At 43.1% G+C, this 1,113,782-nt stretch overlaps 3 protein-coding genes and 1 pseudogene across 5 annotated transcripts; 2 read left to right on the top strand and 2 right to left on the bottom strand.

Moving 5' to 3' along the window:
• Positions 1-24,619: 24,619 nt before the first annotated feature.
• Positions 24,620-641,978, bottom strand: LOC126109897 (hormone receptor 4). Its single transcript, XM_049914995.1, has 20 exons — positions 641,832-641,978; positions 470,653-470,697; positions 322,496-322,530; positions 182,102-182,135; positions 127,098-127,301; positions 120,896-121,095; positions 105,737-106,078; positions 100,579-100,813; positions 97,130-97,375; positions 96,690-96,876; positions 87,064-87,188; positions 83,970-84,110; positions 78,114-78,190; positions 73,118-73,301; positions 71,399-71,642; positions 65,309-65,603; positions 60,747-60,894; positions 44,173-44,238; positions 26,037-26,123; positions 24,620-25,682 (listed from the first exon to the last, which is right to left on the bottom strand). Exons 5-20 carry the CDS (start codon positions 127,275-127,277, stop codon positions 25,521-25,523), a joined length of 2,919 nt encoding a protein of 972 aa, XP_049770952.1. The 5' UTR covers positions 127,278-127,301; positions 182,102-182,135; positions 322,496-322,530; positions 470,653-470,697; positions 641,832-641,978; the 3' UTR covers positions 24,620-25,520.
• On the top strand, positions 382,831-382,948 carry LOC126098553 (5S ribosomal RNA; annotated as a pseudogene).
• A 275,666-nt stretch (positions 641,979-917,644) lies between the features above and the next one.
• LOC126190153 (probable nuclear transport factor 2) lies at positions 917,645-943,702 on the top strand. Of its 3 annotated transcripts, none has more exons than XM_049930999.1 (5): positions 917,645-917,978; positions 923,406-923,534; positions 924,659-924,730; positions 930,555-930,653; positions 942,785-943,702. In XM_049930999.1, the coding sequence occupies exons 2-5, from the start codon at positions 923,514-923,516 to the stop codon at positions 942,896-942,898; spliced, it is 306 nt and encodes a 101-aa protein (XP_049786956.1). In that variant the 5' UTR covers positions 917,645-917,978; positions 923,406-923,513; the 3' UTR covers positions 942,899-943,702. The 3 variants fall into 3 exon arrangements, with proteins under 3 accessions (XP_049786956.1, XP_049786955.1, XP_049786954.1); XM_049930998.1 differs by lacking the exon at positions 923,406-923,534 and adding an exon at positions 931,094-931,241 and having other exon boundaries at positions 942,785-942,920; XM_049930997.1 differs by lacking the exon at positions 923,406-923,534 and having other exon boundaries at positions 917,675-917,978.
• Positions 943,703-994,789: 51,087 nt separating this feature from the next.
• On the bottom strand, positions 994,790-1,072,366 carry LOC126110058 (glutathione S-transferase theta-1-like). Its single transcript, XM_049914996.1, has 5 exons — positions 1,072,222-1,072,366; positions 1,008,835-1,008,922; positions 1,008,598-1,008,748; positions 995,676-995,856; positions 994,790-994,959 (listed from the first exon to the last, which is right to left on the bottom strand). The coding sequence occupies exons 1-5, from the start codon at positions 1,072,364-1,072,366 to the stop codon at positions 994,790-994,792; spliced, it is 735 nt and encodes a 244-aa protein (XP_049770953.1).
• Positions 1,072,367-1,113,782: the final 41,416 nt, after the last annotated feature.

A 1,113,782-nucleotide genomic window follows, 5' to 3' on the forward strand; every position in this document is an offset into this window, starting at 1 on the left:
GATTCGTTGGTTCGCCGCTTTTTTGCTCCCAAGGAGAGACTTTTTGTACAACGTGGTGTTTTGCTGTTACGTTCTGATAATGATCAGTCCAGGGTCGTGGTCCCACGTTCGTTACAGTCCTCTGTCTTACGGCTTCTCCACCAAGGACATTGGGGTATAGTGCGAACGAAACAACTTGCTCATCAGCACTGTACTTGGTTCGGAATCGATGCTGCGATTACGAATATGTGCTCTTCTTGCATGGCGTGTGCCGAACAATCCGCCCCACTGCGGCATTCTTTGCATGGCCGAAAGCCACTTCCCCTTGGCAACGCTTACACATCGATTTTGCTGGTCCATTCTGGAATGCTCGATGGTTGGTTTTGGTAGATTCATTCAGTAATTTTCCTTTTGTTGTCCGGATGTCTTCCACGACGTCATCTGCCACCATCCAAGCGATATCTGCTATCTTTTGCATAGAAGGTCTTCCACAGACTATTGTTTCCGACAATGGCCCACAATTCATGTCTGCAGAATTTCAGTCATTCTGCAAGGCCAATGGTATTCAACATCTGACACCCGCGCCGTTTTCGCCTCAGTCAAACGGTGCCGCTGGACGTTTGGTCAGGACTTTCAAGTCACAGATGTTGAAGTTGACAGAGTCGCATTCTCGGGAGGAAGCGTTATTGCTCTTTTTGTCCTCGTATCGCTCTCAGCTTCGAGATGGTCGCTCACCGGCTGAGTTGCTCCACGGTCGTCCTCATCGAACCTTGATATCTTTGCTGCATCCGCCGCATCAGGTTCCTGTGCAGCGGTAGACGCCTGCTTTTGGCCCAGGCGACGTTGTATACTATCGCAACTATCGAGGTTCACGGCGTTGGCTCGCAGGGCGCATTCTTCGCTGCCTCGACCGCGCGATGTATCTGGTTTTGGGGGCCTCTGGTGAGGTGCGTCGGCATCTCAATCAGCTGCGCCTCTGTCGTCGCACGGGTTCTGCCGCTCCCCGTCTGCTTTCAGCGACGGTGCCGTCCGGTCAGCGCCCTGGGGACCCATCTACTGGCTCGCCTCATCCCCAGGTGTTACCGACGCTGCCTTCCATTTTGCCCCATGGCGACGCGCCGCCGCCGCCGCCGCCGCCGCCTGTTCTCCCGCCGGCGACGCCCGCAGTGGACGCTTCGCTGCAGCCGCGGGGCGCCTCCCTGGGTCACGCGCCGCCGATCGCTTCCCGTGACCAGTTGTCCTCCGCCATGGAACTCTTGCCCGCTCAGGACCACCTGTCGTCTTCGCCCGTCGGGTGCTCCGACTCGATGGAGGTCGACCCTTCGGCCCCTCCTGACTATCTTCGGGCGCATACCCCGCATGTTGGCGTGCACCCTGGACTAGGTTTTCAGGCGTTTCCTAGCTCCCCTCGGACCGAATGGCCGGGTGCGGGTGGCACAGCCTCGCCTGTTGTTAGGCTCCCCACCTCGTCGCATACGTCAACATGGGGTCCTCCCCACGGCGGGCGGAAGCCTTATAACACAACCGTTCGCCGATTTGCGGGGGAGGAATGTGGTGTCACCGCCAGACACCACACTTGCTAGGTGGTAGCCTTTAAATCGGCCGCGGTCCGCTAGTATACGTCGGACCCGCGTGTCGCCACTGTCAGTGATTGCAGACCGAGCGCCGCCACACGGCAGGTCTAGAGAGACTTCCTAGCACTCGCCCCAGTTGTACAGCAGACTTTGCTAGCGATGCTACACTGACAACTACGCTCTCATTTGCCGAGACGATAGTTAGCATAGCCTTCAGCTACGTCATTTGCTACGACCTAGCAAGGCGCCATTACCAGTTAATATTGAGATTGTGAAGCATGTACAGTCAAGAGAGATGTACACCAATTATGGATTAAAGTTAAGTATTCCAGCAGCAACGTACCTTATTGGCTATATTAATTACATTGTCATTTTCCAGACCTCACGCCAGCCTGCGTGAGCTTAAAGGCGTGCATTTCGGCCTCCTCTAGCAACACGGTGTTGGCTCTTCTGCCAACACAAAAAAGACAAATCAAATTTCCTGCAAATACACGCTCTAATGTTCGTGAGCGTAAGTTACCTTTGAGACTGGACGTGGTGAGTTGATGATAGTCAAGAATGCCTTAAAGGCGACAAAAACGCCATTATCAACACCTCACTGAGTTTGAATGAGGTCGTATAATGGGGCTACGAGAAGCTCTCTGAGATACTGGATTGACAGGAATGTAGCCACTGTACATTATTGATGGAAACGGTAGTCATGAGAATATACGTTGTCTGGGCTCCGGACTGTCCCGTGGCACAGCCGACAGGGATGACCATCGCGTTAGGCGTGGGGTTCTGGCGCATCGTACTGCATCCGCAGCAGCAATTTGAGCAGCATTTGGCAACACAGTGACACAACAAACTTACAAATCGGTTACTTCAAGGACAGCTCAGAACCACACAAGGAGCGTGCAGTCCACTGACCCTAACCATCTCCATTTGCGACGTAATTGGTGTCAAGCAAGGTCTCATTCGAGATCAAGGTGGAGGTCTGTTGTGTATTCTGATGGTTCTGCCTCGGTGCCAGTCATGGCCATTTGTTGGTTAGAAGGAGGCCATGTGAGCGCCTGCAACCATGTGCATGCTAGAGACACTGTTCCTACATCTGAAGTTATGGTGTGGAGCAGGTTTCATGTGGCAGCAGGAGCACTCTCTCGTGGTTATCCCACACATCCTGACTGGAAATATGTACGTCAATCTGGTGATTCGACCCACTGTGCTGGAATTCACGAGCTGCATTCCGGGAGGTGTTTTCAAGCAAGATAACGGTCGTCCACATAACGTTGTTGTGACCCAACATGCTCTACGAGGTGTCGACATGTTGCCTTGGCTTGCTCCATCACAAGATCTACACCTACATCCACATCTACATCAACATCTACATCGATACTCCGCAATCCCCCTTACAGCGTATGGTGGAGGGTACCCCATACGACTCCTAGTTATTTCCTTTCCTTTTCCACTCCCAGATAGAACCAAGGAAAACGAAGGTCTTTGTGCCTCCGTATAGACCTAACTTTTCGTATCTCATATTCGTCGTCCTTACGCGTGGGGTATGTAGAAGGCCACAGAATCGTTGTGCAGTCAGCTTCAAATGCCGGTTCTCTAATTTTTTCAACAGTGTTCCTCGAAAAGAATGTCGCTTTCTCTCCAGGAATTCCCGTTTGAGTTCCTGAAGCATCTCTGTAACACTTGTTGTTCGAACCTACCAGTAAAAAATATAGTAGCCTGCCTCTGAATTGCTTCGATGTCTTCCTTTAATCTGACCTAGTATGGATCCCAAACATTCGATCAGTACTCAAGAACAGGTCGCACTAGCGTCCTATGTGTGGTGTCCTTTATAGATAAACCACACTTTCCTAGAATTCTCCCAATCGATCACATATGTGACATCATCAGATGACAACTGCAGCGTCATCCACAAACAGCATCAACCGTCTGTTCTGATCGACCAAGTGCAGCAGGCATAGAACACCATCCTACAAACTGACAACCAGCACCTGTGCAACACAATGTATGCATGTTTGCATGCTTGCATTCAACATTCTGTCAGTTACACAGGTTGTTAATGTACCAGCATTTCACATTTGCAATGGCTTCTCATGCTTGCATTAACCTGTGATGTTGCAATGTTATCTAGACAATGTATTCTCATTACTCTGCATTAATTATTTTTTAGTGTTGCTAGTTTTTCGGCAGCGTATTTCGAACAATCGATATTCCTTGGGACATGTTTAAACAGCCAGAAACGGCGTATGGTCAAAACACTTACATTTTTGTTCTGTGATGTCACGTAGATGCACAAAACACGCTGTTTCCCACGCATGCAAAAAATAACAATGTGTCGATTGGGATGCAGACCATGATGTCAGAAAACGTAAAGATGGACACCACTTTGATGACTCGAGATGTGTGAAAATTGGAGGAACAGTTTTTTCTCGTCTTATGGAAGGAAGGCTGTACGTTACATGAAACGATAAGCGATTGGCTCAGGGATCCTTTACCAGCTTGCAGCTGATGCTTTCGGTTTTTAGCGCGAACTTCACGTGGCGCTTTTGGTGGACTCGTATGTGATGTGGTGCAAGAACCCCCCTTTCTCACTAAACCTCCAGAAATGTCTGAGTTTAGCCGGTGAGTCCCAGATAATGGTACAAGGGGCGTGCAGTATAACTGGCCAGGCTTTCCCACCCGAGTTTTGCGGTAGCTAAGCCAGTCTGTCCTTGAACTGATTTAGTGAGCCGCCGCGTAGAGATTCCTCCTACCTGTTATGTGGAGATGTTTTCGTAGTTTTATGTCTCCTTGCAGAGCCATAGCAGCGCCATCGGATTCTGGAAGAGCAATACTACTGTCTGTAATGAAGCCGGAAGAAGTTTTTGTGCAAGTGATTTTTACACAGGATGCCATTATGGTGCGTTTATTTAATAAACACCGGAAAATGAACTTGTTCACACTGATTATAAGGTAACTATTAAGGTAGGATAGCATGGTCTACCGCATGACTAGAACGAAAGGCATCCTATCGATAACTGCCAACTACGCGCCCAGTCTGTAACTTGAGCGTACAATCGGTATAATTCGTATAAGATCGTACATCTTCAGTCATGCCAAAGTCATTCATTTATTTATCAATATCAACGTTTCTTGTCATTGTAAAATTTCTGAAAATAGTATTTATGACCCATAGACTCCTCCTAACGTTTGAGTAGCAAAAGGCAACTTTTGTTAGCAAATATTTATTAATAACAATTACTTGATTCACGCTAGAATAAATATAATTTCCCTCTGTGTCTCTTTACTGACATCACGAGCGATTTCTGCGTCGGCACCTCACTGGAACCTTACGCTCGCTCCTTACACCGTACGTACAGTAGCGCTGATACATGCACTTCATGCATGTGAAACAGCCAAAACTGGAAAAACGAGGTCTGTTCAAAAAATTCCGGAACTTTGTCCACAAAATTTTTCTACGCTTACGTTGTACTTATTGTTGTTGTACCATACGTTGTATGGTCTCCTTCGAAATACTCTCCTCCACAATTGATACACCGCTCCCAACGCCGTTTGCACTTCCGGAAGCTGACTTGGTACGCTTGTTGCTGGACCGCGTGAAGCGCCGTCTGTGAATTTTCTTTTATCTCGTCTATAGTTGAAACCTTCAGCCTTTCAACGTTGTTTTCAACTCTGGAAATAAAAATTGCGCAAAATTACGAAAGTTCGGGAATTTTTTGAACAGATCTCGTAAATTGTAAAACGTAAATTTTCGCGGCCGGAATTGTCGCAGTTAAGAAAGTATTCCGGGCTATTATACCGTGGCCTAAGGGATTTCACTTCAAAACCCGACGTTTCGTCCCCATCTTCGGAGGACATTTTCAAGGGGGATCGTAACTTCGTTGAACGTCCGATTCACACCCTGGCTCGCTACTGACTACAGCAAAATTCCGCTTCTATCAGCTTCCGCGCAGTGGCGTGAAAATGATAATTAGTTGCATAAGGCACCACCTCTTGTATGAAACGAGGTCTGTTAAGCAGAAGAGACTAAATGCTATAAACAAGCCGTTATACCATTTATATCGACTATTGATCTTAAATTTTGTTGTAGTAGTGTTAATCAGTAAGACTTCATAATAGCAGATTCCAGTAGAAGATGCAATTCTCGTTATTACATACACGCCCAGGTGCGAGTTAACAGGTTTAGAAAAGATTTTGTCTGCTGAGCTGAGCGAGCGGCCGAGTTCAGGCTTACCTTCGTTACGTACGCGCCGCGGCCTGTCTTTCTCGTAGGCCTCGTTTTGAATACGAGAGCGCAACTGGCCGTTATTGACTGCCGTTGTCCTCTGTTCCTATCATCCGATAGTGGAAGACTGGTACACATTTGCTTCAGCACTGGAATCCAAATTTCATTCCCTCCTCCTTCCTATTAAAATTCCTGGGGTGTTTAACAATCTCTGTGGCCTCTCTGTATAGCATTTCGTGGTACCAGTTTGTGGCTGCCAGCACTTGAGTCCGGTCAAAATGAATGTGGTGGTCTCCTGGCTGCAAAGCATGTTCCGCAACAGCTGATCTGTCAGTCTCCCCTCTTCTGCAATTGCCCTTGTGCTCTTCGGGTCGTTTTTTGACTGTTCTTTTTGTAGTAACCACGTACCATCGCGTAAAAATCATAGTGATGCTATGGCGCCGCTGAAATCGAAAGCTTTCCTGCCATTCATTAAGGACGTGACTTTTTAATTTAATCGTATGGCTAGGGTTCCCGTCGGGCAGACCGTTCGCCGGGTGCCGGTCTTTCAATTTGACGCCACTTCGGCGACCTGCAGTCGATGAGGATGATAGGATAGCACAACACACAGTCCCTGGGCGGAGAAAATTCCCCGACCCAGCCGGGAAAAGGACGTGACTGACCGCATAGGAAAAATCTTGAGAAAGTGAAACATCGTGGTAATTTACACACCTACACGGAAGATAAAAGATCTAAAATCGGCCAAGTATGGTCTTCAATCACTGGAAAAACCTGGAATTTATAGGATTCCGTGTAGTTGTGGGGAGGTGTACTTGGGTACTACAAAAAGAACTGTCAAAAAACGACTCGAAGAGGAAAAGGCCAATTGCAGAAAAGGGGAGATTGACAGATAAGCTGTTGCGGAACACGCTTTACAGCCAGGAGACCACTACATTCATTTTGACCGGACTCAAGTACTCGCAGCCACAAACGGATACCACGAAAGGCTATACAGAGAGACCATAGAGATTGTGAAACACTCCAGGAATTTTAAAAGAAAGGAGGAGGGCGTGAAATTGAATGAAATTTGGATTCCGGCGCTGAAGAAGATGTGTACCAGTCTTCCACCATAGGGTGATAGGAACAGCGGCCAGTTGCGTCCACGTATTCAAAACATGTGACATCACGCCACCGCGCGGAAGCGGAATTTTGCTGTAGTCAGTGGCGAGCCAGTGTGTGAATCGGACATTCAATGAAACTAAGACCCCCTTAAAAATGTCCTCCGCAGATGGGAACGAAACGTCGGGTTTTGAAGTGAAATCCCTTAGACCACGGCATAATAGCCCGGAATATTTTATTAATTGAGACGTCGTAAAGCAAAATGCGCTCTTATCTGTAAATAAGGGGTACCTTACAGGGGGGGAAGCTGAGCTACACTCCTGGAAATGGAAAAAAGAACACATTGACACCGGTGTGTCAGACCCACCATACTTGCTCCGGACACTGCGAGAGGGCTGTACAAGCAATGATCACACGCACGGTACAGCGGACACACCAGGAACCGCGGTGTTGGCCGTCGAATGGCGCTAGCTGCGCAGCATTTGTGCACCGCCGCCGTCAGTGTCAGCCAGTTTGCCGTGGCATACGGAACTCCATCGCAGTCTTTAACACTGGTAGCATGCCGCGACAGCGTGGACGTGAACCGTATGTGCAGTTGACGGACATTGAGCGAGGGCGTATAGTGGGCATGCGGGAGGCCGGGTGGACGTACCGCCGAATTGCTCAACACGTGGAGCGTGAGGTCTCCACAGTACATCGATGTTGTCGCCAGTGGTCGGCGGAAGGTGCACGTGCCCGTCGACCTGGGACCGGACCGCAGCGACGCACAGATGCACGCCAAGACCGTAGGATCCTACGCAGTGCCGTAGGGGACCGCACCGCCACTTCCCAGCAAATTAGGGACACTGTTGCTCCTGGGGTATCGGCGAGGACCATTCGCAACCGTCTCCATGAAGCTGGGCTACCGTCCCGCACACCGTTAGGCCGTCTTCCGCTCACGCCCCAACATCGTGCAGCCCGCCTCCAGTGGTGTCGCGACAGGCGTGAATGGAGGGACGAATGGAGACGTGTCGTCTTCAGCGATGAGAGTCGCTTCTGCCTTGGTGCCAATGATGGTCGTATGCGTGTTTGGCGCCGTGCAGGTGAGCGCCACAATCAGGACTGCATACGACCGAGGCACACAGGGCCAACACCCGGCATCATGGTGTGGGGAGCGATCTCCTACACTGGCCGTACACCACTGGTGATCGTCGAGGGGACACTGAATAGTGCACGGTACATCCAAACCGTCATCGAACCCATCATTCTACCATTCCTAGACCGGCAAGGGAACTTGCTGTTCCAACAGGACAATGCACGTCCGCATGTATCCCGTGCCACCCAACGTGCTCTAGAAGGTGTAAGTCAACTATCCTGGCCAGCAAGATCTCCGGATCTGTCCCCCATTGAGCATATTTGGGACTGGATGAAGCGTCGTCTCACGCGGTCTGCACGTCCAGCACGAACGCTGGTCCAACTGAGGCGCCAGGTGGAAATGGCATGGCAAGCCGTTCCACAGGACTACATCCAGCATCTCTACGATCGTCTCCATGGGAGAATAGCAGCCTGCATTGCTGCGTAAGGTGGATATACACTGTACTAGTGCCGACATTGTGCATGCTCTGTTGCCTGTGTCTATGTGCCTGTGGTTCTGTCAGTGTGATCATGTGATGTATCTGACCCCAGGAATGTGTCAATAAAGTTTCCCCTTCCTGGGACAATGAATTCACGGTGTTCTTATTTCAATTTCCAGGAGTGTATTTGAATGAGAACTTTGGAGGAGAATAGTCGACTTGGTCTCGGAGAAGAGATTTGAGGCTGGGCACGAAGGTGGGTGGAGAATGAGAGGAGGAGGCAGAGGTCTGCCATTCGCCCCGACGGCGAGGCACACCGGCCGCTGCATCTCTAGATTACTGAGGCACGTGGTGAGCATTTGGCACCACTGGCACTAGGAACATTCAGAGTGAATTTCTCTTACTTCATCGCATGCTCACAGTAGCAGCAGTCGCTGTCCGATTTAAAGCAGTGTAGTAGTTTATGTGAGGTTACAGTTCACAATCACTGCCATTCGTATTACTTACAGGTAGATAACGTTACCCATTTTTTAAATATCAGAATTAGGGTCAAGTCACCACTCTTTGTTCAAGTTTGTCAATTGTCTATCAGAACTCTTCATTTTGTATACATAAGGAAGAATATAATCCATTTATTATGTTGACCTATTTTCCATTTAATTCATGTTTCGCATAAATAAATCTGACGTGATAATGAATTGTATCTGTTATTCGTGTAGACAAAATCCTTTGATCACCGTTATTAATTTTAGTTATCTATGTGGGAAATAATAGCAGTAGTCTGGGAATAAAAATTCAATGTGTCGTCTTCAGTTTCAGTACACATGCCACAAATCGTGTCATTTGCGTTTAAAATCCGTTGCGTTTAATTTTCACTGTAGTGTCACTGATGGGGTGGTCCTATGACTTAGAGATATTTAGAGGCCGAAGTTCATTAGAGGTATCCACATACCTGCCACAGAGAGACATTTTGTAGTGTCAAAGCCGCGCGGGATTAGCCGAGCGGTCTAGGGCGCTGCAGTCATCGACTGTGCGGCTGGTCCCGGAGGAGGTTCGAGTCCTCCCTCGGGCATGAGTGTGTGTCTTTGTCCTTAGGATAATTTAGGTTAAGTAGTGTGTAAGCTTAGGGACTGATGACCTTAGCAGTTAAGTCCCATAAGATTTCACACACATCTGAACTTTTTTTTTTTTTTTTTTTTTTTTGTCAAGATAATACTGTTAGGCAGAACGCCTTAGTTGTACATGGCTTTTACAGTTTCTCAGACGGTTTTTTAATGTACTTTTCCTTTCGCCAGTTGACATAGGCCTGTTTCTGAGCTTCGATGAAACTGTGCAGAATTTACGGAAAACCGTCGTTCTTCATAACTAAATGTTCAGGAAAAATCAGCCACGCGGGGTAGCCTAGCGATCTAGGGGTCTTGTGACGGTCCGCGCGGCTCCACCAGTCGGAGGTTCGAGTCCTCCCTCGGGCATGGGTATGTGTGTCGTTCTTAGTATAAGTTCGTTTGAGTTGGATTAAGTAGTGTGTAAGCTTAGGGACCGATGACTTCAGCAGTTTGGTCCCGTAAGACCTTTCAACAAATTTCCAAATGAAAAATCATACAAGTATGTACAGCAGTTTGGGATATGTGTAAGAATGCCTCTTCCTCATCGTAATTCACAGACACACCCTCTTTAATCATGTTGCGCTTATCACTGTTGTTTTTATGAAATAACAACCGACTTTGGTCGACCTTCACGAAATTCATCGCCGAGTAAAGCACCGCCACGACCAAATTCTACAAAGCAACTGTAAACAGTCTGACTACAAAGATAAAGTCAGTGCTCCTGTATGTTATTCACTGGCTAAATTAATTTTAACACTTACGTCATCCCCAGTAGCTGGTACCAGTAAAGCCTAATCCTCCATTAGAATCGAATTCCCACGTACAAAACAACTGTTTCATGCTTCACAGTGTTTATGACGTTCTGTCTCCTAAACTGTGTGTCGCAGAATGATATAATTTTGAAGTTCCGTTCACTGGTAAATGTAGATACTGCCTGAGAAATGTATTGCCAGTAACGTTAATATTGAAGAAGTAATAAATTAAAACATCGTACTTGATGCTGAAGATTTAGAGGATGAACAGCGAAAATATAGTAAGAGAGAGACTTTTTTCCTTTCATAATTTTGTAGGAGGTCTCAGCGAAGAATAGCTTCGTAAAGGTTTGAAAATATGTGTAAAGTTTGTTAGAAGTCGCTAGGTGCTCTCATCCTCAAATCTGAAAGAATATAATCCATGCAATGAGTTACGCTGTCTCACGAGATATAACCAGTTTCTAACTGCACTACTTGTCCTGTTACGTTAAATATTTAACATAAGATCATACCTCTTAATAAGTAGATTACAACAGAATTTTAAATTTGTAAATTCAGTCAATAATTGAATTAAATTCTGAAAAACAAATTTTTGTGGCCCCTGGAAGCCATTAGGTAGGCAACCTGAAACTTTGGTGTCTGCCATGAACCGGATTGGTCGTTTAGTAATACAGGTGACTTCTTAGCGATGGCTGCCTCAGCATGTAGGAGGAGCGAGCCTCTCCACAAGCCTACCACTAGAAGACACTAGGCGACGATGAATGACAGCCAGAAGAACGAATCGATTCGAGACACTGAATTAGGCCTTCATGGAAATCGTAAGCAAGCGTCCCACGATTACCTTCACGTGTTATTTTCATTTTCTCACAATACTATTTCTTCAAGCACCCATGTAAACACAGTACTCGGCCAGTTACAGAGCTGCCAGATGCCAAATTTGAAAACGATAGCACCGAGGTAGTGTCACATCCCAATAGCACCTGTGGGGACATCGAGACATTGAGAAAAAGAGGATCGCTGATTAGCGCTGCGGAGAAGGGGAGTGGAGCCTCTGCGCCTTGGACCCCAGTAGACAGTCGTTCGCACCAAGCGATGTTAGATGGTGGACGCCTCCCTGCATTGTCCGGAGTTTGGTTAATGTTTATTTAGACCTATCGGTGTTTGTGTGTTACTTACGTTTCACATACCATCCTATGTACGTACATTACCACACTGGTGACACCGACAACTGTGAAAGCCATATTATTCGTGAAATACTGTCCTGTGCCACGATTTTGTGCGTTAACAATGGACGTGAAGTTTACTCTATTCGCTGTTTGTTGCAGCTCTACAGCTAAAAATTCATCAACACCAACCGCACTGCAGTACGCCCATTCCCTTCATCAACAAACTGTGTAGGATATGGAGTAACGAGTATGCACATCCAGGGGATAGGCAAAATAATGTGAACACCGGTTCTTACTTGGGAATGGTTTATTAATAACGAGTTGGACCCCATTTGCCCGTAATACATCTGCGATTCTTCTTGGAATACTGGCATATAATGACTGTATAGTCTGCAGTTGAATGTTATACCGCTCTCTGATCAGAACCTCTTCTAACTTCTGTAGTGACGAGGGAGGCGGAAATCTCCTCCGGAGTCTGCACTCCAATATCGTCCACAAGGGTTCGGTGATGTTCAAGTCCGGGGACTGTGCTCGTCAGGGAAATGTTGACTAATCGGACCAAATGACGTGTTTCCACTGGTAAGTCGTCCAGGATTTATGCTCCTGACACCATGTTTTACGATTCTTTGCGTTGGTTGTCGTCACTAACGGTTTCGGTACAGCAGCTCGTCTATGAATGTTCGCTTTATGGAGTTCTCGGCGGAGAGTGTCGATAGATAAGGGATCTCGAAGATGGCTACTGAACTCTGCAGTAGCTTTAGCCGCCGTAGTTTTGTGTTGTTTTAACACAATTCGTGTTAGCGTTCGTCGATCTTTGTCATTTAGTTTTCATTTGCGCCCACTATTACGGTTACAAGAAGATGTATTTCCGTGTTTTGTGTACGGTATCATGGCTGTTGAAACAGTTGCTCTTGAAACATTCAATAAGTTGGCTGTCTTGATAACTGATGCTCCGGCTAATCGGGCCCCCATAATCTGCCCTCTTTGGATCTCTGTTAGGTCTTTCGTTGCACGTCGACCCCGGCCTCTGAATGCAAATACAAAGTTTGCACTACTCGTAAACAACCTGCACTGATGCCTGGTCTGTACTGAACACGCACTGTCACGACACGTGCCTTATGTGCGTTGTTGACCGTCAAACACTACCATCCCATTACTACCACTGTTTACATTATTTTTGCCTATTCCCTGTACGTCGCTTCATAAAGTACAGTGACTTGATTCATCTTGCAAGTCTAGTCTACCCCATGCCGACATGCTTCGAGGACATTTCAGGTTCGGTTTTCGCACGATGGAACATAGTGCCAATAATGTGTCCCGCTCTGTCACCCGGAGATCAACGAGCTCGATACAACGGCCTCGTACGCGTAACAATTGTGCAACGTCGACGCCATGTTCTCACCTCCGCCCAGGCCGCAATCAATGGACGCAGCACCGGTCGTGCCTTTCCATTCAGCTCAGGTGCTACAATCGTTACTGTGCTTGACAGAACAGCGTAGAGCTGCACCTCAACTGAAATCCCCACCATTCCACCCGACCAAATGTCACTGTGGTTCACAATCGCTGACTGTGTATTCGCTTCACCAGGCGTTATCAATGGCTATCCAAAATTTGTGATATTAATCTGTCATCTCACAGAACACGCGGATTTAATAAACGGCATTATCCTTTCCCCTCCGCCACTCAGCAAGTACAATGCAGCAAAAATAGTGTTACTACAACATATTGCTCGCACTCTTAAACACAGGTGTGACAAGTCATTCACGACGAGCAGCTCATGAGAGAACCTCTTCACAGTTACGTCGTCGTCTACATTCTCTAGTAGACCCTACAATAATGTCCAACCCAACCCTCTAGACACAATGGACTGTCAAACTCAGATACAGCTTACAGTGACTGTGCATGAGAGGGCACCGCTAGTCAGGAACTGGCCCTAGCGGACAGATTATATTCAGTTGCTCAACACACGCAGAACATTCAATTTGGACGCACCTGTCTCCCCTGCTCGGGTGGCAGGCACGCACCCTGAAAAGATCGCAACGCCGCCTGACCTCACGCGAAGCTGATGTCATGAGCTCCCCTCCAAGCACTGAACCGCCGACTGCACACCACACAATGACTGCCAGAGATGTCGCGTCAGCTGACCAAGGCCTGTCTCGCCTGCAGCATTGCTGGTATCACATTCACTACAGTGCATCTGTCGCAACTGTCATCAGCCCTGCTCACACCCAAACGACAACCGCAGTTCTGTTATACACTGAAGAGCCAAAGAATCTGGTACACCTGCCTAATATCGTATAGGGCCCCCGCGAGCATGCAGAAGTGCCACAACGTGATGTGGCATAGACTCGACTGATGTCTGAAGTAGTGCTGGCACACCATGAATCCTGCAGGGCTGTCCAAATCCGTAAGAGTACGAGGAGGTGGAGATCTCTTGTGAACAGCACGTTGCAAGACATGCCAGATATGATCAATAATGTTCATGTCTGAGGAGCTTGGTGGCCAGCGGAAGTGTGTTGACCAAGTCAATCAGAATGCACAGTGGACATGAATGGATGCAGGTGTCAGACAGGATGCTTACGTACATGTCACCTGTCAGAGCCATATCTAGACGTATCAAGGGTCCCGTATCACTTCAACTGCACGCAACCCTCACCATTGCAGAGCCTCCTCCAGCTTGAACAGTCCTCTGGTGATATGCAGGGTCCATGGATTCATGAGGTTGTCTCCACACCAGTACACGTCCCTCTGCTCGGTACAATTTGAAAAGAAACACGTCTGACCAGGTATCATGTTCCCAGTCATCAACAGTCCCATGTCGGTGTTGACAGTCCCAGGGTAGGTATAAAGCTTTGTGTTACTCAGTCATCAAGGGTACACGAGTGGGCCTCCGGCTCCGAAAGCCCACGCCGATGATGTTTGATTGAATGGTTCACACCCTGACACTTGCTGATGGCCCAGCATTGAAATCTGCAGCAGTTTGTGGAAGGGTTGCACTTCTGTCATGTTGAACAATTCTCTTTTATTTAGTCGTCATTTGTCCCGTTTCTGCAGGATCTTTTTCCGGCTGCACTGATGTCGGAGATTTTATGTTTTACCATATTCCTGATATTCACGATACGCTCATGAAATGGTCGTACGGGAAAATCCCCACTTCATCGCTACCTCGAAGATGCCATGTCCCACCATCCATGCGCTGACTATAACACCACGTTCAAACTCACGTAAATCTTGACAACTTGACATTGTAGCAACAGTAATCGATCAATCAACTGTGCCAGATTGATCAATCAACTGCGCCACACACTTGTTGTCTTATATAGGCGTTGCCGACCGCAGCGCCATGGTCTGCCTATTTACTATTTGTGGCTATAGCAATTTCTTTGGCGCTTCAGTGGATATATGCATTATATGAATGTGTGGATGTGTTCTTTCGGACATGTACGAAAAAACAGAATGACGCATTCATATAACTGTTTCACTTTGATCGACGATGAATTTATCTTCTTCAGTGCGGGTTCTCAGTTACGTCTGACCTGTGGGAAGTAGCGAAGTAGCGAGCATGGAGGACATGTAAAGCGTCTTCGAATAAGTGGCGCTTGGTGGGAGTGTGGATCGGCAGAGATAGTCTGCACAGTTGCGATAAACACCGTGTCCGGATGGCGCAGTGGTTAACACAACTACCAAATGAGCAGAAGATCCCTGGTTCGAATTCCTGTCCAACAAACATTTTCGTTCATCGCCACTGATTCCGGGCAAAGAGCCGATGCAGTTGACATTAGCAGTCCCATTCCATTTCCTTTCCCCCACTCCACTTTCAATCTACACTTAATGTATCACAGCTGCGGATACCATTTGGTGTGTGCTCTTTCGGGCATGTCCGAAAGGACGGACACCAAGCATTCATATAATATTATCAGATTCCCATGCACCCAGAAGATACCCTTAAAGCAGCCACCATCACACCATTCAGGCTATTTGTGTTCTTTGTGATGCCATACGGACTAAAAAATGCAGCACAGACAAGACGTTTCGTGAGTGGGGTATTATTAAAGACCAATTGTTGCTACGCCTGGACGCTGTTCCTATTTTTTCGGTCGACGCCAACAGCCACACATGGCACATCGAACTCGTTCTCACTGCCCTTCAAAATGCATTTGTCAGTTAGCTAGTTAGTTAGTTACGTGTTCAATACGTCATTGGAGAGGAGCGAGTCAATTTACAGGATATTTATACATGATTAGTGTTAACATTAAAGAACACATTATTATTTTTGGACATACTCATGCAACTACTCTTAGCTATTTGTTTTTAAATTTTTTGGTTGGCTGCTAGCTTTTAAGAAGACATTCGTCAATGGAATAGGAGTTGCGCAGCAGAGATATTTTAAATTAGATTTGGAACTTACTTTGCTGCCTGTCAAACATTTTATGTTGTTGGGCAAATGATTAAAATTTTTGTTTCTGCATATTGAACTCTTTTCTGAGTCGCTGACAGCTTTAACAGGGAGTAATACAAGTCATTTTTTCCCTCTAGTGTTGTAGGTATGTATTTCACTGTTTTTCTCAAATTGTGATGTGTCATTTATTTGGAATTTCGCAGTTAAAAAGCCTAGTTCCTTGAAGAGATATCTACATGAATTCCATGGGTGAACAACACATATTTATTACTCGCTTCTGTGTAATAAGTATGTTCTTTCTAAGTCGTGAATCACTCCAGAAAATTATTCCGTGTGGCATTATTAAGTGGAAATATGCAAAATAGGTCAGGAGGTTGATAAATTTGTTTCCAAGATTAGCAGTCGTAGTTAACAGCAAAAGTTGCTAAACTTAATTGTCTGAGAAGCTTTAATATGCACTTCTTCCAGTCCAACTTCACATCAATATGTTCACCTGAAAGTTTGGAACATTCTACCTTATTAACTGACTCCTCAAGTGCTACATCAGTCGTTGGTATGACTCGATTTGTTGTACAGAACTGAATACAGTCTGTTTTTCAAAATTTAGGGAGAGATGATTTTCAGAGAACCACTTAACAATTCTTTGAAAAATACCACTTACCAAATCTTCTGTTCCTTTCTCTTTAATGGGATTTATTATTTATTATAACACTAGTATCATCTGCAAAAAGTACCAATTTTGCTTGTTGAATGTTAAGTGGGAGGTCATTCACACAAACATAAGAAATAGGGGGGACACAAAATTGAACCTGGTGGGACTACATTTGTAATTTTTCTTTTTTCCCCAGTCACTGAAATTTTCTACCTTCCCGACATTATCTGAAATATTCAGCACAACTTTATGCATTCTGTTTGTTACATATGATTCAAACCAGGTGAGTTTTGAGGAATGACATTTTTAATATATTCTCTTGCTACTTCAACTGAACCAATTAATCCTATATTTGCTGCTACATTTATGAGGGTTGTTTTTTTAAGTAAGGGCCGTTTTTATTTTTTAAAAAAGATACAAATACTTTTGTAAAAAAAACTTTTATTTTCTGATTCTACACACTTTTACCTATTTTTCTACATAGTTGCCTTATTTATTTAAGCACTTGTCATACCGTACAACTAAGTTTTTAATTCCCTCTTCAAACAATTCGGCCGCCTACTCTGACAGCCAAGAGTTCACGGCCGCTTTCACTTCGTCGTTGTCATTGAAGCGCTGCCCGCCAAGATGGTGTTTCAGGTACCAGAAAAGGTGAAAGTCGCTAGGAGCAAGGTCGGGGCTGTATGGTGCATGGTCCAAAACTTCCCAGCCAAAAGAATCAATCAAATCCCGAGTCTTTTGAGAGGTGTGAGGCCCAGCATTATCGTGCAGGAGCAAAACTCCTTTTGTCAGCATGCCGCGCCTTTTGTTTTGAATTGCTCTGCGGAGCTTCTTTAGAGTTGCACAGTAGGCATCTGAGTTGATTGTCGTTCCTCGTGGCATAAAGTCCACTAGCAAAACACCGCGCCGGTCCCAGAACACAGTTGCCATAATCTTGTGCTTTGACAGCGTCCGTTTGGCTTTGACCTTGACAGGTGAGGTTGTGTGTCGCCATTCCATCGATTGTCGCTTGCTTTCGGGAGTGATATGGGATACCCATGTTTCATCTCCAGTGACAATTTGACTCAACATGTCATCCCCTTCTTCGTCTAATAAAGTGGCAAATCTCTTCCCTTTGTGGTCCTCTGTGAGGAGTCTAGGTACCCACTGATAACACAGTTTCTTAAAGTTTAGGTTTTCAGACACAATTTTGTACAAAACCGATCTTGAAACTTGTGGAAAATCCAAAGAAAGAGTGGAAATTGTGAATCTTCTGTCCTCACGAATCTTTGTTTCGACTGCAGCCACCAAATCATCAGCGATCACAGAGGGCCGGCCTGAGCGTTCTTCGTCATGGACATTTTGACGGCCATTTTTAAACTCTCTAACCCATTGACGCACTTTACCTTCACTCATTGCATTCAAGCCATAAACTTCTGTTAACTGACAATGAATTTCTGCAGCTGATAGGCTTCTCGCGGCCAAAAAATGTATCACTGACCGTGTCTCACACGCGGCGGGCGATTCAATAATCGTAAACATTATAAAGTAGCACAGCGATGCGTACACATCAGCTACAGAGCTGCAACTTGCATCAGTGTGAACAGGAAGGATGCCAGCAAGTGGTGCGGTGGCTTGTTGCGGTGTCCGCGCGAACTACGGGACTATACGCGTGAACGGCCCTTACTTAAAAAACAACCCTCGTAGAAGATGATTCTTAAAAATTCTGTATTTACAACTTGTGAATTATCAGCTTCATCATTGTCATTTAGTTTAGTTGTTAAGGGATCATCAATGACGATAAATTACAGTTGCAAAAACATGAAATTACTTCCTTGGCCATGCCCTCAATGTAGACAGAATCAAACCAACTCTAGACTGAGCATAATTCAATTGCCTGCTGCCTCCCTCACAAACTGAGTATGATCTTTGCTAGTTTCTTGGTCTGCTCAGCTGTTATCAACACCATTTACCTGATGCAGCAGAAGTGCAGAAACCTCTGACCAATGTCCTGGTGGGCCTCCACACAGGGGGAAAACAAACAATAGTGGGGACCACAGAAATGCAAAAGGTGTTCAACCACTGTTAAGAATCTCTGGCGATGGCAGTGTCCTAGCCCACCCAATACCAGACATTCAGATTGCACTTACAACTGAAGCCAGCCACTCGGCTGTCATCGCCATACTCCAGCAAGAAGACTAAAGTCTGCTGACTGAGGTAGTTACCATACAGGTGGTTACATTGTTGCTAGATTGCCACTCTTTAACATCCTTTTTCTGCCAGATGTACTCAGTGGACGAAATTTTGTGACAGACATTTTTTTATCACCGACATGTGAGGAGTCACACTGCGAAACCCGAGTGCGTGAATTTTGCTTCATCCTGTATAGTGGAACCTTCAGTGGAGTGCTAATTTTGTACCTCAAGTAACTCCTGTTGTCTTAGTATATAAAACTCTTTAATCTGTACAGTTTTCATGCCAAATTCAATTAGCATTGCAATATATTTAACTTCATTTACAGTGGTTTTGCTGAAATGTGGATACACCTTTATAAACTGGTCACATAATCCTGATAGCAATGAATGACATCTTTATTTAGGAAAAGTTGCATTCTATACCACAATACCTATCCAAATAGAACAATTTGTCTTTATTTATTGTAGTACTGTAGATCAAATCCTGCATTAAGAAGTTACAATAAATCTCAAAAAATTATATATTACCACCATCTGTCACTTTTAGTCCTTCTCTGCACTGTGTTGTGGAATAGACAACTTCTATATTAAAGTGACTGAGTGGGCGATACACCTCAGTGAATAAGACATACATTTTCTGAAGGAGCAGTGGGGTTTCAGTTGCCTGAGACTGCATTCGTGTGTGTGAGTTGCATTTGAGAATGTGTGTGTGTTGTGTGTGTGTGGGGGGCGGGGGGGGGGGGGGGTTTAACATGTGTTCATTGTTGACGAAGAGAGTCTTTTTGTTATGTCTATGTGCGAGTGAAAACTAAACTTAAATATTCTAATGGAAAGTTCTGGGAAAATGTAAACATTTTAAGAGTAAAAGCAACAATTCACCAAATAGCAAATGTGACTTCCATCTGTCTGATGGCTCCAAAGATACTTCTATCCATATGAAGCTCGCTAATTATTAACAGTATCTGCATTTTCACAGCTGTCATTCCTTCCAGACCAAAAAATCTCCCTCTATAGTCAGCCAACTGTGACAAGAATTCCCTTGCCTACCACACTGAAGGTCATACTGAGGCCTTCGCAGACACACACTATCCCCCGAACCTAGTCTACAGAAAGATTTCTCACACTGTATCCTCACATATTCCTAACCCTTTAATCACTCACAAGAACCAGGTGCAAAGAAACATCCCCTCATCTCATGCCAAACTGAAACACATCATTAGCCAAAGCTTTGACTGTTTATCATTGTTTTTGGAAATAAGGAAACCCTATTCATGATCCTTCCCATCCCTCCTAAAATGGTTCTGTTTTGGCCAACCAATGTAAGCAGTGACCTGGTTCATGTTTATGGCACATCCATTCCCAAATCCTAACCATACAGGTCACATCCTTGTGGAAGACCCAGGAGCAAGTCCTGTCCAATACACCCTTCTGGTACATTTCAGCACAGAATTCTAAGTAAATATAACCACCAACTATATGTCTACTGAAATGAATGGTCATCACCAAACTGTCTCCACAAACAGAGCTTCTCACCCAGTTTTGTAACACACTGCCAAAAATGTACCAATGGCAACTTCACAATTTGTGCCACCTGGATCCTTCCCCCAACACCAATTTTCCTTAACAATGCTCTTTCAACTCATTCCATGTTTCAAATCTTTATTTGTCAGACATCCACAATTATTATAGGTAATGTTCACGATTAAAATATCTGCTACAGCTGTACTGTTATTTTTTGACTGAAGTTTTTACACTATCAGGTGTCAGGTGTCAGGTCTCACCTCCCATCTTCAGGTGTATGGGGCTACATCCCTGTAAGTCATACAATTGTGGCGTGTGTTTTAATCATGAACATTACATGTTTTGTTCACTTAGTCCACCTGGCCTCAATCTCTGCTAACTCCCTGACCCACACCCACCTCCATCCTGCTCCTGGAGCTTAACTTCACTCTTGCCTGCATCCTCCCCTTGCTCTGTTCCTCACAAGCCACTTCTCCACATCATCCTCAGGTGCTCCACAAACTCATGAGTGCCAGTACTGGTGCCTGAGTTGTTTTCATATAGCGCACTTGCTGGCTCTTCCTACCATATTCCTATACTGTGGATCTGCTACCTCCCTCCCAGCTGTAACAGTTGTCAGTCACCCTTCCCCAATCCAATCTCCTGCTCCCCAACAATTTTCTCTCCAAGTCAAGCTGCAGAACTACAGTCCCAATGCAACATATTCAGCCACACAATATACACTCCTGGAAATGGAAAAAAGAACACATTGACACCGGTGTCTCAGACCCACCATACTTGCTCCGGACACTGCGATAGGGCTGTACAAGCAATGATCACACGCACGGCACAGCGGACACACCAGGAACCGCGGTGTTGGCCGTCGAATGGCGCTAGCTGCGCAGCATTTGTGCACCGCCGCCGTCAGTGTCAGCCAGTTTGCCGTGGCATACGGAGCTCCATCGCAGTCTTTAACACTGGTAGTATGCCGCGACAGCGTGGACGTGAACCGTATGTGCAGTTGACGGACTTTGAGCGAGGGCGTATAGTGGGCATGCGGGAGGCCGGGTGGACCTACCGCCGAATTGCTCAACACGTGGGGCGTGAGGTCTCCACAGTACATCGATGTTGTCGCCTGTGGTCGGCGGAAGGTGCACGTGCCCGTCGACCTGGGACCGGACCGCAGCGACGCACGGATGCACGCCAAGACCGTAGGATCCTACGCAGTGCCGTAGGGGACCGCACCGCCAATTCCCAGCAAATTATGGACACTGTTGCTACTGGGGTATCGGCGAGGACCATTCGCAACCGTCTCCATGAAGCTGGGCTACGGTCCCGCACACCGTTAGGCCATCTTCCGCTCACGCCCCAACATCGTGCAGCCCGCCTCCAGTGGTGTCGCGACAGGCGTGAATGGAGGGACGAATGGAGACGTGTCGTCTTCAGCGATGAGAGTCGCTTCTGCCTTGGTGCCAATGATGGTCGTATGCGTGTTTGGCGCCGTGCAGGTGAGCGCCACAATCAGGACTGCATACGACCGAGGCACACAGGGCCAACACCCGGCATCATGGTGTGGGGAGCGATCTCCTACACTGGCCGTACACCACTGGTGATCGTCGAGGGGACACTGAATAGTGCACGGTACATCCAAACCGTCATCAAACCCATCATTCTACCATTCCTAGACCGGCAAGGGAACTTGCTGTTCCAACAGGACAATGCACGTCCGCATGTATCCCGTGCCACCCAACGTGCTCTAGAAGGTGTAAGTCAACTACCCTGGCCAGCAAGATCTCCGGATCTGTCCCCCATTGAGCATGTTTGGGACTGGATGAAGCGTCGTCTCATGCGGTCTGCACATGCAGCACGAATGCTGGTCCAACTGAGGCGCCAGGTGGAAATGGCATGGCAAGCCGTTCCACAGGACTACATCCAGCATCTCTACGATCGTCTCCATGGGAGAATAGCAGCCTGCATTGCTGCGAAAGGTGGATATACACTGTACTAGTGCCGACATTGTGCATGCTCTGTTGCCTGTGTCTATGTGCCTGTGGTTCTGTCAGTGTGATCATGTGATGTATCTGACCCCAGGAATGTGTCAATAAAGTTTCCCCTTCCTGGGACAATGAATTCACGGTGTTCTTATTTCAATTTCCAGGAGTGTAGCTATACAGTATACAGCAGAGAGAGAGAGAGAGAGAGAGAGAGAGAGAGAGAGAGAGAGAGAGAGAGAGTGTGTGTGTGTGTGTGTGTGTGTGTGCGCGCACTCTAACTCAAAAAAGGATTCATCTTAAAGCTACCAAAGTTTCAAACTAAATCTATCCATTGAAGCTAGTACTCTCTCTCTCTCTCTCTCTCTCTCTCTCTCTCTCTCTCAAGCATGAAGCTCAAACTTCCCTTTCTTATGTACAATGACTCACTCCAGGAAGGACTCTACAAGATGAAAATTATTGGCCTACATGAAACAAAATTGTCATAACTGCTGAACAGTTTGCATTAGGACATTCGAATTGCATGGTTGGCCACAATGCATTATGGGAATTAGTATGCACCGTATGGTTTGGTTTAGCAACAAAGTCCACTTTCATTTGAATGTGTTTATCAATAAGCAAAATTGGTGCATCTGGGGAACTGAGAATTCACATTTCGCAATCGAGAAGTCTTTTCACCCTCAATGGGTGACTGTATGGTGTGCAATGTCCAGTCATGGGATAATTGGTGCAATATGCCTTGATAGCACGGTGAGTACCGAGTGGTACATGTAGGTTTTGGAAGACGATTTCATCCCCATTATCAAAAGTTACCCTGATTTCAGCAAGATGTGGTTCCTGCGAGACGGAGCTCGACCCCATTGAAGCAGGAGAGTGTTTGTCGTCCTGGAAGAACACTTTGGGGTCTGAATTCTGGCTCTAGGGTACCCAGATGCCACTGGCAGGGGCCTCTGTTGGCCGCCATATTCTCTGGATCTGAATATATGTGACTCCTTTCAATGGGGCTATAGTACAGACAAGGTGTACAGCAACATCCCTAAAACCTTTCAGAGCTGACAACAGCCGTTCAAGTCATTGACAGCATCAATGTTCTGACACTTCAATGGATCACACAGGATTTTGCTATTTGCCTGCACCAAATCACCATCAATGATGGCATGCATAGCCAGCTGCTGTGGCCGAGCAGTTCTAGGTGCTTCAGTCTGGAACCGTGGGACCGCTATGGTCACAGGTTCGAATCCTGCCTTAGGCATGGATGTGTGTGATGTCCTTAGGTTAGTTAGATTTTAGTAGTTCTAAGTTCTAGGGGACTGCTGACCTCAGATGTTAAGTCCCATAGTGCTCAGAGCCATTTGAACCATTTGATGGCATGCATACTGAACATGTCATAACCTAAATCCAAGTATCTGTAGTAACATTTACTTTTTGAATAAAGTGTGTGCATGTTGCAGTTTGTAAATAATTAAAATTTTTTTCATATAGTACAATAATTGTCACCCTGTACTTTGAGACGAGGGGAAAGGTAGGGGGTGGGGGAAGTGTCTTTTTCCCATAACATAACTCTTGCCAGTACAAAGCTCCCATTTGATTTGTCAGCAATGTTTACAAATTCTGAAACTTACTTTGCCTCAAAAATTTTCTCTGATTGATTAATTTATGTCTTTATTGGATGTTATCTTTTCCTTTCTCCAATGCTAACAGTTCAAAACCTGAATGCCTACAAAGATATAGTGTAAAATAAAGCATACATGTCAGGCCTTATACCTTGACCAGCATATGTCAGTGACAGTGCCTGATGGACACATGTCAATACTATCTACGCAACAGGTAGTTGAAACACTGTCATGCTAGAAAAATGTAAAAACATTTTCCTTCTTTTAAATTTGCATTGATAATAATAATGTGTTTGAATTTAAGATTTTCTTGTTCACAAATCTTTATGGGAGTGATTTTGTGCTTTGAATAATTTCTTGCTAGAAACAACTGTCTAGCACTGAAGATATGTCTCTTCATACTTTGTATCAACCTTACTATACCTAAAATCTACAAAAGTAGACTAATTGCAACGGCAGGTCAGATGCAGATGACATACTTGTTGGCAGTACAAACCACAAAGTTACCAGAATGATCATTACTGACAAAAACTTCAATGGCTAAAATAACATCAAACACATACAATGCACACACAAATAAAATGGAATTCTTGTACAAGAACATTAACTAAAGGAATTGGTTCTTGTGTCATAACACAGATTGGTGGTTAAAATAGTCTCAATAGTTACAACCATGCTGGTGAACATCGCTGCACTTTTTCTTTTCTTACCTAATTACATGTACCATACAGTAGTTCATCAAGCATATTACACTTGCTGCTATTTATGAAAATCAAAAACAATTTTTTAAATATTATGTAATTCTTATCCATGAACATTTGAAGTGTTGAAAAAGAATCTGAATTTCATCAAACATAGCAAACTGTAGTTTATTAAATAAAATTAGCTCAAATTTATTGTACAAAAATAGGACTGGAAACAGTTTTGTATGTGAAATGACAAGTTCGGCATTAAGTGTGAATGTCATCACAAAGAGATAAGTGTAATAGTATGTATGTTAATGTCAAAAAATAAAACAGTTGGTGCAGTTTACTGTTAGACATAAGGTGGTGGACACCTTACAGGAGCTGCTGTCTTGTGTAGCACACATATACAAGTAAAGACAAATTTTAAGATATATGAAATAAAGTTTATGTAAAAATATAGGTCAAATATATAAAATGTTTCTCATCTTACAATTTACACTGTATTAGTAAATAAATACAGTTGTGAGAGAAACTAGAAAAATTGGGTAAGTAGCTTTAGTGAACAATCTTCCAGGACTGTCTTAGCACCTACAACTCTATTGTACAGAAGCACCAATTGCTCTCATTGTTAACTAGGACTGTACTCTTTGACAGCTGTAGCCTAGACTCCTATGTAAATATTCAACAATGCACAAACAACGCGCAGCTTTCTTCCATGGCACAGTTTTTATATCACTTCACTTTGAACCATTAAACTGTTACAGTATTTGCACTAGTTGTGGCAATCTGCTACATTGTAACTATTTCATTCAAATTAATGAATTTTAATTTTTAAACCAGTCTAAAATCATTAAAACTTACATCTGTATCCCTACATATACTTAAGTATTCTCAATAGGTACTACATAGCCTAAAAATAAGAAATATAAAATATAGCACATTTCTACACGTAGCTTGAAAAACAGTAGAATTCACTTGAAATTATTAAAAAGTACTGAATTTTAAAATTTCTGCTAGTGTAAAAGAAGTAAGGTCATGTTTCCCCAGTCTCTAACTTTTTATGCTATCCTGTTGCTTCCTAAAACAGCTGCATTAGCATTGACATCAGCACCAACTAGTGGTAGAGTAGTGAGACAGTGGAAGTTAGTTTCTTCCAGGTCCTGCTGAAGTTTAGCCAATGATGGACATTGCATCACTACACCTTGGATGCCCTGCAATGTCTGTAAAGAATAATATAAATATAGTACTAGGATATAATCTAAATATATGACACTGGAAAAAGAGAGAAAGAGAAAGAAGAGAGAGAGAGAGAGAGAGAGAGAGAGAGAGAGAGAGAGAGAGAGAGAGAGATAGTTCAATAGACATTTTACAAAGATGATATTATGCCAGAATAAAATGTATCAGTATAGTTGATATTTCTCCAGAAACTGCAACAATACCATTTACTGCCACATTTTCTGAGAGCAATCAAATTCTTCATTTCATCTCAAATACATTATATAGTTCTATGAGTATGTGAGCTGTTGGAGCAACATGTAATCAGTGGCAGCACACAAGAATGTTGACCTGCTTACCTCAAGTGCCCCATCAATAACTTCATACTGTCGACGTACTTCCTGCATAGCTAGACCAGTCAGACTTTCAGGTTTCAAGTCGGGAATCTGTAAAGATAACATTCCATAAATATAGGTTTTCCACAGCTTGTAAGGCAGAAAATGAAATTCTGTTGTCTCAGACTCTCAGTTGTTTTTTAAATTCAGATGAGGATGCATAATATGATTATCATTGCAAGGATAAATTATTCCAAACTGACACTTGAGCGGGTGTGCCTATGTATTAAGTGCACCACAATTAACATTGTCTTGTACATCCAAGTGAGCAGCAGTAATGAAGAAAGTCAGCTATGTGAGAGAAAATGTATGATCCATGTGAGAAAATGACCCAGCATCACAGCTAGCAGCATGGTCCCACAATGAGGCAGTTGTCTATGAGATAATTAGTCATTGAATTAGGATTTGGCTCAGACCGGATGCAATTAAGCTGTTTAATGCTCCAAGGGGCTCATTACTATTGGGTAACACAGTATGTGATATAATGAAAATTTATTTTACTGTTGTTTAGTAAACACTGATTTAGCTCATATAATATAAGTTCATTTTATTGTCATTTAGTTAAACTAACATTAAACTGTGTTGTTGCCCATACATGTTTACCTTGGTAACAAAAGACAATTATTCTTTACATGAGTACAAAGTACACTGCATGTCCATTTGTGTTGAGAAAATAGGTGCACCCGCTTGAGGGTTAATGGTTTGTGTGTGCAAGTGTGTGTGTGTGTGTGTGTGTGTGTGTGTGTGTGTGTGTGTGTGTAGGATCTGTATGTCAATGATGAGACAATTTTCACACTATGCACCACAGAAATAACTTTTTAGTTGTTTTCCAGTCACCCTGAACTCATAATATTTTAAGAGGTTTAACATGCTGTAACAGAATTGAGTAATCCCAGATAGATGAAAAAGAAGTTTTGGTCATGATCATGAGAAAAAGAATGAGCCCAACTCTAACATAAAGGTGTCATCTGTAATTTTAATACTGGTTCCATAATGAATTTACTCAAATGGAAAAACTTGCTGTATTGTGAGTCTTTTAACTATGTGTACACAGAGAGATTGTGTACGAGGGCCATTCAATAAGTAATGAAACACATTTTTTTTCTTAGCCAATTTTGGTTGGAAAAATGTAGAATTTGTTGTGGGACAGTGTGGAATATTCCTGCTTCAGCCCATAAGACCTTCATAGAGTTCCAGTTATGACAGCACTATAAATAGCCTTCAAAATTATGTCTGCAACTGAGATGTGTTCCAAACAGAGAACTGTCATTGAGATTCTTTTGATGGAAAACAAGAGCATCACAGATATTCATAGGTGCTACCAAAAAGACTACACAGATCTGACAGTGAACAAAAGCATGGTGAGTCATTGGGCAAGGTGTCTGTCGTCTTTGCAACAAGGTCTCACAAACCTGTTCGATCTCCTACGTGCCAGTCAACTGCACATATCTGTGAATCCTGCAATGTTGGAATTTGCAGGAAGTCTCATTTTAGGTAACTGACAGAGACACAACAGTTCACCAGGTGTGTGGCACAAGGTTCCTTGCTGCCTACCAGAAAACCATAAAGAGCACTGAAGGACCATCTGTGGAGAACTGCCTATGCATTTTGAGGTTGATTGTGAGAATTTTTTGTCAAATATCATCACAGGCAATGAAACATGGGTTCATCACTTTGAACCGGAAACACAGCAGGAATCCATGGAGTGGTGCCACACCACCTTTTCTCCAAAGAAAAAGGTCAAAGCTGCAACCTAAACGGGTCAAGTCATAGTGCCAGTCTTCTGGGACTCTGAAGGGGTTATTCTGTTTGATACCTTCACTCTTGGTGCAACAACCAACCATGAAGTGTATTGTGCTACCCCCTAGGAAACTGAAGAAATGAGTTCCATACATCACCATGAAATTGCAAATGAACTTCTTCTTCTCCACAACAACGCAAGGCCTCACACAAGTCTGCACAACCCAGAGCAGCTCACAAAACTTCATTGGACTGTTCTTCCTCATTCATCCTACATCTCAGATCTCACATCTTCTGACTTCCACCTGTTTGGCCCAGTGAAGGAAGCATTCTGTGGGAAGCAGAATGTGGTTGATGGGGAAGTTATTGATGCTGCAAGATATTTTCTCCATTGTTACCCAGCAGAGTATACCACGAGAGCATACATTCCCTCCCAGTAAGGTGGCATAATTGATCACACTGAACAGAGATTATGTTAAAAAACAGGATCTTATAGCTGAAATAGTGGGAAATAATATAATGTACTGGAATCCTGGATAAAGCCAACCTGCTTTCACAAAAAAAGTGTTGCCCTTGTAATATCTGGCCTCTGCTGTGTCTCCAACACGAGCCACCGTGAGCGCCACCCCCCCCCCCCCCCCCTTCCGACATGCACACTGTTAAACTACGTTGCAAATATCTCCATAGCATCCAAGTTATATTCTATAAACTCAATAAATATCTTAACAAATACATTTAATACTAGCCATCTGTAACCCACTGCCCATTGGAGTCTCCATAAACTGTGGTACACACCTATATTGGTAACCTAGCAGTTAACTGTAACATTCTAGAGCAAAATTTTCTTGGTTTACCTGTTGTGTCAAGTTATAGTGCAGCGATGTACTCTAAGAACCACCTTTATTCAGTCATTGGATGACTGAAGAATGTGCTATCAAGGAACAGCTGTAGTAAATACAACATTAATAGAGCACTCTTTAAAAAATGAAAACATGTAGAGTGTCATATCACATGATATAGCACTCCTTCCTTTCTGCAGAACTACACTGAGTAACATAAACAGGGTTCTGGACAGATAAAACTTATTTACCAACCATGTAAGTCAAAGAGGATATGCTAGGCTCAGTAAGACAATCTTAGTCTCAGAGCTTTGAGATTTATAACATTCTTTGCAAATGTGCTAGCATTCAAATTGGTCCATCAATATGTACAATTTCAGAAATGAATCATGTCATCCACACGAAGGAGCTGTGCTCAGATTTTAGTGAACAAAGAGAGGAGATTGCGAATGGGTGCAGTGGATAGACTGAATGTGTTCAAACATTACTAAGCAACCAGCAATAAATAACAAATTTGATTTACGTATGATGAACTGACTTATCCACAAGAGGAAGAGGGAATAGTTAAGGCTAATAAGAAGATCATTACTGTGCTATATTTTGGAAAAATCTGAGAAATTGGCAAATACATTTAAACCATACAATGTCCAGTTGGAATTCAAAGTGAAAAACTTAGATATAATTTAAGACATAGGGTAGGGAATGGGAAACGTAAACTAGAACAACAAGCAAGAGTATGCAAAATATACTCTCCATAATACAATGTGAGGGACACCACAGCGCAATTTCTTGCATTCTAACATTTCAGAAATGCCTTGAAGAAACTTTCATCCCATACGTATTTTCAGTAGAAAAAAAGATGTCAGTCCACCTATCACAAGAGTGGTGATTCAATACTGTATATCTGCACTGCATAGTTAGTGCACTGGATAGAATTTTGGGTCAGAATACTTTGAGTTCAAGAGTTCAGTTCCGGGTCTAGGTGTAATTTTTATTTTCACATTTTAATATGCTTTAGCATATGCTATTTATTAAATGATACATATTCTATTATTGCAGCTTTTTTTTAACATTGTAGATAACAATTATTGGTAAGATATGTCAAAAATATTCATGAAGAGCAATAATCAATTAAAAATAATTTGTCAAAGGACAGAAATAACTACAAAACTAATCACTATGGTCACATTAATATGCTACTTTTAGCAAGAGCACCTGACTGAAATATTTTGAATAAACTACCAGTGACAGTATGTCTTTCACAAAACAGTCTTCAGTGCAGATGCTTAAAGTCACCTCTCTGGACTTCACAGTTACAAGAACAGCATAGAAGCACAGTAACAGTTCTTCTACATCCATCGGTAAAGTACAATAAACATAACTGAGTATGGTAAATACTTGTGAATGGGTTTGTTAGACATACAGGTGATTTAACACCTTAAACGAATATGATGGACATAAAAAGTGGTAAGCATGGTACCTGGTGCTCATCATTAGCACAATTGCTGGAAGATGTGCTGCAAACTGGGTTTGAAAGTAGTTGACGAAGTCATATTAAAGAATGTGGCTATGTGATTTTCATGGGAAGTACCTAGGATACAGGTATAGATGAAGAAAGAGAATGGTGGAATCCTTTTTTCCTGTTTTTGCTCTGGGGTAAGAAGTTTAACTGACAAATGAAGAATCAACACTGACAATAAGCCAAAAAGCATGGAGGGGCATAGAAGAGAATGGAGTATACATTTCAAGACAAAATATGTCTTTAAAAGGGGCACAATAAGAATGATTGTAATTTCATTTATATGTTAGCATTCAGTAACTGTACATGTTTATACAAGATGTGCTATAATTGCTGTATGACAATTACGTGAGGATGCCACAACACAGCCTAAAAGTAGAAAATGAAAAAATAATGTGAAAAGGATAGACTGCTACCCACTATGTAGAGTAGTTGTTGAGTCACAGACAGACACAACAAAAGGACTGCTCTACATGTGAGCTTCCAGCACAACTCATATAAACATGACCACTGTCTCTGGCAAGAGAGGTCATTGGTCTGGCCTCAGTGGCCAGAGACAGGGGTAGTATGTGTGTGAGTTGTGCTTGTCTGAATGTGTGTGTATTTTCTACTTTAGCATAAGGCCATTTGCCCGAAAGCTCACATGTACAGCAATTTTTTTGTTTTACCTGTTTGTGACTCAACATCTTCTCTATATCGTGAGTAGCAATCTATCCTTTTGATAATACTGTCACTATTCCACCCCAGATTTTCCATTGTTTAAAAGTGAAAAAATTGCACTATAATTGGTACTGAACTCAAGTATTTTCATTTGAAACTCTATCTACTTCATTAACTGTACAGTTCAGGTGTACAGTACTTTAAAACAGTTGTATAGGTGACTGCAGTGTTTACAGACTGCCTTTCTTTGTTGTCCATTTTCTACCAAAAATATGAACCAAACAGAAGTTCGTTACAGGCATTTTTGTACCGCCAGTGTCCAAGGAATCATGCTGTGGCATCTGAATGTACAAATTTTGGATCACCTTGTACAAGACAGGTATAAAGAGCACAAAGACTCTTTCACATTGGGCAATTCTGGAAAATTTGTTGGAGCCAAACACTTAAGGCTTCATGGAAGGTAGTGAAATGAGAGACAGAACAACCAGCTACAGAATATGAACATGACAATTGAACTGAATGGAATGGTTATAAATGATGAGTCACAGGTAGAAAATGTATTTACTAATCATTTCTTAAATATAGTAGAAAGCAAAGACTTCAAGAGAAAAATCAGAGCAATATTTTGCAATCATAACTCTCATGAAATTCAATCACTTGAATATATCACCCACTTCTCCTTTTGAAATTAAGAAAATTATACATTCTCTCAAAAATGAAAGCTCATCTGGTTTTCATGGTGTTTCCAATAAAGTACCAAAAATTTATTCCCACATGATAATCCCAGTCTTTTCTGAAATATGTAATGCTTCACTAACTCAAGGCAGTTTGCCAGAGAGACTGAAATATGCCATTGTTGAAACCCTGTTTAAGAAATATGGTAAGAGAGATGTCAATAACTACTGACCCGTCTCACTGCTGACATCATTTTCCAAAATGTCTGAGAATGTGATGTATTTTAAAATAGTATTTCACCTTAGCAACAATAATATCCTCAGCAAATCCCACAGTTTGGATTGCAGAAGAGTTGCTCTCCTGAGAATGCATTTCCGCAATCCCTCACCAAATTTCACAAGCATTAAATAATGAAATGGACAGATTAGTATTTTCTGTGACCTAACTAAGGCATTTTAAGGGGTGAATCACAGCATTTTCCTAGATAAACCGAAGTTTTACAGGACTGATAGTACAGCCAAACAATGGATAATGTCCTATCTAACCAAAGTAATGCAGAAAGTTGTACTTAGTAATTCAATCAATGTAGTCTGGGGACACTGTTCTGACAGGAGAAATCATGTATGGGGTTCCCCAAGACTCAGTCTTAGGACCACTATTGTTCCTCATATATGTAAACAATCTCCTGTCATATACATTATTAGTTCTTTTTGCAGATGACACTAGTACTGCAATCAATTGAAGTACACATAAAAAACAGAAGAAATGCAAAATAATGTCCTTGAAAATATTAACTGGCTTTTCATGAATGGTATCAATCTCAATTTTAGACACAGCGTATTCAGTTCTGCACATTTGGGGTACTACAACAACAATAAGTGTAACACTTGGTGAGGGGGTAATAAATACAGTTGAAACTTCAAAATTCTTGTGTGTTCATACCGAAGAGAATTTAAACTGGGAAAAGGACATTTCTGAACTCCTAACACAACTTAGTTCAGTCGCATTTGCATTTAGAATCACTGCAAATCTTGGGGAGAGACAAATCAGTAAGTTGACATATTTTGCATATTTTCATTCAGTAATGTCATATGGAATAATATTCTGGGGTAACTCATACATAAGAAAGAAAGTTTTCTGGGTTCAAAAATGTGCTGTAAGAAAATGTGTGGTGGTCATCCGAGATTATCTTGTAGACTGCGTAAAGAGTTGGGCATTCCGCTATTGCTTCATAGTATACGTACTCCCTCATGAAGGTTGTTGTATAAAATCAACTACATTTCAAAAGGAACAACGATGTATATAATTACAATACCAGAAGGAAAAATGACATTCATCACTCCATATTAGGTTGTCTTTAGCATAAAAAGGGGCGCACAATGCTCAAAAACAATTTTTTCACTTACCTAGCGATACGAAATGTGTGACAGATAAATAAAATTTGAAAACAAACTGAAAAAGTTTATTCTTGACAACTCCTATTTTTTACAATAATTTCTATTAATGTTTTAAAAGTCGGTGAGTAGTAATTACTAATTCGTGTCTGTATACACTGATGGAAGAAAATCGCGACACCAACATGGAGTTGTGTGACATAAACAGAAGTTCATAGGTGAGTTTCTACATCTGAATGATGACATTTATTAAAATATCACACCAATATTAAGAAAAGGAAAGTTGCTACTCATCATATAGTGGAGAGGTTGAGTTGCAGATAGACAGAAGAAAATGACTGTTACAATATAATTTCTTTACTTTACATTAATCATTTTTTGGTGTTGTAATTTTTTTCCAACACCGTATTTTTAAAAAATAGAAATGTTAAGCATGTAGCCAGATTTACAAATCAGTTTGTGATATGAACGTGAAATGACTCATTCCACATCATTACGATTTATCTTGCAAAATGATCCATGAAAGAAGAAACCAACTAACTAACAAACTTACACATATGAGAGATATCTCACCTACTAAAAGATTCTGAGGAGGATTTAAAAGTGGCAGAAATGGTGAATAAAGGAAGGAAAGTTAACCTACTTGAAGAACTAGAAATATCAGTTCATGAGGATAGATCTGGTAATGTGCTCAATGCAAAAATTGGAGAATGGTAACAGATTCTTTGACAAGTTCATGGATCTTTTTTGAGGTTTAGAGGTAAAATGATATACATAAGCTGTTTTTACAGATGTCCCCTGTGTCATTTATGGAACAGAGAAAAATGGTTGGTGGCTTAAAGCAGTCAGCGGCACTGTGTGCCTGATGTTTGCAGAACAAGTCTGTGCACTGGAAGGCAACTGGTATGATATTAAGCAGATACAGTCAGGTACTGTTACAGAAAAGGAACACTTTGGCAAAAGGGCAGTAATATGAGGAAGCAAAACAGAGGAACAATGCTGCCAATTTTAAAGTAAAACACGGACTTCAACTCTGATTACTTATGTTTTATTTTACGACCGTTTTTATGCATTTTTAAGCATTTATGTATGAAGAGTTAAACACAGACAGGCAGATGATGGGAGCACGACTCCCAAAACATGTAGCTGTTGATAAAATTCCTTATAGTTGAGTGTTGTTTGCTAAATAACTATAACTATATACCTTTGTTTCTGACATTCCATTTTCCTCATTACGCTAATCTCAAACCATTTGACTACAGATGATGCCACTAGTATAATCTTGTTGGTTCCATGTTCTGTTTCAATTACATTTTCCTTATTGAATCTTGTACATGATTACCAATTTTATTTAACTGCAGCACTTTAAAAAGATTTACTTGGTCTCAAATGCTCAGGTCAGACAATTATATCTTCATTGCCTTTGTAGGCTTACTTCAGGCTCTGCAGTTGGAGAGTATAGCTTTCTATCTAAATTTCCACAATTACTAGCTTTCATTTATTTCTTTTATGTCTATTTTAAGATGCTGTATTGAAAGAAAACCTGCCAATCTTTACCTCATTAGGGAGGCTAGACTACTACTCTCATAAACCAGGATAAATCAGTGGGAATAATGAAGGAGTCAACACCAACATATTTCACACACTGGAAGTACCAGCTTTCTCTATTGATATTGTTACAATGAGAAGTTTCATGGGGAATAAGTCAGCAGTTGAAGGAAATCAGGGAGGAGGTACAGCAACTAACTGCATGCATGGTCAGGATGACTTTAAACAGAGACAGTATTGCAGTATCGAAGGTAATGGAGAAACCACCCCATTGTATTTCCCTGGCACATGCAGCCCTGCGATAGAAGTGTCATGATGTCTTTTTCTCAGTTAAAATATTCCATTAAACCTCCATGTGGTGATTGAGAGGAGAGAGACGGAAATGGAAAGTACACAAGTATTTTAGAAAGCAGTGAGATGCAGTTCCAGGAGACATGCATTTTTGGAACGAGGATGGTAGGATCATTTATACTAGAACAGATAACAGCAGAGCAGGAGTAACAATTGTTAATGAGTGGGGAAACTGGTAACAGAGAAAAAGTTTATCTACAGCAATCAGAAAGAATACTGATTGTGAAATTCAGTGGATATCCAGTAGATACTTACAAAAATTCATATTTAAACCCTAATTATAGATTTAAATCACAGTGAAACTGAATTGTATGATGATAACAAACTCTTAAAATATGTCAAAGAGGATGAGAATTTAATCATAATGGCAGATTAGACTGCAATCATCAGCAAAGGAAGGGAACAGAAAATAACAAGAGCATACAGTCTCAGCAAGTAAGATGAGAGGAGAGTAAAATAAATAGACTTCTTTGCTGGACATGGGTTAACACTTCCAGCGTGGTGCCTGCATGCCACACAGGAGGGCTCACCCTCACATTCCCAATGGCGCCCATATCAAGTATGACTGAGAATCTACCATGTGCCTCAAGGTCATTTAGTGGAGAATGGAAGCTGTTTCAGCACTTTTTGTAGAGGTTATAGGCTCTGTCAACCTAGTGGTGATTGAGAGAAGTACAAGGAGCACTTCAATTGTAGTTCTTTCATGGGTGTTTACAAAGACAGAAATGCCATGAAGGGAGCTAACAAGAAATTAGGATATTTTCGATATTTTATATGGAGTGTCAGGATCAGAAACAGAAGATACTGATAGAGAAGACTCATACTTTCCAGGCGAAAATACACATGATGAATCACTGACACAAAGGTTTCAGTCATCTGTGAAGCAAGTAGCTCATTCTCGTATTTTGTATTGTGAGTAACATACACGTCTATTTCCATTTGTGATTTCTGAATATTGGTCTAAGTACTCTTGCTCTATTCTGGTAATGGCACAGACCATCAGTCATCATCTGTAGTGTCTAGTTGTATGCGTATCTCTAAAGAAAGTGAGCAAGGTTGATTGAAACTGGGTGCTGAGACACAACTGTCTATGTTCCAGGAGAATGTTGGTATAGCCTCTCAGTTTTCAGGTGCGGCTGAGGAGTATGATTATTTTACTCATTTCTTTGATGACTGAATGATTCAGCACATCAAAGGTGAAACAAATTGACATGCTGGTATGTAATAATATTTGAATGACATAAAATATTCTCAGTTACCTATATCTACCTTTTAAAAATTCCTATTTTTGTGACTGCAGAGAGAGACACAACTGTATCACTCTAGGGGGAGAGCATGAAAAAATTTTTCAGGCTTTTCATGTGTTTCTTGCTCTAATTATATTGTCAGTTTGAATTGTACATTCTGAAATATACTAATTTGTCTACTTACTTTTCCATTTTAAATGCTTTAAGAATCATATTCTTATCACACTTTCGTATATTGCAATGATATTTAAGTAAAACCCAAAATTATGCCAATTCACAGCCAAGTGCTGAAGAGGCCAGTATTGAAAGTGTTAATAACTGTGAATACACTTAGTGCTGACATTTGTAGTGGTCATAATATGGTATTAGCAAAATGCCAGTTTAAATTCAAGAACTTATAGGAAAAGCAACCAAAATCTGTAACCTAGGCTGGATGAAGTAACTAAAAGCCTAGAATGTGGCCGAACATGTGATAAAAGTAATAATTGAATTTCCAGGAGAAAATAATGTGAAAAACTAGTAGAACGGTCTTAAGGACACAGGGTACTTTTGAATGATGGAAAAACTGATTTTTTAAATAGCTTCATTAAATTCTATAGCCTTTACTGATTACATTGACATATACATTACTGGGTTTAGGATGCAAAATGACTACTGTCTATTACATTTTAGAGTCCCAGTCATTTATACTGCCATGCAACCATTATTTAAATTGCAGAAAACCATTAGTAATTCACAAAATAACCGCAAAATATTTGCTTGTAGCAATTCTGTTTGTGATACATTGTGTATGTTAGTAACACAGTTGGTTTCCAGTGCCTATAAAGGATCATTTTTGCTCCTGTTTGTTTTTGCTCTGAGGGAATATTTTGTTTACATACTACTGAAAGTTTGTTGCATAATTTGTAGAGGATTTTTTGGGTGAAGATGTTCATTAGTGTGCAATAAATACTAACAATGACAACCATCAGGAAATTTGATAAAAGAAAATTCTAGTCTAACTTGTTTACAAATGAAGCAGTCCATAGTACTGAGAGGAATCCGAGTGTCAGTTCACTGGTTCAGTGATGCTGTTTGTAGTGATTGCCAAACCTTGTTACTACTTTGTTGCTCAGTTAGTTTAAGGTAATCTGCAGCATCACATTGTATTTCACCCCTTCCTGTTTCAAGGATGCTTTGATAATCAACAACTAATCACAAAATTATATCACAGTACCTCCCAGAATTTTACACATAATAGTGAATCAGGTGTAGAAGTGTACTGCTAGGCACATGTAGTTTCTTTCAATCAGTTATATGTCCATTTATGTAAACTTTATTTATCTGCCTAGTAAACTCATGCTAAAAAAAAGGGATTTAATAGTTATTTTTGTTGAAGTCTGTTGATGTAAAAATCATTAATATACATTATCTGAAGTAAGTTATAAATACCAAAAGGAATGCCAAGAGGAAGCTTGGAGACGAAATGCAGCAATATGTAGACTCTGTTTCAATGAAGCTCTTGATTTGCAGTGTTGTCCCCAGAACTGATCTTGGTGTTTTGGTTCTGAGTTGAGTGGAAGGACTGAACCAAAGAGTTTGAAGATTCTGTGACAAGCTAGGCTGTGACTTCCTGGACTTGTGCCATAGGGTTGTGAACTGTAGGGTCTCTCTAAATAGATCAGGTGTGCACTACGCATCAGAGGCTGCTCTCAGGTAACTGACTGTGTGTGAGGTGCACACAATGGTTTTATAGATTAGGTGACACTCTGTCCAATCTAGATAATGATAGCTGTAGGAAACCCAGAAGTGTCAGTGTAATACTGAACGAAATGACTCCTACAGGTGAGAGTATTAAAAGCCTAATGGTAAATTGTTGAAGCATTCACAACAAAGTAACAGAGTTTGAAGCACTCATGAAATGCAGTGAAGCTCATATGATACTAGGTACAGAAAGCTAGTTGAAACCTGTAATTGATAGCAGTGAGATTTTTGGGGAAAATTTAAGTGTATATCAAAAGGATAAGCAAATGGGAAAAATGGAAGTTGTTTATTTGTAACAGTAGACAAGAAGCTCAAATCCAGCAAGACAGAAATTGAAGCTGCATGTGAGACTGTTTGGGCAAGACTCAGTATCAGGGGAGGGCATAAAATGATAATTAGATCCATCTATCATCCACCAGACTCATCTCCTGATGTAACCCATTAATCATCCAACAATTAATTGGGAAAATTACAGTTTTGTTAATGGTGGGCATGATAAGACATCCTGTAAAACACCACTAAATGCCTTCTCTGAAAACTACCTAGAACAGACAGTTAGGAATCCCACTCATGATGGAAATATACACTCCTGGAAATGGAAAAAAGAACACATTGACACCGGTGTGTCAGACCCACCATACTTGCTCCGGACACTGCGAGAGGGCTGTAAAAGCAATGATCACACGCACGGCACAGTGGACACACCAGGAACCGCGGTGTTGGCCGTCGAATGGCGCTAGCTGCGCAGCATTTGTGCACCGCCGCCGTCAGTGTCAGCCAGTTTGCCGTGGCATACGGAGCTCCATCGCAGTCTTTAACACTGGTAGTATGCCGCGACAGCGTGGACGTGAACCGTATGTGCAGTTGACGGACTTTGAGCGAGGGCGTATAGTGGGCATGCGGGAGGCCGGGTGGACCTACCGCCGAATTGCTCAACACGTGGGGCGTGAGGTCTCCACAGTACATCGATGTTGTCGCCTGTGGTCGGCGGAAGGTGCACGTGCCCGTCGACCTGGGACCGGACCGCAGCGACGCACGGATGCACGCCAAGACCGTAGGATCCTACGCAGTGCCGTAGGGGACCGCACCGCCAATTCCCAGCAAATTATGGACACTGTTGCTACTGGGGTATCGGCGAGGACCATTCGCAACCGTCTCCATGAAGCTGGGCTACGGTCCCGCACACCGTTAGGCCATCTTCCGCTCACGCCCCAACATCGTGCAGCCCGCCTCCAGTGGTGTCGCGACAGGCGTGAATGGAGGGACGAATGGAGACGTGTCGTCTTCAGCGATGAGAGTCGCTTCTGCCTTGGTGCCAATGATGGTCGTATGCGTGTTTGGCACCGTGCAGGTGAGCGCCACAATCAGGACTGCATACGACCGAGGCACACAGGGCCAACACCCGGCATCATGGTGTGGGGAGCGATCTCCTACACTGGCCGTACACCACTGGTGATCGTCGAGGGGACACTGAATAGTGCACGGTACATCCAAACCGTCATCGAACCCATCGTTCTACCATTCCTAGACCGGCAAGGGAACTTGCTGTTCCAACAGGACAATGCACGTCCGCATGTATCCCGTGCCACCCAACGTGCTCTAGAAGGTGTAAGTCAACTACCCTGGCCAGCAAGATCTCCGGATCTGTCCCCCATTGAGCATGTTTGGGACTGGATGAAGCGTCGTCTCACGCGGTCTGCACATGCAGCACGAATGCTGGTCCAACTGAGGCGCCAGGTGGAAATGGCATGGCAAGCCGTTCCACAGGACTACATCCAGCATCTCTACGATCGTCTCCATGGGAGAATAGCAGCCTGCATTGCTGCGAAAGGTGGATATACACTGTACTAGTGCCGACATTGTGCATGCTCTGTTGCCTGTGTCTATGTGCCTGTGGTTCTGTCAGTGTGATCATGTGATGTATCTGACCCCAGGAATGTGTCAATAAAGTTTCCCCTTCCTGGGACAATGAATTCACGGTGTTCTTATTTCAATTTCCAGGAGTGTATTAGATCTAATAGCAACAAATAGACCTGACCTCTTTGAGGATGTCCACATCGAAACTGGTATCAGTGACCACGATGCAGTTGTGGCAACAATGATTAACAAAGTACGAAGTTTAACTAAAACAAAGCACTAATATATATATGTTCAGTAAACTAAATAGAAATCATTAGTGTCATATATCAGAGAGGAACTAAAACCTTTCAGCACATGCCCGGAATATGTAGAGGAACTCTGGTTCAAGTTTAAAAGACTAGTTGACCAATCACTGAATAGATATGTGCCCATTAGAACAGTACATAATGAGAGGGAACCTTGAGGGTGTACGGTCACTGTAACAAAATGTCTAAGGAAACAGAATTACTGCATATTAGATGTAAAACAAAGTGTAGGGCTATAGATAGAGAGATACTGAATGAAACATGTTTGGCTGTCATGAAGAGCAATGCATGATGCCTTCAATTGCTATCGTAGCAGAATATTGTCAAATTACATTTTACAAAATCCAAAGAAATGCTATTAGGGGCACCAAAGTCAGTCTCCTCCAGCGAATGAGACAGGAACTGAAATTGTGGGTAGTGAAGCAAAAGCTGAAATGCTTAACTCAATTTTCAAATGTTCCTTTACAAAGGAAAACCCAGGATAACAGCACCAATTTAATCCTCGTACCACTGAAAAGATGAATGAAATAAGGATTAGTGTGAGAAACAGATGTGCTGAGAAACAGTTGAAATTGAACAAAGCTCCATGCCCCAATGAAATCCATGTGAATTTGTGGCTGAGTTAGCCCCTCTTCTAACTACAATCTGTTGTAGATCCCTCGAACAAAAAACTGTGCCCAATTCTTGGAAAAACGTACAGGTTACACCCATCTACAAGAAGGGCAGTAGAAGTTATCCACAAAAGTACCATCCAATACCCTTGACATTGATTTGTTGTAGAATCTTAGAACAAATTCCGAGCTCAAACATAATGAGGTATCTTGAACAGAATGACCTCCTCAATGCCAACCAGCATCAACTTTGAAAACATCGATCATGTGAAGCCCAACTCGCACTTTTCTCATGTGACATACGGAAAGCTTTGGATCGAAGCAACCAGATAGACAAAGTGTTCCTTGATTTCTGAAAAGTATTTGACTCAGTACCACACCTATGCTTATTGTCAAATGTGTGATCATTAAGTGCAATTTTTGACTGGATTGAGTACTTTTTGGTAGGAAGGATGCAGCATGTTATATTGGAGGCAGAGTCATAGTCAGATGTACAAGTAACTTCAGGTGGGCCCCAAGAAAGTGCAATGGGACCCATGCTGTTCATGTTGAATATTAATGACCTTGCTGACAATATTAGTAGTAATATAATGCTCTTTGCAGATGATGCAGTTATCTATAATGAAGTACTATTTGAGAGAAGCTGCATAAATATTAAGTCAGATCTTTATAAGATTTCAACATGGTGCAAAGATTGGCAACTTGCTGAAAATGTTCATATGAAATGGAATGATCACTTAGGTTCAGTAGCGAGTAAGGCAAGTGGTAGACCTTGGTTTATTGGTGGAATATTGGGGAAGTGCAATCAGTCTGCAAAAGATATTGCTTACAAATCACTCATGCATCCCATCCTAGAATATTGCTCAAGTATGTGGGACCCGTACCAGATGGGACTAACAGGGGATACTGAACATATACAGAGAAGGGCATCACAAATAGTCACAGGTTTGTTTAATCCATGGAAGAGAATCATAGAGATACTGAAGAGATACTGGCAAACTCTCGAAAACAGATGTAAACTATCCCAAGAAACTCTATTAATGAGGTTTCAAGAACCAGCTTTAAATGATTACTCTAGGTACGTACTACTAAACCTTATGTGTTGCTCACACAGGGATCATGAGGATGAGATTACAACAATTACTGCAAGCACAGAGGCATTGCAACAATCATTCTTCCCATGCTTCTTACGAGAATGGAATAGGGAGAAACCCTAATAATTGGTACAATGGGATGTACCCTCTGCCCTTCATCGCATGGTGGTTTGCAGAGTATAGAGTATAAGTATAGATGTCGATGTGGATACTTCAGTAATGTTTTGAGGCACAATGTAGTATGACTCAAATCTTAATTCGCTATTTCCCACACGTTGTGCATATTGGAATTTAGGTATACATACCTCCTTAGTTCACAAATCAATGAACTAATTTTTTCTTGGAACTTACAATAGCCTATACCTACCTAGTAAACCTAAACTTATTGTAGGTTCAACTAAATTATAGAGAAATAAAAAATTTTCTAAAAATTAAAATGTAAGACACAATAATTTTTATTCTTATTTATATAGTTAATGGGCAGAATTATTAAATAGATCTAGTATCTCAGCCAACAAATTATACATATTTGGTAAATATTTGGTCTCCTACATGTCTGGATTGTGAGGCTGAATGATACCTAAATTTGAATAAGCATTTTACAAAATTTAGTGCATCACTTTTTAATTATTTTTTTTTATAAACTTCAGTGCAGTCTAAATTGTTCAAAATACATGAAAATTGTTTAGAAAGTGTTCTGTGTTAACTATTATGAACTACAAAATACCTAAATAGTGCATGAAAGAAGTAAATGCTTTTCTTTCATGTAATATCGAACCAAAAAAGTACCCTGTGTTCCTAAAATAAATGTACTTAATGTAGAAGAAAAAGAATTAGGATTGAAAAAGGCAGCCATGGAAAACAGATCAAATTGCAAAATCAATAACAAAATGGCTAAAACATATTCTTGTTATGGTGTTCAGTATGAAGACTGCTTTGATATAGCTCTCCATGGTTATAAGTCTCCTCATTCAGTCGAACCTGTTTGCTATAGTCAAGCCTTGGTCTCCCTCTACAACTTCTACTCCCCCTCCCACTAACCTCCATTACCAACTGACCAGTCCTTGACACCCTAGGAAATGTCATATCAACTGATCCCTTCAGTAGTCAAGTTGTGCCATAAATTTGTTTTCTTCAACTTTGGTTCAGTACCTCTTCTTCAGTTATCCAATTCCCTTCTTCCCTGCACTGTTTATTATCTGTATTCTACTTCCTTACAAGACTACATTCCATGAAAATATCTACCAACACTTTAATTTATATCTGATGTTAAAATACTTCTCTTTTCCAGGAGAGCAAGTCTGCAGTTTATATCCTCTCTACTTCAGCTGTTGTCAGTTACTCTGATCCCAAAAAAGCAAAACTCATCCACTAGGTACTTTTAATGTCTGAATTCCTAATCTCATTGCTCTCCACAGTTTTGGAACAAGAAGATTAGCCTGTTATAAAAGTTAGGAATTATGCGTGTTTTCTACTCATCTGCAAATGCTCGGTTCATTAACTAATTTTATAAAAATACACAAAATGCTGTAGGTCAAACTAAACTTAAGATCCAAAAATTCTTTGGTAGCCACCATTGCACTCAAATATTGTTTAGTTACAAATCATGGAAGCTTTTGTTCCAGTTTTCAGATCGCAGTAGTTGCAAAGCATTTGCAATTGATGTGCATAACCATGGGTTTCCTAGAAACACTGCTGTCATTAGTTGCTCTGCATCTACTAGAATCTGAAGACATCCAATATCTGTATGAAACTAGTTATCAGTATTTAAAAAAGGTATGACTTACATTATAAAAAAAGACATTTCAAACAGAAACTCTTGAAGTTCTCCAGTTTCCTGTGTGCATTGCAACAGAAGCACTGTACTCTCCTTGACATGAGTTTTACTACCTAGTCATGTAAGAATGAAAGTCACAAGGTGACTAATAATGAGTTAACATGTCTTAAGAATTTTTTGGTTGAGAAGGATGTAGTACTAAAAGAAAATAATTACTAGAGCAGTAGATGGACAGTAAATCAGAAGGCAAAACACAAACACAAACACATGCACACACTAGACAAACAGTATATTCCCTAGGTTTACATATTTTGTTAATGCTTTAAAACAGACTAATACAAATATCTATGGTTACACAATATGCAGAGGCTACTGAAAGTAATTTGTAGTGAGCTTAAAGGTCATTTATCAGTTGGTGACAAGAACAGAAACAATGTAGAGGCTCTAGCAAATATACATTTGTAATATGCTGAGTGCTATTTGTTGTTCCTCTAAAGATTGTTTATAACATTATTTGCTATTTTAAATCACAGACATGGGGAGCCCTTGAGAACATGCCAGATGATGAAACTGCCAGACAGTGGCCAGTAAAATCTGATCCACTACAGTTGAGATTTTTACTGTCAAATTCTAACATCTTATCTGGCAAATGCATTTGCCATAATGAATTGAATTTTATCTGCACATGTCAAATCTCTAACAGCAATTTCTTGGTCATGTTTCCTAATCACACTCACCTCCCGGGAAGCTGCACTGGTCAGCCACTGACGGAGCAGCTGCTGTTTCTCCTGCCAACTCTCTTGCTGCATTCACAGACATAAACCCACAATACAACTAATTAATAGCAGGAATGATCAATGCTAATGCAGCATTTCTAATCTGCATGTCTGGCTTTGTCCTCTAGCAAAACTCAGCATAAGATACACATCAAATGAATTATGTTTACCATTACTCAATGACCCTTTAGCATTATTGAAATTTGTGGAAAATCAAATGGGAAAATTCTGCGGAACTTCTGATATTTGTTTCTGGTGCCTTGCATAAATGTGCATGTTATGTTGTCTGCAATGGTCAAAACAATTATATCAGACAAATGATCAAACATTATGGAAATCTAAGGTTTTTATTTCATACTGATATATATACAGTGGATGATTAAACTTAATATACCGTGTTTTATGTTGAAATTCATTGCTGTTAAGTGCTTTGTTAGTGCAGTATAACCATGTAAATACATGATAAGCTAATTAACAGAAATAAAAGAAGATTGTCCTTTGCACCATTAGGGTGCTGAATCCATGGGATTATTGATCACATATATAAGGAATATCAATACGCAACTCTGGACTAGTTCTGAAATGTGTGGACTAGCTGCCTACATTTTTCAGGCAAATCACAGACATGTTCAATAGAACTGAAGTTCAAACAGCATCCTGGCCATGACATTTGTGTTATATCTCAGCTGCTGGTATATCCTCCAAAGTGAGCTCTATGAGAATGAGCATTGTGCATTGTAAAAATGAAATAATCCACAATAGTCTCATCATATGGTAGAACAAAAAGTAAGATCTAATGCTGACACCTTCAAACTGTCAAAAACTCATTGCTGACATGTAGTTCCTCATGCATGACAATGCTTATTTAGACCACCAAAGCCAGTCTACTATCACAATATTGGGATTTTTCATGCAGAAGTGTGCATTTTTTCACATTCGTTGCTCTTCCAGATGTATACAGGTTAGTTTTCAGGCTAAACATTTAAACTAAACTGCAGATAAATATGACCAGAGTGGACAGGAATCTATTACACTCAGTGAGCCTCCATCACTTCATCTCACATCTTCAGGCACTAAGGTGGTGTGTGGCATACCACATTTGTAGACAAATGCATAAAGCTTGGGCTGATATCTGTCTGCATTGCTGTTAGTATTGCTCACTGCAGCTGAGTTCCTTTCTTCCATTTCTTCCAATGGTCTTCGAGAAATATGTAACATTTGTCTCTGGGAGTGGTTGCTTGGGGATGACCTTGTCTTAATTACTTTGACTATTTCTAATTTTTAAGTAATTTCATAGAGTTCTCCAACAGTATTTGCTATGTAATGCCATGACTCAATGGATTCTACTGCGCCAGTGGACTGAAACACCAGCGATCCTGGCAAATTATATTTTTGGACATCACAACACTCTTATTCATATGAAAATTAACATTAATGCAGTATACTGATAACTATTCAAGTGTCTGAAGTGAGTAGAAGAGCCCTTCCCTACTTCCTGTTGTAATAGTGAGTGTACTTTAGACACATATTCTCCCAGTGTGTATCACAATGTACTGACTGATCCTTTAATTGCTCTGAGCAGCAGAGTATCTTTCAACAATGAAGGAAAAGATGGATTGCTGCTTACCTAAAAGAAGACATGCCAAGTTGCAGCAGGCACAATTAAAAGACAGTTACACAAAGCTTTCAGTCACAGTCCTCGTCAGAAAAAGAGTAACAGTGAAACACACACCATTCAAACACACAAGCAAGCATAACTCTCGCACACATGACCACCAACTCTGGTTGCTCAGGCCAGAATGCGACTATCATGTGGATGGCAGCAGTGATCTGGAGGGGGTGGGGAAGGGTAAGGGATAGTAGTATATGGGTGGGGGGACAGAGTGTGCAAGAACTAGAATGCCAACAGGTGCAGCATCAGAAAGTTGTAGGGCAGGGAGATGAGGGGGAAAAGGAGCAAACAGGACAGGAGTTGGGAAAGAAGGGCTGGTGCATTCACAGAGTGCAGCAAACAAAGAGGCTGGGAGACAAGAATGGGGAGGTGATGATAGGACGGAGGTAGAAACGGTTGGGTAGAGGGTGTGGGCATAGCATGTTACCACAGTTTAGGCCAGGATAATTACAGTGACAGAGAATGTGTTGTAAGGATAACTCCTGTTGAGCAGTTCACAAAAGCTGGTGGTGGAGGGGAGGATCCAGATGGCTTGGATAGTGAAGCAGCCACTGAAATCAAGCATTTTATGCACAGCTGTATGTTGTGCCACACAGTGGTCTTCTCTTGGCCATGGTTTGGTGGTGGTCATTCATCCTGGTGGACAGCTGGTTGGTAGTTGTACCAAAATAAAAAGCTGCACAATGATTGCAGCAGAGCTGGTAAATAACATGGCTGCTTTCACAGGTGGCCCGGCCCCTGATGGGGTAGGATAAACCTGTTTCAGGACTGGAATAGGAAGTGCTGGGTGGATGGAGGGCATGTTTTGCACCTGGATCTCCCACTGGGATAGGATCCTCGTGGCAAGGCACTGGGATTGGGAGTGGCATAGTGATGGACTAGGATGTTATAGAGGTTGGGTGGGCAATGAAACAACGCTTTAGGAGGAGTAGGAAGGATCTAGAATGTCCCTCATTTCAGGGCATAATGATAGGTAATCAAAGTCCTGGAGAAGTATGCGGTTCAGTTGTTCCAGTCCAGCATGGTACTGGGTGACAAAGAGGCAATTTTTGGTGGCCAGTTCTTTGAGGTGGTGGGAGGGTTGGGGGTTTGAGAGGAAATGGCATAGGAGATCAGTTTGTGGACTAGGTTTGGGTGATAGTACCTTCCGGTGAAGGCCTTGGTGAGATGATCAGCATACTAAGCAAGACAGTTCTTTTCACTGCATATATGCCACCACCAGGTGGCCAGGCTGTATGGAATGGACTTTTTGGTGTCAAAATGCAGGTACTGTTGGTGGTCGGTGGGTTTAATGTGGGCAGAAGTGAAGATGAAGCCATCAAAGAGAATGAGTTCAATATCCAGGAAGGTGACAGACTGTGTTGAGGAGGACCAGGTGAAGAGTATGAGTATGGGACAGGAGGGCTTGAGGACGTGAAGGAATGAAGATAGGATGTCTTTGCTCTGAATCAAGATCATGAAGGTATCACAATTAACCTGAACCAAACTAAGGGTTTGGAGTTTTGGGGGGGCTAGGAAGGTCTCCTCTAGATGGCCCTTGAACAGGTTTTCACAGGAGGGTGCCATGCAGGTGCCCATGGCTGTGCTGCAGATTTGTCTGTATACCTTTCCTTCAAAGGAGAAGTAGTTGTAGGTTAAGATATGCTGAGAATTATCGCACAGTCAGCTTAATAACTCATGCATCAAAGTTGCTGACAAGGATAATATACAGAATAATGGAAAATAAAATTGAGGGTGTGTTAGATGACGGTTAGTTTGGCTTTAGGGGAGGTAAAGGCACTAGAGGCGCATTTCTGATGTTGTGGTTGATAATGGAAGCAAGGCTAAAGAAAAATCAAGGTACATTCATAGGATTTGTCGACCTGGAAAAAGTGGTCAACAATGTAAAATGGTGCAAGATGTTTGAAATTCTGAGAAAAGTGGGGGGGGGGGGGGGGGGGGGTAAGCTATAGAGAGAGATGGGTAATATACAATATGTACAAGAGTCCAGAGGGACTAGTAAGAGCCGATGACCAAGAACGAAGTGCTCGGATTAAAAAGGATGTAATACAGGGATATAGTCTTTCACCCCTACTGTTCATCACGTACGTCAAGGAAGCAATGATGGAAATTACAGAAAGGTTGTAACGGAACTGAAATGATGGTGGGCTGACAGTAATTTGGAGCCCGCGCGTCTGAAATGGGCGCGCTTGTGTGAGACTGCCAGGGAGTGCACCGTGATGCCATCTATTGGCGAAACTGGGAATTAGCGCTGTCAGACAATGCACTAAGCTCTCAGAGTCAAATGTATTCTTTTTCTTGGTAATTATAAGTTATTACTGTATAATTTAATGTTGTAAAACGCTAGTAGTAAATTATTATGACTGGTATGGACTCCAGGGTAGTACATATAAATATTCTTAAATACTAAATGATTTCGGTAAAAAGGTGGCAGGGGAACGCCCCCACTCTTGGTGATACGAGCGTAGCTAGGGGTAGCTGGAGACACAGGGACTGAACAAGGAAATGGCCTGGGGAGTGTTGACGTGATCGGACGTGCGTAACTGTGCTCACGCAAAAGTGATTGTGCAACAGCGAAGAGGCGAATATCGTCGCCGTTTGTGGAGTAGAACGCGACGAATGGTTGTCGAAGCCGCCTCTATGCCACTGGGGCTCATTGTAAGAGTTCCTGCGCCCAGAATTTATGGCGGACGTGCAGTAGCTTATACGAGTGCTACAGCTCGTAGTTCCAGCCGCCATTAAGGGCATGAGGCGTGAAGAGCTGCGTTAGCCACGTGCATCTCACCACCAGCACCGACACGTCTACCCAAGGCAAGACTGCTTGCAATTGTTAAGTCGAAATTTGTATACATGTAAAAGGAGAATACCAGTTTTCTTTTATGCAAGTGCAGAGGACAAAATATAGTAATGAGTAAAATTACGACGCATGTTGTTCATTGTAAAGTGTAGTAACCTCAAACATAGTATAGTGAAATCAGACTGAGGCCACCATCGCCTCTTTCATTTACAATTCTTTTGGTTGTAGAATACTTTAGCGTATAAGAATGTTGAAAAGAGCAATGGTCACACCAGAATGAGTCGCCTATTTACAGTTACTTAAATTTTTCTGAGCAACCTTTCAAGTAAAGTCACTTAACTAATTCTGTATCAATGGTCCAAAGAGTAATATCCAAAATCATTAAATAAGTTGAAGGATAAAATTTTGTTAACCGAAGTTGCATAACCTGTCTTGGTAGTAATTACCAAGCCAACTCACAGAAATTGAGAGGGTATTTGCTTTGTAGAATCATCTAGAATGATCAGAAATAGTAATATTCAGAATTAAGTTTAAATTCAACTCAAGCCATTTCACTTTGAAACGAGCCCAAAAATTGATTTATTCTTTTGCTCCTTCAGAGCTGGCGACCGTAGTTATAAGTATTTTCAGGAGGATTCGACGGTAAGTCTGCTGCTCTCGTCGTGCTGATAGGATTATCCACTGCTGCTAGCAGTGGTGATTGGATACATAAGCTCACTACCAAGTTAAGTGGGTCAGGTAGGCAGTGTTACCGTGTGAACTGTAGGGCACTGTAGGCCGTGGATCGAACCGGTTCAATCATCACAGCTCTTAGGGAAATAGTCCGGTTAGGAGTGTACTAATCATTAGGTAAATACTGGCGAGTAACGGTCAAAAATGTATACGCAAGTGAATTTAGCAAGGTCCACGTAGCACCTAGTTAATGTGGTGCAATGGCGAGGGTAGGAGTGGAGTAAAAGTGAGATGAGCTTGTGGCAGCTGTGCTGGATTCAAATATTAACTACGTGAATTCACTACTGCCTCTTACCGTTGGGACTGAGCTATTTACAGTTAAAATACGTAGCAGTAAGCGCAAAGGTGTGACAGCTACAAGTCCGTATTGGTTTTATACATACAGAATTGGGAAGTGGGTCATTCCGTCAGTGGAGGGGGTTAAAACAACCGAGTCAGTGGAGAACATACCCCATTTACTGATGGAAAGATTCAGCGGTTCGGTCGCAAGGTTCAGGAGTGGAATAAAAATTCAAGATGAAAGGATGCCAATGATATGATTCACTGAGGACATTGCTATCCTCAGTGAAAGTGAAGAAGAATTACATGTTCTGCTGAATGGAAATTAACAGTCTAAATGAATACAGAATGTGGATTGAGAGTAAATTGAAGAAAGACGAAAATAATGAGAAGTAGAAGAACGAGAACAGTGAGAAACTTAACACCAGCCTTCATGGTCACAAATATATGAAGAGAGCTTCACTGCAAGTTAAACACAGCCAAAACCTCTCAGACAAACAGAAGCTAAACGATGTCAAAGTTAGAGTAAGGAGGGCTATGCGTGAAGTGTTCAGTGAATTCGAAAGTAAAATTCTATGTACCGACTTGACAGAAAATCCTAGGAAGTTATGGTCTTACATTAAATCAGTAAGTGGCTCGAAACAGCATATCCAGACACTCCGGGATGATGATGGCATTGAAACAGAGGATGACACACATAAAGCTGAAATACTAAACACCTTTTTCCAAAGCTGTTTCACAGAGGAAGACCACACTGCAGTTCTTCCTCGCACAAACGAAAAAATGGCTGACATTGAAATAAGTGTCCAAGCAATAGAAAAGCAACTGGAATCACTCAACAGAGGAAAGTCCACTGGACCTGACGGGATACCAATTCGATTCTACACAGAGTATGCGAAAGAACTTGCCCCCCTTCTAACAGCCGTGTACTGCATGTCTCTAGAGGAATGGAAGGTTCCAAATGATTGAGAAAAGAGCACAGGTAGTCCCAGTCATCAAGAAGGGTCGTCGAGCAGATGCGCAAAACTATAGACCTGTATCTCTGTTGTAGAATTTTAGAACATGTTTTTTGCTCGAGTATCATGTTGTTTCTGGAAACCCAGAATCTACTCTGTAGGAATCAACATGGATTCCGGAAACAGCGATCGTGTGAGACCCAACTCGCTTTATTTGTTCATGAGACCCAGAAAATATTAGATACAGGCTCCCAGGTAGATGCTATTTTCCTTGACTTCCGGAAGGCGTTCGATACAGTTCCGCACTGTCGCCTGATAAACAAAGTAAGAGCCTACGGAATATTAGACCAGCTGTGTGGCTGGATTGAATGAGTTTTTGGCAAACAGAACACAGCATGTTGTTCTCAATGGAGAGACGTCTACAGACATTAAAGTAACCTCTGGTGTGCCACAGGGAGTGTTATGGGACCATTGCTTTTCGCAATATATATAAATGACCTGGTAGATAGTGTCGGAAGTTCCATGCGCTTTTCGCGGATGATGTTGTAGTATACAGAGAAGTTGCTGCATTAGAACAATTGTAGCGAAATGCAGGAAGATCTGCAGCAGATAGGCACTTGGTGCAGGGAGTGGCAACTGACCATTAACATAGACAAATGTAATGTATTGCTAATACATAGAAAGAAGGATCCTTTATTGTATGATTATATGACAGCGGAACAAACACTGGTAGCAGTTACTCCGTAAAATGTCTGGGAGTATGCGTGCGGAACGATTTGAAGTGGAATGATCATATAAAATTAATTGTTGGTAAGGCGGGTACCAGGTTGAGATTCATTGGGAGAGTCCTTAGAAAATGTAGTCCATCAACAAAGGAGGTGGCTTACAAAACACTTGTTCGACCTATACTTGAGTATTGCTCATCAGTGTGGGATCCACACCAGATCGGCCTTGACAGAGGAGATAGAGAAGATCCAAAGAAGAATGGCGCGTCTTGTCACAACAGGGTTATTTGGTAACTGTGATAGCGTTATAGAGATGTTTAGCAAATTCAAGTGGAAGACTCTGCAAGAGAGGCGCTCTGCATCGCAGTGTAGCTTGCTGTCCAGGTTTTGAGAGGGTGTGTTTCTGGAAGAGGTATCGAATATATTGCTTCCCCTACTTATACCTCCCGAGGTGATCACAAATGTAAAATTAGAGAGATTGGAGCACGCCGGAGGCTTTCCAACAGTCGTTCTTCCGCGAACCATACGCGACTGGAACAGAAAAGGGAGGTAATGACAGTGGCACGTAAAGTGCCCTCCGCCACACACTATTGGGTGGCTTACGGAGTGTAAACATAGATGTAGATGTAGAAGATAAGGAATTCTGCTACCTAGGCAGCAAAATAACCAATGACGTACAGAGCAAGGAAGACATTAAAAGCAGACTAGTACTGGCAAAAAGGGCAGTCCTGGCCAAGAGAAGCCTACTAGTATCAAACATAGGCCTTAATTTGAGGAAGAAATTTCTGGGAATGTACATTTGGACCACAGCATGTAAGGTAGTGAAAAATGGAACTGTGGGAAAACTGGAACAGAAGAGAATTGAAGCATTTGAGCTGAGGTGCTATAGACAAATGTTGAAAATTAAGTGGACTGATAAGGTTAGAAATGAATATGTTCTACACAGAATCAGAGAGGAAAGCAACATGTGCAAAACACTGACAGGAACAGGATGATAGGATATCTGTTAAGACATGAGAGGTTGGCACAGGAGGGGAATTATTGGTGGCGGGCTGCAGCAAACCAGTTAGAAGACTGGTGACTAAAAGTGTACATATATATATTCTTTCTTGTGTGTAAAGATTGGTATCCTGAGGGGAGGGACCTGAGGAACAATGGTGAAGCTAAGCTGGAGGTAAGGAATTCCTGGAAGGTGACCAGTGGCTGGTTAGATTGGGGGGGGGGGGGGGGGGGGGGGGGATGGAAGATCATGGTTGGATTGTGGTATGAACTGGGAGACCCAGGGTTCAATGTCTGAATTAGGTTGGTTGTGACTGGAAGGATTGGCGGCATATAAGTACTTCCATTGCACAGACCTGGGAGGAGGAGAAAGGATCTCCGACAAGTCCAGCATGGTTAAATTCGGTGTAGGGCTAACGTTTATTCTATGCCATCAGGGGACAGGCCACCTGTGAAAGCAGCCTTGTCATTTATCACCTCTGCTGCAACCTCTGCACAGCTTTTTATATTGGTATGACTACCGACTGGCTGTCTACCAGGATGAATGGCCACCACCAAGCTATGGCTGAGAGAAAAGTAGGCCATCATGTGGCATAACATGCAGCTACATAAATATCCTTGATTTCACAACCCAAGCCATCTGGTCCCTGCCTTCCATCACCAGCTTTTCAGAACTGCCTATATGAGAGTTATTTTTCAACACATTCTCTGTTCCTGAAATCATTCTGGCCTCAACCTACAGTAACCTACTGTTCCCACATGTCTGTGCCTGTAGGCATTCTAGTCTCTGCACACACTGCCAGACAGTGTTCCTCTGTACCACCCCCCCCCTCTCCCGCACCTATACACTACTATCCCTTCCCCTTCCCCGCCCCTCCAGGTTGCTGCCGCCATCTCATGTGATAGTTGCATTCTGGCTTGAGTTGCTGTATATGGCAGTTGTGCGTTTGCTTCATTGCTGATATTGCTGCATAGAATACTTTCAGATTGTACTGACAGACATTATTCTCTCTTTTCTGCTAGCTTCAGCATCATGATGCAAATATTTTTGTATTTTCTTATCCAACCTCCCCCCCCCCCCCCCCCCCCCAATAATACAACAACAAATAAATTTCAAACTTAAAATTTAAAAAAATGACGCTATGAGTGCCACGATAAGGAATTCTGAAGTTTTGTGTAATATGAGATCTACATGCCAAACCCAACAACACATAAAAGGCTCTAACTGCCACAAATAAAAAAAAATAGCACCAAATGCAATCAACAGATGGTACGCAGTTTTAACAGTTATTGCAGCAACATGTAGAAGGTACTGGGTTCCATATGCTTATTCCTCAGGGTTAGATAAAATGGCAGAGGTAGCAAATGTTTATAACCGTCTGACTGGAAAGAAATGACGATTTTAAAAAAAGAAGATGTTGTGGCTGCAATCAGGAAAAGCTGAAAAATGGAGGGAATGAATACATAGATTCAAGTAATAAACATATTCCTGAAAAAGCTCATCCAGCACAGGATGTAAGTCCTATTATTGATTGCTAACCTACACCATACCTTGACAGAATGTTTCTTTTTGTTCTCTTTGCATGAAAGCAACAATGAGGTCTAAATAAATCATGCTTATTTTGATGAAAAGAGAGAGAGAGAGAGAGAGAGAGAGAGAGAGAGAGTGTATCATAAGGTATAGTGCACAGAGTTTTCCTTGCTTTCAGAGTCAGTGTGCATGCAAGTATAAATGCAAGAACCTCAGCTATGAACACATTCAATCTTTTTGAAGACGTTTATGCCCTGTAAGATATTTAAAGGTAAGAGAGTTACTTGATGGTGTTGATGCAAATATTTCATGTTAAAAAAAGACCTCATTGTATCTCTAATGATCCATCACAGAGCAGGAGACAATCACCTGTTCATTACAAATTCAGTGTCAAAACAGAAAATCAAGTAATACAGCATATACAGTCTTTTCAATGAGAGTGAATCACTATAGCAGGCACACTTCCAAAGTATAGTGGCTACAGGTGGACAGACAGAAGTCTTGTGCGCTTAAACCAGCTAAGCTTAATGGAAATTGATGCCTGGGAAGTTACTGCTATTTTGAGAAAATGTATGCAACTGCAGGACATCAAGAAAATGTATCTCCCTGCCCTGGATGTTACATGCCACATCTCTGAAGAAAAGAAGAAAGATCTCACAGAAATAATGCAGTACCTCACAAATAATGACAACATATAGTTTTATAAAAGTACTACAGAATGAACTTGTGGAGTATGAACAAAAAAACATATTTGTTTCATTCATTTGTCCTCTTTACTATCTTTTTGGTGGGTACTGAACTATGGCATTTAGATGTCTTCATTGCATTTCCACTTTCAGGAAGCTTTCCTTGAATTCATGTTTTGATGCTTAGAGCCTTTTTCTATTTCAAGTCTTCAGTTAACAGCCGTGGACTAGACAGCATCTCTTGTCAGTTACTGCAGAGGACTCCCACTGCAGCTCAGGTGCAGACGTCAGTAACAAGACAAACCGTCACAATATCACAGGATTCAATGTTCAACTGCCAATAACTGGCAGCGCACAGAAGTGAATACATGTTATTGCCTAGAATGGTGCAGGAAATGCTGTTTTTGTTCTGTTTAGCAGTGGAAGAATGTTTACAGACTGAGAGTCACAGTACATGGTGGGTCACTTGGATGTTTGTGGTTCTGGTAAATTCCTGGTGAATAGTATTGTAGTAATTAAGTAGTGATGGTTTGATCACAGTATGATAATACTCCTGTCTACAAATCAAGCACTAGTATGGCATAAGAATGGATATATAAAGTATTTTCTGGAATGGTTTGTCCAAAACCTCAAACAGACCTTGATGCACTACAGCTTTGATTGTGTGTGAAATCAATTTTTCACCATCCATCTGGAAGAATGGTAGTAAATTATTTATGTGCATCACAGCATTGCAGAAAGCTTATTCTGTAAATAAAAACTAACAGTAGCAATATGAGGTCTTTTAGGCTATTTGTTACATGATTGATATTTATTGGAATGGGCACCAGTGGCTGTACAGAGTCTTGTGGGCACACAGTGGGGCTTACCAGAATCTTGTGACATTCATCCTGATATGAGTGTCAGATAATTCACCTGTATTCAGGTTCAGATTAGGTGAAGTAATGAATAATTTCAAAGAAGAGGTGTGCAATTTGCAACACTCATTTTGCTGGAATGAATGGAATGCATAAGTACTTACTAAATTCTAATTAGATTTTCTGCAACAAGAGCATTAATAGAAATTTTAAGAACATGTAATTACATGGAAGTAAAGATGACAGACATAGAACTGTAAGAACATGGTTTAATTTCCAGTTTTAGATAACTTTCAAAAATCTGTCACTAGGAGAAACGTAAACATCTGAAACAAGAAAAAGGAAACTAAGTGTTTGAGCATCGTAAGGAATAAAAAGTTGTTCGATGACCTGGAGCAACACAAGATATACGAAATATTTGAAAGTGACAAGTTCTGCACCATATAAAGCAACAGTCATGGAGTTCAACTGCATCCATTATGGATAAAATACATTCAAATTCAATTCTTTTAAATGTTTCAGAGCGAGTCATCTTCCACCTGCAAATCGCGTCTGTTATTTCTCCTGTTACCAATTTTATCTGTTCTCCTGATTTGGGAATTTTTGTAAATTCTGAAATCCTGAGATTCTACTGTATGTTTAAATTTGACTACCAGTCCCTGTCCAATTTACTTACGTTTCAGTAAATGGTTAAGAGCATGTTCCTCCTTTGCCACAAATATTTTAATTTATATTTCTAACTTCCTTCTGACTGAAACAATATTATGAAAAGGAACATGGGTACTCATCATATAGTGGAAATGCTGAGTTGCAGATGGGCACAACAAAAAGATAGCATCTCTGCTATATGGTGAATAGCAACTTCCCTTTTATAATATTGTTACATTCCATCCTGGATTTTCCACTGTTTGATCTTTGTCCTTCTGAATGATTCACATATGCCTACAGTACATGGTAAAGTTCTGCCCTACATGGGAAAATCAGGTCCAATCATTTTCCATGTCATTCTCTCTCTATGACATCATTACATGGGTATACACAATTTCATAACTGATAAATTATTCACCTTACAGTACATGTTTTTAGACTCCCTCTTTTTGTGCCTTGTTGAAGCAACATCTTCACTCATGGTCTTGAACATTTTATCAATATGTTTCTGTTTCTATTACTCACATTACTGGGGAACCTAATAAACAAGAGCAGGCTGTTTTTGTAACTGGATTATAAACTCTAAATACAGGAAAACAAAATAAAGGAAATTTACCTACACAGTATTGTTAACTGTAAGAAGTTTCTACATCTAGGTACACAAATGAGTGAAGGAAAATGGGAAACGTACACAAATGAGTGAAGGAAAACAGGGGGAATGAAGTACTAGGTACAAAAATTGGTGTATTACCAACATATACAGACAAAAAACTATATTTTGTATTAAAAATTTATGAATCTCATACAAACATACATCATTTATAGAAGGTGTTGCTAAGAGTAATAAAAATAAGTCCACTGCAAAAATACAGGGTATTTAAAATTAAATACAAAGTTGTTTATATAAATCTCAGTAAGGAGAAAGAAATACAATTACTGATTTTTTTACTCAGTATTCACTATTCCTGCAGTCTACATACATGGAGTTTGCACATGTACTTCATATACCTCACACAGCCAGAAGCATGTATTGTGTGCAAAGGGCAGTCTTAACTAGCACCTTTAACGATGGTACAGGCTCAGAGTGTACAGAAAAGCACCCATGTAACTAATCACAAACCTTATGAATAAAACTTCTGTTTGACAGTATAAAACAAATCATACATTCTATGAATGCAAAAGCAGTGAGTATATTCATATGCAAAAGCTTTTAACTCTGATTCTAGCTTGGAAAATGTCTTTTTACAATTACATGTAAGACCGTTTACTCCAGGTGTATAGGGGAAGGTTATTCCTGTCCCTGTCTCGATTTCAACTTTAACAGTGCTGTATTATACACTTATCTAAAATATGGCAACTAAAATATGATTGAAAATTTACTAGTCACTAAACAAAGTGATTGCAATGGAGCATAATCATAAACAAATAGAAACAAAGTGCTTAATCAAAAACAAATCTATGAAACATGCAGCATCAAAACAATGGCAGTAAGTCTTTGACCAGTCTGCTTTTTGCACTATAGGGTAATGTAAACAGAGTTTGACAAGCCACTCCCCATCATTGAACAATTGTGGTTTTTTAAAATGTTAAACAACATTCAAGACCTGGAGGTAGAGTTTGAGATGCAAGTTCTCCAATTTTCCTTTACAGGTGAAACATGATGATAAACTGAAATATGAAGGTACAGTTTCTTAATACCTGTGTTACAATTTCATATGAAACAAGTATGATGAATACAAATCCGTGTAGTGGAGGATGCCAAAACAATGTAAAAAGAGTGTAATTATGAGCTATTAAAACTGAAAACCAAAATCCAACAAATATAAAGCTACTGGGACATGTTATTAACGAGTGTGACACTGGAAAACCAGGGCTTAATGTTTGTATTTCTTTCATTAAGAAAGAAGAACTGTTACTGCACCTTAATGGAAAAACAAATCATCTGGATGTAAATTAGATTTAGAATGAGTTAGGGATAGATGATCACTGTTGCACATGAACAGCTGATTTCCAAGATCAACAGTGGGATATCATTAAAGGCATTGGACAATCAAATGTTGCAAGGTAGAACAGAGATACAGAAAATTCCAAGATAGTTGTACATCAGTGCTAAGGTCCTTAAAGGAAAAATGACTATCAAGACCTATTAAAGCCAATGGTGATACTGAGGGGGTCAAGAACAAATTAAGAAGAGTAACATGACTATTCAGTGCCAAAATTGGGAGAGCTAGCATAAATATGAAGTGATCTATTACCTAAGGCCAGAATTTCATACAAGTAGCAACAAAGGAATGCAAGGAATAGACTAGCATAGACAAAGCAAATTTTCTAGAATTAATTTAGTTAAACTGTGGAATAATTTTTCAAATGTGTGTATGGAACATAGAACTGCTTGAAAGTGAAAAGCGAATTGAGTAAACTAGGGACATTTGAAACATAGTGAATATTGGAAATTAAGTGGAGAGATGAATTAAGAAGTTTTAGACACATTTGGTAAAGCAAAAAATATTTAAAAAGACCCACACCAATAAGTGAAAAGGTTTGTGAAACATATGCTTATAGTCCAGGCTTGACAATTAAACAAAAGAGGGACCAAAATAGGCCTATAGGAGATGCCACAGAATGGTATTCATTCGACAAATTACAAAGTGTATAAATTACTTCCTGATGAAAATGTGGCACAAAATGGAAGGAAACTAATGCACAACTTTGAAATTCTAACACTTTATATCAGAGATATTGAACCAACTATCATTTACTGTTCTTTTTTCCTTTTTTAAATCACAGCTACAGGTATTTTTTCATTAGCAGGTGACACCTATAAAACAAAGATGAGTCCAATTACATAATGCTTACTAACATTTCAAATGAAACTTCTAGAAATAACGCCGGGCAAATTTGTCACGTTTGAGGATGAAGGCTGCTGCTAGTGGGCATCATTACCTATGCTGTTGTGTGAATATTGTGTAACAGCACCCCGGCCAGTTTTGAAATCTGCACAAACCAGTTAATGTCTATCATTCATTAACTTCATCCTTCCAAGTGATACATTTCCTATCTATTCATTGCAAGTACTATTGTACTTTACATTACCCATCTTTTAAAGACCCTTTAAATGCCTTCTGGGTCCACTTGTTTGAATTTGAGATATTTGATTCATTATATCTGTATGTGAGAGAATTTTTTATAACAATTACACATGAAGATACTCACAAAAAGTGCTACCGATAAAGTATTCACAAGGAATCCACAAAAGTCATGCAATTAAGGGTTTTATGAAAGTTTATGTAAGTGAAAACCATACTGATGTAAGTAAACAACGTGACAAGCATCAAGAAGGTTGCAATGTCACTGTAAACATCCTAAATTTTTCTTGAATCACATGGTGGATGACAGAAATTACTGAACAATATTCTGTGGTCTGCAACAGAAACGAATTTTACACATTATAAAGTTAATAAATATAAATCTATGGTTCAGGAGAAATGAAAAACCTGCATATCTGTGCTGGAACAATAGAGAAAAGTGAACATTAAAGGCACAATGAGCTATCCATTGGTGGTCCTTTCTTTTCCACTAAATAATGACTGCTATAAGGTGGCAAGGAATACTAAAAGATTTGTGTGAATTGTACTTCCTGTGTACACTAACACAGTGTGGCCACAGCCTAAGTAAGGATTTTACAGAGTCTTATGATGCAAATGACTTCCTGCAGAGTATTTTTGAGTTCACACAGGGTATCTGCATGAATTATATAGACAGCTATGTCATGGAAAATTGAACTCTTCAATCAACTGGTGAGATCAATTCTAACTTTAATCAGCAATGTACTGAAATGGTAAATACATCAGAAGTCATGATAGTACAACTTTATTTAAGGTGTCAGAAACACCTAGAACCCTAAATTCCATAAAATCACTTCAAAATTAAAAACCACATTAATTCTGAAATAGGGAGAAACTTATCAAATCAGCATAGAAATATTTATGTTATTTGTATGTTGTGCTATGATAAATTACATCTGTAAGATGGGCAAATATTTTAAACAATTACCCTCTTTTAGTAAATAAAACTTCCACAACCAAATTATGAACAAAACCCTTGCATACATTCAACCACAATCTCAGTAACTGTTTGTTGATACCAGCAGCTGTATAATACAATTTAAAAAATAAGTTTGTAGTCAACAGTGCATTACTGTGCTCTTTAAAATATTGTACAAATTTTTAATGTTGGCATGTTCCAGTCACAATATTTGTCCTATGTATTTGTAACTCCTTTTCATTATTAGTGCTACATGTGGAACATGCAGTACCTTTCTGTTTGACACTTTCTGTCATTTTGTTTGTATTTATAGCATCTCTATTGAAATCTTTTATGCTGTTACACACACCACAGTGCAGGAAGCAAAGGGAACACAGCAGAAATGTATTATCAAAAGTGCATAATTAGACTTCATGATGTATAAATTAGGATTTCATCAAGCAACAGCAAGGGTTAAACAGCAGAGCACTTCATTCCAAAATTTACCCAAAACCAAAACACTTAATGAAACCTCAGGCCAAACTGTGTTATATGAGTGCAGGGAACAGACCACCAAATGAAGTGAGTGACCTAGTGCAAGTGTTCAGGAGTATGGTTGTTGTAGCAGACCTGGAGTTGCTGTGCCTTCTCCAGCTGCCTTGTGCAAACTGCAAGATCCTCGTGGGCACGTTGCAGTTCCACACGCAGCTGTTCACTTGTTGTTTCCCAGTTGCGAGTAAGCTCCTCTTGATGTCTCAGTCTCTCTAGAAGTGCAGACCTGTAAATCAGAGCAAAACCACTAGTACAAAAATAAGAAAGTTATATTAACAAAATATATAATACACACAATGGAAGCATGCAGTGTGTCACAAGACACTATCTCAAAGAGGAGTAGAACACACTTCAAATATTAAGGCAGTCAGAAAAAGATGAATGTGTGTAATGAGAGGGAAGGTTCAAACTTATGGACAGAAGGGCAAAAATCAAGAAAAATATGTACAGGGAGTTACAATAGTGGAAATATGGAGCTAGACAATAGATTATAAAAGATTATAACAGGATAATATATGACCAGAGTATTGAAGGAAATTTGTGATGAAAATTGAGCCTTCTAATGCAGTGTCTGGAATTATCAGTTTTGTGGAATGTATTTACAAAACACAATGCAACGCACCCAGACAGCTGAGCACATTAATACACCACTTCCGATATTTGGAGAGGCGAACCTGTCCTGGGTCAAATAGTGGATTAATGACATGGGCTGGTGGGCCAGCCAGCTTGGAAGAGGTTTTTGGTCCACTTCCCACATCCATCTACATAATTACCACACTGGTACCCATGCCATCCCTCAAATACACACTGCACAAACATTTCAAAGAATATTCTCACACTTGAGCATGTTATTTATTCTAGACACAGACTGATGGGTTATACAAATTCTGTTCTATCTGTGTTGTGGTGTCACGAAGGCCATCAGGCCACCAACTGTCACTAACACAGCCAAAAGCCATTCATATAACAATGTTGATCCTGTAAAGAAATGGGAAAAGGGGGGAAAAAAAGGAAAAATAACAAGAACAAGAAGGAAAAGAAGACTATACAAGACTCAGTGCAGATCTCTGCTATTGTGTTCCAGAGAAACAGGGCACATTGTGCTACCAGTAGAAATAGTCAATCAATGTATTTCACTCTTATTGTGTGTACAATGTGAGTTTATGTAAATTTCCCTAGTCTCTCAAGTGGGTTATTGCTTGATAAAATAAATGTTATGAACAGTAGGGTCAGAATAGGGGTAGCAACAGAAGTGTTGGCTGGGCAATTTTGGAGCCTAGGGTTGGTATAAAAGAAACATTATGTTCAAGTACTTAAAAGTTGTCATGCATCAAATAACAAAAGATTGTGTAAATAAGGTGGACAATAAAAAGCTACAACAGGTTAGAGGGAGAGAGAGAGAGATAGAGAGAGAGAGAGAGAGAGAGAGAGAGAGAGAGAGAGAGAGAGAAGTAGAAGGAGGACATTAGGTTTTAATGTCCCATCAACATAAGTGTCATTAGAGACAGAACACACACTTTGAATGTTTCAAGAATGGGTTCCTTTCAAAGGAACCATCCTGGCACTTGCATAGAGTGATTTAGGGAAATCACAGAAAACCTAAGTCTGGATAGATAAATGGGAATTTCAACTATCTTCCTCCCAAGTGTGAGTCCAGTGCACTAATCACTGTACCACATTGCTTGGAACACATTGTTTCATGTCCATTGCTGCTAGTGCTCATAGTTTAAATACATGTACCTGTAATTTGTCTTTATTATTGTACTTCTCTTGAAGGAATGTAATCTGTGTTTTTTTTTTCTTCTCACTGTAATGATTACTCTACCTCAGAAGTGTAATCTCCAGGAACAATGTGATCAGACAGGAGATTACGAACAGGGTGCAAAAGAGTTCTGAATTCTACCAGCAAATGAGAACCCTCTGGTGGACAACATGACTCCATAAAAAACAAAATCACTGATGTTCAGCAGATACTTTGATACCTATGGTACCAAAGCACACACCCTAACAAGGACAGAGTCATTGAGACTCCAGGCATCAGAAATGATATTTATTAGATCCACTACCAGAAGACCAAGAATGATAACGAATGAGGAGGTGAGGAAGAAAGCTGGAAACAAGACATTCCTTTTAAACTCAATCAGCACATCATGATGAACATCATTAAGGATGACCATGATGACAGAGAAAGGACAATGGACAATGTTCTCCATGGCAGGTTACACATGGATGGAAGTAAGTGGAAGAGGCTTCTTAACAGTACTATAGGAACTGGAACTGTAAAATAATGATGATGATGACGGTAATTTATAACTGTTGGATTCTATATCAGCTGTAACTTATAATATGTTTATCGCAGTGCATGTAATAATATGTGGAAGGCCTGGATTTTAGCAAGGGCTCCTACAATCATGTATGCTGTAGCCATGACCTCTAGGATTGTATATGCTAGGGCCAGGCTCCCTGACTAATCACCAGTCAGTTGTGTTGGCCACCCTGTCCATCTGTGCCCCTAGGAGCCCACTGTATGACTGAGTTTCCCACTCTACTTGTTATACACCAGCATAGCTAAGTAAGGTATGTCATTACTGATATCCCTTGAAAAAACAATATGCCAAAAACTAATTCTTTGCACATATCTTTGAATAAATACTCAGATAAGAGTTAAGGCTCATATCACTGTCAACAGCCAATACAATCATTGCAAAACTTTATAACAGTAAAAGTTTACTTTTTAAACACAAATTACTAATAGGGTACTGGTCTGCAGTTCATGTATTTCACTTACTCTGTTTATGTGTCAATGTGGCATATCACCTACACAGGTAACGTTTGTTGTAAAAGCAGAAATACATGTTGAAAGGTGAAGTCACCGGAGAACTGGTATCATCAATTAATTAATTAATAAGCACATTATGTACTTTATAACCAATGAGAAACAGAATTTTTGTCTCCTTTCTTTTATTGTATATCTTTTTTATCATGTTTTTACTGGGTGAGAATATAGCTGACGTCAACAACAAGAAAAGAAGAACCTGCTACTAAAAAAATAATATTGGCTGGTTACCATATAGATGATCAGATGGAAAGTAGTGTACATGACCTCATTTACACACAAATACAATATATTTGAATGATATAGAAAAAAAACATAATGTAAAATTAGATCATTATTGTTTATAGCTGTAAATTACGGCATTTCTCAACAAAAAACTGAAGTGATTACAGTAATTTTCATTCACTGATATTTGAATAAGAACACTAAAAATTTCAAATGGGAGAAAGGTCCAAAATACATTGTTATCTTGCATGCTGTAAGTAACCCAATAACAAGAACATTATCATTTAACTGCAGTAACTCATTCCACATGTTAAAGTAACAAAGAATTCTGGTTGAAAATACTAATTAAGCACATGAAGCTGTTTTGGAAAGAAATGAAAAAACAAGTTTTAACAATCGTGTCTACATTTCTACTATTGAAGGCATCACAAATAGTGTAGTGGTGGATGCCTTATTTCAGTTCAACTTCATCATCCTATCATTTCTGAAAGCTGGATAATCTGAATGCACATCCTATGACTTGAATCTGTTTAATATCAGTGGTAACAAGAGAGCCAGCCAGTGTTCTGTGAGCTGTTTCAAGAATATGCAGCACATCACAATGACTTCACAAAATATTGATATTGTGGAACAAATGTTAGGCAGGGATATAATTTTTTCTGGGTTACTTGTGTAGTAAGCATGTGTGTATGATTCAAATTCTTGTATTTTGTGTACTTCAATTTAGTTTTGCAGATGCACTGTAATAAGAAAATATTTATATGTGTTAGAGACAGTGGTAATATTATTTCTTGATGGAAAGGAAAGAGACGTGCTTCATTTTTTTTAATGTAATGTGGAAAATATACTATATTTACTCAGTTGTCAAGTAAAATTTATAAACAATGGATCCTTTATGTTGTTTATCATACTAATAAAACTGCCCACACCATAGTTTGATCACAGAGATTTTAGATCATACTTATCTCAAAAGTTGCAGATAAAAACAGCTGAACATTCATTTTCATTAAAAAAATACATTCAGGAAAAAAGAACTGAGTAATCTAAGATAATTGATCAGACCAGTCAATTGCAATGAAAACAGTAATGATGAAAATAAATAAGACAACTTTAAAGCTGTAAGACTTATTCAAATATTAATTACTTTTTGAACAATTGTGGTAAAGTCACAGAAAATCCAGCCTTATGTAAACTACTTGTTGGTGAAATATGCAATATGCAGGTTGTACGGTTGTGGTTCACGAAACCTTATTGTTCCTCACAGATCATTCAGAACTACACTGTACAACTTCAGACATGCTCTTGGTTCCACAGGGTCTTGCAGATTTGGTAAGACTTGGCTGAACCTGGAGCACCTCTGAAGATTTCGAATGCAGCTCTAGATAACCTGTCAGCAGCAGTAAGATTTCATGGAGCATGACTATACAATTTGCATGTTTCACCAGCAAGTAAGATAGCTGGTTGAGAAATCCTTTATTGTATTTACATAAATTATTTGAAAATTAGTAACCATACAACATCTATCTGATAATACATAAAAACCTTGCTCTAGCATGCACCCACTCAATACTGAACATACCTGTCACTGGTATCCGTATAACCAGAATCTTTGTCCAGCTGCACAATACGTAACACCTTGAGCAAGCGTGTCAGTAAGTTGTCAGCTTCTACAATCTGATCAACAAGAGCCAAAGCTGGTGCAGAGGGGAGACGATTGTTAGGTCCAGAGCTGTCACCCTCAGATTGCTGTCGTTCCAGAATGGCCTGGGAAAGGTCCTGTAGAGATGGGCTGTTGACTAAGCGACCATTAGCTTCTGAGCTGTGTTGATTGTGTATCTGGACGGAATTCTGTACTGTATTCTCCGTATCAGTGTCTGTAAAATAGATGTACAATGCAGTCATGTAAAAATGACACATAATTCAGTATAGTATCACAAGCAAGGGACTTCTGAGCCTCACCAATATGTTTTGGAGAATGGTAGGTCTCACACACAGAGGATATTTTTTGCTAAAGAAACATATTCTATCATAACCTGTTGTTTACAAGCTGTATGTATGAAATGTTCATTGAGGCTGTGAGTAAGAATTACAGCTCTACATAAACTACATTTGATTAAATGCATATCTGCATGAATTTACAACAGATGTTCCTAGCAGTCTGCCCTGAGCCACATGAAAAGTCTGATACCTTGACAATAATGAGCATTGAATTCTGTCAAGCATGGCATGTTTCTGTTTCAATCTTAAATACACCACTGCATCAACTATTCTCTGGCACAATTAGACTAATGAAAAATATACTCGTGACATTCTTCAATAGAAAAGAAAACCAAGTGAATACACTGATCATGAAACTGTACTGTGTTCAGCAGGGCATACATAGTTTTACAAGGTTATCATCAACAATTCCATCTCAGATGAGTTGGTTGAGAGACAAGGGGCTAAGAGGAGGGGTGGGGAGAGAAGAGGAGGAGGAGGAGGAGGAGGAGGAGGAGGAGGAGGAGGAAATGGGGAGTGGAATGTCAAATGAAAGAGTAACTCAAACAGTTTTATAAAGAACCTTATAAATGTTCAATGTGAGCACCATTTGTCACACGGCACACATCAAGACTATAGCCAAGTTCTTCCCAAATGTTGATGAAGCCCCAAAGGAAAAAATCTCATGGCATTAGGTCGGGTGACTATGGAGGCCTTTCAAGGCAAGCCCTGTCATTGGGCCCGTTGCGGCCCATCCAGCACTTGGGTACAGTGAAGTTCAACCAATCGCATCAACCAACAATACACGCTGCACATTTGCACTGGTGCCAAACACAACTGTTTGAGTTGCTCTTTCATTTGACATATCTTTTATAACTGTATATTTAATGTAATAAATATTATAAAGTATTAAAACCTCAATATTCATTTATAAACACCCTGTATTTTGGTGACCAACTGAGCTGTCTTCTTGCGGATTTGGCTGGAGTTCAGCCAGAAAGTACACACAATAGCAAAATTCATAGCACCCAAAGAAGACAGCAGGGTAGTTCATCAAAATATTGTGCATAAACCGGATACAACACGGCATAACACTCAACTGCAAACCATTAATCATGCCTACAAAAACATGGCAGATCTTTTTTCACCCACTTGACTGGTTTCATGCAGCCCACTATGAGTTTTTCCCCTGTACTAACCTCTTCATCTCAGAGGAGCATTTAAACCTTTTGTTGACTGCATTCCAATCGCTGTCCTCCCCTAAAGCTTCTATCCTCTAGAACTCCCTCTAGTACCATAGAGGTTTTTCACTGATGTCTTAACACACACATCCTATCACTCTGGTCATTCTTCTTGTCAATGTTATGGATGTTCCTTCCTTCACAGATTCTGTGGAGAACCTCTGCATTCCTTATCTTATCGGTCCACCTAATTTTCAACATTCTTTTGCAGTTCACACACTTCACACACTTTGAAGCCTATGTTCGATACCTGTAGAATTCTCTTGGCCAGTAATGCCCTCTTTCCCTGTGCTGGTCTGCTTTTTATGTCCTCCTTGCTTCATCTGTCATGAGTTATTTTGCTTCCAAGGTAAGAGAATTCCTTTACTTCATCTACTTAATGATCACCTATTTTGATGTTAAGTTCACAGCTTTCTTTATTTTTTCTGCTACTTCTCATTACTTTTGTCTCTTTCCTGTTTGCTCTCAATCCATATTCTCCACTCATGAGACTTCATTCCAGTCAACAGCTCCTGTAATTCTTCTTCAACGTCGACAGCAAATCTTATGACTGATATACTTTTCCCCCAGAATTTTAATCCCATTCTTGAACTTATCTTTTATTTCCACCATTGCTTCTTTGAAGTATAGATTCAACATTACTTGCTAAAGACTGCACCCCTGTCTTTAATCTGAGCACTTCATTCTTGGTCTTCCAGTCTTATTGCTCCCTCTTGGTTCTTGTACAGTGTGACATGAATGAGTGGATATGACTGGAATGAATGTATGCATATAACCACACCCCCTGATACACACACCACTTTTATGCCTGCCACGTGATCCACATTGGTTCAGAGCATAATGCGGGGTATGTCAGTATGAGTGGAACAGTGCAAAGTGGACGATGGTACTCACAGTGTAGCAGCAAATGTTCATTGTGGAAAGTTATGTAACAAAGCAGTGGAAATGGTGTGGTCAGTTCTTTGCTGAGAAGTTTAATGGTGTCAAAGCGGCAGCAAAGTGTGCCACACAACACTTAGTCAGAAAACGGTGTCAGATAGGATCTGTTTTTAACACAATTCATTGTGGAAAGTTATGTAACAAAGCAGTGGAAATGATGTGGTCAGTTCTTTGCTGAGAAGTTTAATGGTGTCAAAGCAGCAGCAAAGTGTGCCATACAACACTTAGTCAGAAAACAGTGTCAGATAAGATCTGTTTAAAAAAAAAAAAAAAAAAAAAAAGTGTGCCTGCACACCGGAAAATGTGTCTGCAGTTCATCAGAAAATGCTTCAAATCGATCTGATGCCTGTTGCAAGAGACTAGCATATCATATCAATCATGTGGGTGAATACTCCACCTAGACCTGTTCTCCAGGCCACTTTTATTTGTCCACCCTGTTCACATTGTATATTGCCTTCCTTTCCCCACAACTTACTTCTATTTTTCTCATAATTTCGAACATTTTGCGCCACTTTACATTGCTGGACACTTTTTCTGGGTTGACAAATCCTATGAAAGTGTTTTGATTTTTCTTCCTTCTTGCTTCCACTACCAAGCACAAAATCAGAACTGCTTCTTTAGTGCCTTTAACTTTCCTAAAGCTAAACTGATTGTCATCTAACAGGTCCTCAACTTTCTTTTTCATTCTTGCCAGCTGCTTAGATGCATGAACTGTTATGCTGATTGTGCAATAGTTCTCCCACTTATCTGCCCATGCTATTTCTGAAATTGTGTGGATATTTTTCCAAAAGTCAGATGTTACATCACTCGTCTCATAGATTCTGCACATCAACCTTAATAATTGTTTGGTTAAGACTTCCCCCAATGAATTCAGAAATTCCAGTTGGAATTTTATCTATTCCTTCTGCCTTATTTGATTTCAGGTCTTCCAGAGATCTTTCAAATTCTGACTCTAGTGCTGGATCCCCTATGCCTTCCATATTGACATCAATTTCTTCTTCTATCACATCATTAGACATATCCTCCCCCTCATAAAGGTCTTAAATGTACTCTTCCACCTATCTGTTCTCTCTTTTTCATTTAACAATGGAATCCCCAGTGCACTGTTAATGTCACTACCCTTTATTTTCATTTAATTGGAGGTTGTTTTGACTTATCTATATGCCGAGTCAGTCGTCCTGACTATGATTTCTTTTTTTATTTTTTTTCTCCACATCTTTCCTGCAGCCATTTCACCTTTGCTGCACTACACTTACTGTTTACTTCATTTCTAAGTGATTTATGTTGCTATATACCTGTCTTTTCCTGAACATTTCTGTACTTCCTTCTTTCATCAATCAGTTGAGATATTTCTTCTGTTACCTAAGGTTTCATCGCAGTCACGTTCCTTGTACCTATTTCTATCTGTCTAATATTTGTAACTGACCTTTTTAGAGATGTTTATGCCTCTTAAACTGTACTGCGTACTTTAGTATTCCTTATCACAGCATCAACATTATAATGAATGTGTATTAACAGTAGTTTATGCTACCTATTCTGATTGACACAACTTGCGATCAGACTCATTTTTCAATTTTGTTTTATCCTAACTTGCAAATTTTATTTTTAGAGAGGGAGTCTATGGGATTGATGTATTGAATGGCAACATTCATTTAAATTTCTCTCTTTACAATGTTTTCTGTAACAGTTTGAAAACCCATGACTACCTTTGATTTTAAAAAAGTAAATTATCCTCTAAATTCCATTTTTCTGTGTGGCCATAATTAGCATATATTTTGCATTATGTAAGTTTTGCTTATAAAAGTTTCTAATAACATTTTATTTTTCATAAAATTAAGAACTGTTATAATTTTTCACAAAACCCTTCACAGGGAAAAAAGTACAAGATATTTCTTATTTTAGGAATGTGACATACTTTGTGAATTCAGTGAACACTGTGCATTATTTTTATTCAGATGTGTGACTTTTAACTGAAAACATATCTGAAACGTAATAAAATTTTGTCAGTTTGCGGACAGTGTTTATTAAAAAAAACTTTTAACTGGACTTGTGAAATCCCAGTGTTAGAAAATCCTTAGCAAACTTCAAACATGTCTCATCATTCCTCAGTGCTTCAATATTCCACTTCCTTCCAAACTAGTTCATGCAGGCAACTTGCTTTAACTTCAATCTACTCTTCATCACTACTAAATTGTGATCTGAGTCTATATTTGCATCTGGCTATAACTTACAATCCAGTATCTGATTTCAAAATCTCTGACCATGATGTAATCTGGCTGGAATCTTCTAGCATCTCCAGGCCTTTTCCAAGTATACCACCTCTTGTGATTCTTGAACAGGGGATTTGCTATTACTAGCTAGCATTTATTGTAGAACTCTATTACCCTACATTCTTTTGACCAGAAATCCTTATGTTCTTTCAATTTCGTTTCATTGACTCCGCACTGTATCTAGATTGAGCCTTTGCAGTTCCCTTTTCAGATTTTCTAGCTTTCCTGCTACATTCAGACTTCTGACTTTCCATGCACTGACTCATAAAATGTTAGCCCATCATTGGTTATTCTGGTTATTCCACCTTTTTCTCATGGTTACCTCCCCCTTATCAGTTCCTTCTCAGTAGCCTGAATGGGGGATTGATCCAGAATATTTTGCCAATAGAGACTGTGATGACAGATTTTCGATTACAGACCACATGTCCTGTGGATACCCATTGTGTGTCTTTAATGTGTTGGTTTCCATTGTCTTCTGCATCCCCATGCTTTTGACAATTACTCATTCTTCTAACTTTTAGGGGCAGTTTCCCATCACAAGGACAAGAGAGTGCCCTGTCCACCCCTCTGCCCTCTTTAACAAGGTTGTTGGCAGAATGAGAGTGGCTTCTGACATCAGAGGTGTTTGGCCACTATTGCTGATTTTTATTCAAAACTTAAGCTGTGCCTGGTTCTTAACCCCAGACATACAACATTTTGATATTTGGTCAAAGACTTTATCCCTAGACCACAGGTTCTGTCCTGGAGAATCATATGTTACTTTTCATTTTCACTCTGTAGCTGTTATTATACAGATTATTAACTCTAGAAAATTTATAACAAAAGAAATTATTACAAAATGTAGAAAATAGAGCAAACTTGACAAAAAACTTTGTGTGTCTACTGGTTTTGTTACTTTGTCTCATGAAACAAATAGTGAAGAGGCTAGAGAAAAAATCTTCCTTGTAATGTTTATGTTCTTTCCTGCCTCAGATGGGTTCTCTTGCTCTTGACTGAATACCTGTACATCTCACCTCCATATACTACTTCTCTATTTGTTTTTAAGTATCGAGAAATACAAGTTCCATACACTTGAGATTATGCAGCTTACTCCTTTTTTGTGTTTCTGTCAAGTGTGCCATATTTTCATCGTTTTGGAATGATTAATCATACTCTATAATATACTGTTGATTTTGTCCTCTTAAGTTAACATTGTTTAATATTTTCTTGCTTTCATTAATTTATTTTGAAATTGATTCTTACCGGTACCAGGCTCAGAACAGACTGATAATCTCTTAGCAATTCCACCACCTGTGGCACTCTTTATAGCCCCAATGACAGCTGCCACAAATGATGATTGTGGCTGAATGGACGGCAGCTCCCCATTTGTAGCTTGTGGTGCATTTGAAGTTGGAGGCTGTGGTGGAGTTTTGCCACGACTGTGTTCAGGGCTTGCCTCTACACTGCTTTCACTTTTGCTGTAAGCCTCATTATGAAATATTACATCCTGTAAAATAGAATTATCATTATATGTTGGCGCAATATCAATCACAATTTTAAAAGAATCTCTCTTTGCATTTCCATCCATGACATAAAGAAAATGTTATTCAGGTGAAGATAAGAATGCTGATAACCTTGCCACTGTGACCACCAAAATTCACAAACAACAAAAATCAATGCAGGCAGCTTCGCATAAGTAGACAGTGTGCAGTAAAGAGCATGTCAGCTTATAATGCTACCTTGTGTAAGCAAAACTAGTCTGTTTCATTCATTCTTCAACTATGTAGATATCACTGTGTATGTCATGCAAAAAATAGCCATCAAGCAACTTTCTTCATGAAATGTCCCTGTATAAAATACTTCTCTCCCATTGCCTTAATTCGAGGGGATAAAATTCTTCAAAATAAGTGTATAACTTGAATAGAGCTGAATAGTGCTGCTTTTGACTGGCTTATAATTTTCAAGGCATTATGAGCAACATAGTAACAAATGTCATACTAAACTATGCATTAATGACACTTTAAAAGTAATGAAAGACACTGGAAACAAAATCATGGCTCTACTAACAAAATTTTTAAAATATTCCTTGGTAGAAAAAAAAGGTGAGAAGCAGACATGGATAACTTGTAAATGTAATCCATTAATTTAGTTGATTTTTTTAGAAATATTTGTAAAATAACCATATGACACATCTAAAATATTAATTTTGCTTTACAAAAATGAAAACAACTTGCATAGAACACAAAACTAACTATACTGTGGAAGCTATAATGTGGCAGTCGACTGCAATTGTAAACAGACGAGAACTGAGACCACCCAATGGGAAGGGAGACTGGGTGGTTGGTAATTTGCACGTTCTGTGGATCATAATTGCAACATCTCATTATGTTATGGAATGTGTCAGTTATTCAATTACAGTATGGTAATATAAGGTTCTGGTGGAATGTAAATAATTTAGGAATCAACTCATCAAATAATAGAGACCTGGAGTAGTTGACAAGGTCTGGCATAGGAGGATGCCAAGTGGGTGCCTATGGCTCTGCTGCAGATTTGTTTGTGTACCTTACGAGCTGTCTAGAGCAAACATCCTAGTCACCCAAACCCAGTGACTGGTTCAGTTTCATTGGTGATATCTACTCAACCCAATGTGCCACCTTCCTGAACAGTATCTCCACCTCTCTGATGGCTCCATCCATATTTCTGTCCTCCTTATCAAGTCAACTAACAAGCAACAGCAGCTGCATTTTGGTAGCCATCATTCTTCCCATACAAAAAAAATCACTCCCACATAGTCTGGCCACCCATGGACTCCATCTGCAATGATGAGAATTTCCATGCCCAATATGCTGAAAGTCTCATTAACGCCTTTAAGGACAGGCAATATCTCCAAATCAAGTCTATAGACAGATTTCCTACTCCACATCCTCATATGCCCCTAATCCTGCTGAAGAGAAAGAATTTCAATGCAATTTTGGAGCTTACCTCCAGATCCTTCTCAGAAATGTTGTACGTTGCAACAAGTTGGTCAATGAGAGCTTCCAGACGTGAGCCCAGGCCTAGGAGCTGCACCGCTGCACCCGACACAGCAGCACCCTGCTGCACCAGCAGCTCCTCACTTCGAGCCCCCAGGCCTCCCAGCCTTGCCTGCAGTGCCATGTTCTCCTGCCTGATATAAAACTTCATTTTATTAAGATTTTTTATTAGTTACAGTATTAACTGCTATAATCTAAATCTGAAACTAGCATTCCATTTTTTTTGTTACACTTTCACACACATAAATGTATAGTCTGAGAGGTAGTCCTGAGCCTGCATAATACCGCAAAGCATGTATCTGTAATGTAATGTACACAATGGAGGCTGGAAAATAACATGGGTTTTCATGAAAGCAGTGGTACTACACTAAAAATGTGCTTAAAATGTGGACACTTTTCACCATTTGGAATGACTATTTGATTGACTGTCATGGAGAAATGAAAGTAATTTTATTGTTGACTTCACTTCTATTTTGATACAAAGCATTGAAGTCATAAACAAGTGTGAAAGGCTCAGGTTGACAAGAGATCCCATGAATTAAGGCGATGAAAATCCAACAGGTATTATTATGTGAGTAGTTTGCAGTACAGTGCACAAATGCACAACTCATATGATATTTGAAAAAAGTGATCCTTATGTACACTAACTGAATCTGTAACAAAATCAAAGATTGATTGTCTTACACATTACTGTTTAGAATGGCTATTATAATCTTTTTAGAGTTGAAACAGAACAGTATTGCTTACAGTAATTTCTGTAACAGTCTAAAGCTGCAATGACTTCTATCTTAAGTGTAATAATGCCATGTCTCTCAAGGCCACAAAGTGTAAATCTATCCAAGTATTATTTAACTGGATAAGTGCTGCCAATCAATCTACATTTGAGTCTGCTTTTATTTATTTATTAATCCAAGGATCATTTCACAATGATATAGGATTTGTAACTGTAATGCAATGAAAATAAATAGTTCATAATATACATACACATGGAATACTGGTATAAAAATACATTTTTTATGAAGATAGGACAAGTGGTAGGCCATTTCCTTGCTGAGGGAACCTTACTGCCAATTGCCTGAAATGATTTAGGGGAACTGCAGAAACATAAATAAAGATAGACAGACACAGAAAACTCTATCCTCTTCAATACAAAATCAATGTCTTAACAACTGTGCTGCCTCATTTTGTTGGTCCCTAACTGTATCATGTTCTTTGATTTACACACAATTTGACATGTTATACATGAACAGACTTAAGTTGCTCACTTATGTTCCAAAAAGGAAAAAAAAAGAAAAGATGGCATCCATTTAAATTTATATGGGAAAGAAATAATGACAAAAGATGCATACAAAAAATAAAACAGATTGATAAGGTGCTGAAACTTGAGTAAAAAATCTGTGGGGTAAAACACAGCACTCTGAAATGGGCTCTGTATGCAATGTCACTGAACCAAAATTTCATTTTTAAATTGTTAACATGGAAAATATGAGGAATGGTGGAGATCAAAAAAACAAATTGCGTAGAATAAAAAGGTAGATTGCTAGTTATCATACAAAGGACACACTGAATCACAGGCAGCGACAACCAAAAGAATGCTATATGCTAAGCTTTTGGCCAAAAGGCATTCTTCTGAAGTATAAAACATATTCACACAAGCACAACTCACACACACACATAACCACCATCTTTGGATGCTGAGGCTAGACTGTGTACTGCACCTGTGTGTGATGGGAGAAGCAATCTGTGGGTGGTGGGAGTAAGGAGTAGACTGGGGTGGGGAGGGGCAGGGATAGCAGGATAAGGGTGGGGTAAGATGTAGTGCTGCTTGTGAAAGCATGCAGGGATGTTCTGGGAGCAGGGTTGGAATGATAAATACAGTTGGGAGATTTGGGAGGGTAGGGGGTGGCAAGTGGAATAGGAGTCTTGTAGAGAGGGCAAGAAAAAGAATAGTGTGTGCACTGGTTGAACAGAGTATTGCATAGATTGGGAATGGGAGCAGGCAGGGGATAGATAGGTGAGGGACAGAGACTAGTGAAGGTTGGAGCCAAGGTGTTACGGGAACACAGAATATACTGCAGGGAGAATTCCCACCCATGATATTCTGAAAAGTTAGTGTTGGTAGGAAGGTAGGGAGGATCCAGAGGTGCAGGCTGTGAGTCAGTCATTGAAGTAGCACATGGTGTTGGGCAGCATCTTCAGCAACTGGGTGGGCCAATTTGTCATGGCCACATAAGACACAGCACAATGGTTGCAGCTTAGTTTGTAAATCACTTGACTGCTTCCATAGGTAGCTCTGCTTTCTGTGGGATAGTAGATGCCTGTGGCTGGACTGGAGTAGGTGGTGGTGGGGGATGTATGGTGAAAGTCTTGCATCTAGGTCTATTGCAGGAATATGAGCCATAGGGTAAGGGGTTGGTAGCAGAGATGGAGTAGTGATGGGCAAGGATGTTGTGTAGGTTCAGTGGGCAGTGGAATATTGTTGTGGGTGGGATGGGAAGGATAGCAAGTAGCATATTCTTCATTTCAGGGCACAACACAAGGTAGTTGAAACCCTGGCAGAGAATGTGATTTGGTTGTTTCAGTCCTGGTTGGTACTGAATCACATGAGGAATGCTCCTTTGTGGCCAGACAGTGGGTATGTGGGACGTGGTATGTGACTGGAGAGACAATACACTGGAGACCTGTTTCTGTACAAGGTTGGGAGGGTAATACTGGTCTGTGAAGGCCTCAGTGAGATTCTTGGTATATTTGGAGAGGGACTGCTCATCTCTATGAATACTACAACCATGAGTGGCTAGGCTATATGGAAGGGACTTCTTTGAATATGGTTGATCATGGTGACCTCTCGCCTGATTCAGATTCACTGATGATATTTTCGTGATCTGAACCAAGGGTGAGGAGACCCTATCCAAATTCCCCCAGGACCTCATTCACTTCACCTGATCCTGGTGGTTGTAGGGTAGGAGTCATTCAGGTATTGGGAAATGTAGTGTTCAATAGCAGCAAGTCCACTGGCATAGGGATGTTAGTGCAGAGGTACATGGCATCAATATTGATGAGCAGGGCACCATTCGGTAAAGGAACAAGAACTGTGGAGGGTCAGTGGAGGAAATGGTTGGTATCATATATATAGGAGGGTTGATTATATATAACAGGCTGATGGTGTTGCTCGATGAGAGTAGAGATTCTCTCAGTGGGGCATAGTAACTGGTCACAATGGGGCATCATGAACAACTATATTGTCACAAAGAATTACTTCTCTTTTAAAGGAATTATCTACAAACAAAAGCATGATACAGTGATGGGCACCCATAATGCACCATCCTGTACCAAACTAATCATGGACCATGTAGAGGAATCCTTTCTAACCACACAGAATCTCAAACGTCTCACCTGATTAGATTCAGATTTAATTATTTCCCATAGTTATTGTGATACTTCAAAATTAAGTAAACAACTGCACTTATCTTGATAAGTTTAGAGTAAAAAATGTAGTCACAGTTTACATTAGGTACATTTCAGGTCATACATTTCTGCATATGAAACATTACTAATATGTCAAAATTATTTTTAATGCTGGAAAGAGAGACACGTTTCCTTCCAGTGTTGTGTAAATAAGTGATATGTATTTGAGAATATCGATGATGAAGTTGGCAGTGACATGCCACACATGAGACTATTGTTGCCTGCTATGCAGAGCTCCCTTATCTTTCTATTTTTCAGATGAAGCTCATACAAACAGAAGATGGAAATGGAAAGACACTGGATGTCATCAGCTTATGATGCTGACTGGACTTTTTTCTCTGTTCATGCTCCTTCATTTCTGGAAACTTTGAAACAGGCATAAGATAAATCTGAAAGTTAAATTCTTGCTATTTCTGAATGAGCAGCTGGATGAAGCCAGAAGGGCATGTCAGGATTTTCCTTATCATCATAGGCTACTTTTATTTCTTCAAATGCATCGCCTACACCTTGCAGAGTTCACCATCCAATGCTACACCATTGAAGGTGACTCATCTCACTTCAAATCTACCAATGTTTCTTCTGAAGACACCTCAAGCTGAATCATATACTACCTTGTGAAACTGAACAGTTGTGGAAATACTATCTTAGCTTTATTAACTGAAAACCATTATTTATACAGATACCACATTGAATAAAGTACCATACTAGGTGTCTTACTAAAAGTAAACTTTTCATAGTTGCATTTTTAATGTCACTCAATCACTTGCACCAACTTATCTTATTGTAATAAATAGCTTCCCAGATTGAGAAGTAGCAAGTACAGAATTTATGTGTTGTTTTGTCAGAGTAACTGATATTAATTTCTCCAAAATCTGGAAAATGTCTGGAATCATTTGGCAGAACTCATGGAAATTGTGTTCATGTTCAGAAGTTGAGAGGGCTCATGAGACATTACAGTTGAACTACGTTTGAAATCTATAGCAAGGTATGGGTGTATCCAGTATTTCTTTCCTTTTTCAGTTCTCTCTGTGCTTTAAAAGCTGATAAGCTGCAACAATGTCCTCTTCAGAAGAGCTCATGATTGCACCTTTGGCAGAAATGTGATTTGTGCTGCCCTGTTTTTTTGTCATGCTGGTCTAGTAGGAACATGAGTGTCACAAATAAGAGAGACATAAGTAAAAGCCTTGTATTGCATGACCTTTATTGCAGTGTGTTTTCTTGCATATCATATCACTTCAGTGGAAACCACACCTAACAGTTTTCTGACCTGAATTTCCTATTTGATAACAAAAAATAAATAAATAAAATAAAATATGTGCGGGCATACTAAAGGGACGATGCAAATAAAATTATCATAGAATTTATAGAATATGAAGTTGACAGTGAATCACCACAGTGACAGTGATGATGATAAAAAAGACCAAAAGAGTTAAGACTCTTGATGGACTATTATGATCTTGCGATCTTTTTGAGGAACATACCTGCGCTGCTCACTGATTCTTACTAGGTGCTTGCACTCTTCCTGTGACTGTTGCAAGCCTGCACTCAGTCTGCTAATCTGAAACATGTAAATGAAGTTTTATCACTACTACTGCCGTGAAGACAAATTCAATTATAGGAACTTGTCTTACAATATCTTCAGTCATGTACAGTGTATTTTGTGTAATAGTCCAATGATTAGAAATGTGCTTTAGCACAACTTGAGCACCTACATTTCCTTCAAATTATTTTGACCAATCAGCACACTGTTAAATTATTCATCAGCTGGTCCCATGACACTTGCAAAGAAGTACACTAAGATCTTTCACAAGGATCATGGGTATTTATCAGTAAGAAAGAAAGTAAATGTCCACATCTTCAATACATACAAAAAGTATATTCTTATACAGATGCAGTACATCTGAATGTGCATGAACAGCAATAGTCAAACAGAACAACTCTGATACAGAATTGATGACACGTTACTGACAGAATAATCTGTAGTTTGTAAGGTATGTTGCTGAACATCGTTATTAGCAATGGCCCAGAAATCTTAGAGATCATGTGATGGGTATTTCGGCAATAATTATATACACAGTTCTCTCATCACCATCAATAATGTCTGTTTTACATTGACATTTACAAGAAAACTAGTGATAATTTACATTATTTGTGTAACTTAGAATTATCTCTCAGTACTGTATGAAGAAAGAATAACATACATAAATAACTGCTGGGGTAAGCAGCTGAGGTAATATAATTCTAAGATTGTTCCTATGGCAAAAATGTCTCAATATATCGTTTTCTTGAAACATTTCAGCTATGTGGAATTAATAGAAACACGATGCAGCATGTAAAATAATGTTTATCTAAAAACAAAGATTCTGTAACTTATCAAACGCGCGCGCACACACACACACACACACACACACACACACACACACACACACACACACACACACACACACACACACATCCATCTTCATATATACAGACACAAGCAGACATAGTTTATGCTTAAATGGAGTGCAAATTACCCAGACTAAACTCATCCAGTCTTTAGTAATGAGAGCATTTAGCAACTAACAACAACTTTAAAAATAATTTCCAATGTTTTCTAAGCATTTTCCCACATACATGCTTATGGGAGCTCGTATATTATGTATTAGCCTTATAAAATAACAGCCCAGTTATTAAAGGGGTAACATTTTATTTGTACTCACATATGACAAAACAGAAATAAGAGTAAATAACGTAACCATGCTGACCATTGCAGAGTTAAATTTATGGGTTCACCACTCATTGTGACAAAGTGGATTAGTGATGTCGCCACATCAGTCTCCATTTTCTTGAAAGGAGGTGCTCCTGGTATATGGGGGAACTTGCACTTGGTTTGTGTCTCTGTTCCCATGAGAACTACTGGTGCAGGCAAGGGGTGCTCCAGTTCTACTGTTGTCACATTGGCATCCTCTTCCGGTACTGGAAGTGCAGTGAAATGGTTTGCCTAAACATTAGCCTCCATGTCAGATTGTGATGATGTAGGCTGACTAAGAAGTGTACCCTATTGGTTAATGCCAGTTTTGAGCTGCTCAGCTGAGACTCTCTCTTGTTTGCTGTCCTTTTCAACTCTGAAATTGTGATGTCATCTAGCATGTCTCTGTATGGTCCTGAGTATAGTGAAATAAGCAGTGGGTGCATTATATCATGCCTAAGCCACACGTGGGACTTCCTCCCCCCCCCCCCCCCCTTTCTTTCAGGTCTTTGTGCATGAACACCCTCTAATCTCAACATCTGACAGGGTTGGTAGGCTTAAGGTTCCTCATTCTGGTGCCAAGTTTGTGAACTGTGTACATAGCTCAGCATCATTCAGCTGTGCAGATAATGACATGTTTAATTGAGGTCTGTTCTGACAAAACTCAACAACAATAAAATCTGCAAAAATGAGTTACATATATGTTTGTGTACTTCTAAATGAGACAGATCCTTTGTAGTTTGCAAAATGTGAGCATCTACCACTTGCAGTAGATATTTATTGTTAGTTTTCAATAAAGTAGACCACTACTTCCCAATAAGGGATGCCTCCTGACAGGGTACTTGGTACCACTGAAAAGAAATTGAGAAAACTTGAAACCCAACATTAACATCATATTATTATGAGGTTCTGAGCCACAATGGTACCTGTATGGATAAATAGTTTGATGGACATTGATTGATCAGTTGTAATAAAACCAAGAACCCATTGTGTGAAAAAAGTTTGTAAAAAATCTAAAGAGATTTTTTGATACTTTCATCAGAAGCCCAAGAGTTCAACAGGTGATGAATATGACAATGGGAATAATGAAGTACAGTACCTTAATGAACAAATTTCTTAAATTAATATTTGTTCAGTATGTTAAAATAAACTACAAAATTACTGCTATATAATAAATAACCTACAGACATCCAGCTTTGTAAAAAAATTCACAATCTTCACATATTTTTAATATACGGCTGGAAGCTAATAGAGACATTTTCCACCACTGCATTATGTGTCTAGTGTTTATTTAGGCAATGTAATTTTGTAAGACATCAGCAATTTATATTGTTCAAACAAGTCAGTAAAATGTGTTTTCTGAAAGTTTTATTTTTTGTAGCTGAAGAGGTTTGTGAAAATGATCCTCAGTTCTCCTGAAACCCTCAGCTGCTTGCCATATGCCAATTATGGAGGAGAGCATTGAATGTCCCCATTCACTGCGATCATTAATCCCTGTAGAACTAGAGGGCTTCAGACCACAAGATGGGCTACACATTAGGGCAATTTCAAGTGTGCAGTGAAACCATTCTACCATGGTATGTAGGGTTATTTCTCCCCTTTCACTTCTTCGCACCAAATTCCATCAGGAACATTTGGGGCTGGTACACATTTGAGCTGCAATGCTGTTTGCTGCTCCTACATAAGATGGCACAAGTTAGGATCTTCTTGTTGCTTTGATGCCAACTCTGAGCAGTGAACTTTTGTACTGGGGTTTTGAGATAGCCTAGGCAATCTGCAACCAGGCTGTCTTTTCATTCTATGTGATGCACATCAGTTTTGAACTGTGCAATATACTCAACCTGCCTGCACTAATGTGGCAAACTGAAGAGGTCTGTGTCCCACTGAATGATGACCACTAGCAGTTTGTGATCCATAAAAATTACAAAAGGTATCTCTTCAACATATGGGTAGAAATGTTTGATAGTGAAGTAAACAGCACATAACTCGCAGTCAACAGTACTTAGTTTTTGTTGCTGTTGAGTCTAGTTCTTAGAGAAAAATGCAAATAGCTCCCACTTGCCAACACCATTTTTTGCAGTGCTGCTCCCACTGCTATCTGGCTTGCATCTACCATAAGTGCCATAGGGGACTCCATCTTGGGTGTCCCAGCAGTATTGCATGCAATGGATGTTTCTTTAGGTCTTGAAAAGCTGTTTCCACATCTGGAGTTAATGGTATTTTATGATTTCCTATAATAGTTTTGGTGGTGAATAATGATGTAAGTGACTCTTGTATGGCATCTATTTTAGGCAAGTGACATTGGTAAAAGTTCAACATGCCTAGAACTCTGTGAAGCTCATTGTAAGTTGTGGCGTTGTATTGCTTAAACTCACTTGGGCAAAGGTGACAGGCCTGCAGTGGAGACCTAGTATCCCAGGAATTTAACCTCATGTTTTCCCAATGTACACTTTGTTTTGTTAATAATTGTGCCCTATTCTCTCAAAAAAGCTGCCACAGGTGTTCAATATGCTGTTCTACTGATGTAGCAAATACTAGAAAGTCCTCTTATAGCAAAATGCAATCAGCAATTCTCAAAGCATCACAAGCAGGAACCACTGCCAAATTAGGGTGGCATTTCTGAGGCCATCTATCCATGAGCATCCCCACTCTAAACCCATTTTACTCATCCAATTTTCCTATTTGTGCTTCTATTTCATGTGATCAGTCTACAAAGAAAATTGCACACAATACACTTGTGGGACCTGTATTGAACATATATACAGAAGAGCACAAATCATCACAGGTCTTGAAACATGCCACAAATTTCCTGTAATGAGAAGTTGGCTGTATGTGCTGTGCCAGAGTCCTGCTGAAAGGTCACAAAAGCACATTCTCTCAAAGTAAATTGGCCAAAGAAAGACTGAAAAATATTTTCCACGTATGTACCTCACTATTCATTGTTCCTGAAAAAATAGGGCATATTATTCTCCCACCACTAATAGCACACCCACTCCTATTTTATCATGCAGGGATTCCTCATGTATTACATTAGGCTTAACAGCCTCGTGTATTACATTAGGCTTAACAGAGCTCCAGTAATAGTTATTTTGTGAATTAACATATCCACTAAGAGGGAACTGTGGAGATCTAAAAAGAAAGTTAGATGAGGATCAATTTCTCTGTCACACACCCTATTCAGAATCCATTCACCAAACTGTATTCTTTTTGCAGAGTCAACTGGTTTAGGTTCTTGCACTGCAATTATTTTATAAGGCTTTAACTTTAGTAACATTGTAGCCATCTGAACAGAGCCACAGGAGATTCCCATTTGCTGGGAAATATGCTGATCTGATTTTCTAGGAGACCTTCTGAGAACATGCTCAATGTTATCTAGAGTTTCTTCTGTGAGTACTGGATGTGGTTGTCTATGGTTCCTGTCAAGAACACTTCCCATTTCAGGAAATTCATTTATCTGTCAATGACTCATACTCCGATTAGTGACTTGAAGAATTTCCTCTTAAAATGATCTCCTTATGGCACATGCTGGTTCCATACACATGTAGGAATCATTCATGCACTCTTTGGCGACTAGAATACTTCTATTTCACCATTTCAATTGAAACACTTTCACCCAATACACTGTATTCTGTCACCTAAAAGACAAATGCTACATGTACAATGATTCTACACAAACAAAGGCCTTACAGCAGAGGTGAAATATACTCCCTGCTGGCACTAAAATGCCCGCCAGGTAGTTGCATTAAGGCTTGATCACCCTGTACTACCAGTCCAATGCATATTTCCCATAGAGGTCACAAAGACATGGCCTGACTAATTACAGCATGCACAGAGGCATTTAAATAATCATTCTTTCCACTATCCATGTATTAATGGAGCAGGAAAAAGTCCTATTTACTAGTACAATGGGAAGTAACATCTGCCATGTGCTTCACAGTGGTTTGCCTAGCATAGACGTACAATATAGTCACTGATGAGAACTTTAAATGAAAATTCCAATGATTGATCTACTGAAAATATTAACGGTTCATGCAGCATGTATAATTTAGCATAATGTGTACCACATACTGTTTCAACAACACTGCACAGCTCATTGTTACAAGTTTTGCAGCCATAATATTGTACTTCAATTTCTACCATAACACTTCCAGTTCAATTCAACAGACAGTAAGAGTAATTTTTGGTGTTCATGGATAGAATATCTACAGAGGTCACTTTAAATGGTTGACAATACATGAGACATCAATCTGCCCTACTCGTTCTCTTGTGAGTTCAAGTATTTTAACAGATTTTACTTTAAAGAAACAGCACACTTCTTTAAATCATGTAAAGGGAAAAGATGATGTGAAATCATTCAAATACGAATGCAGAACACTGCTATGAACTTTTCATTTGTCATGCAGTGATGTCAGACTACTCCAACATATGAAAAATACTTCAAAAATATTAAAAGTGTTTGGCTCTAAAAACCGTTAACAATTTTTTTTTAAAATTTAGCCCACTTTGTTTATATTTCAGTTGATTTTGAAAACTGGCATACAAACACAGTATGTATATATGTATGTATCTGCACACTTTATATCTGTGTTACTTAAGAATCACACACCTCATTTTCTGCTTCACGGAGGGCTTCAGCAAGCGTTGATTTTTCAGCCTGAAGGAATTCTTGAAGCTCCATAGATTCAGCCTCCTGATCTTGTTGTTGTTGCAATAACATCTTTTGTGCTGCCAGGCTCTTGTCCAGATCCTGAAGAAATGGAATGCAGTCAATATTGCTCTTCTTTATTCTAGTCTTACCACAAATTACAATAAGCATGAAATGTCTTGAGTCCCCTCATTCCTACCAATCACCAATTTCTACTAATTAATAATATGTTGACGTCATTTCATAATAAACTGATGATAAAGGATGAATTAATTTTCCAGGTTCCAAACTCAAACTTTCATATTTAGCTACCTGCATCCAGGAAACAAAGACACGTCGACTAACAGCCAAAGACAAACAAGGTACAATTATTGTATTGCTCATGAGAGAATTTAATTTCTCGACAAACACATGAATGTACCTCAAAGTCACAAAAGCTCATTTAGAAGAAACATGCCTCCATCATTTTTATGGCCTTCATTTATTTGTTCACATTTTTCTATTAGCCAAACTAACGACATTTACATCCCTCATCAGATAATGGGATTAACACTGTAGCAAAATATAAGTGGGGTGAGATCCAGTAGTTAATAGTCTTCCCAACTTGTATACCATGATGCTCTCCTATTGTGCATTCTCCTGCATATGAATACTTTAAAAAACCAGCATCAACGTGTTTTCTCCAGACAACCATTTACAAAAATTAATAGGCACCTTAAAATTATTGTAGAAGAGACTAAATAATTCTGGATCTAAACTCTGTTAATTAATTACTTGTTCCATTCATCACATTCAAAATTAAGGTTATGTTATGGAATGTGGCAACAGAATATGTGTGTGTGTGTGTGTGTGTGTGTGTGTCTCAAACAAACAGTTTCATAGCTGCATATTTCATCTCATTCTGTGCCATAGATAGATTCTTTAAAGGGTAACACAGATCACTTTTCCTTCTGCTGTTGTGTTTGTAAATATCTCTGTCAATTTGAAACTCAGATGGATTACTGACAACAAATTTCATGCATGAATTAATGTACTGTGGGGCTGTGGTTAATATTCCCAGCACTTACAGAGATGCTTGAGTGAACCCCAAGTATAATTCTAATTACTTTCTTGCAATGAATACCTTTTGTGTAAGTATCACCCCATAACACATCAGTGAATAAAAATGTGCAACATATGCTAACTTCCTGACGTCCATGTCCCCAAAGAGGGCAGTTATATTTATGGTAAAAGCAAACAAATTCATACTATTAGCAGGTCTGATATATGGTTTTTTCACTTTACATTTTCAGCAATATGCACACCAAAGAACTTAGAAGTTCCTACACTGTTTATTATTTTTGTTGGTATACTAGGCTAACTGGAGATTGGATATTTTTTACTATACAAAACTGGATAATTTTTTAAGCTAGCCCACAGGTGCAAACAGGGCTAATTCTGCCTCTTGGGGCAAATAAAATGTAGGTCATTAAGACAGAAAGAACAGTAGTGGGCCAGTGACCAAACCTTGTGGGATTTCCATTGTAATTTCTACCAATGCAGATAATTTTATTCCCTTTTTGTTTTACTCAAACAGCCTAGGGAAACTTACTGCATTCTGTTTCTTAAATGAGATATAAACAAAGTATGTGCTGAACTATGTATTCCATAAAAACTTAAATTCATTAATACAATATTATGATTGACACAATAAAATGTCTTTGGTGAGTCACAGAAGACCCAAATGGTGATATTTTATCATTTAAATATTTTATTACGTACTCAGTAAATGTATAAATAGCTGAGTCAGTAGAGTGGCCCTTTTGAAATCCAAACTGTGAGTGGGTAAGTTCCCCATTACTACACTGGTGGGTGGCAACACTGGAACACATTCCCTTCTCAAAAAAAAAAAAAAAAAAAAAAAGGATGTAAGGAGTGATACTGGACAATAGTTACTGGCATATATGGAGTCACCCTTCTTATAGAGTGGCCTAACAATGGCATATTTCAATCTGTCCAGCAAAATGGACCTTACATACGGGACAAAACCGTAATGTACTATAAGGTGACAATTTTTAGTGCCTTGTTGGAGATATCATCCATCCTATGTGAAAACTGGAATGTGATGAAGTGATTATAACACATTATTTAAATTTAGCTAATGTATGACCTGCAGTGATACAAGATGAAGTTAACGTAGGAAGGAATAAAGCAAAAGATAATAAATCAATGTAATGTGTATATAAATAGTGTTTGATGAAGATGCTACTTTCTGTGATACTAAATTGTGCCACTGAATCTAAGATTTGACATACACAACAAGATTCCACATAGTTTTCCTCCAATGGAAAATCTTAATCTGTGATGCCTTGGACACTAGCATGCCAAAAAGGAACATTATAGTGACAGGAATTAAAAGCTTTAAAGTTTCCAGCCAGGTGGCAGTTTTAATACACTATAACTTCTGGCAAAGATGATGAGAATGTAGCAACTCAGGTATGGACGGGAGGGGATATAACACGGATCCATACATTAGACTTCACTATTTTGTTTACACTATGTATGCACAATGTCATGTACCAAACATCCTAACATAACACTGGTCTAGTCCACAGTAAACTGGCAGAGAGTATCATAGGGTATGAGACATCAGTTTGAGAATTCATAACTATGACAGAGGCAGCAGATCGCAATAAGGGCTACTTGAAAGCAGCAAATTGTATGCCATGACTTGGTCATGCAGCTGTTGCAGTCATTCTGGAGGAAACAGATGTTGTGAAGATGGCTTCTGGTGTGTAACAAGTTGCCCACTAGATGTTGGAGAAACTGTGCTACTGCTGGAACATCTTGTTCAGTGCAATAACATTTTTCTCCAGCAGTGCAAATGGTCAAATACAACAGTGCAACCAGCAGGCTTGTCTAAGCCCTTATTATCAGTTATTAATAATCATGTGTCATTTTATACTGTAAGTACCACTTCCCTGTTAAAATTACTGCAATGTTTCTCAATCTCTAAAGTCACTGATGACCCCTGCCTATCACTTTCTGCTAATTTATGACTCCATGTAAAGCTTACCCTCTGCAAGGTTGTGCATAGTGCTTGAAGCTCTGATATCTCTCGCTGCTGCCTTAGGACTATATGATCAGATGTTTGCACTCTCATTTCAAGCTCTTGTAAGCTATCACTTCCTTCGTCCACATCTGTAAAATAGATTAGAATACACTTACTTACAAAACAACAAGCATTGTCTATGAAAGATAAATTACATTCCTGAATAATAACTTTCAAAAACAAGGCACTGAGTCACTGATGTGGTCTTTTAAATCATCATGCAACAAAAAGCAGCACGTGTCAATAATACAAATGTTTTTCAGAGTTCTCAAAAGAACTGAGTTCACTATCTTTTTCTTCTTTCTTTTCTCAACAAAGATGCATGATAGCATAATCATTAGTGCATACTAACTCCTACACAGTACTCAGTGGTTTTAATTAAGATAATAAATATATATTTGTTAAGAATGAAAGAAGTTATGCAGATGTGTAAAGTTTTACCCTGAACTTAATTTCCCAAGCGAACAAATTATTGTTATCTAAATTACTTTCTGTAATGTTTCTTCTCTAGCTGCCCTCAGTGCACTTGGATTTTCTTAAAATAAATCTATCCTCTTTTCTGTATGACTAGATTACACTGATCCTAAATGCTAAATCATTGAATATAAATTATTGTTCTATAAAATACAGCCTTCCAGGAGAAACCATTTCTTTTAAATACTTTCATATACGTGACACCAGACACTTAGTTCTACATTTGTCACTAACAGCAGCACACTTTAAAGTAGATATTGTAGCGAATTTTTGAGAGTAGCATCAAATTAATTTATGTACCTGATATTCGATTCCGAACTTCACATACCATACATATAAATGGCATTATGAGACTGAACATACAGTTATGTTTGATACGTACAAGGCACAATTTCAACAAGACTAGGTAAACGACTTAAAAAGGGAACTTTTGGCTCAACAGCAGACATTTACAAGGGCAAATTCAGAGTCAACATGCTATGTGAAAGCAAGTGGACTTTTCAAAAATAAGCCTGCCTCGTCAAACCATTACTCGATGTGTGGTGAAATTAGAAGACAAATTGCAGATAATTTTTTAAAAAATTGCATCTGAGTTTATATTTTATTTTCTGGCTTTGGATGAATGTGCAGATAAGTTGAATACCACCCAAGTAGAAATTTATGGAAACATTGTCTGCTTTTTTTTTTTGTATTTGCTATGCCATTCTCCGTAGACGTAAGTTCACTGCTGGAACATTTGGAAATGGAATGCTGTGAATGCAGTGTCATGCACATTTAAAAGAGAAATTTAATCAGGCTGGTTTGGAAGAGCTCTATAAAATATATCTGGACAAGAAGTAGTATCCAGAAATTTACAAACATACTTTAAAAATTATTTTATCATCTGGAAACACTTGGATGTGTGAACAGCTTTTCAGTCAGATGAATTAAATCAAATCACAAATGAGAACATAAATAACTGATGTTCATCTGGAAAACTCTTTGCATGTAGCAACAACTTCAGTTGACATCAACACTGACTTACTCAGTTCAGTCAAACAAAGCCAGACATCCCACTAACATAGTGTTTCATTAAATTGTATAATAAATTTTCTTTTCTCAGATTTGTTTTATTTTATTTAAAAAATAAATACTTCTTGCTTGTTTTGATTCACAAAACAAAAATTGGTGATGCAACCCACGGGGGAAGTCCCCTTTCAAAAATTTGGCCTACCTGCCGAAAAGGTTCGCCAACTACGTGATAGTGCTTCACTTAAAGAGCCGCATTTCATATCCTCACTGCTGCTAAAGTATTATTTTAGGCTTGATGAAGGAAACAGAGATGTGAAAAAATGAATTTACTTCTCCAAATGACATTACAAGCTTTTTAGAAGTGGCTCAGTGAATTTCTGTATAATGTCTAAAATGTAAATTTGAAAGAAAACTCAGGTGCTACAGTTTTTTTTTTCATGCCTTCTATCCCTGCCACCAATCTTTATGATCTACAGTATGTGGTGTGTGTGTGTGTGTGTGTGTGTGTGTGTGTGTGTGTGTGTGTGGTGTGCAAAGTATACACGTGAGTAGTGTATGTAGTTGTTGCAATTGTATCAGGTCAGATTTGAACACAAAACTCTTTGAAATGTGCTATCAAAAAACCCTTGTTCTATTTCCGTGTGACATCTCTGTCACAGTACATCATCTGCATGAAAGGTATATTTTCAGCACTTCACAAAATGTTTTCACCCCTACCTGGACTCTGGTCATTGAAGGGCCGCCCCTCCAGTAGATGAGCTCATCTTATGTGTGTTAGTATGGTGTGGTGGCTGCACTGGCTATTCAGTGACTTAACAAGTCACCAGCTGATAAGAGTTCACTATCTGGTAATGGGTGACATTTCATCAATTATGACCGAGCATATTCTTTGAGACTCAGTGTCTGAATTTAAAAGATTTACGATTGATATTGTTGCTGAACACAGTACATCATAAATACATGGAAAAGGATGAGACTAAGTTGTAAGTGGCACAAGAAATGGTGGTGGCTGGGCACCTTGGCCTCTGTCCAGAACACTTCACATTGACTGTCTTGTTTTTCCATTACTGTTGAAACCTAGCAGTAATTGTGTCATAATAGCATGGTGAAGCAAAATGTTGCAAGTTGTGTTGGCAACACAGATCATGATTAAGTTAGCATAGCAGTTCCTCTCTCACATCTCCCCTCTCCACTATGACCTAAAATACCCTCTACATCTGCTACCGCCCATGTTGTGAACCATTTGTCTTTTGTGCTATTTATGACTCATCCAGTTACATCAAATATCAATAGGAAGAAAATGGAACAAAGTCAAGCGAGATGTTGAGTAAGAACTTATAATTGAGGTAAACCTTATAGGAAGATATGTAAAATTGGGAAATTTTTAGCTCTGATCTTATGGGTTTTTCACAGGGACTATGAATTTATGGTGTAGAATCATGAAAAATATAAAATTGGAGAACGTAAAGTCAAAGTTCCACTGTAGTATTAAAGGTGATCTGGAGGAATTTGGTGCAGCAGTAGCACACACTCATGTAGGGTTTGTGAACATTTTCCAGTGCCTCCACCAATACTTCGCTTCCCTTACTAACATAGGTACCAACACAACAAAAATAAAATTTTATCAACACCTATCTCTGAGCCATGGACATTTCATCTCACCCTTGTATTAGCGGTGAGGTTGTTTGGGGGAGGAGACCAGACAGCGAGGTCATCGGTCCCATCAGATTAGGGAAAGAAGTCGGCTGTGCCCTTTCAAAGGAACCATCCTGGCATTTGCCAGGAGCAATTTAGGGAAATCACAGAAAACCTAAATCAGGATGGCCAGACACAGGATTGAACCGACATCCTCTCGAATGCAAGTCCAGTGTGCTAACCACTGCGCCACCTCGCTCGGTGTCCTTATATTAGCATATACTGCTTTGTCTATGTGCAGCAGGACCAATTCCGTGGAACAGGTGAAATCGAGAAAAATGTTTCCTCAAAGCATAATTTTGGCAATGTTTCTGTTCTGGCATAACCACAAGTGCCAGAATGAAGACGAAAAATCAAAGACAAGAGAAGGCGATCAGCCAGTGGTGCACTGATTAGGACTGTGCCACACCAGGAGCGACCTCTGCAAGAAGTGAATATAAGCACCCCTCCTGCCAGCCTATGCCGCTCATATTGGCACAGTTTACAGACATTAGTGGACAGTATAGGCACAGTTGTAGACTGGCACTCTCAGATCATTTATCAGTGATGTGTGTCAACTTGCAGGAACATTGTGTATAGGAAGAACTCGGACTTACATTGTATGTAGCCCATCATTTGTGACACCTTTGTAAATACAAGTTAAGTATTGTCAATTTGATTTATAGAAATAAAACTACTAATGTTATTTGCCTGAATTGTTATATGGCATTCCGAGAATACAGCATCCCTTAGGCACCCTATACGAGACAAGTGGGCAAGACCCAACAACTGGTGACGAGTATCCACCAACATCCGTGCCTTCTTGACAGCCACAAAATTTTGTGTATTTTGTGCAGCTGCCTTAATTCTTTCTTGTCTTTACTTTGCAGGGGCACTTACTGCTTTAACAGTTCTTTGTTATATATGCTGATTCGAGTTTTCAGATGGGTGTTGGAGAAAATGTCTTTGATTTTGTCATTATTTAGATTGCTTGCCTTATCTATTTGTTACATTTGTGTCTCCCAACACGACCATCCCCCCTCTGTCCCACCCTCAGCTCAGGAGCCACCGCCGCAAGCATTAGATGCCACACAGCTAATGCAGATGTTTCAGTTTTAGACGCAGCAAATATCAGCACTACTCAACATGGTGCCGCAGCTACTCACCAATGCTACACGCCCAAAGGAACAAACACTGCCTACTACAGCTGCTATACCACCTTTTCAACAGTTTAGAGAACAAGATGAGGAATGACCAGAGTGGTTGTCTCAGTTTTGACACCCGTGTCATTGCCCACAACATCGCAGGTACTGTGAAACTTCCATATTTATTATCCATGGTAGGAAGCACAGTGTACAGATTAATTCAAAAACTATTTCCTAATGCCACTCCGAGTGAACTGCCATATGGCCAAGTAATACAGTCTCTAACTAACTCTTATGACCAACAAGTGAATGTGGTAGCAGCAAAATATCAATTTGTTAATTGTAAAGAATGATCAGAACAAACTTGTCACAAATGGGTAACAGATTTGCAGGGTATGAAAAGGAAATGCAAATTTAAATGTGTTTGCGGTGCTTGACATTCAGATGTTACGTTAAATGATGTGATTGTGTACAATGTGCCTGATGTCAAAATCAGAGAACAGATTTTGAAACAGTCCAATCCATCATTTCAGCAGGTAGTGCTAATATTAGATCAGTATGATTCCAGTGCCCTGTTGGCTCATACATCTGAGCAACCAGCTATTTTCCGGGTAGAGTCCCTTGTCTGTGAATGTCCCATTCCGCACCAGTGGCATGTGCTAGCCACACCAAGTAAACAACCTTCCATGCTGCGTAAGCAGTTTGCTGAACAGGTGACTACACAGGTGAACAGAATTAAGTCTTGCCCTAAGTGTTATTCACAACACAAATGCCAAGACTGCCCTTCCTGACAAGCTCAGTGTTTCACTTGTGGTAGGAAAGGACATGTACAATCTGTATGTTTGCAACGGAACAAACATAAAAATTTGGCCCACTCACAAAAATCTAATTACAAGGCCCATGTCATTAATAAAGTATATTCCAAGTCTGCAACAGGCATTAGCAAACCTAGCAAGTGTGCAGTTTCTTCAGTGATATGCCAGTCAAACAAACTCTTGTTCATTAACTTATCAGTGGAAACGTGGGAAATTTCGTTTGGACACGGGTGTCTCTGTCACATTGCTCAATCATCACACATATGAACTGTTAGGCTCCCCACACCTATCTCAAACCAGCATGCAACTAACACCTTATAATGGACAAGACATTACCATTCTCGGAAATGTACTTTGCCTGCCATATATTGCTTGCATATGCGGAACAGTGATTTTTACAGTGCTACAATCATATGAGTGTGAGAACATATTTGGTCTTGATTCTTTTGACATGTTTGGCTTTAACACTCGGACAATGTGTTGTCAGTGTCAGTATTCAATGTAAAAGGCAGTGTAGCTAGGTTGCTAAAAGAATTTCCAGAACTCTTTTCTGAAGGTTTAGGCAAAGCTAACAATTTTGTTGCACATATTACTCTGAAAGACAATGCTCAGCCCAAATTTTTCCAGGCCAGAACTGTTCCCATTGCATTACAGGACAAAGTCATGGCTGAACTTAAAGAATTGCAAGATAGCAGAGTTATTGCACCAATGTCAGCCAGTCAGTGGGCAAGTCCACTGGTTTTGCTCCCCAAATCTGTCTCCTTTGTTTGGACAGATGAGTGCCAAGTAGCTTTTCAAAAACTTAAAGATGCATTGCTCAGTGAGCAAGGCTTAGTTCCCTTTGATCCTGAACCAATTGTATTGGAAGTCGACGTTTCCTCTTATGGAATCAGTGCAGTGCTTTCACACAGAATTGGTGATAAAGACAGACCTATTGCTTTTGCATGAGAAGTGTTGTCCAAAGCTCAGTGCAACTACTCACAAATTGAAAAAGAGGCTTTGGCTATTGTGTATGGTGTCATCAAATTCCAGCACTATTTTTATGGCAGAAAATTCAAATTAGTAACGGATCACAAGCGTTTTCACTCCTTGTTTAGTCCAATGAAACCGGTTCCTGTACAAACTGCCCATAAATTGCAAAGATGGGCTTTGTTCTTGTCTCAATATCAGTACGAGATTGTGTATCATCTGACAGCACAACATGGTAATACTGACATGCTTTCACATCTTCCGATTGACCCTGGCACATACTTTGACACCTCTGCTGCATCTTGTTGTCACATTGATGTTCTGCTGAACTGTAGGAAAATTCACAGGCCATGGAAGCTGATCCAGATTTGAACATATTGCTCAACTTCATTTGCACATCTTGGCCTGTAGGGTGCCGATACTTTGCATGTCAGCATAGCCTCGCTGTACAGAAAGATGTGGTTCTTGTCCAGAATAACAGTGCCCTGTCACGGGTGTTGATCCCTAAAACTCTGCAAAAAGAAGTGTTGCAGTTACTTCACCAAGGACACTGGGGGATTATTCATATGAAACAGTTAGTGTGTCGACACTGTACTTGGCAGAGTATGGATGCCCAAGTAGAACAGATGACGTCACAGTGTCACGCATGTGTGAAAAATCAGTCTGATCCACCACAAAAATTCTCTGCTTGGCCTAAGTCACAATCGTCATGGCAATGTCTATACATAGACTTTGCAGAACCTTTTTGGAACACTCTCTGGTTGATTGTTGTTGACTCATATAGCAACTTTCCTTTTGCTGTGCCAATGAACTCGGCAACGTCACGTAGCACAATTCAGGTGTTGTCATAGATTTTTTGCCTAGAAGGCTTACTGGGCAACTAGTGCACCATTCCATCCACAAATGGCAAAGCAGAATGTTTTGTCAGAACATTCCAGCAGCAGATGGCCAAACTTCACTCCACACACACCAGGGATCAATGATTGCAACTGTTTCTCACCTCGTATCATTTGCACCCATGAGAGGGGCCATCGCTGGCGGAATTGCTTCACAGCCACTGCCATCAGACACTGCTCCACCCGCTCCACCCTCCTCAACATCCAGCACTGAAGGAAGGCCGCAAGTATCGCTTCATGCCGCATGATATTGTCTTTTACAGGGCTTTTAGCAGCAGCAGACGGTGGGCAGGAGGTGAAATCATCCGTTGACTTGGCACTTGCCAATATCATCTTTCAGGTCCAAATGGCTCCAGCACCGCCATCAAAATCAATTTCACCTGTGTCATGTACACAATGGTCTTTCAGTCTTTCTTCCCCCAGATTTGCGGGACCAGAGGACAGTGTGGTCACAGCAGCCACCACAGGGTGTCGTCATGACACCGCATGACTACCTCATGCAGACTGAGCCTTCGCTTCCTCCATCTCCTCTCAGCCTACCGATAGAGATGAACCCACCCACACTGCAATTGCTGCCTTCTTCATCTGGTTCATGGCAGCAGGAGGTGGACACACACCCTACTGATTGTTTTCCGGGGTATGTTTCCGCCAGAGCGCAGGTCGGATGGCAGGGTACAGCTGGAAGCTTGACGTCCCCTGCAGCCACAGCTTCCAGCCTGACGTTATACCCACACTTCTGCATCCCCTGCCATGGTCACACTCCATAGATGACGATGGTCTGTTGCTTTGGGGAGGGAGGAATTTTCTGGCATAACCACAAGTACCAGAACAAAGATAAAGAACAGAAGACCAGAGAAGGTGCTGAAACAATGTTAGGCAATGGTGCACTGATTAGGACTGCGCCGCACCATGATCACCTCTGTGAGAAGTGAATATAAGCACCACTCCTGCCAGCCTCGGCTGCTCAGATCAGCTCCGTATATGGACATTAGTGGACAGTATAGGCACAGTTGTAGATTGGCACTTGCAGATCAATTATCAGCGACACGTGCCAACTTTCAGGAACATTGTGTATAGCAAGAAATTGGACTTACGTTGTATGTCACCCATCATTTATGATACCTTTGTAAATACAAGTTAAGTCAAGTATTGTCAATTTGCTTTATAGAAATAAAGCTACAAATTTCATTTGCTTGAATAGTTGTATAGCATTCCGAGAATGCAGCATCCCAGAAGCACTCTATAGGAGATGAGTGGGCAAAACCCAACACTTTCAATGAAGTCCATACTTCTTCCCATAAAGGGGGGTTTCTGATAAGCCAATGTTTATGGTTAGAGCTGTCATATACTAGGACTCAGTCCAACTGTAATTTTTTTATTATTAGTTGATGCTTTGTTCTGACTTACTCATTGTAAACTGATTTCAGCCTGCTAAACAAAACGTACTATTTCCATGAATTATTCCGTACAATAATGCCAAATTAATAACAGCATTTTGAATAGTTTCGTACATGAATAAATTTTCACTCTGCAGCAGAGAGTGCACTTATTCAAAACTTCCTAGTGGATCAAAACTTTCTGTCAGACAACTATTTGGATTTGGAACCTTTCACTTTTGTGGGGAAATGCTCTACCAGCTATGCCATCCAAGCCTCAGTTGATAGATCATTTGTCTGCAAAAGGTAATAGTGCTCAATTTAAGTTCCTGTTCAGCACACAGTTCTAATCTGCCAGAAGTTTTTGTAAATGCTGGCAAACAAAATAAAATAAAATAAGTAAAAACTTGACACATGATAAGGCAGGTTAAACAGTATAAACACATGCTTAAAATTATAAGGAGTTTATTCGCAGCATTCCGGCAAGAAATTGGTAGGAACAGCCAGTTATTGTCTTGTATTCAACAAATGTAGAAACAGCATAGAAGAAAGTGGAAGGCTTTCATGGTCTTAACAGATAAACTGACACTGAAGTATTTGTGACACTCCCATGTTTGGATTAAGTGAGGACTGGCATCCATTTTATTTATTTAATTTCTCTTCTTCCCCAAAGACACAACCTACACATCTCCCCACTTGCTATTGTCTCCCTTTTTTCTCCTTCATTTCATTTCTTTCTATTCATTGTTCTTTATTTGTATTATTCTTACTAAATGGCATTCATCTTGGACCGCTAATCCTAATTCATCTCTACTTCACACCCTATATGTCTCTTCTATAACCTCTCAAATGATGCTAACACTTTGTTTACTTCTGTACTGTCTCTAACATCTTTACCTTCCTTCCTTCTCATGCAAGATGGGTCCCTCTTAGCTGGGGTCTTGAATGACCTACCTTCTTGTCCAAACTCTCCCAGGCCATTCTCTTTCCTCTCTGAAGAAGGAATCTATTGTTCCAAAAGCTATAGAGTTGTGATCTACTTAATGCATTTACAATGAGAATACTGGAAGTTACACAGCCTGAAGATAACAACTTGCTGGCCTTTCTGTCTCTCTGTGATTTCTACAGCCTTGTGGACAAAATTTTTCTTTATACAAAATCATTTATGTAGTATGATATACAAACTAAATCTAAGTAAGTTTTCGTAATTGAAGCAGTAAAGTATCTTACCAATTCTCTCAGTTCCAAGCAAAGCTTGGACTCTATTCAGTGTGCGAGATAGTTCCTCCTCATGAGAAGCCCGCAGAGACTGCTCGTGTTGCAGTAGCTTTGTCAGTCTCTCAGACTCAGCTTGTTGCATTGCTTGTCCCTCTGTCAGCAAGCGTATGTGTGCCTCTAGATGACGAACTTCCTCCGCCTAAAGCGTCATTGTTAGATTCCTTTTATGTTTACACATTTATCACTATATGTAAAAGAATAAACCATGAGACTATAATTCTAATAATAATTTGGAGTGTCCATTATTTAAAAATGAGTGAATTTGTGTAATGTGTAATGAAGCAAGGTAGTTTTGCTTTATGCTTATCTCTCTCTCTCTCTCTCTCTCTCTCTCTCTCTCTCTCCCTCTCTCACTCACACAAAATAGTGTTTATACCATCAGTATGTCTCACATTTGGAAGACTATCAGTCTGAGCAGCAGCATCTACAGTAGTGACACCAGACGGTGCCGAAAAGACACGCCGTGTGACACGTGGCCGAGGATATGGCGGCAGAGAGCGACTGGGAGTGGAGCTGGTGTGCGACTGAGGACGGCGTAACGAGGCAGCTCGCACAAGTGAAGAGCCACCTGCAGATGATTCACGGCTGGCCGACAGGCTTCGTACTAACTGAGCTCGGCCAGATGCTGTTGATGGGATCTGGAGGATGATGAATAAAATTTGCATTTCCATTGTCTACACATTTTTAATTTACATTAGGAAGTGGTCTGAATTTTATAATGAAGTGCCATGATAAAATTATGAAACAATACAGCATGCATTTGCAAAAAGTAGAGATTAGAATCCTTGCAATGCTCAGATGTATTACGCTTCAAAGATCACAAACTCAAAATTACAATTAATCAGCTGGGCATATACAAGTGTTTTAGGAAGCTTATAAGTTTATCTATGCAGAACAAGAGCTCCTGTGAAGCATTTTAGCTCATAAATGTGTGTACAACAACAACTTTAGATGTAGATGGGTAGAATGCAGTGGAAGTAATCCTGAACCAAAAACACATACAAAAACAATTCATAACAGGGCCCACAGGAAGAAGAAGTTAAGAGTTTAGCATCTCACTGAAATTAAGGTGCTCGGACAGAGTGCATCAGTGTAGTCAAGAAGGTTGTAGTATGAATTTGGCTTCAGCTTAGTAACGTAGTCATATTATTATATGTGTAGAAAATCTAAATCAAAGAGGCCAGGTTGAGATCCAAGCCCCACTCCTCACAATAAAAGGCTGGTGTCTTTGACACTACAAAGACTTGCACAGCATAGCATTTAACTAGTTGCTTTGAGTTAATATTACTTGAAAGGTATGTGAATGAATTTATTCTTTGAGAAGCATTCTTTGTGAAGTTTTTAATATGTTGAAATAATGCATATAAAGATACTGAAAACATATGCTGCTTCTGCTGCTGATGCTGATGATGACAATGTCAAAATGCAACTGAAAGTAAACCACACAGAGAAAATGAGTCTTGGTATACATACCAAAGGAACAACCCATCGGTGGGAATCAAAAAGTTTCAAAATGCCATACATGCCAAATAAATTATCAACAATTAGAATTATATTAATACCATCAGCTGCTCATTGGCATTGATATATATCAACGGGGACAGGTGAAAACGTGTGCCCCGACCGGGACTCGAACCCGGGATTTCCTGCTTACATGGCAGATGCTCTATCCATCAAGCCACCGAGGGCACAGCGGATAGTGCGACTGCAGGGACTATCTCATGCATGCCTCCCGTGAGACTCACGTCTGATAGATGGATAGAGCGTCTGCCATGTAAGCAGGGTGCGAGTCCCGGTTGGGGCACACATTTTCACATGTCCCCGTTGATATATATCAATGCCCGTGAGCAGCTGATGGTATTAATATAATTCTAATTTCATTCTAGACGGCTGCAGGTCATCAACGGTGTCTATTCTTTCGGACATGTCCGAAAGAACAGACACCATATCCATATGAAATATATAGTTCTGGCAATACTGGTCATGACTTTCTTCTTCTGTGCGGATGCACACATATTCCCCAAACTCTTACGTGACTTGGAAAGAATGTCTTCTACAAGTAATGAGTGTGTTGGGGTGGGACACTACGGATGTAGTGTGTGGATATACAATGTGAAAAAAATGGTTCAAATGGCTCTGAGCACTGTGGGACTTAACATCTATGGTCATCAGTCCCCTAGAACTTAGAACTACTTAAACCTAACTAACCTAAGGACATCACACAACACCCAGTCATCTCGAGGCAGAGAAAATTCCTGACCCCGCCGGGAATCAAACCTGGAAACCCGGACGCGGCAAGCGAGAACGCTACCGCACAACCACGAGCTGCGGACATACAAGGTGAGAATGTGAGTCTGGCAGGAGGTGTGAGATAGCTCCTGCAGTCACACTATCCTCTGTGCCCTCTGTGGCTCACATGGATAGATCGTCTGCCATGTAAGCAGGAGATCCCGGGTTTGAGTCCCGGTTGGGGCACACATTTTCACCTGCCCCATTGATACATATCAATGCCTGTGAGCAGCTGACGGTATTAATATAACTCTAATTTTATTCTAGATGGCTGCAGGTCATCAATGGTGTCTGTTCTTTAGGACATTTCAATTTTTCTTCACTTAATTCATCAGACTCTGCAGAACATGTTATTAATGGAAATGTTCAGGGACTTAGAATGAACCAATGTGTACGTGAAAAAAGAGAAGTTGTTATAATTAGCTATGTGTAGTATGTCAGAAAAATGCATTGGGGTGGGAAATCTAAAATGTCAACACAGATGTCTTGCAGTGTAGGCTCAGCAAATGTATGCCACTGATTGAGTGATGAATGGACTGCAGAAAGCATTGAAGAGAACATGTCATTTAAGAAATTGATCCACCAGTAATTTCCATCCTCAAATTGATGTGCAGTGGAGGAAAAAAAGGAGACATAAGCAAAGCAGATGCAAGTGAAAGTAAAGAAGTTGCATTGTCTAAAGGATAGGGGGCAGATTATAATATTAAAATGTGACAGTGTAAATGTTTATGAAAGTACCAGTTTTAATTGTGAAACTTATTAGTCACATGTGACATCAGCAGTTTATCAGCACTGCTTTTCACCAACCTGTTTCTAGATGATGATTGGGGATGGAGTGCACTGGATGAACAAATTTGAAGCAATGTTGCTTGGAAGAGACCATTGGACACTCCTGCCAAGAACAATATCTGATTCCAGAGGGCAAAGAAATCCCCACTGAGCACAATGAAGAACTGGAAATGTGTTATTTGTTCATTCCTATTCGTACTTGTATGTGACTAATGTATGCTGGCTTATAGACCTCAAACAGTCTTGTGGCAGCTGTATGTAAGAGATGCTGCAGTCTGCAGAAGGCACTGTGAGTTTTGGTGAATGTTTTCACTATATCGAAATTGGTCATTTCAAAACAACTGTATGAGCAAATTTACTGTTTGTCCATCATGTTAATAAGGGCAAGATAATCAACTGTGTCTTCCAAGATGAAAAATCTCTAGTTATATATGACTGCTTGGCATGAAAAACATTCAGTGTGTATATTTGTTTAGACGGCAGAGAGGTTCTGAATTGAATTGTATTGATAATCTCTGAGCTCACCTAGAAACACATAATGTCAGGGAAACATCCAGACCAATTGGACAACACACACGTGTGGCTTATTTGGGTGTCTCCAGGACTTGCAGTAGCTGTTAAAAGGGCCCTTTGAGGTGTCAGACATTATTGAGAAGGTGACTAGTGTTTAGGTGTTTTATTCCAAATTCTTAGTTAAATTCATTATTACTTAAATCACTCAGAGAAGTTTGAGTCATATTGTGCAAAAAAGGGTGTTGTTGACCTTTGCAGGTGGTGACTGTGTGCGACGGCGAGAGCGCCTGGGCAGGGTGGCATAGGTGGCAAGCACATGACGTGCCTCTGCAGTACACGTAGCAGTAGAGCCCACCAGCGATGGTGGTTGGCCTCGTGGTGATGTAGCAGGTGGTGCACCAGCAGCCTTGGTCGCACCCAGCGATGGCGGGCCAGATCCAGCCGCAGATGTTGGTGTAGGTGCTGGTGTTGGTGTTGCACTTCGTCTGTAAAGTGTATTCTCTCAGAGTACAAGTAACTATACAGTTACAGACAACTGGACAATTTTATACATGTACTGATGAAAACATACCATCTTACCACTGTGTCAAAGTAGAACATGTAACTGCAAGACTGAACGTCATTTGAAATGTGACAGATATCCAGATGATAGTCCCATTCTCATCAAGCCCTTTCTAGCAGATACAGTACGACATACTCCATGATAATATATTCCAGTACACATCATAATCGAGTGTCTTGGATTGCTGCACATCCCATCTGATAGATTGCTGACATACACACAGTATAGGAGCAGTCATATGACACTTCACTGTGGCACTTCTAACAGTACCTTCATCTCTCAGAAACACTTGTCATTATGGAAAGTGTACTGGGTGCATTATTCAAAAAGTATTCAAGCCTGTCACATATCTGAGAACCTATTCCATACACTCAGACATCTGTTACCAATCTACATTGCTGTAGATTATTGGAAATCTAGGAATACAGAACCTGCCTGTCGATCTGGGTCCATGTTTCACATGATTTTGTGTGTGAAAAGGGGAAACTGTACTTCACATAAATGATGCTTTCTAAATCCATGCATAAATTCTAAGAACTGCTATCTCCTACTCCCCTGTACACACCCTTATCAAGCTGCAAAATAGAATGAGTGCAAAACCATGATGCGTGGACTCAATTGGCATTTGTCCTTCCCCCTCTCACCAGCAATACACAAATTTGGCAAATATAATTCAAAATTCAGATGGGCTGCTACATCCCTCCCAGCACTACATATTAACCACAGCCTACACCTTTGCCCACTTGCTGAGACTATAATGAACTTGACATGGCAGAATGATAACAGTATGTCTGATATTTTATGATTTACATATGGCTCCAATCGCATCAGTTGGAATTAGAACAAGTCATTTATTGCACTAGAAGAAAATGAATGAAGTTTTCGTCAACACCAGCCAATATACAGAGAAAGAAGTAAAATATTCTTTGACAAACTGACAGGCCTGTCTAACTGGGAACATGCAACTACAGTGGCTCAAACCTACAGCTACCATTCCATTTTAGTGCATGTTTGGGTGGTTTATTACATACATCTAGGCCACGGTGTAAATGCTTGCTAGTACTGCAAGCAGAAACCCCTCACTGTGACTGTGTAAGGGCCAAATAAATGAATGAACCATTTTATTTAAAAAAATTACAACAATGTATTTTCACAGAAACATTGCTTCCACAATTTGAAACATGACACTCCATTTATATGAAACTGCTTTGCTGTTTGCAAAGGAGCCAGTAAAAGTGGTTCAAGGAAGTGCTCTTACAGCATGACAATGGCAGCCTCATACCATGAGTGGCTGCAAAGTTGACATCACTATGGTTCATTGTTGTGCCATACCCACAATATTCACCTGATCTTGCTCCATCTGACTATGTTTTATTTGATAACATTAAGGTTGTGCTGTGAGGTAAGAGGTTCAGCAAGAATGAATAATTGCACACAGTTGTCCATGAGAGGCTATGTAGTAAACCCACATAGTGGTTCCATGATGCAATAATGAAGTTTCCAGGAAGGTAATAGCAGTGTACTGATGTTGATGGAGGGTTTATTGAGAGATATCTTGTAAACTGACTCATGTTCATTTATAAACAAGGAACAAAGAACTAGTACTGTGAATCATTTGTGATCACCCCTCCTACTTGAGCAACTTCTTTTACTGTTCGGTTGAGAACAATGTCTTTTTTCACTTAACTGAACATTTTCAATGTTTTACAAGTTATCATTGATCTTCCTTGACTATTGCCTTTTATTACACTTATAAACTTATTGCAAAATTGTTGATGAGCTCATTTCAGTGCTCATTTCTCTCTTGTTTGTAAATTGGATGATTCTGCTCCATTGATTGATGGAGATTCATAACATAAGCATCTTGTCTTTTCTTCACAACCTTATATAATTCTGACGTACAACTTTTTAAACTCTTTATAACTTCTTTTTCTATTTTCCTAAGGCTTCTTCAGCTACTTTCTTAACTGCAATTTCTAACATTATTTTGTCAAAAACTGACATTTTGAGCCAGTGGCTGTGTACAGAATATAGGCTGCATCCTACATAGAAGATAACAGCAACCAACCACTTTTTACAATGCTGTTTATTTATTTAAATAGCACCATTACCAGTTTTGAACTGACGCATTCATCTGCAGACGGCTAGTTCACGTTCAACATTAGCTTTCGCCTTTTGTTTTCCCAAATGATGAAATTTCCTTGGGGTGGTACTCTACAACCAAAACATATACATAAAAAAAGTGCATCATACAATTTTCACTTATGCAAGATCACAAGCAGTCTGCACTGGAACACAATGGCATGGATTTGTCATCATAAATAACTGAAACATCTTTCTTTTAATAAATTGTTTACATCACTTAGAATCATTGTGAGGTACAATCACAGCTAAAAAGACATTGTCTCACATCTTGTGTTGATTGTAGGGCACCATCACCCCACGGAAATTTCATCAGTTAAGAAACTAAAGTGTGAAAGCTAATGTAAAATGTGAACTAGTCATCTGAAGATGAACCTGTCAGATAAAAACCAGTAATGGCGCTATTTAAATAAATAAATAGCATTGTAAAAAGTGGCTAGTTGCTTTCATCTTCTATGTAAGAGTCACCCTACATGCAATTTCTATATTTTTCCATTCCTTCTCTATTTCTTCCATTTTATTCATTAAGTGACTTAAGATGCTTTGCTATGGACAGGGTATCTCCTTTCAAGTTATTCATGTTGTCAACTATTTTTACTAAAAGAGTTGTGGAAAACCTTGTTTAATAACTCTGCTTCTGTGGTATGCTTCTCCATAAGCATTTCTATTGTGGAGCGAAGATATTGATTGTGCCCTGCTGTTGCCATATACTATCCACTTGAAAGTATCCATACACCCCAATGTATTGCAGAGTTGACCGTGAGACATCATGAGAGGTCAATCTGCCAGTATAAAAGGGAGATGGCGGTAGTGTGTTGTCAGTAGAGAAACAGTGCCAGGAGAACAGGTCTGTCACGAGTGTTCTGTGACTTCGAATGTGGAGTAGTCGTCGGATGTCACCTGAATAACAAATCCGTCAGGGACATTCGACCCATCTAAAGCTGCCTAACTCCGACACTAGTGATGTGATTGTCAAGTGGAAAGGTGAAAGAACAACCAGAGCAAATTCAAGACCAGGCAGACCTCAAATACTGACAGAAAGAATGCCCTGAATTGTGCAAGGTGGTTGTAAAAAACTACATAAAATAAGAGGAAGGAATTGAATTGTTCAAGAGTTCTGTGCGGCTACGAGCAGTCCAGCTAGTACAATGACTGTGCATAGGGAGTTAAAAAGAATGGCATATAATGGTTGAACAGTTTCTCATAAGCCATACATTTCTGCAGTCAGTGGTAACCGTTGCTCAGTGTGGTGTAAAGAGTGACATCACTGGACAGGATGACTGGAAATGAGTGATTTAGAGTGATGAACCACATTGTGCCTCCTGGCAATCCCACAGAATGGAAATGCATAGAGAATGTTACCTACCATCATTATGCAGTGCAGTAGGGAAATACAGAAGAGTTGTTCGTTACACTATGTCAGTGATTTTCATAGTCAGGGTTTGGTCCCCACATTGTACCTAAGAAAACGCTAAATGCTGAAGGATACAAACACTTTTACAGCATTGTGAACAGTGTACAGAAGAGGAACAGTAAGGAGATAATGATCGATCGTATCTGCGTGACAATCCACCACGGGATAAAGCGGCATATCTGAGGCAGTGGTTTGTGGGCAGTAACATTCTCGACTACCTGCCGGCCGCCCCTGTTGAACAAGGGGAGGGAGGTGGACTAATTTCTTCCTCGCCACTGTGGCAGCACCGTTGTGCTTACGCCAGAGGAACAGAGAGGGGGAAGCAGTCTGGTGTACAGCCGTACAAGCCAGTATTCTTATGAGTGGAGCGCTGCCAGCCATACGCGCCGTGCGTTTACTCACAACTAATTTTGCAGAAGACAAAATTTAGTTTGGAAATTCAAATGCAATATTCGATACTGCGGTTACATGTTAAGCCTGAAGCAATTTTGTTAAGCCCTTCAATAGCAGTTTCAGAGTGTTTTATTCTACCCGCATTAAGGAAAAAAAAATGGTTGAACATTACTAGAGCCAAACATGTCCAACACCTACAATGACTAGAAGTATTCCGAATGGTTAAATACGCTGTGAGTAATTACAAGGGATAAAGACATTGCTAATAATCCTGGTTGGGTTTCGACATATTTTTGAAAATTTTTGCGATCTATTTCAGAGTGATAGTCAGACGGTTTGGTTTTTGAGCCACGAAACACCTGTCTCCGCCTGCATGAGCAACAATTAAACTCTGACCGGCACTTTTGTTTGACAATACTACTCGCACACTAGACGTAAGCACATATTAAAAGCTTTGAGACTGGCCAGTCAGTGGCCGAAACCTAGGTAGATCTGAAAAGTAAAAACAAAAATTGCGATTGACAGCTGATATTTCCTACAGATTTGTTTAAATAAAATTCCACAAACGTTTCATAAAAAGAAAGAAGAAGAAGAAGAAGAAGAAGAAGAAAAGAAAAGAAAAGAAAAGAGGAGGGCGGCAATGTAGCAGCTCGCACGGGGCGGCACTTGGGCTTGCGCCGGCCCTTGAGTTCGGGCACCTCGACGAATGTGCACCCGGTAGAGTTCGAGCCGTCTTAAAAGTGAAGGGTGAACAGACGCCGTATTAAGTCTACTAATAGAAGTCCGGATGCTTTAGATCGGATAGTGTAGTTTACAAACGGCTAGAAGCTCTTTGGATTGGACAGTACACGCGTGAAGCAGCGGACGGCAGTGAGAGGGGGGCAGCTGCGCGCCTACCTGGCGGCGGCGGCGGCGTTGGCCTTGTCCCTGCGGCTGGGCGTGGCGGACGTGCAGCGGCCGAAGGCGGCGACGGGTGTGGTGCGCGCGGAGGCGGAGGCGGCGGCGCCCCCGCGGCGGCCGGAGCCCCTGGCGGCTGCTGCGGCGCCCGACGAGCCGGCGGCAGGGGCGGCGCGCGCGCGGGAGGCAGCCTGGGGGCGCGGCCGCTGGTGGTGGGGCTGCGGGCCGCCGCTGGAGGCGGAGGAGGCGGCCGAAGCGGGGCGCGCCGCGCGGCCGCGGCCTCTGCTGTCACCGCTGCTGCCGCTGCCGCTGGACCCTGCTCCGCCGCCGGGGCTGCCTTTGCTGTAGCACCACGGGACGCTCAGACACCTTCCCTACTAGCTCGAAAAGCGTTTCATCGCAAAGCCGACAGATGACACCAGTGTCGTGTTTCCGTCCTAAAAACAGAGGTATCAACAAACTGCTTGTCTCGCGCTCCACCAATAAACAGCTATTCGCAAAATTTTGTTGGACCATCTCTAGAGTATCATTTCGTGATCTCGCCTGTCGGCACGGCACGCTACCGTCCCTGCTGTGAACGCCGTTATACACGGGAATTCTGTGGTTACGTTACAAACATTCACGTATGATGGAGAAGGTTATATGTATCAATTTGTGGTAAGATATCATGCTCCGGAAACGAACGAGTCGAAAGTTGTTAGTTCATATATCTTATTACTAACAAGGGAACGTCCCCATCGCACCCCCCTCAGATTTAGTTATAAGTTGGCTCGAGAAAACTGGAAGAAGTTGTGTGGAACTATGAAAAAAATAAGCAAAATATACAAACTGAGTAGTCCATGCGCAAGATAGGCAACATCAAGTAGTGTGTGAGCTCAGGAGCGCCGTGGTCCCGTGGTTTGCGTGAGGAGCTGCGGACCGAGAGGTCATTGGTTCAAGTCTTCCCACGAGTGAAAAGTTTAATTTTTTATATAATCAACTTCGCTCTCCAAAATTCTAGGACATCTTCAGATTTGCTTGGACATATGAAGGATTTGACGGTCTACACACGGAAAAAACTGAAAACGTTAAAAACATGACAGAGCACAGGGAAAACTGTGAGACTGTGAAACTGTTGCATTCATTTGTTTCAGTTTATGTGACAAACTCTTATGTTTTCACCACTTTTTTGGGAGTGATTATCACATCCACAAGAAAACCTAAATCGGGCAAGGTAGAAAAATCATTTTATCCATTCGCCAAGTGTACAAGTTAGGAGGGTCGACAACATATTCCTTTCATGTGACGCACATGCCGTCACTAGTGTCGTATAGAATATATTAGACGTGTTTTCCTGTGGAGGATTCGGCTGACTTTACGATGAAATGTTTTCGGATCCCATTGGAGAGGCACGTCCTTTCGTCTACTAATCGCACGGTTTTGAGGTCTGGTCGCAAAACACAGACACTAAACTTATTACAGTGAACAGAGACGTCAATGAACGAACGGACAGATCATAACTTTGCGAAAATAAAGAAAATAAATTTTCACTCGAGGGAAGACTTGAACCAAGGACCTCTCGTTCCGCAGTTGCTCACGGCTAACCAAGGGACCACGGCGCTCCTGCGTTTACACTATCCTTGATGTTGCCTATCTTCCGCATTGACTACTCAGTTTATATATTTTGCTTATTTTTTTCATAGTTCCACATAACTTCCTGTTTTCTCGATTGATCTGTGTTCAGTTTTTCAAGGCCTATCCACTGTGCCAACTTATAACTAAATCTGAGGGGGGTGCGATGGGGAGGTTCCCTTGTAAGTTACGGCAAATGAAACGTTAAAATATTGTTGTATGCTTACAGCCATCAACGTTTTTCTTAGTCATGCTTTAGATATGTAGTTTTTATTTCAAAAATCGTTTATAGTCGCAGTCTCTGTACCGTTGTGGTCCGTTAATACGCAGCGTGAGAATGGTTGATGTTGCTTCCTGCTACGTAGTGAAACACGCGCGTGGAACACCATTACAAAGCGGCGAGAAACAGGTTGTTCTTAACTTTTTTAGAACTTTACGGAAATGATCGTCTTCGAAGTTTTCCGAGGGTCTGCATTTAATACAGATAAGTCATTTTAAAAAACAGGGGGTTGCGTAGCTGAATCGGTTGCTTTGAACAACAGTAATCTAGTACAGTCCACGAATCAGGAGCTCAAATCTGGTTACGGTCTTTTTTCGTTGAACACCTAAATCTTTTAAAAGTAAAATTTGTCAGATTTTTTCATATAACACATATATGATGATAATTTTTTATGAAAGATACAGGGCCTCTTGTTTCTGACGTATTGTACACAAAACACCAGTTTTCAATGCAAATATAGTCCGCCCCCATAGCTAAGTGGTCAGCGTGACGGATTGCCGTCCTACGGTCCCGGGTTCGATTCCCAGCTGGTTCGGGTGATTTTCTCCGCTCAGGGCCTGGATGCTGTATTGTCTTCATCATCATTACATCCCCGTTCGCCCAATATGGCGTCGAATGTAATAAGACTTGCAACCAAGTCGGCCTGACCTGCCTCGTAAGGGGCCTTCCGGCCAATGACGCCCAACGCTCATTTGACTTCCAATGCAAATATAAACTCTTTACTATCGATTTTATATAAAGTATTGTCAATAAAGTTAGTTTAAAGCGGGAAAAAATTTTTACGACAAAAATGAAAAATCGGGTACACTTTATTTGGACTATGTCCATTGTTTTATACCATGACATGGTCCCACACGAGTCAGAGTCATCAGCGTCGTAGAAACAAGGTACACAATAGTTTAATTGGTTGGTTGATTTGGGGGATGAGCCCATACAGCGAGGTCATCGATCCCATCGGGTTAGGGAAGGATGGGGATGGAAGCCGGCAGTGCCCTTTGAAAGGAACCATCTCGGCATTTGCCTGACGTGATTTAGGGAAATCACGAAAAACCTACATCAGGATGACCGGACGCGGGTTTGAACCGTCGTCCTCCTGAATGCGAGTCCAATGTGCTGCGCCACCTCGCTCGGTATAAATAATAATTTTCTGAGCATCGAGCACCTTACACATGCTGCATTTTGCAGCTGCCGCCGTACCATTGCAATATGAACCCATACAACTGATCTGGAGCTAAGTTAAAGGATTTGTCGCGAAAAGTAACACGACATTTTAGGTGCGAGACGTATTGGAACTAATGGACGAAGCTTTCTGTCACAGGTTACTGCCAAACACTGGTGGGATACAGAACGATAGGCTGTGTCAAAAGAAGAGGGGGAAATGTGGCGCTTGGCTTTCTTCGTCGATTCTGTTGTTGATCGACTCATTATCAACGTCGCAGATGACAGTTTCAGAACGGAAATGAATTTCTCAGATATAGAAGGAGTTAAGAAATTACCAGACGAGTGACACTAATACCTTCAGTGACTTCAGTATTTAACGGTAAAATTCCTGCGATACGCTTTTGCGTCACGCATAGCTCGCTCAGAAAAATTGTGCAGTGTTTAAATTAGGAATTTCCATCACCATTCCTTTTTAATAAAATATTATGCTGGCTAAGAACGAGACCGTGTTATGCTTTCCATCTGGTCCCCTAAGAAGCGTACGGTATAGCTGGAATTTTGCTGAATATAATTCCACTCCGTTTAAAAATCATATGACATTCGAAGCTATATTGTTTCTCTGCTCATCTCTTTCTACACCTTAACTGCCGCTGTTTGAATCACTGCAGGTTAGTTGTACTCTCTGCCTGGCCAGTGCTGTCCAAACGATGGTGAAGCTATTGTCCCGTGTTATCGCTCAGACGATGTGCGCGTAACGCACTGCGTAAAACGTATCCTTATTATCGTACTTGACTGTACTCGAGACAACTTGGCTTCCGCTCCACGTGAAACAAAATCCAATAAGATTACAGCAAACGAGGGAGAATTCATGGTGTAATGTTTTCACAGGTTTATTCTCATGATGAACACAGTATAGTAGCCATGACCTCTCAAATGCATACCTTAAGGGGTAGAGTACTTGTTCAGTTGAAGTGAAACATTTTTTCTATCTTTTGCCTGGTATCTGCAAGGTCTAGGGATCGAAATCCGGTAGGACCACGGATTTTTTCTGCCTTTTAATGTAGCATTTATTTCTCAGGGATGTGGAGATTCGCCAGACACGAAACGTCGTTCGGATTCCGCGTTGAACAATTGGCCGCCTTTTTCCGATTGCATAATTGGCTACGGAGACGCAAGTTGCCGAAGTGACGTCCAATTGAAAAACTTGCACCAGGTCATTATTATTACCAGAAGCTGTACTTTAATACAAACTTTCTCCTTTCTGCTGGTTAAGTTTTTCGGGTATACGGTCGTGGTCCACGGAACTCTTCGTCCAGAAATGCGCTGGATATCGTCAGATACGTTCCTCCTCCTTTGGTCTCGCCGACTGATCTGTCAGACGTCTGAGAGCGACATATACAGACAGGGTGGTCCATTAATAGTGACCGGGCCAAATATCTCACGAAATAAACATCAAACATGGCGCTGTTATAGGTCAAACGGATATCAACTGCGTTCTTTTAAAATAGGAACCCCATTTTTATTACATATTCGTGTAGTACGTAAAGAAATATGAATGTTTAGTTGGACCACTTTTTTCGTTTTATGATAAATGGCGCTGTAATAGTCACAAACGTGGTATCATGTACAGAGCTATTACAAATGATTGAAGCGATTTCATAAATTCACTGTAGCTCCATTCATTGACATATGGTCACGACACACTACAGATACGTAGAAAAACTCATAAAGTTTTGTTCGGCTGAAGCCGCACTTGAGGTTTCTGCCGCCAGAGCGCTCGAGAGCGCAGTGAGACAAAATGGCGACAGGAGCCGAGAAAGCGTATGTCGTGCTTGAAATGCACTCACATCAGTCAGTCATAACAGTGCAACGACACTTCAGGACGAAGTTCAACAAAGATCCACCAACTGCTAACTCCATTCGGCGATGGTATGCGCAGTTTAAAGCTTCTGGATGCCTCTGTAAGGGGAAATCAACGGGTCGGCCTGCAGTGAGCGAAGAAACGGTTGAACGCGTGCGAGCAAGTTTCACGCGTAGCCCGCGGAAGTCGACGAATAAAGCAAGCATGGAGCTAAACGTACCACAGCCGACGGTTTGGACAATCTTACGGAAAAGGCTAAAGCAGAAGCCTTACCGTACAAGCCCTGACACCCGATGACAAAGTCAAATGCTTTGAATTTTCGGCGCGGTTGCAACAGCTCATGGAAGAGGATGCGTTCAGTGCGAAACTTGTTTTCAGTGATGAAGCAACATTTTTTCTTAATGGTGAAGTGAACAGACACAATGTGCGATTCTGGGCGGTAGAGAATCCTCACGCATTCGTGCAGCAAATTCGCAATTCACCAAAAGTTAACGTGTTTTGTGCAATCTCACGGTTTAAAGTTTACGGCCCCTTTTTCTTCTGCGAAAAAAACGTTACAGGACACGTGTATCTGGACATGCTGGAAAATTGGCTCATGCCACAACTGGAGACCGACAGCGCCGACTTCATCTTTCAACAGGATGGTGCTCCACCGCTCTTCCATCATGATGTTCGGCATTTCTTAAACAGGAGATTGGAAAACCGATGGATCGGTTGTGGTGGAGATCATGATCAGCAATTCATGTCATGGCCTCCACGCTCTCCCGACTTAACCCCATGCGATTCTTTCTGTGGGATTATGTGAAAGATTCAGTGTTTAAACCTCCTCTACCAAGAAACGTGCCAAAACTGCGAGCTCGCATCAACGATGCCTTCGAACTCATTGATGGGGACATGCTGCGCCGAGTGTGGGAGGAACTTGATTATCGGCTTGATGTCTGCCGAATCACTAAAGGGGCACATATCGAGCATTTGTGAATGCCTAAAAAAAGTTTTGAGTTTTTGTATGTGTGTGCAAAGCATTGTGAAAATATCTCAAATAATAAAGTTATTGTAGAGCTGTGAAATCGCTTCAATCACTTGTAATAACCCTGTAACATTCCGCCAGTGCGGACGGTATTTGCTTCGTGATACATAACCCGTGTTAAAATGGACCGTTTGCCAGTTGCGGAAAAGGTCGATATCGTGTTGATGTATGGCTATTGTGATCAAAATGCCCAACGGGCGTGTGCTATGTATGCTGCTCGGTATCTTGGACGACATCATCCAAGTGTCCGGGCTGTTCGCCGGATAGTTACGTTATTTAAGGATACAAGAAGTGTTCAGCCACATGTGAAACGTCAACCACGACCTGCAACAAATGATGATGCCCAAGTAGGTGTTTTAGCTGCTGTCGCGGCTAATCTGCTCATCAGTAGCAGACAAATTGCGCGAGAATCGGGAATCACAAAAACGTCGGTGTTGAGAATGCTACATCAACATCGATTGCACCCGAACCATACTCCTATGCACCAGGAATTGCATGGCGAAAACTTTAAACGTCATGTACAGTTCTGCCACTGGGCACAAGAGAAATTTCGAGACGACGACAGATTTTTTGCACGCGTTCTATTTAGCGACGAAGCGTTATTCACCAACAGTGGTATCGTAAATCTGCATAATATCCACTATTGGGCAACGGAAAATCCACGATGGCTGTGACAAGTGGAACATCAGCGACCTTGGCGGGTTAATGTGTGATGCGGCATTATGGGAGGAAGGATAACTGGCCCCCATTATATCGATGGCAATCTAAATGGTGCATTGTAGGCCGATTTCCTACGTAATGTTCTACCGATGTTATTACAAGATGTTTCACTGCATGACAGAATGGCGATGTACTTCCAAAATGATGGATGTCCGGAACATAGCTCGCGTGCGGTTGAAGCGGTATTGAATAGCATATTTCGTGACAGGTGGATTGGTCGTCGAAGCACCATACCATGGCCCGCACGTCCACCGGATCTGACGTCCCCGGATTTCTTTCTGTGGGGAAAGTTGAAGGATATTTGCTATCGTGGTCCACCGACAACGCCTGACAACATGCGTCAGCGCATTGTCAGTGCATGTGCGAACATTACGGAAGGCTAACTATTCGCTCTTGAGAGGAATGTCGTTACACGTATTGCCAAATGCACTGAGGTTGACGGACATCATTTTGAGCATTTATTGCATTAATGTGGTATTTACAGGTAATCACGCTGTAACAGCATGCGTTCTCAGAAATGATAACTTCACAAAGGTAAATGTATCACATTGGAACAACCGAAATAAAATGTTCAAACGTACCTACGTTCTGTATTTTAATTTAAAAAACCTACCTATTATCAACTGTTCGTCTAAAATTGTGAGCCATATGTTTGTGACTATTACATCGCCATCTATCACAAAGCGAAAAAAGTGATCCAGCTAAAACATTCATATTTCTTTACGTACTACACGGATATGTAATAAAAAATTGGGGTTCCTATTTACAAAAACGCAGTTGATATCCGTTTGACCTATGGCAGCGCCATCTAACGGGCCAACCATAGCACCATCTGGTTTCCCCCTTCAAGCTAGACAAGTTCGTATGACGCTTATTTCGTGAGATATTTGGCCCGGTTACGATCAATGGACCACCCTGTATACTGTGGAAAAAGAGTTACAGATGATGCGTAGAGATGATCCTTCTCAAACATAAAACTTAACTATCGATTATCATCTTGTCAAAGAAAAAAAACTATTTTACGATTCTGCAGAGCTATTGTCCATACGTCGCTAAGTTTCGAGGCCGGTCTAATGTCACGTTTCTGTAAAATCTCTCCGATCTGATTTGTTACTTTTTTAATAAAAGGGAGAGAAGTTGTACTCTTCCGTCGTTGTTTTTCGTACTTATTCTTCGGCCTCCCGTTACTTGGTCGTAAAATTCTGTTTCCTTCTTTCCCAGAGTAGCCATTTTTCTCGAAAGCCTGCTTTAGATGTCTTAATTCGGCGTCCAGATATTCCAGCGTTCAAATCCTTTTGGCTCTATCGACAAGGCTTTTACCTTTCGAAAACCCTTATGTTCCATACTTACATCGGTCAGTCTCAGAATTAAAACATCCAAGAAAGGGATTTTGTTGTCATTTTCTGCTTCCATGGTGAACTGGGTTTTTGGACTTCTATTACATAGAAAACCAAAGTATTCATCCAAAACTTTTTTGCCATGTGGCCAGACCAAAATGTCATCCACAAACTGATACCAGCGATATGGTTTCTTGTTTGCTTTTTCTAAAGCTGACTATTCGAATTTCTCTACATAGAAATTAGCTATAGTAGGACCTACGCCAGCAAATCGTTCATGAAATTCATCATTCCACTGGGACAGACAAGTAAGGCAATTTATGAAAAGAGCAGACAAATCTCCTGGAAAAATATCCGTTATAAAAATCACAACTTCGTTGACTGGGACCATAGATAAAGACGCTGTGTCGAAACTTACTATGGCATCTGCCGCAGCGAGAGATAGCCCTTCAATTTTCTCTATAAAATGACGGGAGCCTCATATATGAGAGTCAGTTTTCCCAATATACGGCTGTAAATTAGCTGCCTGATATTTCGCTATTTCATACGTGAGAGAATTGATAGGGTAACAATGGGTCTCAGAGGAAGATCAATTTTATGAAAGAAGAGACCATGAAATTTAGCGACATATGGACCGTGCCTCCGCAGAATCGCTAAACAGTTTTTTATCTTTGACAAGTCGGCAATAGATAATTAAGTTTTATCTTTGACAAGGATCGTCTCTGCGTATCACGTGTAACTCCGACCACGCCCCTATTTTGCAGTACGTATGTCGCTTTCGCACGTCTGACCTGTCAATCGGTAAGACCCGACGTTAGGAACAGGATAGTTTTGTGGGCCGTGACCTTATACTCTGAAAGGTTTACCAATAACAATGTCATCCGGTTGTGAAAGCCTTCATTCTGTCATTCTCCTTTCTACCTGTGCATCAATATTAACCTCAGGAACTGCTGTGGGGTCGTGATACCGTTTTAACTAACAGGCAGACTGGTTCACAAAGAAGGTTTGTGTACGTAATTTATAAATTTGGTGCAATTCCTCCGAACTATGATGAATCACAGTCCCCCGCCGTGTTTTTCAGTCTGCGTGTGAAGGCTGCTCACAGGAGCTACTGTAGAAATTCTGATAACTCGCGGCAGACTTGCGAGTAGGCGTGAAGTTGCGGTGCCTTTGATGCAGGGCTCGCATTGTTAGCGGGTTGAGTTAGGCCAGTCTCCCCAAGCCTTTAGGGGCTGCAGCACGACAGCAAGTGGTGTGTGCTGCTTGAATTGTTTAATTTATACGAAAGCGGTAATTTTGATTTACATAACGTTATTATCTGATTTCTAGTCATAACTCTGCGCAGTCGCCTGTAAACAAAATTAAAAAGTTACCTCTACGCCAGACAAGTTGTCCGGTCGTACATACCCTGCAATAGGGTTTTTGTAACTTGTTATGTTTATGCTATGTGGAGTTCAGAACACAAGTACCTATCAGTGAGAGCAGCTTGAAGCGACTCGAAAAAAATTCTCGAGAAAACTGGCTTTGAAGATTTCCGAGGAACTATAATTCAATAAAATTCTGGTCATTTCTTACAACGAGCGTCGGAGAATGGTAACTGTGTTATCAATGGATCGCTGGTTCGAATCTCTCTATAGTCTTTTTTTTTCATTTTATTGTTATCGTTCAATTCGAATACCTAAATCATCCATAAAAATTATAAAGATGGATGAATGTATCTACTCGATGTACCAATGTTCCATGTCTCCTTCTAAACCAAACGACGGATTCAACCAAACTTGGTACACATATCATTTACTATCTGGAAGGAATCACTGTCTGGTATGAATTGCCTTCCTGTCACGGGGCTGGGAGTGAAAAAGCAGTGTAGCCCACGACGCAAGAATACCCATACTTTAGTCATCGAGTACTTGAGAATGAGCGCACTTAGAGACTTGCAACAACTTTACACATAATTTCAAATATTTACGAAACTCTTTGTCGTTGAAGACCCCAACAAAATGGTGAAAGGGAAAAAGTGTGTCGCTTATTAAATTTTCGCTGATCATTCAGTAAAACTGCCACATTAAGTATGACATTTTAATTTATTACTTCTTTACTGTTGACTGTATTCGTGACTTTTGCAGATAGTGTTCACATGCACCACTGAATATACCATACAAATTATGTTATTGTACGACACTTAGTTCGGGAGATACGACTGAATACGTGAAAAATTACATCATACAAGATGTTTAAATTTATTATATCGTTACTACTAACTGAATCTTTTGCAGACAGAATATCATTTTACGACACATAGTTCAAGAGATATGACGATATAAAGGTTAAGCTGCGTGAAATACATTAAATGTGTGTAAAATATACTTGACATGATAATGTACACGTGGAAAGTCACAGATAAAAAGCTCATTCTAAACCCATGGAAGAATCTGAATCAAATCTGGTACACATATTAGTTACTGTAGGGGTTGAACCACCAGCCTCCTTTTAGTGTAAGTGTGGTAACAGAAAGAGAAGGGATGGTATGGAGGTGGCCAGACACCAACAAGGATGGAGGAGACAGATACAGACAAGAGGAAGAGATGGAGAGAGAGATAAGGGAGGGCAGAGTGAGAGAGAGTGGATGGAGAGGAGGAGATGGACAGAGAAAACAAAAAAAGAGGAGGAGATGGACAGAGACAGGGGGAGGAAGAGACAGGTAGACAGATGGGGGACGAGCAGATAAATAGAGAGTTAGGAGGATATGGATAATGTGATGGGAGAGGAGGAGATGGACAGAAAAAGTAAAGGGGAGAAGATGAACAGGGAGAGGGGAAGGAGGAGTGGACAGAGTGGAGAGGAGTAAATTGACAGACAGAGGAGGGAGGAGCAGATGGACAGAGGGGGGAGGAGCAGATGGACAAAGGGGGGAGGGAGGAGAACACTGACAAAGAGGGGGGGAGTGTAGGGCTGGAGTAAGTGGTCAGAGAGAGGGGGGCGGTGGAAGTGAAGGGCAGAGACGGAGGGGAATGGATACGAGAGGAGGGAGGAGAGATGTATGAAGAGAGAGGGTACGGTTAGAGAGAGGGGGGTGGGGGAGGCAAGAGGTGGATACAGAGAAGGGCAAGAGGAGAGGGAGTGAGAGAGAGGGGGAAGGAAGAAACTGACTAACAGATTTGTGGAATAAAGAAATAGCCAGGCAACGCCTGGTTACTCAACTTGGTTACTTATAAAATTCAATAAATGTATGGTAATCAACACATACCAAACCATCTCTTTTACGAAAATTACACATCAAACGCACTACAAATATAAATTCTTAATTATCGATATTTTATAAAAGATCGTTAATAAAGATCGTTTAAATTAAGAAAACATTACAAATTTATTAACATTCATTTGTAAAATATCGATAATTAAGAAATTATATGTGCAACGAAAACTGGAATGTTACCTGCAATATGTAATTACAAACAAGAAGACATACATCTTTCATAAAAAGTGATGATTAGGTATGTGTTAAGTAGCACATATTGATGATTTTGTATATAGATGATGTAAGTATTCAAACGAGATGAAAAAAGAAGAGATTCCAGCCACCGATCTAATGAGTCTCCGACGATATCGAGTCAGCAACACAGACAATTGTGAAAATCGCCTTAAAGTTAGTGAATTAAAGTTACTCGGAAAACTTCAAAGTCGATTTTCTCTCAAGAATGTTTTAGAGCTGCACTGAATGCTTTGGCTAACATATCTGAATTCTGAGCTTCACGTACCATAAATATAAAAGACTACAAAAACCCGATTGCCGGGTGGTCTCCTTGTTAGTGCTACACGTGCGAAGTCGGGGCGGGTCGCTTGATCGTTTATAATATTCCTCGTCTCAAGCAGAAAAAGAAAGGCTACAGAATCATAAGGAATAAAAAAATTGGGGGACAAAATTAAAAAGGAGAATAACAGGAAAGGAAGAAAGAAGGGATGTTTTACGAAGTCGGCGTGCGCACCGCAGATAGCCGCGATCGAGCAACAAGCATTACAATAATAATATTCAATGCCCCTGTTCACCTATTCTCACACGATTTCACAACCGACTGTTTCCGAAGCAGAACCTCACAAGGAGGCCATCAGACCTGTTAATCAAGGATTCTGAAGAGAAATGGCTCTAAGCACTATGGGACTTAACATCTGAGGTCATCAGTCCCCTAGGCTTAGAACTTCTTAAACCTGACTAACCTAAGGACATCACACTTGTCCGTACCCGAGGCAGGATTCGAACCTGCGACAGTAGCACCAGCGCGGTTCCGGACTGACGCGTCTAGAACCACTCGGCCACTTTTGATGAGTCTACAGTGTGTTGGTGGCGGACCTGTCCTGATCATCAGCTGGCGGCTTTTCTTGCGATGGCCCATAGTTTCCCAACAAAATCCATGTTGATTCTTTTATGCTTATGTCCTATACCTGTAACGTTAGTCTTGTTTCGACCAAGCGAGCGTACTGCAGCGGCTAAGGTTAAAGGCTGCTGGCGGTACTGGAGCAAAGCCTGCACTATTTGTCAGTTTCATGGTACCGAATATTATTAAATAGTATATGTCATGCAAAATCATTAAAAATCTGTCATTTTCACGGTAGTAATTTCGTTAATCAATGATTACAGCAAACTTTCTTCATATGTGTATTTCGTATGTGTTTCGAAGAAAAAATTCCAAATACTTGGACTGTTCCAAAGAGTTCGCAACGATGGACGAAGTATTAGCAGCTACGGAAGGATTGCAAATACCGGTGAAAGTACTCATACCTAATTTTGGCCCTAATCATGTTATTAATACCGATCAAACAAGCTGCCAGTACCAACCGACATGCAATAGATCCTTGCGGAAAAAGGAGCGAAGTCGTCCCTGTGCAGAAAAAAAGTTTAGTTATTCCTTCAAAGCAACGCTTACTGCAATTGCTTCAGGAAAGATATGCCCTTACGTTTTCTTACGTATACAGATACCATCTGGAAAAGTTGGTCACATTGTTGAAAAATAATTAACGAGTTGATTTACAATTTTAAAAAATTTGACTGTGACCTTCAGGAAAGTTCACAAAAATAATGTACGATGTGTTTTAAAATCTGATATTCTTCCGTACTTGGGACACGAAAAGTTTCTTTACACTATTAGTTCATGGGAAGCTTGCCAAAGCCAACGACCGGATAAAATTTTCACAAAAAATTAAAAATGCTCCTAACTTGCAAAATAGTAAGAAAGAAGTCGCTTCGAGGGAAGATTCCATAAAAATGCTTACCTTAATTCTGCATGAATTTAGTGCACCTGCTTTCATACGAATGACAAAATACGTGTGGTGCGCATCGATGTTGATAGAAGGCAGAACCATCTTTTTGAATTTAAACTAACTGTGTTTTCCGGTATGGCTTCTGAAAAATCCGTGTGCTTGCAATACAATAACTTTCATTAAGTCTGCGCAGTGTTCTGGGAACTTGTGTTTCGGTTACTTCTGCGACAAATAACATCCGGGATTCTGTTGTAGCACAGCAAACAACGAATGCATAGCGAGGAAGATGTTTCTGTAAACTATTATATGGCAAACTAAACATACATTTCAAGAAGGTTTGCTGTAGTGCTTGATTTATTAATGAATGTTTTGAATAGTTTTTCATGACATGTATTATTTATTAATATTCTGTACGATGAACATGATAAAAAAAAAAAGGATTTGAACTTGTAGCGCCGGCATGGTGCACTTGAACCTTAGCCGCTGCGCTACGCTTGCTTGGGCTATGTCCACTGGATGCGTAATCATGCGACAGACCGTCGCACGTTAACATGTGTACGTTACCGCGCGAGAACACTGTGTCCTTTGCTCACGGTATCGTCTGCCGAAATCAGTGCAGTCGGCCTTTTTGGCTAATGCGGTTGTTATTCCTTTATCCGATTTTTTTTTTTTATGAATATATGGGACACGCCAGGGCTTACTACACAGTGAAACAGAAGACGGAAGCAAAATGAACTACGCATGGAGAATTTGGTCACTTATTTACGGAACTGCAAGAAAATGATAAACACCCTTTTGTCTACTTGAGAATCAGTAAATGTACCTTAGGATACCTTCTGACACGCCTTATGCATTGCTTGAAGAAATATAGCAACTTCAGAGAAACTACTGTACGCGAACACTGTGTCGCACTCTCACTTCCAAGGTAAGTGCTTTATCCATTGCTGTTACATAAATAAAAACCCCCATCAAATGTTTACAAAAGAAGTGGTCAACAAATAATGTAAAACCGAATTCGTAGAAACGATACCTTTAATGAGGATTAAATTCAGTGTACGAGAAATCCGTAATATGGTTGCCGTCTGTAATGATGTATCCAGAACACATGAAACTTTCAGATGACAAACTTGAATATTGTCCAAGCAAGATACGCTGCTCTTGTTTCCTTACGAGAATGTTCATCAGTTCTGCACATACACTCGCCTTCCTATGTGAAGGAACCCCACGCAGAAGTGGCAACAAATCCATCAAACGAGAGCAAAGAAAATGACCTGTCCCATCTAATTCTATAGCTACGTCCTCCCACAACTTGTAAGTAACATTCCTCGTGTGATACTGAGGCGTCTTTTGATCCCACAAGCACCTTCGTGTTTGTACCAGACTGATTAGCTGTCGTTGTCCACGACTGTGTCGCGCCACTGGCACAAAAAATGCAGTCCGATCTGAAGCTTGTGCACGGTCGCGCGACAGTGCACGTCAATAGGCGACCGCGCCGTTTCGCTCGCAGCAGTGGCGCTCCATTGCTCTGCACTCATATCTTTTACACGCGCATTGTTATGCAAAATGATGCGACGGTTTGTCGCACGTTTACGCACCTAGAAGACTTTAAGCCTTCGTCGTAACATGAATAACGTTATAGATATAGCAGTTGAAACTTGAACATCGATTTTCTCGGAAACGGAGCCGTCGCTTGAAAAGCCGCTAGCCAGGTACTGAGACAGGTTCCTGTACATTACAACACACCTAAGACTCATCAAAATCCCCGATTAACAGGTCTAATGATCCCCTCGTCTGTGTGATTTGTAACAAAGTTGCGATATCCCTGCCTTTAGCAGTAATTTAGAATTTTCGTGAGAGCAGTACGTCAGAATTTTCACGAGAAGTAGAGGTTTCCCAGTGTACTGACCCCCGGAAGAGCCTGGCGGGCCTGGTGGCGGTGGAGGAGGTGGCGGAGGCGGCGGGGGAGGCGCGGCGGCCGGGCGAGGGCGGCGCGGGCGGCGGGTCGTCGCTGTCGGAGCAGCAGCTCAGCAGGCTGGAGTCGCACGAGGCGGCGGGGGTGGCGCCGCGCACGCTGCCCGCCTCCACGCCGCTGTCGCTGCCGTCCACCTGCGGCAGGGCGTAGCTCATTACACGTCCAGGACCGGCGGCACGTGTACAGCTGTGACAACTATAAATATGTATTATAAAAAATATATGAATACCACAGACACAACACATTACCACACCTAATACTGGGTAAGAAACCCGCCGATACCCAAAACAGTGTCCAGTCGTCAGGGAATGGATAACTGCGGGTCCTGTATGGTTTTCGAGGAAATCTTATATCAGTCTTCCTGCAAAATAGCGGACCGTTCACGTAGCTATGACGCACTCTTCTCTCTAAGTAGACCACACAGACTCGATGATATTGAGACATGGTGGCTGTGGTGGCCAGGGAAGATTATACAATTCATAGTCGTGTTCACAAAACCATGGCCTGTCGTGTTGAACACGCCATTCCCACTAGCGAACAAATCTTGTTGTTGTTGTTGTAGTCTTCAGTCCTGAGAGTGGTTTGATGCATCTCTCCATGCTACTCTATCCTGTGCAAGTTTCTTCATCTCCCAGTACCTACTGCAACCTACATCCTTCTGAATCTGCTTAGTGTATTCATCTCTTGGTCTCCCTCTATGATTTTTACCCTCGGAACTGCCCTCCAATACTAAATTGGTGATCCCTTGATGCCTCAGAACATGTCCTACCAACTGGTCCCTTCTTCTCGTCAAGTTGTGCCACAGACTCCTCTTCTCCCCAATTCTATTCAATACTTCCTCATTAGTTATGTGATCTACCCATCTAATCTTCAGCATTCTTCTGTAGCGAACAAATATTGTACCATCAAATAGGCCAGATTAGACAGAAGAGTCACAAAATACCTGACAGGAATGCGACCTTGCCGAGTAACCATGGCACCCATGGAATACCACATGACAGCCCAAATGTCCACCAAACCCCTACTACGTATCAGCATTGGAGCGTTAACTCCGTAGTCCAAGTTTAAAGGCTTCAGCACCACGTTTACTTGTTATGGGAATTTGCATCACTGATGTGTGGTTTTGGAGTTGCACCTCGCTCAGCAATTCCCCTCCTATTGTTTTCGTGCACTCATGGGTTCCGAGTGCGACATTCAGTTCTACAGCGACTTTTGAAGCTGTCATCCTCTTATTTTTCGTCACAGTACTCTTTACCGATCGTCTGCCACGATCACTCGACAAACACTTTCGTCCTCGTTGTGAATTAGCTGATGATGTTTTTCCGCTTTCCCTTTATGCCGTATAAATCTTCGCTACGGTGCTTCTTGAAACACCAGACACGTCCGCTACCTTGGCTAGGGGAGCACGCACGCACCATACCAGCGCCAACAATCTGCCCCGTTCTGATCCACTTAGTTCCGACCGAATGTAATCATAACTGTGTTCTGACAACGATATACGAGCACTTGCAACGTGTTGAGCGTATTTCACAGCTGCCATTCGTGGTCAAATACAAGAGCGCAATCTACTGGCGTGGCTAGTAAATGGTTCAAAAGACTCTGAGCACTATGGGACTTAACTTCTGAGGTCATCAGTCCTCTAGAACTTAGAACTACTTAAGCCTAACTAACTTAAGGACATCACACACACCCATGCCCGAGGCAGCATTCGAACCTGCGACCGTAGCACTCGCGCGGTTCCACACTGTAGCGCCTAGAACCGCTCGGCCACCCCGGCCGGCCGTGGCTAGTATCTGCATTTATTTTCAAGTACGCATTTCTCGCCGTTTTGTCCAATCCCTGTTCATAGCGTACCTAATTCCACAACAGCACATTAAAATCTACTCCTTAGCAATTTTCAGTCAACTACCACACTCGTCTGTATTTCCTGGTCCGAATATTAAGACATAATGTCCGATAAAGGCTAAAGCCCTAGGTTCGAGGCTGGTCCGGCGCACAGTTTTAATCTAGCAGCACCGCCATAGTCAGTACCGCCATTAGACTGTTTTTTATTTGCAGTGTTACATTTACAAGATCATTATTTCGGCTTTACAATGCCATTATCAAGTGTTTTAATGTTATAGAGTGCCTAAGATGGCATACTGTCATATTTAAAATACACTATTAGACACATTCTCTAAGGGTCAATATTTCTGGTAAAAGCCTACTGCTTTGTTTTGTCACTGAGTATACCATCTTGACTGATTCAGTCAAGGTGAAAACATGCTTTAGAGAGGTGAAATCGACGATTTACACTTCAACGCCATACAGCAGCACGTGTACGCCTCTCAAATGCACACTACACATCGACAACGACAATAGCGGCATCCGACAGCTCCCACATCCTGTTTGCGCATGCCCGATCTCCTGCGAGGGTCTAGCTTTGTTACCACTACTTTATTTGCATCCGTCATAATGATATACACTATGAAAAAAAGAAAAACACAGAAGAAAACAAGATGCAATACGAGGAAATTACGCAAATTGCTCACTTATTGATGTTTATATAGGTATTGACGGAAAATGCAAAATTGTTAACTGTGGCGGCCGATGGACGAATATGTGACGCTGCAGTGCAATTTCACCGCACAACTGGCTAGGATAGTAAATATGGGAGAAGTTGATACAATGGCATAAATTCTTTACGAATTTCATTCCGTGTACTCAGATGGACAGTAGCTATGCCTCGCTGACAGGCGCGTGAACGATGTACGCAGATGTCAGCATTTGACAGAGCACGTGGAGATCGGTTCGAAGAAGATAGTTGGACGGCGAATAGCTGGAGATTTGAATAGGAGCGATGCCACTATTCGACGACGTCATCAGGAATGGCCAAACAAAGTATCAAGGAGGAAACGGTCGACATCGAGAGACGACAGAATGTGAGGACCGACCAACCGTTAGAGAGAGACGCAGAGCCCAGGATTCATTATTACCATCGATTCGACTTGCAACTGGTGCTTCAGTGATCGCAAGCACCATTAATAGCAGGCAAACAGAAAGGAGGCTGATCTCATGGCACCCCTTGCGCCGACTACCATTGCAGAGGTGTCGGACACTTCGGCCTGGAATGTCAATGACTGGAATAAGAAGTCCCGCTTCGATATGACCCCAATAATCTGCAATGACGTGTCTGGACACGCCCCGTACAGCGCTGAGATGTCAACCTGTCACGCACCATACGGCCAAACAATCAGGAGTGATGTTTTGGGGTGCCATTTGTTTTCACAGCAGGACCCCTTCGGTTGTCATCCGCGACATCTACAGCACAGCGGTACGTCGACGATATCCTACCCCCTATTTTGTTGCCCTTCATGGCAAGCCATCCTGCGTTTACATTTCAGCAAGATAAAAGCCTGCCCGCGCACGTCTCTTCGTGTTTGTCGAACCCTACCTTGGCTAGAAAGGTCTCTCGATCTCTCCTCAACTGAGAACCTGTGTAGCATCGTGAGCAGGGCCCTCCAACCGGCTCAGGATTCTGACGACCTAACGCGCCTATTGGACAGAATTTCACACCATATCCCACAGGACGGCATCCAACTAAACACATCAAAAAAAGTTTTAGTTCACCTCGGTTCCGAGAGTTCGGAAACCTGCACAGAAAATTGGAATAGAGATCAACATATACATTATTTCCGCCCTCTTTATTGCTCATGAAAACCACACATTGCTTGTTGTACCACCATACAGTGAGACATTCAGAGGTGGTGGTCCAGATTGCTGTGTACACTGGTACACCTAATACCCAGTAGCACGTCGTCTTACATTGATGCATGCCTGTATTCGTCATGGCGTACTATCCACAAGTTCATCAGGGCACTGTTGGTCCAGATTGTCTCACTCCTCAACGGTGATTTGGCGTAGATCCCTCAGAGTGGTTGGTGGGTCACGTCGTCCATAAACAGTCCTTTTCAATCTATCCCAGCCATGTTCGATAGGGTTTATGTCTGGAGAACAGGGTGGCCACTCTAATCGAGCGATGTCGTTATCCTGAAGGACGTCATTCACAAGATGTGCACGACTGGGCCGGGAATTATCATCCATGAAGACGAATGCCTCACCAACATGCTGACGATATGGTTGCACTATCGGTCGAAAGATGGTATTCACGCATCGTACAGCCGTTACGGTACCTTCCACGACCACCAACGGCGTACGTCCGCCCCAGATAATGCCAACCCACAACAGCAGGGAACCTGCACCTCGCTGAACAGTGTATCTAAGGCATTCAGCCTGATCGGATTGCCTCCAAACACGTTTCCGACCATTGTCTGGTTGAAGGCATACGCGACACTCATCGGTGAAGAGAACGTGATGCCAATCCTGAGCGGTCCATTCGGCATGTTGTTGGGCCCATCTGTACCGTGCTGCATGGTGTCGTGGTTGCAAAGATGGACCTCGCCATGGACGTCGATAGTAAAGTTGCGCATCGTGCAGCCTGTTGTGTAAGTTCGAATCATAACGCGACGTCCTGTGGCTGCACTAAAAGCATTATTCAAAATGGTGGCCTTGCTGTCAGAGTTCCTCCGAGCCATAATCCGTAGGTAGCGGTCATCCAATGCAGTAGTAGCCCTTGGGTGACCTGAGCGACGTATGTCATCGACAGTTCGTGTCTTTCTGTATCTCCTCCATGTCCGAACAACATCGCTTTGGTTCACTCCGAGACGCCTGGACACGTCCCTTGTTGAGAGCCCTTCCTGGCACAAAGTAACAAAGCGGACACGATCGAATTGCAGTATTGACCGTCTACACATGGTTGAACTACAGACAACAGGAGCTGTGTACCTCCTTCCTGGTGGAATGGGTATCGGACCCCCTCCGTCTAATAGGAGCTGCTCATGCATGGTTGTTTGCATCTTTGAGCGAGTTTAATGTCATCTCTGAACAGTCAAAGGGACTGTGTCTGTGATGCAATATCCACAGGCAACGTCTGTCTTCAGGAGTTCTGGGAACCGGGGTGATGGAAAAGTTTTTTGATGAGTGTACTATTGTCAAGAGTGCCCCAGGGAGTGCGATCGCAGTTGTTCTCTATATACAGAAATTATTTGGCGAACAGAATGGACAGCAGTTTGCGGTTGTTTGCTGATGATGCTGTGTATACAGTGACGAGTCGCAGCTGAGTGATTGGAGGATACAAGATGATTTATACAAAATTTCTAGTTGGTGTGATGAATGGCAGATAATTCTAAACGTGGAAAAATGTAAGTCGGTGCGGTTGAATATGCATGTTCGGATACAGCATTAGTAGTATTCTGCTTTGAACAGTCACGTCTTTAAATACCTGGGCTTAACTTTGCAAAGCAATATGAAATGGAACGAGCAGGTGAGGACTGAGGTTGGGAAGGTGAATGGTTAACTCAGATTTATTGGGAGATTTTTAGGGCAATGAGGTTCATCTGTGAAGGAGACTGCATATAGGACGCTGGTACGACATATTCTTGAGTACTGCTGGAGTGTTTGGGATCTGTACAGGTCGGATGAAGCGAAGACATCGAAGCAATTCAACGGCGGGCTGCAAGATTTGTTACCGCCACACAGCAGCAACACTCCCAAGTGTATGCCTCTCAAATGCACACTACACATCAACAACGACGTTGCGGTAGACTCGAACGACAAGCATGTGTCAAATGGGAATCCCTGGAGGGAAGGCGACGTTCTTTTCGAGGACCACTGTTGAGAAAATCTAGAGAACCGGCATTTGAAGCTACCGCTAACATACACTGAGCATTAGGATCATGAAGAAAAGATAGGAGAGATAAGGATCATATGGAGGCATACAGACAGTCGTTTTTATCTCACATTATTTTCGAGTGGAACAGAAAAGGAAACGACTAGCAGTGGTACAGGGTACCTACACCACGCACTGTACAGTGGTTTGCGAAGTATCTATGTAGATGCGATGGTCATGACGATGATCATGATCGTGGTGGTGGTGGTGGTGGTGGTGGTGGTGGCCATGATGGTAGTGTCCTCGTTTAAGAGACCCATCAGCGTGGTCATTGGTCTCTTCGACAGTAGAATGCTCGCGAAATGTCGAAGAAGTTCAGAAGGAAGGTACACTGTGCGTATACGCGATAAATGGTGTGCGGTGAGGCACCTTGTAGTCAGGATTGGAGAGTGCGGTGAGGTCGAGGCCGGAAGAGTCTGCCAGCAAGAAGATCGAGTCCGGCCCGCTGCCGCCGCCGCCCGCGTCTGCATCCGCGTCCACGGCCACGGCCACGTCCACGTGGCCTCCTGGACCGGCGGCGGGCGCCGGCACCGCGTCGCTCGCCTCCATCGCGGCTGCTCACCTCATCAGCGTCTGGAACACACGTCACACACACATCATCAGCAAAACTCACAAGGCCTATCGCCACTAGAGCTATCTACTCGCTCCTCACCCAACCTATTTCAGGATAATGAAGTTATCTATTCCCAAATAGCGCCAGGCAGTGCGTCTCGCTCCAAAGTAATCGTAATATGTTCATGTACACCGCCTGACACAAAAAAAATTATGAAGCATCTAGAAGACGTGGTCTGAGGTCACTGTCACTTCGTACTCGTACACGCTATTGGCTGGTCTGTAAATGATTAGAGTTGTAGTTCTCTGTGGCAGGTAGTATGTGCACGAGAGTGCATTGGCATTGTTTGCCTCTAGTGTTTTTACCAGCCCGGGATGGGGTACGTAAGAGGGGTGAACAGGGTCAAATGTTGAAGTGACCACCATGAAAGACACGGAGATGAAGCGTACTCGTTTGAGACGACTTCATCGGCACCTGACAGGAGTTTGAAAACTAAGGATCTCCAGTTGGCCGGCTGGTCGAGTCCTGCAGTATCCAGATTTGTGAGGCATTCATATCTGACTCTGAGCCAATGTTGCACAGTATGCCCTCCCGCCGGAGGTTCGAGTCCTCCCTCGGGCATGGGTGTGTGCGTTGTTCTTACCATAAGTTAGATTAAGTAGTGTGTAATACTAGGGACCGATGACCGCAGCAGTTTGGTCCCATAGGAATTCAGACACATTTGAACATTTTGCACAGTATGGGAACGTCGTCAAGGTTCTGGTCGACCACTTATGACCACCACAACGGAGAATGGGCGTACTGTGTACCAGTCACATTGTAACCCGCCCAAATCTGCGCCTACCATCCGCGAACTCCCTGCAACATTCTGTGTCATCCCGCACCGCTGATCCGAGACCAGTAGCAGCCAGAGTGCACGTGGCAGCTTTTGATGTGGTGCCGTTAACGGGAAGCAAGAAATGCTGAGGAATGGCGTCGTACTGTATTCAGCGGTGAATCACGATCCTACTCTGCCGCCAATAATCATCGTCGGCGAGTATGACGGCGACCTCGGGAGAAGTCTCGTTCTCCAATGTTCTGGAGAGGTTCAAAATGGTTCAAATGGCTCTGAGCACTATGCGACTTAACTTCTGAGGTCATCAGTCGCCTAGAACTTAGAACTAATTAAACCTAACTAAGCTAAGGACACCACACACATTCATGCCCGAGGCAGGATTCGAACCTGTGACCGCAGCGGTCGCTCTGCTCCAGAATGTAGCGCCTAGAACCGCACGGCCACTCCGACCTGCTTCTGGAGAGGCACAGCGGTGTCACTCCTGGTGTTATGGTGTGGGGAGCAATCGGGTATGACTTCAGGTCGCGGCTGGTAGTGACTGAGGGAACACTGGCAGCACAAAGGTGCATCACACGCAGCCTGCGTCCTCGGGCGTTACCTCTCATTCGATAGCACAGTGCTATTTTTCGGCAGGACAGTACTCGTCCACACTTGTCTACGGACATTCGCCATACCCCATATCTTTATCAGACTCCATGAAGCTTTGTGTGTTTTATCCCACTTCACAGGTCGCTCTTCCACTGCCCGCCCGCAACACACACCCCTCCACAGCAATCGAAGGCTGTCACATTTCTCGTCGGTTGTGTTCTGCATCGCGCCCGTGCTGAAGGTGTTTGTGCAAATATTCCTTGTGTGTTTTGTTTCTAACAAGCTCGTCATTTTGAAATCACCATAGGCCGTAGGCATAGTATTCTTTCGTGAAGGCTTTTAGTTCACTGACTAAGGTTTTTTTTTTTTTATTAAATACATGGATAGCGCTTGTCTTTCACGGATACATTATTTTTGAAACAGACTCAAAAATTTACGTGAAATCTCATGAATTATATGATCTTAGCAGCAGCAACGGATAAAAAGGTCTTTCTGAACTTTGCGCTTAGCTCTCACCGTAAATACATTCAGCAGGTGTATTTAGTGAAATAACTAATTCTGGACTCTTATGTAGCGTAGCTGCCGTATAAAAATAGAATACTAATCGGTCAGGAATCAGTGGTGAGTAACGACATGGTAGGTATCAGTTAAACCCTTTACCCACTACAGAAGCTCTCAACACAAGCACATGCTTGTGCGTTAGATAGGTAGGTAGTCGGTTCGAAACTGGATGTTGGACAGTATTTTCATCGGCATCATTTCGTTAGCAAGGACAGGAAAGGTGGTGTCACACTGCTTCTGATTGCCAGACTACACGTCAATGTCAGGCGTTGAATTCTTAACTTGTCCGCAATGCGTTATGGAATGACACCTTGTCATACTTTTGATGGGTATACGTCTGTTAGCTGGAGACGAAATCTCAGCGGTACCATGTTATTCTAGTTAAAGCTTCGTAAAAGCTTAATCCAATGGTGCTGGAGACACTGGAGGGTAATTCCATCGTTGTCCTCATATATATATATACTATAAGATCAGAAATGTATGATGAAATAAAAGAAATTATTCAGATAGTGAAGGGAGACGAAAATTTAATAGTCATGGGTGACTGGAATTCGAGTGTAGGAAAAGGGAGAGAAGGAAACGTAGTAGGTGAATATGGATTGGGGCTAAGAAATGAAAGAGGAAGCCGCCTGGTAGAATTTTGCACAGAGCACAACTTAATCATAGCTAACACTTGGTTTAAGAATCATGATAGAAGGTTGTATACATGGAAGAACCCTGGAGATACTAAAAGGTATCAGATAGATTATATAATGGTAAGACAGAGATTTAGGAACCAGGTTTTAAATTGTAAGACATTTCCAGGGGCAGATGTGGACTCTGACCACAATCTATTGGTTATGACCTGTAGATTAAAACTGAAGAAACTGCAAAAAGGTGGGAATTTAAGGAGATGGGACCTGGATAAACTGAAAGAACCAGAGGTTGTACAGAGTTTCAGGGAGAGCATAAGGGAACAATTGACAGGAATGGGGGAAAGAAATACAGTAGAAGAAGAATGGGTAGCTTTGAGGGATGAAGTAGTGACGGCAGCAGAGGATCAAGTAGGTAAAAAGACCAGGGCTATTAGAAATCCTTGGGTAACAGAAGAAATATTGAATTTAATTGATGAAAAGAGAGAATATAAAAATGCAGTAAGTGAAGCAGGCAAAAAGGAATACAAACGTCTCAAAAATGAGATCGACAGGAAATGCAAAATGGCTAAACAGGGATGGCTAGAGGACAAATGTAAGGATGTGGAGGCTTATCTCACTAGGGGTAAGATAGATACTGCTTACAGGAAAATTAAAGAGACCTTTGGAGATAAGAGAACCACTTGTATGAACATCAAGAGCTCAGATGGAAAACCAGTTCTAAGCAAAGAAGGGAAAGCAGAAAGGTGGAAGGAGTATATAGAGGGTCTATACAAGGGCGATGTACTTGAGGACAATATTATGGAAATGGAAGAGGATGTAGATGAAGATGAAATGGGAGATACGATACTGCGTGAAGAGTTTGACAGAGCACTGAAAGACCTGAGTCGAAACAAGGCCCCCGGAGTAGACAACATTCCATTGGAACTACTGACAGCCTTGGGAGAGCCAGTCCTGACAAAACTCTACCATCTGGTGACCAAGATGTATGAAACAGGCGAAATACCCTCAGACTTCAAGAAGAATATAATAATTCCAATCCCAAAGAAAGCAGGTGTGGACAGATGTGAAAATTACCGAACAATCAGTTTAATAAGCCACAGCTGCAAAATACTAACACGAATTCTTTACAGACGAATGGAAAAACTAGTAGAAGCCGACCTCAGGGAAGATCAGTTTGGATTCCGTAGAAATACTGGAACACGTGAGGCAATACTGACCTTACGACTTATCTTAGAAGAAAGATTAAGGAAAGGCAAACCTACGTTTCTAGCATTTGTGGACTTAGAGAAAGCTTTTGACAATGTTGACTGGAATACTCTCTTTCAAATTCTAAAGGTGGCAGGGGTAAAATACAGGGAGCGAAAGGCTATTTACAATTTGTATAGAAACCAGATGGCAGTTATAAGAGTCGAGGGGCATGAAAGAGAAGCAGTGGTTGGGAAGGGAGTAAGACAGGGTTGTAGCCTCTCCCCGATGCTATTCAATCTGTATATTGAGCAAGCAGTAAAGGAAAAAAAAGAAAAATTCGGTGTAGGTATTAAAATCCATGGAGAAGAAATAAAAACGTTGAGGTTCACCGATGACATTGTAATTCTATCAGAGACAGCAAAGGACTTGGAAGAGCAGTTGAAGGGAATGGATAGTGTCTTGAAGGGAGGATATAAGATGAACATCAACAAAAGCAAAACGAGGATAATGGAATGTAGTCGAATTAAGTCGGGTGATGTTGAGGGTATTAGATTAGGAAATGAGACACTTAAAGTAGTAAAGGAGTTTTGCTATTTGGGGAGCAAAATAACTGATGATGGTCGAAGTAGAGAGGATATAAAATGTAGACTGGCAATGGCAAGGAAAGCGTTTCTGAAGAAGAGAAATTTGTTAACATCGAGTATAGATTTAAGTGTCAGGAAGTCATTTCTGAAAGTATTTGTATGGAGTGTAGCCATGTATGGAAGTGAAACATGGACGGTAAATAGTTTGGACAAGAAGAGAATAGAAGCTTTCGAAATGTGGTGCTACAGAAGAATGCTGAAGATTAGATGGGTAGATCACATAACTAATGAGGAAGTATTGAATAGGATTGGGGAGAAGAGAAGTTTGTGGCACAACTTGACCAGAAGAAGGGATCGGTTGGTAGGACATGTTCTGAGGCATCAAGGGATCACCAATTTAGTATTGGAGGGCAGCGTGGAGAGTAAAAATCGTTGGGGGAGACCAAGAGATGAATACATTAAGCAGATTCAGAAAGATGTAGGTTGCAGTAGGTACTGGGAGATGAAGAAGCTTGCACAGGATAGAGTAGCATGGAGAGCTGCATCAAACCAGTCTCAGGACTGAAGACCACAACAACAACAACAAGATCAGCCGGCCTGAGTGACCGAGCGGTTCTAGGCGCTACAGCCTGGAACCACGCGACCGCTACAGTCGCAGGTTCGAATCCTGCCTCGGGCATGGATGTGTGTGATGTCCTTAGGTTAGTTAGGTTTAAGTAGTTCTAAGTTCTAGGGGACTGATGACCACAGCAGTTAAGTCCCATAGTGCTCAGAGCCATTTGAACTATTTTTTGAAGTATGTGATCAAAATTATTCGGGCACCTGGCTGAAAATGACTTTAAAGTTCGCTAAACATCATGCTAAACCCCTGGACCGATTTCAGTCGAATTTGGTATACATATTAGTTACAATCCGGAAAGAAATAACGTGTGGGTTGAACCACCAGCCTCCTATTTAGATAAATGTGATAACGTGGAAAGAGAAGGGAGGACGAGGAGATGGACAGACAGCGAGAGTGAAGGACGGGATAGGCAGAAGCAGGAAGAGGAGGATTAGGGATAGGGGGGGAGGGATGGACCGCGAGAGGGGACAGGTAGGTATGGCAGAGAAAAGAAAGAGAAGCAGATGGACAGAGAGAGCGCAGACAGGCAGATGGACACAGAAAGGGAACGGGAGGACATGCACAGGAAGAGGGTGGAGGAGAAGATGGACAGAGGGAGGAGGAGGAGGAGGAGGAGGAGGAGGAGAAGGAGGAGGAGATGGACAGAGAGAAGGGGAGGAGGGAGTAGACAGAGAGAGGAGGAGGAGGGAGTAAACAGAGAGGGGGGGGCAGTGAAAGTGATGGCCATAGAGAGAGGGAAGAAGAAGATGGACTAATATAAGATTGGAATAAATAAGTAATAAGTACCCAGGCAACGCCGGGTACCTGGCTAGTTTATTTATAAAACAAAACAGATTACACGAATTCTGTGAGGCTACACTTACTGGATCTTAACATTGATACACGCATTGATTTCAATTAGACTTCTGATGTATGTGACCACATAAATGAGTTTGCGTTTATCCATGATAATATGATTATGCTGTCTTTGATGCTAATAAACCCTTGTACGCTGTAAAACATACTTAGTCGTTCGTTTATATCACATTAATTTGCAATTACCTCAGAGTTACGATGGTTGAACTGACTGTTCCAAGGATATTACGAATAACTCATTTCACAGAAAAATATTATTCTTGAAGTAAAACTTGAAGAACAGAGCACAACAAAATATGGAGTTCTCTTTGATCATGTCATGGTTGGTCATTTGATAGTGTATTAATGGATGCATGCTTTAGGATTTAAACGTGTATAGAATTCTTGGTTTTAGTTATTATTGTATTACAAGAGCGTAAATAGATTTTGGTCATAAAAGGGGAGAGGAGCGTAGGACGCAGTCGACTCGGACGAATTCAAGCAGCCCGCTGAAAAAATAGTTTAGAAACGAACGGATTAGAGAGTGCACTGTAATCACATACCCCTTCAGCTCTTCATAAAGCTATCCCCGTGGTTCCGTTTCGGAACCGATTTTCGTAATTAAATACCGCTCGGGTAACCAGACTGGACGATATTTTGCCATTTGGGATACTAATGATAGAATTTTCAGCAAAATTTTTTAAGTAAATGCAAGCACCTTTGTTTTGGCTCTATTTTTGTAGATCAACGCGATGCTTGGGCGACACAGGCAAATCCAAAAGCAGTTTATGCACTATTTTGATACTGTTATATGTAATGATGTTTACCGCTCCGCTGCCATGTGAAATACTGAATTATTGCAGCCCCAGAGCTCTACCAGTCTCCAAATAACGACTCCATTGCAAGCATTAAGCTGCTGCAGACAGGTAATTAGGCTGTAACAGTAGTGCGTGCAAATTTTTGACTTATCATAACGCTAGTGGACGAATCAAAATCGGTTTTCCTCTTCTTTCTTTTACAAACTTATGCATAATTGGGAACTATCACAACAGCACACAGCACGAAAACAATAAACAGCAGCTCTTGCATAACTGCAAGTAACGTAACTGCAAGTGAGCTCAAGTAAAGTCAACAGTGTACGTAGTTGGTCTTGGCAAAAGTAGGGATGGGCGGTATCTGATAGTGCTATCTATGTATCGATAGTTTAAATCTGCCAACGGTCTTGTTCACTGATGACAGTGCGTAACCCTTTTTTTCGGGTGACTGAAAATCAAAATATCTTTCAGTTACACTAAATAGCAACTAGGTCATGTGTAACTATTTATGTAGGTGATAGGGGGCTCTGGACACTCCCTCTCCTTTTTGGCTACGTCCTTGGGACACCGAATCGAATCCCGGTCAGACAGTGAAATTTTTCAGTCTGCCTTTATGCTAGACGTTAGAAGATACGCCAGGAGCGAAACATGGTTCGAATTTCACACTAGACCATACACGAGCTTCCCCTAGTAGGATTAATGGAGTGGGTTAACAGCACTCAGGTCGCCGAAATGGCGTCCAACTGAAACAACTTGAAAACAGACGACTGGACAACCCATTTGAGGGACTCCCACCCACTCATACCATACGAATTTTACTTTACTTTTTATGGGACTCGTGAGTAATTGCTTTGCGCTCGTCTCATTTTCTTAATCACCGTCGTTAACACCGCCTTAATGTCACCTCTCGCAAACTGCGTCATCATGGTTTTACGATGACCGTGCTACAGCTGTGGATGCAGTTACCCTTAATCAAGAAACTATGGCGATGCACCTGGCTTGGAGTAAGGTATGCTACTCATAAAGACGCATAAAGCACCTCTTTGACGGTCTGTAAATCGCACGTGTGCTTCATAATTATTAGAATTACGCTATCTCGGTAGTAAACACTGTAGTCGTTTACCGCCGAGGATATTGTGGATATGCTGCGCCTCCAGCAAACGCACATTGCTCTCCTTCCTTAGAGTTTGCTAACAGTTAAACGGCCCGGGGAAGGTAACATTCAAATGTTTATTACGTAAAAGTTTTAATTCTAATCGTCGTACTTTACTACAAAGTGTCTGTCAGCGTTAAAGAATAAAAATACGTTACTCAGGCAGGTGCAATTCATGTCATTTGACAGATGTTGAAAGGTAATAAGCTTTTGCGTAGCAACTGTCAAGGAAGTTCAATACATCGCTTTAGTTTTTCAGCTGGTAGCAATCGAAACAAAACAGTTTTTGTTTTTGCGAATGTAGCGTTCCAAACGAATTTTTGAGGGAAAACAATTAAGCCGCGCATCATTTATGAGATTTGCCTGTATTACAGTGATTATTTATCATCTACATCCGATAAATATTAACGCTTCCTCAGTAACACTCTTTCATTCCTACAAATTTCGCTCAGTTACTGAAAAAATTAAATAGTTACTTGCAAATTTTTCGTTAGATTTAAATATGATTAATATTTAAATATGTATAATATAATGATTTTGCTCTTGACGAGAGTTCTTGTATCCAGATGAAGTAAACCGATGTAGAATGGTACCACGGGAGTGTCTGAGAAGTGGTTGTAAGCGTGAAAGTACAGTAGAAAGCATTAGTTTGTACGGCGGGGTGTCGTTAAGCAGTAATGCTGGAACCTCTCCGCCGATGATATATAGCCCACGTTCATATACAAAATTCGTTATTGTACGAAGGTATTTACGCGCTGCGTTTAGTCCATACATCTCCCGAAAGATCATGAAGTTTTCATGAGCGAATTGTGTTAACATGAGCGAGATGTCACAAATCAGTCACGATTACTTTCCTCGAATGTAGTACTGTTTTCGATGTGTAAACATGGCGTTGTTGGACGAAGACAAGAGCATTGGTCCAGAATGGAATAAGGCGAGGGGAGGCTTCAGGTCGTCCCTTCGACATTGCGCCACCCGGACAGAAGTGCTCCTCGATCTTCCTGAGTTACTACAGGCACATACCGAGATACGTGATTCAGAAAGGCACTTTCTCATACAACCCGCTCTATCAAGGGAATTGAATAAGTGTATGGTCACCTTGATGTCGACGAGTCCTTGGGCGCATACTACTGGCCATTACAATTGTTTCACAAAGAAGAAAAAAAGATGATAAACGGGTATTCATTGGACAAATATATTATACTAGAACTGACATGTGATTACATTTTCACGCAATATACCCAGAACAACCACCTCTGGCCGTAATAACGGCCTTGATACGCCTTGGAATTGAGTCAAACAGAGTTTGGATGGCGTGTACAGGTACAGCTGCCCATGCAGCTTCAACACGATACCACAGTTCATCAAGAGTAATGACTGGCGTACTGTGACGAGCCAGTTGCTCGGCTACCATTGACCAGACGTTTTCAGTTGGTGAGAGATCTGGAGAATGTGCTGGCCAGGGCAGCAGTCGAACATTTTCTGTATCCAGAAAGGCCCGTACAGGACCTGCAACATGCGGTCGTGCATTATCCTGCTGAAATGTAGGGTTTCGCAGCGATCGAATGAAGGGTAGAGCCACGGGTCATAACACATCTGAAATGTAACGTCCACTGTTCAAAGTGCCGTCAATGCGAACAAGAGGTGACCGAGACGTGTAACCAATGGCACCCCATACCATCACGCCGGGTGATATTCCAGTATGGCGATGACGAATGCACGCTTCCAATGTGCGTTCACCGCGATGTCGCCAAACACGGATGCGACCATCATGGTGCTGTAAATAGAACCTGGATTCATCCGAAAAAATGACGTTTTGCCATTCGTGCACCCAGGTTCGTCGTTGAGTGCACCATCTCAGGCGCTCCTGTCTGTGATGCAGCGTCAAGAGTCACCGCAGCCATGGTCTCCGTGCTGATAGTCCATATTGCTGCGAACGTCGTCGAACTGTTCGTGCAGATGGTTGTTGTCTTCCAAACGTCCCAACTGCTGACTCAGGGATCGAGACGTGGCTGCACGACCCGTTACAGCCATGAAGATAAGATGTCTGTCATCTCGACTGCTAGTGATACGAGGCCGTTGGGATCCAGCACGGCGTTCCGTATTACCCTCCTGAACGCACCGATTCCATATTCTGCTAACAGTCATTGGATCTCGACCAACGCGAGCAGCAATGTCGCAATCGCGATAGGCTACAATCCGACTTTTATCAAAGTCGGAAACGTGATGGTACGCGTTTCTCCTCCTTACACGAGGGACAACAACAACGTTTCACCAGGCAACGCCGGTCAACTGCTGTTTGTGTATGAGAAATCGGTTGGAAACTTTCCTCGTGTCAACACGTTGTAGGTGTCGCCACCGGCGCCAACCTTGTGTGAATGCTCTGAAAAGCTAATCTTTTGCATATCACAGCATCTTCTTCCTGTCGGTTAAATTTCACGTCTGTAGCACGTCATCTTCGTGGTGTAGCAATTTTAATGGCCAGTAATACAGAGAGAGAGAGAGAGAGAGAGAGAGAGAGAGAGAGAGAGAGAGAGAGAGCAACTCCAGGCGTTGTACCATTTATTACACTGTGACATTCGCTTGAACCATCCTTTTTTAGTCAGCTGGAAATCTGTATGTATATCACAATAGCATGGAATATATTCTACTCAACAAGTAAAATTTACGGAGATAAAACAGAATAATAAGACATGACGCATCAAGTTCTATGAGTAAAATGCTGTTGTTGTTTTTGTTGTTGTGAACTTCAGTCCAGAAACTGGTTTGGTGCAGCTCTCTATGCTACTCTATCCTGTGCAAGGCTCATCATCTCCGAGTAACTTACACTTTTCTCCGGTACTAAATTGATTATTGCCGGCCGCGGTGGTCTAGCGGTTCTGGCGCTGCAGTCCGGAACCGCGGGACTGCTACGGTCGCAGGTTCGAATCCTGCCTCGGGCATGGGTGTGTGTGATGTCCTTAGGTTGGTTAGGTTTAAGTAGTTCTAAGTTCTAGGGGACTTATGACCTAAAATGTTGAGTCCCATAGTGCTCAGAGCCATTTTTTTTTTATTATCACTTGATGTCTCAGAATGTTTCCTATCAACCCATCCCTCCTTCTAGTTAGCTTGTGCCACATATTTCTTTCCTCTCCAATTCTGTTCAGTACCACCTCATTAGTTACATGATCTATCCATCTAATCTTCAGCTGTCTTGTGCAGCGTCACATTCGAAAAGCTTCTATTCTCTTCTTGTATAAACTTCCATACGTGGCTACATTCCATACCTGGCTACATTCCATAAAAATACTTGCAGAAAACGCTTCCTAACACTTAAATCTGTATGCGATATTAACAAATATCTTTTCTTCAGAAAAGTTTTTCTTGCCATTGCCAGTTTACTTTTTATATCCTCTCTGCTTCGGCCATCATCAGTTATTTTACTGTTACTCTTCTACTACTTTAAGTGCTTTGTTTCCTAATCTAGTTCCCTCAGCGTCATCGGATTTAATTCGACTACATTCCATTACCTTTGTTTTGCTTTTGTTGTTGCTCATCTTATATCTTCCTTTCAAGACACTGTCCGTTCTGTTCATCTTCTCTCCCTAGTACTTTGCTGTCTCTGACAGAATACTATGTCATCGGCAAACTTCAATGTTTTTATTTCTTCTCCTTGGACTTCAACTCCTTCCACAAATTTTTCTTTGGTTTCCTTTACTGCTTGCTCAATGTACAGATTGAATAACATCGGTGATAGGCTACAACGATGTTTCACCCCCTTCTCAGCCATTTTTTCACTTTCATAATCCCTCTATTCGTAAAACTGCCGTCTGGTTTCTAAACAAAATGTAAGTAGCCTTTCGCTCCCTTTATTTTACCCCTGCAACCTTCAGAATCTCAAAGAGATTATTCCAGTCAACATCGTGAAAAGCTTTATCTAAGTCTACAAATGCTATAAAAATGGGTTTGCTTTCCCTTAATCTATCTTCTGAGAGAAGTTATATTCTCAGAATTGCCTCTGCTGTTCCTACATTTCACCGAAATCCAAAGAAATGTTACCCGAGGTCCGCTTCTACCAATTTTTTCATTCTTCTGTAAAGAATCCTGTTAGTACTTTTTCACTATGACTTATTAAATTGATAGTTCGGTAAAATTCAGATATATATCCACTTGCTTTCTCCACTTTTTGAAGTCTGAGGGTACTTCGCCTGTCTCATATTCTTACACACCAGTTGGAAGAGTTTTATGAAGGGTTGCACTCCCAATGGTATCAGTAGTTGTGCCGGAATTGTTGTCTACTCCACGGACCTCGTTTCGGCTTAGGTCTTTCAGTGCTCTGTCTAATTCTTATCGCTGTTTCACGTCTCCCATGTGCACCTCTGCTTGCTGGTCATCAACCTGCACGTGCACAACATAGACCATTAATATCCTGTATCGTAACTGATGACGAGAACTGGCGCCTTTAAGCCAACACAAGGAAAAGAAAGGAATGGTTGAGCCAAAGAACGCAGCATCTCCCCGTACAAAGACCTGCGCACACCCATAAAAGATGTTATGCATCTGGTGTACTACGAACTGCTTCCCCGAGATGTAACAGTCACCGCTGACATTTACTGTCAACAACAAAGAGGTTTTATTGACGTAGCCCAAGAACAACGATCAGAAAGACTGCGTGAAGTGATGCTGCTGCTTTGCGAGAACGCCGGCCCCGATTCTGGTACACTGACAAAAACTCTAGACGGGAGTTGGGATGGGAAGTCATTCCGCACCCACCTTATTGCCCGGTCTTGCACACTAAGATTTTCACCTTTTCCGCTCTCTACAGAACAAACTTCAAGAGACTTCTTTTCCGGGTGGAAATGTGTTCCACACATGGATCGACGAGTTTTTCAGATCAAAACACGTGATTTCTACAGTCGCGGAATCGGAAAATTACCCCAGCGTTGGAAGACAGTTGTAAAAGGTGAAGGAAAATATACGTATTACTGACGGTAACAATCTCGGTTACGTGTAGCTGTTGTGTTTGTCTAACTTACGGAGAAACGCTACGGACTTACGCACGAACCTAATATTTAGTACCCTTTGGCGGTCAGATCAAACAGCTTCACAAGCAACAGATCTCTTCGCTATGTTTCTGGAAGAATGGAGGAAAATACAGATGTCTGTCATGTCGTAGTCTATGATCTTTTAGGACAGGTGCAGCATGTGATAACTGCAAGTTGCTTTCTTCATACTGACGCCTTAACAGCCGTAATTTCCCATTACTGAGCTGTCATTTATTTCAACGGAGAAAATTTCGCGTGTGTGTTTCATGTGACAGGTTTTGCTCTTTTTTCACTCATCGGCCTCATCGAGGACAGTCCACTCCCCGCCGGCTTCTCGGAGCAGCGGGCACAGCTACAGACGGAGCCCCGGCCGTCGCAGTCTATTTCCACTGCGCTCCACTCGCCACCCAGCGTGCTGGATTGCTTCCGCGTTCCCCACTGCCTGGTCCCGCAGATATGTACGGCTGTCCAACCGCACCCAGGCTGCTCTGTTATTATTAGCCGCCAAACAGACAGGGACAAGATGTTGAAGTCATGAGGACATCGGATTTATGTCTGCCTGACAGAAGTGACATAAGTGATTTTCAGACCGATCCGTCCTCAGTCAGCAGCAATTTTAGGCTCTCGGAAAGAACTATACGCTTCTGCACGCATAACACCAAGAATCCAAACGTGGCAGACTCACATATGCACCATCTGATCAAAAGTCTCTGGACACCCTTATGTAGTTCGGAGCTGACGACTACATGCCACGAAGGATGGACCTGCGAGTATAAACGGAGACAGGGAATACTGTGATGTCAGTAGAGAAGCACTCACAGCAGAATGGATCGTCAGGAGAGCTCGGTGACTTGAACGTTGACTAGTCATTAGATGTCACATGACTAACAAATCCGTTAGGAACATTTCAACCCTTCTAAGGCTGCCAAAGTCGACTGTTAATTATGTGATCCTAAAATGGAAACTCAAACGAACAAGCACAGTTAAACCAAGACCAGCCAGACCTCGTCTACTGACGATCAGGGACAGTCGAGCACTACGGACGGTGGCTGCAAAAAAGCTCATGAAATCAGCGGAAGAAATCATTCGTGAGTTCGAAACTGCCACCAGCAGTCCAGCTGGTACAATGACTGTATTTAGGCAGTTAAAAAGCATGGGGTACAATGGTCGATCAGTTCCTCATAAGCCAAACATTTCTGTAGTCAGTCCTAAGCGATGTTTGAGGTGGTGTAAATACTGTCCCCACTTGAAAGCGTGCGACTGGAAACGAGTGACCTGGAGTCATATATCACGCTGTATCTTGTAGCATTCCGATGTAAGGGTTCCAGATTGGCAAACGCCTCGAGAACGTTGCACGCCATCACGTGTAGTGAGAACAGTGACGTACGAAGGAGTTGTCTTACGGTGTGGTAAGGCGTGCTCCCTTTACTGCACTTGTGAAAACACTAAATGCGAAAGGACATGTGTACTTTATGCAGCAGAGAAACAGTTCACGGACAGTGTTTGTATCCGCATGTCAAAGCACCGTATCAAAAACCAGTGTCTGCGAGACAATGGTGTCTGGACAACATTCTTAAAATGCCTGCCCTGCCCCGAGTCCCGACTTGAACCCAATAGAACACATTTGGCATAATTTAGAACTTCTGTTTCCCTCCTGATTTCAGGGTCTTACATTTTTATGTGTGTTTGGCCCTCGAGGAAGAATGGGCTGCCATTGCTTCATAGACATTTATGAACCTCATTCATAGTGCCCCAATGAAACTGACCACGCCACACCCGATATTAATGTCCTCTAATAGCTGTCTAGGTACTTCTGATCAGATAGTGGACCTTAATTTAGGAGAACAGCGCTTCAAAATCTACGTCTTAATCTGAAACGTATGCAACAAAATATGTATGAGCAGTAAACTGCGGCTTCTTTGGTACCACTGCTTACTTTAAACATAAGATTCCTGTTTCCAAATGAGAACAGAAATATGGCGGCCTTTTTTCTCCGCACACACTCATTCGATTATTTGAGCTCCTGTGCAGCCGCGCCATACAAAAGTTACTAGTGAGCTTCTGTACTGTGAGGCGCATGTGGTGATCACGACTTACCTTGCTTCCGAATGCCTAGACCACCGACACGGCCTGTAGCAAGCAACTCTAATTTCTTTTCCGCTGTAGCCGCTTATCATTTGACAAGAATGTATACTGCAGTGGAAGAAAGCTAAGTGGTGAGCAGTTTTTAGGTAAATTCTTTCACAAAGTAAAAGACTCGACGGAAAGAAACGCAAAGACGCTTTTCTAGGATGAAAGCTCGGGCAAGAATGGAACGACGAATGATCTCAGCATTTAGAAAGTAATTTTAGAAATACTTATATGCACGTCTGAAAGAACAGACACTCTTGGCGATCCACAGCTGTACGAAATACTTCGAAATTTATTCAGTGGCTGTGAGTTTAGAAATAGTTTCGGATGATGGAAAAGATGCATCACGTGTGCGGGTGTGGGTACGTTGGGATGGGGGAATTAGTTTGAAATACTAAAATAAATCAGGCACTATTGAAACACTTTCGTAGTAGTCTATTAGTGCAATTCATGTCAATCGTCTTCTGTTCAATGAATGTGAGAATTCTTTCAATAACATTATTGTAAGCTACTGACAGTCTAACAAGGGGAGGCCGCCAATTGTGAAATTCAGATTCGATTCATACTGCGCATAATAAAAGCTCATGGCCAGAGGTGTCATGTGGCAAAGCACCAAGATGCACTTCTCAGCCGTTGTCGAGAAAATCGACAGTTAAAAGAAACGTTTGCGGTGAAATACTCTCTACGCTTAATGATTTTCTACAGCGTCGTGGCGCAGCGGTAAGCGCTGGAGTTCGTAATCCGAAGGTCGCCGGATCGAATCTCGCGCCATGGAATTTATTTTTATTATTATATATATAAACTATTAATGAATTGCTTATGCATGTTGGTGAAGGCGGATCGCTCTCCAATTGTACCGCCTCCATTTTTCCGTTTGTTTAACAGGGTGTACCAAAGCTCTCCCATCCGCACTGATTTTCGACGATGTTACAAGTTGCGCTAGGGACCGCATCTACCTTCTTTCGAAGTTGGCACGCAACTACGCTGTTATGCGGCGGCTCGTTTTGGCCCATTCAACATCTGTCCTTCAAGTGTAACGAGCGAGTAACGGAGTTTATATTTCATACCTGCCACAGCAAGTTTGTGTTCGTGGGGTCTCTATTGTAATTCGAACGTTTCACTTACGCTATACGTATTCGTTTCGGAATATCGTTTCTACGTCTTCCGTTAACAATACGTGGTTAACATTATGAAGGAAATTAATAACCTTTGTGAAATACAACTTTCTTTGGGGAAAACATAACGATGTTCGTAGTCGCCAGTTTTTCCACGACAAACGACTTTCAACAACTTATTATATACATAATTGTTGCAACTGATGGCCGGGAATTATATATATATATTTGAATTACAAAAAACAAATACTAAAAAAAAATGGTTGAATGGTTCAGGATTCGATCCGGCGACCTTCGGATTACGAACCCCAGCGCTTACCGCTGCACCACGACGCTGCAGAAAACTTTTACTCTTAGAGAGTATTTCACCGAAACGGTTTCTTTTAACTGTCGATTTTCTCGACAACGGCTGAGAAGTGCATCTTGGTGCTTTGCCACATTACACCTCTAGCCATGAGCTTTTATTATGCGCAGTATGAATCGAATCTGAATTTCACAATTGCCGGCCTCCCCTTGTAAGTCAGAAAGACAAAGCTCAGCACAAATCTCTACGATGGAAAACATTATGACTTTATATGGGGTAAACCTACGTAACTCTGTGACATACTTTATTACCTGATAGCAGACACATTCTTTGCCCTACGTAAGGTAGGCCTTCTAAACACAGTACCAATGGTCCTCAACAAATGACAGGAACGTCTTTATACCTCGCTGTTTGGTCCCCTCCCCCAGATCAACCAATGTCTTTATATGGTAAAGACATTCTGGGTGGGAATAAACGCTGTGTTTGAAACAGATAGTTCCTTGTTTGTTGTGTAGAGCGAAATACTTCGTTTCCTGCGCAAATCCTGTATTACATGTTCATTAAGGTAAGTTGTTCAAGTGATCCAGGGGCCTTCCAGACGAGCTTCACATTTCCCCCACCGACACGCCGCACTGTCTGAGCGCGAGGAGGGGGAAAAGGGGGAAGAGGGGAAAACAGGGAACGCGCCGCCTTTAAATGGCAGGACAGGCGTACTGCATACTACTTGGTTTTATATTTCACATGTCTCAACAACAAAGATCACAAACAAAACAAGTTTCTACTATTAATTAGTTGGAAGGTTTTGGAAGAAATGTGGCCTACATACAAAGGTGCTAAACATTCCTCCATTCCATGGAATACTTTAAAAGACTATGTAGACCATGGTGATGGTAAAATGGAAATGAGCGTTTGGCGTCATTGGCCGGGAGGCCCCTTACGGGGCAGGTCCGGCCGCCTTCGTGCAGGTCTTAATACATTCGACGCCACATTGGGCGACACGCGCGCTGGATGGGGATGAAATGATGATGGAGACAACACAACACTCAGTCCCTGAGTGGAGAAAATCGCCGACCCAGCCGGGAATCGAACCCACGCCCCTTAGGACGGCTGTCCGTCACGCTGACTTTTTTTTTTTTACTCATTTTGTTCGGTATTGTTCGTTGCGTTTGGTCTGGGCAGACGTCACAAGACATCCGTTCAAGTTGATCGTTGATTCCTTTACTCAGTTTCTTTATTACAGAGGGCGCGCAGCCCTCTGACCGAACACGCTGAGCTACCGTGCCGGCACCATTCAGCTATCGGGGCGGACATGGTGATGGTGACAAATACAATGTGATAACTGGTAAACTGCGTGTACCATTTGCCCTTACGCGTGAACTGGAAGTTAACTTCATAATCCACGTGCAGGAAATAGGGTTCGACTTGAACGTTAACTGGATAATCCACTAAGTATTGTAGCACAGTGAAATCAATGTCTAAGCGAAAATAAAAGTTAAAGAACAAGGGAAAGGATGACGTCTGCATCATTTGTAAAGAGAGCTACAGCTGTGGTAAGAATAAAAGTGCTTGGATTCAGTGTTGTTTTCGTGTGCGATGGTTCCATGAAAGTTGTCAGTCCACCGACTCGCCTGATGCTGCTTTATTTATGTATACTATTTGCGTAAATGTTGGTGACAATGACGCCGATGCTGAAAATGAATGAAAAGTGCGTTGAGTGAACTTTTACAGTTCAAAAGAAAATAATCACGGAATTAAGCACATTATCACCAAGTATGCTATAACGAAATTAGTTAGCATGTCCACTTTATTGTTCGTGGAAAGAAGGATTGTCGGTATGCCTCTGTGTGGGCTCTAATTTCTCTGATTTTATCCTCATGGTCTCTTCGCGAGATATACGTAGGAGGGAGCAATATACTGCTTGACTCTTCGGTGAAGGTATGTTCTCGAAACTTTAACAAAAGCCCGTACCGAGCTACTGAGCGTCTCTCCTGCAGAGTCTTCCACTGGAGTTTATCTATCATCTCCGTAACGCTTTCGCGATTACTAAATGATCCTGTAACGAAGCGCGCTGCTCTCCGTTGGATCTTCTCTATCTCTTCTATCAACCCTATCTGGTACGGATCCCACACTGCTGAGCAGTATTCAAGCAGTGGGCGAACAAGAGTACTGTAACCCACTTCCTTTGTTTTCGGATTGCTTTTCTTTAGGATTCTTCCAATGAATCTCAGTCTGGCATCTGCTTTACCGACGATCAACTTTATATGATCATTCCATTTTAAATCACTCCTAATGCGTACTCCCAGATAATTTATGGAATTAACTGCTTCCAGTTGCTGACCTGCTATTTTGTAGCTAAATGATAAGGGCTCTATCTTTCTGTGTATTCGCAGCACATTACACTTGTCTACATTGAGATTCAATTGCCATTCCCTGCACCATGCGTCAATTCGCTGCAGATCCTCCTGCATTTCAGTACAATTTTCCATTGTTATAGCCTCTCGATACACCACAGCATCATCCGCAAAAAGCCTCAGTGAACTTCCGATGTCATCCACCAGGTCATTTATGTATATTGTGAAAAGCAACGGTCCTACGACACTCCCCTGCGGCACACCTGAAATCACTCTTACTTCGGAAGACTTCTCTCCATTGAGAATGACAGGCTGCGTTCTGTTATCTAGGAACACTAGGCTGAGCACACGCTGAAAGATGGAAATCGGTCGCGTGCTGTTCAAAGGGACCACCGCCACATTTATAGTAATCGATGGAGGGAAACCACGGAAAACCTGAACGTGGATAGCTATAAGGGGGATAGAACCGCAATGCTTCTGAATGAGTCTAGTGTCTTACCATCTACGTCACCTCGACTGGTTTGTCGTAAGGCCCCTTACTTCAGTTCACGGTCACACGTAAATCTTTGATGCTTGATCTGCCACTAAGACATTCACGCCCTTTAAAAAATTTTATAATGAACGTCAATATCCATAAGCAAACCGAAATAACGAAAAGGTGGAAAACCACTGTAAGTGAGCCGCCAATATGCTCTACGAATAGTATCTGTACTTCAACACATGGCAAGAGAACAGCTGCTTGCTTTAAATACGTAGAGCATGCAAAGATAACGAAGAGCAATGTGATTGGTTCATCGCGTCTCGGCCATCTTAGCACACTTTCTCTGAACAGTTTTCAGGATATTGCCATAGAAACAAAGGAAATGTTAGTCGTAGGCCTATACACTGTCAACTAACTATACGTACTCCACATCATAATCGACAAGTATGGTAGTACAAGGAAAAGAAAGAAGTGGTTGCTCCTAAACAAAGCAGCAACACAAGACTTGCGCTCACCCACTAAAAATATTGTTATGCATCTGGTGAAACAGAGATGGTGTGGTGTACTACGAATTCATTCCCCGAGGTATAATCATCGTTGCTCCTTTTTAATCTCAGCAACTGAGACGTCTTGCAGACGCAGTCCAAGAACAATGACCAGTAAGACAGTGCGAAGTGACGCTACTCCACAATAACGCCTGCCCGCATTCTGCTAAACTGACAAAAAAATACTATACAGGTCGGGCATGGATGTGTGTGATGTCCTTAGGTTAGTTACGTTTAATTAGTTCTAAGTTCTAGGCGACTGATGACCTCAGAAGTTAAGTCCCATAGTGCTCAGAGCCATTTGAACACTATACAGGAGTTTGGTCGGGCAGCCATTCCTTATCCACCTGCTCTTGCGCCCTCAGGTTTTCACCTTTCCCGCTCTCTATCGAACAACCTTTACGGAGTAAAATGCGCTCCGCCGGCCGCTGTGGTCGTGCGGTTTTAGGCGTTTCAATTCGGAACCACGCGGCTGCTACGGTCGCAGGTTCGAATCCTGACTCGGGCATGGATGTGTGTGATGTCCTTAGGTTAGTTAGGTTTTAGTAGTTTTAAGTAATAGGGGACTGATGACCTCAGATGTTAAGTCCCAAAGTGCTCAGAGCCATTTGAACCATTTAAAATGCGCTCCGAACACGGCTCGACAAATTCTTAGACTCAAAACCACCACATTCCTACAGTCGTGGAATCAAAAAGTTACTCCAGTATTGGCAGACTGTTGTAAATATTGAAGGAGAACGTATTATTGATGCTTAAGTCTTTTCACGGCCGTGAGTACTTTCATTTGCAGCAAGAAAATAAATAGGTGTGTCGTACCACGTGGATTTTGTGCATCTCTGCTTGCCCGTCATCAATTGGCTCGTGAAGAACACCGACCATTCCTATCATGTATCGCCACTTGTGATTCGATTTCTTTCTTTCATCTATAGCTGAGTACGCACGGAGAGACTTTACACGACTTTTTGCCATACTGTAAAGGCGGTTCCAATTTTTGAACGCATATCAAATTCCTGCAAAGCATTGGTATAACAGCTTTTCTAATTTTCATCTGGGCACAAATGTAACAGTAAGAAGTTTTCAATGCATACGATGTCATTCAAGTCACACGAACGTGTTCTCTGGGAACGCCGACATGTGCAAATTCCAGTCACCAGCGACGGTATGCCTGCAGAGTATGCACGACGCCGGCCCCCGGGCTGCCGGTCCGTCGGACACTGGCCAGTAGGCAGTGCCTGCTAATGCTGCCGCTGTTTCTGCTATTCCTGCCGCGCTGCTAGGCTGGAGAGAGCGAGCACACGGCGTCGGTATATTTGGAGCGCCGCTGGACCCCTCACTGGAATTCCCGTCTGGACGCTCACCTCGCCAAACCGAGCGACAATAAAAATTTGCAGCCACTCTCCCCCCCCCCCCCTCACTCTCTCTCTCTTCCTTTGGTCTAACCTATGCAAGTGTGTAGTAGCATCACGGGGTAAGCCCCTTGACGACCTGTATGCACGAAGCTGTCTTGGGCACGACGACTTGCTTACCGCAAGCCCATCCCGAAGAGGCTCTTAATCTGCTTCATTCTCTAGATCTTCGGCGGCCAACTTTTTCTTCTATGATTGTTCTTTCCATTGCCTGTTGCCGTCTAGAAGTGTGACCAAAATATTTCAACTGATTTTGTTTGACAATAGTCGACAGTCTTCCACTGATGCCGAGCTGCCTCAGGATCGGATTCATTAGTCCGATGTGCTGTCCATGGTATTCTAAGTAATTTTCCGTAGTACCAAATTTCCAGAGTATCAATCATGCGACGATCCACCACTTTCATCGTCCAAGTTTCTGCAGTACAAGTCATGATGGGAAAGATTATAGTTCTCGTGGCAGGCAGGTCTTGTGATGTCAGGTCTGTTGACATTAAGGCAATCTACGACTTCAGTTTGGTCTTTTGGTTGTTGATTTGCAAACCACATTCTCTGTTTAGTTGGGACAACCTTCGTATGATGGTTTGCAGTTGATGTTCTTTTGCTGCAATTGTCAGAGTGTCATGCACACCGGGGATTTTTAATTTTCCTGCCACCTATAACGATGCCTCATTTATTTGTTTATTGAAATGGACTAGGATTTTTTCTCTCAAATGTGTCCCCTCGAATTTTTCCCCTAGTTTGTTGTTGCACGCAGGACTGACCAAACAAGCGCACTTACTCAGTACTCAAGACTCATAACAATTCACGTGCAGGTTATGAATGTTTGCACCGGCTCGATGGCTTAGAGGCTCAATGCCAAGCCTAAAATGCAAACGTCCGGTGTTAGATCCCCAGTAGGTCCTAGGACTTCTTCAGTAACTTATCGCTTCTTTCACCTCATGCGATGATTTGTTGATGCGAAAAATGCCAAACGACACCATGGTTCGAAGGAAGGAAAGAAGATTAGTATTTAACACTCTGTCGAGGCCAATGTCATTAGAACGGGCAACATGGTCCGGAGTCCACATTTAAAACTATATACCCTCGTATAACTGGCTATCTGAGTCAGTTCTAAGGTCCGAGGAAGGCAAAGTCATACCGTATCCATCAGGACGATGCCTTGCGAAGTACTGCAATATTCCAGCCACTCAATGAGTTGACACTAACAGTATGCGGGGAATGATGGGGCAATAGGGGCCACTTGGGCAATCCGACAAAAAGTTCGAATTGTTAATACTACAACGTTATGTAAATCAGAGGCAAAAACCTTAAGACTGTGAAGGCAGTGGTCAATACATACAAAAAGAAGTGGAAGCTTAGTGTATGAAGGCTGGTGGACATTGCAGTGGTCGTTTGGGTACGTAGAATGAAGGAAATCAGACGAGTACAGGGGTTTTAACTCGCTGGCATCGAGTACGGACCCCATGTCTTTACCACTGACCCACCTCACTTGACAAGGCTGTATGGCAATAAGCCGGCCGGAATGGCCGAGCGGTTCTAGGCACCTCAGTCTGGAACCGCGCGACCGCTACAGTCGCAGGTTCGAATCCTGCCTCGGGCATTGGTGTGTGTGATGTCCTTAGGTTAGTTAGGTTAAAGTAGTTCTAAGTTCTAGGGGACTGATGACCTCAGAAGTTAAGTCCCATAGTGCTAAAAACCATTTGAATCATTTTTTGTATGGCAATAAAATTAAATGAACTTGCGTAGGACAAACATGCTGTAGCTTCGATAACTATCAGTCGCGCAAATTACGAAACTACACTATCAGCCGGAGGTAGAATTCGTCCTTTCGCCAAGTAGCTGGATGGTATATTCGTCAGTGGGTGGGCAGCCAATACTTCGACTCTGCGTATCTAGCAGGCAGTTTACGTACCAGTGATACTACGAATGGAGTCGACTTGATAGTTCATTCACTTGCTTGCTCGTTTCAACAGTCTGCACATGTTAGGATTGAGAGGAATGAAGCAAATTCTTCCCTCTGTCTGTAAGACAAATTAATTTTAGCAGCTGTGCCTGAACGTTGTAAGTAGGGTGATTCCTTCCTGATGAAACTCTTCCGCTGTTCCCCAAAGTCGGTTCGGGAGCATGTCGGGATGGTCCCTTCAGTGAAACCATGGTCGACTGCTTCCCTCGTCCATCTCCTCCACCTGACCGGTCTACAATTATCTTGGCGTGGACGGATCGTGAAACTCTTTTTCTTTCGCTTAAGCTAGACACGGATTGGACACATATATTCATCCTCTGTGCACTATACGCAATTCACACTAGAACAAACGTAGAGCAGAGTTAACAAGATTTATGGTGGTCGTATGTCCCTCCTCTCTACAAATGTAGCCTGTAGTGACATTGTGGCAGAAGGAAGAATATCCGAGCAGAAGGAAGGAAGCCTAGGGTTTAGCGTTCCGTCGAAACTAAAGCTGTTAGAGGCGACGGCCAAAAACCATATACTCGCATTGCGTGATGGGCGGGTTTTCCTCACGGTGCGGATTCGGTGTTTGGTGGTACGCTTAAAAACTAAATATAAAATAGAAAAGAGACGGGAAGTTAGGTGGTCGGAACGACCAACACGAGGCCTGTGTGCGCTCCTCAGCGTACATTTGCGTCCCCTCCCGCGCGCCCGCTCTGCTCCCCAGCCGAGCAGCTCCCATGGCGACGATCAACAGCATTTCCGGCAGGCGGCGTAATAGCGCCAGACGATGACTCAGTTGGCCCCCACTGGTATCGCGGGACATCTGACGCCGGTTCGCAGCAGACACGTCACAGCTGGTCCGGAACTTGCCTGCCGGTCACTAGGCAGCCTGAGGGGAAAGGACCAAACTGCCGATTACAGAAGATGCGTGGCGTAACATTGCTTCTGACTGAAAGACAGCGGTCTCAGATGTACAAACATTGCCCGCATCTCGTTGTCGTGCGGTAGCGTTCTCGCTTCCCACGCCCGGGTTCCCGGGTTCGATTCCCGGCGGGGTCAGGGATTTTCTCTGCCTCGTGATGGCTGGGTGTTGTGTGCTGTCCTTAGGTTAGTTAGGTTTAAGTAGTTCTAAGTTCTAGGGGACTTATGACCACAGTAGTTGAGTCCCATAGTGCTCAGAGCCATTTGAACCATTTGTACAAACATTAATGCTATCTTAAGACATACGTATGGATATTTTTGGAAGTAAATGGCATGTATGTATGTGATAACCACTGTCAGACCAGTCTATCTCACACTTTTTGGAACAGGTTAGTCCTTAAGAAAGGCGACAAAAATGTTGAAACCTGGACAGTAAGCTACGCCGAAAGGAAGGTAGAGACACAGGAGAAACTATTTTGACTTAAAAGGGAACGAAGTGCGACGAGAAACGAGCGTACCTTCACAGAATTTTTGAGAATGAAGTGTTTGTAATTATAAAGGGAATGGAGATTAAGAATTCCGCTACACTAATGCTTTGCAGTGACCACAAATGCAATTGTCAGGAAACAGATCTGGAAGGGAAAATATTGTGTATCAAACTAGTGTTTTTTTTCTCCATGGAGGATTTCGAAAAACGAGCCTCCTTCCGACCATTCGCTTCTTCAGATATACTGACGACAGACTTCTAGTTTTGTCAAATGGAGGTGAGGTGATCCAACAACTTATCGACCGTATAAACAATATATACCCAAAGATCATGTATACAGCGGTGATACACGAAAGGGGAGGGGGGGGGAGGAATGTTGCCTTTCTTAAACGTGCTGGATGAGCAAAAGCACTCTCTGAATTGGAAACAGGCGCACACGGATCTTTATCTCAACTGATTTAGCTTGCATCATTCACCTCAGAAAAGAACTATGCTGAATAGCGTAATTCACAGAGCCGGCGCAAACTTGGACGAGTGCACCTCGGCTCGGAGATTAATAACCCGAAGACAGTGTTCAGGAGACATGTCTGTTCAGTCCGTGACATTAAGTCAGGGCTGTTTGGAAAGCCAACACGCGATCCAGTTCAACCGAGGCAGGATGACCAACACACAGCGCCAATCCCATTCTGCAGTACAAGAACGACTAAGATTTCTATACTCTTAAGATAAAAAAATAAGAAGAAACAAAGCACCACGAAGCAGTTAGCCAAATGGGACAGAAATCGGTAGATGTGATGTACATGTACAGAGTAACAAGTGATCACAGTTTCAGAAAAATTGGATGATTTATTCAAAAGAAATGAAACTTCTTTATTTAAACGAGTGTGTCTGTACTTAAATTGCTGAATGACTGAGACCCACACTATACTAGCGCAACGCAATCTGACTGCTCAAAAAGAGGAAGGATAACCTGACTTCAAATAATTAATTCAAAAGAATGGCCCTGACTAAAAAGAAATCCTAACAATAACCTATACATTTCATTAAGAACTTACCTCACAAAAATCTTCATTACGCGAGCTACTGCAATACAGCGAGCGCCAATACTTTGTTGCAAACCAAATAATGTATTTTTTACCTTAATAATGTGACATCCAGTTCAAAGACGAATATAAATCGTCATTGACATAAAGTATAAAGGTACATAATCTTGAATAATATTCAATCTCCATCTCGAATATGTACAGACCGTTAGCCTACGCTAACACTTCAGACCTCTACCCTCCATCAATGCTAACTTCTCACATCTAACATCCATCACTGCTGGCTGTTCACCTCCAACTGCCCAACAGTACTTCCACCACAGTTGGCGACTAACTTCCAACTGCCAAACACTACTGGCTATTAACTTCCAACAACGAGTCTAACCAGCCACAGAGTCCCTAACAAAGAAAGCGCAGTCAGAGATCCAATGCAAAGCGCTACACAGCGCTGCCAACACAGAAGCAGCCCACTTACAGAAAGAGCTTGACAAACCGAGAGAGTCAATAACACTCTGGTCCACCTCTGGCCCTTACGCAAACGCTTACTCGGCTTCACGTTGATTGACAAAGTTACTGGGTGTCCAACTGAGGGATATCGTGCAAAAGTCCGTTCAATTGGCGCGTTAGATCGTCAAAATCCCGAGCTGGTTGGAAGGCCCTGCCCATAATGCTCTAAATGTTCTCAATTGGGGAGAGATCCGGGGCGATCTTGCTGGCCAAGGTTGGGTTTGACAAACAAGAAGACAAGCAGTAGAAACTGTCGCTGTGTGCAGACGGGCATCTTGCTGAAATGTAAGCTCATGATGCTTACCATGAAGGACAACAAAACCCTGGTGTAGAATATCGTCGACGTACTGTTGTGCAGCAAGGCTTTCATGGATGAAAACTAAAAGGGTCCCTGGCCATCACTCCTGGTCGTCGGACTACAGTCAGGCTGGTATCCCACAGCTGTTGGGACCGTCTCCAGACTAGTCTTCGCCGTGTAACCTCATTACTGGAATAGAACTGTCTTCAGTGGTAAGATCTGCTTCTAACTGAGCCCCGATGACCACCGAAGACGTGTCTTGAGACGCCCAGGACAGCGGTGAGAAGCCATCTTGACGTCGCCCGTCATACGACTCTGCAACCAGGAGTGAAGATCTGGGATGATATTTCATCTCGTAGCATAGCCTTTTGGTTGTCATCCGCGGTACCCTTGCAGCACAGCGGTACGTCTACGATATTCTACTTCCCGTTTTCTTGCCTTTCATGGCAAGCCACCCTGGGCTAACATTTCAGCAAGATAATGCCTGCTTGCAGACGGCGATAATTTCTACTGCTGGTCTTCGTACTTGCCAAACCCTATCTTGGTCACCACGGTCACCGGATCTCTCCACATCTGAACACATGTGGAGCATTATGGGCAGGGCCCTCCAACCATTTCGGGATTTTGACAATCAAACACACCCACTTGGTCAGGATTTGGCGCAATATCCCTTTGGGAAGACGTCCAACAACTCTAGCAGTCAAGTCAATCCGAATAACTGCTTGCAAGGGCCACAGGTGAGCCAACGCGTCATTGAGTCGCTCAGTTTGTCAGGCTCTTTCTTTCAAATAAAACATCGCTTTTCCTGAAATTGTAATCATTTGTTTGGCTGAAGATATACATCGCACCTACCGATTAAACAGGTAAGGAATCAGTCGTCTTCCGGCCACCTACAAAAATTAAACTTTGTGACCTGTGAAAGATAATTTCGGCCTGTAACTCTCTGGGGGATGCGAATGTGTCAGCAATTTCATGGGTCACTCTATAAAAACTACTGCTTCGTGTCGTACCTAACATCAGCGTCACCTCGACTATCTTTAAAAACCAGTGGTGTCCAGTAATAGTCCAATAAACAAACACAAGATTATGTTTGAATAGACGAGGATTCTGACTAACGCTTTGTACTACGCATTGGGACTCTGTGATTAGGAAGGCCGAGTAAATAAGGCTTTTTGACAGCAACTTCAGACACTGGCTCTCAATGGAACCGTGCGCTTGACAAAGACGGATCACAGGGGAAGACTTCACGCAATTTATCGCTCCACGCGAATGGAGGAGCCGCAAGCGACGCTGTACGGCGAGCGAATATGTAATCTCCGACGCAGAGGGTGGCACTCGCTATCTTCGGGAGTTCTTCATAGAGTAATCTAGACAATTTCATGTCATAATCAAGGAAGAAAAGTGTGAACCTTGCCAGGTTCAGGGCAATCTGCTCTAGCCCCTGACGTCTATGATTGCCTCAATAAGCGAAAGGTTGAGATTTTTCTGGAAGGAAGAAAAGTGTGAACCTTGCGAGGTTCAGGGCAATCTGATCTAGCCCCTGACGTCTATGATTGCCTCAATAAGCGAAAGGTTGAGATTTTTCTGGAAGGAAGAAAAGTGTGAACCTTGCGAGGTTCAGGGCAATCTGATCTAGCCCCTGACGTCTATGATTGCCTCAATAAGCGAAAGGTTGAGATTTTTCTGAATTTGACACAAGTAAACAGACAACTTTTTATGCAAAATAGTTTTAAGGCCATTATGTACTTTATCAGCTGATTTGTTTAGCGCGAATGCTGAAGAGGTAATGAAAGAAGAGAAAGAGACGTTCTGAATCACAGTAAAACATTAATCTGTGACAGTTCGCAAATATCGTAGTCCTCCTATTGCCAACTTACAAAGATTTACGACTGCAGAAAGTGCTGGACATACAGCTTGACAAATAATTTTGCTTACAGAGGAACAAAAGAAAGACAATAGTAATGTTAAGTTCCTGGAACGAGGATAAAATAGCTTGCACAAGCAGAATCACTTATGTTTATAGTAAAGCAGATGTGATTTTCGGTATCTAGAATCCAGCAAATGTAATAACACACACGCAGAAGGGAAAAGCTGTTTAACGAACAGAAATATTCCGTAACACAAACAGAAAGATACACAACCGCAATAATTATATCAGAACGAGCCGTAAATATCTGCGTGTATAGCACGTCTACGACGTTAACGTGGAGCCACAGTGTAAAAGTCTGATGTTAGTCAAGACTTGCATTTTTTTTTTCAGTCCCAGTTGATACGCCTAATGTAAATTCTGTGCGGCAACAGCTTTGCGAGGTACATTGTTTCTTTTCATTATTTACATGGACTTCTCGTCGTATTTATTCCTTAAGAGCCAGAGGCATAGACAAGCTGACAAAGAATGAAACACCGAAAGCGATCACTTTATATACATTGAGAAACTATGATAACAGAAGCATCCTGGATGCTTTGTAGTTTGAGGTTTCTGTACTTTTGGGTCACATCCTTGAATATAAATAATAGAATAGTAGTGATTCCCGCAATACTTGTCCTGAGTCATACATTTCGCGATGAAATTTGTATCGCTGTTTACGGCGCTTCTGTACTTGGCTGGAGACGGGCTGTGATCCCTGTCGTTGTCCCGGCGCTGGACCCGTTCCAGGCCGCGTCTCTGGAATTCCGCCGGCTCCTTCCTCCAGACAGATGTTGTCAGCATTTATTTCCCGGCGTGCCCCGCGGCCGTGTCCGGTATAAATAACGCGCGTCGGAACACAGCGCCGTCTAAATTATTCATGGACGCTACGGACTCCTCCGCGGGAGGGAACAGAATGCGAGCAAGTATTTTTTCTCTCGTGAGAGACCAAAAAGGAGAGTCTTCGTCCAGTTATATTTAACTAAAGTATATAATTTGTCACCTGGTATCTGCAAATTGACTCTGCAAGCATCGGTACAACACGAGAAACGTATGGACTTCATCTCTCAACTGGTCCTGGGATTTCTCTTACCTCCAAAATACGAGTCCTGCCTCAGCTTGTGGCAAGACTGTGACGTAAAGTGGTACCGCTATTGGTTATTATACGAGGTGCTCACTCGCGACACTGGCAGCTAGTGCAAACCATTCCTGAACAACCTCGAGCGAACGTAACAAGCGGCAATGTTAGGAATCGCATTCACAGACGTTTTCCCAAAAGGATTTACCATAATACTATTGCTGTTGTTGTGGTCTTCAGGCCGAAGACTGGACTGATGCTCTCCATTCTACTCTACCCTGTGCAAACCTCTTATTCTCTTCTTTTCCGAGGTTCTAGGCGCTTCAGTCCGGAACCGCACTGCTGCTACGGTCGAAGGTTCGACTCCTGCCTCGGGCATGGATGTGATGGATGTGTGTTACGTCCTTAGGTTAGTTAGGTTTAAGAATTTCTAAGTCGAGGGGCCTGATGACCTCAGATTTTATGTCCCATTGTGCTTAGAGCCATTTGAACCATCTTCTTTTCCGAACATCCTTTTGAATCTGGTTACAGTATTCATCTCTTGGTCTCTGTCTACGATTTTTACCTCACTTTTCCCTCCATCAGACTGGTGATGCCTTGTTGTGTGAGAATGTGTGCCATCAACGGCCCCTTCTTCCTGTCACGTTTCTTGTCTCCCAGTTCAATTCAGTACCTCCTCATTACTTATGTGATTTATCCATCGAATCTTCAGCATTCTTCTGTAGCACCACATTTCAAAAGCTTCTGTTCTTTTCTTGTCTAAACTGTTTATGGTCCATGTTTCACTTCCATACAAGGCTACACTGCATACAAATACTTTCAGAAAAGACTTCCTGACGTTTCAATCTATACTCTATGTTAATAAATTTGTCTTCTTCAGAAACGCTTTTCTTGCCATTGCCATTCTACATTTTATATCATCATCTACTTTGACCATCATCAGTTATTTTGCTGCCCAAATATCGAAACTCATGTACTACATTAATTGTCTCGTTTCCTAATCTAATTCCCTCAGCATCGGCTGATTTAGTTCGACAACATTCCATTATCCCCGTTTCGCTTTTGTTGATGTTCATCTTGTATCTTCCTTTTTCATTCCGTTCAGGCGTCTTCCAAGTCATTTGCTGTCTCTGACAGAATTAAAATGTCGTCGGAAAAACCTCAAAATTTTTATGTCCTCTCTCTGGACTTAAATTCCAACTATAAATTTTTCTTTGGTTTCCTTTACTGCTTGCTCAATGTACAGATTGAATAACATCGTTTATAGGCTTTAACCCAGTTTCATTCGCTTTTCAGCCACTGCTTCCCTTTCCTGCCCCTGGTCTCTCGTATGTTCCGCCTGCTTTCTGTATTACCTTACTCAACTACCTAACATCACGGACAGTGGGCGCTCTTGACCGTAATGGATCAGAAGTGGGACAGCTGAGGGTGGGACGTTTCCTCTCGCACGCAGAGCCCCAGGGACGCTGGCCTGCTAACGTCCCTATTTCCTAGATCTTGCTTTTATTATTCACGGTACGAAAGATGTCCACTAAGTTTTTAGCCTTCTCGCTTTTACTGTTGTGAAATTCCCGACTAACCTAACATCGCGCGGAAAATTTTATTCAAGAACCGAATCGCTTAATTCCGCTTTGTGGTCGTACTTGATTTCAAACCAATTTTCAACAGCGCTTACGCTTTTTTTATAAAACTTTTACATGAAAACGTAACGTGATTAAATGATAATTTAACCGATGTTAATTCCAACACTGGTTGAACTTACAATTATTAACCAAAACATTATGATCACTGTCTACCTGGTGGCGTCGCGGCCACGTGACGCTGTAACGAAAGTTTGTAACTGGAGCAGAGTCGAATGGGTAATCTTCATAGTGATGATAAAGGACGCAAATGGAAAACGAATGACGTTTAGGCATTTCCACAAAGACCGAATTGTTATCGTTCGACTCCTGGAAATGAGCACGTAGGAAATGGGAGGAAGATTAGGGTTTAAAGTCCAATCGACATAGAGGTCACTTGAGACTGAGCACAAGCTCTGATTATGTCAAGGATGGAGAAGAAAGTCGACCTGAATCTGGATGGTCGGACACGTCGTCCTGAATGGGAGCCTAGTGTGCTAATCACCGCTCCACCTCGCTCAGTGCGTATCTATCAAACGTCGACGCTGGTCGGCTGCTCACGTCTTTGAGTGTCCTTGGAAAGTGGTTGAGGGACTGTAAAAGCAAGGCTGGTACGGGCAATGTAATGCAATGGGGGTTATTCGCCTGTACTTTCATAGGAGTTGCAGTCATCGTATGTGCAATGACGGCTGTGGACTGCACGAACGGTATTAAGGACCACCTCCGTCCCTTCACGTTTGTCTTCCCCGATGAGGTCTTCTAGCAGAGTAACTGTCCATGGCATAAAGTTATAATGAGGAGCATGATTGTGAACTCGTGTTATTGTCTTGGGCATCAAATTTGCCTCATCTGAATCCGGTGGAACAAATCTAGCGCGTTATCAGAGGACAGCTCCGCGCCCACGAACCCCCGGCCCGCTATCTACGGAAATTGCGCGACGTGTGCGTAGTACACTTAGTGCCACGTACCTCTGGAAACCTACCAAGGACCTTTCATATCCGTGGCGCGCATAATCGCTGCTGTACTGCGTTCCAAAGGTGGAGCAACATGCTGTTAAGCTACTGGTCACAATGTTTTGGCTGTGAGTGTATGTTTCGTCAGACCAGCAGAGCACATTAATGCTGAACTTAGAAGATCTTGTACAAGACTCAGATTTTGTTAAAAGTGCAGCTGCACAAATTACACCTAATGTGGAACTGGGTACTTGGCCGTTTTGCCCAACTAGGCGCTTACAACATTCTGAATATTTCGTGAGTTAAACCGTTATGAGAGTTGTAAAATCTTTCTTTTTCTTATGTTCTCCCCTGTAATCATTTCCATTACACACTTCATATAAATGATTACTCAAGCCGTTCTGATTCTCCGGCTGTGTTCTCTGGTAGTCCGATTAAAATTTGCTGACATTTCACGCACTGAAGTTGATTTCCTCCAATCAGAGCGCCCAACGTCACGCCCGAACCGTTCGCTGTTGCCAAACCGCCACGACAATTGGTCAAGTCCCTTTCAAGGCCTTGTCCTGCATCCTTCTGGAAGTGTTTGGATGCCGAGTCATCGGTCTGGCACTTTTATTTCTTATTTCATCACATATCATAACCAAACGAAAAATAACACCACACATCATGATGCTAATAGAATACACAGATTTCATACACAGCACTAACCAAACACTAGTGTACACTTCTGCGTAAGACAGAATCTAGCGTCGTATATACAGTTATAAACACGGAGATCCGCATGCATTAGATCAGCTTCGCACGACAAAAGCTGAATTTTTGAAGGTTGCAATTCATCGTTGTGAATGGGACACCACAGTTACCGCATAAACCTAACGTGAAGAAGGTCGTGGGTTCTAATCTCATCAAATACAGTGAATTTTTTATTTCTAAATCTAATGAAAGAACATGATTATTATTTTTATTCAATTAATTGATTTAAAAGTAACCGTTTTATTTTTAATTGTTTGACACGTCATTTTCATCGTTGTATTGACTTTTTTATTTGCTCTTTGCCGTTTTTGTAAATCGCGTATAATCGAGCGGTAGCTGGCAGCCGACGTGGCAGCACTGTGGTGGGAAGTGACGGACATCAACTAATCAAGTAATTATAATCTGACTGTAGCTAAATTTATTAAAAACCTTCCATCTAACCAGCAAGCATCCATTCAGACCATCTTCAGTGCGCACTTTTACTTGGATGCCAAGCATTTCATAGTCAGAGCATTTTACGTGATTCTTCGAGGCCATTTCCAAACGAGTGTGGAGCCCTTCAGTCCTAGCCTATGACATATGGAATCAACCTGGGAAACATTGAGCCACAAATCCTGAGCGGCGAGGTCGTTATGCAAATCCTGCCAGGAGCAACCACTACACCTAGCTCCGACAGACCCGCTGAGCACAGCCAAGTACATTAGTCACGCGTGTGTGTGTGTGTGTGTGTGTGTGTGTGTGTGTGTGTGTGTGTACTTCCCTCCGTGCTACTCCATTTCTCACGAAATACACTGCAGCAATGACTTCTGTATATAGCCATTTTTTGCTCGTGGAAACACTTTTCGGCCCGTTCAACATACAAATTGCCAATAAACATCCCAGTCAGCGAATAGTGAAATCTGTTTCCGAGATAGCGTTTTCTACTGGCAACAATTACATTTTATTTGTCTAAGCACAATTTATGGACTGCCACGTCAAGGAATCATAGTTATAGAAGAAAGCTATTTGTTTTCGTTGTCGTCATCTGCGGAACAGTTAGTTATGAATTTAATTAGATTTGTAATATGTTTTTATTTAAGAATGTCTGCTCAACATTTCTGCAACTCTACAGAGGTTCCTGATATTTCCTCGAATGTGAACACCATGTTATCCGCTTAAATACTTTAGTGAGACATCAGTTTTCGAATGCTCTGTGAAGTTGGACATGGAGGCAATGGATTTACTGTTGGAGCCTTGACGAACTAGTCGGGAAAACTTAAGTATCACTAACTTAAAGGAAAAATTCAATTGACTGTGGAACTATTCTTCGTTAATTTTTGAATTTAATACAGTTTGTATTACATTTTCTGAGGAACATAAAAAGCTTGGACACAAATCACTCAAATACCCTTATTATTTAGTTGGTTGGTTGGACGGTTAAAGCGATCAAACTACTAGGTCATCAGTCCATTTGTCCTCGAACAGACAGGTGTATATGACTGTGGATCAGAGAGAGCCTACCGCGCAAAACCCAGGGGAAGAAAACCCAAAGGTCTACCAATGTCAGTAAAGGTGAGGTAAGAGACAGAAGCAAGAACGGGAGACAGGGGGAGAAAGGCAAGCAAGGTGCCCCATCTAGCGAGCAGCCGGAAGCCCCTGACAGTAAAATGCAATGAGGAGACATACTGTATATCACCCACCTCCCGCCTCTTACCATGTACATCTGAGACTGACTTGAAAAGACTAGCAACACGAACAGGGTAACAGAAGCACAGAAGAACAAATGATGAACAAGTCTAACAGACCACATGAGAGGGGAGGAAGGGGGGGGAGGAGGTGGGGAAGTAGAGTAACAGAGCAGATAGGGTGAGGACGGGCTTGACCACCAGCCAGGTCTAGGCAGAGGAGACAACAGTGTGTTCTGCCAACCCCTCAATGGACCGGTAAGGTTACGTGACCCTCCCCTTATTGCTTAGTAATACCCAACAACGCGAGTATCACGGCGAGCTTTAAACAGGTGCAAATTTAAAAAAAAAGAAAATATTTGCACGTTTTGAGTCTTATTACAAGGAACTGCAAGCATTAAAGGAGTTGTGGAGCCTTGGTAAAACGATTCTCTCACAGTTACTATGTGTAATTATTATACAGCTATTTAAGTAGTCATCTGAGCAACATCAATAATTTTGTGACATAATTTTCACTGCTTCAATGACTTTTTACTAGTTTTTTAAGCACGAAGCGTTTGGCAGCATGCTACCATCAACGGGTGCAGTACTTGCTGGATGTGCCAGTGAGGATATGTACCAAACTTTAATCCTGTAACAGAAAACTGCGTTTACTTTAGAGTATACCTACCATGATTTGTGTATTTGAGGCATTTTATAAATGTACTTACCTACAATTTAACTGTAAGTTGACTGGCACTCAGAGTACACTGATATACACATCATCGAGACTGCACATTCACATTCAGATGTTTATATTAAAAAGGCTCTTAATCGCTAAGAAATACTTATTGTAATGTAAACTATTTAATGTGAAGGTGCTGAGCGATGATGATATGTTTTAGCACAGTGCTCTGTGTGTCAGACAAATTCCAGCGAAAAAGGTTAGAAAAACACGAATAAAATTATTGAAACCTACAACTAACGTGAAGTATACACTACAGTAAATGAATCTTACTGTACATGGTTAAATTTCGGTACATACCTCCACTTGTACACTCAGAAAATGATCCTCATCGCACTTCAGGTTAATAACTGTAATGCACCTGATGATGGCAACATGCTGCCGAAACGCATCGTACTAACAAATATTAGCGGTAAAAATTATTTAATTAATTTATAAGACATTATTTATACGCAACCATTTCCATAAAACATAGATAAATTTTGAGTTTAACATTGCATAGTAATAAACGCTTGCCGGCCCCTGTGACCGAGTGGTTCTAGGCGCTTCAGCCTGGAACCGCGCGACAGCTACGGTCGCAGGTTCAAATCCTCCCTCGTGCATGGATGTGCGTGATATCCTTAGGTTAGTTAGGTTTAAGTAGTTCTAAATTCTAGGGGACTGATGACCTCAGCTGTTACGTCCCATTAGTGCTCACAAGGGAACCTCCCCATCGCACCCCCCTCAGATTTAGTTATAACTTGGCACAGTGGATAGGCCTTGAAAAACTGAACACAGATCAATCGAGAAAACAGGAAGAAGTTGTGTGGAACTATGAAAAAAATAAGCAAAATGTAGATATGAGTAGTCCATGCGCATGATATGCAACATCAATGACAACGTGAGCTCAGGAGCGCCGTGGTTCCGTGGTTAACGTGAGGAGCTGCGGAACGAGAGGTCCTTGGTTCAAGTCTTGCCTCGAGTGAAAAATTTACTTTATTTATTTTCGCAAAGTTATGATCTGTCCGTTCGTTTATTGACGTCTCTGTTCACTGTCATAAGTTTAGTGTATGTGCTTTGCGACCGCACCGCAAAACCGTGCGATTGTAGACGAAAGGACGTGCCTCTCCAATGGGAACCGAAAACATTTGATCGCAAGGTAATAGGTCAACCGATTCCTCCACAGGAAAACACGTCTGATATATTCTACACGACACTGGTAACGGCATGTGCGTCACACGGATGTGATAATCACTCCCAAAAAAGTGATGAAAACTTAAGAGTTTGTCACATAAACTGCAACAGTTTCACAGTCGCACAGTTTTCCCTGTGCTCTGTCAAAACATATGTTTTTACCGTTTTCATACAACATCCCCATACCACGGCGCAGTTACCTCGCATCGGACGGACAGATAACAATTGTCTGAAAATAAAAATGAGACTTTTTTTTTTAGACTTGAACCCAGGACTTCTCGCTCCGCAGCTCCTCACGCTAACCAGGGGACCACGACGCTCCTGGTCTTGCATAGTCCTTGATGTTGCCTATCTTGCACATTGACTACTCGGTTTGTATATTTTGCTTATTTTTTTCATAGTTCCACGCAACTTCTTCCTGTTTTCTCGATTGATCTGTGTTCAGTTTTTCAAGGCCTATCCACTGTGCCAACTTATAACTAAATCTGAAGGGGGTGCGATTGGGAGGTTCCCTTGTCAGAACCATTTGAACCAATAAACGCTTGTTAGATTTTTCATCATGGTGTAAGTTTAACATAAAAATGTACTTCCTCCAGAGTTAGGAACACTGCTCAGTTCAAAATGTGATTGCATGTTTAGCTCTACGTATTCCACGCAGAATTGTTACTTCACCATGAGTACAGTGTGACGCAACTTACAGCGGTTTGCGGTGAGATAGTTCCGATACATCGCCTAACTATCCGCGAAACGACAATAAGGAAGGAATGGAGAGAGCGAGAAGCTGTGGACTGGATTTAGGATGGCACGCGCAGGGTCGTCACGTGTGGAGCGTAGACAGAGCGGGCGACAACGGGCTGTTGTCTGGAGAGCGACAGGTGCCGGCGTTCTAAAAGCGGCGACACGTGGAGACGGGCAGGCAGCGGCCGGCCGGCCCCCACGTGCGGCTGGCACGTGCCATTACCGCTGCCCACGTGCTTCTGTTTACTCCCTCTAATGTAAACGTGCCAAAATCAAAGCACACATCACAGCACGACTCATCACCAGGGGCACAAGGATTTTCCTTTCAATGGGGAATAAGCGATCATCAATCTATGATGCCCTGAAAACAATACTCTTGTCGCTCTATTAATTGTTACTAAACTAAGACTCTCTTCCAAATATCTTTCACGCATCACACGCTCGTGATGCAAATTCTAGGAGCGGTTTTTTTCCCGACATGTGAGAATTTCATTCTTCTATTACAGCTACACACTTTTCATCTGTGCCTATCAGCCTTAAATCCTGTCATTACTCCACCGAGTGATCTTGAGCACCAGTTAAAATTCGTTAGAGATGGAGCGAACCGACGCCGTAAATGCTTATATTCGATTACCTTGAGCAAAAGACAGAATAGTTCGTTCGATAATTCCTAGAAAATATTACCTGTAAGCTTTCCGTTCAGATACAAACATTTAAACCCGGCGATACATACGAAGAGACTTCGAAAAATAAGTTATGCATTATTATGGCAGTTCAAGTAACTTTTATTGAATGCTGCACTACACTTCCAAGTGGTACGTAGCAGTACTTATCATCATAGTCACCAAGTATCTATAAAATACGATCCGAACGTCCTAGACGACACAAATCCACTTCTTGGTCACGGGAACATTCGACAACCGTTACGTGAACGTCATCAGCGGAAAATTTGTCAGTCAGTTCTTTGAATGCCTCTTAAGAAAGTAATGAGTAGTTGCCAGAATGAGATTTTCACTTTGCAGCGGAGTGTGCACTTGATACGAAACTTCCTGGCAGATTAAAACTGTGTGCCGGACGGAGTTCGAGTCTCGGTCCGGCACACAGTTTTAATCTGCCAGGAAGTTTAATGAGTAGTTGGTTTATATCAGCACTTATTTTTGATATCAAAGTCTGTCAGTTCTGGTCGTAGACACATTATCATCCACCGAACTTACCACGATCGCTGGGCTCCCTAGTTATGAGTCAGGAGGACTATAAACACTTCAGGCTGCTAGTGTCGTCTGTCTAGCCACTTCCAACTTAACATTTATATAACAACAACGATGTCGTGTGTAGCGTAGTAGCACCCACTCTGTCGTGAACGTCATGTTGTGCCCTGGGTTTGTGCGTTTTGAAATTTGATGAAGCAGTTCCAGGGCCATCGCTAACGCTACGTGAAACTCGGAGCGTTCATCACCTCCGAGTGTTGCTGTTTTCTTCTTAGACGCTCGCAGGGTACGTAGCGCAAAGAGCACGTGTAGCAGCAGTAATCCACATCCGATGTGTACCCTGGTTGCTTCTAACTTAAGATTGCTGTCAGCTTTATTGAAATATTTAATGAAGATGTCTTGTTCTCTTTCTGTCCATTTGAAATCTTTAAAAAGACCTATTTTTCAGTTCAGTTTCGATGTGACGATGTCTTTATGATTGTGAGTCATTCGCCACATTATTTCCGATACTACCTTTTCTTCAGTTCGATATTTCTTTTGTGATGTCAGTACGAGTTCTTTGAGTGAGGTTTTCTGAATATTTATGGTTGAAGTTGCTTACAAATGACGTTGTTCCTAGACATGCTGCGGCGTCTATGCCACATTCTTGCCCACGTTTATTACATTTTAGTTGCTATGTTTTAAATTCACAGCACAGGAAAATCTTGTTACAGGAGGCTAGCGAGACGTAGGATCACAAGGCAACTCGTCGAACCACGTGCCGGATGGTCTCATAGCCTGGGAATTGCCTGGCAAGCAACAGCGGTATCGTACTGGAACAGGGGGGGGGGGGGGGGGGGGGGGAGAGAGAGAGAGAGAGAGAGAGAGAGAGAGAGAGTGTGTGTGTGTGTGTGTGTGTGTGTGTGTGTGTGTGTGTGTGTGTGTGGAGATTCACCTGCAACACTGGGCGCCAAGAAGCTATCATATTTACTGTTTAAATATTAATATACAGCTCTAACCGTGCTGATGATGATACTTGCTCTGAGAACTTGCTAATAATCGTATCAATATCACCCAATTCATCAGGTAATGCTAATTACAAATTTTAGTTACTATCACAGCTTATTGATGGAAAGGATTGGCCAATCACAAGTACAAGCTGAAACGGCGTGTAAGATGGCTCACAGGCAGTCTACGATCGGTTCTCGAGGTGGCAGCACGTGAACTAGTATAGGAAGTGCAACTCCGCGCAAAGACGGAATTCACTGTTAAAGATGTTTCGGATAACGTATTTGGGCGATCTCATGCTGATTTTAAGATAGTGCAAAGTTTTTGTGACTTTTTTCGGTGCTCTGGAAATAATGATTAATGACTGGGAATCTTGTTATGAACATTAACGATAGACTATGTATATAACTCATTTTACTAATTTTGCAACTGGACAAATAAGACAAAACTAATTGGCATCCTAACATTTCATGATTCTCATCATGCTGAGGATTTGGACCTACCTACCCACTTGCCACTTTATTATGTAGTATTTATTGCACAAGCCTTAGAGCTCGCGAACGATCAAGAAGAAACCAATTGGGGTAACGTCTACGAGACGCAAAGCACGGCAGTAGGCTACAACACGAGAAGTAGGGGCGGACGCACTAGACTTTCATCTGTAAATCACACGTAGCATCACTGTGCATCCGCGTGTATATATTGGGGCAGACGATATTTTGAACATTCATTTACCTGTCGCCGTGATAGTGTTACTAGGTCAGTAACGATATAGGCGTAATCCTATGGATCTAGTGTGTATGTTAAACTGTATATTTTGGCACTATAATTGTGTGGTTTACTCTCGGAAAGCTGCTCTAATACTAAAGAGGTTGCCGGCCGCGGTAGCCGAGCGGTTCTAGGCGCTTCAGTCCGGAACCGCGCGACTGCTACGGTCACAGGTTCGAATCCTGCCTCGGGCATCGATGTGTGTGATGTCCTTAGGTTAATTATGTCTAAGTAGTTCTAAGTTGTAGGGGACTGATGACCTCAGATGTTCAGTCCCATAGTGCTCAAAGCCATTTGAACCTTATGAACTAAAGAGATTATTGTTCAGTGGTTCCTTAACGACAGTGTTGCCTCGTACCGCCAACAGGGACTTTCGGATGCGGCGTGGAGTCAGCACATCGCTCGTCCAGCCGTTGTCACCTCTGCGATCTCTGAACAGCTACTGCTCCCTCAAATGGTTCCTCAAATGATCTTACGAGACTGACTGCGTCCTCACTCCCTCGAAGTTAAATTCTTCAGCAGTTTCGGGAGTTGAAGAGGTGTCCTCTATATTGATGATGATGTTTGGTTTGTGGGGCGCTCAACTGCGTGGTTATCAGCGCCCGTACAATTACCCAATCTTTGCTCAGTCCAATTTCGCCACTTTCCTGGATGATGATGAAATGATGAGGACAACACAAACACCCAGTCATCTCGAGGCAGGTGAAAATCCCTGACCCCGCCGGGAATCGAACCCGGGACCCCGTGCTCGGGAAGCGAGAACGCTACCGCGAGACCACGAGCGGCGGACGTGTCCTCTATATGACAGTCAGACACACAGATTGCTCAGTTACAGGGGAGGACATTATTATATGTCAAATGTACATTAATCTGAGCTCTATGTCCGACAGCACAGCTCCCATATTTTAAACACTTCACGTTTTTTGCCGACTTTTACAATTTTTTCGTGTAATTGCACCATAAATACTTTGTTTTCTTGACGCACTGTTATAAATTCTTTCTTTCTTCCTCTCCCTAAAAAAAATGGTTCAAATTGCTCTGAGCACTATGGGACTTAACATCTGTGGTCATCAGTCCTCTAGAACTTAGAACTATTTAAACCTAACTAACCTAAGGACATCACACACATCCATGCCCGAGGCAGGATTCGAACCTACGAACGTAGCAGCGGCGCGGTTCCGGACTGAAGCGCCTAGAACCGCTCGGCCACAGCGGCCGGCCTTTCTTTCTCCTTAAACGCTGCAGTTATTGCTTCGGCCACTATACTATGCGGAACTGCTACAAAACGACGATGTCGATCTTCGTAGAGAACATTGTAGGAGCTCTTTATAGTGAGTCTGGCAGTAACACAGCTGTTTTTGCAGCTTCGCCTTAACTCTGCATACGTCGAGCAGACGACTTAACTGTCGCAGGCGGCAGCTGGCGGGCTTCGTCGTGACATCACAAGTGCAACCCGAGCTGCGTTGCGTGACGTCAGCCAACAGCGCGGCGGGGTCACCGGCCGTGCAGCTCTAAGGGCTGGCCGTCTGCTGTTAACCTACGACACGGGCTCTACAGCATCTATAACCTGCCACGGAGGTGGGCGTGGTCCCCGGGCGGCCCAAGTGCCTGTCCTGATAACGATTAAAACAAAAGCAGTCTGCTGTGTAGTTCGGTTAATGCAAACATCCTTAGGGAACTGGAATTTGGTGAGGAAGATTATATATTTTTCACCTTCATGAATTATGAAAATAATAATGGAGCGAAAATACGGGTCCAGCCACGAATCTGTTTAAGATATGTGAGAATCGCTACAATACTTTAATTCCAGTTCCTTTCCCTACACTCAAAAAAATTTAATATTACGTTGGTTCATAATTTCGTAGCGCTTTTCGTTTTACATGTTGGTATTCTGGGTCGCAGTTGGTTTATTTATTAATTGTCGTTTTTAGTTTATAGTTCACTGTAGCTGTTTGAGTTTACATCTGGTCATTGTGTGATTTGGCGATAGTAAGCGCAGCTGTGGATACCAGAAAATGGAGTGCCAAGTGAAGAAATCGAGATATTTCCTACATATTCTTCTGTTTCAGTTCAATAGAGGCGTGAGATCAGCGGAGGCAGCCAGAAACATTTGCGCCATGTATGGGAATAGAACATTGGAAGAAAATTGTTTTCTCGTTTTACGGAGGAGTGTTATTAGTTATACTGTTACATCTTTTAACAAAGCGTATTTGTTGGAAGATTGTGATATGCCGAAATAGGCCTATTGCTAATGTAAAATGTCTATAAATTAACAATTTAGCAGCATTCTGGTACATTAAAGTCTTTTATTCTGACATTTAAGGCTCTTTACGTTCAGGAAGCCATTCGGCGTTTAATGAACATCGTTTGAAACCGTTAATCCACAACGGTCCATGTCAGTGTAACCCACCAGGTTAGCCGAAGGCGCTAATGCCTGTTTCCTGGACTCTGGTAGGAGTGCCGGCCCCGGATCGAATCCGCCTGGCAGATTAACGATGAGGGCCTGCCAGCCTGGATGTGATTTTTAGGAGGTTTTCCACATCCCACTAGATGAATACTGGGCTGGTCCCCATGTCCAGCTTTAGTGGTGGTGGTGGTAGTTAGACATTTGGAAACGTTCGTTCTATTTCATTGCTTACACTCGACGCAGACAGCTGGGATGCACTAATTCTGTCCTGGGCATCCAAGGACACTAAAACCGCCAAATCCATCGTAACAAGGCCTACTCCGCGTTGAAGTGGGACAATGGCCACAGCAGATGATGATCCATGTCAATGTACTCGAGAACTGGCAAATCATGATTCCACTATTGTGCAATATTTGCATGCAATGGCGAAGGTTCAAAAATCGGGTGTATGGGCACCGCAAGTTTCTAAACCAAAATCACTAAAATATGTGCGTCTCTGCTTTGCTCGTCATCAATTGGCTCGTGAACACGAGCATCATTCCTACCCTGTATCGTTACTGGTGATGAGAAATGACCTGTTTCTGCTAACGTAAGGAAAATTAAGGAATGGGTGAGCCCAGACAAAGCAGCAGCTGCCGGCACAACGACCTGCACGCATCCACAAAAGATAATGTTATGCATCTGGTGGAGCAGCGACGGTGTGGGGTACTACGAATTCCTTGCCCGAGGTGTAGCCGTCACTACAGACATTTATTGTCAACCGAGACGTCTTGTAGACGGAATGCATAAAGAACGACCAGGAAGACTACTCCACGATAACGCCCGCCTGCATTCTGCCGACATAAAAAACAGTATACGGTAGTTGGGCTGGGTAGCCATTCCACATCCAGCTTATTCACCTGATCTTGTGCCCTCAGATTCTCACCTTTGTCGCTCTCTATCAAATAGCCTTCACGGAACTTCCTTTCCGGATGAAAACGCGCTCCGAACATGGCTCGTCGAATTCTTCACCTCAAAACCACGTGATTTTCTACAGTCTCGGAATCGAAAAGTTACCCCAGTGCTGACAGACAGTTGTAAATAGTGAAGGTGAGTATATTTCTGATGAAAAATGTCTTTGTTATGTATATATGTTTTGTTTATTAAACGTATGTGAAAATGCTACGAGTTTATGCACCAACCCAATAATATGTGATGTTTATTCAGCAACCTGCAGGCGTCTTCCGAACATGCAAAATGCCCGTGAAGCAATTATAAAGTCAACGTGAATACGTGGGTGTTTTATTCACTTTGGTTATATGGGATATTACTTGCTATCTTACCGAAAATTGTCACTGCAAAGAAGAAAAAATTACAATTGCCTTCTTACTGATATGAAAACAGCAGTCAGCAACTTTACTGGGTACGGACAAAAATCTGGAACCACCGCGAAAAATACATGCTTGAAAAAATGTAGAGGCTAGCAGACACTGCAGGTTGCACTGTTGTCTTTGACCACGAGCGGCACCTGTGCAGTGTCCTCGATACGTTCAACTGTCAACTGTGCTCAGAACACTGGTCGGTGTAGTTGTGAGTGGGCAAACAGCCGGTGTACTCGTATAGCAGTTCCTTGCGTAACCAAGGTAGCCGGAGCGTTCGGTGTTTGATGAGGCACCGCATCGAAGAATTTTATCGTATACACGGAAAGTCGAAAAACATCATCCCCTAAGTCACAACGCGGACGACAGCGTCCGTTAAGCTATCGTGACAGAGGGTCACTGAAGAGGATCGTGACGAAAACTGAGAGGACGATAACTACAAAAGTCAGCGCAGCGGAACAATGCCGCACCTCAGAAATGTGTCGTCGGTAAAACAACACGAAGCAGGGAATTGCATGGTGAGTTGGAATTCCAAAACTATTTTTCAGCGAAGGAAATGCCCGCAATAGCAAAACGTGGTACCGAAGCGAAAAAACCTGCAATATGGAGCAATGGAAGTAAGCGATTTGATGAGTCCCATTTCACATTTTTTCAGCTTTTCCAACTTGTGTCCGAGTTTACGTCCCAAGAGCGAAGCATGGCAGGGGTTCGGTGAAGATCTTGGGTACCTATCGTGGTATTCCCTAGGCCCCATGGCTACTCTGTACGGTTCCATTACTGCCAACGATTATGTGACAGGTTGTGCTGATCTGGTCCACCCAATGGTACAATGTTTGTTCACCCGTGATGACGTTGTGTTTCGATACGACAAGGCCCTTGTTCACACATCTCGCATCGTCCAGGACTGGTTTTGTGGGCGCATCTGCCCCGGCCCACAGTCACCAGATCTCAATATTACTGACGCTTTGTGGTTTAGAGAAGGGTACTTGATCTCTATCCACCTCCATCAGTGACCAGAACTTGCTACAATTCTGCAGCAAGAATAGTATAAGATTTCCTTGAAAACCTTTCAGGACCTGCATATATCCATTCTGAGACCACTGGAAGCTATTTTGAATCCCAACGGTTACCGTACGCCGTATTAGGCATGGTTATGTCTTGTGTTTTTGGTATTTCCATATTTTTGTCCAATCCCTGTAGGTAGTTCATTAACAATGAATCCTCCTCCCGTAGTGATTCCGAGGATTGACTGCCAACAGGTCTCCACGTCTTTCTAATTTCCTAGTCATTTCTCTTTCATATTTCCGTTTCTGCACCTTAGTCTTGGTCTTCCTCTTTCCATTATCTAACCCCTCTATTACTGTTCTCATGTCTCATTCGATGGCCAGTAAGTTGCACTCTTCTTTTGACAACTGGCACCCACAGGCTTCTCCTTTCACCCATATTTTTAAGGCCCTCCTTGTTTGTAACTATGCCCGTCCACTTTAATTTGAGCATGCATCTATAACGCCACATCTCGTAATAATTTAGTTCTTCTCTTCCCTTCGTCAGTCCCCACACACATGCCACAATTTAACACAGGCTTTAAGAATACTTTTGCTGTTTTTGAGAGTAGTGGTATTTCAAGTCAAGACAATTTTTCCTTGAGCAATCCCACTTCATACTTCTACTTTGTTCCGTCCATCCCTACTGATGTTTCTTCCCAAATAAGTAAATGAGTCAACTGGCTAATGTAGTTCATCACTCATCTAAATTCGGGCAATGGCTCTCTCTTCTTCTCCACGTGCTATCACTTTTGTTTTGGACTTATTTACCTGTCATATTATATTCTTCCCAACATAATCTTACCCGTTTTAATTAACATGGTTGCAAGATTCCAGCTATTACAGATGGGCTATTCGATAAAAATTATCCAGACCCCTATCAGTGCAGATTAATATCAACTGTGTCCACCCTTCGTCTTTATGAAGATTTGAACTCTGCTGTATGCAATTTCAATGAAGCATCTGAATGTCTATGGAGGAATGGAAGCAAATTCTTCTTCAAGAGCCGAACCTGAGAAGATAGTGATGTTGGACGCTAAGGTCAGGTGCGAAGTCGACGTTCTAACTTATCTCAAAGTACGGATTCTGGGCAGGCTAGCATCCATGAAAGCGGGCCGGTCTGTGTAACTTGTGGCAGCAGTGTTTACATGGCGGTATCTCCCACCCTCAACCTCTTGTCCAGTTCACGCAACAGCGAATTCCAGCTGCAATCAAGGCTACTCGTTGCTCTGTCCGCTGTTACAACGACAGTGAGACAATAGACAATATTTATGATCTTATCGTCGGCGTACACATGGTATGCAGAGTAAATTGTTAGACGAAAGTAAATTTAGTTACTATACTGGAATGATATAAAATGCATAAAAAGACGTGCGCTAGATGAATCCTGAAATGACGTGAAGCTTTACTCTAGTCGCCATACAAAATGTTGATGCTACCAGCCAAGCTTGAGATGCATACAAGTTGTCACCTTTTGACACCTTTACAAGCGGCACGCTGTACACAGACGTAGACTGTTGGTAATGAAACTGCCTAATTGTCGGTACACACACATAGTGTGTATTCTATGGTGACATTCAAATATAAGACTGAAATTATTCAACAGTTCTAGAATGTCTGTTCCGGTGTATTTCCAGATACCACGATACCTGGGTTTCCAGAAGAGAACTAGGGTCCGCAAGCCGGATGCCCCTGACATATATGCTGGTCCGCTAAACATTCATACCGGCGGAAACCACTCGATGGTACCGAACATTGCCACTTTGGGAACAGCACGCTTCAGTAATCCACGTGTAAAAACGCGAACACAGTCTTCCTTCCTGGTGAACTCAAAACATTGCGCTAGTTCTGTACCCTGAGTAACGAAGTCACATACGTGTCTAAACCACAGTCAGAAGGGTCGCGGCGCTTTCTAATTAAGCTGTAATTAATGTAATTAGGCCAGCTCGTTCTACTAAGCACTGCTCGCTAATGACTGTAGCACTAAAGATTTCATCTGGCGAGACCGCAGCCTCGTGTTCCCACTGCGAATCCTTTCCAGGTCAGTAGAGAAAATTATTTCTGAGATGCGTACAGGAACATTAGAAGAGCAAACCCAGGCGACAGTAAACGTTCACACGGATATCTTTTTCTTTAAAAAAAAATTTATCCAGATTATTATTCATTCCATCTTAAAGGGAAGATTCACTGAAAGCACATTAACTTGAATGACAATTTCACAAAACAACACGCCACGTTTTGTAAACAAAATAATAACGTTCAGAGTATGAAAGCTACAATAAGAGATGGTGTCCCTAGATTGGTGACCATCTTCATCTCAGTCTCTATTGGAAACTGTAAACAAAATAAGCGTACAGAACGACAGCTACAGCGACACGTTTGTCCTTGCGTACGTTCAAAGGAGGTTGTCTCAAATGGAACCCTACGTGGACAAATGAAATGTGATACTTCGAATTTAAAAAGGTTAAATACCATGCTCTAAATATATAGTTTATGTGATGCTCTAAATTTATCTTTGTCAGCTTACATTTGTGATGATAAACCTGCATACCAGGCAGCTGTAGAGACTCGCATACCTGTTCTGTATGTGACTACTATGAAGATGCAACGTCTAATTCACAACAAACCAGTCAGTGCCCTAAATGGGTTGAAACTTCTGAATAGTACTGTAACAAAAACGAAAATTACAGCTAGCGTGTATGTGGATATAATTACACATCATTTAGTGGGTGCTGACCCTAAAGGGTCAGAGACGAAAGGAATTCGTTTGAGGTTCAAATGGCTCTGAGCACTATGCGACTTAACTTCCGAGGTCATCAGTCACCTAGAACTTAGAACTAATTAAACCTTACTAACCTAAGGACACCACACACATCCATGCCCGAGGCAGGATTCGAACCTGCGACCGTAGCGGTCGTTCGGCTCCAGACTGTAGCGCCTAGAACCGCACGGCCACTCCGGCCGGCTATTCGTTTGAAAATCGTTTATATGTATACACTCGAATTTAGCAGTAAGTCGGTTGAAGTTGAATCTTACGTTAGTGCTGTGCGTGATTTATAAGAAAAAGAGGTTCCGGTACTGTAACTTTCCTGGGGTGTTTTGGAAATTTAGACTTCCTAAAACGTTATTTTAACGCTTTTCTGAGCATTTTAAAAGTGTGAATAAGAGATATTTGTTTTACATCCCTTCAATTGCAGCATAAGTTCTATCGTACCACATCTCAAAATCTCCAGCTCTGATTTTCTTCTCGTCAGAGGTACCGGGACGGCGTAGCGGTACATATCGTCACAAGTCAAGTATTGTGTTACTGCACATCAAAGACCTGGCTCGTACTTCTACAAGTTCCGTTGATGATATAGCTTCTATATTTATTAGTGCTTTTTTTTCGCAAATAAGTTTGTGTCCAGTAGAAAGCTGATTAATGTATGTCCAGTCAGCTTAAAAATCCTGGTCCTGATGAAAAAAATTACAAACAATTGCACTAACTACACCATTTTACCTGTCAGATAAAACATATTTCAGTTTATATCTACAATTTGAACAGAGTTACTGTCTCTTTATGCTCCCGTTGTAGTGTGAAGTTATGTTAGCAACAAGTCAGACATTCCCAGAAACCTGTCTTTGTAAGAGCTGTCTCCTTTCGACCCCTTGGCTGCATTCACTGAAGGCTGTTTTTATACTCAATGTGGTTAGGTGTTTGGTGGGGCAGAGGAAGAAGCTGCTTTTATACCCGAGTTTCAGCCGTATCTCGCTATTGTTCTTTGCACAAAAGTTCTGATTTGCTGGAAGAATACACTTCGGTGGAAGGATAGTGCTCTGGATTACCAATTTCAGTCAATTCTGTGAATTCAGGATATAATTCATGTTGTGGATTACCCATCACAGGTAATTCTGTGAATGAAGTAGGTAATGCATCACGAATAACATTTTATGTATTTTTCTGCAGCAAAAGTCCATTTTTAGTGTTCCATACCTCAATGAGTGGAACAGAAACCCTTATAGGATCACTTTGTTGTCCTTCCGTCCGTCTGTCTTGTCTGTCTGTCCTACCGACTGTTCAAAACCCTTTCTCTCTGGAACGGTTTGAGGTATTAACTTGAAATTTACGTCACATACTAAAGTCTATGGTGCCTTGGCGCTTTAATAAACGTTAGCTTCTAAGTCAATGCAGTCGAAAGGTATGGCCATATATGTTTCATACTTTGATTCTCGCTAACTCACTCATCAAAATCCATAGCGAATTTCCCGTTGGTCGACAATCATGAAATTTGGTAAGAAGCAAGGGTTCACTGCACAAGTAGAGGAAAAAAATCCGAAAATTATGAATTTCATGTTATATCACACGAAAAAAAAATTTTTCCTTTACTACGTAACGGAGTAGCTGTCCCTTTCCTTAGGAGCGATTAGACGTATCAAGTTGAAATTTATGTAACATGGTAAGGTCTACAGTCACTTAGTGGTATAGTATATGTGAGCTTATAAGTCAACGCATCTAAAAGATACGGCCATTTATGTCAGATATTTTGTTAGTAACACACTCACTCATTGAAACCTACATCTAGAGACATGAAATTTGGCAAGGAGAGAGTTTTCACAGCACAAGTCAAGGGAAAAATCTGGAGATGTTAATTTGTAATTATATCACCCCCAAAAAATATTTCTTCTGACATTTGTTATCCGAGTTCAAACTTGAAATTAAAACATTCTCGAAGGTCTTGGCATCACTGGGACCGATATCTTGCCGGTAGCAATGTCGATAACAGGCAAGAAACGTCGAAATCCTCTATTCCCGGAATGGATGAACTTTTTGTATACATAATTAAGTTTGTACGGAACCCTTCGTGCACGTGTGCTACCCGCACCTGTCCAGTATTTTTTACTGCGCCACGACCAGATTCGTCGGGACAATATATCTCCTTGCTATAGGTGAACACCCTGTGCTAAGGAGCAGCTGGCATGATGGAGAGGCAATACAAGCAGAAATTCTTGTACCATTGGGGAAAAAAAACAATTTTCCAGTTTTTAAGAAAACACGGGTACCACTCGCCCTCAAATGGCCCCTTTTCATACCCACGCACATATTAACTTATTTGAGCTTCAGATTAAAGAGCCAAGGTAAAGCGTACCCAACGCTGGAAATAGTGCCTTGTCTAACACGCCCACTTGCAGTGCATCAAGCTGCAACGTGCCCCAGCTCAGACGTTGCAGCTTCGGTGACGGGGCGTCAGCCAGTAAAGTGCAGGGGCGGGGCGGGCCCTGAACCCAGGTGCTGCTGGCCGCGTGCCCGGAGGCGCAGCCATTAGCGATGCTGCGACCGCGCGGCGAACGCGGTGGCCCGTAATCTCGCCGCCTGAAACATTCATCCCCGCACCTGCCGCGGCCTGCCCGCCTGCCCTCGCATACCGCGCACCAGGCTGCGGAGACACTGCGCTCCGACTCGGCGCGTTACAGCTCAGCACACTGCGCTCCTCTTACATCGTTCTGGCTTTTTGACAAACTGTATGGAGAAAAAATATCACGGTCGATGACATATTCGTGAAGTTCATTTTCTTTTTTGTACTTTCAACATTGCAGCCCAGTCAGCAATCGTGATAATCTAATATATAAGAACTATTAGCCTCGATTACGGTAATGAAACCAACCTTTACCTAAGTTTCAGCCCAAATAATTGAGCCTTCTTCAGAAGATATACCTGAATCTATAATTTGTCTAAAAGGGCAGGGTCTAGAAATAATATTCAGACTGTTTTAGTTTTATTTCTAGACCATGCCATTTTACACAAATTATAGATTCACGTATATCTTCTGAAGAAGGCTCAATTATTTGGGCTGAAACTTAGGTAAAGGTTGGTTTCATTACCGCAATAGAGGCTGATAGTTTCTTATACATTTTCTTTTTCCCTTCCTTTGTAAAAATAAGCTGCTTTTTGCAGCGTCGGTCTTCCTTGCTCCCAGCTTAAGACCGGACAGCTAAGAGGAAGTAACCAAAGCGTCGCTACCTACATCTCACTATGGGTCTGATATGATCTTAATATATATTCTTACAAGAAGTACTCATGAAATTTTATGTATCACATCGAAAAAAAAAGTTACGTAGCTAATTTTTTGTTGGTTTGCAGGTAAGTGTCTGCAGCCCTGGTACACACTGAGATCACCGGCCACAGTACCGCAGTGCACCGCTATACATACCAAGAAAGATTAAAATTCCCGTCGACATCGGGGTCATTAGAGAAGAAGCACAAGTTCGGATGATGTTAAGGATGGGGAAGGAAATCGGCCGTGCCTTTTCAAAGGAACCATCCCGACATTTGCCTGGACGCGGGTTTGGACTGTCGTCCTCCAGAATGCGAGTACAGTGTACTAAACACTGCGAAATCTCACTCGGTAGAGGAGCCAAAAATTGAAATGACGTGGCCCACTGATGGAAATGGGGTGTCGTGAGGTAATTCGTTTTCTGCATCTGAGGGTGATTTCTTAGAGATGTACAGCAACATTGCACCATCATATGATACGTTGGTGAGGCGACACATACACATCCAGTGTGGTCAGACAAATGTGACTGATGATGAACGGCCGGCCGCTGTGGCCGAGCGGTTCTAGGCGCTGCAGTCCGGAACCGCGCTGCTGCTACGGTCGCAGGTTCGAATCCTGCCTCGGGCATGAATGTGTGAGATGTCTTTAGGTTATGTACGTTAAGTGGTTCTAAGGCTAGGGGACTGATGACCTCAGATGTTAAGTCCCATTGATCTTACAGCCATTTGTTGATGAACGAAGTTTCAGAACATCTCTCTGTGACACCATGGTGCTCAAATCCAGATGTATCACAATGGAGTCAATAGGAGGAAAGTGAAAAATCAGTCATAGGTCTATTTTCAGCATCTTGCACGACATTTTGAACATGGCAAAGGTCGCCCGCTGCCAGCTACTTGTTGCTCCACAACGCCCAGCCCGTTCTGCACAGGGCACAGTCCTACATTGCTGCTTCACTAGACTACCAAATTTTTCCTCATACCCGCATTCTCCTGACATGGCACCCGTTAACTGCTTGCTTGTGCCTCGAGTAAACAACTATTGCATGGAAGACATTTCCAACATGACGACGAAATGATTTTCGAATGGAACATTTTCCGGTCAGCGAAAATGCTGACTTCTACAATCAAAGCATCCCGCATGTCATCCACCGTGCGCATTGAATGGTGGCCATAGAAAACCACTGCCGCTCACTAAATAAAGGAGAGTCTAAGAACACAGCAACTCTGAATACTACAATTGGGTGGTAAGTACAGAGGTCCTAAGCGAGAGTTAAAAGAAGATCAGAGCTGAAAACTCTTCTCTCAGTTAGGGAAGGATAGGATTGGGCTTGTATGAAGGGCCTGAAATTTGTAATATAAACTGGAACCATTTCTCCCCTAAGTTTTCTCTAACGTTCCTAATATTTGTACTACATTCTGTTTTCTATTCATTCTCAGGTATTGCTTAATTCAATTCCCCCTCTTTCATCTGTCGCTTACGTCGTAATGAATCATTTTTCAGCCTCTAGTGACAAGTGTAATTATCCCATTATGGTTGTAACTGGGACGGTAACTTCACTTTCACTGGATTTTGACCTGACAGACAGCCGGGTCGTCATCCTAATTCGCAGCGACGCAACAGCTGTCGTCTGGCGCTGTTTCAGCGTGACATTTTCAGATCCCAAGGGCTAAGGATGTTAGCTGCCTCCCACAACCCACGCCTTATGGGCAGATTTTCCTAAATTCACATGAAGTGCGATATCCCGGCTATTCACACAGTTTGTTAACATCGTGGTCGTGGCCTGCTAAGCTCCGTGTTAAGACACGGAGATGATGTGTAGGTCGGAGACCCACTGTGAACAGCCAAAAATTTTTCTTCCACTACGGACAGCTTACAAGAATGGCAGAAACGTTGCGACAAACTTCGAGGGGTTGTAGAGGGTCTCTTGGGGAAGTCCAGTGGAACACATCGAGGGTAGGAACCCGTGTCCGGAAACGTCATCCAACGACCCTACAGAGCGCGGAAGTTACAGGCGCCGGCGCCTGCATCTGGCCAATAGGCCACCCCTTCGGCAGCAAACGTGACTTCGTACACTGACGGACAGTAGACGGAAAGTCTCGCGATGTTGTTTGTTATTCAGTGATCGCGACCGATTGCCGCGACCGATTGCCACGACCTCCAGTGGAAAAGATGGAGCTACCTGCTGCGTAGACAGGCCTTGTCTCCTATGAATGAGATGCACTGTTGCCTCGATGGATGACACGAGTTTCCATCTGCAGTTTGTTTGTCTCCTGTATACCGAACACTGGAGATTTCAGAAGGTTCGAGGAGGCAAATAAACTGCGGATGGTAACCCGTGTTGTCCACCGAGACAACAGAGCATCTCATTCATAGGAGACAAGGCCTGTCTACGCAGCAGGTAGCTCCATGTTCTTCACTGGAGGTCGTGGCAATCGGTCGCGATCACTGAATAACAAACAACATTACGAGACCTTCCACATCAGGTCCATCAGCGTAAAAAAGTCACGTTTGCTGCGATGTGCCACAGCGGCAAACACCGGCGTCTATAATCTCGAAGCTCTGTAGCGTTGTTGAATTACGTTTCCGGACAATAGCTCTTGTCCTCGATTTGTTCCTCGAGGCACCTTCTACAATCCTTATAAGTATGCAGTCTGAGTCCACGACAGTCCAAGTACAGAAAACGTGCAACAGATATTATTCTGTCTTTTAATACGTAACAAGAATATATTCCCTATAACTATGAAGGTACAATCCGAAACATAGCAAGAAAAAACTGACAGAAATCCATTTTAGTAAAGAGATTTCGTATTCGACACTTTCCGAGACACCCTGGGTAAGTGCGTTCAGTGCGAGGTAGTACAATCCTGCACTTTTTCCTCAATTTTTTGGACACGAGTGTTGGGCTTTAGGGTGTGAGTAGTCGGCAGCGCTTTTTGTTCGCTCTTGGACTGGTAACCTAGCTGGAGAATGTATTGACGGAAAAGACGGACTTGTTCAGGTACAGTTGAAGAAAGACACTTCATTTGTTTACACGGAAGCTTCAAGAACTTTGAGTTTGGTGAGATTGTTGGCGTTTTTTTGTGAAGATTTCTGCTTTAGTTGCAAGGCACCAATCAAAAGTGATGTGTCGAATCTTTGTAGTGTTTGTTTTTGAATCCTCTGTTCGCCCCTTTGAACTTTTCTGTGTATAATTAGGCAACTGCAGGGCTTGTGTCATTGCTATACGACCAGCAACTACTTTAACCTTGTCTCGTGGTCAAAGAGACCCTTATGAAAACGGTATTACATGCATCTTACTGTGTAGCTCTGAGTGGCGAAAGAATGTGTACAATAGAGAAGATACCTACTGACTATTTATCCTCAGTAATTCTTTTTAGAATTAAAAAGACTGGAGCAATTTTATAAACACAAAAAGCTATATGTTCTCCCTTGTGAAACACATAACGATGTACTTACTGCAAAACATACTGAAAATATCTTCAATCTAGATCCACGGTAGTCCAAATTTTGGAAATTTGTGGTAAGGCCTTATGGGACCAAAACGCTGAGGTCATCTGTCCCTAAGCTTACACACTACTTAATCTAACTTACAGTAAGGGCAACACATACACCCATGCCCGAGGGAGGACTCGGACCTCCGACGGGGGTAGCCGCGCAAACCGTGACAAGGCGCCCTAGACCGCTCGGCTACCAAGCGCGGCCACGGCAGTCCAAGTACAGAAAAAGTGGAACAGTTATTTTCGTATCTTTTGACATGTAACTAGAATATCCGGCCTAGCACTACAAAGGTAAAATGTGAATGATAGCAACAAATAACTGATTTAAAGCCAATTTAGTCCCAAGTATTTCGATTCGATACACTACTTAATAAAGTTGTTCATTCACTATTCTTTGGGCTTGAGGACACTGCCATGTACTAGAAAGAAGATTCTGAGACACTGAATTCTAGCTAAGTACTGTCAGCTGTGTCCATCACATGTAGTTTCGCTTGAATATATCATAATCATACGTGAGATCCTTATCCCACTACTCACCATGTACGAATTGCGAACGCCGTCCCTGCAACACCTGCAAACACAAAGAACGGTGCTATAGTGGCATTCTTAGGGGAAACTCATGTGAGACCAAATTATATCAACTTAAAAAAAATGAAGTGACAAACGAGTGAAATTACATGGCAGCAGTGAAAACTGAAACACCATAAAGAATACAGGAGGGCCAAATGAACTCCATACGACACATGAGAAATATGACAATGCATAAATAACTAGGGCTGCATAACTGTACATCGTTTCTGCGTTTGAAGATTCAGTAAAAATGCTAGGCCCGGCTACGCTCCCGGGATTTTGCTCCATGCGCTTTGCATGCGAGTCCACAATACAATAGTTGCTGATGAAGCGTGGCGAACAAGAGATGTTCGATGGGCGACGCGTGAAATGAATGCGGTGCCGGATCTCTCTGCTCATATTTACTTCAGTACGGAAGAGTCGAGCACCCAAAACATAGCACCGGTCTTTAGTCAGTAATGAGGCGCAGCAATGCAAGCTTGTCAGAGTACAGTCAGTACATTAGGTTTTTCAGGTAAACAGTCAACGCTTGTAACAGTTTGAAGAGGGACTCTTTTGCTATCAGCATATTTTGTCAGCACGCCACCGACATCGTTAACAAATCATTGCAGCCTCAGTTGTTTCTGGGCAATGAAAGTCACCGCAATAGCATGCGTGCAACCAGGCGATCCTATAGCAGAACGGCGTCGGGCCGTCGATCAGACAGTTGCACACGTTTTAATGCAGTCCAGTTTCGATCTAAGATACTGAACGAAACTGTACTGCCCGTTATGCCAATGCGAACGATATGGCAGTCATACTGTGTCATGTCCAAGAAAGATAGCATGCTCCCATATGGTGATTAAGTGAAATGCCGCTAACACGTTTTCATTGATTTTCATTGCAGTGAAATGCTATGAATCGAGGGGACTGAGAAAGAAGGAAGGAAAGAAAGATTATATATATATTGGGGTTGGGAGGCTGTCATTTTAGCTTAATAATAGCGATATTTTCGTAGTTCCTCAAAAAGAAACAATAGTTACACTTGTAAGCAGGCTGTTTATATTTTCTTATTGGCAACGTTACGTAGCGCTCTGTATGAAAATCACTGGCTGTGCTGTGTGCAGCCTGTGGTTAGTTTGCATTGTTGTCTGCCATTGTAGTGTTGGGCAGCGGCAGCTGGATGTGAACAGCGCGTAGCGTTGCGCAGTTGGAGGTGAGCCGCCAGCAGTGGTGGATGTGGAGAGAGAGATGGCGGAGTTTTGAAATTTGTTATACTGGATATTATGAACTGCTATATATATTATGACTATTAAGGTAAATACATTGTTTGTTCTCTATTAAAATCTTTCATTTACTAACTATCCCTATCAGTAGTTAGTGCCTTCCTTAGTTTGAATCTTTTATTTAGCTGGCAGTAGTGGCGCTCGCTGTATTGCAGTAGTTCGAGTAACCAAGATTTTTGTGAGGTAAGTGATTTGTGAAAGGTACAGGTTAATGTTAATCAGGGCCATTCCTTTGTACGGATTTCTGAAAGTCAGATTGCGTAGCGCTAAAAATATTGTGTGTCAGTTTAAGCACAGTCTTGTATAAATTTTTCTAAGGGGACGTTTCACACTACGTGATCAAAAGGATCCGGACACCCCCAAAAACAGACGTTTTTCATTTCAGGTGTATTGTGCTGCCACCTACTGCCAGGTACTCCATATCAGCGACCTCAGTAATCATTAGAAATCGTGAGAGCAGAATTGGGTGCCCTGCGGAACTCACGGACTTCGAACGTGGTCAGGTGATTGGGTGTTACTTGTGTCATACGTCTGTACGCGAGGTTTCCACACTCCTAAATATCACTGGGTCCACTGTTTCGATGTGATAGTGAAGCTCGTGTAAGGAGAGTAAACAATGGACGATTGAAAAGTGTAAAAACGTTGTGTGGAGTGAGGAATCACGGTACACAATGTGGCGATCCAATGGCAGGATGTGGGTATGGCGAATGCCCAGTGAACGTCATCTGCCAACGTGTGTAGTGCCGACAGTAAAATTCGGAGGCGGTAGTTTAATGGCGTGGTCGTGTTTTTCATGGAGGGGGGCATGCACCCCTTGTTGTTCTCCCTGGCACTATCCCAACACAGTCCTACATTGATGTTTATACACCTTCTTGCTTCCCACTGTTGAAGAGCAATTCGGGGATGGCGACTGCATCTTTCAACACGATCGAGCGGCTGTTTATAATGGACGGGGTGTGGCGGAGTTGTTACACGATAATAACATCCCTGTAATGGACTGGCCTGCACAGAGTCCTGACCTGAATCCTACAGAACACCTCTGGGATATTTTGGAACGCTGACTTCGTACCAGGCCTCACCGACCGACATCGATACCTATCTTGAGCGCAGCACTCCGTGTAGAATGGGCTGCCATTCCCCAAGAAACCTTCCAGCACCTGACTTAACGTATGCCTGCGAGATTGGAAGCTGTCATCAAGGCTAAGAGTGGGCCAACACCATTTTGAATTCCAGCATTACCGATGGAGGGCGCCACGAACTTTTAAGTCTTTTCAGCCAGGTGTCCGTATACTTTTGATCACATAGTGTATCTCCCGTAACTACAATTTCTATTTTGTCCATAAAATAAGTTCATTGTGAATGTTTCCTATACGACTTAAAATGAAATACGCGACTAGTCTTTCAGATAAAGTAGTAACAGATAAACTGTTTACTTCAAAATAGAAATCGATTTTTTGCCGATAATGTCAACGATTCTTTAGATTACGAGCTTACATGTTTCTCCGAATAGTCACCCGTAATGGGTGGTAATTCAAGCTGTTGGGAACATTCTTTTGTTACTACTAAACATTTTGAAAAATCAGTTACTTTTTGATCTGACCTAACAGAAGCACAGATGAGTCAGTGCTGTCTGTCGCGTCGATGTCACAGTTTCATGGTCGAGACAGATGGCAGAGGGTGTTACTAAGAGGTGTACAGCTTTTAATAATGCAAGCCGCTGTGTTACAGCCTTAAGGCAAAATGTACGTGAACGTGAGATAATTTAGAAAGCAGCAAACTTACGTGCACCATAATAAAAAGTAGCTAATGAAGAACGCATTACGAAGCGCTTCAACATAACAGTTGCCACAATACAGCCTCGCGGCAAGAAACACGGTGATACATGCAGTATGTAAGTTATCCGCAGTTACCGAGCGAGGTTGGCACAGTGATAACTCTCTAGACTCCCATTCGCGCCCACGGCGTTTAATGACCCGTCGTCGGGTGATCCAGAATCTCATTTCACGTGGTTTCTCTAAAAGCCTAAAAGCTGTTAAGGCAAATATGGGGCTTGTTCCTTTGGAAGTGAACCTATCCCTCCTCATCCTTATAATCTCATCGTCGACGAGAAGATGAGCCTTAATCTTCCTTCCTGCCCTTTTCATTCATTCACGGCACTGAATAGTTAGTGATTTCCTACGTGAACAAATCTGAAACGCCTTTCACACAATGTTATAAGACGAACGAGCATGCCGTGCACTTCAGATACTGCATGCAAAGGAAGCAGGTAGGGCAATGGAGACTCTCTTTCGTAGCTAGTGCAAAGTTCGCTCGTCCAACATGCGTTCCAGAGTGAATATTGTGTGCCAGCTACGAAAGACTTTGTCCCTTGCCCATCGTCATCGGCGGGACGCTATAGCCTAACCTTCCATTTTGTCCATTTCTGAACGACAAATGTCCTTAAATCTAGAAAAAATTAAGCTCTCTGTATAAAAGATACCGCGTAAAGACACAGTGAAGTTATCTGCCGTCTTGTACCTGTGGCTTGAATCAATGAAGATGTATGCCGAAGGATGCGCTGTATTTATAGCACCAAGATCTTAGCGGAGAGTTTTTCCAACGGACTTTCGGGCGTTAATTTATTACTTTTTTCGTAGTTGTTACTAAATTTACTATGATGAAATTCCGGCATAATTTTACGCTTCAGAATAGTGATCCACAGCTGCCAACCATGGGAACAGCATGTCAGTGATGACGTGGCAAATATGGAGGGGGCCGGGGGTGTCCTCCCCTGGAAAATGTAAAAAATTAGAAGCTTGGTTTTGGCCTTGAAACGCTATGTTTCAGACACATCCTGACCCTAAATAAAAATGATTTTCCTACAAGAAAAGCAATTGTAAGTGAAAAAATCCAGTTAAGTGGAAAGGCTGAAAATCAATTTAGTAAAAATAAAGGGTGTTTTAGAAACATTTCTGTACTTTTCAAATATTTCAAAATCGGTACTCACATCTTACACAAGACTAATATAAATAAAAACAAAACATAGAAACAAAAATCACTTACGTTATTAAATGTGTAGGCTTGTCTTCAATGCTTTCTGCAAAAATATTCACAACCCTTCCTCATCCACTGCTTCTTCCTGGTTCTGTCTATACTCGTATAATGGAGAACCGAGATTTCTACTGTTGACTTAGCGTAATTTTCTCTTGAGCGATTAGTAACTGTCACCTAGTTAGAAAAAACAACGACAGCTTACAGAGGAATGTCTTGAATCTTGCGACATCACTTGGTTCGAAAGCAGTTTTATTTCTACCATTTAACGTGAAACGCAACGAACGAAAAATTTTCATCATGCCTCAACATAACCTATCTTACTACATTATGGTGACGAAGTCATTCGCAGACAGGTTTACTACGTACTCAGGAATGAAATCATTACAATCTATAAAACATTTAAGTAGCACAGGAGTAACGAAATGGAAACAGTACCTTCTCCGATTTTTTAAAAACGTTAAATTGTAAAACGCCCATTTTCGAATTTTTTTTTACTTTCCGTCTCCGTAATTAAGGTGATAAACCCGTAGCAATTACGGAAAATCCGTAATAGCTGGCACACATGTACGACATCTTATTCGGTGAGACGATTTACGAACGCGCTGAAGTAGTTTTCCTGGTCTCCGAATGTGCACGAGCCTTTTTATTTGCTGTATCCTGCTCGTTCCTTTCTCGGGGCTAATGGTGCGTTCACGTTTTATTCATAGTCCTATTAGACTTGCATTATCAATCGTTCTGCTTCTCCAGGTATTTCAGAAACGTATCGAATATTCAGCAGATATCGCAGAGCTTCCGCTTTCGGAACAATGTCAGTCCAGCACGTATGAGTACGTACTGATTCGGTAACAGTCACTCATTTACTATGCTTCAGAGTGACGGAGCATTCTGAAACAGTCAGTTGAAACTAAAATCTTTTATGAAAAATTCATCTAATCGGTTGTTTGAATGTGATCTGTAGATAGGCGTACAGAGTGGTAGTTAACATGAAATATACTGTAATTTTAGTTTTTACGGAGATTTCCCTGATATTATTTGTTTGGAGTTTGTCCTTATGCGGAAGTTGATGGTAAATAGTTTAGACAAGATAACAAAAATGTCTGAACTGCGGTGTTTCTGAATAATGTTAAACATTGGACGTGTAGCTCTGATAACTAATGAAAAGTTACTGAATCGAACTGGAAGGGAGGGGAGGGGGGGGGGGAGGAGGGAGCACTGTATGGTACAAAGTTGACGTAAGGAAAGTTGGTTGATAGGCCACGTCCTGAGGCATCACGAAACTGTCAATTTGGTAATGGAAGTAAGCAGGGGGTGGCAACTATAGAGAGAAAACAAGGCTCGAATACAGTAAACAGGTTCAAATGGATGCAGGTTGCAGTAAATGGCTCTGAGCACTATGGGACTTAACATCTATGGTCATCAGTCCCCTAGAACTTAGAACTACTTAAACCTAACTAACCTAAGGACAGCACACAACACCCAGCCATCACGAGGCAGAGAAAATCCCTGACCCCGCCGGGAATCGAACCCGGGAACCCGGGCGTGGGAAGCGAGAACGCTACCGCACGACCACGAGATGCGGGCAGTTGCAGTAAATGACAGAGATGAAGAGGCTTACACAGTATGCAATAGCGCGGAGAACTGCATTACACAATCTTCAGTCCGAAGACCGTAACAACAACAACAGAGGACGCATAAAAGATTCTTAATTGTCACTCCATTACAGGAAGTTAAGATAATTCAAAACATTTTTTGATGCAAGTATTTGGTGATCTGAAAGCACTTCCGACACTTGGGTTCCGGTATTCTCTTTTGCCGATCGCAGATACGTCGTAATAGGGAAGACAGTTGTCGCTGAACAACCGGTTTCGGTTACGACGGTATTTTTTAAGCCCAGTTTGACCTGACTGTTAAAACAGCTAAAAATAACCTGTTTCTGAATTAACAGTTTTTCGGTTTTTTATTGCCATTATTTGTAGCAGTAAATGTAGAAATCGAGCATAGAAGGAGAAATTCTGACTCCTTCATACTTTCGCACTACACGTTTCACGATACGTAGAGCCAAAATATCAAAGGAAACAGGTAAATGAAACAAAACCTCGCCGAGTTACCATTCTCTGCTTTTCTTGGAAAGTAATGAGAGGCTGAATACTAAAAAAAATCATCGCATTCTCTTTTTTGAAAAGTCTGCTCAAAAATCATGTTGTAATCGAAAATACCACGTTTCAGGTATTTGGAATAGTCACTGCTATATGGTGCAAACTGAGGTTGGAGGAATCTATTTTTCGTGTGAGTTGTCCGATTCCAAGGACTACAAACAGATAAAGGAATTTTATGTAGCAAATGATCAGCTACTTTCTCTTTTTATTACGAACTGTTAAAGTTTTTAATTTATTTCTGTTTTCTTAATTTCCTTTCTTTTTTTCATTTCATAGAAATGGCACACAAGTAATAAACTTTTGCGTTAATTTGTAATGCTCTTTTTCTTTAATTATTTTCAATGAAAAACCTGTCTTTTAGGCAATATATATTTATTTACTTTTTAATAGGAATTTGAGTACAACTATATTTTTTTTGACAAAACTAATAATACTCTTTCATTTAATTTAAATGAACGATTTAGATAATACGCAAAGCAGAACATTTGCCAGGAACAATTAGATGACAATAATTAAAATTTCTGTGATAAACTAATCCAACGGCGCCGGCCGTAGTGGCCGAGCGGTTCTAGGCGCTACAGTCTGGACCCGCGCGACCGCTACGGTCGCAGGTTCGAATCCTGCCTCGGGCATGGATGTGTGTGATGTCCTTAGATTAGTTAGGTTTAAGTAGTTCTAAGTTCTAGGGGACTGATGACCACAGCAGTTAAGTTCCATAGTGCTCAGAGCCATTTGAACCGTTTAATCCAACGGCCAATGTTTATTGTCCAGTCTACTCATAAATGTTAGTTATATAAAACGTTCATCTACAAATGGACTCGTTTCATCATCTTTGAGAAGCCACCGGACTTCCCACCAACGGCAAATTTTTTTGGGCTACAAATGACAAGCCTGGGGCACACCTTTTGCTAGACTCCCAAAAGAAAAAGAAAGGAAAGGATCGCAGCTTCTGTGTAGTAACGGAGAACAATCACCATTCCTCGTTTTAAAAAAAAGTTTTATTTAAAAACGAAAAATTTTAGCACTGCTACTAGGACAAATTGCAGTATCTGTTTTTTACCTGGTTTTTAGTAAAAAAAAAAACTTATTGTAACAGGAACCAAACAGATACTGAAAATAGCGCTTATTCAGAATTAAGAAACCGATATCGATTTTAACCGGTCTGTTTTTTCCCATCCCTACGACGCAGTGGCTTGCATCGCCCCCTGCCTGCCGCAGTTCTACTGACTTCCTGACTCGGTGTGAACGGGCAGCGTGCGTGTGGCGGGGGCGGCACGCGAGACGCGGCCACTGTTGACGGATGGGGCTCTCCGAGCTGCGGCGGCACGCCTCAGCCAACTGGGGTGACGCGCACGCCACGGTTTACTCGGCCCAGGACGCAGCAGTCTCAGTAGAAAGTTTCAGCCCCCGTTACAGCCAGTCCGGACTATTTCAAATAACCGAAGTAGCAGAATGATTATGAGGCTTGCGGGTTATTTCGAGAACTGAAGTCAGTGTCTCCGAAAACTGAATGCGTCTTGGGAAATCCTATCACTGTCTTCAGTTACATGAATCATCGTTATACAGCCATACGTCCAAGGGGGAAACATCTGTACTTATTATACACCGCGAGTCTGTTACTACGGCATTCGCAATAACCATAAGCCAACAAACTGCTGTATAGCGTCTCATCTACTCAAGCCTCCCACTTTTCATTGTATACCGTTTCGGGATTCAGCCCCAGTATCTCTACTGCCAGCATATACCATATAGCCAAACATACTACTACGCAAGCCACTGTTCGCAGCACGTAACTACACATTATTATTACCTATTTCCTGTCCTATTACGCTCGAGACTGTCTATACGCCTCCGTAAACAACCTTATCTCACTTGTCCTAATATCATCATTATCATGTGAGATATATATTATCTGATTAAAAGCATCCGGCCATCTATTAGTGGACATTTATTTGAGGTGTATTCACATTTTGATTTTATCACGGCTGGAACTTTTTTTGGTGGGTTGATTTGAGAGGAGGGGTCATCCGTCCCATCGTGTGAGGGAAGGATGGGGAAGGAAGTTAGCAGTGCCCTTTCAAAGGAGCCCTCCCGGCCGCAGGGGATGACAGAGTGGTGCCGCCGCTGCTACTGTGCGCGCTATGCCAGAAATGTGGGAGGCGGGGGCGGGGCGCGCCCGCTAAGCAGCCCCGGGCACAGCTGCCAGCCGCCGGCTTCCCGCCTAAACACGGCACCACTGGAGGGGCGGGATGGCCTGGATTCCAGCTCCAGCCCCCTCCCTCTCCAGTTACACTGCTCTGCTGCGGCGGCGGCGGCGGCTCGTGCTTCCCTCTGTCTGCCCTTAAACCCGATACCAGGTTCGGTACATTGCTAGCGGCCGTTTCAGTGCTTGGAGAGCTGTCTGCCATATACTGTTCTGAACTCCAGTTGCTTGTAAACAACTGCTCGGCGCTACTCCGTCTGCCAAATGCTTCACATTGCCTTTGCTGTTTATTCAAATGTCTCGAGATTTTCAGTTAATTCCCATACTCCCGATGTACAGACGTATGATTAACGTTCTTTCAGGTGTGTTAGCCGTGTTCTTGATTCCAGTTTTATGTACAATATTTCGACGACCGGCCCTCGAGTGTTCTTCAATTACATTAATACGTGTATTCGCTGCCTGGACTCACACCAAGACTGGGAACTTTTATTGTCGTCGCACCGCTATTAGTAGTGGAGTTCGACTCCAGGCCACCGCTGCGCCCTTCGAAGCTCATTTGTTTCTTAGAGCCTTTATTTAGACACAGTGTTACAAAAAGAGGAGTAACACAAACTATAGATAATAGTCTGGAGTCCAGGCAGTCAATACACACAACAGCACAACTCACAACTGAGTTCGTCGTCGGAATATATAAAAATTGAAACAAGTCAGTTCAACATCCGAAACCGTGCTATTAATCAATCACACAGATAAAACCTGAGAGATTACAAACGTATGATATTTTCATATCGTACTATCTAGTGCAGGTTATAATACTACAAGAAAGTGCCTCATAATTATAACTTTATTTATCTTGAAATCTTGATATTACTTTTATGAATGTGAATTTATTACACTAATGTTTGGAAAAAGCGGAACACCAAGTCAGAGAGATGTGATCGCAATGAAATTTATTCCACCGATTAGGGACATGACAGTACATAATTAGCATTACAGACCTATACACGCACGGCGACTATGGAAATCCAGTGCAAAGTAGTGCCACCACGTGGTGCAATCACAGCTGGTACACGCCGTGGCATGGAATCAAAAAGCCCCTGAATATGATACTGGGGAATACTGGTGGAATACTACGTGGTATGTAGGCACGTCCACAAAGCGTCAACTGTGGCTGCAGGAGGACCTGAAAGAACAAGTTGCCAGCCGTCGTTCTTCGAAGAAGGCTTGCACATTCCTCTCCACACGCGGCCGTGCGTTGTCCTACTGAAATATGGCAAGTGGAACGGGCTGTAGGAGGGACAGTTCCTAGGGTTGTAACACCTCCCCGATGTAGCGGTAGCTGTTCAGATTGCCTCAGAATGTAGGAGGCGAAATCTCATGTTATACGCAATGGCGCCCCAAACCATCACACTTGGCGTCTGCCCGCTGTTCGATTGCGTTCACCGCGGCAGCCTCGAACGGGTATGCGGCCATCACTGCAGGACAAGTTGCAGCGGAACGCGACCGAATACACCACATTTTGCCACTCAGCACGCCAGTGTCAGCGTTCACGTGCCCATTGCAATGTGCGGCGGTGGTGGGTTCTGGTCCATGGAAGCTAACGGAATGACACGCGCGTCACCCATGCAGCCCGCAGAAAATGGCGTCGAACCGTCGACGCAGACATGTCCACACCCGTTGCAGCATTCCAACGTCGCGCCAACACTGTGGACGATGCTGTTCTGTTCGTTACGGCCAAGCGGACAAAATGGCGGTAATCTCTCGCTGGCCGCCGCCCTTCTCTTCTCCATTGGTTCCACACACACCTCACTGATGAAGCAGCGTGCCCTGTACGAGCAGTACTGTCACGAAACGTCAGACACACTTCCCGGAGACCAATCATTCTGCCCCGTCCGGACGCACTCACATGCCGACTTCTACCCTGTGATGTTGGCGAGACATAGTTGCACTTGGTCACACGTTTCCACTCCGTATGAGGGCTCTGCACCTACTGAGTGTTGAAAAACACAGACCTATCGGATCAAACGAAGGAGGGCTTTGTTGGGCCTATGTCCATGCTACCTCCCTGCCATTTAAATCACCTGTTATGGTCCCACGTCCTCTTATCATGGCGCGTTGCAGGCCGCTGCGTCTGAGTGTTTCACTTTTTACGAACAGTAGTGTATGTATCTAATTATTTTCTCGGTAATGATCATTAATCGCTGCTATGCATATTTGCGAGAAACTATTCAAAAATAATACTTTCAAATATTGTATTAGAAACGCTGTCAGTCATGGGACTTGTATTGCGCTGAATCCAAAGACATTATTAAGATTATTGCACTAATATCCTTGACGCGCAAGCGCGCAGGGACAGGCAATGTTGCAATCTAACTATAGTGGTTGAGCATGGACGAAAAGTGGCTGTGGAATGCATTGCGCCGTACCATCTGCAACTGACCATAAACTAAGACTGGGCCATTTACTGTGCAGTTTTGTAAAAATCTTGCCACTGTCCTTGTCTCTCGTAAATTCGGCGTTCTTTATAATGATTTATGATGCTTGTAAAATCTTTTTGAGAGAAATTGCTATAAAATCTAGTACGGAATATTAATTAACCGTAGTTGTTGCTTCACAAAATCTAACGACAGACAACATTATTGTGAGTGATGTGGCTCAATCTATATCATTTTAAGTGTTGTTAGTGGCTAACCAGTACTGGTTTCCACTGATTCTGAAGTGTTTTATTACACTAATAATTAACTTCATATTATAGAGCACATAGGAGATTATACGTAGCATTTTCATTTGAGCTTCCTCCTGTACATTTAATGCTGCCGACTAAACACATCTCAGAAATTGTTACATTATTTGTAACCAAACAGAAACAAATTCATAATTTATGCTCAGGCATAAGCTGGCGACTGTAAATCATGTTCATTAGTTAATATTTCAATCAGTCTGGATCATTTAATTATAAATTTAGCTAGCTACAGTGAATTAATTAACTTAAATGGAAAATTGTTTCCGATCGTTGTCGTGCACTGTACGTAATTTAACGTAAATACATAACACTGCAACCTACCCGCCAGGTTAGCCGAGAGCGCTAATGCGCTGCTTCCTAGACTCGGCGGCTTAACGACGGAGGTAGGTGTGCTGGCCAGCCTGTATGTGGTTTTTAGGCGGTTTTCCACATCCCACTAGGTGAATACCGGGCTGGTCCCCACGTCCCTCCTCAGTTACACGACTCGCAGACATCTGAACTCATTTGCACTATTCCATGGATTACACCAGACGCAGACAGTTGGGGTACACTAATTCCATCCTGGGGGGTACAGGGTGGCGGCAGGAAGGACATCCAGGCACCCCTTAAATTCACCTTGCCAAATCCGATTAACTATGCCGACCTTGCGTCACTGTGGGAACAAGGGACAAGCAAAAGAACGAAAGAAAAGAAAGACATAACACTGCAACCAGTCACTTTTTTTGAAATAGTTATTTCTTCGTACCATGAAGCGGTTTTCGAACCTTCTCAGGGTCATCTTGAGAATGTTTCCAGAAGTTAGTTTGCTATTTCAAGAACAATGCTAGATGCTGGTTCTGTGATAAGAAGATGGAACCTGTTTTAATGCATCGCCATGAGTATTGTTTATCTGCCGATTTGGATCCAAAATTTAGTTTTGTACTTACTTTGGATCCAAATCGACAGATAAACAATACTCATGACGATGCATTAAAACAGGTTCCATCTTCTTATCACAGAACCAGCACCCAGCACTGTTCTTGAAATAGCCTTGTAACCTCTGAAAATAAGTCTGAGAGCCCGCATCTCGTGGTCGTGCGGTAGCGTTCTCGCTTCCCACGCCCGGGTTCCCGGGTTCGATTCCCGGCGGGGTCAGGGATTTTCTCTGCCTCGTGATGGCTGGGTGTTGTGTGATGTCCTTAGGTTAGTTAGGTTTAAGTAGTTCTAAGTTCTAGGGGACTGATGACCTAAGATGTTAAGTCCCATAGTGCTCAGAGCCATTTTTTTTTAAGTCTGAGAAGGTTCGAAAACAGGTTCATGGAATGAATATATACTATTTCAAAAAAGTATCCGGTTGCAGTTTTATGTAATCAGAGCCACGAGTGCTGAAACATCCGTGACGGATAAGCTTAATGGGTGCGTAACTGTTTGATGACCATCAGTGTTAAGTCTTGCTTGCATTATTTTGGTCAGAGTTTATTGTTCGGAATCTACATCTTTTACGTGAAGTGCAGAAATGTAGATTACACGGGTCATTGATATACCGAAGAATGCAGGTAGGTTATAAGGAACATGTTAGTAAAATGGAATTTTCAGAGGGATAAAAACAAAAAGGATTCGATTATGGTTCACTTGTAGCTGGATGTGGTTCATTTCCTTGTTTTCTCATGGGATATGTTTCTCTGTGACATTTATTGCACTGAGTTAAGTTAGTTTACTGAAGCAGAGCTGCGAAGGCAGACGATGGTCACAAGGATTGTGCGACAAATTGGTGTTGTTCGGTCACGATAGTGGATGCACGTTCGCTGTTTGGTTAGAGCTGTAAGAGAGGGCAGGCGAAGTGACCTCCGAAGGCCAAGGCGAGGAGAAGCCAGTGGAGCAGTGTGGGGGCCGCGTAGGAAGCGCGCCTCGTTACAACAGCCGCTAACTGCCGCTCAATTACCGCCTCGTCCCCACACGGCGGACCGCAGCGCAGCGCCGTGGTCGGTCTCCCCAACTACACAACATTACATTTCACAGCTCTGAGCTGGAGGACGTTGATACCGTAGCGCTGCACCTACGTTGCTGACAGATGCAGATTGCCTCTTATTTTTCAAGTAATTTTTTTCATAATGAATGAAAAACATCCGAAATAAGTACTGCGATCGCTTCATTAGACTCGCTAAGCAGTTGCTTGCCGCTCCGCCTCGTTTCCTGTTGCCTGTGTGTAAACAGCTGATGAGATCTATACGCTGTCCATCCAACAAATGCCGAGACTGGTTTTATTCTTAGCGTACAAGCTGTGTCAGCGCAGTGACTACGGTGGCAGCTTTGACTATCCCTACGCCGGCCGCGGTGGCCGTGCGGTTCTGGCGCTGCAGTCCGGAACCGCGGGACTGCTACGGTCGCAGATTCGAATCCTGCCTCGGGCATGGGTGTGTGTGATGTCCTTAGGTTAGTTAGGTTTAAGTATTTCTAAGTTCTAGGGGACTTATGACCTAAGATGTTGAGTCCCATAGTGCTCAGAGCCATTTGAACCATTTGACTATCCCTAACATGTGCATTCGACTAGTCAGTTGTGAGCAGGCAGTGTTCCGAAGGGGATGTGCGGCCGTTGTGTATCAGCGTTGTTGTCCCACAAATCGCAATGGAGAGCATCTCCAGAATGTTTTGAAGAAGAGAGAAATCTGTGCAGTTTGTCCCGCACACCTTGACTCCCGGACAAAAACAACGAAGCGTGTCCAGCTGCCCTGACTTTGCAGAAATACAAAACGCGGACAATCTTTTTTTGGAAAAAGTCATTAGAATCTGCCAGAAAACGAGAAAGTGCAGATTGTTTACAAGTGTGCAGCCGTATTATATACGCTCGAGCCGATACTGGTTCGTTTTTGCTTGATATTTTGTCTGGCAATACAAGCTCAGTCACTATGTTACCACAGAGGGCATTATGATGGCATAATGGAATACCGAAACCGGTTTCCTCTGCAATAAATCAGACATAAAAATACAGCTGTTGGTTTATTTACTGCTGTTTACATCCCTCATGGCGGCCACTGTGGCCGAGTGGTTCTAGGTGCTTCAGTCCGGAATCGCGCTGCTGCTGCTGTCGCAGGTTCGAATCCTGCCTCGGGCATGGATGTGTGTGATGTCCTTAGGTTAGTTAGGTTTAATTAGTTCTGAGTTCTAGGGGACTGGTGTCCTCAGATGTTAAGTCCCATAGTGCTGAGAGCCATCAGAACCATTTGAACATCCCTCATAGTGACGATGGATGAAGTGAAGTGAGCGCACAATAGGTCTCTGATGGTTCATCAAGACCGGAGAAGGTGCGAATGTGAAGTGCGAGGTGAAGAACATTCCAAAGAAAGACTTTCCTGGCAGTTTCGTATGGTTTTGTGCGTTGTACTGAAGTGGTGGCAGACCTTGTGAGGCACCAAAAGCACCATGTTATCTCTCCTTTCTCTCGCCGCCAAAATAATAATCTCCGGCCTTAAAAACGACGGTCAACAACTGGGGCCCTCGTTATTGGGTCTACTAACTCTTCGGAACAAGCACAACGAAACTTATAGCTTTTCCCATTCATCATCTGTCTTCTCAGTTTGTCGGAGAAAAGTTAGCCACTTGGCTTGTTAAAGACAACGAAGTTGAGCAGCTGCATAAGACATAGCGCTAAGTGGAGTGGGCCGCCACTAGGGGAGTCTGGTAATCGTGTCGCTTTTCTCGTTTTTCATGTGTGAAGGCGTGGTTAATAGGCGGGCGAATACGCAGTTTTGCGAAATGCAGGACAAGAGAGCAATGAGAGACAATCTGGCAATAGCTACGTATCACGCATACATTGATACCGCAGCAAAGACATGGAAAGATCCACATCCGAGTTGGGTGTTGGCGTGCCTCCGTTCTCCCACACCGCGAGCCGTGCGAAGGCAATCATCACCGGCAGCGCCAGTGCCAGGCGCTAACTCCTCGCCGGTTTGTGCTGCCACTTTGAGCCTCCTAGTTTACCAAAGAACACTAAAAGGTGGCGGCCGTGTGCTCTGGACAGCAAACGTATTGTCCGACCTTGAATGCTTCCCAGGAAACAAAAATGTAAGCAGTATAAATGTGTAGCCGTAGCGCACGATTTCTTCTTTTTTCTGCCCCTTTCGTGTGTTTAGGTTCCACCACCTGTAAAGACAAATTTTAGTTGTTACGCAACGATTTACGGATTTCTTGTTCTTTTTCTTCGTAAAAGTGTTGCTTATTTTTATTTTCTTTATATTAATTCCCCGACAGGTTATATTATTTGTCACAAAAGCACAGATTCCACACAGTTTTATTGTCATCCTATGAGACGAATGGAAGGGTGTAGGAAGGGAATGTGTATTACCGGGGAAAGTTAAAATTTACTCTTATGTTTATGCCGCAGCTTCACATTCAGAAAAAGCTGTTTCCCCATCGCCATCTAATGAGTTCTGTGATACTCTGCTTGTAGCCCTATGTGAGGCTACTTTTCTCTGTCTACCTTTAGTGAGGTTCGACGTCGTCGTCTAGTCGATATCGAGTCTTTGGACTGATCTCTCTGTCCGTGACCTGATACAGCAGTGATACGCCCACGTTAAAACACTGGGAGGGATAACGCTTGGGGGATTAGAAAAGGGAAGTAGAACTGTTTTACAAATGAGTCGTTCATCAGGACGTTATATTTTGTGATGCGGATCGATCATAGCTATAACTACAAGGTGATACTGCAATCTGTTCTGATCCTGACGGATTTTCGCTCACAAATAGACCACGCAAGATTTCATTGTCCTATATTACCAATCGCTTGAGAAAAGAAAGGTTTTAAAGTGGCTCGTTCCAAGTAAATGCTTTAGCACTAAGCTTGCTGAAACTTAATTTGCATTTGCAGCAATCGTATGTCATTATCGTTGCTGAGATTAGTTTGCTACTATTTCAGTGGTACTGACTAATTTTTTATTATTATTTTTTTATTTGTTAGAGCTGCATGGGAGCTTCTCAAAATGTTGACAGATGTTGATCACTCCTTCAGGTACAAACTTAACAATGCAGTGTTCACTTCTACATCTATACTCTGGAAACCACCGTAAGGTGTGTGGCAGAGGGTACTTTGTGGACCACTGCCATTTACCCCTTTTCCTTTTCCAGTCGCGAATAGTTTGCGGGATGAATGACTGCTCGTATGTCTACGTGTGAGCCAGTATCTGTAATTTTACTTTTACCGTCTTTTTGTGAGTCTGGTAGTTGGGAGGAATATATCGGCTGACTTTTCTAGGGACGCACGCTTTCCGAACTTTGAACTCCGTCATGCACGCCTCTCTCGCAGCGTCTGGCAGTTGCATTTCGCTGAGTATCTTCACGTTGCTTCCGCGCTTAACCAACGAGGGGATCACGGCAAGTGCCACAACCCGATTTCCCAGAAACTTTGCTCGGTGGAAGAGGAGTCAAAATAAGCGAACACCTGTCTCGGCTTATCCGTAGATACTCGACCGTTTCAGAGAAAACGACGGTCACATAGATCCCTTTCAGACCACAATGATCCCAGTCGAAGCGGTGGCGCAGGGGCTAGCGTCACGGCATATCAGTTTTGCACCCCGCGTTCGAAACCCAGTTATTGTTCTTTATTTATTTATTTTCTTTTTTCCTTTATCTACCCGTGTCCATGGAATGTATCTACACGAATTTTTCTTATCAAGTTAGGGGATACAAGAGCGTTATATTAACTGTAAAATTTCAACTGTGTTTCACAATGTCATTCAAATAAGTGGGTTTGAAGAAGAGCTCCCCAGTTTTAATGTGTAAGGAGTGACATACACTATTCTAGTTTGTGGTTTTTGATTCATCAACTCTCCAAGTTTGGTTCCCCTGCAGTTGGCAGGCCTGCTTGACCTTGAGGCGGCACTCCTGCTGTTTTTTCCCTCTGTTCAGTCCAGGCGTGCGTGCACTGCAGTGCAGAGTAACTCAGCAACAATGCGTACTCCGCAACAGGAAGCGCAGTGTGTTATTAGGCTTGTGAAAACTGAGGCAGTTACGAGTGCAACGTAATTCTAGACGCCAGTATGGTAGTGAACCACCTACAGCCAAAACTATCCGTCATTGACTAAAGTCTTTCGTGTAAACCGGTAGTGTTTTAAAAGCTAAATCACCAGGTAAACCGAGAACTTCTGAAGATGTTGAACAATCCGTGTTTCGCGTGTTCGGGGCCCGAAGAAGTCTTTGGACAGACGTAGTCTACAATTAGGAGTGCCTAAAGGTACTGTGTATGATGTTGCGCGTAAAAGACTAAAGCTGCGCTTCTACAAATTGCAACTCTAACATGAAATATAACCTGCTGATAAAACCGAAAGGTATGAGTTTACTGTTGACTTTCTACACAGAATTGATGATGGTGTGTACAATGAAAACAACAGAGACATCAATCACTTACGAAAAAGAATTGTCGTGACAGTTGGGACAGTTACACCCGAAATGTTGGTTAATACATGGTGAGAAGTAGAATATCGTCTCGACGTGTACAGGGGAACAAATGGATCCCACGTTGAAGTCTACTAACATTAAACGAAACTTGAAGGAATTCTCTTTCATGATATGTACTCATTGATGTAATTTTTCATTAATTTTCCAATTAAATTTACACTTAAAACTAGGGAGTTCTTTTTCAAACATCGTGTGTGTGTGCGCGCGCGCGCGCGCGCGCGGGGGGTCCTCAGTCTCTGTGTAGCATCCAAATTTTGTTCTCTGTGGGCTCAGGGAATCAACTAAAGTCGCTGTGTCTAATTATAGCATTTACATTATACCACGCGCTTTCATCACATCACTTTTTTTTCATCTCTGCATTTTCTCAGCAGGTAACAGCATCTGTTTAAAAAGCTGTTTATCACAGTGTCAGTATATTTTCGAAAAATACAGTTTCTCTTTCTTCCCAGTAATTTTGGAGTAATGTGTGTTTAGACCATGACATTCAAAAATGGTTCAAATGGCTCTGAGCACTATGGGCCTTAACATCTCAGGTCATCAGTCCCCTAGAACTTAGAAGTACTTAAACCTAACTAACCTAAGGACATCACACACATCCATGCCCGAGGCAGGATTCGAACCTGCGACCGTAGCGGTCGCGCGGTTCCAGACTGAAGCGCCTAGAACCGCTCGGCCACCAGCGGCCGGCTAGACCATGACGTAATACCCTAATATATCCTACACTATCGAATAAGTGATTGTTTATTTCATCACAAAAATATAGCGATATATTGTTTTCGAAATAACAGTGGGACTAATTTGGCAATTACTTACGTTTTCTCATTACAGGGATGTTGTTTTAGTTATTTTTAGGTGTTTAATATTGAGTTTTTCGAGTATTACAGATATTTCAATTATTTTCTAACATTAATGGTATTTACTTCGAACATGTTCTGAAATTTTTCTGAACCACACCAATTTTTTAAATTTAGTATTTCATTTTTATTTTTCCCAAGAACAATGCATTGACCAGCAACAAAGCTATTCCTTCATAACATCTAAGCTAAGAACTGAGGTGGGTATAGTATTTTCAGGTTTAACAAAATTTTAAATTCTCGTATTCTTATATTCCATTCTTATATCACTCATATTATATTCTTATGTTTATTCTTCAGGAGGATGTGGTGCATTCCCTTGACGGATACCGATGGTAGAAACATTCGAAATACAGAAATTGCGAACACGACGAGCAGTACGAGGGCAGCTTTGCCGCAGTGACGTTTCTTCGTATGAATCTCACTCGAGAAAGATACGTCGTTAACATTGCGTTGGCAATCATTTCGTGGCAAAACACGCATAATGGATCTATTCTTCATAAAATTGGCGCTTGCAGTTGATTATGACTCAAGATACATTACAATTATTTCACCTAAAACAATTTCAAATAATTTTCTTATTCATTTCTTCGCCAAACATACGAGGGTTGCCCAGAAAGTAATGCACCGCATTTTCTTTTTCAACAATTCTTTATTGCACATAATGAAATTACACACACTAAAGAATGGTGTTTTATCTACACACCCTATTTTTCCCCGTAATCTCTAATCCGTCCTATGGCTTTCCTCCAGCGCGAAACAAGGGTGTGTTGCCCTGTTGGTACCAATCCTTGTCCTGATGGCGGAGCCATTGCTTCATTGTGTGAATCACCTCCTAATCGTCCTCAAAATGTCTTCCACGAATGGCATCCTTTAATGGCCCAAACAAGTGGAAGTCCGAGGGGTTGCAACAAGTCAGGTGTGACATCCTTGGATTGTCTCCCTGTCCGCTGCAAATCGTGGAGCTCCGCCGAACCGCATCATCCTCCATACCCAGTGACTAACTGTACTTCTGTCGACAGCAGATGCTTCATAGACTTTGCACAGTTTCTTTCTCTGCAGTGAGAAATTCAATGACGGCACGTTGCTTGTGTCGTACATCACCTACAGACGCCATTTTGAAACTGTCCTGCAGCTACGCTATCCCTCGGAAGTGACGAAAACTTGGCGCACTCACTCATGAACCTTCAAATAATACATACGTAACGTTTCGCATTGGTAGCATTGTTTTCGGCTGAGGAAAAAAATGCGGTGCATTACTTTCTGGGCAATCCCTGTACAATTAGTAAACGAACAAGGAAAACGTTATTTCAATATCCATTGGACAATTTTCATCTTCTGCGGATATGGGTCGATAAATGTAAAACAAAATACCAATAATAATTGGGTTTCGAACAAGGGGCGCAAATGGATGAAACCGCAACGTTAGCCACTGTGCCATCGCGTCCGGTGAATTACACTCCTGGAAATTGAAATAAGAACACCGTGAATTCATTGTCCCAGGAAGGGGAAACTTTATTGACACATTCCTGGGGTCAGATACATCACATGATCACACTGACAGAACCACAGGCACATAGACACAGGCAACAGAGCATGCACAATGTCGGCACTAGTACAGTGTATATCCACCTTTCGCAGCAATGCAGGCTGCTATTCTCCCATGGAGACGATCGTAGAGATGCTGAATGTAGTCCTGTGGAACGGCTTGCCATGCCATTTCCACCTGGCGCCTCAGTTGGACCAGCGTTCGTGCTGGACGTGCAGACCGCGTGAGACGACGCTTCATCCAGTCCCAAACATCCTCAATGGGGGACAGATCCGGAGATCTTGCTGGCCAGGGTAGTTGACGTACACCTTCTAGAGCACGTTGGGTGGCACGGGATACATGCGGACGTGCATTGTCCTGTTGGAACAGCAAGTTCCCTTGGCAGTCTAGGAATGGTAGAACGATGGGTTCGATGACGGTTTGGATGTACCGTGCACTATTCAGTGTCCCCTCGACGATCACCATTGGTGTACGGCCAGTGTAGGAGATCGCTCCCCACACCATGATGCCGGGTGTTGGCCCTGTGTGCCTCGGTCGTATGCAGTCCTGATTGTGGTGCTCACCTGCACGGCGCCAAACACGCATACGACCATCATTGGCACCAAGGCAGAAGCGACTCTCATCGCTGAAGACGACACGTCTCCATTCGTCCCTCCATTCACGCCTGTCGCGACACCACTGGAGGCGGGCTGCACGATGTTGGGGCGTGAGCGGAAGACGGCCTAGCGGTGTGCGGGACCGTAGCCCAGCTTCATGGAGACGGTTGCGAATGGTCCTCGCCGATACCCCAGGAGCAACAGTGTCCCTAATTTGCTGGGAAGTGGCGGTGCGGTCCCCTACGGCACTGCGTAGGATCCTACGGTCTTGGCGTGCATCCGTGCGTCGCTACGGTCCGGTCCCAGGTCGACGGGCACGTGCACCTTCCGCCGACCACTGGCGACAACATCGATGTACTGTGGAGACCTCACGCCCCACGTGTTGAGCAATTCGGCGGTACGTCCACCCGGCCTCCCGCATGCCCACTATACGCCCTCGCTCAAAGTCCGTCAACTGCACATACGGTTCACGTCCACGCTGTCGCGGCATGCTACCAATGTTAAAGACTGCGATGGAGCTCCGTATGCCACGGCAAACTGGCTGACACTGACGGCGGCGGTGCACAAATGCTGCGCAGCTAGCGCCATTCGACGGCCAACACCGCGGTTCCTGGTGTGTCCGCTGTGCCGTGCGTGTGATCATTGCTTGTACAGCCCTCTCGCAGTGTCCGGAGCAAGTATGGTGGGTCTGACACACCGGTGTCAATGTGTTCTTTTTTCCATTTCCGGGAGTGTATTTGCTCACATAAGACACATAAAGTACCTTGGAGACTCTGACCGTCGTTTCCTCGGAAACCTTGGGGTATCTACGCATAAGGTGAGACACATGTGCTCTTGTTTTGACCTCTCTTCCACTGGTGAAGTTTCTGGGAAATCGGGTTATGTTACTTGCCATGTTCTCCTCGTGAGTTAACCTGCAATGAAAGTGTGGTGGTAGTTACGGGCTCAGTGCACAGCTTTGTGCGAAGTACACCCTCCAAACAGATCATCATTCATTTGAGACAATTTACCTATCGTTTGGAGAAAAATATCGTTCATATTCAATTCTAGCCCATATTGTCCACTTTGCTTGCCATTCTTCTACCTCCAGCTAGAGTTCGTTCTCGGCGCTGGGCTCCTGCCCGCTGCCTGCTTACTAACACGGAGGTGACACACACCACGAGATGGTTCGTTCCTTTCTTCCCGTCGCCCTTGACCGCGGCAGCAGCAGTCAGCACGATCAGCGGAACAGGCCGACGGAAGCCGGAAGCAGCTGCGGCGCGTCGGTCGCGCGCCGTCACACAGGTGGCTGAACTCCGGAATGCGTGTAACGGGCGGCGACTGTAGAGCCCTTCTGCCCGCTTCCTTTTTACTACTGAGTTCCGCTGGGAACTTAATCTACATCTACGCAGTAATACAGAAAATAAATACTTTATTATAAGCCTTCTAAGTGCCATACAAGGAAACTGACTGGCTGTGTAAGTACAAATAAGAAAGTTTTTACAAGCTGACTCTTACAAAGAAGAAAACAGCCACCAGCCACTGTTAATAATGCTATTTATTTACACAAATTGCGCTGTTATCGGTTTCGAACTGAGAGAGTCATCTTCAGATGACTATTCCCATTTAGATTCGTTGTTGTTTATATTAGTTGCTGGCTGCTTTCTTTTTCCAACAACTGTTTTCTTCTTTGCTAGAATCAACTTGTATTTTAAGCACAGTCACGGTCTCAAGAATATCAGTTTTCGACAAAATACCGGAAGGAAACGTTTCCTTCCTAGCGCCATTAACATTGAGGCTACGTATTATTCGTGATATCAGAAGTGGAAAAACACAGCATTAAATTTGTAACTAAAAGAACTGTTCACTACAAAAACCACTTATCTTTTTTAAATTCTGAAACGCGAGAGAGATGTACAACTTGGCACAAAGACCATGAGCTATCTGCTAAGTCTGACTGAAAGACTTTCTCCTTGATCTGCCACATGAATCAAGTCTAGGGATGTGCAACAGCGTACCACTCTTCATATTATTAATCAGTGGTGCCTTAATTCATTACAGCCTCGGATAACGGCTTCCTTGACTAACGACAAGTGGTTCAAACCACGAGTGTTTTCATTGATTACGTTTCCGGCGTCCTCTTCTCTTCGGCTACTGTGGATGCAAGAGTTGATTTCCCATATTTTGTAGAAGGCGTTTTGTCCAGCCCCAGAGGATGATGAATCGGGCTTTCTGCTGTCATCTTAATTGTGTTTTGGTCGGAGCCTACTGTGCTGGCTTAAGGGAGAGTCATTTATTCCATGGTAGCAGGTGTTTCCCAGTAGTTTGTATAAATAAACTTTGAAGAAACTCTACCAGGAAGCACCCATTTTCTGAAGAATGCTGTGAGTGGGAGCAGAAAATGGCGAATTGAGATGCTTCAGTTTCATTTGCCCGGATCTGGGCAAATGAGACTTCTCTAACAAGAAGATTATATTTTTTATAACAAAATATCGCTATTTTGCTGACAATGTCCGATCCGTTTCTGGTATTTTTATACGTGACTCAACGTCTGCGAGGTGGATCAGTAGGCAGTTTACCATTCATAGGTGTGGCGGTTCGACCAGTTATAGTTTCAAAGAAATTGTGTCTAATTCGATCACTAAATGTTACTGTGTACGCATTTGTTTTATAAAAAATGGATCTGAGCACTATGGGACTTAACTTCTGAGGTCATCAGTCCCCTAGAACTTAGAACTGCTTAAACCTAACTAACCTAAGGACATCACACACATCCATGCCCGAGGCAGGATTCGAACCTGCGACCGTAGCGGTCGCGCGGTTCCAGACTGTAGCGCCTAGAACCGCTCGGCCACCGCGGCCGGGTTTGTTTTATAAATAAACGACTGTGTTCTTTTTTCGTATTAAAGTGTACAGCACTAAATTATGGCATCAACTAAACGTCAACATGTGACGCCATTTTTAGCGGAAAACTGAAAGTGCTTGAAAGAGTAGATAAAAGCAAGTCTCTTCAAAACATTGGAAGTGAGGTTGGGTCTGGTATAACAATTGTTAAAGACTGGAGAAGAAATGGAAAACTCCTGAAAGTTATAGAGTCGCGATTTATGATGAGAAAGGACTGAAAATACGCAAGACTTTATAAAAGCTTTGATGGGTGTGGTTTGAGCAGGAGAGAAGAAATGAAACATCGTCGTCTGGACCAATCATAAAAGAAAATGCACTGATTTTGCATCAGAAATTACATGGAAACAATGAAAATGAAAAAATTACAGTGAGTGACGTCTGTTTACATCGGCGGAGAAAACGATATGGCAATCGAAATGTAATATTTGCGGCGAGAAGCTGTCTGTTGACGAAAAGGCTGCCTATGAATGTTCCGAAATTTCAAAACTTAGTTACAGAGGTTAATCTCTTTCATGATCAAGTGTGTATAACATTGATAAGTCTGACAGTCTACAAAATGCTCCCTATAAGAACTCTTGCTGCACAAAATGAGCCTGCAACAGATACAAAACTTTCCAAAGGCAGAATGACTATTTCTTTCTGTTGTAAACCTAATGGCAGTCACAAAATACTGTACTGTTATGTTACATGCCAATCTTTTTTGTGTTCTGGCTATGTTCCCAATCCCGTAGGCGACGAATTAACAGCAGGGTTTTACTGTAACAGTGAAATGTTTCACTTCTGCTGCTGGGGTTGAGTGGCTAAGACGGATATACGGTAAAACAAATTTCATGTAGCTTCTTGGAGCTGACAAAATCAAAAAATCTCGGGCGATTGGCGTCGCTGATAGGCCAGGCCGCCCTTCTACTTAGGGCAGGGGCAACGCCACCTAGACAAAAGGCCTGAGCGCTCCCTGCGAACAGCATGACGGGTAGCCAGGAGTAGTCATAACAAAAGGAAGCGACAAGTGTCTTATAACGTTGTGCTGAGCAAGGGAGTACGTGAATGCAGCACAACGTAACTGTTTTAGAACGTTTTTAACGTTATTTATGTGATGCACAGTTCGAATTTGTATTAATAACAGACAAAATGCCGTACAGATGTTGTGTGGCCGGGTGTAAAGGCATTTACCCGACGGGACCGAAAGTGCAAGTTTTGTCATTTCCAAAGGATGAAAAATTATTAGAAAAATAATCCCAAGGGAAAATTTAACAATCAGCAAAACAACAAAGGTAAGTAAATTAAGTTCATTTACGATTATACTGTAGTATAAAGCAAACAATATGAGCCATAATCTTAAATTTACGCATCCCCTGGCACTTACGGTGTTAATATTTTGAGAGTATTGTATTATTATTATTATTATTATTATTATTATTATTATTATTATTATTAACCCCACTAGCCGCGCAGGATTAGCCGAGCGGTCTGAGGCGCTGCAGTCATGGACTGTGCGGTTGGTCCCGGCGGAGGTTCGAGTCCTCCCTCGGGCATGGGTGTGTGTGTTTGTCCTTAGGATAATTTAGGTTAAGTAGTGTGTAAGCTTAGGGACTGATGACCTTAGCAGTTAAGTCCCATACTGTTTCACACACTAACCCCACTAATATACCTTAAATTCTGTAAGAGAAAATTAAAGCTAAACACCATTCATAAAGTGTGTCCATTGCAATTTTGATCTATGTTGTCGCTGAATTCACAGAAGTTACAGTACACTAAACGCCAATTTCTGTTGGGTTATGAGCGTATATCTTCTTACTTGTTTTTATTCCCTATTCGATTTTAGTTGTTTGCTCTCCATGAAAGTGAAACCTGATATGGAGCAAGAGCGAATCATTACGTGCTTCGGCGTTTCCACGTAATGTGTTTAAAGAGATTGTTTTGTTATTGATGTAGATAACATCTTTATTAAACCTTAGAAGAAACTGAATAAAGTGGTACAAATTTCAGGTCTGTAAGTCAAGTGGTTTTGGGATTTTGGCCTTTTTAATGTTTCAAAGCAAGACAAAATGGCAGAATTTTGATCATTTTAAAAAATAAGAACTCTAAAATAAAAGCACAAAAAATATTCAATTTTGGATTTTTCTTCATTTTGATAGAATAAAATGAAATATGCAAAATTCCGAATCATCAATGTTAAATTAAATTTTGTATTGATGGATTTCACATGAAAGATCCTGATGTTTTCATTTTTAAAAATGCTAATTTGTGTGCAGTTAAAAACGTATGTATAGGCCTAATGAAGCCATCAATCCCGTTAGAAGTTTTGGATTTGCAGTGTAAAAACAGGTAAGCTTTGATGTATTAGCGTGTGAAATAATTAATAGAAGAGAAATTTTGTTGAAATAGCGATGTACGACACTAGAAATATAATATGCAGCCAGAAAAAAAGCGTTTCTAGAAGAGCTTGCCAGTAGAAGCTGATCTTGGATGGACGGAACTTGTATGACTACTCTTGGCAGGCGAGCCGCTCAGCGCACAGGCCTTCTCTCTAGGTGGCGTTGGCAGGGGTCTCTGCCACGCCTCTTCTACCGGGAGGTCGCCGCCCGCCCGTCTCTGTTTACAATATGTCCCTCCACCTCCTCCCCAGCCGTGCGCGCCATGTTTGTTGGTGTTTCGCTTCCGGCTGGCCAGACGTAAACCGAGCCACAGCACCACCGCCGGCGCTCCGTTCATCTGGACTCAGTCAGTGACAGCTGCACGCAGTTCAGATAAGGCGCAACTCTGAGCTTCCCTTTAATTCACAAGCGCGCGCTGTTTATTTGGCCGGCCAGCTTGTGTGTATACAGTCCATCGCCCGGTGGCGCTCCGCCCGAGTAAGCGAATTTTGCCTCCGGGTGTGTTTGGACTCTGCTATCAGTTGTGTACAGGTCGGCTGGTGTCTCTGAAGCGACGTAAATTACCGCTGGCGGCAACCAGCGCAGCTTCTGTGGCGAGCAGAGACTGCCTTCCCGTTTCCTCGGGAATAAAAATTGATTCGCTCACAGGCTTTGTAAAACTCCTTAGAGTCCTGGTATTCTACCGGCACCCAGTTATTTCCAAGTATATCAGAACGAATGCAGTTGTTTGTAGGGCGGCCTTTGATGATGAGATGATGATGATGTTTGGTTTGTGGGGCGCACAACTGCGTGGTTATCAGCGCCCGTACAATTGCCCAACCTTTGCTCAGTCCAATTTCGCCACTTTCCTGGATGATGATGAAATGATGAGGACAACACAAATACCCAGTCATCTCGAGGCAGGTGAAAATCCCTGACCCCGCCGGGAATCGAACCCGGGACCCCGTGCTCGGGAAGCAAGAACGTTACCGCGAGACCACGAGCGGGCGGCCTTTGTGCGTGACAGCTGTTGCCCGCAGATTTTTGGATGCTCGGGGGCTGGGCAAGTGGTCCGGGCTGCAGAAGAAAGAGCCTTGTTCTGTCTCCAAGTTGCTAAGCAGCCGACCACGAGGCCGCGTCCAGCACAATGCCGGCACTGCTAGTTCTCGTGGCTGCTTTATGCATGTTGTATTTAGTTATTTTTTTGTTTTGTTTTTTGTTTTCGGCAGCAAAGACCATATAACCAACAGTAGTTACAAAATTGCCATATCACCATAAATGCAATTTCTGCGGAATAATAATAAAAAGAGTTAGATTTAGAATCATAAGTTCATAACGTAATTAAAAACAGGAATAGGCGAACACCAGACAGCCAGTAGTAGTTACCACACTGCCAAGTCAACATCTGTGCAATTTTCACAATACGACAACGATAAGATTGTTAAGTACAGAGATAAGTTCGTTACAAAAATTTAAAAACACACACACAAAATTACAACCCAGGATCCGAACTGCACCAGTTCCAGAGGAGAAAAATGTCGATGGTAACTTCATTTCAAAGCTGAACAACGGCGTCGTTTACAAAGATACGTTCTTAGAACAAAGTAAAAACAGAAAGTGATGTCCCAAATTACGAATTGGGATGGTTCCATGGGAGGACAAGATCCACACAACTTATAGGTCAAATGTGGATACCGGCCTTTTTTAAATAGTTCGCAAGCAAATAACACATATATCTGTCGAACCGGTAAAGTAATGCAGTTACACGTCTAGGGAACGGTAGCCACACGCAATCAGATTTTTGTGTGAGACCGCCTGTGCGGCCGAAGTACTCGACACACGCCAATATGACGCGGTTCAGATTCGCCACCGCCGTTGTGTCCTGATCACAGCACCCAGAGCGGTGATTTTCAACTGGTGTAGGTGGGCGGAGCAATACCCGTGTCCTAGCCTTATCCGTACAGACAGGTCACATGGCGCCTGTAAGCTTTGCCGAAGTGAACCGTGGCCGAGTAGAAACGTCCGGTTGTACGGTCACCAAGCGGCCGCTCTTAAAGTGCAAGGATTCACAATTCCAGTCGCGCTAAGCAGCTTTCTTGTCCGTCGAGTTAAAATCTGTATAACAGGTTGGTGCTGGACGGAACTGTCCTGTAATGGTCCTGTTAGTGAGGCGGTCAACAGTTTCACTACTGAAAATGTCTTGTTGCCCTTTTACTCTACGTAAGCGGACGTTAATGCTATGTACGCGCGTCTATTGTAGCCTCCAACACACACCCGTTAGTCTGTTTATCAAACGCTGCATGTTGTACTCTCTGCAATACTCTTTGGGAGTTCGTGAGGATCAATACGAGCCGGGAAGTCTGCGTGCCATAATAAATAGCTGCCCCCCTCCGCCCTCCTGATGGTCAGTAACTCCGCCGTGTAGATAAACTCAGGCGGCAGTGCAAACATTTGGCATGAGCCTCTAGAGACTAGAGGAGCTGAAGAACGCGTATCACACACCTGTCTCAATTTTAGAGCCATCCATTTAGATTCAAGCATATTGTGGTCGACGTCGGATAAGGAAGTGCTCCAGGTCGGCTTTATGCATATCGGCATTACAGGCGAATGTGTCGGCCACGCCGCACGTACCAGTTCTGACTTCCACTCTGAAGAGAAACGTCAGTGGGTTGGTTCAAATGGCTCTGACACTATGGGACTTAAGTTCTTTGGTCATCAGTCCCCTAGTACTTACAACTAGTTAAACCTAACTAACCTAAGGACATCACACACATCCATGCCCGAGGCAGGATTCGAACCTGCGACCGTAGCGGTCTCGCGGTTCCAGACTGCAGCGCCTAGAACCGGAAACGTCAGTGGGAATACCCCGTTAATTCTGTAAATTACGATTATTTTTCGGTGTATGGTATTATGGGTTTACATTCAGGACGCGGACAGTATATTGTATAGTTCCAGGTGTATAGCGCACACATAGATGGAAAATGATTAGAGTTGAACGTTCCAGCAACATGAAAGTGATTGGTAACGTAGAACTAGCTGCCTTGGACAGGGACAAAGAAACAAATCGGCCGTGGGTGGTTTTGGCACGCTGCCCGGTAAAACAAAGTATTCGAATGTCGCACTGGATTAGGGTGTGTGTTATACGGGTGTATAGAGCATGGAATGAAGAATACTGGAAAATGTCATGACTGTATTCAATGATGATTAGATGACAAACACTGATAGGATGGCTGCAAAGAGCCAAAAGACAAATCAGTAAAAATATAAAAAGCGGTGCAATTTCCCAAGGGATGTAGCGAATCTAACATGTTTTTAATAACGCTCCCCCCCCCCCCCCCCTGCCCCCTATAGGGTGGAGAAGGGGGGGGGGAGAGAAAAAGAACCTATTTTGTTTAGTCGATGTATAATACCTAAACACTGCACCCCCTCAAAAGTAGGATCATAGTTTAACTAAGAGCTGTAACTTCGTATAGTGCTAAAACCTGCGCATAATTCTGTACTTCATAAGATCACCTTTTGCGGCAGTATTACGGCTAATATATAGAATCTCACGCACAGCAGAGTATCGTAAATGGCCTGAACTCATCCTTCACGCCGACTGCGCTAATGGATGCAAACGTACACACTTTTCCAGCTTGCTCTGCCACGATCTTTTGTGGCTGTATCATTCTTTTGTCCGTAGCACCGCAATGATGAAAACAACTGCAACAATGTTTGAAACATAAATCTGTATTGTGTTCCGTCACAGTTTCAGTTTTGTTACACTGAAGCGTCGAAGAAATTGGTATGGGCATGCGCATTCAAATACAGAGATATGTAAACAGGATGACTGCGACGCTGCGGTCGGCAACGCCTAAATAAGACAACAAGTGTCTGGCGCACTTGTTAGATCGGCTACCTCTGCTACAATGGCAGTGTATCAAGATTTAAGTGAGTTTGAACGTGATGTTGGCGCACGAGCGAAGGGGCACACAATCTCCGAGGTAGCGATGAAGTGGGGATTTACCCGGACGACCATTCCACGAGTGTACCGTCAATGACAGGAATCTGGTAAAACACCACATCTTCGACATCGCTGCGGTCGGAAAAAGATCCTGCAAGAAAGGGACCAACGACGAATGAAGAGAATTGTTCAACGTGACGAAAGTGTAACACTTTCGGAAATTGCTGCAGATTTTAATGCTGAGCCAGCAACAAGGGTTAGTGTGCAAATCATTCAACGAAACATCATCGATATGGGCCTTCGGAGCCGAAGGCCCTCGCCTGTATCCTTGATGACTGCACGACACAAAGGTTTACATCTCACCTGGTCCCGTCAACGCCGACAGTGGACTGTTGATGACTGGAAACATGTTGCCTGGTCGGACGAGTCTCGTTTCAAATTGTATCGAGCGGATGGACGTGTACGGGTATGGAGAAAACCTCATGATTCCATGGACCCTGCATGTTAGCAGGACACTGTTCAAGCTTGTGGAGGCTCTGTAATGGTGTGGGACGTGTGCAGTTGATGTGATATGGGACCCCTGACACATCTAGATACGACTCTGACAGGTGACACGTACGTAAATATTCTGTCTAGTCACCTGCATCCATTAATGGTTCAAATGGCTCTGAGAACTATGGGACTTAACATCTGTGGTCATCAGCCCCTTAGAACTCAGAACTATTTAAACCTAACTAACCTAAGGACATCACACACATCCATGCCCGAGGCAGGATTCGAACCTGCGACCGTAGCAGTCGCGCGGTTCCGGACTCAGCGCCTAGAACCGCTAGACCACCGCGGCCGGCCCATCCATTAATGTCCACTGTGCATTCCGAAGGACTTGCGTAATTCCAGGAGGACAACGCGACACCCAACACGTCCAAAATTGCTACAGAGCGGCTCCAGGAACACTCTTCTGAGATTAAACAGTTCCGCTGGCCACCAAACTCCTCAGATATGAACATTATTGAGCATATCTGTTATTTCTTTCATCGTGCTCTTCAGAAGAAATCTCCACACCCTCGTACTCTTACGGATTTATGGACAGCCCGGCAGGATTCAAAGTGTCAGTTCCCTCCAGCACGACTTCAGACTTAAGTCGAGTTCATGCCACGCCGCGTTGCGGCACTTCTGCCTGCAAGTGTACCAGTTTCTTTGGCTCTTCATTGAACCATTAATAGTGTTTGGTTTGGCGAAAATCAATACCCACGTAGGTAACAGACACACAATACATAGACACATGGCAAGTCAGACAAATTTCACAATATAGATTCATTGCTGAAGTGCAGCTGAGCTAGTGTCTATTTCAACTGCACTTCATGAATATATCTACATTATGAAATTGAACTGACATTGCATGTGTCTATTTATTATATGTCTATTATCTATGTGTGAATTGGTTGTCGCCAAACCAGTCACTATTAGTGCAGCTTTAATAAGCCTGGCTTGAATATGAACTTGGTGGTTCGAAACTAGTCGCCAGCACTGTAACGAAACACAATAAAGAATTTGTGTTATCCAAGTTGTTGGTCCTGTCCTGACTTCATGTTGGAAATGGGTTCAAATGGCTCTGAGCACTATGGGACTTAACTTCTGAGGTCATCAGTCCCCTAGAACTTAGAACTACTTAAACCTAACTAACCTAAGGACATCACACACATCCATGCCCGAGGCAGGATTCGAACCTGCGACCGTAGTGAGTTGGAAATACGTAGAATGTTTGAAATGTTTTACACCATTACGAAATCACATAGCTAGGAGACCTTTGGAAGAACTATTTAGTTCTGCAAGCTGCAGTTTCTTCATTTACAAGCAGTTACTCTTTATGACGTTGTAACTTTTTTGAGAAGATGGAATAATAAAACGATGTGGCTAGTAGCGCCGAAAAGTGTCCGCAATAGCGGAGACATTTGCAGTACCTCTAGGATAAGCATAACCAGGAGAAGGCGGGTGCAGGTATTACGTTACTGATGATGGCTTGATCCAGAGAGACACCTCCCTGGTAGCGCGTAGTCATCAAATATGGTACCATCTCTATGATTCATGAACGTCACGTCTTGAGGAGAAATCACGTACAGAATACAGACTATAGGTGAAGATCAGCGGAGCGACGCGTAGTGCAGGCGTGCAGTGCTATCGAGAAGTGGCTGCTGCGATACTCCACAGCGCAAGGTTCCCTAGGCTGCCACAGCGGAACGTCTGTTGACTTTTCTCAGAAGACCAGCGCCCTCCGATAATGGACCGGTCACGGCTGGAGTGCCTGCGAAATCTCTGAACGCGGCGTGGGGTCTGCAACAGTCCAGTGCGTACGTCGAGGAGAGGACTGTCCAAGCTCATCCGCCAGCCATTTCTCCTTGTCCCCTTTCCATTTTTTTCCAGTTTTCTTTGAAATTCTACAAGAAACAAGAAACACGAGTTCTCGAATCGGAGCTGTGACGTATTTTCTCATGAATTAGGAAAAAAAAGAAAAGAAAAACAACCTTGATGCTGCCCAAGAACAGAACCCGGAAATCAAACCTACTGATAGCAAAGCAGTGATGGCTGAATCCGATCACAATTTCTTTGCTTATCTAACCAATATTTAATTCCTGGACCCATAAAGTTAGTACAAGCTGATCCTTAATGTCGCATTACCGAATACAGCATCAGTCAAGAGGTTTATCTAGTCTAAATGGTACTTGTAGATTAAAACTGTAGATTAAAACTGAAGAAACTGCAAAAAGGTGGGAATTTAAGGAGATGGGACCTGGATAAACTGAAAGAACCAGAGGTTGTAGAGTGTTTCAGGGAGAGCATAAGGGAACAATTGACAGGAATGGGGGAAAGAAATACAGTAGAAGAAGAATGGGTAGCTTTGAGGGATGAAGTAGTGAAGGCAGCAGAAGATCAAGTAGGTAAAAAGAAGAGGGCTAGTAGAAATCCTTTGGTAACAGAAGAAATATTGAATTTAATTGATGAAAGGAGAAAATATAAAAATGCAGTAAATGAAGCAGGCAAAAAGGAATACAAACGTCTCAAAAATGAGATCGACAGGAAGTGCAAAATGGCTAAGCAGGCATGGCTAGAGGACAAATGTAAGGATGTGGAGGCTTATCTCACTAGGGGTAAGATAGATACTGCCTACAGGAAAATTAGAGAGACCTTTGGAGATAAGAGAACCACTTGTATGAACATCAAGAGCTCAGATGGAAAACCAGTTCTAAGCAAAGAAGGGAAAGCAGAAAGGTGGAAGGAGTATATAGAGGGTCTATACAAGGGCGATGTACTTGAGGACAATATTATGGAAATGGAAGAGGATGTAGATGAAGATGAAATGGGAGATACGATACTGCGTGAAGAGTTTGACAGAGCACTGAAAGACCTGAGTCGAAACAAGGCCCCCGGAGTAGACAACATTCCATTGGAACTACTGACAGCCTTGGGAGAGCCAGTCCTGACAAAACTCTACCATCTGGTGAGCAAGATGTATGAAACAGGCGAAATACCCATAGACTTCAAGAAGAATATAATAATTCCAATCCCAAAGAAAGCAGGTGTGGACAGATGTGAAAATTTCCGAACAATCAGTTTAATAAGCCACAGCTGCAAAATACTAACACGAATTCTTTACAGACGAATGGAAAAACTAGTAGAAGCCAACCTCGGGGAAGATCAGTTTGGATTCCGTAGAAATACTGGAACACGTGAGGCAATACTGACCTTACGACTTATCTTAGAAGAAAGATTAAGGAAAGGTAAACCTACGTTCCTAGCATTTGTAGACTTAGAGAAAGCTTTTGACAATGTTGACTGGAATACTCTCTTTCAAATTCTAAAGGTGGCAGGGGTAAAATACAGGGAGCGAAAGGCTATTTACAATTTGTACAGAAACCAGATGGCAGTTATAAGAGTCGAGGGGCATGAAAGGGAAGCAGCGGTTGGGAAGGGAGTAAGACAGGGTTGTAGCCTCTCCCCGATGTTATTCAATCTGTATATTGAGCAAGCAGTAAAGGAAACAAAAGAAAATTCGGAGTAGGTATTAAAATCCATGGAGAAGAAATAAAAACGTTGAGGTTCGCCGATGACATTGTAATTCTGTCAGAGACAGCAAAGGACTTGGAAGAGCAGTTGAACGGAATGAATAGTGTCTTGAAGGGAGGATATAAGATGAACATCAACAGAAGCAAAACGAGGATAATGGAATGTAGTCGAATTAAGTCGGGTGATGTTGAGGGTATTAGATTAGGAAATGAGACACTTAAAGTAGTAAAGGAGTTTTGCTATTTGGGGAGCAAAATAACTGATGATGGTCGAAGTAGAGAGGATATAAAATGTAGACTGGCAATGGCAAGGAAAGCGTTTCTGAAGAAGAGAAATTTGTTAACATCGAGTATAGATTTAAGTGTCAGGAAGTCGTTTCTGAAAGTATTTGTATGGGGCGTAGCCATGTATGGAAGTGAAACATGGACAATAACTAGTTTGGACAAGAAGAGGATAGAAGCTTTCAAAATGTGGTGCTACAGAAGAAAGCTGAAGGTTAGATGGGTAGATCACATAACTAATGAGGAAGTATTGAATAGGATTGGGGAGAAGGGAAGTTTGTGGCACAACTTGACCAGAAGAAGGGATCGGTTGGTAGGACATGTTTTGAGGCATCAAGGGATCACCAATTTAGTATTGGAGGGCAGCGTGGAGGGTAAAAATCGTAGGGGGAGACCAAGAGATGAATACACTAAGCAGATTCAGAAAGATGTAGGTTGCAGTAGGTACTGGGAGATGAAGAAGCTTGCACAGGATAGAGTAGCATGGAGAGCTGCATCAAACCAGTCTCAGGACTGAAGACCACAACAACAACAACAAATGGTACTTAACGTAAAGTTAGAACTAGTTTACCTAGAAGTAGCTGAACGAGATAAGCCCCCCCCCCCCTCTCTCTGTCTCTGTCTCTCTCTCTCTCTCTCTCTCTCTCTCTCTCTCTCTCAAACACACACACACACACACACACACACACACACACACACACACACACACACACATAGCTTCCAGATTTTTTCTAAGCATTTCATTCAGTTATTCGCATCCATGCTGCTCTGACATGTCTACTGTAATCTGCGTGCCTTAGCGTAGGCCGTAGTCGTTCTCGTCCATCCACCACCATTCCACTGGCTACATAAACCGCCCAAATCAATTTATTTTCCATTACAGCTTCTGCTATTAATTTCCAAAGATGCATCCCCCCCTCGCCTGCTCGCTGAGTAACCGCTAATTTTTGAATGGTTTTCACACTGAAAGTCCAAGTCGTAATGTTGTTAGTCAAAACCAGTAAAACGCAGTAAGTTTTCCTTTTCTGACATCCCGGAAGCGTAGCTTTTATAAACGAATTTAGTTTGCCAGAGGCACTTCCCGTCTTTTTTCTTTCATACTGCATTTTTTGCAGTCCATCTAGTCTATCTCTTTAGCTGCTCTGAATACAAAAAAACTCATGAGTTAGTACTATAATTACATTGTTATTTCGTACTGTCTTTTCACATGTCACAGTCTTATTATAATTCAGTTTCAGTCGTAATTGAAATCTATTCTATAGCTTTCTCTCCTTCCATTTTTGAAGTTGATCTGCAGATACTAAATGTCCCTATCCTAAAAACTGCCTTGACGTTTAAGCTCCAAAGCTAGGGCGTTGTCACGCGAAGTAGTCTGAAGGTAGCCGCCGAAACACAACGCTCTCCGCGGCGATAAAAAAATATCTTTAAAGACCCTATCTTCCACAATAATCAAGTACAAAATCTCAAATCTATGTACGATGCAGACCTGTGTAGTGTCTCTCGCCATTTCAAAAATCTGTTCTAGATTTTAATTAGGGAAAGACTTACATTAATTTCTTTAAAACAGATTAAATATTGCCGTTCGCAAACAGCTTCCTCTTATGACGCATCTAAAAAACTAGTGCTCTCGCGGCAATACTTTTTTTCGCAGCAATACTTTTTTTCGTTGTTGACTAAAATGTCTCACCCGGCAACGAATCTTTTAAAATTTTCGTACTGCATTCCGTTTCCTACGTATACGCTTCTGAAAATGGCATTTTTTATGCAACTGTGTCGCTATTTAACTCGTGAGAAGTACGAGGTTTAAAGTCTCTATCTTCTGCAAAAATATGTAAAACTTCTTAAATTTACGTATAGTATCGCCCTCAGTGATGTGTCTAAACACGTTAAAAATGTTTTCTTAATTTTTATCAGGGCCGGTGTTACACTGGTAATTGAAACAGGTGAAATTTTCGCGTTCGGAAAATTTTCCTTCTTATCGTTGCGTATCTCGAAAATTATTACACGCATGTAATAACATCTTGGTGTCTACATAAAATGAAATATATTTATAATGTCGTCCAACTTACCATAAGAAGATGGCGGAAGATGGCTGAACAGTATTCATTACTTTCATAACAGGAAATCGAAACAGGTCGAAATAGTCGCAAACTCAAGATTTAATGGAAGTAAGACTACCAATTAAAGTACACTATACACAACATACTACTCAAACAATGGGAGGACACCGATTAATTCAGCGTCAGTTGTACTGTCGGTGTCGCTGCTCCTAATGACAGATATTATCAAGTCTTGCTGTAACACACCTTCACTGTTTCATGCTTCCTGTACGACTCCTTTTATGATCCACTACACTTTGCCAGTCTTTTGGTGCTACATTTTCAGTTGCTTCCTTCAAAAGCCGTTTCACTTCGGTCAACGTAATTTTTTTTATTTTCTATAGCAATACGATGTTTAACCTGAGCCCAAATCAGTTCTCTTGCGTTCAAGTGCCAATGGCAGGGAGGCTTATCTGAGCACCGTATGCCCGTATTTTTCTGCTGCTTCATCCACCATGTAAACGGAGTTCTTTTGCTTGTGCTGCGCTAGAAGCCCTAATAATTCTGTCCGCGTGAAGTTGCTGTCAAACCGTATCTTAAGCTTCTCTAGCCACCAAACAATGTCGTTTCCCTTCGTTGCCTTCGTGGGCGCTTTGTCTTGTTTAGCCGAATGATGCGGGACGTTAGACATGACAATTAAAGAGTTTTTCGTTAAGTTTTGAAGCACAGTTCTTCAAACCGTTTCACAAGAGTAATGTAGTTCATCTCTTCGTGGTAATGGCAGATTTTGTTTGAAGTTTATAACACCAGACGATTACAAATGAAACCTTTTGAATTTCCGGCTTGTGCTACAATTACTCTTTTTCCTGTGTCGATCGAAGCTGCCATACTACCGGTGATGCTATCGCCTGTCCAGACTTTGTTTAAACTGTGTCCCGCAGGTCAAATGTTAAAATTTGTCATTACTAATTCCCTAAAAAAGCAGCATCCCATGCTGCAATACGTTGGCGTTCCATTAATAACTTGCGGCCAGAAATGGATTTACAGCGGAATTCTAACTTTTTTACGACGATAAGGAAGATTAACTGCCTTGAAGCAGGTCCGCTACTACAGGGACAGCATGTAGCTTGAGTGTAGGATACTCCTTCCTTGAATAATACGCATATATCTGACTACGACTCGCATCCTCCTGAAAAAAGTCGAAATTTGTGACGCTCTTCTCGGGGTGCCTCTTCTTCCCAGGCGTCTCCAGTTTAGATGACCAGCTTCTTTCACGAATTTCTCTTTGCAGATTCTTATCACTGATCGTTCACTAATTTGTAAAGCAGCTGCAGTACGGTCCACCACTTTATCCAAAGGAAGTAGAGGCGTTCCTGCATTCCCCCTCCCTCCCCCTCCCCCCCTCCCCCCCCCCCACCCCCCCCCTCTCTCTCTCTCTCTCTCTCTCTCTCTCTCTCTCTCTCTCTCTCTCTCTCTCTCTCAAAATACTCCCTCGTGAAACACACGAATTCATGCGACTGTCTTCGTATAATCACGCCATGTCCGACACTTTTTGAATCTCTTCTAGGAGTGTGCAGTCTCGGTCTGCTCCTCTTTAGACTACATTACACATTGCCGCTGAGTACTGTAGAGGCGAGCAAGAGATCGCGTATCTGTTATAAATCACAGTGGTTGAGATATCTCAGATATCACAATAACAACTTTACGAATCTGGCTGCGATTTAAGTCACAACTAGGAGTCGCATTCAACGCCGTGTGCCATCTGTTGGCCGAATTTCGTACTTCTTCCTGTGAACCTCTTGTCCAGCTGCGATTTCAGTAGCAGATAAAAATCGCAGTTATCGTAGGTGCCGGTATGCCGTCATCCGTTGCCCTACGGCCCTACTTCGTTCTAAGAACCTTGTGTCTTACGACATGGATGTATTACATGCTTATGGCCGATGAAATGACCCAAGAAGCTAATTTGCTCTGACAAAAATTTGATACTCGGTTAGAATTGGTGCAGCTGAGGAATGTGAAGGCCGAATAAAGGTTGTGCTAATAGCCAGACCTATAACGTAGCCTGGAATTTTCGAGACATATTTAAACGCACTCTTCATCATAAAAGCTAAAACTGCAGGTTAATTTCAAAAACAGGTAATGTGTAAGGCTCCGACGAGTATTTTGATGCGTATTACACACATATACCGTACATAAACTACTAAAAATGCCATCTAGGTCTGCTATGTAAATTTTACCGAATGTTAAATAAATGTATTCACAAGACTGATATTTTTTCCCACAGTACAATACGCAGTTGTAACAACTGAGGAAGAATCGTTGGAAATATTAATAATACCATTTCAGGTAACTTTTTGTCAGTTGGGTTACTGTAGCGCTACATTAGGCCCTGATAAATAATCGCATATACAGTCAGAACACGTTTCTCAGTTGCATTGGCACAGTTCATTATTTACTTACGACTAATGACAGTGTAACATCTATGTGATAAATCGCAGAAGTCACACAAATCGCGTAAGTCGCAGAAATCACTTCAGTCGCAGAAATCACATAAATCGCAGTAGTAGCCAAAATCGCATAAATAGCGGAGGGGTATAAGTTGTGAATACGTTAACTGCGATTCTTAACTGTAACAAATTGCGGTTAAGAACCTCAGTTACTGAAAAGTAGCTTTCACTGAAATCATTGATACCGGAAAATCGCAGTTCACCCCATCCCTAGAGTACTGGCTGGTACAATGCTTTAGGCCGCGCAGCGCAGCGCAAGTGGCAACGCAGTGGGAGCCGACAGTGGCAGGCTGTCATTGATGTTTTGCTGCCGGGGGTCATGCAACCCGCTACCTGTCAAGCGACAACTAGTTTCAAGTAGACTTACAGTGACGGCAAAACATCTGTTGTAGTTAAGCATAATCACACGTAGATAACAAATTAAAGACACATTGCAGAAAATACAAAGACAAAATGCTAAACGAAACACTTCAAAGTTAATCAATGAATTTCTTCAGATGCTTCGACAACATACTTAAATAAAAATAATAACACACAGAAACAAACACCATTGTAAAATAGATGTAAGTAAATCCATATTGATAAAATTAATATCTTCTGTACAAAAGCATATCTGTGGAGGACTTGTAACATTATGTCTGTCAACTACATCTAAAAACATCTTTGAAACTATTTCTTTATGTAAGTTATTCTCGATGTGTACTGTGCACAGAAAGTTGTGAGTGACGTTAAACATGTGTGGGAGACTGCACAAATGGACCAGAGGAAAACTGGAAGTACAAGTTCTCCCAAATATCACCATTAACTACGTATAAAAACCGATAACTGTCTAAAAATTGCCCTTTTTTATACATTGTTATAAAGACAACAAAACAAAGCAGAACCTCACAAATCCAAAACATTGCGAAAAAATGGCACAACACAAGGAAATACACATTGAAAATGTGAATCATTGAGCGAAACGCGTCGTGTAAAACATAAATAAAAGAAAATCGTGGCTGGCAGCAGAAAGTTATTTATAAACAAACCTACTCATTTATACTTTTGAATGGTACAAAAGGAAGGCTCCTTAGTTTTCAAGATGTGATGAGTTGTTACCAATGAGCGGGAATGTTTCTCAAACTGGCAATACTCGTATTACATCGAACAAGGCTCCTTACAATTCTTATTTACCAGGTAAGTCTATAATGGCAACATAGGACACTTCTATCAATGTCCCTAAATGGTATCACCCTGCTCCTGGAGCACAGGGAGGGTGAGTGGGAGCACAGTGCCTGGAAATGGTGAATAACAAATTGATGTTGGTGAAGGCGACTATCCGGCCATAAAATGGCCCCTTCAGGTAGAAATTAACGAAGCGAAGTGCGCTTTCATCCTTATTAAAAGTACACGTTGCGCTAATAAGTTTTCAGGAAATTATTAATTAACTATAATTTCATTATTTTCCATGAAAGTGATTAAATAATCGGCTGAAAGAGACTGTGGAAACCGATCGATTACAAATTTACTTCGAGAACGCGAAATTCATAACGAAGATCAAAAATGTTCCAAACTCCCCAAGCACAAGATATGGCAGAATTAACAGAATGAGTAAATATAAGTACTTGAGGAAGATAATATAGCCAGACGGTCTAGATAAAGAAACAAACAAGAATAAAGCCCAGCAAATGGAAAAGGCTTCACAACTAACACAGTATATTAACAATAAAAAATCACTGTCAGTAAAAACAAGAGTATAACACTTCCAACACTGTTATAAAACCGGAGAGCATATATGCAGCGGAATGTTAGTCCTCAAAAAGAAGGCAGAAACTGAAGAATGCGAGACAAAGTAAAGGAAGCCACTACAGAAAACACAATCTGTGAAGTACAATCAGACTTCGCTACAAATTCAGTGCTGTAATGCGATCATTGTAAATAAACCATGGTTACAACAGGCAAGGCTTTATCATAGCACCTCAGTCTATTGAAAACTTGCAATTTTTGTTTATTTATTTATTATCAATCAATTGTCATAAATTGTTGTTATTTTTGACTTATTCCACGTCCATGAAGACCAGTTCACTTGGGTTCAGTGGAAGGCACATTAGCAGATTTGTTTTCCTTTGTGAATATTTATTGTTTATTTCGTTTTCCTGACATGTTCTCCACTGTGGATCTACTAGAACGGAAAGTACATTTAATATAATCTAATACTCGGCCCAACAAAAGTTGAGAGTACGTGGATGAGAAGAAGTAATGAAGAACTCTACACCCAAACTAAGAAAGTAGCTCATCCTCTAAGGGACAGGAGAAAGACTAGAGAAAAATATTTGACCATTTCGACGAAAATCTCAAATCAAAGTTACGAAAGCAGAAATGCTAGACAGGCCAACTTTTGGAAAGAAGATAGAATTGGAGGGGTTTTGAGGAAAAGGTTAAGACATCCACTCAGTTTATGGACAGATGAAAGAAGAAAATACCACAGCAAAATAATGAAGAAATACTAACAAGACCGAAAATCAGGAAAGATGACATCACGGGGAAGGCGAGGCATTTGCTCCAAAGAAGGCCGAAATCGAAGAAAGAAGATGAAATAATAGCTACACCAAACTTTCAGCATTGTTATATGCGGCATATCAGTCTGAATTGTCTGTTTCTTCTCTTTCATGTAGTGCAGATGGAAGTTACGTATCTCGCACTGTTTCTGTGTAATCACTATAATTAAATTAGTATAAAATCGACTTACATGTTAATATAGGTCTAGTGATAGACATCAATACACTTAAAAGTCAAGGATTTTCAAGTTAAATCTGTTACATCACTTTCTATTGCATGTTTCCCTGTAATTACACTCTTTTGCACTACAAATATTTAGTTACTTACTTACAGTGTCTTCCGCTCCTAGCGTCTGCCATTACCTACAGCGTGCTGGTGGCAAAGTCGCGTGATTACTCTCCTGATTCGATGCCATATGACGCTCAGTTTGATAAGTTCTTGATTTTATATGGAGGTTATTAATTTTCAAAAAAATCTTAAGAATTATCACTCATTGCGTGCCCTATGGCTTCGGAAATACTTGTCGGAGAATCGTTGTCATTTCATCAATACTTTTGTCGCAAAACTACTTCAAAACGGTGTATCCGTCACTTTGGTGAGGCGTCTGGTTCGCCAGTTCTACGGTCGAATCCGTTCTCGTCTGTCGGCCGCTGCCGCCAGCCGTCTCTGCCTGCCTGGGAGCGCCTTTTGGTCTGGCCACGCGGTCATCTCAGGCCAACACTCACACCACTTAATAGCGCACGTCTGCCGGCCACGCCCTCTTCTCAGCAGCGCCGCATAGCTCGTCATCTTGCAAAGGCATTATCACACCTAATTTTACAGAGGCGTTATTCTTACAGCTGACACACAGATGAATGTCATCAGCACGTACGTGAGAAGTGCGAAAATGTAGTACAAATGTTACACTCTTGACATCTGCTAAGAAACAGAGTCATCATTGGACTGGTATTATCAGAGACAATGATGGACGACACGAAACTCAGTCCTTAAGTAACAGAGGTGGTGTGCTATATTTATAACGAAAAATGGAAAAGATTTCACTACATGGGAAAGCAGGATAGCAGACATAAAAACCTTCACGTTTGACACAGGTCAGACTCCCAACATTAAGGTCAAGTCGGACTCAGTAAGGGATATGCCCTCCTCGAAGAATAGCAAAGTACTGAGGAGTCCCTGAGGGATATTATCCTAGCCCTCTCAAGGTAGCTTTCAGTTCTTGCACGTTTCGGGGAGGGGGAGTTCGTTGAGAAACACTCTGCCAAGAGCATTCCTAGGCATGTCCTTTAGGATTTAGATCCACGAAATACGCAGGCCATTCCGCACTTTCAATATTTTCACTTTCCAGTGTGTCCGACAACCCGGCGGTCCTGTGGGGACGGGCACTGTCATCCACAAACAGAAATACGGACCTATAGCAGCCCTAAACAGAAGTGCGCGATCAGGAATAATCCCTCTGCAATACCGCTGCAACGGTACCTCGTGCAGCGGTGTTCGGCCATTGTGCATAATGCCTCCACACACCTTAACGCCAAGACCACACAGATGACGTCTATTAACTCACTGTGGAGCGTTGTTCCGTAGCAATTGGTAATTGTTCCTTTGCAAGTATCCGCTGTTTCTTAGCTGTTACCAAGCAGTGTATTTCATTCTACAGCAAGAGGGGCAAAGGATCAACGACTTTATCGTAGGACGCTCCTGAGAGACGTTTTTAGATGAATCGTCTCCGATCGACAGACGACTCATTGATACCCGTTTCTCATGCAGCAGTCGAACAGAACAAGCGCACCGAAGGTGCAGCCTCCCTAAAGAAGTCGTACATCATAGGCCCTGAGTGCAATACAGTGTACTTTGTTTCTCTCTCCGGCCTTACCCCGTCTCTTCACAAAGTCAGCATGATAATCGTGATTTGGTAGTATTAGTCGTGGACGGTGACCAGATGATCTTCCTGTTTGTTGCCCCTGCCCCAGGAACGAAATTTATGTAACCCCCTGTCTAGGCCTAGCGTTATTCGATGCAACATTGTGAGAACGTGCTCGAAATGTTTGCGAATCGTGTAATTAAGACAGGACGCGTGTTCCAGCAAAATATTCACGTAGTGGGATGTGGCAAACCACCTGAGAACCACATACAGGCTGGTCGAATACCTGTCCTCATAGTTAATCGATCGGGCCTCCCTGAATCCCGCAAGAGACGTCCTAAGGCGCGCGATTATCCGGGAGAGTCAACACTGTGCACTTTTCTTTCAACAAATGGATACGTGTCATTTTCGTGTCTCAACATCTCACTGTAAATTTCTAAATTGGTTAAATTCTAGTTCATATACAAGCTACTTGAGAAGTGCTCTCGGATAAGAATTTAAGATGACGGAACAGTCAGTCAGGTTGCCTTAAAAATACTATCTGTGAAGATGCTTATATTAAAATCTTTGTGACACTCGAAACGTAAAAAGTGTAGCGTGGTTATTTCAATCAGACTGAACACTACATGTGCCCATCAGAAGTAGTTTACAGTTACGATTTAACTGAATCTGCATTTTTATGGTGTTTTCCGCCATCGCAGCACCTCTGTGAGTAGATCACTGCGCCTACAGAAAGATCACTTCCGCAATTATTACTGCCGAACAATGGAGCGAGGCGAACTTGTTCAAAAATGGTTCAAATGGCTCTGAGCACTATGGGACTTAACATCTGAGGTCATCAGTCCCCTAGAACTTAGAACTACTTAAACCTAACTAACCTAAGGACATCACACACATCCACGCCCGAGGCAGGATTCGAACCTGCGGCCGTAGCGGTCGCGCGGTTCCAGACTGAAGCGCCTAGAACCGCTCGGCCACAACGGCCGGCGCGAACCTGTTCCATCATGTGTTCATGTGTTATTTATAGGCGTTTTCATTCCGTTGCACTATGACGCCACCATTATCATGTGTCTTGGAACATACAAGAATGTATCGTGACATCACGTAAAACGGATAAGGCACGTAGTCATATGTATATTCCTACGGTAATCGAGACGACTGCTGAGCTCCCCCGGATACGCAGGCCGTTGAATCACGGAGACGAGCTATCAACGCGACGTGCCGGTGATTGCCGCGCTCTTACGGCAGGAAGTGCGTATACCGACCTTAGCTCAATGTTCTGCAGTTGCAACCTTCTGTCACACCGCACGAACCCATTCCTTTACCATTTATCTTCAAAGCTTAAATAAAAACACCTTCATGCTTCATTTCAACGAATGCAACAGAAAGCGTCTTTACATACCAGCTATACTCAAACAGTTTCGCTTGTACCGCTTACGGAACGATATAAAAAATAATAACATGACCAAATCAATGAAGAAATTGGTTCAAAAATGGCTCTGAGCACTATGGGACCTAACTGCTACGGTCATCAGTCCCCTAGAACTTAGAACTACTTAAACCTAACTAACCTAAGGACAGCACACAACACCCAGCCATCACGAGGCAGAGAAAATCCCTGACCCTGCCGGGAATCGAACCCGGGAAACCGGGTGTGGGAAGCGAGAACGCTACCGCACGACCACGAGATGCGGGCGAAGAAATTGGAACTGGTGTCTTGTCGAGTTCTTAGTAAAGAAAATTTAACGTTACCTTCCTTGCACCTGTCGATGTTTTAAATGCGTGACTGTACTAGTGTATAAAATATAAATGTGGTGTGACTAGAGCCTACCGTCGGGTAGCCGTTCCCCGGGTGCAAGTCTTTCGATTTGACGCCACTTCGGCGACTTGTGTGTCAAACTAGTTTATTATTGTAATTAATGATGATTTTCTGGTGTGCATGACCACTAAATGGACAGCCAACAACAGTATACACACACACACACACACACACACACACACACACACACACACACACACACACACACACACGACAGCGCATGTGTGCGTTTGGGGGAGGGGGGAGGGGGGAGAGGGGGGAGAGGGAGAGAGAGAGAGAGAGAGAGAGAGAGAGAGAGTTACTTTACATCTACTTCCGTCGATTTTCATCTCCTTTTTAGACTATTCTCCTGAAATGATTAAGGGATCGTGAGGGTAGGAATTAGATGCATTTGCAGGGTATTTCTCATTGTAGTAAATGCAAAAAAGCTAATGTCATTCTCTCGAAAAAAATTTTAAGCAGTACATTATTTGCGAAGCACCATTCAATCACCATCCAACTGCGCAGTATTTCTGATGAGGGAGGTAGCTAGACTGTGGCGCCGTACATACACACCTTTCCCGTGAGGCTTCTAGCAAGAACACGGAGGCACGCTGCAGCGCCGGGAAGGTCAGAAGTAGTGGCCTGTGACACTCACCTGCGAAGACAAAGAGAGAGCAATCAGTACTGTGCTGTTGACACGAAATAATTTTAATAACAAACTATTCGGACAAACATATGTATTTTGGATTACAGTGGAATTCTCTTTTCCGGGGGTTCTATATATGCGAGCAGAGACATCACTTGCACATAGTGGTTAACTGTATGCTGCACAGCTAGAGACAAGATTACAGCAGCTATTTGTGAGCCTTCAGTAATGTCTTAGTACGGCAATGGTTGCTAACTTTCGCTCTCTAGTGAAAGGAAATAAACTAATGCTACTCTCTTGAAATACACGAGCAGGTGAGCACGAGGGTAATTTGCCGGGCTGTGGCGTACGAGAAGTTATCAAAAGTAACAACACATTTGTTTTCTCGGCCAATTTCAGCCGAAAAAATGCGAAACTTGCTGTGGCACATTCGTGGGATATTCCCTCTTCGGGCTCTACAGTTTCATGAAGTTCGGACAGGTGGTGGCGCTATCAGTAGCTTTGAAAACTGCATATGTAACGGACGTGCGTCCCAAGCAGGGAGCTGTCATTGACTTTTTTTTGGCGGAAAGCCAGAGCATCACAGATATTCACAGGCGCTCGCAAAATTTCTACGGAGACGTGGCAGTGAACAAAAACAGCATGGCAAGTCGCTGGGTGAGGCGTCCGTCATCACCGTCCCGCAAACCTGTTCGATCTTCCGCGTGCTGGCCGGCCGCAAACGGCTGTGATTGCTACAATGTTGAAACGTGCGGACACTCTCATTCGTGGTGATCGACGGATCCCAATCATACACCGCGCTGGTCAACTGGACGCCCCCCCCCCCCCCTCCCGGTTTCCTCGCTGCCTTACGCAAAATCATAACGAGCAACGACGGACAATCTGTGCGGAATTGCTTGCGCCTTAGGAGGGCGATCGTAGCAATTTTTTTGTAGAACATCGTCACACATGGGCTCATCACTAACCGGAAGAAAAACGGCAATCCACGCAGTAGCGCCGACACTTAAAATTTATACACATTAAAATTGGGAATATTAATGCAGAAAAAGTGAAGCAAATGTGAGACACCCCGTAAGTGTACATCGTGGTCCGCCGTAACGAAGAGGCAGTGCGCATTTTCATCACTCAGAGCTAGTTGGATATTTTCGCAAATGAAGCCGAATTATCGACATGCAGAGAACGTATGAAGGCACACAGAGTGGAAACAATCGTGTAAAATAAGCTCTAAAGAATCCCTGGCAGTGCCAAGGAATATGAGGAAGAGAATGCGAAGATGTGAGGCCATCTGAAGGATTTTAAGTACAGGTACTGGCTTCGGTTTCAAAATCCGTGATTAACATCAGCGAGCGAAGTGCGATGAGCGAAAGGCGCTGTTCAGAAAATCTTCGGGAAGATCGCTGTGCCACATTGAGTTAGCTGACAAACATGATTTATGTTGCTAGCGCCTGGAATTATTTTAGTTTTATGAATAATGAAACAGTTCAGGGAGGACATGTACGAAAAAGTGGTGATATGGTATAGTCTACAACCATTCAGTTGCAGGTGAACACACATAGGGAAAGGTATAGCTCTTGTCAAACAAAATAAATATTATTGCTTTTATATTCCCCGTTACCGGTGCAACTCTTTGGGAAGGACACGATTTCTGTGGATGTTACTGATAGACGAATATAAGTAAATGGAAAGCGTGAAACAAGGACCCGGTGCCTAGCCTGCTCTGCTAAATGAGCACCGCAGTATCTGAGGTCGCGTTCGCACCTGAGGACAATGATATGTCGAAATATTTCAATTTCAGCTACTAAGTATGAAGAATTTTGAGAGAAGAATCATCAGAAGAATCCTTGGGCGCAATAAGACAGCAGAAGGTCACAGACTGCAGAGTAGACAAGAGATCTAACAGATATCAAACATAGTACGTCACATGAAGTAACGTCGACGAACAGATTAAAAGCGTTAAAAACATAAAATGGATTACAGTCATCCACAAAGCACTCTAGTGGAAAGCGAGTAAAGAAGTCAAGATGTTAAAGGCAGAAATAATTTCGTCGGAAGAAAGGAACAACATATATAGTGAGAAAAAAAGTGTGGTGCTTGAGAAACTCTCACTTCAAATCGACGCTTCGCGTGGGATTTTCTAGCGGTCTGTAGGTGTACAATAATAATAATATTTTAAACTCAGAGTTTATTACACAGAAACTGAATTCGCACCTCTCCTCAGCCGGCCGCTGTGGCCGAGCTGTTCTAGGCACTTCAGTCCGGAGCTGCGCTGCTGCTATGGTCGCAGGTTCGAATCCTGCCTCGGGCATGGATGTGTGTGATGTCGTTGGGTTAAGTTAGGTTTCAGTGGTTCTCAGTCTAGGGGACTGATGACCTCAGCTGTTAATTCCCATAGTGCTCAGAGCCGTCTGAACCATTTGACCATCTTCTCATTCGCACTGGTGGAAGTCAACATGACTCCTTGTCCGAGAATGAGTGCTTAATACCTCGAAATTTTTGTGAACTTTGTTACCAGCGTGTATTATTTGCACATCATTTAATCTTGAGCGGCAGCAGGCTCTCAAGCCCAACGAACTGTTTAACTAAAATTCAAGTAACAGTACCTAGGCATTTCAATCTGCAATGCACAGATTAACGTATTTCCACAAAGTGTTGGTCGGATACGGTGTATAAAAATTCCGTGTTTGGATTCACCTGACGGCAAAAAAAAAATATCGAAAATAATTATTGCACTGTACGATCAATCAGTACTATCTATCCGTATTTAACGCAATTATAAGAAATGTCAGTAGTAGTGGTTATTTCATACATATTCCACAAGAGAAGACATGGAGTAACTGCGAAGCTGCTTCATAATGCTTTAGTAACTACGCATCTATGGATTTATCAACAAAAAATTTATCTTACGTGGACGCGCTCACGTCTTTGTACAGGGACTTGATGCTTTGAGCTCAACTATTACTTCCTTTTCCTTATATTAGCATAAAGACACCATTTCTTGTCCGCGGTGATGATACAGGACAGGAATTGTCAGTGCTGTTCACGAGCTAATTGATGACGAGCAGGCAGAGATGCACATACGGCCTCCCTCTGATTTTTGTGGTTTTGGCTTAGAACATGCGGTAGCCATTCACTCGATATTTGAACCTTTCGCAATGAACGCAAATGCCACACGATGGTGGAACGATCACAGTTCTTAACATTTGCCAGTTCTCGAGTTCAATGACGTGGAAAATAGCGGATTAATGCGTTTAAATGGTCTCCATCAAATACCCCAACGTTTTGCTGAACATGGAGTCGCTAAATAACAAAACGATCCTCCTCAAAAACAAGAAAACTATTTTCTTGCAGTGGTCTGTCCAACGGCATTATCCCCATATACGTCACAAATGTTTCTGGCTGCCTCTGCGCTGTTGTCAGCCATCTACTGAATTCAAACAGAAGATGATGTCGGAAATGTTCTGATTTCTCCACTTGGCACTCCATTTTCTAGCGTCCACAGCTCCAATCACCATCTCCACCACAGCAACCGAAATACCAACATACAAAACAAAAACGTTAGGAACTCATGCAACAGTCTAATACGATCATTATGCCACCCGTTAGGCGCGGATAGAGTGATGGATTAACAACGGCGCGGCTAGAAACGACAGCTGCAGCTGGCAGACATTCGGAGCGTTGGAAGCAGTGGCTGCTGTGCCCTCGGGGCGCAGTCAGGGACTGTCCCTGGCCCTGTACCACTGATTAAGTCCCCTTCACCCCCGCCCCCCACCCACCCACGCCACTGCTGGTGTTGACCTCAACGCTCTTCAGCTGTGCCGAGGAATTGGCTTCCTAGTCACAGTGCGCCGCGCTACAGTAGGTAATTATCGCATCTTCATTCGCTGAAGTAAGCCTCGTACCGTCTAACTACACAACACCTGTCGTCTAACAAGCTTGTATTACAGACGGTTCCATTTAGTTCACGTCTCGCTTATGGCTATCAGGTAGCCCATCCAACGACAAGCTTTAATACTTTACAAAATGCGCAAGACGGTACGAACGATGAACTCAGGGGCTCCTATTCAGCAACATGCACCTATCTATTATCTATTATCTTACTTCTACATCAAATGTAACGGTAACGTCTAAAATTTTATTTCATTAATTTCACAACTGCTTTTCCTTAAGCCAATAATAAGACCCTGCATTATAAAATTGAAACGACACTTTAGTAATGAAACTGACGAAGCTGACCGGGTGTTCGTAATACTGTTTTCACTAAAACGTAGAAGTGCACTAGTAAGTGCTCATTGTCCGATGTTCTTTTCTCTTTCGTATCCCGGTGGAAAGAATTACTAGCCAGTAGAACAGACAGTTGTAAGCATTTCAGGCGTTGATTGATATCACGCCGGTGCATAAGTTCGTAGTGTTTTTGTTTTGCATTTTGGTATTCCGGTTTCTAAGGGTTTATTTAGCGATTATTATTTTTTTGTTTTTAGTTCACTTTTGCTATGTGAGTTTACGTATGGTCATTGTATCATTTCGAGACATTGAGCGCTGTTGTGGACGGCAGAAAATGGAGTGCCAAGAGGAGAAATCCGAACATTTCCGACGTATTCTTCTGTCTGAGTTCAGCGGAGGCAGCCACAAAATTTGCTCTATGCACGACAATAATGCGTTTGTACAGAGCACGGCAAGAAAAATATGTTTCTAGTACTAAGGAGGATTGTTTTGACATTAATGACTCTCCACATTCTGGAAGGCTGGCGCTGAGCACTATGGGACTTAACTTCTGAGGTCATCAGTCCCCTAGAACGTAGAACTACTTAAACCTAACCAACCTAAGGACATCACACACATCCATGCCCGAGGCAGGATTCGAACCTGCGACCGTAGCGATCGAGCGGTTCCAGACTGTAGCGCCTAGAACCGCTCGGCCACCCCGGCCGGCTTCTGGAAGGCCTTTGGGGTTTAATGAACATAGTTAAACTCACTAATCCACAATGATTGTCAATGTACTCGAAAAATGGCAAATGTAATGAACTGCAGTGTCTTCGCGATCGTGCTACGTTCGCATGTAATTGCGCTCTGTGTGTCATACGGTGGCCATCTGTGCATTTCTGCTTGCTCGTCATAAATTGACTAATGGACAACACCAATCGTTCCTATACTGCAACATTACTGGTGACGAGAAATGATGTCCTTATGCTAACAAAAGGAAAAGAAAGGGGTGTTTTAGCCCAAAGAAACCACCAACTCCCCATACAAAGACGTGCGCGCATGCACAAAAGATGTTTGGTATCTGGTGGAACAGCGACGGCGTGGTCCACTAAGAATTGCTTTCCCGAGGCGTAACCACCACTGCTGACATATACTGCCAACAACTGAGACGTCTTGCAAACGCAGTCCAGGAACAACGACCAGGAAGACTGCGTGAAGTGATGCTAATCCACGATAATGCCTACCCGCATTCTGCTGGATTGGCAATAGACACTGTACAGGAACTGGTTTGGAAAGTCATTTGCCACTCACCTTATTCACTTGATCTCGCGCCCTCAAAGTTCCATTTTTTCCGCGCTCTGTCAAACAACCTCCAAGGAACTTCCTTCTGGGTGAAAATGCTCTCCAGACATGGCTCAACGAGTTCTTCACCTCGAAACCAGTAGATTTATACAGTCGTGGAATCCAAAAGTTACCATAGCGTTGTCAGACTGTTGTAAATAGTGAGGAGAATATATTACTGATGACCAAAGTCTCTGTTATGTGTATCTGTTGTGTTTCTTAAACTTTAGGAAAAAAGCTACGAACTTATGAACGATCTTACTACCTCAAAACCGATTACAGCTTACGTCAATCAGTTAAATGAATCGTGTTACCAACTTATAAAGTTTAGATGTCTGGATGGAAAATAATTTTGCCACACAATCCACAGGACAGTGCTACACGGTAAATGTCACCAAGCCCAGTTTGGGAGACTGCATCTGCGTTGTACTTGGTGGCAGTACCTGGAAACCCAACGCTGCGCTATTCGGCGAGTGAAAGTGAACACACTGGCGTGTCTGAATGGATTAAACGAAAAAAGTGTTAATTTTATCGAAATGCGTAGAAACATGGCACAAAAACCTACTGTAAAGGCACACTAACTGCGAATCGTGAAAGCAGAACTACGCGAGTTACATTATGACTGACCAATTCTGATTATTCGTCTATTTTGTTTAGCGGCCCACATAGTTTGATGATACGGAACACAACAAATGTTTTAAAGAGAAGTTTGTTAACAAAAACAAATCGTTTCAACAGAATTGTGGCGCAAGATCGTAATATGTAAATAAAACTATTGTCCAATTTTTAATGCGTAAAAACTGTTTTAAGTGATTTGAATTATGACAAGTGTTTTATGTATACATTCGAAATTCACAGAGTTTTATTTCTCTTATCTGTCAGTTACAGTGCCATACATGTATGTGCACATAGTCGTAAACAGAACTGCTGTTTTTAATTCCAAACTGCTCAAGATGAATTTTTTCCGCAAAAGCGTGTTTGTTGCTGTTAGAAGTAGTTTAATAATGGTTCAAATGGCTCTGAGCACTATGGGACTTAACATCTGAGGTCATCAGTCCACTACAACTTAGAACTACTTAAACCTAACTATCCTAAGAACATCACACACATCCATGCCCGAGGCAGGATTCGAACCTGCGACCGTAGCGGTCGCGCGGTTCCAGACTAAAGCGCCTAGAACCGCTCGGCCACGTCGGCCGGCTAGAAATAGTTTATCTTTTCGCGAAAGTGAAGTAGATAGTTCCTGTGAGTAAGTGTGGGCAGAAGTCATTGTTGGCAACCGGAATAAAACAATAATCGGATACTTTTACCGACCTCTCAATTCAGATGATACAATTGCTAAAAGAGTCAAAGAAAACTTGTATTTCATTTCTACCACGTACCCGACTCATACGGTCACAGTTGGTGGTGACTTTAATTTACCTCGATATGTTGGCGAAAATACATGTTTAATTCCGGAGGTACTCATAAAACATTATCCGAAAGGGTGTTAAACGCATTCTCCGAAAATTATTTCGAGCAGCAGTTAGTTCATGAGCCCACGCGAATAGTAAACTGTTGTGAAAACATGCTTGACCTCTTAGCAACAAATAATCCTGAGTTAATAACTAACATCAAAACGGAAACAGGGAGTAGGGAACACAGGGTTGCCGCAGCGAGATTAAATATTGTAATCCCCATATCCTAGAAAAATAAACGAAAAATATTCCTGTTCAAAAAAGCAGATAAAAATTCACTTGACGCCTTCCTGAGAGACAATCTCCACTCATTCCAAATTAATAATATAAGTGCAGACCAGATGTGGCTTGAATTCAAAGAAATAGTATCAGCAGCAATTGAGAGATTTATACCAAATAAATTAACAAACGGCGGAGCTGACCCTCAATGGTACACAAAACGGGTCAGAACATTGTTGCCGAAACAACGAAACACAAATGCCAAATTTAAACAGACGCAAAATCCCAAACATGGGCGATCTTTTATAGAAGCTCGAAATTTAACGCGGACTTCAATGCGAGATGCTTAAAACAGTTTTCACAACGAAACTTTGTCTCTAAACCTGGCAGAAAATCTAAAGAGATTCTGGGCGTATGTGAAGTATGTTAGCGGCAAGAAACAATCAATGCTTTCCCTGCGCGACAGCAATGGAGAGACTATCGAAGACAGTGCTTATATTGTCTGTACGTTACGCTTGTTACTCTCGGGCTTTAATACTGACCTGCTGAGTCAAACATTTCACCAAGCTCAAACATCAGTCTCTCTTTTACTTCAGTAACTTTGTAAACTGATTTAAACGTCGGTTTACAATCATCAGTGCCACACAAAAGATCGGTAACAGGCTTACAGCTGCACCGAATGTCTGATACGCTTGAAGCATTTAGTGTCGGCGCTACTATAAGGAATTAGGTTTGCTATAAAATAGTTCAAATGGCTCTGAGCACTATGGGACTTAACGTCTATGGTCATCAGTCCCCTAGAACTTAGAACTACTTACACCTAACTAACCTAAGGATATCACACAACACCCAGTCATCACGAGGCAGAGAAAATCCCTGACCCCGCCGAGAACTGAACCCGGGAACCCGGGCTCGGGAAGCGAGAACGCTACCGCGCGACCACGAGGGTTTGCTATAAAACAAGAGGACAACGTGACAGGTCGCATGAACACCCACACAGGTGAGTGCTTGTTCATCCCAACCTCGAAGACTCGTTGGATTTGTTTTAAGAAAGCGGTGGCAGGTGTACTGGGGTGTGGTGAAGTGGGGCGCGGGCTGGAGGATGGACGCTGCCCCGTAACGAACGGCCCCCACTGCCGGGCGCTCACACAAACAACAAACAACTCTCTTATTTTTAGGGTTTGCCTGGGGCCGAGATCCCTTGTAGGGGATGCGCCTTGCCGCTCCCTGCACCCAACCTGTCGTGCCCGGGATGCCACGTTTTTCAATATGGGACTCAGAGGTCCAGACAGTGTGCCCGAATACTGATCGCGCACTTTTACTTGGCCCCTCTGTGATTGGTGAAGTCGGCTGAGTTCGTGCCGCTCCGAAATGTTTATGGACGCTGCCCACATTAGCTCCGTAACAGTATTGTGCATCGTAACATTAAGAAGCCGTAGCGAATATAGTGTTGATCCGTTTGCAGTGTAGAGTGTAATGACTGTAAATATTGTTTAAGAAGAGGAAGAGAGTGACGATGCTGTACCTTCTCCTCGTTGAGGGTCGCCATCAACTAAATCTATTACATGTTCATTCCTTTTATAGGCCATAAGCAGGGCTTGTCACAGCAGCCAATATGCTACAAGCCCATCACAAGCTTCCGCTCCCAGCATCCTCCGCTCGGGGACCAAGTAAAAGTGTGCGGTCAGTACTACATGGGTTCCACCATTCTCGCCAACACATATGGTTCGTTACTATGTAAATGTATTGGAGTCAGCTTTACACTACATTGTAAGAAGGAAAAGATAGTTCCTATATGAAACACAGCAGACAATTTTTCCCCTGAAAACGCCTTGAACACGATGTAAAAAGTTACGGTTGAACGTTTTCATCGACGGACTTTCACAGGACTTTATCTTGTGGATGCTCCTAAATATCTCGGACTTCCAAGGTCTGCATCAACTAAAGGGGTATGAATTACTAATATTTCAATATTTACAGCGAGTCTGCTCTCTGTACTATTACACAGCTGAATGACTTGTTTCTTCTGACATTGTTAAAATCTGAGGACTGGCACCTTGCTCCAAATAACTACATGTACTATCGTGCTACGCCAGATATAAAAGGTTCGTATCCTTTGAACATATGATGAATCACTGACCAAACCAGTCGGTTTTATACGAGTGCGTTACTAAAAACGGACGGGGTTGACAACCGAAATAAAATTCGTGAAGTGAAATGCAGCTTAACATTCTTTTACACGTTTGTAAGTTGTTCAGTGTCAACGAAAGTACTTGATGCAGTTTTTGAACGATGTTACGCTGTACAGAATCTCTGTGAAGCTGAAGGAAAACAGGACTATGAGCTTAAAAAAATTACGCTGTAAGAAATGGATACCTAAAAGTTCAATTATCAAATCAGCTAAATACTTCAAGAAACGTAGAGTGACGTAGAGAAAAGGCTTTTCATGAGGCACACAGGAATATTTGCTTGGTTTCTACTGCCGTTCATGTGCATACTGTGAACAATTAAGCACGGAGGCATAACGACACAGCTTGTGATTTCGTTACAAACAGTGGGAACTAAATGCACTGATAGGACGCACACTTCGCAGTGCACGTCTTAAACATATTACAGTGGGTGGGGACAGACTCGAAAGAACTGATACTCGCAAAATCGAAAGAACTGATACTCGCAAGATTATCTTTGGAGTAAGACCTACATAACGAATTCGCACTCTGGGCCCTCAATTTACGACTATGGGCACGAGAGTAATCATCGTCCCTTGTTATAAGTTGGTGTAAAATGTTACAGTTTTTATCTTGGTGGTTATCAGTCTATCAAGTGCATTGGTGTAAAATGCCTGGGCATTTATAAGCTAGGGCAAACAGCCAGGATAAATGCCTGGCCAAATTTCCCCAAATTCATAAATTCCCGGGCATTTACTTTAAGATGATATTTTGTGTTGGAATAGGTGTTTTGCAACACTGCTTATCTAGTGGTTGGGTAATCAAGTTGAAAAAGCTGCTTGAGAGTTAGGAGAGAGTTATTAGAGGAAATAAATTGGACTGAAAACGTAACTTCTTACATCTTTAATGAGGTCAGTTTTACTTTCACAGCAGTACAATTATATGGAAGTAGATAAAGAAAGGAGCAGAAAAGAAAACTGTAATTTGACTCAAATGTTGGGTCATCTGACAATAAAGCATTTTCTTTTACTGAAAACAGTTTAACATTTAAGAATGCATTTATCGTCAAGAAACATATGCCAGTTGTTTAATACATTCAGTAATGTTACATTACAAAGCGATGACCTTAGGACAATATTGACCACAACTATTCAACGCAGTTTTGTGTGTGTGTGTGTGTGTGTGTGTGTGTGTGTGTGTGTGTGTGTGTGAGAGAGAGAGAGAGAGAGAGAGAGAGAGAGAGAGAGAGAGAGAGACTGTGTGAGTCAGAGGTCAGAGAGTAAGGAGTAGAACTGGTAAAAAAGAAAAAGGACATAAATGATAAGTAGCTGTCAGCAACATGCGCCCTTCCTTGGTACAGAAAGTTGGCCTCTTTCTTCCTTCCTTTCGTTCTTAGTGATAAAGACAATGAATGACATACGTAAGTTTCAGTGTAAGCAATATCAGGAGTATCGTCTCATCCCTTATTTCAACTGGTAAATTATGCAGTCTAGCAGTGAAAGGTTTGAAAAGTACTTTTTTGATAAATGTGCAGATTTTCGGCATTTAAAACTGCTTTGGCAAAATTCCCGGGTGAATTCCCATTTATAAATGTCCTGCCCACTGGGCACTTGCCCGGCACACATCACTATTCACGCATGAATCAGTTAAGCAGTGATATTGCTCAAAAAGCTCCTCCCTTAGCGTCCATGATTTTGGTTGTTCATCGGTTGGCGCTTATAACCTCATCGGCAACTACTTGCGCGAAAGCAATACCTAGTGACCTCCTGCGCCGACGTCAAGATTTTCGTTACAAAGCAGGAGCATCGTATTTGTAGGACGGGGGTGCAGATGGCTGCGGCTGCACTTGGATTGGCCGCAGATTGCCATATCGCGCGCCGCTGAGCGCTGGCTCGTCTGCCTCGGCTTCCCTCCCAGCCGTCACCTCGGCAGCAGGCGTGGGCAGCCTTAACAGGCAATCTCCGCCACCGCTGCTGGCAGCGAGAGCAGCGGCTAGCGAGGCGAGGCGGCGACTGGCTTCTTACAGCAACATCGTCCAACGGCTTACATAAAGCACTTCTCTGGCTCTTATAGCAGTGAGAGTTTAATATTTTGTGTTAATGGTTATGTCAATCGACGCTAAGGAGACCGCTAGTATAGCAGCTTCAGGGATTCGGAAGGAGTTAACAATGATGTGTGCTGACCAGCCTCGATGTTGTTTTTACGCGGTTACCCACATCCGACTAGGTAAATGCTGGGCTGTTGCCCTCGTCCCGGCTCAGTTACACGATTCGAAAACACTTTGAAAACGTTCTCACACTTTCAGATGGAGTAACACTAGAAGCAAATGGGGTTCACAGAGGCGGAGGTGGGGGAGGGGGACGACAGAAAGGAGTCCGGTCACCTTCTACAACTAACACTGTCAAATCCAGATTAATATCCCAGTCATTAAATCGGGACCAGGGGGCTAAGAGAAAGAAGTTCATCGATACTAAAGCTATGGCCACTGAATTGCTCTTCAGCCCTTTTCATTTCTATGATCGTCTCTTACAAGACTTAAATTGCGTTGTCCTGCACGTACATTGAATACATCGCTGTATACGACACACTTACACATAGGACGTTCAAATCGTTCAAATGGCTCTAAGCGCTGTGGGACTTAACATCTGAGGTAATCAGTCCCCTAGACTTAGAACTACTTAAACCTAACTAACCTAAGGACATCACACACATCCACGCCCGAGGCAGGATTAGAACCTGGGAGCGTAGCAGCAGCGCGGTTCCAGACTGAAGCGCCTAGAACCGTTCGGCCAGAGCGGCCGGCACACATAGGACGCCCGAATAAATGAGGAGTTATACAAAAGCTGGTATTAAGCACTCTTTGTGAAATAATTCAGAAGTATTTGTAATCAACTGAACATATTGGATATGAGAAACATGCTCACTTCTTATATATGAAATCTTTGAGTGGGAGAGAGAAAGACAGAGCAAGCGAGGTTGAAGGAGGCCGACAGAGTTTGATAAATGACACCTCAATTGCTAGCTTTTCTGAGACACAAACTGACTTTACTGTTGTAACAAAGATGGTGATTACACGTACTGTAAATCACTATTCCACGCTCTTCCATGAAAAAAATACATGTTTTATTTTAAATTTATGCTTATGCCGTCTCTGTACTACATCGAATAAACGTTCTACATATAACTGCAACTCCCACTTTCTAGCAGCTCCACCACAATGATCGAAATGCGAATCGGACTAGGTATCAACCCTCGTATATGCCATTTACGGGAAAGGTTCTACCAAGAGAGTCATACGTGCAATTCCCTCACCCAATCCACAGATTTAGTTTGTCAGTAGCGACTCAAGCAACGACCAAACGTTTATCTGCGTAAATTTTAGCCATAATGGGTACCTTTTCTTCCTTGGCGTAACTATCCGCACGTGCCTCTTTGTCATTCTGTATATTTAATCTCTTGTAAGAACATAATGTTTACGGAGATTTTGGTGACCGGTTTCAGTGGTGCATGATGGGAATATGGGAAGTAAACTCTGCCCGCAGGCAGACTGTGATGAAGTGTTGGTTGGAGCGGGGAGGAGGGGACGAGCTCCGCCTGCTTCACACAGTACTGGCACTACTCGTGCACTGCGAGTTTCGTACTGAGTGAGCATCGTGATGAAACAATAAATGACAAATGGAAATAAAAAACATTTTAATATACCGTTAAAGTCCCCTACTGACATGGTTATTTTTCATTAAGGACACTTTTTGCTACGAATTCCGTACAATGTTCAAACGGCAGCATTATTCTCACTTTACATTCAAACTAACTCTTCTTGTAAGTCTTAGGTAGCTCCAGCTATGGGTGATAGAAAGAAATACTGCACCTTTGAAGACAAACAAAAAAATAATTGTGAAAAGTGGCAAGATGTTCGATAATGAAGACGAAACTGTAAAAAACATTGAATCTGAAAGCTGTGTCATTAAGCGGATTATTAATGTAAACTGAGATCCAATGGGTCATCATGGTTCAAATGGCTCTGAGCACTATGGGACTTAACATCTATGGTCATCAGTCCCCTAGAACTTAGAACTACTTAAACCTAATTAACCTAAGGACAGCACACAACACCCAGCCATCACGAGGCAGAGAAAATCCCTGACCCCGCCGGGAATCGAACCCGGGCATGGGAAGCGAGAACGCTACCGCACGACCACGAGATGCGGGCCAGGTCATCATGTTGACGACTGTATTACGAAATGGAGCATCCGCTGTTTAGCACATTACTGGTCACCATTAAGGAAGCAGGTAATATCCACCCACGTAATGACATGTTTATTATAATCCTATATATCTGCTTCTCGTGATGAAACTAAATGAACGATCACTTAACTATTGTTGCGCAGGCGCTGCATTATCCGTAACACGGAACTCAAATTCTCTCTGACAGAGACAGATAAAAATTTGATATACTCTGTAAATTCTTGAAATTTCATTTGCATGTGGTCACCTAAACTCAGTAACTAAACACTTCCCCAAATGCCGAAAATTTGGTAAAGTCATGTAGAAATGTATTTTCGTAAACATTCTGTAAATCGTCTTAAAACTTTGTTGTCGTGAGTATGAGTAAAATTAATATATGGTTCAGCTCTTCCAGATCCTCAGTGCTGACAGTTCCATTTTTGTTCACTGAATAATTTGCGAGTTTCAGGGACACTAATGAAATGCAAGATTAAAATCTGCTCCGCGCCTCCACGTATCCCATTGGAAGTGTCAATAGGTACTAAAGTCTAGTTGAACAAAGTATAGGATCCACGAGCTTTTAAGTTAATATTAAGGATATTCAGCTCAGTTGTCAATCGTTTAATTATTGCCACAACATTTTTCAGGAAACATTATCCCATTTTCAAGTGTTAAAAATAAAGAAACCAGATAAAACAATCCTCCTTATAGAGACAGAAAAACAAGAACAGACTTCTTGAGCTATAACGTACCTTAAAATTTTTTATGCCATTGGGACCCCGTCACAACTTAAAAATAAGCCGCACACGTGCATTGTCCACTCAAACCTTAAAATATAAAACATCGCAAGCTGATGCAACCCCTTTCCTGAGGTACCATTGCAGACTGAAAGCTGCTACCATACCTACCAACGATATTACTGTGTGTCATGAAATCTTTAAAACTACATCTCCACTGCAACCTGACCGGAAATAGCATGCGAAAATCCTATATCACTAGGTAAAATATTTTGGTTGCTGCTACTTAAGGAGGATACGGCTAAAATGTGCCAAAAATGCCCTTTAGATACTTTCGTCCTCTTCCAATGCACAAAGAATTTCTGGGACCTCCAAATTTTATAGCAACGACCCTTTTTCTTCAACATGCAACACTCTCATGCTTTCTGTTGTATCTCCCAACGAAACCTGCTCATTCTTGAGATGCTTTGCCGCAGCTGTCGAGCCGTTCCCTCTGTCCCGTCTGCCCCGCATATCTTGCTTCACAATCCCGACATTATACTTCACACACTCCCGACTTCCTCATCCAGGTCTCATCTGTGTCGATCTTATACCTCAGTCTCTGCCCTAATCTGTCGTTCGTCTTAAAAGCTATTCTAACCCCTTTCTTGTTAAATAACCTCGAAAATTTGCGTGAGACGGTCCCCCAATACGGCACGACTCTATATTTGTGGGGATTTTAATCATTTTGCTGATTACCATGCCCAACTGCCACATCCGAGCGAGCTATCAAACCTGCATCACGAACATTTCCTACCGCTAATTGTCTAAGGATTTTCATTTCCTCAGTCTTGCTTTCCGGACTTCGAGGTATACAATTAGCCCTGTGCACCGCAGTTTTGAAAAATGCTAATTGATGATTATGGATTGGCATGAGGAATTATCAACAACCAACCGTCCCTGTGAACGTGGGAAAGACGGAATTTTAAAGTTAGTTTTAAAGAGCATGACAATAGAGACAACGGCTGCTCAGCTGCAGCAAAGCATCTCAAGAATGAGCAGCATTCGTTGGGGGATGTGATGGAAAGTATGAGGGTACTGCACGTTGAAGAAAAAGGGTGGTTGCTATGAAATTTAGAGGAGGTAGAGATTTATTGTATGTTGAAAGAGGAGTGTATCGGTGTTTTAAATGAGGAGACGGAAGTGTCTAAAGGTTATTTCTGCCACATTTTACAATATCCTCCTTAAGAAGCAGCCACCGAACGTATTTACTCAGCGACAAAGGATTTTCACAAGCTATTTCCGTTCAGGTCACAGCGGAGCCCTAGTTTTAGAATGGGCTACGACCAGACAGGAATTTCTCAATGATTTCATGACAGACAGTGGTGCTGTTGGTGTTGAGAATGGGGGTTTAAGAAAATACCAATGTTGGTAGTTGATGGCAGCGGCTTTCAGTTTGCAACGGTACCTCGGGAACGGTGGATGCAGGAACGGTGGATGCACGGGTTTGTGATGCTTTACGGTTTGAATGGACACTGCAGGTGTGCAGTTTGTTTTCAAGTAGTGGCTAGGCCTAATGGCATAAAAAAAAAATTATGGTAGCTTATAACTCTGTTATCCTTATATGTCTGTCGCTATAAGGAAGATTGTTTTTTCTGATTTCCTTGTTTTTAGCACTTGAAAATGGGATAATGTCCCGAAACATGTTGTGGTAATAATCACATGTTTGACAACTGGGCTGCGTAACTTCATTATTACTTGACTAGCACTTGTATGATGGCTTCACGTCAGAGCTGAGAGTTGTTTAAACCGCAGATTGTCCACTAGGGCAGAATTAGTTGAGGTTTGCCTCTGTGTGGGCGCTGAGTGAATGTGACGGCTTATTGGGCTGAGGAAGAGGAGCTGACCTTGCTGCCTGTGAGGCAGGGCGGCAGGGCTAAAGGGCGGCGCCAGACGCGCGGGCACATTTCGCGGCTGACGTTTACGACGGCGGCAGAGGCTCGCGATAAAATGAAGAGCCAGTCTGTCTCGTCGCAGCCATCTGGAAGGCGTTCTCCACTTCCAGCTGCGGTCAAGAGTCAGCAGCCGGGACTGGCTGTCTAGTCTGCTGTCTGCAGCTGGGCTCCACGGGGAACAAACAGCTTTGCTGGCCATCCTTCTCCCGCTTTTCGAAAGCACATTTGGTGATATCTGATAGGTGACTGATATGTCTCGCCACCGGCCCGGTTTCAACCACTCCCGTCATATTCGACAAGAAACCACGACTCTATTGTCTTAAACCTCGCAGTCACAGTGTCAAATCCCCCATAACAACGAGCCGCAACCTTAGTTCATTTTAATCATTTTATTGCAAATCACATTAAATCTGGAAGTCGGTTTTAAAGTCTGAAGAAGTACGGGATACGACCAAGGCAGACGTCAAGAGAGCCGGCCTTTGTGGCCGAGCGGTTCTAGGCGCTTCACTCCGGAACCGCGCTGCTGCTACGGTCGTAGGTTCGAATCCTGCCTCAGGCATGGATGTGGGTAATGTCCTTAGGTTAGTTAGGTTTAAGTAGTTCTAAGTTCTAGGGGACTGATGACCTCAGCAGTTAAGTCCCATAGTGCTCAGAGCCATTTGAACCATTTGTACGTTGAGAGGCAGCAACGTTCGCAGTCAGTAATCCACACGCGTCACCTGTCGCAATAGACGTTACCGGAGCGGAACACAAAGCAATGAGATTCGATAGTCCTCGTGGGATGTTGTGTCGGAGCTACTAAAGAGATAACGGAATACGTTTGCTGTCTGAGCGCCAGAATGGAATACTTTATTAACAAATATTAAATAAAAAGAGCAACAGCCATTTATATAGGCCAAGATATAAATTTCCTGTATTTATTATCCGTAAAATAAAAGTTTTATACGTTGCTGGTGTGTTGTCGGGAAGGAAATAGCCAAAGATAACACACAGGTTGTCAAAAATCTAATACTGAATTTTAGCGGGCTAGGGAGTCAGTCTTACTTGGGTTTGATCTGACACACATTACGTGTCCCTTGAAATGAACATGTGATAACAATCTGACTCTCTGACTCTGAGTGCCGCTAAATTAGTCACTAATTGAGAGAAGGAAAGAAAGAAAGAAAGAGAAAAGAAAGAGAGAGAGAGAGAGAGAGAGAGAGAGAGAGAGAGAGAGAGTGTGTGTGTTAATGAAGTTAATACAGCCTGGAATGATGACACATTACAAGTGATTTTAGTTTAATAAATGTAACTGGAGTAATGACGAGTGTAGGCGAAGTAATAAGAGTCCTGTGCAAGTTTTTCAGTTCTGGAGGACAGTACATTTGGCCTCCTTCAGTAAATAGTTACTGGCATCCATTCGGTACATCACAACCCACGATTCGTATGGTTAACCACATATAAAGAACGTAGCTTTAAGTCAGTAAGTGCTACATCTGCGTGGGGCTAGAAATTAAAAACGTCGTGGTACACATATCGCTGAACCACATCCAACCCCAGCTGAGGGATTAGAACAAATAAGTGGATTACCTAAACAGCAGCTCCAGACCAAGTGCGTCACCTAAACTGCCGGAGAGGTAGATCACGAGTAACAATTAAAGTTTCTCTTCAAACTCATCACTCACATTTGGCGAATAAAGGGTGCCAATGCCTACTAAGTTTGGATTTCCTTCCCAAATACCTTGCCAAATTTGTGCCATGCAGTCTTGGGAGCTAACAGCAGTACACATCTAGAAACTAGGATATTTATGGACACTCTGTCCGCTGTGTAATATGGACGTTGGCTATTTTATTTTCTTTCAAGTTTTATTTCCTGTTGTACTAGCACTGCATAATTTTCACATGAGTTTCCCAAAAATGACAGTTACAGCGCTATATTTCGGAAATAGTGATCTCAAGATAAGCTGCAAACTTCAACCAGTTTGCCACATTAGAGAAAACTATTTGGCTTCCAAATAATGAATTAGACGCTGCTCAGACACTCACTGAAGATACCTTGTGGCTAAGGCGAAATGCACCTGGGTGCATAAGTTGAATTTAAAAAAAAATTATGTGCAACATGCAAAAGGTGTTTACTGAGCGAGGTGGCGCAGTGGACTCGCATTCGGGAGGACGACGGTTCAAACCCGCGTCCGACCATCCTGATTTACGTTTTCCGTGGTTTCCCTAAATCGGTTCAGTGAAACGTCGGGATGGTTCCTTTGAAAGGACATGGCCGACTTCCTTCCTCATCCTTCCCTAGTCCGATGGGCCCGATGACTTCGCTGTTTGGTCCCCTCCCCCAAATCAGCCAACCAACAAAACCGAGATGCCCCAGTGACATTTTTCTTTTTTTTTTTTTTGCCTTTGCAAATTTGTGGTGAGTTCGCCCAAAAAATTTGAGTCTAACGTATCTCAGTTCTTTTTAGGCTGACGTTTGTGGCAGTGTGCTGGTCTGAAAGAGGTTGTTGCAGTAAGTGATAGAGAACTTGATAGAGTAAAGTCATTGGCAATATTTAAAAACCAATACACCCGGTCACGCTACATGCCGAAGACGGGATGTCGACGAGTATAGCTTCAACGTTCATTAGCATATATAGTGTGTGAGTGTAGAGAGGACATCTGAGAACGCGCGTCCGTCTCTTGCTGACATGAACTTCCATCATGCCGAGATGACTTGGTAGACGGTGGTGCCAGTTACCAAGGCCGCGTAAACAAGACGGCCCCGCCGGCAGATCAATACGCAGCCGTGACATTTCACTCACTCACAGGATCAGCTCCTGGCGCATATCATTACCGCATTCACACCGACCCCAGCGTTCGTCAAGTTTAGGCGATTACAAAAATGGTTCAAATGGCTCTGAGCACTATGGGACTCAACTGCTGTGGTCATAAGTCCCCTAGAACTTAGAACTACTTAAACCTAACTAACCTAAGGACAGCACACAACACCCAGCCATCACGAGGCAGAGAAAATCCCTGACCCCGCCGGGAATCGAACCCGGGAACCCGGGCGTGGGAAGCGAGAACGCTACCGCACGACCACGAGATGCGGGCAGGCGATTACACGCACGGAAATTGGTAGCACCCTCATTTCCAAACCTGTATTTCTCTGCAGTGCACCTGCTGCAGACGCAACCACAGCTTTCTATTGCACCACCGTTTATCTCGTTTGAACAACCACTGGTATCGGATCATTTTTAAGTGACGTTAGAAGAAGAAACACGCAATACTTAAGTGATGCCAAATAGAGTTGGATTTTGGGGTGACGACGGAGAAGTTGATCACTAAGTGACTGGATTTATATTTGTTCTGTATCTCACAATCAGCCCTAAATAACAACGCGCAGAACGTCACTATGTCGACGGAGGGAACGTGATATTGTGGGCGGGATAGTAGTGTTTGTATGAGAACGATAAAAGCACTGATGAAACGCAGCGCATTTAGTGCCTCCATTAACTACTCAGATACAGTTAAGTATCTACTAAGTAAATACGTCAGGTACACAAATGGCTCTGAGAACTATGGGACCTAACATCTGAGGTCATCGGTCCCCTAGAACTTAGAACTACGTAAACCTAACTAACCTAAGGACATCACACACGTCCATGCCCGAGGCAGGATTCGAACCTGCGACCGTAGCAGTCGCGCGGTTCCGGACTGAAGCGCCTACAACCGCTCGGCCACAGCGGCCGGCAAAGAAATTATATCTAATATTCATGAAGTTAAGAAAATTGTGTATAGTAATTTTTAGTCAGAAGCCTAGATGTTTGTTTGCCCGCATTGTTAATGTCGATAATCGAGAAGAATGACGTGGTACGATGAGACAACTTTCGAACACAAATTTACGTGTGATTAACAAAATTAAATGGTTCGACAACACTAGCCATAAGTTGAAAATAAAAAGGAACTTTAAAATGTATGTAAGACAGTTAATTGGAAGTTATCACTATATCTAAGCGAATGAAATACGAAAATTATGAGAATTCAGGTCTGCCTACTATGCAAACAACTGTTGTTCATAAATATCCAAACATAAAGAGAACACAGGACCTCAATACAGATTTAAATGACACGGACACCATCGGAATTAGTGGTATTGACCTCCCAACGACGAGTTCTTTTAAGTCCATAGGCTCGGCAATTGCAGCTGCTGCTGGAAATCTCAGCGCATAAGTCTCTAACCGGCTGAGCACCACGTGGCTCAGACATCGTTCTGTGAGGGGTGTACTCTGTGACCGGAAGGTTCCAGACAGGCTCAAGTCCAAAGTATACCGATCTGTAATGCGCATAGTTGCACTTTATGGTCGTGAGTGCTGGTCTTCAAGGTGGGACAATGACTTGCTGTTATTGAAAAAAGATGTTCAGACGGACAATTGGTTTAACACGGCACGATCATGTCACAAATGATGAAGTTCGCAAGTCATGTGGAGTATTACTAACAGTAGATACGGTGGGAGATAGCCGTCTACGGTGGCACGAGCATGTTCTTAGAGAAGCCGCTACAGTGACAAAGACTGGTCTTAGTTTGAGAGTAAACGGTAAACAAGAAACTTCCTGGCAGATTAAAACTGTGTGCCCGACCGAGACTCGAACTCGGGACCTTTACCTTTCGCGGGTAAGCGCTCTACCGACTGAGCTACCCAAGCACGACTCACGCCGCGCCCCCCCCCCCCCCAGCTTTAATTCCGCCAGTACCTCGTCTCCTACCTTCCAAACTTCACAGAAGCTCTCCTGCGAACCTTGCAGAACTAGCACTCCTGGAAGAAAGAATATTCTAGAAACAGTAAACAGTCAGTAGGACGACCCAGACAGCGATAGCTTGACACCCTGCATGAAGACCCATGACCTCAGCCGTGCATACGGTTCAAGGACAAGATCGGATAAAATGGAGATAGGGAGCCAAAACAACGACAGCTTGCGTGACAAAAAAAGCTAAGATGGAAGTAGAAGATGTTTTAACACAAGAAGAGGTTTTAGCAGAAGAAGAAAAAGAAGATGTTTTAGCATTTTTGTGTCATCATTAGTGAGAACTTTAGACAAGTTAGGCGGAGCTAAATTACAATAATTCAGTCTGCAAACACGGCTCCTGGTTGCTGTTGCTAGAACTTCAAAAAATAATGATCAAAATATTTTACAGTTTATTATTTATCAATATAAAGTAAAACTTCTATTAAAATGTATTTGGTACATTTATCAGGTGGAAAGATACTATTAAGTAGTCAACTTTTGTAACTAAAGCATAAAGAATCCTGTTGGAAGAACATTCGCAACTGAGCATTGTAGCACATGTTGAAGATACCGCTTGAGTTGTAAATTACTTTATTTTCACGCGACCGGTTTCGGACTGTTATAAACCCATCCTCAGGTGTAGTAGCTGTGCTGTGGTCCCCAAGTGCCGCGTGTAACAGGCACTGTGTGCTGCACAGTACGACACCTGAGGATGGGCTTATAACAGTCCGAAACCGGTCGCGTGAAAATAAAGTAATTTACAACTCAAGCGGTATTTTCAACCTCTGCTAAAGCATAAAGAATACTAAGAATCACAAACGCGAAGCTATAATAATAAATGAAAATCGATAATGAAGATAGTGTAGAAGATTTCCTAAGGCGGTGTTGTAGTTTTACGGCACCTGACGTTCATCGTCACTTTCTTTTTTTTTATTCGTCAGGCTGTTAACTCTCCTAGCCTCTGTCCTTTTCTGTATTGTGCTAACCGTCTCATCCGCACTTGCCCACTACAGCCAGTACCGTCTATAGACTGGTACTTTCTAGTCTTGTTCTGCCCTCCACTAATTCTCCCCTCTAACCTTCGTGTGCCGTCCACTCCTTGCATCAGGGCTACGCCGCCAGCAGCCTCAGCGCTAGTGTCTGACGCATAAACACCATTATTGCTCTGCCGAAATTTTGTTTCCAATTCCTTCATTACTTCTTCGCCGCCCAAGTTGGACAAGGTTAGTTAGATATCACCTTACATCCTTCTTAACGCGTACTTGTCTTTCTTGATCTGTCAGTTTCACCACCACCACATGAATTTTGTCGATTTTATAAACTGTTCGTCCTGCTTATTCTTAGCGTTAAATGGACTAGACTACGTTGTCCAAAGCTTTGTCTCGATTCACAAGTGCAACGAAGGTATCTTGGTTTTTCTTCAATCTGACTGCTAAACTGATCTTTTTCCAGTGCGTCTTTCATTTTTCTTTCTTTTCTTCTTTATATTACCCTAGTATTCAGTTCAAAACCGTGCCTTGCCAGAATAGTCGTTCGATTATTGACATTTACCTGCTAGTGTGTTCTTTGTTATTGTTATGCGAATGCTTCTCTGAAAATCTGATGGTAAGTCACACTCTTAATAAATTGTAAACACCAACTCAAATAACCTTTCTGGCACATGTACAATAATCTTACGGTCTATCACTGGCTGCAGCTAATTTGCTTGAACTCTGAATGTTTCGGCTTCTGTCAAACTATAACCGTATAACTGGATCAACTTTCTCCAACATCAATATCCTCCTCCACCTCACGTGCTTCACTTCAGAACAGTAGTCTCTACGGTTCAGATATTTGGTGTACTGCTGCCATCAGTTTGCCTTTTCTCTCGAAGTTAATAGGTTCTTCATAGACTGATCTAATACGTTAGTAAGCACCTTCACACACAACTTCTTACATTTTCTCTTCCTATACACCATCGTTCTCACTATCTTTACATCTTTCTCTCATCCATTCTGATTTACCTAGTTTGCACTTGATCGCCTTCCCACCGCATTCTTAACATCTTTACAAGTTCTTATTCAATTTCCCTCGTCATCTATGGCCTCACCAGTGCTTTCACTATACTTAATTACTTCTTTATGTATACCACTCTCATCCTACTGATCTATTATCGACGCATTTACGTATGTCATTGGTCATTGTCTCAGAGAACTTTCACTTCGTTTCATCCTGTCATAAGTTTTCAGTTTCCCATTTCACAGTATTCTCAATTTTTTTCCATCCCTGACGCCCATCGCTTCTACATTATACACACACTTGGATATGCTGATTTATAGATCTTTTTCTAACCAGGATGTCCACCAGCTGGTATTTCCGTGACTACAAGTCTTTACAATTACGCCTTGTTCGCTCGTGATTTCGAAAATAACATCAATAATAAAAAAAGAGAGACTTGGTCGCTTTTGCCACGTAAAGCAGGTAAAATCTGTCATCACAAGAATTCTACATGTCTTTTGTACACCGGCTCAAGTAGATGGTATACGAGATGTTAATGCTCAGGTCAAATAATTTTCGTTGAGTAGGATAAAGGAATTCGTGGGCAATGTGACTGCGATTGACAACATTTGGAATCAGGTCGGTTAACTATCATTCATCAACGACCTCCTTCATATTCTCCTCTAACTTCTCCTACTCCTCCTCTTCCTCAGACTGATTTGGCGCTACGAAGAGGAAACAGTCCTACTGGAAAAATACTATGTCAGCAATGTCACAAATGATGCCCTAACATTTCACAACCCAAGGATGCTCAGATAAATTTTTCGACAGTACATGCCCATCACTTCATATGTTGTCTATTAAGATGGCTTTTTTACGTTTTTAATAGACAACATATGAAGTGATGGGCATGTACTGTCATCAAAAGCGCCTTTGGTGAAATCAAATAACTATCTGCATCAGTTCCTGCAAAGTACCTAAAGTAGTTATCTCGAACACTGAAAGTGTTCTCGAATACATCTTCTAGTGGGGCAAGTCATGCTGAAGGCAAGAGTAGCCACGACCGAAGAAGGTGCCATGTCCGCGTGCCCCATGCCGACAAGCAGGAGCACTTGTTGCGGCAGTGAGTCAACCTGCAAAAACGTCCAGGCCCTCCGTTCCTTTCCTGTGCCGTGCTGTAGCTGTGCGTGGGTCCCACAGTGCGACTAAAAGGGAAAAGCTGACCAGTTCCAGCCGGACCTGTACATGGGCAGGTACAGTCGGAGTAGGTCCACGTTTCTCTAGCAAAAGCCGTCGTTAAAGTCCGGCGCTAGCTGCCAGGCTGGTTCTTTATGGCACTCACCGCCTCTCCTATGTCCAGGCGACTCGACACAACCGAGAAACTGCGAACAGGAAGTCTGAGCGAGCGGCTTGCACGTTTTATTATCTGTCTCGTCAAAATACCTGGACGATGGAGAGTAAGGCTGAACAGCTGCATCACTATACATCACAAGCCATTGTACACTGAGATGCCAAAGTCATGGGGTACCACCTTTTGCCCGGCGTAGTACAGCAGTTCGACGTGGTATGGACTCAATAAGTCGTTAGCAAGTCTGGTGAAGAAATACTGAGCCACGCTACCTCCATAGCCGCCGTTAAAAAGTATCTTTGTAAAACGGAGGCTTATCCTCCGACATTATATGGATTACCAAAGACACATAAACATGATATTCCTTTGAGACCAATAGTCAGCGCAATTGGAGCTCCTACCCAAGAACTAGCCAGACACCTTGCCTCTTTGTTACAACCTTACATAGGCAAAACTGAGAGTCATATTAAAAACTCTCTACACTTTATTAAGAAATTGAGGGACATTACTGTCGGTCCTAATGACATACTTGTCAGTTTTGATATAGTGTCTTTGTTCACGATGGTTCCAGTTGATGAAGCTCTCTCCCATATAGCCGATATGTTCCCTATTGATATAGTAGCCTTGTTCCAACACTGTCTATCTTCAACCTATTTTCAGTACAATGGTGAATTTTATGAACAGATCGATGGGGTAGCCATGGGAAGCCCCCTAAGTCCCGCAATTGCGAATTTATTCATGGAATATTTTGAACATCAAGCACTGCAGTCGGCCAAAAAAAGCCCCTCGAAGTGGTATCGGTATGTGGATGATACCTTTGTAATATGGAATCATGAGGAAGAAGACTTGAATGATTTTCTGGTACACTTAAATAGCATCAACCCAAAGATTACATTTACTATGGAGAAGGAGAAGAATGGACAACTTAACTTCTTGGATGTATCAGTTATCAAACGGGCAGATGGGACCTTAAGCCATAAGGTCTACAGGAAAGGTACACATACTGATCGCTACCTCCATAAGAACTCAAACCACCATCCTAGGCAAAAGAGGGGGTCATAAAAACACTAGTGGATAGGGCCAATAATATTTGTGAACCAGGCTACTTACAAGAAGAACTAAATCATTTACGAATGGCCTTTGCGAAAAATGGTTATACGAAAAACAAGATTAACCGAGCACTTCACCCAAATAGAAAAATGCCTAAAAATAGGAGACAGCAACAACCATCAGCTGGAAAAGTATTTCTTCCGTTCATCCATAATATCACGGGTCGCATTGGAAAAGTACTACCCAAGTTTCAGGTAGAGACCATTTTTAGACCTACTAAGAAAATTAGTGAATGCCTAAGATCAACAAAAGATGCTCGTCACCTCCTAGCCACCCCAGGGGTATATAAAATTCCGTGTAGTTGTGGCAGGGTTTACATAGGAACTACAAAAAGAAGCATCAATACACGGTTGACGGAGTACAAAAGAAACTGTCGCTTGGGACATATCGACAAATCGGCAGTAGCGGAACATGTTTTTAAGGATGGAGATCACGAAATAAAATTTGGTGAAACAAGCGTGCTAGCGAAGACGTCGCACTATTATACACGTATGTATAGAGAGGCAATTGAAATCCACAAACATCAATACAATTTTAATCGTAAAGAAGAAGGATTAAAATTGGATAAGATATGGCGGTCGACGTTGCATCAATCACGTGACAATCGATTGCCTGCAATCGAGAGACTCACCTCGGAAGATGTTCTCCGTAATTGAGAACGAAACGTCAGGGAGAAGAAGTTCTACAGATGGACCACGGCAACTTAGCCCGGAAGAGTTTACTGATAAAGACGCCGGCCGTGAAAGCCTACATGGGATGAACAGCCTACATTATTATGAAGTCACCAGCAGCTTGCACAGTAGCTTGCTGACAACTTGGGTCCCTGGCTTCGTCGGGTCTACGCTACACTCGAACCCTACCATCAGATGTTACCAACTGAAATCGGGAGTCATGCGACCACACCACAGTTTTTCAGTCATCTAAGTCCCTCCGGTAAGGTCACGAGTCTACGAGAGGCGCTGCAGGCGAAGGCCGTCGGCCACTGCGTTGTCTCGAGGTGAGAGGTAATGCCTGAAATTTGGTATTCCTGGATAGTCTTACACTGTGGAACTTGGAATACTGAATTCCCTTAACGAATTCCGAAATGGAATGCCCATGCGCCTAGATCCAAGTATCATTCCGTGTTAAAACTCTGTTAATCCCCGTCGTGCGGCTATAATCACATCGGAAGCGGTTTCACATGGATCACTTGAGTACAAGTGACAGCTCCGCCAATGCACTGGTCTGTTATACCTTGTGTGAGTGATACTACCGCTATCTGTATACATGCATATCGCTATCCCATGACGTTTTATATTTGTAGGAACTAAAGTTCAGAACTCAAATATCATTTTCTTTCCCAAAGCAGGGCAGTACAATTCTCAAATATTCTCGAGAAATTTGGCTTTGAAAGTTTTACAGCTTCCCCCATACCCTAGAGGATTTCGTTTTTTCTTTCCGGACCTTGTGATCCTGTGTTAGAAAGCTCGCCTGCCATGTGGGCGGTTGGGGTCCAGTTCTCATCTGTGCAAAATGCTTAAACAGAGGTGCATGTTGCATCAGCATTTCCATGAAGCGTAAAACACATGAAGATGAAAAAATGCAATATTTGTTTAAAAAATCTGTTGTAAAACATCGGTGATTAAGAAATCATATTTGCAATGAAATCTAGATTTTTGTGTACGACTTGCAATAAGAAGCAAAAAGACGTGAATTTTCCATAAAATGGCAATTAGATGGGTTAATTACAATATATTTGACAAATTTCATATTTTAAATAACGTAAGTATTCGAACTGAATGAAAAAAATGACAAGGCAATGACCGAAACGAGACTCGAACCGGTGATCCAGTGATTACCAGTCTGGAGTGCTACAGATATTTTTTTCCATCTTCATGTATTTCACGGAAACACTCTTACAAGTTTCAACTTTGTTTAAAAAGCTTGCGTCACTATATCACAGAATCACGTTGCCTGTCGAAACACACGCCTTGAATTTTCTCGGGAATTTTAGGGAACTACATGAAGCCGCCTTGGCTAATTGATATTTCAGTTTTAAAAAATTACAAAAATTCAACTGTCATATGGTCTCCTTCTTAGTATTACCCCTAAATGCTCATAAGATGTTCACCACTGATCTTGTAATGACATACTATCCAGTTCTGTCTCTTTGTAATACGCATTATCTTCTATTAAGGCACGGTTCTCACTGAGACGATACGACAAGCCAGAAGACACATTTCAACAAAGATTGTGACACCCCTGTTGCCACAGGAGCGATACGGCAAGCAACAAAATACAGTAGGCGGCAATAGCATCGCGTGTCGCTGCCAGCCTCGTCACGGACAACTACCCAATAAGTAACGTTTTTACTCGAGAATGCAAAGGAGTGTGGCTCTCTTTCCGGCGCTAAAAACAATTTCGGTCTGTTAGCTATGTTTGGTAGTCAACATTTTTTGACCTAAAACGCACCAAATATTAACTGGTCAGCGAGTACATTTTTTACTGCAAATTTTTCCAAATATCTGTTGTGTGCTATGATATCAGACTTTAACATAAATAGAACCTTTTTTTTAACGAAGTTTCCTCAAATTCTAACGAGAAAGACTGCACAGCGAAGAGCAGGTGCGTATCCCAGTGGTTTCTAATTTTTTTTAACGGAAAGTTAAAAGTTTTACTGAGAAACTAACTACAGAGACGGATGTAGCATTACTTCGTCTACACAAAATAATTTCTTTTTGAGGCATGTCAGACGACTTGAAATTTCCCTCCCCGGGTATCGTACGGCACTTTTGGGTGCAGCAACCAGTACTCCATATTGCTCCGAGTGATACGACAGAGAATCATATCCGTGCTGTATCACTGTCGTCCCTGCGTGTACCCGTTAAGTCGCTTCAACTTTGTTTCTGCACGCTCCACCAATGCCGGTTGCTTCTGAGTCGCATAGCGTATCGCATCCTGCATTTCCAACGACTATACCTTCCTGAGGAGAACAGCAACTTAAGTGAACAATGTGCTAGTGCTGTTGAAGTGTCGTGTGGCTAGGGCCTCCCGTCGGGTAGACCAGTCACCTGGTGCAAGTCTTTTGAGTTGGCGCCACTTCGGCGACTTGCGCGTCGTTGGGGATGATATAATGGTGATGAAGACAACACAACACCCACTCCTCAGGAAGGTATAGTCGTTGGAAATGCAGGATGCGATACGCTATGCGACTCAGAAGCAACCGGCATTGGTGGAGCGTGCAGAAACACAACACTCCGACCCAGCCGGGAATCGAACCCGGGCCCCTTTGCATAGAATCGGCCACGCTAACCACTTTTTTTCTGATCTCATTTTGTTCGTAATTGTTCGTTGCATATGTTCGGGGCGGACGTCCCATGACACCCGTTAAAATTGATCGTTGATCCGTTCACTCAGTTTCTTTTATTACAGAGGACAGCTGACCCTCTGACCGAGCACGCTGAGCCACCGCGCCAGTTACCACTCAGTTATCGGGGTGGACGCTAGTGCTGCTGATCCCATGTGACAAGCCGTTACTGTTTACTGAGAACACGGAGATCCTCTACGCCTCCACTGGGCTCTCTCGATGTAACTTTTATTTCTGTAGGGCATTCATCACGTACTGACTTCTGTTAGACAAACAGTCATCGTGCCAATACACATATGAGTAGATACTCCATGTAGTCGTGTCTTGGTACTAGTCAACTACGTGTTATAGGATCGAGCTTCTTCCGGAAATCTAAACACAGGGACTCTGCGTGTGTTACTTGCGTCTACAGTTAGCAAGATGTGTGCATTGGAAGAAGAAGAAGAAGAAGAAGAAACGCTATTTTTCACTCGCTTTGCTCTTCCTGAACCCTTGCTGTTAGTTTGAGGGAAGTTCGTTTTCTCCATAGAGGTTGTAACGTTTGAGCTTAGAAAATGATTTAGGATCCTGCAACAGAACGATCGCTGCGATATTCGACTCTAATTCTGTGCAAACGATCTATCACCCTTCGTGTAAATACGAGTGACTTGCGTCACGATACCACTAAGCCGCAGCTCCATACCCACGATGCGACTACTGCACTTGGAACTACTTTAGCCGTAAGGCAAACATGGCACAGCTTGCGACAGAATGTCAATCCTTAGGGCCCGGGTTCGATTCCGGGCTGGGTCGGAGATTTTCTCCGCTCAGGGACTGGGTCTTGTGTTGTCCTAATCATTGTCATTTCAGCCCCATCGTCGCGCAAGTCGCCGAAGTGGCGTCAAATCGAAAGACTTGAAGCCGGTGAACTTTCTACTCGACGGGAGACCCTAGTCACACGACATTTACATTTATTTACCATGATTTTCACGTATTGAGGGCATCTATAGTCATGAGCTAAACTAAACTGTACGGCGGACGAACAAAAAGAGGTTTCGCTACATAGTAGGTAAAGCTAACAAGTTGACCATCGGTCACATACATCCCCAATTGCAGCCACATTTCGAAGAAAATCTCAAACTACTGTACGTCGAAATTTTAAGAAAAAATTACGTGTCAGTGTATTGCGTACCTGACCTGCAGGTCACAATTCGAATCAGTCGACTCGTACAAACTCATGCTAAGTACCCTCATGCACTTCACAGCTATTTCCAGAGTACGTACGTACGAATGTGTGACTCACTTGCTCTTGTGAAGATTCTGTTTCTGCCACTCACGCACCACTATTGTCCAACTCACTGCCTCAAGTTGCTCTCCACAGGCATCAACAGGGTGACGGCAGTAATTTTCTAACCTCCCTGACCTGGAAAAGGCACAGGAGGTACTGAGCCGGACCCGATGTCCCTGTGTCAGATCCGACTATGCTAAACAAGCGATTGCAGAGGCGGGAAATGACGGACGCAATGTCAGGCCTGACATGCGACTGCAGAGGCGGAAATTACGGACGAACTGTCACGCCCCGAAGGGGCAGACTTCGACTCTGCTTAGAAAATTTTGACATCTATGATGCTGTGAGGAGATGATGAAGAGGAAAAGAAATACACGGAGAGATTGAATCCCCACCAAACGTATCAGTAAATCCTCTTTGCTGTTTAATAATAACGGATACTGAGAGAAAAAGTTAATGCTAAAACACACCGCTTTCTTCTTACTTTAACATATTACTACAGAACGATTAACATACCTGTCTTTCGACATCTCTGTGACCGAATTTCTGTTCTCTCTTTAACGTTCACGCGTGGACGAAAGAAAAAAGTATTTAACGGAACCATAACATGTGTATGTATAATGTAGGGAACAAAATACAACTCTGAATACAATACTGTAAACCAACAATAGAAATCGCTTGACTCGATTGTCTGATACTAATAACATCAATAAGAAAAAGCTTTCCTGCTGTTCTGCAAAATTTTTATTTGACCGGGAAGCGACTTTCGGCTTCTTTCGGGGTCGTCAGGTGGCAACAGTTTGGCCGGTTCGTGACCAATTGAACAATGTTTTGTATAACACTAGCAAAATGTTTCTAGACCGCGGAGTTAGAGGTGCCATATCACGGATTGCGCGGCCTGTTCCAACGGGAGGTTCGAGTCCTCCCTCGGGCATGGATGTGTGTTGTTCTTAGCAAAAGTTAGGTTAAGTTAGTTTAGGTACCGTGTAAGCCTAGGGACCGGAGACCTCAGCAGTTTGGTCCCTTTGGAACTCACACACATTCGAACATTTTAATGGTAATATTGAGGCACAATAGCATCTCAAATGACGTGCAAAGTACATCAGTATTCGATGTGGTCACCTAGATTCCCTAAAACAAATATTCATGCACTCGAAAGATGAACAACTTTATTGGCATTCACTTGCCAACTGGCGCCATTCGATGTGTCTGTCGAATTAATGGGACTATTTTCCTAGGCCCCTGGGTAATAGAGTGTCTTCGTTCACCTGCTATAATTTACGCCTTTCACATGACACACATTTTTTAACGCTTAGTGCAAGAGTATCCATAAATATATGAAACGTTAACGACGTCGATACTATACAAAACACACATCAGTGTAGTGAAGATAAACTCGCTTCGTTAGACGTGTTGAAGTTCAACAAAATAAGACACATCTAAAAGGGATAACCTGCTCCGTTTGCAGATAGCACTTAAGGTGATGTAATTTCCGCAGCTGTTAGTGGGATACTGACCTGATACGTGGTTCATAATACTCTGAACAGCAATCTGCACAAATTATGCCCCTCGAAGCTCCTCTTTCGTTTCAAGAATCATGAAATATTAGCTGAGCCCGTGATTTTGACCTCGGTTTAGAGAAAGCGTTCACTGTTATTTGTTAACACAGGAAAAAAGAAAAAACAAGCCTTTACTCACCGTATGTTAGCTAAAGTCTTCGATGTTGGCGCATCAGCAAAAGGACAAAATAAATCTGAGCACTCTGCAATGTCCAACAGCAAACAGTATGGCACAGTCAACGTTTTGACTAGTACTTATTTCTTAGGTCACTTTCCTATAATTGCAAACTTCAGCGATATTCACAAACAGAACTAATGCACTGAAACGCACGCGCTGAGGGTAAATGTACACCGGTGTTTAAATGCTGAGACGCGGTTGCTCCCACCACAGTTCTTTTCGTCCTTTTTCCCCCTCCAGCACACCCTGGCCATCACTCTCCCCCACCCTGCTCTGCACCGCTCTCTCTCTCTCTCTCTCTCTCTCTCTCTCTCTCTCACACACACACACACACACACACACACACACCTTTCCTCCCAGCGTTTCACAGTCGGCTGTCACTCGTGGCTGAGGTATGACTTGATCAATTTACCGTCCAGTTGTTTATCATCATTTTTTTTCACGGGGGTCTCGGATACCAGAATAAACTGAATTGAATATCAGTAAAGACGCTTAGTTATGGAGGTCCAATGAGTTTTTCTTTAAAATATTTGGTTTTCGGTAGGTTCTCCTAGTTTGTCAGGGCTATCTCGGAACTCTAAATCTCTTCCCAGCTTCTTGATTCGGCTGAAAGGAATCAATAGCAATACAATAACACGTCCTGCGTAGTTGTGTAGGGAATACAAACAGGCATAGATGACGAACTTCATGGCAGATTAAAACTGTGTGCCGGACAGAGACAGGAACTCGGGACCTTCGCCTTTCGCGAGCAAGTGCTTTACCAACTGAACTACACAAACACGATTCACGTTCACAGAAAACACGGTACTGGCAGAAGAAAGGCTGCTTGGACAGGTCGTGAGTCGTGCTTGGTTAGGTCAGTCGGTGGAGCACTTGCAGTCGCATGGCGAAGGCCCCGAGTCCGGGTCTCGGTCTGGCACACAGTTTTAATCTGCCACGAAGTTTCATATCAGCGCAGACTCCGCTGCAGAGTGAAAATTTCATTCTGGAGTCAGAGATAATGATAAAAAATACGAGCCCAGTCGACAAACAGTCCTTTCTCCAATAGATTTCCTTAAAGCGATCGTTTTATTGAATTAAAATGTAGTAAAAACGACGTCGTCGTTGCCCTTTCATTTTCAAACTTTGCTCACGGTAACAATTTGTCCATTTTATTTGGACTGTTGAGCTACGTGGCCGTGGATAATGATATTTCACTGTAAAAATGCAGCAACCAGCCACTTTTTAATGCGTTTTATTTATGCCAATATACATTTCGGGTTTGCACCCATCTTCAGCTGGCATATTAACAACATGGCGGATAACGCAGTGCGCCTGTGTACAATACGTGGCAAAAAGTGTTTATGTTGTTGCAAAAAAGAAGAAAAGCCAAGAAAAAACAAGGCGAGGAGAATGCCTGCTGCAGCAAACAAACTGCTGTCGAAATTGTACTACTGTAGAAACTGAAGATTCATGTAATTTGCCAGCTGAAGATGGGTGCAAACCCGAAATGCATATTGGCATAAATAAAACGCATTAAAAAAAAAGTGGCTGGTTGCTGTATTTTACAGTGAAACATCATTTGCTCACGGTGTTTCTAAAGATTATTCTTTTAAGAAGGCCAATCTGTTAATCGTTATCAAACAACTTGATTGATACAATTTTTACGAAGTGTTAAGAGACCAGTTCGTAGGTAGGGTAGAAGTATAAATGTGACATTCGCGAGATACTAAATTTATAGTAGTGCAGTGCGAAAAAAAGAATTACGCAACATACTAAAAACTGATATTCCTCACAGTAGCTGGAAGCGGAAGGTCCCATCAGTCATTAGATCTGAAGGCTGACGCTGGTGGTGGGGGAGGGGAGGGGAGGGGGGAGGGAGGGGGGGAGGGAGGGAGGGAGGGAGGGAGGGAGGGAGGGAGAGAGAGAGAGAGAGAGAGAGAGAGAGGGAGAGAGTGAGAGAGAGGGGGGAGAGGGAGCAGGAGGGGGGGTGCAGAGAGCTAAACGGACGTGAGTGTTGGACTTGCAGCAGCTTCGAGGTCGCTGTCTCCTAGGTTTGGCCGTCGCCCTCTCCTGTAGGTGAGTCAGTCTCTATGCAAATACCGTATTTACTTGGGGCGCTGTGCCAATTATGCAGCCGCGCAAGACAACGGCAGCCTCTTTGCTTCAAGAGCTCGCTGGAAAGCCAACACTGACGCAGCCTCCACAACGTCCTACGCCTGGTGCGCCAGGGCCCGTCTGTCGAAGACATAACCTTAAATTTTAGCACTACTTGCAGGACACGCTGGTGAAAAGTGAACGTTGCGGCCTTACACACACAAAACATTCTATATCCTCGGACCTGCAATGCTTCCTACTTTATAGCATACTTGCCTAAATTTACTGCAACACTGTGAAAAAACCACTGGGAGAAACTAACAACTGCGCTGTAATCCATATCCGCTAAGGCCCTCCAGGGAAAAAAAATGCGTGTTACGCACGCTCGTGCTGACAAGGGATCAGTCAGCTAATCGGAACGTGTGGGAGGAGACTAATTGGGAGACGCGTCAGGGAGACTTATTGCAAGACGCCCACATGCACCAACGACCATGCAGCGGCTGCCAACCCCACTGTTGGAGGAGTGGAACGCCCCACCACAAGAGGTCTCACCAAATTTGTGGCCAGCGTGGGGGCAGGTTGCAGAGCATGCACTGCCGTCCGTGGTGATCACACACCCTATTAAGAACCGTGTCCCGTCTTTTGCAACGTCCAGGGTCCCATCATAAATCGTGATAACTTCAATGTAATTTTGTAGAAAACTGTCTTTCCTGTTCGTGTCATTACGTATTTCTTTAAATTGCCTTCTGAAGTACTCTGCAGTAGTTCTGGAACAGTTTTCATAAAGCTACGTTACTCGGCCATGACACATCATGCGAAAGCTACCTTCGTGATTAAATTCTGCACACCAGTGTACTTGTGCGTAACGCCCAGCCGACGCATAAGGCACAATCTGCAGTGTGGAAGAACGGCAGTACGAAAGAAGGATACTGTAGTGATCGTATAGCATTAGTGATCTGGAGACCCCGCCTCGGGTAGTTCTGCCTACTGCGTTATTTCGCAGCACTTCGACGACCTGCCTGTCTATGATGATGATAATGAGAGGAAATGATGATTATAACCCCAAAGGCCCAGTCTCCGAGGTGAGAAAATCCTCGACCCAGCCGGGAATCGAACCCCGGACCCCAGGACGTACACGCATAATCACTAACGATTAGATCGCAAACTGGCGACAGGAAAAAAGAGAAGCTCCGTATTTCTAATAAATGTAAAACGATTTCACGATCATCAGACTTTCGTTTTTCTATGCAGTTCGTGGATGTGAGGTTGGAGAGAGAGAATTTTTGTTCGCTACCGTTAGACGACAAGAGCAAACTTGGCAGTCGCCGTGTTTGTGGCAGTACGTGGGCCTCGGCGCAAGGCTACGTTCCGAAAGAGGGCTGAGAGGCGGGCGAGGCAGGGCCGTGGGGCGCGTGGGCGGCGAGTGGGCCCTGCCCCGAACAGCAGACGCCGGCCGCCTGCCTGCCCGCTGACTCACGGGCCCGCAGGCTCCGGCAAGGACGGCGCGGCTCTCGCAAGGCCGTCTGCGCCGCCCTGCTCTGGTCGTTAACCTCGATATGCTGCTCACTTATGGAAACATCTCCTCTGCCTAGCTCAAGATAACGACGTGCCTCCCCCATAAGGCCCGCAACTGCCAACACAAGGTAGAGACATATTCTTCACCGGTTTCCCCTCTACAATTTCACGAGCAGCTGACATCGCACTGGATAAACGTAGAACGTGGGCAACATGACTCAAATTCTGGAACGCACCCTAGAATGTGCGACTTAAATTCCATAACCGAAATGTAGAATTTTGTTTGCTCACACTTAGTTACTTAGGGCAAGATTACAGCCTTCTGACCCATCTTTATATCTAGCTTCGTATGCTTAGAAATTTAACATTAATGTGTAGTACAAGAGTGTTCATAATAACAACAACAATAATAATAATAATAACTGAAAAGATTCCAAAAGAGTGAAAAATAGCATTAATCCACCAGATACGTAAAAAGGGAGACAAGCAAAATGTCAACAATTACAGAGGAGTGTCACTTCTGTCAATGGCACACAAAAAATAATCAAAAATTCTCCTGGGTGGAATGGTAGAAACTTTAGGCATGAGAATATCAGGGTGGTTTTCGAAAGGGAAGCTCCTGCACAGAACAAATTTTTTACTTTAAATAAATAACTCGCCGCAGAATGTTAACCAGAAAACCTATAATAGTATCATTTATTGATTTCAAGAACACATTTGATTCGGTAGCCAGAGAAACGATGGATAAAATCATCAAGGAATTTCCTGTTAAAAGAAAGATTGGCAAACATTATTCATGAAATTCTAACAAACGCGATATCTAAAGTTAAATTTAGGGGTGAAGTATCTCAGCCATTTGAAATAAATACTGGTGTTAGACAAGGGGATGGTTTATTTATCAATTATCAGCTTTACTATTCAACTACGTTAGTAGAAAAAAGAATCAGAAATCTGATGCTAAAAAATCGCCAAATTGAATCAATAATTTTAGGAACGCAAACAAACAAAATAAATGTAAAATGTCAGGCTTTTGTTGACGATTTTGCAATACTTTCAAAAAAATCTAACAGACGCGTTTATTCAAATAAATCTGTTCGACGGAACAGCAGATAGAACTGGTCTCAAAATATGAGACGAAAATAATTCATGACAAATGTAAAAACTGAACCAAAATGCATTGAAATAGTCATACATAAAATAGAGTGAGTATGCAAATTTAAATATTTCGAAGAAACTATACAACAGAATGCACTAGAAAAATTTATAGTAGATGTAAGAGTTAACAAAATAGACAAACCATATGCTTCAACAAAGAAAATGCGTCTCTAGAAAAACAAAACTGAAAGTCTGTGCCACTGTGGTACAACCAGAATGTTTATACGGATTTGAATGCCTAACGATGAACTTTGAGATGGCTAGAATAGGGGTACCTACAGATAGATTATTAGAAAAATAATGGGCGTAATACAAACTAAAGATGGCTGGAAAATAAGAAGTAATGAGCAGATGTACAAAACACAGAAGAAACATCAGAAGTAATGGCTAAAAGAAGATTAATCTTTTTTCGCACACCTCTTCCGAACGAATGAGAGCAGACTAACGAAACAAATATTACTGTTTCCAGAATGAGATTTTCCCTTTGCAGCGGAGTGTGCGCTAATATGAAACTTCCTGGCGGATTAGAACTGTGTGCCCGGACCGAGCCTCAAACTCGGGACCTTTGCCTTTCGCGGGCACGTGCTCTACCATCTGAGCTACCCAAGCACGACTCACGAGTTCATGCGCTTGCTCAAATTCTGTCACCTGTAAATTTTCACTCAAAAAAAGCTGCCACTCAGAAAACTTAAGTCCGTCTCCCGGCCAAACGCTACCCAGACTCCCCACATCCGACTCTTTCCTTTCTCCACCAACTACTGACCACAAGGGGACCCCGAGGCCCACCACGCTAGTTATTTATCATCATTTGGTACACAGTTCTCTTTAAAATTACCTTCAACAATTACACAGATTTCATTACCATACAAAATATAAGAACAAGCATCTCTGATTCGTCTCCAACCTTCCATACCATTCTGACACGAAGATTATAGCAGATATCAGTAAAACATAGCTGTGCCGTCAGGCACTGTTTTAAAATGAATAAAACAATTAAAAAAAACAGGATTCGGAAAAACAATTTGACCAAAAGTGTAGGGCAGAAAAACAGCATCAAATGAAGGAATTTGATTACAGGAACCACGGATCGCAGTTGAATATTTACGACGCTATGTCAGCCTGAAAACGGAGATCAGTTTGAACATTTACTACGACATACTTCCGTTAATTTAGTGGTGGCAAATCTGAGTAAAAGAACATATTCATTTTTCATTTACTTTGACCTTCTTAGGGCATGGATATGGATATGTGATCGCTTTCATTTCTAAAGAAGTGCTGTAAGGTTAAGTCGGCAAAGTACGATACACGTGTATATGGTGCTTTAAGTTGCTATTGTTATCATCGTGACGACTGATTAGTCCAAACATTTCGTTTACCTTTACATTTTCTGTGAATAACAATTGTGAGTAAAGACGTCCATATGTCAGATTTCAATTACATTCCTGTATCCACGTTTGCAACTGCGACCTGTAATTCCTGTACACAAATTTACTTATTTGTGCTGCATTTCTGCACTACACTTTTTGACTACACAATATCAAATGGTTCAAATGGCTCTGAGCACTATGGGACTTAACATCTGAGGTCATCAGTCCCCTAGAACTTAGAACTACTTAAACCTAACTAACCTAAGGACATCACACACATCCATGCCCGAGGCAGGATTCGAACCTGCGACCGTAGCAGTCCCGCGGTTCCGGACTGCAGCGCCTAGAACCGCACGGCCACCGCGGCCGGCTACACAATATCAATAACATACACAAATTTCTACTCTTTCTCGTGATGGACGCAGTTCATAGGTAGCACACACTAGATTTGAAATATGACCGATTTACGCAATGGCGTTACATAATGCCGTGTTTCAATCTACCAACATATATACTAATAATAAAACTGCGAAGTCTGTACATTGAAAAATTTGCCAAAACTGATTATGGGTGATGTAGGGAGTGTCACAGAATACAATAAAACTTGTTTCTTTCAACATTCTAATCTCCAAAACTACTAGACGAATGTTGATGGATTTTTCACTTCAGCGTACCTTGGGGCAACATAGGGGCTTTGTTTCATCAATATCGGATCACGGAAAAAAGATATATCTTAATTTATAGTTTTAGTTGTTTTACCCCAGTGACAAACATTTTCAGAAGTTTACATAGGGACAGAATTAATCTTCTCGATATTATCATTATGAATACAAAGTAACATTGAATTTACTTGACCAAGATATACTGATTTACCACTGAGTATTAAAAACTTAACGAAACTGCTTTGCTTCTTTGCAGAAGCTTCATTTATATTTCGCTCCTTGGCTAAGAAAATCGAATTTACTGAATTTTGTTCGTGATTTGGGTGCCTTCTTATTAGATTTTGGTTTCGTTTCTTTTAATAATAAAAGTGCCTACAAAATAGTCGAGTCTTTCTCAATGCATCAGAACAGCTAAAAGACTGAGGTCTACGTGGTCTCAACCATCCAGTGAAGATCGCGAGGCGAGTTGCAGATCATTCAAGGTTATTTTTACTTGCAGCGATGCTCGCGATCTTAGACATGTCCTGCCCTGTATCCGGAGGGGGCCTCCCCCCCCCCTCTCCCTCTCTCTCTCTCTCTCTCTCTCTCTCTCTCTCTCTCTCTCTCTCTCTCTCTCTCCCCCCCCCCTCCCTAGGCGTGCCTGCAGCAGACGCTGTTCGCCTGTGCACTGGGGTCAGCTGAGCGTAAGATCGAAGGGTATATTCACACACAGTACGAATAAAAAAATAGTAACTCTTATCCATACACTTCATGTAAAGTCGTGTCTTCTCAGAAAACTATGCTGTTTAGAGTTCATACCTTATCTGTGATACTTTCAGAACTATAAAAGTTTACTTAGAAAGCATTATAAATTTTCTTCCAATGCGAAACATAGTTAATGGTTATAATTTACAATATGTGATCAATAGTATCCCGACACACCCCAAAAAAATACGTTTTTCATATTAGGTGCATTGTGCTGACACTTACTGCCAGGTATCCATATCAGCAACCTCAGTAGTCATTAGACATCGTGAGAGAGCAGAATGGGGCGCTCCGCGGAACTCACGGTCTTTGAACGTGGTCAGGTGACTTGGTGTTACTTGTATCACACGTCTGTACGCGAGATTTTCACACTCCTAAACATCCCTTGGTCCACTGTTTCCGATGTGCTAGTGAAGTGGAAACGTGAAGGGATACGTACGGCACAAAAGCGGACAGGCCGACCTCGTCTGTTGACGGATGCAGACCGCCGACAAAGAGGGTCGTAGTGTGAAATAGGCAGACATCTATCCAGATCATCACACAGGAATTCTAAACTGCATCAGGATCTACTGCAAGTACTGTGACAGTTAGGCGGGAGGTGAGAAAACTTGGATTTCATGGTCGAACGGGTGCTCATAAGCCACACATCACGCCGGTAAATGCTAAAAGACGCCTCGCTTGGTGTAGAGAGCGTAAACACTGGACAATTCAACAGTGGAAAAACGTTGTGTGGAGTGACGAATCAGGGTACACAATGTAGCGATACGATGGCAGGGTGTGGGTATGGCGAATGCCCGGTGAATGTCATCTGCCAGCGTGTGTAGTACCAACAGTAAAATTCGGAGGCGGTGGTGTTATGGTGTGGTCGTGTTTTTCATGGAGGGGGCTAGCACCCCTTGTTGTTTTGCGTGGCACTATCAAAGCACAGGCATACATTGATGTTTTAAGCACTTTCTCGCTTCCCACTGTTGAAGAGCAATTCGGGAATAGCGACTGCATCTTTCAACACGATCGGGCACCTGTTCATAATGCACGGTCTTTGGCGGAGTGGTTACGCGACAATAACAACCCTGCAATGGACTGGTCTACACAGATTCCTGACCTGAATCCTATGGAACACCTTTGGGATATTTTGGAACGCCGAGTTCGGCCAGGCCTCACCGACCGACATCGATACTTCTCAGTGGAGCACTCCGTGAAGAATGGGCTGCCATTCCTTCCAGCACCTGACTGAACGTATGCCCGCTAGAGTGGAAGCTATCATCAAGGCTAAGAGTGGGCCAACACCATACTGAATTCCAGCATTACAAATGTAGGGCGCCACGAACTTGTAAGTCATTTTCAGCCACGTGTCCAGATACCTTTGATCACATAGTGTATCTACTTGTAATTTCATCTGAAGCTAGGGTTAAAATCTCAGCTTACAATAATTGCTTATCTAGGATTTCATTTGAGTTTGGGCTACATTAACTTGCTGAGGCAAAAGATATTATTTCAAAATAATTATTTAATTAAGTTTTTTGAAAGAGTGAAGAAAAGTATTGAGGGCATGCGTAAGTTTGGATGTTTAATTTATTGGAAATTATGTCAAAGTAAGCTTGAGAAAATTTCGTGCAATCGTGAGGTATTTGTTACGCGCATATTTCCGGAGCGAACGCTTTTGTATAAAAGCAGCCAGAATAAATTTTAAGAACCAGATGTACTAATATTTTACTTCTGGGGATAATTTTAAATTTGTTGGTTATTTAGATGTAGTGTTATTAATTTAGTTTTTTCCGTCTTTACCTTCTGTAATCCTTTTGGTTGGGTTAGGGATTACCGTTAGTATTTGAGAGCAGGAGTCCTTGGTGACCGTTGATTTCATCAGCCAATTACAATTAAGCATTTCTCGCGCTTAAAGCGTGGCATTGTACTAATAGCTAGCGAGTGGAGGAGTCGCTCGGTAGCCGTCTTACACGCTAGTTCATAAGGAGGCTGCTCTACACAAAATTCGAATAAGTTGTAGAAATTTTATCAGTTCTGTCAGTTATTTTACCGTAAAAGTGAAGCGACGTGAAGTTTGTGATCATTTGTCGAAATTTTGGATTTTTTCGTGTTGAAAGTTATTTGCCTGTGAAATTTCTGGTCCGTTACGAACTACGGGTGGCGTATTACGTACATTCCTTAGCTGAGGGTCAGCGTGGCTTAATGCGACGCGAGAAGCCTGGATTCTATTCCGGGCCGGGTCGGAGATTTTCTCCGCCCGGGAGCTCTTTGTTGTGTTGTTCACTTTATCATTTCAACATCATCGACACGCAAGTCGCCAAGTGGCGTCATATAAAAATACTTGTACCAGTAGTAGCAACTCGCGAATCGCTATGAGTCAATAACTGTTTAGATCGTGGAATATTTTCATCGTGAATGTTGTTGTTTTGCGCGAGTAAAATTGGAGCAAAACAGTATGAAAGTGAGCTTGTATTGATAATAGTTTCCGGTACTACTGGTGGATAGCGATTTATTTTGTCTGAGGGCTAATAAATCAATAGTGACTGAACTTTTTTTATGTAATTAAACAGAGTTCCGAACGCTAGGTTTTTTCTTACGAACTGTCAGACTCTTGTCACCGAGCTGAGCTGTGCAGCCTCTGTTTTGTGGGTATTATTAGGTGTTTCTTCAGCGCTGCTTTTCATCGACTGAATTAGCATTTATTCTCACAGAGTTAAGGGGATGGGCCTCAAGAAGCCTATCGAGGTAGGTGAAGCGAATTTTCTACAGCGAAATTAAAACATAGACCTGTTTAGCCGAACTTTTATCTGAAGTAGTTCTGGAAGAGTAGGAGAAATGAATACGCGCCGCCCCAAGTCGTTTGTACTTACCTTCACTTTGCAGAAAAGCTGTAGTGAAGGCTCTAGGTCCAACGTTGTCGTCTGACAGATGAATTATTATGAAACTGGGAAGGCATGTGGAATTTAAGTCAAGATATTACTGCAAAACATCCTCCCACACTTGGCCAATACTGGCAAGCATTACTGCTCAAAATAACTAAGAAGTGTACCAGAAAATCTGCGAACTTACTCTCAGTGTTGAACAGCCAGAAGCTGTCGCAATCTTTCTGTAATCTCATTGTAAGCTTAATGTAGATACATGCGTGCACTACACATGCAGGGAGAGCGGAAGAAGAGGAAATATTAAACTGCTCATTCGGGCAAAGGGAAATGTAATGTTACTTCTGTTCCGTAAGTACTCATATTATTTTGGCTACAATCCAGCGCGAGAGCAAAAAGAAACTTTTAATTCCGGTATTTACCAAGAAAGCTAGGATTATGTACAGTTGTAGTCAGTAACTCGTACGTGAGATTCCTGTGGTAGCCTACTGGAAGAAGTCGTACAACTCGTAATTCTGATCCACTGTCGGATCAAACTATGCGGTCAGGAGACTTGCAGCTGATTTATGGCAGCGTGAAAACACCCCCCCCCCCCCCCTTTTCGAGGTTCCATCAGTAGTAGCTTCATCAGTGTCACGAATACAGACAGTCCTTCACATGCAGTTCTAACAGTCATCAGTAGTAGCTTCATCAGTGTCACGAATACAGACAGTCCTTCACATGCAGTTCTAACAGTCATCTGATGCTAACAGCTCTTCGTATGAAGTGGCACGGTTTAAAGCAAGCAGTGAGGACGGGAGCTTTCCTTAACCTCTCCTCGCTGCCGAGGCGTTGTCGTCAGGCAGCAGGCTGCACTAACCGGGAACATAAACATTAGGGACACATGTGGTGGCTGGGTCATTGCTCCCACAATTCAAGCACAGCCTCGCAACGCCTATACTACTATTCTCTGGTTTTGAGTGTTTAAATTTCTGTCGTGCGTCTCAGACACAACAGAGAAGCTGCAAAGGAGCTGGATCGTGCGGAAGTCGGCTCTCTGCCAAACAAAGAGCTGTTCGCTCTTTTTTCGCGTCTGTACTCAGGACGAAATGACAAAGCAGCAGCTGTTAAACAGCCGGCTTGAAAGTGGCGGAATACCAAGTAACTGTCACACCAAGTGTTCAGATGGGAACAGAAGGTAACTGCCAAAAAATTGATAGACAGCAAGAACAAGTCAGAAAGAGCTTTGATCACCGCTGTGTTGGTTTCAGGTCGCTCAAAGCGTAACTGCCAACGCTCTTACTGAACGCTTCCCTCGCACACACACAACTCCGAGGAGAGCAGCTCTCTCCATGGCTCAATCGTATATAGCGGCCAAACAGAAGTTGAACTATCCAGCCACGACTCACTACGCACCCTCACAATTTTATTTCCATCAGTACATCCCTTCCAACTTCCAAACTTCACCGCAGCCTATGGGATTATTACCAGAATAACGTTCGGAAGGTAGGGAAGGAGTAGATTACTGGTATAAGTAAAGTGGTGAGACAGGGCCACGATTCGCGCCTGGATAAACATTCGGCAGGAACACTATGTAAGAGGCGATGTCCGGCAAACGGTTTTACTCACGCAGTATTACTTTTAAGTTTTTCCTGCCGCAACGCTATGAGCTGTTAGCTAAAGACCAGACAGCTCAGCAGAGACTGTATTACAGGCTGTAGGCTGCAAATGAACAATGTATCAGCCACAGGAGTTATGGAATCAGGCACAAGCGGTGCATGTACGAAAGCGGCCCGAGCACATGGGTCGACTACCTACGGATGAAATCACTTTTACCAGCAATAATCTGATGTGAAAGTAATAATATAAAGCACAGTCTGTACATATTGTCTACATACAATGTCACATAAATATTCCTGTTAGTTAGGTCTACAATCGTTGGAAATAGGTTGCTTACAATTATGGCAAAAAGCACCTTGATGGAATACAAATATTATTATTTTAGGGGTAACTGTAACAACGCCCCGAACAATTGAGGCGCCGAGTTGCCAATAGGAGCCTAAAAAAGACCGAAACTTCGCTGTCTTTCAGTGGATCCTCCTCCGAAGCTATAGGAGAGAAAAAGAAAAAAAGCACGCGCGCGCGCGCACGCGCACACACACACACACACACACACACACACACACACACACCTCTGCGGTTAAATTATTGTACACCAATGTAGCCGTACAGGCTTGTGTGTGTGTGTGTGTGTGTGTGTGTGTGTGTGTGTGTGTGTGTGTGTGTGTGAGGGATGAGTTTGGGAGGGGGGGGGGGGCAGAATGATACATGATATAAACACGAACAAAAAGGTCGCATGCTGTACTGAACGGCTGAAGCAATAGCCCCTGATTTTCAAATTCTGGCAGTTCACGTTTTTAATCGTCAGCTGCACGGCACAATGTTTAGACTAGCCCACTTTTGCATAGCTTCTCACTTATATATCAGTCTTAGAAAGACGTTTTCTCATTTTATTATGCTGGACGACAATTTATAATTTTAGTCTTACAATCACCTGTATCAGCTGTGACTGACAGTCATCTTAGGATTAGTATTACGAGGCTTGTTACGCTGCAATCTCACGATGGATGTAGAAACTTGTAATAGCGGAAAAATAGAGTGAGTGACTGTAGTCCGTTATAATAAATGGAGAAAAAAAGAATTTCTTTTTCAATCATAACAGTCTCCAAATGAACAATTACGCAATATTCGTGGTAAACAGAAAAAAAAATTGTCGCTGAAGACAGTGTAAATGCGAGGAGAGAATGACGATTCTCGCATCTCACTAGAAAACGGAAGAAGACGGCAACATAAATGTTTCAAGGACATTACTAGCAAACACTAACGCTCGCAACTAACTGTCTGCAAATATGCTGATGCTGTAAACTCCGTGCATTGTTATTCTAGTAAAACATTCATCACTTTCTCAGGCGACGATTAGTGGAGTCTCTCCGAACTTGCCGTTAAAAGTAACACAGGTCGTCCATTAATTACTATGAAGAACAACAATCACCCGGCCGCCGAGGCGCAAAGCGGCGGTACTGAATGCATAGTTGGCAGCACTGCGCACGTCTCCACCGCAACGCAGCGCACAACAGCCCAGCTCACGTGTGGAGCACGTGTGCTGCAGGCACGCCTATCCTCTTCGTGAATGCTTTTGCGGCTGAAAAATGGGCCCGCCGACACTGACACGCTTGCTGTTTACACTGTCTGGGGCTACCAGGATTTGACGAGACCACTTAGCACACTGCGAAAATTTTACCATCCAACTTTAACAGCAAGTGCCTGCAACTTATAATTGTAGTCCGGAATTAAGTTCTGTTGTGTCGCTCGAATTCAGTTTTTTTGAGTGGCTCATGCGATGAAATTATTATTAAGAGCAGCTTCCAGTGCTCATCTCTCAATGGCTCTGAGCACTATGTGACTTATAACGTCTGAGGTCATCAGTCGCCTAGAACTTAGAACTAATTAAACCTAACTAACCTAAGGACATCATACACATCCATGCCCGAGGCAGGAACCGAACCTGTGACCGTAGTGGTCGCTCGGCTCCAGACTGGAGCGCCCAGAACCGCACGGCCACTCCGGCCGGCTCATCTCTCAATGCTAAGCAGGCTATGTGACCGAACACAACTAATAACCGTGACTTCGAAACGGTGTACACTGATGACAAGATCTCATGGCCATAATCTCTATGTTCCTCTGGCTTGGGTGAGGTTTGTCAGATGAATACTTGTATGAAGAAGATGGTCAATAAGTTGGTAATATGTAGTCTTTTGTTTCGTTTCCGTGAATTAGTACAGAAATTAAGGAGGTCACTTAACGCGATTTCGGCACATCGCGTTGCTGCTCTCGAAAAATACCATGAGTGGCCACCAATTTCGCGTCATACGAAAGCATTCTGCACCAACAACAATATTGGACAACAAGGACAATGAAGACGCGTTTTAATTTTGAAACTTGACACCGTAGTACCATGAGGCTATCAAGAACAATATCTTACGCTCTCCATTTTCCATACTTTCTAAAACTCTATTCACAAATGCGTCTTCGACCCCTAGCATTACAGCCAGTTACCTAGAGGCAACTGGACACTACTGGTTTCATGACTTCAGCTACGGTGTATGTGACACGTACGTGCTCGCAACTAATTTAGTGCTTGCGCATACCTAAGCGTCCCACTTCTCAAAAATTACAGCTCGATGTGGCTCGCTGTAAAAATAACAATTTCAAGCCACGGGGAAATTCCCAGATTTATTTGTGAATGCATAGATTTATATGTGAATGCAAAGGGAGGAAATCTTAACACATGGCTCAACGAAGTTATGCGCTGCCACGAAATTGACAGAGATTTGCTGAGAAGTCGTCTAAATGAAGAATACACTTTCCTACGTATAGCGGTTTAACCCCAACTGACGATCAGATTAGTCAAGTGTATTTCTTTGTTTATATCAAACTTCATTTTGTTCCCATATTTATTGGAAGTTGAATAATATCTTTTTCACTCAGATAGCGGAGCAACCTGTCTTACGTCCATCATAGTTCTCAAAAAATCTGATAGAGAGAATCACGATTTTCTCACTCACGTGCAAACGTTTCTCTTGGATTGGATTAGATGAGAATATGAATAATGAGTAATTGAAATGGAAAACACGAGCGAAATAGCTTGGTAGTCTCCATTCCCTCTGCATTTAATGCCGTAGGTATTCTACATAACGTAAACTTAGGGAAGCATACTGGTCCACGAGCGCAACAGCTGCCTACGACTCACGGAGATTGTTCAGAATACCACCAAAGCTGCTCACGCCTCCACTCGATAGCATCCGTCACACACGTTTTCAAAATTATATGAGTAGAGTTCAGTGCCCTCAAATCCGCCAGGAATCACGAAAACAACTGTCTCCATTATGGATCTGTGACAAAGAGGCATGTCTTTGTGAACGTGCCCATGAGCTAACAGCCAGTTCCCAAACAGTTCACTACTGAAGCACGACAGGACGCCTGACTGCGTTCCCATTTCACTAAACTCATTACATTCTGATGCAATGTATCAACGAATACCAAAATGTACCATCGTTCGCTGTCCACATATTTTCCTATGCTATGGGTGTCGAACGCAGCACTGCACCATGGTGATGTATGTGTCGTTCAAAATGGTTCATATGGCTCTAAGCACTATGGGACTTAACATCTGACGTCATCAGTCCCCTACTGCTTAAACCTAACTAACCTAAGGACATCACACACATCCATGCCCGAGGCAGGATTCGAACCTGCGACCGTAGCAGCAGTGCGGTTCCGGAGTGAAGCGCCTAGAGCCGCTCGGTCACAACGGCCGGCTATGTGTCGTGTGGTGCTGTTTTTGGTAATAGTTTCTGCAAACTGCGATGGAAATTAAGTTCTGGAGTGGGTAGCAAGCAATGCACAGCTTGAAACTTCGTGGCAGATTCAAACTGTGTGCCAGACCGAGACTCGAACTCTGGACCTTTGCCTTTCGCAGGCAAGTGCTCTACCAACTGAGCTACCCAAGCACGACTCACGCCCCGTCCTCCTTTCTTGCTGCTGGTAAGCCTCCGTGTGGACTCAAATCTTTCTGATTTTATCTTCATGGCCGTTTCATGATATATACGTAGGAGAAAACAAACTCGTCTTTGTTGACTCTTCTGGGAACATACGCTCTCGGAATTTGAACAACAGACCATACCGTGATGCAGAACGTCCCTATTGCAGAGTCTGCCACTAGAGTTGGATGACCATCTGAATGACGCTTTGGCTCTTACTAAATGAACTTGTAACGAAATGTGCTGCTCTTTGGATTTTGTCTATTTCCTGTATCAATCGTATCAGGTACGCATCCCAGACTGACGAGCAGTGTTCAACTATTGGTCGAACGCCTTTATAACAGCTTGAGTTCTACTCTGGACACTTTCAATGCGGTATGTAAATGTCTATGGGGCAATGGCAGCCATTCTTTCTTAAGAACCGAAACCAGAGATGGTAGTGAAGTTGGATGCTCGGGTCTGACAAAGTCTACGTTCGTCCCAAAGGTGTTCCTTTGGGTTCAGGTTGGAGATATGAGCAGGGTAGTCCATTTCAGGAATGTTATTGTGCACAAACCATTTCCTCTGAGACGCTGCTTTATGACAAGATCCATTGCTATGCTGACACAAATATTCATCATCTCTAAACTGTTCCTCTACCGTGCGTAGATCCCAGTGCTGCAAAATGTGTTCGTATCCTTCCACATTTGCCGTTTTCTTGAGGGCAATTAGGGGATGACGTCGTATCAACGCAAAGCAGCCCCATACCCTAGCACCAACTCCTCCGTACATCTCTGTTGCCACTACACATGATGACAGGTAACGTTCTCGAGGCATTCGCCAAAACCTGATCCATCGGATTGCCATTGTGTATAGCGCGAGTCATCACTTCAAATCTCTCGTTTCCAGTCATCCACTGTCGAGTAGAGTCGCTCTTTACACGACCTCAAGCTTCGCTGAGCACTGACTACAGAAATGTGTGGCTTGTGAGGAAATGCCCGACCACTGTGCCCCATTCTATTTAACTCCCTACCCTAAGTCAATGTGCAAACTGGACTGCTGGTAGCATTTCGGAACGAACGAGTTATACCTTCGGCTGACTTCATATGATTTTTTGCAACAGCCCTCCACAATGATCGACGGCTCCCGTCTGTCGGTACGTCAGGTCTACCTGGTCTTGGTTTACCGGCGGTTGTTTCTTCGCGTTTCTACTTCACAGGCACATCACGAACAGTCGACTAGGGCAGCTTTAGGAAGGCTGAAATGTCCCCGACTGGTTTGTAAGTCAGGTGACATCCAGTGCCTAGTCCATGTTCAGTCCTCGTTCGACGTTACAGAAACTGCCTAACAGGCCCATTCTGCTGTTACTACTTCTACTGACAACACAATACTCACAGTCTCCTTTTGTATCGGGCGGGAGGGGGAGGGGGCGAGGGGGGGAGGAGCGGGAGGCGTCCGCCTCTCGTGACATGTAGCGGTCAATTCCTTACTACATAGGGGTGTCAGGATACTTTTTATCAGATAGTGTACTTTTTCCCTCATTTTCTTTGGTCTGATTAATCTAACCGAAATTACAGTCCCACAACTGCTGCAATACATAAAATTTTTACCACGAGACAGAAAACCAAAATTAAAATCATAAAGTACCCTAACAGTACGGTGTGTGTCTAAAGTACTTACGAAACGAAACAGTTGTTATCCCAGGAGACATCGCGTTAATACCCTGCAACACTGGCTCTGCGCATGATAAAGGACTCAGGTCGGCGACGAAAACAGTAGCCAAGTTTCTCCAGGTTTGGCGTAAACGGATGATGTCACTCATTGATGAGTTGATCCCGCAGAGCTACAAAATTACAGGGCTGTTGATTGCGACGTTTCACCCGGTGTTCCAAATAGTCCCACTTTCTCTGCGATGAAAATCATATGATTTAGCGATGCAGTAGGAGTATGATGGGTGCCTGAATACCTTAATAACGGCCTTGATACGCCTGGCAATGAGTCAAACAGAGCTTGGATGGCGTGTACAGGTACAGCTGCCCATGAAGCTTCAAAACGATACCACACTTCATCAAGAGTAATGACTGGCGTATTGTGACGAGCCAGTTGCGCGGCCACCATTTTCCAGACGTTTTCAGTTGGTGAGAGATCTGAAGAATGTGCTGGCCAGGGCAGCAGTCGAACATTTTCTGTATCCAGATACGCCCGTACAGGACCTGCAACATGCGGTCGTGGATTATCCTGCTGAAATGTAGGGTTTCACAAGGATCGAATGAAGGGTAGAGCCACGGGTCGCAACACGTCTGAAATGTAACGTCCACTGTTCAAAGTGCCGTCAATGCGAACAAGAGGTGACCGAGACGTGTAACCAATGGCACCCCATACCATCACGCCGGGTGATACGCCAGTATAGCGATGACGAACACACGCTTCCAATGTGCGTTCATCGCGATGTCGCCAAACACGGATGCGACCATCATGGTGCCGTAAACAGAACCTGGATTCATCCGAAAAAATGATGTTTTGCCATTCGTGCACCCAGGTTCGTCGTTGAGTACATCATCGCAGGCGCTCCTGTCCGTGATGCAGCGTCCAGGGTAACCGCAGCCATGGTCGCCGACCTGATAGTCCATGCTGCTGCAAACGTCGTTGAACTGTTCGTGCAGATGGTTGTTGTCTTGCAAACGTCCGCATCTGTTGACTCAAGAATCGAGACGTGGCTGCACGATCCGATACAGCCTTGCGGATAAGATGCCTGTCATCTCGACTGCTAGTGATACGAGGCCGTTGGGATCCAGCACGGCGTTCCGTATTACCCTCCTGAACAAACCGATTCCATATTCTGCTAACAGTTATTGGATCTCGACCAACGCGAGCAGCAATGTCGCGATACGATAAACCGCAATCGCGATAGGCTTCAATCCAACCTTTATCAAAGTCGGAAACGTGATAGTATTCATTTCTCCTCCTTACACGAGGCATCACAAAAACGTTTCACGAGGCAACGCCGGTCAACTGCTGTTTGTTTATGAGAAATAGGTTGGAAACTTTCTCACGTCAACACGTTGTAAATGTCACCACCGGCGCCAACCTTGTGTGAATGGTCTGAAAAGCTAATCATTTTCATATTACAGCATCTTTTTCCTGTCAGTTAAATTTCGCGTCTGTAGCACGTCATCTTCGTGGTGTAGCAATTTTAATGGCCAGTAGTGTACATCATGAAGATGTTGAAGATTGGCTAACACGTTGTCCCAGAGAATTGTCGAATAAAGTGAAGAAACTATACTGGTTTGTGTTCAAGTTAATGAGTTGGCTCAAGTTATGGTACGAAAAACACGAGCACTCTAAACTATGTTCTCCGAATTTAAGCGTGTCACTGGCCCTATCGTGCACTCTAGGCCTTCCATCATTTGAAAAGACATTCGCGACTCCTCTGACCACACCACACGACTTTAGTCAATTACTCTCCAGTTTCTGTATTGTTCGGGCCAATGAAGACGTGCAGCCTTATGTGCTGCTATGAGCAATGGCCTTCCGCGAGGTACCTGACTCCAAATGTCCACTGCATGCAGTTCTCTTCGCAATGTTCGCTCTGAAACTAGTTGATATTGGACATGCATTCGCTGACAGCAACAGTTCCTGTTTCACTTCAACTCGATTCACACTGACAAGGAGTGATTTTCCTCTCCTGTCCCCGTTGGTTACGATATTTCCACGTCTATTTTGCACAACGTTGTGTTAAAGGCTGCAATTGCTACACTATTCTTTGTAGATACGTTATGTAGTCGGAACTTCATTCACAGTGTGGCCATCTGCACGTCCAGACAAACTATGTCATTGCGTCATGTCTCCACTTTCACCAGTCTCACTGCGCTGACTCCATACAATCGACTCCAACATACATACCCCTTCATTGTCATAATTTCCGTAACATGGCCGCCTACTGCTAGTTCTAGACCATCTGCGGAGCACTAAAGTTACCATTGTGCTCTTTTAACGGCGGGAGGTCTGGGGGTGGGGGGTGAGGTGATTTTATCTTGAGGCCTTATGTCTACTAGGGAACAAGTATGTTGCGTAAGGTATGACAGGATACAAATGTAATAAGAATACGCCATGACAACCGCCGAAGCTATCATTAATACCAAGTTATCGAATCCCCCATTAACGCTCGAGTCTATAGTCGTAAATGGATTAATTAAATCTTACCATAATACGGCCTGTGCAAAGGTTCAAAAACATTAGTCGTTCAGCAACGTGGCCCCTCTCTTGCAACTCAGGAATGGGCTTCACTCGTGTGGAACGGAACGAGAAATTCCCGTGATGCGGAGACTGTAAATAGCGGGAGCACCGTCCAACCAGGGCCGTTCCCGGTATTGCTATGCGGGGATAGTGAACCGCAGCTCCAGAAATACACGGCATGCATGCCGCAGCACTCTGACTCAGCATTCGTCCAGATCGCACGAATCGTATATTTGAACTGCAGATACACTTTTATTCCGAGGAATTCCCCGTCCCCACCGTTTCCAATGAGTCCCAGAGTATTGAGGAAAATATAACGTCAATGGTGTGAGCGCAGAAATAGAGTCTCAAGCACAATTGAACAATAAATCACTGGAAGACAATCAGAGGGGCAGGTCAGTCTCAGAGCAGTAAAAGTTTGAATAGTTTTCACTATTAGTGCCAGTGAAAAAATTAAACAATATAGAGCACGCCACGGTTGCGTTTCTTCGCTTCAACTTCCAACAACACAAAACCAATCATTGGCGTCCTGGCCACTTTACTGAAGTTATTTACAAAATTGGAAAATATAAAGGATAAATTGCTCATATAGAGAAAAGTGCTAAATGTTTACGACATGACTTCGTTTTTGTCTACAGTGTTTTCGAAAAGCAGCAGCAGCTCGCGAAATTACTACATAGAGCGAATTAAAGACACTTCTAGATAGTGACACTGCAGATTTCTTGCCATCATACTGGTAAAAAATACCAGCTTACTTTCTCTCATACTGTTACATTCCTCTTCATCGTCTCACATGGCCGCTATGAGGTTCCTGTGCTTGTAGAACACGCATTGCAGTGTTTACTGTCGCAATCTTTTTCTACTTTCTGACAATGTGAAATAGACAATTTTTGACACGGTCTCTTTTTATAACTCATTTTCATGTCCACAACAGATTGATTTCAGACAATTGCATTCGTTAATAATGCAGGAACAATAGAATGATTTTCTCATTAGTGGCATTTCAGATGGCATAATGGCACACAGTCTACTACATTGGAAAATCGTTTCAAAACCTTATTCGACAGAACAATAGGATAATGGCTTCGACCACAATTTTACAGAACATTGTGGAGAGGATACCGATGCTCAAACTACATTATCACCACCTCTCACACGCAAATTATGCCAATGAAGAATTCCATCCACTGCTCGGCTTCTAACCAGTTATTGCGGACCCAACGCCACGTCGTTACTAGTATAGGGGTCACTGAAAAGGGAACTGCTATTTAGTGTTAATGGTAAAACCATCATTAACACGAAGATTGATTTGAGGGCATCAGTTTCATATTAAGAGGGCCACACATGGAACTGCAGACTTGACAGCGTGATTGACTGTCAGTACAGTAATTTTGCGAAAGCATTCGGACTGTTCAAGCGGCTACATCGATCTACAATCACGCAAGCTTGTGCAAGCATGTCAAAGCAGTTGTACTTAAACGTACATGCGTACGACAATCTCTGTAGCGGCCTCATTGCAAGCAACATGAAGTAAATTAGCCACAAATGCTGGAAACGTTTATTAAAGTATACGAAAGTTATCCTTGTTTCAACAGCTTAGAATCGAATGCCTGTCAGGGTACGGTAAAGATGGTTGTATGTGTTACACTTCTAACAAGATACAAAGCAGTTGACACTGTCGTAGATAAGTATGTCTTTATTAAAAATATAACTTTTTTGCACCATTAGCCACAGGAGGCGGGATTTTAAAGCGTTTATTACTCCTGGACAGGAAAGATGAGGCATACATGTCAACATTGTCGGATTATAGAAGTAGATTCGTATTAGAAGAAGTCTTCGTAGCCTCTTCAGCGTGCGAGAAATCGCAGTATTGCTGTCAGTCTTTCGTGTGGTGTTACAGCCATTCTCGTGACTGCTCGATAATCGAAGATGGTCGGAGTATTGAGTGTTTCAAATATGGAAACGCACGTCTCGAATTTGCTGTCGGATCACATTAAACGCGACTTGTAGCAGTGAAAACAGCGGTTACTGCGACATGAAATGTCGGACAGTTGTACCGGCGACATGCAGTGGGATTTGCACAATATGATCCGAGGCGTACCCCAGATGGTTATCTGCAACAGATCTGTCAGGAATGCCTGAAAAGTCACATCAGTTTCAAATATGATTCTCTATTTACCTTGATGTAATTGTAAAACTAATGACGTGGATATACCTTGAGCTCACATTTAAGTTAATATGAGAACACATTTGTAGTTTCATTAACCAAACTTTACCTAAAATCAGGTCAACGGTCTTGTCTCTTGAGTAAACCGGTTTCCGTCGTATCACCGAAGTTAAGCGACGCCAGACGTGGCCAGTACTTGGATGGGTAATCGCCCGGATAAGTCAGGCCTTGTCAGAGGAGGGTTGGTGGCATCTAGCTCCTAATCACCAGACATTGCGCCAGCGTCCTGGAATAAAATCTAAATCCTCCGTAACGGCTCATGGAGGAGACGTGACACCGTTGGTGGAGATCCGTGTGTCGCGTCGGACGGGAACGTTAAGCTGCTCGGCGGCCCCCTTGGTGCTATTCGACAGGAGTAGGGGCTATGTGCCGGCAAGGGGTTTCCTCCTCCTCCTCCTCCTCCTCCTCCTCCTCCTCCTCCTCATCATCATCATCATCATCACACAACACAGACATGACACCAAACTTTACACGCGCCCATTGCAGTCATCTACACGTTTCAGATACACGTAACAGCAAAGGAAATGTATCAGTGTGCGCGAAGTATACGAAAAACCTTTCCAATTAGGCGGCTGAACGTGACGCTAGGGTTTCCCAGCCTATCGTGCCATACGGCTTTACCTACTTTACCTGATATCACTTTCCCTCTGTTTCTTTTTCCAAGTCACGAAGACCCAGATGTCCATACCTAGCAAATAGTCATCGCCTGAACTCCACGTTTTCGGAGCACAAACAGATGCTTAGACGAGCACCCTTGGTCTGTGTGGACTTGGAGTGTATTTGCGCAAGCTTGCACTATAACGCTTGATCACGCGTGCTTGTCAAGCTTGCAGCTTTATATATGTGGCCTCCTTCAGAGCACACGCCTGTTGTACGCTCTTGCCTTCCTCCAGCCACCGAATTGACGTATGTAGAATCCGAACAATGGTGCAACTTCGCATTATTCGCATGCATGTCTTTGGCCGAACTGAAAGACGTGATAAATAACAAAAAAATAAATCCTCGAATTGACTAAGGGCTGAAACTCGCGACCATTGCATTTGTAGTTAAGACGTTTACTCAATTTGTACCAACCCACAAGACAACACAAGTACACTGCTCAAAAGAATTAGGGGAACATGACTTTGGTCGTCTACCGTACTCCGTTGAGCAATAATTGAAGACTGGGTATGTTACCAAGTTTTACGTCCATGTTTCACAAATTAACTACACAACATATAATCCTTACACCCTCGATCGTTTACATGCAAAGAACTGTAATTTCCGAGAGGTGTCGACTTTGAGAGTTTCAATAACGTGGATGCCCTACGCGAGCGTTTACAACCGCCGTATAAATCGACGGAGGTCACTCTGTGATATCCGTTCCCATCCTTCAACGAGAGTCCATTGAAGTTCTTGGAGAGCTTGTGGTGGAACAGGACGACCACGAACACATCTGTCAAGCGTGTTCCACAACGGGGTTTAAGTCGGGACTCACCGCCGGCCATTGTTTCAATGACATGAAATGATACTATGGCACTGTTGGCCAGGAGGGCACATTCGGGGGAGTTCGGCCGCCGTATGCAAGTCCTCTTTAGTTGACGCCACGTCGGCAACTTGCGAGTCAAAGCTGATGAAAATGATGATGGACACACAACACCCAGTCCACTGCCGGGAATCGAACCTGGGCCCCCTGCGTGGTAAGCGGTAACGCTACCGCTACGCTACGCTACGAATTCGGACATCGTTTCAATGTTTAGGCTTCGCAAGACACCCCTGCTGACTCCCGCCACTTAGATCCTCGCATTAGGAAGAATCCAGGGCCATCACTGTATGCAGCAGCTGCCACATGGTCAAACAGAATCTGTTCGGTGTACTGCCGGGCGGTATGGCTGTCGACACTGAAGCCTCCTCACAACATCGCAGAACCTCGGAAATCTGTCGATTTCCAGATCACCGCGGCCTATCCACACACGAACACGGTCATCACCTTGCATCAGAGGAAATTTGGACTAGTCTGTGCAAAATACGTTTCGCCAGTGACGAAGTTGCCAGTTGACATTGAAATGCAGAATTGAAGGCCAGCTGCAAGATGACGTGTTAAGCAGGGCACTAGGCTAGGACGCCTGGGTGGTAAAGTTGTTTCTCATAATGTTCATTACACTCTGATGGAACACAGCGGCTCCAGTGGCCCTTCTAGGACAATCTTGCAGTTTCTGACGGAATGTTTACGACGTCGCAACGCAGAGATGGCCAGATATCGGGCTTCACGTGGGGCTGTAGCGCGTCGGCGACCTTTTTAAACTAGCCTTGTGTACTGACCTGTCTCTCCGTAGCGTGTCCACAATCTAAGGATGACACAAACAGAGGCACTGGCACATGCAACAACGCGACCGAAAATCCATCCTCTTTGAATCAGACACACCGCCCTTGCAACTTACACTGTATTAAGATATCGCATGTGCTTGGTCGAACACAGCGTCCACAATTGCCATCTGCGTACCTCACTAGAAAACACTGGGACACCGGTATTCACTTCCTCCTGAGGGATCACATGACAATAAAGCGTAACACAGCCAATAGATGACGAATGATTTTCATTGTTGCCCACACTGAAAACGAAGATCTCAAGCTATGCAATAAAACCACAGGTGCCTCCCTGTATCAAAACAGATCGGATGTAGATACACCTGTTCCTCTATTTCTTTTGAACAGTGCATAAAATGCAAGAAAGACGGTGAGGCTTGTGTCCACCAGCTAATGCGATGAACTGGGATGTTAAATAATGGTTGTTAGGATGGGCAATAACTGAGCGTCGCCGACCCTCAGATGGAAGCAACCCCGGCGTAGACAGGCCCGGGTTCCCCCACTGCAGGCGCCGCGCTGTCGATAACCGCAGCCTCCTCCCCCCAGCCTGCGGCAGTCGCCTCGCAGTGCCGTGATGGCATTCAGGCTATTGCGGCTCCGTGTGACTCACAGCGAGCGGCAGCGGCAAGTGTGACTCCCCTTCACGCCAAATAACACGCCTCTGCCTTGTGGAACATGGCTTGCCACCCACCAGGCTGCCACCCTCAAACAAGCCGGCTTTAATAACCACCGTACCATCTTTCATATCGCTCCCCCCAACACAAACTATTCGTGTCATAAGTCATCAGTGCGAAAGGAAATCTGCTTTCCCTTCCAACTGATGATCAAAAGACGGATACAAAAAATTACCTCCCGAAAGCCATTACTTTGTTTCAGAAGCACGTGTACAGTGTCCAGCAGGGACGTGTTACGTTTTAAAGTCCTCCATAACTCAAGTAGTGTGGGAACTACCGCATGCATAGTGGTTGATATTACATTCGTTATTAGCTGCCACCTCAGTACCCATGGAGCCTTGGTCAACTGAACAAGGCGTCATTGTTTACGACACCTTTACAGCAACCGGTCATTCGGTAGCGCAGACGTAGTGAAGCTTTCCCAGTCAGTTCAATGTTGGACGTAACTGTGTTGTCCCATATCGCCCAGCGATAACAAAGTGGTTTAGCAACTTCAGAACGAGAGGAACGGTGAGACCTGGAACAGTTCGGGGAGGTGTTCGGACAGTTAGACAGCAGAACACATCGAGAAAGCTCGACAAGCGGTGGAGGCCAATCCTCGGCGTTCAGCGGTACGACATCCTCGTCCTTTGCCCCTTTCAGGCAGTACATTTCCCTGCATTTCGCACTTTGGCCTCCACTGTCATCCTCTTAATATCATGCATTTTTTATGTCCATCCTTTAAGCAGGACGTCTCTGGGACGACGGCCGTCTACTATCTTGACAAAAAAATAAAAACACCTACAGCCGTCCTTATGATTTTATTTTATTTTGTCGCTACCAGTTTCGACGCTTCATTGCGTCATTTTCAGGCTGTTTTGATGCGGTACAGGTGGATACGATCCCCATGCGTAACCCATCAGTTGCCAGCCTTACTGGATTCGCAGATAATCTGAAACTCACATGTCAACACTCCAACCATCAACTGTCAACTGCATAAAAATTGAAATTGAGTTGACAGCACTTGCCCGCGAAAGGCAAAGGTTCCGAGTTCGAGTCTCAGTCCGGCACATGCTGCGAACCTTTCAGGAGTGCTAATTCTGCAAGGTTCGCAGGAGAGCTTCTGTAAAGTTTGGAAGGTAGGAGACGAGGTACTGGCAGAAGTAAAGCTGTGAGAACGGGGCGTGAGTCGTGCTTGGATAGCTCAGTTGGTAGAGCACTCGCCCGCGAAAGGCAAAGGTTCAGAGTTCGAGTCTCGGTCCGGCACATAGTTTTAATCTGCCAGGAAGTTCCATATCAGCGCACACTCCGCTGCAGAGTGAAAATCTCATTCTGGATTTTCATACCCCTATCCTTGAAGAGACTATTTGATAAGTAATAACTGTCACTTCGGTCTTCATTACGCAGGCTTCCATTACAGTGCTTACACAAATGTTACTGTTACAGGTTATCTTTATCTGTGAAATTAATGACTTTCATTGCAAAGGGATGACTATTGCTGGGAAATAATCTGATTATAATGACCATTCGGGAATGTCACAACATCTACAGCATTTTGCTAGAGCGCTCCTCAATTCGGAATCCGCAGAGGTCTGTAGAACTTAGCACAGTTGTGTTTTCTGTACCAAGACCGACAGCCTATAAGATCAAACAATACTTACAAAGATTGTGCACATGATTTGTAATAATATTTTTCAAGTCTCCCTATTACATTATAAAACCACTCTTGCTGTCTCACTATACGCAAGATTCTCGCGCTTCAATCAGCAGGCAGGTGCCATCTGTGAGTGGCTTGTACAACTACTTGTATTCATATCGATAAATTGTTACGAGTCTTTCAATTTTCACTAGAGTTTCAGACTGAACAGTCATGTTTTATATCAAAATCTGTCATAACGTGCACGGTAAAATATGGATAAACTGGAAGATAATGTAAAATTTCTGTTAACATCTGCTATGACAGATTTCGCTTAGGACAATTTGGCGTAAACAGCGTCACTCTTGCTACACCCATTATTTATTTAAAGTGATTATTTACGTCTCTCTCTCTCTCTCTCTCTCTCTCTCTCTCTCTCTCACACACACACACACACACACTCATTATAAGTTTCAACAGAAGTGCTTCGCAGCCAAACTTAAAAGTTTCTTCGTGTAATACTCCACATACGGGACTTGTCACTAGCGCATCCATAGAGGTAACAGTCCAGTTCTGTTTTAGTAAAGACATGTCAATAAACAGTATTTCATCACTAAAGCTTAGCAATAAGTAACCATATTTAACAATATTTCTTTGCAAACTGTTACTTTTCTAATTAGAATTCTGCACACTTCTCCTTCTAATTGCGGACATGGGCAGAATCATATCCAAGCACTTTGGGGGTGGTACAAACAGCTGCTACATTCTCATTCCAAAAAATGTGAACATTAACCCAGTATTAAATTTATGTTGGCATTCACGGGTGCTCAATTATAGCCTTGTTGCTCTGTATCCAGTTTTCGTTTGACGCAACACATGTTTTCTCAAGGTGGAGGTGCAACAAACAAGAACACAACTATTTTGTTTACAATGGACTATAGCGTGAAATGTGTTCCAGGACCTCTGCTAATCGAACACATTTGCAATTGTGTACTCTGCGTCAACTAATTTTCGTCTCACACTACCACAATCAACATTCGGAAAGGGTACTACTCCCGACAACTGGTCATTTCGCCTTCTCGGTGCCACTTTACAGCAGCAAGGTTGTGTGCACGTGTTCCGTACCAAAAATAAGTCACGACTAGCCTTAAACTCCTGCCTGCTTCAGTAAAAAGAGAACGAGTCGACGAATATGAAGAGACGGCAGCGCCACAATTCTCAGACTTGTACTCTCGGAACTACAGCGGAAACGAAGGAAATCCGTTAGCACTGATGTAACAGCGGCGCCTTGATTTGCGCAATATGCAACCCGCAACATTGGACTCGCGCTCGCAGCGTTTCCTGATCTCTACTGCCCGGACTCCTCTCTAGAGATGCATGCGGCGAAGTACGCTTAGCGTTGCTTGTTTACAATTGCAAGCTGAAGAAATAAAGTAAACATTATTCCACAGCATCTCTGCAGTATTTCTGCTTCTGCTGCAGAAACACAGCTCTGTACGTTAGTTTCTTTCTCTAGCGTTTCCGACGAGAACATCTGTCAGCCTTCATTTCCCGGATGCCGTTCGCAGCCATACTGGAGTAAAAAAACACCCGTCGCCCGAAAAGCTCGCAGCGACTCCATAACTGTTCCCTAGGCCGCGAAATACGAGCTGCGCGCCGTCCTCCTGCCAGCAAGAGGTATAATGAAGTACATAGTACGTCTGTTGACAGCGCCGGTGCCTCTGTTCACAGCCTCTACACGATCGTACCATCGCGCGCGCGCGCGCGCGCGCACACGCACACACACACACACACACACACACACACACACTCCAAAGATGTAAATCAGTTGTCTGATGCAGGGTTTTCAGATGTCAGGAGTGTAAGCAACTGTGATTGACTGTCACCGCAACTTTGTGGGTATAAACAGCACGCATTATTGTTGCACACACTCTCAAACTCCAAACACATTGACGGTTTTGGAGGATGACAACTGGAAACAGTGTGTTAATGAGAACATTTTTTTCCTCACTGTTGTCTAATGAACGGTAACTCATTGCGTCAGTCCTCCGTTCAAATATTTCCGCTTCTTTGTGCTCCGTCAATAAATATTTCATTAGGTTCCTTTGTCATTTTAGTAAATAGTCTAAGTGGTATTTATTCCCAAAAACGAATTAATGGCACTCATTTGAATTTTTCTAGAGTGTTAGACCCATCAGCGTACATCTAATTTGCTGAAAGTATCCTAATAATTTGCTACATACGACTATTTCTCGAATAGAATGTAGCACTTGCAACAGCACCGTTACCCATTATTGAAAAGCAGTCTTGCGATGATATTGTTACTTAAACTTTCCTGTAATCCAGTGGGAAATTTCAGCGAGTACTCTGTACAAGCAGAAAACAGCAGACTTGCGCTACAGCTCCAAGCACCCTAGCACTGAGTGTACGCCCGACGCCCTCGCCCGAGATGTAATCAGCTTTTAATTGCGTTAACTCCTCGAGCATTACTTCATCAGATGCGCGTGCGTGTCTTGCCAACCCAACAAAACTGGTGAGCTTTCACCAGACGTTTCTGTATGGTATGAATCAGACGGCCAGCCAGCAACAACGCAAATTTTTTATTAACCAAACGGAAGCCATTTATGCTGACGAAGACAGAATTATTACCCTCGTTACTTAGAGTACTGATCTAATCAGCACGTCTGGTAATCTTGGTTGATTTTACGCCAGTGTATATTTGTCTGGCGTCACATACACTGCATTGTAAGTGATACCTGTCAACAAGTAGACGTGGAGCTCTCAATGACGACAAATGACGCAATCGTAAAACTAAAGGCACTCTTATAGTATTGAAAAGCTCTGAATTTAAGACCAACTGCAGAACTAGTGGCCAATTCTATAAAACTCGGTGCCAAAGTGGAAAAAGGAAATTGGACGCATTCCACTCTGCATTCTGAAATACCAAAACTTTGCTCCTTCACAGCCACGTTGAGTAAAACGAAAAATCTTCCTTCTGGAAGTATTTACAGGTGTAGATTCGTATCCCCTCCTTCATAAGCACGATGTATGGTACGTGATGTCCTCAGAAGCTAGAGCTGGAGATCGCATTCTGTTGGTACTTCTTCTGAAGTGCGCAGTTTCTTATAAACTCGTTAAGCAGAAGGCATTTTATTATTCTTTCCTTTCTCAGACGTTATGTCAGGTTAAAAATGGAAAGTGACGCGGACCTTGATCAAACATGACTTCCTTTTAACTGTACGGTATATGTTACATTGCATTTAGGAACCTTCGGGTAATTGAACATGTATCAATAATTACAGATTTCTGTAGTTGTATATATACGTTTGGATGTAGCTGTATTGCGTTGATGTACTGGTGGATATTGTGTGGTACGACTCCTGTAGTTGATAGTATAATTGGTATAATGTCAACTTTATCCTGATGCCACATGTCCTTGACTTCCTCAGCCAGTTGGATGTATTTTACAATTTTTTCTCCTGTTTTCTTCTGGATATTTGTTGTATTGGGTATGGATATTTCGATTACTTGTGTTAATTTCTTCTTTTTATTGGTGAGTATGATGTTAGGTTTGTTATGTGGTGGTGTTTTATCTGTTATAATGGTTCTGTTCAAGTATAATTTGTATTCATCATTCTCCAGTACATTTTGTGGTGCATACTTGTATGTGAGAACGTGTGTTTTATTAGTTTATGTTGTATGGCAAGTTGTTGATGTATTATTTTTGCTACATTGTCATGTCTTCTGGGGTATTCTGTATTTGCTAGTATTGTACATCCGCTTGTGATGTGATCTACTGTTTCTATTTGTTGTTTGCAAAGTCTGCATTTATCTGTTGTGGTACTGGGATCTTTAATAATATGCTTGCTGTAATATCTGGTGTTTATTGTTTGATCCTGTATTGCAATCATGAATCCTTCCTCCTCACTGTATATATTGCCCTTTCTTAGCCATGTGTTGGATGCGTCTTGATCGATGTGTGGCTGTGTTAGATGATATGGGTGCTTGCCATGTAGTGTTTTCTTTTTCCAATTTACTTTCTTCGTATCTGTTGATGTTATGTGATCTAAAGGGTTGTAGAAGTGGTTAAAAATTGCAGTGGTGTAGCCGATGTATTTATATGAGTGATTGCTTTGTGTATTTTGCTAGTTTCTGCTCGTTCTATAAAGAATTTTCTTAAATTGTCCACCTGTCCACAATGTAGGTTTTTTTTGTCGATAAATCCCCTTCCTCCCTCCTTTCTGCTTAATGTGAATCTTTCTGTTGCTGAATGTATGTGATGTATTCTATATTTGTGGCATTGTGATTCCAAGTGTATTGAGTGCTTCTAGGTCTGTGTTACTCCTTTGTCACTACTCCAAATGAGTAGGTCAATATTGGTATAGCATAAGTATTTATAGCTTTTTTCTTGTGTCTTGCTGTCAATTCTGTTTTCGGTATTTTCGTTAGTCTCTGTCTATATTTTTCTTTTAGTTCTTCTTTAATATTTGTATTATCTATTCCTATTTTTTGTCTGTATCCCAGATATTTATAGGCATCTGTTTTTTCCATCGCTTCTATGCAGTCGCTGTGGTTATCCAATATGTAATCTTCTTGTTTAGTGTGTTTTCCCTTGACTATGCTACTTTTCTTACATTTGTCTGTTCCGAAAGCCATATTTATATCATTGCTGAATACTTCTGTTATCTTTAGTAATTGGGTGAATTGTTGATTTGTTGCTGCCAGTAGTTTTAGATCATCCATGTATAGCAAATGTGTGATTTTGTGTTGGTATGTTCCAGTAATATTGTATCCATAATTTGTATTATTTAGGATGTTGGATATTGGGTTCAGAGCAAGGCAGAACCAGAAAGGACTTAATGAGTCTCCTTGGTATATTCCACGCTTAATCTGTATCGGCTGTGTGATATTATTTGAATTTGTTTGGATATTAAGTGTGGTTTTCCAATTTTTCATTACTATGTTTAGGAACTGTATCAATTTAGGATCTACTTTGTATATTTCCAATATTTGTAGTAACCATGAGTGGGGTACACTATCAAAAGCTTTTTGGTAGTCAATGTATGCGTAGTGTAGCGACATTTGATTAGTTTTAGCTTGATATGTCACCTCTGCATCTATTATCAGTTGCTCTTTACATCCTCGTGCTCCTTTGCAACAGCTTTTTTTTTCTTCATTTATAATTTTGTTTTGTGTTATATGTGTCATTAATTTCTGTGTAATGATTGAAGTGAATATTTTGTATATTGTTGGTAGGCATGTTATGGGGCGATATTTAGCTGGGTTTGCTGTGTCTGCTTGATTTTAGGTTTCAGATAAGTTATTCCACGTGTAAGTGTATCAGGGAATATGTATGGCTCTGCAATGTAACTGTTAAATAATTTAGTTAGATGTGAATGTGTTGAGGTAAACTTCTTTAGCCAGAAATTTGCTATTTTATCTTTTCTAGGGGCTTTCCAATTGTGTGCAGAATTAATTGCTCGGGTGACTTCATGTTGCAAGATTATCACTTCAGGCATTTGTGGTATCATCTTGTATGTGTCTGTTTCTGTTTTTATCCACCGTACATGTCTGTTATGTTGTACCGGGTTTGACCATATGTTGCTCCAGAAGTGTTCCATATCTGTTATGTTTGGTGGATTGTCTATTTTAATGTGTGTGTTATCTATTGTCTGGTAAAATTTCTTTTGGTTTGTGTTGAATGTTTGGTTTTGTTTCCTTCTATTTTCACTTTTTTTGTATCTTCTAAGTCGTTTGGCCAATGCTTGTAATTTCTGCTTCTTTTCATCTAATTGCTCTATCGCTTCTTGTTGTGTGATTTTACCTAACCTTTTTCGTCTGATATTTCATTTCTTATAAATTGTGTTAGCTGTCCGATGTCTTTTCTCAGTTTTTCTATTCTGATCTGTAGCCCGTGTTGCCATGCTGGTTTTGTGGGTTTCTTCTGTTTGTTGGTTGGTTCTGATCTCTGCCTAGTGTGTATATTTAGTGTAGTGAGTGCTCCTATATAAACCAGTAGTTGTAACTCTTCCATAGTTGTGTTTTCATTTATTTTGTTGTGTATGACTGTGTTGATAGTTTTTATTGTTGTTTCGACTTGTGGGTTATTTGGTGGTCTATGCAAGAATGGTCTAATGTCTGTATTTGTGTCTTTGTATTCTATATATGTCAGCTGAAATTTTTCTTCTATATCTAACATGTGTGTCACTTCGTGTTCTATTTGTGCTTGTTCTGGTGGCTGTCTTAAGATTTCGTTTTCCTCTGATTGTTTAATTGATGAGTGTTGTTCTTTGTTTGTTTGCTCTGGGATGTTTGAGTCCATTACTGTAATTTCTTATTCTTCTGATTGCACATTGTTTTGTTCCAGTATTTGTTGTACTTGTTGTTTGATGTTTTCTAATTCTGACTGGGGTATCCTGTTATTTTTTATTATTACACGGATCTGATCAGCTAGTCGTTGTTCTGTTAAAAATTTAATTCTGGGTATCTGGTAATAAATGTTGTGTATACTTGTGATCTGTATCCAGTTGTGTTGGTTCCTAAGTTTGTTGCCTGTAATTTCTGCTTCTTTTTATAAGGTTATAACTGCTTCAATGTAATTTTATAGGTTAAAGGCACTAAAGCAAGGGAAGTGATAGGTATAATATGGCGAACTTTGATGAAGCTGCGCTGACACTCTAACTTTTATCAAAGGCCTTTCATGAGAGACATCTATAATTAAAGAACAGTGGCAAAGATTTGATCCAATGTCTTCGGTAAAATATGTTTCACAGTGTTATACGTCCCTCACCATAGTTATTACGGAATTAATTGGAAAATGTTATTTTTCTGGAAGTATAAACTGAAGAAAATTACTGAATAATTCTTACAATTAACAATAAAAAAGGCACATCTGCTGTAGGCTTGGGGTAGCACATATACGTACACCGGCATCAGCAATAAAAAATAAGTAAATACATAAACTAACGCGTCGTGAGGAAACCAGCTTCCGATTACAACTGGTCTGTATATTAAAAAAAAAGTTTAAATGGCTCTAAGCACTATGGGACTTAACATCTGAGGTCATCAGTCCCCTAGACTTAGAACTACTTAAACCTAACGAGATCACACACACCCATGCCCGAGGCAGGATTCGAACGTGCGACCGTAGCAGCGGCGCGGTTCCGGACTGAAGCCTAGAACAGTTCGGCCACAGCAGCCGGCTTGTGTTAAACATTTAAGGCATCTGTTGAGGGCGCGAAAAGGGCACATACAAAAAAGCTCGCGTGAAGCGAAAATGCTGAAAGAATAGGAGCAATTTTTCCTCACACGTACCGCGATTTTTAGCGTCGTACGGTGTTAAAGAACAGGTGGCTCGCCAGAGAAGCAAGGGACTGGCAAACCTTGTGGTCATCTCAGTCGAGATGAAACCTATTAAGTTTTAGCTGCTACAACGTTGTGCAATAAACTGAGTCTCCACAAGGTTCCTGAACTGTGTGGGACCAACACCAAACGGGAGTAACAGGGTATGTTGAACGTTTAGAAAGAATGCAGCACGAATGTGTGTGAGAGGGCGTGTATTCTGTGAGTGCCTCTCCTATGTATCGCTTCCGTAGTGACTGCAAAGATAAAATTAGACTATTTGCAGCGTGCTAAGGCTTCCAAGGAGTCAATATTCCCTCGCCCCAAACACGAATGGAGAGGAAAGAAACCTTAATACTACAGAGTGGAGACACCTCTGTGTGAAGTCAGGTTAGCTGTTTGGAACCTGTGAAGCGTCAACGATGCTAGTAAAACACCATTAGAGTTCAGTCATTTATGCACAATGTTTACGTTCTCGTTCTTTCGCGCCAGCCTCGGCCGTTGCTCAGTCAGCTACGTGCCAGATTCTACCTGACATCCGCAGAGTCAGCTCAGCGTTTGCGCTCCGAGGACTTAGTAGCAAGAAGATGCCCAGCACGAAGTGGCTCTCAGGCTGGCTGTTGGAGTGTACTCTGTCCCAATCAGAATTCTACAATGACTTTTGATGGTCCATCTGCGATGTACCTTGTGTGGATAGTTGTGTGGTCAGTTGATCTCCTCTCTACACCTGGTAGGCGTCAGCTTGCAAAGGCTCCTGAGAGTTGAACAGAAACGTGGACCCAAAGAGGCCCTGGTGATGACTTCCGCATCGATCCAGTACTGGCATCACTCTGCAATGCGGTGCTGTCGAAAGAGTGTCAATTTCCCTATTAGCAGACGGTAGCAGGAAGCAGCATGAAGTTAATCAGGTGAAGGCCATCATCTTGAGTACATCTTCAGCTAGTGCATAGACTGTGCAGCAGCATCTAGGACATGGATTCACTACAGTATCGTAATCATGGAATCGAGTGCTATTACTGTGAGTGCTATCGATCACGTGACAAGAGCTGGAGTATTTGAAGGGAGCTAGCACGAGCTTGCGTGGCTAGGAACTAAACATCTATGGTCCGTAGCACGCTAACACGACAGTACTGGCGAGCCCCTGGAACACAACTACTACTGGTAACCCCAGATGTTCGACCAGCCGAAAAACAGGCAACCGCAGGGAAACCGTACTGTACACAGCACGCAAACCAACCCCCCCCCCCCCCCTTACACTGTCTGTGAGCCGATCCATGATCGATCGCCCACTAATGTACAACGACCTTGAACTGTTGCAAGGACGCAGCAACTGCAGCAAGCCCCGCAACGAGCTCCAGCAACGACAAAGGTAACGATGCACGATACCTCGCACTAACGTAACCACACCCAGCAGGCACTGTCGCAGATAGCAAGCCGCTACTGCCCTTACTACCCGTCCTACTGTCGCAAGAGGTTTTTTTCCCTTGGCGCTTGCCTTGGCACTTTTTTCCCCTCTGCCCTTACAACCGCTACCCTTCGATCGCTTTCGTCCACTTTCTATTTCCTGATGGACCCTGTTAATGAGTAATCTTACCCAGACGCATGGATAACATCACAGCCCGCATCCTGTAACTACTGATTCAAAAACTAACATGTTATACGGAGGTGACAGTAGAACTTTTGGTTTGGTCACGATGTTGGTATGGGCGTGGAGGGGCTCAATCCTTTGTGAAAAAGAGGTCGCGACGCAGTGCTCTGCTCGTAATGACTGCATGTGTTCTCCTCATCCTGCTACATTCACTTGACAGGTTGTGAACTGGTATATCAGTCCCTCGCTGTTTGGTCTTGTGAAAGACAAAGTACCTTGCAATATGTCTTACGAACTAGCGAATGTGCTTGTCTCGCTTCCTCTGGTTTTCCGTCGCAGTTTCCTTTCTGCTGAATGCGTACCCTCACTCGGCAGACAATGTCGACTACCTGATCCCCTTGCGACACAAAGGCTCGCTTCCTCTCCGCCCCTGTCTCTGGCATGACATGAGTTTGTCCGTTTTAATAATTTTTTTCTCGTTTCTTCCCCTTACTATTCTGTGCCGTAACAACACGTGGTACAAAGGGAAGTACCTCGTGCCGTGCATGTCGCTGTGCTGTGCAGAGAGTTGATATCCACGCCAGGTATGCACAGCGCGGAGACGGCGTGGCGGGAGCTGGCTCGGCACGCGACGTCCCCGGCAGCGGTTAATTGGTGTGCAAGCAGCGCGGTGGCAGTCGGCGACAAACAGCGCCGCAGAATTAATGCCTCCCTCACACGAGACGCGGCCGCACGCTGCCACTTTCCACTTCGGAGATTAAAGCCGAGTGCCGGCTGCGGACGCTTTCATGTTTATAAGTCTTCCGCGGTGCAGTAAGCACTCACGTGAAAACCTGCCCGTGCTGACACACTGAGTGGAACGCGATGCTGAGAGTTACGACAGCCTTCCCGCCTAAGCACTTACATTTCAGCCGCTCGAGCCGTTTGCAGGACCGTTTAGAGTTTAGACAAAAGTCAACGAGCAGATGTCTCACTCTGGGATACCTACCCTTCCTTCGCTGTGATTTAACGTTCTGTGTATAAGACTACAGGCCGAGTCGTGACACTGCGCTTCTTCGGCAAACATATCACGTAAATTACTACGTCATAATTGTACAAAATGTTAACTATTTTGATTACACGTTAGATACGAAAATGTTAATAATGTTAATTACATGTTAAATCATAACTAGAAGCGGACACATGCTTTGAGGTGCATGGAACAGGATGAGATAACGAGTCCCAAGGCAACCGAAAGCCGCTTGCTTCTCAGCGGCTGACCAAACGCAAGTGACGTTTATTATTGACGGTTCGGGTCGAGGTCACAGGCCTCAGTGACAACCTTCCGATGCACGTAATAAATAGGGTACTTTTCTAGTGGAAATTGGAATCATAGTCAAACATTATGTCGAGAAATGCTTCCAAAGGAAAGTACCCGACAGATATTGCAGAGGAACATGTGTACCCACAATCAATGTAGAAAGGAATAAAAGCTCAGAGAGGAGCAGGTTAAAAGAGAGCAGAGATTGAGCGAGTAATCCGAGCAGGCGGAGTGCCATGGCGCTCCTCAGCGGCACCTCCTCGAGTAATAGACGCTTGAAATACGAGAAGACGGTCACAGACTGGTGGACGTACGACAATTGCAAGCCAAGTAGCAGTTTTCAGTATTTATTGGAATATCGTTGAACAGAGATGCCGTCTCTGTCTTAGAGAACTAAGAGGAATTTCTGTGAATACTAGGAGCAAGCCACCGACTGTTACTTGTCTCTTGTACTACAGGGCAAGTGGCCCTTGATTGATTGTGAATTATTTAAAAATGCAGATGACTTATAATTTAGACCAAGTGGCCAGTAGTTAGCAGACCGTGTGGCAGTGAATGCAATCGTCTCTCGTACGGGCACTTACTAGTGATTATTCAAAACATCTGACATTCTTTTAATGGGGTTTTAGTCTGTCACCTCAATAAACAAATGGTGCAAATGGCTCCGAGCACTATGGGACTTAACATCTGAGGTCATGAGTCCCCTAGAACTTAGAACTACTTAAACCTACCTAACCTAATGACATCACACACATCCATGCCCGAGGCAGGATTCGAACCTGCGACCGTAGCGGTCACGTGGTTCCACACTGAAGCGCCTAGAACCGCTCGGCCACTCGGGCCGGCACCTCAATAAACAAATGTGCTAATTGAGCCGTGGCGCCACTTTGTTAGTAGACTGTTCTGTCTGGCGCCACTGGCTCAGGTGTAGTATCGACTATCCCTCTTGCGGCCCCATTGCCAGTATCTATGAGGAGTTGGTACCTTTCGGATATGCCCTTAGAAGGCATTTGCTTGCCCATATACATATACGGGGTTCGCTGACCCGAGAGGGAGGCACGAAATTTGGGGTCTGCAGGTAGCGTCGCGACAAGAGGTGTTCACGAGGTCCGAGCGGCCGAAGCCACGGGCTGCGCAAGCAGGGCCTGCGCAGAGCGAAGATACCGGAGCGCTTCACCGGGGTCAGCACCGACTCCGAGGGTGGCGCGGGTGTCGCTGGCGCTTTATGCCGACGACACTGCGCTAGTCGTTCGGAGCATGAACGTTTTCGAAATGCGACGTCGTCTCCAATTAGGGTGCGAAGCATTAGGGACGTGGTCCACGAAATGGCAGCTTAAATTTAATGCTGCCAAGAGCCATGCAGTAATCTTCACGAAAAGACTGCTACCACCAGATTTAGAGGTGGTCACGATCGCGGGAGGCCCCGTCCCGTGGAGTAGAACCGCGAAATTCCTCGGTGTCATCACTCGACCAGAGGCTAACGTGGCGTCCCCACATTCAGGAGGTAGAGGGTAGAGCTGCAGGGCGTCTTCGTGTCCTGTACTCTCTCCTCAACCCGACGTCGACGCTTCCCCCTCGCCATGGCATCACCATGTACCTAGCACTGGTCCGCCCTCTGCTGGAGTATGCTGCCGTGGTGTGGGGGACTGCTGCCGACACACACGTTGCTGAGTTCCAGAGGGTGCAGAACCGAGCACTTCGGCTCGCTCTTCGGCTGCCATGGCGTTACCCGACTGCCCAGTTACACGAACAGACCGGAATCCCTCTTCTCAGGGAAAGTTTTAGTCAATCGGCGCGAAATTTCGATCAAGAGACCGAACGGTCTCAGAATAGGCTCATTCAGGCACTGGGCCATACAATCCACCGCAGGCCAACGACGCGTTGGCCTGACCTGTTGCGAGCCTGAAAACTCTTAACAGTCAATAGATGTATGCATCCGACAGGCCAGTCCAACCAACACCGACTCAAAGGAAGGCCTCGGCGTTTGTTGGTGACGTCACGTCAGCTAGGCACGGCGAACGCCAGGTCTGTTGCAGGCAGAAACGCCTGGGCGTGCTTATCACTATAAATCTCTTATTTTTGGACAAAATGTTTGGCATTGTTTTGGAATCTGCAGTTTTATTTAGATGAAAGATTTTCTTGCTATGGGAAAGCTACAAATGAAGATCATAGTTCTGTATTACTGAATCCTGTTGAAACAAACGTAGATCAACATGAGAAGTTGCTTTGCCCCATTGCAAGCTTCGGAAATTTTACATTCAAGTGACTATATTTACTTGATCCATTTTGTTATCGAAACTTACCCCAACCCCCTTACAATAAACTCGTTTCTTTTATTTATTTATTTATTTTCGTTTGACATCGTCACTCGAAATGTGAACTAATTTATATGTCCAACTGTTGCCAGTCATTAGATTACAGTCGTTTTCAACGAAAGTAATTCTAAACTGGAAACAAAATAGCTTCATACATAGAAAATACTGCTGAGCTTAAACTTTTTTAAACATGTACATTAGAAAAGATAAATATTCCCCTCTTGCAACTGAAAGGAGAAACTTTATAACATGACAAAATTTTATTTGATAAAACAAGTATCTCTCTTTTGCCTCTTCTTCTGTCCCCACCCCCTCCCCCAACGTGTACAATCGCAAGATATTTCATTAACATTCAGTGCTCCTCACCCCATAGTCAACCAAGATACCTAAAGAAGAGCACCAATATGTTCACAGTTTCTTGTAAAAGCAACCCAGTACAAACGTAACTTCCTCAGATTTACAAATAAGGTAAAGAAGCACGAATTCTGTTACTACTGGACCATGAAGTTGTTTTTGTATGTCAATCCTTAAAACAGGTGGAAATTTAAGTTCAGGAGTACACTATTTGTTAGGAAGTGTAATGAATTGCACAATTAATTGGTTGCAGAAATCTCTCAGAACGATGTGTGTTGGTCAACTACCGCCAATAGTTTCACACTTTCCTGTGTCAGAGAGGTAGACACCACCATTATGAGTATGCCTGCAACAGACCCGGCGCTCGCCGTGCCTAGCTGACGTGACGTCACGAACAAGCGCCGAGGCCTTCCTTTGAGTCGGTGTTGGTCCAACTCAGTCAGTTCTCTCTCTCCCCCAAAACTACGATTTGCAGGAACAGCGCTTGCCGCTCACCCTGCCCACTCACGAGCTAAGGATTGCTCGTAAGGAAACGTGTAGTGTAGTGTAGTGTAGTGTAGTGTAGTGTAGTGGGGTCAGCGTGGACTACAAGCAGCAGGCCGACGTCCCGTCTGTTGGTTGGCAACATTCGTGTCGGACGACCGCTCGTGGCCTGGCTGCCCTCTTCTACCTGGCTTTCACCGGCACCACTCAGTTTCCTTAATTCCAGTTCAAAAAAATGGTTCAAATGGCTCTGAGCACTATGGAACTTAACATCTGTGGTCATCAGTCCCCTAGAAATTAGAACTACTTAAACCTAACTAACCTAAGGACACCACACACATCCATGCCCGAGGCAGGATTCGAACCTGCGACCGTAGTAGTCGCGCGGCTCCGGACTGAGCGCCTGAACCGCTAGACCACCGCGGCCGGCCTTAATTCCAGTAAATACCACTATCACTAATTACAATCATAAACGAATTGACTACTTCAGCAGATCATTTCCGCAAACTCCACAAGATCTGCCAACCTGTCGTAACTCAACACTCACCCCAACGAAGAAGAGCTCGTCCCACTCTTTCCACTATAAAGGTTAACAAATAAGCTAAATCGAGATCGCTAACGCATGTCCCCGACTCGGGGGTAAGAAGGTTCGAATCATGGTGGTGGGAAAAATTTTCACTGCCAGCATTTGGCCGGCAAGGGGAGGTGAGGTGGTGACGTAAAATTCCTCATCACAAGACTATGCGACAATGTCCTGGTTTAAACACCAAACCTCTCCGCAACGTCTCATGAAGTGAGGGCATATGACACTGTTGACAGAGGAAACGTCCGTCGCATCGGGACGTCAAACTCGGCGGCCGCTTGTCGCTCCTCGCGACAAGTAGGCTACGTGCCGGCACCGAGTTTCACTCTGTCCCTTCTCTCAACAGCATACAACGCAAATATTACACTCCCCTCCAAACACTGTAATGCAGCACGTTGGAGAGAAACAAAAAGAAGCTACTAAACCCTTATTGTCCTTAACGCCCTCACTGCACCGCGCAGATAAAACCGATGTCAAACGAAAAAACAATTTGGTGTAGGAAAACTGAGCCGGGACGCGACAATTACTACTGCAGTGACCAGCGTCAAGACAGTGGTCTCACATTTCCCAGGAGTCGAGTCTAACTCATCTCCGGTCACTCACGTTTAAGTTTCCAGCAGGTTCCTTATGTGGCTTAAGGCAATACATGAAACAGTTTCTTTGAAAAGAGCTCAGCTTTTTTCCCCTTATTTTTGTTCAATCTCATGTTACGCTCCAGGGCGTTAAATTTCCTTGATTTTTCTTGCTTAGTCCCTGAAAAGAGTGTCTCTAAAAATGGGAAACTTGTTTATATTGCTTATACATTTCAAGTGTTAGGTATTTTTATACTGAAGGTATGTTGCTGTAGCGTACCCTTCTACGGAAGTGAACCGTAGACGATAGGCAGGCCACGCAAGATACTAGAATCTTTTGAAATATAATGTTAGAGCGCAATGACGATGTACAGAACAGAACTGGGAAGAAAATAAATTTATGGTTCAGTGAAGCCAAGAGTTTGAGTGTAAGTGTGTGTGACACACACACACACACACACACACACACACACACACAGCCGGCCGAAGTGGCCGTGCGGTTAAAGGCGCTGCAGTCTGGAACCGCAAGACCGCTACGGTCGCAGATTCGAATCCTGCCTCGGGCATGGGTGTTTGTGATGTCCTTAGGTTAGTTAGGTTTAACTAGTTCTAAGTTCTAGGGGACTAATGACCTCAGAAGTTGAGTCCCATAGTGCTCAGAGCCATTTGAACCATTTTGCACACACACACACACACACACACACACACACACACACACAGAGAGAGAGAGAGAGAGAGAGAGAGAGAGAGAGAGAGAGAGGGGGGGGGGAGAGGGGGGAGGGAGAGGGGGGGAGGGAGAGGGGGGAGTATGTGTGTGTGTGTGTGTGTGTGTGTGTGTGTGTGTGTGTGTGAGTGAAAGGGCGGTGGGGTTTATTTGTTGACGCAAACCAAGACCTTTGACACCAAGCGAGATGAAATGGATATAAGTTGCTGTAGCTTTTCGGAGGTGATGAGATTTGCACAGGACTGAGTAGCTTGAAGAGCTGCACCAAACAAGTTTTCGGACTGAAGACAACAACACCGCTTACTGCAGCTTCCTCATATTCGGTTTATTCTTTAACCGATCATCTCCCATCACGGCAAAAACTCTCCTTCGCTTAAGAAACATCTAATAAATGTAGCTATTTTCTTCTGTGCTATTCCAGTTAAAAATAAACTGAACAAACGTGACCCACTCGGTATTTACCAGACAGAAAAACGACGGTACCTAGAGACAGATCTGTGGTTTTACGAATAAGTTCAGGTGTTGTTAAAGCGAGCTGCGCAGCCCTTAAAACCAGTTTCCTTGAAAATTAGACATGTAGGTACATACGGTGGAATAGCGCTTGCGGAAGAGGCAGTTCTCGCGAGACACATCAGAGACATAATTGTTAAGTGTTCTTTGGGCAGTTCCTCGTGCTGTGACACGACATAACGAGACGCCTGCAGGTAACAGACTTGGGCGAGTAATGCCTACCATCGCGTTGTGTGGTCACGATGAGCCAGACCTTTGACATGCAGTGAATAAACATGGATACATAATCAAAATACGACGGCAGAGATCGCCACAACTGTTACTTCATTCGCACATGAACTTGAACGATGGATGCTCATTTTTTTCGGGAAACATCAGAGGCAAAATGAAGAACAATAAAGTAGCTGTGGTGCGTGGATGATCGGTAGGCCACCATTTGGCGGGGTGACCGTGGGAAATGCGACAGCTAGTTAGTCGAATGACTCAGCCATGGGGAGTGTGCAGTACCAACACCATCCACCTTACCTGCTGCACATCTGTGTATAGTCTGTCACCCCTTCAGCATTTATTTTGGTCTGATTATCAAAATGCAGAGATTAATATTTTCTACTTCAAATCAATGATGTCAGACGACCTACAGTGAGCCGGACCCAATACAATCATCACCCTCTTCGTCTTCAAATGTCTTAGTTTGTACCTGACGTTAATTACATTCCTTAACGAGGCGACACGGGTATTCTACTCCTCTGGAGAAATATGCCTCGTAAGTCTAAAAATTTCGTGCATGGCTGGACCAGCAACCGTAGAATGAAATCATCTTGTAGAAACAGTAAACAGATGCAAATTCCAAGGTTTATTAAAATGCCTTTACCATTGTTTCAACTTTATAACGTGTTCCTCAGAAGCAAATATACACAACTGGATTACATGTTGTGGCAGAGATAGGCTGAAATGTAACTGGTTGGTTGTTTACTATTTCTACAAGAAGATCCTTGAAGTCTCGTAATAATCATTCTAGGTTGTTTAAACTTGTCTCCCTCTCCCACCTCCTCTTGTTTGTTTTTCTTTTCCTGTTTTTTCTCCCTTTAATACAGCAAAAATGCGCGAATCCGAAAAGTCATCACAGAAATACACGGACAAGCTTTCTAATTAGCACGCATGCTGCTTTGTAATAAGCAAGAACGTGGTTGACGGGTTGCTCATTAAAGAAGCGAGGCTTATAGAAGTCTTGAAGGGAAATTCTCAGCAACAATCCAAAACGTTCACAAAGCTGCTTTAAACGTCACTTATGGTGGCAATCGACAGTTCTAAGATTTTTCTGGTACTTAGAAATTATAGCAGATAAAAATATGCAGCAGTAAAGCATCCGGCCATTTAATAGCGGTGTCAAAGTAAGGTTTTTTCTAACAAAACGACTTCCAAAATGAATCTATCTTTACGTAAATTTATTGCATGAAATTCATCCCAGTCAACATCATGAATCAAAGCAAAATAGTCTTGTACGTAGAACACATAGGAAACACAAAATATTTACCCGCCTCCAAATACATATATTCCCATTAAGTAAACTATGAATTAAAATCCTTTCTTCCTTGCACCATCCAACTGGCACACAGTCAACAACAAAAATGAAGTACAAATAAACAAAATTTTCGAGCAAGCGTCTAAGAAGTGCTTTTTCTCAGTTACTGCAACCGACAAGCGACTGCGGTCAGTTTATGACAGTATAGTAACGTTTGTTCCACTGCTATTGAAAACAAACTTCCCGCAGTACATCTTCTTTAACGTGGTGGGCTAATTGAAACCTAATAACTCTCCAAATTAAATTAATTTATGCGTTAGATACAAGAATAATATTCACACAGGAATCTCCTCTAGCCATGGTTGCTGAAGGAAAGAGACTTAAGTATCGATGGTAATAGAAAGTCAAACTCTGGAGCAAACTATAATAATTATCAAATGCAACGAGAGACCATAGCCGTTTCATACTGTACGAAGGTTGTAAAAGACTGTTCACAACGCAAGTTATTGCAAATGTGTCAATATTATGATTGAAATAGACTCTCATTTAGAATCAAAAGTAGGCTCTCGCTCCGTCCCTGGAAATAAAAGAAGATAATGTTCACCTTTCCTGGCGAATCAACTGTCTGTATTGCTCTCGGGTGTCCAGTGGTCTGCAGTCGTTCAAGTAAGACGAGTTTTCGACAGCGGCTGGAGAACAGGCATCAGGGGTTTCAATAATATGTGAACAAACAGAAATGCTAAGACAGACCTCGTCGTTTTGGGACTGTATTCGAAAGGAGGATGTTAAAATACAAGCCGCCGACGGCCTAGTCACCAAGGACAGCAAAGCGGCTTTGTTCTCAGTAAAGCGTGGTACGCAGCGCTCAACCAAATGAAGTCACAAAGTCGACCGCCTGATGGACGCGGCAGAAGCACTGAGCAACCGGACACCGGAGCCCGCGCACAGCATTCGGCGATCGCGTGCCCTCCTCTGCGGCCGGGTAGTGGGGGAAGAGGTGGGGAGCGATAGGACTATAGCGCAGACGCGATGTAGCGGACACTTCGAATCCGACAAACTTCTTCAGATGGTCTCTGCGAGGGTGAGGTTTCTCTACGCATTTTTGAAGCCGGAGACAGTTCCACGTCCATTTGAGGCTGGTTCGACCCACCTTCGAGAATGCGGCAGTTAACAGGGGCAGGGCGGCGAACAAGCACATCGACGGTCTACACTGCCCTCAGAACCGTGCTGTCCGGTCGACCTGCCGCAGCGGTTCCCAAGTAGAGACCCGGTCAGGATCGCTAATGTACCCCACCCACCCTTCGCTAGAGGTACCGCAACACTACACGCCGCTTCTACAGGAAGACAGCGTAGTCAACCACCCCACACATCCGTGAACTTCGCAGGAGTTTGCAAAACACTCTTGTCACGTATACTGCGCGATCGAGCCGCCAGTACGAGAAGAGAACAAAACTCTGCAATCATCACCTAGAACAACCGGCTCGCCAGGACAGCCACACATCGCAGACAGGAGGTACAATACTGCGAGTTTGAACTCCACCGACACTCGGGGTAAGAATAAATCCTGTTATGCAGTGTGACGACGACGACGCTCTTTCTACAGGAATTATCTGAAGATGACGGCAAATTATAGTGACGAAACTTAAACTACTGCATCCGACCGGACGCCCGAGAACAATACAAAGAAAAGGAGTGAAGACACGAGAGGACAAATGCATTTCGTTCAGCAGTAAAGGAGATGACATGAGCAATGACTCGCTGAATTGCAAATTCCATCTTCTGGGACTTGGCACGCAAACTTGAAGGAACAGAGGAATGGCACACAATTCAGCCAGCATATCTTACACAGTCAAAACTAAGAAAATATCCTTGGAATGATACGCCAGCCGGCCGGAGTGGCCGAGCGGTTCTAGGCGCTGCAGTCTGGAACCACGCGACCGCTACGGTCGCAGGTTCGAATCCTACCTCGGGCATGTATGTGTGTGATGTCCTTAGGTTCGTTAGGTTTAACTAGTTCCAGGTGACTGATGACCTCAGAAGTTAAGTCCCATAGTGCTCAGAGTCATTTGAACCATACTTACGCCACCGAATACACTAAGGTGCATCTGTATAGAATACACGGCTGATTGGAGTTTACGTGGAATTTGTCTAAAAGTAGAAAACGTAAAGGCTGTTTTGATTGGAAGGTTGAAATATCCTAGACGTCAACCCCGAGTACTTGAAAGATCTACTGAGAACCAATACGATACGAAAAAAATGAAGCCAAGATGTATACAGCAATTCCCTCCAAAGACAGAATATCGGGTTACTACTCTGGTCTGGAGTACATTTCCAGTTTTCAATGATTGCAGACGTGAAGAATGGGCAAAATGAGAAGAATAAAAAAATTAAGCTTCGTGCGATGAAAGAGTACCGACTCCAAGTATTTTCATAGGTGAGGAACACGGACGGAAGGGCAAGGTGACCGTGGGGTTCGCAACTGACCATGAGATGGAATGGCGGTGAACGTATTCCTGCCACCTCACCTCAAAACATTCCAAACGGTGTAAGTAACATCGTAAGATGAGTAGGCTAGTTGTTCAGGAACTAGCTACAGGGCGCACGGAAGCATGGAAGGGCGGTCTAAAATTAGAACGGTGCTAGCTCCGCCTGCAGCTTCGACGACAGAGGCGCGGCTGCTGGGAACACGAGCCTCGCGCCGGGCGTCAGTAATGGCCCGCTTGTCGGACAGGGGGAGAAGGGCGGGGGGAACCGCAGCTGGCGTGACGTGACGGTGTGTGCAGTGTTTTTGTTTTGCCGGCGCAGCACAACGGCGGCTGTGTGTACATCGGCCAGACAAAGCACCTACTGTTCCCCACAGGCCGCAGTCAGAGGTCGGGGATCCCCCTACGTGGCGGCCTTGCTACTTGCAACTGGCTGTCCTCAAGCGTAGTCAGCCAGTACCATTCCACTTGCATGGACTTCGCAATTTCCTTAAAAATACTGCTGATGGCGGAGGAGTTGTGTGTATTTTACACTACTTGCACTTCCTGCAGTGCTTCTTGTAAGAGGAGGATAGTATGACGTGCTGTCATTACCTCATAAAACAGAGTTGAGGAGCCAAAACACTAGCGGGGAAACCAAACGCCCCATTATACGACCAAGGCAGCGCTGGATGGACGACCTGGCGAAGGACCTAGCAGCCCTGGGAACTGAAGACACCTGGTGGAACCGGCCACAAAACAGGATGGAATGGAGGCAGTTTGTGGAAGCGGCGCGGGGTCTGCAGGGCCTATGATCGCTGAATATCTATCTACGTATCCATCTCTGTTTTATGTCAGTCCCTTAGCTCAATGGTCAGAGTAGAAGATGGTGCCACGCGGACGGCCCAGGTCCGATTGCAGGAACTGCCAAGGATTTTTTCTTGGTGGGAGGACTGGTGCGGTGTGCACTCGGCCTCGTGTTCCCAATGGAAGAGCTCAACGGTCAGGTAACTTACAGTTCACAAGACTTTGTGCAAACGTGGCGTCATTTTGATGTCACACACTGTATCGAAGAAGAAAGCGTTGTCTATCGATTTTCGCGACCATTTTGTTAAATACACGCCAGGCGAACATGAGGTTCAAAACAATAACATTCTTCTCAAGCACATAGAACTGCAAGTTACGCTTTTTCTTTACTGCATGGTAAGTTAACTCCGAAGTTACGTCGGTTATAAATGTGTCAATTTCTGCACTCACACCTGAGAGAGAGAGAAAGAAAGAGAGAGAGAGAGCACTCCTATACGTACACAACATCGAATATTACAGAACATACTTCCAGCTTAATAAAGAAGTCCCACAGCCTTCTAGAAAAGTGAAGGCGAGAGAAATTGAACATGGCACACGCAAACCACCTCGACAGCTACCACATTCTTTATAGCTCTATGCTTATAACCACTACACCTCGAGGAACTAGTGAAATCTCAGTCTCCGTGCTGTAACATAAAAGTAATGAGGACTTTAAAAGCCGTCACCTTATTAAATGACGTTTAATTATAACAAATCGTACCAAGAATCTTCAATGTGTCGTTGCCCTGAAACGGCGTACTTTCATAATACGCAATTTACGATACGAAGTCCTATGTCTGCAAGCACCCCGCATCAGACCCAAACAAGTCGATAGCAATCCTTGAGGTTTTCGATAACTGCGTGTGATGTAAGAATGATGTCATGTTTGCGCAAAGTCTCGTGAACTGTAGGTTACCCTCCACGATCACGAAAGTCTGCAAAACGGCCCGGAGAGAGGCGCACTGACCACATGTCCCTCATACAGCACGTCACGTTTAGTGCTATCAGCTGTCTGCCAGGTTAGCTGCGCAGTACTCCTAACTACGTCAGCGAAGTATAATGATGGGACACAATAAAATTAAGTTCAGATAACACCAGCACAAAAAATTGTTCAACGTGGAAGGGGAATCATCAAAATACACGTACAATGTCACTCATCTCTTAACACGTAATTATTAACAATATGCGACAGCAGAGCCGAAGTGACACAGTGCACTGCTTGTTGGGAAAAATGCACTTGCTACCGGATTAAAATACAGAAATTAATTATTGTAAGATCAGTTTATGTTGCGTTTTCTTCTAGTCAAACACTGGTTTGAGGTAGCTCTCCGTGCTAGTCCAGAGCCACCTCAGCTACTAGTACCTATTGCGCACTACAGCCATTACCTGCTTAATGTACTGGATTTCCTTCTAGCTCTTGTACTTCATATTTCCCTTTCGATTTCTTGATGTATCAGGATGCATCCTATCAACTACATCCCTTCTTTGAGTCAACTTGCGCATAATATATTTTTTCTCCAACGCTATTCAATAGCACCTCATTAGTTACTCCATCTGTCTACCTAATCTTCATCATTCTCCTATGGCATCACAATGCAAAACCTTCTAACTCTCTTCTTGTCTAAACTTTTTAGTGCACAGCTTTCACTTCTGTACAAAATTATATACCTTTACTATCTAACTAGAAGAAGGGATGGGATGACGGGGATGACATGAAATAACTGTCGTGGAACTAGAAGGCTCTGTAGGCCCAGGTCTCCAGGGGAGACAAAGAATGGAATGTTTCCAACAAATAATATGGAGTGCAAACTCTAATCTGAGATAAAGGGGATGGCACAGCAGAGAATGTCGTAATGGATCGCATCAAAAGTGTGAGAAGAATGATAATCAAAAAGAAAGCACTGCATTGTTTGCAATGGCCATGCTATTTGACCCTTTTAACGGCCCTGTACACGTCGGAGCAAGGGAGTGACCCTATTCTTATTTTGTGCGACAGTATTTTCTTCGTTGGAGCCTGTGTTCGACTTAAGGCGCGCACACCCTAGCCCAACGAAGGTAAACGAAAAACAGCCATGGATTTGGCCGAACGTTGGACGCCAAAGCACTGGCGTTCGGCCTGTCATCCTCATCAAACAATGGGGGTTGGGACCAAGGGATTCGGCCATGCTGAATCAAATTTGGCTCTGCTAACTTGTAGATGTTGCTCCGATTTTGTTACTGTTGTAACGTTTTGTTTTTATATCAGTTTCACCGGCCGATATTATGAGGGGAGATGACGATTTAGCAGTCGTAGCATGCGCAGCATATAATTTACTGCAAGAATCTGATCATCGGGAAAAGGAATAGAAGACGACACTGGTAGCCGACCTCTCTTTTAGAACGTAGGGATTAGTGTGAAGGGAAAAAATTAATGAATGTTTGCCCTTAAAGCTGGACTGGAATGTGGGCCATTTCATATTTTTTTGCGAATGAGAGCTACAGATTTCGAATTACTCTTGAATTGCGTAGGCGCTAAAATTTCCAAAGATGACACCTCTTTTAGGAGAGCTGTTACCTGCAGTAAAAAAATATCCATAAAGTTTCCATTTCGTTTCTCACATTATTTTGTAACGGCCTACTTATGTCTCCCAAAGCGCCTAATCTTTTCAATTAGTTTTTCAATCGCAGCTCGCAGTGTCTTATATAAACATTCCCGTTCACGATAAAAGTATCAGCTTTAATGCTGTCTCCATATTCCACTCAACGCTCCAATAGGTTTAGACACAATGAATACATACCTGTTCAACACACACAACAAATCGCTGCTGAACCAACGAACATTTGACTCGGCGTCCACACTAAGAGGTGGATCCCAAGCCCAGCTCAGCGGCAGTGCGTTGATGTTACCGCCGGCAGCCTGAACCTCAGTCAAGGCCGACAGCTTCGTTGGCTCCGATTTGCCGCCCGCACACACAAAGCAAATTTCGGCCAAGGATGCGGTTGGTTGTTGGTCGTTGGCCTTTGTTGGTCTAGTGTGTACCAGCCTTTAGAAAATGGACAGAAGTAGTATGCAATTAGAATGAAGACTTCTTTGAGAAAAGAGCTCAATACATCATTTCCATTGGGTTGATATGATGACCTAGTTGAGTGCTCACTTGTTGGGACGCCACTGTTATGACATTATTGACCTGCGGAGGAGGGATGTGAAGATCAAGGACGCTCACTGCCAAGGCTAGCAACTCACGGTCAACACACCCAGATCTGACATTACTGAAATAAGTCACCTTTTCTGCATAAATCAAGGTCTATGCAGGAAACGCAAGCTACTGAAACGCGTTTATCACGGCTTTGGGCCCAAGTAGGAGTGAAACTCTTCAAATACAACGTGTTGTGCGCAAACGTTCGTTAAGGCCATATATCGTTCAGTAGAACGTACGCGATTAATCACTTCGACCATTCACAGCAGTTATCTACCTTTGGTATCGACTGAGTACAAATTAAGATGGTACGATAAAGTAAAGCTAACTTACTGGGTACGCATACGCAGGACAGATTTAGATACAGCATCCTAAAAATGTATAGTTCGCCACGAAGAATTTTAAGACATCTATTATTCTAATGTTGCTTGTGCATTATCAGTCGGTGTGGGATCGTTACTAGATCGGATCAAGGGAAGAGAATGGCTACCAACAAAGGGCACGAGGCGCAACGTTAACCACGAATTTTTACCTGCTAATCAAGACTCGGACGCCGTCCCCGTAACTGCAACCGCCAGTGTTCTACTCGGGTTCCTTCCAAAATACGTTAAAATTGGAACGATCTCATAAAACCAATGAATTAAGCCGAAGAATAATCGGGAACTGTAGTACACCCAAATCAAGAACTCACAAGTTCTCGTTCGAAGAATAGTTTAATACTGCTCTTCAGAATGGGACCCATACCACACAGGACTCAAGAGGAAATACAGATGATTTAAAGAAGAGCAATGCGTTTGTCGCAGGTTCGTTTAGCAAGCGTGAAAGCGTCACGGAGATTCTCATCCAATCCAGCGTCAGACGTTACCAGAGTGGAGTTGTGCATGGCGGTGCGGTTTACTGTCAAAAAGAAGTGACCGTATTTTCCTAAATGAGTGTACCAATGTATTGTTTCCTCTTTCGTAAGTACTGGCAAGACTACGAAGAAAGAATGAGAGGGATTCGAACTCGCACAGAGGCATACCTACAACCCAACAAGGCGAAAGGAATGCGGGTAAGTTACAGGGGTTCATAACCCTGGGAGTTAATTCCATCCTACAATAAACACCATACCGTTTGAAACTTCCTGGCAGATTAAAACTGTGTGCCGGACTTACTCGAACTCGGGATCTTCAGGAAATGTTAACGGATTCAGTGCTAAAAAATAACTGGCTTATCTGCTCATTTGTGTTTCCTTAGCAGCACAACTGGCAAACTTGAAAACGAAGGGATGCTTCTGCCAAAAACAGTTCAGATGTTCATGACGCAAAAAAGAAAAAAGCTGAAGTCTTAGTGAGTGTACAGAACAAATGTTATAGTAGTGGGTTCCATATTATGTGTCAGATGGCCATCAAGAAGAGGATATCGATGTGAGTTAAATTGGAAATTTGTGGTAATGTCTTATGGGACCAAACTGCCGAGGTCATCGGTCCCTAAGCTTACACACTACTTTTTCCACCTTAAACTAACTTACGCTAAGGACAACACACACACATCCATGCCAGAGGGAGGACTCGAACCTCCGAGGGAGCCACGCGAACCGTGACAAGACGCCCCAGACCACGCGGCGATGTGAGTGAATAGCTTTGTGTATCGTAATTCTTCAGAGATCTGTGAGGCCTAGTATAAACTGCATTTACGAGTAGTGCATATTGTTCATATTCACCTAAATAAATTGGATTAGGTTTCCAATAAATACTGCAACCAGTACTGCAGTGATTTGTGGAAACCTTTATTCGTATCGGTCGCATTGTTACACGTCCATAATGGATGAAAGTTTTAAAATGAATTACGATTAAATATTTCTGATTTTTACCATATATTTCGATTTTTTTTAAAACATAAAAAATAATTTCCTGATTTTCAGCAGCCAAAAACCCGAGACCTACTCTCCGGATAGTGAGGGAGGAACTCTGACGTTTGAAATTCTTCACGCTACCACGGCGGCCAATCAGATCATGAGATTTTGTTTACGTTACCGTAACAGCGCCCCAGCGTCCCCTGCTTTCAGTCAGTGGTGCTGCGTGCTTAGTTCAGGTTTGTGTGTGGAGGCATTCATTCCACTAATTCTGGGAGTTTGTTGCCGTGTGCGTGTGGAAAATGGTTTCCTGTAGAGCAGAGAAGAGAACTTTTGGAATCTGCACACACAAAACACATAATTCCCGTAAATTCCGAGGCGGGGGAGGGGTAGGTGGTGAGCTCTGACCATCACGTTTATTACATCCTAGACGTGTTCCAACGCGTTCAGATTGGCGGGTTGGAGGGCCAGCTCATCAATTGGAACTCGCCACTGTATTCCTCGAACTATGCCATCACACTCCTGGCCTTGTGATATGGCGCATTATCTTGATGAAAAATGCCACTTGTAAGAGGTCCATGATTAAGAAATTTGTTGCTAGCGCACTCGAGGAGATGTAATTTCGATGGACTGCTCATGCGCTGCCTATGATATGTAAGGTATAAGAGAATCTCAGACCAGAGAGCAGTGCTGTCAGCAGTAGGAACTCTGTAGCAGTAGGAGTTTGTAGTAGCTAACAGTCTGGTGTGTCGTGTTGGCTGGGCCGGTCGTGGGAGCGATGGCGGTGCCTGAGCGTTGTAGTATAAGGTAAAAGCAGCATCGCGCATATGTAGTATTGTTATATGAAGTCCCATGTAAATGCTTTTAAAAAATCTCTTAATAATAATCTTTCTTATAAAAATTAAGTTTTGAGAATCATTCATCTCAATTTAAAGAATTTACTAATTTCTCCAATCCATGGTCATCCCGATTATTGTAAAGAAAAATCAGTTGTTTCCTTTTATACGTGACAAATCTATTGGCCAGCATTGCACTGGGCTGTGCCAGAAAAATTTCATATAGGAGCAGATATACTGTATACGCGTTATCCGGCGACGTTATTGAGGTAAGAATTTTCAATTTATTCAGTATGATCTTTCAGGGCCATGATGCAGCATTGCTGACGTCCAAAATATACTAGTTTAAATTCACAATCAATTGTTGAAAGGTTATAAGTGAGCCACAATTTTATTGAGAGGTTAGTCACATTGTATTATTGGTAGGTTACGGAATTCATTTACTGGGAGGTTACGCTGAATGTGAATGATGTAATTATATTTTTTACTGTTGGGAGGTTACACACTGCCCTCGAGAAACATGATCGTCATTAGGGGATGTCTGTGGTCTACAAACAGTGTACGACACTCCTTGGCCCTCATGGTGCCTTGCAGGAGCTTCACTGGACCGACGTGAATGTTCCCCAGAGCAAAGTAAACGCGCCGCCAACATGTCTTCGTCCCGCAGTACAGGTGTCAAGGAACTGTTCCTCTGGAAGACGATTTGCGCCCTACCATCGACATCGTGAAGAAGATATTGTAATTGATCTGACCATGCAGCACTCTGCCGTTGTACCAACGTCCAGTGCCCGTCTCAGTCATAGTTGCCGATGTCATGGTGTTAACAGTGGCACATGCATGGGTCGCCGGTGCACTATGCGCTCAGACACACTTGTACTCTGCCCAATATTGAAGTCTGATGTTAGTTCCGTCACATTCGCCGCCTGTTCTGTTTTACCAGTCTGCCCAGCCTACGACGTCCGACATCTGTGATGAAGGGTGGCGACCCAACACCACACCTTCTGGAAGTGGTTACACTTTGGTCTCGCTATATGTTAAAGACACTGACCACAGCACTCCGCGAACACTCAACAAGTCATGCAGTTTCGGAAATGCTGGTGCCGAGCCTCCGGTCCATCACAATCTGCCCTCCACCATACTCAGATAGATCGCGCACCTTCCCCATTCTACACACGGGCAGCATGCACACGGATACTACATGTACCGTGCGTGCGTCTGACTAGCAGTCATTCCTCGCCAGGTGACGTTGCTATCGCCTGCACGGATTTGTAACGATGGTAGGTCGGCACTGATAATATTCTGGCTGATCAGGTGTATGTACGCGTACTACAGCAGGAAGGAGTAACCGCCACTTTAAATGACAGAGGTCTTAAGAAGAAAGGTACTGATGGAAAGCGGAGACACTGTGACAATGAGATATTTCTTGTGTGAGTTGCTATGAATCCGGAGAATGTAACATGGATTGACGAAACATGTGTCGACGTGCCTCATGCACCATCCGTCGCGTGGACAGAGGGCGAGCGCCATGGAACTGAGTGTTCCAACTGGTATGGGAGGGTGACTAATTACTGTTCACGTTGGCTCTGTGAACAGCTTTGCGTCCAGTGCTATGACGATGTTTCAGCATAAAAAAAAACTATTACCACGAGGAAATGAGACATTTAAAGACTAGTTCGTTACTCGTTCGCTATGAAATATCAGCTCTGGTAGTGTTTTTGTAACTGACAACGAGCCGTACCATTCTGTACAATTACATAAGGCACCTACGGCTGCCTAGGAGAAACGAAATACTGAGCTGGTTGAAAGATGAAGAAACAGGCCGCGGAGAGGTTCATAAATGAAGGTGTTATACGAACAACGCTAGAAAACTGGAAGAAAGTTATGGAACATGTGTGGAAAGAGATTACAAGGTCGAACACACAGTGGCGGAAAACAGTATAAAGGCAGGGTCCCTACGAAAGTAAAATACAAAGTTCTTGCGAGAAAATTATTGTCCATTCTTCTTGAAGCGCTCTTTTCAGTCCACGTAAGGCCTGAAACTGCCTTCCATTGCGATAACTACGCCTTACAAGAACTCCCCGAAACATTCGTTGTCAAGTCACACCTACTACTACCGAGGTAGACTTTATGACGACCGCCATTAGACTTAAATTAACGTTTAGCTGAATAAGTTTATTTATAAAATCTGCTACAGAAAATAATAAAAAATAATAATTTCTTTTATCAGAAGTTTAACATATGAAATGTCGATCTAAATTACAATATTTACAAAAGGTGGGCACGAAGTACCCGCCCTCCCCTCTGCCTTGGTACGGTAAGGGTTAAAGAATGCCTGCAGCGGGCTTGGAACACGCGACCGGCGGCAGCCGCAGGCTGTTGTCAGCGAGCGCATTGGACACCAGGACCAGGCTCAGAGGCAGAAGCCGTTCGGCGCACAATGGGCGCGCAGCTGGCCACCTCCTGGCCCTCCCCAGCAGCCCATTGTGTGGCAGGAGACAAAGCAGCGCACGCCGCTCTCCGCTCTTCCCTCGCCAGCAGCGCGCAGACACATTCGCGACGCCCCGACCTATCCGTTCTGCACTGCTCGTTCCGGACAGCGTGTCGCCCAGGACCAGTAATATCCTCATCAACAGGGACCAACAAGGTGCATCAACAGCAACTACTGGGTCCCAGAATATTTAATCTTCAATGCAACTTCGCATAAATTATACACGTATGGCCAATAAAGTTTCAACGGCAGCAAAGACAACAGTTTGAATGCTGTTTGGAAACTTTATTTAAACATAGAAATCAAGCTCAGCAGCTGCTTGCTTGCTGTTTGCTGTTGTGCTTTCGAGAACTCTGCAACAATCTTGTTGCAGGTAAGTGGAAAATTTGATTAGGGGCCGATAACTGTTTTATTTCAATTGTCCATGTATTATAAAGACAAGTTGTATTCCGACCAGTTACAGTTTAATGAATTCCTAAGGGACCAAACTGCTGAGGTCATCGGTCCCTAGACTTACACACTACTTAAACTAACTTATGCTAAGAACAACCCACACACCCATGCCCGAGGGAGGACCGAACCTCCGGCGGGAGGGACCGTGCAACCCGTACATGGAGCCTCTAACCGCGTGACCACTCCGCGCTGCCATTTTAGTTCAAATTAGGTTCTGTTCAATTAAAGGTTAGCATATGAATTAAAGTTGGGTAACAGTCTGTGGGTACATAATTTTGGTAATACGTAGACTTGTTATAGAATGGGAGGTAAATTTGGTCTACGTTTCATACAGAAACTTAGTGGGGGGATTACAATTTTGCATATACTTTATATTAGGAGCAATACATGACCAAATTTGTAGGTGATTTGGGGATGTACAGGACATGAAATTCGATACACGAAACTGCTCCCTGTGGCAGCAACAGTGGCGCTGACCCGGATGGGTACCGGGTATTACTGAGCTTGAGTACGTAAGAGTACGTCATACCATGCTGCTTTAACCCTACGCCAGCGTTCATCAACCGTAGCGAGTGGCGGTCTGCTAGCCTCTTGGCAACCCATGGCCAGATGTTTCCGCTGGCCAGAGAAACATGGCCAACATGCGCCCTTGTTTTCGACACTGAAAATAACGTCACGTAGACGTCAAAGATAAGCCGCGTACACCGGGCTCAACACGTCACAAATGTAACAGCTGCTGTCCAAATTATAGGGTAGCCGGTACAAACATTCGGAATGCGAAACACTTTTGCACACATGTAAATGTACAGTATACGAAAGGATGTATCATAAATCCATGATAAATATTTCACGTCGTCCCGTTCATTTTTAACCCTGCAGTAGTCGCGTGAATTTTTGTCACCCACTGTTGTTTTCAATCTCTTTAACAACGGGATACACACTTGCATAATGATATTAATTACTCAACTCCACAGTTGAATGCGCTATATTTTTATAATATCCACACATAACACACTGTAATTTAAAGGAAATAAAAGTGAACTTATACTGCAGTAAAAATGAATGATTATGAATAACAAGTGTAGTGTGAAAACCATGCGTTAAATAGCTGTATATGAACCTCTGTAACAGAAGAATTAAACAATATTTCCAAAGTTATTTTCCGACACATGTATTATTTCAGCCTGCTCCGTTCAAACAAGTCGCTAACTTCCTTCAAACGATCAGAGCAGATCCACTTATCGCAAGCCGGCCGAAGTGCCCGCGCGGTTCTGGCGCTGCAGTCTGGAACCGCGAGACCACTACGGTCGCAGGTTCGAATCCTGCCTCGGGCATGGATGTGTGTGATGTCCTTAGGTTAGTTAGGTTTAACTAGTTCTAAGTTCTAGGGGACTAATAACCTCAGCAGTTGAGTCCCATACTGCTCAGAGCCACTTATCGCACATAACGCACCACTTCCTGGTTGATTTGTCCTGCGATCTACCACATGCGTAACATCTTCCTCTCTTTCCCTTTCTTTCCTCTTGTGCCCTATTTACAGTCTCAGTTCGAGCAGTGAAAGTCCACGCCTTCTGATCTTCGTAGAAACCTGTGGTGCTTGACGTCTCTGTTCTACTTGGGGATATGTAAGTTCCCGTGCAACATTGGTTAGGAAATTAGTTCTCTTCAATGATTTGTCTTCATTTTTGCTGAATCAATGACTGAAAAATAGAAGTTTACCAGTCGAAATAGCAACGGAAACTGTAACACTAGTAGTTGCGCGGCTGACAACTGTCAAACAGAGCGCACAATGTCGATGAACTTATTTTAGTACATCCTAGCAATACCCACATTCAAACAGCAATGGTTAAATAATGACCTTTAAAGTGGAACTCCAATGTATACAAATTCACGTCTGTGGGCACCCGTACGAGCGACAACGTAACAAAAAGAAAATTGTTGTGTGACATGTATCAGCTGTGCAAGTACTAAAGGGTTAAAGATGATTTTTCCTTATTCTAACGACTAGGAGAAAATTTAAAAATGCAGCAAATGAAGCAGGCGGAAAGGAATACAAACGTCTCAAAAGTGCGATCGACAGGAAATGCAAAATGGCTAGGCAGAGAAAAATGTAATGATGTAGAGGTATATATCACTAGGAGTAAGATAGATACTGCCTACAGGAAAACTAAAGAGACCTTTGGAGAAAATAAAACCACTTGTGTGAACATCAAGAGCTCAGATGGAAAACCAGTTCTAAGCAAAGAAGGGAAAGCAGAAAGATGGAAGTAGTATATAGAGGGTCTATACAAGGGCATTGTACTTGAGGGAATTATTATGAAAATGGAAGAGGACATAAACGAATATGAAATGGGATATAGGATACTGCGCGAAGAATTTGACAGAGCACTGAAAGACCTACGACGAAACAAGGCCCTGAGAGTAGACAACATTCCATTGGAACTACTGATAACCTTGGGAGAGCCAGCTATGACAAAACTCTACCATCTGGTCAGCAAGATGTATGAGACAGATGAAATACCCTAAGACTTCAAGAAGAATATAATACTTCCAATCCCAAAGAAAGCAGGTATTGACAGTTGTGAAAATTAACGTACTATCAGCTTAATAAGTCACTTACACGAATTCTTTACAGACGAATGGAAAAACTGGTAGAAGTCGACCTTGGGGAACATCAGTTCGGGTTCTGTAGAAATGTTGGAACACTTGAGGCAATACTGACCCTACGACTTATCTTAGAAGAAAGATTAAGGGAAGGTAAACCTACATTTCTAGTATTTTTAGACTTAGAGAAAGCTTTTGACAATGTTGATTGGAATACTCCATTTCAAATTCTGAAAGTGGCAGGGGTAAAATACAGGGAGCGAAAGACTATTTAAAATTTGTACAGAAACTAGATGGCAGTTATAAGCGTCGAGGGGCATGAAAGGGAAGCAGTGGTTGGGAAGGGAGTGAGACAGGGTTGTAGCCTATTCCCGATGTTATTCAATCTGAATACTGAGCAAGCAGTAAAGGAAACAAAAGAAAATTTCGGTGTAGGTATTAAAATCCACGGAGAAGAAATAAAAACTTTGAGGTTCGCCGATGACATTGTAATTCTGTCAGGGACAGCAAAGGACTTGGAAGAGCAGTTGAACACAATGGACAGTGTCTTGAAAGGAGGATATAAGATGAACATAAAAATAAGCAGAACGAAGGTAATGGAATGTAGTCGAATTAAATCAGCGATACTGAGGGAATTTGATTAGGAAATGAGACACTTAAATAGTAGATGAGTTTTCTATTTGAGGAGCAAAATAACTGACGATGGCCGAAGTAGAGAGGATACAAAATGTAGACTGGCAATGGCAAGGAAAGTGTTTCTGAAGACGAGAAATTTATAAACATCGAGTATAGATTTAAGTGTCAGGAAGTCTTTTCTGGAATATTTGTACGGAGTGTACACATGTACGGATGTGAAACATGGACGATAAATAGTTTGGACAAGAAGAGAATAGAAGCTTTCGAAATGTGGTGCTACAGAAGAATGTTGAAGATTAGGTGGGTAGATCACGTAACTAATGAGGAGGTACTGAACAGAATTGAATTTGTGGCACAACTTGGTTAGAATTCGGGATCGGGTGGTAGGACACGTTCTGAGGCATCAAGAGATCACCACTTTAATATTGGATGGAAGCGTGGAGGGTGAAAATCGTAGAGGGAGACCAAGAAATGAATACACTAAGCAGATTTAGAAGGATGTAGGGTGCAGTAGTTACTTGAAGATGAAGAAGCTCGCACAAGATACAGTAGCATGGAGAGCTGCATCAAACCAGTCTCTGTACTGAAGACCACAACAGCAACAAACTTACTCCAAATACCGTACTGTCATTACGTATTTAACAATAAAAATGCGAAAGTTCCGCACTGGTCCCCTGGTCTACCCCGGAACCCCGTACCTGCTGCAGGCTGCCTATCTGACGGCTTTCGGTGGCAACAAAATTTTGATTTTCAGCACTTCGCGTAATTATTGACCGAATTTAAAAATGTAAAGTGCTGTCATTATCGACTCATTAAGAGGCATAATCGTACGCTAATGGTTTAAAAGAATAAGATAAGTATTACAGTTACAAACTGTGCATCTATCTGGAGGCAGCGTAACTGACGGCCAGCAATTAGCCAGGCTTCACTCATTCAGAGAATGAGAACACTTACCGACTTCAAGCAACTTTAAATATAATTTCAAACGCTCACGAAACTTTTTCTCGCTGTCATCCCCCTAAAGAAGATGAAAGAAAAAAGTTTATCGCTTACGACATCATCGCTGTTCACACAGTGGAACTTCAGCATCAGACTTGAACTTTCAATTTATTATTTCCTTTACTGCAAATTCTATTCGCAACACACTTTTCGGACAGTATCCACATATGCCACCAAATGAACCTGCACAATTACGTCATCGTATGAAGTATAGTTCGGGAGTTACGACGTCATAAACTTTAATTTGTGTGGAACACGAGCCTTCGCTTAAAATGGAGCGCAAATTACCAAGAATACTCATTAAGAGTTTCACAATGAGAGCACTTAGCGACTTGGAACAAATTTTAAGCATTATAAAAAATCTTTTTTAAACTACTTCTAGCTTACTTGCTTAACGTCAAATATTTAGCATAGTAACTCATTTGTTAAGTAATCAGACATAGCAAACTGTTGTATATATGGAAGTTCGATTCCTTAAAGAATCAGGGGTTAACTGATATTGTTGATACTATCAAATAACGTGTTACGTAAAATCTGACTTTCATGTACTTTTGTATTTATTAATTGCTACGCAGTCCAGGCGATATTCTCGCTACGCACAGGTTCTAAATGACTGGCATCAATTAATAAGCACTCATTGTAACGTAATTGCCTGGGGCCATGCTCATGACTATCAAATTCACTAGTACAGTGCCTTATACAACAAAATTTTTGATCAGGCACTGTTGCTACACATGTCGGTCTTGTATGGACTGACGAATCTGATTATATACGAAGTTTATTTTTACAATCTCAGTCGCATCCCACATATCTGATGAGTAGTTTTGAAGATACATAATAATCGTTATACATTTTTGAATTTATCCGTCAAACGTTTGTCACACAACTGAGGCTGTCGAAATAAACCCTTCCTAAAGCATACATAGCTGAGGTATCTCTTTGAGCAAAATTCCGTCCATTATCATATTTTACAATAAGTCTTTCAGTTTTTAGGTTGTGCTTTAGTTACATTTTTTATAAATGTCTAGTACGGTTTTTAGCTTTCGTTCTCTAAAACGTTGCTGAAGAATTTACAGCTTATATTAAACAACTTGAGACAAAAAAACCATCGGTTGTTCCATCCGTTAGTGGGAATTTTTATCATCATCGCAATCCAAAAATGTGACATAAATTCAAGGACATCATAGACGAGGAAAAACGTAAATCGTAGTTTAGGACATGCAAAGACCAAGTTCGGCAGCAATGGATTAATATGCAGTTTAGGGTGTTTATTCCTTGTAGAGGGTAACTCTGAAGGAAGGAAGATTAAGTTTTAACATTCCACCAATAGCTAGGTCATTAGAGACGAAAAACCAGCTCGGATTTTGGGAATGAAATTGGGTGAATCCTTTCCAACAGAACTATTCCCCATTCACCTTATGTGGATTAAAGAAACGATGGAAATCCGAAATCTGGTTGGCCACACGGGGATCTGAACCCAAGTCCCCCAAAATGCGTACCCAATCTTACCAATGCGACTCCTCAATCGTTGGTAAATCTAAGAACGGAGAAAAAAAAACCGCCTACGCTATTTATCGAGCATATCTGAAAAACGTCGTGGTGGGATGCTTTCAATGTGAAACTCAAATTCGGCACGGACTATTGAAAATAGAGCTGGGTGTGTACGGCATGAGATAATGAGGGGCCATGGAACGCGGTAACGTGCTTTCCCTCCCTTTACGATGGACGTACTACTACAAACATTGGCCACGTGGCATGCGCCTCTGTCCAAAAGACACCACGAACTGCAGTATGATTTAATCCAGTACGCCAGCGCGAAGTTTAGTCACAAAATCTATGCCACTGCCTCTGCATCTCATTTCAATACAGTTTGGCGATGATAATTTTTTGTACTACGAATACTAGAAGTGGCTACAGCCGGTTCAGGCGACATCACACTGCTGTTCATTACCGACCTCGGTGTATAGTAATAGTAATAATAAAATAATAATAATAATAATAATAATAATAATAACGAGAAAGTTTGTGTTTATACAATGATCGAGAATGGGAAAATGCCACACAAAACGCGCTCAGCTTCTGTGCCCCTCTGTCACCGAACAGGCGCAATGTCTAGTTAGTGCTAGACGGGCAAGTACTCACCAGGAATGGGCGGCGTGATTCCAGCTCACGTCCACCTGGAAACAGAAATTAGAATCAGTAAGCCAAGTAATGAGAAAGAAATAGTTTTCATAACTGTTTAAAAAACTAAATGAAATCACCGAAAATTCATGTTTGTTAGCACAGATCACGAAATTTCGCAGCAGTATTAGTGGTGGTAGCGTATTCGTCAGAAGAAGGTTTTATTAGGTAATTATAAACACTAGCATTACAACAGTCACATAACGCCTTACGTATATTAAGATAAATATATTTAGATTCATAGATGAACGAATTGCGCAACGGTTCTCCATAATGCAAGGCGACGAAAACCTCGGACAGAATCTAAATACTTGTCCCGATAAAAATTACAACGCTACGAACAGAAACCCCGTTCTAATAATTTCGCAAACTAGCCTCCAAACATGTGTAATGAAGTTGGTTTCTCAAACACCATTTTTGGAAAACATGTTGGACACAATGTACTGTCGGATTATTTTCTACAAAGTTAAAATATCTGAACATTCATTGTTATTCTGATGACTTGGTTTAGTTATGTTTGTTTTATGTTTTAAATTATTTTACGTTTTAAATTGTTTTTTTTTTTTTGTTTACCGTTTGATATAAACGTGGTATGTTAACGAAAGTTATAAGTAACGCATACAAAATAATTACAGTTACGACAATCTGTAAGGAAACGGTAAAACATAAATTGTTTTACACCACGCACATAAAATGAATGAAATTTCTTCACAATACACACGACAGACAACACAGTGTAAAACAAAATTCTGCAGGATACTCAAATTGTGGCAGGAGATCCTGTAAAAGCCCAGATTTGTACCAGGCATATTTCAATACACTGGAAATCGTTGTCGAAGAGAACTGATTATGTAGCAGTGACTGCAGCTTTGTTATACTGTTTCTCGAATGGAGATTGACGTCGTAATCATTCAGCAGAACAAGATCTGAAAATCTTCTTACAAAGATTCTGCAAGGTTCGCAGGAGAGCTTCTGTAAAGTTTGGAAGGTAGAAGACGAGGTACTGGAAGAAGTACAGCTGTGAGTACCGGGCGTGAGTCGTGCTTCGGTAGCTCATGCCGGCACGGTACCTCAGCGTGTTCGGTCAGAGGGCTGGTTGGCCTCTGTAATAAAAAACTGAGTGAAAAGATCAACAAACGAACTTAAACGGATGTCATGTGACGTCCGCAACGACCAAACACAACGATCACCAACGGAAAAAAAAATAAAAAATAAAAAAAAAATGGTAGAGCACTTGCCCGCGAAAGGCAAAGGTCCGAGTTCGAGTCTCGGTCGGGCACACAGTTTTAATCTGCCAGGAAGTTTCTTCTTACAAAGTTCTTACAACATCGAAAGCCGTTTACACCCAGTGGCTGAATGTGGCCCGTTTCTTTAGTTCTAAAAACTAAAAAGGCGCATAAGAAGTGGAGAGTTTGGGCCGAGAATTCGATAATCGCTTTCCGAAGCTTCAAATGTTCTGGCGAGCGCACCGAAATATAGTAACTAACGTCTGACCAGGTCAAAAGAGATATGACAGAAGTTTTTTTTCCAAGTGCGGGAGAAAAATCTGTGTTATTGTTAGATTGTTGGGATGCCGAAAGAACTGTTTTGACTGTCGTATGATTATGACGACATCCTCGCATTTTCATTAATAATACTAATTATAATGTGATGACTCGTACAGTCATTGAATGTACGTTTTAAGCATTTCCTTACAGATTATGATTATTGTAATGATTCTGTGTCATGATAATGAGTTACTTATTAGTTTCAATTAACAAAATACACATATGCGAAACGGTAAACCAAAAACAAAATAAAGTGAATTTAAAACGTAAAATAACAACTTAAAACCTAAAACTAACACCAGTAAAACAATTAATTAGAATAATAAATGTTTAGATATTTTAAGCAGGTATGCTGAAAAATGTCGACCGTAGATTGTGTAAAACTTATTTTTCCAAAAATGACTTTCCGAAAGCAGTTCATTACATATTGGTAGATGTGCTGTGAAGACTTCTTTAAGTCATGACAAGTTTTCATTTTTTAAAATTAAATTAATTAATTAAAATTAATTAATGGCGGTGGAGTAGTTTTCAAAATGTCAGATTATTACAAAAGTTGTTAATAGCGTCTCCAAGAAGATTAATTACATTACAATTTTTTTCATGGAACACGTTTCTTTATGGTTCATGGTTTCGAATACATTCCCTCTAAATCCAATATGCTAAATTACATTTAATGGATATTGTATATCTGCACCTGGGAATGTTCCCTTATTAGAATGTTTCACGCGTTTAATGCTTTACTTATGTTAGTTACAAATTACTGTATTCCGTGTATTGTTAACACATGTATTGGAATATAAACACTGCCAGCCGTGTCTGGGCACTGTCTTGCCACTTATTTAATAGGCGCGTTGCGATGAACCGGTACAGTATTGGAAGGCCTTTAGGTGCTACAAAGCTGACTGGACAACTGGAGATTCGCCCGCACGCTCTTCGGTTTATGGCGGGATGACAGTAGTGAATACGTCAACTATGTGTCTTGCGTGAATGCCAGAGTTTGAAGTCAAACGGTGCCCTCAATTCGTGAGTGTAAGCGTATTTGGCAGAGTGCAGTGCGGCGGTCACAATTTACCGCGGGACTCGAAACACGGAGCATGCGGCTACGTGCCGCGCAGCCAAATGGCTCCTGCACGCCCTGTACGTCCGCTGTTGCTGGCTGCTGCTGCTGCCTCCCTGCAACAACATCTCGCGGCCCCATGCCAAGTCTGAGCACGTCTTTCCAATGGTCGATATAACCAGGTCTCTGCGAGCAAAAGTACACTCTGTATGAGATTACCAGCACCGAGAAACGTCCGCATTCGTGCTCCGCAATATTAGTGTTCGCTGCGTGGCTCCTTTACTGTATGTTCCTGACGACAAACGGTATGACAAAATAAAGCAGGCAGGCAGGCATGCAAACAGCCGCGGTCTTCCTACAGGGAATCGCTGGAAATGATTAAGGAAAACCATGAAAATCCACATGTGTATTGTGCGGACGAGTCCAAGGTCGGTTTACCTGAGTCGGAGTGGAGCTGCATGATCGTCATATCAAACGAGCGCACACGTAGACGGGACTGCTTTACTATTCAACATTTTGTAACAAGGTGGGAGCATAACAGGTACTGAAAATAAATGGATCGTGTTTCGGCATTTTGCTAGACACTACATAGTTTTTTGAAAAATCTAGGTCAAAGTTAGTGACGAAAAATCAGATTTTCAGTACTGGAAAATGAAAGATCGTCTAAAATCAAATATTTTTTTACTAATGTAACATGGAATCCAACGTTAATAACGTTCTAGTTGTTAAAGATTTTTTTGTTTTTCATGCTGTGGCTTGGGTACCCATCATTCAGTGTGTATCCCAAAGAAAGCAGGTGCTGACAGATGTGAAAATTACCGAACAATCAGTTTAATAAGTCACGGATGCAAAATACTAACGCGAATTCTTTACAGACGAATGGAAAAACTGGTAGAAGCCGACCTTGGGGAAGATCAGTTTGGATTCCGTAGAAATATTGGAACACGTGAGGCAATACTGACCCTACGACTTATCTTAGAAGCTAGATTAAGGAAAGGCAAATCTACGTTTCTAGCATTTGTAGACTTGGAGAAAGCTTTTGACAATGTTGACTGGAATACTCTCTTTCAATTTCTGAAGGTGGCAGGGGTAAAATACAGGGAGCGAAAGGCTATTTACAATTTGTACAGAAACCAGATGGCAGTTATAAGAGTCGAGGGGTATGAAAGGGAAGCAGTGGTTGGGAAGGGAGTGAGACAGGGTTGTAGCCTCTCCCCGATGTTATTCAATCTGTATATTGAGCAAGCAATAAAGGAAACAAAAGAAAAGTTCGGAGTAGGTATTAAAATCCACGGAAAAGAAGTAAAAACTTTGAGGTTCGCTGATGACATTGTAATTCTGTCAGAGACAGCAAAGGACTTACAAGAGCAGTTGAACACAATGGACAGTGTCTTGAAAGGAGGATATAAGATGAACATCAACAAAAGCAAAACGAGGATAGTGGAATGTAGTCGAATTAAGTCGGGTGATGCTGAGGGAATTAGATTAGGAAATGAGACACTTAAAGTAGTAAAGGAGTTTTGCTATTTAGGGAGCAAAATAACTGATGATGGTCGACGTAGAGAGGATATAAAATGTCGACTGGCAATGGCAAGGAAAGTGTTTCTGAAGACGAGGAGTTTGTAAACATCGAATATAGATTTAAGTGTCAGGAAGTCGTTTCTGAAAGTATTTGTACGGAGTGTAGACATGTACGGATGTGAAATATGGACGATAAATAGTTTGGACAAGAAGAGAATAGAAGCTTTCTAAATGTGGTGCTACAGAAGAATGTTGAAGATTAGATGGGTAGATCACGTAAGGTGATGAGGAGGTACTGAACAGAACTGGCGAGAAGAGGAATTTGTGGCACAACTTGGTTAGAAGAGGGGATCGGGTGGTAGGACACGTTCTGAGGCATCAAGGGATCACCAATTTAGTATTGGAGGGCAGCGTGGAGGGCAAAAATCGTAGAGGGAGACCAAGAGATGATTACACTAAACAGATACAGAAGGATGTAGGATGCAGTAGGTACTTGGAGATGAAGAAGCTTGCACAGGATAGAGTAGCATGGAGAGCTGCATCAAACCAGTCTTAGGACTGAAGACCACAACAACAACAGCATAGTAAGGTCGGCAGACGAGCGATCAGGGCATTAGACAGCCAAACCGCTGTCCGTGTTTTGTTATGCGATATTTTCTTCTGTGTATTCGATAAGATTCTAATAATGGCGATACCTTTCGTTTCTTTTTGTTTTCTACGTAAAACATCGAGATGTGCGATTAATAATCACGTAAGTGGCATAATATATAGACGGTTATTTTCATCGTGACACATGAGATGCTAGACAGAACTTCTGTATATGGTCCGCGTGAAAGTGATACAACAGGAATGGACCTCTCTTTGTCAGCCTTGTGCTACGGTCGCAGGTTCGAATCCTGCCTCAGGCATGGATGTGTGTGATGTCCTTAGGTTAGTTAGGTTTAAGTAGTTTTAAGTTCTAGGGGACTGATTACCTCAGAAGTCAAGTCCCATAGTGCTTAGAGCCATTTGAACCATTTGAAAGATTCGAACACGGACCAGCAGTATAGTAGTTTAATGACTTGACCGCTCGACTGCCGATCTCGCTCTGCTAGACGCATTGAGTGACGGATATCTAAGCTATGGCATCAAAATAAGAAAACGTTAATAACTTGAACATTATTAACTTTGGAACACATAGTATATTAATAAAAACGTTTGTTTTTAGACGATCTTTCGATGGATAGCATTTAAAATACAATTTTCCTTCCAAGTTCGATATCGATTTTTTCGAGAACTTGGGAGCGTCTAGCAAAAAATCGAAAAATGTCTCTCTTGATTTTCAGTACAGAACGTCCTTGCGAAACTTGATCAAAATCGGTGACCCACATTTCGGGCCCTCCCCTCTTAAATCATCCCCCGCGTCCGACGGCAGCACTCATACAGAATTCCACGCCACTCCGCAACTTGATCTGCCTGCAATATGTCGAATAGAAACAACTCGGCACACTCAAGAAAACTGACTTGCCGGACAGACAGGTTGGAGTATTACTGTTAGTTATATTACTGAATAATGATGACGATACAGATGGTAATAATAACAGCAATACAGCTTAACGACTGAAGATTAACATAAACAAGTAATACATGTCAACTGGGGACTACTTGTGAAAATGACCTACAAATTAGTTTTTCGCAGAGCGTTATGGGGCGATGTCTGCGCCAGTTGATGTTACTATCTCATAGTGCCAGAACTCGTAGTGAGAAGCCTTCAGCACAGTAGGTAAAACAAAGACACAGAACGATGCGGCGGTATGTGCCACCGCCTCGTTGATTCCCATGTGATAGGGGCGCTTTTGACCAACTCCAGTGACAGGTGGCTGGCTTTTAAGCTGATGCTGGAGTAGTGCGGCAGCAGAAACGTGGGAAGGCACATTCACAACTCCTGCTACTACAAAGTAGAGGGCTTCCTATACCAGTGCCAAACCTCCAATGTTTGTTAACAGTTATAACCAGAGCTCGCACACAAAAAAGATATTAAAAAAATTAAACATTAACTTTGCCATAGACATAGGCAAATAATATTATTTCACTTTCAACCGAAACAACTTACGAACCTAAACATAGATCATAGATTATAAAATTTTTGGACGTGCAAACGTGTAGGATATGCTACGACTGTCATTGCTCAGACATTGTGTTGTCAATGTAAAGCTCTCCCCGGTAGTCAGGTGTAAGACAACGAACAACACTAAATTAGCGGGATCTGTTAGGGTCGGGACCGGTAAGTGTTGAAAGAGACGGAAGAAAACTGATTTTATGCAGCATCTACATGCCAGTCTATCGTGAGAATCTCTTCATCTGTACTGAAGTATAGCAACATAAATCCACTTTCTTCCTCTACACTTTTTACCTTCCATTACCAAATTAAGTATTCTGTACCCTTAACGTACCTACAAAAAAGGAAGCAGAGTGAACAGGTGCACTGGAGGAAGAACAGTGTAATGAAAAGGCCGCTCCAGCTGCTCTCTAGAATTTTATTTAGTCCACTACCGGCAGGGCCGGCGCAAGCCCAAGTGCCGCCCCGTGCGAGCTGCTAAATTGCCCCCCCCCCCGTTTTTTTTCTACGGAACGTTTGTGTTATTTTATTTAAACAAATCTGTAGGAAATGTCGGCAATCAACGGCAACTTTTGTTTTTACTTTTCAGAGTGGCCAGTCTCAAAGCTTTTAATATGTGCTTAATGTGCTTACCTCTAAACCGACTTGAACGTTTCGTTTTCTGCAAAATTAGTAGTGAGTAAACGCACGGTGCGTAACAGGCTGGCAGTGCTCCACTCATAAGAAATACTGGCGTGTACGCCAGACCGCTTCCCCTCTTTGCTCCTCCGGCGTAAACACGACGGTGCTGCCACAGTGGCGAGGAAGAAATTAGTCCTCCTCCCTCCCCTTGTTCAACAGGGGCGGCCGGCAGGTAGTCGAGGCGCCATGCCGCAGTTCCAGAAGCCGCTTCCTCCGAGGTTTAGTTTCCAGTCCCCTCTTGGGCATGAATGCTGAGTTTGTCATTAAAAAAAAAAAAAGTGGGGGCGGCAGACTTGCCGCCCTTCGGAAAGTGCCGTCCCGTGCGGCCACACTTTTCGCACGTGCCTTGCGCCGGCCCTGACTACCGGTTTCAATGTTAATCCATTTTCAAGTAGATCTGAAACCGCTTTACATATGATGGATGAAGTTCTACAGAGAAAATGCAGCGGCATTTCCATTAAAGAAACAGTTGCGGACCGTATGTAGAAACTAAGTACTGCTGTTGGTTGGGGTCTGCCACTCGCTGGTTTGTCCGGCCTATGGTGTACCGCACAGTGAGTGCAGAAAAAAACTGTTAACCTGAAACCAGCTCTTATTGAGGACGCAAAAAAACTCTGTAGTATTTGTCAGAGACTACGAGTTTGTTGTCGTCGATTCTGGAAAGTAGGCATGGATTGGCCTGAAAATATGGCTCTGCGAGAATCAGAGCACGCTTGGCATGTTCCGAGCGCGAGTCTCACTGCTCGTCTACTGACGTGCTTTCTATTTCTGAGACGATTTCTAGCGCCACAAAGCATTCACGTGGAGGTGCAGGTGTACATTTTGTAACTATATGAAGTGCAGTGTCCACATAGCTTCTCCGCTCCTCCTCCTTTTATAGCTTTTCTCCCGAATGGGCACTTACACAGACTGTAACACTAATTGCTTCCCTTATTCATTTGCAGCGAGCCCACTAATGGCACGATGCGAGGCTCTCCGAAGCACAGTACGAAACTGAGTTGCCTTTATCACCAGGCGCACCATTTTCTCAGTGTGACTCAAAACAAGCCGCCAGAAAAAATTCCATTACAGTTTATTTACGTTCCATGGTTTACTTTCTTAGTGTGCAACGCCTTAATACGGCTAGAATACCACGCGAAAAGTGTGAAATTTATTACTAACACTGAATGAAGCAGTAAGACTACTGTACGCTATAAGGGCAGAGTTGCAAGCATAAAATCCAAACAGTATTCGTTGATGTGGAAACGAAAAGACCGTAGCTTCACAGTTAACTCGATATAGAAATGTTGAAGGCTCCAGCATGACTCAGGCTAAATTATTCCACAATGTTAACGGATAAATAGCCAGCCGCGGTGGCCGACGGTTCTAGGCGCTTCAGTCCGGAACCGCGCGACTGCTACGGTCGCAGGTTCGAATCCTGCCTCGGGCAGGGAATTGCGTGATGTCCTTAGGTTAGTTAGGTTTAGGTAGTTCTATGTTCTAGGGGGCTGATGACCTCAGATGTTAAGTCCATTAGTGCTCAGAGCCATTTGAACGGATAAATTGAACTGTGGGAGATTGTGTGAAACGTGATTACTAAAACATGAAGAATGGTACATGTACTCTATCGAATCAAAAGTATCCAGACAGCTATTAGTGAACATTAATATATTAATATGGAGTATGTCCCCCTTTTGCCTTAAGAAGTTCAGTAGGCGACACTATCAATGCCATGTCTGAATGTCTGTGGAGGAATGGCACACCAATCTTCCTCAAGAGCTAAAACAAGAAAAAATAGCGTTTTATATTGGACACTGGGGTCTGAAGCGAGGTTGACATTTGAACACATTCGAAAAAGATTCCATCGAGTTCAGGTCGGGAGTCCGGGCAGGCCAATTAATTTCAGGAATGTTGTTGTCCATAAGTCATTGTCTCATAGATGCTGCTTTATAACATGATGTTTTGTCATGCTGATATAGTTACCGTCTCTGAACTGTCCCTTCTACTGCACGCAGTACACAAAGCTGTAAAATGTTTTCGTACCTATCCGCATTTAGAGTTTTCTTTAGCGCAATAGTCCGCAACTCGTGGTCTAGCGGTAGCGTTCTCGCTTCTTGCTCACGGGGTCCAGGATTTTCCCTGCCTTGAGATGACTGGGTGTTGTGGTACTGTCTTCATCATCATCATTCATCCCCATTACGGTCGGAGGAAGGCAATGGCAAACCACCTCCGCTACGACCTTGCCTAATCGGCGGTACGAGTCTCCCGCATCGCTCCCTATGCTCCTCGGAGTATGGGACCTCATCGTCATCCCTTAGCGCAATAAGGAGACCACACTTTAACCACTAAAAACACGCAGACACTGTAACACCACATCCTCCGTACTTCGCTGTTGGCACTACACATCATGCCAGGTAACGTTCACCAGACAATTCGCCTAACCCAAAACCTTCCGTCGGGTTTCCAGAGAGATTCCTGATTCTAAATCACTCGTTTCCAGTCACCCCCTGTAAAGTGGTGTCTCTCTTCACAACATTTCAAGCACACCTTAGCTTTCCCTATAGAAATGTGTGGGTTATGGGAAGCTGCTCAAGCGTTTTACCCCATTTTTTTAACATCCTACGCACAGTCACTGTGCTAGCTTGACTGCTGGTAGCACTTTGAAAGTCGCGAGTGAGTCCTTCAACTGATTTCGATTTTTTTTCCAGCTTCGTAGTGATAGGGGGTTCCCGTCCGTCAGTACATGAGATCCGCCCGGTCTTGGTTTATGTGTGGTTGATCCTTCCCGTTTTCACTCTATAGTGACATGAACGGTCGACCTGGACATCTGTACATGGGTTTGAAATGTCGCTGGTGGATGTTTTACACAGCTGGTGGCCGCTAAGTAGGTCACGTTCGAAAATACTGAGCTCCCCTGCACGACCCACTCTGCTGAAACTGCTTCTTTACTGACAACACAAAACAAAACTGCCTCCTTTTTTAATGGCGGTTCCGACACTCATGACAACTGTGCATTACATACGGGTGACCCGATACTTTCAATTATATTACTTACATAGTGCATAGCTTTTTACGCCACACTGGATTCTCAATAGCAGTCACTATGATGGCGTTGTTCGAATTAATCAAAACTTGAAGTACACAGAAATTCATGATAACTCTGTTCTGAAACTACTTGTATGTGCACATGATTAGTTTTATGGAGGCAAGGGCATCGATACTATGTCAGGTGTATTGTCATACAATTCGAAACAGGATACACAAGCTGCGACATAGTCGTGAATACAAACAGTGATCCAGGTACTGTCAAATGTTTTTTATTATAGTCTTTGTTCACAATACAAAGTTCTTCGACGATGACCGGCCGTAATGGCATCGTCAAAACGTATACGGATTTATCACATTAGGGCATGGTGTAGAACAGATCTGAAGATGGTCATTACTGACTGAAACTGGTCATCGTCGACGGACTTTATATTGTGATCAAAGACTGGAATAAAAAACATTTGCGAAACAGCATAGCCACTTGTAACCGATGATGCGGAAAGTTAGTGTATGGAATAGTTCAGAATCAGAACGATTCACACTCAAACACTGGTTCCTGCGACGATCAGAATATTGCAAAGCGGGTGGGGACTTCTCGAAGTTCCTCCTAATCAAAAATGGCTCTGAGCACTATGGGACTTAACATCTATGGTCATCAGTCCCCTAGAACTTAGAACTACTTAAACCTAACTAACCTACGAACAGCACACAACACCCAGTCATCACGAGGCAGAGAAAATCCCTGACCCCGCCGGGAATCGAACCCGGGAACCCTCCTCCTAATCCCCTTATCTCGAAAACATTGACAGTTTTCGCACAGTACACGTCAAGAAATAACTCGCTAGACAAAGTATGGGGACAGTTGTGAACTGAATGAACAGTCAGGGAACAAAATTTTGTGTCGTATAGGTAAAGAAGTTTGTTTCACCTGACCTCAAGTGGCTGCAGAATAGTGGTGACTAAGAAGCAAACGAGGGAGGGGGGGGGGGGCGATAGAGGGAGAGAGAAGGTGAAGCAAGAAGGCAGCCATCCGAAGATCGACAGGCTATGATCAGAGGCGTATGGGATATTAACGATGGAAGCGTAAATTAGGACACCAGTTAGTGAGGCTACAAATTTGGAAAGGTACAAGCAATCGCAACCCAGTTAATAGCAAGGACGGCGTTAAACGCGCGGAAGTAAGACTCAGAACAATAGCATCATAGCCTTCGCTTCAGTGATCTCAGCCGCATATGGTGCGCCAAGGAGACGCACAGCTGCTCACGGTTGTTTACCTAAGCGACTGGCCTACTTCTGGGTGTAGCTGTTCTTAACGTCGTAGGTGCTAAGCATAAGCTCAACCGTTAGCTCCCCAAGATGAACGACTGACAGAGGTTGACGAAACCTACCATCAATTCCTTACATTACGGAGCTTCAATCCGGGGAGTCTAAAGATAGTGCATCATGGAATAATTCTCAAAAAATGGCAGCAGATAAAAAACTATTTGAAGTGTAATGCTAATTATTTGATGAATTACCTTTCTACTGATAACATTTGTGTGCAACTTGCTTGATTCCTACACCTGTTCTGTACCCATGAAACTCACTATTAGAGGTAGTGTAATTTTAATCACTTTTTACAATGTACAGTCTTACTTCCTTTCGTTATTCTAGTATCTAGTCCTCGATGGCTTAGCATATTTTCAAAGATCCCTCTCACTATCGGTACTTCCCATACCCTGCCTTGGATGACACTTAGCGTGAATTCATTTAGTATCTTAAATGTCCATTTCAGTATCCTTCAAAAATACCACACTTATAATTCTTACAGTAATTTTCATTGTAAACGTATAAATTGAACGTAGATTTGATGCTGCGGATCTTCAAAAATTAGGAAAAGAATTGCAATGGCAAAAGAAGGATTCAAGAGGAAACAGAAATTACTTTGTGGGCCACTAAACAAAGATCTGAGGAAAAGACTTACCAAATGATACGTATGGAGTGTTTCACTATATGGTGCGGAGACCTGGACATTGAGGAAGGAAGATGAAAGAAGATTGGATGATGATGAAGATGATGATGTTTCGTTTGTGAGGCGCCCAACTGCGCGGTTATCAGCGCCCGTACAAATGCCCAACCTTTGCTGAGTCCAATCTCGCCACTTTCATGAATGATGATGAAATGATGAGGACAACACAAACACCCAGTCATCTCGAGGCAGATGAAAATTCCTGACCCCGCCGGGAATCGAACCCGGGACCCCGCGCTCAGGAGCCGAGGACGCCACCGCCAGACCACGAGCTGCGTATAAGAAGACTGGAGGCACTAGAGGTGTGGATATGGAGAAGAATGGAAAAAGTGAAATGGGAAGACCGAATAAGGAATGGAGAAGTATTAAGAAGAGTTGGAGAAGAAAGAAAGATGCTGAAAGTTATCAGAAAGAAAAAACGGAACTCGATTGGACATTGTTTGAGGAGGGAATAGAAGGAATGGTGGAGGGAAAAAAGGGGAAGAGGAAAGAGAAGATATCAAATGCTGGACAATATAAAAGGAGACAAATATTCAGAAATGAAAAGAATGGCTATGGACAGAAGAAATTCGAAGAGGCTTAACCCATGATAAGACCTGCCTTAGGGCAGAATACCTTACTACTACTACTACTACTACTACTACTACTACTACTACTACGGCTGAGCAGGAAAGATTAATGGAACTGGACTCAACTGTAGGAGTAGCCCGTGTCAATCCCGAATCATCCATCGTGGTCCAGAATTTCTGACGTTTCCGAAGCTAATTTCATGCCAGGAGGCTTCAGCGACGGCATGCGCTTTTTTTTACCTCCAGAAATGTCGTTATAAAAGAAGGACGGAAAGGAGGAAGGACCAGTCTAGATCTGCACTTTCAGAACTGCCAACGGTGCGTGGAAAACGCTGTACCAGTATCAAATCCTCCCTCCAATCTCCGATGGTTTATGGGAGAAAAGACGGTACCTCACAGTATCACTCCGAATGTCTGCAATTATACCACAGTAGTCATTACGCGAGGTACGTTGGACAAGGCAGTATGTTTACCACTCGTTTTGGAACGACAACTCTCGGCATTCTGTAAGGCTCTGCGCGATGCTCCAAGTCTAACGGCTTCCACTGCATTTCTCTGACACGCTCACGCTGACCAAATAGACACGGGACAAGTCGCGTAGGTATTCGTTGAATCTTACCTTCTCTTCACTTGTACCAATTTTAGGATTCCAGACCGATGAAAAGTACTCAAGAAATGGTCGAACAAGGGTTTTCTCTGCTAACTCTCTCGAGCATGTATTGCACTTACTTTGGTTTCTCTTAATCACTGTGAGTCTGGCGCCTGGCAGCCCCCGGTTAGAATTACGTGTTTATTACACATTACATCACACGGGACAGAAACTCCTAGACTGTAACAGGTTCCAAATCGCAAATGATATCAGCTTCTTCCTATCATTTAAGAGGGGCATTTAATAAATAATGCAACACCTTTTTTCTGAAAGCAGGTCGATTTTATTCAGGATTCCAATGTATCATATTATTCTCTACTATTTTGGCTACAAAACTTTTTTTTTTTCAACATAATCTCCTTTCAATGCGATGGCTTTACGTCACCTTACTGGGAGGGCCTGTATGCCCACACTGTACGACTGTAATGGTCGACTTCGGAGCCAACTCTTGCTGCATTAGTAACCTCCATATCATCGACGCATTTTTTCCTGCAGAAATGGTTCATTGGGCCAAACAGATGGAAGTCGGAAGGTGCGAGATCAGGGTTGTAGGGTGGATGAGGAAGAAAAGTTTAATGAAGTTTTGCGAACTGCTCTCTGTTGCGTAGACTTGTTTGAGGCCTTCGTTATCATGGAGAAGGAGAAGTTCATCGCATTTTGTGGCGACGAATACTCTGTAGTCGTTTCTGCAATATCCTGAAGGTTGCAGAATACACTCCAGAGTTCATCGCTGCACCATGAGGGAGGACATCAAACGAAATAGCCCCTTCAGCGTTCGAGAAGACCGTTGCCATGACTTCACCTACTGAGGGTGCGCCTTTGAAGTTCTATTCGGAGGCGAGGCGGTACGGCGCGGCTCCATGGAGTGCAATTTTGTTTCCGATTCGAAGTGATAAACCGATATTTCATAGCCTGTAACGATGTTCGACAAAAAATCGTCACGCTCAGCCTCGTAACACGCTGTCAATTCCGCGCAGATGCTCCTTCCTTGCTCTTATGCTCTTCTGTTAGGCGGCGAAGAACACACGGGCACACACCTCTGAGTACTCTGTGGAATAATGTGTCAGCACTATCAACAGAAATGTCCAGTTGAACAACGAGGTGTCGGATTCTGATCCGTCGGTCACCTCGTATGGGAGTGTGCGCATGTTCCAACATCGCAGGAGCCACAGCTGTGTACAGTGGGGCAGCACACGGGAGACCGGTCAGGTTCGCCTGACCTCGTTGCGATGGTAACAGACGCCACGCCCAACGAATCACCGTGCTTTCATTCACTGCCAGATCTTCGCAGACATTTTCCAAGCACGCGTGTGTATCTGCGATGCTCTTGTTTTCCGCCAAAAGAAACTCAATTACAACTCTCTGGAACGCACCTCCATTACAGACGCCATTCTGAAGGCTACATACAACGCCACCACTTACCGAACTTCGTGAAATTCTATGGGCTGAAGCGAGAATATTTCACGATGTCCCACAACAAATCCCGTATTTTTTTCAATCGAAATTGGGTGAGATAAAAATGTGTTTCATTACTTACTGAACGCCCCTTCTAACAATACTGCTTTCCTGAACACAACTGCTTCGTCTGTAAACATTCCCTTAGACCTACAGACTTGATCCAAAGTTGAATGGTATCGGTTCTGAGGTTTTCTGAGGTTATTAGTAAAGCATATGGAGCTGGAACTGGACAGAAGTGGTTAAGGAAGCCAACTACGAGTTTGTTTATTGACAAGCCTCGAGTGACTTACGGTAACCACGGAAAATCTAAACGATAGCCAGACAGGACTTTGAATTCCGCCCCACCCGAATGACTCCAGTGACACAATCACTGCATCATCTCACTGTATCCATATGCTGTAGGAACGAGAAACTGTAAAGGAAAATGGATAACTCTGATATCCACATCGAAATTCGTCAAGCAGTGCGATCTGCCGTTGCACAAAATGAAACATGCACTACCGGCGGATTCACCCTCACAGCCGACTGTGAATCCATATCAAATCCTCCGACAGCAGCAGCTGATCCGGCAGGCGAGAGGAGCTCCCCCTCGGGGCGAGGCCAGCCAGGCAGATGATGGCCCTGTTCCTAACTCGGCCCCCTCCCGTGTTTCCGATAGCAGGCGCCTTATCCTCATTGCCAGAGCGGCACTCGCGCCCCTCCGCTAAACGGCCAGCAGTTGGCGAGGGCTGACCCGTCGCACACCCACCCTCAGACAGTTGAGGAACTCACGCTACCTCGCCGGCAAGGTATTGGAAATCCATACGGCGCCAGGCGCCACCCAAAGTCGCCATCTCCCACCACTTGTCTTCCTTCTGGCCCTTCCTTCCCATCAGTAGCTACACACCATTCAACGTAAAGCACGCGGCGTCCACCTTCTCTTGATAGGATATCTTACGAGCCACCACGGCCATTTCTGTGTACGCCCCGCGTAGCTGGGAGACACGCTTTTCACTGGTCAATCGCGCGATTATTCAGGCACTCCCCATCGGGCTCCCTGTTTTCCTTCGTGTCCCTACCGGATATAAGGCGTCTACTGCGTGGTCGTCCATATGTAAAACACACTGTGGCTGCCAACAGAACAAAGATCGTGTCGATATTGTGAACTATTGTCATGCACTTGCTACGCTACTAGTCAGCCAAAGTTGTCCTGTCTATTCGCCCAGCCGGCCGGAGTGGCCGAGCGGTTCTAGGCGCTACAGTCTGGAACCGCGCGACCGCTTCGGTCGCAGGTTCGAATCCTGCCTCGGGCATGGATGTGTGTGATGTCCTTAGGTTAGTTAGGTTTAAGTAGCTCTGAGTTGTAAGAAACTGACGACCTCAGAAGTTAAGTCCCATAGTGCTTGGAGCCATTTGAATTTCTATTCGCCCAAGTGTGTGGCCGGAGCAAGAATGGGTGATCAACGACCCACCACTTCCCACAGAAACGAAAGTACGTCGATAGCGTGCAAAAATCTATATTAAACATAAAACAACAGTTTGTTAATATAGTCTGCATTTGGGAGTTTCTGAGGAAGGGAATACACATCGAAGTTAACTGGTTGGTTGGGGAAGGAGATCAGACAGCGTGGTCATCGGTCTCATCGTATTAGGGAAGGATGGGGAAGGAAGTCGGCCGTGCCCTTTCAGAGGAACCATCCCGGCATTTGCCTGGAGTGATTTAGGGAAATCACGGAAAACCTAAATCAGGATGGCCGGACGCGGGATTGAACCACTGCGCCACCTCGCTCGGTGGTACACATCGAAGTATAAGAAAGGCTTTTCACAAGATATTTGCGCCGTGTAGCTTTATACGCAAATGAAACGTGGACGATAAACAGCCGAGTCAAGAAGAGAAAAAAACCTTTTGAAATGTGGTGCTGCAGAAGAACGCTCAAAATTTGATTGGTAGATAAGATAGTGTTGAGGTACTAAATCGAATTTGGAATAAAAGAAATTTATGGTCCAACTTTACTTTTTTAAAAAAAAGGATCGGTTCAAGGATACATCAATGAATAGTTAATTGCTAATGGAAGGAAGTATTGAGGGCTAAAAACTGGAGAGGGAGACTGAGACTTGACTACAGTAAGCAGGTTGAAATCCATGTAGGCTGTAGCAACTGTGCAGAAATTAAGACGCTAGCGTGGAGATCGGCATCGAAACAGTCTTCGAAAAGAAGACCACAACTGCAACTTAATTTTGTCCAACAACATTCAATATTATCGATTTCTTCCAAAGGAGGAAGTTGTCCTCGGATCTTCGTGACATTCATTTACACGCAACCTTTCTTTTTTACGTTTAGGGAACAGTAAACACCGAAAAGGGCCGAATCTGGGGAGGGAGGCGCGTGAGGAACTCTCTCTAATCGCACCTCGTGAAGGTTAATATCGGTACTGACTGTCCTCGTTGACAATCAGTTTTTTCTTCTTTTTGTGTAAAAATCTTAGACGTGTGTCCGTCAACTCTCTGTGGAAATACAAACTTCGTTAACGTTGAGTAAGACACTCTTTAAGCAATAACATTGGAGGCAACTACCTGCCAGCGTATAGTTTTACTTTCGAGCAGATGAGATCGACCCTACAAGACACAGGAACCATTGGGGAACCATTTTGATCCATGTTCCCTTAAACGTCGCCCACAACTCTGGAAGGTTATTCTTTGCTGGGTCCAAGGCGCCCTCATGCCGTTCGATGGCGCCACAGGCGTGCTAAGTACGATTCGGATTAGCTAGCTTGAAGCAGGGAGGAGGGAGCCACACAACCACCCCTTGACCTTGCGTAGTTCTCAAACCATTGTGACGCAGAAGCGACTGGTGGTTCTTGGTCTCACAGAAGGTACCAGTCAGGTGCCATAGGCAAACACCGACAGTGGGTTCCAGCATCGTTTAGCAGCAAGAAACACAGACAGACTTCCCAGATGCCCTATTTCAATTCGTGCAAACGTCTCCTACAAATTATATTTCCACTGTCCGTCTGAAAGGTGCCCTTTTGGCAATCAGGATGCAGTGGCTCACTGGGCTTCGGCATATTCGTGCTCTGCCATTGCGTACCACGACTCATCAGTGAGACTGACATATTTCCATGCTTCGTGAGCCCAACGGCAGTGTTACTGGGTTCATTCGAACCTGTGGCATACGTCTGCCCGCCGTACATCAAAGGGCAAGTCACAGAGCTTCTGAAATTGTTTCATTCGCAATGGCGATAGGGGGGCAAAATGTATATCTAATTCACTTGCTCACGAGTGCATGAGAAACTCATGATTTTAAGTTTTTTTTCTAGGTAATGGACGATAGCGTCGTTACATTGAGTTAAAGACGAAGTCTTTATTAAGTTCACCGTCAAAACGTTTTTAGCTTTTTTCCGTGCTCTACCTTCTTCCAATGAACCAATGTCAACCATAAGTACACAGTGGTACGCGCGCGCGCGCATGCGCTGTAAGTAGCCGCAGCAGCCGTGTTGCTCGCGCCGGCGCCTAGCCTTGTCCGGGGATCCATCTGACCCGTCTTGCAGCCAGCCGTCCCGTCAGCGCCAGATTTAAACACGGGGCATTATGCAACGCACTGCTGCACTGATAGTAACGCAATAACAAATACTTTACTTCGACAACCTATACTCACTCTTTGCTTGATTCTGAAATTTATCTCGTTGTCTTAAGAACTTCTTTCGCTGTCTCCCATGACATTTTACACTACTGGCCATTAAAATTTCTACACCGCGAAGATGACGCGCTACAGATGCGAAATTTAACCGACAGGAAGAAGATGCTGTGAGATACGCAAATGATTAGCTTTTCAGAGCATTCACACAAGGTTGACGCCGGTGGCGACACCTACAACGTTCTGACATGAGGAAAGTTTACCACCGATTTCTCATACACAAACAGCAGTTGACCGGCGTGCCTGGTGAAACGTTGTTGTGATGCCTCGTGTAAGGTGGAGAAATGCGTACCATCACGTTTCCGACTTTGATGAAGGTCGGATTGTAGCCTATTGCGATTGCGGTTTATCGTATCGCGACATTGCTGCTCGCGTTGGTCGAGATCCAATGCCTGTTAGCAGAATATGGAATCGGTGGGTTCAGGAGGGTAATACGGAACGCCGTGCTGGATGCCAACGGCCTCAAATCACTAGCAGTCGAGATTACAGACATCTTATCCGAATGGCTCTAACGGATCGTGCAGCCACGTCTCGATCCCTGAGTCAACAGGTGGGGACGTTTGCAAGACTACAACCATCTGCACGAACAGTTCGACGACGTTTGCAGTAGCATGGACTATCAGCTCTCGGAGACCATGGCTGCGGTTACCCTTGACGCTGCACCACAGACAGGAGCGCCTGCGATGGTGTACTCAACGACGAACCTGGTTGCACGAATGGCAAAACGTCATTTTTTCGGATGAATCCAAGTTCTGTTTACAGCATCATGATGGTCGCATCCGTGTTTGGCGACATCGCGGTGAACGCACTTTGGAAGCGATTATACGTCATCGCCATACTGGAATATCACCTGGCGTGATTGGATGGGGTGCCATTGGTTACACATCTCGGTCACCTATTGTTCGCACTGATGGCACTTTGAAGAGTGGACGTTACATTTCAGATCTTGCGAAACTCTACATTTCAGCAGGATAATGCACGACCGCGTGTTGCAGGTCCTGAACGGGCCTTTGTGGATACAGAAAATGTTCAACTGCTGCCCTGACGAGCAGATTCTCCAGATCTCTCACCAATTGAAAACGTCTGGTCAATGGTGGCCGAGCAAGTGGCGCGTCATAGTACGCCAGTCACTACTCTTGATGAACTGTGGTATCGTGTTGAAGCTGCATGGTCAGCTGTGCCTCTACACGCCATCCAAGCTCTGTTTGACTCAATGCCCAGGCGTATCAACCCGTTATTACGGGCAGAGGTGGTTGTTCTGGGTACTGAATTCTCAGGATCTATGCACCCAAATTGCGTGAAAATGTAATCACATGTCGGTTCTAGTATAATATATTTGTCCAAAGAATACCCGTTTATCATCTGCATTTCATCTAGGTGTAGCAATTTTAATGGCCAGTAGTGTATTTCTTAACGCGTTGATTCTACCGTAGTTTTCTTTTTCTTTCTGCGTGAGTCGAGTTTCAAATCTCATCTCAACTAGGGCGACAACTGAACACAATTGGCAAGACTCCCACACAGTCCTTTACTGCATTGACTTCCAAAATACTTGAGCAAAGCACTGGAAGGATATTTCCTTCTGTGGGGAAAATGGTGACTAAAATATTGAATCTCCTGGAATTATAGACGTGTTACCACGATAAATATTACGTATCAACGTCTTACTTCGCGATACGTCAAGAGCCACCTATTAAAACGTCTATGAACTTGTAATGAATAAACAATTATCAATTCCTTTTTTGTTACGATTATGTCAACTACCGAGCCTGGTCCTCATCTAATAATTCATTGACAGACGATGTGCTTCGCAGTAATTTTACATCAGCTTTGATTTCAGTTTGACATAAGTTTGGATCCGTGTCGTATTTTGTTACGGGTGATACTGGTATTGTTTTTGCATTTAGTAGCATATTTTTTTTTTATAAATTAGTTGTGACAGTTCTATAATTTAATTTGTCTTCAGTTACCGTGCTACTTATACACACATTGAATGGGTTCGTAAATTTGTTGTGAAATGTTTTAAGACATGTAAGAATGGATAAAACAATTATAAAAGACTTTATCAGGCTTTCTGCTGAAGGAAGCACAATACGAGTTCGCACTTCTGGGTCGCTGCCGCTTTTGTTGTGACGTAAAGCATAACTTCTTGTTGGTGGTTCCTACTGCAGCATTTCCTACGTTTTGTGCTAACTTTTAAAAGGTACGTAATATTTATTTGAATTTCAGACACTCACAGCACATTTTTGAAAAAAAAAATCAAAATCAAGAAACAACAATTTAATAATTTCTATCAACGATGTACATAGAGAGGTCAGAAGATGATAATCATGCCAAATAAAAGAAACTACATACTTTTCATTCTGTAGAAGTCCGATACATTAATATATATATAAAATTACCAAATATGCAGCAACTAGTTGCAAAATCATGTTTTATTTATTCATTTTTGCAAATCAATTTCAACAGATTAACAGCCATCATCGGTGCTTTCAACCAATATGTGCCCTGAGTAGTAATACTGTCTTAAGCAGAGGTCAATCATAAAGTGTTTGACCTCTGCTCTTGTTCCTAACTGCAGTAACTCCGTTTTGTATTGATCAACGTTTAGCCCAACCTTCTGGGCGTAGTTGTCCGGTTTCTGGTACGAGTCTTTCAACTCATGGTTTGGTTTACTTAGCAGTGCCATGTGCAAGACTTGGTTTAATGAATTTCCCGATAAACACTGACCAAATCCATTCCAGATGATTTAGGAGTCACAAAAAGAGAATCGGAAATACGCTATCGTGAAGTTTGTCATAGGCTTCAGTTCCTCTAGTAAACACAAAGCAAACAGGTAGCTAAGCGAGCAGAAGTGACTGATACATCAACGCTAATGACAAATCTGCGTGCACTTGAGAAATAACGGACGCAAGAGAAGAATTTTTAGCAAACAGCTAAAAGCATCTTGACGATTACTAGACTAGGGATGTTTTCAGCCGTCACTGTTTGGTATCTGCATTGTGTTCTATTGGAGACAACAGTATTATCGTATTTTAGGGACTTAATTTTTATTGATTAAAGAAATTCAATAACAGTTTTCTGTATTGTCAGTTTCTTCAATTAACGAAACTCAATTGACATGTAGACTTCAAGCGAGGTTCTCAGATAACTACTATTTTCAGTTCATTAGCGTCATTATCTTCATCCAGACCAATGAAGAACATTCATCATCTTCATTGCTCCCGAAAGTTAAAAACCCTTTACAGAAAGCATCCTGCAGTTTTGTAGTGCTGCAACTTTTCCTCTTGTTCAATTTTGTTTTTTATTTCCCGTGACAATTTGATTTTTTCCGAGTATTTCATGGTCGCGCGTCTTCTAAAATATTTTAGCACCCCTGTTCTTTCTCATAGTCCAGTTATCTGGCTTTCTTCAGCTGAATTCTCACTTGCTTGATATTTTGTCCACTAATTGGGCGCTTGAAGTGCTTTGTTATTCTGCATTGGAGCTCACATTACCCTTATTCCTTTCTATTCATGCGGCACGGCTCGCTACAGAGCGGCTGTGTAGCCAATGGCAACCTGAACTAAAAACTTATTTTTGAAACTAAAAATCGCCCTTATTGACCTCTTTCCCAAAAATCTAGTTTAAAGGCGTGACATCTGACATGCTAAGTTGTACCGTTTTACTTGTACATCGAGGAAACGGTCACTTCCGTTCCACATGGGATGACCAGCTAAACAAAACAATGGCACAATAAGTTGGCAGGCGCTGCATGTTACACAATTCTCATGGTCTGGTAATTAATATTTGTACCCCAAAACTAATTAAACGACGGCCGAACAGGCCATGAAGGCCCAACAGAAGCGACCGGCCGCCGTGTCATCCTCAGCCCATAGGCGTCACTGGATGCGGATATGGAGGGGCATGTGGTCAGCACACGCTTTTCCGGCCGTATGTCAGTTTACGAGACTGGAGCTACTACTTCTCTATCAAATAGTTCCTCAGTTTGCCTCACACGGGCTGAGAGCACCCCTCTTGACAATAGCGCTCGGCAGACCGGGTGGTCACCCATCCAAGTACTAGCCCCACCCGACAGCGCTTAACGTCGGGAATCTGACGGCAACCGGTGTTACCAATGCGGCAATGCCGTTGGCATTTGCGCCTTCGACGGGCCCAAAAATCAAATTAGTTAATACCAAGGGTGACTTGAACTTAAAACTGTTATCTTGTTGGAAGATACGCGTTTGAATTCCTCCGTTTGTAAAGATAAGCCCGATCCCCTGGACGCTTATGACACCAGCTACTTTAAACACCAAAACTAAACCTCCATGCTATTTATCACCTGCAAGCAACAACGATAAAGTATGTCGTAAACTGCCACAAAAAGTTAGAAAGCCGGTGACGGATCGAATCAAGAACCTCTGTAATTAGAGCTCACAACTGCTGAACAGTTAAAATTAAATGTCGTATGGCATTGTTAGCTGCGCAATTCCACGGAGTAGAGGGCATGGAGGGGTCAGCCGTCTATTCCGAATTGATGTTCTTCCTCCGTGAACATTGTGGATACGAGAGCGTTGTGTCGTACGTGTTTTAGTGGAGGATAGGTGAATGTGCTGGATGCTAGTGCAGCTGTATTACATGATAATGATAATAACGAGAGAAGGGAGAGAGTGACCCTGGGGCCAGCATACTGCCAACTTCTCTCGAACAGCACCGAGGCGGCTGCGAAAAAAACGTCCCCATCACACAGACGGATCAGCATCACTGCTTCTTTCTGATGTTCTCATTTCATGAGAGACTGCGGAGAGGTTTGTAATTTACTCCACGACAATGGTACAAGACGGGTGATAAGGAACTCCAGGCCATCCTCTCGTTGCCTGCCAAATAATGATAGGGAAAATTTTATCCATCACCACGATTCGAAACGGGGTCCGTCCGCCTATAGCGCCACAGCACAGGCGTGCGTTAGCGACCTTTGCTGCGGAGGCCAGTACTGGACAATCAGCCCAGTAAACAATATGAGAGATGACGACTACAAGTAAGACGAATCAAAGCTAAGTAGAAACAATAGGTTCTATGCTGACAAAGAACTTGGAGAAGCTAACAGAAAAATATCACATCCAATACGTGAACCAAGACACTGAAAAATAATTTGCACGTGACTATCAAGCGATCTAATATAGTGTAGGTCAACTGCATCGGCTATTTAAGGCTTTTAAAACGGAGTGCAGCACCTGTCTAGTGGTTACGGATGGAAAGTAAACCGATGCAAGTGAATGTAGTGAGGAGTAACAGAAATGACATTATCGATAAACGTAAGATCAGAATTGGGAGCCATAAAGCATACGAGGATAAAAAATTCTGATACCTTGGAAGCAAAGTAACACACGCCGTACGAAGCAAGCATAAAATAAGCAGCACAGTAGTACAGGCAAAGAGAGCGTTCCCGGCTAAAACAAGTCCGCTAGTATCAAACGTCAGCCTTAATTTCAGAAACCCATTTCTGAGAATGCACGTTTGGAGGTACGGAAGTGAGACATGGACCGTGAGAAAACCGAAGAAGGAGATAATTCGAAGCGTTTGAGATGTGATGCTTCAGAAGGACGTTATAAATTAGTTGGATTGACATGATAAGGAATAAGGACGTTCTGCGCAGGCTTGGCGAGGACAGGAACATGTCGAAAACGCTGATAAGAAGCGGCTGGATTATTTGGGTGTTAAGGCATCAAGAAATAATCTCCATGGTACTGTACACGAGCGAGCCAAAGACGATAAAAATTTTCGAGAGAAATAGGAATATATGTAACAAATAACTGAGAACGTCGGATGCGAGAGCTACTCCATGGCGAAGTGGTGGTCACATGATTCTCCCCCTTACCCTCCCTACACACACACACACACACACACACACACAGAGACAAATAGAATATGATGATGATTTAGTTCAACGACGTGATTATCATCGCCCGTACAAATTCCCGATCTTTTCACTGTCCAGTCTCACCAATTCCTGGACGATGACGAAATGTTGAGGACAACACAAACACCCCAGCCACCGGGCGGAGAAAATATCCGACCCGACCGAAAATCGAACGCGGGACCCCGTAATCCAGGAGCAGCAAACGTTTGCAACTAAAGAACGACTGCGGACTTAAATGAAAGACGGTGGGTGGATGTTTTACTACTGTAAAAGGCGCTCGATTATCGAGGACTCGCAAGCAAGGATCTAGAGTTGATTGCCCATAGTTAGTTAGGAGCGGGGATACTGAGTAATGAGAAATGTAAGTAAGTGTGTGTGTGTGTGAGTGTGTGTGTGTGTGTGTCAGACAGAGAGAGAGAGAGAGAGAGAGAGAGGAGACGTATACGCGGGCCCAAGGTCGAGGTCATTACCTCCCCGCTGCGTCCCTCATTGCTCACATAGTGTGTGGTCACAGGCACCTGCGGCCGCCTATTCTTCATGCCATGCTCGGCGCACGTGCCGGCTCTGCCGACCTTGGCACCTGACGTGCCCTTGACCGCCACCTTGACGTCCAGTGCTTCTCCACAAACAGGATTTGCCCGGTCACCAAGAGCTGGCCCTGGCCAAAGCGCACATTCCTGCTTTCTGATGTCAGAATGATCATTACTTGTGACTATAAGGCCTACGGTTGACTCTCTTGCAACGACGTAATGGACCTCACGTGCCTAGATAAACAAAGACGATAAATGCGCACTTCGGAACAAACGAAACAATACGAGCATCATCTTGCGAGCAACATACTTCGGCACTTCTTTTCGTATTCTCGTGACAGCGTTTCACTAACTGGATATCCCACAGGGAGCACCACAAAACTGTATACATATACTAACAGAAAAAAATCACAACACCAAGGAGAATTGTGCGATAGAAACAGAAGATGGTAGGCATGTTTCTACTCGTCCATCTGTCAGGTGATGTCTATTCAGATCTCACGCCACTCGCAAAAGAGTGGAGTCAGTAGCGCCACTATGAGCAAGAAAATCAGGTTTGCTTTAAATATACGCTGTAACAGTCTTTACATTTGAGATTGGACGTGGTGTGTTGCGTTAGTTAAAAATGTCTTTAAGGCCACAAAGACCATTTATCAACACCTCACTGAGTTTACACGAGATTGTGTAACAGGGCTATGAGAAGCTGAATGTACCTTCTGCGATATCGCAGAAAGTCTTGGCAGGATTGTAGTCACTGTACATGATTGCTGACAGCGGTGGTCAATAGAATGTATTGTCGCAAGAAGACCATGCTCCAGACGGGCACGTGGCACTAACGAGATTCAGTTGGTTGGTTGGTTGATTTGGGGTGGAAACCAAACAGCGAGGTCTTCGCTCCCATCGGATTAGGGAAGAATGGGGAAGAAAGTCGGCCGTATCCTTTCAAAGGAACCATTCCGGCATTCGCCTGAAGCAGTTTAAGGAAATCACGGAAAACCTAAATCAGGATGACGGGACGCGGGTTTCAACCGTCGTCATCCCGAATGCGAGTTCAGTGTCACTAACGAGAGGAAAGACCATGGTGTTCAGCGTAAGCTCTGGCGCATCGTATTGCGTTTGCAGTTGGCACCATAGGTTACACAGCGAACCGTTACAAGCAGGTTACTTCAAGGGCAGGTCTGAGCCCGACGCCTTGCAGCTTGCATTCCACTGGTCATTAACCAACACCGTTTGCGACTTCGGTGATGTCAAGCGAGAGCTCATTGGAGGGGGCCTGCAACCAAGCTGTCTCCATGCCAGACACACTGGAGTTACAGACTGTGGTGCGATTTCGTATGACAGCAGAAGCACTCTCATGGTTGGTTATTCCACGTACCCTGACTATAAATTTGTGTATCAGTCTGGTGATTCGACCTGTTGTACTGCCATTCATGCCTTCCAACAGGATAACGCTCGCTCACATACTGCTGTTGTAACCCAACATGTTCTACAGAGAATCGACATGTTGCCATGGCCTACTCGATAACAAGCTGTGTCTCCAGTCAACACATATCGGACATCAGAGGACGAAAACTCCAGAGTCATCCAAAAACAACATTATCCTTTCCTGTACAGACCGACCAAGTGCAACAGCCTCCATCGCACAAACTGGCATCCGCCACCAGAACAACACAATGCATGCACGTTTGCAAGCTAGCATTCAACATTCTGGCGGTTACACTAGTAATTAAAGTACCAACAGTTCACATTTGCAATGGCTTGTCTCGCCCTTACTTTAATCTGTGAACTTGCAATATTTATCACTTCAATATGTTACCTACACGAACGTATTTTCAAAATTTCATTACGCTACACTATTTTTTTTCGTGCTGCAATCTTTGTCCGTCAGTATATTTCCGTTTTTTCTTTCTTTTAATTGCTTTCCGTTATTGTATGGTTTATTTATAATAACATGTAATAAGAAAGTTACGTAAATTGATATTATTTTAAGTTGTAATATCATCCGCAATGGATCTGTGTATTTTATCAATATATTTCCAGAAGCTTCGGTCCAGAGGGAAAAATGGTGTGTGTGTACGTTTTACGAGCGGAAGGGAGACAACTGACGAGCGTATTTTGTTCAAGGAAGGAATTCCGCCTGAGTAAGACCAGAAGTCGCGATTGTGACACAACTTTGAGAAACGTTTGTGAAAAGAAGAGTTGTTTTAGTAATACGGAAATAAGGAACTGTTTGAAGAACACTATTTCATCACGATTTACACCGATCACTCAACCAAGCTAAATCTTGGTGATATGTAAGATGAGCCATAGACTGTAACCTTTGTTGTATTGCGTCACTAAAGATATTCAAAGGAGGACAAGTCGCACTTGTTACAAAAACTGGTGTTTGCGCGTTTCAAGGATGCTTATACAATTTACAGGTTGTGTATGATAGTGATCTACCTCGTTATGCACGTCAAATTGCACTCGACGTACGTTAAAGTGATTTGAAGGGAAGCATTGGGTCGGCCGCGGTGGCCGAGCGGTTCTAGGCGCTTCAGTCTGGAGCCGCGCGACTGCTACGGCCGCAAGTTCGAATCCTGCCTGGGGCATGGATGTGTGTGATGTCCTTAGGTTAATTAGGTTTACGTAGTTCTAAGTTCTAGGGGACTGATGACCTCAGATGTTAAGTCCCATAGTGCTCAGAGCCATTTGAACTATTTGGAAGCAGTGGATGGCTGCATAGCTTCGAACAGAGTGGGAGAACTGGAAGACGTAAATTAACGAAATTTCAAACGAAACGTCAACCTGACGATGCACAGCAAATTGGGTGATCGGCCCGAAAATTTGTAGAGGAGACAAACATACCCCATCACTGAGTAACGGATTTGTTTTCTACTCCGACCGATCGGGATTTGAAGAGGAAACACATATGAAAGGAACCGTGGAAATTGAAGGTACCAAGAGAGTTGTATCAAGATCAATTAAAATCAATGCTTTATCGCATTCGTATACAATGATGCTCACTGCTAATCTGGATGGTAAATTGGCTGAAAAGTTACATATTGTGCTGCGAGAAGTTGGAGGTTTTCTGCCCCCTACGATTCTTTCTCGTGTGCGTGATCTTGCAAGGGCAGTAGGGAATATTTACGCCACAACAAGCAAGAGTGAGAAAATTGGCGAAAGAGAAGTACAACTGTGGTATGAGCACTGCTTTTGGCTAATAGTTGGTCAAAATAACTTGCTTTCGTTTGATTCCAGGTCTGCGTGTACAAATCATATTGCTTTAGAGCAAACTGTCCCTCCTGAAAAGTGTGTGACATTGCAATTCGTAACACCTGGAACCACTGGACAAATTCAACCTCTGGATGTTTGTTTTTTCCGTGCCTATAAAACATATTATCGCACCTTCGCCTTTAAGAACAGCCAGTTTCACATAAGCTCCACGAGAGACTTTTTCGCATTCGGTTGTATGCCACCGCGTTCCATCAGTTCTCATCACTCGGTTGCACCAATATGATTCTACAAATATATGCAGTCTCTAAGAGTGGATACCTAGCTGAACGTTCAGCACAAACTTCCTAGGAGTTCGCTTTCGATCTTGATAATGTGAACCTTTGTCGTCACTGTGGCGCGCGATTTTTCATTCGACATTCACGATACAAGTTAATGGTTTGTTTTGAACATTTCTTGGATGGCCACGATGCCCAAGTTTAAAACATACATTCCGTAGAAGGTTGATCTCTGCAACTCCATGACATTCGTTTTCTGTCGCTCTCCTGATGCACAAGGTGAGTCAAAAATGGTTCAAATGGCGCTGAGCATTATGCGACTTAATTTCTGAGGTCATCAGTCGCCTAGAACCTAGAACTAATTAAACCTAACTAACCCAAGGACATCACACACATCCATGCCCGAGGCAGGATTCGAACCTGCGACCGTAGCGGTCGCTCGGCTCCAGACTATAGCGCCTAGAACCGCACGGCCACTCTGGCCGGCCAAGGTGAGTCACCGGCAGCTTATATTCTTCCTGTCATAATTGTTACCACAGCACTTTCAAATCAGCCTTACTGATGATTGAACTTGCGACCTCGCACTCAATGGGTTCCTTGTCAGTAGAAACGGGACAACTCCGGAAATGCGATTAAATCTCGATCATGCGCGAAGGACACTACTAATTTTCTGCTCATTTGTTATTGTTAGCACCGATGCATTCGATGTAAGAACTGAAGTCAACAACATCTCGTGTTTATTAATGGCCATGTTCACTTGAACTTAGATAGTACTTCGACCAGAAAATAGGTGGCTTAGTGGGCCTATTGCACGTGGGTCGATTACAACATGTTTATGTTGTCCTGTCTGAGGTTTGTATCACCGTCTAAGGTTATACGAGGACTGATGGAACACCTGGCTGTAACTGTCACTGTGGTGCAACGGTTACAAAAAAGTAATGACACCTTTCAGAAACAGAGGAGAGCAAACTTAAAATTTTTCGCGGTGTCCTGGAATTTGGGAGGAACTATTTATGGAAGGCATCGAGGATGTAAATGACAAACAGCCGTAATAGCGTTTTGAATTGGGCCACACGAATACAACTCCAGTCTCATAGCCATTTCACTTTCTTGGTTACTCTGAACGAAAAGCTAATGAGCCGCTGCCGTGAATGCTCTACGTTGTAGAACCACTTCTTTAATATACAGTCTATATCAACGAACTGGCTCATGGCAGTAATTGCAACCTTAGACTCTTGCCAATAATGGACATATAAAAAAAATATTCCTTGATAGGGATAAATGTTCTATTTTTAAGGGAGTCCAGCAGAAACAGGTTATAATTAGCGAAAAACACAAAGCTGTAGAATCCTCTAGACTTCCACCACTTGTTTCAGAATAGATGGGAATTACCCTTCATATTCGTTTCATTAAATTTAAAATCGGAGTAAAATAGGAAGAAACCAAGTAGCGATGTATCAATTGTTTACACTCTGTGCTCTTTTTCGTATCTCTCGGCTCTGATAACATACGAATATTAGGAGATTCAGACAACAGTACATGGACAAGTCAGTAGACAAACCAAGTATGGATAAGCAGACAGACTGTCTCCAAGTACACACGTGTGTTGTTAGGGCTGACAAATTGTACAAATATTCAGTTGCAGAGCGCACGCACATTCACGTTGCCTGGGTCTGTCCGTGAGCAACCCTAGCTTCCCGCAGGCTGACAGACCCGAACAGCGCACGTCCCTGGAGAAATGAGGGGGAGCGCAGTCAACACAGCACGATGGGGCGCTGCTAGCTGGCTGCCCGGCCTCAGCAAACCAGAGTAACGTAGCTGGCAGGCCGAGGGGTCAGGGGCTCGGAAAGTCGCCACCTCCAGAACAAACATCTACTCCTGAGTATTGTCGATACTGCGAGGAAGTTTAAGGCCACATTGCCTAGTCGTACTGTATTTTGCATAAAAGGACTGAAACTCAAATTAATGTTACAATCTTGAGTAGACGTGCGCGTGACTGGGAAACAGTCAGCGTAGTAACGTGAAGTAAAGTTCTCAACAGCGGTAGGTACTGTTGTTCCAGAACTGCTCTTTTTGACATTCGGAATGTATGGTTTCAATAGTGTATGGTCGTGTGAAACTAGGCTGTAAGATTTTGCGAGTGGGGCAGTGAAAATATTAGGTAATTTTGAATTATTGCACTAATATCAATTACAGAATTAGGACTGTCTTATTCCGTGGCACAGTGAAATACCACGGGACGCAATATAATCTCCACCCACGCGAGATATATTTCAGTTACGGTTACAGCGTCCAGTCACAATAATGTGACGACCTGTAAAAACCCTGAATAACCACCTTTTGCAGTGCGGACCGTTGCGAGACGCGTAGGAAAAGAGTGAGTGGGGTTCTGGAAGGTACCGACAGAGATGTGGGGCAATGCTGACTCCAGTACCGTGGCTAGCTGCGGTAGGTTTCTCGTTTGAGGATCCATGGGGCACACAGCTCGACAGGCGTGGTCCTACAGGCTCGCGATTGGATTTAAATCAGGACAGTTTGGTGGCCAGTAAATTCGGCCTGGTACTCTTCGGACCATGCCTGTACACTGCGATCTGTCAGACACGGCGCATTGCCCTACTCGTATATGGGTTCGCGACGAAAATCGAACTGCGTGTAGCATTGGACGGAGTCCCTGGGGATAGATGCATAGTTGTGTTTATCCATTGTGCCTTCCAGAATGACGAGATCACGCAGGAAATTTATCGAAAAACATTCCCCACACCATAAAGCTCCTTACTCCGGCCTGGACCATTACGGCGATTGTCGAAAGGCCAACACGCCAACTGCCACCTGTCTAATGGAGCATAAAACGTGATTCTCCTCAAAAGGCTACCTGTCGCCACTCTTTTGACGTCTCGGTAGTGGCGGCCAAATTTCAACCCTCATCCCGATGAACCAGGCTCAATCTGGGCGTCCTGAGGATAATTTAGGTTAAAGTAGTGCGAAAGCTTAGGGACTGATGACCTTAGCAGTTAAGTCCCATAAGATTTCACACACATTTGAACATTTTTTTCAATCTGGGAAGACAACGTTGGTTGAGGACACACTGCTGGGTAACCCCTTGGCTCACCCAGACGGCCAGTTGCTCTATAGTTGCAAGTACAGGGTTATTACAAATGATTGAAGGGATTTCACAGCTCTACAATAACTTTATTATTTGAGATATTTTCACAATGCTTTGCACACACATACAAAAACTCAAAAAAAAAATTTTTTAGGCATTCACAAATGTTCGATATGTGCCCCTTTAGTGATTCGGCAGACATCAAGCCGATAATCAAGTTCTTCCCACACTCGGCGCAGCATGTCCCCATCAATGAGTTCGAAAGCATCGTTGATGCGAGCTCGCAGTTCTGGCACATTTCTTGGTAGATGAGATTTAAACACTGAATCTTTCACATAACCCCACAGAAAGAAATCGCATGGGGTTAAGTCGGGAGAGCGTGGAGGCCATAACATGAATTGCTGATCATGATCTCCACCACGACCGATCCATCGGTTTTCCAATCTCCTGTTTAAGAAATGCCGAACATCATGATGGAAGTGCGGTGGAGCACCATCCTGTTGAAAGATGAAGTCGGCGCTGTCGGTCTCCAGTTGTGGCATGAACCAATTTTCCAGCATGTTCATATACACGTGTCCTGTAACGTTTTTTTCGCAGAAGAAAAAGGGGCTGTAAACTTTAAACCGTGAGATTGCACAAAACACGTTAACTTTTGGTGAATTGCGAATTCGCTGCACGAATGCGTGAGGATTCTCTACCGCCCAGATTCGCACATTGTGTCTGTTCACTTCACCATTAAGAAAAAATGTTGCTTCATCACTGAAAACAAGTTTCGCACTGAACGCATCCTCTTCCATGAGCTGTTGCAACCGCGCCGAAAATTCAAATATGTCAATGAATGGAGCTACAGTGAATTTATGAAATCGCTTCAATCATTTGTAATAGCCCTGTATATACGCATGTACAGATCTCCGCAGCCATCACTTACCGGTCGGCCGCTGTGGTAGAGCGTTTCTAGGCGCTTAAGACCGAAACCGCGCTGCTGCTACGGTCGCAGTTTCGAATCCTGCCTCGAGCAAGGATGTGTGTTTTGTCCTTAGGTTAGTTAGGTTTAAGTAGTTCTAATTTCTAGGGGACTGATGACCTCAGAAGTTAAGTCCCATAGTACTCAGAGCCATATGAACCATTATTTACGCCTATCATCTGGGGCCCGTGGTGCACGACAGTTGCCTCGGCGCCAGTTTTGGACAGCGCCATTTTGCCACACACGGTACACCTTAATCAGAGCGGCACACGAACTGTTTACTAATTTCGCTGTTTTGTAAATGCTTCCACCCTTGACCCGAAAGACAATGATCACGCCCTTCTGGACGTCAGATAAATGGCATCGTTTCCGCATTGCGACAACGACTGCAGTGCTTTCCATGTCCCCGCGACAAGTTTTCTGTACCCTCCACTGCTAGTGCTGCCACCTGCAGTCTTTGAGCAATTATTGCACGTTGACTTCGAAGACAGCCGTTGGTGACATTAGTGCGAATGGACCGTGTATGTAATACAATTATTCTGAAAGACATGACACTGTGCATGAATAAATTAATTTATTTGCAAAAGATGAAAGGGGCTTAATTTTTGAACATGCCGTGTAAACGTTAAAAATTACTTGCGTACGTCAGGTAATTCGCTACATTCTCCGCTATAACAATGCGATAGCCGCATCCGCATCTACATTCGCGGAAAAAGAATCGCAACACCAAAAATAATTAATGTAGAGTACTGAAATTTCGGAAATACGTTTGACTAGTTAACGTATTTAAGAGATTAACATTACAAGATCACGGGTTAATGAAAGCATTGCAAACATGAAATGGTGGCACGTTAATAACTTGTGTTCCCGCAAGAATGTTGAATGCTAGCTTCCAAATATGCATGCATTGTGGCGTACAGGTGCTGTAGGTCAGTGTGTGGGATTGAGTTCCATGCCTACATGCTTGGTCTGTGAATACAGGGACGGTTAATGCTGTTTGTGGATGACGTTGTAGCTGTCATCCGATGACGTCCCATATGTACTCGATTTGACACAGATCTGGCGATCCAGCAGGTCAAGGCAACATGTCGACGACACACTGTAGAGCACGTTGAGTTACAACAGCGGCATGTGGGCGAGGGATATCCTGTTGGAAGACACCGCCTGGAATGGTGTTCATGGAAGACGACACAACTCTTTAAATCACCAGGTTGATGTACAGTCAGAATGCGTGGGATAAGCAAGGGAGTGCAGTTGCAGTGTGTCTAGCACGCAAAGAGGTTGGTTGCAAGCTGTCAATTGGTCTACTCCTAACAAACGCACGGCCGTCACTGGCACCGAAGCTGAACCAGCTTTCATTAGAAAGCACAAAAGATCTCCACCCTCCCTCTCGCTTTTGCTTGACACCACTGACGTCGCAAGTGGTTTGGATCAGTGTTATGCACGCAACAAGGCGTCTGCCTCGGAGATGTCCAAGACGTAACTGATTTGTAATAGTTCGTTGTGGTTCAAATGGCTCTGAGCACTATGGGACTTAACATCTACGGTCATCAGTCCCCTAGAACTTTGAACTACTTAAACCTAACTAACCTAAGGACATCACACAACACCCAGTCATCACGAGGCAGAGGGAAAATCCCTGATCCCGCCGGGAATCGAACCCGGGAATCCGGGTGTGGGAAGTTCGTTGTGTCACTATGGTACCACCTATTGCTCACATTACTGCTGCAGATGCAGTACGATGCGCCAGAGTCATACGCTGAACGCTATGGTCTTCCCTCTAGGTCAGTGGTTCCCAACAGGTGGTCCGCAGACGCCCAGGGATCCGCGAGCTATGCCAGAGGGGTCCGCAAGATGCTATTACAATAAAAAATATTTCCACAATGAGATTTTCACCCTGCAGCGGAGTGTGCGCTGATATGAAACTTCCTGGCAGATTAAAACTGTGTGCCCGACCGAGACTCGAACTCGGGACCTTTGCCTTTCGCGGGCAAGTGCTCTACCATCTGAGCTACCCAAGCACGACTGACGCCAGGTACTCACAGCTTTACTTCTGCCAGTATCTCGTCTCCCACCTTCCAAACTTCCAACGAAGCTCTCCTGCTTCTGTAAAGTTTGGAAGGTAGGAGACGAGATACTAGCAGAAGTAAAGCTGTGAGTACCGGGCGTGAGTCGTGCTTCGGTAGCTAAGATGGTAGAGCACTTGCCCGCGAAAGGCAAAGGTCCCGAGTTCGAGTCTCGGTCGGGCACACAGTTTTAATCTGCCAGGAAGTTTCAATAAACAATATGTTAAATATATTTCGTACTATAACGGATTTTTAGTTTTGGCCGCTTCCTGCATGAGCAGAGCTTTAGCGAACCCTAACTTGTGCGTGTAGCGCCTTCCTAGAGCCAACTGACACTAGCACATTCTAGCGCAAGACTAGAATTATGGTTCAAATGGCTCTGAGCACTATGAGACTTAATTTCTGAGGTCATCAGTCCCATAGAACTTAGAACTACTTAAACCTAACTAACCTAAGGACATCACACACATCCTGCCCGAGGCAGGATTGGAACCTGCGACCGGAGCGGTCGCGCGGTTCCAGACTGTAGCGCCTAGAACCACTCGTCCACCCCGGCCGGCGACTAGAATTAGATAGATGCAAATAGTTCTGCTGTATGCTGTTAGACTACACGCGCTGCCTCTTTGCAGCTGACAACTGACAGTCACTTTACACAGAAACTCGCATTTCAGACGACAATCGGCCATTGTTAATTTACTTGCAGTGCTTTCACAAACATATTCTGTATTAAAACAGTAGTGTTTGTAAAACGTTGTTTTTTGGGGAAGCTACAGTTCGCGCAGTTAAAAATGGACCGTTGGTTAAAAAGTGGTTCGTTAAAACGAGAAAGGCTTACAGATGAAGAGGGAGATAATGTATTTGTTATACTAAACACCCAGATTTGAAGACAACGATTTTGAGCAATAATCAAAAATTTAACAATAATAATTATGGCTAAATTGGAAAAGTTTTAAGCTCAATATTTTTTCAATAATGAATATTCAGTGTTTTTTCTAAGTACCAAAAATAGAAAACGTATCAAAAGGCTCTTAATCTGCCTTTTTTAGGTACTTGATACTGTGATATGACAAGGTACCAATCATGCTCGATGAAGGGGTCCTCGAGAAAATTTTGTTGGGAACCCCTGCTCTAGGTATTACCACATGGCCGCCCGGAGTGCGGTCTTCTTGCGACCGTACATTCTTGTCACTTCCACTGCCAGCAATCATGTACAGAGGTTACATTCCTGGCAAGTCTGCAATATCGCAGAAGGAACATCCACCTACTCATAGCCCTATTACCTCGTTGAAACTCAGTGAGGTATTGATAATGGCGTATTTTTCGCCTTACAGGGATTCTTGACAAAAATCAGTTCACCAAGTCCAGTCTCTAAGGTAAGTAACGCTTAAGATCGTTACAGCGTGTATTTAAAGCAAATCTGAGTCGCTTCCTCATAGTGGCGCTGGTAGTGCAACTCTTATGCAAACAGGCATGAAACTGAATACACATTATCTTTCATATGTAGAAACACGTCCACCTAGTTACGTTTACGTCATTCAACTCCTTAGTGGTGCAATTTCCGTCGATGTATTTACTCCAACTACATAATTTGCGGTTTCCTGTCTCAGCTGTAAACAGCCCTTCGTTCCTGACAAAGTTTAAGACGTAACTGATCGGCAGCTCTCTCGGTGCCTAACGTTTGACGGCGCTGCTGCAGCTGGTGTCAGCAGGGCAGCCGCTAGCCGTTACGTCAGAGTCCGGCCCGCGCGGCAGCGAGAGCGGAACAGGCCGGGCGCGGTCTACACAGCCGGTGCTCGCCGAGCCGCGCCTGCCGACCTTGACCCGGTTGCGCCGAGTGGCAGCGGGGGAGGCGGGGCCGCCTGCGAGTCGGCGAGTGTACGAGCAGCGGAGGTGCCTGCAGGCAGGACCGGGGCACGCACTCGACAAGCCATTAGTCACCCGAGTGTCGTTTCCTGACAGCTTTCCGCAACACCGCCGTGTAAACGAATGCTGGGTTATTGGCAATCTCCCACGTTTTATGGTAGGGGGAGACAATGTGACTACGCGCAGCCAAGTTATGGGAGTACTTAACCCTTTATTTGACAACATTTCTCTCAAGCAACATCAAAATTGCAAATTGTTTCTGCAACATGTTGCGAGTTTCGTCCTTGGACGGGCAATGGTGCTTGCAAGCAACGTTTAAGCCCTCTTAAAAAACGATATTTTGTTTTCTCTAGTGAGACGTTTCCGAATAGTATGCATTTTAGCAGACACGGGAAAGGTTAAGTGAGCATCAGTTTACCGTTGTAACAGTTTCTCTCGAATTTGTGGCACTGTGTTTTGGTAAGCCATGAAAACTGTTTATACGAGGGGCGTTCAGTAAGTCATGCAACACATTTTTTTTCCGTAGCCAATTCGGTTGAAAAAATGCGGAATTTATTGTGGGCATCGTGAAATACACTTTGTGATCAAAAGTCACCGGACACACCCAAAAACATACGTTTCTCATGTTAGGCGCATTGCGCTGCCACCTACTGCCAGGTACTCCATATCACCGACCTCAGTAGTCATTAGACATCGTGAGAGAGCAGCTCCGCGGAATTCACCGACTTCAAACGTGGTCAGGTGATTGCATGTTACTTGTGTCATACGTCTGTAAGCGAGAATTCCACACTCCTAAACATCCTTAGGTTCACTCTCTCCGATTATTTAGTGAAGTGGAAACGTGAAGGGACACGTAAGGCACAAAAACGTACAGGTCGACGTCGTCTGTTGACGGATACAGACCGCCGACAATTAAAGACGGTCGTAGTGTGTAATAGGCAGACATCTATCCAGATCATCACAGGAATTCCAAACTGCATCAGGATCCACTGCAAGTACTACGACAGTTAGGTGGAAGGTGAGAAAACCTGGATTTCATGGTCGAGCGGCTGATCATAAGCCACACATCACACCGGTAAATGCCAAACGACGCCTCGCTTGGTGTATGGAGTGTAACCATTGCACGACTGAACTGTGGAAAAACGTTATGTGTAGTGACGAATCACGGTACATAACGTGGCCACCCTATGGCAGGGTGTGGGTATGGCGAATGTCCGGTGAATGACATCTGTCAGCGTGTGTAGTACCAACAGTAAAATTCGGATGCAGTGGTGTTATGGTGTGGTCGTGTTTTTCATGGAGGGGGCTTGCACCCCTTGTTGTTTTGCGTGGCACTACCACAGCACATGCCTACATTGATGTTTTAAGCACCTTCTGTTGAAGAGCAATTCGGGAATGGTGATTTCATCTTTCAACACGATCGAACACCTGTTCATAAAGCACGGCCTGTGGCAGAGTGGTTACACGACATTAACATCCCTGTAATGGACTGGTCCTATAGAGCAGGGGTCTCCAAACTTTTTAGTCCGCGGACCACATTGACTCCTCCACGAAGTCATAAGGGCCAAGATCTACCTAGTGGGATTAAAGCACCCTAGCACTCCATGATGTAATGTAAGGCTAAAGGAAAGATGAAATCGCAATAATCTAAGGTTGTGGGAATAGCTAGCACTGAAACGAACTACGATTTTTATTTAATTACATAATTTTGATTGGTGGACGTACCGGACCGAAATTCTGGCGTATTTTATTCTGGCGAATTTCACCGATAAAAAAGTATTTCACTGCACATTCTTCACGAAAGCGTCCTGCAAAGTTAACGAAATCTCAAAGTCATTGTTAGCAACACAATAACTGCAAGACGTAACAGAGGTAGAGTATGTCAACGCATTGTTATTTCAAGCGGCGCAACAATAAGTTTAGTTATGTGATCTTGTAGCAAGTAGCAGAGCCAATGCCGCGGTGTATTGCTCGCGATAGGCCTCGAAACTCAATTGTTCGCAGTATAGGTACCACCTCAAATATTTGGCGGGCCGTATACGGGGGATGTCCGGCCAGCTAACACGGGCCGGTTTCCCGGCCCTCGCTGGCCGCTTTCGGCCCGCGGGCCGTAGTTTGGAGACCCCTGCTATAGAGCATCTTTGGGATGTTTTGGAATGCCGACTTCGTGCCAGGCCTCACCGACCGACATCGATATCTCTCCTTAGAAGAACGACCTGCCATTCCCGAAGATACCTTCCAGCACCTGATTGAACGTATGCCTGCGGGAGTGAAAGCTGTCGTCAAGTCTAAGCGAGGGCCAACACCATACTGAATTCCAGCATTACCGATGGAGGGCGCCACGAACTTGTAAGTCATTTTCAACCAGTTGTCCGGATACTTTTGATCACAGTCTCAAGAAAATCAGATCGATAGGTGGCGGCGCTATACGTAGCCTTCAAAATGGTGTCTGTAACGGAGGTGCGTTCGAAGCAGAGGACTGTCGTTGAGTTGTGGCGACGAACACGCTGAAGTCACCTGCATTCCGGTCGGAACTACAGGTGGAAGCGGTCATATATGCATGTGTTGTCTTTGCGAGTGCTTGTGTGTGTGTGTGTGTGTGTGTGTGTGTGTGTGTGTGTGTGTGTGTGTTTTAAAGAAGGATTTGGTCGAGAACTATTAATGTGTAATACTCTTTTCGTTGTCTCCACCTGCAACTCAATGGTACATCTTTACGGTAGGTAGCAATCCGTCATTGTCCTAGTATTGTTTGTATTCCAACCTGGAGTTTTATTGATTCACATTCATGTTGACTGGCGCTAAACGGCACCTTGTATCACATTACTGAAATTCCATTGTTTTTCAATGGTAAGGCGTTGTTAGGTAATATATGTGTGTATGACTACTGATCACACGCATTCTCTAAAACAAACAGAGTTTCAATATTTTTTGCTACACACAGAACAAAGATCCAGTATACAGCACTATGTCACTTTCATAGTGCTGCTGATCCATGGATCCATGTAGAACTGCCTCCTCTACAGCAATTTTGAGTTCATAACTGTGTGTCGTTAAGGATAACGCATAAAAAGACACTCACACGTTGAAATTGAGGGAACGCACGCGAAGCGTTCCTACTTTGGAAATTATATGTCCTTGAAATGACTCTCCTACAACGATGACTAACGTCTTGGTACTGCCACAGATGTCCTCTTCGTAGTACCGCGATCGATCTTACGACGGCGTGTTTCGGGTGCAGGTACATTGTTAACGTAATGTGGGGCACACAGACGCAACTGTGAACGTCAACATTTATCACCGTCGTCTCCGTGATTTTGAACAAACAGTATGAACCGATGGGAGTCCAAATTATTGGGATTGCTTTTAAAGTGGTCTTCTCCCCGCTCATTCCGAGTAGTATTACTTTTACTTGACATCCAAGGGCGCATTAGAAGAGTCATTTCCAGAGTTCACATGAAACGACCGATTCCTTTTCCAAACAGAACCAACTGCTTCAAAATTACCTACCTACCACATTATCCGGTATACTCAAGTATAAAATTCGATGTGGAAATGGTGACAAAATAACTGCTAGTAACTAAAAGCGTGGTCACTAATAACGAAACGAAACAAGTAATTACCAGGAATGCATAGTTTGCAAAGAGTTCATCTTCAGCGAAGCTAAACTGAAAATATGTTTGACAGCAGGTTCAAATGGCTCTGAGCACTATGGGACTTAACATCTGAGGTCATCAGTCCCCTAGAACAGAAGTAATTAAACGTAACTAACCTAAGGACATCACACGCATCCATGCCTGAGGCAGGATTCGAAACTGCAACGTAGCGGTCGCGCGGTTCCAGACTGAAGCGCCTAGAACCGCTAGGCCACTTGACAGCAGGAAGTAAGTTAAATGCCGCCAAAACGTAAGTATCTTCGCACGAATTCATACTACTCACAATCGCGGGACTCACTACCTCTTCTGAATATGAACTTAAGTGTGTTGAAGATACTTTATTACACTATCCGGTTAAGAGAGAAATAACTTTGAGTCTGTAGAGAAGCTGGGATCACTTTCTATTTCACTCACGGTGTAGACAAGAAACATCCATGAAATACTACCTCACCGGTGAAATTGAAGAGAAGTTTCGCCTAACGCAGGACATTGTTATGTATAAGGCAAGACACTGTTTTATTTACTTTGGGTTTACCCAGATATGTTCCATCAATTATTGTGACATCACCAGATGGGTTTTGTTTATAATTGTGCCTGCCACACTAGTAGCTTTAGAAAAACAAGGTAACGTGGAAATAAGACAACACACTACTTACATCGTGGGTAGCTATATCAACACCTGTACTATTCCATTGTTGAAGAAGGGTGGGGAATGGCAGCTGAGGAAATACGCAGCACAATTCATAAACTTCAAAACTATTGAGCTGCGCTTATCAATCACGAAACATATGAATACTGCCACTTTATATTAGGTACCTATTATCTACAAGACAGTTCACTGACCGACTATCAGAGTATAGTATCTGTTAGAACTGTACTCTTTCCCCCTAGTATATGGTTAAAATTCAGATATATTTTGTTAGTATGAGGTAGTTACTCGTATGACGGACGCTGTGTCTGGGGGCGAAGAGGACGTTCTAACGTCTCCCAAAGGTGTTCAGGTCAGGATTCTAGGCGAGCTAGTCTATTTCACGAATGTTTGTTCACAAAAAATTGCATCGCAGATGCTGCTTCATGACAAGAGTGTCTTCATGCTGATACGAACAGTTCACAATGCTGTAAATTGTCTTCATATCCTTCCGTATCTTGCGTTTTTTTAAGCGCCATAATGGAGCAACATTCTAACCACGAAAACCACACCTGTTACCGTAACGCCATGTCGTCCGTTCTTTACTGTTGGTACTACACACGATGACAGGAAAGTCTTCCATGCATTACCCAAACCCAGATCCTTTCATCGGATAGCTAAAGGGTATAGCGTGAGTGTTCATTCTAAATCACCCGTTTCCAGACACCCACTGTCCAGTGTTGCAGCCCTTTACACCCCCTGCAGCTTCGTTTACCAGTGACTACAAAAATGTGCGGCTTATGAGGGTCTGCTCAACCACTGCACTCCATTCCTTTGAACATCTTTACGCACGGGAATTGTGCCAAGTGGACTGCTGGTAGCAGTTTGGAACTCAAGAGTGGTTTCTTCCGCGGATTCCATGCAATTTTTCTACAACTGCCCTCCACTATGCTCGACGGTTCCCCTCCGTCAGTACATGAGGCGTGCCTCGTCGTGGTTTGGCTTACCCTCATCCTTCGCGTTTCCACTTTGAATCACATCACCAACGGTCGAACTTTTTCTACTAGTCAGTACCCATTACATGTTCTGGCTTACTTGTTTGCTACTGAACTGATGCCTTCGTCTTTTGGAGGGACAGGTTGCAAGTTCAGTTTGATAAGATTTATTTATTTATTTATTTATTCATTAGTAGACAGGCAGATGCTCTCCCATGTCCTTCGCCGGTTATGCCCCTGTAGGCGATTATCGATCGGTAGCAGAGAGCGCTAACGCGCTGATTCCTGGACTCGGGTAGGCGCGCCGGCCCTGGATCGAATCCGCCCAGTGGATTAACGACGAGGGCCGGTGTGCTGGCCAGCCTGGATGTGGTTTTTAGGCGGTTTTCGACAACCCGTTAGGTGGATACTGGGCTGGTCCCCACGTTCCGCCTCAGTTACACAGCTAGGAGACATATGAACACGTTCGCACTATTATTCCATAAATTACACTAGGCGCAGACAGTTGGGGTACACTCATTCCTTCCCTGGGGATACGGGGTAGCAACAGGAAGGGCATCCGGCCACCCCTTAAAATTAACATTCCACCTCCGATTAACCAGCGGACACCGCAGATCGGGATTAATGCTTTTGGAGAGAGAGAGAGAGAGAGAGAGAGAGAGAGAGAGAGAGAGGCGATTATCGATCCCCAATCGCAATCTGTTGTTCTTAGCAGATCACTTAGTACGTAAGTTTGCTTGCGTTAGGATTTGCGATGAGGCACACGACTGTCCTTCAACAGCAAAGCCGAGACGCGTGGGTAGGTCACAAGAGCCCTACTCTCAAGGAACTGGAAGAAGATGCAAAAATATGCGCCGGCCGGCAACAGAAGGCGGTACCCGCCCCGTCCTGGAGGCTGTAACAGCGTAACGTAACGGTCCAGGGCAGGCGCATAATGCACTGTGCCGCATAATGTCGACATCACACCGGCCGCCTTTGTCCCGGCGGAGCTGCTCAACCGCGCCGCTGCTGAAGATCCCGCCCGCTAGCGCCCAGCCATACCGCAAGAAGCGTCCGTCTTTCTTCAGCACTAGTCACATCGCATTTTGTCGTCCGGTCTTGAAATTCTTCCAGAAAATCTCATGACTCGATATCCAGATTACGAAACTTTTTCTATGTACACAAAATAGTTTCTCTCTTTTTCCTTTTCTCACTCTTTCATAACGACTGATCATCCATTCACCATCTCGGAAAAAAGAAGAAGAAATAAAAAAGAAACACTTAATAGCCGGAGCTCGAGTGAGGAAGTACGGTCCATTTTCAGGTCAGATCAACGACATATCGTAAAATACGCAATACTGTGATATAGTGTTTTTGTTACGACGGTTTTATGACTGTATACGATTGCTGATCTATTTTCAGACATCTGACCTACGAGTGCATCAGGACTGTCTTCCATGGGCAGAATGTGTTCTATCAGCACTAAGCAACAGGACTTGTACGGCTTGAAGATTGTTGAAGCTCGCTACTGGCTCAGAACACTCCGGATGTTAGTCAAACTACAAATTTCTGAGTTTATATATATATATATATATATATATATATATATATATATATATATATATATATAAATACTCCTGGAAATGGAAAAAAGAACACATTGACACCGGTGTGTCAGACCCACCATACTTGCTCCGGACACTGCGAGAGGGCTGTACAAGCAATGATCACACGCACGGCACAGCGGACACACCAGGAACCGCGGTGTTGGCCGTCGAATGGCGCTAGCTGCGCAGCATTTGTGCACCGCCGCCGTCAGTGTCAGCCAGTTTGCCGTGGCATACGGAGCTCCATCGCAGTCTTTAACACTGGTAGCATGCCGCGACAGCGTGGACGTGAACCGTATGTGCAGTTGACGGACTTTGAGCGAGGGCGTATAGTGGGCATGCAGGAGGCCGGGTGGACGTACCGCCGAATTGCTCAACACGTGGGGCGTGAGATCTCCACAGTACATCGATGTTGTCGCCAGTGGTCGGCGAAAGGTGCACGTGCCCGTCGACCTGGGACCGGACCGCAGTGACGCACGGATGCACGCCAAGACCGTAGGATCCTACGCAGTGCCGTAGGGGACCGCACCGCCACTTCCCAGCAAATTAGGGACACTGTTGCTCCTGGGGTATCGGCGAGGACCATTCGCAACCGTCTCCATGAAGCTGGGCTACGGTCCCGCACACCGTTAGGCCGTCTTCCGCTCACGCCCCAACATCGTACAGCCCGCCTCCAGTGGTGTCGCGACAGGCGTGAATGGAGGGACGAATGGAACGTGTCGTCTTCAGCGATGAGAGTCGCTTCTGCCTTGGTGCCAATGATGGTCGTATGCGTGTTTGGCGCCGTGCAGGTGAGCGCCACAATCAGGACTGCATACGACCGAGGCACACAGGGCCAACACCCGGCATCATGGTGTGGGGAGCGATCTCCTACACTGGCCGTACACCACTGGTGATCGTCGAGGGGACACTGAATAGTGCACGGTACATCCAAACCGTCATCGAACCCATCGTTCTACCATTCCTAGACCGGCAAGGGAACTTGCTGTTCCAACAGGACAATGCACGTCCGCATGTATCCCGTGCCACCCAACGTGCTCTTGAAGGTGTAAGTCAACTACCCTGGCCAGCAAGATCTCCGGATCTGTCCCCCATTGAGCATGTTTGGGACTGGATGAAGCGTCGTCTCACGCGGTCTGCACGTCCAGCACGAACGCTGGTCCAACTGAGGCGCCAGGTGGAAATGGCATGGCAAGCCGTTCCACAGGACTACATCCAGCATCTCTACGATCGTCTCCATGGGAGCATAGCAGCCTGCATTGCTGCGAAAGGTGGATATACACTGTACTAGTGCCGACATTGTGCATGCTCTGTTGCCTGTGTCTATGTGCCTGTGGTTCTGTCAGTGTGATCATGTGATGTATCTGACCCCAGGAATGTGTCAATAAAGTTTCCCCTTCCTGGGACAATGAATTCACGGTGTTCTTATTTCAATTTCCAGGAGTGTATATATCCCTCCGTGTGCCACAAAGTGTGATCTCAAGATTATATCAAAATCTCTACAGTAGTTCCTCGGACTAGGCTGGACGCAAAAAACAGAATCGAGTTGGAGACTTCAGTTTACAAATGAAGATACAGAAGGTTTAATAAAGTATTTTTTATTTACTTATTAAAACATGACTACAATTTACATTTTATGTTCACATGTATTAATGTTTATCTGTTAGCCTTTTGACGAATAATGAAGGCAATGTTTGTTGTAATCGGCGAAAGATATATTTTGTGTGACATAATTACAGGTTAACAATTTTCAGATTTATTTACGGATGTTTGTGCTATTTTATAGCGGATGCAGTTAAATGGCCTTTAAGATAATAATGGGAACTTTGATAAAAACACAGAAAAATAAAATATCCAACCTATTTAATACGGAACAGGCAGTGCCGGAGTCCGAAACTGGCACTTGTCTTTAAAATGAATTAACTTGGCGTAAATCATATCAAACGGAAAACAGCATAAGACTCGGTCTTCTCGAGGCAAGTGGGTGACGAAAGTTTGTCTTGAAAAAATATTCTCTTCATTAGTGGCAATTATATCTGGTAATTCGTTAGGGGGACCGATGGCCTTTGTAGTCTGGTCCCTTCAACCCTCTACAACCAACCAATTTGTCAGGTTATCACTTGTGAAACGGCAAACTCTCTTGCTCTTGATTTCATTGAGAGTTTGATTTGTAATATCTTATAATATCACACAATTTCAGCAACTGGTTACACTTCTTGTAGAATGAGTGTTTCTTACAGCCTGTAATTCTAATGAGAGAGATCTAGTTGGGAGTGTTCTCTGTGCTGCAGGTGATGGAAGCGTAGTGTGCTGCATTTGCCATTGTGTGAAGCAGTGCTAAAATCAGTACAGCACATAAATGTTTAATCGCACGTCTTGTCCTGTAGTGTCTGGTTATGCAGCACGGAGTCCGCCGAGCAGCAGGGCATCTTAGAAAACAAAAGTGAATTGGAATAGAAAATTTTGAGTGTGATATTTCACCAGACTTACTGGAAGCAGTGCCACTGGAGTCAGCTGCCCGCCATGGACGCTTATGAAATGATCAGAACGGAAGAACTTGTACGGCGGCCGAACGTCCAATGAACGCAGGTTCCTGTCATTAGACATTCCATGTCGCTCTTGGATCGCGGGTAGTCCCCTCCAATCAAAGAATCCTATCATATAAACTGAAGATTAATCCTTATTTTTATAACGTAGATTTCGCATGCTGAAGGGGATAACATCAGAAGTAGCTGACCCCAAAATTCTCACACGGGTAGGCGTGAAATGATTTTGATAGAGTATCTTTTGCGAAAAACTGTTTCTGGACAGTGAGTTCAGACCAATATATTTTACAATGAGGCTCATAAATTAAGCATAATGCCGATAAATGGTGAAACAATGCTCTGTTCGGCGGTTTGCGGGTTAAAATCACCTCGGGGCATGATCATGCGGTGCATTTCACCTGCGGCGCTGGCAGAATTCCTCGTATGCAGAGGTGTGTTGGTGCATGTCAGAGTACGGTGCAGACGTTTTCAGACGTGCTAATAGTGACTGTGTGTTGAAAATGGCTCAAAGAACACATATTGATGACGCTATGGGGGGTAGAATACTAGGGCGACTGGAGGCTGGTCAAACACAGCAGGTCGTAGCACAGACTCTCCGTGTGCCACAAAGTGTGATCTCAAGATTATGGCAAGGATTCCAGCAGACAGGAAACGTGTCCAGGCGCTTCAGTACGGGACGTCCACAGTGTACAACATCACAAGAAGACCGATATCTTACCATCAGTGCTCGCAGATGGCCACAGAGTACTGCAAGTAGCCTTGCTCGGGACCTTACCGCAGCCACTGGAACAGTTGTCTCCAGACACACAGTCTACAGACGAAAGAACAGACATGGTTTATTTGCCCGGAGACCTGCAAGGTGCAATCCACTAACCCCTGCTCACAGGAGAGCCCGTAGAACCTGGCGTCAAGAACACAGTACATGGTCATTGGCACAGTGGTCCCAGGTTCACGGACGAGTCCAGGTAGATTCTGAACACTGATTCTTGTCGGGTTTTCATATGGTGAACCAGGAACCAATACCAACTCCTTACTGTCCTTGAAAGGGACCTGTATGGTCGTGGTTTGATGGTGTGGGGTGGGGATTGGTGCACATAAAACCCCTGCATGTCTTTGACAGAGGAACTGTAACAGGTCAGATATATTGGGATGTCATTTTACACCACTATGTCCATCTTTTCAGGGGTGCAGTGGGTCCCACCTTCCTCCTGATGGATGAAAACGCACAGCCCCAATGAGCTGCCATCGTGGAGGAGTACCCCTGAAATAGAAGATATCATGCGAATGGAGTGGGCTGCCTGTTCTCCAGACCTTAAACCCCATAGAGCACGTCTGGGATGCTCTTGGTCGACGTATCGCTGCATGTCTTCAAACCCCTACGACACTTCAGGAGCTCCGACAGGCACGGGTCCAATAATGGGAGACTGTACCCCAGCAGCTGCTCGACCACCTGATCCAGAGTATGCCAAACCGTTGTGCAAAAGTTTGATGACCTGGCGACAAGCAACCGAATCCTCCACCGGAAAACACGTCTGGTGTGTCATACACGGCATTAATGACAGTACGTGTGTCATTTGATAGGAATCTCTTATCGACGCACCTAATTTGTACACCTGGTCAGTGAGTGAGATACGCCCCCTTGCCTCATTCAGGTGTTCATGTGAATGTGATCACTCCCAAGGAAATGATGGAGGCATAATACGAGGATCGTTTGAAAAGTTCTCGGAATCACCACGAGAGGTGAGCGCTAGCGCAACGAGCTGTTCACGTGATATTCATTGGACTGTTGCCTGTAAACACGTGCCACGTCAGTGCTCTTGGAATACAGCTGTGGAGGTGACGTGGCTCTGCTGTTGTTCCCGCGTAGTGATTTGCAAAGAAGGAAAAAATTCGAGATTCGAGCAGTGATTAAGTACTTCGTAAAGAAAGGTATGAAAGCAGAGGACATCCATGCTGTTTTCTAGAATACACTGGGGGACTCTGCTCCTTCACATTCAACCGTTGCCAAGCGGACAAATGAATTTAAATTTGGTCGGGAGAGCTTAGACGATGATCCGCGCAGTGGTCGGCCAAGATGTGGCACTACTCCAGAAATCATTGCAAAAGTGCACAAAATGGTCACGGAGGATCGCCAATTGAAAGTCCTTGAAATTGCTCACCCTTGCCAGATGTCAACTGAAAAGGTATATCACATTTTAACTGAAGAATTAGAAATGAAAAAATTATCTGCAAGATGGGTGCCGCGACTCTCGACGCTGAATCAAAACCGCCTGAGAATGGACATACCGGAACAATGTTTGGCCCGTTTTAGGAGAAACGAACAAGATTTTTTGCGCCGGTTTGTGACCACAGATGAAACTTGGATACAGTACTATATCCCAGAGACAAAACAACAGTCAAAGCAGTGGAATCATGCTGATTCTCCGCCACCAAACAAAGCAAAGACAATTCCTTCGGAGGGAAAGTTTATGGCATCAGTGTTCTGGGATGCGAAGGAGATTCTGTTTGTAGATTATCTCCCCAATGGGTAAACAATTACTGGAGAATACTATGCTAACTTCCTGGACAAATTACAACAAAAGATACGCGAAGAAAGGCCAGGTTTAGCAAGGAAGAAAGTCATTTTCCATCAAGACAATGCGCGCCCGCACATATGTGCTGTCGCCATGGCAAAATTGGACGAACTAAGGCATGAATTGTTGCCACGTCCGCCTTATTCACCTGATATGGGTCCGTCAGACTTCCATCTCTTCCCTAAACTGAAACTTTTTCTTGGTAGACGAAGGTTCACTTCAAACGAAGAATTGATAGTTGGAGTTGGCATGTATTTTGCAGGCCTGGAGGAAACTCATTTTCGAGATGGGATCAAGGCACTGGAACATCGTTGACCGAGTGCATTAATCTACAAGGAGACTACATTGAAAAATAAAAAAATGCTTCAGTGATATAAGTACTTTTTTTAATTCCGTTCCGAGAAACTTACAAACCACCCTCGTAGTTCGCAACATTTTCACAATCACAATGTTTCTCTGTGCTCGGTCGAACCAGGTTTTTAACATTTTTGAAGTTGCGTTCCGCTTTGGAAGTTTTGACACTTCAGTTCCTTTGTTGTAACGTAGTTCACACCCGTGTATTTGTTGTTTTCATTTCTGTGAGACGTCTACGTGGTATCTCGCCTGCTCTCACTATTCATCACATTTATTTGCGACGGTAACGTATTCTTACCACGTGGCTCATATTCTGTAACCAACGTACAGAATGACAATTGCCAAGACTACAGAAAGAGAACGAGCATTTAAGTGACCAGATGGACACTTCATAATGTTGTGTAAATAAAATAAAAATATATGGCACGAGTGAATTTTAAACATGGCATGTTCGATTTACTGTCCAACACCGCGACCATTTTAACCACGCCGCCGCGGCTTTTCAGCTCTACAGATATTGCACTTATTAAGCTTGGGCCGTTTACTGTTGTTATTTTGCTTATTTTTCACAGGTCAGTACACCTTCTTTCCGTCTTCATGACTGATCTATGTTTAGTTTTTGACGGGCTACCCACTGGGCTATCTCACCACTAAATCTGAGGGGGGGAGGGGGGGGGGGAGATGCGACGGGGAGTTTCCCTCGTGTTTGTTGCATCTCCGATGTTGTTAAGGTAATATGGCTGTGGAACCAGAGTACGAATATACGTTCTCTTCCAACAGACTTAAAGATACACTGTATAGCCCGTGCAAGCGAAGAGGGCATGTTAAGCTTTTGGGGTGAAACATTTGAAGCTGATGGCGCACTCAAAAAAAATGTAAACCAGAACATATTGTTCACCCCCATGCAGAAAGAATACAGGGAAAAAGCAACGAACATTGAGTGGGTACTCTGCTCCGCGACTTCTCCTTTCTCTTTTCCCTAGCGTTTATTCCGTGTAGTATGGGGTTCACTTTTTCAGGATTTTGAAAAATTCATTTTATTAATTAACTTCGAGGCTGGATACTCTTTCTGACGCCACAGTCTTAAAGGTGATACGTGGGTCGTTCAATAAGTAACGCAACATATTTTTTCTCAACCAATTTTGGTTTAAAAGATGCAGAATTTGCTGTGGGACATTCTGGAATATTCCCGTTTCAGCTACTATAGTTTCATGAAGTTCCGATAGGTGGCGGCGCTATACGTAGCCTTTAAAATGGCGTCTGTATCGCAGGTGGGTTCTAAGCAGAGAACTGCCACTGAGTTTCTTTTGGTGGAAAACCGGAGCATCTCAGACATTCACAGGCGATCGCAGAATATCTAAGGAGACCTGGCAGTTGAGCAAAAGCACGGTGAGTAGTTGGGCAAGGCGTCTTCCATCATCGCGCAAATCTGTCCGATCTTCCCCGTGCCGGCCGACCACACACAGCTGTGAAAATGAAGAAACGACTGCAGCGTTTTCATCACCATAAAAATGCAAACGAACTTCTCCTTCTCCACACAATTCTGCGTACCCGAGAGGAGCTCATAAAACTTCAATGGATTGTTCTTCCTCATCCACCCCACAGCCCGGATCTCGCACCTTCCGACTTCCATCCATTTGGCCCCAGTCGACTAGTAGAGTGTTTCCATGCGGCCATACAAGGCCTCGCCGTAATATGGCGCAAGGCCGTCGCATTGAACGGAAATTACGTTGAAAAATAGGGTTTTGTAGCCAAAGGAGTGGGAAATAGTACGGTATATTGGAAGCCTGAATAAAACCAACCTGCTTGTGTGGAAACCGCCTAAAAACCACACTCAGGTTTGACGGTGTGCCTGTCCACGGGCCTCTAACACCACCTCGCGTGGCAAGCTTGCGCCTTGCCCCTTACTGTGTACGAGCGGGTCACACTGCTCACCAGCTACTTCCAAAATGCACTGCAGATCCTTTAAGCATACGCTTTAACTTGATCTGTCTGCAGCGGGGTACAGTGTAACTACAGAGAGACGTTTAAAGGAACGACGAAATACGTAAATTTGTAGTAATTGTTTCTAAGGGCTTGAGGATCATTCGGTTGTAGACAGTGCATTAACCCGATCACAGGAAGTAGCAAAACGGAACTGCTAGTCGTTTCGGTGGTGCGCAACTTTTTCTTCACGTCCACAACATGGAAAAACTGGGAGTTACGAAAAAAAGTCAAGGCAAAATTCATTTTTCATGCAGTTCAAGGGTACATTTCTGCGCGTGTCCCGGCAAGGCAATCCTTCTCAACGAGAAAAACGAAACGGCGTAGTTTGGTCGCCACGTGCGACACATGTGGCACCCACGTCTCGTAAAACAGCGCAGGAGACCACCGATCGGTCGTTACAGTTTGTAAGACTGCAAACGATTATGAAACTCGTGATTCGCGCCAGAATGTAGGCGGGTTACCGCTGCTCGAGTCGTCACCTGGTCAGAAGAAGACCCGGCTGGTGTTTACGTCTGTTACGCGAGGCAGCGGCCGGCGTAACCTCGGCACGGTTTTGAGTCCGCGCCAGCAACTCACGTAAACTGCTCTCAGCAGCGAGTGGCGAACGTGCCTTCTAGATGCCAAGGTAAAGCACCGTAGCCGGCGGCGAAGAAATGCTCGTCAAAAAATTGAAGTGATAAATTATCTCCTGTGACAAACAAGTTTACTCAAATATAGTTACTGCAACGGTCCGTCGCTTCATTAATCTAATGTGCCGCATGCGTCTACACTTGTATATTGTATTTATCTACCGAATCAAATATTCATACAGCCATCATATTTTAGATCCCTGCCGCTGCAAGACCGCTCCACAACACTTGGGATTTTACATTGTCTTCCGTTAGGTAAAATGTAACACTATTGACTCATATTCATATTTGCTAACCCATCCATTACTCAAATCAACTGTCACTGACAGATACAAGAGAAAACAGTTAAACAGTGAACACGAAATAAGGAGGGAGGGGTCGTATATTTACAGATAACTATGGTAACGCATCAAAGTGTATGACATAAACAACAGCCTACGTTGTTAACTATGATGAGAAGTTTCTTCTATGTACCAGCTGCACTTCCTATTTTTTAAGTAAAGCTACCTCACAGCGACGACATTATTCTCCCCATGGCGTGCCCTTTGCGGCGTGTCAAGGTTTGAAACTTCTGTGTGCTGTGCAGGCTGCAAATTAGAAATTCACCTACCTCAGAACAGCGTCTGCTCGATGTCCCTTCACTCGGCAACGTAGATACTTACAACATGATGCAAAAGCAGCGTTGATAAATAACACCATCTAATATCTACAATTACTGAGGCCGCACAACTCTAGTAATAAAATAAAGTTCTGTAGAAAAACTGTCAATAAAAAATTTATCGGGCAGTAATATAATGGATTGGCTTCTGGAAAATAATGTCCGAAATTTCCACACAAAAATGTTTGTTTGTTCTTATAACCAAAGAACGGTACTACTCAGTCCACATTTAAACTATTGGTTATTTTCGTCAAGTTCACAATTCATACACTCATTTCCACGCACTGCAGCCAGAAATCTGTCCAAATCCGACCCGAGTTAAACAACGTTTCCACAGTCATTAATTCCACCTGTAACATGAGTTATTACATTCGGTCCTTCTGGTGGATTTCAGAAAAGAAATTGCTCGTCAAAAATGCTCAGTGGTTGAATACTGAAACATGCCAAGCGGATACTACGAAGGCAAAATTTTCACACGTGAATATCATTCCAACAATACAGTTCTAAAACTTATAACCTTCACAAAACTGTCCGTAATTACATCAGCGTTAGTCACGAGACGTATCAAACGCGAGGAACTCAATATTCCTTCATTTTACAGCTTATTTTGACTCGCACTAGTAACATGACAGTCCGCATTCAAAGCTAGCGCGAGACTCCCTTCTTGTTGTCTCACTCCCATTATAACTATCAGGTAACGAGCGGAAGCGTCTCAATTCTGATTGGCTAACCATACTCGCTGCCAGTCAGAATGCTCGCTCATGATCATAATCGCGCCAAAACTAGCCTGCACCAATCCTTACATACAGACGCATGTACGTCATTCTGATATACAAATATTAAAGTAATGTTTAATAAACGAAAACGAAAAGGCAATAAATCTGGAAATGTCCTTTAGATACAGACAATACTCCAGCTGACTTTCTGGCTTCTCTGTTATAACAACAATCACACCTAGACATAGGCAGAGTGCGTAAATTCCCTATGAACATTTTCCCACGACAGGCTTGCGTAACTCTTGCAGGTTACTTGACGGTATGCAATGCAACATTAAAATTTGACGAATGTCCCACGTACACATACTCATTCAGTCACATATACTCCCATAACAATTTTAGAAACCAATCATAATTTTGTCTGATTTTTATATACGAAAACGAAAAATTCTTAAAATTTTAATATGAAAATCTCAATTATTTAATTCTGCACCCTGCGAGTTGTGTTTATGTTTTTAGATAATACCAAAGAAGAAACTATTATATTTCCTAACTGAATTTAGTTTCCTAAATGTCGGTTTTTGACTTTTTTAGTAATTTTTTTATCTCTGAAACTATGATAGTTATAAAGCTGATATTTTGATACAATCTTCTCCTGAATGTCAAAAGGTAGTGTACCGATTTTGAAAATGATTGAATAATATTTAATATCATTTATTTAGGTTCTTATAGGTGGTGAATATACGCGTTCAGTAAGAGACATTGGTTAGCTTTCCCACGGCAGGTAGTGATAGGTGCGCGTGTGTCTCCCGGTTAGGCCGGCAAAGTCAGCCCCCGAAGTTACATGCAGCTAGCTATCCTAAAACAAACTTACGCTCGGAACAAACTTGCGACGCTACACCTTCTGGACTAGCTTCAGGTACCGCACAATTCAATTCACTTTATTGTCATGAATTTTAGACATGTTTTCTTGAAACTCTAAACAGCTCGCACATATTCAGTTCTCATGCTGACAAACTGTTTTATAACACACTCTAAGATGAGAGAAAAAAAGAACACGCGCCTCGAATGGATTATCCGAATGGGACAGAAATCGATAAATCTAACGTATACGTACAGACAAACAAATGAATACAATTTCTGATAAAACTGAATGATTTATTCAAGAGAAAGATCTTCACAAATCGTGCAAATCAATAACGCACTGGTCCACCTCTGGCCCTTGTGCCAGCAGTTATTCGGCTTGGCACTGATTGTTAGCGTTGTTGGATGTCCTCCTGGGGGATATCCAACGTTGCGCGTTAGATCGTTAAAATCCCGAGCTGCTTGTAGGATCCTGCCCATAACACTCCAAACGTTTTCAACTGGGGACAGATTTGTTCACATTGCTGGGCGAAGTAGTGTTTGGTAAGCACGGAGACAAGCAATAGAAACTCTCGCCGTGTGTGTGTGCAGGCATTATCATACTGAAATTTAAGCCAAGGATGGTTTGCCATGAAGGAAAACGAAACGGGGCGTAGAATATCGTCGCCATACCGCTGTGCTGTGAGGGTGCCACCGATGACAGCCAAAGGGGTCCTGCTATGAAAAGAAATCACTCCTGATTGCTTGTCGGGCCGTATCGCGGGTGACAAGAGGTTGGTATCTCACCACTGTCTGGAGCGTTCCAAGACACGTCTTCAGTGGTCATCGGTGCCTGGAATCTAATTTAGTGGAGTAGAATTGTCTCCAGTGATGAGTCTTGCTTCGAACTGAGCCCCGATGACCAGCGAAGGCATATCTGGAGACGCTCCAGACAGCTTTGAGATACCAACCTGAATGTCACCCGCCACACTGCCCGACGTGTGGGTGTGATGGTCTACGGTGCCATTTCTTTTCATAGCAGGACCCCTTTAGTTGTCGTCTCAGGCAGCCTTACAGTACAGTGGTACATCGACGATATTCTACGCCCGGTTTTCTTGCCCTTGATGACCCTGACCCTGGGCTTACATTTCAGCTAGATAATGTTCTCCCGCACACGCTGGGAGCTTCTACTGTTGTCTTCGTCCTTGTCAAAAACTGTCTCTGCCAGGATGGTCGCCTGATGTCTCCCCCCCCCCCCCCCCCCAGTTGAAAGTTTGGAGTATTATTGTGGCAGGGTCCTGCTACCAGCTCGGGATTCTGCCGATCTAACGCGTGAATTGGACTGAATTTGGCACGGTATCCCTCAGGAGGATGTCAAATGAGTGCCAAACCGAATAAACGCTTGCATTAAGTGGCAGAAATGGATTTAGAGTATATGTGATTCAAGGAATACCAGGATGGGCTCTCAGAAACGATTATCAAAGGGCGTAGTCGGCGTCGGGAGTCGAACTCATAATCAGCTACAAACAGTGCGCGAGACCAATAATAGTTCACAGTCTGTTTCGGGTTCAGGCAACGTACACACATAACAGCGTAAGGCGCAGCACCTGAAGAAGACGACTGGGTCGATCGTCAAAATATTGAACGAAAATCTGCCGCTCATGGTGTGGTGGTTAGTCGTTGCCTATGGATAGCGGGATCCGGGATGGCAAGTCATCAATAGCGTCAAATAGAAATACTTGCACCAGACCATCATTTCAATTATTGTGCGAAAATGGAAATACAAACTTGGCTAAGCATTCGGAAGTACACCATCAATATTTCTTGTTTGTTACGTAATGCTACTTCAGTCGTTGCGGCCAATAATTACATCCGTTGCAAGTAATGCTGTACGTTAACTAAACTAATACTGCATAGACGTAAACTGCGCCCACAGGCCCTGGCGGTCTATCGGTACCGATCGACGCCGTGTCATCCTCCGGGAATGGCATCACTGAATGAGGTATGGAGGGCCGCGGGGTCAGTGCACCGCTCTTGCGTTCGTCGTCAGTTTTCGTGACCTGGACCGCTATTGCTCGGTGAAGCAGCTTCTCAGTCGGCATCAACAGGCTGAGTGCACTCCGTTCCAGTCCTCTCACTGAGAAGAAATCCTTGGCAGTGCCGGGAATCGAACCCAGGTCCCCCGCAACATAGCCGCGTTGACCACTAAGCTACTGAAGTGAACACACCGATATTACATATCAGAATACATTGATCAGATTAGCACTGGAACAAAATAATATCCAACTGGGGAACCAGAGTCGCTCGTAGTAAGCTCTAAAACATACGGTGTAAAACTGCAATAAAAAATTGAGACGTACGAAGCGTAAAAACGAAAACCGCAGCGCAGATTCTATAAGGGCACTACTTCGCGCCTGCTATAAAAGACAGAAGCAATAAAACGGAGCCGTACCTATAGGACAACACAGCACAGTTTTCTGCAGAATGTTCTAGTCACACGATGACAAACAGCGTCGTAAATTGTACCGCTGAAATTGTTTCACCCAGAGATGGTGTCCCGCAAAGGAAAGCAATCTCTAGACAGAAATGCCTGTACGGGAGATGCATCTGGCGATGGTAGGCAACTGAAAATATGCTTTCTCCACGGCGCCATGTCAGCTTAGTCATGTACTTGGAATAGGACTTGCTCATGTATCAAGGAAAAACAACGGAGAAATTTAGTTTTTGCTGCGTTTCGGTGTCATCCGCTCTCTTTGATACTACAGCCAATTGTAAGATTCTACAAAGCTGTTATTGCTCTTACTACAGATTTATCACGTTGTTACAAAAGAGCAGCGTTTAACAGCAATTTGAAACTAACAGAAAGTAAAGCAGAAGGAAGGCTGTACAAAACTAAAACGGAAAAACTTCACCGAGTGAGTGCACCAGAATAAAACACTTCCTCAGACTACTTATATTATTTTTTCTATCAGTTTATGTAAGTTAGCGTAAGAGACAGAGGGAGATCAGCTAATTCTTGAACAACGGGGGAGCAGGCTGGTAATTTGGTAGCGTACTCTACCAACTCTTCTCCCATAGCTGACCGTCATTAGTTTCATTATCACGATTCCAGCAGGTTAATCACTAACTGCTAATGTGTTTGTGGCAACAAAGCTATCGGAAATGGCAATCTGGGTTTACGTAACGTGGTCCGCCTACAGGCTGCAGGGAAGTGAACGGTGTGGCTGCATGTGTTAAACAGGTTCGACAGCCGTTAATTACGCAAACCGCCCAGTCTGTGCCGTTATCTCACGTTGCAGAAACGTGAATAGTCAGGCATGCAGACCGCACACTTTTACTCTCTGCAAGTCATTGCTATACAAGAGCAAAACGAGATATCGTCTTAGGAGACAGCAATCTCTATAGTTACAGCTGGAACTGGAAGGGCTAATCCTGAGTGAGCGATGACCAACAGTTTTACGTCAGAGGAAAGAAACCTGAATTCAGAACAAAAGATTCTCCAACTTTTAACAGCATTCGCTGCTAAAATAACTTACTACTGTAGATTGTATACTGTATACAATTTACAATACAGAGTATGTTTTACGAATACTTCATTTCTATTAACAATAAATAAATGAAAAACAAAACTTGAAACCGCCCGTCGACAAACAGGAGAGGGTTTCATGCTCAATAATTTCTACATGCTAGAAATACACAAGGAACAGTGTTCGCAGCACGTGAATAGCATCACATCTCTACCAAACCTTGTAGTGAATTTGACGTAACCTGTATGTAACACGTCACAGCCGGTTCACTCGCTACTCCCTATGGCGTGGGGTGGGAGAGGGGGGAAGGGAGGGGGAAAGTGGAGGGGAAGGAGGGATAGTATCTCCCATTTTGTATGGACTGTGCACTCATCCGTTTCTTGCCTATTGAGTAATTTATGCGTAATGCTATCTCGGTGTCTGCATTTGTACAGTATATAGCGTCAAAAATTCTTCTGTAATGTATTATTACTACTCTGGCACTCTTAATTTAACACATCTGTACGGCTTCCCTTTTGTAGATACTTCAGGCCTGTCTGTAATAAGGATACGAGAAGCTGGCTGTTCCTTCTGCGATACTGCAGAAAGACTTGGCAGGAATGAAGCGACTGTACATGATTGCTGGCAACGGTGGTCACCAGAACGTACGTGAGAATGTGCGGTCGCAAGAAGATCGGGTCCGGACGGCCACCTGACCCCACCGAGAGAGAGAGGACCTTCGTGTCCGGCGTGTGGCTCTGGCGCATCATACTGCAACTACAACAGCGGTCTGAGCAGCAGATGGCACTATAGTCACACGAGCTGTTACAAGTCAGTTACATCAAGGACAGCTACGAGCCAGACGACCTGTAGCGTGCATTCAACTGACCACAAACCATTGCCATTTGCTACGTCAGTGGTGTCAAACTAGAGTTCATTGGTGACCATAGTGAAGGTCTGTTGTATTTCCTGATCGAAGCTCATTCTGTCGCGGTGCCGATGACGCCCGTGTATTGGTTAGGAGGATGGTAGTCGAGAGCCTGCAACGAACCTGTCTGCGTGCTAGACACACTGGACCTACACCTAGAGTTATGGTCTGGGGAGCTGTTTCCTGTCAGCAGAAGCGCTCTCCTGGTTATCTCACGCACCCTCACCATAAATTTGTTCATCAATCTGGTGATTCGACTTATTGTGTTGCCATTCATGAACAGCATTCCGAAAGGATAACCTTGCCCACATACCACTGTTGTCACCCAACATGCTCTACAGAGTGTCGACATGTTGCCATGACCTCATCACCAGCTCTGTCTCCAGTCAGCAGGTATCGGACATCATCGGACGACAGTTCCAGCGTCATCCAAAAACAGCATTCATCTTTCCCGTATTGACCCACCAAGTGCAACAGGTACGGACTCCATAGCACGAACTGACATCAGGTACCAGTACAACACTATGCATGCACGTTTACACGCTTGCATTCAGTGTTCTGCCGTTTACACCGGTTATTAGTGTACCAACATTTCACATTTGCAATGGCGTATCTCGCGCTTACATTAACCTCTGATCCTGTATTGTTAATCACTTAAATATATTACCTGGACAAATCTATTCCCAAAATTTTATATTTTTTCGGTGTCGCGATTTTTTCTTTCGATAGTGTATATTTTAACCCTTCGGTTTTCGTTGGCTCGTAGTACGTATGTTATTTTGTTAATATGACTTTTTGGCTGTGCCTGAAATCCGTACAATTGTTCTTGTCTCGATTATCACGGGAGAAAAAAAATTGTTTCTTATTTTGTACTAACTGCACACTTTTCCGTTTCTGTCCCTTTTGTAGTCTGCACATAAAGCTATCTTGATTCTGAACTTAGGCTGTATACACCGTCAACAATATGCAAATTCTTTTATAACATTCTATTACTGTTGCATTTCAGTGTATTACACCTGTATGGCTTCTCCTTAGCTGCGACTTTATGTAACAGTTAGTCTACATGTCTCTTTAGTTTTTTCATAGTGGTCATATTCTTTGATATTCAATTTACACTCTGTATCGACTGTTAACCATCTGGCGTCTATAAAGTTTCCTTCATAGGTATGTTACCGATGTATACACAGATTGGCACTTGACTCCGTAGGTATGAGAGTCTTATTCACAGTGACTTGTATGCTCATTTTTGTGAGCTTTGCTTTGTTATGTTATTGTTAAGTATGAGTATAAATTACTGTTTTATCGATAAAATATTTTTCATTAGCATGTGTTATATTGTATTTCTTATTATGATCACAGCTGTGTTCTGATGATTTGTCTGAACAGTAAACGATGAACACAATTTACGACCAAGACATTACCTAAATTATACCCTGGGCCAAATCTAAATGGTCGCCTGTCTCAAACATGGAAGTATTGCTCAGTCAAGTGGTGGACAGCAAATTCGCACCTTTAAAGGACTTTTTGAAACACTGTGAAATCTCCATGACAGAATCCAATACAATGCCCGATAACCTTTCATACAGCTACTAAGTCACAAGGCCACAAACAGCGCGATAAGATCATTGTAGTTGGATGCGATTATATGTAGACTCGAATGTGATATACTAACTAACCTAAGGATATTACACGCATCCATGCCCGAGGCAGGATTCAAACCTGCACCGTAGCAGCTGCGCGGTTCCGGACTGAAGCGCCTAGAACCGCTCGGCCACAACGGCCGGCTTTCTTCACTCCAAATACGCCAAATTACATTATCCAGTGTCTATCGTCTGATTTCCTTTTTCCTAGTTTATCTTACAATAACTTTAAATATCACTAATAAACTGTTATTCATGGTCGAGTAAGTTCAAAATATTTGTGGGCTGTTCATTAATGTTATCTCCTGAACGATAGACAATTTTTACCAGGCTGTCAGTAGAAAACGACAAGCGGTCGATATGAGACTGTCTAATCAGGGGATCGATCTTTTTTCCTGCCAGTTAACGAGGAAATCGTAACGCTTGACGATGACACTTTTCTATACAATAGCTCCAAGGCTTAATTTCTTCCTTACCATCCGTCTACTGAACTGTAAATATCTCTACTACAATGTACTGGTATTTAAAGACGTCGTATATCAGCATATCTGAGACCTCGTCAAAATGCAATGAAAGAACTGTACCTTAGTAACGAACAGTACAGTCTTGCGTTTTCCGTGTAGGGACGCAGCACCACTCACCTGTAAAATAACAAGAAAAAAATTACGATTTACACTACTCGAAAAAATAAACATGAGTGTATAAAATGCAATAAAAGACTGTAAAATATTATCCTAAAGCTCTTTAATAATAGTGTGTGGCAATGGGTAGCATAATAACTACAACAACACAAAATAATAGCCTGATATTAGTACGACGTCAAGTGAAATAAAAACCGTAAATAATTTTTTAAAGGCAACGGCCTTGCCGCAGTGGTAACACCAGTTCCCGTCAGATCACCGAAGTTAGGCGCTGTCGGGCTGGGCTAGCACTTGGATGGGTGACCGTCTGGTCTGCCGAGCGCTGTTGGCAAGCGGAGTGCACTCAGCCCTTGTGGGGCAAACTGAGGAGCTACTTGACTGAGAAGTAGCGGCTCCGGTCTCGTAAACTGACATACGGCCGGGAGAGCGGTGCGCTGATCACATGTCCTCCACATCCGCATCCAGTGCCGCCTGCAGGCTGAGGTGACACGGCGGCCGGTCGGTACCGCTGTCCGGAAGGAGTTTAGTTTAATTTTTAGTTCAAATACTTCCTTAAAACATTAATTAGCGCACACAGGGCTGTACTGCGTTTCGACATAATCTTCTACAAACTCCATACAACAAGTTTTAATACAGTTATTCTTTTCTATTAAGATACTATTGGAGTCGAGTCACCTTAAGGGAATCTGATACCTGGCAGCGCTTTTGACAGCTTTCCACTACGAAGCGCAAACGGCTGCAGCCGAGAACAGTACCATCTACATAGTTAGGAAGAGGCGTTGCCATAGAGATCTTACGAAAATCGCATTGCAGACACGCGAAGTAGCTGCGCCCTGTGTACGGAAACTGTACTTACACATTTGTACATTATGCATTTTCTTTGTACGACTGTTTAATAATTTCAAAGGTGTTTTCACGAATACGTGGAAATAGAATTTTTTCGATATTTCACTACAAACAGTTCATTTTTTGTTTTCGTTTCTAATAGAAAATAGGTAAAACGAATATAGGGCAATACCAGATTTTTAAGCTAATAAGAACATAAATGAAAGATTCTAAGTGAACAAGTCAGCTATACTGCAAGACAGAAATGCAATTGTTTCTGAAATTATTTGCTGTTTAGGAAAAAAATTAAGGGTAAGGTAAACAGGCACTATAAATGCCTTGTAAATGTTCGTAGATATGTAAATGTCGATGTTTTGAAATTGTTCACTTGTCAGCAGTTTACCGTACGAAACTGATCAAGACAGTTCTTTATGGAGTTTTCTTTAGCCATGCGTAAACTATCAACATTGATAATTATTTAATTCTGTTACCACATTCTGACGTTTTTCATGACGGATTGTATCTCTTAACCTCAGTGCCACAGTTCGTTTCTGGATCAAGCATACTGACGCGCTGACGTTCCGTCTAGTGTGAACCATCCACCATTTGATGGTGACGCCACCGTACGTTCCGTTCCGTTCCGTTCCGTTAGCGTCTAATGTGAATCGACCTAAACACGTTTGGATCGTCGTTAGCACATGGAGATCGAGACGTTGACGCCCAAGCCTGCCGCACTTTTTGATGGTGGCGACCCTCTATATCCACATACCTGAGGTCATCCACTGTGTTAGAAGGTTAAAGCAGCGACGCGTTGCAGATTTTAATTGAGTCCACGTATATTCTGTCGGATTCATATCAGCAGATACTGCATCCCGTTCCATTCGGTCCTCCCCTTGCCCCCTAGGCGAACGTGTTTAAAATGTGTGCGCTGTGTGATTCGCGCGGCGAGTTAACAACCGTTCGTCTGATGCGCCGGCCAGTCTGAGTAGTTTTTAGGCAGTTTTTCTCGCTAGTTTATGCAAATGCTGAGTTGGTCCCGAATACCCGCCTCAGAAAGTCCGATATGCAAACAATCATAATACCTACGGCAACAACAAAAAATAAAGTTTGCACGGTTCGCAGTTGTCGCACATGACTTTCCTCCCTGGAGTTAACTGACGACTGTGACAACGAAGAACTTATGACTCAATTGACAGAAATGCACTAATCAACATTATAAAGGAATTCGTACTCGACAATAAAAACGACAGAAACAATTAATGTAATTTTAACAAACACAATATCAAAAGTAAAATTGATGAGGGAACTGTCAAAACCTTTTGAAATAAAATCAGGGGTAAGACAGGGATATGATTTATCACCCCTATTTTCTAACTGCGCATTAGAGAAGTTAGTGAGAGAATGGAGAAAAACCAATAATACTAAGGGTGTTCAACTAGGAAGAAACCCAAACAAAATGTCCATAGACTGTCTAACATTTGCAGATGACATGGGATTGATTATTGACTCACCAGATAGCGCCAAAGAACAGCTGGCGGAGCTACAGAAGCAAACATACAAAAATAGGACTAAAATATCATTTGAAAAAACACACTTCATGACAAGGAGGATTTCCAAGGAATGTACTAGGACCTAGAGCTAATAGTAATGTTGAATGCAAGTTAGGATCAAACAGAGAGCCCTACTTGAAAATGGAAAAGCTAACTAATATAATGAGGAAAAGAAGACTACAGTTTTATGGAGACACATACCAATGAATAATAACTCACTAACCAAGCAGATATTCAACTTACTAAACAGCTACAAATCCAAACTCACATGGTTCGCCGAAATTGAAAAAGATATGAAAAACACAGGGATTAGAATTTACGTAATAAATAACAGAACACTTTTCTGAGAAGTAGTGGAAAGGGCAGAATTTCAGGAAAGATAGTGGTCTGAAAAAGGAATAAAATGGAACCAGGAAGAAAAGGAACGACGCTCTCGAAGGGTGAAGCAAGTCTGATAGCAACGAAAGTTAAGCACAAAGAAGCAATGTAACAGCGGGATAAGCTCAACGGAGGAGAGAGTGCCGGACACGACACGGCATTGGCGAGGCGGTCCAGCCGCGGGCGGTGTTGGCAACCTTGCGCCGTCAATCTGCGGGGGTCAATCAGCGCCCGCCGGCCCCTTCACAACACTCACTCTCTGTCGCAATCCCATTTGCACTCCGCAGGGTTGCCAATTTGCGCTCGTCTCACACCCTCCTGCGATCCAGTTACACCTGACCGATCTAGGGTAGGTAGACCTGCGGTTGCCGTTCGGATCTGTTAACGGCCTTATGTACTTCCGTGTTACGAGACACGTATTGCTCTGCGTCATTCTCTTCTGACTGGAATTTATTCCTACATATCGCGTGCCACACGCTACACGCAGCACGGATGCACCTCTTATCGATCACGAACAACTGTCTAAAAAGAAAGCTTGCGTCGGTCCGTTCATCACCTCAGGAAGTCGACGATAACAGTTGGATACTCGGTATCATCATGTCCAAGAAGACTTTTTTATCGTCAATCGTTTTCTAACAGTATATACAATATCGCTCTACAGGGTTCGGCAACGAAAATTGCTGCTTTTAGTAGCGTACTGTGAATAAAGCGGTCTCATTCGAAGTGGCGGGTCTGCTGTTTTCCACCTGCCTCAGTAGCGACAACACATTGGTCGAAGGTGCAACGTACATTTTTCGTAGAGGCCTATTATTCTTACGGCCGGTCGTTTCTAGTCAGGCAGCGTGCATTTCGTGTGCACTTCAGTATTCCTCCTCGCTAGCCTATTCGTAGCTATCAGTTATTTCGTACGTGGACAGGGCAATTAGAACTAGGCAACGAAGAATGACGCGATTACCACGGCCCGTGAGATTACCGTATAACAATGAAGCAATGAGACAGTCAACATTTCGGCGATCTCCTCGGTGCGGCGCTCGGTACACAAGCTTGCAGCTGCTCTTTGACATTCTTAGCGTTGTGTGAGGCGGCGTCTTCGTGATGACCTCAGTTCCCACCTGTACCAGATGGTGGTGGTGGAAGAACTCAGCGAACGCGATTCTGTTGTTCTGCAAGATGCATGTACACAGTCAATCGTAAAGCTGCCTCACTACGGGCTCAAGTTCTTCAGTGATTTGACTCATTTTTATCTGTTTGTGCGGATGTACAAACAAAACATGCGCTCCTGGAGCGCTAACAATCCTTGAGGCGTTAGTGAGCGGTCCCTTCACTCCGAGCTGTTCGGTGTCTGTTATCGAGAGTACGGATCACTGGCCTTCACCTTCTTCAAAGTGGGTGAAATAGGTGAAAAAAATAGAAAAAGAAGAACACGAGCGTTCAGCAATTACGACTTCTCACCAATTTTTCAATATGATTGAGAACTTTAGTTCACACAGTCTCGAGAACAATGACGTTGAGGATGTGTGCTGCAAGTGGGGCCACAGTACACGCAGCGTCACCTGCTAGTTGTGTTTTGCCCCCAAAGTTTCTCGAGCGCCTGATCTACCTCAGCGGTGATCGCCCGACTTCGGCAAGCTCGCCCGATTTAGCCTCTTGCGACTCTTTTGGTGGGAATACATAAATTTCACTGTTTACACCGATGGTATAAGGAGCCTTACAGAGTTGAAGGAGACTATTCGCCACGCAATATCCCGCATAGCCATCACTATGCCCAGTGGACTGGTAACGTAGAGCGTCATTTCATGGGTACCACTTTTTTTTTTACATAAGTAATTTTAAACTTTCTTTCGCGTAGAAACAGAAGAAATGGAGTTAAAACGATGAATACAATGCTTTGCACTGACCTTTAAAATCATCAAATTATGTTGCTGGGTGACAATTACAAACGCAGAACAAAACACACTGGAAGTATGCACGTAGCATTCCAGGCATCTGCACATAACTTTATAGGCTAACAGTGTCAGCGTTTGTAATATTCCGTATTCTGATACGATAGCTCTCGCCACACCTTTGTCTCAAGAATGTCGTTCATACACCCATTTTAAGAAAGGAAAATTATTTATATATACTGACAGAAAGATGACCAGTTCTGTTCTTTGGCGAGTTAGAGAGAGAGAGAGAGAGAGAGAGAGAGAGAGAGAGAGAGAGAGAGAGAGAGTTCTAACGAAGAGTAGACAGTGGTTTTCACCTGTTCTGATAGATTCAAAGTGTGTGCTGGGCTGGAACTCGAAACGGTGATTTTTCACGCTAAGCTGCTCGGGCATGCCTCACTCTGCCACTGCCCTGTCTCTAATCGCCAAACTGAACTCAGCTCATTCAAGTACTTTCTGGACCTAGCGGCGTATTCCGAAGAGTCTGCATTCTAGTCTCGATCCGACAGTGACACACAACCGTTCAGTGGCTTCCAAGCAGTAAGTTACATACTTTGCTGGAGGCGATGGTTGCCAAGGTCATACATGGAGCCACATCCCGAGTTATATTGCCACAGGAAGAGGTATTTAGGATTCTTTTTTACTTGTGCACTGTTATACGTCCAAGACAATTCCGCGTGTGGTGTCCTTTACATCGGCACAGTTCAGAAAGATACCGCAAATACCGGTTTCTGCCCGAGTTAAAGATTATTGTGTGTAGCATTTACAAGTTAAATGCCAAGAAATGTTCAAAAAGAAAAACATGAAAAAACCTTGAAAAAGAGGTTGAAGAAACAAGGATAACAACACAACGTGACGTGACCATTACTCCTCTTGTGCCGCTCCCCGCCAGCACTCTGTTAAGTGCTTGCGCTGGCCCTTTCACATTGCATGGTCGTAGTGCGTAACACACGCTGAGCACTGGCGGAACTGTCTCTTAATGGGCGATGGTTAAATGCACTCGGCAAAGCAAGCAGAGGAGCATGTCCGCCACCCCTGCCAACCTCCCCTTCCCGACGAAGCGAATGCTCGCCTTGTCGATTGTTTTTGAGGGGGAGGGGAGACCATCCATTACGCCGGGAGCGGGACTGTTCTGCGAAACGACAGCCTCGTAACGCATCCGTGTAGAGCGTGGACATGAGCTTTTGTACGATATTACTCTTCGTGGGACTTCTAACTGCCTGCTCAATTACCACACCCTTGTGTGCTCTTAGCAGCGTGGATGTTTTTGTTGACAAACGACGATCGTGTAAGATCTTTCACGTATAACATTATCGACGAGTAAATCATCGTCATTGTACTGTGCTCGTTTCGAGACCGTCATATCTTCTGTTTTCTCATTTGGCTGATTGAACGTTGCATTCGTAAGAACACTGTAAACCGACACTAGGAACATTACCTAATAAGTTGATGAATAATTGTGTTAAGTCTGGAGGGCTTCGCGGCCGTTGTCACTGAAGTTAAAATCTTCTGGGTTGTTAGGTCGAGTCATATTTCTTCAAACAATCGACGTTCGACTCCTCTGCAGGTATGTTGCGGTGTCTACTGTAGATTGAGTGTTCAAGGTCCTGAAGAAGATCGCTGCAGAAGGCTTTAACCACCGCTTTCTGAAGAAATATGACGCGGCCTAACAACCTAGAAGATTTTAACTTGTTGAATAATGTCTATATTTCGAATGTGGAAGCAGTGCACACAAAATCTTAATTTTCGAGTTGTCGATAGAAACAACAGGAGCAAAGCGTTATCCGTCAATGTTATAGTTATTTTTCTTCATTCTATTTTTTTACGAAATGTCTTTTGGGCGTTGTATTAATATTTTTCCGCATCAATAATTTTAGTCTCACGCTCTCTTCACCTGCATGTATTATACTAATTACCTATGTATTCTCCTCTACTTTACACACATTGTTTGTATTACCAATAAGTTGTTTGCTAGCCAGTGATTATTTGTTACAGCGTAACTAGTTTTTCACCCTTTAAGAAGCCTGGACGAAGCTAGCAGAGTCAAGTGGAGGAACACTATCGAAAAACAGGATTTTAGACGCTTTAGCAGAAAAGCATAGATCCTTCTGAAGAAACTAGGAGCTAATTCACATGTACCACAGCTAAACTAAGAATAACACCAGACCAAATTGCCAACAATATGTTCAAAACGTCTAGAACACCTGTCGAAAAAGAACACTCGCGTTAAATAAAGAAAGAACTAAAAACATTAAATACAAACAGTCGTGAACAACGAGACTTGTCAAAACTGTTGTCACAGAAACGCTGCAGGCCCTACAAAGAATAAGAAACGGCAAGGCCCCTGATCTCGACAACATACACCCAGAATTCCTAACACACTGTAGCTGACGACATTTTACTTCCACATGCTCCAGTCGACAGTTTTGCCATAAGAATTCAAGAGGGCAAAGATCATTGCCATCCTCAAACCAGGAAAGCCAGGCTATAAACCAGAAAGCTATAGACCCATCGTTCTCTTAAATGTAACATATAAACTGCTTGAGCGTCTCCTTTACAACAGATTAAATCCAATCATACTGGAATGACCAAGCTGGCTTCAGACCCAGTCGAGGATCAGGACCTTGCATTAACAACGTTCATTGAGCGGGGCTATGAGCAACGCTTGAAAACTGGTGCTGTTTTCGTCGATTTGACAACAGTATGTGATACTGCCTGGAGAGAGCGTCTAACATGTAAGTTCGTAAAATTTACTAGATGTAAAACGATGACGCCTCTTCCAGAGAACATGGTGCCAAATAGAGTCTTGCAAATCTCAATAATCTCAATGTGTGTGTCTTTCAGCAAATCAAAACTCCTGAGTAATGGTCTCCCCCAAGGATTAGTGCTTGCGCCTCTGCTGTTCAATCTCTATGTAGCCGACCTATCAACTACCGCATCTAGAAAATTTATTTACGCAGATGACATCACTCTTGCATGTCAACATACTAATATGACTGCTCTTGAACAGACTCTCACCCAAGATCAGGAATTGATGGCTGAATACTTCAGGAAATGGCGACTAATCCCGAGCGCACTTAAAACGGAGACCTCATGCTTCCACCTAAATAATAGGCTGGCTGGAACACCTCTACATATACATGTATCCCTGAATGGTACTGCGCTTCCTTAAAACTTTTGAAAAAAAAAAGGATTTTCTGAGAACAACCTCACAAATAAACACAGAATAATTTTTATGAAAGTAAAATCTTACCTAATGCTTCTTACTTCCTCGGGTTCTCTTATTGCAGAGGCAGTAGAAATCAGAAAGAGAGAGAACTATTTTAATCGGGACAGCAACTGTGAACTAGGTGCCCCTCTGCACAATCTTACAGCGCCCATCTAAGAGAACGCGGGAACTGGTGTGTGGTTAGATGCTCCGAAAGCGGACAGCAGCGGACCCTGCTGCACGCGCACGGGGTAGTCATGGCGTCGAGCGCTAAAAGGGAATCTTTGCGGACGCAAAACTGGACGAGCATTCGGAATGACAAGGAGATGAGTGCTTGCCATTTCTTCGAAAATAAGTTCTGTTAGAGGACGAGCACGAGTACACGTTTCGAAATTAACTGAAGGTGAGAAAGCATAATTATGAATTACTACTGGACAATGCGCAACAGAAATTAACATAGCAGGACAACGTGATGAGGAAAAGCTATTACTTTTCGTACTTAATTATCGGCTATTCTTAAGACTCCATGCCACTGCTGAACCGTTCTCTCAAAATACTATACTTCTTATACTTAAGCATCCTGCCAGCACCATCTCTCTTCGAGGTACCAAGGCCATTTTTATTTCCCTTTTCATTTCCACTACCATTGTCTGCGGTCCACTCTCTTTTCTTAAACAGAATGCTTCATTTAATGTTCTTGTTATGAAAGCCTTTACTTCTGATGACACGGCTTCATTTCATCTTGTTCAGTTAAAAAACTCATGTGTAGTTTATACCAAGCTGCCATAATATGTGTTTTTCTGCTCCACATCACTTTGTAATCCCACCGCGGGAGCTGTGAAGCAGCAGATGTCTTTCCCGCTTGAAAGCAGCCCTGCAGTCACTTTGCCTTCTGTCGGCAAGATTCAACAAGCAGAATTGATATTTTTTGCAGACGATACTAATGTCGTAATAAATCCAGTTAGAGAGCAAGCAACAGAAGAGATGGTTAATTATGTTTTTCCAAGAATTATTAATTAAGTATCTGAAAATAGACTCTCCTTAAATTTTGAGAAAACACGCAAATTTCAATTCTGTACAACAAATACAGTCATATTAACAACTGATGTACTCGTATCATATAAACAGGAGTCAGTCAAAAAGGTAGACTGCTCCAAATTTTTGGACGTACGTAGTGAAGAGAACTTGAACTGGAAAAAGCATATTACTGAGCTTCTCAGACAATTCAGTTAAGCCATTTTTGCTCTTCGTATAATTGCTAGTCCTGGAAACAACGAATCACCCTACTGACTTATCTCGCGTATTTCTAATCAATAATGTCTTATGGAATAATATTGCGGTGCAACTCTTCTCTTAGAAAGGAAGTATTGAGTGCACAAAAGCCAGCAGTAAGAATAACATGTGGTGTTCAGACGTAGACGTCCTATGAAAGAGTTAGGCATTTTAACTGCACCATCACAATACACATACTAGCTAGCGAAATTGGTCACAAAACTTCTTCATAAGTTCTGGCTCTGAGCTTGATATGTAGATGGTCAAATGGTTAGCGTTCAAGCGCCGTAATCGCTGGATCGACTACCGTTCAACATTTTTATTGGATACTTTTCTCAACAATAGTCACATTTCATACATATGAGATTTGAAAGAAAATATAACAAAAAAGTGTATTTGCACGAACATTTATTGAATTTACAAAGTTACTTGGCTGTTTAGTAATTGCAATTATTAGAACAAATATTAGAACCATCGAGAAATAAACGACAAAACACCCAACATTTTCCGGATAGTGTATCCCTCTCATGATCCGCGAGTAAGACCAGCTTCTTAAAGAAGACTATTACAGTACACGAACGCATCTTTTAGATGACATATTGCAACCGCATTATGCATTGAATATTCATGACATTCATCATCCGCAATAGTCGAATACCATGAGCCACCTTCATTTTAGCAGTAAAAAAGTAAACTTTGTGATTTTTCAAGAAATTTGCACATATACTATTCGTTCTCGAAAGCACATCCGACGATTATTTGTATATTACCCTTACGTTCTTGCATATTGTAACTCACCGTATTATTGAGCAGCTTTGTTTACATCTTTATTTGTCGATGTTTACTTGAGTTTTCCCAGTCGGCTCCTCCTCCTTGAAATCTGTGCCTGAAGGTCAAAACGTCTAGGTGCAAAGCAGTTCGGGGTATCTTATCCGATTGCAAGTGTAACAGATTCACAAATCACGACAGGCTTTCACTTTCAGGAAAGCTTCATGCGTTTGCACGTTTACTTGTCTATCGATATAAATACAAAATTTGTTGTGACAAAATTAATGAACAGCGAAACGCTACTAGAGAGTTATCTAGCTATTATAGAGCTTGAACGCTAACCACCTGACAGCCGCAATCTCATGGTTAGATTCGCAACGTACTGGTACGTATTCCAAGCGTAAAATTTCTCTGGCATTTTTCTCGAAACTGCCTAAGTAACCGCCTTACTTCTTGCACCTTGTCTTAATTGACTACGAAAAGCATAAAAAGCTTGTAGTAAATGCATGATCCGAACGTCGTGGCCTTCCCTTGTAAGTAACTCACCGAATACGTTTCCACGCACGGATGGAGAGTGTCCTTCGGTTCTCTGCAAAATACACGGTAGGGTGGGGGTAACGAATTTCGGGAGTCCGCGCAACTCTGCGGACTGTTGTGCGCTAAAAGAGATATGTAAACAAGAGAGTTCTAATCCCTGATAAAACTCAGATAAATAAAAAGCTTTACGCTTATGACGACGTGTGTCGAACAATAACAAGCCGAATTTGGACTATGAAAGGCAAGGATAGCAGCATTCACGACCATCACTTGTTTCGGACGAAGACGAAAGACATGGTTCTCGAGAGCTTGATGATTTACCTACATATGACGCGGAAAGAAAAACGAGAATGTTTTATAAATCAGTGTCGTCTCGAGAACCTACATTCTCAAGAACTAGGGCTTCAAAGTCGTAATCATTCAAAGCTTAGTACAAGCATTCCTGCAAAGTGGAATATGCTCCCTGTAGCTTACATTGGAGTGAGGGCTCTTTCCTGTCCCTGACGGGTAACTGGGCTAACCTGAAACCCAAGATTCCCAGTAGTGGCTTCAGAGCCCGTCGCGCTGCCGTCGCCTGTAGCCGCAGTGCAAATAGACTGAAGCTGCAGATTGCACTGCGGTTTGTTGGCGCGCCGCTCATATCGGTGCGAGCTCGTCGGTAAATACGGAGGTGTCTCGCGCCAGGAAGCGGCGTGTCGTACGGCGCAGTACTCGGAGCAAAGTCCGCCACTGTCAGCGCTGTATTTTGTCAAGTTCATCTAGTGCTTTTTTTATTTTCTGTTTTGCTACTTCGGTAATAGTCGTCTATCTACCCACGTTCATAGATATTACCGATTTTATTCACAAACGTAAGTTCGTTTCAAATACTTTTCATTATCCTCGACTCACAATCTTGTTCTTTGGTTTTACTAAATCACGTATTTTTTTACTAGTCGTCCCCAAAACGTGCCAATATAACAGCACCGATTCCTGTTCATTTTGCAAAATTTCACTCTTTCATCTGGTCTCAGTCGAAATCCTATCACCCAATTTGCGTTCCAAAATACGTTTCTGAACAATAAAACTTCTCCGAGTTCATCACCAGTCGCACCTATACATGTGTTCGGTCAAACTTCCTAATAAAGATACCAACGAGTCTCTGTACTGCGCCATACGTCGATTTTTTAAAATCTTTCTGGCTTCTCATGCAATATGTACCGCTTGTGTTCCACCTGGCTTATAAGGAAATCTGCAGCTCAACATTTTCAGTTAATTATTTCAGCTAGCTGGGCTGCTTAGTTGCTTAACTGAAGATGCTAGCAAAAAACACCAGTCATCTGCAAAGGCTAACAAAACGCATTATGTATGGGAGACAGTATGACCTTATCATGAGCACATGTTTAGACTGGAGAAGGATTGAAAAGAAAATCGACCATGATATTCCTGAGGAATTACCCCCGGATTTTCTTTAGTCGTTTTAGTAGAACCACGAGAAACGTAAACATGGATGACCACACGTGTATGTGGTACCACTCGTCTTCGAATGCAAGTTCTTGTTCATGAACACAACGAGTAACTAGATATTTAAAAAAAAAGTTATAAACGGGAGCTGACTTGCGAAGGCATGCTGTCCAATGAGGGTAAGTTCAGGTCGTACTTTAGAAGCTATCACGCCACGTCGCCCACAACTATCGGCAACCCGCACTACAGCCTTGCCACACAGGTGCTCTAAGGCCTGAGGCTGCAAGCAATCCCAACAACAGGCATATCTCGTGGAACTCACTATATTTCCTAACAATCACAGTGCGCGTTCAAAAGACGTGTAACCACACTTATTTTATACCGAGTGACTGACACACGCATACACACATATTATTAGGCTCGTCAACCTATGCCACAGCTGAATTCTGTTAATAGCAATGTCAGCCACTGCCAGTGACATTTCCGACGAGCATACTTGCGCTGTTCTACACTACGCTAACGTACACATTCCTATACGGGACAGTGAATTGCAGTTTAGCACATCACCACATATAAACGAATTCACAGCTAGTATATTAAGGCAATTTCACGACATGCTGGAGATATACAGTCAAAACTACTGCGAGTGTCCTGACTTCATACATAGACGAAGCTGGCGCGCCTGCTATTGTGAACGTCTGTTCGGGAGGATCAGCGGTCAAACTGTTTCCAGCCATCGTCTTTTCGGATCGACGTCGTTCACTAAAGCGCCAGACACCAATCCTAGCACGGTTCCCTTATTTCCTGCAAACTTACTCCAACTCAGCTCTCTGCTTCTAATGACTTCAATGTCGACACGATGTCACATTAACTCTTCTTCCCCTCACGTAGTTTCAGTCAGTCGCTGACTTTGTCTACGTGGCGCCTAATACCAATGATGTACATTTTAGAAGTTCATATTCTCATTATTATTAGCAAACAATTGTAAATTCTGGTACACTACTGTGAAATAAACTATAATTTATTTTCACTGATCGACAATACATTTTAAGGGATTACGTATTCGTGTTTTCCAAGTAGTCAAACGGTTTCTTAAAGTGAAATGTGTTCCATAAATATTCTTTTGTCACACATGCCTGTCTATAATTTTCTTAGCAACTGAATTTTATACCTGTAAGCCGAGCATCCAACTGGCTAAATTAAGACGATCTCGAAGCAGTGTCCCGTAGCTGCTGCTGTCACAACGGCTGCTGCAATCAAGAGGAGCCCAATCCAATCAAGGGCGCAGTATGTGGCTGCTGCTGTTCCGGAGGTCGATCGGGCGCGGTTCGCAGTATCGACCCCCTGCAGGGTGCGCCGTCCATTTCCTCCCCGCCTCCCGATACACTCTTCCACAATCTTGCGACATGGTAGTGGACGCCCCAGCAATCGCCTCAGCTCTCAGCGACCAGAAGTTTGGGAACGAAAGGGGAGGAGGGGGCAAATGAAAGGGGCTGCCGACACAAAGCGCTCACGAAGATCCCCACTGATGCAGCTGTTCCAATACATAGAGCGACTACCGCTGCAGCAGCATCCCTCCTCTGGTCTCCCTCTGACACCAATTAATTGCCCTTGGCGCACTGAGTACTTCGACCTAATGTGCCACACACGACAGACTGAAGTAACAACGAAACACGATCGCAAACTAACGCGACTCAACGATTCCTCTGAAAGAGTAGTCGCGTACGAAATAGAAACTACCAACGAAAAAACACGCGGCACTGCTGTAAAATTCTAAAATTTTCTTATTTTACGAACTGGTTTTCGGCTGTTACGCCGTAATTATGTACAAAGACAAATATATAGTGCGAATCACCTAAAACTTGCAAATATTACGGAAGTGCTGTTGATGAGCGTATTTTACAGAATGATGGTTCAAAAGGCTCTAAGCACTATGGGACTTAACATCTGAGGTCATCAGTCCCCTAGGCTTAGAACTACTTAAACCTGACTAACCTAAAGACATCACACACATCCATGCCGGAGGCAGGATTCGAACCTGCGACCGTGGCAGCATCGCGGTTCCGGACTGAAGCGCCTAGAACCGCTCGGCCACAGCAGCCGGCTTACAGAATGAATTAGTAGCCAGGAACCCGTATTGTTGGACAATAACCAGACTGTAGTAAAACTTGGAAAGTGTATTATTTGTGCAAACACACACTTTTTTACATGGAACAATGCCTATTCACATCAACAAACTAAAAGAGTGGTAAATTAGAATGACGGGGGTCGTAAAGTTCCCAAATCGACACTTGTTTGCGCCATTCGGCCTGCGTAGTTGCTAGGTACGATGTCGTTATGTTTGCTTACTGTGTGCTTGTGAGTTCCTTGAGTGCACTGCGATTTGCTAATCAGTATGTGACAGTCCAAGCAGTAGCTAGGGAGTTGACGGCAGGATTTGCCAATGCAGAAAAAAAGCCGACATGCTCACGATGTATGGAGAGTGTAGGAAGAATGCAGTTTGTTCTTGTACAGTGTATGCAACAAGATATCCCAACACACGTCAACCATCTCGCCAATTATTTATCAATCTTTTCAACGTGATGGTAGTGTAACACCTACACAACATAAGAAAACCAGTGACGGCAAAAGAGGGGGGAAATTAATATTTTTGCTGCCGTTGCAGTTGATCCGCACGTTAGCTCCCGCGCAATCGCACGAGGAAGTGGCATGAGACAGGCAAGTGTCCTGTGCGTTCTCTATCGGCATAGGTTCCGTCATCCATCCTTATCGCATCTTTCTCTACCAAGAGCTGCATGGAAACGATTATGAGAATCGTGTTAACTTCTGTGCATGGGCCTTGAGAAACAATACTCCATATGTATCACGTATCTTCTTTACTGTTCAAGCAATATTTACCAATCATGGCCAGGTAAACAGCTGAAACACGCGCCGTTCTTCTGTTGACAATCGCCGTTGGCTTCGTCAGGTGGAACATCAGCGTCTGTGGACTGTACATGTGTGGTGGGGTAAGTGAACCATCAGCTCATAGACCCGTTTTTCATAGACGAAACACTGAACGCGCACAACTATCGCTGCCTCCCACCAGACCATATGCCACAGAAACTAGAAGAAGTTTCTCTGCAGACTGGGAGGAACCTGTTTAATAAAAGTACTCGAAAAGGAACAAGTCATTTGTGATGGAAACGTTACGTATGTTTTCGATGTACCTCACGCAATATTCACCGATGTCGACACAAAGAGCGGACTCATCATCTGGTTACAGTTAGATGACAGATTGGGTTGTTCCGCGGATCGCGTCGGCTGTACAGCGTGTCGTCAGCACAGTCCGCATCCGTCACACGTAGCCGATCGATGGTTGTCAACGCAGCTTCCGGCTAATCTCGAATAGCACAAAACTGATCTGTCAAGACGCCACAACAGAAACAATTCCTAGTCATATCTTTTTGCACATGTGTGTAGCTTTGGGAAAACAAAAAACGGGCAAATAACAACTTGTTGTTCGCTTCCACACACCACCTAACACACTAAATTAAGAGCAATGTAGAAATTATTACTGCAGCTATTACTGCAACGCAGACACGATATAAATATTTTAGACCTCATGGCTACAGACAATACACGATATCGTGGAGCGCATCAACAAAGAAACTTCTGCTTTTATTCGACCTGTTACATACGACTTGTCTTGTAACTCCATGAATCACTGTTACATACGACTTGTCTTGTAACTCCATGAATCAATCACATATGGAAATAAATTGATAAAGAAAATTCCCTGCTACATACACAGAATCTGGAGGGCTCTTGTAGTATTGTTCAGTAGCATATTTGCTTCAACACACAGGCGGATGCTGGCACATTGGATAGAGAGGAGGAGGTGCGGCAGCGAAAGCTGGCGCTGGCCTGGCTTCCCACGCCTACAGTCGAGAGAACAACGGTGAGAGCGTTCTCGCAGACTTCTGCGAGGAGTGCGATTAGGCGAGCCAGTGGCGGTGCTGAGGTTGTTTTGTTTTGTTTTAGGGCGCAAAGACAACTAGGGTCATACGTGTCCAAGTCAAAACTGTAGAACACGAAGACAAAGAGAGAAGTTAAAAACGACTAAACGTTAATCCCAATCGACGGAAGACAGCTACAAATAGGAACGTGGAGAAATGTCTATAAAATACTCCATAAGAAACAGAGGTCCTGAGCTAAAAATTAAATGTCCTCCGCCATATTACTACAACGGATAAAAAGTAAAACCCGATGGACAGCCCGCGCGTCGTTCGCTAAAACGACCGATAACTCACACGGCAAACACAAACGAGAACTTTAGTGATTAAAAAAAGGGCATTCCGTCACCAAATACCGGACCGTCAACGGTCAAACGGTGAGGGGAGCACCACTTAACAAATGGCGATGGCTAAAAAGACAGTGCCCGACACGCAACCTAGCTAAAATGATCTCCTCGCGGTGAGAAGGACGAGAGGAGGTTGTCCAAGCCGCTGGGAGGGGCTTAATAGCACGGAGCTTGTTCCCATGAAGGGAGGATCAGTGGAGATGCCAAAGTGACACCACCTGCGGTACGGAGCTGCTGTGCGGATGAATGATAGCCCCAGAGAGAGATGATGCAAGGACTGAGACACAGATAATTCCTGGCAAATGCCGATTCATTGCCCGATCCATCACCACATGAGTGACCGCACCATCTAATGACTTTGGCATTGACAGTACAGCTCGTATATTGTATAATTCTTAATATGGATTCTGGATTTCTATTAACAAATTTAAAAAAAATAGCCTGCAAACACCCTAACTACTTCCATTTGTATTGTTTATATCCCATATTTGACATTTTACAACAATTTCACTCATCTGTTTTCATATGTGAGATATAAAATAGGAAGGAAGGAAGATTACGGCTTTAGGTCTCGTCCGTAACGGGCTCATTTGAGATGGAATTGAATCTCGCGACGGACAAAAGGCACAAAAGCAAATCAGCCGTTTCCCTTTCAAAAGAAACCCGGCAGTAGCTTTAAGCTGTTTAAGGAACGTACGGAAATCGAAATAGAGCTGGTCGGATATGCATATCGACGACAACAATGGGATGCTTTTGCTCAAGATGAAAACGTCTGACGGAAGGAAGCAGTAATGGGCCACAACCGGCAGGTTCCGTGGGAAAAAGACATCGTAGCGCTTTCACCAGCAGAACCCGTTAGTGTCACTTATATGCTGGTGTAAATGTGTTTTCTGGTGCGACGCATCACATTTACAACATGATTGAGCGACTGATAGCTACTCATCCTTTTGAACTCGTATCTTCCCTGTTTTTATGTAATTCAAAGCAACATTCTGAATTTTTTGGCACTGGAAAATTGTCCATACAGTCATCATAACGATTACCGCCATTCTGATTAAAAATGACAACAGGTGGAAGAAATAATCGTAAACTCTGTCCTTGTCCTCCCCCCCCCCCTTCTGCATAAAATAACATTCTCAGGAATCGTCTGATTTCACTTTGAAACCAATACAGCTCAAATATATATGCCGAGGGCGAAGTAGTAAGGATAGGCCACTGCCTCAAGCGAGCAGACAATACACGATCCATAGGCCTGCCAGAATTAACGTGTTTGCTTATTTGGTACGGTAGGGGCGACGCTTGCATCAACACGTCTTCTGACGGTGTGGCAGTGAGCTGTGGCATTCCTACGTTGATACGTGTTGAACATATTCCACGCTTCTTATGTCGCTGAAGTCCTCTTCGAAGCCTCTCTACAGAAAAATAAGTTCTTGGTTCTGGCTCAAAAGAAATTTACTGTCTCTACCACACCTAACAGGAAGAGACCTTTTCTTTCTTTTTCCTTATTTATTTTTTATTTACTGGCACTACCAAGAGAGTTTCGTTTCTAACTTCAAATAGATTCTTGAAGCATACGTCACATTACGACGTTTATTAGTAGGGACATAACGCACTAAAATAATGAATCGAAAAGCGAAGAATCACAAACTGGGAAATAATAACTAAATTTTAGAATAGCGCGCTTCAAGGCCCGTGATACATCGATACCAGCACCGTGGAAACTGACGCCGTGGGGCGTGGCACCGATGCATAGCTGTCAACTTAAGTGGTTTCCACCACATCTACTGCGCGCTGCAGTTACGCTGAGGGCTCATATTGAAGACCAGATTTGTGTTTCGATGACCACTCGGAGTCCACATAAAACGGTCTTACAATTTCCCTACGTGAAACACTGTCGAAGTAAATCAGTTGTGTAATGATCAGACGATGTATTTTTTCTGACTGAAGATTCAGAATCTTGATTCCTTAAAAACTTTTATTCTATAGAATATGGTACCAAACGTAAAACAGATGATGATTTGAGGGCATCTACTACAATTGGCACGAATTAAAAACTCAAACAGGACATGTACTTCCATAATTACTCTTCCTGTCTATTGGTTTCTCATTTGGTTGCATTTTTGTCTACTTGTCGGCTCTCCAAATGTTAAAAATGTCATAAACGTTATTAAAAGTCTGATATATTGCCTCGATCTCAATGGACAAAGGCGGAAGCTAGCAAGATCATGTTCGCCCCCGGAATCAAAAGACAATAATAGATGGTAACAATATCAAACACGTTAAATCACACTCGTAAATCTCTTCCTACTCCCTTTCTGATCACCGAATGCAGTTCACACAAACGTGGATATGCTCTACAAGGATTTCACAGTCCTTAAACATGTCCTTTAGAGCGTCAACTGACGTCTTCAGTGGCAATTATAAATTTTTCTGTTGAGACCTAGACTTGGGTATTTTAGTGCTGTGGTAGCAGCTTCTTGTTCCACGACGTCATATTACGGAATTACCACAACACGAATGTTCAATATTTAAGCATGTAGTACCTGGCTGACGATAGATTTTTTGAATCCGAAACCTGTCTCTCAATAAAACATTTAAAACTAACTTGTTACTAAATGAGCCGGCCACTGTATCCGAGCGGTTCTAGGCGCTTCAGTCTGGAACCGTGCGACCGCTACGGTCGCAGGTTCGAATCCTGCCTCGGGCATGGATGTGTGTGATGTCCTTAGGTTAGTTAGGTTTAAGTAGTCTAGGGGACTGATGACCTCAGATGTTAAGTCCCATAGTGATTAGAGCCATCTCAACCATTTGTTACTAAATGTTTATTTAGTTTTTAACCTTTGTGATGCGGCCAAGGAAACACCAGTTTTCGAATAACAACGTCAAAATTCGTATCTGTCTGCTGTTATTCTTATGCTTACAACAACACTTCGCAATATTGACGTCGATCGACGACAGTCTGACAGCATAATAGGTACAAAGAAAGTCAGCTTTACTGCTAATACTGAGATGCCCTCCACCTGAGGCTATATTTGCAACAACAGCCTGGGTGACATTCCCCCTCCTGCGGGTTACTGAGTGACACCTAACAACCGCGAGAGACCAGCAGATCCACACGTGAGGCTGGCGTCACGTGTTGCTCAGGCCGTCACGTGCGGACGACCACAACACACGCGGACAGGGACAGGCGGCAGGGCACGTACGCAGGGACACCCGACCTGCCGTAAGGCGACACCCACACAAGACCTGCACTGCCCTAGAGGAGTCTCTACCTGCTCTGCTTCCTTCCACCATACGAAAGGCAGCGTTCACGACAGACTGCCAGCCCTAGTTCAGAATGGACAAATGTTTGGGGAACGAAATCAGCCGGGAACATGTTGCACGTACTTTCCTCGTAGTTGTTAAAGTGATTTACGAAAACTGAAAATATACGATGACAGGATAAGTCCCATTCATCCCGAATACAAGTCCATTGTTCCCATAGCCACATCTGAATGTTAAATGAATGTCATTGCAGTAATCTGCAAGACCTATCAAATGTTACGTCTGATGCTATGCACAGATTGTGTTGTCTACATTTGACAAATGAGAAAATAAAGACGCACTGGTTCAGTAGATTATACTCGCAATCTGAAGCTTCTTATATACAACGGTGTTCTGTTTCAAAACCTTCAGTTTACTGGATCTCAAATACATGTGCGCCTTTGACAGAAATTTTATCTCGTGTCATATTCGCCACAGAATTTACAGATCTGTATGTACCTGTGGAAGGTAAGAGCTGTCGACATAGTGCTGTTTATATGCTATCTTGTTCCCGTGCCCTAGCGACTAACGAATACAGGGAAGTTTTGTGTTCTTGTAGTTATTATGTTATCCATAACATCATATTTCAGTGTATGTGTGGTGTCACCGCCAGAAACCACACTTGCCTTTAAATCGGCCGCGGTCCGTTGGTATACGTCGGACCCGCGTGTCGCCACTATCAGTGATTGCAGATCGAGCGCCGCCATACGGCAGGTCTAGTCTAGAGAGACTCCCTAGCACTCGCCCCAGTTGGACAGCCGACTTTGCTAGCGATGGTTCACTGTTTACATAAGCTCTCATTTGCCGAGACGACAGTTTAGTATAGCCTTCAGCAACGTCATTTACTACGACCTAGCAAGGCGCCATATTCAGTTACTATTCTGAACAGATAATAGTGTGAATCATGTACCGTCAAGAGCGACGTTCATCATTAATGGATTAAAGTTAAGTATGAAACTAATTACGTCCGCTTTCTGAATTCTAATTCCTTGTCATGTTCCAGACCTCACGTCAGTATAGTCCTTCCCTCCTCACGCCAGCCTGCGTGAGATAAAACGCGTGCATTTCGGCCTCATCTAGAAACACGGTGTTGGCTGAAGAGTACAACAGTATGCTTACACAACAGGTACTACAGACTACGAAACTACCGCCAGCGAATACAGTTCAGTAACGGTACTCTGGGCCTGCTCTGCACTCAAGGTCACAAAGTGAGTGATATGATACATACGTCCCACTCCTGTCCGCCTCGGTAGCTGAGGGATGAGCGCGGCAAATTGCTAATCGAAGGGGCCCGGGTTCGATTTCCGGCCGGGTCAACAGATTTTCTCCGTTCGGGGACTGGGTGTTGTCTCTTCCTTACATTCGTATCGTCGTTATTGAAGCGAAAGTCGTCTCAAACACACTGTCGTATCGTGTTTCCACTACTGAGATGGCTGCGTGGTCGCGAACCGACAGCAAATCAACTGAAAAAAATAAAAAAATAAAAAAATCATTCCAAGTCTTCATTGCTGAAGAAACTTTCGTCACAGGAATTTTACTGGCTACAGGGAATATTGTGAAACCTCGGTGGCTCACAACTTAATTTCTTAGCATCGGACTGAGACTCACCATTACTGTCATCTCAGTTTTAAAGCCTCTCGCATAGTGCTTGATGATGCTCCGTCTCTTGGGTGTTACTATTCGAGAAGTATGGACTAGTGCCTCTACCATCGACGATTTCCATGGCAAAACTTAACAGGTGAGATCTTCTGAGAGCAACGTGAATGATCCTATATTGCCATAACATTCACTCACTGAAAAGACGGATACATGACTGATGGGCATTGCATGCTGCAGGGAAAACTACTTTATAGGTGTCCGTTTCTTCCGCGCGCTGTTCGAGAGTGAAATAATAGAGAATTAGTATGAAGGTGGTTCTGTGAACTGTCTGTCAGGCACTTCCCAAGTGTGATTTGCTGACTAACCATGTATATGCACATTCCTGACATAGTTCAGCGGTGATATATGAGCGCATACAGCGCTGATTACTTCAAGTGACAGCAATTGTACGTTATGCTTCTGAGTGTAGAAGATAACTTTGCTAAATGAGACTTCACGTCCCACGGCACGTCGCGGCTGTGACAACACACCACATCGCAACAGTGGCAAAGGAAGAATTAGAAGCACCTCGCAAAAAGATGAGTTACACTACTGCTAAACATCCCCATGAAAACTTAACAACGCCACCTTAGAGCGATAAACGTGGAGTGTCAAGAACAGTGACAATAGAGCTGCACGCCCTCAGAAAAGTTACGTCTGTAGTTTCGCCTTGCTTTCAGCCTTTTGCAGTACCAGCACGGCAAGGCCATGTTGGCTAATGTTACAAGGCCAGATCAGCCAATCGTCAAGACTGTTCTCCATGTGTAGTAGAAAGGTTGCTGCCCTCTTCAGGAGCAACATGTTTGTCTGGCCTCTCAACAGATACTGGTCTATTTTCCAATATCGTTTCAATAGTCAGATGCTCAACAGTCTAGACAGTTTCACGTTACCACATGTGAGTTCGCAATTATTATTTTAATTCGTCTTTCAATTGGGTTTTCTTATAGCCCCTATTGGATTTTCCTGACCATTACTTTTATACTACTTTTATTTTAGCGACGTTTGGCGCTCTCCAAACGTAAACTGTCAGTGAGAACTGGTTTTATTAAGTCTGACATCCGTTAGTGGCTGTGCCAGAAGTGCTGCTCGTAGCATCATGGAACACGTATTAAGCCAATTAGTTAACATGAGACACTCGATCTTGCAAGTAATTTTGTGATAGCGGCTCATGTCTCTTATTAATTCGCGTGCCACGATTTTCATTTTTAGTATTAAGAATTCTGAACTTAGGAAGTCAGTAGCATGATTCAAATAAAGTTTTGTAAATTTTTTTTTTACGCTGAAATATATCTCAGGACGTACCTACATAGTACGAAACCGGTAGTACCAGTTCTGAACGACTACAATAAAGCAGCTGACACGCAAACTGGACTCTCAGTTTTACCAGCATTTCAACACCTCGGCATATTTTAATTTGTTTGAGTGCTCCTGTCAGTATCTACATGTAAAGGGAATATAAAGTCATTGTTAGACAAGTACTTCAGTCAGTTGCTGAACTAAATGCCCACTACTTTGCGACGTTGTATAAATCAGTTCTCGCTCGATCACAGATGTTAAGCTCCATATGGCCGGTTTCGTTCCTTAATGGATGACTGCCTGGGAACACCGGCTGCCGTTGGTTCAGGGACATACAAGTCATCGATGTAGAATATGAGAGATTTTCACCTGACAGAATATTTAAATATCCCTCTTAATTCAGCAAGGATAATTTAAGGTCCCGCTGACAACGAGGAAAAGAGAAATGGGGCACGAGCTGTAACTGCACGGGACAGGATACAGCTTTTCGAAGGAACCTTCCCAGCATTTGTCTAAACAGATTTAGGAAACCAGAAAGAAAAGATCGAATTTGGGTGGCCGGAAAAGAGTCTGAAAGCAGCATCTGTGCCAATTGCAATCCATTGCATTGACCTTTACGTCTCTCTTGGTTTGACGATGGCAAGAGAAGTAAACGAAAACATTGTGGTGGCAAATTATCATAATATGTTTAAAGGATTTCTAAGAATGTTGGGTAACGCAAGTAGGCGGAGATGAAAAGATTTTCTTAAGAAACAAAGAGGGAATTGCTGCAGCAAACTAGTGGAAATATTTACGACTGTCAAAAATACTTTTCAAAAGAGCAGATGTATATGTTACTATATCTTCAACTAATTGTATACAGCCTGAAAAAGTCGAATATTTTTTTTTTATTTAACTCCAGCCGAAAAGACTGCTTCCCGTTCGTCGGACATGTTTTATGATTTGAAGTAGATCCTCAATATCACGAAACAGATACCTCATTTCTCGCGCAATTTTAGTTTTTCTTGGAAATATGATGAATGGCGAAGTATCCTAAAAGAATCTTAGTGCTGAACTTACTTCTCAACACTATTTATATCAAAAAGAAGAAAGGATTAAAAACAATGGTTTTCGGGAGTTGAAAACCAAGGTTAACGAAACGTAAACGAAAGACAAAAATATCACGTTAGAGATATTTATAATCAATTAACAGTCATAACTTTCTCAAAATAGCGGGAGGAGAAAAATAAGCATTGACTATCAGTTTTAAATCAGCCGCTCAGCAAAATTAGCGTTAAATCCGATCGCCTCAAGGCGAACTCCTGTCACAAACCGACAGATACCAATCGGAAGTTCATCTTTCGCAGTGAATGTAACTGCTTGTCATTTATTGATATTGGTTTGGACTTACCAAACGTTCCATACTTGGTTAATTTTGTCCACATTACGTTGCAGTGTCACTTTCCTGAAGGCAAGGTTACAACTTTTATGTCGCGGTTGCTTTGGCGCGTGCGGCGAGTTCTGTGATTCCAGTGCGATAGCGGAAAAGTTGCCGCAAACCGGCTTATACGGCCTTTGCGTTTTCCTAGGCACGACCGCAAGACGCAGTAAACATCCAAGAAGGTACAATGATAAAGCATCAGGTTCCCTATCGTCGCGGGAGATGAAAAAATTAATTTTTTATTTATCTACTTTTATCTTTTAGCCTGTTATCTAGATACAAGAATAGACAATACGTTGCACATGAATTGGCATGAATATAGATCATAATATTTGAACATAATTTCAAACGCGGCAGGAAGAGGGACAGTTAAAAACGTTACAGAAGGGAAAGGACAAAAGTATTTCCTGCTTTTTTCTCACAGAGGAAACACTGCTTTTGCCGGACGCATAAAAACGGAAGCTAGAATAGCAACAGACACGTTTCGGGAACACGCAGGACTCTGAAAGATCCGAAGTTTTGCACACTTTCTAAATAATGCAGCTGCTTCCGCTGTTGGCTGAAACGCGTCAGTTTCTACCGAGAGACATCCGTCTTAATCTGTCAATCTGACGACCTACATCGATCAGGAGGAAGTTAACTCAGATCCTGGTGGTAGAAGAAAATTATCGCCAGATTTGGCCAACAAGGAGAGGCGCGATGGCACCTGCCTACCCTCCCCCTTCTTCACAAACCTGAGGAACATCATGAGTGATTGAGTGGGTGTCGTTGAACAACTATTTTCCACGTCTCTTTATTAAATTCGCTCGCTCTTTGAAATATTATTAACTCAAACGTAATCGATTTCAGCAAACTTAACTCCCACCTCAAGCACCTTTCATTTATCGCCATAGTGGAATTCGCAAGCACTGTGCCAGATAATATCTCAAACCTGCGTGGATCACAAGATCACGACAACCACCAAACAATAAACCAAACAGCAAGTAGCCTGCTACTAAATCCGTAACAAATTACTTTCCAGGTTTCTGTGCATAATATTCCGACGATGAGAATGGTACACATACAAATATTTTCTGTGTGTCAGAGAAAAAAGTCTTGTATTCAAGCCTAAGGATCCAATCATCACTTCCCCGCAGAACAAATGAAAATTACGGAATATGCAAATTGGTACATCCAATTATGACCTTACGCATCGGATCTTGAAGCTGTCATCACCGTGGAAACCCGTTTGATGTCATCGATGTTATGTGGATATCTGAATATCAGAGGAAATTGTGCTGAGTCTATTTCTGTAACAGAGCTGAGTATTTCCTGCTGGGCACCAGAGCCCCGATAAATACGAAGACTAACATTGCGTCCACCACGCTTTTGTTTTACAATTGATACTTAAGATCTATACTAGCTAGGGTTTCGAGCTTTGCTTAAGAACTGATGCACTACCTGACACCAGGATATACTTCGCTGTTGCTATTACCTTTCGTTTAGAGAGACTGAACAGTTTTACGTCAAACGCTTGAGATAAATCTATTGATACATTCACACGTCGCTGCTAATTATCGTGTATGTAGCTTCGAGGCGTGACACTATGTATGTCACTGCCATTGTAATTGCAACCAATATCTTATTTAGATATTTTCATGACTTAATTACTGTTTATGCCCCGTCAATTAAAAAAATTGTACTGGTGCTTGTGGCACCTTTTTTTACATGTTAATATGGTACGCTCCCCTGTCTAACGTGTAACTGTTAAGTGTATGACGTAAGACGTACTTTGGAACTATATGACGATAGTTGTACCGTCTTTAACAGACACTTCCAGATTTTCCTGCGAACACTTGTGCAACTTACGTCAGCTGTATTTATGTTTAATTTGTGTAAACGTATTCTTAGATATGCCTTTCTGTTGTTTGTGGTGTATGTGGACCTTTTTATTGTCTGTTATATTACTGTTCTCGCACCTGCCACTATTCCAAAGATATTATATTTTTGGTCGTGTACATTGACGACCATGTTATGCATGACCTGAAGATGGGAGGTGATATTTTTTTTAGGAAACGCTACACTAACGCAGTTGAAGAGCCTTTTATATTTTGACACACTCCTAATTCGGGTGTGTTATATTTGTAGATACACTTGACAATGAACAAAGCTCGAACCTGGTGTCCAACAAAGTACCATTTTAAAATAACAGCCTGATGGAAATTACGTTATTCTTCTAACGCATACGTCATAACAAGGATACTGTACAAATGGGAACACAGGCTTCTCAGAACGTTTTTCATCCTACGAGAATAATGCAGCAGTATCGATATGTCTATGATAGTATTGCCACAGGTATTGAAGTACACTCCACATTCGATTCTGTCCGAATGTAGTGGGTGTAATGAAGACAGAAATTCTAAAAATTCGCTAACTGTTTTAAATTATCTGAAGGATTGTCTTTGGATTGTCTTGCAGCAGGATGAACTATGAGGACCGTGCAATGAGTAATGCCACACTTTAAAAAAAAAGCCGTTAATATACATAGACAAACGTCCTTGTTGGTGCTTCACATTTCGACGTTTGTTCTGTGCGCGGTGATGTTTCTAACCGTTCGGACAGATGGCCGAACCGCAGTACCGCGTCAAAATGGCGTCTACATACGACTCACGTTACAAGCAGCGTGCTGTTACTGAATTCTTGTCTACAGAAAAAGAAACCTTGGTGAACATACATAAACGTTTGTGTGCAGTGTATGGCGATGCTGCAGTTGATGGGAATACGGTTGGTCGATGGGTAAAGAAAGTTACACCCTCAGGAAATGCAGAAACAGAGCTCCATGATCAGCCAAGCTTGTGACGTCACGTCACAGTTACTGCTCCAGATATGCTGAATCGTGCGGATGCCATTATTTGTGCTGACCGGCTAATCACAAAAATGGTTCAAATGGCAATAAGCACTATGGGACTTAACATCGGAGGTTATCAGTCCCCTAGACTTGAGCTGCTTAACCCTAACTAACCTAAGGACATCACACACATCCATGCCCGAGGCACGATTCGAACCTGCGACCGTAGCAGCTGCATGGTTCCGGACTGAAGCGCCTAGAACCGCTCGGCCAATGCGGCCGGCGGCGCATCACAACTTGACAATTGGCTCTACAGTTGTCGGCCAGCATTGGTAATGCGTCTGGAGTGATCAAGACTCTCGGATATTCAAAGAGCTGCTCACGATGGGTTCCACGAATACTCACAGCGGAGCTAAAGATTCAAAGAAAGGCCATCATCATCATCATCTTCATCATCATCATTTAAGACTGATTATGCCTTTCAGCGTTCAGTCTGGAGCATAGCCCCCCTTATACAGTTCCTCCATGATCCCCTCCCTATTCAGTGCTAACTTTGGTGCCTCTTTTGATGTTAAACCTATTACTTCAAAATCATTCTTAACCGAATCCAGGTACCTTCTCCTCGGTCTGCCCCGACTCCTCCTACCCTCTGCTGCTGAATCCATGAGTCTCTTGGGTAACCTTGCTTCTCCCATGCGTGTAACGTGACCCCACCATCTAAACCTGTTCGCCCTGACTGCTACATCTATAGAGTTCATTCCCAGTTTTTCTTTGATTTCCTCATTGTGGACACCCTCCTGCCATTGTTCCCATCTACTAGTACCTGCAACCATCCTAGCTACTTTCATATCCGTAACCTCAACCTTGTTGATAAGGTAGCCTGAATCCACCCAGCTTTCGCTCCCATACAACAAAGTTGATCAAAAGATTGAACGGTGCACAGATAACTTCTTGCAGAAGAGAGTAGATCGTAGCTGAGCGCTCACTGCATTAGCTTTGCTACACCTCGCTTCCAGTTCTTTCACTATGTTGCCATCCTGTGAGAATATGCATCCTAAGTACTTGAAACCGTCCACCTGTTCTAACTTTGATTCCTCTTATTGGCACTCAATCCGTTTATATTTCTTTCCCACTGACATTACTTTCGTTTTGGAGATGCTAATCTTCATACCATAGTCCTTACATTTCTGATCTAGCTCTGAAATATTACTTTGCAAACTTTCAATCGAATCTGCCATCACAACTACGTCATCCGCATATGCAACACTGCTTATTTTGTGTTCACATATCTTAATCTCACCCAGCCAGTCTATTGTTTTCAACATATGATCCATAAATAATATGAACAACAGTGGAGACAGGTTGCAGCCTTGTCTTACCCCTGAAACTACTCTGAACCATGAACTCAATTTACCGTCAACTCTAACTGCTGCCTGACTATCCATGTAAAGACCTTTAATTGCTTGAAAATGTTTGCCTCCTACTCCATAATCTTGTAGAACAGACAATAACTTCCTCCTAGGAACCCGGTCATATGCCTTTTCTAGATCTATAAAGCATAGATACAATCCCTGTTCCACTCATAACACTTCTCCATTATTTGCCGTAAGCTAAAGATCTGGTCCTGACAACCTCTAAGAGGCCTAAACCCACACTGATTTTCATCCAATTGGTCCTCAACTAATACTCGCACTTTCCTTTCAACAATACCTGAGAAGATTTTACCCACAACGCTGATTAAAGAGATACCTCTGTAGTTGTTACAATCTTTTCTGTTTCCATGTTTAAAGATTGGTGTGATTACTGCTTTTGTCCAGTCTGATGGAACCTGTCCCGACTCCCAGGCCATTTCAATTATCCTGTGTAGCCATTTAAGACCTGACATTCCACTGTATTTGATGAGTTCCGACTTAATTTCATCCACCCCAGCCGCTTTATTGCACTGCAATCTATTGACCATTTTTTCCACTTCCTCAAATGTGATCCTATTTCCATCATCATTCCTATCCCATTCTACATGGAAATCTGAAACATTACTGATCGCATTTTCACCTACATTGAGCAACTCTTCAAAATATTCCCTCCAACTGCCCAAGGCATCCACAGGATTCACCAGCAGTTTTCCTGACCTGTCCAAAATACTTGTTATTTCCTTCTTACCTCCCTTTCTAAGACTGCTAATTACACTCCAGAATGGTTTTCCAGCAGCTTGACCCGTAGTCTCCAACCTGTTTCCAAAGTCTTGCCACGATTTCTTCTTGGATGCTGCAATTATCTGTTTCCACAACGTTGGCGTGCGACCATAGGAAGTGATGGAGACTACGTGGAATAATAAGATACAAAGAAAACATGTTGATGTATATTGTCACCAAATTCTGTCTCTTAACAATAAATATGTTCTGAGAAAAAAAAGTGGGACATTGCTTATTGAACGACCCTCGTAAGAAGAATGACGTGCGACTTGCTTTGCATCCAAGAATTAACCGATTAGAAGAACACTACTCAAGCTACTCAAGAACGCCATAAAATGATGATGCACCTGAAAGGTCGTTATAGTTCAATTAATTTGTGAAGATTTTATGTACAAAGGTTCCGTGCCGTATGGAATACCATTTCGCGCCTGGAGTACGCTGCTGCTGGCCCTGCCATCTTGGGGCCTGGTAACCTACCTTTATTGTATTGAGATCTTCGCCCTCAACGAGAAATAATGAACAGGAACATTCGGTGTAAGTTATAATCTCAATAATGATACGGAAGGAAAGATACACAAATTTTAAGGAGTATGCAAAAGTACGAACAGAAGAGTTAACAACAAAACCTGTAAAGATACAAAAGTCAAAACGTGTCAAACTGTGACGTTTATACTGTATGGGAGCGCGAACTGGATAAATGAAGCGCTATATGTCAGAAAAAAGTTGCTGCACAGATGAAACGTGAGGTGCGTCTTTCAGACGTCAAATGATTCACTGGAAGAATCCTGATAAATTGTAATTCATTCAAGAGACAGCTCTCTCACATGACCCGCGCCCGATCAATTCCTGTGTACCGTTTTGTCCTTCTTGGAGATTCACCAAAAGACGTTAACGGAAGACACCAAGAGCGTTCTGGGAAGGACTGCGCGAAACGCCTCAGTTTCGTTTATTCTATGAGACAGCCTCAGAGAAAGTCCCAACAAACTGCAGTGGTTGCTGTAAGCAGCCAGAAACATTTCTGAAGATGCTCGTGTCTGAAGAGCGAAAGATGCTACTTGCGGCTACTCCATAAGTTTACAGTCTGAGGCGCTACAGAGAGATGTTTAGCAGTGCCAGAAGAATTACTCCTATATTTTCGTAGCCGAAACCTCAAAGATTATCCGAGAAACATGCTAATTCCTGCGACTATAATCATGCATTACGACCATAACGATAAGAGCGTAATAGTAGAGAAATTCGTGCTTCTGAGGAGGCGAAAGGACAGTAAACGTATGGACTTCCTAAGAGACAGAACTCAACATGTTGTTCGTAATGGAACGAAATCGATATATGGAAAGATAATTTCGGGAGTATCCCAATGGAGTATTAAAAGTCTGTGCCTTTTACAACAGATGTGCATGATCCAGCGGGTAATGTCGAATAAGCTCCGTGAGTCTATCCATTTCTTATGACTGACATTATCGTAACTGCAATGAAAATACTTAAGTCACAAGCGCAGGATGACGACATTTTAAGTGATCCATGAAACTGTTCGCAGAAGATGATGTTATCAATAACAAGACTGCAACGACAGAAGATTTGCTAAATGCAGGAAAGCATTCGAAGAATAGATTGTTTGCGCATTGACAGGCAGTTAACTATGAACATAAATAAATGTAACGTTATGCGCATATATAGATGAAGAAATCCACTACTGTTCGATTAAACTATCGGCGGCGAATCACTGGAAACAGTGAGTACTACTAGATACCTAGGAGTAGTCGTCCGGAATGATGTAAGGTGTAGTAACCATATAAAACAAATAGTTGCGAAAGCAGATGTAACAGTGTGAGTTATTGGAGGAATCATAAGGAAATGTAATTCGTGTAGGAAAGAAGAGGCTTACAAAACATTTTTTCGGCCGATTCTTGAGTTCTGCGCAAGAGTCTGGGAGCCTTACCAGGATGCGTTAATGGGGAAAGAGAAGATCCAACGAAGAGTGAAACGTTTTATCACGGGATCGTTTAGTGTTGCGAGAGAATAACGGAGATGCTCAAGAAACTCCAGTGGCAGACGCTACATGAGAGGAGCTGGTCATCACGGAGAGGATTGCTAGTGAAATTCCGAGAGAGCATGTTTTGGGAGGAGTCGGGAAACGTATTATGTCCCAAATACGTCTCAAGAAATCACCACGACGCCACAGTAAGTGCAGTTATAGCTAATATGGAAGCTCGTCGACAGTCATCCTCCCCCGAACCATTCCCGAGCGCAACAATAGTACAGGTACCACTGGTAAACTCCGCCACATGCCGTAAGGTAGCGCGCTGACTGTGAATGTAGAATCGAATGAAGATGAGAGAAAGCAAGCATAGTATGAATGCGTGTTGAGAAGTATTGCATCAGAATTTTTTACCTTGTTCTCAATATCGGTTGAGTATCAAATGTAACGCATATTACTCGGTCCATTTTCCCGCTTCGCTGACCGAAGTTTCAACCTTCTACCGTAACTATGTCGGTGCGTGAGAAAGAGCGAGCTGTAATCGAATTTCGAATTTGGAGGTTTTGTCTATACATGGTACACCCTCTCCTCGACCATGACTGCAACAATGCGACGCCTTGGCATCACTGTCATCGATCTCCTCCATACATTCCCTATTTGGTCCCATCCGATTTTCACACGTTTTCAAGAAGTAAAGGACGCTTTGGAGGATATAAGATCTTCCACAGGGTGATTATATTGAGAAAGAAATATGTAGACACGAAGAATAGAGATCTAGGATGTTAATGAGTTTGTTTTATTTTAAAAGCTGTAAGAGTTTTCCCATAAGAAATTCGGGAGGCATTACATTTCAGCACGCCCTCCTACGCATTAGTGTGGAGAGGCTATAGAGACGTGGGGCAGCCCGTGAATGAGGTGCGGGCGCAGGCAGTCAGCTGAGCGCTGCTGGTGGCTGGTGGCCAGTGCCCCCGCGTCGGCTGCTCCGGTCTGGTCTGGGCTGCGCTGCGCTGCGCCGCGCCGCGCCGGTGGGCCGGATCAATAGGGCCGGCGCCCTCCAGTCTGCAGCGGGCGCCGCCCCGCCCCTCCTCAGCAGCCACCACCCAACCTGCCCGTCTAAGGAGAGTCGTGCTGCCAGGTTTGACAGCAATCGCAGGAAGTTTGGAAGAGATAAAAAAAATTCTGGAGTTTCTTTCCCGACTTACCTGTATAGTTCAGAGTCTTGTATTACGACATCTTCGGAAGAGTGCTGCGCACACACACACACACACACACACACACACACACTGGCCTTACTCCACAGCTTCGCACGCACATGCTTCTCGACACATCAATTAAACACCTCCTCCACCCGCTCACTCCGTCCACCTCTTCCGCCCTCTGTCTACCTAAACGTTCCCCCTTCTCTCTCTCTCTTTTCTTGCTTCTCATTCTCTCTATCCCTTTATCTCCTCCTCCCCATCTCTTTGTCCACATCCTCCACCCCTCCCTCTGACCATATCTTCCTCCTCTCATCTCTCATCTCCACCTCCCCCTCTTCCTTTTCCACCTGCCCCACACCCCTCTACTCCTTCCACCTGCCTAATGTATCTCGCCCTCTTCCCCTCTCTGTCCATTTCCTCGTCCCTGTCACTCTGTTGACCCCCTCCCTCTATCCATCTGAACCTGTCCCCATCCACACTCATTGACGTGTGTAGCCCCTGCAATACACATGAATCAAGCAAGCCAATACTACTCCCACAACACACCGGTCATGCAAGGCAGACTACACCCCAGGGGCTTGAAAATCATTCATTTGCCGCCGATCGATAAAGCCGGGTGGTACTAGTGAAACACAAAACACCTATCATGCAGGCCAGCATACTGATGGGGCCTGGGAAACCATTTCTTGCCCCTGCTGTGGAAAGCATATTGATTTGGCAGGCCGAAACCGTTCCCACACGACATGATGTCCTGCGGGGCAGCTCATATCTCTGCTCCTGTTGGAACTAGGAGCTTATAAACCCGACAACGCTAATAGACTCGTGACACCTGCTGTTTCACAGCCAAATTTGGTTCGTGTGTGTGTGTGTGTGTGTGTGTGTGTGTGTGTGTGTGTGTGTCTGTTTTCATATTGCTTACATGTTGATTAACAATCGTATTACAGCTTACAGAAGGTCGAAGTTTCAACACCCATTTGGGGTACATCTAACAACACTCGTGAATATATTTTCAGGAGGTGGTGCCCCACAGGTGGTAAGAACTTGAAAAACGTCGTGATTAAACTCCAAGCTGCTGATAACATTCTATATTTGACAACCAGTTTCGGTTGAGGGATAATTACTAAAAGTATTTACAGCATCATATTAAGCGACAATTAAGATCACTGACGTCACATGATAAAACCATGACATTGTCACTATTGTCATATTGTAACATAAACAGTGATCAGCTGTGCGATTGGCTATATGTGGTATGCATCCTTCAATGCGTTAACGCCGACTGCTGATGCAACAGGTAAGTGTGCAGTCCCTAGAACAGTTATACTACATTTACGATGTAATTTATATTATGATGTGACACAAATTCATGGTTTATTATCTGATATCAATGATTTCACACTTATACGATGATTTAAATGCTTTTAAGAACGTAATGATGGTATGTCGACCAAACATAGTTGTCAAACAAAGAATTTTATCAGCAGCTCGAGGAGGTAATTATGACCTTTTTCAATTGTGAATACAGTGACGAAAGACGTCGTCTGGCTCACTTGGTATCTTTTATTTTGATAACTGGTCTCGACCCGTGATACGGGCGATACCCAGAGCGACACATCTTTTAAATATATAAATATAAAAGACAACGGGACTATGGTAGTAAAAAGTTGACTGTAATATGCTATTAAGAAGATAAAAACAGTGATACTATAAAAATAAAACACCAGGAAGTAATTCATACCTAATTGCTCCAATGCGCATGTTGTTAGCATACACTGAGATATGTAGTTAGCCACATGGCAATAGGTGCATAACTCTCCTTATAACTTCATTTGTACAACTTCTGTGGTAATCTGTGAACCTTCACGCTGCTGACAAGCCACGCGTAACAGTAATTGCGTACGGTTTACTTGACATTTCATTTTTATACTATCACTTTTTAATTTCATAGTATGATCAGCTTTGTACTTTGTATCCCTTCCTCTTTTTCTTCTTTATTAGATATATGGATCTTAAACTCTGTATCACAAGTCAAAACTAGTTATCCATAGAAAATATATGGCGAGTTTCTTCACCACAGTTGCAGTGATAACAACTCCGTATGTCTTCAGTTATGAGAATCGTAAATCCACTATGCTTAGACGGGAGAGAGGAGACCCGACCAGATGGCAACGATGTTGCCTAGTTTCAAGGACAAAGCGCAAAAGGCTACCGTCAGTTAAAAAGAATAGTCGTATGGCACGAATGCCAAGGGCCTTGCCTTAGTGATAACACCGGTTCCCGCCAGATCACCGAAGTTAAACACTGTCGGGCTGGGCTAGCACTTGGGTGGGTGATAGTCTGCCGAGCGCTGTACGCAAGCGGGGTGCACTCAGCCCTTGTGAAGCCCACTGAGGAGCTACTTGACACAGAAGCAGCGGCTTCGGTCATGAAAACTGACAACGGCCGGAAATGTTTTGTACTGGCGCCTGTTGGTTGGGGATGGCACGGCGGTCGGTCGGTACTGTTGGGCCTTCCGAGACCTTTTCGGACGGAGTATGGCATGCATGGCTGCGAGCTTCTCATGTGGGATACTAAACTGCCTGGTGCAAATATTTCAACTGGACGTTAGTGCAGCGACTTGCATGCCCATAACCTACCTACACAAGTAATCCTGCCGGGGAAAGAGGATCTACAGTTTAACGTGGTATCCGTCGTTCCGTGCACATCTTCATATCATTCGGACGTGAAGGCCACGGTAAAGGTAGACTGAAAAATTTGAAGGTCTGTGTGGGATATGATGCCGCGATCTTTCTACTTCTAGGCACGTACAGACTATAAAGCTCTACACCGTCAGCAGTGAAAGCTAATCGTAGATGCCTGCCTACAACTGCGGCAACACTGCGGTATTTCTATGGAGGCGTACACAAAATAGCATCAGGTGGCCGGCTCAGGAAGTCTCCTAATGCAACAACGCCAAGCCCACTTTAACTGCCTGAAATCTTCCTTACCTGAACGGACAGTACGGGAGTTGCTATACCTAAATTTATGACCGCAAGCAGAGTTTATGGGAAAATTTCACATGTCAAACACAACACTGGAACGAAGCATAACTTACTGATAAACAGAGGAGAAATTAAGGAGGATTCTTATAAGTACCCCATCACGAAAGAAGCATGTAGTCAGGTTTGTTCAATTGAATGCAAATTGTTACGATGCCTATGAAACGAGTGTACAAAAGCTACGGTTCTTTTGAACGGGATCTGTGTGTACTAGAGATGTAATGACATTCAAAAACTGCAGAGCGCTTATGGGCAAAGCTTACGTCGCATCAACCTCACGTGACTACGGCGGCAACGCATGCTGGCGACAAAAATTCTGTTTTGCGCATCTGAATGCTCACTCCACGCGTTGTCCCAGACACATCTGACGTACCAGTATCTCACTGCCTCATTCTCGGGCTGCTTTACGGCCGCTCATGTTTATGTTGTCTAGACACGCTGCGCAGAGCGGCATAAACTCTCAGCTTTCAGGCTACAGCTATCACCATAGGGGGTGAGTGAAACTATCAGCTCATAAGTGTGAAACATTAACGACAGCCGCGCAGCTGCAGAATTACACCGCTTTTATGACTGCGAGCTAGTACTAACAAGGAAAACGTATCTGGCACGGTGAATAGAAATCACTTAAGTCCATTTCTGTCTCCCTCGTTAAAACTGCCGCCAGCGTAAACACAGTCAGATACGGGGTGTCTTCCTTGGAGATGCTCTGTGAAATGGAGAGTGTTATCAAAAGATTCACTTGCTTCAATAGCGACCGAATAATATGGGAGGCCAGCGCAAGAAGAAATATCTCCACTGAGTTTGGAAGGTAATGTACTAGACTGAAAATACACAGCTTGGTCAAATTAAATCGTCATACCGTCAGTTTTGTGGAAAAGATCGCGGACATTTTGAGCGATCCTGAGCTAACAAATCGTGTCAGTCTTTGATAGTACGGAAGACACAGTTAAAATACAACTGCTGATGTATTATTAATATCTTGAAACAACGTTGCTGGAGATTACTTTCTATACGCTGTCAGATCGTTTCAGAAATAGTGAAGGGGCGCCTTCCTTTAGTGTTTCATGGACTGTATTCATTGATGTTACTTGCACGGTTTACCACAGGGTGACTATTAAGAAAGCTTCAAGCAGTTCGTGCACGTTTAAGTCAAAGGTATGATGTAATGTATGTTGGTCTGTGGACCCTTTGCCGTTTAGGGCCATGTAGTCAGGCTTAAGGCATCATGCGGACTGCGTAATTTATTCACCACTTAGAAGCGGTAATTCAGCACTAACCCACTAGATGCCCATGTCCCCACGGAAGTAAAGCGAACGAATGATCCAAAAAAGGCATTAAAGCATATCAACAAACACCTCAGTTAACAAATTACGTAATCGTTTCTGAAATACATATGTAGTTAACACACGAAGAAAAGAAGGGCACCTCTTTTCACCAAAAACATAGAAAACCAGCACATATCAGTGCTAAGACTGCAGCGATATCACACTATAAAGCTCTGTATACGACGGTGCCATTCCTCAAAGAGAATTGTTCCACTGAATAAGATTTATATGTTGAAAGAAAATTATCACTGAAAAAAATATATTTTAAAATATCTAAATTCAAAGTCTCGCGATCCGCATGAATTCTACGCTTCATCCAAGAAAAACTTACAGCAAGCGCTCCCCATTATGTAAGATATCATTTCATGATATACACAAACTAACCGTCAGTATCGTGGCAACAAGATACTACACCATCCTTTGCGGCTCAAAAGCTAATTTTAACCATGTCTGCCTTTATAACTTCCGTATAACTGTGTATAACGCCTTTATCGAATAAGTTCTTTATCTGTTGAGTGCAGGTATAAATATTTGTAACAGCTTTTAAACATGACGCATGAGCTGTTTATAATCTGTTTAGAACTCTTTGAAATCTTCCACAAGTATTTAATTAAGTTCAGTGACTCGTCTGTACACTCTGTTTTAAAAAGCATGCCACTAAGAAATACAAAATGAAACACTGACCACAATGCCAGCCAGAGAGAACGACATTTGTTGTAATATTACTTAAATTTTCAAGGATTCGTTCACTGCAACACTAGTCAATAATATTTTTGCATCTAGCAGAGAGAATTTCTAGTCACATCTACCAGGAACTACTGATTTTGTTGCACCATCTGAATGACATTGAGAATGTATCACATGACGGGCACCCATTAACTTGTAAACCAGAAGGCGAAGACCGGAGCTACCAGGGACTATGGCAAAAGCAGCAGCAGGTTCGCTGCAGCAGATGTGCGTGCTCGTCTGCGAATAACTGCGTCAGATGGTTGAGCCAGCTGGAGGACTGGCGGAGATGTACAGCAGAAGCGAGCTGAAACGATATGCAGATAAGAAAGTCCAGCCTTCCGGTGTGAGGCGAGTCGACCATCTCTCCCACAAAAGAAATCAATCACTGATGCTTCAGACCACCACAGCTTCCCTCCTCCTTCTTTCCCCCCCCCCCCCCCCCCTTACCGGTCAAAGCTAGAACAACGCGGTATTGAGCTTCTCTTAAATCGGTCATTTGAACAAACACTGTCTGAGAAAAGAGATTACCCTGTTGGAGCTTACCCAACAGCACGCTCTTGATATTATTTGGCATGAGCAAGCATTGTGTAATGTAATCGAATTAAATCAGGATGTACTAACGGAATTAGATCAGGAGATAAGGCGAAAACAAATGGTTCAAATGAGCACTATGGGACTTAACTTCTAAGGTCGTCTGTCCCCTAGAACTACTTAAACCTAACTAACCTAAGGGCATCACACACATCCATGCCCGAGGCAGGATTCGAACCTGCGACTGTAGCGGCCGCGCAGTTCCAGACTGTAGCGCCGAGAACCGCTCTGCCACCCAGGCCGACAAGGCGAAAACACGAGGGCCTTTCGAGAAGTATTCGACGTTATTTTTTATTGTTGAAACCAACAACGGTATCGGGGCGCGCACGTTCTCTATATTTGTAGGCTTACGTAGTGCGCATGCCTGATTTTTTTATTTTATTTTATTTCGCGACAGCAAAAATAACAGCTGGCTGGCTAGCCGATGACAAGCGGACATGTGTGAGTGGAACTCGTCGGATTTTATGCTATGGGTAAAATGACAAAAAAAGAGAAACAACGTCATTGCATCAATTTTTGTTTGAAGCTTGGCGATTCTGCAGTTGAAAGAATCCACAAGATTCTACAAGTGTTTGGGGACGAAACAACGGGAACCACAGAGATGAAGGAGTGGTACAACCGGTTCAAAGATGGCTGCTCGTCACTGAAGAGTGAATCATGTTCAGGTAGGCCCTCAACACCCGCAAATCAGGTTGTTATTGAGAACATAAGCACCCTGGTGATGCAGGACATACGAATAGCGATCAGCAAACTTGCAGACAAGGTTAAAATTAGTATTGGATCCATTCATTCCATTTTAACGCAACATTTGAACTTCAAGAGGATCTCAGTAAAATCTGTGACAAAGTTGCTAACAACTGAGCAGAAGCAACTTCGTTAGGAGTTCGCAGAGGATATACTGGATGTTGTGAACAGTAATCCCAACTCTCTTAACACAGTCACCACTGGTGATGAATTCTGAGTTTATGGGTATGACCAAGAAACAAAGTTCCAATCATCGCAATGGAAGCATCCATGATCCCTAAGACCCAAGAATGCGAGACAGGTCCACAGCAACGTGGAAGTCATGCTGACCATCCTTTCTGACACCAGTGGCGTGGTGCATAAGGAGTACTCCCCAGAAGGTACTAGCGTCAATAATGAGTACTACCAAGAGAATCTGCTGCTGCTTTGTGAAGCAATGAGACGCAATCGGCCGCACTTGGGGACTGCGGGCAGTTGGCACCTTCACCACGATAAGGCATCCGCTCATCGTTTTCGTTTAGTTCAGAGTTATATGGCCAAACATACCACAGCTTTGGTTTGTCAGCCTCTCTACACCCCTGACCTAGCACCGAGTGACTTTTCCCTAAACCGAGAAAGCCTCTGAAAGGGACGAGATTTAAGAACAGGGAAGACATTATACGGAATCGGACGGAGCGGCTGCGCACCACACCAGAAGAGGCCTTCCAGCAATGCTTCGAGCAGTGGCAGTAGCGTTGGAAGAGGTGTGTAGGAGCTGAAGGGGACTACTTTGAAGGTGACTTGTGTCAAACAATTGTAACTGAATAAAGATTGATTTTATAAATAAAAGTAGTATTCTTTTTGAAAAGCCGTCTTTTACCAAATGTTAGGGACCCTTTCGGAAGGTATTTGTCTGGAGTGTAGCCCTGTGCGACAGTAAAATGTGGACGATGATATGCAGTTCAGACAAGAAGAAAACAGAAGTTTTGAAATGTGGTGTTGGTGATTAGATGGACTGATCGCGGAGCCAATGAGGAGCCTCTGAATGGAACTGGAGGAAACCGAAATTTACGGAATGGCTTGACTAAAAGAAGGTATCAATTGGGCAGTATATATTCTGAGGCATGATGGACTTATGTCCTATTGGATGTAGGCTGCAGTAATAGTTCAGAGATGAAGAGGCTTGCACAGAATAGACTAGTGTAGAGACCTACATTAATCCAGTCGATGGACTGAAAACAACAACTACAACAAGAACGAAAAGAAAAAGAGTTCAGTCTTGGAATAGAAGCCGGCCGCGGTGGTCTAGCGGTTCTGGCGCTGCAGTCCGGAACCGCGGGACTGCTACGGTCGCAGGTTCGAATCCTGCCTCGGGCATGGGTGTGTGTGATGTCCTTAGGTTAGTTAGGTTTAAGTAGTTCTAAGTTCTAGGGGACTTATGACCTAAGATGTTGAGTCCCATAGTGCTCAGAGCTATTTGAACCATTTTGGAATAGAAGATTAGAAATGTTTCAAAGTCATAATCGGTGACGATGCCCTGCTTTACAATTGGTAACGCGTTCTTCTGCAAACTATCACCAAGTTTTTCAACCACTTTGTAACAAATCCCATCATTACAATAGGCTAAATGTGGAAGAATTAAATGACCCTCCGGCGTATCGGTTTTTAAATAAGGAGGATGTGCTCGGAGAAGACAAAGCTATATAAACAAAATTTAGAGCGACTCTATCGATTCTTTTAGGAATTTCACGGTAAATGAGGAACACTTAAATTTGGGTTTCAATGCCGATGCAAATGCAAATAACCTTTGTCACAGCATCAGGTCGGATCATGCTTAACTATAATTATTATTATCATTATCATATCGGGGACTGTATAATAAAGATATTTAGAAATACAAATATATACGCAAGACTCTGTAACTGCCAAATTGATTTTGAGGCTCAGAATTCGGCAGTCTTGATTGCTCGAACATTTGCTGAAACTCGTGCAGCGTACAGGCTTCAGGCAACTTCTGGCAGACCATGATATGTTCAACATCTTGCAGTTCTCCACATTCGCAGGCTGCTTCTCCACTAATGTAGTCCCATCGCTTCGTATTTTATTTCCACCGTGTCACTCCAGCTCGCAGTCTGTTCAGTCCTCCACGTCTGACAGGGTACCTGGAAACCGGCAGTGGGCTCTTCCTTGGGGTTTTGGCTATTACTTCTAGTTGCCTTATTTCGCCACAGTTGTGTTCGGCGAACGGAAGGTGATGATGCAATTGCTTCAGTTGTTCGCAAAAAGCTCTTTCTTGACATGCTGCTTCGCTTCCAAACACTGAATGCGTAGAAACATTTTCCTGGTTTTTCTTTTCAACCTCTGCGACTTTTCTTCGTGTGATATCCGTTTGGGGCCATGATACAAGATGGCATATTCAGTCAACTGGAGATGGTCGTAGACAAGCAGTTATAATGCCGCCTGTGTCGTTAACAGCGGTGCCAACGTGTCTTGTGTATGCAGAGTTCTGATAGACTGGTGGTGGATATTCTGCCGTGCAGAAACACAGAGCTAGAGTAAACGTCCGTAGTACTTTTGCATAAGTACTCCATGTGCTGTTAGTGAGCTCTCATACAATATTATTTCAGATGCAGACTTTGAGCTTCATGTTCTCGTGGTGTTTTAGGAGCTTCCATTTCTATGATAGCCATGTGTATAACGTGTTGAGTACACCACCACAGCAACGAGAAAAGTTAATGGTTGTGGATAAAGTAATGCGCTACCACTTTCGGCAGGGACAGGGAGCCCATTTTTTATTGATAGTTAATTTGTAAAATAAACATTATCTACGGGTTACGTTGATCGTGAGCCGATTTCTATCCGCCTACATATAGTATTCTAGAAACTTGCCGTTCCAGTTCAAACTTGCTGCGACATTTACATTCATCCTGCAATGGAAACTGGCGTCGCGGCTTGCCACGTGGCCATATCTTGTAGTGGAAGCTGGCGACACGCCGGAAGCGGCTGCTCCCTGCCGTGTAATTGTGAGAGAGCACTTAGGCACAGCGGAACGCTCGCTGCCGCCCCCACAGCGCAGCAGAACACACACAGTGCTTCGGCATCTGAAGCACGCCATCGGGCAGAATGCAAATGAGCCAGCAACGCACCGCAGGGGGAGGCGTCTCTGGGGGAGCTCCAGCAGAGGACAAGTCCTCAGCTCTCCCGCCCCGTCGCCTTGTCGCTTCCTCCCTTTGCCGACCTCTGCGCATTACAACGTGTCATACAACCGATACGCTAATCTGCTTCGTAAAAAAATCCAGTTCTGTCCCGTCATTCTTTCTTCTTTTGAACTGACCTATCAACATATACCGGGTGATCAAAAAGTCAGTTTAAATTTGAAAACTTAATAAACCACAGAATAATGTAGGTAGAGAGGTAAAAATTGACACACATGCTTGGAATGACATGGAGTATTATTAGAAGGAAAAAAAGTTCACAAAATGTCTGACAGATGGCGCTGGACAGCAAAACTGCTACCGTGACGGGTGAGAGATATGTCGATATCTTACAGAATCGCATCATCCCCAGCCTGGCTGATAAACACCTGCTGGAACGTACGATGTTTATGCAGGATGGCGCTCCACCCCATATTGCTACACGCGTGCGTCGTTTGGTGATGATCGTGTGCTCAGCCGCCACTTTTGTCATGCTTGGCCTCCCAGGTCCCCAGACCTCAGTCCGTGCGATTATTGGCTTTGGAGTTGCCTGAAGTCGCAAGAGTATCGTGATCGGCCGACATTTCTAGGGATGCTGAAAGACAACATCCGACGCCAATGCCTCACCATAACTCCGAACATGCTTCACACTGCTGTTCACAAAATTATTCCTCAACTACAGCTATTGTTGGGGAATGATGGTGGACTTATTGAGCACTTCCTGCTATGTCTTATTTTGTTAGGCTAATTATTGCTATTCTGATCAGATGAAGCGCCATCTGTCGGACATTTTTTGAACTTTTGTAGTTTTTTGGTTCTAATAAAACCGCATATCATTCCAAGCATGTGTGTCAATTTGTACCTCTCTGTCTACATTATTCCGTGATTTATTCAGTTTTCAAATTTATACTGACTTTTTGATCACCCGGTACGTTCAATGAGGTACATTTCGGAAACTATTCGGAATAGGGCATATTTCCACACGAAGGTTTACGCTTCAAATTAGCGTTCCTGTCACAGCCCAGAATTTTGACCACTCCTACACGGAGATGCTGCATATCTTTTGTATGTACTAAAAGCCGGACTTAGGGTACTTTTACTCAATTACATTCAGGATTCTCGACAAAAGTTCAATGTGGCCTCCTGTAGATGCACGACAAACATCTAGATGAAAGTCAAAGTCATACCAAACTTATATGGGCATGTCTGCAGTCACTGCATTCACTGGTGCTACTACACGGTGTCGGAGTTCACGCAAAGTTATGGAAGGGGAGACACACAACCCCCCCCCCCCAAAAAAAAAGAAAGAAACACACACCGTGATCTCACGTGACAATGGAGGTATGTGGTCTAATGTGAGATCCGTATGCTCCTTAGGTCGATCCATCGTCGAAGTAGCTCACTGTTCAGAAATGCTCTTATATGCAGGCCGCCATCCTGCATCACAAGTACGTTTCCAGCGTGTTCTCGGTGATGCGGAAAAAGATAAATCTTCCAGATACGTTGATACGTGATTCCTGTAACCGAGGGAGCTGACTAGCTGTAACAAGGAGCCAACTACCAGCAGGATCGTGCATCAGTAACGTACAACTGACGCCAAGGTAACATTTTAGTTTCGAAGTGTAAATTGAACTTCACCCTACGTTTCTATCTTCATTCATGTACTCGTAGGATAGATGTAGTCTCGTGGAATCCGATGCATATTTTTGAAACACCCTGAGTTTTACCACTGTTTTCAAGAACTTGAGTCAAGGAATGTAAATAAGGGTCGACATCTTTAATTTTTGTACCGAACAATGAAAACCGATTAACGGGTGGACCTACTAGAGTTCTTCAGCGTCGGACTTTGAGCGTTTCTGTTCCACTTGCCACTTCTGCTTCGCTAGGTTTGAGCAACGTAGAGTGACCGTTAAATCATGTGACTTTCCTGGGTGAGCATAGAGGGTTTCTCGGAAATGTGCAATGACTTTGGAATGGTTTCCGTAGCCGCAAATAATGGAGTTTAAGAAGCACCTAGTGAGTGCAGCAGCTCCCCAAATGCGTTTAACCTTCGAAAAGCCGCCAATGGTAAACATTTACAGCCGATACTCCCTGCGCGGAGACCACGGCTGCGGAGTCGGACATTCAGTCAGTACAGCCGCGACGCGAGTGTAAAGTGAGACGGCGCACACGTCGCGGTTGACTTGCCGGCTGTGTTTGTTAATCATTGTGCAAACTTGGGCAGCGTTTACTCGGCGGGGAATGCCAGCGGCGGCAGCACTTTGTTGTTGACACGAGCTACGGCAAGCGGGAAAAAATGGCACGCACGCACGCACGCACGCACGCACGCACACACACACACACACACACACACACACACACACACACTCAATATAAATAAAATGCATTACCGAAAAATTGCACGGACATGGCCGCAACAGAATAGCTGCGGTCAGCGCTCTAAATTCTACACGGTATGAAAGAGATTAGCTTTATTGCATAGCCAGCATTTGCTATTACGTCTGTAATGAACCTAATGGTCATAGTTTCATAATCTGCGGGATGAAAAGTTCTGCGCACAATATTAATGGAAGAGTATTCGCTGTGTATGAATGATTTGTGCACCATTTTAAACATTGCACAGATTTTGGTTCTGTTTCAAAGCGAATTGTGGAAGACTGGAGGAAGTGGATAAAAGATATATTTTACTGCCTGCGACTCCCCCTCACAACGTGATATCGTTCCTTGCGATTTTCATGTCTGAGGTAAACAAAACATATTCTCTCCAAATAGACTGCATACTTTAACATACGAGGCGAACAATGTTATAAATGAAATTCAGTGTCAGTGATCTGTGATGATCGATTAAACAAACATCTCAATGGTGTTGAGTGTTCACTGTCACAAACTTTGTAAAGTTACGACTTTTATGCCGGCCGGAGTGGCCGAGCGGTTCTAGGCGCTACAGTCGGGAACCGCGCGACCGTTACGGTCGCTGGTTGAAATCCTGCCTCGGGCATGGATGTGTGTGATGTCCTTACGTTAGTTAGGTTTAAGTAGTTCTAAGTTCTAGGGGACACAGTGCTCAGAGCCATTTGAACCATTTTACGACTTCTATATCAATTGAAGTACATTTCAAATTAATATTTACATTCGGCTCTATTCTATAGCGAAACCCAAAGAACTGTTGGTGTATGTTTAATTTTCTGTCTATGTCTACATTTATACTCTGAGTATGAAATGCTTAAAAGAAAAAGAGCTTTTTCTATGTAATTTATCTCGTTTATTTCCCCTTCCACTGTCTGACGATGAATTGTAAGAACGGCCGTTATAATATATCTAGGAGTTATGTTATTGGTTTAATTTGGTTTTCATGGTGTCTGCGGGAGCATTGTGTGGAAGAGCGCAGAAATTGCTCTGAAAACTTGTTGTTTGTAACATAAGTAGGTTTATCAGGTTGCGCTCCATGGGGTGGGTGCACGCAACGGCTGTGGTTATATTGGGTTAGATAGAGCAGCAATCAGTCGTAGAATTAAGTTGCTTTAATATGACATTTATAGTCACAACGCAGGTCAGATTTCGACCTGTGTGAGGTCATTATCAATGCAGTGCGGAATTGCAGCAGTTGTTCGTGCTCAAGTGAATGCTTACACAGTTCAACTGTATAAGCATTCACTTGAGCACGAACAACTGCTGCAATTCCGCACTGCACTGATAATGACCTGACACAGGTCGAAATCTGATCGTTTAAAGAGCTGAGCTATCATTTGAATGAAATGACTTGGAGAAACAGCTGGCTGACTAGATGGAGATCTGTGCCAGACTGCTCTCAGATACCAGTCCAGAAAATATTCACACGGTATAGCTTAAGTAGCGCAGAAATCTCATGTGATAATCCCCTCCTGCACATCAAGCCGCAAGAGCACTGAGATATAACGGTTTCCAATGACGTTATGAATGGAATCTCGAAGTGCACGACAACAGGCAGCGAAGCTGCAGGCGACGCTGCAGTCAGTAAAGGCCTGGCCAGACAGAATGCGGCCTGGCCGTCCGGCCTGTGGCCTTGAGCCGCAGCCGGCAGGCCGCACTGTTGTATCGCTCGTTACTGTATGGCGGCGGTCACACAGAGTGCGGCTTTGACGCACCGGCATACGGCCTGCCGCACCGGCCGCCGCCGGGTTGTCACAGATTACAGATTCGCCGCAAGCCGGAGCGGCTGCTTGCCTCTGTTGGCGCACTCAACCGCTCTGCTGGTACACTGGAAGCAGCGGCGTGATGCGGTTTTTGTCTTGCATGCATCATGGACACAGAAAGACTTACAGAGGAGGTGAGGGAATACAACTTCTTGTCTGATACACGCGATTTGGAGGTAGAATACTTTTGCCCTCGATATACTCTTGATAGAAAGCTGAATTCTCAGTAATAGTGTTGTCACTGTGACGTCCATAACTTCCAATATCAATTACTGTAAACTCCGTAGTATGGATCAACGATCGCCAGGAGAACTAGCTAAAAGAACTGTTCGTAACAGAAGAACTGGGATCCACTATCCTTCGGGAATTTTAACCTGATAGGCTTTTTAACCTGATATGCTTCCAAGGCAGTTCGGAAACCCCCAAAGTTCTAGAAATCCTCCTTCAGATTTCTTCCACATCTCTGTTGTAGGAGTATGTAAATACTTGGGCTGTAGAACAGTCCATATTGCCTGGCACACTTATTTTGACAATATCTGAGACTGTTGAACGTCCTAACCGAAAAGAAAAAGCTATGGTCTGCTGACTGTCGCCTGTAGTGAAGTATCTGGAAAAGATTAAAATCTGTTATGCCGATAGAACGAATGGATAAGTAAACGACCAAAGATATGTTTAAATTCAATGACAGTGGTATGAATACAATGAAAGAAAACAATCTATCAAGTAGAAAGTTCTCTCTAGCGGGACATACGGAACTAGATGTTACTATCTTTTGCTGTATTCGTAAACACTGCAAATAAATTTATCACTCCACTCGTAACTACGTTGTGGGATAGCACTTCCTTCCGCCGAACCTTTCATATGATATAGCAAAACTGAAATGGAATAATTTATATGACTTCTGTTTCAAGCACAAAGAGGCCACAAACGGTAAAACTTACCGCAAACAAATGGTTAGCCTGTGCCTTGTATCAATTGGCTTTCTCCAGTTCGTTGTGCACTTCTCGGTGCTACCTTTTTATCAGGCGATGCATTTCCTCGAAACATTCTCGCGACATACGAAAATATTTGAAGAACCTATCTTCGTCAGACTCTTAGATCAGTACACAGACGGTGGTATTCTCCTAAGCTTTCTCTCTTGCTATTAATGTCGTGCACCCAACATCTCCTCTTCGTGGTGCCATTTCGTATCGCTAGTGCGAGCTACTCATTTCTGCAATAAAAAATAATAATAATAATAATAATAAACTCGCACAAAGATAACGGGTCCCGTGTGAGGATTCCAAATCGTCTAACGCCAAGACAATCGCGCTACGCATGCAAGCTGAATAATGGGGTTCGGCCCCTTCCACAGTGTAACAGCTGACGCAGAAAGAGTCGCTGCGGCCGGCCCGCCGGCCGTCGCCTGTGTGGCGTCCCTGGCCGCTGACGGGTCCGGCCCACAGCTGCGCCGTCCGTCGCTGCGGCAGGCCGGATTCTGTCCGGCCAGGCCTTTTGCCGTCCTCACGCGGGACGAGGCAGCTGACGAAGTGGACGCGGACGGGAGATTCGAGCTCACGAGAGACAACAGATGTAGGCCTTACTGAAATGCATTTCCCTCCCTTGTCCATGTACCATTCATGTTGTCCTGTACATAAATAAACCCTTCAATATTCACGAACATATTATAGGACAGAAAGGAAAGTTCCGTCTCTAGTCAGTAAGGACATCGACTTATAAAACTTCACAAAATCTGACAAACTCATTCCTGAGAAACAGCGCACTTATATATACATAATATCGAGTGTTACAGAAATGAATTCCGTTAATTTAATAAGAAAGTCGAACAACCTTTTAGAAAACGGGAACGTAAGAATTTAAAAAAAATAAAATCTTGGTACAGTGGTCGTAAACCCACTACACAACGTTTCCTAACTCAGCGCTTCTATCACCTACGCTACGCCGACGTTCTGCAATGTACGACCTTTCATTTTTACGTTACGAACTTTTTTGATGGATCTTCAGCATGCTGTTGGCTTAAAACGGCGTACTTTCGTAACAAGCCAGTTATAAGACGAAAGTAACTACACTAAATATGGAAATTCTTTAACCAGCAATATCACGCTTCCGTCATTTTAGTAGAACGGTGCGTCTTTAAGTATCCACAGGATTTGAGTTATAACAAAAAGCACAACCAAACACGGGCCTCAACTGGAAACGACAAATACAAAACGGCGTCTCGCAAGTACTGCTTGTGACGCAGAACGTGCTCTTGCTTCTTAGGGTTTCCACTTTACGTGACACGTTGCCGAAATATCGCAGAACTTATTCTGTGTTTCAAGTGACGAAATGACTCCTCAACGTGAAATACCAAGAAGTGACGTAACAAAACTGGTAGTGCTCCACGACAACGTTAACTAATGCCTCAATGGGAGTACAATAGTAAAGTAGTGAAGTCGCTAGCGTTGTCGCACCTGTCTAGGCTACCACCGTAAGAAGTCGGGTAGAACTGCGCAGTTTGACGAGAGCTGCAGTTGTTCCAAGACATACGCTCAACCAGACTAGGACGCCATAACGCGATAACTTCCATACTGATTCTTCGCTTACACTTTTTCGATAGAAAATGGACATGAAAGATAAGGCTGTTTGGCAATAGCATAATCACACGTGCGGGAAGTGTCTTCATCCAATACAGTGCTAGCTGTGCTGGTATGGCAGTCATCAGCTGCATGCAGATACTGGCATTACGACACTGCTGCGCCCCTCTCGGCTGCTGCTGGGCGGCGTGCCGTGTTCATGTTCGGGAGCTGCATAAATATAGTGACAGTAAGAGTAGTCTGTGCAAAAATCTACCACGTATGCGTAGGCGAACGTTAGAAATCACGTAAGAACAAAAAAAGCTGATTAACGGTAGTTACTGCATACTGTTTGCCACAGTAAATTTAAGCAAGAGAACTCTTCATGACTCTAGCAGACAAAACTGCAAGGAAAACCACATCCTTACGGTGACCACTGACGCTTTAAAATAAACCCAAGCGTATTTGGTCTTAATACAACATCTTAAGGTCGAAAAAGACGCTATTAGCCTACATACACTGAAGAGACCAAGAAACTGGTATACACGTCTAATATCGTGTAGGGCCACCGCGAGCACGCAAAAGTACTGCAACACGACGTGGCATGGATTCCACTAATGTCTGAATTTGTGCTGGAGGAACTGACACCATCAATCCTGCAGGGCTGCCCATAAATCCGTAAGAGTACGAGGGGGTGCAGATCTCACATATATATATGCTCAATCATGTTCATATCCGGGAAGTTTGATGGCCAGCAGAGGTGTTTAAGCTGAGAAGAGTGTTCCTGGAGCCAGTATGTAGGAATTGTCCTGCTGGAATTGCCCAAGTCCGTCGCAGTGCACAATGGACGTGAATGGATGAAGGTGATCAGTCAGGATGGTTAAGCACGCGTCACCTTTCGGAGGCGTATCTATACGTATCAGGGGTCCCATATCACTCCAACAGCACACGCCCCAAACCATTACAAAGCCTCTACCATCTTGAACAGTCCCCTGCTGACATGCAGGGTCCATGGATGCATGAGGTTGTCTCCATACCCGTACACGTCCTCCCGCTCGATACAATTTGAAACGAGATTCGTCCGATCAGGCAACATGTTTCCGATCATCAACAGTCCAACGTCAGTGCTGACGGGCCCAGGCGAGGCATAAACCTTTGTGACGTGCAGTCATCAAGGGTGAAAGATGGAGCCTTTGGCTCCGAAAGCCAATATTGATGATGTTTCGTTGAACCGTTCGCATGCTGACACTTGTTGCTGGCCCAGCACTGAAGTCTGCAGAGATTTTCGGAAGGGTTGCACTTCCGTCAAGTTCAACGATTCTCTTGTGTCGTCTTTAGTCCCTTTCTTGCAGGGTCTTTTACCGGCCGCAGCGATGTGGAGATTTTATGTTTTACCAGATTCCTAATATTCACGGTACACTCGTGAAATGGTAGTACGGGAAAATCCCCACTTCATAGCTACCTCGGACATGCTGTGTCCCATCGCCCGTGAGCCGATTATAATGCCACGTTCAAACCCACTTAAATGTTGATAATGTGTCATTGTAGCAGCAATAACCGATCTAACAACTGCACCAGACACTTGTCTTATGTAGGCGTTGCCGACCGCAGCGCCGTAATCTGCCTGTTTATGTATCTCTTTATTTGAACACGCATGCCTATACCGGTTTCTTTGGCGCTTCGGTGTACTTGTATTACTGTCTTCTCCGGGGATGAGTTGCAGTACTATGAGGTGGCAGGACTGTGAGGAGATATGAGGATACGGCGAGGGCAGAGTCCCCGGTGCTGGCGCAGGTACAAGGACTCTGGCTGGGGACCAGCTGGCACCGTAGGCGTGGGAGAACGGGCCGCGCCGTGCCGGCAGGGGCGTAGGACGGCCACGGCCGAACGTGGGCCTGAGATCCCGTACCCCGCGACTTGCCCCAAAAGGCACCAGGCCAGTCTGACTCACCTGGCAACACACGCAACCAATCAGCACCAACTTTCCACTAGTGTGCGTTTCTACACTGGCATTTAATTTCCAGTTGTGCTCCTAGAGTAGTTTACACGCGTCATAATTCATAGCCTTATTTCAGTGCAAGTTGATAAACTTTCGTTTCCTTCTACTGATACAATTTTGAGAAAGGCGACGAATTGTGGGACGGGTAGTGAAAGTTTTAATTATCAGACAGAACTGAACTCCTCGCCCAGGCCCTGATGGCTCAAGAAATGTCCATCAGCTCCCCGTCATCCTCTGTCACGCGGCGTCATACGGGTACTGTCGGGAAGGCCATTTGGTCAGCACGCCGCACTCCCGGCCGTTTTGCCGACTTTGCAGACCTTGGAACCGCTGCTACTGAATCAAGTAACCTCTCAGGAGGCTGAGTACACCCCGTACCAACCCTCCCACCAAGGAACAATCCTGACGGTACTGGGAACTGAATCTTCGTACTCCGACTGGCAGCTAGCCATCTACGCTACGGAGGCGGACTTTTACTTATCACCACGAAAAAATCAAGCTACGACCATGAAGCTTTGTGATGGTTTCTTCCTCCCCCCCCCCCCCACTCCCTCTACACATCACCCTTCACTGCGGCATATTTTTCTGCCAACGGTGGATGGCTTAATACCCTGGAAGCCTGCATTTTGGCTGTCCAGTAAATGTTCCACATTCAAAATTACACAACCGTAGTTCTGGAAATGCCTGCCACGCAATGATTTCTCAATCCAAGGAAAGAGGAGGAATATTTCAATTCGAAACAGTCTTGGTTGCAACTTATTCTTTTCTTAACAACGAGTTACGCCTTCGAGGGGCACCGTCAGATTAACTTGAAATTTTCCTTTTAAAACACAAAACGGCTTTGTGTTAGATTGAAGCATGTGTAACCTGCTGGTCTCTGTTAGTTCATCTGACTCGACGCATGCTTCAGTCTAGCACAGAGCCGTTTTATGGTTTTCAGTATGTTGTAAAACGAAAATGTTAAGATAATCTGAAAATTCTCCAAGAAAGCGAAACGTGTCGTTAGTAAAGGAATAAGTTGCAGCCAAGACTGTTTTTAATTCATATATTCTACATTCTGTTGCTGTATCAAACGGCCTAATGGAGCCAATGATATTTTAGAACAGGAGGAAGTCGCAAGACACTGGCTGCCATGGCCAAATAATATACAGGAAGGCTAGATTACATGTGACAGCCCAAAGCAGCAGCACGTGTGACTGTTCTGCACAGGTTGAGCTGGGGAGTACGAATACGTCCTTGTACTGCTTACAATGAGGCTTCATCTTGACAGCCACCTGAAACCCCGCCAGGAGACTTTGATAATATGCACCTGAGTTTGTTCCCTACGACCATAATCTGTCGGCGCCCCACTTTTTTTTTCTTCGAATCATCACTCTTCTGACTGACTGAAGCGGGCCGCCACGAATTCCTCTCCTGTGCCAATCTTTTCTTCTCAGAGCAGTGCCCACACCACACGTCCTCAAATATTCATTGGATGTATTGCAATCTGTCTTCCCCTACACTTTTTACCCTCTACAGCTCCCTTTACTACCATGGAGGTTATTCCTGATGCCTTAACACATGACCTATCATTCTGTCCCTTGTTATTGATCGAGCGAGATAACACACACTGGACTGGCATTCGGGAGGATGACGGTTCACACCCGCGTCCGGCCATCCTGATTTAGGTTTTCTGTGATTTCCCAAAATCGCTTCAGGCAAATGCTGGGATGGTTCCTTTCACAGCTCACGACTAACCCGTTGGGACCGATGACCTCGCTGTTTGGTTCCTTCTCCCAAATGTTTTCCACATATTCCTTTATTCCCCTATTCTGCGTAAAACCACCTCATTTCTTACCTTACCAGTATAACAGATTTTCAGCAGTCTTCTGTAGCACCACATTTCAAATGCTTCGATTCTCTTCTGTTCTGGTTTTCCCACTGTTCATGATTCATCGCCATACAGTGCTGTATTCCAGACGTACATCCTCAGAAATTTCTTCCTCAAATTAAGGCTTATGTTTGATTCTAGCAAACTTCACTCGACTAGGAATGCCTTTCTTACCAGTGCTTATCTCCTTTTTATGTCCTCTTTGCTCCATCCATAATGGGTTATTCCCTAACTTCGTCTAGTTTGTGACCATCAATCCTGATGTTAAGTTTCTTGCTGTTCTCATTTCTGTTACTTCTGATTAATTTCGCCTTTCTTCTTTTTACTCTCAGTCCACATTCTGTACTCATTAGATTGTTCATTCCATTCAACATATCCTGTAATTCTTGTTCACTTTCACTGTGGAGCAATGTCACCCGCAAATCTTATAATTGATATCCTTTCACACCGAATTCTAATCCCTCTTATGAACCTTTCTTTTATTTCCGTCACTGCTTTTCCAATGTACAGACTGAACAGTAAAGGAGATAGACCAACTTTTTAATTCGAACGCTCTGTTATTCGTCTGCCAGTGTTATTGTCCACTTGTCGCTCTTGAACATATTGTATATTACTATCTTTCCCTATGGATTATTCCTATTTTTATAACAATTTCGTACATTTTGCACCATTTTACACCGACGCTCCAAAGAAACTGGTACAGCCATGCGTATTCAAATAGAGAGGTACGTAAACAGGCAGAATACGGAGCAGCGGTCGGCAGGGCCTGTATAAGACAAGTGTCTGGCGCAGTTGTTAAGTCGGTTACTGCTGCTACAATGGCAGATTATCAAGATTTAAGTGAGTTTGAACGTGGTGTTATAGTCTGCGCACGGACGAGCGATGGGACACAGCATCTCCGAGGTAGCGATGAAGTGGGGATTTTCCGGTACGAAGGTTTCACGAGTGTTCCGTGAATATGAGAAATCCGGTAAAACATCAAATTTCCGACATCGCTGCGACCGAAAAAGATCCTGCAAGAACGGGACCACCGAAGCCTGAAGAGAATCGTTCAACGTGACAGAAGTGCAAACCTTCTGCAAATTGCTGCAGATTTCAATGCTGGGCCGTCAGCAAGTGTCAGCGTGCGAACCATTCAAAGAAACATCATGGATATTGGCTTTCGTAACCGAAGGCCCACTCGTGTACCCTTGATGACTCTTCGACACAAAATTTTACGCCTCGCCTGGGCCCGTCAACACCGACATTGGACTGTGTATGACTGGAAACATGTTGCCTGGTCGGACGAGTCTCGTTTCACATTCTATCGAGCGTATGGACGTGTACGGGTATGGAGACAGCCTCATGAATCCATGGACGCTGCATGTCAGCAAGCGTAGGTGGGTTGGTTGGTTGAATGGAGGGGGGGGGGGGGGGATGGGACCGAACTGCGACGTCATCGGTCCCTTGTTCCCAGTAGAACAATAGAAGGACAGCGAACACTACAATGGACAAAACAAAACAAGAAAACCCCAGAGAGACGCAAGGAACAGGGAGAAGAAATTAAAAACAAGAAATCAGATTACCATGGCTGGCTCACCATGAGATTAAAAAAAGGAGAAGCTAGACACTCAGCAACAGGCAAAGGATATCCGCTAAAACTCAGATCAAATGATAAAACCCACCCTCACGAATAAAACGTAAAACTAAAGCTGCTGTTGAGGCATTGCCGCCCAACACCGAAGGTAGGGTGCTGGGAAAGTCAAAGTCCGCCGCAGAGCGGCTAAAAGTGGGCAGTCCAGCAAGAGGTGGACGACCGTCATTGGTGAGCCACAGCGACACCGAAGTGCGTCCTCGCAAAGGAGGAGGTAACCATTCGTTAGCCACGTATGGCCAATGCGGAACACGCACGGGACAACTGAAGCTGTTTACGAATAACGGAAGCCTGTTTTGTATACGTTTGACGGAGTATTGAAGCTATAATTGATTTTTTAAATCTTACTTGGCTGTTAAGGAAATTGCGTTTTCTAGCGCTATATGATAAATCTGCACTGTTTTCTTATTTTTATTACAACATCCCTGTTTCATAACTATGTAGAACAAAAACGTTTCGTAGGTTTCGAGACTTTCACATATCCTCACTCAGTTTCTAGACTGTTCACCGCTTCCGGTTTTTAGGGGAATCTAGTAAAACACTGATCGCGTACGTAAAGAAAGCGATCGTGGTGAGGTAACACCTGATATATATATATACAACACACTTAACGTCTAGGTATTGCGGGTACGTCCTTAACTGACCGAAGTTACTAGGGAAAGTTTCCTAGTCTACGCTTACGTATCACAGTCTCCGGTAGCCTATGGTAGCTTTACAACCCTAACTGTGAGCGGTCGTGAAACACAGCAGGCGTAGCGCAAGATGTTGAAACTGATCCGTTTATCATGTTCACTTTCTCCTCAATTGTGCAGAGCGGATTTTCGAGAACAGGACCTCCACTTCTCTCGCGATTCCTGCTTCTTCACAGAGCCATGCCTCCTTCAGACTTGTTCGACCACACTGTGTCTGCGCTACGTAACCACCCTATCGTGTGGTGATGGATTGTTGCAGCTTTGTTCCCCTTCAGGTTCACCAGACGAACTACATTTCACTATTTTGTATTGTGTCTCACGGTGCTGTTGCGTGGAATACCAGGACTGCAGAAATATAGGTACAAACAAAAGAAATTAATTACGAAATTTTATTTATTTCGGGTGTATAATTAAAACTTTATGGCTACCCCAAGTATGTTTTGTTTTATCGAAATAATTCATCAGTTCAGCATTATGCTGTTCTTTCCTACAGCAAAGATGCAGGGTGGACGCGAAAAATGCATTGAGTGGACGCCGCATTCGTTCCTTGCTCTCTTCTCAAATGAGCCACAACCACTCTACTAACAGTACACACTGAGCTCGTAGACGGTCCCGAAATGATGCAACAGCTAAACGTCGATGTGATGATGATGATGATAGTTTTTAGGGTGTTCAACATCGAGATCATCAGCTCCCGTACAAGTTACCAATCTTTCCAGTGCCAATCTCGCTACTTCCCGAATGATGATGATGAGGACAATGCAAACACCCAGTCCCCGGGTGGAGAAAGTCGCCGACGCAGCCGGGAATCGAACCCGGGACCCCTTGACCCAGAGGTAGTAACAATAGCTACTAGACCACAAGCTGCGGACTAAACGTCGAATAAAGTAGTCCAAGAAACGCGCAGAAAAAATGCTATTGTATACCCTCCCGTAAGACTGCACATCCACACCAAGCGAGCACAAATATGGCGTTGTATAAGTCAATTTCCAGGATAATTCAGCCTCTTTTTATATCAAATATGGTTCCAAGCCTTATCAGGTGCACTTTTATATTATGTTGAGCAAATACTTCCAATTTAAGGTGATTCTGGGATCATGGAGAAACTTGACATGTTAATACTGTATATTAAAAGTATTTCCAGAGAATTAGCATGGGAAGTACTCAGAAAAATTCTCAAGACTGGTGGTCGATTGCAAACTATTCGAACTCCAGCAAAGGTGGGACCAAATAGCAGCTAAAAATCAAATTTACTTGCTGATTACAATATGATCGGTGCCAACGATAATGCCTATTTGATAGTGAAGGCGCCAACACTAACCAAAATAGAAAGATTAATCACGGGATGAAGTGTGCCGGCGCAAAGCAGTGGCCTGTTGTTACTCCGCCGCCAGAGATAGCTTATCGGCCTTTCAGCGGGGTCACGCGTTCCACAGCTTCTGTCGCTACAACAGTCTGTCGGAATCGCCCTCACAAAGTTAACTGACGTTCACGTGGATCTGCGTGAGTTTTGTGCCGTCATTTCCTGTTGTTTTCACGCCGACAAGACACTGCCATGCGTGAAACACAAAATGAGTTCCGCTATATTTCGAACACGTTAAAGAAATAAAACACAAGGACGGTCCCTACGTCACAAGCAGAAATTGGGAGACGCCATATTGGATTTCGTTGTTTTATTTGAAGCCCATATTGGTGGCTTTTATATTATAATTCACGTCCTGTGAATATAGTCTGTTCCAAAGCACCATTACTTAGGCGTCTCTCGAAAACGCTTCGTTACTGGTAGGACTTGTTCTGATAAAATATTGGTAGTTAATGAATGTTCATTCGTATTTAGTAATTTCCTTAATGTGACGAGTGTGTTACGAAAGAATGCCGTTTTAAGGCAACGGTGCTTTGGAGATTCATCAAAAACTGTGTTAAACTGAAATACGAGTTAATGACGTTTTCAGCGTTCAAAACCTTCAGGAGATTGTGGCATAAAGCACACGATTATATATTACTCAAGTTCAGTGTAGCGTAGTGGCTGAAGTACCTGGTTACTAAGTAATGGGTAACTGTATTTACCTTCGCGTTTTATAACAGGTTGTGGAACTTTCTCGTTAATTTAATAGAAATACTTTTTGTAATATTCAGTGTTTTGTAAATACAAATACCTGTCTCTCAAGAGCAATATTATGTCAACTTTTATAAGCTTATTTCCTTACTGAATGAACAGCTTTCCATTTTGTCTTTTAACACATTCATGCATACTGAATTTTTTATTTATGTATACTATAGACAGAACAACGTAACTAGCGTATGAACAATTGAGGAATTATACGTTATAACAGAGCTGACGTAAGAATTTTACGCGTGTGCACTTGCGTAAACTGTGTCTTTTGCGCGTTAGACAGAGCCAACGGCTGCCGCTGAAGGGCGCTGCAGTCGCAAATCACGTTAGCCAGCACGACTCATACGAGACGGGAGCTGCCTCTCGTGAGATTAGATTTCCCGTCCGCATCCACATCAACGTTCGCTGTCTCTCATGTGTGAGGGCGACTGAAGGATCGGTCACTCCAGAAAGTTCTGCGTGTCAACGGACTTCTCTTACAAGACCTCTGTGCACCGGAAATAATTTCTCCGTCATTCTAGACACAGCAGTATCTTAATTCCTGTCACTGGAAGCACGAAGGAGACACGTTCAAGCAGCGAATTTCAAGCACGTACCGAAGTCTGCTTGTTCGAGGTCTTAACACAGAGAGGCTGACACCTGCGTCCTCCCAAAGCCTAATCCAGCCACAGCATACAGGTTCCACTTCCTTGTCGTAACAGCTACGGCAGAGATTTAGTTTTTTGTTCCCCTTCCGGGCGGCTCCCTTGTAGGATAATACAGTCCCAAATCAACTGTACTCGACGATCGGGCTGCGGGTCAGTGAAACCTTCAGTGCGAGCGTGCCTTACGTCCTTCCGACCACGACAAGATGTGGGACTAGCTCTCACAAGGCTCAAAGTGGGCACATTGCCGCCTAACTCGTGGCTTTCTTGTTACGAAAGGAGGATCCACCAGTGTGCCAAAGATGTGGAACACATTTTAACTGAGCGTGTTTTATATGACGATCTGAGGGCAGCCCTTGGTCTCGCACAGGCCCTATCCTCTATTTTAAATGATAATGAAATCAATGTTATTCGTTTTAAAGTTTCGTGTCTTGCCATGAGTTTCTTCACAAAATACATGTGCGATTTTAGTGCGTTGCCGAATTGGTCGGTCAACCATCATTTCTAAGTCCAGCGACAGTAATCTCGTTCCTCGTAATTGCTTCTATAGTGGTACTTTATAATTTATTTTATCTACAGTTATTCTGCAGTGTTTTGTCTGCATTTTATGAATGGTCTTTTAAGGCTCTCCGAATGTAAAGTTGTCTTTTAAATTCTTGTTTGTTGATAAAGCTTAGTTTTAGATTTTTTTAATTTTTTAATTTTTTTTTTTTTAGATTTAACGACCTTCGTCTCTATTTCATGCAAGTTCGCTCATGACTTCGTCGTTTAGAGCCCTAAATCACTACCTAATCGATTTCATTTGCGTAAATAATGTCATATCGACGTTAAAACGATAATCGTCTGTCAGGAGCCGCTATGGAAATGGGAAAGAATTCAGACAGGTAACACTAGAAATAGTCTGAAAATACGGAACGTCAATACCCATTTAATTTTATTATTAACAACGTTTCTGCACATAATTATAGCTTTCTGAGTCAAGTGCTGGATCGCTTTCAAGTTGAAGTGAACAACTGTTAGCTCTCTAGTTTGCAGGAACAGTTTTGAGCGCGTAAATAAATCCAGGCATGTAATCTTGAATCGCCAAAGACACGCTCCACTTGTCTTTTTTTTTCATCCCCTAGTGGTGAAGAAAACAGTAATCTCACTTCCTTTCAGAATAAGATTTTCGGTTTTTCCAATACCATAATTGCCTCACTATCCGCTTGGACATCGTAATAATGAAGTCAAATTTCTTCTCTCATAGTAACAGTAATCAGGCGGCCAGGTGCACTACTTTCTACAACGCTACGCTCCCTCACTTTCACACGCCCTTGAAAAGATGTGTGAATGCAGGTGTAGACAAGCTCAAGGCTTCCTTTCCCTGGTGTCAGAACTCGAGATGGTCTTCCTGCACTTATTTCATTGCCATCGCAGCAGTCCCTACGGTGACCAAAGAAGAAAACCTGACCTCAGAAACACACTGTATCACTTGAATATAGCAGAATGGAACGGGTAGTCTTATAGTAAAGAATTCCGTCTGGACTCTGGCACGCACTGTCAGCCTTGAGAAGGGTTGTGCCTTCAAATTCCATTCTTTTCCCAGCAACCCTGTTGAAACATTATATCTCATAGCTTAGGCTCCCGGAAACAAAAAAGTTTGGAAAGTGGAGTCATAGTGTACGAGACAAACTTTGCATACATTTTTCTGTTCGTCAAAACACACTCGATTATGTCTCGAACACTTGATTTAGAGATGTTGCTTCATTGCCATTTGTGACACAACGGCCGCACGTGCATTACTTAACATAGACTGTAACAACTAACTCGTCGAATGCAGATCTGTTGCTTGCAGTTGTTGGTTCAAGTCATCACCGTAGTTACTGCACTGACGTCAGGAATAGTATCAGTGTGGCAACTTTTTGAAGGACAGTGTGCATACAGTAAGGAAGGAAGATGCCGCTTTAACGTCCCGTCGACGACATCATTAGAGACGAAGCTCTAGCAGGGATAGAGTAAGGATGGTGAAGTAAATCGGCCATGTGAATTTCAAAGCAGGCATTTCGGCGTCCGCATCAGTCAGTTAACGTATCCGAAAACGAATTCCAACAAACTCGGTTGACAGCTGTTTTCATCTCAAAGTTTGACATTATTTTCAACGATTATCAATAGCTGTTTAAAACTGTGAGTTTGAAGACCTAATTGAGGGAAGGTTTTGTCTAGAGTATGCAGTTTATCGTCAGTGAGCAAAAACACGGCTGAGTTGGGTGACGGGCGCATGCGTATAGAATGGTGACTCCCGAGTGCTCCACAGAAGTGGGTATTCAGTTTTTATAAGAAACTGAAGTTAGGAAACCTCTGCGGAATCCTTCTGATTCAGTTATTTTATGAATGAATTATTTCAATTTAACACTCTATGTTCATTTTGGGTCTTGAAATATATTTTGGTTGCTTCTTTTCAGAGGGATATGCTGGCAAAATACAGCGTATCTGTATTTACGTGTATGCATTTAAAGTGTTGCCGGCAACTTATATGAATTACTTAAAGGTTATAGTACCTGAAACTACTGTGGTAACCTGAGAGTTTACCAATAACTTTCAATTCCTTGCCTTCAAATTGTGGGGTGTTGGGAAGAGGTTGAATGTGTATAATGTGTCCATAAGTGTCTTTAGTAATGTGTTAAGAGTATATAAAAAGTAAAATAACAGTACTTACTTTTACAAAATCCACGAGTACATTCATGATAACCCATCACACACTAGCCATAGTTGTCCTGGCCAGTGATATTCGATGAGAGTACTTTAAGCTTGTATAACTGTCACCTGTTGTCAAAAATGGAATGGTTACAGGAAGTTGTTCCGATGGTGATAGTGCAGCTCTAAAATTCTTTCCGCTGAATATGTGATGCTACTAACCTCGACAGTTCATCGAATTGCGCACATGTGATTCTGACAAAATTCACGAAACATTGCACGTATTTAATATAGAGCTCCTCCAACATAGAATTATGAGCTCCATGGATTTCTCTTTGTAACCAAACCTTTCTGGACACGTGTCTTTTGTGTGTTGATTTTCGTGACAAAAATTACGCCACTAACTACGGCTCAAAGTGCAAATGCATCTTCACAGTCATAATCCATTTTATTTTCTGTAAAAGAGAAAAATATCTTTGAATGTGTGTGTTTACAAGGGTTTGAAACTGTTGTCAACATTTTGTGACAGTTGACAACAGTTGTAAGTTTGTCGAGTTCACAATAGTCGCAGTTTTGCAAAACTAAGAAAAGTTGTGTGTTTATGTTTGCTGAACTGAGATGGCCAGACTTAGATATGAACTCCACTCTTCCTGGATGCGAACACAGTATGGTGACCACTGCGTCACCGCGCTCAGTTGTGTCGACAGGCAAAAACACGCAGAGATCCAGGATCTGTCGCCACTGCATACTAGACTGTTCCGAGTGTGCGACTAATCCAGACCTCCAAAACTGTGAACTTCCTCATGATGCAGTGAAGAAAACTCATTGATGATCATTAAATATGACCACGTACTTTCTTGCATCAAGTGGAGATGCACTTTACAGACTGTTTCGCGCTGGACACTGGTTTGGCAGAAATAAGAAACCTGATCTGGTTTTTCGTGCAAATCGACGAAAAACTGATCGTAAACTTCTCCTAGAAGGAACTCTGCAGGGTTATGTATTATTGCCAACGTCATTCTGCATCTACATCAGTAACCTAGCGCAGTTTTCATATGACACGACGTTATTGACATCCAGCAGAAGCCTTGACAAGACAATAAAACGGCTACAGAACTAAACTGACGTCATACAACCAAAGTAAATGCAGTAAAAGCAGAGGTCATCATATTCACCAGGCGTTGACCTAGCCTGGACACCAGATTAAAATCAGTTAACCAAGAAACTGAAAGAACCCATAATACAAAAATATCATGGAGTGATTTCAAACAAGTGACTGCTGCATGAAGACCACATACCAAACAACGAGACTAAGATTACCCGAAAGTATCTACGAGTACATGCACTACCCACTCCTCAAAAGCAGAGATCTCAACCCTTTGAACGAAGTTTCGATTATGCCAAGCGATCATACAGCATGACTTACTTAACCTTTGTCCCACATGGGGAATTGGCTGTACAACCAACATCAAAATCCGGAAGAGACTTCGCATCAAATGCTTGCAACTGTGCTTAAATGCACCACGTTGGATCAGAACCACAGAACTCCACACGGAAGTCGAACAACAAATACAGGAATGTATCTAAAATCTCTTATATGAAGCAAACGAACAACGACCATGATCCAGCTACCTCGAAAACGTAGGAATAGTCGAACCAGCAGCTTTGCACAAAGTTAGGATACTGCTACCTACCAAACAAAACAATCCAGAAATGATGACCTGAAGGACCGACACCAGCCCTATGATCCTTAACAACTACAACCAATACAAAACAATACATTTCTGCTAGCCCAGCCTACAAAGAAGACAGCACTTTAGCTCTTAAAAAATAAACGTGATCGGCGTAACATCACAGAAAGAAACCAATTTAGTGGTCATGGGATATTGGTGATTGGGAATCTACGACGTTGTCGAAAGCGCGCTACATCGCTGCGCGTTAGGGTAAAGACACCTTATCGCAATTACACGATCGCCCAGCGTGCAGCGATTTACAGCACACACTGTTTCCTTGTCTGCACAGATAATGTCCGCATTTGTTCATTAAAATCTACTTCCTAGACCGTTGGCGATAATTTGTTTTCGTTTGTGTTGGGGATGTGAGTGCGTGGACTACAGTTTGGAACGCCGGTGTGAATAACAACGAGTGCGGCGAACTGGTAATGGCTGGTGTTTAGGCGGAAGGAAGCGGTGCGCGTGAGGCGTGCCGGGGCTGCCCGCCTCTCTCTATGCAGGGCACACGCTCCGGCCTACACGCCGCCCGCGCGCTCGCCGCATCACAATGGCCGGCGTCTGTGGCGGCAATCCAGGTGTCAACCACCTCTCGTATAGATCTGTTTTGCTTTTGCCATCGCTTCCTCTATACTCGTAACAGCCTCCTTGCGCCTGTCTCTGTGTGTGGCATTTACAGACTTTTGCTGGCCGTGCCTGTGCCCTACTGTGATCGCCACTGCCAGTTTCCGCTAGCCGGGGGGAGGGAGTTATTGTCTGGCTTGAAGATTGTGAACTGATCTCTTCAAAAACCTCCTACATTGGCTCTGGAGGAGAGGCTGGCTGGGCGAGTGTTATTTCTTGGATGGCAGATATTCCGAAATACTTGCTGGGAAATAAATGTTTGAAACGCCCAGGGAGCGAGAACTATTTTGCAGTGGAAGGATTAGCGATAGCGGGTAATGCGAATGAAATTGCGTGCGGTTACCAGGACTGTGGCAGTCTGAAAGCTTCAGATCTATTTACAGGGTGTAATTGCAGATATTTGTATTGGTGACTGTCGCAGGACAACATTACATCTTTTATTACGTCATTAGCAGACTAACAATAACATCCATTTCAAGTGGGCTGGTTTTAGGGCGGTTAATAGGTCTATCTCCACGTACTTGTGGCAAGTGCAATTCGCCAATGCTTATTTTCCCTGCGCAGAAGGTCAGGTGTTGGAAAGTGGAGACGTGGACCCAACACGGTTAGTCTGTACTGACAAGCATAGCCCACTTCTTGAAGCAGTAAGACCGTGCAGAAAACATCAGGTTGTAAAGCTTGTGATGTGTTTGTTGTAAGACTGCTCGACGTAGAGAAAAAACAACAAACACATTCATTTGTGGTCATATTAACGTACCACATATAGAAATATCTGCAGTTACAGCTGTTACACCCTGTATAAACTTGTGTTAGTGGATGTAGTTGTATGAATCTACACATACTGTTTAGTATCTGGAAAGAAATACAAAGGGCATAACTACACCTAGGAGGGTGAAAATGGGTTGGTAACCTCTGTCATATAGGCTGCCCTGCAAGACTGTCGTCTTGTGCAGATAGTATGAAGATTCTTTCCAGGGGGTACATGTGCAGACAGGCACGGCTGAGCAGAGATGGACATAGAAGGAGATGTAGAGGAGTAGATTCTCAGAGGGGAGGGGGGGGGGACGAGGAGAAGGTCAGAGCAGCGGAGGAGGGAATGGGCAGAAAGGGGGAGGAGGACACAGAAAGAGATGGAGGGAGGAGGAGATGGACAAAGAGATGTCGCATGAAGGAGACGGAAAGAGAGAGGAAGACAGAGGAATTGTGTGCAATACGTGTGCTGTAGGCATGCGCAGGTAAAGCCGCGGGTAAAATTCTAATGTTTTAAATAATGTCTAGGAGTGGTCAGGAAGCTCGCGAAATCGGCGAGTCGTCTGGCAGCCCTTGAGGTTGGTACAAATCGTGTTACGTCTACGGCAGAAGTAACGTCTTCATAGTGTCGAGAGAAGGTGATCGTTCCTTATCAACCGAGTTATTTCTCGCAGTACCTAACAAGAGAGAATTCTAAAGAGAGTTTCCAGAAGTGGGCGTGCATTTTGAATTAAATCATTCCTGTTTTCAAGGCGGGTATAGTCGTTTAACGAGTGAGCAGACTCTCAACAGACACAAACCTCAAATTCGGTTATGGAGTAGCGTTCTCGCTTCCCGAGCACGGGGTCCCGGGTTCGATTCCCGGCGGGGTCAGGGATTTTCACCTGCCTCGAGATGACTGGGTGTTTGTGTTGTCCTCATCATTTCATCATCATCCAAGAAAGTGGCGAAATTGGACTGAGTAAAGATTGGGTAATTGTACGGGCGCTGATAACCACGCAGTTGAGCGCCCCACAAACCAAAACATCATCATCATCATCATCATCGGTTATGGAGCCAAGTAGCTAGCTGGACAACCGTATTTGGTGAACGAGACTGACTTGTAAAGGTTTAACTGAAGCAAACCAAATGCCATTTGGCGCCTTGGGGAATTGAGTGTATATCTTTGTGTGTCTTTTGACCAACTGTCATTCATCTGTATTGTTCGGTCCAATGACAATGCAGCAATTCTAAGACTACAAAACCCCATACTCCGTTTAAGGCTGTCAAGGGATCTCATTTTGCTATTGAAATTTCGTCATTTACGCCGATATCGTGCACAAATATATAATGCCATGTCATGACAGACACAACAGTAATATGTTGAAGTTATATCTCGCTTTACAAAAATGGAAGCAACAGCTGTGACTACTGACATCTGTAACACCATTACTTCACTCGTCCTATTTCTCATCCAGGATGAATAATTTCTCCTCGCTATGTGCAATCATGTAGAATAACCTCAAGAAGGAAAGAATGTGATATCCAGGGCTAGCAATACACCTAGTTTCTTGGTATTTGAATCAGATGAAGCATCAGGGTCGCGTGGGTTGGGGGCACATGACAAAGTGGAGGTAATTTTCTCCGCCAGTTTCACGTGGCTAGAGTCAACAGTTCACAGCTCCGCTCGCTGGTATCGTGGGTGCGCTTCTCCGCCGAATAAACGCCACCTCGGTTTGCACACTGCTTAAAAAATACAGGTGTCAAAACCAACTTCTTTCTTCTAGTGTCTGTTCCTTTTAGGGATACTGACCTTCCTCCTGTGTGTTAGGTTTTTCTGCACGCTGTGGCGTCTTGGAACTCGGAATTTGCTTGTTTGTCTGCGTCAATGATTTTCATAATACTATTTGTAAAAGGTACTTTCACAAGGTGAAACGTAAAATGCTATAGGAGTCACTAAAGCAAATGACAATTTAGCGATTCAAGAAAAATAATAAAAGGAGGATCTGGATTGTAAGGAATGCGACAGAATCTGCCGATATTAATCGGAACAGGCTGCTTAATGTCCCACACCCTTTTCACTGTTTATATTGACGATATCTTTTGTTAGATGGTTGATTACATTAAACAAACAATACAGTAAGAAGTAATGTACATCCACATGACTACTATGCAATTCACACTTAAGTGACTGGCACAGCATTCATCGAAACGCCTTCAGATCCTTTCTCTACTGTTCCACTAAATTAACTTTCATGAAGTTGCTATTTGCTGATGACAAGCTTATAATAGGAGAGTCTCAAGAAAAAGTTCTTATTGCAGTACATACGTGGAGTCAAACTGCCGCTACAAAAGGAATGAGAAAATCGACAGGTAAAACAAAAATGGCGGTATTTCAAGGATGCGAATTGGTAAGTGCCAAAATTGTTATAAATGGCCAAATAATTGAACAAGCAAGAGTTTAAATATTTAGGACACTATTTTAAATTTTTCAAGTGAGATGATGCAGACTGGCCAGATTGAGACATTTGTATAGAACAACGCAACGTACACTAAAACATAACGTAAGAAAAGAAACACCAGTTAAGATTTACAAAGTAACCTCGCAGCATTGCTGCCGTGCGATGGCGCCATGTTTTACACTAACATAATTATGATCAATTACGACAACTCGAATCATAGGAAAAGAAATTCTTTCGCTTCGTTGCGTGACATTTTTTACTGGAGCAGAGAACAAACACCGATATTATAAAAGAACTAAATGTTATACCGATTACAACTATTATTGAAGAGTACCCTCTGAACTGGAAAGACCATCTTCAACTTGTGCCTAGTAATAGGATAACTAATACTGCAATCCAATACAACCCAACATGAGAAACAAACACTGGATGTCCCTTAAAGAGATGGCGTGAACAATCCTGAGGTGGAACAAGTAGAAGCACTTAACCCTTGCAGACGATGGTAATGAGGATGATGATTTGTAAAACAGTGAGATGCGTTTCGCGAGAGCAATGCTTTTGAAATCCGTATCTGTTTTACGCATGTCAACATATTCCTGCGGAGCTTTCAAGCAATTGTGTTCCTTCTTTGCATAGGGTCCAATTGTTCTTATTACTTACGATGAAAATGTCACGTTACTTCAGTTTTCTCTTGACATTTTGGAGAGATATTCACGTCCTTTGAGCGATTAAGTTTTGACCTTGACCAGCCAGTTTTCACGCAGTTTTATTGTCACGTTACTGACGTAAGCGGAACAGCAGTTAAAAATGTTATGCCGCATACGCTACCTGTGAAAAACGGAGAATGTTTCCTTTCTTGTCCACGTCCAGGTCGTCAGACATTAGAGAGAGCACAAGAAACACGAAGAGGGTGGCGGGAGGGGGGGGGGGAGGGGAGAGAGAAAGGAAGTGGCAGCGGGCTTCTTTTTACGGAAACTTTCGGGTATTAGGTTGCAGTGTTTTGGGGAAAGCACCCAAAACCTCAACCAGAATGGGGACCTGAGCCTCGGACAGAAGTCCAATGCGTTGACCATTAACGCACCTCGCTCCACACTGTCTAGCAGATAATTGTGTAACTTTACTGCAGGCATGTGTATTGCGACAGTTTGCATAGTTCGTATCAGAGGCAGGCATGACAAAACAGCCCATCTTTGTTTTAGAGATGGCAAAAAAGTGCTTGAAAACCACATCATGGATTGCTCATACAACGGACTAAAGCTCGTATTCCGGGACACTAGGCGTGGTACAAATCCCTGCCTCTCATGCAAACGATGCACTGTTCCAGCAACTTTGAGTGCTTAGTTTTGTGATGTTTGGCGCTTTATTTAACTATTGTTAACATATTATAGTACGAACATGAAAACAAAAGCAACTAATTATACCATTTTTTTCTCATTAGTGGCACCGAGGGTGTTTGCCGAACTGGCTGGGAAGGGGGGGGGGGGGACTCTTTGCCGTTTTATTCATCCACGTAGGGCTGAAACAGCAGCATAAACACTCTGCAGTTTCGGATCGTCTTCGAATTTCCCCGAATGATTTTGAACCATCCCCAGTAGTTCGTTCCACCTAGTACAGATGAGGAAAAATTGCGATCGCACTGTACTCCAAATGAGTGCGATCACGTTCATCGTGGTTGCTGGCCCACGATATCCTCAGAGAGGGGTTGAATCGTCCAGAGGGTGTCGGCTGTGTCAAAGACTGTCAAGAACGTCATCCTGGTAGTCACTACGCTTGCAAACTGTCATTTTCGGCAGCGGCTATCTGTCTGAAATGTTTTCCTCGGCCAACCATAAGAAGACCGCATGATTTCAACGTTGGGTGTCACAATTCTGACCTCCTTCGCAGAGACGTCGAACAGTGGGCTGAGATGTAGATAACAGGAAGGTGTGACGACCTTTCCATCGTATGACACGTCCACGGTGACGTTGGACAGAACTATTGTGAAATCTGATGCCAATGTGACACCATTAAACCACCCTCACGTGAACATCTGTTGAACATCGGACCTCTGACTGTTTTCGCTTGTGTCGACACCCTCCTGTGAAATCGCAGGGTGCCACGTTTTTGAAGCCCTGCAAAGGAAGGTTATAGGCACATTCGAGCCAAATTTAAGACTTATACGTCACAATGGGAGACAATTACGACGTTTCGAAAAAGTGATCCTGTAATTGTGTTGCGCAGTGTGGTAACTTTGTTCGTGGTATGCCGTCCGCTTGATTGTGCTACAAGGGATATAACTGTCGAAAACAATTAACCTAAGCGGACGTGACATTCCACTTGGACTGCATTTCAGAATGGGATTCAGGTATACAGTGCAACAACTTTAAATGTTGGTGATGTTAGTGCTGCTAAATCCATTCCATAACGAAGTACGTGTAACTTATGCTTATGTTTCTTACACAGAAATACAACTTATTGATCACATAAAAGATTACACATTATACATTGTTCACTCGGATCTGTGTATTACTCTGGTGGAGCCAAGTTTTACGCTTCTTAACCATCTCTAGCTTAGCCGGCCGGTTGGTCAATCGGTTCTAGGCGCTTCAGTCTGGAAGCGCGCGACCGCTACGGTCGCAGGTTCGAATCCTGCATCGGGCATGGATGTGTGTGATGTCCTTAGGTTGGTTAGGTTTAAGTAGTTCTAAGTTCTAGGGGACTGTTGACCTCAGATGTTAAGTCCCATAGTGCTCAGAGCCATTTGAGCCATCTCTAACTTATGCGCCTCACCACTCGTCTGATAATGTGGTCTGTGATAGCGATTCACCGAATGGACGCAGCGTTTCCATTAACAATTTGTCTTTGTGACATGGATTCATCGAATGTTTCTTAGCATGGATACAGCGTGTCCATTAGCAACTTGTTTCTAATTAGACTGCTTTGATAAAGCAACCATTTGCTGTTTGTTCTGAAACAAGTTTTAAAAAGTTACCTGTGTACTGCAGTGAAAAGAGTAAAAAAATAACGGAAGTAACTGCAAACACGTAAAACAAACGGAGAGTGCAGTCCAATTGAGAATCGTTTAAGACGACATGGAACAGCAGCAATTAGTATCAGATGGCGTTATCGATGAGGGGTGTGATGACATATTGCCTGGGTGTTTCCGCGGCCGTGGCACACAGCTGTTGATTCTCCCGGCAGATAAGGACTGCTGCCAGGCGCTCCCCTCTGCTAAGAGAAATGGACGAGGGAGGGCCGGCCGGCACACGTGCGCTGCACGCCGCTCTGTAGGCGCGACCACTGCCCGCGTGTCGAGCCAGGGCAGCCAACTGCTGAAACGTGTCTGAACCAAGCAAACGTGCACCGCAAGGAGCCGCGGAGAATCTTTCTGAGGAAACGAAACGTCTTGAATCCGCCCACTATTTAAGTATATTTAAATTCCTTTTACTGTGTTTGCAGCACAGACGATTGTATTTACTAGTATTTGCGCTTCAATTACAAGTATTCCGGGTGTCCCATGACGAATGGTCTGTATTCAGGGATATGACGGGAAAGATCATTCGAAGCAACATTGGCTCTAAGATGCGTACCTAAAGAGCTATCAGCCCTTGCTCAGTAGAAGCGATATGTTTCACAATAGCGAAGATGAACAAGTGCTCGCAGCTCTTAAGGTATGCACATTCGAGCGCATTTGTACAAGACTTTTTTGCTTCGAATGATCGTTTCTGTCATATTCCTGAATTTTGACCTGTATTGTATACATCCGAAAACAGGACTCTAATTGGATCGCTAAGTTATGCATACAGAAAAGGAATGTCAAAGATTAACTACCATTTAGAGCGTCAACAGGATATAAACTAACGGACTAGTAAGTACAGGGTGACACAGAAAAACGGGGACATTTCCACAATGCAATAAAACTAGAAGTGATGAAGGAAAGAAATTGCATTCATAGTAAATGAAACCTTACAACTTTACCATTTACGAAACATTGATGGCATTTATCATTTTTTTAAAAAATTATGTCCTTTAGATGGCGTCCTCTTGTATGAATATATTCGTGAAAATCTTATCAGATTCCTCACTGGCCGCTGCAACATCTCAGCTGGGAGACTGTGAATTGCATCCCGAACTCACTCTTTTAACTCATCCAGGGTTCTTGTGTAAACTTTGCTCCTGAGGTAGCCCCACAAGAAAAAAAAAATCACAAACGGATAAATCTGGCGATCTAGGGGCCCAGGGAATGTATCCGCATCATGAGATCACACGGTTGCCCGACAATTCGCGCACATATGCCATTGATTGCCGTGCAGCGTGTGATGTCGCTCCATCCTGTTGAAACCAGGCTTCTTGAACGTTTGGAAAGTTGTTCAATGTAGATGTAACGAAAGTTCGTAACGTCTCCGCATAACGATCGGCATTGACAGTTATTGTGTTGCCCTGTTCATTCGCGAAAAAATACGGTCCGATAATCCCATGTGATGAAACACCACACCATACTGTGACTTTACTAGCATGGAAAGAGCGCTCATGAACGTCATTAGGATTTCTGTTTGCCCAGTAACGGTAGTTCTGTTTATTCAAATAATCTGTGAGATTAAAATGTTCCTCACCTGACATCCACAACTTGTTTAGAAATTCATCGTCATTGTTTACTTTTGTTGTTTGTTGACAGAATCCCAATCGTAACCGGTAATCGTTGTCCTTCAGTTGCTGCACCATATGTAGTTTGTACAGATGAAATTTTAAATCAAGATGAAGAATTCTGCGAACACCCTCCTGGGACATTCCAACCACTGCTGCTTGCTTACGAATTTAACGCCGTAAGACAGACTCGCGTGCAACATCAATGTTCGCTAGAGAACGCACACTTCTTGGTCATCCTGTTGGTTTCTTCTTGAGAGCAGATCCAGTCTCTTCAAAGTTATTAATCCAACATTTTATCGCGTGTTTCGACGGAACGGCTTCATGACGTCCTAAATTATAAAAAAGTCTAATCTCCCTCTGCGCCGCTACCAAACTATCGTTATTTTTATAAAACATTTTTGTGGCTAACTGACCCAGGATCACTGAAATGGCGGACTGTTTACTCGCTAATTGTAACGAACCCGCGGTGCTACCAACTGCCCATGGCTACTCATTTCAAACACTCCCGTTATTCTGTCTCACCCTGTACAATACCATCACAGAAATAAAATAAATCTGTCTCAAGTAGAAAAAAATAATAATTCACGGACCCTACATTGAGGCATAAAAATGCAACAAAGCAATACAGTGCAAAGCTAATTCAGGCAAGTGTCCAGGAATAGGGACTGCATTCGGCGTGCTGCTCGCATACCCAAGCCAAATGTAGAAGGCAAAACTGACTATGACATACACAGTTTGGCTTCAGCTCTTCTTCGAACGAAACAAACATGAAACGCTAACAGCCAAGGCAGACTTAACGGAAAGTAGTTTGTAACTGAAGTGTTCCTCTTTCAACACCATACTTACTACGCTTGATTGGACTGCACATCATCTGTAACGACTAGCGATTCGGAAAAGAAGGGAAAATACAAAAGATCGCAAGACACAGTAGCACCTAAGATCGCCTACATCACATAGTAGAGATACCTGAATCCCTTCATCTAAAGCTGGGGCCGACAGTCGTCCTCTTCATCATCTCCAGGCTCCAGCCCATGGGCAAAGAAAAAGTTATACGTCAAGTTGGTTGCAACAGATTTCAGAGTTTTACGTGTACTACTAGTGAACATTTGTCTATGAAAGAGACGGTGAGTCATTACAGATGAAAATTAATGTAGGTGTAGCGCAATGAGTACACATGAGAAAGGAAGATGACGAAGAATATCTGCTAGTCAGTAACAAAATCATCTGATGGAATATCACGGTTGAGAAAATCATTACACGATACAAAGAAAAATATAAAAAAAAATAAAACAGACTGTGTGGAGGCCGTATACGATAATGCAACGGAGACAAATCATTGTTTGGAGGGAAATCTAGTCGGGTCGCGAGAGGACGCACGCGTCTTTCGCGATCATCGAAATTACGCGCTCACGCAGTCGGCTCCGCGAGCTAACTGCACATGTCGCCCTTTGCATTCAGATCCTGTTTCTTCCACGGTAAACATCCTTCCTCTCCATGATGGTTCCAACGTTTTCCCTATTTAGGACTCCTTACGGGCTGGATTTTTATCTTTGATAATTTTCTCTTGTAAATTATCATTCCCGTGAAGGACTGGAAACAGAACTAACCACCCGCAATTGAGACTGGTGTCCCCTCATACCGTAAAGCGTGCCTTGCTTTCTACTGAGCTTAATGGTTCAAAATTGCCAAAAAGTCAAGTAACATACTGCCTTTCTCTTACGTGTTTTAGGTTGTACCTCCGATGCTGCTGAGGTCAAGGAGACGGGGCGATCTTTAAGCCACATTTTTTTGGAGATAGCGGAAGGAATTGCAGTTAGGGCAGTAGGTCCAATAGTCATCAAAATTAATATTCCACCATTTAATCTGATTATCTTTTAGATATCGTTCTATTTGCCTAACGTCACTTCATTATTCAAATACTGTATTTATATGTAACGAACTGTCAGACAAAGCAGTACAGCTAGAGCTTGACATTCTGTGAAAGGACGTAACCGCCAAGCTTTTAGAGGCCCCAGTCACAAGATGGACCCTGCTGGCGCCGGCCGCCTCCTCGTCCTGTTGACGTGTGACGCTCTACCCGAGCGCAGCCCGCTCCCAGTCAGATGCGTATCACACGCAGCGCGGGAGGCCGCTCTAAATACAGCGACACGTGGACTGAGGAGAGTAAATATACGACCGGTCTTGCGAGACACGTGGCTGTTATTCACCTGTGGCGACAGAAAGCGCCGTCTCTCGGACCATCAAAACCTGTTTCTACTCGCCGCCTTACACACGCTACACACCTACTTACCAACACGTCGGGAATGTACTCCAGTTTTCTCTCACGTCACTTTCTCTGCGCTGTCTCCCCATCTTCTCCAAATGAGATGACACGACTTCCGTCCCCTTTTTTATAGATCTACATCGGTTTATCAGCTTAAAGGAAGTTACAGTCAAAACATTTTCCGTAATTTTGAACTATATTACTTATTTTCTCAGAAATCTTGTAACTGGGTTTTTTAGAAGGAAGGAATGAAAATGGACTTCAGAGAACTTCCGACATCGCATCATTAAAGGAAACTCAAATGGCACCCGAAGCAATATAATATTAAAAAAGAAGGGATTACTAGATATTAGGTTCCAACCTACGTCAACGTCGACGTCATTAGTGATGGGGCAGAAGCGGGTATGGAACGAAGATGAGGAGTGTGTTCGATTTCGTGGAACCATCCCGACATCCGGCTTAATAAGTGGAAGGGAATTACGGAAAACCTAAACCTGGATGCTCAGATGAGTTCGCGTCTTAACCACTTACCAGCCTTACTCGATGAATTTAACGTATTTCCGCTCTTGGCTTAGAATATGAAGTCGGCCTGTTGTAGAATTTTGAAACGTGTGTAATGCTCAAGTATTATGACATTTCTGAAGACCGAAAATCTGCTCTGTACGGAGCAACACGCGTTCCAGAAACAACGATTATGTTAAACCCAGCTCGCTCTGTTACTTCATGGGAGTCACAAAGCAGCACATGCCGCTGCTCAGGTTCACGCCGTGTTCCTTGATTTACGGTAGGCGTTCGATACAATTCCGCACTGCTGCCTAACGAACAAAACACGAACGTGCTGAACATCAGACCAGCTGCGCGACTGGACTGATGAGTTTCTAGCAAACGGAACAGATCATGATGTTCTCAAAGGAGAGAAATCTTCAGACGCAAAAGTAACTTGGAGCGTACCCGAAGTTACTGTTATTGGGCAATACTTTTCTCAATACATGTAAATGAACATGTGTATAACGCCGAAAGTTCCATTGGGCTTCTCGTAGATGCTGCTGCTGTACACAGAGAAGTCGCGACGGCAGAAAACTGTAGCGATATGCAGGAAGACTTGCAGGGGATCGACACATGGCGGAGGTATTGACAGTTGACCCTCAACATAAACAAACTGCTCTAACATATTGCTCTAGATTGCAGAATAATCACTGGGCTCCGTCAGATCTACAAAACATCTAGGAGCATGCGCACGTATTGATTTAAAATATGTCGAGCACATAAAGTGAATCGCAGATAAGGCAATTATCAAACTGAGTTTCATTGCAAATATTCTCAGGAAATGTAGTCCACCAACAAAGGAGGTAACTAGCAAAACCCTCGTTCGACCAATACCTGAATATAGTTCGTCAGTCTGGGGTCCATAACAGATAAGATGGAGAAAATAGTGATGTACCAAATAAGAGCAGCGTGTTTCGTCACAGGCTCATTTAGTAAGCGCGACAACGTCACCGAGATGCTCTGGCAACTCCAGCGGCAGAAGCTGCACGACAGGCGTTCTGCATCACGGTGCGGTCTATTGCTGAATCAGTCAACCAATTATTACTTCTTTCTATGAATATCAAGCGAAAAGACCATGAAGATAAAATTAGAGAGCTTCGAGAAGGCTTACCGGCAATCGTTCATCCCGCTAACCACACTCGAATCGAACAGAAGAAAGGAAAAATTACAGGGGTGAACAAGTACCCTCCGCGACACACTCTAAAGTGGTTTGAGGAGTACAGATGTACACGATATTACAGATTTTTTTCAAGGCTGTATTCACCAGTTTTTAACTTAAAATTTGGATAGTTGATCTATCTGTGAACCCCATTTTAGTTAATACTTTTTACAGAACTACCCACGCATATTTCTGACACACTGTTAGAATAGCTAGGTACAGAGATAAAACAATGTCTAAACCAGATTTTACTCTTCCCTTAAGAGAGTCTGTCTTTCTGGTTCCTGATTTGATACTATGTTGCACGTGGCACGTCACACGTTCATTCTCAACAAAGCAAGACATTTATTACTGTTTGTGAAATTAGTAACGCTGGTGACACCATTGGCCTTTCGTTCCCGAAAGTACTGTTATCAAGCAAATACCGTTTTCTTGGTTGTGATGTTTCTTATTCCGCCATTGAATTGCATTCCGTGTCAACAGTATGAATGCAAAGTGATTTATCTCAGTCAATGAAGCGTTCCTCACCCTTTCCTCTAGTGGCATTTCAGGATATTCATCCTGCAATACGACAACAGTCTTAGTGCTTACTGTTAACAACAGTCTTTGAGTACCATTCAGCCTCTTTTTCTGAAGCCCCATTAGTTTAGCCATAATGAATATAACGTATGATTTACAATAAATAACGGCTTAACGTTCAATAACGGTGATGTTAAATTACACCGTAGCTGTTGACACAAACCCACTATCCACACATATTTAACATTGTTTTTACACCGAGAGAAGTGTTTCAGTGGTTAAAGCAAGGAATTAAGGTACAGGAGTTCTTCTGGAAGTTTCACTTCCTTCAAAAAAAATTTTTTTACTTCAATAAAAATAGGCTGAAACCACACATTAAGCAAGAACAGTGTTACAGCTTAAGGCCAAAACAAAGATTTTCAATGTTAATTCTAAATAGGCTGAAACCCGGCTGACGGCCACTTATCAACCAAACAATTTAACGTCTTAAAGCCTAGGAAGAAGGGCTTTCAATTTAACAGGCTGAGGGCCTTAGATTATAACATTTTGTGCAAACTCGGCTGAAGGCCTCATACTAAAGAATAACAATGTTATGGCTTAAGGCAAGACCAAAATTTTAAATTTTTTGTTTAAGAGAGATTAAAACTCGGCTGAAGGCCACATACTAAAGTATACCAATCTTATGACCTAGGGGAAATACAAAAATTTTGAAATTTTAATTTAAGAGAGATTAAGCCACACACCATGTCAAAACAATTTTATGGCTTAAAACCTAGGAAGAAGAGCTTTCAATCTGTAAAGACTGAGGGCCTTAGCTTAAATCATTTCATGCAAACTTGGCTTAAAGGCCTCCTACCCCCGCCCCCCCCCCCCCCCCCACAAAAAAAAGTTATAACTTAAGGGCAAGGGCAAGAGCAAGATTTTGAATTTTCAGTTTACGAGAGTTTAAAACTTGTCCGAAGGCCACACACCATGGAGAAAACAATTTCACGGCTTAAGGCCTAAAGAGAAAAAAAGCTTACAATTTCAATAATCTAAAACTCGGCTTATAGCCACACAGAGTACTTAAGACTAAAAGGAAATCAATATGTAAAACACAAGGAGCGGCGCTCAGAAGGTTCCAAGGGTTGGCCTGGGAAGTAACACTAACGCACGTTTAGGTGAGACAGGCAGCCAGACCGACAACCTCTTAATCGGAAGGCAACCCAACCGAAGGCCAGCCAACAAACCATCCAACAAACAAAATCAGTTCAGCTCCACCCGATGAGCAAATCGACAAGACGTCAATAGCACAGCGTTCTGGATAAAGGTGCCCAATCCAGCCAAGTCAGAATAAACACCCAAAACTACCGACACACCTCAGCTGCCGAACTACTCGTCGTGCTGGACAGCAACAACACGAGGAAAATACACTGCCAAAAACTACGTCAACGCCCAGGGCAGGTAGCCAGAACGTTAACGGCCACAGGGCAGAAGATACCGCTCGTGCACTTCATTAATGAAGGAGTGAATTAAATTAAGTTAAACCCCATCCGAGAAAACGACTGCAATTCTAGCCGACTTCAATGCACACGCATTGTTGCTCGCGGGAATCTCGTAGAAAGCAACAACCAGGGTCAAACGAAAAAAAGTGATAGCAGTTGAGGCTTGATGGTAGGTTAAGTGAGCACTCAACTTTAAAGAGTCCAAGATCGGTGGGCGACGAACTTCGTGACCCCCGCAAGAAGCGCCTCCCTACTCCAACCGCGCGTGCACGCCGCCAACGGCTCCGGCCCAACTCCGCGCGACGGGGACAACCTCGCTGCTCTGCGCCAACCGACCGACTGCCACCACCCGGAAACGGTCAAAGGATCAAAGAGACGTCGGCTGATGTGACGACCGACAGAACGACCAACCAACAGTCGTTCCCGCTCCAGTCTCCTCCAGTCGGACAGTGCATGTGTGTCGCTAGCGGTCGGCAAGCTATCGGTCGCTCCAGAGAAGTTACGACAGTGCACTTATCGATAAGCGCTGCTGCTGGCACTCACGGGCAAGTAAGGTAGACGTTAGTGACACCAGTAAATGGAATAAGAAAACGAGACGGCAGTACCGTAAAAGAAAATTACAAACAATAAATGGCATGAACACAACCCACGCACGGCTCATAGGTTTTTCCGTGATTGCTCTACACCGCTCCAGAAAAATGTTTGGATGGGCTCTTTGACAGAATACGACCGATCAATCACATCCTTAATTAATACAGGCTTGTATTCCGTCTCTAATGATCTTGTGATTTCACACAAATGTTATTTTTTTTCCTTTCATAGTTTTCACGGAGGTTAATGCGTCTGATGTGGCTAGTAACGGGAGAAGCCGCATCTGTTAACTTTTTGTTTTGAGTCATCAGTCTTCTGACTTGTTTGATGCGGCCCGCCACCAACTTTTCTCCTGCGCAAATCTCTTCATCCGTGAGTAGCCGTTCACTGAGAAGGCTAAATCGCGGCACTGCCGAGTTACTATGCCCCGAAATGGTTCGTTCGACTGTCGTTGACCAAGAATCTGAACTCACACAACCGAATAAAGAAACATTTGTTAAACGCCCCATCAACAGCATCAGAAAAAGGAGAGGGGCAGGAGAAAAGTTATTATGTTCGTGTAAAACCCTAATAAGCAGACAATATTTTAGGTATTGGTTTAAAATATGGAGGTCTGCGGGAAGCTGTGGAATGCCCGTCTGCAGCTGATACCCCTTCGCACATTTCACATGAAGGCCAAAGAACAGCAAAGTACAACACTTTGCTGATTCGAACACTACAGTGGTTCACTGTAGAGATGGGGGATCCTCTCTTGAACTAATTCATAGAGTTCAATCTTTCAAAGGAGTGAACAATCAGTGATTCAGAAAAAAATAACGGTAGCTCCAAACGTTTCCAACGGCAGAGAGAGAGAGAGAGAGAGAGAGAGAGAGAGACGGAGCATATCAGCAGCGCCTCTGCTGGTCACAGCACAGTGCACGCCACACAACACAGCCAGCGCCGGCCTCTGCCCTGCTTTTACCTTGGCTGCCTGCATTGTGCAGTGCCCCATTGGATCTTGTGTTTCACATATGCCGTGCCGTCTCTGTGCGTCGTCTGCCGTGTGCACTGTGCAGTGTCTGGCGCAGCTTAACTTCGCATCGCACTCTGTCGGCGATCGTTTCAGTCACACGTCCTGCCCTCTGGGCAGTTGATGCAAGCAACAGGACAGAGAGCCACCTAGCGGATAACATAGGAACTACTTGCAAAAACCTGCTCGCAAGGGAACGGACGATTTGTCTCGGAGCGGGTGAGTTCACCGCTCCCCCCCACCCTCGGAACTCGCCCGCTCAACGCTCACCCTACCGTCTCGACTCTAGCCAGAGCGTCGAGCAAAGCGACTCATGTGTCACTCTGGTCTCTGTGGTCTCAGCTCACGCAGTAATACAGCTCGCGGCTCGACCTGCTCGACTCAGCGCTTCTGCATCGGAGTTCGTCCCCACTGGATATTGTTCTTCGTAGTAATACCGCTATGTATATTACATTATTATGTTATATATACATCAATTGTTTTTATTTTATTTTTATTTGTTTAAACTGATTAGATTAGGTTCCTGATGACTCCTCTTACTATAGGATTTTTATTATGGACACTCGAATTTACGCTTTAATTACGAGCGAACCGATAAACGTATCGCAAAATGTGATACACCAATATTTTCCTTGTTTTATTCTGCGTAAGGCTATATGCAGCACTTTCGTTTTACAGTCAAATTTATATATTTTTTTCTTATTCTGGTACGGATTTTGCGATTTTAGGCGTCTTCGAAAGGAAACGTTCACTTTAAAAATATATGGCTTGCGATGTATTTGTATGAGGTTAATGAAATTTTAATACATTATAGCCAAATATATTGTTAATGTAAATCTCAAGTTACAACATTTTCCGATCACCCAAAAAACCACGATAGTGCAAAATAAATCAATAATCAAAAACTTTGTCATATCGTGGAAATTTCAATAAACAATACAAAATTCTTACTCATTATCTGTGTTACTTCAAAATAGGATCAAATAAGATCAAAATACAGGTATAGTACTGGAATAAACCAAGTTTAAAGGGCAATGTGCCTTCCATTTATTTTCTATTGTAAATGAGTGGTGAGTCATGAAAAAGAGCTAATTCATTTCAGGGAGTGAACAGTTCTGATCCAATCTCTGAAAAGAACAGTTTTGCCCATCTCTAGTTCACTGAGCACAGTCCTACTGAGTGTTATATGCCTTTACCGTCTTGTGAATAGGAGGGTCTTTTATGGGAGACATACAACTTTAAAGTGGAACTGGAACCATATTTTAGCGCAGCGCGAAGAACAGATTGGTTTGTTATCTGAAATATCGTCGCAAGCGAACAAAGATTCGAAGCATTGAAAGTATGCCACAACAGGATCGAAACAAGTGAAGATGCTGCTGTTAGATGGCATTCCCTTCTGAATTCATGGAAAAGGACTGGAAAAAAAAACGTCAAATTCGAGCGTCATCTGGTTTGCACTGATACACGGATCGACATTCAACCTGAAAGACGTATTCGTTGGCCGGCCGCTGTGGTCGAGCGGTTCTTGGCGCTTCAGTTCGGAACCACGCGGCTACTATGGTTGCAGGTTCGAATCCTGCCTCGGGCATGGATGTGTGTGATGTCCTTAGTTAGGTTTAAGTAATTCGAAGTCTAGGGGACTGATGACCTCAGATTTTAAGTCCCATAGTGCTTAGATCCATTTGAACCATTTTAGACATATTTGTTTTTCCAGCATACTGATACATTCCAAGCCGGGGAACAGTCAAATGAAAGCACGATCCGGCGAACGATGGCGTAATGTTCTTTTTTATGAATATGGGCACTGTATGCGAAATCGTCAGTAGGGTGCTTTTAAGGCATGTCCTCACCAAGCGCTAATTACAGCTGTTTTGATCTCGCGTGTAGAACTTAAAGCTGATATTCGCGTCTCTCGCTGTTCATATGAAATGCTTCCATCACTCCTTAACACAGGCAGGTTTTAAATGCTAGGAGTCGATCCGCGACGCCATTGCGTTTCTTTTACGCTATTAGCAGCTTATCATCGGGCAGTTACAGATTTCATGGAGAGCCATATCCGTTTTTTATAGTTCATAAAAAAATCATCAGGGTGCAGCCGGTCTATTCCTGTATAGCCATTGCCCCCCCCTCCCCCCCCCCTCTCTCTCCCTCTCCCTCCCTCCCTCTCTCTCTCTCTCTCTCTCTCTCTCTCTCTCTCTCTCTTTTCCAGACGGAAGGAGTGCAAGGCTATGCGAGTAGCCCACTGGATTGAATACAATAGCGCCGATTTATCAATCCAAATATCTCCTGTTCGATCCCCTGCCAGTCCTCGGATTTTTTTGTCACTTCTAGTATTTTTCACCGCCGGCACTGTGCTTACGTGAAAAATGTATTGCGCCGTGGTTCAGACTCCACGTTAAACAACCCTTCTTTTAACGGGCAGTGAAGTGGACTCAAAGTTCATAGCAAGACAACGCCACATCACCTCCAAAAACACCATTCCTAGTAAAGCACTGTGGTGTTCAATAGAACCACTGCTTTGATGACAGCTCTTTTTCAAGTAATCTAGCCAGTTTATCTCGTGCACATGTTAACTTTACACAACATCCTTTTACCCGTTCGTCATTCTGTTTGCGTAGCCGAAAAATGCGACGTAATTTTCCGAACGCCTACAGGGAGCATCTGTGTGTTTTCTTCTGTACAGAGCGAGTAACACACAAATTATTACGAACAGCTTGTGTTCTCTGCGATGTTGATTTTACCTTACACTTTATCTGCTAACATGTCTTTATCAGCAACGTATACAGTAGCACGTGACGTGCCAAGATGAATTGGTAGTGATGAAACTTTTCACATTTGCACTCAATATTCCATAGAATAGAATGTATATGCAAGTGAAAAAAACTGAAAGTTGCTAAGCGATGTGTGTTAGTTTCTGATTAATACAGCGTACTTCCGCTATACATATTGAAATTATGCAAGTTATCCAGCTCATCAGTTTCCATCTTAAATTGTAATGCAAAGCAAGGTATTTATTTGCTCCATTTGCTCACACACTGGCGGAACCGCCAAGTGAAGAATTTGGTGGTAACACAGTATCATGAAACACTGCGTGCAGAAGCACGCAAATTAATGTTAGTCGTTCCTCACTGGTAGAGGTATTTTATTCCATACCGCACTTTCCGATTGACATTTCTTTCACAAATTAAATTTTTTCAGTGCAGGAGAAAGTATCAGAATTTAGAGTGTAGAATAATAACCGCTACCAATCACAGTAGGAGATGATTTTATTAAATGCACGCCCGGTTTCGGGCTTGTCCCAGATCGTTTTACATTCTGTTACATATTTTAGTGCTCAGTGTTGGAGATCACTGAGTAAAAAACAAAATATGTGATGGTGACTGAACAGATCCAACTCAAAAATGGATGTTGGTATAGCGTATGTATCGTTGAACAATTCCAGTTGTTCCAGCTCGAAACCGGTCGTGCATTAAACAAAGCCACGTTCTATTCTGACTGGTAGCGGTTATTATTCTACGCCCCATAAACGTTCACGGAATTGACTGCATCCGTTAAGGATAAAATTCACTATCAGAATATTGCCCGAGTAAGATTTAAATACCACGCCGACGAGGTGGTTTCCGGCTAGCTGGCCTCTTACGGCGGCCAATTTGGCGTAATTGAACGCCAGGCGGCGGTTTCCCTCTCGCGAACTCTTCCTCGATTATCCCCGGTAGCTGCCCACTTTCCTCTCATTATTTACAGCCGTGCCGACGTCTCTTCCTGGCTAATTAATTACTCCCTACCGGAGATTTCGCTTCTGCGGAGTCATTTTGTTCATATTCGACCTATTATGCACGATCACGCTAGTGGTGAGTTCGCTAAAAAGATACCATTCCTCTCCAACAAATAAATTAACAAGTATTCTTATTAACGGTATGTGCCATTTCATATGACGACTGTGTCGATTGTTATTCTTAATCCTAAGCTGGTACGATGTCTGCGATACAAACGAACTGGCTGTGGCTGTTTGTGTCGTAGTTAGTTGCGCTAAGCGTTCAGTATATCATAGTCATGCTTCTTGAAGCACTGTAATGTACGTGGTAGAGCAGAGCGTTGACAATGTAAAATAGTGCACTGCGTTCGAAATTCTGAGAAAATTAGGGGTAATCTATTGAGAAACACTAGTAATATACAGCATGTACAAGAAAAACGAACTAGTCTGGAAGACCAATAACGAAGTGCTCGGATTAAAAAGGGTGTAATGCATGGATGCAATTTTTCACCCCTACTGTTCAGTCTATGCTTCGAAGGAGGAATGACAAAAATAAAGAAAAGGTACAAGAGTGGGATTAAAAAAATTGTTCAAATGGCTCTGAGCACTATGGGACTTAACATCTGAGGTTATTAGTCCCCTAGAACTTAGAACTACTTAAACCTATCTAACCTAAGGACATGACACACATCCATGCCCGAGGCAAGATTCGAACCTGCGACCGTAGCAGTCGCGCGGTTCCGGACTGAAGCGCCTAGAACCGCTCGGTCACACCGGCCGGCCGTGGGATTAAAATTCATTGCGAAAGGATATCAGTGACATGATTCGCTGTGCAACTGCTGTTCAAAGGAATGAAAATTTTAATGGAATGAGAGTAAATCGAAGACAAAAGTAATGACAAGTAGCAGAAATGAGAAAGCGATAAACTTAACATCAGGATTGGTGAATACGAAGTACGAGTGGATAAAGTTAAGGAATTCAGTTTCCTAGGCAGCAAAATAACCCATGACGGACGGAGTAAGGAGGACATCATAAGCAGACTAGCGCTGGCAGAAAGGGCATTCCTGGCCTAGAGAAGTTTACTAGTATCAGACATTGGGTTTAATTCGAGGAAGAAATTTCTGAGAATGTATGTCTGGAACACAGCATTGTATGGTAGTGGAACATGGACTGTGTAAAAATCTTAACGGAAAGAAAATCGAAGTTACTACCCCTGTGGGCAATGAACGACCTAATTTGTTGGCTACCTAGTTCTTATCAGTGAGGTCGCTCGTGCTCCATCGCTCTAAAGCCCATACGTCTAACACAGACTTAATTCTCAAACTCTTCATAGTATCATACAAGTTGCCGAATAAAATAAAATTATATGAGATTCGGTAAATTCAGTAAAATTAATGATGCTGACGATACCGTAATGTTATATTTTAAACCAAATAAATGTTTTGTTCACACATGCGTGAATGGCGGCCTAAATAACGGCGAACTCAAATCACAATAAAAACAATTAAGCAGTAATTAAGACATGTACTCCATAACAGAGCATCGAATACAGATAAACACGTGCGACCAAAGATTATTTAACAGCACTGTAATGAATGAAAATCGACAATAAACATACGAAGACGGGAAGCGCTGTTTTCCACTATCAATAACAATGTATATAAAATTCATTATCCTGAATAAGCGCTGCGAAAAACATGCCACAAGTCTATCACACACGAATGAAGTATCAACTACAGTAAACAATTACAGTTCACAGTTGTCTCAAACTACGTAAATAAAATTTGGAGTTCATACAGTCGCACAAAATCAGTCACCAGAAACACAGTCAAGTAGTCTAAGTCCAGCGAAAGGTTAACTTATTTAATTTAAATCGCGCTCATACAGTTATTCCAAAAACAACAAAGGTTGAAGAACTAACTGTGAAGGGGACTGCCCAATTCGATGCGTCGAAATCTGGCCTGAATTTTGTATACCGAAAGAATTCACTGAAAGAAACACAACGTCAAAATTTTCGCTAGTAAGACACACTGCAAGTATTTACTTAAAAAATGTTGAACTTTGCCAAATGCTTACAGTTAACTCAGCAGGCGGCTGGACAGCGCATGCGCAACACGGTGGGTCCATATCTTTGGTTGACGGCACATCGGTGAACAGGTTAACACGGCACAACACGATCGTAACATGTAAAGCGAATTTCAGTTTCCGTTGATAGTTTTTCTGACACAGTTGTTCGCAGTTACTATTAGCTGGAATTTGTAACTCGTTTAATATCCATAACAATTAGCAGTTGCCTTTGCGATATCGGCAAGTGTTAACAGTGAAGATAAAACTCAATTTTCTTTGTAATTTCTTCATATATGCTTGCTATTAGCATCTGCCGTTGTTAAGGATATTCACAGTAATATGGAATCCAATTAATGTTTTCAGTCTTGCAAAGATAAAATATGAAGATCGTGGTATGCACTCGAAATTAGCTATTTCTCATGAAGACCTATGTTTGTGTTATTTATTAGTTAATTTCCTGGACATTCATTCGAATGCTGTCGACAGTTCGTTATAAATTGTGGAAACTTTATAGGAAACAGGAAATAACTCGGATGCTTCCTTGAATTGTGGTTCGAAGATGATGATTGTGCTAATTAATGTCCAGAACAAGAACAGAGTCCCTGACGAGCCCAAAGAAAATTTTTGCAGTAATAGCTTGCGGTAGAAAGTAATGGCTACAATTTTTTTTGTTAAACGAAGGAGGGAGAGCCGGCCGGAGTGGCCGAGCGGTTCTAGGCGCTAGTCTGGAATCGCGCGACCACTACGGTTGCAGGTTCGAATCCTGCCTTGGGCATGGATGTGTGGGATGTCCTTAGGTTAGTTAGGTTTAAGTGGATCTGAGTGGTAGGGGACTGCTGACCTTAGAAGGTAAGTCCCATAGTGCTCAGAGCCATTTGAAGCATTTTGAAGAAGGGAGAAAACGCTTATACGTAAGCAGTCTGCAAAGGTGCTTCGTTTCATAAAACCTGAATATGAATTGTGTAAATGGAAGAAATATTTACATGAAGTACGAAGTATGTCCAAAATGATACTCGCCAAAGTGTGGAAGACCTAACACAAAGTACTCGTGGTAGTCAATGCACCATTACGACAGAGATCTACATGACTGGGTCCTTTGTATTGCAAATGAGGTGAAGATTACTGATTTCCAGGCTTCTTCAACCTGGTTAAAAGGATTCAGGAAATTATGCAGAAAAGGAAATCATAAAATTACCAAGTTTACATCAAGAAAATCCGAAGAGATGTTGTAAATAGGTAATAATGTAGAGAAATTCGTATCTGATTGGAAGGCAATGCTTCTTCCTAACCCCTAAAATACTGCGTATAAAGTCAGTGTCACGTTTCGTGAAATACGCGCTTTATGATTTCGAGCGAAAAAAAAAAGACAAGAGTTGCTTGTATATTTGATGAATGGTATGACACATTCGTACAGAACAACGCCAGTGATAAGTATCGGTGGCTTACTTTTGTCGCAGCTTTGTATCTGTCCTCGGGAAAGTCAAAGCAAATTACAACCAAACATAATAAAAATGGGCTGTTTACTTGCAAAACTCTTGCAATCGACTTACCAAAATCTGACAAAACGAGGGAGAATAATCTTGAACGTTACGTCCGAAACGTCTTATCATTTGCAGAAAGTAATTCATTGATTTTGTTGGATTCCTGGTCTGAACGTAACGACACATCTGTCTTTAGGAGGATGACAAATGAGTTAATATAATTCCGATTCCAGTCGTATCTAATGACGTGATTTATTCTCTATGTATAAAAAATTTTTCAACAGCGTACAGAATTTCAGAGAGAACTGTCGGGCAACGTAATTTTCGTTAGTTCTTTGTTATTTGAAGTTTATCAGCGGAACAGTATTGTTAAACGTCAATCACTTGTGCGTTGTCAGTTGCATCACCACATTTTACTTATTTGATCAAGTATGCCTGGAATGCAGCCTAATACGCAGAACAATGGCCACGATCATTTCTTACTCCATTCTAGTTCTGTCTATATATAACCAATAATTAGTGTCAAGTATCTGAATGCATTAATTTTTCTATTATCAGTTATGCCTGGTGAAAGAAAATATTTATTTGATGAAGTAGTCTGTAACGTAACATCATATAAGGCTTTGATTTTCTTTCCTCCACCAGCCACATAGGCAACAGTTTAGCTGTCGATATGGACTGCAAGTTATTAAAAAATAACGTTTTTAGACGTTTTTGGTATGGTTACATGCTTAAAATTCTCATTTGTGCACTTTGGAATCGCGCTATGTCCTCTTGTCGCGGCTGCGTCTAATATTCGCCGATTCGGCACCAGGTAGGAAGGTCTGTATACCACTGTTATAAGCCGTTCTTCGTGGGGCAAAAATGAGTAACTTTAAGATTAAAAAAAAGTACTTGCAGTGCTCCTTAGTAGCTAAAATTTTGATAGTGCATTTCTTTCGATGCATTATCCCTGTGTGACAAATTTCAGAGTCGCTTTCGACGTGTCGGACTGAACAATTCCCTTGTGAGGTGGCTGCCTGTGCAAACAGGCACTCGACAGCACACTCACCAACGCTGACCAAAGAAGAAAGAACACACGCGCCCTACCCGATCGCCTTTAAATACTTCCTGTGACCTCACACATTAACAAATCCAGGTTAGACAAATAATGACCAACACTGAGATTTAAAGGCATTTGGAAACAGAAAATTTACGATCTACACTCCTGGAAATGGAAAAAAGAACACATTGACACCGGTGTGTCAGACCCACCATACTTGCTCCGGACACTGCGAGAGGGCTGTACAAGCAATGATCACACGCACGGCACAGCGGACACACCAGGAACCGCGGTGTTGGCCGTCGAATGGCGCTAGCTGCGCAGCATTTGTGCACCGCCGCCGTCAGTGTCAGCCAGTTTGCCGTGGCATACGGAGCTCCATCGCAGTCTTTAACACTGGTAGCATGCCGCGACAGCGTGGACGTGAACCGTATGTGCAGTTGACGGACTTTGAGCGAGGGCGTATAGTGGGCATGCGGGAGGCCGGGTGGACGTACCGCCGAATTGCTCAACACGTGGGGCGTGAGGTCTCCATAGTACATCGATGTTGTCGCCAGTGGTCGGCGGAAGGTGCACGTGCCCGTCGACCTGGGACCGGACCGCAGCGACGCACGGATGCACGCCAAGACCGTAGGATCCTACGCAGTGCCGTAGGGGACCGCACCGCCACTTCCCAGCAAATTAGGGACACTGTTGCTCCTGGGGTATCGGCGAGGACCATTCGCAACCGTCTCCATGAAGCTGGGCTACGGTCCCGCACACCGTTAGGCCGTCTTCCGCTCACGTCCCAACATCGTGCAGCCCGCCTCCAGTGGTGTCGCGACAGGCGTGAATGGAGGGACGAATGGAGACGTGTCGTCTTCAGCGATGAGAGTCGCTTCTGCCTTGGTGCCAATGATGGTCGTATGCGTGTTTGGCGCCGTGCAGGTGAGCGCCGCAATCAGGACTGCATACGACCGAGGCACACAGGGCCAACACCCGGCATCATGGTGTGGGGAGCGATCTCCTACACTGGCCGTACACCACTGGTGATCGTCGAGGGGACACTGAATAGTGCACGGTACATCCAAACCGTCATCGAACCCATCGTTCTACCATTCCTAGACCGGCAAGGGAACTTGCTGTTCCAACAGGACAATGCACGTCCTCATGTATCCCGTGCCACCCAACGTGCTCTAGAAGGTGTAAGTCAACTACCCTGGCCAGCAAGATCTCCGGATCTGTCCCCCATTGAGCATGTTTGGGACTGGATGAAGCGTCGTCTCACGCGGTCTGCACGTCCAGCACGAACGCTGGTCCAACTGAGGCGCCAGGTGGAAATGGCATGGCAAGCCGTTCCACAGGACTACATCCAGCATCTCTACGATCGTCTCCATGGGAGAATAGCAGCCTGCATTGCTGCGAAAGGTGGATATACACTGTACTAGTGCCGACATTGTGCATGCTCTGTTGCCTGTGTCTATGTGCCTGTGGTTCTGTCAGTGTGATCATGTGATGTATCTGACCCCAGGAATGTGTCAATAAAGTTTCCCCTTCCTGGGACAATGAATTCACGGTGTTCTTATTTCAATTTCCAGGAGTGTATTACACAAGTTATTAAAAATGTTCACGAGCCAGTCCAACATCTGATTACAAACTTACGTCAAATTACAATAACATACAAAGTTGTCAACTGTGGCTACTCATCCTCTCGCAAAGTTAGGTAACGCTTACTTGCCTTCATACTACGTGTAACTATAATTCTTTATACACATGCATGACTTGAGAAGTAGCTTGTTGTGGCGTATTATTGTTTGCATTACGAGCAACATGTTAAAACAGGATTGATTTACATTTTCATACGATATCGGCTGTGCAGGAGCAGAGGCAGAGAGCACGAGCAGAGTCGATCTAAACTCACCAGGTTCAGGCGTCGGGTGTGGCTATCGTTCAGCTCGTATCACACCTGAAACACAAAAGAAATGTTGTCATCACAACACACACACACACACACACACACACACACACAGAGAGAGAGAGAGAGAGAGAGAGAGAGAGAGAGGGGGGGGGGGGTGGTAAAGCCGAAGACATGATTGGGGGAAACACAGATGATGCGACTGCAACAGGAAGTATCTCGAAACTATTTCTCGGTAGTACTGGAGATAACTGGAAACCAACAAAAAATATGAAAACACAGTGCATTAGAGATAACGTTTACCGGAATAGCCCTCCTGCACTCCGTCTCTAGGTAGATAAGCAACGTATGTAACGTTGAAGTTATCTTCTGAGAATAGGTTAATCACTCTATAAGAAGTGGCATGAAATAAAATTTCTGTTTGATGTCGACCTGACATAGAAGTCACAGCAGCAACATACTGTAAACTTATGCTGCATAATGACATGAAGATCTTGAGGATACAGATCCTGTTGGAAAGATACTATTTTCCGAAACCTGTCGCTTGAGCTGTCGTTTGAGCCCATGCTTCTTCCATCTTACCACTTTCCGTTTTAGTTAATCATCGAAGACCTGCCTTACATATTTGTATCTAGGCCTGCCGCTACTGTTATTTCCTTTCACCTTTCTTTCAGCAATAGTAATCAGTAACCACCAATGATGCAGTAAGCGCAAAACTGTTGAGACTTCATCAAGCGTCAGCCTCATTCATGTACGTCTTACCACAGGTAACTTCATATGGGGTGGGGATTTTTACAAACTGTTGGAAGAGTCGCCATGCGTAGTCCACTTAGTCTTTTGGTGACCAGTTACTTCACAGTGCATTTCGAAAGACAGGCGTTGGGTTCAAAAATGGCTCTGAGCACTATGGGACTTAACTTCTGAGGTCATCAGTCCCCTAGAACTTAGAACTACTTAAACCTAACTAACCTAAGGACATCACACACATCCATGGCCGAAGCAGAATTCGAACCTGCGACCGTAGCGGTCGCGCGGTTCCAGACTGAAGCGCCTAGAACCGCTCGGCCACTCCGGCCGGAACAGGAGTTGGTCTTGATGCGGTACAACTATGTTTGCCGTGGGGGGGAGGGCGGCAGAAAATGATCAGAAGCTGCGTCAAGCGTTCGGGTTTGGGTTTGGCAAATGCTTGGAGAACGTTATCTCCCATCACGTGTGGTACCAACAGTGAAATACGGTGGAAGTGCTGTTACAATATGGGGGTGTTTTTCGTGGTTAGGGTGTGCTCTCCTTAGCGTATTTAAGAAACCGCTAAATGTGGAAGGATATAAACACATTTTGTAACACTGTGTACTGCGTTCAGTTGACGAACAATTCGTAGTCGTTAACTGATTGTGTCAGCATGGAATGGCTCTGAGCACTATGCGACTCAACTGCTGAGGTCATCAGTCGCCTAGAACTTAGAACTAATTAAACCTAACTAACCTAAGGACAGCACACAACACCCAGCCATCACGAGGCAGAGAAAATCCCTGACCCCGCCGGGAATCGAACCCGGGAACCCGGGCGTGGGAAGCGAGAACGCTACCGCACGACCACGAGATGCGGGCTATTTTGTCAGCATGACAATGCACCCTGACGTAAAGCAGCATCTGTGAGTTTGTGGTTTATAGACAATAACATTCCTGAAATGGACTGGCCTGCCCAGAGTCACTACCTGAACACAACGGAACACCTTCAGGATAAATTATAACGTTGACTCTGCTTCAGACCTAGCCGTCCACCTTCACTATTCTCTCTTTTCGGCTCTGGAGAACGTATGGGGCTGTCATTCCTCCACAGGCACCTCATTGCAAGTGTCCGCAGTTGAATTCAAGCAGTCATAAAGGCGACCTGTGGAAATTCCCCATCTGAATGTGTACTGACAAGTATCCCAATGCTTTTGGGTGCCCGGATGGTTTTGACCAGATGGCGTGTACTCCTCGCCTCTCGGTACTGGAGCGTACAGTGACGTGGCGTGACGTCACTCGGCGTCAGCCAGCTGCGAGAGAAGCCCTGCATGTTTGTCGCCGCTGCCTCCCGCTGGGCTGGCCTGGCCTGCATGGCTTCAGTGGCGCTCCAGCCAGGGGTAGGCAGCGCCCTCGTAATCATCACGGACGAGAGCGGCCAGTCGCCGTGAAATTCTAACCGGCGTCCGACGCTGAGTCCAGGGACGACCACTCCAGCACACGTCCAACTTCCAGGTCGCCGCGAGTCTCCCTCCCGCGCGACTGACAGTCATACCCATCCACTAGACGAGGATGCAGCACGATCAAACCATTTTGATCCTGGGAGAACAGCGGTGCCCTTTAGTGTTAACAGAAGCGCAGTAAAAAAGACATCTATGTTTCACTCTATTCTATTCTTTACCTGATTAGAAAAAAAATGTCTGAGATGACACTGGTCCGATTCCGTATTACTCTAGAACACGAATAGCTTCACGTCTTTTCATATGTAGAATAAAACGGTAGAGTGCTGCTCCCATCGCCTGGTCCACACCATCTTTGGTCGGGAAATGCTGCCGCTCTATCAACCGAGAAGGAATCATCCACTAAATGAGGTACCTCCCATAAATCCGAGTTTCGATTTATACAATCTTCTATTTATATGTAAAGAAGAATATACAAAGAGGAGTGTCTGCTTGTTAGTTAGAATTCATGAACATTTACAGTTTTCTTCCGATCTTGATAACATTTTGCACACTTTGTCTTCGAGACAAGAGGGAGATCACTGCCTACATCAGATTTCGTAATCTGAGTTGAAAGATACTCGTATATGTATGTAATATACACTGAAGAGCCAAAGAAGCTAGTAAACCTGTCTAACATCGTGTAGGGCCCTCGCGAGTACGCAGAACAGCCGCAACACAACGTGGCATGGACTCTGAAATACTGCTGGAGGGGACCGACACCACGAATCCTGCAGGGCTGTCCATAAATCCATAAGAGATCTCCTCTGAGCAGCACGTTGCAAGCTATCCCAGATATGCTCAATAATGTTCATGTCTGGGGCATTTGGAGGCCAACGGAAGTGATTAAACTCAGAAAGTGCCACTCTGTAGCAAATGTTCAAATGTGTGTGAAATCTTATGGGACTTAACTGCTAAGGTCATCAGTCCCTATGTCACACACTACTTAACCTAAATTATCCTAAGGACAAACACACACACCCATGCCCGAGGGAGGACTCGAACCTCCGTCGGGATCAACCGCATAGTCCATGACTGCAGCGCCTTAGACCGCTCGGCTAGTTCCGCGCGGCCACTCTGTAGCAATTCTAGACGTGTGGGATGTCGCATTGTTCTACTGGAATTGCCCAAATTACTCAGCATGCACAATGGACATGAATGGATGCAGGTGACCTGACAACATGCTTACGTACGTGTCACCTGTCAAGAGTAGTATCTAGACGTATCAGGGGTCCCATATCACTTCAACTACACACGCTCCAAACCGTTACATAGCCTCCATCAGCTTGATAAGTCCCTTGCTGACATACAGGGCCCATTGATTCATGAGGTTGTCTCCATACACGTACACATCCATCCGCTCAATACAATTTGAAATGAGACACCAGGCAACGCGCATACGGAGCGATTTATCTGACGTCCAAAAGGGCATAATCATTGACTTTAGGGCGAATGATGAAAGCATTTTCGAAATGGTCAAGTCTGTGAATTCTTCTCGTTCCGCCGTGGTTCCCCAGCAGCAGGCGCCGTTTCACGCACCCATGCTGACTGCTGTTCATCGGCGAAAAAGGCTGGAATATGCATGCCAATACCGCAAGTGGAAGTGAACGCCCACTTAGTGGCGACAGGTGGCTTTTTCAGACGATCACGTTTTATGCTGCACGCGCCGCTGCACTCGCCCCGACTGATGTTGGCTGATGCGAAGCAGCTCCATGTAAACAAAGCCTCACTCCGGACGCCTTCAGATTCACTGCAGACGGCGGCTTGCCCTTTCCTCACTCCTTATACAGTCTACCGCCTGCTTAGACACTGGACACGCTCAGTTCTGACGTCAGACATCTTGTTTCCGATTCAGTGCGTTGTCGTACAAAAGCAAAACACTGACAGTTATTAGGAATTAAATTTCCATACACCACGTTCACTGCGGCAGTTACTGCTTGATAAGGGCGGTTAATTTGTAACGCTGAAATAACATTTTCTTCAAATCTGCTACGCTTACGATTACCGCGACATAATCATTTGACACAGGTAGAAGGCGATTGTTTGGATCCTGTAAAGGTGACGGTATCTTCGCGGGATATAATTATAAAATGCGTGCATTAACCACGTTGATGGCGAAATTACAAACATTTGTACACATATGCAGACCATGTACTTACTACGAAACACACACAGTAAAATACGTGCTGCCTTTAACCACAGTGAACCACACCCGCCTCACATTGTAATGCAGTATGATAATATTTAAAAAGCCCTTAAAAATACAATAGATACTGCGTCTAAGATTCTAAAATACAAAACAGTAACTTTAAGGCATTGCGAGGTATAAGTTTTTAAACATGTAATTCGTCGAAATTTGTGAACCAGTGCTAATAATAAAAAAACAATCCAAATTAAATTTGGAATTAATTCTATCAGCGTACAACGAAAACTTTATTAGACTTGGCTCCTTGCTACTGTGTGAGTTGGCACAATAGTAGGGCAATGGACTGGCATTTCTGAAGACGGCAATTCAAGTACAAGTTCCGTTATCCAGGTTAAGGATTTCTGAATGTTCCCTAAACACGTTAACGCGATTTCCAGAATGCGCGGACGATTTCCTTCTCATCCCTCCCTGGTCGGAGTTTGTGGTCTGGCTCTAACGATCTCAGCGACAGCGGGAAGTTAAACCATTCTTCTTTCCGTTCGCTTTTTGCTGACGAAATGCAAAATCGGTTCTTGTACAGTAAGAACAGCCTTAATAACAACATTGCAGAGGCGAAATACCCAGTAACACTGAACATGAACCAGAACGACATGATACATTTTCTCTGGAAACTAGAATTCGTTGTCGGTGATGAAGAAAAGCAGTCTTCCCTTATTCTCGATAAATTTATTTCGGTAATGCACACATGACATTAATACTTTACATCTCTTGGCAACAGCGAATCCATTGGAAAAAATAATCCAGACTTATTTTTCTGGGCACTGATTGCAAGTAGAAGGGATTAGCAAATCCGATTAAGTTACTGCGATGATTATCACAAAAAAATGGCTCTGAGCACTATGCGACTTAACTTCTGAGATCATCAGTCGCCTAGAACTTAGAACTACTTAAACCTAACTAACCTAAGGACATCACACACATCCATGCCCGAGGCAGGAATCGAACCTGCGACCGTAGCGGTCGCTCGGTACCAGACTGTAGCGCCTAGAACCGCACGGTCACTCCGGCCGGCGATTATCACATAATTGTAAATAAACCAAGAGGCGAGGTGCAAAATTTTGTGCTCACTGGAGTAGATGAGAAATTGATAACGCACGACTTGCAAATCTAAGCCAAAACATTCAGCTCGATTCCACAGTCATAGTGGGTTGAAGTTGTTCATCGAGTTTCAGACAAAAGCGTTCCAAACGGGCTGGTAATCGACAGACAAAGAGCAAGTTTCATTCAGTGATAGTATCGAGAAACTACTGTGAAAAGGATTGTTTCAAGTTAAAAAAAAATAACATACGGATATGTCAACATCCTGGCGGATTAAAACTGTGTGCCCGACCGAGACTCGAACTCGGTCGGCACACAGTTTTAATCTGCCAGGAAGTTTCATATCAGCGCACACGCCGCTGCAGAGTGAAAATCTCATTCTGGATATGTGAACAGTTTATGTATCTGTGGGTAGAAGGAGAGATTTAGGGACTTGCCGATGTCAAGATCATCAGACACTGAGCAGAAGCTGGAGTTGGTAAAGACTAGAGAAGGATTTTTATTAAATGTAATAAAATCCAATTTGCTGCTGTACTATAACAGAATTGCACTTGAGGAAACCGAATATTTTACAGATATTATTCCTTCAGGATATCAAGGGTATCAAATAATGCCACCCTGCGAAATCTGAAGACAAAAAGGATGGGCAATCACAATAAAAACAGACAAGTGTGTTCTAGTTTTTAACCTGAAATAGTAACATTCTTAAGCTGTAGCGTATTATTACAGAAATAATATCGAAACGCATAGAAGACGGCGCATATGTGACCTAACATTTACTATGCCTGTCTACAGCTCAAGAGAAGGCAACAGAAGAGAGTAATTCTGCTCTTTTGGCGGTCAAACAAACGTGACGAGTTTTACGTAGACCGAGAGCCTAGTTACCTAGCGTGCAGTAATTCGACTGCAAGCGCCGAGTAGAAAGTAGTGGCGCGGCCTTCCTCCATTCACTGGCGCCAGAGCCAGGGAGGGCCCATTCACTGGCGCCCCGGCGCTCCCCTCCCCCACTTCACTCAAGGGTCCGGCGCCCCTCTCGCCGTGACGGCCTGTCGAAAGCTGCATTCTGTCACGGATGGAGCCGCGCTGCCTCATCCCGACGGAAAGTGTAGTTCGTCTTGTGATGGACTGGAAAACGCCGCGTCACTGGCTAAAAGTTTCTCACGGCTAGAAAACCGGTGCCGAAATAGAACGCACAGAAAAACAATTAAAGTACCCTAGGTAAAAGCAATGCCCATTCAGTCGGTGGCTGGTAATTCAGGTTTCTTTTCTCGTCACGTAGCAAATTCCTGCATTTAGGATCCAAACAATTTTATCCACGTGTTAGTTACTTTACTCAGGTCAGGTGCCTTATCAAGCATATGCCTGCTAAACGTGCCTCTTGCGCTTCTTCCTGTCGAGCGCATTGCTGTTTATACAAACCTCGTAGTTAATTATTTCTTATCCTCCATGCCAAATTAGTTTGACCGATTACTGGTCCAAAAACTTTTCTTAATATTTCTTTCTGTACATTGAAGCTTCACAAATGGTTCAAATGGCTCTGAGCACTATGGGACTTAACATCTGAGGCCATCAGTCCCCTAGAACCTAGAACTACTTAAACCTAACTAACCTAAGGACATCACACACATCCGTGCCACAGGCAGGATTCGAACCTGCGACCGCAGCGATCGCGCGGTTCCAGACTGAAGCGCCTAGAACCTCTCGGCCGTATCGGCCGGCGAAGCTCCACATTTGTATCTACATCTACATCCATACTCCGCAAGCCACCTGACGGTGTGTGGCGGAGCTGATATTTCTGGTGAGATAGTTGACTAACAAAGGCGGTTGAAGTTCGTGGATGTTAAGTAACAATTTTCTTACAATACTGATACCGCTGTCATGTTTCTGTTCACTGATGTTATGACGACATCAATTTTCATATCCATTTCGTTGTCTTTATAGAAAAGACTTACACACTCATAATGATCAAATTAACAAAAATGAAGTACACGGCTGTACATTAATAAGCAAAAAAGTCGTTCTCTCATTCATACCATGAAAGCTTTCATGACTGGGTGTCTGAGCTGCTCGTGAGTCTTCTCGTTTGAGTTATCGTGGTCCATAAAACTTTTCCGTTGCTAATACACTATCCAGTTACATTAATGTGACCACATTTTGCAACGACAAACGCTGCGGAACGTGCAGATACAGTGTAGATGAGTTCTGGAAGGTACCGACAAAGTTGTGAAGCGAAGCCGACTCCAATGCAGTGGACAGCTGCGCTATGTTTCTCGTTTGAGGATCCATGACGCGAATAGTCCAATCGAAGTGGTCCCACAGATTCCCGACTGGATTTAAATCCAGAGGAGTACGGTGAAGTCGTCCCGGTGCTCTTCAAACTACACACGTAGACTGCTAGATGCGAGACTCGTTGCATTGTGCTGCTGACAGATGCAACCGTGCCGACGAAAAACAAACGGCATTAGGGCGTTCACGTGGTCCTCAAGAACAGATGCATACTTGTGCTGATTCATTTTGCCTTCCAGAATGATAAGATCACCCAGGGAATGCCACCGAAACGTTCCCCTGACCATAGCGCTCCCACCTCTGCCCTGGACTCTTCCGACGATTGTTGTGGGGTGTTTGCTTTCAGTCCGATGGAATATAAAACGTGGATCGTCCGAAAAGGCCACCTGTCGCCACTCATCGGAAGTCCAGTTGTGGTACTGGCACGCAACTTGGGGCCTTCGTCACCTGTGAACAACAATCAGCATGGATACATGAACCACGCGCATACTGCAGAGGCGTGTTTGCAGCAACGTTCGGTGAACGGTCGTTGGGCCGCGCGGGGTAGCCACGTGGTCTAGGGGCGTCTTACCACGGTTCGCGAGGCTCCCATTGTCGGAGGTTCGAGTCCTCCAGCGGACATGTGTGTGTGTGTGTGTGTGTGTGTGTGTGTGTGTGTGTGTTGTCTTTAGCGTAAGTTAGTTTAAGATGGATTAAGTAGTGTGTTAGCCTGGAGACCAATTACCTCAGCAGTTTGGTCCCATGGGAACTTATCACAAATTTCCAAATTTTTTCAAAACTATTGTTGAAGAGACACTATTGGTAGCCCCTTGGTTCATCGGGGCGCCCGTACACATCACCACAGCCGTCGCTGACCCCTGTCATCTATGGCTCGTGGTGCACCACAGTTGCCTCGGGGCCGGTTTTGTATAGCGCCATTTTGACCGCGGCGGCACGTGAATAATTTACAGACTTTGCCGTTTCGGAAGTGCCTCCACCCTTAGCTCGAAAGCCAATGATCATGCCCTTTTGGATGTAAGGTAAATCGCTCTCTTTTCCGCATTACAAAGACTGCACTGTTTTCCGCGTCCCCCTTACACGCTCTGTTTATCTTCCACTGCTAGTGCTGCATCTGCCGCTCAAAAAATGGTTCAAATGGCTGTGACCACTATGGGACTTAACATCTGAGTCCCCTAGAACTTCGAACTATTTAAACCTAACTAACCTAAGGACATCACACACATCTATACCCGAGGCAGGATTCGAACCTGCGGCCATAGCGGTCGCGCGGTTCCAGACTCTGGCACCTAGAACCGCTCGGCCACACTGTCCGGCGCACCTGCCGCCTGTGAGAGTTTATTGCATATATGTGACGAACACATTAATGTGACTGGTCCGTGCATTTCGTTGAGAGCTGCGTTGGATATCTTCACAGGTGTGCCTGGTCCCGTTGAGTCCTATCGACTATCGGCCTTGACGGACTTCCTGCCTAGTGTAGAGTTGCTTTGCAACTTTTTAAGGCTTTTTTCCCACTATATGGGCGCTTTTTCCAATCGATATAACCTACGTGCACATTATTGTTAACTTCTAGCATTCTTTGTACTGCCATCCTTAAATATCTAACAGCAACTCCCGTTTCTTTCCCTTTCCTGAAGCTAAACTGGTCCTCCCCCATGTTTTCCCAGGTTTTTCTTTGTCAAGCTTTTGGACAAAATGGCAGACACGGCATTTGAAACGCGGCATATGAAATTAATTGTCCTGTAATTCTCGCACGTTTGGTGTTGTATTTCTTCGGCAAAAGAACGGGAACACTCTTTAACTAAATCTTTAGGCAACATGCTCTTGTCATATATTCTACTTATGTGGTGTTGTAGTCTGGATATTGCTCTATTTCCACATTACCTCCTTTTTTCTGAGATCCTTCATGGCGTTTTCCAGTTCACATTTCAATCGCTTTCGTCGACCATCCATTTCGTTACTTTCCGGTTATAATCTTTCGCAAACATAAAAGATCACATCGTAGGGACAAGAAGACGACCGATCGAATTCTCTCTGACTCTCTGACTCGAATTCTCTCTGACTATTCCGTTACCAGAGAGAGCTGAGCCAGTGACTGGCGCATCAGGCCAAACTGCGCCGGTGGCGGTGTTCAAAATACAGGCGGACCGCCCCCGCGCCGGCAGTGAAAGCACCCGCCGACGCGCCGTGGGCGAACGAACGCCCGTTTCCTGGGCCGGCGCCGCCTTCCGGCCCGCCACGCGATGACTCGGCGCATCCTGTCTGCCGCAGAATGCACCCGCGCCTCGCCGTTTCCACCGTAGCCAATGGGCAGTCGCAGAACGAAGGGACTTTCCTCTCCCGTTTCTACAGTGAGACTTAATGAGTCTACCTATCCCAAACATTAAGGTGAGGTGGCGTCTAATAGAGGCAACTAAACAAGGTATGTAAATAAAGCTTCAGATACGAAGTTTTTATTGCCTTGTGCAGGTATACTGGATTACTAGTTTCGACAGGGGGAAGCTGCCATTTTCAGTTCTGTGAGGTTACCCAATGATGGAAAAAGAGTAAAACATTAAAAAATAGAGCTGCGTCTTCATGGTACCACAGTGTCATACAAGGTGTGGCCTCAGACCAGGCTGCTTAAATAAAATTCCGTAACAGCCATCGCTCTCACAACTGGCATACAGCGATGCTAATCAAGTCCCTCCGTCCCACTGGCCTCAATCAGCTTTCATTAGGCGGGTCCGGAATCGACCTACTATCGAGTTAATGTAGAAGTTCATGCTCATGTTTTTTCCGTCTTAAGCACGTTCCGCTCCTAATGACACAGTACACTCTTTCTTAGTCAGTAAGTAACCGTAACAGGGGCATATTGTGGTTTGCCATGAAAGCTAGTTACGATTGCTAAGGGTATATTCCGATTTAAGAGGAAAATTTGCGAACGATAACTGCAGATACTCTGGTCGCGCGTCGTAGTTTCTGCTTATTTTGCTCACTGTTCGCTATCCTCATAACAGCGAGCCAGTATGATGTTGTCACAGTTCGGGGGAATATTGGGATGTTACTTCTCACGAGGACAGAACTACATACATATATCGCAATTTCACGGTATTTTCAACTATTTTGGTCACTGCGTATCATCCTCAAAATGCAAGTTGACTACGATTATAGCGAAGGATTACGCTACACCGATTTCACAGCTTCAAACAAGATTATCTGGAGAACACAGAGCTGTATGATAACAATACAAAATTCTTGATGCTTCGGGTTGGCACCAATTGCTGTTACAGTTAGCAATCCCACGTGTGTTGTTCTCTGCTAGCACACTACGGCGGATTACACTTCCAGAGCTAATCTCGCGAAAAACTTCAGAGAAAGGAAGTGTGGTTTCGATGTTTACCCTCTGAATATAAAAAATGGTTGAAATGGCTCTGAGCACTATGGGACTTAACTTCTAACATCATCAGTCGCCTAGAACTTAGAACTACCAAAACCTACCTAACCAAAGAACATCACACACATCCATGCCCGAGGCAGGATTCTAACCTGCGACCGTAGCGGTCGCGCAGTTCCAGAATGTAGCGCCTAGAACAGCTCGGCCACGCCGGCCGGCTCTCTGAATATCACTGAAAATCTTAGAAGACAGGTTACTGTTGCCGTGGTCGGCGAACTCATTTATTAGCCAACAGAGCCAAATATGAGCAGTACAACAATTTAAATTACTCTTGATACTCAAATTTTAAAAACTTGAAGAACTACATAGGTAGGATCATTCTTACAGGTATTAACTTAGGTACTCCTCGGCTGGCCTTTGCTGAAGAGATAAGTTCTCTGCGATTGACACCTCCACCTCCCCGTGTATATATCCAAACTGTATCAAAATATTTTTCTCAATACTCGATACAACATCTTCTTTCAATTCACAACACTCCGTAAACTACGATGTCGTACTCAATAACTGTGTTATTTATATAATTAAATTGTAAGGCATCGGTAAAATTAAATAAGTTACACTAACGTGAAGAACGGACTTGTATCTCCTTTGGAAGCTTGCGTAAGTCACGTGTGTATGTCGTTGATTTTTAATTTTAAGCACGATTCCAGCTTCTCATCAATAAGACGATTTCTCAAATTATTTTGGTTAAGGTGGAACTGCCAACCTCAGGAATGCTGATTTTAACTACAGTGCGCGGATACGCGCACGGAAATCATACATTGTAAGCACGACGCAAAGATACTGTATCATCAAAGGCGTTGATATTTTTATCTTTCTAGAAATGTTTTCTCAATAAGTCGCTTCAGAGAACGCATCTAAAGATAAAGACACAAATACCAACCAAGGGTGTAAAAGTAGACATTAAGGAAACCAGTCACATATCAACAAGAATTTTTATTTGTTATTACACAAGCTCATACCTCATTTTCACTATCGTTGTCTCCCGGCCGGTGTGGCCGAGCGGTTCAACGCGCTTCAGTCTGGAAGCGCGCGACCGCTCTGGCCGCAGGTTCGAATCCTGCCTCGGACATGGATGTGTGTGATGTCCTTAGGTTAGTTAGGTTTAGGTAGTTCTAAGTTCTGGGGGACTGATGACCTCAGAAGTTAAGTCCCATAGTGCTCAGAGCCATGTTTGAACTATCGTCGTCTTTTCCACTTATTGCCGGTTCGCTTCCCAAACGACCCTTTGTTAGTTCACTACTAACATGAACTATTCTACTCATCTTCGACCATACTTCATGAGAAAAAGATTCATACTCTTCAACGGAATAGATATTCTTCCATTGGTTCATACTGTATGAAATACAACTTATTTTTCACTATCCTGACTTCGAAGCATTAACATATCCCCCTCTCGCCAACTTTCGAAGCAACAGAGATACAAGTCGCAGCGAGTGCACGTGGTCCGAGAGCAGAGAGAGAGAAAGGAGGTTTAACTTACATTCCCGTCTAACGGCACGTCATTAAAATAGGCTCGCCGGGACCGAAAACCGTCATCTGCACATGGACCACAAAGTTTCAGTCGCACTGTACGTTCATTCTCACACGTTATACTCTCGAAGAGGCATTTTCAAGGCGCCAGAGTCGCTTGTAGTTCGCTAGCCGCTGTTTGTCGACCACTACTCTAGTGAATACCCAGTGGTTCAGAAACAACAAAATAAACTCCGTGTGTCAGTTATGCTACGTAACGAGCGTCATTTTCGACTACATTTTAACGTCAAAATGGTGTTTCTGGAAACCTCAAGGAACATTTGGATACTACATAGTCGTCGTCGAGAAACAGGATTGCACATCTTAGTTATCAGTGCCCCCATCCGGCGAAGTTCCCATGACAGGAGAGCTCTACTTTTATTCATCATGAGTGGTACTAGAGAGCAACATCCTATGACTGACACCGACTTCTATGAAGTCACACTTCATATACTAGAATTACGTTTGTTCTTCAGGTTTGTACACTCCTGGAAATGGAAAAAAGAACACATTGACACCGGTGTGTCAGACCCACCATACTTGCTCCGGACACTGCGAGAGGGCTGTACAAGCAATGATCACACGCACGGCACAGCGGACACACCAGGAACCGCGGTGTTGGCCGTCGAATGGCGCTAGCTGCGCAGCATTTGTGCACCGCCGCCGTCAGTGTCAGCCAGTTTGCCGTGGCATACGGAGCTCCATCGCAGTCTTTAACACTGGTAGCATGCCGCGACAGCGTGGACGTGAACCGTATGTGCAGTTGGCGGACTTTGAGCGAGGGCGTATAGTGGGCATGCGGGAGGCCGGGTGGACGTACCGCCGAATTGCTCAACACGTGGGGCGTGAGGTCTCCACAGTACATCGATGTTGTCGCCAGTGGTCGGCGGAAGGTGCACATGCCCGTCGACCTGGGACCGGACCGCAGCGACGCACGCCAAGACCGTAGGATCCTACGCAGTGCCGTAGGGGACCGCACCGCCACTTCCCAGCAAATTAGGGACACTGTTGCTCCTGGGGTATCGGCGAGGACCATTCGCAACCGTCTCCATGAAGCTGGGCTACGGTCCCGCACACCGTTAGGCCGTCTTCCGCTCACGCCCCAACATCGTGCAGCCCGCCTCCAGTGGTGTCGCGACAGGCGTGAATGGAGGGACGAATGGAGACGTGTCGTCTTCAGCGATGCGAGTCGCTTCTGCCTTGGTGCCAATGATGGTCGTATGCGTGTTTGGCGCCGTGCAGGTGAGCGCCACAATCAGCACTGCATACGACCGAGGCACACAGGGCCAACACCCGGCATCATGGTGTGGGGAGCGATCTCCTACACTGGCCGTACACCACTGGTGATCGTCGAGGGGACACTGAATAGTGCACGGTACATCCAAACCGTCATCGAACCCATCGTTCTACCATTCCTAGACCGGCAAGGGAACTTGCTGTTCCAACAGGACAATGCACGTCCGCATGTATCCCGTGCCACCCAACGTGTTCTAGAAGGTGTAAGTCAACTACCCTGGCCAGCAAGATCTCCGGATCTGTCCCCCATTGAGCATGTTTGGGACTGGATGAAGCGTCGTCTCACGCGGTCTGCACGTCCAGCACGAACGCTGGTCCAACTGAGGCGCCAGGTGGAAATGGCATGGCAAGCCGTTCCACAGGACTACATCCAGCATCTCTACGATCGTCTCCATGGGAGAATAGCAGCCTGCATTGCTGCGAAAGGTGGATATACACTGTACTAGTGCCGACATTGTGCATGCTCTGTTGCCTGTGTCTATGTGCCTGTGGTTCTGTCAGTGTGATCATGTGCTGTATCTGACTCCAGGAATGTGTCAATAAAGTTTCACCTTCCTGGGATAATGAATTCACGGTGTTCTTATTTCAATTTCCAGGAATGTATTTTGTACTTGTGCAGTTCTAAGCGATTGCGGATGTCAACAGATTTATCACAGCATTCCAGTATGTATGGAGATCTCCACAAAGACGCGGATTATACCACAGGTGTAAACTTAATATTTTAGGAAGTTACGGGATATCCTCTCTTCTATTGTGAAGATTCACCGGAAAATGAATTTTGGCCAACGTTACACGAGTTCGAGGGCCTTACGGTGCGCGGAGCGTTTCGCTAATACACTGCTTTGCAAAAGTTGAGCTAAATAAGGTAACATAACGTATGAAAGTGTGGGAGCATGTTGCCAGAGGTCTCCCAGTCGTGTTAAGGAAGTCGGCCGTCACAGCGCGTGAGGTCAGCGTGATTATAGCGCCAAATGGGCTGGTCCTGCAACACGAGACTTTTTTTTTTGTTTGTGGTTTTAGGGCGCAAAACTTCTATGGTCATTAGCGCCCAGCCCGTGACTTAAGACAGTAAAAATCCGAAATTGAAAACCAGCAGCAATGGGAACAAAGTCATAAAATTGGAGAAACTAAAAGTAGAAATAATGCTAAAAAATCCACTACAGAAAGGGGGTGGTTGTCCCCAAAAAAAAAGCTTCAAATGACTGACGTCATTTCACTGTCACTAATAAACTGGAGAACGCGGTCGGCTGAGCGAGTGTCATCTGCTAAAATCGACGATAGATCAGGCGATAGCTGTAGACGGGAGCGTAACGGATTAAAATAGGGGCATTCAATTAAAAGGTGTCTTACCGTCCATAGCTGAGAGAGCAACACGAGACAGTTGAAGCAACGGGGAGAGACAGTGTGCGTAGTGTTCTTCATTACAACGTAGCCAGGAGACAACATTTGGTTAACTTCACACGGGGAAGAATGATCGGGAACCTAAAAGAAAGACGAAGCGTGGAGAGTGTAGCTCAGGAGTTTGGTACTGCTCCTAGACTTGTTTCATGTATCTACACCTACATGGATATTCTGCAAATCACATTTAAGTGCCTGGCAGAGGGTTCGTCGAACCACCTTCACAATTCTCTATTATTCCAATCTCGTATAGCGCGCGGAAAGAACGAACACCTATATCGTTCTGTACGAGCTCTGATTTCCCTTATTTTATCGTGCTGATCGTTTCTCCCTATGTGGGTCGGTGTCAACAAAATATTTTCGCATCGGAGGAGTAAGTTGGTGACTGGAATTTCGTGAGAAGATTCCGTCGCAACGAAATACGCCTTTCTTTTAATGATGTCCAGCCCAAATCCTGTATCATTTCCATGACACACTGTACCATATTTCCCGATAATATAAAACGTGCTCCCCATCTTTGAACTTTTTCGATGTACTCCGCCAGTCCTGTCCGGCAAGGATCCCACACCGCGCAGCATTATTGTAAAAGAGGACGGACAAGCGTAGTGTAGGCAGTCTCCTTACTACATGGGGAGCGTTCCAGTAAATCGTGTTCCCAGACTGCGAGATAACACAACCTGTCATTTGCGTTAACAAAATTAATTTAATTATTTTTTAACAACTATCTCGCTGGAAGTTTCTGCGAGGTCCCACAGAACGTACAGTTATGAGGGACGACTATTTTCATTACACACGCAAAATTATTTCAAACCTCTTGCAGTATTTTACTATTCATTCTGAAAGATCTTTACGTTTCCGCCATAAAGTACACGTTGCATACATCCGCAAAATTTGACGATATTTCACGAATATTTTTCCTTATCACATTTGGTAGTGCTTCTGGCTTTTTGAACGGGCTGAAGGGAGAAAAAGCTTTTCGGCGAATTACTTGTAATACTTGTTTTCATTTTTTCGAAGTTTTTATTAATACTTACCGGAATTGTGATTACCATCTGAAATACATATTTGCAATATTGTAACTGGACCTTGGACCCTAATGTGCCTACCTTCGTGAGGACCAATACTTTAAAAATTAACGTAGTGGTCATAGTCGGTGTTTAGTGACGATGTAATTAATTTCTCTGGTACGGCGTAGGCGTAGTCTGGTGATCTTAGACAATTAGAAGTAAACACGCAACTTGTTTCTGTCAAAGCAGTGACTGTTACACAGAATACTTTTTAAATAATGCTTATCCGTATAGTAAAGCAAGATAACGATCCCACGCAGCATATTTTAGAATTTGTTATCAACATAATGAAAGAATTATTTAGTGGATGTCATAGGTGGCATACACACTGAAGAGCCAAAGAAACTGGTATGCCTGCGTAATATCATGTAGGGTCCCAGCGTGCACGCAGAAGTGCTGCGGCACGACGTGGCATGAACTCGACTAATGTCTGAAGTAGTGCTACAGGGAATTGATACCCGTCCATAAATCCGTAAGAGTACGAATGAACACTTCTGAACAGCACGTTGCAAGGCATTTCAGACATGCTCTGTGATGTCCATGTCTGGGGAGTTTGGTGGCCATTGGAAGTGTTTAAACTGAGAAGAGTGTTCCCGTAGCAATTCTGGACATGTCAGGGTGTCGCGTTGTCCTGCTGAAATTGCCTAACTCCATTGGAATGCAAAATTTACATGAATGGATGCAGGGTGATGATGATGATGATGATGTTTGGTTTGTGGGGCACTCAACTGCGTGGTTATCAGCGCCCGTACAATTACCCAATCTTTGCTCAGTCCAATTTCGCCACTTTCCTGGATGATGATGAAATGATGAGGACAACACAAACACCCAGTCATCTCGAGGCAGGTGAAAATCCCTGACCCCGCCGGGAATCGAACCCGGGACCCCGTGCTCGGGAAGCGAGAACGCTACCGCGAGACCACAAGCGGCGGACAGGGTGCAGGGTATCAGACAGCATGCTTAAGTACTTGTCACATGTCACATTACAACTGCACACGCCCCACACCATTGCAGAGCTTCCACCAGCTTGAACAGTCCCCTGCGGACACGCAGTTTCCATAGATTCATGAGGCTCCGAAAGCCCATACCGATGACGTTTCGTTGAATGCTTCGCACGCCGATGGCCCAGCATTGGAATCTGCAGCAATCTGCGGAAGGGTTGTACTTCTGTCACGTTGAACGACTCTCTTCAGTCGTCGTTGGTATCGCTCTTGCAGGATATTTTCCCGGCCGCAGTGTTGTCGGAGATTTGATGTTTTACCTCATTCCTGATATTCACGGTACACTCGCGAAATGGTCGTACAGGAAAATATTCACTTCACCGCTACCTCGGAGATGCTGTGTCCCATCGCTCCTGCGGCGACTGTAACACCACGTTCAAACTCACTTAAATGTTAATAACCTGCCATTGTAGCAGCAGTAACCTATCTAACAACTGCGCCAGACTCTTCTTGCCTTATATAAGCGTTGCCGACCGCAGCACCGTAATCTGCTGTTCACAAATCTCTGTATTTGAATACGCATTCCCATACCAGTTTATTTGGCGCTTCAGTATATTTGCGAAGCGAATTCGTAAAGTAAGTTACACAGTCGTACCATGCAAAGACTATTGATCAACAAGAGTGCCGCATTGTCAGCAAAGTGTACATATCCCGGTTTTCGGCAGAGACAGCTATGCTGCGATACGAGTAACAGGTGCATCACAGCATAGGAGTGAAATGGCACGCCATGTGGAAACGTACTCCGAAGTTGAAGTACGCTGTACAGTAACTAGTTTTGTTAGTAAAACGTCTAAACTGTACACATATTCACGCTGAATTTCTAGCGATACGGACCAAAGACTATAACGCGTCCAGCTGTAGTGAACTAGTGCCAACAATTTGAGCAAGGCCGCATAGATGTTGGTGATGCTTGATCGGAAAAGGTCATCGAGATCGACCACATGGGACCATCTCCAGGCACTCGAAGAACTGATTCGCAAGAATCGCACATTGACTAGCGCGGAAATTGCTCAGCGGATGCCAGCATAAAGAGACGATGCTTAGTGCATCGCCCGAGATCGTCAACAGTTTCTGAAATGGTGTTCAGGCTGGGTTCCGCGACCGAGGCACCTGCACACAAAGGCGGAAGGTTTATGTCCGTGAGGACCAAGAGGCACGGAAAATTTACTACAGGCATTGTTCTCCTCCACAACAATGCAACACCCCACATGGCGCACACAACAGAAACTTTTCTTGGACGTTAACGATGGGAGGTTTGGAAGTTTCCTCAACACATCCTAGATGTTGCCTCATGAATTTCCATCTTTTCGGCAAGCTTAAAGAACATAGAAGTGGGAAGAGGAAATGTGGGGTGAAAAGATATGAGGTGAAAGAGTACCAACGATGTGAACTTTCACACAGCGGGTCTCGAATGGCAGCAAACCCAAGGAGCGGATTTCTATCTTCGAGGAACTAAACGATGTGTAGAACGTTCCAACCGCTATTAACACGCACTCAGCCTTTATATTGAAAAATAGTGTTATGTATCTATGCCAGTTTTAAGTGCAGTGCAGCATTCAATAAAAGTCATTTGGCCTGCCATTATAATGTGTAACTTTCTGTCTGTAGTCGCCTGGTATTTACCATTTCCTTGGCGATGGCTCGTGTGTGGATACGATGGCTGAGGAACTATTTGATAAAACATAATAAAGCGAAAAAATAAATAAATAGAAAACTATTTCGTAGTAATGGAGTTGCGCTCTATCAAAAATACGGTTCGGTCGTTTTGGTACACAACCCAAATGACGTAGTATATAGTAGGGTTACTGTTGGTATTGTTAGAGTTGGTAGCTACAGAAACATAAATTAATGTGTGAGATAGAAAATGGAGCCGACCACTTCTCTTTCTTCTTTGTTTGTTTTGCACGTAATTAGAAGGGCACTTCATTCAGTGTTAGTTCATTGTGTATTTTATATCCTTACAGAATATAAATTGCGTTTTATAGGTAATAAGAATTAGTTGATCGCGTAACTTCTGCGCTTTTATGTAATCAAAGCAATCACTTTTGATACAGTTACACTTTTACATGTAGAAACCTTAGCTATAAATCATGTTATTTGGTACTCAACGGAACGGTCTTCATGATCAAAAGCAAGAGTTTCCTTTTATTATTATTATTATTAACAAATGCGGAAGTTGTTTATGAATAACAAAATATGTTTTATATACATTCGACCGAACAGCGAAGGTTTGATGTATTTTTGTTTTGTATTTTTTTCATTTTATTTTACTTTTTTGCTGTGGAAATAGCGTTTTGTTGCGCTATATGATAATTCCGTGTTGTTTTCTTTATTTTTACTGCGATATCCCTCCCTTTCACATCACAAGTCAACAAATTTCGAATAAAACCTGAATTAAACATTGACAATCTCAGTTTTGCTACAAATACTGTTTACTTTTAAGTAACGGGTTGGAGGACAACTATGAAGAACGAAAATGTTCCGTAGGTTACTTGGCGCTTTATATCCTCACTCATTTTCCAGACGGGCCGTCGCTTCCGGTTTTTAGTGGAATCTAGGGAGAGACTCATCGCATACGCAAAGAAAGCGATCGTTATGCCGTAACGCCCAACATGTATGCAACACACCAAAACTACAGGTAAGGTGTGTAGTCCTTAACTGACGAAAGCTACTAGGAAAGGTATCTAGCCTACGCTTACTTTAGTTTTAGAAATCCACGTGCAATATTTAAAAAAAAAAGAAAAACTGTACCGAGAAAGGAAGAAAATGTAGTAGAAAGAAATAGGATGATGAAATAATTTTGTTCGAGCAGCCTGAGAGACTCGCCCGCCGCTGGTAGAACGGCGGGTGCAGCCGCGTGACACGCTCCGTGGAGCGCACTCGCGGCGCCAGGCACGCGCCGCTCTCTGTGACGTCACCACGCGTCGCCACCAAACCCTGCAGCATGCCACGGTACGGCTGTAATCCCTGCTGTTGGACACACACGACCGGCCACACGCACGACACGTCTGTAAGTGTTTCTGTAGTCCGTGTTGTTGGCCTAGGGTTAAAACGCGTCGTATGATGTCATTGGTGTTTTAGGGCATTACACGACGAAATAGAGACGAGGGTGACGTAAATCTAAAAATTACAACAAATTTTAAAACAGGACTGTATCGAGAAAGAAGCATTTAAAACAACACTGACATCAGCTTACAGTTACCATACGTCCTCTTTTTCCTGGAAAGTCCTCTTTTGAAGGCAATAAAATGTCATAAAAATCTTCAAAATGTCTTCGTTTTTGGGCTACGAGAAAAAATTTGAGCTTTGAACAAAGGAAATCGGCCATCGCTATAATTAACCCTACATAACTGCAACTATAATACATTTGACAGAGAAATGTATCTTCGATTGGGTAAGTTTATTTTTGTGTCGTAGGCGATATCATTAGGAAATTGTCTATCTTATATCCAACCGGTATTTTCTTCTTGCGAATGATCTTCTTCGATACTGGTTCTGCTTGCCTTGGAGGTTGAGATTAATGTTGTGCTGCTTATTTCAGTTAGTGGTGTGTCTTTTGCACCAAATGAAGTTACGAAATTAAGTACAAAATGTCGAAAAGAAAATCAGTGTTTAATGATGTGCTTTTGGAGAAATACAAATCATTCAGAAGAGAAACTAACACAAGGCAGTATGTTTGATTTGCCCTGTTGGAACTTACATACATACATACATACATACATACATACATTAATCCATGTTCCATACCTCATGAATACGACATTTCGTAGTGATGTGGAACGTGTCACTCTAACATAAGTTTTCTTTACACAAACTAATTGATTAATTATCTTTTTGCAGTTACTACTACATATCTAAGAATTCATCTATTTGAGTAGAAGAAGTTATCATTCAGAAATTCTTTTAATTTGCTTTCCAATGTTGGTTGGCTATCTTGCCAGACTTTTAATGCTATTTATCCCGAGTTCCTTAAATAATTGTCTGCAAGGTGATCTTGAGTGGGCTCCAGGTATTATTCTGATTACACGCTTTTGTGCAATGAATACTTCCTCTCTTAATGACGAACTGCCCCAAAATTTGATGCCATACGAAACAGTGAATGAAAATAGGCATAGTAGGCTAATTTACTGATATGTTTATCACCAAAATTTGCAGTAGCCCTAATAGCATAAGTAGCCGAACCTAACCGTTTCAGCACACCATCGACGTGTTTCTTCCAATTCAATTTCTCATCAGTGCACTTACGTAGAAATTTTGAGTATTCTGCCTTAGCAACAGACTTCCATTCACAGTCTATATTTATCAATGGTGTTATGACGTTTACTGTACAGAATTGTATAAACTGTGCTTTCTCAAAATTTAGTGAGACTCCATTTGCAGCCGGCTGGTGTGCCCGTGCGGTTCTAGGCGCTTCAGTCTGGAACCGCGTGATCGCTACAGTCGCAGGTTCGAATCCTGCCTCGGGCATGTATGTGTGTGATGTCCTTAGGTTAGTTAGGTTTAAGTAGTTCTAAGTTCTAGGCGGCTGATGACCACAGATGTTAAGTTCCATAATGCTCAGAGCCATTTGAACCATTTTTTTAGTCTATTTGCAGAGAACCACTTAATAATTTTCGGAAAGGCAATTTCCTCAGCTGATTCTTGCTTCTTGGGTGTGATCACTATACTTGTATCAGCAGCAAAACGAACTACCTTTGCATCTTCATGAATACAGTCGTGGCAAGTCGTTAGTATATATTAAGAACAATAAGGGACCCAGGACTGAACCCTGTAGGACACCATTCTTGATATCTCCCCCGTTAGAGGACTCTGCTTGTTTTTGCAGACTACCTGCACTGTTAATTTCAACCTTTTGCAGTCTGCCACTTACGTGTGAATGAAACCATTTTTAACATACATATCAGTCGCTGTTAAACGTAAGTCATGTAAGAATCGTAAGCATTAAAATTAGATCGTATTAATCTAAATGGGCACAGTAGACGAAAGGCATGAACAGATTTGAAATAGTAAACATAGAAGGTGTTGTGTGTGTCCAGTACAATTTCAAGTATTTTAACTGCCTGAGCTTCTATGAGTACTTGATAGGAAGAAAAATCTGCTAAAAGATTTTTTTGCAAATTTCTTCATCCTCCAAATATTTATGGTGTAAAAGTGAAAACGACAATAATGTGAAGTGTGGTAATGACGAATAAACTGTCAAGGTACTTCATATGTAATCTTAAAATGACAAACGAAAGTCACTGTTTTCGTTTAGGTCAGTTTTTCATGGTTTATTTTTAAGCTCTAAGTTGCGTGATTTTATCGTTTAAGTATGCCCTCTTTTTTTATATGCGCTATCCTCTTTTTTTCACGATGAACGTTTGGTACCCCTATATGAAGTGATTCGTAGAAGACTGCCCATAAAACTGAGACAGAATAAGGCAGAATAACTAGATAAAATCAAGTATAAAATACTAACACAGACACATTTAAAAATATCTGTCGCTGGGAGACTGTTAGTGACTATTGTGTGACCAAGCCACACTACTCTGTGATACTCAAAATCGCACACCAGATTTTAGAGACGAAGGTCGACATCGCACAAAACTTCATGGTCTGCCCTCAGATCGTCATATGAAACACACTCAATTAAAATTTATTGTGTCGACAGCCTTGTTCCACGTCTGTGACCCTCGTGACATAAGGAAAGTCATGTGTCAGCAATGTCCCACACTTAAGCCTTGTAAGAGCTACTTTCTCAGTTCTTCGTAGTCAGCAGGCAAGCCACGGTCGCACTGAAGGTTTCACGACCTCAGATTATTGCTCTGCACCGCCAGCCACACAGCCTTCCACCAACCTTACGTATGTTGTATGAAACGTCCCCTTAGAACAATTTTTACAAAACTGTGCTTAACCTGACACACAATGTTTTTAGCGCAACGCAATCTGACTTTCAATAATCCCTACAAAACAATGGCCCTGACTAACTTTAACCTATACCTTTCACAAATCACTTACCTCACAAAAATCTTCGTTACTGGAACTACTGCAATACAGCGAGCGCCACTACTGCCAGCTAAATAAAAGATTCAAACTACTGAAGGCACTAACTACTGATAGGGATAGTTAGCAAATGAAAGATATTAATAGAGAACAAACAATGTATTTACCTTAATATTCATAATTGACATCCAGTATTACAAATTATCAAAACTCCGCCATCTCTCTCCCCACATCCACCACTGCTGGCGGCTCACCTTCAACTGCGCAACGCTACGCGCTGTTCACATCCAGCTATAGCAGTTCATGACAACAATGGCAGACAACAATGCAAACTAGCCACAGGCTGCACACAGCACAGCCAGTGATTTTCATACAGAGAGCGCTACGTGGCGGCGGCGTTACCAATATAAGAACCTAAACAGCCTACTTACATAAAGAAAACATAAACAGCCTACTTACAGTTGTAGCAGCCTGTAAGGGAACGTAACAGCGAGCAGGTGGTGAAAGGGAGCAAGCCTCTTTGGCAGAATGCTAAGGTACTCTTTATTTACAGAGAAGAGCGCATTTTATTTTATTTCCAATTCTGCTGCTTCACATAGGTGAAGTGAATGTATGAGCAGTGCTGTGCTTTCGGAGCAAGGAGCGAGCGGTAGGTTCCCACGCTGGCTAGCAAGGCGGTTTGCCATCTGGCGCTTTCAGAGCCAGTGGGATGAGATGCCGATGCAGAAATCGCTCGTGACGTCAGCAAAGAGGTACGTAGGGAAAGTACATTTACTCTGGTGCAAATCAAGTGATTGTTATCAATAAATATCTCCAAACAAAAATTGCCTTTTGCCACTCAGACATTACGAGGGGTCTCCGGGTTTAGATACTATCTTTCAGTAATTTTGTAATGCCAGGAAACGTTGATATTAATAAATAAATGAGTAACTTTCACTTAATCGAAGATGTACAATTGTATACTAACTATACCGATTGTATGCTTAATAATGGCATCCCATGTAAAAATTATTTGCACAAAAAACTTCTTCCCATTTCATTACGTAAAACATAGACGTAGTATTGCGATTTCAGAATCCGGCGGCGCTGCTACGGCTCTGCAAGGGAACAACGAGAACATCTCCACATAGCAGGCAAGAAGAATTCCTACGCGGCGGCTCACTAAGTCAGTTCAAGGTCGGACTGGCTTAACTGTCACAAAACTCTGATGGGAAAGCGTGGCCGGTTATGTTGTATGTCCCTTATACCACCATTTACAGACTCGCCTGCTAAACTAAGAATTTCTAGAGGTTTTGTTTGATGGGAGGTTCTTGCAAGCAGCATCAGATAGGTCATTTCCCCAGATCCCAGTGTGTCCTGGAACCCAGCAGAAAACCATTTTGTTTTTCTACCTTTGCAAGAGAGAGGGCACTGGACATCTTGCACCATCCTATCCGTGCAAGATCCCATCCTATCCCAATTATGGTGATAAATCCTTAAAATCTGCGGACAATCCGTAGCAGATGGGAGCCGTACGTATATGTGGTGAACAGCGACAAGGGCTCTTTGGGAATCAGAGCAGATGAGGAAATTGTTGGCAATAAGCTGTGCTATCTACTCCAGTGCTCTCGGGATACATAAGAGTTCCGCGTAGTAGACTGCAAACTGCTCTGTGAGTCCTATCCTAATGGTAAAGTCGAGGAACATGACGTAGCAGCCGACAAAACTCCAGCGTAGCCCCATGTGTGTAAACACCAATGAAATCGGGGTGGTATTTAAAATCTCTTAAGTCTGAGAAGTGTAATTTGAGTACAATTCATCCAGTAACCATTCAGTTCAAATAGTAACCTGGACCTCTTTGGCAACCACAGGGATCCCTGGCTGTCTAAAGGAGGCAACAGCGGATATTTCATCAGCAAACAAATCGACATTGTTCTGTGTTGCTCAACATGCGATGTGAACTATGCTGATCTGCTTTCGAGGACGGCCGTTGTAATTGTAAAATCTTTTTTACACAGTCTGTGCAAAATGTACCTCTTTGTTAAGGTGCCAAACAAAAACAAATTGAAACGCTCTTGGAGACAAAATTCTTGCGTACACCTTTTACAGCAGAGAACACCATTATTTTGAAATTGTATAGCGCAGATGGTAAGGGCTTTTAATTTACTGGTACCATATAAAAAGGAACCAATCATTTTCCTCAATGCAGTAACAAGTAACTACAGGCGCAACCGCAGATGTGGACTAGCGTGTGGAAAACGAAACAAAGACCGCTTTAGAGTCCCTGCATCGCTTCGTGCCATACCTGGCAGTGGTCGCCACAGGGGAGCTGCGTGTCTCACGCTAACCGCAGCGAGCCACACTACACAAGCCGACCCTCCCACTCGTCCACTGAGGGCCTGTCTGATGCACACTGACGGCGCCGATACCAGAGTTTCACGTGTGGATTAATTAGGCTGCGTTACTTTCATTATTATCAACAGACGGCGACTTATGCACTCATAAACGAAATTCGGAAGTTTTTCAAAAATACTTATGTCTACACATAACTGTTTAATTCAGTTCCCGACTTTGCTTATAGTTGTCCTGGAAAAACAACTACTGAACTAGCGTAGAAGTCATCGTACAATGTAGCGAGTACCAAAAGTTTCATACTATCAATATTATTACTGTTATTACAATTAACTTGGTCTGAGGTTGCTATATACACAATAACAAATATTCACGGGTTGGGGTGCCACCGTAGACTTGGTTATGACTTTTAATTTGTGTTTCTTCCTATAGCCTGTCTTGACTTCCTCACGTCCGGATAGCCGCGCGCGTTAGCATGCCGCTTCCGGGATTCGGGAAGTCGCGCACTGACTCGGAATCGAATCCTTTCCGGTGGATTAAATACGAGGGCCGGTTTACTGGTCACCATGAGTGTGGCTTTTAGGGGACTTCCCAAAAATGGCTCTGAGCACAATGGGACTTAACATCTGAGGTCATCAGTCCCCAAGAATTTAGAACTACTTAAACCTAACTAACCTAAGGACATCACACACATCCATGCCCGAGGCAGGATTAGAACCTGCGACCGTAGCGGGGGATTTCCCAAACGCGACAAGGTGAACAACGGGCTGGTACGTAAGTCCCGCCTCAGTTACACGATTCGCAAAGATTTCGAAATGGGGGAATCACGGGGGACGGAGGGGGGAGGGAATGGCGACAGGAAGAGTATCCGGTCACCCTCTACCACTGATCCTGCCAAATCCGAAACATTAACTCGCCGAGTTCCTGGAGACACGGGAAAAAGGAAAGGAGAAAATAAATAAAGAATATCTGGAATTCGCTGGCGGTTATGCCTGAAGATTTGTCCACACAACCATACCTTTTTACCCCTGCTTCAAAGTCTAGCCTGATTTACTCAAAATGACTTGACTCTGAACGATGTGATGGACGTACCAGAGTGACCACATCACATAAATGTTAGGACATTATCCGTAATGTGACTGATCACGGTAGCAAATTACAATGAGATCCAGACCATTCGCTGCTTACAGGGGTTGATAAATGTTAACGGGGACAGGTGAAAATGTGTGCCCCGACCGGGACTCGGACCCGTGATCTCTTGCTTACATGGCAGACACCATGTCCGATTGAGCCATCCGGAACACGCAGGGTAGTGCGACTGCAGGGACTATCTCTGGCACGCTCCCCGTGTTACCCACATTTCCAACTTATTGTCCTCACACTACATTTTTAGTGCCCCTGTTTACTATACTCATTACTCGCGGCAGTCAATCTATCGATTCCCGTAAGAGTTTGAGCAATGTGAGTGCATCCGCACTGAAGAAGATCATTGGCCGGTAAGCCTTATCTATATGAAGATAGTATCTGTTCTTTCGGACATGTCCGAACAGATACCATCTTCATATATGATCACGGTATGTTTCACAGGAGGTATTCAGAAACGTCTTACTTTCTTCACTAGCTTTACTGCGACATAAGTCAGGAAAGAAGGTAGGAGTATATCGTCATTATCTTCATTAGAGCTCCACTACCGCTGATTATCAATTATGAATGCGGGAATCTAACGTGGCCTTATCAACGAGACCGTCGAGGCAATATTATCAAGCGTATTGGGGAAACCATGGCAGTAAAATAACCAGAAATTTGAAGCCAGATTATTCCGAATACGAGCCCAGTGTCGTAAACGCTGAACCATTTTGCTAGGTTAAAAGGTACACGAGGTGATGGAAAAAAAGCAAGCACCAGCCGTCTCTCAATTTGCTTAGTGTGAGACCGATGCCAGCAGTAAGAACGTCTTGCACTGGCCAAGAAATTACAAAACTTGCTCATGTTTGTGAGGGCATTCAGAAAATACGTAATACGAGCACATACTATTATGACATAGAGGTAACTCGGATTGACGTCTACTTAGATACATTGATCATGGAGACCACAGGAGATACGAGACCTTGTCTGCAACACCAGGAAATCACGATTGTACAACACGTGTAGTGTAAGTTGGACTATTCATGCCTTCAAAACCGACAGCTGCTGAAGAAGACCGTCTGCAGAAATGTATGGCTTGGTCACATTATGACATTCATATGGGTCATCACTAAGTGCAATTCACACTGGTCGTCACGTCACGTCAGAACATTCCACAATGCATTTCAAACGGCGAAATTCACACGGACAATGCCAAAGTTTCCCGGTAAGAAAGTTTCGACGGGCGTTGTTTGCTAACATCCGAAGTTTAACTATTTTCGCTGCGCTCACTGACGTTATAGCAGTGGATTTCGTGCTTTTGTGCCTTCTTAATCATTATTTTCTTATTGTGCTTTGTTTTGGTGACAAATTACAAATTTTTCATGGCGACTTTGATATTTTTTTCCATTGAGTATTCATCCACATCTTGAAATATTGTTTCACTTCTCAGCACTTCACCCCAAAAAACTGATCAAGAGTGTACTTCATAAAGTTTCCTTTGGCCATTAATAAATTTAATAGTCGTTAGTTCCTCAATTCCAGTACTATACTCTGACTTTTTGCGTTACGGATGGTACCTCATAACCTCACACTTACGGTTCGGTACTGACCTAAGCGAATTGACGTGACGGGGGACTGTGTGAGTAACCCTGACGTGATGTGACGACCGTGTAAATGACCTTTAACGCAACTGTAGTTTCTCCATGATTTGTATTATGTTGTTTCCACCTTACCGTTTTTAACGCCCTTCGAAGACCATGCATTTAACACAAAAATCAGTTTTATGGCACTTGGTACATTGTTCACTGTCTTTATGCCCTATTTGTGTACCTCAGCTGGCATATAATACATTTTGTCGCTACTGTTCCAGATTTTCAAGCTGCAGTCATGATCTACAGCACCGGCTGAACAAGTTTAAAGGCCCAAGCGACTCAAGAGATCGCTTGGGCCACCAATCTGAGAGCACAATATCTGTATACAGACAATATCATATTTGACCTTTTTTATTTTGTTTCAGGCAGAGCCTATTTCATTAGAGTCTTTTATTTCACATAATAATCCTCTTACTTCACTATAAAACATAACTGAACGAGATAAGTAGAGAACAAAGTACGTTAGTCTGACTTCACTATTACAATAAAAGCCACTATATTTTAACATATAATCCAATTACATATATACCTAACGACAGATAAGAAAATATCTTCAGATTTTAAAGTTCCCTTTCATAAAGATATGAAATGGCAAATACATCTGGCAACGCACCTATACAAGAAACTAAGAGCTACTCTAAGAGAAAAGCAGTTCTTAATTTTTAAAATACCGTATGTATAGATGATCTTGGATGTTTGTGTTCATCACATTCTAATAATAACTGTACCGTGTGCTCGTCAATGACGCAGGAACCACAGCTTGGAGAGGGGATTTTTGATAATAACAATTTCTCTTTTCCTGAGCCCCGAGTTGAATAACCAAGGGAGGCTGAAATTTGTTGCTTAATCGGCCAATACCATCTGCCTTTGATGCTACAGTCCATAACCACTAACTTTGTCCATTCCTTTTTTGTTTGGCAGTCGATATTGCTGCAGAAATCACTGTATGGTACTGGTATTTCGGTGGGAAATAGATGCTGCACCATTTTAGTCAGTTGGTCTGCACATTCCTAATTAGTAGCAAAAATTGGCCCAGGGGAAATATACGAACATATAAGAAGATTTCAGGAATGCTGCACACGCGTGATGCGGCGCAGACACATTTTGCTGCTGACATAAGACTACGTCCAACGCGCGACAGTGGTCCAAGACGACATCTCACTCTGAAATTACGTAATACGTTCTGTATTACTGTCCCTTTTTTCTGGTGGAAATCGGAAAATTTTGTAAATTATATAATTATAAATACATAAATGTTATATTTTAATTCTTTCCACTCAGTTCAATAGAGCAAACATTTTTATTGAAGGTGGAAGGATATATTAAATCTAGTTCTTCCTGCTTTTACTAAAAGCTTTTTAAGATCTCCGGAATTATCTTAAATGGATGTGAATTGTTTATCCTTGTAATATTTAATTCTGGTATAAGCTCTACAAATTGTAATGTAGATTTATTTTTAAAGTTATTACTCAGAGCCGTATGAACGGCAGTTAATGTCTTCGGGCGGAAGGGGGGGGGGGGAGGAGGTGGAAAGGGGCAAATGATTTGTCGCTTGTGTGGCAAAATGTTCTCGTATTGGTGTCGCACCTTGCTGGTCTTCAGATACAGTAGCCTGCTTACAAGAAGAACAATCAACATTGTCTCCCTCCAAGAGCTTGTGTGGTTGGGCGCAGCACGTACGCCGTAACCTGATTTTGTGTCGCGGCAAAATCTTACTGCTCCTCTAGTGTTCTTGTGATATGGTAATGCAAAGGCAGTGCCGCATCCAAAGCACATTGAAATGCAAGAGCGGTGCCAATTCGTAGCACACTAGTATTGTCCTGTTTCTGTGGCTTGTTTAAGCTCTGTACCTCAACAAGCGCAGAACCCACGTTCCAGTCACTCAGTAAATACCGGGTGCTTCAAAATCAATATCGGGTCTTAAGGCTTTAGTAGCATTTATTACATTCAACTTACAACTATAAATAATACATCAAATGGAAGAGCAACTCTAACAGTTCTGTTTGTATACCTGTGCGCGTGCCCTAAAGCGTACGGACTGCGGTTTACGTGATAACTTTGTAAACGAAATGTTGTTGCATGACGACGAAGATTTCTGGATCTTGCAGGCTTCAGTGATGAATCGACGCCGGCTGCGGTGGTCTAGCGGTTCTGGCGCTCAGTCCGGAACCGCGCGACTGCTACGGTCGCAGGTTCGAATCCTGCCTCGGGCGTGGATGTGTGTGATGTCCACACACCGCGGCCGGCCCTTGACGCCCCAGAACTACGGTTCTTTCTTCAACTGGATGACGCTGAACCACATAACTTTATTTGACAGCAATATGGTACGCTCGCTGTCTCAGTGGCATGCTTCAGTACGCGACTGGTTAAACGACTTTGTACCCGACCTCTGGATTGGCCACAATGGGCCCAAGTTCACCCGCTCGGACGCCATGCGACTTTAACCTTTCGGGATTCGTGAAGGATCACGTGTATGTGTCTCCGCTACCAGCTGATCTATTTAACATAGGAAACAGGATTGTAGCAGTTGTTGCAACAAATACTCCCTAGTTGCTCCTATCGAAGCACAAAAAATGCGTTCTGTCCTACTACTGCTGCCTACTCTCACGGTCACTGTGTCCTCCTTGTTCTCTCTCATTGCTACTATCTCATTTGAACCTGCCCACTGCTGCTGTCTCTTCATCGTTGTCACTGTCATAGACTCTGTCCCTCATTATCAGTGGCTCTCACTTCTCCTTATCCTTATCCGTGTTCCACTGGCAGTGCTTCCTTCACTCTTTTCCTAACACTGTTCTGTCACTGTCAACTATGTTCCACTGCCACTGCGTCCCTCTCTTTCTCTCACACTGCCATTGTCTCGTTCGCTCTTTCTATACCACAACCACTACCAACTATCCACCAGTAATTATTACTTTTCCATCACTTTCCCACTACCACTTTCTTCCTCTCTCTCAGCACAAAAAGCGCGAATAACTTCGCACGAAAAAAATTTTGGGAAAATTTTTAAAGCCGCTGGGGAAAGTAGAATGTGGCAGTTTGTACTCCAGCTTTCAGTCACAGATTTTTAAATAAACAGGAACATATTGGGATTTTTTATTCTCCGATAGGAGCATTTTTCCATTTGTTCCTTCTCTTTCCTGTTGCTGCAGGGCATGTAACTCACATGAAAAGAAATGCACTGGTCCGTAAAATTTAGTTTGCTTATGTAAAACTGAAATAACGCAAGACTCACTTTTTCACTTCAGATCGGATTTAAACCGCAAAAAATTTTGCATGTTTTTCATTGCTACAACATGGGGTTCCCAGATGATAAAGGAGACACTTTACAGCATATTTCTCCGTGCTGTGTCACTTTATAAACTAAGATTTCGCCTCATGTCATAATTTACGTGCAGAATCAGGGTACCGTCGAACCTCTCTATCTTGGAAACGGGTAGACATATGAAGAAAATTGTAAAGGTTTATCAAAATCGGTATCTTAGAATGTGTCGTAAAACTTTCAGCCATTTGCTGTGCACAGCCATCGTGGAATCCACGGCTGGGTTTGGGTCCGCTGGTAACGGCGAAAATTGAGCAAAAAAACCCTTTTTTCGGGGTTTTTCGCTCCATAACTCCCATCAAGCCTACCGTAGAGCACTTGATATGCAAAAAATCCGATTTGCTCCATTTGCCTCAGCAGGAGAAAGTATGTAATATTCACTTTGACTCTGACTACAGATAGTGACACTAAGACGATCGTTTTGTTGGGTATACAAATACTCCGTAGCCCAAGAAGTATTCAAAACGGTTGACCCTACCTTATGACTTCCACAGAGCGCTACATGAACACCGAAAAATTCCGTTTTTATGCACGGCGTTTTGAAAATAATTAGGTATGCATGCTGTCGCATGCGTATCGATTATAAGCTAAGTGTAAGAAATGCTGCAAAAACCTTAAAACCTACATATTCATTTTGAAACATCCGGTACTGTAATGGTCCGAAACATTATGACTAGCTGCTTATTAATATGTTGGGGTCCACCTTTGGCACGCAACACAGCAGCGATGCTAGGTTTACGGAGGTATGTGGCACCAGATGTCTAGGCATAGGTCACGCAATGCTCGTAAATTACAGACCGACAGTTTGCGGAAGCCGAGCGGGCGAGCGCCCCAGATCTGTCCCATCACGTTCAGATCAGACTCATTTAGTGTACGAGAGTCCGCCCCTGGTAGCTGAGTGGTCAGCGAAACGGAATGTGATACCTAACGGGCCGGGTTCGATTTTCTCCGCTCAGGGACTGGGTGCTGTGTTGTCCGTATCATCATCATTCCATCCCCATCGACACGCAAGTGGCCGAAGTGGCGTCATCTCGAAAGAATTGCACCAGGCGAACGGTCTACCCGACGGGAGGCCCTAGCCACACGGCATTTCCATTTCCAGTGTACGAGAAAGTAAGATGAGTTCCCTGTCATGCTCCACAAACCCCTGGACCGCGATTACAAACTTGTGACACGGACATTTATCCTGCCATCGCTGTCTGTGAAAGAAACAAGCTGTCAATGTTCACGCAGTCCAGAGATATCGTGATGCCACCGGTTACTAAACACATGTCCCAAGACCGTGCAGGTAGATGTCGCCGACAGCGCAATACTGCCACTATCGGCAAAGCGTCCGTGGCACGCTGCATATTTTGAGCAGTCCTTTTCGTCGATAATGGCGTATCTGGAAGTGACAATCGATATGGAGCAATAAGACACGTGATTCACCCACTAGTGTAATCTTAGCTTATATACACAATGTAGATGGCGCTACTCCCACGTAATGCGTGCGACTGTTCTGAAATGGTAATCATTTGCGTAATCCCACATGCGAATCTGCCGTTTACTGAAGGTTGCCCTAATGGCGCAACTTCAGCTGACAGCAGAGTTCATGTAAAGCAAAGAAAAATAGCTTCGCAGTTGCAAAATTAAGTGCACAAGAGGCAGCTGGAGCAGTACGGCTGAAGAAGTGGCGAGGCTCAGAAAGCTTCGTACTGGCAGTCCAGACAGCGGGGCGCCTCCCACGCCACTAGCGGGCTGTTTCCTGCCTGGCGGCTGCTCTCATTGGCGCGCCGCGTAGCGCACACTTCTCATCTCACTCGCTCAGCCCAGTGGGAGCGCAGCGTCGTAACCGGAGAGCGATGCGCGCCTGAAGCCCTCTGCCACTTGCGGAGCAGACCACGCGACGAATATCCGTGGGAAAAGAGTCGGCTCTACTGCAGCACCGGTTATGGATGCAATTATCACGTGTAATGTAGCAATAAAATGTTAATTATCAGGGTAAATCTTCGACACTGCCAGCCTCTCCTGTTGAATGAAAGTCAGGAAGAAACCAGAAACAACTGGCTAAAGAGTCTGAGATCACAAGGGATCGTTCACCGAGAAGCAGCCGCGAAAGTATCAATGTTTTCAAAAGCAAATAATTATTTCATTATACATAAGAAAATTGCAACGCATCATACACATAAATTGAGTATCACCCAGATTGCAGAACGCAACAGATACGGCATAGACATCCGTTGACACTTGGTAGAACTGACTGGATAAGTTGTGTAAAGGAAAGTTGGTGCTCACCATATAGCGGAGACGCTGAGTGCAGATTGGCACAACAAAACGACTGTCAAAATGGTTCAAATGGCTCTGAACACTATGGGACTTAACATCTGAGGTCATCATCAGTCCCCTAGAACTTAGAACTACTTAAACCTAACTAACCTAAGGACATCACGCACATCCATGCCCGAGGCAGGATTCGAACCTGCGACCGTAGCAGTCGCGCGGTTCCGGACTGAAGCGCCTAGAACCGCTCGGCCACCACGGCCGGAAAAAGGACTGTCACAAATATAGATTTCGACCAGTAAAGCCTTCGTCAAAATTAGACGACAAACGCACGCATACGCACTCACGCAAACGAAACTCACAAACACATAACTGCAGTTCATCCTGGATTTTCCATTGTTTGACTGAATAAATTGTTCTGAAAGAGATGTAAAGTGAAGAGGTCTTCAGAGTTCTGAACAAAGTACATTCCCATTATACTCCAATGGCACTGCCGCAAGAAACACAGGGAAATTAGAAAAATAATCTTTATTACTACTGCCGTCGACGGGAAGTCGAAGGCACAAATTTACTTTTACATCTATACTCCACAAGCCACCTGACGGTGTGTGGTGGAGGGTTTCCTATACCATTCGCGAATGGTGCGTAGGAAGAATGATTGTCGGTAATACTTTGTATTAACTCGAAGGTCATTGTGCGAGACGTATGTGGGAGGAAAGTTCGGCTCTTCCTGGAAACGTACGATCTTACACTTTTCCGTGACGCATGACGTCTCTCCCGTACCGTCTATCACTTGATTATGTAAACTGAAGGTGCATCGGGACATCACGTGGAACCATCGGCGACGAGTGAAAATGTGTGCTGGACCTGGATTCGAACCCGTGATCTCCTGCTTACTATGTCTCTGCGTAAACCACTCCGCTACCCGGGCACAGTGTCTATCGCAATTGTGCGGTCTATCTCTGCACGCCCCTCGGACGACCCACGTTCCCACGTAGCACCACGCATCCCCAAGCACCGTCCATGTCCTCCATGTTCGCTGCTTTGAGATTCCCACAGTCGCATTTCCTTTCTTTTCTCCCACCTTCACCTTCAATTTACATTCTGTGTGGCGTCTATTCTTTCGGACATGTCCAGAAGAACAGACACCATAGATTCGTATAGTCTGTCACTGGAGTTTGTTGAGCATCGCTGATAACTCTCTCGTGCCGACTAAACGACCCTGTGACGAAACGCACTGTTCTTCGTCGGATCATCTGTGACTCTTCTATCAATCGTACCCAGCATAGGTCGCAGATATATGAATGACACTCAAGATTCAGTCGTAAAAGCGTTTTGTAAGCTACTTCTTAGGTGGATGTTTTCTTTAGGTTCTTCCTACGAATCTGAGTCTAGCGTCCGCTTTTCCTACTATTTGTTTTAAGTGGTCACTCCAATTAAGATCGCTCCGAACATTTACTCCTAGATATTGACACTGTTTCCAGTAATTTGTCGTCAATGGTATAGTTGTACAGCAGTGGATTTTTTTTTCTCCTATGTATGCATTGTATCTTATATTTATTTAGGTCCATACTCAACGGCCAGTCGCTGCAGTATAAAAAAAATTCTCTGCAGATAATTTTGCAAATCGCTACGGTCTTCTGGCGTAGCTACCTACTTACGGGCAACCGCGTCATCTGTGAAAAGCGTTATCGAGCTTCCGGGATTTTCAAGCAGGTGATTTACACGTATTGTAAACAGTAACGGGCGTATCACACTCCTTGCGATACCTCCGAAGTTACCTATACATCTGTCGACTTTGTTCCATTAAGTTCAACATGTTGCGTTCTCTCTTCACCGAAATCTTGAATCCAGTCGCGAATTTTGTCCTATACTCGGTAAGCTCTTTTTTTCCACTAAATGGCGGTACAGGAAGGTGTAAAATGCTTTCCTGAATTCTCACGATGAAAGAGAACTAAGCGAGTTTCGCAAGATATGTGTTTGCGGAATCTACTCGAATGCTGATATTTGTGGAGATTTTCATTGTGCAAAAACGATATAATATGTCAGCAAAAAACATGTTCCATAATTCTACAACAGATGAATGTCAGTGATACAGGCCTATGTTTGTGTGATATGTCTTACGACGCTTCTTCAAAACGGAAATGATCTGCACTTTCTTCCAGTTGCTAGATACTCTTCTTTGCTCCAGCGACCTCCTTTAAATGCTTCTAGAAGACGAGCAAGTTCTCTCGCGTAGCCTCGGTAGAATCTTATAGGTATCTCGTCTGGTCTTGATGTCCTTTCCACTAGTAAGCGATTCTGTATATTTGTGCTTTTACAAAATGATTTGTATGTGATATTCAGTACTTAATTTATAATATCACCTTAAAATGTCTTTCGGAGTCAGAACAAACAAAAATATAGGCGAGAAATGATTTAGTATATGCCAATCAGTGTATTTATAAAATCTTACCCACCTCTCGCTCGGACCTAACTCCGGTAGTAAGTACAGGGTGAGTCGAAAAGGACTTTACATCTTTGGAATAATATATAAATTTATACAGATAATTTACATAAACGGTAAATGTATCATTTTAGAGCCAAGTCTGATTCACGTAGTCCTCAGTACCCCAATCCACCACCAAGAGTGCCAGCACAGCCCAGAGTTAAAATGACCGCTTGCGGATCTTGTTCTCTCTGTGAGTCACTGGTACTGCGTACCTGGATATGCTTGAAAACTTTTTAATTCTGCAGAGGATGACCGAGATGGTATGGTTTACTACCAGCAAGACGAGCCCCACATCATTTCCTCACGGACGTTCGAGGTTTCCTCGATAACCGCTTCTCAGGTCAGTGGACTGGCCATCGCATGGCCATCTCGCACCCCAGACTTGACACAACTGGATTTCTTTCTCTGGGGTTTCATTAAGGACCGTGCGTATTTTCCTCCAAACAAAATAATTTAGCCACTTGAAAAGTCGAATCTATGCTGCCGTTTCACAAGTTAAAAAATGCTTCAAAAGGCTCTAAGCGCTATAGGACTTAACGTCTGTGGTCATCAGTCCCCTATAGCGTAGAACTGCTTAAACCTAACTATCCTAAGGACATCACACACATCCATGCCCGAGGGAGGATTCGAACCTGTGACCGAAGCGGTCGCGCGGTTCCAGACTGAAGTACCTAGAACCGCTCGACCATACTGCCCGGCTTAACAAGTTACTCCAGATTTGCTGCAACGAGTATAGGAAGAAACTGATTACTGGTGTGATGTTTGCTGCGTCACAAATGCTAGTCACATCGAACCAAAATGACACTTTCCTGTGAAACTTGAGGTTGTTTGCTTGCTACAAAGTGACACACCTACCGATTCTGTAAGTTGTCTCAATGAGGTTCTCTATCATCCCAAAAATGTAAAGCATTTTTTGACTCAGCCTGTATTATTCTGCGCCTGGAGTATGAAAGTTCCTTGACAGACCGTTGACGACAAGATTGCTGGGCTGTGCGGAACTAGGTTAGCGGTGTGAGAGCGGTCTGGTCTGCGCTTTTGGGCTGAGCGACCCGCGCAGCACACGGCCTGCTAGGGCCTCGCCCCAGTTATGAGGGGCCGCCGCGCGCCATCGAGACGAGCAGGGAGCAGGCGGCGCCGGCGTGGGAAGCGGCAGTGTCGCGCTGACAGCCAGCCCACCAATTACTGCGCCCCGTCCTCCACGGGCCCCCGCCGTCTTAGCGGCGGCTCTAACCACGCTACCTACGTAGCTGCGGCCGCTCAATTGGTCTGACCTTCTCGTGCACGCCCTGTCTCCACGTCGAGGAGGAACGCCGTGACCTGGCGAAATTGCTGCAGGCAAATGCCGTAATGCGTGAAGTAGTCTAGCGGAGGTCACCATCCGGCAGCAGTGGAAGTCAAATGAGTGTGGGAGTGGTGATGGTGGTGGTGATACATTTATTCTCAAGATTGTATGGGTACATTATACAGGGAGGTCCACTGATCGTGACCGGGCCAAGTATCTCACGAAGTAAGCGTCAAACGAAAAACTACACAGAACGAAACTTGTCTAGCTTGAAGGGAGAAACCAGATGGCCTGCTAGATGGCGCTGCCATAGGTCAAACGGATACCATCTGCGTTTTTTTTTTTTAAATTGGAACCCCCATTTTTATTACATATTCGTGTAGTACGTAAAGAAATATGAATGTTTTAGTTGGACCACTTTTTTCGCTTTGTGATAGTCACAAACATATGGCTCACAATTTTAGACGAACAGTTGGTAACAGGTAGGTTTTTAAATTAAAATACAGAACGTAGGTACGTTTGAACATTTTATTTCGGTTGCTCCAATGTGATATATGTACCTTTGTTGACTTATCATTTCTGAGAACGCATGCTGTTACAGCGTGATTACCTGTAAATACCACATAAATGCTCAAAATGATGTCCGTCAACCTCAATGCATTTGGCAATACGCGTAACGACATTTCTCTAAACAGCGAGTAGTTCGCCTTCCGTAATGTTCGCACACGCATTGACAATGCGCTGACGCATATTGTCAGGCGTTGTCGGTGGATCACGATAGCAAATATCCTTCAACTTTCCCCACAGAAAGAAGTCTGGGGACGTCAGATTCGGTGAACGTGCGGTGCTTCGACGACCAATCCATCTGTCATGAAATATGCTATTCAATACCGCTTCAACCGCACGCGAGCTATGTGCCGGACATCCATCATGTTGGAAGTACATCGCAATTCTGTCATGCAGTGGAACATCTTGTAGTAACGTCGGCATCCATTGCACAATTTAGATTTCCATCGATAAAATGGGGGCCAATCATCCTTCCTCCCATAATGCCGCACCATACATTAACCCGCCAAGGTCGATGATGTTCCACTTGTCGCAGCCATCGTGGATTTTCCGTTGCCCAATATTGCATATTATGCCGGTTTACGTTACCGCTGTTGGTGAATGACGCTTGGTCGCTAAATAGAACGCGTGCAAAAAAATTGTCATCGTCCCGTAATTTCTCTTGTGCCCAGTGGCAGAACTGTACACGACGTTCAAAGTCGTCGCCATGCAATTCCTGGTGCGTAGAAATATGGTATGGGTGCAATCGATGTTGTTGTAGCATTCTCAACACCGACGTTTTTTGAGATTCCCGATTCTCGCGCAATTTGTCTGCTATTGATGTGCGGACTAGCCGCGACAGCAGCTGAAACACCTACTTGGGCATCATCTTTTGTTGCAGGTCGTGGTTGACTTTTCACATGTGGCTGAACACTTCCTGTTTCCTTAAATAACGTAACTATCCGGCGAACGGTCCGGACACTTGGATGACGTCGTCCAGGATACCCAGCAGCATACATAGCACACGCCCGTTGGGCATTTTGATCACAATAGCCATACATCAACACGATATCGACCTTTTCTACAATTGGTATACGGTCCTTTTTAACACGGGTAATGTATCACGAAGCAAATACCGTCCGCACTGGCGGAATGTTACGTAATACCACGTACTTATACGTTTGTGACTATTACAGCGTCATCTATCACATAGCGAAAAAAGTTGTCCAACCAGAACATTCATATTTCTTTACGTACTACACGAATATGTAATAAAACAGGGGGTTCCCTTTTAAAAAACGCAGTTGATATCCGTTTGACCTATGGCAGCGGCATCTTAAAAAAACGCAGTTGATATCCGTTTGACCTATGGCAGCGGCATCTAGCGGGCCAGCCATAGCGCCATCTGGTTTCTCCCTTCAAGCTAGACGAGTTTTCGTTATTTGTAGTTTTTTCATTTGATGCTTATTTCGTGAGATATTTGGCCCGGTCACTATCAATGGACTACCCTGTATATATTAAAAGAATAGCGTAGAAATAATAGCAGGCTGCATCGGATATGAAAAGTACTTTTCTGGGTCAGATGGATTCATTAGGCCAAAATAGGAATTGTTTAAGCTTCTAGTTTCTTTTCTTTTTATCCCCTCTCCCACAGAGTACTCGATACGGCTGGAGATAACCACTTTCATCTCAATAACTTTCCACGTGAGCAAAAAAGTTGCCCCACGTAAGATATTATTCAGTGAATTCACACTTTGCCGTCACATAAAGTGCTCCAAGTGTTGCGTGCCTTGTCTTCAGCAAGACTGCCATCATTTTTCCATGATTATTAAATTCCAATAGCGCACTATTACGACAATCAGACTAAATGGAGGCATGTATTTAGGCGTAACTCGCGTGTGTGTGCTTCAATTCCATTGTGGTTGTACGAAAACGAAACTGCCACTCACGCCACCAGAATTTACTTTCTGGTACCAGTGTCTTCAAATTCTACCGAATATGCTGTGTATCCCCTACAGCCTGCGGTTTCTCATTCGATATAACTGACGTACACTCTTCATCAATGTGTCATACGAATGCTATGCAACCATATAACGGGCATTTTATGGTGTTTGTAGGCATTTTGCGGCAATACGTTTCCAATTTTAAGAGTTCCGTACCTAAATGATGAAAACTGTTTTCTGTCTGTCTGTGTGTCGGTCGGTCCGACTGTAAAAAACCGCTATTTTAAGGAAATGGTATGCGTCGCAAGTTGAAATTTACGCCACATACCAAGTTCGACGGCCCATTAGCCGTGTAAAAGATTGACACTTCCAAGTCAATGTAATCATAAGGTAGACGATTTATGTCACATACTGTGATATTCCCAAACTCACTCATCAAAACCTAAAGCGTACTTCTCGTTAACTGACCAGTATCATTGTCGATATCAGTCAAAAATCGCCGAGATTCTCGATTCCCGGGATGGATGAACTGTCTGTATGGATAATTAAGTATGGACCCTTAGACCGCGATTCCTCCTTGCACCTGACAAATTTTTTAATTAAATTTAAATTGAAGCTGACAATCTTAAAAATAAAATAAATCGCGATGACATTTATAGTTTTCAGCATTTCCAAATATCCGAGTCATTTACGAATTATCTATGACCCACCCGGACAGCCGAGCGTATCAAAGCGCTCGCTTCCGTGACATAGAGAGGCGCACCGGCCCCGGACCGAATCCTCCCGGTGTATTAACGATGAGGGTCAGTGTGTGTTCCTGGGTGTTGTTTTTAGGCCGTTTCCCACATCCCACTATGTGAATACCGGACTGGTGCCCACGTCCCGCGCCGGCCGTAGTTTGGATGAAATCCCGACCTTTCGATGACTACCTCCGTCATCTTCGTCAGGGGTAAAACTGACTGTCGTGGATCGATGAGGCTTCCGCTTTTATAAGCAGTGGACGGCTTCTCACTGGCTGGATGACGTCACGGTAAAAACGGTGCGTACGGAGGTGGCGGCATCTATGTTCATAGATTTCGTTTGCGCGCTTTATCCAGCGTTGGTTGCAGCGCCATCCATCGCAACAGGCGGAAGGTGTGAATAAAGAACGCATATCAGCTAGGCATTGCTTTAGTATTCAGCGAGATACAGAAGCGTTTTTAGAAAGTCGCTCAAATGTTTTAAAGATACCTGTGTTTTTTTTCCTCCTTGAAGTCACGAGAATTTGCTTCATATGTTTTGAACACAAAAAAGTGAATCTCCAAATAACTGTGAAGTGAAGAAATCGAAGCCCAACAACCGAGCTCTACTCAAAAAATGTCGACTTTTGTTATCTTTTTTTATTGGTCAGTTCTAATTCTGCTGTTTAACAGTCTTGTTTCACTATGAAACCAGCAGTACTTAGAGCGTCGAATATGAGCCAAGAAGGGAAAGCAATAAGGTGAACAGTACTAATGGAGAACATGAAACAATTTATTCAGATTTTATAGAGACTCAATGCAGGCACTTTTCGGACGTTAACATCCACAAATGGCTTACTGAGAGTTTACACTCTCTCCCCTTAGCCTTTTCCGGGACTGTTAACTCCTCCTGGAGAGACTCGGAGCTAACTGTCTGCAGCAGAAGCTAAACAGTGCGGTCACTATCCATTGAACCACCTCACTCCCTCCCATCACACGACCATGGAACTTGCACGGCCGGGTGCCTTGCTTGCGTCAACAATATAGATAGATGTAGGTGCAACCAAGCCGGAGGAATATCTGTAAGGAGACGTGAGTAACATATAGTTCCTGAAATGGGGTAGCGAGTTATTCAGTGGCTGCAGCCGCAATAGTCTGCACGATCTGACTGGTCTAGCGTTGTAACATAGTCTGTACCACCTTGCGATGTTGGTACAGTGAAGGGTTGAAAGTAACGGGAAATTACAGCCATTATATTTTCCGAGAGTATGCAGCTCTATTGAATAGTTGGATAAGACACGGTTTGACAACTGCAGCAAACTACACTCCTGGAAATTGAAATAAGAACACCGTGAATTCATTGTCCCAGGAAGGGGAAACTTTATTGACACATTCCTGGGGTCAGATACATCACATGATCACACTGACAGAACCACAGGCACATAGACACAGGCAACAGAGCATGCACAATGTCGGCACTAGTACAGTGTATATCCACCTTTCGCAGCAATGCAGGCTGCTATTCTCCCATGGAGACGATCGTAGAGATGCTGGATGTAGTCCTGTGGAACGGCTTGCCATGCCATTTCCACTTGGCGCCTCAGTTGGACCAGCGTTCGTGCTGGACGTGCAGACCGCGTGAGACGACGCTTCATCCAGTCCCAAACATGCTCAATGGGGGACAGATCCAGAGATCTTGCTGGTCAGGGTAGTTGACTTACACCTTCTAGAGCACGTTGGGTGGCACGGGATACATGCGGACGTGCATTGTCCTGTTGGAACAGCACGTTCCCTTGCCGGTCTAGGAATGGTAGAACGATGGGTTCGATGACGGTTTGGGTGTACCGTGCACTATTCAGTGTCCCCTTGACGATCACCAGTGGTGTACGGCCAGTGTAGGAGATCGCTCCCCACACCATGATGCCGGGTGTTGGCCCTGTGTGCCTCGGTCGTATGCAGTCCTGATTGTGGCGCTCACCTGCACGGCGCCAAACACGCATACGACCATCATTGGCACCAAGGCAGAAGCGACTCTCATCGCTGAAGACGACACGTCTCCATTCGTCCCTCCATTCACGCCTGTCGCGACACCACTGGAGGCGGGCTGCACGATGTTGGGGCGTGAGCGGAAGACGGCCTAACGGTGTGCGGGACCGTAGCCCAGCTTCATGGAGACGGTTGCGAATGGTCCTCGCCGATACCCCAGGAGCAACAGTGTCCCTAATTTGCTGCGAAGTGGCGGTGCGGTCCCCTACGGCACTGCGTAGGATCCTACGGTCTTGGCGTGCATCCGTGCGTCGCTGCGGTCCGGTCCCAGGTCGACGGGCACGTGCACCTTCCGCCGACCACTGGCGACAACATCGATGTACTGTGGAGACCTCACGCCCCACGTGTTGAGCAATTCGGCGGTACGTCCACCCGGCCTCCCGCATGCCCACTATACGCCCTCGCTCAAAGTCCGTCAACTGCACATACGGTTCACGTCCACGCTGTCGCGGCATGCTACCAGTGTTAAAGACTGCGATGGAGCTCCGTATGCCACGGCAAACTGGCTGACACTGACGGCGGCGGTGCACAAATGCTGCGCAGCTAGCGCCATTCGACGGCCAACACCGCGGTTCCTGGTGTGTCCGCTGTGCCGTGCGTGTGATCATTGCTTGTACAGCCCTCTCGCAGTGTCCGGAGCAAGTATGGTGTGTCTGACACACCGGTGTCAATGTGTTCTTTTTTCCATTTCCAGGAGTGTAGTTTTCGGGCTTAAAGAGTGCAAAGCAACATCTACTGAACGAATCTGAAGAAAATTACGGGTTCCCGGGTTCGATTCCCGGCGGGGTCAGGGATTTTCTCTGCCTCGTGATGGCTGGGTGTTGTGTGATGTCCTTAGGTTAGTTCTAAGTTCTAGGGGACTGATGACCATAGATGTTAAGTCCCATAGTGTCAGAGCCATTTGAGCCATAAAAAAAAAATTAAAGAAAATCAAATTAAAGTCCCGTGTACGCGGCTTAAGAAGTCTTTATGCAACCAAATTTCTGACTAAAGAAGAAAGAGGAAGAAAATTAGATGCGACCTTTCTGAAGCAAACCAGTTTGGTGAACGACTGCAGCAACTATGGGAAATGGTGGGCAAAGGAATAAGGATGACAGGACGGCTATTTGAGGTCCGCTCCTTAACCACTGCGCCACTTCGTTCTCGAAAATCGAATCAAAGCGTAAAGAAAACATCAGTATAATTTCGAGAATTATATCTACGATGAGGATGCTTTGTGACCATAAACAGAAAGAAACTCGGCAACAGCTTACAGCACACCCACTAAAATAAACTCACGCATGCCTTTCATTACGTTATTCGGTAAACAACGTTATCGACCAGTACAATGAGAACATTTAAGGCACGACACAGAATTTCGAAATGTATGTATGAAACTACGGAGTGTCTATCAAAGAACGCATGGGCAGAAGAAGTTGAAAGGACGCATCTTAGAATCTACACCCAACGAGCGATCACGTTACAAGTATTCTTATACTATTACCTTAGTTAAAAAGAAAAGTTTATCTGAAAACATTGCTAATGAAGCTTGGCATTGTATTAAAGATTATTTATTTGCATTGTTTGTTAGTTGCTACCTTTACATGTGGCTGGCGCCCTGGAAGTTGCACGAGCCTGCCTTTTAGAATCACCCGTTTTAATGAAAGGGCATCAAGAAATTATTGGACTTAACTATTATGCGCAGAATCCCAAAACCAGATTATTTACTGAACTACTGCAAAGATCGTTTCTTAAAAGAAGATAAACAATGCAGAAAGGAAGAAATACAGCATAAATGAATAAAATAAGAAAACTTGGCAATGGTGGACAATCCACCGTAAAATTCAGAGCAAAGCAGATTCTTTTCACTCGGAGACAGACTCGGAAACCGTAGTCTCCTCCACTCTGGCAAATCTCCATTAGAGTGTTAAGGTCCTCGTTATCTGGCACGTAAGAAGCTACGCACCGTTATGCTTTATATTCAATAGGAAAATATTCGTTATATATTGCCCTAGTCGCAGTTCCGAACTCGCCGGTGGTCATGGATCGAAGGAAGTTGTATTTAGCGATTTCCCCCCTTATTCCCATATTGACTCCTAGACGTGTTTCAGGGTACAGTATTATTACAGCTACTATTACATAGAACTACGCTAGCAGGCTCTGAGAATTGCATAGCTGTCAACTATTACTATTTTTCCGTAATCTGTGAAGGAGTCACGGGAAGTTACTAAAAGATTACGGAAACAGATATTTTACAATCCGATGTGTTTAAAAAAATCGAAAAAGGTATTTGTTACATTTCGCTGTTAATATGCTACTAAAATATTTTGTAGACTGTAATGATTTCCTTTCTGGGTACGCAGTACATCTAGCCACGAATGAATTCATCACAACGGTTTTAGTGAAAGCGCGTTTACACTGAGTTCTAAACACGTTCCGCAACATTCCGCAATATTTTGCCGGTTATTACTGGACTACCGTTGTTCACAACACATTGTCAACATTTTCCCAACACAAAACTATTGCCGGCCGCTGTGACCGCGCGGTTCTAGGCGCTTCAGTCCGGAACCGCGCTGCTGCTACGGTCACAGGTTCGAGTCCTGCCTCGGGCAAGGATGTTTGTGATGTCCTTAGATTAGTTAGATTTAAGTAGTTCTAAGCCTAGAAGATTTATGACCTCAGATGTTAAATCCCATAGTGCTTAGAGCCATTTGAACCATTTTTGAACACAGCTATTATTCCACGGCTGTGTCAGTACAGATCAAAAGGAATTTTGTGTTTTCTATACCTGTAGTGTTGCATGTTTTCTTTACGGTTGTTCGGTTTCAAAATGGAGTGGACAAGATGCAAAGTTTACGAATTTGTCACACTTTATGAGGCAGAGGAATGCCTAAGGAATGTTCGAACTCATAATTATAAAAATATTAAACTGAAGGATGACTGAAAAAAAGGAACACGCTGCGTTGCTTCGTACTAGCAGCAGTGACGTAAATAACAAAATCGGAGCCTCTCATTTCTCAACACCGTAGCAACAGTAACAACAGATTTCATTATCTGCCTTTACAAAAATTGGTTGTCAGCAAGTTACGTGAGCTGCAGCCATACGAAAGAGCCGTGGAAAAGAATGTGCTTTCTATGAGGTAGAAATGAATGGATGTAGGCAGCAGCAATCAGATGTAAACGTGGATGTGGCAGGGGGATCATCAACTGCAGAATCCCCTCTAACATTCATTGGAAGTAGTGTGAGTGACACTGAAGTTGAAGATACTTTCTTTACTCCTTTATTCAGGGTCGGGAAATGTCTGAAATATAGCGTTTGAAGGCCTAAATGAGGCTTCTAGTTTTTAAAATTCTACTACGAAGCGAGGGGGGGGGGGGGGGCTCCTCCATATTCGCCATTTGATTACTTACAACCTCTTCTCAAGGTTGGCAACTATGGGATTGCACTGTGTCCTTCCGATACGATACGAAGGGGCACATGTGGTTGAAGACACAGGTCTCCCGGCCGTTGTCAGTGTTCCGAACCTTGGATCTGCTCCTTTACATTCAAGTATCTCCATAAGACCTGACGAGAATGAGAGCACTCCGTTCCAGTTCTCCCGCCAAGGATTAATCCCTGACATAACCGGAAATACAGGGTGGGGCAAATAAAGGAGGCCCGGCCGAGTGGACTTGAATGTACGCATATAACCACATCCCTTTACGTGCTCACTACGTGTACGCACTCCGCGTGATCCACACCAGTTCACATTTAGACAATCTTCACGCCTGACAGGGTTGTTACCAGAGGTCAGTCTGGTTGCAGCCCTAACTGACCTCCCAGGTCAGTTGATCTATCAGTGTGCTGTTACTTTGTGTGGGCAGCCCTCAGGTATAAAGTGTATCGCAAGAGCTCTCATAGTCTTCATGAACTGCAGCAGACCATTTCCGATGAGACTGCAGCAATTCCAGCTGTCCAGCTTCGATACACCTTCAGTAACTTGCTGATCAGGGCCCAAAACTGCCAAGAAATGAATTGTGATCACTTTCAACTTCTGCTGTGGTTTGTTTAGGACTGTATTTCCGTTCCTCTGCTGTGTTTCTTCTTACTCTAGAAACCTGTTTTCCGAGTCACTTTTATTTGCCCTAACCTGCAGAACCCCGATCCTCCCCATGACTGTCAAACACGCTGCCCTCTCAGCTGCAACGAGCACATTTGGACGTACAGATATTCGATAATAGGATCACGTGACAGTACACTATGCACCCGACATGCAAAGGCTTTTAAAGGTAAAAATTCTGCACGATGTTACGGAAAATAATAAGTAACGTTTAAACAGAGCTAATAAATTGTGAAAACTGTCACATTTCACGCGTCTTTCCTATACTTCCTTTGCTCGGCGATAATTACGTAGCATACCAGCTCCGCGCTTGACAGTGTTTGTCAGAGTTACCACAAAGTACACTGCTGACCATTCAGGTGCTGGTCTTGTACGTAGGTGTCATTACTTGAGGGCTGGCTAACATATGCAGTTTTTTGGAAGTTATAACTCTTGTGTATAAATATGTAATTGGAATTTCACAACATTTTACATTTATTAGACTTTCTATTTTAAATATACATATTTTCGCATTGCTGATATTAAATCTGAATCCACAGACGAAATTTCAATTTAATAGTAATTATCGCAGAAAAATAGAAAAGCAATTTTGGTGTTCAAATACATATCCCGGTAGGTAAAAAATTTCTTTTACAGCCAATACAAATCTGAAGAAACACACAAAAGACAAGAACAAAGCAAAACTTAGCGTTTCTGGTACAGTACAGTGTGATGCAAACTGAAACACGAGGTACATACACCCCCATTGCACTCACTGGAATAACATGCTCGGATTGATTTCCTGATTTATCTGCAGGAAAATACTTCTTAACAACACTATCTGCGAAAATAACACGATAATCGTGTAATCTAAATCGTCATCCAAAATTTCGTTCTCATCATCCGCAGACTTGTCAAGGGCTTTGTAAATCACTTGCTCCAGACGTTTCTCCTCTTCACTTCACATTTTGATCACAAAATCAACACAAAAGCACACAAAATGCACGACACAGAAGAGCCTGAATGTCAGCTAACAACTGCGAAACAAGATCGAAAACTAAGTTTGAAAAACGACTAATTTTCTCAATGACACCGCTGCCACCATCTAGCAAAAACTACGAAGATGTGGACCTGACAGACGTTTGCGGTAGCCGTAAATATGCGTTTGACACCGCGGAAAATCATAATTGGCATGACGTAATATTACGCCTGCCGCACGTTCCCATTTCCCACAAGCGGCGTAGTATTACGTCAAGTAAAGTGTTAAAATTGCTACAGTATGGAAATCGTACGCAAGAAGCATCAAACTGGCATGAAATGTAAAGACATGCTGGAACCCGTAAATGGTTAGCACTTCAGCTGAACCACACACCGTAGGTAGAAATAACCCCAGCCACCGTTTTGCATATACGGAAAGATTGCGCAACGGATCTATCGTTCGGAAATAGTATTTCAGTGTTGTTCTCGAATGTCATGCACATGTGGAATCGACGTGTTCGGGAGGGCCATACTCAATGTCGTACAGCATCTCAATGGCCAGACGCGATTGCCACTAGGACAGATACATTTTTCATTCGGTTGTACGCGTGATAAAGGCACGCTTGCGCACCCTGAGACCGGAAACGGATTTATTTGCAGCAATATCCGCACGGACAGTGCGACGACGTTTGGAGCACCACCGACTATCAGCACGACGATCGACTTCCGTTGACGCGGCAGCAGAGAGAGAGAGAGAGAGAGAGAGAGAGAGAGAGAGAGGGGGGGGGGGGGAGAGAGGGAGGAAGGGTGCACAACGACGACAGCCGACACAGTAATGGCGACACGCCGTCTTTTCACAAGAGTCCCAGTCCTGCGTACACAATCACGATGGACGTATACGTATGTGGCGGCTAAGAGGCGAACCAACGTTCACAGATAGCGTTCGTCATCGTCTTACGGGCTCAGCGCCTGACGTCATGGTATGGGGTGCGTTTGGTATACAACAGCATCACCTCCGGTAGGCGAAGCTTGTAATTTGGTCAGTGAACTTAAAACCTCTGATATATGAAGACCGATGACTATACCAAATTTTCCACTTTCTCGTGACGTTATCTTTCAATAAGTTAACCCGAGACTGCGTGTTGCCTGTGCTCTTCTGTAGTACACAGTATATTCGACTGTTACCACAGTCAGCACGTTCTCCAGGGATTTCACCCACTGTGATCATCTGGCCATAGGTTGCCGAGAAACTGGCACGTCACCACCAGCCGACAACTACGACTGTCGTTCTGTGAAATACAGCTGAAACCTTGAAATGCCGTTGTCGTATTTGTCACCTAAGTTCGGTTCGAGCCGACCTCTAGCCAGGTTAGAGGCGACCTCTAGCCAGGTTAGAGGCGACCTCTAGCCGGGCTAGAGCCCCTGTTTTTGCAAAAGATAGCAGTTCTGTGAACTAAATTTTGCATCCTATCCACTCTTAAACCACCTGCGAATCCTGTATCCTTCCCACTATAATGACAACATACTGCAAGATATGGAGCGAGGAGCAGAAGTTGTCAATCCAAGACACATCGTCGTTCCTCTAAACAAACCAGAATTTTATTTACTCACTCTAGCATTGCACTAATCACCTAATAAGCACCCACAATTGCCGAAAAGTTTACAATACTCGTAATTTAAAAAAAAAAACACATCGTGTCAGAGAGACAGCAAGCGTTACAGCATGATGGATAATCCATACAACCAAGAGCCGGTTACGACTCATTGGATAAGTTCCCGTACTATCTGGCCGTATTGTAACAGTCAAAAAGCAGTTGGTACAGGCGAACATGTTCCTGAACTCTTAAGCCCCAGAACTACCTAAAAATTAACAAAACATCAATGAAACGGCTTTATCCTATTAACCCAAGGGTAACACACAGAAACAGATGAAATTACAATTTTCAGTATTAGAAAAAAAAGATAAAGTAAATACGCTTGTTGAGTTCCAATGCGCCCCCCCCCCCCTTTCCACAACATTAGTAAAACAACAATTTTGAACTTTATAAAATACAGGTTAAAGTTAGCAGTTTGTCAATTTCCAAAAAGCAGAACTGGTTTCAAATAAAATGAATTCACAGGTCTATACCATACCTAGAAGTAAAGAGGGGACCATGCATCTACTAAAGTATCAGAACCAGTCTTTACAGCGACTTATGAAGCTTGACATCCCGAACAAAGTTAACAAGTGCAGTCTACAGAACGTACGAGTGTCGGAACCAAGTGTTCAGAAACGCGCTCACCAATTTTAATAACCCTAAGAATGGCAGGTGACACATGAGATGGAGTCAGCAGCAGCAAATTCCTCACTCTGTTCGCCGGCCGTTGTGTCCGAGCGGTTCTAGGCGCTTCAGTCCGGAACCGCGCTGCTGCTACGGTTGCAGGTTCGAATTCTGCCTCGGGCATTGATGTGTGTGACGTCCTTAGGTTAGTTAGGTTTAAGTAGTTCTAAGTCTAGGGGGACTGATGACCTCAGACGTCAAATCCCGTAGTGCTCAGAGCCATTTGAACCTCACTCTGTTCGGCTTCTGCCTGCTACTAGCCGGTGCTCTCTGACTCCTACATACAGGATGTAACGAGTATAAGTGCAGACGTATGTGGCAATCTGACCAACATGGCATTGCCCAGATATTCACTGTGCCACTTTTCTATTATAAAAGAAAACAAAAATGAACTATATTTGCACTGTAATATCAAAAAAATTTCGTTTCAATGTAGTGAAAACACCTTTGAAATTATGAAAGAGTTTCTGTACGCTAGGCGCATCTTCTTCGCAAGTCTACAACCTGATTCCATAAAGGTCTCTATGGCAACGTCTTATCATTGCTCTACAGACGGCTGTTGGTTTCCGTCTACCCATTTCCACTTCGCAGTTGAAAGCTGTCACAAACGCTCCCAGTTGTCAGAGATTTCCGTAAGTAGGAGTGTCTTAGTAGCAAAGAATAAGTGTATTAAGACCTCACGTATGAGGCGGTAGTTTTTAACGCATTGCCGTGTTTATGACTTCTTATCTTCTGAACTACGTGTGTTCCTGCAATATTTTGTAGGTGCATTTAACAGCATATGTAGATACAGTCTGCGAAGTTTATTGCGAATGGAGTCAGTATCACAGAAGTACGAAATTTAAACGGCGAGAGTGATGCGATAGTTTTCCTCGCATTTCATTGTTTATGACATCATATCTCCTGAACTGTAATAGGTTGTTCTTACCCCCACAGCTATTGTTGCCTGACTCTTAACGGATGTGTGTACCAAATTCGGTTGAAATTTGTAAAGTGCTTTAGGAGGATATGTGGAACATCACACTTACGTACATCCATTGTTATAATATGTATGGGTATCTTAATATGCACATACATCATGTGTTGTACTCTGCTTGTGTCTTTCCCGCAAACACGTCACATAATTTACTACCTGATTGTTTTCTGCACGGTCGTAACTGCACCACTACGGGGAAGACGCCTGCCTATAGACTAAGCGTTTTGCGTCCACGCCTCCACGCGATTTGCTGCCCAGAGAAAAATAGCCATTAATAGCTTGCTCTTACCACATGTTCCTGGAGGAACTAACCAACCTACAAGCACACGACCTGCAAGACTATAATTATTAGTCTGCAAATGACGTAAATACAGATGTGATGTTGTTCAGTACCAGTGATGTTGTTCAGTACCATCCTCCGTCAACAATAGAAATACCTGAACTCATACCCCTCACACACCGTATTTTTGCAGAAGGGAATCCTGCCATCACGTCCGCTTCCTCTTGTGAGTCTGCACAGCCCTGGCGCGCTACTTTCGGCAGACGCTGCCTTGCCTATCCGGTCTCGAAGGCCAAATCTGAATGTATCACAGCCTGCGCGGCTAACCTTGTAAAAGCACCGCAAGCGGACAGGTTGCGTCCGTTCGTGGTATGGGTCCGAACCCGTTGCTGGATAACATCCAGGTAACACTGGATAACCACTGCCGATACGAGCTATCACGGCTCAAACGCTTCAAGTGAAGTCCCGTTGTTTGGTATCCTTTCTTGCGTTGCAGTTTATAGCCAGCAGCGGTGTCGAAGGAGCTGCCACAGTTAGGTGCTGGTGCCGCTGGTGTACCAGCTGATCAGGGGCGTGTCCCGGTGGGCGTCGGCCCGCCAGGCCCCGCTATGCAGTAGACAGGTGGGTGGCGGTTCACCTGCAGGCGGGCAGGGCGTGGCACCTCGCGGCGCACCAAGGCTGCTGCCTGCTAGCAAGCAGCTCCGCTTACGTTTCCGGCCTCACTCAGAATGCCTTGTATTCACAGATTTCATCCAGACAACGGGTGCACAAATATGGGGTGTTCGGAAATTTTCGTTACAAACTTCTAGAACTTGTAAAGGCTTGTGAAACCATAATACACTCCTGGAAATGGAAAAAAGAACACATTGACACCGGTGTGTCAGACCCACCATACTTGCTCCGGACACTACGAGAGGGCTGTACAAGCAATGATCACGCGCACGGCACAGCGGACACACCAGGAACCGCGGTGTTGGCCGTCGAATGGCGCTAGCTGCGCAGCATTTGTGCACCGCCGCCGTCAGTGTCAGCCAGTTTGCCGTGGCATACGGAGCTCCATCGCAGTCTTTAACACTGGTAGCATGCCGCGACAGCGTGGACGTGAACCGTATGTGCAGTTGACGGACTTTGAGCGAGGGCGTATAGTGGGCATGCGGGAGGCCGGGTGGACGTACCGCCGAATTGCTCAACACGTGGGGCGTGAGGTCTCCACAGTACATCGATGTTGTCGCCAGTGGTCGGCGGAAGGTGCACGTGCCCGTCGACCTGGGACCGGACCGCAGCGACGCACGGATGCACGCCAAGACCGTAGGATCCTACGCAGTGCCGTAGGGGACCGCACCGCCACTTCGCAGCAAATTAGGGACACTGTTGCTCCTGGGGTATCGGCGAGGACCATTCGCAACCGTCTCCATGAAGCTGGGCTACGGTCCCGCACACCGTTAGGCCGTCTTTCGCTCACGCCCCAACATCGTGCAGCCCGCCTCCAGTGGTGTCGCGACAGGCGTGAATGGAGGGACGAATGGAGACGTGTCGTCTTCAGCGATGAGAGTCGCTTCTGCCTTGGTGCCAATGATGGTCGTATGCGTGTTTGGCGCCGTGCAGGTGAGCGCCACAATCAGGACTGCATACGACCGAGGCACACAGGGCCAACACCCGGCATCATGGTGTGGGGAGCGGTCTCCTACACTGGCCGTACACCACTGGTGATCGTCGAGGGGACACTGAATAGTGCACGGTACATCCAAACCGTCATCGAACCCATCGTTCTACCATTCCTAGACCGGCAAGGTAACTTGCTGTTCCAACAGGACAATGCACGTCCGCATGTATCCCGTGCCACCCAACGTGCTCTAGAAGGTGTAAGTCAACTACCCTGGCCAGCAAGATCTCCGGATCTGTCCCCCATTGAGCATGTTTGGGACTGGATGAAGCGTCGTCTCACGCGGTCTGCACGTCCAGCACGAACGCTGGTCCATCTGAGGCGCCAGGTGGAAATGGCATGGCAAGCCGTTCCACAGGACTACATCCAGCATCTCTACGATCGTCTCCATGGGAGAATAGCAGCCTGCATTGCTGCGAAAGGTGGATATACACTGTACTAGTGCCGACATTGTGCATGCTCTGTTGCCTGTGTCTATGTGCCTGTGGTTCTGTCAGTGTGATCATGTGATGTATCTGACCCCAGGAATTTGTCAATAAAGTTTCCCCTTCCTGGGACAATGAATTCACGGTGTTCTTATTTCAATTTCCAGGAGTGTATTTTGAATAGGAGCTCATGGCGGGAAACGTGACCCATGTAAATGTATGTATATACAAGGTGATTCGGGAGGGTGATACAACCTTTCTACGATGATGGAGAAGGATAAATATATAAAGAAGGATAAATATATAAATATGAGGTAAGGGCCCCCATACCAGTAACGAAAGAGTCGAAAGTTATAAGCGAAAACCGTTCTGATACCTCCAACAGTGGAATGCATGTACCAGTATTATTGTTGCTAAGAATATAGGATAGGTAACTTTCAGAGGTGATAATATGGACCAAAACAAGAAGAAAAGTCGAATAAACTTGCGCTCTAAAATACATACCTGAGGACCTATGAGCACTTGTTCAGAACAGTTTTCGCTGACAACTCTCGACTCGTTCGTTACTTGTACAAGAGCCGTTACCTTACATTTATCCTAGGAAGTTCGCACATCATCATGGAATCACTCCATATGTACGTACATTTAAAGGCACGGCGTGCATAAGTTTAACGCTCTGCAGTGTCATCTCAGACTGCGACGCCTGTTCGAGTAACGCCAGACACCCGTTCAGCCTGATCAAGAGAACCTCATCTTTCCGAATTGGCTTCATGGTCTTTCTCGCCATTTCTTGTGTAGTCCGGAACGTCTTAGGTAGGTCTCGAAGTATAATGTCTTTGGCATTTAACCGCATTTGGTTTGCGTTTGTCTGGTTTAAACTGAATGTTCTGAGACCTTCTTTGAAATTACGTTCTTCGATCAACGATCATCAGCACAATTCGATGTTCATTCGGAAAATCTTCATAATCTTCTTCACCATCATATTTTGAAAGTCATACCTTTAAATCTTTTCGGAGTATTGTGTTGCATCGCTTTATCCCTTCAGATGTCCGCCCCTGTTAGCTGAGTTGTCAGCGCGACAGAATGTCAATCCTAAGGGCCCGGATTCGATTCCCGGCTGGGTCGGAGATTTTCTCCGCTCAGGGACTGGGTGTTGTGTTGTCCTAATCATCATCATCATTTCATCCCCATCGTCGTACAGGTCGCCGAAGTGGCGTCAAATCGAAAGACTTGCACCCGGCGAACGGTCTACCCGACGGGAGGCCATAGTCACACGACATTTACATTTATCAAAAATGGTTCAAATGGCTCTAAGCACTATGGGACTTAACATCCAAGGTCATCAATCCCCTAGACTTAGAACTACTTAAACCTAACTAACCTAAGGACATCACACACATCCATGCCCGAGGCAGGATTCGAACCTGCGACCGTAGCAGCAGCGCGGTTCCGGACTGAAGTGCCTAGAACCGCTCGGCCACAGCGGCCGGCTTACAACTATCCCGTCAGATCACTTGCTAATGGCTTCCAGGAAGGCATATTTTGCGAGCCCCTTCACGTTCTCAACGTACTCTTCACATGCAAAATGGATATTTGAAGTGACTGAAGTCACAATGCAAAATTTCTCGCGCTTCTAGAAACAAAAGAGAGATCGCACGGACAATTTTATATGCAGGGTATTCGTGGCTGCTGAAGGTCATGACTGAAAACATCACTGGAAGCTAGTAAGTGATCACATTGCACAGAACCTTATCAGAGCTGTTGGGGGAGTAAGTCGATTAGCAGACTTCTTTTCGCAGGCGGTGAGATGGTACATTTTCACGATGGTGCAGTATCCCGTTCAAACAAGTTTTTGATGCATTGGAAGAGATTGTAAGAAAACTGAAGGAAATTACTGTATTTCCTTATGCACGGTATCAAGAAGCGATGTGGCACCATTCTTTTCCTCTCAGCTGGTGCCGTTTGCACTTTGCTGCGCAACTCTCTTTCGGGATATTCAAATACTTTACTGTCGCTTACTTTTATGCCCAAAATCCTACAGCTGTGTTTCATCTGCTGTTAACGATATTAAATACCATTTTTTACTGACAGGAGTCAATGAAACGGAAATTACTTGTTAAAGATGATCTAGATCGAACCGTTTGCTACCTAAATCGCTAAAGCAGATAGTTTTTGTTCCGAACTAAGGCGCTTTTAATTAACCAGTATACGAGCGAGAGATGCTGTGTACAGCGCCCATTGCATTGCTATCCATTGCAGGCATCGATGTGCTGACTGTCCAGACTACATCTACATCTGCATCTACATGGGTACCCTGCAAAGTGCCTGGCATTCATCGAACCACCTTCACAATTCTCTATTATTCCAATCTCGTATAGCGCGCGGAAAGAATGAACACCTATATCTTTCCGTGCGAGCTCTGATTTCCCTTATTTTATCGTGGCGATCGTTCCTCCCTATGTAGGTCGGTGTCAACAAAATATTTTCACATTCGGAGGAGAAAGTTGGTGATTGGAATTTCGTGAGAAGATTCCGTCGCAATGAAGAACGCCTTTCTTTTAATGATTTCCAGCCCAAATCCTGTATCATTTCTGTGATACTCTCTCCCATATTTCGCGATAATACAAAAGTGCTGCCTTTCTTTGAACTTGTTCGATGTACTCCGCCAGTCCTATCTAATAAGAATCCCACCCGCGTAGCAGTATTCTAAAAGAGGACGAACAAGCGTAGTGTAAGCAGTCTCCTTAGTAGGTCTGTTACATTTTCTAAGTGTCCTGCCAATAAAACGCAGCCTTTGGTTAGCCTTCCCCACAACATTTTATATGTGTTCTTTCCAATTTAAGTTGTTAGTAACGTAATACCTAGGTATTTAGTTGCATTTCCGGCTTTTAGATTAGACTGATTTATCGTGTAACCGAAGTTTAACGAGTTCCTTTTAGCACTCATGTGGGTGACCTCACACTTTTCGTTATTTAGGGCCAACTGCCACTTTTCGCACCATTCAGATATTTTTTTCTAAATCGTTTTGCAGTTTGTTTTGATCTTCTGATGACTTTATTAGTCGATAAACGACAACGTCATCTGCAAACAACCGAAGACAGCTGCTCAGATTGTCTCTCAAATCGCTTATAGAGATAAGGAACAGCAAAGGGCCTATAACACTACCTTGGGGAACCCCTGAAATCACTTCTGTTTTGCTCGACTTTCCGTCAATTACTACGAACTGTGACCTCTCTGACAGGAAATCGCAATTCCAGTCACATAACTGAGACGATATTCCATAAGCACGCAATTTCACTATAAGTCGTTTGTGTGGTACAGTGTCAAAAGCCTTCTGAAAATCCAAAAATACGGAATCGAACTGAAATCCCTCGTCGATAGCACTCAACACTTCATGAGAATAAAGAGCTAATTGTGTTTCACAAGGACGATGTTCTCTAAACCAATGTTGACTGTGTGTGTCAATAGACAGTTTCCTTCGAGGTAATTCGTAATGTTCGAACACAATATGTGTTATAAAATCCTGCTGCATATCGACGTTAATGATATGGGCCTGTAATTTAGTGGATTACTCTTACTACCTTTCTTGAATATTGGTGTGACCTGTGCAACTTTCCAGTCTTTGGGTACGGATCTTTCGTCGAGCGAACGGTTGTATATGATTGTGAAGTATGGAGTTAATGAATCAGCATACTCGGAAAGGAACCTAATTGGTATACAGTCTGGACCAGAAGACTTGCTTTTATTAAGTAATTTGAGTTGCGTCACTACTCCGAGGATATTTACTTCTACGTTACTCATGTTGGCAGCTGTTCTCGATTCGAATTCTGGAATATGTACTTCGCTTATTTTGTGAAGGCATTTCGGAATGCTGTGTTTAGTAACTCTGCTTTGGCAGCACTGTCTTCGATACTATCTCCATTGTTATCGCGCAGAGAAGGCATTGATTGTTTCTTGCCGCTAACATACTTCACATATGACCAGAATCTGTTTGGATTTTCTGCCAGGTTTCGAGACAAAATTTCGTTGTGGAAACAGTTATAATCGTCTCGCATTGAACTCCGCGCAAATCATACTGATAGCCAGTTACACTGAATTCAAATTGCTTTCAGCTCGGCACTGCTGTCCATGCGAGATGCGATACCGCTACTTCGAACTTAGCACCGGAGTACAGCTCTGTTCTTCTACTATGTTCTCGAGTTCCTAACGTCAGAATCTGGTTCTCATTTGTCAGTATCGGAAGAAAGTGCAGATCAGGCAGAGGGGCGGGTGTAGAGATACTCTCATTACAATCGCTCAACGCATTGAAGGGATTTCATACTTGGCGAGTTTCGCAGTCAACCTCTGCTCTGTTCTGGTGTTTCTTGAATAGGCTGAGGACATTAGGTTGTTTTACGGCTCTTGGTATGTCAGCAGCCATCCACTCCTGATGGTTATTTACAAGCCCTTCCAAGAGACAGCGTCTGACGGTAGGTCAATAGGGAATGACCGTCACGCCACACCATAGGCTAAGAACGACGGTCCTGCGCTATTCGAGACAAACAGAACATCCATCTGCAAACGAATCGCCTCCACGGCAGCGGGCAGGTGCGCGCCGACAGAGGTGGACTTTTTTCAGACGGCTTCTGCAGAGCGCCAGCGCGGAAAACTAGCGTCTGCGGAAGCTCGACCGTGCAGACAGGAGCAGCCAGACGTGGCGGCAGAGGCGGCGTCCGTCAAGGTCACCGCGCGCTTGCCGGCAGGATCCGCCAACACCGACCGGCCCCGGCTCTGCCCGAGGGCGCAGCTGCTGCTTCCTGCCCTCTATATACTGTCACCAAACAACGCTAAGCATCCAGAATTCATTTATACTCTGCAGCGGAGTGTGCGCTGATTTCAAACTTCTACATCTACATCTATAATCCGCAAGCTACCTCGTGGTGCGTGGCGGTATACCAGCGTCATTTCCTCGTTTTCCTTGAACAGTCGCGGGAAGATCGATTGCTGGAAAACATCCCTGTGGGCTCGAATGTGTCTAATTTTATCTTCGTGGTCTTTTCGCGGGATGTATGTAGCAGGAAGCAACATATTGGTTGACTCTTCTAGGAATATACGCTCGCGGAACTTCCACGGCAGATCATAACATGATGCAGAACGCCTCTCTTGCAGCGTCTGTCACGGGAGTCGATCATTTCTGAGACTCTTTCGCGCTTACTAAATGAACCTGTTACGAAACGTGCTGCTGCTTTTGGAATCCTCTCTATTTCTTCCATTAGTCCTATCTGGTACGGATGCCAGGCAGATGCCATTTTCCTTGACTTCCCGAAGGCGTTCGATACAGTTCCGCACTGTCACCTGATAAACAAAGTAAGAGCCTACGGAACATCAGGCCAGCTGTGTGGCTGGATTGAAGAGTTTTTAGCAAACAGAACACAGCATGTTGTTCTCGAGGGAGAGACGTCTACAGATGTTAAAGTAACCTCTCGCGTGCCGCAGAGGAGTGTTATAGGACCATTGCTTTTCATAATATATATAAATGACCTAGTAGATAGTGTCGGAAGTTCCATGCGGCTTTTCGCGGATGATGCTGTAGTATACAGAGAAGTTGCAGCATTAGAAAATTGCAGCGAAATGCAGGAAGATCTGCAGCGGATAGGCACTTGGTGCAGGGAGTGGCAACTGACGCTTAACATAGACAAATGTAATATATTGCGAATACATAGAAAGAAGGATCCTTTATTGTATGATTATATGATAGCGGAACAAACACTGGTAGCAGTTACTTCTGTAAAATATCTGGGAGTATGCGTGCGGAACGATTTAAAGTGGAATGATCATACAAAATTAATTGTTGGTAAGGCGGGTGCCAGGTTGAGATTCATTGGGAGAGTCCTTAGAAAATGTACTCCACCAACAAAGGAGGTGGCTTACAAAACACTCGTTCGACCCATACTTGAGTATTGCTCATCAGTGTGGGACCCGTACCAGGTCGGGTTGACAGAGAAGATCCAAAGATTAGCGGCGCGTTTCGTCACAGGGTTATTTGGTAAGCGTGATAGCGTTACGGAGATGTTTAGCAAACTCAAGTGGCAGACTCTGCACGAGAGGCGCTCTGCATCGCGGTGTAGCTTGCTGTCCAGGTTTCGAGAGGATGCGTTTCTGGATGAGGTATCGAATATATTGCTTCCCCCTACTTATACCTCCCGAGGAGATCACGAATGTAAAATTAGAGAGATTCGAGCGCGCACGGAGACCTTCCGGCAGTCGTTCTTCCCGAAAACGATACGCGACTGGAACAGGAAAGGGAGGTAATGACAGTGGCACGTAAAGTGCCCTCCGCCACGCACCGTTGGGTGGCTAGCGGGGTATAAATGTAGATGTAGATGATGTACTGACGAGCATTATTCAACTGTTGGTCCATGGAGTGTTTCACAACCTACTTCCCTTGTTGATGAACATTTCCTGAAGACTTCCAAAGAATCTCAGTCTGCCATCTGCCTTACCCTCGATTAAGTTTATGTGGTTGTTCCACTTGATATCGCTCCGCACTAATGCTCCTAGATATTTTATGGAAGTTACCGCTTGCAGTGATTGCGCTGCAGTTTTGTACTTATACAATAAAGGGTGTTTGTGTATGCGCAATACGTTAGTTTATGTTGGAGGTTCAATTGCCACTCCCTGCAGCATATGTCGATCATGTGTAGGTCTTCCTGCATTTCACTGCGATTTTCTAGCGTTAGGACGTCTTTGTATACAACAACATCATCCGCGAAAAGCCTCAAGGAACTTCCAACGTTATCTACTACGCCATTTATATATTTTATTGTGGAAACTAATGGTCCTATAACACTCCCCTGGGGCATGTGCGAAGCTACTCTTGCTTCTGAAGACTTCATCCTGTTCAGAATGTCATACTGTGTTCTCTTTGCCAAGACTTTTCAATCCACTCAGTTGGTCTGATATTCCATACACTTGTATTTTATTCGTTAGGCGGCAATGCGGAACGATATCGAATGCCTTCCGGAAGTCAAGGAGCACTGTAACTAGCTGGGAGGCAAGCAGATTAAAACTGCGTGCCAGTCCGGGACTCGAACCTGGAGCCTTTGTTCAGCGGGCAGCTGCTCTACCGACTGAGCTACCGAAGCAGACTCACAAATCACCTCCCCCCACCCCTATCTTCCAAACTTCACACAAGTCCTCCCACATACCTAGAAGGTCCAGCACTCTTGCAAAACAGGGAGCATTCTACAGCTTGCTTTCTTCCATGGATGCCGGTCCTGCTAGGTATGGGGGAGAGCTTCAATGAAGTTTGTAAGATAGGCGAGGAGGTACTGGCGGAAGTAAAGCTGCGAGGGCGAGTCGTGAGTCGTGATCAGATAGAACAATCGTTCGCGAGAGGCACAAAAGATCTAATCTGCCAGGTAGTTTCAACGTTAACGTAACCAAATAAAATAATGAGAGAGAGTATTTGTCGTCATTAACTACTCTGTATCGGACAGAAGAATTCATTGGAACTAAAGTCTCGGATGAATGGAAACGAAACACCTCACTGACAGCAAAGCCATTGAAGCCATAGCATGCGGGGCGGCTGCGGCCACATTTGTTGTTCTCCTCCGCTTGTCTCGTTACGCAAAGCAGAAAAGTAAAGATACATCTGAAACGTCCCCTTAGAAAAATTGATACAAGACTGAGCTTAAACTAACACACAATATTTTTTAGCTCAACGCAATCTGACTACCAAAAATCCCTACAAAAGAATGGCCCTGACTAACATTAACCTATACCTTTCACAAATCACTTACCTCACAAAAATCTTCATTACTCGAACTACTGCAATACAACGAGCGCCACTACTGCCTGCTAAATAAAAGATTCAAACTACGGAAGGCACTAACTACTGATAGGCATAGTTAGCAAATGAAAGATTTTAATAGAGAACAAACAATGTATTTACCTTAATAGTCATAATATATATAGCAGTTCATGACATCCATTCTGTACTCAAAAATCCGCCATCTCATTTCCCACATCCACCACTGCTGGCGGCTCACCTCCAACTGCCCAACGCTACGCGCTGTTCACATCCAGCTGCCCAACACTTCAATGGCAGACAACAATGCAAACTAGCCACAGACTGCACACAGCACAGCCAGTGATTTTCATACAGAGCGCTACGTAACGTTGCCAATAAGAAAACATAAACAGCCTACTTACACATCGTCATACTGTTCAGAATGCAGGCGACATGCTTCAGCTGTCCGTATTTTTCGTTACTGTGGCTTCTGTAAATGGCTACCGTCCAATGCTACGATGCGGCTCTATGATAATGCAGGGGTCATAGCGTACTATGGAAGTTCGTACTGAATATATGTCAGATCGAGGTTCTTTATGTCTCTATCACAGAGAATATTTTGTTTCGGAATATGTTCTATACGAATCACGTAAAGTTTCAAATCGATTCAGTCTGCTGCTAATGTAGCAGCAAATTAAGTACTGAAGTATTACGTAAGACTGTTGCAAATAACTGGATGTAATTGCTTTGTATAGTATTCCACTAAACGTGGAGGAAACGAGGAGGAGGAGGAGGAGGAGATTGGTGTTTAACGTCCCATCGACAACGAGATCATTAGAGACGGAGCGCAAGCTCGGGTGAGGGGAAGGATGGGGAAGGAAATCGGCCGTGCCCTTTCAAAGGAACCATCCCGGCATTTGCCTGAAGCGATTTAGGGAAATCACGGAAAACCTAAATCACGATGGCCGGAGACGGGATTGAATCGTCGTCCTCCCGAATGCGAGTCCAGTGTGCTAACCACTGCGCCACCTCGCTCGGTGGAGGAAACGAAACGCGACTTTAGGGGACGGTGGTGGTGATAACAACAATAGCTGCAACATTATGTCTGCAGTTAACTGTGACTTTTGGGGACCTTCTTTTATCCGGAATATTTTGAGGCAACATACACTTTTCGAATTTCTGCAACTTCCCCGTATCGCACATTTATTTTAAGTTTCGCAACAAGGAAATTTATTCTTATGAGACACAATATTTCAGTACGCGTTTATTTATACTATGTCAGTAAAGGAAATATTTCTTACGTCTAATTACGAATATAATCTTAACGTTTACGCCTATCGAATTCAGTGTTTTTTCAGATGCCTTTTGCATTCGCCCCCTCACTCCATCAAGGACGATCATTACTATTCCTCCCACCACCCAGATCTTAACAGGATATGGACTACTACCACTGCTTCTACTAGTATCAGCATTAATTTTATTAGTTTACTGTCATTATTACTCACATTATCACAATAGACACACAACACATTTTAATACCGTTTGTCATATTAAAATTGTACTCTTATCTACAAGGTGTGAAACCCTGGTCTGATGAAAGAGAGGGCCTGATGCCCCTAATCAGATCTGGTTAAATGAATAAAAATTTAAAAGTACTAGACCTGTACCGAAGTACTAAAAACACTCAAAAGATAAATTCACGTTAACGTGTAGGAAACTATTGTGTCTGTAGTTATTTACACTTTCTGAGTGCTGCCGTAAACTGATCCCAAAAAGGTCTCAGCTGACGTATATGTCCCCCTATGGTGACTATGAGCCGCATTCAGCTCCCGTTGTAGCAAAGAAACCGTCCACGGATTGCGACAGGTTTTATGTGAGAACTTCAGCTATCTTGTATCAAACAACGTGTAACACAGTCTTTGTTTTCGGCGACTTTATCGTGAACGGACCATCTTTCAACAGCATACAAACCGGCAGTAAAAAACTCCCGCAGTACAAAAGATCAGATGGTTCCGCTTTTCGGTCCTTTCCTTCGGTAGCTGGAGAGAGCAGTACACACCGCCGACTGACGCGAATCGCCGCAACAGAGAAGGTAATGTCAAGGGATTGTGACAGCGACTGTCCGCACCGATATCAAACCGGCTAGGCGTGTCAAGAATTATTGCCAACGTGCGTGACAGACGTCATAGACGCACGGACCTCCTCTTCACAAACCACTAAACCAACCAAAACACTGAACACACTAGAACCCTTTGACGACACCCAGGCGTTCTGCAGCGCTTTCCGTCCGGCTGCATCTCATCTGGCGACGATAAAGAAACCGTATGCTTATACTTTGACGACAGATATCAACATATTTATCATCCGAATTCGAAAATCAATTCCAGTCTAAATTCCGAAATAGGACTACTATCGCCTTAATGTGGAAACGTCTCAGGCATCAGAAGAACAAGACAAGAGGTATTTGCTGCTACGAAAAAGTGAAAATTTAGTTTGCTGAATGCAAGTCATCGCACGCATGACTAATAACGTCCCTTTGTTCCGCAATATGACCAAAAGCTGTTGACCTTTCGCTCTTCTTGCGAGTATGCTAGTTCAGCACGGTGTACAGATGAGCTTTTGTTAAGTTCAGAAAGTAGGAGAATGGTACTGGAGGAAACGCGGTTGCGTGACCCGTGATACGTGCCTGGGTAACTCAGCTGGTATGCACTGCCTGCGGAAGCCAAGGTTTCGGAATCTAGTCCCGATCTGACACACAGTTTTACCTTCCACGAAGTATAATCGCCATTTACCTGTGGGTAGGTGTATAATTATTATGACAGGACATTATAATCGTTTAGGAGACAGTGTGCAAAGAAAACATGTAACACACTAAATGGAATTAACGTCCAGGCAAGTGGCTATGAAACAAAGAATACTTGTTGGTTAAGTTTTTGCAGTGTGAACTCGAGTCTCGGTTCACAGTGCCCACAGTGCAGATCTTATATTTTCATCCATCCGTAAGGAACCTAAACAAATATCCAACTGCTAGTCTACATCCAACGCCAAGTGCTGCATTCCTCTAGTTTCCCCACTGTAGCACAGGGATCAAATGATGAACCACATGCTTAGGAAGTGAAAAGAAACTTATCTGTTGTCTTCTTACATTTGGGACATTATTATTATTATTATTATTATTACTACTGTTATTCCTTAACATCGCGTCTACAAACGTCGAGCAGCGTTCCAATTTAGGCATGAATGAGATTAAGGTACACATAGCACGTCAATTCGTTAAGTCGAATACTAAAATTGTTTCAGTGTTAACCCACATCACTGTGCAATTCCTTCCAGCCATTTTGCCATGTACCATATCGGGTGACCAAAAAGTCAGTATAAATTTGAAAACTGTATAAATCACGGAATAATGTAATAGAGAGGTACAAATTGACACACATGCTTGGAATGACATGGGGTTTTATTAGAACCAAAAAAATACAAAAGTTCATAAAATGTCCGACAGATGGCTCTTCATCTGATCACAATAGCAATAATTAGCATAACAAAGTAAGACAAAGTAAAGGTGATGTTCTTTACAGGAAATGGTCAATATGTCCACCATCATTCCTCAACAACAGCTGTAGTCGAGGAATAATGTTGTGAACAGTACTGTAAAGCATGTCCGGAGTTATGGTGAGGCATTGGCGTCGGATGTTGTCTTTCAGCATCCCTAGAGATGTCGGTCGATCACGATGCACTTGCGACTCCAGGTAACCCCAAAGCCAATAATCGCACGGACTGAGGTCTGGGGACCTGGGAGGCTAAGCATGACGAAAGTGGCGGCTGAGCACACGATCATCACCAAACGACGCGCGCAAGAGATCTTTCACGCGTCTAGCAATTTGGGGTGGAGCGCCATCCTGCATAAACATCGTACGTTCCAGCAGGTGTTTATCAGCCAGGCTGGGGATGATGCGATTCTGTAACATATCGGCGTAACTCTCACCCGTTACGGTAGCAGTTACAAAACCAGAATCACGCATTTCCTCGAAGCAAAAAGGCACGATAACGGTAGATGTGGTAAATACAACACATACCGTGACTTTCTCTTGGTGCAACGGAATTTCCACGACAGTTCTAGGATTTTCGGTAGCCCAAATTCTGCAGTTGTGGGCGTTGACAGACCCTCGGAGCGTGAAATGAGCTTCGTCGGTCCACAACACGTTACTCAACCAATCGTCATCTTCCGCCATCTTTTGAAACGCCCACACTGCAAATGCCATCCTCTTCACTAAATCGCCAGGTAACAGTTCATGATGCTGATGGATTTCGTACGGATAGCATCGGAGGGTACGCTTAAGTGCCAATCAAACAGTAGTGTATGGAATGCCGGCCGACTGCGCGAGCGCTGACTTCACCGTGCATAGACGACCCCGCTACATTCACCATTTCTTCCTGAACTGTCTCAGCAGCATTACGCCTTGTGCTCGGTCGGCCACTACGGGGTCTATCGTCTAAACAACCAGTGGCTTCGAACTTCGAAATCGTTCTCGTCACAGCTGCATTTGTCAACGGACCTTTGCCCGTTCGAATCCCCTTCCTATGGCGATAGGGTCGTAATGCTGAACTAGCATTCTGATAATACAGCTTCACTAAAAGCGCCTTTTCAGGTAACGTCAACATGCTGCTACTGTTGGCGCATCTGATTCTCTCTCTCATGACAGCTCATTTTATACACGATTGTCATGCGCAGTCACTGATGTTTTGCTGTCCAGCGCCATCTGTCGGATATTTTGTGAACTTTTTTTGGTTCTAATAAAATCCCATGTCATTCCAAGCATGTGTGTCAAATTTTACCTCTCTATCTACATTATTTCGTGGTTTATTAAGTTTTCAAATTTATACTGACTCTTTGATCACCCGGTATTTTTGAACTAATAATGGCAGAAATGGAACACTTTATACTTGTTTTTGGAGTATCTAATTCAATTTATCATCCTGTAGACAGACTGGTTTGTAACAGATCAGTCTGATATCTAAGGAAGTGTAGTGTATTGTTACACATCCTCCCGCTCACCAACATCTATTGTTGGTCTGGTCATTCGTTTGGTATTCCGCTGTTTGGCATTCAGCATCACTTCCTCTGACGCAGTTTATGCTTCAAGCGTCCATGGTTGGTCTGATGATTCGTTAGCTATTTCACTGTTTCGTATTCACTATTACATCGCAAGACTTTGTCCTCACAGTCGACACCGTGCTGGTATTTCTCCCAGCCGATACTGGGCACGTTTAGTCACCACCTACTGCTACAGTTTGTTCTGTTCTAACTGGTTCAGGCTACGTTTGAATGATTCTCCGACGAATGTGTGTAAATCTGGTGGTCGGTAGATCGCGATTTCTCTAACAGGTTGTGAGATAAGATGAGAGACGTCTGTCCCACTGCACGGAGTACGTGAGAGATGCCGTGTTTTCGTCAACACTGGCTGTCCTCAAGGTGCCCGTCACAGCCGGCCAGCAGTAGAAGCCTTACGTAAGGGGCGGCAGGAAACGTGACTCGAAGCGACTCTGCGACGTCTTTTCTGAGCGCGGGAATCCCAGCCGTATTCGTACTTACCTCCCGCCCACAAGGACGGCCGGAAAGAGCGCGCATCAAGCTATCAGTGGTCTACAAAACCTCCATCAGGGTCACTTCTCCACGTTGTTCGAGGACACTGTTGCAACTAATCAAAATAGATACTCGTATGTACAAATATAGAAAGTGTGTACTTTTAATTCCCCATTATCATCTTATTCCTTATGGTAAAACAAGATATTCCTTGATGTAGTACATAGTCGTACTTTTCTAATCCTACTTTTTCAAATCATTACTCAGCGTCATATATTCCAGCGACATTAGTTGTTTTCTTCCTCTCTTGTTAACTCATTGATACACTTACTTTCGCCACAAAGTGGGGTCCCATTCGATAACGTGTCTGACACAAAAGTAAAAAAAAGAAAAACTGCTCATGACAGCAGCCCGGTCTGTGGTCGGATATCTTTTTTACTGCCAAATATTCCAGTAAGCAAGGAATGAGTCAAAAGTGTTCCAAGGTTGATCGAAACAATAGCCACTGTTAAATCCCAAGACCATGTACAGGCTGGATGTATGTAATTGAAAGAGTACTCTCCGATCACCAGATTCTATCATCACCACCTCTCCCTTTTCTCCCCTTTGCCCAAATCTCTCTCTCTCTCTCTCTCTCTCTCTCTCTCTTCTCTTCTCTTCTCTTCTCTCTCTCTCTCTCTCTCTGATAAACAAGATCCTCATCCATAATGAAATTTTCACTCTGCTTCGGAGTGTGCGCTGATATGAAACTTCCTGGCAGATTAAAATTGTGTGCCGGACCCAGACTCGACCTTTGGATCTTTGCCTTTCGCAGGCAAGTGCTATACTCACTGAGCTACTCAAGCACGACTCATGAACCGTCCTCACAGCTTAACTGCCATCAGTACCTCAACTTCTACCTTCTGAACTTCACAGAAGCTCTCCTGCGAAATTATGAAGGCGAGAACTTCTGGAAGAAGTCACGGAAGTTTCGTAGGAGAGGTTCTGTGAAATGTGGAAGGTAAGAGATGAGGTATTGCTGGAAGTAAAACTGTGAGGACTGGTCGTGAGTCGTGACTGAGTGGCTCAGTCGGTAGAGCACACGCCCGCAAAAGACTAAAGTCCCGAGTTCGAGTCTCAGTCCGGCACATAGTTTCAATCTGCAAGGAAGTTTCAAAACCCTCACCACTCTGAGAGCATCGTTCCTCGCGCAGCTATGACCGATAAGCGCCACATCTGGGTAACCATCTCTGTGGCGTCTGCGGATCGGCTGCACGGCAGTAGGGGTGTTCGGCCTTCCTTGACATTTGAAGCTGCTGAGCGAAAGCGAGCGGTCGTTCCACATCGTTATGTCCACCCAAGACCTGCAGACTCGGGAAAGCAGGCTGCTACACTACTGAGAGATCACGTGACCGGCATCTGCATCACTGTCGCGAGTGCAGTTTCATTAACGCCTACATTGCTGCACCTGATTCTAACGCTACAAATGTCTTCTCTTTCTCGCGCCTACCTCTCTCCCACTCCTGAGACATAGTGTGTTACTTATTAATATCTGGAGAGAATCGGATATTTTGACAAAATTTCTGATCATCTCAGTGGAAACGATGCCCACGTGTTGCAGACGTCTTCAAACTACGAATAATAGTTTCCACTTCGTGTTTTCTGCTTTCTCTCTGGAGATAACGTTGAATATTCTTGTGTTGATACTAACATTAACTAGTTTCGCACTGACAAATCGAGTTACAAGACGATAGCGTGTACTGTAATGAGTATATGTAATTGTTATTTTTCTGCTATGCTCTGTGATGATATTAAAGTTTTTATAATATACTAGCTGACAAAGACGGCTTTGTCCTGGTATTCACTTGGCTAATTTTCTATTAGAAATGAAAGCAAAAAGCACTTTGTTTGCAGTGAAGTATTGAAACAAATCATTGCCATGTGATAAGACCTTTGACGTTATGACACAGTTGTATAAGAAATCCGTATGATGTACAAATTTATAAGCACAATACTCAAACTAAGAAACACTGTACCGGACAGTTTCCGTACGCTGGGCTCAGCTGCTTTAACTGTATAAGACTCGAGTTTGCGAACGTCTACATGGCAATGCTTCTTCATAACTCTATAGACGGCTATCAGTTTCGCCTACAGCCGTTCGCGCGTCGCAGTCCCAGGTGTCTGTGGATTCCCTAATTCGTCTCGACTGCACAAGTGTCCTAGTAGTAAAGAATAAACCGTTTGAAACTTCATGCATGATTTTACAAGCATTTCAATGTTTATGGAGTCATATTTCTTGAGCTAGGTATGGTACGTTGATATAATTTTCTAGATGCATTTAGCGGCATATGCGGATACACTCTACGAAATTTATTGAGAATGCGGTTAGTAACAAAGAAGTAATAAATTTATTCGTCGAGCAATATCCGGCAGTTTTTCACACATCTCATTGCTTGTGATGTCATATCTTCTTATTTACGTTACCGTTCGTAGGTGGTTTTTACTCCCCAGCAATATTGTTGCGTGACATTAAAAGCTGGCCGGCCGCAGTTGCCGAGCGGTTCTAGGCGCTACAGTCTGGAACCGCGCTACCTCAGAAGTCCGATAGTGCTCAGAGCCATTTGAACCATTAAAAGCTGTGTGTATCAAGTTTGGTTGAAATCGCTCCAGTTCTTCAGTAGGAGATGATGAAAAGACACACACACACACACACACACACACATATATATATATGTATATATATATATATATAAGTATGTATGGACAACTGAGCCGCCCCAGCTTCGCACGGGTTGCACTAAGTATCTATAGCCGTACTCCTAGTTTGTCACGGCAATAGTAAATTGTACAGGTTGTCCCAGGAGCAATCTCAATATTCAAGGATATGACAGGAACGACCATTCGAAACAAAAAAGTCTAGAAAAGATGGGCTCTACAATGCGTACCTTAAAGAGACACTACCACTTGTTTATTTTCGCTACTGTGAAACACATCTCATCTAGTGAAGTGCTCTTAGCTCGTAAGATACGCATTTTACGGTCCATGTTTACTGGACAGTTTTTTGTTGTTTTGGTGCTTACCAACTTTTACCAAAAACATGGAAAGTAAAGGGCTTGCAGTAGAAGAGATTCGTTTTATAGTATCTAAGATGAAGTTCGCACATCTCTTAAGGTATGCGTTTTACAGCCCACATTTACTGCACATTTTTACTTCGAATGATCGCTCCTGCCATTCCCTGAACATTGACGATTCCTCCTAGGACACCCCGTATACACAAACCTCCGTCGTGAATCAGTATCAAAATACCAAAAGTAGTTCCTGGGATTACGTTTCAGATATAGGCAGAAAAACGCGGCGCGTAACTTCACTTTATAATTTGTATAGATGTGTATGGTTAAGACATTTGTGTGTTAAATGCGTTACATAAAATACCTAAGAGAGAAAGACGGTCGGCAGAAGTGTGAGTTCAAATTAATGAGAGCAAATGGGCTAGAAATGCTGAACGAGAGGCCACACAAAGAATAAAAGCAAAGGTTTTAGTAGTAAAAGTACGGAGGCGGAGGAGCGTCCGCAACCACAGAATGTAAAATGACCTGGTTGCCTGAAGTCTAGTAATCGTTTCGTTAATATTGCAAAGAATATAATTGTCGTCGACCGAATAATCTATTTTGAGAATCGATAAAGAGAGGCCGCGTTTTGTCACAGCTATGATGAAGCTCACATTGATGGCAAGGAACCAGGTCTACCGATTTGCTACTAAAGCAGCAAGGTTCCGTAACGGTAGTGTAGTGGAAGTAAAGCAGACGTTTCTTCTCACTTAGGTGCAGAATATTTCCATGAGACTGGGAGTGTTACTTGTTTTTAACTGCTGATAGTCACCTACGCCTGAACCTGGTAAAAAGTATTTGATTAACTTCTCATAGATGATGTTCGCAGTCATGTAATTTTAAAAAATCCATCATATAATTATGCGTCTGTTCTAATATTCTTAATGAGGTATTTTAGCAGACAATGCAATAACAGAAGTCTTTAGAATCTACTTTAGGATCGCTAGATGTTACAGCATCATGTAGTACCATTTATATACCTATTCTGGTAACTGAGAACCAAGAGAATAGCCCCGTCTTCAATATTACGAACAGATCAAATGGTAATAATATTATTCTAAGCGCTGTTTTAAACCGTGCTTTCATTAAATAGCTTCTTCCTGTGGCTAATATTAAAAATGGTTCACATGGCTCTGAGCACTATGGGACTTAACATCTGTGGTCATCAGTCCCCTAGAACTTAGAACCATTTAAACCGAACTAACCTAAGGACATCACAAACATCCATGCCCGAGGGGCTAATATTATCGGATTTCCGATTAGAAGGGTCATGCCCAGTTAGTTTTTACTTGTCACGTTGCACACCCTTTGGTTCTATGGAAATATAACTCGTCCTCTGTTTCAGCGATCAGTGGACTGTTTGGGTTCCTCATTGCTTTCATTCGTTTGGTACTGAGGCCTGTTAAGAGTAGTGACTGGCAGTGGGTAGTGAAACAAGCTACAGTCATGGACTTCTCAGATTAATACCAGGCGAAGGGCAATAGTGAGCCACAATTGAGCATGTTTGGGAAGGGATTTCCAGTTTGGCATTTGCCGCACAACGAAGAGAAACTTCCCAAAAACCTTGGCCAAACAGTTCGATGACACTATGTCTACGATAAAAGGTGATGCTCTTTCTTTTATTTAGCTGTTTTCGTCAAGCGACAGAGAGACAACATGAGCTAGTTACCAGACTCTTACGTAATGCAAAGTACATGCTTTTGGCAGGTTTGTTCGCGACCTAATGCGTTTTGGGTCACCAACATAGAGTTTTACGTCTTGCCTCTCCATAATAGCAGCATAAAGAATCGCAGATAAATTACACATACCTTTATTGCCATACATCATCGTACAATTTACAAGAAAGGAACGAGCGAGTCTACGTTGAGGTTATTAGATACCGTGCACAAGCTCGAAATGGATAATCAGGGGACAGTAAGTGTGCAGTCATTCAGAGTGTTCACGGAAAACTCAAGTCACGATTATAAGGCGGGGCCCTAATCCCCACTACTCACGAAAACAAGTGCGATGCCTAAACGCTATCCACTTTACTCCGTGAAAAATGACAACGTAAGAAATAGAAACAGTTACGTAGTTTCATTCAAAATCGAACTCTGGGGCCTGCATGACAGAAGAAGATAACCGGTTGCCGCTGTCGACAGCTTTGTGCGGCATGAGCTCAGGGATGAGCGAAGTCATGGCTTTCGAGAGGAAAGACCGTTATGGACGATCATTGTAAGCTCGTCTTCGGTTAGCAGAAAATGAGATTACCGTCGCTTTCGCTGGTAGTATCAACTCAACTCTCACCGCATTCCGGTAGGCGGGACCGAGCACCGACGTCCGCCGCTCGTACCGTGACACCAAATGAACCGCCTTGTTGAGAAAGTCGGGCACTCATTGTCTTAGCTTCGGCTCAAAGTAGGAAATTTACTGTGGCACTAATGCCTTTCTCGACTTTGGGCAAAGTCTCTCCTTCAGTAGCCGGACGGGAAATGGCAGCTATTCTTATGGCCTTCTTTTCGTTTATGTATTTTACCTGATTTTTTGAGGGGTTCTTTGAGAAAACAAAGCTGTTTCCACAAACATTTTCTCAGTTCCTTGTATATTTATAACAAAATCCGAGACTAACTCTGCCTTTTTGGTTGCATCGATGTATATCAAATAAGAACCGCATTTCGAAAGTCGCAAGATTAACACAGCAGATAAAAAACGAGAAGGCGTGAATGCACAATCGCACACTGTTGCTACACGTATCCTTTGGAAACAGTGAGACTGTATTCATTCATGAATTTACCGAAAATGATCGTCGCTTTCGGGATATCATGTTCACCACACAAATGTAACGGAACTGCATTGACAGCATTGTTGGCCGCCCCAAGCTGAAGACGTGCTTGATGGTGCTCCACAATTTTCGCATTTTGAATGGGATGAATTAACGCTTTTTCTTTCTAGTGTAGAATGCGTCACAAATTCAGCTACGCAAAAAAATTTCACTTTGCACTTTATTTAAACCCGTAAGCCGATTTCCGGTTTTTTCTATGCGTAAGACCGTATGCGTCAAATACATTACGTTCCAAACACTAGATTCTGTCGCTAATAGGTGCATTTACGAGATAAAAGGTATATTTCTGAAGATTTACAGGCACTTTCGGGTGTTTTGTGTAACATATTTCATAGTAATTGTCAGTTACTATTGTGTATTGTCTAATCTTTGGCAGCAATATCTTTTCAGGAATATTTTCCCGTTATTATAGTGGATGTACTTAACTACATTGCTTTACAGTTGCTAAGGAACAAGTGACACTTGCTAAGGAACAATTGACACTTGCTACGGGACACCCGACCAATGAGAGCAAAAGGAAATTTTGAGGGCAGGACGTGTTAGCTACAGAGAAGCCTGTGCACGAACGCTCTGTATGCATTCGACAGTTCTTGCAGAACGGCGTTTGACGAACGCGGTTGTGGAACCAATTACTGGGACATTCCGTGTGGTACGGCAACATGTTTGCAAGACATCATTTGAGTGCATAAATCGTGGACGAGCAGATGGAAGAATCGAAGCTGGTCAAAGTGTCACTAATGTGGCCACAGTAACGAGTGTGCGATTAAAAAAGGCCGCTGAAGGTGGAAATGCTATGCAAAAGCACGCCGGTTTTCGCAGGCGTACCACCGTACCGCAGGAGGTTCGGTACGTAGCCTTAGTGGCGAAAGGAACAGACATCTCACACCTAGGCACATCGCTGTAGGCCTTGCAACGGCTACCGGTAAACGTGTGTCTGCTAGAAACATTTAACGGTGATTGAAACAGGATGGACTGTATCCTTGGAACGTGTAAAATGCATCTTACTTCAACCTCGCCACCGTCGAGAAAGTGTTCATTGGTGTAGGGAGCATATTGCTTGGAGTCAGTAACAGTGGTCCTGACTGATGTTCTCCGACGAATACCGCTTCACGATGGCAAGTGACTCTGACCACTAGTTAGTGTGGGGAGAGAGGGGAACACGTTACACACCAAAGAATGTTCATGAATGTCATTGGTATGGCGTAGGCTTTATGGTGTGTACAGACACTATGCACAATGGCCGAACACCGCTCCATATCTGCGTGAGGTTCGTTTGCACCACAGTAGTTTGCAGTAAGATTATTCTGGATCATGTCCGTCTGTTTAGAGGTTCAGTAGGTCCCGACTTTCTGTTTATGGACGACAGTGCCCGCCCACACAGAACCGCTGAGGTGTCAGACAAACTAGAAAGTGAAGATACTGAATGTATGGATTAGCCTGCGTAAGCCCCGGACCTTAACCCTACAGATCATGCCAGAGATGCTCTTGGCAGACGTGGTTCTCAACGAACACCCCCTCCCTGAACCGTGCAACCGCCTTGAGAGAGGAATGGAACAATATTTCGTAGGGATCCTCAACCGTTCTGTAGCCAGCATCAATAACAGGTGCAAAATGTGCATTACTGCCCGAGAATAGCTATTCCGTGCTGAGAGTCTGATATCGACCATTATGTTGGGAGTCTGACTGGTGTCAAACATGAACATTATTTACCTCTGTTATACTGCTTTCACATCTGGAGAAATCTGTACCATTTTTCGTTATAAACGTATCACTCCACCTCTGCTACGTATGTACTATGTTTCAATGTGGCCCGTCATTGCCTGTGATTTATTCCTATCCAACAATGTTTCTGTTCCTTAGCGACTGTCAAGCGGTGTGTGCAGGTGCAACTAGGTCACATGAAGTAGATTTCCATCTTCGATTTACAGTTATTGAAAAGAACGACAGCAGTAATTTTTACATGACTGATGTAACTACAGGTCGTGAAGTAAACATACGGCTGGCGCTGGAAGATATTTATTTGCTAAGTCCAAGTAATCACTACAGCCTACGTACAATATGGGAAGCAAGACTGAGATGATGGCAAATAGAAGCTTTAAATCGAATGGTGTGACGTGTTCGGATAGTTAAGTCGGTAAGAACATTACCTGCGAAAGGTAAGGGACTGAGCGAGTGGCTGGCACACAGCTGTAATCTCTCAGTGCGGCGTAAACGAATGGTCTGTCTTGTTTTAGTCAGAATGCCGGTGGCTTCGTACTGGCGGTCGTAACTGGTACGTGAAACCCATCCCATAAGACCACGAAATTTACGTGTTAACATGCTTTCATACAGGTTGGACGTTTTTTCCATGTCACGGATTGAAATTTACTATTTTCTACGAAAATCAGTATTATGTAAGGATACTTCAGCTCAAGGTCGGGCCAAATGGGGAGAAACCGGAGTATATAAATATGCCCTCTCATATAGACACAAATGTTAATTTTTTGTAATATAGAGCGCTCTTCAAAACATGCGTTAGTCACCTATGTTTGTCCAATTATTATACACGAGTCAAATGGATAGGCCGTTTCATACGCAAGATCTGGCAGCTACATAAACACTGCAGTTGAAATGCCATGACTCAGCATTCTATGTAATCAAGAGTATCGGGACACCCCCATGTAATGCGGAATTGACCACTAAGACTTCACGAAAGGCGGGCTAGTCGTTGGATATCATCCGAGTAACAGGTACGTCAGGGGCGTTTCAACCTCCTAAAATTTCCTGTTGGTGATGCCACTGTCAAGTGGAAACGCGTTGGAACAGCCATAGCTAAAGCAGCACCAGGCAGACCGACAGGAGCCGCCGAGCACTGCTGAGAGTTGCATGGACTCATTCGGAGCTACAAAGTGCTATCAGCAGTCTAGCTAGCACAATGACGAGCGTAGGGAGTTAAAAAAGAACGAGTCACGATGTCGCGCAGCCCACCATAACCTACACATTGTGCAGCCACTGCTAATCGACTTGAGGTGGTGTAAGAGCGACGCCACTGGACAATGGACGACTGGAAAAGAGTGATTTGGAATGATGGATCACGCTATAGCTTACAGCACTCTGATGGAACTGTTCACGTTTGGCGAAATCCTCGAGAACTTTAGCTGTTATCATTGTGTAATGCGAACAGTGAAGTGTGTGTGTGTGGGGGGGGGGGGGGGGTGATTTAGCAGTTTGAGTGTGGTCCCCTTATCATGCTGACGAGAGCACTAAATGCGGAAGGGTATGATCACATTTTACAGCCTTGTGTATTGCGTCCAGGAGAGGAACAGATCGGGGACTGTGATTTTATCAGCATGATAATGCACCCTGTCACTAAGCACCATCTGTGACGCTGTGAGTATTTTTGGACAATAACATTCCTGAAATTGGCTGACCTGCCTACAGTTCTTACGTGAGTCCGATGGAACACTTGTGGGATGAGTTAGAGATGGGAAAACTCGTTCATCACTGGTGATGGCTCTTTTTTGAGAACCGTTCATTTTTACTCGTTCACCTCACCGTTCATTTGTGCATGGTATATGGTTCTTATGAAAAACAAAATTAGTAGCATAGGTGACTGGGGGATGGAAGGCGCCAAGAGGGGGCACTTGTCTCCTCCCTGGAGTACAGAGTTTTTATTCATTGCACAATACATACTCACACACCTGTACAAGTAATTTCCCTGATTCTACAGAACCTCTCGTTTAGCCAACTATAGCGTTATGTGGCTGATCGCAGTGAAATAATATAAGGTGGGGCACGAAAATCCGGCCCAGAGTTCAGATTGCTCACCAATTACGCAGGATTTGTTAGCCGCTACGAGCAGAATAGATAGACACGTAATAACTAGACAGTAAAGAAATAACAAATAAGCTAACGCAAACAACTTTCAAACGATAGATGAAGACTGGTGGGCGACAATGAGCAGTCTAGTACTTGGGGCAGATTTTTTCGTGCTCCACCCTGTACCACTGAAATAGTATTGTAGAAGTTATCATATTCTCTTACAAAATGTAACACCAGACACTCGATTATGGAGCGCGGGCTTCATTCGGTTGTAAGTCGGTTTGCCTTCCATAACAATGAACATGCTGTTTTACCTTGGATCAAAAAAAAGACGGAAAATGGCCACTCGTATCTGCCGTGCCAACTTCCTTTGCATGTGGAATAACAAAAAAAAACTTGCCTTTTTAGAAGTATGTCTTCTGCTGTTTATCGAAATAATTAAGTAAGCTGATATGCCCTTTTGTTACCTGAAAATATGTATGTATTACATACAAAGTAATGTTTATGAAATTTACGTAATTATATAATACATTTTAAATGCCGTTCGTGGACGCTGAATAGGATATGGAAAGAACCGAAGTCCAGAGTTCAAGAAAGGTTTGAAACGGATGAACAACGGACGTGCGAAGCGAACGAAACGAACTAACTTGGAGCAGTCGGCAGTGTAACTGCGACGAATGGCCACGCGAAGAAGGACGAGTTCGGCCGAGGGCGATCGAGGTAGAGATGGGAATGTGACCGAGGTGGGAACGAGACCGGCCGGCGTGCCGTCGCTGGAACGAGACCGACTGTATCCCGTTCCGGGAACTATAAATAGAAAGCCGCGACCGAAGTGAATTATGAAAGACCGTTCCTTAGAATTCGCTCATATGGTGAACCGTTCGCGAACGACCCATCTCTAGGATGAGTTACAACGTCCACTTCGTTGCAGACCCTAGCGTCCAACACATTTCTCCGGCTCTTGAGGAAGAATGTGCTGCCTTTCCTCGACAGACATTTAGACACCTCACTGAAGTGGCCCCGACAGAGTTCATGCCGTAATAGAGGCGAAGGGTGGACACACTCCATACTATAGCAGAATAACAGGTGTCCCGACACTTTTGATCAGATAGTACGTATTTGCTGCACTTCGTACAAACTTAAAGTATTTGGTGCGACAAAAGTAACTGTTCAACGCCTAGCGTTGCCAGGTCCAAAAATAGAAAAGCCGGACTCGGCGTTACATTTAGCCGGACAATTTGCCCTAAAAGCGTGACAATCTATTTTAATTCCAAATAGAGTCATATTAATGACGAGTTACAGTCAGTGGTTTGCGAGATCGACTTTAAATGCACTGAAACTAAAAAAATATCAGTAACTGGCCTTATAATTTGGTAGTTATGATAGCTATCATCAAGCGCTCTGACTTTTTCCTAAGATAACAGTACAGACTGCCGCTCACTGATAAAACAAACGCGGTTACGTGCGAAAGCACTCGCGACGGCGCAGCACAGACATATATCCCGTTCGCGCTTGCATGTCTCAACACGGGAAGGAGCGACGCGTCGCCAGTCCGGCTGGCATCGGCTGATCGGCAAATTCTGCTTTGCCTCGCTCGCTCCGTGCGTAGCATGCTTGTGATATTGTGTGTTTCGCTCGTTCGGCCTACGAAGAAACACACAGGACACAGAAGTACGAATTGCGTTGGTTGGTATATCTACATGTCTTTATAGTATCTCAGCTTGTTCCCTCCTCTACTTACTGCTCTCCCTTACACCATTAACTTGCTACCACCGTTTCGTTCTCTACTTCATCAAAAATAGCCCTTCAGGCGCACTTTTATATATTTGGTCTAAGGCGGTAATAAAAAGACGGACACCTGGTAACCGTAGCTGCACCTTGGCTTGCGTGAAGTTGATTCACACTGGGCCAAGATATTTTGGAAATTTCCTAAGACATTTAATAACGTTGCACAAAATGTAGTTCATAGATGCTGCTTGTGTTGGACTGCGGGTACGGTTTGACACCAACAAGGTAAGTACACGTAAAACACCGATGTGGTGTAAGGATGCCTTGCGAGCCAACCGAGTATTAAAAGGATTGCAACACCGCGGGAAACAAAAGTGACACAGTTGGATTTCAACTTGTTGCTGGAAGCTGATGTAGAGTAAGGCAGTGAGACGGTTTTTGGGGCAGGTTGCGGTGTCGCGTACACTCCCGCAAGGTCGCTGAGCGGCAGCTGCGGTGCGCGCTTCCCCGCTTCCCGGCGATAACGGCCGCGACAGCTGCTGCGGAAGTCGCAGCCGAGCTCTGCTCCTTCCAGGGACGTGGAGGGGGGACTGGGTAAGGAGGAAGCCGAGGGTTCCGGCCGAGTGGCAGGCCGAGACCCACTTAACAATTAACTCACAACCAGCTACTGCACCCAATTACTTTAGTACACAGAGACAACAAAAGCAATTGCGTGGCACGCCAGTATCTGGGGAATTGTGTGGAAACTGACCAAAAGTTGCCGTCTTCTGTTGGGCATAAGTATACTTACTAATACGTCACGAAAATCCACATGCCAGTTCGTGTCAAAATTGATGACGGTCAAATTTTGCACTGTATATTTATTGTTTACCTTTTTAAATTAATTACGTATTATCTGTGAATATACACTGAAGCGTCAAAGAAACTGGTGTAGGAATGCGTGTTCAAGTACAAAGATTTGTAAACTGGCAGAATACGGCGCTACGGTCGGCAACGCCTATATAAAACAAGTGCCTGGCGCAGTTGTTATACACTCCTGGAAATTGAAATAAGAACACCGTGAATTCATTGTCCCAGGAAGGGGAAACTTTATTGACACATTCCTGGGGTCAGATACATCACATTATCACACTGACAGAACCACAGGCACATAGACACAGGCAACAGAGCATACACAATGTCGGCACTAGTACAGTGTATATCCACCTTTCGCAGCAATGCAGGCTGCTATTCTCCCATGGAGACGATCGTAGAGATGCTGGATGTAGTCCTGTGGAACGGCTTGCCATGCCATTTCCACCTGGCGCCTCAGTTGGACCAGCGTTCGTGCTGGACGTGCAGACCGCGTGAGACGACGCTTCATCCAGTCCCAAACATGCTCAATGGGGGACAGATCCGGAGATCTTGCTGGCCAGGGTACTTGACTTACACCTTCTAGAGCACGTTGGGTGGCACGGGATACATGCGGACGTGCATTGTCCTGTTGGAACAGCAAGTTCCCTTGCCGGTCTAGGAATGGTAGAACGATGGGTTCGATGACGGTTTGGATGTACCGTGCACTATTCAGTGTCCCCTCGACGATCACCAGTGGTGTACGGCCAGTGTAGGAGATCGCTCCCCACACCATGATGCCGGGTGTTGGCCCTGTGTGCCTCGGTCGTATGCAGTCCTGATTGTGGCGCTCACCTGCACGGCGCCAAACACGCATACGACCATCATTGGCACCAAGGCAGAAGCGACTCTCATCGCTGAAGACGACACGTCTCCATTCGTCCCTCCATACACGCCTGTCGCAACACCACTGGAGGCGGGCTGCACGATGTTGGGGCGTGAGCGGAAGACGGCCTAACGGTGTGCGGGACCGTAGCCCAGCTTCATGGAGACGGTTGCGAATGGTCCTCGCCGATACCCCAGGAGCAACAGTGTCCCTAATTTGCTGGGAAGTGGCGGTGCGGTCCCCTACGGCACTGCGTAGGACCCTACGGTCTTGGCGTGCATCCGTGCGTCGCTGCGGTCCGGTCCCAGGTCGACGGGCACGTGCACCTTCCGCCGACCACTGGCGACAACATCGATGTACTGTGGAGACCTCACGCCCCACGTGTTGAGCAATTCGGCGGTACGTCCACCCGGCCTCCCGCATGCCCACTATACGCCCTCGCTCAAAGTCCGTCAACTGCACATACGGTTCACGTCCACGCTGTCGCGGCATGCTACCAGTGTTAAACACTGCGATGGAGCTCCGTATGCCACGGCAAACTGGCTGACACTGACGGCGGCGGTGCACAAATGCTGCGCAGCTAGCGCCATTCGACGGCCAACACCGCGGTTCCTGGTGTGTCCGCTGTGCCGTGCGTGTGATCATTGCTTGTACAGCCCTCTCGCAGTGTCCGGAGCAAGTATGGTGGGTCTGACACAGCGGTGCCAATGTGTTCTTTTTTCCATTTCCAGGAGTGTATCTGTTACTGCTGCTACAATGGCAAGTTATCAAGATTTAAGTTAGTTTCAACGTGGTGCTATAGTCGGAGCACGACCGATGGGACACAATATCTCCGAGGTAACGATGACGTGGAGATCTTCCCGTACAATCATTTCACGAGTGTATTGTGAATATCAGGAATCCAGTAAAACATCAAATCTCGACATCGCGGCGGTCGGAAAAAGATCCTGCAAGAACTGGACCAAAGACGACTAAACAGAATCGTCCAGCTGACAGAAGCGCAATCCTTTCATAAATTGCTGCAGATCTCAATGCTGGGCCATCAACAGGTGTCAGCATGCGAACCATTCAATGACACACCATCGATATGGGCTTTCGGAGCCGAAGGCCCTCTCGTGTGCCCTTGAGGACTGGCTTTACGCCTCGTCTGGGCCCGTGAACACCGACATTGGACTGCTAATGACTGGAAACAAGTTGCCTGGTCGGACAAGTCTCGTTTCAAATTTTATCGAGCAGATGGACGTGTACGGGTCTCGAGACAATCTCATGCATCCATGGCCCCTGCATGTCAGCAGGGAACTGTTCAAGCTGGTGGAGGCTCTATAACGGTGTGGGGTGTGTGCAGTTGGAGTGATACGAAACCCCTGATACGTCTCGATACGACTCTGACAGATGACACGCACGTAAGAATCCAGTCTGAACACCTGCATCTATTCATGTTCATTGTGAATTCCGACGAACTTGGGTAATTCCATCAAGACAACGCGACACCCTTCACGTGGAATGTGCAGAGAGGAGCCTGCTATCTGTCAGATTACTCATTAGTTAACGGTAGTGTTCTTAGTGGAATAGAGTGGCTCCAAGAACACTCTTCTGAGTTTACACACTTCCGCTGGCCACCAAACTCCCCAGACATGAACATTATACAGCATATCTGTGATGCCTTCCAACGTGCTGTTCAGAAGAGATCTGCGTCCCCTCGTACTCTTACGGATTTATGGACAGCCCTGCAGGATTCTTGGTGTCAATTCTCTACAGAATTACTTCAGACATTAGTCGAGTCCATGCCACATCGTGTTGCAGCACTTCTGTGTGCTATCGGGGGCCCTACACGACATTCGGCAGGTGTACCAGTTTCTTTGGCTCTTCAGTGTACGAAATTACTACTGTACATGGTGCCGAGTATTTTCAATACCTTTTGGAGAACTGGTTAACGCTGGGTTATAACTGCTTGTCAGCTCTATTAGAAACAGCTACATATCTACATCTGTACTGCGCAAGCCACCTTACGGTGCTTGGTAGAAGGTACTTCTGGAACCAATATATTTTCCACCCTTGTGATAATTGGATTGACCCAGAATGCTGCTATTACTGATGTCTTATTGCTGTAGATTATAGAGTAACAATAGGCCTTTTTCAGTTCTGTGGCCATCTTCAGGCTGTCTGTAGGCAAAGACGCTTTCTTCACAATTTCGAAATTATAACTAATAATTTTGTTTGATTGTGTGTGGGTGCTTACATGCATACTCCATCGCGCATTGTCACTATCTTATAAGTTTACTGCTGCCTAAGGAACACAGCCTAATTTTATTAAGCATTTAATTTAATTTTCACTTAGGATTGCTGTTACTGGGAAATGTAAGCTTAGGTCTTTTATCGCTGGTATATATTATTGTAGTTTTGACAGCTACGATTGACAGCCAATCCAGCGATGTTGTATGGTTACAATTTGTTCATATACTTGTCAAGTGCTATAGGGGTTTAAGTAACAACATACAAACGAAACTGTTATTAGTTATAATTTTGCAACAATTAATAAAGCGCATTTGTCTGCAGATAGCCTGACGATGGCCAGATCTGAAACAGGGCTATTATTACTGCATAATCTACGGTAATAAAACAAATCAATCATAGTAGCATTCTAGTTCAATACTACTATCACTATGTCATTACAAGACGTCTAATATGCTGCAGGCCCAAGAGAAAATAAATTTTCCGCCCATTTTTGTTCCATTTGAATGGCGTGCGGGAGGAATAAATGCAGCTAAAACCTCGTATGATATTTAATTTCTCTGCTTCCCTCGTTGCGATATCGAGAAACGTATATGGGAGCAAGTAACCTGTAACCGACTCTCTTTCGAATGTACGCTCTCGGAATTTCAAGGGTTGTCCCCCGCCCTCCCCCCTGTGCCACACAACGGCTCTCATGTAGGGACTGCTACCGGGGTGGGTCGAGCATCTCTGTTCGCTCTCTCGCCGCGTAGACGATCCCGTGCCGAAATGCGCCGCTTCTTCGGATCACCAAGTGAAGTACAGTGGTTTCGTGGACAACGGTGCAATTTTTAAACACCAGTGCGCAGTCTCTCTTTGCTCCTTGATGTTTTAATTATTTTCTCTGGAAAAAAAACATAACGGACTGTACACGGTTACAATCAATCAACGTTCCATTGTAAGTGATTCTTCCATCACTTCTTGGTAGAAGAACAAAATCATAAACAAAAAGCAATATATTGCGTATGTTTTACAAAGTTAAATTATTCAGGTTAACCGCTTTTCGACTTACAACGCCATCATCAAAATGTTCCATTTTTTTAATTTGCTTTAAGTACACGAATAATACCAACAAATACTTTAAAGGACAATATCCTTCCCCGTCAGGTACACACTTCGCTTGTTAACTCCGAAGGATGTTCAAACACGTATCAAGCGACTTTATACTTCCTTCCAGGCAAACTGTGTAAGTTGTTGGATTATATCCAAGACGTGTCTCAAAGGTAAGGGTAGTTCACCTTAAGAAGTGACCGACTGCAGTGATTAGCCTATGTCTGACTCGTCAGATCCTCAGCGCGCGAGTAGCAAAAATTATTTTTCGTATGATGCCGCGTTCTCCCTGTGTGACAAACAGGTTTTTTTTAAAGAGGCATTGAAAATGAGCTACCCTGAAGCAATTGAGCCGTAGCCAATGATTCGGTGTTTCATTGTATTGAGACACAGCACGGCAGGTGAGAAAGCGTTTTTTTCTTAGGTTTATGTCGGGGTACCGACAACAAGCCAGTGGGATGCGAAATATTTCTCTACTATCCTCAAGGAAAATTGAGCACCTGTTGAGTAAATGCTACACGGAGTGCTTGTCCGGAGTTTAGTTTAGGCCATTTGTACTTTGTGTATAGCCACTGTCCCGTTAAATCAAGTTGTTATAAATTCTGATTTCCATTGCTTCTTTGGTGACAGAATTCCAGTAGGTAGAAGCATGGAATAATACTTCCGTTTCATCAAACACAATGTGAAATTTATTCATCGGACTGTGTTCGGCAGCAACAGAAAAATTGTCCAAACCCCAATATTTAATGTTGCGTCAGTGGTTTGTGCAACGTTCTGAAATTGTTCATATTTACTGAAATCATTCATATTGACTGATCGTGTAATTGTTATCACTCTGACAAGGTTCAAATGGCCCTGAGCACTACGGGACCCAACTGCTGTGGTCATCAGTCCCCTAGAACTTAAAACTACTTAAACCTAACTAATCTAAGGACATCACACACACCCATGCCCGAGGCAGGATTCGAACCTGCAACCGTAGCAGCAGCGCGGCTCCGGACTGCAGCGCCTAGAACCGCACGGCCACCGCGGCCAGCTTTGACAAGGTGTTTTATAAATTCCAGGAACACCGTGATCAAACTGCCTTTGACTGCGCTTGACATAAACGGTACCAGCATACTTAAAACAACTAAAACAACTGCTTTGTTTCTTTTTTTTCCATAGCGTATCATGATAAAGTGTCGTTTCTTACGGAATATAGTAAGTACAAAAATTATCACTTAACACAAAATGGGTGAAGCTAGTGAATAATTGTAGCCTACCAGACAATCTGATAAGGAATCTGCGAACGCTGCCAATATTGTATGGTTTCCCTAGAATTCAGAACGACCTGAAACCTATCGTCAAAGCTTTAGATTTCCCAACCTACAGCCTAGCGAAATATCTAACCAATTAATCGAAGGCAATTGTTGGTCGCTGTAAAAATCGTATTAAAAGTTCTCAAATGGTCGCGGAAACCTTTAGTGAAATCACAATCAATCCAAACGAATTTATGCTCAGAGGATGCAGTCTCTTCGTTGACGAAAGTCCCTGCCAAAGTGCATTAAAGTTATTAACTGCTACGGTTGCAGGTTCGAATCCTTGCCTCCCAAGACTATAAAATGTTTCGCCATGGGTTTGCCACTGTCTCCAGCTATGGCTGATTCCTTCAGGGAGAATTTCGAAGAACACACATTAAATTCACTTCCTCTTCCTCCTTTCTGCTTCTTTATGTCGAAGACACCTTTATGACTTGGCCACATGGAACACAAGCTCTTCACTCACTCACTGATCATATGAATACTATGCACCCTAATATCGAGTTCGGCGCTGAGATGGTGAGACAAGGAAAATTACCATTTTTAGATGTTCTACTTGAACGAAAGTTAAATGGACGGCTAGACCACTCTTTACCGTTTGCCAACACATGCTGATAAATATATATATATATATATACCTCAGTGCGCAAAGCTTTCATAATACAGCCCAAAAGAAATCAGTCTTAAACACGCTGATACAAATGGCAGAAACACTTTCTGTCAAGGAACAGATAGCTAAGAAACGTATTCCTTAAGAACGGTTTTAGTCAACGAGAGACTAAGTTAGCTCTCACTAATGAACAAAAACACAGAGATAATCATCGCAAGACGATCAGCTACTAGCGCTCTCCTATTCTTCTGAGCTGCAACAAATGAAATAATCCTGGGCAGGAACAGTATTCAATCCATTTTCCAACTTCCCAAGAAAATTAAAGAGATGCTCCGTGTAGTGAAGGATGGACTTAATCTCTGTGTTCCTGGAGTTTACAGAATTCTTTTTCAGTGTGATAGTAGTTGCATTGGTCAGTCAATACGGACGAATTCAGAGCGCTGACGCCACGTTAAATATGGCGATTTCGACAAATCTTTTGTGGCGAACATAGCCTCATGAACACACATATGATTACGTTTGATTAAACAGATATATTATACAATGTCTCTATCTACGGGGATTCTGTCACCAAAGAAGCCGTTGATTCGGAAAACTAGGACAGCGGAACGTGGAAACGGGCAATAGATGCTGTAAGTTATGACAGAGTCAGCCACCATTTAACGACATTAACGTCGCTAGCAGTGTTCTCCCATCAAGGTTATCAATATTACACTCTAAAACAAAGGAAACGACGCACCACGATATCCGAATGGATCGGAAACTGGTAGATGAGATGTACATGTACAGACAAACAAATGATTACAGATTCAGAAAAATTTGACGATGTATACAAGAGAACGAGCTTTACAAATTGAGCAACTCAATAACGTGCTGGGCCACCTCTGGTCCTTGTACAAGCAGTTATCTGGCTTGGTATTGATTGAGGGAGTTGTTGGTGTCCTCCTGAGGGATAACGTGCCAAATTCTGTGCAACTGGCACGTTAGATCTCAAAATCCCGATGTTTGATGGCGCTACACATATTACTCCAAACGTTCACAATACGGGAGAGATCCGGCAACATTGCTGGCCAAGGTAGAGTTTGGCAAGCACGAAGACAAACGGTAGAAACTCTCGCCGTTTGCAGGTGGGCGCTAACTTGCTAAAATGCAAACCCAGGATAGCTTGCCATGAAGAACAAGAAATCGTGGCGTAGAATATCGTCTGTGCTGTAATATGGTGCCGCGGATGACAATCAAACGGGTCCTGCCATGAAATGAAATGGCAGCCATGATCATAAGTCCTGATTGTCGGGCCGCATGGCGGGCGAAAGTCAGGTTGGCATCTCACCGTTGTCCGATGCGTCTCCAGACATGTCTTCGGCCTGGAATCTCGTTGAGTGGAGTAGAACTGTGTTCGGTGACGAGTCCCATTTCCAACTGAGCCCCGATAACCAGCGAAGATGTTCCTGGAGGCGCCCTGGACAGTGGTGGGATACCAACCTGACTGTCGCTCGCCATATGGGCCAACAGCCATGGCCACTTCACTTCATAGCGGGACCCCTTCGGTTGGCGTCCGCGGCAGCCTTACAAAACAACCGTACGTCGACGATATACTACGCACTGTTTCGTTGCCGTTCATGGTAAACCCTCGTGGGCTTACATTTCAGCAAGATGATGTCCGACCCACACGAGGAGAATTTCTACCGCTTGTCTTCGTGCTTGCCAAACCCTACCTTGGCCAGCATTCGCTGAATGTCTCTCCCGTTCGGAAGGTTTGGAGCATATAAGCAGGACCTTCGAACAAGCTCGGAATTTTGATGCTCCGATGCGCCAATTGGATAGAATTTGTCAATATGCTCAGGACATCTAACAACTCTATCAGTCATTGCCAAGCCGAATAACTACTTTTGTATGGGTCAGAGGTTGACCAAAACGTATTGCTCAATTTGTGAAGTTCTTTCTCTTGAACAAATCATCCGATTTTTTCAGAAATTTTCATCATTTGTTTGTCTGTACATGTACATCACAGCCGGCCGATGTGGCCGAGCGGTTCTAGGCGCTTCAGTCTGGAACCGCGCGACCGCTACGGTCGCAAGTTCGAATCCTGCCTCGGGCATGGATGTGTGTGATGTCCTTAGGTTAGTTAAGTTTAAGTAGTTCTAAGTTCTAGGGGACTGATGACCACAGGAGTTAAGTCCCATAGTGCTCAGGGCCATTTGAACTGATGACCTCAGATGTTAAGTCCCATAGTGCTCACAGCCATTTGAGCCAGTTTGTACCACATCTACCGATTTCCGAGACATATTGATAATTCCTTCGTGATGCGTCGGTTTCTTGTCTTAGAAGTATAATCCTATGGTAGCATATGGACGTTCCATGAGTTCGTGGTGTCTCCATGGCATAATTCGACAAAACAGCTTACAGGTAACTCCTCACGATGACTGCAAGGAAGTCGTCGAAGGCTTAAGACTGAATACAAATCTGATCCAGCAATAACTCAGTAAAGCATTTATTCAATAGCGCTGCAGCGAAAAACTACGTCGTCATCGAATAGTTACGCTTTGGGACCGGTGGATTAATGAATCCTAAAATGTCAACGTATGAGGTGGACTGCAAGCAGTTTCGCAAATGAGATATTAAACTGGAAAACTAGTGAATCTTCTAAATTCTCGGCTATGGACGCTTCCTCTGTCCACACGATTCAAAACTTGAACAACAAAGAACATTAGTGTTTGACGGCCTGCTGAGAAACAGCTGATTAGGAATCAAACTTACTCTCAGACAGAACAAGGTACGTGAAGGAAATCGACCGCCGCCTTCAGTGATACAGGTCCCTAGTCTCGATATCCGGACGGCGATCTGAACAACGCTCCTCCCAGATGCCAGTACCCCAGTCACAGTGGCACCTCGGTCTGTGCGAAACTAGATCTGAGGTTTTCGAGTCCCCTCCTATTCTCCCCTCCCCAACGTTACAGCCCTCATATCGCACCAACTTAATGTCAGCCACAGCTTCCTGCCCATCTCGAAATAGTTCGTTCCCGAAGGTTTGAAGACGGCACAAAGTACAATTTCGTCCGAACTGTCATCCTTGACGGTAACTTTCTAGGTACAAAGGACCGACGAATGGAGCGATGCTGGAGGCTGTTCGTCCCCGTTGCTGCTGTCAAGTGCCAAGCAAATATTAACTCTTGATTGCAGCATCCTGAGCAAAGAGACTTTCTGGTGCCATCAGCGTGATGGCCACGCTTGCTGTACACTGAGTATTGGCACTCGAGGTCTTATCTTATGCCTTTGACTCGAACAGAAGTGCCATTCAGCAGAATGAAATATGTAACGTTGTAATGTGTTACAAAGATTTACCTTTCACTTTTATTTTACTTTCTATTTTCACTTCATTACATTGATAGCAGAACTGAAGTGACAATTTACCTAGCGTATCTGGTTTTACACAATTTTCTACATATATACTGAGGCGACAAATGTCATGGAACAGCGATATGCACATATACAGGTGGCAGAAGTATCGCCTACATAAGGTATAAAAGGGCACTGCGTTGGCGGAACTGTCATTTGTACTCAGGCGATTCACCTGAAAAGATTTCGGACATGATTATGGACGCAAGATGGGAATTAACGAACTTTGAACGCGGAATGGTAGTTGGAGCTGGGACATTCAATTTCGGAAATAGTTAGGGAAATCAGTATTCCGGGATCAATAACGTCAAGAGTGTGTCGAGAATACCAAATTTCAGGCATTACCTCTCACCACGGACAACGCAGTGGCCGACGGCCTTCACTTCACGACCGAGAGTAGCAGCATCTGCGTATAGTTGTGAGTGCTAACAGACAAGCAACACTACGCGAAATAACCGCAGAAGTCAATGTGGTACGTACGACGGCGTATCCAGTAGGACAGTGCGGCGAAATTTGGCGTTAATGGGCTACGGCAGCAGATGACCGGCGCGAGTCCCTTTGCTAATAGCACCCACGAAGCCGTAGCCCCAAGTTGTCAACAAGGCCCTATGCAGGCTGGTTGTGGTTTCATGGTGGTGCCTTCATAGTGGTGCGGTCTACGTTTACATGGAATGGTCTGGGTCCTCTGGTCGAACTGCGAACTGAAGATCGACGGGGAATGATTATGTTTGGCTACTTTGAGACCATCTGTAGCATTTCATGGACTTAATATTTTCAAACACCGATGTCATTCCACCGGGCCACAATCGTTCGCGATTGGTCTGAAGAACATTCTGGACAATTCGAGCGAATGACTTGGCCATCGAGATCTCACCACATGAATCCCATCTAGCATTTATGGGATATAATGGAGAGTTCAGTTCGTGTACAGCATCCTGCACCAGTAACACAATCGCAATTATGGACGGCTATAGAGGCAGCACGCCTCAATATTTCTGCTGGGGACTTGAGGAGTCCATGCTACGTCCAGCTGCTGCACTACGCCGAACAAAAGGCGGTCCGACACGATGCTGGGAGGTATCCCAGGATTTTTATCTCCTTAGTATATGTAGGGTGTCCCTGTAAAACTTTTCGGACGCACGTTCTGTGGTATTTCCGCAGATATTTGCAATTCTGTTTTCGCGTTATGTAGCTGCAGTCATCCAAAACAAAACAGCGCGTCGCGTGTTTCATGCGGCGACCAGTGATAATAGAAAGCGTTTCCCGTTACAAACAAAGTTATTTTTAGTTAGGAATTTCACGTTGAAACGTCCCCTTAGAAAAATTAATGAATTACTGTGCTGATAAACCTCTTACATTATTTGCTTTTCAAACAGCTGAGCAAAACTGAACGTACTCAGACATTACTCTCTTTACTTATTCTGATCAACACTAAACTGACACTCAATATTTTTAGCGCAACGCAATCTTTCAATAATCCCCACAAAAGAATGGCCCTGACTAACAATAACCTATACCTTTCATGAATCACTTAGCTCACAAAAATCTTCGTTACTCAACTACTGCAATACAGCGAGCGCCACTATTGCCAGCTAAATAAAAGATTCAAACTACTGAAGGCACTAACTACTGACAGGCATAGTTAGAAAATGAAAGATTTTGATAGAGAACAAGCAATGTATTTCCGTTAATAGTGTTCAAAAGTCATTATGAATATATATATATTCATTCATTTCATTGTTGCCCTTATGGACAGTGTTTGAACTCGAAAATCACATGATGACACAATTTTCACTTCTTTCCTTTCTTCCTCTTCTCTTCCCAAAATCTCTTCATCCTTTGGCTGTGCTCCTGTTTCCTTTGCTCTGTCCATAATGTTCCTGTCTTCTTTCTCTCCTTTACAATAAATTTTGCACTCCTAACTTTGTTTCTGAAGTATTTCCTGTCTCCTATCATTTGCCTGTTGATCCCTATCTGCCTTAAGTCTTCGTCTATTTCATGATACCAATTTGTTTTCTTGCTTGAGCTGTTTACTACATCAAAAATTTTCTTTGTAAGTCGGTTGTTGTCCATTCTCTGTATGTGCCCATAGAAAGTTAATCTGCGTTTTCTGATCGCGTCTGTTAGTCTGTCAGTGTGCTGGTACAGCTCTTTGGTAGGTCGCTTCATCCATATGCCATCTCTGTGAATTGGTCCAAATATTTTTCGGAGAATTTTGCGTTCTATTTTTTCTGTGTCTATGATGCCTGATGCTCCAATTGTGGTTGTTTCTGACGCGTACAATGCTTCTGGTAATACAACTGTTTTGTAGTGCCTAAGTTTGGCCTGCCTCGATATGCTTTTCTTATTATAATGTGACCATGTGAGTTTGTATGCCTTCTGGAGTTTCTTCGTTCGTTCCATGTTAGCCGCCTTGTTTGATCCTCCCATTTGTATGTACTCCCCTAAATACTTAAATTTTTCGACTCTTTCTACGGATCCATATACAGTATGCATGGTGTGTACATTGTTGGTCTGTCGTTCCATATATTGTGTCTTCTCGTAAGATACCTGCAGACCTGTTTTGGCAGCTATTTCATGCAAGCATTCCAGTGCTTCCTTTGCCTCCTGTGTATTATTGCTGAGTATGGCTATATCATCTGCAAATGCCAGACATTTTATGATTGTTTTGGTTTCACGTGTTCTTCCCAGCTGTATTCCTTTAACTTGTTCCTCCCACTGCTTGATAATTTTGTCTAACACCATGTTGAACAGGATTGGTGAGAGCCCGTCTCCTTGTCGGACACCTGTGTGTATGTGGAAGGGTTCCGAAATTTCTCCCATGAACTTAATCTTGGAGGTAGTGTCTGTAAGCGTCTGTTGTATAAGTGCCCTGGTTTTTCTGTCGATACCATATTCTTCCAGCACGTCAAAGAGTGTCTGTCTATGGAATCATATGCTTTTTTAAAGTCCACAAAGGTAACTACAGTGTTTCTTGCCTGTCTGACTTTCAAAAGTGTTCTCAAGTTCCAGATCTGTTCGATGCATGATCTCCCTTTTCTGAAGCCTGCCTGGTATTCCCCAATTTGCAGATCTGCTTGTGGTTCTAGTCTGTTTAATAGCACCTTAGAGAAAATTTTGTATGTAACTGGTACTAGCGAAATGCCTCTGTAATTGTTTGGATCTGACTTATCACCCTTTTTATGTAATGGATGGATCAATGCACATTTCCATTCCTCTGGCACTTTCTCTGTGATCCAAATTTCAGAGATAATCTTATGGATTTTTTTGGTGATGTTTTCATCTTGGAGTTTCCAGATCTCGGCGATAATACCATCTTCTCCGGCAGCTCTGTTATTTTTCATTTGTTTTATGATTTCCTCTACCTCTTCTATCGTGGGTGGATCAGAATCGGCATTAGGTGTGGTCTTTTGGAATGTTAATTTTCCTGTAGGTTTTTTGCAATTAAGAAGTTTATCAAAGTAATGTTTGAGAATTTTACAGTTTTCTTTTGTGTTTGTTTCCAGGGATCCATCTGTTCTTCGGAAGCAGAGGCTAGGGGGTTGATAGCCCTTAATATTTTGTTTGAAAGTTCTGTAAAAATTTCTTGTGTTATTTCTTTTGAAATCTTCCTCAATTTCTTTTAGTCTGTTATTGTCATATGCTCGTTTTTCCCTTCTGATTTCCTTCGATGCTAGTTTCTGAACTTCGTGAAATTCTTTCCATGTTTCTGAATTTCTGTAGCTACTGAACTTGTCCCATGCTTGCTTTCTTCTCTCAATGGCTTCATCACAATTTGCGTTCCACCACCTATGTTTGCGTTTTCTAGGTGGTTGTCCCCAGCACATAGTCTTCTGAACTGCCTTCGCCAGATCTGTCCATGTGTCTATTGAATGCCTATTAATTTCTTCAACGATTTTATCCCTGTTTATCTTCAAGTATTCCGGATCAGGTTTGACTATTTTGTTTTGCGCTGTCTGTTTCAGTCTTGGGATTGGCCTAATCTTAACTTGTAGCAAATAATGATCAGACTCGAAGACTCCTTTACGTGTTCTGACATTTAGAATTTCCCGCGAATTTTTCTTGGATATGGCCACATGATCAATCTGAAATTCTCCCCACACTGTGTTGGGTGCTTTCCATGTTGTAAGTTTTCGTCTTGGTTTTTGAAATTGTGTTGACATGATTTTGAGGTTAAAGTTTTGACAATATTTTATGAGGTGTTCCCCATTTCTGTTCGTGCGAATATGTGCTGAGTATGGGCCTGTTATTTCTCTGAATTTTCTCTCCTTACCAAGCTGCGCATTGAAATCACCCATTAGAATTTTCACATGTCTTTCTGGTACGTTGTTAGTTACTTCCTCCATGTCTTCCCAGAAGTCTTCAATTTCTTGTGGCTTCTTTCTGTTATGGTCATTTGTAGGTGCATGTGGGTTGATAACTGTGTATGCTTCATTACCTGATTTGAAGGACAGTGTCGAGATACGTTCTGATATTGAATTGAAGTCTATGATGTTATCCATGACTGATTTGTGTACTGCAAAGCCTGTACCAAACAATAATGGTGTTCCTCTTCTGACAGCAGGTTTACCTTTGTAAATCCTGTAATGTTCTGTGTCGAAATGGTTTTCATCTACGAAGCGCGTCTCTTGAATGGCAAGAATTTTGATGTGAAATTTATCTAGCATGTCTGTCAGTTGTTTTAGTTTTCCAAGTTTGAACAGAGTGTTTGCATTGAGAGTGCCAAGGTAGTGCTTGCGAAGAGGTTTTGAGAAGCTCCGACTCTTCTCCTCATGATGTTCCTGGTCCCCCAGAATCCGATGACCAGGAAAGTCCAGTCCGTTGACTGGGGCCTGGGGTAGCGGATTTCTTTCCATTTGTTCCATCATGATTACTTCAAGTTGAAGTTGGTTATAGCAGTTCATGACATCCAGTCTTACAAATTTACTGTCTCTGATGGACACACGTCCGCTCTCAAAACTCTGTCATTTCTCTCCCCACCTCCACCACTGCTGGCGGCTCACCTCCAACTGCGCAACGCTACGCGCTGTTAACAGCCAACTGCCCAACACTACAATAGCAAATTCCAACAATGTAAACCAGCCACAGACTGCACACAGCACAGTCAGCGATTTTCATATAGAGCGCTACGTGGCGTTACCAACATAAAAACCTAAACAGCCTACTTACAACGTGTCCATTCGATAGAGCGCTTCCAAATTAGTCTAGGGCAATAGCCGTTTTATCGAGATGTATTAACAGGGACAGTAAAACATTATGAATAAACAACAATTCAGCAGCGACTCAGTAGCGCTACATCCTTGGCAGTAGTTGTCAGAGCGAGCTGCTGGTGTGTGGTTATTCTTCGCGTTTTACTGTCTCCGTTAACACACGCCGATGAAACTAATACCTCGCTAAACTAATATGGGACCGCTCTATCGAATGGGTACGTAAAATCCTACTTTAAAAATCAGTTTGCTTGTAATGCGGAACACTGAGCGTCGCATGAAAGATTTGACTCCAGCTATACAATGCAAAAATGAAATTACAAATATCTGGCGAAACACCAGAGAAGATGCGGCTGACGAATCTTAGTAGGGACACCCTGTATAGTGGATGTTTGTTTTAACTTGAGACAGCTAATTATTTCGAAAACTACACATCATCCGAAAAAAACCGTTCTAGGTGAAGTGATACTACTAGTAAAGGGGACATCTCTCTGTGCTACAACGGGCCACTTAAACCACCCTTCCGCGTGCGCAAAGTCACCTTCGTATTTTCAAATGAGAAACCCCTTTTTTATTGCTTATTCGGATTCTAAACCAAACATACGTACGGTTCACTCAAACCACACTTTTCCCATTTGTGGCAAATGGTGCTGTAGTAGAAAAATATCAAGTATGCCTGTTTTCACAACCAAGAACCGACGCGTCTGACCCTGTATTTCATTTAAATGTAATTCTTTGTTTTCTGCAAATTTGACTGTGCTGTACTAATATGGTTATCCTTTTAAAAGTCTGGTTAGAAACTACATTTAGCGTGATTCAAGAACACTGATATAGATGTAATAGTCTTCTGTTCCCATCGGGATGCTTGACATTGGCAAGTCCCCTTGCTGCTAACCATTGGCTTGCTTTATTTCGAAGAGTCCCCTTGTCACTAACCAATAGTGCTTCATCTCGGCTTGACGGCAACAGGAAACTATCATAACCAGTAATAAATGAACAAAAAGCTGTATTTTCATCTCTGATTTATTCCAGTGGCAACCGGTTTTGGCATTTCATTATGCCATCATCTGGCTCTCTGTGGTAACATAGTGGCTGAGTTTATACTGCCAGACAAAAATTATGGAAAAGCAAAACAGTATGCACACCAGCGTATGTATTTTCTATACACTCGTAAGCACTCATTGTCTGGCAATATAAGCTTAGCCACTATGTTACCACAGAGAGCCTGATGATGGCACAATGGAATGCCAAAGCTGTTGCCTCAGGAATAAATCAGAGATGAAAATGGCTGTCATCCTATCGTCCCTCCTACCAAGAATGGATTAAGTTAAATTAGAAATATATTACAGCCACGTCGTTCTTTCTGTACCACCATAAACGTAGTTTCTACACAGACACAGGATCGTTACAGGATCATTTAGTAATCGCGAAAGCGTTACGGAGATGACAGATAAACTTCAGTGGAAGACTCTGCAAAGAGAGACGTTCAGTAGGTCGGTACAGGCTTTTATTGAAGTTTCGAGAAGATACCTTCACCGACGAGTCAAGCAGTATATTGCTCCCTCCTACGTGTATCTCGCGAAGAGACCATGAGGATAAAATCAGAGAGATTAGAGCTCACATAGAGGCATACCGACAATCTTTCTTTCCACGAAGAATACGAGACTGAAACAGAAGGGCGAACTGATAGAGGTACTCCAGGTACCCTCTGCCACACACCGTCAGATGGCTTGCGAAGTATGGATGTAGATGTAGATGTCTAACCATATTGTACTATACAATCAAATTTACAACACTGAAGTAAATTTCGACCATTACATATCAACCGTTCGTTATTACTCGATTGTTTACATTTAGGTCGTAAACAAAATTTAGAATCAAATGCGTCGGTTCGTAACTGCAAAAGCAGGCACACTTGATATTTGTCGATTACAGCGCCTTCGACCATGAATGGGAAAGGACGGCTTCAGTAAACGGTCGTATTTTTTGGCGCAGAGTCCGAATATGCAACAAAAATGGGGGAATTCCCATTTGAAAACACAAAATTGACCGTGCCGACGCAGGAAGGGCGTTTGGGAGGTGACCAGTTGTAGGACAGAGGTGCCTCAAGTTGAAACACACAACCTACAATTATTCCTTGGAATATGACTAGATGTCCTGAGACCATTTCTAGAAATGAAATGCGATGTCTAAGTTTAGGCTATGACTCCATCGCTGTCTCCAGATGTAGGCCAAGAAAGAAAGAGCGAGCCGACAGCGTGGTTCTCTATCGACAACGGTTCTGCGGCTGACACGTAAGCGAGCACCGCTCTTACGTGCCGCGGTCTTGTTACGCGAGCCGGCAGCCAGCGAGGGCATCCCGAGTGGACGGAGCGGGTTTCTATGTACGGAAGGCGGCGGCCACAGCCTTGACCCGCTAGCACCGCCAACCTCCCAAGTCCGCGGCATCGCATGTCGCTGTCACGCCGCGGGCGATTGGCCCAGGCGATCCGTTACTTGCCATCTGCTGCAACCCACGGACACTCTGGCGCGGTGTGTGGCCTGGAGCAGGCCCAGGCGGCTTTAGCAGAGCAGGCGCTTCGCTGGTTATATACGATCAAACACTTATCTTTGCATCTCGGTTCCCTGACTCTGAGTAGCGCAAGTGAAAAGCATTACATCGCCGGTCGTTTCGAAACTAACTATAAACCAAATAGTAGCCGTCACTGATTGCTGCGTTTCATTTCGCTGCGCTTTCTTCGTGTTGATTGTGGTGTAATGAATGGTGAAGCAGTTCCTGAAGCAACACGGATGCCATTCCTCGGAACACTGTCAGCAAATATCTCGGTCAAAACGCAAAGCATTTGGACACACAGCCGTTGTATTGCGTGAGGGCGGCGAAATCTGTCCTCGCAACAGTGAGAGAGAGAGAGAGAGAGAGAGAGAGAGAGAGAGAGAGACAGGGGGGGGGAGCTTGCTTAAGACACGAAAGCGTTTGCGCTTATACCTGGTCTTCTATTTCCTGGCCTTTATCCCGTATATACACGGAGACGGCTTGTTACTGCGCATTTGGCAATGTTATTGGTGCAGGGAGCCCGAATGTTTCTCCTGTGGCGTACTGCTTTTGTTTTGCGTTTCGTACTGAACATCTACCGAAGCAGAAGTGCCACACGGATGTAACAGTTACGTAAAAGGCTTCCTTAAATGTAGCTCCAACTATGGAGATGGAACTGATTCCCCAATGATTACGAAAGAATTATACAAAAAACTTGAAAACTCAGCACAACGTTTATGTCATGACTACAACTGAGGCGCTTAGAACCACAAGGGCCTCAAGCCCACCATTGTCGTCCCAATATGGAAGTGAATATCAGAGAAATCGGTGGGATAGCTTTTCATTAATGTTCATGAATGCAATGCAGACCTATAGCACAGAGAAACCTGGCCCACCATAAGATCAGCAGATACCAGGAGCATGCATACAGGCTACAGTCTCAAAATCAACGACGGTATGGCCCGTTTGCTTCTCAGCGCCTCAATTCTTCCACACAGACTTCAGAAAATACACTCCTGGAAATGGAAAAAAGAACACATTGACACCGGTGTGTCAGACCCACCATACTTGCTCCGGACACTGCGAGAGGGCTGTACAAGCAATGATCACACGCACGGCACAGCGGACACACCAGGAACCGCGGTGTTGGCCGTCGAATGGCGCTAGCTGCGCAGCATTTGTGCACCGCCGCCGTCAGTGTCAGCCAGTTTGCCATGGCATACGGAGCTCCATCGCAGTCTTTAACACTGGTAGCATGCCGCGACAGCGTGGACGTGAACCGTATGTGCAGTTGACGGACTTTGAGCGAGGGCGTATAGTGGGCATGCGGGAGGCCGGGTGGACGTACCGCCGAATTGCTCAACACGTGGGGCGTGAGGTCTCCACAGTACATCGATGTTGTCGCCAGTGGTCGGCGGAAGGTGCACGTGCCCGTCGACCTGGGACCGGACCGCAGCGACGCACGGATGCACGCCAAGACCGTAGGATCCTACGCAGTGCCGTAGGGGACCGCACCGCCACTTCCCAGCAAATTAGGGACACTGTTGCTCCTGGGGTATCGGCGAGGACCATTCGCAACCGTCTCCATGAAGCTGGGCTACGGTCCCGCACACCGTTAGGCCGTCTTCCGCTCACGCCCCAACATCGTGCAGCCCGCCTCCAGCGGTGTCGCGACAGGCGTGAATGGAGGGACGAATGGAGACGTGTCGTCTTCAGCGATGAGAGTCGCTTCTGCCTTGGTGCCAATGATGGTCGTATGCGTGTTTGGCGCCGTGCAGGTGAGCGCCACAATCAGGACTGCATACGACCGAGGCACACAGGGCCAACACCCGGCATCATGGTGTGGGGAGCGATCTCCTACACTGGCCGTACACCACTGGTGATCGTCGAGGGGACACTGAATAGTGCACGGTACATCCAAACCGTCATCGAACCCATCGTTCTACCATTCCTAGACCGGCAAGGGAACTTGCTGTTCCAACAGGACAATGCACGTCCGCATGTATCCCGTGCCACCCAACGTGCTCTAGAAGGTGTAAGTCAACTACCCTGGTCAGCAAGATCTCCGGATCTGTCCCCCATTGAGCATGTTTGGGACTGGATGAAGCGTCGTCTCACTCGGTTTGCACGTCCAGCACGAACGCTGGTCCATCTGAGGCGCCAGGTGGAAATGGCATGGCAAGCCGTTCCACAGGACTACATCCGGCATCTCTACGATCGTCTCCATGGGAGAATAGCAGCCTGCATTGCTGCGAAAGGTGGATATACACTGTACTAGTGCCGACATTGTGCATGCTCTGTTGCCTGTGTCTATGTGCCTGTGGTTCTGTCAGTGTGATCATGTGATGTATCTGACCCCAGGAATGTGTCAATAAAGTTTCCCCTTCCTGGGACAATGAATTCACGGTGTTCTTATTTCAATTTCCAGGAGTGTAGTTTACGCGTGTCGTTCCACGCTAAGGCCATTGCGTAACAAATGTGTCGAATTTTCAGAAGCGAGTATGTGTTCCAGGTTTCCAGTAGACACAATTCTGCAGAAATGCCGTGATTGGAAACGTGCTGGAAAATTGAAGTAGGCAGGACAGTACGATTTCTGACGGCTAAACTTCTAGATAGGGTACAGATGCATCGCGAAATTCTGGCGGTATTTGGACCAAATGCAATGCCGGGTCCAATTGTAAGAATTTGTGCTGACAGTTCGACCAAAGCTGTGCAGACGCACGAGATGCACCACGCGATATCCATATTTGCGGCAAGTTCAAAGAGGGGATGAGGACATAAATGGAGCGGCTCTCGAATGTCTCTGTGGCCAAGGAACGGATTTCTGTCGTCGAGGATCTGCACGACAGTAGACAAAGCCAACTGTTTTTTACAGAGACTTCGTGACTGCTGAAATATAGTGTAGTGCAGCGTACACTAACAGTTTCTTCGCCTGCCACAATAGTCTGTAAATTATTTTTTGAAGGTTCTTCGTATTACGTCGCTTCGTTTGGCAGTGGCTAGACATAAAACAGTAGTGGACGATGTCTTCCAATTCCAAAATACATTTACCAAATAGAGGTGTATATTTCTATTGTCTATTGTCAAACCACAATTTATGATAGATGTTTGTATTTTATTAATAGGATTAAGTAGGGATAATTAATATTTGTCATGTTGGTAGCAGGGAATGTCTGCACCAAAGTATTGTTGGCAAGAGAGACCGCAAATTGATATAATTTTAAAAAGGGCGGGAGAGACCGCGTATGGATACATTTTATGAAAAGAGCGGGAAAGACCGCGCATTGATATATTCTGTAATGGTAGCTGGGATTGTCTGCACCAGAAAGCATTGTTGGCAGGAGAGGCCGCACTTTAGCGTTCGTAGGAAGGCAGTAGTAAGCGAGATGTGAAGCGAGTTGGTAGCAGATCTGAAGCGAGAGGTTGAGAGGAGCAGTGTGCCTGCCAGCCACCAGCTACGATTCACAAGAGATTATAAACGTATGTACAGAGACATCAGCTAACTATTATCATAAGAGGAACTAATATTATTGAATTATTTTCTTTGCGAAACTCAAGACTACTGAAGGTATGTTTGCGCAATGCTACTTGTAAGATTATTGTAAAAAGTAAGTCCCATTTGAACGTTTGTAAAATCATTTCATTACCAGCAGTAAATATCTGAAGAAACGTTTTCAGAATATAATCAATTTTTGCCAGCAATGTTGCATTACTGATTATAATCCATCCCATAAACCATCAACGTAAAACTTTGCAAAAATTTTATTGTTGTCAAGAAAAAGTGTAACTATGAATTACGTTAACTTCAGTCAAATTAATTAAAGAATAACGTCAGCTTTGCTATTAAAGAATAACGTCAGCTTTGGTAATAAATACAGCCACTTATTATGACAGCCCACCAGCAGTTAATATAGTAAACCACAGTAAGTATATTCATATCGCAGTTCGATGTAGCAGTCAGATGGCGATCCAGTAACAGTAAAAAAGGTAAGGAACAGTTTTGGGTTATTGCAGATAACGACTGAGGGCCACGACGACGACACATTCTATGTTTCGTCTAAATAATCAGAAATTCACTTTTAATAAGCAGCAATTAAATTTGTATGCGAAGATTGAGAAAGAGAATAAATTTCAAAGGGAAGATTTCATAGGTTATTGCAGAAGGGAACAAAAGATACGTAGAGGAGACGGGTAGGTTTCAACCGATTCAGTGCTACAGAGACGCCAGAGCAGGAAAAGATTTATTACAGGAGGAAGTACACGAATTTTACGAGAGGCGCGAAACATTGCACGAACTGGTTAACGTTGAAATAGACTGTACAAAGGTACACAGGAATCGTATTATCACCGCATGACTGGGCGCACATGACGGGAACAAAAGAAGGGATTGGGGCCATTATATGCATTATGCGGCGAGGACAGACCGTGACGGCACTGGTGATGGCAGCCCCCGAGAGACAAAGGCATTGCGATGGAGAATCGCTCGCTAATCGCTTCTTCGAGATTCATCTCTTTCTGAAGCTCCCGAAAACCGCGAGGCGTGTTACCTGCATACTGCTGCACACGACGACCGTCTAACCGCAGAGCAAGATGTGATACAACAGCTCTATCCTCTTTGATCAGTCTTGGAGAATCCCACCGTAAGCAAAATACGCCTACGCTGTAATGGGTTTTTCAACGTGATTTATTGAAAGCTGTTCTCTGTTCTCCCAATTTTTGTTTCTATTTGTCTGATCTAGAGGATCGTTAGAAGATGGACATTGTTGACGACGCAATACGTTTGGTATTGTCTTGCTCACCGATCGTCAAGTGTTATGCTTTCCAGTGCCACAGAGTAGTGTTCATCTGATATCTCCCCATGAATGTGAATAACCAACACCAGTCAGCAACAATATGGATGGTTTATTTTCAGTCATGTACAATAACTTTCTTCATTGCTGTCTTAGCATGATAAAGCACAACGAACTTTTTCCACCTCTAAGACACTTGAAAACATTGCAGTTCCTGGCCGGACCCGTCCGGCTATCGTTGATCTCTGTTGTGAACGAGAGCGACGATTTTCTGGGCCGATCTTCCTTTAATCCGACTAATGTGTGTGCTTGTCTGATCCGACCTGCTATTTTCAATGGCGAGTGATGCTCAACGTGCTGTCCGTGTTTGCTAATAGACTTAGAAAAATAAGCTTCTGAAAGTGTTAGCAGCACCTTACAGCAAATACTTTGAGAGACATCTTGCTCGGCTTGGAAGCTCCTATTGACATTTTCCCCTGTTTACGATTTAAATTGTTTTTAACTCCGTTTAATGCGAAACACACTTTTTTTTTATTTTCCCTCGTGTGTTTAGACACCTATGCATCATCTTCTCTGGGTAAAATTCATTTCTGTAAAATATAATAATAAGTAGATAGTCATTTATTTATTTTAGGCATAAAACTCCAACATGAGCATTTTGGTTGCTTTGTTTCGATTGCTCATCTGAAAATTATATTTCGAGTGAAATGGATTTTTACTGATCAGCTTCTTCGTGTTCTTTTTTGTCGTTTTGACAGCATGTCATCTGCAAAGTAGTTACGAAAAAATTTGTTTATTTTTTGAGATACTTTTTCGCTAGTAGTACTCATATTTTCCGTCCTATTGCGCATCTCTGGTGAATCTCTCTTTCTATTGCTATGATGTACACCGTTTCCACACCTTTTTTGTACGTATTTCCTCCCCGGATTTTTGTCTTCAGATGAAGGGTTCAGAAAACGAGATCTGAGTAGACACATCTCTACACTCTTTGAGAGGCGCTGTCTCCTCGTCACTGCTCACATGTTCATCGTTATGCTACTGTTCAGTGTGGAGCTCATTTTGAATGTTTCGTGAGGTTTACTGTGGTGTGTGTGTGTGTGTGTGTGTGTGTGTGTGTGTGTGTGTAATTCAATGAGTGGTGTGAACAGTGCTTTTGTTCCACATTGTTCTACTTTCATTCAAGACTTTCTTTCCTTGTACCACTGCTTATTGCATTTGGTACTTGTCTTCTACTCTGAGCTATTGATGTAGACAATTAATGTTTCTGTGAATCTTAAGATTCGTTTCAGTGTTGTTTGGGCGGAGATTTTCTAGTATGAGGTGATTGCGAAAGTGGACTGTGTACTGTCATTCTCCTAGCAGACATACAACAACAATCAGCGCCACACAAAAGCAAAACTATGAACCAGTGAGCAGCGATAATAAGACAGAACCTCTCAATGAGTACTTAGATGTAACTGTCTGCTCAAATTTCGTTTTCTGAGAAATTAGTGTGAAGAACAAAGTGAGAGCGAAACATATATCAAACAAGTGTGAAAACAGTGCACACAGTAACAACACAATGAAATATTCATCGGAGATGCAGAACAGGAGGGAAAATGGAAGTACAGTGACATGCATAGCTAATATCCGCGAGAAAGTATTTTTAAAAAATAAATTTCTGCATTACTACTTTGCCGATGGCATGCTGTCAAAACAATTGAAAAAGAGCACGAAAGAGCCAACCTGTAAACATTCATTATCACTAGCCATGTAATTTTCTGGTGAGCAATCATTAAAAATCAACCAAAACGCACGTGTTGTAGTTTTTATGCCTGAAACAGATAAAAGACCATGAAGTTCGTATTATATTTTACAGAAATAAATTTGACCCGCAGAAGATGACACATGGGTGTAGAAACAAGTTTGGGTTAAAAAAAAAAAAAAAAGTAAATTTTGTTTTGCATAAGACGGAGTTTTACAAAAACCGAAAGTACTATTAGTGTCAGGAGAAAATGGCCAAGTGTAGTGCCTACGTTCTGTTGTGGCAGCCTGAATGTTACAGTACAATGGTGCGCTAAATGTAAGGACGAAAATAACTTTCGCATGATGTGTCACTGCCCAGTAACGTAGATCGGTGAAACTTGGACCACACAAAAAGAACTGCTACAGTACAGTACAGTAGGTAACTTAAAAAACACGCAATGATACGAACAGAAATGACACTTTCAAAGACAATAATAACCCTGAAGTCATCGCGATTTATAATGGCCCTCCAAAACATTACAAAAGCCAGGACAATGTTCTTAATAGGGTGCTTACTGAAAGGGAGTAGTATTTCGACACAGAACTGTAATTTAGAGATTTTAAATACAGTAGATCATCATCAGGAGATGGCTGTTATCAGTCCTCAATCGCTTGCAACGGTGAGGCACCACATACACAATTTTTTAAGTACGTGATACGTCGGCGCTTGCTATCCTCCAAAGAGACGGCACGCCTTCACGATATGGGGAAGCAGCGAGAAATTTCTCCGGACACTCACTAAGTTAGATAATGAATGCATTCTCACTGAATTTTAATACGCGGATAAAAATAACCGGACGAGGAAAGGCAGTTACTGGAAAACTCACTGCGCCAGCCGCGTTGAAGGGCAGCATCAGTACCGCAGACGGCAGCTTCACGCAACTCACCTGCGAAAAGAGAAAGTCGATTCAGTGCGATGCCAGAGGTTACAAATTCTCTACGTAGGCTATATCTGATTTTATACCTATGATACAAAAGTTATTATTTCCTATTAAAATTGTACCTCTCTGTACACGGTACACAGAAGCATTAATTGACAAAACATTCCGAACACCCACAAAATACTGCTGCAAAATGGTTCAAGCGGCTCTAAGCACTATGGGACTTAACATCTGAGGCCATCAGTCCCCTAGACTTAGAATTACTTAAACCTAACTAACCTAGGGACATCACACACATCAATGCCCGAGGCACGATTCGAACCTGCGACCGCAGCAGCAGTGTGGTTCCAGACTGAAGCGCCTAGAACCGCTCGGCCACAGCGGCCGGACAAATCATTTCGTAACGTGGGTCTCTATGCAGTGCTCGTCTGGTAAAGAACTCTAATGAAATTTTCACTCTGCGGAGTGTGCGCTGTTTTGAAACTTCCTAGCAGATTAAAACTGTGTGCCGGACCGAGATTCGAACTCGGGACCTTTGCCTCTCGCGGGCAAATGCTCTACCAAATGAGCTACCCAAGTACGACTCACGACCCGTCCTCACGACTTTAATTCCGCCAGTACCTAGTCTCCTACCTTCCGAACTTCACAGAAGCTCTCGCTGGGTAGCTCAGTTGGTAGAGCACTTGCCCGTGAAAGGCAAAGGTTCCGAGTTCGAGTCTCGGTCTGGCACACAGTTTTAATCTGCCAGGAAGTTTCAAGAACTCTAATGTTTATCCCAGTCCATCCTCGCAAAATTGCTTAGTTGCTATACTAGTTTCGCAGAATATTTTCGTAAGGACTGTAGTAACCATATCTAGAGTGCCTGAAATACACGATGATGATAATGTAGAAACTAGTGTCTCGTTTTAGACACTAAAAGAAAATTCAAAAATCATTTAGTATGTCCTCATGTATCACTCTCCTAAAAAAAGGCATTTGGCAAAATAATATAAATGGATTTAGAATCACTGTTCGCAACTTCTGTCCGTAGTACAGGAAACCTCATTACCAAGTATACTTCAATGCTGTTTAGATCATTAGTTTTTGTCCTAAATCACCCCATCGAAATGAACTTACTCTCAAAGTGCATTGTAAAGTCTTAAGATAGAGGGCCCAGTAGTGTGAGGGGGGTGGTGGTGGTATCTTCCTCTGACTGGATATGCTTATGCCTGGGTGTGAAAGCTACGTCTATCATGGATATAATGAGATACAAAGCAGACCTTTGGTGTGGCGAGAAACAGCCCATTACAGACCGTGAAATACGACGCGGCCGTGACTACCAATGACGGTTGCGCTGCGTGTCAGGAGTCCCACACGGAATGGTGCTTCCGCCGTTACACACATACATGCCGCTCAAAATTCTGACCAGCAAACTAATGCCGTTCTCCGGCGCAGAGAACGTACTTCGGCTCTACATCCTGTCTCACAGTCAATGTTTGGCCAGCTACAACTCTTACAGGACTATGCGAACCACAACCCGATTCTGAAATCTTCATATTCTGATCAGAAACTTATGATCGCTTCTATTTTGCACACCGCTTGCAGTCAGTTCCTTCCGTTTTTTGTCAGCTTATATAGTTCCTGATGACGTTAAGTCGCAGCGCGTACGTAATTACCGTCTCTGTATTTTCATCTTCCATTACTGACTGCGATCAGCTGAGGAGAAAATGATAAGCACATTCTATCGGTGCTGCCAGCACGTTTCACGACCTTCGTCAGATTCGATAAACTTATCTACGACTTGTTTACTAGAAGAATACCCGACGAACGAGATAAAAAATCTCTTTCTTCTCTTCCGACAGCGTTTCTCTTTCTTGCAAGGCAATATTCTGAACTCACGTTCAAGATGAGACATTCTCACACATTAAAACTGTTTGTCATACCTGCTCTCGAACACTTGCCTTTACCTTTCGCAAGCAGTGCTTTTGCATGCTCTACCACATAGACAGTGTCTCAAGATAATTATTCCGTTCGTAGTTTCATAGCGAACGGCTTCGTGTCCCAGTTCATACACAGTTCTTAGCTGCCAAGGATCACGTAATAATATACACTACGCTACAGAGTGAATAACTTACTCTCCTGCCCGCATCTCGTGGTCGTGCGGTAGCGTTCTCGCTTCCCACGCCCGGGTTCCCGGGTTCGATTCCCGGCGGGGTCAGGGATTTTCTCTGCCTCGTGATGGCTGGGTGTTGTGTGATGTCCTTAGGTTAGTTAGGTTTAAGTAGTTCTAAGTTCTAGGGGACTGATGACCATAGATGTTAAGTCCCATAGTGCTCAGAGCCATTTGAACCATTTTGAACTTACTCTCCTAAGACTTGCGTAAAATAGCAGCGAATAGTATGTCGTTCACTGCTGTTTCGTTTGTACTGCTACTGATCGTCTGTTACTGAGCCTTTCTCCTTCTGCATGGCAAAATTCAACCGACGCTTCCGCGGTGTCTCTCTTAATTCGTTACTTCACGAGTAATTCAGCAGCATGGTTATTTATATGACTTACGAGAGAGTGTTGTACCTGGAGGCTGAAACTACAATAAGCAGTTTCCAGCATATTTACTTTTTTGTTGTGAGACGTGCGGTTTGTGCAGAGTTTGCAAATATTTCAAGTTCTACATATTCAAGTGCTGAAATAATAAAACCATTTTGAATATATTGTTAATGCCTCAGTTACAGAATTTTATGGCAAGTATATATAAACTAGCTACATAACGTGCTGACGGTTAAGCGCTACTTCGTCAATCGTCGCCTTGAATCGAAAAATATTTTTACCGTCGAACACGTAATTTTTGCACATGAACTGAGTTTCTCTAACTTTCAACAATGTCCATGTCTCTAAAATAAACATTTGTTTTACTTTCCTATAGCTTCTATTTCAAAATGTTACTAACTTGCAACTGGTTTTTGATGATACTATTTCTTAATTTTATGTCACTGATTATTGGTAAGTAGTGGAATAATAATGTAACACACAGGCTATAAAATAAAGCATTAACAAGATTTTCTCGATTGCAACTTCTAAATCGGAACAGAATATGTGTTCCGAGGTACATGACGCCATGTTGTACCCTGGAACAGTTTTTCACATTTGAAAAAAGCTTACTTTTCCAGAGCACTTTTTATAACGTCAGGAAAAACACTGCAGCACACGTAAAGTGAATAAGAAAATATATTAACCTTCTATTATAGGCTTGGTTAGAGGCGGATTTCTGGTAAGTATCGCAAAGTAGAACTCTCTTGCCTACTTGTAACAAGGGCGACGTCACTATCGTATATTGAATTCAACGTACAAGTTTCGATTCAGATAAATGTTTAGTGTGTGTGTGTGTGTGTGTGTGTGTGTGTGTGTCCTGATCTACATCTATACCCCGCAAGGCACCTTGACGTGTCTGGCGGGAGGTGCCTCTGATACCACTATCGCTCATCCCTCACTATCATGTCTCCCCTGCCCCTGCTCCCCCCCCCCCCCCCCTCTCACCAGTTCGTTGGAAGAACGACTGTCGATAAATCTCCGTGTGAGCTCTGACATTCTCTTTATTTTCTCATCGTGATTATTTCGACAGACGTGTGTGAGCGGACACACACTGTGATTCACAACGCCTCTCGTATCTCATGTAGCGATTGCCACTGCATTTTGTCGAGCATCTGCCTTGACGAAACGTTCCGCTGTTCGACAGCGCTCTCTCTCTCTCTCTCTCTCTCTCTCTCTCTCTGCTACTACTGCTTGGTAAGGGTCCCTGGCTGATGAACAGTACTCAACAGCAGCACAGCAGTACTCCGTCATCAGGCCACAAGTGGCCCATCGGGACCATCCGACCGCCGTGTCATCCTCAGCTGAGGATGCGGATAGGAGGGGCGTGTGGTCAGCACACCGCTCTCCCGGTCGTTATGATGGTTTTCGTTGACCGGAGCCGCTACTATTCGGTCGAGTAGCTACTCAATTGGCATCACGAGGCTGAGTGCACCCCGAAAAATGGCTACAGCACCTGGCTGCCCGGATGGTAGCCCATCCAAGTGCCGGCCAGGCCCGACAACGCCAAACTTCGTTGATCTGACGGGAACCGCTGTATCCACTGCGGCAAGGGCGTTGCCCAACAGTACTCAACAATCAATCGACTGATTTTGTTTTTTAAAGCCACATCTTTCGTTTTTGTCGATGAATGAATTTTCCACCTAAGGCTTCCGACGAATCTCAGCGCGGCATCTGCTCTTCTTGTAATTAACTTCAACTGGTCATTTGACTTCAGGTGCTTGCAGACGGTTACTCCTCGGCACTTCACGTTTGCTGAACACAAATATATTTAATGTGTTGGGCGTAAATATGCAAAAAGTTACATCATTACTGTTCGATTACGCTACTGGTGAAAAACTTTGCAATTTTCAAGCTGCTAGGTTAGTTTCGTTATCGCTGCCGTGGTGTAATCATGCACTGTGTTTTGATATGCTCGTTGACCGATACTACAGAGGCTACACCGTACAGTTCTTAGGTTCTTGTCTTTGTGTACATACTTACGTTAACTATTGCTACGTTTCAGCACATCTCTGTTAGACTTTTGTGGAACATACTGTGTTCTTTTCTTATACCTATTATGACGTTTTAGATTTTCTGACAGTCCCCCGAAAGAAAATGATTTATGTATTGGCCAGAGCTAGATTTTGCCTTGTGATATTCGCGAACGGATTATGCATATGTACCTTTTACGACTATTTTCTATTCTTCTGTGTACATTACCTGTTCCATTTTGTACGTTTGGTAATGTCCTGTGAAGATAGTCCACGACAGAAAATAAAAACAGCTGATGGTTTTCAATTATTTAACGGCTGTTGAATGTCAACTAACCAAATTATTAAACTTATAGAGAGATTTACAGTTTTACGTGGACTCTGAACTATGATGCTACCTGATTATCATCAATGCCAAGGGTGAATGAGACGATCAGTGACCGACGGAGGTTTAACGCCGTATCCTTGGTTTTGCAGTTTGACGCTTTGCCATAAAGCCATCTTTGAATACGTTTGCAGTAGTTACCTCCAAATGTAAATACATTCCACGTTTACGAGTGCCATCTATGTACAAATTTGCATTAAATGTGCAATAACGGAAGAGCTGTTATATCACGAGATATTATGCTAAAAAACTGAACTAAATTTCCTTGTGTACTGTGTTTTCATGGAAATCATTTCCAACAGTTAAGTGGACTGGGGAAAATGTTAAATCAACACTACTTCGAATAGGAAACAGTAAAAAACAAAAAGTTTCCACTCGTATGCGAACTTTCCATTACATGACAACGAAAGGCTATAATGTGCATTTCATACTAGTATTAATGTCCTGTAAATTATTTGTAAATCTTTGACGCCAGTTTTCTTCCAACAACTGGAAAATGGCATACCGTGTCTGAAAATGGCAGATGAGACTAAAAGACAAAAATGAATCCTGTTTATACAAACTAGAATCTGAAAAGTGGGACATTGTGGTTTTATGGTGGAACTACGAGTATATACGATACAGCACACGTAGTGCTCCTCAGGGCCATCGAGACGACTTTTTTTACGAGTTCTGAAGTCACCATAAATTATCTGGCCTGCGACGGTATCCCGTATTTCACTGATATCGTTTAGCATCTTCCGTTGACGTAAGCTTCCACCGACCTCATGCTATCTATCACGTGCAAAACATGACCTGATCTTATCGTCAGCTAAACCTCCGGTGACATAACGACTTGAGATCTGAGCCTGTCACATTATACAAATTATAAATTTTTTTCTATATTCTGTGGGACTGATGACCCTGTAGTTTGCTCCCTTTATATCCCAAACCAAAATCTATATTCTGTGCACAGTGTAACACTTAACGAAGTAATGGAACAATGATGCACATTTTGGGTTGATACCATTATTTTTGCAGTTGTAATAATGCTTGAAAATGATAAACCTTTTTATGGCCCTTCACACATGCATTTAAATTAATTACCTTAACTCGTATTTTGTTAATAATTCAAAAGATTTCAAAATACTACAGTATCATTTTCTCAGAGTATTAAACAAACTTAAGAAAATGCCTCCCCTCACTAAAATATTCATTATTGCCACCTAAAGCTTAAATAAGAACTATGCTCACATCAAGAAATACAGCTTACAGAATCTTAGACTTTTTAAGATGTTGCATTAAGTGCATCTGTCTGAAGGACTGTCAGTCGATAGTTCAGTATGTAGGCTACCTATTACTCAAGCTTTGTTTTGTGGTATCCACTGTGTTACCGGAAGATTATGAAGCTATTTCCGTTCAGAACAAATTAGTGTTTGTGCTATTATTTACCTTCTTCCCTCACTAGTCCGAAATAATTGTGCGTCCCATTTCTTGTCAGTTATTATCACATGTTGTTAGGAACAGACATCAGTTTTTTTGTCCTCTGTATGTGTATACACATATATGCCCAAGAGACTTATTATTTCTGTCGTCTACTTCTGCCATATACCATACAGAACAACCAAAAGAGACAATACCTTTCGATGAAAAACAGTGAAGCTCCCACGCCGGCTAATTACAGTTTTGGTACGACGTGGACCGGCTTATGCCAGTCACCAGACACTGTTCTAAATCGCCAGCTCGCTTCCGTTGGAACACTACACGCATTTCAAAACTACTATGGCGTATCTCCACACAATACGATATGCGAGGCACCGCTTAACATTCGTCAGTGTGTTACGTAACGTATGAGGTATGGCAATAAAATAACGGGACTGATGCTGTCACAGAATAAGTACGTATGCGCCAAAGATCAATGACCAATGGCTGTGAAGCGTGGAGCCTTCTCAGTCGAATGCGGCATCTCTGTTGTCTATAGACAAATCAGTGTGGCCGTGGCCTTCGTTTGTGAAAGGGCTGTTATTTTGTTTTACCGGAAAGAAGGCAAGTGTAATAACACAGTAACTAATTGTCCGTGATATGGAACTTGCAAAAACTGCTACTGAAACCTGTCTTTTACTAAAAGAAGTGTATAGCGAAGAATTCATCACGTACAGGAATTTTTGAGAGTTTTACGCGTTTCCCAGACGGTGGAGAAGATAAAGATGACTCACGTCCTTCAACAGCAAAATACGGATAAAAATACCGAAATCTGATTCGGTCTGGCCGTCGGTTGGGTATAAGAACGATTGTGACAACTTTAGGAATTACAGTCTAACGTTAACAGTCGCAACACGGTCTCGTTTTTGTTACCCACAGCGATTGCAGCGCCCCAAGCGACCAGCAGACGACGCTTCTGAATACGAAATCGGATGGGTGTGAATACTAACGTTTGTATTGATTTATAACATCGTCTTTACAATAACAAGTGTATGTAGTGCCACAAAAATCGATAACAGCTAAGAAATGGCACAACATTTGGCTTCTTTATGTTTCCTAAGCACACTGGCAGGTATTAAAATCCATGGAGAAGAAATAAAAACTTTGAGGTTCGCCGATGACATTGTAATTCTATCAGAGACAGCAAAGGACTTGGAAGAGCAGTTGAACGGAATGGACAGTGTCTTGAAAGGAGGGTATAAGATGAACATTAACAAAAGCAAAACGAGGATAATGAAATGTAGTCGAATTAAATCGGGTGATGCTGAGGGAATTTGATTAGGAAATGAGACACTTAAAGTAGTAAAGGAGTTTTGCTTTTTGGGGAGCAAAATAACTGATGATGGTCGAAGTAGAGAGGATATAAAATGTAGACTGGCAATGCAAGGAAAGCGTTTCTGAAGAAGAAAAATTTGTTAACATCGAGTATAGATTTAAATGTCAGGAAGTCATTTCTGAAAGTATTTGTATGGAGTGTAGCAATGTATGGAAGTGAAACGTGGACGATAAATAGCTTAGACAAGAAGAGAATAGAAGCTTTCGAAATGTGGTGCTACAGAAGAATACTGAAGATTAGATGAGTTGATCACATAACTAATGAGGAGGTATTGAATAGAATTGGGGAGAAGAGGAGCTTGTGGCACAACTTGACTAGAAGAAGGGATCGGTTGGTAGTACATGTCCTGAGGGATCAAGGGATCACCAATTTAGTATTGGAGGGCAGCGTGGAGGGTAAAAATCGTAGAGGGAGACCAAAAGATGAATACACTAAGCAGATTCAGAAGGATGTAGGCTGCAGTAGGTACTGGGAGATGAAGAAGCTTGCACAGGATAGAGTAGCATGGAGAGCTGCATCAAAGTCTCAGGACGGAAGACAACAACAAGTATGAAATGGTACATTACCGGGCAGTTTATTTCAAATTCTCTGGTAATGTACAGATATTTACTGAATAATTTCGTTTTCGTTTAAAGACAAGAAATTGCTAGTTAACTCAAGAAGACCAGGCCTTCTGCATGTATTATAGACGTATATCTACCTGCTCAATAAAGTGGAGTTTTGTTCGCTACACTTTCAGCCAAATCAGAGAATGTGGAACGCAGGAAAGCTATATGGAATGTAATACCTACATTACTTAAAAACTGTTTCCCCAACACAGAAGAAACCAATTCAACACTTAATTCTAAATCAAAGCCACGAAAGGCAAAAACTTCAACACATTCGCTTTTGAAATTAAAGTAATTACACTTACGAAAGTAGTCGTGCGTTAAAGTCGAATGAAGTTTGACAATGGGCGAATCATTATACTCCATGTGTCAAAGGAGATGGCTATAAAAATAATAACAGATATATATCCTCCTCTCGCTGTCAGCGGAATAAGCTGCAAATATACATATTCAAAAGAATTTCTTCATGAGTAAGTTGCAGATTATGTCATTGAAACTATGTGGTTCCGCTATTTCATATGTATTTGATGATGTAATGATTATAAAGAATCCGCCTCGATTGCAAATAAAAACCGGATGTTGACCTAGGTTTCGGCGCGGATAACCACGCCTTCTTCGGAACAAACTAAAACTACAAACTGCCTAAAGAAGCATGGTCCAACATTAATACAGAACGCCCATGCCTCTTTAGGCAAACTAAAACTACGAACTGCCTAAAGAGAGAGGCACGGTCCAACATTAATACAGAACGCACATGCCTCTTTAGGCGGTTTGTAGTTTGTTCCGAAGAATGTCGTGTGACTGGGACCTCCCGTCGGGTAGACCATTCGCCTGGTGCAAGTCTTTCGATTGGACGCCTCTTCGGCGACTTGCGCGTCGATGGGGATGAGATGCTGATGATCAGAACAACAAAAATCTCCGACCCAGCCGGGAATCTAACCCGGCCGATTAGGATTGCCATTCTGTCGCTCTGACTCATCTACGGGGAGCAGACATTAGGAATTGATAAAGAATGAGTACGGAAAATTTTCCATGACAAATTTAACGTGAGAAAAGTATGTGCGAAACTGGTGTCGAAAATTCTCACGACCGAACAATAAGAAGTTCGTGAAAAGGTTTGCACTGACTCTTTGAATATCAATTAAAACGATTCCAATTTCTTGGAAAGAGTGATGACATCTGATGTCGAATTTGCTTTTTCATTTATTATCCAGAAGCTAAGTACCAATCAATGCACTGGAAGGGCCCAATTTCTCCGCGAGCGAAAGAAGTCCAAATGAGCAAATCTAGAGTCAAAGTGGCTATGACCGATGAAACTGTATATCTTCACTGGGTTCCCGAATATCAAACGATTAATCAACATTACTAGCTAGAGGTTCTTGCTCAACTCTATGAGGAAATGAGAAAAACGACCGAAATTGTGGAAGAAGAATTCATAAGTTTTGCATCGAGATAACGCTCCGGCTCTTAACGCACTGTCTGTTAAGAGATTTCTAGTGAAATACAGCACCCCAGTGTTAGACCGATCACCTTGTTAGTCTGACCTCCAACCATGTAACCTCCCTCCCTATTCACCAAGGTCAAATCTGCATCAAATGGAACAAGATTTGAGTTCGTTAAGCCGTGAAAGGAAAAGCGGCACGCTTCATCAAGGAGCTCACAAACGAAGACATCCAGCACAGTTTCCATAAATGAAAAGTTCGCACGGAGGAGTATGTTGAGGGTGACAATAACTAAATACGTAGGTTTTTGAATTAAAATATTTTGCAGAAATAGTCTTTTTTTATTTTATAGCCGTACTTCGTACAGTGTGTAAACGATAACTACCCCATACTGGCCTACAGAGGCCACTTAAGCTACAGTGCATACGCGCCGTCCGAAATTTTTAATGTCCTCTGTCTCCCTCTCGTGCCACCGCCTTTCGTTAAATGTGTTACGACAACTTTTCCTGCGAGGGTAATGAAAGGAAAGGGCTTTTGAACAAGTTATGCAAAAAAACTAATTCCGTTACCATTTAGAACCAAACTTAACCCTTACAAGAACACTTGTTTTGTAGTAAGGACGGCTAAAAACAAAAAATTTAATTGTTAATTTTACGATGTTAAAATACACAAAATTGTGAGAGAAAATTTACATAGATATCAATTTAACAATTTGTAAGTGCACGTAAAGAAGGTGGCGTAAGATGGCAAGAGAATAACAAAAACGGCGTGCTTCGCGTATGCGTTGTAATTTAAATGGTTTTTATAGGACAATTTGAGGCTCTTTCCCCGCTTTACAGACCGCAAGTGTCCTATATCAAACTCTTCGTCTCGACTTCTCCTACACCTCTGTGGAATATTGTAAGCAGCTATCGTTTACACCCTGTGTACGCAGCTTAAAGCTAGGATTAGATTGTTACGGTGTGCCTAATTAGCTTAGCATGACGTGAAGGGAGGAGCTCATAGCTCAGTGTACCATAGGTAGAGTTGGCGCTCAAATTTCTATCGAACAAGGATGGAGCGCAAAGTATCTTTCAGACTTAAAAACTTCCCTTCATGTTTACTCTGGAAGAAACCTAGTAGGCAATTACTACCACAGTGACGAGTTTCTGCTCACTTGAATAGCTTTTTTATCAGTAAGTAGCATACTGCTGACAGTGTCGAGATACTTAATTATAAGGGCCGACCAAAATGATGACGCTGCTGCAGCATATAGGCCAAGTGGCGCTACTCCGATGCGGGTATATAAGCACCGACATGCAAAAGGATCAATGTGGGATTCGTATCTTTCGGACGTGCGACGCCGGCAGCTGTGACCGAGCGGTTCTAGGCGCTTCAGTCTGGAACCACGCGACCGCTACGGTTGCAGGTTCGAATCCAGCCTCGGGTATGGATGTGTGTGATGTCCTTAGGTTGGTTAGTATTAAGTAGTTCTAAGTTCTAGGGGGCTGATGACCTCAGATGTTAAGGCCCATAGTGCTCAGAGCCATTTGAACACAGTGGATAGTGCGACTGCAGGCACTGGTCTCTGGCACGCTCCCCGTGAGACCCACATTCCAAACTGACTGTCCACACAGTACATTTGTAGTGCCCCTGCCGACTGTAATTATTCGTGGCAGTCAATCTACCTTTTCCCGTAAGAGTTGGGGCAATGTGAGTGCATCCGCACTGAAGAAGATCATAGGCCGGTTAGCCCTAAGTTTGCGAAGATTATTTTGGGATGGCTCTCTAGTCAAAATGTTTTCCACTTTGAAGAAATATTACGTCTCTGCCCATCAGACCTTCGACGAAATACGAATTTATCAGCAACTAGCTAGAACATTAGTTTTCAGTTTACTGTGTGGGATGTATAGCCAAAATGGAAACTACTGATATTAATGTCCATAAACATATTACTATAAACTAGCCAGCCCTATTTTATGGAGCTCTTTCGGTGGAGAACACACATGCCGTCAAACAACACACGGGAGCGGCGCCAATTTCCGCCAATTGTGCCCTTCAATAGCACGGGGCAGTAACAAACCGGAAATTGTTCTGTTAGCGCGAAAATGTGCGTGAAACAATATTTTGAACTCCCAGTGCCTAGGAATCCATGCCGTAGTTCTAAACGAGATGTATTTTTTATTTCCAAAGCTCATGAACGAAAAGGAGATATACAAGATAATGGTATTTTTCCACAGTTGTTCTCTGCAATTGTGGATGAGATTTTCTAATCAGCAGCCGTATACGAAAAAATGAGCATTAGCAGCTTTTTCTGAACTCTCTGCCAATCGTGGAAAAAAAACCTTATTTAGTTTCAGTGGACAGATTTCATTAATGTTTGAAAAAACACAATTTAGCGAAAGTGAGAGCAAATCCGGGAATTTACTATGGTATAATAAGACTGGTATATTATCAATGCACCGTAAAGAAGACTACAAAGATTAACAATGACGGTTCTAAAGAACTATGAAAATTAGCGTACTTAGGAGAACAGAAATCTGAGCGGTTTCGCACTATAGTAAAGAAACAAACAAAGGAACGAACGTTGCTTCTATTTCTTTAAAGGAAATTAATGCTTTATTACCAAATTTCTGATGTTGCTGAAACGGCAAGATTTTAATACCTGTCGACAGTAGTTGTCACCGACAGCACGGAGATGTGGATCGTAATACACGAACCGCCAAAATATTTAGCTTTGATCAGCGCAATAAAAATACCGAGAAAGGAATGGAACACAATGAGGTTGATGAACGGTTGCAACCTGGACCTCTGTAGTCTACCTACTGGTATAGCTCTAACGTGCTGCAAGAAGTGGAAGTGATTGCGCCGGTAAAAGAAACAGTCTGAACGGGTTTCTTAAGCGGTTTTACACACTCGGCTAGGGAAATTACGGGTTGGTTCTCTATCTCCCCCTCATGTACGCAGTTAAAACGAGATAAAATGCCAATATAAGCACAATAAAGCTTACACAAGCAGAGGGTATTCCTTCCACAATGGCAACTGACATTTGGATTAAACAGGAAGCGCATCTCGTCTCAGAGTTAAAAATGAAATTAGTTTACCAATCGTGCATAGGCGGTTGCCCATCGTTAATGTACCATGTCCCAGACAGAAACACAGAAGAAAAATACCGCGATAAAGACGTAAAAGAAGTTGTGTAAACGCACTAGGAAACAACGTGTCCGGGTTTGTGGTAGTGTTCCTCAATTCGGAGGAGACTGGTTCGAACTCTGGACCTGGAAGTAATTTTCAGTGAAAGAAATGCAGCCGACAGAGGATGAAGATTTTGTCGTGGGCTTCCTAATAGTTAAAGTCTGCGCCATACGCTTGAGTTCCGAACATCGAAAACGACGGATCTCTAGCTCAGATTGGACAAGGTTGATTGGTTGGCTGGTGGTTTTGTCATCAGTTTCTAGGTCAACAAACGGTTCATCAGGAGTACGTGATCTCCGCCAGAAATCTGATCGAATTACGAATAATCGAGACACTGATAGCAATAATGTGTAATCTTCCAGTAATTTTCGGGTTTGCAGCCGGATCCCATCAACATTCTGCCACGGTATTTCGGCCCAGAGATGTCCAGCCATCCTGAGGTGAGTAGACAAAATACTGAAGAGACCTGATGGAGTCATGGTAGTTATAGCGAATTCCGCGCGTTGCGAATCGTAATGGCGGTTTACGGCGCGTGCGTTAGGTGGTGACATGCGCAAGGCAGCCAAGTTGTGTGTGCTGCCCTCAGTAGTGAAGTAAGAACAAACTAAACGCTAAGAATCGACTCAGCATGTCGATTACGTTGTGACCGCATCATTTTAATAATAGGATTCCAATTTTCATCAAGCTGTAAGCCGTTGTCATGATTCATTAAATTATCAGCAAGACATATTTCCACGGATTCTTTAATTACAGAGTCCCAGAAGCTGGAAACCAGTGCTAAAATTTTGGTGTTGCCAGGGGACAATTCGGGGACGATTGTACAAGCATCTGTGAGGTACAGGTCTGTGAACACTAACACTCCAGAAATGGACTAGCCTGCCCAGAATCCCGACCTGAACGTGATGGTACATCTTAGGGGTGAGTTAGAACGTCGACTTCGCTCCAGATCCTAGCGTCTTTCATTGTTTTCTGTATTTCCGTCTCTTGAAAAAGAATGGTCTGCCATTCCTCCACTGATATTCAGACACCTTTTTTCAAAATATCACCAACATATTTCAAGCAGTAATAACGGTGAAGGGTGGACATGCCTCTTATTAGTCTCCACTGATACACTATGTGACCAGAAGTACACGGACACCCCCAAAAACACGTTTTTCATATTAGGTGCAGTGTGCTGCCAGGTACTCCATATCAGCGACCTCAGTAGTCATTAGACATCGTGAGAGAGAAGAATGGGGCGCTCTGTGGAACTCACGAACTTCCAACGTGGTCAGGTGACTGGGTGTCATTTGTGTCATAAGTCCGTACGCGAGATTTCCGCACTCCTAAACATCCCTAGGTCCACTGTTTCCGATGTGCAAGTGAAGTGGAAACGTAATGAGGCACGTACAGCGCAGAAGTGTACAGGCCGACCTCGTCTGTTGACTAACAGAGACCGGCGACAGTTGAAGAGGGTTGTAATGCGTAATAGGCAGACACACATCCAGACCATCACACAGCAATTCCAAACTGCACCAGAATCCACTGCAAGTACTATAAAGGTTAGGCGGAAGGTGAGAAATCTTTGATTTCATGGTCGACCGGCTGCTAATAGGCTACACATCACACCGGTAAATGCAAAACGACGCCTCGCTTTGTGTAAGGAGCGTAAACATTGGACGATTGAACAGTGGAAAAACGTTGTGTGGAGTGATGAATCACGGTACACAATGTGTGTATCCGATGGTAGAATGTGGGTATGGCGATTGCCCGTTGAACGTCATCTGCCAGCGTGTGTAGCGCCAACAGTAAAATTCGGAGGCGCTGTTGTTATTGCGTGGTCGTGTTTTTCATGGAGAGGGCTCGTACCTCTTGTTGTTTTGCATGGCACTATCACAGCACAGGCCTACATTGATGTTTCAAGGACCTTCTTGCTTTCCACTGTTGAAGAGCAATTCGGGATGGCGATTGCATATTTCAACACAATCTAGCACCTGTTCATAATGCACGGCCTGTGGCGGAGTGGTTACAAGACAATAGCATCCCTGTAATGGACTGGCCTGCACAGAGTCATGACCTAAATCCTGTAAAACACCTTTGGAACGCCGACTTCGTGGCAGGCCTCACCGGCCGACATCGATACCTCTCCTCAGTGCAGCACTCCGTGCAGAACGGGCTGCCAGTCTTCAAGAAACCTTCCAGCACCTGATTGAACATATGCCTGTGAGAGTGGAAGCTGTCATCAAGGCTATGGGTGGGGCAACACCATATTTAATTTCAGCCTTACCGACTGAGGGCGCCACGAACTTGTAAGTCATTTTCAGCCAGGTGTCCGGACACTTTTCATCACATAGTGTACGTGTACAGGTACTATTGACCAGATAGTGTACGCGGAATGCCAGGTTGTTTCAGAATACGAATTAAATGCGCTACCCACTGGAAGACCCTGTGGTGTCGACACAGACGTTGTCAGAGCAGCAACACTATAGCTGTCGTGGAGGGAGTTGGTGGTAGGAGGGCCCCAGGTAGCTTTCATTCCGTAATTTCTGAGAAGCGGTTCAGAGAAACCATGTTGAGCTACAGATGAGATGTCCAGACCAGGATCAAGGGTCAACGTGTGGCACCAATTGATATTTTTAATTAGAAAATACACTCCTGGAAATGGAAAAAAGAACACATTGACACCGGTGTGTCAGACCCACCATACTTGATCCGGACACTGCGAGAGGGCTGTACAAGCAATGATCACACGCACGGCACAGCGGACACACCAGGAACCGCGGTGTTGGCCGTCGAATGGCGCTAGCTGCGCAGCATTTGTGCACCGCCGCCGTCAGTGTCAGACAGTTTGCCGTGGCATACGGAGCTCCATCGCAGTCTTTAACACTGGTAGCATGCCGCGACAGCGTGGACGTGAACCGTATGTGCAGTTGACGGACTTTGAGCGAGGGCGTATAGTGGGCATGCGGGAGGCCGGGTGGACGTACCGCCGAATTGCTCAACACGTGGGGCGTGAGGTCTCCACAGTACATCGATGTTGTCGCCAGTGGTCGGCGGAAGGTGCACGTGCCCGTCGACCTGGGACCGGACCGCAGCGACGCACGGATGCACGCCAAGACCGTAGGATCCTACGCAGTGCCGTAGGGGACCGCACCGCCACTTCCCAGCAAATTAGGGACACTGTTGCTCCTGGGGTATCGGCGAGGACCATTCGCAACCGTCTCCATGAAGCTGGGCTACGGTCCCGCACACCGTTAGGCCGTCTTCCGCTCACGCCCCAACATCGTGCAGCCCGCCTCCAGTGGTGTCGCGACAGGCGTGAATGGAGGGACGAATGGAGACGTGTCGTCTTCAGCGATGAGAGTCGCTTCTGCCTTGGTGCCAATGATGGTCGTACGCGTGTTTGGCGCCGTGCAGGTGAGCGCCACAATCAGGACTGCATACGACCGAGGCACACAGGGCCAACACCCGGCATCATGGTGTGGGGAGCGATCTCCTACACTGGCCGTACACCACTGGTGATCGTCGAGGGGACACTGAATAGTGCACGGTACATCCAAACCGTCATCGAACCCATCGTTCTACCATTCCTAGACCGGCAAGGGAACTTGCTGTTCCAACAGGACAATGCACGTCCGCATGTATCCCGTGCCACCCAACGTGCTCTAGAAGGTGTAAGTCAACTACCCTGGCCAGCAAGATCTCCGGATCTGTCCCCCATTGAGCATGTTTGGGACTGGATGAAGCGTCGTCTCACGCGGTCTGCACGTCCAGCACGAACGCTGGTCCAACTGAGGCGCCAGGTGGAAATGGCATGGCAAGCCGTTCCACAGGACTACATCCAGCATCTCTACGATCGTCTCCATGGGAGAATAGCAGCCTGCATTGCTGCGAAAGGTGGATATACACTGTACTAGTGCCGACATTGTGCATGCTCTGTTGCCTGTGTCTATGTGCCTGTGGTTCTGTCAGTGTGATCATGTGATGTATCTGACCCCAGGAATGTGTCAATAAAGTTTCCCCTTCCTGGAACAATGAATTCACGGTGTTCTTATTTCAATTTCCAGGAGTGTATTTTCCTTATAGTAATTTTTTCTCAACCATCAGGTGAAACTTTGACTGCTACATCAAAAGTCTTTCACTGACACTGAAGCTGCTTTTTATTTTACTCAATGTTATGGAGAGGATAGATTGCTACTCATCATATAGAGGAGATGTTGAGTCGCAGACAGGAAGATTGCTATACATAAGAGCTTTCTGTTAAAATTGTAAAATACACACACATTCACGAAACCACACGTCACACACGAATGACCCTGTCTCTGGCCACTGAGGCCTGGCTGCCTCAGTCGCCAGAGACAGTAGTCATGTGTGTGTGAGTTGTTCATGCGTGAATGTGTATTCTTTTATACGTTAAAAGATGGTGTTTTGGCCGGAATCTCACATATATAGCAATCTTTTTATTGTGCCTGTCTGCGACTCAATATTTCCTCTGAATGGTGAGTAGCAATCTATCCTTTTCATAATACGGTCGTTATTCCATCCTGGATTTTCCATTGTTTAATTATAATTTATATTTGTTGTCATCAAGTTTGCTTTGTTCTTGTTTACTCGTAAGATAAACTATCCTGCCAATAATCCTGTCATTCCACGTAACAATTATTTTCCCATTAATATTCAGTCAGGAGGTCGAAATGACCTTCAGTCCTCAGGCATGACACCTTTCCGTTTGCTGTTCGCTATTCTGAAAGTTTCTTTCACTTTTGTTGTCACCTCGCCGACACCACAATTCAATAGCAGTTGTCAGGCGCCACTCACACGTGCCAAACGTTTTGGAGCGGTACTTGACTCCGCATTTGCCACGCAGTACTTAGGAGAATAAGCACCCAGTTCTGTGGGACGGCCACCAGCCCGCGTGCCGCCTGCGGTCACGTGCGAGCTCCGCTGGAGTGCGATACGCCACCCTACTCCAGCGCGAAACCCGACCCGGGCACGGGTCGCCGCTGTCACTATTCACTGCCAGAACCGGTCGCCTTTCCATACGGCATTGCGGAAGGCCAGAAACCCGAGCGCGGGCATGTGCTGCACTCACAACAACCGGACCCGTTCTGCCGAGGGCCCAGATTTCCATCGGCGCTACGCAGGAGACAACAGGTGCCCAGCGAGTCCTTAAATCACAGCAGGCAACGTCGAGGATAAGGTTAACCTTCACCTCTACACGGCCAAGGAGTCCCAGCTCATATTCGGAGGATCATTCCCGCTCTATTCCTAAAGTTGCGCTACACATTGCTCAAGTTAGTAGGAGACCCTCAGATTTGGACGAGTTCGGCGTAACAGTCGGGAGGGGACTTGAAAACAGGATAATGGTTTCGTAAAAATCTTGGTCAAATATGAAGCGTGATCCGCTTCGGACCAATTTGAATCGTATTGACGCTTAAAAAAGATTGCTTTATTTTACATATCAGAACCTCTAGCTAATAGTTCCGAAAAATAGAACAAATAGCGATTTCAGTCCGTCGCAGATTTATCTGAGGAGTGACAACCATTGCCAACTGGGGTGGTATCCACATTGTTAAAGCCTGCGTTCAGATCACACGTCAACTTCCGTGTTCGAATCACAGTTGTTGCTATATTTATATATCGTCACATTAAATAAAGTACGTCTTATTCAGAACAAAGTGAAAAACGTGTCTACAAACTTTGAGGACATGCGTTTAATGCTCTTTTCAGGCCCGATGTACACCGATACATGAAGCCTGGAAATTGCAAAAATACAATGAAACTAATAACAGGCAGTACAAAATCACTCTTCCCACTCCCCTATGAATATAAATTTTTGTAGAAAGAATTATGAAAAGCGTCCTCCACCACAAAGTTTATATAGACTCTTTACGAAGAGTATGCACGTTAAGGTAACCGAGCAACAGGGATGGCACTTTGGAATGATGATAAATCGGAACAGTATGGTCACACAGGGCTCCGAAATCAGCTCCTCCTGGAGGGGCACATATCGTTGAATAGTATAGGTATGCAGACGCTATTTATTCAGATATAAAGGGCGAACTACAACTCCATCGACAAACATTCGGAGGGTGTTTTGAGATATTTTCAGAATATTTTAGTGCAAGAGATCCGGGGTCTCCGGAGGCTCGTTACAGAGTAATGCATCTACATTTATCTTTTTATTTCTATTGCAATTAAAATATCTGCACAGTAGTGCCGAAGTCGACAACGTGCGACGTGGGTCTTGTTTGCAACAACAAAAAAGTTATTTCATTTCCTTGCGGTGCTTACTGTTGATAAGAGTAAAGTCCCCTTCACTCTTCGCCATAAAGCTTGCGTTCAGTACTGATCGGATGTGTGTCGGATTTGTTTCTTCCGATCGTGTTAGGTGAACGTTAACAGTGACACACGGCACTGCGGGTAGGTACACCGGTAACACTGAACAGTCCTCCGCAATATTGTCAGTAGAGTTCGGGGTAACCCTGTGTAGTATTCGCATGTATATGGATTTAAGAACTCTGTAATCGGTCTATTGCGTGATGCAGAACTTGAAGGGGCAATTTGGGTACCAGACGAACAGCTGACAAACATGCAAGCAATAACAGTTCCCCCGTACGCTGCGCGGCTGCCTTGATAATCCTTTACAAATTTTGTTCACCGAAATGGATAATTTGTTAAGAGATATATGCTGTCGCTGATCTTTCCCGCTCTGGGAAAATTACTGGGAAGCAATGATGAAGTTTACAACGAATAACCTGGTCGGCAGAATTAAAGCGAAAACGCAGGCAGTGACATTAATTAGAGAGGTACCACCCTCTCGCAAATACTCCAACTGAAGGACGAGCAAGTCCTCCGCAGAAGATATAGTCGGATATCCGTGTCAACGGTATCAGTACTACTAAATCGCGATGTCCCTAGTACGTCGCTGGACATAACTTCCAATCCTCCAGATTAAGTTGACTCCTCCGCGGATTTATTAATATTTTCAAAGGATGTCAGTTTCTAATATGTCTCTTTAGGTAATAGCTGAGATAAATGACAAGGATTAGTCACGAAAAGCATCGTGGGCCAATAATATAAAACAAATTCAATCAGAAATACTCGGACATATGAAACACAAATTACTTAGTGATAATTTGTGCAAGGAATAAAATGCACTTATACACTCCTGGAAATGGAAAAAAGAACACATTGACACCGGCGTGTCAGACCCACCATACTTGCTCCGGACACTGCGAGAGGGCTGTACAAGCAATGATCACACGCACGGGACAGCGGACACACCAGGAACCGCGGTGTTGGCCGTCGAATGGCGCTAGCTGCGCAGCATTTGTGCACCGCCGCCGTCAGTGTCAGACAGTTTGCCGTGGCATACGGAGCTCCATCGCAGTCTTTAACACTGGTAGCATGCCGCGACAGCGTGGACGTGAACCGTATGTGCAGTTGACGGACTTTGAGCGAGGGCGTATAGTGGGCATGCGGGAGGCCGGGTGGACGTACCGCCGAATTGCTCAACACGTGGGGCGTGAGGTCTCCACAGTACATCTATGTTGTCGCCAGTGGTCGGCGGAAGGTGCACGTGCCCGTCGACCTGGGACCGGACCGCAGCGACGCACGGATGCACGCCAAGACCGTAGGATCCTACGCAGTGCCGTAGGGGACCGCACCGCCACTTCCCAGCAAATTAGGGACACTGTTGCTCCTGGGGTATCGGCGAGGACCATTCGCAACCGTCTCCATGAAGCTGGGCTACGGTCCCGCACACCGTTAGGCCGTCTTCCGCTCACGCCCCAACATCGTGCAGCCCGCCTCCAGTGGTGTCGCGACAGGCGTGAATGGAGGGACGAATGGAGACGTGTCGTCTTCAGCGATGAGAGTCGCTTCTGCCTTGGTGCTAATGATGGTCGTATGCGTGTTTGGCGCCGTGCAGGTGAGCGCCACAATCAGGACTGCATACGACCGAGGCACACAGGGCCAACACCCGGCATCATGGTGTGGGGAGCGATCTCCTACACTGGCCGTACATCACTGGTGATCGTCGAGGGGACACTGAATAGTGCACGGTACATCCAAACCGTCATCGAACCCATCGTTCTACCATTCCTAGACCGGCAAGGGAACTTGCTGTTCCAACAGGACAATGCACGTCCGCATGTATCCCGTGCCACCCAACGTGCTCTAGAAGGTGTAAGTCAACTACCCTGGCCAGCAAGATCTCCGGATCTGTCCCCCATTGAGCATGTTTGGGACTGGATGAAGCGTCGTCTCACGCGGTCTGCACGTCCAGCACGAACGCTGGTCCAACTGAGGCGCCAGGTGGAAATGGCATGGCAAGCCGTTCCACAGGACTACATCCAGCATCTCTACGATCGTCTCCATGGGAGAATAGCAGCCTGCATTGCTGCGAAAGGTGGATATACACTGTACTAGTGCCGACATTGTGCATGCTCTGTTGCCTGTGTCTATGTGCCTGTGGTTCTGTCAGTGTGATCATGTGATGTATCTGACCCCAGGAATGTGTCAATAAAGTTTCCCCTTCCTGGGACAATGAATTCACGGTGTTCTTATTTCAATTTCCAGGAGTGTACATCATAAAATGATGAAACACCATACAGGTGATGAAGCGACCGAAGAGGAAAACAACGAATGGCTGTATTCGCAAACAAATGGAGTCAGATACAAATAATTATCCAGTCACAGTCTTCATTAACACTTGCACTCTCTACCTTAATCACTCCAGTCGAATGCTGTTATCGTTCATTCAAAAATTCCTCCGTCATCTATTTCGCCGATCGTCACGGGGCTAGTCATTCACCTACATACGAATTAGCAATCGCCGTAGCTTTAAATTGAAGCAAAAAACCTTGAAAAATGTCATATTATCGCCTTGAGCTGCTGGTAAAATACTTTATTTACACTACCTGTTTCAGTCGTCTGATCATCATCGGGTCATAAAAGTATTCACAGTATAGTTAGGCGAAACATAAAATAGTTATCAACAAGCGATAAAATCAAGAATTCTACAGCGTTATCATATCGCAACATAAATTACATCGTCAATCTACTAAAACTATGCTACACAGGGCACTCATTCATGTCAACGTCCGCAAATGACAGCTGCCGTCTCTGTACCTCACTAGAGAACACTGGAACACCAGTATTCACTTTTCTTTGATGGGTCACCCGATACTGTAATGCATAACACAGCCGCTAAATGGTGGATGACTTTAGTTGCTGCATACACTAAAAGCGGAGATCTCAAACTAGGCAGTAAGACCACGGGTACTGCCAACATACTGGACGTTGATAATCATGTTCCCTTAATTCTTTTAAGCAGTTCATATATTTTTATTATGTTTAGGAGACAAAGATAGCTATGTTATTCCTGTTTACTACAAAATGACTAAAATGATCACACATTATCTGTGGCAGGTTGTCTACCTAAAGGCTTCGAGGAGCAACAGAAATTTCAGTATTTCATTTAATTATTGACTGAAGTTAAAAATTTAAGAATCCGTCATAATCTACTTTTTAATGGATATGATCTTACGTTAAACGTTTAACACAATAAGAAAAAAATTAAGTTAGAAACTACATATTTATCTTGAGGCAGCGAACTCACGGACCACAAATTGCGTAGACTGTATTGAACCAGTATTTGAGAATGAGAGTACTTAGCGACTTCCAACTAACTTTCCGCATAATTTAAACCTTTTTGAAACTTTTTTCTCTTTGACAGCCCCTTCCCCCCAAACGCACATACACAAAATAATGAAAGGATAAAGGTCAGAATCGAGGGTAGAGGGATACTAGTATCTTTTTTAATTCACTATTATAAAATAAATACAACATTGTAGGGAAATACTGCGACCCACACTAGAACTCCAGAAGGCGCATTAATGTAAGAACAGCAACAAAAATAACTATGAAAAGTCAGACAAAATGATTTCTTAACATAAATGTACTAATGTCTCTTAAGATATCTGCGATATTGCTTTTAATCATTGCCTACTTTCCTCGTCGCTTGCCGCGCGGGTGTAGCCGCGCGGTTTGAGGCGCCTTGTCACGGTCCGCGCGGCCTTCCCACGTCGGAGGTTCAAGTTCTCCCTCGGGCATGGGTGTGTTTGTGTGTGTCTGGGTTGTCCTTAGCGTAAGTTAGTTTGTTAGATTAAGTAGTTCTTAAGCTTAGGGACCGATGACCTCAGCAGTTTGGTCCCATAAGACCTTACCACAAATTTCCAAATTTCCTTGTCGTTTCTCTTTCGGACAAGTGCATCAAATGTTAGCGAGAAACAGCTGGAGAACGAAACGTTATCTTCCCATGAAACATATTGCTTTATCGCAGCAACAAAATCGTGTGCAAATTAGTACAAAACAAGATGAACAACATGAAATTTTCTTTCGAGACATAAACTGTTAAGCATAATTGTACGAGGGTTGGAACTTTAATAGTTGCAACTATTTATTTAAAGCTCGTAAAAAACAGAGACGTGTTTCAAAGTTTTACTGACCTTCAAAGTAGTCACCAGCATTGTGTATAACCCGTTGCCAGCGAAGCGAAAGTCGTAGGATACTCTTAGCAGTGCCAGTTGTGTTGACAGTTCGACCGGCGCGGTCTATTACCCAAATAATTTGTACCAGTTCTTAAGCGAATGCCGTGAAGTATTTCCTTCAGTTTAGAAATCGAGCTGAACTCACGAGGGCTTAAGTCAGGGGAATGCAGTATGTGGTACAGCATTTAGCAGCCACATCAGTCAAACAAATCAGTAACAACTTGCACTGTACGTTCTTGAGCACTGTCCTACAAAATGATGGTCAAGGTCCTGTAGAAAGTGTGATCACTTCTGTCTTTATGCTGTTCATTTTTGGAACACAACCTACGATCAGCTTAGAGACAGAAGTGATGACACTTTCTGCAGGACCTGACCATCATTTTGCAGGACAATGCCCAAGCACGTACAGTGCAAGCCGTTATTGATTTGTTTGACTGATGGCGCTGCTACGTGCTATACCACTACTGCACTCCCCTGACTTAAGCCCCCGTGAGTTCAACTCGATTTCTAAACTGAAGGAAACACTTCACGGCATTCGCTTCAGAACTGCTACAAATTCGTCGGGCAATAGACCGCGCCGCTCGAACTGTCAACACAACCGGCACTGCTAGGAGTATCCTACGCCTTCCACATCACTGGCAACGGATTTTACACAATGCTGGTGACTACTTTGAAGGTCAGTAAAACTTTGAAACACGTATCAGTTTTGTAAGAGCTGTAAACAAATAGTTGCCGCTATTAAAGTTCCAACCCTCGTAATATCACAACACGATGAATAATCCAACAAAATTTTGGACACATTACGAGTGAAAACTAATGTTAAGGTTGTTTATGTCGAATAAATTATTTGACTGCAAATGTAGCCCATGGCCATGTACGTGGAACGACTGTTTAGCTATAACGAAAATTAAGTGCGACAATTGTTCTAAGACCCTCTCAGTATTCGAGGACTTATTACGTACATCCTACACATCAAAGATCATAATGGTGCTATGATCATATTACTATGCACGAAATTTTTGTTTACTGAACACCGTTAGTTCAATCCAAACATGAAGTCAGATGTCATTTATGAGAGAAAGAAATGACAACGCACACACAACTTCAAATAATAGGCTTCGATTTATTAAAACGACGTAACTTCTAGCTGACTATACTGGTACGTGTTTCGCTTTATTTTTATTACTTGACAGTGCCCACTCAATTCCTAGTCAATCAATATTTTTGGAAAGGTCTATCGGCAACAGCGGAATGTATTAAGTCAGACTCAGTAAATGCCGTGCAACACTGTCTTACGTCACGGCCTCAGACGCAGGGCGATAACGGCGCTTGTTAGCAAGGCTGTGATAGAAGTGAAAGTCACCAGTATGGCCAGAAGGCGAAACCGCAGCTGTCGCTCATCAGCCTGTTGGCCACGCTGTGCTCACGTAATTGCGCCTTCCAGCTATCTTGGTCAGAACGAGATCCTTGCACGCTGGGGATGGCTCTGAGACCAAAAGTATTTCACATAGGCCATTCAGTTGTCTACAAAAGCTTTCTACAACAAATATGATTCCCCCTTTTCCTACGAGTGATAATTAGGGTGAAATATAAGTATAGGGTTCCGCCAATTGCATGATCAGAATATTTACTTAAACATCTCGTAGATAACACGGTCATTACAGACGTAGGTCGGGCTATGTTATGGGGACAAAAACGGGTAACCTAAAGAAACTATCCAATCATTTACTGCTCTAAGAGATTTACTGAAACGACGAAAAACTTGATACACGATGGGAGGAAATCAAAAAGTTACAACTGACCAGCATTAACATTGCACGAAAGAAAATGGCCTTCCAAGTGAATGCATCTGATACGAGGTCAACAATACAACTGGGGACCACGAAGGAATTCTATTACCATGGAGGTAAAGTATGCATGACGGACGAAGCAAACACGCCATAAGAAGCCGACCAGCATAGAGAAGACAAGCATCGATAGAACAAGTCTACTAGTATCGAACAAACGCCTTAACTTGAGGAAGAAATTCCTGCGAATGTGCGTCTGGAATACACCGGTGAATGGAAGTGAATCACGGACTGTGATGAAAGCGGAACAGTGAAGAATTAAAGCGTTTGAGGTATGGTGCTGTAGGACTTTCAGACTTTAATGCAGTGATAAGAAATAGACAGGTTCTCTGCAGAACCGTCGGGCAAAGGAGTATGTGGTAAACACTGACTGGAAGATGGGAGGTTGACAGGACGTTCTGAGAGTGAAGTGTCAAATCGCAGAGAAAATGTCTCAATATTCATTATTATAAGGTGCATGGCCTTTGTGTCACGATTTCAAAGTGCCACGCGTCAAAGTCTTGTTCCGCAAGATTTACACACATCTGAAGCTGTGAACCCACTCCAAATACTTCCAATGCACACGACAGATTTTAAAGAAGCAGCTGAAACAATGTTGTCAATGCAGGCAATGCATTTCCAGATGCAGTACGATCAACGTCTTTCATACATTAATATCAAATATATATTTAAAATTCTTACTCTGAAACAAAAGAATGAAAAAATGTCAACGTATTCAAAAGAGGAAAGCGTATGGCAGATGTCTGCTGTGCCGTACTTCATCTGAAAGACCAAACTTGTTAACAAGTTGCAAAAGAGAAAGACCTGTTGACAATGTTGCAGTTTCTTCCTCAACAGCCCAGGGAGTTTACTGTAGATTTTGCAACATCCGGTACCACGAATGGTGATGTGTAATAAACAAAAGTCTATATTGCGGGATTTTTTTTTTAGGAATTTAAATCTGTTGTCTATTGCAAATAAAAAATGAAAAAGAAATGAAAAATGGATTTGTTGACTACAATTCTACTATTTGCAATATTACTGCTGTGTTTCTGTACTTGTGTTATCAAAAACAGAAGGTTTGCCTCTGTTCCGACACTTCCAACCAGTCAGTTACCTGGTATGGCACTTAGAATTTTCTTAATAAATTATTAATTTTGTAATTTGTCTCATTATTTTTAAGCAGTGGTGGAGCGGGTAGTATCACAATACCTTCTCCATTTTTTCATACAAATATGTTATGTAAAGAAAGAGAGACAATGTTTTCTGATTCTCCTGCCAACTCTGCGATTTGATACTTGGAAATATTTTGACTCCCACTCTTCAAATGCTGAGACATCAGGCAATAATTTCATGGTACTGCAGGGAGCCCTAGACAAGGTTGGAGTCTATCCAGCAAATAATTGAAGATATTGAGTATAAGAAGAGATAAAATAAGCAAAGGGGAGAAAACCTTACGGGAACGCAACAAACCAACTCATAAGCGTAAACCACCTTTTGGAGACGTCTGTTCCGGATTCTTCGGCAGATAGCTGGTTCACTGATAATATTACGTGCCATCGGCAGGAAAGGCTGGCATTCTTCCCCCATTGCTCGTGGAGAACTGAAATTATGACCTAGGCCCTTTCCTTGATCAGTATTGGCGTGACCTCCTATCTGACAACTCACATAATCTCTGCCCGTGAGCTCGATTTCACCACGAGCAATAGAGGATAATTCTTTGAGAAAGCCAGCCAGTCCTGAAGCGAAACGTCTAATAATTATCAGTCAAGTAGCTGTTGACCTAAGAACCCGAGACAGCTGCCTCCTGATATAAGTCAATTAGTGGGCGCGGATGTCTCAATTATTACAAAGGAAACAGAGTAAAGAAAAGGGGGTTAATAAATTTGTGAATATAATTACTATAATATTTTAAAAGAGAATAAACTGAGTATCAGGACTTCAAAATATTAATTACATATACTTACTTGTTCAAGAAATTAATATTACACTTTTCATAAATTAAAACTGAATACCATTTATAAGTATGTGGAGAGGACTACGGTTATAGTGTATTTATCTTTAGTCTTTCCTGTCCATACACTTTTACTGCCTACATGTAGCAGGTGTTCAAATGTAACGAATAGAAAAAAAACAATATTAGGTAAGGTATTACTGATGGCGTGCTCATGTTCTAATACAAATTTGCAGTAAAAACATTTTTTTTTAACAATGAAAGTGTTATTTCAGTAACAGCTACATGTTGAGCCTATCACTGGCTCTTCAGTGGTGACCATGCTTGGTGTAGTACTGTTCAGATCCCCGTTCACATTCAAATTACGTTACTGGTGTCTGTCGGCTGTCCTCAATAACTTAGTTACAATAACAACAGATTGTAGCTCGTTCGTATCAGCATCCACTGTCGGCGGAAAATGTAATTATTCTGGTAATAAATTACTCCACATTGATAGAAAAAGACCGTGAAAACAAGATCGCACTACCTGCATTTCTATTACAGTAGCTGATGTTTCTCTATTAATGTCATCAGACGGTTCGGTTCTACTCCCTGAACATCAGGAACAGTCTACGTCAGTTTCTGTACTCTTATTAACGGCAGTGCGAAGTAGGGGTGGTGGTTATCACTGAAACAACCGGTTTTCGGCTATATTGGTTTCTCACGCTGGTTTAACTTGCCTATTAAATTGCTCAAAATAACCAGATTCTGAAATAACCGAATTTTGGTTTCTTATTCAAGTTGTCACCAATAGCAAACGTAGAAATCTAACAAATATTGGAAAATTTTTCCCTCAGTTTCTAGATGCGTACAACTGAATTGTTCAGATTAAACAGGCAAACAAAAAAAACTGAGTCCGTCTACCGTTCACTATTTTTCTCGAAAAGTGATAAGTGGTTCAATGCTACAAAGAAAAGAAAAATCAACAGCGTTCTATTGATTCTAATTTTTTGAATCTCTGCTGTAAAATCATCCCAGCTATTTCGTAATTTTACTTCATATTCTGAATTAATTCATGTTAAGTTTTTAATTTATTAATGGTTCAAATGGCTCTGAGCACTATGGGACTTAACATCTGGGGTCATCAGTCCCCTAGAACTTAGAACTACGTAAACCTAACTAACGTAAGGACATCACACACATCCATGCCCGAGGCAGGATTTTAACCTGCGACCGTAGCGGTCGCGCGGTTCCGGACTGAAGCACCTAGAACCGCTCGGCCACAGCGGACGGCGTTTTAATTTATTACTATTGCCGTAATTTCCTCCTCCTTTATTATGTCATAGAAATGGCAGACAATTTTTTAATCTTTTAAAGCAAATGAACTATTTTACTTAATTTCTACGTCACTTCATAAAAATATTTCCTCACTATATTTGGTGCCATTCTGCAGTACAACAGACGTCCGGAGATGACAGCAAGAAACTATCATACAGACCATGTGGGGCAAGTGTTGTACACTGCACGTTAAGCTACCACATGCGACAACTAGAACATTATTGTCTCAGCAATGCCGTAACAATTCCTCCGTCATGTGTTTGTTCAAAATTTTGGTTCAAATGGCTCTGAGCACTATGGGACTTGACATCTGTGGTCATCAGTCCCTTAGAAGTTAGAACTACTTAAACCTAACTAACGTAAGGACATCACACACATCCATGCCCGAGGCAGGATTCGAACCTGCGACCGTAGCGGTCACGCGGTTCCAGACTGAAGCGCCTAGAACCGCACGGCCACAATGGCCGGCCATGTGTTTGTTGGCCGTTTCTTTCGGCATTGTTATTACAATAGCACCGATCGCTTTCCCATTTCCTGTAATTACACAATATTTCAAACCAATGTAAATTTTACGAATAATAATTACTCCTTTTCCTAAAAAAAAAGGATTATTTAAAAACTAAACATTTTAATTCTGCTGTTACAGCTAATTGATATTTTTTTTAGTCGGTTACTAGCAAAAAACACCTGCTACTGTTAGAACTGAGATCAAACAAATACCGAAAAATTGCGGTTATTCATAACAAAAATACAGGTATCGGTTTTAAGTGGTCGGTTTTCCCTATTCCTAGTGCGAGGCCTGGGACTTGGGGCGAGTGCAAAGCCGCAGGATCAGCTGGTGTGACGCAAGCGAGCTCCGGATCAATACTCAGGACCACCTGCTGCACACCTGCGCTGCCCGTTACACCGTGTCTCCGGCCTGATGACCGTGCACCGACATCTCCCAGGGCAGCAGCCCCTAAACCAGTGGTTCCCAACCCGGGAGTAACTACTCCCTGCGGGAGAAAATGAAATTTTCTGAAGGGTAAAATCTAGACGATTCGGTTCTGTTTCAGTCACGAAGCTAAATTATTTTCAAAAGATCATTACTATTATTACAATTTTGTAAGATTCTAATGATAATTATTATTTAATTTATCAATAATTACTTTTTTCAGTTAGTAACAATGTGGTGGAGGTTACGGTTTCCTCACATAGTCCACCCACTACACACGCATGTTGCGCTTTGTCGTGTACATCGCTGATGTTAAAAGTGAGACATATACAGAACAAATCCTAAATAGCTAAAAAAAATATCTTCTCGAAGTTGCACATAGTACGTGCAGTAGTCCAGAAATTCGAAACAAATAAATGAATTAATTGACAGCGCGACACAGTAGTAACCACATAAGGGCTACTATACTGCTGTACACATTATTATTATTATTATTAATGCTATTAATGGCTGTGGTCAGACGAAGTATCAACAGCCTGAAGTCTTTCAATTTCTGCCAGATCAAAGTAAGGTGCGCAGCACTCCAGAGATTTATGAACAGTAGACTTGGTCCACACAATTTAACTTCGTTGATTTTAAATGGGTCGAGCAAGTTTCGAGTGGAGAGGGGTAGTGCAGGGGAAGTATGTTTAGTAGCAAGTGTCTATCCTCACTGTGGATAGTTAGCTTTCTTATCTGAAAATCATATCATTTTAAAAAGAAAAGTATTCCAAGAAAATTCTTTCATTCTACGCTTTTCTTGCGTGCTAAAGTTGGTGATAACGTGGCGGAGGGTGAGGGAGGAGGGGGAGGGACTGCGGGATTACTAGCTAATGTCTAATTGCACTCAGGAGTAATGGTCTAAGAAAGGTTGGAAACCACTGCCCTAAACGGTACACAATTGGCAGTCTTTAACTCCTCTTTCGCACCTAGTAAGCAACCAGTCAGTTCGTGGCAAAGGGTTATCATTACAATTAGCTTTCCTTTGATCGTAACGCGAAGGCTCTTGTTGTTTCATGATAATTGAGTAAGTCCGTGTTTTTAAACTGCATGTTAGTTAGCGATTCTAGTCGCAACTATTTCCACGCTGTATGTTTGTAATTTAACTTTCAACACTGACAATACTTCACTGTGTGAAAACGCAAACTTCTGTTGTGACTGAAGATTCAAGTTAAATTGTAGCTCTGCCTGAAATTAAGTATCAATTCGGAAGGATGATACGAAAATATTGCCTCCTCTAATCTGATCAAACTTAGTAAACAACAGAGGCGTCCAAACAAAACTTGAGTGACGTCACTACATGGCAGACAGCAAACATTAGAAAACCGATTCTCTATATTTAACTAGCAGTTATTTTATTTTCCAATGTTTGAAGTATAAGGTCACGGACGTCACCAAACTTTAGGACTGTATCGTTTCTGATGAAATACTCCTCGACAGCCCCAACTTCTTTCGAATTCTGAACACATACACAACACTTTCATGATCTGTTTCGTTTGTCAATTCGTCACAGTTTTACCTATAAAGAGTAGTTCGCTTTCTCGAGAACTGTTTTTGTATTTCCATTACACTTAGTGTGTCCATAGATGTTTAACCACTGTTTTATCCACATAACCTACTTTCCGCATTTGTTTACTAGATGGAGTAGTGAAATAATCATCAGACTTTCGATATTGACTGTGGGCGTTATCTCAGATTTATTGGTATTTAAGCTCACTGCATCACCAGAAGTCTTTTGTGTATCATTCTAACTACACAACGAACTGCAACATCAGCGAACAGTCTAGTAAAGCCTAGAGCTGTTATACGCGACCTAGAATTCGACAGACAATATGATGTTTCACCATCATCAGTGGCTGGCATTCACAGTCCACGATTGATTCATGATAGTGGGAAAAATTTTCATTTCCGATACTGGCAGCAAAACGAAAATATTTGGGGGTGCGTTATTCCTAATCACCAGAATGTATACCAATGTACTTAGTTAAAATCTAAATCTCCCACAGATTTTCATGGAGTAACGCAAATGTCATTTTATGATCACACTGGCGGAAATTTTGACACAGTTGTTCAGTTGGTGGAGATACGTATTTCACACACCATCATCAGATCGCCAGGGTCGTTTCTTCAACAAGTCTTCGCTTATGTGAGGATGAAGGTAAGTGTGGTACGAGGATGACAGACAGATCGGCATTTCCTGCTCAGTTGACTTCATATTTTCTGCGAAATCGACTTCGACCGTAATCACAGAGTTTGTGGTGAGCTGAAATGAGCTATAAGAGCGTGATTTCGAGATTTCGCCGCAGCCCTTTCTCTCGTTTTCACGGCAGCGAAAGGTACGTGGGCGCAACGAAAGCCGCTAACTGCTGGAGAGACGGGCGCCTTCCGCATTTCCCGACTCATCCTCTTAATTCACGCGATCATCGAAACAAACCACCCAGAAACTATGCTGCGATTCTCGCTGTGGGCGACGAACGCTCAAAAAAGGGCAGTGGCGTACGGAATTCTTCGATCGCATAGTAGGGTTACGAAATTACGCGATTCCATGGGCGAATAACGAGTCTAAAACAAGAGAGCCATAGGGTGATAAGCACGCAGCTTAACCCGTTGAAAACATGTTCACAATGGAAAACTTCCTTAAGGGGGGACGTTGATGAAAACCACACACTATTTCAAAAGTGCACCAAATCCACAGTTTTGGAGATATGGCAATGAAATTTCGTACCACGCTTTACATGAACGTAACACATTTACGTATAAAATCCTTTGATTATATATATTCAACTTTTTTTAAATTAAATTTGAAGTTTTATTTTTCAAAAATAATGTATTTTCCCTTTTTCTCAGAAAGTGTTCAAGAGATTTTTACAAAATTTTCTCTGTTTCATCCCTTTATATGTTGTAAGCTTCTCTCATGAAGTTTTTGGAACAGGTCAAATAGGAGAATTTTCATAATTTTTTAATTATAATTCCACAAGTACAATTTTAAATTCATGCAAAATTCCAAGCACTTTACCCCATATCTCAGCTCGCAATCAGAATTTCAAAATTTGCTCTTGAGACAACGTTTATTAGATTTACAGGAACATGCGTACAAAATTTCATAATACTAGCATTCATAGAATCTGAGTAAAAGGTACATAAACTTTAAAAAACAAACCTTTCAGGAAACGCAATTTGAAGTTCAACCTAACTTTTTTCCTTATGTCACTTCTTCAGAAGGCACCACATTTATACTCTGGGTCGTCTTTCCCTTCAAGGCTTCTCTTCTGGTTTCTTACTGTCTTCTTTCTTTTAGCAGTCTTCAACTGACTTTTCAGCTGCAGAGACGCGTTGTAAATCTATTTTTCTCAGGATGTCTTGAGTAAAATTTCCTATCTTGAAGCCCATTCTTTCTAATAGCTTCATCCTCCCGACGTTCCCATAATTAAATACAATAACTGCATCATAAGTTGCAATCCTGACAACTGTAGCAGATGAAAATGTGTTTTTAGGGCATCGATTCCATATGAGTGAATTTAGAGACTCATCTGGATTTTGGGTTTTACCATGAACACACTTCTTGAGAAGTGCAGGATCGGCCAAAGATGATCTATAAAACCAAAGAGAATGTATCACGGCCTTCTAGATGCATCCCGCACATGTTTGGTTGAAAGTAATAAACTGAATCGTTGTTCACTAAGCTCGTATTGAAGTGCTGCTTCAAAACGTGGGCGTGGCAGGGAGGCCGCGTCACACTTATAATTAATTTTCAGGCACTTCGGATGCGATTTCAACATTGAAGCTTTGGGAACTTATTTTCCATGAGTTGTACTAACAAATAAAAAATAAATCGAAAATTGACACTTTTAGTCAATTTCATCAACGTCCTCCCTTAATTATTTAGTGGTTTATATTCACAGCTTTAAGAACTGTGTACAAACGATTTGGAAGAATATTAAATTGATCAAAAGGCAGTCTACAAATTACAACATCTTTGTACTACCAACCAACTGACAAATATATTACCTCTGAAATCTACCACTGAACAGGAATATCTATAGAGTGAACGTAGCGTACAGCACATGTCGCCAACATCAATCCGAAATCGTCACGTGACTAATATACACTGAGGGCAAAAAGAATCGCAACACCAAGGAGGAGCTGTGCGACACAAACTGAAGTTGGTAGGTGGATGTCTACATCTGAAAGATAATGTATATTGGGATTTCACGCCAGTCGCGTAAGAGTGGCACCACTATGAGGATACAGATCAGGTTTGCTTTAAATGCAGACTGTAACGGTCGTGAGCGTTAGTTACCTTCGAGATTGGACGCGGTGAGGTGATGTTAGTCAAGAATGCCTTCAACCTCACTGAGTTTGAACAAGGTAGTGTAATAGATCTACGAGAAGCTGGATATACCTTCTGCGATATTGCAGGAAGATTTGACCCATCGTACTGTATCTGCGGCAGCAATCAGAGCAGCAGTTGGCACCACGGCACAACGAACTGTTACAAATCGTGTACTGTGCAGTCCACGGACCTCAAACCACCGCTGTTTGCGAATTCAGTGGTGTCAAGCGAGAGCTCACTGGACGGCAAGGTGGGGTACCTGTTGTGTTTTCTGATAAAAGCTGGTTCTGGCTCGGTGACAGTGATCTCTGTGAGTTGATTAGGCGGAGGCGAGTTGATGGCCTGTAACCAATCATTCTGTATACTAGACACACTGCACCTACACCTGGACTTGTGGCTTCGAATGCGATTTCATATGACAGCAGGAGCACTCGTGGTAATCCCACGCGCTCTGGATGCGAGTTTGAACTTCAAGGTGGTAATTCGACCTTTTGTGCCGCCATTCATGAAAAACATAACAGGGGGTGTTTTTCAAAAGAATAAGGCTCGCCCACATACCTCCGTTGTAACACAATATACTCTACAGAGTGTCGACATGTTGACTTGACCTACTCGATCACTAGATATGTCTCCATTCAAGCGCATACAGGATATTACTGGACGACAATTGCAGCGTCATCCACAAAAAGCACTAACAGTCCCTGTACTGACCTACCAAACGCAACAGACATGGAACTCCATCCCACAAACTAACATCCGGCACCTGTATAACACAATACACGCACGTTTGCATGCTTGCATTCAACATTCTGGCGTTTACACTGGTTATTAATTTGTCAGCATTTCACATTTCTCTCGCGTACATATACCTGTGGCGCAATGTTACTCACTTAAATATGCTACTTTGACAAAGTATTCTCCAAATTTCATTACTATTTTTTGGTGTTGCGATTCCTTATATTCACTGTATATAACGCAGATCGCGTAAATTTTGAGCTAACACTGGAATTTTGTAATATTACATTGATTTGCCCTGGTCTTATACATTTCTTGCTTAAGACCTGGAATGGTCAATAATGGTTTCTGCTACAGATGCACAACGAAATAGGCTACGTCACTGCGACGTATCACAACAGGTCTAATTCCAGCTACCTTAGTTAAAAGAGCCGCTGTGTGTGCTGAAAATTACGAGGCGCCGTGTAATAAACAGATAATATCGAGGGCTATTATATGTGACTGTGTGACAACGTACACTCCTGGAAATGGAAAAAAGAACACATTGACACCGGTGTGTCAGACCCACCATACTTGCTCCGGACACTGCGAGAGGGCAGTACAAGCAATGATCACACGCACGGCACAGTGGACACACCAGGAACCGCGGTGTTGGCCGTCGAATGGCGCTAGCTGCGCAGCATTTGTGCACCGCCACCGTCAGTGTCAGCCAGTTTGCCGTGGCATACGGAGATCCATCGCAGTCTTCAACATTGGTAGCATGCCGCGACAGCGTGGACGTGAACCGTATATGCAGTTGACGGACTTTGAGCGAGGGCGTATAGTGGGCATGCGGGAGGCCGGGTGGACGTACCGCCGAATTGCTCAACACGTGGGGCGTGAGGTCTCCACAGTACATCGATGTTGTCGCCAGTGGTCGGCGGAAGGTGCACGTGCCCGTCGACCTGGGACCGGACCGCAGCGACGCACGGATGCACGCCAAGACCGTAGGATCCTACGCAGTGCCGTAGGGGACCGCACCGCCACTTCCCAGCAAATTAGGGACACTGTTGCTCCTGGGGTATCGGCGAGGACCATTCGCAACCGTCTCCATGAAGCTGGGCTACGGTCCCGCACACCGTTAGGCCGTCTTCCGCTCACGCCCCAACATCGTGCAGCCCGCCTCCAGTGGTGTCGCGACAGGCGTGAATGGAGGGACGAATGGAGACGTGTCGTCTTCAGCGATGAGAGTCGCTTCTGCCTTGGTGCCAATGATGGTCGTATGCGTGTTTGGCGCCGTGCAGGTGAGCGCCACAATCAGGACTGCATACGACCGAGGCACACAGGGCCAACACACGGCATCATGGTGTGGGGAGCGATCTCCTACACTGGCCGTACACCACTGGTGATCATCGAGGGGACACTGAATAGTGCACAGTACATCCAAACCGTCATCGAACCCATCGTTCTACCATTCCTAGACCGGCAAGGGAACTTGCTGTTCCAACAGGACAATGCACGTCCGCATGTATCCCGTGCCACCCAACGTGCTCTAGAAGGTGTAAGTCAACTACCCTGGCCAGCAAGATCTCCGGATCTGTCCCCCATTGAGCATGTTTGGGACTGGATGAAGCGTCGTCTCACGCGGTCTGCACGTCCAGCACGAACGCTGGTCCAACTGAGGCGCCAGGTGGAAATGGCATGGCAAGCCGTTCCACAGGACTACATCCAGCATCTCTACGATCGTCTCCATGGGAGAATAGCAGCCTGCATTGCTGCGAAAGGTGGATATACACTGTACTAGTGCCGACATTGTGCATGCTCTGTTGCCTGTGTCTATGTGCCTGTGGTTCTGTCAGTGTGATCATGTGATGTATCTGACCCCAGGAATGTGTCAATAAAGTTTCCCCTTCCTGGGACAATGAATTCACGGTGTTCTTATTTCAATTTCCAGGAGTGTATTTATGAGAGGAGTGCTAGATAAATTCGATAGTAGGGGAGTATGCTGCCAGCCAGTCCAATAAATCTGTACGCATTTCGAGCAGTTTTCGCCCTCAGATAAGGTTTCTATATAACAGTCTGAGATATTACCTTCATAGTCTGACGATGATTACGGGTTTAAAGAGGTTAAACATATTTGTCATCAGTCCCTCTTCCATTGGAAATTCGTGTACAGCGATGCGACACGATAAATGGAGAATCGTCAGCTCCAGGGTCTGTGACCTTGTCGCCATCGTAGTCGAAAATTTGCGTGACGGTAGTTTAAGTCAGATGGCTAATAGAGAGATGAAATCCAGATAGCTAAAAAAGCTTTGGCCGGTCACTGTAGGATTCACAAAGGGTCGTCACAGTACGGATTAGAGAGCTACTTATCTTAAACAGTTAGGTAAATAAAATACGTACATGTAAGTTTAAGAATGCACGACAACGCAGAGGCACAAAATAGACAGGCCACTCGGGGCACACGCCGCAGCGAGATGCCCCCCCCCCCCCCCCCCCCGCTCCCCCCCCCCTCCATAACCACCCCTGAAACTGAAGAGTATTAAATTTTGTTGTAAAGTCCGCTCATGGAATGTATGACTTTTTTTAGCTGGTATCCCACAGTCCGCAAGCATCAGGGATAGGGAGGTAGACAGGTCGATGGCTCGTCTCGGATTAGGCAGCAGGGTACACACTGTGAGAACTTGGGCTGTCGTGAGCTGACCACCACAGCTGCATCGGTGGAGACTTCTCTGCGTAAAAGGAGCGTATGGTGTGGCCAATAAATAGACGCCATCTCTCCGACCGCCTGGAAAGGTGCATACCGCGCCTTGGTGGGCCCCTCGATTGCTCTCAGTTAGTTGACGGTCGTGGTAGCCTGCCATTCCACACCCCAGGTTTTAAAAATTTGATACTGCACTTGCAATCGTATGTTTGTGCCCGATATTCCGAGATCAAGTTTGTCTTACGTGGTCACTTCTTTAGCTAATTTGTCAGCGAGTTCATTTCCAATACCCACTTGGCTCGGTGTCAAGATGAATGTTACTGTGGTTCTGGAGCTGTGTAGGTCAACTAATAGGTGTTGAGTGTCAGTGAGCAAAACGTTTTTGGGCTAGCACTGAAATGTGCATTGCAAGCAGCTGATGGGAGCTAAAAACTAGGAAGTCCTTTTCTGGGAGTTCTTCAATGTTTTGCAAAGCACGTTACATGGTGACTAACTCTGTAGTGTGTACACTGCATGCACTCAAATGAGAATACTTCTCGTGTTTCTTTGTGTGTACAAACACGTAACTACCACTGTCGTGGAATTTGTCTCCGTCTGTATAGATGCATGTCGAAGTGGGGTAGTTACCGAAAACGGAACGGAATGGACGACTAAGAATGGTGCAGTTAACATTTTCCTTATGGCCACAGAGGAGGTCCGTCACATTAATAGGATACACACCACGGGGGTACCGTGAGGAAACTGTGTAAACAAACAAGAGGGGACAGTTGGCAGTCCTTACACACACCTTCCAATCGTATCCCCGCTGATACAAGCATTTTTGGGCGCTCCGTAAACTACTGGCTGTGAGAAAGAGCCAAGTAACATGAAGGGGTAGGTATGCGTCACACACTGACTGCTCAGTTCGCTTGGAGTTGGTGGTGTCTCACCCTCACTGGTGGTAAACCAGCTTCTAGCAGGAGGCTGTCTACGCGGCTTGTACGGAAGGCTCCAGTTGCCGTCCGCACACCACTATGACCTATGACACTGTAGTAGCTACTTGTATCAATGTCATAGGGACGTCAGTTAAAGCTTCCGGGCTGACAGCCCGTGGTCGATATGTAAGACTTTCACTTGGCGTTTCTTCTCCGCCTACGGGAGACGTCCTCGGATGCGAAACGGCGAACTGCAATTAGAATTAGAGAGAGCGCTGGATATATAGGTAATATAGAGGGCACGCAGTCCATCACGTGACTGCGGCAACGAGAGACTCACTCTTGTAGTGCCAACATTCTCGACAGAAAATAATGGCACCCACATTTTATCTATTTCAAACCATCTTTTCTATTAAAATTATTATGGTCTTTATAAATCTCAATAGCCCCTCTATATATGCGCGCATGATAATACGATGTTTTTGATATAACACTCGTCTCACTGAATTTTATTTCATGATTACCATCTTGGTACACATGTTCTGCTACGGCCGATATTTCCGGACGGCATTTCCTCGTATGTTCCATTAAACGGGTCGTAACACTACTTTTCGTGGTATCAAAGTATACTAGTCCACAACAAGGAATTTTATGTACACCAGGTGTAGCCTGCGAGGATTTCTTCCTCAGCCGGAGAAGAAACTTCAGGGGAAAGTTTTATACTTCGATAACGGCCTATCAGCCCGGAAGTTTTAAGTGAAGTTAATACTGGCCGAGAAAGTCTGCACTGCATAACTATCATAGGAAATTAGTATGTACGATCAATAATTTAGCTCTAGAAAATATGAACGAAGACTAAAGGTATGACACCTGGAAAGAGAAACGGAAGAACTTCGTCTCTAAAAATATTTCAGTATGTGATAAATCGCTAAGTTGCTGCATGTAATAGCTCAAAATTAGACGTTTTTCCAGGACATTTTCGTTTTGATCTACACAGGATACCATTTCGCAATGCTGCTGCAGCATAAAACAAGAGACTCGACAATAACATTAATTGCAGTACAAAAGCTAAAAAAACAGCTGTGAATATTCCTTCTTTTCCTGTAGCAAAAAGAAGTGACATATGAGCTGTGATACTTGTCGCTAACAACGCCCTTGCATTTCTCTCTTTAAAGCTGTAAATTAATTTCATTCCAAATAACAAAAATGGTTCAAATGACTCTGAGCACTATGGGACTCAACTTCTGAGATCATTAGTCCCCTAGAACTTAGAACTTGTTAAACCTAACTAATCTAAGGACATCACACACATCCATGCCCGAGGCAGGATTCGAACCTGCGACCGTAGCGGCCTCGCGGTTCCAGACTGCGGCGCCTAGAAACGCACGGCCACTTCGGCCGGCTCCAAATGACAAATGCAAATGGAGAAGATACTTACGGAACACTATAAAAAGGCCATGGTACTTTTCAACAACACGTCTGTGTGGCAAAATTTCTGCTCTAGGCATCTGAATGCTCTCTCCACAGGTATTCCTACTCTAAGGACTCGACAGTGACAAAAATTCTTGCGCGCGACTGTGTCGCATATCTTTGACATGCGTTGCGCATGTCAGTCGCGAACTGAAAGTAAGGCATGGGTGTGATTGTATCAGTGTATTGTGGCTGAAGCTACAGGGTTCGAAATTATTTGTGTACTAATTTGTGACTGAAGGTGGCATTATTTAGCACTGAATTTTAGGGATGGTAGTAATCGTTTCCGCCAAGGGTAACATAAAGTACTTGTTCACAGGGAAATTCTAAAAACGCATGTCGTTACGATCAGATAGCATCTGAATTTAGTCTTGCTGTCAAGGCTCTATTGGTGCAATCCAACCACATGCCCCGTTACGTTTTTGATGACACAAATTTCTGTAACATTTCAATACCCAATATTTTTTTCTTTAATATGTCGTTTGGATTTATCTCCTCTTCCAGTCATATAATTTGCGATTTTTTGACTGATTGATGTTTTTAATTAAATATAATACAAAAAAGAAAAGAAATAAAAGCTAAAGAAAGTTGCATGGGATGAGAACTGACAACCTCCGTGTCAAATGCGATTACACGTATACTACATTAAGATCACAAATTACTAGATAACGATCTTAGAAAGGGAACTCAGAATTTTCGTTACTTTCATCTTAAACTCACATACAGAAATAATTTCATTTTTTCTCTTCGAAATATAGGCACCATTTTTATTAAATACGCGGGTTAAAGTATTGAAATATCTGTTAACTAAACATAGACGACTTTGAGAGCAAATGTAAGACAACTGATAAGCGACTCCAGTCTTAGGGTAGGAGTTTCTCCTTCCACACTTCCCTCATATCAACGAAAAACCCGCAATTTCTGCGGTTGCACGCAGCAGCGGAAGCGGTTTCGCGTTGCCTGCTGTATTTCGCAAACACTTGCTTCCGTCGTCTGTATCGTTCATGCGCATTATGTAGTAGAATTCCACACCCATCATTTGGCCGGCAAAGGACTTGGCTGCTGGCACCCAAGTCACTGAATACCATTCCGGCAAACAATGACCAAAGGCTCTGTTGAATTCGTAGCCTGTCCTCAACGTCTTATGAAGTTAGTACATAATAAATTGGTCACATTGGGAAATTTGAACTTCACGTCCATCTTAGTGGTAATCGAGACGAGTAGACAGTGCGCCTCTATGCAGTTTCAGCTTTTCCCTGCTATTCATTTCCATAATACGAACAACAGCGCAACGGACAAGCCCTCTCCGCTATAGAAACACAACTGAAACTTCGTTCATAGGTCGCAAAAGTTAACGAAAACTTGCATAACATGCAGGTTGCAATCGTTCGACAGCACCGTTGTACAATTCGCAGAGTTTCCTCTCTTTTCTGTTCTACACTCGCGTTATTACTTGCCTGTTATCATACTGAAGCCAGTCATGTGAAGGTTCACTGACATCATTCCTCAGGATTAGTAAACAAAACTGAATTCTTTGAGCAACTGACAACGCGGCTTTGAGAGTGGCTTCTGCGAGAAAACGCGTTCATACTCTCTGGAACATCAAGAATACGCCTAACATAATCTTTACTCTGAAAGAAAAATGGAGCATCCAAACAGAAATGTGGGAAGGGACAGAATTTCGGAGGATTGCATGACTTCATGGGAATGGAGATAGTCGAACTGAAACTTTTTTGAGACGAGAAGCCGGCTTGCGTGGCCGAGCGGTTCTAGGCGCTACAGTCTGGAACCGTGCGACCGCTACGGTCGCAGGTTCGAATGCTGCCTCCTGGCGTGGGTGTGTGTGATGTCCTTAGGTCAGTTAGGTTTAAGTAGTTCTAAGTTCTAGGGGACTGGTGTCTTAGAAGTTAAGTCCCATAGTGCTCAGAGCCATTTGAACCATTTGAGACGAGAAAATGTTTCTTATAATGCGGAGTGGTAGTGTCAAATATTTAAGTGAACTGCAAAAATAATCGATTCAGCTCTCATTACGGAATACTGGACGAAACTTCTCGAAGTGAAGTTGAGATGCTTAAAAGAGAAAGCAGTAGAATGAAACTCGATTTCGAATACTGTAAGAAACTAAAAATGAAAGTCCAATATAATACGCAAGGTGCAAAGAATTGCATGTATGGTTGACCACGAAAGCTACATTCTTACAGGCAGATAAAGATCCGAGTACATGGTTACTAAGATGAGTGAAAGAGAAATCAGTTCCTACGGAGTTGACAAGCAGCTTTAATTGTTAAAACTCAGTAAGGCCCAAGGATCCGATAGAGTCATCGTCAAATTCTGTACGGATTTTGCAAGTGAATTTACTTCCGTCTTGGTCATATTTTACTGCAGATACCATGAACAGAAATGTGCGACTAGAAAAGAATATAGGTGACACCACCCATCTATAGAAAAGGAAATAGAACAGATCCATAAAACTACAGTCCTGTATCACATACACTTCTAATAGGGCCCTAGTATATATTCCGAGTTCAAGCTTTATAATCTACCTGAAACAAAATTACCTTCCCTGTGGAAATCAGAAGGATTCCCGAAAATAACAATGCTGTAAAATCCAGTTCGCGCTCTTCACCCATAATATCCTCAGTCTTACGGAAGTGAAACGCACGATGGTTCAGTATTTCTAGTCTCCCGAATATTTTTAATTCTGTGGCACAGCCTATTGATTATCTAAACAAGTTTGCGACTGCATCTAAAATTTCTCCAATAGGGAGGATGCAGCACGTTATTATACATGAGGAGGAATTTATAGATACAGAAGTAAAGTCTGATGTTTTCTGTGTACCTCATGGGAGTGTAATAGGGCCATTGTTGTTCATGACATCGCGAAGGCTTACTTACACAACATCTACCTGGCGTCTTTAGTGCGCCATGTGAATTTGGGGAAAGTTATGTAGAACACACAATGCGCACTGTAGCCGTGCGCTGTACTGAACATAGAAGCCACAACAAGTACAGAAATCTGGGGGAAACACCGATATCGGAACACAGCCTTACGGGTCCGCAGCCCGTGGTCTCGCGGTCGCGTTCTCGCTTCCCGAGCACGGGATCCCGGGTTCGATTCCCGGCGGGGTCAGGGATTTTCACCTGCCTCGAGATGACTGGGTGTTTGTGTTGTCCTCACCATTTCATCATCATTCATGAAAGTGGCGAGACTGGACTGAGCAAAGGTTGGGAATTTGTACGGCGGCTGATAACCGCGCAGTTGAGCGCCCAACAAACAAATCATCATCATAATCAACACAGCCTTACTGAATGGTACAAGATCAATTTGTAGAAAACTAAGGACTTACTGGGAATCTGCAGTACAAGAAGCGGCATAAATTCGCATTAAATGGTTCAAACATCTTAACATCTGAGGTCATCAGTCCCCTAGACTTAGAGTTACTTAAACCTAAAGACATTACACACAGCCATGCTCGAGGCAGGATTCGAACCTGCGACCGTAGCAGCAGTGCGGTTCCGGGCTGAAGCGCCTAGAACCGCTCGGCCACAGCCGCCGGCCATAAATTCGCATATACAGTAACAATTTAACTGAGACCGTGGTTTATAATATATAATCCTAGTGGTGCCTGAAGACGATTTCTTGAGACGGAGCGTCAACAAAAAATCTTACCTCTTAAGGGAAGAGGTGATACTGGAGGTGCTCTCCATTCCTCCTCCGTCTCTGAATCGCGGCCCGTTGGGGGGAGGGGAGTATACTGCATTTGCGCATGTGAATCCTGCCCACCAACAGGAGTAAGAATTCCGAGCGGCGTCACGCGACCAGTGAAAAAATTGAACGCCACTATAAAGGAGCAGACTTAGCTCCTGGTAGGCCATCACCTCCTGACGAAGGAGATAATGATAATCTTTGAAAGCTCGTTCGTCCGTACATGTCGACACCTTGCTGCTTGAAGAGGTTACGAGCCCGAAAGGTGACATCGCGAGGCGCCAGTCTTTGTACCACTATAGATGAAGGCTGTAGGCACCTTTGAGCCGAATTTAAAACTTCTGCGGAATGAAGAATAATTACGGGATTTCGAAAAGGTGACCCATTAATATTGTAACGCAGTGCAGTAATAGTCATTTATAACAAATATTTGGGAGTAGCAATGTATAGGCATATGAAGTGGGGATTCCGGAACGGTTCAGTTGTAGGTAAAACAGATGGGAGGCTAAGATGATTCACAGGTAAGATAATGCGAAGCTGCAGTTACAAAAAAAATATTTTCTTCATTCTTTGTGTAGCATATACGCTAAATCCTTAAAAAAAGCTCAGGGAATAAACTAAACTCGCTGTGTCTGATTGCAGAACACACTCATGGGTGATTTCAGTACATCACTTGCTTTCGTTTCTATAAGCAGCAGCTGTTTAAAAACAGCTCTTTGTCGCAGTGTCAGCATGTCTTCGAAAAATAAAGGTAATTTCTGTTTGTTTTTAGCAATATTGGAGTAGAATGGGTAGAACATGCTGCACTACAGGGTAAGTGACTATTTTATCACGACAATATAGCCGTATATTTTGTCCATCTAATACCGGGACGACATTCTGCAAAGATTTATACTTTCACATTCCACTGACACGATTTTCATAATTTTAGGTGTTTAATATTGAGGCTTGTGAGTACTGCACATATTTATATTATTTTGTAACACAAATAATATTCCATTTGGACATTTTCTACAATTTTGATGAATCACACCAATTTCGAAAATTTAATATTTTAATCTTATTTTGGCTCAGAACAATGTATTGACCAAAAATATAAATCTTCCATTCATAAAATCCAAGCCCAAGACTGAGGAGGTTATACAGTTCATACTTTAATACTGTTCCAAGTGTATGGAACTCCGATCATAGCTGACTAACTTGACGTATCGAGTACTTACAAAGAAGGGTCACAGGTATACTTGACTCGGGAGAGAGTTTAACATTAATAGTGGAAACTTTTAACCGACTGACACTCGAAGGAACACTTTGCACATCTCATGAGAGCCTCAGGAACCGTATTTTGTAATAGAAAATACGAATATAATTTTGCGGCAGTTAATCCTGTGCAAATTATGCAGATGAAATAATCGAATACTACAGTTCCCACGAAGAATTACAGTCACTCACTCTTCCTACGCGCCTATAATGAATTCAAAACATAAACCTTTGTATGTGGTGGGATAAAAATAACCTCTGCAATGCATTTCTCAATCATTAGCAGAGTACACACGTAAATACATAAGCCTTTACGCTTTCGTGTCCGTGGTCACAGGAGGTGAAATATTCTGTAGGATTAGATCACTTCATGTTCCTCTTTCAACTCATCTGTCAACGCGTATGGCTACGACCGCTCTGCTCAGCAAACGGCAGACACACGATGACTCCTGCCGGAGATTGCAGAAGAGGGATCGAAACGTTGGTTGTTGGTGGAGATGTCCGAAGTGGAGCACGAAGCACAGACGTAAATGTAAATGTGGATTCTTTCCAATAGCCTCCAGCCTAATCTAACGAGGAGTCGGCTTTTTGGAGATAAAGTTAGGATCGCAATTGTCGCTAAAGGTTTTAATTGATCGCTATCGACTGTGATAAAGGTGTTAAAAGATCGCTATCTGCAAAATACAGAAATTCCCAAAGCCGGCTGAATTCTTTATCTTTGGTAGATAAGCAAGCCAGACGAAATTACAACTTTGTATTAGTGCTAGGAGTACACTAGATGTCGATATCCATGTCTCTGTCAATCAGTCACCTAATGTAGCCGGTCAACGAATAACAATTGTTTCAGTGTGAAAAGCCGTTTTAATTGATAAGTCAATGAAATGAAACTTTCAATTATTTATCACGAATCTTGAGATGAAGGCACCACAATCTCTTGACTTTGGATGTCTCTTTTAAGGGACAAATTACATGTGTATTCGAACTCAATCTGCGTGAAACTAATATTAATATTAATTTTTTTTCTATCCAATATCAGTGACAGAAATTGTCATATAGCTGTATCACGGTGTCGAGTGACAGCACTTTAAATATCAGTTTACGGTACCTTGTTTCACTTACGACGTACGTCGTGTTTCAAACCGTGCGATCTTTTGTCGCGTTTACAGATCCAGTGAAATATGGTGATATGATCACGAAACACTTCATTGCATCTACTGAATAAATATGCCAGCTCGCTTTCTTCTATAACCTCCACCTTCTCTGTCTTCTTTAGAACTTCATACCATGTCTCTTTCTTATGCTGCTACTTGCATTTCCTAATTATTTTGACTTCTGGTTACGGTCAGATGACACTCATCTTCTCTCTTAATTTTTCTCCCAAGACGTTTAATTTTAAACGTATTTAAGAAAATTTTGTTTTCTTCTTCTGAAATTCCCTAATGTTAAAGAACTACATCAGATACATCCGATATATCAGACCCTGGAGAATTATTTTAGCCGGCCGCTGTGGCCGAGCGGTTCTAGGCGCTTCAGTCCGGAACCGCGCAGCTGTTATGGTCGCAGGTTCGAATCCTGCCTCGGGCATGGACGTGTGTGATGTCCTTAGGTTAGTTAGGTTTAAGTAGTTCTAAGTCTAGGGGTCTGATGACCTCAGTTGTTAAGTCCCATAGTGCTCAGAGCCATTTGAACCATTTGAATTATTTTAAGAAATAAGACGTGTAAACAAATGAGGCAGGTCTGCTATTTTTTGTCTCAAATATTTGTATTATAGAATTTAGGTTTATTGTAAAGTGCTTTTGAAGTAAAAAATGAAAAACAAATTCTTTCTGTACGTTGCTGTTATAACTAAAACTGTAAAAATTACTGCAGACAAGAAATAATGAGCTACTGATTACACCTTAACGTCTTGAAAAATCTTTTCTTCCGGCTAGAAGGGTTCCGTTAATACAGCGTTGTTTTCCTCCAGTGAAATAATCCATTTACTTCACAATCAGCAGTGGAGGAAAGTAAGCAGAACTACTACTTTTTCAGTTACCAGTCCTACGTTCATTTCGATACTGAGCGCAAGCTGAATACATTTGTCTGGCGTCTCGTATTGGCAGACCTGAACGCTGCTGGCAGGGCTGCCGTGGCGTCGTAGTGCTGTAGCGCCCTCTTCAACCAAGCACACAGTGCATCGAGTGTGCTGTGAGGTACATAACACAACACTGCCGTGGGTAGCCAGGGAAGGCAGCTGGCTTGGCCAGACGCAGCAGCTACTGCCGATACGGTGACGCCATCGATTCAAGGGGCCCCATTTGCCATTCGATATGACAGTCTTGTGAGACTTCTCCATCAGCATCTCTTAATGTCTTCCTGTCCGCTCGACATGGATGTATTCCTACGACATGAATTCGCAGTAGCGAATATGAACAACCATCAGTTGTACAATGGAATGGCGACAATGAAAATCTGTGCTGGATCGAGACCGCTGGATGACGGTCGCGTAATCGTAAGGTTATCCGAGGATGCCATCGCCAGACCCAAATTCCCATATTTCGTCAATCATGCGTCTACTTGTACACTCATTATGTATATCCCCGTACAGGGGAGGCAATGTAATTGAAAGTCGCTTCCCCGGTGTAGGCGGATAAATACGATACTGCAGTGCCACTTGCACTCACGTCTCTCTTCTGGATGCTAGGTCACGATGTCTGACACTCGGCAGCCGCAGGTCCGAATCCCGGTGGATGAGAAAGTCGTAGTTGTTAAAATATAAGCAAAAGTTGTGGAAAAACAGATGCGTACAGGCTGACTGTACTCCACTACCCTGAACAGAAAGATTGCCGGGCATTTGCCACACTTGCCGCTTCGCCAGGTACCTTGAGTAGCGATCCCTCAGGTAAGGGATACCCTTCCACGTACTTCCGTCCGCTTTCAAGCGGCCGTCTCCACATCTTACTCGATACAACCAGTACGTAAGGGACCTTCTTCTTCGACATCTTGGCGAAATACAGAACTTCTTTTCCGAAATCTAAATATTTATACCTTTTGGGAAACGAAAGCAATACCGACGATTACGTCAGTATGTAATTAGTTCTGCCAAATATAAATATTGATCCCTCTGTCTGTACGGTAGCTTCCTTTCACGTTACTGATTGCGACAGGAACAGTCCATCGGCATGGGAGCAACAAGAAAGGAACTATGTAAAAAGAATGCGAATGTACGCTAATCATTTCTTTTTGATCACTGCATTTGTGCCTACTTTAATTACTATAACTGCATGCCCAAAAGACAATAAGGAAAGAAGAAAAGGGAATGTGAATGTTTGAAAAGAAGAACGACATACTCCATATTGATTTAATCTCTAAAATCCGATATCCCTTGCGGTGAAACATTAGTTAATAAAGTGTAGCGGGATAATGTTCAAAACATGATAAATAGAGATAAGAACATCTATGATTGACATGTCATCTAAAGTCAACGTACAATTTTAAAATGTTAGAAATAAGGAAATGAAGTAATACAGAATGCTATGCTTGTAACGTACGTTGTTGTTCTACATTGTTTAGCTCTGGTATTTACAGGGTCACAGAGAAAGCATCCTAGATTTTGGAGGGAAAAGCCGTACTTGTAATGATCTGCACTACAACAAAAACAAGAAGTACAACTTAAGGAAAAATAATGTAATGTGTGTTTCAGCTCACAAGCGACATTGAAGCAGATAGTTCCTGCGACTTAGTATGGGCAGGGGTTAATTTCGACAACCGGAATAAATTAATAACTGCAGGAGCACCGAAAAAGGCACGTATAATTTAAACGAACGCCAAATCTCCAAGATTGGCGAAGTTTTACTGAGGCTCGAAATGCGAGATGCATTTAATAGTTTCCACAACGAAAGTCTCTCTAGAAATGTGGCGGAAAATCCAAAGAGATTCTGGTCCTATGTTAAGTAAACCAGCGGAAAGGCTCGGTAAGTACCTCTACTGCGCGACAGCGATGATGAGGAGGAGGGGGAGACAAGGGACCCAACCCTTCGGAGCAGGTAAAATCGTGGCAAAATGTCTGCACACCGAACAGAAATACAGATCCATAATGGTAGGACGACGGAGAGCGGTCATCGCTGACGTGGTTCCGTGCAGACGGAGGGGGTAATCTGTAGCCTGGGCAACACTCTCTGTGCTCTTCCAAAAGGAAAGTCTACGACATCAGGATTTCTCTACATCTCCATAGATACTTAGCAACTGACGTAGGCTATCCTCTACCACTACTAATCATTTCCTTTCCTGTTCCTCTCGCAAACAGAGCGAGGGAACAACGACTGTCTATATGCCTCCATATGAACCCTAATTTCTCATCTTTATCTTCGTGCACCTTAAGCGCATTGTGTGTCGGTGGCAGTAGAATCATTCGGCAGTCAGCTCTCGTTCTCAAAGAGGATGTCCCCTCCAGGGATTCCCATTTCAGTTCCCTAAGCATCTCCGTAACACGTGTTGTACGAACCTACCGGTAAAAAATCTTGCAGCCTGCCTCTGCGTTGATTCGCTGCCTTCCTTCAATCCGACCTGGTACAGATCCCAAACATTCGAGCAGTACTCAAGAATAGGTCGCACCAGAGTCCTGTATGCGGTCTCCTTTACGCGACGCTTCCAGAGACAGCTGTCGCGTTCACATTATACATGCTCGACAAGGGACTGCCATCAGGACACTGCAGAGTCGCTGACCAGGTTACCGACACGAACCACTTTATTGTGCACGCCTGATCGTTGCCCTGTTAGATGTAGATATCTTCCATAACTCCCAGACGCCTGATGTTTGTTTTGCAAGTTTTCTTTTAGTATCTTTTTACACAGGTAACGATCTTATATCTATGAATGCAAAGTAGTACGCCGCACTTGTCTCTACTACCAAATGAAGATTCCTTGATGCCTCAGGCCGTATTATGTCATCCGGTCCCTTGTTTTAGTCACGTTATGCATCACGAAAATTCTTTTCTCGCAAATTCGACAATATCTCCTCATTAGTCATACAACCTACCCATGTAATCTTCAGAATTTTCCTGTATCACTTTATTTCTGAAGCTTCTATTCTCTTCTTGTCTGAACTGCTTATTGTCGACGTTTCACTTCCGTACAAGGCTACACTCCAGACAAAAAATACTTCCAGAAAAGACTTACTAACACTTTAATATATATTCGAACTTAACAAATTTATATTTTGCACAACCTTTTCTTTTCTTTTTTTTCTTTTTTGCCAGTCTGCGTATTATTGCTGTCTACGTCTGCTGGTCAATTAGTTAAACTAATCAACCACTTTTAGTGTTACAGTTCCTAATCCTCGACTCGATTCCACACTACCCTTCCTTTACTTTTATGGATATTAATCTTACAACCTCTTTTCACGACACTACACATTCCGTTCAACTAAACTTTCCCGTATCTTTACAGAATTACAATGTCATCGCCAAATCTCGGAGCCTTCTTATTTTTTACTTCTGAAGGTCAATTACCATTCGAAATTTATCCTTTGTGTCCTTTACTGCTTTCTCAAAGTACGTTGAAGAACAAGAGATATAGAGCCCCCTCCCGTCGCAGTTATTGCGTCCCTTTCATGTTCTCAGATTCTTATAACTGCAGTCCGTGTATGTACAAGTTAAAGATCACTTTCCGCTTCCTATATTTTATTCCTGTTACTCTCAGAATTCCATGCCCATCAACACCGTTAAAAACTACCCATAAATCTCCAAGTACATTAAACGCAGCTTTGCCCTATTTCAGTCTCCCTTCAACGATAAGTCGTGGGGTAAGTATTGCCTCTCTTGTCTCTAGTTGTTATAGTTCTCCGGGAACCAAAGGGGGCCTGCACACGTTGAATATTTATTGACAATACTAATTTGTCAAACCATCAATATATTGAAGCGACCTCACGCTATCAATAACATTGACAACAATTGTCAGTTGACAACGCAATTTTACAAGGTTAAGACGTCGAACAGACAAAAGAAAGCGTGTGTTGCACATATATCAGCTATAGCCTGCAAAGAACAGAAAACAACCAAAAAGAGATTGGTTGAAAATAGGAGCGACTGATTACATGTTAATTTACTGACTGAAACCAGAGTCACGGAACCGAAAGTTTTCATAAATTATTTTTCTATGAGTTCTGCATCGTGCAACAAGTTATTAGTGTTGGTACGAGATAAAATAGAGAAGCAAAATATGTTAATGAGAGAGGCAATCGCATTTGACAAGAGATTAGGCGACCGACAAGTCATTCTAATGCTCGACGTTCAGTTTTGTAATATCAACAAGCACAACTGGTAAAATTCTATGGAAACCTGTGAAACAATTGTACTGCCTGGCACAGACCTGTTCAGGCAATTAACGTCAAACTCTTTTTTTTACGATTTGTAATAATTTGGTGAAACCGACATGCATTTTGCGGATCCCTTACTACTCATTGTAGATATAAGACGTATTTTCGAAATGGGGGCGTTGTCCAAAGCTGCTATGCATCTGCTACGTCAGAACTGCTATGTAACACAACAGTCTACAGTATATTTTCAAATTAATGAGGTAAGCTATGTCATAGAGAATCCTACGTTAACCATACTGAAGTGGCACATATAATGATTATCCTTCTCTTGTGTGAAAAGACTCCTGAGGTATGATACACACAGCGGCGAATTGAAAAAATAAACAGTGGTTCCTGAAGCTGTCGACATCTGAATTTTTGACCTCACACGTCCAGTATGTATTGACAATACAGAGAATATTTTGAGGTCCATCAATACTGCTCATCAATGTTTCTAGTATAGAACAGTAAGTCAATACGCGCCCTCATACACTCAATATATTGACAGTTTGACAATATTATTGCGTGTGTGAGGGCCTCTAAACTGCTACAGCGAGGTCGGCTTCTAGCATCCTTTCATTTCATTCTTTTGTAAATAATCCGTGTCAGTATTGACTGATGGGAGTACCCGGACATCTCCGTCGATACATGTTTTTGCTCTGTGCTTCTTGTATGTTGTGCAGCGTCAGAGTTATCACTCAAGTGGTGCTTGTATTTTCTGACATGAGCAAATACCCCCAGTTTGCTAAGCGATGCGCGCTAGGCAGGAGTTTTCTGATGAGCCCTGAGCTGTGCAGGTAGCACGAGCCTTCCTAACCTGTTGGGCCGCACCTTTGTTCTCAGGTAGAGCGGACCCTACCCCTACACTTGTTCCCTCCTTCCCGGGAACCAGCAAGACCGCTAAGCCGCCAGCAGACACCAGCGCCTCTCATTTACTCAGTTCCAGCACTACCTGACATTTTGACACATTTGTCTGCGGTCAAAGATGATTGACTGTTCATGTCGTCAATAACAGCAACGATTAAATATGGAAAGCGATGTGTTGTTGTGGTCTTCAGTCCAGAGACTGGGTTAATGCAGCTCTCCATGCTACTCTATCCTGTGCAAGCTTCGTCATCTCCCAGTATCTACTGCACCATACATCTTTCTGAATCAGCTTAGTGTATTCATCTCTTGGTCTCTCCCTACGATTTTTACCCTCCAATTCTAAACTGGTGATTCCTTGATTCCTCAGAACATGTCTTACCAACCGATACCCTCATCTAATCAAGTTGAACCACAAATTCCTCTTCTTCCTAATTCTATTCAGTAAAGCGATAAGAAAATACAAATTCCATCAAGTAGCATACGTGCGAAACTCTCTCCTCCTTCCATTTACAGACAGAAAACAAATAAGCCGGAGTCGCTATGCTGCTCGTGTTCGCATGCCACTGTGCAATTACTGAACGTTTATCTTGCTACAAAGCCGTGGCATTGACATGTTTCATCCCTGCTATGACATCGTCAGTGGGTTTTCTTATTATCGAGCCGGCCGCGGTGGTCTAGCGGTTCTGGCGCTGCAGTCCGGAACCGCGGGACTGCTACGGTCGCAGGTTCGAATCCTGCCTCGGGCATGGGTGTGTGTGATGTCCTTAGGTTAGTTAGGTTTAAGTAGTTCTAAGTTCTAGGGGACTTATGACCTAAGATGTTGAGTCCCATAGTGCTCAGAGCCATTTGAACCATTTTTTTCTTATTATCGAACCCCGCCGGTCGGTGTTTGCCCCACTTCTCCCGAATACTGAACGAGCTAGCGCGCGCGCGCACACACACACACACACACACACACACACACACACATAAAGGCGCGCTCGCGGTCATCTGAAAAACCAGATTGTGGATCGTTCTTTATGTTTTATGAACCATCAGATGGCCCGATGCTGCTTTACATTTCTTTCTGTCCTGTAGCACTGTGTAAAACTCTTCATCCCACATTTAGTTTCCGTCCTATTAGGATAATTTGCTTCGTGGTGCGTCACTTTTTTTTCACTCAGCGTGTAATTTCAACATGCGATTTTCGCAATTTTTGTACAATGGATCCCAGGTAGAAAAAGATATTGATTTGTTTTGTTCGTTTGTATTTCAGTTGATCTACACCACTAGTAACGTATTTTGTTTCTTGGATATTAATTTTCTGGCCCTAGATTTTATATTCTGTTGCTGACTGACTACATACGTAACTTGCATCCTCTCTCGTCAGCAAATAGTAAATGAAGTAGATATATAATTTCTACCCTAATTTCCTAGATTTACTACACCTCGTCCTGGACTAGTATCTAAATAATTTTAAATAATGTCGGTGACATGGGACATCTTTGCAACAGGCCCTTGTCATCGACATTTGCCAAATTTAATGCCTTCCAAAGCAGATTTCTTGGAACAACATCACGTACTTTATCTAAAATAATGAAAACTAACATTTTTTTTATTTTTCTCTGTGATATTCCCTTATTTGTCGTAATGTGAAAATGTAGTTTACATATGATCAACCAGTTGTGACACAATATTGTTGTACTTGTGTTCCACGATTAGCTTCCGCTCTGTTTATAACTCTCCCCAAGATTTTCATTAACGCTATTCTAACGTAAATTCCTTGATAATTTGAGCAAATTTTGAGATTTCCTTTTTTTAAATATCCATTAATATAACCTAACTAAATTTTGTTAGCTATTTCATCACCATGTCTTCTTTTGTTGAATAGTCGTGTTGTTAGTTACACAAGTATATCAGCACCATATTTCAGACACACTGTATTGGCACCGCCTACCCCAAGTGATTTCTCATCTTATAATCTTTGCAATACATTACACGTCTAAACTGTATACTATCTTCACTGAAAACACAGAACTGTACATTTCGTCACAGTATACAAGTACTGTGTCCGTAGAGCATCCCCGTACGCGCACACTTTCCCTGTCTTCCACTAATTCACCACTCGCCACTGAATAGTAAAATCATGAATATCTACTCGGTCAGCAATATTGTGCTTTATCCTACTGGCCCAGTGAACTCAAATGCGTTCGGCTATCCCCGACAGTGACACCGTCTGTTAGTACATAGGCACAACAGAAATGAAGTCGCGTCACGGCTTCTCGTTTCACGAGAAAAATACCCGGCCAGATTTTGAAGAAATGGAAGAGTTATGTAACTGTCCAACATTGGTTAAAACTCTACGAAGGAAGCAACGACGTATGTCCTCCGTGTAACTCCGTCACACATACAGCATTCAAGATTCGGTATCAGTACCCCTCTTCTAATAAGAGATATACACAGTCTAAAATATGACAGACATATGACCGTGTTCCACCGACCCAGTAACTGTGTGCGGTTGAAGTTAGGGACTTCGTTTGATCTGAAGAAGCAAGTGGCAACCCTGGCTGCAGGTAAGGAAAGCATCCTTCCCCAGCCCCTCCACCCCTCCCGCCCCACCAACATCACAACACTGACCGGGTGGTCCCAACCCCCCGTCCACAGCCTTTTCACGCATCGAACCACTGAACAGGTGCGAGAATTTTGGCGCGAAGAACAGCTCCACTACTCCAGACACGTGCAGCCAATCAATATCGAACGTCTGCTCACTTACAAATTCAAATTAGTCATAGAGCACTAGCATAGGATCAACACTTCATTCAGTTAATGCGAACGTAGTTACTGCTGCTGTTATTTATTCATGATTTAGGGGTACTTGAACTCCTTACTCGATTATACTTGTATGTACAAATGAAAGACTAACTACATTATTTACTCACAACTCTCATATTTTGCTAATTATATGTGGAAAGTATTATGGTGCTGAAACCAACCTCTCTCCGACTCCCCGCAACTGTTGCACATCCTTTTTTATATCTCGCGTCTCAGATGATCCAGGTGCACTCACAACCAGTAGCACCGTACTGGGCGGGCAAACATTTCTGGCGGGATGTTGTATGTTTATAACTTCCAGCGCACAGCACTCACACCGTTTGAATGAGAATGCTAAGTAGTTTAGAGAACGTCTAGTCGGTCGTTACATACCCACAAATATAAAAGTAAACACACTACTGGAGAGCATTATAACTACCCTAAAAAGTGAAAAATATAGCTGTGATGATATTTGTTGTACTTAATGTGACTGAGTAATTCATCTTTCCAAAATTTATTTCGTGTACCCGACTACGTTGTGAAATCCTCTAATAAAAGCCCAGTTCAATATATACTGTACGTAATGCGTTAAAATGTACAAAATAAATTTCATGATTCTCAGTTGCGAAAACAGCTGCTTCGTCCATCGTTGCCTTCAGCAAGGTTGAACTTACCGCATCTGCGGATACTTTGAATCTGTCATGGCTGCTCCTCCTCAACCATGGCCCGGTTTATAGTGGAAGTACTGCCGCGCGTTGATACTGAATTAAGTGCACCAAATGGCACATTAATACAGTAACATGATGTCAATACGTCCCTTCACTATCTCTTACTGAAGTCCACCTGAGTACTGTGATGTTACTCGACAACACTTGTCATCTAGCAATCTTCGGTTCACAATACATGAACATTTAACGATTATCATGTTGCTGCAAGATCAAACTGAAAATGACCAAAATGTCGTATCACACACAAGATCTGCAGCCACACGTGGAATCTATATAGGTTGCATTGCTGACGTACTGGAATAATCTTCTGAAAGAAGTGAAGTGTTTTCTGAACAGTGGCGAATAATGCTGACATGGATGCTCAGAAATCCGGTCAAACCTTTATCGCCTGGAGAAAAGAACAGATTCTTCAGAACTGTAACTCAATTGTCCCATTACTCTCTGATGCCCTTCGCTTTCATTTTATTTTACCCGTCATCCTGTTTATTACTGCACAACTATTGAATTATCGGTTAAGCGGGTATTTCACTCTTGCCCATAATCCTTGTGAGATTTATTAATTCGACAAATTAAGTAAAAACACGCCACAGTGGTTAACTAAGTGTCTTCCTATTGCAGATGGCAAATATGCTTTTGTATCATTTCGATTCTCGAAGTGACTTTGGCAGTTATAGGGACCATGTGAGACGGCGATTTTCACTTACAAATCAATGAAAGAGACGAAAAAAGCGAGACAGAAGAAATTCTAAGGACGACAGAAAAATGAAGCCCGGACCTTCGGATTTTAGCCACACATTTAATGTGGTATCAACTGAATTATACGCAGTAAATGTATTTATAAATAACGAACTGCATCGCTAACTGAGAGAGCCTAGCGAACTTCCCTTATCTCTAGCCGATTTGGCTGGTACAGCTGTTAAGAAATTGGAAATAAACCAGTAACACCCACGTTTTAAAGAATAGAACTTCCATGTACAAACAGCTACAAACTTCTGGTTACTAATGAACTGAAGTGTTGATTGTAAGATGTTAAGCATGTAATGGAGAAAAATTTAGGGAAGTTTCGAAACTATGTAAAAAGGTTTTTGGAAGATACGATTAATGCATTATAAAACACGGGATGACTACAGTCAGCGCAATTTGCGCTCGATTTTAAGGAAAAGCTGGCTTTTCACGCATCTCAATGCTTATGACGTCATATCCGCTGAATTATGTGCTGTACAAATATATAATTTCGTAGTATGTTCGTTGGTACATGGGGATACTGTTTGAAAAATCGTTTGCGATGTTAGTAGTAAAGAAGGAACAAATTAAAAGACCACGCCTGATAGAGTAGTTCTACTATATAAACAGCGAAAATCTAATTAGTGATAAACTTTTTTTCCCTTTCATCATTTTGTGTGTGTGCGTGTGCGGCATGGGGTGGGCGTGGGGTGTCAGCGAGAGAAAAAGTTTCGTCTAGCTTTAAAATTGTGTGTAACGTTTGTCGCAGGTCACTAAGTGCTCTCAATGTTAACGGATGAATATACTATGGGTAGTTGCGCATGATGAGACACACTGCCTCAAGCTTGTCTTGTGTTAAACCTTTAACGATAACAACGTACTTCTTAATGAGTAAAATTTTAAATCCAGTCGATAGTTGTGCGAAATACTAAACATAAAATTTTTATTGCCCCTGAAAGCCGTTAGTGAAGCATCCTGCAACTGGAACCAACAACCATGAACCGAGATTGCCGTTTATTAATACCCTACTGACCATTAAAATTGTTACACCACGAAGATGACGTGCTACAGACGCGAAATTTAACCGACAGGAAGAAGATGCTGTGATATGCTAATGATTAGCTTTTCAGAGCATTCACACAAGGTTGGCGGCGGTGCTGACATGAGGAAAGTTTCCAGCCGATTTCTCATACACAAACAGCAGTTGACTGGCGTTCCCTAGTGAAACGTCGTTGTGATGCCTCGAGTAACGAGGAGAAATGCGTACCATCACGTTTCTGACTTTTATACAGGTCGGATTGCAGCCTATCGCGATTGCCGTTTATCGCATCGTGACATTGCTGCTCGCGTTGGTCGAGATCCAATGACTGTTAGCAGAATATGGAATTGGTGGGTTCAGGAGGGTAATACGGAACGCCGTGCTAGATGCTAACGGCCTCGTATCACTAGCAGTCGAGATGACAGGCATCTTATCCCCATGGCTGTAACGGATCCTGCAGCCACGTCTCGATCCCAGAGTCAACAGATGGGGACGTTTGCAAGAGAACAACCATCTGCACGAACAGTTCGACGACGTTTGCAGCAGCATGGACTATCTTCTCGGAGACCATGGCTGCGGTTACCCTTGACGCTGCATCACAGACAGGAGCGCCTGCGATGGTGTACTCAACGACGAACCTGGGTGCACGAATGGCAAAACGTCATTTTTTCGGATGAATCCAGGTTCTGTTTACAGCATCATGATGGTCGCATCCGTGTTTGGCGACATCAAGGTGAACGCACATTGGAAGCGTGTATTCGTCAGCGCCATACTGGCGTATCACCCGGCGTGGTGCTATGGGGTGCCTTTGTTTACCCGTTTCGGTCACCTCTTGTTCGCATTGACGGCACTTTGAACAGTGGAAGTTACATTTCAGATGTCTTACGACCCGTGGCTCTATCCTTCATTCGATCCCTGCGAAACCCTACATTTCAGCAGGATAATCCACCACCGCATGTTGCAGGTCCTGTACGGGCCTTCCTGGATACAGAAAATGTTCGACTGCTGCCCTGGTCAGCACATTCTCCAGGTCTCTCACCAATTGAAAACATCTGGTCAATGGTGGCCGAGCAACTTGCTCATCACAATACGGCAGTCACTACTCTTGATGAACTGTGGTATCGTGATGAAGCTGCATGGGCAGCTGTACCTGTACACGTCATCCAAGTTCTGTTTGACTCAATGCCCAGGCGTATCAAGGCCGTTATTACTGCCAGAGGTGGTTTTTCTGGGTACTGATTTCTCAGGATCGATGCACCCAAATTGCGTGAAAATGTAATCACATGTCAGTTCTAGTATAATATATTTGTCCAATGAATACCCGTTTATCATCTGCATTTCTTCGTGGTGTAGCAATTTTAATGGCCAGTAGTGTATATACTGGTGTACAAAATTGAAGCAACAAACGGAAATTTGGCAAGGATGTGTTTATTTTGCCACAAAACAGTATGAACAGCGGTTATTAAAGTAGAAACAGTGCAAAGAACACACAACGGAAACTGCTGCAATATGCATAACGATAGACACAAGTGTTCTTTGTTCCATCTTCACGGATTTGCACACACTTTCCGACAACTGGTTAATGTGCTCAGTGTGACTACCTCTGACAGCAATACAGGCCTGACAACAACGAGCCATGCTGTGCATGATATCATCAATCTAATGTTGAGTTAGTAACGCCCATTCTTCCTGGAGAGCTGCTCGCAAGTCTTAGATAGTGGTTGGTGGATACTGAAGTGATGCAATCCGTCTTCTTAGTCCATCCCAGACAGCTCTATTGACTTCAAATAGCGAGAGCGAGCAAGCCACGCCATGAGTGCAATATCTTCCAAAAAAAACGTCAACCGCTCTTGCTCTATAAGGTCGATCATTATCGTCCATCAATAAGAAATGTGGGCCCGCACCACCTCGCCACAATCGCACATAAGGTCCCAAGACCTAGTCTCGATACCTGACAGCTGATAAACCTTGCCGATTCATGAAGAGATGTTCACATGGTAGACGTAATCCCTGTCCACGACATTAGGATCCTCCTCGATATAGGTGTGTTTCCATAATTTTTGGGTCTCGAAATCGTGTTCCACGTTCCCTCCAGGCGCGAATGCGTAATCACTCTCCATATGAAATGGGGAGTCATCTGTGGAAAGAACATTGGCCCACTGTTCGACCGCCCAAGTGGCATGTCGACGACTCCACTTCAGACTTTCCCTTCTGTGAAGACGCATCACAGGTACACGTACAGCTGGTCTCCAACAATAAAGGCTACTCTGCCGAAGCCTTCTGGACAACGTTTGTTTCGATACAACACGTCCAGTGAATGTTGCGAGGTCAGATGCCAGTTGCCGTGCAGTGCTAAGGCGGTATCATCGTGACCTTACATCCAAGTAACGTTCCTTCTCTTTCTGATATCACACGTGGTCGGGACTGACCTGGTCTTTGTGGTACTGTTTCGGTCCCTATAAATTGTTACCACATCCGAGAAACAGAACTATTCACATTAAGCCATGGGGCTTCATCAGTTTCCGTCTGGTAGACGCCTTCTTTGTGCCATACTGCACCGCCGCTGGCTGTATACACAGCGCTTGTGCATGTGGGACTTCCCAGCAATCACCTCCCGGTTTGGCAGGTGCCCTGACGTCATCGTTGACGTTGTTGTCCGTTGATCGGACTGCCATCAAAAGACGATTGTACGGACATCTGTTTACAGCTTGTATGATGTGAATTAGGAACGGGGAAATAGCGCTTCCTTGCTTTAATTTTGAACGCCAGTGTAGGTATCTGCCTAACGGGCTCCAATACTTGCCTTCTCTCTGTCCTATATATATGACTTTGTTATTCATAGTAGAATGTCAAGAAAATCCTTATTTCCTTCGCACACACGCACTCAAACACAGAGAAAGGCTATGATTATCGCACTTCGACCTGATCTGAAGTGAGTATGAGTTATCCATGACATGGTTCGGAAATTACAATTCCCACACATTAGGATGATACGATTCCGTGAACAGGTACACTTTACCGAGGTTATCGTCATTTCAACTTGTTCAACTTGTATACCAACAGACCTAAGGATTAAGTAGTGTATAAACCAGTGTGAGTACTGTTATCGATCTTACTCTCTTTGCTCCTACCAGGAAACTAATCTTAAAATTCCATCGTGTAACTTCGTACATTTTCAGTGACGTTTTTGCTAGTAGACCTATTCCTTAGCGTGTACACCGGTATGGACTGAGCCAATGAAGCCTCATTCACACTGTTGCTCGATGTCCCCTGTTCACAGTGACGTGCACAAAGCCGGTGTATCACACGACGCACCAACCGACTGGGTAATTCTGCAGCATCTGTCTATCTGTCTTTTAGAGCCTGATTCGGGGTACGCCCTGCGCATGCAGTATTTTGCTGCACGTTAGTGCGGGCATGGCGAGGCTAATTACTCGCGGAAATGTTCATTACGGGTGACACAAAGCCAACTACGTTCACCAGTGACGCCGCCAGTTTTCAGGGTCATGGTCAGCCGCAGAAACATTCCACATTTACATACATACCCCGTAAGCTACGGTATCGTACGTGGTGGAGTGGTAACTTGAAACACAATTTGTTATTTCCTTTCCTGTGCCACTCGCAAACAGAGCGATGGATAAACGACCGTCTATATGCTTCCGTACGTGCCCTAATTATTCTTACCTTCGTGTGTCCTTACGCGAAAAGTGCGTTGGCAAAAATAGAATCATTCTGCAGTCAACTTTAAATGCCGATTCTCTAAGTGTTTCGCGAAAAGAACGTCGTCTTCCCTCCAGGGAAAGTCCTAAATATATGAACATACAACTTAAACAGTTATATTCGAAAGTACTTCTCTGGGGATCAAATTGGAGTTACTTCCGTGGTGTGTGTGTGTGTGTGTGTGTGTGTGTGTGTGTGTGTGTGTGTGTGTGGTAGATATTAGGCGTGTTAAACTCAGTTTAGAGAATAGTGTAGAGAAACTTCCGTGCCGTAGGCAACTGAGCAACGCCAAGTCTGGATACTAAACTATCTAGGCAGCGTCCACCAGTCCTGATAACGCAATGACGCAAGCTCACAAGTATCCATTCCTCTTAGCGGCGGCTACGTACCACTCAGATAACTTTACAATGCATTCTGTGTCTTTATTTGATGATCACGTTTCTCTGTGTTCAACGCTCTTTCTGTGAGGAATTGTGCCGCAACGAAGATACAGTAGCAATACAATTATGTTTCATATTAACAAACACATAAAGTAAGTAAAAACCACTTGAAAATCCTCTGTCCCAATACAGAAATAGGCTTGACCTTTTTCGATAAACAAGCTGCTGTACCTGCTTGATGTACGAGTAATGCTAGCACCCTTCGCCTTGACAATGTAGCTATCCTAGCATTCTGTAAATTTCCTACTGTACTGCCAAGGTGTGAACATTCCAAAGCATCAACTACGGTTTTGTTGGTACATAAAGTCAGTGGCACTGACTGAAGGATAAAAATGGCTTTTTAAAACTTCTCTGAAGCTGCTGAGACTATTTGCAATTTGTATTGCACATGACTCTCGGCAATAATCGATTACGTCTTTCATTCTTTTAATGCTTCGTAGCACACGCTGGAAATCATGACCTTGAACTGTCCACGTCTCATGCTAGGGCAGGTATAATAGTACAAACAGTGGTGTACTTATAGGCAATACGTCGCGTTTTCCAGCCCTTTCCACTTGTTTTTTGTTACTGTGTCGTTCACATAGCCTGATATATACAAGACGTTGTGATCACAGAGGGTTGGCTATACGAGCCAGTATTGAGCTGCGCGATTCCTTGGTAAGATTCAGGCAAAATGAAATAGCCTGCATTACTCCTGTATGCAATACAGTGCAACACTAGCCAGCACTACCTAAGGATAGTATCGGGCTGCACCAACAGAGAACACTAAAGGTATAAAACAAGAGTTAATAAGAATTTATGTTCAGAAAGGACAAAATCCGATCTCTCCCGCATTTGTTCAACGAAAGATTTCATTAGCGACAAATGAAATTTTGCACCAAGACCGAGACTCTTGCTTACTAGGCTGATGCGTTACTCACCTACACTACGTCGGAACACTGGTCAGACGCACTGCACTCACTACACGAGCACGCCTCCCAACTCAATCCAAATTCCCAGGTGGCGCGCACTACCAAAGTAGCGTCCCCTAGATCTTTTTCTCTTTTCGCTCGTCGCATCACGAGAAGTCTTGTACGCCGTCGGGCAAAGGGTGCTCTGTACTGAATGATCACGTTAGTTTTCACGGCGCATATACACTGAAGAGCCAAAGAAACTGGTACACCTGCCCAATATCGTGTAGGACCTTCGCGAGCCGCAACAAGACATGGCATAGACTCGACTGTCTGAAGTAGTGCTGGACATAATTGACACCAAGAATCCTGCAAGGCTGTCTATAAATCCGTAAGAATACGAGGGGGCCGAGATATCTTCTGAACAGAACGTTGCAAGGTATCCCAGGTCTGCTAAATAATGTTTATGTCTGGGGAGTCTGGTGGCCAGCGAAAGTGTTTAAACTCAGAATAGTGTTCCTGGAGCCATTCCGTAGTAATTCTGGACGTGTCAGGTGTCGCATTGTCGTGCTGGAATTGTCCCACGTCCGTCGAAATGCACAATGGACATGAATGGATACAGGTGATAAGACAGGACGCTTACGTACGTGTTACCTGTCAGAATAGTGTCTAGACGTATCAGGAATCCCATATAACTCCAGCTGCACAAGCCTCACACAATTAGAGCCTCCACCAGCTTGAACAGTCCCCTGGTGAAATACATGGTCCATGGATTCATGAGGACCTCTCCATAGCAGACACGCCCATCCGCTCGAAATAATTTGAAACAAGACTCGTTCGACCAGGCATCATGTTTCCAGTCATCAACAGTTCAATCTCGGTGTTGATGGGCCCAGACGAGGCGTAAAGCTTTGTTTCACGCAGTTATCAAGGGTACACGAGTGGGCCTTTGGCTCCGAAAACCCATATCGATGATGTTTTATTGAATGGTTCGCACGCCGACACTTGTTGATGGCCCAGCGTTGAAAACTGCGGTAATCTGCGGAAAGGTTGCACCTCTGTCACGTTGAACGATTCTTTTCAGTCGTCGTTGGTCCCGTTCTTGCAGGATCTTTTTCCGGCCGTATCTATGTCGGAGATTTGATGTTTTACCGGATTCCTGATATTCGCGGAACACTCGTGAGATGATCGTACAGGAAAATCCCTACCTCATCGGTACCTCGGAGGTGCTGTGTCCCATCGCTCGTGCGCCCACTATACCACCATGTTCAAACTCACTTAAAACTTGAATGACCTGCCATTGCAGCAGCAGTAACCGATCTAACAACTGCGCCAGACACTTTATGTCTTTTATAGGAGTTGCCGATAGCAGCGCTTATTCTGCCTGTTTACATATCTCTGTATTTGAATACACATGCCTGTACCAATGTTTTTGGCGCTTCAGTGTATCATATGAGTGACACCTATTCTTTCGGGCATTCAGGGGTACGTTTGAGCAGCAGAACGAGTCTCTCAAATGGTGAAAAATCTGTCGAAATCATAGGTACTTAACGAAAGACTTCTAGTATGTGACAGAATGCTCGACTCTATGTACACTCCCCTCCAAGATCATTTATCTACTAAATGCCCTCTGCAGACCCACACTGATAAATTACAATACTTCTGAAATCCTGGTTCCTCCCAAGGTTCCCGGAGCTTTCCCATGGTTAGGCGATTGGCGTTCCCTCCCAAATATCCCCACCAGGTAGATCATCTTTCCACTCCCAGCCTACTGGGGTATATGCCTGAAAAATTTTGTTCTACAACAACCTGCTCAAGTCTATGTAGATAATGAAATATTAGAGAAAACACCAAGAACAAAACTTCTTATATCGAGCAAGACTTCAGTGTTACTCTGGTGGCTCAGAAATAGATTGACTTGAATCTCACGGTTCCGACGGGGCGGGGGTTTCTCTCGATTCTAAGACTGTAAGTCCTCTCAGAAATGTACCCAACTGGAATCCCTACTGCCCCACTAACAGCGCCGCCAGGTACTTGGCTGGAAAGTCCTAGACTCTACAGTTCATTAGCCCATTCTACCTTCAAGAGAATGAAAATAAAGTCGTAAAATCAAAAGATGGTATGGTACCTCTGGCAGGGAGACTCCACACCGACTGAGGTTGTTCGGCCACCTGCTGCAAGTCTTTCTACTTGACGCCACTTCTCGGACGTGCGCGTCAATGAAGATGAAATGAGATGATGAGGAAAACACAAGAACCCAGTCTCCGAGGGAAGAAAATCCATGACCCTGTCATGACTCGAACCCGAGACTCCGCGATCCAAAGATTGCGACGTTAACCCCTAGACCACACACTAAGGACAAAAAAAGTTGTATGGCTCGAATGCTTGGCTAAGTCTTTCAGCTGGATGCCAGTTCGGCGACTTGTGTGGCCCTGAACCAACGGCAATTGGTTTTCTCTGGCGAACAGCCAGCCCTGAAGTTGCTTACTTTGGTGATCGGACGAGAACCGGTGTATCCAATGCTATGAGTAGAGAGAGACCTCTAATATGCCGCCGTGATTATAAACTGATGTTCATAAAATCGCTATAGATGTATTGACGCGATGCGACTTAGACATCAAATTAATTTCTGTTACTACGAATTTAGAATTTTAAAAACAGCAGTTGCTACGATTGGGAAATTCTAACTGAAGTATGGTAAGATTGTAGCTCATCATGAGTATGGTCCGTCATTTTGGGTCATAATGTAGGCCGCAGTACAGCAACCTTACGTTATTTCCTATCTTGCACATTGGTTGTGTTGGCAGGTAAATATCTGAAGTAGGAGCAGTCGGCAAATGATCTGCAGAAATGTGTGACGCTTGGAACTTCGAAGTAGTGTAGCTGGTAACACCCCGACACATGAAATGCATCTGGTCGAAAACTTGACGAAAAGGAATCCAAATTGTGCCACCATTAGCTTCATTCATTTTCTTTCTCTCCTGCTACTTGGCGCTCTCATGTAGCAGTCTGAACTTTTTAATAGTTGATTTGTGTATTAGTCACCTGTGGAATTATTTTAGTGTAATTCTGCTGGTTGTCTTTTGGGTTTAACACCCTTTGTGTCCAGCAATCTCAATTTCGCATAACATAGCAAACAAAGCAACAACGCGGCTCTTTCTTCTGATCGCGGGAGGAAACGGGAGTGCCTGAACGGTAGTTCAGAGGCATCGCTAATGCTGTATCTCCCGTGAAGCACGAAGGCTGTTTGCGAAAACTAATCAGATTTGCTAAGCCGGCTGCTTCGAGCTACGCCAGATACTGCCCGCATCCTAACTTTACTCGTCTTTACGTGGATGCTGTAGTAGGCAGCACTCTCAGCAACGTAATTATATAAATCCCTCACTAAAACCGCCTTTACTAGTACGAACAAATGTTTGGACCCACTTATTACTGTAATGTGCGACACCTCAGCGTACTAACAGGGTTATCGGCTATTATTGACGGGAAATACTTGGAAGAAATATCGAGACAGTACTGAAAACCTAAAATAAACCTGAAGAGTGCATAACCACGTTGAATTACCGTTTCATGTGTTTTAATCCGCAAATAATTGGCTCAAATCAATTATGAAGTAAATTAAGCCGACGTAAATCACGCAAGGATACAACATTCACTTTAGAAAGTTTATTTCAGAGTACTTAATTTGAGCTCCAGTCCGTTGATAAAAGTTATGCAACAACTCTTAGTCTTTAAACAAATGTGTAATACAATTTACCGAACTTTACAAAGCCCCATCGACACGCCCACGAGAGAACGCTGGATCAATGTTACCTCTCCCATACTATCTCAACCAAATGTATGAAGGACGCAACAGGGACCAAGAAGTCAATGAATTTACATAAATATTTTATGTGGGATGAAATTTACGCTAGTTGTCTGCAAAGGTCAAAACTCAAAGCAACCCCGAGTAATTGGTCATGAAACACAGCCACATCGGCGCTACGTCTACTGCAAGTTTTTGAGAGAATTCCGTAGATAATATTACTACTCCTGATACCCGTTGCACAAAATGGGCTGCCTTACGAATGCTGCGAAATCTTATGTCCTGGCTTGGGTCATTTGTTTATAAATAAACATGCTACAGTATATGAGCTGGTAATCAAAACTCCATCCGAAGCAGAGCAGCTGCATTGGGATTTGAACTTCGCTAATGCTAACATGAGCCCAGCGTCTTAGCCATTGCGCCTGTTTCCTTGGTGAAGAACAGTAATATGACTGAACGTGCATTGAACGCAGACAGTATGGAGCTATGTATGTCAACTTCAGTGGGCAGCGAAAGAGGTAAGAATTGGAGGAGGAAGCAGACGGAAAATCAATCATTATCGTGGAAAAAGTGTCTTGTCACTAATAACTGGACAAAATATGCAATGATATTTGCTATGAAACAAACTCATACACGTAAATGAGGGCTAATGAAAAGGAGATAAACAAAAAACACACAATTAAGACAGAAGTAGTAAAGTATTATTACCCACAAAACAGAGCTGCTTCTAATATGTTGTGAAAAGCAAGAGAATTCGAAGAAATCAATATTCACTGCCTTGAGCACTGAATATCGAATGTGTGAAAACATGACAAAGTCAACGTAGTAATCTAATGGAATCGAAAGCGTTAGGACGGAGCAAAAATTCCAATAGACGCAACACGACAATGCTTCATGTAAGGCAACTGATTTAAAAGAACGCCGACTATATCATAAAAACACACTGGAGTTACTGCCTTTGCAACACAGTGCCGGCTGATGGCCGGCATGGGACTGGACCATGTGACTTCGTTGTTTACCTTTGGATATTACAGCGGCCTCAGGACACACAGCCGCTCGGCGGTCAGAAACGTTAAAGGCGTGCACCGGGCACGCCGCTCCTATCCACTGTGTGCGTCTTGTCTAGACTGCAAACAGCGTGACGCTACTATCACTACCACTCGTACCGGCTGCCAAATTTGAACTGAGCGTCGCAGGGCCTGCTGGAGCTGGAAGCGCCGGCGCGTGCGGGAGGGGGGGACTCGGCGCAGGGTGCGCATGCGCACGCCGCAGTGACATGACGGGAACAGGGCCGCCAACGTGCTGCACGCAGCGGCCGCCGCCGCGATTTCTCACTTTCTCCGTGGCATACCTTGCCCGCGGCAGAACAGTACCGACGTGACGGAAACTGTCAAGGTCGACGTCAAGTGTGGCAGTTTTTCAGCCATAAGCCAGAGGCTACCACTGCAGAATAACGACATCAGATTTTCAATTATTTCTAAAAACATTTATTTAGAGGAGAAAACACGCAAGAAATTCTCATTACAATATCTGCTTATTTGACCTAATAATTCTAACAGAACCAAGTTTTAATGGGTTTCTTTGTAGTTTAATACATTACTGTACGCAGACGTTTTTACTTTTCCGCTATTCATGAGCGAAACAAAAAATCCTGTCACAGCAGTTTTTATCGTTATAAAAGTATTGCTTCGGTGCGTAAGGTCGTAGCGTTTTTTTATACGTTGATAAAAAAAACCGATACACAGAACAGACAATTTAGTCATCAGTAACATATTTTCCTTTACAATTTACAACTGTTCGGAGTAAATTTTCGATTCAGCGACTGTAGAAATCACGTGGATCTGAGCTAAGGGAGGGGGTTGGGTTGTTTGGGGGAAGAGACCAAACAGAGAAGTCATCGGTCTCATTGGATTAGGGAAGGAAGTCTGCCGTGCCCTTTCAAAGGAACCATCCCGGCATTTGCCTGGAGCGATTTAGGGAAGTCACGGAAAACCTAAATCAGGATGGCCGGACGCGGGATTGAACCGTCGTCCTCCCGAATGCGAGTCCAGTGTGCTAACCACTGCGCCACCTCGCTCGGTGGATCTGAGCTAAGGTCCGTCTCTAATGACTTCGATGTCGACGGGACGTAGAACCCAATCTTCCTTCCTTCCTGAGCGAAGAACTCGTCGAGCCATGTTCGGAGCGCATTTTCATCTCGAAAGGAAGTTTCTTGATGGTTGTTCGATAGTGAGCGCAAACGGTTAGAATCTGTGGGCACAGTATCAGGTGACTAAGGTGTTTGCGGAATGATTCTCCAAACCAAATCCTTCCTTCATAGAGTATTTTGTTACTATAGTAGAATGAGAGCGAGCGTTATCATCGAGTAACATCGCTTCACGCAGTCTTCCTGGCCGTTGTTCTTGAACTGCGTCTGCAAGACGTCGCAGTTGTTGATAATAAATGTCAGCAGTGATGGTTACTCCTCGGGGGAGCAATTCGCAGTACCCCACACCGTCGCTGTACCACCAGATGCATAACATTGTCTTTTGTGGATGCGCGGAGGTCTTTCTATGAGAAGTTGCTGCTTTGTTTGGGTTGAACCGTTCCTTTCTTTTCCTTATATTAGCACATATACGCCATTTCTCCTCACCTGGCACGATACGGAATACAAATGGTCTGTGTTGTTCAGGAGCCAATTAATGACGAGCAAGCAGAGATGCACTATGGCCACCCGCTGATTTTTGTGATTTTGGCTTAGAGCATGCGGTACCAATACGCCCTATTTTTGAACCTTCCCCATTGCTTGCAAATGCCGCAAAATGGTGAAATGATTACAGTTCGCCAGCCAATGTGACCGAGTGGTTCTAGGCGCTTCAGTCCGGAACGGCGCTGCTGCTTCGGTCGCAGGTTTGAATAATGCCTCGGGCATGGCTGTGTGTGATGTCCTTAGGTTAGTTAGGTTTAGGTAGTCCTAAGTCTAGGGGACTGATGACCTCAGATGTTAAGTCCCACAGTGCTTAGAGTCACTTTTGATTACAGTTCATCACATTTGCCAGTTCCAAGCACACTGGCGTGAATCACTGTGGGTTAATGCGTTTAACCAATCATTATCAAACGCCGAAGGTCTTCCTGAATATGGACAGTCCCTTAGTTTTACAATATCCACTAATATTAACTCAGTGATGAAGTTTCCTACAAATGTCGTAGTCAGTTTCCTTCCTCGTAATTGACATATCTGAGCTTATGCTGTAGCTACAATGGCCTAGTCATCGACGGGGCATCAAACGATAACTTCCTTCCTACATCCCTATCCGTCCGCCTCTGTAGCCGAGTGATGAGTGCATCTGCTCCTTGAGTACGAGGCCGCAAAAGGCGAATGATGTTTACGGGATTCGACACCCATCATATTGTGTACCATGCAACCACAGTATCTGATCAAATGGCTCTGAGCACTATGGGACTTAACATCTGAGGTCATCAGTCCCCTAGAACTTCGAACTACTTAAACCTAACTAACCTAAGGGCATCACACACACATCGATGCCCGAGGCAGGATTCGAACCTGCGACCGTAGCGGTCACGCGGTTCCAGACTGAAGCGCCTAGAACCACTCGGCCACACCGGCCAGCCAACCACAGTATTGGCTGCTATTGTCAACAGGGGGCTGGACTGGAGGCATTCAACGATGAGTACAGCATGAGGCTACGGAGCGTAATTGTACTGCTTAGTTGACGAATAACTCGCAACAATACTGCAGTACTAGAGGTGTTGATAGAAAGCAGAATAGCGCTAACGATAAACAAACCAAAACAGATGCCGAAGTTAACATGTCGTCAGAAAGGAACCCAAGGAATTTCGCAGAGTGAGGAAGGAATGGCAGACGTAACATCAGCTTTTCTGCAAGATGAGTCAGCGTAATGTGTGGTGTCGTATACGTTCGACTGTGCGGAAATGTACATGAGGAGTGCAATGATGACGATACGTGCTTATTTTTTTTTTTTTGGTCATCAGTCTACTGACTGGTTTGATGCGGCCCGCCACGAATTCCTTTCCTGTGCTAACCTCTTCATCTCAGAGTAGCACTTGCAACCTACGTCCTCAATTATTTGCTTCACGTATTCCAATCTCTGTCTTCCTCTACAGTTTTTGCCCTCTACAGCTCCCTCTAGTACCATGGAAATCATTCCCTCATGTCTTAGCAGATGTCCTATCATCCTGTCCCTTCTCCTTATCAGTGTTTTCCACATATTCCTTTCCTCTCCGATTCTGCGTAGAACCTCCTCATTCCTTACCTTATCAGTCCACCTAATTTTCAACATTCGTCTATAGCACCACATCTCAAATGCTTCGATTCTCTTCTGTTTCGGTTTTCCCACAGTCCATGTTTCACTACCATACAATGCTGTACTCCAGACGTACATCCTCAGAAATTTCTTCCTCAAATTAAGGCCGGTATTTGATATCAGTAGACTTCTCTTGGCCAGAAATGCCTTTTTTGCCATAGCGAGTCTGCTTTTGATGTCCTACTTGCTCCGTCCGTCATTGGTTATTTACTGGCTAGGTAGCAGAATTTCTTAACTTCACTGACTTCGTGACCATCAATCCTGATGTTAAGTTTCTCGCTGTTCTCATTTCTACTACTTTTCATTACCTTCGTCTTTCTCCGATTTACTCTCAAACCATACTGTGTACTCATTAGACTGTTCATTTCGTTCAGCAGATCATTTAATTCTTCTTCACTTTCACTCAGGATAGCAATGTCATCAGCGAATCGTATCATTGATATCCTTTCACCTTGTATTTTAATTCCACTCCTGAACCTTTCTTTTATTTCCATCATTGCTTCCTCGATGTACAGATTGAAGAGTAGGTGCGAAAGGCTACAGCCTTGTCTTACACCCTTCTTAATACGAGCACTTCGTTCTTGATCGTCCACTCTTATTATTCCCTTTTGGTTGTTGTAAATATTGTATATGACCCTTCTCTCCCTATAGCTTACCCCTACTTTTTTCAGAATCTCGAACAGCTTGCACCATTTTATATTGTCGAACGCTTTTCCCAGGTCGACAAATCCTATGAAAGTGTCTTGATTTTTCTTTAGCCTTGCTTCCAGTATTAGCCGTACCGTCAGAATTGCCTCTCTCGTCCCTTTACTTTTCCTAAAGCCAAACTGATCGTCACCTAGCGCAGTCTCAATTTTCTTTTCCATTCTTTTGTATATTATTCTTGTAAGCAGCTTCGATGCATGAGCTGTTAAGCTGATTGTGCGATAATTCTCGCATTTGTCAGCTCTTGCCGTCTTCGGAATTGTGTGGCTGATGCTTTTCCGAAAGTCAGATGGTATATCGCCAGACTCATATATTCTACACACCAACGTGAATAGTCGTTTTGTTGCCACTTCCCCCAATGATTTTAGAAATTCTGATGGAATGTTATCTATCCCTTCTGCCTTATTTGACCGTAAGTCCTCCAAAGCTCTTTTAAATTCCGATTCTAATACTGGATCCCCTATCTCTTCTAAATCGACTTCTGTTTCTTCTTCTATCACATCAGACAAATCTTCACCCTCATAGAGGCTTTCAATGTATTCTTTCCACCTATCTGCTCTCTCCTCTGCATTTAACAGTGGAATTCCCGTTGCAATCTTAATGTTACCACCGTTGCCTTTAATGTCACCAAAGGTTGTTTTGACTTTCCTGTGTGCTGAGTCTGTCCTTCCGACAATCATATCTTTTTCGATGTCTTCGCATTTTTCCTGCAGCCATTTCGCCTTAGCTTCCCTGCACTTCCTATTTATTTCACTCCTCAGCGACTTGTATTTCTGTATTCCTGATTTTCCCGGAACATGTTTGTATTTCCTCCTTTCATCAAGCAACTGAAGTATTTCTTCTGTTACCCATGGTTTCTTCGCAGCTACCTTCTTTGTACCTATGTTTTCCTTCCCAACTTCTGTGATGGCCCTTTTTAGAGATGTCCATTCGTCTTCAACTGTACTGCCTACTGCGCTATTCCTTATTGCTGTATCTATAGCGTTAGAGAACTTCAAACGTATCTCGTCATTCCTTAGTACTTCCGTATCCCACTTCTTTACGTATTGATTCTTCCTGTCTAATGTCTTGAAGTTCAGCCTACTCTTCATCACTACTATATCTGTTCCTGGGTACGCCTTACAATCCAGTATCTGATTTCGGAATCTCTGTCTGACCATGATGTAATCTAATTGAAATCTTCCCGTATCTCCTGGCCTTTTCCAAGTATACCTCCTCCTCTTGTGATTCTTGAACAGGGTATTCGCTATTACTAGCTGAATCTGGTTACAGAACTCAATTAGTCTTTCTCCTCTTTCATTCCTTGTCCCAAGCCCATATTCTCCTGTAACCTTTTCTTCTACTCCTTCCCCTACAACTGCATTCCAGTCGCCCATGACTATTAGATTTTCGTCCCCCTTTACATACTGCATTACCCTTTCAATATCCTCATACACTTTCTCTATCTGTTCATCTTCAGCTTGTGACGTCGGCATGTATACCTGAACTATCGTTGTCGGTGTTGGTCTGCTGTCGATTGTGATTAGAACAACCCGGTCACTGAACTGTTCACAGTAGCACACCCTCTGCCCTACCGTCCTATTCATAACGAATCCTACACCTGTTGTGCCATTTTCTACTGCTGTTGATATTACCCGATACTCATCTGACCAGAAATCCTTGTCTTCCTTCCACTTCACTTCACTGATCCCTACTATATCTAGATTGAGCCTTTGCATTTCCCTTTTCAGATTTTCTAGTTTCCCTACCACGTTCAAGCTTCTGACATTCCACGCCCCGACTCGTAGAACGTGCGTAACAAGTGAAAGTGATATTGGAGCAGGTGTCGAGCCATGTAGCTCATCATCCTCGTCGGACAGGGAATAACAAATCGGGTTTCCAGCGAAACGTGGTAAAGGACAGTCATTGTCGAAGGAGCGCGCGCGAATCACAATTACGTTCGTTTAAGATCTTCCACAGCATAGTAAAGAAACAATTATGAACAGATTTCGAATAAGTCCGCAGCAATATTACCGTGTAGTTCATAAGGGAAACGACGGATATTCAAGGGAGGACAAGACGGACTTGTTACAAAACCTGATGTTTGCGCGTTTTAGGGTGCTCGATGCAATATACAGGATGTGCATGATAGTGACATACTACGTTATGCACATCAAACTCCGTGCGACATACAGTACAATGACTGCAAGGGGAACATACCTTTAAACAGTGCTACAGAACTGGAAGACGTAAGATAACGAAATTTCAAACACAGCAACTTGGTGACGCACAGCAAACGGTGGAATCGGTATGAATATTTGGAGATAAGATAAGGAATTTGTTTTCAACTCCGACCAATCGGGATTTAAAGAGAAAATTCATATGAAATGAACCCTGGGAATTAGACGTACCAAGAGAGTTGTGTCAAGATCAACTAACATTAATGCCTTAATGCCTTCCTGTACAACTATGCCAACTGCTACTCTCGAAGATAAATTGGCGTATTTATTGCGCTTCGAGAAACTGGAGATGCTCTGCCCCTTACCATTCTTTCTCGTGTGCTTGATCTTCCATGGCCAGTAGGGAATATTTACGTCACAACAAGCAAGAGTGGTATAATAGGGGTAAGAGAATTACACCTATGTTATGAGCACTGTTTTTGTCCAATATCTGACCGAAGTAACTTTTTTGCTTGATTCATGGTGTGTGCATAAAAATTTGCTCCCTTAGACTAAATATATTTCCTGAAAAGTTCTTATCACCTGGAACCGCTGGACAAATTCCGCCTCTGGCTAGTTTTTTTTTCCGTGCCTATAAAAATACTAGCACACTATCTGCAATTACGCCTTAAAGGATAGCCAGTTCCACGATAATCTCCATGACATACTGTTTCACGTTTCACGTTCGGTTGCAAGTCATCACATTCCATCAGTTCTCATCACACCTTTACACCTATACCATTCCAAATGCATTCTTTGTGACTGGATACCTAGCTGGACGTCCTGAACGGCCTGTAACTCCGAAGGTTAGTTGGTTGGTTGTTTTGAGGAAGGAGACCAGACAGCGTGGTCATCGGTCTCATCGGATTAGGGAAGGACGGGGAAGGAAGTCGGCCGTGCCCTTTCAGAGGAACCATCCCGGCATTTGCCTGGAGTGATTTAGGGAAATCACGGAAAACTTAAATCAGGATGGCCGGACGCGGGATTGAACCGTCGTCCTCCCGAATGCGAGTCCAGTGTCTAACCACTGCGCCACCTCGCTCGGTAACTCCCAAGGAGTTCGCCTCGGATGTTGATAGTGCGAACCTTTGTGATCACTGTGCCGCGACACTTTTCATTCGGTGTTCATGGTGCAAGTGAATGGTTTTGTTCTGAACATTTCTTGAATTACGGCAATGGCCATTTTGTGAAGTGTAATACAGGATGTTTATAAATGAATATCGGAGTTCTAATGCTTTATAACATTTATTACATTAAACTTACAGTTATAAATGATATCTCAAATGAAAGAGGAACTCAAACAGTTGTGTTTGGCACCAGTGCGCATGCGCAGCTCGCAATGTTTCCGCCGCAGTCCGCTAGATTGGTTGAACTTCACCGTACCCTAGCGCTGGATAGGCCGTCAGGGGCCCAATGACTGAGCTTGCTTTGCGTGGCCTCCACGTTCTCCCGACCTAACGCCGTGCGATTTTTTTGCTTTGGGGCTTCATCAAGGATCGCGTGTAAGTGCCTCCTCTACCAGCAGACCTCCCTGAATTGAGAAACCGGATTGAAGCAGCGGTTGGTACAATCACTGAAGACACACTTATCAACGTTTGGGAAGAATTCGGCTATAGATTTGATGTGTGCCGTGTGACATTGAACATTTATAAGGTTCTTCGTAAAACTGTTTGAGTTGCTCTTTCATTTGACATATCGTTTATAACTGTAAGTTTAACGTAATAAATATTATAAAGCGCTAAAACCCCGATATTCATTTACAAACACCCTGTATAAACATCCCACAGAAGATTGCTCCCTGCACCCCCTAGACACTCATTTTCGCCCTCCTAATGTACATGTTGAGTCATTAGCAGCTAATGTGTATCCTTTCAAATGAGCTTTACTATTGATTGACGTTGCGACCTCGCACTGAAGGGGTTCCTTGATTGTCTGATGTGGAGGGCCCGGGTTTAATTCATGGTACTCCCAGGGATTTTTCCTTGATGGGAAGACTGGAACAGGTGCGCGCAGCTTTTAAATGCCACTTGGGGAGCTGCGTGGATGCGAATTAGCGGCTCCAAGGTCTGGAAATTCAGCAACGGCCGGGAGAGGGAAGTGCTGATCCCACGCTCCTCCAAACAGCGATCAGTATGACGCCTAAAGGGAGAGGACGAAGGCCGGTTTCCACTACAGGCTGCTGCGTTAGCGGCAGCGGCAGCGTTGCCATCGAAACGCCCTCTGTGGCGCCTCGGGGCGAGCTCCTCATCGCGGTTCGTCCATGTCGAACCGCGGCCGTTGGCGCGTGCCGCCCCAGGGGTCCCGGCCGCCAATCGTAGAACGCGTTGAGCATTACGTCAGCTGTGGCCACAGCTGCTACGCGTATTCTCGGCGATGCGCTGTAGCAGACGTGCCGGCCACTATCCTCACCCGATAAAGGACTGTATTTCATTTCGTCGTAGTTGCTGTGCTCCATCGACATTACTACATTCGAGATGGCGCACGACTCTCACTCATGTTTTCGCACAGCCAGTGCCTGACCGAGTCTCGGGCGCCACCTCGAAATGTTTAACATGAAACAACGGATTGATCACAAGAACAGAATCATTTTATCGTTATTATCGAATCTCTTGAAAACACTTACACCTTACCCTTCATTAGGGGTGTAATGTTGTCACTGTCGTTAGAAGCGTCCTCAGAACCATAAAAACGTTCATCTACACAGTCATCCAGATCTTGATTCTCACTTCTAAGAACATCTGAATAATCATCGTCAAAAACCTCTGAAAATATTTCATGTTTGTTCATTTCCTTCCATTTTTCGAATAGGGCTCTTTCTCAGAGCAGGAGGACTTCAAGACGAATATAGTAATTATTCAAATATCAAGTGATAAATAAACAGAAAGTACATGAAAGTAATCAAATTTGCTACTCGTGTAAACACATAAATAGATGAAGTAGTTAAAATATAAACAGCAGGTGGTACCTACAGAGAGCATGTAGCCTGAGGTGTATGCAGGCTGTCCCCTGCAGGCGTGTGTCAGCCACCAGACCAGGTGCTGCCCCTACGTATCCGCGGGGATTGGCAGTAAATAAGAGAGACCAAGTATCCATGGCCAGCAGCTGCCAAATCGCCTGGGGGCGCCAGCTTCTCCGACAGGCAGCGTCCCTGTCGTGGCAGAGACTGCTGTATGCAGGACACTACATCCCTATGCTACATCACATGCCCTCGCAGCGCCACGCATGTATGCTTCTGCAGGAGACTGTTAAGGCCGCCTCTGGACCAGTTATGTCCCAGGGCTTGATGCCTGCTGCCAGAGCAGCTCACCGTGCGGAGACATCACCCTCGTCACGATCACCTGTCGCCGGTGCCTCGCAGGATGCGGCCTGTCCGACACAGGTGCCACACCACTCCACTGGCAGCTATCATCGTTCTAGCCATCGCCTCAGACAACCGCCGACACTTAACGACCCCGAAGTACTGTCGCCTTTCCAGCAGCTATTGTCATCTGAATCATCGTCTCCGACAACTGCCGATACCCGACATCCCAGAAGTTCCGTCGTCTCAAGAACAGACTCAGAGATCCTGGTCGAATGCTCGGCTCCTCCTGCTCCACAACCTAAGGTGACTCGTGGGTTCAACGTGTAGGTCCATCTCGGGCAATATCTACGAGAGACCTTTATGTTTGAGCTTTAGTTGTGTGGACATTCATCCACACACACTGTGTTTGAATTCTGTTTTCTATGTCGATTATACACTACTGGCCATTAAAATTGCTACACCACGAAGATGACGAGCTACAGACGCGAAATTTAACCGACAGGAAGAAGATGCTGTGATATGCAAATGATTAGCTTTTCAGAGCATTCACACAAGGTTGGCGCCGGTGGCGACACCTACAACGTGCTGACGTTAGGAAACTTTCCAACCGATTTCTCATACGCAAACAGCAGTTGACCGGCGTTGCCTGGTAAAACGTTGTTGTGATGCTTCGTGTAAGGAGGAGAAATGCATATCATGACGTTTCCGACTTTGATAAAGGTCGGATTGTAGCCTATCGCGATTGCGGTTTATCGTATCGCGACATTGCTGCTCGCGTTGGTCGAGATCCAATCACTGTAAGCAGAATATGGAATCGGTGGGTTCAGGAGGGTAATACGGAACGCCGTGCTGGATCCCAACGGTCTCGTATCACTAGCACTCGAGATGACATCCCTGAGTCAACAGACAGGGACGTTTGCAAGACAACAACCATCTGCACGAACGGTTCGACGACGTTTGCAGCAGCATGGACTATCAGCTCGGAGACTATGGCTGCGGTTACCCTTGACGCTGCATCGCAGACAGGAGCGCCTGCGATGGTGTACTCAACGACGAACCTCGGTGTACGAATGGCAAAACGTCATTCTGTCTGATGAATCCAGGTTCTGTTTACAGGATCGTGGTGGTCGCATCCGTGTTTGGCGACATCGCGGTGAATGCACATTGGAAGCGTGTATTCGTCATCGCCATACTGGCGTATCACCCGGCGTGATGGTATGGGATGCCATTGGTTACACGTCTCGGTCACCTCTTGTTCGCATTGACGGCACTTTGAACAGTGGACGTTACATTTTAGATGTACACTCCTGGAAATGGAAAAAAGAACACATTGACTACGGTGTGTCAGACCCACCATACTTGCTCCGGACACTGCGAGAGGGCTGTTCAAGCAATGATCACACGCACGGCACAGCGGACACACCAGGAACCGCGGTGTTGGCCGTCGAATGGCGCTAGCTGCGCAGCATTTGTGCACCGCCGCCGTCAGTGTCAGCCAGTTTGCCGTGCCATACGGAGCTCCATCGCAGTCTTTAACACTGGTAGCATGCCGCGACAGCGTGGACGTGAACCGTATGTGCAGATGACGGACTTTGAGCGAGGGCGTATAGTGGGCATGCGGGAGGCCGGGTGGACGTACCGCCGAATTGCTCAACACGTGGTGCGTGAGGTCTCTACAGTACATCGATGTTGTCGCCAGTGGTCGGCGGAAGGTGCACGTGCCCGTCGACCTGGGACCGGACCGCAGCGACGCACGGATGCACGCCAAGACCGTAGGATCCTACGCAGTGCCGTAGGGGACCGCACCGCCACTTCCCAGCAAATTAGGGACACTGTTGCTCCTGGGGTATCGGCGAGGACCATTCGCAACCGTCTCCATGAAGCTGGGCTACGGTCCCGCACACCGTTAGGCCGTCTTCCGCTCACGCCCCAACATCGTGCAGCCCGCCTCCAGTGGTGTCGCGACAGGCGTGAATGGAGGGACGAATGGAGACGTGTCGTCTTCAGCGATGAGAGTCGCTCCTGCCTTGGTGCCAATGATGGTCGTATGCGTGTTTGGCGCCGTGCAGGTGAGCGCCACAATCAGGACTGCATACGACCGAGGCACACAGGGCCAACACCCGGCATCATGGTGTGGGAGCGATCTCCTACACTGGCCGTACACCACTGGTGATCGTCGAGGGGACACTGAATAGTGCACGGTACATCCAAACCGTCATCGAACCCATCGTTCTACCATTCCTAGACCGGCTAGGGAACTTGCTGTTCCAACAGGACAATGCACGTCCGCATGTATCCCGTGCCACCCAACGTGCTCTAGAAGGTGTAAGTCAACTACCCTGGCCAGCAAGATCTCCGGATCTGTCCCCCATTGAGCATGTTTGGGACTGGATGAAGCGTCGTCTCACGCGGTCTGCACGTCCAGCTCGAACGCTGGTCCAACTGAGGCGCCAGGTGGAAATGGCATGGCAAGCCGTTCCACAGGACTACATCCAGCATCTCTACGATCGTCTCCATGGGAGAATAGCAGCCTGCATTGCTGCGAAAGGTGGATATACACTGTACTAGTGCCGACATTGTGCGTGCTCTGTTGCCTGTGTCTATGTGCCTGTGGTTCTGTCAGTGTGATCATGTGATGTATCTGACCCCAGGAATGTGTCAATAAAGTTTCCCCTTCCTGGGACAATGAATTCACGGTGTTCTTATTTCAATTTCCAGGAGTGTATTACGACCCGTGGCTCTACCCTTCATTCGATCCCTGCGGAACCCTACATTTCAGCAGGATAATGCTCGACCGCATGTTGCAGGTCCTGCATGGGCCTTTCTGGATACAGAAAATGTTCGACTGCTGCCCTGGCAAGCACATTCTCCAAATCTCTCACCAATTGAAAACGTCTGGTCAATGGTGGCCGAGCAACTGGCTCGTCACAATACGCCAGTCACTACTCTTGATGAACTGTGGTATCGTGTTGAAGCTGCATGGGCAGCTGTACCTGTACACGCCATCCAAGCTATGTCTGACTTAATGCCCAGGCGTATCAAGGCCGTTATTACGGCCAGAGGTGGTTGTTCTGGCTACTGATTTCGCAGAATCTACGCACCCAAATTGCGTGAAAATGTAATGACACGTCATTTCTAGTATAATATATTTGTCCAATGAATACCGGTTTATCATCTGCAGTTCTTCGTGGTGTAGCAATTTTAATGGCCAGTAGTGTATATAATGTTATTACAAACTGTCTTTCTCCACTCCTCAACACGAGGATACTTCATAGTGAGTAACGGATGGCGCGCAGAACACGAGTAAACTAAAGATCCATCCACAATATGGTAACAGACAGACGAAATTTTAAGACTTTCCGGTAGTAAAAACACATTGCATAGACTTTTTATTTGGTTCACTAAGTATTGCACGTGGCTAACATATCGAAATTGTATTTAAAACTGAGAGAAGAATGATATCCATCTCTGTTCTTGAGATATTGGTTTGTATGCCTCACTAATAGTTCACGTGTGGTGTGCCTCACTCTGTCCATATGCAGCGGGAATCTTATATTTGTAACAGTCATTATATTTCATAAATGGTTCAAGATGCGGAGACTCAAGAATTTGTGCTCTCTACGGTACCAGGAATGCACGAGTGTGGTCCGGTGAAATGCCAGGGGCGTCAGTGATACAGTGTCGGCTGTAAATACATTTATTTTCAGGATTCATGCAATGTAAACACACTATCTAGTGACATTAACGTGACCACCTGTCAATAGCATGAGTAACCACCTTTTGCAGTGCGGTCCGCTGCGAGACGTGCAGGAAGAGAGTCAATGAGGTTCTGGAACCATGACGACTCTAGTGTCGTGACGAGAATTTCTCGTTGGAGGATCAATGGCACAAAGAGTCCGATCGAGGTGGTCGCACAGATTTTGGACTGTATTTAAATCCAGGAGGTTTGGTGGCCATGGGAGTATGGTAAACGTATCCCGGTACTCTTCGAACCACACATATACACTGCGAGCTGCATGACACATTGCAATGTTGTGGTGATAGATGCCAACATGCCGAGGAAAAACATACTCCATGTAAGGGTGGGCCGGGCCCCCAAGGATAGATGCATACTTTTGTTGATCCTCTGTTTCTTCCAGACTGACGAGATCCCCAGGGAATGCCACGATAATATTCAAATGGTTTAAGTGTCTCTAAGCACTATGGGACTTAACATCTGAAGTCATCAGTCCCCTAGACTTAGAACTACTTAGACCTAACGGCATCACACACATCCATGCCCGAGGCAGGATTCGAACCTGCGACCGTAGCAGCATCGCGGTTCCGGACTGAAACGCCTAGAACCGCTCTGCCACAGCGGCCGGCCGATAATATTCCACAGACCATAATTGTTGTACGGTGTTTACTTTCCAATGTTTCACACCATACACGCCAAGAGCCACCTGTCTGATGGAGCATAAAACGTGATTCATCTGAGCAGGTCACCTGTAGCCACTCAGTGCAGGTCGAGCTGCGATGTCGTTGTTCAAATTCCAGCCTTCGTCATCGATGAATAGCAGTCAGTATGAGTGCACGACCTGGGCGCCTGCTCCGGAGGCCCATAAGCAGCAACGTTCACTGAACGGTCGTTGAGAAGACACTGTTGGTAGCCCCTTGCTTCGTCTGTCAGTGCTCAACAGCTGCACGTCTGTTCACATGGACACATCTCCGTAGCCGTCGTTCATCCCTGACATCTATGGCCCGTGGTACACCGCAGTTGCCTCAGCGCCAGTTTTAGATAGCGCCATTTTGTCATGCATGGTGTACTTTAACCACGGTAGCACGCGAACAGTTTACCAACTTAGCCGATTCAGATATTGTTTCACCCTCAGCCCGAAAGCCAAAGGTCATGGCCATTTGGACGGCAGATAATTCGCTCTGCTCCGTAGTTGCAACAAAGTAGGCAGTAGCTGCTCTCTGTCCTGATCGCATGTGATGTACCTTGTCGTAATGGTGTCGTTTATGTTTTCTTCGTTCTTCAATCAGATTTTTAAATAGTACAGTGATTCATACATTACAGTATATTATTGAGCAGTAGCTAATAGACTTACACAATCGTTGAGCACATACATCTCATCATGAGATCATGTTTACCGACGGAAATTGTATTTTTCAACACGGTAATAACAAGGTCAGGAGTGTGACGAATTAGTTCGAGAAACACATTGACGAGTTCCAATTGATGTGCTGACCCCCCGAACTCCCCAGATATGAACCCGATCGAACACAGCTGGGATGTGATTGAACGTGGCGTCAGAGCTCGGCGCCCCCTTGCCGGAATTTACGGAAATTCCGTGACTTGTATGTGCAGATGTGGTGCCAACTCCCTGCAGCGAACTACCAAGTCGTCATTGCTTCCACGTCAAGACGCGTCGCAGCTGTTATCCGTAACAAAGCAGGACATACCGGCTGTTAGGTAGATGATCATAATGTTGTGGCTGATCAATGTATAACACGACGGGCATTCAATAAGTAAAGCAACACTTATTTTTCTCGGCCAATTTGTGTTGAAAAAAATCGAAATTTATTGTGGAACATCGTGGAATATTACCGTTCCAGCCCCTGTAGTTTCATGAAGTTCCGATGGATTGTGACGCTGTATGTAGTCTTCAAAATAGTTCAAATGGCTCTGAGCACTATGGGACTTAACATCTGAGGTCATCAGTCCCCTAGAACTTAGAACTACTCAAACCTAACTAACCTAAGGACGTCACACACATCCATGCCCGAGGCAGGATTCGAACCTGCGACCGTAGCGGTCGCGCGGTTCCAGACTGAAGCGCCTAGAACCGCTCGGCCACACGGGCCGGCCTTATGTAGTCTTCAAAATGGCGTCCGTAACGGAGCAGAGAGCTGTCATTGAGTTTCTTTCGGCGGAAAACCTGAGCATCACAGATATTAATAAACTCTTGCAGAATGTCTGCGGAGACCTGGCAGTGAACAAAAGCACGGCGAGTCGTTGGTTGAGGCTTCTGTCATTATCGCAAAAAGGTCGGGCTAAGCCTGTCCGATCTCACACGTGCCGGCCGGCCGCACACAGCTGTGACTCCAGCAAGAATGGAACATCCGGACACTCTCATTCGAGGTGATCGACGGATCACAATCAAACACCTCGATACGCAACTGCCGTCACACAAGCCTGCGCACCCGAGAGGAACTCACAAAACTTCATTGGAGCGTTATTCCTCCTCCACCCTACAGCCTCAAATCCATCTGCTGGCCCAATTAAGGCTGCACTCGGCGGGAAGCAGTACGTGGATGATGGGAAGATTATTGATGCAGCAGACGTTGGCTCCGACGTCGACCAGTAGAATGGTACCATGAGGGTACACAGGCCCTCCCAATAAGTTGGCGTAAGGACATCGCATTTATTATGTTGAAAAAACGCAGCCAAAAGAGGGGACAATAATATGGTGTATTGGAATCTCAAATCAAACCAAACTGCTTTCAGAAAAAAAAAAGAAAGTGTTGCATTACTTATTGAACGCCCCTCGTAATGTAAAATGTAATAACTTTGAACGTATTTGAGACATTTATTGGTGATTTACTTTTACATACATGGTAACTCAAAACGTTTTCTGTGTTTCCTTACAACAGTTGGTACCAATACGCATGTGTGTAACTGCTTTGTTCACGTAAACACGCGTCAGTAGCCATGTGGACAGCACAGCAGAAGGCGCTCTGTGTACATTCTCTCGCGGAGAAAGCCACAAGTTCCTCGTGATGTGATCTTTCAACAAGATGGCACACTATGCCATTTTGCGAATATTCTGAGGTATTCCTTGGATCATTAGTTCCCAGATCGCTGGATTGGGAGAGGTAGTCAGTCGATTGCATGCCCCTGTAGCAGCCCAGACATTGTGCTACTTGACATTTTTCTGTTGAAGTTCACCAAGAATAAAGTGTACCAGGCACCAGTGTGTCATCTGCCAGATCTGCGCTATCTCGTTCGCCCAGCTATTGCAACTGTTACGCCTGCAGTGCTGCAAAACACTTGAAGAGAAATGGATTGTAGATTAGAGGTCCGTCGCTCCACTAATGGTGCCCGTATTGATGCGTATTAACTCTCCTCTCCATGTGAACGGGTCAGGTAAAGCGGTACCGATTCACCGCTATGTCATCCTCTGCCGGTAGGTGCCACTGGTTGCGAATGTAGAGGGGCATGTGGTCAGCGCGCCGCCGTTGTCAGTTGTCGTGACCAGAGCCGCTACGTCTCAGTCAAGGAGCTTCTCAATTGGCCTCACAAGGGGTCAGTGCGCCCCATCTCCCAATGGCGCTCGGCAGACCCTGACGGTGACCTATCCAAGTGCTAGTAGCCAAGCCCAACAAAATTTAACTTGGGTGATGTGACGAGAAGCAGTGTTATCACTGCGGCAAGGCCGTTGGCGAGGTGTATTAGACGTAAATAACATTTTGAGTTACCATAGTTGCATAGATATAACGTCAATAAACATCTCAATTACTTCTTAAGTTATTACATTTTATAGTATTATATGTTTAACCCAGACATCCTGTATTATGTTGCATGTAAGACTGCCTGGAACGTAGCTCTGTCAGAATCTTGTGTCTCACCAAACCCTTCAGGCGGTATCAGGCAAGTGTACTATGGGTAGGTTTTCAGGAATCCCAACTGCCACTTTAAAGTTCTTAAGCTGCGTTCACAGTGACACTGACTGCAGTCGTCAGACAACGTCGCCAGTGGTCGCCAGACACATCGGCCGACAGCTTAGACGCAGTGCGTCCGATTTCCTTCGTCCGTTTTTGGCGGAATCAAGGACGTTAGGATAAATCCTTCTAGCATGTGAATGAGCCATTTCTGTCTCGAAAAGAACTACCGTATATTATTTCCTCACTTATCGGAATATCTGGCAAGTTTAACGAATATATGAGATGATGAGCGGGATGTTCTGTTACATAGCACAGATCATTCGTGGTAACATTGAAAAGCACGATTACAAAAATTCTGGACTACTTCAAATAAATTCAATAGAACAGAAATATGTCAATTAATCTTCTGTGATTGACCTGCAGCATATCTATGAACACAAACATAAGTTCTATAAAAAGATACTCCGAACGTCTAGAGCAATGAAAAGTGGAAAACATACACAATTATGTAAATATCCTCATGCAATAAAATCAGCATCCTACAGGCACAAAAACACCAGTATGCGGAAATAATAATCGGCAGACTCCAAATGCCCACCGACCACAGGCTAAAAATATCCACTGAAGTGACTTTAAGCTTCAGTATTGACATACGCCACCTTTCTCACTAGAACAAATAAATTTTAGAGATTATAAATTAGGTCTAAAATTTCCAGTACAGATTTTGTGTGTGTTGCAAATGACACGCTGCAACAAATATATACATCCGAAATGACTAGACAGCCACAGAATAAGCATCATGTAATATACGGTAGCATTCAATTAATTACTATTAAATTCTTAAGTTTTTCGGAACATGTGGTCCCCGACAAAGTAGCAATTTCAGACTATATACTGCGAGACGTATTCCCGTTATTGTATTTCTCATTCTCAGAATGTCACAAACTCCTTCTTTCTCACAAGCCATGTCTTGCGTGTGGAAACGCCATCCGATTCGACCGAAAAAAGCAAACTCATTTGAATTCCACCGACCGCCGTTCAAGGTCCGTACGTTCGGGTGCTGAGATCGGTTGCTCCGAGACCGCCCACGTACTGGCAACTGATTTGAAAAGATCGGCCGATGTCGGTTTCGGCGGAATGTCACGTTTTTCGTGCCACTGAGGCGACAGACTTAGAACCTACATGTATAGTACAGAGGGTGACCTAAGGGGAATGGTCAATATTCAGGAAAATGACAGAAACGATCATTGGAAGGAAAAATGTCTAGAAAACATTGCCTCTAAAATTCATACCTTAAGAGTTATGAGCACTTCTTCATCTTCTACGCCGTGAAACAAATCTCTTTTCCTGCAAGGTCTTTGTTTTCCACATTTTGGAAGGAAATAGCGTCGATCAAAATTGTCCAGTAAACATGGGCTCATAACTAAAGAGCCACGAGCCCTTGTTCAGTAGAAGAGATGTGTTCCGCAATAACGAAGAAGAGCAGGTGTTCGTAGCTCCTTAGTTATGCACATTGGAGTCCATGTTTACTGGACTTCTTTTTCTTGTTTTGATCCATACTACCTCAACCCAATATATGGAAAGCAGAGAGCTTTTATTAAAAGAGATTTCTTTCACAGTACAGACGATGAAGAAGTCTAACAGCTCTTAAGGTATGCACTTGAGAGCCCGTGTTTACTACAAATTTTTGCTTCTAGTGATCGGTGCTGTCATATCGCTCAATACAGACCATTAATTCTGGGACACCTAGTATGAGGATGTGGTCCCCCTCTCCTAATGCCCGACTGCGATTACGACAAATGAGTTCGTTGTGCATCTCCAGTACCAAAAATTACCACCATACGTTCTAGAGAAGCATCTGAACGCGCTAATCCGTTAAGTCCGTGTCACACGAAATACAATTTAATGTATGAGGGTTATTCGGAAAGTAAGGAACGATAGGTCGCGAATGGAAACCACAGTGAAAATCCGATGAAGTTTTGCACAGGGGTGTTGGGCAGTTTCTGAGCACACAGGGAGCACATAAAGATACCTACTACAATAGTGTCTCCCGCCAAGTACGAGGGCCTGGTGAGAAATTTCGCCTGAAGCTATGCAGTCAACATTACACAACTGTCGTGCGTTTTCTTCTCCAAGACAGTTCTCTGCCGCATTCAGCAGGGGCAATGAAGATGCTTCTGCATCGTTTTCAATTGGAAATATTTGATTACACACAATACAGCCCGTAATTGTCTCCCTCTGAGTTTCATCTCTGCTCACATGAACCGCTGGCTATAAAGACAACATTTTGGCACAGACAACGAGCTGTAAGGCCAGCGTAGAGAACTGGCGGAAAGCGCTGGCGGCTGCCTTCTATAACGAGGGTATTGGAATGTTGGTACAACGCTACGACAAACGTCCAATTCGGATAGGCGACTATGGAAGTTGTAGCTAACTGTTGCAAATAAAACAATTTTGATTTTCACTGTGGTTTCCATTTTGCGACCTATCGTTCCTTACTTTCCGAATTGCCCTCGTTCATTGCTTTGATGGCTTGTGGGATGGCTCCCAAGCGGGAGCCGTTACCTGCTGGACTGTTTACCAGCATTGAGCTTTGCATGGTTTCAGGTGAGAGCTCCGGTGATGTTATCCTCGTAAAATTTGATAAACCGTAAGTGCGCTCGTTAGTCAGGACTCTAGGTGTCGAACATCGCAGTCAGCATTGGAGGGGGAGAATGTCGACACAAGCGAGGACCGATAGAAGAAAGGCTCTCGATTGGAACTTAACCTCACACTGCCCTTTCATTACCGTAGGTGGCTCTGCAGTCGAGTAAAGAAAGCACCATTGGTTTAAGTTATGCACACGGGAAGAATCTTTCTTATATGTTGAGAAAACACACAATTATTACAACAAACATTTGCACTTGAAACAGACGTTTTGCCACCGCACAACTTTCTGTACACCCCGCACTGTGTGACAGCTTCAGAGAGCGAGCTAGCCGTCGCGTCTGCCTGTTAGTCAACAGTCATGCTCAGCGTCAAGCGAACTTCGTTCGACACGCTTTAGGCCAACTACTGCTGACAGTGTAGACAAAGGAAACATTCAGTCTTGACTGTTTCTTTGACTGTTTTGTTCTCATTTAGTATATTTTGAAAGTAAATACCTGCCTAGTGAGCACCGGGTGTTTCTTGAGCTATATCGACCTTCCGCACTTATTTCTGTATTTTGTCAAGATGTATGTGGCGCTCGTGCTCACTGAGTTGTGTACTAATAGGTGACCCAACTCGTTAGAATTATGTTAATCTGAAACTTCGTGGCAGATTATAACTATGTGCCGGATCGAGACTCGAACTCAGGACCTTTGCCTTTCGCGGGCACGTGCTCTACCAACTGAGCTACCCAAGCACGACTCACAACCCGTCCTCACAGCTTCAATTCCGCCAGTTAATCTGGATTCGCAGCTGACGTCCCAAACTCCAGGTGTGGATAGTATATTTGCAGCATCTTCGTTAAAGCCAAGACGCTTCTGATTTTGTTGTTGTTATGACACACCGGCAAAATGCTCAGTCACTGAAGAAACCACAGCAAGGAACAAGAGTGGCTGGGACGAAAATGTAGGCCCTTCTACCTTTAAAGTAAGCTGGTGAAAATTTCTTTAGTGCTCTTCAGGTTCTCCAGAAGTGTATTCTGCAGAGGAAATGGTCCAGAAGATTCTGTACAGCCACCCATCGGCTGCAACAACAGCAAAGGGAGGATGTACCATTCTGCTCAGTACATCTACATCTACATCCATACTCCGCAAGCCACCTGACGGTGTGTGGCGGAGGATACCTTGAGTACCTCTATCGGTTCTCTCTTCTATTCCAGTCTCGTATTGTTCGTGGAAAGAAGGATTGTCGGAATGCCTCTGTGTGGACTCTAATCTCTCTGATTTTATCCTCATGGTCTCTTCGCGAGATATACATAGGAGGGAGCAATATACTGCTTGACTCTTCGGTGAACGTATGTTCTCGAAACTTTGACAAAAGCCCGTACCGAGCTACTGAGCGTCTCTCCTGCAGAGTCTTCCACTGGAGTTTATCTATCATCTCCGTAACGCTTTCGCGATTACTAAATGATCCTGTAACGAAGCGCGCTGCTCTCCGTTGGATCTACTCTCTGTCTTGTATCAACCCTATCTGGTACGGATCCCACACTGCTGAGCAGTATTCAAGCAGTGGGCGAACAAGCGTACTGTACCCTACTTCCTTTGTTTTCGGATTGCATTTCCTTAGGATTCTTCCAATGAATCTCAGTCTGGCATCTGCTTTACCGACGATCAACATTATATGATCATTCCATTTTAAATCACTCCTAATGCGTACTCCCAGGTAATTTATGGTATTAACTGCTTCCAGTTGCTGACCTGCTATTTTGTAGCTAAATGATAAAGGATCTATCTTTCTGTGTATTCTCAGCACATTACACTTGTCTACATTGAGATTCAATTGCCATTCCCTGCACCATGCGTCAATTCGCTGCAGATCCTCCTGCATTTCAGTACAATTTTCCATTGTTACAACCTCTCGATACACCACAGCATCATCTGCAAAAAGCCTCAGTGAACTTCCGATGTCATCCACCAGGTCATTTATGTATATTGTGAATAGCAACGGTCCTATGACACTCCCCTGCGACACACCTGAAATCATTCTTACTTCGGAAGACTTCTCTCCATTGAGAATGACATGCTGCGTCCTGTTATCTAGGAACTCCTCAATCCAATCACACAATTGGTCTGATAGTCCATATGCTCTTACTTTGTTCATTAAACGACTGTGGGGAACTGTATCGAACGCCTTGCGGAAGTCAAGAAACACGGCATCTGCCTGTGAACCCGTGTCTATGGCCCTCTGAGTCTCGTGGATGAATAGCGCGAGCTGGGTTTCACATGACCGTCTTTTTCGAAACCCATGCCGATTCCTACAGAGTAGAATTCTAGTCTCCAGAAAAGTCATTATACTCGAACACATTACGTGTTCCAAAATTCTACAACTGATCGACGTTAGAGATATAGGTCTATAGTTCTGCACATCTGTTCGACGTCCCTTCTTGAAAACGGGGATGACCTGTGCCCTTTTCCAATCCTTTGGAACGCTACGCTCTTCTACAGACCTACGGTACACCGCTGCAAGAAGGGGGTCAAGTTCCTTCACGTACTCTGTGTAAAATTGAACTGGTATCCTATCAGGTCCAGAGGCCTTTCCTCTTCTGAGCGATTTTAATTGTTTCTCTATCCCTCTGTCGTCTATTTCGATATCTACCACTTTGGCATCTGTGCGACAATCTAGAGAAGGAACTACAGTGCAAGCTTCCTCTGTGAAACAACTTTGGAAAAAGACATTTAGTATTTCGGCCTTTAGTCTGTCATCCTCTGTTTCAGTACCATTTTGGTCACAGAGTGTCTGGACATTTTGTTTTGATCCACCTACCGCTTTGACATAAGACCAAAATTTCTTAGGATTTTCTGCCAAGTCAGTAGATAGAACTTTACTTTCGAATTCATTGAACGCCTCTCGCATAGCCCTCCTGACACTACATTTCGCTTCGCGTAATTTTTGTTTGTCTGCAAGGCTTTGGCTATGTTTATGTTTGCTGTGAAGTTTCCTTTGCTTCCGCAGCAGTTTTCTAACTCGGTTGTTGTACCACGGTGGCTCTTTTCCATCTCTTACGATCTTGCTTGGCACATACTCATCTAACGCATTATGTACGACGGTTTTGAACTTTGTCCACTGATCCTCAACACTATCTGTACTTGAGACAAAACTTTTGTGTAGGCCCCCCTGCGTGGGAGAAATGGAAAATGAGGAAGCTGATTCAGCAGCTAAGAGCCTATAAGGCTGTTGATCAATGTGTTGTTCCCCACTGGCTCTCAAATTCGCTGTTGAGCAAGAAGATTGTGCACCAGTGGGGGCAAGAACGACTGGAAGTGGGAGAAAACAAGCTGTAGACATTGAAGTCAACGATCCGGCTATGGCCACCCTATGGCCCATATAAAGCATTCCACCTTCACGCACGGCTTCTGTCAGGAACATATTTTCCCTACGGTCCCATCTGTGGTTCTTATGATGAATAAATTTCAGCAGTGGAGACAAATTTGAGTTAGGATCTGTGTTCAATTTTGGCTAACGACGTGACGAGTCTGGTAAAACTTTTAAAATTATATGTACATTCTGGATTCAAATCTAAGCTTTTGGTATTTTAATGCGTCATAGAGCGACTGGATCAACCATTTTTTTTCTTTTTCTAAGTGATATGTCACATTTCCAACTTTTCTGTTCAGTTTCCCCTGTGTGATCTTGGTTCTATGTTACAAAATCTTTTTGGAATTAATGTACCACAAGTTTTCCTATTAATGTGTGCGACTACTTAATGCATGACACTCACAACGTATTAATGCATTTAAGCTCACTCGTTAAAAAAAATAATTAGTACGGATGTCATGCAGCATGATGCTAAAGCACCCTAAATCCCATCATCACCATCAGAATAACATTGGTTCTTTTTACGCCATGACATGCTCAACAACGTAAATATTTTATGGAAACTAAGTACGCTTTTAGTTGCAATAATTCCACGTAAATGAGCTGGTAGCGTCGTCAGAGACGTTTAACATATGGTTCACTGTCAATAAAAGTGAAAAAGGTAGGAAATAATCATAGTACCGGAGAAACATTCTTCCTTCAGATCAAAGTGAAAGCACTGACATCGATTACGATATACTTTCTTGCATCAGTGTTATGAAGATGACTACATTCATCGTTAAGTACACACAGTGAATACACATGACAAGAACAAGTGACAGGTGACAACAACTTATAGACCACAGATTTTCATATCCATACCACGCAGTTGTGAATACTATTGTTTCCATATTTTCACCGGCCTACATCCGTATGGGAATGAAAGTGTACCCACTCAGTGGTCGCTATTCGTACGGGGAGATTCTATTTACATGCAGCTAAGCGAATGGGAATGGTTCGGAGATATACAGATTCAGTAAGACCGTTACCACCACAGGCAGTAACAACCACATCCTAAACCTTTTCCAGTCTTTTCTGGCAGCTTTTGTTCCAAGCACCGTTTGATGGAATAAATGGACCCAGAAATTTCCTCTATTGGGTCCAGTTTGCGCAACTGCACTGGAAGAACGAGTTGTACAAGAGGGACAATACAGCAAAAGCTCCGTGGAAGTGTCTAGTCGAAATGCTGTAAGCAAAGGCATTTCTTTGAGGGGTTTTAGAATCCAGGTTTCAAAGAAAACCAACGTCAGGGAGTATATATCATAGACTACGCACACAGAAAATACATTTGTATCTTCGACGGAAGTCTGACAATAACCTTTCCTTCCTTTTTATGTCAAGATGATACTCCCGACGCTTATCCCTGTAGTTTTTTATTTCCCCTGCACAAGTTTTTACAGTACATAGAAGTAAGCCAATATTATTGTGGACAGTAAAAAATGGAAATTTGTGGTAAGTTCTATGGGACCAAAGTGCTGAGGTCTTCGGTCCCTAGGCTTATACACTATTTAATTTAACTTAAACTAACTTACTCTAAGGACAACACACACACCCATGCCCGAACGAGGACTCGAATGTCCGACGGGGGGGGGGGGGGGGGGCGAACCGTGACAAGGCGCCTTAGACCGCACGGCTACCCCGCGCGGACTGTGGACAGTAATATGAACTTATATCACAAAGGGATTACAGGGGCTTGAAATAAGTATTGTGCAACATAGAAAATACACGAAACCTCCTTGCCGATTACTGCTGTGTGCTAGAGCTGGACTTGAAACTGAGACGTTTGCCTTTCCCTGGCAAGTGCTCTGTCGATTGAACTATCCATGTACGACTCACGACCCATCCTTAAGACTTCCGCGAGTACCTTATTTCCTACCTTACAAACTTCACAGAAGAATTTTCACTCCGAAACTGAACGTGCGTCGGTACCCGCAAGTTGTATAACTTTTCTGAGAATTTCTGCGAAGTTTGGAAGTCATGAGAAGAAGTACTGGCGGAAGTAAAGCTACGAGAGCGGGTCGTGACTCGTACTTGGATAGTTTAGTCGGTAGAGCAATCCTGGTTTTAATCTGCTAGGAAGTTTTAAATCAAGTTAGAGTCCCAGCTTTAATCCGCCAGAAAGCTTCAAATCAGCGCGCACTCCTCCGCAGAGTGAAAATTCGTCCTAAAAAGTACATACTTGGAGAAACTTAGAAATCACATCTTGTGCCGTTTACTGACACGAGTTTTACGGCTCGTGTCATTGACGTGCTGACGGCTCTGTGCTTGCCGTGGAACCACAGATGGACCACGTTGGGAAGTCCGTCCGCCAATGCGAGGCGGTGAGAAAAAGTTTCTAAATTACCATACGAAATGCGAAGACGAAACTGAAGCAGTTATCCGAAGCACCTTTCATGCTTGGAGAGGGCCTCACAGAAGTTAGCAGAGATCCCGTGTTTACGAGAAAGAAGAAAGATTGCCCACTGTTCTGCCAGCGCAGCCCGCCGCGAGAAGAATTGCAGGGAGATGGATCACCTCAACTTAGCTCCCGCCAGTGCGCCACCGTAACTTACCGCAAAGTGTCCCTGGCAGTCGTTAGTGGAAACAAATCTGTTTCCCAGCCCAACTCAAAGTCGCATGCCATCTTGGTAATGGCAAAAACTTCAACTCGGGTTGAACGAAAGAGTTAATTAATCTGCAGCTCATTTAACATGTGTCATTATTGTTTTTTAATGATCATTATTTCACAGCTTTATCAACTGCTGTAGTGTCCTATTTAGTATCTTAGTTTTCACGAGGGTGAACCGGATTTTTTTGGTAAGTATATTTAAGCTTCAGAAAAATTCGTACACAAGAACTTATTTTCCTATACAGCTTTCTGAAGGGGAAACACATTTTCCCTGTGGCTACGCAGTTTCTTGATCCCATTTTCCTAAAATTAACGTGGCTGTGACAACACACGAACATTTAGACAACGCCCTCGTCGTCAAATGTGTGACCTCAGTGATCCAAAGAAATGAAAATCGCAGGGCAGTAAGTCTGGACTTCAGGGAGGGTGCTCTAGTGTGGTCCAGAGCAATTCCTGAATTTCTTGCTGATTTCGGGCAGTTGCGTCAGATCGTATATTGTCATGAAACACGATAACGTTCCGGATTGGAAATGCGGGCGTTCTCTGACGATTTGCACGTTTCGTTTGGTTCTAAACTTGGCAATAGTATGCAGCGTATACGGTACGACGTTCGCGGAGAAAATCATGTAATGGTGCACCCGCGTTTCATCGAGGTAACAATCCGGTGCAAAAAATGTTCTTTTTCAGTTTGTTAGTTTGACATTAGCTGTTTGCACACACCAAAACGATGAAATTTGAGCTCTGCGGTGACGAGACAAGGAACCCACCTTGCGGAAGGTTTCCGAGTTTCGAGATTGTAAGTAATGATCGCCAGAGCAGTACCGTAGCTTATGCCAACCTCATAAGCAATTTCAGCAACTGTTATTCGGCGATGATCTTCAATAAGCTGACTAACAATGCAAATATTCTCAGTCACGCTGGTCCTCCGGTGATGCCGGTGAGCTGCACTCTCAATTGTTTTTCGTCTTCGTAAAAACTGTTCGTGCAACGCGTCCACTCGAGTCTTCCGCAGGGTGTTATCCCCGAACTGTGCTGCATGTCTTTTCAACATTTCAGACGGGTTTATGCTCTATGTTCTGAGAAAACCTGACGACGTTACCTCTTACTCCGATATTACGATTCTGACTAAAGAAACGGCACGACAACGTTCTAGCCGTGGAGCATCACTGGAAACGTAAGCGGGAATAAGCAGGAATCGCGCCGCTCTTTGTTTACAAAATGGCGCGTAAAACAAAAATTCCAGTTTATATTTGATTCACCCTTGTATTTTGATTATCCAATCATTTTGTTTCTTGTTGTGGTCTTAAGTCCAGATATTGGTTTGATGCAGCTCTCCACGCTACCCTATCCTGTGCGATCCTCTTCATCTCCGAATAACGACTGCAACCTGCATCCTTCTGAATCTGCTTAGTGTATTCATCACTTGGTCTCCCTCTACGATTTTTACCCTCCACGCTTCCCTCCAGTACTAAGTTGGTGATCCTTGGTCCCTCATAACGTGCCCTACCAACCGATCCCTTCTTCTAGTCAAGTTGTGCCACAAATTCCTCTTCTCCCCAGTTCTATTCAGTACCTCCTCATTAGTTACATATCTATCCATCTAATCTTCAGCATTCTTCTGTAGCACCACATTTCGAAAGCTTCTATTCTCTTCTTATCTAAACTATTTATCGTCCATGTTTCACTTCCATACATGGCTACACTCCACACAAATACTTCCAGAAAAGACTTCCTGACACTCAAATCTATACTCTGTGTTATCAAATTTCTCTTCTTCAGAAACGCTTTCGTTGCCTTAGCCAGTCTACATTTTATATATTCCCTACTTCGACCATCATAATTTATTTTGCTTCCCAAATAGCAAGACGCATCTACTACTTTAAGTGTCTCATTTCCTAGTTTAATTCCCTCAGCATCGCTTCATTTAATTCGACTACATTCCATTATCCTCCTTTTGCTTTTGTTGATGTTCATCTTAAATCCTCCTTTCAAGACACTGTCCATTCCGTTCAGCTGCTCTTCCAGGTCCTTTGCTATCTCGAACAGTATTACAATGTCGTCGGCAAACCTCAAATTTTTTATTTCTTCTCCCTGGATTTTAATTCCTACCTAAAATTTTTCTTTTGTTTTCCTTACTGCTTGCTCAATATACAGATTGAATAACATCGGGAATAGGCTACAACTCTCTCTCTCTCCTTTCTCAGCCACTGATTCCCTTTCGTGCCCATCGACTCTTATTTTTTACCATCTTAATTCTGATAAAAACTTCATTGTTAATTAGAATAATTAAATGAAAACAAACAGTCAACATCCACCTCCAACTCTGGAAATCACTGTGAAGTGCATATAAGAGAGAGCTACACATTTCGTGTTATTAAGGCTTTTTTGGTCCTATTCATGTATGGAGCACGGCAGAAATGGTTTCTTAAACGCCTCTGTGTGGACTTTGTCTAATCTTATCTTCGCGATCGTTGTGTGGGCGATGCGTGTAGTATATTCCTAGATTTCTCACTTAAACCTGTTCTTCAAACTTTGAAAGTAGGATTGTCTGCGTCTATCTTCTGGCGTCTCTCGCGCCTGCTTTTCCAGCATTTTCATGACGCCTTCCCATGTGTCATACAGAACTGTGACCATTGATGGTTATCTTCTTTGTATACGTTCAGTATCTCTTGTTAATAAACTTGAGCAATAACCTTGGATGGGTTGCATGGGTGTTTCCTACAGAATCTCCTTTGTAGAAGTATTAGAGTTTCCTAGTATCCTACCAATGCACCGAAGTCTGTCACCTGCTTTACCGAGTGAGCCCATGTATTTGTTCTACTCCACATCCCTGCAAATTGTTATGCCCACGTATCTGTGCAAGTCGACCGATTACAGTTGTGATTAGTTGGTCCTGTAATGCGCAGTTTTGCGTAATGCGCAGTTTTACATTTCTGAACGTTTAAACCAAGTTGTCAACTTTTCCATCATTTTGAAATCTTCTCAAGAGTTGACTGAATTTTAGTTCAGATTTTTCACACAATACAGGATCCTGCATCGTTTGCAAAAATTAGGAGGTTGCAGTTCATATTGTCTGAAAGGTAATGAACATGCAATATGATCTGCAAGGGTCCGAACGTAATTCCCGGGGGCACACTTTAAGCTACTTCTACAATTGCCGAAGTTTATCCATCCGAGATAATATTCTACGTCCTCCAAACCAAGAAATCTGCAGTCTAATAACGATTTTCGCATAATACTCCATTAATATCGATAATAAATGTTTTTTGGAAGTAACGAAATATTGCATCTATCTGACAGCCTTGAACCATGGATTTCAGGATGTTATGTGAGAAAATTGCGATTTGAGTTTCACATGGTCGATGTTTACGGAATCCATCCTTGTTGGTATGAATGACGCAATTCGGTTCGAGGTGCTCCATTGTGTTTGAACTCAGAATATGTTCTACCATTCTGCAATTGATGGGCGTCAAAGATATTGAACGATAGTTTTATGGATAACTTCTACCACCCTTCTTGTAGAAAGGTGTGTAACCTGTGCTTTCTCCCAACTACTTGGTAGAGATCTTTGTTCTAGTGAGGTTAAAAGAGGGCCTATGTGAGCCGACAAGTTTTATTTAATGTTAGTGGTTTTGGCAGTTACTTGTGAAGAAAGAGTTTTCTGTAAAATAAAAATAAAAGCTTTAGTAAATGTGTGTAATAGGAAAAATAGCGGCTCTGTACAAAACAGCTTCCTTAGGATGTCTAACACAAGGATAAACAAGATGATAACTCCAGAAACGGCGACACAGTAAAAATGCGAAACAAGAAAGTAATTTTTCAATACGGAACGAAAGAAAACTATGAGACTTTCTGTTGTCTGCATGTGAAAAGATGTAAAAATTATGTTTCATCTGACACTATCAGAAGAAAATGATTGGCAGAATTGTGCAAGGTAACTATAAAAGTACAATTATCTTTTTTCCGAAACTGTTTTATAGGTCTAATTTTCGACACCTTGCAACCAGAAATGACGAACTTATGATATTTTATGTAATTCTGTAGAAAATTGAACGTAGTTAAATTTTGCGCTGGGGTACGTATCCGCTGGAGGCCACGGTTTTCGAGTTATTAAGGAAATACGTACAAACGCCGCCATAATAGTCGGCTGTTTCGTTAACATTATTAATTTAAACGTGCTCGTAATGGTAATAAAAAGAAACGACTTTTGTAATCGTTATGTTAAAACTTATTACTTTGACAATTCATCCAAACTTAACCATTACAAGCACAGTACTTTCGTGGTCAGAAGCCCTGACGAAAGACACAATGTAATTGTTTATTTTATGCTACTAAAATTCATAAAACTGTTAGGTAAAATCAGTTACTATTGGTTATCCGTCTTCAGCTTACTGCAGTTTAATTGAAGAGAATTACACCAGACGCGTTTCGCTTTTATTTATGAAGCATCTTCCGTGGTTATTCTGCATACTGGATACATATGTCTGTACATTTTTGGTCGTTTTAGGCTGAAAACATCGTTTTGTTTATAAAGTTGGTGTGCAAGTTACTTAGTGTGTTTCTTTACGTATTCTGCTTCTTCCCTCTATCCTTGCCGCGGTTGACGTCGAAAGACTTCGATTCACATATGTGGTATTTCAGCGCTGTATTATTTACACTTCACTTTTGTGAGTCGAACTGAAGTTATGTGTGTTTCCCACTCTGCACATTAACAGTGTTAACGTCTGTTAGTTTGTTTTCGTTCACTTTATGAGTGTTGCCAACCTATGAAACTACTTTTCGCATGTGTGTGTGTGTGTGTGTGTGTGTGTGTGTGTGTTAGTGTCAATTAGTGAAACTTTCTTGTATGTTGCGTAGAGATGTTTTCTTTCGGTTTTTACTGCAGAATGGCAAAAACTGCCAATGGCACATGCGAATCGAAGTCTTTCGACGTCAGCCTCTGCTAGCGAGGAGGGAAGAAGTAGAATATATAAAGAAACACAATAAGTAACTTGCAAACCAACTTTATAAACAAAACGTTGTTTTTAATCTAAAACAACCAAAGACATGCAAACGTAGGGTATCCAGTTTGCAAAATAAACATGGAATATGGTTTATAAAGAGAAGCTTTGCAGCCGTCATGTTCAGATACAAGAAGCTCTTCTTAGAGTAGTTGAGAAGGCAGAAGTTGCAAGATGAGGTAGTGTGGTGTGAGGTACCGATGACATGTGATTTGTTCGGTACGGGTGTCGTAAGAAAGACCGCCTAAATTGTGGTTCTCCTCTGCGATTGGCTGCTGCGTTCGGAAGTTCCGCGCCAAAACGATATCTTCTGTTATTAATATTACACAAACTAAACAGCGTATTTTATTGCATGTCAACTTAAAGCATCTCTCAATAGCATGCTAATACTCCATTATTTCACAAGTGTTAATAACCAGCAGAATAATAAATAAGTGGTAAACGAAGAGACAGACGAAGCACTTCGATGATCTTCGGATCGCGCCTAACTCGGATGACGGGCGAAGTGGTTCGGCTGTAAGATTATAGCTGGTACGGCAGTGTCAGAGGACAGACAGGTTGTCTGCCGCTGTCGGTGTCAGTTAAGACTTTATTAGTAATCTATGCTTTGTAAATGTGAGAGCTGGTCGGATAGCCACGGAGGACAGACATGTTGTCTGCCGCAGTCGATGTTAAAACTGTTAGCAAACTCTGGTTAGTTCGACCGTTGAGGTAGTTGACAACAATGTGACAGTAATTACGAAAATACGCAATTCATTATTTTGTTGAAGAATGGAAATTATTCGTAAATCTAAAGTGGAATGTATTTGTGCAGTTTCTTTTGTTATGTTAATAGAAAAGCGAGTGGCATGCCGTATAAGCAAACTGATTGCAAATTTAATTATTTCTAAAATAACAGTTCCTCTTTAAGAGTTTCTTACAGCCTCGAGATAATGGATTCACGACCTACTTGCTGTTTTCTGTGCAGCGGACAACAACTATAGAAGACTGGTGAACATTCATTGGAACTTATGCATTCCACTCAGGGCGGTGGAAGCAAACAGGCACATCGCGTGTACTGCAATCTTAGTACAAATGAGATCAGTGACACGTCATCTGTGTGGAGGAGGTATGAACGAGAGAAATATTTTTGAGGGAAGGAGTTTATCGTGAGCACCTATATATCTCCCTCTCTCTCCCGCTGCCTCTCTTTTTTTCAGCTTGCTGTAACATCGCCTGTGAATTGCCTACGGAACCTGCAAAGCTTTTACACTAGACCGTTAATGTAAATTTATAACACTCTCTTGGCGTACTCCCGAATTACCTTTACATTTGTTAATAATGTTCCGTTAAGAACGACATGTCGAGTTCTATTTGCAAGAATATTTTGTATCCTATCTCAAATCTGGTCCAATACTCAGTAAGCTCGTGTTTTGTCGAGATGGTCATTCTTCGGCAAACGAGAAACTGATTGAACCTAGGTGGAGTAACGCTACATTGAGAGCTGCCTTTAGCAAATACGTAACGTGAGCGGTGGGGCTATTTGGAAATCGGTGCGACTAGGCAAGTCCACTGATGCCGCTCAGCGCAGAGATCATGTTGGCCGCCGGTTCCGCCGAAACGGGAAGGCAACCTGCCTCATCGAGTAGTGAGTAAGGTAGCCTGAATCGCAGGCGTTCCCTCTCCGCTGTGAAAGCAGTTCATAAATGTTCTGTAGAAGCAGGGCCATACAAGGCCGTACTGCAGTTGAACATTTGTCACAGTTTGATGCCGGGCATACTGATAAGTTTTCCAAACATATTATTCTATAGATTCTGAATTTATAACGTAAACACCACGAAATAAAAATGTTGTAAAATACAAAGAAAATTCATACACCGACGGAAAAAATTGCAGCACCAAAAACTGATTAATGTTGAGTAATTACATTTCGGAAATGCATTTGTTTACGTAACATATATAAGTGATTAAGGTGATAAGGATCACAAGTTAATGTTTGCGCGAGATAAACTATTGCAAATGTAAAATGCTTGTACATTAATAACCGGTGTAACCGCCAGAATATTGAATACAAGCTTGCAAACGTGCATGCATTGTGTTGTACAGATGCCAGATGTCAGTTAGCAGGATGAGTTCCATTCTATTCAATTTGGTCGGTCAGTATAGAGACGGTTAATTCTGTTAATGGATGACCCTTGAGTTGTGCTCTATTGGAGTAAGATCTGGTTATGCAGCAGACCAAGGCAACATGTAAATACTTTATAGGACCTGTTGGGTTATAACAGCGGTATGTGGATCCTTTTGGAAAACATCAATTGGAATGCTGTTCATGAATGACAGAACAACAGATCGAATCGCCAGATTAACGTACAGATTTGCAGTCACGGCCGGGCTCTGTGTCCGAGCGGTTCTAGGCGCTTCAGTCCGGAACCGCGCTGCTGCTACGGTAGCAGGTTCGAATCCTGCCTCGGGCATGGCTGTGTGTGATGTGCTTAGGCTAGTTACATTTAAGCAGTTCTCAGTCTAGGGGACTGATGACCTCAGATGTTAAGTCCTATAGTGCTTAGAGCCATTTTTTTGCAGTGACGGCGTGGGATAACCACGAGAGTGCTCCTGCTATCATACGAAAGCGTACAGTAGACCATAACTCCGTGTGTGGTTCCAGTATGTCTAGCACGCAGACAGTTTATTTCCAGGCCTTCAACTGGCCTCCTTCAATCCAGCACACGGCCATCATAGACACCGAGCCAGATCCAGCTTTCATAAGGAAAAAACACGACTAAAGTTGCAAATGGCTGTAGTTTGGGGTCGGCTGAATGCACGCTGTAGGGCGTCTTGCCCGGAACTGCCCTTGAAGTAACCGATTTGTAACATTTGGTTGTGGGACTGTGGTGCCAACTGCTGCTCAAACTGCTACTTTGTACACAATGGTGTACGATAGTGTTACGTGTTTGGCCGAAGCCAGGTCCTTTTGTGACTGTTGATTTTCGTGACCACTGTTGCCAGCAATCACGTACTGTGGTTACAATCCTGCCAAGTTGTTCTGCAGTATCGCCGAAGGAACATCCAGCTTTTCGTAGCGCTATTACATGACCTCGTTCAAAAGCAACGGAGTGTTCATAATGGTGTCTTTGTCGTCTTAAAGCCATTCTTGATTAACATGAACTCACCTCTTCCAAAATCAAAGGTAACTACCGCTCACGACCGTTACAGCGCGTATCTAAAGCATACCTGATTTGGATCCTCACAGTGGCGACGCTAGCGCCATTCTAGTGCGACTGGTGCGAAATATGAAAAGACATCATCTTTCAGATGTAAAAACACGCCTAGCGACTCTCGTTTATGTAGCACACCTCCTTCTTGGTGTTACGATTTTTTTCCATCAGTGTAAACTGAAGTACACACGGCATTGCCCGGATATTTATTTTGCCAGTCTTCTATTAGAAACGAGAACAAAAAATTAACTGTGTTTATAGTGAAGTATTGAAATAATATCGTTTGCTTGTATTCGTGAAAACAGCTTTCAAATTATGAAACAGTCTTACAAAGAAATGCCATAATGTGCAAAGGTATAAGTACAGTATCAGACTTAAGAAACATGATCCCGCATATTTTTATCTACATTGGGCGCAGTTGCTTCGCGTGTCTACAACGCGATTGTGTAAACGTCTCTATTGCAACGCCTCTTCACAGCTCTATAGACGGCTGTTGCTTTCGCCTACAGACGTTTGCGCTCCGCAATTGAAAGCTGTCAAAAGCGCTGCCATGTGTCAGGGATTTCCTTAAGTTGACTCAACAGTAGGAGCGTCTGAGTAGTAAAAAATAAATGTGTTAAAATTTTACTCATGATCCTGTATTTCTTCCGCGTATCTCAGCGTTTATGACGACATATACATTGAACAACACATCGTACAATGATATATTTGTATAGGTACTTACAGCGGCATACGTGTATAGTTCAGCAAAATTTGTTGCGAATAGAGTTAGCAGTAATTTTTCCCACATCTAATTGTTTATGACGGAGGAGGAGGAGGAGATTAGTGTTTAACGTCCCGTCGACAACGAGGTCATTAGAGACGGAGCGCAAGCTCGGGTGAGGGAAGGATGGGGAAGGAAATCGGCCGTGCCCTTTCAAAGGAACCATCCCGGCATTTACCTGAAGCGATTTAGGGAAATCACGGAAAACCTAAATCAGGATGGCCGGAGACGGGATTGAACCGTCATCCTCCCGAATGCGAGTCCAAATTGTTTATGACGTCATACCTCCTGATATACAGGGTGCTTCCGTAAGAGCGTGCAAAAATTTAGCGAGACATGGAGAATACAGTATACACCACTGAATAATTTGAGATAAGGAACCTGGAGTTGGAGAAACCAGCTTAAGGAGATAATAGGAATAAAATCACATTGTTGTTGTTGTTGTGGTCTTCAGTCCTGAGACCGGTTTGATGCAGCTCTCCATGCTACTCTATCCTGTGCAAGCTTCTTCATCTCCCAGTACCTACTGCAGCCTACATCCTTCTGAATCTGCTTAGTGTATTCATCTCTTGGTCTCCCTCTACGATTTTTACCCTCCATGCTGCCCTCCAATACAAAATTGGTTAATCCGTCGATGTCTCAGAATATGTCCTGCCAACCGATCCGCTTCTAGTCAAGTTGTGCCACAAGCTCCTCTTCTCCCCAATTCTATTCAATACCTCCTCATTAGTTATGTGATCTACCCATCTAATCTTCAGCATTCTTCTGTAGCACCACATTTCGAAAGCTTCTATTCTCTTCTTGTCTAAACTATTTATCGTCCACTTTCACTTCCATACATGGCTACACTCCATACAAATACTTTCAGAAACGACTTCCTGGCATTTAAATTTATACTCGATGTTAACAAATTTTTCTTCTTCAGAAACGCTTTCCTTGCCATTGCCAGTCTACATTTTATATGCTCTCTACTTCGACCATCGTCAGTTATTTTGCTCCCCAAATAGCAAAACTCCTTTACTACTTTAAGTGTCTCATTTCCTAATCTAATTCCCTCAGCAGCACGCGACTTAATTCGACTACATTCCATTATTCTCGTTTTGCTTTTGTTTATGTTCATCTTATACCCTCCTTTCAAGACACTGTCCATTCCGTTCAACTGCTCTTCCAAATCCTTTGCTGTCTCTGACAGAATTACAATGTCATCGGCGAACCTCAAAGTTTTATTTCTTCTCCATGTATTTTAATACCTACTCCAAACTTTTCTTTTCTTTCCTTTATTGCTTGCTCAATATACAGATGGAATAACATCGGGGATAGGCTACAACCCTGTCTCACTCCCTTCCCAACCACTGCTTCCCTTTCAAACTGCCATCTGCTTTCTGTACAAATTGTAAATAGCCTTTCGCTCCCTGTATTTTACCCCTGCCACCTTCAGAATTTGAAAGAGAGTATTCCAATCAACATTGTCAAAAGCTTTCTCTAAGTCTACAAATGCTAGAAACGTAGGTTTGCCTTTCCTTAATCTTTCTTCTAAGATAAGTCGTAGGGTCAGTATTGCCTCTCGTGTTCCAACATTTCTACGGATTCCAAACTGATCTTCCCCGAGGTCGGCTTCTATCAGTTTTTCCATTCGTCTGTAAAGAATTCGCGTTAGTATTTTGCAGCTGTGACTTATTAAACTGATAGTTCAGTAATTTTCACATCTGTCAACACCTGCTTTTTTAATTCTTCTTGAAGTCTGAGGGTATTTCGCCTGTCTCGTACATTTTGCTCACCAGATGGTAGAGTTTTGTCAGGACTGGCTCTCCCAAGGCTGTCAGTAGTTCTAATGGAATGTTGTCTACTCCGGAGGCCTTGTTTCGACTGGTCCTTTCAGTGTTCTGTCAAACTCTTCACGCAGTATCATATCTCCCATTTCATCTTCATCTACATCCTCTTCCATTTCCATAATATTGTGCTCAAGTACATCGCCCTTGTATAGACCCTCTATATACTCCTTCCACCTTTCTGCTTTCCCTTCTTTGCTCAGAACAGGGTTTCCATCAAAGCTCTTGATATTCATACAAGTGGTTCTCTTTTCTCCAAAGGTCCCTTTAATTTTCCTGTAGGCTGTATCTATCTTACCCCTAATGAGGTATGCTTCAACATCCTTTCATTTGTCCACTAGCCATCCCTGCTTAGCCATTTTGCACTTCCTGTCGATCTCATTTTTGAGACGTTTGTATTCCTTTTTGCCTGCTTCATTTACTGCATTTTTATATTTTCTCCTTTCATCAATTAAATTTAATATTTCTTGTGTTACCCAAGGGTTTCTACTAGCCCTCGTCTTTTTACCTATTTGATCCTCTATCGCCTTCACTATTTCATCCCTCAAAGGTACCCATTAGCCTTCTACTGTATTTCTTTCCCCCATTGCAGTCAATTGTTCCCTTATGCTCTCCCTGAAACTCTGTACAACCTCTGGTTCTTTCAGTTTATTCAGGTCCTATCTCCTTAAATTCCCACCTTTATTACTGTGTACATTTTTATTTACATTAGTTACAGTTAATTGCAAATACCATCACTGACACACTGAATCATTTTTATTATATCTTACAAAATGTGCTGAAACTAACCGTTAACAATCTCAATGCAAGCATGACATCGATGAACAAGATTCTGACGCACCCTGACAAACGTCCCTGGTGTGTTTCGAATCACATCTCAGGCAGTAACAATTCTGGCAATTAATTCCATCTCCGTATCCAATGGTGTCTCATACACAAGTGACTTGAGATATCCCCATAGGAAATTATCAAGCGGATTCAGGTCAGGTGACCTCGCAGGCCATGGAGTAGGACCTCCCCTTCCAATCCAGCGACCAGGAAACACAGCATTGAGATGGTTGCGGACATCCACACTCAAGTGAAGCGGAGTACCGGCATGTTGTATCCACATCCTCTCACCAACAGCCAAGGCTACGTTCTCAAACAACTCAGATAAATATCTATGCACGAACTTCAAGTACAGATGGCCATTGCTGGTCCCGGCGGAGGTTCGAGTCCTCCCTCGGGCATGGGTGTGTGTTTGTCCTTAGGATAATTTAGGTTAAGTAGTGTGTAAGCTTAGGGACTTATGACCTTAGCAGTTAAGTCCCATAAGATTTCACACACATTTGAACAGTGATGGCCATTCAGACGTCCAGGTAGACTTCCTAGCAATCAGGCTCGTCCTCCTTGTTTTCTTGCAGGAAATAAAAAAATGTACATGTACATAAACAGCACAGTACATGTAAACTTGTTCGCATGTTAGTTGCAAGTAAGCTGGAAAACAGTAATGATAGACAAAGTGGTAGACAAGTTTACTTCCATATCTAGTTAAGCATGCTTCTCCGACCCAAGGTTCCCTGCCTCAAATTGTTCAGTGGAGCATTCTCTATGTCCTGCTACATTTTTGCACGCTCTTACGCAAACAACCTGTATGTGCAATACAACATACAATTTTGTAGGTGCATTCAGCGCCATACGTAGACACTCACTGCAAAATACACTCCTGGAAATGGAAAAAAGAACACATTGACACCGGTGTGTCAGACCCACCATACTTGCTCCGGACACTGCGAGAGGGCTGTACAAGCAATGATCACACGCACGGCACAGCGGACACACCAGGAACCGCGGTGTTGGCCGTCGAATGGCGCTAGCTGCGCAGCATTTGTGCACCGCCGCCGTCAGTGTCAGCCAGTTTGCCGTGGCATACGGAGCTCCATCGCAGTCTTTAACACTGGTAGCATGCCGCGACAGCGTGGACGTGAACCGTATGTGCAGTTGACGGACTTTGAGCGAGGGCGTATAGTGGGCATGCGGGAGGCCGGGTGGACGTACCACCGAATTGCTCAACACGTGGGGCGTGAGGTCTCCACAGTACATCGATGTTGTCGCCAGTGGTCGGCGGAAGGTGCACGTGCCCGTCGACCTGGGACCGGACCGCAGCGACGCACGGATGCACGCCAAGACCGTAGGATCCTACGCAGTGCCGTAGGGGACCGCACCGCCACTTCCCAGCAAATTATGGACACTGTTGCTCCTGGGATATCGGCGAGGACCATTCGCAACCGTCTCCATGAAGCTGGGCTACGGTCCCGCACACCGTTAGGCCGTCTTCCGCTCACGCCCCAACATCGTGCAGCCCGCCTCCAGTGGTGTCGCGACAGGCGTGAATGGAGGGACGAATGGAGACGTGTCGTCTTCAGCGATGAGAGTCGCTTCTGCCTTGGTGCCAATGATGGTCGTATGCGTGTTTGGCGCCGTGCAGGTGAGTGCCACAATCAGGACTGCATACGACCGAGGCACACAGGGCCAACACCCGGCATCATGGTGTGGGGAGCGATCTCCTACACTGGCCGTACACCACTGGTGATCGTCGAGGGGACACTGAATAGTGCACGGTACATCCAAACCGTCATCGAACCCATCGTTCTACCATTCCTAGACCGGCAAGGGAACTTGCTGTTCCAACAGGACAATGCACGTCCGCATGTATCCCGTGCCACCCAACGTGCTCTAGAAGGTGTAAGTCAACTACCCTGGCCAGCAAGATCTCCGGATCTGTCCCCCATTGAGCATGTTTGGGACTGGATGAAGCGTCGTCTCACGCGGTCTGCACGTCCAGCACGAACGCTGGTCCAACTGAGGCGCCAGGTGGAAATGGCATGGCAAGCCGTTCCACAGGACTACATCCAGCATCTCTACGATCGTCTCCATGGGAGAATAGCAGCCTGCATTGGTGCGAAAGGTGGATATACACTGTACTAGAGCCGACATTGTGCATGCTCTGTTGCCTGTGTCTATGTGCCTGTGGTTCTGTCAGTGTGATCAGGTGATGTATCTGACCCCAGGAATGTGTCAATAAAGTTTCCCCTTCCTGGGACAATGAATTCACGGTGTTCTTATTTCAATTTCCAGGAGTGTATATTGCAAGTAGAGTTGGCAGAAGAGAAGTAATAAATTTAAATGTCGTGCACAATACTCTGATTTTCCGCGCATCTCATTCTTTATGACGTGAACTTTATGTCATGCCGTGACGTACTTTAGTGGGTGCTTTAGTGGCATATGAGGAGACTGCCTGCGAAATTTGTTGCAAATGCAGTTAGTAGCACAGAACTAATACATTTAAACGTCGTGCATGATGCGGCAGTTTTTCATACATATCATTGTTTATGAGGACATATTTCGTTAACTGTGATAAGTAGGTGTTTTGACCACCACTGCGATAGTTGCCTGACAGTAAGGGATATGTGTACTACGTTTGGATGAAATCGGTGCCTTGGTTTAGGAGGAGATGTGGAACACACACACAGATATGGATGGATGGATTTCAGTAATACTTCCCCGTTCTTCTCTGCGCCGCGATTGTTATAAGTGATTTTATGTTTCTACATGCACATAATAAAGCGTTCTCACATAATTTCACGAAGTTCCTACATGTTTTTACTTTTGGCGGCTAGATCCCAAAGTGATAATTTCAAGTAAAGGGCTTCACAAGGGAACAATCATTAAATTTAATTTAATCTAAAAGAAGATAATTCCTCATTTTACCTGTACTTAAACTTCATATAGAAAGTCGTCCCTAAAGACACTGTGTCTAGAGTTTATCCGTGTACGTAAGTGAGACGTAAACGATAAAGAGTTCAGACAGGAAGAGAACAGAAGCTTTTGAAATATGGTACTACAGAAGAACGCTAAACATTAAGTGGCTAGACAAATTAGGAGGTAGTAAAGGGAACTGAGTAAAAAATAAACTTACGTCACAAGTAGACTAAAAGAAGGGACACATTCTGAGACATTGTGGAATAGTCAGTTTCGTTATGCAGACTTCGATTTGCGGAGGATTGACTAATGTGGAGAGCTGCATCAAATCAGTCGTTGGACTGAAGACCAATGCAGACACACACTAACATAGCTTGAATCAGTGCGTTGTATGTCAGTATCTGTTACCGTAGGTTTTTTTTTCATACTAAGTCAAAAGATTATCTCAAAATTAACTTTCGTACACAGTGGTAGGGGAGATGAGGTGGAATGGACTACTGGGGCTGAACGGGTCGGCCGTCTAATTTCGTCTAGAGGCGCTAGAGTTCGCTCAGACTGACAGGTTTCTAACAAACCGATGTCTGTTATGGTTTAGTATGGTTGAAACTGTTGCCGGACGCGAGCTGCGTAGTCTGCCTGTAAAAGTGAGCAAATTCGCTGTTATATTATAACTTTACAGACCTCTTCCAAGTAAGGTATTTTTTTCTTTGCAGTCAACGTTTAGTCCTCCTAAATCAGCATGTTCTTAGCTATCTTTGTACACAATGCAGTTGGAAAAAAATTGTTTACGGTGCTTACTAAATATTTTCGCAATGGATATGCGTTTGGGTCGCATTGGTCTGCTGCTATAGTCCCTCGCCGGTCGCCTTTTATTCTTCATTTGACGAATTCTACCACATGGTTTGCTATTCTCGTTTGCAGATGGTACGTCATTACGTACGGAGAACGCGAAAACATGGAACAAGCAGCTGAATCGACAATTTACAAAATTATGACCCACGAAAAACTATCGAAACAATAAGTCGTGCCTTTAACCACTTCAAAACAATGCGTAAAAATGAAAAAGGACAATCCCCTTTCAACAAATGACAACAGCTACGGAAAATAGCAGTGTTTTTTCAATAATGAGCAAGAGTTGGAACTCATTAAATCTCTTAAGGAGCTACAAAAGCGACGTTTTGGTACGACTATGACAGAAAGAGCACCCGTGGCTAAGGGCAGTCTGCCTTCAGCAGTGGTGAGGCGCGCATGCCTTTTTTGCGTTTAGCCTGTCTTGCTGCTTGCAAGCGAGGGCGCCTTTGGTTACTTCCACGTAGCGGATCGTCTCAGAGTCCGACTTCATCGACCATCATGGCGTTTTCTTACCGCCAAGCTACAATTATATTAATATCTTATTTGGATCACATTTAAGTGGTGCCGGTGGAGTCTGTCAGCAGGACGGGTTTCGCTAGACATGGCCTGCACCTCAACAGGTATGGGAAGGGGAGGTTGGTAAAGCTTGTAGGTGACAGCATAGGTGGGGGTGGTGGGATCACTCATGGGAAAATTCCGGTAGTAGTGGGTGTTAGAGCTGCACCTTTTTTTAGATTGAAGTCAGCTGATAGGTATTCCTGCTTAAGGGAAGTCTCTCTAACAAAGGAACCACTTTCGACAAAGCTTAGGTATCCGAGTAATGAGGGAATTAATATATTTCATCAACATATACAAGGTATTAGAGATAAAGTTAGTGAACTGCTTATAGATGTTGACTCTGAAATTATTGGTATATCTGAACACTTTTTAAATAAGGAGATAAATCAGAGGCTTCCTTTACCAGGATACAGGTTGGCTGGCAGCTTTTCTAGGAGATCTTTGCGGTGTGGGGGAGGGGGGGGGTAGCCATGTATGTGAAAAACGGCATCCCATTTGAGTCACTTGATGTTTCAAATTACTGCACTGAAAAGGTGTTTGAATGTTGTGCAGGTGTGGTTAAATTTAGTGGAGCTAAACTTCTAACTGTTGTTATTTATAGATCCCCAGACTTCGATTTCACAACATTTTTGCTAAAGCTAGAGGAGGTTCTTGGTTCACTTTATAGGAAATACAAAAAGTTAGTTATATGTGGTGACTTAGATATTAATTGTGTAAGTCATTGTGCAAGGAAAAGGATGCTGGTAGACCTCCTTAATTCATATAATCTTATGCAAACCGTATTCTTTCCAACGAGAGTGCAAGGGAATAGTAGAGCAACAATAGACAACATTTTCGTTCATTCCTCATTACTAGAAGGGCATTCTGTTAGCAAAAAGGTGAATGGCCTTTCAGATCATGGTGCACAAATTTTAACTCTAAAAGATTTTTGTGCTGCAACACATGTTAAATACAGTTATCAACTGTTTAGGAAAGCTGATCCAGTTGCTGTAGAGACCTTTGTAAACCTTATCAAGGAACAAGAGTGGCAAGATATTTATAGTGCTGATACAGTAGACGATAAATATAATGCTTTCCTCAAGACTTTTCTCGTGCTCTTTGAAAGTTGCTTTCCGTTAGAACGTTCAAAACAGGGTACTAGCACATACAGGCAGCCTGGGTGGCTGACTAGAGGGATAAGAATATCTTGTAGAACAAAGTGGCAATTATATCAAAACGTTAGAAACAGTCAAAATCTAAATGCAGCAGCCCATTACAAACAGTATTGTAAGGTGCTTATAAATGTTATTAGGAAGGCAAAAAGTATGTGGTATGCAGATAGAATAGCTAAGTCTCAGGATAAAATTAAAACCATATGGTCAGTCGTAAAGGAAGTGGTTAGTCTGCAGAGACCGGTCGAGGATATAGAATCAGAGTGTAGTGGGAATGTCCGTGTTACTGATAAGTCGCATATATGTACAGTATTTAATAATCACTTTCTGAATATAGCAGGTGAACTAAATACACTCCTGGAAATTGAAATAAGAACACCGTGAATTCATTGTCCCAGGAAGGGGAAACTTTATTGACACATTCCTGGGGTCAGATACATCACCTGATCACACTGACAGAACCACAGGCACATAGACACAGGCAACAGAGCATGCACAATGTCGGCGCTAGTACAGTGTATATCCACCTTTCGCAGCAATGCAGGCTGCTATTCTCCCATGGAGACGATCGTAGAGATGCTGGATGTAGTCCTGTGGAACGGCTTGCCATGCCATTTCCACCTGGCGCCTCAGTTGGACCAGCGTTCGTGCTGGACGTGCAGACCGCGTGAGACGACGCTTCATCCAGTCCCAAACATGCTCAATGGGGGACAGATCCGGAGATCTTGCTGGCCAGGGTAGTTGACTTACACCTTCTAGAGCACGTTAGGTGGCACGGGATACATGCGGACGTGCATTGTCCTGTTGGAACAGCAAGTTCCCTTGCCGGTCTAGGAATGGTAGAACGATGGGTTCGATGACGGTTTGGATGTACCGTGCACTATTCAGTGTCCCCTCGACGATCACCAGTGGTGTACGGCCAGTGTAGGAGATCGCTCCCCACACCATGATGCCGGGTGTTGGCCCTGTGTGCCTCGGTCGTATGCAGTCCTGATTGTGGCGCTCACCTGCACGGCGCCAAACACGCATACGACCATCATTGGCACCAAGGCAGAAGCGACTCTCATCGCTGAAGACGACACGTCTCCATTCGTCCCTCCATTCACGCCTGTCGCGACACCACTGGAGGCGGGCTGCACGATGTTGGGGCGTGAGCGGAAGACGGCCTAACGGTGTGCGGGACCGTAGCCCAGCTTCATGGAGACGGTTGCGAATGGTCCTCGCTGATACCCCAGGAGCAACAGTGTCCCTAACTTGCTGGGAAGTGGCGGTGCGGTCCCCTACGGCACTGCGTAGGATCCTACGGTCTTGGCGTGCATCCGTGCGTCGCTGCGGTCCGGTCCCAGGTCGACGGGCACGTGCACCTTCCGCCGACCACTGGCGACAACATCGATGTACTGTGGAGACCTCACGCCCCACGTGTTGAGCAATTCGGCGGTACGTCCACCCGGCCTCCCGCATGCCCACTATACGCCCTCGCTCAAAGTCCGTCAACTGCACATACGGTTCACGTCCACGCTGTCGCGGCATGCTACCAGTGTTAAAGACTGCGATGGAGCTCCGTATGCCACGGCAAACTGGCTGACACTGACGGCGGCGGTGCACAAATGCTGCGCAGCTAGCGCCATTCGACGGCCAACACCGCGGTTCCTGGTGTGTCCGCTGCGCCGTGCGTGTGATCATTGCTTGTACAGCCCTCTCGCAGTGTCCGGAGCAAGTATGGTGGGTCTGACACACCGGTGTCAATGTGTTCTTTTTTCCATTTCCAGGAGTGTAGAAACCTAGTCCCAACAGGGAATCATATAGCGCTCTTAGAAAAAAGTGTTCCGAGACTGTTACCTGAAATGCTCCTCGATGATACTGACAAGAGGGAGATTGAGTTAATAATTAAATCATTAAAGACCAAGAACTCTCATGGATATGACGGGATATCTAGCAGAATACCGAAGTATTGTTCTATGTATATTAGCCCAGTAATTAGCCATATATGTAACTTTTCCTTTAGGAGTGGTCGGTATCCTGACCGATTGAAGTACTCGGTAGTGAAGCCACTTTATAAAAAGGGAGACAGGGATAATGTTGACAATTTTAGACCTATTTCTATGCCATCGGTGTTTGCTAAAGTTATCGAGAAGGTTGTATATACAAGGTTACTGGAGCATTTAAATTCACATAATTTGCTGTCAAATGTACAGTTTGGTTTTAGAAATGGTTCAACAACTGAAAATGCTATATTCTCTTTTCTCTGTGAAGTTGTGGACGGATTAAATAAAAGGTTGCGAACGCTAGGTGTTTTCTTTGATTTAGCCAAGGCTTTTGAATGTTGACCACAAAATATTACTGCAGAAGTTGGACCATTACGGAGTAAGGGGAGTAGCTTACAATTGGTTCTCCTCTTGCTTTAAGAACAGAAATCAGAAGGTAATTCTCCGCAATATTGAGAGTGGTAGTGACGTTCAGTCCCAATGGGGCACTGTTAAGTGGGGCGTTCCCCAAGGGTCGGTGCTGGGGCCACTGCTGTTTCTTATTTATATAAATGATATGCCTTCTAGTATTACAGGTGATTCAAAAATATTTCTGTTTGCTGATGACACCAGCTTGGTAGTGAAGGATCTTGTGTGTATTATTGAAACAGTATCAAATAATGCAGTTCATGAAATAAGTTCGTGGCTTTTGGAAAATAATTTTATGCTAAATCACAGTAAGACTCAGTTTTTACAGTTTCTAACTCACAATTCAACAAGAACCGATATTTTGATCAGACAGAATGGGCATATTATAAGCGAGACGGAACAGTTCAAGTTCCTAGGCGTTCGGATAGATAGTAACCTGTTGTGGAAAGCCCATGTTCAGGATCTTGTTCAGAAACTAAATGCTGCTTTATTTAGCATTAGAACACTATCTGAAATAAGTGACAGTTCAACACGAAAAGTAGTCTACTTCGCATATTTTCATACGCTTATGTCGTATTGTATTATTTTTTGGGGTAATTCTTTTGATTCAAAAAGGGTATTTTTGGCTCAAAAATGGGCTGTTCGAGCTATATGTGGTATAAGTTCGAGAACCTCTTGTCGACCCCTATTCAATAGTCTAGGAATTCTGAAATTGCCCTCACAGTATATATTTTCTTTAATGTCGTTTGTTGTTAGCGATATTAGCTTATTCCCAAGAGTTAGCAGCTTTCACTCAGTTAATACTAGGCAGAAATCAAATCTGCATGTGGAATGCACTTCCTTGACTCTTGTGCAGAAAGGAGTGCAGTATTCTGCTGCATCCATATTCAATAAGCTGCCACAAGAACTCAAAAATTTTAGCAGAAGCCCAAACACTTTTAAGTCTAAGCTGTTGATTTTCTTTATTTAAATTTATGACTTGTCGCCTGAATATGTTTCTTATATTTCATTTTATCTGTTTCTACTATCGTGTTATAATTTCATGTATTGACTCGTTCCATGACCATGGAGACTTCTCTTCAAATGGTTCCACGGAACAATAAATAAATAAATAAACGACCAAAGGTGTATGAAGTGGAATGTTTACATGGGATGAAATGTGTCTCCCTCCACAAGATGTTCTCGGCATTCATTTTTCGATTCTCAGCACTACTGTGTACATAAAGATGGCGAATGGTGAGCTATGTGCCGACGTTGTACGGCGCCACGTTAACGCTTTCAAGTTCCGATACTCTGACGGACATTTATGGACTGTCATGGTTGATCATGCTGGTCTTGGCCTCCGAACGCTGCGGGTTTTCGAACTCCCATTTGAGGTACCGTCTGACGTTGTGGTGACCGCCTGTAAACATTACGGCAATTTCAGTCACGTTGCTGAAACGTGGAAGATGTTCGAAACATACCGTGTCCTCACTGTTGTCTGCCGGATAAAAACAGAACTACAGAAACATGTACCTACCTCGGTTATTGGTCAGCTGCAGAGCTGTCATCATGTACGATGGACAGCCACGCGTCTGTTGAGGTTGCATCGAGGAAGGCCATGTCTGTTCTGAATGATTCTGACAAATACTGGTTCAGAAACCGATAGTAGTCGGGCAAACTCCGTTTCGAGCCACATTGCGGGTTCCATGCATCAGGGGCAGGTATACATTCAGGGGCATAATATTGTTCTCTTTTGATTGACAGGTCCTCAAGCTGTTATTGTGCTAAGAGGATTATTACCTCCTGGGGATAATCTGTCCTTTTGATTTGACTGACAGATATTAACCTATTGTTCTGCTAAGAGGATTATGACCTCCTGGAGATAAACCATTCTTTTGATTGACAATTCCTTAATCTATTGTTCTCCAACCCATCCCCCTCTTTCTCCTCTTCCCCCTCCTCCGCCTCCATCCTTCAGGGAACTCCCCTCGCCGATACAAGCACACTTTTGATATCAATTTCATTGTGGCCGAGCGGTTCTAGGCGCTACAGTCTGGAACCGCGCGAATGCTACGGTCGCAGGTTCGAATCCTGCCTTGGGCGTGGATGTGTGTGATGTCCTTTGGTTAGTTAGGTTTAAGTAGTTCTAAGTTCTAGGGGACTGATGACCTCAGAAGTTAAGTCCCATAGTGCTCAGAGCCATTTGAAGCCATAAATTTCATTTACTAATTAATTAAATCGATGAATTTATTAACCCATCCCCATCTGGGAAACATCCCCTCCCCTCTGTCTCCCACCTGGAAATTGGTGAGAAAAAGACTCAGCTGGTGTGCCATTTGGTGGAAATCGATTGCAGTGTATGGAATATTGTTTAAACAATTTATACAATGTGTGGGATATTGTTTACTTAAAAAATTAACGGAATACAAGGTGGTGTAAGGAAAATAGTTTATTTAAGAAGTTTTCAGCAAATCGACTGCAGTGTATGGAATATTTAAACAATTGCAGTGCTTTCTTTATTCCCATCAGTCAAGGAATACCAACACGAAGCAGTCATCATATATAATTACACTGTTAAAAATCTTCCAGTCGTGAAGCACACACCGTCTGCTGTCCCCTGTCTGCTGGCACGTACCCAGTGCTGGCTCATGTGCCATCGCACATGCAGGTCACTCAGGGTCCCGCAAAGGGACACATCCACAAGCGACCGAGCCACTCGTCCTTGTCCAGGTGTGTTCACTTGAGCCCCACGACTGACAGACCGGATGTCACGCTAATTCCTGAACAAAAGCGGCAGGTGGCTGCAACCCTTTGATATATGACGTCCGAGAAATCCCTGTCAAAACACAAAACACCTGCTCTATCTCTCTCTCGTCCTGTAGTGTGCCTCTGCTGGACCTCCACACGCCGCCATTCATGATCAGACTGAACTGCAAACAAATCCTTTTGGAATACCGATGCATGCGGGAACTCCTGCCAAGGCAAATGCCTGATTGGGAATCAATTCAGAAATACTGCTGAAGTTAATAAGTAATTAATTCCCGGTCACATGATCATGATGTAGAGGATATAAGGTGGACACAATAGCTATCTCACACACACCAATTGACAATGATAGTTGGAATTTCAAATTTCGATGTGAATTTATACTGTCATGGTTATGAAGATCCCGACCGCTACAGATCTGCTAAGTGTATTTTCTTTTTAAAACGCTATAGAATTCGTAAGTTGACTGGTTCTCTCCGCTACACCAAGATGAAGAAAGAGGGAGGAAAGGGTCTACCACATGAGGGTACAGTAGCAACAACTACAACAGATATCTATGCAAGACAGAGTCCACTGCGATGTATTCAGAAGTACTAAACACAACGTACACTTAAACTGCAATCCAATCTGTAGTAATAAGTTGCCGTGGATAGATGTCAAAGATCGCTATCAGTCGAGAATTTGACGTCACGATCGGGTAATTCCTAAATTGGTTCTCTGCATTACATTCGGAAGGAGGAAGGCGTAGTTTATGATAGGATAGAGCCAACAGCTAATACCACTGAAAGACACAGTCCACTGTTATGTATTGAGAAGCACTAAAGACACACATTTAAACCACGATCCAGTCCATGGCAGTAGTTGCTATGGGTAGATGTCGGAGATCGCCGAAACACTCGCATATCCTGTGCAGTCTTGTCCCAAGGTCCACACGCAGTGCACCAAACCCGTCTTATGCCGCCAGTGCCGACGTTCAGAGTTCGGTGAAAATTACTGCCGCGATCGCAACCACAGTCGCGGATGCGGGTGTATGCCAGAGTGCATCAACCCTGACCATGTTAAGCAGCCGGCCGGGGTGGCCGAGCGGTTCTAGGCGCTACAGTCTGGAACCGCGCGATCCCTGCGGTCGCAGGTTCGAATCCTGCCTCGGGCATGGATGTGTGTGATGCCGTTAGGTCTAAGTGGTTCTAAGTCTAGGGGACTGATGACCTCAGAAGTTAAGTCCCATAGTGCTAGAGCCATTTGAACCATGTTGGGCATCTGGGAATGTTTGGAGTGGTAGGAATTCTTATGTTATCAGTATGTACAGCACAAACATCCATCATTTTGAATCTTCTCTCACACAAAACACGCATGTCCGCTTCCGTCACACTCACCCAGCACACTGGTCACTTCACCAGCACTCGCTGCCGTGCGCAAGATCAGACGGATCGGCGCATTCTTTGTAAGGCTGAGCTAATCCGTTACTTCCAGTTGCCGACTCCTCGTGTTTGCTGCTGCAGCCAGCTGCGGTGATCTGCGAAACAAGCAGCTGGAACTCAGACATACACAGCAGTTCTAAACAATTCCACACTGATATAGACCCACCAGTTTAAAAAATCCACATAACCGAATCCAGGACAGCAATGTTGTTGACCATACACCTCGAATTTCTCACACGAAATGTATATTCCTCCCATTTAAACGAGTTATTTTCGAAGATAGAAGAAATCGGACAATTCACGCCTTTTCATAAGGTATCGGTAACTGATGTGAAAATCCTGTACAAGACTATGGCATAGCCTATACCCCCTCTAGTATCCTTTCATCAGCTAGAAAAATATCTTTTCTTATCTGTCACATCCTGCATCACAGGACTAGAATATTAAACTCACTTTTGGCTCATGGTGGAGCAATAAGATCTGCCACTGTCATAGAACACCTCATCATTTTCGGACTCTCTCTTAAGGTAAGAGCACAGAGAAGTTGTAAACATAAGTTTTATGTTACGTATCATGTTATAAATTCAAGGCATCCTTGTTATAGTCAGTTCACCAGGTCTATGCTCTATATAACCGGCCGCGGTGGTCTAGCGGTTCTAGGCGCTCAGTCCGGAACCGCGCGACTGCTACGGTCGCAGGTTCGAATCCTGTCTCGGGCATGGATGTGTGTGATGTCCTTAGGTTAGTTAGGTTTAAGTAGTTCTAAGTTCTAGGGGACTGATGACCACAGATGTTAAGTCCCATAGTGCTCAGAGCCATTAATGCTCTATACGAGCGCCATTCCACTCTCCAGTCAACACTTTCACAACACCAGGGTAGCCATGATTGGTGGTTCACGGTGTCATTGATAGCCTGGCCAGCGACACGTGACCTTAATCCTGCTGCAAGAAGATGGCTCTCAATGGTCTCTGTTGGCACAACAGGTGCTATATGTGCCGGGGATGATCTTTTGTCAGCCACCGTTGTCCACACAATATGTCGATCTTGAAATACATCTGTTCTAGCGGACGTCCAGAATCTGGTCTACAGGTGTGGAAACGTTTCAAAGACCACTGATTAAAGCAGCGACACACCGCTGTACACTGTTCCAACACGTGTAGCGATCTGTCGATATGTCCAGCCAGCTTCCCACAAGCCTCAGTGCGGCCCTATTCACATGGCTGAACCTGTTCCAAAGGAAAACATCCTCGTTGGTGTTGTCTGAATGTACCCTACCTGTAAACTCATCACAGTTACTGCCTGCAGCGCCAAAATAGAGGGTGCACAGATAGGTTTCCTGTGCGCCATCTGATCACTGATGACTGTAACAAATGAATCACTAGCACTATAACTCACGAGTATGCACATACTATACCCTAATGATACTGAACACAGTCCTTGAGGATGTTGCATTTTTTTCTGTGAGTGTCTTAAAATCATCAAGTTTAGATACTGGGAAATCGTATCCTAGTTTTATGTAAGGTTAAGCCAAAAGGCATTACCATGTGGTTATCCTGGTTCATTATCCAGTTAATACTGTTAATTAATCCTGTTATTAAATAAATTTGTCTTTTTCAAAATGTATTATGATGTGACGTAACAAATTGTAATGTCCTCTGGTGGTCTCCTCCAAACAGATTCAATTTACCAACGAGTGGATGATAAAAGTTGCCTGTTCATTCAGCACCTTTAGTTCTTCCTATTATATTTTGGGAGTATGAATTAAACAACGCCTTCAGTCACAACATTTTTGTGTTTTATTAACTACACGATGCATTTCGGACGCTGTGGGTCCATCGTCAGGTGTAATTTGTCTTAATACATGTTTTATTTTTTCTCTTGAATGAGGTGAAATGCATATTGCTGTCACGAAAAGGTTTAATGTTAGGTTATGAAATTCATCGTGCATCGTGTAGTTAATAAAACACAAAAAAGTTGTGACTGAAGGCGCTGTTTAATTCATACCTCCAATGTTTTGAATACAGTCACGTTTTAAGCTGCAAAATATGGATAAAATTAAAACAAAAAAATTATATTTTGTTTTTAACGTATCAAGACAATTATCTCTGCGTATCCACTATGATCAGTTTCGAAAAATCGATGTAAGCACTCTGAGAAACATCTTTGCATGTTCACTGTAGCAGTGGGAAGCTTTCGTGGGTCTGGCCTTTTTTGAGAGAGCGTTCCCCATTATTTCTGTTCCATGTTTTGTGATGCTCTGTTCCAGATACTAATTCATGGGGCCATGTTTGGAGAGAAGACTGCCTTTTCCTGGTGTCCATACGTGCTGGCGTGGAAATTCTTCAATGAATAAGGAATTGGGTGAGAGTGTTTCAGTAGCTTGCCATAGTGAAGCTTAGTTAAAGTGATTAGGTTACTTTTGCATTGCTTCGTGACAGTTAATCTGTGATTAGGAATGAGTCAGTGTGCGTTGTTCAATATGGTGAACAGGAAACACGATAATCTGAGGGTATTTGTTGTGAGTTTGACTCTTGTACCTGTTGCTTTGAGTGCCCATGTGGGATTGTGGAACTCTTACTTGTGTTCAGTAACAAAATAATGTCTTATCAATGTACTTATTTCGGAATTATCTCGATATATACCCGTTCACATTAATGCATAATATGCATTAATGCCATACTAAGTGAAGCCATCTTGTTGCATATTGTAGATTTGCCTCACGACTCATGAATATTCTGGTGCATCTGAAACTAAACATTGATTTGCAATCAAAATACATTAGTAATACGCAGTTTTTCTTTGTATGCCATCAGGGTTCATGTGCAGTTCAGTGCAACTTTGCCGATTACTATTTGTTAAATATTGTGTGGAGTACTATCACACATTACTATGATGTTACATATAAATGATATTCGGGATTTGTATGTTCATTCAGATGGTTTAATTACTATTTGTATTTGAAATAAAGTGATTACAAAACTTAGGAGAATCCTCAATTGCACAGCTGGAAGCTATAAGACGATGGCTAATATATATTCTATTTGGGATCACTGCCTTTACGAATCAGTATTCACTGTGTGATACTGAAATAATAGCTATGGAAGCCTTATTTGGGTCGGATTGTGAAAGTGCACGTGTGTGTGACTATTTCTATTAAACTTCATCAGTCAAATAGTATTTTCAAATTATTTTCTTGACCATAAGAATTATACTTTTTGCATAGCTTGGAGGAAGCAAACTTCCATCTACAGATGTTTAGTTGCTGTGCAAGGTGGCTGGCTCTATTCTTCGCAACTTTATGCCCACACGACGCTATAATCCACACATAAGACGGTAACACAAAATGAGGTAAACAAGAAACAAGCTTATGTACAATATCAACACTCCCCTTTCAGCATTTTCAGATGCATGGCTCAGTATTCAAAGAACAACACACTAACTATCCTATCTCATTGAATACAACTATATGATCTGAAATGTTTAATAATAATGCTTTATTTGACAGTATTCTGTTTTTCTCTGTGTAATAACTTCACTAGACACTTGGTTTTGAATAGTCCGACGAATACTGGCAAATAGCGGCATGCTACATGGTGCTGAATAAAGATAACATCGGCCGATGTAAACTGGAACTGTAGAACTGTAGGCACTCAGACAAGAATTCTATGTACACTGAGCCGGAAATAAGCTGTCACGTACACTGCAACTGTTCAGGTATAGAGTTTTTTTTTTTTAATTCTTTTTGTATGGCGACATCAGTTGAGGAGACGCAGCACAGTAATGGTCTAACTGAATTGGTGTACAGATGATTTGTAATTGTATTTCTTTATTTACACTTTGAAGGTGCATTATGTGAAACTTTAAGTACCTCGCCATCCTCCGATGATATCAACATGAGACTAGAGAGTGGCCGTGTCGCTGTTTATCATGCTAGTGGCCGTATAGTACTGCATTCGCAAGGAGGAAACTAGTTCCCGATATCAGCGTCCCCTGTGGCAGTACTGGCGGATGAATCTGACACTTTGACATGAGCAACTGAAATGAGGGCACCACAAGCACGCTCGTGTGGCGTTAGTGTTACGTGACGACCCGCGCTCACTGTGCGGTGCGATTTTCGTTATCCTGACCGACGAATTTACGAAAGCGTTGTTAACAATTCGTTTGAAATTAAATATCCGCGACAAGCAAGAATATAAACGTACTTTAGGTTCCTGTGTGACTACACCCTCGGAAATTACGACATATTCTGGAAAAAGGTCAAACCATTTGTGACAAGAAAGCATATAAATGTCATGCATGGTTGATCCACTCGCAGAAATTTCAACTTCCGTTTTTTAATCAGACCGAAGTCACAAAATAGGAAACACACGTTGCTGAGTGCTCTTATATGTAAACAACTTCGAATATTACAGAACATACTTCTCTTACATCAATAAGGAAGTCCCAGAATGTGTGGCAAATGCGAAGCCGGCCGCTGTGGCCGAGCTGTTCTAGGCGCTTCAGCCTGGAACCGCGCTGCTGCTACGGTCGCAGGTTCGAATCCTGCATCGGGCATGGCTGTGTGTAATGTCCTTAGGTTGGTTAGGTTTAAGTAGTTCTCAGTCTAGGGGACTGATGACCTCAGATGTTAAGCCCCATAGTGCTTAGAGCCATTTGAAGCATTTTTGAACAAATGCGAAGACGGAAAAAAAGCATGTACCAGAAAACGAACGTTCTTCCTTCGACTCCAACTGCAAGTCTCTAATTATAAGATGACGGACATCGTATATGCTACTCTGAGCATTATTATTGTTCGTCTTCTGATCTCATAAAGGCTTTTACTGCCAATGTGTTACTGACTGACAATTATAACAAATCGCACCCAGAGTGAAGTGCTTGTGATAATACTTCGGCGCGCCTTTGCTTTGAAACGACATACTGCCATAATTTTCATGTTATAATAATCGAAACAAATAAATATGAGAAACAGTCGAATAAAAACGAGACAGATGCAAAAAAGTAAGTAAACCGCTAATTATTTCAAAAGTAATCACCTTAGCTGTTAATATGTTTATCCCAGTGTGAGGCGAGACAGTTAATGCCTTCATGGAAAAATGTTTGCGGTTGCTTACTGAACCATGATTGAAACGTCGGCGTGCACCTCTTCTTGCGAAGAGGGGTTTCAAAAATATGGTGATCGCTTGGGGAGAGATCGGGACTGTATGGAGGATGTGTAAGGACTTCCCAGTGAAACTTCTACAGCGTAGCCGAAACAACCTTGGCAACGTGCGGCTCTGTCCACATTTTGGCAACGTTGTTTCGACTAGGCTGCAGCGGTTTCGCTCACTCCTCGAATTTTTTCAGTTTGTTTTAAATAAAATGCAAGTCTATCCTATTCCAATCCTATATCGCTGGGGTAATCCTTGACAGTTTAAATTAAGTGACGTGTGTACATACCTGGATTTTCTGCCGTTAGTTAGAAGTCTACTACAATCCAATAGTGTCAAACCCTTATAAGGCAGTGTTATTGTGGCGTCATTGTTTTAACACACTACGATGTCACATAGTAATGCAGGTGCAAGTTCCTCACATACTTTGTACGTAGCAACAGCATAGTTGTGGCAGTGTGCTAATGTTTTAACGTGGGATATTCGCCGGCCGCTGTGGCCGAGCGGTTCTAGGCGCTTCAGCCTGGAACCGCGCTGCTGCTACGGTCGCAGGTTCGAATCCTGCATCGGGCATGGCTGTGTGTGATGTCCTTAGGTTGGTTAAGTTTAAGTAGTTCTCAGTCTAGGGGACTGATGACCTCAGATGTTAAGTCCCATAGTGCTCAGAGCTATTTGAACCAATTGGGATATTCGAGTATTTAGTAAACTATATCACACTGTACTAATTGTTTAACACTGGGATATCAGTGTATTTGATAAAATATCACATTGTGCTAATTGTCATTCATCTAAAGTCTAGTTTTATGCGCATCTTTGGATTAAGATTTTGAAAAGTGGGAGAAAGTCAGTCAAAAAATGCAATAATTTATCCAACATTGTAGGTAGCTATGTGGGGTGGTCGTACATCGGATTGCTCACAGAAAATGCCATGATGTCATTAAATTACAGTAATTTAGCCAATAGGAAGACAATGTGCATCTTCGAACTTCCTGCCGTTTCTCAGTCACACACTGTAATGTCAAAGTGTCTGATGTAATTTTGGATCATAAATTAATATAATATTTACCGCCATTTTTAAGGTGGATGATTCTGCAGCTGATCTTCTGATGATTCTTTCAGTTCAGTGTACAGATCACCAATGACAAGACTCATACAATTCGAATAATAAAAAAAGTGGTATGATTTCCCATCTTTTATAAGTCATACAATTTTCCTAGATCGGGGGAGGGGGGTGGATACTCGATATGGGAGCCAAAACTCTCACAGTCGATGGGTGACTCTGCATGGGGGCTTATCTTGACACGTGATGCAGTTCAGGTTATCTAGCGACCTTGAATGTACCACACACAATTGCCCCCACAGTGCAGATGGTGTGTTACGTAACACTGTGACCTTGAGATAAGATCGTTTTCTTGTCTAGGAACCCCCCTGACTTTCTGTAACTAAAGAATTATTAATATATTCCAAATAGCTTTCATGTATTATATAGCACTTAAATGTGTAGCATTCGTATATTTACAAATGCTGCACAAAACAGAACTTCATATCTATCGACAAGAAAAACTGTAGAAAGCATCGAAAACTACTTATGGTGATCTCTAATGCGCATTCGTTCATGTGATTCTAAAATCAGTCACAAGGCTTAAGTACCCACGAAAAATCTCATGTGCTTCTAGGTCCACTATCCTTTAGATACAACACTCTACTAAACACATCATTTAAATGTATGCCAACGTTTGTTGTGTAGAATACTTAAAAACATGTGATTTAAGTGTGTTCAACATTGTGGCAATGGTAGGACACTTAGTGAAGCAGAAGACACAAGATTGCTGGGACTGAGGACTGAATATCAACCATCGTAAAAGCCATATTTTCGCGACCTCCTTGTAAGGTGTCAGGCAAATCCAACACCTTCCATGAAAACCCTGACATGATAAGCAAATCCAGTAGTATGTCACATAGCTCCGAATAAATCGTGACATTAAATTAACCAAAGTAATACGAGTAACGAGTGAGCAAATGGAATACCACAGACTAACACAAGAATGCCTAAAAATGTCATACCTTCCCACCGTGAGACAGACGCAGTTCCGAGGGGAGAAACGAGAACAGAAGCCGAGAGCAGAACCGTGTTAAGCTAGAAGGCCCTACGATAAGGGACAGACACCCACGTCGCCAGCTAACTGCCAGGACCACCCACCAGCCCATGTTAAAAGCTAGAGCCCTCCAGAAGAACAGTATAGATCTTACGATAACACTAAAAGGGCCAAACCAGCCGCAAGTTTTAGCGTGAGACTTTTTCGCGTCTCTGTTACGTTGCAAACGTTAAAAACATTGCCCCACTACGATAAGTAACTGCCAGGACCACCCCCCAGCTCATGTTAAAAGATAGATCCCTCCAGAAGAACGGTATAGATCTTACGATAACACTAAAAGGGCCACACCAGCTGCAAGTTTTAGCGTGAGACTTTTTCGCGTCTCCGTTACGTTGCAAACGTTAAAAACATTGCCCCACCACGAAAAGTACAACGTTTCTCATTGGACAGACAGAATTTTTGTAGGCGGAGCTTAAGGTTAACATTGAGAACCTGATTGGTCAGATGAAAACACAGCCAGATAGTTTTTTAAACTTCGGTAAATTGTAGTAAGGAGAAGTTAGGACAGAGTTGCTTCCGAGACGGCGAGCTGGATGGAGCTGCGTCACCCGCCGCCGTCTGTCGCTGCATAACCAACGACAAGGTAATGAACGCACGCGATGCCGAATCTTTGAGCGCATAAGGCTTCACTCAGAACTGGAGAAGTCTCATCTGTTACATCCCCTTTTTACGTAATACTAGTGTCGATCGTCAATTGAAGCTCATGGTATTCACATTTGCTACGTAAGTTAAAATCTGAAACGCGATGATTTTTCTGTTATATAATTATTGAGAAGCCACATCAGCCACTGTAATTTACGACAAGTTAGATAAATAATTAAAGATGATTGAGGGTCACTGTAGACCATTTTGATAGTTTTCTCTTTTGTGAAACTTAATTTAAACCTAGATTATAGATGTGATATGGCATAGGTCATCCTTCGATCCATTGTAGAACTTGGAAACCCATTCAGGGAATATTCGTTCACATTTTTGTTGAACGCTGTTGGTTTTTATCATCCTGTATTAAAACATTTCCTTTTATCAATAGTGCTGTTTATAAACAATGTTTTGTGAGTAGAATAAAATTTCCAATTGTAAACTTAACTGCTTTTTCGACGTTATTTTACCAACTAACTAAAAATAGGAAAGCCTTGAACCCCTTCCACTAAATTTAGTTAGTATTAAGATTCTTTTACAGGGAGTGCAGTAGAGCTGACGCTGAAATCATTAAGTATTTGGTTATATCATCGCTAGTCTCACTGAACTCTTTTGAACTCTACATGTCATGTGTGGTCTGGCGTCTCCTTACCAGCAACAGGTCCCAGGTTCAAACTAGTCAATTCCCTAAAAAACACGCTCAGAGCGTCGTTGCGCGAAAGTGGTTGGGAGACACGACTCAGAACAAACAGACACCACGCAGAATGTTAGATCCTGCAGAACATGAATATATCTACCTTAACTACGAGAGGAGTTCAATAAGACGTAATGCAACATTTTTTCCGACAGTTTTGGTTGAAAAAATGCAGAATTGGCTATAGGATTTTTTTGGCGAGAAACCAGAGCGTGGCAAATATTCATATACTCTTACAGAATGTCTACGGAGACCTGGGAGTGAACAAAAGCGCGGCAAGTCGTTGGGTGAGGCTTCAGCAAAGTCGCGCAAACCTGTCCGATCTGCCCCGTGCCGGCTGGTCGCACACGGCTGTCATAGTGTTGGAACAAGCTCACACTCTCATTCGAGGTGATCGACAGATCACAATCAAACACCTCGCTGCGTAACTGAACGTCTCTCATATAGTGCTGACACACTCGTCGACCAGTTGTGTATTCAAAGGTGTGTGGCCTCTAGAGATGGGGGATCCGCTCTTGAACTAATGCATAGAGTTGCATCTTTCAAAGGAGTGAACAATCAGTGATTCAGAGAAAAAGAACGGTAGCTCCAAACGTTTCCCACGGCAGAGAGAGAGAGAGAGACGGAGCATATCAGCAGCGCCTCTGCTGGTCAGAGCACAGTGCACGCCACACAACACAGCCAGCGCCGGCCTCTGCCCTGCTTCTACCTTGGCTGCCTGCATTGTGCAGTGCCCCATTGGAGTTTGTGTTTCACATATGCCGTGCCGTCTCTGTGCGTCGTCTGCCGCCTGCAGTGTCTGGCGCAGCGTAACTTCGCATCACACTTTGTCGGCGATCGTTTCAGTCACACGTCCTGCCCTCTGGGCAGTTGATGCGAGCAACAGGACAGAGAGCCACCTAGCGGATAACATAGGAACTACTTGCAACAACCTGCTCGCAAGGGAACGGACGATTTGTCTCGGAGCGGGTGAGTTCACCGCTCCCCCCCACCCTCGGAACTCGCCAGCTCAACGCTCGCCCCACCGTCTCGACTCTAGCCAGAGCGTTGAGAAAAGCGACTCAGGTGTCACTCTGGTCTCTGCGGTCTCAGCTCACGCAGTAATACAGCTCGCGGCTCGACCTGCTCGACTCAGCGCCTCTGCATCGGAGTTCGTCTCTACTGGATATTGTTCTTCGTAGTAATACCGCTATGTATATTACATTATTATGTTATGTATACGTCAATTTTTTTATTTTATTTTTCTTTGTTTAAACTGATTAGATTACGTTCCTGACGACTCCTCTTACTATAGGATTTTTATTATGGACACTCGAATTTACGCTTTAATTACGAGCGAACCGATAAACGTATCGCAAAATGTGATACACCAATATTTTCCTTGTTTTATTCTGCGTAAGGCTATATGCAGCACTTTCGTTTTACAGTCAAATTTATATTTTTTTTCTTATTCTGGTACGGATTTTGCGATTTTCGGCGTCTTCGGAAGAAAACGTTCACTTTAAAAATATATGGCTTGTGATGTATTTGTATGAGGTTAATGAAATTTTAATACATTATAGCCAAATATATTGTTAATGTAAATCTCAAGTTACAACATTTTCTGATCACCCAAAAAACCACGATAGTGCAAAATAAATCAATAATCCAAAACTTTGTCATATCATGGAAATTTCAATAAACAATACAAAATTCTTACTCATTATCTGTGTTACTTCAAAATAGGATCAAATAAGATCAAAATACAGGTATAGTACTGGAATAAACCAAGTTTAAAGGGCAATGTGCCTTCCATTTATTTTCTATTGTAAATGAGTGGTGAGTCATGAAAAAGAGCTAACTCATTTCAGGGAGTGAACAGTTCTGATCCAATCTCTGAAAAGAACAGTTTTGCCCACCTCTAGTGGCCTCAGGGTTCCTCCCCGCCTAACAGACGACTACAAAGAGAACGAAGGGCCATCTGCGTGGAATTGCTTCCATGTTATGAGGCTGATCGCTATAATTTGCTGTCGAACATCGTCACAAGCGATGAAACATGGGTTCATCACTTCGAACCGGAAACGCGACGGCAGTCCACCTCTCCTCCGAAGAAACAGTTCGAAGCCACACCCTCAGCCGGTGAGGTCACGGCGACTGCCTTTTGGGAATCTGAAGGGGTTATTCTGTTTCGTGTTCTCCCTTATGGTGCAGGATTGTGCTATCCTCGGGAAACTGAAGAAACGACTTCGGCGTCTTCGTCGCCACAAAAATGCAAACAAACTTCTCCATGACAACGCAAGGCCTTACAAAACTTCGTTGAACTGTTCTTCCTCATGCATCCTACAGCCAGGATCTCGCACCTTCCAACTTCCATCTGTTTGGCCCAATGGAAGATGCACTCCACGGGAATCAGTACTTGAATGATGGGGAGGCTACTGATACAGCAAGATGTTGGCTCCAACGTCGAGCACTAGAGTGGTACCACACAGGCCCTCAAGTAAGGTGGCGTAAAGCTGTCGCACTGAAGGAATATTATGTTGAAAAATGGGGTTTTGTAGCCAAAAGAGTGGGCAATAAAACAGTGTATTGGAAAACCAACATACTCTCAGACAAAAATATGTTGCATTTCTTATTCAACGCCCCTGATCCACATGAGCACGAACGATACAGTGAAACTTGCTTACTTCGTATAGTGTCTTTCAAATATTCAAATTTGCGTGAATTCCTAAGGGACCAAACTGTTGAGGTCATCGGTCCCTAGACTACACACTACTTAAACTAACTTACACTAAGAACACCACACACGCACACCCATGTCCGAGGGAGGACTCGAACCTCAGGCGAGAGGGGCCGCGCAATCCGTGACATGGCACTTATAACCGCGCGGCCACTCCGCAGGGTTATAGTATCCTTTCTTGTTGTCCTATGGATAATATTTTTGAGTTACTCATCTGAGACAAAAAGTTCATACATGGACTTAATTTAGCGAACTGTAATTATTTCACTGCGCTTGCTATACATCTACTCACTTGCTATACGTAGTTAACACGGAGTAGTTGTTAAAAAGAGCAGTAGCATCCATTCTATGTACAAAAGACAGAGGAAGAATCCTAATGTTGGAAGCATATCGTCAGGCACTATTCACAGAAGTATGTAGTACTCTGCAACATGCATTTACAACAGGTTTCCACAAGGTATAAAAACGCTAAACGACAAACTTCAGTTTCGTCGACAGTAGTTGAAGGCTTTTCTCCTTAATAACTACTTCGGCTCCCTGTACAGATACACTAATTCCAGTTAATTATCATATAGAGATGTGTATCATTCGAATGAATGGAACAATAGACAAAGATGTTCGCGTACGATGGTGAGTCAGTGAGCAGTCTTTGAACTACAAACTTTTTGGGCTAGGGATCGCTTCTTTCATATCTGTCAACGATTATTTAAAGTGAAAACTGTCGAGCTACACCGTCGTTTCGATTCCATGTTACGTTGTTGCTCCCCCTACAATTGTCTGGGTAAGGCAGCACAGAAAAAGGCAAGACCATACTCGTTCCACAAGAACAAGGCCTAGTAAATCACAGTGGTGTTCGACACAATCTGCGGATTGAGGGCAGCTTTATGTTATGAAAACTGTAGTCTTCCTTGATTGCGTTTTCATAGGTGTCACTGAATATGGAAGTACAAAGGCTGTTCATTTAAAGAGGATCAACATTGTTTAAACGATCAAGCAAACTCGATTTTTCTTTTCCCATTGCTCTATAAAATCATTCTAGACCTATATGGTTTGAAACAGTTGTGTCAAACACACTATTTGTTTTATTATTCAGTTCTAGAATATAAGTTTTGATAAAAATGTCTGGGTCACCAGAAAAAATTTTTCTGCACGAGTGAATCTCGCTACTTGACACTGGCTATTCAATATACACTCCTGGAAATGGAAAAAAGAACACATTGACACCGGTGTGTCAGACCCACCGTACTTGCTCCGGACACTGCGAGAGGGCTGTACAAGCAATGATCACACGCACGGCACAGCGGACACACCAGGAACCGCGGTGTTAGCCGTCGAATGGCGCTAGCTGCGCAGCATTTGTGCACCGCCGCCGTCAGTGTCAGCCAGTTTGCCGTGGCATACGGAGCTCCATCGCAGTCTTTAACACTGGTAGCATGCCGCGACAGCGTGGACGTGAACCGTATGTGCAGTTGACGGACTTTGAGCTAGGGCGTATAGTGGGCATGCGGGAGGCCGGGTGGACGTACCGCCGAATTGCTCAACACGTGGGGCGTGAGGTCTCCACAGTACATCGATGTTGTCGCCAGTGGTCGGCGGAAGGTGCACGTGCCCGTCGACCTGGGAGCGGACCGCAGCGACGCACGGATGCACGCCAAGACCGTAGGATCCTACGCAGTGCCGTAGGGGACCGCACCGCCACTTCCCAGCAAATTAGGGACACTGTTGCTCCTGGGGTATCGGCGAGGACCATTCGCAACCGTCTCCATGAAGCTGGGCTACGGTCCCGCACACCGTTAGGCCGTCTTCCGCTCACGCCCCAACATCGTGCAGCCCGCCTCCAGTGGTGTCGCGACAGGCGTGAATGGAGGGACGAATGGAGACGTGTCGTCTTCAGCGATGAGAGTCGCTTCTGCCTTGGTCCCAATGATGGTCGTATGCGTGTTTGGCGCCGTGCAGGTGAGCGCCACAATCAGGACTGCATACGACCGAGGCACACAGGGCCAACACCCGGCATCATGGTGTGGGGAGCGATCTCCTACACTGGCCGTACACCACTGGTGATCGTCGAGGGGACACTGAATAGTGCACGGTACATCCAAACCGTCATCGAACCCATCGTTCTACCATTCCTAGACCGGCAAGGGAACTTGCTGTTCCAACAGGACAATGCACGTCCGCATGTATCCCGTGCCACCCAACGTGCTCTAGAAGGTGTAAGTCAACTACCCTGGCCAGCAAGATCTCCGGATCTGTCCCCCATTGAGCATGTTTGGGACTGGATGAAGCGTCGTCTCACGCGGTCTGCACGTCCAGCACGAACGCTGGTCCAACTGAGGCGCCAGGTGGAAATGGCATGGCAAGCCGTTCCACAGGACTACATCCAGCATCTCTACGATCGTATCCATGGGAGAATAGCAGCCTGCATTGCTGCGAAAGGTGGATATACACTGTACTAGTGCCGACATTGTGCATGCTCTGTTGCCTGTGTCTATGTGCCTGTGGTTCTGTCAGTGTGATCATGTGATGTATCTGACCCCAGGAATGTGTCAATAAAGTTTCCCCTTCCTGGGACAATGAATTCACGGTGTTCTTATTTCAATTTCCAGGAGTGTACATTTCCATCACAACGATCTCCGAAAAGTATACAGCTTACTCATCAAGGGGCATCAAGGGATCACCAGTTTAGTATTGGAGGACAGCGTGGAGGGTAAAAATCGTAGAGGGAGACCAAGAGATGAATACACTAAACAGATTCAGAAGGATGTAGGTTGCAGTAAGTACTGGGAGATGAAGAACCTTGCACAGGATAGAGTAGCATGGAGAGCTGCATCAAACCAGTCTCTGGACTGAAGACCACAACAACAACAGATTGTTGTGACTCGGCGCCTGGGAAAAAGCAAATGGAGGAAGCTGCTCGGCTGTTCGCTTGCTACTGTCCTGAGCATCTGTGTGATGGGGTGGAAGTATTACCAGACGACAGGATGTTGAACCTCTATGCCTCATTAAAGGACGCGGAGATCGCAGGCTTAGGTGCTGTGTAAAAGCGGGATAAGCGGTGAACTGTGGCAGATTCGAAGACAGAATAAAATGGTGGCCCAGCCGCTAGTGTTTCCGAGCACGCAGTCCAGTTGAACATGCCGGAGCAGACGACACATGTGTGCTTCCATGTTGACATAACGACATCGTCGGTTACGATTCCAGACGGCACAGGGTCATCGTGTTTGGACCTTGGATCAACGTAAACGTGTCACCTGGTCGGACGAATCACATTTCTTGTTAATCAGGCCTGTACACCGTCACCCAGGCGAACGGCTTGTCGAGACGTGCACTGAGCCCTGGACGCAGGCTGGCGGAAGTGGTGTATTGTGCCGTGGGGACAGTCACCTGGATTTTCCTGGGACCTGTGGCAGTAATCAGACACCATGACAGCTGTTGACTACGTGAGCGTTATTGCAGACCACTTATATATCTCGAGTGTTGTGTCTTACTTGTCGGCGATGGCATCTACCAGTAGGATAACTGTCCATGTCACAAGTCCAGAATCGTGTTACAGTGATTTGAGGAGCATAGCAGTTAAGCTGATGTCTTGGCCACAAAATTCGCACGATGGAAAACATATGGGATTTTATCGTGCACCAACTCAGCGTGCAACAACCTCCAGCCCGTAATATAATCGCTAGTCTTGGTAATAAGCAGATCTGCCTTCTAACGTACTTTGCATATTTCCACTCAATAATGTCTTATGGAATAGTTTTCTGGGGTAACTCACCACTTAGACATAAAGTATTGATTGCACAAAAGAGAGCAGTGAGAATAATTAGTGGTGTTCACTCAAGGACGTCAAGTAGGCACCTATTCAAGGAGTTAGCTATTTTAACTGCACCATCATTCATATATTCGCTGATGAAATTCGTTATAAATAATCCATCTCAATTCGCGAAGAACAGTGATGTTCATACATACAACACTAGAGGCAAAAATGACCTTTCCTATCCGTTATTGAAGCTGTAAGTTGCTCAAAAAGGAGTACATTATTCAGCAACAAAAATCTTTGATCATTTGCCCAACAACATAAAATGTCTGACAGGTAGCAGATCAAGTTTTAAATCTAGCTTAAAATCATTTCTTTTGGACAACTCCTCCTATTCCATGGACGAGGTTCTGTTTCAGAACTGGTAATAAATAAATAAATTTGTACCTCTAAATGTAGTTGCATGTGTAGAACTAAAAATTTCAGAAAAATTAATATTAGCACTATTCATATGTGTATATATATGTTGTAATCTGACTTGTTCCACATCATATCGATAAAATAACCATGAAAATGATCTGCGGAACATGACATAACTAAACTAAACTAAACTAAATTATGGGAGTTGCGATATGCGTGTAGACATCTGGGCCTATATACTTCCGAAAAGCTGCCAAGACTTATTGCATCCATGCCGCGCAGAATCGCCGCAGTATTGAGTTCCAAAAGTGGACCAACACGCAGTTAAGCAGACAGTCGTAATGTTTTGACCGATCAGTGAACGTATGTTCTCAATCGTACCCATTCTAAATCCTCAAACTGCACCACGTGTTACCCCTATGCGTCATAGCTCCCGAGGTCGTAACCTCTGATTGCTCGGATTTTAGGTATATACACTGGCAGAAAAAGTCGCAACATCAAAAATAATGAATGTAGAGGAATGAAACTTCGGGAATACATTTATCTAGGTAACATATTAAAGTGCAAGATCACAGGTTAATGTATGCACGAAATAAGCTATTGCAAATGTCAAATGCTGGTATGTTAATAACCGGCGTAACCGCCAGAGTGTTGGATCCAATCATAAAAACACGCCATATCCCATATATTCTCGATTGGAGACCTGGTGATCTAGCAGGCCAAGGCAAGATATCGGCACCCTGTAGAGCATGTTGGGTTACAACAGCGGTATATGGACGAGCGTTATCCTGTTGGAAAAAACCTGGAATGCTGTTCATGAATGTAAGCACAACAAGTCGAATCACCAGTAAGACGTACAAATTTACAGTCAACGTGCGTGGGATAACCACAAGTGTTCCTACTGTCGTACGAAAGCGCACCCCAGACCATAAATCCAGGTGTAGGTCCATTGTGTCTAGCACGCAGATAGTTTGGCTGCAGGCCATCGATTGACCACATAACAGGAACACAGCCATCACTGGCACAGAGCAAGAGCAATCTTTAATCAGAAAACACAACAAATCCCGATCCTGCCCTCCAATTATCTCTCTCTTGACACCACTGAAGTCACAAATGGCGGTGGATTGGGGACAGTGAAAAGCACGCTACAGAGCGTCTGGCTCGGAGCTGCCATTGAATTAAGCGATTTGTAACGGTTCTTTGTGACACTGTGGTGGCAACTGCAGCTCAATTTGCTTCTGCAGATGCAGTACGATGCGCCAGAGCCATACGCTGAACACGATGGCATCCCCTTTCCGTAGTGCCATGTGGCCTTCCGGAGCCCGGTCTTCTTGCGACAGTACATTCTCGTGACCACCGCTGCCAGCAATCATGCACAGTAGCTACATTCCTGCCAAGTCTTTGTACGATATCGCAGAAGAGACATCCAGCTTCTCGTAGCCCTATTACACGACCTCGTTCAAACTCACTGAGGCCTTAAAGGCATTCTATCTAACATTAACTTACAATGTCCAGTCTCAAAGGCAAGTAAAGCTCGCGACCGTTTCAGCATGCAATTAAAGCATCGTTATATGGCGCTACTAGCGCCAGTCTTTCGCAAATTTCAAATAGACAGCATCTTTCAGATGTAGAAAAATGCCTACCAATTTTCGTTTATGCCGCACAACCCTTTCTTGGTGTTGCGGTTTTTTCCCCTTGAGTACATACACTGAAGCGCCAAAGACACTGGTGTAGGCATGCATATTTAAATACGGAGATATGTAAACAGGCAACGCCTATTTAAGACAACAAGTGTCTGGTGCAGTTGTTAGATAGGTTATTGCTGCTACAAAGGCAGGTTATCAAGATTTAAATGAGTCTGAATGTGGTGTTATAGTCGACGCACTAGCATTGGGACAGAGCTTCTCCGAGATCGCGATGATGTGGGGATTTTCCCATACGACCGTTTCACAAGTGTACAGTGAATATCAGGAATCCGGTAAAACATCAAATCTCCGACATCGCTGCGGCCGGAAAAAGATTATGCAAGAACGGGACCAACGACGACTGAAGAGAATCGTGCATGCCTTCCGCAATTTGCTGCAGACTGCAATGCTGGGCCATCAACAAGTGTCAGTGTGTGAAATATTTAAGGAAACATCATCGATATAGGTTTTCAGAGCCGAAGGCAAAGCTTTACGCCGCGCATGGGCTCGACAACATCGACATTACGCTGTTGGTGACTGGAAACATGTTGTCTGGTCGGACGAGTCTCGTTTCAAATTGTATCGAGCAGATGGACGTGTACAGGTACGGAGACAGCCTCATGAACACATGGACCGTGCATGTCAACAGGGGGGCTGTTCAAGCTGGTGAACGCTCTGTAATGGTGTGGGGCATGTGCAGTTGGAGTGATATGGGACCCCTGATAAGTCTAGACGCGATTCTGACAGGAGACACGTACGTATGCATCCTGTCTGATCACCTGCATGCATTCATGTCAATTGTGCATTCCGACGGACTTGGGAAATTCCAGCAGGGCAATGCGACACGCAACACATCCAGAATTGCTATAGGGTGGTTCCAGGAACACTCTTCTGAGTTTAAACACTTCCGCTGGGCACCAAAATTACCAGACATGAACATTATTGAGCATATCTAGGATGTCTTGCAACGTGCTGTGCAGAAGAGATCTCAACCCCCTCGTACACTTACGGATTTATGGACAGTCCTGCAGGATTAATCGTGTCGGTTCCCTGCAGCACTACTTCAGACATTAGTCGAGTCCATGCCACGTCGTGTTGCGGCACTTCTGCGTGGGGGTCCTACACAATGTTAGCCAGGCGTTCTAGTTTCTTTGGCTCTTCAGTGTGTACAGGGTAGTCCATTGATCGTGACCGGGCCAAATATCTCACGAAATAAGCGTCAAACTAAAAAACTACAAAGAACGAAACTTGTCTAACTTGAATGGGGAAACCAGATGGCGCAATGGTTGGCCCAATAGATGGCGCTGCCATAGGTCAAACGGATATCAACTGCGTTTTTGTTTAAATAGGAACCCCCATTTTTTATTACATATTCGTGCAGTACGTAAAGAAATATGAATGTTTTAGTTGGACCACTTTTTTCGCTTTGTGATAGATGGCGCTGTAATAGTCACTAACATATGGCTCACAATTTTAGACGAACAGTTGGTAACAGGTAGGTTTTTTACATTAAAATACAGAACGTAGGTACGTTTGAACATTTTATTTCGGTTGTTCCAATGTGATACACGTATCTTTGTAAACTTAACATTTCTGACAACGCATGCTGTTACAGCGTGATTACCTGTAAATACCACATTAATCCAATAAATGCTCAAAATGATGTCCGTCAACCTCAATACATTTGACAATACGTGTAACGACATTCCTCTCAACAGCGAGTAGTTCGTCTTCCTTAATGTTTGCACATGCATTGACAATGCGCTGACGCATGTTGTCAGAAGTGGTCGGTGGATCACGATGGCAAATATCCTTCAACTTTCCCCACAGAAAGAAATCCGGGGCGTCAGATCCGGTGAACGTGCGGGCCATGGTATGGTGGTTCGACGACCAATCCACCTGTCATGAAATATGCTATTCAATACCGCTTCAACCGCACGCGAGCTATGTGCCGGACATAGTAACATCGGTAGAACATTACGTAGGAAATCAGCATACATTGCACCATTTAGATTTCCATCGATAAAATAGGGGTCAGCTATCCTTCCTCTCATAATGCCGCACTATACTTTAACCCGCCAAGGTCACTGATGTTCCACTTGTCGCAGCCATCTTGGATTTTCCGTTGCCCAATAGTGCATATTATGCCGGTTTACGTTACCGCTGTTGGTGAATGACGCTTCGTCATTAAATAGAACGCGTGCAAAAAATCTTTCATCGTCCCGTAATTTCTCTTGTGCCCAGTGGCAGAACTGTAGACGACGTTCAGAATCGTCTCCATGCAATTCCTGGTGCGTAGAAATATGGTACGGGTGCCATCGATGTTGATGTAGCATTCTCAACACCGACGTTTTTGAGATTCCCGATTCTTGCGCAATTTGTCTGCTACTGATGTGCGGATTAGGCGCCTCAGCAGCTAAATCACCTATTTGGGCATCATCATTTGTTGCAGGTCGTGGTTGACGTTTCACATGTGACTGACCACTCCCTGATTCCTTAAATAACGTAACTATCCGGCGAAAGGCCCGGACACTTAGATGATGTCGTCCACCGAGCAGCATACATAGCACACGCTCGTTGGGCATTTTGATCACAATAGCCATACATCAACACGATGTCGACCTTTTCTGCAATTGGTAAACGGTCCATTTTAACACGGGTAATGTATCACGACGCAAATACCGTCCGCATTGGCGGAATGTTACGTGATACCACGTACTTATACGTTTGTGACTATTACAGCGCCATCCATCACAAACCGAAAAAGTGATCCAATTAAAACATATTCGTATTCCTTTACGTACTACACGAATACGTAATAAAAAATGGGGATTCCTATTTTAAAAGACGCAGTTGATATCCGTTTGACCTATGGCAGCGCCATCTAGCGGGACAACCATAGCACCATCTGGTTTCCCCCTTCAAGCTAGATGAGTTTCGTTCTTTGTAGTTTTTTCGTTTGACTCTTATCTCGTCATTTACTTGGCTCGGTCACGATCAATGGACCACCCTGTACACACTGAAGCGCCAAAGAAACTGGTGTAGGCATGCATATTCAAATACAGAAATATGTAAACGGGCAACGCCTATATGAGACAACAAGAGTCTGGTGCAGTTGTTGGATAGGTTACTGCTGCAACAATGGCAGTTTATCAAGATTTAAGTGAGTTTGAATGTGGTGCTATAGTCAGCACACGAGCGTTGGGACACAGCTTCTTCGAGGTCGCGAGGAAGTGGGGATTTTCCCGTACGACAGTTTCACGAGTGTACCGTGAATACCAGGAATCCGGTAAAACATCAAATCTCCGACATCGCTGCGGCCGGAAAAAGATTATGCAAGAACGGGACCAACGACAACTGAAGAGAATCGCGCGACCCTTCCGCAATTTGCTGCAGATTTCAATGCTGGGCCATCAAAAAGTGTCAGTGTGCGAAATATTCAAGGAAACATCATCGATATAGGTTTTCAGAGCCGAAAGCCCACTGGCGTACCCCTGATGACTGCACGGCACTAAGCTTTATGCCGCGCCTGGGCACGTCAACACCGACATTGGACTGTTGACATGGACGTGTACAGGTACGGAGACAACCTCATGAACCCATGGATCGTGGATGTCAGCAGGTGGAAGCTCTGTAATGGTGTGGGGCATGTGCAGTTGGAATGATTTAGGACCCCTGATAAGTCTAGATACGTCAAAATGGTTCAAATGGCTCTGAGTACTATGGGACTCAACATCTGAGGTCATCAGTCCCCTAGAACTTAGAACTACTTAAACCTAACTAACCTAAGGACATCACACACATCCATGCCCGAAACAGGATTCCAACCTGCGACCGTAGTAGTCACGCGGTTCCGGACTGAAGTGCCTAGAACCGCACGGCCACCGCGGCCGGCTAGATACGTCTCTGACAGGTGACACGTACGTAAGCATTCTGTCTGATCACCTGCATGTATTCACGTCCATTGTGCATTCCGACGGACCTGGGAAATTCCAGCAGGACAATGTGACTCCCCACACGTCCAGAATTCCTGAAGAGTGGCTCTAGGAAGACTCTTCCGAGTTTAAATACTTCCGTTTGGCACCAAACTCACCAGACATGGACATTATTGAGCATATCTAGGATGTCTTGCAACGTGCTGTTCAGAAGAGATCTCCACCCCCTCGTACACCTACTGATTTATGGACAGCCCTGCAGGATTAATGGTGTCAGTTCCCTCCAGCACTACTTCAGACATTAGTCGAGTCCATGCCACGTCGTGTTGCGGCACATTTGCGTGCTCGCGGGGGTCCTACACGATATTAGGCAGGCGTTGTAGTTTCTTTGGCTCTTCAAGGTATATAAGACAGTAGGTATACTAAAATCTCTTAAAGAACCCCGGAATGATATGCCTGCAAAATTTCTCCCGGGTTGACGTTGCTACGTTTCTTCGAAGCGTGTTTGATAACCATTGGGATATCGCTGCGTTTGTTGCTTGAGCACTCACGAAGCAGGCCATCGAATGAAAGTGTTGTGGAATCGGAATTCATAAATCTGCCCCGCCAGACAAAGGCACCAACGAATGTGGCCGCGAAAGAAAATCTGAATCGTTGAGTTGGAGTAGGTGTCATATTCCATATAGTAAATTTTTCAGGAGAAACATAAAACCGTTCTACTTCACAATGGGTCTAAGCATGGTGTCTTGGAGTTGCCATGTAGCAATTGGCCCCAGAGCGGAACAATATAGACCATCACAACATACTCGTAGTTTAGCCATCGACTATGGTCAGTAATCAAGTCGGAATCTGCTGGAGATGACCCCCTTTCGAATCTGATGATTTTGAGGAGGCATCTAGCGCTCTGTTTGCAGTGGAAAAATTGCGTTATGCAAGTTTGCATTATTCATATTTATTGTTGTTGTTGTGGTCTTCAGTCCTGAGGCTGGTTTGATGCAGCTCTCCATGCTACCATACAGTAAAGCTGCATGCCCTCGGGAAAAATTAAGGCTTTAGTTTCCCCTTGCTTTCAGCCGTAAGCAGTACCAGGACAGCAAGCCGTTTTGGTTAGTGTTACAAGGCCAGATCAGTCAATCATCCAGACGGTTGCCCCTGCAACTACTGAAAAGGCTGCTGCCCCTCTTCAGGAACCACACGTTTTTCTGGCCTCTCAACAGATACCCCTCCGTTGTGGTTGCACCTACGGTACGGCTATCTGTATCGCTGAGGCATGCAAGCCTCCCCACCAACGGCAAGGTCCGTGGTTCTTCATTATCACAATAAAAGAGTGTGTTCCGAGCATAATGGTTCATTTATAATGTACCCAGAACACATCCACAAACAGTAAACAGCAAAGCAGACAATGGTGGGCATGCTTCATCTTTATCTTGCCCATCCTTCGCTGGTCACTGGCAGATACTGTTATAAAATGGTTTCTGCTCGTGTGGTATGTATTACGATTTTTTCCATCGTCTAGTTTCTTCTTTTTTATTGAAATAGGTCCACCAAACGCTTGTTTATATGAACATGCCCCTAACTGGGCTCTGAGCACTATGGGACTTAATTTCTGAGGTCATCAGTCCCCTAGAACTTAGAACTACTTAAACCTAACTAACTTAAGGACATCACACACATCCATGCCCGAGGCAGGATTCGAACCTGCGACCGTAGCGGCCACGCGGTTCCAGACTGAAGCGCCTAGAACCGCTCGGCTACACTGGCCGGCATGGCCCTAACTCAGTACTTTTCTAACGAGCACTTCTGTTGATGGGATATGCCGATATGTTGCCTGTTATAACAAAAGACATGTACAAAGACCAGTTATCTCCGGTGAATGTAATTAAAAGAAAAAAAGCGGACACGACTCCTTCTCCAACTCATCGATTCAATTATTCTTCCCTCAGAGTAATTTTCACAGCATCTCGCGTTCAGTTTCAGGATGTGTGGTGGTCGTTCTTGTTGCAGACGACGGACTTTGAGATATTCATCTCTTTACGTACGTGAGGCAGTAGTGAATTTGGCTGGTAGCCTTGCGGTAAAGTAATTTTATTAGATTAGATTAGATTAGATTTACTTTCATTCCAATTGATCCGTAGTGAGGAGGTCCTCCAGGATGTGGAACATGTCAGAAAAACAACAATACATGACAAATATTTACAACTAAAACAAATAAGCTAATGTACCATTCCACAGATCCCAAGTGGAATGATCGTCATATTTTAATGAACACTAAGAGTCATTTTACAAATACTAATGCACTGAATTTAAAATAAAAAAGTTTTTTATTTATTTATAAGGTAATAAACATGTAATACAACTACTGTAATACTTATTTACAATGAACACATTACTGCACTGAAATGGTGCAGAAGTTAGATTATACTTACACACTTACACACACACACACACACACACACACACACACACACGCACACACAAATTTCCAGTGAACACATTACTGCACTGAAATTGTGCAGAAGTTATGTTGTACTTATATACAAATCAGTTGGTTTTACTAAGAAATTCATCAATGGAGTAGAAGGAGTTGGCCACCAATAAATCCTTTAGGCTTCTCTTAAACTGAATTTCATTGGTTGTTAAGCTTTTTATGGCTGCTGGCAAGTTATTGAAAATGTGTGTTCCTGAATAATGCACACCTTTTTGTACAAGACTAAGTGACTTTAAATCCTTGTGAAGATTATTCTTATTTCTAGTATTGAGCTGTTTGTTTGAAAAGTGATATATTTTTAATGACAAATTTCATTAAGGAATAAATATATTGGGAAGCTGTAGTTAGTATCCCTAGTTCCCTAAACAGGCTTCTGCAGGATGTTCTTGAGTTCACACCACATATAATTCTTACTGCACGTTTTTGTGCCCGGAAAACTTTAGCTTGGCTTGATGAATTACCCCAAAAAATAATCCCATATGACATTATGGAATGAAAGTAAGCATAGTATGCCAGCTTTTTCATTTTTATATCCCCTATGTCTGACAAAATTCGCATTGCAAACAGAGATTTGTTAAGACGCGTCAGCAGTTCTGTGGTGTGCTCCTCCCAGTTGAATTTATTATCAAGCTGTAATCCCAAGAATTTAACACTGTCCACTTCTTCTATCTTCTTGTCATCGTATGTTAGACATATACTCTTGGGACATCCCTTACAAGTTCTGAACTGCATGTAGTGTGTTTTTTCAAAGTTTAGTGACAAAGAATTGGCTAGGAACCAGTGATTAATGTCCACAAATATTTTATTGGCTGATCTTTCTAAGACTACACTTGATTTGCTATTTATTGCAATGTTTGTATCATCGGCAAACAAAACAAACTTGGCATCTGGTAATGTTACTGATGAAAGGTCATTGATATACACAAGGAAAAGTAAGGGCCCCAAAATGGAACCTTGTGGGACCCCACATGTAATTAGTTCCCAATTGGATGATGCCTGATAGCTTGATACATGTCTCTTACCTAATAACACCCTTTGTTTCCTGCCAGAGATATAAGATTTGAACCATTTTGCAGCATTTCCTGTTACACTATAATATTCTAGTTTACTTAAAAGGATATTGTGATTTACACAGTCAAATGCCTTTGACAGATCACAAAATATACCAGTTGCCTGCAATTTTTTGTCTAATGAATTAAGCACATTTTCACTGTAAGTGAAGATAGCCTTCTCAATATCAGAACCTTTTAGAAATCCAAACTGTGACTTTGACAGTATGTTATTTGAGATAAGATGGTTATAAAGACAACTGTACATTACTTTTTCGAAAATTTTTGAGAATGCTGGCAACAGTGAAATTGGACGGAAATTTGATGCTATTTCTTTATCTTCCTTCTTAAACAGTGGCTTAACTTCAGCATATTTCAGCCATTCAGGAAATATTCCACTGATAAACGACTGGTTACACAGATAGCTTAATATGTTACTTAGCTCAGAATCACATTCTTTAATTAACTTTGTTGATATTTCATCATACCCACTAGATGTTTTTGATTTTAAAGATTTTATGATGGACATTATTTCTGTTGGGGTAGTGAGGATCAAATTCATATTATGGAAGTTACTTGAAATGTCTGGTCTAAGGTAATCCATAGCAGCATCTACCGAACCTGACAACCCCATCTTTTCAGTAACAGTTATAAAATGTTTGTTAAAAAGTTCAGCAACACTATACACATCTGTCACCAATGTATCATTTACTCTTAATGCTATTTGTTCCTCTTCATGTCTGGTTCTACCGGTCTCCTCCTTCACTATATCCCATATTGTCTTTATTTTGTTATCTGATATGACTATCTTTTCCTTGTAATATATTTGCTTTGACATCCGTATTACAGTCTTTAATATTTTGCAGTATTTCTTATAATGTGCTATAGCATCAACATTGGAAATGTTTCGGATTGACAGATACAGTTTTCTTTTTGTTTCACAAGATACCCCTATTCCTCGAGTAATCCATGGCTTCTTTGTAGACTTTGCTCTAACCTTGGTAAGTTTTGGGGGAAAGCAGTGTTCAAATAAGGTAAGCACTTTATTAGCAAAAATGTTATATTTTTCATTCATGCCATGAGCACTGTAAACATCAGTCCAGTGAATGTCTCTGAGGAGTGTCCTAAAATAATCAATTTTTGGCTTACTGATTACCCTCTTGAGCTCAGATTTAACAGATTTTATATCCTGTTCAGTATTAACATTTAACAGAAGGAACTGCATGTCATGGTCTGAGAGGCCATTGACTATTGGTTTTGTAATATAATTTTGTTCATTGGACTTTTCTATAAAGATATTATCAATGGCTGTTTGTGAGCAAGTGGCTATCCTAGTGGGGAACTTTACTGTGGGAATTAAGTTGAATGATAGTGTTACTAACTCAAATAAGTTCTTATTGGGAGAGTCTTTAAGGAAATCTACATTGAAATCACCAGCAACCACTATTTCTTTGTTTTTGGTTGTTAAATGGGCCAGTACAGCTTCAAGGTGGTTTACAAACAGATTAAAGTTACCTGCAGGTGCTCGATATACACTTAATATTATGAAATATTTTTTGTGAAAATCTAATTCTGTTGCACATGCTTCCATATGCTGTTCTAGGCAAAATTTATGAATGTCTATGTTCTTAAATTTATGACAGTTCCTGATGAATGTGGCAACTCCTCCTCTCTCCATTTCTGATCTACAAAAGTGAGATGCTAACCTAAACCCTGTAACACTTAAAAGTTCTATACCAGTGGTCACATGATGTTCCGAGAGGCAGATTATGTCAGCTGGGTTTGAAGACTCTAATTCATCTATGCAGATAGTTAATTCATTAATTTTATTTCTCAGTCCTCGAATATTTTGATGCAATAAAGATAGCTGACATTTCACATTGACTGAGTTAAAATTGGGTGGAGTTAAAATATCTGCTGACAGTTGAAAATTCTTAACCAATGGCTGTTTATGTTGATGTATTAAGCTGGAATTATGTTTTTTGATTTCTTTCTCAAACTGAAGGTTTGTCTCAGTTCTAACCTCTCTTAAAATTTGCTTTCTTTCTGTCCTCCCTACCCTAAAAAAGGGTCTTTTCTGAATCCTATAACCACTGGTATTTTACCACTCATGACAGTGCCTCCCCCCTTTAACTTTCCTGCTATTTCCCCAGCCAATTTACCCTTCCCTTTCCTGTTGAGGTGAAGGCCATGCCTAGTATAGTTCCACCTACTGATAGAATCAACATGAACCACACCAATGTGTGACCCCGCACCCGAAATGAGCAGCCGTTCCAGCTCCAAAGTAACTCTCTTGACAGAAGAATTCAAATGAGGTCGGTCATGGCGCCCAAGAACAGATACAAACTCAACACTGGTATGCCTCGATGCTGATGCAATCTTCGCCAGGTCACACTCTATACTGTACCCAGGATCTCTGTCAATACTGTTACCTGCCCCACCCACTATAACCACGGTGTCTTCCTTAGTGAAATCTTTGCAAAGTGATCCTAAATCCTCTGTCACCTGCTCCAGACCAGCACTAGGTTTAAAAAAATTGGTGACCTGGTATTCTGATCCTAGTTCATCCTGCAAGAGTTGGCCAACACCTCTTCCATGGGAACTACCTAACAACAACACTTTCTTTCTCTTTACTGATTTCCCTACATTCCTTCTTTTCAATTTGCTGCTGAAAGTTTGTTGTGCCCTGTCTACACCTGTAACTGCTTGAGGCTCACCAGCTTCTAACTGAAGCAACAGGTCAAATCTATTTTCCACATTCACCATAAAGCTGTCAGACAAAGTTCTAGGCCTGTTCCTCCTGTTGCCTGTTGCCACTTCCCACCTCTCTTTACCCTTCTCCCTCCTTAACCTGTCAAGATCTCCCCTGGCCTTGTCTAACTCAGCCTCAAGGGCAGCAATTTTCCCCTCCTGTTCCAGTATCTTCCTATCTCTACTACAAATCCTACAAAACCACTGATGAGTCTCATTTACTTCCCCTATCCCCACGCCACTAAGTCACCCACATGGAAAAAACTACAGCACCCATCACACCAAAGCCCCGACCTAACAATTCTACGGCAAGTCAAGCACTTTTCACTCATGATAAACGTAATAGTTTATTAAGAATAAGTCAGTTAAATTACAGATAAACACGAAAATATGGTTACACAAATTTGGCCTATACGCAACTGTGTGTAAACAAAAACAAAAGTGCAAAGTTTCTGAAACAACAAGTTAAGCTTTACGCTACTTTCCGGAAATACTAGTTAAATAATGAAGAGGTACGCTAAGTTAAATTGCTGGAGAGAGCAAGGAACAACTAAACGAAATTCTATAGATTTGCTGCAGCAGAACGTAAACAGAAAATACGACTGTACGGTATTTTCTCGTTTTCTGCTATATTACGTAAAGAAAAATGAAACCTTTAATGGTACACTTAAACGGCACACTAATACACTTATTTACCACGTAATCAGTACTAATCTATATGTTTTATAATTTAAAATAACTTATCTTTACGAGAACACCAAAACTCGCGCTAGTCGCCTGGCTGCAGGCTGCAGTTATCATGTGAAAATCCTCTCAGATTAACTTTGACGTCCGTAGTACCCTCCATGACTCATGATTTCTACAAAATTTCTTAATTTCACCTCATCTCCGGAAATGTTCTTACAGCTAATGCTTTTTGATACTCAGTGAAGCATATTCTTTCTTTTTTCTCGCAGTTATGAAGATAAATGTCCGAGGAAAATGTACAGGGTCTTTGGGAAAAGAAGACGTTGTCTATGAAAATGGGAGAAGGCGACAGTAAAACAAGCAAGACGCCAAGCAAATCAATGTTTTCTTGAAGACAAGTCTGAGTGTTTCTTCCTATGGCGTTTAATACTGATATCGACGCTATAAATACAACGTAACGAAGTTGCAGTTAAGATGTCCATTAGTTTAAGTTGTCCCTAAGCCCGAGCATGGTGTTTTGGAAGAAGAATCGACGGCTTACACTGTTGATGAAGTATGAAACGGAAACAATACAGCAATATAGGAACGCAAAAATTACAATTTATTTTGCACTATTAAGAGAGTAATCGAATAACTAATCGAGTAACTAATTTTGGAACTCTTAAATATGGATTTAATCAAAATTTTAAACAACTCTGGTATTAAGAAGTGCTATTGGTATAGTTTATTTTGAAAATTGTATTAGCTGAAAATAGGAATTTTTCATTCCAAATATCTTTAGAGTTAACACATACTCCAATGGTAGCCTGCTGCCAAGTTAGTTATACCGACAAATAGTAGTAGGTTCCTTTGGACTAGATATGCGCAAATTTCACTTAATCTGTGCCTTAAAGGTGGAAATCTTCCTCAGTATCTCTTACGGGTCAAAATATGTTACTACATGCGAGATGGAAAAGTGAACGACTTTGTGTGTGATAGTCGATAGTCTCGTATCACGGAAAATGTCGACACATGGTGTGACAGAGTGCGCAGCCGCTACACACAGGCCGCAGCAAGCGTCAACAAGCTCTGCCAGCGCGACCACAGTTCACCAGTTGCCCCCAGTCAGGTTGGTATTCCAGGACCTGCGTTTGTTTTTCGAAAAGCCTAGACCAAAACTTCTGATGAAAGGTTTTCCTTGGTGTCTATGGAGACGAGAAAGACAGTGATCGTTTGAGATGCTGCACTATATCACGTATCCGGTTGCAAACGAAAGTTAATTTCTGCTTGACTGTATTACGGTCCTGGAGGGAGGGGGGAGGGGGGAGGGGAATATAATTATCTCCAATCAAGTACGTGTGGCTCGCAAAATTTGAATTTTTGTGCTAGTTCTTCTTTTGGTAACAATGAGCCATGGTGTGAGTGGAGTAGTGATTATTTATAATCACATAACATATGAGCAAGCATTTCTTTCCTTAGAAAACGTTGGATTTAATCCCCACACAGAGAAAGTTGACTGACTTATGCGTGTACGCATTTGTATTTTGTGAAGACCACTCTGTAACGGTTCAGATTCTTATTTTGCTAACGGGAACGTGACAAATGTAAAATGCTTCTTATAATCGAATATCAAAAGAATCTACAGCGTAATACAGTAAACTAAGTCTTGAATATGTCACAAGCAACAGCGTCAAAACAAACACAGGCCAAAGCGAAGGCGGCAAGCAGTGTTGCGAAGAAATGAATTAGAGTACAAAATGTGGGATCTGCTGTACCTGTTTTATGCAATAACCAGCAGCAAAAGTTTTAGACGAATAGAGTGCAGTATGTATCTTGTCTTAAAATACATAACACATCAACTTGTAGGACTAGTAATTTGCAAATGTTGCAGTAGGACCTTTTACACAGAAAAACGCAGAGAAACTACGGTCGAAGAAATTTCACTGCACTACGCGTTAGGGTTTTTTTTCGTGTTTAGTTTGGTTTTGGAGCACTGTATGAATGGGTACTTTAATGCCTGTGTGCGCATTGTAGTTGTCTACACGGTCCCTACGATGAGCGATGCTAAAGAGACTAATGTATTCCTAGATTGGTCGTGGTTCTTGAAACTTTGTAAGTTGTTTCACGGAATGCTGGCATCTACTTTCAAGCATCTGCCACTTCAGGTTTTCCAGCATTTCCATGGCGCTCTTCCGTGGGTCAAACCCGTCGCCATACGTGATGTCCTCGTTTGTACACTTCACCTCTTGTCTTGTTTGTCCCACACACATGGAAAAGTAATGTAGGGTGGGTAGCAAGAGGAGTTTTTTGTTTTTTTTAGAAATTTCCTCCGCAGGCTTGTTTTTCTTCGTAAATGTTTGTGTATTTTTATTTTCCAGACACGTTGTACACCCTGGAGGATCCTCACTATGGATCTATTGGAAAAAAGTACACCTAATCCAATCTAGTGTAGTATTTTCCCAGTATCCTACTATAGACCTAAGGTCAGTCACCTGCTTCACCTAAGAGGGAGGCTACGTGATCATTCCGTTTCATACCTCTGTAAGTAGTTAACCCAGGTATTTGTCACAGTTCACGGATTTCAATTGAAACTCGTCAATAGCGTAATCATAGGATATTAAGATTTCGTTTTGTGAAGTACACAGATCTACTTCGGTTATCACTTAAAGCAAGTTGCCAACCTTTCATACTGAACTTTATGCAGTCTTTTATATAGTAATTCTTAAAGAAAAGCTCTGTGTTCGTGGTCTTACTGCCTGTGCTAGCCTAAAATACTCGTTGTACAAAAGCCAAGTAAATACAATATCTGCGTGTCGTAATGTCCGTTGCCATCCAGGAGACGTACTCACGTGACTCAGTCCAGAAGGGAAGTACTTTAACTCGATCAACTAAAACCGAATAAATTTTTTTTAAATGTGTGGTTGTCTGTTCCACCATCCATCAAGGGTGATTTATCTGTGAGACTTTCCATCTGTATGCTACCGATGTCTGAAAGCCAATGAATTAAAGCTTCACAAGCGCACATCGTTGACGAGCCAACACTGTTGGAACTAAAATTTGACAAGATCGAAAAGATCATTAACAAGATTTAGTTTTAAACATGGTTGTTGCTCAGCAACCGTATACTAGTTTCAACATGGGATTATACAGTCAACAGGTTGCACATAAGTGGTAGGCACATTGACCTAGGTTTCAACATCTACTAAGGGTGTCTTTATCAGAATGAAATATTGATAAATCGTAAAATTTGATTGTTAGAAAGCAATGTCAGAATTTAGAGCAGCTATGCTCAGGTCAAAAGTGAAATAAAACGTTCTAGCCTTTTCTATGTGTGCCCTGCTGGGAACATCAGACTGTCTAATGTTATCACCAGGTGGGCAGCCTTGACCTTTGCTTTTTATGAAGGTAATCTTACGATTTATCAATTTCATTCTGATGAAGACAACCCTAGGTGTAGAAACAGTAATGTGCAACCTGTTGGCTGTATAATCCTGTGTTGAAAAGTCAGGCACAAGAGTAAAAAATAGCGTACTACTTGATAACAGCTAAGCGTTAACATCTAACATTGTTAAAACATGCAGTATTTAGTCATATTTCCCAAAGCAGAAGTTGTGCTGTACTTGTTTCCTTATGTCATCGAAATGTGGATGTGAAGTTTCAGTGACGTAATTAAAACACATGGGAATGGAGCAGCTCGTGGCAAAGATCAGTACGTGATCACTTTGGCATTATACTGGACTGCTGATAGCGGATTAGGGGAATGAAATAGCAGATGTAGCAGCCAAGGTGCCGTGTCGCGATGTTCAGTTAGGTGTGCCATCCCCCTGCATGCTAAGCCTCTCTGTTGAGATACTCTTGCGTCGGTGGGAGGATGAGTGGCTGGAAGTGACAGACAATAAGGCCCGTCAAGTAAAGTCCACAGCTCGGTTCTGGCGTACCTCCTTCAAGCCAGGTCGACGTGACGAGGTCCTACTTACTCGTAAAGGCCACACCACTGACATGCATGGCTTCTGGCTCCGGCGAGAGGACCGTCCTATGTGTGGTCTTCATTAGATTGTGCTTCATTTTCTGATCAGCGAGCAGCGCAAAATTTGCCGTCAGATCTGCCCTCTATTTTAAGTAACGTTCAAACGAATGTGCTCAGTTTAAAGGTTTTGTGATTTGTTCTTGTTTCCGAAAATTTTACGGCGATTTTTTAACTGTTTGACTGGCTCTCCCATTCTTTCTGTAAGTGGCCAACCAGCCACATTTTCCTGTGCCTTTCCTTTAGCTCTTCTGTTCTAATTCAGTTTTAATCCCGGGTATAGCACCTTTCATCCTTTCTCTTAAGGTGTGAGAGCTAAAATGGTTGCATGGTTGAATGCGAGCGAGGTGGAAGTGAGTACACGAGTGTCGTTTTATAGGATTCCTCCTCACTGTTCGATAACTTTATCCACAGTCATTTCATTTAATATATGTAAGGGCGCTGATAACTTTGCAGTTGAATGCCCGTAACCTTAAAACGCACGCACGCACGCGTGCGCGCGCAAATTTAGCGTGTCCAAATTTTGCACTTGTGCGGCGGGGGTTGCACTTGTACGGTGTGCAGACAGTTTTAATCTCTTCATAGAAGCTACACAGAAACAGTTAGGTGAGTAATAAGGGAACAACACACAAAGCAGCAACTTAACTTAGAAAACCTACCTGCATGTCACCAAATATTCCTTCAAGCAAACGTTTAGCATTTTGTCAAGAACCTCACTTCACTTTTTAGTAAAGCTGCTCGTTGTAACTGTTAATGTATTGTTTCTTCAGTGACTTGTGTTCAAGTACACTTATTAGATTCGTTAACCTTAAAACAAAGATGTGTTAGACATGTTGTCATCTTCCTTCAGTTTTAGCTGTTACAGATGGTGTTATTTCCTTGTAAGCATTTTTACTTGGTGGAAAACAAAGTAATGCTGTAATGTTAGATTTTACCCGAAACATTTTTCGAATACTTAATCACTTATCACCGGGTATATTTAGAATGCACAAGTCAATAATTATTCCGTCAGAGAACAACGGCCGTTATGGCATGAATTTTTACTGTAACAGATAATGGTGCTGTAAATAATTATTTATACAAACGAAACTAAGATCAACTAGAAATAAGTTAAATTACACTGGGGCTCGAACGGTAACAATGTTACGCATGAGATGTTAAAGCATCAAATTGTGAGTGCCTCTGAAATTAGCATTAAATTTCCGTGCACAACGACCTCATCTGTCTTTTTTAGAATTGTTGCAGTAAATGTGAACAAAGATATTTTGATATAGCTTATTTGGATTTCTGTGTAATGTTCCCATTATTGTTCTATGCCTCATATTTTCACAAAAGGTTAAAACCATTTTCTTTCTGTAATAGAATTTTTGGGTGAGCAGCACGAATGAAGTAATCAGTAATACCAGCAGAGCAAAAGAAAGGTGAATATGATCCTGTTTAAAAGACTCTGACTGAAAAGTGGGGTACCAGCTGTCATTTAACCTTCCTCAGCACTTTTAAAAATGTTGACCAAAAATTTTGCCATGTGAACACATACGCATTCCTTTAAACATGCAGCTCACCTCCAACTCCCACACGCTCACATAACTCGTTCACACCCATTAGTCCATCGCTGCAAGTCGCTCACACCCATCCACTCCGTTTCGCCCATCCTCATTCACGGATTCAGTCAAACTCATTATCTCTTTGTATCTGTCACTGTCACCTGAGTCGCCACATACCCCTTCGTTTTGTCATACCACTACAGTCTCCTCCTTCCTCCCTCCTCCTCCTCCCTCCCTCCTCCTCCTCCTCCCTCCTCCCCCCCGAATCTCTTCCTCTCACTGACAATGTCTCACTATCTTCAGTTGAAACTTCCGGGCTGAGAGGCCGTGGTCGATGTATAAAATTTCCACCTGACGTTTCGTCTCCATCTGCGGGAGACATCATCTGAGGTCGGCCGGCTACTGCCACTGAGACTCCAGGTACTCTCGCATTTCGAGATATGAGACTGCCACGAATATGATTCACTAGTGGCTGTAATCATTAAAGGACGTCTCCATAGAATCAAACACAGCTATGTGGCTGAATGGAAAGACTTGATTCCAAATTGCAGATGGCATTTCTATCGGAGAGAATAACGCGATAGATCTGAAAAGCCTGTGTACATTTAAGACCTCAATCAGCATAGCATCTACTGTGAGTGATTGTCAACCATCGCCTGTAAACCAGTGGATATATCACAGAACATCTGACTTGGTGTCGAGACAGAATGCATTACAAATACTGGAGAAATATCTAGTGGCGGCGTGAGAGAGTTGTAAATACTGGCTCCAGACCACGTTCCTTAGCCGAATTACTTTCTAAATCCGGTGATTTTATTACGAGCTTAGACCGTCGGCGACGCGTAACCGCACTGTTGGTCTGATAATACACACTCCGGCGATCACCCTCTAATTCAGTGTCACAGTATTTGTCTGGAAAAAATTCATTTGGAGGTAGTACCATACCTCGATTTATAAGGCTTGTGCAGTTTTAACATGGATATCGTTAGTGATACTTGTGAACACCTGTAGAACAAAGGCCAATTGTGATAGTACCATGGTCGCTGCGATCGTGTTTTTAACATCTGGCGGCTTGTAAGACGATTACGCCTCTTTCCAAGACAGTGGTGCCACTTACACGAAAACATATCCATCCATCGCTGATTTTCGCTCAGTATTGTTTCGTATCGCCAGCAATCAGTTATTGCCGAAGTATTGTACTTAGTGGTTCCTGATGTGCGATAGCTTCACCTTGAGCATCAGGCTTATAAAGTATGTGCATGTGTGTGTTTTCCAATCCATCATCATCACCCAATCGTAAGGGAGGTATGGATTTGACGTGGAATGCTGCAATAACGAAGGGAATGAAAGATATTTTTACTTGGGAAAGCGTGTCAAGTCATAAGAATGATATAGATATTTCTATTTCCAGAGCCACAGCCGTCAGCAGGGATTATTTCCGATTCTTCGCTCGCTGTTGAATGTCGTCCAATTGAAACCGGAATCGTTATATTTAATTGTATATCGATCAAATACACAGGGTGAGTCACCTAACGTTACCGCTGGATATATTTCGTAAACCACGTCAAATACTGACGAATCGATTCCACAGACCGAACGTGAGGAGAGGGGCTAGTGTAATTGTTTAATACAAACCATACAGAAATGCACGGAAGTACGTTTTTTAACACAAACCTAAATTTTTTAAATGGAACCACGTTAGTTTTGTTAGCACATCTGAACATTTAAACAAATACGTAATCAGTGCCGTTTGTTGCATTCTAAAATGTTAATCACATCCGGAGATATTGTAACCTAAAGTTGACGCTTGAAACCTCCGACGTTCAGTTGCGTGTTGTAACAAACACGGGCCACGGTCGGCGAGCACTATCTGCAGGGACATGTTTACGATGACGACCGTGTTTACGAGTGTGGCTGTAGTGCACTGTTGTGGTTTGGTCTAGCTGTCGCAGTGTCAGCATGTAGCGCTTGCTGCTATTGTTATTCTGCATTCGTCTCCGCACGCAGACCAACTGTAGTACACCGTGTTACCAGACGTCTGTGATAGTGTAGTGTTGTAGGAACTGTGACCATGGTGTATTCGAACTCTGAAAAGGCGGAGATGATACCCATCTATGGCGAGTGTCGACGAAATGCAGCTGAAGCATGCAGGGTGTATGCAGAACGGTACCCGGACAGAAAGCATCCAACGTGCCGCACATTGCAAAACATCTACCGCCAACTGTATGCAACAGGTATGGTCGTAGCACGCAAACGGGTCCGTAACAGGCCCGTCACAGGAGAAGCGGGTGCAGTTGGTGTGTTAGCTGCTGTTGCCATGAATCCACACATGAGTACACGGGACATTGCGAGAGCCAGTGGACTGAGTCAAAGTAGTGTCATGCGGATACTGCATCGTCACCGCTTTCAGTCGTTTCATATGTCGCTACATCAGCAATTACATCGTGATGACTTTAATCATCGAGTGCAATTCTGTCAATGGGCATTAACAGAATGCGTTGCAGTTCTACCTGTTTACCGATGAAGCGGGTTTCACAAACCACGGGGCAGTGAATCTACGGAACATGCATTACCGGTCCGTGGACAATCCTCGCTGGCTCACAGGTAGAGCGACCGTGGACTGTAAATGTATAGTGCGGAATCATTGGCGACCACCTCATTGGTCCTCACTTCATTGCAGGGGCCCAAACAGCTGCAACATACATCGCGTTTCTACAGAATGATCTGCCAACGTTGCTCGAAAATGTCCCACTGGAAACGCGTCGACGTATGTGGTATTAGCATGATGGTGCACCTGCACATTCCACAATTAACACTAGGCTGACCCTTGACAGGATGTTCGACGGGCGTTTCATAGGACGTGGAGGAGGCATAAATTGGCCAGCCCGTTCTCCTGATCTTACACCTCTGGACTTCTTTCTGTGGGGTACGTTAAAGGAGAATGTGTACCGTGATGTGCCTACAACCCCATAGGATATGAAACAACGTATTGTGGCAGCCTGCGGCGACATTACTGCGGCGTGTACGACATTCATTACGCCAGAGATTGCAATTGTGTGCAGCAAATGATGGCCACCACATTGAACATCTATTGGCCTGACATGTCGGGACACTCTGTTCCACTGCGTAATTGAAAACGGAAACCGCGTGTGTACGTGTACCTCACCCCTCATGGTAATGTACACGTGCGTCAGTGAAAAAGACCAATAAAAAGGTGTTAACATGTGGACGTAATGTGCTGTTCCAGTCTCTTGTGTACCTACGGTCCATGACCGTTCCCTTTGGATCCCTACGTAATTCGGTGCTCTTTAATACACACGATCGAACAGCGGAGGAGTGGTACTCAAGCGCCCGCATCTCGTGGTCGTGCGGTAGCGTTCTCGCTTCCCACGCCCGGGTTCCCGGGTTCGATTCCCGGCGGGGTCAGGGATTTTCTCTGCCTCGTGATGGCTGCGTGTTGTGTACTGTCCTTAGGTTAGTTAGGTTTAAGTAGTTATAAGTTCTAGGGGACTTATGACCACAGCAGTTGAGTCCCATAGTGCTCAGAGCCATTTGAACCATTTTTGGTACTCAAGCGTCTACTTTAGGTTACAATATCTCCGGATGTAATTAACATTTTACAATGCAACAAACGGCACTGATTACGTATTTGTTGATATGTTCAGACGAGCTAACAAAACTAACGACGTTCCATTTAAAAAAACGTAGGTTTGTGTTCTAAAACATACTTCCGTGCATTTTTTTATGGTCTGTATTAACCAATTACACTAGCCCCTCTCCTCACGTTCGGTCTGTGGAATCGATCCGTCAGTATTTGATGTGGTTTACGAAATACATCCAGCGGTAATGTTAGGTGACTCACCCTGTATATGTAGGCTGTTTATTAGGACGGTTCTATCTGGAGAGCATGGCGAGTGGTGGCAGAGGCCTGTGGCGGGAATGATTTAAGTTTCCGGCTAACAGCAGGAGCTGTCCGAATAGAAAGGCCTGTTAGGGTACAGGAGTGCAGCTGACCTAACTGTCATCCTCTAGGTGGCTGAATAGCGAACTAATACTCAGTATGTGTCGGTCAGCCTTCGTGATCATGTGTGTTCCCTATGGAAATTTGACAAGATTCAATATGGATGTGTGTTTGCTCTGGACGATTATTCCCTCCAAAGTAAATTGTCCAGTTGACTGCTTCTGCACATTTCCCGTCTTTATTTGGTTGAGATAACATCGATTGTGGTTTGTTGTGTGCATCTAACAGGTGAGACAGGTGAGACAGTTGAGACACCTTTGCTGATTCTCTAGACATGAAATACCTTAGTTGACTGTGTAAGTTATAGGGATGATTTGGAATCTGTTATCACCGACATCGATACTCGCAAGTGGAAATACGTTTCCTCTATTTTCGGGTTTTCACGTAAAGATCTTTGCAGACGGGATAAGTTTCTAGTTACTTAGTGATTTACAGCAAGCTGCACCTCGCTAAGGTTTCGGGTTTATAGAGAAATAATTTCCAGTCTATATCTTCAGGATTATACTGTGCAAGCGATCGGATTCTCGAACATATTCTCAGTTCGAATATAATGAATTTCCTTGAGACAGAAGTTGCTGTCCATGCATCGCATCGCTCCAAGGAAACACAACTCGCCCTTTTTTCACATGATATCTTGCGAACCATGGATGAAGGGTATCAGACGGATGCCATATTAGTTGACCTCCGGAAAGCGTTTGACTCGGTGCCCCACTGCAGACTCCTAACTAAGGTAAGAGCATATGGGATTGATTCCCAAGTGTGAGTGGCTCGAAGACTTCTTAAGTAATAGAACCCAGTACGTTGTCCTCGATGGTGAGTGTTCATCGGAGGTGAGGGTATCATCTGGAGTGACCCATGGAAGTGTGGTAGGTCCGCTGTTTTCTATCTACATAAATGATCTTTTGGATAGGGTGGATAGCAATGTGCGGCTGTTTGCTGATGATGCTGTGGTGTACGGGAAGGTGTCGTCGTTGAGTGACTGTAGGAGGATGCAAGATGACTTGGACAGGATATGATTGGTGTAAAGAATGGCAGCTAACTCTAAATATAGATAAATGTAAATTAATGCAGATGAATAGGAAAAAGAATCCCGTAATGTTTGAATACTCCATTAGTAGTGTAGCGCTTGACACAGTCATGTCGATTAAATATTTGGGCGTAACATTGCAGAGCGATATAAAGTGGGACAAGCATGTAATGGCAGTTGTGGGGAAGGCGGATGGTAGTCTTCGGTTCATTGGTAGAATTTTGGGAAGACGTGGTTCATCTGTAAAGGAGACAGCTTATAGAACGCTGGTGTGACCTATTCTTGAGTACTGCTCGAGCATTTTGGATCCCTATCAGGTCGGATTGAGGGAGGACATAGAAGCAATTCAGAGGCGGGCTCCTAGATATGTTACTGGTAGGTTTGATCATAACGCGCGTGTTACGGAAATGCTTCAGGAACTCTGGTGGGAGTCTCTAGGAAAGGAGGCGTTCTTTTCGTGAATCGCTACTTAGGAAATTTAGAGAACCAGCATTTTAGGCTGACTGCAGTACAATTTTACTGCCGCCAACTTACATTTCTCGGAAAGACCACGAAGATAAGAGATTAGGGCTCGTACAGGCATATAGGCAGTCATTTTTCCCCTCGTTCTGTTTGGGAGTGGAACAGTTAGAGATGATGCTAGTTGTGGTTGGAGGTACCCTCCGCTACGCACCGTATGGTGGATTGCGGAGTATGTATGTAGATGTAGAAGTAACAAACTGCTATGTGCTTGATTACGAGAAGTATCGCGTAAATGGTATGACATTCTGGAACACCATGTGAAAGTACATATATTCTTGTAATCAGTCTGCAGATGGTGTGGCAAGCAGGCCGGCACCAGAAACAGTGAAGCCTTTGTGCTGCGGGGAACCGACCCATCCTTTGCACAACAGTTTGGAGAGTGACATCAGTCTTCAGAGGGTGTTCTACTCGCGCATCGGGCCACTGTGTGCGCGGGGGCAGATGTGACTGTCGGCTGCGGTGGATGATCTACAGATCTCGCTGGAAGTATCTCGTGCTGGGAGGACTATATACGATCCATGTGCAAATCCTGTCTTCGCGGTATATTGATGCTTCCGTCGTCAGTGGCAGAGCAGTGTAATTGAGGAAGTGTCTGTCCGTATTTGACGATCTGTAGACGACTTTTGCAGGGTTTAACTATCAGAGCTGTAAGGCGATCTGTACAAAATAGTTTTGACACTGAAAGTCTTGTCTGCAGAAAAAAGGTACACTGCTTCTACGCCGGAAGCATCAGTAATTTGGCAGGTAAATTCAGTAAGAGCCAGTCAGAATGCTTCATTTATTCACAAGACATCCTTTGTGCTGGGACATAGGATCCTATGTCGACTGTTTTTAACAAGATGGGGGCACAGTATGTACAGTGAGATGCTGTCTCTCATCAGCCATTGTGGTATTAGGACATCTCCAGCAACTGTAAGAGACCGAAAATTCCACCCATTTTTCTCTCCTGCAGGACAGTGCTTCGAATTCTGTTTGCATAATTGTTCTGATTTTCCCGCCTGTGCTTACACAGTGCTCTTCCTTAACAGCAAGAATGCTTTTATGATTAACGGTGTTTGTGCAAGTCTTTTAGTGGTGAGACCGTTTACCATTTCTGAGACATATTTTGAAAGCAGGACATCACGATTTTGAGGAAGGGAACACGTGGTCCTCGTTAGGACCATTAGCAAGAATGCATCCGGTGTCATTCTGGACTAGTTTCATAAACAGGTCCTGTTAGGGCAAGAATTTCCACACAGTCGAGACATCACGAAAGCTCCAACAAGAAAAGCGACCATTAACTATTTCTGTGATACTTCAAATTTCTGAGAAGTGACTGATACGTAATAAATGGCTGTCCCATTAGGATCGCTAGGAAGAATGCATCCTGTGTTCTGGAGAGCATTGCAAAAGATTTTTATAGTGTATCCAGAGGGAGATTTGCCTATTATTTGTGTAGACATTTGGCGTCAGTATAACGCTGACATCCTTCTACCTGAACCTGTGAGGTTGCGGCGCTGTGCAAACATCTCATTGAGGGTGAGCCACTATGCAAACATTCCGCAGGGCTGCAGGTATAAAGGCTACGTGTTGTCACACCAGCGACGGTGCCTAGGTAAACATGTGATTCGTCAGGAATTTCTCAGGTGTCAAGTATGAAAGGGATGCCCCACCTCATGTTTGCAGGATCCAAACGGACACCTGGGCGTGGCTTGGCAGCTGACAACCGCATTGTCACTTCGCAGGGGCCGCCAGTGCACCCCAACTCCTAGCATCATGTGTGGTGGCATTCTGTGGGGTCCAGTGGACAAGGGATGTCAGGCAGTGCATGCTTCACTATTGTAATGTTTTTAACTGTGTAATTACGTGTGATGTGTGGTTCATGACGGTGTTCCTTGCACAATCAGAATAAAAGGGCGATCGATTTAATTACTTCTTACAAGACCTGTATCTTTCCAAACAGCAGAGAATGATAAGCAAGAAAAAACCAACCCCCCAGAAACTGAATTTTTTACCAATAACCTTGAAATTCACTTAGAGATCCTTCCTCCCCACCACAGACCTGCCAGTTTGCAGGTAGAGGGGGAGGGTGAGAGGGGAGTGATGAGGCGGATGGGTTGGCAGGTGGAATAGATTTCCTGAAAAATTATTTAAATAAACTATTTCATAAACTGCGTTGAATCCCTTAAATTGTTTAAACAATATTCTGTACACTACAATTGAATTCTTTCGAAATGACCGATCAACGGAGTCTTTCCTGCCAATTGCTGGGAGGGTGTTTACCAGAGGGGGAGGGGTTCATTAATTGATCAATTTAAGTAAGTAGTCATTCGAATTGATAAGAGTGAGAAGGGCTGTTCCAATAACTCAGACCTGAAAATGTACCTGTAGCAGCGAGGGGGAGGGGGTTTGTTAGAGGTTTCCTGAGGGGTGAGGGGGGAGGGGAACAATAGTTAAAGGACCTGTCAATCAAAAGTAAGGATCTTCCTAGCAGAACAATAGGATAAGGACCTGACAATCAAATGACCTGTAAATCAAAGAACAATGGGTTTGCCCCTGAGTGATACTTGGGTCTGATATAGGCAACCCACACTAACAAAACGCCCCAGAATAGTGTCGCTCTACTACTGTGATCCACTGCTCCTGTGTGGGACCCCTAAAATTGTGTAAAACAAAATATGTAATTAAACGCAAATGAATTAAATAATTGCCAGTATCCTAGCAATGTAACTGTTAACTAATCTTATTATGAACTTAAGAATTAACCTGATACAGCAATTTTTATCGCGTTATCACTATTTTTGTTCTAATGAAGCACGAGATGCGAATGGTTAACTCTCGATTGGTTTGGCTGCTCGAGTCTCGACGCCTACTTACCAATGTACAATGTGGATTTCGTAGGCGCCGCTCTGCTGTTGACCATCTGGTTACCTTGTCGACCTTCATTATGAATAACTTCTTGCGGAAGCGCCCGACCGCGGCTGTGTTCTTTGATTTGGAGAAGGCTTACGACACCTGTTGGAGGGCGGGCATTCTCCGCACCATGCATACATGGGGCCTTCGCGGTCGCCTCCCTCTTTTTATTCATTCCTTTTTAGTAAATCGACAGTTCAGGGTACGTGTGGATTCTGTCCTGTCCGACACCTTTCGCCAGGAGAATGGGGTGCCACAGGGCTCAGTTTTGAGCGTCACTCTCTTCGCCATCGCGATCAATCCAATAATGGATTGCCTCCCAGCTGATGTATCAGGCTCCCTTTTCGTGGACGATTTTACCATCTATTGCAGCGCGCAGTGTACACGTGTCCTGGAGCGCTGTCTTCAGCGTTCTCTTGACCGTCTTTACTCCTGGAGTGTCGCCAATGGCTTCCGTTTTTCTGCCGAGAAGACGGTCTGTATTAACTTCTGGCGCTACAAAGAGTTTCTCCCACCGTCCTTACGACTCGGTCCCGTTGCTCTCCCAATCGTGGAGACAACCAAATTTTTAGGCCTTACATTTGACAGGAAACTTAGCTGGTCTCCACATGTAATCTTTGGCCGCCCGTTGTACCCGTTCTTTAAATGTCCTCCGTGTTCTCAGTGGTATGTCGTGGGGAGCGGATCGAACCGCCCTACTTAGTCTATATCGGTCGATCGTCCGCTCCAAGCTGGATTATGGGAGCTTCGTATACTCCTCTGCACGGCCATCTTACGCCGCCTCAACTCCATACAACATCGGGGTTTACGACTTGCGATCGGAGCATTTTATACTAGTCCCGTAGAGAGTCTTCATGCTGACGAATTGCCACTCACCTACCGGCGCGATATACTGCTTTGTCGGTATGCCTGTCGGCTACTGTCAATGCCCGACCATCCGTCTTATCGTTCCTTTTTTGACGACTCTCTTGACCGTCAATACGGGTTGTATGTCTCTGCCCTGCTACCCCCTGGAGTTCGCTTTCGTCGCCTCCTTCAACACCTTAATTTTTCACTCCCTGCAACCTTCCGAGTGGGCGAGAGCCACACGCCCCCTTGGCTCCAGGCTCAGGTCCGCGTTCACCTTGACCTCAGCTCGCTCCCAAAAGAGGTTACCCCCGGTTCGGTCTACCACTCCCGTTTTTTGGAACTTCGTTCGAAGTTCATCAACATGACTTTCATTTATACAGATGGCTCTAAGACCAATGACGGGGTCGGGTGTTCCTTTATTGTCGGGGCACAAAGTTTCAAATACCGGCTCCATGGCCATTGTTCGGTCTTCACAGCTGAGCTCTTTGCCCTCTACCAGGCTGTTCTTTACATCTGCCGCCACCGACATTCTGCTTATGTCATCTGCTCAGATTCCCTGAGCGCCATCCAGAGCCTCAGTGATCCGTACCCGGTTCACCCTTTCGTACACCGGATCCAACGCTTTCTTCAGCAGCTGGTGGACGTCGGTTCTCCGGTTAGCTTTGTGGGTTCCTGGCCATGTCGGTATCTCTGGGAACGAAGCTGCAGATGCCGCGGCCAAGGCTGCGGTCCTCCAGCCTCGGACAGCTTCTTGTTGTGTCCCTTCGTCCGATTTTAGCAGGGTCATTTGTCGGCGCATCTTATCGCTGTGGCATGCCGATTGGGCTGCACTTACCGACAACAAGCTTCGGGCCTTAAAACCTCTTCCCGTGGCTTGGACGTCCTCCTCACGCCCTTTTCGGCGGGAGGAGGTCGTTTTAGCCCGGTTAAGAATTGGACACTGCCGGTTCAGCCATCGCCATCTGCTGACGGCTGCGCCGGCGCCGTTCTGCCCATGTGGGCACTTGCTGACGGTTCGACACATTTTAATGTCCTGTCCAGATTTTAACACACTGCGCCTAGATCTTAACCTGCCAAGTACTTTCGATGCCATTTTAGCGGATGACCCACGAGCAGCTGCTCGTGTTCTTCGTTTTATCAATTTGACAAACCTCTCTAAGGACATTTGATAATGCTGTTTTTTAATCCTATGCCTGTCTGTCTTTTATCGTGTTTTCCCTTTTAGTTGTTGTCAACTTGTGCCTCGCGGTTCATTCTTAGAGTAGTCAGGGCGCTAATGACCATTGAAGTTGTGCGCCCTAAAACCACAGAAAAAAAAGAAAGCACGAGGTCATTTTAAAAATGTTCAACTTCTAATTGTGTGTCATATCTACAACGCGATGCTGAATCTTTACTACAGACAATTTGTATAATCGAATAAAGACGGCGAATGACAGAAACAAGCGCATATGTGACTAAGGGAATGATCATAAAACGGTTGACACACGAAGATAAAGGACAGTCTATTGATTGAGCTATAAAGAGAGTCTAGCGCAAATCATCCTACTGGAAAGTTTGTGCTACAACTGACATCACAATGCAAGCTGTGGGATTCATAACTGCCTAAAATATTAAGTTGAATCTAGCTGTAGAAGACATCCCACTGAACAAGACTGTAATTGTTAAGACACCAGTGTATATCAGTTTTAAATTAGAATAATTCTGAAACATTGTAAAGAAAGGTTATTCCACTGACATACTGAATACGAAACCAAATATATGGACATTTGAAATTGTTAAATACTTTACTCATTCCAGAATGCGTCGCTAGAAACTACGTATGTCATTAGCCATTAGAAAATTTTGTCTACCTATTGCATAAAACAGTTGGAACAAAACACCGAGCTAAAGTTCAGGCCGTATTATCTACTGGAATACGAAAATTTTATAGTTCTCGACTAGTTTTCTTTCAGGTATGTTCTGAAATAATTCAGGTTGTTATGAAACTAATTAAGACACCATCTAAAGACATGATCCCTCGTTAAATAAAAGCATAGACTGAAGAAACCGAATATTGTACGTTACCTGAGCGTTGGAATGATTTAATCTTAACAGGTCAACAGCACTTGTGTAAATGGATCAAACTACTGGCCCAGGATATTCTGTAGAAACAAAATAGCGTCGGCTGTCGCGATGTGACTCGAAGGAAAGCTCAGGACGAACTCATGAGTATTTTAGCTTCAGATAAAAAATTTGACCACTAGCAACTGTGATGCGCTAGTGTGACACAAATATAATTCTTTTCAATTTTTGAAACCTGTTAATTTTGTAAGTTTAAAACTTTCTGTGACAATACCAGCCTCTTCCTTGCTTTAACACACTGAGAAATCTTACTAAATGCCTATAATTTTTATATTAGCACTATTGTCTGAAAATTTCGGGTAGCTGTTCTGATGAAACAGATCCATGCTATTAATGCTTCCTTTATAGTAAGTCTTCCACTTAATCAGGAGGGTAATAGTATTTGTGAAAGATAGCAGTAAAATTTTCCGCTTCATTTTTTGTCCGTTCCGAGCCTCCTCAATTTTATTGCCTATTTAACATTTCTTATCCTTACATTCGGAGTATCTTTCGCAAAATACTGGCGTTGCACTCTGTATGTCAGTAAATGTGCCATGGGTATCTTGATTATGGGAAGGAATTCAAATCACTTTTCCGAAGCGAAACTAATACTCGTCCAGTGTCTCCATAGCGATCCAGTGTTCTTACGTATTACTCCGGTAAACACTCTAGATCATTTAACGGTTCTCATGTTTGTTTTTTAGCATACCATACGTAGTGACCCTCTTCTAAAAAATCAGTGGGGTGAATAGTGTTCGTGAGATTCTTGGATACGGGAATGAATGACCCTTTTATTGATCTGAGCAACTACGAATGTTCCTCATAGACACTTACCTTACATCTCAAGGCTTGTTGCTGCCTAACAGATCGTAGAACTGTATCACGTGTTTAATCTGTGCCTTCTCATTATGATGATCGACAGTTCCTTTCCTAGCAGAAGTTTCCCTTATTTAGTTCCTATATTAAGTCGTCCACTCTTGAAATTTTCAACCTCATTTTTTTTGTAAACGAACTAAATTCTTCCTTCTGCCGTTTCTTTCCTAATTTCATCACTTTTTGGCTGTTGCGCCAAAGCAACCTGTATTATTGGCCGCCTTTCACATTCTGCATTGTCTTGTCTCCCTTTTAATCTCTAGTTGGCCATTGGCTTTTTATCACTGCTTTCTACCTACAGCAGTAATTTCAATCTTCATTGTGACTCAACTGTTCCATTGAAGAACACTTGATGCTTCTACTTAGTCCATTACTTAACATTTGTGTAATGCCTTCCCAGTTTTTTATACTAATAGTTAATGAAGTAAATTAAACGTCTTTTACTAAAATATCAGATATTACCAGTTTCATTGATAACGTACAGTTTTATTAAGCTAAATACCCGAAGAGACACATGTCGTCCGCAGCTCGTGGTCGCGCGGTAGCGTTCTCGCTTCCCGCGCCCGGGTTCCCGGGTTCGATTCCCGGCGGGGTCAGGGATTTTCTCTGCCTCGTGATGAATGGGTGTTGTGTGATGTCCTTAGGTTAGTTAGGTTTAAGTAGTTCTAAGTTCTAGGGGACTGATGACCATAAATGTTAAGTCCCATAGTGCTCAGAGCCATTTGAACCATGTTTTGAAGCTACACATGTCGCGAGCGAGGCTTTGAATTAAAACAAGGTTATTTGGTGAAAGAGTTTCTTGATACGGAGAAGACATGTTTTTTAGGAACACTGAAGTAAGAGATCATTGTTTTATAGGAACCGTTTCTTAATATTTTCAAAGGCAACAAGACGCCTCCCTAGAGGATCTTGTACATATACTGATAAGACTAGATACCTCCATTTGTTGCTTGGTCTTTCCCGAATCTACTTGACTATATAGTCGACAAATGTAGTCAAGCAGAGTACTCCTATAGAATGAAACTACCACGTCGTCGACAGTCCTGAGACTGGTTTGATGCAGCTCTCCATGCTACTCTATCCTGTGCAAGCTTCATCTCCCAGTACCTACTGCAGCCTACATCCTTCTGAATCTGCTTAGTGTATTCATCTCTTGGTCTCCCTCTACGATTTTTACCCTCCACGCTGCCCTCCAATGCTAAATTTGTGATCCCTTGATGCCTCAGACCATGTCCTACCAACCGGTCCCTTCTTCTAGTCAAGTTGTGCCACAAATTTCTCTTCTCCCCAATCCTATTCAATACCTCATTAGTTATGTGATCTACCCATCTAATCTTCAGCGTTCTTCCGTAGCACCACACTTCAAAAGCTTATATTCTCTTGTCCAAACTATTTATCGTCCATGTTTCACTTCCATAAATGGCTACACTCCATACAAATACTTTCAGAAACGACTTCCTGACACTTAAATCTATACTCGATGTTAACAAATTTGTCTTCTTCAGAAACGCTTTCCTTGCCATTGCCAGTCTACATTTTATATCCTCTCTACTTCGACCATCGTCAGTTATTTTGCTCCCCAAATAGCAAAACTCCTTTACTACTTTAAGTGTCTCATTTCCTAATCTAATTCCCTCAGCATCACCCGACTTAATTCAACTACATTCCATTATCCTCGTTTTGCTTTTGTTGTTCGTCTTATATCCTCCTTTCAAGACACTGTCCATTCCGTTCAATTGCTCTTCCAAGTCCTTTGCTGTCTCCACGTACTGCATCGGAATAAGGACGTAAATAAGCATAAAAATATCGTCCTGCACCGGCGCAGTCACAGTACCTCAAAAATATCTGGAACGATGTGCGTGCACCTTAAAATATTTTCTTCCTCAGTCTCTAACACGCAAACGTAATCCGAAGACGCACAACTTTTTTTTTATGTGTAACAAGTTCATTCTCTCCAGATCCAGTGAAATCTGACGCTTTGCAAGCTACACTGAGAAGGAAGATTCTGAAAAAGAAAATAGCCACTGGTACGAAGTCTAGTATAATCTTACTTTCACATCCAGATGTTATTGAAGTAGCTGGGTGCTTCGCGTACTTTGACCTTTATGAAACATTCTGCATACGGTACTCAGATATAGCCTACGCAGGGCTACAATAAAGACAGTTTGTAGCAGTATGGTGTGCAATACTACTTTCGAGCGCATAAAAGAAGATATCATCGGGCCACTTTGCAGCCATCGGCGGTTCGCGCTAGAACCTTGTGGACACGATCAGAAACTGAAAATCCTGCGGACAACAGGAATACTGCCATTTAATCACCTGGAGTTTTCTGTCTGCGAGCTTTCAGTTTGTAAGTGGCTCTCCTTCGTATATCGTCCGCCAAATAACGCAACGAAGACAATCCTCTCTGTTTCTCACCGCCATAGCACTACCTGTGATCTTACTGGCGCCCTTGTTCTGCTATGTATAGAGAATGGAAGCGGATGAGAGCACTATTTACATGTCGAGATTTGTGAAGTACTACTGAATGTCATGCTCTGCTTTAGAATGTCATACATTTGGATATTTTCTAAGTATGATATATTAACACTCATTGGGCATGATCGTGGAAAAATTTCCAACCGCAACGAAGACAAGTTCAGACTGTTACAATGTGCGCAGAGGTATTCATAAAACTACTGACCCGCTCCACGCGCTTCAATGGTTTGGAGAGCATACACGTAAATGTAGGTAAGAGCTTGTTCAAATTGACGTCCAACTTTGTGTGCCGACAAGACACTAGAGTCATCTATGAACAGGAAGGCACACTACATACGTCACTAGATACCACCAACGAATGTTAATGGTATGACCATTGTGACGTAATTGCCAGTGGCACAGGGCCGCATCTGTTTTTCATAGGTATTTTCGGGATGTACCGTGTCACCATGCATATGGCACAGAATTACAGAAGACCAGAGAGATTACTAATTATAAGTACTGAAAAATTAGTAGCACGATGAATAAATGTACCTGAAAATTAGTGTGAACATACTTCTGAGCCGCGCAGGATTAGCCGAGCGGTCTAGGGCGCTGCTGTCATGGATTGTGCGTCTGGTCCCGGCATAGGTTCGAGTCCTCCCTCGTGTGTGTGTGTGTGTGTGTGTGTGTGTGTGTGTGTGTGTGTGTGTGTGTGTGTGTGTGTGTGTGTGTGTGTGTGTGTGTGTGTGTGTGTGTGTCCTTAGGATAATTTAGGTTAGTGTGTAAGCTTAGGGACTGATGACCTTAGCAGTTAAGTCCCATAAGATTTCACACACATTTGAACATTTTCGAACATATTTCGGAAACGTTTCCTTCCTAACAGAAGGTAACTGCACAGGGCAAAAACAAATTTGTTTGGGCCCCGTTCTACAGAGAGCGTTAATTTTGCACTAAAATGAAGGAAAGCAAGCATACGTCCGCACCCCTTTTTTTTCCTTAAAATACAGAACAGGAATAACTGACCAACTTGGCTTTCAACGTAAGGCCATTTCTTATGAATTTATGCTTCCCAGTTTCGTCTGCATTGTTTCCTCTGCACAGCCGATGTGTGATCTCTAGACTGGTGAGACTGAGAGCTTGGTCATCACTGGACAAGAAGTGATATTCTTGAACTGTCAAAGTGAAAAAATTAAATTTTTCGTAAAATGCTATTTTATACCAGAGATATTGATGAATTTATAACTACCAGCCCAAAAATTTAAGATCACGTTATTTTGTTTGCACGCCCATTGGTAGTTGCCATTTTTACCAAACTGCCGGCCGAGGTGGCCAAGCGGTTCTAAGAGCTACAGTCTAGAACCGCGCGACCGATACGGTCGCAGGTTTGAATCCTGCCTCGGTCATTGATGCGTGTGATGTCGTTAGGTTACTTATGTCTACGTAGGTCTGTTTTTAGGGAACTGATGACCTGAAATGTTAAGTCCCATGGTGCTCAGAGCCATTTTTAACAAACTATTCACATTTTAAGATGTAAATCCTTTATTTCAATGGACAACTTTGCATTATCAGCTGCAGCTCGTTTCCAACTGAACAATGTGCTGAGTCATTTTGCTTGCGCGTATCGACGTGCTGAGGTACTGTCGTGAGGGGGATTTCATTGTATAAGCATGACTGCAGCCATGTACCTGTAGACAATTATGTTACCTTGATTTTCGGCTTCATAATGGAAAGATTCACTACCCATTGTACATAAATTTCTAGTTCAATGAAACAAAGTTTTTACGGAATCCTAAAATGTGAATAGATTGATAAAAATAACTATTAATGTATTTTAAGCAGATATGAAGAATGGTTCGAACTATTACATAACAATGTCTTTTGTATATTTGCTCAGTACTCCACTATAAGTGTTAAAAAGCAAGTACACTCTAAGACAGACAGACCACGAAGGAGTTGGACAAATTGGTCCCAAATTGATAATCATACAGATATCGATGGAAAACGCAATATTTTAAACTTTGGCGGCCGATCGATAAATGTAGGATACTGTAGCACAATTTCACCTGACAGATGACAAAAATAGTAAATGGAGGGGGGGGGGACATATCGATGATAAGGCATATTTTCCATTCCGTGTACTCAGTTGGGTAGTAATTAAGTCTCGCAGACAGGCTCGTGAACAGTATACAGAGATCTTAGGATTTGAGAGAGGATGTGTAATTGGGCTCACAGAAGCCAGTTGGAGTAATCGGCGAATCGCTCGACATTTGACTAGGCGCGATGCTACTATTTGAAAACAATGGCAGAAATGGGTGAACCATGGTCGAAAAGAGCGTCAAGAAGGAAGCGGTGGGCCTAGAGATGACAGAACGGACGACTCAGCAATCTTCAGAGGCACTCAGAGCCGTCGGTTAATCATCGATCCAACTTCCCCCCAGGGTGCTTGCCGCTCTTTGGCAGGTTCGTGCTTAGCTCCCACGGGGCCCCAGCTTTTGCAGCATTTTTTCCCTTCTGTGCTGCATGTCTATCCTCTTGCTATTCTTTTTCCTCTCACTTGGGAAGTTGTCGGGGATGTTATTGGGAATGTTCTTCAGTGTCTGTCGCTGACATACGAACAGTCTTGCTTTTATTTTTCGCTACCTTTTCCTTTCTTCGTTTCCCTTCTCTCGTTCCGCCGCTTTGGCGTCTGAGGTACCGCTTTTCTTCTCTCTGTACGCTCCTGAAGGACGGTCCACGCGTCTGACGCATAACAGGTGACTGGGTAACGCGTAATTCCCTGCCCCAGGACGACAGGTAGGGTTCACACGTACCCCCTGGTACAGGCCAGGCCCAGAGAGGGATGATTGCCTGAGCTGAGCTGCAACCTTCCCAAATTGCTAATTGGTCCCTCTGTCAGGTGTTCGCGAGGTGTGACCTGAGGTGTGAACAATCACCTAAGGCGGGTGTGCCCCTTTTGAAAGGGACCCCCAGTCAGAAGCAGCGTGCCATCAGACACTGGCAATCATGAGGATTTCCTCGTGATGAGTGAATCATCTTCACAATAAACTTAAACGTAATAAGGCTTATGATTCACTCTTCCCACTGCACCACAGTTCCTCGTGGTCTCTGTACTGAAGACAGTCCTTCACCATGGTAAATCTGTTTATTATTCAGAAAGGTATTGATGCAATTGCCAGCCCTGTGAATTCCTGCTCTCGTTTACGGAATGGCACTTTGCTTTTGGAGACTACTTCTAATTCTCAGGTACAAAAACTGCTTGGTGCTTCACTTCTCCACAGCTACCCTGTTCGTGCTGAGGCCCGTAGACCTTTTAATTCTTCCCATGGTGTGATTTACACCAGGATGCTCGACGGTCTAACCGAAGCTGAAATCCAATCTTACCTCTCTGATCAAGGTGTCACTGCTGTCCATTGTGTAATGAAAAACGTAGATTCCTGCACTCTTTTTCTCACTTTCGATAGTGATGCTTCCATCCAAGATCAAAGTAGGCTATGAAATTATTGTAGTCTGGCCTGATGCATTGCTACCAGTGTCATCGCTTCAACCACACTAGAAAGTGTTGACACCCAGCCAAATCTCACCTGTGGTAGGGATGCACACAAGGGCGATTGTCCGCCTCCTTTTCCCTGCTGTATCAACTGCAGTGGTGGCCATGCTGCCTCCTCTTGGGACTATCCCATGTATCTTGATGAGCGGGCTGTCCAAGAGATCTGAGTAATGGAAAAAGTGCCTTATCCAGTAGCTTGCAAGTTACTGGCTAGTCTCAAACCATGCATTCTCCCATCTGGCACCTATAGTTCTGTTCATGGTAGCCCTTGCTCCATGAAGGTCATGGCCACACAGATGTGCGACCTCAAATTCAGCTCTAACGTCGTGAAATCACCCAGCATCAAGGTAGAATCGCCATACCCCATCCAGCTGTGCAACAAGCCGTCAAACTCTCACCTCAAGCGGCGAAGCTACCAACTACACAACCGGTAGGCCAGAAAGGACAGTAGTGATAGACCGAGGAAGGCTTCATCCATCCCTCCATCCCTCCAGCCAAACACCAGAGTCTTCCTCTAATCAGAACAGCTCAAAGAAGTCCATCAAAGGGAAACGGTCTTCTCCTTCACCAACTCGAAGATCCTCTTAGACGGTGTCTCCATGTGATACCTTAGACTGGCTAGCCTCCATGTCGCTAGTGTGCACCACCAACAGTTTTTCAGCGTTGGACTCGACAGACAGACTGCACAAGCAAGCCAATGGTACTGTGCCCTGTAGTAGCGACCCTTCACTTTGTCACTCGGCAGCCGCCGAGGTGACGCCCCTACAGCTCATCATGACTCTCCTCCAATGGGACGTTCATGGCCTTCAGTCCGACAAAGAGGATTTACAGCTGCTTTTAGCATGTGTCCCCTTGTACTCTGCCTTCAGGAAACGAAATTACGGCTTTGAGCTTTCACATTTCAATCAATTCGTTTTGACCTTCCCCTGAGATCAGCATTCCATCTCATGGGGGTGTCATGCTGCTCATACGGGATGACATTCATAGTTAACCCATCTCCCTGACTAACCATCTTAAAGCTGTTGCCGTTCGCCTTATCCTTCCCCATCTGATGTTTTACCTCTTCACCAATTTATGTCCCTCCATCATTCGATGTCACAGGGCAGACTTCCTTCATCTTACTGGGCAGCTACTCTGTGACTTTAATGCACAACATCCCCTTTGTGGTTCTCCCAGGACCTGTCACAGAGGTGCCCTTTTGGCTGACCACCACAACCTCTTCTGCCTTAACACTGGAGCACCCACTTTCCTTTCTGACCCCTCCCACACCTATCCCCATTTGGACTTACCCTTCTGCACTGCCCAGCTCGCCCATTGTCTTGATTGGTCCGTCCTCTGACACCTACCTGAGCCACCATTCCGCTTTTGCCATCCGTTTGCTGACTCCTACTCCCATCCGTGTGCACACCCAAATGGCAGCTTTACTCCTCCCTGGCGACCTTCGAAGAAAAAGATTCCCCAGTTGTGATGACCAGGTGGCCTATCTCACAAACGTTATCCTTACTGCTGCAGAATGTTCCATACCTCGCACTTCCTCTTTTCCACATCGAGACCCAGTCCCTTCGTGGACTGAAGCATGCTGCGACGCAATTCGTGAACAGACGTGCTCTCGGCGTTTTTAACTGTCAGCCTACGATGGCGAACTGCATTCATAATAAACAGATGCGTTCAAAGTGTCGTTGCGTTCTTCGGGACAGCAAAAATGCTAGCTGGATTTCATTCACTAGTGCTTTGACAGTTCCACCCCTTCCTCTGTCGTGTGGGCCAACCTCCGACGGCTCTCTGGGACCAATAGCCATTCACCAATTTCCACCCTGACGGTAGCAGACGATGTCTTTGTGGACCTTATGGCTATCTCCCACACCTTGGGCCATCATTTTGCGGAAATTTTGAGCTCATCCTAATATCACCCAGCCTTTCTCCATCGGAAACGAGCGGAGGCGGCTCGGGCGATACCGTTCTCTTCTCAGAATCGTGGGTGCTACAATGCTGCCTTTACTATAAGAGCTGAATCTTGCTCTCCGTTCATCCTGATCCTCCACCCAAGGGCCAGACGCTGTCGATATTTAGATGTTGCAGCACCTTTCTTGTGGGTAAACACTACCTGCTTAACACGTACACAGCATCTGAGTAGAGGACACATTTCCTGCACGCTGGCGTCGAGCCACCGTCATACTCATATCTAAGCCCGGTAAGGACAAAAACCAACCAATCCGGCTACAGCCCCACCTATTACCAGCTGCGTTTGCAAAGTGATGAAGTGTATGATCCACACTCGGCTGGTATGATGGCTCGAGTCTCGCAATTTACGGACGAATGCACAGTGTGGATTTAGAGTGCGGCCTTCTGCAGTTGACCATCTCGTTACTTTGTCCAGCCATGTCACAAACGGTTTTCTGCAGAAATCCCAGACTGGCCGAGTTTTTCGATTTGGAGAAGGCCTATGACACCTGCTGGAGAACTGGTATCCTCTGTACTCTTTACACGTGAGGTTTCCGTGACCCCCTGCCTTGTTTCCTTCGGGCACTTTTAAAAGGTAGTTTTCAATGTGGGTGTGGGTTCTGCCTGGCTGGATACATTTATCCAGGAAAACGGTGTGCTGCAGGGTTCCATCCTGAGCGTCGTCCTCTTTGCTATCGCCATTAACGCTGTCTCCCGGGAATCTCCGGCTTCCTTTTTTTTTGATGATTTTGCCATCTATTGCAGTTCTCCACGGACCTCTCACTGAGCGTCGTCTTCAGCGAAGTCTTGATTGTCTTCAGTGCTGGAACATCGACAATGGCTTTCGCTTTTCCACTGACAAAACCGTCTGTATTAATTTTTGGCGACGGAAGTGGTTTCTCCCACCATCTTAACGTCTTGGTCAGGTTGCCCTTCCATTCGTTAAACTACGAAATTCCTGTGGCTCAAGCTCTATAGGAAACTCTTGGTCCTCCCATGTTCCTTACCAGGCAGCCCACTGTACGTGGTTCATTGTCCTGAATGTCCTCAATGGTACTTCCTGCGGTGCTGATCGAACCACCCTCCTCCGTTTGTACCATCCCTTGTCTGTTCGAAACTCGACTATGGGTGCTTTTTTATGCATCTGCACGTCCATTCCTCTTACGACGTCCCAATACTATCCACCATCGTGGGATCCGTTTGTCCATGGGCGCCTAGTTGAATCTGTATGCTGAGGCTGCTGAACTACCACTGTCCTAATGCCGTGTCTTTCTCCTCGGCAGCTATGCATACGTTTGTCTGCCATGAATGGTCACAAGTCCTATGCCTCCTTCTTTGATTCCTTTGATCATCAGTATGGGGCGCGTATCTCTTCTGTTACCTCCTGGAGTCTACTTCGGGCACTTGCTAAGGCGGCTCAACTTCACACTACCTGCCATATTACTGGCTCCCTCTGCGGGTCCGGGGTAAGAATAGGCCCGAGGTATTCCTGCCTGTCGTAAGAGGCGACTAAAAGGAGTTTCAACCGTTTCGGCCTTCCATGTGATGGTCCCCCTTGGGGTTTGACCCCCATTTTTCAAAATTCTACAGAAGTACGAGCCTTTTGGGGAAGGACGCCTTACATGGTGTACCACTGGTCCTCAGTGCACTAAGACTTTGGCACTCAGCATTGTACTGGCGTTGTAAGCATACCCACTATCCCTCAAATTGGGCCTAAACGCCTGATGGGTTGTACAAGTTACGCCCATAGTGCGTCCCCATCTGCACCTACGATCCTGATGGACTTTCCATGGCACCTGAAATCCAGCACGGTAGCCAGCCCGTTGTGGTGGGGTCGTCATGTACCCTCTAGGTTGTAGCCCCCTGACAACACAGGGATCGTACTGCCGATACCTGAGCTGCACCCTCCCCACGTCGGCCAAGGAGTAGATGCCCGTCTCCTTGGGGCATCAGGACTCCCGGCAATGGTCATCCTGCCAGGTGGCCCTTGATGAGGCTGGGTGGCGCCCGTAGGGAGAGCCCCTGGTCGGAGTGGGTGGTATCGGGGTGGACGTTTCGCAGATGAAACATCAACACGTATCTGGTCGCTCTGCGGCCGCGTCTTTCAAAAGAAAAGGTACTGTCTCTAGTTCTGGTTCTCCTGCCATTTCCTCCTTGGCCACTCCCTGGGAGGAGGGACAGGCCCGCCGACTTGGGGCGACGTACTTTGGTTTGTTCTCGAACCGATGGGGGGACGTTCGCCACCTCCAAGCCCATGTTCTTTGTTCAGCACATCGAGGACATCTTCAGGGAAATCGAGGCTCTCAGTAAGATGCGTTCGGGGTCAGTTCTTATAAAGACCACCTCCTCCACACAGTCGGCGGCGTCCAGGCGTGTGACCGACTAGGGGACATCCCAGTGTCCATTGTCCCGCATCTAGCACTAAATAGGACGCAGGGGGTTATTTTTCATCGGGACCTCCTGCTGCAATCGGATGAGGAGCTCAGGGCCAACCTGGAGCGCCGAGGCGTGCATTTCGTCCGGCGAGTCCAGCGCGACCCCAAAGACCGTCGCATCGACACCGGGGCCTTTATCCTCGCCTTCGAGGGGGACGTTCTCCCGGAGAAGGTAAAGGTGATGTGCTACCGGTGCGACGTGCGACCTTACATCCCGCCTCCTATGCGCTGCTTTCGCTGTTTGCGCTTTGGGCACATGTCGTCACGGTGTGAGGCTGAGCCCCTTTGTGGCGATTGTGGACGTCCTCTTCGTGAGGAACATACATGCACCCCACCACCTCGGTGCGTTAATTGTCCTGGCATCCACTCGCCTAGATCCTCAGACTGCCCCGCATATCAGAAAGAGGAGAAGATACAAGAACTCAAAACTTTGGATCGTCTCTCTTATTCTGAGGCCAGGAAGAAGTATGACCGCCTCCATCCCGTGCCGTTGACCGCTTCGTTTGCCTCAGTTGCGTTCACTCCTTCTGCAGTATCCTCACCCCTATCCTGTCCCCCCTCTGCCTCCTGCCACCATCCAGGGTCTCTGCCTCCGCCTCCCAAATCCCTCCCTTCCAAATCCTCCTCCCCCGTGGCCCCCGCCCCCTCTGCCCCAGGGGCCACCCTTCCTCCCCCTCCTCCTCCCCCCCCCCGCCGCCTGAGAAGCGATCCTCTTCTCATGCGTCCATTGGGGAAACGTTCGCGACCCCAGCTTCCGAGGTCCGGCATTCCAAAACGGACCCCGCGCGTGAAGACCTCCTTCGGGTCCAGCCCACCATCTCTGTGCCTCCTCGGACTTCCAAGAAGGCCTCTCTATCCCTCTCCACCCCGGCGCGTTTCGTCTGACACTCCATCCGTGAGTCGCTGCTCCCGGCCGTCCTCAGTTTCGCCCTCTCATTGCCTTCTTCTCCTTGCCCTCTCATTGCCTTCTTCTGCTTGCCTTCTCTGGTCTCCGCCTCGGCGTTTGAGACAGTCTGTCCTCTTTCTCCCTCTCTCTCTTCTTTTTCCTCTTCTTCCTTCCTCCCTGTGCGTGCCTGAAGGCCGACCCACGCGTTCGCACGCGTAGCCGGTGACGGGGTAACGCGTAAGTCCCCGCCCTGGGTAGACATGTAAGGCATGCGCGTACCCCCTGGTAAAGGCCAGGCCCAGGGAGGGGTGATTGCCTGAGCTGATACCTTCTGACCATGCCGATTGGTCCCTCCGTCTGTTTCTCGGGAGGTGTGACCTGAGGTGTAAACATTCACCTAAGGCGGGAGTGCCCTCTGAGAGGGTCCCCACAAGGAAGGAGCACGCCATCGGAGACGCCTGCCCAAAAACGGAAACGTGACCAGCCACCAGTGACAAAAGTACTAACGCCTGCCCCACAGTTCCTCGTCGTTTCTCGATCTGAGGACGGAAAGGATTTTTCCTCTGTCAACCCTTTCGTTATCCAGAAGGGCGTAGGTGCCATAGGCGGATCTGTCAAATCTTGTACCAGGTTGCGTAACGGTACCTTATTACTAGAAACTGAGAGTGCCTTTCAGGCACAGAAACTGCTTCGGGCCACACTCCTGTACACGTTCCCTGTCTGGGTGGAGGCCCACTGAACTTTGAATTCGTCTCGTGGTGTAGTCTACACTAGCTCCCTCGACGGATTGACTGACGAGGAGATTCAATCTTTCCTCGCTGAGCAGGGCGTGACTGCTGTCCATAGGGTCATGAAAAAGGTCAACAATGACCTTGTACCGACCCGGACACTTTTCTTGACCTTTGATAGTGTTAAGCTGCCATCGCGCATCAAGGCGGGCTACGAGGTTATTTCTGTTCGCCCCTATGTCCCGACACCTACGCGCTGCTACCAGTGTCAGCATTTCAATCACACTCGACAGTCTTGTTCCAATGCGGCTAAATGTGTCACTTGTGGCAGGGATGCCCATGAGGGTGACTGTCCACCTCCGTCTCCTCATTGTGTGAACTGTCAGGGTGACCATGCCGCATCCTCCCGCGACTGTCTATAAGGAAGAACGCTGTATCAAAGAAATTCGGGTCAAAGAGAAAGTGTCCACCTCGGCTGCTCGCAAGCTATTGGCTAGTAGGAAGCCCGCGCTGCTCCCAGCGGGGAAATACAGTACTGTCCTCGCCTCTCCTCGGACTACCAGGGAGGTAGCAACCCAGACATGCGATCTGACCTTCAGCACCACGGTCGTCCGTTCGGCCAGTGCTAAGATCGCGCGGTCGACGTCTCCTTCCTCCCATCACCCCACACACACCAGCCCCTTCATCAGCCTCTGCTAAGACGAAGACCCGAAGTCAGATGCACGGGCCTTCAAGAAGGAACCATCCCGTGCAGACTGCCTACGTATCTCGACCTCCCAGCCTTCGACCGGTACTTCCACCAAACGTCCTTCCAAAAAGGCTCATAGGAAGCACAGTTCTCCTTCTCCGCCACGGCGCATTTCTTCTCCTGCGCCACCCAGCGGTTGCCGCCCCAGGCCGTCATCCGTTTCGCTTGGCCGCACCGCTGGTAGCCGAACATCTGGCCGTTCACCGGCGGAGGAAGCTCCCCCTCCCGGCCATCCTCCCGAGATGGTCGATGAACCTATCGACCCAATGGACGATGACTGTCCGCCTACTGATAGCGGCGGCAGTGCTCGCTCGAAGCCAGGCCCTCAGCGGCCTTCGAGGTGACCCCTTCTTTCATCTTCCTTTTCTTACGATGGCACTTATTCACTGGAATATTCGCAGCATTCGCTCCAACCGAGAGGACTTGAAGTTGCTGCTCCGCTTGCACCATCCGCTCGTCATAGCCCTCCAGGAAACGAAGCTATGCCCATGCGATCAAATTGCCTTGGCACACTACACCTCTGCGTTTTGACCTACCCCCTATGGTAGGTATCCCAGCTCATGGAGGGGTTATGTTGCTGGTCCGGGATGATATTTACTACGATCCCATCACGTTGCACACCGGCCTGCAGGCAGTTGCCATCCGCATTACTCTCCCCACTTTTACGTTTTCCTTTTGTACCGTTTACACTCCATCGTCATCTGCCGTTACCAGGGCAGACATGATGCAACTTATTTCTCAGCTACCTGCACCATTTTTGTTAACTGGAGACTTCAATGCCCACCATCCCCTTTGGGGCTCTCCAGCATCCTGCCCGAGGGGCTCCTTGTTAGCAGACCTTTTCAACCAGCTCAATCTTGTCTGCCTCAATACTGGCGCCCCTACTTTTCTTTCGGACACATCTCACACCTATTCCCATTTAGACCTCTCTATATGTACTCCCCAACTTGCACGCCGGTTTGAGTGGTATGCACTTTCTGATACATATTCGAGCGACCACTTCCCGTGTGTTATCCATCTCCTGCAGCATACCCCCTCTCCGTGCTCCTCTAGTTGGACCATCTCCAAGGCAGACTGGGGGCTCTTCTCTTCCAGGGCGACCTTTCAGGATCAAACCTTCCCATGCTGCGATCGTCAGGTCGCCCACCTCACGGAAGTCATTCTCGCTGCTGCTGAATATTCCATCCCTCACCCTACTTCTTCTCCACGTCGCGTACCGGTCCCCTGGTGGTCCGCAGCATGTAGAGACGCTTTACGTGCTCGTCGACGTGCTTTACGCACCTTTAAACGCCACCCTATAGTGGCGGATTGTATCAATTATAAACGATTACGTGCTCAGTGTCGTCGTATTATTAACGAAAGCAAGAAAGCCAGCTGGGCTGCTTTCACAAGCACCTTCAACAGTTTTACTCCTTCTGTTGTCTGGGGTAGCCTGCGCCGGCTATCTGGCACTAAGGTCCACTCACCAGTTTCTGGCTTGAAGGTTGCGAATGACGTCCTTGTGGCCCCTGAGGCTGTCTCCAATGCCTTCGGCCGCTTTTTCGCAGAGGTTTCGAGCTCCGCTCATTACCACCCTGCCTTCCTCCCCCGCAAACAGGCAGAATTGTGAAAGTTATAATGCCCCATTCACCATGTGGGAACTCGAAAACGCACTTGGCCGATCACGGTCCTCCGCTCCAGGGCCTGATTCTATTCATATTCAGATGCTGAAGAACCTTTCTCCTGCGGGTAAAGGTTTTCTTCTTCGTACATACAATCGCATCTGGATTGAGGGACATGTTCCCGCATGCTGGTGCGAGTCTATTGTTGTCCCGATTCCTAAGCCGGGGAAGGACAAGCACTTGCCTTCCAGTTATCGACCTATCTCGCTTACCAGCTGTGTCTGTAAAGTGATGGAGCGAATGGTTAACTCTCGATTGGTTTGGCTGCTCGAGTCTCGACGCCTACTTACCGATGTACAATGTGGATTTCGTAGGCGCCGCTCTGCTGTTCACCATCTGGTTACCTTGTCGACCTTCATTATGAATAACTTCTTGCGGAAGCGCCCGACCGCGGCTGTGTTCTTTGATTTGGAGAAGGCTTACGACACCTGTTGGAGGGCGGGCATTCTCCGCACCATGCATACATGGGGCCTTCGCGGTCGCCTCCCTCTTTTTATTCGTTCCTTTTTAATGGATCGACAGTTCAGGGTACGTGTGGGTTCTGTCCTGTCCGACACCTTTCGCCAGGAGAATGGGGTGCCACAAGGCTCAGTTTTGAGCGTCGCTCTCTTCGCCATCGCGATCAATCCAATAATGGATTGCCTCCCAGCTGATGTGTCAGGCTCCCTTTTCGTGGACGATTTTACCATCTATTGCAGCGCGCAGTGTACACGTGTCCTGGAGCGCTGTCTTCAGCGTTCTCTTGACCGTCTTTCCTCCTGGAGTGTCGCCAATGGCTTCCGTTTTTCTGCCGAGAAGACGGTCTGTATTAACTTCTGGCGCTACAAAGAGTTTCTCCCACTGTCCTTACGACTCGGTCCCGTTGCTCTCCCAATCGTGGAGACAGCCAAATTTTTAGGCCTTACATTTGACAGGAAACTTAGCTGGTCTCCACATGTCATATTTGGCCGCCCGTTGTACCCGTTCTTTAAATGTCCTCTGTGTTCTCAGTGGTATGTCGTGGGGAGCGGATCGAACCGTCCTACTTCGTCTATATCGGTCGATCGTCCGCTCCAAGCTGGATTATGGGAGCTTCGTATACTCCTCTGCACGGCCATCTATCTTACGACGCCTCAACTCCATACATCCGGGTTTACGACTTGCGATCGGAGCGTTTTATACTAGTCCCGTAGAGAGTCTTCATGCTAACGCTGGCGAATTGCCACTCACCTACCGGCGCGATATACTGCTTTGTCGGTATGCCTGTCGGCTACTGTCAATGCCCGACCATCCGTCTTATCGTTCCTTTTTTGACGACTCTCTCGACCGTCAATACGGGTTGTATGTGTCTGCCCTGCTACCCCCTGGAGTTCGCTTTCGTCGCCTCCTTCAACACCTTAATTTTTCACTCCCTGCAACCTTTCGAGTGGGCGAGAGCCACACGCCCCCTTGGCTCCAGGCTCAGGTCCGCGTTCACCTTGACCTCAGCTCGCTCCCAAAAGAGGTTACCCCCGGTTCGGTCTACCACTCCCATTTTTTGGAACTTCGTTTGAAGTGCATCAACATGACTTTCATTTATACAGATGGCTCTAATACCAATGACGGGGTCGGGTGTTCCTTTATTGTCGGGGCACAAAGTTTCAAATACCGGCTCCATGGCCATTGTTCGGTCTTCACAGCTGAGCTCTTTGCCCTCTAACAGGCTGTTCTTTACATCTGCCGCCACTGACATTCTGCTTATGTCATCTGCTCCGACTCCCTGAGCGCCATCCAGGGCCTCAGTGATCCGTACCCGGTTCACCCTTTTGTACACCGGATCCAACGCTCTCTTCAGCAGCTGGTGGACGTCGGTCCTCCGGTTAGCTTTATGTGGGTTCCTGGCCATGTCGGTATCCCTGGGAACGAAGCTGCAGATGCCGCGGCCAAGGCTGCGGTCCTCCAGCCTCGGACAGCTTCTTGTTGTGTGCCTTTGTCCGATTTTAGCAGGGTCATTTGTCAGCGCATTTTATCGCTGTGGCATGCCGATTGGGCTGCACTTACAGACAACAAGCTTCGGGCCATAAAACCTCTTCCCGTGGCTTGGACGTCCTCCTCACGCCCTTCTCGGCGGGAGGAGGTAGTTTTGGCCCGGTTAAGAATTGGACACTGCCGGTTCAGCCATCGCCATCTGCTGACGGCTGCGCCGGCGCCGTTCTGCCCATGTGGGCACTTGCTGACGGTTCGACACATTTTAATGTCCTGTCCAGATTTTAACACACTGCGTCTAGATCTTAACCTGCCAAGTACTTTCGATGCCATTTTAGCGGATGACCCACGAGCAGTTGCTCGTGTTCTTCGTTTTATCAATTTGACCAACCTCTCTAAGGACATTTGATGATGCTGTTTTTTAATCCTATGCCTGTCAGTCTGTCTTTTATCGTGTTTTCCCTTTTAGTTGTTGTTGTCAACTTGTGCCTCGCGGTGCATTCTTAGAGTAGTCAGGGCGCTAATGACCATTGAAGTTGTGCGCCCTAAAACCACAACAAAAAAAAACTGGAAACTTATAATGCCCCCTTTACTATGCGGGAACTCGAACGTGCGCTTGCACTGTCCCGGCCATCTGCTCCGGGGCCAGATGGCATTCACGTTCAGATGCTGGCACACCTTTCTCCGGCGGGCAAAAGCTTCCTTCTTCGTACCTACAATCGCGTCTGGACCGAAGGTCAGGTCCCCATGCGTTGGCGTGACGCCGTCGTTGTTCCTATACCCAAACCTGGGAAGGATAGACACCTTCCTTCTAGTTACCGCCCCATTTCTCTTACAAGCTGTGTCTGTAAGGTGATGGAGCGCATGGTTAATGCTCGGTTAATCTAGATTCTTGAATCTCGACGGCTACTTACCAATGTCCAATGTGGCTTTCGTCGCCGCCGCTCCGCTGTTGACCACATTGTGACCTTGTCGACATTCATCATGAAAAACTTTTTGCAAAGGCGCCAAACGGTAGCAGTGTTCTTCGATTTGGAGAAGGCTTATGATACCTGTTGGAGAGGAGGTATCCTACGCACTATGCACAGGTGGGGTCTACGTGGTCGCCTGCCCCTTTTTATTGATTCCTTTTTAACGGATCGAAAGTTTAGGGTACGTGTGGGTTCCGTATTGTCCGACGTCTTCCTCCAGGAGAACGGAGTGCCTCAGGACTCCGTCTTGAGCGTAGCCCTTTTTGCCATCGCGATCAATCCAATTATGGATTGCGTTCCACCTAATGTCTAAGGCTCTCTCTTTGTCGGTGACTTCGCGATCTACTGCAGTGCCCAGAGAACATGCCTCCTGGAGCGCTGCCTTCAGCGTTGTATAGACAGCCTATACTCATGGAGCGTGGCAAATGGCTTCCGGTTCTGTGAAGAGAAGACGGTTTGTATCCACTTTTGGCGATATAAAGCGTTCCTTCCGCCATCCTTACATCTCGGTCCCCTTGTTCTCCCATTCGTGGAAACAACTAAGTTTCTAGGGCTCACGTTGGACAGGAAACTGTGTTGGTCTCCGCATGTCTCTTATTTGGCGGCCCGTTGTACACGTTCCCTCAATGTCCTCAGAGTTCTTAGTGGTTCATCTTGGGGAGCGGATCGCACTGTCCTGCTTCGCTTGTATCGGTCCATAGTCCGATCGAAGCTGGATTATGGGAGCTTCGTCTACTCGTCTGCTCGGCCATCCCTCTTAGGCCGTCTCAACTCCATCCACCATCGGGGGTTACGTCTTGCAACCAGAGCCTTCTACACTAGTCCTGTCGCGATTCTTTATGCTGAAGCTGCTGAATTACCATTGACCTAGCGGCGCGACGTACTGCTGTGTCAGTATGCCTGCCGGCTGTTGTCTATGCCCGACCACCCCTCTTACCAGTCCTTCTTCGCCGATTCTCTCGACCGTCAGTACAGGTTGTATGTGTCTGCCCTGCTGCTCCCCGGAGTCCGCTTCCGTCGCCTGCTTCGACAATTGGATTTTGCCCTCCCTACCACCTTCAGAGAGGGTGAGAGCCCGACACCACCTTGGCTCCAGGCTCCGCTTCATATTTATCTCGACCTCAGCTCACTCCCAAAGGAGGGTACTCCGGCTGCAGTGTATTGCTCACGGTTTGTCGAACTTCGTGCTCGACTTGCCGGTCACACCTTTTACACCGATGGCTTCAAAACTGACGATGGTGTCGGCTGTGCCTTTGTCGTCGGGGCCGCCACCTTTAAATATCGGCTCCTCGACCAATGTTCCATCTTTACGGCTGAGCTTTTTGCTCTCTATCAGGCCGTTCAGTATGCTCGCCGCCACCGCCATTCATCGTATGTACTCTGCTCTGACTCAGTGCTCTTCAGAGCCTTGGAGCTCCCTATCCGGTCCATCCCTTGGTTCAATGGATACAGCAGTCCCTCCATTCTTTCGCTGATAATGGTTCTCCTGTCCGCTTTCTGTGGGTTCCCGGACATGTAGGAGTGCCAGGGAATGAGGCTGCGGATGCTGCGGCCAAGGCTGCAGTCCTCCTGCCTCGGCCAGCCTCCCATTGTGTCCCGTCATCTGACATTCGTGGGGACGTTTGTAAGAGGCTTGTGTCGTTGTGGTGGGATGCTTGGTCATCCCTCCAAGGAAACAAGCTCCGGGCAGTAAAACCGCTCCCAACTGCTTGGACAACCTCCTCCCGCACATCTCGGCGAGAGGAGGTCCTTCTGACCAGGTTGCGGATTGGGCATTGCCGGTTTAGCCACCGATACCTGCTATCTGGTGACCCAGCCCCGCAGTGCCCTTGTGGTCAGGCATTAACAGTGCGCCATGTTTTATTGTCGTGTCCCCGCTTTAGTGAATCTCGTGTTGTCCTGTCCCTGCCATCTACTTTACCGGATATTTTCGCTGATGACGCTCGGGCAGCTGCTCGTGTTCTGCGTTTTATAACTTTGACTGGCTTGTCAAGACATCTAACCTTTTTTACTTATTTTATCTGCAATTTTGTCAAGCCTTTCTGGTGTCCCCCCTCCCCTTGAGTTTTACTAGATTCCCTGTGCTCTAATAACTGTGACTGGGCGCTAATGACCTCAGTAGTTGAGCGCCCTTAAACCCCACCAAAAAAAAACCTTTCTGTAGGTGATTTTTAAGCCTTCCTTCTGCTTTTAGTTTCTCCAATTTTATGACTTTCGTTCCCATTGCTGCTGGTTTCCATTTTCGGTTTTTTGCTGTTTCCTAAGTCACGGACCGGGCGCTAATGACCATAGCAGTTTTGCGCCCTAAACCCAAAACAAAAACGGTTGCCACCTGTGCCTTCATCTAGGCCTTGGAGGGTGACGCGTTACCCGATGTTCAAAGTAAAAGTCTATTGCTGTGACATAAAGCCATATATCTCTCTCCCGATATGGTGCTTTAAATGCTGGAAGTTCGGCCATATGCCTTCCCGCTGCACTATCAGCGTCACCTGTCGGGATTGTGGACTTCCTTCACATCCCAATACTCCCTGTGCCCCGCCTCCCTTCTGTGTCTACTGCAGAGAGCACCATTCACCTTGCTCGCCAGACTGCAGGATTGTCACGAAAGAAAAAAAAATTATGGATTAAAAGACTGGACTGACTGACCTACCCTGAGGCTAAGAGAAAATGATAGGCTGCATCCTGTACGTGTCAACCTACGCTGCTGCTACAACTGTTCAACCATCTTCTGTTCTGCATGTACAGTTGGACCTCAGAGCCATCAGACTCCACCTGCCCCCTTGATGGTGGAGGGCACTTCCATCCCTGTTGCTCCTGCACAACCCACTTCAGGAGCAACACCCCCCCCCCCCCAACCATCGGGGGCGTCATTCCCCATTTCTCAGCTGGAAAAGCGTAAGTCTTCAGCTCCTCTTGCCAGGAAGAGATCTCTTGGGTCACTCCCTTCCCAGGTTACTACCAGTCACAAAGCTGAGACCAACCAGTAGTTGAAGCAACCACAGGTAGCTGGTCATAGGGCTTCAGTTCTCCTCAGTCCGTGAGACAATAATGAGGGGTGACTGCCCAACCCCACGACGTCTGGACGTGGCTTCATCTTGGTTTCACCACATTTTGAAGACTCTCACTATAGCACTCCCCGGACACACGACAGTTCGTGAAGTTTCCGAAATGCTCGTGGCGATCCTCTGGGTCGTCACAATCTGCCTTCGGTCAGACTCACGTATATCTCGCACCTGCCCCATCCTGCACACGGACAGCACGCTCTGTGATACATGATCCGTGCGCGTGTCTAATCAGCAGTCATTCCTCGCCAGGTGACGTTGCTATCGACTGGGCGGGTTTACCATATATCGATAGTAGGTAGGCGGTCATAATGTTCTGGTTGAATAGTGTGTAAGTAATAAATTAAACCATATCACAAGCCGGCCGCGGTGGCCGTGCGGTTCTAGGCGCTTCAGTCTGGAAACGCGTGACTGCTACGGTTACAGATTCGAATCCAGCCTCGGGCATGGATGAGTGTTATATCCTTAGGTTAGTTAGGTTTAAGTAGTTCTAGGGGACTGATGACCTCAGATGTTGAGTCCCATAGTGCTCAGAGCCATTTGAACCATAAGTACCTAAGTAGATTATGAAATATAGTATTTGACAGAAAATGTATAACACATTAGAAACGCAATTTCCTTTAGCTAAATATCTTCTCTCCGCAAAAACAATCCTACCATATCCTTCCTGGTGCAGGGGTCCCATGTTCTTGGCCATCTGCAGCAGGTTCATGGTGTAAAATAAGAAAATTTTAATGTTATAATTGTAAAAGCAAATCAGAAACATTGTAGCACAGTTTCCTCCATTTTAAGGAATAAGAAACCAGACTGAAGTGAGAAGAACGGTCTTCAGGAATCGTTATTAGAATTAACAGGACTGCTTTGTGATAGAATGGAAGTCAAAAGCACAAATATAGGTTTTGGACCAAGGATTTTTTCTGCTATTTATTGCTGATTTCCAATTCTGTTTGTAGTAAATACAAAGTTAGTGCTTCAAATTTAACGTTGGATTCCACGAACAAGAGGGATCTGATTGTCACTGCCCTGTGCAGTAGTTGGCGCTCGAGCATTAGGCGGCTGCAGTGGGGCGGAACGAATGACAACCGATGCGCACGAACTTTAAAAGCTCTACGCGGGTTCGGTTGCTGGTGCTGATTTCTTGCACGGCTGCATTTTTCTCCTCAAAATATTACGATGGTCATTTCAAAAGTTCCGCACACTGTAAGACAGAATAGAAAAAAAAATTTTTACAAAATTTACAGGCCTTAAACATTTTGGCATCTTCAATACCCCACATAACCATCACTGTTGAGCTGTCTGATTACTCGGGTCACCTCACTGGAAGCTTTATAAATTATATCAAAACGTTTTCCACAGGTATGTTCCTTCAGTTGAGAAAAAATGAGTGATGGGCTCATATCAAGACTATGGCGAATGGGGAAGTATTTCCCAATCACGTTTATCAAGAGTTTCTCTCACTCCTTCGGCGATAAGCGGTCTTCCATTATTCTAAATGAGGACACCAGCTGCAGGCATGTCAGGCTCTCTTTGACGAATTCTCGGGGGCAAAACGTTTCTGAGAAACAGCTCGTAGTACACGCCTGATAGACGCCGCCCGGTGCGACAGTCAGTTTGTGGCTACGACTCCATTCATGTCATACGGAAAGATCGTCAGTTTCACCTTTGATTGTTGGTAGAGTGGAGAGTCGGAACTTTTCCATTGTGACGATTGACACTTCTACTACGCAGAGGCTCAAAATCTCATCCAGGTTTCATAAAGCTCAACACTCCTTCTCAGAAACTGTTCTTCTGTTCGATAATGCTGAAGCAGTTCTTCCGTGATTCATTTGCGACCTGGTTTCTGTTCTTCTCAGATCGCGCCAGACCCATCTGGAAGTAAGTTTTTCTTCTTATAGTTTATAGTTAAGATTCTGTAAAGTAAAATAATATTCTGTCCGCCGGTCGGGGTGACCGAGCGGTTCTAGGCGCTACAGTCTGGAACCGCGGGACCACTACGGTCGCAGGATCGAATCCTGCCTCGGGCATGGATGTGTGTGATGTCCTTAGTTAGGTTTAAGTAGCTCTACGGGACTGATGACCTCAGAAGTTAAGTCCCATAGTGCTCAGAGCGATTTGATTCGAGTATTCTGTCCTCGTATGCAATTTTCTCTCACGTTTTTCGTCGAACCTCTCTCAAAATGCCATTAACAATAACCTGTGAGGCGTACTGTTGCAGTTGGCCTTCCGCTTCTTGGGTTCTCCTCAGTGCTTACCCGACCTTCACGGAAACGAGCATACCACCTTCATACTGTGGTACGATCCGCTACATATTCCCATATGCCTCTCTCAAAGCCTTGTAAATTTCCTCTGGGCTGTTTCCATTTAAGGATCTGATATTGATGATGGAACAATGGTCAATGCGTGTAATCAGACCTCACTTAGCTTCAGCATCTGCATCTACACTACATCTACATCCATACTCCGCAAGCCACCTGACGGTGTGTGGCGAGGGTACCTTGAGTACCTCTATCGGTTCTCCCTTCTACTCCAGTCTCGTATTGTTGGTGGAAAGAAAGTTTGTCGGTAAACCTCTATGTGGGCTCTAATCTCTCTGATTTTATCCTCATGGTCTCTTCGTGAGATACACATAGGAGGGAACAATATACTGTTTGACTCCTCGGTGAAGGTATGTTCTTGAAACTTCAACAAAGGCCTGTACCGAGCTACTGAGTGTGTCTCTTGCAGAGTCCTCCACTGGAGTGTATCTATCATCTCTGGGCGCAATTACTAAATGATCTTGTAACGAAGCGCGCTGCTCTCCTTTGGATCTCTCTCTCTCTCTCTCTCTCTCTCTCTCTCTCTCTCTCTCTCTCTCTCTCTCTCTCCCCCCCCTCTCCCTCTCCCTCTCCCTCCCTCCCTCCCTATCAACCCTATCTGGTACGGATCCCACACCGGTAAGCAGTGGGCGAACAAGTGTACGGTAACCTACTTCCTTTGTTTTCGGACTGCATTTCCTTAGGATTCTTCCAATGAATCTGTCTGGCATCTGCTTTACCGACGATTAATTTTATATGGTCATTCCATTTTAATCACTCCTAATGTCTACTCCCAGATAATTTATGGAATTAACTGCTTCCAGTTGCTGACTACACTATTGTAGCTAAATGAGAAGGGACCTTTCTTTCTATGTCTTCGCAGCACATTACACTTTGAAACGTCCCCTTTGAAAAATTATACATGACTGTGCTTAAACTGACACACAATATTTTTAGCGCAACGCAATCTGACTTTTAATAATCCCAACAAAACAATGGCCCTGACTAACATTAACCTATACCTTTCACAAATCACTTACCTCACAAAAATCTTCGTTACTCAAGCTACTGCAATACAGCGAGCGCGACTACTGCCAGCTAAATAACAGATTCAAACTACGGAAGGCACTAACTACTAGTAGGCATAGTTAGCAAATGAAAGATTTTAATAGAGAACAAACAATGTATTTACCTTAATATTCATCAAAAGTCATAATATATATAGCAGTTCATGCCATTCAGATTTACAAATCTCAAAACTCCATCTCTCTCCCCACATCCACCACTGCTGGCGGCTCACCTCCAACTGTACCCCCTGCGGGTCTGGGGATTAGAATAGGCCCGAGGTATTCCTGCCTGTCGTAAGAGGCGACTAAAAGGAGTCCATCCCCCTCACGGAGGTAGTTAGCGCCTGCGTCCGGAGACGGACGGTTCCACGACCTCTAATAGTGGCCTTTCTGGTTTTTCACTTCTCGTTTCTTTCTTCCTTTTGTTGGTTCCTTTCTTTGCTCTTCTCCACCTCACTGTCTTCCTTACTCTCTCCCGCCTGCCCCACAGTTCCTCGTCGTTTCTCGATCTGAGGACGGAAAGGATTTTTCCTCTGTCAACCCTTTCGTTATCCAGAAGGGCGTAGATGCCATAGCCGGATCTGTCAAATCTTGTACCAGGTTGCGTAACGGTACCTTATTACTAGAAACTAAGTGCCTTTCAGGCACAAAAACTGCTTCGGGCCACACTCCTGTACACGTTCCCTGTCCGGGTGGAGGCCCACCGAACTTTGAATTCGTCTCGTGGTGTAGTCTATACTAGCTCCCTCGACGGATTGACTGACGAGGAGCTTCAATCTTTCCTCGCTGAGCAGGGCGTGACGGCTGTCCATAGGGTCATGAAAAAGGTCAACAATAACCTTGTACCGACCCGGACACTTTTCTTGACCTTCGATAGTGTTAAGCTGCCATCGCGCGTCAAGGCGGGCTACGAGGTTATTTCTGTTCGCCCCTATGTCCCGACACCTACGCGCTGCTACCAGTGTCAGCGTTTCAATCACACTCGACAGTCTTGCTCCAATGCGGCTAAATGTGTCACTTGTGGCAGGGATGCCCATGAGGGTGACTGTCCACCTCCGTCTCCTCGTTGTGTGAACTGTCAGGGTGACCATGCCGCATCCTCCCGCGACTGTCCTGTCTATAAGGAAGAACGCTGTATCCAAGAAAGTGTCCACCTCGGCTGCTCGCAAGCTATTGGCTAGTAGGAAGCCCACGCTGCTCCCAGCGGGGAAATACAGCACTGTCCTCGCCTCTCCTCGGACTACCCGGGAGGTAGCAACCCAGACATGCGATCTGACCTTCAGCACCACGGTCGTCCGTTCGGCCAGTGCTAAGATCGCGCGGTCGACGTCTCCTCTTCCTCCCATCACCCCACAGACATCAGCCACTTCCTCAGCTTCTGCTAAGTCGAAGACCCCGAAGTCAGATGCACGGGCCTTCAAGAAGGAACCATCCCGTGCAGACTTCCTCCGTCCCTCGACCTCCCAGCCTTCGACCGATACTTCCACCAAACGTCCTTCTAAAAAGGCGCATAGGAAGCACAGTTCTCCTTCTCCGCCACGGCGCCTTTCTTCTCCTGCGCCACCCAGCGGTTGCCGCCCCAGGCTGTCATCCGTTTCGCCTGGCCGCACCGCTGGTAGCCGAACATCTGGCCGTTCACCGGCGGAGGAAGCTCCCCCTCCCGGCCATCCTCCCGAGATGGCCGATGACCCTATAGACCCCATGGACGATGACTGTCCGCCTACTGATAGCGGCGGCAGTGCTCGCTCGAAGCCAGGCCCTAAGCGGCCTTCGAGGTGACCCCTTCTCTCATCTTCCTTTTCTTACGATGGCACTTATTAACTGGAATATTCGCAGCATTCGCTCCAACCGAGAGGACTTGAAGTTGCTGCTCCGCTTGCATCGTCCGCTCGTCGTAGCCCTCCAGGAAACGAAGCTACGCCCATGCGATCAAATTGCCTTGGCACACTACACCTCTGTGCGTTTTGACCTACCCCCTGTGGTAGGTATCCCAGCTCATGGAGGGGTTATGTTGCTGGTCCAGGATGATATTTACTACGATCCCATCACGTTGCACACCGGCCTGCAGGCAGTTGCCATCCGCATTACTCTTCCCACTTTTACATTTTCCATTTGTACCGTTTACACTCCATCGTCATCTGCTGTTACCAGGGCAGACATGATGCAACTTATTGCTCAGCTATCTGCACCATTTTTGTTAACTGGAGACTTCAATGCCCACCATCCCCTTTGGGGCTCTCCAGCATCCTGCCCAAGGGGCTCCTTGTTAGCAGACCTTTTCAACCAGCTCAATCTTGTCTGCCTCAATACTGGCGCCCCTACTTTTCTTTCGGACACATCTCACACCTATTCCCATTTAGACCTCTCTATATGTACTCCCCAACATGCACACCGGTTTGAGTGGTATGCACTTGCTGATACATGTTCGAGCGACCACTTCCCGTGTGTTATCCATCTCCTGCAGCATACTCCCTCTCCGTGCTCCTCTAGTTGGACCATCTCCAAGGCAGACTGGGGGCTCTTCTCTTCCAGGGCGACCTTTCAGGATCAAATCTTGACAAGCTGCGATCGTCAGGTCGCACACCTCACGGAAGTCATTCTCGCTGCTGCTGAATATTCCATCCCTCACCCTACTTCTTCTCCACGTCGCGTACCGGTCCCCTGGTGGACCGCAGCATGTAGAGACGCTTTACGTGCTCGTCGACGTGCTTTACGCACATTTAAACGCCACCCTACAGTGGCGAATTGTATCAATTATAAACGATTACGTGCTCAGTGTCGTCGTATTATCAAAGAAAGCAAGAAAGCCAGCTGGGCTGCTTTCACAAGCACCTTCAACAGTTTTACTCCTTCTGTTGTCTGGGGTAGCCTGCGCCGGCTATCTGGCACTAAGGTCCACTCACCAGTTTCTGGCTTGAAGGTCGCGAATGACGTCCTTGTGGCCCCTGAGGCTGTCTCCAATGCCTTCGGCCGCTTTTTCGCAGAGGTTTCGAGCTCCGCTCATTACCACCCTGCCTTCCTCCCCCGCAAACAGGCAGAGGAGGCTAGGCCACCTAACTTCCGCTCCTCGAATTGTGAAAGTTATAATGCCCCATTCACAATGCGGGAACTCGAAAACGCACTTGGCCGATCACGGTCCTCCGCTCCAGGGCCTGATTCAATTCATATTCAGATGCTGAAGAACCTTTCTCCTGCGGGTAAAGGTTTTCTTCTTCGTACATACAATCGCATCTGGATTGAGGGACATGTTCCCGCATGCTGGCGCGAATCTATTGTTGTCCCGATTCCTAAGCCGGGGAAGGACAAGCACTTGCCTTCCAGTTATCGACCCATCTCGCTTACCAGCTGTGTCTGTAAAGTGATGGAGCGAATGGTTAACTCTCGATTGGTTTGGCTGCTCGAGTCTCGACGCCTACTTACCAATGTACAATGTGGATTTCGTAGGCGCCGCTCTGCTGTTGACCATCTGGTTACCTTGTCGACCTTTATTATGAATAACTTCTTGCGGAAGCGCCCGACCGCGGCTGTGTTCTTTGATTTGGAGAAGGCTTACGACACCTGTTGGAGGGCGGGCATTCTCCGCACCATGTTCATGGGGCCTTCGCGGTCGCCTCCCTCTTTCCATTCGTTCCTTTTTAATGGATCGACAGTTCAGGGTACGTGTGGGTTCTGTCCTGTCCGACACCTTTCGCCAGGAGAATAGGGTGCCACAGGGCTCAGTTTTGAGCGTCGCTCTCTTCGCCATCGCGATCAATCCAATAATGGATTGCCTCCCAGCTGATGTATCAGGCTCCCTTTTCGTGGACGATTTTACCATCTATTGCAGCGCGCAGTGTACACGTGTCCTGGAGCGCTGTCTTCAGCGTTCTCTTGACCGCCCGTTGTACCCGTTCTTTAAATGTCCTCCGTGTTCTCAGTGGTATGGCGTGGGGAGCGGATCGAACCGTCCTACTTCGTCTATATCGGTCGATCGTCCGCTCCAAGCTGGATTATGGGAGCTTCGTATACTCCTCTGCACGGCCATCCATCTTACGCCGCCTCAACTCCATACAACATCGGGGTTTACCTCTTGCGATCGGAGCATTTTATACTAGTCCCGTAGAGAGTCTTCATGCTGACGCTGGCGAATTGCCACTCACCTACCGGCGCGATATACTGCTTTGTCGGTATGCCTGTCGGCTACTGTCAATGCCCGACCATCCGTCTTATCGTTCCTTTTTTGACGACTCTCTCGACCGTCAATACGGGTTGTATGTCTCTGCCCTGCTACCCCCTGGAGTTCGCTTTCGTCGCCTCCTTCAACACCTTAATTTTTCACTCCCTGCAACCTTTCGAGTGGGCGTGAGCAACACGCCACCTTGGCTCCAGGCTCAGGTCCGCGTTCACCTTGACCTCAGCTCGCTCCCAAAAGAGGTTACCCCCGGTTCGGTCTACCACTCCCGTTTTTTGGAACTTCGTTCGAAGTTCATCAACATGACTTTAATTTATACAGATGGCTCTAAGACCAATGACGGGGTCGGGTGTTCCTTTATTGTCGGGGCACAAAGTTTCAAATACCGGCTCCATGGCCATTGTTCGGTCTTCACAGCTGAGCTCTTTGCCCTCTACCAGGCTGTTCTTTACATCTGCCGCCACCGACATTCTGCTTATGTCATCTGCTTCGACTCCCTGAGCGCCATCCAGAGCCTCAGTGATCCGTACCCGGTTCACCCTTTCGTACACCGGATCCAACGCTCTCTTCAGCAGCTGGTGGACGTCGGTTCTCCGGTTAGCTTTATGTGGGTTCCTGGCCATGTCGGTATCCCTGGGAACGAAGCTGCAGATGCCGCGGCCAAGGCTGCGGTCCTCCAGCCTCGGACAGCTTCTTGTTGTGTCCCTTCGTCCGATTTTAGCAGGGTCATTTGTCGGCGCATTGTGTCGTCGTGGCATGCCGATTGGGCTGCACTTACCGACAACAAGCTTCGGGCCTTAAAACCTCTTCCCGTGGCTTGGACGTCCTCCTCACGCCCTTCTCGGCGGGAGGAGGTAGTTTTGGCGCGGTTAAGAATTGGACACTGCCGGTTCAGCCATCGCCATCTGCTGACGGCTGCGCCAGCGCTGTTCTGCCCATGTGGGCACTTGCTGACGGTTCGACACATTTTAATGTCCTGTCCATATTTTAACACACTGCGTCTAGATCTTAACCTGCCAAGTACTTTCGATGCCATTTTAACGGATGACCCACGAGCAGTTGCTCGTGTTCTTCGTTTTATCAATTTGACAAACCTCTCTCAGGACATTTGATGATGCTGTTTTTTAATCCTATGCCTGTCAGTCTGTCTTTTATCGTGTTTTCCCTTTTAGTAGTTGTTGTTGTCAACTTGTGCCTCGCGGTGCATTCTTAGAGTAGTCAAGGCGCTAATGACCATTGAAGTTGTGCGCCCTAAAACCACAAAAAAAAAACTTCCAACTGCGCAACGCTACGCGCTGTTCACATCCAGCTGCCGCTGCCCAACACTACAATGGCAGACAACAATGCAAACTAGCCACAGACTGCACACAGCACAGCCAGTGATTTTCATATAGAGCGCTACGTAACGTTGCCAATAAGAAAATATAAACAGCCTACTTACAACTTGTCTACATTGATATTCAATTGCCATTCCCTGCACCATGCATTAACTCGTTGCAGATCCTCCTGTATTTCAGTACAATTTTCGATTGTTACAGCCTCTCAATATACTACAGCATGATCTGTAAAAAGCCTCAGTGAACGTCCGATGTTATCCACAAGGCCATTTATATATACTGTGAATAGCAACAGTCCTAAGACACTCCCCTGCTGCAAACATGTAATCACTCTTACTTCGGAAGACTTCTCTCCATTGAGAATGACTTGCTGCGTTGTTATCTAGGAACTCTTCAATCCAATCATACAATTGGTCTGATAATCCGTTTGCTCTTACTTTGTTCATTAAACGACTGTGGGGGGAACTGTATCAAACGCCTTACGGAAGTCAAACACGGCATCTAGCTGGGAACCCATGTCTATGGCCCTTTGAGTCTGTGGATGAATAGCGCGATCATCTTTTTCGAAACCCATGCTGATTCCCACAGAGTAGGTTTCTAGTCTCCAGAAAAGTCACTCAAACATAATACGTGTTCCAAAATTCTAAAACTGATCGACGTTAGAGGTGTAGGTCTATAGTTCTGCACATCTGTTCGATGTCCCGTCTTTAAAACGGGGATGACCTGTGCCCTTTTCCAATCCTTTGGAACGCTACGCTCTTCTAGAGACCTACGATACAGCACTGCAAGAAGGGGGGCAAGTTCCTTCGCGTACTCTGTGTAAAATCGAACTGGTATCCCCTCAGGTCCAGCGGCGTTTCCTCTTTTGAGCGAGTATAATTGTTTTTCTATCCCTCTGTCATGTATTTCGATATCTACCATTTTGTCATCTGTGTGACAATCCAGAGAAGGAACTACAAAGCAGTCTTCCTCTGTGAAATTTCCATTTTGAAGCTGTATTACTCAAGATACAGACGAGCGAAGTAGCAAACACATATATGAACCCTGCTCCTAAAGTCTCGCTCGTAACTGATACTACTTTTAACGGTCGCGGATGCGCAGCGTGCACGACTTTTAAAATGATCCTCGTAGGTAAAGTTGGTGGTCTTTCCTGAGACTCAAGCAGCACAGCTATGATCAAAGTACTGATCCCTGTGAGACCCTCTTAGTACGTGTTTCCGCAATGTATCCTCAGATCCACAGAGTTGCTGTCTGACCTGGAACGCAAAAACTGCAAATGCTCATAATAAGCGACGGTTGGCTGCCGGATGTTGACTCGTGAATGTGGCTTGTTGGCAGGCACTAACCCGGGCCATGCCGGAGAGAGCGTACCGCGTGACGTTCTGGAACCCCACGTTCGTGGAGCGCCCCCGCGCCGAGTGGCTGCCGCCGGCCGGCCGGCCGTGGTGGCGGCGGCTGCTCGCCCCCCGCTGCTGCCCGCGGCGCGGGCACCTCCGCTCGGAGCTCGGCGGCTGGCGCCACCTGCTGTGCTGCTGCTGCGGGCCCCGACACTCCGACTCGCTGGAGTCGCTGGTGGACCCGCTCACGAGAGTGCAGGTCGCAGATCCGGCCGACCCCAGCGCCTTCGCCACGAACCCGGCAGGGCTCGATTAGGACCGACACGAACCTAGCACAGTTGTCTCATACAGTGTACAAAATTCTGCATGCGGGTGTAAAGTGATTACGAACAACTTACTGTTCTATGACGCCTCTTTTAAGATCATTGACATGCATGTATAAAAATGGTTTTGTACAGAAAAGTTCAAACTGAAAAATTTTATGACCTGTTAAGAATTTTACACTCGTGACCGCTGTTGATAATAAAGCAAGAATTCAGCTAAATCGTATCTGAAACGTCCTAAACTCGAAATCCCCTTTTTCCTGTTTTGCACGCAAGTCCTTCATCTATATATATGAAGACAGTAACTTGTTCTCGAAAGAACAGTTACTGTGATGACCGTGCAGCTTTTCGCTGGAATAAATAACTGGAAACCTCAGCTGCCGACAGGTGTTGTTGATATTCCTCGATGTGGACAGCTGAAAATGTGTGCCCCGACCTGGACTCGAACCCGGGATCTCCTGCTTACATGGCAGACGCTCTATCCATCTGAGCCAGCGAGGACACAGATGAACAGCGCGACTGCAGGAACTTATCCCTTGCACGAGACTCACATTCCCAACTGTCCATAATTCTACATATGTATTGTACCTTATAGACATTTGCCCATTCACTCATTACTCACGCACGCTTTGACGATTCCCGTAAGAGTTTGGGCAACCTGTGCGCATTCGCACAGACGAAGGTCAATGGCTGGGTAGCCTTTCAGTCAGTCATCATTTATTCCAGGGAAAAGCTGTACGGTCATCAACAGTAACGGTTCTTTCGAGAACAAGTTACTGTCTTTGTGTAATATATATATATATATAGTTAAAGGCTACCCAGCCATTGACCTACGTCTTGGGAATGAGTCTCATGGGACGCGTGCAAGGGATAAGTCCCTGCAGTCGCGCTGTTCATCTGTGTCCTCGGTGGCTCATATGGATAGAGCGTCTGCCATGTAAGCAGATCCCGGGCTCGAGTCCCGGTCGGAGCACACATTTTCAGCTGTCCACATCGAGGTATATCAACACCTGTCGGCAGCTGAGGTTTCCAGTTAATCATTTATTCCTTCATCGATGCTGGGTACAGGCTATCAATGTGTAATACTCACCTGAAATCTTTAATCTTAGTTGATCCATTATGGACGATGGGACGACGGGACGACGGCTGGCATGAACTACTTGATGAAATAATTTACCAACAGCCGTATGTAGAAATTTATTTCATTTTATGAACGTCTATGTGCTACCAGTTTCGGGTTTACATTGATGCTATCTTCAGGCCCCACTCGTCATAGTCGTAAAATCGCTATACACGGAAGGAGCCATGTAACTGCGACACGCCTGGCCACCAAGAGCTGTTGCAGGGCGATTTGATTCACGGATCCAGTTATATGGCTCCCTCCGTGTATAGCGATTTTACGACTGACGAGTGGGGCCTGAAGATGGCATCAATGTAATGCCGAAACTGGTAGCACATTGAAGTTCATAAAATAAATTTCTACAATACATACGGCTGTTGGTAAATTATTGCATCAAGAAAAAATGAAATCTTTAATGTTACCATATTGCAATGTCTGTTATTTTGATTACGTTACAAAGGTCCTTTGGACACGCATGCATGTCCAAAGAAACAGACATTGCGGCGACCACAGCCATTACGAAACACATCAAATGAATTCTCAATTGCGAATGATTACCATCAGCTGTAGAATGGAGTGACAACGAAAATGTATGCCTGACTTGGATTCGAACCCGGATTTTCCGTTTATCGCGAGATCACGAGCGGTCGCCTTACTATTTGTCTATCCGTGCAGGATTCGCGGCAAGACCCAAACTTCCATCGGAACTTTGCATCGTAATCAGAATAAGACACACACTGCAATATTATCGTATTTACCTGCCGATACCGGGCAAGCGAGTTTAAAGTAAAAAATCTGACCGGTGCGGGAATACACAAAATGGATGTAAGAGTGTAGGTCGTAGACGCATGGTCGACATCATACGAAAGTTTGGATCTGGCCATGAGTTGTGCAGGGGTAGCAAAACTGTAAGACGACCGTTCGTGATAAGCGAGAAATCGGGATTAGAGTTATGGTCCGGCCCAAATTTTCGTCATTCCTTTCTACAATTGACTATAGTCGTTATTCACAATTGCGAATTCATTGGGTGTGTTTATTATTGATCTCACATTTCAACTGCCGGAAATACTACAGTATTTTGAGTATCTCCAGCAATGTGTAGAAAATGTTTGCAGCTTGCGTTCTACACTGGCAGGTATCCTTCATTGTGGTGGTAAAGCAGCTTTAACACACACACACACACACACACACACACACACACACACACACACACACACACACACACACACACCTCATTTAAATCTTGTCAAACTGAGGCAAAATGCCTCTATGAATATAAGAATTGTATTTATTCAGTCACACAGCACATAGACATAAAGTAAAAACTGTTACTGCATTACTTTAAAATATTTCTCTAACCACACAGAAATGAACATCAAACAGTGTGATTCAGTATCCCTTCTAAATCGTCGGAAGAGAGAATTTTTCGTATTAGGTGTCACAGCCACAAATGTAATGAAGCAATTCCATTTTCCAGTTTGACTGTGTTACTGTGATTTATTTCGCAAGATAAGATGTTTTAAGCGATGTGCCATTTTAAAGTGCTTACTCACATCCTCATATCTTCTGCATCTACATAGATACTCCGAAAGCCACCGTACGATGCGTGGCGGAGGGTACCCTGTACCACTGCTTGTCATTTGCTTTCCTGTTCCACTCGCGAATAGAGCCAGGGAAAAACGACGGTCTGTATGTCTCCGTATAAGCCTTAATTTGTCGTATCGTATCTTTGTGGCCCATATGCGCAATGTTTGTTGGCGGCAGTAGAATAATTCGGCAGTCAGATTCAGATGCCGGTTCTCTCAATTTTCTCAATGTTTCTCGAAAAGAAAGTTGCCTCCCCTCCAGGGATTCCCATTAGAGTCCTGGGTAGCGCCCATGGGGAGAGCCCCCGTTTGGAGTGGGTGGCACTGTGACAGATGAAGCGACTTACGCTCTCCCACTGGTCGTCATGCGGCCCCAGCTGGCTCTTCGAATGGGAAGGCCTTGTATGATGCAATGAAATACAATCTCAACGCGTTCCCTTCCCAAGCAAAGCCATGGGAGGAATGTAGGACTAGATGCCAATGAGGAAAAATACTCCCCCAATACCAGGTCGGTAGCAGGACCGACGGAGTCCTCTTTCTGGCCACAAAGCCTTTATTTTTTTGTCGAACTCGTTGAAGACAAATGCGGGGATATTGCAGCCATCTCTTAAGATGTAGAGCGGTTCCCATCTGCTTAAAACGTCATCTCCTACCCAGTCTCGTCACGGGGACTGCTCTCTTGTGAAAATTTGGGTGACACTCCCGTGACTGCCACTCACCCCAAGTCTCATTGTGGTCCAGGGCGTCATTTTTCATGGTGATCTTCTTTTGCAATCTGACGATGAGCTACGGATCAGCTTAGAGCGATAGGGTGTGCACTTCATTCGTCGTGTCCATAGGGAGCCCAGGTGATATCTCACTAGGGTTGGGACAATTTCAAGCAAAAACACATGGGAACTGGACCCATATATTTCGTCATTTGTCATTTCGTGGAAAACACTTTACTGCTTAACGATTATTATAATTACAAATTAAAAACCTTGTCAAAAAGGAGTAACAACGCACACAATAATGTAAACAACTTGAACACTATTCATTAATAAAAACCTTAACTGCTTATACCATTAAGAACAGAGCTTAAAACCAAGAATATACATAAGTCCCCAAATACGAGTAAGAGGTCACATCAAGGTGTGACTGTAAGCTGGTTCTAGGCGCTACAGTCTGGAGCCGAGCGACCGCTACGGTCGCAGGTTCGAATCCTGCCTCGCGCATGGATGTGTGTGATGTCCTTAGGTTGGTTAGGTTTAATTAGTTCTAAGTTCTAGGCGACTGATGACCTCAAATGTTAAGTCGCATAGTGCTCAGAGCCATTTGAACCTTTTTTTTTTTTTTTTTTTTTTTTTTTTTTTTTTTTTTTTGTGCAAGCTGGTTTGGCAAACTGAGTTTTACCAGTAAAATAAATTACAAGTGATTGCCACAAAAACTAACAATATCCAAGCATAGATAAAATTTTAAATAGACAACGCCCACCAAAATTACAGAAACGATAACTCACACCACTGACTGTGGCTGTTGGGAAGCTCTTAACAAACTTACAAACCTTAATAAAATCCTGTAAACAAAGAAACACACACATCATCGTCATCATTTAAGACTGATTATGCCTTTCAGCGTTCAGTCTGGAGCATAGCCCCCCTTATACAGTTACTCCATGATCCCCTATTCAGTGCTAACATTGGTGCCTTTTCTGATGTTAAACCTATTACTTCAAAATCATTCTTAACCGAATCCAGATACCTTCTCCTCGGTCTGCCCCGACTCCTCCTACCCTCTACTGCTGAATCCATGAGTCTCTTGGGTAACCTTGCTTCTCCCATGCGTGTAACATGACCCCACCATCTAAGCCTGTTCGCCCTGACTGCTACATTTATAGAGTTCATTCCCAGTTTTTCTTTGATTTCCCCATTGTGGACACCCTCCTGCCATTGTTCCCATCTACTAGTACCTGCAATCATCCTAGCTACTTTCATATCCGTAACCTCAACCTTGTTGATAAGGTAGCCTGAATCCACCCAGCTTTCGCTCCCATACAACAAAGTTGGTCGAAAGATTGAACGGTGCACAGATAACTTAGTCTTGGTACTGACTTCTTTCTTGCAGAAGAGAGTAGATCGTAGCTGAGCGCTCACTGCATTAGCTTTGCTACACCTCGCTTCCAGTTCTTTCACTATATTGCCATCCTGTGAGAATATGCATCCTAAGTACTTGAAACCGTCCACCTGTTCTTTGTTCCTCCTATTTGGCACTCAATCCGTTTATATTTTTTTCCCACTGACATTACTTTCGTTTTGGAGATGCTGATCTTCATACCATAGTCCTTACATTTCTGATCTAGCTCTGAAATATTACTTTGCAAACTTTCAATCGAATCTGCCATCACAACTAAGTCATCCGCATATGCAAGACTGCTTATTTTGTGTTCACATATCTTCATCTCACCCAGCCAGTCTATTGTTTTCAACATATGATCCATAAATAATATGAACAATAGTGGAGACAGGTTGCAGCCTTGTCTTACCCCTGAAACTACTCTGAACCATGAACTCAATTTACCGTCAACTCTAACTGCTGCCTGAGTATCCATGTAAAGACCTTTAATTGCTTGCAAAAGTTTGCCTCCTATTCCATAATCTTGTAGAACAGACAATAACTTCCTTCTAGGAACCCGGTCATATGCCTTTTCTAGATCTATAAAGCATAGATACAATTCCCTGTTCCACTCATAACACTTCTCCATTATTTGCCGTAAGCTAAAGATCTGGTCCTGACAACCTCTAAGAGGCCTAAACCCACACAGATTTTCATCCAATTGGTCCTCAACTAATACTCGCACTTTCCTTTCAACAATACCTGAGAAGATTTTACCCACAACGCTGATTAGATACCTCTGTAGTTGTTACAATCTTTTCTGTTTCCATGTTTAAAGATTGGTGTGATTACTGCTTTTGTCCAGTGTGATGGAACATGTCCCGACTCCCAGGCCATTTCAATTATCCTGTGTAGCCATTTAAGACCTGATATTCCACTGTATTTGATGAGTTCCGACTTAATTTCATCCACCCCAGCCGCTTTATTGCACTGCAATCTATTGACCATTTTTTCCACTTCCTCAAATGTGATCCTATTTCCATCATCATTCCTATCCCATTCTACCTCGAAATCTGAAACATTACTGATCGCATTTTCACCTACATTGAGCAACTCTTAAAAATACTGCCTCCATCTGCCCAAGGCATCCACAGGATTCACCAGCAGTTTTCCTGACCTGTCCAAAATACTTGTCATTTCCTTCTTACCTCCCTTTCGAAGACTGCTAATTACACTCCAGAATGGTTTTCCAGCAGCTTGACCCATAGTCTCCAACCTGTTTCCAAAGTCTTCCCACGATTTCTTCTTGGATGCTGCAATTATCTGTTTAGCTTTGTTTCTTTCTTCAACATAACTTTCTTTGTCTACCTGGGTCCTAGTATGTAGCCATTTTTGATACGCCTATTTCCTTTTACAGGCTGCCTTGACTGTATCATTCCACCAAGCTGTTTGCTTCATCCTACTTTTACACACTACTGTTCCAAGACATTCTTTAGCCACTTCTAGTACTGTGTCCCTGTACCTTGTCCATTCCTTTTCCAATGACTGTAATTGACTGCATTCAACTAACTGGTACCTTTCTGAGATCGCTGTTATGTACTTGTGCCTGATTTCCTTATCCTGAATTATCCTCCTACATATGGACCTGACCTCCTGCACTTTCGGCCTCACAATCCCAATTTCACTGCAGATTAAATAATGATCAGTGTCATCAAAGAATCCCCTGAATACACGTGTGTCCCTCACAGTCTTCCTGAATTCCTGATCTGTTATTATATAGTCAATGACAGATCTGGTTCCCCTGCCTTCCCAAGTATACCGGTGAATGTTCTTATGTTTAAAAAATGAGTTTGTGATTACTAAGCCCATACTGGCACAGAAATCTAAGAGTTGTTTCACGTTCCTGTTGGCCTCCATATCCTCTCAAAATTTACCCATAGCCTTTTCATACCCTTCTGTTCGATTTCCAATCCTGGCGTTAAAATCACCCATGAGCAGAACACTATCCTTGTCCTTTACTCTAACAACTACATCACTGAGTGCCTCATAAAAACTATCCATCTTATCTTGATCTGTCCCTTCACAATGCGAATATACTGACACAATCCTAATTTTCTTGCTAGACACTGTCAAATCTATCCACATCAGTCGTTCGTTTACATCCCTTATTGCAACTACGCTGGGTTCCATTTCTTTCCTGATGTAAAGCCCTACACCCCATTGTGCTATTCCTGCTTTGACTCCTGACAGGTAGACCTTGTATTCTCCCACTTCCTCTTCTTTCTCACCCCTTACCCTAATGTCACTAACAGCTAAAACGTCCAGCCCCATCTTACTTGCAGCCTCTGCCAGCTCTACCTTCTTCCCAGAGTAGCCCCCATTGATATTAATAGCTCCCCATCTCATTACCATTTGTTTGCCAAGTCGTATCTTATGAGTCCCTGGTTTGTCAGTTAAAGGTGGGACTCCGTCACCTCCAAAGGTCCGAGGCATTTTGCTCTGATTGTTGCCAGCATCATATTTAAAGTACCAGGGAAGCAGGTTGCTAGCCTTACTTGCCCAGAGTCCCATTGGGTTTTACCCCTAACGGCTGAGGGACTAACCGGTGGATTTGGTAGTCTTTGCCGTATGAGCACAAAGGTGACCACGACTCAGAATATGTCAGAGATGCTCAGCATTATTCCAAAGTAACTGGTATCCCGACTTTCGGGACCACTTACTTGGCCACTCATACGTTGCCCGTGGTTCACGAACTAGGACATGACTACAGGAACCCACACCATGAACCACAAACCCCCAAAATACAAGAAAATCTGGGAAGGCATAAAATTTAAACGTGACTCCCAGCGGATGCATATACAGCAGAAATAGTCATAATGACCCTTAAATAAATATACAATCCCTCAAAATACAAGAAAGGTGACCAATTACAGCAAACTGGCAGCAACCACACAAGTTTGGAAATGAATGAAGTTAGCTACTGACTGCAGATAAAAAACTTAACAGTTCATACTCATAAATAAAAGCCTTTAAAGTTTAACACGCTCCAGAAGTAGCAAAATAGGGCATGCAAGATTAAAACAAGTTGTTGAAGGGTAAACAGTCACAAAGAACTTTGGACTTGCAGAACACACATTATGGCTTGTGTCCTTGCTCAATTCTCAGTACTTTAATAGATAAGGGTTCCGGAATTACCTGGGCGACATTCCGCTGTGGCATATAGAAAAACGATAAAATTCAGTTGAGCTAATACGAGGCAGCCGATAGAGGCACCTGTCTGCGAGAAAACCTAGACGTCGTGCGACGACGCCAGTCTCGCCGCAGCAGGAGGAAAACACGTCTTTGCTCCGAGCCCAGGAAACTGTCCTGCCAACATGCATCATAAAGGAAACAGTAATCTGCTAAAATAAGGCTACAAACGACGATATCTAAGATGCAGGAAATATTTACTACGGAAGTGGCTACAGATTAGTCACATGCTTGACGCTCCTTAATATTTCATGATGTAAACTACAACCACCCGCAAATCCAAATACCAAGGCACATAATCTTTTTAGCAGTGCATCGCCTTCGACACAGACTATTGCAGTCCAGTTAAATAAACTCAATGTACAGCACATAGTATTGATAACTTGCAATGAATATGATCTGGAACAAACAGATTAAAATGAGTTACATTGATGGCCATTCACATAATCACTCGGAGGCATAATGAAAAGAAGTCTAATTCAACATCAACACAGACGTGAGCTTGAGACAAGTGCAAATAAAAAATCAGTACATAACTCCACTAAGGTGTGAAGGAGCTATGACGCCCAGGATTACATGCAGGGGTGTTGTTGCTTTCAATCCTTGCAGGGGATCTACAGATGGCATAATGTTTAAACCTCCAGAGTTGTCCCAGTGCTTGCTGACCAGGTTGAACATGTCGTCAGCTGCCCTTCCCGCAACTCGCCGCTATCAATACTTAATCCAGCTGGGGAACTTTGGCTGCGACCAACAAATCGTGGCATCACGAACTCCATGCCCGTGTAGCAGGAGTGCCGCAAAAACCAACTCGCCAGCCACGTGGCCTCCCACTAACTACCGGTACCACGGCCCGCCAAACCCAACCACACACTCTTCGACTAAAGACCCTTGCCCTAGCATATGACCAGAATCGATAACGGCTGTACAAGAAGTTAGTGGCTCCAGTGGAGTGGCATGCCCGCAAAAATTAGAGCCGCCACGGCTCACAAGGGATAACAGATTTGCTAGCAGGGGCTTCATTTTGACTTTCGAGAGTGATTCATTGCCTGAGAAGGTCAAGGTGATTGTCTAAAAGTGCAACATGAAACCATCTGTTCCTCCTGTTATGCCATGCTTCAAGTGTATGAAGCATGGACATATGTCTTTAAGCTACAGCTGCATTGTCATGGTTTTCTGTCGACAGTGGCTTCCTTTGTTGCTCATCTTACAGTGGGTCCTCAGAGCCACCTAACGATGCCTGCCTGGGAGCATTGGCTCTGCATCTGCTGTGGACACCAGTCCCCAACCCCAACCAGAGGTGTCTCAGCCTCTTCCAGCTTCTCTAGCTAGGAAGAGGTCCCTCAGGACTCACCCTTCCATGTCTGCTGCTGGCCCAAAGCCACACGCCAGCTGGTGGCTGAAGGAACCACAGGCTGCTGGCTGTTGAACTTCTCGTTCTTCCTCTGCCCCTGGAACCAATTCAGGAAGACTTTCCCAGTTCTCTTCGGAGGAGGAGGAGGAGGAGGAGGAGGAGGAGGAGGACAAAAGGAAGTCCTCGAAGATGAAGGCCACTGTGCTCTGCCTCCACTCTTCTTGTGCGCAAGGGGGAGAGCTCAGTGGACTTTAAGACACCAGATCTCCCCAGGAAATGTCAGTCTGTCAGTGGAACCCCTGACAATTCTACCAGTGGCATCACATAATACTGGGTGATAACCAAACTACTCCCCCCCCCCCCCCCACTCCCCTTGGTTGCTTCATGGCCCTACAGTATTCAAAAGGTCTGATCCTCCGGTGGAAGTGGACCTTTCCACTATCTGGCTGAGTTATGGCAGCTTTTAAGCATTTACCCTGCATTATCCATTCTGTACTGCCATACAGGAAACGTGGTTTCCAGCAACTTTGCAATTGCCCTTTGTGGCTACCGAGATTATTTACAGGTTTAGTTCATACATATATTCTTGATTATAGTTATAGTGACCTTGTGCCTCTTGATACGCGTTTGGAGGCTGTAGCTGTTCGGGTAACGCACATCAGAATTTAACCATATGTATTGTTTCTCTGTCTTGACGTTGTCCAGTCCCAGCATGAACTGTCTGCATTACTTTCTCATCTCCTCCCACCTTTTCTAGTCTTCCGTGACTTAAACGCCCATAACCCTTTGTTGAGTTGAACATTGATCACTAGCTGTGGTAAAGACGTCGAAAATATACTATCCCAGCTCAATCTTTGCCTCTTGAGCTCTTATGCCTCTACACACTGCAGTGTGGCACACTGAGATTATTCGACCATTGATCTCTCCTTTTGCAGCCCTAGTCTTCTACCATGTGTCTACCTGACAATCCATGAAGACCTGTGTGGTAGTGGCCGCTTCTCAAGATTCATGGCCTCCCTCAGCCTTGCTGCCCTGGACGCCCACCCAGATGTGTTCTCTGTAATGCAGAATGGGATGGTTCACCACTGCTGTCGTCCTTAACTCCCAATCGCAAGGCAGTATCGATGTTGCTGTTCAGCATACAATGACAGCAACTTTTTTGGCTGCCAACCAAGCCATCCCCTCTTCCTCAGGATCCCCCCATTGGAAGAATGTACCATGGTAGTCTCCAGAGATCACTGCGGCCATTTGAGATAGTAAGTGGGCTCCCCAACGTCATAAGCGGCACCCTTCGCTGGAGCTCCTCATTGCCTTTAAATGGCTCTGTGCCAGTGTCCGCTACCTCATAAAACGACAAAAGCAAGAATCCTGGGAATGGTATGTTTCCACCATTGGATCATGTACTTCTCCATCGGAGCTATGGGCAAATATCAGACACTTCTACGGCTTCCAGCCCCCCTGTCGGTATACCAAGTTTATGCTAATCCCGTCGCTTAATATTTTGGTGAGCATTATGCTCATGCATTTGCGTCTGAGAACTACCACTCCACCTTTCGACTCATAAAACAGCAGGTCGAGCAAATGCGCCTTTTACTACCTGCCACCTGGAGCCATAGAATGCTCCATTCACTCCTCGCCCTCTTTAATCAGATCTGGAACGAGGGTGAGTTCCCATCTCAGTGGTGAGAAAGCGTGACAGTTCAGGTAATAGAACAGGGTAAGAGCCCGCAAGAGATGGACAGTTATCGCCTAATCAGCGTTGCCGACATTCTTCGTAAGTTGGTCGAATTTATGGTGATCAAGCGGCTGTGTTGCCTCCTAGAGTCTCAGGGCCTTTTGGCTGCATCCTAGGGCGGTTTTCGCGAAGGCCGCTCCACTGCTGATAATTTGGTTCCACCAACCGGAAGGCCTTCGTACACAGTCAGCACCTCATCACTGTTTCGACCTCCAGAAGACATATGACACGACATGGCGTCACCACCCCTTACTACGTTAAATGAGCGGGGTGTCTGGGGTCCATTAGCGATTTTTGTCAAGAACTTCTTGTTGCGCAGTACATTCGGGGTTAAAGTACCCCCATATTCAAGAGAACCGGGTCCTGCAGGACTTTGTATTGAGCACCCCACTCTTTCTGGTGGCCTTCAGTGGTCTAGCGGCAGCTGTGGGGTCTTCGGTATCGTCCTCCTTATATGCTAATGATTTTTTCTTTTATTATTGCTCCTCTAGTAACGATGTTGCTGAGTGTGGCCTACAGGACGCTATACGAAAGGCACAGTCGTGGGCTCTCACCCATGGCCTTCGGTTTTCAGCCGCCAAGACTCGTGTCATGCACTTCTGTCACCTGCCCACACCCAGAGCTTTACCTAGATGATCAGTTACTTCTTGTAATTGAGACACCGCTTTTTTTGGGCTGGCTTCTGATTCTCCACCTCCACCAACTTAAAAGAAAAGTGTTGGCAGCACCTCAATGCACCTTGCTGCCTGAGTAACACTACCTATGGTGCAGATCGCTCTACCGTTTTGCAGCTCTACAAAGCCAAAGCCATGATTCTGTCCCATCTTAACTATGGAAATGTTGCGTATAGTTCAGAAATACCCTCAGCATTGCAGATACTGGGCCCCATTCATCAATGTGGGGTCCGACATGTGACAGGAATCTCCCAAACTAGCCCTGTGAACAGCCTACTAATCGAGGCTGGAGTCCCTCCATTATCTATCAGGCACCGAGGGCAGCTGCTGAATTACGCTATATGCGTTTGTAGCTTCCCTGAACATACAAACTTCTGTGTCCTTTTCCCTGGAAGGGAGGTCCACCTCCCACAACAGCGACCCAGAACTAGGTTTACAATTGCTGCAAGCCTACAGTGTCTTTGTTCGGAACTGCAACTTCCTCCACTGTCGCCTCTGGTCAGGGAGACATCACATCTCCCTCGCGGCTTGCGTCCCAACCTCGTATTTGTCTCGAAGTATCCTTTGGTCTAAAAGGTTCCGCTGATCCTACGAGTTTTCGTCATCTGTTTTCTGCTATTGTTGAGACATATCCGGATTCAGAGATGGTATCCACCGATAGCTCAACATTCGATGGACGAACATGCTTTGAATATACATGTGTGTGGTGCAGTGGACTCCACTCTCTGCTAACAGGCTGCAGTGCCTTCACTGCAGAATTGATGGCCATCAAACTAGCCTTTGGCCATGTTCGTCCTTGCACTGGCAAGAGTATCCTAATCTGCAGTGACTCCCTTAGCAGCGTTCAGGCTATCGACCAGTGCTACTCTTCTCACCCATTAGTTACAGCTATCCAGGATGTTGTCTCTGACCTCCCTCAAGTTAGAAAGCCAGTCGTTTTCGTTTGGATCTCTAGTCATGTTGGGATTTCAGGGAATGAACGAGTTGACCAGTTGGATAAGCTGGCCACCAGGATGCAGATTCTGGAAATAGGGGACCCAGAACCAGACTTTCGGTCGTTTATACTCCATCAATTGCTGGAAGTATGGAACTCAGAATATCTGCCCTGATCTCGCCGAACAAACGACTATTAAGAAGACCATGACAGTGTGGCAGTCTTCCCTGAATAATTCTCCGAGGGAATCCACCGTCCTCTGTCAAACTGGTCACACTCGGCTGAGCCATGGCCACATTCTCCGATGTGAGAATCCCTCTCACTGCCGATGCGGAGTTCGCCTTGGCTTATTTGAGGCCACATCTTAATCTTCATCACACACTACTTCTGGCGCTAGCAGATGACACCAGAACAGCTGACCTGGTGATACGTTTTGCCCTCGAAGATGATTTCTAATCATCCCTGTAAGGTACGGATTTTTGGCCTCAGTTATTGCCTGACGGGTTGGTGGTGCACCCCTCTTTTGCTCCCCCCTCCCCCGGCGTCCCTTGGTGGTCCTTGTTCGGTGTCCCAGCCTGGCCTCTGTGTTATGTCTGTGATGTTTTTTTTCTGGGCTTTTATCTGTGATTTTTTATTGTGTTAGTTTCACTTAGGCTTTCCATGATTTGCCAGTCACCTCATTCCTTTGATGAACACTCCTGATTTGCCACTCAATGGAAGAAGGGACTGATGACCTGCAGTTTAGTCTCTTTCATTCAAAACCAACCAACCAAGCAATCAACCAATCTTGTAGCGAAAAGAAAAAGAAACTCCCAAAGCTATAAGAGAAATATAGGAAAGCAAGTAATTTCATATTATTTTCTATGTTTGTCCCTTACGTGAAATCAGCTTTATTATTGTGTAAATAGAAACGAAATTATTACTAAATTAATGTAGGCAATGATAAACTCCAATGAGACGCAAAAAAGGGTGCACCCAAAATATTGGATACTATAAAAAACTCTTTTAAAACAAAGGGTGAAAAAGATCTTTTTCTCCAGTGGTTAATTGATTGTAGATGACGTACATTAGATACGACTAGGACAGGGTGAAAGAAAACGGAATAGAACTAACACATTTAAGTATCATGTGTTAATGGGTACTGAAAGGAATGAGTATTGTGTAAGTCATTTCTCTCAATATGTCCTGTGATAGCGAAGCGAATTAGACGACAGAGGAATTTAAAGCTGAAAGGACAAAGGACAACTGACAATAGAGGTAAACATGTTTTTTTTCCTTACCTGTAGCTACAAAATTAAAAATACGTGAACATATAAACTCAATCTCATTGAAAGAAACTCACTACACTAAAAAAAAATACATCATTATCTAAGTGCAGATTTAAATCTCATAATTATTTATGACACGTCTGGGCAGAAATATCCTGATACGAATGCCAGCTACAGTGGCTTCTGTAAAATATCTAGGGACAACTTCAGCTATACATTTGGTCATCCACAAGTTTACTGCTGTTGTACTTCAGAGAAATTGAAGCTTAAGATAAAATTTTCCCATATTACTGAAGCTGCTGAAAGTTGAGCTGTGGCAGAACTTGATGTGCATAACAGAAAAATTCGCCGAGTAGGACTCGCACACTGAAGGTTCCGCACAAACTTAATTACGTATATCGGTATGGTTCATCCATCCTGGAAATCGAGAATCTCAACGATTTTTGCCTCTTTTCTATATAGATACTGGCAATTTCAAGACCTACACAAATCTCTACAATAGTTCCCCGAGCTAGCCCGGGAATACAAAAAGAAGCGAGCAAGGGACTTCAGTTTATTTATGTGAATATAGAAGATTTAATAAAATATATTTACTTCCTAAAACATGACTACAACTTACATTTTACGAGTATGTTTGCACACAGAAATGTTCGTCTGTCATGCTTCTGATGGATGAAGAAAACAGTGATGATTAATTGCAAAAAGAAATATTTATGTTCTATAATTACAATTTAACAATTTTCAGATTATTTTACTTTACTTGTACTGTGAAACATTGCTTTTTTCAAATTTCATAAGTCTGCATCAATAGGAAGTACGCTACAGGTTTTGACGAGTGAGTTTGCGAGTATCAAAATATGTGACATAAATGGCCGAATCTTTTGACTGAATTGACCTGGGAACTTAAAAGTTTTTCACCGCTAAGGAACTATAGACCTTAAAACGCGACATCAATTTGAACTTGACATGTCTACCCTTTCCTGAGAAAAAGGGTCTTGACAGTCAGACAAACAACAAAGCGATCCTTTAACGGTTCCGCTTTTAAAGATTGAGACACAGAATCCTAAAAAGAAAAAGTTCTAAATTGCACTAAAAAGTGAATTACTGGATTAACGCAAAGGAATAAATGGTTATGTGCTTTCGTTATCATTTGATTTTATGATAAACGTTTCACTTCTAAAAGTTTCAGTCCAGGAACTCTTTTGAGACAGCTGACAGTTAATTTATTCTGCATACTTATATAAAGAAAAGCAAATTTGTATTCCACTAATATCATGAAGATCAAGCCTCGAAAGGTCCGGATGACGTCTGTTCCTTTTTACTGGAGTATTTACAAAATAATGTGGTTTGCTCATAAATGATGTCTGCTTGTTCAGTGACAATTGTGCTCAGCAAAATAAAAATAATTCCCCATCTTTTGAAGCGGCTCCTAGCATTAAGCGACACAAAAGATTTAAAACATTCAACTCTTTTTCCCCTTTAGGAGCCACAACTTTTTCCCTGCGATCGTGACTTTAGCGTAGTGAAAAGAAGTTTCAGGAAGCTAGATAGAATGTATACTGTGCACCTGTTAACTAAATTAAAAATACAACGTGCCAACACACAAAAGTTCACAGTAAAAGTAGTGGATAGCTCAAAAGAATTTATGCGTATTAAACACGGGTGGTCGAAGTTCTACAACAGGACAGCTGTCTCCCGAGAAACGTCATTCAGAGGAATGAGAGTATTCATTTTGGAATGAGTTCACTACATCACTTCATTTATGGTTCCAACAACTGTGGTTGTATTGTGGGGTTGCCATTGATCAGTGGTCTGCTCAAACATACCTTTCGGCCGTATTGTGTGAGGCGTCTTGTCACGGTCTGCGTGGCTCCCCGCGTCGGAGGTTCGAGTCCTCCCTCGGGCATGGGTGTGTGTGTCGTCCTTAGCAGAAGTTAAAGTTAGATTAAGTAGTGCGTAAGCTTAGGAACCGATGACCTCAGCAGTTTGGTCCCATAAGACCTTACCACAAATTTCCATACCTTTCATGTCGACCTAAGTTAGCATGTTGAACTACCCAGAAATGGCTGCTATTCTTTTGGTAAAGTGCCCATAAACAAGCAAGAGATGAACGGACTTTATAAAATCATTTAGTATATGGAAGATAGCTGCAGTGAATTTTTTCTGGACATTAGGAAGGACACTTTGTTTGAGGAAAACATCGAATTAAAGGGATAATACAAATTGTTACACATGTTTTTCTTTTTAATTTCCTTTCCAAGCATAATAAAAAAGTGAGGACATTTACAAGCACTAAAAGCCAACAAGAAGTTCTTAATACTTTTTTTTCAAAATTTGTTAAAATGGCACCAGTACAGAGATTTTTGAAATGTAACACTATTATCATTCAGATCAATACAAGAGATTAGATATCAACCGTCCTCATTAAGAGTGGTATTACCGTGTTCTGGAATGGATGATTCGGAGAAAACGCACGAAGTATAGTAATAAATAAGTTTTCTTCTTCGTACCTGAGAATGCATTCTAGACATCAGCCCTTTTAACAAATGACTATTCATATGTTGTCTTGATACAAATCGTAATTCAGAATTTTGGTTTTGATCGTTACACAACCGTCATAACATGTATAAAGAATGAAGGAAATTTTTAATCGTAAAATTTTCAGATAAAGAAGAATTGAAAGTAAACGTAGTTAATTTTTATTGGTACGTTCATATTTCTTTAATACGCATTATACCAGTATCTTAAATACAAAAGACAACTACTTTCTACACGTGAAGTTGACTGTGTCATTTGAAACCGGAAATTTCAGTCATAATTTGTGATCAAGAATAACAAAACCGGTCTGTCGAACTTCATAAAGTAAATTTGTTAGTTCGCACTGGAGATAAATATTGGAATTATACTTTCGAGAGAAATGATTCGTCTAATCTGAGAATACATGTAGTAACTACAATGTATAGGTTTACTCTATGGTTTCATAAGACGATTGTGCAGACACAAGAGACACAGAAAAATGACACACATCGGTGACTAGAGTATCTCTGGAAGTTAAGGTTCTTCATACGCGCCGTGGTGTAGCTGCACAGAGCACCACGAAAGCACGGTTTTTCCTAGGAGCAGGAATTTTGCACCGTGTGGACAGGCCATGACGTTGTGCGTTGTCAGGGATGCAAAACTTAAAAATTTAAATATGTTGCTCATTTGTGTTTTCCCAGGAAATGAAATCGTAACTGCATTTACTATTCAGTCCACACCTGCTGCGTTGGAAGACTGTTCAAAGTGCAGTTACTTCAGTCCAAGTGCTAATATACTCTACTCGCACAGGACTGATAGTAATATGGGAGAAAGTTTACCGATTGCTGAAAGTAGCCATTAAACAAAATCTACTATTTGAAGGGTTCCGATGGCTTCTGAGGAGGAAATAACCAGTTTGAAGGTAAAGATCAATAATATGGCTGAGGATGCGGGTGGGAGATATGTCTTGGAGGTAGAGCCGGAAAATATAGTCCATTTACACAAAGAGCACAGCGACCTGCCGCAAAGTCCGGAGCGCCTAGTCCCACGATGTGGTTCCATCACGAAGCTTTTGACAACGCTGCGGAGTGAACAATGTTATATTATTCACTACAGAAACCTCCAGTAGAGTCTCAGGTTGGGGATGGATATTGTTAGTATCACCATGAAATCTCCTTCGACCAGCATCCATGGCTGGAGGAGTACATTTGATTTAAACACCGAACAGAGGGCTCTTGAAAAAAAGTTTTTTTATAAATTAATGAATAACTCAATTTTTGGAAGAAACATGGAGAATGTTAAAAAATATCTTTAAATTCATTTTGTTTATCAGTAGGATGAACATTATGGCGCAAGAGAGTATGTCGTCAGGCTAAATTTCGAACGGGTCACTATTTTCAATAAAGGGCAAGGTTTCGATGCAGTTCACGAAAACTGTCTGTTACTATGTATGTTCTGGACCTCTCCAAACCGCTACCGATTTCACTATGACTTCGCTAAGTCTGATTCCAGGTTACTTTATATGGATACAGACAGTTTCATCAGCTGGGCGAAAGGCTAAAATCCATATAAAGTTATTAGGTACAATCACAAACAATTCGACACTTCTGGATACGCGGCCGATAATTTTTTTTTGGTATAACACCTCACAGTAAAAGGTTATCGGCAAGATGAAAGACGAGGCGAATGGTTAGCAGATTGTGCAGTCTGTGGTGTTCAGATCTAAGATGTACGCATACTGAATACACTATGTGATCAAAAGTATCCGGACACTTGACTGAAAATGACCTACAAGTTCGTGGCTCCTTCTGTCGGTAATGCTGGAATTCACTGTGGTGTTGGCCCACCCTTAGCCTTGATGACAGCTTCCACTCTCGCGGGCATATATTCAGTCAGGTTTTTGAAGTTTCTTCGGGAATGGAAGCCCATTGTCCAAGGAGTGCTACACTGAGGAGAGGTGTCGATGTCGGTCGGTGAGGCCTGCCACGAAGTCGGCATTCCAAAACATCCCAAAGGTGTTCTATAGGATTCAGGTCAGGACTCTGTGCAAGCCAGTTCATTACAGAGATGTTATTGTCGTGTAACCACTCCGCTACAGGCCGTGCATTACGAACAGGTGCTCGATCGCGTTGAAAGAGGCCATCTTCATCCCCGAATTGCTCTTCAACAGTGGGAAGCAAGAAGGTGCTTAAAACATTAATGTAGGCCTGTGATGTGATGGTGTCACGCAAAACGACAAGCGGTGCAAGCCCCCTCCATGAAAAACACAATCACCCCATAACCCCACCGCCTCCGAATTTTACTGTTGGCGCTACACTCTCTGGAAGATGACGTTCGCCGGGAATTCGCCACACCCATACCCTGCCATCGGATCGCCACATTGTTTACCTTGATTCTTCACTCCACACAACGTTTTTCCACTGTACAATCATATGTTTGCCCATACACCAAGCGAGTCGTCGTTTGGAATTTACCGGCGTGATGTGTGGCTTATGAGCAGCAGCTCGACCATGAAATCCAAGTTTTCTCACCTCCCGCCTAATTGTCATAGTACTTGCAGTGGATCCTGATGCAGTTTGGAACTGCTGTGCGATGGTCTGGATAGATGTCTGCCTATTACACATTACAGCCCTCTTAAACTGTCGGCAGTCTCTGTCAGTCAACAGACGAGGTCGGCCTGTACGCTTTTGCGCTGTACGTGTCCCTTCATGTTTCCACTTCACTATCACATCGGAAACAGTGGATCTAGGGATGTTTATGAGTGTGGAAATCTCGCGTACACACGTATGACGCCAGTGACAGCCAATTACCTGACCACGTTCGAAGTCCGTGAGTTCCGTGGAGCGCCCCATTCTGCTCTCTCACGATGTCTATTGAGTACTGAGGTCGCTGATATGGAGCACCTAGCAGGTGGCAGCACAACGCACCTAACTAGAAACGACAGTGAAAATTCGATAAAGCTTTACACAGATGTGTTGGGCAGTGTCTCTAGTACGCCTATCAATCGCGTCACATCGCTCTTTTCGGCTCTGAGCGTACAGTGAGCAAGTAAAGACGCCTAGACCAAAGTGTCTTCCACCATACATGAGGTACCTGCCTTGAGATTCCGTCTGATTTCATGCAGGCCCCGTAAAGTACCTGTCATGCATTTCCTTTTTCGTGACAGTTCTGGGTCGCACCCTGCAGAGGAAATGAGGACGTCCCTGCAGCGTTTTCGATGGGAAGTGTTTGATCACTCACCATACAGCCCATACCTGGCTCCGTTTGAAGTTCATCTCTACTCAAATGTACCGCTGGCTATGAAAACAACATTTTGGCACACACAGCGAACTACAGACTAGCAGAGAGAAGTGGCGGGAAGCATAGCCGGCTGCCGTCTTTGACGGGGGTACAACGCTGCGAAAAATGTCGAAAAGTAACTAGAAGATACAGCAAACTGTTACAAATAAAACGTTTTTGATTTTTATTGTGGTTTCCATTTCGCTACCGATCGGACATTACTTCTTGAATAGCCATGGTATATTATGTATACCAGGTACACTTCCGCAAAGTATGTGTGCATGTAAAATATTGGATATACATGAGTGTGTGTGTGTGTGTGTGTGTGTGTGTGTGTGTGTGTGTGTGTGTGGGTGGGTGGGTGGGTGCGTGCAAGTCAGTGTTTTCCTTCGCCTGCATCTGCTAGTGTGTGTGTGTATATATGTGTCAAAAGATGGCGTGTAAATACAGCAACCAAAAAATGTAAAAATTGGCTATGCAAATTGGTGTGTATAGGAGAAAAATAGCTATGTAAAAATGAAACACTATGAGGTATCTCATCAGAAATAAATAACTGTGTAGATAAAAAAATTGTTAATATACAACAAATAATAGTAAATAATGTACAGTAAAAAAGAAATTGTTCATAATAAATTATTAGTTAATTTGTTATATCATTGTTAGTATTTCCAAAACCTGTCACTATAGAATTTATTGTTAATAATAATGTTTATAGGAAACCTGAGCCTCTCCCCAATGGTGCTCAGACCTCGAAAGAAGAGGCCTACACACAGCTGAGGTTGTTACAAAGTATGATATGCGGATGGAGATGGAAGAGCTCGATTCCTATTGGTCCATTGGATCTCCCGCCATTTAATTGTGCTCTCGTTGGCTGAGAGAGATTTGGAGGGGTTTCCCGGCAATTTTATGTCACATGACAACTGTCGCCCAATTGCCTGAGACTTGGGGGAGGGGAATCCGCTTTGTGACTTTGATCAATTCTACGTCTACATCTACAAACATACTACATACATACTCTGTACTGCGCGTATCGGAGGATATCCTGTACTACTATTAATCATTTCCTTTCCTGTTCCACTCGGAGATACAGGGAGGGAAAAACGACTGTCTATACGCCTCCGTATGAGCCATAATTTCTCGATCTTATCTTCGTGGTCCTTATGCGAAATGTTTGCTGGTGGTGGTAGAATCGTTCTGCTGTCAGCTTCAAATGCCGGTTCTCTAAATTTTTTCTACAGTGTCTCTCGAAAAGAACGTCATCTTCCTTCAGGGATCCCCATTTTAATTCCTGAAGCATCTCCGTTACACTTGCTTGTTCTTCGAAGCTGCCGGTAACAAAGCTAGCAGCCAGCGTGGAACAAATCAGCTTCCTTCTGCGTAAGCCTGTTCTTTTCTTTTCGATAGCTGTGCTGGTTCCAAAACTGGCTGAAAGATGTCAGTTCTGCTAATAGTCTATAGCAATATTGTGGTCGACACACTCTAATTATACTCTTGGTGTCAAGTATTCACTGATATGGCCAGTTTCTGGTCTCACATATAGTTCAAATTAAAGGAAAGCAGGTTGCAGCCTACTACACAAGTTCATAGACTGTTAAATTGTCCTAGTGCAATATTCACACAACACCGTCCAGTGATTCAAACGATTCATATGTGTCAAAAATTTAAGTATCAGTTCATCATAGCGTTGTCCTCATACACATTTAAGGAACTCGAAACCATTAAGGTAGTGCACAAAAATGGTCAGTAAGTCCGTCATCAATGCTCTGCTAACCAGTTGTTGCCCATAGGTGTCAATAATCACTGTGTTCCTCTAGTAAGTTCTCACTCGGAACTAATTAGTAATTACTGGAACAGAAGTCATGAATTAGACCCATGAGTGAAGAATACCTATTGTGTACAATATATGCGAATACTTCAGAATGTTAGATATCGGACCGGCACATTGCTCACGACAAGAGACATAGGCTTTGCTCTCTTTATTCTCAGACGCAAACTGCCTGACCTCAGGGGTGCTAGGCCTATACATAGTTTCGCCTATGAACAACTATCTTAAACAAAATATTTTATGACCCTCGAAATATTAAACTTTCTGATTAAAGATTTAATTAACAAACATTGCACGTCAAATAGAACATAAAAAATATATCAACAAGATTATAATCCCAAAGTTCAGAATCACAGCCAATGGGAGCACAATAAAATGGCGGGGGGACCAGTGGACCAAAAGGAATAGAGCTCTCCCTTCTCCTTCCGCATATCGCCCTTTGTAATAAGCTCAGCTGTGTTCAGGCCTCTTCATTCTAGGTCTGAGCACCATTGGGGAGAGGTTTAGGATTGCTGTAAACTTCATTATTAACAATAAATTCTATAGAGGCATGTTTTGGAAATAATAACAATGTTATATTTAATGTTAATTAATTCGGAAGATTATTAGTTTCAGACAATTTTAGATACATTATGGAAAAGCTGAAGATGTGTGCCTTCAAATGTCAGTGTACTTAATATGTCTAAATACCTTTCCTACTGCTCACTAAATATGTAAGGCCGTACTGTATGAACATTTTCAGTTAACAATATTTCATAATTAACGAAGTTTATGAATTAAGTAATTAGATCACTGCAACTAGCATGTGGTGAGAAATGAAATTCAGTAGGATTAAGCTTATTTCTGAGCCTCATTTTAGTGCGCACTGTACTAGATAAACTATAATACATCTACATCTACATCTACATTTATACTCCGCAAGCCACCCAACAGTGTGTGGCGGAGGGCACCACTTCACGTGCCACTGACATAACCTCCCTTTCCTGTTCCAGTCGCGTATGGTTCGCGGGAAGAACGACTGTCTGAACGCCTCCGTGCGCGCTCGAATCTCTCTAATTTTACATTCGTGATTTCCTCGGGAGGTATAAGTAGGGGGAAGCAATATATTCGATACCTCATCCAGAAACGCACCCTCTCGAAACCTGGACAGCAGGCTACACCGCGATGCAGAGCGCCTCTCCTGCAGAGTCTGCCACTTGAGTTTGCTAAACATCTCCGTAACGCTATCACGGTAACCAAATAACCCTGTGACGAAACGCGCCGCTCTTCTTTGGATCTTCTCTATCTCCTCCGTCAACCCGATCTGGTACGGATCCCACATTGATGAGCAATACTCAAGTATAGGTCGAACGAGTGTTTTGTAAGCCACCTCCTTTGTTGGTGGACTACATTTTCTAAGGACTCTCCCAAGGACCTGGCACCCGCCTTACTAACAATTAATTTTATATGATCATCCCACTTCAAATCGTTCCGTGAGCATACTCCCAGATATTATGCAGAAGTAACTGCTACCAGTGTTTGTTCCGCTTTCATATAATCATACAATAAAGGATCCTTCTTTCTATATATTCGCAATATATTACATTTGTCTATGTTAAGGGTCAGTTGCCACTCCCTGCACCAAGTGCCTATCCTCTGCAGATCTTCCTGCATTTCGCTTCAATTTTCTAATTCTGCAACTTCTCTGTATACTACAGCATCATCCACGAAAAGCCGCATGGAACTTCCGACACTATCAACTAGGTCATTTATATATATTGTGAAAAGCAATGGTCCCATAACACTCCTCTGTGGCACGCCAGAGATTACTTTAACGTCTGTAGACGTCTCTCCATTGGTAACAACATGCTGTGTTCTGTTTGCTAAAAACTCTTCAATCCAGCCACACAGCTGGTCTGATATTCTGTAGGCTCTTAGTTTGTTTATCAGGCGACAGTGCGGAACTGTATCGAACGCCTTCCGGAAGTCAAGGAAAATAGCATCTACCTAGGAGCCTGTATCTAATATTTTCTGAGTCTCATGAACAAATAAAGCGAGTTGGGTCTCACACGATCGCTGTTTCCGAAATCCATGTTGATTCCTACAGAGTAGATTCTGGGTTTCCAAAAACGACATGATACTCGAGCAAAAAACATGTTCTAAAATTCTACAACAGATCGACGTCAGAGATATAGGTCTATAGTTTTGCGCATCTGCTCGACGACCCTTCTTGAAGACTGGGACTACCTGTGCTCTTTTCCAATCATTTGGAACCTTCCGTTCCTCTAGAGACTTGCGGTACACGGCTGTCAGAAGGGGGGCAAGTTCTTTCGCTTACTCTGTGAAGAAACGAATTGGTATCCCGTCAGGTGCAGTGGACTTTCCTCTGTTGAGTGGTTCCAGTTGCTTTTCTATTCCTTGGACACTTATTTCGATGTCAGCCATTTTTTCGTTTGTGCGAGGATTTAGAGAAGGAACTGTAGTGCGGTCTTCCTCTGTGAAACAGCTTTGGAAAAAGGTGTTTAGTATTTCAGCTTTACGCGTGTCATCCTCTGTTTCAATGCCATCGTCGTCCCGGAGTGTCTGGATATGCTGTTTCGAGCCACTTGCTGATTTAACGTAAGACCAGAACTTCCTAGGATTTTCTGTCAAGTCGGTACATAGAATTTTACTTTCAAATTCACTGAACGCTTCACGCTAACTTTGACATCGTTTAGGTTCTGTTTGTCTGAAATGTTTTGGCTGCGTTTAAACTTGGAGTGAAGCTCACTTTGCTTTCGCAGTAGTTTCCTAACTTTGTTGTTGAACCACGGTGGGTTTTCCCGTCCCTCATAGTTTTACTCGGCAAGTACCTGTCTAAAACGCATTTTACGATTGTCTTAAACTTTTTCCATAAACACTCAACATTGTAAGTGTCGGAACAGAAATTTTCGTTTTGATCTGTTAGGTAGTCTGAAATCTGCCTTCTATTACGCTTGCTAAACAGATAAACCTTCCTCCCTTTTTTATATTCCTATTAACTTCCATATTCAGGGATGCTGCAACGGCCTTATGATCACTGATTCCCTGTTCTGCACTTACAGAGTCGAAAAGTTAGGGTCTGTTTGTTATCAGTAGGTCCAAGATGTTATCTCCACGAGTCGGTTCTCTGTTCAATTGCTCGAGGTAATTTTCGGATAGTGCACTCAGTATAATGTCACTCGATGCTCTGTCCCTACCACGCGTCCTAAACATGTGAGTGTCCCAGTCTATATCTGGTAAATTGAAATCTCCACCTAAGACTATAATATGCTGAGAAAATTTATGTGCAATGTATTCCAAATTTTCTCTCAGTTGTTCTGCCACTTATGCTGCTGAGTCGGGAGGTCGGTAAAAGGAGCCAATTATTAACCTAGCTCGGTTGTTGAGTGTAACCTCCACCCATAATAATTCACAGGAACTATCCACTTCTACTACACTACAGGATAAACTACTACTAACAGCGACGAACACGCCACCACCGATTGCATGCAATCTATCCTTTCTAAACACCGTCTGTGCCTTTGTAAAAATTTCGGCTGAATTTGTCTCTGGCTTCAGCCAGCTTCCTGTACCTATAACGATTTCAGCTTCGGTGCTTTCTATCAGCGCTTGAAGTTCCGGTACTTTACCAATGCAGCTTCGACAGTTTACAATTACAATATCGATTGCTGCTTGGTCCCCGCATGTCCTGACTTTGCCCCGCACCCTTTGAGGCTGTTGCCCTTTCTGTACTTGCCCGAGGCCATCTAACCTAAAAAACCGCCCAGTCCACGCCAAACAACCCCTGCTACCCGTGTAGCCGCTTGCTGCGTGTAGTGGACTCCTGACCTATCCAGCGGAACCCGAAACCCCACCACCCTACGGCGCAAGTCGAGGAATCTGCAGCCCACACGGTCGCAGAACCGTCTCAGCCTCTGATTCAGAGATTGTCATTATCAGAGTTTATGAACAAATTTAGAAAATCTTGGGAGGCCGAAAAACATAGCAGATGAGATTGAATACTCAACTTGCTTCGTCTTACACCTCTGAATTGCTTCGATGTCTTCATTTAATCAAAACTGGTGCGGATCCCAAACTCTCGAACAGTACTCAAGAAAAGGTCGCACTAACGTCATATAATCAGTTTCATTTACAGATGAAACACACTTTGCTAAAATTCTCACAATAAATCAAATTCGACCATTCGCCTTCTGTATAACATTCCTCACATGCTGGTTCCATTTCACACTTCCCCGGGAGGAGAGAGTGGGGGTCACCAAGGTAAGTGTGCAACCTGATACGTTATGTGTAACCTGACCCTGGATGTGATAAGATCGTTATCTGCTCTTGAACTCTCCTTGATAACCTGCTGTTACAAAATATGATATTTAACCTATATAACTCGTGTAACTGCGACCGCAGAAAGAAAGCAGAGACCGAAAAATAAAGAAGACAACATGTATTGATAATAATGTGTCAGTTACTTCTACGCTGAATGATGTGATGCAGTGATAAGGCACTGAACTCACATTTAGAGGGACTGGGGGTCAATTCCCCATCCAGCCTAATATATTTAGTTCTTCCGCCGTTTCCCTAAATCACTTAAAGAAACGGAGTAATGGGACCTTTGAAAACGACAAGATCAATGTCCTTTCACGTTTTTTTCGTATTAAGCTCTCTGTTTCTGGCGATTTCGAAGTTCATGTGCCGTTAAATCCTAACCGTTCTTACTTTTTCTCATTTTCCGAATTGTTATTATTTATGAAGGGTACGGACAGACTTTATCTCAGCCGGCTAGAATGGTCCAATGTCTATCGTAAGAGTTCAGCTAATAACGATCGTTATCTAATTTTTAAGCGATCAACGATATTTTCGTACTCACATGGTTCCATACTGCGAATGTACGAATGTATTCATTGGAAGGAGAAAGTTCGATTAGAGCAACGTTCTATTGACGACGAGGTCATTAGAGAAGGGCCACAAGCTCTGACTGAAGAAAATTCTGAAACGTAATGACCCTATCCGTTTCATAGAAGCTATCCCGACATTTGCCGCACGTGATTTAGGATAAACCACGAGAATCCTAAATCTGGATGGCTTCTGTGAGCTCACTGTCTTTCCACTGTGCCAATTTGCTTGGATTTGCTTATTTGAATAAACGGCTGTTACTTTCAAAAATAATAATAATATTTTGGCCCTGTGTAAATAGCCATTTTTTGACTTCGCCAGAAGATGATGAGTATGTCACTCGTCGAAACGTCGCAGTTTGAAGACTCCGCCACCCGGCTGGAAGCCCGAGAACTCTTCGCCAACCATTTTGTTGTTAGCTACTGCTACGGGAAATATACGTTTTTGCCAGATTGCCATCCCATCATCTTCCAGTATCTTTTTTCGCAGAAAAGCAAAATTCTCGTTCGTAAAAATTAATAAACGATCAAGTTGGTTGGCTTTTACATTTAATGCTTACCACAGCTAATGTTAATAAACTCGTCGTGTGTCTTCACACGTCAATTGAAACAGACCGTCATAAGTCCTCCAGTCACCCCGCATTACATAATTTTCGCGTCAGGGACTGATAATATTGTAGGTTAGTCCATTCAATCTACAAACCACCCAACCAACCAATTTTCGCGGCCTCTTACGTGTCATTGGTCATAATTTATGCATTCGAATCTCTAAAGCAGACACTAACGAGTAAGCGCATGCCAGATTTATGATTCCGTGCTTTTTTTAGTTCAAACACTTGAATGAGCGTGACACAACACAATGAACAAGACTCTCTCAGGTCGACCTTTACCTTCCGTATGACGTCGGCAACGATTGACTCGCTGTGGACACGGTGATAAACCAGGCGCACACCATTTATTCCGCACGCAGCTTGGACAGTGCGCTGGGTCGCCGTCTGAAGCACACTCCACAGCCGGGAACGAGGCGGCGGACAGCGCAAATCTAAATACGCGCGTCTACAGGAGGATTCTGTCTGTAAGTGGAACCAAATCTCAGGTCTCTGAACTTGGCGTTTAGCTGACAAAAAGTGGTTTGCTTTCATTAACTATGTAAATTGCTCGGCAGTAAATGATGAAACAACCAAATAACTAAAAAGTACTTCCTAGCGCATTGGAAGGCATGGGTTTAGTTTAACAAGTGTAGAATAGTTACATAGTTCATCAACGGGTGATGCTGTAAGGCTTCCGTAACTATTGCCAGTCTTTATCAGATCTGTTGCCTCGAACAAATTAATTATAGCTTTAAACGGACGTGATACTTCCTGTAGTAAGACCAGGCATATTTTTCACTTCACAGATATGTCAATGCATACAACTGGCAACTGTAAGACACTATAAATTACCGGGGCACCACCTACCGAGGGAAAGAGTGTTACAGTGATACTCCTAATATCGTAATGATTTTCTTTTTTATGTTGCTCTTGAATTACATGGAACATATCCTGCACATTCTGTGAATTAATATCTTTTGGTGCGCTGTAATTCACGTGGACAGATGTACAAATGAACATCACGATCAGAATCGGATAGAAGAGGGGAAGTAGGCTCTATCAATGTCTTGTTAAGTTTATCCGCAATATTTAATTAAACTGCGCACTAATTGCAAATACACACGTGCTATATGAGTTAGTCTACTGTATTTCGAGACAAGAGTTGAATAAGAGATTTTAGGTCTCTTAACGGACGCGCTGTATGTAAGGGATGTTTCGTTTTACCGTATGCATCAGTTGGTTTACTGTATTATTTGATAAGATGTGAGGTCTACCATTAGATAACTTCTCCTATATCGTCATATATTGTGTTCGTGTTGTGGTTTCATTCTTCGTATACATCTTACGGCAAAGAAAGGAGAGGAACTAAGAGTATATTTCAGTAGGCCGTACGAAAACGGTTAAAGGTGGTACATTCTTTCCAGATCGTAAAATAAGAACAATTACCTTTTTATTTTGTGCGTCAAAGCAGACTTATTCATTGCTTGGCGTTAACTGCAATATGTTTCAAAGCTATAAGGCTTGATGGATAGTTGCTGCTGCATGCTCACATGAGGTACTTGTGGATGCATATTTAGATTCCCTCATTATGTGCCCTGAGCTTTTGAAATTAATTTAAGTCAGCGGAAACCAACAAATACGGCTATTTGGATATAAAACTGATGAATCTACATACAAATAATACTCAGTGTTTGGCGGAGTGTGCTTCTGGTACTGGTACCACTAACTGCTGATCTGCCCCCCCCCCCACCCGTTTTTTTTTCTTTCCTGTTCCTCTCGCGAATGGTACGTGGGAAGAATGATTGTTGGTAAGCCCCTGCATGGCTCTAACTCCTCGAATTTTCACGTCGTAGTCATATCCGGGGGTGTATGTAGGGAGGAAATAATGTTACCCGATTCTACCCGGAAAGTGCTCACTTGAAATTTCAGTAGCAAAGATCAGTGATGCACAACGTCTTTCTTTTAGCGGGTGCCACTGGAGATGTTGAGTGTAACCCTCTCGCGCCGATTAAACAATTCAGTCACAAAACGCGCCGCTCTTCGTTGGATCTTTTTCCTCTCGTAGTAAGCACCCGAGATTGATGTACAGTACTGAAGAATTGGTCGAACAAGTGCCTTCTAAGCAACTTCTTTCGTAGACGAGTTACCTTTACTTAACATTCTTCCTACGAACCCCAGCCCCTCATTTGTTTTTCGTGTCATTTGTGTTGTGTGGTCATTCCACTTACGGTCGTTCTGCGTAGTTACTGCTGGATATTTTAATACAGATACTGTGTCCAACTGTCATCAATAGCTTTATTGTACAGTAGCGCATATCTTTTCCTACGTACGCGCTATATGTTCATTTATTTACTTACGGGGTCAACTGCCAGAGCTGTACCATTCATCAATTCCCTGAAGGTCGTTCTGCAAATAGATACTGTTTTTTGGCGTTACTACTTTCTTATAGACAAGCGTATCATATGCGAAGAGTCTTAAGGAGTTACCGATGCTTTCTACTAGATTATTTATATACATTAAAATAGTACCTCGGGGTACTCCGACATTAACTGTCAATTTAGTTCTGTTGAAACCGACATGTTGAGGCCTATCTTCAAGGAAGTCGCAAATCTACTCCAATATTCGACAAGACAGTATTTTTTTCGTTAAGCGGCAGAGCAGGACAGTGTCAAATGACTTCCTGAGGTCAATCCGATTGCCGTCATCTGCAGCGCTGTGGATCTGATGGAGGAACAGAGCGAGCTGAGTTTCACAAGATTTCCTTTCGCGGAATCCATGTTGATTTTTAAGATGATTTTTGGTCTCCAGAAACGTCAATTCTTGAGCACAAAACATGTTCCATAATTGTAAAACAGGCTGACGTTGACTTAGGCCTATAATTACGTGCATCTGTCTTACAGCACTTCTTGAGCTTTTTCCCTGTCGCTAGATACCCTTCGTTGCTCCAGCGATCTACAATAAACTGCTGCTAGAAGGGGAGCACGTTCTTGCGAAAAATCTTTGTAGAACCTTATAGGAATCTCATCTGGTCCTGCTGCCTTTCCAGGCGATTGTGGTTTTCTATTCCGCGATAGGTTAGCGCAAGATCTGCTATTTCGACGTTCATACGATAGGATAAATAGTTTCCATTTTTCTGTAGTGAAAATGTTCAGCTGCTGAAGTTCCCGTCGCTATCAAAGCAACGTGACCAACTTTTTTCTCTGCCAGTTATAAAAAGAAAACTATTTTCCATGGAAAATAATTCCTTCATGCAAGTGAAATCCTGCAGAACGACGGGTGTTCTTTAAGTTTCCAGAAATCTTCTTCAGAAATTTTCCTCACTAGTCGTGATATCATATGGGACTGTTTATATAGTCTGATGGAAGCTAGAGGCTACGTAAATAAATTGAAATAAATTGCATGCTACTAACGAAGTAACTTTTTGAAGTTTCCAGCTCTGAGTAACCTTCTTTTGCACATAACGATGCAACACGGCATAAATTACGTCTCGGTTCAATGTTGCGTAAATAGCCGCTATGTAGCCAAACACCGAGTATTTGTGTACGAACTGAGGCTGGAATCACTTGCTATTAGAGATTAATACGAAACGGGCCTTTTCTTCTCCATCTGAGCGCCAGAAGCAAAAATTGGGCAGCATGGATTGCAACTGCTATCACTTTCAGCATTTGTTAGTGACTCACCGTTTAATGCAGGGTTCAGAGAACCGATTACTGAAAGTTTCTCGTCACCGATCCGTGTATTGCTGTATCGCTATATTTAATCACGGTCTATTACTTTTACAATTGTTTGAATCAAAAGGCTGTTAATTTCTTTAAATTATTACTACTATTCGTTGATTTACATTGCAAATCTCATAATTTGTCACGTGAAATTTACACTAGAGGTCCCGACGTGTCAGCTCACAGACGGAAAGCAAAGACATACCACGTGCCGAGGCAGTAGAATTTCAGGTATGATTAACAACCACCTCGGTTGAGACAAGGGTCTCATCGTTAACAGAACGTGCCAGCAGAGCCTGGACTCTAGACAGCGGGCTGTGGAGATTAAGCAAGGGAAACAAATAAAAGATAAAGACACCGCCAGCCAAAGGCAGAGGCGTCACAGGGCGAGTACGTATATTGTGCGCCAACGTGTGCTATGGTTACCTAAATAACCTTTCATACTGCGCAGCTAACAGAAAGGTGTATGGTGGAGGGTATTCCGCATGCCCCTTTTGGTGTGTGGTGGAGAGAATTTTGTGTACCACTGTCTCCTTCGCCCTTTCCAGTTCCGGTCGCGAATGGTGTGGGCGAAGAAAGATTGTTGGTAAGCCTCCGTCTTAGCTGGAATTTCTTACAATCATTGTGTTTTGCGGGTATACATTGCAGGGAACAACATACATTCTAACTCCCTAGGAATGTATGCACTCTGAGTTTTGACAGGAACCACACAATGATCAAACCTTTCTTGTAGCGTCTGCCACTGTAGTTGTATGAGCATCTCGGTGGCAATTTCGCGTTTGCTGAACGAATCTGACAAAAAGAGCTGCTGCTCTTTAGATCTTGTTTCCTTTATCTCCTTCGAGGTGTAGCCAACACTGCTTGTTGCGTCTGAAGATATATCTCTGATAAGGATCACATTATGTGTTCTTAAAGTAGTAAATGAGTTTTGCTATTTGGGGAGCAAAATAACTCATGATGGTAGAAGTAGAGAAGATATAAAATTTAGACTGGCAATGGCAAAGAAAGCGTTTCTGAAGAAGAGAAATTTGTTAACATCGAGTATAGATTTGTCAGGAAGTCGTTTCTGAAAGTATTTGTATGGAGTGTAGCCATGTATGGAAGTCAAACGTGGACGATAAATAGTTTAGACAAGAAGAGAATAGCTTTCGAAATGTGGTGCTACAGAAGAATGCTGAAGATTAGATGGGTAGATCACCTAACTAATTAGGTATTGAATAGAATTGGGGAGAAGAGAAATTTGTGGCACAACTTGACTAGAAGAAGGGATCGGTTGGTAGGACATGTTCTGAGGCATCAAGGGATCACCAATTTAGTACTGGAGAGCAGCGTGGAGGGTAAAAGTCGTAGAGGGAGACAGAGATGAGTACACTAAGCAGATTCAGAAGGATGTAAGCTGCAGTAGGTACCGGGAGATGAAGCTTGCACAGGATAGAGTAGCATGGAGAGCTGCATCAATCCAGTCTCTGAAGACCACAACAACATGTTCTACGTGCTAGTAATTCTTAAACTGTCACGAAGCTGGTCTGATATTGGGTACGCTGGTACTGTTAGCCTGCAGTGCGGAACCGTACCGAACGTCTTTCAGAAGCCAGGGAACGCATCAATCTAGTAGATTCATTGCTTGGCGTTAACTGCAATATGTTTCAAAGCTATAAGCCAGCCAGCTGCAGACTTTTGTCTCTCTTGGCCAAAATGAGCGATCTGCGCCTCAGATGATCGTTGTTTCGGAATCCATGCCGATTGCCACAGAGGAAGTTTTTGACTGTAGAACGTCATTATACGTTAGCATAAAACGCTGTGAGAAATTGTAAAACAATGTCAGCGGTAGGAGCCTATAGCTCCATGCATTTTTTCAAAGGCCTTTCTTGAAAACTTCAAATACCCGCGTATTATGCAGTCATTTGGAATGCGTCGTTCCTCCAGTGAGCTACGGTAGATTGCTGCTAGAAGAGGAGCAAGTTGTTTACCACACGCTATGTAAAATCGTATAGATATTGATTTCGTTCTAGTTTCGTCTATTGAGCAGTTTAATTCATTTCCTAACATGACTGTCCATTGCTTCTATCGTTCCGTGATGTTATGTACAAATAATTTCGGTGTACCATGACGTCGAGGAAAGTGGCGTAAGATCGGGTGGCTAATACTCAAAGGTCCTTTCGAGCGAAGATATTTAACTTGCAGATTGCCGGACTGAGTAACAATAATCATAGTTTAATTGGGGACAATATATTACTCCTGCAAAACCATAGTTCAGTACTTTTAAATTAAATCTTCTTTTATAGAAAGTCAAATCACCAGGTCTTGCCCACTAATGAGGTAAGAGCGGGTACGCATACTAACTTATTGACATATAGGAGAGAAGATTTTTCAGTGGAAAGGAATAGTAGTAGTAGTAGTAGTAGTAGTAGTAGTAGTAGTAGTAGTAGTAGTAGTATTTATTGAATCAGAATTTAATATTATTCACATGTAAAGTAAGTCCTCATCTGCTCCACTGCTCCATTGCCCCTTCCACGTAATCTTGTCTCCATGACTGTCGACTTGTCTTGGTGTGATAAGTTCTTGGCACATTTGACGCTGCAAAAAGACAAGCGGTTACTGCCGTGCTTGGCCTCTCCCAAAGTATCTGGTCTTGTTCCAAGTGCAGCCGTTATAAAAACAAGAACACACTATTGTCTGTTAGCGTATAAATCCTTACTAATCATCATATTCCTGAATAGATTTCATTAGTGTAATGACAATGAAATAAACTCAGTTTATAAGCAAAGGAACGTTAATCAGTTGATGCCGTAAAACAAACTTATCCTCATAGACACGGTGATCTGAATCAAAATAACACGCCCATATGAACGCTTTCTTTCTCGTTAGTGCAGTGTAATTCTGTATCTCTCCACGAGAGAGCATAAAAAGGTACCTGGTTTCACACCATTACCCAGTCTTACACCACTCGCTCTTTATTCTGTCGTCCATACATTTTACATAGGGCGCCTGGAAAAAAACTATGATGTACGCGCCTAACACTCTCAGTAATGTGAAAGAGTGTCAGTCGTTTGTTGGTTTATCAACTGGTCGCTTAAAGGCCAGAGTTAGCTGCTCCAAATTGCGTAGGTCCTCTGACATGCAGCAATAAATTCGACAAAACGATTCAGAATTTTAATGTGAACGTTTCAAATTCACAGGAAGAATATTTGTGGTATCAGAATTGAAGTGTATAGAGACAGTACAGCAGAACTCGAAGTTGCGTGGTCTTACATTACATGTCTATCACCAGAGTAATTTAGTAACCGCCTCTATACAGCGAACATTAACACACACCACGTCTAAATCTGCAGCCTGCATTCCATCGAACGGTGTGTGGCGGAAGGTGCACATTGTTTAAAAATTTCACCGTTCGTATCTCGTTCCCGGACTGAGTGCGAGAAGAGAAACTGTCGGCACCATTCTCTGCAAACTTTAATTTATACATGGGTTCTGTTCTTTCGGACATGCCCGAAAGAACACACCACGTGCATCATTAAGGTGAGGACGAGCAATTGATCCATTCAGTGGGGATGCACGCCACACACGAAATCTTACAGGAATCTACGAAATGCCGCGAATAATGAGGATAATGAGCAAGAGGCACTACATTAGTCGTTCGTGGATAAGTTGAGAATTTTGTCTGACGGGAGGCGTGCTGGACCGTCCGTGCAGTTGCGATGACCATCGTGTCCGGATAGCGCAGTGGTCAGCGCATCTGCCCAGCAAGCAGAAGACCCAGGTTCGAATCACAGTACGGCAAAAATTTTCAACTCTCCCTATTGATTTAAATCAGTACCCACGGCACCTAATGTCATTAATTCCCTTGTGTCTTGAAACTCGAATTTCTATCTTGTAGCGTCGTGCTAATTACATGAGATGTAAAAGATGATTCTGTGCTATCTACTTTCACGGATGATGGATAAATGTATGAATTCGAGGCAAGAGACACCGGTCTGGAAATAAGAGTAGAAACTTACAGTAGGCAACTTTGAGGTGGTAGTGTGCCTCTAAAATGCATACCTCCGGAGTTATGGGTACCTCATTATAAGAGATGTTTCACAATAGCGAAGATGGAAAAAGTGCTCATAGCTCTTACACTTGCACTTCACCCCCTATCACTGAAAATTTCTCACATAATCACGGAATCATATTGGAGAACATTGTCACCTAAATCGTTTCGTAGAGTGACTCCCAGAATATTGTAATGTTCTCAGGTAAGCACAAGGCGTTTCTTGTAGTGTTTCCCAGCGCCCTTTGTTAAGAATTTGTGACACACTCATCTTTATTCAAAGACCCAGTGACGAAGGGCGCAGGCTGTTTTTCAATCTTCTTTGTCTAAACAGGTTTCGGCTCAGATGAGATTCAGCTTCTGCTGCATCAGGTAGCTCAGTTACAGGGAGAAATATGAAAACTAAGAGAGGAAAGGAAGGAACGGTCACAGCCTAGCGAAAATACCCTTGATAAAAAACCGCTTCATTGGTAACCCCATTTTCCGGTGAATCGGGAGAAGTCTATTTTGGATACGACTACCAGGTTGGGAAACTGAAATACTGAGCAACTGAGTGTACCTAAAGTGATGTTAGCAGGGAATGTTACGTCATATGTAATGTATCGCAAGGAATTAAGGCCTGCACAGTCGTTTGTCCACTTGAAAGACGGGCAAGTAGAAAGATGTAGACGAAAAAATACATAGAGGCACTATCGTGAGCAGCTTAACGGGATATCTTAAACGTGGAGAATTAGTAGAGTTTTGCGGACTGTGTCTGGAAAATTAGCACTAACACAAGACCTGACTAGAGATAATACTAATAATGCTGTATCACAGGAAGCCGAACAGAGGGCACTTGCATATTTTTGCGGCGTTTGCCAACGGAAATGTCAGGAAGTGTACGCCGACGCATGGAATTCGCAAAGATTTCGGATGAAGCTGTAACACTAGCTGAAACTGATGTGATCACAAAGACACGGGAGAAGAAAAAATACAGATGCCAAGTGTTCTAACTGTGCTGGTCCAGCCTAGGTGCCCACTCAAATGGCAGCTTACCAAGGCTGGGCCGGCCGTGGTGGCCGAGCGGTTCTAGGCGCTTCAGTCCGGACCCGCGCTGCTGCTACGGCCGCAGGTTCTAATTCTGCTTCGGGCATGGATGTGTGTGATGTGCTTAGGTTTAAGTAGTTCTAAGTTTAGGGGACTGATTACCTCAGATGTTGAGTCCCATAGTTCTCAGAGCCATTTTTTTTACCAAGGCTGACTGGAGGATTTCTTACAAACGTTATCCCCAGCGCCGCAGAATGTTTCGTTCCCCGCACTTCTTTACCATGTCGTCTCCTGGTCCCTTGGTGGTCCGAGGCGTGCCGCGCCGCCATTCGTGCGCGGAGACGTGCTCTCCGCTTTTTTCACCGTCATGGATCAAATGGCTCTGAGCACTATGGGACATCATCTGTGGTCATCAGTCCCCTAGAACTTAGAACTACTTAAACCTAACTAACCTAAGGACATCACACACATCCATGCCCGAGACAGGATTCGAACCTGCGACCGTAGCGGTCACGCGGTTCCAGACTGAAGCGCCTAGAACCGCACGGCCACACAAGTCGGCCCGTCAGCCTACGAAGGCAAATTGCATTCATTATAAACGGTTGCGTGCACAGTGTCATCGCGTTTTTCGGAATGGCAAAAATGCTAGCTGGATTTCATTTACTAGTTCTTTTAACAGTTCCAGTTCCGCTTCCGTCGTGAGAGTCAACCTGCGACGGCTCTCTGGGACCAAGGTCCATTCCCCAGTTAACGGCCTGACAGCAGCAGACGATGTTATAGTGCACCCTATTGCCATCTCCAACATCTTGGGCCGCCATTTTTTCGGAAATTTCTAGCTCCTCCCACTATCGCCCTGCATTCCTCCATCGGAGACGAGCAGAGAAGGCTCGGGCGATACCCTTCTCTTCTCAGAATAGTGAGTGCTACAATGGCGGCTATTCTATGAGGGAACTAGATCATGCTCTACTTCATCCCGATCCTCCGCCCCAGAGCCACACGATGTTGCAGCACCTTTCTCTTGTGGGCAAGCACTTTCTCCTTCGTATGTACAACTGCATCTGGGCAGAGGGCACGTTTCCCAGATGCTGCCGTGAAACCTCTTTCATACCCGTACCTAAGCCCGGTAAGGACAGACACCTTCCTTCTAGCTACTGCTCTCTTTCTCTCACCAGCTGTATTTGCAATGTGGTGGAAAGTATGATTCATGCATGTCTGTTATGGTAGCTAGAGTCTCAATTTCCTAACCACTGCACAGTGGATTTCGAGCACGCCGTTTTGCAGTTGACCATCTAGTCACTTTGTCATGAAAGGTTTCCTGCGGCAATCCCACACTGGGCGTATTTTTTTTTTCAATTTGGAGCAGGCCTATGACACCTGCTGGACTGGTATCCTCTGTACTCTCTACACGTGGGGCTTCCGTGGGCGCATGTCCCGTTTCCTTCAGGAATGTTTAAATGACAGTTTTCAAGGTACGTGTGGGTTCTGTCTTGTCGGGCACCTATATGCAGGTGTGCCTCAGGGTTCTGTCCTGAGCGTCGTCCTCTTCGCTGTAGCCATTAGCGATATAATAGCCTGTCTCCCGCTGGGTATTCCCGGCTCTTTTCCCTGACGATTTTGTCATCATTGCAGTTCTCCACAGATCCGTCTCATTGAGCGGCGTCCTCAGTGGGGTCTCGATCGCCTTTACTCATGGAGCATCGACAATGGCTTTCATTTTATCACTGACAATCCCGTTTGTATGAATTTCTGGGGGCGCAATTGGTTTCTTCCACCGTCTTTACATCTTGAACCTGTTGCTCTTCAGACCGTTGAAATGCGAAATTCCTGGGGCTCACACTCGATGAACTTTATTGGTCCTTCAACGTGTCTTACCTAGCGGCCTGCTTTGTGCCGTCCCTCAGTGCCCTAAGTGTCCTCAGTGGTACTTCCTGGGGAGCAGACCGAACCACCCTCCTCCGTTTGTACCGGTCCCTTATCCGTTCGAAACTTGGCTATAGGTGTTTAGTTTATGCATCTGCACGTCCGTCTCTCTTACGCCGCCTCAGTAGGACGCCCTGGGTTTAAACAGTTCCTTCTCTTCTATATCTTGTGAACCATCACGTTTACTGCTTATTAAAGCTATCCTAATCGGATGCGAAGAAAATCCATAGCCTTTAAACACAGATTACAGGTATCCTACTCTGTGATCACAAGTATGCGGACACCCTCAAAACATAGGCTTTTCATATTAGGTGCATTTTGCTGCAACCTACTGCCAGGTACTCCATATTAGCGACCTCAGTAGTGATTAGACATCATGAGAGAGCAGAATGGGGCGCTCCGCAGAACTCATGGACTTCGAACGTGGTCAGGTGATTGAGTGTCGCTTGTGTCATACGTTTGTACGCGAGATTTCCATACTCACAAACATCCTAGGCCCACTGTTTCCAATGTGATAGTGAAGTGGAATCGTGAAGGGACACGTACAGCGCAAAAGCGTACAGGCGGACCTCGTCTGTTGACTGAAAGACTGCCGACAGTTGAAGAGGGTCGAAATGAGACAGACATTTATTCAGACGATCACACAGGAATTCGGAAGTGCATCAGGATCCACTGCAAGAACTAAGACAGTTAGGCGGGAGGTGAGAAAACTTGGATTTCCTGGTCGAGCGGCTGCTCATAAGCCACACATTACGGCTTGGTGTAAGGAGCGTAAACATTGCACGATTCAACAGTGGAGAAACGTTGTGTGGAGTGAAGAATCACTGCACACAATATGGCGATCGGATGGCAGGGTGTTGGTGTGGCGAATGCCCGGTGAACGTCATCTGCCAGCGAGTGTAGTGCCAACAGCAAAATTCGGAGGCGGTGGTCTTATGGTGTGGTCGTGTTTTTAATGGAGAGGTCTTGCACCCCTTGACCTTTTTGCGTGGCACTATCACAGCACAGGCCTACAGTGATGTCTTAAACACCTCCTTGCTTCCCACTCTTGGAGAGAATTTCGGGGATGGCGACTGCATCTTTCAACACGATCGAGCACTTGTTCATAATGCACGGCCTGTGGCGGAGTGGTTGCACGATAATATCTGTGTAATGGACTAGCTTGCACAGAGTCCTGACCTGAATCCTATAGAACACCTTTGGGATGTTTTGGAACGCCAACTTCGTGCCAGGCCTCACCGACCGACATGGATACCTCTCCTCAGTGCACCACTCCGTGAAGAATGGGCTGGCATTCCCAAGAAATCTTCCAGCACCTGATTGAACGTATGCCTGCGAGAGTGAAAGCTGTCATGAAGACTAAGGGTGGGTCAACGCTATAGTGAATTCCAGCATTACCGATGACACCACGAACTTGTAAGTCATTTTCAGTCAGGTGTCGAGATACTTTTGATCATAGTGTAACTCGTTAGCAATGCCCTATCGGAATTTTGTGCCTAGTGCACCAGTTTATGGAGGGCGCCCATAGTCTGCGAAGGATGATGACAGCTAGACGCTTGCAAGTATGGATCCGTATGTGTGGGTTTACGACAAACAAAATTCCCTAGTCACCTATTATATTACCGACTAAGATGCTTAGAAACGAAAGACAGTGATCTTTCTCTGCGTCCATTGTAAACAGGATACTCTCGTGGCTAGAATTTACGTGAGGAAAACTTGACAGTTCTTCACAATCGTCTACTTATCGCTGGAGGACCTCTGGTTTAGGTTCCGCATATCTCAGTGCCTTCGCCTCGAGTAGTACGTTGTTGATACACACTTCCATCTCAGCTCCGATTGAGTATTTGATCCCTATCAAATACAGAAAACAAATCACCACTCGATACTTTATCACTAGGCTCCACCATTTTGTTTTGGCTCCTTGAGCAGCGTAGTACGCCACAAACAAAAATGGATTATTCAACTTCTCCCGGTGTAATACATGACGAAACAGTTCCTGGATGAACGATCAGATGCCACTGTTCAACGGGCTCAATATTTCCGCTTGTGATCACGTTGTCATCATAAGGTGCAATGATGGTGGCGACGTGGTCACAAGGCGAAATATTGTTCCCCTTGGACAGTGACATGTGGCTGTTCACCCGTGAACTACTTCGTTAAACAATTATTATGACCTTATTTTGTTGAGTTGATGATTAAAGCTTCGATATCCCTCGCACTTCCACAGGAGTAGATGGACCATTTTGGCTCTAGGAGTCACCTGGACAGATGCCTGGTGTCTGTGAGGGAGAGGCTGTAACTGTCTCCTTTTGTCAGCAGGTGCGGCCTGGGATATGTCACTGTGGAGCTGTCTAAGGAGAGGGGAACCCGCGGAGGAGCCGCCACTGCACGAGCGTACGGCGTCCGCCCTGAAGGAGTACTGGGCGACGCTGCGCGGTGAGGAGGCCTCCCCCTACACGGAGATCGGCTCGCCGGACGGCCGCGGCCGGCTCTCGCAGGCGCTGCGCGGCGCCTTCAGCTGCGTCTGCTGCCGCCGCTCCACGCTCGATGACGTCACGGTGGCGGGCGAGGAGCCGGCCGCCGCAGAGGGCCAGCACGGGGGAGACCCACAGGGATAGAGCCGGCCGGACGCCAGTCTGCTCCGTCCTGTCGGCTTCTGCGTGGCTTTCAAGGCGTCTCCGTCCCCGGTTAATCTCTTGCGTTGGACTCTATACGTTGGAGTGTGTGTTACTTGAATGATGCGACACTTTAAATTATTTCATTAAAGGTGGTTAAACACTCCCATGCTAACGCTGTAATTTCCCAAATTATGAATTTTATCACAATGGAAAAGATTTTCGCGGTATCCTTGTCACGATCGTGGTTTTTACATGAATACTCAAATGTTACTTTCTAGTTTCTCCAGCACCGACACAGTTTCCTGAGAACTCAAATACAGACTGGAGGATTTCGAATCTCGAGATACACGTTTATTTTTACCGTATTGAAATTAATTACTTGCTAAAGCTATTTGTTAAGAGAATGGATAAACATGTTTCTCTTGAGCGTAAAACCGTATTTGCATGCCTGATTCAGTAACGCGAAAATCTGGGCACAAAGTCCATCATAGACAGTGGACGCTATAAAAGAAGTGAAAAAGATTGCAACGAAAACTGTCGGTTGTGTTGAAATGGAAAAACTACTTACCAGACATCGTTTCTAATCTGAAAATCGTGCGAACAAGGAATTCTGATATGAAGAATGAATATTTAGGAAAACCCCAATTCAAGAATGTATGGGTAAGTCTGTAGATGGTCTGTGAGCTGTAAGCTTAAAAAAATGGGAAAAAGGTAAGACGTATATGAAAACAGCAATATTCCAGAACTAGTTAATGGTGACTGGTTGCGGGACGTTTAGCTGTACTGTTGGTGTAATTGGCACTGTAATATCGTTATTATTTATTAATCAGAGTTTATGTAATTACTGGCATTACTATTTTTCTTAACAGTTGTTAACTGTTATTTCCTGTATCATTGAAAATGACATTAATTTTCATTGTATACTTTACATACGTCACACTGTTACTTTCACTAAATTCAGTATGTCTTACCAAATAAACATCAGTAAATGAAACAAGTCACTGTCTCTACCATACAGTAGGATTGCAACTGTTAGTTTTTTAGCAAATTAAGTCCCACCCCACATACCACCATCCAAACTCTCAAACTGTTCTTATTTTGGATTGCAATACTGTCGAATAAGTACAGTAAGGTAGTTATCTTTACTGTATTTACCGAAACTTCTAGCAACATATCAACAGTGTTAGTTAAGACATATCTGAACAGTCGCATAATTGCCTGTGATTTGACATCAAGTAAACGCTTGTGTCAAATTCCAATAGATGTCTGGATTTGGATAACTATACAACTAAAACATGGGGACATCTTGGTGAGAGATTCGTTGCAGAGCGTCACACTGCCAGCAGAAGTGATGTCGAAACATGGGGACTGTAACGTATCATTCTCGGCCCTGTTGTAAGGTCGTCCTCTTAGCTGCTGGCGAGCCGAACTGGCAGCAGGCACCGAGTGGAAAGGTGCTTTGTCAAGTCTCAGGGTGATGGTGTGGTCTTTCCCTAATCCTCCTAAAGCAGCTGATTTGTTGAAAGGCCTGAATGTTGAGTCACTTGCAACTCGCAATATTAAACTGCTGGCAGCCCTCGTGTGTGCAGAAGGCAAGCTATGTGCCTTCTAGGTCAGAGGTGACGTTCTTAAGATTACAGAAATGGGAACAGATGACCATCACTGTATATTCAAAAAGTTATAACGCACTGTACTGAATGTATTAAACTAAAATTTTAATTTATGAAACCGTAGTTGTCCAGTAGTATGGCAATGTGAGAACTACCTGTGATTAATTTCTGCCGCAGAATGACCCTTGACACAGAACCACCCTTAAAAACACTACTGAAATCAGTGTGCAACAGACTATCTGAAAGCTTATTATTAACTGGCCATAGTGGTGAACCCCAAGTTGGCAACTTGTGGTAAAAATACACTCCTGGAAATGGAAAAAAGAACACAGACACCGGTGTGTCAGACCCACCATACTTGCTCCGGACACTGCGAGAGGGCTGTACAAGCAATGATCACACGCACGGCACAGCGGACACACCAGGAACCGCGGTGTTGGCCGTCGAATGGCGCTAGCTGCGCAGCATTTGTGCACCGCCGCCGTCAGTGTCAGCCAGTTTGCCGTGGCATACGGAGCTCCATCGCAGTCTTTAACACTGGTAGCATGCCGCGACAGCGTGGACGTGAACTGTATGTGCAGTTGACGGACTTTGAGCGAGGGCGTATAGTGGGCATGCGGGAGGCCGGGTGGACGTACCGCCGAATTGCTCAACACGTGGGGCGTGAGGTCTCCACAGTACATCGATGTTGTCGCCAGTGGTCGGCGGAAGGTGCACGTGCCCGTCGACCTGGGACCGGACCGCAGCGACGCACGGATGCACGCCAAGACCGTAGGATCCTACGCAGTGCCGTAGGGGACCGCACCGCCACTTCCCAGCAAATTAGGGACACTGTTGCTCCTGGGGTATCGGCGAGGACCATTCGCAACCGTCTCCATGAAGCTGGGCTACGGTCCCGCACACCGTTAGGCCGTCTTCCGCTCACGCCCCAACATCGTGCAGCCCGCCTCCAGTGGTGTCGCGAAAGGCGTGAATGGAGGGACGAATGGAGACGTGTCGTCTTCAGCGATGAGAGTCGCTTCTGCCTTGGTGCCAATGATGGTCGTATGCGTGTTTGGCGCCGTGCAGGTGAGCGCCACAAGCAGGACTGCATACGACCGAGGCACACAGGGCCAACACCCGGCATCATGGTGTGGGGAGCGATCTCCTACACTGGCCGTACACCACTGGTGATCGTCGAGGGGACACTGAATAGTGCACGGTACATCCAAACCGTCATCGAACCCATCGTTCTACCATTCCTAGACCGGCAAGGGAACTTGCTGTTCCAACAGGACAATGCACGTCCGCATGTATCCCGTGCCACCCAACGTGCTCTAGAAGGTGTAAGTCAACTACCCTGGCCAGCAAGATCTCCGGATCTGTCCCCCATTGAGCATGTTTGGGACTGGATGAAGCGTCGTCTCACGCGGTCTGCACGTCCAGCACGAACGCTGGTCCAACTGAGGCGCCAGGTGGAAGTGGCATGGCAAGCCGTTCCACAGGACTACATCCAGCATCTCTACGATCGTCTCCATGGGAGAATAGCAGCCTGCATTGCTGCGAAAGGTGGATATACACTGTACTAGTGCCGACATTGTGCATGCTCTGTTGCCTGTGTCTATGTGCCTGTGGTTCTGTCAGTGTGATCATGTGATGTATCTGACCCCAGGAATGTGTCAATAAAGTTTCCCCTTCCTGGGACAATGAATTCACGGTGTTCTTATTTCAATTTCCAGGAGTGTAGTTAACATGTAATATCCCACAAAAACCAAAATTATTAAATGAACAAGGTATGTTGTCTATTAAATAAGAAAGGCTATTCATTGAAACAGTTGATTCATTGAAATAGAAACATGTATGGAATATGATGTTCAAAGCAAATAATATAGAAAGACATCCAACAAAACGCGTGTAAATAATCATTCTATTGGCAAAGTTGCGTGAAAGGATGGGATTCTCTGAGACACTTCATGGTTATCAACGGCAATACGGATTGACTCTACATTGTGACAGTGACAGTGATAGTGAACTACTAAACGGAAAGGCTATGCAACATGTATTGATTGAACAATGCTGGGTGCTAGTTTGCGACACTATGGGCAGCTTTCTTGTTAATAATCATCTATCAGCTTCCATTTTGATTGACAGTTGGTAACACATCATTTGTATTTCACACGATATGTATATTTCTATCAACCAGCATCTGCTGCACAACTCTTGCTAGTAACAAGACGTACAGGAGGTAATCAAATGAATGATTAGAGATATGTATTGATTATATACGTATAAGGTGAAGCTTGAACAGGATAGAGTAGCATGGAGAGCTGCATCAAACCAGTCTCAGGACTGAAGACCACAACAACAAATGAGTATAAAATTGTAGATGATTGTAACACTCCAAGGGAACTGTATTTTGTGTCATTTTTTCAAACACTTATTCAGCCACCTTGTTTCCCCTCTGGATGTTTTGTTTGGATGACCTTGATTCTATACGTGCAGTGTGCAGTAGCGAAAAGCAGGCAGGCGGCAGGGAGATCGGACAGCATATGGAAGCATTGTCGATATCTAGAGAAGTAAGTTTTTGTGCTTAACTGTGCGTCGAATCACTTCTAAAGTTATGTGGCTATTGCTTAAACATTTATAAGTTATCTCTGAAGTTCATTGGTGGCTGCTGCAAAAAATTTCGGACATATAATGTACCTAAGTTTTTGAGACACTACTACAATTGGAACAATGGCTCTGAAACGGGCTATGGTGGATCACATTAGTTCGTATTCTCAAAGATGACGACTTTATGTGGAATAGTTGGTCCCCATTAACTTCCAAGACTTAACCAAAAGGGCAAGGCTTTTATAACACTATTTCTAATTAGATGTGTAATGGAGTGTGTCATCTTAGTGCAAGTGTTGAACAGGATCTGCTTGTAACATTTGTATTATTGCGACTGTCACTAGCATGAAGCTGCTAGTTACATGTCCATGTATAGGTGCGTACCACTGAAAATTACTATGTGACTGTATAACTGTGATCATATAAGTGTATGCGGGAAGACTAATACAAAATTATCTAAAATAATTTTGTTGTAAGTGGCGTATACCTTTGTACATCCTACCACACCCATACAGTACAGTCGCACAGTCGAAGCCTGCTTGATCTAAATTTAGACTTCTCCACAAAATAAATTCCCAAATGTCATCATCGTTCATTTGCATCAGAAAGCAGTAAAATATAGATCAACCAAGCAAGTATCTTTCAGGAGGTTAATGTAAATTATACACACACTCGCTACGCACCAGTAATTACACATTCACTTCCAGTGTTTGGTCACCAAGAATACATCAATCTGATCGTCGCACCCAAAGCAAACATTTCATTGTAGATCAGTCAGCTTACTTCTCTCTGAAGCTTAGGTGATTCCTGTAATGTTCTATGAGTAGCTACTTACCTGGTCAAACACGGAACCACAGACAAGCATCGAAGAAATCTTGGAAATATTACAGTTTGTCGAAAAAATACAGGTGAATTTATTTGAGGAATTAGAAATATACAGCCACATTCACAATAAAGCTGACTGCATGCTGAATGAGCAACTAGATTTAAAAAACCAAATGTACATGTAAAATTTCATACAATTCTTATAACTGGAAATGATAGGAATAGTTAATTGACAGATATTTGTTCGTTGCCTGTTAATAGCATCTTTCAAACCTAAATTATCACAAAAATTTTTTTATATTTTAGGACACAACATTCGCTGGAAGTCAACGCTACCATCTGACGACGGGCGCAGGCCAGAAACTGGTAATGGTATAATAAAATCATTTCGAAAACTTGTGGCTGGTTGCGGTATTTCCCACCATGTAAACAAAATTGCTTTTGATAACGTGCTCACCCAGTGTGACATCAGTTCCAATACTCGAACGAGAGATGAAATAATTTTCAGTTCAACTTACGACATGCGACATATCTAAGAGTGTGTGATACATACATGCAGCGAAGGTCGCGCGCACGGCTGATAAGCGGCAGTTTTCGAGCATAATAGTTAAAGATACAGAACTGTGCCTCACGCAGATGATTATAAATGATTTGCTTGTACACGGCAATTATGTACGTAATTAATACAAGAGACAGAGTAGACAAGGTCAGCCTCACAGCGCGTCAGTCTTTCAGCAACTGTTGAGTATGAGTGTTACTTAGTGCGAGCATTCATACGCTTGACAACAAGAGGTCTCGTAGGTATGTGGAGGCATAGGCAGTTGCAGGTGATATTCATGAAGAGTAACAGACTTGATCAGATTTAATTGAGACAAAAGATTTAAAATTGTGATATTTGTGACTTTCTAGCTATTGACTTAGTTATCCCATTTAATCGTTATGAAGATTAATAAGCGCACATTTTTCTCCCTACCTCCTTCATTTGGTCGCTAATAACAAGTTAACTTGTTAAAAATGCATAATTCAGCAAGTGTACTGTTTCTAACGACCAAGTAAAATGATGGTGAAAAAAGTGAGTTCATGATTCACTTAATTGTCGCAGGCCTTCTGTCATCCATATTTGAGGAGACTGTGGTCGTACTTTGCTTGGAACCAGCTGGCGTCCTGTATTGACTGTTAGCAATGTACTTTATACATTCCATTCCACCTCGGAATCTTTCTGTATGTGGTTAGATAGCTACGGGACGCTGTTTCTTTAAATATCGACAAGCTTAAATCTGTCTCGTGGGATCAGTGCCTACCCTTCACATGTTCCGTAAGTGTAACAAACTGCTCCGTGACCGCCAATAAATGTTAGTTAACCTAAAAAGTAATGAGTCACATCCATATCACTAAAAGGCTAACCTGAGGTACGGCTTTAGTTGCAGGTTGCCAACCTAATGGCATCGAGGGGTATCAAAATTTTCAGTATTTCATTAACTTATTCACCGAATTTAAAAATTTATAATTCTGTCAATCTAGTCATTAACAAGTATAACTTTATATTCAAGATTTAACACACTAAGATAAGTATTAGTTAGAAATTGTGTACGCGGTTGAGGCAGTGTAAGCTGTGACGTGCAAATTACCCAGACTATACTCACTCAGTATTTGAGAATGACAGCATTTACAGAATTCCAACAAAATTTACACACAACTTCAGACCTTTGTAAAACTTTTCTCTCACTGACATACTCCACAAAATTACGAAAGGAAACATGTTTGTAGCTAAAATTTTCGCTGTTTTTGCACTGAAACTACGTAATCAGTCACTAAGATTTAATTTATTACTTCTTTATTACTAACTCTATTCGCAACACATTTTGATGGTAGTATCCACGTATACCACTGGAAGTTTTTGAAAATTTGCATCATTGTACGACAAAGCTCAGGATACGGTGATTCGTACACGAAAGTTCTATTATTTAAAAACATCGTGTGTTGGCATTTAATGGTAACGGCTAAGAGCGCGTTGATTCCGGTGGTGGCCGGGAGTAACTCTTCGCGACGTCATGGAAACTCCAAGGAGGAGACCAAGGAATCTTTGAAGCATTCACAAAATAATTTCCTCTTTTCTAGCTGTGGTCCAAAGAACCTTTGTCCCAACATTATGTCCGTCAAAATTCTGTAGATATGAGCTTTTGAAGCGACAGCTACCTACCATTCCTCTACTACCAGCAGCACTTGAGACAGCAATATATTACCGTGCTAGGTAAGGACCATAATTCGACCACTCGTTGAAGATGTTACATTCCATCCTGGATAAAATTCATTAGTTGTGAGAAAGTGTGGTGTCCACTCTAGAAGAGGCAACGAACAAACAAAGAATAATTTTATTCATTTTCCACACTGCTGTTAAGTTTAAGGTATACGTGAAACACGACCTCAGCTGTTAAGAAATGATTTATTTTCCACAAATGCAAATAGAAATAAAAATTCTTGAGGTAAGGAGTGAGGTGAGGTGAGGTCCCACTAAGTCTCTCATTTTCCTATAGTCGTAATGTGTCCGCATTTTTGTGGCTTCCTAAAATGTAATGGAAACTCTTCTTATCGGTGCACACACAAAAGTGGTGCTGAGCATTATACACATGCCAAGTTGTTTTCACTACCTAGAGATGTCTTAAAGAAAACGATCCCCATTTCTTGCATTCCCACCATTCAATGAGGAGAAAGAAGACACGTACATGTCTTGACTGAAACACCGCATCAGTTCTCGCGGTACTAGGCATTAACCTACAGACCTTACTGTACGTTTTGGCTACTCCTTTGTATGAGCGTGAGGCTCTTAACAGCTGCAGTACCTCTTTCTTACCTGTGCTGCAATATTACTCTGTCCATACCTTGACGACCTGGATAGTGTGTAGTACGTCGATTGGGGCCACTCCCACTTTTTTCTCCCCATCGCTTTTTACATCAGGGTTTTTTCTATTTCGTACAGAAGCCTGGACTGTGCAGGGAAGGTCGCCCAATACCCAGCATAGTAATGTCCACGTGCAACATAGAGTACACACATAGTGGTACACTCTGACTATGCAAGGAACACACTGTTGATGCCTGAGCTGTTACCTTCTCGCGCACGGTGCCTCCCTTTCTGAGCACCGGGACTTTGAGCAATGACCATCAAGGCAGGTGGCCATCGCTCACACCTGGTGGCGCTCACTGGGAAATCCCTCAGGGGAAGTAAGAGACATCAAGTTTACACATTACAATTTACTAGCCAGTGAATGAGGCTCTGGCAGTCCCTTCAGAAATAGCTGAATGTTTCAGTGCAGATTATTACGACACAACGAAGTTTCCCTGTTTGTACACAGCGTGGGAGGAAAGCAAAATCACGCAAGCTACAGAAATTAGCTACCCTTTGTTCCTGGTTTGCACTCTGACTGATAGGTCATTTCTAACTACTAACCCTGTGCTCTTGATAACTATAGAAAATGTATCTGGAGAAACCTCTTACTTCAGTAAACTAAGAAATGTTTCTGCCTCGAGTTATTCAAGCAGCAAATGTTATCCACTCCCGAATGTTAATGTCTTGCGAGTCATATACTTACCTCATCTAAAGTATCTGGCTACCCCTGTGTAATGCACAAAACTGGATGTCAGAAGTGGACTCATCAATATCAAAGGATGCAGTTACTCTTGTGTGGTCAGTAGATAAGCATAACAGCAAACTGAGTCGATGGACTAGTCTCTGGATGTCACTTGAGGAAAAATCCTTCAGCTACATATAAGTCGTCCTAAAGCTGTCCACATCGAATGCTGATGTGATTGTGACCTGGAAACGTGAAGGAGCAACCACAGCTAACCAGAGACCAAGGAGACATCATTTACTGGTGGACAAGAAATGTACAGTGATGGTGAGGGTGGTTGTTGACAATCGCATAAAATGTGAGAGTTCCGAAGTGCTACCAGCCGAGATGAATCACGCTATACTCCGTTGCAATCCGATGGAAGGGTTTGGACTTGGTGAGTGCTTGGAGAATGTTACCTGGCATCTTTCGTATTGCCAGATCGTGAAGTGTGGAGGAGGTAGTAGTATAGTGTGGGGCTGTTTCTCACGGTCAGGGTGTGTGGTACCCTAATTGTTTTTAACAAAACGCCTAATTCTGAAGGATATGAACATACTTTATGGCAGTGTGTGCTACCCCTACAATAGCGGATATAGCATGAGAATGCTCCCAGTCACAAAGCAGAACTTACGAGACAATGTTTTGTGTACAACAGTTGCTGAAAAAGATTCGCCTGCCCAGAGTCCCGATCTGTACACAGTGAAATATCTTTGGGACGAATCAGAACATAGACTTCGCTCCAGACTCTCAACTATCTCTGGTTTCGGCTCTTGAGGAAGAATGGGCTGCCATTTCTCAACAGATATTGACACTTCATTCAAAGTGTCCTCTGTAGAGTGCAAGCCGTCACGAAGGAGAAGGGCAGAGAGACCCTCGCCACTAACAGGTGTTCACAGATGGTGTAGGCCACTGTAGCACCCTGTAGGAGCCTGAACATGATGCAGGATTTAATTTATCACTGCTCGTTAATATTTCAAATGGATGATGTTTTATACGAAAACTTCGAGAACTATTAGGTCCATTTTGAACGTTGCTTAAGTTGGGGCCTGCCAGAAAACAAGGTTAACACTGAAACACTCCTACTCACTTTTGAGGAGTATTCGCTTTCTTAGAAAGTTAAATTCATTGTTTACCTTAGTGATGTGAAGTCGTGTTTCCATCCCCCGCCCACCCCTGCAGTGATTTAAATGCCAACACTTCAGGCATCTGCCTTCCATTGTATAAACAACCTAATTTGTGGAGACTGGACAGTCACTTCACGAAAACTTACCGTGTGTACAACCACCAATCGTGGAGGCACCTCTTCCAACCCCCCCCCCTCCCATCCCCACTTCATCCCTGAAGTATCCTACTTTAATTGCGGAATGTTAAAACCAGCAACTTAAGGCTACCTATTGCCTCTCACGTTTCGAAACCTATATGCCATCCCCAAGTTATTGAATTTTGCCACAACTGTGTGTAGGTCTTAGATACGACCAGAGTAATTAATCCCTTGACCTCGCTGGCTACCGGAGGCAGGGCTCGGTTTGGGGAACCATCTCCCCAGTCTACAGAGCAGCGGTAGCTGAAGGAGCCACAGACTGTTGGTACTGGGGCTATCCGCTATCCTCACAAGGAATCACGTCTCACAAGAGAGCTCAAACTAAAACGTAGTTACAGACAAACAAGAATCTCAGAATATCAGTAACCCCTGACATGCTGGAACTCCCGACACCTTGGAACTCAGATCTATGTTCCTTAGTGTTTTTCAATCCCACTGGGAACATAGCGATCTTGAGATGTGGTCCTGTCCGCTTGGCCCCCTTCACGTCCAACCAGGATGCCCTTAATATGATAAATCAACGGAACTGCACGTCACCTGCTAGTGATGTCTTGCTCTGTAAGAAACTCTTTTCACTGATAACCGTTCTCCAACCCATCGAGGTTAATGTGCTTTCTGTCGAAACTGTGCTGTCCGCAAGAAAGTACCAGAAGGCGTCAGTACGTTGGTTCAGACGGATGCCTTCAACGAGAGGATTCCCCTCCATTTCACATTGTGAGCTAAAGTAGTGAGTGCGTGAACGTTCCCAGTGATTACGATTTACCTCTGTTTACCCCAAGCAGGGCACGTACGTACCTTGAAATCACCACCAGAGTTAACTCCCCCCCCCCCCTTCCCTTTTCACTGCTTAGGGATTTCAATGCACACTACCTCCCCTCCCCACCCCACTTTTTCCCCATGGGTGGAGAACGTAGTCATCTGTTAGGGGCCTTCTAGTCGACCAACTTCTTTCAATCTTGATACAGGGTGTTTCAAAAATGACCGGTATATTTGAAACGGCAATAAAAACTAAACGAGCAGCGATAGAAATACACCGTTTGTTGCAATATGCTTGGGACAACAGTACATTTTCAGGCAGACAAACTTTCGAAATTACAGTAGTTACAATTTTCAACAACAGATGGCGCTGCAAGTGATGTGAAAGATATAGAAGACAACGCAGTCTGTGGGTGCGCCATTCTGTACGTCGTCTTTCTGCTGTAAGCGTGTGCTGTTCACAATGTGCAAGTGTGCTGTAGACAACATGGTTTATTCCTTAGAACAGAGGATTTTTCTGGTGTTGGAATTCCACCGCCTAGAACACAGTGTTGTTGCAACAAGACGAAGTTTTCAACGGAGGTTTAATGTAACCAAAGGACCGAAAAGCGATACAATAAAGGATCTGTTTGAAAAATTTCAACGGACTGGGATCGTGACGGATGAACGTGCTGGAAAGGTAGGGCGACCGCGTACGGCAACCACAGAGGGCAACGCGCAGCTAGTGCAGCAGGTGATCCAACAGCGGCCTCGGGTTTCCGTTCGCCGTGTTGCAGCTGCGGTCCAAATGACGCTAACGTCCACGTATCGTCTCATGCGCCAGAGTTTACACCTCTATCCATACAAAATTCAAACGCGGCAACCCCTCAGCTCCGCTACCATTGCTGCACGAGAGACATTCGCTAACGATATAGTGCACAGGATTGATGACGGCGATATGCAGGTGGGCAGCATTTGGTTTACTGACGAAGCTTATTTTTACCTGGACGGCTTCGTCAATAAACAGAACTGGCGCATATGGGGAACCGAAAAGCCCCATGTTGCAGTCCCATCGTCCCTGCATCCTCAAAGTACTGGTCTGGGCCGCCATTTCTTCCAAAGGAATCATTGGCCCATTTTTCAGATCCGAAACGATTACTGCATCACGCTATCTGGACATTCTTCGTGAATTTGTGGCGGTACAAACTGCCGTAGACGACACTGCGAACACCTCGTGGTTTATGCAAGATGGTGCCCGGCCACATCGCACGGCCGACGTCTTTAATTTCCTGAATGAATATTTCGATGATCGTGTGATTGCTTTGGGCTATCCGAAACATACAGGAGGCGGCGTGGATTGGCCTCCCTATTCGCCAGACATGAACCCCTGTGACTTCTTTCTGTGGTGACACTTGAAAGACCAGGTGTACCGCCAGAATCCAGAAACAATTGAACAGCTGAAGCAGTACATCTCATCTGCATGTGAAGCCATTCCGCCAGACACGTTGTCAAAGGTTTCGGGTAATTTCATTCAGAGACTACGCCATATTATTGCTACGCATGGTGGATATGAGGAAAATATCGTACTATAGAGTTTCCCAGACCGCAGCGCCATCTGTTGTTGAAAATTGTAACTACTGTAATTTCGAAAGTTTGTCTGCCTGAAAATGTACTGTTGTCCCAAGCATATTGCAACAAACGGTGTATTTCTATCGCTGCTCGTTTAGTTTTTATTGCCGTTTCAAATATACCGGTCATTTTTGAAACACCCTGTACATGCTCTTCTAAATGATGGTACCAGCACATCCTTTAGTGTCACGCATGGTACATTTTCGGGTATCGATCTTATAACATCTTCCCCCAACCCCTCTATAGTGGTCGCTGCAGGACCTCTTGCCAAGCTGGGATCTCCAAAAAGTTAATTTGTACCTATACACTACTGCCCGTCATTTTTGTCCCCTCTCCATAGGAATGTATCGACGAGGTTGCCAGACACCTCTTTGATGGGATCACTGGCGCCTCTGGAATTACTATCCGCCTGTTTACAGGCGTTATCTACCGGTGGCCGGCACTGTTATGGACCAAAGGCGGCCCACCACGAATTCCTCTCCTGTGTCAACCCATCAATTCAGTTTAGCACTTGCACCCTACATGATCAACTGTTTTTTGGATGGATTCCAGTCTCTTCCTCTTAGCTTTTACCATCTACAGCTCCCTCTAGTACCACAGAACTTATTTGCTGACATCTTAACACATGCCCTATTATTCTGTCCCTTCTTATTGTCACTGTTCCCCATATATTCACTTCTTTGCTGATGCTTCACAAAATGTCTTCGCTCATCTTACCAATCCACATAATTTTGAACATCGATGTATAGCATCACATCCGAAATGCTTTGATTCTCTGCTTTTTGGTTTTCACGCAGTCCATTATTCACTACCATAAAAAGTTGCACTTCAAACATACTGCACATTCTCAGAAATTTCTTTCTCAAATTGAGACCTATATTTGATACTAGTAGACTTCTTTTGGCCTCTTAGCCTCTGCTAGTCTACTATTTATATCGTTCTTGTTTGGACTGCCACGAGTTATTTCACTTCCAAGATAGCAGAACTCCACAACTTCGTCACTCCTAATGTTATTAAGTTTCTTGCTACTCTTATTGCTGCTGCTTCTCATTGCCTTGACTTTTTTTCGGGTTACTCTCAACCCGTAGTTTGTACTCACTAGATTTCATTTCAGTCAACAAATCCTGAAATTCTTCTTCACTTTCACTAAGGATAGCAATGTCAACGGCAAAGCTTGCCGTTGACTTACTTTCCCCCAGGATTTTCATCCCACGTTTCAACTTTACTTTTGTTCACGTCATTGCTGCTTCGTTGCAAAGATTGAACAGTAGCCGCGAGATACTGCATCCATGTCTTATACCCTTTTCATCCGAGCACTTCGTGTTTGGTCTTCCATTCTGGTTGTTCTTTCTTGATTCTTGTACATATTATGAGTACCCATCTTTCCCCATAGTTTACTCCTATTTTTCTCAGATTTCGAACATCTTGCACCATTTCACATTGCGAAAGCTATGAACGTGTATTGGGTATTGGTTCCATTAGCAAACTGTAACACGACTGGTTGATGTGCTATATTCAAACGTCTCAACACAGCCATTCCATAAGAACTTCCTAACTAAAGCAATTATGAATTATGTGGCCCACCGTGTAACAGTGGTTGAGCGTCCTACGTACAATATTAAACGATGCTCCTGCCTCTCGCAACTACAAGGAGCTAATGACATATTTCCTTTGCCTGGTTCTTTGGAGTCAGCGGAAAATGAAAGGATCGATTGATAAATTAACGGTAAACAATACACAATGCAATTTTTATCAAGGTGATTACTCTTTCCGAAACCAATTTAACTATACTCATTTTAACAAGATACCACACGCCATAATAAAACGTTAATCCTTTCGCAGTGAAACCTTAAGACAGTCAGAAAGCGGCCTGAAAACATTTTAGCGAGCGCCGCAGCCCGATGTCGATTCAATATCGCAGCTGTCTGCTCACTGCTATGTTGCCACGCCAAGCGCACGCACAAAGCAACAGTCAATAATAGTTCAGTATCACATTGCCAGCGGGCAACGATTTCTCTAAATGCTGGCCATAGATAACACAGCGCTCGCTGCAGTAGTATAATACTTAATCTGCGATGGAGCTAATCTATAAATTTACTACAAATGTCACAAAGAATAACAGATATATCGATGTGGAGGGATATAGAATCTTCACACAGCTTCGCATGAGAACTGCCTCCTGGTCATCATCTGTCGTTGGAGTCACAAACGATGGCAGTTGGCTTTAGGCTCGATCTGTACAGCTACGTCACGCGTTGTGCGACAGCCAAAGGGCGTTCAGTCGTGCTCTGAGCTCTCTGCTGTGAATTTTGTACATAACGCGAGCGTTAAACGTTATTGTAGCGAGTTCGTTAGTGAATTTCTGTTATATTTGTTGCGAGTTGTCATGGGTGACGGTGGCGGTAAGCAACAGATTCTACACAACCAAGTGAGATACATAATTTGCAGAATACACGTTTACACCAAGCGCAAAGCACGTGTATGCGCGTACCGCAACTGCTGCTTGGGACAGGCAACAATTGTAATCCTGTCTGTTTGACCTGTCCGTTCGCCATAGTTCGTGGTTTGGACTGTAACAGATTCTCGGTTTTCTTTTCCAATCTTCAGCGCATTATTCATGTCAGAACGTTGGATGCATGAGTTGTTACGCTGATTGTGCTATAGTTCTCGCGATTAATTGCCCTTACTGTCATCGGTATTGGGTGGATCTCATATTTGGTCAAATATCTGAGCAGAGTGAAAACAAGAGACCCTATAAATTACACGGCAGGTATTTGTCTGAATTTTTATGGTCAAACGAAGAGCGAGAAATGGACAAATGGGTATCAAATTGACCAGCTTGAGATACATATTTATTAAAATATCCAATTGCTTGGAAGTAATCAGAAAAATTAGAAAAAAATTGTGTTGAGGACAAGTTGAAATAAGAGTATTTCACGAACAGCTGTGTCAAAGTTCATCTCTTCAAGGCCTAGCTATTTTGCGCATAAAAAGTGACACTGATGTGAAAATTGTGGAATTATTTCTTTCATGTTGGATAAAAAACATTGTAACATACTGGATGGTGTATAATTAAAGTGCAGCTACTCACAGAACTCCAGTGTGGGCTGCAATTATCGTATGGCAGCGAAACTTGGTAGATAGTTTAATGTGTTAATGCGGACCACTTTACGCTGGAAAAAAAAAAAAAAAAAAAAAAAAAATTGTGCCAGTTTTGACCACCAGGTGCAAGTATGGCGCTGTGAATTCAAGAAAAACATAAAGAAATATTTCCATATGTAATGGGTTAGGAATGGGATGTTGGCAGAAAAGGTCAAACAAGTGAGAAATGCATAATGTTGATATTAGTTTTAACCGCCGCTTTCACAATTTGCTTGATAATGTAGGCACAGCAGATGTCGAAGAGATGCTGTACAGCGCTATATTTGCAGCTGGTGGCCAAAATTGGAACTCTTTTTTTCCTAGCCTAAATCAGATTCACGTCAAAACATTAACATATATACGCAGTTTTGCTGCTATATAATTACAACCCACACTGGACCTCTGTGAGTAGCTGCTCCCTAATTGTAAACCATGCCTCGTTTGCTGTACAAGATGGTTCAAATGGCTCTGAGTACTACGGAACTTAGAACTACTTAAACCTAACTAACCTAAGGACATCACACACATACATGCTCGAGGCAGGATTCGAACCTGCGACCGTAGCGGTCGCGCGGTTCCCGACTGAAGCGCCTAGAACCGATCGGCCACTGCGCACAATATTTTGCTAATTCGTAACGATCTGAGGTACTTTGTCTTACTAAAACAGTTATGTTATCTCAATAAGCTGAAATTCATTTTTATTAGTACGGTTCATAGTAATTAGCGTTTCTTCTTTCATTTATATCTTATATTTACGTGGTGTGTTTAACACACTAATCAGCATTAATATAGTCTTACACATGATTGAAAAAGTTTGACAAAGTTCGGATAGTTTGTCAATTTCACATCTGTGCATAGTATGTTGGTAGCACTTCGTCGCCTTGCCTGTTATGCTGTGTAGCAGACTTTAAAGCTGTGCGGATCAGCATAACGAGAAGGCGAGGGGTCTCGCTCGTTTTGTCCACGACTGTACCTATATTTATCTGTCTAACTTTTGTGGCTGCACTTTTTAGAGATGTCCATTCCTCTTCACCTCAATCTACTGCTATGGCGTTCATTAACGCAGCGTCCACAGGCTTAAGGAGATTCAAACGTATATCACATTACCTCAGTTCTGGTTATGCTTTTTTTTAAAAACCAACATCTCATTGTATTCTGTGACATTATTTGACTCCATCACAGTTTACCTATTCTCTGCAGCTGAGGTTTTCAAGGCTCCCTAACGATATTTATTCGTTAGTTTTTGTCCCTTAGATCGTTTCTAGTTAGAGTTGATATGTCATTCAGCACACCATGGTCCATGAGAACAGCGTCCCTCAGATATTCATGTTAAGCGTTACACCCTCATCGCCGTCAATGTGCCAGGACCTCCGTTGGACTGGGGGTTATCCTTGTGCTGTTTGTCCTCGACTTTTGCTTTTGTTATAGTTCCAAATCTGTATCCTTGGTCTGACGCTATCTCCAAGGAGCCATCTAAAGAACCTCCACTTGGGTCCTTTCAAGGATTCCAGTTTTGTCCTGCGAAAGCGCGAGTATGTTTTTCTGCTGTCGTTCATTCTGGCCCAGAACTCTACCTGGATGTACAGCATTTGGACGTGCAGTTCCTATTTTTGCAGCTCTACTTTGATAAAAAGCAAATATGGCTGCCTCAATTCGCCAATTTAAAACTAGCTGGATTCGAAAGCTTAGTCCTCTCTGCTTCCTCATTCACACTTTTTGGTGTGTAAGTGTTGCTAGTCTACTCCATATTTACCAGGCTCTGGTATCGTCACAGCTGGACTATGTTTTCCAGGTTCACGCTTAGGTAGCGCCTTCGACTTTGAAACTATTGAACCCAGTATATTATCACGGAGTAACAGTGGTCTTTGGTGTCTTCTGGAGTAGGCCTGTAGTCTCTCCTCGCCGAGGTGAGGATGTTAATTATACAGTTACAACAGTACCATCGCTTGTTCAATTAGGCAATTACAGTTTCCCAGTCATCTAATTTACCGAATTTTTTTATTGTGAGGAGTGTTGACTCCCATGTAGCTCGCCATATGGTGTTTCCCAGTTAGAACGTGCCTTGAGCCATCCACCAAGCCTTCGCCTGGTTCCACTTAGCGTTCTCTCAATATATTCCCGTGCACTCGTCCTTGGTCAGTATCTAGACTACGAGTGGGGATAGGTTCATTTCAAGGATATAAAGTTTGAGTGACCATCTGTTCTTCTCAGTGGGGAGGGGGGGAAGGGTATATCATCAATGATGGCTCTAAAGCGGATATGCTTTTACATTACCTGCCAGTCAAGGATAATATTTGTTGCGGATAAAATGGAGTTTCGTTACGTTGAAGCTAATAGCGATTAACAGAGCTCCATGTTTAATAAAACAGATTACTCCTTCCCCCCCCCCCCCCCCCTCCCCTATCCATTTCCGCATTTTACTTTGTAGTGATTCAGTCAGTAGTATTCAAACTATTCCCGATGTTATTCTTGCCACACTGTGATATCTGCTTTTCACAATATTTTCTTTGACCATAGTCATCCTGCCACCTTAATTGTCTTTCCCTGAGTTCCAAGTCATGAGAAATGACCTGGCTGGTGGACTATTGAACCCTCGAATAAATTCCATGCTATCAGAAGACTACGGCTGCATGGTTGCTTCTCTTCCTCTCGAGAGGAATCTGTAGTTTCATGTTGCCTCCGCATCTGTCATTCCAGTGTTATTTCATATAAAGAACAACTTGCATGTTGTGGTTGTTGTGTCTTACAGATACCAGCTCACATCCAAGCGGATTACCTGTTCATACTGGTTCTCCTCACCACGCATGGTCTTCAGTATTTTTTGCGTGTAATTTTGGCACAGGATATACGAATAGTTAACCAGTTCTTCAATTCTTCCGAGAAAGTAGTTTTTATTTACAGACCTAACGTTTTACACTGTTTTCAGGTCTAAGGTGGGATGGTGGGATTGAGGTGTCGCCAGCCATCCTGACCAACCCACTTTTATTTTGTTCTAAATCACTTTTACATGTGGTTAGCCATTTTGTCTGTCCACTATTTTATTTCATTTTTTTTCAAAAATGCGTTTCACACACCAATTTGATGAATAATCTTAAGGATCCCTTACCGTTGACTCTAGCCGATGACAGAAGAACAACTGAACTGGTTTTTATGCTTCCTCAGAGAGAGTATGTTCTATTCCCGTCTTTACCACTACGACTATATCGGAACGGGATGGGACGGTTGTGAGAGGGACGCCTCCCGCCACGTACAGAGAACCGGGGGACTCTCGATTGCGCCCCACCCAACAACCAGCGTGATTATGTTTAAACTTCTGTCATAGTATAATTGTTGGAAATATTGTGGGGATGGATTTTCTTAAGAGTCTGGTTGAGAAAGTAATGTTACTTATCTTTATTAAACATAAAATGATTGGACATCAGTTCAGTATGTGCAATTAGTAGCAAAACGATTTAGTGTGTCAGCTGTGGGAATGTAAATAAAAAAACTTAGCATTTTTGTGAAAATACAACAATTGCAATTTTTAACAAAGCCTAAATTATTTTTTTCCGTTACCAAACGTATTCTGACACAATATACATCTTAGAATTTAAAAAAAAATTTGACTCATTGTGTCAATCATCATCTCAGAGCCGCTTCCTGGGGCTGTCGTTTTCTCTTAGAGACAAACAGAACATTAACATGTGGGATTTTGGAGGAGGGATTTGATATATTTTATTATCGTAAGTTGTGTAAGCTGAGATGGCCATGTTACCATTTAGCAGAACGCCAGCCTCATGGGCGAAAGCAGGTGGTGCTGAAGCAGCCAGGGGTGGGAGTACACCACCTGTGGCTCTTGTAGACTCTCATCTCTTACGCGCAGAAGCTTTCCAAGTACACGGCAGTGTCATGTTGTTTCGAGGATCAACTTTTCGGCAGATGGTGCAAGCGGTCTGCAGCAGTGCGGTGTATTTTCTACTGGGCCGGTGCAGTGTTTAGACATTACATAGTATCATTTCACCCTCATCATAGTTTGTCAGACATTCTCAACTTTATTTTTGGTTCGACGGCTGCAGTGGGAGACGGTATTCGCAACATCAAGCGTAAGGGGCGACAATATTAGGTAGGCTTAGAGATGAACACAGCAGCTAAAGTCACATGTGTTGTCGCGGACGCCACAGAGCACAGCGCGGACAAAATACGCTGAAGAGCTAAAGAAACAAAGAAACTGGTACACCTGTCTAATATCGTGTAAGGCTCCCGTGAGCACGCAGAAGTACGCAACACGACGTGGAATAGACTCAACAAACGTCTGAAGTAGTAGTGAAGGTAGAGAGTACGAGGGGGGTGGAGATCTCTTCTGAAAAGCCCGTCGCAAGGTATCCCAGATATGCTCAATAATGTACATGGCTGGGGAGTTTGGTGACCAGCGGAAGTATTTAAACTCAGAAGAGTGTTCTTGGAGTCACTCTGTAGCAATTCTGGGCGTGTGGGGAGTCGTATTGTCCCGCTGGAATGGCAGAAGTTCGTCGGAATGCACAATGGGCATGAATGGATTCAAGTGATCGGATAGGATGCTTACGTACGTGTTACCTGTCACAGTCGTATCTAGATCGTCCACTCTTACTATTCCCTCTTGGTTGTACATATTGTATATGACCCGTCTCTCCCTATAGCTTACCCCTACTTTTTTCAGAATCTCGAACAGCTTGCACCATTTTATATTGTCGAACGCTTTTTCCAGGTCGACAAATCCTATGAAAGTGTCTTGATTTTTCTTTAGCCTTGCTTCCATTATTAGCTGTAACGTCAGAATTGCCCCTCTCGTCCCTTTACTGTTCCTAAAGCCAAACTGATCGTCACCTAGCGCATTCTCAATTTTCTTTTCCATTCTTTTGTATATTATTCTTGTAAGCAGCTTCGATGCATGAGCTGTTAAGCTGATTGTGCGATAATTCTCGCACTTGTCAGCTCTTGCCGTCTTCGGAATTGTGTGGATGATGCTTTTCCGAAGGTCAGATGGTATGTCGCCAGACTCATATATTCTACACACCAACGTGAATAGTCGTTTTGTTGTCACTTCCCCCAATGATTTTAGAAATTCTGATGGAATGTTATCTATCCCTTCTGCCTTATTTGACCGTAAGTCCTCCAAAGCTCTTTTAAATTCCGATTCTAATACTGGATCCCCTATCTGTTCTAAATCGACTCCTGTTTCTTCTTCTATCACATCAGACAAATCTTCACCCTCATAGAGGCTTTCAATGTATTCTTTCCACCTGTCTGCTCTCTCCTCTGCATTTAACAGTGGAATTCCCGTTGCACTCTTAATGTTACCACCGTTGCTTTTAATGTCACCAAAGGTTGTTTTGACTTTCCTGTATGCTGAGTCTGTCCTTCCGACAATCATATCTTTTTCGATGTCTTCACATTTTTCCTGCGGCCATTTCGTCTTAGCTTCCCTGCACTTCCTATTTATTTCATTCCTCAACTAATTGTATTTCTGTATTCCTGATTTTCCCGGAACATGTTTGTACTTCCTCCTTTCATCAATCAAGTGAAGTATATCTTCTGTTACCCATGGTTTCTTCGCAGCTACTTTCTTTGTACCTATGTTTTCCTTCCCAACTTCTGTGATGGCCATTTTTAGAAATGTCCATTCCTCTTCAACTGTACTGCCTACTGCGCTATTCCTTGTTGCTGTATCTATAGCGTCAGAGAAGTTCAAACATATCTCGTCATTCCTTAGTACTTCCGTATCCCACTTCTTTGCGTATTGATTCTTCCTGACTAATGTCTTGAACTTCAGCCTACTCTTCATCACTACTATATTGTGATCTGAGTCTACATCTGCTCCTGGGTACGCCTTACAGTCCAGTATCTGATTTCGGAATCTGTCTGACCATGATGTAATCTAATTGAAATCTTGCCTTATCTCCCGGCCTTTTCCAAGTATACCTCCTCCTCTTGTGATTCTTGAACAGGGTATTCCCTATTACTAGCTGAAACTTGTTACAGAACTCAATTAGTCTTTCTCCTCTTTCATTCCTTGTCCCAAGCCCATATTCTCCTGTAACCTTTTCTTCTACTCCTTCCCCTACAACTGCATTCCAGTCGTCCATGACTATTAGATTTTCGTCCCCCTTTACATACTGCATTACCCTTTCAATATCCTCATACACTTTCTCTATCTGTTCATCTTCAGCTTGTGACGTCGGCATGTATACCTGAACTATCGTTGTCGGTATTGGTCTGCTGTCGATTCTGATTAGAACAACCCGGTCACTGAACTGTTCACAGTGACACACCCTCTGCCCTACCTTCCTATTCATAATGAATCCTACACCTGTTATACCATTTTCTGCTGCTGTTGATATTACCCGATACTCATCTGACCAGAAATCCTTGTCTTCCATCCACTTCACTTCACTGACCCCTACTATATCTAGATTGAGCCTTTGCATTTCCCTTTTCAGATTTTCTAGTTTCCCTATCACGTTCAAGCTTCTGACATTCCACGCCCCGACTCGTAGAACGTTATCCTTTCGTTGATTATTCAATCTTTTTCTCATGGTAACCTTCCCCTTGGCAGTCCCCTCCCGGAGATCTGAATGGGGGACTATTCTGGAATCTTTTGCCAATGGAGAGATCATCATGACACTTCTTGAATTACAGGCCACATGTCCTGTGGATACACGTTACGTGTCTTTAATGCAGTGGTTTCCATTGCCTTCTGCATCCTCATGTCGTTGATTGCTGATTCTTCCGCCTTTAGGGGCAATTTCCCACCCCTAGGACAAGAGAGTGCCCTGAACCTCTATCCGCTCCTCCGCCCTCTTTGACAAGGCCGTTGGCAGAAGGTGGCTGACTTCTTATGCCGGAAGTCTTCGGCCGCCAATGCTGATTATTTATCAAAATTTAGGCAGTGTCGGGGGTCGAACCCGCGACCGAAGACGTTTTGATTATGAATCAAAGACGCTACCTCTAGACCACGGGTACGTCCATTCACCTATACCAGCCAATAAAAATTTAAAAACTGTCAGTAAAGCATGTCAGTGCGTGCCTGCCCCTTCCCACAATTCAATCAAAAATACCCCTCAGTGTCCTTGAAAAACTTAATCTACATGGAGGATGAAATTACTGTGCGTAAGGCTTAAAGCGGCACTGGACCAGTGGTTCAAATGGCTCTGAGCACTATGGGACTTAATTTCTGAGGTCATCAGTCCCCTAGAACTTAGAAATACTTAAACCTAACTAACCTAAGGACATCACACACATCCATGCTCGAAGCAGGATTCGAACCTGCGACCGTAGCGGTCGCGCGGTTCCAGACTGCAGCGGCCGACACACCAGTTGTATAGTATGCATATCAACCTGAAGACCTCTAGCAACAACGATTAAAATACTGATCTATGTTTTCATGATTGTTGTCACACATTTAGAAATTTTGGATGACGACGACGATGACGATGATAGCTTCACAAGCTTACGTTAGCACGAGCAAAGTACTCCCACAACAAACTGTGAATGCTACCCATGAGGCACAGCAGAAATTGTTCCACACAGGGAGGAACGCTGTATGACTAGGTATGGACACTTGACTGGCTATCTATAATACTTCTTCTCCCTCAGTGAAGTATTTGGTAGCAAGTTCCGCTACTGTTGTGTAACATCTTTTCCCACACTAAAAGACACACACAAAGAGGTGACAAAAGTCGTGGAATGCCTCCTAATGTCGTGTCGGACCTCCTCCTGGCCGCCGTAGTGCAGCGGCTAGACGTGGCATCGACTCAAAAAGTCGTAGGAAGCCTCCTGGAGGAAAACTGAGCCACGCTGTCTATATAGCCGAACACAACTGCGGAAGTGTTGCCAGTGCAGGATTTTGTGCACAAATTGACCTCTCGATTACGACCCATAAATGGTCGACAGAATTCATGTCGGCGATCTAGATGGCCACATCTTTCGCTCAAATTGTTCAGAATGCCCTTCAAACCCATCGCAAACAGTGAAAGGGTCCTGTAGCCACCTTTCATTAGTCCGGTAGCCCAATTTCACAAGTATTTCTCTTTCTTTTCCTTGTTTCTCTTTTCTCTTTACTCTCACAGTGGCGTGATTGAATGAATGTGGTTGTGTGTCACGTTGCTAGACGGTGGCGTAGTCTGCTGCAGAAAGTCTGCGGTAGTCGCACAGATTCAGCAGCACTGGTACAGAATAGCCAACTCTCGTAGTGGTCAAGTAGGCAAAGAGGTTTGCGCTACTTGTGAGAAATCCACCTGCGTTAGGTTGGTGGCGGAAATGGCATCTTTGGGCTTTCCGGTCCACGCGGAGCGTGGAGGAGGCTGGAGAGGAAAAAGGGGGCAGTCTGCCGCCGGTACGGGAAGCGTCCACAGCTGTGCTCCAGTCGAAGAAGGGTGAGTTAGGCTAGGCGCAAATTGAGACGCGTATAGCGCGTGTGGCGCGACGCAGCAGAGCGCGCGTTTTTGTGACATCACAGGTTCAAATGGGACCGCGCAAATTGCGACGCGACGCGACTGGGACGCGACACGCGCCTGCTCCAGGTCGCGCGGCGTTGTGGTTGAGGCACAGTTTCTCGCGCCGCGCGTCGCGCTTGCCTCGCTAGCGCCGTGGGAAATTTGAGGCGGGGAGCGGAAAAGTAGCCCGGCCATATGCTCACATCGGAACGGCGCATATCAGCAGTGGTAGTATTGCCAATACGATAAATTTTGCCTTACTGTGTAGTGAACTTTATTGCCTTTGGGTAGTGTTTCGCTTTTCGCCATTTAAACGCTCCAGCTTTCTTCGTTAGCACGTTATACTTTTCTGTTATTTATATCTGCTTAGTTTTGTTTTGTTTTTCTTCTCTCAAGAAAAATGTATACTTCAGTAACTGATGAGCCATTGGCCGCTGGAATTGCACCATATGCCTCCGTGATGTTTTCAGATCGCAAGAAGGGACAGAGGGTAGTGAATAAAGAAGCAAGGAATATTATAAAATCATGTGATTAAGAATCAAGGCAGGAAAGTAAAGCAAGGTTATATTCTCGCTGCCTAGTAAGCTAGCGTATCTGTACGATCAAAATCAAATGGCTCTGAGCACTATGGGACTTAACATCTGCGGTCATCAGTCCCCTAGAACTTAGAACTACTTAAACCTAACTAACCTAAGGACATCACACACATCCATGCCCGACGCAGGATTCGAACCTGCGACCGCAGCAGTCGCGCGGTTCCGAACTGAGCGCCTAGAACCGCTAGACCACCGCGGCCGGCATCTGTACGATCTGTTACAAAAATTTAGAAAGGGATAATCTCCACAGGTGTGATCCCTTTGTGCTTGTGGTAAAAAGCGTCCAAGATCTGAAGTATAGAAGTTTCACTGTGATTATTCTGATATGGATGTAATAATGTAATACGACACACTGTACTACATGCATGTGAACGGCGCATATCAGCAGTGGTAGTATTGCCAATACGATAAATTTTGCCTTACTGTGTAGTGAACTTTATTGCCTTTGGGTAGTGTTTCGCTTTTCGCCATTTAAACGCTCCAGCTTTCTTCGTTAGCACGTTATACTTTTCTGTTATTTATATCTGCTTAGTTTTGTTTTGTTTTTCTTCTCTCAAGAAAAATGTATACTTCAGTAACTGATGAGCCATTGGCCGCTGGAATTGCACCATATGCCTCCGTGATGTTTTCAGATCGCAAGAAGGGACAGAGGGTAGTGAATAAAGAAGCAAGGAATATTATAAAATCATGTGATTAAGAATCAAGGCAGGAAAGTAAAGCAAGGTTATATTCTCGCTGCCTAGTAAGCTAGCGTATCTGTACGATCAAAATCAAATGGCTCTGAGCACTATGGGACTTAACATCTGCGGTCATCAGTCCCCTAGAACTTAGAACTACTTAAACCTAACTAACCTAAGGACATCACACACATCCATGCCCGACGCAGGATTCGAACCTGCGACCGCAGCAGTCGCGCGGTTCCGAACTGAGCGCCTAGAACCGCTAGACCACCGCGGCCGGCATCTGTACGATCTGTTACAAAAATTTAGAAAGGGATAATCTCCACAGGTGTGATCCCTTTGTGCTTGTGGTAAAAAGCGTCCAAGATCTGAAGTATAGAAGTTTCACTGTGATTACTCTGATATGGATGTAATAATGTAATACGACACACTGTACTACATGCATGTGAACAACGTATTTCCACTGCAAGCTAGAAACAGTCGAAAAGCAGTCTCAAATAACAACGTTTTAATTGGTTCGCCGTAATGAGAAAAAGTATTTCAGTTGTTGCATGGACATTATCAGCATTAATAAACTAATTATACAAGAACAGGCTACACAAATGAAGAAAATGGTCGGTATTATTACGAAAGTAGGAATATCCTAAAAGAGTGTTATGATTAGATACATTTAATTTGTTGAGCTACGGTCGCAGGTTCGAATCCTGCCTCGGGCATGGATGTGTGTGATGTCCTTGGGTTAGTTGGGTTTAAGTAGTTTTAAGTTCTAGGGGACTGATGACCACAGATGTTAAGTCCCATAGAGCTCAGAGCCATTTGAACCATTTAATTTGTTGAAATGTGCTGCTGACAAAGGCAGATCTACTTTCATGACAATGTTTTTCGAACTGCATCTCACAAGGCACACAAGGCTAGCTTGTGCATTCCTGTCGCGCGCATTATCCTTCGCTGCTGACAATACACTGACCATTGTGTTGTGCGACAGATTATTTGTTTATTTTTCTCAATAATAACTCTTTTATTCGCAATCACGCATTGTTAGTTTGGCAAGCCCTAGGTGAGTAAACAGTATCTGGCATGTGCCTATCATTTCGCCTGAAGGAACGTCCGTCATTATTTACTGCTCAGATCAAGAGAAAGAATAAAATCCTTCGGTAAGTTTCCATTCCAGTCGCTCAGTGTTAAAAATACGATGGGTTACGGGGTTTCCACCAAAAGTCCAACAGAATTGCCAATCTGTTTTTGTGTGAGTTGTTAACCTTTTCTCATTCGAAGAAGCATCACTATTTATGAGTAAAGGCCACATTTTTCTTGGTGACTGGTTTAATTGTACTTCCTTTGTCACAATGTAATTTGTCAAACTCATCTCACAGCAGCTATTGAGACAGAATTCCGAACCGGAGGACCTCATTAAACAAGTAATTGGCAATCACAGAGCTCAATAGCTTATGAAAAACCTCATAATATCGGTAGATAAGAAAGTTCCGTGTGTTTAATAATTGGCAAAACACTCTGCTCCTTGTGTGCTATCATTCGCCAAACTTTCGTTTCGATGTCTCAAGCGGTTTAGGAGATACGAGAGATGTTGCGAGTATTTCATTCTCGCGGGCGTGAGATCGGAAGTGAGCGCGCTACATGGGATCCATTTTCTCGAGATCGGAGGCAGATAGAGATCTCCTCCCAAGTCTAAACAAAAATTCAGCATGTTAGCTAAATTTCATACGCAGCAACATATGGTGTAATACGCACCAAACGCAAAATCATAGCGACCCCTAATTTTCGTTGCAAACTTTTTGAGTTTTGCGTAGTGTCTTACTAAAATGTGTACATCGCAATAAGAATCGTCATTAGCGAGGTGATGGGCACTTCGTCACGAAGCTGACATATAACGCTACTAGTAAGGCAAAAATCACATATTTTCAGAGAATAGTTTCTGTAAAATCGTTTGAGAAAGATAAGAGGTTGCGCGCTTCGGTTCAGTCAGCGCAGAGCGTCGCCAGTCGGCGCGTGCGAAGTGTTGTGTACGTATCGCAATATGCGCTGGAGGCGCGCGACCCGTGCGGCACGTGCGTGTCGCGCTGTCGTGTCGTGCCACGTGGCACGTGCTATACGCGTCTCAATTTGCGCCTAGCCTTTTAGACTGACCGCGTGGCGCGTTGTTACTTGGCGAGGGGAGAGCTGTTAGCTTTTGGTCTCGCTTTTCAAATCTGGAAGATTGCTTTGCCTTGTCGCAGCAAGGAATGCTAAACTTGGCAGATTTTTCTTTTAGCAAATTTCTGTAGCAGACTTGGACCCGCCGGAAGGGCGCCACACAAAGGTGTCGATAAGAAGTGAGCACTCGCTTCTGTATGAATGTCTGTTTGCCTTCAGCTGTGCCTGCATAAGCTTTCTCCTTTCTAAATATTTAGAGCTTTGCCTTCTCGTAAATTTTCCTTGCTTTGTGTCTTTCGACCGTGGGGAGCCAACCACGTGGTAGAACATTATAGTTGTTGGGCTACCGGCATCACTAACTGTCCGATCGCATGTTTGTTTTAGATAATGTTAACATGATTGTGTGATGTGATATTGTTGGAATTTGGAACTATACCTAGAAATTGTGTCTCCACAAACCATGTGTTATCAGGAATCGTGTACATGCCTCACATCCTTATCTTAGGAATAAATGATTTTATCTACAATTTTCTGTTGTGTTCCGAGATTACGTTTTTGCACCTAAGCCACTCACCTCGTAGCTTTCCCGTTAGCACATCCAATGCGTTTCCTTATGCACAGGTCCAGTGATTAGTCTCCCCTTGTATTTCATAACAAATTCTTTAGGTTAAGTCTTAATTTCAGGTGTGTTGCTGGGAGCTGATCTTATGCAGTGTTCATGCATTTTCTATTTTATTTTAAATGTTTGATTGTCGTGAACAGTGCACGGGCAATACTATTAATTACATCGTATCCGCTATGAGCGACCTCACAACGTATGCATTTTTGTGAGTTTTTGGTCTGTGATCAAATTTATTTATTTTCCGACTCGACCAAACCTTCGATTAGTTGTATGGTTTGAGTCGGTGGCGACCCCAATCTTCTCAAGTTAACTTCACAAGCAATAAGCATTTACATTCCCAATAATAACGTAATAACCCGTAGTAACCGGTTAGTTACAACAGTTGTGGCCCGGTGACATGGCACACTGTCTTGCATAAAAATTCCTCATTGTCTGGGAACATGACGCTCATGAATGGGTGCAAATGGTGTCCAAGTGGCCGAACATCCAGAGGACCCAGTCCACTCCATGTAAACACATCCCAAACCATTATGGAGCCACCACCAACTTGCACAGTGTCTTGCTGACAACTTGAATGCATGGTTTCGATGGGTCTGCGCCACATTCCAATCCTACCACCAGCTCTTTCCAACTGAAATCGGGACTTATCTCACCAGGCAACAGTTCTCCAGTCATGTTGGGTTCAACCAATATGCTCACGAGCCCTGGAGAGGCCTCAGCAGGCGATGTTGTGCTGTTAGCAAAGGCATTCACGTCGGTCGTATGCTGCCATAGCCCATGAACGCTAAATTTCGCCGTACTGTCCAAACGGATACGCTTGTCGTACGTCCCACATTGATTTCTGCGCTTGTTTCACGTAGTATTGCTTATCTCTTAGTACTGACAACTCGAACAAGGGAAAATCCCTATTGCACCCCCCACAGATGTAGTGGTAAGATGACGCAGTGCATAGCCTGTAAAAAACCGAAAGATAAGCATGGAAACAAGAAGATGCAGTGAACTGTGAAGAAAAGACGCAAACTAGAAACAGTGAACGGTCCAAGTTCAAGATGTGCCGCATCGGGCGAACTTGAAGGGCCACAGCGTCGTAACTATGTGGTAACGGTGTCAAACTGCAAAACGGGAGCTCCGGTTCAAATCTCCCTCCCGCCTCTCTTTTTTTTTCACAATTTTTTGAACTGTCCGTCCAGTCATTGACGTGTCTGTTCTGTTTCTGTAGTGTCATACTAAACATTTGTTATAGAATATGAGTCATGTTGTAAGAACATATTACCGTCGCAAGTGAATGTGATGAATAGTGAGCGCAGGCGGATTGTCGCATAGACACCTCACTGAAATGCAAACAACAAATAAATGGGTGAGAACTATGTCACAGCCAAGGAAATCAAGAGTCGAAACTTCAAAAAACATTAAAACCATGTGTTTTGTCTTTGGGAATGATAACATTCATAGTAACACCTGAATCGGGCAAGTATGCATATCTCACTCACTAACTCACTCACTCACAAGACATATAAGTCAGGTGCGGCGGTAAGATGTGTTTATTGTATGATACATGTACTGTTACGAATGTTGTGTATGATGCACAAGACTTGTTTTCCGGTGGAGGATTCAGCTGACTTGTCGCCATGTCATCAAACTATGCGGTTCCCATTCGAGAACCACTTACTTTCCGTTGCTTGAACAGTAATTGTGTGCTATCAATTTTCATTACATGTCCCTTCCTCACACCTCGCTGTTGCAAACGGACGTTACGCCACTTCACAGACACAAATTTGAATACAGCGAACACAAACGCCAAAACCGGACGGAATGTTCATAATTTTGTGAAAAACGAAGAAGAAGATGTGGTACAAAGGAGATGTAAATACGGATCTCCGGCTTCGGAGTGCAATACCATGACCACGTAATCACAACGCCGTGGCTCTGCTATTTCTTGGTACCTTGAGCTTCACTGTTTCTATTTTTCTTCTTCTTTCACAGTTCAGTACACCTTCTTCCTTTTTTCGTGCTTGAACAGTGTTCAGTTTTTGAAGGGCTATCCAATGGGATATCTCACCACTAAATCTGAGTCGGCCGTTGTGGCTGAGCGGTTCTTGGCGCTTCAGTCTGGAACCGCGCGACCGCTTCGGTCGCAGGTTCGAATCCTGCCTCGGGCATGGATGTGTATGATGTCCTTAGGTTAGTTAGGTTTAAGTAGTTCTAAGTTCTAGGGGACTGATGACCACAGATGTTAAGTCCCATAGTGCTCAGAGCCATTTGAACCATTTTTAAACTAAATCTGAGGGGAGTGCGATGGGGAATTTCCCTTGCAAGCAGACGCCGCTGCTCTCGGTCGTTAAGTGAAGGCCGTCGGCCACTGTGTTGTCCGTGGTGAGAGAGAAATTTCGTGTTCTCGGCACACTCTTGACACTATGGATCTCGGAATATTGATCTCCCTAACGATTTCCGAAATGAAGTGTTCCATGCTTATAGCTCCAGTTACGATTCCTCATTCAAAGTCTGTTAATTGCCGTATTGCGCCCTTAATCACGTCGGAAACCTTTTCACATGAATCACTCGAATAGAAATGACAATCCCCCCCAATGCACTTCCCTTTTACATCTCCTGTTCGTTATACTACTGCCATCTGTATATGTGCATATATCTGCATATGTTTTCAATGTTTTTGAAGTTTCGACTCTTGATTTCCTTGGCTGTAACATAGTTTACACCCATGTATTTGTTGTTTTCATTTCAGTGAGAGGTCTATGCGACAGCTCGCCTGCTCTCACTATTCCGTTCGTTACCTCTGTTATACTCGCCATAAATTTTCCTTTCTGATAGAATTACAGCAAAATTTTGAGTAGTGTTTAGTTCCTCTGATATTTACAAAACTCCTTGGCGATTGCAAGACAGTGCAGGGGACTGTCAATGTACAGAGTAATGAGCCTTGTCAAGCCCCTTGGGCGTGCATCTACATGGCTTCCTAGAAGACACCTCCAGCATCATCATCTAGCCAGGTGTATCTGTTTAGTGCGGTATTGACTGCTGGAAAAACCTATCCTCTCCAAGTGCCTCAGTGTGGCTGGAATCCCCTCCAATATACTGCAATATGCCGTTGCTGATAGTTTATAAATTCATAAATACCAAAAGCAGCCAGTCAGCAATCCCATCGCTTCTGCAGATTCGTATGTCTATAGGCACAATGAAAATTTTTCCAAGCAGGCTCATTAATCAGACGTGACTATTTAGTTAGTTCCCATCGGGATGCATAAAATTACACCTTGAACTGGTAGCTCATATCGATTAGATTTTACAAAACATGTTGGCATTTCACATGGATCAAGCAATCCATCAGAGTATTCACATAAAGCAGCCACCATAAGGTGTCTGAGAATTCTGCAAAGGTTGTTCATGAATAAAGCACAAATTAGTAAAACTGAAGGCGGATAATTCAATAAGAGTGACAAGTTACAGTTAAAGGATTACGGAATAAGATCTTCTATCCCCCCCTGTGAACCATGGACCTTGCCGTTGGTGGGGAGGCTTGTGTACCACAGCGATACAGATAGCCGTACCGTAGGTGCAACCACAACGGAGGGGTATCTGTAGACAGGCGAGACAAACGTGTGGTTCCTGAAGAGGGGCAGCAGCCTTTTCAGTAGTTGCAGGGGCAACAGTCTGCATGATTGACTGATCTGGCCTTGTAACACTACCCAAAACGGCCTTGCTGTGCTGGTACTGCGAACAGCTGAAAGCAAGGGGAAACTACAGCCGTAATTTTTCATGAGGGCATGCAGCTTTACCGTATGGTTAAATGATGATGACGTCCTTTGGGTAAAATATTCCGGAGGTAAAATAGTCCCCCATTCGGATCTCAGGGCGGGGACTACTCAAGAGGACGTCGTTATCAGGAGAAAGAAAACTGGCATTCTACGGATCGGAGCGTGGAATGTCAGATCCCTTAATCGGGCAGGTAGGTTAGAAAATTTAAAAAGGGAAATGGATAGGTTAAAGTTAGATATAGTGGGAATTAGTGAAGGTCGGTGGCAGGAGGAACAAGACTTCTGGTCAGGTGACTACAGGGTTATAAACACAAAATGAAATAGGGGTAATGCAGGAGTAGGTTTAATAATGAATAGGAAAATAGGAATACGGGTAACCTACTACAAACAGCATAGCGAACGCATTATTGTGGCCAAGATAGATACGAAGCCCACGCCTACCACAGTAGTACAAGTTTATATGCCAACTAGCTCTGCAGATGACGAAGAAATTGAAGAAATGTGTGATGAAATAAAAGAAATTATTCAGAGAGTGAAGGGAGGCGAAAAATTTAATAGTCATGGGTGACTGGAATTCGTCAGTAGGAAAAGGGAGAGAAGGAAACGTAGTAGGTGAATATGGATTGGGGGTAAGAAACGAAAGAGGAAGCCACCTGGTAGAATTTTGCACAGAGAACAACTTAATCATACCTAACACTTGGTTCAAGAATCATGAAAGAAGGTTGTATACAGGTCTCTAAAGAAGCCAGGAGATACTGACAGGTTTCAGATATATCACATAATGGTAAGACAGAGATTTAGTAACCAGGTTTTAAATTGTAAGACATTTCCAGGGGCAGATGTGGACTCTGACCACAATCTATTGGTTATGAACTGTAGATTAAAACTGAAGAAACTGCAAAAAGGTGGTAATTTAAGGAGATGGGACCTGGATAAACTGACTAAACCAGAGATTGTACAGAGTTTCAGGGAGAGCATAAGGGAACAATTGACAGGAATGGGGGAAAGAAATACAGTAGAAGAAGAATGGGTATCTTTGAGGGATGAAGTAAAGAAGGCAGCAGAGGACCAAGTAGGTAAAAAGACGAGGGCTAGTAGAAATCCTTGGGTAACAGAAGAAATATTGAATTTAATTGATGAAAGGAGAAAATATAAAACTGCAGTAAATGAAGCAGGCAAAAAGGAATACAAACGTCTAAAAAATGAGATCGACAGGAAGTGCAAAATGGCTAAGCAGGCATGGCTAGAGGACAAATGTAAGGATGTAGAGGGTTATCTCACTAGGGGTAAGATAGATACTGCTTACAGGAAAATTAAAGAGACATTTGGAGAAAAGAGAACCACTTGTATGAATATCAAGAGCTCAGATGGAAACCCAGTTCTAAGCAAAGAAGGGAAAGCAGAAAGGTGGAACGAGTATATAGAGGGTCTATACAAGGGCGATGTACTTGAGGACAATATTATGGAAATGGAAGAGGATGTAGATGAAGATGAAATGGGAGATATGATATTGCGTGAAGAGTTTAACAGAGTACTGAAAGACCTGAGTCGAAACAAAGACCCGGGAGTAGACAACATTCCATTGGAACTACTGGCAGCGTTGGGAGAGCCAGTCCTGGCAAAACTCTACCATCTGGTGAGCAAGATGTATGAAACAGGCGAAATACCCTCAGACTTCAAGAAGAATACAGGGAGCGAAAAGCTATTTACAATTTGTACAGAAAGCAGATGGCAGTTTGAAAGGGAAGCAGTGGTTGGGAAGGGAGTGAGACAGGGTTGTAGCCTATCCCCGATGTTATTCAATCTCTAGATTGAGCAAGCAGTGAAGGAAACAAAAGAAAAATTTGGAGTAGGTATTAAAATCCATGGAGAAGAAATAAAAACTTTGAGGTTCGCCGATGACATTGTAATTCTGTCAGAGACAGTGAAGGACTTGGAAGAGCAGTTGAACGGAATGGATAGTGTCTTGAAAGGAGGATGTAAGATGGACATCAACAAAAGCAAAACGAGGATAATGGAATGCAGTCGAATTAAGTCGGTTGATGCTGAGAGAGTTAGATTAGGAAATGAGACACTTAAAGTAGTAAAGGAGTTTTGCTATTTGTGGAGCAAAGTAACTGATGACGGTTGAAGGAGAGAGGATATAAAATGTAGACTGGCAATGGCAAGGAAAGGATTTCTGAAGAAGAGAAATTTGTTAACATCGAGTATAGACTTAAGTGTCAGGAAGTGGTTTCTGAAAGTATTTGTATGGAGTGTAGCTATGTGTGGAAGTGAAACATGGACGATAAATAGTTTGGACAAGAAGAGAATAGAAGCTTTCGAAATGTGGTGCTACAGAAGAATGCTGAAGCATAGATGGGTAGATCACATAACTAATGAGGAGGTATTGAATAGGATTGGGGAGGAGTTTGTGGCACAACTTGACTAGAATAAGGGATCGGTTGGTAGGACATGTCATGAGGCATCAAGGGATCACCAATTTAGCATTGGAGGGCAGAGTGGAGGGTAAAAATCGTAGAGGGAGACCAAGAGATGAATACACTAAGCAGATTCAGAAGGATGTAGGTTGCAGTAGGTACCGGGAGATGATGAAGCTTGCACAGGATAGAGTAGCATGGAGAGCTGCATCAAACCAGTCTCAGGACTGAAGACCACAACAACAACAACAAATCCAGCAATAGTATACGCTGCGTTTAACAACAACAGGTTGCAATGGAGGCTGTACAGGTATGACGCATCATGAAGTTAAGTTAGAAACTTTACCCAACACAAACCCACAATGGCTTGGGAGAAGTTTGTCGTGTGATAACAGTGAAGTGTAGTACGAATAACTCTTATGAGTCAATGTAGTGGTGTTTGCTCCTTCGTAGTGGAGAAAGCGCTTCTGTTTCTACAGAAAACGGAATAGTGCGATGAGTTGCGTGACAGGAATGTGGTCAGACCTCCTATTAGCCGGCGGTATGACAACCGATCGAACAACGGGAAAAACGCGTAGTATCAGCGCATTTGATCGCGGCCATATCGTGACTGCTCAACACTACGTCTGAGTGCGTGTTAAGACTCTGCCATGAGAACGTAGGCTTAGGGAAAACCTCTGTCAGTGGAGTCAACTATCATGTGCAATAACATGTTGACGGCAGGCGTCACTTTTATCGATATTTATATTTTATTTGCTGCCGTTTCCAAATGACTTGCCACCTCGTTACTAAGATAGGTCATATTTTCAGAAGATGAAATTGAAGTTACACAGAATGTGAAACTTAACTGATACCTCTTATTTTTAACCCTTTGAACGGAACATCGGTCTGAGATACCGCCATAGTTGACATTAACAATGCTAACGGCGCTGCATTGTTCGTGAGGGTGGGGAGAAGCCCAGTAATCTTCAGTCGGGTCCCGAACCGCAGCTGGCCAACAACGTATTGTCGGCGCATGCATTGTTTTCAAGTAAGTAGAATTTTTGTTACGTATTGTCGGTCTGTGAGACCGTGTTCCGAAAAAATGCATTCCCCTCCCGGTCTGACAGACCGGGTGTTCCTAAAAGTGTCAAATTTTTGCCGGTCTCCCAGACCGGTGTTCCTAAAGTATCACGCATTTGTCGGTCTGTATGACCGATGTTCCACTCTTTGAACTCTTCTGTTTTCTGTGTAGCAACATTTCATCTATTTGATTGAAATTTTTGCCACCACACGATGCTTAATACTTTTGTGTTCATAGAAGAACGAGAAAAAAGTGTAACAACTCGTATTTAACGTTTTAATTTTTCCTCTTTCCGTTTTTCACACACATTCTCCAATTTACCGCGCAAACTTATTACAGCGATAGAATTATCCCCATTAAATTTCGTTAAAACTCATTTTTCCCTTTTTCCTTGCAGGTTTACAATGGAAGGTCCGAAATATGTTTCAAATCGGTCGAAAAGAATTGTAGCCCTTGCACGCTCTCAAAATTACCTTGAAGAATCAGACTCGGAAGTGGATTCAGATGAATCATGCATTCCAGATGAGGACCTTACTATCCAAGATCTTCGCAATGAAACAGATAATGACGATGACTCTCCCAATGATGATGATCGCGATGATGAAACTATTCGAGAAATATTTGAAGTCGAAAATACCGCAGTTCGCGAAGAAACTGGAGAGCAACCACAGTCTGACATAACTTCTGGTGGAAGCAGACTAATCACTCCACAGAAGCCTGCTGATGTTGCTAGCTCATCTACGCGTTCTGATGACACTCTAGATGAGAGTCGTCTTCCAGTTTCTTACTACGGAAGAAACAAGTGTTTCACATGGTCATCAACTCCTGTTCGCTCTAAGACGCGAACAGCAGCATCCAATATAATAAAGGTACGGCTATCAAAGATACAAGGGCCTGCTCTTACCGTGGGGAAAAACCCACTCCCAGGTGAAGTGTGGCGCCTTTTGTTTACTGACGACATGATTGAGACGATTGTAAAGCATACTAATGAAAAGTTGGCCAAAATTCGTTCTGTTATTGAACTAAAAGAAAGTGTAGCTTACAGAGACACTACTGTGCAGGAAGTGAACGCTGTGATTGGAGTCACAGTTCTTTGCAGCATATTCAAATCTGCGAGGGAGCCTATGACCTCGCTGTTTTCCACTTCGGTCTTGGGGAGGCCAATTTTTCGATCAATAATAACAGAAAAGCGATTAGGAATATTGCTTAGGGCATTTAGATTCGATGACTCGAGCACGAGGGAACAGAGGGAAAAATATGACCCAGCTGCTGCCATTACAGACATATTTAATAAGTTTATTTGGAACTGCCAACAAATTTATAGCCCTGGAGCGCATTTGACAGTTGATGAAACTTTGGTGCCTTTCAGAGGGAGGGTTAAATTTCGTATATATATGCCGAATAAACCGGCTAAATATGGCATTAAGGTCATGGGTCTGGCAGATGCACACAATGCATATATTTACAATGCCTACATCTACTCCGGCAAAGGCTGTGATGGAGCCACACTTTCTACAGCAGAAAAGAAAAAGAGCATTCCCACGCAGTCTGTAATCCGCCTATCTAAAGGGCTGTATGGCACAAACAGAAATATTAGTTGCGACAATTGGTTTTGTTCTGTGGAACTTGCCCAGGAGCTACTAGCTCACAATTTGACATTAGTTGGGACACTAAAAAGAAACAGACCCCAGATACCAGCAGAATTTCAAGCAAGAAGCGATCGTGAAATTGGGTCCAGCCTTTATGGCTTTACGAAAGAAATGACTCTGCTTTCTTATGTCCCAAAAAGGAATAAGGCAGTCCTACTTCTTTCGTCAATGCATCATTCCAATTACACTGACGTTTCAAATGATAAACCTGAAATCATATCTTTTTATAACGCCACAAAAAGTGGAATAGACACGCTAGATATGAAGTGCAGTGTTTATTCTACTAATCGCAAAACAAGAAGGTGGCCGTTGGCTATTTTTTACCACATGGTGGCCATGGCTGGATCAAACGCAAGTATACTTTATGGACTTTTTGGAGAGAAGAAAACCGTATCACGTTTTGATTTCCTGAAAAGAGTTTCTCTATATTTGGTCTACGATTTCGTAAAATCCCGACTGGCAATCTCCAATCTGCCTCAAGAGCTACAAAGTATTATTTCATCTTTAGAAGAAGAGGCAGCAAAAGAAAAGCAAATCGTTAGCCAACGGAATAAATTTGTTGTTCGAGTTGATGAGTGTCCGACGGACACACTTGGTAAAAGAAAAACCTGTCGATTTTGTCCATATCAAAAAAAGAGGAAAACTGCCTACAAGTGTATTTCTTGCGAAGAACCAACGTGCTTGGAGTGTTCACGAAAAGTGTGCAAGACTTGTGCAATTAAAAATAAAAGTTAAATTTTTTCTTTGCATTACATTTTAGTATTCATTTTCTTTGTGTTGTAACTATAATAATGTAAAAAAAAGTATTTCTAAAGGAGTAATGTGTAAACAACAAAACACTGCAAATTAAAGTTTTTCCTAGTAATAAACTTGAATTTACTGGTATTTTAACAAATATTATGGTTCAAAAACCTATTATTATGTTTAATTACACCTTAAAGAGAGAGAGAAGCAACGTAGAAGTGCGGAAAAGTCATAAAAATAGAGAAAAATACACTTTAAATGTCCTAGCGGTCTAGCAGACCGATGTTCCATCTTACCGCCGAGTAAACGATGTTCCGGTTAGAGGGTTAATAAAGTTTAACAATATTGCAGCTTGAAATACTTGAACAATATAAGGAAATTAAGAAATGGAAAATCTTACGATTTCCGATTTACGTATAGAAGATAGGAAGTTAGGAAGAGAGAAAAGAGGCTATGACGTATTATAACTGTGACATATTACGAATTCAGGAAAATTTTCTAAATTAACAGGATTCTTGCATTTCAGAAGTAAAAATAAGAGATAGTAGGAAAGTACATACATTCGTATGTACATACGTTTTACCACCTAGCTATCTTGGGCATCAGGGCTCGGCAAATCATCGAGCCTGTCACATTAGAGGTAGCGTACAAACTATGCCATCGATATTCATTTGATAGATTCATGTAGATAGACGTGTATTTGTATTACTATTATATTGTATTTGTTACCAATCAATGTACTTTACACTGGGCATATTTGTGTATCTTTGACTTCCTTATTCCTAAGTGTTGTTTACATGGTATTTGTGACATCTGTAACGGAAAACTTCATCTAAGCTTAGTAAATAATTACATGATTTTCATTGCAGATATTACGTTATCTAAGCTTAATAAACAATTACATCATTTAAATTATATATATTACAGAAGACGTTTCTACATATATTGATACATATTGTGACAGTTTGTCCATTTCTGTGTTTCTTCATTTTGTCGTGTCTTACCTCTAGGTCTGTATATTAATCTCACTTCTCTGCTGTCTGTTACAGCATCTGAGTCTGTTTCTCTGTTTTTGTTGCATCTCTCTCCTTTTCATACTAAGTATCCTGATCCCTTGTTTGTCATGTTTGCCCTTATCCATGTATCTGATAGTTTTTGTTTGTGTAATTCGTGTTAAGATGCATGACACATTATCGGTTACTCTTGTCTACAGTTGTTTATAACAACAGATAGACTGGCTACAGTAAATAAACATACTCGCTGATTTAATTATCAACTATCAGTTTAATTGTTCAAATGGCTCTGAGCACTATGGGACTTAACATATGAGGTCATCAGTCCCCTAGATTTAGAACTACTTAAACCTAACTAACCTAAGAACATCACACACATCAATGCCCGAGGCAGGATTCGTACCAGCGACCGTAGCGGTCGCGCGGTTCCAGACTGAAGCGCCTAGAATCGCTCAGCCACACTGGCTGGCTCAATTTAATTAATTTGCATAAATTTTTCATATCAATGTGGTGTTAGCGGTACAATAGCTAAGGGGAGGGTGTGCATGAGTGGGTGACATGGAGCAGAACAGCAGGTTAAGTGCAGAACACTAAGTTAATTTGCATAACTTTTATGTAAAATGCAATACAGTAGTTTAAGGGGGTGGGTGACAAAGAAGAACGCGCCAGAAATGGCGTTCAAGAGCTTGTGAAATTCTAAAAGTGTGTCAGAAAATGGTTGGAGGACATAACTAATTACTTAATTTGGTATCAAAGGCGGTACAATAGTTTAAGGAAATGGGGGTGACATGGAAAACCATTTAACAGAACAATAGGTTAAGTGCCACCAAAGGTCCAATCATTAGGTTAAGACACCCAGATTACAGTGCTGAACATTAGGTAATGCAACATGTTTGCTCCATGTAATTACTTCTTACAAGACCTTAATGTTTCCAAACAGCAGGGAATGATGAGCAAGAGAAATCCAGCCCCCCTCAAACTGATTTTTTTATAAATAAACAATACACCCTTGAATTACCTGTCATGAGACCCTTCCTCTCCACCACAGGAACGCCATCTTGGATTACATCACAGAACGGACGACAGCACCCTCTAGTGGTAGTACTGTGTACTAGGTCTGTTGGACTCTGGACCTCGTGGACGGGATGGTGATACTGCCTCTAATTGTTTAAATAAATAGTGGATGCAAAACAAAGACCTATGTCCAGCACAGGCTGAGTCCTCTTCCCACCATTTCCTAGGAATAGGTGGCAGTCGGACGTCTTAGGTTAGTGGAGGCAGCCCAATTGACCTATCTTCCTGCCAAAATCCGCCATCTTGGGTAACAGTACTTGTGTCATCAGGTGACGTTATGGCCGCCATCTTCGATGATGTCATGCACTTTTGCCAAGTCTATAGGCCGCAATCTTGGATAATGTCATCGCCGCCATCTTGGGTACATCAGGCAACAGTGGAGAGTGGGGTGGTACAAAGGTTGCCCTACTACTGAGATACATCCAGATATTTCTATAAACTGATCGATTCCAGTTGTGACTCATTGATGTTATAGTGATAGGATATTATGTTTCCTTGTTTTGTTAGGCTGAGGGTGGTGATATTCTGATCTGGGGGATAATTACATGGAATAAAGTCTCTAAAGTCTCTCTCTCTCTCTCTCTCTTTCTCTCTCTCTCTCTCTCTCTCTCTCTCTCTCTCTCTCAAGCTTTGACTATAGTGTGTGGACCGAGCGAGGTGGCGCAGTGGTTAAAACACTGGGCTCGCATTCGGGAGGACGACGGTTCAATCCCGTCTCCAGCCATCCTGATTTAGGTTTTCCGTGATTTCCCTAAATCGTTTCAGGCAAATGCCGGGATGGTTCCTTTGAAAGGGCACAGCCGATTTCCTTCTCCATCCTTCCCTAACCCGAGCTTGCGCTCCGTCTCTAATGATCTCGTTGTCGACGGGACGTTAAAAAACACTAACCTAACCTATAGTGTGTGGTATGGGACAATGCGTAAAATCCTATTTGTACGAGCGAATAAAATGTAGCACACATTGACGTGACAAAAGTCGTAGGATACCAAAAAACCGCCGCGGACCTCCTTTTGCCTGACATAGTTCAGCAGCTCAGTGTGGCATGGACTCAACAAGTCGTTGGACATAACCTGCAGAAATATTCAGCCATGTTGCCTCTATGGCCATACACAACAGCAAAACTGTTGCCGGTGCATGATTTTGTGCTCGAATTGACAGCTCGATTATGTGCGTAAATGTTCAATGGAATTCATTTCAGGTGATGTGTGAGCCCAGATTATTCATACGAGTGGTCTTCAGACCAATCTCGTACAACTGTAGCCCGGTGACATGGCACATTGTCATTGGTAAACATGTAGTCCCTGAATGGCTGCAAGTGGTCTCCATGTAGCTGAACATGACCGTTTCCGTTAACGATCGGTTCAGTGTCCGCCCCAAGTAGCTGAGTGGTCAGCGCCACAGAATGTCAATCCTAAGGGCCCAGGTTCGATTCCCGGCTGGGTCGGAGATTTTCTCCGCTCAGGGACGGCCGCTGTGGCCGAGCGGTTCTAGGCGCTACGGTCGCAGGTTCGAATCCTGCCTCGGACATGGATGTGAGTGATGTTCTTAGGTTACTTAGGTTTAAGTAGTTCTAAGTTCTAGGGACTGATGACCTCAGATGTTAAGTCCCATAGTGCTCAGAGCCACTTTTTTAATTAAAACATAATCTAATTACATAGCCAGTGATGCGGTTATTTAATATCCATATCGAGTACTCATTATATTCACGCTAAATAATTTCATTTCTTTCCAGGCATACGGAATCTGTAAGCAAAATATAACTTTGATCATAACAGAACCTCTAAGTATAATATAAACATTGTGCAGAAAAGAAACTGTAAGAAAAAAGATGTTAATCGGCAACATGACGGATACTGGGATGTTTTTTGCAACATAGAAATTAAGAACTGTTTGTGTCACATCCATAAACGCAAAAATCAAAATAACAACAAGCAGAGTAGTAAGTTCACTTAAAGTCATATACATCGTAAATGCACAACCTGCACAGGGCAGCTGCAGCATCCCCTTTGCTGTCGATGTCGTAACTATGTACTGACTCAAGTATGTATTACACTAATTGAAGACTGGTGAAAGCGTGAAACACACATTTGCTTAAATAAAAACTCATAACAAAGTGGTTCGTTGCTGCATTAATTAAAATAAAATTCAGACTATCTGTCCATGCGAAAAAACACAAGTCGAACCTACTGCCTGGTACGCACTGTCCTGCCGGAGCTGCAGTACCGACTAATAACGTTCATGAAAAATTGCAAGTGTCCACAGACGCAAAAAAATCAGCAAGGTCAACGTTGAAATCTCTCGCGAAATAAACCCACGCATGAGGTCTAGTCGGCTAACTCAGCGCCCAGAGTGAGACATATCTTGCCTCTTTGAACACTTTCAGCACGCGACCCCCGGAGACCAATATGCTTCCGTATTTGTAGCTCGCACCTGGGTTTCGATTAACTACACCACGCAACTCGTATTGCTATTCACCGGCCCGAATTAAAACTTATCCTTATGTGTTATCTTGAAACTAACGACATCAAAACACGAGCAATGAAGTGCTGATTAAAGATGTCACAATAAACTTAAGCATAAATATTTTGTCCGGAATCGTAATCAAAATGAAAGCAATTTCCACATGATTAGCACTATATTTAATTGTAGCGAACTGTGCCTTAAACTTTTATTGCACACATGTAAAGCCGACCGAAGTGGCCGTGCGGTTAAAGGCGCTGCAGTCTGGAACCGCAAGACCGCTACGGTCGCAGGTTCGAATCCTGCCTCGGGCATGGATGTTTGTGATGTCCTTAGGTTAGTTAGGTTTAACTAGTTCTACGTTCTAGGGGACTAATGACCTCAGCAGTTGAGTCCCATAGTGCCCAGAGCCACTTGCACACATGTAAGTGGCACGTCAGTCCCGTAGGAAATACGCTGGTCTTCAACTGACGTCCAAATTTATGTAGCTCGCATATAATTTAAATTACGTTCAAACCTATGCGAAAAGACAATCAATTAAGCAAAATGGCAGTTAAACGCTAGAAACTTAAAGTTGTTAACAATGTGTGGTTAAGTTTTCCAACGCTTAATGGAGTGCTCTTTGTGAATTTGTTTTGTTTTACTGTTAACGCTGACTGTAATTAACTACGTACTTCAGAAACTTCTCATTTGGTATTTAAGTGCGCAAATAAATACCTGAGTAGCTCATTTGATTTGCGTCGAAGAGCGTTATCACTTGGTAGGTTGATCTTCTCTGTGGTTTAATTAGTATAAATATCGTTTATTGAAACAAGTCATTGTGGATTCCTTTTTCTCTTATCAACTTATCGGATATTTCTGTTCCACAGTCAATTTACACATCAAAATAATAGGGAAGCTTTTTGACTTGGCGTATTATGCTGTCCCTTTAGTAGTTTGCGCTCAATGTGCGTAAATGTGTAGCACAGTGGCTGCTAATGACATACCTGTGGTCACGTTCGGACGTTGGCCAATCTAACAGAAGACTGCCAGGCCCCAGGCTCCTTTCAAACGTCAGACCGCCCCGCAGGCGAGCGGCCGAGCTCTCAAACCCCAATACAACATCACAGCGCTCGTTTCAGTCTTTCGTATCGCGGGACGTAACGATGCTGCAGGTTATTTTATTAAACATTAGTGGATAAGATACTGAGTGTTGGGACTAGATTTTCAGATTAGTATGTTGGGTCTGAAGGTGTTCCAAAAAGAAGCTGTGGGCAGTGGATGAGTTGATATAGGATCACGTTTGGGAAGATATGTCGATACGGAAAGTGGGCAAGAGCGCACATATTGCTAGGATTTCAAAAGATATGCAGAATTTAGGAGAGGTAGAGATCCAGATACTATTGGCGCAAATTCGGATGAGATAGGTGAGGCATGTAGGTGAAGATAACTGAAGGATATAGACCCCAGGTAACGTTTGTTTTCAGTTGTAATAGATTTTTTTTTATTAGATGGTAAGGTAGTTGCACTGGACTGTACCACTCTGATCTACGTAGGGCGGCATGGCGACACGTGATTATAACCTGTATACTGACAATAGCCCTGCCTTCAACATTAGACTCACCTCGTTCCGGTACTAATATAGATCGTTAAATTTTTAGTCCAAGATGTTTAACTGAGTGAACGTAATAGGAACTGCTCACAAACTACGCCTCCGACTAAACGAGAAGTACACACGTTTCATGCCCTTATTTCATCGTACACGTTCTGACAATATTACACCCGTCAACAGTGTTGCAACGCGTTGAAGTGGTGAAGGGTCAACATCCTTTAATATCGGTACTTGTCGGTATAGTAGTTAGAATTTAATTAAATCTTGCATGCAAAACCTAAATACGCTCGTTCAATGAGCCATAACGTAGGGTGCTATTGATAACAACAGTTCAAAAATTCTCAATAATATTGTGTACATTATAATTCGTAACTTGTGCCGACTATAGCGTTATTATTAATTATTTAAATGATTAAAACCTCTTACTGGCATCAAGCAACTTTATAATATGAAATAACTGTTGCTATCGCTGGTTATTTGCGTTATTCACTCTAACGATCGGTATAGTTTACTATGCGACTACGCGAAGATCTTTCACTCATTACTATAAAACAAAATCACCAAAAACGCGTAATAAATATTTACGGTGATCAACGTTTCAATTACTTACGGTAACTCTCAATTTCGTACACCCATGTTCAGTTAAATTTAATACATCGTTTCTAATTACCATAAGCCACCAAAGTTATAATTTCATTTCCAACGAGCGACATAGCGATAGCTATCTCTGCGATACTCTTAATTCTCTTACGACCTGTAAACGTTATTTCTTGCTGTCTCTTTCCCTCATTTCTTTCTCTTTGATCCTTGAAATAGTCGTTAAGTGAATAAAGAAGTTAACGCCCTTGCCTTTTCTTTAATGAAACGTAATTAACACTTTTTTCTAATTATTGATTTTTTTAAATCGTAATAACATCTCAGTACGACATTGATTCTTTGAGTCTAGTTCTTTGACCCGGAATAACTCATTTATCTCTGCAAGACTGACTTGCAAGTACTTTGCTTCAATGTAGCTCTTTATTATATACGCCACTTTCGTATCTTTCAGTGGGGATTCAATCCTTTCCACTGTAGAATTAGACTCAGAACTCAGAATTCAGTTCAGTTTTCCTTTATTAGAATCAAATTACTATCTCACACACATCTTTCATCGGTACCAGCGACATTAAAAAGAAATCTACATCCCACAGCGTAATTACAGGGTATCTCAAAATAATGTATACATTCTTTGAAACTGAACATCTCTTTAATGAAAGGGGTTAGAAATACAATTTTAGTGGTGTTAGGTGCCTGTTCTTGAGAGTACCTCACAAAAAGAAGTCTAGAAGAGTTAAATATGGAGATCGAGCGGGATACTCCACACTCCCTCTTCGTCCTATCCATCTGGCAGGGAATGTACGATTGAGAAATGCCCTCACGTCCAGGTGAAAGTGAGGTGGCCCCCATCCTGTTGAAAGTAATAATCTTCATTTCCAAACACAACGCTAAGACCAGGAGTTATCATTTCCAACATTTCCAAGTACGAGTCGCCCGTGACGGTGTTGTCAATGAAGTACGGCCCGATTAACCCTCTAGAAGACAGACCACACCAGACTGTTACTCCTGGTAGATTAACATACCTTTGCGCGGTTACGTATGGATTCTCTCTGGCCCAGTACACGCAATTATGGCAGTCGAGTATTCCATCAAGTTTAAACGTCGCTTCATCTGACCAAAGAATTCGATCTTGGAAACGTAGCTCTTCTTCACATCTGTTAACGAACCGCTCACAAAATTCGCTTCGCCGATCAGGATCATCCTCGTTAAGAGCATGGAGAAGTCTTGGAATGTAAGGCTTTAAGTTCGGAGACCGCAAAATTCTATGACTACTGCTTTGCAGATCCAAGTCCCACGAGAGCATTGCCTCACAGATTTCTTCGGGGATCGTGTGTATGCCTGGTTTAATGCATCAACACTCTCATCGTCTGTTGAACTACTCTTTCGTCCTCTATGTCCCTTCTTCATATCGTGTGCACCATTCCTTCGACTTCAAACTTATCTCTGATTCTTGTAATTGTTATTTCAACTCTCCAACGTCGGCCTACCGCACTCACATTCTTTGTTTTCCACTAACCATTAGCACCCATTTCCGTTGTTCAAACAATAACGCCATGTTGGCTGACAATCCTGAAACGAAAGAAAGCATTGTTATGTTTTTCACCGCCTTCTAAATTATTGCCCATAAAAATTGTATTTCTGTCTTCTTTAATTAAAGAAGATGTTCTGTTTCAAGGAGTATAGGCCTATACATTATTTTGGAACACCCTGTACATCCCACACAAATCGCTATAGAAAAGACAAAACAAAAACACAAACAAAAATCCTATGTGCCATACCACTTTCGCACTAACTCTAACACAACAGTCAAGGCTCATCCATTTCAGACTTTGGAAATATCGTTCTCTCTAACAGTCCCTAAATTAAATTTGCCACTCGTCACCCTACCAAACAATGGAATTGAATATCGTCAAATAATATTAACTGGTTCCGCCACTTTACGAAGTCTGTTTTCAGAGATTAATGTCAAAATATGTACGAGGAACGGCCGAGCGGTTCTAGGCACTACAGTCTGGAACCGCGCGACCGCTACGGTCGCAGGTTCGACTCTTGCCTCGGGCATGGGTGTGTGTGATGTCCTTAGGTTAGTTAGGTTTAAGTAGTTCTAAGTCGTGTCGATACTAGTTCATGGCTTTATAAAACATCAATTGACACTTGAACTCAATGGTACACAAAATCACAATTATTACCTCACTAAACCAGTAGTGAGTACTCAATTATATACACCATCATAAACAGCTCAATACTCAACTATCTTAGAGTGGGCGTCCAAATTCACCCAATACCGAAACCGCTCAGTTACTTTAGAGAGTGCTTGAATACAACATCCACCAACCTAAAACACGACGACTTCTAGTCTTGTGTGCACCAGGATTACCACGAATCGCACTCTCAGTGACTGACTAATACCTTCAAAGATCAACTTCTCCAAATATGGACCGCAGTTTCACCGAAACTAGAGCGTAAGCTCTACAACAGCACGCTAACCCTTTTCTTCCTCCGCCATGTGAACACTAATAAACTTCATCCATGATATTGCAGCGTCAATTTACCTATACCTCCACATATGCGATCGTAGCAAAAATGTCTCCAGCCCTCCGACCCGAAATAAACTCAAATCAATAAGTTTAACGTATCATAATTTCTCGCGGGGAACAATATAAATCGAAGCAGATACACTGCTGAAAAAGGTTAACAACTCGATCACACTAAGTTCTGACAGACAACACTAATCTAAATAACTCAATAATTCAGTAAAACGTCTTGACGATATTCTCACACAATTTATTAGTCGCGATCCCACCTAGATCTTTCCCAGTGACTGTTAGACACGATAATTAATAAGAGTCTCCACCTGCCAACTGTAGTGTAGGCTTCCCTAACAATACTCAAACCAGAACTGAACTTCTGAGTCCCAAAAAACCATAGGGAAACCAATTCAGACGATCACTTCACAATTCCATTGCTTTCAACAATTAAATGTAAGTTCTTCGGCGGACTTCGTCTCGTTGAATAGCGGCCAGCTCGATGTGATGATATCTCTGTCTCGAACAGCTGATGTCTGCTGGTGCCGGCGCAACGAGACTCTTTGTCGCAATTTACTCGTTCTGCCAAGCACGGTCGAAAACTCGCTTTTGTTCAACATCTGCACACGTACAGGCTTTAGTTACATAACATACATAAATATATAAACATTCATCACGTGTTTAATACTTGTCAACCGCTAAGTTAATATGTTGAAGCGAATCAGAGTCTGTGACAGCACCTGAAAACTTTTGTCCCGTCACGTGATGTTAATTTTCTGTGAAGGGTTTGCCGTAAATGGTGTTAGTGAGAGGGATAGGTATTTTGTAGATACAGAGTTGGAAATGTGGACGAGAGAAACGCCGAGCAGTGTGGACAGAGATGGTGGTTTGCGTTCTCTGTATACTTACTTGAAATTTGTTGGAGATTTTTAATTTTTGCTAGAGATTCAAGTGATATAAGAGGCAAAAATTTGAGAGTTGGAAAATGTGGTGGGTAGGTAGCTAGGTAGGAGGTATCATCAGCATATTGCAGGAGGTAGGTGGAATGGGGAGGGGGGAGTAGTGGTTTGGGACTGTTTGAGGTGTACAGGATACAAAAGAGAGGAGACAGAACAGAGCCTTGAGGCACACCAGCAGAAAGATGCTGGAGCGGACGTGGTTAACTGTAACACACAATGGACAATGGTGATGTTAAGTGGATGGGCAAATTTCTCTGAAGCATCACTACATCCTTAGACGCAAAAGACGTGGCCACTATTTGTGGCTGCAATGCTTCTTCAGATGGCGTGAGATGATGAGATTAAGTGAAAGTATGTTGGCAATGATTAAATAAGTTGTCAGTTCCCTTTTTCCTCTGATTAAGTGGCGACGTTAAAACTCACTTGCGGTTCAGTTGTTGTCCCGACCAAGGCCAACATCAGGCTCCATTATTCAATTGATAACAAAAAGAGACAACAGACCAAGAAGAAACAAAGAGATCTGGTATACTGTGGCATATATTGTTTCATAAAAAACACATAAACGGTAGGTAGCCTGTTACAAGTGAGTAACAGCTACTGCACACAAATTGAACTGAGAAACTGGCGAGAACTAGTCTTTCTGCAGTTCAAGACACAAGAACAATCAAACAGGAAACAATCGAGGACGTTGTGTTGCATGGCCTAATCCCAGAATTAAGACAGAGTGCTCAGAGAAATACTTGAATGCTAATAGTCATAAGAATTGAGGAGGACAACCAGGGCAGGGGCGATTTAGACTGCTATTTTGGAAACATGATATGATCTTCCTGTTGGGAGCAAGCTACTGTATCGCATGGGAATTATTATCGATTATAGTCCAATTCACGAAGGATGGCGGTTTGCACTTGACATGGACGGGGATTCCACTGTTACTGGTTCCAAACGACAGTTGCGAATTGCCAGTTGACAGTTGCCATCACTGAATAACTCGTTGCAATCAAGTTTAACGCTGTCATTGGCCACTACATTCACAGCAGAGCGCTAGAAGACTACTAAACGCTAATTGGCTGTCGGAGAATTCGTGACGAAGCTGCGCAGAGCAAGTCTAAACTCGACCACCATCGTTCGTGGCTCCAGTTATAGCACGTGGAAAATGATTACTGACCGTACTGTGGCGAGTCGCCCATATGAGTGAGCACTGCCGAAGTGACAATCATTCCCCCCCCCCCCCCCCCTATATACTGACGGCAACCCTCTCACTGACGATGGTCACAAACCAGCTCCAACTAAGTAATGACGTCAACTGGGGCATCGATGGCGTCTCTCGTCACTTTTGTGTACGAAAACCCGACACTGTATGCCTTCATCAGCATGAAGTGGAGCCCCGTGACCAACCTAACAGGTTGTTCTATCCCGTGAAGGCAGTGCCTATGGTTCACTGGTTCAGAGACCTGGAATAATGAGCCTTCTGCAAAAATGGCGAGCGAGGTGTGTCCCTTCGTCGCAGGTGAAGAAGGGATGAAATTCAAACTAAAAGCTACCTTGCCCTTCCAGAAATACACCATATTGTACCAATTCTATATTAGCTAGAACATGTGTCATAAAATTATAATCTCCTTACGAGCAGGGTGTCCTGTGGTCAAGCACGCCTGTAGAGCTTCCAAATTACCAGGGAAATTTCATTTGGTATGATTTACCTGGCATTAAATTAAATCGACTTTTAGCTACTGGGCCAATTAGCCAGTGATCTGTATCAAATCGACTCGTAATTTAAAGACAAATCTTAATTTGTAATCAAAAGTATTAATTAAATTGAGCACTCTCCCTTTGCCATAGGGCTGCTATCGTACTTCCACTTGCCTTGCGGTTAGGTAGCACAATGTATCAGTGCGACAAGCTCTTGTATCTGCAGAGCAAGTTGTTGAGTTCGCACAGGAGGATTACTGAACATCCCTTCGACCTTTCGGGAGGCAAAATTCACTGGATATAGTTTACAGGACACTACGTTGGGCATCTCTGTTGTTGCTCCAACAGTTGTAAGAAATTCTCGACAACGGCCCTTAATTGACCACTAAGTCAGGGGCTGAAACGAATGTGCTAAAATGGTACTGCACTAAAAATGATATGGAAGTTACTGCTACTGAGTACAAAACCACCAGCATTTTTCTGCAGAAGGTGATGATAATGGAGGGCCCTGTTCTTGATGTTACAATACTAAAAATTTTGACCAATATTTACGTACGCTACTGGCCACTGAAACTGCAATGCCAAAAAGGCGGTATGTAACAGAAGTGAAATTAGCATGAAATGCAATGCATACTTAGGTATGCAAACCATTACCATTTCTGCGTTTAAAATTTGTGTCCAATCGAATAGATCCAGAGTAACAATTTTAATATCAATACATTAAGCTGGTGCAAACTTACAGGTGTGACCTATAGCATGGATATGTTGCCACGGGTGACTTTTTTTTTTTCAAAACTCTAATTCTCTTGAATTCGATTTATTACTCAGGTCGTGAATGTGTATTCTATTCGTCAGCCAATCTCAACATAACCGTCCACTCATGGCTTCTCCCAAGTATCCACTCATGTTTTTTAAACATTTACTTTATAACTTAACATTGTTATATGCTGTCTTACATGTAACTTAACTAGTTTAAAATAAATTTAGATTGCTTAACACAAGTTATTTATTTATTTCACACTGAACAGTAGCATAATATTGTATAAAATATCGCTTTTACAGTTGAGGATTTGTCATTCTTACATTTGCTATAATTTCGATTTTACAGTCCTTTATCTCGAGCTGTATTGGTCTTCAGTAATTGCCCAGATGCAGAGAGTGATTTATCACATAACTTTAACCGTAATCAGTTTTTGTTTTTACCAAAAAAACCAAACATTATATACATTTGCTGATTTATATTACATGAACAGTGAAGTATCATGTACAGTCGTGTTCAAAAGTATCCGAACGACCTGAATTGCATTTCGCCTGATTCGAATGCAACCCACATAGCGCAGCTGTCTAGCAGATCCTCTAATCGCCCCTTGGTACAGTCGTTTGACTATTGAAAATGGTTCCAACAAGTCACCACTAAAAAACACTGCTCTGTATCGCAATAACTCAAGATGTAAAGTAATACCAAGGTGCTACAAATATCAGGGAACATCTTATCACAGATAAGACGGTTCTTCAGGCTTGTAAGCTCACATTTATTACAATAAATGACATACATGAAATGTTACCACTCTCATTATTACGTCAGATAGGTAATTCACGTAGTAAGTTCGTCGTATTCGTGATTTCCTCTTCAAAATAACACACCGAACTTATTATTTAACACAAAATGACATTACAAATTTGTTATTCACGAGCAGCTAGTTGAGAATATGTATGAACTTCAAATGACACGACGAACCGTCTCGTTCTGCATATGGATTCAAACCCAGGTCATGCAGACTAAGCAAAGACTTCGTGACTGAGGGAAACTAACAGTCATTCCTGTCTAGGCATACGGAGAGTGATAGACCTCGATTGTAGACAGTATCAGTTAGCAAATATCAACTTTAAATTACATAACGTAAACATTGTTAACGGACGCGAAGTCCTACCCAGCATCTATTGTCCTTGTTAACGAACTACGAGAGATGTTAAATATTGCTTCTTCACAAGTAACCTACTTGAAATGCCGTGAGGTAAAGCTTTGTGTTGGACAGGGATTCGAACCCAGAGCCTAACTGGATTGTCATCGAAGCACAATCAACTGTGGCATATCGGATTTTCTCGCCAGTAGCTAGATGTTTTAACTGAAATGACGAGACGAAACATTAATTTTTTCTTTCCCAGGACTCCAACATGGCACCTATCGCTGTTATATTCTAGAGAAAACGAACGTTAAAAATGGGTTTGTTACACCAGCAGCGACATGTGAGCATGTTTGAACTAGAGATAATATGACGAAGAGTTCAGTGCTGACTGGGAATCGAACCCCACACATATCGTTGTTGACTGCACACAAAGAGACGTCAGCTACCGAATTTTTCTCCACCAGCAGCTCGGAATAACATCCTTGAATTTACAATGATTTCGAAAACAGTTTTGTGTCTCACTGGCACTCAAAAACGTCAGATACCGTTAGTGTTGACAACGAATGAAAATACATTAAAAATCAAAATTATTATCCACCAGCAGATAGGTGTTCTCATGCTAGAGCTTGATAATACATAATGGAAGCTTTAGTGCCGGGCCAGGATTCGAACCCTTTCACGCGCAATATGTGGAGATGTTGAGGAATCTGCAGTTTTGAACAAACAACAAATTGCAGTCGAGCTGTATTGTCACGAAGGGATCAAATTCCGCGTTAAGGGCGGTCTGAGTTGAATTCCCAGATCAGAACCAATTTTATCGACATACAGAAGCTCAAATAAAAGATGGAATAAGTGTCCTGTGACCCTACATAGCTTTTATTTCGTCACTGGAAATAAGTAACTAGTATAAGAAAGGTTACTGTTGATACAGTTTCTACATGTCGCGACTCCTGACTTTATTGTGGTTCAACCTAACGTCTACTTGGTAGAGAAGGAATATCATGTTTAACATGAATGTCAGACCACAATGCCATTATACCTTCTTCACTTGGCGTAGCCAGAAGAGAACAGAATCTATCTCTCCTTACCACAAATCATCAGCAAAATTTGGAATCGAACCCAGACCATAAGTACATGAGCCTAGCATCAATCCAAGAGACCACCAAATTCTCTTCTCTACCACTCATTTTTCTATCATAACGATGTTGCGCCACACTGGATGAGAATTCTGACACACAGACAACCTGTAGTGGTTTGCAGCATGTTCAGTACATTCATTTACTTGGTTGACCGAATCGCCATGAACTAGCTGCCTCGGCTACCCAGTAGATACATTGTAATCACCGGAATAAAATCACGTAACTGACAGATACACAGAACTGCCAACAGTATAGGATGCAGAAATTTAAACAGGAAGTGTTCCTTTCGACTTTAGCTACTCTATTGTGCTATGTGTTTGTTAAAAACGTCGTGCAGTGCAAAAGAAAAGCTGTAACTGTCTGTCTCTCAGAAGTCTAGATCCGGCCATATGCATTATCTCACAGCACTGTGCAATGCGCAAGTCCTAGAGGAATTGTTGTTGAGTTCTGGAGGTGTTGTAGCTATGTGTCAGCTAGTAGCGTCACGGTAAGCGTCGCGAGTTTGGGTACATTTATTGCTACATTTTTTAAAACGCCATACTGCTGTCTGCTGAAGTTATCGATCTAATGGAACTTTGAACATAATTCCCTTCACTTCTCAACCCAAAATAGTCGCATGTGGAAAAAGGGCTAACTTCTGCGACATTTTGTTCTTTTCAGGTTTAATAGGTGGCCAGGCTGCAGATGCATCTCGAAACTTTTGTATTATGTATGGGGAGAGCGCATCGTGCCAAAATACGTCAGAAAAGTATTTTCTACCTTAGCTGTCGTGTGGCAGTGGCACTTTACTCTTCACAAAACCTTGTTTGACAGCTTTAACTCAGAACAAGTTTTCTACATGCATGTAATCAATAAACAGCATGTGCATTGTCAGACTGTTATAGATAACATCAGAGAATTCGCATACATCGTTGACGATTAATTTCTCTCTCATGTTAACTAATGTTTTAACGACACTAAAAGAAACCGTACGAAAATTGTGCACTGTATTATAAGAAATGAAATAAAACTACCCACGATAACCTTATGACGAAAGTCTGTTTCAATAAAACTAAGTATCTGTACACAAGCATGCCTCTATCGGCACGAATTAGTAAAATACTAATCACTTAGATTTCGATTGGGCCTGTGTTTGATTGGTATGCTGTGTCATACTCAAGTGGTGTGCAAAAGTGGCATTCCATAAATAAAGTTACGCATTCCTAGAAACCCAAAATTTGTTTGTCAGCAGCGGAAAGAGGCAGCATTGCAAGTTTTTCACCATTGCACTATGAGCCGAAAGTATTTTCTTGCGATTTCCTTATCGATGTGTGATCTGACTGCTTATAGCTCTTTCACAGAAGGGATAAAAACGTTACAGTCAGCATGACTGGAACCGCAAACAATAACAGACGCTTTCTCTCAGGTTAGCACGTTTCCACAGAGCTAGGGAACAGGCATGCGTCTAGGTCTCCTCTTACGAGACCAGTAGTGGCTAGAACTCGTAAACCGCTATTTAAAGAACGAGATTAGATGCGATTTACACGTGCAACGACTTTCCTGGGCTGAAAACCGTAAATTTACAAACTTTTGTTACAGCTCAAGCGTTAATAATAACTCAGATTATTCAATGGAAATGACAGGAAAAATCAAGTGAACTTTGAGGCTTAATTCCGTGCACACCAGGAAGTAACTCGTCGATCACAGAGTTGCCAAATATACCTTGCCTTGTTGCCCAAATCTCAGTTACATTACCAGCAGGAAGAAGACGAACCGATGTGATCCTACACTGGTCTGAGAAGTGACCATAGTTGACGTCTCAGACGCGGCTGCTACGGCGTGGAATACATAATCCGTCTGAGTCACATTTCTGTAACTGGGTTTAGGGCCTGAAGCGTAGTTAATAATACTCAGAACTGACTGCAAACTAAGCTTCATAAATCATAACTCTCATAGTTGTTTTTATATATCTTTCGTAAGTGTACGACGAACTTACTACGTGAATTACCTATCTGACGTAATAATGAGAGTGGTAACATTTCATGTATGTCATTTATTGTAATAAATGTGAGCTTACAAGCCTGAAGAACCGTCTTATCTGTGACAAGATGTTCCCTGATATTTGTAGTACCTTGGTATTACTTTACATCTTGAGTTATTGCGATACAGAGCAGTATTTTTTAGTGGTGACTTGTTGGAACCATTTTCAATAGTCAAACGACTGTACCAAGGGGCGATTAGAGGATCTGCTAGACAGCTGCGCTGTGTGGGTTGCATTCGAATCAGGCGAAATGCAATTCAGGTCGTTCGGATACTTTTCAGCACAACTGTACCTGCATATTTTTACCTTACATTTTTAATTAGTGCAGTCACGAGAAATAATTTCGAAGTAAAGAGAAAACCTCTTATTACTAGTTCAGCAACACCATCGACGCCACCCATGTACCTTTGTTGAGCACTTTCACTCCTTAGGTAAGGTTTGCCTAGCCTCAGGCGCAAGAGCAGCCTCGAGACTGAATGAGTGTCGACCTTTCTGACACGCATACTTTTAACGTGTTCAACAAAGGTGATTGGGTGGCACCCAGGGTCTTGCTAAACTGGGCGGTCTTTGATGGACATTTTGCAGTTTTATTCACGCACATGTTAATGTTGCACCCTCCCTCCCACTGCTCCCGTGATCACGCCACAACAGGACTAAAAAGTATAAACACCCTTTACTGTTTCGTATCACGTTCAAATTTCGCGGTTCCACCCTATACACCAAAGCAAAAATTGACGTCGCACTACACTACCCACACCCCACGATGCTTTTAGGGTAGACCTGAAACGCCCAAAAGTAGGCAGCAATGTCCAACGTTGTCAAAAAGAGTGTCCTGTTGCTTATCGCATTGCGACCTGTCGTTTTCGACCACAAACTGTGTGGGAATCAAGGGAAGGGGTGGTTTTATTGATGACCTTTTTGGCGCCCTTTGAGGCCCTTTTGTGTCGATTCTGACCGGAGGTGTCTCTGAAATGTGTTCCTCTTCCGCCCATAATGAAACCGCGTGGTATCAACACTGAGTATCGCGATTCTGACCTCTGTCGAAGAGGAGTCAAAAGAAGGGGAGAAATGTGGGTAAGAAGGGGGTGAGACAGTCTTTCAATCGTGTGACACGTCCACGGTGGTGCTGGGGAGAGTTGTGGTGAAATTTGGTGCCAATACGAGATCATTAACCCACAGTACACCTGGACTTCTGTGCTGTGGCCGTTTTTCGCAGGTGTGTCGACATCTCGCTGTTTGAAGCGTCGCCGATCCCAAGGCTGACGTCACAGGACGCCACGCTTCTGCAGCATTACAGAGAAAGGTTGTACGCACCTTCGATTCAAGTTTCTAACTTAAGTGCCGCAATGGGAGACAATTACGGGGTTTCGAAAAATTGATGCTTTAATTGTCTTGCTCAGTGCATCTATTGGAATCTATTATGAAATGCCAACCTTCCGAAAAGACACGCTTTCAAATCAAATGGCTCTAAGCACTATGGGACATAACATCTGACCGCGTCCGGCCGTCCTGATTTAGGTTTTCCGTGATTTCCCTACATCGCTCCAGGCAAATGCCGGGATGGTTCCTTTGAAAGGGCACGGCCGACTTCCTTCCCCATCCTTCCCTAATCCGATGAGAACGATGACCTCGCTGTGTGGTCTCCTTCCCCAAACAACCCAACCCATAGTATCTGAGGTCATCAGTCCCCTAGACTTAGAACTACTTAAACCTAACGGCATCATACACATCCATTCCAGAGGCAGGGTTCGAACCTGCGACCGTAGCAGCAGTTCGGCCAATAAACTATAGTATCACATTCTACATTAAACTCTAGTTGTGACAGTTACATTTCAAGCGCAATGCCGACGAACGCCATCTACGGTCTATAAATACGGGAAGACTACCCAGCGAGTGTCTCACTAAGAAAGTGCAGTTGAATGACGGTTATTGCTGAGAAGATGGCGTTGACACTCGTGTAAGAATTAGAAACGTCTCCCAGCAAGTGTCGCAGTTGGCAGTGGCAGGTCCGAGACACGGCCAATACCAGTTTATCAATGCGAAATTCTGCTGTTCGCATTGGTTGGAATCCCGCGACTGTCATACAAATATCGAAATAGACGACTAACACCTGTGAGGACAGGCACGGCCCGTGCCTGCAGAACAAGTTTCCACACGGACAATGCAGCGATGGTTCAAATGGCTCTGAGCACTATGGGATTTAACTTCTGTGGTCATCAGTCCCCTAGAACTCAGAACTACTTAAACCTAACTAACCTAACGACATCACACACATCCATGCCCGAGGCACGAATCGAGCCTGCGACCGTAGCGGTCGCGCGGTTCCAGACTATAGCGCCTAGAACCGCTCGGCCACCCTGGCCGGCAATGCGGCGATGTTTGGGGTAGCAAGGAGAGTCAGGGAAACAGCTTTCTTTCACCTGGTAGCAAAGACCGTGGGCCGCTCTTCAACAGTGAAAGGTATGTCTATATAATTTTATAGGTAATTTTCTTGTTTTCGGATGTCTTAGGACCCGCATGTATCACTTTTATCGTTTAGTTATGCGCGCGGAACTCCTCAGACTTTGCGCTGCCTAGATACTAATTAGGCCATCTTTGCTCCACGACATTCGTGGGTTTCAAGTGTAGATCGCAAGGAGAGGAGACAGGGAGCTGTATTAGAGGGGCGTCGTTGCAGTGAGCTTGTGCAGGAAGGACGCAGAACATGGTGCTCTTGGGAATTATTTTGTTGATCTGATGCAAGATATTATTATTACATAAGGAATATTATCATTATGCACTGAATGAGATGGGTTTACTAAGATACTTTTCTGAGAAAATTGGGAATGGACATACACTCCTGGAAAGTGAAATAAGAACACCGTGAATTCATTGTCCCAGGAAGGGGAAACTTTATTGACACATTCCTGGGGTCAGATACATCACATGATCACACTGACAGAACCACAGGCACATAGACACAGGCAACAGAGCATGCACAATGTCGGCACTAGTACAGTGTATATCCACCTTTCGCAGCAATGCAGGCTGCTATTCTCCCATGGAGACGATCGTAGAGATGCTGGATGTAGTCCTGTGGAACGGCTTGCCATGCCATTTCCACCTGGCGCCTCAGTTGGACCAGCGTTCGTGCTGGACGTGCAGACCGCGTGAGACGACGCTTCATCCAGTCCCAAACATGCTCAATGGGGGACAGATCCGGAGATCGTGCTGGCCAGGGTAGTTGACTTACACCTTCTAGAGCACGTTGGGTGGCACGGGATACATGCGGACGGGCATTGTCCTGTTGGAACAGCTAGTTCCCTTGCCGGTCTAGGAATGGTAGAACGATGGGTTCGATGACGGTTTGGATGTACCGTGCACTATTCAGTGTCCCCTCGAAGATCACCAGTGGTGTACGGCCAGTGTAGGAGATCGCTCCCCACACCATGATGCCGGGTGTTGGCCCTGTGTGCCTCGGTCGTATGCAGTCCTGATTGTGGCGCTCACCTGCACGGCGCCAAACACGCATACGACCATCATTGGCACCAAGGCAGAAGCGACTCATCGCTGAAGACGACACGTCTCCATTCGTCCCTCCATTCACGCCTGTCGCGACACCACTGGAGGCGGGCTGCACGATGTTGGGGCGTGAGCGGAAGACGGCCTAACGGTGTGCGGGACCGTAGCCCAGCTTCATGGAGACGGTTGCGAATGGTCCTCGCCGATACCCCAGGAGCAACAGTGTCCCTAATTTGCTGGAAAGTGGCGGTGCGGTCCCCTACGGCACTGCGTAGGATCCTACGGTCTTGGCGTGCATCCGTGCGTCGCTGCAGTCCGGTCCCAGGTCGACGGGCACGTGCACCTTCCGCCGACCACTGGCGACAACATCGATGTACTGTGGAGACCTCACGCCCCACGTGTTGAGCAATTCGGCGGTACGTCCACCCGGCCTCCCGCATGCCCACTATACGCCCTCGCTCAAAGTCCGTCAACTGCACATACGGTTCACGTCCACGCTGTCGCGGCATGCTACCAGTGTTAAAGACTGCGATGGAGCTCCGTATGCCACGGCAAACTGTCTGACACTGACGGCGGCGGTGCACAAATGCTGCGCAGCTAGCGCCATTCGACGGCCAACACCGCGGTTCCTGGTGTGTCCACTGTGCCGTGCGTGTGATCATTGCTTGTACAGCCCTCTCGCAGTGTCCGGAGCAAGTATGGTGGGTCTGACACACCGGTGTCAATGTGTTCTATTTTCCATTTCCAGGAGTGTATTTTACTTTATTGAGGCAGCATTTAGTCAGGCATTCTTGGTTCAACACAGACATCAAGATAAGAAATTTCTTACTATTTTTATGAAGGCTGGGGCAACGGCATTGCCACAGTGGATACATCTGTTCCCGTCATATCACCGAAGTTAAGCGCTGTCGGGCGTGGCCGGCACTTGGATGGGTGACCATCCGGGCCGCCTTACGCTGTTGTCATTTTTCGGGGTGCACAAACCTCGTGTTGCCAATTGAGGAGCTACTCGACCGAATAGTAGCGGCTCCGGTCAAAGAAAACCGTCATGACGACCGGGAGAGCAGTGTGCTGACCTCACGCCCCTCCTATCCGCATCCTCAGCCGAAGATGACACGGCGGTCGCATGGTCCCGATGGGCAACTTTTGGCCTGAAGACGGAGTGCTTTTTTATGAAGTTTGGTCACTGTTAGTTTTAATGGATTTGAAAAGACGAAAAGAATTTAATCATTAGTGTGACGACTTTGGTGTTAGAATAAATTTTCATGTTGACCGACGTTTTTGTATTTCTCCAGTGTTGATCCTACATAATAGTAATTTGTAATGAAATACTTTCTTATTACTTCATTAGCCTTCAATGATCATAACTTGTAAATGGAATACTGCCAAAAAAAAGTTTTTGAGATGAATTTTTTCAATACAGTTTTTTTTTCGAAGAATTGTTGGTTAGAGAGTAACTCAGATTATCGGACGTCATTATCCAGCTCCCATTACCTGATGAACATTCTTTTTTATGAGAGATTAATTTTATGAGAGCCAAGTTTGCATTCCATGCATAAGGGGGCAGGACGTCATACGGCCCGACTTGGAGCAGGAAGGGAACCACCGGACATTTTAATATCCACTCTCTATACTTTTACAAATAAATTCATAAAACTTTGTCAGCATGACCAGGAAGGATTCAGGATTCACATCCATAGCAGTGGAAGATCAAAAACATAACAAAATAAATTCTTTTACATTTGAAATTTCATCATTTTTTCACTTACTATTGTTGCTATAGGTACATCTTTCTTCATAAGTAAGAGAGATTCTTCGATGAATTTTGCACAGCATACAAACCATACTTACAGGTGTACGAAACTCTAGAATTTATTTAATTTATGAAAACATGAATGAGCTGCTACACTTTAAACTTAATGTTTAGAAAAACTCGAATGTTATAGTTAATTATCTCAATTTTTGCCACAGTTTTTAATACGTTTGGAAAATTCTAGAGTTTAAGAGATCACACTGCACTAACGCGATTCTCTGTACTCAGTAGCTGCTCAGAAATTGAGACGTGCCTTTCTTCTTTTTCTACGAGAGCAGTTGCACGATTTTTTCCATTGAGACAAAGGTAAGCCAAATACAGGAGACACGACTTTCAGTTTTATTGGGTCACTTAACAGTCATGAGGTTAATTATTCTCACTAAAATTGAGAGTTAAGGTTTTGTGTAACAGACAGTTTTGTTTCAGACAGGGAAAATTTCATTTGCTTCTCATTCTCGAGGCCAAGTTTAGTTGTTAACTGTAAACGTGAGGTAAGCTGATGCACATATTCTTTTTTTGGTATTCAACAGTTTAAATTCATAAAGAGATTTTACATTCAGAATGAAACAATCCAGAATTAAAGCAATCAAGTGCACATTCACATAATCTTCTTTATCTTTTTTATTTATTAAGATAACTTTCAAAAGCACAAGGCGTGGACTTTGTCGTCTTTTCAGACGAATCCTGTACAACAATGGACACATCCATATGTGGATTCTCCGAGGAGAACGAATGTTGCCAGACGGCATTCGTCATCATACGGACTCAGCAGCTATCGTACTTGTATGGGTTGCCAAGGCATTCACAACATTGAGATCTCTGGTTCACATAGCCACTAGTTTGAAAAGAAGGCGTTACATATCTAACGTGTTAAGATCCGTGGTTGTGCCCCATTTTCCAAATCTCCGTGACGTTACCTCTCAAGAAAACTGAATGTTGTCCATGCCGTCCTGACCTACATCGATATAGGGCCTGTTGACCTATGGGCTTGGTCGTTGACAACATCTGGTCGTGGGAAACCGCGAGACTAGGACGCCACCAGTTGCCATCCATAGCAACTGATGAATTCTGGCATAGACTTGGGATAGCATGGAATGATGTACCGGTCTCTGTTACTGAACCTCAATTCGACTTGATACCCAGTTTGGTTGAGCTGTTGATGCTGTCAGAGGTACAGTCACATTAATGTGAGCGCTACCTATGTTCGACGTCAACGTGCAGTAACCATTCAATATGGCAGATGGCAGCACTAGCAGTAGATATTATATAATGCGTGTTAGGGGAGAGACAGAAAACACTGCAATCGTTGTCGTAATGCAGGAACTTAGCAATTTATCAGACGTCCAAAAGGAAATGATCACTGGCTTTCGGGTCAAGGGTGCAAGCATTTCCGGCTAAGTTTGTAAACTGTTCGCTTGTTACCATAAAGGAAATACACAATGCATGACTAAGTGGCAGTATCCAAAATCGGCACTGGGATAACTGTGATGCATCATGGGTCATAGATGACGGGGGTGAACGACAGCTGCGGGGATGTGCACGGGGAATAGCCGTGCAACTGTTGAGCAACGACTGCCCAGAAGAGCCAAGGGTCTACCGACAGTCTCTCTTCAACGACTGATCAGGAGACATTGCTGCGTATGGGCCTCCAAAGCAGGCGCCTGGTACATGCACCCATGCTGGCTGCTGCTCATCGGCAACGAAGGCTGGAATTGGATGACATCACTGCAAATGGACCTCCACTCAGTGGCAACAGGTAATCTCTTCAGATGAATTACATTTTATGCTCCATTGGCTTGAAACGCCTGAGAGCAAACACCCTGCAGCAATCGTTGGATGAGTCCAGGCCAGAAGAAGGAGCGTTACGTTCTCAGGAATGTTTTCGTGGAATTCGCTGGGTGGTCTTGTCGTTCTGGAAGGCACGATGGAACAAATCACTCGAGGGACCCATTCTAGAATATTGCTCAAGTGTAAGGGACCCATACCATAAGCCAAATATGGGATGTCGAACGTATTGTGGGGAGGCCAGCATGAATGGTTACAGGCTTGTTTGACCCAAGGGAGAGTGTTGTAGTGATGCTGAAGAAACGGAACTGGCCGCTCGGTTAGAGGCGCCATGTCACGGATTGCGCGGCCCCTTCCGCCGGAGGATCGAGTCCTCAAAATGGTTCAAATGGTTCTGAGCACTATGGGACTTAACATCTGAGGTCATCAGTCCCTTAGAACGTAGAACTACTCAAACCTAACTAACCTAAAAACATCACACACATCCATGCCCGAAGCAGGATTCGAACCTGCGACTGTAGCGGTCGCGCGGTTCCAGACTGAAGCGCCTAGAACCGCTCGACCACACCGGCCGGCTTCGAGTCCTCCCTCGGGATGGGTGTGTGTTGTTCTTAGCATAAGTTAGTTTAATTTATGTAGTGTGTAAGTCTAGGGACCGATGACCTCAGTAGTTTGGTCCCTTAGGTTTTAATACAAATTTGAACATTTTTGGCAGACTCTTGACGATAGACATAAACTATCCGAGAAAGTCTGTTAGAAAAGTTTCAAGAACCGGCTTTAAATAATGACTAGGATTATACAACCACCTCTCTAAGTATCACTCACTTAGGGATCACGTGGACAAGATAAAAATAATTGCAGCACGCACGGAGGCATTCAAACTATCATTCTTCCCACGCCACATTCGTGAATAGAACAGAAAGAAACCCTAATAACTGATACAATGGGATATTGCCATGCACTTCGCGGTGATTTGCAGAGTATGGATGCAGATGTAGATGTAGAATACAAGTTTGCATCCATCTTTGGGCACCATGTCCACACCTATATGCAGGTTGTTTTTCCTCTGCACGATAGCTTCTACTAGCAGGACAATGTGACGTCTCAAACAGCTCTCGGTGTTCGTGCGTGGTTGCAAGAGCACCTGGATGAGTTAACTGCACTCCCCTGGCCACCAAACTCCCCAGATTTAAACCTAATCGAGAATCTGTGGGACCACACCGATCCGGCTTTTCGCGCCATGGATCCGCAACCGATAAACCTAGGGCAGTTGGCCACGGCATTGGAGTTGACATGACTCAATATTCCTGTTTCAGAACCTCTCTGACTCTAACCCTTCTCGTCTTCCAGTGGTCCGAACTGAAAAATGTGGCTATTCAGACTTTTGACAGCTGGTCACATTAATGTGACTGGACGGTGTATTATTCCTACCATAGCCTCCTGTACACGCACAGTAAGTGAAATTTCGTTATGTGCTATCTTTTCTGTTGCTGCGATTTTAAAGAATATAGCGTACACTCAAATAACGCGTGTTGGACTTCGTATAAAGACATTCTACAAACGTTTTAACGAGTGTTCGTGTATCGCATGACACACACACACTATGGTGTAATAGGATACTGGATGCTGTCACATCGACCTTCTTATCGCGCCGAGCGAATACAGGCGAGAAGCTGAATTAATTACAATTAAGACATGTTAAATCGGCTGGTTTAGGACTTTGTACACTGTTTTTTGTCTTAGTGGAATGATTTATTACATGAAAGTTCGTTTCTTTTGCTCCATGTGGAGGCTAAGAGCGACGCAATACGCCGACGATAGAACCTTCGTTGCGGCGACCAGAGATGCTGCATCTTGCACCCTGCCACATCTGAAACGACGGCAGCGGTACCAAGAAGATTCTAACAGCGACTGTTGCTAACCTCTGCCTTTCGTTGAATACTAATTGATTCATCGTATTTAAATAAAAAATGAAAATTGCGTGTCTCTAATGGAAATGTAATCATGTCATGAGCGACTATCTGCAGACGTCTGCTACTCAATTCGTGCATAATGTCTTATGTACTACAACAGAAATAAAATTGTTCTGAGTTGAAATTTTCACTGTGTATTTACTTACAAAACATAAAAAATATACTTTTACTTTCAAAATAAGATTTAATAACAGTTCATATGCTCTGCATTCCTGTAATTCCAAATAACTAGCAGAAGAGTTTTGCGGTTTGGTTACTTTTTTGGAGCAAGCTAACGCAGTCTGAGAGAAATTAATTTGGTGCGCATTTCAGCGATATAGAGCGCCTCTGACTCATTATCAAAAAAGTTGGCAAATTTCTACAACAACAAGTGAATGCAGTTTTCTCCAATTCAGTCTCCAAGTTTAACTAGGAAATAGTTCAATAATTAACTACATAAAGTTGATTGTGACTAACACGCTGATAACTGGAATCCAAGCAAGGTTGAACTGCGTTATTCAAACGGCAAATTATTCTGAACTCAATCCTTCGGACGAGTAGGGCAAAAAAAGGCCATCGCATTGAGACAATGTTGAAAAATAGGTTTTTGTTGCCAAAAGAGTGGAAAAAATGTGATGTATTGGAATCCTGAATAAAACCAATTTGCTTTCAGAAACAAGATGTTTTACACTTACTTATTGTACGACACACGTAGCTGTCCAGTCGCAACGCTGTAGGGGCATCCTCGATTGCGATAATACCACTTCTTTCCAACCGAGTGGTCGTACCAACATAGTGATTTCGGCCTTGGCGAGGTGCCGTAACAGTCGGTTACTGCAGTCATTGCGGGTACACCAGCTGCAGCATGGGCTTGCCTGCTCCACTGCTTCCCTTTGTTATTCAATTTGTACACTCAGCAAGCAGTAAAGGAAACTAAAACAGAAATTCAGAAAGAGTGTTGAAGTTCAGGGAGAAGAAATAACCTTAACGTTTGCCAGTGACCTACTAATGCCGTCAGAGATGGCAGATAACTTGGAAGTGCAGATGAATGGAGCGGACAGTAGGTAGAAAAGAGGTTATAAGATTAAAAATCAATAAAAATAGAACAAGGGTAATGTAGTGTAGTCGAAATGTCAGGTGATACTGAGGAAAGTAGATTACGAAAAGAGATATTGAAAGTAGTTGACGAATTTTCATATCTCGGGCAAAATAATTCACGATAAAGGAAGTATAGGGAATATAAAATACGGGGTGATTCAAAAAACGTTTACAAACTGACATGGTACGTCGAGCATACAACAAGGATTTGTAATCGCTTAGGAAAGGGGGGGGGGGGGTTGAAAGGCCATATGGGGCTACTAAATGACGTTGCAGTTATTTAGTCACATGCTACAGATGGACGCCCACTAAAGGAGATGCCCTAAGTTTTGTCCAGACGCATCGAGACACGCTTGAAATCAACGCTGCATTGAACGGCGCACCCTCTCAAAGATACCTTGTGTATCTCGAAGACGTTCTGCTGCTGTAACGATCCTGCCCTCTAGGTCCTCCGACGATGTAACAAGTGTTTCATACACAAAGTCCATCAAATATCCCCACAGAAAAAAGCGACCGGGGACAGATGGTGTGACCGTGGTGGCCATGCGATTGGCTCACCGCAACCAATCCAGCGGCCTAGAAAGGTTACCTGCAGATGTGCACTCAATTGTCTGCTGACATGCGCGGCGCCACTGTCATGCTGAAATCGAATGAGGCGACGAATAGGCGTGGGAACATAATTCAGCATGTACGTCAGACTCTCTCGCAGGAATACGAGATACGCGTGAGCATCAAGGAGGTCCAGGAGCATGTACAGCCTAATTAAACAGTCTGGCGATGCCATCCCAAACGTTAAGGGCAAATCTGCTTTGTGAGACATGCATACTTGTGGCATGTGGGTTCACATCCGCCCACCTATGCACGTCGTGAACGTTCATCACACCCTCGAGTGAGAACACAGCCTCATCGATGAAGAGGGCACTCACCGTGAAGTTTCGGTCTGCAGCGGATTCCTGCAGAAGCCATCCCGCAAATCCCGTGCACTTGCTGTAGTCCCCCGATTGTAATGCTCGTACGCATTGGAAATGAAACGGATGCAGTTCTTCGTCGTGTACAATGCGCCAGACAGAGGGTTGGGGGTATCAGTGGCGCGGGATACACCCCGTGTTGTTGCTGATGGCGTACATTGCACTCTTTCGAGAACGCTTTCTTCCGCCCCAACTGTCCGTATTGTTCGTTGGCGACCAGCATCCGGCTTGTGTACATGGAATGAGCTGGTTTCATCCAATCGGCGATGCAGGGTGGCGAATAATATTTGGCTTCTCGTCCATTGCAGTTGGCCACGCCATAAATCAGATGCATCTCAGCCATTTCGTGGTACATGTAGCTAGCCGTGTAGTCCCAAAGCTTCCACGGCATGAATGGAGATGTTCTCTGTGCGCTCCACCCATGTTTGTATAACAACACAATCTCGTGACAAGGGCGCTATCTCGCGGCGTTTGCGACCCCCGGATCCTACGTGACTGCTGTTCCTTGTCCTACGCCTGATGTACCATGTCAGTTTGTATATGTTAATTGTGTTAACACTGTACATAAATTTAAAAGCATTAGGAAGTATTGAAAGTATTGATTTGAGGTGTAATCTTGTATAGAAATGAAATGAACAGTACAGTCAAGAAGAACATATAAACTTCTAAAATGTGGTGCTACATAAGCATGCTGAAAATTTGTAAGGTGGCTCTAATTTCCCACCTTTCAAGCGCTCATCCACATACTTTGCCGTTATCTACAACCACAATTAGCTATCGTTTGGTAGGTTGCACATCGAATATATGAATATTTAAAGGGACTAACATTGTCATGTATGCCTTGTAAATAATTGTTAACGCTTATTACATGAAAGATGACGGATTGTCTTCATTATCAGAACGGCATAATGAATGTTTGCCCGTACTAGAAGAGGCTGGAACGCCAGTGGAGATGAAACGGCATGTAGAACTCAAGCTCTGGTTCAAATGGTTCAAATGGCTCTGAGCACTATGGGACTTAACATCTATGGTCATCAGTCCCCTAGAACTACTTAAACTTAACTATCCTAGGACATCACACAACACCCAGTCATCACGAGGCAGAGAAAATCCCTGACCCCGCCGGGAATCGAACCCGGGAACCCGGGCGCGGGAAGCGAGAACGCTACCGCACCTCCAGCTCTGGGTGGAAGGCCCGCACAGGTGTTGATCCTGCTTGAAAACAGGAAGTAGCTAGACGGACGACGTGGCACCTGAGCTCTGGAAAACAATAGAGTGACGCCCGGCCGCTATTGCAACAGGACCAGAGGGATAACCGGGAACTCTGCAAATCTTGGACGCAGGTGAGAGGAACGAAGAGGCGGCGCCTTGGAAACCACGCAGGCTGGGTTATTTCCAAGGATTTTTTCTCAGAAGCGTACCTTTGTACGAGTATAGGTTCTTCCTCACAAACTTTCCGCGATGGACGACAAAAGACTAAAAATATTGTTGGTCGGTGTTCAGAAGAATCTGCAAAGAGGGAGAATATTCTGTGGTTTCGGGAATATGATTCTTTTTCGGAATTACGAGGGCGGGGAGCCGAGCCTTGCTGGGAAGCCAACGGTGGAGAGACTGAGGTCTTCCATTGTGAGCGCCCGTGTGTGACGGTCGCTCGGTATCAGCTTTGTTGGTACAGACGGACTTGCTGTCTTTGCTCTCAGGAGAGTTTATAGTTAGAACAGTTAGGCACTGTACTGTTGCGAACCTATTCGATTCTGGACTTCACCTCCGGTTTCGAAGTCGTCGTTGAGTAAGCAGCATTCAGTAATTTGAGAGCACTTCTTCTGCCTATATTTACGTTGAGACGTATCTGAACTCCGTCCTTGTGGCTGGGAGTTCGCGTTTCTCGTCTGTAGAACGCAGAGAGGGAAAGACAGTATTAGAGTATATTAGTCAGAGGACCGCCTTGAGTCTTCCTAGTGTTTGAAAGCGCTTATTTGTGGCTGGAGTTCTTCCATCATTGCAGACGAGTACGAGAACCATCACTTCGACGCACCAGACGCAGTACATACGGTGATACTGCAAATTGCTTCGGCTTATTAGGGCTATAACGCTAATCAGCTATGATCACGTTAGTTTATTTCCACTGACGCTTCACACCACTGTAGATAATCTTTGAAAGTAGTGTCTGCTAGTGTTTGGTACGTAGGTGATGTCAGTCATTTCGTGTTAGTGACAGTAGACTGCGCAGTCATAATAAGGGGCAGAGTTGGGCAATTGATTAATAATTTTAGTTAGGAAATATAGACAATTGTACTTAAAGGGTTGATTTTAATCCATAATAAATATAAATTGAACAACAACGTTTATCATTTAGTAGTATTAGTATCGACCGCATATTTCGTTGACCCTAGAACATGTTTTACTTTGTTTTTTGCTCCAAAAGATTGGTTTGATACCAGCTCAGTAGAGAATTTTGCCCTGTTCTGTGACCCCTTGTACATATGGTAATAGGGCTACGTTCTGTGTTTCCTTCTGCTCTTCCCTATTGCCTTCATCCTTTGATGTCATAGTCTTATCTGTCATATTCTTGCTGTAACCATTGGCTCCAAGAATGGATCTGAGGTTCCGTAGTTCCGCCTTCCAGTATTCGTCAGCGCTGAACCTGTGGTGCCTTCTGGTTAACATGTGAAGGGTGGACTTCCTCTCGGTAGGACGATGGTGGGCGGCGGAGTGGAAGTACCTGCTCATGCTGGTGGCTTTTTTTTATACTCTGTAGCCAAGTTCACCATCAGGCTTGCGGTAAACTTCCACGACGACAAATGGTAGCATGCCATTCCTTACAATCTCCATAGTAAATTGTATTTTACTATGCTGTTGATTAAGATGTTTGTGGAACTTCTGTAGTTCTTCCTTTCCATGTGGCCAGATGACGAAGGCGTCATCAACATATCGGAGCCAGCAATTAGGGCGTAATGGTGCCGACTGGTGAGCTGTTTCTTTAAATGCCTCCATGAAGATGTCTGCTGCAATAGGCGAGAGAAGGAAACCCATAGCTACACTGACCGTCTGTTCATAAAATTCCCATTTCCACTCAGAATAAATGGTGCACTAGTTCGCAGATGTCAGGAACCATTAGTACATTTGTGAATAGGGACTAACCATCAGATCCGTAACTAAGACACACTTTTCTTTTAAAAATCTCACAAAATGGATGGAGGCCGTGACATATGAATTTGGGAGGCTCACCAAATGTCGAAGCTTCGGTACCAGTTCTTTGCTAGTTTGTAGGTCGGTGAATTAATACTATCCACTATGAGCTTTAAAGGAAAGCCTTCTTTGTGGACCTTCGATACCCCATATATTCTTGATATTCTTGGTGCCTGTGGAACTTGTGGGATGAGTCTCTTGGCCGAGTCGAAGTTCATTCTAATTTGCTTTAGCAGTGCTTGTGTCGATTTGATTATCTTGCTCGTAAGATCACTCTTAACTTTCCTATAAATCGGTTCTTTAAGAATCTCCTCCATTTGCTTTTTTGTAGCCTCTTGTGTCCAGTACCACAGTGGTATTGCCCTTGTCAACTTGTATAACGAGTAAGTGAGGGTTCTCCTTCATCTCTGCGACATCGTAGGGTTCCTTCCTGTTGATGTTTTGTTTGAGTGGCTTTGCGTGTGTCAGGACTCAAACTGATTCTTGCTGGAGCTTCTCTGCTTCATCTTGTGGTAGATGACATACCGAAGTCTCAACAGATTCTATGATATACTCTTTCGGAACTCGTTGTGGAGCAACTGCCAAGTTCATCCCCTTAGTCAGAATTTCTCTGGCTGCATCGCTTAAGATGAGAGAGATTGACCACTGTCTGTGGCGTCTCCAACATCGGTTCTTCTCCTGTCTATTTTGGCTGCAGTTTGGTGAACTTACTCTTCTGACTGCAGTGATATTGTCGCTCGATCTTGTGGCTTGTTGCAAGATTAACCTGTCAACCTTCTCCCAGTCTTCCATCTCCAGCATTCTTGTCAGGAAGAAGTGCATTTCACACAGTTTCCTCTTGCTATTGTCGAGACTAACACGAATATACCGGATCCTCTCCCTCAGTAAAGCATTACTCGCTTGTAAACAGATATTCTTAGCCTTGTTCGATCTTGTATGGAATATCAGCTGTAAGAATTTGGACACTATATTGGTATCCCTACATCACTTGAAGAAGGTAAGATCATTTTGCAATTTGCCTCTTTTTAGCTGCAGCGATTCAAGCTGCCTGATATTTCTGTGTATTTCCTGCTCATACAGGTTAGTTAAATGTAAACGTAGGCTTCTGCAGCTGTTGTTACTCTCAACAAAATTCCTCTGTGCTGTAAGAATAGACTGATAAATTTTTTTCTGAGACACTAAGGAATGGTTAATTTGCTGATGAAGGGATGAAGTCAGGGTACAGGTTATAGAGGGAGCGCAAAAGTTTGAATACAGCAAGTTGTTTCCAGTGGATGCAGTGGGCAGTGGGTTTGCACATATGAAAAAATTTGCACTAGATAGATAAAAGTGCAGAGCTACAAGAAACCTGTCTTCAGACTGAAGGGAACAGCAATAACACTTCAAAGGATTGCAATTCACATGCTCTTGTGAACGACAGCTTAGCTAAAAAACACAAAATGCAGCTGTAGTATTACACAGCACACTAAACAGTATTATCGATAGACAGCCTCATAGTGCTTTGAGTGTCACCAGATCATTTTTAGTAGTAGGGCAAAGAGAGTTCTGGTACATTTTGTTTGTGCAGGTTGCATACATCAGGGGAAGCATAAATTCAGGGGCAAACTATCCCCCTCCCCTCCCCTTAACCTTTTGTTATGCTCATTGATTTACAATCCCCTGTGGATAATCTGTCCTGGGAAACCCCCCACCCTATCCTCCTCCCAATCCTCCTCCTCCACCCCTCTAGGAAATCCAAAACCTATCCCCCTGTGCTTCACCGATACAACCACACTTTTGATATCAAGTTAATTGTCTAATTAATTAAACCTAGCAATTAATTAACCCCACTCCCACTGGGAAATTCCTGAGCCATCCCCTCCACTTCCCCACTCTTTTGCTCCCCTCCCCATCTCGAAATTGGCGGGAAAGACTCAGTTGGTGCTAGAGTGGAAGAATTTCACAACAGAAAATTGAAGCCAATGTCAGGTGACATAGTAACCCACAGCCTTCCACCTTTCCCATTATTCCAGCTCCCTTGCTGGAGATGTAACACCACTTTTTATTTAAAAAATTGGTTGGAAATAGCTCAATTATGGTACCTCCACTCTTATGATGTCACCTCACATCCTACTGGTGGGTCTGGTGCAGTTAGGTCAAATTCCATACTGCATTGATCCCACAACCCACTGGTTCTCCAGAAATAGTGAGGCACTTTTGACTGACTGCTACAGCTCATTTGCATATTTGGTGGGAAATATCTCATCAAATTGATTAACTGTATGGAATATTGCAATTTGGTCAGAAACAGATCCCTTAAAACTCCCATAAAACACATATCTGCCAAAATAAAACACTTCCGATCATGCTGTCTGGGACATTCCACCCCACTTCATGTGTCAGACCACTTGCAACTCTTTGAGTCCCGAGAATTGGACTGGGAGGCGCCAGTCGCCTGCCATGGAATGCATGATACCAGATGTCAGCTTCATTTGATACTAGTTACCAGACTCACTTCCTGTTTTTTTTTCTGAAACACATGCCTTCTGCACCAGGTCAGTGGAAACAGCTGCTCTACCTGCTCTCCCAGCTATGCAGATACTTACCAAGTCAGTTCCCAACACCACCAGCAAAGGACACTAGGAGAACCAACCTCCTAACATCTCCTCTCTCCAATACCCTCCTCCGCTCCACTTTTACCCCTCCAGTTACTTCCTGATAGACAAACCTTGAAACACATGCTCCATCTCTCTCTCATGTGGCTCCATCGTAACCACTGAGTGTCTGCTGCATACAACCAGAAACCACACTAATCCCTCGCCAGCCACTGTGGCCAAGCGGTTCTAGGCGCTTCTGTCCGAAACTGCGCTGCTGCTATGGTCGCAGGTTCGAATCCTGCCTCGGGCATGGATGTGTGTGATGTCCTTAGGTTGGTTAGGTTTAAGTAGTTCTAAATCTAGGGGACTGATGACCTCATATGTTAAGTCCCATAGTGCTTGGAGCAATTTTTTTAAACTAATCCCTCTTTTCCCCTGAAAAAAGTACAGGATTCCTGGTAAATCCCCAGCTCTCTCCTAAATGCTGGGCTGTGGATGTCTTGGAAATAGCCTATTTGCGCTATTCCTACTCCATAAAATTGACTGACTAATTAATTAAAACTATAGCATCTGTGTGGGATAGTTTTTTTCTTGCATTCTGTTGCTGGTTGATTGGCATATTTGGCAGGAAATTCTGAGACTATCTGCAACTCATTCACACAACCCCCCAGTTTCCAAACCCTACCCATCTCCTTTCCGGATTTTCGTCCTATTGGTAGACACTGGCACAGTTAGGTCACTTGGTGGGAAATCCATTACGTTGGCGGTAGCTGAAAATGGTATTGAGAATTTCAAATTTCGCCTCAGTTACACCATGTACTTAAACAATTTGCAGGAGATGGGGTAGGGATCTGACTGGAATGTGTTCGCAATACCACTATTGGAAACAATAAATTGATCAATCGGGAATTTGAGGTCATGATTAGAAGTGGTGCTGTATAAAATGCCAGTTGTAATTTCAAATTTCAGAGGGACTTTTTGGTGTCATGGCTGTGTACTTCTGTATCACTTACAGGTCTGCTAAGTGTATTTTCTAAAGCACTATAGAGTTCCCAAGTTGGCTCTCTCTGCTACACCAGGAAGAAGGAGGGGAGAAGGACTACTGCATTATAGGATAGTAACAACAATAAAATACCACTCCACCTTTTTGCTGCAAGACACAGTCCACTGAGAATTACTGAAAACCCCACAAGTCCACACACGGCAGCCATCAGCACATGGACAGGGCACTCTGTAAACTTAAACCATCATCCATTGCACAGTAGTGGCCATGATTAGATGTTGGAGATTATCCACACAACACACGCGATCACCAAGGCTGCCAAATACATTCTCAATATCAGTTTGCTACTCATCTGCCCAGAGGGCATCAGGGTTAGGTCAACTGCATCCTTGTACCCCACCTGACTGATTGAGGAGTCTCAGCAGTGGCACACGAATTAAGCCAGAAATATCCATTCATTCCAGCCACATCATTTTCTACGTAGAATCTTTCGTATCTCTTACAGCTAGCAATGCATTGAAATCGCAGTTTTCCCTGTAAAAATCTGATAGTCTAAACTTCCCTTACAACCAGACATAGAACCACCCAAATCATGTTCTTTGCACATATCGGAGCACTGACCACAGTAACACTATATACACATTTCAGACAAGCAGTGTAATTACCGTTTATATATATGTGCAGGATCTGAAAAAACTATGATATGTCCACACTCACACTGGCTATATGTTTCTTTTCTCCTCAGTTCTAGGAAATTATTTGATATTTCCAGTCAATCATATTGGAGAAAAGACTGTTGGTTATTCAGTCAGCTCTTCTGGCAGGCGCCACATCCCACCAAGTCTCTTTCAAACAAGTGATGTAAAGCACAAGCGTCCATCACTATGTTATAATCAACATTGCTCCCTCAGACGAAAAGGTGGAACCCTCCTACTCCTTGCCAGTTTCAAATTAAATCGGAGGCTACATCGCAGGGAGGGTCGGTTAAAGACAGAGGAAGAGTTACGGGATGCATAGAGAGAGATCATATAGAGTTTTGTTCAGGATTCTTACTCGATAGGTTCAACGAATGGGTAGCTCGTTTCTAAATGGAGGACAGGGTACTGGTATGGAAATGATTCGTTTGCTGGGCTGGTATCATCAAAGGTGTTGGCGAGATCTTTCAATCTCCGAATTCATGCTACGAATTCGTGAGTACCTTGTGACTCCCATCCAGAAGGTGCGAAATGGTCAATCGTACTAGAGTATACCTAATTTATGAAGTATTTCCACTACAGGCATGTAGTTTTTGCACCTCCTCTCTGCTGCTGACTATTTCTCTCACTCCGAAACAGTATTTGTCTCATGTGATGTGGGTAGTCTAACAAGGTTCACGATATGCCCACGTGTATATAGCACTCGCAGAGTAATGGAGGTGGTAGTTTAGCGATGATATAGAAATTGAGAATCTTACTGCAGTTTCTTTGGCTGGTAGCATCTACATCTACATCTACATATATACTCCACTAGCCACCAAGTGGTGTGTGGCGGAGGGCACAAATCGCGCCAAATTCATATTCCCCCACCCCACCCCCCTCTTTTCCAGTTTCTTTGGCTGGTAGCATCTACATCTACATCTACATACACTCCTGGAAATGGAAAAAAGAACACATTGACACCGGTGTGTCAGACCCACCATACTTGCTCCGGACACTGCGAGAGGGCTGTACAAGCAATGATCACACGCACGGCACAGCGGACACACCAGGAACCGCGGTGTTGGCCGTCGAATGGCGCTAGCTGCGCAGCATTTGTGCACCGCCGCCGTCAGTGTCAGCCAGTTTGCCGTGGCATACGGAGCTCCATCGCAGTCTTTAACACTGGTAGCATGCCGCGACAGCGTGGACCTGAACCGTATGTGCAGTTGACGGACTTTGAGCGAGGGCGTATAGTGGGCACGCGGGAGGCCGGGTGGACGTACCGCCGAATTGCTCAACACGTGGGACGTGAGGTCTCCACAGTACATCGATGTTGTCGCCAGTGGTCGGCGGAAGGTGCACGTGCCCGTCGACCTGGGACCGGACCGCAGCGACGCACGGATGCACGCCAAGACCGTAGGATCCTACGCAGTGCCGTAGGGGACCGCACCGCCACTTCCCAGCAAATTAGGGACACTGTTGCTCCTGGGGTATCGGCGAGGACCATTCGCAACCGTCTCCATGAAGCTGGGCTACGGTCCCGCATACCGTTAGGCCGTCTTCCGCTCACGCCCCAACATCGTGCAGTCCGCCTCCAGTGGTGTAGCGACAGGTGTGAATGGCGGGACGAATGGAGACGTGTCGTCTTCAGCGATGAGAGTCGCTTCTGCCTTGGTGTCAATGATGGTCGTATGCGTGTTTGGCGCCGTGCAGGTGAGCGCCACAATCAGGACTGCATACGACCGAGGCACACAGGGCCAACACCTGGCATCATGGTGTGGGGAGCGATCTCCTACACGGGCCGTACACCACTGGTGATCTTCGAGGGGACACTGAATAGTGCACGGTACATCCAAACCGTCATCGAACCCATCGTTCTACCATTCCTAGACCGGCAAGGGAACTAGCTGTTCCAACAGGACAATGGACGTCCGCATGTATCCCGTGCCACCCAACGTGCTCTAGAAGGTGTAAGTCAACTACCCTGGCCAGCAAGATCTCCGGATCTGTCCCCCATTGAGCATGTTTGGGACTGGATGAAGCGTCGTCTCACGCGGTCTGCACGTCCAGCACGAACGCTGGTCCAACTGAGGCGCCAGGTGGAAATGGCATGGCAAGCCGTTCCACAGGACTACATCCAGTATCTCTACGATCGTCTCCATGGGAGAATAGCAGCCTGCATTGCTGCGAAAGGTGGATATACACTGTACTAGTGCCGACATTGTGCATGCTCTGTTGCCTGTGTCTATGTGCCTGTGGTTCTGTCAGTGTGATCATGTGATGTATCTGACCCCAGGAATGTGTCAATAAAGTTTCCCCTGCCTGGGACAATGAATTCACGGTGTTCTTATTTCAATTTCCAGGAGTGTATATACTCCACCAGCCACCAAGCGGTGTGTGGCGGAGGGCACAAATCGCGCCAAATTCATATCCCCCCCCCCCCCCCCCTCTGTTCCATTCGCGGATCGCGCGAGGGAAAAACGACTGTCTGAACGCCTCAGTACTAGCTCTTACTTCCCTTATCTTTGAATGATGATCATTACGCGATTTCAAAGTTGGTGGTAATAATATATGCTCTACATCCTCTACATCCATCGACACGGTGAGATCTTTTGTTGACGTGAGAAGTTGTCGAGAGCACTGGTTTTTAATTTGAGGATTTCGGTAAAATACGTTGAAATTACGGAAGAATCTGGTAAAATTGCGAAATCGATGAAAAATGCGTAAAACTGAGGAAAGATACGATAAAAATGCGGATGAAAGAGGGCAGTTACATGTTCGTTTGGGTATATCAAGTCATTCCATTTCATTCCTCTCTCTGTAGTGGTGGCTCTAAAACCGGAAGTGCACCGAAGATTTCAAACAGCACGATGTAGATCAGCATTGTACTCCAACACACTCATCATCCATTGAACTGTGGATCATTCTAGTGATACGGGAAGGACAGAGTGTGGATGGGAATATACCAGTAACCACTATCTGTCACATCAATGCATGATGACGCAATTTTTGGTGAAATCTGGACATTGATCCATTTGTTTACGACATCCAAGAGTAGAATATCTACAGACTGTTCTCGGTTCTGGCTGGCTGAAAGACCTATATGTTCTATATGTTAAATTATTTCGTGGAAGTGGCGAAATCCAGATATATTTTGGGGAGGAGACATCTGGGGGGAGGAGCTGAGGCGCCGTTTTCGTAGAAGTTAGCAATACCATTCTAAGTTACTCTTTCTGCATGAAGTGTGCCAGTCCTTCCTGCTCTGGCATATGCCTACTATGTACATAATATACTATGTGCATAACATAAATAAAAGACGTTAGGGCTTTTTAATTGTAATTATGCACTCTATTCCTCGACAATTACGTGATAACGACGATGTAGCAGGAGGGTTTTGCTATCTGGAAGCTACGGTAGGCTGTGCGAAACGACACACAGATGGTGTGAGTGTGGGCATGCCATAATTTTTTGGACGCTATATACATACAAATGATAATCAAGCTACTTGTCGGAATATTATGCTGTTGGAACGCAAAGTTACTATTGTTAGTGTTTCAACATACCACCAGACATGTGAGGGAAGTGACGAGACTACTATTTCTGTAAAAAATAACGTATGTCTAGCCTTAAGGGGAAGGCAGATTTGACGTATGGTATTGTGAGTTCACCACTTGGACGAGAATATCCACACAGACAGGGCAGGCCATATGGCTGTAACACCATGGATACACAGAACGTTCTCTCCTCGCCTCCATCAACAGATCCTCACATGTTCTTTGTCGCTCTATTGACTGTGCTGTTTATTACCCATATCGGTGATGCCTTTCCAACCCTTTCGTTTGAGGGAGCGCTGTTGATTATCGCATAGTGATGGACGCTTGAGCTTTACGTCACTTGTTTGAGTCTTGGCGGAATGCAGCGCCTTCCGGAAGCACTGATTGGAAATACCTGCAGTCTATTCTCGTATCTGATCTATCTACGTCTACATCTACATCTACATCTACATCTACATCTACATCTACATCTACATGGATACTCTGCAAATCACACTTCAGTGCCTGGCAGAGGTTTCATCGAACCACCGTCACAACATTCTCTATTATTCCACTCTCGAACAGCGCACGGAAGAAACGAACACCTATATCTTTCCGTGTGAGCTCTGATTTTCCGTATTTTGTTGTGATTATCGTTTCTCCCAATGTAGGTCGGCGTTAACAAAATGTTTTCGGAGGAGAAGATTGGCGAAGAAGATTCCGCCGCAACGAAAAACGCCTTTGTTTTAATGGTGTCCATCCCAAATGCTATATCATGTCCGCGACACTCTCTCCTCTGTTTCGCGATAATACAAAACGTGCTGCTCTTCGTTGAATCTTGTCGATGTACTCCGATAATCCTATCCGGTAAGGATCCCAGACCGCACAGCAGTACTCCAAAACAGGACGAACAAGCGTAGTGTAGGTAGTCTCTTAAGTAGATATGTTACATTTTCTAAATGTTCTCCCAATAAAACGCAGTCTTTGGTTTGCCTTCCCCACAACACTTTCTAAGTGTTCTTACCAATTTAAAATATTCGTAATTGTAATTCCAAGATATTTAGTTGAATCTACGGCCTTTAGATTAGAGTGATTTATCGTGAAACCAAAGTTTAACGTATTCCTTTTAGAACTCATGTGAATGACCTCACACTTTTCATTATTTAGGATCAATTGCCAATTTTCGCACCATTCAGATATCTTTTCTAAATCTTTTTGCAATTCGTTTTGATTTTCCAATGAGTTTACTAGGCGATAAACGACAGCATCATCTGCGAACAACCTAAGACGGCTGCTCAGATTGTCTCCTAAATCGTTTATATAGATAAGAGAGAGCAGAAGGCCTATAACATTAACCTCGGCAACGCTAGAAATCACTTCAGTTTTAGTTGTCAGCTACTACAAACTGTGACCTCTCTGACAGGAAATCACGAATCCAGTCACACAACTGAGACAATATCCCACAAGCACTCAATTTCGCTACACAGTATCAAAAGCATTTTGGAAATCTAGAAATACGGAATCAGTCTGAAATCTCTTGTCAACAGCAATCAACACTTCGTATGTGTAAACAGCTAGTTGTGTTTCACAAGAACGATGTTTTCTAAATCCGTGTTGACTGTGTCAATAGACCTTTCTCTTCGAGGTAATTCATAATGGCCGAACACAATATATCTTCCAAAATCCTGCTGCATATCGACGTTAATGATATGGACCTGTAATTTACTCCTACTACCTTTCTTGAATATTGGTGTGACCTGTGCAACTTTCCAGTCTTTGGGTACGGATCTTTCGTCGAGCGAGCAGTTGCATATGATTGTTAAGTATGGAACTATTGCATCAGCATATCTGAAAGGAACTTAGTTAGTATATAGTCTGGACCAGAAGACTTCCTTTTATCAAGTGATTTAAGTTGCTTAACTACTCCGAGGATGTATACTTCTAAGTTACTCATGTTAGCAGTTGTTATTGATTCTGGAATATTTACTTAATCTTTTTCAGTGAAGGAATTTCGAAAGGCTGTGTTTAGTCGATAGTATTTCCATTGATATCGCGCACAGAAGGCATTGGCTGTGTTTTGCCGCCAGCACACTTTAAATACGACCAGAATCTCTTTGGGTTTTCTGCCGGCTTTGGGGATAAAGTTCCGTTGTGGAAACTACTATAAGCAACTCGCATTGATGTCTGCGCTAAATTAAGAGCTTCTGTAAAACATCGCCAATCTTGGAGATTTTGCGTTCGTTTGAATTTGGTACGCTCTTTTCATTGATTCTGCAATAGTGTTCTGACCCGTTTTGTGCACCAAGGGGAATCAGCTCTGTCGTTTGTTCATTTATTTGGTCTAAACTTCCCAAGTACTGTCGATACTATTTCTTTGAATTGAAGCCACATCTGGTCTACACCTACATTGTTAATTTGGAAGGAGTGGAGATTGTCTCTCAGTAAGGACTCAAGTGAATTTCTATCTGCTTTTTTAAATAGGTATATTGTTCGTTTATTTTTGGAGAATCTGGGGGTTACAATATTCAGTTTCGTACGACAACCCTGTGGTCGCTAATCTCTGTATCTGCTTTGATGTTCGTTATTAGATCAGGATTATTCGTTGCTAAGAGGTCAAGTTTGTTTTTATAACCGTTTACTATTCGCGTGGGCTCATGACTTAACTGCCCGAAATAATTTTCCGAGAATGCGTTTAGCACAATTTATGATGTTTTATCCGTACCTTCAGATCTGAACATGTATTTTCGCCAACATATCGAGGGAAAATAAAGTCAACTCCAACTATAATTATATGAGTTGGGAACGGTTTTGAAATTAAACTCAAGTTTTCTTTGAACCTTTCAGCAATTGTATCATCTAAGTTGGGAGGTCTGTAAAAGGATACAATTGTTGTTTTATTCCAGTTACCAAGAATTACGTCTACCCATACTAACTCACAGGAACTACCTGCTTCAATTTCGCTACTTCTAACAGAAACAAACACGCCACCGCCAACTGTGTTTAGCCTATCCTTTCGAAACACCGTTAAGTTCCTCGCAAAAATTTCGGTTGAACTTATCACCGACTTTAGCCAGTATTCAGTGCTTTCTATTAGCGCTTGAAGCTCTGGTACTTTCCTAACACACGTACGAAAATTTACAGCTGTTATACCAATGGTTCCTGTATCTACGTTCTTCCTATGTTCGACCTGCACTCTTTGAGACTAAAGCCCTTTTTTTCCCGAGACCCTGTAACCTAAAAACCGCCCAGTCCACGCCACACTTCCCCTGCTACCCATATAGCCGCCTCCTGGCTGTAGTGGACTCCTGACCTATTCAGCGGAACTCGTAATCGTATGGTGTAAGTCCAGAACCTGCAGCCTACACGGTCGCAGAACCGTCTGAGCCTCCGATTCAGACCCTCCACTCGGCTCTGTACCAGAGGTCCACAATCGGGCCTGTTGACTACGCTGCAAATGGTCAGCTCTGCTTTCATCTCCCGAGCAAGACTGGCTGCTTTACCACCTCTGTTAGCGACTTGAAACCAGAGAGAAGCTCGTGGTCGTGCGGTAGCGTTCTCGCTTCCCACGCCCGGGTTCCCGGGTTCGATTCCCGGCGGGGTCATGGATTTTCTCTGGCTCGTAATGACTGGGTGTTGTGTGATGTCCTTAGGTTAGTTAGGTTTAAGTAGTTCTAAGTTCTAGGGGACTGATGACCATAGATGTTAAGTCCCGTAGTGCTCAGAGCCATCTAAACCATTTGCTCAGAGCCATTTTTGAACCAGAGAGAATCTCTTCTGATCCAAAGTGGCACACATCTCTGGTACCGACGTGAGCCACCACCTGCAGCTGGCTGCACCCTGTGCTCCTCATGGCATCCAGAAGGACCCTTTCCACATCTGGAATGACTCCATCTATTACACACATGGAGTTCACATTGGCTTTCTTCCCCTCCTTGGCAAACATATCCCTAATGAGCTCCATAATGCACCTAACATTGGAGCTCCCAGTTGCCAATAACCCCATATTCTGTGACTGCCCAGATCTTGCAGGCTGAGGGGTACCCTCTGAAACAGGATAGGCGGCTGCATCTGCCTGAGGGACAGTGGCAGCCACAGACAGGACCTAGAACCTGTGTGTCCGACTAACCAGACAGGCCTTACATGCGGCCTCCTGGGAAGTCTTTTTCCGTCTCCCACGTCCCAAGGCGACCTCTCACTCGATCACGGATGAGTGGTCAACGTCAGTGCGAGCAGTAAGTGGACTGGTCACCAGTGCGGGCCGATCGGCGGACTCAGACGGGCTGAACATCTGTTGGATCCGCGCGGCCGGCCCTGAACAGTGATGCCCACCCACTGCAGCTTCATGCTGTGTAACCAAAGTCAACACAGCCTCGAGCTGAGAGCGAAGCGTCACCAACCTGGCTCACATCCGCACACAGCCATTACACGACCTATCCGTACTAAAGACAGTGGGAAACTACACTACATGAACAAAGGGACTATCGACACGTGCTGTGGATCTCTACTGCAAGCGCTGACGAAAACGCAAGAACAGTGTCTAATAAATATGATTAACACACAGAGATTCAAAAACTGAACTACCAAAGCACACATGTGAGACTAAATTATTCGCTCCTGTTTAGGAACTTGTAATATGTCACAAAATCTGTTGACTTTCCGACACGAACGAAAACGAGAGAATTGTGCCTATTAAATACTAAATTAACACGCAGAAACTCGAGAAACTAAACCATCAAAGCACACAGATGAAACTACACACTTCGCTCCTGGTTAGGAACTCTTAAAATGTCACAAAATCGGTTACTTCCCTGTGGCTGCTTGTGTCTAGGCCAGCTGCAGCTGACTGACTGGAAGACCTAGATGTTAAATAATTTCCTAGAACTGAGGAGAATCGAAACACACAACCAGTGTGAGTATGGACATACCATAATTTTTTCGGACTGTGGTTGCACAGCTTGCCTGAAATGTTATGTGTTGGAGAGTAACGTTATTGTGGTCAGTGTTCCGACATGAACAAAGAAAATGATATGTGTGGTACTATGTCCAATCATAAGGGAGGTATAGATTCTCCAATTTTTGCGTGAAAAACTGCGATTTCTATGCATCGATGGAAGTAAGGAGAATGAAAGATTTTACTTGAAAAATTATGTCCAGATTGAAGTGGGAAATTGATACTTCCAGAGCCACAGTTATCATCAGGAGGTGTTTACAATACTTCGCTCATTGTCGAATGCCACCAGACTGGCGGTGCCATCGTAATATTAATTGTAATTTCACTGATAAATATGTGGCTGGGTTCGTAGGACGACTATGCTTCGGATCTGTGCACATGTCGGAGGTATGCACTCAGGGGCAAACCTATTTTTCTCCTTTGATTGACAGGTACTTAACCTATTGCTCTGCTAAAAGAATCCTTTCTTTTGATTGACAGGCACTTAAACTATTGTTACTATTGTTCCCCCCATCCCACCACCGCCAGGAAACCTCTCCCCCCTCGCAGGTACAGGTACACTTTCAGTTCTGAGTTATTGGAGTAGCCCCTCTCACTCTTATCAATTTGACTGCCTACTTAATTAAGTTGATCAATTAACTAACTTCTCACCCACTGGCAAACCCCCTGCCCCTTCCCCTGAAAATGGTGGGAAGTTCAAACCATCAGGACAATGCAACATACCATGCCTACCTACATTAACCTAAGTCATCCAACTGCCACCTGTTCCTAGGAATTGCCTGGGAAAGGAGTCAGCATGTGCTGGATATAATGGATATAAGCCTTTGTTTTCAGTCTTTATTTAAACAATTAGAGGCAGTACTGCCATCAAGTGTGTTCATCCCAAGGTTTGGAATCCAACCAACCTAGTACACAGCTAGCCGGGGTGGCCGAGCGGTTCTAGGCGCTACAGTCTGGAACCCCGCGACCGCTACGGTCGCAGGTTCGAATCCTGCCTCGGGCATGGATGTGTGTGATGTCCTTATGTTAGTTAGGTTTAAGTAGTTCTAAGTTCTAGGGGACTGATGACCTCAGAAGTTGAGTCCCATAGTGCTCAGAGCCATTTGAACCAACCTAGTACACAGTACAGCCATCAGAGGGCATGTCGTCCCTTCTGTGATGTAATCCAAGATGGTGGTCTGGTGGTGGAGAGGAAGGGTCTCATAACAGGAAATTCAAGGGTATATTAGTTATTTATAAAAAGAAATCAGTTTGTGGGTGATTGGATTTCTATTGCTCATCGTTCTCTGCTCTTTGGAAACATGTAGGTATTGTAAGAAGTAACTACATGGAGCAAACATGTTGCATAACCTAATGTTTGGCACTGTACTCTGGGTGTCTTAACCTAATGTCGGCACTTAACCTATTGTTCTGTTAAGTGGTTTTCCATGTCACCCCCATTTTCTTAAGCTATTGTTCCGCCTTTGATACCAAATTAAGTAATTAGTTACGTCCTCCCACAATTTTCTGGTACACTTTTCGAATTTCACATGCTTTTGAACGCCATTGCTGGAGCATTCTTCTTTGACACGTACCCCCTTAAACTATTGTACTGCGTTTAATATAAAATTATGCAAATTAACCTAGTGTTCTGCACTTAACCTGCTGTTCTGCTCCATGTCACCCACTCACGCGCACCCTCCCTTTAACTGTTGTACCGCTGACACCATGTTGATACAAAAAAAATATATATATGCAATTTAATTAAATAGACATTCTTCACATGCATGGGGTACCTATTGGTATGCGAAATCGACGGAATATAGTTTAAACAAAAGATCGCTAGTAAAAAACACATCCCGCCACTCCATGCCCGACACCAACGCTGTTGACTCCGCACATGTCCCCAGGAGTCGGGATGCACCGGCGGTCCCCGCGAAGTGGTGACGCGGCCGTCAGCTGCCAAAGCACACATAGGTGTCAGTTCAGGTCCCTTAAGGATGAGGGGTTGGCATCTCTTTCATGCATGACACCCGAGAAATACCTGTCGAAACACGTGTTCACCTAGGCACCGTTGCTAGCGCGATGACACATAGCTGCGGTGCGGAATCAGCGCCGAGAGAGATGTTGCAATGCTTCCCAGAATCTTCCTAGCTTCTTCCTAGCAATCCTAACGAGACAGCCCATCCGTCACTGAATTCACCTGTCAATCTGCTGCTGCTGCTGCTGCCGATGTGGGAGCGCTGTCCATCATTGTTTTCTGTAGATGAGATTTTCAGCAGCAAAATTATTTTGTACACATCGCTACATTGCACTGATAGTTAAACCCCGCGTAAGTTGTGTACAGATAATCAAGACTCGCAAGAATATTAGGAGCCAGGAACACATTTACCAGTGTAAATATTACGATTGCTGGTGCAGTCTGACACTGATGAATGTACAGGTAATGTCTCCTCCTGACGGCAGTGGTTCTGGAACGAATCTTAGTATCTATAGCGCACATAATTTTCCACATAAAAATCTCTCTCATAACCTCACAGTTATCGATGCACTGAATCTATACGCCCCTCATGATAGTACACACACTCATTTTCTATGGTCATGCCACAACATAAGCCACAGTAACATTACGCTGCAATACATACTCATTTTACAAAAACAGTGAAGTTATCTTTCTTATCTGTACAGCACCCGAAAAAATTATGGTATGCCTACACTCACACCGGCTATATGTCCCGTTCTCTTCAGTCCTAGGAAATTATCTGACAAAGTCTTCGAATCAGCGCTTCTGGAAAGTACTGCCTCCTGCCAAGATTCTCTCAAACAAGTGTTATGAAGGACAGGCGTCCGGAACGGTGTGTGAAGACATCATCGACGCGGGTTGGTGTACTTTAATTAACATCACTATCGATAGAACAGCAAGGAAAATGCAAGGATAAGCTTAGGGGTGCCAATGAGGGGATGTATTGTTACAGCTGTATTGCCCGTCCTGTTTGTACACTATAGCGGGTCCAGTTGAACACTTGAATTGCTATATTGCTGTTTACGAAATGAATCTATCACCACTTACATTCGGATATACTCCTCAGTGCATTGAAATCAGAATTCACTATGTCTAATCTATCCTTCCATTACGACTAGACACAACGTCAGTTTTTTGTTTTTACATGAATAGTAGTTTGATTACTTCCCACAAACGTATGTCGAAACATAAGCCACGGTTCCTTTACGTTCAAGCAGCAGCATAACATTTCTGACTATCAATTATAGGAATATAAAAAAAAAATGATACGTCCACACTTGCACCAGCTGGGAGTCGGTTTCGCACTTCAAAAAACCCTCTCGCCATTACGCATTTGTCGAGGATTAAAGGATGTAATTACAATTTAAAAGTGCCCTAGAGTCTTTTCGGTTTATCGATTTCACCATTTCCACGAAAGCTTTTGATATTTTCGATACTTGAAAACCCAGCCAAGTCGGGGTTTGTGTCAGTGCATTCCATGCATAGCTTCCACCACCTAGATCACACAATTTTCCCCTGACTAAGAAATCATTGTGAGTGCAAAATATACTCGAGTACGTTCATTTGGAGTTAATTTTCACGGGTGGAGCAGGTGGTTGGAGAAACGACAAAACTGTTGTAGTCTAAGCGCATTTTTAAGTTCATGTTCCTAAGCGCTTTGGAGCAGGAGTGGGCTCATCGTGAGACGGATATGTCGTGTCAACTGGAAAAATTGAGTTTGTTACGAAAAAACAAAAGAGGCTGTTAGCGCGTCATACAGAGTTTTTCTTTGCTACATGTGCGAGAAATGGTGACTTAGATCCTATAACGTGTGTGTGTGTGTGTGTGTGTGTTTGTGTGTGTGTGTGTGTGTGTGGGAACTGAATTTTCAAAATGGAATATCATGTTATGTAGAAACCTCCTCTAGGCCTGAATGCAAAGAATGCTTTATTACAACCATGCAATAGACTTTTGTTTGTCCCGTTCAGCACACTAGCTTTATGTAACTGAATAATTACTATGAATCCATCGTCATTCAGTTATTCAACTTCATGTGTGTCCTGGAAGTCTGCGAATAAGGTAATTCCATAGCTCTGAGGATCGGTAGTGAGCGTAGTGTGCAAAGTATGGTCATGCTTTAGTTATCGCTATTAAAGGGGGGATAGTGACTGCGTGATTCTGACTGTTCAACAACAGAGCTGTAGCCGCACGTTAGAAAAAATATTCCATAGCTCTACTTCCTTAATATGTTACGACAATTAACCTTGAGAACTACGGATTCAGAGGAAACGAGAATGTTACTGCTTACAACGTGTTTAGCTGGAAAATAAAGAAATGCGTGGAATGTGCTCTTGGATATTTACATGAAACTGATAGACAGTCGTCGCCAAGTGAACGCTTTAGATTGTTACATGTTCTCTAAACTACTTGTACCACTACTATGATATATATGTTTTATTTGCCACCTGACTTATTTCCAAAGTGAGAGCCATGCTTTAAGCACTATGACTCGAATGCGTGATGCCACACTGATGAGCCGCCAACACCTAAGATGTATTGTACTTGGTGTACAGGTGGAAAGATCAATAATAATAATAATAATAATAATGTCTGTTCTGTAGCCATGTAAGATGATATTATTTTTTTGATGACCTATTTCTTTACTTCATGGTTTCTATGATGATGAGCATAGACATATAATATTTAAAGATGTTACATTTGTAGCGTACACACAAGATGCTACAATAATAGAGACATTCTCAGCAAACATTGCATCACTGAGGTCTTTATAGTATGTGAAGTGTGCTAAGACACGTGAAAGTGCAAAGTGGTTAACACATCTCTACCGTGGAATTCACTGGGATAATCTTGGCATACCTTATAAAGATATGGTGACTGTACTTAAATTATTCGATCACACAGATACCACCATCTACGTAAAGGGGAAGGAGAAGATCTCATGGATGTGTTGAAAATTTAAGTTTGCTGCTATTCAAGACCTGGAACTCTACAGGTGTCCTTCTCTCCATCGACTGTTTATGAAAATGTAAAATTACTTTTAAGTTGGATAAGAAATAAATGAATTTTTACCTCACAACCTTTCTGTTGTTTTTTCTCAACCCTGTTCCCGCCTTGTCAGTGTACAATTTTTTTTAACCACATGTATGTCTGTGATTTTCTTCAAGCACAGGAGATATAATTTTAGAGATGTGTGCTATATATCTTTGGAAGCAGACATTGCCACGTGCCTCCTGCTCCCATAATCCAATTTGTGCTCCATGATAGGCGTAATTCCATGTAACCATTCTATATATTTTGTTATCCTCCATCTTAAATTTCACCTCCTTAATAGCACTCATCTTCATCAAAACTAATGTCACTTGAGACATGCAAAGCCTTTTTACATACATAATGGAATAGGGGATAGGTTTTTTTTTTAAATAACATCAACAAAAAAAAAATGGTGACGATTTTCTTTTCCTTGGTTTATTCAGTTCACACAGATACAATATACACTCCTGGAAATTGAAATAAGAACACCGTGAATTCATTGTCCCAGGAAGGGGAAACTTTATTGACACATTCCTGGGGTCAGATACATCACATGATCACACTGACAGAACCACAGGCACATAGACACAGGCAACAGAGCATGCACAATGTCGGCACTAGTACAGTGTATATCCACCTTTCGCAGCAATGCAGGCTGCTATTCTCCCATGGAGACGATCGTAGAGATGCTGGATGTAGTCCTGTGGAACGGCTTGCCATGCCATTTCCACCTGGCGCCTCAGTTGGACCAGCGTTCGTGCTGGACGTGCAGACCGCGTGAGACGACGCTTCATCCAGTCCCAAACATGCTCAATGGGGGACAGATCCGGAGATCTTGCTGGCCAGGGTAGTTGACTTACACCTTCTAGAGCACGTTGGGTGGCACGGGATACATGCGGACGTGCATTGTCCTGTTGGAACAGCAAGTTCCCTTGCCGGTCTAGGAATGGTAGAACGATGGGTTCGATGACGGTTTGGATGTACCGTGCACTATTCAGTGTCCCCTCGACGATCACCAGTGGTGTACGGCCAGTGTAGGAGATCGCTCCCCACACCATGATGCCGGGTGTTGGCCCTGTGTGCCTCGGTCGTATGCAGTCCTGATTGTGGCGCTCACCTGCACGGCGCCAAACACGCATATGACCATCATTGGCACCAAGGCAGAAGCGACTCTCATCGCTGAAGACGACACGTCTCCATTCGTCCCTCCATTCACGCCTGTCGCGACACCACTGGAGGCGGGCTGCACGATGTTGGGGCGTGAGCGGAAGACGGCCTAACGGTGTGCGGGACCGTAGCCCAGCTTCATGGAGACGGTTGCGAATGGTCCTCGCCGATACCCCAGGAGCAACAGTGTCCCTAATTTGCTGGGAAGTGGCGGTGCGGTCCCCTACGGCACTGCGTAGGATCCTACGGTCTTGGCGTGCATCCGTGCGTCGCTGCGGTCTGGTCCCAGGTCGACGGGCACGTGCACCTTCCGCCGACCACTGGAGACAACATCGATGTACTGTGGAGACCTCACGCCCCACGTGTTGAGCAATTCGGCGGTACGTCCACCCGGCCTCCCGCATGCCCACTATACGCCCTCGCTCAAAGTCCGTCAACTGCACATACGGTTCACGTCCACGCTGTCGCGGCATGCTACCAGTGTTAAAGACTGCGATGGAGCTCCGTATGCCACGGCAAACTGGCTGACGCTGACGGCGGCGGTGCACAAATGCTGCGCAGCTAGCGCCATTCGACGGCCAACACCGCGGTTCCTGGTGTGTCCGCTGTGCCGTGCGTGTGATCATTGCTTGTACAGCCCTCTCGCAGTGTCCGGAGCAAGTATGGTGGGTCTGACACACCGGTGTCAATGTGTTCTTTTTTCCATTTCCAGGAGTGTAGTTCTTGAGGTACAATATAATTCTTGAGGTACAGTATAGTTTCTGAGGTACAAATTGACTCTGCTATTACAATGCAGAAATACTTTTAACTTACAAACTACAACAGTAACACTGGTAGGAATTTTTTTTATATAAATCTACACTAAAAACTAATGCAGAGATACTTTTTCTACAACTACAACTAAATTCCACAGCCCCAGTAGCATAGCATTTACAATAATTCTGATGGACTGCGCATGCTTAGAATCTAATTTCAACTGTCCACAATGTCAAAGGCTTTTACACCAACAATTCTCTATACACTTAAAACTATTCTGACTCGGATGGATATATATATATGAACAAATAAATCAGTATATAAATATTTTTTTCTGTTTATGCTTTTTTAACATTTTTTGTTTTGTTTATGGTTTTTCTTTCTTTCACACACATGGTGTGCATACGTACGTATATACATGTGTACAAAGTACACAAAAATTACTTACACTATGATAAAAGGATCATGTTACTACTCTGCACTCTCTCTCTCTCTCTCTCTCTCTCTCTCTCTCTCACTCACTCACTCAATCTGAGTCCCCCACCCCTTCTCTCATTACAAGTGAGTAGTGTGAGTATGGGAGAGTTTCAATCCCATCATTACAAATGACCCTTTTATCATCATGAGGCGACAGACCGGTTTTAGACTGCAACACAGTGTATAACTCATGTCCTGTTGTTCGAATACTGGTCTGCCATACCATATGTGGTGGTTGTGGGTCAGCACCACGAACACCGCCGGCTGGAGTGGCCAAGCAGTTCTAGGCACTACAGTCTGGAACTGCGAGACTCCTATGGTCATAGGTTCGAATCCTGCCTCGGGCATGGATGTGTGTGATGTCCTTAGGTTAGTTAGGTTTAAGTAGTTCTAAGTTCTAGGGGACTGATGACCTCAGAAGTTGAGTCCCATGGTGCTCAGAGCCATTTTTTGAACCACAAACACCACTGCACAGGCACTGCAAATAGTCGTCCATAGAGAGGGCTCTCGATGCCATATGACGCATAACCTTAGCTCACCTCTGAGTGGCACCTTCCAATGTGCGATATGCATACATTTTTGAGTGTAGACCTACAAACTGCACAATTGGCAATCCATTCACCTTGTCCTTCATAAGACCAATAACCTTCTTGTTCTGTGGAATAATACCATAAGGATAATCGGTCTTGTATGAGTATATGTCGAATTCATTAACATGACACCTAATTAGTTCATAATTATCACAGTTCTTCACCCAATAGATCAAGCTATCTGTATCCATATAAAGTAATTTAGGATCTGCGAAATGAGTTTTCATAAACTCATAATGAAAGCGGTACATACGGAGTTTGGATAGGTCTAGTATGCACATCCCTACATAAATAAGTTTCGTAAGCTCTAGTGCAGTCTTTGCCATCTCCACAGCAACAGAATTCTTATTGAATATGGTGACCCACTTAAAATTTGGTCTGGCAATGCATTTTCTTACACCATAACGCCCATCCCATTCGGTTCTAATCAAAATTTTACGTCGTTCCCTCAAATTGTCCATTATTGTACCGAAAATTGAGTTACTCATTAATTTATAAAAATCTTTCTCAAAGTCGCACATCACGGAAGCTCCCTGTCTCGTATATACTCAATTTACTCCTACAGCTATGGGGGCTGCTTGAAGGAGATAGCCCGGGTGATTCTAACCACCTCCATACCCAAACTGAGACACTGCTGGGGATTACGATAATGAATTATGTATCTCCACTTATCCCCCAGTGTTGTCATCAGTTTTGGCATGGAGCCTCCTTGCGGAACTTGTTGCTCTGGACACAGCAGTAAATCGGCGCGAGCATCATGCAAACTAATAGGGCATGTGAGTTCTGCCTCTACCATGTATGCTACGTCAGAATCAGCTGCCATACCCCCATGATTTTTCCACCTAATCCTTCCATTCGTCTTCGAACACCCACCGAAACACACCAATCGGCAATGCTGCATGGTGTGCCCGTATAAGTTATTTACATCCAGGTACGTAATGTAGCTCGAGTCAAGGAATGCATTGAACCTGTCACCCAGCCACGGGTTATTTGCCTTCGTATGCCTATGGACACATTGGCGAAGTCCCCCACAGATTCCTTGCTCAAATAAAAGAGGTATGTCAGCATCAGTAAATAGTTCAATGATGCACTTCTTTTTCTTGAGCATTGTGTCCCAAGACAACCCAGGTGCCATGTAATAAAAGGTGGGATCCAGAAAATATGTGGTCATGCATAGACTCCGAAATTTCTCTAAAATGTCCACAAGCAAGTGCATGTCTTTGTCCATGTAAAGCCGTACATACTCTCCTAAAGTGCAAATATTGAATTCCTGCCAGACATTCATGGCATGCTCATACTCTACATCCGACTCTGCATCCATTATAGCACCGGCTTGTAAGTTTGCTGGACAACGCAGTTATGTCGGGTAGCCTGGTTTCGTTGAGTTTCTCCATACTATTCACATACTTATGTGGGAAAAACTCCTTCCTAGTAACAATTTGAAAATTTTCCTCTTCAGGAAATGCAGCCCAAGTGATATGCATATCCCCCCAAGGTAGAGTTTCAACGAGTTTCTGTAGTGGCGCCTGCATAAAAGGTAGCATATTAAGGAAGTGGAGCGTAATTCTTGGCGTCATTCATTTGGAGAATGACATGTATTTCTCCAGGCTCTCAAGCAGGACACTGACCTGATCCTTCTACAAACCGAAATCAGCCAAATGTTCAACTAGAAAGTGAGCATAATACCCACTTAAATTGTATAAGAAACCGGGTATGTGTCTTGGTAGCTGGTACTTCAAATTGCACGCATTGTGAGTTGCACCATGGAATTTCCCCATAAGATGACAGTGGACCCTACAAGGAGTTTCCAATTTTCTGTCTAATTGCAGCCCACAAATATGACAATCAGTCACGTTTTTATACAAATCTTCATTCTCCTTCGATCTGGTCATGGGCACGTTGCAGCTATAAAGCTTATCAACCTCCCATGAAAATTTTTCGTGTTCTCGATCCTCGTGTACGAGATTCGCTCCTCAAAAGCGTCTGGAATCACCGAGTACTCTATCTGCAGTATGGTGTCACTGACCTGAAGTCCTTCACTAAAAGGATGGGAGAAGGAACTACCACACGCCATTGGGTCTTCTCTATTACTAATACTACAACTACAACAAGTCGATGGAGTTGGCGAGGTGGACAGGGGTATGTGCTGTGCCTCAAGTAATCGGCGAGGATGTGACGGCGGGGGAGGAGACTCTGTGGAACCGGGCTGCTGTGAGGAGCTTGGTTGCTGCAGCCCTGACCCGCTAGCCTGAGGGAGGGTGGCCCATGGACGCCAGAGCGATGCTGTGGCGACCGCAGCCAGGGCAGAGTCGGGGCTGAGGGTAGAAGCGGCGGTGGTGGCGGCCGCTTCCTGCATGGCGACTAGCGGCGCTCTTGCCGGCGAAGCACGCCTCACAGGACCTCATTTAGATGTTACAGTCTTCGCCACCCCCAGTACCCAAGCCACAGCGTATTGTGACAATTGTTCCCCTGACTCGACCACTGAAGAATAATGAAAAAATATTAAATACAACGTTCTAGACATCGCCAGCTGTCGCTACTGCTGCAAGGGAAGAAAGCATACTGATTATTTGTAAGTATTTGTAAGAGTGAGTATATGTATTACCTGTTTCGCTCTGGCTCCTTGACATCCACCCACTGTGCCATTTCACCTTCACCTGAAATGGGGAGGGCCCATCGATTCATTCCCCCTATGTCACCTGCAACGTAATGATCTAATAATAACACACACAAACTATGGGGAAACTCTCTCTCTCTCTCTCTCTCTCTCTCTCTATATATATATATATATATATATATATATCAGCAAATCATCTACAACAACAAAGAGTATACACTATATTACATACACTCCTGGAAATTGAAATAAGAACACCGTGAATTCATTGTCCCAGGAAGGGGAAACTTTATTGACACATTCCTGGGGTCAGATACATCACATGATCACACTGACAGAACCACAGGCACATAGACACAGGCAACAGAGCATGCACAATGTCGGCACTAGTACAGTGTATATCCACCTTTCGCAGCAATGCAGCAGGCTGCTATTCTCCCATGGAGACGATCGTAGAGATGCTGGATGTAGTCCTGTGGAACGGCTTGCCATGCCATTTCCACCTGGCGCCTCAGTTGGACCAGCGTTCGTGCTGGACGTGCAGACCGCGTGAGACGACGCTTCATCCAGTCCCAAACATGCTCAATGGGGGACAGATCCGGAGATCTTGCTGGCCAGGGTAGTTGACTTACACCTTCTAGAGCACGTTGGGTGGCACGGGATACATGCGGACATGCATTGTCCTGTTGGAACAGCACGTTCCCTTGCCGGTCTAGGAATGGTAGAACGATGGGTTCGATGACGGTTTGGATGTACCGTGCACTATTCAGTGTCCCCTCGACGATCACCAGTGGTGTACGGCCAGTGTAGGAGATCGCTCCCCACACCATGATGCCGGGTGTTGGCCCTGTGTGCCTCGGTCGTATGCAGTCCTGATTGTGGCGCTCACCTACACGGCGCCAAACACGCATACGACCATCATTGGCACCAAGGCAGAAGCGACTCTCATCGCTGAAGACGACACGTCTCCATTCGTCCCTCCATTCACGCCTGTCGCGACACCACTGGAGGCGGGCTGCACGATGTTGGGGCGTGAGCGGAAGACGGCCTAACGGTGTGCGGGACCGTAGCCCAGCTTCATGGAGACGGTTGCGAATGGTCCTCGCCGATACCCCAGGAGCAACAGTGTCCCTAATTTGCTGGGAAGTGGCGGTGCGGTCCCCTACGGCACTGCGTAGGATCCTACGGTCTTGGCGTGCATCCGTGCGTCGCTGCGGTCCGGTCCCAGGTCGACGGGCACGTGCACCTTCCGCCGACCACTGGAGACAACATCGATGTACTGTGGAGACCTCACGCCCCACGTGTTGAGCAATTCGGCGGTACGTCCACCCGGCCTCCCGCATGCCCACTATACGCCCTCGCTCAAAGTCCGTCAACTGCACATACGGTTCACGTCCACGCTGTCGCGGCATGCTACCAGTGTTAAAGACTGCGATGGAGCTCCGTATGCCACGGCAAACTGGCTGACACTGACGGCGGCGGTGCACAAATGCTGCGCAGCTAGCGCCATTCGACGGCCAACACCGCGGTTCCTGGTGTGTCCGCTGTGCCGTGCGTGTGATCATTGCTTGTACAGCCCTCTCGCAGTGTCCGGAGCAAGTATGGTGGGTCTGACACACCGGTGTCAATGTGTTCTTTTTTCCATTTCCAGGAGTGTATATGATGCAGCTTAATTATGTATACACAGTACTATACGAAATTCCTAGTGAAAAGAAGAACGTTTTATGGTTTTTGATCCTCGAAATCATCTACAACACCAGCTACAACATATTATGTAAACGATGAATTTTTTTAGAAATAAACTATAATAGACAACATATACTGCAGGAATAAGAAATTATCGGTGAAACAGTAAGATTTATAGATTTTGGTCCCTCTAAATCATCTACAACAACATCAGTCTCGTTGGTCGCAACACATTACGTATTTGATGAAAGATGTGTGTACTGCTTATGATGATATTGCTGATGCTGCTGCAGTTCATTCCACTGCTGCTGCTGGTGCAGCTGCAGCCACTGCTGTTGTTCCAGTTGCTTCTGGTGGTGCTGTTGCAACCCCTGTTGTTACTGCCACTGCTGCTGCTGTTGCCCCTCAGCTTCATCAATTACCCGCTGGATATATGCTGAAACAATAAGACATGTATTCAATACCAAATTCTCAGTGAAAAAGAAAGTTACCATTGTCGATTTTGATCTCTCTCAAAACCATCTACGGACTCACTGGTCACGCCAGTACTACCAAGATGGTATATATACTTAACAATGCTGCCAATGCTGCTGCTGCTGATTGACCAGCTGGTGCCACTGTGTCTGCTGTTGGACGATAGGATTCATACCATCGACGCTTTGGTGATGGTGGATATGCGCTGAAACAATAACAAGAAGAAATGGATTAAATACTATGAAATTCTTAGGGGAAGAGAAAAGTGACAGTTACCGATTTGAATATATACCTACCAGGTAATTCTCCTCCATGCTCTAACGGTCTCTGCCATTTGCCGACACTGGCACTAGCGACGGTGCTTGATGCCCCTGCTGAATGTTTCAGTTTTATACCTAAACTGGTAACACGCATGCAAGAAAGGAGCAAACTGATGCGCACAAGCAAGAACAAGACGATTGACTTCACTCTACGGTGGTTGAAGAAAGCTTATACCCTCTTCCCCATCAACCCTCTACTTGCCTCAGGGGGCCAATACGAACGCAGCATTCTACCCCACCAGCAGGTAAATGCTTGTCTGAGCGCACTGGACAGGTCGACGCCAGTCTGACCACGCTGGACAAGTCTGTGCCAGTCTGTGAGCACTGCTGGTTGTGTAATTTTCGCTATTCGACAAAACCAAACATAAGATTTCGCGATAAATTTACGTTCAGCATCGTATGTATCTAGAGCTGCCACAATTTCTGGCTGGCAAACCGGAACATGTCTCTCAAATTGAAAATCGGGGGAAAGTGGGCTACTTCTCTTAAGGTTAAATAGATTGGAAGAAAAGCTGCTTTTTGTTTGACACTGTTGGGCGCTAAGAATTATTTCGCAATTGCTGTCGATTTTGTTACATCTAACTTCACTCCTTTTTGCGGCTTCAGAAATATAAAACGGTTTGGAGCTTAGCATGAAAGTATAGTTCTCTGATTGCAAGGACATAATGATGTTTAATGGCATGACAGCACATTGCTAATTTCGCTGCTGCTACTAATTGCCCCTGTTTGAATGAAATTAAAAGAAAGTAACTGTCCAATTCTTTAAGGGCTTTCAGAGTGAATGTTTGATTTGTGCTTTACTTCAGCTAAATGATGCTTAATATCTGCTATTTCCCCATCTGCATTCTGCTTCGTAGTCACGCCTCCCTCGTTTTCTTGGAATGAAAACCACCTTTTACACACTTTGAGTTCACTTGAACCAGCCAAACACGCTATTCACAAATAAACTGCTACACGACACAGAAAACAGAGGATCATGTTACTGTAAAGCTTAAACTAAAGTGAAATAAGGGACGCTGATGGCAACTGATCAGTATGGCATCATGCACTAGAGCCACATTGCTTGAAGTGTGGCTCTAATGTTGGAAATAAGTCAGGTGGCAAATAAAATACATATGAAACTTCCTGGCAGATTAAAACTGTGCGCCCGACCGAGACTCGAACTCGGGACCTTTGCCTTTCGCAGGCAAGTGCTCTACCATCTGAGCTACCGAAGCACGACTCATGCCCGGAACTCACAGCTTTACACTCCGCTTCAGAGTGAAAATCTCATTCTGGAAACATCCCCCAGGCTGTGGCTAAGCCATGTCTCCGCAATATCCTTTCTTCAGGAGTGCTAGTTCTGCAAGGTTTGCAGGAGAGCTTCTGTAAAGTTTGGAAGGTAGGAGACGAGGTACTGGCAGAAGTAAAGCTGTGAGTACCGTGCGTGAGTCGTGCTTCGGTAGCTCAGATGGTAGAGCACTTGCCCACGAAAGGCAAAGGTCCTGAGTTCGAGTCTCAGTCGGGCACACAGTTTTAATCTGTCAGAAAGTTTCATATCAGCGCACACTCCGCTGCAGAGTGAAAATCTCATTCTGGAAACATCCCCCAGGCTGTGGCTAAGCCATGTCTCCGCAATATCCTTTCTTTCAGGAGTGCTAGTTCTCCAAGGTTCGCAGGAGAGCTTCTGTAAAGTTTGGAAGGTAGGAGACAAGGTACTGGCATAAGTATAGCTGTGAGTACCGTGCGTGAGTCGTGCTTCGGTAGCTCAGATGGTAGAGCACTTGCCCGCGAAAGGCAAAGGTCCCGAGTTCGAGTCTCGGTCGGGCACACAGTTTTAATCTGCCAGGAAGTTTCATATCAGTGCACACTCCGCTGCAGAGTGAAAATCTCATTCTGGAAATAAAATACATGTGACATAGTAGTGGTACAAGTTGTGTAGGGAACATGTAGTAATCAAATTAGTTAAGTGCCTGTCAATCAGAAGATAGGATCCTTTTAGCAGAGCAATAGGTTAAGGACCTGTCAATCAAAGGAGAACAATAGGTTTGCCCCTGAGTGCATACCTACCCCTGATGTAGGCAACACACACTATCAAAATGCGCTCATACCCACCTTGTCCCCCTACTGACACCCCCAAAAAAACATACGTTTTTCGCATTAGGTGCATTGTGCTGCCACCTACTGCCAGGTACTCCACACCAGCGACCTCAGGAGTCATTAGACAGTGTGAGAGAGTAGAATGGGGAGCGCCTGGAACTCACTGACTTCAAATGTGGTCAGGTGATTGGGTGTCACTTGTGCCATACGTCTGTGTGTGAGACTTCCACACTCCTAAACATCCCTATGTCCACTGTTTCCGATGTGATAATGAAGTGGGAATGTGAAGGAACACGTACAGCACAAAAGCGTACAGATCGACCTCATCTGTTGACTGCCAGAGACTGCCAACAGTTGAAGAAGGTCTTAATGTGTAATAGCACACATCTACCCAGACCATCAAACAGGAATTCCAAACTGCATCAGGATCCACTGCAAGTACTATGACAGTTAGGATTTCATGATCGATTGGCTGCTCATGAGCCACACACCACGCCGCTAAATGCGAAACAACGCCTCACTTGTTGTAAGGAGCATAAACATTGGACTATTGAACAGTGGAAAAACGTTGTATGGAGTGACGAATGTGGCAATCCGATGGCAGGGTGTGGGTATGGTGAATGCCTGGTGAAGTCGTCTGCCATTGTGTGCCAACACTAAAATTCAGAGGTGGCGTGTTATGGTATGGTCCTGTTTCTCTTGGTAGGGGCTTTCATTCCTTGTTGTTTTGCATGGCACTAGTGTTATGGTATGGTCCTGTTTCTCTTGGAAAGGGCTTTCATTCCTTGTTGTTTTGCATGGCACTATCACAACACAGGCCTACATTGATGTTTTAAGCACCTTCTTGCTCCTCACTATTCAAGAGCAATTTGGGGATGGCAATTGCATGTTTCAACATGACTGAGCACCAGTTCATAAGGCATGGCCTTTGGCAGAGTGGTTACACGACAATAACATCCCTGTAATGGACTGGCCTGCACACAGTCCTGACCTGCATTCTATAGAACACCTCTCTCCAGTGCAGCACTCCGTGAAGAATGAGCTGCCATTTCCCAAGACTCTTTCCAGCACCTGATTGAATGTAAGCCTGCGAGGTTGGAAGCTGCCATCAAGGCTAAGGGTGGGCCAACACCGTATTGAATTCCAGCATTACCGATGGAGGGCGCCACGAACTTGTAAATCGTTTTCAGACAAGTGTCTGGATACTTTTGATCACATAGTGTATCAAAGAGTTGTTGTCACCTGATACTTTGTCTGACAGGAAGTAACTGGAGAGGTGTAGGGTGTTGGGAGGTTGCTTCTTCCAGCATCCTCTGTTGGTGGTATTGTGAGCTAACTCAGTCAGTATCTGCACAGAGTAGCTGCTTCCACTGACCTGGTGCAGAAGGTGTGCTTTTGGGAACGAAACAGGAAGTGAGTCTGGTATCTAAATTCAAAAGAACCCAACAACTGGTATTATGCATTCCATAAGAGGCAACTGGCACCTCCCAGTCCAGTGCTCAAGACGCAAATGATTGCCAGTGGTCCAACACGTGTGGTGCAGTGTGGCACACATGAAGGCACAATGCCTCTGCCAGTGTGGTTCTCAATATGCCTGAAGTCGGCAGATGACATGATCAGAAGATATTTTTCGCCAGATATTTGTTGCAATGAGTGTTTTAAGTGAGCTTTTTCTCATCAGATTGCGATATTACACACAGTTAATCAATTTGATGAGATATTTCCTGGCAAATGTTTAAATGAGGTGTAGTGATCAATCAAAAATGCCTCAAGATATCAGGGAACCCATGGGTTGTGGGATCTATTCAGTATAGATTTTGACCTTACTGCACCAGTATCCGCCAGTAGCATGTGAGGTGATCCCATAAGGTGGAGTTACCACAACTGAACTATTTCCCAGCAATATTTTTATATCAAAAGTGGCACAGGGTATCCAGGAGGAGAGTAGGAGGAGTGTGGAGGAAGGAAGATTGGGTTTTATTATGTGCCATGAAATCCTTCATCTCCACCACAGACTCAGTCTTTTCCCCCAATTTCCAGGTGGGGCAGGAGAGGGGGGCTGGGGAATTTCCCAAAGGGGAGAGGTTAATTAACTGACCAATGTAATTAACAAAACAATTAATTTGATATCAAATTGAATCGGTGACTGGGATGGAAACGTGTTGGGGCTTTCCCAGAGTGGTGGGAGATGAGGAGGGGGAGAGGGATGGGTTGAGGGGTTTCTTAGAAGGATGGATTGTACCCAAGGATTCATGAATCAATTAGCATAGCAATAGGTTAAGGAACAATTTTACTCTGGATGTATGCTTGCCTCTGTATGCAACCTGCATATACAAAATGTACCAGAATCTCTTTGCCTCACTACTAACATTCACGTATATTCTTAAACATAGTTGTTCTACAACACTTTATTGGAATATGCTCAAAATCTATGCTACTAAAACACTATGTTGGAATTAGGAACCCAGTCCAGTTGCAGCTTAGGGCACAAAAATTGTATTTTTAATATTTCATGTAATTATTGACCAAATTTAAAATTTTTAAATTTTGTCATAATAAATTTTGTCATAGTTAACAGGCATAATCTTACATCAAAAGTTTAGAAATCAAGATAAGTGTTACAGTTAGAAACTGTGTGTTTGTCTGTAGACTACATAATTGGTGGTGTGCAAGTACCCTTACTTTATTCATTCATTATTAGGGAATAAGAGCACTTAGTGACTTCCAACAAACCTTAAATTCATACCATTAAGGAACTTCTTCTCACTGACATCTGCCACAATATTATGAGGGAAAAAAAGATTTTCGCTTATTTCATTTTTGCTAATCATGCAGTTGAACTTCAGCATCAGACATGACATTTTAATTTATTACTTCTGTATCACTAACTCTATTCGCCAAAACAGTATCCACATATACCACCAAATGTACCTGCAAAATTATATCGTTCTGTGATTCATAATTCAAGACATATGAAGTTGTAAACATTTACACATGTGAAAAACTAGCTTTTGCTTAAAATGGCATGCACTGCAACTTCAACTTCAGGCTTGATGTTTTAATTTATTTCTTCTTTACTACAAATTCTATTGGTGACAGACTTTGCGTAGAGTATTTATGTATATCACTGAATGTACTTGCAATATTATATCGTTGTAAAAAGCATGGTGCAAGACGTCATGGACATTGAGATACGTAAAAAATAGCTTTTGCTTAAAATGGAGCGCAAAATCCCAGTTTATATTCATCCAGTGTTACATAATGAGATGGCTTAGGGGCTTTCAACAAACTTTACGTCTAATTTAAAAACCTTTCCTAAACTTTTCCTCGCTTACATGCTTAAAGACAAGTATTTAATACATTACATCGTTTGTAAAGTAATAAGACGCTTGAAGCTGTTTTATATATGGGAGTTGGATTCTTTAAAGAATCGAAAGCGTACAGGTACTTTCATCTCTGATGACTTTTCTCACTTAAGTATGTATTGAGTTCTATCGGCTAGGAAATGGTGAATCCAACCACGTCTCATGTTCCATGAACTCTAACATCACTTCCCTGTATGCAGCTGAATCGCTTGTCAACAGCTGCGAAATGCCAACAATCTGGAGTGCATCAAAATATTCGAAGGCTTAGAAGTAAAATTGATGAATCACTTATGTGCATTGATGAATTAGTATCATCAAACCTAGTTGATGTAATCTGCCTCTCTGGACATCATTTGACCACTGGTATAGATATGTTAAACCTTACAGAATTTAAGTTAGCCTCTTACTTCTGTAGACAAAATATGGAGAAATCAGGAGTTGCCACATTTGTTAAGAACAGTTTTAAATTTAAGAATACTGACGTTGATAAATTTTGCTTAGAGCAGCACTTAGAAGCATGTGCAACAGAGACATAATTTCATAATAGGTCCTTTGTAATAGTAGCCATATACAGAGCACCTTCAGGAAATTCCAGCCTGTTTATAAACGGCCTTCAAGATTTATTATCTCATCTAAAATTAAAAGACAAAGAACTAGCGGTTGCTGGTGATTTTAATATAGATGCCATCAAAAACACTGTCAGTCAACAGTTACTGAAATCAGTTACATGTCATTCAATTTAATTTCTACTGTAAATTTCCCAGCTAGGGTATACAAATGTTCTAAGACTGCCATTAATAATATCTTTATAGACAATTCTAGGGAACTAGAAACCAGTAGTAAATGGGCTATCTGACCATGACATGGAACATCTAACATTAAATTTTGAAAATTGTCAGGGTAAAACATCTATCAGAACTGAGTACAGAAGACCAATAAAACAGTCAAAAACTAAGAAATTTAGGAGATTGCTCAAAGAAATTAATTGTATGGATGTTTAAAGCATCCAAGACACAAATGGAAATTACAAAACATTAATTAATAAAGTTAGCACCTTATCTGAAAATTGTTTTCCCCTGAATGTCACTCAAATTAAGCAGAATAAGAAACCATGGATCACACAAGGGATAAAGATATTATGTGAGACAAAAAGGAAACTCTATCTGACATGTAGGGACACCTTTGATACTAGCATTATAGCTCATTACAAAAATTAATGCAAAATATTCAAGGAGGTTATCCAGAAATCTAAACACCTGCATTATGAGGAAAAGATAAATCCATTCAGCAATCAAATAAAAACAATATGAGATATAGTTCAGTAAGAGACAGGCAGGACCAGAAATGAGGAGGAACAAAAAGCTTTAAAAATAAATGAAACCCTCTTAACAAACACATGTTGTGTTGCAAACCATTTAAACAAGTATTTTGTCTCTGTTTCTGATAGGATGGGGTTGTTTGGTTCAGTAAATAATGCTATGGAATATCTGAGAGCAGTGCACACAAGCAATATCAGTAAAATGGAATTTACACTTACTTCACCCAAAGAAATCGAATCCATCATAAATTCCTTGAAATTAAAGCATTCTAGTGGTTATGATAACATATCAACAAAGTTAATAAAAGAGTGTTCATGTGAGCTTAGTCATATCTTAAGTTATTTGTGTAATCAATCACTTACTACAGGAACATTCCTGGACTGGCTTAAATATGCTGAAGTTATACCTCTCCACAAGAAAGTGGACAAAGAAATGCCATCAAATTACTGACCGATCTCACTTTTGCCAGCTATTTAAAAAATCTTTGAAAAGGTAATGTTCAACTGTCTACTTAAGCACCGTAATGAAAATAACACACTGTCAAAGTCACAGTTTGGGATTCTTAAGGGTTCTGATATTGAGAAGGCTATTTACACTTACAGTGAAAATGTCCTTAATTCATTAGCCAACAAATTAGAGGCAACTGGCATATTCTGTGACCTGTCAAAGGCTTTTGACTGTGTGAATCACAGCATTCTTTTCAGTAAATTACAATATTATGGCATCACTGGTCGTGCTGCAAAGTGGTTTCAGTCATATCTCACTAATAGAAAACAAAGGCTGTCATTATGTAACACTTCAGCAGTAGACAATCAGACATCATCTGACTGGGAAGAAATTACATGTGGTGTTCCCCAAGGTTCCATACTAGGTCCACTACTTTTTCTTGTTTATATTAATGATCTGTCATTTGTTACATTACCAGATACCGAGATTGTCTTATTTGCAGATGATAAAAACATTGCAATAAATAGTAAATCAAATATAAATTTAGGAAGGGCAGCTAATCAAATTTTTACTGGCATTAATAAGTGGTTTGTAGACAATTCACTGTAATTAAACTTTGAAAAGACCCACTATACACAGTTCATAACTTCCAACAGATTTCCTTCTAGTGTGTGTATAAAATATGATGACATGGAAATAGGAGAAGTTGAGAGTGTAAAATTCTTGGGATTGCAACTTGATAATAAATTCAACTGGGAGCAACATACTAACGAACTGCTAAAGTGTCTAAACAAGTCTGTGTTTGCAATGTGAATTATGTCAGACATAGAAGATATAAATATAAAAAAACTGGCATATTTTGCTTAATTCCACTCCATTATGTCATATGGTATCATATTTTGGGGTAACTCCACAAACTGAGAAAAAATTTTTAGAGTACAGAAGTGTATAATGAGAGTAATGTGTAGTGTAAATCCAAGAACATCATGTCGAAACCTATTAAAAAAATTAAGCATACTACCCACAGCTTCTCAGAATATTTATTCCTTAATGAAGTTTGTTATAAATAATACATCTCTTTTTCCAACTAACTGCTTAGTACACAATATCAGTACTAGGAATAAGAACAATATACATAAAGATTTAAATTCACTTACTCTTGCCCAGAAAGGAGTCCAGTATTCAGCAGCGCATATTTTCAGTAAGTTACCAGCAACCATTAAGAGTTTAGTTTCAGACAAGGAAGAATTTAAACATAATTTAAAAGAATTTTTGGTGGCCAACTCCTTTTATTCCACCCATGAATTTCTCAACAAGTGCAGTGGACCATTTTAATGAAAATTTATTATACTTTAAATTTTTACAACACTTAGTCGTAACAGCTCAGTAACTACCTACTGTGTGAATGATGGATGTACGGAAAGCAGATGTAAGTCTTAAGTCTGTAAATAGTGGAAGTTTAATTTTAAATCTTGTACATAATTTGACTGTACTTACCTGAGGATCAGTTAATTTACTTTAATTTTTGACAATACTTTAATTTTTGACAATACTTGGTTATAATAGCCAAGTAACTAGCTACTGTGTGAATGATGGATTTAATGAAAGCAGGTGTAAGTATTAAGCCTGTAATTATTGGAAGTTTAATTTTAATTCATGTACATGTTTATTGACTAAGGATCATTAAAATTAATGAAACCCAAGTATTTCTAATAACATTTTTGTAATGTGTTTATCTGACATGTTCCACACCTAGGATGATCCCCTCTTTTGTGGGTCTATGGAATGAATAATTAATCTAATCCAATCTAAGACTCAGAGTGCTATGACATTATGTGCCAGATCATCAGTGTATATTTTGGGCGGAAATGGCTCTATCATAGTGCCATGAGGTGTGGCTGATGCTACAAACATTTCTGAAGATACCTTCTGATAAAGAATAATATGTTGATAACAACTGACAAGTAAGTCGTCACTCCAGTCTCATATTTGATCAGATATACTGTATGCAAGTATCTTGTTCACTAGGGAACAGTGAAGATCTTTTTCATATCCCCATGGTTATTCAACCTCGTGGCATCGTCCATATGGTGCGATATTTCGGAGAACTGTCTTCTGATCTTCTAGCATCCTGGTGAGTGACTTTCTTCCGCTGTGCAGCGTCAGTCTGGTTACACACCTGTTTCAAATGTCTTCCATATGAATTGGAATGCATCATTATCAACCTGGCCACCATTGCCAACTGTCTTATACATCTAGTCAATGAACAGTGCAGCTAAGTTTCATAAGATCGCTGTTTGTGTTTCTTTGGTTACTACAGAAAAGATTTTTGGCCTCCACAGTTCTGTGAGAACGGTGCCCTTTAAGATTCATTTCCGGATGTTTTGATATTCTGTTCTGTCATATAACGCGTGAATTAACATGTAGCCAAAATGTTGCACGTTTTATCACGCCATGATGCTGTCACTACTTGTGGTGTGTGGTTCAATTCCCATTCCTCCAGCTGATTATGGCTAGCTGGAGGTGTTGAGATCTGTTAGTGCTTCCTGTTGCCTTAAAGGGACGGTTCTCACAGACTGTCAATGGAATGGAATGTTAATGTCAAGGTTTCTTGGTAAGAAGATTTGATATTGACGTTGATGGGGGAAATTGTGTCATCATCTGTTAACTCTGGAAGTGAACCTATTTTCGCTGCACTCACTCATATTGTGGAAGTCGATTTCGCGTTTTTACAACTTTTTACCCTTTATTTATTGAAATATATTGTAGTGGCAAAGGCTATTTTTTAATGTCTGAAGTGTCTGAAGCAGCCAGCAACAGCTGTTTGGTCACTAATTCCCTCTTCAGTATAAACTGCAAAGAAATTTTAGCGTCTTCTGGTCGCCATCAGATCTGAGACACTGTCATCGTGAGTCAGTTCATACACTATCTGCTCAAGGCTAATTTTCTACAAAGACATTTAAACACTCTCTCTGAAGTTCTTGTGCAGGCATCTATTTTGATCACGTGCATCTCACAGAGTACAGTTTGCCCTACCGGCCAGTTCACACTGGACATCAACAAAATGGGATGACATCACCATCATATGGTTCATATTAGATAGGACGCTAATATATCAATTTGCTTTACTCAGTACTTAACAATGAAAGTTTGTTATGATAGACGATTCATACAGTGATCTGTATACTATCTGGATATACACTACTGTCTGTGACCATAGCGGTTTTTAGTGCCTCCTTGAGACTGTTTGTCCACATTGTGTGCCATCTTCCAGTCAGTGTGCAGTTTGCAAGTGGGGATGGGGGGATTTCTCCTCCTCTGTACCAATATATCTCATCCTCTGATTTTAAATTACCTATCACAACCAGGGACATTTATTTCCCATTCATTGGAGATGTAGAACCTAACATTTAATTTAAATTTATGGAGCCATACACAGAAAGTATTAATACACTACTATTATTTTAAATTTAATGTGTTTTCTCAATAATTTTGGAAAAAGGATTACATAGTTTAACAATTAGGAACATTTCAGACTGAATAGGAATTCTCATGCAGTCATTGTTGATTTAAGCTAAACTCTGAAATCCATTACCTGCTAGCTTGCGAAGCAAGTAGCATTATTAGTGAGTTAGATGCTTGGAGATTGTAAGAACTATGGAATTTCTGTATGTCTTTCAGACAAAGCAAAATTTCTTCATGACTTCAGCAATTTGCATTACTGAAAACATATGCAAGCATTGACAGTCAGGATACTAAGACTGCTGCTAAAGAAGTCAAAATATATGGTGAAACTAAAAAACAAAACAGTAATGATGACGCTTAGCGCATCTTGACGGACTGAAAACTTAGAGACGATCTAAGGTAGGAATAAGAGTAACTGTAGGCTCGAAATTAAAGTGGGAAATTGTATTGGCTTATCACATTTTCAGAATTGGCAAAAGACTAAACTTTGGACGTCTGTAAAAGAGAAAAATGTGCTAATATGCATAGTGTGTTCAAAAGTTTGTGAACTTCAGTGAAATTCGTGGAATTTGTGCACACCAAAAAACAAAATAATAATATTGATGATCATGCAAAGTGCATAACACATATGAAATCTGTAAAAATTATATGTAGCAAAGAAAAACAAAGTGTAGAAAAATGCATGGATGAAAGTGAAAAGTTGTGGGAAACGCAAAATCGAGCAAAATTAATCACAACATGTGTTCAGACCTACATGTGTTATAGAACAACAGAAATTATTATTCAAATCATATCCCACAGTAATTGAACTACAGAGGTCTAACGATTGTCAGCTGGCAATGTGTGTCATAATAATCAGTAATATCGAAATAACATTATGTTCATAAGAGAAAAAATGAAAAAGAATCTAGCTCACCTCCTTATAGAATCAGATACAAGGTTTAGTATCATAATGGATCAAAGTGCTATGATTTCCAATAAAACCTGTTTAATAATATATGTATGTTTTTCCTTTGAGGAAGTTGCTTGCAGCTATTTTTTCGATATTGTTGAACTACAACATAGGATGGTTGAAGGTATTTTCAGTACATTGCTAGCAGCCCTTGAAAGGTATAACACTGAATATGATCTACCAAAGAAAATCTTCAGGTATTGCAACAGATGGTGCATCAACAATGCTTGCACCTTACAAAGACATAGCTGCTCTTGTGCATAATCATTTACAAAATGACTTAATTGTCATACAGTATATGAATTGCAAATTGTTACTAAGAGTCTATGATGTTAGGAATGATGTGGCAGTTGTGTACCATATGAAGACTTCTTTAGATTCCTTATATTTTGTGTTTTCTCGAAATACCAGAACTTAAAGACTATTACAGAGCGTTTCACAAGAGTTATCCTCTCAACTATTACATTAGGCCTTATTTTTCATGTATGTTGGGTTACTTCTGCATTTAATGCTGTTCACACTTTTCATGAAAGTTACAGTTTCCTTGAACATCTTTTTGAAAACTGAGACACATTGGTTCCTGATCAACTCGTGAGAGATCTAAATTTGAAGGGTTGCTAAAATATCTCATGAAGTGGATGATTTAATGAAACTGGTTGATTTCTGAAATTGCAGAAGTTCTGCAAGTAATAATTCTTTATGAAAAACAGAAATTTTTCAGCCCTTAAAGCAAAACAAGAAACTGACATGGCTGTAAAAACTCTTGATACACTGAAAACAAATGACAACACGAATTAGGTTGATAGTACAAGAATTTGAGGAAAAGTGCACATTCAAAGGAGTTGTAATTAAAGAACCATTTTGTGATGAAGATAACTAATATTGGACAAATATCTTCAGTTTTTGGTAGATGATAAAAAAAAGACTTAGAAGACTTGGATTTCTTTTTGGATGTTGTTATATTAAATTAAGACACATGCCCTTCAGACAAAAATGAATGTGTGTTTTACAGTGACTTGTCAATTCCTCATTTATGTAACAAGGTCAATTTTAAATTATGTAAAAGCATGTGTGCATCACCAGTTAAAGATTTTTGTATGTATGAAAAAATCCTCAACACATTCTCACTTCTGTGAAAGAATTTCTGAAAGCAGTCGAAACTATACCTGTACCTATGGCTGAATGTGAACATGGATTTACTGCAATTAATATAACACTGACTAATCAAAGAATTCATTCCCAAATTGTAACACTTACAAACTTTTTATTACGAGAAATAGATGTTCATTGCATTGCTCTTATGCCAAAAACTTTGCAGCAAAAAAAAAACGGAAAATCCTCGAATCTTCAGGAGCAGTCTCATTCATCTCATCTGTTCAATAAAACTCTGTAAGCTGAAATGACAAATAGATATTGTAGTACGATTTTGTGAATAAGCTTTACCTATAATGTGTTTTTAAGATAAATCAGGAAGGTTATCACAAATTATATGTAGACAACTAATAGCTTTATACACAAGCAAAAGTGTGTAGTGCAGTTGCCACGTTTTGTGTGTGTGTGTGTGTGTGTGTGTGTGTGTGTGTGTGTGTGTGTTCAAGCCGACTAGGAAATCCTTCCTTCCCCCTGCACCTTGTGGTAAAAGCATGTATTGCACCCTGCTTCCAGTTGGTGGGATAGAAAATCTACCTGCTGTTAATGAAGTGTTGTTATGTTGTGAGTGTAAACTGGTATATTTCCTCCTCTACATACAACTGTACGAATCAGTGGAGCAATGAAAGTGATTTAACTTTCCACATTTTCAGTAAGTGGCAAGAATCTCAAAAAAACATATTTTCTTGCAAGTTATAATGTTTGTTATGTTTCAAACAGGTTTCCTCAGCAAACAATATCACTTGTTAAAGCGAAAGATCACTGCACCTAAATGAAAAGGCCATATGCCTATATGGAGCAATTTTTTTGTGTGGACATCTCTTCTTAGAAAGATGCCTGGAACTTCGAGAAGACATCTCATACCAGAAGTAGTACCATTATAGCTTAAGTTTCCAACACATTTAATGCCCAAGAAAAAGCAATCAAGAACACATATCAGAATCACATCTGAACACTATAATGTAGAAACTTATGATTCTATTGAACAGTTAGTCACAGAATTTGAAATTTGTCACGAAAACAAAACAATAAAATAAAGACAAAGAAAAGGCAAATGCTCAAAATCCTCTTCTATAACATATATTGCTATACTATGGGTGAGGGCGGCGATAATAGGTTGGCTTCCGATTTTAGCAAAGGATGACATATTTTCCCGCACCAACGACAAAACTTTTTTCCTCAGAAACGTTGACGTAAATTGCTGTTCCGCGTCGTTGACGGCCTGTGGGAATGTCGCCATTTGAAATGCATTGTCGAAAGTTTGGACGTAACGTTCCGTTCCGTCAAATGTGAATCAGCCCTTACAACTTTCAGTGCAAGTGTTCTATACATGATTTATATATCTGTTCGATTACTAGGTTAGGGAAAAAATGTAAATGACTTATCTATACTCTTATTTCCAACTTCCAATAACTGTACGGCTGAAGAGCAGAGCTGACACTTTACTGCTGTCAGTGCGCTGCGACAGTGAAATTATGTAATAACACAACAAATCTCAGACATACTATCGTATCTTCACAAGCTCTACGACGAGATACGACCTCATAGTATAGTTTTGGGGGGTTTTTGTTATCGAGTGCGCTCTAGTAACGGAAATCTTTGAACTAATATTTTAAAAGAAAATCTTTGAGTTTCACAACTGCTGCTGCCATCTAATGGCACACATGTTTGTGTAGTGTTTGAGAAAGTTAAGGAATAACTAAAAAGCTATCTTCGTGTGGAGACTCTGTGCGTTTACGTTCAGTTTTCTTGATCGTCTTTTTTTGTGTGTGGTTAATTGCTGTGATCAAAATGGCATTAAATCCTGCATACGAAGCGATCGGGAAGGGTTTTGTTGCCCAGTACTATGCTCTTTTCGATGATCCAGCTCAGCGGCCCAATCTGATTAACATGTACAACGTACGTATACAGAAAAAATCCTTGATATGTGTGTAAAGTTGTTTTTAAACATTCGTGTATCGGATCTGTAGTTTGAGAAGGACTTGATGTTTTGTGCAGCACAATTTGAAAACGTTGATTGACGAATACCAGAACTTGTTATTCATAGCAACAAGCCGGTACTTTCTGCATATTTGAGGTCGTACTTATACAAACTTAACTGGAAAACGATGATTCATTTTATCTTAGTGGGCTTAAAGGAACGGATACATTGTTAATAATCATTGTGGCTTTCGTTTACATTGCCGAAGTACTATGTTAGTAAACCCACTATTACAAAAACTGCAATATTTATAAGTTATTGAGCAACAACTGTTCAAATCTTATGATCTCTTTGCTCGTCCAATTAAAAGTATATTTCAAAACGTACAAAGTCGCATGTGATAATATTGATACAGAAGTTGTGAACACTTCTTGCTGTGGTAATGTGAAGATATAAATTAGACCATTTTTGTCGTGTACCAAAGTAAAAATCATTGTGTATTGTGATGTTTACCCGACAGTTCGAAACAAGGTAAATGAGCCGTGATCAGAAGGTCGCTTAAGTCTGGTTTGGAACATTCTGGATTGGATACTCTTTGAAAATACATACTAGTAAAAAAAAAAAAAAAAAAAAAAAAAAGTTGTTTTTTTGTTTGTTTCTGGTGCACTCCTGTCAGCTACGTTTCAGGGTGATTAAATAATTTACCTTTTATTTCATCATGAGGTCAAACTGTTATAGCAAATATGATGACCACCATGCAATAACACCTGGCTGAGTAATTAAGTTGTAACATTTATCCCCTTGTTTATATCTTCAGTGAGTCATCTACAAGGGCTTTCCTAGTGTGATAAGAAAAATAATCTTTTGTGCAGTGTGTCTGCTGATACTTGAATGTTGAAAATGAAGCACAGTAACGTATCTCCAACATTTGACAGTTGAGCAACTACTAGCCCAATCAGGAAAAAAAAAGTAGTTTACTTTAGTCTGTTGTATTTTCATTTTGCCCAAGGAGTACCGCTTTCATACCCAAATACCATCACCTGACCATCCTACGTTTTGTGAAAGATTATAATTGAAATATTGGTCGTGCATTTCACTACATGAATAAGAAATTATTTCACACTCATTAGGCATACTTAAATGCTACAAACCCCTGGCTCCCCTCCCTATAAACGATGGACCTTGCCACTGGTCGGGAGGCTTTCATGTCTGAGCGATACACATAGCCAAACCATAGGTGCAACCACAATGGAGGGGTATCTGTTAAGAGACCAGCCAAACATGTGGTTCCTGAAGAGGGGCAGCAGCCTTTTCAGTAGTTGCCATCTGGCCTTGTAACATTAACCAAAGCGGCATTGCTGTGCTGGTAAATTCGAATGGCTGAAAGCAAGAGGAAACCACAGCCGCAATTTTTCCCGAGGGTATGCAGCTGTATTGTGTGGTTAAATGATGATGGCATTCCCTTGGGTAAACTATTCCGGAGGTAAAATAATCCCCCATTCAGACGTCTGGGTGGGGACTAGTCTGGAGGACATTGTTATCAGGAGAAACAAAACTGGTGTTCTATGGAGTGGGGTGTGGAATGTCAGATCCATTAATCAGGCAGGTAGGTCAGAAAATTTAAAAACTGAAGTGGATAGATTAAAGTGACATATAGTGGGAATTGGTGAAATTCAGTGGCAGGAGAAACAGGACCTCTGGTCAGGTGAATAAAAGACTATAAATACAAAATTGAATAGGGGTAACGCCGGAGTAGGTTTAATAATGAGTAAAAACATAGGAAGATGGATGAGCTACTATGAACAGCATAGTGAATGCATTATTGTAGCCAAGATAGACACAAAGCCCACACCCACCACAATAGTACAAGTTTATATGCCAACTGGCCCCGCAGATGCGGAGGAAATCAATGACGAGAGAAAAGAAATTATTCAATTAGTTAAGGGAGCTGAAAATTTAAGCCATGGAGAACGAATTCGATTGTTGGAAAAGGAAGAGAAGGAATAGTAGTAGGTGAATGTAGATTGGGGGAAAGGAATGAAAGAGTGATTCACCTGGTAGAATTTTGCACAGAGCATAAGTTAATCATAGGTAACACTTGGTTTAAGGATCATGACGGAAAGTTGCATACATGGAAGAGACCCGTAGACACCGGAAGGTTTCAGATTGATTATATAATGGTTAGACAGAGATTTAGGAATGAGATTTTAAATTGTAAGACATTTGCAGTCCAGAGTTATGGACTGCAGATTAAAACTGAAGAAACCACAAAAAGACAGGAATTTAAGGAGGTTGGACATGTATAAACTGAAAGACCCAGAGGTTGTAGAGGATTTTAGAGGGAGCATTAGGGAATGATTGACAAGAACAGGGGAAAGTAATAAAGAAGAAGAATAAGTAGCTTTGAGAGATGAAATAGACTCAGCAAAGGATCAAATGGTAAAAAGACGAGGGCTAGCAGAAATCCGTGGGTAACACAAGAATTTAATCAGTGAAAGGAGAAAATATAAAAATGCAGTAAATGAAGTGGGTGAAAGGGAATACAAAAGAATGAGCTCGGCAGAAAGTGCAGAATGACTAAGCAGGAATGGCGAGATGAGAAATGTAAGAATGGAGAAGCATCACTAGCTGTAAGATAGATACTGTATGAATATCAAGAACTCGGGTGGTAAACAAGTCCTAAGCAAAGGATGGAAAGCAGGAAGGTGGAAGGAGAATATAGAGGGTCTACTTGAGGGCAAAATTATGGAAATGGAAGAGGCGTAGATGAAGATGAGATGGGAGTTGTGATACTGTGTGAAGAATTTGACAGAGCACTGAAGGACCTAAGTAGAAATAAGGCCCCTGCAGTAGGCAACATTGTGTTAAGCTGCTGATAGCCTTGGGAGAGCCAGCCACGACAAAACTCTTCCATTTGGTGCGCCAGGGTATCTGTATTGTCTTCTATGACCCTCAGAATTCAAGAAGAATATAATAGTCACGATTCCAAAGAAAGCAGGTGCTGACAGATGGAAACATTACCGAACTATAAGTTTAATAAGTCATGGCTGCAAAATACTAAGGAACACGCGAGGCCATACTGACGCTTCGACTTCTCATAGAAGATAGAGTAAGGAAATGCAAACCTATGTTTATAGCTTTTATAGACTCAGAGAAAGCTTTTGAGAGTGTCGACTGGAAACTTTTTCAAATTCTGAAAGTGGCAGGGATAAAGTACAGGGAGTGAAAGGCTATATACAATTTGTACACAAATTAGATAGCAGTCATAAGAGTCGTGGGGCACAAAACGGCTGCAGTGGTTGAGAAGGGAGTGAGACAGGGTTGTAGCCAGTTCTCAATGTTATTGTCATTCTATCAGAGACAGCAAAGGAATTGGAAGAACAGTTGAACAGAATAGACAGTGTCCTGAAAGGAAGATAAGTTGTATCTAAATAAAAGCAAAAAGCCGTTACTGGAATGTTGTTAAATTAAATCAGGTGATGCTGAGGAAATTAGATTAGGAAATGAGACACTTAAAGTAGTAAACAAGTTTTGCTGTTTGGGAAGCAAAAGAATGGATGATGGTCGAAGTAGGGAGGATATAAAATGTAGACTGGCTATAGCAAGAAAAGCGCTTAAGAAGAAGAGAAATTTGTTCACGTCGAGTACAGATTTAAATATCGGGAAGTCCTTTCTGAAAGTATTTGTATGGAAGTGAAATGTGGACGATAAACAGTTCAGAGAAGAAGAGAGAAGCAGCTTTCGAACTCTGGTGCTACAGAAGAATTCTGAAGATTAGATGGGTAGATAATGTAGCTAACGAGGAGATACTTCGTAGAATTGGGGAGAAGAGAAATTTGTGGTACAATGTGACTAAAAGGAGGGATTAGTTGATAAGACATGTTGGGTCGACAGAAGCGTCCGATCCCACGCGTCTGCTTTGACCCGTGACGTAATGGTGTTGTGTGTGACGTCATGACGGCGCGGAGTTTGGTTTGAGTGTGGCTGTCTCCATTTCTGTTTTATCTTATTTTATTTACTTTTCTGATCTGTTCGTTCTATCCCGTGATATTTTTTTTTAAAAGACAAAAATCACTAATCAGCTACTGAAGCATCTTTATCTTCTATCGGTTGCAGGGGTTACGACCCCTGGGGAGGTAGGTGGGTATTCATGCATGGCTGTCTTCACTTACACGTTGTAGCTACGCAAGGCGTCTAAATTTGTTTATATTTAGTTTGCCCCCCACCCAAAACACCCCATTTCCCGCGATTGTCCCGTTAGTGTCTTTAGGCCTCTTGTGGAAAGTGCGTGTGTCTGTTTTTGTTTCCGCCATATTTGTGACGTCATGGGTCAAAGCAGACGGGTGGGATCGGACACTTCCTTATTTCCGACATGTTCTGAGGTGTTAAGGGGTCACCAGTTTAGCACTGGAGAGAAACATGGGGGTAAAAATTGTAAAGGGAGACCAAGGGGTGAATATAGTAAGCAGTTTCAGGAGGCGTAGGTAGTTATTCAGAGTTGAAGAAGTTTGCACAGGATAGAGTAGCATGGAGAGCTGAATCCAATCAGTGTTTGGACTGAAGACAGCAACCATATATTCTACAAATAAAGATTGCAAATTATGAAACTTATTTCAGAAACTTCTGCAAGAGGGTGTTCTGTAATTTGTAATGAAAGATTGGTACATATTCCCAGATAAATCAGTTATTAAATTTAAGGAGCATAATTTTTCTATAACTGTAAGTAGTTTAATATTACTGTCATGTCTTGCCAATACCTATGTTGTACACAATAGATGTAGAAGGATGCTTAACAGCTACAGTGGCTAAGAAGCAAAATATGCCTGAATGAAATTATAAATAATGAGAAGTATTGAGGAATACAGAAAAAAAGATTGCCTGTTGTGTAGATTGGCTGAGATGTAAAGATTTTTGGACTTTCATTACATTTAGTTTAACAAGCCACATTTTGGACTTTGGTAGCATAGTATACTGTTGAAGCGGATGGTGCTAAACTGTCAATTTTAAAATATCATTCTAGTAAAGGAATGTGTTTTAGCATTTGAGAAATAGTGGCAAGCAAAGGAAAGTTTCTGTAAAAGAATGTTCTCTTGTCTTTTATTAAAGAGTATCAGAAAACAACTTGTAAAGCAAGGTGACAGAGCTGGAAGGGTGAAACAAGGGCAAAGAGTTAACTGATACCAAAGCTGTATGCAGGTTTTGTAAGCTAGTAATGTCTAGCAAGGTAAAAAGGAGGCTACATTGATAGTGATTACAAACCAGAGAAACATATTGTACAAGTTATATTCTCATTAAAATAACTTTGTGATTGATATTTCAGCTAATTGAATGATTTGGCCCAGCCACCAACCAGTTATAACTTTTTCTTGAGTGACATGTGTTTGCAGTGTTGCCTGTTTTTGTAGATATATGCAGAGCCTTGTCTAATGTGATGGACTGCACACTGGCAATGCTGTCCCCCTGCCACAGCAATCTGTCAGTGACTAAGTTATTTTAATCAGGTTATAACAAAAATGGAGGAACCTAAGCAAGTGGTAAGTTGGAATATCATGTTTGTCAACTGTTAGAGTGAAGAAGATTAAGCTGAGTTGTTATTCACATAGAACAGTTGCTATATTTTGAATCTTTAAATGAGACAATGTGAATAGCTCTCATAAATTGTTTGTAGATGATGCATCTATTAAAGTCATTAGAGGAGCAAAACAAATTGCAGAGGTTTAGACAAGATAACTGCACGGTGTAAAAAAAAAAGCCACAGTTGTCCCTGAACAGATTCTCTGCAAGAGTATTAAAAACAGTGTTAAATTTTGGTTGCACAATAAATCGCACAAATTTATAGGTTGCCGATTCGTGAATAAGAGAAAAATGTGAAGCCTCTTGTGATTGGTTTTTCTAATTTCAGTATGACTCCATCATAGCCAACATTGCTCAATATTTAATGGACTTCTCTTTGTAAATGACTCAAACTCGAAAGTAAATTCTGAAATGTCATATTATGTAATTTACAAATCTAAAATATTGTTACTTATTATTTACACGCACCATTTATCAACACTGAATTAAATGCAAGGGGGAGGCAATATGTAAATCCTGCGTCAAATGTCTATGACAAAATACTGCTACATGTATGAGATGATGGAACAGCTTTCAAGAAATTTGGAGAATTGGTTTGGCAAAGGAGTGAACAAGATGACGATAATATTTATAGAAAGAAAGACTGCAGCAAGTTGTTTTAAATGTCAGCTGTAGTAAATAGCCTATGCTGGTAGAAAAGGAGGGAGCCAGTACGTCAAGGGATAATAATGATATATTTGTGAGCCAAACCAGACACTGCAAGCAGATATTTGGCATTTTATCATAGTAGTAATTTTTTTCTTTCTGCTAACGTATTATGTGCATTTTCATATCTTTAATCCATGGTTTTCTTTTCTTTTGTTTTTGTATTTGTATGCATTTTGTTCATTTGTTTTAACTCTTGTGATTTCATGTTTTAATGTCAGATGTTCAAGGAAGACTGTCAGTTTGTAAATAATTTTCTCGCCTGGTTTGTCACACTGTTATTGCATAGTATTAGTATCATTTGAATTAATAGGAAAGATAAATAATGCAGACATATGCAGTATGTTTAATGTTGATAAATATCTATACTGTTTTACAGACTGAGACATCTTTCATGACTTTCGAAGGGCTGCAAATACAAGGTGCTGTCAAAATAATGGAAAAGCTAACAGTAAGTTCAACTCTTAAAATACTTTGAATATAAATTTAAGTGTTAGGAAGTCTCTTCTGCAGTTATTTGTCAGGAGTGTTGCCCATTATGTTCAGACAGGAAGAGAATAAAAGTTTTGAAACATGGTACTTCTTGAAGACTGGATGGATAGATTGCATATCTAGTACAGAGGTACTGGTTTGAATTGGAGAGAAATTTCCCTAAAAGAAGGGACTGATTGAAAGGGCGTGTCCTGAAGCAGCGAGGTATTGTCATTGTGTGGAGAGAAGGCTGATGGATAAACATAATAGGAGACAAATCTTGACAACAATAAGTGTGTTCAAAGTGATGCAGGTTACAGTAATTATGCAGAGAAAAAAGGCTTGCAGATGACAGTCAAGGGTGGAGAACTGCATGAAAAGTCTTCAGACTGAAGTCCACTATGGCAATATCCAATGATAAGTGTAATCTTTGCTGCTACACGGTTATTAGTTAAGTTGTGTGGGCACACAAGTAAATATATATTTCAGTTATAATTGAGAGTAATATTAGTATATCTGAGATGTTGTATGACAGTAATAGGGTCCAAAATGTCGTTTGTAAAATGCAGTGTTAAAATAAAACAGTGGAAACACCAGGCTGGAATATAAATAACATTAGGAGAAGGATAAATCGGTATTCACCATAAAGATGACCTGTTGAGTTGCGGACAGGCACAACTAAGAGACTATTAAACATTATAGTGTTTGGCCAAAGCCTTCTTCAGCAGAGAAAACACACGCATTCACACACAAGGAAGCACACCTCATGCACACAGGACTGCTACCACAAGTAGCTCTTGCCAGAATGCGACTGTTGTGTGAATAGCAATCTGCAGTGGGTTGGGGAAGAGTGCGGATAACAGGGTACAGGTGACGGGAGAGAAGAGTGCTGTCTGGAAGGATGTGCAAGGACTAGACTGTCAGGTGCAGTGTCAAGAGGAGAGGAGGAGGGAAGGGGAGAGGATAAGCAGGTATATTATCAGAGAGTAGCACATAAAGAGGGCGAGGGAATTTCAAAGGGAGGAGGTAATAGGACGAGGGGGCTGAAACTGTTGGGTGGGAGGGTGTATGGACAGGAGGTTACCATAGGCTGAGGCCAGGATGCTTTTGGGAGTGGACAATGTGATGTAAGTATAATTTCCATCTGTACAGTTCAGAAAAGCTGGTGGTGGAAGGGAGGATCCACATGGCCTGGTTTGTGGAGCAGCCATTGGTGTCAAGCGTATTGTGTTCAGCTGCATTTTGTGCCACAGGGTGATTTACTTTGTTTTGGCCGCAGTTTGGTGGTGGTCATTTGTCTTGGTGGACAGATGGTTGGTAGTTGCATCAATATAAAAAGCTGTGCAGTGGTTGCAGCTGAACTGGTATACAACATGACTGCTTTCACAGGTGGCTAGATCTTTGATGGGGTAAGACATAAGTCTGTGACAGGTCTGGAATGGGAAGTGCTAGGTGGGTGGGTGTCTCGGGCCTTGGTCTTCCACCTGTGAAGGCAGCCATGCTGTGTATATCAGCTGTGCTGCAACCATTGTATAGCTCTTATATTGATGTGACTACCAATCAGATGTCCACCAAGATGAATGGCCACTGTCAAACTGTGACCAAGAGCAAAGTAGACAATGCTGTAGCATAAGGTGCAGCTGAGCACAACACGCTTGATTTCAGTGGCCGCTTCACAACCTGAGTCATGTGGATCGTCCCCTTCACCACCAGCTTTTCCGAACTGCACAGATGGGAGTTAACCTTTCAACAAATTCTCCACTCCTGAAATTGTCCCCAGTCTGGTCCTGCGATAACCTACTGTCCCCACACCATCTGCCCAACAGTTTCTGCCCCCTCATCTTATCACCTCCTTCCTTTTCACATTTACACCCTTTCTGTGTGCTGCCATCTGCCGATGTACTTACCTGTCCTTTCTCCTTCCCTGTTTCTCTCCTTTTCTAGTCCCCATCCCCCCCCCCCCCCTCCATGTCCCCCTCCCAACACTGTGCGTAGCAGTCTCTAGTCCATGCATGCCTCATCAAACAGTAGTCTTCTCACCTGCCTCCCCCCAAATCCACACCATGCTACCCTCCCTCTTCCCTGTCCCACTCCAGATTGCTATTCACATGGTAGTCTCATTATGGTTGAAGTTGCTGGCGATAATGATCATGTGTGCATGAGGTGTGCTTGCTTGTGTGAATGTGTGTGTTTTATTTGCTGAAGAAAGCTTTGATCAAAAGCTATATTGTGTAACAGTCTTTTCTTTGTGCCTGTCGGCAACTCAACAGGACATCTTCACAGTGAGTTGCATTCTGTCCTTTTCCTAATATCGTTGCAGTGTTGAAACGGATTCGCAGTATGCGTAAATTGTTTATAATGTCATGGTTAAAATAATTATTTAGTTCAGAATAATAAAAGATAGTGACTCTTGGAATCCCAGCTAGAGAAGAGATTCTAAGGTTTGATTAAAAAATTAAAAGATAAAAGAAGAATATTACTTGGGAACTGTTAGAAGTAGAACAGTATTTTTGGGTCAAATCTAGTCTGTGGTTTCAAATCTTGGCTTTGAGCCATGATATCATGTGTGACGTCATGAGTTTTAGCTGTGAGCAGCCTGTTATCTGTGATTTTCTTGGTAACTTGTGTAAACTATGCTATTTAATCTGAATTTGTCACAATTTCCGAGGATGTGGTTAGGCAGGAACCTAAGAGCACATTGGAAAATGAGTGAAATGAGCAGCAATCATATTAATATTTGTGGTTGTCACAAATATTTGCCCCCTCCACTCCTCCAGAATGTGATAAGACTTCATTTAATAGTCATCCTTTTGGTATTAATCTGTCTACTTTAGCTGCATAGCTCAATTGAAGTTGTAGATTCTGTGTTTCATTATTTTTTGTAATTATTAACTGTACCTTGTTCCTATCTATTGTATTTCCCTTGTTTTACTGCTAGTGTGAGTCTGAAGGTCTTAAGGTGCATGTTATTTTTTCCCCAAACAGAACTCTACTTTCCTGTATGAGCTATAAAAGAAGTAAGAGTAATAGAAAGGGAAACACAAACCAGCTGTAAGAGGGAAACATGCAGATTCCTTAGTCAATATAATCTATACACACACCACAGTAGATAAGAGAGTTTAAACTTTGGGACATGTTTCACAGCAAATGTCGAGTGATATTAATATGCATGTACACACTTGAGGACCAAATTTTTTTTTTTTTTTTTTTGTAGAAATGAACATATTGTTTGATTTGATAAAGTACAATCCCCATCTGTTTATACTAAATTGTAGACACTCTCAACAGTCTGGCACTTCCGCTAATCCGGTACCCATATGTGCGAGGAATGGCCGGTTTAGCAAGAGTCTAGTGTATTAATGATGGCAATCAGACAATGGTTAGGTAGTAGATGAGAGCTGAGTAATCAAAAGGCATCTGCAGGTACAATGAAGTTGATGCACATTTAGATATAAAATGGAAAGTATAGTAACGAAGTGGAGTAGAAGTAAATGATGGAAAAAGAAAAATTTGTATTTGGAGACTGTGACAGCATAAGTGACATGAGTCGGGTAAAGTTGGTAAGAAGGGAAGGAGAGTAATATGGTGAGATTGGGTTTTTCTAGTTAGTGGATGTAAACTTGGATCAGACTAACAAGATGGCTGAGAGGTAGTTGTGTACTGGACAGCTATGCAACCTGTCACAAATGATCGTGGTCACACTTGTTACTCTGTCGCACATTACTCTACCTCAGGTGCCAGTTACCACACTCAGTTGCAGATGATGCTTGTGGCCGTTATTTTAACATTTGTGATTCACTTTCATTTGCAGTGTTCTTCAGTTCATCTTGTTTATGTCCTTCACTAGTTGTGAAAGTACACAGAAATGTGATGAGTTACCACCCTACCAAGCAAACCCAGTACCGCATGTTTATGAACAGCATGTGAGTACCGTATTTACTCGAATCTAAGCTGCACTCGAATCTAAGCCGCACCTGAAAAATGAGACTCGAAATCAAGGGAAAAAAATTTTCCCGAATCTAAGCCGCACCTGAAATATGAGACTCGAAATTCAAGGGGAGAGTAAAGTTTTAGGCCGCACCTCCAAATCGAAACAAAGTTGGTCCATTGTAATATGAGACACAATTTAGGTCGAATGAATGACGATACAGCTACAGTAGTTTGGTTCGCGTAGTAAGCTAAGCAGTTAGGCTTTACCAGGTAGCCATAGCTATGCGTCAGGCGCTCCGTCCATAATTATACGGGTACCCTTCCTTTTTCATGTGCTTCGTCTGGTTTGGATCGATTGCTTATTTTTCTTTGATCTTATAAGTGCCGTTCTCTTTGTTATAGGTGTTTACGTCACTCTAAGCTGAAAATGCATTACTGTACTGTGTCATGCATTGTTTGTCGCATTCTGATAATCAGTGTTTACGGCCTGTCGCCGCTCGCGGCGTGGCTTGCTTTTGTGCGCACTACCGCCGCTTACAATTAAAAAAAGAAAAAGAGAGAAATCGTCTCATTAGCGAAACAATGGCAAGAGACTGCTATTTGTTGTTACTAACATTGCTGCTTTCTTTGACGATCAACAAGAACCAAATAATAGACTGCGTATGATAGAAGATGTTCTGAATGAGAGTTTAGCGAAAATTTTTCTGTTTGAAAATCTTTGCAGACGTCTCTTTAGTACATAACATTCTGCACAGAAATAAGTCAGCTTAGATTTAAAAATCTAGTCAGTTGACGTGCTTCATTTCTGACTATCACTATTAGGCATAAGAATAATACGAATATAAACATGAAATGATATGTATATTCTTCGGCGTTTGCTGTTGTCTCACTCTAGTTTCGTAGTTTATTAAGCGGACAGGATTTAAATGAGATAGCAGCAAACACGAAAGAATACATGGCAAAATGTTTATATACGTATTATTCTTATGGTGAAGAGAATACTGCATGTGATTCACAATTCATAAAAGTTCCTATTAGTAACCATCTCTTCTCATAGGTAGAAAAAATTCAGAACCTAGAGTTGGCCATATTGACAAACATCCCAAACAGTCTTGCCAGTCGGATTTTCGTAGTACAGTACATTGAAATGTTGCTACATTCGAAGACTAACAATACGGAATTTGTATTTACTTCGTTGGATAATGTATGAAAATGCAGTGGTCGAAACTCGGGGCGGAGAAAAAATTTCGTCTTCCATCGTTTTTTTTATTTATTTACTGACGCAGAGGTTTTGGCGCCAGTATTTATCTTTGTGCCTGAAAAGCATGCATGTCAATCGCTACATATATTCGACGGCAGAAGTTAGTTGTGGCGGCACCTACCAACATTTTTCAGAACTTCCGCTTACTTTGCATTCGATTCTAAGCCGCAGGCGGTTTTTTGGATTACAAAAACCGGAAAAAAAGTGCGGCTTAGATTCGAGTAAATACGATATATCCAGAACAGGAACATACAGCTACTGGTGTCACGGCCATATTGTGTGTTTGTAGACAAACATGAACTGACATTACTGTCCCCTTCCCTAATTTCGTTAATTTGATTGAGGTTCAGTTGGAGTATTATGAAGCTGGACAGTGTACTTTCAGGTCACTAGTAATGAACCTTTGATTGTTTCCAGCTCATTAATGAATCCCTTTACTTGTTTAATTGTGGTGATAATGGTGGTAGCAGCAGCTGCTACTAATATTGGTAATTGTAATGTTAGTGACAGTATATTAGTATTTTTTTTTTTAATAATGTTATATAGTATGAATATATGGCTGGACCTTGTACTGAGAATAAATTTTACATTTTTTATTTTGTATGTGTTTCAGAGTTTGGCATTCCAAAAGATAAACCGAATTATTACAGCTGTTGACTCTCAACCAATGTTTGATGGTGGTGTATTAATAAATGTCTTGGGAAGATTACAGGTAAGATATTCGAAGATTCTGCTCCTCTGTCAAATATTTTTCTGCAACATCTCCAGTTGTATGAAGTTTTCAGAGGATGGGTTACTGGTGTTTCTGTGATAAGACACTGTTTGATGATGGGCAGGCTGATAAAATTTAGAGGTGAATGATTGTTGAACTACAGTTTTTTCATTTTTCTTAACAGCAATAAACTTAAACACACTGTTTTGACAGTAGCATGTGTCTAAAATTCCTGCTGTGAAGACTGAATGTTAGCTTAGCAGTCACTCTTAATGTGTTTTATGTACCCATCTGCTATCAGTACAATATTTGAAGAGTGAGAGATGGTCTGTAATTTCAGCCACTGTTTATATTCATTCAGAATTGTCACTATCATTGGAAATGTATTATTCGTACATTTTTGTTAAATTTAAGATGGAGGAATATTGTATTCTGTGCAGACAGATGAAGATCCGCCACATGCTTATCTCCAGACATTTGTACTGAAGCCTATAGGAACAAGTTTTTTCGTGCAACATGACTTGTTCCGACTTGCTCTGCACGACACTGTGTAGACGTGAATGTGGCAGCACATCCCTCATGTTGCAGGCAAGACATTACTGACATTTAGCTTGGAATCAGTTCTTTAGCTTTTGTTCTGTAATTTCTTCACAACAGTAACATAAGTTTGCTACTGCATTGTGCAATGCCCTGCTTGTAATAAAAGCAGTATGATGAAATAATTCACAAACTATTAACATCCAAGAGCCCTATTTCGTGCACCACTTGTTAATTAATATCCTTTATGTCCAACATGTGCTTTCTAGGTAAAATGTGAATCATGTGGACATTACCTTCAGAATTTGTCCCACATTACTGGCATGCACAGTTTGGTGTTGATTGGAGGTGGGTTTCATAGTCTTGGAAATCAATAAATCCTGATTTAGTTTTTAATGAAAAATATCACATGAATGAAGTCTTAATTTAGCTCTCCAGCGATACTTTGAGGTTCTGAAACGCATATGTACCTAACACCTAATTTTTCATTTGGGTTCAGTACTATTCCTCTGCGAACGTGTTCAGATTTGGTGGGGTACAAATAATTCAAATAGCTGTTAATCTCATATCCTTACACCAGTAGAAGCAAAGAATGTTCAACTCATTGAAAACTTGATTAATTCTCACAGGACAGGAGAATAAAGCAGTGGAACTTTAGATTCCCACCGCCAAATTCATATTCTTGAGGAAAAACCTTTTTTCACAAAGTGCCGAGCATCCAGTGCACGATGGTCTATTGATTATTCTCATGATTTTGAAACGCATCCCTGTTGGTTTTTGAACGCATTCTAAGTTGATTTCTGAATATATCATAAGTTGATATTTGAATGCATGCATACTGTACATGATGTCTCTGCCAGGAGCATCCCCGTCGTATCTAGAAAGAAACTTTCCTGCAAACAAAAGGGGACGGGGCTGTACAAGCTGAGCGGAATAAAGCTGAACGGGTAAATGCCAATCGCAGTTTATTTAAGTGGTTGACTGGGTTTGTGAATGATCAGTGTTGTTAAAATTACTAGCGAAACTGTAGATTCAGACTACCAGAGTGGAAATAAATGACTAACAGGAATAACAGATAAGGAAAATTACTTGTTATCTTCCCTGTGTATCCAAGAAAATGAAATTTTCACAAATATTTGGCCAGATCACTACACTAGTAAGGGCCAGTTGTACAGCCCCTAGCTAACATGCATGTAAGTTTTATTGTGGGAGTAGCACGGAAAACGCGTTGTACGAACACATAATAATGCCTAACTGGTGAATAAACGTAGGATAACTAAACCGGTGATTGTGGCAGAGTTAGTGAAGTTAACTGGAGAATAAGTTTCGACACGAACGAGGAAGGAGAAGAAATGAGGATATCACATAAATTGTGGAAGAATATGACAATTTCAAATTTATACAAAAATTTCGTACCACTGCTTTTCGATCTTGTGCTTGAGAAGCTGCTGCCTATGAATGAAATGTGAAACTATTTCCTAACATAAAGATTTTTGCATGTAGTAGGCCTCGGCATTTGATATTCATACTTCATGAATTATACGACCATTTGTTCCAAAACAGTCTCGTTTATTTGGTGTGTATTACAATTACTGCAATATCAGACCGGCCTATTTCGTTTTATCTAGCAGACAGTGACAAAATACACGTAATAAGCTCATGAAAACATACCAGTCTTGGGTACTATTTGTATTAACAGCTTTTTCAGTATTAGACAATGACATTTTGTGTTTCCATGTAGCAAAACGTTTGATGAACTTTGATGAGGTAACAGATTCTTTCACAGGAAGGGAAGCACTCCTGAAAAGCTGTAGCAAGTTTAGAGAGGAAAAATGCTAGGACTTGAGGTTTGGAGAAATGTGCATTGTCTCGCTTATCTCTTGCCTTTACTGGTTTTATGTATCCTATATTTAATATGTCACACAAAAGAGAAAGTTATTAGCTAATAGGCAATAAATAGTGCTAATTTTCTGAGGATTTCTTGTTCTCTCGGTTACAAATAATTCCATCCAGTAAAAATTGCAAGTTTGTTTTAAGAGGGGCAGGATCTCAAACCGGCCGACTGGGAGCAGGAGAGGCTCCATGGGACATTCTAATGTCCACTGTCCTGAGTGTAGTTTGGTGGCATCCATTACAAAATAAACACATTTGAATTCGACAGAGCGAAATACAGTGACATGCGATAGAACAGTGCTGTGTGAAGAGGCGTGGCACTGCACTTTGGAACACTTAAAGACCAAATAATGTGGCTTACATTTTCCTGGAAGATATATATTTTATGTATGAGACTCTTCAGAAAGATGTGCGCTACAATGATCACTTTTTGAAAAGTCGATTTAATTTTTGGCGTCCTACCTCAAACGCTGGGGGGAGGGGGAGGGGTGTCACTATCTAATATTGCCTTGGTTTCGAAATATCGTAGATCCGGGATTGATACACAGAGCAGTCAGAGTTGTAGTGGGGAGTTGGGTAGTCTCCACATGACCCGTGCTTAAGTTTAGTGATTTTCCTGTTTCCTATTTGTTTATTGCTCTCACGTCAAATTAAAACAAGGCTTTCTGTAGCCGGCAGCTATCAAGTGAATTAAAATAGATTCACATAATTACGGAAGGTTAAAATTGTTATTGGTTTCAGATTTTATTTTATTTCCAGCTTTCTGACAGTCAAGCATTAATCGCCTTGCAGAACAATGAAGTTATTTTTGTCAGTTTGCAAAAGAAATTTGGCTTTTATTAACCTTTTCTGCTGAGGGCTGTCCATTTATTTCAAATGAAGCGTTTAATTCCTCACTACTGGCTAGTTTAAACTGTTCGCTGCATTTAAAGTGCACGTTTTCATCTTTTAGCATGTATGGCATTATGCCATAATAAAGAACCAAACATGAGATAATACAGTATTGGTACTCGGAGAAAATTTACATCTGAATCGTGCATTTTTTTGTATGGTTCATGAAATTGGAGTGTCCTCTGATGTCTTGTTTCTTTTATGACATAATGTAAGATCTTTTAATGTTTTACACATACAAACATACGGGCTTCCTGCATCATCATAACTGCACAGGCACAGTGACACCTGTTAAGTGGCACTCTCTGGCAACTGCTGAAACGAAGCTATTTCTAACAGGTCAAGGGAAAATATTGTGAATGGTGCTTTGAAAAGTGTTGCTTTCAAAGTAAATTTCCTTTTATGCAAGATGAACTATGTGCGAGATTGTATGATGAATTTCTTAAATCACAGAGTGTTTGACTCTCATTTAAAAATCAACTCTTTCAGACGACCTTTAGAAGAATTTCAAGCCAAGATGATCAGACATTTATCTCATCATCAAAAACTTTACTGGCACATTTGTGTGATGTATCTTAAAGTGTAACACGCTTAAAAAAGATCAACATTATGTGTGAAAGCTTTGCTTTTCTTGTAGCAACACTATGTATATTAATTTAAACCATTAACTTTTCCTATTTGCTTGGTCACGCTACTTGACAGTGATGTTGCTATTGGCTGACTACATCACATGTCCTATACTCTGAATATCTGCCGTCATCGGTTGGCTATATCATGTGACATGACCTATGATTGGCTTACAAAAGCGCATCACAATCTCTATTTCAATGCTTCAGAAAGTAACATGCGGTGTTTGGTGGAATTCGAATTTATATACTTATATAATATGCAGCATACATGCTGCTGCACATCATAGATCTTTCCAAAACATGCGGTCCCACCACCCCACCACCACCACCACCACCACCACCACCACCACCACCACCACCTCCTAAGTTTCGTTTTGTAAAGTGCTGGTAAATTCTACGCCAGCATATAAAACCGTAACAATTCAATGCATCGATAAGTTTTACAGTTCCGAGGAAAAGTATACAGTCATTTAGCATGGAAAACGTGTGTTTTCACCCGGAAGAAAGTGTATTTTTAACTTGGAAACCCGGCAAAAATCCGGGAATTTTTTTTCCTTGTCCATGTGTACACCCTGTGCTAACACTACCCAGGTAATTTTAGTGCAGTGTCAAATCACACAGTGTATGCATAGTCGATACACAAACTGGAAACATATGTCTAGGTTTTTGATCTGCTAAGCGTTTCCATTTACAGCAAGAAGAGAGAAAACAAGGGAAACGTGCACCAGATTCTTGAAAATTAGACATCAGGCAAAAGAAAAAATTGAAAATAACTTCATGTCTTGGATATTGTCTCAGTCCAGAGTGCTGAATTTCATACCAATGGTTATATGTATGTTCTGTTATAGATTCTCCCACTCAGAACTTGTGATAGCTGGAGAAATGACCCCCTTTGTTTAATGTTTGTCGGTGCCCCAGTTTTGCACTTCGTTGTTGGTAAGCCTCCCCTTTATCTCATATATGGCCAAGAACTATCCTTGTTGATTGAACCATTCCAGCATTTGTATGAAGTGATTAAGTAAAACCATGTGAAACCTAAATCAGGATAACTGGACAGAACATGAGCTTTCACACACCCAAGTCTGGGGTTCTTGTTTTAACAAATGCACCATTTCAGTCTGTCATATCTAACGTGCAGTTCTCTTAGATTTGTGCATACTCGGAACGAGTTAGTTTAATAACATAAAAAATAATTATGCACTGTTCATTTAGTCAAAACCCCATAAACTTCTGCTTACTTCCTACTAAAGCAACATTTCTGCCCTAAGACTACCGTATTTACTCGAATTTAAGCCGCACTCGAATCTAAGCCGCACCTGGAAAATGAGACTCGAAATTAAGGAAAAAAAATTTCCCGAATCTAAGCCGCACTTTAAATTTGAGACTCGAAATTCAAGGGAAATTCAAGTTTTAGGCCGCACCTCCAAAGCGGAACAAAGTTGGTCCATTGTAATATGAGACACAATTTAGGTCGAATGAATGACGATACAGCTACAGTAGTTTGGTTCGAGCCGTAGGCTTAGCAGTTAAGCTTTACCAGGTAACCATTGCTATGCGTCAGGCGCTCCGTCCGTATTTATACGGGTACCCTTCGTTTTTCACGTGCTTCGTGTGGTTTGAATTGATTGCTTATTTATCTTTGATCTGATAAGTGCTGTTCTCTTTGTTATAGGTGTTTACGTCAATCTGAGCTGAAAATGCATTACTGTACTGTGTCATGCATTGTTTGTCGCATTCTGATAATTAATGTTTACGACCTGTCGCCGCTTGCGGCATGGTTTGCTTTTGTGCGTGCTACCGCCGCTTACAATAAAAAAAAAAAGAGAGGAATTGTCTCAGTAGCGAAATAATGGCAAGAGACTGCTATTTGTTGTTATTTACATTGCTGCTCTCTTTGTTAATGATCAGGAAGAACCAAGTAATAAACTACGTATGATAGAATATTTTCTGAACGAGAGTTTAGCGAAAATTTTTCTCCGTTTGAAAATCTTTGCAGACGCCTCTTTAGTACATTACTTTCTGCACAGAAATTAGTCATCTTAGATTCAAAAATCTAGTCAATTGCCGTGCTTCATTTCTGACTGTATCCCTATTAGGCATAAGAATAATACGAATATAAACATGATATGATATGTGTATACTTCCGCGTTTACTGTTGTCTCACTCTAGTTTCATAGTTTATTAGCCAGACAGGATTTAAATGAGATAGCAGCAAACACGAAAGAATACATGGCAAAATGTTTATATTCGTATTATTCTTATGGTGAAGACAATACTGCATGTGATTCACAAAAGTTCCCATTAGCAACCATCTCTTCTCACAGGTAGGAAAAAATTCAGAACGTAGAATTGGCCATACTGACAAACATCGCAAACAGTGTTGCCAGTCGGACTTTCGTAGTACATTGAAAAGCTGCTACATTCGAAGATGAACAATATGGAATTTGTATTTGAAATTCGGGGAGGAGAAAAAAAGCTCGTCTTCCGCCTTTTTTAAAATTTATTTACTGACGCAGAGGTTTTGGCGAGCGCTACATGTATTCGACGGCAGAAGTTAGTTGTGGCGGCACCTACCAACATATTTCAGAACTTCCGCTTACTTTGCACTCGATTCTAAGCCGCAGGCGGTTTTTTGGATTACAAAAACTGGAAAAAAAGTGCGGCTTAGATTCGAGTAAATACGGTAGTTGTCATTCATTTAAAACTATTGCGAGGGAAAGGTGCTGGTAGTGATATATATCTGATGAGTCATAAATAATGAAAAATATTCAGAAGACCTCATGGAGCCATGTGGTGCAAGAAGTCAAGAGCAGTTGCCACTTCTTGTATTGTGGACTTACTTACCATGTATTTTCTATTGTATATTTTTCACAGGACATACCAAAGTCATCCATCATTGGAAAGAATCTGGAGAAAGCTCAATTGATCATAGAGTATGAGTATAGTCATTTACAGCATTATTAACCATATGCTGCCAACATGAAAGATCAACAGTCTTTGTTTCATGAAGGTTGAGCTGGAAATGGAAAGAGCGACAATTGGCTCAAGAAAGAATTTTGTTTACTATAGCATTGCGCTGTTGGTTTTTTTTATTTTATTTTTTATTTTTTTATTTTTTATTTTCCCTACCATACATGCTCCAACCCAGCAGCTGAAGATGAATCCCTCACAGTGATGCTTTTGTGGCAACTTTCACAAATTTGCAGTACAACAACAAGCACCTGGCCTGTGAGCTTGCATAAGAAAGATCAGGGATTGTAAGACAATTGTACAAGGAAAAAGTTCCCAGGATTTACCTCCAATCAGAGAAGAAAATGTAACTCAGTGAGTGAAAATTGAGGTGTACAGTGCATTTTCGCCATCTCTAGCATTTAGTGACCAGAGCTGACTGACAGTGTATGTTGTGATGACAGAGAATTTGCTACAAACAGTTGTATAGAACCAAAGAATAACCACAAGATCTTGCAGCACTTCCTAGAAATGTCACAAAGCCCCATTGTGTGCAAACTGTACAGTTACTCTTACATTTCTTTTTACTTCTAGAAGGTGCAGGTATTGTTGCTGATAGACAAATTTTCCACTTTGGCAACTTCATAGTAAGTCAGCAAATACAAGATCAACACACACACACACACACACACACACACACACACACACACACACACACACCATCTTTACCATTATCTCATAGAACCACATGTACTACAACCAAGACTGACAGGAGAGCAATGCTTGCATCGCTTGAATGCTTCTTTGTTAGAATTATTGGAAGATATGGCCGGGTCTGTTGCTTGGACCTAAGTCAATATTTATGGTATTCTGAGTACTTGTAGGTCTACTTGTTAATTTAAAATAACTACAGCTAAAATATATATACTGTTGTTCCCCATGTTGCTTCCCCCATACCAACTAACCATGATACGTAGTGCTATCAGAAGAAAATATAGTGGACTCCGACTTTGCTCACATTTAGTTGCTCAGCTGCATGATGCTATACGCTTTTGCCTTATTTACGGCAACATACATAGGTTGTGGAGGCATATTGATCCTTCCTCCTGTCTTCTGCAGGTGCACAGGAACCCTCAAAAGCACCCTTCACATTTCTCAGTTATATGAAAGTTGGTTACTGTGCCATTTATTGACATACTATTATTGTATATCTGTGAAATTTTTTCCACATTTATGATTTACCTTATATTTCTGATCATTTGATCCTTTGGTATTTAATGCTTAGCATTTGGACCAAAAAAGAGTTTGTGCTGTGAAGGTAGCTTGAAAATTTTGAGTGGTATGTGGTCATTCTCGTCATAGAATTATGTGAGCTCTTGGAAAATACACATTTTCTCTGAACTAATAGTGCCCACTGAGAGCATCTAATAATCGTGGTTACTGAATGTGGTATGGTACCTGACACTGCAATACTTCATGGTTACTGGTTAGCTGAGAGACCAGCTAGAGTGTCATGTCTGAAACATATTCAGCTAATGTCTATGTATGACACCAGTGTCCAAGGCAAAGCAGGTAACATTTTGAATTCATTTGGCCACAGCCATCTGAAGTACATACATTTTGTTACTATTACAATGCTACAGCCATTTTCTTTTGTTATACATTGATAAAAGGTGTTTATGCTTACTGCAGATTATGTTGGCTTCATGAAACTTATTTTATGCTGATAGGGGATTTTTGTTAATATTACATTTAAGTACATTATTTCACTGTTGTGAGTATGTGCCATTAATACATTTTTTTATGTTGAGTCCTTCAGTGTTGCAGTTTTCACCATACAAAACTAGTTATTTTAGGAGGGATGTGAGTGATTGTCTCAGTGTAAATATAAAGAAATAAAACTTGCAGGGTTTTAAATTTGACCAACTGCCTGTCTAGGGAAAGTGTTTGAAGTGGAGGGTTTTGTATATGGATACATATTTTGACAAGTTCTGTTGGTACTTCGTGTAAGAGCAACAGCAGCAAATGCTCAGTGTGTTTCTGGCACATGCTTGTTACACTTTTCTGAATGATTTGCCAAAGCATGTAATGTTCACACAGCAGTTGCATGTTATTGTGCAGCATGTAGTTTCAACAACTGGTTGGTATATTATTCCTGTGAAAAGCTTTACATATTTTGTGGTTTTTGGAGTTGCAGTATGCCATATTTGCAGTTAAATTTAAAAAATAATAGTGTTTGACAGTTGCATGGATGCTGTAATTAATGGTATGCCTTTTTCTGTTTGCCCAGCTTTTTATCTACCAATAGTCCAAACATCAGTACTTCTCAGAGTGATAGTATGTTTTGTGTTACTCTAAATTTGAAATAAATACATTCAGGGTAGTGTAATACTTCTTTAATTACTTGGAATTATAATGTTATTAACTATCAACAGTTGTTGTATTTGCTATACCCTTCCTGCTAATCATGACAAAATTATTGATTTTTTGAACTCCCTTAATATAGCTTTCTTTCAGTGAGATAAACTTGAACTTGACATTATAGAAATGAAATGACAGTACATTAATTTTTGCAACTGCATTTTCCTTCTTAATAATGTAAGGATATAAAAGGTGTTTGGAGTTGGGGGAAGTCATAAGATAATATTAAATGGGCAAAAGTGTGAAGCACACAATGACTGCATCTATTACATACTCTGCTGTTATTCCATCAAACATATTATTTGAGTTGCCTCTGCTGAAATGAATAAAATTATTATTTCCACATTTTTCCATGCATAGTGATGTGTATGACAGAGCAATATCCAGCTTTGAATTTCAACAAGCAATTGGATAAAATAAATAATAAAGATAAACAAAAACTGAGAATAAATATATCCAATTTCAAAAATTAATATACTGTTCAATTAGTGTAAAATTGAAGTGAGGTTTTTTTGTATTTCTGATTGTGCACTCAGTGTCATATTTGTCTCAAAAGATTGCCATAGCGGAGACGGTACCTTGAATTGAATTGTGTAGCTGTATGAAAATTGTGCTGTATATTCTGATTTTTTGAAACCCCTACAGCATTTATGGACTACATGTGTGTATTATACTACTCGAATGTCTTCTGACCTTGTACTGACAGTTAGCATGATATTGTAGGACAGGCAGTAATGCCTAAACTGATAACCAGTTGATGTGTTCGTTACAGGAGACACTCATCTCCTAGTCATGCAAGCACTGGGCTTTCCACATGCCACTCCAGCAAGGAACTGCTATGAGCAACTTTATTTGGATGAAATTGCTACCACTATACAACTTTTGTGGCCAACAATATTTTCACGATACTGTTGCCATTAATTAGCATTTATTGTCACAGCATGTAGCCAGGCTTCAGGTGGGGAAGTCATTTTTCAGTTCAGTGCTGGAACCAACTACTAGTGAACAGCCATATCACTGAGCCACCTCCTCAGTACAGGGTAGAGAAGTTACTGTCTCATCTGCGTATTGCTGTTCACTGCATGTCATGGGGTACAGAGACCAGCATGTGTGCAGGAACACCACTATTGGGCACTCTGTGCGTTTGTACTAGTGTGTCATTATATACATTGGTACACACAGTGCGAGACTTCAGAAGCTACATGATAAAATGCAGCCTGGCATGCAAACAGGGCATCTTTCAGGCAAATTATGCTGATGTAAGGTTGTAACTGTGAAAGTGTGCTCATTCCTGCAAATCTCCAGTTGTTGACAGTTGTGCACCCTTGGGTCACCTCACAAACAAACTGCCTCTAAAGTTGTACCATGTAATTGCTCTTATGTGTATGCACACCTACATTTTTTTTTTATTTTTTTTTTTTTATTTTTTTTTTTTTTTTTTTTTTTTTTTTTTTTTTTGGAAGAACAGTAGAAATGTAAGCTACATTTTTCATAGACGTTCATAAAATAACCATTCCTAGGGAAGCTATGCTTTGATTGGCCCAGCAGCAATGTCAAATAGTATTGATCCTTAAATTTCAGAGAGGGAATTTGATCACTTGGGAACCAAGAAAAAAGGCCATAGATTTATCACTGTAGATTCCAGAGATAAGACTGAGGTGTGTGTGAATATAAGTGTATGTTTCAGTTATATATAATATTCGGTAGTGAACTGAAACATATGTGATTAAAATACTTACACCTGAAACATCAACTGGAAAAAAGAAATCATTTAAGTTGCGAAACCATGAGGATCAAACATATGTCAGGATTAAACTGACATTTATATTTCCAGTAACCTCTTGGAATTTTATTTTTGAGGTCTCTCCCTCTCCACACCTGTGGTATTATGTTGCCAGTAGGGATTAACAAGATTTGGTTAAAAGGACTTTCATGTACTGTACATGCCTCTTTAGTCATTTCATTACACATTAAAAAGCACATGAAACTAAACATACAAATCTGCTATTGCATCGGCTTACAGAGAATTGGTAGGTACTATGCTTTGCACAACAAAAGGGCCAACACAGTGGAACCCGACACTGCTAGGCTGTCATTGTTATGTTGGTGGTCCATTCTGCTAGCTGTCAAATACCAGGCTGTAATGATCTCAATTTTCTTGCAGTGTTAAACCCTCTAAACATTTTTTTTTCCTTTCAGCTTGTAGTTCTAGTGTGTGTAAGTGACATGTCATTGGAAGGAGTAAATGGAGAAATGATAGGCAAAGATGTACATACACATTATAGATTCTTGACAGTGTTTTGTACTGTATACACACAGAGCTGAAAAGATAAGCAGAAGGCAGGAGAAGATACAGGAGATTATCAAATTACTAATGATTGACATCTGTAAATAACTTTTGTCTATGTTACACTATCTCAACCTCAGCCGTCAGCCTAAAAATTCAAGAATTCAGAAGTGTTGAGCGATTTTAAGATTATAGTGTTAAATAACACTTAAGCATATGTCTTGGCCAAATAATTAAAACAAAAAATAGGTAGAGCACTTTCAACTTCTACATAAGCATGTTGTTCATAGACAGGCATAGTTGTGTTCTCATTAGCATTTTATTAGTTACTGATTCGTTACAAGAAAGATTTACTTCATTTATAACCAAGTGAAAGAACTAACTTCATTTTTATGTGATACCTCTTTAAGGCCATTGCAGATTCTCACTATATTGTTTAAGCATTTATTTTGATGGAATTTGTATGCAAATAAACAAAGATGTTACACACAACTTTCCTGACTCTTTCTTCCCTTTGTAACCAGTGTGACGAAGACCCGCCTCACGCCTATTCACAAGTGTTTGTGCTGAAGCCAGTGGGAAATTCTTTTTACTGCCAACATGATATATTCCGTCTGAGCATCCATGACAGCGCCTGATGGACACTGCCAAATGTGGGACAGCAACATGCCAAACCTGTGCCGCACTGCCGGTATGGGGTGTGATACAGACATTTGTATCTGGACATTGACCACGTGGTTTCGAATAAGTTACGTGTCACCTGTTACTCGGCCGTTAAAAATTTATGAAAAACATTGTTAAGTTTACTTCAGCGAGTCATGCTTTTGCAGCTTAACTGTGTCCGGAACCACATGGTTATCAGCTTTGTTTTCCTCAGTCTGTTAATTTCATTAACGTTGAAATTTTCTGTGTAACTCATGTTAATTGATAAAGATTGTATGCAACACGTAAGTTTGTAATCCGCAAATTTTAAATATAAATTGTGCTTAATGACACTCTGAAACTTAATTGGACCCAGCCTTTATTTTTCACTTTTTTGTGTTCAGAAATTAAGAGACTGTGTTACTGTATTCAGTCCTCAAATTAAAAAAAAAGAGGAAGTGATTTCTGTTGTGTTTTTATATTGTAATTATCATTCTCAACCATTTTAATATTTTGGGGAAGTTATTTGTTTGTAGCTTCAGATATCTGCTTAGTGATTTTTAATAGTGTATTCACCTTTAGTTTAATCATTCTTCAGTATGTCGTTTAAAATATTTAAAAACAGTGGAGTATCCTTTTGCATAGTGCTTATGCATAACATTGGAAGATTTGTAATTTGTAGAGACGAGATACGCCAGACAGCTCCCATGGCTGTGAAAGTACATTTAGCACTTCATTATATTGAGCTATAGCACTTTGCCTCATTTGGACTGAATAAATACGTACTGTGATACTTGTAACTAATTTTTTATTTCTGTTTAACCACTTTGTTTAAATCTTGAGTGTAGTTTGTGTCAGTTTGTTCCAACCTGAACATTTTTTTGAATTTTTACAATTATATATTCGGAAGATTTGGACCATAAGATCCTCTGTTGCATATAATGAAGAGTGAATTAATAAAACGAAGCAGTACAGAATGACCTATTGCATTTGGTTGTTACACACACACTCTCTCTCTCTCTCTCTCTCTCTCTCTCTCTCTCTCTCTCTCTCTCTCTCTCTCTCTCTCTCTCTCTCGTGCAGTGTGCTAGCTAAATTGGTTAACAGAATGTGTGTGATTATTTGCATTTATTTCATGTTATATGTGGTTTTCTATAACAGCATTTTCATAATCTAATTCTTTCAGTCACTTTTTTACAAATATAGTAGTATTCTGAAGAATTTGTATTGTGATCAGGGCATTTTTTGTTTGTTGGTGTACCTAATTCATCAGGCTTACGCATAAGGATTTTGAGCCGTTTCCAGATCATTTGGATATTTCTGGTAAAAAAAGCCTTGTTACTATAATATGGATTTCAGTTTTTAAAAAATTTATGACTTCCAGTCTGGCTTCGTTGTTAACATTATGTTTAAATTTGTCTTCATACTATGCTCTTTAGGGAAATATCAGGTGCAGCTCATAGTTAAAGGCTCTGTTTAGAAGCTGCCCGAAAATAAATATTAACCCTAAAATAAGGCAGACACGGCATTTTTCACAACACAAATGGGCACACAGTACTTCATACAGGTGTGGAGCTAACTCTGTTATGAAGGTAAATGTGTATGAGCAGAATCCCTGTTTAATCTTGGCTTAATTAAACAACAATACAATAAACTTTCATTATATCACTCTTTCCATATAAAAGTGTCACCCCATACTAATGATTCACGCAAAGCATTAAACAGCACATTCGAATCAGATCCCTATCAACCACTTATTTGATTACTAGTTACCTTGTAGGTAACTGCCTCAGTCTGGGATTGTGCTGCTAGCTCGAAATCTGGATCTTTTTCTTGCTCGCTTCTTAAATTTTTTCCTCACCTAATGGCAACACAACTTATAACTGAGTTAGTAGCTGAAGCAATAGTAAAGAAATAGGTATGGGCTTGCAATTGTACAACAACAGTGGAATGGTACAAGACAATGTTTCTTGTGATCAGCACACTTTATACATAGGCGTGCCTGCTCAATGGTTAAAGTATTTTTTTCAGTAACGCATTGCATAATTTAAATTATCAAACGTCATTGAAGATCAAAAACAGTGCAAGGGCAAGGGTATAAATGCAATTTCAACAGTATGGTGAACAATGTGGTAGAGTGGTTTTGTGTTGTTGTGAAAAGAAAAATGTATTTTCTTATTTCACAATTCTTTTTACAAATTATAGTTATACCACCTGGCAAGGAGAGGTCCACAGGGTGGGACCGACTTTTTGAAACCATCCATATGGTGGTTTGATTAGATATCACACGCTGCAGGCATTTATCAGAGTGGGCCCTTGTTTGCGAGCAAATGAGGAAGAAGAATTTTGCATGTTGCTCTAGAGCCTTCTAATTAATACAGTTATTAAAAGTGATGGTGTAGCATAGTGGTTAAAGTATATAACTGATAAGTGGAAGGTGGTGGAATCTCTCTCTCTCTCTCTCTCTCTTTAAATCATTTGCTGTGTCATTTTAATTATATTAATTTTTTTAATAGCTCTTATTTTTTTCTCTCTAATTCTGTCTTCATTTGGAATCTGTCCATGTGATTTCGTATATTTATCTGTTGTAATATTTAACAGTATAAAAGTAGCAATGAAAGATGAAATAATATACCAGTATTTATAATGGCTGTGCGACAGCCACAAAAGTTTATTTTTCATTGTGAGGTCTATGTTTATTCAGATGGTAATTGTCTTACAAACACTTAGGCATAATTTAATCTCACACCATGGACAAAATATAAATGCCATCTTTCTACATTCACATTGCTTTCTTTTTATCAAATTCAGAGGGAAGCACACTTTTTAACATTAAAAAATATTGTCTTTTCATTTTGTCACTTCGATCCAAATCGGGCACACCATATAGTATTCCTAACAGTGGTGCACACAGAATATAAATAATTGAATGGATTTGTAATGCAGCTTCACATTTAGCAGTTTTGTATTTATTTTTAAGTAATTAATGTGTGCTCTGAAGCTTATCGTATTTTTCACATACATTGAAAATAGGCTATGTCACAGGACTGACATGGATGATAGTGATTGAAATAATGTGGACAAAAATATAAAAATTATAAGGAGGAAGAAATTAAATCAGTTAATGCATAAAATTTATTAAAATCACATGGGCAAAGCACAAGATGTACTTTAACCCATATGCTTCACTACCGCTTCTAATAAATATATTTATTATAAAGCTCTCGAGCAACATTTAAAACTCTTTTATTGATTACTGGCCAAGAGGATCCATTTTGATGAATGGTTGTAGGGTGTGATACAAGGGCCCTAACCTACACCACTGTGCAAATTGATCTCATCCCTGGGATCTCTCCTTGTGCAAATGATATCACAAACGTAAATAATTTTTACATGGAGGTACATTTAAATGGTTCTGTGAAATTTTCAATGCTAGGGAAAGTAGACGTGTCACACAGATAGTGCTTAACACCTTCATGTTTTTTTTTTTTTTTTTTTTTGTCATCAGCCTTCTGACTGGTTTGATGCAGCCCACCACGAATTCGTCTCCTGTGCCAACCTCTTTATCTCAGGGTAGCACTTCCAACATATGTCCTCAATTATTTGCTCGATGTATTCCAATCCCTGTCTTCAACAGTTTTTGCCCTTTACAGCTCCCACTAGTACCATGAAAGTAATTACCTGATGTCTTAACAAATGTCATAACACCCTGTCCCTTCTCTTTGTCAGTGTTTTCCACATAGTCCTTTCCTCTCCGATTCTGCACAGAACCTCCTCATTTCTTACCTTTACAGTCCACCTAATTTTCAACATTCACCTGTAGCACATCATATCAAATGCTTTGATTCTCTTCTGTTCCCGTTTTCCTGCACTCCATGTTTCATACCCATACAGTGCTGTGCTCCAGGTGTATACTCTCAAAAATTTCTTCTGCAAATTAAGGCCTATGTTTGGTACTAGCACACTTCGCTCTGCCTAGGCAGTAAAATTCCTTAACTTCATCTACTTTGTGACTATCAATACTGATGTTAAGTTTCTTGCTGTTCTCATTTCTGCTGCTTCTCATTACATTTTCTTAGATTTACTCTCAGTCCATATTCCGTACTCCATTCCATTCAGCATATCATGTAATCCTCCTTCACTTTCACTCAGGATAGCAATGTCATAAGCGAACCGTTCATTGATTTGCTTTTATATTGAATTTTAATTCCGCTCTTGAACCTTTCTTTTATTTTCATCATTGCTTCTTCAATGTACAGATTGAACAGTAGGGACGAAAAAATACATTCCTGTCTTACACCCTTTCTAATCCGTGCACTCTTTTTATTACCTCTTGGCTTTTGTACATATTGTATGTTACCCATCTCTCACTATAGCTTACCCCCATTTTTTCCAGAATTTCGAACATATTAAAACATTTTACATTGTCGTATGCTTTTTCCGTTTCAACAAAACCTATGAGTGTGTCTTGGTTTTTTCCTTCCATTATCAACTGCAATGTCAGAATTGTCTCTCTGGTGCCTTTGCCTCTTCTAAAGCCAAAATGATAGTCATCTAGTACATCTTCAATTTTCTTTTCCATTCTTCTGTGTATTTTTCTTGTCAGCAACTTGGATGCATGAGCTGGTAAGCTGATTGTGCGATAATTCACGCACTTGTTAGTGTGTGATTATTCTCGCACTTGTCAGTGTGCGATAATTCTTGCACTTGTTAGCTGTTGCAGCCTTCGGAATTGTGTGGATGATATTTTTCTGAAAGTCAGGTGGTACAGGTATTCTACACACCAATGGGTCCAATTGTTTTGTTGCCACTTCCCCCAATAATTTTAGAAATTCTGATGGAATGTTACCTGCCCCTTCTGCCGTATTTGATCTTAAGTCCTCCAAAGCTCTCATAAATTCTGATTCTAATACTGGATCCCCTATCTCTTCTAAATCTACTCCTGCCTCCTCTTCTATCCCATCAGACATATCTTCCCTCTTGTAGAGGCCTTCAGTGTATCTTTTCCATGTATCCACTCTCGCTTATGCATTTAACTGTGGAATTCCTGTTGCGTTCTCAATGTTACCACCCTTGCTGTTAATTTCACTGAAGGTTACTTTGACTTTCCTATATTCTGAGTTAGACTTTCTGAGAATTTCTTTTTCAATTTCTTCACATTTTTCATGGAGCCATTTCGTCTTAGCTTCCCTGCACTCCCTATTTATTTCATTCCTCAGCGACTTGTATTTCTGAATTTCTGTTAACATTTTTGTGCTTCCTTCTTTCATCGATCAACTGAAGTATTTCTTCTGTTACTCATGGTTTCTTTGCAGTTGCCTTCTTTATACCTATGTTTTTCTTTCCAGCTTCTATGATTGCCCTTTTTAGAGGTGTGCATACCTCTTCAAACGTACTGCCTACTGAGCTATTCCTTATTGCTGTATCTATAGCCTTAGAGTACTTAAAGTGTGTCTCGTCATCCCTTAGTACTTCTGTATGACATTTCTGTGTGTATTGATTCTTCTTGACTAGCCTCTTGAACGTTAGCCTACTCATCATCATCATCATCATCATCATTACTACATTGTGATCTGAGTCTATCTCTGCTCCTGGATATGCCTTACAATCCAGTATCTGATTTCAGAATCTCTGTCTGACCATGATATAATCCAACTGAAAGCTTCGCATATCACCTGGTCTTTTCCAAGTATACCACCTCCTCTTGTGATTCTTGAACAGAGTATTCGCTATTACCAGCTGAAATTCATTACAGAACTCTATTATCTTTCTCCTCTCTCATTCCTTGTCCCCCTTCTACTCTTTCCCTTGCAACTGCATTCCAGTTCCCCATGACTGTTAGATTTTCGTCTTTCTTTATGTACTGTATTACCCTTTCAATATCCTCATATACTTAGCCTATCTCTTCATCTTCAGCATGTGGCATTGGCATATACACCTGAACTATCATTCTCGGTATTTGTTTGCTGTTAATTCTTACAAGAGCAACCGGATCACTGAACTGTTCACAGTAACAGACTTTTATTCCCTACCTTCCGATTCATAACAAATCCTACTCCCGTTCTACACATGGCATCTTCCTCCCATGTTGGTACATTTGAGTTTGAGTGTATAGTGCAAGAGGACTCACTGTCCTCCCCTTATTTCCACTCACAATAATTAGATGGAACACAAAATTTAATATAAATGTTTGTTGTAATAACCTTTAAGGCCGGTTCCCACTAGAGCGCGGCGTGCGGTAACGGCAGCGGCAAGCGTTTTCCGCGTTGACGCGGCGGCTCGCGGAATTGGCGTTCCCATCTGGAAGCGGCAGACGTTAGCGGTAGCCAATGACGGACAGCCACTGAGGTACGGGGCAGGACCCACTGAAACGCGCGGTTCGTTTGATTAACTATATCTTACACCTACATGAAGGAAAGACGAAGTTGGGTGAAGACATACCAATTTTTCATTTTCTGTACAATTTACTCTTTCACATATTTCATTATTCATGTTTTCTCATTTCACCATGAACAGATTTCATGACTACCGTTCACGATTGTTCACTATCTCCTAACACATTGAAACAATGTACGACAAAAGAAATTATTCAGATAGTTAAGCGAGACAAAAATTTAAAATGTGATACGGTAGCAGGTACACGAAACAGTAAGAACACAAAGGCTAGGTGGAAGGGATGAAAGTGGAAGCCACCTGATAGAATTTCCCACAGAGCACAATGTAATCATCGCCAGCACCTTGCTTAAGAATCACGAAAGAATAATATATATTTCGAACAGTTTTCAAAACCAGATTTTAAATTGTAAGGCATTTCCTGGTGCAGACGCAAACCTGACTGAAGACTGTCAATAGCAAGAAAAGCGTTCTGAAAAAGAAAATTTGTTCACCCCGAATATAAATTCTAATGGTTGGATACTATTTTACAAAGGTATTTGTGTGGAGTGCAGCCTTGTACGTAAGTGAAACGTGGACGATGAACAGTTCTGTCAAAAGGACAATAGACGCTTTCAAAACGTGGTGATTCATAAGAATGCTGAACATTAGATACGAGGATCGTGTGACTAAAGAAGAGGTACGGAATTAAATAGAGGAGTAACAGGAAATTACGGCACAACTTTGACTACAATAGGGGTTAGTTGACAGGACGTATTATGGGGTGTCAAAGAGTGAGGACAAAGGGGTTGGGTGATACTATTCTGATAATAATCATCTGTTGAAATACTATTCTACTATTTTATCTATTAATGTAAGCAGTGAATTTACTCTTCCATGCACTCCTCCACAAAACATTTAAACCAAAACTGAAATCAGCTGAACACCAAATCTTTCAACCACTGTCTGACAACTACTGGATTCACTTTCAACTTTCTATAACTATCACCGGCTAGCCATACACACACATACAGATATAAGGAGAACGAAAATAAACAAACATTAGTTTTCAGCATATAATTCTGCAGTTTGGCAACATGTACATAAACAAACCAGACTGGAAGGGACATGAGGTGAACACACTGTAGTTACGACGTCAAATTAGAGTTTTCAGTAAAACGTCTACTGCTAGTGACAGAAGAAAAAAGAGCGAACATGAAAATGTGCTTATGTTCCATAATCCAAGTTTTAGTTCAACCTCCAGCACGTGACCAGGTGAGGGGAAACATATATGTCCGCCAAAAACTCGATTCACTGTAAGTAATCAGTCATTCACGTAAAAAAAAGATGTTAACTGTTTTATAATCTGCAAGTATCACATACCAAAACAAAACTGAATCATTCTAGATTCCACCGAAGATGCCTTAAAGTAAAAGGCGAAACGCGTCTTGAATCAGTAAAGTACAATGGATAAAGAAAAAAGAAAGGAAATAATCAATAGCTCTACATATTTAGTAAATTACATCTTATGACATACCAGCAAATTAGTTTCGGTTTAACTTCTCATTCGACATGCTATTAATGCCGTTTAAAAAAAATTCATCTATCCCTTCTGAAAAACTGTAGTTACTTTCATATCTCGGTAGATAAACTGATTTAGGATATTTATCATGCGACGAAATACATGACTTTTCACAAGTTATCGTTTGCAAAAAAACACGTTTCGATTTCTTGAAACGTTTACGAAATTTGCGGTTGATACAACCACATGGTTTACGACGAGCAGGACGAAGTATCGGTCGCGTCGCGAGCGAGCCGCGCGGGATCACGGCACAGCCCGTCCGCCGACATATCACTCAATATCTCGAGAACGGTGATAGCTATCGATCTGCTCTCAGCTTTAAAAACAATTTCGATATGTTGACTAAATTTCATATGCAATAATGTATAACCTAAAATGAACTGCACGCAAAGTCCACGCAATGCGTTTTCACCTCTGCACACTCATTAAAATTTCGTGTAAAGGTTTACGTAAATGCGATACAGCAACTAACTACGACGAATAACGAAAAGAAATTCGGTCCTTTATCGAGAGAAGATATCAGGCTATAACATGCCCAAGAATCAAATTTTTCTACCGAATAGTTTCCTTGGAATCGGATGATATGTTTTTCATAGCTGCCGCCGCGTCCGCGCCAGCGCTTCGGCGGAAGTTCGTGTGGCCCGGGGTGCCGTACCTGACGTCACGCTCAGCGCGTTCTGTGATTGGCGGCGCGCACCTGGAGCACGTCACGCGGCAGCGGAAGCGGTTCGACATGGGCAAACCGCGACGCAGAGCCCGCCGCGCCGTGCCGCTAACGCCGTTTCCATGGCAACCACGCCGCTGACGCGCGGTTTTGACGCGCGGCAGCCCTAGTTGGAACCTGCCTTTACAGTGTGCACAGGGAGCATGCCATCTGCAGCTCCTGGCCTAGCTGTGAGACATACACACCCGTCCGCTACCAGGTCTTGAAGCTACCTGCTCGGCCATTACAATGGTGCTAATTTTACCTGTGCACACATAGGACACAGGAGATCCACTTCTGAATGTAGATTACAAGGTCTCCCGACAGGGAGCAGATGATACTGGACAGTCTACCTACCCAGTTACGAAGCTGCCACTAGATGGCGGTTGGAGTGAGTTGCAGGGGCCAAACATACTCCCAGTTTAAAATGAGTCTTCTAATTTTACAAATAACCATAATTTTAACAAACAACAAATACAAAACAAAGAAAAAAATTAAAATATAACTAGACACAATATCAATGACATAAAACATTAATAAACCAACATCTGGGATGCCCACACCACTGTCACACTGCGTGTGAAACATGATGGATGCTAACATGTAGGACTCAAAACAATAAAGTATTAATATCGTAATGCATAAAGACATGAAAATCAGTACTAACAGCAGTTAGTCCACAAGAAAACATCCACAGTTTCTCAAGCTGATCTTATGAATTGATCGATTATTCCTGTAAATGGCAATTTGGCAGTGGGTATGTACCATTACACAGATTTGAGGAACACTTGAACTGATTCACTGCTTTGGCAGAGGACACAATTTTGCTATAGGCCTCTTAATCTGCCCATTAGCAGTTTTCACCATCACCACACGCACACACTTATCAGGACCAGGAAACAGCTGGTCAGTGACACTCAGCTTCCACACCAGGGGGAGGCAAGTTATCCTTGCATGTCCATTTCCTGCATTGCTGCACATCATGCATGTACTCTGTGGACCACCTCTTCCAAAAGCACTGATGCAAGTGCTGTACAAGTTGCCATCTGTGCAACCTGTTGGTGGGAACCTCAAGGACAGACGGTTCAGGATGAGCACAGAGGGCCTGTCCAATTAGGAAATGACCAGGAGTGAGAGCGGCAGGAGGGCCTTGAATTCAAGCCTGCTTCAGTCTGAAGTTCTTCAAATGTCAGTACCGCATTGCTGATGACGTATTTGGGATGTGAATTCATACATTTTTTCCTGCCTCCCAGAGTCCACTAAAGAGGGGCATGAGGTGGAGTGAACCTCCAACTGATTGCCTCAGAGGTCGAAAAATTCACCACACCTTCACAGTAGCATCATTAGAGAGAAACAACTTTAAGTTCATTGTTTGTACCTGCAAATGTGGTGCCATTGACACTGTACATTTGAGAAAGTTTCCCTCTCCTTGCAATGAATCTCCTGAGGGTGGCCAAAAATGAACTTGTTACCAAGTAACTAATTCTAGTGGATGGCCTTGGTTGCCATGCAAATGAAAAAGGCAATATAAGCCTTGGTGGTAACCTTACTCTGTCTTCCACCATGCTTTACAGCTGCATAGTCTACTCCAGTGTTGGAATCGATGAGACTGGTTTACCCTAGCTGATCCATGAGGTGGACTGCTGTCTTTGACTTAAGCCTAAAACATTTTAAACATTTCCTGATAACTCCTTCGACTTAGTTACGTCCATTGGAGATCCAAAACCTCCTATGCAACATAGCCAACAAGTTGTGACCCAGTGTGCAACAGATTTTCATGTTCATATATTAAGAGAATTTTTGTCAAATGATGCTTAGATGGTACGATAGTAGGATGGTGCTCATCATATGGTACATCAGCATTCATTAATTTCCCTCCCACCCGTAAAATACCTTCGGCGTCAACAAATGGGCGCAAATCCCTTAATTTGCTATTATGCGGAATAGCGGAACTGGCCTTCAACAAAGCGATCTCACTACCATATCCACTGTGTTGAGCTGTGCCTATGGCCCTTTTGATAGCGCTTTTGGCTTTCCTGTAGAGTGAGTGGCCCCGTTATCATGTCTAATGGCTGAAGCCTAGTGTTATTAGCAAACCCCAGTGCATAGGCCAAAACTCTCCAAGTTTTCTTGAATGATGAATATTTACGCAGCAGTTAATCATCAAGTTTAATGACCGACATCAAGGATACTTGTAAACACCTTCTGTTGGGTGCATCTCCTACACTAACTGAAGTACAGGTGTTGCAGTCAAGATCACAAGTGGATAGCCGTGATGGGCCAGACCACCAATGAACAAGTGAACTCAAAGCACCTTTATTAATACCATGTGATAGGTGATCAGCAGTATTATCCTCTGATTTGACATGTCTCCACTTGGCTACTGTACCCAGTTTCTGAATTTCAGAGACTCTGTTAGCAACAAACGTTTTCTAATGACCAGGACTACAGTGCAGCCAACAGAACAATTGTGGATTCCATCCACAAATGATTGTCACCACTACCTGTGATGTCTAAGGCATTGGCCAGTTTGTGAATGAGTTGAGCAAGAAGCAGAGCACCACATAATTCCAGTTGTAGAAGAGACTTGGTTTACAGAGACAACCCGAGATTTGTCTGCAGCCAATGAGACTAACACATTGTTGTTGGGAAGAACACATCTGATGTATACACACGCACCATGTGCCAACTGTGAACCATAACAAAACCATGAATTTCTAATTTAACATACTGTGAGCAAGAAATGATCTTCCTGCTAATCAAAATACCATTTAGGGAAGGCAGTTTCACACAAATGGGATTCCATTTGTCAGTCAGGTTGAATGGAAGAATTTCATCCCAATCAATGCTTAGTTGCCACAAGTGCTGCAAGAACAATTTACATCTTATGACTGCTGGACTTAGAAGCCTCAGTGGGTCATAGATTGATTTGCAGACAGGACATTGCACTTGGTAACTTAAGAGAGCCGATGACTTCAGCTGCACATGGCACTGGAATGTGTCAGAGCCAGGGCGCCATAATATTCCTAACTTTTTTATGGCTTGTTCACCAGAAAGATGACAATGCAAAGGCTATTTTCTGTCCTGCACAGGTATTTTTTCCATGAGCTTGTGACTGTTGGAACACCCTCCACAGAATTCTCTGGAAATTCCTATCATCAGGACGGAGAGATACTTGATGATACATTTTTGCTATGTCAGCTGACAGAGCCACATTAAAGGAGTGACATTTTGTAATAATGAAAATAAATCTGACTGGACCGTGAGACAAAATATCATTGAGAGGTACTCCATTAGAAGTGGCAGCAGAGCCAACAAAAACTACCCTCAACTTAGTGTAGCTGCATTCCTTGAAGACAGGGTGATGTGGAAGGTAATGCCTTGGAGCAACAATACCTTGAGAATTGGAGACCTCCATGTGTCCCAGTTCAACATATTTATGCATGAATGCAGTGTATTCCTTCTTCAGATTCGGTTGCCTTTTGAATTTCCTCCCAAGATGCTCCAGTCGCTGAGAGGCTTGTTGTCATGATTCATCTAAGGATTTAAGAGGCTTGTCATGATTCATCGAAGGATTTAGAGTCAGGTTTTGCAGTCGAACACAGATCTCCCTTCATCTTGTGTTGTGTGGTGCTGATAGTGCTCGAAGCCATTTGAACCATTTTTTTGTGTGGTGCTGAAGGTGAGCCTCACATATTTTATCCTGCTTATTTATTGTTTTCGTAGACAGTTCCTCTACCTCCCAAAGCCTTTGCAGTTTGTCATCTAAATTATCACCTCTAAAAAAAGCACGAGGTCACTGTAAGCAAGACATGTTGCATGCAGCTGAAGGCATCCTACAAGACAAAATCCAGCCAAATTTTGTTTTCATTGTTGAAAGATGAATTGGTTTCACAGCCTTTCCTTGTACAACATCAAAGAAAACCCCAGCACCAAGAATTAAATCTGCTGTGGCAGGCTCGTTGAATTTTGGATCAGCGAGCGGAAGATTAGATGGGACACTCCAGGGCTCGCTGATAGGTTACAGATGACATTGTCTGTGATAGCACACGTAGTTCTAACATGAAAGTTGTTGAGCCTAGATGACAGTTTAACATTACATGTTTAAGACACTGAGGCTGCAAATGTGTTGTTTATGCCCTTCACAGGAAACAAATGTTTATTTAGTTTCAGTTTTCATTTCTCTGCCATGCCCTTATATATAAAGGATAGCTGGCTCGCACTATATTGCAGAACTCTGCAAACCTGCTGTCTACCCGTGCTGTCCTTAATGTTGACAACAGCTGTTGCCAACAAAATCTTACAGCGGATGTTTGCTTTCCCCTTCATAGCTTGATGGGCCAAGGAATGGTCTCTGGATTCACTATTCTGCCTATTCCTTGGATCAGCAGGCTTGAGGAGCAGTATGTTGTGCCTTCACTTACAGGTCTTACAAGGAGAAATCTTTCATTTAGTCAAGAAATGACCAGAGCGGATGAGAAAAAACAAAGCTTATTTTTTGTCACATATGCCCACCCCTCATCAATATTTGGTGATTGAAATCCCTTGCATTTGGTGATAACATGAGGTTCACTACAAAAATTACATGACTCCTCAGTATCAGTATTAGCCGTATGAGCCCTCCTCACGTCTCATTTGATTTGAATTATTGGCATTTTCTTGTAGATCTGTTGAGGTGTTATCCCTAAAAATTATCAATTCAAAGGCCTGACATTTTGTTTCCAAAAAATCTATCAGTTGATTTAATGTAGTGAATGTCAACCCAGACATCTTTACCTCCCATTGATGATGATCCATGGGTCGCATACTAGACAGAACCGCTTCCAAAAGAATAACTTCATGAAGTGGAACATCATGTTTAAGAGCTTCTAAGGCCTTCAAATGGCTACATACGTGACTAATTAGTTGCCTATAATTGCTCGCTGTGCCATGGCCAACCGTAGGTAAGGCCAACAAAGCCTTAGCATGTCTGGCTGCAATTATTTTTGGATTATTATACCTCTGCGTAATAAGGCCCCAGACTATAGATAGGTTTCCTGCTGTGGCAGGTATATGTCTCAATAGGTATTTAGCTTCATGTCATCAATTGAATTATTATTAGTAATGAGACTGAAAAATGCATTCCTGTATGATGACCACTTAAGGTTGTCGCCTTCAAAATTTGGCAAGTTAATAGCAGGTAGTTTCAAAGAACTGACACTAGCTCAAAGGCTGTGAAAGCTGGGTGCACATCTTCATTGAACCCTTGATAGTGGATTCAACAAAGTCCCACAAATCCTTGAATTCTGCCCTGTCCTTACCATGATCTGTTGATTTGTCTTCAGTTTCCAGCCGTGTTTGAGACAACTCAAAATCAGTCTGAATCCAAGTCAGTCGACTTAATTTTGATTCCAGCATTTCGATGCTGGCACTGTCTGCAGACTACACAAAGCTTGCTAAGCACGCAAGAGTGGCTTTTTGCTACACCTCTCTGCTTGACTAATTTCATTTTCTCTGAAGACTCCATTTTAGGGCTGGAAAGATGATAGCAGGAAGCCAACAGCTGCACTTACTAGGCTGCAATGGCAATATGAGGCAGTACGGACTGGAATAGCATTGGCATCATGGGCAATGGCAGCTGGCGTGGCAGGCGTTGCTGTCTCTGATGGCACAAAGTTTTGGCGGGAACAGGAGGTGACATCACAAATGATGCTGGCACTGACACGTTTCTGTGCATCTCGTGTTTGATTTCGAGACACATTAAACTTTCATAAATATATCCCATCACTGTTGTTAAGGCTGTTATTGTCGAAGTCCCGACCAGTCCTTGGGACACTCGATAGCGGTCACCAATGAAACCGATAATGTGCACAGCTCACACGTGGTTTTTTTTAAAGTTCACATAGTCATTGTATGCAACATGGAGGACCAAAAAATGTACACACGGGTTCTTCCTCCCATGGTGGCACATTTCAGTTAGATCATGTAGTGCGAGAGGACTCACTGTCCTCCCCCTATTCCCACTAATAATAATTAGACGGAACACAATATCTAGTATAAATGTTTATAGTAATGGCATTTACAATGTGCAGAGGCAGCACACCATCTGCAGCTCTTGTCTTAGCTGAGAGACATACACGCCCATCCATTACGGGGTCTCAAAGCTACCTGCTTGACTGTTACAATGGCCCCAATGTTACCTGCACCCCCAAAGGACACGGGGGATCCACTTCTGCCACAGGTTACAAGGTCTCCTGACAGGGAGCAGACTATACTGAACAATCTACCTACCCAGTTTGGAAGCTGCTGCTAGATGGCAGTTGGAGTGAGTTGCAGAGCCCAAACACCTGTTATACCCTTTTCTGCCGCTGTTGATAGTACCCTGTACTCATCTGACCAGAAATTCTTATCTTTTCTCCATTTCACTTCACTGATCCCTACTATATGTCGATTGAGCCTTTGCATTTCCATTTTCAGATTTTCTAGCTTCCATACCACACTCATGCTTCTGACATTCCACACCTTGACTCATAGGATGTTATCCTTTTCTTGACTGTTCAGTCTTTTTCTCATGGTCACCTTACCCTTAGCTGCCACTCTGGGAGATCCAAATGAGGGACTACTGCAGAATCTTTTGCCAATGGAGAGATCATCATGACATTTCTTCAATTACAGGCCACGTGTCCTGTAGATACATGTTATGTGTCTTTAATGAAATGGTTTCCATTGCTTTCTGCATCCTCATGCCATTGACCATTGCTGATTCTCCCACCTTTAGGGGCAATTTCCCACCCCAAGGACACAAGAGTGCCCTGAACTCCGGTCCACTCCTCCGCCTCTTTGGCAAGGCTGTTGGCAGAATGAGGGTGACTTCTTATGCCAGAAGTCTTCAGCCACTATGCTGATTTGTTAATCAAAATTCAAGTAATGGCAGGTTTTGAATGCGGAACCTAGGATGCTGCTCCTAGACCACAGATGCAGGCCACCTTCATATAAGAACATGTAGTAAAAATGTGTCAGAGAACGGGTGAAAATTCAAGCTTGCCTTATGGGGCCAGAACAAAACAGAAAATTCCAAGAACCCAGAAATTTTTTGAGGGCTAATTGGTCTGCCCAAAATGATTCAAAATGAACTCCTGGGATGAGTCTTTGCAGTGTGTCTCAACCAGATCAGGAGTGAACTAACAAATTTCCTCACAATTGAAGTTGATGAAACCACTGAATGTGCCACTTTGTCTCAACTGGTCTTAATAATTTCGTATGAGCTATCGTAAAATGGGATTACTTGAAACTGCAGGATAACTTGATGTGATTTTCAACCATTTTATTTTTAATGTTGGCATGATGGTATGGGTGCTATAATAGTCTGCTTGTGTCTGTGTATGTGCGGATGGATATGTGTGTGTGTGCGAGTGTATACCTGTCCTTTTTTCCCCCTAAGGTAAGTCTTTCCGCTCCCGGGATTGGAATGACTCCTTACCCTCTCACTTAAAACCCACATCCTTTCGTCTTTCCCTCTCCTTCCCTCTTTCCTGATGAAGCAACGTTTGTTGCGAAAGCTTGAATTTTGTGTGTATGTTTGTGTTTGTTTGTGTGTCTATCGACCTCCCAGCGCTTTTGTTTGGTAAGTCTCATCATCTTTGTTTTTAGATATATTTTTCCCACGTGGAATGTTTCCCTCTATTATATTCATATGAACAAATAGAAATAATGACTTGCTTTTAAAAAAATTGTTTGCACCACAAAGATGACATAAAATTGCCCGTACAAAATCTAAGACTACTAGCCATATCACAGCTGTTGCCTCTGGTCCTTATAAATGTTTTAACAATCAAATATGAAAGCATCCATTGTTTCAAACAGTAATTTTTAAGTGTACAATTAAAAATTGATTGGTTTTCTGAAACTGTTTACTGAATTTAGATTTATAATTTTTCGTAATCCTCTTAAAATGGATAGCATGCCAAAATAATACAGTTATCATGGCCAAAATACATGAAATATCTTCTTACAGTAATGTTTTATGTAGAATTCTTAATAACGTTTTAAGTACAGGTTTGAATTTGATACTAACATGGATCCTGCACCCTTGCATGTAGCTGAACAATAATTATAACAAGGTTTGTTTGTACAAATTTTGTAAGTACAGGTTTTAACGTTTGTTTACATCTATTGTACTGATTTTTGAGTAGTAGTTCTGTTTTGTCACATTTTCGTTGTATTTTATGATAATTACGTTCCAAGTATTCTAATCACATTAGTATATCGAATTTGTATTGTTTAGTGCATGCACCACTAAGTGTAAACATCGTGGGATAGTATTGGGTACTTAACACAATCAGAATTGCAATTTTCATCAAGGGTCATCCCATCCTGCTACTCTACAAGCATCTGTCCAGCATTTGAGGGCCTCACATGACGTAGTCCACCACTGGGAGCAAGAAGGACAACCTTCATAACAGAGACATTTCACAGAATCAAGAAAGATGTGTGCACGAGATGTCTGTAGCCGCATTGTGACTTTGATCAGTGAGTGATACAGTTTTAATGATCACTTGTCAGATGCACAGCTGTTTTAACTGCCGTTTTTGATACAATTTTTTTCCCCAGAAAAAGAACTGAAAGTAGCTGTTAATTTGTTTCACTTACAGTCTTCAGACTTGCATCCTAAAGATATTAACAGATGAAGGGACTTCATGAAAGCATCAGGGGCTCTGACCTTATTAAACATTTTTTATAGAGGCAACTTGACTAATGGTTCCCTTAAAAGTGTTAAACAAATGCGTATAATTTTGACCTTCCCAGTGATGATTGGAGAAGCAAAACACTGCGTCATTACATTAGACTTGGTGAAAACATTCATACAAAACACCATGAATGAGGACAGACTTTGTGCATTTGTGATGTGTTAACTTCAAAAAGCTCTATTGAACCATCCAAATTTTGGTGAAACGGTCAGATGATTTTGCAGCACAGAAGCGGAAATGAACTGATTTCATCTGTGAAGAAATGAATTAAGGTAAGAAAAACGTGCATTAATAGGTGATAGAAGTAATTTCTTTGTTGTTACTACCTATTTAGCCTACTAAATGAAGTGCATAAAAAGGGTTGTAACAAGTTTATCCACCAATGTTACATTTTCTAACATTTTACCACTGTAAACTGTACAAAAAATTGTGTGTTTTGGAGAAACCATTAATGTGGTGTATCATTGAAACTGCGCATTTCCATAGTACAAAAGCATAAATTTGAAAACAACAAATACTGTATGGTAGTTTCATAGATGCTTAGATCAACATGGCACCTGCTGAGTATGCATTTGTCAGTCATTCGCAGTACAAGATCCATGACACCATGGAAACATCACTGTTTAATCATGCAAACTAAAACTCTGCAGCCTGAACATGCACAAAACATTAAATGTCTAAAGCTTAGACCTAAAGATGCAAACATTGAGCATGCAGTAAAGTTAACATATAATGCATTAAAGATATCTCTAAAACATGACATTTAGTATGATTTGTTGTAATAGTGTGAAGGAACATGATACCCTGAAATCAGTTGTGGTGACACGGATATATAGTGGAATCCAAGGTCCCATTTAGTTCCATTCAATAAATGTCATAGCCTTCCCCAATATAAAAGCCACAAGCTGCGCTTGAGAAAGACTGAATCCCTGACACATGCTAAGGGGATGGGAAAAAAAGGATTAAAAGAATCAAGCAATGGAAAATCCAGGATGGAATAATGACAGTCTTGTGAAAAGTATAGATTGCAACCCACCATACAGTGGAGATTTTGAGTTACAGACAGGCACAACAAAAAAGACTTCAAGGTACCAGACAAACCAATGAACAAAGATATGTTTTGTACAGTGTATTCAGGCTGGTGATGTCACTGGTTTCACAGCTGAAGATTCTATTCTATTGTCTGCTTGAAAAATATGGCAGTATCGGAAAAGGTCATTTTAATGAATAAATACTTGTAAAGAAGAGTAAACCAGAACACTAAGAGCTATCCAGTTTATTAACAAAACTTGAAGGTTTGTCCGAATTAGTTTAGTAGTGTGCGACAGTCACTCCCTCAAAGATTTAGTTTAATTAGCCAATTGTTGTTGTTGTTGTTGTTGTTGTTGTGGTGGTGGTGGTGGTGGTGGTGGTGGTGGTGGTGGTCTTCAGTCCAGAGACTGGTTTGATGCAGCTCTCCATGCTACTCTATCCTGTGCAAGCTTCTTCATCTCCAAATACCTATGCAACCTACATACTTCTGAATCTGCTAAGTGTATTCAGCTCTTGGTCTCCCTCTACAGTTTTTACCCACCACACTACCCTCCAGTACTAAATTGATGATCCATTGATGCCTCAGAACATGTCCTACCAACCGATCCCTTCTTCTAGTCAAGTTGTACCACAAATTCCTCTTCTCCCCAATTTTATTCAGTACCTCCTCATGAGCTACATGATCTACCCCTCTAATCTTCAGCATTCTTCTGTAGCACCACATTTCGAAAGCTTCTATTCTCTTCCTATCTAAACTATTTATCAGCCATGTTTCAGAAAAGACTTTCTGACACTTAAATTTCTACTCAGTGTTAGCAAATTTCTCTTCTTCAGAAACGTTTTCCTTGCCATCGCCAGTCTGCATTTTTTATCCTCCCTACTTTGACCATCATTTGTTATTATGCTTCCCAAATAGCAAAACTCATCTACTACTTTAAGTGTCTCATTTCCTAATCTAATACCCTCAACATCACCCGACTTAATTCGACTACATTCCATTATCCTCGTTTTGCTTTTGTTGATGTTCATCTCATGTCCTCCTTTCAAGATACTGTCCATTCTGTTCAACTGCTCTTCCAGGTCCTTTTCTGTCTCTGACAAAATTGCAATGTCACTGGCAAACCTCAAAGTTTTTATTTCTTCTTCCTGGATTTAATTCCTACTCCAAATTTTCCTTTTGTTTCCTTTGTTGCTTGCTCAATATACAGAATGAATAACATTGGGGATAGGCTACAAGCCTGTCTCACTCCCTTCCCAACCACTACTTCACTTTCATGCTCCTCGGCTCTTATAACTGCCATCTGGTTTCTGTACAAAGTGTAAATAGCCTTTCGCTCCCAGTATTTGACCCCTGCCACCCTCAAAATGTGAAAGAGAGTATTCCGGTCAACATTGTCAAAAGCTTTCTCTAAGTCTACAAATGCTAGAAACACAGTTTTGCCTTTTTTTAATCTTTTTTCTAAGATAAGTCATAGGGCCAGTATTGCCTCATGTGTTCCCGACATTTCTACGGAATCCAAACTGATCTTCACCGAGCTCGGCTTCTGCTGGCTTTTCCATTCATCTGTAAAGAATTCGTGTTAGTATTTTGCAGCCATGGCTTATTAATGCATATGGCTTCATAAATTAATTAATGGGGAAATTTAAAACATAAATCAATGAAAGTGAATATGGAGTAAGGTGATGCCACAAGTTATGCAGCCAAATTTTTAAATTGAGGTCCTTCTTGGTTTCATTGCCACAAACAACTAAAAACTACTGTAGCCAAGCTTTACATTAGATTAGATGGATTATGTGTATCATTTGTTTCATAAACTAATAGTGAGAAACTGTGTGTTGTGACATATGAGAGAAAAACAAAACATAGATTTAGGTGGCAGTGTCAAGATAAAGTGGCTGTATGTCAGTGTGCGTAGTATATGCAGTTTATTAACACAATATAATCTGCATACACCACTTCAAGCATTATATATGATAAGTGAAGTAGCATACAACTATTATATTTCCATTCAACAGTGCTCTTCATATAAAGCTAGCCAGTTGTGCAGATGCTAAAGTCTTTGCATGACAGAAGTTCAGTACAGTTTTGTATGAAACAAAGTAAGCTCACCATACAAAAAATTAAGTCATCCCTAAAGAAATCATTACACCATTAATACCATGTAATTCCACCCATGGACATGATAACTGCCTTGATTAGGATAGGAAGTGTAACATTGTGCAGGTATGCTGTATCCAGGATAAGCCATTCACTGAGAGTTTGATCACACAATTCCACTAAACTGCGGGGGTATTGATGCTGGCACTTTACTCACTGTTCCAACATGTTCGACAGAGTTTCTATGGGGTTCAAGTTAGGTGATTTTATTGGCCAGTCAAGATGTAATAGAGTGGGGAATTATCAGAAAACCAGTCTTTCTTTCTCATCCTGTATGCTAAGTCTCCCATGACTCAGAGGTCTGGGCGATTTTTCCAAATTCTACCCTTCATCCTAAACCTCTCCAGTTCCTTTTCCTTTGCCCCCTCTTCCTTCCCCTTGACCACTTCTGCCAGAAGAGAAGCAGCAACTGGCTCCGAAAACTTGCACAAGTAAAACCTTTTTTATGTGTGTTTTCCTGCCAACATTCAGTGAGTTAGTGTTCTCATCTATCCAATTAGATTATATTGTGAGGAAACCAGTCACATATTCTTCCAGCCCGATGAATTCTGCTGTTATTGTCTTGAAAAACTGGGATATAAATAGTGTAATTGACAAGCAAGTGTGGATTGAAAGGCAACACCTGGTCATTCAGAATGTTTAAATAAATGTGCTGGTTCATGTTACTGGTCATTTCAGTGAGTAGCTCAATTCATAAGAAAAACACCCCCAAAATATCACAGTCCCACCTCTGGCTTGAATCTGACCTTACATTTGGGGCGAAATGTTTCATTTGGCCTTCTGTGCACTCAACGATGCGCATCACTTGAATATAGGCAAAAACTTGATATGTCAGACCACATTACAAGTATGCCAGTCAATTACTGTCCACGTTCCACAGTTTCTAGCTGATTGAGGCTGCACAGCTTTATGTGCCTGTGTGAGCAATGGCCACTTGCGAGGTGGCTGACTCAGATAGATCTTCAGTCACTGCCTGCAGCAATTCCTGTTGAGTTTGGAAGTGATTTTGATTCACAAGCCATGAAATGTGCCTCCGATCCCTCTCGGGATCTTTTTCCGACCACAATTCTGACATGTTCCATGGTCACGTGTTACACCACCGCTTGTGGACATGGTTAACAATCTGGCACAAAAGACCAACTAACCCAGTAACTTCACTTCCTTAAATTTACCCATGTTTATGTACAACATCCTCTTGAAATTTATTTATTTATTCATCCATGGAACAATAAATATTGTATGGATGTCGTCATGTAAATGTCTCACTGATCACTACTAACATGGTGCATGAGACCTAATCACTGTTATAGAGGCCAATGAATGAACAATGGGGTGACTAATTTTTTGTCCAATGAGTTTATGAAGGTATCAGTTTTAAAATTTTACAACATTAATGTGTTTTATATAGCTGAACTGGTTCCCCATTTACATTAAATTTACCGAGTGACATGGCACACTGGTTAACACACTAGATTAATGTTTGGCAGGATGTTGGTTCAAACCCGCATCCAGACAACCAGATGTAGGATTTCTGTGATTTCCCTCAATCGCTCCAGGCAAATGCCAGGATGGTTTCTTTGAAAGTGCACATTCAATTTTATTCCCCATCCTTGACACAATCTGAGCTTGTGCTCCGTCAATAATGATCTCAATGTTGACAGGAAATTAAACCCAATTTTCCTTCCTTCTGGATAAAATACACTATTAGCCATTAAAATTGCTACACCACGAAGATGAAGGGTATAGACGGGAAATTTAACCGACAGGAAGAAGATGCTGTGATATGCAAATGATTAGCTTTTCAGAGCATTCACACAAGGTTGACGCCGGTGGCAACACCTACAATGCGCTGACATGAGGAAAGTTTCCAACCGATTTCTCATACACAAACAGCAATTGACCCGTGTTGCATGGTGAAACATTGTTGTGATGCCTCGTGTAAGGAGGAGAAATGCATACCATCACATTTCCAACTTTGATAAAGGTCAGATTGTAGCCTATCGCAATTGCGGTTCATCGTATCGTGACATTGCTGCTCGCGTTGGTCAAGATCCAATGACTGTTAGCAGAATATGGAATCGGTGGTTTCAGGAGGGTAATACAGAATGCTGTGCTGGATCCCAACGGCCTCGTATCACTAGCAGTCGAGATGACAGGCATCTTATCTGCATGGCTGCAATGAATCGTGCAGCCACGTCTCGATCCCTGAGTCAACAGATGGAGATGTTTGCAAGACAACAACCATCTGCACGAACAGTTCGACGATGTTTGCAGCAGCATGGACTATTAGCTTGGAGACCATGGCTGCAGTTACCCTTGATGCTGCATCACAGACAGGAGCACCTGTGATGGTGTACTCAATGACGAACCTGGATGCACTAATGGCAAAACGTAATTTTTTCAGATGAATCCAGGTTCTGTTTACAGCATCATGATGGTCGCATCCGTGTTTGGCAACATCATGGTGAACGCACATTGGAAGCGTGTATTCGTTGTCGCCATACTGGCGTATAACCCGGCGTTATGGTATGGGGTGCCATTCGTTACACGTCTCGGTCACCTCTTGTTCGCATTGACGACTCTTTGAACAGTGGACTTTACATTTCAGATGTGTTCCGACCCATGGCTCTACCCTTCATTCGATCCCTGTGAATCCCTACATTTCAGCAGGATAATGCACGACCGCATGTTGCAGGTCCTGTGCGGGCCTTTCTGGATACAGAAAATGTTTGAGTGCTGCCCTGGCCAGCACATTCTCCAGATCTCTCACCAATTGAAAACGTCTGATCAATGGTGGCCGAGCAACTGGCTCGTCACAATACGCCAGACACTACTCTTGATGAACTGTGGTATCGTGTTGAAGCTGCATGGGCAGCTGTACCTGTACACGACATCCAAGCTCTATTTGACTCAATGCCCAGATGTATCAAGGCCGTTATTATGGCCAGATGTGGTTGTTCTGGGTACTGATTTCTCAGGATCTGTTGTTGTTGTTGTTGTTGTTGTTGTTGTGGTCTTCAGTCCTGAGACTGGTTTGATGCAGCTCTCCATGCTACTCTATACTGTGCAAGCTTCTTCATCTCCCAGTACCTACTGCAGCCTACATCCTTCTGAACCTGCTTAGTGTACTCATCTCTTGGTCTCTCTCTACGATTTTTACCCTCCACACTGCCCTCCAGTACTAAATTGGTGATCCCTTGATGCCTCAGAACATGTCCTACCAACCATTCCCTTCTTCTAGTAAAGTTTTGCCACAAACTCCTCTTCTCCCCAATTCTATTCAATACCTCCTCATTAGTTATGTGATCTATCCATCTAATCTTCAGCATTCTTCTGTAACACCACATTTTGAAAGCTTCTATTCTCTTCTTGTCTAAACTATTTATCGTCTACGTTTCACTTCCATACATGGCTAGACTCCATACAAATACTTTCAGAAACGACTTCCTAATACTTAAATCAATACTCGATGTCAACAAATTTCTCTTCTTCAGAAACACTTTCCTTGCCATTGCCAGTCTACATTTTATATCCTCTCTATTTTGACCATCATCAGTTATTTTGCTCCCCAAATAGCAAAACTCCTTTACTACTTTAAGTGTCTCATTTCCTAATCTAATACCCTCAACATCACATTCCATTATCCTCGTTTTGCTTTTGTTGATGTTCATCTTATACCCTCCTTTCAAGACACTGTCCATTCCGTTCAACTGCTCTTCCAAGTCCTTTGCTGTTTCTGACAGAATTACAATGTCATCGGTGAACCTCAAAGTTTTTATTTCTTCTCCATGGATTTTAATACCTACTCCAAAATTTTCTTTTGTTTCCTTTGCTGCTGGCTCAATATACAGATTGAATAGTATCAGGGAGAGGCTACAACCCTGTCTCACTCCCTTCCCAACCACTGCTTCCCTTTCATATCCCTTGACTCTTATAACTGCCATCTGGTTTCTGTACAAATTGTAAATAGCCTTTCGCTCCCTGTATTTTACCCCTTCCACCTTCAGAATTAGAAAGAGATTATTCCAGTCAACATTGTCAAAAGCTTTCTCTAAGTCTACAAATGCTAGAAATGTAGGTTTGCCTTTCCTTGACCTTTCTTATACGATAAGTCATAGGACCAGTATTGTGTTATGTGTTCCAACATTTCTACGGAATCCAAACTGATCTTCCCCGAGGTCGGCTTCTACCGGTTTTTTCATTCGTCTGTAAAGAATTCGCATTAGTATTTTGCAGCTGTGACTTATTAAACTGATAGTTTGGTAATTTTCACATCTGTCAACACCTGCTTTCTTTGGAATTGGAATTATTATATTCTTCTTGAAGTCTCAGGGAATTTCACCTGTCTCATACATCTTGCTAACCAGATGGTAGAGTTTTGTCAGGACTGGCTCTCCCAAGGCTGTCAGTAGTTCTAATGGAATGTTGTCTACTCCCGGGGCCTTCTTTCGACTTTGGTCTTTCAGTGCTCTGTCAAACACTTCATGCAGTATCATATCGCCCATTTCATCTTCATCTACATCCTCTTCCATTTCCATGATATTATCCTCAACAACATCTCCCATGTATAGACCCTCTATATACTCCTTCCACCTTTCTTCTTTCACTTCTTTGCTTAGAACTGGGTTTCCATCTGAGCTCTTGTTATTCATGCAAGTGGTTCTCTTTTCTCCAAAGGTCTCTTTAACTTTCCTGTAGGCAGTATCTATCTCTCGTGAGATGAACCTCTACATCCTTACATTTGTCCTCTAGCCATGCCTGCTTAGCCATTTTGCACTTCCTGTCGCTCTCATTTTTGAGACGTTTGTATTCCTTTTTGCCGGCTTCATTTACTGCATTTTTATATTTTCTCCTTTCATCAATTAAATTCAGTATCTCTTCTGTTACCCAAGCATTTTTACTAGCCCTTGTCTTTTTACCTACTTGATCCTCTGCTGCCTTCACTATTTCATTCCTCAAAGTTACCCATTCTTCTTCTACTGTATTTCTTTCCCCCATTCCTGTCAATTGTTCCCTGAAATTCTGTACAACCGCTGGTTCTTTCAGTTTATCCAGGTCGCATCTCCTTAAATTCCCAGCTTTTTGCAGTTTCTTCAGTTTTAATCTACAGTTCATAACCAATAGATTGTGGTCAGAGTCCACATCTGCCCTTGGAAAAGTCTTACAATTTAAACCCTGGTTCCTAAATCTCTGTCTTACCATTATATAATCTATCTGAAACCTTTTAGTATCTCCAGGGTTCTTCCATGTATACAACCTTCTTTCATGATTCTTGAACCAAGTGTTAGCTATGATTAAGTTATGCTCTGTGCAAAATTCTACCAGGCGGCTTCCTCTTTCACTTCTTAGCCCCAATCCATATTCGCCTACTATGTTTCCTTCTCTCCCTTTTCCTACTTTCAAATTCCAGTCACTCATGACTATTAAATTTTCATCTCCCTTCACTCCTGAATAATTTCTTTTATCTCATCATACATTTCATCATTTTCTTCATCATCTGCAGAGCTAGTTGGCATATAAACTCGTACTACTGTAGTAGGCGGGGGCTTCATGTCTATCTTGGCCACAATAATGCGTTCACTGTGCTGTTTGTAGTAGCTTACCTGCACTCCTATTTTTTATTCATTATTAAACCTACTCCTGCATTACCGCTATTTGATTTTGTATTTATAATCATGTATTCACCTGATCAAAAGTCTTGTTCTTCCTGTCACCGAACTTCACTAATTCCCACTATATCTAACTTTAACCTATCCATTTCCCTTTTTAAATTTTCTAACCTACCTGCCCAATTAAGGGATCTGACATTACACGCTCTGACCCGTAGAACGCCAGTTTTCTTTCTCCTGATAACGACGTCCTCCTGAGTAGTCCCTGCCCGGAGATCCGAATGGGGGACTATTTTACTTCCAGAATATTTTACCTAAGAGGACGCCATCATCATTTAATCATACAGTAAAGCTGCATGCCCTCGGGAGAACGCCAGTTTTCTTTCTCCTGATAACGACGTCCTCCTGAGTAGTCCCTGCCCGGAGATCCGAATGGGGGACTATTTTACCTCCAGAATATTTTACCTAAGAGGACCCCATCATCATTTAACCATACAGTAAAGCTGCATGCCCTCGGGAAAAATTACGGCTGTAGTTTCCCTTTGCTTTCAGCCGTTCGCAGTACCAGCACAGCAAGGCTGTTTTGTTTAGTGTTACAAGGCCAGATCAGTCAATCATCCAGACTGTTGCCCCTGCAACTACTGAAAAGGCTGCTGCCCCTCTTCAGGCACCACACGTTTGTCTGGCCTCTCAACAGATACCCCTCTGTTGTGGTTGCACCTACGGTACGGCTATCTGTGTCGTTGAGGCACGCTAGCCTCACCACCAATGGCAAGGTCCATGGTTCTTGGGGGGGGGGGGGGGGGGCTGTCTCAGGATCTATGCACCCAAATTGCGTGAAAATGTTATCACATGTCAGTTCTAGTATAATATATTTGTCTAATAAATACTCATTTATCATCTGCATTTCTTCTTGGTGTAGCAATTTTAATGGCCAGTAGTGTATAAACAATGGCAATAGTAGAACTGGACTGGAAAGTATTAACAGCATTATGTGACACCATAATGTATACAGCAGAGAGATCAATAGCAATGATGACCATTTTTAGCATCTACTGTAATAGGTAGGTCTGTTAAAATAAAGTAACTTATTTCATTTTAAACTTAATAACCATTTGCCAAGTAAGTTTTATTTTGGCCACACTTTAGTGTACTTTTTCTACATTCTTCACTTAATGTTCCAACTGAAGTGTATTAAAGGTTAATGGCTATGTTCTACAAGTCACTATGAATTGAAAACAGGTGGGGTGAATATACACTGCCTGGCAAAACAGTGAAATGCTGGGAAGGAAAGGAGGAAACAAAAAGAAACTTATATAGTTGGGGGGGGGGGGGGGGGGCGAGTATGTGATGTATTTCAGTTACTACAAAATCAAGTTACCTTTATAAAGAACTTGATAGTACAAGCCCACTTACCAGTATAACAAACCCCCTCCCCCTCTCTGGCTTGGATGCATGCACTGTTTTGGTTGGGAAGGATGTCATAAAACCGTTATATTCTCCCCTGAGGCAAGGTGGGCCACAGCTGGTGCAGATGGTCCTTGATATCCCAGATACTGGAATGGAGTTGACATCTGAGATGATCTTGTACTTGTTCTATCAGGGACATATCTGGGGATCTTGCAGGCCACAGGAATACGTGCACATCACACACAGGTGCCATGTGTGGACAAGCATTGTCTTGTTGGAAAAATGGCACCACGATAGTGTCACACAAGAGGCAACTCATGAGGACGCAGGATATCCGTGATGACCACTGTGACATTGGAATTCCCTCAATCACTACCAGTCGTGACCCGGAGTCATACCACATTGATGCCAACATGCTGGTGCCCGGGCTATCACTGCTGGGGCTCTCCAGAACATTGGAAGAATGGAACATCTCACCAGGGCACTGCAGTACTCACTGAAGATATCATCCATGGTAGTGCAGAACTGCAATTCATTGTTGAATGCAATACAACACTTTTCATCAGCAGTCCATGCTTCCCAGTCATAACACCACACCAAACAGCTGTTTTGGGTTGTGGTGTTAGTGGTCGCATAGTCATGGGACAGTAATTCCCTAGTCCAGGTGTTGCTAGTCTCCAGCCAGTGTTGTAGAGTTTCCATTACTTGTTACCAGATGGCAGGTGCAGATACGAAAGGCTTATGATGTACTTGATGAACAGTAAGGCAATCCTCCTTTGTGATGGTTAGATATGGTCAACTGGAACCTTGGTGGCAAGTATGCCTGCCCTCACATTCAAATGCCCACAAATCTAGATCTGGCACAATTTGTCCAGTCAACCAAATGGAGACCCACAATGAGACCCCTTTCAAACTCTGTCAGGTACTGACTACGCTGTCTGATGTGAGTACGTGGCACCTCCTGGTCCTTCACAATCCAACATCTGATGCTGTTCATGCCCCTGATACAGGTTGTAACAAACAGGTATGGCCAAACTTTCAGGAAACATTCCTCACACATACAGGAAGGGAATATTTTATCTGGACATGGGTCCAGAAAAACTTTATTTCCATGTTAGAGCTTGTTTCCTCCTTTTCTTAATAATCACATAATTGTGGAAAACAAACAGGAAAACAATGTAGCCGCGCAGTATGAAGCACTTCCCTAAATGAAATGTTCAAGATGCACCCCGTAAGCAAGGACATATGCATCAGCATATGGTCGCATTGAATTCCTGATGCACTAATGTATCCCTGGAGAACTGCGTATTGTTTCACTGTCTTTCACAATACGGACATGAAGACTCTGTGTATCTTGTACCAGAATTCTGTCCCCAAGAGCTTTCAAATGACCCCACATTTAAAAACCATAAATCTGGTGAGGACTAAACAGTCGATGCTATGTGCTTGATGCTAGTAAAGCAGGCACACAACACATGCAGTGAATTGAGTTACATGTCAACATTACTTTCATTCCATTGGAATATGAAAGACCGGTGGTGATTCTAAGAATTACAACTAACTGTACATTCTACTCAAATGTAACCAAGAGAGTAATTTCATATGAGAAGACATTTCATATAATGACAGTATGTTCTATTTCTTTGTGTTCCCCATGATCAATGTGATTTTGAAAAAAGTGGAAAATGAGCTTTAACATGGAAATAAGGCATTTCCACACCCTTATCCATAACACACTTTATTCCTCTATGTGTAAAGAAACCCTACCAGACTTGGTAACAATACTAAAGCACTCCAATGGCCTTTCTACCAGTCATAGAGAATTGCAACTCTTAACTTTCAGAGACAGCAAAGGACCTAGAAAAGCACTTGAATGGAATGGACAGTGTCTTGAAAGGAGGATATAAGATGAACATCAACAAAAGCAAAACAAGGATAATGGAATGTAGTCTAATTAAATCAGGTGATGCTGAGGGAATAAGATTAGGAAATGAGACACTTAAAGCAGTAGTTGAGTTTTACTATTTAGGGAGCAAAATAACTGATGATGGTCGAAGTAGAGAGGATATAAAATGTAGACTGGCTATGGCAAGAAAACTGTTTCTGAAGTACAGAAATTTGTTAACGCCGAGTATTGATTAAGTATCTTTTCTGAAAAGATTTGTATGGAGTGTAGCCATGTATGAATGTGAAACATGGAAAATAAATAGTTTAGACAAGAGGAGAATAGAAGCTTTCAAAATGTGGTGCTACAGAAGAATGCTGAAGATTAGATGGGTAGATCATGTAACTAATGAGGAGGTACTGAATAGAATTGGGGAGAAGAGGAATTTGTGGCACAACTTGACTAGAAGAAATGATCGGTTGGTAGAACATGTTCTGAGGCATCAAGGGATCACCAAGTTAGTACTGAAGGGTAAAAATCACAGAGGGAGACCAAGAGATGTATACAATAAACAGATCCAGAAGGATGTAGGTTGCAGTAGTTACTCGGAGATTAAGCTTGCACAGTATAGAGTAGCATGGAGAGCAGCATCAAACCAGTCTCTGGACTGAAGACCACAACAACAACAACAACAACAACAATTAATTACATACCTACTGATGGTGCATGTGAACGAAGTCACATTGACATCTGAACATGTCTGACCAGACTAGGGTTTACTAACTCACTCTAATTTTTGTTCTTTTTTTTTCTTCTACGAAATTATAGTGCATTGGCCACGCGGGATTAGGCAAGCGGTCTAAGGCACTGCAGTCATGGACTGTGCGGCTGGTCCCGGCGGAGGTTCGAGTCCTCCCTTGGGCATGGGTATGTGTGTTTGCCCTTAGGATAATTTAGGTTAAGTAGTGTGTAAGCTTAGGGACTGATGATCTTAGCAGTTAAGTCCCATAAGATTTCACACACATATAGTGCATTGGCTTTGTGTGAGGCAACTTCTTCAGGTAGTGTAGACTAGAGGTTGCATAGCAGCAGAACTTACACCGCACCCATCAACTTTTCTGGTTAATGTTATATTACCTGGGCTATAGACAAGTTGGTTAACAATAGACTGGGCTGCGGCTGTTCTGTACTGATGCAGGGGAAACTGGCCACTATCCATAAACTCCTGGAAGCTGTATTGGCCATGCTTTACAGGCTTCAGGCTGCTGCCCTGGGACATGGACAACCTGAGATGAGTGCTTTAATGCCCCTGGAGCCTACAGTACCACCTGCGATTCCTAAAGCTGCTGCATCTTCTGATTTCCACATTCAGTTGACAGTTGCCTGATGGTGGTTGGCAAACAGTGGCGGGGTCACAAAAGTGGGGATTGGCTGCACGGCTGTCCCCCTTACATCTCAAAAACAGGTTTGAGGCACTGACTACTGCTGAAAGTATATCTGAGCAAGCAAGCGATGCCTTACCTGTTGACGATCTTCCTGAGAGGTTCGGACAAGTGCAGATGGTGGGATTGCTTGTCAAGCTCCAATGTTCGGCTGGCAATGGAGCCCCTCAGTAAAATACTGGACAGGTTGAGAAAGAAGGCCAGTGTCCAGTCTCTTTCTTTGCAGGGGGGGGGGGGGGGGGGGGGAGGAGGAGGAGGTCGGAGGTCTGATATCTGATATGTTACATGGAAGCGGACCTGTGGACAGTGGCTGAAAGCACTGAGTGCTTCTGGCTGCAAATTGTGGCTTCTGACAGTACGAATGTTGCCTGGTGCCTGGGTTTATAGGCCATCCTTGATTCCTACAGGCAGCTGGCTGATTCGGTGAAGACAGCTAACCTCACCTGTGTGGTGGAAGCAGAGCTATTCTCTTTGTAGCATTGTTCACAGAACCAATCACAGTCCTCTGATTGAGAGCTGGGTGGAAGACTTAAACCAGAAGATCAAATAATTCTTTGGTGGCCTTGGATGTGGATTTCTCGATCTCCGCTATGGGAGGAGAAATGTAGTACCCTCCCCTTAAGATGCCAGAAGTGCAATGCACACAGGGAGTGACCACCATGGTAACAGAATACATATGTCAAGCACATGTGAAATCTTTTCATAGACCCAAAAAGATGCATTCTGGATAGCATTTGTCATAGCAGATCGAAGAAAGAAAGTGTTAATATGTCATTAGTTAACTGCAGGAGTGTCCATGGAAAGGCCCCAGAACTGTAGTCTGATTAAAATTGCTTGATAGTCAACAGTTCGTTTGTTAGGGGTGTCTTCCTCCAATCAGAGTGCTCAACATCGTGCCCAGATTGTTTGTTAGTGCCAAACGATCGGTCAGTTCACTTCCAATTCCCTGTCTAATTTTTTGTTGTTGTTGTTTTTGGATTCGGATCTTGGCTCTGGCCCTTTCATTTCACATTTCATTGCACATGATAAACATAACAAACAAACACACACACACACACACACACACACACACACACACACAGCAGTGGCAACAAACATCATCATCATCACACATCGCACATCGGTTTACAGTAGGTAAACTTCGTACGTCACATGGTGTGAAACTGAACCTTTTGAAGGCAGCAAATGATTGTTGCACCTGGTTCTATAGATATTTAAATATAGTAACATGGTCTTCTGTAGCACAGTGGTAAAGTTGCAGTGTGATGTTGTGGGTTCAAATCCCATCAGATGAAATTATATTCTTCAATCTTCATCAAAAAGACTCTTATTATTATTTTCAGTTAATTGATTTCAATGTAATTTTTTATTTTTAATCTTTTATCATATCACTTTCATTATCATACTGACTTTCTTTATTTGCTATTATTTTCCTTCCTATTGTCGCAGAAGAAGCTGAGGAGCACTGTGGTGTACTGGTTATAATACTAAACTGTTGCATGGAGGGTCGTGAGTTCTGAACTCACCTGGACTGTACAATTTTAATTTCTGTATTCAGTTCAAGTACATTCTAGAAGTATCCACAAATGTCAAGAATCATTGTAGTGGAATGTTCTGTAGCTGTATATATACTATGTATGTTCTGGCTGGAGGCAGTTCGCTCCACGCTCTTGTATGTGCAAGTGCTGAATAAACCTTCATTAAGTGAAGTTAGTGTTCGTCATTCGTCTAATTACACCTTCTTCTGCATGACAGACATTATTCTGGTGGAGACACTGGATAGGAGCTTGTGATAGCGCACATTATCGATGACACAGGCCACAACAGAGCCGGCATTCATGTGGCGAGAAACCCGAGTTCAAGCCATATTCAACAGATTACAATCTAACCGAGACAGAAGAAGAAGAGAACATTACTATGACAGAAACTGTGTGCCACCACATGAGACATCCTTCTGGGTTCTCTGGTGACAAAGGCCATGATCCAAACAAGTGGCTGAAGGTATATGAACGTATAGCCAAATTTAACAAATGGGATGACACTGAGTGTTTTGGCTAACATATTTTTCTACTTGGAGGGCACTGCCAAGCAAAGGTAAGAGAACAACGAGAAGTTCACAAGCTGGGAAGTATTCCAGGTGGAACTGCGCAAGTATTTTGGCGACACACAACAGAAGTGCAAGGCTGAAGTTAAATTAAAGTGCAGGGCACAGCGTTCAGGAGAAACTACAGCATCCTACATTCAAGACGTCTTGGAGCTGTGTAAAATAGTGGATCCTAGAATGGAGGTGGAAGATAAGGTTTCACATCTCATGAAGGCTGTTGCTGAAGACATGTATCAAGCCCTACTCCTGAAGGTAGTTTCGACAGCAGACGACTTCATAAAATGGTGCCAGTATATCGAGACAATTCATCAAAACAGAATTACACGCAGGAAGTTTGAGCAGCTTCCAAATGTCGTATTGATGTCTGCGATGGAAGAAGGAACTGATTTCACAAGTGTTCTTCATCACATAGTGAGAGAGGAAGTTCAGAAGGCACTTGGATTACACAGTGAGCAGAAAACCGAGATGCTTCAAGAGGCCATAAGGGAGGAAGTGGAACAGACATTGAACCCAATCTCTTGTCCAACATTTCCCTTTAAAACAGTAAAAAGGTTGAGACCCAGGTGGAGTTATGTTCCTACAATGCTGTATGAGGGACCTGTTTGGGCACCAAGGAAAATTGACGTCCGGAGGACCCAGGATAACCAACCAGTACGTTTCCACTGCGGACGACTGGGACATGTGATGCGTTGTTGTTGAGAAAGGTGGTGGATATCTGATGATGCCCGCACCAGAAGACAGCAAACCGATCTTAGCTGACGCCAACTCTGGGATGACGAAGATGAATAAGAAGATGTGGGTGCAGGATGACGTAGGTCACCATCGCCGCAAGCTAGCCACTGGAGAGGATTCTCCCCAATATACCGATCAAGGTCTCCATCACTGTTTAGAAGCTCCAGATGATTACCTAGCCGCTGCAACCTGGAAAATTACAGGGTGCGACCTTCCTTGGAGGTGAGGTTACCAAAGAGAAAAGTCCTCCACTATTGATCACCACAAAAATGATAGGAAACTACATCAATATCCCCAGGGATAGCCGACCAGCCCAAGCTCTTGTGGACTGTGGAGCATCATACTCAGTCATTTCAGAGAAGTATTGTTGCCAGTTGCATAAATATGTAAAACCTACAGGAAGATGTGTCATTCATGTGGGTATAAGTGGCCATACACAGCCCTTAGAATTCATCATCTTACAAGAGTATAGTCATGACATCATTGTTGGATGGGATTTTTTTTGAAAGCTTCTCAGGCAATTATAGATTGTGGTCTTGTGGTCACTCGAAGATTATGCTAGACAAGATGAGATACTGTGGACAGAAAGATGCGCATCAGAGTGTGTGGAGACTGTGTGCTGGGTGAAGTGATCATTCCTGCAGTCAGCACTAGAAAGGTAACTGTCATGTGTCATGCCATGTGTCAACCCATGGATCTTGTCGTGAAATGTAAGAGAAGCATACAACTGAAGAATGACTTGGTCATCCCAGCCTCTGTCATGTCGTTTAAGAACGGACTCAGTGAATTGTGGATAGTTAACTGGCCCCGAGAACCGCAGATCCTTCCAAGACGCATGTGCATAGCAAAAGCTGAGCCATTAATTGCAGAACAGCTGGCCGTCATAAAAACCTCCCATGCCGAGTCTGTGTGTGAAATTAGTGCTACCACTACGAGACAAGATCTTCTAGCTCGACTATCACCAGATCTCACTAACGAACAACAGAAGAAGCTTTTTTTGCCATTCTTCAGGGTTCTCTGAATTCTGAATCCACAGGTGAAGAGCAAATTAGACAAATCGACGGTGAAGCACCTGATTAGCACTGGAGACCATCAACCAATAAGCTAGAAAGCATATCATGTGTCAGCAATGGAACGTCAAATAATTTGTGATTAGGTAGAGAAAATGATGAAGAATGACATCATTCAGCCTTCGCAGGGCCCTTGGTCGTCAGCAGTGGTTCTCATCAGGAAGAAGGATGGCAGTTCGCACTTTTGTGTTGAGTACAGGAAGCTTAATAAGATAACTGAAAAGAACGTTTACCCTGTTCCACGAACTGACGATACACTAGATTGTCTGAAGGGGGCTAAGTTTTTCTCAACCATGGACATGTACTTGGGATACTGGCAAATTGAAGTAGATGTGGCTGATCATGACAAAACTGCATTCATAACCCCTGAGGGCCAATATGAGTTTAAGGTAATGCTGTTTGGTTTGTGTAATGCACCAGCAACTTTTGAACAGATGATGGATAATCTTCTAAGTCACCTGAAGTGGATGATGTGTCTTTGTTATTTAGATGACATTATAGTGTTCTCAGAGACATTTGGTGAACACACAAGAAGAGTGAGGGCGTTCTTAAGTGTCTCCAACAAGGCGGACTGAAACTTATTCCCAGAAAGTGTCCCCTTGGAGCAAAAGAAATCAAAGTACTTGGACACCTTGTGTCAAATGAAGGTGTGTGGCCAGACCGAGAAAAGGTGAGATCTGTAACAGAATTTCCTATACCTAAAAGTATTAGAGATGTGAGAAGCTTCCTCAGATTATGTTCTTATTACCATCATCATATCAAAGCCAGGCCACTCCAAGAGTTGCTAAAAGCTGATGCTAAATTTATCTGGGATGGTGCTCAACAAGATTCTTCCGATGTGCTGCAAAAAGCTCTGACGACTGACCCTGCACTTGGTATGTATGATGAGAGAGCACCTATAGAACTACACACAGATGCCAGTGGGTATGGGATCAGTGCTGGTCTGGTGCAAATTTCGGATGGAAAAGAGAAGGTTATAGCCTATGCTTCTAGTACACTTACAGAAGCCGAGAGAAACTATTCAGCCACAGAAAGAGAATGTCTTGCTGTGATCTGGGCCATGTGCAAATTCTCTATGGAAGGCCATTCACAGTTGTTACAGACCATCATTCACTTTGTTGGTTGACAGGTCTTAAGGATCCAACAGCACGACTCACCAGGTGGGCACTACATCTTCACAAGTATGACGTTACCATAGTCTACAAAAGTGGAAGAAAACACCAAGATGCTGACTGTCTCTCAAGACCCTGTGCAAGACCATTAAGACTTTGATAAATATAGTGTTTGTCTCGCTGCACTCCAGGATTTCTCTGCTGAGCAGAAGAAGGACGTCAAGATATCTCAAATTATGCTTGCCTTAAATTGGTCAGAGAATGTGAAAGGACAATTTAAAGAAGTTAATGGATTACTTTGTAAGAAAATCTTTGATCTGTTTGGAAAGAGATGGTTACCAGTGACTCCTAAACACATGCGCTTAGATGTTCTACAGAAATTCCAAAACACGCCTGAGGCCAGACGTTTAGGATTTATTAAGACATACGATAGGATCTGCAAGAGATTTTTCTGGCCAGGTTTATTTAGGAGTGTCCATCACTATGCGTCACACTGTTGAGAGTGCCAGAGGAGAAAGATAGTTCCTCAGAAACCATCTGGTCGACTCATTCCAATTCCACCAGCCGAAATGCCTTTCCAGCGTGTTGGGATTGAGCTCCTCGGATGATTTCCAATGTCTGCTAGTGGCAATAAATGGATTATTGTTTGCACTGATTATTCGACATGCTATCCCATTATGAAAGCTGTGATAACAACCGAAGCATCCGAGGTAGCCAAATACATCGTGGAAGACATTGTGTTAAAAGTTGCTTCAAGGTGATTAATTATGGATTGAGGGAAAGTTTTTCAACGAATCTTGTGACAGAGATAAACCATCGGTGCAACATTACTCATCACATGATGCCTGCCTACCATACGCAAACTAACGGGCTTACTGGATGCCTTAATAAGACCTTGGCCAACATGCTATCAGTGTTCATCAATTTTGAGCAGAGCAACTGGGATGAGGTGCTACCTTTCGTGACATCTTCTACAACACCGTCAAACAAGACACCACAGGATTTACGCCATTTTTCCTGGTGCATGGGCATGAGGCGACTACGATGATGGACATTGTGTTTCTGTTACATCCTGATGACGTGGACTGTGACTACATTGGCCAGGAGTTAACCAGACCTGAGGAAGCTCGTCAGTGAGCTCGACTCCACATGCTGCAAGCTCAAGAAAATTATCGCTGAAGGTATTACGCGAGCCACCGCCCTGTTGTCTACCAGCCTGGTGACCTCATCTGGATCTTTACTCCTGTTCGGAAGGTTGGTCTCTCTGAGAAGCTCCTCAGGTGCTACTTTGGACCTTATAAGGTTGTAAGACAGTTGTCTGACATTACTTATGAAGTTGAAGATTTCGACCCCGACACAAGATGACGAAAGATCAGAGATACGGTCCACGTCCTTCAAATGAAGCCCTATAAGGATCCTGCAACCCAGGGTAAATTTGAAGCTCCAGTGACAGGCAAGAAGCAGAAAGGTGATGAAGAGCGTAGCGTCAAAGGAAGTTCTAACAAGATCACAGCCCGGGCGAACATCATTCATTGGGAGTTGGAGTACGCAGGACCAATGACTCGTTCCTGGACTAGAAGGATGAAATACCAAGATGCTGTTCTCTTAAGGAGGGAGCAATGTCACAGAAGAAGCTGAGGAACACCATAGTGTAGTGGTTATAATACTAAACTGTTGCATGGAGGGTGATGGGTACAAACTCACCTGAACTGTACAATTTTAATTTCTATATTTCTATATCTGGTTCGAGTACATTCTAGAAGTACCCACAAATGTCAACAATCATTGTACTGGAATGTTCTGTAGCTGTATAAATACTGTATGTGTTCTGGCCGGAGGCAGTTAGCTCCGCGCTGTTGTGCAAGTGCTGAATAAACTTTCATTAAGTGAAGTTAGTGTTCGTCATTCATCTAATTATACCTTCTTCTATGTGACACTATCATTATTATTTCGTCTGGAATCTACCTGTTTCTCTTATACTGTAACCTGTAAATGAGTTCCAACCAGGACTGTTCCTCAATGTCACGTTAGCTCGCGTAGCAAAAGCAGGATGTTACAGTTCACTTTCCACGCTGAAACTAAATTTTTTATGTCATGTTTGCTCATACAGGTCAACTTTAGTCACCATTAGCAAAGCAAGCGTCAGTAGTAGTTCTGCTACAAGTTGCTGACTGCCATTTCTTGTATACATTGCACATCAAGAGGTTGCGGTTAGGTTAGTACACAAGTGTAAATTCAGGGCTACAAAACACATTCTCTGCTGCAGCTCAGTCATTGGACATTTAGAATCTGCTGTGGACAGAGCATCTCACATTCCCACCAAACCTAACAGCAGCAGCTTCCAACATCACTCCGCATTACACGAACAGCATTTCAACACTAGTGAAATGACCCACCGTGTTTGCATGTTGCCTTTAACAGAGTAGTAGCCGATGTGGTAACACTGCAGTGCCAAATGACACACATAAACTATCAAGTAATTTTAAATGGACTATAGTCTCACTTTACAGGTAACAATGCCTTCATAGTACTAGGGACGTAAAGCTGTCTAAAACCAGATGTCAATAGCAATGAAATTCTATAGTCTTACTGGAATGTATATCACACCGACAGGTGAACACTGATGGTGGAAGTTTGTTTATAGCATAAAGAATACAATGTTATCATGTGAGAATAGTACAGATTGAGAATGCGAAATGATTCCAGAATGAGATTTTCACTCTGCAGCGGAATGTGCGCTGATATGAAACTTCCTGGCAGATTAAAACTGTGTGCCCAACCGAGACTCGAACTCGGGACCTTTGCCTTTTGCGGGCAAGTGCTCTCCTGCAAGGTTCGCAGGAGAGCTTCTGTAAAGTTTGGAAGGTAGGAGACGAGGTACTGGCAGAAGTAAAGCTGTGAGTACCGGGTGTGAGTCGTTCTTCGGTAGCTCAGATGGTAGAGCACTTGCCCGCGAAAGTAAAAGGTCCCGAGTTCGAGTCTCGGTCGGGCACACAGTTTTAATCTCCCAGGAAGTTTCATATCAGTGCACACTCCACTGCAGAGTGAAAATCTCATTCTGGAAACATCCCCCAGGCTGTGGCTAAGCCATGTCTCCACAATATCCTTTCTTTCAGGAGTGCTAGTTCTGCAAGGTTCGCAGGAGGGCTTCTGTAAAGACAAAGGTCTCGAGTTCGAGTCTCGGTCAGGCACACAGTTTTAATCTGCCAGGAAGTTTCATATCAGCGCACACTCCGCTGCAGAGTGAAAATCTCATTCTGGAAACATCCCCCAGGCTGTGGCTAAGCCAAGTCTCTGCAATATCCTTTCTTTCAGGAGTGCTAGTTCTGCAAGGTTCGCAGGAGAGCTTCTGTAAAGTTTGGAAGGTAGGAGACGAGGTACTGGCAGAAGTAAAGCTGTGAGTACTGGGCATGAGTCGTGCTTCAGCAGCTCAGATGATAGAGCACTTGCCCGCGAAAGGCAAAGGTCCCGAGTTCGAGTCTCGGTCCGGCACACAGTTTTAATCTGCCAGGAAGTTTCATATCAGTGCACACTCCACTGCAGAGTGAAAATCTCATTCTGGAAACATCCCCCAGGCTGTGGCTGAGCCATGTCTCCACAATATCCTTTCTTTCAGGAGTGCTAGTTCTGCAAGGTTCGCAGGAGGGCTTCTGTAAAGGCAAAGGTCTCGAGTTCGAGTCTCGGTCAGGCACACAGTTTTAATCTGCCAGGAAGTTTCATATCAGCGCACACTCCGCTGCAGAGTGAAAATCTCATTCTGGAAACATCCCCCAGGCTGTGGCTAAGCCATGTCTCTGCAATATCCTTTCTTTCAGGAGTGCTAGTTGTGCAAGGTTCGCAGGAGAGCTTCTGTAAAGTTTGGAAGGTAGGAGACGAGGTACTGGCAGAAGTAAAGCTGTGAGTACTGGGCATGAGTCGTGCTTCAGCAGCTCAGATGATAGAGCACTTGCCCGCGAAAGGCAAAGGTCCCGAGTTCGAGTCTCGGTCCGGCACACAGTTTTAATCTGCCAGGAAGTTTCAATGCGAAATGATTTGAGTGAAGATAAATATTTAGCACGTTCATCAAACATGGTCTTCAGATGCTTTTATAGAACCCCCACCTCAGCAGCAGTAGTTGCATAACACCTGAGGGAAAACTTGGAGAATATTTTGCATAAATTCCCTGGTTGTGGGACAATTTTAGGTGGAGATTTTAACTTAGCAGCTATAGACTGGAAGATTCAAGTAATCGGTATGGGTAGTAGGGATAGAGAGTTGAATGAAATTGTTTTAAGAGCTTTACCTGAAAATTACCTTGAGCAGTTTATCAAAGAACTCATGAAGGTAACACCTCAGACCTGCTGATGACAAACAGACCTGAACTTTTCGAGTCAACTTAGAACAGGGAATCAGTGCTCATAAAGCTGTTACAGCTTCACTGAATATGACTGTAAATATAAATAGGAATACAAAGAAAGGTAGGAATATCTTTCTGTGTAGCAAGAGTAAAAGAGACAGTTTTCTGATTACACAACAATTCAACCTGAAAATTTCATCTCCAGAACTGACAATATTGAGCATCAGTGGACGAAGTTCAAGAGCATTGTATGATATGCCTTGAACAGGCGTGTGCTAAGAAAACTGTGAGGGATGAAAGACATCATAGTCAGACAACTGTGTTAGAAAGCTGCTATGAAAGCAGTGTGTGCTTCACTGCAAATTTAAACATAGCCAAAATTAGCATTAGGAGGACTATGTACGCAGTGGTCAATGAATTCAGAAGTAAAATTCTATCTACTGACTTGACAAAATCTTAAGAAGTTTCGGTCTTGCATAAATCAGTAAATGGAACAAAGCCATCTGTCCAGACACTTTGGGCCATTATGTAATTGAAACAGAGGAAAATCCAAAATACTAAATGTATTTTTGCAAAACAGTTTCACAGATGATGATTGCACTGTAATTCCTTCTTTAAGTCATTGCAAAAATGACAAAATGGTTGATATTGAAATAAGTGATCAAGGAATGGAAAAGCTACTGAAATAACTCAGCAGAGGAAAGGCCTCTAGGTCTGACAGAATACCAATTTGGTTCTACACAGAGTATATGAAAGAACTTTTCTTTCTATGAGCGGCAATGTACATTAGGTCTCAAGAGGAGAAATGCATTTCTAATGATTGGAAGAAAGTACAGGGTATTTCCATTTTCATGAAGGTCATCAAACATATGTGCAGAACTACAGGTATATATTTCTGACATTAGTCTGTTGTAGAATTTGGAACACATTTTATGCTAATGTATTTTGACATTTCTGGAGACCAAAAATCTCTTCTGTAAGAGTCAACATAGTTTTTGAAAATAACAATCGTGTGAAACCCAGCATGCTCTCTTCATCCACAAACACCAGAAAACAGTAGATACAGGTGCTCCAATACATGTCCTGTTCCTTAACATCCAGAAAGTGTTCAGTACAGTTCTGCACTGCTACCTAACCAAAAAAGTATGAGTGTACAGAATATCAGACAAACAGTGTGACTGGATTGAAGAGTTCCTAGCAAACAGGACACAGCATTCTGAATGGAGAGGAGTCTTCAGATGTAAAAGTAGCTTCAAGCATACCCCAAGGGAGTGTTTGAGGACAGTTACTTACTACAATATACACAAACAACCTAAAAGATGCTGTCAGAAGTTTGATGGGGCTTTTTGCAGATGGTGCTGTTATATATAGAGAAGTCGCAGTGCTAGAAAATTGTAGTGAAATGCAGGAAGAGCTGCAAAGGATTGATGTTTGGTTCAGGGATTGGCAATTTAAACTGAATATAAATAAATAAAATGTACTGTGAATACTTAGATAAAAAACCCTTTATTGCATGATTACATGATTGGAGAACACTCACTGGAAGCAATTACTTTCAAAAATATCCAGGCATGTGTGCACAGAGTGATCTGAAATGGAATGTCCACATAAAATTAATTTTGGGTAACACAGATGCCAGACGAATTCATAGGAAGAATCTGCAAGAAATGTACAGGCCATTGACAAAGGAAGTTCAACCAATATTTGATGTGGCATCCGTACCACATGGGACTGATATATACGAAATAGAGAAGATCCAAATATGAGCAGCACATTTTGTTACAGGTTCATGATGAAAAAGTGTCATGGAGATGCTCAATCAACTTAAGTGGCAGATGCTTCAAGAGATGCATTCTGTATCACAGTTCAATCTACTGCTGTTATTGAGTAAAATGCCACTGTTAATTGTGAGAGGAGGGAGGCACTTTAATTACCACTAATGCTGAGTGAGAAAAATATATGGTATCTCAATTTCTAACTATCGTTGGGCAGTGGAAATATTGAATTCTCAGTCATTGTTAACAGTTTGGGTCTCCACCATTCACAAGTACAAAGACGAGTGGAACTAGAACATTTGAATCACAGTTGGTGAAAGTTTACATAATAACTTAGCTCCTCCATATGATGAGATACTCAACTTTAATATCCTCTGGGGTTGTTGCTACAAAAAGTCCTCAATTCTTGTGTCACTGTATTACTAATTTTGAAATAAAGCACACAGTATAACACTTTTATTGTCATATTTTGTGACTGATTACCAAGTACATAGGCGGAATATACATTGGCCATCTGACAGCTTCCAAAAGACAATAGTGCAGACTGACTTAGTGGCTCTTGTGCCACTTCCTTTTGATATAAAACAAAACAACTGAATACATTATTGAATGTAATATTTACAAAATAACAAAAGTCACGAGATATTTTAGTAATTGGGATCAAAAATGGGCCACTATTGTGCTACATGTTCCGATATTAAATTTGGAAAAGTTTACTAAAATTCATATATAATTTCCGTGAATTTACAGTACAACAATTTAAGTTACATTTTAGTTAGTTATAAACAAATTACTTTGGATAAAATATTACAAACAGTATTTTGGTTTGCTATCAAGTAGAGCTATCAGTTTAAGTGACCATAACAACTAAACATCATAGCTTTTCTGAAATAAGGGAGAGGTAAATTTTCAAGAATGGGTTGTGCGGCATGACTGCATAATTGATATCACAAAATTTCAAACTTGGATTATTAACAAACAGGTTATTCCCCTTAGTTGCTAATTTAAATTGGGTAGTATATTAATGTGAAATTTAATCTGAGATAATAAACTCACCTTAAAGGGCAGTTTGCTTCTGGAACTGGGTATAGATATAACAGTATAAAATCCAGAAAGTTAACAATTCGAGCCAAAAATGACCTCTTCAGAGAATGTTGACACAAGGAAGGAATTTCAGATAGGGATGGGAAGGTAGCCCCATTTCCTGAATTCCTTGAAGATTCAAGTAATACATCACTTGCTCTTACATATGTCTCTTGAAAAGACCATGAAGATAAAATTGGAGTGTTTCGAGCCCACGTGGAAACTTATCAGTAGTTGGTCTTTCCGCAAACAATATGCGACTGGAACAGGGAAAGGGCAAAGTGACAGTGGTACACAAACTACCCTCCACCAGGCACCTTAAGGTGACTTGCAGAGTAGAGAGATGTAGATGTAGATGTGTGTTCTGGGTGCTTCACTTTTTTTGTGAGGCAGTGTATTTTTAAAGATGTGCCAAAACAATGTGGGAAAATTAATGTAAATACATCACGAGAGAAAGAAAGTAACACTTTGTGCTTGTATAATACATTAAAAATGTATTGTGCTTCTTCTTCCTAGTATCCTGTTACTAATATTACCATAACATCGTCCTGACAAGTGCAAATATGTGTTTTGACAGTTTTTGAGTTCAAAAGACTTTTTAACCATCCCATAATAATTATTCATTTGGTAATCCATGAACCATGGGACATGGACTCCTTATCAAAACTTTATCTACTGTGTCCCCTCTACGACCTGTAGAAGCCTGTAATAGGAATTGTGAAACATCTTGTATGTTTGCCAAATGCATGGGACAATGCAGCAATGAATTTTAAGGTGCTTTTAAGATAGAGCTGAAATTAGGTCGTCTGTAGTGCAAAATCAGTAAGAACTGTAGACAGGGAATACTTTCCTGTATCGTACATTGAGATATCTTTCAGTTCTGTCCATGGAACACATACAGGAAAAATAATTACTAATGTGAATCTTATTCTTGCTGTTATTAGTACAGCTTTGTCACTTTGTGTTCTCAACAGAATCAACTGGTTGAGGGATGAAGAATGTTCATAAGCTCCACTCTCAAAACAGGTTCAGGGGTTTTCTAAATAGTATTTGTCAGATATTTCACAGCTGTGATTTTTTCAGGCTTTCCTTTACTCTTTCCTGTAAAGAAGCTTGTCATCATCTGCATTACAGTTTTTGATGTCCTTCTGTGTTTGACCTCATACTGATATCACATTTGTGTGTTTTCTTCGTACACAAACAGCAGTATATCAGTATTCTACCAATAAATTCTGCCACTTGCATTACGCAGAACTGAGTTTATTTGTCATCCACGCCACATGTTGTAATATCCACACTTGTATTTTATTCAGAATAATATTCAAGACAGCATTATGTGTGGAATGTGAATGAACATCAAACGCATTCTCATTATATTAATAAAAAAGGACTTCATCGTTAATAAAATAATAAATAATTATTGTCAGTGACATAATTTAACATTTTGTAAAAAATTATATCCCAGACAATACCCATGGAAAAAGATAATGCAAATCTCAGTCTGTTGTTATCTAGGATTCTTCTAGAAAAATCCTTCTTCTTGTTCTAACTGTTATACTGATGGGCTGTGATTGATGTCTCGTAACACAGAGGTCTATAAAAAAACTGTAATATGTTATCAATTTAATATTTAAAAAATGGAGTTTATATGCTATTGAAATGAATCTTCTTTGTTTGGAGTTTTATTTCATTGTAATTCTTGTCCTATATAAATGTTAAGTTTTCTGCTCAGCTCAGCCATTAGAGCTATTGGTCTCTGGCGAGGTTTATTGGCAAATGCTGAATAATAAGCGATTAACATTAAGAAATATTTTCAAATGTTAATGCATATCTTGAAGGTACAAAAAGATTTAATATATATTATTTGTTAGTAGTAAAAACAGGACCTGAAGCAGAGTCGATAAGTGATTATCTTATGTTAGCCCCCATCTTAGTATAATATTGCAGCGGCAATTTTAAATTGCTTTTCTATTCAAACATAAATGTTGTTGGTCATAATTGCGATAATAATTGTGTATTGGTGGCCCAGAACCCACTCTGAGGTAATAAATTCCAGTTAGATTGTGAGTACAGTGAACATCTATGAATGCAAACAGTATCTTCCTTGATATAAATTCTTATCCGCTAATGTATGAAGCCTGGTTATTTTGTGACAACTTTTATGAAATGTTTTGACAGGAAAAAATACATTAGTGTTGTGTGCATGTGGTACTGTGTGACAAAACTGTTCATTTTGCTTAAAGAAAAGTGTTGCCACCTCAAATAACAGTAGTGTTAAATTCGATAAACAATCTGCAACTAGTAAAGAGACTATTATACAAGAACACTGAAAATTACTAAAAATTATTACTCTTGTTTAGGTCAGATTACGTATCGTACATCTAGCTTGTTTGCTGGCTATGTATGATTACTTTTGTGCATGAACTTAGTGTCATTTACACTGCTTGACATACAACACTGCTACACATTCCCAGGTGGAGATTTCTTTAACTAAATAGTGATCATTAGCTGGGAAAAGCAGTGATTAAATAAAATCTCATGTTACAATAACAATAAGTAACTAGGTTTATTGAAGTCTTGCTGAAATTGTGCAACACGCAATCAAACTATATGTGTCACAATTGTACTAATTAATCCTGTAATCAAAGGCCACTAGTTTTTTTGCTGTTTATGAGGTACACAACATTACATTTCTCTGCATTAAGGGCTTATTGCCAGTCGTTGCACCAGACTCACATTTTGCCATATCTCACCAGGTGTTAATGATTTAAATATAAAATTCTGAACAAGTAAAAATAAAAGCACAATTGGTGTAGTATTTCATTATTTAAATAATTAACAACACAGATGCAGTCTTTCAAAAACATCAATAACCTATATTAATAAAAATGTTAATGTTTTTCATTCAAAATCTTAAATCTACGAAAGTTCTGAATTGAGTGCTTTCAAATTTTGACACAACATTGCATTTGAATATATTTTTTTTTTTTTTTTTTTTTTTTTTTTTTTGTATACCCGTTGGAAGGGACAGACTTCAAATTTTAATTTGTTACTCTAATAAATGTTCAGGTTGATGTGGATTATATATTTTAATACACAAATAATGTATGAATATGTAATGTATAAATGGAAAATATTGTTACCAAAAATCTTGGAAAGTTACTGACTTATTTATTTCAAATTTTTACATGGAACTCTAATGAACATTCAGACACACAACAATAGGGAAATATTGTTCACAAAAGTCTAGAAAATTTCTTCACTGATTTACCTCAAATTTTTACACAGTACTCTAATGAATACTCAGACAAACATAGCCTACTTTTTTTTAACAAAAGTTTACATGTTTTCTGCTAAAAGTGACTGTGAGAAATAAAATGTTTTGCTGTACTCTGCTGTGAAAATGTGTGGTTTGTTTTCTTTCTCACACTCAATTTTAACTACAATAGTAGGGCATTTAAAACATTATTGTATTTAATGGATTATAAGACACACTTTTTTCTTTGAAAAATTGCCTCCAAAATGTCTAGTGTTTGATTTAAAAATCCCACCAGTCATATTTGATGCTGGGGGAAACCTATATCTATCTGGCAACATTGGATTCAACTGCCAGCAGCAGTGCATCAATGTCACGAAAATGAGTTGTTGCAATTCACGAGCCTGCTAACACTTTCTCCCTCCCACCCTGCCATCACAAACCAAGAACACGGTCTAGCGAATGATGCATCATTGCAGTTAACGGTGCCAGTGAACTTCATGTGAAAGTGATTTGTGTTATTGGTAACAGGCCAATATTTTTATTAGTAGCTAGTTTCATAATGGAAAAAAAATAAAAGGTATTCATATGATGCACGCTATAAATCGAAAGTAACGACATATGCAGAAGAACATGGAAACAGAGCAGCTGAGTGGCATTTTGACCCTCCACCTACACATAAAACCATTTGCAAATGATGGGCTGGTAAAGAAGAACTGAAAAAATGAGGAAGACTAAATGTGCAAATAAAGATCTGAATGCAAAATGGCCAAAACTAGAATATGTCGTATAGAAATGGACTTGAGGACGCCATCAAAATGGCACTGGAATTAATTAAAAAAAATGATTTAAATACATGCTCATAAGCTAGTGCCACAGTGGAACTTAAATGACTTTAAGGGTGGAGCAGGTTGGTGCTACAGGTTTATGAAGCATCATGGAGCTGGTATGAAAACCAAAACCAAAATATCTTGGAAAATACCACAAGAGTATGAATTGGATATGTTATCTCTCCATCACTTTATTATTCAATGTCAAAAGAAAACCAGTGTGAAACTAAGTCAAATAGCAAATATGGACGAAACTCCTCTGAACATTTGATGTGCCAGGTAACAGAACTGTTGCCATGAAAGGTGTTAAAACTGTAACTATAAAAACCGGTGGCCACAAAAAAATGCACCACAGTGTTGTCCTTTCATGTTGTGCTGGTCCAATGATCATTTTCAAGTTCAAAACAATGCCAAAACCTTCTGAAATATTGCCAGGTGTTGTTGTTCACGTACATGACAAGGGTTGGGTGGACGATGCTGGTATTGTAATGTCGTGTGACTAGGGCCTCCCATTGGTTAGACTGTTCGCTGGGTGCAAGTCTTTCGATTTGACGCCACTTTGGCGACTTGTACGTCAATGGGGATCAAATGAGGATGATTAGGACAACACAACACCCAGTCCCTGAGTGGAGAATATCTTCGACCCAGCTGGGAATCAAACCCGGGCCCTTAGGATTGACATTCTGTTGCACTGACCACACATCTACCGGGGGCAGACGATGCTGGTATGAAATTCTGGATTAACAGAGCATGGAAGAGAAGGAAAGATGCTTTATTGAAAGAGAAACTGATACAGGGAAATAAAGAGCTCAGTGTTATTCCGGTAGAACATACTTCACCATTGCAACCTCTTGATGTCTTGATAAATAAACCATTTGAAGTGTGTATGAGAGAGCAACGGAACATATGGATGATGGATGAAACCCAACATGAGTTCACACCAATGAGAGCTTTAAAATGACATACAATCAAATAAGTGTGCCAGTGGATAAAGTAGTCATGGTCTAGACTGAGAGAAGACATTTATTAATATTTCAAGAAGTGAGGCATAAGTAATACTGTCAATGGCAGTGAAGACCACCTTATACAAGAAGAAGACAATGACGATGAATAAGAAGAAGAAGAAGAAAATGAAGGAGAAAGTTTGGATCATGATTTTGAGAGATTTTAAAGCTCAGTTCAATTTTATAAACTAAGAATTTTTTCTTCTTCTGGCTTTGCAATCTAATAATAGAAATGGTAAAAATGTCATTTTTTAAAAATTTCTTAAAATTAAAGTGTGTCTTAGATTCTGTAGTATCTTATACTCCATAAAATATGGTGGACGGATTGTTTCTTCCATATATATTCTTTCTCATTACACATAATTTTAAACAAAAATTGTATATACAGACAACATGCTGTTTTTCTTTCTTCTTAGCAGTCGGCTGTCACAGAAAACAGGAAAGTTGTATTTATTGCTTATTGGCTTATGATTATAATACAATTGTGGAATATTAAATTGCAATAACAATAAACAACACTCAAGGTCAGAGCCAGGGGAGAAGGAGGAGATGACAGAGAAAGGGAGAAGGAGTAGATGGAAAAGGGAAGGAGGTTTTGGGCAGAGGGAGGGGACAGAACAAAGAGAGGGAGAGGAGGAGATGGACAGAGAGAGGGGGAGAAGGACATGTATCCAATTCCCACACATATTTAGCAATTTTGAAATACTGCCAGGTTCTCTAGTGAGTAATTAAATTAAGTCACCATATATTACTGCAATTTTCATAGAATAATGCTTTCTCTTCGATAATTATGTTCTAAGTGATAAGTATCAGAGTGCAACTAATATTAAGCAGATGTACCAAACAAATATATATTCTCTTCTGTCTTCCAGCTCATATTCTGGGGCAATTCATTTAAAATACGGAATGCATTCATTCAGCAAAAGTGAGCAGTACTGAGTAAACTAAGTAAATGATCATCCTGCAGAGACTGTGGAATTATTAAATATCCTCATACACTAAATTCTTAATGGTCCTCATTGCAATAATCTACTTGATATCCACTAATGCCTTTTGTTCCAGTGCTGTTGTTACAGATTTTGTTGAAACTGTGTCAAAAGCATTGCGAGTATCTATGACTTGCAGAGAGAGTGGTAATTCGTACTTGTTGCTCCATTCTGTAAATCTGATCATTTTGCAGATATTCTAGTGTGCTATACCCCCTTCTAAGGCCAGCACATTTGCATGCCTGATTAAAATCTAATGATTCTTCTCTGTTGTCGGAGATAATTTTAGACTGACTTTTTATTTTAAAACACCAAACAATTGAAAATCCAGGATGGAATGTAACAATATTATGAAAAGGATAGTTACTCCTCACCATATAGCAGAGATGCTGAGTCGCAGATAGGCACAACAAATAGACTGTCACAAAATGAGCTTTTGCCCAACAATGCCTTTGTCAAAAATTGGAAAACTTAATGAAACACCTTAGTTCAGCTACATTTGCAGTATGCATGATAGCAGAAATACATGATTTAAAAATGAAGAAGTTAATTTATTCAGCCTATTTCCATTCACTAATGAGTTATGGAATCATCTTTTGGGGAAACTCCTCTCACAAAGAGAACATTTTCAAAATTGAGAAATGAGTCATTAGGATTATATCTGGTGTCAGCCCTAGAGCTTCAGGCACAGACCTCTTTAAGAAACTTGGTATTCTAACTACTACTTCTTGGTACATATACTCATTGATGTCCTTTGTCATTTCCAACATGTCTCTTTTTACACAAAATAGTGCAAAACATGATTATAATATCAGAACCAATAACAATCTGTATAAGGACTATAAAAACTTAACATTAGTACAAAAAGGAGTCAAATCCATGGGTACTCATACATTCAATAACTAACCAGAGCATATCAAAGGTCTTGTAAGTGATAAAGATCAGTTTCAGAGTGAATTAAAGAACTTCCTGTTGGCCAACTCCTTCTACTCCATTGATGAATATCTTCACAAGGATTAAGTTCATAACTCTGTCTGCATTAGAATTGTACAATATCCATGTATCTGACTATTAAAAAAATAAAAATAAATGCTTTCACTCTTTCACTCTTACCACATCCCCGACGCTCCTCTCCAAGGGATCCATGGAAAATGATAAATGTAATGTAATGTAAAAGACAAAAAACACACACACACATACAAACGCAATTCACACAAACCTGACCACATTCCGTGGGAGCCAGTCAGGCTTCAGCTGCAAGAGACAGTGGTCATGTGTGTGTGAATTGCTTTTGTGGGTGTATGTGTGTGTGTTTTGTCTATCTTCGATAAAGGCCTTGTTGGCTGAAAGCTCATTTTGTGATAGTCTTCTTGTTGAGCCTATCTGCAACTCAGCATTTCTGCTATATGGTGAGTTGCAAATATCCTTTTCATAATGTTGTTATTTCAAAACTCCATTATTTTCTGGGCCCTTTTCCATTCTTCAAACACTTAATAGTTTTGCGTAGTTTATCTAGCATTAGTTCTGAAGTGTAATATTAGTGGCCTCCTGTATTTCTGATTCATCTCTTGAACTATACAAACATTTAAAGAAATATTGGAAAGCTTGTAATACAATTTTTCTCTATGTTGTCAATTACTATCCCACCTGCCATCTTAACTGATGAAATGTAGGATTTACTTGACAAATAACTATTTTATATTTTCATACTTTTATTATTTTCAGTTGTTTTTTAACCAAATTTTCATTGTATCTTCTGAACAGTTTCGTTTAATTCAGCACATTCTAGCATTTTTGTGTTAGTGTTTGCTTGAAATTCCCACCTTTTCGTAAATAGCTGTCACATTTCATGTGAGATTTTTGTTTTCTTTGCTCTCTTTGTACCTGCAATGTCTTCCGCAGTTTAAGTAAATACACTTAGCCCACTTTTACTCTGCCCTTCCTCTCCACCCAATCCACTCCTCCATGTCATTGTGCAGTGCATGCAACCCCCTGCTTGTAGTCAGAACAAGCTCACCAGAGGAATATCACTAATCCATGTGCCAGCTGTCTCTCGCTCCCAACTGTCAGCCACCTTTGGCCAACCCTTCCTCCAGGACTCAGCCTTCTCCTAATTCTCCTAACCTCCCCCCCCCCTCCCCCCATTCCACACAACACAATGCCTTAAGCAAGCGGAGCTACAGTGGTTGCAGAATGTAGTCAGCTAAGCTACCAATGTTCTCAGTCTTGTTTATGTGTCAATTGAGGACTCATTGCTTCAACTGCTCAGTGAGTTGTTGCCTTTACTGCTTACGTCATTAGATTTTGCACAGTCACCCTTAATGCTATAGGCAGTGAAAGGGAATATAAGGTGCAGTCTCAAATAAGTATTAAATGAAAACTTTTGTTATTGCTGAAGCTGAATATATTTTCTGTTTGTGTATCTTGAATAGCTCACTGGGTGATGGCACCTCTGGAATGAAGCACATATTCTTATAAAAAATGCTATACATGTTGAAGTAACGTTATAATAAGACACTAATTATTTTTCATGTGGCTTTACAATAAACCTCTGCTTTTAATGTTTTAACATTTTAAATTGTACGTTGTTATGTACAGCACTCAACAAAGGAAAGGCTGTTCAGTTTAAAGATAAATATAAATCAATGTACCAAGCCTAACCAACATCTGCATTTGTTGTTCAGTAGCACAGCTTTGTGAGTGAAGGATGTGGTACATCTCCATACTTCTCTGTTATCTTTCTAACCATCGCATGAACTTTGTCATAATGTGGTAGTGTGTCACGATGAACTCGCTCTAACCAAGCTGAGAGTTTTGGAAATCCATCACAGGGATTGTAGCCTGCCATTTCTGGAAACATAATTATTAAAAAGCTAATACAACCTCTCCACTCTGAGTTAGAAAAGGTAATCTTAAGCCTGCTATAAAGCTTACACAGTGGTGAGTCACATCTCAAGTAACACACAACGAGTGAATTAATGGTAAAACGCAGTTCGAACTTTCCCATTTTGTTCTTTAACCTATTTCTTCCCAGTGGTGCAACACAAAGTTTTCAGTCATTTATTTTTTTTATGAAGTGTTAGACTAATAGTGAACTATGAGAACATTGCCAGAAACCTTGTGAATGACTTAACACATGCATGATGAGTTTTGTATGAGTTCATTTTGACTGCATTTTATGAGGTTAAACTTTGTATTGCATGTCATATGCAACACTATGAAGAAGTGTGTTAAAAAGTCTATACACCTTTCTCTCTTTCTCTCTTCCTTTCTTTTTCCAAATGAAGCACTTATTTGTAAGCTCTCATTTTACACACTAATGGACAAAAGTCTTTGTATCTATTTTATTTCCTTGAAGTTATATTCCTCATAATTTCTTTTGGGATTTTAAGAAACACCCTTTTGTTAAGAAGAGAAATGGAAACAAAGGAGTACAAATGTATGCAGTCTGTGATAGAAAAACCTTTTATATTTGATGCATGGGCCACAGATTTGTTTTTTCAGCAAGAGCAGGAAGAGGATGAAGCAAGTTTCTTAATGGTGTTTCACAGTGATGTAATACTCACTAGTTTGTTCAATCTCACATGCCCCAAGGAGATCAGCAATACTGATTTCATCTCCAGCCAGATATGGTTTGTTGTTCAACCAGATATTTTCCACTTCATTTAATGTTGCTGCCATTATTTGTTCTCGTCTAGCAACTGTTTCAGGATTAGGCTGTTTTCCTTTCATTGCTGGAAACAGAAACTGTTGAAAAAACAGGCATAATTTGCTGATCAATAAGACATGCTAAAAGAGTTAGTGTATTTCAGCCATGATATGCTAATTTTTAAATGTGTTGCTGACAGCTAAAAGAGGGTCATCAATGTCTCAGAATATTAAAAAAAAAAAAAAAAAACCATTTCTGTTTCTATAAAATTTCTAATACATTTCTTGTCATGATTTATGAATGAGTTTTTTCACCATAAATTGGCCTATAATGCGATAACAGGCAAGTATATCACCTAACATAATGTACTGATATTGCCATATCCAGAATGTGTCCTCTGTAATAAATATAACCTCTTTTAACTGCATTCAGGAGACACAACAAAGAAGGTGATTTATTTAATTCACATCAGTGTCAATTTCTTTTGTGCTGCATGCTCACTGACAGTGACACTGTGGTCTAACATAGAGTTATTTCATCACACACTTTGATCACTTTTTGCAATTCCAGTTGATATATCCTTTTCTAAAGCCAGAATCATTTTTTCAGATGATGACATCAAGTGTCAGCAGCCAACTTTCACTACCAAATGTGTTATAACAGGGTGCTTCTTATTGCTCAGCATGGGCTAGAATTCTCTGCCAAGGAAGGATGTTGTGCAGTTGAAGAATAACTGATGATGGTTACAACACCTTCTTTATTGGGGACTTTTTTAACAGGCATTAGTGGGCAGTGCAGTGAATACAAGGGCATTTATCTGGTGCAGTAGCCTACAGCTGCTGACTGCCCACCACCACTGCTGTGATCACTGTTGCACTGCCATGCTCACGGTGACGGTGTGGTGTCACCTGTTGCTGTGAGGACATTGGGCTGCATCCCACTCCAGGGTTCAGAACATAGTTTTGGTACTCTGGCAAGGCCAGAGATGTCTAGATACTCTTGTTGTTCTCTCGGCATAGCAGCCAAGTGCAGGGCTGCCACTGGTGCCCAGATGCTTAGGCGCCAAGCAGCAGCTCATGTCCTGGCAGACGCAAGAGTGTCTGCATTGTCGGTGCAGCATGGAGTAGCACAGGCACAACGTTGCATTGCTGTCTGTGTGTTCGACGATGATGAGCCAGTTCATGCATCCTTAAGTAGGGCCTCCTGCAGCTCCATGCTGATATTACTGTAACTTCAGAGTCAATGGGTTGCACAGAAAGTTCTGGGATGGGGCCAATGAACTAGTTGTTATAATCAGGCTGTAATACCTCCCTAAGGGTTGCACAGCATCAGCATGTGTACTCTGTTGACAAAGAGGCAGATGCAGAGCTACTGACTATGTAGTCTGCTGGCCAACACTCACTGATTTTGTTGGTGGCTGGCTTCCACCCTGTCACTGCACTGCTGATTCTAAATCACGTTTATAGCTTTACCCCCTTAAAGTATTGTCCTTGTGTGTCTGGGTTATACTACTAAATCTCATGGAAAATATGCCAAGAAATTAATGAGTGCACAAAAGATCAGCAGCTTCACAGATCCAGTGCTACATTACTGTAGGGATAACATGAAGAGAGGGGGAGTAGTTCTTCTAAGTGGAATAAAGTTCCAGATCATACACATGAATGAGCAAATGTTTAAATGTCATTAACTCTTAGTACCCCCAGTTACATATAAGTAACGTAACTTTTATATGGGTTTTACTGGTCTTTAGTCAATGCTAGTTCACCAATGCCTATTGTTTACACGTTTGTACAAGCCTTGCAGTGCATTCTGTCAGGAATAATTGGAACTACTGTAGAAATATTATCTTTGACCATCTTTGTAATTTATTAGGTGCTCCAGAGCAGAAGTTCGTCACAATCATGTCATGGAAGGTATGTGGGCTCCTCTGTTTGAGTGGATAATATGTTTTAATTAGTATATATTAAATATTTTCTCTTTAAATAAGTACTAGTGGGCCAATTATTTGTATTCTTTTGGCTCTGCATATTGAAATACCATAGGATTATTGAAATGAACTCATGTTATATATGTGTAACAGCATGTGGGCATTTATGGTTGTGTTTATGAATGTTCATATTGTGATGTTTAGGCATTTTCTTTTATTTCCAGTTAATTATTGATGACATTCTTGAGAAAGTGATGTTTTTTAACTTGATGATGAGGATGATGATAAAATTCCAACTAATGGTATCACATATCATGACAGTGGAGAAACTTCAACTCCAAAGATGTTGCAAGAGTTGTCTGTTTTTGATTCAGTAAATCCTGAGGATGTTCCAGAAGATACAAAGTTACTGTGTATCAGTGGTGACCTTACTCCAGAAATTCATCCACTTGTGCAGCTTCCAGAAGACAAACCTGAAGAAGTGCTTACCCCTTTGCAGTACTTCATATCTCTTGTGACACGTGAAATGCTGGAACTCTGTGTTCAACAAACTAATATTTATAGTATTCAGAAATCTGGTACAACTATTGACATTACCCTAGCTGAGCTGGAGCAGCTTTTAGATATTGATTTGTGACTGGGCTTGGCTCTGATGCCTAATGCGCGATGTTATTGGGAAAAACATGGTGTATAATCTGATTTCTGCTACAATGGCTCGAAGCTGCTTTCAGAAACTTATTGTTACTAGACTAACACAGAGAGAAGATAAGCTAAAGAAAATTTGACCTTGGCTTACTTTGTTCCCACAAGCTTGCCTCAGAAAACTGTCAGAGCAGGATCAGTGTGTTGACAAAATAATGATCCCTTTCAGAGGATGCAGTAGTTTTCAACAATAAATACAAAACAAGCCAACAGATGGGGATTCAAAATGTGGGCTAGAGCTTGTTCCTCAGGATATTTGTGTGATTATCATGTTTACCAAGGTACAGCTTCTAAGGTTGGTTATAAAGTTGTGATGAAGCTAACTGCAGCATTGGAAGACAATTGCTTTTTACAGTTTATCCAGACAATTTCTTCAAATTGTATCATGTTGCTGAGAGTCTCTTGAAGAGGGGTATTTATTATACAGGCACCATAAGATCTGGAAGATTCAAGCAATGTACTCTTCCTGAAGAAAAGCAGATGAAAGTGCAAGGACACGGTACTATAGCCTCACAAGTTGACACAACGGGCAAGTTCGTCGTTGCGAAATGGTATGATAGCAAATGCGTTACATTGTTATCTTTGCTAACAGGTGTAGAGCCAAAGGACATGGCAAAAAGATGGGATAGGACTAATAAAGAACATATTCTTGTCTCAAGACCAAACATTGTTCTAATGTACAATTGTAATATGGGAGGAGTAGATCTTTATGATATGTTGACATCGCTATACAAATATCCCATAAAATCCAGAAGATGGTATTTGTATACCTTCTGGCACACAGTAACAATAGCTGTTGTCAATAGCTGGCAGAAATACAGAGAAGACTGCAAGGTCCTGCCTGAAAACATGTTTCTCTCAGACTGTTTCAAGCTAATGTTGCAAGTGCATTGATATCTGCTGGACAATTAAAATTGAAGAGGCGATGTCCAAGCACTGAAGATATCTCCAAAAAATTCAAGAAACCAGCTACTACAGTAACTCCAGTGTTAGAATGTCAAAAGGACAAAATTGACCACTTTCCTCAGTGGAATAACACAAGAGGAAGGTGCAAAACTTGCAGGAAACAGAACACTTTTGTTCAATGCCAAAATTCAAAGTTTTTCTGTGCTTCAACAAAGACAGAAACTGCTTCAGAAGATTCCAATACTAAAAGAAATGTATGTAAATACATTTATTGTTACATTATTGTATGAGGTTTTTTTTTTTTTTTAAAATACCGAGCGAGGTGGCGCAGTGGTTAGCACACTGGACTCGCATTCGGGAGGACGACGGTTCAATCCTGTCTCCGGCCATCCTGATTTAGGTTTTCCGTGATTTCCCTAAATCGTTTCAGGCAAATGCCAGGATGGTTCCTTTGAAAGGGCACGGCCGATTTCCTCCCCAATCCTTCCCTAACCCGAGCTTGCGCTCCGTCTCTAATGACCTCGTTGTTGACGGGACGTTAAACACTAACCACCACCACCACCACCAGTTTTTTTAATAATCTGGTTCAGAATGCAAAACTATCATTATACATTTATCTTACCCATGCCGATACCATTAGCTTGAATCTCAATGTTACATATGTGTAATGCATTGTAGAAAAGGACTCAAAAATGAAAAAAGCTAAAAGTTGGACATTTGCCGCACTACAAACAGCACGCAAAATTCTTCAGTGTCATCAAAAAAGCAAAAACTGTGTATTATGTACAAAAAATTTAAAATTCTTAAAATAAAGCGAAGGCCATTTGGTGCATTATTAGGCATGAAATGAACAATGTATGTAATGCAGGTGGTACTAAATTCCCAGATGACAGTAGCAGTGAGACATATGATGTTAAAGCCAAGTTGCTGGGCACTAAATTCAAATAATCATGCCTAACTGTAACTGAAAGCAGGTAACTAAAAATTACTTACATAGGCGTCACTTACATATATCAGACAGTTGACAAGTAAAGTTGTATTTCATGAAAGATGAAGTATGCAGCAGTGAGACCAATTTGTAAAAATTGAGAAAACAGATGACCTCTAACTATATACCAATCTCCCTCCTTCCCATGTTACGAAAAATACACTCCTGGAAATGGAAAAAAGAACACATTGACACCGGTGTGTCAGACCCACCATACTTGCTCCGGACACTGCGAGAGGGCTGTACAAGCAATGATCACACGCACGGCACAGTGGACACACCAGGAACCGCGGTGTTGGCCGTCGAATGGCGCTAGCTGCGCAGCATTTGTGCACCGCCACCGTCAGTGTCAGCCAGTTTGCCGTGGCATACGGAGCTCCATCGCAGTCTTTAACACTGGTAGCATGCCGCGACAGCGTGGACGTGAACCATATGTGCAGTTGACGGACTTTGAGCGAGGGCGTATAGTGGGCATGTGGGAGGCCGGGTGGACGTACCGCCGAATTGCTCAACACGTGGGGCGTGAGGTCTCCACAGTACATCGATGTTGTCGCCAGTGGTCGGCGGAAGGTGCACGTGCCCGTCGACCTGGGACCGGACCGCAGCGACGCACGGATGCACGCCAAGACCGTAGGATCCTACGCAGTGCCGTAGGGGACCGCACCGCCACTTCCCAGCAAATTAGGGACACTGTTGCTCCTGGGGTATCGGCGAGGACCATTCGCAACCGTCTCCATGAAGCTGGGCTACGGTCCCGCACACCGTTAGGCCGTCTTCCGCTCATGCCCCAACATCGTGCAGCCCGCCTCCAGTGGTGTCGCGACAGGCGTGAATGGAGGGACGAATGGAGACGTGTCGTCTTCAGCGATGAGAGTCGCTTCTGCCTTGGTGCCAATGATGGTCGTATGCGTGTTTGGCGCCGTGCAGGTGAGCGCCACAATCAGGACTGCATACGACCGAGGCACACAGGGCCAACACCCGGCATCATGGTGTGGGGAGCGATCTCCTACACTGGCCGTACACCACTGGTGATCGTCGAGGGGACACTGAATAGTGCACGGTACATCCAAACCGTCATCAAACCCATCGTTCTACCATTCCTAGACTGGCAAGGGAACTTGCTGTTCCAACAGGACAATGCACGTCCGCATGTATCCCGTGCCACCCAACGTGCTCTAGAAGGTGTAAGTCAACTACCCTGGCCAGCAAGATCTCCAGATCTGTCCCCCATTGAGCATGTTTGGGACTGGATGAAGCGTCGTCTCACGCGGTCTGCACGTCCAGCACGAACGCTGGTCCAACTGAGGCGCCAGGTGGAAATGGCATGGCAAGCCATTCCACAGGACTACATCCAGCATCTCTACGATCGTCTCCATGGGAGAATAGCAGCCTGCATTGCTGCGAAAGGTGGATATACACTGTACTAGTGCCGACATTGTGCATGCTCTGTTGCCTGTGTCTATGTGCCTGTGGTTCTGTCAGTGTGATCATGTGATGTATCTGACCCCAGGAATGTGTCAATAAAGTTTCCCCTTCCTGGGACAATGAATTCACGGTGTTCTTATTTCAATTTCCAGGAGTGTATTTCAGAAGGTAGCTTACAGGAGATGGTTTCACCTTTAACAGCTCAGTCTGGCTTCCATAAGAGCTTCTCTACTAAGAAAGCATTGTATTCAGCTTTGGTAGCGATAAAAAAGAAAAATTACCCTGTTGATGTTTTCTGTGATCTTGTCTAGTTCTTTCACTCTTCTTCTTCTTATTATTCTTCTTCTTCTTTATCATCGCCTTGTCCCACGTCCCGTAGGGTCGGCGTTGCTCTTCTGCATCGTTCTCCTCCATAGTTCTCTATCCATTGCCTCTTCCTTCTTCCATCCTTTCTCCCTTAGGTCCCCGGATATCTTATCCTTCCACCTCATCTTCGGTCTTCTTCTCCTTCTCGCTCCTTCAATCTTTATATCTTCAACTCTGTTTCTGATATACTCTTCCCCTTTTCTCTGTAAGTGTCCGTACCACCTTAGACTGCTCTCTTGTATCTTTTTCCCCATGGGTCCTACTTTCACAGCTCTTCTAACAAATTCATTTCTAATCCTGTCCTTCCATGTTACCCCACACATCCACCTCAGCATCCTCATTTTCACCACTTCCATCTTCCTTTCCTGGGCTACTGTGATTGTCCATGTCTCCATGTTCATGTCCATGTCTCATAGCAGGCCTTACCACTGACTTGTACACTTTCCCTTTCAACCCAATACTCACTTTCTTGTCACACAAAACTCCACTCATTTTCCTCCAGTTGTTCCAACCACAATTTATTCGGTGTTGTATCTCGCTTTCCAGTCCTCCATCCCTCTGTATGTACAACCCCAGGTATTTAAATTTTCAGACCGATTTCAGCTCATCATCCTGGATCTTGCACGACCTCATCTGCACATCCTTCAGTGCTAAATATTCTGACTTTGTCTGACTTTTGTCTAGTTCTTTCACCCTGAACATCATAAAATTCTACTATAGAAGCTTGGAAAATGGTGCAGGGACGGAATCATTACAACATAAAAAGAGTCATGTCAAATCATATAACAGGAATAATATTAAATTCAGTGTGAGAAACATAAAAAATGGTGTCCCACAACGTCCAGGTGCTAAGTCCACTCCCATTCGTGGCTTATTTAAATGACTGGGACATTGGAGGAGTCTTCAAAAACTGTGTTGTTTGATGATACAATATCTGTGCCAGACACAGCTGAGAGAGATGGCTCAGTCTTACAATTGGTTGACAGCAAATAGCTTAACTCTTAATTATATAATGACTCATATTTTGCAGTTACATACAAATAAAAATGACATGAATCAGAAGTAAAGATCCAACTAGCACACACTGGATGAGACTCCATATATGAAGTTCCAACTCATATGAATGCATGATAAATTGAGCTGATGCCAGCACACAAAACATAAACCAAAAACCTCAATTCTGCCTGCTTTGCATATAGACATCACTCTTACTGAGTTAAGCTGCACAATGGTTGCTTAAGTAGTTTCAGTCAGTACTGTCTTTGTAATATACTGTCATATCATACAATATTTTTGGGGGGTAAAGAAACTTTTAGCCAAATAATCTCTTTTGTGAAAAAGAGAGCACTTAGAATCATGAGTGTCATTCACCCAAGATGTTCTTGCAGAAACCAGTTCCATAAGCTCTAAATATTAATGACCACTTCTCAATACTTATTTTCTCTGATGGAATTTGGCTGTAATAATCACTCTCTCTTAACATCTAATAGTGCCTACCATGATCCCAATACAAAGTCTAAAAATGATTTACATAGGGCTATAAAACATCTAAGTCTTGCACAAAAAGGTGTTCACTATTCTGCTAAAAAAGTTTTCAATTATCTTCTGTCAGATATTAAAGTCCACATTAATGACCCCCTACATTTAAATCTAAATTAAGAAAATATCCATGGCTAAGTCATTTTACTCTCTTGATGAGAATATGAAGATTAACCAATGGTTGTTTTTGTAAACTAGTATTGCAATTTCTATTTATGTTTTGAGACTTTCTATCTCTAATGTGCTAACCATTATTTGTCTTTCTGATATATGATGGTCAATTTATAAATATATGTACTTTTCTTTTTGTACCTTAAAATATTCTCAATAGTGTACATTATTTTATTGTGGATGGTTTATTGTACCTATGTAATAATGTATACCTGACTCATTCCACATCCTTGTGATTCATCACCATATAGATTTATGGAATTCAAATAAATAAATAGTATAATCTTCTGGGGTAATGTAGCTAAGGTCAAGATTTATTAATTCTACAGCAGCATCCAGTAAGAACATTGTACAAGTTCATAGCCGTATTCTTGCAGAAGCCGCATGGAAAAAAACTTTGAGGCTCTTTCAAGTGGCAGTTCATGCTCTCCCTGATGGTAATTGTAATTAACAGCAAGAGTGGGTTTAGGATTAATTGTGAAATTCATAACCACAAAACTAATTTCCGTGTAGACTTTATATCACTATCTATGATTTAGAATGGTGTTTTATATTGTAGCACAAAGGCCTGTATCAAATTGTGGTTAGACATTGGGCAGGACAAACTAAAAGAATACCTTATTAGTCACTCCTTCCACAATTTTTCTGGAAGTTTCAACTTGGGGATGTAAATTCCACTATCTCTGATGTTCCTAATAAGTACCGTATTTACTCGAATCTAAGCCGCACTTTTTTTCCGGTTCCTGTAATCCAAAAAACCGCCTGCGGCTTAGAATCGAGTGCAAAGCAAGCGGAAGTTCTGAAAAATGTTGGTAGGTGCCGCCACAACTAACTTCTGCCGTCGAATATATGTAGCGCTACAAAAGCATGCTTTGTGGGCACAAAGATAAATACTGGCGCCAAAACCTTTTTTTTTTTTCTTCGCCCAGAGTTTCGACCACTGCATTTTCATACATTATCCAACGAAATAAATACAAATTCCGTATTGTTCATCTTCGAATGTAGCAGAATTTCAATGTACTACGAAAATCCGACTGGCAAGACTGTTAGGGATGTTTGTGAATATGGCCAACTCTATGTTCCGAGTTTTTTCCTGCCTGTGAGAAGAGATGGTTGCTAATAGGAACCTGATGAAATGTGAATCACATGCAGTATTCTCTTCACCATAAGAATAATACGAATATAAACATTTTGCCATGTATTCTTTCGTGTTTGCTGCTATCTCATTTAAATCCTGTCTGCATAATAAACTACGAAACTAGAGTGAGACAACAGCAAACGCGGAAGAATATACGTATCGTGTCATGTTTATATTTGTATTATTATTATGCCTAACAGTGATATAGTCAGAAATGAATCACGGCAACTGACTAGATTTTAAATGTAAGATAACTAATTTCTGTGCAGAATTTGATGTACTAAAGAAGCGGCCGCAAAGATTTTCAAACGGAGAAAAATTTTCGCCCAACTCTCGTTCAGAACATGTTCTATCATACGCAGTCTATTATTTGGTTCTTGGTGATCATTATCAAATAAAGCAGCAGTGTAAGTAACAACAAATAGCAGTCTCTTGCCAGTGTTTCGCTAATGAGACGATTCCTCTTTTTTTTTAAGCGGCGGTAGTGAGAACAAAAGCAAGTCATGCCGCGAGCGGCGACAGGCCATACACACACACTATCAGAATGCGCCAAACAATGCATGACACAGTACAGTAATGCATTTTCAGCTTGGAGTGACGTAAACACCTATAACAAAAAAAAAACGGCACTTATCAGATCAAAGCAAAACAAGCAATCGATTCAAACCAGACGAAGCACGTGAAAAAGGAAGGGTACCCGTATAAATACGGACTGAGCGCCTGACGCATAGCAATGGCTACCTGGTAAAGCTTAACTGCTAAGCTTACGACTCGAACCAAACTACTGTAGCTGTATCGTCTTTCATTCGACCTAAATTGTGTCTCATATTACAATGGACCAACTTGAATTCAATTTGGAGGTGCGGCCTAAAACTTTTCTCTGCCCTTGAATTTCGAGTCTCAAATTTCAGGTGCGGCGTAGATTCGGGAAATATTTTTTTCCTTTATTTCGAGTCTCATTTTTCAGGTGCGGCTTAGATTCGAGTGCGGCTTAGATTCGAGTAAATACGGTAAGTCTTTACTTTGCAAGGTTATAGATAGCTGATAATGCTCTATGTAAAGTTACTTAAATGTTTTGTCTCACATATCAGGCAACATGGCTGCTGAGTAGTGTAAGTGGAAGAGCAGTGAAGTACAGGTTACATAAATAGCCTGCAGTGATTGTCTCCATCTGCTAATGTAAAACTTGACTTATTTCACTTCATGATGAGAGAACATGAAGTGTAAATGGCTGAATGACATGAGTACTTCTTTGCATCTGGCTGTTGGAGCATGTGTAGATATGAAATGGAAGATGTGTTTGCAGGCTTGGTTTCTTTGGTATTGCCTACTTGTGAAAACCGTAGTAATATTTTCAACATACTGGGCAAGGGATTGCTTGTCACAGCAGGTGAGCTTCCCATAGATGGCTTGACTCTATGTGAGACTTTTTGGTGTGGGATAGATGACAGCCATCAAAATGTGGATACTGTTGCACATTAGTTGACTTGATATGGACAGAGATTTCTATGGATCCACTGGAGAGAAAGAGCTCAACATCCAGGAAGAAGCAGTGCTATGCTAAAGATGTGAAGAAAATGAAAGAGAAAGTAGTGAGACAGTGATATTAACATCACACCATTGTAGAAAATGTTTCTTGGGGTCAGATTTTGTACTGAGTCAGTCAGATAATTCATAACAATGTACAACAGGAGTGGGCTGAGAGCACTGCCCTGTTCCACAAGATTTACATCAGAACATCTGACTGTCCAGCTGGGCTTCTGATACACGTCTGGGCCAGGTTGTACACAATTGTAACAAAGTTTACATTATATACAGGTACAAGGTATACTTCACAGCTTGACATATTGAAGCACATGATCAAAAGCCTTCTCTAGGTCAATAAATACCAGTATAGATTTTTTTTTTTTTTTGTCCCAAGCCTTCTCCATTACTGTTTTCACATCATGCATTTCATCTCTGGTGCCTTTATGTAGGGAAAAATGAAACTGATTTCCAGTTATTTATTTATTTATTTTGATCCAACATCAACTGATTAAAAACAAGTTTTTTTTTGTTCCAGTCTTCTGGATAAGTCAGAGCCTTACTTACTAGAGTTACATATTATTACTTTTTCTAAATTTAGTTGAGAGAACAATGTTACATATATGGACTGTATATAAAAATAATTTGCTATTGCAACACACAGATTAAGGAATTTAGAGTTTGTGACACAGTTGTCAAATCTGGGTTTCAAATATATACAGTTTGTGGCACAGTCTAAGATCTGAGATTCATATATTTTTAGATAGATGGTCTTCCATCATATGAGTGTACTAAATCTAGAAACTCATCTATTGAATACACAGGATTGTTTTAATTTCTTTTTTAGTTCTGTAATTTGGAGCTATTAGGATGGAAGCAATTCAATAGTTTTATGATTGCATATTAAGGGCTTTCCTCATAGGTTTTTTTAGGGTATGTGAAGTAAGTTTCACTCCTCTATACATCTTCTCTGTGTTTACAGAAAGTTACCAGAATATGTTTCTTCCAAGCATCTGGCATTACTCCACATATCAAGATAGTTGATGAGTTATGTCAGTTATGTGACTCCACTGCAAGAAGTTTCTACAGTTCAGCAGACACTTTGTCTGAATCAGTTGCTTTAAAGTTTTTTTCAGTTTTTGATATAGCTATGTTTATTTTGTCTTTGGTAATTTCATTTATAGAGCCTTGGGTCTTAAGTTATTCACTAACTAGTCTAATCCAGAATTCTTTCTTGTGTCACTGTTTGTAATAGCCTTACCATTGCCTATGTATAGCTTTATCTGATTTTAAGATAACATGTCCTCCTCATTCTTTATGTATTTAGTTGTTCTGAAGTTGTTGCTATTATTATTTTTAAATCTTGCACGTTCTAGATATTCACAAGAATCCTGTCAGCTTTAGCTTTCGATATTGCAACTGTTTTCCCATATTCTTAGCATGTTTGTATTTTTCATGATATTCATTCTAGGGTGTTTCCTGTCAAATTTTAAACAGAATTTTGTTTTTTTAAAGTATAGTATAGTTGTTCCACCTGCTGAGGTCTTTTGTGTTATGTACTGCTGCTTTGATGACTTTTAAACCTGTTACTGAAGTATGAACTAGCAGTTTTTCAACTAAGATCAAGCACAGTTGAAAGATTGCCATTTTGGGCTATTTTCCTTGGATAAATCTAGCATTTTATTGCTTGCTATGACCCCTTTTCCTCTTTTGAGTGTGTGTTATTTATTTATTTCCATTATTATGCTGTTATCTTTAACTAAGTTTTAAAGCTACAAGCGAACATTATGTTTTAGGTGAGAGGTTTCCCAGAGAGCACCTTGGTGTCTTTGATTTGATTTACACTGGCCTTGTATTATAGTAGGTACAGCATCTTTGTGTCTTACCATTAGTGCACCTATAGATGATTAAATGCTCATCATTAGTTTTAAACAAGCACTGATGACCACGAAATTTAGCACCCAAAACCTCTAATCACCACCACCACCATCACCACCACCACCACCTTAGCTTTAAAAAATGTAGACTTGTACATCAACCTCTATATTCTTCAGAAGTTCCTTCATTAAAAAAAAGGACCAGCAGGATGTAGGACATTGTAAACACATGAAATACAACATTACTAAAGTGCACATATCACTTATCTTACTAACCTTGCTAGTAAAATACAGTGAACAGTTACTCCTTGTATTTGTATGTTGCCACTCTAGGTATTCATCAACTCTTGCCTGTCTTTTGCTGTCAGCAAGATACCAATGGTCAGGAACATTTCTCTCTCGGCTCAAGTATCTTAAAATTCCTACACTGATACAAAAATCTATTCACAGTCTAAAGAACTGCCATTGGCAGCAAAGTTATGGTGCCAAAACTCAAAATTTACTGTGTGTTACCTTTCAGTCAATGTGAAATCTCCATCTATGATCATAGGAACCTTTTTCATGGGATTCAGTTTCGAAAATTCTTCACCAAATTGCTCACCTATCAGAAAGTTTCAACAGAAAATTTTAATTATGCCTGTAGATATGATAAAACTATGGATGTACCAAAGGATATTTTTTTCCAGATAAATTTAAATCCCCATATTTTAAAGAGTTGTATTGTAAACATTTGATTTTAAAATGCTAACAAATATGTGGAAACTTGACAGAAAAATTACAAACAAGAAAATAAGAATTAAAGGTGAGATGTGCAACAACAATAAAAAGAAAAACAGTTATATTTCCCAACACATGGAAGGATTATCTGTCTTGTAATGAAAAATACTGTGAAACAAAAGCTCCCAACATTAGCCACAACAGCTAAATTTTTTTGTACCTAAACAAGACAATCAAGAAATGGAAAGGCAGTCAGTGTAAAACTGCTGAGAGGGGTCAATCTGGAGTGTTACACAGACATGCTGTGTTAACATGCCCCAATGGCCTGATGCTTTTCCAGCCCACCGGGTTACATGCTGAGGCTACTCACTGGGCCAGCCTGTTGCCTTTGCTATATTTCATTTTGTATCTGTCTATAAAGCTCTGCATTTATCCAGCTCTATAGTTATTTCAATTAACTGGGCATCTGTATCTTAAAACGATTTATAAAACCTCAAGGTGATGCTTGCAACATTTACTTACTGATATAAGTTTTCTTGCCATCTCATGACTTAAAACATCAATGACTTCCATTTTCAAATAAAATAATTTGTAATAAATGAATGCAGTGTACTGAAGATTTATTTATATACTTTACAAGATATGTAATCAGCATGATGTGAATCAGCAGCACCCCTTACGACAGAATCAACAATCAGTACTGGGAATATCTGAGTCCAGAATGAGCACCACGCTGTTTTGCTGACAACACGAGTGATGCTCACACGGCATGAGTGCTGGGCACCTCCAGTGGATGCTGTCTCCAGTGGACATGCAACACCACCACCCAATATGGACAAAATAGTGCCTGTCCTTTAATGCTCCCATGACAAAAGTGAGTGCCCTTCGCAGGGAATTGATCACAGAAGACACCAGCAGATACAAGTCAAGGCATCTCTCTCCCATCGATGAAGACAGCCAAATTTCTTGGTGTAACTTCAAACAGGCACCTTATGTGGAGTTCTCACATAGACCATGTTCAAGCAAAAGCAGCACAATGGCTGGAAGCCATCGTCCTCACTGTCAGCGCAGCCTGGAGTCCTTCTCTACCTCATGCTGGTGTAACCTGTATTCGGTTATGCTATAGTAGCATCGGTCAACATCTCTCCAGGCCACAAGTGACTCCAGTACCTGAAAAATCGCATGACGAAGTGAGACCATCCACCTGCCAATTGACTTCCCAACTGTGGAGCTGCATCAGTTGGTGGAGGTGCCATACCTCACAGAGCAGATTTGGACCTTGGCTCTCACATCTCAAGAACAGATATGGAGCTTTTGTAAATTTTAAATATGGGGCTTAAGTTACAGTTGTCACTCCCACCTTCATCTTATGTGTGAACATCACCAGCACCACAGGGTATTCTTACCAAGCAGTTAGTGAAGGAAACATTAATTCAAAAATAATTTTTTCTTGTTACCAATAAGGAAACATTTTTGGCAGTACACCATACACAATCAACTGACTAAGTTGATTTTGTGGAGTGCAACTTATGTCATTTTGTTTATTGCTACACGAAAGTGTCAACAGTTTCATCTTTAATCAGATAAAAATGAGTTAATAGTGAGAAACTCTTGATAAACTGAGGCATCCCATCAAGGAAAAAATGCATTGTTACTGGTAGTTGCATTTCACATGCACCCAGGACCTCCATTCTTATAAACTGTTTAAGATGTTGTATTATGAATTTATTTCAAAACTTATAGACATAGATGCATAAAATGCAAAATCTGTCTGCATTAATATTAATGAAGTCCTTCGTCAACTGCCGTATGATTTCTGAAACTGCTGAATAAATCAGAGATTGTATGTCCAATAGCAAACCAAAGCTTGTGCAGCAACCAATTTATGTGCTTTTGAGATGGGTTTATGGTCTGATAAATATAGTAAAACTAAGCATTTCACCACCATTGGTCACTATATTGCTTCCAAAATGCAGATGAAACTGTACATATTGTGCATCATGAAGTTTCCTGATGAAGATGCTACACCTGGTGTCAATATTCAGAGAGAAAGTTTGTTTGAATTACAAAGTTACAAAATTTTTGTCACAGATGTAGAAGGTGGAACATTTGTAACAAACCAGTCAACCAACATGAAGATGACACTTCAACTATTTAAGCAAATTCTACTGTGTTATGTTATGACACAAGTTAGATACAGAGAAATTTCTCAAAGAAAATGCACCTTGGATACTTAAATTAATAACAACTTGAAAGATGAATATTAATTACATTTTAAAATAAACTTGTTTAAGTAAGCATCTCACCAAATAAGTACAGCTCCTGATAGACACACCCTGGAATATTATTCTCAATATGATAAGAGTCTGTGGTGAATGCCATTGACAAGATTAGTGTCATGGTGACAGAACAGAAGCAAGCATATCTTAATACATTGACAAAACAGAATGGAAGTGTTGAGTGTGTCTTTGCTTGAAGCTCATTAGTGATGTCTTGAAACTTGGATAGGAGGGGAGTTAAGGCTTCCTATTGTTTCTAGATGTTACTAATGAGCTTCAAGCAAAGAAGCACTCAACACTTCATTTTATTTTAACAAGGTATTACAATATGCTTTCTCATTGCATCCTTTCAGGAACCACAATGTATCATTGAGAAAAGTATACTCATAAGATATCCAAATGAATTCCTTGTTCATGTGCACTCACTGATGCCAAAGGACATCATTATTAATGTCTTATTGTCCATTTGAGACAGACATCACAGCTTTCAAGTGAAGAACAGAATCATCCCTGTAAGAGGAAGTAGAGATTTGTGAATAGCATCTTGTTTCAACATTTGAGTGTTCAAACATTCAAAATCATACAAATTTGAAGCCAGAAGAAAGAAGGAAGTGCACAGTACTGAGTATAGCTTGTCTGATGCATTAGAGGAACGTGCAACTTAAATGTGCTGTCAGTGTGGCATTCTAGCATCAGTGCAAGCAAATATCTGCCTCTCTGTGTCCTTTTCTCTTACTCATTTTCCCACCTTTTCTTCTGTTTCTCAGAGTCTCGCCATTTGTTGAAATTTTTCCCTCCCTCTCACCCAATCTCCAACTTCTCCCTTGCTCTCTGTCTTTTAATTTACTGTTTGCCTCTGTTTATTTAGTCATTCTCCGTAAATTAATTCTTGCAAACATCTGGAAATACAAAAAAAGTATTTTTTACTTTATAAATTACTTTCAGTTTCAGTGAAAACAAAGACAATCAGATTTGGGAATGGGTAGATGAACTAGAGGACCCTTACAAGAGGACGAGCAGCAGTATAAGATGAAATTTCACTTTACTTAGAACAGGATACTCTGAAAATGGGGATCCAGTGTAGTTGCTGGTATGGCGGGGAGTCTGCAACAAAAAGTTTCTGAGGCTCTTCAGATCAGTACTAACTATGCTAATAGCCCACTCAATAAGTGCGTTGGCAAAAAGAAATTTTAGCTCAGCAGGGCTGATTATCAACAAGAAAATATCCCTTATCAGTCCACAAAATATTAATGAGTCATATTTTCTCCCCATAAGTTTAGGACAATACAGATATATGCAAGGCATCCCTTAGCACATCAGAAGGGCTGTAGTGGTTAATACTGTGAGCAAAATGTATAGTGCACTGGAGTGGCAATCTGATAGGCTAGAAGAGTGTTCTGCTATCCCATTGTCTCTGGCCCAGTGGGCTGCATCGACATTGCCAGGCCAACAGGTCAAAAGGGCCAGCTCATGGTCCACTGAGGCCAGGCTGCAAGGCCTAAGCTGAAAGTTATGCAGAGTGTGACTAATTGTATAACTAAAAAAAGAAGAAAAAAAGAACAAATTATTGATAGATGGTAGAGATGAGTGAGATATCACTGCATGTTATTTAGGATGAATTTTGTGCAAAGCGAACTTAATTTTAAAATCTTAACACATGGAAACTTCAGCTCTAGAAGAAAATCAGCTGCCAGTTCCCTGTAGAAAATTTGCAGCTTCTTGGGTCTGGATAATGTCAATATTAAAATGAAGTTTTCTGGTCTAATTTCAACAGAGAGTGAATTATTGCTTGAGGTTAATGCCAGAGGCATATGAAATGCCCTTCACAGTTATGGACACATTTTCTAGAATATACAGGATGTTACAAAAAGGTATGGCCAAACTTTCAGGAAACATTCCTCACACACAAAGAAAGAAAATATGTTATGTGGACATGTGTCCGGAAACGCTTACTTTCCATGTTAGAGCTCATTTTATTATTTCTTTTCACATCACATTAATCATGGAATGGAAACACACAGCAACAGAACGTGCCAGCGTGACTTCAAACACTTTATTACAGGAAATGTTCAAAATGTCCTCCGTTAGCGAGGATACATGCATCCACCCTCCGTCACATGGAATCCCTGATGCGCTGATGCAGCCCTGGAAAATGGCGTATTGTATCACAGCCATCCACAATACGAGCACGAAGAGTCTCTACATTTGGTACCGGGGTTGCGTAGACAAGAGCTTTCAAATGCCCCCATAAATGAAAGTCAAGAGGGTTGAGGCCAGGAGAGTGTGGAGGCCATGGAATTGGTCCGCCTCTGCCAATCCATCGGTCATCGAATCTGTTGTTGAGAAGCGTACAAACACTTCGACTGAAATGTGCAGGAGCTCCATCGTGCATGAACCACATGCTGTGTCGTACTCGTAAAGGCACATGTTCTAGCAGCACAGGTAGAGTATCCCATATTAAATCATGATAACGTGCTCCATTCAGCGTAGGTGGAAGAAACTAAAATTAGCTCTAACATGGAAATTAAGCGTTTCTGGACACATGTCCACATAACATCTTTTCTTTATTTGTGTGTGAGAAATGTTTCCTGAAAGTTTGGCCATACCTTTTTGTAACACCCTGTATTTGTTATAGGCCAATCCCATTAAGTCCAAGATTTGATTTGATATATTGCTCATTTCGAGACCAGCCGTCTTACATTTTATAACAGGTCATTCATTTTACAGCTTTTCATGTAGATTGCAAACCATGTTCCATACTACAAACAGCAATTATTGTTTTCAGCCATTACAGCGGAAGTAATAATAAATTAAAAATACATAAGAAATTAAAAGAAAAAAAACACAAAAAATTCAAATATTAAGAAGATGTGATGATAGATGATAGGAAAGACTTGTATAGCAAGAGAGAGCGAGAGAGAGAGAGAGAGAGAGAGATAGATAGAAATGTTACTCTTTCTGAGACAGCCTGGTCTGAAAGCCCCAGAACTACTTTGAGCCTTCCAGTCCAAGTTCACTATAGTTTAATTTATGGATTAATATTTCTAAACACCATTTAAAAAAAACACTATAACTATTATGTATACTGTGGAGAGCACAGTGGTGTGAGTGTAAAGTATGTTATTTCTTGGAGTTATTGATTAACCTTCAGTTCCTATATTATGTGTCTTGAATTTAACTTGTGGTGTTGCTTATATACTAAGTGTTCAGTTACAAATGTCATATCCCAACAGTGGTATAATTACTGCAGGATGGATATGCCTACTGTGTATACTTAAGCTTGAACAAGTTTACAGGGTTTATTGCATTACATTGTTTGGATACACTTTAATTATTCTAGATGTTGTGTAAGGTTGTCTGTGGTACCCGTTGGTGAAAGTGTTTGCTGTTTGAGTAAGTGTGTGTTTCAGTGCTGCTGTCTTGGTGCACGAATTGGACCTGCTGTCTTACATGCTCTACGTGTGTTGCACTGTTCTGTTATATGCATCTGTCTGTATTTGTCATGTAATGTCCTTGAGACGTCATCAGCAATTTCATTTATTATTGCCCACTCGTCTTTGTCTCTTATTGCCCATATCATCTCATTGTTGTACTGCGTTGGTGCCTGGTGTGCTGCTCTGTGTGCATGACAGTGGAAAAGTATATGTTCTGGGGATCCATGTTCCCCACATATACAGTAGCACTCTGGCTGTGGCCTATGCTGTGTAAATGTGCAGGGTAAGGGCTGCAACCTGTCAGAAAGTGAACCATACCCTGGCTGGGATTGATTGTGCTAAGTCTCAGATGTTCCCTGAATTGTGGGAAGAATTGATATACCCTATGGCCTTATCGCTTCCATTCCCTTTCCCAGGTATGCACATGCCATTTAACGAGTTGGTGCTTCTGGGTAATGTCCTTTTTTTTTTTAAAGAGGTGGAGCCTCTCCACACCCACACCGGCATGATGGCCAACTCAAAAGGTCTACTGCCATCTCTGCATAAGGGTTAGTTTTCACTAAAGTGAGGTGTGACAAGATGTGGGTACTGTGATGTTTGCATACATCTGGTTAAGGTTAACCATTTATATGTGCTCATTTGGAGATACATTGAGTCGAAAGTCAAAGGAAGGGTAGCGATTTCAAGGGCAGAGGGAAAAAAGTGCCATGGCAAGTGCCAAGGGAAAAAAATAACATCTGCGATAGTTAGGTCTGGTAGTAAGAGCAGTAGCAGATGTCTTGCTGACTGCGATAGGTCATGCAAGGATGGGTTAAGTTAGAAGTGGGTATCATGCCGCAAGTGGATACCATGTCATGCCATATGTTCATCATAAGAGGTCAATCTGTGATGGTGCTGCAGCACAGTGTGCTGCAGTTTGACCTGTGAGAGCCCTCTGCCGCATTACGTCAGTGGTGACTTGGCACAGGGGAAGGCCCACATCACCCATCGGTGTCTGGTGGGGGAGTGTTGAAGCCAAGTGCTCAGAGATGTGTGGTCGCGTAGCGGCACTACTCCTCACTTGTTGGCTATACTGACAGGCTCAATGAGGGCCGTGGTTGAGTCTTCCCTGTGTAGCAGATGACGTAGCCCATGCCCTTGAGTGTCCTGATCACTCAGAACAGATGGACTTTGGCATTGTGCGGCGGCTTCCGTCTTCTTCTTCGATGTGTCCAGTGTGTCCACCATTTGTCCTTCTGCCGGCTGCTCCATTAGGGAAACGGTGGCAGGCATCTTCTCTTTGCCTGCGGCATCTGCACAGATGTTGTGTGCCATCTGCAAGTGCAATTGCTGCAGTTGGCTGCATGCCTCTTCTGTCCCTTCAATCAGGGTGGCCTTAAAAGCTGCCCTATCTGCGTCCATGGCGGCTTTGAAGGCCGCAGTCGCCTCCTCCGCTGTGGCCACCAGTATGGCGCACATCTCTCACATTTGTGGCACCTGCTGTGCTACCGCTGGTGACTGGTCCCTGGTGCCACTATCATTGGCGCAATATTCCAGCCACCCTTGCACAGTGGGAGCTGTCTTCTCTCCTTTCAGTTGTGTCTTCATTCGGTGGTGCTTACAGTGCTGTCGTCGTGTCTCATTGCTGGCAAAAGCCGGGCGGCCATGCCAGTTTGCCACATATGGCCTGCTGCAGCGAGCAAAAGTTGGTGCCTGTTCTCATTGTCTGTCACAAGCACAGGTGTTGTGCATGCACTGTGGTGAGTTGCAGCAGTATTTAGCCACATGCCCTTCAGCTTGGCACTTAAAGCGCTGTGGGGGTCCATGCCTAGAGGGAGAGCTTCGGCTGTCTCAGGAAAGACTAAGAGCTTCCTTAACCCGAAGATGTTGCTGCCATCCATCACAGTTCCCACTACGATGATGTACATGCCGCATAACAGACCGTAGACTCAAAGAGCACACAATGGTAAGTTCTCAGTGTGTGTAATAGTACCTTGAACTGTTTTATGTTGAGTCTGGCCAGCCTGTGCATGATCTTGGCAGCCCTATCAGTCGTTGTTCTGCTGTGTTCGTCAAAGAACAGTCATTTGTCAAGTTGTACGCCAAGATATCATGTTTTCTATTGTCTGTATATGTTAATGTCGTATAGTCTTTGGATTACTTTGTAGTATTCCTTTGAGTAGTATACAAACTGTTTTGTGTAGAGCCATCTGAAGTTTATTGTGTTTGCACCACTGGCTGATGCTTGTGAGTAACTGTGTTGACCATTGTTTGATTTACACTCTTGAGTCTGCAGAGACCACCATATGCTATTGCCTCATTCTAGTTGATGTAAAAGGGGTTCAAAGGCATATCCCAAAGAATCGGGGCACAGATTGATCCTTGCGGGCAACCTTTGGTGATTCTTTTAATCACTTTCTGATTTCCTGCACGTCATTAAACCACCCTGTTTCTACAGTAGTCTGAGACACTATCATACAGGGCCTTAGGTACAGGCATCTCTCTTGAGTCTTGCCAACATTGTGGGCCACCAGAGATATGCTATTGCCTCATTCTAGTTGATGTAAAAGGGGTTCAAAGGCATATCCCAAAGAATCGGGCCACAGATTGATCCTTGCGGGCAACCTTTGGTGATTCTTTTAATCACTTTCTGATTTCCTGCACGTCATTAAACCACCCTGTTTCTACAGTAGTCTGAGACACTATCATACAGGGCCTTAGGCACAGGCATCTCTTTTGAGTCTTGCCAACATTGTGGGCCACCAGAGATTGTCAAAGGCACTTGAAATGTCTATAAGAATAGCAACTTCATATTTGCTTTGTGTGTTACTAACAGTGATTAGTACCTTATTTAGTGTGTCATCTATAAATCTTCCCACCCTGAAACCAAATTGGCATGGACTAACAAGGGGAGACCGCCAATTGTGAAATTCAGATTCGATTCGTACTGCGCATAATAAAAGCTCATGGCCAGAGGTGTAATGTGGCAAAGCACCAAGATGCACTTCTCAGCCGTTGTCGAGAAAATCGACAGTTAAAAGAAACCGTTGCGGCGAAATACTCTCTACGATTAACAACTTTCTACAGCGTCGTGGTGCAACGGTAAGCGCTCGGGTTCGTAATCCGAAGGTAGCCGGATCGAATCTCGCGCCATGCAACCTTTTTTTTAGTATTTGTTTTTTGTAATTCAAATATATAATTCCCGGCAATCAGTTGCAACAATTATGCATATAATAAGTTGTTGAAAGTCGTTTGTCGTGGAAAAACTGGCGACTTTGAACATCATTATGTTTTCCATAAACAAAGTTGTATCTCAGAAATGTTATTAATTGTCTTCGTAATGTTAACCACGTATAGTTAACGGAAGACGTAGAAACGATATTCCGAAACGAATACGTGTAGCGTAAGTCAAATGTTCGAATTAGAATAGAGACCCCACGAACACAAATTTGCTATGGCAGGTATGAAATATAAACTCCGTTACTCGCTCGTTACACTTGAAGAACAGACGTTGAATGGGCCGAAACGAGCAGCCGCATAACTAGCGTAGTTGCCTGCTAACTTCGAAAGAAGGTAGATGCGGTCCCTAGCGCAACTTATAACATCGTCGAAAATCAGTGCGGACGGGAGAGCTTTGGTACACCCTGTTAAACAAACGGAAAAATGGATAATTATAAAAAAGAAATTGCATGGTGCGAGATTCGATCCGGCGACCTTCGGATTACGAACCCGAGCGCTTACCGTTGCACCACGACGCTGTAGAAAGTTGTTATCGTAGAGAGTATTTCACCGCAACGGTTTCTTTTAACTGTCGATTTTCTCGACAACGGCTGAGAAGTGCATCTTGGTGCTGTGCCACATTACACCTCTGGCCATGAGCTTTTATTATGCGCAGTACGAATCTAATCTGAATTTCACAATTGGCGGCCTCCCCTTGTAAGGCCAAGGAGCTCCCTGTGCATTTGCAATTGATAGCGCAGAAGTCATTCTTGGATCTTGGCCAGGGTACTAACTAAGCATATATGTCTATACATTTAATTATGACGGCATTTGCTCTTTTCCAGACCTCAGATACTTATCTCAGCCATAACACTTCATTGAGTAGATTGATCAGTTATGGAACCATCTGTGAAATGACAATTTTCAGTGTCTCAGAATGGATACCATCTGGCCCAGGGGCTTTTTTGTTCTTTAGGTTGGCAGTTGCCAAAGGGAACAATGATGGCACCATTTTCATAGCAAGAATCCGTTAAGATCCATTGTCCAGTATGAATCTGTTCATCCAATGCTCACCATCAGGGAGGAGTTTGTTTAGCAGGAATTCTGCAGAACTTCTCCATCCCTCTGTTAAGGTACCGTCATCTCGTCTCAGTATTGCTAAAACTAGTGGTGTCTTCTGAAGCTCTGTTTGCATTTTGAAGGGTTCCCCCCAAATGTTGGTTTGGAGCTGTTTATGCATGTATGTGTCTTTTGTAACTTTTTTTTGTGGTGTTGTTTTGCTTCTCTGAACTGTTTGAGTCTGACACATGTGTCCCTTGCCATTGTCATTCTCTGATAACATTTCTGTTTGTTTCTTGTGTCTTTGTGCAACCTTGTTAGTCTTCTAGTCCATAATATGTTTAGCTTTCATTCAGTGTCAGCAGTCAGAATTACAGCCCTTTGTGCTTTTTGCAGTAATTCAGTCAAAATGTGTGCTTTATAATCCACTGACTCCTCAACTACATGTAGCAGGAAGGCCTCAACCACTTGTCTTAGTTTTTCCCAGGCTGTCTTATGAAATAACAATGATTGATGTCTGTCCTGTGTAAGTGTGTATATTTGTGTGTCTATGTTCGTGGTGATAGGGTTGTGGTTGCTGTGAGTAACATCATTCATGACCTCCCACCCCATTATAAGTTGAAGTGCATTTGCATTTGCAACTGTTATGTCAGTCCTGCTACTGGCTCCCAATGGCACTATGCAGGTGGGTGGCTGATTTGGACTGTTGACGATGTATAGCTTGTGTCCAGTTAACACTTCAAGGACTTGGTGCCCCCGGTCGTCTGTTGTGTCAGAGTGCCATATAGTCAACCTAGCGTTTACGTCTGCAGCTGTTAGTAAGTTTCTATTATTGGCATATTTGACAATGTCTCTGATATAACTGAGATAAGGTTCAATGTCATGCAAGTACTGTACGTATAACAATGCAATAATCCATTTCTTGCCTTCATGCACTTTTTTTCACTGTTTCAAGGTGCTCGGTACATAGGTGAGCTATCTGTGTAACTGTAAAGTTTTGATTTGAGACAACGATCACAGCTTTTGGATTTGTTTGTTGTCAGAACTTACTTGTTTGCTGTTCCTGGTGTAGAGTTCCTACACGCAAACCACATCAGCATGCACTTTATCCACTAGTTTAAGTAGCTCCATACTAACTAGTGTTTGGTTGTTTGCATTCTGTCATAAGAGTTTCATGGATGTTGGGTATATACAAAACATTTAGATCCCTCTTCATTGTAATCAAAGTATACTCATCCGTGGACCCTCACAAGGTCTTTTTATACATTTTCTAAAATGAACTTTTCGACCCTTTTAGTGTAGGCTTTTTGTAGTAGTCTGTCAGTATATTAGGTGATTTCAGCAAAAGTCTGTCTGTCTGCTCAGTCATCGCATACCAAATTGTGGCACCTTTTGAGTTGCCAATTTTAGTCGCAAGTTGCAGTGCTGTTTGGAAGGTGCCACTGTTTTCTAGCCTCTAAAGGCATATATTTTCTCCGAGAATTAAAATGTTGTCTATTCTCCAAGTTCCATGTTCTTTGTCTGGGTCTGATCATTCTCTCGCTGTCTGCTCAGGCTGTGAGTGTGTTTCAGGTGTCTGTATTTCCTGTTTTTTGTTGTATTCATGTTTACATTCGAGCTTATGTGGTTTAAGTTGTACTGGGTTGTCTGTTTACATTCTTTTCGAATCCTCAAGTTTCCCCTTTTTTTCCTTCCATGTAGTTCATCATCATGCATTATGATATTTTTTACTGTGTTTTTTATGTTCACGAACCCCCCTGAAATGAGCATCACTGGTTTGATATAGGTTTTGCACTTTTCGATGTTGTAGACCCTGTTGTGTTTCTGTGTGTCATGTTTGTGTTCTGTCATAGTGCTTTTTCCTATGTCTGCGTTTTGGGTGTATCCTTTTGTGTCTGTCAAGTTTCATGAGATGTGTAGTTGTTGGTGCACATTTCGTCATTAATTTTGTGTTGTTCTTGTTTGTGATGTCTATGCTTCCCACAATCATTACTAATGCTGTTTCTAATTCTTCTGTTCTTAACAATAAGCATGTGTGCATGGTAGCCCATAGGTACATTTCACATTTTAGGTGCCTGGCTATGTGTTCCGTTGCCTTTAAGTAATGATGCTGAACCATGTCGCTGGCAACCGATCACAGGAGAATTTCAGTATCATCGAATGTCTCCAGGAGGAAGCCCATTTGTTGCTGCTGTGCAATTGCATGGCACCCTGACCTCACCCTAGTAGCTGGAGACTTGTGTTCCCAGTGGTGAATGTCTTTGTATGCACTGTTGAGATATGTGGAATGAAGGGTCTCTTGACAGGTAGTGGTCTTAGTAGACATAGTTTTGATAAGTCTAGTCTGTGTTAGCGATCAGTGTTTCAAGTAACTGTTTGTATGTGGGGCATTCCGGACTGCCAGCTTTATTACAAGTACAGTGTCTGTACATACATGGTATGCAACCAACTGCCTTTTCAGTACAATTGGTTTGGTAGTGTCCTAGTTTGACACATTTGTAGCAGACTGCTGCATCTTGCCTACAGCACTTAACTTGGTGCCCTAAGTCATGATAAGTGTAGCATTTCTGAACCCTTATGAAGTTATTTATTCTAAGTGCTTTGAAATTGATGTATACCCATTATCATTGCATAAGGACTTACCATATTTGAGGGCTAACCTCAATACTGTTGTTCACCGTACACTTGTTCTCTGGGGCTGTTTTAAACTTAAGCTTCACTTCTTCATCAACCATTTCTCTGGTGACATCCTCACTGAGGTTAACCTCGTACAGTTTCTCTATGAAATCCTTGTCCGAAATGGACATGGGGACGTTCTATATGGTCACTAGTGGTCTGTTTTATTATCCTCTTTGCATTTGATGTCCTTTAGCTGCGATGTTTTCTCTACGATTTTCATGGCGTCTGTCTTCATCTCCATTTTGATAATCAGTGTGTTTCTTGTTGATCTGATCCCCTTTATTTTGATTTTATCCTGACATGGATTAATCACTTTGCCCTTGTGTCCTGATTGTTTGTTGGCTTAAAAAACAGAACACTGTTTTGTCTGCCTTTACTTTCTCAAGTTTACTAGCCATTTCATTTTTCAGTTTTGTGACACTAGGAGTAGAAGCTACAGCAGCATATGTTGGAACATTCAGTATTTCCTTTCAGAGTTTGTAATTCTCTTCCTTGAGTGCCTTGATTTATGCTTCTATTTTGGCAATTCTGAATGATACATATGAGCATTGGCAATTGCAAGTTCCTTTCTTAGTATTTCATTTTCCCCTCTTAATTCTGCATTGTTACCTTCAAGTTTGATCTGACCAAGAGCAAGTGACCAAATTTTTTGTCTAAAAGGTACTGTGATTGTTGAGGTTATGCTTTTTTGTCTTAATTCAGCTTAGAAGTCTGCGAGAACGTCATCAACAGTTTCTATTAGTTCTCTCTCCATGTTTCATTGTCACAGTTGGCGTGTTGTTCCCACCATCTGATGTGTGTGTTACATTCATACCTGGGGATAGGATTGTGCCATCACTATTTGCAGCAGTTACCATCAGCTTAAACCAAGTTATTTGTTCCAGTGTCTGCATATTAACGTGGACGTGGAGCTAAGCTTAATGGAGAGTCTAATGTTTGTGTCCCTAGTACCTCACTGTGTGATGTAAAGACAGGTCACACCATGCAGAAATCGCTGAGTAACAGCCACATTATGACACTTGCTGCTGTAGTGCATAAACATAGTCTTTAAGCAATCATTTGCTGGATGAGAATACCTGCATGCTGCTTTTCATAAGATATGCCACAACGCAGCACTGTAAAAAAGTACAAATGGGTGTGAATTCCTAAGGGACCAAACTGCTGAGGTCATCAATCCCTAGACTTACTTACTACTTAAACTAACTTATGCTAAGAACAACACACACATCTTTGCCAGAGGGACGACTTGAACCTCCAACAGGAGGGGCCGTGCAATCCATGATGTGGCACCTCAACCCATGCAGTCACTCCGTATGGCACATTGTAAAATGTGTCTGCAAGTCCAAGAGGAAATTTATAGTATGCAGTAATAATATTGATCTCATCAGAAGATATTAAATGTATCAAATGGATAAAGTGATGGGTCATGTCAACCCCAGATAACTGTAAAAGAAATGATACACAATAAAGGGAAGGAACTACCAAAATTTCACTTACTGATGACATTAACATTTGAAGCCAACAGTTTTCTGTGCCATGGAAACCGTTACTGAGATAAAATCAAATGGAACTCTGAGAGACATTGGCAGATACTGTACATAGGAAATTAAATATTTAGAATGAAATAACAAATCTTCTCTCTTAATGGCTGCTACTTATTTACTGTTTCAATATCTCCAATGTCAAATAAGTGCAAATTCTTGCATATTTACTGAAATTTTGCTATGGTTTCATATTTCCAACCATAGTATGTTGTAAATGATACCACAATAGTTTGAATCATAATTTCAACTGTACTAATTATTCAAGGTTCCTACTGATACATACATTGTTAAAGCCTTGATAGCTTCATTTATACAAGACAGAATGCAGGGGCCTGCCCTGTTGTGGTAGGAATAAAAACCTGTCTTATGTGAGGCTACATATTCACAAGAACTGGTACATGTGGTGAAAATAGAACTGTTAAAACTATAAACATGTAAATCACAGGCTGAACCAGAACTAAACCAAATTACATTTTGGATTTTGTTTAGGGACATTTTCTGAGTATTTTGGTATAATGATCTACAGCAGGGATGGGCAAACGTTGCACGCGGCTCATGAGCGCACAGCGCTGCACGTGTGCTGCTCGCATGCAGGCGTCGACCGGGGCTGTGGAGACAGCTGGCAGGTTGCGGCAGTGTAGTGCCAGGCTAAGCTGCGGACGTTGATGCGAAGCAAGCACTATGTAGTGAACATTGTATTTCAAGAAATGGAGAAGTGGAGATTTGCTATCTATTAAAAAGTAATGGCAGAATCATTTTTTCTTTGTGCAAAAATGTGAAAATTCGAAATGTTTAATGTGTGGCAGTATTCTCGCTGGTCAACGGAAGTTTAGTATTGAAGGCCATTATAATAAATTTCACAAGGACGAGTACAATTTATTGTCAGATTCTGAGCAGATGGGGAATTGACTGAGCTTAAGAAGAGCGATCTGACGATACCAGATGAATCTGTCGTAGTTGGCCGGCCGGAGTGGCCGAGCGGTTCTAGGCACTACAGTCTGGAACCGCACGACCGCTATGGTCGCAGGTTCGAATCCTGCCTCGGGCATGGATGTGTGTGATGCCCTTAGGTTAGTTTGGTTTAAGTAGTTCTAAGTTCTAGGGGACTGATGACCACAGCAGTTAAGTCCCATGGTGCTCAGAGCCATTTGCATTTGTCGTAGTTGCTGTTGTCACGAGAGATCTGCGACTTTCTCTCGTCATGTCTCTCATCTAACTGATTTAACATTTTATGGAGCACTGTTTTCAAGTTTTCAGGACGACAACAATAATAGCCCAGCAGTATGTGCAAGTTATAAGACTGCGCTAAATATAGCGAGAGCTGAAAAACCGTTTGCTGAATTAATAAGTCTCGGTTAAGAGCAAATTGTAAACTCCACCTGTGATAATAAAATAAAATGTATCATAGGTAATAGGTACTCTTTCAAACCATGATTTCTTTCGAGCACTCCTACTAACCTTATTCATTCACTCAATAAAGCAAGCTAGGAAACAAAACGCATTGCAGAGGAAGGAGCGGACAGAAGGTATGGTGGCGATGGGAGATAAGCGGGTGGCCAGCTTGCCCCTGTGTGCATGCGGAACACCTGTTAACTGCACGCGTGCAAGTGCACCGCACATGTGCAGGATTCCTGCCCGCCCCTGATCTACAGTCTCCAGTGGCTTAATACAGAGTAATTACTTTTCATTTGATTTCTTGCCCCCATCTATCTCTGTATCAGGAATACACTGAAAATATCTACACAACAGAGCAAATTTTAACAATATGTGGCACGTGTATTGTTTGAAAACAAGATACTTGCTGTTGACAACAATAATGCCCTCGTTACTTTCCGCCCTGAAGCTCAGTATGGCTTGGTTGGTTCTTGTCTGTATTAATTGTAAGTTAACAGTGATACACAGCTGTATGGATAGGTTTACTGAGGAACAGTTGGTTGATATGCACAGATGTGTCAAAAGTAATGGGATAGTGATAGGCACATATACAGATGGCAGTAGTATTGATACACAAAGTATAAAAGGGCAGTGCATGGCATGGCATGCAAGTATAAAAGGGCATGTCATTTGTACTCAGATGATTCATGTGAAAATGTTTCTGATGTGATTATGGATGCACGACAGGAATTAACATCATTTGTCATTTGTACTCAGGTGATTCATGTGAAAAAGTTCCTGAAGTGACTATAACTGCATGACAGGAATTAACAGTTGAATGTGGAATGGTAGTTGGAGCTAGATGCATGGGACATTCCATTTTGGAAATCGTTAGGGATTAAATATTCCAAGATCCACAGTATCAATGGCATGTCAAAAATACCAAATTTCAGGCATTACCTCTCACCATGGACAACAAAGTGGCCAACGGCCTTTGCCTAATGACCGAGGGCAATGGTGTTGGTGAAGAGTTTTCTGTGATCAGAAACAAGTAACACTGCATGAAATAATCAGACTTGTTGTGGGACTTGACAAACATATTTATTAAGACATTGCAGTGAAATTTGTCATTAACTGGCTATGGCAGCTGACAACTGATGCTTGTGCCTTTGCTACCAGCATGGCATCACCTGTAGCCCCTCTCCTGGGCTTATGACCATATCGCTTGCACCCCAGATGACCATGGCCATGGCCTGGTCAGTTGAGTCCCAATTTCAGTTGTTAAGGGCAGATGATGGGGTTTGACTGTAGCACAGACCCCTGAAATCATGGTCCCAAGTTGTCAACAAGGTTCTTTTCTAAGCTTCTGGTGGCTTCATAATGGTGTGGGCTGTGTTCAGCTACTTGGAAACCATTTGCAGCCATTCATGGACTTCGCGTTTCCAAACAAAAATGGCATTATTATGGATGACAATGCACAATGTTAATGGGACACAATTGTTTGCAATTGGTTTGAAGAGCATTCTGGACAATCTAAGCCAATGATATGGCCACCCAGATTGCCTGACATGAAGCCCATTGAACATTTATGGGACGTAATCAAGAGGTCAGTTTGTGCACAAAATTCTATGCTGGCAACATTTCTACAATTATGGGTGGCTAAAGAGGCAGCCTGGCTTAATATTTCTGCAGGGGGCTTGTTTAGTCCATGCCACATTGAGTTGCTGTACTGCGCCTGGGCAGAAGGAAGTCCAACACAATTTTGGCATCTCAGTGTATGTGGGTTCATTGAAAGCAGTGGAAGAGTGGCACAATGACACTATGCTGAGCAGGCTTTTGCAGCAGAGGGTTGTTGCACTATTCTGTGGCATCAATAGGTCACATCAACCATGTAAAGCATGATTTTTGAACTCTAACTGCTCTGACGAACTGCCATTTTAATGTTCCAAACAGTATCTGTACCTTGTACAGTGTACACGTGTATCTTTCTTTGTGCTGAAATATATGTATGTATAGACATTTATGGGAACAGTTTGTTGCATATACTGTTATCTGTATTCCCATTTCCCATATTGGTGACCCCAAAGTTTCTATGTCTTCCATGACCTCTGTGCCGGCTGTGTGGAATTAACAGGTTTTACATTCGGCCCCATGGATGCCTCACCCAACATTTTATACGAGGATTAGGAGGCTCAACTACTACTACCAGGTCAATCCAGTCCCCTGCCAATGGCTGTTTTGCTGTTAACGGACAGTGATTCGCGATCTCCAACGAAGTTAACCTCAAACTTTTCAGCTCTACAACGACCGAGTGTTACACAGTTACCTCAAACAATGGACTCATGTTTCGTGTCACCGGACTGTGTGCGCCAACATGTGAAAGGTGAAGCGGACGATTTCCAGAATTGTGTAACAGTCGATCGCTCATGTAGTGTTCAAAAGGACCCAAATTCACACACATGTTTTGATCCTCTATGTGTCACAAGGTCAGTTCCAGTAGTGCTGTGTGCAGCGCCGCCATTCATACAAAACGCACACCCACCCAGTCAAGCTATGCCAGTACATCAAGTTTGTCAGGCTCAACCACCAAATTGAGCACACCTGAAAGCACTTTGCCACCCAGGAACATTGTACCACGTCAATGTGACCACCAGCAGGTTTCACCAGTGATTTATGGTCCTACCACATGGGGTGCACCAGTGATTTATGGTCCTACCACATGGGGCGCAATCCTGATGTGCACAGAAAACTCTCGCTGTTGCCTCACCAAGTACCAAACCATCCCCCCCCCCCCCTCACTCACGGGGGGCCCCAATTCCGACCATACAGCCACACGCTCCAACTGCACTACCGTCTGCACCTGCCGCACCAGCCTTCCGCGTCATTTCCAAGGTGGAGGACAATGTAAGTACTGTGCCTTTAACCTCTGGTCCAGTTTACAGGCCAACCTCACGTGCCGCTTATCCATTCTTTCCCACAGTACAGACCGTGCCCGCCATGTCATGCTTCTGTGACTCATCATGGACATTGCAACTGGCCATTGTTCAGGACGTGTTTGCTAGTAACACGCCCACGCCAGTAGTGCCGGGTTACAGCAGGACAGCCTATCCTATCAGGGGACAGCAGGCCTTCCACAAGATACGTCAAAGCCACTGCCACCCCCCCCCCTCCCCCCCACCCGTCCGTCTGCTGAAGCTACCTCCTTTATACAAGGACAACCCCGTTTCATGGTTCGCGCTTGTGGAGCACCTTTTTGAATTATATCAGGTGACTGACGACAACTATAAATTTCCATGTCTCGTCATGCATCTCCGTGACCACTCAGATTTCATTTGTGACCTCCTCCTTTCGCCACCACCGCTGCAACAATACGACTTTGCCAAGAAGACAATATTGGACTGACTCACCTGCTCGCCACAGGAATTAATAATGAAGATCCTTTACGAGGAACACCTGGGGGACCGCACTCCGTCAGAACACTGGTGCCGCCTTCGGCTACTCGTGAGTGAACACATGATACCAGACGTTACCCTGTGGGCAGTATGGTCTGCCAAGTTACCTACCGATCTGCAGATACACCTGCTACCACACTCCTTCGAGTCTATCGGCTCTCGCCTTCACATCGCAGGTCAGCTGTATGGACTACTGCAACAAAATCAACCAGCACGACCTCTCACCGCTGGTGAGCACTACGCTGCCTGTTTACCGGCTGTCTGCAGGCAGAGGCAGGGCTCATTCTGCCTCCACGCCATCTACACCACCAGGCAGTACTCGTTCACTCTCTCCCCTTTTCAAGCACTCGAGAATCGCACACACACCATACGTCCCGGTTGACATTCCAGTACAGATCAACAAGGACAAACCTCCTCTGCTGTCACAATCACCGCCACCACCACATCCGGCTCATCCATACTGTTGGTACCACAAGATATTCAGGGATGAGGCCAAGAAGTGCAGATTACCTTGCCAGCACCCAAATGCCGAACGCAGGATCTAAAAGACTCTGAGTCCTGTGGGGAACTTCAGAGGTGTCTTCAAACATTGCACTCCATCCACTCATCCTCTCAGCCGAGCGGTTGTTTATACATGACTGACATTTCGTTGCAGCTTCTTTTCCTAGTCGACACAGGCACTGACATGTCCATCATACCTACATCGTTGGCTCCTCCCGTTTTTTCACTGATGAAGTCGCTTCTATGTGCTGTCAATGAATCAACATTACAATCTGTCAGCTCTCCTAAGTTATGGTGCATCTATCTCCTTCTCTACATTTCCCTTGGACTTTTTACATTGCTGACATTGACGAACCAATTCTCGGTACGGATTTCTTGTCCCATTACAAACTCTCCCCGAACATAGTCCAAGGTTCAGTGCTACACCACCCTTCTGACACTCAGATACCGTGCTCAGGCACTTCTGACTGTCATTCCGTTTCTGTTGCAACATGTGATTTGGTTCATGAGTGCTCCAACCTCATGGACAAAATTGTGACCTGCATCAATAATCTACTGTCAGAGTACGACGGAGCGGCGCAACTCCGTCGGCAAAATGACAAGTTGAAATAACGCATTGCTCACACTTTCGATGATCTCACCGCAGCTTGTACCTTGCTGCTGCAACTGCAATCCACAGTTCCTTCACCCGATCGACTTTCATCAGCAGACACCAGCATGGACACTCAGCAGGTTAATTCAAAAACATTCATTGCATTTGACGATTTGCATTCAGTGATCTCTGCACTCACCACATGCCTGCTACGTGCAGTGCCATGTGTTTCAAACAGTGCTTCTAATGACAGTCACAAGTGCGATGGAAACACGCCCACCACACAGGCAGCCGCCCCATGTTTTGGTAACGCCAACCACGTGATTCGGCAGCCATCGCCGTTTGCTGCACGACGCCAATGCCTTTCTCGCACGCGCCGGTTACTCAAGGCAAAGCTAACAACAGACAGTCACTGCGCGCCCCCATCCGCTCCGTGCTGAGCGTGCAACCGACATCTCCATACAAGTGCACGCCGTTCTCACATAATAGGCATGTGACTTTCGTGCTGCCTTTTCCCACTTGTGCTAACGGCTACACCTCATTGCGCCCCACTCATCCTAAAACTCCACGTCAGGACGTTACTCAGCCTCGTGTGCAGTTCTCAGTCTCTTCCATCACTGACAGAATGACACACAAGATAGCTACCACTGCCAGCCCTCCTATTAGGCACAAGGTTAGATGCCTCAACCCCATTAACCTGTGTGCGGCCTGGCAGCAAATTATCGAACTTCTGGAGTCAGGCATTCTACAGCCATCCGACAGGAATTGGTCTTCACCGATTCACCTCGTCACCAAACACGATGGTTCTTTTCGAATGTGTGGTGATTACAGATGCTTAAACGCTCATACTGTCATGGACAATTACCCAGTGCTGAGCATAAATAATTTCACCCATGTTATCGAGCGCCACAATCTTCAGAGTGATTGACTGTAAACGTGCCTATCACCAGATCCCCGTAGTGCCAGAAGACATTCCAAAGAGTGATCATCATGCCGCTCGGTTTGTTCCAATACAACTTCATGCCATTTGGATTAAAGAATGTGGCACAAACGTGGCAACGTTTCATTGACTCAATCTTACAACAGTTCGAGTTCTGGTTTGCATACCTGGATGACATCCTGATTTTCAGCAAGTCGACTGAGGACCACGAAGATGATTTATCCCAGGTCCTCCAGACCTTGAACTCCAATGGTGTCGAGGTCAACAAAGATAAATTCCAATTGTGCCAGCCTTCTGCTACATTTCTGGGTTACACTGTCTCTGCAGGTGGAATACAGTGCCCCAAATCCCGTATGCAGGCTATCACGTCATTGCCACACCCAGCTACGTACAAAGAACTCCGACGTTTCCTGGGTACTACAAATTACTACCGCCAACATTTACCTTCTGCCGCCAACGTGCAGGCCCCGGTGATGGAATCGCTGTCTGGCAAACAGACTTCAGGCCTTAAGCCAGTCCATTGGACTGAACCTATGCTAGAGGCCTTCAGGGCCCTAAAGACAGTGTTGACTCATGCTGTGGTAGTCGCCCAGCCCGATGTGTAGCATCGATAGGATGTATTGACCACGTAAAGCATGATCTTTGAACTCTAACTGCTCTGATGAGCCACCCTGTTAATGTTCCAGTCAGCCTTTGTACCTTGTACAGTGTACACGTGGATCTTTCTTTGTGCTGAAATATATGTATGTATACACATTTATGGGAACAGTTGGGTTCATATACAGTTATCCTTATTTCCATTTCCCATAACTCTATGATGTTTTATGTTTTAGCTTTTGGAAATTGCCTATTACTGCATTTTTCATTGCTGTGAAGGTGTTTTCACAAAAACAAAGGTAAATAGGGCAACAAAGTAAATAAACCATAATTATATTATTACTCTTCAATGAGTCACCAGTGACCTTGCATCCTTGTACCAAAATACTCAGAAAATATCTCTTAATGACATCCAAATTTTTGTCAGTGTAATTCACATTCACTCTGTATAATAAACAAACATTAAAGCAGTACTACAGTATATTTTGGCATCTAGATGATACTCTACCAGAGAATAATGAAATGCATTAAAAATATCCTCATTCTGCTGGTAGCTGCAGTTTTTTTATTACACTTACACAATAAACAGCAAACAAAAAATTGAAAAAAAGTCTTGCATCCTCAATTTATTATACCAGTTCCTAGTTCTCAATCTCTCTTATTGTGAAAAACAGCGTTGTTTGAATTATGAGATTTTTCTCGCTAACCTGTCTCCTCATACCTGCAATTATCCCTGACAAATGTCTTGTCTGAAGAACATTTTTCCTCATTGCAAAGACTGCATGCAATTTTATTTTAATAACTTCAAGTCTATTTATGCTGCCTGACAGAAACAGTAAAGCATCAAGAAGACATGGTCAGATGTCAATGTAAATTTGTACATTTACACACTATCAGGGGCTACGTAAATGATTAGAATTGCAATTCTCTCTGACAAGCAGAAGAGCCACCAGACTGCATTATAGTTGTTTATATCTGGTGGTGTTACTAGACCTGATAGGTTACATAAGGACAGTGAACTGTCAGATGATGTGTTGTCTATGATGGGCACGGAGGTGCCACATATTCATATGAGACAGTATTATCAGCAACTGACAGAATTTACAAGGGGCGTCACTGTGGGTCTTCTTTTGTGCCAGCTTCTCGAATCATGCAATATCCAGATTTCTGGGGCATTCACCTATGACAGTGGCCCAGTGTTGGAAAGCATGGGAAAGTGCGAGCAGGGATATTTCTCACCAAGGTTCCAATCAACCATATCTGACCACAAAAGAGAGGATCATCAGTTGTGTGGCCAGCCCATCAAAACCCCTTCAGATCTGTTCCATCATCCATGAACAAGTAATGGACTAGCTGCAGATGGACTAGAGAATTACCATCCTATGCATAGGCTCCATTAACACCACAACATCAAAGGCTGCATTTAGAGTGATGCTGTGACCAGGAAGCATGGGCTGCTGACGAATGCCATCATATTGTGTTCATAGTTCAGCCATACTGTGGGTGACCATTGCCACTGGGTCAACAGTGACCTGGAGAGAAGGTCTTATTTTTTCAACTTTTTTGAGAGGCACAGATATCTTACTCCTGGCGTCATGAAATGGAGAGCCATTGGGTATAACTTCATGTCATGGCTAGAAGTGTTTGAGGGCACTCTGATGGCATAATGGTATGTCATGGACACATTGCATCCTCATGTGTTATCTCTCATGTGACAGTATCGTGGTGCCATTTTTCAACAGGACACTGCTCACCTACACATGGCACTGTCTGTGTGACGTCGAGGTACTCCTAAGGCTAGTGTGATCCCCAGATCTCTCCCTGATAGCTCATGTGTGGGACTTCCTCAGCTGTCAGCTCATCCCCAGTGTCAGTATATGGGATATCAAGGACCAATTACAATTGTGTACCATCTTGCCCCAGAAGAGGATAGAATTGCTTTATGACAGTCTCCGCAACTGAATCAGACTATGCATCAAAGCTAGAGGGGGAAAATGGTACACCGATAAATGGACTCAAATTGCCAAGTTCTTTGTAAATTTTATTTTGTAATCACTGCAGTAATATCACATACTCTCCCAATCTGTGAAGCTTAATTGTATTTTCTTCTCCTCTTCTGGACACTTCACTTTTTTTGTTAGGAAGTGTATTTTATGACTAACAATTAGTGCAATGTTGCTACCTCAGTTGTATAAAATATGTGCTCGAGTCCATCTAAGAACAGACACTACCATTCACAACCTGGCTGGTGACATCCATCATCTCTGATCATCAGGTCTTTGATTTGCATGGGCAGTGTTTCACTTTTTGAGTGTATTAAATTTGCCACTTTAGCACCACATTTTCTCGCTTTGAAGCTGTTATGACTGTCATAAATAACCACTAATCTTAAACCTACTGGGTGGCCTATATCTGTGGAACTACTTTTCTTAGACAAAAAGAGGTCAGTAGATAAAAATTTAAAGTCAGGTTGTATGAGATGGGAGTGAGGTAAAACCTGTGAGGCTATGTTACCAACATGACAGCCATTTTAGAAGCCACCATTTTGGAGCTAATCCATAATTTTCATATGGGAAGTGAGTCATTTGATAAATCATGCTGATAGAGAATTTCACAAGTAAACCAATTGTGTCTTTCATTTGAGCATAGCTTTATTCTTCTCATACTATGTTGCATTTTGTGTAGAAGGCAAATGCTGGTATAAAACAAAGGCACGAATGTGCTTAACATGTTGTCCGGGAAGTGGTAAGATGGTTGTTAACTGTTTCATCCGTTCCTCTTGTACCAGCACATGAGACTAAGCATAAAGAATACATTACCTGAGGTGTGCAAAGTTCCTAATCTTCACCACATACAGAACTGCCTTCACTTATCCCCACAGATAGAACTATAATGGATTTACATCTGGGTGACCATTCCACTGGGCCTCTGTGACCCACCCATCTCCAGGGGAACTGGATATCTAGATATACCCAGACAGCTTTCTCATAATAAGCTGGGACACCATCATGCTGAAAGAAAGTGGGAAATGTCCTGTCTTAGTCAATAGTGACAGCTGCACATCTTCATTTAATAACTACAGATATAGGGCTGCTGTTACTGTATACTAAATCTAGCTAAGGAAAGTTGCAGAGCATCAAACTGTAAAAAAATTCACACAAAAATATTTAAGCCCTTAATGAGTTTCCGTCTGAAACTGGGTATGAAAATTAGAGTCCTGCCTTCCAAAAATTAGTGGAAATTGTTGCAGAGCATCAAACTTTAAAAAAATTCACACAAAAATATTTAAGCCCTTAATGAGTTTCCGTCTGAAACTGGGTACGAAAATTAGAGTCCTGCCTTCCAAAAATTAGTGGAAATTGTTTTAATCACTCAAGTAGGCCTCTGGTATGAATAATCTAAGTTTGCTTCAGCCACGATGAAAAGAAAACCACAAAAATTTAGGACATTTTCTGTTTTTTCAAATTACTCCGAAACTAATCACTAAATCATAAAAGTCACAATTACCAAAAATGAAGAGCATTAAATTCGGCATCAACTGGGAACCAAAACTTTATTATTTGATTAAAATTTCCTATAGAAAAGGTAAGTGACAGAACAGTAATTTGTTATGCGTTTTGAAAAACATTGATTTTGTCATTATGAAATGTGCAACATACAAGAACTGACCAATCTGACACAAAGTTTTTCTAAGGAAAGTTGCAGAGCATCAAACTGTAAAAAATTTCCAAAAACGACATCTAAAATCACAACACACGAAGAGGTCATCTTATCAATGGTGAAACAATTTTTCACAGAATCACTTTCCACCACAAGTCCAACAAACAATAGCTTCATCACTATTCAGAATATGAGCTGGCCCCATATCCTCTGTCTACATTTGATGATATAGAATTGGGAATGTTGACGCACAACAACAGCATGAATGGGACTTTCTTTTCATCGGTTGTGACAATGGATGAGACGTGGATGCCATTTTTCAATCCAGAAACAAAGTGCCAGTCAGCTCAATGGAAGCACACAGATTCACCTCCACCAAAAAAATTTCAGGTAACCGCCAGTGCTGAAAAAATGATGGTGTCCATGTTCTGGGACAGCGAGGGCATAATCCTTATCCATTGCTTTCCAAAGGGCACTACGGTAACAGGTGCATCCTACGAAAATGTTTTGAAGAACAAATTCCTTCCTGCACTGCAACAAAAACGTCCGGGAAGGGCTGCGCGTGTGCTGTTTCACCAAGACAATGCACTCGCATTTCGAGCTAACGTTATGCAACAGTTTCTTCGTGATAACAACTTTGAAGTGATTCCTCATGCTCCCTACTCACCTGACCTGGCTCCTAGTGACTTTTGGCTTTTTCCAACAATGAAAGACACTCTCCGTGGCCGGACATTCACCAGACGAGCTGCTATTGCCTCAGCGATTTTCCAGTGGTCAAAACAGACTCCTAAAGAAGCCTTTGCCGCTGCCATGTAATCATGGCGTCAGCGTTGTGAAAAATGTGTATGTCTGCAGGGTGATTACGTCGAGAAGTAACGCCAGTTTCATCGATTTCGGGTGAGTAGTTAATTAGAAAAAAAATCGGAGGCCTTAGAACTTGAATGCACCTCGTACATCGTTTTCTAGAACACTGTCTTGTCTTTCCTTTCCTCGTCTGCATGTCAAGCCTGCCCTTGGGGCCACCTAATACATATACCAGCACTGGAGATGAATTGCTCGACAGACCTAATGTACTCTGAAACTGCTTACGCTGCTAACATGTAACTCCTCATCAAAGGTTTTCTTTCAATTGCAATTAGTTCTTGAGAATCGTCATAAGGTCTCAGTGTACATCTGTGTTTTATTTGGCGTACTGATACATAATTATCAGATTTTTTGTACGCAACTTACGATGTAAACGCTGTAGAATCTGTAACGACCAAACGTTGACGTTCTTCTGTACTAGCGCAATAATTCTCCCACAAACAACCTTCAAGGGAAGCGTCTGGATGCCGAGACACACTTTTGAAGCTAAGTACTATATTTTGAGAGCATTAACCCAATAAATTTCCCCAAGGAAACTTCAAAATCAAAAATTCAATATTTCTGAATTCTTCTTATATGGGACGCAATTGTTATTGTACAGTAGAAACAAACAATGATTTATAACTTTTGTTTAAGAATTAGATAAGGAAATACTCAAGTTTTTAAACTACCTAATTAAATGCAACCTTTAATTTGTAATGACCTTCTGTGCTTCAGAAATGGGTGGGTGTGTGCAACTGACCAACGTGTGCCAAGACGCCCTTTCCAAGTGTAGGCCTACAATTTTTTCACAAATCCAGTGTCCTGGAAAAATAGTACAGCAATATGTTACTGAATATCAGTAGAAAATTGTAGCCTGGGTTATTTAAGTGGCAACTAGTTTCAGGCGGAGCCCATTTTCAAACAACCATGCCAAAAAGGAATGTTGGTTCAAATGGCTCTGAGCACTATGGGACTTAACATCTATGGTCATCAGTCCCCTAGAACTTAGAATTACTTAAACCTAACTAACCTGAGGACATCACGCACATCCATGCCCAAGGCAGGATGCGAACCTGTGATCGTAGCAGTCGCATGGCTCCATACTGAGCTCCTAGAACCGCTAGACCACTGCGGCCAGCAAAAAGGAATGTGACAGACACATTATAGCTGTTAATAAAATAATAGAATATTGATAGCCATTCATCTTCTATGGTTTTATTAACAGCTATAATGTGATTGTTACAGTCTTTGTTTTACATGGTGGTTTGAAAATGGGCTTCGCCCAAAACTAGTCGCCGCATAAATAAATATCTTTTACCACAACCCAGGCTACAATTTTGTAGTAATAGTAATGCTAGGAGTTTTTGTTTAATTAATAATATTTGCACTAAGTTTAAGGTTTAACTTTTACCAAGAAGTTATGGAAGAATCCATAAATTGTACTAAGATTTTATCTTTGCACATTCTGTACGAACATTTGAAGCATCTAGTCTGTATTTGTCAGCACAGACTGGATGGTTCAAATGGCTCTGAACACTATGGGACTCAAGTCTTCTGAGGTTATGAATCCCCTAGAACTTAGAACTACTTAAACCTAACTAACCTAAGACATCACACACATCCATGCCCGAGGCAGGATTCGAACCTGCGACTGCATCTGTCACGCGGTTCCAGACTGTAGTGCCTAGAACCGCTTGGCCACCCCGGCCGGCTCAGACTGGATGTTTCACATGTTTGTACATAAGGTCTTTGTCAGCAAAGTAATTCATCTGGAGAGGCTCTTCAAGCTCAAATATTTCAGTTTTTTTTTTCTCTCACTGTTATATTTCCTATTCTTCTATCTCATCTGGGCTTTGGACCGGCAATGCCAAAGTTAAAAATATATTTTTTTGAATTTTTGTAATTATTTTTTCAAATTTTTAAGTAATTTTTTCAGAAGTAAGGGCTTCAGTTCATCTTCCAGCTTTGGACCGGCAATGCCAAAGTTAAAAATATATTTTTTTGAATTTTTGTAATTATTTTTTTAAATTTTTAAGTAATTTTTTCAGAAGTAAGGGCTTCAGTTCATCTTCCAGTTGTAGCAACTTAGCTAAAATTTCTTCCTTTTTGTGTGGTACATTTCAAAACATGGGTCAACACACAAAGGTACAGCGTATGTTTTGCATTCATATTTCGTTTCTCGATGCACATTCTGTTTCGAGCAGACTACACATCTACGCCATAGTCCGCGTTTCTTGGGCTGGTCACTAGGAATGACATGTGGAAAGTGCCTCCCAGTAAAGCGAAGAGGATTCTCGTCAACAGAACATCTTCCTTTCCTATATCTTCTGCGTTCTGTAGCAAATTTTTCCACAAGTTCTCGTACCAGACATAAATTAAAATCTGCTAATGATATTTTGCTCCCAGTCACTGATCTGTGAAGAGTGTGAGCATTCAAAACACAAAGGTCCACAACATGAAAAATAAACTTTTTGTACCATTTAACAGGTTTACACACAGATGCAACAGAGCTTAATAGCATATCGAAATGGTCTACTGCTCTCAAATTTGCATTGTAATCAACAGCACATTGCGGCTTCATTACTTTTTCACCAGTCGTCCTGTTTGTCTTTCCTGTGTCACGCATTTCTGTAGTGTTGCAGGTAGTCAGCATGAACACTTTTCTCTTGTCGCACCACTTTATGGCAAGCATTGCATCAGTTGACATAAACTCAACTTCTCATTGTTTCAGTTTCTTTCGCAGCTTTGGAAAGTTGCGCCTGTTCCTATGTACAGTACCGCAGGCTGCTGTTCTCTGGTTGTGAAGCCAGAGGAACAAGGCTGGACTTGTATACCAACTGTCGACATACAGGATATGTCCACGTTCAAGATATGGCTTCATTAGTGTTGCCACAGTATCACCAGATTTCAACAAATTATGGACTTCAATTTCTGTTGTTGTGCCTGTGTATGCAATGAAATCCAAGACGTATCCAATTTTACAGTCACACAACACGAATGTTTTGATTCCAAATCTACTTCGTTTTGAAGGAATGTATTGTTTAAAAGATAAGCGACCTTTGAACAATAATAGGCTTTCATCGACACAGAATTTTCTGTATGGATTAAAATTCAAGCTTTCGCAACAAACAGTTGCTTCGTCAGGAAAGAGGGAAGGAGAGGGAAAGACGAAAGGATGTGGGTTTTAAGGGAGAGGGTAAGGAGTCATTCCAATCCCGGGAGCGGAAAGACTTACCTTAGGGGGAAAAAAGGACAGGTATATGGTACACTTGCACACACACACATATCCATCCACACATACACAGACACAAGCAGACATTTGTAAAGGCAAAGAGTTTGGGCAAAGATGTCAGTCGAGGCGGAAGTACAGTGGCAAAGATGTTGTTGAAAGACAGGTGAGGTATGAGTGGCGCTGCTCATACCTGACCTGTCTATGCCACTTTCCTTGCCGTTGACCTCCACCTGTCCAATGGCCAGCTTCACACATCCGTCCACATCAAACCCACCAACAAGCAACAGTACCTCCATTATGACAGCTGCCACCCATTCCACATCAAACGGTCCCTTCCTTACAGCCTAGGTCTTCGTGGCAAATGAATCTGCTCCAATCCGGAATCCTTGAACCATTACACCAACAACCTGAAAACAGCTTTCGCATCCCGCAACTACCCTCCCGACCTGGTACAGAAGCAAATAACCAGAGCCACTTCCTCATCTCCTCAAACCCGGAACCTCCCACAGAAGAACCCCAAAAGTGCCCCACTTGTGACACGATACTTTCCGGGACTGGATCAGACTCTGAATGTGGCTCTCCAGCAGGGATACGACTTCCTCAAATCCTGCCCTGAAATGAGATCCATCCTTCATGAAATCCTCCCCACTCCACCAAGAGTGTCTTTCCGCCGTCCACCTAACCTTCGTAACCTCTTAGTTCATCCCTATGAAATCCCCAAACCACCTTCCCTACCCTCTGGCTCCTACCCTTGTAACCGCCCCCGGTGCAAAACCTGTCCCATGCACCCTCCCACCACCACCTACTCCAGTCCTGTAACCCGGAAGGCGCACACGATCAAAGGCAGAGCCATGTGTGAAAGCACCCACGTGATTTACCAACTGACCTGCCTACACTTTGAAGCCTTCTATGTGGGAATGACCAGCAACAAACTGTCCATTCGCATGAATGGACACAGGCAGACAGTGTTTGTTGGTAATGAGGATCACCCTGTGGCTAAACATGCCTTGGTGCACGGCCAGCACATCTTGGCACAGTGTTACACCGTCCGGGTTATCTGGATACTTCCCACTAACACCAACCTGTCAGAACTCCGGAGATGGGAACTTGCCCTTCAGAATATCCTCTCTTCTCGCTATCCACCAGGCCTCAATCTCCGCTAATTTCTAATTTCAATTTGCCGCCGCTCATACCTCACCTGTCTTTCAACAACATCTTTGCCCCTGTACTTCCGCCTCGACTGACATCTCTGCCCAAACTCTTTGCCTTTACAAATGTCTGCTTGTGTCTGTGTATTTGTGGATGGATATGTGTGTGTGTGCGAGTGTACCGTATACCTGTCCTTTTTTCCCCCTAAGGTAAGTCTTTCCGCTCCCGGGATTGGAATGACTCCTTACCCTCTCCCTTAAAACCTACATCCTTTCGTCTTTCCCTCTCCTTCCCTCTTTCCTGACGAAGCAACTGTTTGTTGCGAAAGCTTGACTTTTGTGTGTATGTTTGTGTTTGTTTGTGTGTCTATCGACCTGCCAGCGTTTTTGTTTGGTAAGTCTCATCATCTTTGTTCTTAGATATATTTTTCCCAAGTGGAATGTTTCCCTCTATTATATTCAACAGATCTTTTGATAGAAATAGCATGAAAAAAGATAGAATGCTTGAATCAGGTGCTAGTTGGCAATTATGTCCTGAAGATGAGTCATCAAATGCATGAAGTGCTGGACTGAAATCACGCTTTTGCCAATCAAATTTCTCATACTCACTACGGCGTGGCCTTTTACGGATCGATTCGTCTTCACCTTCAGAATCTGAAGAAGAACTGTCCTGGCGAGCTCTATTAGGTGAAGTACAGGGAGATATATTACTACGAGATTCTTGTGATAAATCTTCAACGTCACTACAATAATTGAAGATGCCACACTCACTGTCACTGTCACTCCTTGTCAGTATCTCCAGTATCACTACGTCAGTGCAACAACGCCGGTGTGCCATTTGTCTGTGGAACTCAAAAGTGACAGCACTCTAAAAAGCCTGATGAAACGGCAGATAGCTAAACGACACCACAGAAGCAGAATATCACATGAACCAGCTAGCACGAATGTCGAACAGCAACTGCGAAATCTGTAGCAGAGTTTTTTCCAGATAGCAGGGACAGCAGCACAGAACAATAAATAGCGTACATCCGTCGCAGGGAGTGCACGGGCAAAAGAACTTGCGACGTGCCGGCATGCAGCCCTGAGCGGCTGTTGAAGTCCGCAGGTTCACAGGCAGTGGAACATGCTGCAGTACAAGCCGTCATTAGGACTCAAGTACCAGCCAGGCTGCGTTGCAAATACCATCTGCAGAAAGCCCACTTCAGCGGCAGCGGCTGCAGACCCTGTGGCATATCACATCTGTAGTACTCAATGGGTTAAATAGGATTAAGAATTTCTACGTTTGTGAATCTTTTTCTCAATGATGTCAGTTCTTATTTAATCTTAAATTATCTTCAAGTACTGCCATTCCAACAAAGAGGAAAATTAGATGCGTTTTGGAATTCCATATACCAAAGAATTACTTCACATAGTTGGCTTTTATCTTCAGCAATGCGTGTTCTGGCCAGTGGTGAATCTAATAGAGTAGCCCAATTGTGGGTGGGCTTACCTTACATCTTTTTATACATGAGATCCATGCGTTGATTCTTCTTGATAGCAAAGTTATCAATCACATCATCTTTAAATTTCTGGTTACTTTTAATTTGTTTAACCACATCTTTTTCTATGGCAATTGTCCAGAGAGAACTTAAAATATCATTTGTCATTGAACAGCAAAAGCAATTTTTAACTCTTTTGAGGGTGCTCATACTTCTTTAAGAACAAGCTGTAGTAACAGGGAATGTACAACTCAATTCGATAAGCTTTGTTGATTCTTTATAAATATTTTGAAGGTCATAGATAATTATGAATTTAAGAAGGTCTGTAGGTAGTAAATATTATTGTTTGTTAATATAAATGTTTCGTAACTCATTTTACAGTCGTTCGTTGTTGAAGAATAGGTATGTTGTGATAAGGCCATTCAGTTTCACTGTTGGCAAATTTAATTTGTAATTTCCAAATTGATCCTTATTAAGCAACTTTATAAACTAAATACTCTGAATATCTGCAAAACGCATTTCCATTTGCTCCATCATGTTATCTAAGATCTCATAAGATAACATCTTAAGGGACTGGAAGTCACGCTCGCTAACATTTACTTCACTGTGAAATTTCTTGTTGCAGCTTCCAATACATGAGGTCACAGTTTCTTCTGATCTCATATCGTTTAACAAACTAATGGTCTTCGTGATAGCACTGCACACACTAATATCATATGCAGTTTTGTGTTGAATAAGTACATTGAGATGGTCAACATATATAAATACTTCTTTGTAAAGACAAAGTAGAAAAAGGAAGTGAGTTTTCTTAAGAATACTTAGCACGCCAGAAGCACCAGAAGCACTGTTCAACGAGTCTGCATCCCATTCTTCATTTGGAAAATGTATTTCAACTCATTGTATTTAATATATATCTTATGAACAGTTCATGAACTGAAATTCCAGTGTACAATGTACGCTTGAGATAACCCGAATCGTTTATTTTCTAAGACTTGTGTTCTCTTTGAGGACTTGCTAAAAATGAATGGAATGCTACAAGGTTGTAAATGAAAAATATAACTGCCTTGATATTTTTTAACCTATGCAACAGCACTAGATTGAGATTGTGGGCATAAGCATGCAAAAATATAGCTCACAGACACTTTCGTTTAGCAAAATTTTCAACACCTTCATGTTTACCTGCCACTACTGTCTCTCCATCATATATCAGTAACTCCCCTCCCCCCCCCCCCCCCCTCTCAAACATCAGGTGCATTGAGCATAATTTCCTATAGATCCCCTGGGGCCATGGCCATGGCCCCACCCCCAATGGAGTATCATACTGCACTGGATAAAATGACTTCAGAAATCAGCGAATATACTACTTCAACAGATTCAATCATTTTTAATGATTAGGTAGCAATCAATATATGTTGTAATGTATTTCAAATGCATTTTAACAAAGAATAAGAGTGGCAAATAGCTTACTATCTAAACCAATAAATATCATTTAACTTAAAATGGGGGTCTTATTATTTATTAATATACATCGAATGTATCTTAATGTACGAGTACCACTTACAATAATCAAGAAAGCTAAATATGCCGGGTGTGCCTACCAACACTTAAATTGCTGACCCTAGACAAAAGTTCGAAATCACCGGAAATCTTGGTCAAATCGTATTATTTTCCTGGGCACACACATTCTCTAGACACGGTTTTACCCTGAACTCCGAAACAGTTACCAAAAACTACTTTAAGCAACACCAAATTTTATCAATTTGTCGGTGGAGGACTCCAACTCTGCTTTTGTTAAGAGATATTCCTTTTGTTACTGCGTTGTTTGTGTGAGCCATTTACTATCTACATCTACAGATATACTCTGCTAACTACCGTGAGGTGCATGGCAGAGGGTACGTCCTATTGTACCAGTTATTAGGATTTCTTCTTATTCCATTCACGTATGGAGCGTGGGAAGAATGATTGTTTGAATGCATCTGTGCGTGCAAAAATTATTCTCATCTTATTGTCATGATCCCTATGTGAGCGATACTTAGGGGAGTGTAATATATTCGTACAGTCACCATTTAAAGCCTGTTCTTGAAACTTTGTTAATAGATGTTCTCGGGATAGCTTACGTCTATCTTCAAGAGTTTGCCAGTTCAGTTCCTTCAGTATCTATGTGACACTTTCCCATGAATTAAACTAACCTGTGACCATTTTTGTTCTGCCCTTCTCTGTATACGTTCAGTATCCCCTGTTAGTCCTACCTATTTAGTACGGGTCCCACACACTTCAGCAATATTCTAGGATGGGTCACACGAGTGATTTGTAAGCAAACTCTTTTGTAGAGTGATTGCACCTCCCCAATATTCTACCAATAAATCGAACTCTAGCACTTGCTTTACCTATGCCTGAGCCTGTTTGATTCAAAAATGGTTCAAATGGCTCTGAGCACTATGGGACTTAACATCTGTGGTCATCAGTCCCCTAGAACTTAGAACTACTTAAACCTATCTAACCTAAGGACATCACACACATCCATGCCCGAGGCAGGATTCGAACCTGCGACCGTAGCAGTCGCGTGGTTCCGGACTGAGCGCCTAGAACCGCGAGACCACCGCGGCCGGCGAGAGCCTGTGTGATCATTCCATTTCATATCCCTAGAGAGTGTTACACCCAGGTATTTGTATGAATTGGCTGATTACAGCAGTGACTCACTGATATTATGGCCATAGGATACTATGTTTTGTCATTTTGTGAAGTACACAATTTTACATTTCTGAACAGTTAAAGCACGTTGCTGATCTCTGTAACACTTTGAAATCTTATCAAGATTTGACTGAATATTAATGCAGATTCTTTCAGATAGTACTTCATTAAAAACAACTGCATCATCTGCAAAAAGCCTCATCTGGCTATTAATATTGTCGGCAAGGTCATTAATATGTAACACGAAGAGGTCCCAAAACACTTCCTTGCCATGCACCCGAAGTTACTTCTATGTTTGATGATGACTATCCATCCAAGATAAAATGCTGTGTCCCTCCTACCAGAAAGTCCTCAATCCAGTCACAAATTTCACTTGATATCCCATGTGATCAAACTTTTGACATAAGCACATATGTCGTACTGAGTCAAATGCTTTTCGTAAATCAAGAAATACTGCATCTGCCTGATTGCCTTGATCCAAAGCTTTCAGTACGTCATGTGAGAAAAGTTCAAGTTGGATTTCACTTGATAGATGTTTTCGGAATACATGTAGGATGGCATTGAGGAGGTCATTCTGTTCAAGATACCTCATTATGTTTGAGCTCAGAATATGTTTTAAGATTCTACAACAAATTGATATTAAGGATATTGGACGGTAGTATTGTGGATCACTTCCACTACCCGTCTTGTAGAGGGGTGTGACCTGTGCTTTCTTTCCAAGAACTGGGCACAGTTTTTTGTTCAAAGGATCAACGATAGGTTATAGTTAGAGCAGGGACTAACTCAGCTGCTAATTTAGCACAGAATCTGACAGGGATTCCATCGGGCGCTTGAACTCTGTTCAGTTTTAACGATTTCAGCCGTTTCTCAAAAAACTGACACTAATACTTATTTCATTCATCTTTTCAGTCGTACAAAGGTTAAACTGGGGCATTTCTCCTGGGATTTCCTTTGTAAAGGAATGTCTGAAAACAGAGTTAAGCATTTCAGCTTTTGCTTTGTTGCCCTCAATTTCAGTTCCTGTCTCATTCACTAGGAACTGGACACTAACTTCAGTGGAACAAAAGCTTTTATATATGATCAGAATTAGTTTGGGTTCTTTGAAAGATGATTTGCCAATATTCTGCTACGGTAGTGATTGCAGGCATCACGCATTGCTCTGTTGACAGCCAAATGTGTTTCATTCAGCATCTCTCTGTCTATAGGCCTATGCTTTCTTTTACACCTATTATGTTTCCTTTGAAGTTTCTTTACAGTGACTGTGCACCACGAAGGTTCCCTCCCATTATCGACTGTTCTACTGGGTACATATCTATCCAGTGCATGGTCAACTATTCTTTTAAACATTTTTTATGTTGCTGAGCAACAGTACAATAATTTTTAAATGAACACGAGGCCATTTGACTTTATTGTTGTTTGTTTAATTACAACCCAGGTTTCGGCCTTTTATGCCATTTTCAAGTGACTGAGTTTATGTCATTAACACATTTTGCTGGACATCAAGCTCAATGGCCAAATTTGAGTTTGATATCTTGCAATACGTGTTAATGACATAAACTCAGTCACTTGAAAATGGCATAAAATGCCTTAACCTGGGTCGTAATTAACAACAATACAGTCAAATGACGGTGTGTTCATTTAAAAAAACATTCTTTTAAACTTGAGCCATAGTTCTCTACATGCTCCTGCCCTGTGCTGAAAGTTTCAAGTTCCTCATTGAGATATGACACTACTGACTTTTTATCTATGTTACTGAACATATGTATCTTTTCCTTGGTTTGTTTGTCCGTTGTACTTCGGTAATCATTGTTGCCACAACCACGTCATTTTCACTGATACCAGTTTCGGTGTGGACATCCTCAGAGATCAGGTCTGTTTGTTACCATTAGATCCAATATGTTTCCAAACACAAATGGGGTTCCTAACTATTTGTTCCAGGTAGTTTTCAAAAAAGATATTTAGTACTGTTTCGCATGATGTCTTATCGCGCCCACCACTAACAATACAGTAATTTTCCCTTGTTGTCGGGTGGGGAACTTACATACAAGTGAACTGAGGTTTTCTCTGAAGTTTTCAGTTACCGGTACATCAGGAGGTGAATCTGATGGGCGATAGAATGATCCAATTATCATTTTGTGCCCACCTCTGATGCTGAGTCTTGCCCAAGCAATCTCACATGCAGCTTCGCTTTCTGTTGCCATAGATTTGAGTTTTTTGTCTGCTGCGATAAATAAGCCACCTCCGTTTGCCTATCTTTCAGCAATACACTTAAATTTTCCCCAAAAATCTCACTGTTATCAATTTCAGGTTTCGACCAGTGCTTAGTTGACTTCGCAGCTAATCTGTTCTGTGAATTATAATTCAGCATTGATAATAATTTAACTAAGAGGAGTGATTAAAATGAATAACTATCGTATGAAAATGTTCTCCATATAAAGTTCTGTTGTAGGGGGCTATGTACCCTTCGGAAAAAAGTGGGGGGATGGCGTCCACCCCCCCCCCCCCAGTACGGCTCTGCACAAGTGAAAAACGTCCAACAAGAAACAGAGGTGACAAATTTTTTTGCATTAAACTACGAGTGCAGGAAATATACCATTATACAGTATTTTCCACCTCATATAATTTTATTACAGTATGATACATTAATTCGATTTAGTGCTAAAATTTTACTCTTGTAAGTAAGACTTACATACAGTACATTGGAAATCTATATACAATATACACTGTCCAATCACATTAAAGTGACCACCTGTCAAAAGCCCGAAAACCACCTTTTGCTGTGCGAGACATTCAGGAAGAGAGTCGGCGATGTTCTGGAAGGTGCGACAGGGATATTGAGCCCTTCTGACTCCAGTGCCGTGCCAGCTACGCTAGGTTTCTTGGTCGAGGATCCATGGTGCAAACAGCCTGATCAATGTGGTCCCATAGATTCTCAATGGGGTTTAAATCCAGGTAGTTTAGTGGCCAGGGGAGTACAGTAAACGCATCCTGGTGCTCTTCGAACACTGCGAGCTTTGTGATGCATCACATTGTTCTGCTGGTAGATGTCACTGTGGTGAGGAAAAATAAATAGCATGTAGGGGTGGACATGGTCCTCAACGATAGACAGATACTTGTGATGATGCATTGTGCCCTCCAGAATGATAGGATCATTAAGGGATGCCTGCAGGCTGTTTGCTTTCAGACATTTCTACATCTTCATCTACATCTACATGGATACTCTGCAAATCACATTTAAGTGCCTGGCAGAGGGTTCATCGAACCACCTTCACAATTCTCTATTATTCCAATCTCGTATAGCGCGCAGAAAGAATGAACACTATGTCTTTCCATTCGAGCTCTGATTTCCCTTATTTTATCGTGGTGATCGTCCTCCTGACGTCAGTCGGTGTCAACAAAATATTTTCGCATTCGGAAGAGAAAGTTGGTGGTTGGAATTTCGTGAGAAGATTCTTCGCAACGAAAAACGCCTTTATTTTAATGATGTCCAGCCCAAATCCTGTATCATTTACGTGACACTCTCTCCCATATTTCGCGATAATACAAAACGTGCTGCCTTTCTTTGAACTTTTTCGATGTACTCCGTCAGTCCTATCTGGTAAGGATCCCACACCTCGCAACAGTATTCTAAAAGAGGACGGACAAGCGTAGTGAAGGCAGTCTCCTTAGCAGGTCTGTTACATTTTCTAAGTGTCCTGCCAATAAAACGCAGCCTTTGGTTAGCCTTCCCCACAACATTTGTTATGTGTTCTTTCCAATTTAAGTTGTTCGTAATTGTAATACCTAGGTATTCAGTTGAATTTACGGCTTTTAGATTTGACTGATTTATCGTGTAACCGAAGTTTAACGAGTTCCTTTAAGCACTCATATGGATGATCACACTTTTCATTATTTAGGGTCAACTGCCACTTTTCGCACCATGCAGATATCTTTTCTAAATCGTTTTGCAGTTTGTTTTGGTCTTATGATGACTTTATTAGTCGATAAACGACAGCGCCATCTGCAAAAAACCGAAGACGGCTGCTCAGATTGTCTCCAAAATCGTTAATATAGATAAGGAACAGCAAAGGGCCTATAACACTACCTTGGGGAACGCCAGAAATCACTGCTGTTTTACTCTATGACTTTCCGTCAATTACTACTAACTGTGACCTCTCTGACAGGAAATCACAAATCCAGTCACATAACTGAGACGATATTCCATAAGCACACAATTTCACTACGAGCCGCTTGTGTGGTACAGTGTCAAAAGCCTTCCGGAAATCCAGAAATACGGAATCGATCTGAAATCCCCCCCCCCCCTCCCCTTTGCCGGCCGAAGTGGCCGTGCGGTTCTAGGCGCTGCAGTCTGGAACCGCGAGACCACTACGGTCGCAGGTTCGAATCCTGCCTCGGGCATGGATGTGTGTGATGTCCTTAGGTTAGTTAGGTTTAACTAGTTCTAAGTTCTAGGGGACTAATGACCTCAGAAGTTGAGTCCCATAGTGCTCAGAGCCATTTGAAATCCCTTGTCAATAGCACTCAACACTTCATGTGAATAAAGAGCCATTTGTGTTCCACAGGAACGATGTTTTCCAAACCCATGTTGACTGTGTGCCAAAATGGTTCAAATGGCTCTGAGCACTATGGGACTTAACTTCTGAGGTCATCAGTCCCCTAGAACTTAAAATTACTTAAACCTAACTAACCTAAGGACATCACACACATCCATGCCCGAGACAGGATTCGAACCTGCGGCCGTAGCGGTCGCGCAGTTCCAGACTGTAGTGCCTAGAACCGCTCGGCCATTCCGGCCGGCGACTGTTTGTCAATAGACCGTTTTCTTCGAGGTAATTCATAATTTTCGAACACAGCATATGTTCCAAAATCCTGTTGCATGTCGACATTAACGATATGGGCCCGTAATTTAGTGGATTACTCCTACTACCTTTCTTGAATATTGGTGTGACCTGTGCAATTTTCCAGTCTTTGGGTACAGATCTTTCGTCGAGCGAACGGTTGTATATGATTGTTAAGTATGGAGCTAATGCATCGGCATACTCCGAAAGGAACCTAATTGGTATGCAGTCTGGACCAGAAGACTTGCTTTTATTAAGTGATTTAAGTTGCTTCACTACTCCGAGGATATTTACTTCTACGTTACTCATGTTGGCAGCTGTTCTCGATTCGAATTCTGGACTATTTACTTCTTCTTTTGGATACCGCCATTTTGTCACAGTATACTTGAACCATGTAGCCACGCGATTACTGCACTGTTTTCTACGTCCCCGCCACACGCTTTATATATCCTCCCCTGCTTGCGATGGCCCCTGCCGCCTGTGAGCTGTTATCGCACATTCACGTCGAGCACCGGTGGTGGTCAAATTAAAGTGACTAAACCGCACGCTATTGTTTACTGAAAAAAGTGCTATTTTGGTTAATCAAATTGAGAACCCAATCGGTGAACATAGAGGGCACCGGTATACTCGTAAGATATTTCAATTTTTACAAAGCAAGTCAAATTTGCCAAGAGCTATGTTGTATGAAATCACTTATCACATGACATTGCATCCCCTCTTGCTGGAGTTGATATCCGAGCTAGTTCCCAAAAAAATCTCGAAAAATTACTCATCGATTCACTTCAGATTATTACACAATATTCCAATAAACAGTCGCACAAACACCGGTTGCATATTGTTGTTAACAAAATTCTCGAAAAGTTAATGACCCATTTATAAATATTTGCACGGACAGAGGCTATATTTTCTTATACATATCGTACAACAGAGAAACATTGTCAGCAAAAGTCTCGAAACGTTCTTGACCTATTTTCTTCAGATTTTTACAGGAATATCTAACTAAGAATTGGACAGACATAGGCTACACATACTTATAAAGACGACGCATTCTTAGGACAATCTAGAAAAATTCTTGATCGACTTACGTGTTACTCTAATAAATATTTGGACGAATATTTCTAAACAATGCTGTACATGTTTTCTGTTGAAAACGACCGCAAGAAAGAAAATTCTGTGCTATGCTGTGAATATATACGTTATCGATTTATTTCTCGCATTCACTTTTAGCTACTACAGAGAGCATATAAAGGATTAGACGAACTAATTTTTCCATTTATATTCTTTCTCCTTATTTACAATTTTAAATAAAAATTGTGTGTATAACAATGTTGTTTTGTTTCCTCGCAGTCTGTTTTACCAGAAAATAGCAAAGCTCATCAGCTTGTGATTGCAGTACTACAAAGGTACTCGAATTGTCTGTTATTTTTTAATCCTGCCCAGTTCCAGATTAAAACTATGCGAAACACAGCTACTACCCTGACAGATCCAGCAGTAGGGGTGGCCTCTCGTACACCATATACCAATAATCACAACCGATCTAGCCATTCATTTTAAGCAACTTCTATTCGCAACTGAGATTTCGCTCACAATAACAATAAACAAGGCTCATAGTGAGAGAAAGGGAGAAGCGCAGAGGGACACAATGGGAACAGAGCAAATGAACATAGAGAGGAGGAAGGAGATACATGGAGAGCAAGAGATAGAGATACGTACGTGGAGGACGTGGACGTAGATTGGGGGAGAGGTGGTGGATGCAGAGAGGAGAGAGGAGGAGGAAGACAATGAGCGAAAGTAGGAGGAGGAGATGGACAGAGAGAGAGGGGGGAGAAGGAGATTAGGACATATATCCAATTCCCACACATATTTACCAATTGTGAAGCATTGCCGCATTTGCTAGTTTCTGTAAAGGTCCCCGTAAATGATCAAACGTGTTTGACAAAATCGCTCTTACCTTGCCATGGATTTGCCAAGCAAGACCGTACACGTTCAAACAATGTTTGTCAGTTTAGCCTCACTTTGAAGCTCACACTATTCGCGTTCGTGTGTATTTTGAGCGTAGTGAGTCCGACCACAAATGAATACAAATTGTCCTGGCATTGACTTTGGCACTGTGTCCAAAAAAAGGAGAAAAAAAAAACAAGACCCTGGTCCAGGGAATGGCTTAAAATTAAAGATTTACTCTTGAAAACATGCTAAAGGAAATATTACTCTCAGAACCTGATGATTACATCAACTTTCTTCGAATGGATAATGAAACTGTATAAAACTTATTGAATCTCTCCTAGAGCAAACTTGCCTGTCAAGTTCGCTCTTGTCTAGCCACAGATGTGTCAAACAAGCCCATGCAGGTACTAAGGAAGTTTGTGAATTTAACCTTGCTTTTGGAAGAGATACTTTTCATGTGTGCTGTATTTTGTCACTAGAGGGAATGGCTACAAATGCAGATAAAGCACTTCTAACATTGCCTCTGGGACTGTGCTTAAAGAAGAAGAAAACAAGACGCTGGTCCAGAGAACGGATTGAAATGAGAAATATGCAACTGTAGACCTGTTAATGAAAATGTTTCACTCAGAACCTGATGATTACATCAAATTTCTGCGGATGGATAGTGAAACTTTTAATAACTTGTTTAGCGTTACTTCACCCTCACACTGAAAAGAAGACCCAAGTATGGGAAAATTTATTCTCTTCTACTTCGTACTCTAATGACAGGTCATTAAGATACTGCAACGTGGGAACATATAGCCGCCGTCGTCCGTGGAAGAACCGGAGAACTTCGATTTCTTTTATTTCATTCCACTCCAATTGAATGTCACTCTATGTGCAAATGATTAATTTTGTTCATAACCTCAAATATATGGCTGTGAAAGATGTGATACCACTACCATTTTGGTTAATGTCAGTGCTATTATGATTTTATACTTCATCATAGTTTTCATAGTAGAGGAAACGCACGACATGGTGAGATAAATCGCAATAAAACAATTTTTCACTAAAAATATGCGGAAAAACGTCAACACAAACAATGTACGCCATCTTGTCAAACTATCTGTCAATCAAAATATCTCTTAAACACGTCAAACACAATCTATGCTTGACAAACCCGCCAAGCTGCACCGTACGCAGTCAAATATTTGGCAAGTGTAGTTAAGTTTGACACAGGGGCCTTAAGATACGGATACAGGGATATAGTGGCCATGGGAATACTTCAGCATGTCACAGACATTTCACAGAGACATGTGTCACATGCAGATGAGCGTTTTCCTGTCGAAAATGACACCACGATACTATCACACGAGACGCAACACAGAAGACACAGGATGTCCGTGACGTATCATTGTGCCATCAGTGTTCCCCTGATCACGTAACAGCTGTGCCCTGAAGTCATATCTGATGGGTCCCCTCACCATGACGCCAGAAGTAGCACAAGAGAACTGTGGTTCATAGCTGAACACAAAGCCCTTCACCAGCAACCCACGCATCTCCGTCACTGCATCACTCCAAATGCAGCCGCTTGTGTTGTGCTGTCAATGGTAGCCTTCGCATAGTTCAGTAATTCTCAAATCTGGCAGCTCCAGTCACTGACCATAGGTGCAATATGACACAGAATGTTAGAATGTTCCAGGGAGTCCATCACCTTTTCTCAGATGGGAAGCACAGATATGAAGGGGTTATGTGATATGGTGCAGATAAAGCACTTCTAACATTGCCTCTGGGACTGTGCTTAAAGAAGGCGATCCTCCCTAGTGGTGGTCAGAAGTGATCGACCAGAACAGTGACAACAAGGTTGCCAGCTCTCACATTCCCATGCATTTCAAACATCGGGCCACTGTCACAGAATGTCCCACAAATTCGTATGTTGCACGATTCGACCACTCGGCCAAATGGAGACTCACAATGTGGCCCAATTCAAACTCTTGTGACAATGTTGTCTCAGACGAGTATGCGGCATCTCTGTGGCCTTCACAGTGATCATTCAGTATACGACACTTTCACGCACCTTATAAACACTACCAGATCTTGTAACTACACTAAATATGAACAACACTACTGCACTCTAGTGGCCTTTCTACATGTCACAGAGAACTCAACAGTAATCTCTAAATACTGTATAAAAGGCAATGTGCTGACTGACTTAACTCATCATCGCCCAGTCCAAACTGCTAAGAATAGAAACTTGAAATTTGCAGAAGGTGTGGATCTTATACTGCAGGCGCTGTTTAAGAAGATATTTTTCGAAATGCCAACCCTAAGGGGGTGAAATAGGGGATGAAGGGTTTTTTGAAAAATATCGCTATTAAGGCAATTTTGAAGCTAGACCTACGAAAATTGTTCAGAAATGGAAATATATGTTCTAGCATTTTTAGAAATTTAACCCTATGGGGTGAAATAGTGGGCGAAAGCTTTTTTTTTTAGAAAATATGTCATTTTAAAGAACCACTAAACTATTTTTAAAGCTACACCTATGAGCATTGGTGTTTGACTTCTCAGTTACAAATAAAAAAAATATGTGTTAGAGTGTGTCTGGAAATTCAACCCCTAAGAGTGTGCATAAGAGGATGAAATAGGTAAGAAAATGTTTCGTTACATTAAAAAAAAAATAAAACTTAAGTTATGAAAATTGGTATATCACTTCTCAGTTAGATACAAAGAAATATTTGTTAAGGGATGAAATTTGCTATGGAAATATCTCCACAAGATGACAAAAGGCATGATGAACAAAAACTTTGGACTCAGCTAGCAGAATGACTTTTTGGTCAGAAGTACATTCGGAAAAGATCAAGCTTATATGGCCTTAATTAGCGTGAAAAGCATATAAGATGTTGCTATTTGTGAACAAGATAAAAATTCGGTTAAATAAAAACAAAAAAATCTCTGCAGGCCATATAGTCTGCGTGAGCCAAACAGCGGCCTCTGAATTGGTAATTTATATACAGAGTGAGAACTGTTGAACTAAACGAAATAAAATTGTCATAGCTTTTGAACGGTTTGCGTTCGGACGTTCAAAATGCAAAATGACTGCGGGGCATGATGGGAATTAGTATGCTCATTATGGTTTGTTTTAGCGACGAAGCCCACTTTCGTTTGGATGGGTTCGTCAATAAGCACAATTGTCTGAGAATCCACATTTCGCGATCGAGAAGTCTCTTCACCCTCAACAGGTGACTGTGTGGTGTGCAACGTCCTGTCACGGAATTGTAAGGTCACTACCGAAAGGTGCGTGAATGTTTTGGAAGATGATTTCATCCCCTTTATGCAAAGTGATCCTGAGTTCGACAAGATGTGGTTCATGCAAGACGGAGATCGACCCCCATCGAAGCAGGAGAGCGTTTGCTGTCCTAGAGGAGCACTTACGGAACCGCATTCAGGCTCTGCGGCACTCAGAGACTATTGGCATGTGCCTCGATTGGGCGCCATATTCTCCGCATCTGAACACATGTGACTCTCTTTTGTGGCATGAGCTTAAAACCTGCGAAGATCCCGACACATAGTCCCCGCCCACCCCACTTAAGCTCCACCCCTGAACAGCAAGATGCTCCGCCCAACCGGAGCAAAACGATACACATCGTCGCAGATATGTTACTCCTAGAACGAGAACTAGAAAATGAACAATTTCCAACGTATACTATAGGGAACTATAGGGGGTGGGGTGAGGTCCCGTTCGTGAGCGAGGTATGGGGGTTGGGTGAGGACCCGCCGTGGGCGAGCTGAGTGCGGGGTGAGTGTCGCAGGGAGGTAGAGTGGGGGGGGATCCTCGCTGGGATCTTCGCAGGTTTTAACGTTTGCTCTTTTGTGGGGATATATTGAAGACAAGGCGTACAGCAGGAACCCCAAAACTACCACTGAGCCGAAAACAACCATTCAGGTCACCGACAACATCAATGTTCTGACACTTCAGCGGATCATGCAGAATTTCGCTATCCGCCTGCGCCAAATATGAATATCATTAGTGACATTTACATGTTGAATAAAGTGTGTGCACGCCGTAGTTTGTAACAAATTTGCGTTTTTTTCACACAGTTCAATAATTGTTATGCTGTACCTATAGACGGTGCGCACGTGTTCGCTGGTGAGGTGATTTTAATTTGCGCAGCCGAACTGGTATGTATCTTTGTAGTGTTTATGATTTTATCAGCAGCATCAGTCTGGAAGTCGATAAGTCTTTTTCCTCCATACTGAGTGTGTTGAATGGTGAAGAAGGGCGTTCTGAAGTAATTACTTCCTATAATCGTCTTCTTGCGCTTTTCTATTAACGCAAAATGTTTTGTGACGAGATCGAGGACTGTGGTCTGAAACTAGGTACTAATCCTATATGCAATCAAATAGGCCACAAGACATTACGAACATGTACATATATTTAGGTACACAGTCACTGCAAATCACAAGTTTCCTTTGGTTACAAATCACATTGACGGTATTTTTAGTGCAATTCAGAACATACAATAGACATGATGCTATGTTGTTAGCTTCAAGATTCCCTTCAACCTTATGTCACAATTATATTATTGCCTCACTGTCGTTATGAGCATGAATACAGAAGCAAATAGAACGTACCCGATTGTGTAAAGAGTTGGGCAAACAATATTTGTTGCAGATCGATTGCTAATGTACAAGTGTTACTTCCACAACAAGACAAACAATACGCAACCATTAGGCCCTATGTTCACACGTTAAACTGATATAATTCAACACTGACTGCCAAGCACGTTTAGAATGACGAAGGCCTTCTGTGCGCCGCTGTTAATATTCGTTACCTTCATCATATGATGAAGCACCTTTAGTGTAATATACTCGCATGGCTGTAGCGCCGTGAGAACGAATAAAAGCAAGTCTCAAAAAAGAAAATGGTACGTAGAACGCTTAGAATGTTAGGTCTTCAATTAGGCCTTAGTTGGTAACACGTAAAAAATCTGCGCTAATGGTAACGTCCGTCTGGGAGACAAAGATTATCAAATTTTGCAATTTATGTCCACTTTAGTGAATATCGAAAATAAATAATGGTTTAAAAGCGTGATGAAATAGTAATACCAATATTTTTATTGTGTTTTAAACGTAATTTGCGTTACAATATGCAAAAATTACATATCTTTTTTTCATGAAATGGTTTATAAACTTTTGCAAAATTCAGAAAATTAAATATTAGTGTTTACAATAAAATAATTTGTAAAGTTGGCGTGTTTTCTCAGATATATTGATGTAGATGGACGTAAAGAAAAAAATTACAAACTTCGTGCTCATGTTTTATGTACTCATATTTTACATATTTTCATGGAGCACTATAAGCAATTGGACTTATCACATTTCACGCACTTGTATGCCGTCATTCTGTTCAGTGTGTAGAGGTCATAACACTGTGTTTAATCTTTTCTAGGTTGTTGCTTCTTTGTCTTTTTGTTGGATCACCATTTCGCTACTCTTCACCCAAAATATTTGTAATAGTTTTCTTAAGTTCATCCGGTAAGTTTGGAATCTGGAGCCTTCTCTGTATATGTCTTCTGATTAAGTGCCTTCCTACGCACTTCGTGAACTCAAATCTTGACATTGTACCCTTATGTATGTACATAACATAGGCATTTGTGCAACTCACTGACATTAAAAAGTAAAATATTGCCAGTGGCCACCTTGCCCACTGGTTAGCAGAGTAGTTGCTGCACTACATGCATAGAACATCTACGCCGTATTTCGTGGCACAATAGGAATTAATAATCCCGGGTCTGTTGCTTTTTTCGTAGGTATACGCAGAATGGTGCTTTGTGGAAAGCAAAACATCTTTAATGAGACGATAAATACTGGAGCCCACTTCTTTCTTTGGGTCGGGAAGACACTCTTTTAAACTTATCTTTTGTTGGATTTTAGAGTTCCAGTAAATGTCAACTTGTTTTTCAGCAGCTCTTTACACAATTCAATGGAGGGAAACCAATTGTTTGCTGTGATATTCCTGTTTGTTCCATATATACATTTGGAAAGACGAATCATAGACTGAGTCGACTTTTTGGAACTTTTCCCCTTCTTCTGATGGTGTTGTTCCGTCGCCATCTTTCCCCGTATAAATATAAGCCTTATGATGAGTGTGTGTCTGTGAGACACATGACCACCTTTATGTCGTATTTAGCAGGTTCCTTGGGCATATACATTCTTAATCGGCATCTGCCTCTAAATGGGATTAGACTCTCATTAAAACAAGCATGAGCTCCAACCTTCAGACAGAAATAAAGATGCTGAAAATGTTGGACACAGCTGCTGCAAGATCATCTCTTTTCCTTTGTTCATCAAATCTGAGAGCCACTTGTAAAAATTCACGCCTTTTTAGAGACATGATTGTACGAAAAATGGGACGTCCGGTACAGTCGTTTGCAAAAGGTGATGCCAATTTTTCAAATGCAGACTTGAAAATGGAACATCAGAACCATCATAGCCTCAATTTCAGTTTTGTCTGTGTCTTTATAGCTGGAGGAGGAAGGATTCTTTAATTTATTCCTAACGTGTTGCAATTTTGATTTGGTATGTAATACAATCTCATCCAAAATCTCAGTGTTGAAAATAAACGCCGTATCTCTACTGGGTCTGAATCGTTACTTAACTGTTTAGACAGGCCTAACCAAGAATACAAGCTAATTTTGATTACATTTTTGTGTGGTGTCTTAGTGCCGCAAATGGCGCTCTGGAACTGTAACTGAAACAGTTCATCTTGCCATGGTAAACTACGTCATTTATGGTGTCATCATTTCCCCTATTCCGAACAGAGTCAATACTATCTTGTTCATTCTCGGATGAGCTGAGAACATCTCAGAATCACTGTTGTGGTCTGAATCCGGTAGATGATTTTCTTCAGGAACATAAGAATCGTCTGAATGATAATCGCTCATCGCTGTCCTCAAACTGCTCTAAAGCCATCTGCACCATTCTTTTGCTTTTTTCCCCTTGACGAATCAGATATTCTCCTCACTTGTTGTAATCTGCAAATAAAGAGATATTTGGAAAGTAAGGAGTATAACACAAAAAAAGTTCTCGCTTAAAGGAATATCTGTCCATCACACGGAGGGAAATTCTTATCTTTACAGCAATATCCGCCTGTGGGACGATGTGGCTGACGTTTGTGCGCAAGAAAACAATACTGTCATGGAAATGAAACAATGACACCTGCACAATTATAAGTTCAACTCAAGACTGAAGCATAGTCGAAATATCGGATCAAATTAACAATACACGAGTTCCAACAATGTACTGAGAACTTTTATATCCCCCTATGAGAAGGATGTTACCAGCTAAGGGTTCTGTGTGGAGATGTGACCGCGCAAACAATGGGTGGCGATTACACTGCAGTAATTGAGCAAAAGACTCTAATTCAAACAGACCCTTTGTCGAATCATAATTTCAGATTTCTCAGAAACTGAACCTTTAAAATTTTGTTAATTTCATGTAAGTTAACTGCAATATAAATAAAGCTGACACATGCAGAGGATAAATAAGAAACAAACTTGGCCTCAAATAAAGGGATTTGATCCCCAGCCAGCCCAAAAAGGTATTTTAAGTGGTACTTCCAAATGAATTTTAAGTGGTATTTCCACTTGAAATTTGATTCTTTGTTATGTATGTATGTATGTAAGTGAAATGCACCACTACTGTATACTGTTGTCCAGTAATCATGGACAGCCCCAGTATCTAACTGGGGGTAGTTGTGATATATCTTATTTTGGTTAATCCATAACATAAAGTATGTGCCCCAAAAAGAGTTATGTACAGGATGAAAGTTGAACATATATCTGTATTCTAATGCCTCCTTAAGCCAATATCAAAATTTTCTCTCTTCAACTATCTACCTCTTCCCACCCGTGATTCTGGGTGGATGTGTTGCGTGTATGTAAAACAACAATATGTATTTGTGTAAAAGTTTTTACAATATATCTTCTGGAATGGGAGGCAGTTTCTTTCATTTTTAAATTGCTTCCTCCTGAAAATGACGCCTGGATACATAGTAGCCTGCAAACTTCACATACATGGGACACCATTTATGACTGTATTATATTGTATTCTTTAGTATGGAGCTGGACGCTGCATCGTATGCTGCAAGAAAGAAGAGATAAATATCACTCTGTTCAAAGGAGAGTTAATATACCAATCAATTTAGACTGTTAAAGTGATAATTGTAGTGAGAGACTGTGGAGGTGCGATTTTATGTATGTGAATTGCTGCTGGTGAAAGTATTCGCCAGCCACACATTTCGAAATAATCCACATTATTCGCACATCCTTATGGCGCTAGAATATCAGTATTAGGGTCATATTACCATCAGAATTTAGATTGCTCACTTTTTCATTTGAGCGGTGCTGATCGACTTGTAATAGCTGAATTCTCTTCAGGCAAAAAATCACATGTTTACAGGTATTTTTAAAGCCATTGCACTTTAAAGAAACAGTCTGAGTTAGTAGCCAAAATATGCTAGGATCTCCTTGTTGAATGTGTGATTATCACGTTTGCTGGTCGGTAATAACACACTTTAAATATCGTAAATGCATTTATTAGACACGAAGCAAGAAGTACACAAGTTGCGCACTGAGTGAGACATGGAACAAAAGCAGTTCAAAGAGGTCAGAGTCAAAGATGGGGCACTGCGCCAGAAACGCCACAGAGGCCACACCCCCAGCAGTGCAGAGCACGGCGGAGGGAAGCTTCATCACTAGAAATCGTAATCCTCATGCCAGTGCGGTGGTTGTAGGCGGCGGTCTGCACGAGAAGTAGAAAGTGCGCTGCAGGAGTCTCGTGCGATCAACTGCTGTGTATGCGGAGAGGCGTCGGTCGAGGGCAGGTCGGCGGTGTTGGGAGGTGCGGCAGCAGTGATGGAAGGCAGGTCGGAGAGTGAACACGCCGGTTTCAGGCGATTAATAGACACGGTCTGTGGTCGTCCATGTAGATGAATTACAAACGTGTTCACACCTTGTCATAAAACTCGGTGAGGCCCAAAATAAGGTGCCTGCAAGGCCGCTTGCACGTAGTTGTCGTGCCGCATCACAAATTCACAAGATGCACGATCCTTGTGGACGAACACAGGTCGGGTGGTATCAGGGCGAGGCAGGGGGCTATGGAGGCATGTGACATGTGCACGAACCTGTTCAACCAAAGCTGGAAGGTCCATAATATCGGCCAACGGTGAGTCCTCCAGGAACTGTGCTGGAAGGAGGAGGGGCTTGCCATATAGAATCTCAGTGAGCAATGTATTCACATCTTCTTTGTGTGCCAAGCAGATGCCCAGCAGGACCCAAGGGGGGGCCTCAGACCATAAGCTGCCGTGGCACATACGCGCTGTCTTAAGGGTGTGGTGCCACTGTTCGACCAGGCCGTTCGCCTGCAGGGAGTGGTAGGCCGTGGTGTGGAATTTAGCAACACTGCAGAGCTCGCACAGCTGTGCAAAAAGGACAGACTCGAACTGGTCAGTTGTAAGAGAAAGAGGACAACTTAATCGAGTGACCCATGTGTATACTAAAGAGCGAGCGAAGGTCTCAGCCATGATGAAGACAATAGGGACTGCCTCAGTCGAGCGGATTATGCAGTTGATGATTGATAAGATGTATCTGTACCCCTTGGAAGGGGGGAGGAGGCCAACAATGCCAATGTGGGCGTGCCGAAGGGAATGTCAAACTTGCCTAACGGAGGTTGAGTGGGCCTGCTGACCTTGCTATGCTGGCAAGGTACACACATGCGAGTCCAAGTGTGGCAGTCGTGCTTGATACCAGGCCAGACGAAGTGCTCAGTAACCAACCTCGTCATGGCCTGCGTTTCCAGGTGGGCCAAGCCATGCAAAGCAGTAATGACCCCATGTCGATGATCGGTAGGGACTAGGAGGTGGGGATTGCCAGTAGAGATGTTGCAAAAGACCGGGGTCGTCGACCCATGTAGGATTGAACAGAGAGTGATGACTCATTGTCCAAAATTAATCTCTGTATATCGTCTTCTTCAGCTTGAAGTTGGGCGAGCTCTTCCAAGTTCAATGGTGCGGTTAGGATGCAGATGCGGGATAGGTAGTCTGCCACAACATTCTCCACACCACAGATATAGCATGCGTTGGAAGAGTGAAGACAGATGTAGTCTATATGACAGAAATGCCTCGGTGGAAGATCCTAAGCTGGCTGACAAAAAGTGGCCACGAGAGGCTTGTGATCTAATTAGATCGTGAAAGATCGCCCCTCGAGGTCACTACAGAAGTGTTTAATCGCCTCATACACAGTGAGAAGCTCACGGTCGAAAGCTGACCACTTACATTGTCTCTTAGTCAGTTTCTTGGAAAAGAAGCAGAGCAGTTGGGTTGAGTCGGCAGTGTGCTGTTGTAAAACAGCACTCACAGCTGAGTCACTGGCATCAGTCATGATCGAAACATGGGTCTCCGGGGAAGGGTGGGCGAGTGTAACAGCTTTGGCAAGCAAAGTTTTTAGGTTGCCAAATGCATCGAGCATGGATTTGGTCCAGTCCAACTTCTGTTTCCCCGTGATGTTTTTGCTAGAGAGGTCGTCGATGAGGGCCAATTGGACGGAGGCAGCCTGAGGAATAGGGTGGCAGGAAAAGTTAGCCATACCCAGAATACGACAGAGCTGAGCGTAATCTTCAGGAAGAGGTAGATCAAGTTTGGTTTCAACAAGAGAACTCGTTGATCGGAGGCTGTCGGCAGAGACAGTATGGCCTAGGAACGTAACAGATGTGGAACAGAGTTGAGATTTATCATGGTTGATCACTACATTGTTGGCAGCAAGGGCCGAACGGACTGCATCACGGTGAACTTGATGTTCCTCAGCACAGGAGGAAAAGCTCAGTATATCATCTAAGTGGAAGCAAAGGTGGCAAAACTGAATCAATGAACCGCTGCCACATCTGCGCAGTAGTTTTCAATCCATAAGGCATATAACAGTATTCAAATAGGCTGAAGGGTGTGATGATGGCTGTCTTTGGAATATCTGGAGGTATGCCTTTGAACAATCTAAAACAGAGAAAAACTTAGAACCATATAGTAATGGTGTGAAATCCTGGATATGAGGAATGGGGTAGTCATAGATAATTGTGCGAGCATTAAGAGACCTGTAGTCCCCACACATGCGTAAGGAGCTGCCCTTTTTAGGAACAAGGTGGATAGGTGAAGACCAGTTGCTATCGGAAGGGGAGCATGCATGGAGCCAACAAATCCTGAACTATTTCCTTTGTGTGCAGAGGTGTGTGCAGAGGTTAAGGTGCCTGGCCTTATAACGAACAGTTGGGCCATCTGTGGTGTGAATCCATGACAAGTGCCAATACTGATGGCCAATACTTGCGAAAGGGAGCCGGCAAGAAGGGTCGAGAGGGGGTCCAGAAGAAACTTCAGCTCACTGACCTTGCTGGATCAGGGCAGTGTAGGCGGGGCATCAGCTGTAGTCGATGAAAGAAGGCGTGGTGCAGCGGCCATGCAGTGTGAGGAATCCGAATGAGCATGAGCAGGTGCATCCTGGAGATTCGTCCTTGGTGATGTGAAAACAGCAGCAGGTGGTGGAATGCTCAACACATGAGCAGATTCGGGAGAACACGCAGTAGAGGTGTGTGATGGGTCGCCTCGTTGCAATTCTGTAGATACGTGATGTATCGTACACTGTACATGTGACAATTCAGCAGAGGCAGAAGCAATTGTAGGTGTGTAACGCATCATTCTGGTTGCAGAGTTCGTCGATATGTGTGTGCACGTGTGACAAATCAGAGAGCCATGTATTAATACACTCGAGCAGAGATGCACATGTGGAAAGCGTAGCTAAGGAGGCAGAGAGCGAAGTCGTGCTGAACACCTTTGAGCACAGAACAGTAGAACCAGATGTGTGGTGGAGTGTGGCAGCCTGCAGGTCCAGTGAAAGTTCAATCCGATCACAGGTTCATCCATCTCGGTGACGTGGTAAGTCCAAGGGAAGGTGTGGACTGGTGATAGACAAAGCGACATCATGGTGGAGCCAAGAGCCACAATAGGAGAATGGTTTGCAGCGATCAAGGCGTAGTTAGAAGGTGAAATTATGTTGCCTGCTTGCTTGGCCGGAATAATACTGACGTCGGCGCCAGTGTCGACTAGAAAGCCAGTGCCTGGTGAAAATTCAGTAGCATAGAGGCGTCGCACCACTGGAGCAAGTGGTGTTGCGTCAGGCAGAAGGGGCTATGAAGAAACGTGCCGGGACATGGCACCTAAACATGCCTACTAGAATTGTTTGTGTAAGTGCAAGGCGCATGACACTTGCATGCAGCGTCCCTGTAAGTAGCAGCACAGTGGGTAGGCTGGGAGGCGAGTTGATGTGGAGAGGGAGGGGGCTGGCCGCAGCTGGCTGCGTCGTTGCTGGTAGCCACTCGGGCTGCTGCTCGGGTGAGGTCGGCTGCTGTCAGGAGACCACAGACAGTACCCCCTGTAGGCTACTAGGTGGCAGCTCCTGACTGGCAGCTGAGGTGCTGAGACAAGCACGCTAACCTCTGCCAGCAGGGCACAGAACTGTAGGTGCAGGTGTGCCAACTGATAGTGATGGAGGCATCGTCCGTGACAGGCAGTGTCGTCCGTGACAGGCAGTGTTGGTGACAAATGATAGCATAAACTCGATCATCAATGCATAAGCGTACCTTGAGTGGGTCAGCATAATGAGTCAGCAGGTGAAGTTGTATTTCCGAAGGCATTTTGACCATTCATAATGTCCAAAGTGCGGCATCAGGTAATGCTTGATCATCAATTAACGCTTGGAGGCACTGCCAAAGCTGCGGAGATGTGCAGTTGTGGAGGTGCTCGTTGTGAATAATGTCATGGATAGCCTCCACTGGGGGGCGAGAAAGGCACTCGATGAGCAGTGCTTTTGCCATTGATTACTTGTGCGAGGTGGGTGGTGAGGGAAGCAGATCACTGAAGAGGTCTGGATGAGCGTGGAGGTGACTCACCAGGCAGACAAAACGTGCGTTGTCATTCGAAATAACGTGGATATCCAGTAGGTTACCCACTAACACGAACCAAGTCTTTGGGTTATCTTTTGGCAAAGCAGGCAGCTTGGGAAACCTGCCAGGTAACACATGTTGATGCAGCACCAGCAGACGGAGGTCCGTGCGAGCAGAGAAGGAAGCTCCTGACACCAGGAGTGCTATAGCGGTGGATGGTGTGTTGCCCGAGGGCTGTCTGAGGGGGCGGCTGCATGTAGCACATGGTGTGGAGTGTATGGGTGCAAAAGTCAGCACGGTGTGTCCCAACTGCAGGCCAAATGATGAACATGGCATGGGTGCTGCGACATTAGGCATATAAGAATGTGCAACCCCGTGCATAGAAATATTCAAATCACAGTTCTGGAACTTCGCGGCACATCAAACCAAACCAAAGGAGACTGCAGCGTACACTGTCCCTGTTGTCCGCAGCTCGTGGTCTTGCGGTAGTGTTCTCGCTTCCCACGCATGGGATCCTGGGTTCGATTCCCAGTGGAGTCAGGAATTTTCTCTGCCTCGAGACGACTGGGTGTTGTGTGTCTTTCATCATCATTTCATCCTCATTCACTCGCAAGTCGCCGTAGTGGCTTTAAAGAACTTGTGAAGCGGCGGCCGAACCGCCCCACGAGGGGGCTCCCGGCCACCAATGCCATATGCTCATTATTATTACTGCCCATGTTGTGGCCATTGTTGAGATGTCACACTTGACGGTGGCCGTGTTGGTCCAGTTAAGGTTAAGTGGCCGTTGGCGTGGCTAGGTGTAGATAATTGTTCACTTTTAACCAAATGCGCGTTAGGTCAAAAACGTAAAATCAAGTATAGCTGGAATGAGCAACCTTACTGCAGATTATGGTTTGCCATGGACGGATCTTGCATATCTTCAAAAGTGCTGACAATTGTTTACTTGTTTTCTTTTATGGCATTAACGGAATTGTAATGAGTACTCCTGCGAGTATCACACAATCGTCTCTAACTCTTTCCCCATTTTTCTAGAAGTAATTCCCATCTATATTTCAATGACAAGAACAATGAATATAACTTCTCTATAGTTTCGAAACAGATGATCTAAAAGAAACATGTGGCGGCGTAACATCTCTGACTAAAGAAAAGGAAGATCGCTGCCCCAGGAGGCAGGGAAAGAGCAAGTTACAGAAACTTGAAAAGATTACATGAGTTACCGTATGTATATTGTGCTTCGCAATAAATAGTGTGGAAATATCTATGTTGTGCCACCATTCTGCTATCACACCTCCAGTACCCCATATCCTACAGTAGTGACCTCGGATTTCCGCATAGTGCCACGATTTTGCTATTAAGTCGAAAATCTGCTGCATTTGTTACGCTACTGAGAATGCTGCCATTACAAAGGGTACAACTTCACTTTTTCTTCGGCAATGACGACAACATCTGTCAACTAGTGCTCGTGAATTCCACATCATTCTGTGGCAAAAAAGTTCAATATTCGCCAACGCTTGGACGATACCACAGTTCCCAACTACATAGCGACAATGCTTTCATTGTTCACCACATCTTCGGACCAACCTCGCATCGCCGCCGATGTCAACAGCGAACTGTGCTACGACAAGAGTCGAATTTTCTGAGTGAGTTCATGATAAACATTCCATTTGTGACACGGACTGAATCTATTCCTGGTACTTCAGATGAAAGTTCTGCAGAGAATCACAATAAACAATGATCGCCTGCCTTCATAACAACTGTCAATCTAAGTGTCTTCGAACTTAGCATAGGACAAAATATGGCATGTTCCAGTGCTAACGTTTATGAGTGTTATGAAACTAGCATTAACGGCCTGAATCATATGGAAGCATCCGTCCGCAGCTCGTGGTCGTGCGGTAGCGTTCTCGCTTCCCACGCCCGGGTTCCCGGGTTCGATTCCCAGCGGGGTCGGGGATTTTCTCTGCATCGTGATGACTGGGTTTTGTGTGATGTCCTTAGGTTAGTTAGGTTTAAGTAGTTCTAAGTTCTAGGGGACTGATGACCATAGATGTTAAGTCCCATAGTGCTCAGAGCCATTTTTTTTTTTTTACGCATCCCTCAGCGCTGTTATGGGCGAATAACAATGGCCTTTGCCATAGCACTTCGTTGTTCTCCTTTATCATCAATCTGCCAGCGGACTGCGGGATCAAGTTTTACATCATCTTTCAGTACCTGTGCACTCCGATTTTCCATCTACATCTACATGGATACTCTGCAAATCACATTTAAGTGTCTGGCAGAGGGGTTCGTCGAACCACCTTCACAATTCTCTGTTATTCCAATCTCGTATAGCGCGCGGAAAGAATGAACACCTATATCTTTCCGTACGAGCTCTGATTTCCCCTATTTTATCGTAGTGATCGTACCTCCGTATGTAGGTCGGCGTCAACAAAATATTTTCGCATTCGGAGGAGAAAGTTGGTGGCTGGAATTTCGTGAGAAGATTCTGTCGCAACGAAAAACGCCTTTCTTTTAATGATTTCCAGCCCAAATCCTGTATCATTTCTGTTACACTCTCTCCAATATTTCGCGATAATACAAAGCGTGCTACCTTTCTGTGAACTCCGTCAGTCCTATCTGGTAAGGATCCCACATCGCGCAGCAGTATTTTAAAAGAGGACGGACAAGCGTAGTGTAGGCAGTCTCCTTAGTAGGTCTGTTACATTTTTATATGTCCTGCCAATAAAACGCAGCATTTGGTTAGCATTCCCCACAACATTTTCTATGTGTTCTTTCCAATTTAAGTTGTTTGTAATTGTAATACCTAGGTATTTAGTTGAATTTATGGCATTTACATTAGACTGATTCATCGTGTAACCGAAGTTTAACGAGTTCTTTCACTTTTCGTTATTTAGGGTCAACTACCACCTTGAGCACCATTCAGATATTTTTTCTAAATCGTTTTGCAGTTTGTTTTGCTCTTCTGATGACTTTATTAGTCGATAAACGACAGCGTCATCTGCAAACAACCGAAGACGGCTGCTCAGATTGTCTCCCAAATCACTTATATATATAAGGAACAGCAAAGGGCCTATAACACTACCTTGGGGAAAAATCCGGTTCTCACCATTGCGACTAAATTAGAGTTCTGCGAGACAGATTGTGATGTCACCAGTCATCACAACCAACTCGCTTCCAGCCCAGCACAGTGCTCTGCACTTGCACCCAGCGCCAGGACTCTGCGAATATGTATTTCATGACCTCGCCTTCGCAAGGTCAGACACCACTGTTCGAGTAATGTCATAGCCAAATTGTGAATGACTGTACATCCACACAAACTCCATGATACATAGTCTGTGCCATTGGATAATAAAAGTACCACGCCTTCCTTTTCTATGGTGCCACAACCAAATGCACACTCTCACATATATTTTCTAGTGTCTCAGATATCTGACATTGAGAGTCGTACCTACCGCATCAGGCCCAGAACTTCATTCACGCACGCAGCCATTCTTCAAACAGCCACCCAAGCTCTATGCACATTGGCGCAGGAGGCCAATGCCACAAGCGCCACAACATGACACAAGTGCCACAACATGACACAAGTGCCACAACATGACACTCCTCATCAAGCACCTCCCTACTACGAGCCACATTTCCTGTCCATCTCGCTGACACTCCTGCCCCTCCCCTGTCTCCCAGACCACGCCGCATCCATCTCCCAATGGTGCCTTACAATCAAACCACCGACCAAAACTACCATTGTTCAGTGCGGATTCTTCTGCGATGTTGTTTGCCCTCATTGAGTGTTTGATGTCAGCCAGTGTCATAATTGGGGACAACGAGAAGTTTGCCGCTCTCGTTAACCATCTCGGAGACAGTGCAGACCTTATTAGTGACTTGCTTTTGTACGTTCCAGCTTCTCACAAATACGAAACTGCCAAGACACTACTGCTACAACGACTAACATGGGCACCTGAGCAACAGCTACATCTTGTCATCAACGAGATTACTCAGGGAAACAGCACGCCATCTTCGCTCTGGCGCCGCCTGCGAGTGTTAATTGACCCAATGCTCCTGCTTGATCGTGTGCTACAGACACTTTGGCTCCTAGAACTGCCAGAGAACAACCAGACAGCGACGCTAGGACATGAGGAGGCACCGCTGGAGTTTAAACATTGATTCGCTGACAGAATGCAGGTACAGTCCCAACACTGCATCCTAATCAGCAATCAACAGCATTATACTGCAGTCGATGCCCAGTACACCTGCACCGAGACCGATTTTGTATGATACCTATCAAGCTGCCACGACATTCCACGCAACAGCGGATTGCCCGATGACGGTCGGACCAAACTGATTTGGGCTGTGCCCCCTGCCTCTACCACCCTCAGCACCTTTCACAGCTCTGGCAGACAACATTCTCTTACCGCGACAGCCGAAGTAGTTGCTCCACCCTCCCCCAGCTGGCCACCATCCCGACTCTGTGCATAGACAAAAGCTGCACTGACCAAGTCCATTGCCTGCTTCCATGGCCATCACAAAGTAATGGTATTGCTGGGTTCACAAGAGGTTTGAGTAGGACACACAGTGGTGCAGACAACCCTGTGCCTACCCAAATCGGAATGGCGACCTGATGTAGGCACACCAGGCTGCTCTTCATTAATAAGATGCCTCTGCACATCACAACAAAGCAGCACTGACGCAGTGTTTTAACAGGCAGACAGTTCCAGACTATTCGTCCATGAGACGTGCCTGCACGTGCCTCATTGATACTAGGGCCGATGTGGGCACTCTGCTGCTCGCTCCCACGCCATCTACACTGTTACTGTTGCTGGTGCAACAGCACTCAGTCAATGACACTGTAATCGCAGTTGCTGGAACTGCACACGTCACACTCAACCTCAGCACGGATACACAAATACCTTGGACATTCCTAGTGGCAGAGACAGTTGAACCAGTCCTGGGAGCTAATCTCCTCTGGCACTACCAACAACTGCTGGATTTAAATCATGCCCTTCTATTATGATGCAGTGGAAGGCCTTATGTCACACTGCTGCTGCTTGACACACCACTCGACCTGAAGTTCCAAAGCGAAGCACTTTTCAACAAGCTATGGTTAAATGTAATCTTATTCTCATCATTACGTCATGACAACATGGTAACGCGCCTCATCAGCTAACAATTACGGGGACGAATTGGAGAAACCACTGCATTACTACTTGTAAAAATTAAATGGCTCTGAGCACTATGGGACTCAACATCTTAGGTCATAAGTCCCCTAGAACTTAGAACTACTTAAACCTAACTAACCTAAGGACATCACACACACCCATGCCCGAGGCAGGATTCGAACCTGCGGCCGTAGCAATCCAGTACTACGTGTAGTTCTATAGCATCTTCATGACCTTTATCATCTCAACACAAATCACTACCGTGGCACCACTACTATGGACACTTCTCTGGTCAGTGAAGTGTCACAATTCTCATTCGAGTGCGCTCTCGAAACAATGCCATGTGGCGTTAACGACAGTGAATCATGTCATGCTCCACCTCCTGGACTCACTCCATGCTCCCACATTAAACCACATACAATGTGTGCCATGTGGGACAGTACAGTCCACCACATTACAATTGCATCAGTTCTACCTGCCCGTTGCCACCCCCATTAACTGGTTCCCCACAAGCTTAAAGTGGACAAAGCTGTGCTGGACGAACTTTTGCGAGCAAGCATAATCAGGCCATCAGACAGTGCTTGGGGCTCCCCAGTTACACTAGTCCCTAAAGAGAATGGTATTCAGCGTCTACACGGTGGCTATCACCACCTGAGTGTCTGTACAGTCACTAACAGCCACCCCATTCCGAACTCGCACGAATTTTTCCACGTCTTGGCTGGGGCAAAAATTTTCAGTGTCATCAGTTACATACCAAAACCTTTGATAATTACGCCATTCGGTCTCTTTGAGTTCCTTTACATGCCATACGGACTAAAAAACGCGGTACCGATATGGCAAAGATTTATTGACAGCATACTGTTCAATTTGCCTTTTTGTTACGCCTATCTAGACGACGTCATAATCATTTTGCAAAATGAGCAAGACTATGACGGCCACATGGTTATCATCCTTGATAAGCTAGCCTCTCATGGGGTCACGATAAATAATGATATGTGCTAACTTCGGCAAACCCACGTGACCTTTGTCGGATGCCAAGTCGATGCGTCTGGGGTGTGTCCTACTCATAAGAAAACTGAACAAATACACCTCCTCCCACCTCCAAACAACTGTCAAGAGCTGCGTACATTTTTTGGTGTCATAAATTTCTACCGGAACCAATAGCCACTCGCCACTGAGACTTTACCAACACTCGCACAAGCCCTGCACAGCAAGAATACATTTGGTAAAGGATGCCTCAATTGGACACCACAAATGCAGATGGCCTTTGACAAAATAAAAAAAAAAACAATTATCACATACCACGATCATCGCCCGACAAATGCCTGATGCACGTCTAATTATCGTGTCTGATGCTAGCAATCACGTGATCAGGGCTGCTTTGCAGCAAGAGATCGGTGGAATCACTCAACCACTTAAGTTTTTCTCACAAACTTACTGACACCCAGAAAACGTGGTCCACATTTGATTGCGAACTACTAGCTATATATGAAACAGTTCGTCACATTATACACAGAATATATGTAACATATTTGTGTCCTATATTGTTACCAATTTTTATCATGTAAGCTATAATTGTTTTGCCCATATATTTAATTCAGATTGTTCACTGATAGTTTTTACATAATATGTTGTTATTCATATTTTTTCTGTATGTAACTCATGACAAATCCCATATCATTGTACATGAGAAAACGGGTGTTCAATAAACAATAAACAACAATAACATTCAAGGTGAGGTCGAGGGGGGATCCCTTACCATATATACAGACCATTGCCCATTTGCAGACGCATTCTACAACCCATCGGCGGTTTCTGGACTCAGGAAATTCTGCCACCTAGGTTTCATAGCACAGTTCACTACCAATGTACGATACATCAAAGATATCGATAATATTGTGATGAACTATCTTTCCCATATCACAGATGGACTTTAATTGAATCACAGATGCACAAATGACAGATGCCGACATCCCCAGCTTGCTTAATAAACCAGAAACTGGACTCCAATTGCAACTATGCACGCTAACCATCGCTACCAAAAAAGTTTGGTGTGATGTCTCAAACGGACAGGTCAAACCAATTGTCCGAGAGCCATATTGTAGGACAATTTTCGACCTTTTCCACGAGCTTGCACTTCCAGGTGTGTGCCCTACTGTATACCTCATCACGGAATTGTTTATCCGGCCTAATATTAAAAAGGATTGTGCCACACGGACCAGGACTTGCATTATGTGCTAGCAAGTAAAAACCAGCCGCCACACACAGCCCCCTTTTGGTAAATTCCCGATTCCAAAGAGGTGGTTCCAGCACATCCACATTGACATCGTAGGGCCATTCCCCGAATCACACGGTTACCATTACATTCTGTCAGCGATAGATGACATGACACTATGAGTGAAGGCCATGCCCATTTCTGGCATATCAGCAGAGACAGTAGCAAAAATCTTCATAGGCAGTTGCATTGACAGATTCAGTTGCCTTAATGTCAGATCAGGGTTGGCAGTTTGAATCTCATCTGTTCAATGACATATGCTACCAATGCAAATACCACTGGTTCCACACAGCTGTCTACCACCCCCAATGCAATGGCCTCGTGGAACGGTGGCATCTGCCAATGAAAGCTGCTCTCATGTGCCACTCAGAATCGTGGGTGGAGGCCCTTCCATGGGTTCTCCTGTGCATTTGCACAGCACAGAAATATGTCCTTGACACGTCACTCACCGAAATACTGTATGGCAAGCCCCTCACCCTACCCACTGAGTTTGTAATTCATGAAACTGTCCTTACAGACCAGGAATTACCAGAGTCATGCGTTTATGCACACATATACAAAACATCCATATGCCATCCCCCCTCCCATCACATGACACAATGAATATTTATTCACAGAGACCAGCCCACATGTTTTCATGTGATGCTACATTCAGACAACCACCATTTACAGGATCACATCGAGTATTGATATGAGATACAACAGCAAATGGTATACTCACCATCACTGCCACAGCATACACTGCTGGGGACCCTGCATAGATGCAACAATGCAAGGCAACACCGCCAACTTGCCTCCATCATCAAATATCGCAACCAAGCCAACAACAATTACAGACTATGCCGAGACTACGTCCTTATCTGCTAATGCTGCCGACAGCAACCATTGGTCATACCACCAACATCATGCTTTGGGTGTGCCCTGCATTCCCTGGTGCACCTTGCAGACTATGACGTGTCTCCCACAAATCCACCATCACGCAGCCATATCTACCTCCACTTATGACAGATGATGCTCTGCACTATGGGGAAGGGGGGGCTCTCTGATGGCATAACAGCTCTGACTAGAGAAAAGGATCACTCCCCCAGGAGGCAGGGAGAGAGTATACTCCAGACACTTGTAAGGATCACACAAGTCATGTATATTGTGCTTAGTAATAAATAGTGTGGAAATTGTATCTCTATGGTGTGTCACTATTCTGCTACCACACCTCCAGTATACTGCTATCACACCATCTCCGACAAATGCATAACAATAAATGAACACCACAAAGATTTAAGGAATGATGAGTGTTAGTACAGGAACAAACAGAGCTTCTGGGCCGATTCCTCAAATTTTTCGTTGTACTTCTCTGTGTACAGTAAACACGGATGCAGCATTGTCATAACTTTGAGCCACTCACAACACAAATCAAGCTCATCTTTCTCCAGCTGCTGTCGAATATCTTTTGACATATCCTCTGCAGTCCTGCGCAACATAAAAGAAAAATCTAAGAAGGATTCTTGAACTTCCACAATGTTGTCTTCGATGTGGACATATCTAATTATTTGACTTATTTGGCCAGGTCTGCCGATGGGAGTGCTCTCGCTAATATTAGGCTTTTTTTCTATATGAAACAAGTTTTTCCTTAACATATTCATCAGAAATAAGTATAAACTCATTTTATATCGCTTTTGACAAATAAGAAGGTACTTCTTTGACCCACTAGTGGACTTTTCAAGTTTTAAACAATGCTGTTTCGATCTGGACCATATTTCGCCATCAGCTACATCAGTTCTAAGAACTTTCATCTGTTTTTTGATGAAATTCCTTCACAATGACTGCAGAAACAAAGTTTTTTGTTGGGCTAAAAGTGGTGTAATATCTAAAATGTATAATGTTTCTCCATTTCTTGGTCTCATCAGCAACAATCTTCTGATTACTTTTGTCAAGGATTTTCAAGTCTGTAGACGTACTGATTTTTCTAAATTTGGTAGATGTTCAGGTGATGATTCAAGTTTTGATATCTTTGGATTCAATTTCCAACACTAACAGAAGCCCACAATAAATTTATTTTTGTTGTTATTAGCAGTGGGGCTTTACCAGTTCATAGTCAAAAACCCCATTGCTCTCATTATGTAAACAAACTTACCACTTACCCTAGGATTGTTACATAACCAAGATACTCACTTCACCCCTTAGTTTGTTTATTTAAAATGTAAATGAGTAATAACTGTCATTTTAATTACAATTAATGCTCTATAACAGTCATTATAATTACCACAATTTATAGTCAAGATCTACATCTACATCTACATGATTACTCTGCAATTCACATTTAAGTGCTTGGCAGAGGGTTCATCGAACCACAATCATACTATCTCCCTACCATTCCACTCCCGAACAGCGCGTGGGAAAAACGAACACCTAAACCTTTCTGTTCGAGCTCTGATTTCTCTTATTTTATTTTGATGATCATTCCTACCTATGTAGGTTGGGCTCAACAAAATAGTTTCGCATTCGGAAGAGAAAGTTGGTGGCTGAAATTTCGTAAATAGATCTCGCCGCGACGAAAAACGTCTTTGCTTTAATGACTTCCATCCCAACTCGCGTATCATAGCTGCCACACTCTCTCCCCTATTGCTTTAATGACTTCCATCCCAACTCGCGTATCATAGCTGCCACACTCTCTCCCCTATTACGCGATAATACAAAACGAGCTGCCCTTTTTTGCACCCTTTCGATGTCCTCGGTCAATCCCACCTGGTAAGGATCCCACACCGCGCAGCAGTATTCTAACAGAGGACGAACGAGTGTAGTGTAAGCCGTCTCTTTAGTGAACTTGTTGCATCTTCTAAGTGTCCTGCCAATGAAACGCAACCTTTGGCTCGCCTTCCCCACAATATTATCTATGTGGTCTTTACAACTGAAGTTGTTCGTAATTTTTACACCCAGGTACTTAGTTGAATTGACAGCCTTGAGAATTGTACTATTTATCGAGTAATCGAATTCCAACGGATTTCTTTTGGAACTCATGTGGATCACCTCACACTTATCGTTATTTAGCGTCAACTGCCACCTGCCACACCATACAGCAATCTTTTCTAAATCACTTTGCAACTGATACTGGTCTTCGGATGACCTTACTAGACGGTAAATTACAGCATCATCTGCGAACAACCTAAGAGAACTGCTCAGATTGTCACCCACGTCATTTATATAGATCAGGAACAGCAGAGGTCTCAGGACGCTTCCCTGGGGAATACCTGATATCACTTGAGTTTTACTCGATGATTTGCCGTCTATTACTACGAACTGTGACATTCCTGACAGGAAATCACGAATCCAGTCGCACAACTGAGATGATACCCCATAGGCCCGCAGCTTGATTAGAAGTCGCTTGTGAGCAACGGTGTCAAAAGCCTTCCGGAAATCTAGAAATACGGAATCAACTTCAGATCCCCTGTCGATAGCGGCCATTACTTCATGCAAATAAAGAGTTAGCTGCGTTGCACAAGAACGATGTTTCCTGAAACCATGCTGATTACGTATCAATAGATCGTTCCCCTTGAGGTGATTCATTATCTTTGAATACAGTATTGCTCCAAAACCCTACTGCATACCGACATCAATGATATAGGTCTGTAGTTCGATGGATTACTCCTACTACCCTTCTTAAACACTGGTGCGACCTGCGCAATTTTCCAATCTGTAGGTACAGATCTATCGGTGAGCGAGCGATTGTACATGATTGCTAAGTACGGAGCTATTGTATCAGCGTAATCTGAAAGGAACCTAATCGGTATACAATCTGGACCTGAAGACTTGCCCGTATCAAGCAATTTGAGTTGCTTCGCAACTCCTAAGGTATCTACTTCTAAAAAACTCATGCTAGCAGCTGTTCGTGTTTCAAATTCTGGAATATTCCATTCATCTTCCCTGGTGAAGGAATTTCGGAAAACTGCGTTCAATAACTCCGCTTTAGCGGCACAGTCGTCGGTAACAGTACCATCGGTACTGCGCGGCGAAGGTATTGACTGCGTCTTGCCGCTTGTGTACTTTACATACGACCAGAATTTCTTCGGATTTTCTACCAAATTTCGAGACAATGTTTCGTTGTGGAACCTATTAAAGGCATCTCGCATTGAAGTCCATGCCAAATTTCGTGCGTCTGTAAATTTTAGCCAATCTTCGGGATTTCGCGTTCTTCTGAACTTCGCATGCTTTTTCCGTTGCCTCTGCAACAGCGTTCGGACCTGTTTTGTGTACCACGGGGGATCAGTTCCATCTCTTACCAATTTATGAGGTATAAATCTCTCAATTGCTGTTGCTACTATATCTTTGAATTTGAGCCACATCTCGTCTACATTTGCATAGTCAGTTAGGAAGGAATGGAGATTCTCTCTTAGGAAAGCTTCTAGTGACACTTTATCCGCTTTTTTAAATAAAATTATTTTGCGTTTGTTTCTGGTGGATTTGGAAGAAACGGTATTGAGCCTAGCTACAACGACCTTGTGATCACTAATCCCTGTATCAGTCATGATGCTCTCTATTAGCTCTGGATTGTTTGTGGCTAAGAGGTCAAGTGTGTTTTCGCAACCATTTACAATTCGCGTGGGTTCGTGGACTAACTGCTCGAAATAATTTTTGGAAAAATCATTTAGGACAATCTCGGAAGATGTTTTCTGCCTACCACCGGTTTTGAACAAGTATTTTTGCCAACATATCGAGGGAAGGTTGAAGTCCCCACCAAGTATAACCGTATGAGTGGGGTATTTATTTGTTACGAGACTCAAATTTTCTCTGAACTGTTCAGCAACTATATCATCGAAGTCTGGGGGTCGGTAGAAGGAGCCAATTACTAACTTAGTTCGGCTGTTAAGTATAACTTCCACCCATACCAATTCGCACGGAGTACCTACTTCGACTTCACTACAAGATAAACCACTATTGACAGACACAAACACTCCACCACCAATTCTGCCTAATCTATCTTTCCTGAACACCATCTGAGACTTCGTAAAAATTTCTGCAGAACTTATTTCAGGCTTTAGCCAGCTTTCTGTACCTATAACGATTTCAGCTTCTGTGCTTTCTATTAGCGCTTGAAGCTCAGGGACTTTCCCAACACAACTACAACAATTTACAACTACAATTCCGACTTTTCCTTGATCCAAGAACGTCCTGTATTTGCCATGCACCCTTTGAGATTGCAGCCCACCCCGTACTTTCCCGAGGCCTTCTAACCTAAAAAACCGCCCAGTCCACTCCACACAGCCTCAACTACCCGTGTAGCCGCCAGCTGAGTGTAGTGAACTCCTGACCTATTCAGCGGAAGCCGAAACCCCACCACCCTAAGGCGCAAGTCAAGGAATCTGCAGCCAACACAGTCGCAAAACCGTCTGAGCCTCTGATTCAGACCCTCCACCCGGCTCTGCACCAAAGGTCCGCAGTCGGTTCTGTCAAGATGCTGCAGATGGTGAGCTCTGCCTTCATCTCGTAAGCAAGACCGGCAGCCTTCACCAAATCAGATAGCCGCTGGAATCCAGAGAGAATTTCCTCAGATCCAAAGCGACACACGTCATTAGTGCCGACATGTGCCACCACCTGCAGCTGGCTGCACCCTGTGCTCTTCATGGCATCCGGAAGGACCCTTTCCACATCAGGAATGACTCCACCCGGAATGGACATGGAGTGCACACTGGATTTCTTCCCCTCCTTAGCCGCCATATCCCTAAGGGGCCCCATTACGCGCCTAACATTGGAGCTCCCAACTACCAATAAGCCCACCCTCTGCGATTGCCCGGACCTTGAAGGCTGAGAATCATCCTCTGAAACAGGGCAGGCAGCTGCATCTGGCTCAACCAGAGACAGTACCTGAAACCTGTTTGTCAGACGCATCGGGGAGGCTTTCTGATCAGCCTCCGGGGACGTCTTTCGCTGCCTGCCACACCTTGGAATGACCTCCCAATCAACCACAGGCGAGGGCTCAGCCCCACCGTGGACAGCAACTGGGGCAACCACAGCGGCAGACCGATCTGGGGACAGACGGGACGAGGTTGACATCCCCATGACACCCAAGTCCGGCTCCCTACAGTGGTGCCCATTGGCAACAGCCTCAAGCTGCGTGACCGAAGTCAGGGCCGCCTGCAACTGTGAGCAAAGGGATGCGAATCAGCTCTCATCTGAACAGCAATCACAGTCCCTGTCCATTCTAATCGATGTTGAACAACAGTTACTGAAACACGAGTCCGTGCCTAGATAACGCAAGGGAAACACACAAAGAATGTATCAACTGAGCGGTACAAATGCCTAACGACTGTGCTACAATCTGCCTGAATTTACGATTACAATAACTAAAACTCGAAATTACACATCCTATACAAAACTATGTAACAAATAAGTGTGCTGGGAGTATACGACTTGCTCCTGGCAATGGTGACCAAAGAGCACACTTACACTAATGTTTAGTCATGTGTCCAAATCCTTGGTGATAACTCTTGTCATAAATATGATAATACATGACCCAAACAGATAGTGCTGCAGACGTGGTCTCGACAAGCCTACATTGACAGCTAGCACCACCTACAGGGAAATTCCGGTTTCACACTTCTGCACCTGGTACACGCTTTTATTTGTTCTCTTGCCATTATTGCTTTGACATTTTGTGCTTCCTGTCAATATAATTTTTAGGAATTTGTATTCCGTATCACCTGCTTCAGTTATTGCATATTTGTATTTTCTCCTTTCATTGATTAAATTCAATATCTCTCGTGTTACCCAAGGATTTCAACTAGCTCTCATCTTTTTACGTACTTGATCCTCTGTTGTCTTCACTGTTTCATCTCTCAAAGCCACTCATTCTTGTTCTACTGTATTCTTTGCCCCTTTTCTTGTCAAGCATTCCCTAATGCTTCCTCTGAAACTGTCTACAACTCCTAATTCTTTCAGTTTATCCAGGTTCTATCTCCTTCATTCCGGCCTTTTTGCAGTTTCTTCAGTTTTAATCTGCAGTTCATAACCAATAATTTGTGGCCAGAGCCCACATCTGCCCCTGGAAATGTCTTACAATTTAAAACATAGTTCCAAAATCTCTATCTTACCATTATATAATCAATCTGAAAGCTTCCGATGTCTCCAGGTCTTTTTCACATACACAACCTTGTTTCGTGATTCTGAAATTAAGTGTTGCCTATGATTAAATTATGCTCTGTGCAAAATTCTACCAGTCCTTTCTCCCTGTCCACATTCACCTACTACTCTTCCTTCTCTTCCTTTTCCTACTATCTAATTCCAATCCCCCATGACTATTAAATTTTTGTCTCTGTTAACTATCTGAATAATTTCTTTTATCTCATCATACATTTCCTCAATCTCCTCCTCATCTGCATAAATAAATTTGTGCTACTGTGGTGGGTGTGGGCTTCATGTCCATCTTGGCTACAATAATGTGTTTGCTACGTTATTCATAGCAGCTTATCCATGTTCCTATTTCTTTATCAGTATTAAATCTACTTCTGCATTACAGCTCTCTGATTTTGGATTTGTAGCCCAGAATTCACCTGACCTGTTCTTCCTGCTACCACTACTAAACTTCACTAATTCCCACTATATCTCATTTTTATTCGTCCATTTCCCTTTTTAAATTTCCTAAACTACTTGCTCGATTAAGGGATGTGACAGTCCACACTCCAGTCTGTAGAATGCCAGTTTTGTTTCTCCTGGTAACGACATCCTCCTGAGTAGTCCCCATCTGAAGATGCGAATGGGGGACTGTTTTACCTCTGGAATATTTTACCCAAGAGGATGCCATCATCATTTAACCATACAATAGAACTGCAAGTCCTTGGGAATAATTGCTGTTGTAGTTTCCCCTTGCTTTCAGCTGTTTGCAGTACCAGCACAACAAGGCCACTTAGGTTGATGTTATACAAGGCCAGATCAGTCAATCATCGAGACTGTTGCTCTTCTAACTACAGAAAAGACTGATACCCCTCTTCAGGAACCACACATTTGTCTGGCCTCTCAGCAGGTACCCCTCCCTTGTGGCTATCTGTATCGCTGAGGCATGCAAGCCTCTCCACCAATGGCAAGGCTCACGGTTCATGGAGGAGGGGAGAGTTTGTAAGGTATGTTCTTCTAAACTTTGCTTCTGGATTGTTTGCAAACAGTAACACTTGGGAATTTATACCAGCAATGTCCAGATAATAGGAAAACAAGGCCAAGGACCATCTTCTTCTTGTACTTTGTGTGGAGTAGGATGTACATGTGTAATCAACAGTTGTAGAATTTTGGAACACGTATTATGTTCGAGTATAGTGACTTTTCTGGAGACTAGAAATCTACTCTGTAGGAATCAGCATGGGTTTCGAAAAAGACGGTCGTGTGAAACCCAACTCACACTATTCGTCCACGAGACTCAGAGGGCCATAGACTCGGGTTCACAGGTAGATGCCGTGTTTCTTGACTTCCGCAAGGCGTTCAATACAGTTCCCCACAGTTGTTTAATGAACAAAGTAAGAGCATATGGACTATCAGACCAATTGTGTGATTGGATTGAAGAGTTCCGAGATAACAGAACGCAGCATGTCATTCTCAATGGAGAGAAGTCTTCCGAAGTAAGAGTGATTTCAGGTGTGCCGCAGGGGAGTGTCATAGGACTGTTGCTGTTCACAATATACATAAATGACCTTGTGGATGACATCGGAAGTTCACTGAGGCTTTTTGCAGATGATGCTGTGGTGTATCGAGAGGTTGTAACAATGGAAAATTGTACTGAAATGCAGGAGGATCTGCAGCAAAATGACACATGGTGCAGGGAATGGCAATTGAATCTCAATGTAGACAAGTGTAATGTGCTGCGAATACATAGAAAGAAAGAGCCCTTATCATTTAGCTACAATATAGCAGGTCAGCAACTGGAAGCAGTTAATTCCATAAATTATCTGGGAGTACGCATTAGGAGTGATTTAAAATGGAATGATCATATAAACTTGATCGTCGGTAAAGCAGATGCCAGACTGAGATCCATTGGAAGAATCCTAAGGAACAGCAATCCGAAAACAAAGGAAGTAGGTTACAGTATGCTTGTTCGCCCACTGCTTGAATACTGCTCAGCAGTGTGGGATCCGTACCAGTTAGGGTTGATAGAAGAGATAGAGAAGATCCAATGGAGAGCAGTGTACTTCGTTACACGATCATTTAGTAATCGCGAAAGTGTTACGGAGATGATAGATACACTCCAGTGGAAGACTCTGCAGGAGAGATGCTCAGTAGCTCAGTACGGGCTTTTGTTAAAATTTCGAGAACATACCTTCACTGACGAGTCAAGCAGTATGTTGCTCCCTCCTACGCATATCTTGCGAAGAGACCATGGCCATAAAATCAGAGAGATTAGAGCACACAGAAGCATACCGACAATCCTTCTTTCCACGAACAATACGAGACTGGAATAGAAGCGAGAACCGATAGAGGTACTCAAGGTACCCTCCGCCACACACCGTCAGGTGGCTTGTGGAGTATGGATGTAGATGTAGATGTAGATGCTCCACCTTTGGTTGTGTCGTAATCCAAATTTACAACAGACTTTCCTGTAGTGCTGTCTGTTTCATCAGTTTGTGGAAACTCAGGATAAAGACAGGTGTAAAATATTGAATACATGATTAGTACATAGAGTAAAAAAAAATTATAGAAGATGATTACATGAGACGTCTCTACATGAAGACAGCACAGTACTTACTAAATAGTCAGTCTCATTCTTGCTGGTAAGTGATGTTGTTATCGTTGGTAGCCAACAGAGCCACCACCTGGCAGTGCAGAGCACAGGAGAGGAAACGAAGAAGTGGGACTAAGGTCAATGAGCCAACGTGGTGGTCAGTCAGCATTGGGCATTATCTATGGAAAGTTTGCCAGACAACCCACATCATGGCTGGTCTGGAAGGGGTGTATGGCTGGATTATTTCTGGTAGGTGTGAATCTCTTCTCACAAACAATGTAGTGGCTGGGATAGGAGCAAGGCACAGCTAGATAGTTTCTCATAGATGATGAGGCACAGCTGCACATGACAAGTCGTGCTGTTGCTGGCACTATCGCGAGACATGACTGGTCCATTTCTCAAATTTGCAGTGGGCATTGCATGAATGCTGGATAGCCAGTATATCTGTAGCTCATATGGGAAACATCCGATGTGTCGAACAGAATGCTGATAGTGTGACTAAAGAAAAGGAGGTGTGGTGTTGGTGGCGAGGATGTCGGCATGTGGAGGTCACGTATACCAGTCGGACTCTGAACCAATCAAAGTGACAGTGTATGTTGAGAGGGCAGTGCAATTGATGTGCGAGTCACTAATTTATAGTCAGTGCAAAATTTGATGGATTTGGCCTGTATGGTGACTGTCCATGAGGGGTGAAGGCCAAGAGGAGGCAGGAATGCTGTTTTGGGTCATGGTTGAAGTCTGTGTAAGCAGAGATGCAGTCATGGAGTCCAGTATTGTTGTGTTGTACTTGTGTCAGGAAGAGGCTATGAAGTTGTCGGTGAATTGTGCAACGACAGTAGTCACACCGACATCGTGTGTGTTACATTACTCCGATGTGTCCCACATGTGACAATGTTGAGCATCATCAACCTGTGGTATGTGTGCTGTTATCGAATGTGGAAACAGGTGAACATAGTCAGTGGAGTCTGTGATGTTGTGTGAAGATCGGTAGAGGACAGTGATTGAGCTGCATTCTGGTGAGTTATGCAGAAGAGATATGGCAACAGTGTGCTACCCAGCTGGATGGGCAGGTCCAAACATGCCAGTGGCAGAGAAGTCATGTGGCAAGGAGAAAAACAGTGTATTCTCATGTGTGTTTTGTTGTATGCCCAGGATCAGTGACAGTACAGATGCTGGTTGGAGTGGGGAATGGGCATGGTCGGACGTCAGTTAGGCGTGACCGGTCAGCAGGACTGGGCTCACGCATGCACTGCCACACTCATCATCATGATGGTTGTGTGTCAAGACTATGAGTTGCTTGCACGCCATGGTGAGGACAGTGGATGCATTGTGGTAGCAATGCAATCTCCGTATGGAGTTCACCTGATGATGCACATCAGTCAGCATAGTGTTGGTGAAGAACTCATCAGGTGAGAAGGCACACTGGTTCAAAAATGGTTCAAATGGCTCTGAGCACTATGGGACTTAACATCTATGGTCATCAGTCCCCTAGAACTTAGAACTACTTAAACCTAACTAACCTAAGGACAGCACACAACACCCAGCCATCACGAGGCAGAGAAAATCCCTGACCCCGCCGGGAATCGAACCCGGGAACCCAGGCGTGGGAAGCGAGAACGCTACCGCACGACCACGAGATGCGGGCGAAGGCACACTGCTTGAGTATGTCAATGGATGTACGATTGTCTTCCTGCTGTTTGTCTGGAATGGTCAAGGTACCAGTTAGGGGCACAGATGCAAAGGCAAAAGGTCCTGGGATGCAGTGGTCCATGTCGAAGTACAGGAGTGCTGTGTGATCTATGAACAAAGAGAGGTGGAATTGGCATAAAAATTCCATCTCTAGGTTTGGTTTTGTTATGTCCTCATGAGAGAATGAATATGTGAGACAGCGAGACAATGACACTTGCAGAGTCTGGGTAATGGGTCCATGAGCTGTGGTCCATGATCTGACACATTTGTGTGGTTGCAATGGTGTGGGTTTGATCGTTGTCAATGAGCCATCAAACAGTGGGAAGCTGATGTCCTTTGGAAATTGGTTTGTTGGAAATGGAGCAGCTGGAGATGGAAGCCCCACAGAACACTTGTTAGAATCTGAGTTGGTGAAAAGATCATGTACATGTGCACTGTCAAATATGTGACATCCAGTAGATTTCATTGTCAGTGGAGTGAGAAGAAGATTCACTGTCATGCAGCACGTAGAGGCCACCAGCTTAGTCTTTTCGAATGGATGAACTTGTTGTGAGCACTAGATGGGCAGCAATCACAATCACATTTAGTATGTGTGAACTGCTACCGTGTGGGACTCAGGATACCAGGGGGGAGGGGGGTGGGTGGGAAGAGAGGGGAGTAGAATATTGAATACATGATCCATACATAGCATAACACACTTTTTATTAGAAATTATTAGATGAGATATCACACATAAACACAGTACAGTGCTTACTAAACAGTCGGAGTGAGACCAGACAGTCACTCTCGCTGTTCAGCAATGCTGTTGTTGCGCTCAACAGCTGCCACAAGTATCATGCACTGGTGACAGAAAAAGCAGACCCCTGTTTCTTTTTGTTGCCACAAAACAAGACAGAAGTCAGTCATCTTGATTTTTGAAAAGACAGTTTCTATTTCTCGAAACCTGTGAAAGTGAAAAGTTACCTGTTTAGCTGCTTCATTTCCTTAGTAGTACATTTCTTAAATTTTGTGCGTATTTTTTCTCTATTTAAGAAGTTTATACTCATGTTTTTGGAACTATGAAGTATTCTCAGGCAGTCTGTAATGTAGTTTTCATTTCTGCTTCACAGCTCATAAGGCATCAGCCTCCACTGGTGACATGTCAGGAGGTTAGTAAGTTGCATATCTAGGTTTCTCTCTGTGTTTTTTAAGTCAATTCTTAAGTTGGGGATGGGTAGGATGTGTGTACGCTGTGTGAAGATGCAGGAGGAGCTGGCCACTGTGTGTGAACAGCTGAATGTGCTTTTTGCTATGGTCAGCCATCTTCAGGCTGCTGCCTTGGACTGCAGCAGTGGTGGAGAATCTGGCATGTTGCATGAGACACCTCAGGTGCCACTTGTTTCATCAATGGGCTCTGCTGCTGAGTTACCTCCCAGTGTACCCAATGTGGTGTACCTGCCTCACAGGCAGATTGCTGGGTAGTAATGTGTTCGCAATCACTTGAAGCGGAGGGCCAATGCCTCAGCCACTCACATTGTGAGTGGAAAGGTGGCTGCACCGTCAGCAGGGTCCGAGCAGGCACATGGGAAAAAGGAGTTGACTAGTTACTGGGAGCTCCAATGTCAGGTGCGTTATGGAGCCTCTTAGGCAGATAGCATTCAGGGCTGGAAAGAACACCAATGTGCACTTGGTATATCTGCTAGGGGGCCTCATCCAAATATGGTGGAGGCCTTGCATGCAGCCATCGAGCATACAGGCTGTAGTTGTCTGCAAGTAGTGGCTTACACTGGCACCAATGACGCCTGTTGCTTGGGCTCTGAGGCCATCCTCAGTTCATACAGGCTACTGGCCTCATGTGGGGGTGTAAGCAGAGATTGCAGTTTGCAGCATTGTTCCCAGAATTGATCAGAGCCCTTTGGTTTGGAGCCATGTGACGGGTCTCGACCAAAGGCTTCATCAACTTTATGACTGTCTTGGCTGCAGATTTCTGTATCTGCTTTATCAGGTGGGGAATTGTAGGACTCCCCTTGATAGTCAGAGGTGCACTGCATAAAGGAAGCAGCTACTCAGTTAGCAGAGTACTTGTGGAGCGCAAAGGGTTTTTTTTAGGCTAGGTAGTGGGTTGACAACTTGCAGATAGCTTTACTTCAATTGTAAAATTTTATCAGTAAGTTGTCAAAGTAATTATAACAAAGTTCCCAAATTTACTACCCTCCAGGAAACTTCCCACTCTCAAATTATTCTCAGGATCAAGAGCTGGCTGAAACCCTAAGAAGAAATTTCTGGAATATTTAGTGGTACATGGTAAATATATCGAGAAGACAGATTAGATGCCAGAGGAATGGATGTGTTCATTGCAGTTAACAGATATATTATCTATAATGAGGTGGAATTTGAGTGTGACAGTGAAGTTATTTGGTAGTGTACAGCAGGTGTAGTTGTAATGAAGTTAATTGTTGGATGTTTTTACTGGTCACCTGAGTCTGCTGTGGCAGCTTTAGAATTATTGACAGAAAGTCTACAGTCAGCAGTGAGGAAATACCCAAATCATGCAATATTAGTTGGAGGCAACTTTAAGCTACCAAGTATAGACTGGGACATCTATGGATTCATTGCGGGACAAGGAGGGGGGGGGGGGGGGGTAAGGGAATAGACAGTCTTGTGAATTCAGGGTGTCTACGTAGACAAGGAGAAAAAATTCCCGGATTTTTCCCGGATTTCCCGGTTAAAAACACACTTTCTCCCGGATGACAGTGTATTTTCCCCTATCACTCCTTTGAATGGTTATGGTTTTGTACACGGGTGTACAATTTCCCGGCACTTTAGAAAACGAAACTCAGAGAAGAAGACACGTTTTGGAAATATCTTTGATGTGCAGCAACATGTACGCTGCGTATTTTCGTAATGCGAAAACATACATTAGAAAATCCACCAAACACAGCATGTTACTTTCCGAAGCATTGAAACCGAGATTTCGAAGCGCTTTTGTAAGCCGTTCGTAACTCATGTCACGTGATCTCGCCAGCCGATGACAGAGGATATTCAGAGCATAGGACACATGATGTAGTCAGCCAATAGCAACATCAGTGTTAAGTAGCGCGCCAAACAGGGAAAGTTAATAGTTTAAACTAATATACATAGTGTTGTTACAAGAAAAGCAAAGCTTTCACATAAAATATTGGTCTCAAGCCGCAAGAGAAGCTAAGCTTTCCCATATACTGCTGATCTTTTTTGCGCGCGCCCGCATCTCGTGGTCGTGCGGTAGCGTTCCCGCTTCCCACGCCCGGGTTCGATTCCCGGCGGGGTCAGGGATTTTCTCTGCCTCGTGATGGCTGGGTGTTGTGTGCTGTCCTTAGGTTAGTTAGGTTTAAGTAGTTCTAAGTTCTAGGGGACTTATGACCACAGCAGTTGAGTCCCATAGTGCTCAGAGCCATTTGAACCATTTTTTTTTTTTTTTTGCGCGTGTTACACTTTAAGAGATATCATACAAATGTGCCTGTAAAATTTTTAATAATGACATAAATGTCTGATCTTCAGGGTTCGAGGGTTCGAAATGCTTCTAAATGGCTCGTCATCAGACGCCTGATTTTTAAATGAGAGTCAAACGCTTTGTGATTTAATAAATTCACGGTCCATTCTTGTACGTAGTTCAACTTACGTAAAAGGATATTTACTTTGAAAGTAACGCTTTTCAAACCACCAATCGTATTATTTTCCCGCGACCTGTTACAAATAGGTTCGTTTCAGCAGTTGCTAGAGAGCTCAGGTAACAGGCGACACTGCGCTTGGGTAGATATCATGACTTAGGAAGCCCGTATGTACGTACGTGTAAAAGATCATCAATGAAAGATGATACTGCAAGAGCATCGGAATTTCGTGAACCATATTAAAATGTGCACATTTAAAGTGCATACTTAAAGGCACACTCGTATGTCCAGATTCCCAATGAAGTACCGTAGACCCCGACCTGATATTAAGCTTTTAAGTGTGGTTTTCAGGATGTAAATTTTCTTGGAGCACCAGTACTGTATTATATCATGTTTGGTTCTTTATTATGGCATAATGCCATACGTGCTAGAAAATGAAAACGTGCACTTGAAATGCAGCGAACAGTTGAAACTACCCAGTACTGTGGAATTAAACATTTCGTTTCAGATACACTGACTGCCTCTGCGGATAAGATTAGCAAAAGTCAAATTTCTTTAGCAAACAGACAAAAATAACTTCATTGTTCCGCAAGGCGATTAATGCTTGACTGTCAGAAAGGTGGAAATCAAATAAAATCTGAAACTAATGACATATTTCAGCCTTTAGTAATTATGTGAATGTGTTTTAATTCACTTGATAGCTCCCGGCCACGTATATCCGTTTTGTTTTCATTTGACGTAAGAGTAAACGAAGGGGAAACAGCAAAATCACTGAACGTAAACACGGGTCACGTGGAGACTACCCACTATAGCTCAGATTGTTCTGCGCATCAGCCCCGGATCTACGACATTTGCGAACCGGGTCAATACTAAAAAAATCGAATTTTCAAAATACGTTCATCTTGTAGCGCACATCTTTCTGAAAAGTCTGAAACCTAAAACGTATGTATTCGAGGAAATGTAAGACATATTATTTGGTCTTAAGTATGCCCAAGTGCAGTTCCATGCCTCTTTTTCTACTGCACGTCCAAACTATATTCAGGAGAGTGGAAATTGAAATGTCCTGTGGTGCCTCTCCTTCTCCCAGTCGGCCGGTTTGGCAGCCTGCCTCTCTTTAAAAAAAATCTCGCAATTAATAGCGGATGGGATTATTTGTAATCGAGAGAACAAGAACTCTTCGGAAAATCTGAACTCTTCATTGCCCATTAGTTAATAACTTGCTGTTTTGTGTGTCATAAAATTAAATATAGGATATATAAAACCAGTACTGACAAGAGATAAGCAAGAAATTACACATTTCTTCAAACCTTAGCTCCTAGCATTTTTTTCTCTCTAATCTTGCTACTGCTTTACATGGCGTGTTTTCCTTTCTGTGAAAGAATCTTTCACCTCATCAAAGTTTGTCAAACTTTTTGCTACATGGAAAATCGAAATGTAGTTATCTAATACTGAAAAAGCTGTTAATACAAATAATATCCAAGACTGGTGTGGTTTCTCGATCTGATTACGTCTATTTTGTCACTGTCTGCTAGATAAAACAAAATAGGCCTTTCTAATACGGCAGTAAATTTATAACACACCAAATAAACGAGACTGTTTTGGCACAAATGGTCATTTTTATAACACGACAGAATATAATCCAATAAGTATCAATATCAAATGCCTATTAGGCCTACTACAAGCAAAAAGCTTTATGTTAATAAATAGTTTCACGTTTCATTCATATGCACCAGCTTCTCTAGCATGGCATCGAAAACTAGTATTACAAAATTTTTATATAAATTTGGAATCGTCTTATTCTTCCATAATTTGTGTGATGTCCTCATTTCTTCTCCGTCCTCATTCTAACAAACAATCCTGTCATCACCAATTCTTTAGCTATTGCTGCCACTGTCAAAATTTGTTCGCCGATTAACTCCACTAACCCTGCCAGAATCACTGGTTTAGTTCTCCCTCAATTAATCTCCGGTTAGGCGTTGTTACGTGTTCGTACAACACGTTTTCCGCGTTACTTCCATAACAGAACTTAAGCGGCTGGTAGCCGGGGACTGTATTACTGGTCCTTACTAGTGTAGCGATCTGGCCAAACATTTTCTGTCAAAACTTCATTTTCTTGGACACACCGAGAAGATAATACATAATCTTTCTCGCCTGTTATTCCTGTCAGTCGTTTATTTCCATTCTGATAGTATGAATCTATGGATTTCGCTAGTAATTATAACAACGCTGAGCCGGCCGCGGTGGTCTAGCGGTTCTAGGCGCGCAGTCCGGAACCGCGCGACTGCTACGGTCGCAGGTTCGAATCCTGCCTCGGGCATGGATGTGTGTGATGTCCTTAGGTTAGTTAGGTTTAAGTAGTTCTAAGCTCTAGGGGACTGATGACCACGGATGTTAAGTCCCATAGTGCTCAGAGCCATTTGAACCATTTTATAACAACGCTGATCATTCCCACACTCAATCAGCCACATAATCAGACAGCGATTGCCATTCATCCATTCGGCTTTACTCCACTCAGCTCGTATAGCCCCATCCCCTTTTGTCTGTAGAAAGTTTATTTCTAGATGCGACGAGGATTCTCCTGACAGACACATCACGTACACTATGCATGCATTCAAAAGTCAGCTTATGATTCATTCAGAAATCAACTTAAAATGTGAGAAGCGTTTCAAAATCATATGACTAATTGATAGGCAAATGTGCGCTGGATGCTAGGTGCTTTGTGAAACAAGTTTTTTTCCCCTCAAGAATATGAATTAGGCGCCCCCTTTCCCCGGAAGTATCTAGCTGCTTGCACAGCCAACAGCCACATTCCTGTTTACAGAAGCGAGAGAATCTACTACTCAAACGTGACACTGCGCATGCGCATGAGCCCGCGCGTTAACTGCTAAAACAAATCGAATGTAAACAGTTGCGACTTCACACTCATTGGAGGCAATTTGTTGTTATGAAGCACTGCATAGTCTTCCTAAAGCCTTTGACACATTTTCAATCGGCAGACCCTTGCATGAGCACTTGTGTCGTCGTTTTATATGGCGCATTTCCTTTGCAATTTAAGTTATTTTCGTTTTCTTCTCTCATTTATGTTTTATTGTTGAAGTATTATTCTGCAGTAGCGGGATACAGTAATATCCTTTGTTAGTGCGTCGGTTCTTACTAGTCAAAATTACAAAAATGTAACTGAAAACTAAAACAATGAAAAATACCCGGAATTCTAAAAATATCCCGGGTTTTTCCCGGTTTTCTCCCGGATGAAAAAAATCCCGGGTTTTTCCCGGATCTCCCGGTTGTCCCGGGTCGTAGACACCCTGTGAAGTTCTATTTAATACATTTTTCAAAAGCTGTACTGAGCAACTAGTTGACAGCCCACATGCAATAGAAATATTTTAGACCTTGTAGCTTACAAACAGGCCCGAACTGATCAACAAAATCAGTGTAGAGACAGGGATTAGTGAGCATACTGTCATCATAGTGACCTTGGTTACTAAAGTTAATAAATCAATCACGAAGACTAGGATAGTATTTCTGCTAGAAAGAGCAGGTAGTTGTTTGCATTCCACTTAGACAATGAACTGACACCATTTAGTTCCAGTACGATGGGTGTAGAGGAGTTATAGGTGAAGTTTAAATGGATTCTAAATCATACTCTGCCAGAAAGTACACCCAGAAAGTGAAATAAGGATGGAAAAGACCCATCATGGTTTAACAACAAAATTCGGAAATTCTAAAGAAATAAATACTAATGCACTCTCGGTTCAAAAGAAAATGCACATATGATGATAGGCAAAAGTTAACAGAAATATGAACATCCATAAAAAAATCAATGTTCAATGTTCAAAGTTTACGACAACTACCACCATCATAACTTAGCAATAGATCTTGCCAAGAGCCTGAGAAAATTCTGGTCCTTTATAAAATCACTACCTTGTGTCACTAAATGGTCTTGATGAAAGTTGGCAGATGTGAAAATGTTGCAAAATACCGCAATACTTTTTTTTCTGTTATCACTGTTGAGGAGTAAAATACACTCCGAAAGGCAATTTGGCATTTTAGATTTAGATGGAAAATCTTTGAAACGATGATACATAATAAAAGTTCTACATATAAAGCTGATATTTAATTAATGTTGTTGAAAACTGTATAATCAACTTTTGTAATAATTTGAAATTTTACAGTATACCTCGTCACCATTAATTAACTTTGAAAAATGAAAAATTTTGTTACAAAATAAGTTAAAGAAGCTTTGAAGCTACATACATTATACATTTAATAAAACTGGTTCATAAAATACCATTTTTGGAAAATAAGCTGCACAAATTGTGCTGTCAGAGTATCTTCAACAAGACTTATTAAAATATCTAAACACTAATTACTATTCTAATCGCTTATTTCACTTACATTTGTTGTGTTTTAAATTGTTATTTTACATTTTACATTCATGGTCTTTCTTTGTTTTTTAGTTCACTGTTCGATGTATGTGTATTTTGTCAACTGAAAATAATAAGTGGAATTATTATTATAATTGTGGAACCTTAATTATTACAAAAGAAAATAATAACAATAATGATAATCTGTAAGGAAATCCTTAAAAAATTAAGTTTTTTTCTTATACCAAGCACATTCAATGAATGAAATTTCTTCATGCAACATTCATGAAAGAGAAGACAATATAAAACAAAATTCAGCAGGGTTTGTATTTTGACATATTTTAGCGCACAGGTAAGCTTTGGCAAAAGGAATTGATTGTGTACTAGTGACTGCACCTTGATTGCATTGTTTCACAAATGAAGACTGACACAACAATCATTCAACAGAACTGTATTTGAAAAACTTCTCACAAAGTTCTTCCAACATCAAAAACTGTACACATTCCATGGCTGTGCCTGTATCATCAATCCCTTTGGGATCACCAGATGTTTCTTGTCCTTGGGTATGATGCTCAAAACAGATTTTTTCACGCTGACTATCTGCTTTTCATATTTTTAAAAGAAAGTTACAGTGAGTTTGGAGTGAGAACTCAAGAATTTCCTTTTGAAGCCCCAAAGGTACTTGTGACAGCATTGAAGCTTGGTAAACAAATGTCTGAGCAGTTAAAAAGATATTTGAAAGACATTTTCTTTCCTAATGAGGGAAAAATATCTGTATTATTGTTAGATTCTTGAGGTGGTCACTGTGAAAGAACCATTTAGAGCATTGTACCTGAGGACAAGGAGTTTGTTCGTCTGGTGATCATAAAGGGCTTGATGGCACAGGCACAGTTGTGGGATGTATACAGCTTTCAGTATTGGAAGAACTTTTTGAGAACTTTCAGATCTGATTCTGCTAATTGATTATGATGTCAGTCTCTACTTTAGAAACAATATAATCAATCTGCAGTCATTAGTACATAATTATTTTCTTAACCAAGGCTTACCAATTTACTGAAATATGCCTGACACAAATTATGATGTTTAGAGGTTCACCTGTGACAATTTGGAATCCTGCTTAATTTTGTTTTATATTGTCTATAGCATTGTATATATTACATAAAGAAATTTCATTTATTTTATGTACATGGTTTTTTAAAAAAATGTATGTTTTAACCATTTCTTTACAGATTATCATTTTCTATCATAATACTGAGCTACTTATTATTTTCAATTAAAGAAATATACGTTTGTGAAACAGTAAACAAAAAGACAAGACAAAAAAGCTATGAATGTATAACATAAAACAACAATTTAAAATATAAAACAAATATATGAGTAAAACAAATAATTAGAATAGTAATGAATGTTAAGATATTTTTACATGTTGAAAATACTCTGACAGCACATTATGTACAGCTTATTTTCGAAAAATGGTATTTCAGAAACCAGCTTTATTACACAGGGATGTTCTTTAATTTAGGTCATAACAAAAGTTTTCATTTTTCTAAATTAATTAGTGGTGGAAGGGTATTTGGCAAAATTTCAAATTATTACGAAAGTTGGTTATACAGTTTTCAAGAACATTAATTAAACATCAACTTTTATATGAAAATCCTTTTTTATGTATCATCATTTTGAAGATAACCTAAAATGCCAAATTACCTATTTGTGTGTGTTTTACCCCTTAAGAAAGAAATTAGGTATAAACAACAAAATACATATTGCACTATTTTGTCCCCTCTATACACCCACCAAGTTTCATCAAAATCATTTATTGACATGGGGATGTTCCCTCGTAATTGGATCTAAGGCTTCCATCCAGTCACACACTGACCAGCCTGGTGTGGCGGTAGAAGACAGAAAAAGTAAAACTGAAGTTTTAATTTTCACATTTAAGAAATTGTTCATGCTGGGAAAAAATAAATGAAATGATTGTGTGGTATTGTTGGTCAGAAGGCCCCATCCAGGGAAGTTTGGCCACTGGATTGCAAGTCTTATTGCAGATGACAACACAACACCCAGTCAGAGATGGCCGGGAACTGAACCTGGGCCTGCTACATGGTAGGCAAACATGTTACCACACAGCTAAGCAGGTGGACATTCACACAGGAGATCACAGAAACAAGTCATCTTTTGACCATTGCACAAACTCCTGCATGGAGGATATAGTAATAAGCGTCCCTGTAGAGATACAAATGAAACAGTCTAAAAAAAAAATCACCAGAGCCTTATGGAAACCCAACTCAGTTTTACAAAGAGTCTCTACAACAATGGCCTCTTACTTAGCTTGCATTTATCATGAATCTCTTGCCCAGCAAAAAGTCCCAAGGAACTGGAAAAAAGTGCAGGTGGCTCCTGTACATAAGAATGGTAAAAGAATGGAGCCAAAAAATTACAGACCAATATATTTAACATCAGTTTGCTGCAGAACCCTTGAACATATTCTCAGTTAGAATATAATAAATTTCCTTGAGAAGGAAAAGCTTCTGTCCACAAGAAAGCATTGCTTGTGTAAAACTAAGCTTGCCCTTTCCTCACATGAGATCCTGTGAATCATGGATGAAGGGCAACAGGCAGGTTTCATATTCCTACATTTCTGTACAACATTTGACACAGTGCCACACTATTGACCTTAACACAGGTGCAAGCATAAGGAATAGGTTCACATGTATGTAACTCGAAGACTTCTTAAGTAGCAGAACCCAGTATTTGTCCTCAATGGAGAGTGTTATTCAGAGACAACGGTATCATCAGTAGTGCCCCACGGAAGCAGTATAGGATCATTGTTATTTTCTATATAGATAAATGATCTGGAAAACAGGGTAAGCAGCAGTCTGTGGCTGTTTGCCAATGATGTTGTGATGTATGGGAAGGTATTGTCATTGAGTGACTGTAGGAGGACACAAATGACTTAGACAAAATTTGTGCTTCATGTGATGAATGGCAACTATCTAAATGTAGAAAAATGTAAGTTCATGCAGATTAATAGGACAAACAAACCTATATTGTTTGAGTATGCCATTATCAGAGTTCTGCTTGACACAGCCACAGTGATTAAATCTCTAGAAGTAGCATTACAAAGCAATACAAAATGAAATGAGCATGTAAGGATTCAAGTAGGGAAGGCAAATAGTCGACTGCAGTTGACTGGGAGAATTTTAGGAAACTGTTCATTTGTAAAGAAGAACACAGACAGGACACAACTGTGCATTTGTAAAGAAGAACACAGACAGGACACAACTGTGATCCATTGTTGAGGACTGTTTGAGTGTTTAGGATCCACACTGGGTTGGATTGAGTAAGGCACCAAAGCAAGTCAGAGGTGGGCTGCTAGATTTTTTACTGGCAGGTTCAAACAACATGCAAGTATTATGGAGGCATTTTGGGAACTCAAAATGGGAATCACTAGAGGGAAGGCGATGTTCTTTTGAGCACTACTGAAAAAATGTAGAGAGCCAGCATTTGAGGCTGACTGCAGAGCAGTTCTACTGTCACCAACAGACATTTCATGTAAGGATCATGAAGATAAGATTACAGCGATTAGGGCTCATTCAGAGGCATATAGACAGTCGTTTTTCCCATTTTTTCTATTTGCCAGTGGAAGAGGAAAGTGAATGACTAGTAATGGTACAGGGTACCCTCCACCATGCAGCTTATAGTGACTTGCAGAGTATATATGTAGGTGTAGCCCATTTTCAGGAAGATTCTGTGATAAAGGATATGTACTGTATTATTTGTCTGTAGTTACATTTCTATGAGTGCCTTTGATTGGTTCACAAACAAGATGCAAGATATGGTCCAGTGTTCTGTCTGCCATAGTATGTTTCCAAATTACAAGTGTAACATATCTTGCTCCCACACAATGTGAACAACTTTAAACTGTACTTGGCAGATTGTGTGCACATGCCCTACAAAAATAACATTATTGACGATATCATGGAGGACAAAAAGAATTTGTTTTTTTTTTTTTTGGGGGGGGGGGGGAGAAAAACATAACAGCTGGAAAGCATCCACCTGCTTTGTTACAAGTAGTCTGTGGCAGGAGAGTTGCCATGAAGTGTCTGGACCAGGTAAGTCTGAGTAGGCACTGGACGAAGTTCCAGTATACTGCAGCAAGCTTTGAACAGATATTCACTTGTAAAGAATTTGGGAGGGGGGGGGGGGGGGGGGAGGGAGCACACAGTCAGTTACAGTGGTCTAAAGACTTGGAAATCTTGAGGTTGTAGGGGAGAGTGTCTCACTGAGTGCTTACGGAAGAGCAGCATAGTGACTCAGGAACTGCCCAAGTTAAAACTGAAACTTAAAATAATCACTGAAAACACAAATTACTTCCAGACATGCTATGAAAAATCTGAAGGCAGTTTCGAATTCATGGGAGTGAAACAAGCATACTAAAATTATTATTAACATTTGAATTAAAAATTGTTCATAAAGTCAACAAGAAATGTTACAGACAAGCAATACATGCTTCTTCTTCTTCTTCTTCGGTTATCAACCCACAGGTTGGTTGGCAGCAGCACGCCATTCCGTTCTTTTGTCAACTTTCTTCTTCATATCTGCATAGGTCTGGCACCCGATGTCATTTATTACTTGTTGAATGTAGGTTAATCTAGGTCGTCCTCGGCGAGTTCTTCCTTCAATGATTCCTTCTAATATTCTCTTAATGAAATTGTTATGCCGTAAAATGTGACCTATGAAGGTTATTCTTCTTTTCTGTATATTTCGCCAAAGAGATCTGTTTTCTTTCACTCTTCTGAGGACATCTTCGTTTGTAGCCTTGTCTCGCCAGCTGATTTTTTCCATTCTCCGGTAGCACCACATTTCGAATGCCTCTAATCTTCTCTTTTCTTCTTTTCCACAAGTCCAAGTTTCACATCCGTAAAGGGCTGTACTCCACACATAGGTTTTCATGACTCTCTTTCTTACGTCTAAACTAACATTTCTACTCGTCAGTAAGTTTCTTTTTCCATTGAATGCTATTTTGGCAAGTTGTATTCTGTTTTTAATGTCACTTTTGCTCCTTCCATCTGCTGTTATTTTGCTACCTAAGTAGTTAAATTCTGTAACCTGCCCTAGTTTCTCTCCCTTTATTGTTATTCGTATGGGTTCATTGTAGTTCAGGGCGCCACTCACCATCACTTTAGTCTTTTTCTTATTTATTTTCATTCCATACTGTTCTTTTAAGGTGTTTTCCATTTCATTGAGTGCGGCTTCTAAATCTTCTTTCCTTTCTGTAATTATGGCGATATCATCTGCATATCGCAACATATCTATTTTCATTCCGTTAAGTTTTATTCCTACTTCAATATTCTCTCTTATTTTGTCTATTGCTTCTTGGATATATGCGTTGAAAATTACTGGAGATAGTGGGCATCCCTGTCTCACTCCTTTCCTTATTCTTGCTGTTTCTTCTTTGTTTTCCTTCTTAACTAAGGCTGTTTCATTTTGGTATATTTTAAAGATTATCCTTCTATCATTATATTTCAGACCAGCCTTCTTCAGAATTCTAAACATTTCTGGCCATACAACATTGTCAAATGCCTTTTCGAGGTCTACGAAGGCTATAAATACTTGTTTGTTTTTGGAAATTTGTTTCTCAATTATTAGTCTTAAAGATAAGATTGCTTCCCTCGTCCCTACACCGCTTCTAAAACCGAATTGGTCTTCACTTAGAGTGCTATTCAATTGGTTTTCAACTCTTTTCAAAATTATTCTTATTAGAATTTTTGATGCGTGTGAAAGAAGACTGAGTGTTCGATGGTTTTCACAGTCCATAGTAGATGCTTTCTTAGGTATGGGGAATATGATGCATTTCTGATAGTCTTCAGGAACTTCACCTGTTTTGTATATTTTCTGTATGAGTTGCAGTAATGTAGCTTTCATTTTGTCTCCTGATTTCTTAATTAGTTCAGAAGGTATATCATCAACACCTGCCGCTTTCTTATCTGGTAGTTCTTTTAGTGCTTTTTCAAATTCATCTTTCAGAATTGTGTCCCCTAGTTCTTCTTTCTCTACTTCTTCGCTTAATTCTATCATATTATCTGTTAGAGGGTCTCCTTGATATAGCTCTTCAATGTATTCTTGCCATCTCTTCAGCGTGTCATATCCAAATAGTACCTTGCCCTCTTTGTTCTTTATAGTTCCTGAAGATTTTACTTTCCGTTTAGCAAAGTTTTGTTTTATTGTTCTGTAGGCCAAGTCAGTTTTTCCTTTAACCATGTTTTCCTCCACCTCTTTACAAATGCTGTTGAGGTAATTTTCTTTTGCTTTCCTAGATTCTCTGTTTATTTGGTTTCTAAGCTGTCTATATTTGTTTTCGCTTTGCTCGTCAAAGGCATTTTTGTATAGTCTTCTTTCTTCCATTAGACAAATTATTTCAGGTGTTATCCACTCTTTCCTGTTTACAGGTTTGGCTTTCCCAATAAATTCTTCTGCTGCTTTATGTATGCCTTCTTTGATTTGTTTCCACTCCTCGTTAGTACTCCCGGGAATAATGTTTGATGCCATCTCATCAGTTTTCCGTGCATAAGGGATCACTAGTTCTTCAGACTTTAGGTTATCTCTGTTCCATACTTTGTTCGTTTTTCTCTCTAATCGCTTGAGTTTGAGTAAGCATTTCATCATTACAAGGTTGTGATCACTATTAATATCCGCAGACGGGTAGCTTCTGCAGTCCTTGATTTGGTTTTTAAAACGCGATTTTACTAATATATAATCGATTTGGTGTCTTCTAGTATCTCCTGGGGCTTTCCACGTGTACCTTCTTCTTTTATGGTGGTTGAAAAGGGAGTTCGCTATAACCAACTTGTTTTTGGCACAAAATTCAATTAGCCGGCTTCCTCTTTCGTTTCTATCTCCTAGACCATATTTCCCTACAATTCCGTCAACTTCCTCTTCTCCAACACTAGCATTCCAATCTCCCATTATAATTAAGTTCTCTTCACCTTTAACATAATTTATAACTTTGTTGATGTCTTCATACACTGTTTCTATTACATCGTCTTCTTCTGCCGATGTCGGCATATAGACTTGTACTATTACCGTGTTCTTTGGTTTGGTTCCAATTTTGACTAGTATTATCCTAGAGTTAAATTGCACATATCCTGTGACTAGATTCCCGAGTTTTCCTTTTAGAATTATTCCAACTCCACCGATTCCAGTTGTTCCTTGGTTAGTACCTGTATGAATGATACGATAATTTCCTGATCTGAAGTCTCCTGGTTCAGGCCATCGCATCTCAGATATTCCTATTATGTCTGTTCCCATTCTGTCCATCTCTAGTTTGAGGTTCTCTAATTTCCCGCATTGGAGGAGTGTTCTTACATTCCATGTTGCTATTTTTAGTGTATTCTTCAACTTTGCCTGACCTTCCATTGTCCCCACCCGGAGATCCGATTGGGGGACTATTACTCCGGATTTATGTTTAACAGAAGATTCTGGCATGGTGCGCTACTGATTCTTGGGATATCTTGAGTGATCTTTAATGGAGTGGTTTCCCGTTGCCTTCTCCATCCTATGCCGTTGACTGTGAAGTTCTTCCGCCTTTAGGAGCAATTTCTCACTCCAAGGACAAGAGAGTGCCCTGCCTCTATCCGCTCATCCGCTCTCTTTGAGACCGTTGGCACTTGATAGGGGGCGTTTCCTTATCCCGGGAAACACTCGGTCGTCAGAGCCTCGTTAGCAATAACAGGGTGTACCGTGCAGCAATCCTTAGCTGCAACTCGGGTAGGTGAGGTTGACATTTGTACAGGAGAGGCTGTTAGAGTCGCTTCACTGTACCTTACACATGCATGTGACACATAAAAAAAAAAAAAATTATTGCCAGCATGAGAGTGTTGTTCCATTATCCTATAAATCTATAGTTTACTTAATGAGATTTTGGTAACTTAATGTGAAGGTCATTTGAGAAACATAAGACTGCAACATGAAGGTGAATAAAGTAGTCAAGTTACCAGGGTTTTCTGCAGTTCCATTTGTGGTGCCTAAAATTGAATAAAGCCAATTATTTTGCTACATTAAAATTGAATAATGTGATATAAGGATGCTAATCAACCAGGAGTATGTGTTGTACATAACTAAAATGTATAAAAGTTATCATATGTGTAATCTGGGAAGGATAGAGCACAGGGTCTTTTTCATCTTCATCTCTTGGTCAGTGAGATTTGTTTTGGTAAGGTTCGTGCATGCAGAGAGCTGCTTGGGCTTTAGTATTGTTCGGGACTTACGAATATTTCAATGTGCACCAGTTTAAGAGTTATAACTATTTTGGAACCCAGAGTGCTAGGGGATACACTCATAGTTTACTAATAGTTATAGAATATTTCAACTGTGATGAAATTGCTACTGCATAAGTATTGGATGCACTGGTTGAACTTTGAAGTTTTATTGTACTTTTCATGATTTGATGCATGGCTCCATGCATTCACAGTTGTTACTGCCTATGAATGCTGTGCTCGTTCTGCAAAATTAATCATTTTAGTTCTTTGTATACACATTGTGTTTAGTAACATTCTTGTAAGGCAACCATTTGAATAAGTGTGTTTGTGATTTGAATAAACAAATAATCAAAGACATCATTTTGTTGTAGCCCACCTTATTATCCTAAGGGATCATATTCTTACTGTCTTTCCTTTAATAATCACAATCCATTTCTTTATTTGTTTAATTAGTTCACTGTTTTGTCATGGATAAATTAGGGTGTCTCATGAGCGATCCATGCTTCCATAAGGGTTTAGAGCAGCAGTGCATGTCTGAACCCCTTTTGCTCAGATGAGCCATATTCAAACCTGAGGTCACGTGCTCATCTTCTTGGGGTTGGGTAGCAACAAACTGGTACTGCCTGGTGATTAATTTTTCATTATTGTTACCAACCCCCCGTCAAACTGCATATCTCTCAACTGAGTAACAACTATAATTGGCATCCACTATTGACTACCACAATTTACAGTTCTTACAGCACCGACAATATAAGCAAACTGAATGACAACAATATGCTGTCTTCTCGGCCCCGTACAGCTGAATTGATTAACACTGTAGCCAAGCTTGAAAACCAACAGTGGTGTAAAGCAGAGACAGCATTAACACCATTGTTGAAGCTCATGTTTCATTTACTATGCCATGTTTCAAGTGTTATGTTTGAAAATATTTTTGCTAGCACTGATTTGTCTCCTAGGCTAAAATCTAGATTGGGGCACTGCCAAGTGATGGCAGTGTCTCTCTAATGCTCACATTGGCAGCCTGTCAGCTGCATGTATCAGTAGGTTGATAGTTTCACCTAACTAATGAGAGGCAAGAAAAGAGGAAAGTATTTCTATGTATGAACAGCATTTGGCTATTTCTTCTGAATTTGTTGTGATTTCTGAGGTGGTGATTAGGGTGGGACTTAATAGCAGATCTTAAAGTGCTGTGAGTAAAACAGGCATCAATAAAATGTATAAACTTGGTTGTCACAAATATTCGGCTGTTTTTCTGAATTTGTTACGATTTCCACTGTGGTGTACAGTGGGACCTACGAACACAGCTGCCTTCTCTGAATACATAATGGATTTTGCATCTATAGTGATGAGAGAATGTGATAATGGTCTTTTGTCTCTAGCTTTCAAAAATTTCATCTGTCCTCTGTTTTCTCATTGGCTCCATAGAACCAGCAGCTGACACAAACCCTTTCATTCCCAGCAAATTTAAGGACAAACGTTGACAACATTGCTGCATGAAACACACAGTTGTGCCACTAGCCCCTTCCTAGACTTTACTGTCTCCTGCAGAAATATATACTATTGTTGAGTATTTGTCCAATTCTGAAGTCAGCTCCATTCCAACGATAAATAAATCAAATAAACTGCAATTTAAACATGGCAATTCTTGTACACAATGTACATAATATACATCCTCATGGTTCATAGTATGATGAAATGTGCTGCCTGCTTACCATTCCCCTCCCCACATTTGTTCTATTTCTCACCATGCTGGTATCGCTGTTCCCACTCCAACCCTTCTGAATTCTTCAAAATAAATCTGCACATGATACCAATTGCCAAAGCTTCATCTGCAAATGTAAAACAACCCCTGTATTAATTGCACAATGTAAAAATGTAGAGCTTAGCAGCAATTATGAAGGCATGCTGAAAAGTAAAGTAATGTCTCTGAATCTTGTATGGGAAAACTCTTAAGGCTTTTTAAATAAAATACACTTTAGTAACATTCTACATCTTTATTTCTCAATACAGTCACCCTAGTAACAAACACATTTTACTCAACAAGAGACCATTTTGTTGATACCAGCATTGTACAAAGGGCATTCAAAAAGTTTTGCACAGTTGTTTCTAATTTTTCTATTTGTTACAGGAGGAGAATGAAATTTTTTGTGAACATACTTGGAACATTTAGCTAAGTTGGTGTATAAAAGTATTTTCTTTTATTTACAGGTGAGCCATAATGGACCGTGAAGTAGATGTCAGGTTGCGACAACAGTTGGTGATAGAGTTCCTCTTCAAGACCGTCAATGACTCTTCCACATCAATTCACAGGAAGTTGCTCCCTGTTTATGGGGAGGACCCAGTGGATCACAGCAGTATCCAGCGGAGGTTGCAGAGGTTTAAAGAAGGTGATTTCTCTCTACTGGACAATCGACGAATCAGTAGGACATCGACGGCAGTGAGTAATGTGAATAAAGAGACCATTGATCAAATCATCCAAAATGACAGATGTGTGATGACACAGCTTGCTGAAATGACTTGTTTGTAATTGGGTAGTGTGGTATCACTGGTACAGTCACTAGGGTACAGAAAAATCTGTGCATGTTGGGTGTCTAGATTATTGACAAGAGAAATGAAAACAATGAGGAAGAATATGTGCGAGGGTCTCATGAGGACCTTTACTGAAGAGTGGAAGCAGTGTTTTGATGGCATCATTACCCAGGATGAAACATGGTTGTTTTTGTCTGAACCTGAGAGCAAAATACAATCCATGGAGTGGTGTCATCCGGGTTCCCCTCGGAAGAAGAAACCAAGACTTTCAAAAACAGCAGGCCAAAAGGTGATGGCTTCCTTCTTCTGGGATCAGTGAGGTGTCATTTTCATTGACTTTTTGGAACCTGGCTCCACAATTAACTGGGACCGTTACTATTTGTCACTGGACATGCTGTGACGTGCCATCCAGACCCACAGACCGCAGCTTCAGGGTCAGCTCATCACACTACACCATGACAATGCCCCCAAACAGCCCTTATGGTGCAGGAGAAAATTAGGAAAATGGGTTGGAAAATTGTTCCTCATCTTCCCTACAGTCCACACTTGGCTCCCTCTGATTTTTACCTCTTTGGTCATCTGAAGACCCACCTGTGTGGTAAAACATTTGATAGTGAGAAAGACCTTACGTGTCAAGCGATTGTATAAAAGTCAATCCCCAGAATTTTACCAAAGTGCATTAACATCATGGAAAGGAGGTTGGGCCAGATACGTCACAGCTGATGCAGGCTACATTGAGTAAGCTCAATGTATAGCTACATGTTCCAAGTATGTTCACAAAAAATTTCATTCTCCTCCCGCAAAAAATAAAAAAATTAGAGACGACTCCGCAAAACTTTTAGAACACCCTTTGTAGAAAATTGACTTTCTTGATGGAGCCACAGTCTCACCTCTGCCTACACCACTTGATCACTATCAAAGTTTTGGAAACAGATGAAAGTCAGATGGTGCCAAGTTGGAGCTGCATGGAAAACGGTCAATGACATTGCAGATGCTGGCACTTGTGTATGGTCTGGCATTGTCAAGCTGAAACGTGGACAATTAGAAACTCTACTACAGCACACTGTTTCTCATGCAATGAAGTATCACGTTACACATTGCCATGTTACATGTTACAATTCAGAGCTCTCTAGTGGTAGAGGGTTGCAACTAGTATCAGTGAAGCAGGAAAGTCATCCGAGTAATATGCATGGCATGTAATACCTCAACTGGTACTGAGAACAGAATAAAAAATTCGAAGGTATTACTTTTCATTGCTTTTCAGCCTGCCCTCACAGTTTAATCTGTGAATAAAAGAAGACACTTTGTGGTTTTCTTTTCTTTTTGTTTTTTTGACTGATGTATCTGAGAACACACCGTGTCTTATAATCAGGTAAATGCAATATAGTACACTGTGTGTTTTCAATACATTTTAATGCAACATTTTAAGTTGTTTGACAAATGACCAAATAAACTCTTGTAGTATGAGGCTGCAAACACAAAACGGAAACAAATACCAATCTGAGATAGAGATTTTTGGCCTTGTTCTGGCCAACAGGAATTAATACACATCCAAGAACCAAAAAGGAAAAACTGGCAAGTGAGAACTGAGAAACACGGACTGAGAAGCGAGAAGAACAAGAATTCATTGGAATCGACTTGACAGTTCTCTGATGGTCCATCACTAGGTAGAACAAAAGGGTCAGGGTGCCAACATGGGCAACCTTTGATATTTATGATGGACTGTTGGTTAGTACCTGATGACTATCGCTTTGATTTGTGTACAATGCACTATTCTTCAAACCCTTGAAGAAAATGACATTTCTTGTTACATATCAGCATGGACAACAGTCTGCACATGGCATTAACAGCCCCGGTAGAAGGAACTGTAATTTCCAAGGCATGAAGTATTAATACGTAATTTTAATCAGAATATAAATGATGGAACAGATAATTTTGATCATTGTTTACTGACTTTCTGTATGACCAAAAGTTCATGGGATTTTTCTCCAGATCAGTTGCCAAAATTTTATTTTTGAATTCATTGAAACAGAAATGGTAGTCACATTAGACCAACTACAATGGCCTGCAGAGATTCCTGGGTGCAAATCCAGCAGTCCCTTTACATATCTGTGCATGCATGCATACATACATGTGTACATAGATTAAGAAATTCAGGATTTGAATCCAGGAATGATTGCAGACTGATTTCCTTAGTCTGATGTGATTCTGACTGTTGGCAATGAATGTAATGTTCGAAATTTAGTTAATACATGAAATAAAAGTATTTAACAGATCATATTTGTACATATATTGATATTGTCAAAACTATGTAAAAAGTTAAATATGCCAGGAACTGACTGTAGCAGTATAGCCAAGTGGTTGATCAAACACTCAAACATAATTTATTTCATGTATTTACAAACAAATATCGCAGTGGCATAATAGCAGCTAAGTCATTACTATTGAGCATTGTCTGCTGTTTCATAGCATTCCAAAGTTCCAGTTTATGCGACCAATTTAAGTAATGTTTATTTCTGTATTCCAGAATTGCATGGGGAAGGGGACACGCACGTACTCTGCTTCTCACCTTTCTGTGTCAGTCAGTTTATGGGTCGCAGTAAACCACTCCACTCCAGGCCCTCACATAATCTTTCTTCAAATGGAACTAATAACTTCTGCTTCTTGGATCCCTCTCTGATATAGTTTATTTTTTTTATTTTTATTTTTTTATGTATGTGCAAAGACAATGAGTAGGAAGAATGGGTGGTAAGATACAAATTAATTAAGTAACTAGACAAGAACATTTACTCCTTATAAACTTTTAGCATCTCTGAGGCAGTTTAAAAACAACTGAAGATGGTAACAATTTGGTTAGTGATAGCATCAAGCACTAATGACAACCTTGCAATGAATAAGTGGTGACAGCACAGCACAAGCTGTAAGCTGTGTGCTAATTGTAACATGTAATGTATTTTGAACAATGAAGCAATCGAAGTCAGTTCCAGGGCCAACTCAGAGACAGATGGCTTCGCCCAAATTTCAAAAATGCCACATCTAGATGTAGCAGCACTGTAACTGTGTTGTCTTTTTTAAATGGTTCTGGAAAGGAAAGGGAACTGTCAGCTTCATGTAGCTGAAAAGAGCACAGATAAATCCTATTTGTAAGACAGCTCCAAAGATTTCTAGTCCAGTGTACCTTCTCACTGCATGTTGCAGTATTCAATAATATGTTGTAAGTTCAAATATAATGACAATACTTGAAGCAAATAGGCTCCTCCAAAAGAATCAGCACAGGTTCAGAAAATACTTATGCAAAAAAAATCATTTTGGTGAACAGAGGACAACTTCCCAGATTTCTTAAAAGTCTTCACCACTACACCACACCATTAACTGAGAAACAAAATACAATAATTTTGAAAATATTCTCAAGTACAGCATTAATTTGGGAAAAAATTCAATTATAGTATGTTGTATGGACTGTGAATGGTCCAACAGAAGAGAGTGAGAAGTAAGAGCGAGTGTGCTCCAATGAAGGATAATTCAAATACTCAAACAGTTCGCTGGTAAGACTAGCCTACAGAAAAGTACTTTCTTATGAATGTGAGGAAATACACAATGACAGTTTTTCTACTTTGTGAACTGAATGGCATCTCACTTTGAATGTAGATAAAAGTAAAATAATGCTCATAAAAAAGCCAGAAACTGGCTAATGCACTAATACACACATCAAAAAAAGTTTTGCATCACCCCAGTTCCCAGAACTCCTGAAGACAGACATTGATTGTGGATATTGTATCACAGACACAGTCGTTTTGACTGTTCAGAGATGTCACTAAGCCCACCCCAAGATGTAAACAACCAAGCATGAGCAGTGCCTATGATACGGAGGGAGTCTGATAGCCATTCCACCAGGCAGGAGTTACACGGCTCGTGTTGTCTGTAGTTCAATTATGCCTAAACGGTCAATACCATGGTTTGATTGTGCCCGCATTGTTACTTTATGCCAAGAAGGGCTCCCAACAAGGGAAGTGTGCAGGCATCTCGAAGTGAACCAAAGCAATGTTGTTTGGACATGGAGGAGATACAGAGAGACAGTAACTGTTGATGACATACCTTGCACAGGCTGCACAAGGGCTACTACTGCATTGGATGACAGCTACCTACAGATTATGGCTCGGAGGAACCCTGACAGCAATGCCACAACGATGAATAATGCTTTTCATGCAGCCACAAGATGTCATGTTATGACTCAAACTGTGTGCAATAGGCTGCATGACACGCAACTTCACTCCCAACGTCCACGGTGAGGTCCATCTTTACAACCAAGATACCATGCAGCACGGTACATCTGGGCCCAACAACATGCCGAATGGAAAGCTCAGGATTAGCATCACGTTCTCTTCAACAATGAGTGTCGCATATGCCTTCAACCAGACAATCATCGAAGATGTGGTTGGAGGCAACCCGGTCAGGCTGAACGCCTTACGCACACTATCCAGCAAGTGCAGCACAGTGGAAGTACCCTGCTGTTTTGGGGTGGCATTATGTGGGGCCAATGTACACCACTGGTGATAATGGAAGGCGCCTTAATGGTTGTACAATACGTGAATGCCATCCTCTGAATGATAGTGCAACCATATTGACAGCATATTGGCGAGGCATTCAACTTCATGGATGACAATTCATGCCCCATTGTGCACATCTAGTGAATGACTTCCTTCAGGATAATGACATCGCTTGACTAGAGTGGCCAGCATGTTCTCCAGACATGAACCCTATCGAACATGCCTGGGATAGATTGAAAAGGGCTGTTTATGGATGATGTGACCCACCAACCACTCTGAGGGATCTACGCCGAATCGCGATTGAGGAGTGGGACAATCTGGACCAACAGTGCCTTGATGATGAACTTGTGGACAGTATGCCACGATGAATACAGGCTTGCATCAATGCAAGAGGACATGCTACTGGGTATTAGAGGTACCGCTGTGTACAGCAATCTGGACCACCACCATTGAAGTTCTCGCTGTGTGGTGGTACAACATGCAATGTGTGATTTTCATGAGCAATAAAAAGGGCGGAAATGTTTATATTTATCTCTACTTCAATTTCCTGTCCAGGTTCCAGAATTCTCGGAACTGAGGTGATGCAAAACTTTTTTTGGTTTGTGTAGTAAACTTAAGGAGGCTGTTCAATCATTTTAACATCAAAGAGTAATACCAAAAACTGACATGAAATTACAAAAAACTAATCAACAGTATGGAAAGTTCAGTGCACCTGTTAAGGAAACTACATGCAGGACAGTAGTGTGATCTATTGTACTGTGTGGTTATAATTAAACTTTCCATATTACCACGTTATAACACAGAAACTAATTACTGTAAGAGTACCAAACTTGGTAGCATTAATGTCCAGAGTATGAGGTGCATGATTTCCATGCATCAAAGCACAATGGTCTGGTTCTAACTATGGCCATCAGGAGCCGTGACGAGTCATCGTGATTCATAGTCTCACACACCCGACCTGTTGCAGTGCACTTGTTGATGTGTCACCATGAGCTTGGACAACAGGCGTAGGGCATTATTGGTGAAGCTGTTACCAAAACAACAGTAATGCTGCAGCTGCGCTTCAAGAATATTGCCACCTGAAAGGATTATGGAAGGGTCTTCTTTCTCCAACTGCTGTGCAAAGCATAACGAAGAAGTTCGAATCAACTGGAAAACTGGGTGTTACTCCGGGAAGAGGCCAACGACTGGTTGCACCACAGCTGGCTGGTGAAACTGCTGTTGCTGTGGCAGGCAATGATGCGCACAATTCCCAATCGTCAGGCAGCGCACATGCTGTGTCACGACAGTTGAACATCCCATGGCCCACTACATGGAAAGTGCTTAGAACCATTCTCAAATGCTACCCGAACAAGATCCATACTGTACATCTACATCTACACCTACATTTATACTCCGCAAGCCACCCAACGGTGTGTGGCGGAGGGCACTTTACGTGCCACTGTCATTACCTCCCTTTCCTGTTCCAGTCGCGTATGGTTCGCGGGAAGAACGACTTTCTGAAAGCCTCCGTGCGCGCTCTAATCTCTCTAATTTTACATTTGTGATCTGTTCGGGAGGTATAAGTAGGGGGAAGCAATATATTCGATACCTCATCCAGAAATGCACCCTCTCGAAACCTGACGAGCAAGCTACACCGCGATGCAGAGCGCCTCTCTTGCAGAGTCTGCCACTTGAGTTTGTTAAACATCTCCGTAACGCTATCACGGTTACCAAATAACCCTGTGACGAAACGCGCCGCTCTTCTTTGGATCTTCTCTATCTCCTCCGTCAACCCAATCTGATAGGGATCCCACACTGATGAGCAATACTCAAGTATAGGTCGAACGAGTGTTTTGTAAGCCACCTCCTTTGTTGATGGACGACATTTTCTAAGGACTCTCCCAATGAATCTCAACGTGGTACCTGCCTTACCAACAATTAATTTTATATGATCATTCCACTTCAAATCGTTCCGCACGCATACTCCCAGATATTTTACAGAAGTAACTGCTACCAGTGTTTGTTCTGCTATGATATAATCATACAATAAAGGATCCTTCTTTCTATGTATTCGCAATACATTACATTTGTCTATGTTAAGGGTCAGTTGCCACTCCCTGCACCAAGTGCCTATCCGCTGCAGATCTTCCTGCATTTCGCTACAATTTTCTAATGCTGCAACTTCTCTGTATACTACAGCATCATCCACGAAAAGCCGCATGGAACTTCGGACACTATCTACTAGGTCATTTATATATATTGAGAAAAGCAATGGTCCCATAACACTCCCCTGTGGCACGCCAGAGGTTACTTTAACGTCTGTAGACATATCTCCATTGATAACAACATGCTGTGTTCTGTTTGCTAAAAATTCTTCAATCCAGCCACACAGCTGGTCTGATATTCCGTAGGCTCTTACTTTGTTTATCAGGCGACAGTGTGGAACTGTATCGAACGCCTTCCGGAAGTCAAGAAAAATAGCATCTACCTGGGAGCCTGTATCTAATATTTTCTGGGTCTCATGAACAAATAAAGCGAGTTGGGTTTCACACAATCGCTGTTTCCGGAATCCATGTTGATTCCTACATAGTAGATTCTGGGTACAGCAGCTTGCACCACAGGATGCACAACAATGTGTTGACTTCACTCTCCACTTGCTTGCAAGGATTGAAGTTGACGATGGCTGGTCCTGGACCATTCTATGAATCAGATGAAGCTCATTTTTCCCTGACAGATGAGGTGGACCCGCAGAACTGCCGAGTGTGGGGATCTCTATCTCCAGTCACTTTGCATGAAGTCCCTCTGTATGGTGAACATGTCACTGTACAGTGTGCCATCATGGCTATGTTCATCACTGACCCACTCTTTTTTGAACAGGATGGCACTCAAGGACCAAAGACATGCAGTGTGACTGGCCAGTGTTACTGTGATATGCTTTGCCAGCATGTCATCCCTGCCCTACAGGAGAGAGATGCATTGAACTCCACAGTTTTCATGCAATATGGGGGCCCACTGCACATCGATCGTGAAGTTCACCTGCTTCTACTAAACACATTTGTAAACGATCGAATTATCAGCCAATGATTTCCAAACACTTGGCCAGCATGGTCACATGAATTCACTCCTTGTCATTCATTTCTGGTTGTGGGGCTACCTGAAAGGACAGGGTTTACAGGGGGAACATTCATGCAGATGCTGATCTGAAGCACAGCATATAAAGAGAGGTAGCCAGCATACCTATGGACATGCTTCATTCTGCTGTGCAGAATGCAATCCTGTGCTTTCAGACTCTTCAGGCTACTGATAGGCGCCATATTAAGACACTTTTGTAGCAGTAATGGTAGCAGTATCTAATGGTATGATGTACCATAGAAGCACATTTAAAAGTCTTTCAATCAAATTGATTTTGCATTAATGCTACCAAGTCTGGTACTTGTACAGTAATTAGTTTCCATGTTATAACGTGTTAAATAAGGAAAGTTTAATTATAACCATCTGGACTGTATCCAGAATGAGATTTTCACTCTGCAGCGAAGTGTGCGCTGATGTGAAACTTCCTGGCAGATTAAAACTGTGTGCCGGACCGAAACTCAGACTCGGGACCTTTGCCTTTTGCGGGCAAGTGCTCTACCATCTGAGCTACCCAAACATGACTCTCACTCCGTCCTCACAGCTACTTCTGCCAGTACCTCGTCTCCTACCATCCAAACTTTACAGAAGCTCTCCAGCAAACCTTGCAGATCTAGCACTCCTGAAAGAAAGGATATTGCAGAGACATGGCTTAGCCACAGCCTGGGGGATGTTTCCAGAATCAGATTTTCACTCTGCAGCAGATTGTGCGCTGATGTGAAACTTACTGGAAGATTAAAATTGTGTGCCAGACCAAGACTCGAACTCAGAGAGCTTCTGTAAAGTTTGGAAGGTAGGAGACGAGGTACTGGCAGAAGTAAAGCTGTGAGGACAGGGCGTGAGTCGTGCTTGGGTAGCTTAGATGGTAGAGCACATGCCCGCGAAAGGCAATGGTCCCGAGTTCGAGTCTCGGTCCGGCACACAGTTTTAACCTGCCAGGAAGTTTCACATCTGGACTGTATCTTTCCAGTGTATGGGTCTGTATCCAGCCAATCTGAAAGAAGATGACGGAATTCAGAGGCATGCTGCTAGTATTACAGGAGGTCAATATGGCTCATATGAAACTATAACAGAGAAGCCCAAGAAAATGAAGAAATGAAACATCATTCTGATAAAACTACGGATGGATAAATAATGTAACTATTACCTGAGCAAGACTGTAACAATCCTACTAAGGTAACTAAATCTATCTGTTGTGATATAAGCCTATCATAGCTGCGCAGTTTCAGCGAATCACCACCTGAAAACGCTGATGTAGAATCTGTCCTTAAAATGAATAGCCAGAAGCTTCTTGTTTTAAGCTCAAAATTGGAAGTTAACCAATCTTTAATCTCATCCTTAAGATCCTACTGGTGATGACTAGGTCTCTTATAGACTCTAATAATATTTACAAACAGATCGATGGTATAGGCATATGCAAAGCTTAACAGTTATTTCTTCAGAAAGCAAATGTACATATAGTACAGATGAAGTGATCATAATTTGCTTAAAAAAATCAACCAAGTCAGAGACCTGTTACCACAGTCACAAATATTCTTCCTCTGAACAAAAACACACATTTTGGTGTCTATTGCTCATAACTATGAAATATGTACTCTCAGCCAACATTAAATGAATGGAGGTGCAACATAAATGGTTCCCAAGGCTGGGCTAAAATATGTACCAGCTAGCCTGAAGCTACACTAGACAAAAACTTCAGAGCAGACTGATCAGAATACCCTACATTGGTGTGCACTTGGACCTTATGAAGACTTGCTCCAGAATACTACTGAACTTTGTTAAATCATAACAATTTACAAATTCTATATGGCAGTAAGTTCATCTTTTAATGGCTATTGATTTTGTCATTATATTTTGTCTGTATATTATTTCTCATGAGCAGGATCTATTGAAGTGTGCAGTACTAATTTATGCCTACGCGATGGGAATCCTGGGATTATGACCATTGGATCCACCTTGTATGTTAAAATATAATTATCAAAAGCCAGGAATTTTTAATTAAGGACGCTTGCTCATTAATATGTGTGCCAACAGATTCAGAAAAATAAGGCAATCAAAAATATATCAACAGATCCCAGAAATTTACAGTAGTTTGGCTATAACTGGCACTGGAAGTTTGGACCAAATGAAATCTTTAATTAACAATACCTTTTAAACTAATTAAATTTGGGTCAATGTAAATACTTTACTGAAAAGAGGACAAATAGCTCTTTAGTTTGGAAGTGGCCACTTTCCTTCCTAATTTACCTATTAGTTCATAGGTTTTTACCTGTAGCAAGATGTACAAAATTTTATAATTGCAGTAATTTTTGATTTCCATCATTTTTGACAAATCATCGCAACCAGAATAACAAACTGAGTGACTTGAATAATCAAGTTTTCTGTGGAGGGGGATGGGGATTTGGTTCCATAATCTTGATAATTTGCATAATGTGATTAATGTATGAACAGCAAGAATTTTGAAAAGAAAGTAAGCAAAAATTTTATAGAAACTTTAATATATGAAATAGAAGTTCATACAAAGTAGGATGTAGTTGTCCACCCGCTTTGTCACAAACTTCTTCCATCATATACAGGGTGGTCCATCTGAAGCTTTGGATGAGATTATCTCTAAAACTATACATCAGGTAAAAATAGTGGGTAAGACAAGTTCGTAAGTTCAAAGGGGGACATCAAATGATACCACATGTGACCCCCAGCCCCTGCCCCCTTGGGTGGGGTGGGGGGCAACTTTTAAATCTTAAATGGAAACCCCCATTTTTTTATTGCAGATTCCGATTCTCCATAAAAAAGTAATCAAGTTTTGTCTGAAACATTTTTTAAATCATTGACAGATGGTGCTGAAATCAAGGACAATTAAAATTGGGGAAGAACTCCAATTTATTTAGAATGATCCGAGAAGAATGCATCAAATCAATACAAAATGTGCACCATTCTTTCATAACGGCAAATTAAGCTTTTTTTTTTACAAAATGTATCCTACCTGTCACAGTTTTTGATGGAGGGAGGTGGAATGGTATGAAAATCTCGTTAGGGAACTTCCACAATTGCATTACTCACCCAACTGTGGCGCTACCATGACCAAACTGCGAACTATGGCTCAATATATAGGTCGGTGCAATGCGATCAGACGTCACTTCACTTTCAGATTGTGAACCGTAAACATAAACTGACGAAAGTAAATCATTCTTTAGCGAAACATGGCTCGCTATCCTCCTACAGAGAGTGTTGATATTATGTTAATTTTAGGTGAATGCAATACAATTACGCTGCAGCTGCACAATTGTATGCAGATCGTTTCCCAAACAGACAACATCCAAGTGAAAACATTATTCAAAATTGCACTTAATGAGCTCGAAATGGATACATGCACTGTCCACCTCGTCATCGCGAATACAACGAAAATGATGCTCGTACCCTTACTGTTCTCGCCTGTGTTCAACTGGATCCCAAAATGAGTAGTCGTGCGATTCAGAGACAAACTGGAATACCAAAATAAACTGTTTTGAGGATTTTGAAGGCACATAAATATCATGTGTATCACATCACACTGACACAGGCATTAACACCAAAAGATACGCAAATATACATGCATTTCTGCCAATGGGCCTTGGAAATGACAATGTTTTTTTCTAGATACATTATGTTCACCAATGAAGCCACATTCAGAAACAAGGGCGAATTAAATCGTCATGATTGTCATTATTGGTCCCCTGTCAATCCACACTGGCACAGACCCATTGACAATCAACACAAATGGTTGTTAATGGTCTGGCATGGAATTTTAAATGGTTACTTGATAGGACCATATTTTTTTGACTGAAATGCTACTGGGAAATATTATTTACAACTTCTCCACAATGATTTGTTGGAGCTAATGGAAGATGTTGATTTAGAAACTAGGCAACGAATGTGGTTCCAACAGAATGGAGCAGCTCCCCATTATTTTAAAAATGTGAGGAACATTTTAAATTTACAGTACCCTCGTCGGTGGATAGGATGCGGCGGACCAATTCAGTGGCCTCCACGTTCACCAGACCTAACGTCTCCTGATTTTTTCTTGTGGAGTTATTTAAAAAATATTGTTTATGAAAGACAGCCCACAACCCAAAATGATATGGAGCAACAAATTCGAAGAGCATGCACAGCCATACCACAGGATATGCTGCTCAAATCTGTGGACAACTTTCGCACATGATTGACTTCATGCATTGAAGCAAATGGGGATAATTTTGAACAATTTCTTCATTGCTAATTTCATTAATTAAGCACCTCAAAATGTGAGAGGCAAGGGGACTCACACTAATGAAGCACCCCAACATGTGAGAGGCAAGGAGACTCACACTAATGAAGCACCCAATGGGAACATCATTCTACTACGTCCATGTCGTCGTTCCTGGGTAACACTAAAAGTAGGATACAGTAAATTTTGCACAAAAATCGCTTAGTTTGGTGTAACGAAAGAATTGGTGCACATTTTTTATTGATTTGATGCATCTTTCTCAGATAATTCTAAATAAATCAGAGTTCTTCCTCAATTTTACTTTTTTCTCGATTTCAGCGCACCATCTGTCGATGGTTTAAAAAAATGTTTCAGACAAAACTTGATTACTTTTTTATGGAGAATCCTAGTCTGCAATAAAAAAATGGGTATTTCCATTTAAGACTTAAAAGTTGCCCCCCACCCCACCCAAGGGGGTGGGGACTGCAGGTTATGTGTAGTATCATTTGATGTTCCCCTCTGAGCTTATGAACGTGTCTTACCCACCATTTTTACCCAATGTATAGTTCTTGAGATAATCTCATCTGAAACTTCAGATGGATCATCCTGTATATTGTGTAGGGATTGTGAGAATAACTTAAGAGATGAAAGGAGAATTCATTATGAAGTGGTACACACTTATTAATGCAAAAAATGTGCGTGTATCTAGCATGAAGTGACAAATTTTTCATATCTCTTCATGTTTAATGTACAAAGGTTGCCCAGAAAGTAATGCACCACATTTTTTTCTTCAACAATTCTTTATTGAACATAATGAGAATAACACACAC

This window comes from Schistocerca cancellata, chromosome 1 (genome assembly GCF_023864275.1).
Source record: "Schistocerca cancellata isolate TAMUIC-IGC-003103 chromosome 1, iqSchCanc2.1, whole genome shotgun sequence".
NCBI classification, from domain to species: Eukaryota; Metazoa; Arthropoda; class Insecta; order Orthoptera; family Acrididae; genus Schistocerca; species Schistocerca cancellata.

Excerpts from the sequence above, each read along its gene's own strand:
- LOC126109897 (XM_049914995.1), bottom strand. The coding sequence starts at position 127,277 with ATGGAGGCGAGCGACGCGGTGCCGGCGCCCGCCGCCGGTCCAGGAGGC. Across the intron at positions 100,814-105,736 it reads AACGCCGCCGCCGCCGCCAG|ACGAAGTGCAACACCAACAC; the intron begins GTAGGCGCGCAG and ends TACACTTTACAG. Across the intron at positions 60,895-65,308 it reads TATACGGATACCAGTGACAG|GTCTGCACTTCTAGAGAGAC; the intron begins GTATGTTCAGTA and ends TCTGATTTACAG.
- LOC126190153 (XM_049930998.1), top strand. The coding sequence starts at position 917,871 with ATGGCATTAAATCCTGCATACGAAGCGATCGGGAAGGGTTTTGTTGCC. Across the intron at positions 917,979-924,658 it reads ATCTGATTAACATGTACAAC|ACTGAGACATCTTTCATGAC; the intron begins GTACGTATACAG and ends ACTGTTTTACAG. Across the intron at positions 924,731-930,554 it reads AAATAATGGAAAAGCTAACA|AGTTTGGCATTCCAAAAGAT; the intron begins GTAAGTTCAACT and ends TATGTGTTTCAG.
- LOC126110058 (XM_049914996.1), bottom strand. The coding sequence starts at position 1,072,366 with ATGTCAAAAGATATTCGACAGCAGCTGGAGAAAGATGAGCTTGATTTG. Across the intron at positions 1,008,749-1,008,834 it reads GATTTCACATTGACTGAAAG|TGTAGGAATTTTAAGATACT; the intron begins GTAACACACAGT and ends TTTTTGTATCAG. Across the intron at positions 994,960-995,675 it reads ATGTGAGATTGAACAAACTA|AAATGGCAGGCTACAATCCC; the intron begins GTGAGTATTACA and ends TTATGTTTCCAG.